The sequence below is a fragment of the Corvus cornix genome, chromosome 2, assembly GCF_000738735.6.
Source record: "Corvus cornix cornix isolate S_Up_H32 chromosome 2, ASM73873v5, whole genome shotgun sequence".
Classification (NCBI taxonomy): domain Eukaryota; kingdom Metazoa; phylum Chordata; class Aves; order Passeriformes; family Corvidae; genus Corvus; species Corvus cornix.
The window spans coordinates 38,450,637-39,597,906 of NC_046333.1; the positions used below are offsets into that span (position 1 = coordinate 38,450,637).

Consider the following 1,147,270-nt stretch of genomic DNA (forward strand, 5'->3'; position numbering starts at 1 on the left):
TCTCTCTTGTCTCACAGCACACAGACAGAACAGAACAGAAGATTAAAGCCACATTACACGTTACTGAATTACACCAGAAAAAAACCCCAGGTATCAGCAGAGGATAGAGATAATGCTCCCAAGCAATAAAGCAGACAAAAAATTCTGAGAGTCCCTGTTCTCTAATTGAAATGAAGCCTCCATTTCATTCTCCCTTGGATCTTCTTGGGTATTCTCCTAAAGGTTTTAACAATTTTAAGCTCTTTAAGGCCAAATGGATTAGTTCTCCATAAAAAAATGTAACAGCAGAACTGACATGATTATCTGTTCATAAACATTATAAACAGCTATCAGAAACACATTTTTTTCCCTGAAGAGCTCCTTAAGATAGATCTGAACTGAAGAAAACTGTAAGCTAATGACATTTCTTCTAGATTTAAACTGACTTACTCAATACCAGATGCAAGTTAACTATACCAGCATAAAGCTCAATAGAGCCTGGCTTACCCTACAGTGGAGCATCTGTACAGTCCTATTGCAACTGCTGAATGTTCAAACACAGTTTTCCTGGAAAAAATTTGAGAAGATGCTGTAGCCCTTTGGCTGCTTTAGAGAAGGGAATAGATAATTGCACATACCTCACCAGGAAACTTATATCAACTTAATATTCAAGACAGTTTAAAGCCTATGTCTGGGGCTCCAGCATTGTTCTGTATGTCATATTTCAGCTTCCATTTCTGAAGACTACAGAATTTAAGACTGCCCTGGACTTAAAACAACCAGACTGTATAATTGAACGTACAAAGGAGGAGATGAAGAGGAATCTGTACCTTAAGGGTGAATCTGAAAGACTTCCTGAAGAAACAGAAGAATTAACAAGACTAATTCTTTTATTGAGACATTTGAATGCAGTGTACATGCACTTGATTGCACAGTGCAGTTTTACCTGCACAGGCAGCTAGAAGACACACAGCACAGCCACACATGCCTCGATAGTTGCAATGTTCAAGTGTTCCACAGACTGGCTTAGTGCAACAGATGGGTGGATATCCTTGAGGCTCACATAAAGCAGGCAGACTGGTGGTTCCAAAACCCCTCTGTCTATTTTCTGTCATGCTCTCAGAAGCAGATTGCTAGTTTATTCCATACCTTTTATACCTAATGAAAATAAGCCCCTATTTGGCAGGCCAGTGCCTAAAATACATATTTCCTTTTATATTTACAACAAAACCTTCAGCATGTTGTACTTGCCTCTTTTCAAAAACAAAACAAAAATCCACAAATTGTGTATGTCACCTTTTGAAAATGCCTAAAGAAATGGCCCTCGATTTTAATTTCATTTTGTAGACGGAGATGGCATGGCTGTGATCATAAACTGGCAGTATAACATGCATAGTGGCAAGAACAGTATGAAAAAAACAACATTCCTGGTGAAAATCTGGAAAAATAATTGATTTATAAATACTTTATCTCATTTAACCCAAGGAAAATGAGGGAGAAAGGGATATCTTTACATAAGAGAATTTGAATTCATCTTTTTGTTTAAAATCTATCTACTGCAACACATTAGAAAATACCTCATAACAGTTGATTATCATTTGATAACATAAAGCTCAGATTCATCAGGCAAGGAACAGACACATAGAAAAAGGACAAAACAACTTGGACCCGCCTGCAGAAGTCTGATTACAGCCCTGCACACTGCAGCGAGGGTGGATACAACCGCAGAATGGGCTCCTTTCCTATTCACAGACTTGACTAAGCATTGTGCAGGCCAGAACCAGCCAGCATATATTATACTGGTTAATATGTCATAGCACTGTATTTACCAGCTTGAAAGAAACTTCTTCATTAGAGCTTTCTGCTTTTGATAACCTAAGATTTTAATTAAGCAGTGTCACAACAGGGTGTGCATTAACAGAGCATTGGCACATGCCTTTGGAGCATTGTGAAGCATTGGACCAGAGACCAATTACCTTCTACCACCCAAGCAGTACAACAGCAGCCCATTAATGCACACCCTGGTGTGGCCTGTTTCAATTAAAGTATATTTGTGAAAGGACAGGCAGTGTGGAACCACTGAGAAAATCAGATGTTTTTAGGCTAGGATCCCACTGATTATTCTAAGTTTTACAAATGTACACACCGAAATTCAGTAAACAAATTGCCCAGCTTACACTGCATAGTAGGAAATGGGGCTATTAAGAGAACAGAATGTAATTTCCATCTGAACGTAGAGAAGGCAAGGGGGAAGCTGTGGTGTCAGCACTTCTGCTTTCTCCATTCCCCCAAAGGAGGCTCAGTTTCAAGAATCTGGCAGAGACAACATTGAGGAGAAATAGGCTCTACTCATGCCATGACAGGGTTTATCCATGGATAGAGTTCATCCAATTACGTAGCACAGTGAAATTCACTAGGAACTTAATATTCTCTTTGTGTCTTGGTTTGTGGTTTGTTGGGGTTTTGTGCTTTTACTACAAAACTAATTTTCTCCCTGTATAAAAATTTCACGCATGGCTTCAGTAAAAGATGTACACACTTGGGAAAATATATTTTAACTAAACATCCCATGCATATCAGTCTAGTCTTGCTTCCTCACAGGTTTTTGTTTCCCTCTTCTCTCCCCACTCCTTTTTCACCTATGTATTTATGTCAGAGACTGTTTAGGGTAAGCTCAAGCCCTTCTGAGATACTCATACAGCCCCAGATAGAATGCCTCACCATTTTAATGGCTTTTAGCTACTCTAAAACAAGTCACAAATAAATATAAAGCACTAACCTGTGGCCGAGTGGAAGACTATAATTGTATGTTACAGGAGGGGAGTATAAAGCTGTGGTTTTGATCACTTCACTCTAATTCAAGTGCACACCACCACCACCAAAGCCCATAACAATACAAGTTGCAGAAAAAACAAAATTGGTGGCAAAAATTCCTTGGCATGAGTCTCACTCAGTGTCCATAGAAATCAACTTGTCCTGATGGGTTGGCATAAAATTTTTTATGACTACACTGTAACTAACCATTACCAAAATACAGGGCTGAAAAAACCTGGCAGGAGCATCTAATGAGTAAGAAGCCATATCCTACCTTACTACCTACCTACCAGGGTAGGCTGAGAGATTATGAGCTAGATGATGGAATATCTGGTAACTGGAAGCACCAGAAAGAGAACCAGTTATGCAGCAAAACAGTGTTATTACTAGTAAGCAACTAGGAATGAAGTTAAACAAAGAGATGTTCACGATGAGATGTTAAAGGAGAACAAGCATGAAGATCCCTGTAGGAAATTAAGGTGGGTTTACTAGCCAGGGTATTGAATCTGTTCTAAACTCCAAGTAATCTTCGACAGGGGGAAGCTGGCGTTCGTAGGAAGATGAAGTGGATGGCACAGAGATGTTTTTCCACCTTCATTTTCCTATGTTTTTAAACGAGTCATCAGCACGGCCATGTAATGAAGGGAAGTCATGTACTTCAGCTACCTTCTCCCGAGCCTCAGAGGTGAAGCTCGATACCTCTGCAGTACAGCTAGTTAGTCACACAGGCAGCATCAGAGCCCCCAGATTTTAACTGCAGCATTGCATTTAGCAGCTGGATTTGCTTCCGTGTTTCAGGATCTACCTGAGCCAAGTTTGAAATGAAAAATGAACCATGGGATGAAGACACATGGCAAAATAATGAGATCTTGTCCCTCCTATTTTGTTTCCTTTCCTCAGGGTATAGTCTAATAACTGAAAAACATGAAACATGTCATCTCATGTCAACTACTCTTCTTTTTCTCTTGCTGTAATAACAAAATTTGCCAGTTCTTATTTCAAAAATGCTATGTCTTCTAATCTTGAGTCACTATTTAAGTATTAAGAGAACACAAGCTTTTCTTCTGCAGTTACCCAGTGAGCTGAATGCTGCGTCTATTCTCTATTTTGTGTTAACAAACTCCCAGTGCAGACAATATACTGCCAGAGTGATGGATATGGTTGAAATATTGACAATTAGATACTGACTTCAAAGCAAAATTGTAAACATCAAATGAATTTCAAACACATTTGAGCTGATGTTGCTGTTTCTCCAGCTACCAATTCTTCTGGCCTCTTATCTGTTTTCATGGAAATTTTTTCTGGGATTGATAGAAAATCTCCCTCCCATCTTTTCACTGTCTTTCAAAGGAAAGATCAATCTTTCAATCCCAATCACAAGGTAGTCAGAGAAGATTGGTAATGAAGCATCTAAAACTTTAAAAGCAGTAAGACATATTTCTTTTATTTTCTCCTCTACCCCATTAAACAGGATGTCTTGCAGGACTTTCAGGATAACTTAAGAATCAAGTTTATTCTTTCTTCTCTTTTCCAGATTAAATGATTTTATAATCTGCAACTGCTCTTTAGGTTAGTATTTTATCAAATTATCAATGAAATAAAGTGTGTATATATATAAAAAGTATAAAGGCAATATATAAATATACTGAATACACATAAATACATAAAGAGATATAAAGCATGTATCAACATAGATATGTACATCAAATATGCCTCATATTAGAAGTATTAAATGTGATTCCTGATTCAATTTCTTTTTAAGGAAGAAGCATAGAGCAGCACATCCCAGATATGGAAAATGTCTTTTCTGAGGAAACGCTATAATTTAATTCATTCTAGCTTTCCTAGAAGCTCTGTACACTGGTATCTACTGACAAAACATTAGTGCAAGTTTGACTGAGACTAATATCTAGATAAAACAAGGTGTAGAGCATTAAAACTGAACCCAGAATAATACATAGTTTATTTTAATATTTATGTTGTATATTTTTCTATTTTATTTATAATACATGGATGTTATGGATAAGATGTAGAAGCGCAAACTTCTTATTAAAGGTTAAAAATATCTTACCTGTTATCTAACTTTAAAGAAACTTTGAGACAATTTTTTGTTTTCACAATAGGTTTCTATTCAGAATGAATCAAATTGTTAGGATTTGGATTGCAGTAAACATATTTGTTGAGTCCTGTATGTACATCTTGCCATGAAGATTGAGTTGAACATTTACAGATAACAACTTCATTCATAGTGTTCTGCTGTCTGCTTTCTGCAAAGTTTTGTATGATTGAGAGTTGTTACTACAGGGATAGCAAGATATTCCCCCAAAAGAGAGCTGAGAGTGCTTTCCATAAGCACTTGTGTGCACTATATATATAAAAATATTACATATCTAAATTATATAAAAGGTACTAAAATTTGCGTTGTTTTATCATGTTTAAAATACTACAGTTCTTTTAGGGACGGCAAGAGTGTTGAAGTGATTCCATTTGTAACATTTCCTAAAACTTCCTAAATGAGAGAAGAGAAACAAAGCATAAATTAATTTCCTAAATGACCTAGGTTAACCCCTTATATTTCTCCTAACAAAAGTCAATTGCTAACAGACAAAATGAATAGCTGTTCATCTTTGTTGCTAGTAATCTTTTCTCAAGACTATGCAAGATAAAAGTTGAATTAGTTCTTCATGGTTCAAAGACTACCTGATAGAAGTTAATATCACATAAAGTGATATAATGGCCTTCCCTGACAGAAAGGGGGCCTAAGGACATTTTTGGTATAAGGGTATTACTTTACCAGTCCTACAGAAGAAAATTATTCTTCCATAAGGAATAGCTTTTCTCAGCTGCTAATAATTGATTTCTTGCTTTAAGTCAGCAATTCATTGCTGCTCTGCAATAGTACAAAGTTAAAGACATTATTCCAACAAATATGAAAAGTTCTTTAAGTTCAAATATTGCCTATTGTAATAGTTTAAATAAAATATAAGGAAAAACAGAGTTCTCCTATTACTTTTCATGTATTGTGTTGACAGCACTGTTACAGCTCATGAAAGTTTTGTAGGTTTCATGATTTTATTTTGTCCTGACACTTCATGGAATTTTTGCACATCCTGCTAAAAAGGCAGGGAGCGCTAGATTTCCATGTGTGTTTTTAAACAGCAGCTCATGAGGCTGATCACTAGTTGGATTGATTTATGTTTTAATTTTATGGATGATATCACACAATTATCTCCAGATGGAATAATCAGGATGAAGCACTGCCAAAGAACATTAGACACTAAAGAAGTCAGCCAATGCAATCCATTCAGTACTGTAATTATTTTTGTTTTGGCTTCAGATATTTCTACAGAGGCACAAACTCATTCTGGTAGGGCCTTGTTCAGTATCTGTGTAAGTCAATGGAAAGACTGCTGTAGATGAAAGGAGGCTCTGGCTCAACACCCCATATTCCTCCATTCCCTCCACACATTTCCCTGTGGTATATCTCAGAGATTCTCTCACTGTATTTCCTTTCTCTTGCCTTTCTCTCTTCTGGAGTCAGCCCTTGCCTTCCCACGCTTGTGCCCACCAGTTCTTTTTTTCCCTTCCCAGGATTTGCAACTGATATTCAGACCCATTGTTTTTGGTTTATTAAACACAGACAGAGTAAATGAAAACTTGTTCAGCCTGGGTAAACCAAGAAAGCTTTAATTCCTATAGCAATCTCTATAGTTCTTATTTGTATGCATTTATCAGATGAGCCAGATTGATGACTTCAGGTTTCTCAGTGCTGAACTCAATCAAATATTTCTTCCTAGATTAAATCTAAGAGATAGACAAGTTTCTCTCTGTTTTTTTTTTTCCTGGGAAAACAAATAGACACTCTCTTGTTTAACAGGTCCCACTTTACTCAGCATCCAACATTTCAATGCATACAATTAATTTTCTATGAGTGAATTTTCAAAAGGACCTGACTCAACTAGGAGCACAGATCCCGTTCAAAACACCCAAACTGTATTAAGAAACTTAAATAAAACCGAAACATTGATTCTGAATTATAAGAAGTGTAGACTTCAGGTTGTGACTATTTTGGCTGTATATCCTACTGCAGAACCCAAAAAAGCACCACAGGGGAACACAGCAGATGGCCCTCTTAGGACACGTCTCCATTGGTGAATGCCCTACCAGAGAGCTAATCAGCTAACTCAGGAACTGGAAGCAGTGCCATGGCACCAGGGCAGCCTGCTGAAAGACAGAGATAATTACACTGGATTCAGGGCTGTACCAGTGCGTTTAAAATGCTTTCAAGACACACGTAGTCCATCGTGGAGTTATAATGATGTAAATGAATTTTCTACAGGTAAGTCTGACGTGCCCATAGGTCTGAATGAGTTACTTTGTCTTCATGATACACTCATGCTATCTTAAGTATGTTTGTGTCTGGCTGAATGAGGCATGACAATCTATATAGTGTCATAATGCATAGGGTTCTACTTGCTTGTGTTCCTGAGTGAATGAATGAAGTTTTCAGGCTTCAGGAGTCTGAGCCAAACTTCCTGAGTTTCACAGCTTTCTGCTAGGTTTTGAATCAGCTGCATTAGTTGTGACTGACACTTCATATTAGGTGAACAGCATGTTCTCTTTCTTCCTATATATATAAGCATAAAAAGGTTGTAGGTTTGGGTATCATATCTGATTATTACAACTAATTCCTGAAAATGCAAAGGGGAATATTATTTGATGGGTCTGTATAACATCTGGGAATCTTTTAGTATCATTTTATTAACCTCCATTACAGACTTTTCCCTTAGCTTTTTCTGAGACATTCTTTGCAGAATATCACTTATTTAAATGTAATTAGGAAGAATTGGAAGAAACAAACAGACAAAAAATTGCCCTTTCTCTTTGTACTAAGTGTTCAAAAAATTCAGATAGTTGTAATGACCATTTCCTTACAAAATTCCTAAGACTTCGATCAACAGCCATACAAAAGAAGTGCTGCTTGCCTCTCATTTCACAGAAAGAAATGCATATTTAAGTTTTTAGCCTTAACCTGAGAATCCAGGGTACGAGTTTACAGTTTATGAGCTACTCCATGAAAAGCACCCCTTCTGTATGATCTGTGGCAGCTTATCCTCTAACAGAGCAGCAGAAAGCTATCTCAGAGGGTAGAACCTCTAAAGCAGTTGTCACAGATCAGCTAATGCTGTGTGAATTCCCTGAGCTTTCACCAAACAAGCAAGAGGTGACGCAGCCACTTGGTTATTCCTTCTATTCCACCCTACCACCTGGGTGATTTCTCACTTCCTATAAGTAACTTGGCAGGATAAATCCCATTTAAAATCTACTGTGTCCCATTGCACTGCATGCCCATAGCATAAGAAAAGTAAACAAAGCTGGGATCTGAAGCACAGAGACCATAGGCTTAAATGCAATACCTTTTCCACCAGAGTTCAGTTTCACCAGGGTTCAATGCTGAGTTCAAAAGGATCTTGCTGAATAAGGTGCTTGCTCTATCCACAATGCAAGCAGACATGCTGACAAGATGACAAGTGAATTTATTAGACTGGCATTGAACCTGAGCAAATAAATCTTCTTGGAACCTCCTGAGTTGTGTAGAGATGTTCAGGTGGCGCTCAATAAGCCTGGCTGGCTTTGAACTGCCTCTGTGCAGTCCCAGTCCATGTGGGAAATAGGAACACAGCACTGAAGACTTCCTGATGACTCCACAAAATGAGACGGGGTCTTTAGGGCTATTAGTTTCTGTTCTGAGACACAATGTGGCTAAACTGCTCACAGATCCAAGCTGGCTGGGAAGGCAGCACAGCTGCCTCTTTCTGGCACTGGGCCTAAACTATTAAGTATGGGCAGCCCAACGCTGGCTGGGTAAGGACAGAGCTCAAGTATTTCTGCTTCTATCGTATGATTAACCTCAAACTGTTTAAAGCATCCACAGATAACTGAGTGTTGATTGCAAATAAGCTCAGAATCACACAGAAAGCATGTGGCAGAGCCCAGGGCTGTATCTACGCCTCCTGCATCCCAATCCTCTGCTTAGGAATTAGCATACAAGATTGTTTCCCCTTACCAGAAAGGGGTATGTTTTCAGTCATGTGCCAGCAAGTAAAAGGTGGCTTCTGTTAGTGCCTGACAAAATCATAATTAGCAGAAGACACCTACATCAGTGCAGAGGTTGTTAAACAAAAAGAGCACCGGAACAATAAAAAAAAAAAAAAAAAAAAAAAAAGGAAATAAAAAGAGCCAAGTGACCATTCCTTACACCTGATAAGTGAGGCACAGCCACTCTGACCATAGGTAGTCCACCCCTCTGGTAAACTGCTTATGTAAAAACTACAAATCATTTCTTACCAAGTGCCCTCTAGTCCCTACATGACACCAAGACAAAATTACCATTTAGTGGTTTTATTTCAGTCTCTGGATTCAGACTGACCAATGTGATTACTGACTGTACTGTAATCTATCAGAGTCTGCAGCTTTTAGCTGAAGTTGGGTGTTGCATGAACACATTATGAGGATGCTTGAGGGGTAAAGGCTGCTGGGATTTTATGTTGCCAAATCGTAAGAGAAAACACCACCAGACACATGGCAGCCTTACACAGCTTTCTGGGGGAAGCCTGTTGAGTGTGCTCTTTCACAGAGTTGTACCCACGTGGTGGCTTAGAGAGCCAAGCTGTGTGGCCCAAAACAGAGCCAGGATGGGGAGGAGTGCAGGAAGGGCACTAATACTGACAATCCAGGATCCAGTGCCTAAGTGTTGTCTGGTCTCCTTTTGTTGAAGGGCGTACACTTACATTGACGTTCATAAACTCAACTGGTTTCAAAAAAGATGTATTTACATTTAGAAGGTAATTATGTACCCCAGGAGTGAGGCTGGACAGAACATGTGAATATTGGAACTACTCACTACATATTTCTTAGACATGAAAATAAAATAGCAATCTTTTCAACTGAAGGCTAAAATTCACTTCATTTCCATCCTAGCAGTGTGCTTAGTGCTATGAGAACTGTGCTAGAAAGAGGCTATGAATATCTCTTTCTCTCTGTCCCCTCCCCAGTTATTAAAAGAAAACACAACATTTGATGGTGAGGAAAATAACTTGAGAGAAAAAAAAAAAATCAGAACTTTGTAGAAAAAAGGAAGTGCATCCACCATTGTATTGTGACAGATCTCTTTGTATTTCTTTGACAAATGCAATGAGTTTGTACAATACAACATCTGAAAATGAGAGAAGTCACCTTTGCCTCCCCCTAATTATTATCAAAGAATGTGCAATGAGTTTGAAAAATTCCATTACAGGCTTGTGACTTTATTATTTGCAATAAAAAGAAACTGTGCTAATAAAGATAACAAAGGTAAAGGAAATGGAAAAGCATTCTGCATGCCTGGATAGCAGGGTAGAAATCAAAATTCAGCAGCAACATACAACATCCCTCCTAACCTCTCAGTGAAGATCAATGCCATTCTCCTCTGCATTCACAGACTCCCATTTCAGAGGAACACAGCAGAAGGAATGCAGAGGTAGTAGGAATAAGATTACAATAAACTCAGCTAATCCCCTTTGATTCCCAGATGAAGGCAAGAAAAGCTACATTGATGCAGTCTAAAAATTTTGAGCTCCATCTTGTGCTGCATTTGACAGAGTATCTTCTTGGGCACTAATGAAGTACTAAGACCAGCAGTAGAAACAGCTGTGGCAAGAAGGTATGGTAGACATTTCTAGTATTTGGGAGGTGGCAGAGGGTACTGGTAATGGCTGAAACTATTTCATGACCAATATTTTGCTCCATTACCCAAAGCAACATGTGACTTTCTCTACTCCATAGTGACACAGTAAACAACAGCTTGTAGATTATGCCAGTTCATAAATAACAGCATGAATCTTTTGTCTCCTAACACCTCCTCTGAAGACAATCTGAATCATGACAAGTAGTCACAAAAATAACAATTACGTGTTCTTGAGATTGTTGAATTAACTTTATTATATGAACATGCTCTTAAATTATACATATATATCTATTTAGAGGCCCTAAAATTGTCCAGTTAAAATATGTCCTGTCACCTAAATTTCCTCCTACAGTAACTGCCTTGGGGCTGGAATGGGGAGTGAGGGTTAAAAACACAGTAGACACAGTATATCTTGATTTTGACATAGAATTTCCATCAGCAATCTATGAAATGAAATAATGACTCCATTACAATACAGTGGATGAAAAAAAAATTGCTTTGGCTTCCAAATCAGTTTTAAAGGGATGTACTCTAGGCCTGATTCCACTCAATGCTTTCTTAATGACCAGGATGAGGTATGAGAGAATATGTTTATACATTCAGTAATGATGATAACTGGGACTGCAAAGGGTAGGGTTCATCACAGTGTTGAAAACTGAATATGGTTGAAATAACGAAAGTAAAAAAAACTCAAAACAAACGTAAAGTAGCACAGGCTGAAAGGACAGATCAAGTATAAGACATGGGATAAAATACATAAGCTGTTTTACAGCAAAAGAGAAGCTAGGGAATTGAAGTAAGTAAGAAATAAATTTTGAGGCCACAACATGGCATCCCTTTTCCTCGGTGCACTGTATTTAGTGGTGCTGAAATTCGTCTCGTGCACCTCTTTCAATTTGGGACATAAAAAATTGAAGGGAAGAAAATATCAACAAGAATGGTGTGAGGGCTAATACACTAATCTATGAAGAAAAGCAGATTGATTTGATGAAATAGTCTTCTCTGAAAAGAAGAGAATAAGTAGAAGTTGAGTTGACAATACACATTGCAACAGTTTTCTAGCATATACAAGGGAGAAAATTCAAAAGTTACTGGGGGAAGCCTAAGGAAAGTTCTGAGCTTCTGAATGTACTCAAGAATTTTAACACATTGCCTAGAAAAAAGGAATGATTTAGAAACCTCTTCCATTAGAATTTATTTTTTTAGATAGCTCCAAGAGGGGCTGCTAGCATAGTAGTCCTCCATCACAGTAGGGGAATTTCTCACACACAGTCTCTGAAGTCCCTCTTGCCCCTATACACCTAAAATTACAACAAAAATTATTTGTACATTGATGAAGAAGTTTTAGTACAGTCCTCTTACATGAATATGCTGGGAGCTGAACAGCCCCACAGTGATTCTCTTCAGTGCCTTTTAGATGTTTGTGCTAGGACTCCACAGGAGTTTAGGCAGACAAACACTTCTGTACTTCAAATTATATGTTTACCAGAAACCGGGAATCTTGATCTAACTACAGTGTTTACAAAAATTGTGTTTCTGGTCTGCATTTCTGTCTTGCTTCTCTTGGTAACAGGACATAAGGTACAGGATTACACTTTTGGCAGGTGGTGGGAGTTCAGTGCACTAATGAGTGCTTTGACCCTCCAGAGTAAACATCAGCAAAGGTCAAAACCTGGTTTAATAAAACATACTGTTTTTAAGGAAGGAATGCCTCATGTTTAAAATAAAATGTTAAAAAAAGGTAGTGGAAGTAATTAAAAAAAAAATTCCTGTACATTAGAGTTACTCCTAAAAAATCTGCTACTGACATATCCGTGTGTCATGAGGCACGTGCACAAACCTGTCTGGACCACAGAGGTGTGATTTTTCAATTCATTACTTGCTCTAATTCTAGGAAATCTCCCACTGAATACTGAAATGAAAAGTAGCCAAAAGGAGAGGTGAAAATGGTATTTGCAATGTCTTGAACTTCATGGCCACTAAGCAATTCTTTGGTGTCAGTATGAACTGCTTACCATAAATACAATCTCCTAACAAACAACCTCCAACATGTAACTTTTGTGAAGCTCAGTTACAGATTCCCTTTTCACCTAAGACCAAACTAAATTTGCATAATCTGCACGGACTTTCTCTCTGTCACTCTGTCATAAATGGCAGTCTTTTGACTAGTCAGTTGAAGAAATGAAGGATATCCTCTTCCCATGGCCCTCAAAGTTCGTCTGATTATAGAGGGCAAAGGCAGAGCAAGCTTTCTGGCATAGGGTTTTAAATTAATTTACTTTTCCTCCCTAAATTAAACAATTTCATCATGAATGCCAGTTTCAATATTACAATAAAATTCTTTATGGGGCCCAAAGCAGATAAATACTTTTTTTTTTTAAAAAAAGCCCTCAGAATTAAAGATCTTGAAAGATCTTGCAGAACAATAAACTATTGTCAACTGCTGCATGGCAAGCCCTGTGGCAGCTGTTTGTTGTAAGATATTTCATCTAAGACATTAATCTCCCCTTAAAGGTAAGCCTTACTCTCAGTGTAAATAGAGGCAAAAACTGAAATAAAATCACCACAGCTATAATTTTACACCCACCTGTTGGGAACATAAAGTCTGTCCAGCTCTGCCCTGGCACTGCCCCAATTCCTGTAGTAGCACAAAATGTACAGCCCTCTACCCCAGTTCACCCCGACAACGCATGCAGAATAGGAAACGCTTACAAGGGTAATTTAGTTTATCTGGCCTGTGTAAGGCTCTCCTGACAATTTTGGATGCAGTGTCATGTCTTTGAATAAATGAGAACTATGCCTCTCTCTTTTTTTTTTAATTGAAACTGATTTAAATGCATGGACTTCCATTACCAGGCCATTCCCCTGAGATTCTGCTGAATCCAGTTGATGACAGCATTGCCAGTATCGAAGTTTATTTCACTGCAATCTTGCCTAACATTGCCCTGTTGGGAAAGAGCTCCCAAAAGGGCTTGAAAAAGTAACCGGTCTGGATAAAGAAACCAAGCAGGCTTCAAAATCTGAATTCTGACTGCCTACTGCCAGCCAGTCTGAAACACTGTCCAATTGTCCAGGCTAGCCTGCAATCATGTGAGAATACAAAGCTACACTTGCAATCCAGACAAGCAAATTGGCTGCTATTTCCTGCACAATGATATGGATTTCACTGGAATGCTCTCCACTGCAAACACAACCAAGGTAGAAACCCTTAACAGTATTAACCACCAGCCTGGATTTTGTCTTTTCTTCTTTAAATGGACAAGTACCTAAAGACTAAACTGAAAATATAGACATTTAAAATTGGGCACACACCTATTAACCTTCAAGGTACATCGGATTGAACCTCATTTTAAAAGGGTGACCAATCATTAGGTCTTCTCTCTGCAGAACCTAGGATGTGGTAGTCCCTGTTTTGGTCACCTACTTAAAATGCTAGCCAAGTTTCCCCTCATCATATGCTCTGCAACAGGTCTTTGTCCAACCTAGACAAATAAAACCTTGCCCTACACTTAGCCATTCAAAGATCATTTTCTTATCTCACCTTCCTGTTCATCTCATGGTCCATTCTTTTTTAATTCCTTCCCTGATTTTCTTACACCACTGAATCTAATCTAAGCTGCTTCTCTTAACTTTTTACATGGCCTAACTTCAATGCACCTGTTATTCACAGTGGAAAAGCTGACTTTTAGATCACCATCCATACCTACCATCCTTGCCTTAATTTGCATTTGCAACTGGTTATCTAAGATGCAACACTAAATAATTTGGTGCAGAAGTCAGCTTTTAGCATCTGTAAGTATGAAGTTTTATTCCATAACCAAAATTCGAAGATACTACACAGACATCAATTACAGACAAGAGCACTAGTCTAGCACTCTAGAAATCTCCAATAGTCTTCTACTGACCACTGGATTTAAATTTTTAGTTACTAAATAAATAGGGCTGATCTTACTAAACTCAATAATATACTTAATTTCCAACCACTCCAGTTCCTCAGTTAACCTTACTGTTGGTGTATATGTAGTAATTATCAATGGAGCCACAAGCCTGGCAACAACATTTTCCTGGCAAAGCCAGTTTGCCATTTATCACAGGTGTGGTCAAAAACCACACATCTGAAAGCAATATTCATCAGTTGTTGATAATACTTCAGATTGAATTTTCATCTTCACCTTAAAGGACTGCCGTCATATTCTCTAATTATTTAAACTTTTGAAGGGTGAGACCTTTTAGCTAAGATTCTTACTTTGTCACTGAGAGGATTGGTGGTATAAAAGTGAATTTTAATTGTTCTTTGTTTCTTTTAGAAGGAGTACTCAGAAGATGTGGGCCCTTTGAATCTCTCCCTCTATCCTTGATCCATATATATGTTTATAAACATTTCTATCCCTACATTTATATATACATACATATAGTTGTCTCCAGAATCTGAATTGTTGTGAGTGGAATAGGTCTGAATTGGTTTTTTGCATAAGTTTTCTGAGAGATACAAGACTTAGAATGCTGTTATCAACCAAATTAGACTTAATAGATCTAAAAATATTTCTTTAGATATTTATCTAAAATTTCTACCATTGCAGAGATCACAGATTACTAAACTGACAGAACACTTAATACTCAGTCTAAATCATTCCCACAAAATTCTTTAACCTATACTCAGAAACATACTTTCCTTAGCCTGACTGGGTAACCACCAGCTGTTAAAGTCAGACTTCTCCTGAGTTGGAAAAGAAATCTCACAGAAATCTAAGCTCACTGCTCCTTATCTCATCTATCACTGACAAGGGAAGCAAAGAGGACTCCTTCCTTCCTTCCTTTCCACAGCACCGTTTTATATTTTTGAAGGCTGCTACGTTGTGTCCTTCCACTCTTCTGATGGAAAGGCGTTAATCTTCCTAGATCATATTTCCCAGGTGTCCAATCACTTTCTCGAGACTGATGACTTCTCCACATCCCTCTGCAACATGTGTTTGCCTCTGTAACACAGTAGCTGCTGTGGGGAACTTGACGTCCATCCACCTAAGTCTGACAGGCATTTAGACCCCTATATGTCTTGTTTTGAAGTTTTTGGGACTCCTCACATTGCCTTCAATGGGGGCAATGTCAGATCCCATTCACAGCAGCTCGTGCATTCAGTTTGATTACTATAGGTATTCTGAAAGATATGAGGAAGCCAAGGTTCTTTTCTAGAAAAGGATCACACACGTTCTGTAATTCCTTTTAGAGCTGAGATAACCCATGAGAACAAAGCAGTAATCTTGGCTCAGACACATACTGGCTTTGCTCTTGATGTTACACTTCAATGTTCTTTTTCTTTCTGAGCAGTAGTTCATGAGTGCTGTTGCCTCTCTATCAGGGAGACTCAGACAAGTCATCAGCCCACAAATCAAACTTGCTTGGAGATCCGATTCGCAGTTAGTCCAGCAGTATATATAAGAGCTCTTTAGCTGATCAAACCCCCAGATTACAGAATCCATGAAGTCAAGAAAATTACTTATTATAATTGTAGCCTATTGATAAGGCTTAGCATCCATCAGTACAGCATATTTAGGGTTGAAACTGAAAAATAATTTTAAAAAAAGCTAAGTCAGCCCACTTTAAAGAGTTTGAACTAAGCAAAATATCAGTGGTCTGTGATTTTTTTCCCCCCCTTTCTTCATTAAAAAAGATGTGAAAGCCAGAAAGAAAACCAAGGATCAGATAAGGGCAGGATATCAGAAAATAAAAAGTGGAACAGATCTTTAACCTTTAACTTTGATAATACACAAAAATTGAACTCATCCCTTTACCTGTAAAAAGGGTAATTAAGAAAGAAAAAAACAAACCAGTAGCATGAAATCCTCAAATACAAAAGTGAATGAAATAACCATGTGGTAGTGACCATGAATGAAGCTAAACAATTTTCAGACATCATTTGATGATCTACATGAATGAACAACCTTCATTCTGTAGCAGAGGAATTAATTGGAAACAGAAACCAGCAAATAACTGCAATAATCAATGAAGTCAACAGAGTCTGAAGAGGCCCTTTTCTTAGCTTGAAAGGTGTTTATAAACACATCACCTGTTCACTTACTATGTACTTTCTCTACACATTTTTATACCTTAATGTTGTTTTTCACCTGCAGAATTCATCACATGCTTCATGCCGCAAAATGAGTCACCCATGCTGCATCTCAGACAGGGAAATTATTTCAGCCGGAGTGCAAGACCAAAATAGGTGAAAAGACTCTAAATTACTTGGAAAAACAGTTCTGACTTCACTGGTCAAGACCCATCATCCATGCATTCTCTTTTGAACTACTTCTATGCAGCCTTTTGCTACATGGGACAGGACTATTTCTTAGAAACTGATTCTAGTCAATGGTGAGTGCAGTCCAGGATCAAACTTAAATGTACCTTCATGATTCATGGTAGAAGGTGCTGCAGTCCTGAATATGGTTAAGAAGACAATTGGCCACAGTTATTTCCTGCAAAAGCCAACACAAACTGCAATATTTGGTTGCTATAACTAAATAAGCATCAAAAGGATGGGTTACAAGCGTGTAAAACATCTAAACAACTCCTTCCTCTGAAGCAGAAGGTGCTGTAGGCAAGTAACTCATTCCCAAATTGAACAGCATGGCCAGGATGGGATTAGGAAGGACAGGGAAGGAAGGTTTATCAGGTTTTCACACTGGCTTTGGTTGAAGAAGAATTCTGTCAATCCTCAAGCACAGAAACTGCTGCCCAGAGATGGTTTTCAGGAAGTTTAGTGTTAGATACTGTCTTTAGTGGGAATATATGCTGCCTAAAAAGGGGCACAGGCTGTCCCCCAGACACTTGAAATTCTTTCATAATTAGACCAAGGGACATCTCCATAGTACAGAAAAATTAGTTTTAGTAGATCAGGACAACAGGGCAGGTTGGGGGAATTATTAGCATATTTGGATAAAATTCAGCACTTAAAGGAAAGAATGCAGAAGTGACCCTTTTGACAAAACCCAAATCCTTTGTTATTTCTTCAGACCCTATTTGCAATAGGATGTAATGCTACTACCTCCGTTCTAATGCATGTATTCATATTAAGACACTGCTTTAAAAGACAAGAGAACAAGGGTCAACTTCCACCCATACCAGCTTGGGGTTGGGCCTCACTCAGAGGCCTCTTCTGACTGAACTGTGCCAAAATGAATGTCTTTCAATCTTCCAAAATGGATGTCTTTCACTATTCCTACCTAAAACTGTTAAACTTCACCTGTGTGTTAAGACACATGTTGAAACAATGGCTCCCACCTCCCTCCCAAATGGGAGGGTGCCATCACAAGCTGTCTGTACACAACCACTGGTTTTTTTTCTGTCCTCACAAAGATGTGACAGGAGATTTATCTCTAAGAGAAGATGCCCGCCCTCTCTGTACAATACTTTTGCAGTGGCAGCACAACTCCTTACTCCTAGTAACACAAGCATCAGAAGGAATGACGATCAAAACTCCACTTCAGAAGACTACACGAGGCTCCCCGTGCTATCCTTGCTTTTATATTTAAGACTGATTTTCCACCATATTTTCTTAAAATCTATTCCAGCAAGGTTTCATCCAGCCACTCTCCACTCTTCATTGCTATTCCACCTTCTGAAGTACTGCAGGAAAGAAGGGACATTTCTGCTTCAAAATATCCATGGAATTTAGGTCAGAATAGCATAATACAACAAATGCTATTAAATTACAGAAGGCTTGCTTTCTCCACCTAGTGGCTAAAATACAAAGCTAATATCCTGTACAATAGTAGCACCCTAAGGAAAAAAGGCAAAATAAAAAATAAAATAACAATAAAAAGGATCAAAGATAAATCACCTGATTCCCTAATACTGAGTGGCTTAATTTTATCTCAAAAACTGATAAATTTTTCCTCTCCCTTGTCCTGGGGTGACGTTATGAAGCCGCTTTATTCCTTAACCATCCGCTCAATGCCCAAGGACGCTGTGCCTCTAAGATGGACCCGGGGCCGGGGCTGGAGCCAGGGACTGGAGGGGGCAGTTGAACGGTTCAGCCCAACAGCTCCAGGGGCTCGGGAGGGAGCGCGCCGGGAGCGCTGTGCTGCTTTTTGGTTTCCTTTGTGTTCTGGCTAGCTGGAAAAAGTTCAGTTTGTTTCTTTTCTTGTTCTTTTTTCCCCTTCCTTCCCCTTGCCTCACTGCCTCCCTTCCCTTCTCACCAGTCCAGGAAGCCTGTGGGAGCAGCCCCAGCGGGCCCACGGGGTGGCCCCGGCTGGTCCGAGCCTGTGTGTCTGTTCCCTCTCTGGGAATTTGTTGTATTTTGAGGGTTTTTTTTTCATCCTGTTCTACCCTGTTTTGTTCGTGTGTTAATAAACTGTTTGGTTTCCTTTCCCCACTTTCACTCCTTGTGACCCATTTGTCTCATTGGTGGAGGAAAAGGGGAGGAACACTCATTCTGGAGTGTTCCCTCCTGAAGTTTTGTCTCAAAAACCAAGACATCCCCTCACTCTCAATAAAAGAAATTTTGCCGTTTCAGGCAAATCAAGGGAAACGGATTTTGCCCTCAATGAAAACTGCTAGACAAAGGTACTTTGAGGTTCAAGTCCCCTGTTTATTTATGGAAGAGGCATAGTGCAAACAGAATATCACTATTATGACACTGAGAGCTGCCCAGATGCTGAGCAACATGACAAGAAGAAATGCAAAGGTACTATTTTTCTTACATTTGTGCTTCTAAGCTCACTGTGGGCAAGTTCTCATGACTGCCATAAAGTAGAGCAGCCCAAAAAGGGAGGAAAACAGTTCCTTCTCTAATTACATTAAAGTAGGATCTCACCTAACCCTAGGTACCTCAAGCTAGACTTCTACTCACTGCATAGTTTCCCAGGCCTTTCTCCATAATCAAGGGAGATAAGCAGGTGCCTCCAGAGAGCGTCTTCTGGCCTTTCTCAGAGCTTGGCTCACTAGGAGCTGCACTGGCTCCTGCAATATTCATCTCTTTAGAAGAGACCTAGGAAAACTAGCTCAGTATCAAATAATTTCTAACATGAGGTGCTAAAGTAGAGTAGAAGATTGATACATAGCATAGCGGGATAGGAATTTTTAAATGTCACATGCTTTACTTTTCAACCTGAAGAGGTACTGGCCTGAGTGATTAAGGCTCAGAGTGAGCAATTTGCTTCCAAGATCAAAAGCCCCATCAGCATATTTTTACTATTTCAAAATAGGATGGGGACAGAAAAGAGTTTTCTGTTCATATTTACCTCCCCCATCAGCCAATCAGGTAAGCTAACCAGCTCTGAGTTTCACAAAATTAATAACCAAGAACCTGAGGAAATGCTGAGGTAACTTTTTCTACTTTCTAAAGGCCCAGTCCAATGAATTCTAAGGTATTGCAGAAATAATTTGGCTCAGCAGCTACCACTACTTATTTACACATGCAGATTTGTTCTGAGATGACAAACCCCATGTCCACTGTGTCATAAGGGGCATGGTTCAGAAAAAAGCAGCTCAATCATCTTTCAGGTAATGAGAAATAACAGAAAAAACTTCCTTCATTCTTGATGTCCAATATACCCAGGCCCATCCAAAAGTATATGTTTGCACTTGTTCTAAAAACCTAAGGAATTCAATGTGCTTGTGTCTACAAAGAAGAGAACCAGAGCAGAGTTAAATTCTCCAAGCAGATGAACTTCATAAAATAATTCCAATTACTAAACCCCTGGTTTTTGTCCTGGAGGATACACAGGATTGGTTTGAGCTAAATATTTTTGTTTGCCCTTTCATTTAAGCATATGCTTAAGAGCTTTCCTGATTAGAGATTGATTTAAACCTGTATTTAAGTGTTTTTGCAGATCTTCATACATTAATGACAATCATAAACAGAACTGAACAGAACCATTTTGATTTCAGGATTTTCAACATTACAGGAAAATTACAGAAGACAATGTGCAAAAAAATCCCAAAACCTACAAAAACCCCAATAAAAACTCTACCCCCCCCCTCCAACAATGGGGAAAGATAGGCATTATTTTTATGGTTTCTGGTGCTATTGGAGGTGGTGGGGAAAAGGGTTTTTGTATTTGTTTGAGGATTGTTGTAACATTTACACTGAGAATATTCAGCTTATATATCACTATCTTCATCAATGGGTCATCAGCATCAAAAACCAGACAATACCCTACTTAGGAAAAAACTATAATTTATGTTATCTAAGATTAATCTGAAATGGTTGTTTAATAACCCTAAATGTCCTTTCAGAGTTACAATACCAGGTTTCTCAATATCAGAGGAAGGCACTTCCTGAACCATATGTTGTAAGAAGAAATATTACTGACCTACTTTCCCTCTTCTCTTCAAGCAGTGAAAAGTAATGAACAGATACTTGCACGGTTATGAAACATTGCAAGTTTAAAGCAACTTAGGGAGAGCCATCACCCAGCAGCTCAGCACCTAACTTTTAATTAATAGACTTTTCTCCTTTTTTTTAATTAGTAATGGCAGTTCATAATGTATATCACTTTATTAATGTATGATATAGTAGTACACATTAGTAATATGATTTTTGCACTCACAGACAACATGTTTCAAAAACAAGTTCTTCAACCTACCTCTGATATATCAAAAAAAGCCCATGACTTCTGCTTCTACATCTTTCTATCTCTGAACAAGCTTATTACTTAGAGATAACTACTGCATGATTCATTCAGCATCTTTTTTATTTATGGTAGTATATTTTTCCATGCCAGATTGAAGGGAGAACAGCATGTTCTGCGTGTTTTCACAAACCTGAACAGGGTCACAACACCCTCTTCAGCCAAAATAGGTTATGTTATTACTTCAGTACTGCCTTACTGACAGTATTTTTCTACAGTGTGGCAATATTACTGTAACATGCTAACATGATAAAATTGCTAGTCACACTGCTTTCCTCTCCACAATCTGTCTTAGCATCTCCCTTTTCAGTGAAGGATAACAGCAACCCAATGATGTATAATAGCTGACATTGCTAAATCTCCTTTTCTATGCTATGAAGCCCCATGGTGCAAATCTTGAAGCAGCTCCTTTGTTAAATCTCTTACTAGCAGTCTCCAATTTAAGTTCCCTTAATCTGACCAAAGGGATAGAGACACAGATCGATAGTACAGAGAGATAGAACAGGATGACTCTTTCAAGAAATTCATAGCCTTTCAGGAAGAATTTGCAATTGCATTTCAAACAGAGTCTAGAAATACCTGTGCACTGTGTGCTTTGTGAATTGTTCTAATGGCATCATCTGAGCACAAAAGGGATTCTTTGACCTATCACTCAGAAAACTTGTGCTTTGGATGAAATCTACTTTATTAAATGTTAAGCTACTTCTGGCCCCAGAAAAGACACCCCAAATATAAGCAAGGACATTCACATTTTTCAGCTAAGAAATTACCCAAATATTTGGAATCTGATACATGTTGACAGAAGTCCCACAGACAGACTGCAGGGGCAGAGCTGTTTGCACTTCCCACTCAGACACAGGCTATTTATAGATGATATTGGTTCACCAGCCAAGCAAGATTTACTGCTATCCTAAAGGTGATATGGAAGGGCAGTACAACTCTTCACTGACTCTGTAGAAATGATTGTTACTGTTGCAAGCATGGGAGGATTTTGCCTTTATTTTTGAAGATGTTACTAATATTCTCTGAGTTAATCAAAGGAGAAGAGGGATTTTGTTTCCTTTTGCTTTTCTGCAAGGACTGCTTCATATTGCTTAGATACACAAGTTATAGGTTACAGCCAGCAGTCAAAGGCAATCATGCATTCATATGCCACATTTCCACTAGGAAAGACAATATGTTGGTGGTATAAATGACAGCTACTTGCCCTGCTTGGTCTTCAGACCTGGCAAAGGTCATTAATAGTCAGTATGTATCAGAAGACTTTTTTTCCTGTGCTCTTCTACAGTGCTCAGGGGACTGAAATAATGAAGCTGTAGGTGACATCTTTTTAAAAGGTAATTGCAGGTAAAAATACAAGCAGAAATGAGAAATAAGAAAAAAAAACAAATCCCTGGCTACAATTAGTGAGTTACTTGGGTGGTGGGGGAGAAGAAAGGGGAGAAAATGCTCACCAGCACAAAGACTGATTCTCACTGGTTCTGCTACCTGCTCACTCTGTCCCAAGCTATTTCATTCTGCTGAAGCAATTTCACATTGTAGTGATTGAGACTTTCAGAGGCTGATTCCTCATCACCACACACCTTGTATTTCTGCTGTGGTGTAATTTCATTGTACAATGTTTTACTTCAACCCTCTGCTTGAGCAGACAATTAAATACAGTACCACATTAAGATTATACTCCACCACTTACTAGAAGGAAATCCAGCAGATAAAACATACATTTCAAAGCAGAGCTGCTGCAAATAAGGAAGCGTTTGTAAAAGTAGGAACTTAAGATAAAAAAATAATTGTTTATACAAACCTGTTTTTCAAACCCAAAAGTATGTTTTTCATCTTTCTGAATCTCCAAGAGATTCTGATTTAGATAATTAGGGGTAAGGCCATATTTCAGTTTGGATATAATCTAAGTAAGCCATACTTTAATTTAGATACTGTCTTACAAGTCCGTTTCAGATTGCCTAACTATACATACGACTTTAAATTAGACACATTTTAAGTGTCTTAATGCAGTCCAGATAGATGACCTCCACCACACTTTTTGTTGCAACTGGGGTAGTTTGAACGAGTAATTTTTTACCTGTAGAAACTATTTATCCTTCAACTCCTGCCAAGCACAATGTCAGTTGTAATTTCCAGATAAATCTCAGGAGACAGACTGACAGTTGAAAGAAAGAGAAAAGCCTGCAGCTATGCAGTGCACAGTACATGACTAGGTCTCATCTACAAACTGCTCCTAAGAGTGGCTCAGAGTCATAACAGACACTGATCTGATGGAAGGCCTTGTTGTTTGTTTGTGGGTAAGGATTTTTTTTTGGTTTTGTTTTTTTTTTTTTTTTAATCATAAGCCTCACAGAGTTAGTAGGGTGTTGTAATCAACACTGCAACATGACTTTTTTAATGAGTATCACTCATTTCTCAGCCTTCAGTCTGACTGATGCTGATGCTTTTCAGCTTGTTTCAGTATTCACACTTCATACTTGTACAGAACTGAAGCATCTCTCAAGATTTGCTTTCATGACCTCTGAAACACTTCAAGGTTGCTTCAAATCCCATGAGTTCCCTCCTTGTCTCCTTCGTCCCCAAGCAAACACCTAATACCTAAAGTTCAAGTATGCACAGGTCAGGCCTAAGTGGCAGCCAAAGTATATTGTGGGTTCACAGTCGTCCTGCTCAAAGCAACAGTATATTTTTTAATACATGATTTTTCCACAAAGGGGGCAGAAGGGATGTTCAAACAGGAAACAGATGAAGCACTGAAAGTCTAGTTAGCCTAGATAGGCTTGCCTTTTGGCACCCATCTACCAGGCAGACCGCATATAGCTGTGACCCAGTTACGCCATGATGGACTTCCAAATCTGAAAGGCTTGATGGGGGTGGATTAGAGGTTTTACAATGAGATAACAAGAGCACATCTGGGGAAACAGAAAAGAAGACATGTAAGTATTGCAACAGGAGACTGTTGGGGAGGTAGGGAAATGAAGAGGATGCAATACCCAAATTTGTAGCATCTCAGGATTCATTAACTCAACTGCAACAAATTTACTGTTCTCAGTGTTCCTGTTTAGAATTACAAAAGACAGCTTCATTTATTCTTCCTGCTTTGCTCATTATTTCTGCAGGAAAGACTCCAATAAAAGTAAGTACAACAGCAACAAATCAAGCTTTTACAACTGCACTCACACAAACCTAACATCCTTCTTCCATCTTCTACCACACCCTCAGAAACACACACTACTGAATAAGGGCTGAGCAGAAAGCTAAAACTTACTGCTTCATATTGGGCTGTGAAAGTGAGATGTCTGTATATATGCTTCAAATTCTGATGCAACCGTCTGGTATGGTTGCACTCATAAGAAAAATAAAAGATGGCTGAAAATTAATCTTAGTAGGACAGACACTAGATTTTAGTTAAGAGGGCATATTTCTTAATATGTTCATCTTCCTTAATAGCTCTAAAGTAGACAGGCAATTGTGCTGCATCTATTTAGTATAAAATTGAATTTATGTTAAAATTACAGCCCTATAAAAATATTGCAGCATCCTCAGGATTCAAAGGCAGTCATATATCATAATTTCATCTTAGAATGCATACTGACCATGTTTTACCATGTGTTTTGTGTCTAGGAAACACATCCTAGAAATAACACCACAATGCAATACTCGTATATTAAGTAAACACAGGGAATTATTTCTCCTCAGACATGGGTATACAGCTTCCACTCACTTCAGGGACTACACAAGGCAGGCCTGCACCTCTGTTTTCAGTGTAAGTTTAAATGAAATGTTAAAAGTCTACAAGCAGGAAAGCAGATAGAAAATAATGCTGCTCTGTCTGAAATAAAAAGATAAACTATAATTTCACTGTGTGTTCTTAACTTTCAGATCGTTCATTAAGTGATACTAAAATATAACCATGCAACCACTAGTTTAGTTAATTATAGGCCAAGAATCTCAGCGGATGATCTGGCACACTTCTGCTATTGTTAACAAAGCAATACCAGCTGAACACATGGTTTCCCTTATCACGGACAAATTACTGGCCTTGCCCTTGTACACTTATGGAAGAAGAAGGAATGTGGAATAAAAAGGCTGAGATACTGAATGCCTTCTTTGCATCAGGCTTCACTGACAGGACCAGCCCTCAGGAATCTCTGGCCCAGGTCCAGGGAAAAGCAGTGGTGGAAGGAAGACTTTCCCTGTGGTCAAGGAGGATAGGATTAGAGATCATCTCATCAAACTTGGCATCTGCAGGTCCATGAAAGGGCCCTGAAAGGATGCTGAGAGCTGGCAAACAAGAATGTGGTCAGGAGCAGTGAGCATGGATGCATTAAAGGTGAACTCTGCTTGCCAACCTGATTGCCTTCTACAGTGGCAAAACTACCTGGATGAATGAGAGGAGAGCAGTGCATATTGTCTACCTGGACTTCAGGAAGGCTTTAGGCTATGCCTCCCACAATATCCTCATAGGGAAACTCAGGAAGAGCAGAGGGTGAAGTGGGTTGAGAACTGGCAGAATGACACATCCCAGAGGGTCATAATCAGTGGCACAGGGCTTAGCTGGAACCTGTCACTAGTGGTGCCTCCAACAAGAAGCAATGAGCAGGAACTGATGCACAGGAAGTTCCACCTGCATAGGAGGAAAAACTTCTTTACTGTGCAGGTCATCATGCACTGGGGCAAGTTGTCCAGAGAGGTTTGGGAGTCTCCCTCACTGGAGATATTCAAGACTTGTGTGGACGCAATCCTGTGCCATGTGCTCTAGGATGACCCTGCTTGAGCCAGGAGGTTGGATCAGATGCCCCCATTGGTGGTCCCTTCTGACACTAACTATTCTGTGACCCTGTAATTAAATAAAGAGTCTATTTATTATTATTTATTTATTATTAATTTGTTAATTAATTTGTAATTTCTGAGGAAGTGACATTTCAGGTTGTATCTTCTAGCTACTAAGAGAAAATTCTTTAGAATCTATTAAAAAAAAAAGTTTCATTTGATTTTATGGCTTTGGTTAAAAATGGTGTTGGCCTTTCGGCCAAGCTTCTTAATGCATCAGGGAGTCATACATAGAGGTGAAATACACTGCTTTAATACGATATCATTCCATGATTGGAGAAAATACCATGAAAGAAAAGGACAAAATCACACCTTACTTTAGCTCCAGAAATGCTTCTCTCAGGTACTGAAAAATATAAATACAAATCCAGTAATACTATATTTCACAGTTAGTTAACCCACTACCTTCATTTTGACTTTACCTGAAATCAAATCCTGTGCTGCATACTCATGTGTTAACACGTTCACCTGCCAAAACAAGATTTCTGGTCATTAAGCCCTCCCCTCAAAAAACCCAAACCCATCAATAATTAGAAAAACCTCCAAGAAAACAAATCAAAGCAAACAAAAAGCAACCAATCAAAAAAATCCAAAAGGCAAAATCTTGTAACATTTGCTGTCAGTGTTGAATTAGTTGTCAAAGAAAAAAGTTTTATTTCCATACGTTTGTTTGCTTTGGTAATGGATGTCTCTTCCTCTTGTGTTTTTAAAGCTGTGTTTAACAAAATGACAGCTTAAAAGCCCTCCTTATTCACAGCTTGAGGTTGAAATGGAATCAAGCCAGAGCTGATTCCAAATTAGCAAGGGAACCCACTGTTGAAGTAGACTATTACCCTGCATGTGTTTGTGCATACAGCCTTGTTTCTCGTACCCACAACTGGGCTAGCTATCATTTACTCACCTCACAAAGCTGCCTCCTTCCTGTTCTCAAAGAATTTAGGTAAAACAAAAGAAAAATCAACATAAGATCTTTTGTGCTTGAAAACACTTTTCACTTCAAATGGCCGAGCAGCATCAAATCATTTAGGAAATAACACTGAAAGAGTCTTGAAGTGCTCAAGGCAAACACAGTGGGCTGCAGTTTCAAAGGGGCTGTGCTAGAGGCTCTGAAAGTCTTACGTGTGGTGAGTACTTACACAGTGTGAGTAGTGGCACACAAAAAGCCAGGGCTACAGTCGCATCAAAGAAACATACAGTGCAAATTGCATAGATCATGTGCCTTGCAGGTCTGCTGAGGAGCCTCTTAACACACATGCAAAGACAAGGCTTTTTTTGTTGAATTCACTCAGTGCCATACGTTTTGGAGAGACCAACAGATGCAAGCCACTTTAGAAATGGGAAATCTAAGCCACAGAAATATAAAAAGAAGACCCTCAAAGAGTTAACAACAAAGACAGAACATGTCCTTCCTGATCTAAGTTTCCTACCCTTGCACAGAAGAATCCTGAATTTTAATGGAGATTAACAGAAATTACCTAGCTATTTGGGCTGACTTGCTTATAGGTATTAGCACTTACAAAGCAGCCTAGCATGCAAAGATGATGGGCAATGATTTCCCAGATGTCTCTTGATCATTTTCCCCTTGATTTCAGTTTGCACAGAAATCCATACAAATCGTCACTAAATGTGCTCCTTACAGAGACACTCCAGAGCTCGAGAGCAATGAAGAAGGGCAAGAAGAACAGCAAAACTTCTCCACAGCTTTTGGGAGATAAAGGGAAAATGTCACACACAATCAGCTGTGTATGTCTGTGGGCTGCAGTCAGAGCACTATTGCACATTGCAACCCAAGAGCCCTGTGCTAACAAAGTCTAATTTAAAGGAGCTAAAAGTAGGAATTTCATAACTAAGTAAAGGGCACATGCAGAGCCTAAAACCACCAGTAAAATTGCAGCAACAGCAGAACGAGACCACATGTCAAGAAAACTAAAGAAACTGCTGACTATGATAATGAACTACCTTGAAAAAAATCACAACCTTATTCTACCTTGCCAAGTGAGTTGGATCACACATTAATCCTCAAAGCAACTTAATTATTACTTACAGTTTCCTTTCTCAGCTGCCTTGCTGCACTCCTTGGACTCAAACAATACTCGTAGGATAAAGCACCATACAGTCAGGCTCTGCTGGGTCAGCATCCAGGGCTAGGTAAAGAGAATCACATACGATTTCATGTGCCTGGTTGCTTTCCTCATCAGCTGCAAGGACTTCTATTTAGCTCTCTGAAAGAGCTAATTAGGAAAATACGTGAAAGGGGGTTGTAGCCAGGTGTGGGTCAGTTCCTTCTCCCAAGTAACAATCTGATAGGATGAGGAAATGACCTCAAGTTGCATCAGGGGAGTTTTAGATCAGATATCAGGAAAAATTTCTTTTTAGATCAGATATCAGGAAAAAGCATTGGGCTGCCCAGGGAAGTGGTTGAGTCACCATCCCTGGGGGCACTTAAAAGACCTGTGGATGCGGCACTTAGGGACACAGTCTGTAGCAGACTTGGCAGTGCTGTGCTAATGGTTGTAGTCAATCTTCTCGGTCTTTTCAATGATTCTGTGATTCCCTGGAAAAAGTGGATGAAACTAGGATTGACTTAGTTTTCCTGGTTTAGGCACTAATCCCCAAAACCCAGGTGAAACTCACTCAAGCTCTGGTGATTATCTGCTTCCAGTGAGAGGTCATCAGAACGGACAGCATGGGATAGCTGCCCTTTTCTGCATGGCCCTGAAGGGAGGAGGTGTGTGCCCTTTCTCACCTCCCTGCCCACAGCACAGTATAGCTTGCAGGGCATTCAGGTGCTAGTTTTGGTAGTAAATCCCAAAGCCGGGCAAATGTTATTGTGCTTCTGGTGTTACAGTGGGCATTTTTTCATAATTTATAGGTGGCTTTTTCAGAGACTAATCTTGCTTCCTAATCACAGATCTTTCCTTTACTTAGGTTATTGCAAATGTCACAATTTCAAAAGATGCAGAGGAGATAGGGCCTTGAGGTTTTTTTCACCACTAAGTTTAAAAAAAAAAGTCCCAAATTGCTTCATGAAATCTCCATTTTTAAAGCAGTTTCCTACTTGAGACTGATTCTCTTGGAAAAGTGTCTGGCCTGGGATCAGAGATTAGTGGTCTAAGACAGAGGAGCTGCAAATGAATGTAGAAACAGCAAGGACCAAAGCTGGTCCTGCCCAAGCTCACTAACCTTGGTGAGAAGACAATGGTATTTATGTTGTGAAAGGCCAAGGCTTCTAAAGTGATGATGGAAAAGAGATGGCCAACCATGGTGACTCAGGGCGCTACTCCCACCTGCAGCGGCTGACCGGATGTGCACGCAGATCACGGGTGACATGGGCTGCCTGTGCTGGCCCTTGCACTCAGCCATGTGTTCTTCAGTCACTCTGATGTGAAAAGAATGACTTGTAATAGCATCAGACTTTTCCTCCAGTCTCTCCAAACTTTCTGTCCCATGTTCTATGCAACACTCCCATGGCCTGCCTAACCACAGTCCCCTCGAACATGCCCAACTGCAGGATTGACACAATCTGACTCTCAAAAATACTTTCCTGATGGGACTTAGTGGAGTCAGAAAGATGAGTTGGCAAAGGGGTATTAGACATTAATGGCCAGGAAAACTTGGAATTTATATTTTAAAATAGGAGAATGTCTTAATGTTTTAATATTATATAAAATGAAAATAAATCCAAACAATTTATTGGGGAAAAGCTTCAGACATGCAAGACATTGGTAGGGGCAGGGAGGAGGGAAGGCAGACTTCCTTTTTTTTGGCTTTTTAGTTCACGTATTCTATCATGCAATAGAATCAATCTTCACTTAAAATATACATGTGTGACATGTATTACTGTCTTCTGGGGACCTATTTTCACAGCAGAGTGCTACCTGGCATGAATGAGCCAAAGTGGCATGTTCTATCTGTCTGAAAAAATGTGCTTTGTTTTGGGTGTTTCATCATTATACCAACAATTTTAATATTCATGGCTCTCTAGCCTTTGTTCCCTAATCTAGGGCTCTCCTACCTTTCTTCTGTTTACCTCCTCATCCTTTTTTCCAGCACGTCCTGTCCTTCCTTTTGTTGTTTTCCATGTGTTGCAGCCCTTGAATCACAGCCCTGTTGCCAGACAGTTTGTCCTCTGCGGTGCTGAATGGGCACTTCAGAAGGCAGCGTGTCTCCTTCTCAGGAAGTGACTGCTTATTGCACACACAGAGAGGAGCAGCAATTCAGCACAGCGGGAGAAATTACAGAACTCAGCCTGGAGGGGAGGTCGATGAGACAGAACATTTTTCTGGAGCTTTCTGGCTCCATTTAACCTCTCAAAGAAAGTGGGTTAGAGCATCCTGATATTAAGGACCATGTGAAAGGGGAAAGTGAAAAAAAAAAAAAAAAGCAGAGAGAGGGGAAAGAGGAGGAGAAGGGAGTCTTTATACTGGAAAAACGTCCTTGCAGGTAATGCACATAGAATTCCTTCCTGATGTATAAACGATGGTGCTGTAACCGCTGGGCTCTGCCTAGCAGGCTGCTGCTCCCGGAGAGCTCAGCGGGGGTTTCCCAGGGCCATGCGATCAGTCGCAGCCCGGAGTCCATTGAAGGGTAAAGGAGGTAGAGAAGGGTCTCTCATGAGGGTTTGAGATGACTTTAATCACATCTCGTCCCCGCAGTGTTCAGAGGTAGAGAGACAGTGCGGTCTGGGAGCGGGATGGTTCTGTCAGGGGCCCAGGGGCGGTCCCTGGGCAGGGTTGGGGTACAGAACAAATAGGGAGAAACGGAGGGAGTGGCCAAGGCTAGGGAGGGAACAGGGGAACATACAGAATCATGGGGGTTAACAGGCCACTGCAGGATGGGATTATCATGCTTGGCTCAAGAGTTTGCAAGTGTGACTTTTTTTTGCCAGTGTCAGGTTTGAGCTGTCACAAGTCTAACGATGCTTACTTCTGCATCTAGACTTGTTGAGGGAGAGACCAAAGAGGAGAGGGTAGAAAAAATATTGTCACTTACAGGTCATACAGACAAATCTAGAAAATAAACTGTGCTGTATTCTTGAAAAAATAGAAGTGTCTGAAGGTCTCAAATTCTTTGCAAACACAATCAATTATGCTTTTAAACAGGTGCTGAGCAAAGACTCTTATTGCCATTTCTCTACATGGGGAAACTGAGGAACCTTCCCCAAAAAGTTGTGTGAGACAGCTCTGGACTGGCCAGGCACAGGGGAAGGGATGGGGACATGACCACTAAAATGAAATGTAAAATTGCTTGTTAAGAGAAAACACCCAGAGAACCATGAAGAGGCTACTGCTTTAACTTCATTGCAATTACTAATGTAGATTGATACAGACGGGGGGGGGAAATACACCAGCAAGCCAAGGCAGTTTTTTACCCCTGAGTTATGATGGATAAAGATGTTTGAGTGGGATTTTATAATACATTATTTCTGTTTTAATCAGGCACTATAGAGCAGCAACAGGACTTATATATTTCACAGCCACTTTGGATTATTGAATGCTCACAGTAGGCTAAAAGAGCACTTACAGTTCATCAAATTAAGCAAAAATGTGTAAATTAAGTACCATCAAGCCCACAAGCCAATGCATTTATGAGGAGTGAAGAAGGGGAAATAGAAGAGATTTAAGAGATGAGGCATTAAAATGTACTTTACAGTATGCTTTTAAGAAATGACATTCATGACTAAAGAAAACAATTAACAAGCATCTCAGTCTATTTCTATCCATTGTGTGAATCTAAGACCTATTTCTACATGTCTCCCTAGTCAACTATCTGTCTTCCCTGGTCATTGATTATTGCAGTATTTCCAAAGAGCATGATTTATTGTCTCCCACACATGCTCCAGCTTATATAGCACACCTGTCATGTGAGGGAGGCTCAGCCTGGAGCTTTACATCTGCAATGTGGATACAAAGCTCAGAGCCTCACACACAGAACCTGTTTTGCAGGATACCATGTGGACCAAAGGCACTGGTACGCTATGAGACAAAATTGCAGCCTTCTGGATGCAGAGCAGCTTTCCTGTCACATAAAAGCCTCATCCAGGTTTAACGATCCTGGGAATTTCGATACTTCTCCCTGTCTCTGGGCTACCAGAGAGGGTACCTAAGCAGAGACTCTCAGCTTGCTTTTTGGCACTGCGAGTTTGTCAGTCAGTAACTCTTCTTTGCTGCTGGTTCCTGGGCACCCATCATAAATCAGTGATGTATTTTTTTCCCTGGTGGGAAAATGCAAATCTTCAATATGTTTGGGATTGCTTAGGCTCCTAGATAAGACTGGAGGCTAAGACAGGCTGAAGATGTCTTCTCCAGGAATGGGAGGCAGCAGGTACCAGCCCATTTCAGAAAGGGCTGGAAATGAATGCCTTAAAGGCATAGGGTGAGAAGAGGGCAGTTTCACCGTTGTGACACCTAATCCAGAGGGAGGGAAGGAAGGGACAGCTGGACATGGACAGATGGAGAAAAAACGCAACAAATATTTTTTCTTCCATATACACTAAGAGGGTATAATTTCTGTTGTCTCTTTTACTGTTGTGATAGATTATGAGAACTGCCACGAAGTAAAAATAATAGCACAAGTTAAGATAGCCCTTGAAAATCATGGAGGGGAAAGCTATCAGGATTATGAAAATGTCAGAAATTAAAACGACTTGGAAATAAATCACAAACCAAAAAACCTTATGCATCTGATAAACTATTTGCAAACAATGGTCATATATCTTTAATCTACATTGCAGCATGAAACACCACCTTTTCAGCAAGGACTTTACAGTAACAATGAAATATCACTGTCCTCAAAACCATTACTGTTATTTCTCATCTCTATGAAGGCAAGACCTCAGACATTAAGTAGTCAGCTGAAAATCCCCATTGAAGACTTTTGAGATGGAGGAGAGATTTTGTTTCTAAAGCAAACTGAAACAACTGAGAATTAATTAAGAAAAAATGGGAATATTAATTAACAGTCAAATTTGCCAACTGTGTTTTAAATACTAACCTGCTAGATAAGGAACATTTTATGAGTATTATTTTCCAGTTTCTTCTAAAACAGTTTTTCTGTGTCCATTATCAACTTCTGCTCATCTTTCAGATCTCTACAATATTCTCACAGAGAAGGTGTTAGGTTAAACTACTGAAGAGTCAAACTATGATAGGTAACCAGTTAAAATAGAAAAGTGTTCCCTTCCTATTTCCTACAGAAACATTTGGTAGGCAGCCCATATTGGGATGTGGAACTGCTGGATTGAAAAGATTTCAGATTTGGATTCTATAGAATAATCCTTCATCAGCTGAACTGTATATGAGAATGACCACGCAGTAGGCATTGCAGTTCAGAAGAAAGTGGCTACTTTAAGTTGTGCTAGAAAGTAAAATTCATAAAATGCACTGCATCTTTAATATTTTTTCTTTTAAATAGTATGGAGTGCCTGCACCATGAAAGTGTCAACTGCAGAAGCATTATTTCTAGTGTGGTCTCAATGCAAGGTGTTGGTTGGTCTTGCTCCTCCTTCTACTTTGTGTGATAGGATAAGAGGCAAGAAAAGTGAGGTTTGCAGGTGTCTAGCACTCCTATGTTTTCACCAACAAATGGATGTCTCTGGCTACGGTCATATGCACATACATTTGTACAAATATGTATACACACACGTATACATTGTGGCTATGGATCACAGTCTGTGGTGCCATCTGGTGGAAAGAAGTCAGCAGCGGCCCTACTGCTAAAAAAAACCCGTGCCAAGTAGCCTTAAAATAAGGAAGGAAGGAATGAAACCCCAAAAGAAGGAAGGTCTGATCATATGATTAATGGAAGCCACAGAATTGATCAAAACACAATCAGTTCCAGTCTGTCTCAACACCTAAAGCTTCTTACCTTGACTGTCTCAGACTGTCACATGCATTGATATGGATCAGCAGTCACTGATGAGCATTTAAAACCACAAAAAGACTGAATGGGTAATAGAAAAATACTCCCTGTCATTTCTAACTGTCTCCTTTCCCGCTTCTGTCTGAGTTAGAAGGGTTGGAGTCTTGCAGACTTAATGGAACAGCAAACATCTTCAATGTCTTCAACATCTGCATCTCACAGAGAACCTTTAACAGTGAGCATGAATACAAGCTTTTATTTTTTTTTCCTTGATGCCCTGTCAACTTCACCTGGCATGAGTTGTCTCCATTTCGCTCAGTAGATGCAGTTCTTGGCATAAAACATATTACAACTTCTAGACAATAAAAGCAATTATTTGTTTTAAAGATTTCTTGGAGTAATGTTTGCCATATAAGCAGAGGAAGGCAGTCATGTTTTATATGAAGGATCTGGGTTGGCTTTCTCAAAATTCTTTTTTAGTTTTGAAGAAAAAAAATTATAAATGGACTGGGTACTTTTTTAGAGAAATCTTTTATCTTCAAGGACAGCACTCGCATCAGAACAGACCAAGGCCTGAGGGAGTCTGCCCAGTATCAGTAAGGTCTAATGCTTCACTAGGTTATGCAAAATTTGGTCATTTGGGAATGTTCTTTTATACAGAGTTATGATATACTTCTAACTGTATTCACAGTTACACTGAGGACTAGGGATAGGCATTGTTAAGGCTTCCATGGCAAAATACATGCAGCAAAAACAGTTTTGCAGAGAAACAAAAAATAGTTGAATTGTTCATCATTAAGGGTGGTGACATTATATCATATTCATATTCTTTTAAATGTAGCTTTAGCTGAAAAATTTCAGCTTTCCTATTTTCAGGTTAGGATCCTGAAATGAGTCAGTTAATTAAATTATGATCAGGGTGGTTTCTTAAAAGGCTGGATAGTTTGTCAAATGTTCTGTGTCTCATAAAGAAAATACTCTGGAAAGCAGTGACTTTAAGTACATAGCTGAGCAACCACAAATACATATCCATCTACCAGCTGTAATTAGTTTCTGCAGCTGAGGCAAATGTGCCACCTACACTTCCTCCTTCATTTTCTTTCCCCAGGCTTTCCCTTTATCCTTTGCCCATTCAGTGGTTTTACATCACTTCTCCACTTAGTTCTTAGGCTCTCTTAAGGCTCTATCCACCTCTCTGACAGCCATAAAACCCTCTCAAAAAAGCAGATGGAAATTCAGTGGGGCAAAGAGGAGATACGACTGAATAAAAATCCCATCCCTTCTGAGATAATATCCTAATCCATTGGCAGTCTTTCTTGATAGAGATGGAGAAGAATCTTGGATAAGATTTCAGAACTTGAGTTGTGGTTGAACCATCTTTATAGCTGCCAAATTAAATATATTCCTTGACCTCCAAAACTCAGCATTGTCAAAATGTGTTCTTAAATCTCACTCAAAAAAGAACAGTTTAAATTTATGACTTCTGTTTCAGCTGTTGCCTTATTTCTGCAATTCTTGCTTTTTGCTCTTGTGTTGTTTTGTTTCTCACTGCTTATATTATGATGTCTGAATCACAAGCTGCTTCTTGTATCCAGTGAACTCAGCAGAATAATTTGTATTGACTTTACTTGGTACAGAATTGGATTTACTGTCCATTGCTCTAATCTGTTAGATTACTTTTCTCCTGCTATTTCTTTCATATATGTAAATAAACAATGAATATAGAGAAGTTGTACTTACTGGCTAATGTAGTTGTTGGAAGAATGGAAACGAAACAAAAGAAATGGCTGTTTTGGGGAACAATTTTCACACAATTTTATAACAAAATATTTGTCCGTAAGTTTCAAATATGAGATGCTAAAGAACAAACTTCCATTTACTACAGAAATGAAAACATTTCCCAGTAACTATAAACCCCCTTACTGCCTTCCTGTGATGTCTTTTCCTGGTCTTAAGAATCAAACATGGTTAGAAGGGAAAAAGGGATTTTACCTCGGTATTTATTGTAAGGAGCCTTAGGTGCACCAGGTCCAGGTGGAATGCACTGAAATGCACCCCGCAATGCACAAACACGATAGATTGGGTATAACCTTATAGCTCTTACTAATTAGCATATCTACCAGAGGTTCCCGGGTGAGAGGCTCGAGTGAGCCCCCCTCCCCAAGGAACCTTCCCCTGGATGGTTCTATCTTAGTTCACAAAATTTCCTTCTGGAAAGGACCTTGGTGTCTGGGGCTTTCTGATCCACAACTACGAGCCTTCTAAGATGTTTCGTCTCCTAGCTTGACAAACAAGTCCAAGAATGTTGGCTAAAAATCACTAAGAATACAAAAGTTATAAAAAGGTATATAAAAGGGATATAAAAGAAAAGGCAAAAAATCATCATGGCATCACCTGTAGCTGAGATTCTTTCCCACCCCCATCGTTCAACATATCCATTGTAAGAAAATGATCTTTTCTCCCAGTTTTTCTAGCAAAATTCCTTGGTTTCTGTGTAAGCTCAGAACTAATTACTGAGAGGGGGAGCGTTTCATTTGTAGGACAGTAGAGCAAGTTCAGTGGTGAATGCCTGGAAGACCCTGTGATGTGCATTGTTACTATGATTAATGACTCTTATTATTGATGCAGAACCATAAATTTATACAGGATCTGTCAAGAATAAATAAGAGAGCAGTGTGTTCTGCAATAACAAGTTACAGCAGAAAAATCGCTAAGATTTATAAAAAGCAAATATTAACAGATAAACAAACACATAACCAAACTGTGAACATGATATGCTCCCTTGTAGTTCTCTTTTCTCGGAGATGGGAGGGGGACTGGGCTCTTAGTGGATATAAGTAAACCAGAACACAAAAGAGAATTTGAATTTAATGAAGGAGCTGATTCATTTCCTCATAAAACCTTGAAAAAGTAATTTGAAGACAATTTGTTTACAAACACACACCCAAACTGATGTCTGACTAAAGAAACTGACCATAAATGGGATGGTGTCACAATTTTGGGGAGCAGGAAAGAGACCCCCTTTTCAGCCCCGGTGATTCCTTTGCAGGTTCAAAAAGGAGCATTATCCCCTGTGGTTTCAAGGTTCTCTTTTCTCTGGGGTGCTGCTGCAGATCCTCACTCAACAATAAACTCTGTGCGTAGGTAGTGACACAAACTTGGAGTGTGGAAAGTAGAGCTGATAGAGTCTGGTAATCTGTGAATTATTTAGGTAATCAACAGCCAAAAATATACACCCTGGGATTTGGTAGTATCTGCCTTGTTCAGATATCCACTTGAGCCTAGGACCAACAAAGGGAAGCCAGTGTAATTTCACCTGGGGCCTCAAGAACGATCAGAGAGATACAGCAGAAAAATCCATCAGGGAATTGTGGGTTCCATATTAAAAAAAGTGTACACTGGGTCAAGCTCACTTTCACTGGTTTTTGGTTGTAAAATGGTAGGAATGTCACCTATTTTTGTGCATAATGGAATGTGTCTCTGAGGTGGCTGTGATCTTAAAAAATACATTATGGAAACAATAAGACCTAAACTCTTGAAAAAACCTCCGAAGTTTGTAATTGGATGAAGAAGTGAAATCTAGTATCATGAAAGAGTACAAAAATGAGAAATCAAGTCACATATGGATATGTATTGGCAACATGTAGGGAAGGAATGAATTCAGATGTGTTTCAAAGCTGAGGCAAGAGACCGTAGACAGGATCAGTTTTTCCTCCTTACCTCAATGACACAAGAATACCTTACATGACCATGAGCATCACACTTCTGAAGTCACCTCTGCCTTTCCTGTGTCCTCATACTGTACTTGAAGGCACAATTTAGGCTCCTTCCGTGCTTGATTCTTCTGGGCAGCTCTTGTTCTCCCCATGGTTGTATTCCATAAGGTTTCCCATTTCATGTCATGTTCAGCACAGGGACTCCTTCACTGGCACCTCTCACACGTTGCTTCTGGCTTCATTCTTAGCACACCTCATAGGCATTTCCACTGCTTTTTCTGAGCCTTAATTACTGAAAATGTGTCTGGGCAGTATCAACTACACTAAAATGATTTCCTCTTTAATGTCAATTGAAAAATGAGTTCCGTTTCTTGCTCCAAACGCTACTTTCATGTCAGTTATTTCATGAGGCCCCCGAGAGTTTTACTAGAGCAGCCAGCTGCCATGGTGGAATCGTGCCATGTTGAACCAAGCTCTGCAAGCACACACTCAGCTGTTACTGGCATTCTTCAATTTGAGTGCTCAATACTTACAGGAACACCAAATATTTTGAATAGATCTGCATTGGGTGGGAAGTGGAGACAGTGCTGCAGGGAGCTACTGTACAGACAGAAGCACTAATGAATTCTGTTGCAAGAAAAGGAGGATTGGAGGCTTCTTGAGTAAAGCTATGGGAGAGGACAGAGAAGGGTATTTTTTGTAGCTCATTACAGTGAAAAATTCCCCTGCTTAGGTCTTTCTCTGACCTCTGCACACAGATTATTTTTCCTGTCTAGAGACATGGACTTCCATGCTTTTTATTCTCTACAGGCTACATCTCTGCTGTGTCTGTTACACCAAATGGCATCTGCTGCCATTAAATTGAGAGTGGCAAAGGCCCATGTTGGCACTGGCATGCAGTGCCATGGATCAAATGGACAGGCATGTTTTGCACGTGTGCCTTGCTACCAAGCAGTTTTTATTACTGAAACTGTTGCAGGAAGAAAGAAACAGGTTGTCAACTGTGCAGCTTGCTCTTTCATTTGAGTTCTGAGGGTAGGTTATGGGTTAAAGAAGACTGAGTATAATGCCCCATAGAGTCCTTATCGCATAAAATTATCCCGGCTCTGTTTATACACATGTACATACATTCATATCCACAGCACAATGCTTTTCCTAAATAGCATTTTATAAAGGGGCAGAGGAACGTGGAACTTCGTGAAGGATGGAAAGCAGACATCTTTCTTGACTCTGGTCAGCACCTTAGTCTGCAAAGAAACATCCCACAAGTGTGAATCTTCTGTAACTCTTTTTGAAACAAGTCTGAAATACTCAGTGTCTCTCACTGCACTTCTGCTGAGGTCTATTGGCAGGTGTAGCTGTGCTGATTAAATGTCTGGCTGGGTGTGATGGGGTTGGGGGCAGGCAACAGGTAGCTGAAAGAGGAAAGTGACTGGGGCTATTTTTTTTGTAAATAATTCATTTTGGATGATTGTAGATATCACTACTGGAAAAAGTAATCCTGCTATAAATTTTTTCATCCCATGTTTCTGAGCCCTTGTTATTGATAAAGTGAAAACTTGCTTGTGCCACAGGGAGGAGAAGACAATTTTCTGGGCCAGATGCTGATGTCTTGCTGACATTCAAGTTTCCTTGTTCCCTCACAGCCTGCATGAACCTCAGCCATTTATGCTACTTCAGTTCTTTCCCTTTAATCTGTGCACAGAATTAATCAGAATTATTTGTTAATTCACTCACCAGGGCAGCTGATGGTCACTTATCTAAACCTTTGTAGCAGCCTCCATAGGAGAGGCAAAATGAGGTAGAGCCTCACTAGACTGCAAAGCCTCTTCTGAGTTAGGGAAGAGTCTTTCCTGCCTCTTCTCTTTGGGAAGTTTGTTTAGTTTTGCCCATTTTTGTCCAGTTAGCTACAACATTTAATACTCCTACTCAACAGACTGTTTCTCTCAGGTAAACAGCCCGCATTACCGTAGTGAGCTTTGATGCTCAGGTCCCTACTTTTTAATGAGAATTCTTTCCAAGCCTAATAAAAAATCATATGCTTTGGGAAAAAATAACCTAAGAATTCCCAGCAGAGAATCCAATGTGGTTATAGCTTGTTGAAGTTATAGTTTTGAAGGTTTCTCTTCGGTGCTGTATAGGCAAGTAATAGAAATCACCTCGGAAAGCTACACTCTGCATGTCAGACAGGATGTGTCATAGGGAAGGGAGAGATAAATGAGCTTGAAGTGGATTGGGAGGAGAAGAAAGTTCTAATAAAAACAACTATAATTTAGCCAAAGAGCAGTGGTTTTTGCTTTTGTAATTCCCTGATCCTGGGTCTCCACAGCTGGAGGAAGTTTCTGGCACCTTTTTTTTTTTTTGGTGGAGAGGAGACATGAAGAACTTGTTCTCAGGACTTCCTGTCAAGAGGAACTGGCTGCAAAAGCTGAAACATATTACAGTAATAAACATATTTCACTCAGGCAGGACTGGCAAATGGAAGGACCATTGCTGCAGTCCAGGGAAGCCCTTGATATGGAAGAAAATCTTCTTTGTCCAGGGGCCTCTGCGTAGGGGCAGAGTTCTCACTAGAAGTACAGACACTGTTGCCAGCATGCAGTGAGCATGGAAACAATCAATTTCAAAGGGAAAGCAAGGAGAAAGTGTCATTTGCAGAAAACACTTCTAACGCAAGCCCTGTCCCCAGTGCAAAAGACAAAAGAAGGGACAATTTTATGGCCAGCTCACTGCACAAGACATCAAAGTTATGTTCAGGTGAGGCGCTCGCCTACAAAGACAATTCAGTTCCCTTGTGTAGTAGAAACAACCCTGCTGTGAGCATCCTGTCTCAGTCATTGCTACAGACAACACTCATCACTACTCAGAGCACGCTCAAAGCTTTAGTACCTTGTAAAGGTCAGTCTGGCCCCCAATGTAAGTCTTTCTGCATTGAGGAGATATTTCATCCTCGCCATACAGGTCTGCACAGGGGTGAGTCATACACCTCAAGATGATTTTGGTGGCAGCGCTTCCACTGACTGAAACTACTGGGTAACTTTATTTTTCTAAGCAGCAGTAGGTGTTTCTTTTGAACATTTTTTCTTCTGAAAAAAAAAAAAAAAAGAATTGCATGTTCTCCAAAAATTGGCATCTGCAAACAGCTGTTTACATCCCAAAGCCCTCACATCACAATCACTATGTGAAAAGGGAAACAGATTTTGGAAAGCAGTCCTTGAACTCTGTGTTATAGCCAGCTATTGCTGTGAAAAGTAACCAGAAACACCAAATCCCACTGAACATAGGTGTGTCAGAAGGTCTAGCAAAAATCTCAATCGCTGAATGGATTAAGCAGATCATTTTTCCTTCCCTCATAAGCCTAGCTGGACATCTCTTTTTTTCTGTTTGCATGGCACCTGGTGGAGACTGAGGCCACTGTATGTTACTGTAATAAATATTTACTTGCTCCTTTGGAAGCATGCATGGGACATAATACTGAAGGGTCACAACTGAGAAACTGGGAAGAAACACTACGAAACTGATTTTTTTTTTAACTGGTAACTTTCTGGGCCTCTCAAAGTTTCACCTCTAGAGCAAGAAAGGGGGCTGTCAGAGTGCTTGCTAAGAAGAGAACCTGGAACTCACAGCACAAATGGAGAAAGGAAGCACTGGGTCAGCTCTCCACTTCTCCTGGTGCTTTACTCAGTTCTGTTTGCTTTGTGGTGGACGTTCTTTTCCTCAGCTAAGGATAGCTGTGTCTTGGCATCAGCTGAGGAGATCTGTCTACTTCCCTGCCTCCTCCTCTGTACTAAAAAGAGATTCAATGGTGGCAGAGCACCTGCATGTCACCAAGATTAACTAGAAAAAAACAAGATGATGTGTGGAAAGCTCAGAGGAGCCTGGGCTCCACTACAGAGTATTAAATACAATATTAACACCAGGCAGAAGTTGCTCTACCTGAGGAAGAGAGCATCCTAGTCAGCTGCTGTGTGATGTAGCACAACTGTTAATAAGGAGGAAATTATTTCTGAGTGAGAAACATAGGACTCGATCCCAGAGGAATTATGTGCAAGGAACTTACACAATTTACACTTGGCTGTGTGTCAATGGCTGAATTCCACACAAGACAGAGAATGTACTGACTGGTAAAAAAAGGTGAAATAAATCAAATAATAGGTGTAAATCATAGTTTCTTCTTCTTACACAGTCCTACTTTTCAGCAGCATTTTCATGCAGCAGAACTTCAGGCCTCAGCTATAAACACTAGGTCACACTATAAATATAAGCCCTTTCAACTTTTAAAAACAGCTGCATCATTTTAACTGGATTGACTTTCAAGTCCTTCATTTAAAGCAGTGCACATATCTAGCAGATTATTTAGTTATCATTTTTGCTCCTTCAAGTAAGCTCAGTGAGGTACCAATGCAAAGCATCTGTTCAAAGTGAGCACACCTTTAAATATAAATTTTGAAAAGGAAGGAGGTGGTTTGGTCACAGCATCTTGCCAAAAAGTGGATTTTTTCAGGAACAGTGTAACATTGGTAAACAAACCTTGACGACCGTGCATGTGTTTTTCCGAGCTGACAGGCTCTGGGTGGGCTTAAGTGGAGGAATGTGCTGTCTCCTGCCTGCCTGCCTTGCGTGCAGCAGTGGGCAGCTGCAGCCTCCTGTCTGCATGTGCTGAGCAGCACGTTCCCCTCCAGGCAGGCTTGTTATCTGCCTGGCAGAAATCCTGCCCTGTTGCGTGCAGCCTCAGGACCACTCCTGTTAGCCATTAATTACTACCATGGCTCGTGCTCGCCGAAGCCAAACGGAGGCTCTTGCCTAGTGCACAGTATTCTGCTAAGATCAGATTGACACGAGTGGGCAAGGAGCTGTGGCACAGACAAAGGCTTCAGCAAGTTTACCAACAGTCAGGTGGACACTTAGGTTTGAATCTTGGCTTGCTTGCTACTTTCAGTAGCTTCTGCTGCAGTCCTGTCTGCTCCTGACCCTTTGCTTCTGTGTTTGCTGATCATTTTTGGCATATTGAGACCTTGCTCTTAATGTGCAATCCCTGGTCATCCAAAATAATAAAACTAAAATTTATTTAAATCTGCTAAGTATGGAATTGTCCTAAATTTATGCTACACCAGCTATTGATTTGTTCTCTTTCCCTCTACTTGAAATCTCAGGGAGTGACAATCAAAGGACACGGCTTTCTCCACATGGAAGACATGGACATCCATTCCAGATGCAGACTACTGATAAACATGGCTTTCGCCCTCTGGAAGCAACACACATCACACACTAAAAAGCCCTATTTGTCTTCGTTCTTTTAATTCTAAGGCTGACAGATACAATGATATAATTTACCAATTAACTTTTTTTTTTTTTCCGGACACTAACAGTGGGACCAAGAGGATGAGAAGATAAAGCCTTCTTACCCACACTTCTGTGGAAGCTGATGCAAACCCCCCTTATACTGGTTCCATATGCACACAGAGAGCCAACTGACAGACAATAAAACCAAAACCACTAATGCCACATTTGTTAGCAATTTTCTTGTTAGTAGAGCTTGAAGTGGAATGATCTTGGAAATGGAGCAATCCTGGCAGTGACAAAGATGAACCTGACAGCAGAACATCAGATATAAACCACCTTTGCACCATTTGTGTTAGTGGAACACTGTGTCCAACTTTCTGCTGATCTCCCCAGCCTCCTCAGCCAACATTCAGAGTTCCAACCAGGTTGGAGCTTCAACCTCCTGCCTTCCTCCTTTTCTCACCATCATCATGGCCAGCAGCAATGGACATTTCAGCACAGGTACACTTGAAAAAAATCCCTCTCACCTGCTTCTTCACCTCATTCCTCCGTCTTCTAAGGATTTCTTTGGTCTATCCTGATTAAGCTGAAAGGAGTTAGAAGCTCATTGATGTGTATTTTATTGGGCAAAAAGAAGTGAAAAGAAAGCGTGCAGGCAATCCCAAAAATAGGTATAGGGCTGAAGGAGACAGGCACATTGCTGGCAGGTAAAAAGGAGCACTCAGTAATTCCCAACCTGTGAACAAAGCCACTTGGCTGCGGAGGAGACTGGAGCTGGACCCTTCCACCCCACCCTCGCCTTTGCCACAGAAACTGCCCTGATGGAAAGCAATGCACATGGCAACAAGAGAGCTGCTGAGTGAAGCAGCCATGAGGAATGCACCAAATACCTTTCTTGTTCCATGTGAGATATGGCTGAGGAGGCAATTTACTTTCCAGTTTCCTTTCAAGATGAAGTATGGCTTGCTCTACCATTGCTTAGGCTGTACTTATTCCACAAATAAAGATTTTCTGTCTTCCATGTGGCAACTTTTGCCCTGAAGTCACTCTTTAAAATAAACCTCAGAAACAGAGGGAATGTTCTTCTAGCAGGTGCACAGCTGAGAGCCTGGACAGCAGATACCCACCAGCATTATATATTCAGTCTTGGTGTGAGAAACACTTTCTCCTGTATTTCACCTCCTAGCACGTGGGTGGGCTGTGCTGCTGACAGGGCAGCAGAGCTGTCCTGTCTCTCTCGTTCCTTCCTTCCATTTGGTGAAGATGTGGAAGAGGCAGACTTTGCTGTAAAGCCTTTCTGCTCCCTCTGTGCTCAGCACAAGAGTCACAGCCTTGGGAAGCCTCTGCAGAAAGGTGCCACAAGAACACAGAGTCACCCAGCTCTTTTCTTTCTTTATTTTTTTATTGAAAGCTTCATCAAAGAAAACAGAAGTTTAAACCTAACATCCACTGATCTACAGAAAGCCCCAGGAGTGGGAAAATGGCAGCTATTAAGGATTGTGTTACAAATGGAAAACATAAAAAAAACCCCAAAACATAGCAGTACAGATCTTTCAGAGACATTCTGAGACATCAGCACACAGATGCCCATATAAATAAGATTCATAATTTAATGTATCACAGAGGTTCTGTATTCTACATTTTGGCTGCAGTGAAGTCTGTAAGGACTGTAAAGAACCTCTGACCCATTTTTGTGATGCATGTTTTCTTGATAGGAAGTTCATCTGCTTTCAAAGCTGCTTTGATTTTTCTTACAGATAGAATCTGTTCATTCTCCTTTAAAAAGGAAAACAATTAAAAATTCCTAAATGAATTCTGTACACTTCCTGGTTTTACATAAAATTGTTTTGCCTCAAAAAGATAGTAGAATTTTCTTCCACTCTGGAATACATCATATTTAATAATACTTCAGTTACATAAACATCATGTTCTCTTCTTTAGGTTGTATTTTTGGGCTTTTAAAAATATAACTGACGGTAAATTTCACCAAATTCATAAAATTATTATCCAAGAGAAAGACACTTAAAGGCAGAAAATTAATGTTGGGCAGATACTCTCTTAAGGACAACAGATCCAGATCTTGGAAGGTGCTTGCACCTTGCAGGCTTTGGACCTACAAGGAAAAATGAATTTGTGAACCTGTCAAAGGCTGACATTTTACACTTGATTACACATTTTTATTAAGGTGAAAGAACTCAGCTGTCACTGTTCGGGGAATTAACAGTTGAACTGAACAACTTCAATAAACACAAGAATTTTTTCTTATCATAGAAATCTGAACCAGTGCTGGGTTTCATTTCTTTTACAGCTTTACTCTCATAATTTTCTGTTCAATTTTAACAAAGAGTATGTTAATAAAGGGGAGAAGAAAGGGTCTCTTCTGCCTGCTTTGAGGCACAAAGGTGAATAAATCTCTGGGGTGCATACAGCGCTCTAGCCTATCTGGGTGACAGGAGCAATATAGAAAAAGTTGGTGCTCTTTTTGAGAGGAAAATAACTCTCCTTACACTGCATTTTTGCTGCTTGCTGAGATTCTAGAAATCTGTTCCACTGAAGGGGAGGAGAAGTCTGCTGCTCACTCAGCCCTCCTTCTGAGAAAGTGTGCGTGCATGACTGTGTGTATGCGTATTAGAAAAGAAAGGATTCCTCGTTACTAGAGTCAGTTGTCATTAAACAGAAAAGACTAATGCACCAAATGTCAGCAGTTTTGTTGTTTTATGTTTTGCATTTCCATCACACCGTGACTGTTTTCTTGGTTCATGTGGGCTATTGAGAAAGACCAGGAAAATCCCTTACCCTAGGGCACTTCTTTTATATCCGGACCAATTTCATGTTAAATAAAGTTTTGAAAGGAAATGTTGACCATGCGTGTATCAAACATTACTATCTTCAACTACCACATTTGGTCTCATCACTAAAAATGGATTGATTCATTACTTTAAGCACATTATCACTCTTTAGCATGACTCTTGCTATAGGTGGAGTTAAGTGAGTCTGCCTAAACCTGTTTTGCTCATGTCAGCCTCAGCATTAAAATGAAGTGGCATGAGGAGCACCATCAAGCTTAAAATCATGAAGCATGGCAATTTGTTAAACACTTAGGATCAATCTCAATCTTCAGTACCATAAACAACATAATATAGATCCAAATACTATGACATATTAAAAATAAACTTTATTACAATGCAGGCTTCCTCAAATTTGCTGAGTTTTGGTACACATACATACATAAATAATACCCTTCATTTGATTTTTACTCGAGTAAAAATCCATTCGAATGCTACAGCCCAATTGCCCATTGAAAGGTTAAGCCCTCACTTCTCTAATGACCAGCCTTTATCTTCCACGTTTGGGCATGCATCCATAGCAGAAGATGATACAATGTGATGCAACTGCTCTTTAATATGCCTCATTCTGCATTACGGTGTATTTCTTGACCAACACAACCAAGGCAGTCTCTTGGTATACAGAACTATACAAGTAAGCACAGGCTAAGGACATTTCAAGAGTCTCTTTCACTGGAAGGCAATAAGAGGACATTCACAATTTGAGGCCTGACTGTCACAGGTGAAAAGTGCTTACAAAACCAGCAGTAGAGCCAGATAGGAAGAAGAGTCCCTCTGCAATCTCAGCAGGAACAGTGAGATTTTTCAGCGCCCTGATCTACACTTGGGTCAGCACCTGCAAATATAATACTCTCTTCAGTTCCACTGTATCTTTTTCTTTTTTTTTTTTCCCCTTCAATGTTAAGTGACAAGCCCAGGTATTCAGAATTTTCTAGCCATAATTCATAGTTTTCTGACACCCCTTTTGTATTTATCTTTTAAGGTAAAAGCAAAATACCAAACCTGAACATCCAGATTTGATTATTTACAAGAATTCAGGTGTGATGGAAAGTACATACGCAGTTCAGTTTATGGATTTGATGTTACTTCTAGACCTCTGGGCCAGGCACCATTGCCTTAGACATCTAGAGTTGTTTCTGCAATCTTTCAGGAACTCTCGTGATATTTAAAGCTAAATTGGCAACACAGACAAAGATACTGACTTTACAAATTCAGGTGTTCAAAAAAAAAAAAAAAGGAAAACAGAAACTAAACAGAGCATAATAATAAACTTTCAAAAAATCGTATTAGCCAGAACAAACATAAAGAAAACCAGTTTAAGATTTCAGAGGCCACCAAGTGACAACACCCATGCAGTGTGTTGCTATTTCACTGTTCACTTTTATCTCTTTTTTAACTTTTAGAAATGAGTTACCACTTTCTGAGTATCTTGTAATTTCCAAATAAGCTTTTTTCTTACCTTATGATCTATGACTGTTTATACTCAAGGCTCACAGTGTTTACAATTCATAGATTTCAAGTACCAGTTCACTGGTTTTTTTTGGGATCAGTAAGATGATGAATTGTATTTAAGGGGTCCATTTTCTTTCCTCTTCTCCTTCCTCTACTTCTTTGCTTTGTTTCTTTCGATTTCAAACACTATTGAACATTATAGCATGAAAAAAAAGGGAACAATTCTAATACAGAATGCACTTGAAACACTTTAAAGTGACAGGCACTGTGATACTGTGTTGCCTGCCTGGCTTAATAAAAAACACTGAGATTGTTTAACTTTGCTGAAAAAAATAAGAAAAATGTTTCTGAATGTATAAATAAAGCAGCAGAGTTCTGAATAGAAACAAGAAGGTACCTCAGCATATTCATCAGCCACATGGTAGCTACCTTGTAGCCTCATTGTTGATAGTAAATGAGACTTTGTGTATGTCACATTAGAACTAACACAGAAACAAATGTCTTTATTTCATATTTAACTGACTTGTGCCTGGGGTTATCTCCATTTGTACAAATAATTCAGAGAGAGACAGAAAGAGAGTATGTGTAGAAAGGAAGAAAATAAGGCTAGATCGATTTTTTTCCCTCATAAGCCCTCTAAAGAAAGAGGGAACCTTAATCTAAGGACAAAATTCAAGTGCCCCTCTCAAAAAGCAACAAGGAATGAGACAGCACATGAAACAGAAAGAGAGGTTTGGGGTTTTTTTCTGAATTGAAAACATGCTGTGGATGATGTTGTTCTTTTACTTTGGCATCATCTGGTTTTCAGAAGTGTTGAATATCAACAACTACTCTGGAGAAAGCAGAAGCTTTATCACTTCTGAAAATCAGGCCCTCTTCCTACAGTGAAGCACTGTGTGAACTCCCATTTCTCTCTTTTCTATGTTGCATATCTAGCAGCATTTACTTGGGAAACCCCCTCCCCCCTCCCACTATGTTAAAAAATACGATCTTGTTTTATCGATTTAAAAAAATAATTGTGTTCTTTTCCCCAAAAAAGTCAGGTTAGGGAAACACAGACCTCTTTTTAGGATTGGGCAGCTGAATCAGATTGATCCAATACATATGTTTTAATTTCATTATTTTTAATGGATACCCTGTCTGTAATCCACCACAATAAATGTGATGAGCCTTCCCCTCTCTTCTGAATGGAGGAAAGTTTAAAAATGTTTGGTTTAATTTTCACACATAGATATGTGTGTATGTATGTATATACGGAAATGCTGCTTCACTTCTGCCTCCTTAAGGAAAAAAATCATCTTTTGACTTCCTTCTCACCTTTTTCATTTGTCTCTTTGGAAGAAGTAAGGGCCATAATCAAGATTTCTGTATGGAAAATAACTGTCATTCCTAAAACAGATTTTGGTAGATTAAATTTACGGTCTTTTTTTTTTTTTTTTTTTGCCTAATCATACTAATTAGTGATTGTCAGCCAACATATTAAGACAACAGAAATCATAGCAGAGAAGAATAATTTTTAACTTCCTGCCTGCATGACAATACTACATAATTTTCAAAATTTTTGCTTGTAAGGGAAAGCTAAAATGAGAACAAAGATCAAGTTTGCTTTCTCTTATATCTACCTGGCAACTCAAATGCAACACTGAGAAATAAATGCAGAATTAAGGTGGCTATGCATGCTGGACGATGACAAAGACTGAGGTGAAGAAATGAATTGGTATGTTGGAATTCAGAAGGAAGACTGTTGTTTCAGTAGAAATACCAAAGATCAGGTAATTAAAGAGAAAAACTCATCAAAATTAAAGCCCACCTGGACAGATTAGTTGGTAACCCAATCCCCTTGCTTTGGGATGTTCTCCAAAGCACACCATCGAAAACCAGGACAGCTTCTAATACCAACTATTCTGAAATTTCCACTATAAACATATGCCGTATGTAAAACACCAGTGGAAGATAGTTTAAACAAACAAGAAAGTAAGAACTGGTCCGGCCATGTAGGTCAAATAAAGATAAAAAAAGAAAAAAAACCTCTATCTTCTGGACTGCGTTAGGGTGTCACTTCATCTTTGGTATAAAATAGGCCATCCATAGGCTGCATTTGTTCACAACTAGGAAAGACTACAGAAATTGTCAACAATTTCTTCTATCTATTGCTTTTTTTGCACTTTTTTTGACCATAAGCTCCTATCTACTTAAGTTTTTTTTAATGCTCTTAAGCTAGGTTTTTGCAATGTGACAAGCAAAGCAGACTAAAAACTTCTTAAAGCTCATAAAAAAGACTGCAGATAAAAAGCACTAATGCTTCTGCTAGCGATCACGCTTCGTAAATAAAAAAATCTGCATTCTGCAAGAAAAAACCCCTGCATTCTCTATAATGCAGCAAGTTTTTTTCTCAATTCAATAACTTTACTGTAAAATGCTTTAGCCTTCTAGAATTTTTTTCTGTCAACACTTAAGACAAAGTTCATAAAAGTCCCAGCATTTTTCCAATCCTTTCAGTTGCCACAGTTCCTTTATCATCAACTTTTCTTCAAAAGAAGAAAATCATTTTCTTTTAAACTGTACAGTTTATTTTTTGTTCACCCCAAAAACTCAGTCTATTAAACTTCTGCACCAGCACCGGTGTGAGCAGTTTCAATTCATTCTCGGGTTTTCTAACAAGACGTTGACAGCTTGCCTTGAGAGCCTTTGACGTCCTTAAAATTAAGGCAATTAAGATTCAAGATAAACCTTACCTAAACATTTCTTTTAAAAAAAACCCAAAAAACAAAAACCAAAAAAACACTCTAGATTTAAAACAAGAAGAAAAAGAAAATGAGAGAAAAAAGAGTAGCTTAATTTTTGAGGAAGACAATTGGTTTTCATCACAACTTGCTCCCTCTTGACATCATCAGTTTTTCTGTTAAAAAAAAAAAAAAAAAAAAAAAAATCTAGCTACACCTCCAGGTAAATTCTGAATTCAAATGTTCATCCAGATGAAATGTCAACCCAGAATTTTTCCTCTGGGTTTTTCCTTTAGTTGAAAAAAAAAAATAGCAAAAATAAAATTGTCAGACTACATGACGGAACCATTTGCACAGCACATAAAAACACTGTTTTGTTTTCATTGGGAAAGGTAGAAAAAAAAAAGCATTCATTTGACGCCTGTGCAAACTGGAAGCCAACTTCTTGTTCAGTGAAGTTTCTCCATTCAAGGCAAAGATTTCAGACCGACATTCTTCAGTCCTGTTTATTGTCTGTAAAAACAATTGAATTAAAGTGGTCATTAAGTCAAAACAACTTTGGTATAGGCTCCTCTCCTTTTTTCCCACCCAATTCCCTTTAAAAGTTATCCAAGCTAAACTAACTCTGCAGCTGTTTAAATATGATACCACCACTAAGCTGAAAATAGTCAGGCAAAAATAGGGAACTCCTACTTTGGGGATGTTAACACATCCTAAGCAGATATGAATTTACTCTTTTAATGCTAAGCATTAATAGGCAGTCTAACTACACTGAAATGAGATGAATACATGGCTTAACGCTGTGTAAATCTTTCACAAGTAATTCAATAAGAGGGTGAACATTTTCATAATAATAAGTGCCACTATTTATTTTGGGTATTAATAACAAAATGAAGGATAAAATTACAATACAAGATATAACCAATTTGCTAAAGAGAACACATTTTCTGATGGCAAGAACAATTAGACTGTGGAGCAGTCTGCTTAATGAGCCAGTTAAGGCTAACTTAGCAGAAACCTTCAAGGCAATATTAATTAGAAAAATATATTTTTTATATCATATAGTGTCATATCTTTCTAAATTTAGCACAAAGAATAAGCAAAATTACCAACTTTTTTCTTACAGATGATACCTCTCATTTTGTCTTTTTGATATTTCATGTCAGTTAAAGATATGTCAAATCTAGCTTATCTTAACAAGACAGTATGAGATTATTATGAGAGACCCAGAACCTACATATAGATGCTATTCTGTGTCTAGGGCTATCCATAAGGGTCAACTGTTGCTTTTCCCACAGTCCTTAAAGCTTACATGGAAAAAATCATTTTCTGACCAAAGTTCAGCACAAGAAAATCCAGCACCTTTCCTTTTGCAAGCATTAAGCCATTTGCCTTGCCTAGTTTAAAACAAATTTTAAAATTAGGAGTTAAATTGTGAAGAATGTTGACGACCTAACATTTGCCACAGAACTTTTTGTCTGGGAGTATAAACATAGAGCTGCAGTTTTAAATATTAAATTTGCCAATGGACTTTTTCATTGCATGACGCCTGAAAATTAATGTTTTGAATGTTAAGAACAGATTTGTGTGGAATTCAACAATTAACTATTTTCTTCAGACTTTCTACTTTCAGAATTTCTTGTAGGAGTACTCAAGTTGGAAGCTCACGTCCTGAGATTTTACTGCCCCTCTGGGTCGAGTGGCTGCCACATGTATGAAAGTCCAATATCACCAAAGGGTCACAGCATTGAGTTTGCCTACAAAAGGCTCCAGAAGAACATAATTCTTTCCACATTTAAAATCAGATTTTATGTTGTCCAGCAGAATTTTGCTTGGAGGTAAGAGAGTATACTTTCTGGGGGCAAGGATATCCATTGAGCTCTGCTTCATAGTGTTCATGCTTTTATGTGCATAATTAAATATTTACAAGGAAAAAAGGGAGTAGCGTCTAAAATAATTAAGGTGATTTCCTCATAAAGTAGATTCCTCTGCTCAGAATCAAGGACTGTTTTTATCTACACAATAGGTAGCCAGGTTTTTGCCATGAAGTTACCATTTCTGAACTCTGTGGGTGGGATCCTCAAGTATAGCATTCAGCATATTAAATAAAAGAACACAAATGCTGATTAAAAAGTGGAACTAAGAATTGAAGTTTCATGGTTTATTTTTACTTACAAAGAGAGTACAGAGTCCTTATACCACCCAGTTCATTCTTAGCACATTGCCTCTCCTTTGTTGCCTGCAATTTCATGATAGTTGCAAAGAAAATAAATGTAAGGGAATATACCGTTATAACTTTTCTCCTGACTGATCAGCTCCCATGAAATAACTTTATATAGTCTGCCTGTTCCTTTGCCTATATCTGACAAAATCACTGTCCAGTCGTGGTAATTACTTTCTTGTATTTCTCATTGACAATCACTATTGTATATCAGGCATGATGTTTGTTATTAATAAATGTGCCCTTTGAAAAGCAGAGTAATAAAATTATATTTTAATTATAAAACAACTTCACTTGTTTTTATATTAAAGGTTACTGGAATATTTTGTCAGAAGTTAATTTTTAAAGACAGAGGTTGTGCATAGTTTGGTTTGTTTCTACAGCTTCCCACACTGCATTTCTGCCTGCAACTGGCAGATATAAATAGAGGGCCCATTTCAGATAAAAAATATACTGAAATAAGCATAATAAAAAAATCTGTAGTGGATCTGCCTGTCTGATTAAAAAAGAAAGAAACTCCTCCAAATATAAATGCTGGTGCCATTACAAGTATATCCATCACTGCAAAAAAGGCTGTAGCTGACAAGGAAAGATGAGGCATCCCATTCTCAGGGAATTCACCAGATAGGCAAGAAACACAGCACCCATTTCAATAAAGAATTGCAATGTAGTTTCCTCCTAGGCTGGAAAAATGCCAGAATCTGCAGCTCACAGCTATCTTATGAGGGCTTCTAGACCTAAGCCTTTATGAGGAATTCTAAATCTAAGTCCTTTTGCTTTGAGATGTAAGAGAAAGGCAACTGAGACACAGGAATGGTCATATCCAAACACTACGGAACACACCAAGCCAACAGGATGGTACAGACGTATTTCTCTCTTTGCCTTTTATATTCTGTAAGTATTTTGGAATAAGTATTTTATAGGTGCTAGAGAGACTGGCAGCTAGAAAGGATGAGCACACATAGTCTGTGTCTCCAATTGCGTAGCTCGTGGTTGACTGTTTTTGTAATATGTTCATACCGACAGATATAGGCATGACAAAAGAAATAGTGAGGTCTTCTGTCTCATGGTGGTCAAAACCACATAAATCTGAAACAATTTGATACTCACATGGTAGACAAACAAATACATTTTCCAGAGGTCAAAAATGAAGTAAAGCAATTGACAAATTGGCATAATTCTAATCTTTCCTATACCAGCTCATATCTGATGCCTCTGTAAGTAGAGAGTCATGATGCATTGACTGACATATCTATTGTATTTCTTGTCTGACTATTTCTCAACCTTCTTCCCCAAGATAAAATGTGTAATTCTCTTTTTACAGTGATGATGGTGTTCAATATACATGTATTAATGAAGGACTGGATTTGTGCTCCTTCCTAGAATCTGTCCAACATTTATCAGTTCCAGTGAGTACCCTGTCACTAAGTAACTTTCCCTTTGTGAAGAGTTTTATTGTAGCAGAGAGAAGAGCTGTGTTTGAAGAGATTATTCTGAAGATGAAGGGACTCTTTAGGAGTTCTAAATACAGCTGTCAGTTTATAAATTTTGAACTTTCCAAGGTATTCCATGGGAAGTAAACAAAGGGAGCAGAAGAATGGAGACAGATCAAGCAGCGCTTCTACCCACCTCTTTCTTATCCCTTCTTCTTCCATTTCCAGGTCCTGCCTATTCTGTGTCTGCATGGCACAGTTTTGCACAATCACAAATACAAACCTGGGGTGATTTTTACTGCTTCATTAACTACAGTTTCAGGAAGAAATCTTTACATGTGCCAATGTGTCCTGTGCCAGTATTTTCACCACTGCAAAATTTAAGCCCTTTTTAACCTCTGATGCCAGATGCAGCTTTAGCCCAGCATGACGATTGTTAATGCAGTTGTTGAGATCCTTCTGAGTCCAGAAAAGCAGCAGACAGTTAGAGAGCATATCATTGTGGGCAGGAGCCCAAGGACATTTTGCCAAGTTGAGGCCATCAGCCAAAACCTTTTTACACTGCGATATATCTAGAATTCATCTGAACTTAACAAAGCTATTCTGAATTTAAATTGCGGAAAGAAGGAGTCAAATTTGGCCTGCTATTATCAAGAAGCAAACTTCTGACTCCAAAGCCTATGCCGACTTACTTAGACTGTTGGTAAGAATATGCAGGCGCATGTTCACTGGATGTTTCCACTGTCATCTGTTGCTGTTGACCACTGGCTTCCTGTGATGAAGATGCTACTGTCTGTGGAGAAGTATCAGCAACAACACCCTAGGGAATCAAATGAGAACATGAAAAACTTACTGATTTTGCTCACGGCAGTGAATCACGTAAAGGAGCTCAGCACCAGCTCACCATTCACGCATTTCTCTAGAGATCAAGAGAGTTTGAGGTAGCAGAACCACATGCTAACAACAACAAACTCCATCAGTTTTAGAAAGCTAATTTGGCAACAAGAAGCTGTCTCAGCCTACCAGTAGTAGTTTGCTCTCACAGGCTGCAGTGAAAAACACCTTCCCCTTTGAGGGCAGTTCCTGCCCATTCAAAGCTAGAGGTAAATCTTCTGATTTTGGTGGATTCTGGGTTTTACTTCTTGGCTTTTTCACGACATACGTATGGCTCTTCTAATTTTTTGCTGACCTACTCCAACTTCACAGTGAGTTCACATTTATTTTGTTTGATTTAAAATGCAATAAAGGCAGAATCTAGGCTCACTGCTCTCCACTTTACTACATATCCGACAGAATTTTAGTCACCTTAGAAAAATGCTGCCTGCTTCTACGCACTGTTTCTATGCGCGTTCCTTTCAAAAATAAATTTGCTTTACACTAAAGACTTTAATCTGTTAAGTCAAAGCTCCAATGAAGTTTTATTTATATGTTTGCAAAAAGTAGATAAGTAAACACACAAAAGATTATATTCATTAATTTAACATTATGCACAATTTCTTATCCTATTTAGACAGTCTGAATATTACTTGGTTTAAGTTTTCAGTATGCTTTCAAAGCAAGCCACATTTTCTTTCCTCTACTCTCATGCTTGGTATGTTGGTCACATGAATAGCAAGCCTCTTCAGGGAACATGCTTTATTACTCTATTGCACACAACAGAGCCAGAAGAGGGAGCACAAAGCACTTGATTTGTTTTTATTTGAGTCCCATGTAAACAACAGGTAGCTTATTTTAAAGCATCTGTTAAAATATCAGTTTCATTTTTCAGAAATTCTTCGTATCTATTGCTTAGCAGACTGCCAGCATTATCTTTTTCTGTCTACTTCCTTGTCTTTATCCTTCTGCTTTTGTTCATCTCATCTTGAGATTGTAAGCTCTCTGGGGCAGAGACTGTATGTTTTTGGTCTCTGCTTGTGGAGCATCCAGCATGGTAGGGTCCTGGTTCATGATGCTACATGAATACAGATAAACATTAACAATAATCATCATCACAGGATAAGAGAAAAACAGGCTATAGATTCAGATAATGTTTTGATTATTATAGTAGATAATTATGACATCAAGTTACTTTAGAAGGCATGAATATACTAGCGAGTGATGGGGAGAAGGGCTCGACAAGTAATTTAAATTAACCTTAATTCTCATTTGGACAGGTCAGCATGGTGTGCAGCCAATGCCGTTGTATGAACCAGTATCTATCCCAACCAGTCTCTGTCCCACCATCTCCTTTTAATTCAGATTTTTATCTACCTGATTTTGACTTAAGAATGGCAATTGAAAAGAGGCACCCACAGTACATTTGCAAACAAATGAAGTTTAGGGCAAAAATTATACCGAGGCAAAAAGGACTGAAACACAACCAGCTCAGTATGACATAACAGTAGTAGCCTTTCCTGTGGGACCTTATCTGGCAATAATTGCAAAGAACTAGGAGAAAACAGGATAAGCCCACTTGACTGCTGGTGAAGCCATGCCAGCAGTAGCACTAACTCACATCCTCAAAGCACAGAGTAGTAATAGCACAAAATCCAAAGTCCACACAGATGAAGACAGAAGTACAGAGACCCTGGCACTCCTTGCCTTACCCCAGAGCAGGGCAGAAGTTGTTAATACAAGAGGGTAGTGCCAAAGAGAAACACACAGGGAAGAGGATGCCAAGGCTCCCTCCTCTCGCTGTGCTCAGTTGCCCTTATGAAGCTTCACAGAAGTGGAGGCCAAGCTGACGCTCTCCCAGCAGCTTGTGGTCTACAGGGTTGAGTAAATACTTACTCATTAGACTGTCATCAGCATGACTCAGCCCCAAGGAGGGAGGGAGCGAATCCTTCCTCAAGGATGAAAAGCACTCAGTCAGTGCAGCATCCTCCACGTCTGTATATACAAGAGGAAGGTTTCCATTGCTCAATCACTTTTTCTGGTGGCTAAATGTTTCAGCAATTACCTATGCTTGCTAAGGACCGCATCAAACCCTCTTGCAATCTTCTCTTCTTGAAATCTCTTTTGGTTTCGTGGTCTGCCTGCTGGGTTTGTTTTCCTGTCTCTTCCCATCTCCCTCCCAAGTACATGGGGAAAAAATAGTCATAATCACTGATGTTTTATTCCATGACCTGCTGTACAACAAAACAAATGCAAAACAAGAGCCCTTGCAAATAATTAAAAAAAAAATAAAAGAGGGGTTAGAAAAAAGAAGGAAAAGGAAAGAAAGAAAACAAAAAGAGAAAGAAATGTGCAGTCCTAATTAAAAAAGCTGGAAGCTTCCAGCCACCTCTCCATAAAGAACCTTTAGGCCCCTTTCAAACAACAGGTGCAAGAAGGCATAATAGATAAGAGTTCTGCTCCCCCTTCACTCTACTTTCATGAATAGAGATAAACTTACTTCAATAGGGACAGCTGTTGGAGGCACAGGAGTGTACTGGGGAATGTAGGTCCCTTGCATAGGTGCAGCAGCAGTCATGTACTAGAACAAATCAAAAGCAAATGAACAGAAGAAAACCACAATTAAGATGCATAAAACCATGTTAGAAGCATGACACTATTTCAATTTCCCATTCAGAGTTTTTTAGTTAGTGTATAGCATATTATTTCTTTTAATTAGGAACTTTAGGTAATGGTACAATTTACCCAGCTATAAAGGTAATATCTGAATATAGGCAATAGTAAACATTTCTCTGATAGAAGCAGATTGTTCTAAAATTGAGAGACTCCTATTTGTACTTACAAAAATCTCAGTGGAGTCACGAGAGCAGCATATATATATACACACACATATATATGTAGTGGTTACAGATACAAAGCAGTCTAAACAATCTTTTGGAGTCTCATTGACCTTATCTAATGACACCTACAAAATAGGAAGCATAAAATTTGAGAGGTTTATTCCAATCTATATTTAACCCCATCAACAACAGCAGCTGAGTTTACAGGGACACAAAGCTGCAGAGAGGTGCAATCTAAGACAGGAGAAATAAAGGAAGAGGAAGATCCATCTGGAGTTTCTCCTTTTGTACACAGATACCTTAGCTAAATTCTGATGTCTTATTCTTACTATCCAGGGATCTTTCCTATGCATTTTGAAGCTTGGGCAAATTACTATTATAGCATCAATTTGTATTAGCTTCTCTGAAATACTGTCTCTCCCAAGTACTACAAGACAATCTTTTTTAAAATTCACGTGTGCATGTGAGTTTTGTCATTGTTATGGCACTGACCTCTTTATACACAGCACTTCTCAAAAAGCTCTTGAACTGAATGCAACAGTCATTGTTCAAATTTTCAAATAAAATATCAATATTAAGTTCTTAGATCTATATGTACTTTTCTTTCTACAATCCAGTCCTAACTACATGTCTTCACTGACAAGAATCTCAGAATGTGCCTGATCCCCCATCTGACTGTATGACACTTCCACTACATGTTATCTTCAAAGACACACCAAAGATCTGAATCAGCCCACAATGTATTTGATGAATTTTAAAATGAGTTAAATATATCTCTGCTTCCTGGCAGAGCTAGGAAGTGCTTGCAAGATTTTATTCCGCTGTTTACAGTAAAATTTACATTTAAAGCACTCTCCCACCTCAATTCTAAACTAACTGGATGGTTTGATATGCCTGTCACAAACATGCATTATGAAATTGCAAAGTGGGGTGCAGACTGCAGTAATGCTGGAGAAACGCCTAAGGGAATGACAACAGCATATGTAAGAATCTCACAGCTAAATTCTGAAGTATTCTTTCACGTAGAAGAAAATAAAAAGTATTTAAGTAAATTGTTTTCTATTAAAAAAAATAAGTGAGGATCATATGTGATATAGAATGCATACTTGCAATATGAGCAGCATATGGTGTTGGGAACCATCACAATATTTTTACCCAAATTCACAGTATTTTGCTTAACTTGAGCAAAGAGACAGGAGTGCCCCCAGTGTCTGTGTGCCTGTATCAGGCCATGTTTTTCTGCAGCTCTTTTTCCTTGTTCTTCAGGAAGAGAATTGAATTCAATAGTGTTTTTTATGAAGGCTAACCCACCAAAAGCATTAGGCCAACTCTCCCTATTGTCCTCAGTACAGCTGGGCTGTTCTCCTGCCTCACAGATTAAGAGCTAATGAGAATGTTACAGCAGGGTGTTCCAGAGCCACTTCTGCTCCATTCATTCTGCCTTGTAATGCTGCCTTCACATGTTGGGAAGACATCTGTTGTGTAGCATTGTTCTAAATGTGTCAATATTTAACATTTACCTGAAGCACGCTTTCTTAGACTTCTGCAACGACCTGCAAAGGTGCTAAACATCTAAGCAGTCTAGCATCACTTGTACAAATATATATAGAGTTTATTTGAAAGTGTTAATTTAAATAATAAAGTGGTCTCATTCAACTTGAACATCTTCTGATTTCTTCCTTAAACCTGGCAGAAGATCAACACTCAGACTCTTATGCAGTTGTCTGCCATTCCCTTACCTTACACACAAACCCAGGCGACTTAATACATAAATATCAAATTATTCAATTGCCTTTTAATTCATACCACTCCATTTTTGCAAAATCCTTTGGCATTGTGTTCTGTAGCACAACAATGGAAACTGTCTGGGAATTAATTGATGTCTTCGCTGACTCTAAAAGCGCTGCTCTCAGTATTTGTGCAGTTTCTTACTCTATTATTTTTTATCTCTTGAGGCAGATCCTGATCTTACTTTCCAGACTACTTCATGTTGCTTCTTTCACAGCCAGAGAATCTCTAGGGAAAACTGTACTGTTGACTTGAATGTCACTGGTGGCCCTGGCCAAAGCCTGCTTGCCCTTGTCTTTTCAGACACTCACACCTCCCCACACTCTCCTGGTTTAGTTTTTTTTGCAGGAGTTTTAACTGAGTTCAGCCAAACAGCAATGATTTAAAGCACTGGAGACCAAAGCTACCCAGTTACTTGCCAGACTCCCTGAAGAACTGTAGGAGAGTGACTTCTCTCCTGAATATAACATTCTGCTTGTCTAAATGTCTTCTCTAGTGGTGGTTCAATTTTTTTGATAAATCCTTTTGGGTTCTACAATTAAAAAGACGAATGTTGTGAGCCAAATTAGTCCCACCAATGGCACAAATGAAGTCATAGTACTTGTGGCAAAGAATTTGATCCTAGGAGAATTTAGCCAAGGCTCAGTGGTACAGACTACTGGTGCTTAACTGGTCCAGTTGGTCCTGGACCACACAGCAGCAGTGGTCTGTATCACAGGTACACATATTTTGCCCTCCAGTGAAATGTCCAAACATATTTAATGTCTTCCTCTTTATGAATGTAAAGAGACCCTCGCCATTTCAGGCAGGAGTTATTCGGTCGACAATTAAACATGTTACTGGGGCTTGGAACTGATTCTCCATCTCCAGGGTCTCACTAAAGGTTTCATTGAAGCTTCTGTAAAAATCTTTACCAACCTATAAAGGACAACTCCAGCTTAGTTCTCAGAGATACATAATTGGTGTCTAGTATCTGAAGTCCCCTCACATGCAGCACAGGGAGTCCCAGCTGAGACCACATGAATTCGGGAGTGTCTGCCCTGCTGGATCAGTTTCTACCATGGGAAGCCAAGTGCTGAGAAGCTGTTTTAGCTTAGTTTGTTTACTAATAGTGTAATGAAAATGGAGACAGATTAATTTTTATTATAATTGACACTAGCTCAAGCAAGTTCACATGTATTTCTTTCCTTTGCGAACTACATAACTCTAATTCGCTGATCTCACAGGGTAATAAAGATTACATAGTCCTAAGGCACAATGTCAGTGTTGATACTTGCATCAATGGGTTTGGATAATGCAAGAGTTGAATTCCTTGTCATGAATATTCACAGTTGGTTGTTTAGCAAAAAGCTTCCTGAACACTGCTGCTCAGTAGCTTCCACATCCAGCACACAATGAGCCCTCTGGAATCTGTGTCTCTCCCTGGGTATCCCAGACACTTCACCTAGCTAGTCTACTAAAAAATGTGCTCTGGATGTGTTAAAGTGAGTAGAGCCCATGCTAGGAGGTGGAAAAGAACTCCAGAAATTATTCTGAGATTTAAAGAAAAGTTAAATATTTTAAATCCACTCAGTTTAAGACCACCCTGGATGAAAATTCTAGTCTAAGGACATACCTGAGCTGAGGGACTCTGTTGTAATGCAGCTCGATTTGGATCACAGCTGCTGTAAATGTACATACTTTACATATGGCTTCCCATCTACCTCAAGATACTCATGTAACCTGGAAGCAGGCAGACGGCAAACAAGACATCTATGTCTGAAGATGATCACTGGGATTTATTTTCTCCATGAACCACACTCATTACTTTTTTTTATCCACACATATGTGAGAAACAGAGACAGCATGACTCACATGCTCAGCTCAGCAGCACCCAGCTAAATCCGCTAAATATTAGTATTATGAACACTGAAATGAGAGAACCTGAAAAATCCAAATGCATCCTTTCCTTGCCATGTGTTTCCATCAGGATGAAAGATTCTTGAGCTGTGATGTGATCGGTCATTCAACAAGGTATGTGCAAGGTAGAAGAAAACACCGTTCATTCTTCCACAACTGTACAGGCTTTGTGGGTCTAAAAGTAGGAGCTGCTTATTTCTGACAGTAAAATGAATAGTGACTCTACAGGCACAGATGATGGATCTGGAGGTTATAAAGGAGCTTTTTTTGGCACTCTGATCCTTGAAGAGCTGGTAATTCCTGCTGCAGAAAACTACTACATTGCTGGTGGCAACATGCTCTTAATTTGCTTGTAAGCTATTGTTTTCTTCATACAGTAAGAGAATGCATGTTCTCAGCACTGAAGATGTGCAGTACTATAATATAATTCATGCTTTATGATGCCCGACTGCTTAATTCAGACAGCACTTATCAGGTACCAATTTAGTCTATATGCTACATTAAGAATTCTACTCACACCTTTTCCAATGGGGTTTTTGTTTCTTACCATTTTGAAACTACTTAAATGTGTGAAAAAATATATAGCTAGAAAATGAGAGTGTTAATGTACACGTCTGCTCTCCTTTCAGATACTACTCTCTGTGACTACAAACAGTTAAATGCAAGGAGGTAACAAATGAGGAAGTGGGTTGAGGGGACAAAATGAGATCCCTCAAGAATAATTAGAGAGCAACATCGCTTCTTAGAGATCTGCAAACAGCGGGGTGTCCCAGCCTGGCTCCAGCAAGAACGGTGTTAAGCCTGCAGCAAACACTAAACCCATAAAGGTGACAGGCATTGGGAAATAAAAAACAGGAGGAAGGCAGCTGCCTGTACCTGGCAGAGTGAGGGAGAATGTTGCAGTAGGGTAATATGATTTACCCGTCAAAGGTGGAGCTGAGTCACCTACAGGGAAATTATAGGAGCTTTTACATTGAGACTATGGCACAGGTCATGTCCATTTATTCATCTGCCCTAATCAGCCCCTAGCCTGCCTTTCTCAGGCCCAGGTTAAGGCAGAGTCAGGCAACTGAGGTTGACAGCTGAGGTACATAGCAAACACCAGTCATTAGTTACTGAATTTCAGCTGAGACAGTGCCTGAAAGAGTGCCTCTTGCAAGACCAAACGATTCCATTTACATCACCAGAAGAGTTTGGCTGCACACTCTGTTTAAGTTCTGAGGGCCATCATTAACAGAACATATAAGAAACCGCCCTAAAGTTCAGTTCTGTTTATAGGCCTAGCTGCCTATAAAATAACACAGCTGTGATTAGATGGAGGCTGCTGCAGTTACATTAACTCCCTTGGTCACTATGAGTACTGTGGGATTTTAGAGAGTGACAACAGTTGATAATCTGATCAATGCTGAATAAGTTTCCTGGTATAAAGAAAACAAAAAAGAATTTACAAAATGAGATAGTAACAGATAGGTTGCAGTAAATCTGGAAGCCTCAAACAACACTCAAAATCAGTAGACTTACTAAGGACAAATGGCAATGAGCAAGGAAAAAATGTTAAAGAAGCCTTTTATAAATTCTATGTGCAAATGTTCTTTTCTGATGTTTTGCTTTGGTTTTATATCAATGTATATCTGTTGCAAGAATCAGAAATCTCTTTCCTTATATCATCAGTTTCCATGTTCCTGGGAAGGCACAGAGCCTTTTCAGTAAAGGTGAGAGCCAAAATGCAGAAGCCTTTAAGCATTTACACCACCACAGCCTGCTGAAGGGAGATTAAATGGGAAGTCTTACATGAGCAAATGCTAAGCCATGTATCTTAAATAAGCAAGGATTCCAGAATCTGGTCTTCAATGACTATTTGTGGTTTCATATCACCGCATGAACTATAGTACAGTGATAATGACTTAGCTTTTCAGGATTCCCAGAATTAATGCCAGGGTTTGTTTCTGCTTTTTTTTTAATCTTTTAAACTATCTGAGAAGTCTAGACACTGCATCACTCACAGAATTATGTGAAAACGTTTGCATTGCTGGAAAACTGAAGGAAATGAGTCTGTTGGCTGAATTTATTTTTATCTTTCTTTTTTTTTTTCTTTTTTTTTTCTTTTACCCCGTGAAGGAAACCTGCCCTTCCACTTTCAAATCTCTTTCCCTGCAAAGAATAAAAATTGCATCTCTCTTTGACCATTGCTCGTGGTTATAACTGTAATGAAATACAGAATAAAACTGCTGGTTTTTTCTCTCTGGTTCCACCTTCTCATTTGAAAATACCCTGCTCTCCAACAGAAAAGAACATTGTCTTGCTGTGTCCTCTTATCCCATAGTCTGGCATGGAGACATGGGAACTCAGGAATCCGAGAAAAGGACCATCTAGTTCATCAGCGCCAGCGGCAGTTCAGTGAAATACAATATCCAGCTGCCACAGTTTTCACTTTAAACTTAAAATATCTTTTGCTACCCAGAAGCATTCTCATTTTCCAGCTCAATCCTGTACTTATTCAATGCCTGTTATTAATTTCACTTTCTCCCAATTAAAGAATGGGAGAATAAATGATACAAAGTTTTTGCATATATTACAATAATTTTGCTAATAATTATCAGTCAGGCCTAAAATATAATAATATAATTCCATTTTACCACACAATTACCATAGCCCTATCAAGAACAGCTCTGTCATTCAACAGAATCCCATCGCTGGGCCACTGCACTCATTGTTCAGGCAGAGAATAGAAATCTTTACCGGATTTAACATTCCTTCCCTGCTGCTCAGTAATACAAATGTATTTAGGAATGCTGGCTATCAATTCCCTTTCAACCTTCCTAATGAGATGTTACCTAATTCTCTGAGCAAGTTAAATGAAGGTAGAGAGAATAATAACTTCAAGAACTATATTTGCAAACTAATCTCCTTTTCTCTTCAGAAGTTCTAAACATCCTGCACAAATCCCTATCTTTGGAAATCAGATAATACAAAGGTATAGAAGGAAAAGTGCAGATGAGCTAGCCACACAACCCTCCCCCTAACAGGTCTTTTCTTCTTTCTGAAATTCAGTCCTGCTACTAAAGCAGAGTGATCAGGACTAATCAGATAAAGACTATTTAGAGTAAACAAATATGAGAACTATCAGACCCCCACATACAGCTGTGCACCACGCTCTCAACAGCATACACTTTGTAAAAACTGTAGTAAATGCAAGCACTATAAACAGACAAATAAAAAACTGGCTCATTCACTTTAACCACTTTTTAGTCTAAAGGCTGGCACTACAAATTAACTCAGTAAAAGTCTCAAACCACTTCCAGATATCTCATCAATGTGTGAAAAGGGAAAAAATGGAGGAAAACACATCAGGATGTGAAAATAAGTTCCCATTCTGATTGCATCTTTCATTAATTGGTAACTTCCTTTAGGAACTTGACCTGAGGGTGCCAGTGATCCTTGCAGTCCATGTGAGTGTACCAAGGCCCATGACATTTTCACTCTTCCTTGTGACAAAGCTTCCATTGTAGGTGGGGACCCATGGAGGCTGTACAGAAATGTAAACTGATTCTTCATGTATGAGTCCACATATGAATAGCCCCAAGATGTGAAAACTGCTTTTTTGCATAATTCGAATAATGCCATGTGTCTGATGGATACATTTGCAAGAGAGGAAGACTTCTGTGCTTAAAACAAAGAACAAGACTCTAGCAATTTGTTGTACTTTCTTAATTCTTCAGTTCTTACCCATTTCTCTACAAAAGAGGCTTTTTTTTTTTTCTAATACCCTCTGTGTACCTGTTCTATGAATGCACATTATGAGCTCTCTGGGGCAAGTTTTTGAGCATGGGTTAGTGCATGATTTATCACAGTCCTGTCTGCAGCACCCTAAAAAAATCCAGCATATAGTGACTGTATCATAACGTAAGAGTATACTGCATCAGTCTTGGTCAACCAGGGTGGGTAATCACTGAGATTCTGTCACATTTATATTCTTTCAGATCCTGTATACTGAAGAGTAAATGGGTGATGCAGTAGAATTATAACTGGCTCCCGATATTAAAAAAAATCCCTATGCACCACCTTAGTTGGAAATTCTTAGAAATTTCCATCTACCTGCAATCCTTTCAATTAGTCCCTGATGAATGGCGGCTAGTAAGATGAAGGAAGGCTGATCTGTACATTTTAATATTTTCAATGTAAGTAAAAAAAATAAAATGTGTCAGTGAATCTCTCAACATATGAGCACATTGAGCTATTATTAATAACATATCCATTTATATGAACAAATAATGGAGGGAAACGTCTTCTAGATGCTATTAAATCTCCATGAATTTGAAGAGTCTAAAGAGAAGCAGACTGCTGTGTGCAAATGTCCATACTGCATGGATGAAGTTTTTAAAACAAAAGGAGAACTGCTTAGACTTTTAAATAACAGTTGCTTATCAATCATCACATGCACTTTCCATTTCTCTTTCAGACCAGGGATAAAAATGGACAACTCATGGGCCAGCTGTCCAAGAATGAAGCAGATGAAAGCCAGGACAATTAGCTGGAAGCTAAACCAAACCAAAAGGAACAGTAAAAACAGACAGAAGGCCCCCTGAATATTGGTATTTCCAATTTTCCTAGAAACAGGAAGAATTTCAACACCTCCTGCATGAAAAGGCAGTCATGCTGCACAGATGAAAGGTAGTAAGAGAATAGAATTATACCACCAGTGTACACCTTGGATGTTGTTAAGAGCAGCTGAAGCATGATACTGCTCAGTCCTTTACCTCTAAAAGATCCCTAGAATCCAAAATATTTGGCTAAGTATAATGAAAGATATCACTGTGGAAAGGGAGGAGAGAGCAAGGCAGGGCAGGGCAGGGACCATTTCAGTACTTCATAAAAAAGACTGCTGTTCACCAGTACCCTGCATCCAGAGATGGAGGAGAACTTGACAGTTCAGTGAGCCTGAAACACCTTGGAGACATCCCCTTTTGGAGCTTACCCTGGAAGTGAACAGTGGCATTAGGGATGCCTTGAAAGCTGGCCTTCCTGAATTGATGGTGAATACGCAACTCCAGGCTTAGGCAGAGGGAAACATATTCCCGCTGGGAAATGCTGGGCCCTTATCCCTAAGGATACTAGGAAAATCATCCTGCTGTTGGGCATGTGTGGACAAATGTCCTGCAAATCATTCACTCAGGCCTTCCAGGCAGCTCAACACAGAGTCGGTGTGGTTGAGGAGGGAGTTTGCAAGCCTCAAGAGCCCTGCTTCATATGAGTCCTCACATGAAGCTCTGGGATGTCCTTGCCTCTTCCTACACACCTGGAAACCGGCAGTCCAGTCTTCAAGCCAGTGCCCTGCTTTTTTTCCAGGACAATCCCATCAAGTTGCGTCCCCAAAGCAACATTCCTGGGGTTTTCTGACTTGGCTGCCAGACTAATCTGGCCATCAGTAAGCAGACCTGTAAGCCGACCCATTAGAAGGTCTGGAAGCCTGCCCAAAGCATCGGACATGGTGAGGCTGCTCTGGAACATGAAATCCTGGGAGTGTTTTGCAGCTGCTGCCTGAAAGCTGACAGAAACCAAGATGGACATTTAAGCCAGTTGGCAGCTGCCAAGATCTTGCAGACTGTATTTTGTATTGGGAACACCATGAGGCATTGTTTCTGAAAATTAAATTTTGTTTGGAATTTCTGGCTCAAGAGAGAATCTTTCTGGTTTGTTCTGAGTTTTTAGAAGATGAATCAGAATGAACCCAAATTTCATAAGATTAATTTCCCACAAACCATGAATGTTGTTCAGCCAACTCTTCTTCTATCTTCAACTTCAGCAAAAGGATCAGCCATATTTGTGTTTGGATAGGGTGGGGATAACAGAGAATACTAACCCTTAAAGGCTGGTGTCAACTTCAGTACATTTAAAGTAAAGTGTTTTAAAGTGATGCAGTACAAAATATTGCTTCTCATTAGCATAAAATTGTTGCGTCAAAATCTTTAAGTATATTTACATGACCATTAGCTTTGCTTACATGGCAGGGCTGTGGAAGGTGGTAATAGCAAGCATTTCTGGGGAAGACTTCCTTTTCCCACTTTCCATAAACTCTTGAAATTCTTATGGGAGAAGGATCACCTTAAAATTAAAGTCAATGCCCTACTGATAGAGTGTGACTGAGTAAGAATATTACAGTTTGGCTCTAAGTATGTTAATTATCAACTGTGGGAGGATCTCTGAGACACATCAGATCATATTGGCAACAGGGCTGCAAAAGCAAAGGAGAAATCTTGACTTTTAGCAGAGTAGTCTGAACTATACTGCTATGTCATCAGCTTATCTACCATGTAATGATCTGCTAACAATGTTGAACTCCTAAACTTACTGCATGATAAAAATTACACAAGATCTCTCCTAATTTGTCACTGTTTCATCCAAATGATGAGGGGAAGAGGTAAGAAAGAAGGAAAGATACCAAAAATTAAAGAAAAAAACAGCAGAAGAACAAAACAGAAAAGGCAAGAAGGACAAAAAAATCCCGATACCTCAAAAAATAGTCATCCCTCCTTGCCTTAAGCCCTCCTGTCCTGTCATCTAATCAATAATTTGCCTCCTACAGAGAGAGGTCCCTTTAGAATGCCTCCCATTTTTGACTACTGCAGGTCTTTCACACTATTTCACTGTACTATTTTCTTAACCTAGTACTGGGACACTGTTTTTTTGGGAAAGTGTGATCAACACAGCTGATGAACCGTAAGTGAAGTAGCCAAGAACACAAACCTGATGCTTCAGCTTTGACTCTCACTTTGTACAGGTGAGCAACTTAACACAGAGGAAACCTGAGGCTTGTTTGGGGAGAAAAAAAAAGTGCAAGTGCACCTTTTTCATAAGACACAGAATTTTATGGGTGTGCTTAGTACTTATTTTACCAGGAATAACACGACCATTGCTTGAAGGGGCCAGCAAAACAGATGTGTCTTAGTGCTGGCAGAATAGCAGCATTCCAAGGCTGTTCTTTGTGCTCTTTCAGTGCTAGTTTTCCAAAGGAGACAGAATCCCTTCCTATGCATTCAAATTGTGCAATTATCATTTGGTATGGATTTGTGCTTTAACACCTTCTTACAGTTCGGGAAAATATAAGCACTGAAAGTTTTCAGTGCTGGTGTATGAATTTAAATAATTTTTAGGGCTAATAAAGACCAGGCCAAGTAAAAAGCAATTCTCATCATTGGAGAAAAACACCTGTTAATCAGTCTTGTCCTCACTCTCAGTGTACTGATTGTAAATAGTTTTAGACAGGGCTAAAAAAAGCGGAGCAGCAGTCTCAGTTTGACAGACGAGTATGCTGCAATGGTTGCTCTTGATATATTTTTTCAGCTTAGCACATTCTGTGAAAAATTAGAAGCAAAGCAAAATAACAAAATCTTCCCAACTTCCTCCTCTCTCTCTAATTCTGATAGAGATTATGAGGAGAATAATCCAGGAAGGGAATCAACATTGGGGAAGACTAATACATGTTCAAACACCCATATTTCCTCCTTATGAATGCCCTTTATATGACAGAAATGTCCAAAAAGCACTTAAGGAGCAACAGCAAAATGCCTGACAGACAGGCATGATAAGTAATGGCTCAAAATGTTTGCAAGCCAGACAGAAGGGGTGACTTTTTCTCCCTTTTTTTTTTCCCCTGAAAATCCTTTAAGGTAAACTCACTCCATGTCTGCTGGCATGCAGCCACTTTCCTATAAATTCATATTACAATGCTGTATTTCTAATGGATTGGGTATGGTGCTTTTCCATTTTGCTAATGAGAAAAGCTAAAGGCCATTACTTGTTCTGATTAAGATCCCAAGGGAAGAAATGTGATGTGTATATTACCAGGCCATACGTAAAGGAAGTATTTGGCATTTCTAATCAATCAGATGAAGGGTAGACAGAAAAAGTCTTATCCTGTGACTGCAGAGGAAGAAGATATAAGGAGAAAAGAAACCATAGAAATTGTCTTTAAAAGGTGACTTACGGGAATCAGTTATAATGATATTTGTATGATCAATGACTAGGGCTACTATCTGGGAAGGATGTAATTACCAAAATGAAAACTTTCAAATGGGAAGCCTGATCAAGGGCAGAGGTACTGTCATATTTCTCAGAGGACTGTCAGCTCTCATCCAGGCAATGTATTATCGTGTCACTCAGCAGCACTACGAGGCTGTGCTTCCCTGGGGTGGGAGCAGACCTAGGAAGTGAGGGGTTGAGAAACTTTGCATCCAGCTCAGAAAAGTGGGTAAGTCTGGTCCCAAAGGCAAATTCAAGATAAAGAAAGATAAGGATGGGCAAAGGGAAAAGAGAAAAGAGAAAATTCCCAGTCATGACTGGCTTTAAGGAAGGTTTTGCAGCAGTGCACATTTAAAAACCATTTCAAGTGAGAGAAAGGAAATGCTGTAGACCAGTGAGTTACTTGTTGTAAAGGAGAGGAAACAAAAAAAATGTACTGGGAGATGCATTGTTCAATTTACAGGATAGTCTGGAATATTCTCTAAGATATTTCAATATGCAATTCCTACATCTTTAATCCTGATGGTCTAGAACTTTTTCAGATTTATACCTGAATGAAATACAAAGTCTAGAGACAATTTTTCATCTCTTTTTCAGTGGCTGCATAGTAACAGTTTGAAAATGGTACAAGATAGATACTCCAAATGGCAAATAAAATGGATAGAGCGTGGAGATGGGTGTTCTAAGAGAGAACAAGATCCTTTGATTGCGTCACACTGCATAGTCAGCTCTGTAGGCATACTTTAAGTAATACATTAATTTCACAGAATATTATAAATCACTCATGAACATTAAAACTGACAAAAAAATCTACCACACTATATCCTCTCAAATGGAATTGCTGATTAATGAAACATTACTGTCAATGACAGCAAAACAGTAACAACTGATAAGGTCGGCAGGAGAGACAGTCTCCTGCACTCTCCCAAATCTGTGTTAGGGCATCTAGCTTTCCTCTATAGGACACCAGTGATTCTTTGTAGATACTTGGGAATGCTTCAGATACATCCACTTCGGAATAGGAAGAAAGGCTGTAACACCTTCCCCCATGTGCTTTAAAAGAACATCTTCAACCCTTCCCTTCATCATGAGATCAGGAGGCAAAACTACGAGATATATTTCTCTTAAATGTTACTGGGGACCAGGCATCGATGCAACATACAGTGCTGGAAAAAAATAGGAACCACAGCTGAGAAAGCCCATCCACAGCCATCAAACTGAACGTAAATCATCTTCAGCTTTCCTTAAAGACATATATTTAAAATATTCCACACAGGCCCTAACAGGAGTTCTCAGTGAACTCTTCTGATCCCTCTGCTCCAGTCATGTGGAAAGGAACAAACGCTGCGCAAATGCACCCCAACCTGTACAGGCAAGCAATCCTGGCCTCTTCTAAATGCCACAGCCTACTCAGGCAATTTTTCTTCTCATGAGGATCTTGCAGAGTATCTATTTCTAGGCTAGGTTGTCCATTCGGGTTCTTTGATGCACTTCTGGCTCTGGCACATGGACTGACTGTAAAGCTCAGACATCTTCATTTTGCACTGGTGCTCACTGATCAGCATAATGTTCCCTTTCTCCTTTCCTTTCATACACAATATATATAAAAACCAAAAGATTAAGTGCTGTGCAAATATTTGCAGTGGACAAAGTCCTAACTGCACCACAGATTTCCTTGTCCAGAAATATGACAGAGACGACAAAGTGGCCATTCTTCTGTCAAATAAATTTAATTCAACACTTTAAAGCCATAGGACTTTGCATGATTTACCTTACAATGAAGGATCGCTGCTGACATAGAAGTGTTATTACTGAACTCACAGGCCACACTAAATAGAAATAGAAATTAGCAGAATTAACACTTAGAAAGTATAAAACTGGGTATTCCTGAAGCTGAATATGGGCATTTGCAGATGCCTGTCACTTAGTGGCTGATGTCAGGGACAACAAATTTAATCTTAGGATGGGAGTGTGTGTGTGGGGGATGGCTTGCCAGCCTGCCCAGCTGTAATATCCCCTAACAGCCTTGAAGGAATGGTAATTGTGAACTGAAACAGCATCTGCTTAACTGTCATCCTTGCCTCAGGACTGGAACTTTTTGCTTGTTGTGAAGATCATGAGAAACACTACATGGAGCATGAAGATGAAAACAGAGCAAGACTAAAAACATTAAGTACAACCACCAAGACACAGCTGTCCATACTGTTAGTGAACTCAGGGAAATATAAATGCCAAAAGATATTTGACATTCATGATATAATTTGGTACAGGAACTTAGAACACTGAGTTAACTTCAAAATTCTATTTTAAAATATTTTTCATTATTATTACTATAGAGGACAGATTATAACAGATGATTTAGCAAGAAGCAATTAAGTTTCACTGCTTGGTAGTAAAGCCAAATCTAACTAGAACTGGTAAAACCTTCTCTTTTCTTACTGAGAAGAATGGGCCAATTAGTTCAGCTGCCTTGACCAGAACAGCATATGGCAGTCAATCACACTGAGACTCTGGGCTTTGCCTTAAATGTACAGCTGAGAATCTCTGGGTTTGGAACAGGAGCTGCTGTCCATACTGTAAGAAAGACTACACTGTATAGAGGTCATTTACCTCAAAGGGAGTTGAAGACCTTGCATTAGTCTGATTATTTAAGTGATGCTATAAGGTTTAATTAACATTTTTAAAACACCTTGAGAATATAAAATGCAATATAGATGCTGCTGTTGCTAGCTGTCAGTTGTTCTCTGCCTCAGGATGTCTCTGAAAAGACTGGAGCCCTATTGTGTTTGGGAGGAACAGCAAATGCTATAGATTCCCTCCTGTATAATTTGTACCTTAGGGAAAAAAAAAAAAAAGAAAAAGAAAAAGAAGAAACGTTTGGCAGAAATCTGCAGGACATGTGCAGATGGAGTTAAAATACTTCCATAGAAACTCCACAGCTTCATAAACTGAACTAACTGAACTGCCAAAAAATAAGCGCTTCAAACTATCAGTAAGTACTGGAATTTCTTAGTTTACAATAGGATCAGCTCCACCTGCAAGGATCCCTGTAGAACAATTATAGACCAGAGACACTAATACTTTACACTTCTATGCCAGATTTGTAATTGCAATCATATATATTAACATTCCTTGGAACACATGTCCAATAGTGTATGCAATAAAGTCAGAATCCTAATATTAAAAATAAGCTCAAGATGATGCCATGGTGCTTAAGCCATATTTTTCTGTTTTGAAACATAAGAAAATATAACAGTGCTCATGACATTCGTATGAAAATTAATGGAAAAGTGGATTTATAAGCCTTGAAATGCATTATTCTTTTCTTTGCCTTCTGTTGCAGATTAATTACTTCAAATTTTTCCATCAATCATTTTCTGATTTCCAATTCTGTTACATTCAGTTTTAAACAAAGGATAAACATTTCAGGAAGGTCAGTGATCTTCTGCTCTCAATATCTATCATTCAGATACAAATAAATTAAGGAAACCTCCTTCTTCAACCAATGGCCACAAACTGACTGGAATTTTTTGCTACTATTTCCCTATGTCCCATAACACAACAAGAAAATCTGAAGTTGTTGCTACCTGCATTTTTTAGTTATGGATAAACTTTTTGTAATACAATAATCTTCTAGAATGTGTATAGGAAAATAACACCAATCAATCAAATTATGACCATTTTGTTGGAACAGCCATTTTTTCCCAGAAAACTAAAGATTCTAAGTCCATTGTCTTCACAGGAAATCAGTTCTACTAAAGCTAGTTAGGAGCATTTGCATGTTAAAAGAAAGACAGCAAAATAGCTTTTGTTAAAAAACTATCTTTGAACACTAAAATTCTGAGCACCAATTTGGATTCTGTGGATAAACTAGGCAAGGTTATCTGTGGGAATACCATCATAGCCCAATTTTCACTTCCCCTTGTTACTGTATTCGTGTCACTCTGATTTTCACTGTCAGAAGTGGCAGTTGAAAAAAGAAAAATACAACAAATTTTTTAGTCAAGTGCAGGTGTTTTAGGTGGAAAGGGCTGGCAGCAGAGCAAAATTGTAGTAAAGAGGAGGAAGGGAGTGGTCAGGTGCCTGAGTGGTTGAAAAAAAAAAATCACTTTGGAAATCACAGCACCTTTGGTCCATACTGCAAACCCTGTGTCTTGGGGTGACCTTATGATGTGTATCCCATATTGCTGCTTATGCCCAGAAATTAATTTTTGTGCTTTTCTGTGCCTCTAAACTGAGCCTGAGAGGGGGAAGGAAAAACTGAGCAAAACTTTTTCAAAGCAGTTTGCGGCTTGTTCAAGGTCAAGTAGAGATAGTGACTTTCCCCCCCCCAGCTGCGGCAGGGGAGCAAGGAAGCACCCGGCTTGCTGCTTTCGAGTCAGCTTTTGGCCAGTTGTTTTTCAGTTTCTTGTTCTCCGGAGAGAGACTGAGAGTTGGATTTTGCTTTTCCTTCTCTGGAATTCTGGATTTTCTCCCTTTTCTACTGGACTGCTTTTAACCTCAGGGCACATCGGGAGGACTTTCCATCGGGCACAGAGGGCCTGGCCCTGGGCCAAGCCCCAGCTCCGAGGAGACCAAAGGGAGGACTCGAACACTTTCCCAGATTTTTCCTCCACAGTGAAACATTTTATTATTTAGCCTTATTTTCCTTTTCCCGTGTGTTTGGTAAATAAATAGTTTTATCTCCTTCACTTTCCTTCGAGGAAATTTATTTTTTCCCGAACCTGGTGGGGGGGGGGAGGGGAAGGGGTTTGTACCTTCTCTCAGAGGTATATTTCTAAATTTGGCCAAACCGGAACACCCTGCACACTGCTGTGGTTCACAAGCCAGAAAACACAAACTGCACAAAGTTCTTGCATCAGTGAAATCAGTTTGTGTTATATAAATATTATACTGATTTAGGAGAAACCCCCAAGGGAAACACAGCAAAGGAAAACAGGGAGTTGAGGTTAGCAAACACACAATAATTTGGACATTTAGATACTAAAGTCTTAACAAAGTGTCTGTTGCTGTATTGCAATCACTAAAATGAAAAAGGCAAAATTAGAAGCATACATGTGTGTCTATCACATTCAAAAGCCATAAAATATCATGAAGGATAGAGCAGTCCTTCACAGGACCAGAAAAAGATGTGCCTCTGGGATATGAGTGCTCCCTGGACCCATCCCAATGAGGTGTGGCTTACCTCTGCCACACAGTAGAAATCTGCTGTGTTCAAGAGTTCATCACCTTGGTAGAAAAACAATTCAATTCAGCAAACTCCCAAATTCACTCAAAGCAGCTGCTCTCAAACCCCTTGCTACAGCTCAATGAAAATTGCTGACTGAGCTGTTTCATAGTAAATATTAGGTATAGCAGAACTCTCCTCCCAAATTGAGTCTTTTAGGAGCAAGAGGATCCTACAGCCTCGTAGCTCTGACACAGAATCACCCATAACTCACAGAATATAAAATACCATCAGAGGACAAGAGGTTATTGCCATCAGCAGCTCCCTATAGAATTGTAAATCATTTGAACAAAGCTTATCCTTTTCTGAGAACTTCAGGCTGAAATCACTGTATATCCAGGACCCCAGTGTCTTACACAATGTATGAAGACTGCACCTTTAGCTCCTTCCTTTAATCTTGCTTCACAAATGAGTGAACTCTGAACAGGCTGCTCTTTCCAGAAAAAACCAAGAAAGATACCTCAAAAGCACTGGTAATTTGTCTTACAGGAAGTTTAAACCTTTGGGGTACCAGTTTGCCAACCATCTGATAAACCATGTGGATTAACTGTGAAACACACTGTGAGCTGAAATTCAGTGGGATACGATATGGGAAAAGGCAGTGAAATTCAACGGAATATTATTTTTGCAAGCTGGTGTAGGTCCAGGGCTTTGTCCAACACACAGGTTATGTTATCTCTTCCACTGTGATTAAAATATGTAAAATACTGAACATCTTTTAGATTAAATTCACTTTCAACTCCATTGTATGTGTTTCCAGTAATGTGGCAACAGGTCACCTTCCAAAACACTGCAACGTCTGCAATCTAGTGTTTCTGTGAAGTCCCAGTGCCTCTGGAATTAAAAAATTTGCCTTATGAAAGAACATGGAAAATGTAATTCAAAGGTTGCTGCTCAGAGCAGGAACATTTTGCTTAACAAAATGTACCCATCCCAATGGAAAGGAAAAAAAAACCAAAGTGAGCGGTATACTTACTAATCACACAACACGTTGATATGAGTCAACCTTACCTCTTGGGCCCAAATTTTTTTTAGTAAGAGGATACTGTGAATGCTCAGTTGCAACATATGTTTACTCTTTGACTGTGTAAACCTCAGACATTACAAATAAAATGTCATTTTGATGCACAGCTCTTTTCTGAGTCTTGGTACATCACGCTCAGTAAACATTTTCAAATTTTTCATGATATATTGAAGTCTCACTACTTAAATGAATATTACTTGTTCTGAACTGAAATAACAATGCTTCTTTGTGATGAAAAACAGAGGTTGGAGATGAAAAAAGGCTATTAGCCACTGCTCTGGATTTGTGTCAACATCTGAAAGTCCTTCCTGTGGATTTTAAGGTGTTCAGCCCAGTTGAGTGCTAGATGTCCCAAACAATGAACTTTCTATGCTTCATTTCTAACACTAGTCTAGCTCTTAACATATTACCAATTTCTGCAACATATTAAAGTTATACTTTCCCTATTCTACTTTCATATCCTTATTGTTAGCACCACTAAAATTTCCATGGGTACCCTTCATGCACCTATGTTGTGTTGCAAACCACTGTTGTCTTTCACCTCTGTGGCCTTTTCTTTCAGCTAAAGTTTACATCTCTGTCTGAAGTTGATACAATTCAAGTGCTTCACATTAGACCGAAATGATATTGTGTGAAGGACTGCAACATTACTTATGATAAAACTAATTGGTTTCCCATATAATTTATCATGTTGTTCTTTTCCACTGAGGATACAGCCTCCTCAAGCATTTCAAGACTTCTTGCTGTGTTTGTGTACACTTGTACATGAAGAGAAATGACCACAGATCTGTTTCCCAGCTCTTGGGAAGAAGAGCTGTGGAAGCAGCACCTCTGGGAGCCACTTCTTGCTTTTCACATGGTCACAGTTTTGAAAAACACCCTTCACCTCTCTAAGATCCTCACACTTGCCTTGCATTACGGAGACCCCACAGAGTTTGTCTTCAGTACTTATACTTGGATTTATTACTTCTCTGGAAAGCCATATTCATAATTCCTGTCAGAATTACCTGAGCCTTCTCTAAACACAGGCAGGACAATAAAAACAAGTTTTGTTCTAATAAGGCAAAGAGTTCTTGATTGAAAAATGGAAAACACATTTACAAAAGAGAAACACATCAAAAAAATACAGATGACAGACCTGACATTTAGAGTACTTCTGTTTTCCACCTTTTATTGAGTTTGTCAGTTGTAGGTGTGGCAGGATGTTTCAAACCTGGAATTATGTTCAGGGGGTTTTTAAACTTATTATTTGTTCCTCTCTTCTACTTCCCTCTCTGCTAAATAGATTCTTTCTCTCCCCCAAACTTGCCCTGTCATTTATAGCATCAGCACAATTTCATAAGAAAATGTGTGAACATTATATTTTTCCTCTTAAAATTCAAATTTTTTAGGTAAATGACCTACTACTAGTTAGCAAAATGAGTTTGCAATCTTGATTCATCTGTAGCAGAGATATCAACAAAAATTTCAGGGAGTATGACTACAGGGGAGCCTTTTGTGGCAGGATACTCTGCAGACCACTAACTTTATGCCAGATACTACCAGTTTTATGGCTTTCAGTTTCTATCCATTGCTACAAAATAAAGAAGTTTATCTTACATGCAGTGCATGGCTTTGAACTGCACTCCCATTCACCAGGTGGCGCTTCTAGAAATCACAAAATAGAACTGCAGCAGTCATGTTTAAGAAAATATATGATAAACAAACCTCTAAATGTTCTACTTCACAGTTATGTGAAGTCTTCTGCAAATTAATTATATTATGAGGTTAGTTTGATGATGAAAATGAAGTTATATTAGTTAGGACATTTCTGGCTGATACTTTTTGCTTTGCTGATCCATCACTGTTGCTTTGTGTTGATGTGTATTTTTATCACCACAATCAGGGAGCTGACTCCTGCTCTGAAAGGGAATCTGGGCTAATGTCACTTTGAGTCAGTAGCTGATACCTCAAAAAGAGGCAGGGAGTCCTCAACAAAAGCTCTTTGTTCATTTGTGGAAGTGTCATGTGAAGGTAAAATTTAACCCAGAATAAAAGCTACTAACCTGCTGGGCTCAGCTGAAGTGCTGCTTGGACCAAAAATGGAATTCCCTCCATCTGTGTTTATCCTCCTTTTACATTTTCCTTTCCTGCCTATGACAGGCAGTGGCTTTGAAGGTTGGCACACTTGCACGTAAGGGCAAACAGTAAGCCACTACCAAAAAATGGTAGGAAAGTAAAGCTGAGCTCAGAAGAGAAGGGGGAACACTACAGAAATATGTTTTTATAAACTCTATTCATTCAAAAATACCATCTAACCACAGCTACGGTCAGACATAGACTGTGGAACCCATGTTGAAACAGATGAGTAGAAAGAGTCTCCTCTGCACAAGAGCTGATCGGCCCAATTCTTACACAAGTCTGTGGCATTTCAAGATGGTCCAGAAAGGGAAAAGATCACATCTTTCCTTGCTCACCTGAGCAGGTGTTTGGCCTATGCTGTCAATTTAAAAATTTTTCCACAAAAAATGCATCCACAAATGTTTACTCATAGAAATGCTGAATCTATTTTTTAAGATTGTTAACCTATTTGTCTCAATAATATTTAGTGGCAGTGAACTCTGCAAATTGCTTTAATCCTTCATGATAAAAGTTCTTTGTTCCCTGTTGACTGCCTTGAATCTGGTGCTTTTCAGTTCCACTGAGTGCCCCTTTTTATCTCAAATTACATGTGAGGTAAATTGGAACTGCCTTTCAAGGGACTCTTTGGGAAGGAAGGTGCAGGAGGAGTTATTTGGTTTTTATCAATCTTGTGAGAATTTATGCTGATCTCCTTTCCAACCATAATAATTTCTTCTTAAATGGATCCCCTGCCCCAGACAGATCCATGTTGTTAATCACTCACATTTGCCCTGGACTTTGGCTGAGTAAAAGGATAAGGAAGATCTTAGTTTCAGCCTGAACTAGGCTATTTTATTTGCAATGGGTTCAGTCCTATATTTTCCACACAAGCAGTAACTGAAACTGTCAGTCAGTAAATAAAATAAAAGAGCTCTAAGATTAACACCTGATAACGTGAAAGGCACAAGACTGCAAAGAAACTTTGCTCCTGTAGCTCTCCAAGGACCTTGTGACATACAATTAGAATAACAGAGACTTCTTTTTGAACAAGAATCTGAACATGAGGGGAATGTGATGATGTTTCAGCTCCATGTAGCTGCAGTATCTGCAAATAGAATGGAAGATTAAACAGGAAAAAAAAACCAACCCTATCTAACAAAGCAGTTATTCTGCTGAGGCCTTCAGGTGACATTTTAAACCACCGGTGACCATGGAGTATCCAAAGGAAATAAAAGATAAAAAACCTATAACAAGCTTGTTGTTCCATTGAAGGGTTCTGGAGATATCATCAAGCCTTGCTGGCAACAAAAAGAACCAACAAAGTGAAAGATAAGACTGATGTACCTGCATAACAAGCCTGCTATTCCACTGAGAAATTTCGGTGATACTATAAACCAGGAAAGCTGAGTTAGGGTAGTTCGCAGTTACAACAGGATCCCACATTATGTCAGCACAATTCTTTCACCTGACTGCATTTTTAATACAGAGTAACTGGAACAATTAAAACAAATTTGATTTTGTTTTGTTGTTTAAAAAGTGCAACGGAGGGTTTATTTTGTAAGTTGCCTATCATGTTTCTATATTAGAAACTGAAAGCAGAGTGAACTGCAAGTGTGAAGTACAATTAAGCAGCCCAGTTGAACTACCAGTTTTAACAAAAAAACCTGGCTTCTACTCACTCTCCCAGTGGTGTGGGCCTCAAAGGTTTAAGTTGAAACAAGGCTACAGTAAGGCAGCTCCAAAGGAGAGGGAGAAAAAGATGGAATTACCCCTCTGCCTATGAGGACTAATAAAGGGTGCCTCAAACTATTGAATGTAACTGGAACCCAAGCAGTACCTGAAATGGATGCTAACAGCAGGGAGGGGAGGGAAACCCTGACCAAGAAAGTGCAGAACAGCACACTTCCTTCAGGAATGAGAAGCAGAAGAGAAAGAATAAAGCAAATCTTCTTCCCACTGAAGAGGCAGATTATTGCTGCTGATGGCCAAACATGGAAGTGCCAAGCAACAATGACTGAAAGCAGTGATCAAACTGCTCAGTTTTTGCATTTCTAAAAGTTTTTGTATTATATCCACTCAGGCATCAATCACAACGTTATTAAACCACAAAAGAGATGTCAGATCAATGGCTGTATCAGAAACATTTTGAATGACAGGCTGATGATGGAACAATTCCAGCCTCCCTACATTATTAAACACATACTAATGCTCCTCTTTCAGTGCTACCCTTACAGACTCACACACTCTATTCTCCCTCTACAATACCTTTTTAATAGCAGACCTAATTGTAGATGAATATTACATAGGAAAAACAAGACTTACTATAATAAATAATAATAAACTAGTAAAAAAAAATCAAGCTTTAAACCCCTTGTCTATCTTCGCATTATGCCTTCTGGCATTAAAATTTCATTTTAATACAGTTGTAGGAGCTGAGACTGAGTTGTCAGCCTTAATCAGAATATTCAAAGCTATTGCTTTCTTGCTGTAATCTTGACATAATTTAAACTTAGGTTTTCTTTATGTATTTGCCCACAGCTAATACAGCCATGTAAATGCTTTTTGCTCTTTTTGAGTGAAGAGGTGTGTATGAAAAATACATATAAATATGGCAGAAATCACCCCTCTGGCAGATTGTCTGCTTAACTCCAGATTTCAAGCAGACTGGATCAGAGCAGCACATGTGCCTCTCAATTCATCAGCAACAAAAACTGTATTTTCACCAGCGGAAATCAATTTGATTTTCATAAAGGCAAAAAAGAATTATGTTCTTGGTGGATGAAGCACAAAGCACAGTAACTGGGACATTCAAATGCTGTGCCAATTTCTCTCACAACACAGGAATATGGGGTCAAGTTGCCATAAATGGCAGGCAACCTTCTCTCTCCCTCCAGTGCCCTATACCATCCTTTGGCATTGGAATCAAGCAAAGATGGATTTGCAGCTTTTCCCTTGGCCTGGCATATTGATAGCCTTAGTGCATCCTCCTGGTTAGGGAGTGCTTGGTATAGCAGAGATGTCTAATTTTATGCAGACAATTCAATAATAGATAAAATATAAGAATGTTAAAAATATAATAAAATTAAATTAAACATGCATTCTTTGGAAGTTTGGATAGAGAGAAATCTTCTTGTCCCTATTAATGGCAAATGGTTTCCTAAACAAAATTATTTGTGTTTTGAGGGGAAGGCTTTACCTAGGGCAGTGGGTATGCAGCTGACTATGAGTGAGTCTGTAGGAAAACTACTTTGTTTTGACTGCTGAATTGGATGCTCCCAGCTGGAAGTGAACAGCCCTGCCAGCATTAAGCCCGCCCTGGGCTGGTGACCAAATAATCAAGTGGATGGAGGGAGCTGCCCCTGGATTCCCAAAGGTTTTAATATGTGCTTCAGGGCTGAGAGATCAAAACTCAAATCCAGTTTTTGGAGTCAAGGCAGGAAATGGCAGAGGTTGCTGTTACTCAGGTCACTCGCCTCACCAAAGAGCTAAAGAGTGCTCCTCTGTAAAGGGTTATGGAATGGCGCCAGCCTGGACAGAGTATTTTAATCTTTTAAGGAGCATCAAAAGGCAGAGTAATTCCCACAAGATACGAAGCTGCATAGGCCCTTATGCTATTTCTCTAGCTCACTCACTAGAGAATAGATTTTCTGTGGAAGCAATGTTTTAGAAACCCAGTGTTCATCCTGAATCAGGCAAGTGGTGAAGTGGTTTTGAAGTCAACTCTCACTTAAGTGACCACAGGGATCTGTTTCGGCTGAAAAATATGTTATGTTAATTAGCAAAATGCTTTGTCTAAGGAAGTGAACATATGAAAGCCTTCCAATAAAAACTGCTTCGCATACTGCAAGCTTTTAAATTAAATTGGGACAGAGTTACTGCCAACAGTGAGTAGAATTGTGACTTTTTGTCTCGTTTGCCTAAAAAAATCTGGCTGGTTTCTTGAAAGGTAGCTGGTGGCTCTTTATGGCACTCTGTTGCACAGTTTTAAGGATAAAACTGAAAAACATATTCGTAACAGAAATGTATCATTTATATCTTTTACCTCCCATAAAACCTAGTCCTGCTGAGGTACTCACAGTAGCATGGCTTAGACTTGGCACAATTCCTCATGCTTTATGCTCTCAATGCTCCTTTCTCTGGACCAAAACTCAGAACTCCAAATAAATGAAGTAAAAATATCTCTAAATAAATCATGTCTCTAAATAGCTTGTGCTCCCCACGTTTTTATTTTCTGTAACAGAATACATGCTGAAGAATGAATTTCACATTAGGATAGATACATCCAAGAAAACTGCTACTGGCAGCCCAAATCCTGAATTCTGATAGGAGGAATTCCCAATAGGAGGAATTCTCTATGACATCCATTATTATCCTGCTTGCATGAGTAGTTTAACTGGATATGGTGCTGATGCTGTTTTTATCAAAGAGAAATCCTGTATGTGATAAAATAGGGTGTCATTTGAGATGTTTGAAAAGCCTATGGATATTGTAGCACTCATCAATCATTTACTCTTTCTTGCTCTTTAAGTTTTCTGTGAATGAGTTAGGAGTTTTACAGAAAGTAAACATAATACTGTATGGTATACCTCTGAATGTATTTCAAGAAATTATCATGGGGAATGCTGTGACCTTGAAAGATAAAACTGTAAAGAGCTAGGAAGAGAAAGGGAAGATTTGGTTGCAGTAACATGAGTTCAGGATCTTGTTGTCACACACTAGATGACCCATTGCCTCTCAGAGTCCTTTGCCTGACTTCCCAGATGGATTTGTTACTGTAAGCACTGTAAGAGTTGTCTCAAGTAAGAAGAGAACATTAACTGGGAATTTTCTAGTTTGCATTAAGATTGCGAGACAATGAGGGCAGAAGACAATGTCTGTTAAGAGTTATGGAATTGAAAATGACAGGCAGAAGAAAAAATTCATAGGAGCTGGCCAACAGCACAACCAGAATTCATTTTCCATTTCTTTGCCTTAACTTTTAAACACGCTATGGAATCACAGTAACTACACCTGCAGAAATTCTCACTAGTCCAAGTAATTCCTTCAATTTCATGATGGGAAAAATGCTGAGATTAAGTTTGCGATGTGATTCCTACTTCTTTGGATTGTTGAATGCAACATTTAAAATATCAGGAATAAACAATAAACAATCATGTTTAAGTTTTATGGGAAAAAAATACAGAAGCCTTAGGTCTTTACAGTTTTTTTAAAGAAGTGGGAAGAGACACTGGAGTTAGAATTAAATTCAACAGATAAGGAAGAAGGAGGTGAAGAGAAGAGGACCAGGAGGAGACCCAACACAGTGGGTTAAATAACTTTGTACAGATGTAACTTTATTAAGTACCTTATTCAATTAAAAAAAAGTTGGAAAATGTGGATACAAAAATGCTGTTAGCAAGGAATTTTCCTGCTACTTCTAAACCGTGGGATACTTTTCTCTCTCATGAAGAGATTAGCAGAAGTTCCATAAACCACGAACACCTGCGACCTTGGAGAATTTTGTTTATAGAACAGTAGAAAAATATTTTGACAATGGATGTTTTAGGATTTTAGCCAATCACCCCCAAGAAGTGGCTGATCCTTTGTCCAATTAGACTATGAAGAAAAAAGTCTGTAAAAGAGTTTGTAAAATAATTAAATAAATCAATCTTGCTGCACAATTCCTGCCTGCTGGATCTTTTCCCCTCCTCCCTACAGCTGTGGGATACGATGATATTTACTACAGTAATAGGAAAACTGTGTTCCTATAGATTAGTATCAAGTAGAACAGTGGTGAAAGAAAGGGTAAGTGCATAACAGAGCATGTTATGTAAAGACATGTTTCATGTAATTATTACATAAAGAGCATGTGTGCTAAAGATATAGAAGTGTAATACGTATGCCTGTATTTTTGCAAAAATTTACATTACATGCAGTGTGCACACATTCACATATCAAAACACCATATTTGGTTGTATATGTCTGTAGATGCTGTATTTCAGGAACTCTTCAGAGAGCTTCAATGATATTAATTAAGAGGGGTGTTTGCCTTTCTCTGACACTGGGGGAGTTAACTGAGTATGACCTACACAGCTTAAAAAGAAAATAATTGTTGAAATACGCATGTTTAAATATGATATATTGGAAACAGAGCTGACCTCGACCAAAAATCACATTTCTAAGCCTGGAACAAAATACATATGGCTGGCTGCTATGGTTTGAAGTGAGTGGTGGATCCTACCACAAAGCCAGAACTCCCGTTCCCAGTGGTATGAAACTTTCTAGACTGACAGGGAAATAACTTCCTATTAAAAAACAAGTTGATAGAGCAGTACTTCCACAATTACATGAGAACTAGTACAGATAACTCCTCTTAAATATAGAACAGGTTTTGTTGACCTACCATTTTACTACTCATACTACTTTGTAATTTCTGTTCTGTAATAACTAATGCTGACTGCATGATGGTGAAGCACTGAAAGGTACTCAAAAGACTAATAAATTACCTTAAGAAACTCAGTAAGCAAGAGATGCTTTGCAATAGAGAAACAAATAGTGATCTTACCGTTCCTGTTGTGCCCAAGGAAAGGTGGTTCATCTGCTGGGTCAGAGGGCCCATCATGCTTGCTGGCTGCATTGACATAGTGTGGTCCATTGTTGGTGTTATCACAGCACCCTAGAAACACACATTATTTACAGTCCAACCTCTCTCTTATTAAAAAAAAAAAAAAGCATTCTCTAAATGAGTGAACCTGACTGAAAACTTGACATGAATCTTAAAAGAGACTAATATATCTGTCAGAGGAAATATGTTTTGTTCCTATTGACAACCAAGCTACACACACATAATATTTGTACTGCTAATGAGGCCATTTTATGTCAGCTCCAATTAAGTGTCATTTTTTACTTCATTGCTTCTGACACACAAATGCATATGTTCTTTCTATGATGAATGCTACTGTACATTGCAAAATACCTGTCATTTCGATTTTTCCATATCCGATATAGAACAATCTTACAGACAGAACGCATATGTCCCCAATTTCCTCTGACTTCTAAAACCTTCAGTCTCAGAGATCTTCAGCCTATTATGGTAATTATCTTGGATTTTTCCAGTTTACATTAAGAACCCTTACCCATGATATTTTATAGCTGATTAAGTAAAACTAGCTATTGACAGTGAGTTTGGTAGTGACATCCATTTAAAACACATACAGAGTGTTTAAAAGCATTGTTCTTCTCTGCATGAAAAACAAAGACATTAATAACAAAGAGCATATGTACTAAAGCAAGAACAAGACTTTGACCATAAAATGAAACAAAAGACATTCCAGAGGAGCTCTGGAGAGAGAGCTTCTTTGCCATTCATATTCCTTGGTTTTTGCTCTCCCACTTCCCAAGGTTCCATGTTGGCAACAGCCTGCCTTAGTGAAGTGTTGATTCTCTTCAGTTCTACGTTGTAAAATGCTATTTCCTGTGTCGGTTAAAGAAAGTCAGCCAGAAAGAGTGGTCTGCTCCTTTTCTTGCAGATAGTGAAATAAGAAGGTACTTCCAGCTATTTCTTCATATGAAATAATAACTTTACTTTGTATGCATGTTTGCATGCACACATCACAGTTACATCTGGCACAAAGCGCGAAAAATGCCGAAGAATGTATTTGTACAAAAAAATTGGCTTTTTTTCCCCTTTGAGAATACTGGAAAAACCCACCTATAAACAAACTTGTTTAACCAACCTGTAAAACAAACTTGTTTCAAAACCCACAGCACACCTGTTCTTATGTGTCTGTCTCACATTTACATAGAGCTATTATTGCCAAGGATCTGATTAGAAGCTAAAGATTTCAAACTTTCAGCTGCAATTAAAAATAAATAAAAATTAAAGATTCTGGGGAAATACCAATTCAATTCTGCCTCGCCTTCCAGCAATATTTTTTCTATGCACATCCTATCTGAGAAGTATTGAGTCTGCAGTCCCTGCAAACTCATTCCTTGCATGCAGTGGGGTAAGAAGGAGGTAGGCTCATTTTGGTCAGTCCTTTTTGTAATACTCTCAGCATATGAAATACATACACACTTGTTTTATGTCACAGAGTGGATTACATTTCTTGCATTGACAAGAGTCTCTAGAGAAACCTGAAAAATTACAGAAGCTAGCCTTGTGGAGTATCTGTCACAATTCCAAATAAATGCTTAGAAAACAAGCCGATCAGTGTGCATGTATCAAACCTACAACACTTGCCACTTTTGCCACTTTCTTGGCTATATTAATTTGCACTGGTTTACATAGATTAACCTACTGATTAACTCATTTAATGGACTACCACAGTGAAGTCTTCTCTTTGGGTGAAAGAGTCTAAAAGCAAATCTGTGAGGCACACATCCATTCAGCCCATCCAGGAGTTCCAGCATAGCAGATTCAGTGCAAGAGTCTAGAGAACAACCATGTACAAGGAAAATAATGTCCATATTTTGTTTTTGAAATAAGTGGCCTGGGATACCATGCAGCCAGATGAGGTCCTAGGGTTTGTACTTCACCTGCACTTTTTGGTTATGATAGGAAATTGTAAGCTCTATGCTCAGAGTGATCAGCATTTTTACTGTATCAAACCATAAGCGCTCAAACTAAATTTGTCAACTGATAAACAGTTCTCAGTTTGCTCTACACGCAGTTTTCTCCTTTGGCTAAAAGATAGACAATTGCCTCAGGGCTTTCCATGACAGACAAGTTGAGGTCCCACTTGTGATGTCAAGGAAGGCAATTCTCCCCATCTTATCCGTACTCATGAGATCCCACTTCAAGATGTGCCCAGCTATGGGGGCCCCCGTATACAGAGAATGTGGACCTGTTTGAAGGGTTCCAGAGGAGGGCCATGAAGATGATCAGAGGGCATCAATGTATATAAGCAACTGAAGGGAAGGTATCAAGAGCATGGAACCAGGCTCTTCTCAGTGGTGCCAAGCAATCAGGCAAGAGGGAACAGGCAGAGACTGATGCACAGGAATTTCCTGAACATGAGGAAGAACTTCTTTGCTATGCTGGTGACCCTGTACTGGAACAGGTTCCCAGAGAGGGTGTGGAGTTTCCCTCACTGGAGCTATTCAAGAACCCTCTGGATGCAATCCTGTGCAAAGATCCTTATTGCAAAAGTATGGTTGGAGGAACTTGCTGTGACAGACTGATAACTACTACTGTGTATAAATTCTGGAACCTGGAAGGAAGGAAGAGGCAGTGATGAAGGAAGTCTTATGATTTAGTGTAATAAACGCAAGTACTAGACATATAGTAGAAAAATCTGAGAGCAAATGTCTTTCAGCAAATAAGTAAGCAAGACAAGGTATTGCAAACAAACTATTAAAAAAATATGGACTGGAGAGAAAATATATCAAGGACAAAAAAATTGCTGAGAGACAGCAAACATATTATTTTCAAATTGAATATATATATATGTATTCCTGACCCTAAATATACAGCATTTAATACGTTAGAAAAAGAAGCTGGGAAAACAAATCAAGTATTTGCAGCTTTCCTAAGACAGCTTAAAGAGTTTTAAGCTGACAGTTACCTAGAGCAGAGAATTACATGCATTTCCCAGATCATTAATTCACCAGTTCAGAATCTTCTTGTGATCATGTAGGAAAGAAATTATACTTAATTAAGGAAATATTGTCTGGTTGTTAGGGCAACACCCAGTCTCCAGACCATAACGGGTATCATAATACATGCTGTCAAGTCCATTCATATTCAATTTATTTAGCTGTAGAAGACAAAAATGTCTTGCATCAGATGTTGCCATCATATTAAAAGTAATTTTATTCTTTTCAGCCCATAATATGTAATTGCTGATAAACATCCAGTTGGCTACTGGCAAAGGTTATATCAAACATATTGTTTTGTCTTCATCTGTTTGGATGTCTGATTTTGCTGAGTTTGTAAATGTATAGAAAGACATCTTAGCATTGCAAACCATTACTTAACGCCCAGCCTTATTACAAAAAACCTGTAGAAGAAATTATGATGAAAGTTTTGCCACTGTCTTTGCCAAAAAAAGTAGTTGGCCTGTCAATAGTTTACATCTTTCCTGTTGCCTCAGTATGATTACTTTTTTTTTTTTTGTAATTCCCACAAGAAACTGGTTACTATAATGACTTTTAAATTTGGCAAGATATTCTTGGCACATGATTTGTCATACAGTTGTGTCGATGCTATAGTGGATTTAAAAGAAATTAACAGGCCAAATGGTAAGGAATAATGACATAGACATGCATATTTTTTGCAACATTTTTATAAACCTAAGATAAACTGACACACAGATTTGATTTCCCCTTTACTTTATTTGATAGACCTTGCTGTTTTAGAATGCTTTAAGTTTTATGAACATACCTTTCCTATAAAAAAATGAATGTATACATATCAGAATATAGTCTATCACTTACAGAGAAAAAAGCCTGACTTTATTAACTATAAACACTGTACACCCCCTCTATGGCAACAAACCCAAATTACAGGAAGGACACCAAAACCAGTTTATTATATTAGGTAAAAATCTTTATGTATTTGCCAACACCAAAAAGCATCAGCAGGACAAGTCTATGTTGATGCAAAGACAGAAGCCACCTTTTGTGTATTGAAAGGTGGGAAAGTGACATCAGAAATAAAGTTTATTAGGAGGCTTTAGGAATGGAGAGTTCACTAGTTGAGGGATGCATTTAGGGGCCAGTGGGAGGATGGATTAATTAGCCACAGCTTTCTACAGTAATGAACTGCATTAAAGGCTTATATTTTATTTCAGTGTTCTAATACTGATATTGGACTTAAGGGGAAAAGACCAGCTGAATAAATAATTTTTAAAGCCTACAGTAAGCACCTTTTTATTTTACAGTTTACTTTTCCTTTATTTAAGAAGTTTTAACAAGTTAACCATAGTTACAAATTCTGCTTCATAAACACTGGCCAATGTAAAGCCAATAAACATTACAGCAGAAAACTTACTTTTCAAATTTGTTTACAGATATCTTGTGCAGACATATAAGCACCAGGCCATTCAATTTGAAAATTTATTACCCTACTACAGGGTGAATGCCTTTATGTTATCGAGAACATGTTGTTTCTTGAGGTTTTATTAAACTAAGTGAAACTATGACTTTCCTTGTGCTTATCAGACAGACACATCTATCAAGAATTAATATGAAAAAAATCAACATGCGTGCTTTTTTGCAGATAAATATACTCTCTCTGCATACTGAACAAATGATGGCCATATTTCGAATTACTGTTCTGTCTAGTCTGACTTGTCCCATCTCCTTGGGCTGCCTCTTACAGGCAGCAGAGAAAAGCAGGTGCCCTTGATGGAACTGCGAGCCCACTGAACTACTCCAAACTTATTGGTAGGTGGCCAAACTCCTATGACTGTTGCAGGAAAATTAAAGGCAGCTTTGAAATCCTCTGTGTCCTCTGTCATCGACTCTGCTGGGAATACTCGTTGGTATTCCAAAACAAAGGGAAACTTATTTTCCCTTTCTCAATGAAAAGGCAGCAATTGCCGTGGCATTTGCCAGTTTATCAGAGATTAAATCATGATTTGAGTATGGTGAAAAAGATCAGCAAACATCAGCTAAAAATGTATATTCTGCAAATCTTAGGATTTGTTTTCATTTCATTACACTGTTGATTTTCAAAGCATACTAAAAATGCGGTAAAGTGAGCAAGAAGCCCAAACCCTCCACTTAATTAAAGCAACTTTAACTTTGGAATAGGCAAACCTCATACAGACCTTCATCAAGGCTGAGCCCTGCTTCTGTACTGAGTACTAAACCACAAGTTCAAATGGTAATATTTTGGATCTTGAGCATAAATTCAAATTCTTATCTGAGAGCACCTTCATAACTTAGCTGAATCTCCTTGGAGCAATGGACATATTTGCTTTCCCTTTCTTATGTTTTTGCTGTGTGTTTGTGAACTTCTTTCCTTGGCTGAAAGTATATGTCATAGGTCCAAGAGAGTTACTGCCCAGAAGTAACTGGTTTTAAAGGATTAAGAATCCAAATACAGTGTGGTAAATAAAGAACAAAGGTGACCCTTGTGTACGCTTCACCTTTCTTACAATAATAGCCAAGGTTTTTTTGATGGTTTCTTTCCCACTGTCCTTCTTGCCTTGTATTTCCTGTCTCCTAGTTTGAAATACAGCTTTTGATAACGTACAGATACTAGCCTACATGTACAAATGCAGATTAAAAGGATATAGAAATGGGAACATCAAGATATAAGGAAAACACAGGTGATGCAACAGGAAGAGTTTTATATTAGTAACTGTGTCCACAAATAAAGCAATACCTGAAACTATATTGTACCAGTTAAAAAATGTATTATATCAAGCAGTACCATACTGTTAGTAGTTTATGCTTCTACCAGAGTTGAAAAAACCAGAAAATTTCTTAGCATACCTCTGTCTGTTAATCTAAAAGGACTTAACAAAAAAAAGAAAATAGCATTTCTGTTGCAAACAAAAAGTTGCCAGTGTCACTCAGTGCCTAAGGTGACTTTTGCATGGTGACTTGAAACTTTTCACCCAAAATAGATCTCAAAAGAAAGGCCATTGAAGAAAATAACAATATTTATGAATATTTATGAAAGAAAAATACACTTGAATTTCTACAGGGACTCTGAAGCAGATTTTGTGAGCTCTGTTCTATACCTTTGCCCTTACTGTCTGCCCATGCAGGATGGACCACAAGCCCATGTGCTTCTCTATAGACTGAAAATATGAAGTTTTCATACCCTTCTTCAGCTTACCCCAGGAATAAAATAAAATTACTGGTATTATATGCATTAATAAATGGGAGTAGTTTAGCTTGGGCCTTCCACAGCAATTAGGGAATGACCTGGTGCAGTGGGGTAGTCATTCCAGCAAGTACTGGAGAAGGCAGAGAGGCCATAGGCAGCTCTTGCTCCCTCATCTGACATATTCTAGAGGGGAACGAGAAATCACATTTGCTTTTTTCCCTACTCTTCAGCTTATAAGTGCACTTGGCTGTATGACGGCTTTATGTAGCCACTCCACGTACCAGTGCTTTTGTTCTGTCAAGAACAGTCACCACTAAAAGAAGCATCCTCACAACTCTCAAATAAGGTTTAGCATCCCCGGAAGACAAAGAAGAAACACAAAGGTGGTGATTTGCCTGGGATATAACCACTGTAATACACAGATCAAATCTTCTCCTGCCCTTCCCAGTATCAGATTTCACGAAAGAAATATCCAAAGATTTCAGTCCATGTCAAAATAAGCAATTCCATTCTGTTTATATTCTTATATATATATATATATTCTGATGTGGATGAAATCCTTCCTCCACTGTCTCCCAGCAGCTGGTGTGCCATCCTAGTAAATGGGAATCATGCTCTCAGAAGTCTCATTTCTGTGGACTAGTTTTTCTTAGCATCAGAATGGATTTTCATCTACTAAAGGTAAATCCAATTAATATTTCCCCTCAAACAGTTCTGTTCTATTCCCTCCCTTCTTGCCTATAACCAGGTGTGAAAATGGACTTAATGGCACATCCTAGTTCTAACAAGCTGATAAATGGATATTATCAAACAGTACAATTAAAATACAAGCCAGGACCAATCTTTAGCCTAAATTTTCACTTCCTTGCCTTAGTGGGTTCAAATGAAACTTTCAAAAAGGATGCCATACTTGTATCCTCAATAGTTTGATTTTACATATACATATATACACGCACAAAATTGCACATGGGAAGATAAATTATATTGCCAATTCTATTACACCCACCAGGCCGCAACATTTTTTCAGTATGTGGATAGGTTTTCTTTAATGTTTAAAACTGTCAGTGCAGGATTTATTATGGCAAAGGTAATTAAAAGCAACAGTGACTGGTTTGTAAACTTCTTGTTCATGAGCCACATTTAATGAGCAATGAGTAAAAATTTCTGTTATTGGCTCAAAATGCTTACTAATTTATTTCACTCAGGCAAACATGTCCTAAGACAAAAAAAGGGAAGGTTTTAACAGGAAGATTTGCCTCCAGAGGCTTGTGCTTTTATGTAGAGGTACAGAGAAGGTTGGTGGCATGAGAACATGTAAGATGTGTTTAATGTGGTGGGACCTTGGTTCTCCCCGGGTTTTCCATGCAATGTGAGGCAGTCCCACCTACTGTGTGCTCTGTATAGGCAGGACAACAGATGTGACCAAGTGTCTGACACACTGGGCTGTTGATCTCTCTGTTGATTCAGTACATAGGTCATTTGCCAGGCACAGAGAGTGCTTAACTGAGTTTGGGGAGGAAATGCCTGTGACATTTCTTCTACGTGCACTTCTAGCCTCGAAACTGCAATGGCCAGTGACAGGCCAGCAGCTGTGATGTGTAACAGATGTGCTGTATTTCATTTCCTGCCCAAAACCTGGAGGGACTTGCACTGTGAGCTGTAATCTAGCAGCTGAGCTGGAGGAAAAGATTCACTCACTAGAAGGACAAACAATGACACTGGGAGACATCAGAAATTATGAGGAACTGGCTATCAACAAGAGAAAAAAACAAACCAAACAGAAAATCAGGCTGGTAATACAACCCTATGTATTAAGGTTATATTTGAGGTAAGATGGCAAAAACAACACCCTACACAATGAAGAAAATGGTATGGCTGTGCATGGTGTTAACTCCACAGCACTACAAAGACATTACACAACCAGACTTAGATGGAAATATCTGAAATACCTTCAGCTTTCAAAAACGTGAGGTGGTATCACTGAGAAGTTCCAAGCAGACATACTGAAGTGCCAGGGTGGCAGAGACCAGAGTGCTCCTTTGTGAGATCCCAAATACTTGAGAGGACAATGGCAACAATGGTCAAGGAATGGGTAAGTATCAGGATGTTTCCCTGCAACTCTGAGATCAGAAAGGCTCTTGTAAACCAGAAGTTATTAGTGATGGACAATACCAATAAGGCAGCTTCACACACTTACTCCTGGACTTCATGTCAGCCCTTCCAATGTCAAGCCAAAGGCAACTCTTCAACATCAGAGTTAACTCATAGGCTAGGCCCAAATCTAGGCTGCACTCTCAGAGACATGCTGATGTAAGGGCCACCATGTAATCCAAGTATGCAGCTGCATGGGGTGGGTAGAAAGCCACCTTAAAATGCTGAGGTTAATGTCATTGTATCACTCTTGAACTCAGCTACGAACGCAGCGTCCATCCTCCATGAGGATGCACGATGGAGCACTGCCATCTGCTGCCTATGTCTCAACTCCTTGTTGTGCAGGTCCTGCACAAAGGAAGATTAAAGGTATGGAGGGTCTCAAAATTATGTCCTTTCCCTCCTCATCCCATTTTTCAAATTTAAAATTTCTGGAAAGGTGACGAGGACAAGTAATATGCACATAATCTTCACAGGAATCCTTCTTAATCTACCTATTAGGACAGACAGATAGTAGAAGATGCTATAAATGAAACCCTGGGTGAGTAAGGAGGTTTTTCTAAAGATATACTTCTGTCCAATAATAGATTGTAGACTTGAAGATGATAGACTAGAAATCCTGTACTAAGCCACTGTTCATGTTATGTATCAATTCAGTTCTAGATCACAGTGATTCATACCAATCTTTAAAACTAAAAGTGTGCCCTCATTAGAGAGGGCAAATACAGAAATCTGTCTCTCTGTCATGTTCTGTTAGATTTGTAACCTGTAATGTTAAACAAAGCCCTTTCCCACACAGTAATGGAAAGAAAACTATTCCAGCCTGCCCTTCCTCTCGTTAAAACCCCAAAATTTTCACAGCCTACATGTCCTGGCCCAGGTCCTAAATTGCATTTCATTTTCTGGACTTGTAACTCCTTAGGGGAAGATATGGATGAAATCCACTCCATTCTGCATTGGGATTTGTCCTTTGACTGGTTAAAACTGGCTACCTGGCAGTGCCAGCTTTGTCTTTTTTCGCTTTTTGTCCGACCTCAAATCCAAGACTGAGGCACATATTTTCAATAGTGCCTTCTTACCTTGTATTCCATCATTAAAAGTAACATGGGACTTTCCATCACTGCGATTGGTGATGTCCAACAGCCTTCCCAAGGGTTGGGAAAGGTAGGGGGCTGCATCCCCACAGGTTAGCTCGAAGGTGAAGAGCACTGATGACACAGAGGGGAGAGCCTTTACAAATTTTAAGCACGATTTTTCCGACTCTAAAAACTCCAGACTAGTCACTTCTTGGACTTGACTCTGCACAAGCAAACTGCCACCAACACCTGGCTTTTGCTGCACCTGGACAGTCCACTCCACCTTAAATGATGCTCCAATGACAGCATTGCAGTTTTTACATTGTTTTGAACGACTGATAACATAGGCACAATCTGGACAAACTGTGGCTGCAAAAGTACCCCTACCTAAAACTTCTCTCCCAGATGCAGGAGACCTCAAGAGGCCAGAAAAGCTGATGGCAGCAAGAACACAGAGCATGTCCTTCAAAGGTAACTGCATGGAAATCAGTGAAGGTACAACTCCATATAGATGAAGTCAAATTCAAGCCCTCAGCTATGTGTCACCAGTCAGAAAAAAAGGAGTCTAGAGAGGGTAAACAGATTTTTTAACTAAAAATTGGATATTTTAAATTCTCATTTACTTTAAGGTACTTCCAGTGAAACCAGTCTGTGTATTAGAGTAAACACTTAACATTTGTAAGTCTCCCTTCTACCAAAGACCTCAAAGTGTCTGAAATCCTGCGTGACATAGAGGGGACTCAGGAGCTGGTCTATTATCAGGGTTCTGGGATGAGTTTGGATCTACATCTAAACTTTCCCAAGTCCATGAGCGTTCAGACTGCAGAGTACATCTTGGGTCATCACCATTGCAAGTCCAAAGAGAATAGGTGGTTTCAATTACACATACCAGTCCAAATTGATCAAGAAAAGGATACATTTAAACTCTTGATTCATGCTGAGCAGTTTGAAATAAATAAGAGAAAATGGCTGACTTGAGTCTACTTTGCTCCACACTTCATTGTCTTTAAAAGCAAATGAAAATATTGTGGAAAAGCAATTTAAAAGCAACACATGTGAGTAAATACTCAGTGTGAAAATAGTTCAACTAGTCCAAGAAGTAGACATGAAAAGTTAAAAAAGATGCAGATCCTGGCTATTATTAAGCTAAAAATAAGAGAAAGTAAGTGATCCAGCTAGGATTACTTACTTTCTTTTTAATATATCTTTACTGATTAAGAATGACTAAATTGATATATTTTCCCTTTTGTTTTTTGTCCAGATAAAGTCACTCTTGGGCAGAAATCTTCCTTATAAAGTTTCAGCCTCGAGCACATTTTTACAGCTGAGTTATTATCCTTAAAATACGAGTTCATACTGGAAATGCTGGCAGGCCTCTTAACTATTGTATAGCAGTGAGCACAGCTGTAACACGTTAAATATGCTGAAAGTACATTAGGGAAATAGGGTGGCTGAGGGGCCTGGTAATAGAATAGGGAGTCTCAAAGCTGGGTCACCAGGTTTGGTCATTGCTGGGACTGAAAGTCATTATCAAGCAACAGCTTCTCAGTTATGTCCAGGTATCAGCTACCCACAGAGAAATCCTTCATCACAGAAATACATCACTGCGACTGGTGATGTCCAACAACCTTCCCAAGTGTTGGGAAAGGTAGGGGGCTGCATCCTCACAGGTTAACTTGAAGGTGAGGAACACTGATGACACAGAGAGGAGAGACTTGCGTGGTCCTTGTCCCACATGCTGCCCAGTCTACAGAGGGTGTTTGTCACCAAGTCTATGGCTACTGGGTCTTTTCAGGGCACTCAATTTTATCAGAAGGATGGTAACCATCGAAGACTGTTCCTTTCTCCACATTAGTGAATGGACCACATCCATCCCATCACACTACCAGTTTCAGAGGAATTCTGGTGATACTGGTTAAAATAAGGCAGAAAGCAGACAACAAAGTACTTTCTCAGCTCCAATTATTACCAAATTCTTTATTATTACCTCTTTCTTCATTCATAGACACCCATCTCTTTCTTTTGGCATCAAATTATAATCCATTTCAAGCCCAAAGCAGTAGTCAACATTTGCATTAGGAGATGAATGCAAAGAGTTCTGCATTTCTTAGAAGCAGGCTGCCTGCTTGACAGCAGCCTTTTGCACAAACCAAAGTAGCCAAAGCAACACAGGCAAATGAAGTCCAAGTCTGCTGTTTCAGTTTTCTCTAAATGAATTTACAGGAGTAAATCAGATGAGTCTCTCTGGTTTACACTTATATACGTACTGCAGTAATCTCCATAAAAAGTTTTGACTTCTTACAGCTTTATTTTGTACACCATCATTTCCTACCAGCTACTGTGTACTATACATGTCAACGCACAGCAAGCAATCAGATCCTGACATACAACAAAGAGGTTCTTTACTTCTTTGTGGTTTTGTGGTTTCCACACACTGCCTGATTTGCAGAAGTTTAGGTTGAAATCAAAGTTTTTTTGGGCAGCTTTTCTGAATTTCCTTCAGCTATTTGAGTATTGTGGAGGTGTTAAAAAAAAAATTCTTTATGTTTATTTTCTCTGGCATCTAAAAATCAAACTACCATTGCGGTCAACAGTAATTTCAGAGGTTCTACGAATGAGCCAAGAACGAGCAGTTCAAGTTATTTCAAAGTAATTTTCTAAACCCTACCTGAATTCAATTCTTCAGGCTACAAGGCAGCTGATGGGAACTGCCTGCTACCAAATACTGCTCCAAAAATGTCTCAGACAACAGAGAGCACCTTGCACTGTAGCCAGAGAGGAATAAGCTGGTGGGTCACTACTGTGGTCAATGTACCAGAGTGAGTCTTTGACCCAAACTGGATGATCACCCTTCTGTGAAGCACTGATCAGGCAGCTGAGTCTGCCACGAGTTCAGTAAGAATTCCTTTAAACAATGGTAAGAAGATCTCTATGCTTAGGAGAAATAAATCATAGAGCAAGCTAGAGAAAAAAAGGCCAGCTGGATGGTATACACATATTGCTGAGATGAACAGTAAACTATCTGGAAAAAAAAGTCTGCGGGAGAATAAAACATCCTGTGAATCCAGGTCACACTTGGCACATAATTGTGACCAAAAGAATGAAAAAACTGGAGCTGTCAAAAAGCAATGTTTCCACCATATTTCAAAATGACATGTCATTTCAGAATTTATCTAAATTTGAAGGGGAAAAAGAAAAAGCTTAAAATTAGTTCAATAACCCAGAAATGAAAACAGGGAGATTATAGACACTTTGTCTTTGTTCTTCTTCTCACCCCCTCCCCACTCCCTAAGTTCTCTCTGGAAGTGGAGTCAAAACAACACTTTTACAACTTTTTCCATGTCACTACCCTCTCCCTCTGCACATTTTCACTTGAAGACAAGTTTTAGAGCTATTATTTGATTCTGCCCACAAAGCCAAATTTTATTATCCACAGAGTATTATATGTGTAATAGTCTTGTCAGTCCTAGCCAGAGGCAAAGGGTAGCCTCAGAGGTAAAGGAAACAAGAAACATCCAAAGGGAGATAAATAAGAATGAGATGATAGGCAAATGGCTAATACTCCCATCTTTTGTTGAGAGCTGTGTGGATAGAAAAATAGTACTCTAATGAATTCCAGAATGACAGGGACTCAAGGGCTGGGTTCTGTGCACTGCATGCTTGTGAATCTTCATTATATGTGAAACCCCATCCTCCAGAAACCAAACAAACCCTTGTTTTGTCTTTGACATCAAAAGATGCATCATAACTAACAGCAGATGTTCTGATAAACTCCAGTAGGGACCAACCTCCTGGCAGCCACATTTCTGTTCTGCAGTGACTTTTCTAGGCACACAGAAAACCCACTTGTGGTACTGAAAAGTACATGAAATGGTTTTCTGGTAGTATTTCTTGTGGTATTTTCTGTTACTATTGAGGAGCTGCAGCATCATGAGGGACTGTCTTCTGGTGTTTCAGTTCAGTGTCACTGCAAATGGTTACGGATACAGGTAAGTAATGCAGAAGTGCACAGCTTGAAGCATAAAATGGGAACTAGATGAGGCAAAGTTTTTAGCAGAAGCTGTTTCCAATTTGAAAGGTTTAAATTTACGTAATCCAACAATCACGGTAACATACAGATCTTAATGAATTTGAAAAATTTGTCTTGAAATCCTGGCCCTGCTGAAATTAATTACAGTTTTGTCATCAACTGGAATGCTACCAGTATTTCACATTGTTTTAATCCTCTGAGACAGATGCCAAACTGTACATTACTATGCCGGTATCCAAAAGATTTTTATACCACAGACAGATCTTCATTAATTAATTATCTCTAGCAGAGATGATTCTGCTCTTGTTTTCAGATTCAGATTGTAATTCAGTGATCTTGGGTTTTTTTCAGTTATCCAATTGTAAATTTTGTGGCCCTATGCTGCCTGCAGACTTGTTTAATCAAGAAACAAAATTTTATTTTCTGGCAAGACAGCCATCTTGTCTAGAAGCTGAAGTAAATAATAAAGATAAGGACAACGAACCTTGGAACAGGAAAGAATCAAGTCTAATAACAACTTCCAGTAAGAAACCATCTAATAAATACTTGTTATGCACACTGAGAAGAATCCTTAGGCTGAAATGTTGCCATAAATTATTCATATGGAAGTTTTGGACTGTAAACAAATTTATGAAGATAATGATCTCTTTGCAATTCATGAACAAAAGTGGAGGGAGGGGTCAATCCCCAGAATAAACTGCCATGTATAAATCCACCAGCTGGAGGCATAAAGTACTGATGCAGAGATTCACTGCAGAAATTGTAAAATAATCCCTGTATGTTTTCTCCTTCCAGAAAGACAGCTTTGAAGAGCAACTGCAGAGCCAAATAATTTAGCATATCCTCATTTGCTGTTCTTGACCAGAGCACTAATCACAAGTTAGAAATCAAAGCCTTTGGACTATAATGGGTGAATCAAATGAGAACTGTGCACAGCATTAGCCTGTGCCTGCTTAAAACTAACAGCAAGCAAGCGTGAAACCTTCATCAATACAGACTGCAAGGGGTTGTTGCAACTTTGGGGAACACTGATGTTCATTTTCGTTTGATGTACCAAACTGCTTTTTCCTCAATTGAGGATTCATACTGACTGACTAGGTGGTTTAATAAGCTGAATGAATTTCACAATGGCAAAGTTTACTTCCAGTACATTTATTTAATGGCTGAGGGAACTGATGAAAGGGAAATTAAAATCTGGTGAGGAGAAAAAAAATTAGTCTAGAATCTAGACTCCCCCAGGACAATTTCTTGTGCTTTGTATCCTCTGTACTGACAGACAACATATTTGCTTTCTAGCTAATTACCAACAAGACTAAAATTTTACATCTTTGATGTGTATGAGATCAAAGAATCTTAGGAAATAAAAGTAAGATTAACATAATTGTCTTGTACAGCTATAATAAATTATGACTACACATACAGACACCCCACTCATCAGGAAGGCATAAACTAGAATCAATTGAACAATACAAGGATCTTGTTTAACTTTGTTTCCTCTGCAGCTTCTCAGCTCTCCTGACACCCACCACTGGATCCCAGATGGAAAGCCAGGAAAGAGGCCCTCTCCCAGTGGCCTATCTGACACCCATGAGATCCACGAAGCTCCTGTTTCAGTTGTTGAGCCTTAAAAAGCCGTAGTAGCCTTGTGCAGACACAGCAGGCCACCAGCAGGGGATGAACTAAAGGATTTCCAGGTCCAAAATCACATATCCCTACCACATGCTTGATCTAAAGGATTAACTTCTATTTACTTTTTTTTTTTTTACTACTATTGTCTACCTAATGTGCCTACACAGACTGGGCACCAAACCTCTTTGGGAGCATTATGTGGTGGTGCAGCCTTTTCCTATTATGTATGTAGGACATGATTCTCATCCATCAAATCTGTGTGACAGTTAGCTTGCTCAGTTTAGGAAAAAAAGAAAAAAAAATAGGGGAACCAATGCTTTGATGTATACCTGCATCTCATTCATCATTACCATGGCTGGAATAATGTGTTAGGAATGTTGCATTTTCTTTAAACTGTCCATGAGAACAGTGCTGCCCTATAATAACTGATAAACACCTGGCTTTGATTGATTTATCTTCAGTCTTAATACACACAGCATGTTTGTTTACTCCATAAATATCTTAGTATTCCTATTTCCTCACCAGCTCAACTGTGAGAAAAAAAAAATCAAAGGCAGCCAAAAGTAACTGCCTTGTAAGAGTAAAATGGGGTGGGAATGTTTGGATCACTCTGGCTCATTAAGGTGACGTGAAAGGTCTACTTCTGGCTAGGAGCTGTGAGCTACTTCTTCAAGCAAAAGCATTTTGAAGGTTTTATTTGTCATCAGGTGGCAGTGACAATGAAAAACATCTACTGCACTTCAAGACAGCTGGTAATAAAGCAGCACAGGGAACAACTGACAGAATAATAGTTACTATACCACTGTAGCTTCTAAGTTTTTACAGCCACTCAGCTGGAATTATACCATTGTATTAAAAGAGGTTTAGGGTATAAAAAATATTTGGTACAGAGGGGTTCTCTCCGTCCCCATTGCTGTATGAGGAATCAGTGCAACAAAATTTGGGAAAAGAGGGTTTCTTGCTTAATTGAATTTAGGTATTCTTAATGTGTAGTTTTGCTTTAGTTCACACAAGGGCAAGCCTGAAAATTTTTCTGACAACTACCTCATTCAGCACCCTTGCAAGCAGCTCCCAACAAATCCCAGTCTTCAAAGTCACATTGTTTTTGTTTGTTCTCATTGTAACAGATGTTTTGTATCATGTACTTCAACGAACTAATTCATCTGCAGAGGACCGCCTACTCTGGCTGGTGTGCACCCAGCTGTGGAAATAGCTCAAGTGTCATCTGTGACCACTTTCATTCCATTCTTCTGACCTCACAGGATCTCAGTGACCGCATCCAAGCCCATTAAAAATAAACAGACCTGAGAACATCCTTTTAAAAAATTTCCAGCGGAGGAGTAATGCTACTCTAGGCAGGAACTGATGCTCTAGGAATGTAACCGATGCTGAAGGAAGATTCACTCAGCTCTGTAAGTCTCCTCCAAAACATGTTGCTTTTATCATATGAACTACCCAGTCAATATTAAGAGGCAATGTCATGTGTGATTTTGATGGAGCTGAGAGCTACTGACTAACTCAGTGCCATATCAATTAGCCTGAGCACCAGACAATCAATCACCACTTCTGCTCTAAATGTACCGAGCTCCCATTAGAAGCTGCAAATACCATGAGGCTACTTCATCTCAACACACTGAGCCCTTTTATATACTGTGGCTCTGCTGTAATATATTTCTGAAGTAGAAACAAAATCAATCTGAATTGCTCTGGAGTGGAAGCATATCCCATTAACAGCTGTGCACCAAGATTAAAATGTATTAGTGGATAAAAAATCCACTTCCAGTCTGTGGCTGTAAGAAGACAATTACTGCTTTCTTAAAAGTGACCAAATGAAACATCCAATAGCAGTAAAGAATAGACTTTCTGAAAACACCTTTAGAATCACTTGGGATCACTTCATCACAAGTCAAAACATGCCTGGGATGGTGCAACTATTCCTTGATTAGCTTCCTTACAAGCAAGAGCAACAAGTTGCTTTCTGAATTTGTTGAGAAGTCGACTGCAGTTTCCCACAGGAAATAAGTAGTTCCTGATAAGATGCTGATCATACACTTCAATATTGGGTCCACTGTTTGCTAATTACTTTCAAACCAGTTAGTCAAGTCACCCATTAAGAGGAAATTATTCAATTGCAGATCCACTGAACTGAGAAACTAGGTGACCAAAACTCCTTGTGGAGCTAGAATTATCCACCTGTGTAAGAGGGCTCGCAATATGTCAAACCAAGTAGTTAATTTTGGTTCTGAGAAGCAACTATGGCTGTAGTTAATTAGACAGCTTGGAAGGAATTTTAATACTGTACAACACCAATTACTAGAATATTTCAGAAACATTTCGGAAGCCTTTGAAAACCTTCAGGAAAATTAGAGCCTTATATCAATCATCAGAACTGATTCATCGCTTTCAGGAAGTTGCAGTCCAAGTCCCTTAAATCTGCAGAGAAAATTTTAAAACTTTCTGGCAACTGCCCTATATTTTAGAGATGGTAATTCATCTTTTACTTCAGATCAGGTGTATTTGCTACAAACTTGCTATTTGGGTATACCTAGGCCTCATCTGCTTCAAGGTTTAAGCAGATCATGCAGGAGGCATGAACAGCTGGCTGCAGCTTGTGATATTTTCTGCAGTTCCTAACTCAGAGGTCAGCAAAATGGACTTGCTCACAGCAATGCTAAAGAATTTCACATTAGTGTTCACTGACTTCACACTAACTCATTAACTGGTGATACCTAGGGTAAAAATGGGTGCCTGACAGAAGGCTCTTTTGGGATTTTAAGTCTTTGTCTGTCACACATTCTAGCCTTCTGCTGATTTGGCTGTTGCTTGGTTTGTTTGGCTTGGGCTTTCACTTTGGATCATGTCAGAATGATAGATAGTACTCTTTGAAATAGAGAAAATATTTCTCAGAGGCAAACAACCACATTTGAGTAAAACAATTGTCCTTTAGCACATACAGCATAAAAAAGTAATGCCTGTGAGTCTCCTATGACTTTTACTGGATATTGGAATTGTTAATGTTGAAGAGTTCCATCCCTTGTATTTATCCACAAGAATTTTACCAGCACAAAAGAGTTAACATAGCTGTTTATGCTGTGAGAAGCAGAACAAATATTGCATAATGCCTGGTTACATATTGTCCCATCTTGGCCAAGTAGATGAAAGGAAACGGCAATGCAGAGTCTCATACTTCACTCGACACAACAGCACTCATGGCATGTTTCTACTTACTTCTTCTCTTGTGTGTTGAACAAAATAATGAAAAGAAGCTCAAAGAGGATTCAAATACATTGCATATTGTGGAGGCAAGCAAATATCACCACAAACAGATCATTCCTAATCACCACAGCCCACACTCTCAGAGCCATGACCTGTATCACTGATTTTTATCTGGAAGACAGATTTGAATGGCATGTAAAACTCTAGGAAGAATAAAATTGTATTTATATATTCACATTTTGAATATTGTGAGAAAGTTCTCTTCAATTATGGTATTTGAAACTTCCCCAGCTCTATTACAAGATGTTTATAATGAGTGCACCTGGCTTACGCACACGTCCAGTATTTTTTTTTCCCGAATGGATGAAGTTACACACATTGGTACATTTCTATTATATCAGTGAAAACATCCATGGTTACTATCCATGAAGTATGAAGTCCAGAATCTCAAAGACATGCACATCACCTGTGAGAGCCAAGCAAAATGGTTTAGCCAAACAGGTTTGGCTTTGTCACCCAAGGATAAATAGTCTTGCATTTCTACCCTGGAAAGTGTAGGCAAAGCAAAGGAAAGGGTCAGACTAGTATGGAATTCCCAGGACCTACTCCAGATCCATGCTTTTAACAAGAACACTGTCATGGATTGAAGGTATGTTTGCTGTGTGAGTTCAAATCTGAGCTCTGAGCCATAACTCTTTTCTTGGCAGCAGCACCCAGACTCCCTTTCAAAGACCAGTTTCCCCCATCACCATGCTCTAACCAACTAAAATTGGCTTCATAGTCATCCCCTGGTAGAACCAACATGCCCAAAGTGTTGAATACCTGTGAAGATTTAGGTTGAAATGTTATAAAATTGGATATCAAGTGAAGGGTGAAGATGTGAATAGGGTATTACTGTCTGCAGAAAGCAGCATGAAACCAGGGGAATTTCACAGGTCTTTCTCTTCAAATTTTTCTTATTCCTGTGCTGTTCCTGGGGGAAGATGTGGCCTGTCACAGCTTTAGCTGTCATGATGAGTGTCTTTGCTTGCTGCACTTGGAGCGGAGTTAGCAAGGGAGCTAATTCAGCTTTGCTACTTCCACAGACACAAATCAGGGAGATGGGGTTCTGCATCTGCCTGTCTATCAGAAACACTCAAACTGCTCATGACAAATGTCCACCCCTTTCTCTCCCTGAAGCAAGACCTGTGACAAGCACCAGGAAATGATCATTGCATCAAACACTTCATCCTCATTTAAAATAAGTACATCTAGAGCAATCCTCTCCTTTCCACAAAAATGACATGGCCTGCCAGCAGGAAGAAATGTCAGTGGTGGAAGGCATACAACCATGCTTTTCCTGAAGCACTGCTTGTTCTCCTGGACCACTGAACTCTGGGTTAGCCAGCAGCAGTAGTGGCAGTGCGGATGAACCAGCTTTACAATGGTAGGTCTCTTCCCCTACATGCCTACAGAAAATATACTTTTAGCCGCAACCCTGTCAGATGTGGGACATCTGTGAATGTGACACCCGCCCTCTTGGCTAGCGGAAGGCAGTAGACTAGTAATTTCCGAAGCCGAAAGCAGGAGTTTTTTATTGATAGTGCTAAAGAGGAAGGCTATCAAGCTGGGAGCTGACACAGACTCACATCCTGTGTGGATTGGGCAAAGAGGGGGTGCATAATGATTTGCAGATTGCCGTACCGCAAAAGTACAAAGGCTGTTTGAAAGCAGGCTGTGTGCTGTGTGAATCACATGCAGCCCTCCTGTCCCACCACGGAGATCAGTAACAGGGTGTCAATCCTGTGATCCTCAGCTTGAAGTTGAAATAATCATCCAAGTTATCCCAGACTGAACCCTGCATGAGGACTCCACACTCTGGGAGTTTACAGCATTTTAGGAGGCAGAAGTAGACAGCTGATAACGAGGAACCCAACTGTCTTCCTGCTTTGGGATGTGCATGTATGGTTTGCCACGCATAGGGAAAAGATAACTTCCACTCGATTGCTCACTCGGAAAAGCACAGTGGTGAAAGGCTACACCTGGGATTTGGGGTGGGTGTTAGAGACAGGGGCTCTCCTGGGCAACAAGACCTGAAGTGACATTACAAAACAGGTAGCTTATTTAAAAGGCACAGAATGGGAAAGGATGTCCAGTAGACATCCTTTAACGAGAGGCTGTAGTCAGTAACAAAAAATAACAAATTGCATTTAAATTGTGGTAGGAAGAAGTGATATTTCAGCCCCTGATTTCCAATTGCTTGTTAACAATAGGCTATTTGATAAGAGAACCTACCCTGATGGAAGTGAGTCTCTTTGGCACGTAGTCCAAACAAAGGTAGTGGTTTCACTAAATAACAACTTGTCACTCCTTCAAAATTCTTCAGATTCTGTTGATCTGTCACTGTGTTGCACAACTCATTCTTCATCAATCCACTATGAAACAGCCAAAGAATGTTCAGTGTTTATGCTATTACATTTCACTATTTGTTTTTGCAGTCATGTAAGAAATGGGTTGAAACCGTGCTCTCAACAGCACTGCAGATACCACTGACTCAAAACAAGAGGCTTTGTGGCAAACACTGCTGAATGCGTGGACTTAATCCTAATTCACACTGCTTTGAGAGGAAAACAAGGCCACAAGATTACAATCTGAAAATTGTTATTAAGCAATTACTCCACTTCAGTGGGACTGAAATCAGTTTAGGAAAGATACACATGATTTGCCTCTGTACTGTAAAGTTTAGGTCAATATCACATTCTTTCTAAAGACATTTGTAATGAAAAGAAAGCATTTGACCCATGAGAGTAAAAAAAATGAATGTCAAATACTGTTAGACATTCAATACATTCAATAATAAGCTACTAGTTATGATATCTTGGATGTTTCCAGCTTCCAGGGTGTCAGATCACAGTGTACGTTTATACATTGATATAAAAAAATAAATTATTAGCACTTCCTCTGCAAAAATAATTTTAAAATAATTATGTTATTGAGATGCTTCAGCAGTTACAGTTGAGAAGGTGTTAATTAATCAGCCACTTACTCAGACACCTCAGTAAGTATACCAGGAATGAGCACAGAAAGGAGGAAAACAACAAGGCAAGAAAATGCTGTATTTGGAGACCAGAAATAAGATTCGCTATAAGTCTATCTGAGACTTTGCAAATGATATTCAAACAACTAACAAAAGGTTTCTTACATAGATAAGTGAAAAACAAGGAGAGAACCCAGAGCTCGGCTCCTGATGCAGGGAGGATGGGGGACACATTAAAGATACTTCAGAAGTAGCCCCAGCAGAATAAGGACACTGTCTCAATTTCCTACATGAACCATCAGACAGCAGAGGCAGCACTCAGAGAATGAGTGTTTGGGCAGAAAAATGAATACAGACAAAGGAGATAAAAAACCCAGAGAAGTCACTGAACTCAAGGTGAAATGGGAACCAGGACTGGATCATCTCTGTTGCAGAGCTGGAACATATGAGCACAGGTCCAGTGGCCAGGACTAAAGGATATTAATGAAGATAGAACATAGATAAATCATAGATCTAGCTAGCCTCATTTTTTAAAATAAAATGACCTATTTTCTCAACAAAGGACATGCAGCAGATCTAAACTCTCTGAAGGTCAATAAAGTATTTCAGGCAGTGCTACAGCCAGAAGTTACTAAACTTTGGGGATGACAAAGGATTAACTAAAGCGGAAATGAGAACAGGTTGTGCTAAAAGAGAAGCTATGCTTCTTCAGTGGGAGGGTCACTAAAATCTCCATCAGGATTGTTCTCACCCACTGTTTTTAATAATTCCCTTGAATAAAAAGATTTGGGGAAATTGCAAAGTAGTAAGGCCCATTAAGTAAAGTGGCAGATTAGACTACCATACAGGAAGGACTGGTTTAAACAGAGCAAGGCACAAATTCATGAAGACAATTAGGCTAACATGTGGTTTCCTTTATCACGTAGGAGCATCTGCCAGAAACGTGGAAGAAAGAGAAAACCTAGGTATATCAGTGAATTTCAGGACGACTGCATTACCAGTCATGAGCACAAGGGAAAAAAGATATTTTACAATGCAGCAAAGTCATCCTAGAGAAGAGAAGGAAGTATTTATGCTGTTTGCACAAAAAGCTGGAATCCTGTGAGCACTGGCTGCCCCAGAAAAATGAATTCGAAGTGGAAGAGATCCAAAGAAGGGTCGTTGTTGCAGCAAGAGGTACAAAATCCTTACATTACTGCAAATGCAGTGATGTTAACATAGTTAGCCTAAAAATGAAAATGCAAGTAAAATTTTTGTCTATAAATTAATGTGGGGAACATTGAGAAGGGACAACAGTTACTGAATGTAGGAAGAATGTTTGACCAAGAACAGATGGAGGCAAAATGAATAGGAGCACCTTTAGTTTGGAAATTAAAAATGGAGTGCTAAGCCCCAGAGCAAAGGTGTTTTGAAACAAACCTCCTGATAGGATTATCAAGAGGTATAAAATCAAACTATTTAATCAGGTTTTGCAAGGGATTGTGTAGCATGCCACTGAGATAAGCTCAGCTGGTTAGAGCATGGTGTTAATAACGGCAAGGTTGTGGTTTCAATCCCTGTATGGGCCATTCACTGAAGAACTGGACTTGATGATCCTTGTGCGTCTCTTCCCACTCAGAGTATTCTATGATTCTTTATGGTTCCTGGACACAGGAATTTTTGAATCTTATAAACTGGTCACTAAGTCCTTAGAGTACATTATTATAATTTTTTACACAACTCCTGCACTAGAAAAATCATGATGCAATCATAAGTAACATATAGATTAGCTAGTTTCCCCTCCTTATGTAAATTGGTCCTTGAATACACTTGGTGTAACATAATGGTAATTTATGGAAGTGCTTTTGTTCTAAGGATTAAGAAGGTGCCAGAGTCTCCTTCATCAGTTTATTGCTGCAGGCATGATTCTCTTCTAATTCTCACTGTTTCACACCTATGCAATTCAATTTTCTTAAGTAAAGTTAACTCTTGATGTATACTGGTAAAAGTCAGATTCAATATTTCCTTTTGTAGCTGGGACAAATTTATTTTAATAATTAACATGAAAAGCCTAAACCCTAGAAGTATCACTGTGAAGATGTGTTTAGAGGCATCAGTCAAGACAGGCCCTTGTTCCACCAGACTTTTCACAAACTTCTACTAAAAACTATTTAGCGGTATGACAGTTTTATAATCTAAATAGATTGGGATTAAAAAAAGACAAATCTGAAACTGAGCCTGAGAGAAAGATGTTTTCTCCAAGGTCAAAATGCTGATCAGTGGCAGATGAAAAAGTATCTGTCACTAAGTGCTCTAAGCCTACATGTATTCTTTGAAGCCAATGTGAGGAAAGGCAGGCTCAGGTCAAAAAGGAGCTGCAGCAAGGATAAATACAGCTATAGAATACATTTGTAGCTGAACAAGTATGCGTGATTTCCATTTGGAATTTTCTTTCAAAACCAGCTGAAGCCTCTGGGACAAAACCCCAAATGAATACCGTATTTTAAAAAATAGTAAATTAATTAACTGTGATGATTACACCTTGATTCATACATCATTTTCTTCCTACTCAATTGTTTATAAAAGAACATCTTGTCAATAGCCTAAAACTTGACTTGATCCTCCACTAACAAGAATTCACCTTACAACTTTGACAGGTTGTGCCAGTCTTTTTAAGTCCTATTTTTGGAGTTATCACAATTACAGTGCTTCCCTGGCATTACTCTAGTTGTAAATCACAGGCTTTCCTCAAGAATCCTCTTCTGGGTTTGCAGAACCCCAGAGCCTGTCTCCTTCTCCAAAGCTGCCCAATGCTTCTTCTGTAATGGAAATGCTGATTTCCTGCAGTGCAGGGATGGGGTTTGGGAGGCAGAAAGGAGAGCCAGGTCCCCTTCTGCTGGTGAACTGTCCTCTGGTAACATCTTGTATTCTTAACTGCGCTATGGAAATGAGAACCACATCTCCAACATGGGAAAAGCACCCAGAGATCATTCCCAGCCTTGTCGCCAACTAGTGTGAAATCTCTGTGTTCTCAGACCACAGAGCACATTCAAAGCTCTTAGCTGTCTGTGGCAGATGAAAATTGTTGCCTTTCCCTTCCACTATCACAGACCTTGCATGTTTGGCAATTGCACCACATGACCATCTTTGTTACAAGCAGGCTGGGGTCCTGCTTACGACACGCACATCGCCTGATTTGCTGTAAGCCAGCAGAGCAGAGCACTCTCTGCGGAAGGCGAGTAACATCAGCATCAACTGCAAGACAGCAGACAATGCTAGGCACAGAATAAGAGAATGGTTCACGATGGAGGGTAAATTTGAGAGGACTGTAATACACAAGTCACATACCTCAGCCTGTTCACAGCACACGTGTGCATGCATAACCAGAATGCAATACATGGGGCAAAATACCTGATGGTGAGATAAATTTAGCACTCTGATGAGGCCTTTACCATCTGCACACTGATTAACCTAACTCTTGGCCTATCATTAATAGCATGTGTTTACACAGTCCGCCACTCTCTTCTAATCCTCCACATTCTGCCTACTTATTAATCTACCACCTGGAAAGTAACTAACTTGACCAGTGCTCACCAAATGAAGAATTTTTGCTCAAAATGGCAAACACAACATATGAATCTTACAGGTTTGTGTTCAGGATTTTGACTCTGTGTAATTCTAAAACTTGATGTAAACACATATCTCCACGAAAACAGAGACGTTATATATATTGCTATGAAATAAATAAAGTATTGCTGATATTCTTAGGTGATGTACATGGAGTGGGGAAAGTGAAAGCAGAATGCAGTCTTTGTACAAAATTAGAGATTGATTTTTTTTAAAAATGCACTACATTCTTCCACAGAAGGTCCTCTAATGTCTATTGATTAATAACTATCTTTTAAAAAAATAGTCCCCTTTGATAGAGCTGCTTTTAAACAGCTGTTGTGTTAAGGTTTTTCTTGACAATTAACATTGATGGGTAAGGTTGCATCTTTTCTGTTAAAAAGAAATCAATATTCCATAACCTCAACCGGAATTTCCTGGCTTCACAAAACTCTGGGGAATCTTTCAAATTTAGTGTCAGATGCCTTCTTTTCCAAATATCTTTTTTGTTTATGTTTATAGATTTATATGAAACACAGACATATGGTTTTTTCCACTAATGGAAATGTCTTTAAACAAAACCATGGTTTATCCATTTAGTGTTCATGCTATCTGTAGAATACTTGAAAGAAAAGAAAATTTTACTAGAGCTCTGAAGTCTTTTTAGGATAAAACATCACAGCACAAGTTCCTCAAATGCAAGGGCTTGTCTACTGGAAACATTTGTGGTTCTCCTGTCCATGTTTTCTAAGTGAATCCATATGTGGTGTGTCTTGCTGCCATCACAAAAAATGCTCAGTTTCACTAGGGGGCTCTAACAGAGTGTCAAAAAATGTTGGCAAACTAACTTAAATATATCTTTTTCTGGCATTCATATTAATTTCTACAACAGCAGAACAAAGGACTGGAGCAATACTTTGATATGATTCCAGAAGCATTGTATAATCAGACTCAAAAACCGCTACACTTGCGTAGGAGATGTAACTTGGCTGAATCACTTAAACCTGTTTTCTTTTAGAGGTCTAAGTTCGTTGAGCTCGAGCACTGCTTTTCTGTCCTGAGTGCACTCCCCAGAACAACACCTGGCACTAAAGAAAGTCAGAAAGCACATGGTCACCTGCATCTGAAAAACCCATTTAGGTAGCACTGAGACAACATCTGTATACAGCGAGTGCTGGGTGAGAGGGAGGCAGAAATGACCTCGTGAGCCTGCCTGCTCCAAAGGAACATTGCCAATTACTGTCTTGATTATCAGTTATAGAATTGGCAGTCCTCAGTTTTCTGCCTTGGGAAACACTGGAATTAAAATTGTTCAGCAGAACTTTGTCATTGGTATTTGGCTAGTTATTTCAACCTTTAAACACTTTAGCCTTAAGAGTTCAAGTAAGTTCATGTTCAAAGGATCTCTTAAAAATACACAGCTAAAAGTTGAAAGACTTACTGGAGATTCCAATTTCTAAGGATTATTTCCTGTTTACTTTTCATACCAGCTAGCTGAATTCTTACATTTCATCTTAGGGGCAGGACTCAACTGTCTGCAGAGGACACACTTTGTTTTCTTACACTCAAACAGGCAAACTCAAGATAGACTCCTGGCTCTGTTTACTAAAAAGGTAGAGCAATAAACATGAGGTAGAAAAAGCCGTCTTGGGAGAGGGACATGGATTGGAGCACAAGGAACTTCTTTGTTCCAGAGCGTAGGAATCAAAACACTGAAACTGCTGTGGTATTTTGGGTATTCTCCAGAACAGCAGAGTTGCTAGTGAGAAAATGAAAACTGATCCATTTCAGTTGAACAATTTGTACCTTTTATGCTACATTCATGCACAACAATCAAAAGGCAAGAATCTGGATTCCTTACTCAGCCTCACTTCTCACCAAAGTAGGGGTTTTACACTGCTTATGAAATAAGACATGTTTTTGTTGATGTTTTTAAAGACAGACAGATTACATTCAGCCATGGGCCACAGGAAGGATGACAGAAAAAAATAATAAGGGTGTTTTTCAAGACATTGACCTTTCTAGAAGGACTGTGAGGGCTTGAGAAACTTCCAGAACAGAAGTTCTCCCCAACATACTTTATCATTATCAATGGCAGATTTTTCCATATGCTGCTCTGCTTGCACCTTTCATGCTGCCGCTGGCATACTCCTTCTCCAGCTATTATGTAGAAACTATTCCACACTGACAAGAACATCTATCTGTGCATATCCAGTGATTACTTATGGTCGCACAGTTTTACTTGTAAATGAAAGAGGATAAGTGTAAAGCCAGTGTGTACACTGAGTACCAGGGTAGCACATTTTAGTTGGTTCACTAAAAAAAAAATTGCCTTTAAAGAGGAAGAGTACATGTATTTTTCGTAATAAAGATTTGAATCAAAATATTTTGAACAAATGTTCTCATTAGTGAAAATGAGATTGTCTACATGTGACTTGACATGTAAACTTGTTTTTCAAAGCATCCCCTGACCTGTCAAACAGCCTTCAGGGACTACAGGAAAAACACAATAATACGGCAAATGTTACAAATCCCCAGAATAACTCTTATTCCATTTATGTTTTCATTCTGTCATCACTATCCATCTATCCTCATCCTGAGGCAGTAATGAAATATAAGCCTTATTTCAAACACAGAAGAGTAAGCGCTGTACTTTGAAAGATATAGTTAACTAAACTGAGCCCATACTACCATCAGTGCTTTATATGTTTTGCCAATTTTAATCCAAAATCACACTGCTATAACTCTTTTGGAACTTGTCTTCCCTTACAACTATGGAGAGAGAGCACCAGGGCACATGGCAAAGCAATGAAACTGCCAAATTTTAGGTATTCTTACTGGGACACAGCACAGTCAATACGGGAAAAAGTGGTGAAGGTTCAGTTTACAAAGGGTGCATTTTTCAGAAGTGTCTGAGTCACACATGAACCTCCAGGTAAATTTTTCATCATGTCCACATGATTCAGGAATCTTGTTTTCCAAAACCCTGAAGGTTGTGCAAGCTTAAAGATGTGAGAAGTTTTCATGTGTGACCCTACTATGCAAGCAGAAGTTTATTTTTAATACTATTTATTCAGAAATAGCAATGCTACCTCAACCTATTTGATATTATTTTTCCATGGCTCTTAGAGTAAGACCAGCAAAAATCACTGGTAACCAAAAATAAAACCCCCTTAAAAATTGTATCTGCAGCTGTTTATTAGTATCACCCCACAATATCAGTTCTATACCTGCAGAGTCCTTGTCTGTTCATCTCACTTTCTGCTTTTAGGACAAAAATGTTTGGACTATTATTTTCTTAGAAAATGTATTTTTGCTTGTTTTCTGTTTTTAGGGTATCACAGAAGAAGACAAACAAGGTGAGAATGGAAAGCAATATACACAAATATTTTCCAGTTAATATATATGCCATTTTTGCTTGTTAGGGTCAGAGGTTTATCTGGTTGTAGTTAAAAAGCTACAGAAGGAATTGGAAATGTAATCTTTTACTATAGTGGGCTTTTTAATCCACCAAGCAAATGGATACAGAATGCACACACTCACACATCAGGAAAATGTGGCTGAAATCGATATACAAAGGGAAATAAAGGAGCAAAATGTCTGGCAGGCCAACCTACTGCAAGGGATATCACTGAAGAAAGAGCTTTGTACTTGCTGCACAGGGAGGCAGGTGGGAAGGGAGATGAGATGGGCAGGCAGAAGAGGGACAGACAGACACAGGATGGTAGTGCCGTGCAGTACAGCTCTTCCCTCCTGTGAGCAAGCTTGCCAGTCTGGGAGAACACTGCCCGGTCTGCGCACAGCACGCTGAGCGAAAAACCCCCTTTGTCTCCTCTACAGCATGGTTCTGCCTGTCTTTTTGTCATGAGGGACACTACGTGATGTTAAATTATACATAAATATCAAGTAGGTCTTTCTGTCGGAAATGAAAAGCTAATCATCCAGTAACATGATTTAGTGGATACTTATAATCAAAACAAAGAATTAACCACCACTGTTTGAGCAATTCAAACTGTGCTTTCTGTATGAGTTCATCTCTACTCACAAAGAATAATAGAGGCTTAACAAAATGTTCTCCTTCCTGGGGCAAGGGGAATGTAATATTTATCTGCAGTGGTTTCCAGGGGGACATCACATGCCACAATCAATCATCTCATAAAATATTATGAAGTAAAGTGGCAGCAATTTAGATAATAACATGCAAAACTAACTTACAAGAAGAAACAAAAAGCTAACCAAATTAGAAAGTTCCTGGTTTCATCAGCTCACAGGGTTACAAAAACTCACATCCTTAATTCTGCCAACTTTACTGTAATCTTTTCTTTATTTTTTTTAAAGCTATGGAGATGCCGAGAATAGAGTCTACAGTTAGGCATGAAACTACAGAAACTTAAAACGGACACAGACTCTTTATTTTCTTTCAAAACAGGCCATTAATTCTGAAGTCTCCTGAATTCTGTGTGGTAGTACTCTGACAAGTTTTCAGACATTTCTGAATAAGAATTCATCTCTGAATAAAACCCAGGGAATGGTAGTTCTGCCTTTTTGCTTTTATACTTCTTCTGTACTAAATGCCTCATGTCCTCTTAAGAACATAATCTTTGGAAACATATGGGAAGAGATTAGGATTGCTACAGAAAACACATGGAAGTAACCCATGACAGCAATGACACTGGAACAGAAATGGTACACCACTTATCCACTGTCCCTCTGCTTTTCCACCTAGAATCACACTTCCTTTTTTTGACATGACTCTCTGGTTGACAATGAACATAAATTTAACTCGGCATATTGAGGGTGCCATTCACTATAAAAGACAGTTTTCTCTTCATGTCCTTACCAAGGGGTAAATACATTCAATTACCACACTAAAATACCTCTTCTAGTACTGCAAAAAAATGCTCTGCTGAATATTGTCAAATAAACCTCAAATACACACATAAACACAAAATCTGGGATTGGCAAAGTTCTTAGGTTTTCCTTTTAAAGGGAGTCTTTCTGCAAGAATTGGATATTCTTTGGCTTCCACAAGTCTGGTAACTCATCATATACATGCATCTAAGATTTCTTGTGCTCTGCTATTAAATCCGAATATTAGAATACAGGACTGATGTTAACTGTGAATTTGTTCAATACATTTCATCTCCCTACAAGGAATACAGCAACAGCTTTACTCCACCGAGATGGAAAGTTCCCCCACAGTGTGCAGAGAGGAGCAGCACTGCAGCAGTAGGAACTGGGTGCTCAGTCAGTCCCACACGGTGGTCCCTGCCTTGTGAGAGAATTGAAGAACTTGCCTCCAAAGAGCTCAGGGGTGTGGAAGCGGGATTGCAAATTGGGATGAGAGACTTGTGCTACTAAACAGATATGTAGTGTAATTATATCCATGTTGCTGTAACTCTCACCAGAAGTTACATTACTGTGAAGTCAAAATATATGAATAACAAACAATCCTAAGCCATAGACCTTCATTTTAATTTTACTCTTCTTGTATAAATCAGTGTATTGATGATTATCTGGAATATACATTTAAATTCTGATTAATGCCACTGTTAAGTGGATCCATACCTGAGAAACTCATCAAAGGTAGAAATGTAACTAAAGTGACCTGCATATAGTGGAATTCAGTGTGGTGTTTTCTTCTCATGTATCACTAATATTTAGGCAAAGTCCTTTGAAACTGTTCTGTGAGGTAAACAAAAAATCAGCTGCACTACTTCTAATAAATGTTGGTTAGAAACATAAAGCAGCCTTAAGTAGTTATAAATTGATAAAGATGACAATGTCCTCAGGGGGACAAAAAAAGAGAGTTGACCGGTCAAATCATAAAGGAGATACAGATTTCGTAGAAATTCTCTAAGACAGTTGTGCTTCACCTTCTCCACTATGTTGAAATGCATTACTGAGGCACTGAGGATCCTTTATATAAAACTGCACAGGACATTTTTGATGGATAAACATATAAGGAATGGTCACGTGTTGATTTTGGCAATTCAAAGTATGTAGGAATGCAGTTATCTTGCAGTCCCTGAAGCAGAGCTTCAGAAACAACACTTCAGAACTTGTTACTCTCTTACAATCAATGCAATTAAATAACACAGTGCCCATGCTCCCCTTTCCACTAAATCAAGTGGTGCTCCTTAAAGAAACAGAATCTTTAAAGCAGAGGGCTCTTGTCACACACAGGGAGCAGCTGGCTGCTCTTACATGACCCAGGACCTTCATGTAGCTGGACAAGCAGAGCAAGGCTACAATGGAAGCACTTTTAGCCAGATATAACCAAGTATCCACTTACTGTTGGTTGCATAACATATGGCGGATGAGGCATCCATGAAGTACTCTGGACCTGCACATCAAATACTTTTAATTAGCATTGAAAAGTTTAAAACTCGAAGATTTACTTGAAAATATTCTCTCTATTACAACTAAGGTGCTAATTTTGACAAAAGACTTAAGTCTTATAACTGAACACAAAATTAATTTACGCTTCATAAAGTTATTGACACAGGAAAAAACTTTCGTATTTCATTTGATAATGTCTTCCACCAAAGTCAGAAGTCTCAGTGAATGCACCACTTCCATGAAGCACATTTTATCTCATAAAGCAGTCTTCAATATTCCGTTTTCCTATTTTTTCATTTGCATTGTTTGCTTTCATCCATCAGTGTAATCATGAACATGTCATCCAACCGACAGTGCAGGAGACATAAAATGTTCAAAGTTTATTTTCAAAGGTATCTGTATGAACTTTTAAAGGTATAACATTTTCAGAGATCCCAGAATGGCTTATTCTGTTTTCAGTAAGCACTGCAAATCTAATTCAGAGTTTTTGAAACTTATTCTAATTGAAAGCTTTCATGGCAAAGCTGGCTTAAGAAGTCTGCCCCTCCAGGATCATTCTTAGCTTGAGCATCCTGGGGTCTACTCCCACCAGAACTCCATATGCATCGCCAAAGTCTGTCTTTGTTGTTCTGCCTTATGACTGACATACATTTCAAGGATATAACAATTTTACTAAGAATTAAACACATTACAGAGTGTTTGCATATTTGTGGTGGCATCTCTGAGCCATAACTCCCTCTTATGCTATGTGTGAGCAGCCCACATGCTATCATAGCTCAGACTCAGCCCCAAGAATTGTGTATTTTAGTTTCCTTTTGCATCAATCTGGGCACCACAACACACAAGTACACAAAAGATGTAGCTGTGCTAGAGCAACCAGAGGGCACCTCCCTTGCTGTCACAGAGATGGGTGTGTAGCACCTCAGGCTGACCATGCATGACAAGGAGAAAGTTACAAGGTCCCACTTCTCCAGATGCCCTGTGATTTTGTTGATGAAGGAAGTGTTGAGAATTAATTGTATAACAGTGTGCTTCAACCTTTGTATGTGTTTATCAAAGTCTATTTTTTGTTGAAAAGCAAGTTTAGCAAAATATCTTTAGAACTAAAACCAGCACACCCACATGCGAACACCTCTACTGAAACATTTTCTGCTGTGAATCCCCATGAGTTAAAACACACTAGAGCTGGCACATCTTGCTGCTTCTCATTGCTCCCACTCTTGCACCACTGCAGTTCCTTCACTGTGCCAGGGCAAATGTCTTTGGGCTTACACTGCAAACTATCTAAGGAAAATGATACGGGTTAAAAAAAAATAAAAATGAATGGTTTTGGTGCAAACACATGAAATCACAAACCGATGCAATGGTTCAAATCAGAATGGGAAAAGGGAGCAACTGTGAACTGTGGAGCACTGGTGAAAGTAAGTAGCTGGGTGGCCTGAACTCATTGGCCTGAAGAAGGGGGAAGTAGTATGGCTCTTAAGCCAGCTTTGCTACTGAGAAAACGGCGTGTGAGCTGCGCTTGTGTATCTCTGGCTTTGACTCTTCTTTGGTGCTGTCATTACTGAAATTTACTGAATTGACCTCATCAAAACAACTTTTGTTTGGCAAGTGCTACATAGCCATCCAAAATAAAATAACACAAAAGTCAAAGAGAATGACAAGAATAATCTCTCTTTGAAAATCAAGTTTAAAGCACAGTTACCCCCCCAGAATTACCTGTAAGCAGTACCATACCATCAGCAACCCCCCACCCACAACAAACCAACCCTGACGTTAAGAACAACCCACCATGCAGCTTTGCAAGTTTGGGTAGCTTATTTCAGGTAAGACCCAGGGCTGGAAAAGCACCGATGGCACAGGAGAGAAATAACTAAAATTGGAAAATGTATAGAAAATGACCAGCTTCTGTGAAGCGATATGTTCCCAGAGAATGGCTAATAATAAAAGTGTACAATCTGGGTTTGACTTCCATCTCAGAAAGCCAAAACAAGACAATAATTTCCCAGTGGAGATCTGAGAGAGATATGCTGAAAAGAGAAATTCTGAATGATATGGCATGTAGCAGACTAAAGAACGATTTGAGGACACTTATCCTCAAGTAATTTGCTTTGTCAGGGATTATTGTATAAAAATGAGTGCTTTTAAAGGATGCACTTACTGGAAAAAATACAGCTGAGGTCAAAAGGTCAAAGTATAACGCAGTCAACATAAATTATTAGAAAAAACACTTAAAAAAAAATTTGGCTAATGAAGGAGAGCCAAAATGAGGAAACAGTTCAATAAGAATGACAAGCTTCTGGTGTTGTAAACTGGTAATTAAACAAAATTTTGTTTATCAGAGAAGCTGATTGAAATTAAGAATTATAGTGGCTTTCATTACTGCTGTAAAGAATGCGGGAAACACTTAAAACTCTACCCAATGATACCTGAATACTGCTAGAGAGCCCTTTGTTATAAGCGTGACTCAAGAGTGCAAGCACTTACACAATTTTCTGTGGTATAGACTCTGCCTACATCCACATCCAAAACATAATTAACTGGGAAACACAGTAGACAAGTGCAAATCTGACGTACCTGATATGTAGAGACAGGGGAAGCAGCAATGAATGGCGTGATTGATGTCTGTGGAATCATGCGGTTTGTTGGAATACTGTACGGTGAGGAATAAAATCTGCAAACAAAGAACAGAAGCGAGATTTTTTGAACCTTTTGACTACTTAGGCTCTGACTAAATAATTCACTGCCTCCTGGGCAAAGACAAAAAGAGTCTACACAGGTAATTATGTCCATCTATTTCCAAAACCACAATAAAAAAGATGTGATGGCTCCATTGAGCAGATCTTGAAAATGGAAAGGAGGAGGAATATTTACACAAAGCATATTTTTTTCACTTCAACTAGCACAAATATAGAACTTCACAATACAAGAAGCAATTATCTGAAATGCAAAGACAGCTGATTTTCCAGAGTGCTAGCTAGTGAAAGGAAATTTCTTACACAATATCGAAGACAACATTACCGATTTCATTTTTACACAGGCTACTGTTTTCTTTTCATATCCTAGTGCTTCAGTGCTGAGAATAACACATTCTATATACATGCCTGAATTATTTTATTAAGGGGTGGCTACAAAAACTCTGGCTGAAATTTTCATATTCATCTAGGCAGAGAGCAAAACACTCCTTTCCTGGTGAAATGTATCAGGAATTATGAGGCTAAATGCCCCAGGCAGCACTGAAAATCTCAGATTTACTTGGTTTTATTTCCACTGTTGCATGCTATGAACAGAAGCTGCACAATCTCTTGCTTTATGGTAATAAATGTTATATTCTTTCTCCTTCCCTGTGGGTTAATGATTATTGATAAAATTATCACTTGGAAAATATCACTACTGCTGGATTGAGTTAGTACTTAATATGTGTGTGCTTGTAAAGATTTCTGCATTTACCCTCTTTTCAGTTTTAACTGTAAGCCAGAACAATAAAATTGCTTAAAAAAAGAATGTTTGTGGTCTTACAGTTGTCCAAATGCCGGTATTTTGGACTCAGAGAGAAACACTTATGTGCAGTGTTCTTTTGTCCGATTTAAACCTCATGTAGATCCTTCTCATATAGGATGCACCAGTAAGCAACAGAAGATTCTGCAGAGTGAAGTGGACTGCATTCTCTCTCTTTTTATATTTTTTCCCCTCCCTACTCTGAGGCAATCAACAGTAGCTTTCCATGAGAGCTATGCAACAACAACAAAAAAATCATTACTGGTGTTTGTACAAGTGCTCTATTTCCTGATCACCCTGGCATCACAGATTTAGTACTAATCAGTCTAGTTCAGACTGGATGCATTCATTCTTGATGCAGGCTCAAATAACCACCGACTTCAACCAATAGCCTTGGAAAAACAGGCTGATGTCTTTGAATGTTGGGCGGAAACATTCGAAGTTAGGAGGGGAGAGGGAGACAGAGAAGCAATAATTTGTTCTTTCTATTCCAAATCAGATTTTAAAATGCCAAAATCAGCAGGTGGCATCTGAGTGATTTTTTGTTTAATAGAAATATAATGCTATTTTAGGACCATTTATCTGCCCTCACAATGCTCGCACAGAGACTATTTTAAAATTGTGCCTTTGCCCAATTTTATATATATCCTATTATGAGAACTCAGAGGTATTTGTATCTCCATGCTTACACCAAATATTAAGAGCACACAACATCATGGGAGAAAGGATTTTTACCACTAGACTGGTTCATCTAAGGCACTAGCACAATGCATATTATCTAACTCCTTTTATAGGAGTCTTCCCCCAGATCAATGTTAACCAGAAATCTCTTGGGCCATGCTCTTGCTAAGTGGATCAACTAAAAAATGTGTGCAGCAGATGAGAACAGTCAATGGCAGACTGACAGAATTTAGTCTATGGGTAAAATGTGGAATGTATAGAAATACATATAAAACTCTTAAGCTAAAAGATAATATAAAACCAGAACTCTTTTGAGAAAACCACACAGTTTTGTTCATTCTGTTCTCATTCTGTTCATAAACCTGGTACTGATGTTGGGCTCACACTCATAACCACATATGAACTGCTTGGACAAAGACAAGTACAGGGAAGAAACAACTTTCCATTTGGAAGTAGTGCTGACTCTTTGGAATAAACTCTCCAATAAATCCTAGCAAATACTAACAAATTTACAGAAAATGTGTGCTAAGCCAAGAACTTGACAGACAGCTTGCCATTTCAGTTTCAGCATAGAGATGCAGTTATCTGAATAGTACATAAGCCTGTAGAATATATACTACGGTAATGTGGAAAATACAGCCCTTCCAACACCCCTGCCAATGCCGTTTATCTGACGCCATTTGGAATGCTTTCAAATAAGCATCAAATAAAACATACTACCAGGACACTCAGCTGTATTGGGAAAATTCATGCACAAGGGCATCAAGGAAGAGACAGGAAGAAACTCTGATGATGCAAATGCAAGAAAATCCAGTCCATATATTTCAGTTTTAATAATAATACTAATAATACTAATAATAATAAAATCAAATGTAACAATCTCAGTCACTGCAACAGGCTGTAGGGAAAACATTTTGCAGTCAGGAATCTCTTACATCAAGAGACAAAGGCTTGTCTTCCTTCCTCAGTGCCACTTGTGGCCAAAAGGATCTAATACTAAAGGATGGGGATGTCTCTGCCACACGTGAAGTACATCCGTATGGTGAGGATAGAGGTGTCCTTGCTGGGGACAGGCTCAAGCAGAGCCACACTCAGGTATGGGATGCTCAACCTACCACACTGCTGGAGTCATTTGCTGCCAGGGCAGGGCTCATTGACAAAGAGAGCTCAACATGCCCTCACCCATGGGACACTGAGGCATCTCGCTAAATTCCCTTTACATGCAAATGGGCTAATATCCTCATATGTCTGGCATTAAGAGACATGCTGGAGATCTAATAAAAAACAGGGGGAACAAAGAACAAGGGTGGCCTGTTCTGGCACAAACCCTAGAGCATGCCAACAGGATCTGCAGCTGAGGACCTTGCTATATTCAGTCTTAGGCTTTACCTTCTTTTTTTTCTTTAGGCTTAGGGAGAGGTGAAATGAGGTGGAAGATGCATTTGTAAGTTCATTCAAGGGAATAAAGGACTCTCAGTCATCAGAATATCTGCATCAGAAAGAGGAGTGGAAAGAGATATGAATTATACTGGCTTTGACTCATTTTAGATGTATTAAATTATGCCTCCAAGTTTCCTGGCATTGAAGTGCACTAGGTATTTTGAGAGCTGTAGGCTTCGTGGTAGTTGACCTGTGAGCTCTAAGGAGAGCTCTCCAAAAGGCTCAGATGCATTTTCTGAGAATGCAGTTTGCATCCTTACATTGGTCCATGCAGTTTTTTGCAGGTGCAAGACAGCGTCCCCGCTCCTCAGCTGCAATTGCAACGCCAGAAGCATAAGCATGCAGGTGGCAAGGGCAAGGCAAAATGGACATCGCCCTTGTATTAAAAATAGACCTTTTCAGCATGTCTAGATTCCATAAGCACAGGGGAAACTCATCACTAGTAGGCAAAAAGATGCCCCCAGAAGTTCCTGAGGGGGGGTTTATAAGGAGCTCAAAAGAACACATTTTTAAGTGCTGTTAGAAAGAAGTGTGTTTCCAGTGCATCATAAGGCACACAGAGGCAGCGCTTTAACAACAGTTTTTGTTGCTTAACAGACAAAGCACATACTCCCCTGCTACACCAACCCTCCCTTCACATTTGGGGACTGCACTATCTGCAGTGTCTGGCCGCTATTTCCCTGCCAAAAAGTAGAAAAAAAATCCATATGGTTCCCATTCTATTGGGGAACATGCAAGCTTCCAGACAGAATCTGCGCAAGAGCAAGATCCTATTTGCACTGCAATAAACACCATTTGCTCATGCCTCGTGCCTGCGGGCAGTACTGAAAAAGTTAGATTCATAAATAGTATCCTGGGGCTCACATAATGTAAGAGTATTACCAAGCATTATCAAGGCAGCAATTTTCTGTTGCAACAAGGCACACAGTCAGATGTTTGAGTTGGAAAAGACCTATCTGAATATTGAGCCCATTGGCCAGCAAATGCACAAAATAGTCCCCCAGATATGAGATACTAAACTGATACAGTACATTGCAACCTTAGTCAAATGGCCAGGAGGACTCTAGCCTCAGGAACATTTTAAATGAGCTTCCTTACAGTGCAAGTACAAGTGCTCTATCCTGTTCTTTGTATGAGTGCATAAAACCATTGAAACAATGTTAATGCCACAAACTGAAAAATCAATAGCATATTACAACAGGCACACTACTCCCCAAAATAAAACCTGAGTACCTTGGTAAACACAATTCAGAAAAGGCTGATTATAAAACAAAAAAAAAGGTGCAGAGAGGTTGCCAAGTGAAAAGAGCTTATCTACTGAAGTGTGTGCTTACCATATCTTCAGTACCTCATACTGCAATGCTATGGTACACTACGGGCTGGATTCTCTACTACATTATACTAGTTTTATGCTGATGTAACTCCACTAGATGCTTAAACAGAGCTATATGGGCATAAAAACAATATAATGAAATGGAGAATCAAGCTTTACAATGTAATAGACTCAGAAGAAAATAATCTATTCCTTAGTGGAGAAAAAATCGTAGTCATTTTTAGTGAAAGCTTCTCTCTCACTCTCTTTTGTTTTATTACTGCTATAGATTTTCAAGGCAAATATGCAGTTATATGGTAATAAAAGTGATAGTACGACACCATGAACAGTAAGAACCTACCTTTTCATTTGGAAACAAGAGTCCAGATTCTTCCCTGAGGTTTGGTTATGGCCCAACTCCAAACCTAATATAATCCATGCCTCTTAAAGAACTACGAATTTTAAGTACTACCCCATGACACCTGCAGAGACATGTTTCTCTAGTAGGCTTCCATCCTCCACATAATCCTGTGTGGACTTAGCAACTTAGATGCATCCAAATGCATCTATCAACCCTATAAAGAACTCTAGTAAATGTCAGCACGTGCAGTTAATATTTTTTTAAAAATTTTGTTTGTAATTCATACCTCTTCTGAATTACTACATTGACTTGGTATCTTTACATTTCCCATCCCCAGCGTCAGTTCACTAAGTGTCACACTGGTGACCCCAGCTGAATGCTACAAGGAAAAGGCCTTTGTTTTACAGATCTTTGGGTGACACTGAGCCATGCAAACCTTACTGGCTCAGCCCACATGACTGTCAAAGTATTCTGCACCTTTTTAGGTACAGGGTGAGTGTGGGCACAGCAACAGCTTTTTGCTCACTTCCACACTGCCCTCCTCGTGAGATAAGATTCATAACTTCAAGAAAAATTATTCTTGAATTAAAATTGTATTAGTCTCAAAGGATCCTTCAAGCTACAGTTTCCATAACATTCACACAACCGACATGCAGGAATTTATATGAAAAAAAGAGCTAGTTGTCCACATGAAACACTGGTGGATTATGAACCAGTGATGTTTTTATTTATGGACTATAATGTTTTACCAGCTGAGAAGTATGACAATAGAGAAGAATGACTCATTTGGAGGTCAGAACAGGGAGATAGAAGCAGAGGATTCTGAAATCACAACTACAAACAAACTCTCTATTCTTCTGTGTTTGGCCTCTTCCTCCACAACACAGGAATATCACAAGCCCTACAAAATTACTGCATTTAAAGGGAAATTAGACAAAACAGACTGACTGTTACTATTGATTTTTTTTTTTTTTAAACTACTAGGAATGTTAGGGTGTTTTCCTAAATGCTTCAGCTAGCAGTGACCTAACAAATATTTAACAAATAAACCCATCCTTATCTATATCAATAAATTCTCCCCTTCAGCTGGAGAACACAGGTGGGAGTGTGCATGGAATTTGATAATCATATCATACATCTCTCTGATCAAAGAGTGACTGTTGAAGAGTTCAGGGCTGAACTCTCTGCCTCTCTTCAAATTGTTGTTAACCTAGCTGAAAAGAGAGCTAAATTTCAAGGATACCTTTTTCTAGCTTATGAAATAATTGGAAATGTAATCATGCAGGTAAATAATATGTTGATGTAATTTCACTGCACAACTTGAGATAAAATTGCAATTCCTTGTGTCAGCAAATGGTAGCTGAGAAATAAAGAAGAGTGTTGCATTTTACCCTTAAATCCCATCTGCTTACACACTAATTTAAGGCTTTCTCCCTATCTGGCATTTTTATTCAGACAATGCCATGGAAGCCAGCCAGCCTACAGAAAGAACCCCAGATGAAGTAACAGCTCTGTTATCCAAAATACGTTGGAATCTTCAATGGCTATTTTAACAAAAGCCAAGTCAGTAAAGGGAAACTTTACTGGTTCCCACTTCATGACAAAGAGAGATTAAAAAGACATCTACTGACATTTGCCAAATAGTGATGGAAATTATTAGGAAAAACAACTTCCCGTTCAAATGGATACTGCAAACAAGAAGGCATAAAAAGAAAAGGAAAAGTAAAAGAAGAACTTGACAATATGGCATTATACACTTCAGACAAAATATGACTGAGTGGATTTGCTTTTCAAAAAGTTTCACCACAGAAAGAGAAAACAGAAGATAACATTCAAAATAATTTTTAAAAAGATGTAAGAAAACATGCATTCCTTACCCATTCTGTATAGCAGCTGTTGGATCGTAAGTCAAAGCCATGCCAGCCTGCATATAGTTAGGGAAGAAAAACAGATTTTTACTATTACTGCAGGAAAAGAGAGAAAAAAAAAAAAAAAAAAAGAAAGACATGAAACATATTCTAAGCCAATATGAATAAAAACTGAATGCAACTTAAATAGAAATCTAAATTCTCTGACGGCCCAAAGCAGCATGGACAGATTGGGTACCTCCCCTGCGTGAGAGATCACTGAGAAACAGATCTGTTCAGTCTGTTGGCTGTCATCTTTCCATAACATTTAGGGCAAATGGTGTTTTTGTTGCTCCAGTATCAATTAATAACTCCAATCAATGCCTTTACAGCTGATTACTCACTATAACAAGACAGGCCCAAATCCTGCTGTTACCTGTGAGATAGGTGGTTGGTAAATATTCCAAAGCCAACTTCATGAGAGCTTCACAGGAAGGAGTCTCATCTTTCCTACAAAGGTCACACCCGCATGACCCCGCCAACCATTTCCCTGGGGTGTAACTCATACTTAGAGTTAATTCATTACCATGAGACAAGAAACAAAAAAAGGGCTGTGGAGCAGAAAAGCTTGAGCTTTCAAACGAGGCTTTTAAAATACTTCAGAGGTCTGGACAGCAGAAAAATTTGTTAATGTGTTACACAGAGCTTTTCAACTGCCATTTACCACCAGGCAGACTGTGACCTGTGCAAAAGGATTTGGCAGTGTTAAAACATTGTCCAGTTAACAACTGTCATCACTGCCACCATTAGCAGACATATCCACAGGTACCACAGAAAAGGCAGTGAGAGAGCAGGGCTGGAGACAGAATTTAGCACTCCACCTTATGCTCCAAGATAGCAGTCAGGGTCATGCAGGAAAGACCTTTTTTTCCCCCAGCATTTACTTAAAGACATGCATTTGCTTTGACTTTTTCCCTTCCTTATTGATTTTCATCCCTCCCTTTGTGAAATGCTTTCCAATGTAAGACACTACCAATGTAAGAGATGGGAAGAAGTTGTCCTTTGTGCAGGGTTACAAGCATAGGGGAGAGGAACCCTATTGCTCAAGGTGGTGCTCTCCCTATGGGAGCAGCTGAAAAACTGCCATGGCACCATCCCACCCCCAAGGCACTGTATTTCTCTTCATTTTTCATACACATCCTATGCTTGCTGCCTGAGACAGGCAGCATTTTCTTCAAGGACAGATGCTTTACCAACCACGTGGCATGGTCTGTGCTCCTGCTGGGAGCTTTTCATGCCCCTAAAGCCATCTACCAAAGTACTTTTGAATAATGGCATCTGCCCCATTCCAGATGGCTGCGCAGACAGGTCAGGAAAGTGTTTGGGCTTGGCTGGTTCCCAGGCAGGCAGGTGAGCAGCCAGGGTAAATGCACTGGTGACGAGCAGGCAGAGTAGCAGGAAGCAGTCCTGGAAGAGCCGGGTTAGCCCAGCAGCTGCAAACTGCTCTAGGAGGAGATGGTCCAGGTTTCCAGAGGCCAAAAATAGTTTCTGATCTGAAAGGCCAGGCTTCCTGCTACCTTATGTCGCCAAAAAAAAGGTTCGTGTCCTTATTAAATTTGTGTATTTTTCTTGTTATTCTTTTAAGCAGATGCTAGGGCAAATGTTTTGCTTTATGAAAATGCCACTGTTTTAATAAAATATGTAGTCTCTCCCAAGCAAAGAATCATTCAGGAGACTAAGTCCAAGTGCATGTGGCTATTTTTAAAAGAAGTATTGATTTCATACAAAGAAAGATAAAATGGCTATTTCTGCAAGTTTAAAATGTCAGAGAGCTGAATTTATGGTGACCTAAACCACTACTTTTGATGTAGAAAATCATCATCCGTTACTTTACTTGGTTTAATATTCTTATGTCTTATACACGTTCAGCATATTATATTGTTTAGTAAGGTTGCATTAATTACTAATGGAAATGTATAAATTTCAAAACAAAAGAAAAAAGAAAACTTCAATATCATAAACTTTTTGTCTGCAATACATTTTTGAGGAAACTTGTTGTCTTGTTTTCGTTTCTCTTTTCAACATCTGTAAAATTTGTTACTGCTCTCTTTTTGTATTCCTGCACTGGTGAAGACAAATAGTATGTACAAGCCCTAGAGGGACAAAAAAATTAATTCTAACAATTTAAAAAAAAATACTGGCTAAAATAACTTAAGATATTCCCTATAAATCTAGGTGTTTACATTTTAACACCTCATCACACATCTACTCAAGTCTGAGGGGGAAAAAAAAAATTCTTTGGAAAGGACAGAGCCAAGCTTTCTAAATTAAGGAGTTTCTAGATCTAGTCACCCTTAGAGTTTCTGGATCAGAGTTCACTATATCCCACAGCTTGCATTAGTGACCTGGAGACAAAATGGCAATAAGGGAGGTAGGTCTGGGAGGAAAAGTGGAAATAAAAAACTGGTACTATTTTGGTTTCTTTGACATAAGTAAGAATGAAGGTGCAGAAATGACAACCTGCAGCAGCTCTTTCACTGCAGCCCTAATGATGCTTGCTGTTCACGTGAGACCTGCAAACAGACGTTTGTGTTCCTTTCAGTTCCTTTTCTCATGGATATTTGAGCACATGGCCATGGCATGGACACTCATCTCACCCTCCAACCCCATCACACCCCAGACCTGTGTGTGGGTCCATGCAGACAAACTGCACAAACTCAGTTCTCTGCACTGGTATTAAGAACGGGGGACCCAGCTGTGTTCCTGAAGAGTACAAAATTTGAAAGGCTAGACACTCATCTCCTCCTTATCCACGTTCCATATCCATACTGCATGGAGACAGATTACCAGAATCTGTTCAAGTACTTCAGCAGTGACCACTATAAATATCACCACCACATTTACCAGTAAATGAAAAGTTTCACATTAGACAAATAGGACACAGCATGTGGCAATATGTGCATATGGTAACCACCTACAGTTGGCCCCAGTAATATTGCTAATATCCCCCATTGCTGCAGAGCCTTAAACAGCTGCTATTTCAAATAGCTGCTAACACAGGACTATTTACTTCTTTCTCATCAAGTTGTACAATTCCTCTGTACAAAATTATGCTGGCTGGAAGCCCAGGAGTGGCAACACTTAGCCTGGACCAGTCAAAGATTTATGGTCTGAAGCATCCTCATTCATCAGGAATAAAAACTGATGAGCAATAATAACTTACTGGAAAATTGTCTGAACTTTCCTCCACAGCAGACAAACAGGAATTCCAAAAATACCAAATGCAGAATATTAGGGTTGGCCTCAAGACTCCCATGTGAGAGAGGTCTAGCTATTCTGTCAAAATCAGAACTGAATATAGCCATCATAGGGCTTAAAACAGGCTGAACTATACCAAGATTGATGCCTCTATAGCAGCCCTCTGCCGTGCTGAGAGACTGTTTTCTTCCAGGCCTTTTCATTCACTGGTTTGCTCCTGTTTCAGTAGAAGGAGAGGGGCTTATTCTTTCTTCTCACAGTGACATCTCCTGATAAAATGGCACCTGAGGGAGTGGCACTGATGATGGAATGCTTCTTTAGCAAAGTATTTGTCAGAAAAATCTTCTATTAAGTAACAACTGAACCACACAATTTTCATGCCACTCAGACAGATAATGGACATAGACTCAGCTATGGAATGAAAACACACGATGCAAAACTAGGAAGAGCTGTTGACTCCATTGAAGGCAGAGAGGCCCTGAAGAGAGACTGTGACAATTTAGAAAACTTGGTAATCACCAACCATATCAAGTTAAACAAGGGAAAGTGCTGGATTCTGCACATGGGATGGGGTGGCCCTGGATGTATGGACAGACTGGGGAATGAGATGCTGGAAAGCAGTTCTGTGGAAAGGGACCTGGGGGTTCTGATGGCAAGCTGAATCTGAGCCAGCAGTGCCCTGGCAGCCAGGAGGGCCAACCCTGTCCTGGAGGGCATCAGGCACAGCATCACCAGCCAGGCAAGGAAGGGGATTGTCCCACTCTGCTCTGCACTGGGGTGGCCTCACCTCGAGTGCTGGGGGCAGTTTTGGGCTCCAAAATATAAGAAAGATATTGAGGTGTTAGTGAAGGTGAAGGGCCTTGAGGGCAAGCTGGATGGAGAGTGGCTGAGGTCACTTGGTCTGTTCAGTCTGGAGAAGGGGAGACTGAGAGGAGACCTCATTGCAGTCTGCAACTTCCTTATGAGGGGAAGAGGAGGGACAGGCACTGATCTCTTCTCTCTAGGATAGGACCCAAGGGAATGGCCTGAAGCTGAGTCAGGGAGGTTTAGGTTAAACATTAGAAAAAGGTTTTTCACCCAGAGAGTGGTCAGGCACTGAACAGACTCCCCAGGGAAGTGGTCACAGCACAAAGCCTGACAGAGTTCAAGAAACATTTGGACAATGCTCTCAGGCACATGGTGTGACTCCGGGGTCAGGGGTTGGACTCGGTGATCCTTATGGGTCCCTTCCAAATCAACACAGTCTGTGATTCTGTGAAAATTCTGCACCTCAGCATTTCAATATGCAATTGCTTAAAGTAATCAAAAAAAGTGATAGCTGCTTTCAGTCACATAATGGAAATAAAGATCATTCTTAATAACTACTGGTCTGTTCAGAAAGTCAGGTGACATAGAAATTAACCCAGTTTGTTAAAATATTGATTTTTTTAAAAGATTACTTATCTCTTATTTTTACCAAAGTGTCTGAACTTAAGGACATGAGGAAGGAATTAAGGTTTTTGCTATTTTTTGCTACAGTTTTCTAACTCTTGACATCAGTGAAAGAGATACTAAAACCAAGAGATTCAGTCTGCACCTGTCTTTAAATTTAAGCTCTTTCATTCAATGAAGTGCAGAAAATATCAAAAAGCCTCTGGAAAGCAAGGGTTTCCCTAGAAGTTTGAAGGCCTTTTGTTCAACACTTTACTGTGACAATTTTTCCATGGACAAAGACAAGGTGTTCTGCTTCTGGTTTGGTTATTTTTTTCCCCCCTCTCTTTGTTATGATTTGAACATAAATGAGCAGATCTTCAACATCATGTGAAATAAAGTGGGTTTATTATTTCTCTACCCAACCCCCATGATGTCTCACAAGAACACTTATCAGTGCAGTATCTGTCTTCCAGCAAACATGAATACCTATAAATGACCAATTTCTTCTGCAGTATCTGTCTTCCAGCAAACATGAACACCTATAAATGACCAATTTCTTCTGTGCATCTTCTGTGCAGCCCAGCATCTTCTGTGTTGCTGGGAAGCTGCTTTCATGAACAACTTCACCATCATATCACCATCTACTCTCCGTGTACACGCCTTTACGACACTGCATGCAAAAGTTCACCATAATACCGACCTGCTACAGAGATGTGCTACACCTCCTCCTCAGAGGTGAAACTTCCACATTATCTCCTCAAACCTGCCCTGGCCAGCCTCTGCCCAGTGCTGGAGCACCTCTGCAAGGCAAGGCTGCTGCCATTGCAGGATCTCATACTGCGCAGGAGACCACAGTCCCATTGGAAAAAATTGGAGAGGCCTACAAATTAAACAGGGGTGAAATCCATGGATGTGGGGAGTTTTCCCCCTGGATTTCTCCTGCTTAAGCTGAGATTTGGAAAGGTAAGGTTGTACGCTTGGACTTAAGGGACTTCTGTGGTGAACTGATGTGGGAGTTAGACTAAAAGATATGTTTGTCTTCTCCATCTCCACTGACTCATACCTTCACCCTTTCCCACTGGAGGACTGCCATCCCAGGACATGCTCTTGGCTACTACAGTGGAATCAATTGAAATTTCGACACTCAGATTCCTGTACTTGTTTTGTTTCCATTGCTAATACCTGCCAGGCGTCACAACACAAGGATCTCTTGTGCCCTGACAGCAGATACCCTTATTGAAATGCTTTGATGGAAGAAGAGAGAGTAGGGGAAAGAAATCATCAACCCAAATGAGATTAATGGGAAATACTGATTTAATAAAACAAGCTCAGTCACCAGTAAAGTTAACTTGGCAGAATTCCTTTCTTTGATTATTTAGCAGTTCTGTCAGAAATATTCAACATTATTAGAAAGGCTTCTGAATTTAATTGTGAATAAACCCCCATCTTTGCTTTTTAGAGAAGGAGAAATCTAGAATGCAAATGTGACACCTCTTAGATATAGAGACGCATATGAAAGAAATGGAGCATTTCCCAGTGATGTGTGCTCCTTAAGCAGCTGCAGATTCTGAGGAAAACAGTGGTTGTGGAGAGAAAAATATATAATATTGATGTTAAACTTGGGAAGTGATTCATGAATCTCAGAACGTCAGAGGCTGCACTGATAAACACAATAACAAGTTCAGATATCCAAATGAATGACAAGAAACCCTTTTGTCCCACAGAACTGGAATGAAAGTCTGACATACACAGCTTCTGTTCTTGGGATTGAGTCACTTTCTTCCCACTTCAGTTTATCTGGTTAGTTAAAATGTAAGTGCTGAAGTCTACAAAAATTGAAAAGAAAAATAAAAACCAACAAAAGAGAAATAATATAATATAATATAATACAATATTTCTCTTTCCACAGCCAGCCCATACATTTAACCTTGTCATCTTCAGGTCTATGAACCATCTGCTCTTGGGGATCTGGCACACCCATTTTGCCATCAGTGTGATCCAGTGTTATGTCAGCTGTTTATTACATCTGCACACTAGATGTGTGTGCTACAGTGAGTTGGCTTGCAGCACTCCTGGTATCTGTTGGGGATACAGCAGAAAAAGGTATGTCCTTTGCCTGTCTCCAACATTTGTTTATTCTGTCTAAGAAAACACTGCTATAGCAGCAGAATTTGGAGGAAAACCCAGCTACAGGAAAATCTCCAGGGCAAATGGCATGACATTTTTCACCAGAGAAGGAAATTTGAAGCCAAAATGAAAACAAAGAAAACTAATCTCTAAGAACAGGTACACTGCTGATTCTGTTTTAACTATACCATGGGCCTTTTAAAATCCTGATTGCAGTGACAGTGATTGGTTTAAAATATTTCTAAGTACTTTATAAGCTCAAAATCCAAATTAGTCTTTGGTATTTGTGCCACTGAGGCATCTTTTCAAAATATTGCCCACAGTGACAGCACCTTGTGTCATTATTCCAGATATTTTCAATTACTGGTCAATTATCTTTTGCCCTTCTCTTTCTCCCTCTGCTTGGGCTTTCTTCAGGTTCAACACCTCTCTTTGCTAAACTAAGCTTTTGTTGAAAACAAGCATGCAAAGTGCCAGTGTTTAACTTACAGGCATACTAAATATATATAGTAAATGTCTTTGTGGATGGTTTACATATGAGGGTACTACTGCTTGTCTGGACAGAACTGGGAATTGCCTTTCACAGCGAACAAATGTTACTTGTCCAGGTATAAAATACATCTGTCCTAGACACTCGGGATTATGGAACACAACTAAGTAGTACCTATCTCCTTGGAAGCATAAAAACAATCCATGTCTGAGCTAAAAATAGGCCTGGCACAGAACTACTAATCATTTCCAAATGCATCTGCTGGTAAAGAAGGGACCATTGGCACCAAGATCAACTGCTTCAGCCCTTCACTGGTACTGACTTTACAAAAAAATTGGTGTGTGTCTCAAATTACCTACTGCATGTTTTTCTCTCTAAATTACTGTTTGCATTAGGCAAAGTTGTAATGATTAGTGGATAAAAAGACAGTTACAAAAGCAACATTCCCCAACTACCAGGTCATTTTATTTTTTTAAGAAAGAATTAAAAACATGTTTAATTCTTTAGGTATTCCATGAACTGAGCTTGAAAGAAAACAAAGGAGAAAGGGGTAAGGAGGAAGAGAAGAAAGGGAAGGAAAGGAGGGTAACCTCTTGGCTCTTTAGAAATAAAAAATGTAACTCAGATTACAGAAGCACAAAAAGCAATCAATATAAGTATTATTAGTGACAATTATTGAATATCATTATAGACATCAGACCAAATTCAATGACAAGGGGATTGCATTCAATGGTGCATCTCACTGTTGTGATGCATGCACCAATACTGTAAGGGTGATATTCCCTTATAAGACAATGCAACTATTTCAATAGCCCAAATTTTACAGAAACTTGCAAAACAAATATCAAAGAGTTGAAAATACTGTGACTATAAAAAAAATGTTAATCACTTTGGGCTGACCAGATGTAGAAAAGTTACATTTTCTAAAATTGTAAACAGTAATAAACTTCAGGACGATTTCTCCCTGTCTACCAGGTAATTTTCAAATAAACCTGGTCTTAAATACATGTACCAAAAGACATTATTTCTGAATAAGCAAAACAAAGTTTCATTAAATCTGCAATAGAAGATTATGTTGCAAAATTCATGTTGCAGTTTTTAATCCAATCTGATCTCATTTTGTGACTACACTTGATTCCCTGGGTACATTTTTGACTAAAACATTTTGGGGGAGTTATATCACCCACCTCTAGACTTGTCAGTTGCAATTTAGAGGTAAACTGAATCAAATATTTTATAGACAGAATTTGAATATGATTATGCTCTATCACTATTTCAATTCAATCTTGTCAGGTTAAGTTTCACAACAGAATGACTAATTAAAACAGTGTGAGGAGAAACTAGCCCAAAAAAGTAATTACTGAACTTAGTGCAGAAATTGTCAGAATTTTACTGCAAATATTTCCAACACTTGCAGGTTTCACTGTACATTTATTGCACCTGTCTATTAGATGCCTAATTTGACAGCCTTATACAAAGCCATCACTAATATAAGCACTCGGCTCTGTAGTCCAGAACTGGTCAACCATCACAAACACTCAGTTAAATGTCTCAGTAAATCTGCTGAACATTTCCAAACAAGAGTGTAAGTATAAGGACAAGAAAGCACTATTCAAGATCTGGCATTCTTCACTGGTTACAGATGGCCAAGCAACCAAGCACCAAACCCACCCTCCTAGACCTCCCAAAAAGCCCTAGAGAAATTCAATATATTCCTAAAGACTTGACTTTAAAAGGGATGTCAATTTAACAGCCAATGAAAGTATTTCTATATGGTCAAGAAGGAAACTACAAAGACGTATGACAGGAATAAGATTTTCTATTGCATTCTGCAGCATGATCTGACAACTTTATAAAAAAAAAAAGAAATCCTGTCTTATAAAATTCCATAGAAGCTCTTCATAAAAGAGAGAAAAACCTCTGAGAACAGCATGACCAGAGAGGTAACACTGCAGCAAACCTGCTCGTCCCCACTAAATCTCCTGCCATTCCCTCCCTGCAGCAGAGTACTGGGCACAGCTGTTTGTCTCTACTTTGTACACTCAAGTTTGAGGCCAGTGACAGAACTGTTGGCGTCATTTCTCTGGGATCTGCCTTTCTGAGAAATAATTCTCATGCACGCTCAGTGCTAATGCTGGTTAAACCTCAGATGTTTTAGAAATGCCCTTCATGAAAGTATTCAACAATGCAAAGGCTTATCTGAACAATAGCCAAAATACATCTTGGTCTAGATACCACAGGATTTGGCCAGGGTGGAAATACTAAGGGAGGAATCTCTTGGATGCTGTTTCAATACTTTTCTTTGGGGAAGAAACTAAGAAAAAGCAGAGGTGTAGGGAATATTTCCAGATCCCATTTGTCATCAGAACTACAACACTTGTCATATATCAGTTATTTTTCACTACTCACTGCCTGCTCTTTTAAAAAGGAATTAGAAGACATTAAAACTGACAGGAATAACTGTAGGAAGGTTACTCAAGTGCTGCTACCTAAAGAACAACTGAATGGTAGATCGTTTTTAGAACAAGACTGTTAAAGGACAAAGAGTCAGAAAACCCCTTTTGCATATACAATATAAAAGTAATTATAAAGAAAGATTTTACATTGGAAATAAGAAAATTAACAGTAGGGAAGAAATTCAGTAAATGAAGGACCCTAAAAGAGAACAAGCATTCTTGTCTTTTATGCTCCGAGTAGTAAATATCCAAAGTGCAGCAAGCTATTAAGCAGATGCTAGTAAACAGAGAAAATCTGAGAAAATCTAACCTGAAATATCTCTGAGCTTGTATCTCTACAATCTTTTCACGTTTGCACTTTATACAATGACAACAGCTCTGTAGTTGACTGTGATCAACAACAAGGAATGACATCTTCCAGCACTGAAAATCAGTTCTTAAGTGTTGATACTACAAACACACCAGCCACACCCTGCCTCTAGGTCACCAGGATATCACTGGGTTTAACAGGCACTACTCCACTAGCAGCAAATGAACTACACAAGATGCAATAAGCTGATGCCCTGAGGCCACAGGCATAATGGTGGCTTGCTGGCTTTAACTTTATATTCTCTTTTTTTATTGATTTGAACTGAAGGAAGTAAAAAACAGTAGAGATAATAGCTATGATGGTGTTTACTTTTTAAACAGGGATTTAGACATCTTTAAAATATGGATTGTTGACCTTATTGAGGGTTTATTATTGTCTCCTATATATAGACCTTTGTTTTGCAAGCTCTGTGTATGCTGACCTGAGTCTATTGCTTGAAGTACTTCTTGGGCACTTGCTCTTCAGTAGATCCCTAATATGACAAACCATAATGGCTCCTGAGAAGACAGCTCCATTTTTTCAGACATACAGCATAAGAGACTGCAGTGAGCCTTTGGAGACTTCTGCAATGTCCTTTGGCAAATGTGTCTGCCACACTGGGGTTTTCAGCCCACCAAGATAAAAATGGACCATTGCTGTTGGAACAGTGTAGAAAAACCATGGGATGGTGGGAGAAATTTCTACAGGTTCAAAAGGACTCTCTGTTTGTTTTAGGAGCTCACCAATAGTGCTGGAGTATATATGTCATAAACTAATGGCCTGAAAAGTATCAGCTAAAAATATCAAGTAGTTACAAAAAAGCAGAAATACTCTCAGAACATGTAACTCAGAAACACCAAATAATTTTCTTTTTTTTTTTTTTTTAGTTTGCCTTGTAAAATTGAAGTAAACATACCAACATCCCCCCCAAAAAAGAGATCCCCCACCTCCCAGCTTGTATTCTAGAGGAGCACAATTGCACAACATACTTTTTTTCCTTGAAATCTCAATCACAAACACAAAGGATAACTGTTTAGGATAGAAATACTTGCAAGTCCTTCAGCCTTCATAGCTATCAGGATGCATAAGAAGGCACTATGATCAAATCTCCCTTATTTATTCAAGTCTTTTCTCGATAACAAAATTCATAAACAGTAAACAAACTCTTGAAGAGTCAAAAAAATGCCTTTCTTATTTCACCCAAATTTGGAGTCACTTCACATAAAAGAACACAGAGAAGAAACTCCAGTAACAGACTACTTGCAGCAGAGCAGAGGGCAACCATTAGATTACTTTATTTTAAAACTCTGTATACATGATGCAGCTGAGCCTACTGTAAACTGCTTTGTCTTGAACAGAACAAGGAGCTCAGCTCAGATAAGCTTGCAGAAAACTTCTACATGGACCCTACATTTGGATGCGTAAGTACATCTCTCTCTTTCAGAACAGGTCTCACATTCCCTAAGGATCTTCTACCACCAGGAACTAGATGGAGAAAATAACATTGTTGAGTTGCTTCAGTGTAAATTGATTTGGTTTTTAAAAGGTACACCTCGGTTGCTGATGGCTCACCAGGAAGAGAATCCTCGGCTCAGGTCCGCCTGCAGAGCACTCACAGTGGGACCAGGCTGTGCACAGCTCCCCAGCAAGCTCGGAAATTCTCCTTTCCTGCAACTTTACACTCTGCACATTATCATAAACCTCCGTCTCCCCACTGCTTACATAGCTTTTTCTGTACAAACCTATTGCATTTTTTCTGCAATCTGATTTCTTCACAGCCTGAAAGGTAGACCTCCAGGTCTGTCGCTGACTTCTGCCAAACCCCAGGAAAATAATTGCTACGTGGCACTTACCTCTCCTTCTCTGGGCCACGGCCTTCCATTCTGTGTGTATTTGCTTTGATTCTGGCGCTTCTTTTGCCCTCCATCAGCAAATTTGCACAGCAAAGGCTCAGTGGGGGCTGTGAAGACAAGAAATCCAGTCTATATTAGCATCCCCCCCAAAGAAAGTGATTATACCAGCAACAGTAGTGCTTTGTAATACTGATCTTTTGAAGTAAAATCTTGCCTTCTGCAGATATTTTTTGCCTCTTTTAGCCTTGACTCCACTGGCAGCTGTTCTTATTAACTAAGCTTCAAAAAATATATACTGGCAACCCTTAAAAGAATTTAGCAAATATTGTTGAAAAAATAATCAGCCTACGCAGGATGTTAAGTTGCTGTAGTGGAACAGTATAGTCAGGCATTAGTTCCAGCTAAGTTAGACACGTATTCATGACCAGCATTAGTTCAAGGATAAACACTGCTTTACTAAAGCAGCTTTCTGTTTTTATTGTAAAAACTTTGCAAGAACCTGTTTAAGGAATAAGTGTTCTCACTACTTTGGTGTTTCTCAGCATCCAGTCCTTTAAAAATCGGACTAAACAGAAGAAAATAGAGACTTTTGCCAAGTCCAGTCAGCTTTCTTTTCCTCTTAACTCCTCTTTTAAGCAAGCTGGCAGCTGAGAAAACCCTTTTGCTCTCCAAGTGAGATCTGGAGTGTGTGAATACAATAGTCTGGGGGGGCCAGAGTCCCAGGAAGAAAGGATAATCACAGCACTGCACACCCCAAAAGGCAGCCCACAATAGGGCTCCCTAGAGAAGAAATTAACACACATCAAACGGCCACAACAGGAAGGGAACTTGGTGTCTTGGGATCTCTTCCCATCTACCCAGCTTTTAACAGCCTCCTAGAATATTTTTTTTAACCAAAACTTTATTTGTTCTGCTGGTGGGAGCTTGTTTCTGCTGCTTCATCCTTAAAAGGGGGGCCGAATTCTACCCACTTAGGTGTATGTTAGAGTTGTGCTTTATTGCCTGCATCAGCAGAGAAGTAAAACAATATTTGCCTGGTTGAAAGAAATCTAAAAATCGTGTGTCACATTTGAGTCTTATCAGGAATTTTTGAGTTCCCAGGCATGATAAGTCTGTAATTAATTAACCAAGAGTTTTGATGGAAAAACCAAGAAGTCTGGTTTTTTTCCTTCCCATTTCCTGCTTCTGGGAGGCTAGAAATGTTGAAAGAACACAACTGCAGAGATATGAAGAAAATGTTTGGGTAGGGGGGCTAATCAAGTTGTCAACTTATTTATTTGTAATAAAAATTATGATTTGGTTAAGGGACAAGTTCATGTGGTATTAAAACTAGCTAACCTCCACCGACCTCCTAGTTATAGACAATTCAAAATGTGTCAGAAAGTGTAGATTAGAACTTTGATCACTTAAAAACTGCAACCAAGAAACAAGGCACGTAGAGAATCTCACATCAAAAGCACAATTGCTCATTGGGACAGCGTCACTTTGGCCACTTTTGAAGTTATAACAGCTTTGTTTTTTCATTACCATTTTACCAGCCTAGTAATTTCCAAGGTCACTAGAAACTGAACTGCAGGGAACAATCCATTATTGGCAGAAAGCTTGACTGTGTGACCCCAGAGGTCCTTCCCCACCTCCAACTTCGATTATTGTATCAGATTTTTGTAGAAGCAATGCTCAGCCAACCATTTTAAATTTAAAATAATGAAGGTTTAAAAGCATCCAGGTGGCTATGGAGATTCTTTCTGCAGATGGAGAGATTTTACAGGGCTGATTGCCCTGCACTTTCCCTGGTTTTACTCTGTGGCCCGATGCTGCATGATTTCAGAGTGGTTACTTAGCGTTCACTTTGATGTGATTGTGAGGGAGGAGCAGGTGCTAAGCCAGCATTAGAGAAAGACCTATTAAACATCACATACAAAGCTTCAAAAGCTTTTTGTTTTAAGCACTGAACAACTACCAAGCAACATATGATACCATTAGGAGGACCATGCAAAAACCATCTGCACACTGGATATTGACACATGCCATGATCATCAGCTAATGAACACATGTGGTATTAGCCCATGCACTGTGATGTGGTTTAACAAGCTAGGAAATCTACACATCCTCTCTATATTAGCCAACAACAAATAGGAAGCTGTTACCATTTCTGGAATTCCCCTAGCCAGCATTACCATCTGACAACCTCATATTTGTTAATTAGTGGCTTCCTAAAGTTGGTTGAGATTGAACAGAGCTACCAAACAACTTTACTAACCCCATCTAGAAAAAAACGTGAAAAAATATTGCATAGACTTTTCAGGAGGTTGGAAAGAAGGTGGAAAAGGACAATGCTCTACACAGGCAAGTTTCTGCATGGGAGGTTATATTCCTCCATGACAAACTGAGGGTAATTCTGTGGAAAAGTCAGTCTGTGCTGACCAACATTAAAAGAAGTAAAAAGTTCAAAACAAAATGTTCTGACAGGAAGACAGAGCCCATATAAATTTTGGGTTGAGGGTTTTCAGGGTTTTGTTTTGGATTTTTTCCCTCCACAGGCATGTAACATCAAACAAGACAGAAAATTATCTTAACTGATGAAGCGGCGTAGGTCCTAATGGTTTACACCTGGAAAAAATTATGGTAACCAACCTCAAAATATATCTATATATAAAACCCTGAATTAATAATCTCTCTTCTTTCAGGACATAAGACAGCCTTGGGAGTTCAAAGATGTTGCTCTAAGTACACAGAAGAATTCAAGTGTTGGTTTGCTTCAGCCCTCTTGAAATGCCTTGTAAGAAAGGTCCTCTAGGCTTTCCAAGATCAGATGCACCCAAATATTTGGCATTAGTACCATCCTTACAAGTCAAATACAGAGCAACAGAAGATACTAGGAAGAGCACATCCCACTCCACCATGCGAGCATAATTATTTCTTAGTAGAATTCTTTTTTAATGGTTTCATTAAATTTCCAAAATGCTTTAAAAATAATAAATTCAATTCAGACAACAAAAAGATCACAATTAGGTACTATTGTTATCAATTCAAGAAAGAAAATATTTAGGAACTATCAAACAATATCAACATTAGATGAATAATATTTATGGGTTGCAGTAGAAATGGTATATTTCACCCTAAGTACTTCAGAAGGGGGGGAAAGGAAAAAAGAATATTTAAAATTTTTTTGTTTCTTTTCTTTTCCATTCCATGCAGACAGTCTTCAATTTATGGACTACATTTTTACTTTTCTCCTTTTCCTCTGTATGAACACACTGACTGAAAATAAATGCCTGTGTCTCTGCCTCTTCTCTCCCCTTTTGTACTGCTGACTTAATAGAAAATGTAATTTGGATATCTGTAGATGTTCACATTTTGAAGTGATAAGCAGATCTTTTTGTATGGTTCTTGACATCCTCTAAGTTTTAAGCATATGTGGTATTTTGAAGCATATCTGGAAAATCTACTGTTGCTATTTTCCTGTCAAAAAAGTGAGAATTGATTTACTTGAAACAAATTTCAGGCTATTCCATCCTGATAAACTCTTCGAGATAGAAGGCACTGCTCTTTCATTGACTTCTACCTGACAGCAACAAACACAAATATCGAGAATAAATAACTGCTTTAACCTGAACAAGGTTCATTAAGCCATAACCCATTTTTCAAGGCAAAGATTTAAATGCTTGATGCAGTTCCCAGCCAAAACCTTCTCTAGTTAATAAGACATAAATAGCCCTGAACTTGGCTTTGAGTCCTGAGAAGGAAGTGGGATCAAATTGATAGGGCTTCTAAACAGCATTTGCCAAGATATTCAGGGCTGCCTTAGGAGAGGGCAGTAGCTGCTAGTGTTCAAATTCTGTTCCCATGGAAGTCAATGGCTAAAACCCTATCTCACTTCAGTCAGGCTCTGAATTTACTCTAAGAGTTCAGTGGAGGTGAAAGAGAGAGACTGGTTTTATGTCAATCAAGCCTGTCGATATTGTTGGAGTTCCCTCAGGAGATCAGCTTCTCATGCTCTGCTACTTTAGATGGACAGATTGTGCAGACAAACAGCACAGAACTGCCAAAAGGCTGTTAGTATCACCAAAAGCAACACTGGTACTTAAATAGCACAAAAAGTTCAGAACGAAGGAGAAGGGGTAACAGTGCCCCCTTCTCGAATCTGGCAGCCTCTAAGAAATGTTCCAACTCAGGAAGGGAATTTCAATTAAATTGGAGAATTCAACAAAATAAAGCAAACTTCTAACTAATTCTGAATACATAATTTCCATATTCTTTCATTCATCGGAAGGCAGATACACTTGAGCTTCTGCATGTGCAAAAATGTATATATTCATGAGCATGTGCTTCATAAAGGAAGATGAAAGCTGTCATTTGCATTTGGTGAATCTTTTTCATTATTTCAGGTGCCCTGAAACTTTTACTGTCTTAAGAGTTACTGAGAAAAGCTTGTTCCCCACTGTCATATAGCATCATCTGTCCAGCAATGGCAAGAATTACATATAGAAAAAGCAATAACAGGACATTTTCATGCATTTTAGCTGCTTTTACTACAAATATTTTTGAAGACAGAGTATTTTTCAGCATGTCAGGAAGAGTTTAATCTCTTCTTATTTTTTGCAACAATGAAAGTAACATTTTCAGTAGACAGCCTAGAAACACGTACATTGCAAACACTCATGTGGGTCTTTAGCCACCTCTATTTTGTTAATGTGAAGAAAAATAATTAGAAAGTCATTGGTATGACAATGAATGGTCAGTGCACAATCAATGATCTTTTTCAAAGTATGTTTTAATGAGAAAGTTGGATTAATTTCTTTTTCAGCCTTGGCAAATCCTCCTCCACAATAAAAAACTGTGCACAGTAATAACTGAGTTCACAATTAGACCAAACATTCATACTGATCAAGCTCTGATAACTATTTTCATTCCTAACTGCCTTCCAAATTTTAAGTATTTTGGTAACATTTTCATGTGCAAATCACACAGAACATCTGATTGAAACACCCATGTAAGAACCAACCTCTTTGTCTGCTACACATCAAACATTTGTAGCCATTAAGAAAAAACTTCACTTTATGGTAACATCAAAGCCATTTTGTAAGGAGACATTATTTCACAGTAGACATGAGAGATACAAAAGCTGTAGAGCAAGGCAGGACACAGCAAGTTTAAGTTTTGATACTATATCTGGGCTCAGATGGATGTACCCAGCAGGACTATGGTATTTACCGAGCCTGCAGTTTATTTACAAAATGAATTTTGTTGTTGTAAGCTTTGAAAATGTAGAAGTTCCAGGACCCCATCAATAGAGTCACACTCTGCTCTAGTGAGTCCACTGGCTTCTAGGAAAGCTCTGCCACGCAATACTTTTTCATCCCAAAGTCATAAATAAACAAAACTTGAACTTCAATGAAGATTATAAAACAAAACCATAGCTATTCTGCTCTTGGGAAATGAAGAACTACAAAAGATGGTACATGACAGAAAAGGACATGTAAGGACAAAGTGTTAGCTGAGTAAGGGAACTATAAATAATGTGGCAAATAAGCACTTCATCCTACCCTGCATGGAGTTGTTAAAGGCCAGAGTAATAGATTTTGTCCCTGAATTCCATGATACAGGATGAGATGTCACTTGGCAGACCCTAATGTATAGAAGAGTTAGCTTTCAAAAAAGGTGAAGCCATATACAGCATGTCATAGAATTATAGAATATCCTGATTTGGAAGGGACCCACTAGGATCATCAAAGTCTGGCTCCTGGTCCTGCACAGAACAGCCCCAAGAGTCCCACCATGAATCTGAGAGTGTTGTCCGAATGCTTCTTGAACTCTGTCAGGCTTGGTGCTGTGACCACTTCCCTGGGGAGCCTGTTCCAGTGCTCAACCACCCTTGGGGTGAAAAATATTTTCCTAATACCCAGCCTAGACCTCCCCTGACTCAGCTTCAGGCCACTCCCTTGCATCCTGTCACTGGTTACTACAGAGGAGAGCTCAGTGCCTGTCCCTCCTCTTCCCCTCATGAGGAAGTTTTAACTGCAATATCACCCCTCAGTCTCCTCCAGACTGAACAGACCAAGTGACCTCAGCCACTCCTCATTTGGCTTCCCCTACAGGCCTTTCACCATCTTTGCAGATTTAGCCAGTATTTTACAGTTAAACTGAACTACATGATATTAATTGGATTTGCACAGATGATTATGAAAGCAAAACAATGAGTTACCATTGCATTTTAGTTTCTATAACACATTGCTTTCACAATGTAATTATACAAATTGGGGGAACAGCTAATAGAAAAGGACACCAAGGAGAAAAAATATGCAGCAAATATCTATTTGGGTAATCAAGAAAGTGATTTACTTCTGATAAACTCTATCACAGCTTAAGTAATTATCTCTTGTTCATCTCTTTGTCTTAAAAGATGGGAGGCAAGCCTTTCATCTTTTTGTATAATAATTATTTTTAAAGAGCAAGAACATATTAGAAAAGAAAAATAAATCTCAGAAGAGAAATGTGTCAAGCACAAAGTTAGGACTTCTATCCTGTGAAACAGAAATTACTTAGAGCAGGTGGAACAGGTAACCATATGTGTATGTTGGAGAAACACCATGGCAACTTGGAAGTGTGGTCCAGATCTTGTTGCAATCAATCTAAACACTCAAGCTACTACATGGAAAACTTCTGCTTAATCATATTGTTGCCGAAATGCCCATAAATATTTGTTAGAGCAGACCAGAAAGTAGAGTTGCCTATGAGAAACTGCAACATTCATTTTACAGTCTGTTTTTTTAAAAAAACCCCTACTTTCCTTTTAAATTTTCAACAGAAGAGCAGACTGGGACTGCCAGATTCAGGCCTATTTAAGTGCTCCATTCCAATCTGCTGATAAGGAGGAACTGTTGTAAAGGTTATAGAAACAGATGCTTCAACATGGTATGAAAAGTTAAATCAATCAAAATAGCAAAACTGAGATGCAGTATTAAAATCATGCTGAAAAGTTGTAATATGATGGTCTGTTTTTATTTTACCAAACTCCATTTCTCAAACAACTTTAGTGCTGGTCTCTGTTGGAGAGAATGAATGCATGGTGAGCAAATCCAGAACAGAATTAAGAATTTTATTAATTAACTTTATTAATTTTTAAATAATTATAAAATAAGCTGCACTTTAACATTGAATTCTGCCTTTATTTTAGACAAACGGCCTGAATCAGAGCTCACAGAAATTAAACATTCTCACTGAATCCAAAGCCACTCTACTGAACCCAAATTTAAATTTGAGGTAAGCATAAGCAAGAACAGACTCAGGCCCATGAGTTTTCCCAGAGAAATCAGCTTCCTCAAACTTGATGATACAGCAAAGTCCTGCCCTATCAGAGGTCCTCAGCATAATGCTGAAAAATACCAGCTGTAGTTCATCCTTTGTGCACAGTGCTGTGACAGCTGTTCATGACCTTTGAACACTGGGTGAAAAGGAAGGAGCGATTTATTTTGCAGTTTTAAAATTTCTCCAAGAGCCTTTCCAGCAAAGGAGTAGATCCTCTTACTGAATGACTGTGCAACCAAGCCAACTAAACATGTGCATCAGTTTGCAGAAATCATTTCACACACCTATGCTTAGACCCAGTGGGTTTTTTTCTATGACTTTTGGACAGGATCTGTTACAAACTGAAATGTAACGTGCCAATTCTAATTACAAAACATGGAATTCAGCTGGGTTAATATCTCCTCCAAAAAACACTTTGATAGACTCCCTTGGGTTTGTCCCTCATTGGAAAAACCATGTACAAAAGAAGTGACACAATATCATGTTTTGAAGAGGAGCATTTTTGACAAGTCATTGAAATCACTTCATGTATTATCTGTGAGATAGATAATAAGTAAGTACTGAACTGTTAATTTATGTTAAATAAGGAAAGCCTCTCACTTGCTCAATCATCACTGTTAAAAGGTGAATGCTTAAGAAACCCACCACCTTCCCCTGTTTGAAGAATTTTTGTGTAGAACTTATGTGCACCAACTTCCCTGTATTTCTATCTCACCAGAGTAACTAAGCAAGACACTGCAGAAAGAAGAGTCTATGTAGCTCTTCTGGAAACTATGCAAATAATCAGTAGAATAAAGATTTATGATAATCTAATGGTCCCCTATCAAGAGTTTCTTCCCATTGACAAGAGCTGACAACTGTGAACAGTTTTTCAAAACAAACCAAATGAAACAACAAAAATTATATTTTTTTATGTTTTTGTATAGATTTTGCAATTGCTAATTATTGTCTGAGATTCTGACTTATATGGTTAAAAGGAAAAAAAAGAAAAAAGACAGAAGGGTCACTTGTATCATTTTTATGCTATTGACTTACTGCATCAGATGCTCATTGGACTATGTTGGGCAGGAGTTAATTCCCCCAAATAAAATGAAAAGAATGCCAAAATTAAAATATATTCCTATATTAAAAAATCATTTTAAAACCTTTTGGTGTTTTTCATTGTAAATTTCTAGACCATACATGATTTGCCACACAGACACACATATCTGCTGGGTGTAACAAGGAACTAAGAGAAATCAGGCAAACAATATCCAACCCAAGAACACAATATCCAGTGAAGTTGATGAAAACACTTTCAATACCTGCAATAGGTTGGCTCCTAGCCTATGACTTGAACTGGAAGTAAATATGACAGCAGTTACACTGGAATATATCTTACAAACTTTGGTTTTGGTGTTTTATTTGGTCTTTAAACTTCAAGCTGCAATCTCTTCACACTAGCAACATGCAAAGAGAATGGGAACAGTGGCTAGACTGTCATCAGAACCAGTTTTCAGGAAAAAAAAAAATTACACAGTGAGGTTTTGCTGTCTTACGGTGTTGCTCCTTATCCCAGAGAAGCATTAAAGCTGAAAATTCATACACTGAGGCAGTGAACTAGAGGAAAAGTCTGAGTTGTATAATGTTTTTGAACCGGTAGCACCCTGACTTTAGTGTATGTAGTCCATACTGGTGCTCCTGAACCGACTGTGGTGCTCCTGAACCAGCTCTGTGGGGTCCCAGGACTCCAACCTGCAGGTAGAAGCTTACTGAGGAAACCTGACCCTTTAAATGTGAATCCAAAACCAGTCTTTAAATCCCCCTCTGAGACTGCCCTGTGAGCTTTTAGGAAGATTGTACTTCATATACTTTTTTCTCCTCTCCCATCTCATAAGTTACTTTGGTTGGATGAAAATGGAGATCTTGTATTTCTTACTGTTCAATTATTAAGGAACAGCAATGGAGTTGGCTTCACCTGAAAGGCTGAGCGATTTTTAAATGATCTCATGTACCGTAATTTACAATGGAAAATCAGGTACAAATAGTGTGAGATGCTTTCTAGTTCCTCTCTAATGGAAATAAAATGAATCCCTGGTAATGGGTGACCCTACTTGTTTCTGTGGTCACCCATTTTACTTTTTAGTGTTCTCTTTAGTAGTCTCAGGAGAAAAGAACAAATGCAAAGCTTTTATCCAAAGCTGCTTCTCAAAAGAATAGCTCTATGCTTCTGCTATAAAATCTATTTTTACTATTCTCATAAACAAATATTATTGATCACAGAGACTTTGCTATTCCCACAGAGAAAAACTTATTGCGCTGACAGTCCAGAGATAAAATTATTAGAATTTATACAGTACAAAGAATTAATTCTGGTTCTGTTCATAAAAGATTATTTCATGTTGCTGTTTAAGCATTACTCTATTATCTAGTATGGAATCTACTTATTTTAAATTTAATTTTATTATATCCTTTATTAGTGTTCATTTAATATTTATTTCGATTAACCAGAACATTACCATCGTATATTCCTCTGTATGACACTGCTAGAACTAATGGTAGAGAAAAAAAAACCTCTTCAAACATGTTTTCAATATAAACAAGGAAACCAGGACAAATGTCTCAGGTCAATATGACCATTTATTTCCACCAGCATAATGATAATTGCTGTAGATACACATTTATTTTTTTATAATTGAGGTTGAGTTTTGCCATTCCCTGCTTACATTCCAACACATGTATACTATTAATGTCCAGAAGAGCTTATGCAACCCAGGGTTATACTGCATGAGGAAAAAAATGCTTCAGTTCTGACCATTAGCTTATTTAATTCACGTGTGTGTGTTCTAATAATATTTTTTTCCCCAGTTAGGGAAAGACACATTTGTTGTGTCTTTGTGAATGGCCACTGCAATAAAAAAGTGGCTATATATGTAACGCTAACATTATTTGCAGCTCTACTCACAGCCTGTTAAAGAGTAGCAGTAGAAAATACACGCAATCAAAAAATACTTGGTTTGGGCAAAGATGCCCTGTGTGTGGTCAAAGTAGTAACATTACCTTCTTGATAGCAGAGTTGAAACAATCTATTCCTAAAAGCACTGATCACTGTGAATGCATGAAATATTCGTCTGTAAATGTAAAATAAAGCTAAATTTTAACCAGCTATCAATCTGTTAAAAAGTTCAAAAATATTCAGAAATATTCATACCTTTTTTCTCAGACTGCCTAGTGAAAATCCTTTTATTTAAATCAGTTCTAATTAACACACATTCTAATAACAACTGCTGGGTGCAGCAGCAAAAACTCCAGCCACTGATAATCTAAAACACAGCTCAGTCATATAATTTTGCCATTAGTCTGAGAAAGAAGGAAAATTTGAAGGGAATCTTTCATTTTTTTCTTCTGCATTCACTGAAAATTATAATGTGTATGTCCTAAAAGTAGTGAGTTTGCTAGGACCTAACAGATAGCATTACCAACTTTCTCACTTCAATGCAGGAATAACTTTAAAAAGTGGATTTAACCCTGTGACAAAACCAGGGCTGGGTATAGGTTCCAAAGCAGAAGGCATTTACAAAACAGTGACTGACTGATTATTAAAAGCAGGAGTTCATTTTGCTGCTGTAGAGAATAACCAAGTCACGCTAAACACCTTGGACAGAATAAACTGTGTACCACAAAACCTCACTGTGTGCTCTCACTGTCTTCTCCTGTAAATAGGCCCAAAGGGAGGAAGGCAATACTTTGGAAACAATACATAAGTAAGGATGTTGATACCCCTTACCTTTCTCTCCCCAGAAGAAGGGGCAGGCATAAGCTAAGAGAAGGACTGCAGACTATACAGCACCCATGGACACACCAATACCCCTTGCAGCTCCAGTCTGATGCACTGGCTGCTCCTCATGGCAACTTCCAAGCCCAGAGTCTGAAAGACACTTTTTTTGGGTAGTAACTGTACTGGATGGCTACTGCCCCCCTAAGCAAGTATCTGAAGGTAGGGAGCCAATGTGGCACATGCACTTATTGCTAAAAAAGGAAGATAAGACCTTGGGGAAAAAAAAAAAAAAAGCTCAGTAACTCCCATTTCCTTGAAGGGCAAGAAGGCAGAAAGGCCCTAGCATACAACCACCTGGAGCTCCTGTCAGGACATGGAGGCTTTGCACCAGCTTGAAGTAAGCCTCCGCCTTCAAGGCACAATTGTACCTGTGGTTTCCATGACAGAAAACTGCACAGTGGATTCGCTGGGAATTTTCCACTAAGTCACCTATTTATGATGACACTTTATCCAAGGGAAAGACAAAAAAGTGAAATCATAATCTTTTCCCAAGACAATGGAAGATCTTACTCATACTTCTTAGCTCTTTTCAAAATGTGTTGATGATACCAACACTAAATCTAATGTGCTATGACATAAGGGAAATTCTATCCCTTGCAGCTTAAAAATCTTTTATTATCCTCTGAGACAATATCCTAGAATATTAAACAGATAACACTAAACCCTTCTGAAATCTTCAATTGCAGAGCTCTCAGCTGAGGGTAGAAAAGGAAGCAAACTTACATATTAGAGACTGAGTGACAGACTAATCTTTACCTCTGTAATACATGTCTCAGAGATTGTATGAAGGTCATACTAGATCCTACTTTGCCATGGCCCCAAACAGTACAAAAAGAGTAGGATTTCAATGCTAAGATTGGCAAAGTAAAAAAATCAGCCCTCTGCTCTTTCAGTTAAAAATACTGGAATAATCAGAACAGGAGAGAGCCAAGCACAACAAGGAAGAATAGGTGAAAAGGAAAAAAAGGTATAGAAATATGCAAAGAAAAACACTTTAAGAAAATGGATGGAAGAACAGGAAAAGAAGGGAGAGGAATGTTTCTGAATTGCCCTTGAAAATGTTGTAGCTTCACAGAAAAGCAAATGCAACTCATGTCCTCCATTTCTGGATGACAACAGGGGCCTTCACAAACACTTCACAAAGACTGCAGAAAAGAAAATTCTAACTGAAATGGCTGCTTAAATGTCACTGCCTATAGCAAACAGAATGACACATAAAAAATATGTAGTTTTATCTGAAAACAGAAAAGGAAGACCTGTTCTGTTGCATTGTGAGGAACCCACTAAGGCTGTGGATGGTCTCAGGGCAATTGTTTGGCATCAAATCACTGAAGAAGCCGGGAGAGACTACTGAGTCCCCTCTACAAAAAATACTAAGGCTCTATTATCAAAGTAAATTCAAAAGCTTATGTCAAAACTCTGTAGATGAGCCAACACTTAACATGCTACAGAAGACAAAATTAGAGATGACTATGTGAAAGATGAAAAAGCAAGGACCTCTCTTCCAGATAAATTACATTAGGAGAAATAGTAATAGTTGCTTACACCAAAACCCATCATTATTTAAAATTTTGTCCCCATTTGAGTGGGATCCTTCTTTGGTTTACAGGCACATGGATGCAGCCACGCTGGCATGATGAATCTGTGTGCAACTCCATTCAAAGCATGACTGCAAGTCAACAGCAGTATCAAAGTCTAGCCTGACAAAAGTCGTTTCTAGCTAATGTGAAACAGCAATTTTCTTCACAGCAAATTATTTCATGAATCAGCCAGCAGGGAGTGACAACATTCTGCTGCCAGTGACTAAGTGTATGACCTCTGGGTTGTAATTTCCACCGGCTTAAGAAGAGTTCATTGCAAACACAAGCGTATTTTTCACTCCACTGTTAAGAGAGATGCTAATCTGGCTCTCAGTTTCCTTTTTTCTTCTTTTTTTTTCTTTTTCCTTTTTGCCAGCTTTATTGCTTACAATGTAGTATTTCCCTAGAGACAGAGAACAAAGTCTAGAAGAGGTTGCTAATAAAACTTGAAGACAACACAGTAGAGTAAGAATTAAAGGGCAACAACTTTTCTACTTCGAGGAATGTGGCAGGCCTAGCACAGACCTCATGGCTTTCTCCTGTCATGAAAAGGCAGGTTAGTACTGAACCTTGCAACTTGGTGAGAGATAAGCAAACTGAAGTAAGAGGGAAAAAGCCTTTTTGAGAATGCTTTCTGATACAGAACCAGGGACAGGGGAAAAATCCCACTCCTGAGTATGGCCAGAAGAGGAACAATGAGTTTTAAATGAAGGGTGAGGTAGAGACTGAGCAATAAAAATATGAATACTGCCCAAATTATTACATTTTCTCCAAATACTTCATCTAGGATCTGCACACAAATAAAACTTCCAGCTAATGAACCACAACAGACTGATGTCAGCACTAATGCTACTGAATTAACACAACAGTAGAATACCGTACTGCCTTATGTGACTTGATTGTAACAATAAACCATGTAGAAAGTGCTTTTATACCCTTAATAGAAGTACTGAGGAGAGGAAAAATGGAACCCTAGATTTCATTCAGCATTGGGATTCTGTTTGATTGTTGATCCTAAAAGGAGTGACAACCAACAGTTGAAAGAGCTACCATTAAGCCACATTTGTTATTCCTCTGCAGTGTAGTTCTGCTTCTTGGGTTGCTACCAGTGGGGAGAACAAAGTCACAGGCTCTAAAGCTCAGCTCTGAATTGAGAAGGACAAGCTTCTAATACTGATAACCAATGACTCTTAGACTCTATGGCAAGGGTGGAGGAAGTTGGATTGAATAGGCCAGCATGGACTTGTTGGTGGAGCAGGAGATGGAAATTGTAAGATTTCTTTGTCACCACCTCTGTCTGAGGTGCCCTGACAACTGGACTACTTGGACATGTGCCATATGATTAATGTGGATCTATCAAACTGTGCATTCAGAGGGACAGAGTCGTATGAGATTTCCTGGAAAGTTACTGGTTGGCTACATGGTATGTGCATGGGGATTTTAAGTAGTCTGGACAGAATACATTACCTGGATTGAAATACAAGCACATGTGACATCAGATGCAATCACAGTGACCCAGGCCTCAGCCCAGCCTGGTTGCAACAGACTGCTTTTGCTAGTGGATAAGCAAAGATGAAAGCACATTTTGGAAAAAGCCTTTGCTTTAAGGGTGCCTACGTGCCAAACCAGAATAACATTGCATGTTTGCTCCAGGAAGACTTGCTTTACAACACCAGAAGAAAAATGTATTTATTTGAAATTGTCAACTTAGACCAAACTAGCTTGCTTTTCTCATCAGTTTTTAACTGTGTTTACATAGCATATAAAAGGAACACAGAATTATTCCAGGTTTAATCCTGTATCTCTTACTCCTGCTTTGTAATACCGTTGTAGGAGAGTCTTCTCATACAAACTGAAATATTCACATTTTTGTTATGCAACATGTACGAGTGCTGGAGGATTAGGGTATGAGCATGCCTATGTAGTTCTCAAGCTGTGTCATGCCATGCTCCTTCAAGGTAACTTCTGCTGCCACTTTTTGCATACTAAATAAGGTGGGCGTTTTTATGGGGCTTATCACTGACTTTGTTTGCAAATACCTTACAAACACTAATGGTTTCATTCTCCCAGTAGGTAGTGAAGTATTTTCTTTGTCTCACAAAGAAATGAGATGCAACATGGGGATAATGCAAGTTGTCCAGTTCACACAGTCGCTGAGTGCAGATCTCCTGAGTTACTGTGCAGTATTTACTCACAAGTTAACCTTTCTCAAACAGTTCTGCCTAGCTGCTCTGTTTTCTCAGCCTCATTTCCCACTTCACTCTATGTCAGGAAAAATCTCTTTCCCCAATCCAAGTTTGCAATGCCACCATCAGCTCACAAAAGTGCTTTATCAGAAGGCAGCCTGATTTACAGCTCTAATTGAGCTTTTATTGATAATAAGGACTGGACGCAATTATGGGCACAGACATTTCTCTACACATGTTTGTACATAACATATCTATACTATCAGGTATCTGTGGAAAGTTATCAAACACAGAATATCAGAACAGTCAAACTGCAGTTATCTAAAGCTTCAAACAAACCTGTTTATTCACTGTAATATTTAGCTATTCCAGGCTCACACTCCTATCTATATCCCTAGAGGGCAATGTCACCTAAGAGGTTGCGCTCATGTCCCTGTCACCTTCGTATGAAGTCAAAGATGATATTGCGAAGACAGACAGAAGTTAAGTCTGTACTTAATAGAATTTTCTGTAATTAAATATAAACTTGTCCCTGTTTATATTCAAGAAGTTTTGAAGCCTGATTTCAAGAATGTCAAAGTACAGTTGATTATCCCAAATTTACCTACCTTCACAAACCTCTGGGATTTTCCTACTATGTCCCAATGTCAAACAGTGTAAGGCATAAATAAAGACACAATTCAAGACATTAGAGTCTTAGAGAACAGCATGCAGAAAACTAAATCACAAGAGAAACTTGAAGGGAAAACAGAACATTCGTTTTCTTCCTGGCATTTACTATCTTGCTGCTTCACAGCTAATATTCTTTCTGCAAAGCCAAGTTTCCTGTTGGCAAGGCCTACATCTATCCCCAGGTCTCACTCCACATTTACTCTCAACATTGTTCAACTTTCATACTATGGCTCTGCCATCTCTGGTGGACACCATTTCAATGGTCTCTTCGTGTGTGAAATGAAACCCCTCACTTCATCAACAACCTCGGAACAGGAAACGATATTTGGGTGGGGAAACTTCCCAGCAAAGCTTCTGACAGTGCAACTGTCTTTTAAAATCAGAATAATGCCATGCAATTGCTTCATTTATGGATTTAGCAGCCTGGATTTAGTCTCTGAAATATAAAAATGAAGGCTTCTGTTGTTTGTTTCCTTTTTGTTCTAAATTTTTGATAATTATTTCACAAATGTCTTCCCCTGACATTTGATTTGCTAGATAATACACAAACATACAGTTTCTAATGGGTTTTCTGGCCTTTTAACCTAATTTCTTTTCTCATTATTTTTCATTTTATTTCCAATTCTGATACAAAATCTGTTTTCTAGAAGATTTTTGCATGATCTGAAGCTTCCTCACTTTAATAACATACAGAATGATATTTTAAAACAATGACAAAGCCAAGATCAATGATAGCAGAGAAGCAAAATCAACCCATATTTTAAACTTTTCTTTTTCATGTTGAGCTCCTTCACACACATTCTCCCCAAGAAGGTTCCAAAATTATGATGGAAATTAATAATCATTTTGTATATGTTAACTTTAAAAAAATCTGCTACATGAAAACAGTTAAGTGAGGACAAAACAAGAGAGTTCAGCATAAGAACACATGTTTTTCTGTTAAGCTACTAGCTGGCATTGTTACTGTATTGCAAGGATCTATTAGCTAATTATTGATTAGGGAGATCACAGAGATAATCATTAAGAAATGAAAATGATAGATTTTACATTTTTATAGCACAGAAGAGGAAATAACAGCTAAAACTTCAGGGACACCTTTGAGTCTGCACAAAACAATGAAAAAATCTCAGTGTTAAGAGAAGTAGTAAGAATTCCAGTACACTCACTAATTGCAGTGGCAGTGAGTAACAAAGTCCAGTAATTTATTTGCTATAACAGCATTTACACTCTTTGGAACAAAGCAGAATGTAGTTGCAATTGTTCTATCTTTGGGATTGTACTAATTTACTCAAAATTTATCTGTATGAAGAATTACACTGCTTTTTTTTAGTTTTCCTCAGCCAATATAAATCTGTTGAAGTCAGCGGGACCTTGTGATTATTGGTCTTACAGCACTCCAGGTCCACCCACCACTCCATTCATAAATGCATGAGAATGCAGGTCATCTTTCTAAAGAAAACTACTTAAAAGTTTAAAGGACAATAGCCTTTTGTATCCTTTGTTGGAATCCTACATGACTAGGAGGGAGACATAACTTTTCTTCCAGTGAAGATTCTCAATATGCCATCTGTATATCATCATTCTTTACAAAGACCTACCGAGATTCTCTAGAACTACATTAAACAAATTAAATGCATTTTTGTATTGCTATACTATTCAAAAGACTGCTCCCATGCTCTAAGACTCAGAACAGCAGAAGTCTTCTGAAAGAGAAGTCTAAAGAGAACACATCCAATCTGCTATTTAAACTATTCTTCTCATTCTAAAGACTCTTTTTTTTTTTTTTCCCCAAGGTGTGGCTCTGGTTAGAAAGGATAACACAATAATGATCTCCAAGCAACAATATCTGTACTGTAAAATCACAATTTATTCAGATGTCCTTTCCAGTGTAGCCAAAAGAAATAACCTGACATGCTAACAGACAGGTTTCTATTTAAACAAAAAAGAAAAAACAGAAGTCCTTAAGAAATAGCCTCTAAAAAACATGTTTTTGACTCTTCTCCTTGAATTCCACTGACAAAAGTAATGAATGAGGTGACAGGAAACCTGATATTAATTCTGCAAGTTCTAACTAGATGTGCAGGAGATCTAAGCTCAAGGAATAGAGCTTGAATGCAGAGCAAATAGGCAATTATTCTGAGCAGAAGGATTCTGTGCCTGATGATGACTTGCCTGTCTCCATTCTCTGGGGTCGGTTCTACAGAGACTGTAATCTTCTATGTTGATGCCTATATTCAATCTTAATGCCTGATACTGAACGATGGGAAGCTGTAGGGATTCTTGCAAGATTCACTGTTAATAGGTTTAACTCAATTGCCATGTCTGCTGGGATATTTCATAAATACATAACCTGTGCTATGTGATTGGAATAATTAACTAGAATCATGCAGAGCACACATCTCAACACGGCTCTAAAACTTTTGCCATATTCTGCTTTAGCCACTCAACTTCCTAAAATAATAAATGCTGGTAAGAGGACACAGAGTGATTTCTCCTCCTCCGCATGCATTCACGGCACATTCACACAGCTCCTGCCTTTGCGGTCTGAGGTTCTGAAGGAATCCAGACCTCAAGAAACAATTTTTTGCCACGTGCTGGGATGGCTACAGTTGTTCTCTACTGACCATTCTACAGAATATATGCAAGTTATACTCAGAAACTGAAAATTCCTGTCTGAAAGAAAACTACAGATTTTATATGAAGAATTTTTGAGAAAGAAAACCCTGCTGCAAATGTGCTTTTCAGCAGCTTAAAGTTTATCCCGCTGCTTTTTTTGTTATTAAACTTCTGCTTCTTGGTCCTCTCTTTCCTAAATGCAACATCTACTATTTTTGTTAGCATATGACATGCAGGAGGCTTATTTGTCCATAAGGCCTCTCCATAAATAATGCAATTGCTGTGGCTTCTGACCTACCTGAACTCTATCATTTGAAGTGGACTGCATTCATTTATATGAATGGACTTCCACAACACGGATCTCAACGATCCACCAGTAGCAACATTCTCAGTATTTGCCTTTCTTGCATTATTGTATTAAACAAAAGGAGGAAAATGACATAGGGTCCACCCCAAGGGAGGCTGTTTCAATTTACTGTGCCAGGTGTCTGACAGATGATTCAGGCATGGTGACACCATGCATGGCTCCTTCCTCTAAACCAACCTTCTTTCTTTCTACAGTCTTCCCAGTTCCTTCAAAATTAAGGAGGCATCCTAAAGAAAATACATGTTCAGAGGTACAGAACTACCACGTGATGTAAAGTGTTCCCACTCAGTCCATATGAGAGAATCCCAGGGGTTTATTCAGTCTGCTAATAATAATAATCTTGCTGCAACGTCACTACAATGCAATCTTCATTTCCAATCCCATCAAAACACATGGCTAAAAATTATTTTCTGAATGCTGGATCTCATCAGATCTTCTCCTAAGAGTTAATGTGGCTTTTCTGATGATCAACATGAACATGAGAACATTGGCCCTGGGAACTCCATAAGTTAAGGGTGACAAGCAGGAAGCTAGAAAAATTTAAAAAGGAAAATTACACGATTGAAGTTTTAAGATCAAATTGACAATGGATTGTGTTTAATAGTCATGACTAGTTAATTCCCTTCAATTAGTAGTTGTTGAAACTTCAGTTTGAATTAGAGAAAATTATATTACTAAGTAATTAAACAATGGTTATTACCACTTAAGTCTTTCAGATGTACAATTATGCAAATCCACCAAGCACCATTCTGACTAGATTTTCATTACTTGGCAAAAATTGCTCACAGAGGAATGAGTTTACATAATGTCATCTGCTATTTCATTTACAATTTGTATTTCAAATAAGGTGTATGTAAGGTAACTTGTACAACAGTTCCACTATTCCTCACCTCCAACAGCTGCCATTTAAATTTTTTCCTCCTTGTTTAGTAAGGATGCAAACACAGGACTGAGAAAAAGCAAGGAATCAAGAATACAGCTTAGGATATTTGCCAGTACTGGTCTCATTTCCAAGCTACATGCTCTCTGAAATATGCATGCTTCCTTTTAAACATAGCCAGAACATAACTGCAGATCTAGATACAACAAAACTTCTCATTTTTGGTGTACCATGAAAATGCATATATTTTACAAAACTCAAAGCATAAAACCCAAAATTGAGATATTCATATCAATGCTCTCTTCTGACTCCCTCCTCCATTTCTCCTGAGTGAGATATTTGAAGATTCTGGGCTCTTCAATACTCTTTCACATGGCAAAGTAACAAAATGGTCCTTTATCCTTACAACCTGTCTCTACTGCACTTCATATCAGCTCTCACTGCATATTCTTCTGATCAAATTCCTTACCAGTCCAGTAAAAAACTAGAAACAGAAGACACATAGGACAGTATTGGCAAGATAGTATTTCTTTATGCACAAGTAATGTAACTCGTCAGTTTTCCGGTAGTAGATAGAGATTTTGCAAACAGAGTTTTAAAGATGGACCACCAGGAGAAGAACCATGAAAGGGATTTTCAGATGCTTCTACATTCTAGACACTTACAACACAAACTAAAAGAAAGAGAAAGACTATGCACATTCGACAGGAAAGATGGACGAAGAAAAAGGTGTTAAATTCCAAATGAAAGTTTTTTCAAACTCACATTCAGGACCATTGAAATATATGAGGTTTCATTATTTGATCACAAGGAAGGAAATTTTTTTGATTTTCATTCAGGAGAGAAATGCTACAAAATCACATCCCTTTGGATAGAAAAACAAATACTTTGGAATAAAATAAAATACTGTACTTTTGTCTGGTTCCAAGTTTTCTGTTTGTTTTTGAATTTTCTGCCCTTGTTCTGAGTTTTCTTTGTTATTTCAACTTAAAAGTTTCCTTCTCATTTTTAAAGGGAAAAAAAAATCAGCTCTTCTTTTAGTGGCTGGCAACTCTTCCTGAGTTCTGCAACTTGTGCCCTTGTCTAGAGATATTTAACTTTGACTTCAACTTCTCCTGCTTTGAGTGACAAAATGAAAATTAGATCAAAGTAGCTGAAGTTCAGCATTGTTGCTGTTGACACTTTCTTTGTGAATTCCTTCTCTCACGATTTTCACCCAAGATAGTTCTTTTACTTGTTCCCATTTCTTTTCATCAAAACATTTCACTTTTAAGTATCTGCAATACATTGTGCTGTACATCTTTTGGATATGAAAACACTGAATCTGCGTTTTAACTGACCATATGAAATAAAAAAAAAATAAGTCATGAAACATTGTACAAAATATCTTTTCCATTCTTTTGGCACTTTGGGACTAACTTTAAAGTTGAACAAAGAGCTATTTTCTATTCCCTCTGGAAACAACAAAAGCAAAGTTGGTACACACATTCATTGCACACACTTAAATCCCACATTTATATATCTGAATACCACCAAAATTCAGAATGATCCAGTAGTCAACTACTAGTGTCACATCTGTATGGAAAGAAGCACAGAAATAAGAAAACACTCAGTATGTGATTATTCAATTATCACTAAAAGTGGAGGTAGTAGTGTGTGCACACTGCCTTGAAAAATAACAATATAATATCCATGCCACATAGAGTACACTCTAAATTAGGGAGACAATACAATGAGAAGCACATAGAGCCTTTGAATAGCACATTTGCACATAAATGAATTGAATATAACACATATTCCACACAAACACTTCTTGGTCTTTTTTTTGTTAACTCCTCTCAATTGACACATTTTACCACACTACAGCATGACTGCTACGTTTGCAAGGATATTAACGCCAAAAAAGTCTACACAGGTGTTTATTTCTGCTTGTAGCATGTGTTTGAGAACTGCAAAAGAACAATGAGGCCAGATCCAAAATTCTTTGAAGCCCATAGAATCAATGTTAGTATTAAAAAATCAGTTTGTTTAAGAATGAGGCTGAGATCTGCTTTTGTCCTTTTCATTTTAAGCCAAGCTGATAAATACTATTTTGGTTTTCTCCTTAAATGACGAAAACTTGCATATGTTATAGTAACCTGACTATTCCTTTGCTTCACCTTCTGTAAGAGGGGTAACCCAGTATTTATTGATTTGACACTGGTAACTGGCACTATCTACAGTACAGCATCTGGTGAATCAATCACTATCACCACAGTGGCACATTACAACTCAGTCCAAGGTTTTTGTGTTCACAGCACAAAGTAAAGAAAGTTTATTACAGATAAATAACCAACTTCAAGCCAAGCATGCTGTGTTATCACATGTTTTATTGTAACTTGTGATACCAGACTACGCTCAGCGTGCTGATCTGCAAACTGGCTTTCTGAGGGAGGAGATGAGGGAGTCTCATCTCTCTGCCAAAATGAACTGTAAGAGAGAGTCATTACATCCAAGTCCATAATAAAAGATTGTGCAGTTCCATCCACAGTTCATGTAATTTTTTTATATTTTACTGCATTCAGTATTTAGCTTTAACGTTGAACAAGTTACTTTTCTCTCTCAGTGACAGGTTAAGACCTTTACAAATCTCTTTTTAAGAGTCCTGGCAAAACCTACACTGCTCTTCCTCTTGCTCTGTTGAAGAGAAACACACTTAAACCTCCAGCCCAATACTTACTGTAGGTACAATCAGAGCTCATTTTCTATGAAGTAGAATTAATGGGGGTGGCTTCTCAGGATGATTTCTCTAAGTAACACCTAACATGACAGAGATGGGGGCTATGTGCCTCTGCTGGAGTCTGCCTAAATAAAACAAACTCAGCAGGTTTTGCTAGGGACAACTGTTATATTTTTCTCCTAGTAATGTCATGTTTCCTGTGATGTTTATATATACACTCGCTGGGTGAAAACCCTGCTTAGGGTATGTGTCCCCTTGCCAGAGGTGGGGTAAATGCAGCACAAGGAACTGAGCATACAGAGCAAATGGTGGAACCACACCACAAATGAAGAAACCCTTTGACATCAGATCTATAGTTTCTAAGCAAGATCCCCCCATGGAACTTCTGCTTTCCTGGAGGAATTGTTTCACCACAAGACAGATATGGTCATTACAGACCTCTTCATGTGAGCTGCTCCTCCTAAGATTCCTCTACAACCAGTTAAGAGATAAAAGAGCAGACTTGTGACTTCAGACATATAACCAATTTCAGGACAAGATGAAACACGAATTGAAAATGTCTATTTCCTTCTGTTAATTGTGAGAGGAGACCAGGTGATGTAGTGAGATGCAATCTTCTACATCCAGCTTCTAGTGGCTAATTTCAGGCTCTTGAGCCTGAAGATTAGAATTCCTACACATAGAAGTGCTTACCAAAATGGAGTGAGATTTGATCTTTTCTAATCTGACTAGCAATACTATAAAAACAACGATATACTTAATATACTGATCATGGTAAAAATATGCAAAAAAGATTTAAAAAAAGACAGTTGTATCATAAAATCAGCTAAGAAAGGAGGCAATAGTACTTTACATATGGAAGTTAGTGATTCCAATTAAAAAGCCAAAATTTCTTGGCTGCTTGTTGATGACATGGAAGGAGTTGATGGCATTGATTTATATCAATGTGAAGGGCAACTTATGCTGCAGTATTATGTCACTGCCTTACTGTAAACAGAATTCCTACTCCAAAGCCAAAAGGAAAATGAAGCTTGATCTTATATATTAAATGTATGTGTGCTTATGTGTTGGTGAGAGTGTGTATTTGTATCAGCTCTCTTTAATATCAACTGAAGCTGCTTATGCACAAGCATATTCTCTGCTTTGCTTGCGTTATGTTACAGTTAGATTAATTTGTCCTTTAGCTTAACAGGTCTTATTTCTGACACAGTGATGGACAAATGTGAATGAGAGGTCAGGGAGAAGGATTCCTCTCAGCCATCTTTGTTGTGTAAAACGAAAAATGGGACCTAATTATGAAGAAATATGATTAAGACTCCAGTCTCTCTTTTTGCCTTGTCTGTGAAAACTGTCCTCACCATATGGATGGGTGAAAGACAAAAATAATGACAGAAATAACCATCACCCCATTTTCTCTGCCTACAGAAGACACTCATATTTGATCCAAATCCTGGGCTAAGTTATTGTTGTCAGTCCTTTACTTCTCTTAGCCATTAACTTACTTGCATATCACACCAGTCCAGCATAGCAGCGGCTTTCATTAAGTATGCTGAGAAATGCCGGTCTGGCCTGGAATTCAGAAAGAAACTCAATTTAAAATCAAAATGAATTTAAATGTCTCTGGATATGACACTGCTGAAACTCTCAATTTATTCCACCAAGAACTTTCAGGTTAATATATATTAATGTATTTTTGGTAGCTCTGCAATGCAAGTTTGATTTGTTTCTCCTAAAAGTAATTTAAATTTAAATTCCAAAGCTGTAGACATCTGAAGAATGCTTAGGTTCTCTTAATCATGGTAAAACACCATATACAGCGATTAAAAGGAGGCAACAGCCTACAGAGAGTCTGTTTAGAGAAGAAGCCGCTTGATAGCATTAAGGTGGGGTTAAAAAAAACAACAAAAAAATCCCATTTAAAAATTTTCAAATAGATTTTTAGACCCAGCAGGCTTGATTCTGGTGTTTAACCAACACAACTAATTACCTTAAGCATAAGAATTGAGAGAGGAGAAAATGTGAGGAGACCTCTTTCAGGCAGCATCTGAAGTCATGCATCCAGTTGTGGGCTCAGAGAGACATGGAGCTCCTGGAGCAAGTCCAGTGGTGGTTAAGAAAGATGATTAAGGGACTGGAGCATCTCTCTTACGAGAAAAATCTGAGAGCTGGGCCTGTTCATTCTCAAGGAGAGATGACTGAGAGGGGACCTTATCAATGTCTGCCAGTATCTACAAGGGGGGTGCCAAAAGGATGGAGGCAGGCTCTTCTTGGTGGTGCCAATCAACAGGACAAGAGGCAACAGCCAGAAACTAATGCACAGGAAGTTCCAGCTGAACATGAAAAGCTTCTTTACTGTGCAGACAACCACGCACTGGAACAGGTTGTCCAGAGAGGCTGTGGAAGTCTCCTTCACTGGAGACACTCGAGAACCGTCTGGACACAATCCTGTGCCATGTGCTCTGGGATGACTCTGCTTTAGGAGGGAGCTTGGACCAGGTGACCCCACTGTGGTCCCTTCCAACCCAACCCATTCTGTGATTCTGCAAAAGCAGTCTTCACATTCGCAAGCCTACTCTGACTCTTTGAATTAAAGAAGATGCTGGAGAGGAACCCGCAGCAAGCATTCCAGCTGTGGTGGGCAAAGGTTGTGAGTCAACAGCTCTGCCTCATGGAGGACAGGGTTTTTTTTCCTATTTTCACAAAATTTGAACTAGGAGAGACAGCTGTGCCCATTGGGACTCTTCTGTCATGTAGGGGGTCTCTGGCCTCCAGCTGTCAGAGAAGGCAATGGGAAAGTGTAACTGTGGGAGTGGAAGGAGATGCTTAACCCTTACAACTCCCAGTAACAATCACCATATGCAGAACACCCAACCTAGGAGCACTCCTTGGGGAAAGGGCTAAGCTGGGGTTTTTCGGTTTGACTTGGGACACTTTTTTACAATGACATTAGAGGAGTAGTCCATGTTCTCTGTCAACAAGGGAATGTCAGGTCTGCTTGTCTTATCCTGGGTTCCCTTATCTTCATGCAGCTGCCTTTCACAACACTGGCCAATCATGTCATGGCAGTTCACAAATTTATTCACACACAGCACAGCACAGCTCACACACAGCACAACAGGCTGGTGTCAATAGGAAAAAGTGGCAGGTTTCTAAGTGGTCTGTTTCTGTTTCGGAAATGTTATTTTTTTCTGGAAAAGCTAAAAATCCTATTAAAATAACTTGGCTGTCTTTCACTTTATTAATCAGACTGTCTAGCAAGTGACTTCTTGGTAGCTGAGAAATTCCTATCTTGCAGGCTTTACTAGTAACACCAATTAACACAGCAGGAAATATAAACATTTCTACCATGCAAGTGATTATTCCAAGGCAGTAGCACGCTGTTTTTCAGGGTGAATAACTCCCAATACCTGAGCAAGTTTCTACTCTCTAGCACTGGAAAAAAAAAAAGAATTGGAGAAATGCTTTTTTACCTTTCTCAAGAAAGGAAAGCTAAATTCTCAATGAAAAAAAAATCCCCAAACTGTATTTTTCAGAATGTGAAAATGTATGTCAGATGTAATGTCTATTAGCTTCTATTTAGCGTCTTCCTCACACCAGGGAACTTTATAATAAGAAGCAGCTGAGGAGGAATCAATGTTGGCCTCCATGGATATTCTGTATTCATAGGGACAGCTCCTCTGATTGATTTGTTGGCAACATGACATAAAAACAATTTAAATAAAAAAAAAAAGGACTTAATGAGAGCTAAAGCCTATATGAGAGAACAGTGAGAGACTAACACTAAAAAAAGGAAAAAATTTTTAACAGCTCCTCTAACCTTGCTTTATTAAAATTTTTGGTGCATGGACAAGGACAATGGAAGGAGAATGGCTTCTCCCCTAAATTTGACCACTGAGATAAAATAATCAGGTCAAAACACTTGAGGCCTTTCACAGTATGAGAGAACTTATTTGGCTGAAATAATAACAGAGAGACATTCATTCCTTTCCAGTTTGAAAACTAGACAGCCCCATTTTTATTTTCTATGCTTTCTTGTTTCCTATGGGAGACATAATCTACTTGCTCTGTGTCAAAGCCACATCCCTACTTGCTCTGTGGCAAAGCTAATCCTCCAGGATTCCACAAAGCACTAGTAGGACAATGCAAGAGTACACAGCAGCTTTCAGGCCAATCCAGCACCTGATACTACCTTCAGAATATAGTCCTCCCCCAAAGAAATACTTCTCATAACTGCTAAAACACATACAGAGTGCCCCTTTCTTCTTCTACACAAAATTTCAGACTGTACTATATACATATATGCTTCACAGCCACAGGATACCCATTTTAGCAAATGTTTAAACAGGGAGCCTCTACCTGAAGGCATCAGAGGGGGACGAGCATTCACAGAGGTATTAGATGAATGAAGCTTGAAAACGGTGTGAAACATAAATGACACTGCACATAAATTCAGCTCAGTGCCACTATCCATGTAAAAAGCTAACTACATGTTCTGGGTGGGCAATGTTCTGATGCATATTTTCTTTCCAATCAGTATTGTGCATCTCTTATCTGCACCACAGGTCTCTGCTGTATATCCTGACAGTGCCTAGCACACAGAAATCCTGTTGAGATAAATGAAACTTCTATGCATAGAAGGGGCAGGGAATGAGCAACAGAGATCCCCGAGGTAGATAAGTCTTTAAAATCAAGTTCATGGAAGGTGAGTTTGCCCTGTGTGACTGGTAGCAGATTTATTTCAGGTTTTATACAATTCACTGAAAGCCAAAGATAGGTCTGGGGTTTTACCTGTCATTGCCTTTAAAGGAACACTGAATTTATTTTATTTAGAGGCACATCATGCAGCTCTGTACACTGACCAACAAAGAGAAGTGACTATGACATCCAGCACAGACACGAAGTCAGCGTATAGATGCACTGAGGTGTAAAAATTCCAATTGAGTGGGATTCTCAAGCCTAATGTATAGCTGTGCACTTAGTCTGAAGTGCTTTGGGCAGAAAAGAATCAAGATACAACACTTAGGCTTAACAGCAGAGCACTTACTCTTGTCTTTTGTCTCCTGTTGGTGGTTAAGTGGCAGAACAGAGCTGGTTATAATGCAAAGTGCTTTCATCCATGCAGGATTATGCCCCTCTCTCTTCCTCACAATTTCCATTGCGTGCTTTCCAGGATCACATATATTTTCCCAACACAAGACAGAATTATGGGGAAAACTGAGCTCTCATAAGGATTCATACCTTACTATCACTGTGCCCATCCTAGTATTTCATAGAGACTTCCCAGGATCACAGCTGCTGTAAAACACAGCAAACTCTGAAGGACACCGAGATTTTAGGACAACAGCTGACAACACCACCAGAACACAGAGCAGATAGTTTGCTTTAAAGATCATCTATTTATGTGATTCACTTTGTCTCAAAGCTTTGCAGTTAGATAAATGTCTTTTTTCTTCATCTGAGTTAGAACATTCCAATGCAACATCACAGTCTCTGCCGCCTATCCCTTGTAACTCATCACTATAATCAAAATGTTAACATGAATGACCCAGAAAGCATGCAATCACTCAGCATTGACACAAAACTACCTCTGTCAGGCCACATGGGCTTATGAGGCACAAAAGAACATTTTGCTGTGAAGGACAGATACTTCAGCAAACACACTCTGCTAAACATCCACCTACAAAAGTTAAAGCTCTTCATCACACAGTTCTGATGATACAAGTATTCCCTAAGTAAAAAATAATATGCCCTTGTATTTTCATCTCTGCAGCATGTTTCCATAAATTGTTAGTCCATTCCACTGCAGTGTACATCCACTCAGCTCTATTTTTTTCCTTAATTTTATGATTTAGCATATTCCTTACATTTTTAAGAACTTTTTTTTTGTTTTTCAAATAATGGAATCTTCTCCCTCCAGAATGAGGAATCGTTGCCGGTTGTGATGAAGTACACAAGCTGCCATCCACTACAGGGCCTCCTCTGCTACCAGTTCAGTTTCACCATAGTGAAACCAGTTTGCAACTGCTCCAGCAGTCCACTAAATCCCACAAATAATCACGTGTTACTGACAAACTGCTGAAACTTAGAATACATACCAACACATTGCAAATAAATGCATTGGCTGGTGCTATATTTCTATCCCATCCATCCATCCCATCCAAAGCACTTCATCATTTGAGCATATTGTCCATGAGAAGTGGAAACCTGGAACCTCCAGCACAGTATGGCATGGGGCCCCTCCTTATGTCACACTCTGGAGTATTAGGAGATATTTAAAGCCTCAAACCCTTGTAAGGAAAAATGCATTGTTGTACTCATAGACAGCTTTCCCCACTTAGGGACGCCCACCTCAGCTGATGCACGCCCATGAACAGTTATGGAAGATACAAAAGGTGGTTATAGCTTCCATAACTTCCCACCCTGCACAGAGATTGAGGAGTCATTAGTCTTAAGAACAGAATCATAGAATCATGGAATGGCCTGGCTTGGAAGGGGCCTTAAAGATCATCCAAATCCAACTCCCCTGCCGTGGCCAGGGACACCTTTCAATAGATCAGGCTTCTCAAAGCCCCATTCAACCTGGCCCTGAACACTTCATGATTCATCTGAGGATACATCTGGTTATGACTGCTACGCAAACTTTGTGAGTTCAATTCCTGACTTTGGCAGCACAATTTATTTACATACAGATGATGAAAAATCAGCTCAAAAATGTAATACAAAACAATAAATCATATATTCAGATATAGCTGTCTGCCACAAATGAAAACACACCAACAGAAATCAGAGAAATATATTTTCAGCAGAAATGCTCCAAAAACATAGGGCCCAACCATTTACAGTAAAATCAGTTCTCACTAATCCCAAGATCTATACTCTGTTTTGAGGGCTAGTCAGTAGAGATTGGGAGGATTACGAACATATGTTCTGGTCTCAAAACTAAGACCCAGGAATAGAAAGCTGGAGATCTGGGCTCTGTTTCTTCTAGGCCTCAGAGACTCATACACTGTGCAGGAAGAGCAGGAGTCTTTGGAAGGTGAAGTCAACTCATCAGGATGCTTTTCAATAAAAAAGGTATCAAGCACTCCAAAACATCATCTCACTGTATCTTTACTGGGGAAACTGGCATGTTTTCCTCACATATAGGAACTGAATTAAACTAAAATAACAGGTATTTGGAAAACATTACTTTGAACATGGATGACAGAAACCAGATTTTGTAATCTGTTGAGAAGATCTGACAGAAGAAAGAAGATAGCTCCCCTGTGCTGGCCCTAAGTATGAACAACTTTGTATCCTGAGGCATGATGAAAGAAAGGGGCAGCTATAGTCATTCTTTGCCACTCTGTGGTGGCACCATCAGCCACTGAATCTATCACTAGTAATGGACAGATTCTCACAGTCTCACCCTGCAAAACCACTTAAATGAAGATTAGCTTTTTAAAAGGGCCCTGTCCCTTCTAACACCCATGTTGGTATTTAAGACTGAACACTTTAGGGATCTGAAACGCCGGATGTTTTATCTTTAATGAGCATCACAGAAGCTCAAACCATTAAAATCCACTCACCATTGATCACCTAGAAGAAAAGAATATCCTTCAAAGTCATGTAAAATTTTCAACATAAAGCATTGACTTCTTTTGCACCAGCTTTGAGTATATCTAAAATGCAATTTCTTTACATCGTATGAACAAGATTTTCAGCAATTTAGTGAGAGAAGCATGTGTGCATTTTTTTTTACTCTCTTTGCCAACCTTCCCCTCCAAACACATAATCAGATCCAAAGAATGATTAAATACGTAATGGGATGAGGCATAATGCAACATCTTACTGAAAGACAAGAGGGCAAGCACAAGTATTTAAACTTTTCTTCTAGCTTGTGACAGACGAAGCAGGCACCATTATGTAGAATAGGCTTCATGTTACTTTAAATATCCTGTACAACTCCTATAAAGCTTTTGTGTAAAATCCTTCCCTGCATATATAGAAATGAATCATATCACACTATAGCTTGCTATGCATTCTTCCCTGAGCACACTATGTTTTAAATTGCAAAATCCATTTTTATTTTCTTTTTCATTTGTCACCTCACCACTGGAAGGAAGGTTTCCTGGAGCGTATTCCATTGCATGCCTGACAATATCAAGCCTGTCTTCAATATATTAGTATAAAAAATTGAGGATAAATGATTACATTTACATGAGGTCAATGAGCAAGCACAGGAGATAGGAAGCCTACATGATTCATTATCTCTTCTGCTACAAAATTCTGAGACTTTTTGATGGCAATACAGATACAATAAGTAAGCACTTAGCAGAGAAAAAACTCACTTTTTAGTACTCTGATAATTTTCAGATAATTTGGATAAATAAATCTGATATGAATATGTCTTCTTTGTTATCTGTCATCTCACAATACAACATTATGCTGCACAGTGTTAGCCTCTCCTAGTCCTTAATGTAACTCAGCCACTTGGAAATGAGGCACTGATAGAATTTCTCTCTGAGGCATTCTCCTTGTAATTCTGAATTAGTACACCATTCTAATCGATGTATACATTCACAACATGCTTATGCAAGAAAGCTTTAAAACTGGTGCAAGCATCTTACAATGCTTTGTCATGCATGTGTTCTTGAAAAAAAAAAGTAAAAGAGTAACATACTTGTAAAACATGTATAAAACAGAAAGGCTGAGCATGCTCTGCAGGGCTGAAACACTTTTCAGAGGACTAAGGGAGAATCCGTAAATATTTAACATTGCTACCAGCAGAGGCATTAACAGAGTACAGCTCTTTGATCAATACTTGCAGCATCATGTATTATTTCCAGCAGGGATGAACAGCAAAATGCTATTTATTGACTAAAGTATGCTACACATCACTGAAGTTTAATAAAAGGGGACGTGAAATTCTCTCTTGATCAGGAGTAAGCCACTGACCTGACCGTAGCCTAATCAACCATTTCTTGAACTGCAGTAGCACTTGATGGTTCCCAGACTTATTTTTCTGGGAGCTTTCCAAGACATAGACAAATCCAGTCTCTGACATCAAGAGATTAAAGTATTAGATAGTTTAAGATGAAATTAAATAAAGCTGGTGCAACAGAACGAATGAAAGTATGAGTAGTAAGAGGGCAAAAAGAATAAAATCACTTGGGTTCATAGACTAATTAGGACTTCAATTAGGAGTTCAGAATAAGAAACACTTTTGGTGTAGTTTTCTAGCTTATAAAAATAATAAAAAAGAGTTTTGGCAGCTTTCCTCCCAATTTCATTGTATGCAGTGCTATGCAAGCCAAAAAGGAACAGCAAAATGAACACAGCTGCCAGACAGAAGAGAGTTCTTGTTGGGGCAAACCAGAAATGACCCGATCAGACTGATGCCCCATCTGCCACAGACAGTGCTCCATATCAAATACATATAAGGAAGCAAACTGTAGACATCTGTGAAACAAATGGACGGTAAGAAAACATCATCTGCCCTGTCATCCTGAGTCTCTTAAAATACATTGCAGGATTCTCACTCATTAATCTCACTGGGATACATATGAAATTACCTAGCACTACTTGGGAAAAATCAACCTGTGAACCTAATTCTGCTCTTTTAAATTTCACATGCTTCCAGTAGCTGAAATACCTTGAAACAAATTGTATGGTCCCCACCCTTAATGCAAAACCCTGCTGCACATACAACAGCCAAGGAAAAGCACAAACAAGGAATTTTGCATCAGCCATTCCTAACACTAAGACCTTTTGAAGATAAATTGTTGTAGTCCACTGTCCTCCAAGTCTGTTCCCAATCTCCACCTTTTCTGTTGCTGTAGCATGCAATGTTTGTTGTATTTATGATAAAGCTTAGAGTAGATACTACATGAGATAAAATCCCATAACAATACAAGTGCATTAGTCTAAAATCCAGGAACATATACTCCTACAGGGGCAACCCAGACAATAGAGTTCACATGAAACTCTTTTCCTCTTGATGTTGAACATGGATGAATTAATGTCACAACAGTCAGCACCTGAAAATTGTGCTTGCCTGCTACTGAAGAGACCAAACTCTCACTCAGGTGCAAGGAGAGGCTTTCCAGTGCACAGGAGTTCAGCTGCCTCCAGACCCATTACCTCTCAGGGCTGAGCTCATTTCCCATAGATCATAACCTATATTCGACACTGCTGAATCTAAACCTGTGCTGCTTATTTGGAACTAGGTAATCGGAATAAAATGAAATAACTTTTCCTCAGAAGGGAACTCTCTCAATTTTCCCTTCACAGCTGCACTTTCTGTTACTCAATTTCAAGGAAACCAAAGTGACTGAATGCACCTGACTTAATCTTTTTAAAGGGCTCATATATGGCTTTCAATTTCTTCCTCATTGACTGACGTTGTACCACATCCAGGAAGCAAAGAGAAGCTTCCCTTGTAAACTCTGAATAAACTTTTCCAGTAAGTGTATTTCAACCCTTATTTCTAAGAAGGAAAAAGGCTATTCAAGTAGACAATTGCTACTTCTGAATTTCATTTAGCATATATCTCTCATGAGGTTTCTAAGTGATACATGTCAAAAGCTAAATGTGAAATTCCAAAGAAGCCATAAACCACTTACCTAAAATGTCATTTATTGCCAAGGAATGATTCTGGAAGATAAATCCTTAAATGACCATTTTATATTTTCTTCTTTTCAAATATGGTCCTACTTTCCCTGACAAAGCATTTTGAGTCCTCTTATGCAGTTATAAGCTTTTCTTAAGGTTCTTCAAGTGTTATGATAACACTTTATGATTGCTTTTAACAATCACGCATAATCCTAAACACTATGAGGGATTTCAGAGAACAAATTTCAGCAGCCACTGAAATAAGAAGTCACCAACTTCAAAAGGTTGCCACCTCAACCTACCAGACTGACTTGTTTTCTACATCTGGTTTAAAAGATACGATAACTCCTCAATGCTAAAATAAACGAAACCAAATCAAATAGTGCAATGGTTGAAAATACTGACAGAGGAAAAGAAATGATGAACGGAAAAGAAATGATGAACGGAATAAAAATAAAAATCCTTTTCAGCACTCCAGCCAGCCCACAAGAACTCCTTAGGGCATCTGATGGGTATTTTCTCAGCTGATAGCAGGACTGATGCACAGAATACATTGTGGATGTAAATCACATGAAGTGATGAAAAGAGAATGAAGAGAAGAGGATATATGCACTTAAAGAGGAACAATGACATCATGAGTAAGTGAAAATGTCCTGTAGGAAATTTCTAAAGGCACTGAAGAGGTGAGTCAGAGAGACACAGAGAGGCAAATAACAGTGTCTGCAGAGGTAGGAGGTTAAAGGCAGTCCATAGGTATACATTCAATAGACAAAAAACTAAGGAACAGTCATGTTGATGAACCTCCTTGTCAGGAAAGTCTTTCCCACCTTTTTTTCCTTTTTAAATATGAATTGTGTACATAAATGTGTGTAAGGAATTTTAATGAGATGTACACTTTAAATGTATTAAAATGAATTATGCAGAAAAGCAGTAGGAGAGCAACAGATGTACAGATCTGAGGGTGACATGCTTAGTTTCACTTGATGAATGTTTGTTTTGTTGCTTTGAAAAATTAATGTAATGAAATATTTAAAGTGAACAAGAAACTTTAAAATTAACTTGGGGGATGGATTACTTCCTTACAAGGACAGGGTTTTATTAAGGTAAAATATGCTGCTAGCATTTGAATCAGGACTCTATGAACAACCATTAAAATAAGCTAGATATTTTAGGAATGTCTTACAGACAATGTGTTTTCAAACCATGGTATAACACCTCTTATGGACCATAGAGACCAGAGAATAAAGTCTTCACAGCAAACGTACAGGGTGGCGTTTCCAATTTAAAAGGCAGTGATACGATAATCTTTAAAAACTTTCACAGGCTGATAGAAGACCAAGGCTGTCCACAGGTCCAAAAGAATTCTGGACCACTGCTTTTATCTATACCAATAGTGACAGTATTAATTCTAGAAACATCATTAACATTTAATTGTCTTCCTTCCATATACTTAACCAAATGAGCAAATTAGAAAGTTATGACAATTCCCTCCATCCCGTAATTCTGCTATTAACTGTGTCTATATTCTTGTCTAGAGCATGATTTTCTGAAGTTTATGCTAAGCAGTGAAACTTTCAGTGGTCTTTATATTTGAAAAACATGTTCAGGTATTTAAATTTAGGTATCTACACCAAAAGGACATCTGAAAACCAGACAAAAGATTCTCTGCCTAGGCTCTTCAGCTTTCATTGGCAACAGCTATGAGGGGATCATGTATGTCTGCCTGATACCTCAGTGCAGTCTGTACAGCATATAGAGAAAAGCAAGTACCAAGCTTTTGATTTCTGAGACCAAAGTCAAATTCCAGAATTGTAAATAAGAGTTAGGCTGCAATGGAAAGTGATTGTGAATGAAGCGACAAACTGGAATTATTGATTTTGCCAACAGCACCTCAGGGAATCAGAAAATTTGTAGTTTTTTCAAAGAGAAAGCATATTCTTGAGAATATCCAGCCTCTCCTCCATGAGAAAATTGTTCATGAGGCAAGTAAAGAAGAACAGAGGAGGTTATGATGACATAACTTGCATGCCAAGCCTTTGAAATTATAGCCTCATGAGAAATAACATGAATCAAAAGGACTCTTTGATTTTTCCTTTTCAAAATAAGACCCCAAAACCTCACATTGTCCAGTACTATGCTCTTCACCATTTAGAATGGCCGTTAGCCAAGAAATGCAAACTAACCATGTATGAATGACACGTGTCAAGGTTGTTCTGCAAAAAACAAAAGAACTTTTTATAGCCTAATAATATTCTCTGACTCTAATCCATCTATGAAGAGATTGCTGCCGATAACAGCACGAGCATCAATGGAAAACCTGGGTAAAAACATCTCAATTGCATAAGATGTGGAAATTGTATTATTTTTGTAACAATTTAACCTCAAGCCTTATCTGTGTATCTGATAAAAACCCTCCCTCTCCCCTATATCTTGATTCCCTATATACAGGATCAACAAGTAGAACACATTTTCATGGTGGACTTTACCAAAATCTATTTGACTTTTATGAAAATTCAATTAAGCAAGATAGTGCAATTATCTGTTTACTGGCAAACAAGCAGTCCCCATTAGTTCAGCTCTGCTTTGCTGAACTGTGTTCAACTGCTCAAAGCATTCACATGTTTCATTACGAGATCTCATCAGACACCCTGGCTCCAACACCATGGCACACAAAATGGAATGCACAATGCCCATTGCTCTCCACATTTTGGCTGCAGCTTAAAAGCTGATCATGCTCTCTAAAGAAACTGTTCACAGGTATAGCAAGGGTTAGGATAGCTTCATGCATTTATGGCTTGTATTATCCACATCTTATCCAGGTTACTTCCCCTCTCCCTTTTTTTAGCATGGAAAATCGAAAATTAACTTTCATGGCTTTGCTTTTGCCTCACTTCAATCATGATGCCTAAAAAATCAACAGTATGTATAGTATTTTGTAATCTATTAACCGCATGCCGCCTGACATGCTGGTGTAACTTCCCACCAGTGCACACAAAGCCACCCTGTCCCTGCACGGCTGAGTTGGCACCCACATGCTGATGGCACAAGATACATCTGACTGAATCGCCATTTAAACCTGAAACTCCTGATGGAGCCAGAAGAAGCCTTGACCCTGGGAAATGTTTCAAGTGAGCTGTCCTCCTTCCCAAAGCAGACAGATCTCAGATCTGAAATGTCATGCGCAATTACCCTAGAGTCTTTGACTGAGTCTCCAGATAACTCGGGGCATTATGCAGGCTCTCCTCTTCCCCCAACAACTTCAGGACTTGATTTTAATGAAATATAAAGATTTTTCTTTCAGAAGTAGTGGCTAAAATGAGACCTATGACTTAGTATAGGAAATTAAAAAATATTACGACATTGATTCTTACAAATAAGCAGAAGAATGCAAATTGTTAGGAAACAAGTAGTAAGACTGCCTCAATATGAAGGTCATCTAAAGATTTTTCAGGCTGCTTTTTATTCAATCTGTGTTTGGGACTTCTCTAATGAAGACAAAATGTCCCTCTTTGTGATGGTGGAGCAAAAAACTACGGGCATTTGGAATCAGGTTTGTATTGTGATTCAATATTGTATATTACAATTGCTGTATCATGCTTGTGTTGTGATTTTCACATATTGCTATATGAATCTTACAAATCAAAATCCCATGTAATATCAAATATCTTCAAAAGCCTATGTTTGGCACTAAAACATTGAACAGTCCTGCTGCCTCAGACCTGCTGAAGAGACCACAGTTTGTAGGCCAGGACCGGAAGCCACCAAGTTTCCTTAGCGCGACAAGGATGAGGAGCTCGGTGAGTTCTGTGCCAGCAAGAGTGGTCTGTGTTTCTGTGGGGCTCAGGAAGTAAGGTAGTGAGGCAGCTCATGATATCAAGAGGTTGCTTTGCTGGTCATGTGCAGGGGCAACCATCTCAGTGACCATCAGAGTAGTCTTCTGATGCTCCACGTCTGCAAGGATACCTGGAGCAAGCAGGATCGAGGAAAGCAGAGGCTGCTGTCCTTTGGCTGGCATGCCAAAGAGTCACGGCACTGAGCCATGCACTGGATCACTTTCTTGGCCAGGAAAAGCAACACATTAAGAAAAGGGACACCAAAGACAGCATCTTTGTGCAGAAGTCATCACCAGTGCTTCTGTAAATGATGATGGGTGAACCCTACAAAGCACAGCGACAGAAATGAGCCCAGGGAGGTTTCTGAGCTCATCAGCATTTCCCATAGGCATATGCTCCCACCCTCACTGTGACCAGGCAAGAGGGCGGGTCATACATGTGATGACAGATTAAATTCACTGTGCGACATCAGTGACCACTAGTGCTGGTCTGAGGTGGGGGTAGAAAATCACTGACCAACAGCTCATCATCCTTGGAAGAGGAGATGGGCACAGGTGAGGTATGTGCTCACGAAGTTCAGGGAAGAATAGACAGGTGACCACAGCCTTAAGAACACTGAACTGAACTCAACACAGAGGACACCCACAAGGTAAAGAGCCCTCTGCTTTAGACAACAGCACTGTCAGTTGAGTGGATCATCTCTTTGTGTAAATGGAGTTCCCTGACTTAACCCAGATACTGTGAATGTCATTCTGAACTGTGGAAGAAATGTCTACAAATTTCAGGCCCATTTAAAGTATAACATATAGGCAACTAATAAGGGAAACTTAAAAAAAAAAGCAATAGGTTTGATCTGGCTTTGAGCCACATGTTCCCCTGCAGTGACTGGGAATGTTCAACATCATGATGGTGAAGCATAAGACTGGCCTTGGGAATCATGTTTTTATTGGGATTCTGCTATGTAAAGTGATTGCCATATCATGCTTGTGTTGTAGTTTCAGCTTACTGCTCTACTGCTCTTCTAAATCACAACCCCACATAATGTCAAGTATCTTTAAACAAATCTGGAACTCTTCTCGTGTGAAATGTCTAAAGGAACCAGATCTGAGAGTACTGGACTCTGACAAGCAGAGTCTCAGGAGGAAAAAATTTTTTGTGGGCTGTTAAAATGATACTACTTGGAATCTAGGGCTAAGAGATTCCAAACTGTCCCCTTTTTATTTTTGTACAATGAAAATAATAATAATAATGAAGACTATAAATAGAGTAGATAAGAATCTTTTTTCTCAACCAAGCAGTAAGAGCCATGGGAAAGCAGTGATGATGCCACTAAGTGCTTATTCCCCAGCATCCTCTTCCTGTGAGCTCACAAGCCCAAATACATTCTCAGAACTCTCATCTCACTGCGCAGGGAAATGAGTGAATTTAAAGGCAAATAAAGGTGAAAAAAAATTAGGAAAAAAAGGAGGTGAAGTCCTTTAACTAGGAAATTAAATCCAGGATCTGCCAAAAGTCTTAAGCATGTTTCTAATTTTGGCAAAGGAGGAGATTGAGCATCTTAAAGACTGTCTTTTTGTCTGGAATAGAGCTTTGAGATTTCCAAACAGGCAACAAGCAGTGAAAAAATTTCAGTACACAGCAAAAAGAATGAAACTGAAGACCAAATATTAAACGAAAAATCTATCAGGATGTCAAAGTCAAGGGGACTTGCTGAAAACTGGACGTTTCTAAGACTGCCGCAACTTTTAAAAGATAGCACGGAAAAGGAGGAACTGTTTTAAGTTGATAGATGCTTTTGAGCTCTTAACACGAGAAAACAGGAAATACCTAAGGAATTGTTATTTTTGTTTTGGCAGATACTATGGACAGACGTTTAAAGTGCCACAAGAGCAAAAGGATATCCCCTTGAAAGGAACACAAGTCCTTTTCTAAGAGCTAAGCTCAATTGCAGAAGCCCGTAAAAATGAACTAAGGCAAGCAAATGTTAACATTCATGGCTCAATCCCCGATTCAGCTCAGCTGAGATCTAATTCCAAAAGACAGGTATTTCAGCACAAAAGGATATGCCAACAAATTAAAAGCAGTATGCAGAAGGAAGATGCAGGCAGCAGTGGTCTCAAAAATCAGCACACACTGGTTAAATATCAGGAAACTTAATTCCTTAAAATGGATTACCTAGGAAAACAGATTTATAATCACTAAAACCAAAATAAAATCAATCAAATCCATCAAAATTAACACAATCTGACTTTAAGAAGAGTTAATGAGCTTGAACTAAGATGTAGGATTAAAAACCAGATTTCTTTGAGCTCCATTAGGGAAAAAGTATATGAAAAAGCTATGCATTAATTATTCTTATTATTCTTAGCACTCCAACCTTCCTACATGATATAGTCTCTTTTTCAGTCTCACCTTAGCTGCCAAAGAATGGCCAAAGATTTTTCTGTATATTATTCTGTGAGCTAATTCATTTGTAAGATGGTAAAATGTTACAGTGCCGGTACTGTAACACGGATATCAAACAACGAGGCCCGTGGAAAAGAAATATATATGGATGGATTCTTGATAGATGTTTCAGGGATGTTTATTTCCCCAGCCGCATGGCCGGGATCTGCCGAGGAACTGAGGCAATCACGGGACCAAGGGTCCTTCTGCCCGCGCAGGGAACACAAACCAACCAATGCGAACGAGGCTGAGCAGGGGCAGGGAAACCCCGTGTCTGTGCCCTCAGGGCCCCTCTCCCAGGACCACATGGCAGGGGGGAAGGGACCCAACAGTAAAATATTAGGGACATTGAATGGAATGGAAATAGATATACATATTGAACAAACAAAAATGTCGAAAGCATTCCGAGTTTAAAAAGAACAGAACTGTTTTTACTGTAAGTGGATGTCAATATCCCTCTAAAGATTTGGCAATTCAGAGGAGTTCTTGGCTTGCTCAACCAATTCAGGCAAATTGATTTTGATCTATCCAAATTTTTTAATTTTCATTTGCCTTTAAGAAAAAGATAAAAAACATCATTCAAAACCTTGGCAGACATTAGAAAATGAACTTTGCTCTCTCACCCCGATGCTCTTTTAATCTTTATATAGAAGGTTCAGACTCAGGAGACCACTGCTATTCAGGTAAAAAAATCAAGCATTTATTTAAAATTTGAGAAGGGGTTATTTAAGTATGTGCTAAGAAACCTTTCTCAGTCAAGGTCACCGATAAGATTTCAGGAGGAAAATAAAACCAAAAAATATATATATTTATATACATACAATCATATGAGAAACAGCTTTAATGCAAAACTAGCTTGCCAACAATTTGGCACAACAGGTGGGAGCACAACTCAAACTTTCCTAGGCTGTTGGACTGTATCTTCACCTACAAAAAGCAACAATGCAAGGCATACTCAAGTCAGCATATTTCACATGTATCAGAGCTTGAAAAGCCCAAGCAAAAGGGATATACCAACACAAGTAACTGTCATAGGGATTTAGCTCCAATGACACAGACTTGTTATCAAAAGAGGTTATCAGAAAACAGAAGGTTTCTGCTGTCTAATCTGTCACAGGCAAAAACATTAAGCAATTTTGAGTCTGCATTGAGGAAAGGACACAACAGACAGGCTCTAGGTCAAAGTCATTGGTGCCCAGTCTGCCTACCGAGTGCAGGAATCTGTGCTGTGTCATCATCCAGTAAAACCCTTCCTTCAGGAGTGGATAAGTGACAAGATGCAGATGGTGTCTGATCTAGTGCTGCAGGCACAGGACATGGAGATGCAGGATTGTATTCACAAGAAGTTCAGTGCAGCTGAGGCTGCTCAAAACCCATGGAGGAAATTTTTGAAATGCTTGCATGAAAGAGATGGTGACAGGAAGGCGATGCTAGCTGCAGGGAAGACACACTGTACTAAGCCTGCTGGGAACAGGAAAAAGTGATGGACAACCATTTTATTAATCGAGATATTCTCTCCAAGGTGTAAGGAAAGTGAGATGAAGTCAGCTGTTTTCCGAGTAGTTGCTTGTGCGGGTTAAGCTGGTTCTTACTAAGAAAGTAGCAGTTTAAGAAACACTAAAAAAACCCTAAATGTGGATTAAACCAAAGACCAAACATACCATATTCCTAACAGCTGAACTCCCTCACAGAAAGCATAATGTGTAGAGTTTGCCCTGTGGTACCTAATACAGGTCTCTGCTCATAGGTGTAGTAGGACTGACATCCCAATGAACTTGGCATTGTGTCTTCCCCTGCCTCATCTTTACCTGCCACGTCCCTCTTAGATGCTGTACAGAATGCGTCGATAGACCCCAATGTGGAATCCATCAGCTGTGCTAGATAACTGAGTTACTTTGATTGCTTAACTAGTGTTTGTAAGTTCTGACAGCCACATTTAGTTTTATTAAATGTACTTGTGCTGGCTAAAGCCTTTCCTGATACCTCCTTAGGGCACTATTACAGATTTCAGATTGAGACTGGACTACTTGGGAATCATTGTGTTCCTGGAAAATGGGCTAATTACAATGGCAATCTTGCACAGCAGTTACCACTAGTCTCTGCCTATATTGTTTGTTCCCTGCAAAAGGTTAGAAGCATGAAAATAAATAGAATTAGGTCTGCGTTTGTTATTAGAAGATATGCAGCAATCAGGCAGAAAGGTTTTCATGTTTACTGCTAGGTACAGGATCTGATGCATGAGAAATGTTAATGAGGTAACAACTTAGCCATTGATTCAGACACATCAGTGATGACTGAAAGCCATTATGTAGTGACTGCTCTTTTCTGGGGGTCTGTTTGAAGTATGTTGGTGGTCCTCATGTATTTCCTAGGAGAAGAACATCTGTTGAACAAAAACCACTATCAAAATCAATACAATTAGCATCTTTTTGAAACTCTCGCCTTAACAGCAGAGTGGATCTTTTTCCTGATCCTGAGTTGATCTTTTTCTTGTGTGACAAATAGAAGCTTTCAGCTTCCAAGTTGTTTTTGTTGGTTGAAGAAACAGTTTTATTTCCCAGGTATGACAATCTGGCTCTATCAATTGATTTTCATACATTTGGTTATATTAATGTTGATTAATGGTCAATAGTTTCAATTAAGCCTAAAAGATTTCAACACCTAAGTATCTATGTAAATTAATGGGACTGACATACTTCCCACTCAAACTAGTTCAAAAAATGCCAAAAATGTTAAATTACTAACAGATACCAGAGGAGTAATATGGAAACCACTTACAGAATAAGCCTCCTTTATGTCACTACTCTGGCATTCAGAAAAACCTTCTGGAATCAATGGTCACGCAAAATGACCAGAACAGCAGAATCCCAATTCAGACCACTCCTTATGTATATTTTTAGGGGTGCTGAATATTTTTTCATCTTCCAATGCCAACAAACAAGCAATGCCTTGGGACAAAAAAAGCTCTAAAATTAAATTTAAGGCACACCCCAATCCCAATATCTGCAGTATTTTCCACCTTCATCTATTATTTCCCATGTACGTCTCTTATTTTCTTAGCACTGAAATTAAATCCCACATTGGTTGCAGCTCCTAGTATATGATGCTATACCAGCAGCCTGGGTCATGAGATACACAAAAGGACTATATTTGGTTGAAATTACAGGCAGGCAAAACATATATAAATGAAAAACTGCCTACCAATGCCTTAATCACAAAAAAAAATTGCATTTAAGCCCTTCAGTGACTATTTCTTCTTACATTGTATGCAGTATGCTGAAGTAAGGGTAACTCATATGGAAAAGGAGCTGCTCAACCTGAACTTGTATCCACCACACAGCTGTTGGAATTACAGCCTCCTAAGGCACAGGCAAGTTTCTTGGTGCTACTGCTCACATGCAAGACAAATGCTCTCCGCTTTCAAAGAATCCAGCTCACTTTTCCCTGGTTTCTATTAGAGACACCCTTGGGGCTAGTCTGAAATAAGATAAATTAGAGATAAAAATAACCAATGACATCAACGCCTACATCAGTGAAATGCAGGCTCTCACAATATACTTACTCCTATACTACCAGGCTTCTTTTGAAAATTCCAAATGCTGAGGTTTTTATTACACTGTAATGTAAAATTCAGCTGATGAAGAATTTATTGAAGGGGAGCACTTTGAAAGGTGCTCATTCATGTTGCTGTTACCAGGGGTGAGGTTGGAGGGGGAAATCCAGATGAGAATACAGTTAGGAGGCTGCTGGGTCATATTTTCTTTATTTTAATACATATTTTTTATTCAAATACATTCTTTGAATACAAATTCTTACAGTATAAGCTCTGAACTAAAAATCTTTATATATGGTCAGAAAGTTACAGTACTTACTCAAAGGGGGACAGATGGAGAAGGAGGGGAAGAAGTGAGGAAGGGAAGAGGGGGGGAAAAAAGGAAGAAAGAAAATGAAGAGGAAAAGGGAAAGGGAAGGAAAAAGAGGGAAAAAAAAGGCTCAGAATCAGTGAATTCATAGTGTAATCAGTAACCTAATAGAGAAAGATGCTGATTGTATTCAGTAATACAATACTGTAACTGAAGAGCCACCCATGACAACTGGGATATATACATTTTTAGTTGCTTTTTGGGGATTTCTTTTGTGACTATAATTTACATTTTTTGAAATGTAGAAGTCTTATGTGAAGTAAGGATTGTTAAACTTGGTGTTTGAAAGGTATTTTTTTATACCATATCTGTGCAATCTAAAAGTTAAATTACTCCTTTGCCCTTTTTCTCTCATTTTTTGGTTTCTTTTTCTTTGCTGAACAGCAGCAATTCTAAAAATACTATATACTGAAGGATTATATACTGGGTGGTAGGGTAAAGGCTACATAGAAAATGCTGCTTTAATAAGCTTTAACAAAAAGGACAAATGTAAAATCAGATATCCATCACCTTTCCCCTCCCTCTTGATGTCTCTTACATTGTGGAAGATAAATTGCAGACACATCACAGACATGGAGGCAGCCCAAGTAAAATGTAGGCTGCTTTGCCCTTCTTTCAAGTTTCTGTGATTGAACTTGGGAAAGACCTTTCTATGATCTCGTGATCAAATGCTGCCATTCAAACAAGAAAGGCTCAGAGAAATGGCTGAGAAGTGGCTAAGAAATGGGGCTTTTACAGCTGCTCAGGACTGCTGACCAGCATAATGACATTGTTTCTGTGACAAACAAACAAAAAAGTCTAATAGAATCTTAGCCTCCTGCTTTCCCAGTGCTTTCAAGGCTGAATGGCTTTTCTCTGTTTTGCAGTACCATTCGAGGAGAAGGGGGAGAGAGACACTTCAAGTATGCAAGAGGCTCCTGGTATTCAAAACATATGGAAAAGGGAGAGAGAGGCTCCTGGTATTCAAAACATATGGAAACTGCTATTGTGATACCACTCATCTTACTTTGTCTGGATGAATCTCAAAGGGAAACATCTTCACACGCTACTCCAGACACTTCATGTCACTTCGAGCTCAGAGGGGAAGGCCTGCAGAAGAGTCCTCAGTGCTCCTCTGGTGCCAGGGACAGGTTTACTTTTGGAGGGAGGGAGGGAGGGAGGGAGGCAGTGTGGCAGAAAGGCAAGACTACAAGGGGAGGACAGACCCTGTGTACTTTTTCCCATTATATGTGTCTTCCCTTTCCCATGACACTCCCTTTCTCACTACAAAGTCCTTCCTAAGGGCAACAGTGCCAATTTTTTCCCAAAATGCTTAGGGACACACCAAGCACCTGCAGGATTACTCCCGTTCACAGAATTACTCAGAAGTTTGGATACATATCCTCTCTTTCCAGCTACCAAATTTTCCACATTCTCTGCCAGTGACAACGTCTTTGTAGAAAACCCTCTGTACCAGCCCTGATGGGACAAACCCAGCTGAGAGCCTCAATGAGGCTGTCTGCCATCCAAGGGCACTTCAAGGCACCTCACCTGGATGTTTATTGATTTACAGCAGTGTTCCAAAACATGTGAAAATTCAATACTCCAATTTTATTGGGACATCTGAAAAGTCCACTCCCAGAGGCTTCCACTTCTGGCTGAAATACAGATGCCCAAAGGAGTGTGTCAAAAAATATCTATCTGCACATTGTTAAGCTTCAATAAAACTTGTTTGTTCAGGTTAGTTGGAATTTACAGGTTAAAGGTTCAGACTGAAACTTCTGACATAAATTTCTCTATATTTTGAATTTAAAAGTGTTCAATGTGAAAGCAAGTGGAAAAGCGTGAGGGAGGAAGGAGTAAAGGAAGAATTTTTCTATGAAAGGCCTGAAAGGGAAATAATTTTCCTCGGTTAAAAAACAAATAAGACCATGCAAATTCCCACTTGCTGCGGATTATTATTATTGAGCATAACACACTATGACCTAAAGTGGTTAGTCTGTGCTCAGCCTTGCTCAAGTTGGCTTTTTAAATGACTTTTAAACTAGTTGGCTCAGGTGTGACAACACTATACTGCAGCAGTAGGGTCTGCAAAGCAGATGTACTCCATCACTGAAAGAGTCCTGAAGGGACTAATAAAGTAATGCAGGAGAGGAATAAACAGGAGGAGTTGTGCCACCGTTGGCCCCAGCTTATGCAAAAGCAGAATTCCTCCCTGAAATCTGAATCATGCACAAATAACTTCACAATGTTTGACATTGTTTCATGTTCTGATTTGCATGTTTTTATTTATTTGCATTGCTTTGTTTTAAATTGCCAGCCCTTTAGACCTAAACAATCTGAAATTCAAGCTGTGACTCTTTCTGGCTCATAAATTTTGCCTGCCATAACACCTGCGCAACTCGTCTGTCTTGTCTTGGCTTTTACAAGTGCATCCAAGGAACAGCACTGTCCCTGGACCAGAAACTTGTTGACACTTCTCCTGCTGATCTATGAGGCAAGACAGAATTCAGTGCACACACTCTCTAGCTGTGCTGCTTATGCAGCAGTAGCATACAGAAGGGACTTTTTTGTTCATAAACAAATATATCCACCATTTCCCATAAAGGGAATGGATTTTCTGAATTAGAAGATTTATACAGTCACTCTTAACAGCAAAAAATGCCCATGAATTAAAAGAAAAAAAAAAAAGCATATATTGAAATTAGTTTAGATAAACTGTGGCACAGTTCATTGCCACTAGATATTATGAATGAGAAAGAAATGCAGTTCTCTGTTTATGCTGCAGACTTTTGGAAATCTTAGGAAAGATATGACAGGTGGTACTGTGACAGGAAGAAAAGAAGAATAATCTTTTCTCATTTATATGCCATATTGTTCTCTAACTTTCATTCTTATAAACCAAGTGAAAGATTTTAATCTAAACTGCAGTAATGCTATTTTATACGTCATAGCCTGAATTACTGTGATATCACAAACAAACTGATCTTAGGCATTTTTTGTTACCTCCAGTTACAAAGTAATAAAAAACCCCCAACCCTGCCAGAGACTTTCTTCTTAATTATACAGCCAGATTACAAAATTCAGTATTTGATCATACAGCTTCTTGAAATACAAAAAGATACGGTTCTTTTCCTAGTAACTTACAGACCAGTACAAGATCAAATGAAACACAACATAAATATGTAGCACTTCAGATCTCTGAGACTGTCCCCATCATCAACAACTTTATATATTTTTGGAAAAGCAGGCTTTAGATGATGTCAGCATTCTGTCTTCTCTCCCGCAGCTTTCCTCATGAGCTCAAATTACATGACTTAGCACTGATACACACCTCCTAATATCTTAAAAACAAATTGGCTCAGCCCTCATTCCTCCAAGCGCATACCAACTATTGGGGTTTACTGGGTAAACAAATAATTCTGTATCCTCCTAACCAAAGGGAGTCTTTTTTGAACTAAATGAAAGTGGATAAAATCTTGAGAAGATAGGAATTTTTCTTTTTCGCTTTTCAGAAAAATATCCCTTTCCTTTAAAGAATCTAAAGAATACACAATCTTTAAGATCCAAGAGACCTAGGAAATTGGAATGGATCTTTGCTTCATGACATGGAAATGTGTGCTATGAAACCAGAAGCACTTACAGCAATGTCAGCACAGCAAGGACAACTGAAGGTTACATAAACGTAAATGTGAAGAAATAAAACCTTACACTTCACATTTGAAATTCTTAAGAATGCCATGAAGCAACACAAATATCAGATTTTAAAGGCTGTCTTTGAAAGGAAGGAAACTTTAAAGACCAAGAAATACTTGATTTCAGTTGAAGTCACAACCTATTGGAAATTTCTGGCTGAAGAGTTGGTACCTGTTTGATTAACTACAAATGCTGTTTGGTCGAGTGCCAGAAAGGAGGGCAAAGCCAGGAGCCTGTGCTGGTGGTGTGTGACAGCTGTGGGTCTGAAAGGGAGGGCAGAACATGGAGCAATGATGAGGTTTTGGCCACATCATAGAAGCCTGCACAAACCACAAACCAAAGTCAGAGAGATTTAACCAGGGAACTGCTTTCTAAGCAAAAGGTTTTATATTTTCCAATAAATCTGTACCCATTCCGTAGCTTCTTGGTTGGAAAGTCCATCTTTATGACCATCTTCTGCAAAGTCCGTGTGATCTTAACCATTACGTGATGTCTGGAAAATGAAACTCTATTTCCCTAGGGACGATCCCTTCTGAGAGCTTTACACACCACCCAGGCACCTCTTAACATCCAACATGACCCAGGCAATAGGTCCACAAAGCCCATTCTGCATGGAACAGTTTGTCAGAGACACCAGAGTTGGGATGGCGCCTGCACATTGCTGAGGGCGTGGAAGCACATGAGGTCCAAAGCAGGATGGGGTTACAGCAGCCTTGTGGTCATCACCAAGACTCAACAGGAGTTAAAGATTTTAACTGATTGCCAAAGATGAAGACTTTGAAAGAAGATGAAACCAAGAGAAGTTAAAAGAGTGTTCAGAGGGCTTGCAGTGTAAAAGAAATTTCTGCTAACAGTGAGCTGAGCATTTGTGTATTTATGGAGCACAGAAAGTGAAAGATAACAGTGATTCCATTAAAAATGACAGGCAAAAATTGAAAACAGGAAAAATAAATAGAAAATTTGTTAAACTGTTATTTTTTATGAAGGTTTTTACATGGATCATATTTTCTGACACAATAAGGATGAACTTATATAGTGCAATCAGCAGATAACAATGAAAGTATTTAAAAACCTGAATTCTTAGACAATCTAAAAGACTTAGATAACGTTAATATCACATACATGAAAGGAACTGAGAATACAAGTAAGAAAATCTGGGGGTTTTTAGTCCAGACAATTTTTGAGGATAACAATATGGAAAAGATAACCCCCTTTTTAAACTAGCTTCACTGAGTATTACCAGTATCAAACCTGGAAGAATCCCCTTTATTCTAAGTTCTCTGTAGCATTCAACAAATGTTTTAAGACACCTACAAACCAATACCTAGTTTAGAGTTTGGGCTGCTATTTTATCTAGTTTAAAATATCAAAAAATGCATATACATGTAGACAGACAACTAAGCAAATGCCCCAAGAAGAAATATTTGGAAGAGTTTTTCAGTGTTTTATGTATATAAATGAACAGACAATTAAATAAAAAGATAAAGTACCAAGAGACAGGGGCTAAAAAGTTATCAAGCAAAACATTTTAAGTTCATTCACTCAGAAAAACAATTTACAGCATCACTAATGACAAACAAGGTAGCATTTTTTCATCCACTAAGATAAAACCAGTGGAAAATGTTAATATCCATTACACAGTTAACCTTCAACTGGAATATTCTTCCCTCATCACCATTTTAGGCACAATATCCTAGAAAACATATTGCTCTAAATAGAGTATTCCAAGTTCTAAGTCTACTTCTCTGAAGCGAAGATTAATTATTTGAATTTACTCTCCATGGTGGAAGAACCTGAGAGATGTCCTAAGAGAAATATTTACACTAAGGAGAGAGGCAGAAAATACCAATTGATTTTGGTGAAATGAGTCCATATAAATGCAGTGCTTTGAACACTTTCAAGATGAAGAAAAAAAAAAAAAGCATGCCCAGTAACGATTAAAGGAAGATATGAGGTATTTGCAAATACATCTGTATTGTTGCAGATAATTTCTTTCTATTTAAGAGTTTTTACTTCAGTAAAAGTCAGTATCAAAATGACATAGTCACTTGTTACTTGTGGGATTCTTAATCTACACAAGGACAATAATTCCCTTTTCTTTCTTTTTGTCAGATATCTGTAATTAAATTAGCAATAAGATAAAGATTCTTGACAATGTAATGTAGCATTCATGTGTCTCACTTCCTTTAAATTTTCTCTGAGATAGGAACTGACTCAATGTCCTCTGACAACTCAAAGTATTTACAAAGCAAATGAAAATTAGGAAGTACTATAATGACTAGAAAATGCTGTGAGGGAGCATAATGGACATATCAGCAGAGGATAATTATTGCAACTGAGGCATGTTCCTGTGAAATTCCAGAGAGAAAAGTAAGAACTTGTTAAATTTTTGCATTTATTCAGAAAGAGAAAATGAAGTTATCTAAACACATCCAAGGATGCTGGGAGATGAACAAAAACTCTGTGTAAATATCATACCCTAAACTTGCCCATCCAAACAGAAGCCAATTTGTTACTGAGAGACGAGCTAGAAAGTTTTAATTTAATTCAGTGATTGCAAAATCATAGATTAGCAAGATTTCATGTGAAGTCTGCTATTCACCAACAAAAATAGATGCAGCACTGGAAGACTGAGAGCAAGCTACCGTCATTATCAGTAGCGGTCTTCACATCTTGATGGAGATGTGGAGCGCTATAGAATTCACTTGCTGACTTTCAGTGTGGCTGTACCAGGCCCATACAATTAGTTTCACATGGGGCTGAATTCTCTATAGGATGAGAATATACCCAGTAGGCCCTGTAGGTCTATTAATCTCAGAAATGCAGTGCTAATAAAGAGAAAACAAAAAACCCTCACAAATAAAACCCATTAAAATAATAATCACTCAAAGCTACTCAGAATATTTATGAAGTTGACACGGAATCTGCCAAGCACTGAGATTTTGCAGATTTTTGGAGATGACTGTGCTGTCTCAGTCTGAAAGAAAAGCAAAGATATTAACTAATTATTTATGGGATGACCAATTATTTTGTACTGTAAATCTCAGACTGAACATCATGAAATGCTTATTAGTTGAGCAAGCACAACAGTGGAGCAACTCCTTTTGGAATGGAATGAAGCCAAGGAGTTGGATGGAGAAGGCCCCTTAATGAGAATAATTCACTAACACAGACACAGTGATGCTCAATTTACCTAGGCACTATACAACTGAGCAGCAAAATGTTGCAAGAGACAGAAAATAACCCGTACATGGTGACTGGGTTGAAGCAGAGGGGTCTGGAGCTGCAAGTGCTCAGTTCTACAATTTTTAAGAAACAACAGACAGTAATTGAAGTTATAAAGTCCAAGAAGGATGTATGTGTTCTTGCTTTCAGAAGGTACAGAGTACAGAGCCTCCAAAGTGCCCTGTGCACCCTCCTTTCCTTGCAGTTGTAACACTGCTTTCCTGCTGCATTGTTGTCCTGGGCCAGCCTAGATGTATGACTCTGGGCTAGAATCAAAATTTACATCTCATTTGCCAAGAAAAAACTAGCTGAAGAAGAGTTCAGAGTTCAAAATTAATGTTTGAGACAACCTTTTGGGAAGATACAACTAAGTCATGGCCCATGCTTTATTCTGGCATGAAAGCCAGAGCCATGGTGCCCAGTGTTTCTGTTCAGCATCATGTGAAAGCTACCTACTCCAGATCTTCCATCATGACTTAGTAACCAGGCAAAACTGCCCCTGCAATACATGAACATTTTATCCTCTAAAAATGCTAATCTCACAAGCATACATCCCACAGGATGTATGGTGACACATCACCAGGCTCACATCTTAGGGAACCCAGCTGAGGAAGACAGCATGGATGGAGGAGAGCTGCCAAAATGATTTGTCTGGTCCATAATCCCACTGCCTCAGGCCAGTAGTACATGGCCAGCAGCCAGGCTGATTTCTTTCTTAATGGGCCTCATGCAACCTTCTATTAGTTGGCAAACCTGAACCAGAACATTAGAGCTTGGATGAGAGATGTGGACAAAAATGCAAAACCCTTTCAGTTCACTGCTACACCTGAAAGAAATCCATCTGAAAATCCAAAATCAATGTAATTTAACCCTAAAAGGATTGATCCATTTTCTTTCTCAGTAAAATCAGCCCTCTGAGCAGCAGAGGTTAATAACAGATAGTGTTGAGTATTTCTGCTAATGCTCTCCGGTTCTTCATTTTTTAACTGATATCCATAAAGAGGTCACAGCAATAAACTAGAGATGATTCTCCTCCTATGCCAATTCCTGAGATGCTGGGAGGATCCTTTTCAGACTATAACTGTGATTTTCCAAGTACATTAAGAGACTTGATTTTCCCTCCTACTTCATGCAAGACACTTCTATCTTTGCTGAGAGGCTTAAATACAGGTTCATAGCACGGATGTAGAAACTGAGTACAAGGCTTAACAGGAATCTACAACAAGAAGAAACTAGGAGTGAATTATTTTTTGCACTGGATAAAATGTAAATCATCCCTTGAATCAACCCCACTGCTAAGGTGATCATGTTTGTGCCCTGGCCTCTCAAGGAGAGCAATGAATACAACAAATCTTCTAATTATGGATTTAAAGAGTGCCCTACTCTAATAACGAGGCACAAACAATCTCTTTTATGCGGACCAAATAACCTATGACAAGTTCTAATTATCTGTATTTGGAGATACAAAATCTGTCTCCCAAAACTTGCGGGCAAAATGGGATCTTACAGATATCTCGTGCATAGCTGAGTGAGTTCAGTTAATGGTTCAGTGACTTTGTCCCAAGCTGCATTATGCTCTATCTGCATCTGAACAGTACTCAGGTAAATTAAAACCCTTAATATAGTCACTTCCCTTGTGACTAAATGCCATCTGACAACAACAGTCACGACAGAAACATGGTAGACAATCTTTTCACATGGACATCTTTTCTTCTTCAAGAAACTAAGAGCTAATTCATGGCCTTTAAGAAAGCATCAAAAGTTATAGCCATTAAAATCCAATTTCAGTGTATCTCTTGGAACAGAAGTAAATAAACATGCTGTCTTATAAAGACTCCTATTTTGGTGGCCGACATTACCAGTACTTTCCTGATTAATTAAAAAATTTAAAAAAGAAAAAAAAAGAAAATTATTTTCATTTTATAGCTTTCATTCTTTACCATGAAGCTCTGTCTCAAGAAGGTTCTGTAAGAATATTCTATTTTATTGCTGGATCTAATGATGTGTCCTCTCTGAGACAACTGGGAGTGTGACCATGGAGCACACAGGCTTAGAAGGACAAAGCCAGACTTACTGATTCCTTGCTATTCACACTCTTTCCATTGGGTGTTGCTATGATATTAAACAGATTACTACTGGGACTCAAAGTGTGCATACAGAAAGGCAAGCCAGAGGTTTAAGTTCTCTGCCTATGTTGCTCAGCCCATTGTTCTACACAGCCTAAGTTTGTTGTACTTCACAAAGTTGGTGCTGTAATTCATTAGCTGGTGCTGAGAAAAATTGTCAGTGACCACTTTTGAAAAAGAAATCTTTAAATGGAGTCTTGCAGCTTGTACTAAAAGCTTTATATTGTTTCAAGAAGGTGATCTGACTAAAATTTATATGTACATTGCAGCATTCATTTACTGTACACCATAGCTGTACAGATGGCTTTCTTTTAATTAGAGTATTTAGTACATCTTCTGCATAAAGAACCAGGCAATGAATAAGAAGAAATTTAATGAAAGTAACCAAAAAAGGAAATAGTTTAAAGGAAGCTAGGGGAAAAAAAAGGAAGATAACAACTTAGGACACAATTCTTGCAAATATTTCCTGCTCATTTAATGCAGCCCTTCAGAAAACCCAGAGGAGAAATCTTTGCAGATTTGTGGCCTTGGAGAGGTCTTGTCAAGCAGTAAGTATCAAACATCTGATCACAAAACTTTGCAAAGCTGATGGATGCACAGATGATAGCTAGACATTTGAAAAGGAAAATAATAGCTGGAACTTGGCTTTCAATGTGGCACGGACACACCAATGAATGTGTTCTATCGGTATTTTAGGAAAGTGTCAGGATTTCATTACGTTATGGCAAGCAAAAATGATATAAAATGATTTACTATTTGAAATATCTTCAGTATTAACAGTTACTGCTGTTAATACTGGTAACAGTAACTAGCAACGCTAAGTAGAAACTGTAAGGAATATAAAGCTTCTACAACTTGACATCCTGGATATTTTATAATCTATAATGAAGCTGCTAAGCTAGTTACATTCCTAGTTAGTCTGAAAATCATTGGTGTTTAGTTATGTGGCCTCTAGTCTAACTGAAAAAAACCAAAAAACAAACCAACATTCAAAAGGAAAAAAACACAGTAAGGCAACATGACTTTTATATGTTCTTAAATTTGCTGCTGTCAGGCATAAATGCTTAAAACATACAAATCTGGGTAAGAAAAAGTTGCTATGGGTCACAAAGGATAGGCTTCGACCAGGGAAGTTATATGCCGTCTTAGCAGGAGCAGTAATTTAAGCCACTCTCAAGACAAATTCCAGTATTTCTGTATTGTAAACTCTTCAGTGAATTTTAAATTTCATAATGATGGCTGCTTGACTTACCTGGTAGACCGGGTGGTGTTTTCAGATATTTGCCATTAAAATGTTGAATTACTACTTCACATTTTTCTGTAGACTCCATTCTGAAAAAGAGAAGAGAGTGGGATATGGGTAGAGGCAATATGTGTTACTAGACCGTTATGGAAGCACTCAGTCAGCAAAAAACAAAAAGCAGAAGGAGAAAAAAAAGGACAAGCACAGATGATGAGAGAAATCTTCAAAGCTGTTCTTGCTGATTTCTGCAGAGAAACTGGTTGAGCCCATTAGGACACACTGTGGCTCACGAGGAGGACCTGCCACCCTCCCCGCCTGCAGCTGCGCTCCCAGCTGTGTTTGAGCTGCAGCCCTGTCAATGACAGTCCCCTTTTGGATCCTGGGCATCACCCTGAACAAGGACACTCTTTATGCTTTCACGTGCTGCTTGGAAAAGCAAAGGACGTGTTTCTAGGTTCCTTGTGCACCCAAAATAACTTCAAATGGCTTAAAGAAATGAATTACAGGATTTGGAGAAGAACATGGAGGATTAAACAACAATTATTAAGGATTACAATGTTAAAAAAACAACCTGCAAAGACGGACTTTATAGTAAAACCACAAACAGTGCATATATGCCTATTACAACATAAAGCCAAATTCTGGGTGAAGACAGTAATTTATGTGTAACACCAGCAAGGGAAATGCCTTACTGTTCATCTTCTGTGAGTTTAGGATAACTTTCATTATCCTAACACTGAGACATTAAAGCATTAACATTGAATTGGTTCATGCATTTTTGAAGAAATATTAGGAGTACAAAGTTACTAGTCAAATCCCAAACCATGGTTATACCACACCTGGGAGCTCATCATTGTTTCAGATCTTCTAAGTTAACTGCATATAAGTCCACAAAAAGAGTTAACTTTGCTACAGAGGGGGTTTAGAAACTTTGAAAAGAGGAAAGAGAGAAATGGAAAGCTAGTAATTTCCTAGAAAAGTTGTGTTTAAAAAACATGTTCAGTGCTCCTTCAGTACACCAGTACCTACCTCCAGGTATTCTCCACAAAATAACTCTGCTGACATATATATTGCTTACTTCTCACCAGTGTATGTCATTTTAAAATGAATTTATCCACTATCCTTCGTGTCACACGGTTTGGGGGAAGAGTGGTTCACATACAGCAGCAGTTTGTCACCCAGGATACAATTTTGCCAGAGCCCAAAGGACTGGACCACACCACACCACCCCACCCAAAAAAAAATTTTAAAAATCCTGCTTGCCATTTAATTCTTTGAGGAAGTCAGTCTATTGTCCAATTTTTTCAGGTGGAGTCATTAAAATTTCCCCTTCCAGGTTGTATCACTGTGTATCATGTGGGCTGGGCTATTTCTACAAGCACAAAGACAGCGACTTAGATTGTTCACTTTGGCTTCATTCAGATTTAACTAAGCGAATGTCTGTGCTCAGCCTTTAGAGACTCTTGTCTCTGAAAGAATAAATGCAATAAAAGTCTGTTTTCTGTAGCTGCAGGCATTTGGTGTCAAACCATGTTATGTTGCACCACACAGCAGTGACAATTTCATTTTAATACATGGGGTACATTTTAACAAGCCAAAGCAGTCCCTGCAAAGAATGCAATATATAAGCTGCCAAATGAAAGAGACTCAGTGCACTTCATGCGTTTTATGTGGGAAGAGAATAAAAGTGAAACCCACAGTGTTCTGGGATAAAAAGGCCATCATTCGAATAGCACTCTGAAAAAGAATGTGCACATTTTCCTCTCAAGTTTCACAATTAACAGCTCTCAAATGCCATTGCTGGCTATCTGTAATCTGGCACACGCTTCGCTTGAAACTGACACTGGCATTATCGACTAAGCCTGAAAAGGCAGCACAATAGACAAAGCCCTCTATACATGTTTCCCTCAGATGTGTTGCTGAGTAACAACTGCATCCATCCTTTGCCCACCCCACCTGAGCCCTCATGTGCTTTCTGCAACTTGTGCCTGTGGGGGTGGCCTTTCCTCCTGGCTGGGCTGAGACTGGCCAGGCAGCCACTCACTAAGCAGGAAGGCATCTATCCCAGGGCCACCAAAACATGAATTATAATTTACACTTGTCCACAATACCCCTTTCCTTAGAAATAACCCTTTCAAATTGAGTTCTTCAGGATGATTAGCTCATTGACCAACTGGGGAAATATAGGGGCCTAAAGAAACCAGATATGCTAGCAAAATTGCCTGATTCTTGCCATAACAAGACCCTGGTTTTAGTTTAGTCAAAATTCTGATCAATATCAACCACTTAGGTGGCAATACCTATGGCAGGCACCTACGCATGAGCTGAACCTATCTGCAGACATTGATTCGCCCATTAGTCCTTCTCTTGTTTCATCCATGAAGACGAGCTGTATCCAGGCAGAAGCCCCAAAGCCACATTTTTTTAGGTCGACATTTATAAATTCCTCCTACTTTTCCTTCAGAAAGCTGTGGCACTTCTCTGTTTTAGAATGTGCTTTGAATTATTCTTCTCATATGAGCTAGCAATGTTTCAAAATGCTGCTTGAGACTAATATTTAATAAAAATATCACTAATGACATTGTTACATGTTAAAAGATTTTCTATAAAAGAATGTCAGCTGAGCACAGGTAAACTTGGGAGAAATTATTAAAATACATTTAAATATGGTTTTTTTAATAGTGGTGTTCCTTTCATAATTGACAGAACAAAAATATGAAAAATTTTAATATTCTGGATAAAAGATAAAGACCCCAGATGCTTCAAAACCTCTCACCAAAAGACATAGATATTCAACACTCTTGCTGGAAAGGTAAGGAAAACAGCTTCATATGATAACAGAAATTTGGTTTTGATTTGATCATTTGTGAAGTATAATTTTCAAATTCCTTCAACTGTAAATTTTGGTGTTGATCTGAGATAGTAAGTCATGTTTAAATGCAATTTGGAGATAACTATAATGCATCTGAGTATTATCTTGAACCAGCAAATGCACTGCAGAAAAAGAAAGAAAATTACCAAAGCCATAGGCTTTTATAATTTTTTAAAAGGTCCAGATAATGATATAAACCCAAATGAACTAATAAAACCATGATAATTTATTTTTACTTGTGTCTATATATCTCCCAGTTCTGGAAAATAAGCTGTAAGGTTCCCAAATACAAAATGGGTAATGAGACTGTCTATATTCTATCCAATTTGAAAAGAAGTAAATTTTTAAAAATCTGAAGACTGTTTTATGTTCTCTGTTTCTAGCTGTAGTTTGTAAACTAAAGATACTTCAGTATGAAAGGGAAAAAAAAAAAAAACAAACCAAAACCAGGGGATACTTAAACAAGCATCAGAACCAAATCATTTGATGTCCACATCTTGCTATTAAATATTCACTTTAGATAATTTAAAACCTTTATATTATTTCTATTATAAAATAATAATAGAAATAATTTATTTGATAAAATGAAATTTATATTGCTCTACAGACCACAGTAGCATCAAAGTAGTCATTACGTGTTGTTAGAAGTAATAGGGAGCATTTACCATGAGAGAAGAGAAGAGAAAAAAAGAGAAAAAGAGAGAGAAAAAGAGAGAAAAAAAGAGAGAGAAAAAAAAGAGAGAAAAAAAGAGAGAAAAGGAAAATTATTTTAAACCCCCCTAAAGCTCTTATACATGCTTATTATAAAGATTGATGCAGTGTCAAGAAACAACTTAATAAAATTTTCATATAAGGAATAACATGATGATTACATAATTATTACCTGAGAAATATTCAGTACCACGTAATTACCAGTTAGTGGAAAAGTGTGGGTTTGGTTTACATATACCTTATAGTCACTTAGCTTAATAATAATAATGTAAATGAGAATCAGAACTGTAGGTTTTTTACATCCAGAGTAAATACTTAAAGATGAAATTGTTACTACCACATCTATGTTATGATCAACATATGAATATTGTTTACATTTACAAGAGTGGGAATAATAAATCTTGGAGAAAAATGTTTCCTTACTATTTAAGGCATTTTGCAAAGATGGAAGCAGGTAGCTAGTAACAGTATTATACAGTGAGAGAGTCCATAGAATGGAGACCATAGCTAGAATACACACCAGAGAACTCAACTTCTTTTGGCATATCAAAAGGATGACTAGAGGAGCAGTCTGATAGCACTGCATAAGCAGCTTTGTGGGGAGAATGAACTAGGGAGTAAGGACTTCTTTACTCTTCCTGAGAAAGTTGTGACAAGAACCAGATAAATTCAAAAGAGAAATTAAGCAGAAACATTTAATTGCAAGGAAGATGATCCACTGGCGAACATTAGATAGAAAAAAGGTGATCCTTTTTTCTGGTTGATGTCTTTGAATCACTTCTGAAAGTCTTATTTTAGTAAAACACAAACATTATCTCAATATTAGGTAACTGGGAGTATTTCAACTGCCTATGATATAAAAGATGTGAAGCAAAACAATCTTCAGGTCTCAAATACTCTAAAGCTACAAGATAGTATTGATTAGCATGAGGTTTCCTAGCACCTCCCTATGTTCTTCATCCTTCCATGGAAACACACTCACTAGCTCTTTTAATTTATTTTGCTAATTTAATTCCAGGCATTCTAAGACACTGATATGGCTGCAACCTGTGATTTCCTCCTCCCCTGTAACAGATTTAGGTATCTCTCCAGCTTTTCAGTCCATAAGAGATTGCTTCAAGATGTTTGTGCTTTTTGGTTTATGTTGGAAAAAAGCTATTCCCTTTGCCACTCACAGCCTAAGAAGACATTTATTTTGACAAGTTCTCTTCATCGCTCACAAATTATATCTTTTCCCAACATGTTTTGCCTGTATATTCTTCAACTGTCTGCTTGAACAACAGGAGGTTGTTTACTTTCTCAGATAAATATACAAAATCTACAGAAACCACTCTTCTCTCAAGATACGGTTCATTCCATACCTTGCAGCATCACCTATTATGCCAAGGTGAGCTGCCTGAGTATCTCTGCAACACAGTATCTGCATTTACAGTGCTCTCCATAGAGAAACTTCTTTGGGTCAGAAGAAATAACTTCATTACACCTACATTATCCTGAAAAACTCTGAAAGATGCAAGGATTCCTTTAAGGAAAAAAACCATAAATATTAAAGGCTCATCTCTCTCGTTTTACTTCAGTGGAAACTGGAGCATAACCATTTCTACTGAAACCCATGCAAATCTTCTACAAATAGAATAATGATCCTGTGACAGCTCAAAGTCTTGTTTCCTAGTTTTTGTTGCTCCCTTTCAGTTGCCGAGTGGAATATTGTTTCCAAAGACTAAATTTAAGACATGTAAAATGCGGACAAGCAGGAGATAAGTTTAGTAAAAAAGACAGGCAGGCAAAGAAAAGCAACCCACTGGAAGCTTTTCCAGAAGAATAACGTAGGGAAAAGATGAGGATGAAGCCCAAACTCCCAACAGCAGAGTGTTTAAATGCCTCACTACAGACCCTGCAGCTAGGTCACAAAGGGATGGAAGCATCTCCTTGATATGTACCTTTGCTCTGAGGTGACAGCTAATTGAGAATCTCTTGACTTTGATTATTTGCTGGGAACAGAATCAAACCAGTCTTTTATGACAGTTTGTGTTGGACAAATTTTCTCGTGCTACTGGAAAAGAATAGTATGAACACACAGTCATTTCCACCTAGACCTAGGCTGATTTATGCTACTGTCTTCACAGTCTCAGGTTAAGTATTATACTGGTGCCCGCCAGCAGTGCAATAGTTGACTGTCTGACTGTCAGCATTTCCATCATAAATTTCTGTTTTCAGAAGCTTATGACTTCGTTGTAAAATGTTGCTTGGGGGAGGAATCTTGCAAGGTCGTTTTAAGTTACAAGACAGCAAACAAAATAAAAAAGTTAGTGGCTTCTAACTCTTTCTTTGCACTTTATCATTTAAAAGGACCTATAAAATGCTTGTTCTGCAGTTCAGCTGAGTGTGACAAACCTGTGTATGGTTTTATTAATATTACTATCTCTTTAGGGAAGATACTTAAATAATACTTGAATGGTATTTTATTGTGGGGTTATAAAAAGCAGTTTTTATTTCATTGATTCAGTTAAGTCCCTCCCCAAGGTATATACAAACGTCTCCTTGCTCCCTTTTCCAGCGCCCAAGGAGTTCTTCAATTAAACTTGCGGTACCTCAGGCTTGGATTGTGCAAATTGCTCAGCCAAATTATCTGATGGCTCCCAACTTTCCAACTTCCTCCCTCATCACCTTTCAGAGCTTCACGTTTATTTTCATCTTATGGAGTCCCATTGATACTTGTCTAGAGATCCTGACTCACCTATCCTACTCTGGAGCTTGCTTCTCCCTGAAAGTACAGCTTCATGCCTGTCAATTGTCTTAGGGATGTACAAAGTCCACCAAAATTTGTCCAGGTTGAAACACCAGATGGAAGTGTGAGGGTCTCCGAGATACATCCTCACACAGAGGTCCCCACAACCCTGCAGTGTTGCTCTGGGGCTTTCCCAGGGAGGCCTTTCAATGGAAATGTACCACCGCAGGCATTGGAATATTTTACAGATATCACACAAAGTCTTTGGAGAATGTTTGGGATTTCCAGTTTCACCTGAGATATTCAATTATAAAGCAATTTCCTGGGTAAGATGTAGGATGTGACAGATCATTCTTCTGACTGAAAGTAGGAATGATCCTCATAATGTCTAAGTCTGTATATCTATACTGTCCCAGATGATGGATCTATTCAAGCTAAATTTATAGCATCTTTTCAACCGCCTTCAATTAAACCCTTAAATAAGGAAGAACAAAGCACTTTTCCCCTTCACAAATGCATCCCTAAATTGCCTGGATGTTCTTTATCCCCTGGTGCTGCTGACACTTCTATGTCTCCCAAGTAGCAACATCACTGATCCTCAGAAATCCCCCTCTAAATATTACCCCTTTCATTTAGCAAAACAGCACCACTGCTTTGCCACCACTGTGATTTTGTTATTTTTTTATCTTCTCCCACCTTAACATCTGGAACTCATCCTTTGTGGGCCTGTGGAAAGCCAGGTCTTCCAGCACATACAGTTACCTCTTTAAAAGTGGCAACACTTCTTCAGGATGAAGATAAATATTTCCCTCCGAGCTCTCAATACCTTCCTCTCAAAGACCTTCTTACTATCTCTGATCTGCTTTTTACTCATACCATCAACAACACTACTAATATTCTGTTTGCCGAACTCATATCAGCTTTAAAATTATATCTTGAAATAAGTCTTCAAATCCAGTTTCTGTGGATTTTTTCCTTTTTTTTTTTTTTTTTTTTTGCGTTGTTTTGTTCTGTTTCATCTTGCTGACTTTTTTTTAAGGATGAAGGACTATGATTTCATTCTAAGCTCTAAAGAATACACTTACACTTTTAAAACAAATGCTCAGATGCTGAAGTTATTAGATGACTCCTAGCAACAGGGATTTAAGAGAAACACCTAGAAAATTAAGTGCTGTGATGAAATTCTGTGCAAGGGTACCACAGTGTCTCTCCCTCTTTTGACAGGCAATCTTACAACAGACTGAACTCAAAGCTTCACATCCAAAGAAGTGCCTCCTTTTTTCCAATATCCGACTTCTAGTAAGTGTTTCTGCCCCCTCCTATTTCTTCTCATTTCTCTCTCTGCTCTAGGATAGGCTGTGTTTAGTCTCAGCTTCTGCTTGCCGGTGTCAACAGAAACACCCCTGCCAAAAGAACACAGCAGTATGAGCCCGGTGGAATGCCAGCTCCCACGGAGAGCCTGAAGGCAAGGTAATATGGCCTTGAAGTACAAAGCATGGGCCAGGGGTGAGGCAGAGGCAGATGTGCAGAGGTTACAGCATGGATAGGCTTTTATGAAGCCACAGTCAAAGTCTAAAGTTTCCTTTCTCTGGCCCCTTGCTCATAACTCTCCTCAAAATCTCCCCTGGGGTGCACCCAGGCACAGCTGGCTCAGGCCACAGTGAAATGCTCTGGAAAGATTCAGGAAAATCTGTTCAGTTGCTTCTGAGGGATGCAAAACAGAGGAAATAGTTTCACGACTTAACTTACACTCAGAGCTAGTTTTGTACACACATACTTTAAGGGAGGCTGTTAGTGTCACCAGACACTACTAAAATAATTTTGATCCAAGAACATTTGAAGTTCTCCAGGTTATAAGTGATTAATTAGCCACTTGCAGTAGTATAAAATTGTTTATCATACCATTTAAAAGAAAAATCTGACATTAGCTGCCCACCTTCAGTCTTTACTTCTGATTGCTTTTTGAATTAATACAATTATTTTGAGATTGACTATTTCCATAATTGGGCAGACTCAAAAAGTGACTTCTAATCATCATGAAATTTAATTAATAACTTTGAAACATCAAATTTCAAAATTGTTGGATGCTGCATCATTTCAGCATATGCAAATTTAACTTTTTCTCCAGTGCTTCTGTGGCTCTGTTTAGAGCTATGCTAAGCACCGTGGCACATTCCACAGGCAGGCAAGATATACTGTGATAAAAGGTCCCTGGTCAGAATAGCCAGGATCCTCACCTGGGGGGCTGATTTGAACTTCTAAAGTCTTATCTGAACTGGAAGTCCAGCTTCTACCCCCTACCTATACCGCATTGGTACCCACTCAGCATGTTCTCACACTATAGGTACATTAGAATGAAACCTTCATGACTACAAGCAAAGCTAAAGAAATTAAAAATCTATTTGGTTTGACACACTGCAAAAAGATACCAAACAGCACTTCATTATGAACAGAAATTCAGCTGGTCATGTAATTAAATATTGTATTGATAATTCTGCAAAGACAAGAGTCAGCATTCAACCATGGTTCTAAATTTCTGGATTAACTTTAGCCTCACTAAAATCAGTGGGAGATCTGCTCTATACTTTGATGAAGTGAAGGTTTTACCCCACTGTTGTTTGCATGGTGAATTACACATCCAACAAGTTAGATCATTAAAGGATTCCTGAAAGATGTTCCATAATTAAACACATTTTCACAAAGTAAGTCAATTTTTAAAAATGCAAGTTTATCCATTATATAGACTAATTAATATTTAGAGAGCTAGAAAAATTCATGTTATTATCCGCAAGAGTGCATAAGGAACAGTGTGCCATCTTTCAGCATAATATTTTTCCATTTTCCATTTGAATTCAGACAATATTATCTTAACATTTTTGTGCATTATGGTCTTTCACATCAAGGGCAGAGGTAACACTAACAATGGCACTATTCTTGAAAGCTAACTTTTTATCTTACAGTATCTCATTTTATTCAGTAGTGTTATGACACTAACAGAAGTGCCATGATATACCAAGATATCATGGATTTCAGGGAAATCTGCAAGATGAAGTCATTTTCCCTCCTTTACAAAGCACAATTTTATGAATATTCTGTAGAAACAATGATCTGGGATTTTTTTTCCCCTTTTCTTTTGAAGCAGAAGGCTGCAGTAGAATTGCAAATTTCTCTTCTTATTTGTTTTTTCAACACCTTTCTATATACAGCACTCTACTGCTTGGCTTTTCAAAGGAAAACTATTTGATTTGAGAATGTTTCAAGCTGGAGAGAATCTATGTATATATTCCCTGAGAGTAAACATGGAACCTTGTCTATCTGTACTAACAATGAAGTACATGGTAATAATACGTTGCCCACTCTGTCTAAAATATCTGACTACTCCGTCAGGGCTTGTTCTATGCAAATATTTCTTCTTAAGCTCTTTCCATAGCTGCAGTTCAAGGAAGCTGCAGCTTTCAAGGAAGACACGTTTCTTCAGTTACAGTTCCTACCCTTTGCTCTCCCAGCTGCTAAATTTACTTTCTCCTGTTGCAAGACCTTTGCCAAATATTTAAACAGTTTCATAGAATGGTTTGGGTTGAAAGGGACCTTAAAGACCATCTAGCCTCTCTCCAGATTTCTTACAGGACCCCTTCAGGTACTGAAAGATTGCAATAAGTTCACCCCAGGACCTCCTAAGTACAGGCCTCGGCTTCCTTACCAAGTGTGTGCTTTTTGCTGTAGGACATTTAGTATTACCTGAGCTTGATCCTGCACAGGCAGCTCACTATTCCTAGCAATTTTTATTTATATATACCAACATAGAATGAACCAGATTTTAGAGCAATGAAATGAACATCCTTCTGCACTGGCATTTCTTGGTGGAAAGAACAGATACAATCTGATAAAGGTGCCGTTCTGCATCTTCCATAGCTGTGAGACCTCAGAGCTACAGAACAGACAGCATTTGCGAAGGACCAAAGGCGAAAAAATGTGCATGAATCAAAGTAAGAGCAAAGGTTTCACCTGGCAAAGCCGACTCCTCTGCTGACTCCATTCGCATCTCTTAATATTCTGGTGGAAATGACATGTCCAAAGGGTTTCAGCATATTCTCCAGTTCCTGCTCGTCCATGGACACAGGTAAATTTGAGATGTATAGATTTGTGGGATCTTGCTCTTGTTGCTATGACAAAATGAGAGAAATATCCTCAGTTAGGCTTAGCACAATAGAATAGCTTATGGCTCATACAATAAGGGCTACTCAAAATAGGACCAAGCCAAAAATTCATAGCTGCATTAGAAGAAAGGCTGCCTTTTCATGACAGCAACATATTTGCCAAATTTCTGCAAACACTCATGCATGTGCTTAATTCTGTGCGTGATTGCTCTTATTGAACTCAGTGACACTACTCATTTATAGAAAATTACTCTCATGCACAAGTGTTCTTGGATTTGTGTCCTAATTTAGCAAAGAGATTGTGAAGAAAACGTGATTTCCACAAATGTGCTAATGTTAACATAAATAAAGAACAAAAATTCAACACATATTTTAAGCAGATGTGCTTTCCAGCCTGAAGACTTCCCATTCAGCCTGTTCACGATGAACAAGGTTGTTTGAAACACAGAACACTTTTCATAATATCTTTTCCCTTTTTTTTCCCCATCAAAAATGTCTTAATAATAAGCAACAAGATCTAACTGGGCGAGGGGCAGGAGGGGGAGCTCTGCAGTTCAACCTATGGTCCTGGTGAGATAGGTCACATGTTTATTCTGAGACTGAATTTAAAAAATCTTATAAAACAAAGCCTGTAGCATGAATAATTGAAAAAGAAAAAAAAAACCAACAAACCAAATTTGAAAGCAGCTTTCTTGTTCTATTTCAGATCTTTAGGCAAAACTTTCCCTTTTGGTAACCACTACAACTCCTATTCTTGCTTGCTGAACTACTGAAAAAAAACATGAAAGAGACATAGGTGCCATATTAAAATAAGTGTATTAAAACAGTAAAAAACCCCTTGTCTACAGACAACCAGGTCTTGATTGCACTAAATCAATTTAGTTATGTCCTTGCAAATTTTCATGGCTCTACCCATTTTCATTGATACAAGCTTTACATAAAATCTGATCATCTGCCAATACAAGCCTGACTGGGCTCAGGCACTACTATATAATTTCAGCTAATGTTAAATAACAAAAATATAAAATGCAATCATTATACTGTGCAGTAATCCAGACAACACCTTATCTGAGAAAGTTCCCTGAGACAGAGTTTTTAATTCTTTTTATTATACATGTTAATGGGCAGAATTATTTGTATATTTTCAACATTGAGTTAACAGTAATACCCCTTTCTTGCTGAATTGCCCTAAAATCAGATTAATAATCTTGCAGCAGCACCGCAACCTTGCCCTGTTATGAAATTACACACAGTCCTGCAGCCATCTGCCCTGGTTTAACTAAACTAGTTTCAAATTACACACCATTAAAATCAGTGAGGATGTGCCTTGTCAAACACAATCAAGCATTCTGTTTCTAGAAGATGCATGAAGACAGGACAGAACCAAGATGTCTGCTCCATCTCTGCCTTGTACTTTCAAGGCCTCAATATTGGAAAGAGAAATTGCTTCAAGCTGTGATTCACGCTGCCCATCTTTGCAGGGACAAGAATGACTAAGCCAAATCTAAAGTAGCTAGACACCAGAATCAGAAACTGAAGAAAGTTTTTAGCTTCTCTTGCCCCAGGCTCAGGGGAAATTTTCGCCCTTTTGGATGATACAAAAAACTGCAAATGGATACCCCAAAAGGTCCAAAATCAGGAGGAATGTAATATTGTTGTACTGCTTAATTTGAATTCTGATCTAAGGGCTGTGGATGCTTGTCTTTGGACATACTGCCTAATGCCCATTGCATCCTAGCTTTGCATCTCCAGACTCACTACCCTACGAAAAAACACATTATCATGCATGATGAATTCTCCACTATTTTACCAAACATAAATAAAAGAACAAAGTAGGCATGTTTTCAAGCTGCTGTCCATAAAAATAGACCCAGTTATTACCATGTCTTACAATAAGGAGCAGAGGAGAGAAACACCACACACATGAATACTGAACTTACTGCAAATTCAACTGAAGTTACAAACCTCAAATCTGGAAAAACCTTCTTTCCCTTTCCGGTTATCTTTCCCTGCAGTCATCTTCCTTCCTCTCACATCAATTTACATTTATACAGATCCAAAAGCTAGCTCCTCTCCAGTAACCAAAAGATGCTAGTGAGGGATCAGAACTGCTACCATACTGACAATGGAAGGAAAATCATGCGAACAGTCCTGGAGAGAAGGCAGGCAGGAGAAGAAAAGGAATATGAGCTTCAGATCACACTTTTAGCTTTGAAAAAAGCAAGGAGACAAGAATGCAAACCATTTTCTCTCTCTCTTTTTTATTTTTTACATTTTTCACCTTTTCTATATGCAAACTATTTAAGTTTTATTGATTGCTACTTCCCCCCCTCATCCACCTCCCACACCCTGAAGCCACACAAAAAAATGAAAGATGTAGGAATTTGGAAGCATCTTCATTGTTACTAAGTACTTTGAAAGTGTGAGCAAGAGAGGCAGGTAAAGCAGAGGCATTCAAGAAGCAAATCGAAGCAGTAAGGTTTGCAATTCCAATTGGCACAGTTCTTCAGACATAATGCCATTATTATGCAAACCTCTACCCATTGATTGGTTAAGGACTTTGATTAATCCACCAATCAATGCTCAAGGACTAACATCCCTTGCTAATATTTAGGAAAAATATGCTGATGAAATCCCTGTAGCCAAAGACCAGAGTAATGTGGAAGAGTGGAGTTATGCATCAGTAACTTCACGACAGCCTCTGCTTTCACTGAAGCAACTCAGTCCCGCAGCACATTAAAATGAGAACTCTTCCTTTGACTATTCAGTTTTCAAGCTGGGGCAAACAAATAAAATAAATAAGAACCGTTGCCAATGTGTCTCACTTCTGAACTAAGAACACGCAAGCCTTTTAACTGTGCCAGAGATTAAGTGTCGTTGTTTTAAATATCCTTGGAAAGTTAGCTACAGTCTGAGTGTGAATGAAAGACTAGCAGACCATAGTCACTCTTTCACAGGGATTTGCCAAGTCTATCTTTTATCAACGTGATAAATAAATGCTGCAAACAGAGAGAGACAGATGAGGCCACTCATGCTACCTCCACAACACAACAGTGTTTTCTAAGAAAGGAAAAAATTCACATTATTTTTCCTTACTATACAAATATAACATTTAGAGAAATACCCCTTTCCCTTACAGAGAAATATCACCCCACAGAAGCCATATATCACACAACCAACTGAAACAAGACGAAATGTCTTCACTTCACAGTAATGCAGCCTGGAGCTGAGCACACTTTACAGGAGTGGTGTGGAACCCAAGTGCCCTATCACTGTGCAGCCGGACCCCACTGCCACCTACCCTCATGAGTCCCTGTTTGTCAGGCTTGGTCCCACTCCCAGCATCTGTCACTGAGGCTCCCTGTGATCTTTTTCAGCTGTGCAGAGATCTCTGATGTTCAGCGTGGAAGTGCTGACACACGCCTCGTATTTTGCCCAAGCCATCACAGATTCCCCATGCTCCTGCATGAGATATTCTCTTCCCCATCCCAGTGCCACTGCTGAGCTTTTCACTGTCAATAGTAAGTGTCCTGCTGTTCAAAATGTGCCTATTTGTTGACAAGATTAGCCTAACCAGAACCATAAGTCCGAGCACTCCAGGAACTACTTGTCTTTCATAATCCTAACAGTTGAGACCTCAGTTTATGCCTTCAGTGAAGGAACAGCTCCCAGGGTTGCAGAACTGATGGCAGTGTTAGTGCCTGGATGAGGCTGCCTCTGGTTCATTTAATTCTTTCTAAGACTTTTCACCAGACATTAAAAAATGCTACTTCCCATCTTGGGATGCTAAAATCCCACTTATTGTTATCTCTGGTCTCGAACTGCACTGACTGACCAGTCATCATTGACAGACCTGAAAGTCTTTCGTTTGATACTGAAGGTCACTTCAGAACTGCATCTTCTTCCTATGCCCCCAGCAGTCTGGGCAGGAACCGAAGGGGTGGGCTGGCAGAAAGCCACATGCTCACCACAAACAACTCCAACAGCACTGTGCCTTGGATGCCCCGCAGCTGGACACTTGGAGCCAGCGCAGTGGGGCCACCAGCCAAGTAGAGACTGGGCTTTGCTAGCAATTTCATAGAATCCTAGAATCACTAAGGTTGGAAGAGACCTCCAAGATCAAGTTCAACCACTAACCTAACACTGCCAAGTCCACCACTAAACCATGTCTCTAAGCACCACATCTACATGTTTCCTAGAAACTTCCAGGGATGGTGATTCTACCACCTCCCTGGGTAGCCTCCCTAGGCCACCTGTTCCAATCCTTGACCACCCTTTCAGTGAAGAAATTTACCCCTCCAGAGCACACAAGAGACACCATGCTGGCCCGGCACTGTGGGGGAACAACACACCTGTTGATACAGTCTTCCCAAAGCACACCTGTCCCTTGGATCTAATCCTGCATGAGTGAGAAGGGCCTCCCCAGGGGGACCAGGGCCAGCCACTGCAGCTGACCACTGTCCTGGAGGTTCACAGGAGCAGGGGGCTGCTGGGAGCAGTGGAGGGCTCTCTGCAGTGTGGCAGCACAGTTCCTCTGCCTTTCCCAGGCCCTGTGCCAAACATTCATAAGTAATGGGTACAACACCAGGCCAAGTTGCTGCTTCGTGAAGAGAGTGGTGAAGCAGCTGCGGAGCCTGCTGTGTGTGCCAGCTGCAGAAGCACCATGCTCAAGACATGCAAACTTGCAATTGCAGTCTCAAGGCACGATCAAAAGCCTGCTCCTGGCTATCCTCACTGATGTTCATTTTAGCCAAGATCTCCCATTTGATAGCCCAAGGATTTTCCATGTACAGTTTGCACTTGCACTGCAGCCCCAAAGAAGCGGGCATGAACTTATCCAGTCAGTCCCAAACCTGTGAAATCCTGGCACAGCCTCACACCTCAGACTAAGCGCATTCTGGGATCCTGGTGTGTGCCAGTCTGTGTGAGTACACTGAGTGCCAGAGAAAAACAAAAAAGAAAGGAATTAAATCAACTTAAGCTCCTCTCCAGACAAGTGCATGGCTTTTTGAAACTCCCTTTGCTCCCACTGCAGCCTGTTTCACCATCATTGCACCAACCCAAATACGTCAGCTCCTCTGGCCCTTGCGCTCCAGGGGCTTTAGTTGCAAGCATATGTTGCACTTGGGCCATTCTGGCCGGGGATGTTTATGATAGACACTCACAAAGTGACCAAAACCACACCTAGGAAGGCTTAAAATTGTGAAGGTTTAAGATTTCTTTAATTCCAATTTAAAAAAAAAAATCCAATTTTAAAATTGGAAGGTTGAAAATTGTGAATACTGCAAACTAACAGTAGGTCAAACCCACGTTTTTGATTATCTCAGACCTTCTCCAGTGGTCAGGAGCAGGCGTCCTGCTGCAAGGCCCGGGAGTTCAGCAGTCAGGAGTAGTTGTACCGGGGAAACAGCCAGAAATCTTGTCACTGCCTTTTAGCAAGAACTGGGCCAGGCACTCAGCTCCCAAGGCTTGTGCCAAGGAAGCAAAAGAAGTTTATAATGCAGAGGACTTAAAATGCACTACACCAACAGCATTTCAAACAGAAAAAAAAACCCCAAACAAACCCTAGCGGAGGGCATGCTGCAACTTCAAGTTTGCTGTTTGCTTTGCTGGACCCTCCCAGACACTTTTGAAAGGAAGGACAATGTTCAGATGGGATTTTCCCTCCCATTTTGAGATAATCTTTGGAAGCAATGCATGAAAAGCTGGAAGAACAATTCCTGCTTGTGCGAGCTGAGGCTGAGCCTCTTTACACAGTACATTTAGTAATGCATTCTTTAAAGACACGTGTAGGGAGGGGCAGGCAGCTTTTGGTGACGTTATTTTTTTCCCAAAAGGAACTCAAACCTCTTCTAATCTGTGATCTCAGTAGGACTGGAAACTGAGTGTGTTTGGTTTATCTGGAAGCCTTATGTACCAATTCCTTTTATTGAACCTAATTTATTTCTCCTTAGAGCAGCTTGCTCTAGGAAACTAAGCACTGATTATGAGTTCAAATGATTTCTTTTTCCATCTTCCAAACTTATTCTGGGAATATATCTTTGTATGTGGATCGATACAAGATTCTGAACTCCTCTTTTAAAAGATATAATCGATATTTATACTAATAGATCATATGCTTTTCTCGTCTTTAATAAATTGAGACTTCATAATATTAACTTTGACACAGGTCAATATTACAGCTCACCTTTAGAAACACAGTTCTGTCTTTTTGAACATTTTAGACCCAGGTTCAAAACACCCTCAATCAGTATTTTCCCCAAATTAGTTCATCTCTGCCTTATGGCTACTGCCCAGATCTTCAGCCTATGCATTGAACTCCTTGTCTCCTTTAAAGATCTAGGTTAAACTTCTGTTCCCCTCAAGGTAAAAATAGCCACATTTTTTATAGAAAAAGCCATTTATGTGGAACCATATCTATGAAACCAGATCATTTAGATGGAAACATTTATGTGCCATTTCATACATTTTTCAGTGTTTGCTCACTGTTTTGAAAACTGCAGTTGTATGGTAACATCAGTCTCATTTTCAGTTTATTATTTCTAAACTGGATTCTTTATAGCCACTAAGCTTAAGTGAAATTTAAAGGAAGCATGTAATACTTTCTCGCAGTAGATTCACATTCAATAACTCTTCTTGTTGTTTTATTTTTTAATATTCATGTTTTTAATACTGCAGATCATGAGAACTTTTCAGGACATCTGAAACAGATATTTATTTAAAAGCTGATTTCATGTGCATTTGGTTGGATTCACACACCAAAATTCTGAATTAAAAGGCTTTCCCCCAGTTTTCTGTTGTTACTCCATTTATTCCTGCTGCTTTTCCACATTAATGTGGCATATTTTTTCACACGTGCAAAAAAGATGCCTGGTTTTCAGAGTAAGGTACTGAATTTATAATCCTGCTGTTTAACTTCAGCTCTAATACACTATGTCTTCATGTAACATTTAGAGAGGTTCTCTCTTTACTGACCTATTCAGGCATGGCAGGGTGCTCCTAACTTACTTAATCACTCTTAGATGGGATGAATATGGGCTAGTAATGTGAAAGTTAAAGTCACCGCAAACTCCACCACCTCCTGGTATCAGAGAAACAAGAACAGGAGGCCCTTATCCTCTTTCTCAGTGAGGATGGGAGGGAAGGGTATGGTGTAGTGGCTGGGGATGAAGATCTTGCCTGAAGGCTCATGTGAAGGTTCATGTGGTACCTTTCCAATCAATGAAGATACACTGATATGAATTAAGTGATAGTAGTCCTGCTCTCAAAGATTTTTTACATTACGTATTTGTTTTATAGAAAGAAGGAACAAACTAACAAACTCTCATGAAACCTTTGCTATAGCAATGGTCCAGCCTTCCAGATTTGTCAGTGACGTATTTTGAGCCATCATTGCAGTAACACAAGGTGAACAAAATGAATGAAGTGCAGCTGCCAGGGTTTCCTTTGACTTTTTCCTTTCTTATTTGCTTTCTTTTGTGTGGGCACATTTTTAACAATGTAGACAGCTAAATCAATGGCCAGTTAACTATTGATCCCTGGCTGGTTTCACTCTCTTGTTGAGCACCAAAAGGCTTATAGTACTGTATAGAAAGCCTGTACTTCACATGGATTTTATTAGTGCACTATATATTAATAATACAACAGATACAGTTGAAGGCAACTGCTAAAAGTAATGCTGGCCTCCTTGTCAAAGTATTTCCAAAGCTCTTTCATAGAATCACAGAATTTTTTAGGTTGGAAAAGACCTTTATGATCATTGAGTCCATCCCTTAACCCAGCACTGCCAAGTCCATCATTAAACCATGTCCCTACCTGCCACATGTACTTGTCTTTTAAATCCCTCCAGGGTTGGAGACTCCATCACTTCCCCGGGCAGCCTGTTCCAATGCCTGACAATCCTTATAGTGAATTTTTTTCTCCTAATAGCCAATCTAAACCTCCTCTGTTGCAACTTGAGGAAATTCTCTCTTGTCTTATCACTTTTTATCTGGGAGATATGACTCTCACCTGGCTACAACCTCCTTTCAGGCAGTTGTAGAGTGATAAGGTCTCTACTGAGCTTCTTTTTCTCCAGGCTAAACAACCCCAGTGCCTTCAGTTACTCCCCACAGGACTTGTGCTCCAGGCTCTTCACCAGCTTTACTGTCCTTCTCTGGACTCACTCCAGCACCTCAGTGTTCTTTTTGCCCCAAAACTGAACACAGGATTTGAGGTGTGGCCTCACCAGTGGTGAGCACAGGGGGACAATCACTGCCCTAGTCCTGCTGGCCCCACCATTGCTGATACAGGCCAGGATGCCATTGGCCTTCTTGGCCACCTGGGCACACACTGGCTCACGTTCATCTGGCTGCCAGCCAACACCCCCAGGTCCTTTTCCACATTTAGCTTTCCAGCCACTCTTCTCCAAGCCCACAGTGTTCAGTGGGTTTGTTGTGACCCAGGTGCAGGACCTGGCCCTTCACCTTGTTGAACCTCATATAATTGGTCTTGGCCCACCATTCCAGCCTGTCCATATCCATTTGTAGAGTCTCCCTATCCTCCAGCAGATCAACACTCCTGCCCAACTTAGTGTCATCTGCAAATGGACTGAGGGTGCACTCAATCCCCTCATCCAGATCATTGATAAAGGAATTAAACTGGCCTCAGCACTAATCCCTGGGGAACACCACTTGTGACCAGTGGCCAACTGGATGCAGCTCTATTCACCACCACTCTTTGGGCTTGGCCATCCAGACAGTTTTTGCCCAGTGAAAACACATGCATCCAAACCATGAGCAGACAGTTTGTCCTGGAGAATGCTGTGGGAAATGGTGTGAAAGACTTCAGTAAAGTCTACTGAATGTCAGTAAAGACATTCACAATCTTTCCCTCATCTACTAAGTGTGTCACCTTGTCATAGGAGGAGATCAGGTTGGTCAAGAGGTACCTGCCTTTCATAAACCCATTCTGACTGGGCCTGCTGCCCTGGTTGTCCTGTACGTGCTGTGTGATTGTTCTCAACATGATCTGCTCCATAACCTTCCCTGGCACCAAGTTCAGACTGACAGGCCTGTAGTTCCCCAGATACTCATTCTATCCCTATGGATGGGACATTTGCTAACTTCCAGTCAGCCAGAACCTCCCTGGTTGGCCAGGACTGCTGGGAAATGATTGAAAGTGGCTTGATGAGCATTATGTCAGCTTCCTCCGTATCCTTGGGTGGATGCTGTCTGGGCCCATGAACTAGTATAGCACATCACTAACCATTTCCCCATGGAGTATGTGGGCTTCATTCTGATCCCATCCCCATCTTTCACCTCACCTGAACAACTGCTGGTCTTATCATTAAGGACTGAGAAAAAGAAGGCATTAAGTACATCAGCCTTTTCCTCATTCTTTGTCACTGTTTCCCTCCACATCCAATAAGGTATGGAAATTTTCCATAGCTCTCCTTTTATTGCTGATGTATTTATAGAAGCAATTTTTATTTTCTTTCATGGCAGTAGCCAGATTAACTTCTAGTTGGGTTATCGATCCCAAAATGTTTTTTGGGGAAGAAGCCCTAATTATTACATGACCATTCTCAGGTGTTTGTGAGGTTTCTAACACATCAATAACCCGTGCTCTTGCTACTGCATGGATCTCCACCCCTATTTCCGCTGAGACAGCAGATCTCGCTAGCACACTGCCCCTCAAACACTGGCATGATGCCCCCAGGCTTATCTCTACTGAGCCTGGTTTTATCCCTTTTCCACTTTAAATTTTTTTGCATTAGGCATTGTCGGAAGCATGAGCTATCTCCTCAACCAAGACTGTCAAAACACGGATGGTTTCACAGGGAAAATACTGAAGAAGAGAGGACATTTGGTTATTCAAAGCAGCTTATTTTGTCTTAGGTACCTTCAAAAGAATCTCTGTGTTGTTTGATGGTCTTCCAAAGGCTCCAATATGCAAAGATTTAACATACTGAGATGTTAAATCTCACACCCTGACAGATCACCTTCACAGCAGTCACTGTGCCTTTTTAGACTTAGTGCTGACTACGTTTCATAAATTATCTTTCCTCTGTACCCAGACCTACCTGATGTTTACACCACAATGGTGCAAAATTTCTTAACAATGTGTTGTTTCCAAAGAGTCGCAGGAGATTTGGCCCCAGAATAATTATGCAACCCCTATACAGCCATAATTCAGCCAAATCCATCAAACATTATAAATACATCTAAAACTAAACCTCTATAAGCTCGACCGTCACTAAGTCAAGTCAAAAGTCTGTTAACAATGAGGACACTTTCTGAAAAGACACAATGGTTCTGCACATGAACAGAGAAAATGCTCAAAAGTGCTATTTTGAAGAAAAGCATTTTCCCAATGATTTTCAAAAGTATTTTTTTGTTATTTGCAAAAGTAAATTCAAGCACTTCTGAACTTTATAATGGCCCAAGAAAAGAACTCCTGCCATTTGAAACCCTTTTCCTGGAACCATCTAATCAGAAAAGAAAGATATGATTTGGGCACCCAGCATTACTGCACCATCACTGAAACACTCTTTACAGTTACTTCTTAAACAAGGCATAGGTTAAAATTTGCTCTACCAAATTTTGTCCAAAAATTGCAAACAAGCCAATTCCTAAACCCCATGACCTATGAAGAGAAACAACAAAAGGTATTGTAGGAAATTATTTGTCACAAATACCTGTATCAGCTCCACAGTGGCGTATTATTTATAAGCACTGTTTCAATTAAAAACATGAACTTTAAAAGAGTTCACAGTTTATATATGCCCAGGATTTCTTCTCTCTGTGCAAACTATGAGAGTGCTGTGTCTGCTGTGTAAGCTGGACTCAGCTTTCTCTTAATTAAGTTTGTTCATGGACAGCACAGCATTTGCTAAAGCTAAATATTGCTGGAACTGAATTGTTATTGGTCTGTCCAGCACAGAGCTGCTGCAGAGCCTTCCATCATGAAATTCACCTGCCAATGGTGATTTGATTTGCCCTTTGTCTTCTGTGGGAAATATGGGCTTGAGTCACAATGGTTGCTGCCTTTAGAGCGTTCTATAAGATACATGGTACCTCCTTTGACTTCCACAAAATACAGTCATAACCAGAAATATCAGACTGCTTTAAGAACCTCTTATTCATACTTTTGCTATTATGAGGTGAGATTTTTAAAACTTCTTACTTCTTAGTCTTCCTAGAAACAAATTTTCAGTTTCCAACTTGCACAGTACAGTGCAGCCAAAAAGGCAGATCAACTCAAAAAAATCATTGTGTCATTCTAGCTTTGAATATGTTCAGCTGTCTCCATATTCTCTTTCACACTGTTTTAATGACTGGTTTTCTATTTTTATTACTGTTAAGTAAGAATTAGTTAACTACCTCAGATGATCTGATGACTGTCTATAGCAATTTCTGAAACTGCTACACAAACCCCTACACATGAACCCGAAATCAGAAACTCACTTATAACCTCTGGAAGCAAAACACTAATTTGCCAGATGGGCTGCAATCTAAGTTGAACACCTTATCTATTTATTTTGATTTGTCATCAACGGTGTGCCAGTGAACTTATGACAGTTTCCTATTGCCCATTAGACAATATTGCCTCAAGTATGTTTGCTTTTTGCTATACTGGGCTAATGACATGCTGATTGGTATATATTTTGCAGGATTCTCTTACTGATATTTAGACAAGAGTCAAGTCCTTCTCCCCCACAGACAGTTAATGAATCTTGCAATTTAACTCTACTATTCGCTTTCCCCCTGAATTGTGTTTTACATGATACTGTCCAACAGAAAGGGTGCATTTGTGCTGTGCAACAGAGAACAAAGAGGTCACGGAAGAGCTTACTTACTTTGCAGAGGACATAGCATGAATATGAACCATTATTAATAAGGGAGGAAAGAAAACTAATTCGACCTAAATTTCCATATGCACTAAAACAATAACATTAAATTAACAGCTTAATTTAAAGTGCTCTTAAAAGAAAGAACTTAGAAGTATGCACTAAAACATCCCATTTTTATGGATTCTTGTCATTATTTGTAATTTTGAAAAACATGATACAACAAATAATAAGTATTTAGTAGAACTGCTTACTTCAGTTCTTTAGAAAATATCTGCAGTGCCAGTGACACTAATTAGTTGAAATGCTTTTTTCCATACATATAAAATTCTCTCTGAAAAGAAATTCTGATTGCAATAATACCTGAAAGAGAAATTTACAATTATTTTTTCTCTACTTAAAATCATAATACTTCCAAACACCTGGCATAAAAACCAAGCATTTCAAGATGGAACTCAGATGATACAACTCTTTCAAGAATTCTACAGTTTTACTCTGCATAAACTGAAATATCAAGAGTTATGGTAAGAGATACTCAAAAGGTGTATTTGTGTTCAAAGCACTGCAGATTCTAGAGTAAATGGCTAAAATTATTACAGAATTTCTAGATCTTGCTTTGTCAGTCTCCATTTGTCAAGATGACAACTCTCAAGAGTGGTCCCCAGAGCTGACTAGGCTGTGGTACTTCCTTACCTCAAAGTTTAAAGCAGAATGTCTATGTTCTCATGAGAGTAACACTAGACCAAAAGCATTGCAAATGGCAGTGGAAACAAATGGCTTTCTCCCTAATCTGAATCAGGATACAATACCACCTGCTCAGTGCAGAGGTGAGAGTGCAGTGTCATTGTAGAGGACAAAATTGGGCTCCTCAAACTGTAGATATAAAGCATTTAGGTCAACCTGTGGATTAGTCCCTCCTGTGTAACTTGTGGAACTGTAGCAGGTGTTAGAGCAGAGGGTAGAGGCTCCTTCCACAGCAAAGGAAGCAATGGGACTTCTTAAATAACAGGAGCATGGCAAAGGTGAGGGCTTTGCTCTCTGATCTTCCACTGGCTATAGGATGGCTTAATGGAGCAGCAGAGCCACAAGTTACAGATGTGTTCATGCACACATAACCTGTGCTTGGCCAGAGTGGCTTTAGGGCTTTCTGTCCAGTATTTCTGGCAGCGGTACTTCCTAAGGACAGAGTATTTGTTCTGTCACAGCCTGATCCTTCTCTAACTGAATGCTACAGGAAAATTCTCTTTGGTTTAGTTGGTAGCATCAGGATCTGTACTCGGAAAATATTTTCAGAACCACATTCAGATTAACAAAGATGCAAATAGCCCAGTGGATGCATTTCTTCTGATGATTATCATGCAGTTATTGTTTGCCTTTAATATTTCATTTCAAAGCTGCCAGAAAAAGAAAGACAACATAGACTTGCACATGGGGTTAAATTATTATCGATGTTGCATCCACCTGTAGAACAGTAGGAACTGATGTGTTTCTCTTGAGAAGCTTCTCTAGATTTGGGGCTAAGTCTGAGGAATCTAAGGAAACTCAGATTTCTTTGTGTAAAATTCAAAGGCTTAACATTTAACGGTCTACACTTGGACTGGAAAAAGACCATAGCTATTAACAGTAGTAAATTATCAGCACTGGGACAGCATTAAAAGCTTCAAGAGGACTTTTTGGGACAGTATAAGGTTTTTTAATATTTGACCTACTGACCCAAAGGTGAATTCAAGCAGTGCACGAGTCCCATGTGAAGAAAACAGAAGGCTTTCTTCTGTCATATTTTGTGTTACTTCCTATAAACCATAAATAAATTCAGAATTTTCTAGTCTGGGAATTCCTGTTGGGATAAAGGTTGAGGCCTACTTAGCCTGAGTCCATACAAACTGCTAGAGAACAGTTATTCATCTTGATGCACATGCCAGAAATAGAAACCTACTAGTCCTTGAGGATGCATCAATTTTCAGGGAGTCTGGATTCTTTTAACTACTACAGAAACCTAAGGAAAAAAAAATCTACATAGACACTGCTTAAGGAAACCAAAATCCATCACAAAACACTGCCTTGACAGTTTTATTTTGAGACATCTGTATTTAACACAGACAAAAATACCATTTCCATTTAAGATCAGGCTCAGCTCACAAAATATACACTGCAGAAATATTTGTACTATATCTAAATGCATCAGATATAAAAAGGCAAACAAGTCATGTTTCAAATGTGACAAGGGACGGTTATCACTCAGAATAACGACAGACGCAACATTACCACATTTTCCCTATTTGTGGAATTTCCAAAGCTGAGTCAGCATGTCCCAGCAGAGGGTTGGCAAGAGGGCCTTGAAATAATCAGTTTCCCCTCCCACAGATGAAAATGAGGAAATATTATGAGTAAGGGAAGAAAATGAAACTTTTATTTATTTAAAATATAACATACTAAAATACAACAAAAAGGCAGGGTTGAATTGCTGTGATTAACACTGCTGAATCCCATTGCATGGGATTCACACAGCAACTGAGCTGTCTGTGCTTTCCTCAGCACCCGTCAGACCAGGTCTTGCTCCATGTGATGAGATTGCCCTGGTAAATGAAGTTGAGATTAGGGGCCAACATCAGGAAAGAAACATGCTAAGGGTTAATGATGGGGTTAAAATCCTGACTCTTTGCCAAATCAAGCAGGCATGGTCCCATGGTGTCCAGGCTGGAGTCTTAGCAGTGCTGCACTGTCCCTCTAGGTTTTTTTCTGCCGGAGAAGTGCACTGCTCCACAGCTGCAGTCAATGTCAAAAAGCAGAGCCTAGACAGCAGGTAGCTGAAGGGGACACTGGGTTGTGTGGGACCACTTCCCTCCCTGCTCTGCCCTCAGCTAACCTGGGGCTGTGACCAGCTCCAGGGGAGCTGCAGAGGCTACAACTAATGAACAAGGAAAACACAGCAATGGCAGGAAACAAATCAATAACCCATGATGGCCAGGGAAGAGGGGCCAGGTGTCTGTGGTTCCTCATAACCTGCTTCAGAGAAGAAGATGAGCTAGGTGTCAAAGCTTACCTTCCCTGACACAGAAACCAAGTACCACTGGGGAAGGAAGCATTATTTAAGGGTATATTATGCTTTGTGCAGGCAGAAAATAGGGATCTGATTGGTTCAATGCATTACCTAGAGGTTTGGGGAAAGTCAGGTGACTATACCTCTACAATACTGGGGGAGAAAGGAAGAATAGCACGATCAGTATGAGAAACATGGTTCTTCTTTTGCCATTTGATGAAAGCAGACAGGAAAGGGGATTTTATTGTACTTTTCCATCTGCAAAGAACATAGTGCAAGATGGCAGTGGGGGGAAGCAGCAAACCAAAAAGGAGTCTATGAACTCTCCTACTTCCCAAAAACAAGGCAAGCACAAGTTCTTAATGAGTTTTCCTACAAACCTTTCATTACTTTCCTCCACCTTTCATATTGGCTAGAAGAATGCTGTTTTCTGAGCAATGAATGCTGACACAAGTTTTCCAAGCCAATGAATGTTTCCAGTTGTATATTCACACAGAAAAAGACAAAGTCAACAATTATCTGCAGAAGGAAGCAGAAAAACACTCTGAAATCAGAATAGGTATAGCAAAGTGGACAACATGGCCAGTTCTATCCACTTATGAAAGGTCAAGACAGAGTTATAAAGCAAATTTTGTTGAGCCATGAGGAGCCATAAACTGGTCCTGCTGTGGAGAGGAAAAAGAATTTCCCTCTGCTCAAGAAACTGGTGTGAAAGGGCACATCTGCTGTTCTTGCAGCAGAAAGAGAGTTTTGAGCAAGCCATTAAGCAAAGATACCTGGCAACCAACATGAAATAACAGATACAGTTGTCAGCTGGTGACATGAATCCGGATGGGGGTGGCTGGACAGGGCTGTGCAGCACAGGGCTGTTCACTGGGTGGCAAGGACACGCTCAGAGGTGCTGCTGCATGAAGCTCATGCAGTTCATTGCCTTTGTAACCCAGAGACCAGGAGGCAAACTGTACAGGGATGGCACAAGATGATACAAGAGAACAGTACAGAAGAGATTGGAAGATGCTACAAGTTGAAATTCAGACCGAGCACAATACTTGAGCCTGAGTACACATGACCAGCCCCTGTGAGAAGGAGAAATGGAAGAAGGAAATGGTCCAAGCCCTGTAACTCCATCTTTCCTTCTGTTCCCAGAAACCTGGACTTGGCTGTCTGTAACTGCTTGCACATCAATGACTTGCTATGTTGTACTAAACTGGCCTGTGAAAAAATGCACCAGCATTCCAATACTAACCTCTCTGAGGTTCATGCATATCTGTTCTTGTGTCTATACAATATTTCAGCTGTGGATAAGGTGTATATGTGTGAGCCTGTGTGTGCGTATGTGCATGGGAATCATAGAATGGCCTGGGTTGGAAGGGACCTTAGAGGTCATCTAGTTACAATCCCCCTGCCTGTGGGCAGGGATGCCTTCCACTAGATCAGGTTCCTCAGAGCTCCATCCACCTGGCCTTGAACACTTCCAGGAATAAGGTATCCACAACTTCTCTGGCAAACCTGTTCCAGTGCCTTGCCGTTCACCCTCATTGTGAAAAATTTCTTCCTAATATCTAATCTAGATCTACTCTCTCTCAGCTTTAAGCCATTTCCCTTTGTCCTGTCACTACATGCTCTTGTAAATAGTCTCTCTGCATCAATGATGGAATAAAGTGTATAAGTATGTAAGTATTGTGCTATATTACATATGTAACAACAAAACATACACATAAAAGTGCATTCCAGTTTACACATGCTTTCAGTTTTGAAGATCTGGATAAACAGATGCCTATGTGTAAAAACATGTAAGACTACATCCAGGCTTCCAAAAAAAGGATGCACATTTGCAATTGAGCATCATATGTGTGAGTGACTGTATGAAAAGTAGGTATCCCCATACATAGTTACTTAATGTACTTAGCTGGTGGTCTGCTTGTGTGTGTCATTAAATATATCTGCATGTAATCATATTTTACATTTACTTGTATATGTGTATAAACTGTTCATGTAAAAAGAGATGGCTGCATCAATCCAACAAATGAAGGATGTTATTATTCTCTTTCTCACTTATAAATCATAAGCAACTCTAAGAATTTCGGCAGTAATAAAACTGTGAGACAAGATGTGCAGGCATTCTGTGAGTCCCAGACTGGAAAGGAATCACAGTTGGGCATTTTTGGATGTAGTAGATGGCTGGGAATTAAAGCCAAAGGGGAACCTGCAGCAGGGTGTAGAGAGAGTGGTGTGGTCTCCTCCTAGGATGCTGAAAGCTGGTTCTTGTGTTGGTCCTTAAATGATATGATGGTCCTAAATGATCATCAGGAAAAGGGGGAACGGGTTCTAACTGAAAGAGGGTAGGTTTAGATTAGATACCAGGAAGAAATTCTTTACTGTGAGGGTGGTGAGCCACTGGAACAGGTTGCCCAGAGAAGTTCTGGATGCCCCATCCCTGGCAGTATTCAAGGCCAGGCTGGGGTCCTGAGGGGGAGTTCTGAGCAACCGGGTCTAGTGGATGGTGTCCCTGACCACAGGCAGGAAGGTTGGAACTAGATGATTTTTAAGGTCCTTTCCAACCCAAATCATTCTATGATTCTATGGCTTTATTCCAGCTTTAGAATCTTTTTTATAATGAAAAAGACAGCATTAAAGAAGATAACTTGAACTACTGAACACTTAAGGCTTCTGGATTACCTCTCTCAGGTGCTGTATTCATAACTTGTTTTCAGAACAGTTTTAGTGAAAAGAAAAGCTGAAGGCTTAAAGGTGGAATATCTTAAACTCTCAGCTCTCTAATATTACACCACTAGTGCAAAGTAGAGTGAGAGAGAGCCATTTTACCATGTAAATCAGGAGTGCTTTATCTGACGTGTGCTTGTTATGCCAGTGCTTATCCTTGCTAATACTGATATCAGCAGTTGATGACATAAGTAAAAACAAAAAACAACTTTGACCATTTTTTGATGAGGTAAAATGCAGTTGTCTCTAAAGGAGGTAAGACTGAAAAGATACCTGTGAAATTCCAGAGTCTGACTGTGAAGTTCCTGTCATGAGTGTAGCAATTCCTGGTGGCACATGGTAAAACATACAGCTGTGGATGTGTGAGCTTTCTTTACTAGCTGTGTAAACACTTTAAACCTAAGGGAGCGAACCTGATATTATGCAGTCCTGAGAAGTTTGTGCTCAGCTCAACTTTGTCAACAGATCAAGCTAACATTACATGTATTCTGTGGGCCTCTTAAAAAGAAAAAAAATCCCAAATCACAAAACCCCCCATGTCTATGTTCTAAATATGGAGTTGGTCACAAAACCCCAAATCTACCAAAAAAATTGCCTTAAACACTCTCAGGTTCTCCAAGAGAAAAATAAATATCCACTGGATCCCACTGAGTAATGTCTCAGTCTGATGTTGACTCAGTTGTGGACCTGCAGATTGGTGACTGCCACAGATGGATTGCACATCCAGCAGCCTCAGGATGGGATCTGACACTCAGAGGTTTCCCAGCCTTACCACGCCAGGGAGCGGATGAGGCTGGCTCTGCTGAGAAAAGCATCAACAACCTCTGCAGCTTGTTTGTTTTTTATGGGAAACAGTTTCAAGTTACATGACCCTATTTTTAAAGATCAATCAACTTAACCTGCTACGCTGCTTTTCACAGGTTCTTGAACTACTACATTGTTTCAAAAGATCAAGCAATTCCCAGAGAAAGTGAATAGCTAAGTAGAGCTATTTGCATTTACTGTGCTATTAATTTTAAGACCTTAAATAACAATATTTAAAGAGTTCAAAATAGTCAAGTATGGGAAAAAATATTTTGAGGGAGTCAACCAAATCAAAGGTCATGCAGTGAAATAAGAAGAAAAAACAAAATACAGAACCAGACTCTGCCACTTGAGATACACCTAGAAAATTGTGTTGCACTGTCCCAGTGTTGCTGATCCCCATGTAAGTAACAAATTTCCCCACTTTTCAATTCTGCTAAACTTGCTATCGATTCTATAAGCTCCAAAATTAACATGAAGAAAAAGAAATACTATTCAGAGACAAAGCCCACTTGAAACCAAGTACTCTGGGACAATTAAAGTGCAGCCTGGGTATATTAATCACAGTCTTCTGGCCCATTTCCAAATTGGGCAATTACAATCTGCCTACCTCAAATTCTCCCCAGAGTTTCAAATGCAAGAGTTATTTGTGATTTCCTTCCTATAAAAAGTGTTGTTTAGCACAGTCAGTAAAGACTGGTTTCATTCAAGTGATGGGTGAATAACCCACATTGACTATAGAAAATGTGTAAAAGCACTTTAGGATCCTTCAGGAAGAAGGACACTTATTACATGGTCATTTTGCAGTGCTTTTATTATTCTAAGAGGAAGTACTCCTATCTAGATGTTTCTTCACATGCCTCTTAGTAACCAAGTAGTTCAGAGTTTGGACTTGTTTTTCTAAAATTATGTTAGATTATTTTTTTAGCAAATTTAAGATGACAGATTTGAAATGCAAGCACCGCATCACAAAGACAGTTTAGGAAAACATACACAACTTCTACTTTGAAAACTATTCAGACAATTTCAAAGCCAAAAAAGATTAATGATTTATTATGGGGCTCATTAATCAAAAATTGTCTGTGCATGTTTTTTAAAGGACCAATTCCACTGTTCAAGTCAATTAGGTCCTCTAAAGCTTTTACATTGGGAAGGAGCCACAATATTACCAAGACTTCCTGCAATATTGTTGAGTCTTCCCCAAGTGTATTTAGAGTATAAAATAAATGCTATTATTCAGGAGATACTGAATTGCTAAGCTCCTTAAATTTGTACAATTGGGAACTTGAAGTACATTAAAATGATGAAACTCATTAAGAGCCCTTTTCACAGCTGCAAAATTGTTGGCATTCACAGCACCGTGCAGAACAATAAAACACTCCCCACACCTTTGAACAGGGCGACTTCCGTTCCTCCAGCTCTGCTTTAATGAATCACTGAGGCAGAACTGGTATCTAACCTCTCCGCCAACCTCTTTCATTGAAAGTAAGAAACAAAAAGCCACAATAGCACTAATATTCTGAACGGAAAAGCAAAATGTACAAGCATACTGTACTAACCCTCCCCTAGCACAAAAACCTCAGCTATTGCTGCGTCTCTGTTAGAATGCAATTCAACTTTCTCCATCAACAAGAAACAAACCATCTTCAGAGGCAGAAAACAATCTATGTTTTTCTCTCAAGCCACCCACCAAACTATACCAAGTAGACTGTTTGCTTGGGTGTCACTTTTCTGAACCCAAAGCACAGGACTCAGCATTTTGGTGGGTGCTTTCACAAACACTCGCTGGATATGGTCACCCTGCATGCCAAAAATGTCCTCCTGCCCTGATCACTGAGGGGCTGGATTTTGTGCCTCCAAAGTGGTACCAGAACAAAGAGCCCAAGCCCTCAGAAAACTTGTGGATGCCCCATAAATGTTTCCGACACATTCTCCAGCAGATGCATGGTGCTGGTCCTGATGATCAGAAGACAGCGCCTTTCTGAGGTTCAACAAAATTCCATCTTTCTCCAACCGCATCGAGGTAACCAGTGCCCAACCCTTCCCAGCCAGCAGCCAGCCACTTTGCACATCAGGTGATTGCAAAAGTGATTAAAAACAATCCCTCCCCTTGATCTAGGAACTGTATGTTCTGCCTCCTCCTCAGTCAGGAGGGTCACAACTGCACCTCCCATATCTACAGGTCTCACCAACCCCAGGGCAAAGAAACCCCAGTCTTATCAACACTAGTGTGCATCAGTCTGATTTCTTCAGCTGAAGGATTTTTTTCTAAGTAAATTTCCATTGGGCCACCTACTGCGCTTCCTTTGGTATTTGAAAAACAGAAGAAAAAAAGTCAGCAACTGACCAAAAATTAAGTGTGAATAAAAACTATTGGAATAGTGATTACTCTAGATATTTCACAAGATTCATCATAATCTTGGTGCTGGACAAAACTGAAAGAAACAGTCTTGGGACTATTATTTAGCTTATTAAATTCTATGTGCAAACTCTATCTGTTTATTTCAAACTATTCCCCAAAGCAACAAATGGATTGTCTCCCTGAGAGGTGGAAATTGTTCCCTTTTCTCCTCTAAACATTTTTGAAAGGAATGGAGGAAAGCACAATGCCAAACTGGTGAAAAGATTATCTATTTCAGAAGTGGGTTTGAAAGATCCAACAAGAGATACTCACAATAAGGATCACAGAATTAATTACAGAAAAAGAGGGGGTGGGGTTCTGCGTGGGAGTTCCTGTCTACATCAAACAAACTCAAAGAAAGCAATGTTATGAGGGAAGATTACAGTATGACAAAAACAAGGCATGTGGTTAAAGCAAAAGATGCTTTGATAGTGTACAAGCTGAGATGGTTTTGTTGCCGGCAACAAAAAAATGTAGCTTTCAAAGCTTAGCTGAAGAGTACTACCCCAGCCCTACAGCTCTTGACAAAACACACAACCACTGGCACATGGTTCTGGCTCCATATGTTCAGCTGGGGATACCTAACACATGCCAAGTGAGGAGAGCAAGAAAACTTGCCTGCTGACTGCCACAGGAGTACACACAGGTGTAGCGCCTGCATACCCCCTCCAGGATCACATTCCTCAACTGCTTCCCAGACACGGAGACATGGGACCAGCCACTGCTGGTGCATGGCCATCAGCACTATGGGCAAAGGAGGTGTCTGCCTCCATGTCAAATACTGCAAGAGACACAGCAGTGGCAAATCCCAACTTCTTCCTGACAACAAACCCAGTAAGAAAAGGGCTTTGGAGTTGGGAGTAGGTGCCTCATCACACATAGCTTCCCTCCAGCATATGTGAGAAATATTTAAGAGATGTCTTAGCTTAAGCTATTGTCATAAGGGTTCTCCATTGTAGTAAGCCGAAACTGCTCTGTTTTAGCACCTGACCCTGGTGCCAAGATCCACATCCAGGTAAAGACTGTTTGGATTGCAGACCCAGCCCAAGGACCGTGTCTGATTTTGAAAGCTTTTTCTTTCCACTGCCTATGATTATCCTTTTAGAGAAGGAAATGAGAGGAAGAAGCCATTCTAAATGACTTGACTAAATTTAACTTTGCTATCTAAAGTCAGACCAAGAATTTTTGGTTAAGAGTTTGGGTTGTGCTTGCTTTTACTCCTAAGTGAGTTCCAGCTTGATCCTAGAAGCTGCCTGTGGCAGCTGAAAATGGTACCATCCCTTCAGATCTTATCCTCATACAGATCTCAGTACTATCCCCTTCAATCCCCTGTGGTTTTGAGCATCTGGCCTTTCCTTGCCAGATGACATTAAGAGGATGAGTGTAAGGCTCAGAGTGAGGCAAATGAACAGCTCATTTTCATGAGCAACACCTAATGTGCAAATATGGCCTGAAAAGACATGGAACACCAGAACCTGCATTTCTAAAACACAGTAAGCAGAAAAAAACCCCCAAACTAACAAACCACAAAAAAAAAAGCAACCAAAATCAAACCAACATCAAAGAAGCAAAACAAGACAAACAAAAAAGGATTTATGTTTTAGCTGTTTCAAGTATATAAGTCAATGATGTCATAATCAGCCAAGCATTTTGCTGATCTGACTTACACTAGTTATTAGAAAACCTCTAGCAGCAACAGAACACAACCAAAATTAAGTTATCAGGGAATATCTTTCCTTATATTTTGCTCTAAATAACCTATGCATAAGTAAATCTGGAAGTGAAAGACTTCTACATTTTTGATACAAAGTAGCTAAGCTTTGGTCCAACTTCACTGAAGCAGTTTGTCAATACCCAAGTAACCAACAATAAAAACAAAACAACAAACCAAAGAGTAAATTGTAATTTGGCCAAGCATGTTCAACACCAAATTATGCTGAATGGGATGGGTTATGGACAAGCTAAAGTACAACACTTGTTTGCAAATCCCAAGATGAAAAGCTATAGAAACAAGAAAAGAGTCTTGAGAGACTCATGAGAGAAAAACAAGAGATATCACTGAATTTGTAAGGTAAAATACCCAAACATCAGATTCTTAACAAATATCAGCATGTACCAAATGCTCTCTTGAACTACTTTTGAAAATGCAATCCTCTGGGCTTAGGTTTGTGTTTTGACTCTTCTACACTTGCGCCCACTCTATTAAAAAGAAATGCTAATTTAATTTTTTTTCATTTTTTAACATATCAAACTTGTAGCTAGGACTACTAAACTTCCATGTTCACATGGTTTTAAACAAATTCTTTAGTTTGCCAACACAAAGATGACCAAAATGAGTTGAAATCTTCTCACGGAAATGTGTTCAAAGCTAGGAACAGATTTCTGTACCTAGCAAGCTGAACACAATTTGCAAGCTAAAATTTAAGCACAGTTCAAATCCTCTGAGAACTACTACAAGAGCACTTTCTTTTGGATGATACCTAAATAGTTAATAGAGGAGTTAACAGTAAATGATGTTTAAAATGTGGACCTTAATTCATGAACTTTATGAGAATGATAAAATACAGTGATGGGCTTTTCTAATGGCTTCCACAGTTCAGCCATCATCTCTTAAGGGGTAGGACCTCAGGCTTTATGGTAAGCATAAAAAGGCAGCATTTGCCATCCTGGGTGAGGTTGCTGGCCCACCTAACTTGGAGATTACATCCCTTTACATCAGTTTTGTCATCGCAATGCACGACCAACAGCAGCTTTTACTTATATAACAGTAGAGTTTATTTGTTTATACAGGAAAATGAAAATATAAATCATCACTGCTTTATGCAGTACATAGAATATAGCCTAAATTAAGATAGATTTCAGATGTGCAGTTTCTTCACGACTTGTCTTTCTTTGCCATTAAAGTGAAAGGCTGTGTTAGAAAATTGCAAGACTACATTATGACACTGGGTCCTGCCTGGCCCTTCTATTGCCTGTCATGGCAGTGGCAATGGTTTAGAAAATCCACCATCCCTGTCTTTGGAGACCCCAGGACAACACCACAATTTCTGCCACATGGAGAAATGACAAAATGTTTTCAGCAAAGCACATCTTTTAAGTTGACATCATCCTTCCAGAACATGTCAAATACAGCCACTAAAACTGCAGCCTACATATGGTTTAGATTAAAACTAACAAACAAACAAACCAGCCCTTAAATTATGAGGCCTTCCAGAAGCAAGAAGCCAAAAGTACAATAATTGCTTTATAGTGCACTGCAGGGCCTGCCAGCAGAGCCGGCCGCGAGCGGAGCGCTGCAGCACATCTGGCGCCACTCGGAGGAGAGATCGCTCCCTGTTCCCGTGAGCACAACGGCATAACACCCCCTCCCAGGGCAAAAGGGCTGCTGGGATGCTCATCCCTGCTGTGCCCTGGCTGGCAGATACCCCCAAGGGCACCTGCACTGACAAAGGAGTGAAAAACACAGCACAAAGCACAGAAAATCCCTCTATGTAGCTCTGTGTAACCAGCATTGGACCTCTACCTCAAGGAGAAATGAGCTCCAGGATGGTTTGGTATTAATGACAAAAATGAAGAAATTAAATTTGTGCAGCTTCCTACATTTAGTAAAGGAAATTATGCATTTCCCACAAAGGCTAATGCCAGCTCCACAGGGATTATATCACTATTTATTGTTTTGTTTGCTCAAATAAAACACCTGTTGAGGTCAGCTATTCAAAGAATTTTTAATATACAAGCCTTACACTATGGAGAGTAAGAAATGTTTATAGAGGAACTCCTGGTAAAATTGTTGGCTTTTTTCCCCCCAGGTAGGTGCATAATGATTTAATAACAGAAACAGCATGCCCGCAAACCTCTGAACCTCAGATTTAAATAAAAACTAATCTATCTGAAATCTGGATATCAGTCTCCACAGACCCTTCAGCTTTCCCTGTTATGGAAGGAGGCGTAACCCTAGGATACGGCATCCTTCTTTTATAAAGTCCCATCTTAAAGTGTCAGGAGTCAAGGAATTAAAAACAAAAGCAGCATAAATCGCTGTCAATCATTAAAGTCTTTGATCTGCTCGTTGCTTCAGAAGGCATTATGCCTCCTAAATGGAAGGATCAATCACCCTTCACCAGACCTGCTGCTAGGCACTCCTGTGCCATGCCGCCAGCACGGAGGGCAGCCCATCACGGCGCATTCCAACTCCTCTTCCAGGCAAACCAAGGGGGAAAACGGCACCAGCAGGAAAACAAAACAACACAACACAAACCCATTTGTGCAGCTACACAACATGACTGCCTCCCCTTTTGGCATATTTTTAGGTTTTTCTGTTAAACAGCAACTCACTTTGGGTCTGTCTTCCCCGATATGTCCTCAGTGCGTGTTCCACCATCACCATGCCACACTAGCAAACAGGATTATTGGGGATTTTTTTTTAATCAAGGAGAAAATGTTTATATTTTCACTCATCTGTGGCCATACAAAATTATATCTTGGCCTGCCTTTGCTTGTCTCCCCCTTTTTTAGAGTAAAAAAACAGGCTGCATAAGTAAAGGGAGAGAAATTTATTCATCTCTTTCTCAAATGCCAAACCTCCCCAAAAGCACCACATTTATCTCACAAGGAAGACTGAGCAGTTAAAAGAAAAGGGAAAAAAAAATCAAAACAGAATGAACTTCCTCACTATGACAGCTATACACAGAGATACATATACTGACTTAGAAAGCCATGGTTCAACCCAGACAGACCCTGCTGTCCTGTGGGGATGGATCCTGCAAGAAGGCTCAAAAGGAATGCGACCTCAATGTTCTGTACCGGTGCGGGAGATGCAATGAGCTCCAAACAAATTCAGCAGGATTAGGCCCTTGATTACCATCCTGGCTACTGATAGAGTTGCACAGATTTGGTGGAAAAAGAAGTATTTTAATGATAGCAAATGGTATCAATCAGCTGCTGGCCAAGAGACAGTATGAACAGAATACTTGTTTAAGATGGGTGCTCTTGGCCTGTGGCAAGAGCTAAATAGGTTTTCATCCTAATTCAAACATGTTTGTCACTTGAAGGTTTCAATCCCTCACATGTCTCCCAGGGTTTAATTCTGTTGCCCTTCCTCAGTTGGAGAACTCTTTTCCATAAACACTCCTTTTAGTTTCAGATTATGGCAATCACGAGCACAATCTGGTCTTTATAAACAGGGAGTTGAAGAAAAAGCAAACATCAAAGAGATAAAAGTAGCATTGTACTTTTAATTATCAAAGTATTTTATTTCTTTTAAAGGAACAGATTCACTGGTCTTTTCCCACTGCCTTGCATCATCACAGCAATGCAAAGCATTGTAAATCCAGTTCAGGTGAATGGTTACAGTGAGTTAGCAGCTGCTTTACATCACTGGAGCAGCATAAAGCAGCAAGCATTTCAGTCTAACCCCTAATCTTTCAAGGCACTTTACAAAACAAGAGAAAAGGTTTTTCTCTCCATCAGTGACTGCTGCTTAACTGAGAGCACAGAGCCATCTAGTAAAGAGGAATAAAAGGTACCAGAGAAAATATCTGCAAACAATTTTGAGGCAGAACTCATACACTCTACTCTCCTTTGGCTAGCAAGTACAATTCAGTCTCCTCAGTGTAACTGGTGGGAGAAAACTGTTTGAAACAGTATGCCTCATTTGCAAACCTGATTTTAGACAGGTTGCAATGTAATGCTTCAACACAAGTTAGAAGGGAAGTTTCACTGTTACTTAGGGCTTGGAGCACAGAGAAATCAATGCTCAGAGATAAAGACAAATAAGCACTTTGGGCGGATATGAAATAGGAAGAAAAATACCACTCTCAAACTCCTCCTGCTTACCTAATGCAAGGTCAGTGGAAGCGTGGTATCTTCCACAAGGTGACTGCAATGCTTCTTTCATTTGCTTTCAGTTTTCTGTCTGTTCATGAGCTGAACTGCAGCCTGATTAGATGAGCAATTAACTATGCCCTACATTGTTCTTTTTTCACCTATTTTCTCAAGTGGATGGAGCAATTGCTCCTGTTTGGCTAAGCTCTTAACAACCACAACTACTAATTTTCCATATTTTTTCAGGCAACCTGCAGTTCAGAGCAAGCATTTTTTTTCTACCTGAATGCCATAGAGAATGGGGGAATAGTGCCATGGGAATGGCATCCCCCATCAACATGTGCTCCACTCCACATGTGTGCACACACACACACACACACACACACACACACTTACTCACTTTCAATTGTCTTCTTTTACCTTGCCATGTTTGGAAGATGACTAGAAAAACAAAAGTAGACTTCATTCCCATCTCCTATCTGTAAACAGTGGCTATTTTATCCAAGTTCCTACGGAAATGAGGCAAACACAGGATCATAGAATATCCTAAGTTGGAAGAGACTCACAAGAACCATGAAGTCCAGCTTCTGGCCCTGCACTGGACAACCCCAAAAAACCACACCACATGTCTGAGAGAATTGTCCAAACACTTGAACTCTGGCAGGCTTGGTGCCACGGCCAAATACGCTGTTTGTCTGTGTTCATAATTTTTTAACATAATGGCTGCCAAACCCAATAGAAAGATAAGGTTTTCAAAGACAAACTATAGTTCTACATGTCTTTTGTCATAAAGGAAAATGAGAGACCAAGTAAGCTCCTCCAGCTGTAAGGAAAAAAAAATGTATGTGTTCACATTTTGTTGGACAGCAGATTACCCACACAGAAGAGAGGCCTTACAAATGCCTTTGCTGCAAAAAAGTTTCACTCAGATCTTGTGAACTTCTGAACCACTGTCATCAATCAACTTTGCAACAGAAATCTACAGGAAAACCAAGCTTTTTTAGCCTTGGTCTTGAGGGAATGATGTGCTAACAATGCTGTAGCAGATAACTGTGCAGCATCCTTTCTTGGCTCTACTCTTTGATACACCTGCACTGTGGGTGGCTGCCTTGCAGGAACCTTCAGGTTGCCTGAGTTACCTTTCTATTTGCATCCCCATTGATCTGCACCCATGTGGCCAAATGCTCAACTTCATTTGCACACAGGGCTTCAGCATGCGAAATCTTTGTCCATCCTTACATCCCTCTCTCCCATTGACTGTGGCATGTCTTAAGTGAGGTTGGGCCCAGCACTGCAGCCTGGCTGTTGCATGACTCCTGATGGACATCCTGGAAGCACTGGGCTGGCTTCCCCACTCAGAAAGTGAACATGGAAACTTGAGCACAGACAACACTTTATCCAAATGACAATTACTGGAGTGCTCTCTTGCAAGCCATTTCAACTCAATTACTTCAGTGAGCAGTAACATTTAATTTTACAGCCTGGGAGCACAGTGATTCTGTAATTTAAATGCTCCTGACAATTTCAATCATACTACGGTCTTCATGCAATTTTATTCTTGACACTGAGTGGCAGAAACTGCAGAATTGATGCCACGTGCCACAGTGGCATGTGCTCATAATCATGCTGTCACAACAACCCGACAGCCTGGCACCCATGCTACCAGGCTGGGCACATCCATAGCTCACTATTACTGACCAACCAGATCAAAAGGACAGCAGACGATGGGGAAGAAGGCAGAGTCCACACTAGCACACCTGCTGCTACTTCAAGAAGCCAGCAGCAGTAACAACAGCAATTCACCCTCCAAATATCCCATTTTCTGGATTCCTTATAACACAGGAACATCACATAAAATCCCAGAGACTTCAAGAACTGTCCATCACACCAGTCTGCCAGTCTCATTTTCTACTACGAGCCTTACACACTCGGAATTAGCTTCAGGAACAAGCACTCTTTCTTCCCCTCCCTGAAGTGCAAGGAGGGACTCAGTGTGGTGGGGGAAATTGGCAACTCAATAGGTGACAACATGGCTGTGCAGCTCCCACCTGCTCTGCATTTCTAAAAGATGACTGAAGCCTATATCCCGAAAAATTAGGACCTCGCTTTCGGAGACAAGCAGAGCTGCTGTCACGCATTCATCAGAAATCACAGTGAATGCGCACACCTTCTTCCCAAGAAAAGCTAATAATTAAATAAAAATAAAAGACATCCCCATTTAAGTTTGAACTCATAGAAAAAACAAAGCTTTTAGACCTTTCTACAATTGAAAAAAAAAAAAAAAAAAAAAAAAAACCCCGAGAAAAAGTCTATTTAGTTTAAAAGTTAATTATGAATACCAGTCACAAACATTTCTGATGACTACCTGGTATCCAATTTGGATTGTTTGGCCTCCTGGTTTACTAGTACTGACACCCTCACTTCCTATTTTCATGCTTGAGAAAGGTAGGGATGAGTAGCAGACATGGCCAGTGACCAGTCAGGCTTCACTTTCCTCCTTTACCAGTCAAAATGAAGAGGAAAGAGAAACCTACACCATGGTGAAAGAGGGGGCAGCTGAATGCAATGCCAATGGCACCACTACCATTTTGCAAAGGCACTCTTTCACTCCTGTACATGCAGCTCTCCTTACCACCTCACCAGCATGAAGCAAGGCAAGCTGGAAGAGAAGCAAAGGACAGCTGTCTGACCACTGAGCAAGGAAAAGTACAGGGATAGGTCAGCACCAGGCACAATCCTCCTCCTTACTTCTAAGCTAGATATGGAGTAACATTTCCCAGTCTTCCTTGCTTTCCTCCTTCCTCTACACAGTTCTTTTCTCAGGAGGACAAGAATTATCATTTGGAAAGTCACTCTATAGCTGCAGTTTCTCTCTGGCTGTATCTCAGCTGAAGCTGAAGTTAGCACACTGCTGGGTGTGAGGCAGAGCCCTGCAGACCAGCTTCTGTCCAAATCCCCAGCACTATAATTAAAGTAATTGCTATGTCCAGTGAAAGAGGTTTAATTTCATAGGGATTCAGGCAAAGCCAGAGTGTGTCTTTCCTTCCCGAGGGCTACATAACAAACTCCAGTGGCATGGAATTTTATTTTGTCATTTTTAATAGTTATTAATTTTGAGGAAAACACCTCAAATGTTTCCACAAGTATGATCAAATATGTTGAGCTGTGGAAAATGTGCTGCCTGCAACTGAAAGCTATTATAGACAATGTATAAGAATGCATGACAGCAAGTGACTTCTTTCTCAGAAAAAAAAAGTCTATTCCAAATGAATATGCTTCCCATGAACCACAGTTTTACCTTCAGAAAATTTTTGGTGCTGGAGCAAATATTTAGTCTTGAAAGACAAGCACTTTTTGAGTTGTTGAAAAGATTAATAACACAAATTAAACTTTTTTTTCAAAAAAACAGACCCAATATACAATATCAATGACATCCACACTAGTTTTTCTACTCACGCCTTATGAAACTGTTCTCCTGTGTGAACTCCAACAATTTTTATCCAGAAATTTTTTGGAGAGAAGTCTATGCCTATGCCTATTGCACATATATTTAGTAAACTCAATTTAGAAACATCATACTCTATATGTTCTTTACACTCAACATGTCCACATGTAAATCCCAATGCAACAAATGCTGGAATTATTGTTTTCCACAAATCATCTGGGTGACACATTCATGGCTCAGTGCCCTGGATTTACTGTGCATTGCGACACAGCAAAACATGCATGAGCAGTGACTTCAACCACACTGCACAACATCTGCACACTGTGGACATGGCTACAGTGCACCGAGACGCCCCAGGGATCCCTGAGATAGTTTGCAGTGAAAGTGGAGTTGAGTTTAACAAAGTCTCATATACTGCCCAAATAAAAAGCCTTGAAAATTCCCCCAGGCAATTCTGTTTGTAAAAGAAAGACATTAATGGAAAAAAGTGGGTGATGATCCTTTTATGAAACTCCCCTCTGTACCTTGGTTATCAAGAGATGACCATTGCATGAGCAGGAGGACTGCTTGGGTGGTTACTTGTTTCCCAGGGAGGCACAGGAGCTGTCTGCAATGCACCCATTTCAGAAGAGAAAACTCAAAACATCTGGAGCTTTTCTTTTCTTTCTTCCCAAAGAAAAAAATGAGTTAAATGCTTAAGAGCCCTGGCAGAGTTGACATGCAACAACATATAAAGCATTCACTCCCCTCATGGGAATTGGCTGCTTGATAGAGCTATGTGGAAACTGGGGGGCTGGGGGAGCTGTTGGGTAAAAAGGATGAGAGTACATTTTTCCCTGAGGCTGCAGTTTCAGTCCAGCTCGAGTACCAGAGCTGTTGCTGCCAGACACCATTTCAGTTATTCCTGCGAAATGATGGATGGCCTCAACCCATTCCCTAATGAAGATTTCATCAGGAAGGCTGCCATTGCCATCAGCTTCTTTTTAAGGGCAGCCTTAAAGAATAAGCCAAAGAAGGGAAAAAAAACCCCAAAACCAAGAAAACCCAAATGAAAACACTCACCTCCCTGTGCACTTCTCTATTCACTTCTGAAAAGCAAGGTGCTAAATGGCAGCAGAGTGTTTTTGAAAGTTCCTCTACTGTATTTATTAGCACCTCCTTTGTGTAAAGCAGAGACGAAAGAGGGAGAGAAGGCCTATCCTACAGGCTGAGACCTCAATGAACAGGAGTAAAAGATGGTGCTGAAGGAACCAAAACATGCATGCCAATTCATGCTGTGAATTCAGGACACCAGCTAGTTATAATGACAAGGAATTTCTGTTAAATTCTATAGCATCACAGTGGTCAAGTTCATTGGATATTTCTGCTGCTGAATGTTCCACCAAAACCTCTTTCAGGTCCCTCTTCTTTTCTTGAGAGTGTTTACAACAAACTCGGCCATGTTTTATATTTTATTTGAGAGAAAGAGAGGAACAGAGGAAGGCTATACTCTTGTATACAAATGTATAACATTACACCAACCTGTAAGTTCCTTATAAAACAGAAAAATAAAATAAAGGCCTCTTTTTTTGATCATTCTTTATGACAATGGCTACATTAATTAGAAGTGCAAAACAGAGATAGAATAGTAAAATTAGAATTGAGAGTGTTCTTCTAAACAAGAAAATAGAAGTTGTTCATGTCTAGTAGCCTGAATGATATATATGCAACAAATAACATCACTGAGAACAACACTGTATTTGATGCAGTGTGCAATGGTTTTGTTCTCTAAGTTGACCTGGTGCTCCATTTTTATTTAGGAAAAAGGTCCATCTTGTTTAGTGCTTTTGGCCATAAAGTATATTTTACATGCAGAACACAAGAAATGTTTACACAAACCTCTGAATATTTTAGAATATATCTGTCTCTTTTGGTTCACAGTTCTGCAGCTGTTGCTCACTAAACTTATACTTTGTTTTTTGACACAGTCAAATGCCCTGGCTCTCAGGTGGAAGATGACATTCAAGTCACCATCATCAGCATCACAACTGTGTTCCTCACTCCCCTGTCTTATTGATTCTGGCGCTTAGAGTGGCTTTCTCTGAATCTTCTGATGGGGCAGCGGACAGAAACCCCATGCTCAGAAAGAAAGCAAACGCCCTGCTGTTGCCCAAGAATATAAAGCAAAGTATGAAATTCAAGTTCAAATTTGAATGATTACCAAATTTCTGGTGTGTCTGTGGCTGGTTGGGTTCCAAAATGAGGGTTCAGAACATTTCTAATATCTGAAATGGGCAATGCAGCTCTACTTCCTATAAAGAGGATACAGCATAATGAAACACAGTATTATTTTAGCTAATGAAAACAAAAAAAGAACAATTCTTGCTTTAAACAGTGTCTTGCACTAACTAGATATAACTAGGACACACCAAAACCCCAGCAAAATAAATACAATTAACCATCTAAAAATTAATGTTTATTCTTTTAACCATATTCTTTTTATCTCAAGTACTGTGGACATCTTTATCCATCTTTTTAGGAAGAATAGGAGACTATTTTTTCACCAGTATTACACCACTTTTGCGGGGTTTGGCTACAAAGTTAAAAAAAAAAGTGTTATTTATTCTTCTCCTGTTAACAATGGTTTATAGGAGGATTTTCCCCTCAAAGATTAAAGACAGAATAATGCAAGTAGCTGAAACCAGGACAACATGTTACATTTTTCTAAAAAAGCAGCACTGTCTCTTTTAAAGTAGAACAAAGCCCTAAACTTTCCACAAAGCCAGCAACTGAGTGAGAGTAGGACCAGGCAGCTCCCACTGTCTTCTGAGAAGCCACAGAAACCTCCTGATTTCAGAGCTTTAACATTGTTGCTTTTGATGTACTACAGAAAAAGAAAATGCACCTGCCTTAAATTTGCCCATTCTTAAGAGGGCACAAACAGGTTGTCCCACCAGCAGAAGACTAGAGGAAGAATTTATTTTTAACGCTCCCCCAAAGACAAAGTTGAAAGATGAGCAACATCACAGCTGAGCAAGGTGTGATTTTAAGAGTGCTGAGGCCTGTGGAGGCCAATGCACCCTTTACCCAGCTCCCACTGTTGATAGCAGGGGGGAAACACTCCAAAGAATATTGACAGTCACTATTTCCATAGCTCAAAACCTAAGGAAACATTATCACTTCACTTAAGTTCCCACAGCTATTGCTTACAAAGAAGCAAGCATTGTTTCAATGGCAATATTGACAAAGCTTGACTTCATAATGGTGGTGCCCAGGTGACTTCAGGGCACTGCATCTGAAAGTGCCTGATGCACTGTGAACGCAACATCAATGATCATAGCTTTGAGTTCAATATGAAAACTTGGGGGAAAACAAATTTGTTCTCACTGTAAGTACACTCAAAATGCAAACCATGACTTTATGCACATTTTGGAACAGACTACTGGGCTTCAGACCGTACTTGCTGGTATTAGCAGCCCTTCTTTGCACATTGGTGATACACTCTCTCCCTGCTTCCATCACTTGCCACGGGTAAATCAAACCCTACACCCAGATGTTTCAGGGTTAATGCAGAATAATTAGGTGAGGTTATAAAGTCAGTTTTGTGCAAAAAAATCATCTGTTGCACCAGTATCTATGAATGAGATGAATGCTCAGTACTTTCAGAAAGATCAACTGTGAAGAGAGGTAGCTGCCCAGAGACATAGACACCTTTCCACATAGCCTTTGTACTTATTAATAGGTTCCTTCTGCTTTAGTGCTTCCCTCGCATCTGGAGCAAATACAGAGATGTAGACTTTAGCATCATAAATAGGGGTGACTCTTTTAGGAATGTGTTAGTGTTTCCAACAATCATATCATCTGTCTTTGTTATTGCTCACTGTTTTCCTGTGTGGATAAGCTTTCCTTGTTAAAAAGCATCCAGTAAAAGAAGTACAGAGAATAGGAACAATTGACAATGTTTTCAAGTCTTACAGAAAATTGTTTTTTCCCTGGCAATAATATTAGGATTTAAAAGTTTAAAGCCATTCAGGGATAAAAACAAATATTAGATCACTGAGATACTGGGTGTTTCTAGTTTGCTTTTACGGAAATGAATTCCTCTCACAACTATCAAGGAAGTGTATTATTGTACTGTTTGGAGAAATATCCCACTATACTTTCACAGTGCTTGAGCCTGGTGCTTCCGCTTGTCCTAAGAGCCACCCTGATGAGTTACTGCATTTGGCCAGGTTCAGCACAACTGCTTTTACCTCGTCCAGTCCAAAGCTGCAACTTTCATGCTTTTTAAAGTGGAAATAACATCACAGCAGAAAGATTACCCTCTCCTTTTCAGATAATCAAATGGATGTGTGCTTTATGCTGTTCAAAACTTTCAAATTTGAAAAATAAATTTCAAGGAAGATGAACTAGAGGGGTATGCAGGTCAAAATGTCCAAATTTCATCTTGAACACAGGCTGGTATACTCAATACTACTTTTTTTTTTTTTTTTTTTGGTACATTTATTTACCTTATAAATTCAACTTTAGAAGTAGCTGTCATATTCTGCCATCATATGTATAGAGAGACATGTAGAGACAATATTCCCTTTGCTGGTAACTGGTATTATACTCTAAGGTATACTTGTAAAAATGATACTTGTTTAAATAATTCTGGTTGCTGTTCTCCTGTTTATTTGAATCAAAATTTTTACCTAAATGCTATTTGATTCTTACTTGTTAAATCCCTTTATCAAACAATAAATGGGAAATGTCTCTCTTTACTAGCTCCATAATACTATAAATGCAATGCAACTAAGCTCTAAAAAAAAGAAAAAGAAAAAACTGCAATAGATGACAAACTGGGATTGCTTTGTAGCTCACTTGGGCATTGTGAGGAGCGGGTCCAACCTCAGCAAGCACTGCTTAGTTTCAGCGCATTGTAAAGTTATCTCATGTTGGGACTAAGAGAGAAATTGAAGCTTCCATTCAATACAACAGGCCATGTTAGAAACACATCCTGCCTGGTCCTCATTAAACTTGTAAAACATGACTGCTAGAGTGCAGTGCATAACACCCTCTAATAACACCATTTAAATACTAGTCAACACTATAGAAGAGGTAGAGAAATGTGACAGAAGTATTAAAGCTAAGTCAGCCCTGAAATGTCTGGAGTTTAAACGTCTATCCAAATCTCTTTGGACCTGGAATCAAGAAGAGAAGTCTTGTGTGAACACAGAAATGTTTTTCTCCAATACCTGTTTGCAGTCAGGCTTCAAATACCAAGAAAAAAAGACTAGGAATATCAAGGAAAAAAATGTATTGTTGGAATAAAAAGAACCATATAGTTTCCTTTTGACCTCTCACTGTCTGAAATCATTCTTTCACCCCACAGAATGCTCAATTCCAATGAAATGTTTCACTTCAAAGAGTTCCGCCCTTATCTTAAAAAGGAAATATGAAGCAAGTATTCTCCAGGGGAGAGTAAACAGTAATCTAACTTGCTCCCGAATTTTAAGAGTGAGGGTTGGGTGAAAGAGCATTCAGTAAACACTAAAGCCAGCTCCAAATAAAATGAAAACAAAATTTAAAAAAAAGGAAAGCATAAATTACAAATCCAGGGACAATGCAAATTGATTTTGAAAAGAAAGGCACTTTCCTCCTTACTGTTTTCAGCACCATGACAATTTTCTTCTAAAAACACTTTATCTGCTATTTGTCTTTAAGCATGTTGAACGTGTATGTGTGAGCTCTTCCTCTAGCTAAGTACTATTACAGCATTCTGAACAGAAAGTTAGGTGATAGATACTAAAGGGGTTTAGTTTCGGAGAGGCATGTTTAGTCAAACTTTCAAGCTTAGCAGGAAAGACGTTGCCTCCGATGTTTTTAATCTTGGAAGAATTTTCCCCTTTGAGGCTGAGATCTAGTAAAATTTCAGTGCTGTTGACTTTATGGAATTTATTTGATTTCAAACTTCAGTATCAATAAAAACTTAGTGCAGTTATCTGAAAACAGGCTTATTGAACTTATCTCAAGCTATATTGATGGATAGGAAAACAATGTTCAACACAAATAAATGTACAGAACATTTCTAAGGATCTGAAGGACTCCTATCCAAAAGCAGATTATTTCCGCAAGTCTTTTTCTACCTTTCTTGCTTAAGTGCTGCATGAAATAAAATTATTTCCAAAACATCTCTTCATAAAGTAAGTGTTCAAGTGAATCAGTACGTGTAAACAAGCTCTACTGAGGATTCATGTTGCCAATTTAGGATAAACTATTTTGTATATTCAACTCCATTTCTCTGGTAAAATTTCCCTAATGAAATGTAGTAAAACTCACAAACCATCAGATCAACACACACCAGCAAAATTAAACCCCTGAGAATATTCACTGCTTTATTTTTATTAGTACTGCTTTAAATATTCAAAATGTATGGGTCATAAAATTATGCTTAGGGCAACATTTTCTCATAAGTTCATTTGTGCATGTTTTAAAATAGAGTTAAAAACTAAATAATTTTAATCTCAACCTTAATGCACACACAACCAGCAGAAATATGATGGGAGCAGATCTTAATAGCCTCCTCCTCAACTTTTTAATTTTAGGGTGTTTTAGGGCAGGAAAAGGAATGTATTTAAAAGCCTGAAGCAGTTTATATAATATTTCAAATTTCTAGAGCAGCCCTCACATTCCCTTCCTTACAAATACAAGATAAAATTACTTGGAATTTCCTTATATTATTACTGAATATAGGACAAACAATAACACAGTCAAGAGTCAGACAAGGTGACCCGTGATTATTTTTCATGGAAAGATCACAAGACAATATAAAATCTGAGCAGTCGACTAGAAAAATGGGCTTCCATGTAGTTTAGACACATATGCCTCAGCCTACAATTTATCATGTTATTACCCTGATCACAAAATGCAAGAGGAAAAGTTCATGTCTGCTTTCTCGCAGATGTGGTGCATCACTGTAGCCCTATGCACAGGAAAGTCACAATGTGATTTGAATGGGAAAGGGTTTGGGGGGGTTTTATGTTTGTTTGTTTGTTTTAGGGTTTTTTGAGGTTTTCCTTGTTTGGTTTGGTTTTCAATTTTTTTTTTTTTTTTTATCTCGAGGAAGCCAAGACAGCCTGTGATACGACATGGATAACTTGAGAAGACAAAGGATGTTTTATCTGCAGACATTGGGAGAAGGGTGCCCTTCATGTTCACCCCAAGAATTGAAAGATGCTAGACCCCTCCTGAATCACAGAAGATGGCCTTGCAACTCCTCCTGAGTTTTTTGCCAGGTCTGAATGCAAAAGCAAGGCTGAAGAAGAGGTGGAGGAAGGTGGCAGGTTGTGCAGGGAGCCTGGCAGCACTGGGAAAATGGAAGCTGCTGCTAGCAAAATCAGCAGGAAATGTGACACCTCATATTTATCCCCAGGAGCTTGGAAGCATCAGGACAATATTCAGCACAAGCCAAGAACTCCACAAAATGCACTCTGATTTGAAGTGCACTCTGCCCAACTTTTAGGTTATCATGAGCTAGAAGGTAGACAGGCCAGTGTCAAAGCCTTCTGATGAGGTAGGGAGGATAGCAAGAGAAGGCAGCAACATATTGCTGCAGGACTGTGTGTGCCACCAGGAGAGGATGCAGAAGCTGCAAGAAAAGTCACTATGAACAGCCATCTCAAGCACATAAAAAAAGCTTTCTTTTCTTTCCTTCTCTTTCTTTCCTTCTTTCTCCTCTTTCTCCTCCCCCTTTCCCTGTCTCCCCACACTCCTCTCTCCCTGCCCCTCTCATCAATGTGTCCTAGGAACAGACATTAGTTTTCACTTTCTTTTACTTTTGCTTGCAGGCAGGAGCAGAAGCTTCCACAAACAGAAAGTCCTAATGCCAGTGACTTCTGGGTACAGGCAGTGCAACTGCCCAGCACTATCCGGGATTCCCTGTGGGAAGAAGTCAGTTGTGAATATCTGTCTCCTGACTTCATAGAAACCATTGACAGTGCAAACTGGCTGGAGACTGCCTAGAGCAGAAGACTGCCTGGCTGAAGCCTTGGTGTTGAGACAGCCACAGACAACACAACTGGCTGCATGGCCTAAGAATACTGGGAAGGAACAATCAAGCTGGGGGCTTGATTCCAGCAGTTATCACCAGGAGAAGTTTTGGAGCAAACCCCACACCACTCCTTTGGTCTTGAGTTAGAGCTACGTGTGGAGTTTATCCTTCTGTCGTACAAAATTTTGCATCCAAGAAAAGCCTGCCTTGGCTCTTACTCAGAACAGTCCTAAATGTAATTTCACAGAAAATGATTATTGAGAAGAATCTGAAAGTGGTCATCCCTACAGAGAAGATCACTTTTGTAAGGAAAAGGAATGAAATATGATGCCCATTACATAGTACAGGACCTTAAGAGAGACAAATTGACCCAAAATGCACATCTAATGTTGCTTTCCTTCAGGATTTTTTTTTTTGTTCAGACATTTCATGCCAGAAAATAAGGTATCTGGATAAGAATCCAAACTGATTTGCCATAGAAAACCCACTTTATTTGACTATGCAGTGAGGCAAGAAGAAATTTTTTGCTAAGCGTTTAAAAAACAACTTTCTTGGGGAATACAGTGAAGTCACAGACCAGACAGCAAGAAGGAATGAGACTGGTGAAATGCACACCATTATAACATTTCTCTAGAAAGCTGTCAATGTTCAAAAGTGACAGGACACAAACCCACAAATGAACATGTATAAAGACCACCCCAAAAACACTGTCTGATGTTATAGCTGGTTGAAAACAATTTTTAACAAAATAAACCTTTCAAATGCACAGGGAAATATAACAGCCAAGAAATCACCTAAATGCTTTTCATAACAGATTCTCAGCAGAATATTATTTAAATATTGAGAATTATAATTGATGAAATTACTGTTATAAAATATTATGTTAGCAATAATATGTCCCAAAACCTCTTCCTTACATTATACTGCTCTTTACTGTATTTTCAGGCAGCCTCTCTAACATGAAATACCAGCATGGTACACATCAATGGCCTCGAGGGTATAATTACCACTTGTTATTTACATTTATTTTTTAAAATAATTAACTGGGAGCATGTCTAATGAATGGTAATGGGGCTTAAATTGAGACACAATATGTCAACTACCTTGCCATTCGGAAGCGAACTCCCATGCAGTTCTGTGTGATCAGGAGGACGGGGCTGGTACTGGAGCCCTGCGGATGGCACTGCTGGTATAAAGTCAATGGCACACACTGGCTGTCCATTGATAACTTTGAAGAACCTGATTTTCATAGACATCTTCATTTTACATAGAGCATTGATGAGTTAAGGCATTGGCTTGGTTTTGGTAGGCGTCAGAGGTTAAACAGAGGCTTATCCATACCCTAAGGTAAACCTGCTGCGGTCCTTTGCTACTACACTCTCTCTCTTTTCCACTACTCATAGGTATGTCCTCAGTTGACACAGTTTATAGGACATGGCATAAGCAGCTACTCATGCCAGAATAAGCTTCTGACTCAGAAAGAAGCTATGCATAAAGAAAATCCTCACACAGTGATGTACTTTCAAAATGCATGACCTCATTCTTCCCCAGTCAGGCTCTCAAAGGGAAACAGACCCAAACAAAACATTCTGTGGAGTGAAACATGAAACCAGTGTCTGCTAGCTCACTTCCAAGACTGAAAGGCAAATTGCAAATGTGTAATCAATGTAACAGTGCTTTTGTCAACTTACTACAGGTATAAATCCATTTTCCCAGCATCCTGAAAGATTTTGCCACCATGGTACACTTGGGTCAAAAGCAAAGAATTGACCTATAAATGTGCACTCATTCAAACCTGATCACTGGTTGGGGGTGCTCATATTAATTATGTTCATGAGTTAAAAAAATATATAAAAATCTATATGCAGTGTTTTCTCTAACAGACTCATGTAATCACTTCAATTCACATAAGTTTAGAAAGACTCCCTAGTTTTCATAATATGGCTTCAAACATATTTTTGTAAAAGATTAGCAGCTGTTCACGTGATGAACAAAAAAATCTCACTAGGAGAAAAGCCTGAAAGTCCCTGTGTCAACAGTACCACATATCAACCATATGAATGAAGCTCCAGGTTGTAAATACAGTAAGAGAAGGAAGTAGAAAGAACATGACATTTTTCAAACACAGCACTCATAAGCTGAAGAATAGTTGGATGTGTTATCACTGTCTTTCCCCCCCGCCTTTAACTTCTTCCCCTACGTCTGCCCATTTTCAGGCTACATTCTCCTTTCAAAATCCTATTTGTCCCTCCTCCTTCCAAGTAATTTTTTGGCCTGTTATTGTGGGCTGTACTGCTAATATTTGATGCAACCTAATTTATGCAAGTCTTGCACGTATCAATACTCATGAGTTGGTAGTAAAGGCTGCAATACCTAACAAAACTAATTTGACATCAGCAAAACTACTTTATGTAGCTCTATGAGGATGAATTTAAGAAATGCAAGATGAGGATAAAGAAATACAGAGATTTATTTATCTAAATCTATTTTATAATGTGTGCTATATACAGGGATACAGTGGAAACCACCTCAAGTAATGAGGCAAAAATCCATGAGTTCCGTACCACGGCTAAAGCAAAACTATGGCCGATTATGGCTTCAGACTGTATCAAATCTACTCTTTTGGTCCAAGGATCTGTTCACCTTTCTTGAGACATAAATGTGCATCTATGTGCATCAGTTCAAGGTAAAAACAGAAGAAAAACAATGCTTCTATTTCAACACTAAATATTTAAATTTTCAAAACAGCTAAAAATTTTTGAATAATTGTACAAGCAAGGGCAGTTGCTCTAACTAGATAATGATTTCTTTGTATGATATACAAGAAGAAAGTGCATCACAATCACATGTATACAGCTGGGTGCACTTCTACAGAGCAGGTAGGAAAACAGCGACCATAATGCATATGCTAAGAGAAATAGAAGGTGGTATTCTAGACAGAAAATGTACTGTACCTGTAATATCTGTCAGTGTGAATAATTTCTTGGCTGCTGGCTAGAATATATTCTGCAGTTCATTTTGTTTTATCACATTATTCACACTTTTTTCTGGAACAAGCAGTTCTCTTCTTATAAGACTACGCTCTAGTGGAACAAATAAGCTCAAGCCTATGATTGATTCTCCAACATAGCTGAGATGCTACAGCTTTATTCACTTTTTTTTTAAAATGGCTTTATTCATTTACATCCTCCAGCATGACTCCAGAGTATGCTGAGAAACAGCATTTTGAAAGGTTCTCTCCATGCTCAAGGAGGTGGTGGTAGCTGTTTTTAAATAGTAAATTCCATGATAAGGAGGAGGAGAAGTGCCCGACACAGACAGACTGTCTCTGCTCACCAGTTCAAAAAGTGCACTCCCAGAAATATTTTCTAAAAGCTTATCAGTCTAAACATTCCTCTTCAGCTCTGTTTCCCTGTTGAAATGCTGTGTGAGTCTGTTTGGATCAAGGCAGCAACTCCCTGTTTTATTTCCTGCTGAGGAACTGGCAAGGATGGGAAATCAACAACAATCTGAGCAGGGCCCCTGGTGAAGCTAAAGCCATGCTATAGTTGCGAAGGTTTTGTACAATGCTGTTCTGTCACAGTGTCACCAGAAAAAAAAAAACCAAAATGAAACAAACCCAAATCACAGCAACAAAAAAACCCCAAAGCAGACAACCACAACTCTTTTTTTCAAAGCTATATATATTTTTTAATCTCTATAATAACCAACTAAAATAAACATATTTTGGGGGATACAAAATTCACACAGAAGTAACCGCACACTTTTCTTGAAAGACTCTCATATTAAGGGCAGAATGACAAGGACTACCAACTACCATGGATTCCTCTTTCTCAGGACTTGCCTGTTTTGCTCAGTGAAATTTTTTTCTAGGAAAAAAAGAAAAAAGACCCTTTTTCCAAGATTTTCCTTGATGTCTCAGACCTGCAACACATCAGCTGAATAGTTCACGCACAGATATTTCTGCTCAAGAAATCCCGTGAAGAAGTATGGGACACATTTATTCATTCTCATTTTCAAATACACACATTCAGAATAATCCTAGACAAATAACTGTATTCCTGAAACATCCCAGTAAAGGAGAAATTTCCAAAAAGCCACCAGGAATTAAAAAAAAGAAAAGAAAAAAAAAAAAAAAAAAAAGGTGTCAACTGCTACAACTCAAAAAAGGATGTAAAAAGATTAGAGGAAAATGTGGGTTTAGATACAATTTAAAAGGTACAGGTTTAGGTACAATCTAAAAGAGACCTAGGCTGCTTTTCTTTATGACCAAGGAAAGCACTTAAGCACTTATGGAGTTGGGCCCCATAAACGGGAAACAGTAAGAAAATTCAGCCAATTCTGCAATATAAATGTTAAGATCTGTGATAGGTGAAATTCAATGGCAAATAAAACTGGTTTTAGAATAAATTGTGAAAAAAAAGTTGCACGTGTGGAATGATAATAGTCACTGATATCTCGTATTATAATGCTTTTGCTCTTTTTTTTCAGAAGTATTTCGTTGTTCTTTTAAAGGCAAGAACTTTACATGGCGTAGCAACCACAGTTTATAAAAATGTAAGTCTCTAAAAGGGAGACAAGAAGTAAAAACATGCATGAATTTAACTCAGATCTCATGTAACAAAATGACCTTTTAAAGTTCTGCTTAGAAGCAGCTGCATAATTTACTCTGCCACAATCTTTAGAAAGCTCAGAAGGCTGGATAAAGAACAAAATTCAAATATTTGGAACTGAACCACGGAATTTTGGACTCCTTCCTTTTCCAATGTCTTAACTTTGTTTATCAGCAACTCTTCTGCTGTGCAAATAAAATTACAACCACTTAACCAAGCAAGCAAGAGAGCCTTAAATTAAGAATGCTCTGTGAAGAGAGCAACTGTGTAAAAGCATCATGCAAACCAAAAATGACTAGGAGCAGAAGCAAGCTAAACAAGTTCATGAGCTCAAGGATCTCAAGAGGAGAAAGTTTTCATTTTCCAAAAGTTCTACCTCCCTCCTTTTCCAACATACAGGACAGAAGAAATGTGAAGGGAGCAGGACTTCCCAGGGATTGCAGGGGCAGAGAAACAGGGAAAGCCACAGCTGGTTCTTGTGTCTGCTCACAGAAAGGCTCCTTACCTTTAGAAATACCTTATTGTGTCTGATACTACCTCTTGCTGGGAGAGATTACACCTGCCTCTCGGCTATAAAACTAATACTCACCAGGTGCTACAGCAGTAAAATAAAGAAGAAATAGTAAACATCATCTTTGTCTCTCTGACAGACATAGGGGTGGGAGTCACTGATTTTACACCATTTCCTTTAAACTTGCAAACAATCACCAAATCCTTCCTCCTGCAGTAAGGGAACAGCCTTACTGCACTGCACCCTGCCCCCAGTGCTACACACTGATCTGCCATTCTGTGCTATTACACTTGGTATGATTCACCTCGGGTATGTACTAAACATGAAGCTTTTTTATTTCTCCTCATTTTAAAAATAATTAATTTAATTTTAGGCTTAGGAGGGAATCTGCAAACTCTTCTGGGCTACCTAGAAGCCATTCATCACTTGTGGTTTGCATGTTTTCCTCGTTTGGCTTCTTTTGACATCCTTGTCAGCAGTTTTGGAAGAAAGGGACTTCAGAGCTCCTGAATGACCCAGAACCCTTTCACCCCATCCCGCCAGCCGCCTCAGGCTCTGCAAGGCAGTGCAGCACTGCAGCACCAACTTCCCCCTCTGCCTGTGAAAGAGACTGAGCATTTAGCACTCTGCTGAATGTTTATTTCAACCACAACTAATCAGAAAGAAACATGCACTTGATCTCGGCCTCCTCCTCACAAGGAGAGACTTCTCATCTCTCCTCCTACCTCTTCAGCACGGTAATTTAGAGCACAGTTCTGGGTCTGTTATATGCTACTTGGAAGTTATCATTGCTCCAGCTATTCATGGCTCATAAAGTATTGTTCTCTCAGTTGCACTGTATGGCTCTTTGTGTGGAAATGATGGATGAAATGGGATACATATTACTTAATGATTAGACTTCTGCAAAACATGTTCAAACAGATATGCCAGGCTTGATGATACCTTATTATCATCAATGAAACAGAGACAGCATAATGGTGCCATGTATGTATTTCTCAGCAGTAAAGGCAAGGGAAATGTTTCTGTTTCAAACCCCGACAGCTCTTTAGTCTCAGCTATTTCAGTTCAGCTAAAGATGACATGCTAAAATGAGGGCATTTATTACTAAGTGGCATTAAGAAGGGGGATATTTAACCTACCATTGCTTACAGCAATGCATGGAGAAATCATCTAATGTGTGCTGGCAGTAATTTATGACATTGGAAAAAATGCTATCATCTTTTTTCCCTCGTCTGTGGTCTGGCTTTGCAAACTACAAGCCCTCAGGAGCAAGTTTGATATAATGCAGCTAATGAGAATAAGTGAGCATACTGCAATATTCTTAAAGGGTTACACTGCTGAGTCTTTGACTCTTTATACTTTTTAATTTCCTTGTACAAACAGTGCAGTGAAAAACGGCAAAATCCATTTGGCTGGTCTGTGCTACAAATTAAATCCTTGATTAAATTTTGGCAATTACTTCTCCGGGTCTTTTTCATTTAAACATTTTTAATTCATTTGAATAAGCTTCTTAATCATGATTCTGGCAATCCATTGTATAGCAAGACAAACTCTAATAAATACTATAATGCAGCAACAGACAAACAGAAAGATGGATGGATGCTGAAAAGGAAGGGTTCTGTCTTTTGGGCTTTTTTTTTTATCTTGGTAAATGTTGCCTGTATCCATCTTTCATGAAAGTTGTATTCCAGTCTTCTGTGATGTTGAAATTTTTCTCATTATGTGTTGACATTTCCCTTTGTGATGTCAAAAGCTAATAAAGACTCCAGGTAGGGTTTCAAACCCTCTTAATAAGAGGGTGGAAGAAAGATTAAATCATCCTTAATGCACAAATCAATATTATAGTCAACCAAAGGGTACAAATTAAGAGGAAAATGTGAAGGGCTGTCACTCTTGTAGCAGGAAAGATGCTAGATGGACATTTTCAGCAAAGGTGCTTGAATTTATCTGCTTAGCCTTTACTGCACAGGATTGTATTACCTATTGAAAAAGTATCACAGAACTTGAGCTATTCCCTGGAGGTTTTGGGTGGATTTTTTCATCTGCGAAGACAGACATGAGACAGCAGGAGGTAAAGTACCTCCTTAGTCAGAGAGGAACTGTCTGAGCATGGAGAGCAGCACCGTGCCGTTTTCTGTGCAAAAACGATGTGAGGAAAAGCAGTGGCAACTGGATGAGCAGAAAGAGCCAGGAGAGAACAGAGATTAAAATAAACCCCACAGGACAAGCAAAACTGGGTGGAAATAATAAAATGTTAACCATTTAGTTTTAATTATTGTACCACTAGTTTACTGCTGCTAAAATGCATAGAAAATATTGATAAATACAGAGATTCAAAATTCATACAGTGTTTACGAGTGGCCCTAGAAAAGAAAGAGTTAAAGTCTTACTGCAAGGCCAACTCTCTGTTGGACAGGAAATATGCTAATATCTAACCTGCAGTATCCCTATTCCTGAAACCTCTGCAAACGCTTAATCTCACCAAAACAGAAAAGACGACCTCTGTGATCCTGAGAGGATAAACAAAGGGAATGCACATGCCCTGTCTTTTTCCTCTTTCCTTTAAGCCACAAGTCACCTGGAGATAGATTTGCTTCTTTTTCCCACTGCATTCCAGAGGCCTGGCTTCACACAGTTCATAAAGGAGAAGAATTTAAAAGCCGTGCATTGATTTAGGTGCACTTAATTGCAGTTTCACCATCACATTACATTGTGCGCTCAGCATGAGGTAAAGGCACAAAGAAAACAGACAAATAGAACGCCGAAAAAGAATACCTAGATTATATTAAGAATTGAAAGAGGGGAGATGCTAACTCTTGGCAAGCTGTATTAATGTTGTATCTGCCTCTTCTTGTCCCCAAAGGTAAGAGACTGACTCTTGGGGATGTAAGTTGAAATGTGAAGGTTCTGCATACAGGTTCATTGGCATGCAGGGGATGCAAAGAGTGGGTGAGCTCACCTGTTCGGTATAAAGCAGTAGTGGATAAAGAGATACAGTACCCGAAAAATAAGTCTGTCAGTGCTATATCATTATGCTTATGCTCAATTTCACCAATAGTACATAAAGTCTTTTTAAACTTTAAATGTTGGGCCACACGATTTAGTCTACCAGTTAATAAAATCGTGGTTTTCTTTTTAAAGCCTCTTGTCATGACAGAATTTCATTCTCTAGAGTGTTCTTATCAAACTTCTGTTATGATACTAAATAAAAACCTAGTGCCTCAAAAATACTACAGTAAAGAGGGGGAAAAAAACCCAAATGAAGCACAGAAGAGAAAAATCCTTACCAAGATAAAAACCTTCAATATATCACAACAAATCATATTAGAGCACAGGTGACAAACACCCCAAATCCATCACCAGGAAAGAAAAATAAACTATGATCTATTTATACAAGTATAGGGATATGAAAGGAACAAGGAAAGAATAATTCACAAGGAAATTACAAGCTCTGAGCTTCTAATTTTGTAGATTATTGTCATTTTCTCTACAGATGTTGGCACAGAGAGCCAACTTTTACCCTGAATTCTCTTCTTGCATAAATGAGGGACTACAAGCCTCCTGATACTGGGTTCAATATAATATGAAAATTAAATTTGGCAGAAGTAAAAGTAAAATGTCGCATATAAATCTATTGAAAGGGTAAAACATAGAAGTCACATATAATACCTTCAGAATCAGCATTCTATTGCAAATAGATGTTTTTCTGTAGCAGTCCTTAATTTAGTAAAGACCGGTAGAAGAAGCAAAGACGTTCTCACTGTAATTAGAAATTAAGGTCTGAATTATACTTCTGGATGCTCAAGGATGTCTCTAAATGAAGCACGGTAGTGTAAGGGAGACATGCAGCTCATTACCTTTGATAAGGAACCATATGATGTCAACAATGACAAGAACTCAAATTCTGCTCTAAGCTGGGCTCTTCACAGGTGTCTATCACCTACCTAGTAAGACTTTTCCATTTTCTGCACCTTCGGAACATTACCTCAATTTTGGTGTGAAGGATAAGACCCTCTGCTTAGAAAGCAATGAAAATATAACTACTGGCTGATTAATTGGTGCATCAATGCATTTTTTATATCAATTTTTATGTATTAGAAAGCTTGGCCAAGGACTTCCATAACCAAAGGCCTGGCAAGGATGAAACTACGTTCGGACAATTCCCTCTCTCAACTAGCCATTCATCAAGAGGCAAGCTTTTATGACAGCTCTGGTTTTCTTTTTTTTAATGATTTTTTTTTTTTTAATTTTAAAATAAATTTTTTTTATGAGCTTCAACTCCAGCACATCCCAGCCTGCCAAATTCATGTGCTTATAGCCCTGGGCTGAAACATCTTTTAACGCTCAGTTTCTACAAAGCCTGAGAAGGACAATTCCAAGGCCTGTGTTGTATCCACTCATTCCCTTCCCTACTCTGCCCAGCTGGCACCTCCTGCCCAGCCCGAGGGGCACCTTCAGGATCTGGTGCTGGCAGAGAGACACCCTTTGTTAATCAATGTTGGGGGCAGGCTGCAGCCCAGCGCTCATCAGGACATTACCATGCAAGCCAGCATGTTACTCTTCTCTATTCAGTTCCTAAAGGAATCGTGTTTGACAGAAGTGAACAGCTGCTGTGTATTTAGAGATGTGAATGTATTGCATTATTTAATGAATTGTGTCATTTTAATATAATTATTACTAAAAGTCCAAACGTAAGCCTATTTTTATTTATGCTCAAAAATTTTACCCACTAAGCATTTTCAACTCTGTTTGCAGCCAGAAGTGCTTTCACAAGGTTAGACCACCATAGTACTCCCAGTTTTGTTTGTGGATCCTTATTCAGCCACTTTCTTTTCAACAAAAATGCTCTCCTCCTTTCCAGATAGTACCAGGACTGTAGCTGCACTGCTTGCACTTGAGCCAGCTCCCCTGCATGCCACTAATATTGCTATCTCACATACAGTATTTCTGGGCTTTTAACAAATTACATCCATGCAAGGACTCCTGTTTCCCATCCTTTTTTTGTAAAAGTCTTTTATTATCCCAGTGCCTCCACCTAGATGTTCACTCTTACTTAATATCATGACAGTAATACCTATGCCAAAAAGTCCTGAGCATGAATTATTCCTTCATGTGCTAGGAGAGTACCTCATGTGGAGCAAAGGATGAATTTCAACAAGCCACTTGATGCTACCAATTTCTTAACACACAAGCAGCCTAACAGGCACCAGGGCAGCTTGGCAGGTCTCGCTGTCAAGCCCATGGCAGAGCTCAGCTCCCACCATGTACAAGGACATGACAAGGCAGTTTTGATCCCAGTGTTCACTTTCCCTTCAAAACAGCACTGCTAATAAACTCGCAGGGTTTTCAGAACAAGAGGGAATAAAAAGGGAACACGGGCTGTGACACTTTGCTTCCTTACTATTGGAATCCAGAGCGTGACTTGACTCTGCCTACCTACCACTTAAAATTACAGCGAGGTAAAAGGATTTTAGAAGCGGTGCTCTGCCTCTAGCAGGAGAGGGATTCAAAACGACTGGTCACACAGTTCTGGTGATCACATGCATTCACAGGCATCTCATTTTATGCACTTATGCAATAACCTCATTTTTGAAAGTCATCTGGAATCATTCTCTGGGGCTGGGACCCTGGGCCTGACACATGTTCTTTTTGGAAGGTGTTTCTGGTTTCCCAACTGTTGTTCTGCATTGCTCTAGGGCTTACAGACACTCTATCGATGGACACAACCTCATGCCTTATTCACATACCTCTATATTCCTACATTACTGGGTGGATACTGAATTACTCATTACCAAGGGTCACTGAAATATTCACCTATTACTTCATTTGCAGTAGATACTCGTGTGGATACGAGCCAAGTTAATGCTGAATATGTTTTTCTCTTGCAGTGTTAAACAGATGATGTCCTTCTTTTTTCTAAAATACCTATTGCTATCAGAAGGAAAATAATATCTATGTATCTTTTCATATATGTCACACGCATCTGTCTGAAATCAATTAAAGACAGGAATGTTGCTAGCCCACCTTAAAAAATGCTTAGGTAAAATGTGTGTACACCAAACTACCCCATGCCAGGAGTTTTTAAAGATATTAAGTGTTTATTTAAAGTAGTCAGACAGAATGGCCTCTAGGATAAAATTCAATTCAATCTGAAACAGCATGGAGAGAGTGATTACAGAAGGGTAGTGCTCTGTTTCTTTCTAAAGAAGTAGAGAAACTGTCAGAGGTCTAAAACAATTACGCAGAATTAATAAAACCGTGGAACTCACTGGCACAGGACGTTTTAGATGTTTTAGATTCACAAAGTGATAAGTATAGAAAAAAGATCCCATATGATGAAGCAATCCAACCGAGGGAAGACATGGTACACCCAAATACATCTGTATTTGCATACCATACCCCTACATGCCTCAGAAGCAGGACACGAGCACATTGAAAGCCTTTCACAGCAGTGCACCCAGGCATGATGCTGTTTAATCTGTCCCTTATTATTAGTTTTCATTTGCAAATTGAAAGGGGGAGCTGTGGGCAGGAGGGATGTAGCTTGTTCCTCCCAAAGGGGTGCTTAAAATCCAACCCCTTTTCTGAGCAGCCATGAGTGCAAAAGGCAGCAAAAAAATCCTGACAGGCACTCTAATGACAACGCAGTCTGTTGTAGTCCCTGTGATAGAGAAAAATTCAAAGAAAAGGAAGGAGCAGCCAGTGGGGCTTCACAAGGGACTACTCTGAGGGTTTAAAGAAAAAAAGCGGGCATACTGGAAACAGAGAGGATCCACACAAGACTACAGAGGATCAGTAAAGACTTGCAGGGAAAGTAAGAGTAACAGAAAGGGGAGTTCATGCTAGCCAAAGGGATTAAGGGGAGTAAGAAAGGCTTTTACAAACACTTCATATCAGGCAGGAAAAAGATGGAAGAGGCTCACTAATAAATGAATGCCAGGACAAAGAAAAGACAGGAACTCTAAAATGAATAAATTGACTTTTAACAAGGGACATAAATAAGAGAAAGCTGGATAATAAAAGGAAAACTGGGTAATAAAGAGGCAGGTAGGGGGAAGCATGAGTTCGGTGTTGCAGCACTGAGGCACAGGGAACACAGGGCAGCAGGGGAGCCTCTGCAGAAGGCACTGTTCCCTCTGCATGGGGCAGAGGGGACAATATGGCCCAGCAAGGGCTCCTGCTAGCATAATAAGGCACAGCATGTGCCTGCAGCTCTGCTGTGTCCCTCTGCCATTTCTGGAGGGAGTGAAAAAGCTCTCCTCCTCCTCCTTACCCACCTCAGAGACCAACAGAAGGATGGGGAGTTTCTCCCAGGATCTTGTGGGGTAATTGACTGCACAAAACTCAAAGGCATGTGAACTCAGTAGCTCACAATTTTGACCAAGAACCATGTTGTGAGGCCATTCGGCAAAGAATTTAGTGAGGATCTTCTGCCTGTCATGTCAGTTCTGTGTCCCTTTGAAGATACACTGGTCCCAATGCCCTGGTTTACAGATCAGACCTGCTGTGACATCTCTTATGGCACCTCCGTCAAGAGTTTAAAATTTAACCCGATGATCAAGCTCAGGCTTTTCCCCAAAGAAGCACAAAACCTCAACGGAGAGCAAGGATGGGGTAGCAAACTTCCCCCAGTAGACTTGGCCTGTCCACAACTGGTGGACACCCATGGAAGTGGGTGACATACAAAGCCTACCACTCAGGCAGTGGCTTCCAGACCAAACCTAATCTCACTGCAGAACATCTATAATATAGGTAGCAATCAATCAAAATAACCCATCGGTTCTAAACTACCCTTCAAGCTTGGCTTTGAAAAATGCCTCCCTGGAAAGGATCAGACTTACCTCAATCTTTTATTTTTGAATTCCACTTATCAACAAGAATACTACCAATGTGATGGAAATGTATGGGCCACTTGATTGCTATGTGCCCTTTACCATCTCTAAAACTAGGCCAAAATTATAGCAATACAGTCAGATGTCAGTGCCTGGAGAGCCACACAGCAGTTTCTGAGAAACTTTGAGAAACTCTTTCAGAGGTTAAGATATTAAATAATTTCAATATGCTTATGGAAGTTTTCCTGATAATCATCTCACCCAACAAAATAAATGTGTCAAATGTAAACTCTGTATTATTGGACTCTCCATCTTCTCCATCTTGGCTATTTTAATATTTCTCTGGGGAAACTGCAGCAAGTTATTGAGTGCAGCCCAGACCCAAGCAGGGAGTGAGCCTGCAGTTCTGAGCCCACTTAGCCGCCTACAGACTGCATCTGTGATACAGTTTACATGGCTCTGAGGACCCAGTGCTCCACAGAGAGCAGCTCCCATCTGTTGCTAACTCAAAGGCACCCAAAGGCTGCAAACCCGACCCATGCGCTCCAGCTTTGCTTGCAGGGGTGGCGGGATGATGCCTGCCACCTTCGGCCCCCCTCATGCAGCCTCCTCTCTCTGTGTTACCATTTCCTGCTTCTTCCTTGTCCCAGAAGAGGGTCTTTTCACAGTTCAAGTCCTGTTCTGCAGGGAGACCCTGGTGCAGGAAGGAGGGCTGCTGAGCCCTGTGGCGAGGCATGGCTCACCCCTGCTCTCAGCAGGTATTGTCCCCCCACCCTGTATGCCGAGCCCACCTACTCCACTGCTGCACTAACAGCTTCCTCCTAATGGTCTTCTTCAGCTCCACACCAGCACACTGAATGAAACAATTTATGCTGGCAAATGGAGATGCACATAACCAATGTACCAAGCAGCAGAGATATTCAGCTTGTTCTCTGCCTATTCTACTCTCAAATGCACCCAGTCTCATCAAATTGCTGATCAGAGATTATTAACTCTGAGTACTTCCTTCCATTTTGTCCAGCTTTCTCTTGGTTTTCCCTATCACCTGCCAGATGAACCCACTAAATTTCTACAAGACTTCTATTCAGTTTAATAAATTAAAAAAGAAGCTAGAATGAATGGAGCCCTAATACGATTTGTACCAAGCTGAAAGTAGCCAGAGCTGCTATGTTGTTGGAAAATAAGCAAACACAGTCATTTACACTGAATCTTTCTCCATATATCAGTCTCTAGACAAAAGCACCTGAAACCACTTCTCCCATTTCAGACAGGACATACATTAAATTTACTTTAGACAAGGATGGATAATTAAGCTCAGGATCTATTAAAACCTTGACATCTGATTTAAAGTACAAGCATACATGAAACAATATGTGTCAAAGTCTCCAGAAGTTTCCAGGCATTAGAACACAGGAGAAGCAAAATGCTGCAAAGAAATGACCCAAATTAATTATTTCACTGGAAACCCAGAAGCCGTCAACATTAAGTATGGACGCACCAAACTACATTAGAGAAATAAAAAGTTACTTCAAAGGGTATCCATTATTCTTTCCTAATACCCCTGACCTCTCCCCAGTTTTTTTGATAAGCTAATGACATAGGCTGCTGGGGAAAAAAAACCTGCCGTGAAGAAAGAACTGGGTAAAGCCAGAAATCACATATCATACGGGAGTCAGGAAATCAAAACGTTTTTAAGATACAGGCTAATTTATGCACTAACTTTGTTTTTCAGAATAAATTTGCTGCTGAGGCCCCAAGGATGCCTCTCACTGAGGCAGAATATTATCAAACAGGAATGAGTGCTTTGCTTTCTCAAAATCCCAAACAACTCAAAGAAGAAAACCCGAAGCTTATTTACAAGCATCACTTGTGCACTCTCAGCCATGAGTAACAGATTTCCATTAACACTCTGAAAAAGAGTATTTGATTTTTACAGACAAGCTACAGGCTATGCTTAACTTTGGATGCAGCCAGTGACCAAGCTTCAGTGATTAATTTTTATGTGAACCACAATTATTACAAGAATGTCTGTGCTGTTTTCTTCATTTTCTGATTTTTCACTTTCATGTGTTTATGTCAGAGACTTCAACAAAACAGATTTATAAGCAGGGACTTGCATTATTACCCCTGACTCTTTCATCTTCTGAAATAATGTAACATCTAGTGTAAACTTGGACAAAACCAATGAGATATACACAGTTTATCTGTTCACAATAAAATTACACAGAATAAAAATGACTTAAAGATTATTTCATCTTTTCTCATCTTTCATGTAAATTGAATTTTGCTACCGTGAGCTTTTTCTGTACACACAGGGGTAGGAAAACAACTACTTTTTATGGAATAATGAACACTTAGATAGCTGCAGAGAGAAGCACTCAATTGCATTTACATTTCACAATTATTTAATGTCACCTATTAATATCCAGCTACTGTCTCCGGCAGTCCTACCTTGCAAGGTGGCTGAGCATGCAAAATGTGCTAAAAAGGAATTTCCTCCTCATTTCCATCTTTGTTCTACTAGACCATGGCTCCCATTGTCCCTGCACACCATTCCCACCAGGAAGGCAGCTTGCATTAAGCGCAGCCCCAGCATGCCAAGCCTGCTGCCAGCACGCTCTCAGCGCTGTTCTTCTTTTCTGCTCACACATCATAGTGCCTCACTCTTTTTGGGTTTTGTTTTCTGTAATCACTACCCTACCGTTTCTTGGGAGGTTGAGTCCCTTGTCAGCCTTGGAAAAAAACCCAACAACATAGCTTTGAATGCCCCAGTTTGTGATCTTGTCTTATCTTTCCATCTATTGGGAAGATTCAAGTGCAACATTGAGACTAGTAGAGCCAAGTTTATACCATGCCACTGATATTTCAAAAATAATTTTCTGAGAAGCAGACATCTATCTAAGCTGATCTCATGGCTAAATTTCAGTTTTCATAGTTTGGATCCCTTCACACCTTACATTTGAGTACTGTTTTCCAACCTGCTGAAAGCACCGAGTGGTACTGCTGTGCCATGAAAACCGTGTGGCACGCCTGTACAAAGACAGGTGCATGTCACCCATGCAGAGATCCATGTCAAACTGGGCACAGAGTGATCTGAGGTATGAAGCATTAAAGGAAGCTTGTAATAAGGAAACTTTCAGGGCTTTACCATATTATTAACCCTTTTCTTTCACTTAAGCAGCCTGCCCAATTTTAGTTTCTTAACACATCTTCCTTCACCAATTCTCACGTTGATCAACATCTCCCTGAGGAGCCCCCATCTCCCCTTAAAATGAATACACATGAAGTCAGATCAGCTGGTGGTTAATCCCACTATGGTTCTAAAGGGTCAAAATGTTGGCAACAGAAATCAATGGTCAATCATGTAATGACCTCAGCAGGACTCTGATTACATGAGTACAAGACAGCTTACACAGAAAGCTGGCTACCATGGGGATGTACTTTGGAGCCCCAGGGTATTAGAGAAGCTGGCAGCCAGAACACAGACAGGCAGCAATTCTCTCAGCCACACATGCAGATGGATTTGTAGTATGCTGCAAATAAGTCCCAAAGGCAAGAAAAAAGCCCCAGCTTTCTTCATAGTGTCATTTCATTGCTGATGACTGGTAACACCTTTCAACTCTTCTCTCTCCTTTGCTCTATAAAGACTGTGCTAGCAGAATAGATCCCACTACATGAATCCACAAAGACCAGTGGCCCAAGCATATTTGACACTAGTGGTGAAACTTCCCTTGGCTTCAGTGTGGGAGAAATTAATCTTCTAAGTTTCATTCAAAGAGCCACAGGTTAACCTCTGAAAACTCATAAATTAATTTTGGCCAAAACTTGCAGAATTCCTACAAATCTGCTAAGACCAGCCAAGAAAATACATTTATTTTAACCTGGAATATGAAAATATAACTACAGAGAAAGGCCTGCTGAACACTAACTGCTATTCTCTCCAAATTTTAAGAGAGACCCTCAAATGTTTACGCAGCATTCTTTTAGCTACGAATAACTATTCCAATGCTATCTACTGCAGTCACAGCTGGTTTAGCCAAATATTTTAAAACCATTCTGCCTGGGTGAGAATTTATTTAGATGCACAAGTCTGCAAAGAGGAATTTAAAATTCAACAACAACAATTGCACACTTTTTGGAAGCGGATTGCAGAAATGCTGAGAAGAGACTACTTCACAAAAGTTTTCTGACACTTTACTTTGGATTGGGTGGGTCAGCAGCCAGCCTAGGTGTAATTCTGAAGTGTTGCAGATGGGAAGATCATACAAAGCATGTGAAACTATCTCAACAAAAAATTGAAGTGCTGAAGAAGTCACTGTGCCAGTGCAAGGGCTCTGTAGCATCAGCATGGAGCCAATTCTTTCTGAATGACATGAATTCATATCTGTGTAAAAACAGAAAGGTTTCCAAGGCTGTAAGGAAAATCCGAGGTGCAGTTTGAAGTAGAAAGCTTTTGAGAGAGGTATGGCCACCAAGTTCCTGTATTTGTTTCTTTTTTTTTTGGGGGGGGGGGGGGGGGGGTGGGGGGAGGTGTGTGTAATTTTGCTCCTTTTGTTTCCAGTCCCAGACAAAACAAGGCAGGAAGAAAAGTTCTCAGAGATTCAAATCTGGCTTTTAAATAAATGTCCCACTGTCTTTCGAGAACCAGTCTTTTGTGGAACAAGTGTCCCTCCCTCATATGGGGAGAGAAAAGGGAAGGTTTTAGATCTTGACTAATAAAATGAATCTATGAAATACTGACCAGAGCTGCTACTCCTCACAAAACTGCTACACAAAGACATCATTTTGTGTTGCTGATATCTGACCAAAGGCAAAGAGGCTGAGCAATGTGCCTTCATGTCAGGAAAAATAATGCAATGCTTAGATTGTGCCAAGTGTGGAAGCCCACTGGGGCTGAAAGGGAGGAAATGCAAACAATAAGCCTTTAGTTTCTCACTCCACAGCGCTACTCTGAGGCTGAACATCCCAGATCCTTTCCAAGTGCTGCCTTCAGAGCCTTTCCAAGTGCTGCCTTCAGAGCCTAACAGTATTCTTTCTGCATGATTGAAGCATAAAATAAAATAGAATAAAATAAAATTAAATTAATAATAAAATAAAATTGTAAATCATAGGTTACCCTTCTTTCCTGAATCATTAGGCAATTCTCTTGAAACCATAAGACGGGAGTTTTGCCCAAGCATCTTACAGCCCAAAGCTCATCTGTGCCAGAAGTTATATTTGAAATGCCCCCACAGATGTTAAGAAGACTTTGCAAACTGTTTGTCTGATATTCCTCTTCCATAACTTAGTGCCACTGAGGAACTACTGATGAAAGAAGCAATACCCAGAGGCTCCAAAAAACCCAAAACCCATAAACATCGCTCGGTCACCATGTTTCTGAGCCTTCTTGCAAACCTTGGTTGAAAAAATTCACCTCCTATTTTAACTTTTTTAATTAAAAAATGAATTAAAGTGAATTAAAGCTATTTTTGGATTTAACCTGCTTACCTCTTACATAAACAACTACCTTGAGACAAAGTGTCTGAAACACACGTAAAAATGAATATTAAACTCTTAGTATAAAAATACCTCCTGTGGATTTCAATTTTGCATTTAGACTCCTCTTGGGAAAATTATTTTAAACACAGACAACAGATAACAGCAGGCTTAGATAAAAAACTGGTTTTCAATAGTTTGGGGCTGGATTACAGGCTAGTAATTCCTCTGTAAAGCCACAACAGTAAAGATAGCCTGGACAGGCCCTGAAAGTGTACATACGTACCTTATAAATCTTACACAAGATTAGATGCTGCTCTTAAGGGTGTTAAGAACCTAACAAAACACCCACGGCTCTCATGAACAGAGCCAAGAAAGACAACTAAAACTTGTAATTTTGGACACCTTTTCCTCCCATGAGAGGCTGAATTGTCTGAGAAAGATATTCAGAGCATACCATTAGCCTAAGACTTTCCAAAAAAGCACTCTGAGTTAGTTTTTTTTATGGAATTTCCATGTTTAGGAGTTAAGTATCTATCTGCTTTCAAAAATCTGCCTGCAAGCATAATTGCATCTTTGGATATCTAAAATAAATTTAAAATTCTGGCCAATAGTGCCCCATATTCTTCCATCTAGCCTCCACAACTTAATCAGCCAACTCATCACTTTGAAAGCAAGAGCAATTAAATCCTTGTATTAGAACTGGGTCCCATTAGATCTCCTCCAGCAGAACATCTTCTTAAACGAGATCTGCAGGAAAAAGACATCTGATGGAAGAACTGGGCTGTAAATTACTATTTGAATGCTGATGGCACTGAAAAAAGAGAAAGAACTAACGGCATTTAAATTCCTATACCTAGAGAGGTATGCTTTTTAATTAGATGGAAGAGTTGACAAGGCTTGGAATAAGAATATTTTCATGTGCTCTGCCTGAAAATACAGATCTCTCTCTTCAGTCCTAAGAAAACTATCAGTTCGATGTGATTGTGTGCTATAGCTCTATTCATGGTGTAGTCTGCACTAATGTGTTCCAAGAGAAGCCTCCCTAGGAAAAGCGTTTGAATGAAAAAATTTGCCTGTGGAAGGCATGGCTTGCCTTGCAGTGCACGGGGGGCACAGGATGTGTTTGTAGGTACTGATCCATCGTGCCTATTTTTGGGTAGCCCTCTGCTCTCTGAAGGCAGCCAAACAACTCCAAAATGAGAACAAGCCCACTGCTCCACATATTAAATCAATTTGTCCTGAAGGAGGCTGTGCTAATGATGGCAGAAAAAAATAGAAGTCTCTCTCTTTTCCTAGTCTTACTTTGGATATAAATCTGTGGCAAAAGAAACATTTGTACCTGATCCAAAGAAGTTGTTACTGAGTGAGTTTGACAGATTGATAACACTTTCTTTGATGCAGTAATAAACATTTTCAAACAGAAATCAAGATGCCTCTTTTCTGTTTAAACAAGGATCCGGAGAGGCCCAGTATATTCAGTTCAATATTCCAGACATATATTGAATTAAAACCAGCTTGGTAATGAATATTTGTATTTTTTTGTCACGTACTATAACTGAAGAATGCTGTGGAAAGACAGCTTCTCCCCCCGTACCCTGTAGCTAGCACAGAGATGCCCAGCAATGAGCCAGCATGCAAAAACAGTGGCAGGAAAGCTAAAAGAGGTACAGCAAAGTCTTCAAGAGGTCTCCCAGCTACCAACACGACACGAGGCTAAGTACATTTACTCACTGTCCTTGGTAGGGCACAAGATTGATTTCAAGTGCTGGATAAGCAACATGGATGAGCTGAAGGAGAAACCAAGGTTAAGGAGATGGTTTGAAGGAACACTACTATGCAAACTGGATTTCTCCCCATTTGGCAGGCCTCTGAACGGAGATGAAGGGAACCGCTTGCCATAAATATGTGTAGGGCTGCAGTGCACCAGCTCTCTTGTGATGAGCAATAAGGGATCAAAGCTGATCCCTGAGGCTGCCACGTGCAAGATGTCAAATAAGTCTCTTACGAACTTCCAAACCCATGACATTTCTTTCTTCCTTCCTTGTTTTTTTCGCCCCGTAATTCACAGATGCCCAAAGATCTCTGATATTTCAGCAATCTACTGGGGATTATCAGATGAATAAATGTCTGAAAAGCCACAATAACAGTCCACACACTCCCCTCTTGCCTGGATTCACTGAGTAATGCCAGGAGTTTCGTACACCCCAGGAGCTCAAAGAGCAGCACGGGCGACTGACTGTCTAGTAAAATAAGGATGATTAAGTCATATCAGAGTCACTGTTTGCCTTTATGACCCACATCTAGTCTTTCATCACATTTACAACACTTAGTCCTTAATAGGAAATGCTCCATTTATTTTGACCACTGATGTATTCAGGACAGTCTCAAGGGTCAACAGAGTTTCCATCTTTCTTCTTCCCAAGATACATTATTATTACTGTCCCATGGGAAAATCAGGCTTCAGCTTATCACATCAGTTTCTTTCCATCAGCTGAAGAAGCTCACTGAGAGGAGAGTGAGAAAGAGGGATAGCCAGGGCAGAACTCTTCCCCCCCAGAAGCATATCTACCAAACACGTTACATGAGCTTTGGTTAAGTGATCACAGGGAGCTTCCAGCAAAGCTTGGCTGATATCAACAGCATTTCCCCCAAAATATGGACTGTGTGATATGGTTCCTTCATCTCAATTTGTATTAAAAATGGTATTTATAAAATATAGCTAACCCAGGTATTAATAATTGTGTTCATATTAATTTTTTAGCATATTTGAGTGATTCACATTAGGATAATAATGAATACAATACATTTAAGGAAAGAAACAACTTATTTCTCCTTTCTAAATAAGTTATTCTGTTTATTATTCACAAAAGACCACAGATTTCTACATCACTGCATTCTTACTGAGATCTGTTTATTTGCAAAATTTTGAAGTCATGGATTTCACATCACTGAGAGATCCAATTTCTTTAAACGGACTTTCCAACTTCTTTTACAGAGTTTTTGACCAGGATAAAATATTTTGCCTCACAAACAGAACGTGACAGCTCTACACTCCACATATTTGTCACATTTAAAATAATGTAAAGGTAGATGACCAATGGAAACCTGACAAACTAAAATATGTTGGCTTATAAAGGAGGACTGCACAGATGGGTACATTTAGCAAAGTCATTTTCCATCAGCATGTGAGTATCAAATTTCTAAATTCTTAAGTCTTTATTCATTCACTTATGGAGGGTTTAGATGCCAATTCATTTTCTCAATCTCTCAACTTCATAAATTTTCATTATTTGCATTTTAATTCAACATGACCTTCATTCTAGATTCAGAATGAGTAAAGATAGGACAAGAACAAAAGAAAAAAGCATTCTTATAGATGGTAGAAGTAGAGTGAAATGAAGGGAAGGATAAAAGTTGATTACAGATTTGGAAACTTAGAAACACCAGGGAGAAAACTATTTATTAAAAATTAGAAAAGAAAAAGGGAGAAAACCCCAAAATAAATGGAGCACTGATTAAAACCTTCATATTATTAAACAGCATGGAAAGAAATTTAACATCCTTTTAAAAGAATGAAAAATAATACAAATATCAGAGGAAACCACAGGCAGGGGACAGCCTCAAGATGAGAAGATGTCAAAATGAAGAACATGGAGCAGAGAGGAAAGGTACCCTTAAAAAGTCATTCTTTCTATTCATTGCATAAGTTTGACTTTGCCACACAATTCCAATACTCACAGCATTTTCTGTGGTATGTGCCGACCTTTTAGGTTTGTCTGCTGAAGTATCTTCTTTTACTTCAAAATTTTTCTTTAAACATTTTGAATCAATGATTTAATGTCTAGTTAGGTAGAGCACTAGTAAAAATAAACCCCTACACACAGAACAAAAAGAAATCCCATTAAAAATAACCCTCCAGAACACTTCCAGCTTTGGCTCTGGACATGGGTGTAAGACCTCCCCCTCAGAGCTAACCTGTGAGCTTTACTGGGGTAGCTTCAGTGTGGTGTGGAAAAGCTGACTGGCACAAACACTTTTATATGCAGCATCTCTTAGGACACGGAAAGCTTAAGGATTGATATAGCAAAGTGTAAGCCTGTGACTGATGTGGCACCTGAGTATTACGCTCGGAGCAAAACAATGGGTTATAATGCCAAGCTCGGACATAATGGCCTCAACCAAGTGATTTAAGTTCTTTGGGCCTCTTCCTCCTCCTATGGTCTTATAAATACTACACAGATCACAAAGACTTTTGTCTCTCAATGTTGCCTGCTCACGCTGTTCCACTTTAGGGACACACAGGCTGCCAAATAAGGGTCCAATGCTGGTGTGGAAGAAGAAGGGAAAGTGAACGTTTTCACATACGGGAATGGTATCAGGAGCATTGGTATTTATGGTCTGGCAGTAGGATTAAGCAAGACTGACATGATGAGGCTAGAATTCATGGTCTGGTTAAATACAAATGCTGTACTTCCAGCCCAGAGTATTTCCACTTGATGGGGGTAAAGAGATTGAAAGACTACATTGATAAAATCAGTCAGGAACCTGACCACAGTTTATTAATACGAAAAAAAAGCAAAGTGAAACAAACAAGGGAAAAATTGGATAAAAATTGAAGACCCTATATATTACATCAAGATTTGAAATGATAACTCTGTCATCATTATCCAGAGTTATCAAAGTCCACAATTATTTCCTTGTACAGAAAGGCAGACTGATAATTCCCTTACGTCAGTTAAGGTCTTTTTTCCCCCTCACTTTTTACACAAAGCCCTTCTTGTCACTGGGAAATTCCTTAGACAGCAGCAGGCTCTCTTGTTAAGAATGAAAAACACAAAGCTCAACTTCTGCAAAGCACTGCTCATTCAGCAGATATTAATTTGAACACTGAAATCAAAGTGTCTGCTGACAAACAGCTCAGCATCACTGGAGAAATGCAAGACCCACAGCATAAATCTGTGAAAGGACCTTCAGATTTGTACATACCTATGCATTGCTGCTGCCCCGCTCAGCAGGAGTTTTAAAACTGATGCTCTGAGACTCAACATCTCACTCATTAATCGCAATTTAAATAATGAATTTAAATGGACCTCAAAAGACAAGGAAGCCTTTCAGCTATCCTATCTCTTTTGGAGCAGAAGTTTGATGATGGCTTTTTCTGCTCAATGAGGTTGCTTCCACAGGCCCCTATCTGCAGATTGAGGTAATTTTAGTCAAAAAAGCTCTTTTAAGAAAAAAGCCAAGCAATGCATGTGTATCTTATTTAGCCACATAAGGAATACTCAAAGCACAAATCTCTAAATGCAATAACAAGTCCTGCTTGTTTCAATACACTGGTTTCATGGTCTCAAAAAGTCAATCACATAAGTAAATTGTGCACATAAGTAGCACATCCAAGAGTAGAAATTTAATTTGTTTGTACTTTGTTAAAGAATAACAATGAAAGAGGATTCCTGAAGAACTTCAGGAGAATCTCACCAATATTTCTGAAAGTTATGGATGACTACTGGCCAGGAAAAAAATGAACTAGAAATGGAGGATCTGACACTCCTGAACATAAAACAGTGTTTAGAAGAACTATATTTACATAGTAAATGCATTGCTGTTCATTGCTACTTGATATAAAAATGTAACGACATTGGGAATACTAACAATTGCTTACATGACTCTACTAGATCCTGGTATGGAATGGCAGCACCTTCAGTTCTTAGAAGTGCTCTGTAACTGCTGTTTCCACTAAGTCAAAATTTTAAAATGAACCATGCTTTTGCAAAGCCAGCTCTTGCATACTTTTTCTGTCAAACTTTGCAAATGCATTTTTGAAGATCAGCTGAGATCTGGTACTCATTTGCAAGTGAAATACTGAACTTGGCATGAAGTTTAGCTCAATTCATCTCACAGGGTCACATCTTCCCATTCTCCCTTTTGGTGCATAATGCCTGCTTGGTGAGTTCTAGTCACTAGGGTTTCACAGGAGACATTGCTATATCTTCTTAAGGAATTATTGTTATTTTTAATTGGAGCCATTTGCCCTTCTGAGAAATCCACATCTGATGACAGCTCTTCTGTTTCTGACCTCCACCACCTCCCTGTCAAACTGGAACGGAAAACAACCAACTCTTCCATTTAAATCAGCTCCTGCCGTCAGTGACAACACCCAGATTTACACAAGTAAACTGAAAGCTGAAAAAATGAACAGCCAATCTCTACTGCTGCTGCACAAGCTGTCTTCACTCAGTTCAACCCCCTTAATCTGAGCAAGGTGAGAAAGATGAAAGGAATTTAGATATAGCAGAAATCAAATTGAATTGCAACATCTGGATCCAAAGCGTTCTTCCTATGTGACTGTCGGAGGAAGAGACAAGGAGTTGAAAGACGGAGCAAAGACCCAATTTAAAGCACACTGAATAGGAAGACCACCACACTTCAAGTATTTTATTAATCAGTTGTTTTCTAGAGATAGGAGAAAACTCCTTACCTGTCTTTCCAAGTAGAAGTGATGTTCTGTCCCGATGTGAGAACAAGCAGTCTTTCAGGCAGGCCAGCTGCTTCAGTGCTCTTTCAGTTAAGCAAAGCTTAGAAAGGGGAACTGAATGGGCATTTTTCTTCTCTTTTTTAATTATTCTATTTGAAATTTATTTCTGCTTTATGTAGGAGTAACTTTTTATGTACAATGATGCTGTCCAGAGACAAACAATTGCAGTCCCGTTGCAGGGAGTTAACCAAGGCAAAAGGTACTTGATGATATCTAAACCTTCAGTGAGTTCAAACCCTCTGCTTTCACGGGGAAAACTGAGAAGCAAACATTTAAATATCTCCTGGCAGCCCATAAGAATCCTCTTTTAAATGCAAGTGTAGGAAAGGCCCACATCTAGAATGTATCTTTCTTCTTCTCCTGAAGTAAGAGCAAGATATCTTGCCCACTTACAAGAACAGTGGGTTGGACTGCAGAAATAAATATAAGACAGCACGAGGTCTGCTGCCCTTGCAAAAAATGATGAAACATTCAGGGATCAGCATTTTTCGCCCCAACTACTTACAATCCAAAGTAGATATTTCAGGCTGGCAAGTTATACCTCTGAGGACAGAGTTATGAAATAATTTCTCCCCTGGCTTGACAATAAAACGGGGGGGAAGAAATGACAAGCAGGATAAATGTGCCTGTCACACAACTAGCAAATAGGAGAATCAAGCCTTAAGCACTCTTAAATAAAAAAAGAACAACAAAAGCAGAAAGCCCAAACATCTGAACTTTTGCCACAAACTGAATTAATTTTTCACGATGAAAAATCCCCCCCCCAACCCACCTTCTATACCATAGGTATGTCATGTTGTTTGACACTTGGCCGGAAGATAACTTTATAATTGTTGGCTAAGCACTAAGGTTTTGTTTGGTTTTGGTTGTTGTTATGCTCCTCTGTTTACCATAAGACATTACAAAAAAGGAAAAAAAAGGACGAAGGAATGATGATTTTGGACAGTATTATCAATGCCACAGGATGATACCCCTTTTCCTACATTTTAGGACATCCAAAATTAATAAGTATTTTTCATCGTTAATGATTGATGGTGAACTGAGAAAGTATCAAAAGAGCTTATCTCAAAGAGTGAAAGCAAATCCGAACACAAATGCTTTATCATAATTTAGAAAAAGCAACCTGACAACAAAGACAATGACATGATGCCTCTCTTGTGTCTTCCATGGGCTACACTGGCCTAGGAGCTCATCCCTAAAAGCTCTGCATGTGCAGCTGCTAATGCATGGGAAATGTGATTAACTGACTTGAGAAAGGCCTAGAATGACTCCCATTCTGACTAGATTACTGGATAATTAGATTGGTGGCACTCTTCCCTTACTGGGCTGTCAGATTAAATCCTGCTGGTTTTCTTCAGATAACTGTCATGTTTCACAATAATAAACAGGGACTGACACCAAGTCTCTTCATGTTCAAAGGAAGCAAATGCCTCTTCTACCCCCACACATCCAAAAAGAAAAATGCTCAGTGCACTTACTATTTCATTGAAAATGTCATTAAATTTGATTAAAACATACCTAGTTGATGAACCTGGTCAGAAACATTTAATTTGACTTGATAAATGGGAATCACAGGGCTTTGAATCCTCATCTGGCAGATTACTTAATGGAAGGGCAAAATCAAATTATGCTTTAATGGGGATAAAGAAGGAACATTTCAAAGTTCTGCTTACAGAGAAACAAGTCTCTCGTTCACGTGCTCCTAATGGGGATTTGTTCAGCCCAAGAAAGGAGCCGGCAGGTACGTTTGGATCTTCCACATCTGCTTAATGTGGGAAGGGAAAGTTTTTCATATTCCTATATTCCTGTAACTGGCACTACACCACAGGCTGCTAAAACAATAATCAGTATATTTTGGAATTTGGTTCCTCTCTTCCTTCCATGAAGACCATAACAGAGCTTGATATGAACTCTGTGATTTGACCAGAATGGAAAGTTCAATTACCAGTTCCCAAAATACACAAATAATGCTACCATTCTCAAACTCACACATTTAAATCTCATGAGGATCAATAAGTTTGATGTTTCTTCCTGAACTAATCAGCAGGTGGGGAAAATCTTCTGAAAGATAAGAACAGACAGACACATGCCAAACCTGAGCCAGTGTCTTAATTCAGCTGAAAACAGTGCTGAGCTTCCCATCGTCCTGAAGAGCCCAGAGTAACAGCCCTGGGAAAAAGGGGTCCTAATACATGGAACTTTGTTGCCCCACTGTAACCCTGCCCCCAAACCAAATCAACTCTCCCCACCAAGGCAGCCATGAGCTATCACAACACCACTGCTGTTTTGCTCCTGCAGACTTCGAGAAGACTGCTATTTGGAACAAGGCACAAAGGTTGACATTCCAGTATTTTTTCTTCTTGCTTTAAATTACATAATAGTGCCTTATTTGAAGTATTTCCACAGCTAATTAATAAAGGCAAACTTTTCTGCTCGCCTTGTCGCACTCGCAAATTTATGCAATGTGATGAAAAATGTATCGTTTGAAGTTTGCACAGGAAAGAGGAGATTGAAGCCAAAGAAAAGGTGAAACATCTCTGATAATGTATGCCAGAATATCAAAAACATTAGAAAGTGTAAATCTATACCTGCCTTTTTTTTTTTTCCCCTGCCTTCTAAAGGCTTTTGGGTTTTTTGTTTATTTTAAACTTCTAAAGTTGTTTACACTTTTGGATGAGATTATTTGCAATGAAATGGGGAAGGGGTAGAGTTATAAACAACAATGCGAATGAAGTAGAGAGTAGATAAGCATCTAAAACAGTAAACTATAACTGTAAAGAGCATGAGCTAGCATTAAAAAGTAAGTCCCTGTTATATGGCTTGTATTTACAACACTAATATATGTTTACCATATTTGATATGAATAATAGTTCCAAGGACTCGCAACAAGAGTTAGAAAAACAAAACTAATCAAGTTAACTATATGGAGATACTTATCTAGAGAACCCTTTTTTTTCCACCCACAGGTTCTGTTTTTTATAAAACTAGATTAGAATCATTTGTCTTTTCCACTTATGGCTGAAACAGAACCACCTTGGAGGGAAAATGAGCTGGCTGATTTACAGCGCCCAGCAACATCAAATAGCAAGTTTGGATAAGAAGTGACTGACACTTTACCTAAGGAAAACAGAAAAGAGATTACAATGAATTTCTTGAACTGGAATGTGACGAAAATGTTCAAATTAACTCTTTCCACTTCCACAGATTGACATGAACAGTAAATATTTTGAGATCCTCTCCATCAAAGTACAATAAAAGGGAATGTATGCTCAGATATTTGTATTAACTATTTGTGAATACATGCTAAATTGTTATCTTGAGAAATGAGATTAGCAACACAATGCCTTGAAGAAATCTTGACATTTGCATATGTCTTCTGAATGCTACAAAAAACTAGGTTACCACACAAAACTGAAGTTCCCAACAATTAGGGCCTTTGTGTGCCTAACAGAGGACTGGTGTAAAACTTCAAACTCCAGTTGCTTCAATGGAGCCAGGCTGATTTGTACCCATGATTTATCACACACCCTCACCCATTTTGATCCCAGATCTATGACATTTCTTAAAAAACCACGCATAAGAAAATTGCTGATGAGTCAGAGCCTTGGGCTGATAATTTTGGGCTACTGAGTATAAACGTGTTCTGATCACTACTCAGGGGGCTGGGATTAAAATCAATACAGAGAGGGGTTTGGAGTCATTTTTTAATAAAGAATTATTTGTCTGAGTAAGGGAAAGAAAAATGTCTTTGACTACTTGACAGAAGTAAAATGGCGCTTGTTTAAGGTTGCTCAGGGACTTGGAATGGCAGAAAATGACCTGTGAGAGATGGATTAATATAAAGTTAATCCTGCCATAAGTACAAACACATTATTCACCTGTGCTCTTTACGAGATGGATAGATACATGTCCATGCAGTCATGCACCCATGAAACCTCGCCTAATACTTGAAATACTTTGCTTTTGCTTAATTGCATTATAGCTCTTCATGCTTTGAGGCTGCTTTGATAATACCAGTTGAAGGAAACCTTCCTGTGCAGTTAAAACAGGGGAACTCCATTTTCCTGGGTTTTCATCCTCAGGCTTGCTCAGGAGCAGGTGTGTTTATGCACACTATGATGGAGGTCTTCCCTGGACACCTGTCCAACATGAGCTGAACGGAAACCCCTGACACCCTTCACGGCGTCTAACAACTATCAGATGTTAATACATTTTGGCTATTAACAAGTGGGATTATGATTAAAGCCAGTATCGTAGGAGTAGGAGGGTTTTAATCACATTCTTACATGCACTGGGGAGGGAGTGTTCTCCATTTTGAAAGGCTATCATCCAGTCCCTTTGTGAGAACTAAATGCAGCAAACCAATAATGTGAATAGTATCCACCACTTCACATACTTTGGGTGGCCTTTTTTAACAAAAGGTTATTCATGCTGTTACATTATGAGGACCCCAAAAATCTCATTAGCAGCAATGAAGCAGATCCAGTGGCAGTAATAAACTCTAGTTTAAATTAGAAACAGCTACATTTTGCACATTCACATGTGTATACATGATCTGTTTGTTGATAACCCAAAATGACCAATTTATTAAAGTTTAAATAACTTAGAGATGAAAAATAATGATCAGAAACCTCTGCATTTAGAGTAATAAATCCTTTATTCATCCTACAGCTGAGCTGCTCCTCTGATCATTAAGGAAAAACTAATTAAAACAGGGGTTCATACACCTTTGCAGAAATTGCATCCCAGGGTGAAACGCAGTAAAGCAAAAGTAGGTTTGCATTTATTTGCAGTGTGTGGTCTCTGCGGTGAAAAACCACACAACTTACAAGAGTCACTCACATTTTAAATATTTCCAGCTTGAACATTCACTGCAAAACATCATTGCTAAATTTTTATTCAAAAGACACAGCATAGTAAGAGTTCTCTTTAAACGCAAAAGGAATGCTTTTTGTTTTACAGCTGAACACTCCTCTCCCTCACCCTTTATTCCACTGAGGAAAACACTACATACTGCAATTCAAGTTTGCTTTCCTGTATGAAAATTCCTATTTCAACATCACAACTGCTATTAACTTCAAAGGAAGCTGACAGTTCTGCAGTTATTAAGTTAAAAGATGGCCAACTTTCAGCTGGAGTCATTGCAAATTAATTCTGCCTTACAAGGCCACATTAGGTCATTTCCTGAGCTGGTGGTAATAAATAGCCCTTTCTGTAATGTAAGAACAAATGAGTAGAGTGAGGTTGTCCTGATGTGAAAAGAGGAGGACCAGGCTAGGCTGGGCTCAGGGAAGTGCTGTAGGGCAGCCTGAGCCACCCACACTCAGACCCACCTCCAGCTGGAGCCTGAATCTTGCCATACTTAATAATGCCATCTTAGGCGCAAGTCCAAGCTAGAGTGTGGCAGTAGGTATGATCTCACAGTGCCTCTCTTACAGCCCCCTTTACATTCTTGGGTTTTTTGGGTTGTAACTGCCCTTGCCAGCTACAGGAAAGAGATGGCACAGTGGAATCAAAATGGGCTGACATCAGCAGGTTTTGTCTTACAGGTTTGATCTCTATAATGTCCTCAGCTTTGAGGGGCACTTATTTATTAATGGATGTATAGGAAGGAATAGAGTTGGCAGAGACATGCTGTGTAAACAAGCATCAAACTACTGACATTTTCCTTTTGTGCCTTCGTGCTGAGTAATTTGCCACAGCCATGTGAAAGCACTAGTTAACAAAGCCTAAAATCCAGGATTTTCTCTTCCTACTAAATTATTCCAGTAGCTTCATTTCTTAGAATGCAATGACCTCCAGGCAGAACATTTCCTCAAGTGGTAGCGGAAAAAAAAAATCCTGCCTAAACCTTGCATGGCCTCAGACTTGTGCAACCCTATCTCTCTTTATATACAGAGATGCCACAACATCCAGGTACATGGCCACCCTCTAATGCACTATGAGTATTATCCTGCATCTTTCATCACCTGCTGTCTTCCACCTGAATCTCTTCCACTCATAGGGCAAGGACTGCTCTCTCTTTTGATTTGTTCAGGATCTAGTAGAGTCATGGGCCTGATCCATTACGACTCTAACACAAACAAAGTCTCCATGGTGTCCATGTTACGGTCAGGATCAATGACACAAGCTAGTGCAGAAGATAGTGTTTCTGAAAATAGCAACAAAACCCAGGGGAGTTTTGCCATTACCTTTAGCGAAGCTACCAGTTAACCCAGAAGGTCCACAACCCATGTTGCGAGGTGAGTAGTAAGAAGTTTGCACTGGGCCTCTGACACCTGCCTTTCATTATGGGAACATGGATTTCCCTTTCTAGCATTTCTGCTTTTTAGTGTTGAAACCTCCATATCTGCATTCTACACTGGGTAAGTGAATTTCAGTGCAGACAGCACAGATCAGTAATAATAATTCTCATTATTACTATTACTGTCATTATCACTAAGTTAGTACAAAAAAAGGAAAAAACCCAAAACCTCAGAGTCCCTGACCAACACATGAACTTAGGTTTAGTTGTAAACAAAATGGGCTTGATGGCAGGCTTTTGCACAAGTCTTAGACAATCAAAGCTACTGATAAACTACAAGCATTGTTTGCCAGGGGAAAACAGTATTTTTTGCTTTGTACAAAAGAAGGAAACCTGAGAGCTGGGAGAGCAACAGGGTGTCTCCATGGATGAAGTAGTATGTCTTACAGCATACACACAGAATATTAGTAGGAAAACCTATACGGAGATGGCCACACAGCATTGTCTCTTTGAGGGAGTGAGGAGAATGCAGGTCAGGAAGAATAGCTGGTGGATTATCCTTCCTTTGCCCAAATCAGAAAAGAACATTAAAGTGCTGCACACAACCTGACAGCATGGTGCCCCACAGGGATTCCAGGCTTCTCCAGCAGGATGTGAGAGCTTTGGATTCAAGGCCCTACATCCCTGATACCTAGCAGGCTATAGCTTTATTCTCTTGCCCTGCCCCAATGATTATTCAATTATTCATACAAGGTGAGAAAGGTCTGGGTGAGAAAGAATGAGAATGTCTTCTTTCAAGACAGACAATAATTTGATGGAGGGACAATCTCCTGGCATGTAAGAGACCCTCCTCAGAGCCACAAGAGACCCTCCCTAGAGCCCCTGCTGCAAATCAGACTGACTCAGGACTGAGGCCAAGCCACCAAAACCTAAGTTCCCTGAGCTCTGAATTATTAACTGTTCTGAAGAAAAGAGATTCTTTCACCATTAAACTTCTGCAGCTCTTTTATTTTCTTCTTTTGGGGGTAAGGTCAAAAAAGACCTTGCCTTTTTCACCATCATATTTATCTACTATTGTAGGTGCCAAAGCAAAGTGAGGTTAAGTGGTCCAGTGAGACCCATGATGAAAGGTTCTACACAAAAATAAGAGAGATGTACAAGTTTTTAAATCCAGAAGGAAGAAGGTAAAAATATTGAAAACTGATAAACAACTGACATAAATTGAAGTTTCATTGACCCTGCATTCAGAAAATTGCACTTGGAAGGACTTTAGGAGTGCACCAAAGAATTAGAATGTTTGGGGTTATGATAAATAGAATTTCTTCATGAAAAATAAATTTACTTGACATAGGTCAACAAAGAATACAGCAACTAGTCAGGTGACACCATAGATATTTAATATATACAATCAGGATAAAGATAATTTGTTCACACAACACACTGCAAAATAAATCAAGCAGGCTGATTATCTTCAGTTATACGGAAGCCAGAGATAATTGCTAATACATCAACATACGCTATTCATCATAACACTCATATCTTTCACCTCAGAAAATAGCCACTCATTGTTCTTTGCAACCGTTTAGTCTTTCCCATTGCTTTGAGACCTTAGTATTCTCGTTGTCATATAAAATGCATTATGGCTACTACACAAATCCTTTGCAATCACAGTCAAATTTTCTGAAAATGGAAAGAAACCCAGCAATATAACCAAGTGAACCTCACAGAGCTCAAAGTCCCAGGAGAGCTGTACAGTGCAGACAATTAGTTTCTGCTTACCGGTAATGTTTTCCAGGCAAACACAAGAGAATCAAACAACAACAACAAAAAAATCCCCTCATAAACAAGGAGAATGGATAAGAACTCTGAAAGGGGAAAATTGCAAAGCATAAGAAGAAAAAAAATCAGAAACAAAATTTGAGATTATCAAAGCTTGTCTGTGTTTCACCTCTGTAAGGTCTCTGCATTTACTTCTACCTATTAATGCATATCCACTGACATTTTGAAAACAACATTAAATAAAGCAGGTCTGTTTGGAATAGCATCTTTCATTATTTATTTACTATAAACCACAAACTTCTATTCAATGCATTTGCTGTGATTGGGGGAAAAAAAATACTTTTATTACAGCCTGAGTCATTTCCTATTTTCTTCCATTACCGAATAATAATTTAACACAGTAAACAAATATCCACTCATTAAAGTTTCTTAGCAGACTAAAGCTTTGAGTCATTGTTCTGGCAAAATTTATTTCTCTGAAAGCTCTGTGAAATGCTTTGTGATCAATATTACACAGGTAATGAACACAGCAGATGAAGATAAACAACAAATGTTTTGTTTTTTAGCACACTGAAAATCTGACCATGGGCTGCAGAAGAGCTGTACATTCATTAGGTCATGCTCATTTTACAAACCTCCTTTAGAGCTCTCAGGATGGCAATCACCAACCTTCCCACCAGCTGAGCCTGAAACAACACTACATGGGTCTCACCAGAAAAAAAAAATCTGCTAATTAGTACACAGCTCTGGGAGGCAAAGTCTTGGGTCCACAATGGGCACAAAGACATGGGGGAATAAGGCTGAGAACAGCACACATAACATGGGCAGAGATGACCGTAAAAACAGAGTAAATGATTGAAAATTACCTCCTGACTGCCTTGATTAAGTTTAACACAAGGCAGGGCTCAAACCAGCCATCTTGAGATACACGGTCGAGCGTGACCAGCTCTGTGGGACTGTATCTCATCTCCACGGCACAAGTTCACAAAAGTGAGTACTGAAAGTTTAGAGATCAAGAGGAAGAACAGAGGTTAAGAAGTTCTGGTAGAATGGAGACAGGAAACAGAAAGCCATTTTCAGGTGTTGTTCAAGACTACACATGGCAGAGACAACAGAAAGTCTGCAGGTTCTGGCCTTTTCCTAAAACATAAAGGAGAAGACATGTGCATGCACTTTTTGTTTAGATCTGTACCTTTTCCAGTGTTTTGGTACTCAGAGAATACTACTTGGGTGTAAGCAAGGGGTTTGCCATTTAGGATGGTCACTATTTATGGGACTCACAGAGGTCAGGGCACTGCACGTGCTGAGTTAAAACTAGACCTGCTGAGATAATCACCAACACATGTTCCTGCTCAGGGTATTCAAATAAAATATAGAAAAATTGCACAACCCTGTCCCAAGACTTGCAGTAACCAGGATGCTGAAGGTTGGAAAAGATACTGGGAAAAATCAGGAAGTGACAAAAGTCAACCTGTAGCACAGACTATTAAAATCCTGCTTTTAAAATTAGAGAAAAAATTCTCTTGTCCTAAATACGTCTATCAACTTTCACATAATGATAGGAAGATAGTGCCTATATATCCATGCAAACAAAGTTTCAGCATGCTTTTGGTGAGAGGGACAAACATGGCCCAACCTGGGCAAGCTCAAGTCAGCATCCCATCCCAGGATGATAGGCTGTGTGGCTACACAGTTAAAAATGGCTGGAGTTGCACCTAAAAATCCCTCAGGAGAAGAGTGGGGAAGCCAGGCTGTCTCTGCAGCATCTTCCATATCCATGCACCTGTGCCCTTTTCTGGTAAGCTCTCATAGGAGAGCTGCTAAAGACTTCTCCAATTTGCAGCAAGAAAAAAAAGAAAAAAAAAAAAATCAAAAAACAAATCAGGCCAGAACGTCAGGCACAATCCTGTTTTTCCACATGGTACCAGTGAAGTATTTTGAAGCTGTCATGAAGCAGAGCTGCTGGCCTATGGGCAGGTCCACTGGAGACACGACTCCTGCACAGCAATGTAGGAAAAGGAGGTACAGCTGCCCCAGCCCCAGGGGAAGCAAGAGACAAGAAGCCACAGCAACACCATAGGCTTCATCAGTAGCACCAGAGGGGAGGATCTGCACCCACCAGCCCTCCCATGACACCCTTTGTCCCTTTCCCCCCAACATGTTCTGTATAAAGAGGATGCCAGAGCCTCCCTCTGAGGGATTTACTACAAATAAATAAGGTATTACTGCTAAGGCAGATAAGGATCTTACAACTCTGATTTCTTTCAGGTTTCTTGCTGCTGGCTTAAGACATCTAGAGGACTGAAAATTCACACACACACCAGCACTGCCATGTACAGTGAAACCAGTGGCTCTGAGGATATTTGGAAGCTCTCAGCTTTTTTTCATTAAGCATCTGGGACTGGTTATTTCTCAAAACATATAGAAATTTAACAAAGGGCACCCCTTTGCCCCTCCCTCAACTCTTCGCAAAACATTTCTTTTTCCAAACCATAATCAAAATTTGTTCAGCAGGTATTTTAGCATCTGGCATTCAAAGAGGCTGCAGAGGAAGGAACAAGCTGAGAGAGATAAGGAGGTAGAGCAGAAACAACCAGAGTTGAGAGGAAGGAGGTTCAGATTGGTTTTGCGCATTTCAAAATATTTTACATTCAAAGATAGGACTGTGAAGCTCCAGATGACATGGAGGTCTACAGAAATATTCTCCACTACAGTAATCTACAGCACTGATATAAAATACCAGGGGAAGAAGAGATGTAACAGCCAAACATTATTAAAAAAAAAAAAAATCCAGTCTTTTTTTTTTCTTTCCTCGTTTTTAAATCCTGAAAATTCAGGAATTGCCAATATTCTGTCAGGAGTGGCTCCAGAGACTTCTGAGCACAGTTTTGAAGGCTTCCTTTTTATTTTATCATCTCTTTTCCACTTCTTCAGCCTCCTGTCTCTCCATTTAATTATAGAGGTGTCAATGAGGTTGATTAGAGCACAGTTTTTAGGAGCCAGGGGACTGCCATGATAAAAATCTAAGGAGAGACAGTTCTGATGAAAATCTTTTATAAATAGCTACAATTTGCAAAAGAACTTAGTCTACTTAAGAAAAGAGGCCAGAGGAAAACGGCATCTTAACTCTACCTACTTCTCTACCACTGCATGGGTTACATCATGACACTCCATGATCTAGCCTTTGAGTACCTGGACATACCCATCTTTACAAAACTCCCCAAATCCTTAAAATCTAAGGTACAAAACGCTTACAGCAATCCTCTGGTAAAAGTATATTAAAGCCCCTGCATGCCTGAGTACCTGAACTTCCAGTCCTCTTCAATGTGAGCACTCAGTGCCTTAGCTCAGGCTGTACCACGATATGCTTCTGAACTCTGTGGCTCCTCAGCACAGACTCTATTTGAAGAAACATGATAGCAGGCATTGCATTTTTTTCTTCTCCATGTTTTAGATAACTTTTATTCTTGACAGTACATGTTGCAATATTCTATACTGAGGAGGAATTTTGTTACAAAGGCTTAAGGGACTAAACTTGTAACTAAAAATCAGAGTCTGCACTGTTACGAACAGATACGGCAAAAGACAATCCAGTATATCCTTCTAACTTATAAAGCAATCTACTTGCTCTGTTAGGCTCTTTTTCCAATAATGGCTGCATGAAGTTATTTACAACATAAATTAAGGCAATTACTAGCCTTGATTCCCACTTAGCCAGTCTACAATTTTTCCCATAGCCTAATCTGCTCTCACTTGTTTCCTTCACATTTTCCAAGAGGTGCAAAGCAGCTTGAATATAAACAGGCACGAAGCTCACTGAGGTTGCATCTACCTTTGCATTTCAGTGTGAATCAGGAATGTGTTTTTATGCAAATTTCCTAATTATTCCCACTTGACTTGTGCCGGTTCATATCACAGAGAGGTTGTGGAGCACAGGGAACTCAGGTACTTTTAGATTAAATTTACCCAGAAGTTCAGTTCAGGACTCCTCTCGATGTATTTCCACCACAACCAAGCCGGCTGCCTCCAGGGCCTGACGAGAACTTGTGTGAGATGAAACCTCAATGAAATGCACAGTGTGGATATCAGCTCTGCAGCACTATTTTGTCTCCCCAGATGTGCTCCCATTAGTCCATACTGCTCCTTACTGTAGGAGCAACCTACAGTAGACAACCTGAATGCTGGACTTGGGTAAAAACCTACAATTCTCTGCTTAGCTCAGCAAACTGCCCCGCTGGAAACCACAAACCCACTTTGCTCTCTGTTAAATAATATACCCAGATTATGCTGATCTAAAGATAAAGCAAGTGAATGAGGAGTCAGACATCATTTTGGTCCCCTTGTGTCACTCCAGCATCGTCCTTAGCAGCAATGCCCAAGAAGGTAACCTACAGTAACACCTCTCAGTCTTCACTGAGTCTAGTTAAGGATAGGAAGGTTGACTGCCCACTGCTGTCCCTGGGTCCGGACAGAAATGATAAATGCTTGGGAGCATCAATTTAGGAAAACACCTAAAAACTCCTTCATGATTTCTGTGGGAGTACTAGTGCTACTTTTGTATAAAAATTACCCAAGTATTTATATTCTTCTGGTAGTGTGAAACTGAAATGGTTATTCATTTGTTTTCATTAAAAAAATTGAATGATCAAATTTGGTTGTATTAATGAGGACATAATTTTTACAATGAACATATCCTGAAAAGTGCCAAAACCTTGAGAAAAACAAAAAGGTCTCACTTTGAACAGAACTTAAAGCAATGTAGTCCTAGTGACCATTAAACAAGATCTCCTTCTTCCACAGTCATGGCAAATGTGTATGCTGCCTAGAACAAGGAAAAACATATTCTCTGGATGTAAAGTAGATTCAGTATGTCCTGAAGAGGTTTGTAGGCCATTTACTAGTACTTGAATTTTATAAGTAAGCTTAAATTGGTAAGTTAAATAAACATACCTGTATCTAACCTTTTACAAAGATAGTAAACAAATACCCATAAATTTACCCACATATTTGCTGTCTACAAGACAAAAAGCATCATCATACTCTCCTGGGAAAAAATGTTTTTTTTTTGACAGGACTTTTTCTTGTCAAGGGCAGTACAAAGACAACATAATACACAGACCAATACTTAGAAGAAATCACAACCTCTCAAATAATCATTCTGTCTGTATAAGAAGTGTCTTGTTTAAAGATGGCAGGAGTATATGTTCTCTAATTTGCCAGCTCAACACCATAATTATATTAATGTTGCGTGTTTCCTGGCAGTTTTACTATAAAGATTTGCACCTATTCAAACATTCTCTTTCGCTTTTGACGAATGTGGATTTTCTCCCCCAACTCCTCCACATCTTTATTTGCCTTCACAGAATGGAATGAAGGATTTTCAATAGTATATCCAAGAAAACATTTTTATTGTGGCAAATTACAGGAAAAAAATACTAGTAAAGTGCTATTCCAGAAAAAAAAGTCAGCCCTTTTTTTTTTCCCCTCTGGAAAGGCTGAGCAACAAAGCAGGTGCACTGGGGAAAAACAAATCTGCTGGCTTTGCACAATGGAATGGAAAGTCCACTTTGTTTTATTACCATTTCAAGCTGCTTACAGACTTCAGTGTGGAATGAAAAAAAAAAAAAAAAGAAAAGAATTAACAAAATCCAGATTTTTCCTGTATATACTTCAGGAAATTCCCTTGCTAAAGCAGAGCAGTAGAGGTTTTCTCTTGTTTCCCTTTTCTCTCTTCCCTTTTAGAGGACTGTTGTGATCTTGAAAACATAATCTAGGAAGAAACATCTGGTCTTCACTTTTTAATTACATTTAAATCATCTCAAAGGCTTTCCTGGAGGTAGACATACCTACAAGGGTTTACTGTCAAAACTATAGGAGTTACGGGGCTGCTGCATAAATGGATCAACTGTAACGGTGGATTTGGGACCAGCCTAAATAAATAAGATAATGCCATGTAAACTTCAGAAGTAGAGACTTTATACAGGCAGATTGGGAGTTTTTAATGCCGACAGATGCATAACTTGGGGAAGGGCAGGGAAACCTTCAGGGAGAAGATAGGGCCAGAGACAGAAGAAGCATCCCATCTGGATGGTGGGAATAACTCAGCAGCCTGCCTCTGGCCCCTGCCCAAACCTTTTTACATAGGGAGCAAGAGTAGTCTCTTGTAAAGGGCAGAAGCAGTGCCCTCCCTAAGCATTATCTCCAAATGAAGATGGAAGGGAGAACAGTGCCGCGGTGATGGCAGCGGGGCCGGGAGCCAGGCAGCCACGCAGGTGGGCTGCAGCCGCTTGCCTTGCGGCTGGGACTCGCTTCCTGAGCCTCCCCCAGCCCAGGTGCTGACACTCGGGAGACCACGTGGGGAGAGCAGGAGAGCTGCCAAGTACAAGGTGTTACCCTGGACACTAAAATGCCTCGCTACAGCTCTGAAGCATGCAGTAATGTAGATACGAGAGGATAAGGAATTCACAATTTGTTCAGGCTGCGATCCAGCAAAAACCACTTACGCAGGTGTATTACCAGCAGAGCCACCAGCTCCATCACACACAGGAAGCAAACATCCAGTTTCCCAACAACAGGATCCACACCATCCTGAGGGAGCAGGGGGATCACTTTGAGAAAAGCCCTTTTTCCTACTATCCATTTCGAAATTTCATGTCAGCCTAGCCACAGTATTCCCTAGAGTGCAATGGAAACACTGAACAACAACCTGAGAAAAATGCTTCCCTCCTTCTTTTCTCTAATATTGATGCTACAGTGACGAGAACAGGGCTGCTCTGTGCTATGTTCTGCACAGACAGGAAGTAAGAAGGTGTCCAAGAACCACAGGTATCAAAAGGGAAAAAGCTAGAGGGAGTACAAAGATGGTGAGAGGAAATGACTTGATCAGTGTCACACCGTAAAGCACCAACAGAGCGTGGAAGAGCATCCACACTCTCCTGAATTTTTTGCCTCTTAATCTTGGAGATTAGTACTATCTACTGTATCATCCATGCCCTGGCAGCCCAGAATGAAGGACCAAAATCTGAAGTAGCAGGTGCAGACATCGTTTTTATAATCAGTACTATGTGCCATGCTTTAGAGTACTTTGGAGACAACAATCCCGTGCCAGAGCCCTGAATTCTAGCAAGTATTTTGCCGCTTTAAATTATCTAGTAAAATAATGGTTAAATAGTTCTCTCTCTTTTAGAGCTCTGTGTGTACATATATACACACAAAAGTACATATTTAGATATTAAATCTAATACGTACTGACAAGACAAAGTATTTTTCTCCTATTTTTTTCTTTACATGAACCTAATGAGGCTCTTCAAGGCTGTTATGTCTCAAAGTACCATCAGTGACAGATAGGTAAATAAATAAACATGTCATCCACGCCCTTCCTTAAGATCTTTGCTCACTGTGTCTCTTGCTGGTAAGGTCAACCTGACATAAACCAGTTCTCAGCAGGCATCTCGCAGCTTTCAAAGAACCACCAAACTTAAGCCCTGCAGATGATAAAGCACCTTGTGTCAAAACCAGTGCCTTGTGACTTTGGCCTTGCAGTTAAACCTCAGAGGTCTGTTCTGAAATGATGTAATCCACAAATTATTTTTCTTCATTACTGTTTTTAAACTTCATAGTGGTGAATAGATTAACAGAAAATCATGACAGGCTAGAAAAATACTTACGGGTAACAAAGTGAGAGCAGAAATTATTCTTAAATTTTCACTGGCCTTCTTTACTACAGATAATTAGCAAGATGGAAACAGTTGACACTGTTTGAAGTAGCCTAAGTCTTGGCAAACAAAAAGGTCCCACCTTGATTAGCAAACAAAATTGCAATAACCTCATTTGTTTGGTGTTCTCCGGTGGCAAGGAATGGGTGTGACTTTTCTTGTTCAGAATAGAAGTGTGCTGACCCTGAACTTGATTCAGCCACATTCAGGGCATGGAGTTTCCCCAGCCTTTACACCTTGTGTTGGCTGCCGTTAGTTTATAAAGCCTTTCAGTTAGACAGAAGACCTTTCAGTCCTGAACTAGTTCCACCATCCATTTAAAAAAACATTTTCTAAGAAGGAACAGCTCTATTAAATAACACTCTTTCAATGTGATCCTGCCAATATTCATATTCAATTTCTTGACCTGTAGTGGCAAAATACTTCATGAACCTACTGCTGCACATCCAGTAAACTCGCATTTGGCAGTGATGGATACAGCTGGCAGGCAGTGCTGTCAGCCTAGTCCAGCCACACAAGAAGGCCAGTTGGGGTGTGTATGTGGTTTCTTCACTACACTTATTAATTTCAGCAGTTTAGATGATATGTGATATTAATGGATTAGAGGCAAAGATGGGAAACATTTACTTACATTTTAAAACCACCAAGCCTTAAATTTGGGATGAGAAAACACAGAAGGAATCCCAGCTCAGAGGGCAACTTGCTTTTAAAACCACTGCAGTTAGAGGAAGGCATGTGTTTGGACAAGATTTATTTTTATGTACTTGGGGACTGATCAAGAGTAAAGCCCTGTCATACCCCTTCCAAACAGCTCATGAAGAAGTAGTCAAAAAGCCAAGTTGCTTCATTCCCTCTCCCATTCCCCCTTCTGAAACCCTGCCACATACAGGTGATGCACCTGATGGAAGGATGCCAGGGAAGTTAGTTAGGCCCCCAAGTTAGGTTCATACACATATTATCTCTCTGACTAACCACCTACAAGAGAGAGAGAGACACCCAAAAAAAAAAAAAAAAAATCACAAAAGAGGCCTGCAGCTGAGGTACCCTGAGCATTTTGGGGAATAAACTATCCAGGAATACAGGGTCTTGTACACTTCAGAGGGAAGAACTCGTAAGAAAGATAAGGAAATACCCTGAATACCCTGGGTATTTCAGAAGTGCAGAGTACTTGAAGCAAGATTTTACAGCACAGGAAGTTTGGTGTATCGGTTCTGTAATGCCCTTTGGATTTCCATGAAGGAATATCCTGTGAATAGAAATACAAGCATTCACAAAGGCACACAAAGCTGAGAGCAAGATAAAAAGAAGCTAGCAATGCTGTAGTTAGAGCAGCACCACCAACAGTGGCATATGTCTTTTTGTTGCCATAACATGAAAACACATGTACAATACTTATATCCTGCACGAGGGAGCCTAAACCCTGCAATGTTATCTTGGGGTGAGAAAAACAGCACAAAATTTCTGATCTGAATGTAGCCTGGACAGGCAGAGTCCTCAGGATGAACAGCAATGAGGGCTGGTTGTCTGCCTGCTGCACAATGTTTTGGAGGGGATGTTAAGCTCCAGCAAGAATGAGGGCAGCACCTCAGAGCTACTAAACCTCCTTGCCATGACATGATCCAGACACACAGCTTGTTTCCACGCTGCAGTTCTGGATCACCAATCCCTCTTCCAGCAATCAACAGTGCTCCAAATGGAAACAGAATTATGGGAATTTGTTTCATTAGCCTTCTGCACAAGCATTACATGTTTCCTTCGTACCCCTTTAATCTTTAAAAAAGAGCTACTCATTCTAAAGATCCTGGCATCTCTTCCTTCTTGTGCACTAACCCGTCCAGAACAAGACAAGTTACAAGTACCTTTATATTTCTTTCCAAAAGAGTCTCTGGTTTCTAAAAGGAAAGGAAAATGAAAGAGATTCTTCCCTAAAGTCTCCATGGATATTTGTTTTCTCTAGAAGACTGTTCTCCTACATTTCAGCAAATGGCCTGGCTGTGTGACCCTCCCCCTCAGCACCTGGGAAGCAGATTGTCAACTCTGGAAGTGTTTATTCTCTGTAGATTAAACAGCATTTGCTGGACAGTGATCACAGAAAGTTGTAAAAACAGATGGACGAAGATCTGTCCAGACTTCCAGAGCTCACCACGAGAAGGCTACTTACATAAAAACATTTCACTGAAGGATCAAAGGATTTTCTTTCCCCCTCTCTATACTCAGTTACATGAGGTCTTTTATATAAACATGGGAATGTAAAACAACCATCATAAATAATGCCTAAATTCTGAATTTTGAAACTAACATGTCAAATTAGACCAATAGAATTACTGGATTGGTTTAAAAAACCCCACACAAAACCAAACCAATCCTATGCATGATCCTTCTCCCATTTCACCTGCATCTTGAAGTCTTTTTCTTTTTTTCCAGGTATACAATCATTCATTTTACAATCATGCTATTTTCAATGAAAATAGCAAAACTATTTATTCTCACTAGAGCTCCAGATCACACTGATTTAAAAGTTGACGTCAGTGTGCCCTCTCATGCATCAACATATCCAAATAATGAGCTGTTTAAAAGCATACAGGCTTTCATCTAGGAATAAGAAATAGCATTTTTCTAGGTGGTGAGCTCAACCCTGAGCTGTGCCTCTGACAATGTCTTGAGGTCAGGCTAAATGAGAAGATGAACACGAGTTCTTAGAGTAGCACTGCTTCAAGAGGCTATGATGTGATGAAAGGGGGATACGGGATGAGTAAGTACAACACCTTGGCTCTAGTGCTTGCAGTACAGGAACTGTGAGGTCCAAGTTCTCGCTTTCACAGTAAGGACCTGGAAAAACTAGAGCAGTTGCAGGGGAAAAAGCAAGAGTGATGAAAGGATCAAAGCATTTGTTCCACAGTGTGAGATGCAAGATGATCAATTTATTTAACTCATCAAAGAGATGGTTTAGAGGTGACTTGATCTCAGCCTATGAGTGCCCATATGGGAGACAGAAATTTAATAGATGGCTCTCCAATCTAGGAAAAAATTGCTGAGATCAAACAGCTAGAACCTGGTTTGTTCATATTATAAAATCATTTTCTACCTCTCTGCCACCAATTCTGACTGTATAACCATCTGCTCCTTCTTCACATACTTCAAACTGAAATTCAAACAGAAAAGTAACCAAAGAACTAAATGGTATAAAACAGGAAAGAGAATTTATGAACTACATGAACAGGAAAAATACCAGTGATCTGAGCTGTATGCAAATACTGTTTTCCAAGCTCCGACTTCTCCTCCATTCCATGTTCATGTTTTTCTGCATTTTATGTTTCTAATTATCTCATTTAGAACTCCTCTGCCAACAAACACTGTCTTTACACTTACCTTCATGCAGTCAGGTTTCTGTACTGCCTAAGAAGTCAATATGAATAGTACCTTTACTTTGTGTACCAGGAAGCTTGAGTTAATCCCTCGCCTGGAGAGCAGCAGTTTTCAAACTGGAGATAGAGGATTGCCATTTTAGTGGCCCTTGAGAGGTTATCAAGGGGACAAGATGATTAGCATTTCTGCTCCTATACAAAGTGTGGCCTCCCATGCTTTTAGGCATTTTGTGATACTGTTTTGCAGTCCCCATAGGGAATGCATCTTTGCACAGGCATTTAAACAGAGTTGGGAGGTTGGGAAAATCTACTGTACAGGAATGTCATAGTGCTACTGCCCAGAAGGCAGCAGTACTTTTTGCCTTTCTTTGCTAAAGAGCAATTTTGTATAATGCATTAAAAAGTCTGAGTAATACTATAAATTTGCACGTGCAACTTTCAGTATAATGTCCATTACTATTTGAGAGCAATTGATGGTTTTTATATTCTTCTATTATGGTAGTTAAGCATTGGGATTTGAGAGACAGTTTAAAAATGAAACATAAGGAAACTCCCAGAATAGGTTTCAATCTAAACAAGGCAGGTAAATGTTGGGAAAGGAAAAGACCTCATGTCAAGAAGACCATATTGCCTGGCATGGAAAGCACCAGCGTGATTGTTTGGAGCTGCATGCTTTCTTGGTCACATCCTCAATATCATTATGCTGTATCCAGAAACTTATAAGGAAGTGGGTAATATGCCAGCCTTTATCAGAGAAGGATGAATGGCTCAGTTCTAAAAGCGGCTAGTGCAGTATAGCTGCTTGCTGTACATATTTAATCCACAAGCACCAATACTGTGCAAGCTCTCCCAGACAAGCATTTTGCCTTGTGTGTGGGGTTTTTTTTTAATACATTTAAAGCACTTTGTAAGAGTAATAGTCCTGAGATACACACAAAGAAAAGTGTTTGCCATACCAGTGTGTGAAATCCCTGAGCTGACAAGCTGTGTTATAACACAGAATAGAAGAACACCCCACACTTGACATACCTAAAGAGCTCTTCAAGAGCAGCTGAGTTGGACTCAGAGTCTGACTTCGAAAAGGCTAATTAAGAGCCTTCTGTTGTGAGAATTTAGGAGCAAATTACAGAAGTACAAAAAGGGAGGACAGAGGGACATGAAAAGCCCAGCCCTCCACCTGCAGGATCTTTGTAGGGCACCAGGGTGCGGGGAGCCCAACAGTGTCTCTGTACCTGCTCTGATCCCATGAGCAAGCAGCCTGCCCCTCAGAACCCAGAGCAGGGAGGGTGACAGCCTACTCCTTCCCTGTCTAGACTGTCACACTGGGAAAACTCAGACACCCCCTCTGAACAAATAAAATAGCAGACACAGGGAGGCATGAGAAGAATCCCTTCTCAGAAGGTCCCTCAGTTTCATCCCATACCATAAGCTGCACCTTGGTGACACAACCATGCCCCTGAGAAAATAATAATTAGATGAACATCCTCAAGGAGGAAGAGGTGATGTTTATAGAAGATGTCCTCTGGATCTGGCTAAACTATTGCTTCTCATGGTCCTTGTCCTGCCAGCCCCTGGTGTGAATGTCCACTCTGGGGTGTGAGACCAGGGCCACTCACTTTTCAACTGACACACGTGTGTAAACACACTCACAAGAAACAAACATGAGGGAAACATGGGCAACTACATCATTTAGTCATGAGCAAAAGGAAAGCCATTTAAACAATGGAAGCCAAAGATGAGTTAAGCCTGTGTTTCATCTTTCTAATGAAGTAAACAAACTAAGTTAATTCTTTTTTTCCCTATGTTTGTCTTCCTCCTTTCTCCCCTACTGAATGGTATTACACATTAATACAAGTTTCAAATGGGGTCCTTGCCCCTGACAATCAGCTCTTCTTGCTCCATGCCTCAGGAAACACAAGATGTTTGGCTGACCCTCCTCTTTTAATTTATGGAAAAGAGCTACAGTGCTGACTAGCAATTATAAGCAAGATTAATGATTTGCCAAGAGACCTCTTTGTACTTTCAACTACCTACACAAAAGCTGGTCTTTGTCTATAGAAAACAAATAGTGTTTTGAGAGAAAATATGACACAGTTACCAGACATTTTCCCCAGAATACTACAGGTTGAATATTTCAAGCCAGTGCTACAGTAAGGCATGCTTTGCACAGTGTCTGTTTGTATCAAGTATACCCTACCAGGCAAAAACTCCTCTAGCTTACTCAAACCCTAACACAGCAATGTTTTAGAGAGGGAAACCTCCATCAGAAAGTACCAACCACAATGCAGACACACCATGTAGCCAGTTAAGCTGCCTTAATACTTATCTGATTTTTTTTCAAAATACTGCTACTTCAGAAATAGTTATTTGATCAATCCATCATAAAATCAAGCAAAGATAACTTTTTACATACCTTCTCTCTGTCACTGATAATATTTTTTGAAAAATTGGGCAATTTTTTCTAGGAAATGAGAAGGGGATCATGGCTTGCTATTACAATGAGTTAAATATATTTTCTTTTCTCCAAGTCCCTAGAAAGCACTAGTATTGTTTCTAGGCATCACTGTGTTTGCCACAAGGGTTCCAAAATGTCCTTTCTCTGTGTTGAATTCTTCATCTTTGTGTAGCTTAAAATTTTAACAATTCCTTAATATACCACTGCATGAAAACAAGACAGAGGCCTGCAAAAATGCGCCTAGTTATATTTTCTTAATGTGCCTTTCCTGCTGCTTGCCTTTTTTTCACTTAATTGCAGGAAAAAAATATAAGCAATACTGAGAAAAAGATAGAAGGGTTATTCAAAATGGGAACTGTAGTGCAGAAAAGAGATTTATATTCAATAGAATATGCTCAATAATGATTACTATCTAATATAGCTCTAGCCTCCCATATACACATGCATATACAGAGCATAGATATTTTCACTCTACACATCTGGAAAAGAACTGATAGCTTTCAAATCCCACTAAAATGTGTGAGAATTGCTGGAAATAATTTGTATCCTGGAATTATCCTATGACTTGGAAGAATAAACACTAGGACAAAGGAAGTAATTTCAGTGACTAACAAAAATATGAGCGATTTGTTAATAAACCCAAATGGTTTAACAGGGGATCATGCTTACTGCCTACATCTATCTTTTTGGGGGGGAAATTATGACAAACAAGGAGTCACTGTAGGTATTCTCCTTGTGACTACTCATCATTTCAACAATAAATTTATGCATAATTTCATTTTGCTCCTGATAGATTCAGATTACCAGCAAAATGGCATATATACCAAACAGCTGCATCTGTTTTCCAGTACAGCTTTTAAGAAGACAAACAGGTCTGAATCTTATGCCTTGAGACATTGCTACCATATTCCTGGGAAAAATGTTCCAATAATTACAACTAGTGCTACTTTATGTTGGGTACAAAAGCCCTAGGTAAATGTGATTTTCTCACCATCTTTCTAAAAATGTATCTTTTCCTTTTACTCCAGGTAGTTAAACTAAGTACAGTCCAACACATTTTCCCTCACACAACTTGTGGAGGAACCACAGTCTAAACACATATGCAAGGCTGTGACCACCTCTTCCTTACACATAGTGACATCAAAGTCACCAATCAAAACTACAAATCAAGCTAAGACAGTTTATTGGAAACCTCTGACTAAGCTCACTGCATATGAACCTGTGCTCCAAGGGCAGTGTCAGTTCTTTTCCTTAGCAAGGAGGCTGTGTTTATAGGGTAACTCTGTAGGGATTTCCCCAGGAACTCATTCTGTCCATGTTAAGAGCAAAATGAAAATCAGAGAGCTGAGGTTAGAAGAGAGTTGAGCTACAGACAGAAAACTGGCTGAGCAGTTCATAGATTTAATTTTAAACATAGTTAAGCTCATCTTCTGAACAAAAAATAATATGATCAATTACAATACTAGAATTGCACCATATTTTAAAATATTTTTCTGAACTAAGGCTGGGTTTCAGTATCTCATAGAATCTGGTAAAAAGAGGGAAGGCTTTTCCTGCTAAGGCTGTGCAATGTGTTAATGTAAATGACTTGTAATTCAGTTGCTACCAACAATAAAGCACTTAAGAAGATGATGACACTAAAGGGAGAACATATAAAATAATGCAAATGGAGAAAAAATGGCTAAAAATTGAAATGTAACCATAGCATTGCCAAAGTTAAGAAAATAGTGACAAGATACATAAATAGAGAATGAGGTTTATTAATCAATCACAATGCTGTCTGCAAAATACAATATTTTCTTCTTTCTTTTTTCCCCTTTTTTCATCAACATTTCACCTGCATTTCAAGTAGAGGAGCATGAAGGGAGGGAGTGATTGCTGCATTCTCTGTTATATTCAAAAATGAATAATTCGCCTTACAATCTGAAATTTCAGAAGTAAAGGGAAAGTACTTATGGTTAAAAATGTTTGACTAAGGCAAGGCAATTCATTATTATTTCTATGAGCCCCAGAGTGGAGTCTGCAGAAACCACAGGTAGTTTGTAGCTGGTTCTAGAGAAAGAATTTTGGAAAACTCTGCTTTATGTGAAATAAACAAGTCTAATAAATGAAGTCAAGCTGAGTATTTAAACAATTACTTTCTTTCACCATCAATGTAAATGCCTTCAATGAATGTCAATCTTCCTTCCAGAAATGTAAACCTTCAAAACTGCTTCTTACCTCAACAATAGCTATAGATCACCTAGCTATGCAGAGTAAACACACTGTGCTGTATTTAATGCATGTTTCTTTAAAACTCTGGGCATAACACCTAGGCATTAAAAAAAGGTACTATGGCAGTGTCATTACAGCACACAGTTTGCAGGTTGATTAGTAGAACAGAGCATGTTCCCAACTATCTCTGTTTTCTGCAAAGGAGAGTATTTATGAAAGAAAACCATGAAGCATGCCACATATATCTACATTCAAAGGCTCATCTGCATTCCTGTTTCTCAGGATGGTGGATCATTCACATTCTAACACCTCTTAAAAGGTTAACGTTTTTTCTATAATTGCTCCCCTTTTGGTGCTTCAAACCTAAGGCACTGCCACACACTGGAAAAGGGAATTTAAACAGGGTAAAAGAAATGCTACCAATGTACAAGAATAATGGAATAAATTTCACCTGTTGGAAAGCAAGGGGTATTTCTTTTCTGCATGGGAAAAGGCCAAATTTTTAAAGAGGAATCATCCTAGGCTTTACATCTGGCTTAGCACCAACTTCCCCTTGATGCAAAACAATTTATACACAAAGATCAGTACTTCCCCGTGGTAAAAAACCAGCTACTGCAGAGTTCCATTACCTTTATGTATAATCATCTCCCATCATCTCTTTATGCTGGCAAACTTTTTCTGGATTGCATATACAAGGAAGACTCTTACCAGGAGTGCTATGAATTTACATAGCTTTTTATCTGTCACCTATGGACCGGACTATTCTCACTGCATGTAGGACTCAGTACCTACCATTCATGCATTTGCAAATCCTTCTGCCCATACAAAATCAAAAAGAAACATATTTGTCTTTTTTTTTAATATCAGTTCTTCTTGCAAAAACTTCCCTTTTTTAAAGTTTCTATTCCTCACTCTCAATCCTTTCTTAACCATCTTTTATTTTCACTTATGTCTTCTATCAACTACCTTTAAAGATGTTCAGGAAACCTCTAGATAAGATGGTGACAGGTCCAGGAGGAAAAAAAATGCATTGCACCAATGGCAAAAAAATACGTGAAACAACATGAAAATTGCAAAGGATAGCACTTTCTCTTTTCAAAGTTTTCCACAATCAGCTCTAACATACTTCCCATAACTTCACAAACTACACAGATCAAGCTAAGGCCTCATTATGTAATTAGAAAAAATCTTTTAATGGCACAATGTGCACTAGATGTCTATCTGACACCCAATAAATTTATGTGGGAGGATTTCCATTTACTTCAAATGTTACTGGACTAAACCCTGAGTGTGTGGGCTCACTTAATGAGCAACCTGACTTGTGCTCATGAGCCTGGCAGAGGATAGCTCCAAGAATATGCATTTCCCTACAGCTCATAATTGTTTCGATGCTGGAAAATGAAAATAATGAACTGGTAGAGACACAGCCCATGACACATTTACTTTTCATGCATGTCACTAATCGAAATTTGTGGCATATGATTGGAAGAATAAAGTATTTTTTAAATTAAAAAATAGAAAAAAAAATAAAGCCTAAATTTGTTATCTAGAGTGGATTGAAAGCTCATTCATAACTTAGGCAGGAAAAGCCTGTCATCTGTTTGGAGACACGCATGGAGACAGTGCAGAGAGAGGCATACTTAGGGGTATGGTTACAGTGCAGTGCAGGAGAATCCCAGCTATGGTCTTGGAGAGTTCTCAACAAGCTAATTTAACTTGCTACACAAATTAGATATAGACCTAACAGGAATTATTTCCTCCAAAGCATCTTTAACCCTCACACACCCACTACCTAGTATCAATCTAAAGCTTCTTTAAAGAATCAGGTCTTGAAAAGATTAGGTTGAATTACAAACATGAGATTGGTACTTTGATTTACCTTGTGCTAAAATACAGCCAGCACACAACATTGGTTTTATACTGCTTTATGGAGTATACAATTACATGAAATACACATCAAACTCATCTAAATAGCTGGCCATTTAACTGTCTGTTTGGAGCAGTTGCACACTTTGTCATCCTGTGTGATCTAAAGCACAGAGTCAAGTCTGGCTGCTGTTTGTAATTTAAGATAGGTAGCTCTGAACAACAGGGCCTTTCCCCCTCCTCCCTCCCAAGCAAGGGAAAGCTCTTAAAAGGTCAGGCACCAATGCAGTTTACTGAATAAAGCTCAAGTTTGAAGAATGTGCCTTCTAAAGTGATTTTACTACCTGGGATGTAATGAGTTTTACAGGCTCGCTTTGTTAAATTGCCCTGACAATTTCCATTTCCACTTGCTTCAATCATATTAACAGAAGCTAAAGTTCACAAGTAGTAAAATATTTCAGTGTACTGAGTTGGGTCTCTAAAAAATAGATCACACACTTGACAAACATACAGGACATAGCGTTTGGCATTCCATTTCATGTTTGGCTTGGCATGTCTCGTTTAGGGCAGGACAAGATGCCCTATCATAGTACCTCATTACTCATGGAAATAAAACATGTTTACACCAAGGACTTGACAAATCCCATTAAGTATGTCAGAAGGACAGGATTGCCCCAGTGACTTGGAGTGGGAATGAAAAGGGAAATATTGGAGATGCTCCACTGAAGGGAAATGTACTTATCATCATAAGACACAAACACACAAAACCTGGGTAAATAGGTAAGAAACCAGAAATCCCTTACTGAAATGAGAAAAGGGACAGAAAAAGTGAAGACAGTGAGGATAAGTCTTGTTAATGAGGGGATAATTCTCTCATTAGAAGAGTACACACACTACTCTGTTACTACCTTGTGTAATTGCCTTTGCCTTTTTAAATCACACAGTCCTTGGGCCATGGGATGGACCTTCCTCTGTCTTTGCTAAGTGCTCCTTGGAAGGTACTGCAATCCAAATAGAATGACCAGCAAAAGAGTGTTTCCCCTTTTCCAATGCCGAAATAGTTCCAAAAGCTTTTTAGAGTTTGCAGAATACAGGAAAGAAAACTTCAGTGAATGATTATATTGTACAAAGGAGGATTTGAAATCTTGCATTAATTCAAAGGAAAAGTTTATAATGTTCAACACAAGAGGCTCACCCATGTATGTTGATTTACAAATTTTACTTCCCAAGTGGTTTTCTACATTATTATACTTAAGTGCCATAGCTCTGGTTACCCTGTAAGACACATAGGCACTATGGTGAGATTTAAATTGATTACTATCACTTCGATTTAAAATGCAACTTGGTGCAACCAAGAGAAGAGCTGGGCCAAGAAATGTTTTTGCTAAGCTAGCCCATACTAAGTGACACATAGAACAAATAGAGCATCTTGACATATCTGAAACACCCAACAGCAATCTACAAACTCACTGAGTGAGGGAGTCTGACACAGATCTTTAGGATGCTGGTTAATGGACTACTGAGGCAAAAAGAAAAAAAAGGAAAATCAATTATTTAAAAATAATTTTAAAGCAAAGAATTTGGAACTATGTCTTATCATCCAATTATTCTCAGAAACATTAATATTGCTGAAGCAGGTTCAGATACAGTCAATACTTAACAAAAAAAACAAGAACAACAACAACAACAACAAAAAAGCAGTACTTAAATAAATGCTGTACTCTTCACTCATTGCTCCTCCTGAATCCCAGACTCCAGTAACTGGCTTGACAGCATGGTAACCAGATCTGATGTAAAAGATCTTTATTATATATACTTATCTGGTGGCACTGACTGAAGGTGGCAGACAGTATGTGAAGGGAAGATGAGTGCATAATGGGAATACAGTTCCCCAGATCCCAGAGGGAATAAAAACCTGTAGCGATCAAGGTAAATCAAAGCCGTATGAAAAGAAACGCTCATCTCATTTAGATGCAAATATATCCGGATGCCACTGTACACCACCTCTAAACAGTATTGCACAGACAGTATTGCTTCCATTGTACCAACAAATGCCTGTCTTCGCTCTAATAATGTTCTCTTTGATGCACATGCTGTGGAAGAGTTAAGGCATATTTACATTCAATCAACGAAACTTCATCAGCACAGCAAGATGAACAGAGATCATATCCATAGCAGGCAGCTGACCTTTTCATCGCTCTCTCCCTGAATGCGCACGTGAGGCAGGCAGGTGTGCACATGCACAGCAGCAAACGAGCGACAGTGCCTGAAATCAGCTTCTGCCCAAGGCATCCTGATAGTTTCTCCTCTGGTAAGTATTTTATTCACTTCAAGCACTGGATTTAATTTGTAACGTCTACGGAGCTATGCACAGTGTCGGTGCTCAGGTAATGAGCATTGAATGGAACTAGAAGAAGGCAATAAATTAAAAAAACACATTTGTTAAATAAGTGCATTACCTTTATTGAAACCACCTATTTAGTCAATTACTTATTTACTAATTCACAGTATTCAGCCAGGTTCATGACCTACTCAACACAGACCTGTGCATATTGCAGGACTTTGGTCCAAGAAGAGGTTATTACACATCAACCACTTTTCAGAATCCATCTACATGAGTATTTTTCTCTGAAAATATATGTAGCAACTTCAGGTCAGTTTATCCTTCAGTAAAGGAAGGACAAATCACCAATGTATTACTATGATATAATTTGTTTATGTGTCAGAACCTTTAGAGTTTTACACAGTTGGACCTTGATCCAATCTGTCATTCAGCATCTACAAATAAAATCTTTACACATACAGCAAGCAGCAGAAGTTAATAACACTTTTGATGCTACAGTTTTATCTTGACAAACACAGGACATAGCAAACTGTAATGGTATAACAGGGCACTGGATGGAAAGCTTCGGTTACAAAGGCTTCTTTCTTACATTCTGCAGAATGTGAGAAGCTATTGACTTCTAATTTTTAGCAAGCAGATTAATTGGGGATTTTTACTTTGTTGGGACTGGTTTTGAAAATTCTAAGATGTCTTAAAACACCTAAAATATTTGCCTTAATGTACACTGCTTATAGAAATCAGTTGCAATCCTCTTTTGAAAGGGGTTTTCGAAGAAACTGCTGGAACCTTACCTATGATTTAGGTCCCAATATGCCTCAGTTGCACCTCCTTTCAGCTCTTCAGATTTGTGAGGGAGGAGATGGTTCATGGATTCAGCAGGTCAAAGTGCACATCACTGACTGTGGCTGATAAAATGAGACTTGCCCAGAAGGCCAGATGCTTAGATTTTGGTTTCAGCTTGATGGGCCAAGCTGACTTCCGGGAAAAATTCTGTTATCTCAGCTTTACCTTTAGGCTTCAAACTATCCACAGTAGGCACAGAGGGCCCACACTAAGAGACATAAGAGTTTTGTGGAATGATTTAATATGGATATTTTCCTCCATTTGGGACTTGAGTTTTAAAGGCAAACCTGACCCCCATTTCCAAATTCTTCCAGATGAAATCTTGCACCACACCACTAAGGGTGAAAACCAAAGTTTGTTGCTTGTTCTAAAGAAAAAAGGTTTTGGTTGTTTTTGTTTTTACTAGTGTGTTAAGGAAAGGCAGTTACATTACTGATGACCAAGAAGAACAATATCAAATATTTGAGGGTTTTTTGCTAAATACATACTACCTTGGGTTATTTTTTCTGAAACAAAAACTAAGAAAAAGTGTGAATGGAATTAAAATTAAAAGATCAATAGAGATAATTTGTTGAACAAAAACCTTCAATATATTCCATTTCTGCTGCAAGATAATAAGCAGAAATGACACAGTGAAGTATTTTACATAGATGGAATACTAGCAAAGGACCCAGACTGTGAAAATCTTGAAACAATCCAGCACATCTTTCTAACAAAAGGCTTTATACTTATTATTGCCAGCTGAATATATGTGTGAACTTTGGGTCCAAAATACAGGCCTCTGTTTTAAACCAACTAACTTCAGAACCACAAATGACTGCTATGTGACTCTAAGCAATCTTATTTTTAAACATGATTAGAAGTGGCAGTACAACAAGGTTGAGGATCATTTAAGCCATGCAAACTTCCAAATTTGTGCTCCTACTCAAAAAAAATCAAGTTCTGCCTTAAAACAACCGAAGCTGATTCCCTGAAAAATATTTGTACATGTATCTGTCATCTGGATATTTATATTGGGACAGCAAAATTTCAAATGTTTGTCTAAAACAAATATTAGAGACAGATACATCTAAAGAGTGCATCTCTCAAGACTACCAATTTGAAGAGTAGGTAATTTTCATAGCAAACATTTTGTACATCTCAAGGTTTTGCTCCACATAATATTTATGAGAACAGTAATTCTGAGAAAAAAAAAAAAAAAAAAGACCACAACACAAACAACCAAAAACGTGAAAGGAAAACTAGTAAAATACTCATTTGCTTCTTACAGCTCTATAACTTAGGCCTATATTTCTCACCATTCTGTCTTCATGTTAAACCTTTTAGCAGTGAAGTATCTGCATAGATAATAGAGAGTTTGTGGTGGCTGCTTTTTTTTTAAAAAAAAAAAGTAATCTTAAAGGTAATAAAAACCTGCCAACTTCATGGAACCTAATCCTCATTTCTTAAAATGTGAGTTTTTATCATAATTGAAGCAAATGTTCCCTTAGGGCAAAAAATTCCAAGACTTAATATGTTAGAAACCCATGTACCCTCTTACTGCTATTTCCTCACATCCACTTTTCTTTGTGAAATGCAGCATTTCAGAAAGCATTTAAAGTTTAGAAACACATAAATATAACTTACTTTCGGTATCTCCTGTTTAGCTTACCATATTTTTGGAATTATACACAGCTAGAAATGAAGCTCTAGGACACTAAGTCTCTCCTAGCACAACTCAAGATACTTGAGCTGTCACATTTATGGTGTTAAACAGCCAACCAGTTGATGTACTCACTAAAGACAAGCTGAAGAACAGATCTTTTGCTGTGAATGTTTACAAACACTTGTGGCATAATTTTAAAACTTGTGCTTATAAAATATAACATCCGCATTTGAATGTACACCTGGTAAGGCATTCAGAGATTTAATTGAGCAAATGAAATTTAACAATAGAACATGCAAAATAATGTAGTTTATGCACTTGCTAAAAATAAAAATTTCTAATGCAAACACTGCAGTGCTCATCAATTTATTAAAAGGTAGTAAAATATACATATTACAGCACTGCAGACTCTCTGAAAAATAGCATATAGCTCCACTCAACCAGACTTAAGAAAGATGGATTGTAAACAGAAAAAGTATAGAAAAAACACTATCAGTCAGTGGAATATCCCAAAAAGAACTGTGAATATCCTAGAAGAGAGACTTTGTCTGCCTAACGCAACATCCACCCAGCTCAGATCCTAAACTGCAACAGGATGGTGATAGGTGTGGAGGAACACCCTAAAAAAAAATGTTATATTCACAGCAGCAAAATGAAGGATGCAAATGTGGTATCATTCTGCTTTCCCAATGCTTTGTGTGGATTGACTAGAGCGGAAAAGACTAAAGTGAAAGGACTCCACTCACATGGGAACAAAGGCGGACATTACAGAAGGAAAAACATTTGCGAAGGCAAAGACCACTACTAAAAACTTTGAAAATATTAAGTGAAAGACCAACACAATGGGTTGTCAAAGAAATACCAGCAAACAGGCAATAAATAGTATTTACAGGTATCATTCAATGCCTGATCTGACCCATGGACCGTTAAGACCAGGTGACTTGAGAGTGCTGTGTTTTGTGGGAGGTTTCCATCACAGTATAACGTGTTTCAGGTCTCAGCTACTACACATTTAAAGGACCTCTCAACAAAGAAATTGAGAAACCTTTAGTAAAACCCAGTATAAAGGATAAAGTACTAGACGACGCTCCCAGGAGGAAAGTGCCTAAGTTGCTGCTTTTTCAGACTATGTCCTTCAGATAAGTCTGCACCAGGCTTCCCAGATGTCTTGGGATCAAAGAGGGCCAGCACAATAGTCACTTAGAGGAGTGCACAGAGGTGCCCCTGTAACTAATCTAATTGCTCACTGACATAAAATGTTGAGCCTCTTCGAGGTACCCCTGTAAGCCAATCTGGAAATTACTTATATTCTCGAGAGAAGTAAATAGCGTGCAACAATGTAATCATGCAAGATGAAACTATTTATTTAAACTTCAAGCAAAGCAAAGCAGAATCTGCATCCAACACTCCTTTTCAACACAGAAAGCTTGAGTTCAAGAAGACTCTGAAGATTGATCATACAAAAGAGAGCAATTACGTATTTCAGCTAATGAAATTTTATTCTGAAAGGGAAGCATTTCCATCACTTTAGGCTCAGCAGCCCCAGGAGAAAGGGCAAGGCAGTGAGACTGCTGCAACCCCATTACAGCCAGACTTCAACCTGGATTGGATCAGTTCTGGCTCCTTTACCAAACCCACGATTTTACCATGTGAAATGTGCTGTGCAACAGGAAGGCAGGCTGAAGTGAATTAGGTCATGCTATTAGGAGTGGTGACCTTTCACTGATGAACGGTTTTTAAGCAGGGGAAAAGATTTTTTGGGAGCTAAGACACCACAAAAGCCCTCACTTCACTGACTCCACATGCTGCTTTATGCTGCATCCCTGTAATAAAGCAACACAGACATATAAATGATAGCCCCTGCTTTCCATAACAAGCTATAATTGGAGTAGGTGACTAGGAAATGTTTAGATAAATGGTGGGATCATAACCTTTTATGCAAAATGGACAAATAAGTTATGGAAATATCTGGGAAACCCTGAGGCTGTGTAGCTCTACTGCAAGCCATAGGCATGGTTAAAGCAGACAGTAAATCACTAAATCTTGTCTCAGAGTTTACAATTTTGTTGTTGTTTTGGAGTTTTTTGCCAGTTTTTGCTGACAGATGGAAAAATACTGGCTGATTATGACCAGGATTTAATTTACCTCCAATTTCCTTCCTATTTCTACAGCACATTCCTAAAAAAACCACATAGTATTTTATTCTCAGTCCTTAGAGGTATTACTAGCAAATAGCCATACTCCAACAGCACATATTACAAAAATACCACTGTAATACTTTTTGCTACTCATGAGAATCTCATTATATTATAAAATTTTCTCAAGATCATTTCTATTATCATCTATGAATGTGGGCATACCTTGATATAAATACAGTTTCTTGGACACTTATCAACTAGACATGCACAGAGTAAAACCCCGTATTTCTATATATAGACAGACAGAACTGTGATACTGCACTGGAACAGCATTATCTATCAACTAAGTGAGGTAGTAAAGTGCCAAAGATACCTTTGAAGATGGGGAAGCCTTTCTTCAGGGTGTCTTCTCTTTCTTTACCTGTCTAGCCGGTAAAGACCAAAAATTATCCAACTGCATGAAGAAATGATGTCTGAGACACAGACCTCGGTCTCAACTCATGAGAAAGGTATGTCCACTTGTTCTGAGGAATTCAAAGCCAAGCTTTTTAGCACCAAGCATTAATTATCCTAACTCCAAAGTTTTCAAGTAGAAACAAACATCTTTCTTCCTTATCTCTTTTCCTTTTTGAATCTTGATAAGAATATCAAGATAGCAGATGACTGACAAGTGGTAATCATTGAACACACCCCACTTTGTTACTTACTGGCACCCAGATAAACAAAGTTGTAACCATTTTAACAAGGGAAAAATATACCTCCTACCAAATACCATATCTATATTCTAACTGTGTGTTCACATGGGGGAGGTCCAACTTTTCCAACTACAAAAATGCCTTTACAGCTGCTTTCATCAAAGTTGTCATTGATCTCCGTGGTTTTTGAGACTGCAAAGTTATGAGGCGCAGTAGAGGAAATGACCATTGCACCTCCATTAATGCAGTGTAAAGGGTATCTTTGGTAGGTGTAAACCTCCCAGACATACTCAGTACATACCTTTGGGAGTCACAGAAGACTCCATCTGCCTACACAGTAGAGGAACTGGCAATTTAGGGCCCCTAGGTTCTTCTACGTGTCCTCCATTTTGAACTATGACTAATAAAAGGGTAATTTTCTTCCATGAGCTCTAGAGAAAGCAGAATATGAATATACATCTCTCCTAAATAAGGATTCATTGCACAGCATGACATCTGCTGCAGTAGCTTCCTTCGTTTAGATATGAAGGCACGTGCTGCAGCACTGCTGGTTACATCATGCCCAAGCAGTGGGTGCAAGACAAAATGCACAGGGGTGCTTCAGTAGCCCCTGGCAAAGATAAAGTCCTCAAGCCTGCTGACAGAATTGGCCAGATATTGATCCATTGGAGGCATCAGTTTCAGGTATTGTACAACAATATGACAGATACTAATTTGAATATTTAATATTTAAGGAAAGCTGTGACCAAACCATCCAAGACTTTAAGGCAGGCATTTATAATGCCTTATTTATACACAGATGGAAGGAGTTGGGTATATTTCCTTTTGACACATTGAACATATGTCCTCGTACTTGGGGTTGTGCTTCTCTTGCTGCTTTAAAGGAATAGTTCTGTTACTTTTTTTTTAACACTTCAATTATTTCTGGGGTACATTTTTCTAAAGCTGACAGTTCTTATTTAAAAAATTGATCTTCCTAGGTTTAATCAAATATGTGCATTTATCCTTGTGCAAAATGAGGACTGCCTTACAAAGTACCTGATACCAAGCAAATGTACCCTTCCCCATGCGTCCATTTTCCCATTTCCCAGGCTGCAGCACGACACAGCATTAGCAATACCCGCTTCATGTCCAGCATACTGATATAAAATGACCCTCTAAGCTTCCTGTCAGCTCTGCTCTTGTATTACAAAGCCACTTTAACAGGCTTCACGTTCATTACTTAGCAACTGCTCCTTGCTTCTAAGAACCACATCCTTACTGATGCATGCACATCCTGGCACATCTTTCTTAAAACTGGAAACAGAACAGGGATTAAGGGAAGTTATGATTGCATTTTATAAAATCATAAGTGCCATGAAAAAGATTCATAGGGAACAAGAGCCTTCTGTCTCTTCTGATGCAAGAATTAGCAAGCAATCAATGAAATCAACATTGCAGGTCTAGAGCAAGCAGAGGAGATGGATCTCTGAAGAACATGAAGTTAAACTGAAGAATTTCTAATGGCTGGATGCTGTGCTGCCAAAATTTTAAATGCAAAACAGGCAGCATAAATTGTTTATTTGGGGGTGGGGAGGCAGTTCTACAAATGACTATTCAATACAAGCTGAAGAAATCCCAAATTGCAAATTGCTAGAGGCTAAGAGACTACTCTGGGGAAGTATCCTCAGATGCTTGTCTGGTTCTTGTACTCCTCTGTTGGCACGCACTCTGGTGCATTATCAGAAGCAGAATCTGATATCAGAAGGAACTTTATTCTGGTCTGACATGGCCAGTTTTACATTCTTGTATCACTTACATTTATTTTGATCACATCAAAGCTAATTTATCATGACTACAAATAGAATTCAACTGTTCATGTCATCAAAATCTCCCTTTCTGAACACAAATATATACAGGGAAAGGACTGAAAATTCGATGAGCTGCCATCATGACTCAGTATGTTGCACGTAGCATGAGGACAGCCTAATTTCATATTTTTGTACAAAGGAAAAACAGAGTTTCCTTTTATAGCGACAAAAAATATCATTCATTAGTGAACAAAACTGCATCTAAACCTAAATTTATTTAGATTGCAGAAAACCACTCAGACATGTCGGTTGAATGGGAGACAGTCATTAATAAAGAAATAACAAGCAGAGTATTCACTGATATAGTAACATTTAGATACTCAGAGGGGGATGCAGAGGTGCACAGGGAATATCTATGCATACTGCTGGTAGATTTGTGTTTACCAGTAGAGTGTGCACCTGTGTGTTTCCAGGCTGATGAGCTGTTATACAGGCACTCACATCAGCTCAGAAGAAATGCTACTGAAGTTTGCACACCTGCTTTCCAAATCAAACCAAATAATCTGAAAGTGGCTCAGTTTTCACACAAATTGCATTGCTTTTATGAAGCTCTGTCTCAGTCCAGACTAAGTGGGACCCCAAAAAGCATGCACATATCCTCCTGCTGGTGGTCATATGAATCATCATGCTAGATACAATGAATTTTTGTTTCTCACCTTACAAAAGCATTGTCCTCAGGCTGATCTACAGAAGAACATAATTAAATGATATGTCACTGAAAGAAAGGCTACGTCCATTTTCTACCACAGTAATATTTTCTAAAACCACAGTTTTCTGATCATTTCAGAGTGTGCTGGGTTTTTCCTGGTGAGTAAAGCTGTGCTTACTGAATTTAGAACATAGTTTTGCTCAGTCTGAGCTGCAGATTCCCAAGCTGCATAGTTGTGGTTGGATAACTTCTCCGTGGGGCGTTTGGAGTTTCCTGAGTATGGAGGCAAAAAAGAATTAATCTGACTCCAGTGTTTAACTCATTTGCAGGACTCAGATTTCCTGTTCTGCAAACATAAAGGGTTTGCAAAGAGTGTGTCAGAGCTTCCAAGATGTATAGCTATGTGAGTGCCATAGATAGAGAGCCCCATTCTTCTCCCCAGCTTAGATTGCCAAAGCTCTGTGGATTTCAGCTGTATTATTACCAATTCAAATGTGTTCCAAGTCAGAGGAAAGTCAAGAACAATGTGTATTTATGAAAAAAGGCCAACTCTTGTTTGGCTGAAGTTCATAACCCGAAAAGAACCCAGTAATTCCACTATTCTTCAGCCTAAAAGCTGGCTACATTTTTCAGTTTCAGCATCTGTTCTGTGGTGCAAGGCATTAATAGCATGGAGGTGGATATATTTACTGATTGTTTGTATTTTAATTTTCAAAGGCAGAAGAATGTTTTAATGTTAGATGAAGTTACAGTATGAAAAAAAATCAAGTAAATCTAGAAACTAAAGCAGCACTTGAAAAGGGAAGGAAAATACCATGGCCAGGTCTATCTGAGGTGATAGCTAGAGAATAAACATGATTGTGTGTGCTTTAAGATTTTCTAAGCTAACTTAGCGGTTAAGAAAGATGCTGAGCTACAATTTTTGGGAACAAAAGAACATAGTACTGACCTAATTCCTCTCAATTAGCCAACAGTAAAGTTCCATTCACTTTCAGAGAGTAGAATTATGTCAAGTTAAGCACTTTTGAAAACCCCCAAAGAAATTTTTGTTTATAAATTTGGCAGGTGTGGTTCAAATGCTGTCGATGTGCATACCCTCCTTCATGCTGATCTACATGTTTTTAGGAGCAACACATGCTAGTGTGAAAGGATTGCTGGATTTTAATACCCCCAGGATTACTTGATGTTCTTTCAAGAATTGCTCAAGCTAATGCATTCTATATGGGCTTGTGAATGCACATCTAAAAGCAGGAAAAGGATCATAAGATCATTTCAGATTGGCTACCATACAGTTCTCAGGTAGAAGCATAAAATTTTCAAGGCTAGATAAGACTAGGAAGTGCTTCCACTGATGTCATATATCTTTGATATCACCCTAATCCATCACTGTTAGTGCAAAGCTGCTCACTGCTTTAGTCTTGATTGTCTAGGACGCTCATAGGACACTGTCGTCTGCTACTGCAGATCTTCTGAAATTTAAAGTTAGCACTTTGCTAGCACATCTGTGATTTGAATCCTGAATTTAGACAGTGTTTCATCTGGGAAAAACAAAACAAAACAAAACAAAAAAACAAACCCACAAAAAAATTTCCAGGTTTTGAAAGGCACATCTTCCTAAGAAATTTTGAGATACAACCTAATACAAACAAATAATTTAATCTGTCAATGCTCTTGCTTTGTCAATTATTATCCTTTAAGGAATGGAAAAATATCCTATATTTACAAAACCTGCACTTAAGAGCCAGCTCCCTCTGGGAAACTATGATTCCCCATTCCAAGAGCAAAAGATAGTTTATGCAAAACACAGGTAAGCAGGCAAGAGAGGATGAGGACAGCATGACTTTGATAAGTAGCAGTACATGAAATCCGGAACTTCTGGTTAGTGCTTCTGCAGGATGCCTTTGATACAGTAGACTTGGTCAAAGAAATCAAAGGAGAGAGACACTTGCATGTGTAATTTCCATATCTAAACTGAACTACCTCTCATTTCCTTCCAGCTATGACTTTTCATTGTCAACAGGATTGTTACCAACTCAGCTCAGTATTGGTCAGCCAGCATGTGCTGTGAAAAAGCACAGGGAGAGATAGGGCACATTTTAGGAAGATAAGAGGAGAGCTCACTGGAGAGTGCTCCACACACATACACGAGCTGTGTGCGCCAAACGTCTCTGACAACTGTTGCAGCAGCAGCAGCCCACGCCTGGCTGTGCAATTCATTCAGAAATGACGTGGAAGGTGGCCAGCACAGCCATGGTCTCAGCTTCTCCTACACTACTGAGCATGGCGAGGTTTCCAGAGGCACCAGCCCCTGTTCTAGCAGCAAACGAAAACAGTGTTTTATAAATCGCCGACACAAATATTTGACTTCATGGAACAGTTCGCTGGGGATGGGAGATCTGATAATTAAAGCACAGGAGTAAAACAAAGCCTGACAATTTCAATATTGAGCTCTAAAACTCCTAGAATATAATTTTGATTTCAAAAGGAAGTTTAGCTCAGTCCGTTAACCACAAATATTATCAAAAAACTCAACCAACCAGTATTCTGAAGTTTCGTTAGCTAAAATTTGCATACATTTCAATCATGAGTTATGAAACCAGTGTATCGTGTATAGGCCATATTTCGTATTTTGTAAGGATAGCATTCTTATTATTTTCATGAATTTTTAAACTGCAAAAACAAACAGAACTTTTCATTAAAAATCTAGATTAAAAAAATATTGGAAAGAAGGGTTTTCACCAGAGTTTTTCTATTTTAAGGATCAGCCCTTTAGAGTATTGGTGTCTGACAGAGAAAAAAAGGGAAATTATTTAAAAAGAAAAGAAAATGAAGCTGAAAACTAAGCAGACAGAATGAACTTATTTGGTCAGCTGACTCATACCAGAGCAATGCTTAAAACCTACGCAAAAGTCTGGAAAATAAATAAGATTCTTCTGTGGGATTTCCTTTTCCTTGGTCCTTGGAGAAAATCTATTTAACTATACAGGAACCAGCTCTCTGTTCCTCTTTAGAAGCTCTTGTGCTTGGCTCTGTTCTGTGGGAAACAGCTCCCTTTTATCTTTCACCTAGATGGTGATTACTCCCTTCATTTAAGCTTCTGCATGATGGAGAGATGAGGAAAATATCACACAAGAAGCAAAATTACTTTCTGCAATTCCCTTGTGGAGGAAAACACATCAGAGCCTACTGGCACAGCCCTTTTTCAGAACCAGTTCCTGCAGTGTACTCTCTAGACAGCAATTATTGCAGCAGAGTAGCAGTAGCAGAAGAAATGGCTCCTTGGACTTAGCCAGCGCTAATTAAATATTCCTTCAACGTCCGCATTTTTCACGCGGGTCTTGAGGATGTCTAAATGCATTATAGGTACAAAACGAAAACCCAGAGAAGACACACATCATCAAATACATTTTTAATCCTTATAAAAGCAGGATTGAAAACACTTCCTTTGTGAATGTATTTGTTTCAACACTCTTGATGGGCTGCTAGGTATTAAAGAAGCTCTTAGATACTCTGCTAGAACCCACCTTTGCCTGAACTTCCACATTATGCAATCTTACAGCAGATTAGAACTGGAAATAAAAAATGGTAGAGAGGACCCCAAAAGTCTGTGAAGGTATAAACTGATTGCACAGTTCAACTGCAGGCTGACACAAGCTCAGATGCTCAAATTTATTTAAACAGCAGACTTCTATTGACTTTTCAGGTGATTTAGACTCCTTGGCATCATTAAAACTTACATATAAAGTAGATTAAGAAGTGTCCTCATGAATGTGTAATTCTGGATGAAGGACTATTGCAAATCCCAAGAATAGATGCGGCTACAGATTTTATTAGAACACTGATACATTTTTCATGTGTACTAGGCTTCCTTGCCTACTTGTCTGAGCCAACTCCCATATTACTAAGATTCTCCTTATTAATTTTCCATATTCTCTCTATAATATTTTTCTAGGAAATGCAGGAAAGGAGCATCTGGAAAAACCTAAACTGATATATAAATCATGTACATAAGCAATATTTTTTCTGTCATGTTTCTGTAGTCCCTAGCATAAAGAGACAACCAAATCAATAATTCCTGTGAGATCATCCAGAGGCATATCAGTTGTGCCATTTTTAGTAGGAAGACAAGCCCAAAAAACACCTGGCCTCTATGAGCCTGAACAAGCAGGCACCACATACATACAAATGAATCTGCATGTCCAAAGGCAAGCAAAAAGCACACAGCAAAATAAGCCAGGCCAGCTAGGAAAACATCCCTCAGCAGCTCCATAGCATTAATTCTTCTCAATAAATTAAATTCTTAATAAGCACTTTTGAAAAAATGGACAACTTAGATGAACTTTATTGGACACAGGACAGTGGCAATAGTAAAAACTCCTGCTTCGTGTACCTATGAGAGAGAAATGCTAAAGAAGCCAGGTGAGGACACACGAGTGTACAAGAGCCTCACACAATTTTCCTATGGGTGGGAGGTTGTGTGGGTCCCTGTCCTACCAAGTGGGCAGCTGCCCATGGGCCCATGAGACCTCATCTCCTCAGCTGCCACCACTACCTCTGCAGCCACACCTCTGCAGGCACTGCCTCTGCTCTTCCTCTCCCTCCACCAAATCCTCTTCTGCCTGCTTCAAACCAGAACACAAAGAGAGATTCAGACATGTTTAACGGTTGGGTTTTTTTCCCTTTGTGGGTTTATGGGGTGTATTAGTCTCGACAGAACAAGTTTTCCAACACTGATGGGACTTGGAGCATCAATCCACCAGAGTTTAACCTTCTTCCAGAGGCAGCACTCTGAAACAAAATCAGCCAAAATGGTATCCAAATGCTATTAAAAAAGAGGGAGGCGGCTGTATTTTAGCATTGATAAAATGAGTATATTTTACTCAAGTCTCCACAAGATACTTCTGCTAGCCAACATGGGTGGGGGTTCAGTTCTGCTTTTTGTTTTTCAAAGAAGATTCCTGGATTTCTATGAGAAAAATTATATTGTGTTAAAACTGAGAAAGAACCACTCTTTCCGAGCAAGATTTCTCTCCAGAAAAACATCACAGACAATACCGACACTTCAGCATACTTTCTCTCACTACCGAAGAAGGCCAGCACATAGCAAAAGTTGGCCAATGCCTCTTTCACCTTTATTCAAAAGCATCCACAGCTGGACTGAGATTATTGACATTTGCTGAACACAGGTTACAGTCTGTCTTCTCTCTGGCCTATACACGGGGCAGTCTCACTGCTTTGCAATGCAGAGTAAAAGACAGAGGACATTGGCACTATGAAAGGATGGCACACAAAAGGTTTAGAGAATTTCTTCAGACTTAACTCCTTCTATTCTGATTTCATTTGAGAGCCACCATTCACCTCTAATTAAAGCAGCTCTTGAAATAAAACTGCTCCGAATAAACTTCCAGAAATGCAGGCTAAATTACTGTTCTGCCCCTTTCCTCAAACCTCTTCTGAGCCCTCACTGGTAAATCAGACACTGGCAGGTAACACTGTCTTTCAGTCCTGTTACGCAACTTGGCTTCCAACATGTGCAAGAACTAACTTGTTTCTCCAGATAGATTTGCTTTCCCAGGCTCCTGCCTTCTCAGCAATGTGAGGTACTTTGTGTGGAGTCATCTCAATTTCCTTTGAAACCCCATTTTTCTAAATACTTAGATTTTTTCAGAGATAAGAAAAGGCAGTTGTATATTTATCTTGAGCTATCAAACACACTAAAAAGAATCTATCTGAGATTCCAGGCACCATGGCTAAATAATAAAAATACAGTCAGTCTTATGCAAACAAATGTGTACACACCAGCCGCCTCAAAATCTCGCAGGGCAAAAAACTACTCCTGCCACAGATTCCCCAGAAAACAAACCAACCAAGGGTTGGTATAGCCCTTCCCACTATGAAAACATCAGGCTTTGCTTTTAGTCCCTAAATATTGGACAATCCAAACCACAGTGTTTTAAGTCACCTTCCTTTTTTTGTATTTCCATGAACACAGGCACTGCCATTGTTCATTGTTCTGAATCATGACAACCCCAAGCATAGATTTATCTTTCAATTCTATCTTTAAATCTATAATTTTAAATCTATAACTGCACAGTTTTATATGGATTTAGATTTTTTTATAGATTTATATAGATTTACTCCTCTCTACAAATGACTATTTGATATCAATCATTAGGACAAAACATATCTCCTGTCTTTGGTTTCTTTTCCACAGCTTGACTAATGCATCAAATTGCCTATATTTTAACAAGGAGATGCCGTATATCTGAGAAATAAAATATCACAGTCCATAGCAGAAGCTCACATTCTTCAGCTTGCCATCTTTTACCCATTTGAAGCAAATATTTTTTATCACCATGTGTCAATAAAAACTAAGAGCCAATAAAACAGCCTAGCTTGCATTGTGGGGCACTCTTAAACAGAAATACATGGATGTCATCCAGTTTCTTTCAGGCACAGTGAGTGTAATTCAGTACAAGGCAAAAGAACCTCACTTACCAGCAATGATTTTTCTCTGTAAAATAAAAAAAAAAAACAAACCAACACAAACCAAAACAAAACTATGTTTTCACTAAGACATCATTGAAAAACAAAGGTTTAAACCACCAGCATTCCTTTAAGTGGAAATCTTCAAATCTGATGGTTGTTTATTAGTTGATTTCCCTCTATTTTTGTAATTACCTGTTTGCTTTCACTGTTTTAGATTCTAGGACAGCATCATTTCTACAGAGACTAAATCAGGCAATATCAAATGCTTTTTGTGATCCTCAGGTAAGGCATTTTTAAAGCACAAAACAACAGCTATTTTTGCTGGCTGACACAGTCTAGAGCCCAAAGACACATTATTCCACCTTCAGAAAGGGAACAGCTGGACCACACGATGGTCATTACTATAACCCCTGTCTCCCCATCAGCCTGTTTGCCTGGGGACAAAAGACAATTCCAAGAGTGACTAAGCTCACTGTGCTTGCTATGGCTCCTACAGCCTCTCTGAACAGATGCCAGTCACCTCCAGACAACCTTTAGCAACTATTCTTTCAGCAACCTGCTACACTTCCATTTAAGTCCTCAAAACAAAAAAAAAACCTCAACAAACAGGAGAAGCCAAACCTAGGCAGATCAACAAGATTTTCCTTATGCTCAGTCAATCACTCCTTCAGAGAAGCCTACCAGCCATGTCAGATAAGAGTTAACTTTTCCAAAGCAAAGGAACCAAATGAAGGCAACTGTAAAGTGAAGCAAAGGCAACTATCACCCAGCAGTTAGCAAAAAGCATTTCCAATGCTCTTCCACTCCAGTGCTCTGCCTTACAACCCTCTCCACAGGGAGGGGCAGAGAGAGAATCGGATCAGGGCCCATTATGTGAGACAGCTCTCAAGAACACAGACAAACCATGGGATGAACAAGGCGCTGGAGCCAAAGGATGAAAAAATCTTTGGAATAAGCAATCCAAAACCTTAAGAAAAACAGGAGCAAAACAAATCCTTGGAAATTTAACCCAACAGCTGAAATAATCCTGCAATAACACGGTTCTTCTTACCTTTGCCATCTGCGCCTGCACACCATTTGCTTTGAGAGATGCTACTGCTTTCTGTGCTGCTGCAGGACTGTCAAAATCTACAAAACCATAACCTGAAAAATAAACAGATAAATACAGATTTTCACTATTATCCACGTGTATGAGCACAGATAAAGATTTTATTTTAAAAAGAAGGGAAATCTTTCCATTCTCTCATATTGTCTCACAGTCTTCCAGTAGCACTGCCACCACACCTCTATTTGTCACTTCTTTTCTCCTCAGCCTAGTGGGGTTTAAGGGAATGCATTGGCCTGATGCTTCAAAGTGCCTGAAGATATGAAGCAGAGGGGGCGTGCAGGCAGGTCTTTGTCTGTCCCAACAGATAAAAGGTCCCTGAGAGCTCATGGAACTCTGGTGCTCTGGAGTCCTGCCCCATCTCTTCCATAAGAGGAGGTAACAGTACGGACCTTCCTGGCATACAAAGCTACAGCTTGCAATGGCTGGTTTCATGAGAAAACAACACTCCTTCCCTTGTCCCCTGAACCCATACAAGGATTAAGCCTCCGAAGAGGAGGGCAGCAAGTCTCTGTGGCAGGCTGGGGCCATCTGTGCAGGGGCAAGGAGAGCAGCCTTCCAGCAGGTGGGACCAATTCAGGGAGAAATCCCAATGTGTGCTCTACGGGCAACTGCCAGATAGCTCTAGAAGATGGTGGGATAGCAAAGTCTCAGCTTTGGTTAACCACATCCCTTTCATCCCACTGCTCTCTGTACTGGAACAAGGGACAGATCCCTGCCAGGAATTGCTTTGGGGTATCATCTGAACAGCAGCCTAGTGAGGTTAGATCTTAGGGATTGGCAAGGGATAATCACCTGCTTTTAAGTGGCTTTCTTACTCCTGGTATTTGCATTAGTTTAGTATATTAATCAGCCAGTCACTTCCTATCTTCTCTTCTTTCCTCTCCATTTTTTTCTTCCCTTAACCAGCAACACTGGTATGTTCAAGCAAGCCCAGTGCTGTTAAGCCCCTACTGGACAGCAACAATGGTGAAAGCATTTTTATTTTCCTTTAAGACATAAAGTAAGGGTAAGAGGGCAAGGAATGGCCTTTTCACAACTTTTAAAGCACTGAGCTCTCTCTGATCTTCAATAACATTCAAATGTCTTGCTCATAAGGATTTCAACTGAATTAGGAAGATCTAAAAATCTCACTGAGCACCTATTTAGGCAGCTGCATATATTTCACAATCCATCCAGGGAAAACCCCTACATCTTATTAAGCAATTACAGTGCAGGTAGGCATGTGCTGCTCAGACAAGCTGTGGCCAGGGGCCACATCTTTAGCATCTCCCTGGAAAGCCATATGGATGAAACTGAACCGCCTGAAAGCTTTAATAATATTAGCACAAGCATATTTATAGCTTCTTTGCAGACATCTCCATTTACTAGGTCAATACACATCCTACAGGAGGCAACCACAGATATGATTTCCTGCTGTATCCATTTGTATTTCTTTTCCCAGCCTTTCCTCCTACTCTTGGGAGACTTCACTGCTGTCCTCTCTGCACCGAATCTAGGTATAAGAGTGTGTGCTTACCTTGCCCCTCAAATTACAAATATCCCTATTATTATTGTTGTATGCATGCATCACTCAACGCAGGGGTTAGTCCAATCATGAAAGAATTTTGTGTACATGGATGTTTTTGTTTCTTGGCTTAAATCTCATTCACAAAGTTTTAAGAAAATTAAAATAAATAAGAAAAAATAAAACAGACAAAATTATTAAAGAAACTGCTGACTTAAGGAGCATGAAAAGCACTACTTTGTAGCAAAGTCAGTATCTGAACCTTTCTCTTCTTTTCTTAGCTCAGTTTTCTGTTTTGGTTTGTTTGGTTGAGGCTTTTTTGTTGTGGGGAGGATTGGGGAGATCTTTTTGATAGGGTATTACTACAGATTGAGGGACACTGTGATAGAGACACTGACAGATTGAGGGACACTGTGATAAATCTAATAAACACTAGAGCTTGATCAGCTTGGGGATGTGAAGAATGTTTGACCTTCTCTGATTCCCTCCTTTGATTTTCCCTTTCAACTGCAAGCCACTTTTAAATCAGCTTGTTCTGCATCGCGTTTTCCTTTGCAGCGCTACCCAAGCACTCTTCTCACTGCAGAGCAGCAGTAAGGCTGATGCTGCTTTGAACTAAAACACATGCTACAAGGGAGCAAGAGTCCTCCCTGGATTTCTCCAGTGCCTTTGCCCTTCGGGAGAGCAACTTCTGGAAGGAAGGAGGAGATACAATTAGATGTAACTTCCATTTTCCTGTGTGAGAAATCCTGACAAGAAGCCAGAGCTGCCAAATGGGAAATCTGAAATGTCTTGGGAAGTCATGGGATGGCTTGGATCAAACACTGAGAGAATTACTTTTTAGAACAGTGAGGTGGTCTTCTCAGGAGAATAATTTTTTTTTTTTTTATTTCTCACCGTTTCCATGCCCAACAACCAGGAGCAGAAGTGCAAAAGTAAGTTTTAACATTGTCATGAAAAACAGATAATGGAGTTAGATTTTTATATTAAGCATCAGTGTACAGTGCAGGCTTCATGTATGAAGCAATAGAAAGGAAATTATTTTTAATATGACTTTCCAGACAGCGCAATAAGTATTCACATCTAAGTTTTGCTTGTAGATATAAACCAGAACATGTAAGAACATTCCAGCATTGTATTACAGATACCAGGTATATCTAGCATAATAAATTATTGAGGAGTAACATCAGTCCATAATATCTAAAACCATGAATATCTTCTAAGCATTTTTGAGTGGGCACAAGGGGCTATATGACCATATCAGAGATCCAGTGAGAGTCTTGAGACAAAAAATAACATCTTTAGCTGTCCATTATGCATTCTAGTATTACTACTCCCTGCCTCACTGCAAAGTTGTTCTTTTTCCTTCCCTCAAGCTCATTTTCATTCCAAGTATCTTTTTGTAGCCCTCCCCCCTCCGACACATCTCTCCACCACACACAGAACATCAGGACAAAATCACTCCATGGCTGAAAACCCGTCCAAAGAACATCAATCTGCCGCAAGGGAAGCCAAGTTCCCAGGCTGTTTCAGCATTCAAGTATCCTTACAAGAACCCTGCAATGCTATATAACAGAAAACCAGGCATGTTGCCTTTTTGTACAGTTTCCGTTCTTCCATGCAGACATTTATAGTCTATGTTAGTGACCTACACCAACATATTTCATTTGTTTATAATCTCACTTCATTTTTGTGTCTCGGGCAGTAACTAAATAGCGTCGGTTTTTCTGTTTGGGTTTTGGGGGTTTGTGTGTTGGGGTTTTTTTGTTGTTTTGTTTCATGTACTTGTCTGGGTGAATGAAGTTTAGCCCCCACAAAAGCTAAAACTGGGTCTTGGAACATCCCCTCCAGTGCTCTCCACAGTGTAAATGAACCTCCAAACTCCCTGTGCTGAGAGTTCTTTTCTCTTGCCCAGGCTATGGCTGAAGTGGCTTGTGCTCCTCGCCAGCAGAACTGGGCTGCTGTGGCTGCCCCTGGCAGGTGCACTGTGGCTGCATTTGGCTGCTCCGGCATCTATCCCTGCTCAGATAACTGTTCCCTGGCTCCTCCTGGGAAAAGGTAGGAAAATGGCTGGAGTCATCCCCGGGAGGAATTCAGATCAGGGTCTGCCAATCAGACGCTGCTCTAAGAAAACATCTACATTTCTTTTTCCTCCTTTAAAAACAAGTGCAAGCCCCACCAGACTGTCCCTCTTCTAGACTCAAATTCCACAGCTTTTTTTTCTTTTCTTTTCTTTCCCCTGCATTTTTATTGTGTGTTCACTGCCTTGTAAACATTCTGGTCAATGGATTATACGTTTTTTCCCCCCAGCTTTTATGCAGAACATAATGAAAAACAAACTCAGATTCTAAACCAGGACCTTCAGACTGTGCTCACAAAAATCCATGACCACCACAGGAAACCAAAACCAAAACTATTTCCCCTTTTTTCCTGAAGCACCCTGACATTTTCCTTTAAGAACTCCAAATACAAATAAGGAAAGCTGTGTTACTGCTTTGAGAGATGGGAATTGAACTAAATCACTAACGTGAGCCCCTCATTTCAAATGTCCTTACACTGAAGGTGCCTTTGGTACTCCAATGCTACAAGTACTCCAGGATCCTGAGGTCTATTTTGTAGAATGCCATATTACTGGTTCATGCATGCAAGCACACACACAAAGAAACCCAAAGACAAGACTATCTAGAATAATTGTTAAACTTTTCCTTTAAGAAATACAATGCCCGTAATTTTGTACAGGCCTGATGCCATTAGGGCTAAATAATTAAATTTAAGAAATAAAACCAGTATGGGTTGGTTTTTTTTTTACCTGTGGGGGAAAGAAAACAGCTAAGCATCAGCAAACTCAAGTTTATAGCTAGCTGCAGTAAGTGCTACCCAAATACACTGGCAGACACTAAACATCTCTGTCTCCTATAACCTAAATGGCTGGGGGCCTCCCAGTCTCAGTTTCTCAGTTCCATAATTAAGCTTGGCAGCAGGTTCAAATGAATTAAAACTGAATGTCACTATTTCCTCAACAAATCCCTCATCCTTGTTTTTTCTTACTTGTCAGGAGAAGACCAGCAGAACAGCAATTAGTGGTAAGCAGTGCAGTGAAAAAGAACCAAGTATACACTAATTAGGTCACTCACCAAACACGTTCATTTCATTGGCAGATTTAATCAATGTTTTCCTGAAATGTCTTAAATCTCCTATGCTAATTTAAAGTTTTGTTATTGTTGTTACTTTAAACAGAGATGGGATGCCTGGAGATTTTCAATTGCTTTCCACAAATCCATTTCAAAATAACAACCCCTCATATAGTATATCATCAAAATTTCGGCACAGGTTTTAGGAAATGGCCTCTAATTTTATGCCAACATTTTTGTGCCTGCAAATACCTGTGGGTGCAATTTTGTGGATTTAAGTAATTGCAGGTGTGTAGAGCTCTTAGACATCAAACTCTGAATTGCCCTGACTGATTGGGTACTTAGGGGTAATGCCAAATAATTTAAGGGACTGCCTGGCACTTGTGGTTCCCAGAAATCTCACGAAGTGCTGGATGGTGGCACAGAGAAAAGGTGAGCTCCCATTGGCACACATGGGCTTTACACTTCCCCTCCAGGAAGCTTTGCTGGTGTAGTGACAGGAATGAGAGCCTTGCTGCCTTTTTGGAGCATTAAGGCAGCTCCCCAGTCGCTGCTGAAAGCAGCATTAGTTACTCAAAGCGCATGGGAACAGAGGTTTCAGGGTGTCCTGGGAACTTGGTCCCCCAATTAATGCTTAACAGCTAGCACACCAAGGTGCTTTTTTGCATGGAAGACGCTCCGTCGGCAGTCGCCACTGCTGACGCCATCGGAAAGGGAGCTGTCACGGCTGCTGAACTAATCTGCACCAGCCCAGCCTGCTCTGCCCTCCTTACTGTCCTGACTACACACCCTCGGATCCCCACAGTGGCTCCATCCTTCCTGCTGGCACTGCCCCTGGAACCAGCTCGCCCACGGCCCCTCAGCCACCAACGGGTTTGAAAGGACAACATGCAGCCAAGCCACAGCTCGGCAGCCACCTGATCGCCCAGGGTCAAAATAAAAGAGAAAAACAACGCCGAAGAGCAGGAGAAGTGAGGAGTGGAGAGCCTTGGCATGCTGCTGAGCTGGAGCTCTGCAAAGACAGGAACCTCTGGCGGGGGGCTGAGAAAGGAGAAGCCATGACAAATGAGGGAAGATAAGCTGGGGATGAGCTCTCAGCCTGACCCTGACACAAGGCCAAACACCCCATCTGACCTCTGACCAGGTGCTGCTTTAAATCACTTGAATTCAAGTCAAACAGTACTCTCTTGTTTTTTGGCTCCCACACATCCACACAGACACAGACAGGAGACCTGATGCATCCAGCCAGGAGTCTGGCATGGAGTCTGGGCACTAATTCAGCTGGTGTTCCTGGGTCACTAATCGTGAAAGCACCTAAATACTGATGGGGAATTCACACATACTGAGGAGCTCTTCTGGTTCCACTGATATCAACAAACTCACTTCACCAAAAGAGTTAATGCTTGGTTTCTCTAAGTCCATTTTCTGTCCTTCCTGACAGATGGAAAAGGCCAATCTTCCCAGGCAATCTCCACTCCTGCCAGGCCCTCTGTACCAGGGGCTGACATGGGCATTTAAGGGAAGCTGTGGCAAAACAGGAACTCCAGCTCTTATAATTTCCCACCTTGGAGATCTTGACTTGGTCCCAATGACTCCTTTTGGCAGCATAAGATTTGTGTAAATTTTGCATAATAATACATAATAGTGGAGAAACTTTTTGAAGATGAACACAAATTTGCTTGTGTGTAATTACAATTCCATTCTACCTAAACTTTTTTTCTAGGTCTGAAGACCAGACCATTTGGAACTGTCCTTCTCACCAGCACACAATGCCTTTTTAATGTAAGAAAGTTCCCAGTCCTTGTTTCTGACCATCTAGAATTCAATACATCAGATCTGAAATCCGGAACAGAGAGGACTGAGCATATCGTACAGGTTTGGTCTTCAAGGAGTGTAGAGGTTGCTTGGACAAAAAAGGGGACAAAGTAATTTTAAGAGAGTGTTTGCTTTTTTTTCAATGTTTGTGTTAACATTACTTAGAGATTGGAAATTAAAAACCACCCCCAAAAGGAGATGTGATGAGGGAGAGGAATACCCTAGGGTATTCCTGCAGCCTAGGGAAGAGGCAGCAGTCAAAATTACTTGATGAATTAAGAAACCATGAATAGAATATATCACAGATACCGTATTTTAGCTTTTTTATATCACCTCCACACATATCTGTACATATATATGCATACATTTGAAGACACAAGCACAAAGTTTTGACACAAACACTAGTATAAATACACAACAAAGCAAATATATAATAATCAGAGAGATGTTTCTCCTTCACACTTAGAAGAAATGACTAGGATTTCACAGAAACCTAAGTTAATTTGAGTTGTAAAGTTCACTTTTGCCCAGCATTTATTTAGAGTGTCTCTTAAAAGGCAGTATTTCTTCTGACAATCAGGTAGTCTGCAAAAAAAAAGTGATTATCTATTAATTTACTATGCAATTTTCAGACATTGTTTTATGCTCAGATAAAGAATCAAATTAAAGTTTTATAAACCTTGGAAAATTAGAGTTAGCAAGCAAAGAGGTTGAATCACCCTTGAACACAAAATTACCGAAAACAGCTTTTTCTTTCATTGTTCAAATTGTGCTAAAATATTCCTACAGCTCCAAATGCTCAGAGTAATAGTAAAATAGTCTACATTATTACTATTTTTAAATCTCTACTTTATAAAAATGTTCTCAGTGGCTAGAAAGTGGTGAATCATCACCTTTTAATTAAAACAGCTAATATATAGTTAGAAAAATAATTGGAAGTGAAGAGTCTTAAATGCAAGAAAGAAAAGATAGTCCCTTCATTTCTGATCACTCCCCAGAGATGCACCTACATTGTTAAGTATGCATATATAGCTGGGGGTTTTTTTGTTTGCTTTAGCTTGATATGGAAATACAGCACAAAACTGTCACTTTGATTATGTTCCTGCAGTGATTTCTTTTGCCTCTTGTATTATCTGAATCCCCTTCATAACAAGAGGACTGGGGAAAAAACAGCACCAACTAACACAGAATTTTTAGAGATCTGTTTGCCAAAACATTCTTAATTTGAACATTCAATTACTTTGATTTAAGCAGCTCGTGTATGAATACAGGTTATTATTAATTGCATTGAGTAATTAATGATAATATTTTCATGCAAAACTGAAGTATGGAACTCCTGATTATCTTTTAATGTATTTTAAACTGCTTCGAAATTATTTTCGTCAATCTCCGATAAGTAAAGGAAACAGTACAAAGAGACCTACAAAATTTTGGTATGTGGGAAAGAAATACTGATACAATAAGTAAGTAACTATATGTGTATGCATATTCATGCCTATTTTTCTGGAAGTTCATGCTTCCAAAAACTTAGTCTCTGAAGGAACAGAAGCAGATCTCAAAACTGACAAAAGCTCTTTCTGAAAGATGGTTGCAATAACAACAGTGAGGGGGAGAGGCATAAGAAGTTATGAATTTAGCAAATATACCTATCAAGAAAACAGTATTGCAATTGACTACCCTCTCTCAATTTACACTGCATTCCTGGCAATTCGGAACTCCAAAGACTGGCAACTGAAGAAAATTCTAGAAAAAGCAAAAACATAGCCATAAAAATCCAGATTTTGCAAATGGCAGAACTGTATTTGTTCATCTCTAACAATATGACAAATGTTTGGGGTCTTAAAAGCAAACCTACATGTGAGTGAGTACTTATGGCTAACCCTAATTGCAACACATGACCAGCATAAACAGAGAGGCCTAAGACTTTGTGAGGACCTGTCAAAGAATGAAAATCTTGATGAAAATGAACTGAGAGGAAAGTTGAGAAATATTTCCAGGTATTTGCTAACAACGCAAACTTGGATTAATCACACAAAACCAATGATGGAAAATTCATTGCTCAAGTTACTAAATAGGGACTGAATAAAGAAGAAAACATACTGTAAATTTTGCAGTGGCAGAAGGACAAGAGATAAACACACTTTTCCATCTTTAACTTTTGAAGTAAATCTCTGCAAGTCCCATTGATCCACTGTCAAAATACAAAATGAAGATTAACTCTATTTTTAAATACAGGGACAGCTCGCATCTGCGAATATAAACGAATGTATGATCCAACATTATAGTTATTTACTACCATAACATTTTTATCAATATATTAGTTGTATTATAGAATCATTAAGGTTATTTTCACTAGATTTGTTTAGCATGAGACATTCATTGTGGCTCTGCAGCTGAGCTAAATTTCACACTTGAAGCAGCGATTGAAGAAAGCAGAATGTTCTCCCAAGAACAAGTACTCCAAGAGCAGTGCTTAGTTACATATTTACATAAAAGGAAGGGAAGGATACAATAGCTGTTTCTTTCCTTGACTGAAGACATACTCAGTGACTCACAAGTGATAATATTTTGCAATACCCAGAACAAAATAGCCAGAATTTGCAGGTTCATATTTAGATCACCTGCTTTGAGATAGAGTTACAGTATCAATTAATAGCTTCCCTGAAAAACTTAAAAGGAACCCTTACACCCAAGACTGAAAAAGGGTTCACTTTTTAAGCCACTATTTTTCATATTCACTTTCCTCTGATTACAGCGACGTCCAGATGCCGAAGTTTCAAAATACCACAAGAAAGACTGTTTTCTCGGTATTTCCAGACAGCAGGAAACACTGACACTCTCACGAGAAAGTCTGTTCTTCTGAGGTTTCATGCTCAGTTATGCAGACTCCAGAGCTTTACTTAGCTTGGATAATGTTTGGGTAAGATATGAAACCAAATCTCTTGAGATTTGTCCATCACTTATTTTAGACCTGAGTGACTTGAGTAAAAAACCTGGTGTAGAGAAACAGTTTAGAAAAAAAAATCATTCAGCCATTACTTCAGAAAGCTCCCAGTGCCTGCGTAAGACAACCAATTTTCTCTTCTAAATACTGGACCTCAATTTACCCAAAGCTAAGCAAGTTACCATCAGCTGTTCACCAAAAGGGCACATAACCTAAAAAACTATGAGACTAATTCCAGCTCCCGTGGACTAGTTAGAAACAAATGTTAACACAGTCCTGCATCTCTCAGGGCTGGTATCTGGCATGGTGTTCTAGCAGGCATTTATGGACAGGCAAAACAGAATCAATGGGTGCTTTACTTCCAGTGCACCAATGGAACCTATCGAAGACAGCAGTGAAATACTGGGGAGGGGGATGAAATCTCTCAGCAGCCAATTCTTCCAGCACTCATTTTAAACAGTGATACTATTCTAGGAGGCAAAGGAGGATGTTGTATATCACCCAGGGCTCTTTGTCAGAAATGAAATATTCCATTCTCTGCCTCCCAACACTGGATTGCTCAGCAGTCTTAACATTAAGTAACTGAAAAACCTTGCAAGTAGGAAGAAACAATATGACAAGAGAAGATGCACTTGGTGATCACACTGTGATTACTGTACTTTATTAAAAATAATTTTCTTTTCAGTATGTTTTGACAAGAAAATAGAAAGCATCTTGTGCAGGCTTCAGGAAATATTAAAATAACCCAAGGTGATGAACATGTTATTATCCAGTCTGTTCCAGAGGGAGGATGCTCAAGTACTGAAATGGTTTTCATTTCAAATACACATTCATTTTCAAGACACCGCACTTGAAAAATTGGACTGTATATTTGTCATACAGTAAGAAGTGATAAAGAGCACAGCAATTTATGTTCTTTATGCAAACCACTTGTAATTCAGAAAACAACTATAGTTTCTAAAAGGCAGCAAAGTGATAACACTTTCCCAAGAAAGTGAATTTTTTTTTCATGCCAGTTGGCCAATTCTGGCATGTCAACCTTTGCTGTGATAAACGTTTTGGATAACATGCAAAGAGCTCCTATTCCAACCCATCAACACTCATGATGTCTTGGAGCTTTAGGCAGAGATGAGCAATACCTTCTGAATATTTCATAATTCTAAGAAAAGGATCCTGATACCACCATCACCATAATGCTAAAATACTGATGGCCTTTGAGCAAGAGGTCAATGTGCTTTCAGTAAATGACTGGTGCTAACTACCAGCATTACACCCGTGCTATGGAGGAGAAGCACAGCAGAGACGAGCAGCACAGAGCAGGATAAGCCACAACACACAGGTGAGAACAAAATCCGTGTTAAAGACACAGTGTACATTTATTGCCCAGTGATTTTGGACTTACTATTTCAGACAATCAGAATTTAAGCATCCTTAGAGTTTTACAGCTATACTGCCCAGGGTGTTCTTTTTCTTTTGTGGTTAAATACTTGTTGCACCTTCTGAGCTTTTTTTCATGTATCTACCACATTTCTCTGTAGCCTAAAGTTCAAAACTGCTATTATTATGGTAGTCAAAAATGGCTATTAGTTTTCCAGGCTGAGACAAAACAAAACAAAACAAAACAAAAGCCAAAAAAACCCAAAAAAGAATGGAGAAGAAATCACATCAGAAAATCTCTTTTCAAGATCTCTAATCCATTTTTTTCAGATTTGAGACAGTTCTGCAATCTAGGGAAGACATGGATAAAGTGGGTGAAATGTGGGCTTTTAATCAAATCTGAATTTCGGAACTAGTAGAAGTTTCCTATCACTATAAATCACAAATCTCTAATACATGAAAAAGAATCTAGTGAATAATACAACATTTGAATCTGAAGCAAACACCTTCCTTCCTACCTTGAATTTAAGGTAGCTCTTTAGTGCCAGCTTGCGTGTAACATTCCCTGCTGGTGCAGAACAGAGGGGTCACACACCACAAAGGTCTGATGAAGATGCTCACTGAAACCCACCTGGAAGCCACCTGGATGATGACTGTGAGGCTTCAGGAGTTCAAACCAGCAGGAGGACAATCCCCTGTGTACAAATGCCAATACGTAGGAAGCTTCTTGCACACTGAAATTCATGGCCACAACAAGCCTCCAAAGAGCTTGTAGAGAAAAAAGGCACAAATATGGGACTGGAAGAGACATCCTGGGTCTTTCTGGAATGTGGGTGATGAAAACCCAACATTACATGATCACGTGGAGTTACATCAGTATAATTACATACTAAAAGAATTACATCATTCTTTTAATATTACCCTTTACTTACTGAAAAGATCTCATCTGATGCATCCTTGTACCATATATGTTGCCTTCACAACTGTGCCCATTTTTGGCTTGGGCACTTACAAGATGATCCGATACTTTCCCTACAGATAATCTTCCAACAGAGTTTCTTCTATTACTTGCTAAGTGAATGATTTTACTGTTGGATTTGTTCTCTGTTTCTCAAAATCCAGTCCTCAGGATCATCTAATTACCTTTCCATGTAATTGCCTAGTTCTTCCCAACTTAGTATAACAAGCAGATATTGAGGGAGCTTTGGCAGCAATATCATCAAAGAAGAAATGAGAAATCTGGTATATGCCTTAAAAGGAGGGGGTGGGTGGGCATTGCGGATGGTGGCAATTGCTGTGTCCTATCCTGAATCCAGATCATAAGAATATCAGCAAGGACTATGTTCAGTAGCTCCTCCTAAATGCTCAGGCGTCCTCTGAACGTAAAGCTGTTTACTTTAGGGTCTCCAGAGACCCTTAAGGATTTAACTAGAAAGCAAACTCGTTGATATATATTGCCGGTGAGAGGCCAAATATACAATGGAAAACAACTTTCACCATATCAAACCAGTTTAAGGTATGAATTTCAAGACTTAAACATAGAAGGTAAATATGAGGAAGGGGGATTTTATATGGTAATATATTATTTTTAAAAATGAAAGTGAGGAAAATTCAGATATAATCATACTCTGTTATTAATGAGGGATATTTTATTATTAAAATTATCACAGTTTTTATAAATTATACACAAAATTACGGAGATGCCCAGGTCTGTAATAGGATCTGAGTTTGGAGAGAGTGGTTGTGCATCAGCATAGTACATCAAATAAACAAAAATGAAAGAGGAAGCAGCAAGGAGTTTTGCTGGGACACATAAACCCAGCAAACATACTTTGCCTAGGAAGCCAAAATGCACAAAAAGAGAAAATGACATTTGAAATGCCCAGCAGGATCCTCATACACCACATTAAAGAAATAAAGAACCAGCAACCAAAAATTATTTTTCAGTCTTTCAAGAAGCAGTGGGGAATCTCCCACAGTTGTGTGTGTGTGTTCTTGGTCAGTCACTTGGCCTAGGTTTGCTGTAGCAGGCGAGACAGAGCATAGACACAGGCACTGCAGCGCATCTCTCACGCAGATGCCAAATACATGTTGGTGTTGTCAATGCAGAGATATGTAAATGTTTTGAGACTGAATGTCTGCTTCCTGTCAACAGCAAGAATTAGCCAGACAAATATCCGGCAGGCACGGTTGTGCTTTCTTAAGAGTATAAATGTTGTACTACAAAATTTGCTGCTTGCTTTATCGCTGGCCTGTAGCTCTCAAAGCCATTTTTGTGACCAAACACAAAGGAAAGCACCTTCCCACACCACCACCAGACCCTGAAAGCAGTGAGGGGTGTGTGTGGAGGAAGATGATGAGGTACTAGCTGGCTGAAAAAATGAACACATGAACTCAGGGTCCATGACCAAAAGGGTGCCCACAAAAGGAAACCCATCTCATTTCCATTACACAGAGACAGCAACTTTGGCAACAACTTGCTAGTCTACCCTTACATCTTCTGAGGCACCATTTTGTATTTCTGGGGCAATCCTGGGACTCTTTCTTCCAGAGGTGACACAGGCAGGTGGTACATCAATCAGAAGATGGCATGTCCATGTATTTCTGTACATAATGCAATCAGAAGATCCTGTACTGGGTATTTCTATTACATTGAGTGATATTGTGTTATATGACCCTGAGAGCAGGTATATTTTCCACTGCTCAAGGGCAAGGGTGGCGGGTAACCTGGACCTGAGGCGCAAATTCCCTCACATGCCAGGCTTGGAACCTTTGAAATAAACGGGGATTGCCACTCTCTTCTATTCACGGGGCACAACAGCTTCACCCTCCCTAGTGCTTTCTCCTGAACTGGAGGACAAGATGAGGTTCTAGCAGCAGACAAGGAAGACATTTCGAAAGAGAAAAGCTCCCTAGTCTTCTAGAAATCATACCATTCTGTCATTTCATTACTTTTTTTTCCTTTTTTCTTCCCAGATGGTTGGGACAAACATTGCACATGAAAAAGAAGTAGCCTTTCCTTGCCTTTATCTAGAAACAAGAAGATGGAGCAGATGAAGGATCTCATGCAGAACGCAATGGTGTAACATGATGGGAGACAGACTACAGTATTAGGAAGCTTTTCCCACCCTTAGTCTACACTACATCTAATTAGCATGCCCATTTCACCTTCCTATCAGGGATTTTATTGCTTAGGAAGTCTGCATTTATTGCATCGAGGCATTGTTGTCCCAAAAACAAAATCTAAAATCTTTTTTAAAAAGAAAACAAAAAAAAAGAAGTCCAGAAAATCATGTGATTCCAATCCTAATGCACATATGTGGCACAAGTGCACTGCACTTGTTTAATGGGCAACCAAGAGAATCAAGCTTCCCTCAGGAAAGCCAACATTTTAGTGTATGCTAGGAAAATTAAGAAAAAGTCAGCTTCCAACCAAAAAATAAACTCCACATTTAATAGCTTAAAATGAAGCCACTGAAGACTAAACATCTGGACTTTTTGGATATTATCCCAGATACTGTGTGTAGCACCAAAGCTCTTCATCACGGTATCCTCTTAAGAATTTGAGTAAGATCATTCCCCCAGTACGTGTTACTTCTCTGCAGAACATCACAAAAACATGCCTTGCAATAAGATCTCTTTGCTATGTGTGTGGAGATCCTACAGAACCACAGCGCTTTGGATTTCTTTGGGTTCTCCAGTACTTCATGTAATACTAATCACCCATCTGCAGCAGTGGCAACAGCAGCAACCCATGTGCACCACAAAAGAAGCCAGTTACAGGGGGATTATCAGAAACACTCTAATAAATCAGCAATGTTTCTAGAACTGCCCCTGGAAGTCAGTGGAATTTTCTGTTCCTGAAATGCAACAGGCACATCCACAGCACATCTCGCCAGCATCCATCAGAGACCTTCCCACCAGCATTGAACAAAGCAGTACTGCCCACATGGCAAAGAGCAGTGCCCGAACAGTGTGGTCCTCCCAGAATATTTAGGACTGTTTCTCATCAAGTATAAAAAGAACTAGCAGAGCACCACTGTGTCACTGGTTTCAGTACTAGTTTAGACAGGTCTACTCAGTACAGCACTGTGCTTTTGGAAACCCCAGTTCCTGAACAACTTGTTATGAGATCTCCACTGGTCCCATCTTCCAGGCAGTACCGGCAGAGATGCAGCCTGGATTTCCTGGGACTGCTGCACAAAGTTCTGTAGCTGGTTCTGTGCAGAAGGTCACACTGATCAGTGCATACATTTAAGCTCTGCAAACTTGTGAGAAAGAGTGTGTGGAACGTGGCCACTGGAAAGCAACTGAACCAGCACAACATTTCATAAGCCAGAGGCACACAGATTATAGCCAAACTACACAGTGTGAGAGAGCCACACAAAAGACAAAAGTATTGGATAAGGCTGAAACAGAATTAGCCTTAATAGACAGTGCCTCCCTAGAACTTTTATGCTCACAGCCAAGCAAAACGGTTCTGCACAGGAAGACAAGAACTGCAGACTTCTGGCATGGGTCTTGAGACATAAACAGCATGAGAGATTTGTTCCCATAGTGGAACAAAGAGGTGAAGCACACCCCCTTGAAACAAACAATTCCTGGCCATCATACCATCCAAACAAGCACAAATAAAATTGTTTCATTTAAGCTCTCCCTTTATTTTTAAATATATACTGTGGAAAATAATATTTTAAAAAGTTGCTTTTTTTTTTTTAATTGACCTTCCTCTACCTCCTTCAGCAAATCACACACAACAATATTCTCCCTTTTTTTAGAGATACATTGGTATCAGGAAGCTCTGTTTTAGACTCTCTTTTTGTTTCTTTTTTTTCCAGACAGCCTTGTCCATTTTCTTCCCAGCCCTGAGATGATCACTCCTATTCTTCATTTTCCTGCTCTCCCTCCCTGCTCCTCTAAGGTGACTTAAAAAGAGAAAGACTCACACACAGGCTAGGAAGATGGCTTGATTAATGACTTTTCTACTCTTGTAAGTAATTTCAAAGGAATCATTCTGTCCAGGGATGACAACAGGGAAGATGTTTCCATAAACCCCTGTACGCTTCCTGCAAACACATAAGGAGCCCAACACAGGCAAGGAGAGAGTGAAGACCTCATTCTCTCACAGTGCAATTCCTTTCCTTTTCTGTTTGCTTTTTCTCCCCATATTTTCTGTTTTCCCCATACTGCCTATGTTTTCATCTTTCCTTTACTGTATTTTATGTATTTCTGTCATTTTCTTCCATCATCTCCTCTTTCCTAGCCTAGCTTCTCCAGCCCCCAATGTCCTTTGTTTGCTAATTTCAGCAATTAAGATGGAAAGAGTAGTTCTCAAAAAAAAAAAAACCAAAAACCCAAAAAACCAAAAACAAAAAAAAAAAAAAAAAAAAAAAAACAAACAAAAAAAGCCACCCAAACCAAACACAAAACAAACAAAAAAACTCCAAACAAAATAAAAGGGGGGGGAAAAAAAGGAAAAAAGAAAAAAAAAGAAGAAGAAAAAGAAAGAAAAACAGAAAATAATAATAATAAAAATCAGCTTTTAAAGTTGAAACGGGAAAACCAGACTTTGAAAAAAGGTGAAAAGTAAGCACAAAGGTCTGTTTTGAAATGATAGTGCAACAAAGGAACCAATCAGGGAAAAATAAAGTGAAAAATTGACCCAAGTTTTCACTTTGAATTCAAGCTTTCTTTCAGTTAAAAAAAAAAGTTCTTGTCCAATATGTTTCTGTACTCACTGATTTTATCCATAACGGGGAGTAGTCTTGCCAAAATATCATGAGAGTCTTACTAGTAATGAGACTTTTAGACAGAGAAAATGCCAGAGTTTCTAGATAAATCAGAAACAGAAAGTACCAAGTATTTGAATGGAAAATTTCTCTCATGAAGGAGTGCAGCCCTGTATCTCAAACAAAACCAGGCCCACAAAGTGCTGTACTTACATTTTTAATACCCTGCCATGGAAATCAATTTTCTAAGATTCAGTCTAGCTGCCTCAGGAGGGGCTTTGTTATCCACACCCTACAATACACAGGGCAGTTTGGTCCTAGCTGGAAGGAAAAGGACGCAGAACAGAGAAACCAAACCCTACTCCTGATGGATGCTGCAGTTTGAGATTGCAGCACATTTCTAGGGCAGTTTGTGGAAGCCAGTACTCTGCTGCTGTCACAGCCTTTGGTTGCCTGCTGCAGGGATTCCCTGCTGCAACTTGCTTCACAGACACTTGCTTCTGTCCTCCAAACACAGCCAGAAAACATTCAAGATGAACTTGGGGCCTTGGAAAGGTTTTGAACACACTAAAAATAACTATTTTTTTACTGAAGGAACATGTATTAAAAGATTATTATTTTGCTTGTCAAAGTAGGCTTGCTACAGGAGTAAACGTGTTCACTGAAGGACAACTGAAGATAGCTCAACTTCTGAACCTCAGTTTTGCCCAGCTTCAGGTAATGTTGACTAATTTAGGAGACAGGAGCCCCATATTTCTCATGTGTCAGAGGAAATGGAGAGCAGCTCCTTTGTAGGGCATTTCAGAGACCCAAAGGTAAATTCATTTTCTGAACCACCTCTGAAGGAGCTTCTCTCTGCAGGGTTCATACAGATTCTAGGAAAACCAGTTTTTACACTGAGAGTTTTGCGTTTGTTTCCAAAACTGGGGAGGGCAGACATTTCTCTCTGCAAGTGTCACTAGCCAGCCTTTATCAAGCTTACAGTGCGGGACAAGATCTTGCCAGCTCATGGCACGTGCCAAAGGGAGAAGAAAGGAAGGGAAAGGATGGTAAGACTCTCACGCTGGGATTGCACATAGAGGAAGGGACAGTGTAGCGAGGCACTCATGCAAGGCATAGCATAAGCGGATAAGGAAACAAAAAAAAAAATCAGGGATACTTGCACATTGGATTTCAGTTCTAATAAATAAAAACTAGGGCAATGCACCCATTTTTATCACAAGACTTCACTAATGAGAACACTTCTAATGAGAACACAACATGGACAAAAGCTTCTCTCAAAGCTTTTTCATTCAACACCGAACACTTCCCAGTCAAAATCCAGAAAGACTTCCTAATAGGGATTAGCTCATTTTCATTGTGAGCCAGAGGCCTTTGGAACAAAAATACCAAGTGTTTGGTCAGGAAAAGTAATTTGGGCCAAATATTGTTCTCATTTGCTCTTGGTCTCTCTTTCCCTCCCCTCTCTGTTCTCTCCCAGTGATGATGAAGGGTACGACTGTCACCACTACCTCTTCCTGTTAGCACATAGGAAAGACTCAGGCAAAAGGCTCTTGCTCGATTCCATTCATTGCAGCTGGGTCATGCAGGCAAACCACAGCGAGCTGACACAATGAAAAGCAAGTTTCAGCTGGAAAGCATGATTTTTTAAATTTTTTTTTTTTTTGCCCCGAATTGTTCTGCTCTCATATATAATTTTAAAGCCATGTGCTACTATGTATATTTTTTAAGGAGCTGAATAAATTAAAATCAACTAATCCTTTCTTCTTGAATTCTTTTTCCTTACAAAGTAAGCAGAGCATACAAGCATGCATATTGTTATATGTATGCATACCTTTTAAACAAAAATAAGAGGTCAAGTTTGGTATGATTTACAACACTGATAACATACCCTCCAAGTATGCACCACCCCAATAAATCCTGATGTGCCCCCTTAAATTTGCATAACAAATATGCACTATCACTCAAATTAAAATGTGGATTGATACAGACATCTCAAGGAACAAATAACTCACTGCATAGGCACAGACTACAATAATAATCATTCTCTGATTATGGCTGATGCCCAAAAGATTAGCTAGCTAGTGGAAACAACTATCTACCAAGCTGGCTCAATTTAATGAGCATTTCATTCATCCTCAATGAGATTCTCTTTGAAATAATAATGGATAATAAAACAAGATTGTGGTGGGTTTTGGCTTAACTGAAAGTGGAAAAAAGCATTACAGGCTTCAGGTACATCTGCTGAAGTTCGTCATTACCATGGGAGATCAAAGCATTTTTCTTAATCTCTCCTTAACGAAAACAATTTAAGCCCATTTTCATTGTTACTTCCCCAGGCTGTACCTTTCAAGGACAGTTCCACTGTTTTTAATCTAAAATACAATAACCTGCTTCATACACAACACACATAAATTTCCAAATCTCTCCGTGCCAGGCAAGGGCAGTAAATTGAGAAAAGGACGAGGAGAGTAACTTCAGGTGTGCAAAGCCTGTCTCCTAGCAGGGGATCAATAACAGCTGACTGCAATACGGTCAGGGGAACCAGCAGCAGCTTTGCTGTGTTGCTGCTGGAGGTCACTACTACCCTCAGTGCAACTGAGCCTGATGAGCTACATGCCCAGGGTAGAAATGTGCAGAGATCCTTGAAAGAGCTCTGAACAAGCCAGCCTGGTTGCTGGAAGCAATAGAGCTGCAGGAGCCAGGGAAAATGGTCAGTGCCGACCCAGGTTAGCACAGCAAGTGCCTCACAGATATCTTCACTTCTTCCACAGCTTAAGTAGGACTATTTTTAATCCTTTTGGCCCCACTCACATCACAGCTTTACTGGCTACATCCATCTCCCTAACAAAAATAATAATGCTAAGCAATTTTTAAAGCGCAAGTCTTATGAGGAGCAGTTGAGGAAGTTGGGGTTGTTTAACCTGGAGAAAAGGCGGAGGCTCAGGGAAGATCTTATCACTCTCTACAACTAGCTGAAAGGAAGTTATAGGGAGGTTAATGTTGGTGCCATTGCCCAAATAACAAGTGACAGAACAAGAGGAAATGGCCTCAAGTTGCACCAGGGGAAGTTTAGATTGGATATTAGGAAAATTTTCTTCACTGAAAGGGTTGTCAGGCATTGGAACAGGCTGCCCAGGGAAGTGGTATTTAAAAGATGTATAGATGTGGCACTTGGGGATATGGTTTAGTGATGGACTTAAAGTGCTGGGTTAATGGTAGGATTCAATGATCTTAAAGGTCTTTTCCAAACTAAATGATTCTATGGTTCTATCTCAGTTTTGTCTTTGCAGGGGTTACTCTTTCCTCTCAGAAAGGAAGGACAAGTTGGTCCAGCTCGCAGAGTACAACTAAAAGAGTGAAATGAAAGACAGAGCTCTCACTGATTGTCCTAGATCACCAAAGAGGGAATGTTACTTTATTTTATCTCCCTTTCTGTTTATCAGTTGAGCTTATCCTTTTTATTCCCTTTATTATGCCAGTGCTAAACAGTCTGCAGACCTTCCTGTAACTTAACCTCTTGCTGCCTCAATGTCTTCTTCTGTAAAACAGGAGTAATACATTTATATTCACCTTTTGGCAGCTAGATTAACTAATCCAATTAACCAGTTATCACGCATGTGTAAAGCACTGTAAGCTCCTCAGAAGCAAAGCAATACAGTAACACAAAGTTTTATTGTTATTGTTGTAAAAATAATCAAAATTCAGAGGGAAAGGGAAGATGCCAGCTGGCAGATTGAATATCCAGTCTCACTTATTGGCAGCAGGACCATTGCTGATTATGCAAACTTGTACTTCCAGTCTTCAACTGGTTAAGGAGCTGTTGTCAGCTTATTTCACAGAAAGCTCCTTGTGGCTCAAAATACTGTCTGATCAGCTTCTTTTCATGGATCCAGGATTCCCAAAAGCAGAAGTCCTTAAGCACATTTTCTAGTGTAAAACCAGCATTTAGGTGCTCTGGTTAATCTGACGCACAACAAAAAACCTGCTCAATGCAAGAAAATAAAAAGGTTTTTTCCTCACAAAAAATGCACACATATTAGAGTATCCATGGCCAAAATTTCTCTTAATAAAACTCCTCTCTAAACCTTGCATTTGCATAGAGTTTGTTTCAGCTAAGTATATGCATATATATACATACAAACATATATAACACATATCATACACATTTCATTTAAATAAATCTTTTCCTTGGGGCTTGGGTCTTGGTGTTGCAGAAAGATTCTAAGACTCCACTAGGCTTTCACTCCTATTCAAGATATCTGAATTACACCGGTCTAAGGGATATATTCCAATTTAAAAGGGCCTTTCTGGCTGTCTAAGAAAAGTTACGTGGTCAGGGACACAGAAAGATGGATGCGTGGCACAGAATACACCAAGGTAACAGATTGTACACTGGCAAGCATGGACTCCTGTTGAAAGCTGAAAAGTAACAAAATCTGTGAGGATGTACAACTTCTGAAATAGAAGTTTGGAACATTTGGAGCACGGCTGCATCAGCAAAAAGGTAAAAAAAAGGTTATGAGAAAAGTCAACAAAGAGAATCTCATCCTGCAGTAATTACTCTTCCTGGAATAAGCAATAGTTAATAATGAGAAGCAGACAGCTGCTGAGAAATGAAAATAAAAACACAATTTAGTCGAAGAGAGAAGATGGTTACCACACACAGGAAGCATCATTAATTAGGACTTCTAAAAGAAGATTTCTCATCTTGAAGGAACGTATTAGCAACTGATTGCTCCAAGGTAGGTTTCAAAACATGTGAAAATAACAATTATAGGAAGTTACTAGCTAGAAGATGACTATGATGATGAGATCAAAGATTAAATCTACAGTTTTTTTACTGGCAAATTCCCACAAAAGAGAATGGGAAAATGGGAAACTTCACAATAATGGGGATATTGATAATTGAGTAGAGAAAACTACAGGCAAGTCGGACACTGATAACCATAGCCTACTCAGTAGAAAACCAGGTTGATCACCAGAAAACTGTTTCCCCAAATCAGTGCCACCATATGACTTGAAATGTATCCATGTATTACACCACCTCCCCAGGACATTAAAGGAACTAACATAATGAGCAATGTAATTCCTGATAGGTAAAACTACAAACCTAGCTTGGAAAAGCCTGATGCTCTCACTCTTTTAGGAAAAGCAATAGCTAGCAGATGGCTGGAGGGTCCAACAGAAGATTTGATACCACTAGAGAAATCTACACTGACCAGAAGAACAGGCTTCAGTGCTCTTAGATCAGATCTCAGGAACTGCCACACTGCAGTTTTGTCTATATGACAACTGAAAGGCAATGCAGCAGCTACAGCTGCAAATAGCTCCAGGGAGGCTCATCTGAAAGCCTGCATAAGTGGGGATACCAGCATGAGAAAGAAAACAAGTCAAACCAAATGTTAATTTCTCCAAAATATGTCCTCAAAGAAAAAGGCAGAAAAACATAAAATGTAAATCAAAGGTGATCTAAATGAGTCTGATTATTGGTGACAGGGAAAATGGATGGCCCATATTAGCATATCTAAGAGAAGAGCAGACTGGATTTCAGAGTCCAGAAGATCATGTGCCTACCACATTTTCACCTTCAGAACAGTTACTGAGAAGCACATCAAGTGGCAAAACAAGCTCATTAACTTAATCAGTTTTTGATGGCATCTGACAGCCTCCATCACTGCTCACTTAAACACTAACAGAGGCATCTGAAGGTTGATCAGAAGCAAAACACACCTTCATTGTCGCAGACACAGGGGACCATGGCTGGGTTGTTCTTTTCACCGGAGAAGAACAGCACAAACTATTTATTTTTAAGGTCTTGAAAGACAATATGAAAAGAGTCCCCCTACACTTTGCCCTACCCCAGTAGCAGCCACCTTCCAGCCCATCCCAACATCTTGCTGGCCCACAGCACCAGAAAATGTAGATGGCGCAGGACTCTGCCATGAATGACATACACATTAGGGCCACCACTATTATCATCCAGGGTGTTGTTTATTTTGCTCACTTGTAGCACCTCTGCATCTTTATATGCCATGCATTCCATTAAAAATAATGACCAGTCACAACATGAACTATCAAAGTGAAGCAATAAAGGCACAGGACCAAAATATGTTGTTTGTCGTCTGCAGGACACTGCCACAGATTTTGACATGAAGAATGGATAAATGGATACTGTCTGAAATCAGTGCACCCTTTTAGCATGAGACAAAGATTCGGCATTCAATGCCAAAACAGCCAAGTCGCAGTTCAACTATCACATACATGCCTCAAAATTTCATACCCAGTAATGAACACAAACAAGGTGCTGCAAATGATAAGTTAACAAAAAACACAAATCACAAATGAATTTGTAAAGCAGAAAACTAATATATGTTGGCACTGGCATGCGTGTTAAGAGGGATATTCACAAAGACCTATCAGCAAGCTGTTAAGCACTTACTCATTCAAATAAACTCAAAATCTGGCTGTCAAATCCAACATTTAAGACTGCAATATATGTACTCTTCACCTTAAATTGGTATAGAACAATACCCTTGAAAGATAGATTTGTTGTAATTCTCCCTGTAATTTATCTTAAAAACAGGATGAAAATACCGAGTTCATTTGCTAAGAATGAAGCCTTACCATCAACCACCAGGCAGCTGGGGAACATATAAGGGTATCTCTCCTTTGGCATTTCTTTTCTTCAGGAAGAGATAATCTATAGATCCTGATAGAGAAAATGCACCAAGACCAGGGCAGGAGTGTCCAACAATGAGTTACTATTTGAGATCACATAACATATTCCAGTTAAAAAACACCATCTTTTACATACATTTATCACCCTTACTCTATCATTTTCTATTCTCCACGGGATATATCACTGGACCTACAAGCATTTTTGAGTTTTTCTTGCTATAAAAACAAACCCTGAGTTTCTACTGTTGGTAGCTCTTTCATTTGAGATTTCTTGGTATTGGTGACTCATCTAAAAGTCAAATTCAATAATTTATTTTCCTAATAATTTTTGATTTGTTGGTGGTTTTCATTTTTAGTGTTTGGGTTTGGCAAAAGATGAGGCTTGAGGAACAGGAATAAACAAACGTGACTAAGCACACAATGCTACCTCTTCGAGTGCTATTTTAAAAGACGACAAAAAAATAGGACTCTGTGACAATCATTGATTATTTGCATTATATTGTAGAAGAAAGGCTTGCACCACGCTTGGGCCCCACGTTTCAAAGCCTCGTAGAAAGCAAAACAGAAGACATATTTCATGTCTCAATCAACTATGTATAAAATATGCATGACAATTTCAGCTTGGGAGGCCCAGAAAGATTATTTATTTTTCCTGTCTGGGAAAGAGTTATTTGTTTGTTTAATTGTACTGTGCCTTTTAATAAGGAATGCTAAAGAATCTTCTGTTGACAGGAAAAACAATACAGTCCAAACCATTTCAGCAAGCATGCCTATTATTCACTGGATAGTATTATGCATATGACATGCATTGTATTTGCTGCAAACAGGAGAAACATTTGCTGTTTTGCTCAGCTGAACAGAGAACAGCTCCTCACCCATGCTTTATCTATTTCTTTTTTCAAACATAAAATATTACATCACTGTGAAATAAATTAATTGACCTGTGCTGCGAACAAATAAATTACAAAATTCAATATGCTGCTCTGAATTTGCAGCTCATTTCTGCAAGACGGTTTTGCAGTAGCTCTAACATATGAGTTAAGTAAGCCTTTCTGACAGGTGTAAAAGCCTTTCATACCACTTGCAAGGTTATGCTAGCGAAATATGACAGAAAACGTGGACTAGTCACAATATCATCTGTTCCATATCAGCAAGTATCATAACAGAAAGGCTCACTACACCAAATAAAATGTACTATGTGGTAAAACAATGGGTGTGCAGAAGTAATGACGTAACAGAACAGGCAGGAGCTGGGGCTCTAATTTGGCAGGTTGCTTTGCCATAAGATTAACCCAAATGAGACTCATTATCTGGGAAAAATAAAATCATGAACTTATCCATCAGGAGCCTTACCCTATGCTTGGCTAAGGAGAGAGGAAGCAACATTTATTTATTTGTTTGCTTTTTTAGAGCTAAAAAGAACTCATACAAGATTTTGGCAGCTTTTATATGTACTGCTTTTCTCTGCCACCCTGTTGTATGCGCTTTCTTGAAGGGACTTTATCGATCTCTCTCCCCAGATGTTTCATATTTGAGGAAGTGTCATAAATCACTGTTGGAGCAGGAGACATTGCTGGCTTTCACCCATACAATGCTCCAAATCTGCATTTGATTTTTTTTGCCTAGTTAGTAGCTCACACCCAGCCCTTGGCTCATGTGCCTGTACCCGACTCATCCCAGTGATACCCTGCATACTACACAAAGAACATTTTAAGGGCCTTGGCCAAGGGATGCTTTTGGTTGCTTCCAAAGCTGGGTGACTCTGTTGAGCCACTCCATTCAGAAGAACAGTGAATGCTGGAAAGGAACTGTTTTTCTATCATAAGGCGAAGCAGCTGATGAGCCAAACATCATCTAACTACTCACTTGTGATTTTGGAAAGAGCTCTACCCTGGAAAAAAAGGAGACTGTGTGGAAGTGCAAGCTGGACTTCAATCAGGGTCTCTGTGCTACAAGGCCAGCACTCCATTTGGTATGTCATCCAGAAACTTCTGCAGAAGGTTTATGTGAATTACACATTGCCTCATGTTGAGAGTCTGGCAGTTAAGACATAATGTTCTAAATATCTTGTTCACATGAACTTCAACCACTATTTACTAGCATTCAAGAGAAAAAAATAAATAAAAATGACATCAACACTGATCTAATACTTCGATTTTTCACTAGGAGGACAGCTGTTTATACCAGTCTGCCTCACATCTGCGAAAGAACACAACTTATCAGGACAGCTGAGGGATGTAGGGAGCAGAACTGAAAACCCAGTTTTAAACTCCTCAAACCTGAATTGACACCAAAAAAGTAGATTTTTTACTGCCTCCCTTAAAAAAAAAGCCAAACAAACAAAACAACAAAACAAACCCACAACACCATAACCAGTCTTCAGAGAAAGAAATACGAACAAGTGAGGTATCAACAAACAAAAAACCAACCCACCAGGATGTATAAACTAGGGATTAATTGTTTTGCTCTATGACTATCAACAAAGTCTATCAGCTAGCATCTATTTCTAGAACTTCCAAATTCAAATTACATCTAATGAGTTTACAGTACAATTTTTAAAGGGTCTCGCCTGAGTCATAAAGACTGAAGCAACCATTAAGGCCCATTTGTTAACAGCTATGATAACTACACTGTCATTACGCTCGCTGTAGGACATTGTGCTACACAAAGGACTAATGTTATTGCACCAGACTAGAAGCACTTTAAAGTCATCTTGTGCAACTAGTAAGACAGGCAAAACACATTTTCTGATCGTAGAAAGCATTCTGGAAATTGCCAAAATTCCTGCATTACCATCAACTACACATGTAAAATATGACATTATATTACCATTTAAGTAGACTGCATTAGCCTGCCATGTTTAGCTTTGCAATTTCATAACTATGGTTATCTAAACACTACTGTTACGGTTATCTATGCATTTAGTTTTGATGACAGTTTTTGTCCTCTTATGCCCTTTAAATTATTTTCATCTGAGGCAGCAAATTTGTCTTATTTTTTTAACAATATTAATTAACATGTTATTTGTATTATAACTGTTCACAGAGTCTAGACAATGACACAGAGTGTCAGCAGATATCTTAGCCAAACTGATGAAAACTGTGGATTTCTGCTTGAACCTTGAAGGGTAATTGGAGCTTATCTACTTGCAATTAAATTACCACCAGGTAAAGATATCAAATCAAAACCTACTGACCAGATTCTGGTCTTAATATATACCTGGAGAACAGTGAGGATATGAGAGATTATTCTAATTTAGAGTGATGCAGCTAAAATTGGATTCTGAGGGTTCGTGTCTTCAGTTCTAGAAACCCAGGGTTTTAAGAATGCGCATCTAAGATATTTTCAGAAAAATTAGCTTTATCTCAATCTTAAGGACATCTTTATGTTCCCATTTATTTATAGAAAATTAAATGGAGCAATGGCACATCATAGAATCTTGTGGCCATGATATGTCATGCTAGAAGTCAGACAGGAGACCTTTGATAGTTCTTTTGTATCAGAAGGGAGATGTCTCTGACAGCATTGACATGAGGTACTGCAAAAATACTGAATCAGTTTTGAGAGGACTGCTGGAATGGATAACAACTGCTACCCTACCATACTTTCACCCCAGGAAAACATGTAGCACACATATAGGCTGTGTGAATGTTTCACTTCGACATTTCATCCAAGGTATTCTCAGAAAGCCTAATGATTTAGGTCCAACGAAAGCAGAGGTATTACAAAATATGCAGTGGTTTATAGAGACAGATCAACAACAACATCACATACTGCTTTGGATAGAAGGATGTGAAAGACAACTTAGAATAAAATTTTAAAAATCCAGACCCTGGAAACCCTAGTTAGTGATCCATTTATATACAGCTTTAACTATGATACAATGATGGCTTCTCTAGATAAGCAGGAAGAATTAGCAGGCTTTTTATACTGACTTAGCAAAAATAGAAAGAAAGAAAGTCTTGGTCAAATCTGTATGTTGAAGGTAGAATCTGTATGTTTTATGTTGGTATGCCAGAACACCATTTGTTTATATACTCCAGAATAAATAAGGCATCACAGCTGGGAATGAGTACTTGTCCTCTTCCTTACAAGTCACTTTATCATTATAATTTTCTGAAAGAATTATTTATAAAAGATTCTCTATAGATATTTATTTGGGGGCATATGCCTAAAGAGATAATCACTTAATATACAAACATCTTAATTTAGAGTTAACATTTGGCAGCATGTTCCTCTTAATGTTCATCTGGTAAGCACCAAAATGTAAGCTTAAAGAAGGACTTTTATCTGAGGGAGGAGGATGGGAGGTGCATAACGTCTCATGTCAGAGCAATGTTTTAATCCTCTTATCAGTCATAAACCTTATGTCTTACAGTGTTTATACTACTTACTGTAGCTATTTAATTTCTAAATCAAAGGCTTTCCCCCATCTTACTATGACCTCTTCCTATATGCTCCTGCCTGCAAGGTTTTGACTCCTACTTCCCACATAGAAATCAATATCTTGTAATGCCCCACTGTTGGTCAATTCATGTCTGAAAATCAGATGCTTACTTCTTCTGATTAAATTTAACTTCTAGGCTTCTAGGCCAGACTAGCGAACTTCTCACTGCTCCACTTATTTCTAGTCTTACACTCTTAGTGCTGGTACAAAGTATGACAAATTGCTCCAGGCTTTCCTCTGACCAAGTGCAGCCTGCGAGCAGTCCTGGACATAGGGGTGTTCATTCTCCTGGGCTGCAAAACACAACACTTTGACTCTCCAAGGCATTAATACTTTTTTCTGCAACTTGTTCCTAAGGAACATACAAATACTGCAGGCTCAACAGCAGAACGGGCTGGGAAGTTGTCAAACAAATATTTCTCCTCTGAAAAATACCCCAATTCATTTAAATTAACACAAAACAATATCGTGGTTTCCACAGACCTTTCACCTCCACATCGTATTTCTACTAAAAGTTGTGACAGAGCTAAGGAAGGCAGAGCAGCCTGAGGGTCAGGACACCCTCAGTGGGGGTGGGAGGGGTCAGGCTGGGTGCTGATTCAGAGCCAGAGCTCCAGCCTGAGCTTGTCACCTCTCAGCCAACTCTCTGGATGGGGTGTTTCTTTCAGGGGTTACTATTAACAGTGCCAAGCTAAGGACAGGAGAAATGCAGGTACAGACAAAATGCCTTTTACTAGACTGACAGCTGGAAAACATTCATTTGCACATATAAGCTCTCCTTCAGATTTGAAAAAGCTTCTGTTTCTTCCCCCCCTCTTTTCTCCCCTGCCTCCATTTCTTAAAATCTTGGGTTCACCCCAATGCAGAGTAGGTGAAGAAATCCTCAAAAAGACTTAACAGATGGGAAACCCCTGTTTCATCCAATTCACTGCTGACTGCAGCTGACAGAAAAGTTGGATCTCAAAGGGAAAAAACCTACTGAAACAGAACTCCAAAAGGACATAGGAAAGTACCAGGCAAAAGCTTATTTCTAACTTAAAAAAAATCATGGAAATTGTTCCAGCTGACACTGCCTGCTTATATGCAATCTTCAAAGACAAAATAACTGTCCAAAAAAGTGACTATTTGGATTAAAAAAAATGTTGCAGAGATTTGGAGGTTTGAGTCTGAGGGTCTTCTCTTTGTGATGGCGAACTGTAACTACACCTACTTGTAACTGAAATATTTACAGACAAGAACATTTGTGCTTGGGAATGGTCCACATTCTTGGCTTTTTCATGATAGCCAAGAAAATAGTCCTTTCATTAGTTCAAACTCTGTATTGACACATGGGCTTTGCTATCCAACCAGTAAAAAACACAACTCAGCTGAGCTGCACAGATGTTTTGAACTGGCCCAAAAGGCCAAGCAATGTGATCAACATCCTATCACCTAAAGTTGTCTCCCTGAGCACTCAAGTACACATCTGTACTGCATATTTCTTCTTTCACCAATGACATCCAATAAAAACCAACTAATTTAACACACTTGCCAGTGGATTCTGCAATATTTCACTTAAGTCAAAAAGAAAACAGATGGTTTTTTAAAAAACACAGCTATTTAATGTATCATTGCTGCTTGGACTTGAAAGCCAGGCAGCAGACATGTAGCTTACAGAAGTCACTGAAAGCAGGGAATAAAAATGTATTTTGAAACAGTATATTGATTTTTATTTCTTTTCTAAGGGCATATGGAATTACCCTGGGTGTAATTCAGCTTGCCTTGTCAAGGAAACGTTCTCTTTGTGTGTGCAAATTGAGTGTTTATCCTTTCAGCCACTTGGGAGCCGCTGGCTTTGTGCTCCTGGTGCCCCTCATGCCAGCAGCATGAGTACGCTTTGCTCATCCATTTCATACCAGCCTTTCAATACTGTGACACTGGGGCCGAGCTAAAGGCTGCCTCATAGCTGCATTCACTTATGATATCATTGTGCTTCCTTTGTAGTCCTTCAAAAAAGGACAAATGTCAAAGAAGCCCTCTAATACTCAAACTCTGAACAGTCCCTCCATGTTCTACTTGCAGCCACCAATGCTGCCCATAGTCTTGCCCAAAGACACAAAATGTTTCCAGCGAACACATATATTGCCTTCTTTTGTCTTCTATTTCACAATCTAATCCCCTCTTTTTTTTTAACCTCTGTGTATTTCCAGGGCAATTTCGTCTTTTTTACTATATGTGATCCATAAGCTCCATAACTTTACAGACCAAGATGTAGGTTTCAAAGTGATTCTCAGGTGCCTAAAACCTTGGAAGCTGAGGGAAAAACTGGATTAAAGGAGGCTAATTTGTCTGGCTGTCCATGTCAAAACCATAAAGGTTACATGAAAATCAGAGACATAAGTGCATGGATAGCTGGTCTGGCTCCAAAAAAATATGATTCTTGCCTCCTAACATCTGAGAGAGGGATCATTTTCCACATATAGTAAGCTCAGCCATTTATTAACATAAAAGCATTTTACAAAGGGGAAAAGTTTTTTTGAAAAAACACACAGGTTAAAAAAAAAAAAGAAAAAAAATTTAAACATTTTATTTGTCCATATTTAACAATGTTTGTTCCCAGAAGTATAAAGCATTACTTCTCTTCCTTTACAATAATTTGAAAGCTATGCTATTAAAAATACAACAATACCAGGAATGTATAGAGAGGAAAAAGGCTAGCAATAAATTAAATTATATTGATAAATGATAGGAAAAATTAATGGTACTCTCCAATTAGAAACACGACCGAATTTTTTCCCTTGATTTTCTAACATGTTTAGTGATAGTAACTATTTATGATTTTTTTTTGCCATTTTTCGGAAATGTTTAATTAACCTCACAATTTCCCCTTATCCTCCAGCCATTGGAAGCAGTGTGTTGACACTCAAAAATTATCTGCAAGTACCGAAATGTTTCAGATTGGAAAAAAATGTGGAAGCTAGGTTGGCTGTGGGACACTGCCCTAGCCTTTCACCTCTGTTGAGCTGGGAAAAGAAATCTGTCTTAGGTCATAAGTCAAATGGGCTTCGTGATATGAAGGAGTCCCTCAGGAACGCAGGCACAGAAATGAGGAATGAAAGAGAGACACACACTAGGACTCATAACCTACTTCTGTATTGCTCTGAACCAGCTTCCTATTAAACCCTCATACAAGCATGCTCCTTCCTACCAAATTTAACCTGGATGTATCCTCAAAAACAACTGAAAAAGCTAAGCTTTCAATCTTCAAAATCACACAAAAAGCTCTTCAACATTTTTTGGACCTAGATTGATATTTATTCAGCACACTGAGCTCTTGGCATGGAAAATGCAGGCTTAATTCTTCCCACCCCTGCCTGTATAAACAGGCATTTGTGTCCCATGCCCTGTCGTGTTCAGTGAGGTGACTCACAGCAATGCCCGGCCACTGCCCGCAGCAGCCCGTGACACAAGCCTGCCCTCCAAAAGTGGGGTTCGGATGCCCAGCGTCATTTTCCTTTTCTTTATTTAATTCTGAAAGCCTTCATCTTACTCTCCTGAATCATCCTCCAGGCCAAGTAGTTAAGGACTCTCCTATTTGTATCAATCCCCAGTAGCTCAGGACAGCAGTAAAATAGTGCTGGTATGCTAGGAGGATGGGATGTACATGGGATTACCTGAGCAGAGACGTTTTCACTACAATACTTTTCCTCCCTGACATAAGCACTAAAAGAGCAAGGCAAATCCTATAATGCTCACAGGGAGTAGCAGTGACTTTCTCTAGTCCAGCTCACATTGCTGGAAGCAAAGAGAAAAGCTTTGGGGCACCAATGACTCTTTCAGGGCTCCCTGTTTGATCACTGCATGGCTCCAGCTACAGCTATATATTCATTCCTGCGATAAACACTGAAGTTATTATACATATTCATATGTGCATATAAGCATATATTGATACATGCATGTAGCAGAGGAAACAAGCTAGACAATGAGATGTTACAGATAACATGACAAACATCCTACTACAGGCTTTGCATTAAAGGACATGTCCAAATACAGTTCTTTTCTCCAGCTACTGGAGGCCATGTTTAGGTTGGACATATTGCAACAAAGCTGTAGCAACTGTATTAAAATTGTATTCTGACAAGTAATAGCACATTTTCACGAGGCTTTACACATGGTCAGAGATTCAACACTGCCATTAAGGAGAACAGTCAGCCAGTAAATATCTTGTGCTGTTCTTCTCTGGCAGGAGTGTAATTACACCCCAGCATACCAAACTGCTCTATCTCGTCCTTGTGACCTTTGTCCTTTAGCAAACCCACAAAGGGAAAAGCTGGTATTCCTGCTCCAAGAGCATCACATACTAGTTTTAATCTGCTTCAAGATTTTGCTGCCCTTAGAAACACTGAACTCTCTTCTGTGTGAACAACCTGACAAGAAGCCAGGCAAAGGGCCACTCGCCGGTCAACAGGAAGTAAGCTGGGACAAAAGGTCCAAGTTGAGGAACGCTTCTCTGGGCTCTCTGTCGATGCGCAGCCTCGGCAGCCTGCACTTGGGGCAGAGGCAGCATAAAAATGTACTCCGGGTAACTGTGGGCTTTGATTAAAAAGCCACAGTGCTTAATAACAAAACCTGACTGGAGAGAAAAGAGGACTGAAAAAGAAAGAGCTGAGCTTATGAAAAAGAGCCCATGCCTTCAGACTCATTTTAAAAATGTGTTTTATTGATTTTTTACTCAATTAAAGGATATTCTTATTCTCTCCTTAGATACTGTCCACTGCTTCATACTGCACATCAATAGATGATGAACCAATACAAAAAGCTCAGGTAAAGCAATCCAGAGCCACTGTTGAATGAGTTCATGTTTCTCTCAGCATCTCGGAAAAAATGAGCTCTTGAACTATTTGGAAATCCCATTAAACCCACACATGGATAGAAAATAATGGCATTTCCAGAATGTTTGTATGTGCACTGACACCATGAAATATTAAGTATGAATAGAACCGATGAGTTTCATGAGCACTTCTGAGTTAACTGTTGTGACAAGCAAAAGCTTGCAGGCAGCTGAACCTGGTGGCATTGCAAGTACCAGAAGATGTTTTTCACTGAAAAATCTCCAAAGTAGGACTTTGAAGAGAGATATGAAGGCTCTTTAGAGATCACATCAAGTGCTCAAAACCAAATCCCTTTCCTCACTTGAAATAGCCTTTGTGCATACAGAGAACATGTAAAAGTGTCCTGTGTAGGAAGATCTGTCTGTAGCCATCCCTGCAATTTTACTGTATGCAGCTTTGGGGGATGTCTCTTCTTCTTCTCCCCTCTCACTCTCTTTAAAAAAGGTTATGAATTTCTTTTGCACATAAGGAAAAAAATCCTTAGAATGAGATTTAGCTCAAATATGACTTTCTAGAACACAACTGTGTATTCCTCTCCAAGTAATTTTAACTGGATGACTAAAAATTTCAACTGAATTATTAAAAATAGAAAGATTCTATTTCCTTACTGCCAGAAAATTTCTGAGTGCTCTGAAGTCAGTTGGCTCAAGAAGTATCATTAATAAATAGAAAGAATAAAAATAATTCACAATTTTGAATTCGGTAATACAATTTCTAGTTTCAATTAGGAGACTTTTCCACTACATTATAAGGTAGGCTTATAAAGGCCTTCATATTTAAAATGTGGTTAATTATTTTTTCTCATCGCTCAGGATGAAACCAAAGTAGCAATACAGGAGCAAATTACTATCCATCATCTGTTTTGCTACCCCCTTTGCAAGTTCTCATTCCTTCGCTGAAAGCAATCTCTCTGGTAAATAATGTGCTTTTACCCCAATGTCCTGAGATGTGTGTGGACCTGAACAGTCCCCAAGGAGCATGCAAGAACTTGCTGCTTCACAGTAACTTGCTCATACGAGTCTTCACTCACTCCCTCTCTCCTTCCTTTGTTGACTTTGCCATATAAACAGCAAGAATTAAAAAAAAGTGCTAAGAAGAGATTTTGCAACAACAAGTATTCTAATATGATGCTTTGGTCATACTAGGGACATAATTTTCACCAAGCAGGGGAATGACTGCCTGGCAGCAGCTTTAAAAAACACATGCTGGAGTTAATAGCGGTAGCTAACTGACCAATGCCATCAGAGCAGCGAAGAACAGATCTTACTGCAATGAGTGAACAGAAAGGTGGTGCAGACACCAACTACAATCATCTCTCCACTCTTCAGTTTGGAGGTTCGTGCCCTTTTCTGAAAGCCACATTTCATGACCAACTGGTTAAGTCCAGAGTAGAATAGAAAAATAATTACAAGCTTAGATAGTATAAGCTAAGAGGAAAGACTGAAAAACTCAGGGTCCAGGGTCTGGACAAGGCAGAGCAGAGACAGGAAGACAGTCATCTGGCAAATTAACAGTTGCTGCAATGTATAAAGATAAAACTATGTTTCCTTGTTCACTGGGAACAGTAGCCTAAAATACAGCAATGGAAATAGATTGAGTGTCAAAAAAACCCCCCAAACCATGTGGGTAAGCATAGTATGCATTGCCTAGTAATGTTTAGGAATCCCAATCATGCAATGTTCTGGGGACAGGATGTAGGAATAACTGCAGAAAACAAATCAGCCTGCCTTAAGATCAGGTGGAATGAATTCTTCCCAGCTCTATCTTCCATAAGTATAATTTTTATCTAGCCTCACTTTACTCTCACTTGGAACTGCAGAATTTATGCTAATATTACAATGAATATGTCTCACAACAGGTTTATACTACCAAGCTGTCATTGATAACTTGAAGCCTGTAATAAATATGTTTGGTAACTAATGAAACGTTATACATATTAAACTATCAGCTGAAGAAAGACTGCATATTTCATTGCAGTATTTATTCACTTCTAAGGACACCAACATTTTTCTCATGTTAACCTCTGATTTAAAAGACAGACTAGTGCTCAAAAGCTTATGTATGATGTGGATATACAAATCTCAATTTTACAAAGAAAAAAGAATTGCATAGATACAAATTTTAGGCTATCCAGACACTCAATCATTACACAGCTGGCACTTCTGTTGCTGTCTGTTACAGTCTGTTTGAAATTATGACCGTCTCTCATTGTAAAAAGCTTGCAGAAAACTTGACAGTGGTTTCTGATCCCTTGTATTTTCACTGCTCAGTAACAAGACCTGTGGAGGACACCTGCTTCTACCTTCTGGACATAACTTTCTGCAATCTTGACTGGTAGAAAATAATAAACATCAAAACTTCATTACAGTGGTAGCCAGCTCTGTCATAGTGACTTTCTGTAGACATCCCCTCTAGAATTCAGAACTTCTGATTAATTTATTAGGACAATCTGAAGGATATTCTGGAGTACAGTATCTGAAACACAAGGAACACTGATTTGCTATTTCCTTCTTTTGTGCATTCTGTGTTGTTTTCCTCATTTGTTCATGTGTTACACTGTCAGGCACATTGGAATTAACCAGAAAATATGACCCAGATGTCAGTGCATTTGTAGTGGGAAAAGGCAATTTCAGAGTCTAGTGCTTAATAAAATTTTTGCATGATTTCCTACAGCTGTTATCCATGTGTTATTTCAGGATAGCTGAATCACTGCACTGAACTGAAACAAACACTCAAAACACGCTGAAAATGCAAATCCACAAGTTACTTTAATGTGGGATGTAAGTTTAACAGAGTATTTGGGGCTAGCACCAATAAATAACCACTATGTTATCCTTGCCACCAGATTCTGGATTCCAAACCCAAAAACCTACTAAACATATGTATTTGCCACATGTAATTATGACATCCTGATTTAGGCACTGGAGTCTCTTCTTTCCCTGAACTTTAATCCTGTTTATTTTTGACACAATGTGGGTTCTTGTTGCACTCTAGTTTCTAGAGACAAAATAAAAACTCTGTGGATTAAAACAAAATTATATAGAAATCCTTCCATACGAACTCCATGTCTGATGATTCTAAGGGCCACAACTGTGTGTAAGCTTCAAATAGTAGTCCTGAAGCTTTAAAAAAAAACCAACTCCCTTTCTCTTTAAATGTTAAAGAAAGCAGGAATTGGTTTGCCCTATGTTATGAACCAGGATGTGATCCTTCTTCATTTCCTACGCCACTTTTGAATACAGAGCTTTTGCTCCGTCTGTCACACAATGGATATGTGAGTTCAACAAGTGCTAAGCTTACCCTAAAAAATAGATGAAAACAAACATCCATGCTTATGAATACGCTGCTACTGCACTTGGGTGGCCATCTGCAAGAGAAGAGATGCTGGGACCAAAGTCTTCTCTGGTATATTTCCAGTGACCTCAAGGTTACATCAAGACCTACTTGCCCATTGCACTTACTGATACACATGAGGATTTTTAAATGAAAACATAACTTGGGTGAGAGAGTTCCAGAAACAGATGCACAAAGCCTTAGAAGGGTTTTATACTCAGCATGGTGTAACTGAGTGATCCTGTCCAGCAAAACACCGGAAAAGCACATTAATCAAGAGCCAAAAGCCCACTTTCTGGATTTTTTTGTTTATCTTAACATAATTTGTTTACATAAACTTTGCACAATATTTTTCAACCCACTGTTCGTTTGGTATTTACTTATCTTCCTAGAAAAACTTCCTGCCAAATAAGTAATTAGAAAATAGATTTTTCCCCTTCCTAATTATTAATTATTGCCACTTGTAAGAGAAGATATTCAAAGAGATTTGATAGTCAAGAACAGCCTCCTCTGATATGTACATCAGTAGTCCCACAATTTCAGCCTTTTCCACTGTTTCAGATAAAAATAGAACATAAAATCATTAGAAAATATAAGGCTTATACAAAGGCACAGAGCTGAAAAGATCATTCCAGGTACGAAAAAACCAACCAAACCTGGGCTGTGATTTAAGAAGGCCATTTATGAAGGAAAGAAGATTTTGCAGAATTTCAGCTGAAGTGGGGTACCTTCTCCATAAAAGCAGGCAGAGGAAAGGACACGAGTGAGAGCAGGAGTTAGAAAGAGGGGAACCAGTTGCAGACACCTAGAAGGTGGCCAAGTATTCATTTCTGCAGGGTCCAGATCAACAGAGAAACTCTACAGTATCTAAGAATGATCCTTCCATGCCCAGAGCTCTGGCTATAATCCCAGGTAAACACTGACAAGTGTCCTGTCATGTTTCAGAGCAGAACACTGGATACCTGACCTTCAAATGCTCTACTGCTGCCGAAAAAAAGTTTTTATAAAACTACTGGAAGTGCATGTATCAAATCTCCTTCTAGTACCTCCATTAGAAGTAATTAATGATGGAAATCTATGGGTTTGCACAGAATGAGTCACTTGCACAAGTCACTATGGGTGTTCATGACAGAACTTGTTTTTCTTTTTAAAAATACCTTAAATAACCACTGAACGGACACCTTTGAAACAGGTTTTGTTGTTAAAAAAGTGGTGGTCTATCAATAACAAAATAACACACCCTCAAAACCAGCTGCTTCACATTCCATTCATCAATCTTTTGGTTGCTTATGTCAAACATTGACAGGTTTAATGTATTGAGAGATAGGAGTTTGTCCTTGGCTCTAGCAGGAGGGAGGAAATGACGGCTGAGCACCAGCTCACAGCACACATACTGAAAAGCCTCCAGAGTAAATTGGGGCCTTGAAAAAGCTCATCCTTCCATGCCCTGGGATCACCCCACACAGACACCACAGGAGGCGCAGATATGTGTGTGTGTGTCACCCCGAGCAAGGACAAAAATAGCAATCCCTGAACTTTTTTTTGGATGCACTTTCGGCAATGCAACAGGAACAGACAAAAGCCTCAGGTACTAGATGCTGGGCAATTCCAAATCTCCCCTAGGCTTTAAAAAAAACAACGAAATAAGTATGTTTATACAAACACATATACCACAATGTTCTGCACTAACACAAAGCAAATAGCTCCTGCAAGTGTAAACATACCCTAAGCAGCCAAATAGTTCGTCCAGTTTCAATTTTGGGGGCAAATCTGAAGCATGGAAAGAAAGTACAGGTATCTTCAAAAAACACGTGTCCCAAAAAAAGCAAGTTCTAGTACCTGTTGAGACAGCTGGCAGAGAGCTGAAGAAAAGAGGAACAAATGTGGAGGGCTGTTGTTCTGAAATATTCCCACGCTATAAGGAAATAAAAGACATCGGTGATACTAAATTAAGATCTCTGTTTCCCAATGGCAGTTTTGTACATAGAGTTTGGGAAGCCATTTGATCACAGCTCACACTGGAATTTTGTCCTGTCTTGCAGTGTCCCTGAAACAAATGTGTTTACCCTGGTAATCTGCTGATAAAGGAAAAAAATAGGGCTGCAAGGCTGAGCTTGAGGTTGGATCCTGTTTCCCCACAAAACCGGGAACATCGCCAACATTTCTCAGGACAGTCCTTGCTTTCCTTGGGGCTTCTTCCCTCCAGCTGCTTCACAGCTTGCTACAAGAATCAGGGTAAGCTCATTCCCATGTACACATCCCCAAGATAATTAGTTTGGAAAAGAAAGGCATCAGCTTCAACCACAAGGCAGCAATCTTTCCTGTAAGTTTGGAGCACTGACACATGACACTCTCTGGTGCTGCAGAACATGTTAGTATTGCATAACAAATTCAAGACACTTTATTCTACTTGTGTTATATGTTATTATTAAATTCATGTTGAACAAAAGACTGAGTATGTTTTAAATATTACCAAAAACCTGGTCATATTCCCATCCTTACACTGGGCACCATTTCCCAGATAGAAAGAATGGTTGTGTTCGTTCCCTAGCCTTGGTCTACTTTAGCCCAGGAAATGTAGTGGCTACATTTCTGGGGCTACTTGGGACTGCAGCGTCTGTCTTATGAAAATAGTCTGAGGGAGCTGGGCCTGTTCAGTTTTGAGAACAGATGACTGAGAGAGGACCCCACCAACGTATATAAACATCTAAAGGAAGGGTGCCAAGAGGATGGAGCCAGGCTCTCCTCGGTGGTGGCAAGCAATAGGACAAGAGGCAATGGGCAGAAACTGATGCACAGGAAGTTCCATCTGAATATAAGGAAGAACTTCTTTACGCTGCAGGGGACCAAGCACTGGAAAAGGTTGTCCTGAGAGGGAGTGGAGTGTCCCTCACTGGAGATATTCCAGAACCGTCTGGACACAATCCTGTGCCATGTGCTCTGGGATGGCCCTGCTCAAGCAGAGACATTGGACCAGATGACCCCACTGTGGTCCCTTCCAACCTGACCCATCCTGTGATTCTGTGTGAACAGCAGTTCATACAGTTTTGCCCACCCAGCTCTAATCCCATTAGGAATACCTACAGTTTACTGAGAAATACCAGTGGTGTAGTCAGTGTCACAGCATATTTCCTGAAAGATTGTCCTGGTTATAATGTAAGCAGGGCCTATCTTGGCTAAGAGAGGCAATAGTTATTTATTTAGCCAACTCAACTACCCAAATGACACCTTCACCCAGGAGGATAATAAAAAAAGTAAATGTTACTCTCCGGACCCTCCACTTTCTCTGGGTATTATATATGGTTAGAGGGAATAAGTCTCATAACAAACACTGTCCTGGAAAATCTGCTCTACCACACACTTTCTTTAAAATTCTGTAAAATCGGATTAACAGTACATCTCCCACATCCTGGGGTGCTGGGAGATCAAACGCATCCAAGACTGGGAGGCACTCAGATACTTCAGAGATGCAAGCCATGGAAGAATCCAAGATAGACAGATAATCCTCATTTATACCATATGGGGAAACACTGAAGCAGAGAGAAGTTAAGCAACCTGTCACTCAAAAAAAATACATGGCGAGTGCTGCAAGGAGAATTTCATCCCCTCTCCCCACTACTTCAGACATTTGGAACAAGCTTCAACATGAAGGATATTACTGGAAATAACACGGGAGACAAGTGACTAGCAGATTCCCAACTACATAGCCCAGTGCATATAAAACACCCTCTCCTCTATCCCGTCACTGGTGTTAGCATATAGAGCACAAAATGAGTGAGTGCAGCATGACTGTAATCATTTTGATAGCAATTGTTTAAGTCAGTCAAGAGAAGAGCTGGCTGTCATTTCTAATCCTTTTGTTTGAAAGATGGCAGTGCCAGCTCTGCCTCGATCCTTCTGCAGGATCCTACACCTCTGAGCATTGAGGGGCTTGCTACTACCAAACAAGTTTCATGGAAATGTATTAACTAATGACATTGGAAGAATGACTCTTGATTTCCACTGGCATTACCTCTGCCTGGGTGGTTTAAAGAAAAGAGTTATCAGTTAAGGAACAGCAATTTAGAAGCCATAAATGTGGGGATAGAGACACCCATGGGATTTGTGTGTTAGCTTTGCTTGCAACAATAGATTAGGAAATCAGGTCGAGAGTTTCCAAAAAAAAAAAAAAAAAAAGCAAGAAACTAAAGATGGACTGATAAGAATTACTGCAAACCCTGCAGTTTTGAAATACAGGTCTGATACAAAGAGATTCATAGGTCAAGAGAGTTTATACCTCCCATGTGTTCATTCACAAGTTACACTATTTTCCATGTGCAAAACAGTCATATGTAGCGATTTAAACTACCCACGAAATCAACACTTTAAAGAATTATTGTTTTACTAACAAATGTTCAAATGAAAACTTAATGTTTTTCAAAAGTGTTTACAAATCAGAAAAACGTACTGCCATGTCTGTAAAAGAATAAGCACCAATATTTCACCAGATATTTTAGTACAAATTTCTTCAAGCTCAGCCCTCCAGAAATGTCCAGTTTAAAACAACGCATCTTTTTAGAATGACTGGAGCTATAAAAAACCATATATTTACAATATTAGCAAAGAATGTATAGCAATTTGCTATGGCAACACTACTTCAGAACTCAATGATACAATTGCACAAGAAAGCAGCTTACTTAAATACAAAACATTATGTCTGTTCTTACAGTGCATGCGCTTACATATTTAAGCTTTTCCAGGAACAACATTGACTGACATGATTTTCAGTCAATCATTTAAAATGAAATACAGGTGTCTGATTTTTATTTAGCTGTCAATAACCTTTCATTGTGTAACATTACATTCAGCAGTTCACTTGATTCTCTCTAGAAAAAAACAAAGTGCTGAGCTTGTCAAGTTAAAACTTTAAAACAGCAAAGTACCATGATACACTCCTGCTTTCTGATGGCAAATGCTGATGGAATACTGTCGTCCCTCCAAGACTACAGTGTGCCTCACTCTAATCTAAATAGTACTTTCCATAAACAATGACAACTGGGAAACCCACTGGAGTCAAACACTAATGGAGAAGGACCACAAGGACGTATGGCCACAATAAACTCATTATCAATTCAAAAGCATATGCGTGAGAACACATCTGCAACTGTTTATCCATCACGACTTCTATATTTTTATTTTCCTGAGTCATGGTAGCTGTAACTTGCATGAGGTGTACTGCTACATGTTTTCAGTGGATAAATTTGGAATTTTCATAGCCCTTCTTGTAGTTCGCATGGCCAGAAATCATCATGTTTCCCTACAACTGTGCAACATGGAAAAGGGGGCATCTCCTTTTTGAAACTCAGGTTTACTACACAGGATTTTAAAATGCAGACTTCATCATTCAGTAAATTTATTTCACTTGCCATGACTCCCTGTTTAATTTTCTTACACCAATTAATGCAATCTTTTTCTGGTCTAAATCAATTTTATTAATTCTTTACCTCCTGGAGACAGTTGTAAAGAGTTTTGTGAGATGCACATGAGACAGCATAGAAAACTCAGAAGGTTTAATCCTAGCTTTGCCAACACTTCCCTCTGAGACTGTGCTTAAAAGACAACCTCACCCTCCCCTCCTCCTGTAGCTTCAATTTCCTTGAAAGGATCTCAAAATAGACTAGTAGACCAACCTGTGAGGAGATCTTAATTTCATTAAACTCTTAAAAGGAATAAAATTTCTCACTATTAATAATTTAGTCCTATTGCTGATCCATTTAAATAGAAACACTGCAAAACCACTTCACAAGTCTATTAACTCTGAAGTGACCAGTAGCTCATTATTTGTGACAGCTCTCCAGTTTGAGCTTACTCAAACTTCCTGTAGTATCCATCAGGACTCTTCTATAATCTCTAAGGTAAAGACTTAAAATGCATGAATTTAAAGCATTCTTTCAGAGTACTCCTTATTCTTAACTTTCCTGCTCAGCATTTATTAGTGGCCTACAGCAATTTTCCTCAGGCCAAGTAGTATCATCAGCGCTTGTGCACAGCTTGGCCTTTCTTCCTAATCAACCATGGAAACACGGTCCAGAGAGACATGGTCTCCTCTTTGTCAGGTGACAGAAAACCAGACTATTTTTCTGTTATTCATTCTATCAAAATATTAAGTCCTGGAGAACTTTCAGACAGTAATTTACAGGACTTTTTGCGGAAGGACTTGGCCAACATATCCTAACAGACATCATCTCTAATAAAGGACTTAGTCTTTTCAGGAAAAGCTCATATCGGTCCCACTTTTTGTAGTGGAATATACCATATTTGCCAAATGACAAGGACATGTTCTTTCCAGCCTTTATTTGCTCATCAGCTGGGACATGGGCTTGGTTTTATTTTTTTTACTACTTGGGTTTGGTTGGGTCTTTTTTTCTTATTTTTAAGGTGATTGGTAATATGTGATGGTACTGTGCTCCCTTTGAAACTGGAGTGCAGACTTTTAAATGTAAAAATTATCCTAAGTGTCCTTTTTCATAGAACCATTAAGGTTGAAAAAGTCCTCTGAGATCATCATTAACCCAGAACCGTCATATTCACTGCTAGATCATGTCTGCAAGTGCCACATCCACATGTATTTTTGAACAACTCCAGAGACGGTGACTCAACCACTACCCTGGGCAGCCTGTTCCAATACCTGAACACCCTTCCAGTGAAGGATATTTTCCAAACATCCAATCTAAACCTCCCCTGGCACCACTTCAGGCAGTTTCCTCTCATCTGGTTGCTTGTTATTTGGGAAGAAACACTGACCCCACCTTGCTACAACCTCCTTTCAGGTAGTTTTTGAGAGTTATAAGGCCCCCTCTGAGCCTCAAAGGCTCTCTATTACAGCCTAGATCCTTATTTTTAGAGCCCACAGCTTTGCTCCTTGTCTTGAAAGCCTCCATCATATGGACAAAGCCTCACTTCAGGGTAAAACTCCTCACTTACAGCTCAAACCCTCATGTGGAGCACCCAAAGACCTATTTTTAGGGTATAAAGTCCCACTTTTAAGGCCAAAAGATTCATTTGAAGGGTCCAAGCCTGTCTATTAATACCCATGGAAGGAAGAGAGGAAATGATGGTTTTGTCAAGGTTCAGGTGCCTAATGACAGACTAAGCATTTGTTTCCTTAGTGAGTTGTTAAAGTTTACCTGCAACTGGCACGTAATATCTAGGACACAGATGATAATAGCAGGAAAAAAACAATGAGGGAGGGCAGATGTGATAGCTGTGTACAAATGTAAGATAGAATGTCATTAAGGAACAGAGAGTCTAAGTACTTATTTAACCAACAAAGGGTAGAATAGTAAAGAAGGGGCCTCAAAATGTTAAGAAACCATTCCAGAAATAGCAGTGATGGAAAAGGAGAGGCACACAAGCCAAGACTTTAGAAAGGTTCATGCCAGGACACCCCCATATATATCACATGGAAAAAATCATCAAATTATTAAAATCACCTATGCCCTAAATACTTATTAAATAGGACTTCCTAAATACATTAAAGAAGTGTCAGACTCTAGTTTGATTACATATCAGATCATAAAAACTACAATCAATCTGCCTTTAAATAAATAAAAAAAAACCCAACAACAACAACAAAAAAGCCCAAGAAAAAGCAAACAAAAATGGTTTAAAGGCACTGATACATAAAATCCCAGTTTACAATGTCACTCACACACTTACCTGGGGTAATGCATCTTGTTCTGATCAGTTTCATACCAGCAATTTTTAAACAAACCAGAGAGTTTGTTCACTGATGAACAACATTGAATAGAGGTCAGCAGAAAGTTTTACAAGGAAAGATTGCTGGAGCTCAAATATACCTGTTGAGCTGAGTAAATACACGAAAAGAGGAGTGCATTTTAACATTGAACTATAATATTGAAGGGTAAGAAGCAAAAACCAAAGAGGGAGATGAATTAATTAGTGTGGTGCCCAGAGGTAGGGGAGGAAGGATAATGAAGAGTAGTGGGATTAAATTAAGAAAAGCAAAATTTAGGCTGAGTATAAAGAAAAAAAAAACTTACTAATAATGAGTTTTATTATTTCGGGAATTAGTCTCTCAGGTGAAATGATGGCAACACCTGTCTAAGATTTAGGACTTTTATATTTAGGTTGCACAAAGGCATACACGCTTTGGGGAGCAAAACAGTGCTGGTAGGGACAGAGAGAGCGGATGCAGCCACATCCTGTCGCAGCTCCATGACTATAGTGCAATTACCAACATCCTCTCCAAGAACTGCCCGAAATACAGCCTACACACATGGGGTACAAGCTCTGCTTGGAAGCACTGTCCACGTGAAAAAGCGATGGGCATGTGCACAAGGGGATTGGGGCACAGGTAGCTGGCTCAATGTAGCTCCAAGCACAGTGGGTAAGGACACATCAGCACACCTGGTCTTTGCTCCCAGTTCCAGCATTAGCTCTCTTTGCCACCCTTCCAGGCCTTCCAGTTTGAAGGTAACAGCAAAAGAAATCCATAACTAAAATGGTAGCATTTTGTTGTTCTAAATCAGGTAATTTTGTTCGGAGATCAGTGAGCCCATGCCACATCATTCAGAGGCCAGACTTGGTGCTCCAGTCAGAGCACTCTGCTGCTGAGCACTTTCTGGAGTCAACAGTGCAGTTCAGAGGAACAGCTGCTATTGCTGCTGCCTCTTCATTTGGTTCATGAAGGCCAAGAAAGCCAGCTACCATCATAAAACAAAATAAAGCATCCCTTCAGAAAGGGCTGCAAGACGAAAATGCCATACACTGCAGTTGGCAATCTGATGTCTTGTTTATAGCACTTTTCCTGCTATCTTAAGTGGGAAGCATCACCCAAAACTGTTCTAACTTCTTTTTTTCTGGGGTTTGCTTTGCCTACCTCACATAAAAGTAAAAAACAGCAAAACCCTTGCAGGCAATTCTGAAAGCACTGCAGGGACCACAACAAGATAAACAGTTTGTGCCTAACAACAGGCTGGCTGTTCACCCAAGTGAAAAAGAAGGGTTAAACACTCTAGCTTTATCAGGAAATTTGAGGCTTTATAGTGGAAGCAATTTGTTCAATGGCTATTTTGACCATAGAACTTCCTAATCTCAGTTCCCATAAAGTTTGGCTTGGAGCCAGCCAGAATGGTTCATTTCAGCTGCACAGATATCTTCCACAGAGGAAATAAAAGGATTTCAAGCCCCGGAGTCATTTCCTTTGGTTCTCGGCTCATTCAGAAAAAATGTCCTTTCGGTCAGTGATATCTCCAACTTAATTCCTGCAGCATGACTTTAAAAAAAAAAAAAAAAAGTCTTTGTGGGAAACTTTTTCTGAAGGTTTGGAAGTGTGCCCTATAAGCTCTTTGCCAGTTGGTGTAAAATACCTTCTTTGCTCCCAGAAGTTTGCAAAGAAAAATGTCCTCTTCACTTCTACATTAACTCTGAGCTTTCCAGAAGTTTTTACTCATCTAGCAATCCCCATTTAATAATTAAAGGAGATATTCACATTCATACAAACAGATGTATGAGTTTACAGAACTGTGCAAAATAATCCACGAAATGTATTTTAATCACAGGGACTGATGCACATGCAGCTTCAGAGGCAGTAGTGCAAACAGAACAAGCAAGCACTTGTTAGCTGCAGCAATGTGTTTCTCTAAAGTATCATAGACTTTGAGACATCATAAGCCTCAGTACCTTGGTTTTGAGAGTAGTTGACAAACATTTCATTTTTTCACCAAGATTCAGCCCCAAATCTGAAAAGTGATCCAAAAAATCCAAACAGGATATGTTTAAAACAAGCATGCAGGCCAGCCAACATAAATACCAGGAGTATAATGTCCTCTCCAAGTGAGTGGGATACGTACTCCTAGAGGCTGCCACCATCTTAAGCACATAGTCAGGGTTTTACTGAAATAATGGAGATAACATTTTTGACACACAGTCTAGCTGTAATGATCAAATTCATTCCAAGTGCGTCAGACCCGTGAACACTACCTTTACATCATCATGAAAGGGAAAGGAAGCTTTTCAAATATATCCTCAGGCCTGTGATATTTCTAAGAGTCCTATAAAACAAAATACCGAGGTGCAGGGCTCAGTGTAAGCGGCAGCATTTGTGGGTTCTGTAATAGTGAGCTTATGCATCCTTTGTCCTAAAATGAACTTTGAAGCACCAGGATGCCTCAGAGCTGACACGTTTTTCATCAAGAAGATTGATTTTAGTGAAACTCAAAGCCTTATTCAGCGCTGTGCTTCAGCATGCATCTAATACTAAGCATACACATCCTGAGGTGGCCCCATCTTATGTTCAGAAAATTCAAAAAGCAGAGTAAATGACACATGCAAAATGGAAACATTAATGAGTTCAACCCTACTGTCAACTTCAAATGTCAGCGCCGATCTTGATAATTAAACTACTCTTTCTAGGAAAGTTTATCACCAGATCAAAATTATAGTTTTAGTTATTATTTATGAATTGAGCCTTGTATAACTTATACTTAAATGTGCAGAATTGTTTCTTCCTGCATCATAATGATTCAAGGTCTTGTATAAGATGGACTGAGACATCAACTTCTCATAAAGTACTTCAACACACATACACTCATATTTACATATATCTCCATATATATCACAAGCTCCTTGATAGCACTGCTCTGCAAAGGGCAACTGAAGCCTTAGAACTGAAGGCCTTCTTTAGCCTAACTCAGGTATTTCCCAACAATGTCTCTAATAGAACAGACTAGACCTTCAATCTTTGGATCTCTACCAGAGAGGAGATAACCTATAATATTAGATCTTATTTCTGTTTTCTGAAGGAATGTGGGGGGCTATTCAATTTATAAAATAAATTAAACAAGTAAAATAAATAACAAAGCACAATTTTCTATATGCCAATCCAAACATTTCTGTATTGCTAAGTTCCGTCCATTTAAATCATTATTTACCAGGATAAAATAACAGATACTGATGAAGCATGTAGAAAGAAAGGCATAGGGGAGATTTACAGAACAGCTAATTTTTCTGAGGTTAAAGGGGACCTACACTGTAATTATAATGGTACCTTTTTCCCATTCTTTTCTAAAGTTGTATGTAAATTCAAACCAAATGTTGACTGGAAATTTTTTCCCCTTTTACATTCCACTTTTCTTCTCCCTTTCAGGAATGCCAAACCCAGAAGCCGAGTGTCAGTAAAGACTGTCCAAATTAAAACAAAAATTCTGGTTTCACTTAGTCCTAAGGGTAACATGTGCTTCCACTCTTCCCTAAAACACAGTGAGAACATGGGGCTTTAAAAGTGTAATCTGAAAATCCTATTTTCTTACAAGCCTTATTAATATGAAATGACTCGGTGACACTCGAACTTACACTTAAAATAATAGAAGAACATTTCATAGCCATTCCTCTGCCTTACCCTCACTTCCAAAACACAGCAAGCTCACCTTGCTGGGCTTTTGAAGGTTAATTTTACAAAACCCATTTAGGAGTTGGTTTTTTTCTTTAATGTGCAAACCTGCAGACATTTCCTAGGCCTCACACTGGCAAACACACAGGTAATTTGCAAGGAGATGAACTGTAACAGAGCCACACTTCACTCCTCCAGCTCCTGCTCCCAAGCATTTCAGCCAGCCATCACAGCTTCCCCCACATACTCCCATGCACCCCAATGCAGGCCTGCCTAAGGATGAGTGAGACAGTTGCCCTCTATTTGAGTTCAAAAGCCAGTCCTTTTCTTTGAAGAGCTGCCCCAGAAGCTGTCCTCCAGGTAAAGATTTGCTCAGAGAGGCTGTAGATAATGTTGTGGACTGCCACAGTCCCAAGAGCCCTGAATTGGCATCCAGCAGAGCCCACTTGCCACATCAGCCACAATGGCCCCAAGGAGAGCAGTCCTAAAGGGAATGTGTCTCCCAGCTCCCTCCCCAGCTCCTTGTGGGGGTGCAGCTATTGAGACTATTAAAGCAGTTGTATGAAAATACATCTTACAATATTTGCCTGACTCCAGATGCAGAATACTGGGGGAACTCCTAGAAATAAGTGCATGCATTCAGACAAGAATCCTGACCCTACTCTCAAGCAGACTCGTGACACAACTCCCCTTGTCATAAAAACTGAGTTTGCTCCACCCTCCGTACCAAAACTTGGCTGCTCTGGTGGTCAGAAACTCTCACCCATATTGAATCATGGCCTGTTTACTCTCACTTATCCTTGCTGCCAGCATTGTGCCCACTTTTTTTTCCCTTGCCTAATACCAGATACTGATTTCTTCACAGACATTCCTGTTTTGTTCTGGTTCTGTGAATATTCTTTTAAATGCTACATCTTCCATTCCTCACCAATCCTTCTCTATACTCTTGTGAGTAAGAAGAACCTCAGCATTTCCAAGAACTAAATTGAGGCCACAGTAGCATGAGTTTGGCTGCATGAAAGAAGGAACAAACTAGCTTTTGTCTTTAGGGCAGCAACAGGAGGGGAGGTCAAATAGGTTACCTGGATAGAAAAAAGTGGTAGGAACAACCCTATCAAATACTTCGGGAGAAGAAATTAAAGTGGGAATTAACTAATTTACTATGCCAACTATCATTTTTTCCCCATGGGAAAGCTGCACACAAGTGCAACAGGCCCAGGTCTATTAGGGCAGCTGCCAGTTCAAGGCAGGACTCAGGTGGGAAGGCAGGATGTAATCCAGTGCTGGGTCTTTTCCACTGAGAGCTGCTGACATTGCATCTTCTTGCATTGAAAGTGTCCCTCTAGAACTTGGAGCTAACCAGACGGAAGGAGCAGGTTGGAATGATGACAATCTCTCTCTCCAGGCAAGCAGATGGAGGAATAGGTAACCTTTGAGAAAATCAGAAGGTGATCACTAGATCTATTCGTCTTGCAAACAAAACAACAGGCTGGAGAACCTAAGTGGACAAAATAAGTGGCAAAGTAACCATGGAGTCACTCAAATGCAGTGCTGACAATACAACTGAAACATTAATGGCTCCCTAAGTGTTTTAACCCTTAAGAAATAAGATGGGTGAATTAAATACATACTATGGTCAGAAAACAGTCACAGAAAAGCAGTGAAAGTGAGGCAATGAGCGGATCGTAACACCAAGATCTAACACGCATGGCAAAGACAGAGCAAGCTGTGCTGGTGGGGTAGAAATGACCAGACAAAACATGGCAGTGAGCAACACACAACCTGCAAGAACTGAAATGCAGGACAATACAGAAAAGCAGTAAGGGGAGTGCTCATAGAGGACTTTTATCATCCCTACACAGATTGAGCAAAATGGGATGTATTGCAAAGATCGCATTTTTAGGTGCTGTTTCAGAGTGCTTAGGAAGCCCAGAACAGATGCAACTCTTAATTTTAAATGACCACAGAGAAGGTTATAGGAAAAATTGACAAAAGTGTACGCTAACAAATTGCAACAACAGATGGTATTCACCCTCCCAGTTTGAAAAGAGCTCCAGGATGTAATAACTGACTACACACACTAAGAAGTGGTGTGCAGTTTTTTTTTTTCTAAAAGTGACTTTGTACCTGAGGGCTGGGAGGTGGCACACATGGTCCCAGTGTTCTGAAAACACCCCAGGTAAGATCCAGGTACGTAAAGATCTGTAAACTTGATGTCCGATCACCAGAAATTATAGAAACAGAGTAAAATCAATGCAAATACATTATGTGGAAAGAGTTAACCGGGCTTTTGTAGGTTTGTCTCACAGACCTATTGGAGTACTTTGAAAAGGTCAATAAGCCTGTGGGTAAGGGTGATCCAGCTAATACAGTCTGCTCAGATCTCCAAAGACATTTGACAAGCCCCTCACAAAAGGCTTCTCAGGAAACTAAGCAGCCATAGCTTAAGAGGGAAAGTTCTTGGATAAACAATTGGTTAAAAGATAAAAACAGAGGGTAGAGGGCGTGATCTTTCTTACAAGGGGGAAACAGCACCAATGGACTTCCAAATGGAACTTTGCCAGGACCCATACTGCACAACTTGCTTCTAAGTGACAGGAAGAGGCTAAGCAGTGAGGTGACAAGATTATTTAGGAGACAAAACAGGAGAGGCATCTGTGAAGAACTGCAGAAGGACCTTATTAAAGTAAGCAACTGGGTAATAAACCAGAAAAAGAAATTAAATGTAGATAAGTGCAGTCATGCACATGGGAGAAAATTCTGGTTTTACATTATGATGCCCTTGCCCTTTGAAATGTCCATAAAAGTGTCAACTTCCTATTTGCTCAAAAAGGCCAACTGGATTCCAGGAATTATTACAAAAGAAGCAGAAAGCAAGGCAAAGAATATACAGCAGACATATCTACATATATTTCCCTGTCAGCCCCTCCTCTCCCATAACTTCTGAACTGACTGACCCCATTCAAGCAAATTTGACAGAGGTAGCAATCTCGAACACTTTTAAATTCCAAAACCTCAATCTCATTATTAGACATTGGTGAAAACACAGCAGAGGTTTGTTAATCCCAGCAACCTCAGAAGGATTTTTTGCACAGCATACACCCCTCTCCTTTAAGTGTAACAATTTTACCACTTCTGCAATAAATTCCCAAGAAAGTAGAGCATGGCAGGCAGAGCTATGCAATTCTTTCTGATGTAAGAACTCAAATTCACCCCACTTGATAAATATGTATGTCTCCAAAACTCCAAGCATATTTAATGTCTGTTCCATTACTTTCTTCTCTAATAACTGTCTATAGTAGCAATAAAACCCCCTGTTTCTATTTATAAAGAAAATTACTGAAGTAATATGCAACAAATAAACAAAAATAAACACTAAAATTCTGAGCACAGGGGTTTTTTTTCCCCCTCAGTTTTGGGGCTTTTTCTAAAGATATCTTCCATCAATTATGTGGAATTTACCCTGCAATTTACTGTGAGCTGAAGTGACTGACAAGAGCAACCAAGATACCTCAGGCAAACCAGGTCACTCAGACTTCTTCTTGCTGCTTTGTGATTAAAGGTTGACCACAAAAACCTTTACTTTATGCAGAATGCCATGCTTGGTTGGTTAAATATGCAGGCAATTAACATAGAGATAACATGCATTTAAATGGAGGTCCCATTGACCCCCATCTCCTGACTGCAACCTTTGCTCTGAAAGCAAACAGCTTAGCAAAAATATTCAATTAATAAAAAGCCATGAAGGGCAACAAGTCCATTTCAATTAATTTAAAAATAAATAGTGTTTACTGCTCCATATTTAATAAGTTAATAAAAAACAACAGCACAACTAATATCCCAAGCAGCAACAGAATGCACCTGAAAGATCTTTATGATATGAAGATCATATAAAAAACCCAACTCTTTTTGTCCTTTGTTTAGAATGAAACAGAGTACTATGTAAGCAATGACACAAAGAAAGCCAGATGTTTTATACATTTGAGCCCCTTCTTTCTTGCCTCTGCCCATGTCCTATCCCAACTGTGATGCTACAACTTGCTGCAGTGACTCCCATTCCTCTCTTCAAGCATTCCCTACCATTTCCACCCTCTACTCTCATACCTGTACCGCCCTCACAAACTCCTTGTTGGCCAAAACCAGCACAAGCTCTGGTTCCACCACAGAGGAGCAACCAGTGAGTTACTTTAGTTACTTCAGGTAGACCAAAACTAAAACCATCCTGCATTTCTTGTAGAGAAGCACTGAGTGTCAATTCTACATAGCTGCCCATTTTCTGAAAATATTTAACTTGGTTCTATTCGAAAGTCCCAGTCTTCTTTTGCTTTCAACTGGACAATAAATTGTAGACTTCTATGTAGATAAAAAATTGATGGCTTGGAGACTCTGAAATTGGAAACAAAACTAAGAAAATTTAACAATTTTTAATTTTTTATTAAAACTTATAGTTTGGGGGTCCAGAGAAACCACATATCACACCACTGCCATCTAATGGAAGAAAACATCAGCCAATTATTGGTCCTGGAGAAGACCCAGTCAGACAAAAACTATTTCATCAAGTAGAAGAGTCATTTCTAGCACCCCTAACATGGCCTCCTCCTTTTCTCATCTATAAACTTAGCTCTCCTCAAAACATTCTGGGTTGAAAAAACTCACTAAATGTTATCCAAATGTATGATTATTCCCAAGAGAGCTGAAAGACTGATTTGGGTTTTTTGTTGGGTTTTTTTGTTTGTTTGTTTTTCGTGGAGAATTCAGTAATTTAAAGAAACGCCATTTAACTCCATTCAAAATCCTAATATTACTTATGATTGTGGACCCTGCTCTTTTTCAAAGACCTGGGCTGCAAAGTCCACAGGACAAGGTTGCCTTTTAATTAGTTTTTTATAGAGTACAATTGTTTTCTGTACTGTTGATTAGCACCTAGAGCTTTAGTGCTCACATAACTGTATATGGCTACCACAGCCTGAATAGATGGAGCAATATTAATAATGCCTGCCAGTTCCTTCCCCAGAACTTGTGTGGGTGGGTTTTTTGATCAGCATTGAGCGAGCTACATCTTTATTGCCAGCAGTTATGACTTTTCTCCTGTGCTGCACATCTATTCGTGTTTGAGCAATCCTGCACCATCTCTGGACAGGCAGCCCTCAGACACCCAGAAAGACAGATGTAATAAAAATGATGGCATGGTCTCTTAGTGTTCCATTTTCACAGTATACTCTCGACCAAGAAAGAGAACATTTACTTAATTCACTTGGGTAAGAGAACGCTACTCTTTGAAACAAAAGCGGGGGATGTGCAGTAATAGGGGAAAAGCGAGCAGTGACCTCTCTGCTGGCAAACCACAGAAGTGAAGTCACGCTGTAATTCACAGATCTAATTCAGAATGCTTCCTCTTGAGTACCCACGTTCAATAAGAGCCTGTCAATTGGATTCATTATCAAATTGTCACTATATCAAGACAGCATGTGTTTTGCATATGCTGTATGCTCTGGGAGAGCCTAACAGAGTCACCTCTAGCAAAACTAAGGAGCTGGATGGACACTGTCCTCCTCTTGCCTCTGCCCCAGGTTTCTACTGGTCAGCTGCTGCTGAGGACTTGAGACTTCTGAGAAAGTAACTTCTGAACAGAGTACTGTTGCTTTCAGAAGAGATGACCTGCCTTCAAGCAACTAGAGGCCAAACAGATTTACTGGTATATAGGATGCTGTATCAGGGCGTCAGAAAAAAAAGTTTAAGAAAAGTGATTCTTCAAGACAGTTGAAAAAGCTGAGGCATTGTAAGGAAGCTTTCAACAAAGCTGATTATGAGCCACTGTTCAGATTAAAAAAAAAATTCTCTTCTGTTCATTTCTGTGATATGAAATAGATATTTTCAAGTCTGCTGAGACCACTAAGAGCCTACTAGCATTACCCAGTCCCAAAATGCATTTCAAGTGCATGCTAAGTTATTGGCAAAGTTTTAAACAGACCAATGAATCAAAACATTAATCACTGTGTATAAATGGAAATTCTACTTTTTTATTTCTCGGGAAGGAAACAAAGTAAACCAATTTTTGTCAGTGATATGGACCTGCAGATTTTGGAAGCAGTAAATTAAGAATAATCACAGATTAGATATGTCACAAAATACTTGAGCATCTTGGGTCTCCTTACAGAAAATATTTGCTAGGCCATGAGTTCATTTACGAAAAGATAATGACGCAGGAAATGTTTTCCTTAATTGCAAAGAAGCCATTTAAGAAAGTGTCTGGGGAACTAATTAGGAAGGAGTTTCCTCTGTAGAGGACCTGGCTTTAAACCCAATAAACAATGTTTAGAGGTCTTGCTTGAGACAGAGCACAGTTTAGATGCAGTCAAGAATGTTTGTTGAGGTGCAGCAGCATTTTGCAGACATTGGGGCAGGTCCTCACCACGGTGACGCAGTGGCCAGTGCTGGCATGCTCCAGCTACAATGACTTGCTGGGCACAACTCATTGAATCCTTTCCTATTTCACTTCAGCAAATGTGAAAAGCACTCAAATATATACAGACAGGAGAATCTCTACCTCCAAGCTGAAGTGATATTTCGCAGAACACTTGCACATTTGCCAAGACATAATAATGCCTGCTGGCCAAACCAACAGGTGACAGGAAAATTGCTTTGTTATAATACCTAAACATCCATGAATACATCATCTGTAAATTCAAGGAGACAACTATGTAGTTATTTTTTATATATATATGCAGCTTTCCCACCTCCCATATAGTTTCTGGTAACTTCCTAAAGTGGTCAGATTTACAGAGCATCATAGCTCATGAGCCCAGAGATCAAACAAGCTTCTATTTGCTAAGCTAGGGTGTGAATTTACACTTCATTTGTGAGTGAACAACCTCATGTTTTTTTATCGGCAATTCTTTTCACTTCATTTTGATGTATGCCTGCCATCATGGTATTTAGATGTCTCCTTTAGGTATTTTTTCCTAAAACTTGACTCTTGGTCTCATGTGGTTCCACAGTAATATCACTTTTTAATTTAAACAGAAAAAAATATTATTTCAACCTTTACTTATAAAAACCACAGGAGTGAAAGTAAAAAACCACTGAAGTTTAAAAAAAACCCCAGAAAACAGACTAAAAAACCTCCAAATATTTACAAATTTTAAACAACTAGCCTCATACTGTTTAATGTAGTTTATCAAAACACATAGCATTGCTTTTTTCCTTTCAACTGTTTCAAAGTGGGGATTCATTGACACTGTTGAAGACTTTGTCCTTCTAGCCCTGGAGATCTGGTTTTATCAGCTGGCTTGCTAACCAAAAGTAGTACTACTCAGCATAGTTTGTGGACTCTGTTCAGGAGACCCAGGAACAGAAGGACCAGATCAGTTGTGGCTGCTACTGGTCAATAGAGAGATGGATCAGCAGAGCCACAGACAAAACTTGCCGAGCTCCTGCCCCACACTCAGCACGTGCCCGGCTTTCACAAATGCCTCACTCTCAGAAAACCTGCTGAACTAAAATATTCCATATCGCTACACTTTTAATAACTTGAGAACTATTATGCCACTGATTACATAATGCTTTGGAGTGGGTCAAAAAGGAAAAAAAAATGCAAACAAAACTAATGCACAAAAAATCAGCACATCTATTGCTACTCTGGCATCGAAAACAGGACTGATTTATTAGCTACACAAGTCTAGAGTTTCAAACTTAAATAAGTCTGTTTTACAAATTACTTACTTTCTACAAGATCCATTTCCCCTTGAAGCACACTGTGCATGCCCTCCTAGTGTGAACAGTTTACAGTCTGTGAGCAGGCACAGACCTACTTGTCTGGATTTTTTTCCCTTTCAAAATGGCAATTCTGAGAATCATAAATTACACAGCACAGTTATTGTAATTTGAGCTTATTCCCAATAAATAAAATTTATTAACTAAATAGCTTTCTATGTAGCTTAGCTCTTTCCCATCAGCTTATTATTTTACATAGACTTGCTTCACATTGCTAGTCACAACCAAATTGGGCCATCTCAACGATAAGAATATTAATTTAAAAATATAAAGTAAAAATGCATAATTTTATTTAATCACAAATAACCTTCACTCTTCATAGAATATGTGCAGAAAATACTCTGTTAAATTCAAAGTTTTGAAAGTATTTTATCTAACATACATACCAAGGTATATCTACTGTATGATTGTAAGCTTTCTTTATCAGAACACCAGAGCAGAAGCCTCCAGCTCATTAAGCTCCAATGCATTAGAGTATTTAGGGATGCTGGTGAACTTAAGCAGATGAGTAGCAACACTACACAAGGCAGGACAGACTCCTTTTGGGAGATATGAAACACCACTTTATCATGCCATTCCAATTATCTCCAGCATTTATAGTAAGCCTCCAGTTATTCCATTTTTGTTACACAAATAAACTCTCAATTTATAAAATAGGTCATGGTAAATTTTAAGTCCTGGTCTAAAAAACAGCAAGGAAACTGGAGAAATAAAATTTTATGTGATATATGGTGGGTTAACAAAGATGACTTCATGGCATTTTTTTTATCATAAACCTACCACAATCCTAATGAGTGCATATCTGCATCCCCAGTTTTCTTATTTTAAAAAGAAATAGATCATTGCTAATGTTTCTCAATAAGAAAAATGGCGTAATGAAATATTAAAATTATAAACAGAGTCACTTTAGTTCCCCTTGTCATGTTAAGCACATTTCTCTCCTAAGACTAACACTGCTATTCAACAAATCAAGTCACCCATGGTTTGAAAAAATGTACATAAAATGAAGAATGTACCACCAAAGTGTTTGTCTCCTACAAATTAATGTGATTTATAGGTTTTATTTATTAAAAAAAATAATTCCTACAGGTGGGATTTCAGACTTTTAGTCATTCTCGTGTGCTCATCTTCTAAGGTACTAGCAAAATACTGAAAATCATGCAAGCCCCTGATTAAACCAGGAAGCAAATCTGCATGCATGCAATTACAGTGTCTGCAAGGGCAGACGCAGATGACAGTAATTCATACTCTAAGAAATGGGCTTGTGTATTTGGCAGATTAACTGTTCTGTATTCCATTGCAATGAGGTATGGAAACTGTACTGTGAAACAACCATTACTCATTCCCTCAGCTCTGAGCACGTAGGTCTATCAAAGGCAAGCCAGGCTGGAGAGGGTGGGCGGCAAGGGCTGGAAAGAGAAGAGTCTACACGTTTCAGATTAACACTTCTCTTGAATGGTTTCTTTTATTTCATTTCCCCTACTTTTTAAATTAGCAAATACAGTAGGCCCAGAAGGGAAATGTGCAAGGGGAAGAGGGAGAGAGGGGAGGGAAAGGGAAAAAGCAAAAGCAGCCAAACGTCTCCAACTTGTTCATTAGGGGTTTTGTGTTTGAACATCTGAATGAATCATGTGTCTGTTTTCCATTATTCTCCACATGTATTTGTTCTTTGCTTTGTTCGGAGATTTCTGGCCATGTTGTCATGACTGTGCTTATTTTGTTTTATATATTGTTCTATTACAGGGTGATTGTTACTTCTCCTCTGCCTCACTTAGCAGTTATGCCACCAACAAAGAGCAATCTGAAAATGAGAGGTTGTCAAAAGGTGTCCCTAGTGAACTCTCTTGCAACCTATACGATTACTTTAGATCCAACTGCTTAATTCATACCAGGGAGAAATCCTTAGATAACACTGCTCCTTATCATGACAGGAATGTTGTGGGTATCTCTTTAAAAATCTGAGGAATACTGGAGAATGATTTAAAGTACATTGCCAGGTGTTTTCCTCATCTTTCCAAGAGGAAACCTAACATTTCTTGCTAAGCACTAACCTATTTTAACAGATCTGCTGTTACATGGAGGTTTTTGAAATAAGTTCCTCACTAAATTAAGTATTTCTACTTTAAGCTTTACCCTATACCTTGGTCAACAAACAAATGACACTGAAATAAATTCTGAAATCACTAATCATGTGATAATTTCTATCATCTCCTTGAATTTAATCCACCCTACTTCATTGGATACACATATCAGGATGATGTGTTCATTTAACAAGATAATCTCGTACTTGGCAGAAAGTGAGTGAGACCCAAAACACAGGAAAGAAGCAAACAAATAGCGTGGCTTTTTCCTGCTTGTTGTTTGAATATTGGGTTAGGTTTGGGGGTTTTTTTGGGTTTGGGGGGAAGGGGGTTGTGTTGTGAGGGGCTTTTTGGTGGTGGTTGTTGTTGTTTGTTGTTTTTTGTCGGGTTTTTCTAGGGAATAGATGTAGACTCCACTGTGTTAGAGACAGTTTCAACTTCTGGAAAAATCTTGGAGCAAACAGTTGTACAAATCCATTCACAGACCTTCAAAGGTGGTGATTAGTCCTATGCAGCATGGATTCAGAAAGAGTAAAAAATGCCTTACAATAATTTTGTCTAAACCAGCACATAAACTGGTATGTAACCAGTCTTATAAATAGCTCAGTATCATGTATTTTAGTTAAACCTTGCTTCTCTTTCATAACTTAAGCAGATAATAGAAAAAAAGGTCTAGCTGAAAATGCTGTGAAGTAGGTGTCAAACTGATCAGCAGATCCAATTTGAAGACGTTCTCAATGGCTCAATATTGCACTACCTGGTGTACTGAGACGGTTTCCTCAAAAGTCTTCCCCACGTCTGTTATTATTCACTATTTTCCACATTATCTTGTCCAGTGTATTAGAGAAACCATTTATTAACTGTGAAGAGGAGACTAAAGAGGTAAATGCTGCAAGCACTCTGCAGGCTTAAGATTATACTCAAATCTTAGTAAATTAAGGAGTATCTAGGAAAAAATAGGATAAAATTAAATATAGACAAATGAAAAGTTCTAGTTCTAGGAGGGAATAATCAACAACACAGAACAGCACCTGTGTTGGAATGCCTGGCTGGCAGCAGCACTGCAAAAGAGTAACAGAACCAGGGGCTGCACAGAATCTCTCAGCATAAACCAGCACCATTTTTCTCATGCAACACCCTGTGCCTCAGAGGTGCATCTATATTTTAAATACACTGTTATTTATATGTATACATCAACAAAGAGGAGACTCGTGATCACAGAGAAGACAAATGAAACCCCTCTGTACTATTTAAAATGATAGAAATTAGGCCATCTAAAAATCCTATGCCCAGTTCCAAGTTCTTCAAGTAAGGAGTGAGCTGATTAGAGAGAGACCAGCAAAGTGTAATATATTCAGAAATGTAAAACAAATTGCCTTTAAGGAAAAAGTTAAAGGACTAGTGTTTCATCTAAGGAAAAGATAAGGCAGATGCACATCAGTCTCCAAATATATATGTTTGCTGCAAAAAGGAAAGGAATACACTGCTCTACATGTCCACTGGGGATAAGAAAAGAAGCAATAGCCTTAAATTGCATCAAGAGAGATTTGGGTTAGACATTAGGAAATGCTTCATAATAGTGAGAAGAGGAAGTGTTATCACAGACTGCCTGACGAGCTCAAGGAATCTCCACCACTGGAGGTCTTTGAGCGAAGGTTACAGAAATACCCCTCAGCAGTGGATTAGAGCTGATCCTGCCCCAAGGCAGGTCCTGACCTCTTCAGGTCCCTTCCACTTCTGATTCCTGAGAAGCTTTTTCTTTTTTTCTGGCAGCCTTACTGAAGAAAAAGGAAATTGTACCCAGCATTTAAAGCAGTAAACATCTTTTTATGCCATAAAACATACTGTTAATAAATCCAATTATGTTTATGATCTTTTAATGGCACCACTTATGTCATAAAGATCCATCTTTGAAAATACAAATAGATATTTCTGCCCTACAGTATAATACAACAGCATGAAAGCAAACTTTCAGAAAATTCCAACTGATTGTTATATGTCTCCTATTAAAATAATCTTAAAGCTAACTATAATATAAAGAACACCAAACCCAGATGTTTTTATTTCTCAAAATTCTACCATTCATATTCTTTACATATTTTCACTTCACATTTTGTGTTTCACAAACAGATCCACTCCTTTCCTTGTTTACTACTGGCAGTGGGAGCAAAGGAAATTCTGCTCACAAGGGTATTCTTTCATAATGCAATCCGAAAAAAAGCCAAAAAACCCACCAAATCCCAAACACAATGAGGTGTTGTTCCTGGTGTGATATTCAAAGAAATACAGAGTGATGTTATCAGAATTCTGCCAGAAGAGTGCCCCAAGGAAATAAAACGCACGTTCAGGCAAAAGCAAATGCACAGCAGAGCACCTTATGACAATGGCCCATGACCAACTGGGTTGGCAGAGTTTTCTAAGACTAGAACTGCAGTCTTCCAACTTGCTTTTCTCCTGAGTACCTAATTAGTGCTGTTTCTGGCATGCAATAGATAAAGTCACACACTTCTACAAACTTCAAAAACATCTTTGGTACAGGTGGCAGGATTTTGTCCCCATCTCATAATTTCCCCAGAAGGCTTCTCTGCTGCTTCTCTTCACCCCATATCTGGCTACTCACAAGATAGTCCAGAACTGCAATGCCTTCTCTTTTTACTAACACATATAGAAACATATAGAAATGTTCTTCTTTTCAGAAGAACCCACTCGAATAGGTCTTATTACTCCAAAAGGATTCTGTATGCCACTAGCAGAAAGCTACAGAATCATTTTAAAGCACAGCTTCTCCCCCACAGACTCAGTGGCATTGCAGACTCATAAATGAGTAACAATTCTAGTCCCGAAATGCTACTACACACGTTAGTCAATATTTTTCTCAGCAAATATAGCTACACACACACACACAAAACATGCTATATTTCATTTAAAAATATTTTCATACGTTAGCAGAAAAATTAGGAACATAAAACTGGAAGAGGAATTATTTTTATATCTTGGTATTGCAACTTGTAGATCTATTTGTGTCATAAAAAATATTTTCTTCTTCCATTAGCATAGGCCAAGACTTCACAAAAATATAAAAATTAGACCAGGTTTTCCTTGGGAAACTTTTCCCAAAGGTTTCTCAGTTTTATATAGGAAATAAATTTGCATCACTGATGATATCATTCAAATAAGACAGAACTATGTGGTTAGAAGGTAATTTACTCTTCTGCTGAAGCAATTTGATACTTGTTCTGATTTGTGATTTTCATTTTGTTTGTTAATGAAAAAAATTAATGAGCAATGTTCCTGGAAGCACAACTCAAAGCTTTGGCATTATTAAATATGTTTGTAATATACTGTGCATTATGTTGATTGCACAGTTGGAGCCAAAGCTTTGGCAGTCAAGCCACCAGTCAATCATTCAAACTGATAATGAACTCACAGGGTGGACACTTTGCACGTACCTTTGCACTGATTCGTGTTTTTGTCAAGAATTGCCTTTGTGGATACAATTTTCCCATACCTATGGAGAAAACAAAAATCAGAGGTACACGTTACTATATTTTAGTAAAGTACATAGTGATTCTTGCATGCATGTAATACATATCCTAGGAGGAGGTTTACAGGTCTCGAAAAATGTTCATCTGATAATCCTGGAGATGTTCCTTATGCCACTAGTTCAAACACCTTTAAAGATCCCCTGAAGAGCAGTTGCCACATCCTGTCCATCTCTGGTCCATGCACTGCCAGCACAAATGCCAATCATAGTAAGGATTTCACTGATACTAGTTAGGAGGTTTCTTTGACTAAAATAATTTTTTAATAGTTTGTTTAGTTTAACTACAGAGGGACCACATTCCTTCAGGATTAACAAAAATGCAGGAAATATGGTGATTTTTTATATGCATGCATGCACAGCTGTGCTCATGTATGCATCCATGTCTAAGTATATGCACTCTATCTAGTTTCAATAAACAGAGCCTTTGAGGTTTGTGTGCATCTCCCAGCTCTTTTCAAGATGAATGTTAACACTCATTTGAATTTATATCACCTCCCATAGATAGCATGGCACTGCACTGCAATTTGATAAACTTAGCATGGTGAAGAGGGAACTCGAGCAGCTACAACTTGTTAGATTCAACAACTAGACCATAAAATAGGTATCTGTGTTTACCTCACAGAGGTTAAGACTAAAAATGCAGACTTAATAGTAAGTATCACAAAATCCTGGTAAAAGATCACAGAAGATGGCATTTATGGATGAACATAAGACATCAGAAGAGTAAGTAAAATAATCACTGATACATTTCTGTTGGTCTTCGTTGAAGAGAACCTCCCTTAAAATGCCCTTTCCCACATTTTTTTAAAAAGCATTATTGATACTCTGATATATTGGGCTTTCATTTGAAGGACTTTTCCATGAAACACAAGTTTCTACATCCACAAAGGACATATTACTGTGAAAGATTTAATAAAACTATATCTCCTTGTTGCAAAGCAACACCCATGGAAAATAACCAGCATCAATTATAAACCATTGAAATGTATGGTAGACAAACGCTTATTTGCTTAATCTTTATTAACAGCAATATAGACTTGGTGTTAGTGACTTCTACTTGAAATCCAGAAACCAGGATGTGGAAAACCTTCCTGCTCTTCCCTTCTTTGCCTCAGGAGGAAGGCCACACTCTTCTCTGTCCTATGGGCCCGTAGACACACTCAGGAAATCAGTCAAAAATAAAAAGGAAAAAAAATACACACGCCCAAAAAAAAAAAACCAAAACAAAATCAAAAAAACAGGGAGACAAAAAGGGAATGGTACCACAACAAAGAGTAAAAGGGACTCTTGGGTTTCAGTCTGGGACCCAGAAAACATTTAAATACTTCATGAAGGGGACTAGCACCAATGGGAAAGACTGGGAATAGCCCGCCTAAACATACTCTTTGATACCTGCAAAAAATTTGAGGCAATTTTGTGCCTGACAGAAAGTTCTCAGATGAAGTTTCCATACTGCAAGTGACATGTAGCCACTCAGCTTAAGATAAAGGGCACTGTCTCTCCCTCTCTCTTTACTCTGCTTTCGTGAAATGAGACTTTCCATTTCACTGTTTTTCCTTTCCCTAAGAACCCACAAAAGCATTTGCTTCCATTTGACTTTCATTTGGGGAGGAAAAAGCATGTTTTAGTTCATTTGTTTCAGTCTAAAACCAGCCAGGAAGAGGAAAAATGGACCTAAGGGCATTAACAATTTGTGTAAACTAAATCAAGTCCCAACTCAGCTTTCTTTTAGGAACCAAAAAAAGTCATACAAGCCTTCCTCCCCTTCATGTCTTTCCACCCCCTTTTTTTTTGCTGACTCTGCAGTCCAGAAGGATTTTGGGCTCTGCAGGCAGGCACAAGCCATTGTTCACTGCATTGTGATGGGTACATGGGCAGGTAGTTGAGAATTTATTCTGCCATAGCTGGCTTCACTCCAACCAAATACTTAACAGATTTAATGCTAACCATGAGATCACAGGCTTTTCCAACCTCAGGTGTTTCCAGAATAGTGGCCTTTATACTCACTTATGTTCCACTTAATTTTGTAATTCTTCATGGTAGTACCTGAAGTTGACTTTGGCCTCTAAGATACTGGAGCACGTGTCTTGAGAAGGCAAAGCCAAATTCAATTCAGTGATCTATGGCTGTTCAGTGGGTCAACCTACCCACCAGGAAATTTGGCCCATGTGGTGCACCTTCATTTATTTGATTTATTTAGATTTAATATCAAATACATGGAAAAACATGCAAAAACCTGCCTATCTTGTACAGTAACAGGCTTCAGACAGATATATGGAAAAAGAATCCAACAAAAATCAGCGGCTAACCCACAACAACCTCAAATAAAACACAACCCTTACCTAAACTTCCGCCAAAAACAACTAACACCCAGCCTCCATTTCAGTCCAGCCGCTCCTAATGAATTGATATGTTGTTTCATCCAAGTCATGTGAGAGCTAAAAGTTTACATTTCTTGCCAGCAGAGAAAGGCATTTGTGGTTCCACTGCTTTTATTACAGATTTCACAGAGTTATTTGCTATGTACTGCAATCCTGCAAACACTTAGTTACACTAGAGATTTCACTCACAGAATTCCGTTCAGCTCCGGAAACGCTTCCCCCCACATTCAAAGTTATGTGCACACCTTCACGTTTGCAAAAACAGACATCAGAGTGGTAAGAGGCCCCACAATAACAAACACTGTTATAGGCAATTAGCCATATGTCGGCCATTTAATCTACTGCTATAAACCCTGAGTGCTACCATAAGAAAGTAATTGGAATTAATTTGGACACTGTTTTACTAAATATTTCAAGTAATTATTCTACAGTAATCAGAACATCAGTTCTGATGAAGAATGTTAGTTTGTGTGCTGCACGAAATCAGGAAGGTATTTTGTTCCTGCAAATGCAGTCATATTTCTTTCTCTCATGTGTGAAGAGTAGTATTAAGCTATGTCTCATCTCCAAAGTTGTGTGGCTTTCTGTTTGTTTTACCTTTAATCACAATTAGATTCACCCAGAAGTACAAAAAATGTATTCTTCAGTGGGGATACTCAAAAAAATAAGGATAAAATACATCACAAGAGCTGACCTCTTGTTTTCTTATATTTAAATGGAAATTATTATAAAATTCAACAGCCTGCACACCTGTGTTCTACAAACTACTAATATAATTAATGTAAAAAAATAAAAGGTATGGCTGCCTGTCATGAGAAAATGTGAGCACTATTTAATTTTCTCCTGACTACAGTTCATGGAAGTACTCTTTCAAAGATATCGAATCAAAAATTCTGGTCATAAAAGGATGACTGTAGAATTGAGCTCACCTCAATGCCATATTACCAACGCTTCAAAATAATGGCTGTATCATTAAGGATAACCTACTGCATCACTCTGTCTAAGGAAATAGACATAATGAATCTGAGAAATGGCTACCTCAAGAATGTGTCTATTGAGCATCTGAACTGAAATTGCTGTTCAAAAGGTTTCCAGATACTCTTCCTGAAGTGTTATCTAAATGCATAGTAACCACAAACAAAATTCTTCAAGTGCTTTTAAAAAACCTTCTAATTGTTTATATTCAATTATGCTTTTAATTCTTTTTTATGTAATAATAATTTTCATTTAAAACCAGGTGGTCAGATTTTGAAAGAGCTTCCACATCAGGAGCAACTGCACAGACTAGGACTTCACCACATTAATGAAGAACCCATGCAGTGAAATAGTGACTAGTTGTCTTTGTTGTTCCTCACAATATATCCGGACTACCCAGAAAATTACAAAGTTTAAAAACCACAGGTTCCAGAATGAAGAGTTACTTGGGGAACGCATTGCTACAGCCCACACTGATGTCCCACAGATGCATAATTACAAAAAGCTATTGAACAGCATCTAGGAGGGAAAATCTTTCATGAAATTAAAAGCAAAGACATATTTGTGCCCTGGAAGTCACATACCACCAGAAACTGTGAGAGGATACCAGAGTAGCACCATCGCATGTTGTCCCTGTTTTAACATAAGGCACCTCCACAGCTGCTGAAACAAATTCCTATCTGGCCCAGCCCAGCCACTCGTGCATTCCAAGAAAACATTCACTTGGGGGTGGAAATACCTTCTAACAACCATAACCAATTTTAATTTCTCTTGTATATATCAGTATGGGGTGAAACTGTTCAAGTCATCTGACATACACTATTAAAGTTACGAAAGGTCATTTAGAAACTCTTCACTCACCAACAGCAGTAACTGACCCCATGTCACACAAAAGGCAGAACTAAGGGAAGAGCCCACAGAGCTGTGCACAGAGAAACAATCTCCCTGTTCAGTCCTGGCTATAGAGCTATGTCAAAAATCACTTTCAAGAGCCCCATCCCATTGCACCCACATTTTCACCCCACTCAGCAGAGACTCAGGAAAGATGCAAACAATGCAAAATAAGCCCTTAATGTATGTACATCAAAGCAGATCACTTTAAGAGCTTTCAGGCAGGCGGTCGATCAGCACTTACACTGCAGACAAAGCTCAACGCGATCATTTCCAGGAAGTTATTTGATAACTGCTGTTAAAATGGAGATAGCTCCTGAAGGAAACCATCCAGTTGTGAGTGATACCCCTTGTAAGATGTATGAACCTTAACCACAGCCAAACCCAAACAGAGGAGAATGTGCTGTCCCAAAGCACACAAGGAATTTGAGCCATTTCTCCTCCTGCCTGTGGGAAGCTAGGGTGCAGGAAAGGTAAGTGGACAGCTAGGATTAGGAGACAAGTGAGACTCAGCTAAGGACTGGCTCAAGGCACAGGACCAGGTGCCACCCCCCCCCCCCCCACTGCTGGCAGGCAACATGCCAAAGAGGAAGCTGGAGTGACAGCTGTGACCTGGAGTTGCTGCATCAAAGAATGGATTTCCTAGGAGGCCAGGCTGGTGGGGGCCACTCAAACTTTTTAGCTTTTCCATGTTTTTATGGGGAAAAAAAACCTCTGGGATAGGCACATCATATTCTGTCTTTCAAGGCAACCTCCAGGTTGGCTACAGCTAGTCCTATAACACAAGATATCTGTGGGATCAGACAGGATGAGTCTCTTACCACTCACCCAACTCAGTCCTGCACATGTGTTGCCATCCTCATCTACAAGGCAATGGGTACACAGGAACGTACAAAATACAGCTTTTACCTGATTCCAACTACTGCTTGTATACTTCAAAAAAAGTGAAGCTTGGAATTGAAACTTGAGTAACTGGTGTACAGAACTCTTCCTTGCTCAGTAAAAACCAATGGAGTTATCATGTAATTTCCGAGTTCAGAGCTTAACAATTATGTCCCCAGCATTTGAGTTCACTCAAGGCCCCAAGCACTGCTCAGAGCACAATCCACCCAACTGAAAACAGTCTGCATTTCTGGGCATTTAGGTAATGTATGCTTTTATCTTGGGAACTTTTGTACTGGGATGAATTTGACCAGCAGTAATTGGATTTAGATAAGCAACTCTGAGGCGCTTTCATTCTTGTGAATTAATATCTAAATAGCACAACCAGGTTTATTTTGTTTAAAGCAGACTCTATTAGGCAAATCATGGATTTTCGGAGAAAATAAAGCCCACATTATGAAGACCTAAAGTGCAGAAAGAACTGCTGTTGAATTTCTTGGAGAGACATTTTTCCTACAATACACTGCGACATGAACTTACAACATCCAAATACACACAAAAGGGAAATTCACTCCAATTTTCTTTTTTTTTTTTTTTTTTATTTGCATGATAAGTTCTGGGCATTTCATCTACTGTGTGGCATTTTAAATGCCTGCATTTTTCCTAGAATATAAGACATTACTATTCCGTCCCTTAACAAAGAGTGAGTTGCTTTGTTGCCCTTTCTCTGTATATTATTTTTAAGTAAAAAAAAAAAAAAAAAACCAGAACAAAACAAAAAACAACTTGAAAAGTTAAGACAAAATTCTCATATTCACACAAAAAAACAACAACAAAATACATGCCATTCAGAGCACCTCATGCAGATCAGTGCATGGCTTGGGGAACAAACAGAAGGAGCTACTTGCAGGGAACCCATGATGTACTGGACTGACAAGACCATACTTCTGTAAGAGTTTAATGTTTGGATGCTGTCTTCTCTACTTACTTTGGTCTGGCTGTCATGTTTACAAAAATCACTCCTTCACTCAGTAAAATGCAAGGTTTTGACACTGTCTCTCACAGTATCCTGCTGGAGAAAATGTCCAGCACACAGCTGGCTAAACATATGCAGTGGGTGAGCAACTGGCTCATGGGTTGGGCACAAAGGGTTGCAGTGAATGGGGGCACATTAGGCTGGGCATGGTCACTAGTGGGGTTCCACAGGGCTCCATCCCCAGTGGTCAAAATCTTCATAAATTACTCGGACACAGGACTGGAAGGGATACTACATTTGCAGACAGTACAAAATTGGGAGGAGCTGTTGGCTCCCTCAAGGGCAGAGAGACTTCAACAAATCAGAGGACTGTGCAATCAGCAACAGTATGAAGTCTAAAAAGGGAAAGTGACAGATTTGGTACTTGGGACAGGGCAGCCCTAGATGTATGGACAGACTGGGGAATGAGAGGCTGGAGAGCAGCACTGTGGAAAAGGACCTGAGGGTCCTGGTTGACAGAAAGTTGTATATGAGTCAGCAGTGCCCTGGCAGCCAGGAGGGCCAAGCATGTCCTGGGGTGCATCAGGCACAGCATCGCCAACCGGGCAAGGGAGGGGATTGTCCTGCTCTGCTCTGCACGGGGGCAGCCTCACCTCGAGTGCTGGGGGCAGTTTTGGGTGACACAAGGCAAGAAAGGTATAAAGCTATCAGAGAGTATCCAAAGGAGGGCTGTGAAGATGGTGAGGGGTCTAGAGTGAAAGCTGTATGAGGAATGGCTGAGGTCCCTTGGTCTGTTCAGCCTGGAGAAGAGGAGACTGAGGGGACACCTCCTTGCAGTATGCAACTTCCTCATGAGGAAGGGCAGGCGCTGATCTCCCCTCTCTTGTGACCAGTGACAGGAACCAGAGGGAATGGCCTGAAGTTGTGGCAGGGGAGGCTTAGGTAAAGGTTCTTCACCCACAGAGTGACTTTGATGATCCTATTGAGTCCCTTCCAATTCACAATATTCTGTGAAGTTGGCAAAGCAGTTCAGAATATCAACTCGTCCAAGAGTTTCAAAAACACCACAGAAAAAGGGAGAGGGACCTCTTAAATCTTTTGTTTGTACATCTAAATGAGCCCTGGACTTTCAGAAGGGATCCTGAGCCATTAGCACCAAATTCTGAAAGGACAGCTCAGCAATTTTTGAAACGTCTATTTCTGTTCCTAACAGCACAGTTAGAAGACTAGTTTTAAGCAGACAGTAATCAACACTGTAGCATGTGTGAAGAGTCAATTTTCAAGAGAATGCAGGTTGATGAATCACTAAAGCAACACATTCAATAGTATCTTCTGGTACAGATATTTACTACTAAAGGTGTAGTGATTTCACTCATACATGGGCCTATTAGTCACCATCATCCCACATCCACTGAAAATACATTTTTCAGAACTAGGAGAGGGGAAAAGCTATGAAATTCATAAAATAACTGTAGTATATAACATGTCTGTAAACACTATTATTGCTTTAGACAAATAAAATCCAAGATCTTACCATTCTATTGAAGAACAGGTCCATGTTAGGAAGAAAGAACCTAAAAGGGTATTTCAGATTATGGATCATGCCATTTACTTTAACACTGCTTTTACAGATCATATTCAGAAATCCCACTTTTCAGAAGATGCAAGCACCATTTATCTCAAATCACAGGGCTCTAATACAGCCCTGGAGACTGTGTTAAATGAAGAATAGGGAAAACTTAGTAGTTTTAGTAAAGTTTGCTTCTTGTAAAATGTCAACAACCTCAGAAAGATAATCCTGTAAATAAACAAGCATGTGAAGAAAAATCTACAAAAAAGTCCTCTGCTGTTAAAATTCTAGCTTTCCTTTCCAAAGGAAAATCTACTGCTATTAAAGCCCAGGAATGTGTCTTGCCTTCACCTTCACAAAAATGAAATATGTGTCTCACATTCAAGTTAGAAATGTATTTACAAGACAACACATATATTTATGAAGAAAGAGTCAGTCATACTTTGTATTCAAACTAATCTGCATTTATATACTTCTACAATATATGAACCTTGACCTCTGGAAAAACAGTAACATATGAAAGTATGCAGGCTTATTGCAATTCTTTAAGTACTTGGGAAATTAGACCAGGTAGAACAGAAGTTAAAGTAAATGAAATTTAAACAGACACAACATTCATTGGAATAGTAAGACCTTGAACTTTCAGACCTGCAAGACGTATATAATTTTAGTAGTTCACAGTTAACCTTTCCTGTAGGTTTGTTCCTTTCCTTGCAAAAACCGAAAGAAGAATTTTTTGTCAGCATGTAAATGAAACCAAGTGGTTTAATCCAACACTTGCAGAAATCAAAGGTAGGTTTTACGTTGCCTTCAGTAGGTACCAACCTCAAATCCTATTCACAGAGTTTATAATAAGGCTACAGATTTGTCACACCCTTGTTACCCAAGACAGAATAAAACGCCACTTACTAATGTGGCAGTCCCCCCCAAAGCCTGACATTTTACAGAGTTTTTTCTCAGTTTGTTGCAAGTAAGACACTTGGCTATTAGCTGCAGTTTCTATTCTAAATGCTGTTTATTCTTAATTAGTGCTATGTATTATATTCATATTAAATCCGTATATTTAAATATTGAAGCTATTTAAGACTATTTAAAAATTGATTACATTATTGTATATCATATTAAAATTATGACATTTATGTTTTTACTTTGATAGAAAGCTATGTTTTTCCCTCACAGTTCTGCCATGACAAATAACCAGTGTTAATAATTAATTAGCAAAATATTCTACAGTTGCTAAATTAAGTATGGAAAACGAAATTCATGCACAAATTAATAACTATGATTTCATGCAGTACAGTTCAGTTCTTTTTCTGGGCCATCATTAAATCTTCAATTACTAATTATTCCATATTTTCAAGAATTCAGATGTCTTAAAAAATAAAATGCAACTTTTGTTTGCAGACACTTAGCAGTGCCTCTAAATTTTCTGTATGATAGGAGGCACTGTTGGGAAGACTGTTTAGGAATCTGAAACCCTTCACAGAATAAGACGTGACTTACTGTAGCCTGTCACAAATGATAATGACAGGCCTACAGTAATTTTCAAAGTGCAGTGGATTTGTAAAAAGTCCAAACCTTTTCTACTATAAAATCATTGCTCATAGGCATTGGAAATAAAAAATGAAGCAGTTCTTCAAACTTGAAGAATTTCCTCTATCCAACAATTCAATTATTTTAGATATTGTGAAAATGCCCCTCCCCCCAACATATCATTCCAATGAGTAGAATTTATTTACTTTGTATGTTCTAGCATGCTGTGCTGTCTTGTATCCGATTTCTCATTCACAGTCTTGCTTACTTACGGAAGATTCATTGTTGAATTACAGTTGGTATGAACCAGCATGCCAGCATACCGTGATATTAATCTCTGAAGTGTTCAATCATTCAACAATAGCCTCATTATTCAGGGGAACTCTGAGCATTCAGTTTGTGAAGATTTTCTGACATTTCACTAAAACAATTTGCTCTTAAAGGAATTCAGTAACTGCAACATATTGTAAAATACATGTATATCTATATACATGCCTCAATCAGGTGGTTCCTCTCTAAGAATAGACAAGAAAAAGAAGAGGAATTAAAAAGAAAAGGAATTACAGATAAAAGCAAGAACTCCAGCTACCACCAGGGACTGTGAACTCAAACTGATAATTTAAAGCTAAAGTATTTTATAGGGTTCACACAGAGGCCACTTGAGTCAAATGTGTGAGTGAGACTTCTCGAGTTCACAGAGCTCCCATTTCATTATTTACAAGTTAGAAAAACCCAGGTACTCAGGTTGTCTTTAGAAACAACACAGTTTTGAGAGGAACTGTTTCTTCAGATTTTTACATTGCAAAATACATTATTCAGGAACTACATCATAGAAATTATTCTCTTTCTTCAATATATTTATTTTAATCCTTTTATTTCCAGGGCTGGAATGTCACAGTTGTATTCATTTTCCAAAGGCCAAACTTTGACAAAAATGGCACAGAGAAGCATATTTTTTTCTGCCTGAAATTTTCAGGAAAAAACAACAAGCACTTGGGTTTGGATTTTTACAATTATGCAGGCAAAAGCTCACACTGCTTACCCAGAACTGGGACAGAATACTTCTGGGTTTGAGTTCCTTTGAATTTTAATTCCTTCAAGTGTATTTATAAAAGCAAAGATTTTTAGTCCATTTATTTATACAACTCTAATATAAAGACAGCTCAGGAGGGTATGTGACAACACATTGGATAAGCTATTTCTTCATGATATGTTTAAATGCTCATGCACATGTACAATTTCAGGCATGTTGAACTTAAACAGGATGAACCACGTTTCTCAAGGTTAAATTGTGTTTGTAGGCTCATAAATTAATGTGCTTGTTTGGTGTGGAAAGTCCTCCCTACCGCCTTGAAACACAGCAAACAGATGTACACAGGACATACAAGTGCATGTACCCAGTCAGCCAGGGCTTTGCTTTCCTCAGTGCAAGGCCTATAACTACCATAGTAATTAGTTTTAAGAAGACAAATCTGCTCTGGCTGGTAACTCACCACAGCTCCCAGGTATTCACCAAAAACTTCCTTTGAGTGATAGTTATGTCAACAATTAAATTCAAACTAGGTGAAGCTGCCCCACATGCATTATAGATATACAATTTATGAACCATGTAATTTTTTTTTTGGGTTTTCAAATCCACTAAAAACTTGCAAGTGAATGCAGCATTAAATGAAGAGTCACCTGATACAAAAACATATTTACAGGTTTAAAAATATATTTAGTTCAGAGTCTTTGTCTATTGTATAAATAATTCTTCACTCTTTATTATCCAAAGACAGATGGACGTATTTGAACATATTAGCCTCACTATGTCAGGTGGATTAATATCTTTGGAGCAGCAAACCTTATTAAAAACTGCACTTTGGATCAGACTTCTGCTTTCCAGAAATGTGGTACACTTCTGCTGGGTCCAAGGGCTGCCCTAATTTACACTGATGGAGCAATTGCCTCATGTCTTTTAAGTGTTGAAGCTCTACTTTAAGAAAACATCAAGGGGCAGGTTGTGCAGCATAACTAGCACATCCTGTAGCTCTCTGCTCATCAGTCAGCACTTCTGAGCCTAAGAAAAACAAAATTTTAGTTAAACAAAATCTGTCTTTGTGCCAGCTGCTCTCACCGGACACCTTGGCCATGAGTCTTCCACAGAAGAAAAGCCAACACTGGCAGTTGCTGTGCTCTGCTGTGGCTCACTTTGTACCCAAAAACAGCCAACAAGGACCAGGAAGGGATGAGACAAGCCATGGGATTCACTAAAGAAATAAACTCTTTACATCCATACAGTCTTCTGTCCTTAAAAGGACACTTGGTTGATCCTGCCAGGCAGAACCCTAGATGGAAAGCAATGAAGAGATGCATTGTAGCCCATCCTTTCTGAAATATCCATGGGCAGATCTACAGAAAGGCACAAGAATTTAAATATTTTATGTTTCTGCTGAAAAATTTTACCCCAGGAACAAAAGACTCACTGAAAAAAACACAGGGAGCCCATTTTGAAATCTGACCAGTAATGCTGAATTTGGAAGCAAATTAGCTTCAGTTGCTTGGGAGCCCTCAAGAAAAGACTTTTGTATATTACTGGCTTCAGGCATTTTCAAATAAACTAATTAAATAAGATTCAATCCTCAAACCATATAAAGATACACATGGAAAATCTGAGACCTCATTCTGAGTATTGGGCATACTTTGAGCGAGAGAGAACTGTGATTCACTGGAATCAATCCACATCTCCCTGAAACTGGTCAAGGAGCATAGCACTGTCAATTGCTCTTTAATGCACAAGAAAAGGTTATGAAATCAATTTTGGCATTAAAAAATTACAAATAAATATGAGATGTTCTTTTCTTTTGCTTATCTATTTCAAGCTTTTGTGATAGACTCAGGCTGTATTTTCATGCTTCTCTTTAGAGCCATGGGGGAAAGAAACCTACATTTTTATAAGAATTGAAAGCTGAGTTCTCTACCTTATCACATACCTAAGGAACTAAGGGTTTAAGAAACAAATACTGTGAACCTTGCAATAAAAATCTGAGGCATGGCAACACCAAGGGCTACATCTTCATCAAATATTAGTGAACAACCTCAGCTAGGGTAAAAACACTGCTTGACAGTTGCATGGTTTGGGTCCCAGAAAACAATCCCAAGGAAAAAAAAATTATAACAAGGAACAAATCCAGCCTGTGCTCTACTCCCCACTTTATAAAAAGAGCTGGATTTAAAGGTAGATCAAAACCCCACTGCTGACACGCCTCACTTACTGCTATCACATATACAAATAAGAAGTATATCCTATACAGATAAATTATATTCCATCCTATATAATCTGCCAAATATAATCTGTCAAAGGTGCTGGGTTTAAAAATTAGTAACACAAAATTTAAAATGATCACCTACACCAGCAAGCTGCCTGCTTTTTGAACATCCCATCAGAAGCAGTGAAAGCACAAAACCTACGTAAAAAGGTCACACTCATACTTCATGGAGTCAAAGATACATTTTACAAGAAACTGGCAAATATTCTGCAAATAGTTACAACTACGAACAACTGAATTCATATCCTGGACAGTCCTGAATGCACCCAATGGCCAGCTTTCATCAACCTAGCACTTGCAGTATCAGACCATATATTTACACATTTCCTGAAACGTCTTATTCATCAACAGCATTTGCACCCTTTCCTCCCACTTACTCAGACCCTGGGAGTTTCTGACCCTTTTCCTTTCTGCTGTTCAAGAAAGGAAGTTCTCAAAAGACCAACATCTTGAATAAGAAGCCAAGGCAAAAGAAAAGGTCTGCTCTAGCTATTCATTTCCCATATGCCTTTGCCCTTCACTTTACTTGGGCTTGCTCCAGAGAACACAGGGATCAAGAGACAAACCTGTGGATTTGCACTGTTTTGCAGTTTCAAGAGCCAATAAATGCTACTCTACATGCAACATTCCATTTTGTAACACAATTTCCTATGTTCATACTTCAGTTTCTTTTTGATTCCCACATTCCCAGGACAACAGTTTCTTTGTTCAAGCTTCCATGTTTATGGTATGTTATCTTATCTCTGGTTTAGCCTTTAATATTGAGCAGAGTCAGAAAAGAATCATCCTCTTGTTTGAGATGCAAAAATTTACATCTGCTTACATTTTTAAGACACACAAACATACAAACATAGTTTAAAAAGTCTAAGCAAATATACTCTTACTAATGCTGTTATCTGAATGATGATATTTAACACCAGTTACGGCTTAGTGCCCTTATCTCCCCTGTGAAATAATTTTTTTTTCCCTAGGACACTGTCATTTTACTCTCATAACAGAGCTTGATAAAACTTTCCCCAGCTCTGCAAAGAGAAGATCAAGGTTGGATTAGAAGGAAATTTACAGAAGTGAGAGTGAAGCAAACTATTACAGTGTTGGGGAGAATTTTCATAGCCACAGGGCCACCCAAAGTTAAGAGAGACACTCAGTGTTGCAGCAAAACTGATTCAGAGAAGAGACACAAAAGCTTAAGAGTGGAGAATGGCAGAAAAATTCAGGCCCTAGTCTGAATTCCAAACTGCACCTGCACATGGTGAGGAACACAAGGACCCATCCACACCACTGTCATGCCAGTTTTGCAGGAGAGCATGGAGCTACTTTAGCTGGCTTTTACCTGGTCCCAGGTTTCACCGCATGGCTCTAAAACCTAGCAGCATCTGCAACAGAGGCTCCTTCAGGAAGTGAAATGGACAGTACTGACTCAGTTCTGCATGTTTGTTCTCCATCTAAAAGAAAAACGCACTTCAAAAAAGAAGAAAGAATCACCATTTGTTTAAACCCCTGGAAGTGTTCTCCCCAACCTCCTCATGGTCCCACAATCCCGACCTTCTCCCAAAGGCTGTTTTCTCTCCCACCTCTAAGATTAGTATGTTCAACACCTGCTCAGTTTTGACAGAGGAAAAAAAAGCCACCTTGAACAGAAAGCCTTTTGAGTCTTCCCTTACTTTTGAAGCCTTTGTACTTTTTAATCCCTGCTCTGCCAATTTTGTCTCCCTTTCCCCTCCTCCCCCTTTCAGTGGAAATTTTCTACTCTTTACAAGCCTGGCTCTCTGCAGAAAATTGATTTCCCCTAGGATACAGCCATCCTACTGTTCTATGCATGGTCATTAATGACCATCCTGTTCACCACAGAGACAGACAGACACGGTGGCACTCCTCCCCAGCTCCTTAGCACAGAAAGCACACAGGGAAAAATCGTAACAGCCTCGGAGCTGAACCGTACCAAGGGTTCATCATCCCCAGAAAACACCATACAAAATCCCCAAATGAGCTATTACAAGAATAAAATGTTTCTTGCTGGTTTCTGTCACTCTTTACTTCAACTGCACTAGATTGACTTTTTTTAATCTCTCCGAGGTAACAACCATTATGTAGTTTCCTCTCTCCCAGAGGAGGTAGTTCCCTTCCTCCCCCACACGGGAGAAAACCCTAATCAGATGTTACTTGGGCTCATATAGGTTTTCCTTGGGTACTGGCATAAGGCTGTCCAAGGGCAGAATGAATTTCAGCACAGATTGCACAACCTGCTTGAAGATGTGAGAAAATACCTGGGTGCTGCACTTCTTGCCATTTTAGCTGCTTTGCAAGTATTGTACCTGCTGGCTTCACCATCCCTGGGAGATCTGCAGCCTCACATCTGACTGCAGTGAATTCCCATCCTTGGAGTGACAGACAATTCTCCCCTTAACTCTTAGTGTCTCTGATGCCAATGGGTAAAACAAAATGACTGTACTCACAAAACAGCTTAAGCTTTCTTTAGAAACATCTTTTGGATAGACTCGCTGTCTCCTCATTGACCCATGCGGTTCTTGCAAGAACTTCCCCTTGTCCCTGCTGCTAAAGGGAGTTACAATGGAGGGCTAGAAGCCACAAGCTACATTACTAGTTTCAGCAGAACCAAAACTAAGGAAAAATATTAATAAATCCTGAAGATGGATATAGAGTTGGCTTTAGTGGGTTTTGTTTAGTATTCAGCTTTGTTCCAGTGAGTTTACATTAAATAAACAGGAGCAGTGTCGTTAAATCAAAAGGTAAATTTTAAACAAAAGAAAACCTTTTTAGCGACTGTTGATCAGAAAAAAACCCCAACTCTAAAAATTAGTTCTGAAACTGGAAGAGGGTCTTAATGAAAAGTGTCAACACAGTGAATGCCTGATGCAGCACTTCAGAAAAGCTGGGTTGGGGAAACTGCCCAAACCAAGAAATTCATATTTAAATCTCACATTGTCCAGCTACGCTTTGTACATTGTGCTGTGATTTCTTTATATAACTCTCACAAATGCTGGCTGATATTAACCAAGGAAATCCTCTGCATACAAATAGGACAATCCACCCCACTGTAGGTCTCATAAAATCACATGATCTGTGGAAATTTCCAAATGCCTCAACACCGTATGGGTGAGTTAAGGATAAAGTTTCAAGCCTGAACTCCTTTATTTCCTGTCTTTTGCTGGTCTACACAGCTCTTTAATGTTAGGTTAATATCATTTTTGTGGGTGTGATTGCATTACCCGCCGCTCCTGATGCCAGCATTAGTGGATTTCTGTGTAACAGGAGAGCATGCTTTACTGCTCGTACTGTTACTAAATACCATTAAGCAGAGCAGCTGCAGCCCTCCTGATAGCAGGACTAGAGGGCTACCTTGTTAGGAGAGGACAAGCACTTTACTGCTGGCACACAGCCTAAATCCCACAAGCCCTCAGCATGTCCAATTTGCCTCGACGCCCCCACCAGACAGCCTGCTGCAGCATATCCCCCAGCCAAAAAAAGGTCCCCAGGTCTGTAACTCTGCTGAGATGCAGAGATCTCTCTCACAGGCTCAACATCCCGAGTCCTACGTGATGCTGCCGTGACTTGGCAGCTTGAAAAGATAGACATGTATTTACTTGGTGACCTTTCGGCTCCAGGTGCAACAGAGGGCTGCTAAACTCTCCACTGAGAGCACGCCTCACACACTGGTGACAGCTACTAACTAGTGGCACAGTCCTTTAAAAATCCCTCTCAGAAGTCTTTGTGGAGAGATTAAAATGCCACATGTACGTGAGTTGTAAAAACTCCACAGCAGCCTCCAAAGGGAGATTTAACTTGAGTTTCTCATCAATATCCTTGCACTGCTAACCAGCACCCACTAAGGACATTATGAGCCTGACTACTCTGCAGACACATCCTGCTTTAGAGGAGGAGTGCATTAGAGAAGGGGGGGATGAGGAGCAATGGAAAAAAGAATGAGGGAGAATGAGGAGTTTACATCTGTTCCACATAGCTGGCTCACTACGCACTGAACTGTACTGACAGACAACATCATCCAAGCAGTTGCAATGAGCTGTAGTTACACTTCCTGCCACTCTAATCCACCACAAAATGCCTGTATGCTGCCTATAGAGCTATACATGACCAGAAGCAGTGGGAGATTCAGCTGCTAGCACTGAACTAACAGCAGCCCCATGTCCTCAATGGACCATGGGAACAGCATGGCAGGGACACATGAGGGACAAGAAATGTGGTCTTATGATTGAGAGGAATTCTTGTTTCTCTATATCTAAGTTCAGTAAGAACCAACAAACAAACACAGGAATCTAGTAAGAACCAACAATTGCAAATCAGAGACAGTTTTTTCTTACCACTCAGTGAAAACAGAGATGGAACAACTGCAGTTCCTGAAATTGCTGATAGCATTTAACAGCTGTGTCATTACAACCTGTCTCCCACATCTATATGACCTGCTAACATTTATGTCTGTAGTCCAGTTCTGTTAAGCAGGGACCAAAATCATGGCATGAGTATAGTGCCCTGCTTTCCTTTAAACCCCACCAACGACTTGGAATTTTCCATTCTGTTCGACCACAGGCATCAGTTTTCCTTTCCATCTAGAAGCACTTGCCTTGAGTTCATTTTATTCTGAGTCAAGAGGTTGTCCTATATGAATCCTTCAGGTCCTTGAACTGGCTGTATGTTCATATATGTGATAGGAATTCATTTGTTATAAGGCACTTCATTTGTTCGTAAGGCACTTAATAAATTTTATATTGAAATATTTGTGTTTAATTCTTGTAATCAAAAAAACTTCCTAGTCATAATCCATTTAATTGGCAATTCTAAATTTGGTATTGATTTAAGTAAAGCAGAGGAGACAAGATACATTAAAGATGAGTAGAGAAATTGTTAAGTATGGCTTAGATCCAAATTCCTTACTTTTAAAAATAAAGGTTTGAGGGTGCTGCAGTTTTCTCATTCTATGGGGTTTTGTTGCTCACAGCTGAGGATGGACAAACACATGATTTACAATTAAAGGTAATCAAAACCTTAGAGGTTTAGAGATGGTCAGGAACAAACTCTTAGCAACAATGGTAGGTTTGCTGGTGTTTTCACATCTTCAGTTACAGAGTGGGTGCTTTTCTGGAACACAGTCTTTACATCAAAATAAATTGCTATGTTTAGTCCAAAAGCAAAAGGGAAATTTAAAGATCTGAATCAACCAGAAAATTATGGTAGACTGTCCCTTGGTCTCTTCTGGATCTTAAATTCTATGACTTTGTGAATAATTTTATCCCTTTTAATTATTAGTTTCCTACTATAAAGAAGTTTAAAAGTTAATGTTCTTCTTGAATCAATGAATTACAGAAAATAATTGAAGGTTCATAATTGGATTATAACCCCAGAAGAATAGGGAAATGCTGAACTGGGAAGCTGAAGTAAGGAAAGCGTGTCTGTTTTCTTTTTTTTTTATGAGATCACCAGGCAGTAATAGCCATAAATGCTTCACTTATTACCTGTGTTACACTGAAACAATAACATGCCTGTGATCCTGCAATAACTGCTATTTGAAGAGACTGCTGTGCTTCCATAGGACACAGAAAATACATGCCCAAGATAGAGAAAACGTTTTTAGATCTCTGTCAGATCAACATCTTTTAAAAATTAGGCTGAAAACATTCCATCTTTCCTGTCTCTGTTTAAAACAAGGCAAATATAAAAACCTCTGACGTAGTTGCAACAATTCTAAGAAATTCCTTCTCTGGTGAACATCTTTAAAAAAATTAAAGCCTTTGCAGTTTTTAACAGAAACCTAGTAGCAACACTTGTCACACAAATAATTCTGGGAAGTTACCAAATACTTGGAATGAAGGACATTGCATGCTGCATAGCACAGAGCTCTTGTCGATGCTTGTTTGGAATGGTATGAGAAAGTCTAGCAGCTGAATACAATGACATTTTTGTTTTCGTGCTGATAATATTCAATAGCTTTGCCACCAAAGTTGGCCTGCCACTTCCTCTTGCATAGAAATTGCAGGCATGCACTAAGGTTTTTGCCATTAGCTGGAAGCAGTGCCCAGGTTATTCTTGGTTTGGGGAGGGGGTTGTTAAGCATAGCTGGTATTGTTTCCTTTCAGCAAAGCTTTAGGACAATGTATTTCTCAAACAGAGCAGAACATAATCTGCGTCATACCTTCAAGAGAAAGGTTACAGAAACATTTCTGCTACACAAATGTCAGAACATGAACAGTGTGTCTCCATCTCCCCTCAAAAGCTGGTGACTCCTAAGGAGTATAAACCACATGCCAGTCACAGAACTTCCGTCTCCACTCTCTGCACATGTAAGACAGCAACTGGCTCTGCTCTCCCACTGCTGCCATCAATTCTCAAAGGATATGAGATCAGAAAGACACACTGAACCTGACACCATGGAATTTAGAAGAACAAACACCAAAAATGCCGACAAATCTAAAACACATGGATAAGCTTCAAAACAGAAGAAATAAAGATAACCAGAACTTTCATTGCCACTAAAAAAACCCAACAAAACACCACTATGACTTAAAGGATGGCAGTGAAGCAACCTTTATCAAACCAACAGCATATAAACCAGACCCCTTACTGGAAAGCAGAAACCAAGCGTGAGAGTTTTACAAGACACCTTGAGGGCCTGGAAAATTCAGACTGTCGAGAGATCCATAGTTATGAAAGCCCTTTCACAGAGCAACATCTACATTTGCAAAAACAGACATGTCCCACAGACTTATATGGTGGAGAACCTGTCCGCCCTTTGGACAGTTTCTGGCCATGAGCACTTTCAAATGGCTACATCAGTAGCCTCATGAATGGATGGTGATGCTGTGGTTGACTGGCTGCACAAAAAATATGCGGGAAAAGTGGAGAAAGAAAGAGGACAAGGAAAGAGTGGAAACACATACATCTCAGAACAGGTCAGAAGAAGCTCGTAAGTTGCTGCCCTCCTATCTCGACACCCCTCCTGCGCTGTAAGCAAAACAAGTGGCTGTTGAGGTCATGTCCTTCACACTGCTACACAGAAGACTCAATATTTCTGAGTTCTCTTTTTAGTTGCGGGGTTTCTTTTTTCTTTTTCTTTCTTTCTTATTCCACAAGGACTTTAATTAAAATTCATCAGAAGAAATGTTTTCAGCAGCAGTGTCTGAAAATGCTGCCTCCTCCCATATCTTCCATTAAATCAGGTTCATCCAACTTGAAAGGAGATGAGAAACTCTCACTGACACCCTGTCACACTCCAGTGAAAAGACAGGCACATTCAAAACAGAGGAGAGTGCAGGTGCTCATTTATTACTCTACGCAGATTATTCTCCTGCCTTTCTTCCTGACAATGGGAACGTTCACATCCCAGATGGAGCTCTCTGTAGTGCTGTGGGCATTTGCTGACCTAAAGTTTTGTTTTCCCTGATGAAAGAAGCAAGCTAAGAAGAGGACTGGTTCCTTGCCTACTGAGGCAGCTTTCATGTTTGTTTCTAACAATGGAAGATGTTTGGGGATTATTTTAGTGGGCATGAACGTATAAATAATTTTTCAACAATATCAGGTAAAGGAGAAAAACCCTGTACACATCCATGCCCATACTTACACATGCAAAGATATAATATTCATATAACTGACAGCAAAACTGCAAAGCAACTGATCTCAGAAACCAAGATGTTGTTCAAGGAAATAATGTTCATCCCTGCTGTTCAAGGTCACTGCCTTGTATGATTTCAGATCTAGAGAGTAACCCCACAATGTTTCTCATAGCATTAATAAGCACCATACAGTGAAGACAATTCTTCAATGCAAGAATTAACAAATCATGTCCACAGCATCAGGTTTCTCTGCTTTAATGCCTACTTTATGCATCCTTTTAATTCACCATTTGGCTCCTGAGCAAATGCTTTTGTAGTCTGTATGTATCTAATCTTAATTCTTTTGACTTAAAAGAATTAACCTTCTTTCCCCTTTCCCACCCCTCTTAATAAACTTTTAGGAAAAGTCCATGACATAAGGAATTTGAGAAGAATACAGATTTCTCCAGTCTAACCCATCAGTGCGTTTTTCTCTGGTCTGGAGACACAAACATTAACAAATGAGAGGAATATACTCATGTAGCTCCCCCCTTGCTTTCTATCAGCACAGTAGTCCAGCAGGGTAACTCTGCTGTGCTTGGTCCAGCAGTACACCCTTCTTGGGACTTTGCTTTCCTGATTTTACTTGGAGTAACAAGAGGGAAGGGGAGGGAAGAGGGGGAATTTTGGTTTTTTTCTTTTTCTCCCGTCAAGCGTGGGCATTTCTTTAGTTCCCATGAAGACTGATCTCTCCAGCAGATTCATAACCATTCCCAGTTCTCATATTACCAGGATACACTGAACCAAAATATCCACCAAGATTTTAAGCAGGAACTATTCCCTGTGATGCCACATGGTTTCTATATGAGCTAATCCCATTGAATGAGTGCTCCCACCTTCATGCCCTCTCAGTCTCTGCTACATCACAGAGCAATGGTGTCAGCTGATACTAATTACAGGAGAGATGTAGGCTGTGGTTCTGCCTGAATTAATATGGAAGACAGAGTGCACGTTGCTTTAACATACAGAATGTTACAGAATGCAGTAAATGCCTTCACCACTCCAAAGACTATTTCTTAAAAATTGAGGAGCAGACACAGCCTAATACTCTGTAAGTCTAAGTCTCTCTCTCTGTTTTCACCAGGGTCAGGATGAGAACATCAGTTTACACTGGGTGCAAACTTTGTCTGACTTCATTGTGGAACAACAGATTTACTGCAGAGATTCTTTTGGTCTTTTTGGTTCTGAGTTCACTATGGCAATTGTATTTTGGTTAGCCTTTATTTTATCTATAGTTCACACTAATTGTTTTTAATTAACTTTTTAATGCAGTAAGAAGCAGGAAAGGAAGAGAACTTACTTTCCCCACACCTTCATTTCATCAGTTTTCATATAATAAGGTCTTGTTATTTAAACAAAATAAAAGGAAAATGAAAATAGTCAGGAATGTATAACTCTTGCTGCCTTAACAGATGGCAGGAATGACCATCCTGACTTGCTATAAGGCTTGGTCTAATGGAAATGTTGTACTTGTTGCAGCTATTAACAAGACAACCTATCCTGAAAGGCACCTTGAACCCTTCTGAAACCTCAATGAACTCGGCCTTTGTCAGTGAGGGCAAAAGGAACGCACACAGTTCATTTCAAAAACAGTCTAGAATTTAAGTAAATTAATGTGTGACTTTTCAATTGATAACCTCAGTTACATTAGCCTTGGGACTAACCCTTTAGTAGAATCTAAACAGTAACAGCCTGAATATTTATTCAGACATTCCACAAGACAAAACCAAGGACGTTCAAAATTAAATGAGAGGCTAAAATCTCACACTTGATGAATTGTCAAGGAGTCAATCAGGATACCTTCAGACAAAAGAGAAATTAAAAAAAAAACAAATCCAAAATCAATAAAACAACCAACCCCACTAACCCAAAACAATCCCAAAACATTGAGTAATCTGCTCAAAAGTATCAATCTAGAAGTTATTTAAAGAAAGCAACCCTCATGGAAATCATTACGCAGCAAGGATTTCCCATACCTGGAAAACCTCAGAGAATTCTGTCTCATCTTCCTCAAGAGTTAGCCTGAGCAGCATACAGACTTACTCTCTTTAGGTTTAGATATTTTTACTGTTGTTGTTGTTTTAATTAAATAAATAAGCCCTTTAATTTTACCCTGGAACACAAAGAAGTCAAATTGACTGAATCAAGATGGACAGAGATTATCTTTTGAATACATGTGAATGTCTTAACTGTGCAATGCAGAAGGCTTGGGTTTTAGTCAAATGCTGGAGTTTTTAAGCCAACTTTTCAAAATTACTGGGGGGAAGAAAGAGATATAAAGTATCTCTTTTCCCAAATTTCCTTTCCCTTCTGCAAAGCTTAATTTTATCTTTTAAAAAATTTTGGGCCTAAATCTTCCTCAGTGCAAAAATGTAAGGACAGACAGAAACAACAAAATCTTGAGAAACAGACTGAGTTCTTTAAATTAAATATGTTTTAAAACCATAAAGCTCAAGTGTTTAGTCTGTGCGTGAGATTTCCTTCAACTTTTCTTCACCAGGATGCAGTTAGGAAGAACGGGATGTGTTTAGTATAATAAGAAGGCACTAATTCATCTGTGTATGTTTTTAAGAGGATCTTGAAATTCTTCTGGGTGAAATATAAGACAATGCATGAAAATTAAAGTGACAGATTATGAATATTTCAAAGATAATAATTTATATTTTGTTTGTACAATGACACACCATGCAAATTTTCCTGTCTATAATGTTATATTTTAAGGCTGATTATCTTCCCTTTTGATGAAAGGCATATTTTGACTGGAAAGATACACATATCATGGTGTATACCACTGCACCAGCAGAGACTGTGTACCTCCAAGAAATAAATTGTAACTATTTGATACTTACTATTATCTTTATGAAATATGTAAATATTTAAATTTTAGACTAATAAATTCTGATGATCAATATAATCACAGATAGGTAGAAAGCCTGTTTTTTTAAGAACCTCAGAAAAGGTTAAGAGAGGCCAAGGTCCATTTTTGAAAGTTCCTTTACTCAGTGTCTATGAAAATCCAGAAGATGATACATACACAAAAGAACAAGAGATTCTTGCTTGCTTTAACACTCTTACTCCTTCGATGTAGCTTTTGACAGAGTTATTGTATAGAGTCCCAAAAGATACAGTGCAACCTAACAGCTCCCTACTGCAAAAGCAAATTTGATGAAACTCTGCTGGACACATGTTAAACCAACTACTGAGGATCAGAACCACACAAAAAGAAAAATCTTCCAGTAGCAATTTTTTTTTTTTTCATTTACTCAGCTACTGTACAGCCTATGATGACTTGTTTTCCTTTAGTTATATGAACAGTTTGACAGATTACTGTGACAAGGTTACTCTCAAATTGATAAAAGGTTTGATAGTGCCGGAACATTTGTCAGAAATGTCTCACATCACATGTAATGGACTCTGCACTTCAAGCATCAATGGTACTCCAGTCTGCTGTTTTCTGTTTAGTGTGCAATGCACACCAACAAAAAACACACAGCAGAAAGACAGAAAAGCAGGCAGGATTTACCAAAACAGCCCCATACTTTATCAAACAATTCTGATTAAAGGGTTTCTCTTCCTTAACCCACCTGGAAAAATGCAATTAAATGAAAAACTTTACACATGACTTGAAGGGTGGCCCATAGGTCTAAACCTGAAAATGGGATGGGATATGATAATGTACATAACCCTAAGTGTTTCCAGCATTTCCTGTACTTCTGAGAGAGAAATATTGTGGGTTTAAGTACATTATTCCTCCGCCTGCCAAATGTGAGACATTAGAAGTGATAGTTGTACTGCTAGCAGCCTTGTCCCACGCTGGAGTAGAGGAAATGGGTTCAGAAGGGCTCATTTTAGGCACTGGGAGTTAGCCTATGGGAACCAGTGTGCTGAACATAAGCCAGCTTTGGTGAATACCTCCCTTAAACACAGCTCTCCAAAAATATTGTACTACAAAATAATAAAATGGTTTATGGATTGGAATTAAGATTTTCCCCTCACATCTTGTAGCATATGATGCTAATATGAGGCTATGCAGGAAGCCTAAGAACCAGCACCACCTGCTCGTTTGCAAATACCTGTTCACATGAAGACTTTAATGCCTGGTGAAGCCCCAGCCATGTAAGCTACGAGAGAGCTCTACATAGGACGACTTTTCTGAGCAGAAAAATCCTTCTTGTTCATATAGCAGCAGACTGTTGGGCTTAGTTTTAGTGGGGTTTTTGGGGAGGAGGGTTGGGTTTGAGGGTTTTTTCAGGGGTGGGGGCAGGTGAAGAGGTAAGGGCTTTGGACCTTTATCTACCTCTACTGTGCAATCACCTGCAAAGATAAAGAAAATATCTTGCAACATATTACTTAAAATCTACACACTGCTGTCATGAGCAAGAGTGTCTGAGATTGCTTAAATAATCCCTGATGAGGGTATGAGCAAAAGTCAGATTTAAGCATTTCTCAGATCACACTGCAGCCTGGAAAGGAGGCGGGGGGGGGGAATGCACCACCACAGCTGCCAGTACAAATTCTAGTATTTTCAAATGTTTAGGTTTCCCTTCATTGTCTTTTTCTTCTGCTTTGATAAATTCTTTTAATTTTCTGGAAAAAAAAAGTCATAAGAACTATCTGGTTTCTCCTCACTGACATTCAGCCAAAGGATAGAAAAACCAGCAAAACGAATGTCAGCATTTTTCTTAAAGAGCATCTGTTCACACAGGAACCCCATGACAGCAAGACAAAGCCCTCTAATCTTGTATCAGATTAAGTTTAGTAGAGCACATTAAAAATTTTGCCACAGTGCTAAAAGGAAGCTCTCAGATACTTGATGCGCACTTCCCATACGCAGACGTGGGGTAGGGACGCACTCTCTGAACTTCATGATTCAAGTATCACTGCTCACACCACAGCCTCACACCACGACGGCAGCACTAAGCACCAAAGCTGCGAGGCTCCTTTAGGAATAGTTAGTTCAGTCCTGATCAGCTGAAAGCGTTTCTGTGAACTGCAGAAGGGTGAGGCTGCAAGAAGATGTATCACAAAATAGCTTTTTGAACATCAGCAGACTACAATCAATTCATACCTACTGAGGATCTGGCCCTTGAACTGGGATTATCTGTGACTGTCACATGTGGAAAGTGTCAGTGAATGTAGTTTGTACAAGTGTCAAACAGGTACACTCATATTTCAACTTGCATGAAATATGAAACCTCACCAGCACACTATTCTCCTGTGAACAGTGAGTCAGTTCTACCCAGAGAAGCTTTAATAGCAGAAAGTCACAGGGAAGAGTTTCAAGCTCACATAATTTTACTCAAATCCGGATATCACTTCAGTAAGACTGCTAACTCCAATCCTGGCCAGTCCTGTCCACATAAAGGGTACTCAGGAAAGCATTTCAGGATTTTTGATCAAAATCAGGAAAGGCAGAATGTCAAAAAATGGTAAAACCCCATTAAATTCTTACTCCTACTGAAAACTTCCAAACAATATTCATTTGGATTCAGGTCTGTAGGTCAGCCCCAGGCTGTTCCTTACTTTACCAAATTTCATTTATTGATACCTATTTGAAAGGCTGATTTTTGATGACAAAATACAGAGATGATGTTGTCTTTTGGAACAGATGATTCTATGGCAAAAGTACTGCAGGTCTGCATCAAAACGAGTGGATTTTTGTTTTTCAAATTTCTCGTTCTTATTTCAACACCAAAAAAATGTGTTATGCTAAATTCCACCCTGGTGATCTCTGGCTGGAATCTCAAACTCTATTTCCCTCCCACATGTCATCAATAATAATCAAGACTTTGGAAATCCAATCATGTTGTCATTTCACATTGCTCACTACATTCAGTCAAGAGAAGAAGGGTAGAAGAGTGCAACGTTTTAGGAAGCAGCTCTTTTGATGATGCACGAGGAGCAAAGAGCTCCTTTATGCCACCTCTTTGGTTTCAACACGAATAAAACACAATAAAACCAATCTTTATCAGTACAGTATGCAAATATGACTCTCAAGATAAACAGGGAGGTAGAAGGTGCCACTTTCTACAGCATCATTTTTCAGTGGAACGGTAGTTAATTAGATGTTAATTATATGGCTACAAGGCCACCTTCAGTGGGTTTCATACTTCTCAATCTTTGAGCACAGCAACGTGTGACACAGCAATCATAAAATGTGATAAATGATTGAGGGAGGAACACCCATGTTGTGTTGTGCACTGCGTTGTGATTCACAGATCATTATAACTATAAAATCTGTCATTAGGGAGGTTTTCCTGCCATACAAATTCTCTTTTTAAGGTAAGAAATTAACCAGATTGGAGTAAACAGAAGTCAACGTGAAGGCCCTCACCTCTCTCTTCCCCTAAACTCATTACCTGAAAGTTTTTAGCAGGCATTAATTAGCCCTTCAAACTAAAGGACGAACACTCAACCTTCAAGTGCTGGAGGCTTCTGATGCCTTTTTGTGGCCACACAAGTGTAAGCAGGAGGGCCAGCTTTGACATCTTCCTACAGAAAGACGCTGAGTATTTTAAGGGCACTTACGGCTGGCACAGCTTGATAAGGTCCTGGTCAGTGGTGCCGGGTGGAAGGCCTCGAATGTACAGGTTGGTTTTACTCAACTGCTCTCCGCTGCTGTTGTTGCTGCTGTTGTTGCTGCTGTTTGTGCTGGGGCTGGGAGGAGCCATGGGGTGGGGAGCTGGTGCATAGGACTGCTGGAAACAGAGCAAAACAACAAGGCTTGTTACTGGAAAAGGCAAAAGCATGGCAGAAGCATGTGTTTTACCCAGGTAACTCCAGAACTATGCTATGCTTGTCCTGCCCTCCCTGACCCACTTCTGTGGTGCCTGTATCCACTCCCGGTCAGCAATACCTTTCAAAATGCAAAACAGGACCAACCAACATTTTGGGTTTAGCCATGGCTATGAAATGCATTATTCTACTATATTTTTTAATTTGGAATTAAAACAAACCTCTGAAATCACAAAAAAACCCTCTGAAATGACAGATACTCCAGGAGTAACTAGCATTAAAGAAAGAAGTTAAACACAATCTGCTCCAAGAGTACGCTAAAACACAAATAATACTATCTAGCCAAAGGTACAGAAGCTGATGCCAGAAGCCTAGTTAGTATTTTCTAAACATGAGGAGCACCCAGTACATGCACAGTCAGGTGGCAGAGGGTTGGCTAGTCTGAAAGAGGAAAAAATTCCAAAGCAGCCTGAAAACACTCTGCTATTACGGATGTCTTTCGCAATAGAGAAACAGGGTTTGGAAAAGATGATCAGGCCAAGACCTTCTGCTCTCAAAATCGTACCCACTTCTGAACAACCACAAACCACACACAGCCACTGAGAAATATTGCTTAAGAAAGGAGTCATTCTCACAGGGAAAAACAGTATTCTCCCCTAACTCAATGGTAAATACATGCTGTGAAAAAAGACACCCACATGCTAGAAAAATTACCTAAACATCTCTGATATGAGGCAACAATGGGGAATTTCACTTGCTGCAACCATCCCTGGCTCTCTTACCACCAGAATATTTACTCATGGCACAGAGTGCTTGCCAGGAGAACAGAAGAGTGGTTGGAAGGAGGAGGCCATCCTGTCACCACTGTACCCTACGCAGAAAAGCTGAGACCTAGAGGAAAACTTGCAGGAACTGGAGGATCCTGGGACTGAGCTCCAGATGGGCAGCCAAGGGAACTGGAGTCAGAGCTTCAGGAATGTAATTGCCTGCTGAGAGGGAGAAAATCCCATTTCCACAGCCTGATCAGCTCATTCTGCTAACTTTATGTGTAGCGACAACAGCAGGTAAATGTTGGACCAATGCTAAGTTAACCATGCTATGCTAATGGACTAATAAAAGCAAAACATCTGCAATTTTCATTATAGCAGCAATGACACTTTAGGAACTTCTAATATGCTTGTTCTGTGTTTAGGCCTTGAACAGAGAAAATGTTTAAGTCTGTGAGTAATTCTGATCATGCTAATCAACTGCCCCTTTAATGTCAGTGGCTCTACTTTAGTGCTTATAATTATGCACACACTAAATCACAGTCTTGGTAGATGGATGTTTCTAAATTAGTAGCTCTAAACTCTTTCTAACAAGTCCCTTTATTTAGTCCCTTATTTAGAAGAACAAAAAAAAAATTGAAGAATATAAGGGGAGCATCAGTGACAGGTGATGCTCAGAGGTTTCAATCAAATAAAACACCACACTTGCACCAATGCCTTTCCTCCTGGGCTTCTCCTTCCTTCTTCCCAGTTTCTCCCATTTAAACCAGGAGAGAGTGAACGTAGCATCAAGCGTCAAGACATCAGAATTCCTCTACAATCTCATCTGGTTGTAATGTGACTCAAGTAGGAGCCATTAAAAGGAAAAAAACCCACTGGTTTTCAGTGTGATCACCGTGCTACCAAGTAATGACATTCATTCTCATCTCCAGTAAAAGAGAAAGGGCAATGAGCTCCCTTCCCCAAGTCTCTGCACAGATACTTTTGCTGACAATCAAAAGCACTTAATGCATACGGATCATATTTCTCTGCGCACACATTTTATCACTGGGTAATCCCCACCCACTCAAGCTTCAGTGTCATTCCCAGAAACAGAGAGCTGAGGCAGCAGCCTTGAGTACCAGCACAGGCAATCACCTCAACTGAGACCCAGCACTGGGGACACGTCTTGGAAATCAGCTCCACGCCATGGCTACAGCCCAGCTGGATAACACTGCAGGCAACACTAACCTGTGTTAAATACATAGGTATCTACATATTATAATATCCTGCCTGAAAGCATATTTAAATCTCTGTGCACTGCAGGGCCATGGAAGAGGCAGGTATGACTCTGTATAACACTTTTGGCTTTAATATATCAAGAGCTGAGGAAATAACCCATGGTAATCTTGCACATTTTGAGCATTAATAAGGTTAAATAAATAGACAAATAGAGGTCGAGGTTACATTCTTACTGCTTTACCCTACACCTCCAAGATTACCATGCACACTGAATGCACGTAAATGACGTAAAGCAATGAAAGAACTTTCCATAAGCCAGTGAAGTGCTATGTACTTTAATTAATACTTGTTATTATTATATATGTCTTAGCAGGGGATAATGAGTAAATGTCCTATTCTCACACCAACCTAATAAGCAAGAAAAAGAAAAAAAATAAGTGGAAATTTACCTTTGAAATACAAAGAGCAATTTTCATTCTATTATAAGATCTTTATCTTCACACTGAGGAAAACACTGGGGGCCTAATTCTAATTTAAGCTTAAGACATTTTATCCCTCTCAGCCAGCTGAAAGGGGATGTAGAAGTGAACACGAATTACATTTACGCCAATTTTGAGGCCACAGCTATTAAAAAAAAAAGTTCCCAGTATACAGAGAGAATGAGGCCATACAACAGGTTCTCCCTCAAGTAAGAGCTGCTCAGACAACAGGCACACATGGATGCCTGGGTTCACAGCAATGTCCTCGGACATGCTCTAAGGGTGGGCAGAGAGGCAGCCACACTCCACTTTGGGAGATGCTGATCTTCTCAGCCCAGCAAACACTGCTACACTCCAAACCCTCTTCACTAATAAATCTCAGCCACAGCAGCCCACAGTAATTTCCATGCATATCCAATACCCCAGAATACCATCTGCAGAAACATTACAAAATTGCCTGTACTGAGGCTGATGACATCTTCTGGCTGGTTGCCAGACTAAAAGCTTCAGGTCAGAAGAAAGCTTTGAATTCTTGTTTCCTGAGCTGCTGAGTGTATGACTGATGGCAAAAGTATGCACTTTGCCTCTAAATGAGCAAAGGATCTGGTTTGGTAATCTCCAAGTAATAGCTGAAGTGAAAGAAATGACTGGCAACCTAATGATGACCCCAGATATGGACCACTTGGTCCTGGACAATGCCAAAGTGGGGGACTGTCTGGGGAGCCGCCTGCACACCTGGCAGCAGGAAATTTGTGCCTTGTTCTGATGTTGGACCCCTCCACGGCTGGGAGCAAAGCACTTAACTTCTCTGCCTCGAGATCCAGAAGGAGCAGCACTGTCAAGACTGGTTCAAAACACCCTGACACCAGCTGTAGAAATCTGGAAAAGAGGTTTTGCCACCGCAACCAAGCACAGGACCTACAGCTCTAGAAAAAAAAAATAGGCAAAATCTAAATGTTCCACTTCAATAGAGAGCTGGAATTCTGAGCTGGTTTTGCCATTAATTTTTCACATAACCAATGCAACCAACTCATTTTTCAATTCTCATGCTTCATTATTCAGTGGAGAGTGTGTGGGGAATGAAGTGGTTTGTAGATCATTCCAAGCAGCTTATTAATTTAGCATGGATGGCTAATAGGACTTGTTTTCATCTTTGAAAAATGAATGAAATTTCTCCTTTTTCATTATTTAAAAGTGAGAAATTAATGTGCTAATTCTTATCCATTCTCAGGAATGCACCCTTGTGCTTAAACCCTACAGTTCAACTCTCTGAGACAAAGTGTCCTGTGAAACTGCACACAGCTAAGCATGAATAATGAGATACACCTTGGTCTTTCTAAGCAAATAACCCAGAAATGCTGAACCAGAAGCCTCTTGGATACTAAATGAACAACACTCCTCCTTCCAACATCCAACCGCCTTACAAAAGAACAGTATTTATCTTTCCATGGCAACCAAGTACTCTTAGGTAGGTTTTCACTAGTTGCAAGTTTAGACTAAAGTATTTTCCTTCCAAAGCAAAACACTACTTAAAAAGACAAATTTCAAATATTTTTCACATACAATTTCTTTTGGATGGGAATCACAGGCCCCAGATGCCAAGTTGTAGAGTCTGCTTTATTAGCAGCAGCTGGCTCCTTGGCAGGCTTCTGAGGCGGTCGGGCTTGTGGTTTTGGAGTGGCCTCAGAGCCTAGGATGCAGCTGGACAGCTATGCTAAAGGACTAGCCAATTTGTTTGTAGTCACCTTTGGCTATCCCAGATTTGTACTCTTTTATCCATTTGAAAGGGAGGCCTTGGAAAGATTCACTATTAACACAGATATGTTGACTTTTCCTATCATAGTTCATATTTTATATGAAAAAATGAGTGCGACACATAGTCCTATTAAAAGATGCGTTATTTAAGCAATTGTGAGCACACACTATCCATTTCACTCTGAGTGGAGTGTTTTCCAGCTGCTAGATTGGTCTAAGTGCCCAGTTGCAACACAATTCCCTTCACTCCCAAATGAGAAAAATAAAATAAGACAAAGTAAATACAAGTAAACTGTGCAAATACCACTTTAATGCTCACATTAGGAAAACACTGTTCTCTCTACACGCTACTGTACAAAGGAGTAATTTTTGTGAGCTGGAGAGTTCTTACTGGCCAATTAGAAAAAGGATAAGAGCATGCCACCAACTTTCAGTCTGTTGATGGGATTTTGGAGCTGAGTGAACAGAAAATCTCCTGTTAAGCAAAAGACAGGTTGAAGATAAAACAGAGCAGTAAGGAAAATACAGGAAAAAGACTTAGATCAGTGTAACATCAACTCTCCTGCCTTTGGTTTGCTTCCTCAGTGAGGAACAGCACCAGAAGGTAAGCTGTATTTCTCATCCACAGACAGGTGGAACAGAGAAGTGAATAAAAGATGAACATTGAAGTGGGCAACACAGACACCTCATCTATTTTAGAAGGCTGCAGTCAGGGGACCTCGAGTTACAATTTTCTTCCCAAGTTTGCAGGGCAGTCACCGCTCTTGCAGAATCCAGACATGGCTATTGCCTATCTCCCATCTGGCCAATGAAGGCCTGGAAGACAAAGCTTCTTTTGGATGCTTCCCCACATAGTCAGGTCTTTCCCATGACATTTAAGAGAAAATAAACAGATGTAAAAGAGCCTGAGTTTTCTAACCCCTCTGCACAGTAACAAAGCTTCCTAGACTGTTTCTGTAGAAGCACCAACTCACCACTTGGCAACATTTTCAATTTGTAAAGGAATGGCATGTGAAAACGTGAGTAAACTCAGAAGATGAACACAGATAATAAGGTTCAAAGTCTGTTCCCTCACAGTTCTTTCAATCAAGAAAACCAGAACACACCTCAAGAGGATTTTGATTTCTCTGAATTCCTTCCAAGGCCTATAAAAGTGATTTGCTGGATACAAGAAGCCCAGTGAGTCAGAGCTGCTGGGTTACACTCTCTGTACTGCAAAATCACTGTGCTACCCCAAGCGAGTCATTTAAGTTCCTTACATCTCAGTTTACTAATCTGTAATGATTCTTCCTTACCTTCTTAAGGCATATATAATGCTCTGTGATTACTAGATGAAAGACACTACTAAGGATTGCAATATTACTTAAAGATGGGAAAAATATTATTAAACTCTAACTTAATAACTAGAGCTAAACCTAATTCTTTTGCACATAAAAGTGATTTCTGCATACAATGATTTTGCTATTCTGTATCTAAACTGAATGAATGAAATAATTTAAAATACAAAAATACCAAATTAGTTTTCTCATTAATAATAATTTTTAATTTAAAAACAAACTTAGAATCATGTGTTCACAGTGTTATTGTGATCTGTTTCTTGTATGCACTGAACTTGCTTTATTTCAAATGACATCTTTAGTACATGGGAAAAAGGTGTAATTTTGTTTTGTTTATCCTTTTGTTTCACACAGGAAAAAAAAAGATTACTTGGTGAAAATGGAAATTATGAAAAAAGCCCCAACCTAGTCCTCCAAGAGACACAGTAGTCATTCCACCATCAGATTAAAATTGGGATTTGATGGATCAGTAAAATACTTTGAGATCTTTGCTTCACAGACAAAGCTGTTGAAATCAGTAGGCTAAATACTCCTGAGGCTTAAAATTCCCTTGAACCTGTCACAAAGCATTAGAGATCTATAGAATACAAGCACAGGCACAATTTGGCTCAATTTTCTGCATTCCAAAATACTTCTCTTCCAAATCATGACTGCGCAGATTTTAGCATTTTATAAATGTTTAAAGGTAGACAATACAGAGAAATCAAGGCATCCACAGGAAGAGGGAGAAGTTCTTTATTGGACATTACCTGCAAAGTAGGTCTCATTTTATGCAGTTTTCTGAATTAAAACCAACCAATCAAGCAAAGAAAAAGCTTCAGCAATTCACTATTCTGATTATCTTCAAGAGCACTGAGAGTTTAGGAGTCGTTAGCAGGGTGACATACACTAGAAGCCTTAAAATCTTCTCACTGATCATAGTACCTTCTATTTCCAGTAAGACAGACTGAAATAGTCTGCACTACCACCATTATCAACAGGAAATTTCAAAAACAAAGTGGTCGGGTGTAAAGCAGCTTATTTTGAAGTATGATGAAGTAGAAATAATAAAGTGGATTAGAGCACATATCATTAGGAGAGTCTGAAGATCATCTCGCCTGAGGATGAATGGGCCACAGCAAAAACCAGTCCAAGACAGGGGAATGGCACAGAGATTAGAGGCATTGTTTGCAGATGGAGAATACCCTGGCCATCACTGCCTGCCGTGGTTTTGGTCGCTAAATAGATGTAATAGATGCTGCTGGGCTGCCGACTTCAGCTCTTCACCCTCTCCTGCCTAAATATATACCACAAATACCACAGATAGAGCTACTTATCCCTCATAAGCAATTTTCTGTTTATCCACAGGCTACCTGTAGCTCTGGTCTAAAATGTGGTAACTTCTCTGAACTTACTTCTTACATCCAGCCAGGAGGATAAAATTTAGTCCCTAGCATTAAAAAGCGAAAAACTAGCAATAAGAGCCATGTCACCAAATAAATATTTTCCAGAGTGGAAAATAACCTTCACAGCCTTGTCTCCTCCCATTTATTTCATGGCAGGAGGCTCCCAAGACAGAATATTCCTGAGGCATTATTTATTTCTCCACAAGGGAGAAGAATTCTTTCTATAGATAAAGTATTTTGGCACTTTGGCAAACTCGTAAACAATAGCCTATATCCTTTGACATAAATTAGTGTTATTGCTTCATTATCCAATCCATTCATATTTTATTGATGTACTGGGACTAAATGTGAACAGACTTTAGATCTAAAAATTACTAAATCTGGGCAATCTGGACAATAAAACATTGCAATTCCTCTAATAAGAATACTTTAGAGCACAGATCAAAATACGACGGCAATTACTGCTTGTGATACAACAACTCTGTGGTAAAAAAAAAAACAGAGGGGAAATAACAAATTCAAGAAGAAATGATTGTTTGTGTTTACATTTCCACATAGCCAGTTTTAGGGTTACAATGAGCTGTCGGTCCATTTGAAGGTTAAGAATAAAAATGCAGACCAAGAGGCTGATACTTAACTTTCCAAATGTTTGCAAGAACAAACACATATTTGGTTCTGAGAAACTAAATTTACTCTCTGGGTATTTGTTTACATGTGGCAGACTAAAAGCATCTTGGAAATAAGATGCAGGAGGCATGTGCTGCATTGCATTGCTTTTCTGCACACAGTCCACACACACCCCAGAATCAACACTGGTGCAAGAACCTGGCTGCAATAAAAGCCCCCCACATAAACCTGAAGTTACAGCACAGAACAAAACTAAACATCGATATCTTCTCTTTCCTCCCCACTTGAGAATTTGGCAAGCAGAGATCAGAAGCAGATGTGTTTTCGTTTTGCAGAAAGAAAGCCCAACCAAAAAGGTTTTTCAAGATCCAACCCAAGTTTCCTCAGTTTATCTTTCTTATAGAAGAATTAAGCAGGAAATCTGCCACTGTTGACATAAGCCCTGTTGGGATGGAGGATTCAGGGATGGCAGAGCTCCCCAGGAATGTCGCTCATCATCTCGCCATGGTACCACAACAATCTTTTGTAGATGTGTATAGGGAAGCTCTGCCTCCTCCACCCAGTATATAGAAAAATGAGCTGTGCCTCCTGTCCTGTGGCCAAAAGAATCCACGGAACACAGAGTCTGGAAATGTTTTTTCCTTTCCACAGCAGCATGGCATCATCAGGACAGAATTTGAGGCATTTCACAATAGCCAGAGTTCATGTTTTCTTTGAGACCCCTTGAGCTACAGTAACACACTGGTCCAGGCAGGGTGCCAGAGGATGCCCACAGAAGATAGGAGTCATCACAAACCTCACCACATTTTTGCTTCCAGCGCCAACTCATCCAGCACGTTCATCACAGAAAACAGCTTTTAAAAAAATTGCCCACACAAGTCATTACAGTTCATACCTAATTCCTCACTGAGGAAGAGGAGGACACAACCAACCTTGTGAGACCAATGGATGCAATGTCATTTACAGGAGAGCTAGAAAGCCTTCCAAGAGTAAGCTGATATGGTGGGGATAAGAATCCAACCACAGAGATTAGAATTAAGGTGTCAGCCCGTGGACATAGTCGGCCAAGGTCACCTTCATGTTTCTGGCAGCCCTGAATACTGTACCAGAAAAAGGCTAAAGGAGGCAGGGAAGCTGGGGTGGCCACATGTAGGGCTCACTGCAGGCAGCTGGGTCTGAAACTCCACGTTAAGAGCCTCTCTGTCCCATTCTAGATACTCCTCTACATTCTCAAAACCAGCTGTCTGTGTAAGAGAGAGAACTTTATAATGAAGTCACCATTATACATGACCTCAGAAACTGTTGGGTCCCATGGAAAGACTGGAGGAATGGGACTCTGCAAGCCTTAACTTGCTAAAGAGGTGAATTCCAGACCTTCCTCAGATCTAAATGAGCTTTGAGCATCACATTACTGGCATCCCAGGAGCACACAAAGCATGAACATTGGAAGGTGAGCAAGATATACCAGGAACATTCTGCAATTTAAGCACTTACATTTTCAGCTAGGGTCAACTATGGGCTTTAAATCATATGCTAAGGAATATGAACAAGCACTCTCTCTCCACTTTGTTACTGCAGATTCTGGTGCCTTATCAAATCTCCATTTTCTTTAGATTTCATGTGGCAGACTTAGGAGGTAGTATGGGAAAAACTGTTTAATTTTCTTTGACTTAACAAGCATCTAACATAACTTACAATTAAAATATCATCCAGACATCAATCAAATCCACTTGAGGCAAAATTTACTAAATAAACTGAATAATTAATATAAAAATAGAGAACTTATTTATCCTATCTTTAGAAATTTTAGAATTACACCCAATTTATTTACAGACATTTCTATTTTTTTCCTTAAAATTCCATTTTCTGTAAATTATATTGGTTTTGAGAATGAACTTACTTAAGCATGCTGTGAGTGAGTACAAAACCCCAACACTGCTGTCTTTTTGGATCTATGAAACAAAGTATTGCCACATTTTTGTTTCCATTCAAACTCTTATAAGGAAGTAAGGCTGAACTGAAGCCTGAGCACTAAACTCTCAAGATGCACTCTATATTCACACCAAATGCAGACAGAGGCAAAAGTCTTAATTGATCAGCCCACTCACAGGGGTATTTGGCCACCTGTCTAAGTAGATGCCACAGCAGTTATTGCCCAGCACTCACTTTTTGTTGTCACAACTCAAGGTCCTGGAACCACAGGACTACTGAATGATGGAAATTTTGTAATACTCAGAGCCACTGGAAGATGACAACTGTTTCTTTGCAACTAGTGAGATTCTGGCATGTTTTTCCTAGAAGGCAAATAAAAGCTATGCAGTTTTTTTGAAAGGTAAAAGTAAATTCAGAATGTCCATTTTGCTTCAAAATCAGTGAATCTGAATACAGATAAACCTGACCTGCTGCTTAGATATGCAAAAGACCCATCACTTTTAACACTGCAATCCAGTATCATTCAGCAAATCATTTCCCATCTAATTCCTACTTCTTTCTCTAATGTTTCCCCTACCTCTGATTTTAAGCACTTTTCAGAGCAGGGGGGAAAAAAATTTAAAAGATCTAAATTTACTGTGGTATAAGTTCTCAGTCTCTTCCCATTTCTTCAACAATAGATTGTGCTACTCTGCTTGTCCAAAGTTTCAAATCTCATTTCACTCATGCACTCAGAAACATTGACTCAATTAAAATATCCACACAAAACTAACTTTCAGTTTGGTAAAGGTAACCTACTCTCTTTTTTCTGATACACTTAGAATGTCTCATAGTGGAGAAATTTTATTTCAATATGACAACTTGCTTTTTTTCAGTTCCCCAAAATCATCAGTATTTTCTGCTAAATGTTGTGGCACAATGAGCCAAGTGTATTGCTAACAGCCACAGAGTCAGCTGAAGATGCTTTTCCTAAACCATTTTTGGCTCTGTGCCACGTGTTTTTTCCGTACGGTGCAAAGTAACAATAAGAAGAACCTAAACTCCTGCGCTCAGAGGTGAAGAGCTTTGCAATGTGGGGACACAGCTGCTTCGTTACGCATCTGTGTAAAATCCAACGCACCACTAATTGGGATAATGAGGTACTCTTGTGGCAAGCAATAGGAATTCAGAGTAACAGGGTACATATGTTAAATTCCTGAAACAAATCTCTATTTACTGTTTTTCATCCAAATGATGTATTTCCTGATAAACAAAAGCCTAAATTTCCTTCTGCACTGCAACATTGCCTCCAATCTCTTCTGTTAGCTTTCTGGCTTTTTGACCTTTTAATAGTCTTCATTCATGCATGATTTATTTTTTAAGTCGGCATTTTTTTCCTCTGGAAAGAATATGTATTTGAAGTAATTTCAAATGTTAAATCAGGATAAGCAAAGGAAGAAAGTAAATCTCCCTTAATACATTTTCTTAATGAATGTTGTACCATGCTTTAGAATAGAAGCTTGAAGAATTATGGCATGTAACAATAAGGTTTATATTTCAAATCAGATACATTTAAATATTCTGAAAGTCTTAATACCACCTAATACCACTGTCAGAGGCTCATACGCACCAAATGTTGCGCAAAACCAAAAAAAAGAGTTCAAGTCTAAAACGAAAAATAATTTACATTTACCAAATCAGAATGGAGAAGAGCAGCAACTACAATACTTCTAGCAAGTAATAATAACACACAGTGTTACCAGCTGGAGCAGAAAGAGAAATTAGTTAGGAATACCAGCTTGTCTACAGGCATGTCGACAGCAAAAGGAAAACTAAAGAAAAGATTTGCCCACTGCTCAATAGGGCAGGGGACAAGTGACAAAGGCAGATGAAAGCACTTGGTGCTTTCTTTGCCTCAGTCTCCACTGGCAAGGTCAGCTGCCAGTTCTCTCGGCTGTCTTCCCCTAGTAGTAGGGCCTGGCCTGAGAAGTGCTGCCCAGGAAGAGGAGCATTAAGTTAGAAACTACTCCAGGAAGCCGGTGAGAGGTTACGGAACACAAACTGTAAGGGAGCTGGCCAGTGTCACCCAGAGGCACCTCTCTCTTACCTCTCTCTGAAAGGCCATAGCAACTGGAGGCCATCAGGATGTTCCTGATGTCTGTAAAAAAAGAGCAAACATTACATCTGCCTTCAGAAGAGGGAGGATCTGGGGGTCATCAGGCTGGCCACAGCCTAGCATAACTACGGAGAAAAGCCTCATAGGTGCTGTGTCTTAAGCATGTGAAGGACAAGAGCATCCAGCATGGATGAGCAAGGGCAAACAAGATTTGGCCACCTTGCTCACCTTCTGTGCTGGGACAAGCATCTCCACAGATCAGGGGAGAGTAGTGGATGCTGCTTTCCTTGACTTTAGCAAGGCTTACAACATGGCACTGCTACAACAAGCTGGATGACAGGAGGGAGCGCACCCTCACCAACACTGCAAGTAACACCAAGGTGGGGGGAGTGGTTGGCCAACTAGAGATAAGGGCTTTCTGAAAATACTATTATCAGTCTATCCAATGCTATAAGAAAAAACTATTCAGCACAAAACTCCTTCACCTCACACATTACATATGCTAAAAGCCCTCCAAGTTTACTTACAGAACAAATGACTACTAAGTGATTTGTGTAGGTACATCCTATAATCAAATTCAACTGCACAAAAAGGATTTACTAAAACTGAGACATCTGAACTTTATTCCTTTGCTATGCTTTGAACTAAGTTTAGTTCATTTGCTAAAGTCATTATTAAACAACAATGTTCCACATAGATTTCAGCAGCAGTAGTATTTACATTAATGCAATATCCCTGGATTAAAGGAATTAGAAATACTGAAAATCCTATTCCTCGGCTTCTTTGAAGATCTACAGCATAGACTAAGGAAACTCTCTCTAAGAAAAAGCAGCACTAATTTAAGGGCAGTCTGGTTCTCAATCATATGAAATTAAATAAACTGACAAGCCTCTAAAAATCTCTGAGACTAAAAGTTACACAATTAATGCCACTACCAGTTGCCTTCAGATAATCAAAGTTCAGTTTGGGAAAGATTTTAAATTAAATGTACCCATAGTTACAACAAATTGATTTTTTTTTTTAATAATTTTCTTAAATCAGTTTTTTAAATCATTTTCTTAAAATGGTGAAGGGAACCTGACTCCCCCAGTAATATCAAGGTATAGGTCCCAATGGGCAGTATACTCAGCTCAGGCACTCAGAGTATCTAGGCTAAATTTCAGACACAAACTGTCACACTCAATAGCTCTAACCTGCTAACTACAACTTCAGTCTCAGTTTTGGGGAATTTGGTCCAAGAAAATTTGGAAAAACAACTGCAATGGGACACAGAAAGACAGCAGCACAAACACTGCAAGTCTCCCCAGTGGGCCTGAGGACAACTGCAGGATTGAATCCTAGTTACAATGAACCAAACTACCACTAAATACAGCACGGGCTGGGGTCTTGTGGAAAGCACAACATATCCAATCAAGTATTTAAATGGCCACGTGGCAATGGCTGTTCACGCAAGATCCAAATTGAGGCTCATGAAGAATTCCAACATTTCCTAACTTCTGACTCTTTGACTATATAATCTTAACTTCCCCTAGAAGAATTAGCAGAGTGTGATAACAGGAGCTGAGACTGAGTTTCCGTAAGAAACACTCCATTTGGGAAAACAAAAGGCCTGTCTAATAGAGAGATGGTGAGGGTGTTGCTAATAACAGGTGGGAACATCTTAGGAAATGGCATGAGAAATGCAAGCAGAGAGTAAATATCCCCAGAACACTTTTCACTTTGCAACTTCCTAACCAGATGTTGTACAGAGATCATCATCCTACATCATCTGTGATTTGACCCATTAGACTTTATCTAAACACCTCCTTGTGGGAATCAGTTTTAGAATTAAATTTTATATTAAAGACAAAAAGAATCTGTGTATTTTAAACCTGCCACCAAAAAAGTGTAATTTATGCTGCTTGCCCCCACTCTTGTTTTACAAGAAAAATTTTGTAGTGGTTCTTTTTCCACCTTCTTCCTACCATTCAGAACATTTTATGTGAAACATTTTCTCCCATGTCTTACGTGGACAACCTTCAAAAACACGAGGAGGTGGCAGCCACACAGGGGGATTGCTATCACATCTTTTGCAAGTAAACAGAAACACTGTTAACACGGTGATGCATTTGACAAAGCAGAGAGTCAGACTATTAAAAGCACTGGATGTTTTTAACACACTTTAAAAAAAAAAGTCTACATTAAAAAATGTTTTTTTCATAGGGATTTCTCCTAAGGAAAAAAAAAAAGGAATCCTAGACAAAAAAATATATTGATACTCTTAATTCTGCTTAAGTTAAATATCTGCGCTATCCCTCATATACCTAATTTGTTTGCAGTGGCTTGCCACTAAATTTCTTTTCGTGAACCCTGGGCTAATGCAGTTCTTGCTGGGCAAGAAGTCTTTCAATGATAGAAACAACCTGTTATCAGGTTATTATATATTTCACTGAGGTCCACTTACCATTACAATTCCCTCATCCTACCACACCCAACAGAGGAAATCCTGCAGAGGAAGAAATAGATACAGCAACACAGCGCCTCCAGGAAGGACCATTCCACAGCTTTTGGCTGCCAAACAGAGCCCAGATTTCCCTGCTCCCATCTCAGACCTTGAGACCTAACCCTGCTCCCAACACATCTGGAACAGCCTCTGTAGCCAGCAGACCTTCAACAATCCACTAGTCTGGCAAGGAGGATACAATTTAAAAGTTCCTTTGCAGGCTGTATTCTGAGCCGCAAGTGGTCTCCTGACATCCTCTTCCCTTTCTTTCCCTTCCCTTCCCCCTTCTAAACATCATCAGCTGCATAAAGATGACTCAGAACCTCTGGAAAAACAGGGTTTGTTCAGGCTCTGATGGCAAAACAGGTGAGTACAGGTGAGAGTCAATCTGCAGAGTGATTCCTGCAATTCAGTACCATAGCTCTGAAAAAATACAGCGATGGCTACGAAGTTACATATGCATATGTAATATTCACTGCATTTCTCAGTCCCCATATCTTATATTTATTCACCAAAGTAACAGCTTTGCTTTTCTCATTAATGTTTTTTTACAGTCTTCAGCAATTCTTCTGCAGGAAGCTATTAGTACATTAACACAAGCCAGGAAAACAAGACTTTGAAACATTCCCCCCGCTGCTCCCCACTATGAGTGGCATTGAGAATGATGACACAGACAGTCCTGTTTCCCTTAAAGCACTGCCACCCTCCCAAAGTGTTAACTGCCAGGTTTCTGCAGTGACAGTCTGCAAGGCTAAAATTAGCAAGCAGCACCTTCCCTTGCACCTCATCACATGATAGGAAACAAACATAAATAGGGAAATACAATATGTTCCTAAAGGTGGAGTCAGAATACTTTCATCTCCATAACAGTTAAGTAAAGGACACTTATACGAGCAGCTTCTCATAATGTGTCATCTGTTACTTGCATTGTCATTTGCTTTCTGCACAGTGTTAAACATGACCACCTCTAATTAATATGCTCCTTCAGAACCATTTCTGGCCTGAATCAAACTACTTAATGTCTGTGCTACAGACAAACTGTTTTGTTAGGCACCACTATGTTATCAGATGCCTATTTATTCCTGTACCCTTCTGCATGGATAAATACCAACCTTCCAGTGGATTCATCTCATTGGCAACTATTGTACGTGGAGTATCCCATACTCCTCTGCAGGCACATCTCTCCCTCCTGGCACTACTGAGGTGCAGCTAATTGTAGGCTGGATGACAGACTTGAAAGATAAAGGACCAGGTGATATTTCTCTTTTTTTTTGCTTCCTTTTCCTAAACAGTGCCATGCAGGCCTTTACAGCCATGCAAAGCAGCCACAGCTCATTTTCAAAACCTTATCCAGAGGACCCACAAAAAATTAGGTGTACTGAAGTCAATTTGTAAATTCAAACGTAACAAAGGGTAGAATTAAATCTGCTGAAGTTGCACCACAGTCTGCACATAAAAAGAAACGGTATCCAAATTATTAATTAATTTAGGACCTTTATTTCTCCTGCACAAGGGAAGCATGAATAGTCCTTTGCAATATACGAAAGCCCAGACATATATCACAGTGTTACCTAACATGACACGGCATACAACAGGAGGGCATAGAGCTAGTGTAATTCAACTGACACAGAGCTCTGACAACCTGCTTCTAAAGCTTATCACCACCTTGCTGCCTCAGTTCTAGCACAGCTCCATCAACTACCCCATGTACTCTTCTCCCTGTGCAGTGTGCCTGTGGCTGAGGAAAAGGGATAGCTTCTCCCTGAAGCAAGGGTTTGGCTTGGCCACAAATTCCCAAGGCAGCATCCAGGATATGCTGGAGCCACAGCCATGTCAGCAGACCTGAGTTAGGGAGAGACTGAGATTTTTATTTTTTTTAAAATCCTCGGGGATCCGACTGCTTCTATTTTAGTATCCCTAATTACAAACATTGTTATTTTGGTCCTAAAATGTTCTGAGCTTTCATAAAATTAGCCGCAGCATTTTACTTGAAGATGCCCTCGCAGAGGGCAGTTCCACAGGCTAGCAGCCTACTTGCTAAAATAGCATTTATCAGCTACTCACTTGATCACAGTAACATTTCTGCCAGTTTACACTTGAGTCCAAATTTAAAGACATCTTTTAAACAACAGACCTCTTGATTAGCAGTTCTCACCCAACATCCCGAGTTTGTGAACTGATCTTGATGTTTAATAAAATCATTTATGCCAATAAAAGGGAATTAAAAACAAACAAACACAAAATCCACACCCCCCCTCCCCCCCCGACACAATTGCTAAGGAGCAAACAAGGCCATCACCATCGATTCCTCTCAAGCCATTTATCAAACTACTGGCAACAAAAATAAGACCCAGCTTCATTATAAACAGAATAATAAAGAAAAAGAAGGTTGGATATTAAGGAAGAAATGCTCACAGACAATAGACGGGTTCAAGAATTTTTTTTACAATATATTTTTTTGTCAATAGTCCAGGCACCAGGTTTTTTTCACTGCACTCAAAAATTACCAACAAAAATACTAACAAAATGATGCAGCTGTTTCTGGTTATGTTTCATGACTTTGAATTTCAAGTGGTTCTTGAAATATTTCATTATTGATCAGAGGTTTTTTAAATATACATACAACATTCATTAATGAAATCAGGACAGGACAAATCACTTTCATCTACATAAGCAGTAGCTGATCTTATTCAAACAAACACCCAAATTAGCTTACTTTTGCTGCCTGTGTTTCCAGCCTATCATTTCTATTTACAGATTTTTTAAATGAACTTAGCTTTTTTGAAAAACAAAAGAAAAACAAAATCCTACCAAAAAGAAAAACTACTACCTAGAAAGAATTGTCAACACTTTGTCCAGTGTAAGCCTGCAATTTTTGTATTCTGCAACCATGGGCTTAAAAGTGCCTTAGCTGCATTTATTAGCTATGGGGTGGCATGAGAAGATGAGCTCCCTTTGCCATCCCACATAGGATAAGAAACAGCCACCTCTCCCACAAGGTTATGGTCCAAGGGTTTGGTCCTACTCTTGTCATTGCCAAGGCGAGACAGCACTAACACACACACAAGGACCACCACAGTCCCCCAGGGCAGACAAGGTTGTTAAGCAGGGGGGGATGTTGGGCAGAAGAGCACGGAAGTCCCACCAAGAAGGGCATGCAAACACTCAGGATCTCAGGGCAGCATCGCTCAGCAGAAGGTCACTGCCTTGCAGCAGCAGTTGATTCATCACTTTGCAACAGAGTGGAAACTCCCAGAAATGAATGTGGACAGCGGTGTTGGCACTTTGTATCAATTAATAAATTTTAAAATAAATAATACCAGTTGTGTGACAAGGCTGGGAAGTGAATACCAAGATGCCTCATAAATCAGTATCAACTTACCATATTTTGAATTTAAAGCAATCAAGGATATGAAAGGAGAGCCTTTCTTCAGAGAAGGTAAAACTGGCAGGATAGGAGGCCTCTTGACATCTAGTACCAATATAAACACTTGCACGCTAAGTGAGGTAGTAGGATAATTACCCTTTCTGAAGATCTGGGCTATTGGTTATGTTGGCAGGTTAATTTTCTCAATTTTCTAGGCTCTGTTGCAGTGATCCACTGATGGCCAGCCTCCCTCTGACAGTTTATCCCAATAACTGACACCATTGCTGTTATTCTTAGAATAGCTTTTGTTCAAGCTGCCATTGTTTAACAGCCATGGTCTGTGTATATGAAAAGAAAACGCATTAAAACTAATTTCAAAGATCTCTGTGAGCCCAAGAAATATTTAACACCAGCAGTAGCTATACAACAAGAAGGTTAAGCCAGTTAAGTGTTTGTGACAACTGCACTTAGCTATTCTATCCAATGGCAAGAACATCTTTGCATTTATCAAGGGAACAGATTTAGTAAGAAACAACACACAGCAAGAAATAAACGAGAGATACGGGGAAAACTCATATTATTGTGGCATCTGCTAGAGCTATTTTAGAACGGTGTCCCCCTGTGCTGCTCCACTGATGGGCTTGTGAGTATTGACTAAAATTAAAATCTGTTTCTCAGGCACTTGTAAATAGGCCACAAAAACTTAGCAAGTCTCAGGTTTTGTTTTGGTTCGGTTTTTTACATAGTCGCATATTTTTCTACATTCATTTAGAAAGTGTTTCAGCTTACACTTTGCAATGGCCGTTGTACCCTGGACCTGCTGTGAGAAAGGCTCTGCATTTCCCTCCTCCTCTGCCAAAGAAGTAATTCCTTATGTCACACCCTCGTCCCTCTTGCACATAGGGCCAGTTGCAGCAAGAGTTTGCCCTAAGGAGTATTCATTTCTCAAACAGGGCTTCAGTATTAAATCCAAAATTTTTTGAGGACAAAGCAGGTTCTTTGTTCCCAACAGCTTTGGGAATACAATTTCTTAAAACGCGTGTAGAAATTCTGCTTCATCTTCTACTTTGCCTATGCACAGGAATCCCTTGCACATGGAAGGCCAAATATTTATGCCTTTTTATATTTATGTTTTTTTAATGAAACGTCCCATGAAGCAGAGTTCACCTCTTTTCAAAGCAAGCTGTTCAACTCACCGTTTAATTACGTTTTGGCTCCCATTAGGATGTGGCAGTCTGACCAGACATCCAGAAAAACATAAACGCAGAAATGGCTTTGAGCAAGATTGCAAGCCCTCTGCTCCCCTTGGCAAATCTGAGCTACTCACACAGGCACTGAAAGAACTGGGGCAGTATGAAAATATACTCAACTGTGAGAACAAAGGTTGTGTAAAGCCAGCCACAACTTCTAGAAAAATGCATATACAATATCTCTTATCATGGTATTTAATTTTTTTTTTTTTAGTGGGAATTACATGCTACAGCAAGGTCTATGTTACCTCCAGAGACAGAGAAAAAAAGAAGCACTGGGAGCCTTAGAGAGAGAACTAAAATGGTATGTCTGAAATTTAAACTAATATGCTAATCTAAAAGCCTCCTTTATTACGTGACTGGGTTTGGAACACAGAAAGCAGAATATGCCATGATTTGAATAAGTTGCACTTGGCAAAATGAAGGAGAACTGCTGAATCACTGACTTCTATTTCTGGAAATACTGATCCTGGCTATACCAACACATTAACTCTTCATGTCATCAGTCTCCACACAGTATTATCAAAAGTGTTTTTCTTCTTCCTCAATGGGATGATAAAGATAAATCCCACTCTTGTAGCTATATAAGTGTTTCCATGAAAATGCACTGCTTATCTTTTGGTGGAAAAACTGTATCTGTATCATCAAAATGGCCAGTAGATTAAGTAGAGAAAATTATTTGCATGCTGAAGAAAAAGTGCCAAACTGGAGAACAGAGCATCTGTTATGGAGAAGGCTATAATTATCTCATACATCTGAACACCACTGGGCATTGAAGTTACTCTAGCTATTTTGCCAGATACTCTGTGTTCAGGGCTCTTACTTGACACCAGCTGGAAATAATCAAGAGCTTGAAAGGTCTGTCAATATAGACCCTACACACTTCGAAGGGCACTATCTTGATGTCGTATGCCAAGTCTTCTTGCTCTAATGGGGTGAAAATCTGAACTATTTTGCAGCCACTGTCTCATATTACAAAACACTGTAACATTGCTGATTGTAGGACTCACAGGGTATCAACTACTTCTGTACCATCCATCGTGGAGTGCTTCACTGGTTAGGAATTTTTATGGAGTCCTTGGCAGAAAGAAAGAAGAAAACAGCAAAATTGCCACTCTGCCACCTTACCTTCACCCAGCAGAAAAAGCAAGTGGCTTCCCTCAACAGATGTACAGTAAGCGCTGTTGCAGGAGCTTTTCCCTGGGAATGCCAAGCAGAGAAGACTCAAGCTTGCTCCCAAACCTATGTGCAGGAGCTGGGCTTGTCTGTCTCTGCAGAGGCAACTCCCAGTCCCAGGCCCCACATTCAAATCTTCTCAACGAAAGCCTTTCACGGGAGCATTCTTTGGTATTCTGTTAGCTTATCATGCTCTTCTGATCCACTCACAGAGAAAATATCAACTGCAGCTGATCCCCAGCAAGAGTTTTTAAAATATCCACCTCATTAGTGTCATTAGCAGATCACACAGGAAAATATGGAAAAGGGTTATAAAGTTGTTCTTTCAGGACAACAAATAGCTATTGTTCTATTTTTTCACAAGTAATACACATAATTGTTCACTTATGGCAAAGCAACTGAAAAAAACCCATAAAACACATCTTTCCCTGTTAATTCTCAGTCTTTGCCTGTGCTTTTCTGAAAAAGGGATCAAGGTATAAAAGGAATGATAAAAACACCAATAGCAGCAAGATGAAGAGCATACAACAATTTCCTTTGATTCTGGGAACACTAGAGGCTAAAAGAAACTCAGCTGCCTGGGTATCTCAAGGACAGATTCCCACGTGAGACTCCAGCCCGGCTGTGTCACAGACACTGACAGATGGGTTTCCCCAGCCTTGAACAACCTAATGGAGCTTTTAGCCAATTTGCATAGTGGCTGTCCCTGGGTGAAATGGGTATGTGTCAAGGACATTAAGCAGGCCAAGACAAAAGTGTAATAGCCTTGTATACAATATCACTTCTTACTGCTTGCTATTTTTAACCCCCAGGAGGAGGAAAAAAGAAAAGAAGAGAAAAAGAAGCCTTGCTGAAAGACGGTTCTGAGGCAGCAAGTTCCTGCTTTTGGGAATGGCCATAAGCAACAAGACACTTTTCTTGCAAAATGGAAGAACAAAAAGCACTGTACAAACAATTACTAGCTAGTTTCTTTTCTTTTTTTAAAGTAAAACATGGTTGGAGTCTCTGTCTATACTAGTGATCTATTTTTATTCCAAACCCTCACAAAGAAGCATGTGAAGCCGATTCCTGCACCTGAAACAGAGTCCAAGATAACACCATTAGAGCCCTATGCAGGTACAAGAGCCCAGATGCTGCAGCTCTGTACAAGAGCTAAACCTAAGTTTTCTCAAGCCTAAGTCCAGATTTTCTTCCATATCTCCTAGCACCTCACACAAGGCTGCTTCTTAACAAATTAACAAGAAGAATGAAAAAATTCAAATTGGACTCACAACAAAAATTTATAGCTTGATGTGAAATGTAAGGTCAAGCCCTGAGGGTGGCTGAGTTACCTGCTGAGTTGCTGCAACCCACATGCACTCCAGGGAAAAGCACATGTACTTCACATTTGCTCGGGCAATCATCACAACCTCCTGGCTAGATTCTGCTCTCAGTCACATTAGAATAACTCAGCTACCAAACAATAAGCTGTGATTGAAAAGTGGGGCTAAACTGCAACTTGTGCAAAAAGAGCCCCCTCATAGAATCACTGAAGTTTTGTTGCCTTGCCTTCTTCTACAGACTTGTTCCTTTCAGCTTGCACAATGAAGAGTCTGCCAGTGCTTAACTTAATTCTTTAACATTTAGTAGAGATCAGATTAAAAATTAAGCATGCAAACAGAGGCTTCCCTGAGGAAAGATTCAGCTCTGGCAACTAAACTCTTCACACAGCAGTATAAAACAGACCCCCGACAAACAGTATCTCTGACAGCAACAAAAACCACACCAAAAAGGTTTAGGATTTAACCCAGTCGAGCCATACTACTTCAGCTCTGAGAGAATACACCCAACGTGTGATGCTACAAAAAACCGGAGATCTTTGGCGAAGAAGTGTGTGCCGATTTGAGATCTGTTTATGATCCTCCTGCTCATGCTGAGTGGTTATCACAAGAACACAAGAAGGTAGGTCCTGGTTTTAAGGGTAGCTACTGCAGCGCTATTTCTGATTTTGTCATTAGCTGGCTGCGTGATTTTGACTAAGCTGTCACTAGGGACTTCCATTTCTTCTAAGCGAAATGAGAACACTAACTTTATTTTAGGCACTTCTGAGGTCTTCGGATAGAAAAGCTCTATAAATGAACATTATTTCTGTCAGCAATACTGTTCTACAACTTCCATGGTTATTCAAAATCAGAACCAACAGCAGCGCACAAAAGAGCTATCTAACAGCTATCTGCAAATCTAGGTTATGACAGAGGTCACCACTTTATGTGTTAAAAAGCTTCAGGATTTCCAGATGAGCATTTCAGTCATCATAGTATCTCAAGCCCAGTTCTGAAGTCCATTTATTTAGAGGGGATAGCGAGGAGTAAAGCCCAGAGGGTGTCTCTGCTTGGGTAATGCATATACGTCTGTTTGTTTAGCATTACAAGAACTGCTACGAGCTTAAGTGTAAATTATTTCAGCCTTTGGCACTATTCAATTATATATGCTAATTTTAGATGGAGTAGATTGTACTTGAAATAATGGGATTGCATAGGAGCAAAGCCTTTTGTGGTGAAATTCTGTTGATACCCTCTCAAATTTTCTCTCTTGCTGAGAGTAACCCTTTCTCACAGCTGATTTTAATCTTCAGGACTTTTATTGTGAAGAGAGGATTCGCTCTTGGTGTGACAAATAAGCATCTCAATTTAAACTCCTCATTCAGTTCAATTACATAGGAGCATGCATGTATCTACCCAGTAGCTAATGATAGGGAGTTGTAAATACCCTCACATCACTTGATTTTAAGACTTTCAATGTTATTAGAAATATGTTTTATCTACTGAAGCTGTAAATAATTTGATTTCTACAAAGTGGTTGAAAATGTTGTGATCATTTACAATAAAGAAGTTCAATATTTTTTTAACATGTTAACCACTACAATGCAGCATTTCATCCCTTTCATTTCACCTATTATAGACATAGACTGGATGACCAGCAGCAAGAAGGCCAGTGTAACAGAACCAGAACAAGTAAGGCTAAGGCTTAGACAAAGTAAGGCTAAGCCTAACAGTAGAGATAAACTGCCTTTTGCACCTGAGTTGGTTGCTCTGCAGTAGCAAGCACAGACCCAGCAGCTCATTCACAGTGAGCTGAATTAATTTAAGGTTGCACTATGCCAGGTAGGCAGTTCCTTCGAAAATTTGAAAAAGCATAGAGTATAAAAAACCCAAGAACTTTACATGCAGCAACAATATGCAGCCCAAGAATACTCAATGTCTAAAAATCTAGAGCCTATATAGAAACCTATCTTCCTAATAGAAACACCAGAATAACACTCAAAAATATCAGTATCATAAGGGACTTTCAAACAAGGGAGATATTTTGTTTCTTCTATACCAGTCCTGGAACTAGAAAAAATTAAAGTCATATCAGAAAAAAATTATTCAGGGCTTGACTTTGGTGGCCTTTTCTTGGTTTGGGGTTGGGGGGGTGGGAGGGGGAGAAGAGGTGGTTGGGTAGTTTGGTTTTAACCAAAAAGAACATTTTTAACTCAATTGCATTTACTTGATAAGACAGATATCCATCAAATAATTTTGGAATAGCAGAGACTGTAAAAGTGAAAAAAAAATATCATTATTATTAACAGTACTTCCTTCACTAAAGAAGGTTTAAGAGTTTTATATACACAGCAGCAGTCTGAAATGCTGACCTCCTCTAGATCTTGGGTTCACACCTCAACCCAGCAAGGCAGATTCAAGATTTACAGCTTAGTGACAAGTCTGCCAATTCATCACCACTAAACCATCTTGAGCCCTCTTTGGAAGTGGCACAGGTCAAAAGAGGAAACCACCAGCTGCTAAAGAAATCCCTTCTCAAATAAATTCATTCCAGAAGTAGCCAGCCTGGCACTAGCTCTCTCACACACCCTCCCCCAAACTCTTCACCAAAATCTGTGCTGCAGTGGGGCCATACACATCCTGACTTTTCCACTTACCTTCTGAAACCACAAGCATAAATTTTAAAAAGTGTTACCAAACTTTAGGAAGAGTTAATAGAAAGAGTCAAGAAGATAATAAAATACAACCACACAAAGTTCCAGAGGTTCTGATGGTTGAGTTTTCTCTAAAGCCAAGAGTGGCTGTCCTGCCTACTATCTTACAGTCTGTAGAGGCACAGTAGTTAGATGTCTTTAAGTCCAAGAGTAGATGAAAGAGAAAATTTACTTCTATCAATCTTTAAAAGGAAACTACAAAATAATTTAACAGTTTGTGGAAACATCCAAAGAGAGGATTTTTGTGGAACTAATGTTCTGGCAAAGAAAATTGAGGCAATTTGGTCTAGTTTTACCAGGAAATGCACATCCATATCTATATACCTTCAGTATGCCTACCTGCATAGTTATTTTATCAAATAAACTCACAGTTCAGTTTACGAGTGACTTACTTTACCTTGATTTAAATCTTTGTCCTAATTAATTTAAATCAAACTGTTATAAAGCCAACGGAATGCGGACTTAGGCTTATGCATACAGTCTTTTGCATCAGTTTAACTACATCAGTCTGAAATTACACCATAAGTTGGACTAGTGTCATTCTGCATAAGCTTAGCCCTTGCAGCATCAGACAGCTAAACCCCATTGAAATGCTGTGACATTCTTGTGCTTAATTCCCTCAAATTCCTTAGGAAATCCTAGCCTAAACTGTGAGCAGGAAGCAATCACACTGAAACCCCTCACAGATGAAGTGAGCAGCTCACATCTCTACCAGAGCTACTGCTCTTCTCTTACCACCCCTTGCATAATAGAATACTTTAACCACATGCTTAATATTTTGCAGAGGAGTGGTAAGGGTTACTCAGGTGTTTATGGACAAGTTGTGCTAAATTCTTTGCTAGGAACCTCAGAGATTACTGTTTTGATTGCTTCTGCATCAGGTACAGTATCTCTGCTCCTCAAAATTCGCCACCTAAGAGCACTAAGGCTTTAGCGAGGATTGGTGGGTTGGGGACCAGCCTTCTAGGTCATCTTCCTATCCACTGCCCTCTGAAAAATACAGTGGGGAAGGCTGGAGTGCTGCCTGGCTCATCTCCCCCCAGAAAACTGCTCCCAAGAGCTACTGAACAGCCACTGAACAGCCTGAGCGAAGAGACACTCCAAGGTTGCCTCTCCATCACTGCAGTTACCCTAAGGCAGCTGCAAAAAAAAAAAAAAAAAAAAGCATCTGATGGCTGTTTGCATGTAATTTTGCATACCTCATACCTCATGGCCCCTATTTCAGAAACAGTTTTCAGATGAGTAATTTGGTGAGATTCGCTGTTTGCAAACTGCATACTTGGTCTAAAGAGTACTTACAGTGATGTCTACAGCACCAATGTTCAGGCCACAGATCTCTGTTTACCCTGCTTTTCAGACCACCCAATCTGCCTGCTTCCTCACAGTGTTGATTATTACTTACTCTTCTGATACAAGAACTTTTTTGGGTTTAGTTTGGGTTTGGTTTTTGGGGTTTTTTTGGGGGGGTTGGGTTTGGTTTTTTTGTTTTGTTTTTTTCTTTTTTAGCAATAGAGGGGGGAAAAAGAATAATGTTAAAAGAAGGAAAGCCTAAACTAGAAAAGTTCAGGTCCTGTCATTCACCATCTAGGAGAGCTGAAAGGAGCAGTGGGATACAAAAAGACAAGTTCTCTAACTGGCAGGTCTCCACCAGCCTTTACAATTAACAAGCTAGCTCATTGTCTGGGTTGTTATCTAAATTACAGTCTAGGCATTTTCTGCTAACATATTTTCTGACTTTTTAGACACTATACCGTACAGTACCTAGTACAAAGGAATCTTTCTCTAATTCTATTTAAACCTCTAATTTCCTGTTTTAAAAATTAACTACTGGAATCATAGCCCTAAGCAAAGAAAAGGAGAAGGGGAAAAAGGAAGAGAATGTACTTTTAGCAAGGAGGGAAGGGAATTCAGGTGTTGGAGTTTTCTTTGAGTCAGAGGCAATAAAAACTCACTACTTTTTAAAAGACGTAAAATCCATTTTTGGTCCCATCACATTTGTTTTATCAGCATGCATCAACAGCTTGGCAACTGACAGGAGGAACAAGATCAGTCCTTTCTTATGATGTTTCTGAACCACTGAGTATATCTTCATTTTCTTGTCTTTTTTTTGTTTTCATATCTAATTCCAGTAGAAAAAAATTATTATTTAAAATAAATTTTTAAAAAGGGATAATATAGCAGGCCATACAATATAATAAATGTTAAGTATGATCACAAAAATATGTTCCATTATATTTATTTTATTTATAGCACATAAAAGAAAAAATACACAAAGCTTGGGAAACATATATTAGGCATTTCACTAAAACTCATAAACAGGGATCTTCAGACCAGTCCTCCCAAAAACAAGCACTTTTTCTGCTTTTTCTTAACTTTTGTTTCTTGAGATTCCCCTCCCAAGTCGTCCTTTGTATGTGTAAATCTTGCATATACAGGCAGGTATGCTTTTATGCTTTTTCAACCATTATTTTTTATTTCAGATACTGGAACTGCTTTTAAAACATGTTAACCACAATTACACATATCCCATACTCTTCTTTTGGCCAACAGGAAAAAAGAATAGGGAAAAATGGAACCCGCTTCATTTGTTGATTGTTCATTTTGCATTTGTGGAGTCTGTGAATCTAATGTTTCACTCCAAGTCAAAAAAACACTGTTTTCTTCCATTCCAGGAAACAGAAAAGCAGCAAGGCTTTTTTCACCATGTATGTGATCATCAGCAATATTACTTACGTGACTGAAGGCAATGCAAAAACAAAAAAGAGTTTGCCATAACTTTTAATGGTAAAGTTCTAAGACAGGCCATCAATAAATCTATTAAAAAAATCAGCAATAATTACAAACCATTGAACAGCTATAAACAAGATTTCCATAATAGCTTTTATGTTTGGTTTTCAGCACAGAGTTTTACTGGTGCCGCTTGCCAAATCTGGCTGACATTATTTAAACTGGAGAGCAACAAAAATAAAGCTTCTTTTTTTGACCTAGAAAGATTACAGATATGAGAAATTTCTCAAAATTTACTTTACCCTTTTACTGAATGGTGGTCCTGACACACTAAATCATTACACTATGGGAAAACACACTGAATGCTGAGAACCTCCTTTGGAAGATACCTACCAGAATTTGCTTTCAATTGAAATATGTACTACTTGAAATTCTAGAGATCAATTCAGATGATTCGATACACCAGTAAAGAACATGGATTTGGTTTCAATGGATTCTTTACATTTCACATGGGATGTGGTTGCTGTAACGATGGTCTTCCCTCTATAGGTGCAGACTTAATTTAACGTGATCATGCGTTGGGCCGTTTTCCTCATGCAGACTTCACTGAGACATCGGTCATGTAAGACAGGAAGTTAAGACAAACCCTCTCACTGCTGAATGTATTCTGGTGCCTATTATTTTTGAAAATTGTTTCATCCTCACTTTTCCCAAGCAGCATTTATTGCTAAGACACATTACCATCCCCTTGGTTATGATTCCCCGCAGCCAGACAGTACAAGTGCCTCACAGCAAACCCTAAGCATCAGCAGCAAGCTGACACCAGTGAGGTATAAATTGCAGCAACTTTTAGTCCCTTCATCTGGCACCTGGAACAAAACCAGTTCTCTCATGGAAAGCTGTCATTGGTGTCAAGCTAAATCTGGCCCATCCTTTCAGCTCAATACCATCAAAAGCATAGAGCCACTTTGGGATCAATAACTTAAAAAGCTGTTTGCTCTGATTTGTAATCCAAACAAGTATGTGGGAGACAAAGAACTGGAGGATTGAGCCCAAAGTCATTACTTCTGACTTATACTTCCAGAAATATGCCTTAGCCATGCATTTTACCAATTAGCTTTAAAAACATCCACATTTTGAAGGTTAAACATATATAAATTGTAAAAAGAGCACAGCATAGACATAACACAGTTTTGAACATGAAGCATTAATATTTATTCAAAGTGTAAAAGCTTTCATGTGAAAAAGAAATACCTTTTCTTAGCTGAAACATGTTTAAAGGTTCATCTTCTCTGAGGAAAGTATCAAAATGCAGTGTGACAGATAAAAATCCAGCATATACCATGTCCATATACACATATAAAAAGATATTTTCAACCTTTCAATTCAAAGACCAGTAATAAAAAAATCCCTCTCATATCCTTAGGATGCTAAATGATCATTTCATCCATGTCTCAGTATTGACTTACAAAGACATGACTTGCCTTTGCTCTGTAGTTTTTATATACAAATGAACTGAGGACAACTCATTGCTACGGAAGTCAGTGGGATTGTCAGCTTCTTTACCAAAATAAAAATCAGCTAGCTGCAGCTGGCTCACAACTCTGGAAAAATATTAAAGATGACAGAAAGAGCATGATGTTTTGGCTCTTCTGCAGCCATTAAGATATTGAGCAATATGCTGCAAAGAACTATTGCAGTAAAGTGCTGCAAGACCACCTCCTTGCTGAATAAAGGTCATGCAAGGACTCCCTTGAATACTCTGAGCTGTACTGCTACATCTGCATCTTCCAAGTTACAATTTTTATGCATCTTTCCACCACGAATTCTGGGCTCTTCACATACCGACAGAAATTTTGTATTGGTGATTAAGATCTTCCAATTCCAAACATCACCAAAACCCTAAATTATTTGTTTCATTTTTACCATCAAAACCATATTAGCTGTTTGGCTCAAAATAGCTTGAAGAGCTTTTCATGATCCCTACCACAGCATGGAGAGACAAAGGTGTCATTCTTGCCTTGAGATAAGAGGATACTGCTCTTCTCCAGGGAGTGTGCTGGTTATCAGAAACATCTTTACCCACCTGTCCCCACCGCAGCAGTCGGTGGCGGTGGCCAGACATACAGAACAAGCCTTCCAAGGACACCCACCCTGCCCATCTGACTGGTGCTGACAGCCTCCCAGCACCTGGCTGGCCCATGTGCTGCTGCCCAGTACTCAACACCCAGCACTGGCCTGGGATTCAAGGAGGTTTCCCTCCACTCTGTTTTATGTCCATTATGCTATGTTATGGTGCTTTCTATATGAATATATTGTATACATTATATAGATAATGTATATTTGTGCCTAAATAATGTATACTATATATATATATATATACACACACACACATAGTAGCGAACATCCATCAGCAAAAGACCTCTTTTATATTACAAGCAAGGATTGCACCAGTCACACTAATAGCTGACATGGTAAAACAATTTTACAGTTTGTATTCTCTCCCATATTTTATATTTTCAGAAGGGGAAAGCAAAGAAGAGACCTTAATTTCTCCCTCTAGTTACTCAGACCATAGAATCAATGTAATTCTCCTGTCTTCATTACATTATTTTTCCCCAGAAATCGTAATACTCCAAAAAGATTAAATTAAATAATACTCTAAAAAAAAAAAAATCAAGCAGTTTTTAAATTTCATTTCAATACCATCTTGCTCTTCCAACAGCCTCTCAGATGTGCAGGAAATGGCTTAATGATGTGCCTTTATTAAAGGGAAGTGCTGAGGTATCTCTGTAGGTTGCTCCCATCCCCCAAAAGTTTGCACAGCAACCACTCTGAGAATACATATCTGCCAGCAAAAAATGTCTTCACCAGAGCCTCCTTTTATCACAGAAGCTGCAACAAAAACAGCACTTAAAGGACATAATCATCTCTACTCACAGTACCTCCTGAACTGTAAACACAGTTTAAAAACTGCACGCCATGGAGCTCAGGAGTGTTATCTAATCCTTTAGAAACTCTACCCTACTACAAACACAGGGAGCTGCAATGCCAGCCACGCCATGTGCTTCCACTTACTGACCCACTCCCTTTCCACAAGCACACACACACCATCCCTCAGCCCTCACCGCCCAGCACAGAAATGCTAACACAGCTCTCATGGCCAAAACACTTGGGGCCTCACCTGGGAAGCATATCCTGCCCTGTCTGTCACCTTCCTAATGCCCCCAGACATAGAAACGTGCTACTATGCATTATATATGCTGTTGTCCAGAGTTATATTCCCTCACCCTTGCCTGCACCCCTCCAGTACTACAGCCGAAAAACAGAATGAAGGGAGTGGGGTTTTTTAGTGTAGTGTCTGGGGCTGCTGAGCTTGTGGCCTGTTTGAAACATTACTTACCTGAGCAAGTGTTGCAACACTCCCGTCACACTTATTTTGTTAGTAAAGCAGCCAAACAGCTCGGGGGACTTTGCAACTGCCTTGCAGGGCAGCACTGCAACAGTATGGGCTTTGACAGCCAGACCTGTCATAACAAGGAGGAAACAGCTTTTTTCCTTTTCTTTTCCTTTCCTTTTTTTTTCCTTAATCTTCATTTACTCTGAACAAGGTAATTTGATCTAACTAGAAAGCCATTCTTTTATTTTCTTGCTAATAGTCCTGAAGACTCCTGACAACACACGTGAGCACAAGCCTCACTCAAAGTGGCATTGGGAGCAGCAAGGAATGCTTGGTACCTGTTTCAGAGCTTAGTGTGGCTGGGTCAGGAGCAGCCCTTCACAGACCATCTTTCCAGTGACCATTATGAAGCCAGAGTCTCATTCATAGCACCAACACTATCGTAACTTGCAATGGAATAACGCTTCTCCACAATAAAAACAAACAGTAACTGGTAGGTTAATAATTCTGGGCAAGACAAGTTAACAACTGAAGGGTGTGGGCTTTGCCCTGTGCCCCAAATTGTGCCAGATCAAACTGCCTGAACCAACACTCTCTTTTGTAAATCCTAATGCTGTGAAAAGCTGATGGTTTTCCGAAGGGTAAGCAGAGCTGGGGTTTTTTTGCCCCCATACTTGCAATACAACTTAGATGCAGTAGGTTCACTAAGGACCATATGACATTTTGTAAAAGCTGTTACTCATTTCTGCCTCTGTTAGTCTCTGTCCCAATACTCTACATCGCATTTGAAGTGCTGAACCAGAGAGCCTTTAAGTCCTAACTTGCATTGATTTTTAAAATCTGCCCACAGAGAAAGAGGAATCCTCCTCTACAGATCAATTTACATGACCATCATGGCACTAAGGTCACAGACACAGGAACAACCTTCTGCCATGAAGTTACCCTGTAGGACCTGAATGAGCTCTCCCAGTGAAATCAGCTTTGCCATTGGGAACATATGGGATCCTGCTTTGGATGATCCGAGACTCAAAAACTGTATTTCAAAATCACACATAGAAGAGATAAACATTCAAAAGTTTATCATTTATCTCTGCTATTTCTGAGACAACAGTGGCTTAAAAAAAATTAAATGTATCTTTGTTAAGGGTCAGCCACACTGTAGATGACCACTCAGACTGAGGTCAAACAGCATCGATCAGCTTGATCCAGCTGCTGTCTTGCATCACAGATCGTGTACTCGCCAAGCACAACTTTAATACCAAATCATTCTTCATACAACTACTTCAATGATCCCTATAAAGTTTACAAGATCTCAGAGACAAAAACCAACATCTATGCAGGTATCAAAACTAGAGCAGAAGATAATGTATTCTTGTGCCCAAAACTGTACATTCTAAGATAATTCTTATATTGTGCCCACATTAATTACTTGCTCCAGTACAGGACAATTTTTACAAGATTAGCATACATTGGTCTAGCAAAGGGCTATAAAAATTTTTGCTTGCTTCAGGCTGAACATGTCTTCCAAACACCACTGAAAGCCACACACTAAGCTAGACCTTAGCAGCACCCACACAGAGATGTAAGTCGTGTTGCATTAGACCCTATGAAGTGAAATTACAGCCCACATTCAACACACAGATTGTGTCCTAGCAGGCCAGATGTTGCTTGCATGATTAACTACCAGCCTTCCAGGGGAATGCGACGAGCATACTTGTACATGTCCTCTACTCAGACTGTCCCTGAAAAATCTTTTTTTTCTTTTTTTTCATCTTGTGAAACAGAGTTATGCTGCATTTCAAAGAGATTTTAGGTGCTGTTTGATTCCCATTGACATGACTGATGAATAAGACTGATCCACAGCAAGGAAAGTTAGTACCAGGTCACAGGGAGCAGCAGCTGCCCTGAAAGTCCCCCCTCTGGAGCTCTGTTGGGAACTATGCACTGCTGTGCACCCAACATCCACTCACAGGATCAGTCAAAACTACATCATGACCTTAAGCAAGGATTAATCACAACAACAGGGAAAAGATACCTGTCCAAAGGCAATGCTGCATTCTCTACCTAGAGAGAGATCGCAATTGATTCTCATGTAAGAGATGGGGATGAAGAGCCAAGGGAACAAAAAGGGGAGGATTTTCCACCAAAAAAAACTGTGTTGGTGGTCTGGAGTATGAAACACACTGGGCAAGGAAGAATGAGTTAAACTTCACCAGCTTTCACACTTGAGGCACTAAAAATTAAGAATGCAAAGATGCTAATCTGACTTTCAAGGTTTTTTGAAATTTATTTTTGTTTTATTCTTTTTGTGTAAAAAAAAAAGAAGTTTAGACAGCACATGTTTAAAAATGAAGCACGGAGTTCTTAAAAGGTTTCAATGACACAGGGTATGAGCAAAGACCTCACAAATCACACCTGCCTGAAAACTAACAAAGACCTTAGAGAAAGCTAATTCACATTTTGTAAGATGGTCTGAAATATTCTCTCTGTGTTTATTTTATTAGCATCAAGCAGCTGACACTACCATGAACACTGCAATGCAAAGGTATCATGAATCTGTACCTTTCGTAAGTGTTTCTACTGAACAGCTGAGGACTTAATAGAGCATCAGGGGGAGGAGGAGATTTTTCTGCTTCCTAATTAGCTGTCAAGTGACACAGTTCTCCTTATTGTCTGCAACAGCATTTTGGGAAATGGTTCCTCAGTACATTAGGTCATACAATCCATGCAAAGCTAAATGCACAGTTACTACCATGGGATGTGAAGGTGTTTTAGTTTTCACCCAGACTACTTATTCTGCTCTTGTTTGCCAGCTACCCTTAATTTCCTCCACATCTCACTCCTTGTTGGTCCATCCCCCCCTTTGCCCCCAGTACAAATAATGTTGATTTTTTTTTAAACTCCTAATCTACATTGAACAAAGCATTTGTTCAACTGTTTGTCCAATAGTTCTCCACTGTCATTTTGCAGATGTTCCACTGAATTCATTAAAACTTTATAACTTGCCACCAACACACGGAAAATTTTTTATCAGCACATACTTCAAATGTTAGGCAGGACATCTAAGAAACTACTAGATTCACATTAGATTTTGCTTCCTTGAGGGGGAAAAAAAAAAAAGCAAAACCTGTGTTTCTACCTGTCCCTCCAGACATCAGGGTAATACCCATATCTTTTTTGGTTACTTTACTTAGTTCTAAGCTACTGTTGGAAACTGATGCTTAAACATCTTTAAAAAGCATTAAACCTGTTCTGCTCCCATTTGTGGAATTTCTTAGACTAAATTTATCAAAACTAGCTGCACCAGTAGGTCACTGAAAAATAAGCCTCTAACTAGGAGCTTTCTGCACTACACAGTAAAGGAATACCTCAAACTGGTTTCTCATGAGCTCCCAAGAATGCAACTCAGATGCTCACCACTAGCTGAGCAGCGTCGTGAACCCTTTTAGCTCCTCCCTTGCATTTTGTGATCATTTATACTTCTGGATGAGTTTTGATTATAGCTCAGCCCATGTTAGACAAAGTAATTAACCATAAGTGTATTCATTACAGGCATGCACCCATAAACTGCAATATGAACATCAACTATGCTTCCCTAAGTGACAGGGAGTCCCTCAAGGCTCAGTTACTTGCCACTTTTTGCTCCATTTCAGATGTTAGCAGCCCTACTCTTCTAAATGGGTAATAACTACCGATAACTGTTTACAAGCAGCAATTAAGAGTTTTAAACCAATACCAGTGACTTCTCTCAAAACTGGGACCAAGCTTTACTTATTTTTCCCAATTTCCTAGATAATTATCTCAGTGTAATCCATTTCCCACATACTTTACTGAATCGCTATTTTTCACAACATACATCTAGATGTTTATTGAAAATCCCCGGCCTGTAACAGGGAAGCTGAAGGTATTGATACATCAGATGAATTTTTCTCTGTAGCGTAGATCCAAGAATGGTGATTAACTTTGGATGAGACCATGGTGGTTCAGAATAGCTGCTTATATCCAAGTACAACAGACAAACCAGGCTAAATAAGCTCTCAGAGCCCCACCTTTTCTGAAACCAACTTCTACCCCTTTTCTATAATTGAGCTTAGCGTGCCAACATAATTCTAGGAGAAATCAGTATCACATAATGATTGATCATGTGTTAATTAACTATCACACATTCCCATGACCACGCTTGTGCGGCTTCCCTGCTCCTGCACTCAGCCATTAGCTGCACACACACCCATCTGAGACAGGAAACAACACAAAACACCCCAAATGAAACAGGACCTGTCCCAGCACACTCAGAAACTGATTAGCCAAACCAGAGCCTGATAACACACTCTGGATGTTGGCAAACCATCCAGATGTCTGACAGCCTGCAAGAAGGAAAACTCAGAAAACTTCCAGCAGAGGCATCTGAGCTGATCACAGCAACAAGACTGTCATTTCACACCACAGCAAGAGCAAGCAAAAGACACAGAGCTCTCAGCACCAGAGACCAGCAGAATTATCTGAGTGGTAAAATACAATGTCAGGTGTTTCAAAGTCTTCATCAACACCCTTTAAAAATATTTCCTTTGTTATCTAGAATTTTTTTTCCTCTATCCTTTTACCCTGGAGAGCATGACACTTTGCATTCTACTTTACTCATTAATTAATGATGGCTTGACTCTCATAATTTCTGTTAACCAGTTCTACAAACCAAGCAGCTATTTCCATGGATTTAAAGAAAGTAGTGGGTAGGTGCTCTAGGGAGTCATTTAAAGACACTGCAAATGTTCCATGTGTTAAAAGTGAATAATGTACTCTGTTTACATTCATTTTATTTAGGATTCATTCTAGAAGGAAAACCCTACTCTTCAAACTTTTTAAACTGATGCTTGTTTAAACCCTTTTGTACCACCTGCATCTCTCCTTCCCAAGGTTACGCAGCTTGTGGCAAAGCATACATATGGAAGCAGAGTAAGAAATGTCCTTTCACAGTTATTACCCTGAAAACTAGTCAAATGCCAGACCCAAGAAAAAATAAAATTAAATACTCTATACTTTTAAATGCATGTTCAACTCAATTTTTTGGTGTTTTTTATTGTTTTTGGTTTTTTTCCTTTTAAAATCAAGTTCTCTATTTGAAAAGAACAAAAAAAAAGAAAGCCCAAACAAAACAACCCACAATATAAAACAATACAGAGGTTAGACATAGTGCCCAGTGGGTTTTTTTTCCTGTAGTACTTATATACTCTAGTCAGAGCAGGAGACAGAGAAATAAGAGAGTATAATATATTCATCTTTCTTCAGAGTCACATAAAGATGTACTTGGATGAGGCTAAGGGGAAAAAAAGGAATAGAAGTGATGTCTTTTTTACAGGGCAAACTTTCAAATACATACTACATTAAAATCAAATATCTAAACATAGCATCTGTAGTAGTCAACAAAAAACCACAACTCCAGCTACAAGATTGTTGTTACAGCCATGATCTCTGATGCTGAGCTTGTGCCACCTTGAAAACAATGAAAATTAAGACTCATAAGCAGCAGCAGTCAAACTGCTCAAGAATGCTCTGAGAGAGAAACCTCTGTCTCAGAGTGCCATCGGCTCCTGACAGCCAGACTCAGACAGGCAAGGTAAAACGTTTCAATCTGTGCATCCCTCTGGTCTGTCTGCAGTGCAGTGTACAACTTCAAACAGCCCTCAGTAAACAGTCTTCTCATCACTCCAGCCTGGGCTGAATTTTAATCAGGGTCCTTTAAATGCCATTGAGCAAATCCATATACTATGGATTGCTTCTTGCATGCCTCCAGCCAACCACTATTTGGAGGGTCATTTATTATTTTTAGAAAACCAAAACAATCCAAAGTTATGGTACAAATCACAGCACATCTCGAAGCAGAGTGCAGTTATTTCTGGACATTTCATGTTGCATGCAAATGAAGCTTTTAATTATTCCTTTAACATGACATAGTGGATGCATCCATCTGTTAGTCACATGAGAAGAGGAGCTAGGTTTATCTCACGATAAAACAGCAGTTTTCAGGCCGCTCAAATGTAAAACTTGGATTCTAAAACTCACATAAAGGCAAGCAAAAGACAGAAATATGGGAAGAGCTCCCAACCATAATAGTAGCAATAAAGAGTCTGCAATTCAGAAGGGATGCCACATATGATGAAAACACTAAGCCTGCTCATAAACTACTTTTTTTTTTTTTTTTTTTTTTTTTTTTTTTTTTTTTTGCAAATCTGTCCCAGAGAAGGTTAGGCTCGGTGCATCAATTATCAAACAGTAGTATGTCCCCACTAGAACTACAAGCTCAGCAAAAAGTAATTAGAAAGTGTGCATGTGTGCAGGGGGGAAGTGTGGCCATTATTTGACTGCTCTGTTCTGCAAAGAACTGTATTAGGGACGTGTAAGCCAGCAGAGTGCTGACTGCTACAGTTCTTTCTATCTCCCATAGATAAGTCAATTAATCAAACTTTGCTTACTACCTGTCAAAAAGCCTGTCTCTGTCCTCTTGTTGAAATACAGAAAGAATGCAGGGGCACTTCCTCTGCCTGCAGGTTCTCTCTTGCTTAAGGAGTGGTTCCAGTCATTTTGAGAAAACATTATTTCATGCTGTTAAACAGCTTTAGGAAAATCTTCTCTTTGTCTTTCTTGCAAACAGAGCAGCTGACAAGCAGGGAGTGAAGACTTTCACCTGAAGAGAGGAGTGGCATTTAGCACAGCATCTGAGTGCAGCCCTTAAAGCCACTGTAGTGCTTCTGACACCTTCCTCCTGTCCAGGGCTTGCTTTGGGCCAAGCACCAAAGTGGACATTATTCCTTGGCTTCACAACTGTCCATTCAAGTTTGAATTTCCAACTGGATGGGCAGTCTCAGGACTATCAATCCACATAGTTCTGCTGGCTCAGAGGAGGATAACGAAAGCAGGTCTTTCGAGAAATGCATGTCTGAGAAAAGAACTTCCTTGGCCTCTATGTCAGGCCACCATGATACAATCAGGGCTGCAATGTGCGATGAGATGATGTTTCTCTTCTCTTACAATTACAGGCATTACTTCCATTATGGGAAGTGTTTGAGTACATTCGTAACTGAAGACTCAATAAACGTTCTTTAAGAAATTATGTCATGTCCTCTTCACAGGAACAGGGGAAAAAAAGTAGGAGGAATTTTCCCTTACACCTTGAAAACCTGAGAAGCTGGATTTGTACACATCTGGAATTCAGGCAATGTACAAGTGGTCTCTATAGTTCTTGGAAGGTATCTTACGACAGTGATGTTTCCCTACGACTTTGTGGAAGAAAAATAGAGTGCCATGAAGGCTGGTTTTCATCCAGGTTTGAGGAAGATATGAAAAAAGGCTACATATATAAATCCTGAAAGATCTATGCCAGGGAGAACAAATGCAGGATAAGGACATTATTGCTATTTCTCACCCAGGCCAAAACGAGCCCAGGAATCTGGGCAGTCACCATATGATGAATTGAGAGTCCACCAAAGTAGATGGAAACACTACCACTTGTTACCATTTGTTCTGTCCACTTCTGGCCTGTGATTGACTAGGTTCTTCAGTACCTATATAGTAGATACTTCTTTCACACTATTGCTTGATGAAATGCTAAAAATGACCAGTTGTTGAATACAGCCAATTCCCAGAATACACTTATTTTGGATTAGTTTCTGAACTAGGTTCAGACTAAGCATTTTTAGGTCTATTTTTATTTGTATTGAAATAGATGCTTCAGTGTTTTTAGCTGTTTGAGCAGCAGCTGTTGCCACAGACTACTTTGTGGCAGCATGAGCAAGAGTTGGATTCAATGTTATTATTTGGAAAGTATTTGAATTTTTTTTCCTCTTAAAACTGCCCTGCATATTGATTTGTTTCTAGTGGTTTCTGCAGTTTCTATAAGAGAAAAGAAAATGCTCTTGATTAAGTTCCCCACCACAAGCATAGTGAGTGGCCACACGTACAGTGTGAAAATATAATTCTGGCTATGGTTGAAGCCAATAAGACAAATTTAATTCCTGTTAAAAATGTATCCCTTCCTAATTTTGTTTGTCAGACTTTCTGACTAAACTGCTTTATTAGGCAATCACAGCCTAAGGTATCAACTAAGAACTAAAATTCTAATTAGAGGATCCTGCATCCTCTATAATCATAACCTCCAGACATTTAAAAAAGCCCCACACGATCAAGCAAGAAACTCTAGTGTTTCCACTCCCTAGCTTTTAAGAAGCATCTTTCAACTCCCAACAATCTATTTCATAAATTGAATTCTCCCACTCTGAAAAAATTCAGAATTTTGGAAATGGAAGAAATTGCAACTTTTGCCTAAATACAAATAGGTTTTTCTCTCTAGTGAAGGCAAAGTAATTTTAGTGAAATTTATGAGGGAGCATTCCACATCAGTTAGTCAAGGTATATACCAAATTCTTAACTGGAAGATAAAGATTACAGCCCCCTTGCAAATCTCTCTCCAACTCCTCTACTATTTTCCTCATGTATTTGTTTCCCTTCACACATATTATGCTCCTCCCCTTTGCTCACATGCACGGCATTGGTGAGTACTCTGACAAGCAAAAGTAGTGCAAAACAACTAAAGGTAAAATGCTTCAGGGCAAGTAGGTAATTCTAGTGGTTCAAGAGACAGTTTTTGACAAAACATGAAGTATATTCTTTGGTTCTGGCCCACTTCACTAACTGGCTGATAAATACCTTGAAACATCCAAGCAAACACTCATCAAATGAAGCCATTTAACGCAAGCAAGATGGTTTTGGGAAACAAAAAATTCATACTAAAAGGCAATGTTAGCCTTTCTTATAGAGTTGACTCTGCAGATTTGTGCAGGCACTACTCTTACAGACTTTTCAATGAAAGAGTTGTTTTCATTGGCCCCTTGATTTTTGGATTCTTGGAGTTATTCTTCTAAGCCATGTTGTTCCAGTTGCAAAACCTGATGAAGCTCATTTGTCATCCTGATTACACAATATATTCAATGGTCCATTTTACAATATAATATTGACTAAAATATTAATAGAAAGTGTTTACAGGAACCAATCCAAAATAGCAACATGCACGCTGTTATTAGCAGTGTAGTTTCCCCCATTAAATAGTCTAAACCAGCTTAATTAGATTTCAGCAGCCTAGAAGTCAAGAAAGGAAAAGAACCTTTCAAAGCATTAACATCTGAAGTTCTACAGCATGTTTCAGGAGCCAGCACAGCCCAGTGACTTGTTATGCATGTAGAACATTGCAGAAGATCACCAGTCATTTCCAAAGTCCCGTTTCTTTAGCCCTTGAGTTGAAAATTAGAACATGGCATATAAGGAATTTTCACCTGAAGTTTAAAATGCCTGTATACATAGAAGTTTAATTTATTATTCTAATGACTTTCACAGCTTGAGATTCTCACTGGGAGACATGCCTGTATGCATTTAATAAGGCTGCAGAGATTGGGACTATTCCTGAAGGACTTTCCGAATCATTTCCAAAGCATCTTTTTATAGCTAGCAAAGTATAAATTATGTAAAAAGGCAATTAGATAGATACCATCAAATCTATTTGACTGTTAACCCCTCTTTGTTAGATTAATCTATAAACCTGAAAAGAATCCACTTTTAGCATTCCAAGACCATGCTCACATATTTAGATGTGAAGATGTAATCATTCAAATAACTGCAGCAGGGGGGCAGGGGAGGGAGGGAGAAGCAGGAAGTCTTCATGTTCTTCTCCTTTTCTCTCGAGACCTAAACAGCACATTCATGAAAAATATGCTGTCCTATTACTGTGATGTTGGTAGCTGACAAACATAATTAATGATCCCAGAATTAGATTTTTAGAAATCTAGTAGAGATCTGATACACACATGTATAAAAAAGATTGTTATATCTTCTTTTCTTACTGATGAAACCCTAGTTCTTTGGGGAGGTGAGAATTGAGAAGAAACATTCCCATGCTTCCCATAAATTTTCCAGTAGCAGAGAATGAAGACAGCCAGTGGCACAAAACAGAGTTCCAATTAAGCCACATAATTTTTTTTCCATGAGATCTTCCCACAGGTAACAAAAGATCAGGGTTGATGCCACAGCTCTCTGCTCCTTTTCATAAAGAGCACTTCATTGCCTTCTTGGAACACACGTATCATGGCACTGAATATTAAATATGAGTTTCACAGGCAGAGCAGGATGAAATTCTCTAGAGTTTCTACCAGGGCCTAACTCTACGTCAAAAATTTCTCTTCTCCTCATAAGGAAGTTATGAGCAACATGCAGTGTGTTTCTGCCATTCAAGGCCAAGATACTCCTGAAAATTGCCTATCTCCAGTGTCAGTGCCCTTGAAGCCAGACAAGATCATTCAGCCTCAAACACGAACTGCAGCTTGCCTGTAATCCAGACTCAGATCTGAACACCCTCTTCTTCAACCATCTCTAATTATGGGTAACCTTGGTTTGCTCTTTAGCTGGATAAACAGACAAGCTGGCTCAAGCGTTTCTCACCCCATGGCAGAAGAGTAGATAATACATACATCAAAAGTGCTCTCTTCCCCTTCACCGCATGACTTCTGTTTTACGAGGCATGCCCAGAAGTAGAGATCATGTTAAACCATTTGACAAGAACATTCACTATTTCCTCCCCCCTCCCAGAAACTGACTGTGAGATTCTAGTTACAAAGACATTTTGTCAGTTCACTGCTGTAAGTGGCCACTTTTCATACGCGCCAGCTAAGCAGAAACAACCTGAGAGTTATGAATACTTATCAGATTGTGTGAAAGTCACGGGCATCACACTGCTGTCTGACTCTCAATAGCAGGGGACTTCTGGGTGTCATTTGGGAATGAAAGGATGCTGTCATTACTCCAAGAGGAGAAAGAGAGCCAAATGAGACTACTTGTGAAAGCAACCCAATGATAGAACATTTTGATTAGAATAAATGACACCAAGAAATTGTCTGCTGGCAACCACACTTTTTCCCATTACAAGAAGATGATACAATAAAAGGGAATTTCTTTGCCAACTCTCATTCTACTGGGAGGTTTCTGAAACCTCAAATTTCATGAGACAACAGCCTCTAGAGATAAAGAAACAGAGGAAAGTATTTTCAGCTAATGCTTTTCTGGGGAACAAAAAGAAAAGTTTCCTTACTTATATATACATGCACTTCCCTTCCTACAATCGATTTTGTTTCTTTACAGGGTAAAAATCTTGCATTTCAAAAGAACCCAGACTATTAAGAACAGTCTTCAGCAAAACCATGTTGCCTGGCCTGAAATTCATCAATAGTTCCAATGGGTGCTGCTCATTTATGGACAGAAAAACTGGTCTTCTCAAGGAGCAGATGATCACTGTATGGAGAGCATTTGAGAGCTGCTTGTACCCAACAGCACTGAAAACTGAAGCCCAGCCCAGATCAGAGCTCTCTGCATGCACTGCCAGCTCTGCACCTCAGTCACTGACCCATCACAGGGCAGTGGCTCAGAGGCATCTGTGCTCAGCTGTTGGCTTCTCTGTCTCCAGCTCTTCTCTCTTCCCCCACCATTTTACAGATATTTCTTCTAGTCACAATTTAAGAAAAGAGGCATTGCTAGTACACAGCTGTACTTTGGGGGGTGTTAGTATGAAAATATAATTCATGCCTTTCCTCCACCAGATCCTTTCCCTCTCAGTCACCAAATAGACATTCCACCCTGGAATAAAGCTCTTTTCCAGACACCTCAAACAGATGGAAGGATTCAAAAGAAGTCATTCTGATGTGTGTGCCATAGTAAGTGCCTGATCCATGCAGCTAGAAAGCCAGCCCTTCTTGAATTAATTTATATTTAATTCTATGAAACTGAACCAATCTAAGAGAAGGAAAACATGTTGTTTTGGGTGTGGGAAACCCAGAAACCAGGGCCCACACCCAACTTAGAAAACACCTGGAAACTGCAGTGTGATCATGTTATTTGCATGGGACTATCCCAAAAAAATGCGTTAGTGACTACACTGGACACTCTTCCTCCCTCTCAGCTGAAAACTCACCATGCACCTCAGAAATATTTACGTAAAGAGTCTTGTTGAAGTTGATATGTACTCGAGTGGTAAATAAGCCTGGAAGAAGAGGTATGCCCAGCTTTGCCTGCAACTCTCTCCAAGTGGTCAGTCACAGTGAAAATTGATGTAAATGTTCACTGAGAGCCCCAGCAAGCCTGAAAACTGCACTGACCTTGGATTGAGTCACCGTTTGTAGAAAGCTAATCATGTACCTGCAAGTCCAAATAAAAATAAGCACATAACACTTTCAGCTAGATCAGGGAAAAGGGAAGAAATCAATACTAAATACACTGCAAATTTTATTTTGTGTTTTGAAATACGAACAGAATCTATCCATGGTTCAAACTAAGATAATAGTTTCAGTGAAAGGAAGGTTTCAGCTGCTATATTAACTGAGAAATTTGACCTGTAAAAATAGTAACGTTTTTCTCCACATTTTTCACTAAATCACTTGAAGCTGACATTGTTTAAATATTAAAACCCCAAATAAACCCAGAAGTGAGCAACACACGGGATGTTCCACGCAGGAAAAGATGAGGTTTTTTTATCTAAACACTCTTACCTTAAAGGACAAAGTATCATTAACTAACATGGAAAGTTTTAGATTTATTTGGTTCAATGCAAATCAAGTTTTCAGGCAACTTTCCAATTCATTGACAGACTAGAAAGTCCTGTATACATCCAGCTCCACAAGTAATGTTATCTCACACCTTGCTCTGGTCCTCTAGCTCTCTTTTGGGTCACTTCCTACACGATTTGGGATGGACGTCCCCAAGTGGTGGTAGCACTCAAGTACAAATGAGCTGCTGAAAAGCCAGTGGGTAATTATGGCAATCCTGCATCTCTCTTACTTCTTGGAATTCAACTGCTCAAGTTTCTGGCAGGTAACTTGCAATGGGTGAGTGCCCAGGACAGAGAAGTTTCAGTGTGCATCAGAAGGAACCTAAGTACCACATCTAAAAAGAAAAGAACTGTTTTGTCAGGTCACCACTTCAGTGCTCTTGGGAAGTCATCCAGATGGGAATAGCAGTCTTCCCCCAAAAGCCACATCCAAACGGTCTGAAATTGAGGTCCTGTGATCAAGTTACAGCTGTAATGTTTTTCACAGTTTAGACCAAGACACCGATCTCCACATCAGCTCCTTTCTGCCACATCCCAGAATTGTGGCAGCATGAAAGCCTTTCAGATGACCTGCAGAAGATGCACCAAGGATACCTGAACTGAGAACGATTTTAAGGCTACTGTAAGCACCACACTTGTCCCCAGCATTCACCCTGTGGAAAGCTGCAATGTTCCCACAACACCACACATGCAGTGACTAAAGCCCACTTATCCAGGCTCCAGCCACCTGGTCAATGCTAAAAGCCTTTACTGGAGCTCTTCACATGGGTAAACCTGATGGCAAACGCACAACAGCTTTGCATGAGCACAGCCACCCGACGCTCCATGGAATAGGGACTCCATCTCGCTGCTTTGCAAAGCATCACACACATCCTTGTGACTAAGGAATACACACGAATAGCAAGAAGGACTTAAAATGAAGAAATAGTATTCATCCTACAGCTTTCTGATCACAGTGAGGCACTGTCCTAGGCACAGGGGCCTTTCTGAACAGAGTTTACCTCTGGCAAGCACAGTCATTTGCAAGCTGATACTCTTATTAGAAAATACCAATTTATACGTTTGAGGATACACAAACAATGAAGTTCAGTGACCAAATCAGACCTCACAAAAGTTCATCTAAAAAAATTACCTGCTTGTAATTTAAAGGTTTGAGTTTTGGTTGTTTTATTTTTACCTAATTCTCCCAAAGTTGTGCTAAATTCCAGATAGGCATACCACTTTTCAGTATCATTCTTGTACACACTTTCCAACACATTTTATTAAGGCACACTACAAATAAATTCTATTGCAGAGTGAATGAAAGAGAGAATTTTAGAGAGAATGAAAATCTTTAGCGGCACAATGCAGATATTAGGCATTCAAGTGAAATAAAGGTCTCGGACCTCCTGATGTAAATGTGAAGACAGCAAACTGAAAAAAAGATGGGAAAGAAATGGGAAGGAAATTCTTCCTTTTGCTTTGTAAAGTTACTTTTGTTATGAAAAAGACTAAATCAAATAGTAAAAATTCCTGTGACTCAAACTATATTATATTAATGTGGCTCCACAACAAAGTATGTTGCTACACTGTATAAATTAACTTTCATTTTCTGGAGACAGTAAGTACGGAGTGTTTTGTCTAGCTATATGGATCATGAACAATGTAACAATTTCAAAGCATTCCCTTCACGCATAAAAACCCCTGCATACTGTTAATATATCCTGACTAGATTAAAAGTCTTGCAAATGATTTTGCCTGAAAAGCCCTAGTATGAGATCTCCTTTAGGGAAATATCTTCAGCACCAATTAGTTTAATTGACAAGGAAGCCAAGAGAATAGCAGCAAAGAGACAGAGATAGAGTAGACCAGGAAAGCCTCTGTTTCCCCACTTGCTCTCACATCCTGGAGTCTATTTGCTATTAGTACTTGCACCCTTCCCCACCCTAACTTATTTATATTACTACCACTTCATGGATATGTTGAAACTTTAAATCATGGGAGACCAGCAGAGTAAAACTTAATAGGTTATAAGCACCACAGCCATGCCTCACAAACCTTTTTTTTTTTTTCAAAAGCCCCACTTTCATCACTTGCTGTCCCCGAATAGCTGGTATGCTTTTGAACAGTTTTAGCACACCACGATTGTTTTCCTCCACCCTCCAGGGAGGAAACAAAGGAGAGCAAATTTAACCTACTCGGTGTGATAACAACTGTGAAATCTTCTGCTTCCCGTTCCTCACTCCCCCCACCGTGCCCTCCAAAAGTAACCCGAGCCTACCATCCCATCAAATCAGTGACATTTTAAGGCCCCTGTGCAAGGGGGGAAGGAAAAAAAAAGTCATTTCAACCTTGGGAATCATGTGGAATCCACATAATTTACTATTTCCTGTGATTCATCAAACTTCCTTCTTCCCAAGAGTAACTGGTCACCACTTATTTATATACCACAGAGAGGCTTAACTCCAAAGGTCAGTCCAAGATTAAAAAAAAAGCAGACCATTTATTCAAGAAATCTGGGTGGCTTGGGGTTGTTGATTGGTCTTTTTTTTAATTTTTGTTGGGGTTTTGGGGGGGGGTTATTAAATGTGTAAAGAAAAAAAACTTACATGCTTTAAGTAGGCTTTTAGCCTTCCAGAAAACACACGTGTTACCATCTCTAAGGCAGTATCACACCGTAGATTTAGGATGCAGAATCTTCAGCAAAGAAAACTGCTTGCATGTGTGGTAAATCAGGCCTCAGTTTCAGGCAGAAGAACTGGGAAAACTGGGAGCACGCACCGCAGCATCGCACACTCACTTTGGCAACTCTTTTGCGTGTTTTAAAAGAAAAGGATGTTGCACACATGATCCAGTCCTGCCTTGACACCCAGGCAGATGGGGCGAGTGACGGTGACAAAAATACTTTTGCAGGAAGAGTGCGTGTGTGGCTTTGTGTTTACAAAGCAAACCATTTGGTCCCCCTACAGTAAAAATGTTTAATCTTTACTATAATAAAAAGTAAGGAAAAGCAATTATGACGCTAGAAGCCCAGAGGAGAGAAATAAAACAGTCCTTAAGTGCCACAATTCAGACAAAACTGTCATACTAACATTAAACATCTACTCTTAACATACATGCACTTTTGATACACAAACACCAGGAGACTATGAAATTGAGCACTTTCTCTAGCTAAAAATGCTGCCCAGTTTTCATTTTCTCTCTACATCTCACAGCCCTGTAGCCCCACCTACACAAATGTGAAAAGTAGTCTGAAAAAAGAAGCTTGAACAGGTTAATACTGCATAATCTGCAAACCCCAGCTGGGGGGAGCAATTCATATTACCCATGTTAGAGATTTGAGTAACTAAATGCTGAGATATAAGATGTCTAATCAAAAGGAAAGCTTACACGTATGAGCTTAATTGTTGTAAATGTTACATCCATGAAAATATAGCACATGACATAGCTGACATTAAGAGGGGGACATTCTAATCTTGTTTAAAAACTAGAAAACACAGCCCAGCTCTTCTTTTAGGGCATAACTGAAGCATATCAAACATATTTATTTATTGTATCAAGAAAACAAAAGAAACTTACAGAAGTTAAGCCAATTGTTACAGAACAACCATGTATTTTCTAACCCTCTTAGAGATTCCAAAGATCTCCTTTATGGGGAGCAAAGGAATTCCAAACATCTTTGCAGGGCACTTTGCCCCAGGCATTAACTGAAATTCCCACCATGATCCAGACAGAGAAAGAGGAAAAGAAGCAATTAAAAAAAAAATATATACATACACTAATATATATACATATAAGTAAAAGTACATACATGTGCAACAATATGTAGTCAATTGTATTTCAGATGAGGAAATAGAATTAGTCTTTAAGAATATTTATACTCTTAATTATGATTTTAAATAGGATTCTCCATGACAAAATGGCAGATGCAGAAATCCCGATATTTAGGAAAGATATTATATGTAACTGCTTTTGTTCATGTGTTTAGGTCAGGTTTGGTTTCTCTTTTTTACCTTCATTTCTTTGTTAGGAAATATCTGATGTCTGAAAAAACAGGAATCTGAGACAAAGCCTTCTCTCCTTCAGCTAAAACACTTCAAGCTTTTTTTTCCTTTAAGCATTTCTATGTACCTGCCGAACACTGGTCAGATGTATGGTCAAGATCATAACCATTTTTTCAAATTAGTTCAAAGTACTTCTTCTACTCCAAATTAATCATTTTAATTATGCTGTCAACAGCTGCATCAGGGCTTCAAATCAAATCTGTTTCGTTAATGAGATCCTGTTGCCATACGTTTTTTACCCAATACTCTTTTAAACTGCTAAACTACGTGTTAGGATATTCCATTATAGGCAGGTCTTCATATAGACAATCACTTTAAATAATTTAAAGAACACACTCTGAATTTTCATATGCACATTGAAAAAACCCAGCCTCCTGGAAGTCCTGTCTCAGGAACACAGGAATTTTTGTCCTTCATTTGAATTCTCATAAAAGTGGCAGGGGGAAAATTGGTTTAAATGGAAGTGTAGCAGAGAAGGAAGATAATAATCCTTTCCCCTTTTTCTTTTGTGATGAGCTGTGATCCTTCCTGTTTCTGCATTTGCTTCAGTGAAACCTTCCTAAATTGGCAGAATTTTAATGCAACAAAAATATGTACTGCCAAGGTCGGGATTTTGCTCAGCGTTTTTCCTCCCATCTCTGGTGCTCCTTTAAACCTTACAAAAGAGCCTGTAGACAGGACTGTCAGGTAAAATTCACAGAACAAAAGAATGCAAATTGCCACCTATTACCTCTCAGGCACATTTCAAATAACCAAAAGAAGTCTAGATAAATGATAAGATTCCAGCCAATAGCTCATTTCTGCTATAACCACACAGTTCTGAAAGGAAATACACTGCAGTTAAACCAGTAGTGATTACTGGACAAGAAAAATAGTTACCTTTTAACCATGGCACAGTAACATTTACAGATCAAAAACATGTTATTAAACTCACAGACTGGCCACTCTCCATGTCTTCTCAGAATATTTCTCAAAAGCTAACATTTCTAACAGCGCAGCACCTGAAAGTATGCATACCTCGCATTTTCTTTCCTGGCTTCAGCTTCCATAAATTCCATCTGCCCCTCTACGAGGCTGAATAACTATCCTTTTAAGAAAAGTATTAGCTTTTGTAAAGTCACACGCTTAAAGCTGCCACTGAAGCAAGGTGCTTATAAGCACTTTGTGTTGGCCTAACCCACACTCTTTCGAAAATACCACCCTCGGGCAACTAAATCCTTGGCCTAATTTTCAAAATTGCTGAAGATTCAGCAGTTTCTAATCATTGCACAGGAACTATTGGGGTGTTAGCAGTTTGAAAAACAGGCTACTTATTTGAGTCCCTTAGGACCAGAGCTTGGGATGCCTAATTTTATGCAGCCATTTTGTTTAAACAAAACAGCCTTAAGCCAGGCTTTTTGCCTAAAGTTTGGCTAAGCAGCTTGCCCCTTACCATGAGAGGCTAAAAAGGCTGAGACATCTGAATATGGAGAGGGGGATGGGCACTAATAAGAGCAAAGTTTACAAAAACTGCATGGGGCAGTGGAAGAGGTGAATGCAGAACTGCTGCTCCACAGAACTACTGCAGCGTGGCAGGTGCCAGGAAGAAGGAAAAAGAAAGCAAGTAGAACCATCATGAATTAGCTACATGGAAATGAAAAATAGGTATCCATCCTACAGGAAGACAGAATAGGGCTATAGCACTATTGCTTAGGCTCTATGCTGGATCATAAGAAAGTTGTGTTATAAAAATGCAGCTTCCCAAATGTCTTAACTAGTATCCTAGCCTCAGTATACAATACCTGCCCTGGCACAGCATTCCTCACTGAAATTCCTGCTGTTTGGCTATCAGTAACAACTGGAACCACACAATAGCACTCCTGATGGAGCAAGGTGCTGGTGTGCCCTGGCCTGCCTGTGCTGCCAGGGAACAGATGAGCTTGGAGGGTCTCAAGCCACTGGAAAAGTCTTCCATACCGAACATGGCATTTGCAGTCACACAAGAAGCCCCACCTCGAGCTTAAGAAACAGCTTCCAGTTGCTGTTGTACATTGTGTTGCTCTGTATGCATTACAGCTGCTTCAGAACTGAAAGTGACACACACAGGAAAGGGCAGCCTGACACTAAGAAAGCAGTGCTCTTGTGAAAATATCAAGCATTTGGGGTTTGTAAAGCAAGAGGCAGCTCATATTTGTCACCAAATTCCTGAAGATTTATACAAACAGCAATATCTGGTGCTTGATAATGCTGGTATGTAACATAAGACAGAGCCTGAATGGCACTGGGTAACTAAAAGGGGGAAAAGAATTATACATAAGGTCAAATTCTAGGGATTTCTACAACTCTTACACAGATTTGCAATAACTATTTTCATTCACAGAGCAAACAATGGAAACAATTATCAAGGCTGGATCTAAGTTTTTTAAATATCCCACAGGAAGGCATTTTGTAATGCACTGAATCTATTTAGCAGTTTGAGAACACCAGTATCATCAGCCAGCTAATAATGAAGTCAAAGCACTACCCAGGCAAAGAAACGTGCAGAAAAATTCTATCTTCTAAAAGTCTGAGCTGTATTGGAACATATTTTCTACATAAACATTACTGGTGTAATCCAGCAGATTTATAAGATGTATTCTTAAAAGCTTATTATCAAACAAACGTTTTATGAAGGATGGTATGTTGTGCTTTATGGCAAGGTTCTGAGGTAAACTTTCATTTAAATGCATACTGTAAAATGGTCTAAGCATTATTTTGGCAACTTGATGTGTACAGAATTCATCCCTACTCCAATTTCATAATATCTTTAATAAATTCTTGTAGACTGAAATTGTGCCTAGCAATTATTTAAGAAATATGACTCAAGAATCTATACATAGTTTACAAACACTGCAAAAATATTTGCCAGCAAAATATTAAAGTCTTTTCACTTTCCCCATAATGTAGTTAGATTTCTGGTTTGGGTTTTTTCGGCGATGGAAAATAATTTTTCCCTTAATATCAGAGACACAAGCTCAAAGGACAGGTCCTGTCCTTGTTTAAATCAGGTAGCTCTGTGTAAATCCATTTTGCTCAACTGATGATCCCCCTCAAAGAAAACAACTCTTGCTTTTTATATCATCAAATCACTTTTCCCACCACAAATTTCCATTACATTACTCTTTTATGGAAGATGAGTTACAGCAACAGCTTACATATCTCTTCTACTTTAATTTTGACATATCAAGGTTTCACTAGCCTCTATTACCTCCTTCTTTTCCCCTACAGTAATTGCCAGGATTGCTTTCTTCTTTGAAATGTCCTTCACATGCAAATGCTGGAGTTAGCCAGGCTGGGCACCTCTCCCCTCTCAACAACAGGGGAAAAAAGCTACCTGCTATGATGAATCGGAAGACTTTCATGCTGTTACTAATTTTAACATTTCATGTTCAAGTAATGCTGATCACAGACTTTTTTTCCCTAATTACTGTTTTGGATGAACTATATGATTTTTAGAGCTAGTGGAAGAACATCAAAAAAGTATAATAAGCAAGCAGGGCTGCTGAGAACATAACACAGGCTAGCAAAGGAAAGCCAACAAATAAGAGATTGAAAAAGGGAACTAAATGTATGTATCATTAAACAGTTTATTCAGTGCAAGATAGTTTAAATAAAGCAGGATTTGAACAAAAAAAAAAAAAGGGTTGTCTTTGATGATGATGTAAGTCATGTTGATACCATTTCATTCCCCCATATATTACCTCTCCATGCTCTCAGGAAGAATTAAATATTTGCCTACTGAAAGAAAACTGAAATATTTGGCTATTTTAAAAGCCATAGTAATAGTAAAAATACTATTTCTAGTTAAAATCTGGGTGTCAGCAAGGCAATGTATGCTAACAAAGATCTATATAGTTATATAAAGGTGTTTCCCTTCCCACTCAAGCAGCACCAGTTACAGAAGAAAAGCTCCAAAAGTTTGTATTTCCACGTAAAGAAATTAAAATAGAGAAAATTTTATTAGAAATGCATTTTCACCTCAAAAACCTTTCTCCAAGTCTCTCTGCATGCCACAATCTTCATGTAAATTAAAAACAAAAACAAAAAAAACCAAAAAACCAACACAACCAAAAAACCAAACAAAACCAGAACCAACATGTGCAAAACCCAAGCGGCCTCATACTAGCACCTGGAAGTAGCTCTTGGCTTAAAATTTCACCTGAGAAATCAGATCCTAAAAAACAGTTCAATTCACCCAAAAAAAAAGTTTCTGAAATTGGTTTCTGCCCAGCCGTGCCTGTCTTGTCCAGAACCTGCACATGTGCAGGTTCACACTGTAGTCTCCTGCACTTCATGCTCCCCATCATAGCCACACATCTCTATACAGGTAAGAGCTTAACTGAATGAGTTACAATTATTGGCTTTTAACAAGGCAACTCTATTTTCACTGTGCAAACTTTTACTGAGATGGATGACTTCGCAATTATCAGGCAAACTTTGCTTGCTCCTTAAACTCCACTGTTTGGGATTCCCCCAGCCTCCCTATTTCCAGCATCACTGGCCAGGTTCTTTGTCATTTTTTTTTTTTTTTTTTTTTTCCTTAGATAATTTAGCATTATGAAACCTGTGGATTTATGCCATACAAGTCACAAATTAAAAATTATATACATGTATATATGTATACATACATAAATGCAGCAATTTCTTCAGTACATATCCAGGTTTTTCAATTTATTTTTGGTGCATGCTGTTAGGAGCAAGTCTCGTTACCACTATTAAATTACCAACAGGGAGGGTAAGTATGAATCCTGTGATCATATCTGTCTTAATTTTCAGCAATCTTAAGCAAAATATTCCTTATGTATTTCATATAGAAATTCATACGCAGACACTCAGACTTTCATTGTTATCTCTATTCTATATGCACAGTTATCTTGAGACTATTTTGATGTGTGTATAGTGTTGGTTGACAAGCTTTGTTTTAAGGAAAACAACTATTATTACCTAGAGTAGCTTCCACCAAAAACTGAAGAGCAGTAAAACACTTCTTACAGTTCAGCAGGTCTGATTAAAACAAGTATATGGCATTCAATTCCTCTTTATGGTCATGCATCAAGAACTGAAGACTTGCCTGCGAATTTTGCAAAATACCTTATTCTTTATATTTGCCTGGCTCATTCACTAACATTTTAGGCTGACTCAAAAGCCAGACTGCATAATCAGGCACTGTATGATCATCCACAGAGTTGAGGTAGCCTTTTTGCCCTATTTCAACAAGTCAAGTTTAAGGTAGAGAGGTGAATGGTGATTTAGATCAGCAAAGCTTTTTTTATTTCCACAACACTGAACTTAAGTTATTTCTAAGAGGCACTTAGCAATCGTGAACCCCCATATATTGTAGTCCTAGTGTTTTACCTTGACCCTGACTAAAGGGGTTTTTTTCCCTATCTACCATCACTAAAAAAAGGATTTTCAAGAATTGCATCTCATCACGTCAGCTTCTCCTTGCAGAGCTGACCTCTTTGCAAGTCAGAGCCTGGAAAGATCAGGAGAAAAAATGCAGAGCAGCTTCAGCAGAAGTTGTACATTACTTATGAAGACCAGACAAACTCAAAATCACATTCGCATCAGTGATGCTGCAGTTACAATACAAAATCAAGTCCAGGAGTTCTCTCCCTCCTTCCTGGCATTCTTTCCCTCTGGTCATTCCTACTCAATTGTAAAAGTTGCACATTCCTGAAAGTGAAGCTCACAGGTTTTTTCTTTTGGGGGCTTTCCCAACATTTCGGTGTATTTCACAGAGGAATTCTTTTAGAGACCCTTTTCTCATCAGAATAGATCAAGAGACAGACAAATCACAAGGAAGCATTAAGCTATTGCAAAAACATGCAGAGAAGGGAAGACAGAACCGCTGGATGAGCCCCCAGGCTCCTGTGCCTCAGCCATGACCTGAAGATCACTGCTGCCCCTTTTCCTGACAGCGCTGTGGCTGGAGATGTAAATCTAGGTAACAGTCCAGCTGTGCCAGGCAGAAAGGGATCTTTAAGCTCTAAACTCTTTAAACTCTACCCACGTCTGTAGCAACATCACAACTCAGGTGCATTCTGAAATGGATTGCATCTGCTAAAAGCACGTTTCTCAAAGCCTGTAATCCTGGATTATTCTCTTGTCTTTTCCACTTTATGAAAACCCTAGATTTTGGGTGTCTGTGTTTTCATCATTGGACATAATGTAGCAGTACTCCAGGATCTAGGGAGCATTCAGGACTCAGTCCACAGTTTACACATCAGGAATTGGTATTCCCTGATAGCACCTGACTCGTAGTTAGATCAAATGGTCTGAGATGTGCTATATAAGAGATAGGCATTATTACTATCATTTGTCTCTTTTGTGCCAGACAAAACATTCTGAATTGCAGCCTTCCTTGTTTACATGAGAACAAGGAAATTAGCTTTCTGTCAGTGCTACCTAGGGAATGCAAAAAGGATGCCCTAGAAGAAAGGCTTTCAGAGTTTTGCCATAGTAAAGATACTTCAGGGCAGGAACCTATGAAAACACCTTTGAAGTGGGAACTGCCACTCAAGGGCATCCTGAATATAAAATATATTACTGTACCAATCCAATTATTAGTCTATCTACTAAGTTTTATCATTATATTAGTACTCGAGCACGCATGATCACATATTATTATAGCTGTTATAAATACTAAGTATATTTAATTTTAAAATATTTATATTTGTATAAGTTACATATATAATTGTATGTAGCAACACATTTCCAATTCAATACCCACATATGCATAATGTGATGAAAATTATTTCCTTAAGAATTTAGATGCTGGTTTATCAATATAATTCTTGCACTTGTGTACTCTTCTCTGACTGCCTACCTTTCTTTTCAAAGGACACTATGCCAGATACATTATATAAAGAAACAGAGAAGATCTAGAGTGGCTCTTTTTGGTTGGGTTTTTTTTGGTGGATTTTATGGGGGTTTGTTGGTATTTTTAAACATATAGCAAATACACACTAAGAAAAAGGACACAATGTATTTTAATTGTGCTCAGGAATACTTTGTAGTTAATTGCACTTGTGTTTTCTCAAGCAGCTCAAACACTGCAAAGTCACAATCCTAATGAAGTAGGAAAATATTATCTTTACAGATGTGAAGACAGAAATAAGATGAAGTGACTTTTCCAAGGCCACTGACAGACAGGAGAATAGAAAGAAGCAGAATCAGCCTTTCAAACATTTGATCTTTTACTAGAGAGAGGCCTCCTTCTCAGCTGAAACAGGTCTATTTTGGGGACAGTTAAAAAAAATAGCTTCAGTTGAAAATCAGGGGCTTTTTCTATTTGGCTGAGTTAGTTGGAATGGGTAAGTAATGGAGAGACTCATTAACTCCTGTGCTTTTCACCACTGCTTTCAAAGCAATCACAGAATTAGCAGAAAATTGTTCTCTGGCCTGTCCATGTTTTCTATTGAACAATTCTCATGATAGAAGAGCCAAGATCTGTGACCTAAACTTGGCTCCAATAATGCAGAGAGCAGCCTCTCTTCTGTGGTGAACTGAGCCTTGAACAATTTCATTAAAAGGAATCATTGGAAAAGATTAAATCGATGCTCTCATAACACAATAGCCTAAATCGTTAATACAGATCCTAACTTAAAGCAGGCAAAAATGTAAATTTTCCCTATCTTCTTTCACAGAATGACATGTGCCAGGCTTTCATAAGAGGCATAAACTCACCTGCACTACTGATGGCAAAACTCAAATTTATTAATTCCAAGAACATAAAAAATAACCAAGGCGACAGCTCCATTTTGTAACACGGAGCTGCTCAGGCCTAAGCACACAGCAGCAGTAGGTGATCTACCATGTAAATGAGATGGATGGGTGTAATGAAATCAGCATGTTTGTCACCAAATGATCCTACTGCTGTCAAGCAGTTTCAGTCCATGCACAAAGATCCCCAGCACAGGTCACGGTAAAGCATTCAATTCAATACCAAGAACCTTATCATATTATTTCACTTGAAGAAAGATTGTATAGTCAAGAAGTCTGACAACTTTGCCTATGAAGGACGATTTCTCCAAAACAAATGCCAACAGCTTATTAAGTTACCAACACATTGCTAAGCTATAGTGACTTAATGCCACCAGGCCAAAATATTTTCTGATGATTTTTAAAGGGCAGTGCTGGGAAGCTTGCAAATCACACATTCACATTTTAATGAAAGGTGCAATTACTGAACATTTACCTTGTATTTAATTAGAATGAAACATCAATAAGGCTCATTTAGTGTCTCTCTAATATGTCAGCAACTTTTTTTAAAGGCGGTAGCAAACATTAGTTTTTGATTTATAGTTATGCAGCTTGGCATTTGCTGGGTTGCTGCTAAATGACTGAATGACTAACAGTGCAGTTTTGTCAATTCCAAAGCAAAGATAATTCTGCTGTGGTTCTTGCACAGGACTCAAACCAAAGACTAATTTAAAATCAGTATAATTTCCTTTAAAATAAGAACAATGGATAGGATTATCATATGTAATTAGGATGAAGGAATTCATCTGTTTTTCTGACCTAGCTGTCACTGTTTTGACTGCTTCCTAATGGATTCAAAACTACAAAGCTGATGTATTTTTTCTGAAATAAAAAAAAAAAAAAAAGATAACAAGGCAATAACATGAGAATACCTTTGCTGAAGACATCACATGCAACACAACTGATTCCACTTTGCCAGTCTGGTTTCAGCATAAGCTGTTCCTTATGCTACATACCTCAAACACCCTTTCAGCTGGTGGCACAGTGACAAACCAGACACAAGGTGTAGTAATACATTTCCTTCTGGCTCCACAGTATTTTGCTGTTCCAGGCATGCTTGTAGTCACAAGACTCCAGATCTAGATCTAAGTTTCTATGAAGATCTGCTGATCAAGGCGCAATGCAATGACTCCAGCTTCCCTGGACCAACTTCTTCATGGCTAAACTGTAGGAACCACTTGCAGCTTCTTTCCTAGAGACTAGGAAATGATGAGAGGAATAATTGAACACAAACAGAGGAAAAAAACAACACATTGGAACCTTAGAAGGTTTACCCAAGCAAAATTTGCTTCCAGACTGGAGCACCTGACACCCTAGTACTCAGGTACTTATGTATTACATAAGCTTGCCATGTAATGATGCACCAGCTGGGATGCACAAATACTCATGGAAAAGACCATGGCAGGTTTGGCCAAAGAGAGATCACAGCATGCTTGATTAACATCCTGCTTCCAAAAAAAAAAAAAACAAATCCCTTATTACAAATGCCAGTATGGGAGATGTCCCATGAAAGCCAACAGAACAATTTCCATGCCTTTACCCTACAGTACCAGCTGCAGGTGCTGGTTGCCACTGACCAGACTCTTCTGAACCAGGCTGCAATATAATTCTTTTGAAATAAAAGCCTTAATGCCTGGAGTAGGCACTTAACCACAAAATCACTATAGAAAAATCTTACTTTCACCCAGTTCAATGCTTGTGCATTACAAGCTGACACCCAAACAAGAAAACAACTTAAGAGAAACTTGTCCTTCTAATTTAATATTGAGCAGCAACCTACCAGGTAGGAATATATATCTGTTACAGGAAGATTTAAATATTTAACATCTTATGTGATAAATATCTAATATTTACTCAAGCTCATAATGAATGCTTGTCTAGGAGGAGGACATGAAACTGCACTACAACTATGTCATTACTTAATTAAATTTTCCTTTTTTAAAAATTCTAATTTGCCAGCCAGCTTGCTAATGATTTCATGACCATGCTATGTAAACATTATTTCCCTGATTTGCTTTAGATGTTTTCACCAGATATTGAAAGGGCATTAGGTTTGCCAATGGCCTCTCTGCCCTCACTCATGGGAACCCGTGACAAGTATCTGCCACCGAGGGCTCAGAAATCAGAGGAAATGGTCAGACACAATCAGAACATATCCTGCACAGGTCAGGGCTTTGAAATAAAGCATAAGTGAGCATCTCCAGGCTTTCTGATTATTGCCTGCTCCTTACAGGCCATCTGTACACTGTCAAGACATTTAAACTGGAACATCTTTGAAAACAAATGACTGCAAGAGACAAAGAGAACTATTCTCTGATAGAAGCTCTGGACTGCATCTCACAAGTTTTGAGTTCAAATTCAGGATCCTGCTAGGCTGACTGTGGGATTCGAGACGTTTCACCCACTTTGCCTGCCATTTCCAAAGGGGATTATTTGTATGACTTACACTTCTATGAGGCCTTTACCTACAAAAGGAGTGGGGTTTAGGAGCACATACATCCCTGTGCACATTATACAATTAAAACCAGAAATCAGTACATTTTGCACAGATTGCAAATATTCTTGTGCTACAAGGAAAGGAACAATCTGTGAGAGCACGTGTGTGGTAACACTGACCCCAGCCGCCCTCAGAAGTGGGTGCCAGGTCTCCATATACTTACACAGGAATTAAAAGCTCTTCTGTCAAGTCACTCTCAGGCAAGTGCTAGACATCCTTCTGCCCAAGCAAACATCAAAACTTCTTTTCACTCACACTGGCAGGTCAAATTTGTGTTTTACAATCAAGGCACACACACACAAAATAAAAAAATAAAGAAAAAGCTGGAGTTACATTCTCTGATGGAACTGATGTTAACAGACTGAGAGGGGAATGAAGTCTCCAAAGGAAACTCTAGCAAAACCACACTTAAATGTGTTTTTAATTTATAACAATGCTAGAATCCAGGACAATTATGAATTTGGTTTGTTCTCAGTTCGTGCAGACTCTTTTCTCTCCAGAGTAATCACAGAGTATTTCTTGCCCTCCCAATTAGCATGGTCTCCCAGCCCTCACCACAGACAAAGTTAATGTGAGGAATGGAAGAGCAGCTCTGCCTATCTTTCTGCAGGTAGCAATTTCATTACATCAACCTAATACACACCTGTCTCTGAGAAAACTGCTCTGTGTCACAGGCCATCTTGTAACCATCAGATGGCAAGTTTTCAGCACTGCTGATCTGAACTGCATTCAGGTAATGACAACACTGACAGTTCTTCTGATTTTCTCATATTTGATGTTTTATTTAAAACTCTAGCTGCTGCAAACAAATGATCCTCTAGGAATGTCAGCTTTCACTTCCCAAAGCATACTTTCAGCCCTCATGTTGTACATAAAATTCTGGGAACAGGAACCAAATGTACCTTTGATGCCATGAAGATTTTTTGCCTTTTCTTTTATACCCCTGTTATACCTTTTTACAACTTCTGTGTTCTTAGTGCTTTTTGCCTACATTCTTGGACTTGTTTGTCAAGCTGAGAGACTAAACATTTTAGAAGCTTTGTAGCTAGGGATCAGTGTGCCCCAGACCCCAAGGTCCTCTCCAGAACACATTCTGTAAACCAAGATAGAACCATCCAGGGGAAGGTTCCTTGGGGAGGGGGGCTCACTCGAGCCTCTCATTGGGGAATCTTTGATAGATATGCTAATTAGTAACACCTATAATGTTATACCAGATCTTTTGGGAGTGAGCATTGCAGTATGCATTTCGGTACATATGACCTGGATGTAGTGCACCTAAGGATCCTTAAAATAAATACCAAGGTAAAATCCCTTTTCCCCTTCTAACTGTGTATGACTCTTGATTTTAAGACCAAGAAAAGGCATCACCTTGATGTCTCAAAAATTCAAAGTAAAATGAACAGACACAATGTGTACTTACATATCATCATTTTAGGGTATCAGACTCCTTTCCACTAAAATTAGGGGGTTTTTTTCCCAAAACCAATGTGACTAGCTAGAAAATTTGCCTTGAATTTCAATGAAAAATTTGCTTACAATAAGAACTGTTTAAAAGGAACAGGTGTACTAAATAAGTTTGAACAAAGAGTAGTTTGGGCTTTTTTCTTCTCTTCCTCTTCCCACCCCTTCCCCTGGTCTTGATGGCTGCTCATTAATGCCAAGAGATGGAGGACTTCATATTGGCTCTGGCTTAGTATTTATGAGATGCCTGCAAACTTCAGCATAAAGCGGATTTGTTTGGAGTTTTTACTTGAACCTGTACAGGGACTTGGGGATGGACTGATTAGTTGGAAGGGACATCCTGAGGATTTTAGCAAAAATCTTTAAAGCAAGAAAATACTTTAAGTTATCACAGAAAGAAAGGAGGGCACACGATTGCTTAGCCAAAACAAGGAGCACAGGGAGTTAATTTCTGACAGAATTGCACTCTTTCCTCATATTTAACTCAAATGCAAAAGAATGAATTTATAATGCCAAGTTTCAACTTTGCGAAACACCACTCTCCAAGCATTATGCATTTTAAAAACTGGTTTAATAATATACATTCATGCACAAACCAATGCTATAATTGCAGATTCCTTAGAACAATGAAAGACTAAACAAATCCTAAATTTACAAGGCACTGTAGTACTATTTAAGGACATCCCTGTGTTACTGTAGAATTCCAAGCTGAACTCTCACACTCACATGCAGGGAGGACCTAGCTAATCCTACACAGCAGCACGGTTTAGTAACTCTTTTGCAATTAGCCTGAGGCCTGAGATGAAGCAATGCAAAGCTACCCCTACCTACCTCCATCCCATTTACTTTGGGTTGTAACATGCTTAGACTCCATAAGGGTTAGAAAGCCCTCATCCTCCCAGAAGAGACCCAAGAAAGATGAGGAGAATTTCTAGCTAGGCTGGATGTGGGGAAAAAGTCACCAGTTGTGTGGCACTGGCTGAACAGCATCGTTGCTCTCGTGCTGACAGCTCCCATCCAGATGCCATTTGATGCTGCAAGACAGGCAACCTGCACACAGACTTTGCTTAAGTCTTTGGTAAAACACCGTCCAGGAAGGAAAACATCGCCAAGCAAAACTGGAGCTTCAGTTCAGCATTCAGTATACTCATCATCACAGGATTTTAAAAAGAATAGCAGCTCAAAGAATAGAACAGTTTGCCAGGAAAGAGAGAAACCACCACTAGCAAAGTGACTCCAACTCAGAAATACCAGTCAGGGACACTTTTGGGTTTGTTCTTCTCCCCTTCACCCTGGTGCAGTCCCAGTAACACACCTAAATTCAAAGGAATTTTACAAGAGAGGATACAGTACGTAAAAGAAAAATCGAATCTGATGGAACATACCTGTTAAATGTGTAAAAGGAGCAATTATAGGAAAGTAACAGATACTGTGGCACTTCACATTTCCAATCAAAAAGTGTCAAAAAAAAAAAAAGAAAAAAGGCTTTCAGTCTCTCCACGTTTTGTATTACCCACAGTTGCAAAACAAATTTAAATTTGAAGGACTAGAGCTCCTACCCCTTCCAGTAAGTCACTACATGTATATTTTCCGTGCCTATTTCACTGCAAATCTGAAGAATTTCAGAATTAGTTTAAGAATGCTGATTTTGGTGCTGTCTGACTTTTCAAGACTCACAAATGAAAAAGCAACATGCCATTCTGACTTAGTTTCTCATTCAATTTCTATAATCCTGCAAACAGGGTTTGCACACTCACCATCCATACCATATCTTGAAACTTTTCCCCAAACTGACTACAGTGGTGATTTTAATGTTCCTATCCAATAAAACTGCTTTTACAGTAAGACTGAGAACAGAGTTCCCTGCACTTTAGTATAGTCTCATGGTTTAAAAAAAAACCCACACAAAGCAAATTTTTAAAGATACCCTAATCAGGAGACATACAAATTGATTGATATTTGGAACAAGAGATGAAGAATTTTTTTTCTAGAGCTACTAATATTTCACTAAACTGTGCTGTAGACTCATCACAAGTAAGATGCTTGCAACACCGATTAGACAAATTCACACATCACAAGAGACCACAGAAGCCTTCATTAAGCCATGGTCAATCCTCATTATAAGTTCAGTTATGTGATGTATAACCCAAACCACATGTGTTCACAGCATTTCTGAACAGCACCAACCTGTGTTTTTAGATGGCCATCACAAAATGCTCTCAAAGAACTGCACAACATTGTCACTGATGGTTAGAAATAAAAGTATCAGTGACGAAGTATCAGTGGAAGTGAAGAGTTAAAGAAAGAGCCCTACTTTAATGTAACGAAAATCTTTTCCCACTGTTGTAGAGATACAAAAAGAATAATTGAAGGTAATTAGAGGAGAAGCATTACAGGAGACAAAAGTACCCCTCCATCCCATCAGTTCTCATGGAGTAACCCCCATTCACTCCAAACAGAATCTCTCCAAATTATTGTTTGGCAGGGCTAGAGAGGAGGAAGATGAGCAGTCATCTTTAAAATCTTTGATAATACTGCCTTTAAATTTTCTTTAAAACACATGGATATTTCTTTCACTCAGCAGCCAATTTTTCAGTTAGTTTTTAAATACCAGCTCTATTATCTCTTTACTTCCCCTTTACAAGGGCAGCAGAACAGTTCCTACAGGAGAATTAAAGCCAGATGTTGACAACTGGACCATGAACCAATATATTCTTTAAATCCTTCATTTATACACCTCCAACCTCCTTGGTATCTCTGGCCAACTGTACCAATACACCTGTTGCTCAGGATATCACTTGTGATCAGGTATTGTCCAGTGTGAGGAACAGCACAGTCAGGCATCCCCAATTTTTAAAATCTAGCTCTTCATTAAAGACAGTATATTACATGGAGTCAGCAATATATTTTTAGAATTGACAAAGATTTTTATTGAACCATTTCAAAACCATGCGTATGATGGCAGAGTCATCCTTCTTTCTCACTTGCCTTGAAAAAGGATATATCAGCAAAAGACAGAACAAAGTACCTGGCATGAATAGTCAGACTCCATTTTCAGACCATGACTCCCCTATTACCAAGGAAACACATGAAGGAAAAACAAGGAAAGAACCTCCAAAATACGGAAAATGAACCTCTACTAACATGTTTGGCAATCCTGCCCTTTGACCAGATGAGCTTAGTCATTCTTAATATGGAGCTGGGAGCTTTTGCAGAAACAAAGATTCAAGGATGCGGCAGTGATGAAGAGAAACATTCCTGCCTTTTACAGCCCTGAAGGATCTTGTTTTGTGACAGGGTGTCTGGAATCAACACCACCTCCCACAGTCACAGAAAAGGTGTAAACTGATTCGCTCTGGGTACCACCACTGACACTCACAACTTTTCCTCCCCTGTTCTCTCTAATTATGAGAAGTAGAACCCAACCCCCTGATGAGTGATTTTGCCAGAAGGTATCGCTGAACATTTTCCTCAGTCAAATACCGTGAATCATGTGAATAGAATAGGAATGGAAGAAACCTGACTCTATAGAAATGCCTTCAAACAGCCTACGGACTTGAGCTGAGATTTATGGGTCTGATCTAAATCCCTTTGAGGGCAGTGTAAAGACTGCAACAGGGTAAGGCAGGAATTCTGTTCCTGCTGTGGGAAAGCACAGCAGAGATGCCATCTTCTCTTAATTATTTTATTTCTACAGGGAAGTCTCAGGAAAGGAAAACCTGGCCCTAAAACATAAGAAACAATATATATTACTGAACATCAAAGTTTACTTTAGCAAATCAATAGGATTTCACCTTTTGTTGCCAATAAAAATAACAACTCCCTGCCTAAATTACAAGCACTTCGATATTATATACAACTTCAATTAATCAAATGAGCACATTCACTACGAAACTCTTGATCAAACCACACTGATAGGCAGTTAAGAATGATACTAACAGTTGTTTAATAACAGCCATGGAGTAATCCCATTTGATTACTTCTTACAAATATACATTAAACCATGTTCTCTTATTTTACTATATTCAAAGTATTTGTGCCTTTATAATGCACTTAGGAAAAGTACATAAAAGTTCTTCTTAGCTGTTATTCACTAGAGTTTCCACCAACCATTTGAGATGTATGCCCAAACAGAACTGAAACGTGGTATGTGTATGTTTACACTTCTACTTTGCACTACTTTTAGATAACATGTAGTAGTGTGACCACTTGCATCACACTTTTAGATATTCCCCCTGCGTCCAGAAACATTTTTTATAAGGTTTTTTTCCTAGCACTACTGACAAGTCCAAGCCAAAACCCTGCTCCCTGCACAACCTAAAGTAATATGTTTCTGCTCCAAAAGGTTTACAAACTAAAACACAAGGAATGCAAAACAAATGGATAGAACAGCATCTACTTGGATAAATTAACAGACTGACAGTGGAATGATTTTTCTTGCACATATACCTCATTTGGAAAGCTGCATCATCCATATGCCCTGAATTTCAGAACCACTAACTTAGCAAGTCCTTGGGACCAAGAGGATAGAGATACAGAGAAGTCTTAATTAAAAAAATAATCTATTGCAATACTAAAAATTGTTTTCTTAATGAAGACTGGATTCTACTGGCAACTGTCTACATTGCATTATTGAGGTTTTAAGGCCACTAACACTTTATTTCTTTTACTTTTATAAATGCAGAATATGTAACACTGCATTAAGACTGATGCAACTAAACTGAGTTCTTATAGTGAACTGTAATTCTTTTTTATTATCTTTATTCAAATACTGCTTGTAAACTGTACTCTGGCTGCACAACTATTTATTTCAGGCTTGCTTTCAGAAAGCTAAATAGGAAAAACATTGTTTGCATCATAAAACCACTTTTTTTTGCTAGCTTTGCTCTACATTATGAGGAAATGGTTATGAAAGCAGAGATTTCACATGGAAGACATACAGATTTCCATGACTACATTTGTGTTTACTAATAGAAGAAGATGCATGTAGAAAACCAAAAATTGAACATTTGTTCCTGGTTCCATTCTTAGCAACAAAGACCAGAACTTGTTGAGGCTACTTGTGTGGCATCCCCCTCCACAGGCAGCTCTACAGAAACTGCTGGGTTTCTATGTTTGGCTCAAATGCAATTTACCACCCAAACAGAGCACACAGGCCCTTAGCAAATGCCTGGGTATTTGTAACCACCGTGCCTTTGCTCAAAAAGGAATCAAGACTTTTCCAAACTCTTGCACCCGTTCTGCAGAGCAGTATGAAACTGCTGCCCAAACATCTCCTCTTGTGCAAGTCTGAATGCTGCTCCCAGTGCCAGCATCACAACCGACTACCAGCATCACGATCAGCAGTATGAAGCTGGTGAACCCCTGTCCCCACCTGTTCATGATACCTGTACTGTGAAACACTTCCTAAGGAAGAAAGGATTTTGTTTAGAGCTCAGCGAATTTCTGCTTTCCTTTTGCAAGAGTTGAGTACTTGCAGAAATGCACACACAGCTGCATATTTTAGTTTTAATATTCATGATATATTATGTTGGAATGAAAATCAGACAGCCAACCTCCACTGAGGCTCAAATATGAGTTGGATACCATATTCTTTTAGGATCCCATAGGAAAAAGAAGAAAACAAGAACCCCAGAGTTCAGCCCTGTATCATTTCATAAGGATCACAGCCAATGGGCGAGGGGAAGGAAGAGAACATTGTTCAGGAGATGGCAAACGATAGGAAGGCTTTCCTCACCAGCACAATGAGATGTTTGTAAACAAGATGCCAGGTCAGTGATGACTCATTTTTTAGCAAGCCTACAAATACTGCCTTCTGAGCCTCAAGCTTTTACTCTCACAACAATTCTTACCCATCATAATGGGATTCAACCATGCTGGGGACTGCAACACAAGATCTTCACGCTGCCCAGCTGTGCCTATTGATCTTTGCACTGAAGACAGGATAAAGATTTCAGATCAGTTAAGGCTAAGCTAAAATTGGAATATTACTCTAGCATAGCAAGAGGCAGTTGTGCTTGTGTGCTACGCTGCTTACGCAACAGCATCACACACTCGAGAGGAAAACTGAGATTTACACCAGGCACTTCTTCAGTATCACACAATCTCTCAAATGCAACTAAACCTTTAAAGAGTGCATTGAGCCCACTCTTCTCATGCAAACACAGTGCATCAAATACCTACCACTTTCTGAGCAGCAAAAGCAGACCCGAAAAATAAACACTTCTGAATAATGTAGAACGGTCTATTACTATATTATTAGATTCCTTCAGAGAAACACTCATGCCAAAAATCACTTCTACACATAAGAAAACCTACAAATCAGAACTAGTGCGCAGACTTGCTCGCATATTGAGAAATAACATGGCAAAGAGGAAATCTGATACCTTATTTATAACTACATACTACATCTTGGTAATAAAGAGGTTAAAGGCACATCATAGACTGCAAACACAGCTTTCATCTCTACATACGGATAACCTGGCAAGCAATGCATGTGTGTGCGCCTGTCTGTGCACATGCAAATGAGTGAAATATTCAGCAACTTGTATGAAACTAGAATTAAAGGATGTTAACTATTTGCTTACTAAAAATTTAGACATGGTACTTTATTTCTTGGTCATTTCCTATACACAGAAATATACACTGGTTCCCAAGTACAAGCTAGGGAAAAAGCAAACAAGCAACTTCTAAAATTATTATAATATATATTCTAAAGATATGAACTGCAGAGCATGCTCCCAGTAACAGCAAACAAGTCACTTTCTGACTCTCTCCTCCCTCTTCTGTTTATTTCTAGCAAAGTTGTGCTTGTGGATCATCTTGTTCAAAGAAAGAGGATTTTAAAGTAAATACAGACACATTTCTTCCTAGCAGTCAAGATCCTAGGGATCAAAGATCCTTTGTAAAAAGAATTTCCACCTCTTCCTCCCAGATGCATTCCTTAGAATATAAATACAGAAAATGAGACAAGTTGTATATGGTTTTCTCTCAATACACACCAATGAGCAGAGAAGACCTGGGGACCCACACTTAAAGAACTGCTAACAGACTGATGACAAAGAAGCACAATGGGAGAATTTCTATATCACTAACCCTGCAGCCATTTGGCCTATGTGACTCCAGGCAAATTGATTTCCCTGCCTTGAAATCCTAAAAGTTCCACAGGACTACATTTTGAAGTTTAACAGAAGAAAGAAAATCTCTTGCATTTTCTTTGGAAAAAACATGTGAACCAGTTGAGAAGACTACTGCTCTGATTTCAGAGTATAATATTAGGCTTCAAAATTGTCTGATTAGAAACAGGGCCTCTAAACATGTCTATCTTGATGGAAAAAGTAGTATAATGTTTATTTTTGCAGGTATTTGGCCTGGGGAGGAATATATGAAGCAGACTGAAGTTTCCAAATTATTTTCAATTACTCTGTTGGACTAAGGAAGAACAGATCTTTCTTGCTTGGACAGCATTCTCCATAAAAACACAAGCCCTCCTGAAGGAATCCATTTAACATGGTCTTTAAACAATACATTTTGTATAAGCCATTACTGTATGTCTACTTTTCTGCATCTGTGAGAGTAATAATGATTTCATTCAAGTATCCATTTCCTCATCTGGTCCCAGACTGCATTGCAGACCAGCTCTGCAAGCTCAGTATGCCACATCCAGGGATACATTATCCAGAGAGGAACTTCAGCTCAAAACCAGTACCAACAGCACAATTTTGTTCTCAAAAGTCTGAAAAAAAATAGATTAAGAGACACAGCCCAGTTTCATGAATCATGCTTCACCAAATGGACACAGCTCAAGGTACAGTACTTATCTTTCAAGATGCAAAGTGGTCAACTACCAAACTCTTAGAGTGAAAATAAGGGAAAAGAGAAAGAAAAAAAATAAATAAAGGTGGTATAGGGGTCAAGTCTTCATTCTGCTGAATTTTCCCCTCTATTAGGTATTAGGTATCTGAATGCTGAGAGATACAATAAGCTCTGCATCATCCAAGAGATGTTTACTCAATAAATCAGCATCAGTTTGGGTTAAGTTAACCGCTCAGAGAAAAAGCGCAGCTCCGAGATCTTGGTGAATCACCAAGTTCAGCTGGATGGATGTTCTTTCTTTTTCATTTTGGACATAAATAAGCACCTCTCCTCTCAGTGTCTGAAATGAGGATTGAACTGACCACAGTGTCTTATTCTGTATTCAGTCAAGACAGCAGAGAAAGAATAAAAGATGATGATCATCATAGCCAAGGTATCTTCTAATGTGAAACGGGGAAGAGATAACAGGTATTAATGGATATCTTTTTTATTCACAGAAGATCTTTTGTGCAAGAAGGGCTTTCCCAGAGGGTTCAAAAAGGATGTATTGTTTTGATTTAGCAGCAACAGTTCTATTTCTTCATACTGATTTTCATCTTCAGTTAACATTCATCTGAGCTGAATCTTGTTCTTGACAGCATTTATCCCCTTGTGTTTGTGGATATAGCAAAGCCAGGGTAATCCAGGAACTAAATTACCATGTATGTTTCCCTCTGCTCTTTCTCTGGACAGAACTCAGATCAGGTAGAAGAAAAATTCCGAGAAGTAAAAATGAATATGCTTCTACTTCACAACTACACTGGCTTTATCTGGGAAAGCATTCAAACAGTAGCAACCAAAGGCTGCCATTCATATTCAAACTAAAGAGAGAATATGAAGATGTACCTATTTTTGGAATCTACCTAGATGCATACCAGACAGAGCTTTGCTCAATTTGTTCCCCGGTCACTTGAAGTTAGAGGAGGTTGTCAAATGGGTTGCAGTGTTCCAGCCTCAAATGGGTTGCACTGTTCCAACCTCAGGAAGCTGAAAATACCAGCTTCAGTCATGTCTGTGCGAGTCCATTGGTAACAAAAAGAAAGCACATTTGCACTTCTAATTTCTTGCTTATTTTCAGAGCACAGCCTTGCTGGACAAAAATGTAATTATGATAATGTAGTTAGTACCCCCAAAATTACCAGCCAGGCAACAAAGGTAGGGGAAAAAAAAGCTCTACTCCATAGAAGACTTCTCACACACCTTCATTTACTTCCATGGAAAAGAGAATTTGTAGTCTCTTTCTCCCTAAGAATGATGTATGGTTTGCCCCAAAGCTCTCAATTTTTGGAACTGAAAACCTCACACTAAATGCAGAACCTGCCAAGCTCCACAGCAAAGAGATCAGGAAGAGGAGGGCAAGGACACTTGCTTTCATCCTTGACATAACTCAGGTCTCTTTCCTAGAGATCTGTAAAGCAAATAGGGCCACAAACTCCAAGAAGCAGCAGAATTAAGATAACAGTCTCTTTGTGAGACAAAAGCTGTCCTGTGATATAACTAAAAATGAGACACAGACAGGGTACTGTTAGTCCAAAACTTAAGTGTCTCTAATAATAATTCAGAAGCACGAAGGCTGCTTTGAGCCAGACAGAAGCTAAGTACAGAGCATTCATGATTACTGCTGTCTAAAGTTCCCCCTTACCTAAACTGATCAGGCTGAAGCATCATTTTAGGCAAAGGACCTTGACAGGATGTAAAAAGGAACACATGGCTCACAGAATGTTAATTATTCGTTACAAATGAGCTCATGAATAGGATATTAGATAATACATGTCAACCAATATTCTGTGGGTTTTTTTCCCAAATATGTGGTAGTACTATAGCACTAGCCATGTCAAGACAAATGCACACTAACACTGTGTAGAAACAGCAGCACTAATGAAGTAGATATCTTGGGAAAAAAGTCACTGATGGTAGAAAAGTTACTGAGCATTAAAAGAATACCAATATAAAACTAAATTGGTTCCCTATCTTATTTCTGTTGGGAAAAAAAAAGTCAAAAGCTGGATTCATTTTTCACTGGATCATTATTATGCTCTTCTGGAAATTGTCTGCAGTGACTTTCATTCCAGGAAATAATATAAATCTAGTATTAGAGCTGAACTCAGGAGTCACATGCACTTTAAAACCACAAATTTAATTGGGTTCTGGGATCAAAAAGTTATATCCAGGTTGCATTTGCCATTCTTTCAGCCTCCAATTGTCCTTTCCAAATCAGAATTGCTAATAGAAACTTTTACACATCTGTAATAGTGAAAGCTCTCACATACAGATAATGGGCTGGATTGTGCCTGGCTCTGTGAAGGTGTGTAAAGGGGAAAAGATCACAAAGAGCCTACAATACACAATACATTTTCTGCAGGGCAAGCCAGGATTCACAGCCTTCCAATTTATGGAGTGGAGGCCAGTGCTAGACTCTCAAAAGCACTTGAGGAGGGTTATGCCTGCAGCAATTGACTTGTCTTGCACAAGAGAAAAGGACAGACATGGTGCACCTTCTCAAAAGGGGCAATAACAGCCAGGCTTTTAGAGAACAACTGCAAGTTTTCCTTCTGCTCAAGCCATAATGGTCTTCAGGTCTTTTAAATTGTACTAATCTCACCCCTACTTTTAAAGAACCCCAAAAATTCTTATCTTTGAGTTCTGCCCAAGCCAGAGATGCTCATGTAGGTTTTGAAGAGAAAGCAGATTAAAACTCAGTACTTATTATGTGCTGCTCCTGGAGAACAGCACTTCTCAGCTCTGATTGCACCCTACAGAGCTCAAAACCACATCCCTTTCTGTGCCAGGAGGATGATAAGCTAAGCCTAGCTGCTCTCAGAGAGGATGCTAGGATGTGGTATTGGACTTGCAGTAGCTGGCTGACAAGAATAGTTTTAGAAGAATCACATGTTACAGTGACAGTAGCAAGTTTAAGCTCTCGGTCATATAAGTGACACTGTACAGTGCTGATAAAATTCTAATGCCAAACTATAGCTAGAAGACCAATAGTTTACATCATAAATGTTCTTTCTCTACTCTAGAATAGGCACTTAACTTTTATTCCCTCAGAAAAAAAAAAAGGGGGAAAAAGATCTGTCTTTGCTATCAGAATCAGTCACCACTATTTCAAAAAGAGCAGGAAGTCAAATCAAGGGAGTTTGCTGGTGTTTGTTTTGGGAGTTTTATATTTGCAATTCAAATTATCTAATACAGTAAAATTTAATTTCATATAAGTTGCATATTACTTGCAAACATCATTCTGAAATAATTGCTGACGTTAGATCCAGTCACTCGAAAAATATGAAGGAAAGGAATGAATATGAAGTAACAAAAATTTAAAAGAAAACAACAAAAAAATCCCACCCCAAACAAACAAACAACAAAAATCCTGCCACTAAGGTGTCCTAACATCAGGAAGTTACTCAGATGGATCTTACGGTCTTGCATCAATCTCAGCAAAAGTATGGGAAAGAATATAATTTACCTTGTTTGTGGAACAATAATTCAACATTTTTCTTTTCTGTTAATGTGTGCTGAGATAATCACGAGCCCAGAACAAATCCATCAGCTGCAGGGAGTGCCTGTACTTTCAACATCCTTTACTACCAAAGAATGTTTTCCATTCTGCTCAGGAAGTGCACCCCTTTATAAACATGTGAATCAAAGCCCTCTATTCTTTAACAAAACATGCCTCAAATTAAAGCATTAAATCTTTCCTTAATCAAAGGAGCAGCAGAGGTTGAAAAGCAAAGTTATTCTGCTCAGATTTTCAGATTTATCATTATTATTATTATTACTGGAGTAGTAAGTAGCAACAAAAAAACAGACTGAGAGCTCCCTTGGGCAAAACACTGAGCAGAACATGGGGGACCCCACTGGCACAATGGGAAGCTGGCGAGGTAGACACCTTGGGACACCACCCCATCTTACCTGACACATGTGCACCTCAACTATTACAATTTCAGAGTTAGTGTAATCTATTTTAATGGCAATACTTCAGGATAGTTTAATTTAACCTGCTTTAATATGCAGCCACAATGAAATTCTGCTGAGAGGCAGAACTTCCAGCAGTGCAGAGCCAAGTCCTTGAAATGTATCGCCTCACTTGTGACTGTGCAAATATGGCCTAAGTCCTCAGCTGACAGAGATGACAACCGAAATGGCAACACAGAAAAAGGGTGTGTGTCAGGAGGAGAGTCGAGTCAAACACATGAAATAACTTGTCCTGAGCTGAACAGAACACTAATGGCACAGCCAAGAAGATAATGGGTTCTCTTCCAGACTACCGACCCTATCAAGGTAAGTATCAAACCAGCTCACCATGACCTTGTGAGATTCTGTGACTGGTACACAAACACCCCTATTAGGGCAGGGTCCCCAGACTGGTTTATCAGAACAGCTGTCTGCACTAAGCTCTTGTGCCTATGGTTACAATACTCTACTTACTGGACTCTGCTACTTCTAAAAATATTCTCCCTTCAAGTTGCAAAAACAGCTATGTCAGTTCATAGCATTATTCCATCTAGCCCCAAATCTTGTCTTCGACAATAACCAGAAGTAGATGGCAAAAGGAGAGCACAGGATCAGAGGAAACATACAGATAACTACCCTTGACCATACTCCTAGCCTTTAACAATTTGAATGTTTGGCACTTCATGCACAGTCTTTTGGAGGCAATTCCTCAGTGATTTCTATGCAATAAAATTATCAATTCTTATTTGGAAACGAGGTGAAGTTTTAGCATCCCAATACTCTATGGCAAAACATGTATTTTTTTCCTTAAACTGTGGTCAAATCCCCAACTCTGAGATGCAAAGTCTGGTGCTCAAGCCATGCAACCACCCAAGGTGACCCATCATTATGGCTCCAAATAATTTTAGAAGTTTTACCACCATTCACCCAGTCAAAAGTTGTCCTTGTCTACAATCACGTATTGCTACCCTTCTGTTCCACAAAATATTCAGCCAGTACCATCAACAATGACGCCAACACAGCCCACAAGAGCAAAACCAGCAGGGAAGAAAATCCTCTCTGAAAAAAGAATATTGCTCAGGGTGGGAAGCAGGCTGTCCATCTCTACACCTGTTGTCTCTGTATCAAGTCTCTATTGGATAAGCAAATAGGCATCGCCCTCACGACACAGGAGACGAGTACCTGTTGTACTCTATAATTCAATTCAATTTATAATTCAAGTAGGGAGATAAAATCATTCTACTCCTAAAGTAAAACCATTCATGTAATTTTTGGTACCCATGTAGTATTGCCATCGCAACACTGACAAAAACATGCAACTGTTATCCAGGCTACCAGTTTGTCTTACCACAACTTTGAAACTTCTGTGAGCAGTACAGATCAAACATTCCTGTGAGGGCAGGATTCCCAGATCGGTTTATCAGAACAGCTGTCTACACTAAACTGTTGTGCCTATGGTTACAAGAATGTGCCATGGCTAATCTGGATCTGGGTGGGATTAAGTCCCTACAGCTGCTGGTGCTGAGATTTCTGGCTCTATTTAATTTGGCAAAGAACCGCACAGGAAGCTAAAAGACTCAATCACTATAGTGAAGCTTCTCACATTTTTGTGCCTGGACCCTGGAGAACCCAAACACAACTCCTGCCAGAAGTCAATAAACTATTCAATTTACACAAACAGGCATGTAAACTCAGGTTTCAGTTTTGTTACCAATTTAAGTTGCCCAAAGTACAAGTTGTCTCTGCCCTTGCTACCTCCCTTGGCTGGGTATTTGTACTCCCTCTTGGATGCCAGTGCTAGAGCTTGTTTGGCCATGTGCTGAGCTGGCTCAGAGAGCCCAAGTACAAAGAAAAAAAAAAAAAAAAGAAAGAAAAAAAGAAAAGTGACAGAAACCAGAACGCCTTAGCTGTCAGCCATATCTGTTCCCTAGCCTGATTCACCTGGTAGCCACACAAAAGCAAATGCCTCCACTGGGGAAGGAGCAGCTTCCAGCAAAGACAGAATTACCTCCTACCACTAGGACGGAATTAAATAACCATGAAACAGCAGCATGGTAGGGCTGTGCTTGTCCTCTACAGAGCTCAGTGGTGTTGCAGCAAAGGGAGGGAACAGGTCTGCTTGTCTGCAGCACTGCATAGATCATGATCCTGCCATGACTCTGGACAGCCACTTCTTAAGATGATTTAAATATCTATAAACATTGCCTGTTCAAAATTAAACAAATTAGTTGGTCTGACAGTGCACATTTACTAATTACTTCACCAACCCTTGGATAGTTTATCTAACCCAGTAAGCCTGGCTCAGCTTTCTTAATAGAGAACACAATTTAGCAACAATGTGCTGTACAGAGCCCAGCCTCATTTCACAAGAACTTTACAACCTGCCATCTTCATCTCTGCTGAGTCAAAAAAGGACTACCCTCTGTTCTCAGCCCTTGGAGAAACACTAAGGTCTACGCAAACCTAGGACAAAGTACTCTATTCTCCACAAGACGTGATCTTTCCCTATTAACACTAAATAGGATTATCAGGGAGGGATGGGAGACTTGCACCGACCCTGCCTGTCCCCTGTGTTTGGGAAGCTTAGATTGCTGGGAATGCCTACATGGTATGTATCTGCAGCTAACTAGTGGTAAAGACCCCTCCTGTGGAGTCCATCAAAGCCGCCCCACCCCTAACAGGGTTGCTGCACAGAGATCTGAAGCTCTGCCTTCCTTCTAGAGGGAGGCAGGGATTCCCTTCACCATACAACAGTGAAAAATCAAATCCAGGAATCAAACTCAGGTATCTCACTCATGAGATCACTAAGGCTGGCTGAAACATCGATTTTAATCAAAATCAAATAAAAAGTGAGCCACTGAACCTTCAGAGAGCTGCCACAAGCAAAGTATGTACAGCTTCACTTTAAAAGACAATAACAACAAAAATATCACAGCCTCATCTGTGCTAAAATATCTTTGACAGCGGCCACATGAGCCATCCCACTTGACTTATTCCCACTGGCATGTGGCTTCAAATTGCATCCTTTATACAGAAATGCCTAAGAGGATCTGCCTCAAGAGAGAGCTGACATGACTGCACCAACCTTCCCCCAAGGGTTCTTCCCTATGGAAAAAAAGCTTAAATTGGCAGCTAATGCTTTCCAGTACTTTGTCCATTTGAGGCTGCAGGGAAAGAAGGCTGAATCTCTGCATCTCTGTGCAACCAGGACCAACTACACCTGCTCAGTCCTTCAGAGAGAAGGAATCTTGTCCTTTTTCTACTGATAGAGTCATTCCAATCACTAAGATCTTGGATCCAATGTCCTCACCAGCAAGAGGTCAAGTCTATAGACTTGTGCATTCTCAAACATTTAGTGCCTTTAGTACGCCTCCAGTTACACTTTTGATTTCCCAGTGATTTCCTCACCAGGAAGCTTAACAAAGGACTGTATGAGATACAGCCAGAAATGTTTCCCCACACATCCCTTTCCAAATTTCCATGACAAAAGCCATATATAAATGCCTCCTATTTGTTGCAGTGGGGATCCTGCAACACGCATATATCAAACCAGGAGTCCCGTGGAAAGGAAATATATATGGACAGACAGATTCTTGCTAGATGTTTCAGAGATGTTTATTTCTCCAGCCGCATGGCCGGGGCTCTGCTGAGGAACTGTTCCAGTCACAGGACCAAGGGTCCTTCTCCCCGCGCAGGGAACACAAACCAACCAATGGGAACGAGGCTGAGCAGGGGCAGGGAAACCCCGTGTCTGTGCCCTCAGGGCCCCTCTCCCAGGGCTACACGGCAGGGGAGGGACCCCAACACCTATTAACAAAGGACTTTCTGGAACTAAAAATCAGAGACTATCTGTAAGATACTGCAAATGAAGCTGCTGAAGTACATTTTAGGAATAAACAGAGGTTTAAGAGTTTTTAGATAACAAAGAAAGAACCATGATGTCCACAGTTAAATATTGCAACGTACCTTTTCAGGCCTGTCAAGCAACATTTGTTTTTCTCCCTTACCCACCCCTTTTCATCTAAAGCATCCTTCTGTACATTAAAAAAAACCCCCAATATTCTATCTCCCATGCAGCCAATGGATTCCACTAAGCAAAAATAACAGAAAAAGTAGAAGAAAGTATAAAAGAGCCCCAAGAAAATGTAGCAGGCAAGACAAACTCACCCTCCAAACTGGCCTTTTTATTTTAGTTAGGGAGTTTCATCCTTGTTTTAAAAACAGGGACAATTGTGTTCTCCAATCTTTAAGGACAGTGGCTGAAAATCATTAGCAACACCTGCAACTGCAAATCATTTTGTAATGCTCTAAATGAAAGATGATAATAAATTGCACTGACATTCATGGAACATTTGCAATTTCATCATTCAAGAGAACACAGGGATTCTGGAGGAGAAGCACGACTGAAAATCTTATATGATAGGAAATAATATGGGTAGTTTGCATTTATATAGGTCCCATCACCTGAGAATATTAAAAGAAAAAAATATATATATATATATATCAACTCTATCTCTGAACATCTTTCATAAAATTCTACAGGCCTTCTTGCCAAGCTCAAATCATAAAAGGAAGACAAAACAGTGAGTTTTTCTTCAGTTAATACAGCAGGGTAAAAGGGAAAAGAAGAAACCAGTCAGGAATTCCTTTACCTAACCCACAGCTTCTCAAACGCTTAAGTGCTGACATCAGAAAAAGAAAAAATTCTCTAAAACATAATGAAGGGGCACAGAAACATTTATCAATGCTACAGTCTGGAATAGAGTTCAGCCTTTTAGCAATATACTCTGAACTGAGAGATGAAATAAGTTGCATAGCATGTAACTTATTCCTAAAGCAAATTCTATTGTAACTTAATTAACATACAAATGTAATTTTTCTTCTATTCAATAATAGAAGGAAAAATCCATTCTATTCTCTAATGAACTACAGTTAAAGTTTCCTTTGTTTTAGCTCTCCAAGAGTGGAAATGTTACTAGTTCATTTCTTGACTTTTTCTTTTAACCTTGTTTGTTGCAGGAATTTCAGGGAGTACAAACAACCATAAATCAAGAAAACTTCCTAAAACCATTTGGACTTAATTGTTTTCAACACAGCAGTTTATATTTCAGCATTATTGTGCTGTCTAGTCCTCTTCTAATTTTCCCCTAGCCTCAGAACATGGTTAGCTGGGGAGCAAAGAGGAAAGCAGGTGGCTTATGAATAATTAGAACTTTTTACAGTACTTCTCCACATGCATTTCTACTAGCACACTGTTCTAAATTTAAAGGGATTCTGAATAATCTGAACATAAAGAGAAGTATTTACACGGAGCAGCATTGTCTGTCTTGGTTGATTTACTGTTGGTAGAAAGAACTCATTAGCTCTCAGGCCAGTTGCTGAAAAGACTATAATGCCAATGCACAAAGTTGACATAATGAAAATAAAGGAAAGAACCTGGGCCAAATTCAGAGGCAATCTGTAAGGTAATGTAATTTATACCCACTTATGCTCACTCAGATTCCCTTAGAACTTGTTCTGCCCACTCTATTGGTGCATGAGGGAATCTAAATTGATGTAATTTATATATCAAAGAGTCAGAAATGCTATAAGGCCCCAAAGTCGGGGGCACTTAAAGTCATGCTTTCCTACATATTGTTCTCTTCGTTAATCTGTCCTGAATCCTCCCTCCTTTTACTGTTTCAGCCTGTGATTTATGCCACCAAGAATCCCTGAAATGCCATGGGCAAAGCGAGAGGCAGAGTGTAGGTAAATGAGCATGACTCAAAGGAAATCTAAATAGATGTAACACAGAAGTTAGGGAAGGCAGGTGCCTCTTGCATGCACATCCACTCTTCCCAGTGCTTGGATTCAATTTGAGATTTGGCTCTGCATATCCTCCATTACCACTGGCAATTGAATTTGTTAGTTAAACGATACAAGCAGCCACAGCTCATAGACCCTTTTAGGGCCAGGAGGAACATTATGATGGTCTAGTTTGATCTTCTGCACAACAGAAGCCATTAAATATCACCCAGAAACCCCTGGACTGAACACAGCAAGGATGAATGAGAAAGACCCAATGTCAGTTTAAAGACTTCAAGTGATGGGGGAATCTGCTGCATCCCTCAGCACTATGTTCCAGTGGTAAATTACCATTGCCCTTCAAAACATGCACCGTGTCATCTCCTGAATTTTACTGGCTTTGACTTTCAGCCATTGGCTCTTTCCTTGTTCCATTGAATTCTCTATCTATTTCTTATAGAGTATATATTCAATTGCCTCTCACCCTTCAGTTCACAGTCTCATATTTTCTACCTTCGGATTCAAGAGAACATAAACTTTATACTCAAAATAGTTTTAGAATGAGTTGAGCTTGCACTGGAAAGTATTTATATATGCTATCCTGATAAAAGCTTTTTCATTTGGGAGAGGAAACAGGACAGCTGGAATTTGGGGACCACAGTCTCTTCCTTCAGTATTTGAGCACTCCAGGATACTATCAATTGAAGTATTTACTCTCTCTACTCTATCTGAACATTCTGGGAAGAAGGGAAAAGAGAGCCAGCATTGCAAGAGGCTTGGTTGTTAAACCACTGCTCTTCAGTTCCTTCCAAAGCTCTCTGACTGACAGGTATTCTGCCATTCCACTCTAAGCGAACACTCCATCACACAAAAAAATTCAGATTTTATCACCATCTGCTAATATACAGAGATATGTGGTCAGCAGTAGCTCTAGTGGCAATGATATATGGTCATATTTTCTGGTTTCCTGTAGAACTACAAAATACTGTGTAACAAAAAAATCCTCACACCTTAAGGGAAATCTCATTACGAATTCCACTACGACTTAAGGAGTTGCAGGAACATATGAGAAACACATAAATGGATGCTCTGGAGTGGCATTCTGGTCTTCTATCAACCAGTAAATGGGATTGTCCAGAACAGGAGGTTTCCATGTTGTTTTCATTTTTGTTTCTAAGCCCTCCAAGAAGATTCATCAGACAGTACAATACATGCCACTGTTGTTTCTGATTTCAGAAGCTGGCACACTAATCTGCTCTGCACAGGCATGGTTGATGCTACCTGTCCCAGTCAGAGAGATGTTAAAGGTTTATGCTCTGTATAACTGAAAGGGATGAAGCACAGACTAGCTCAATTTCTCTTCTGGTCAGAAATCTAACTCTTGGATAGAAACTAGCTGGCTCTCAGCAAAGTTAATGTTGCTTTATTATCTGTCAGGATTACGCACTGTTCATTTGGAACATCTGCTCCCCAAGAGGGGGACAGACTTTGCACAGGAGCATCAAACAGAGACAGGAGGAAGCACATGGCTGCAGCGAACCACAAAGAGCAGCCAGCATCAATGTTTCCTATCGGCTAATGCCCTTCATCCTGTGGCCTCCTTCACCTCCAGACTTGGCCTCTGTCTGCATTTACACCTTCCCAGAATAAAACCCTTGCTTCCCCCACCCACTTGGTAACCATCATTCAGCTAGTTTGTCTATGACTCATCCACTTCAAAACCCTGCTGACTCACAGTCCTCAAAAAGGAAACTTGCTCAAAGAACGTACTGAGATGTGGGTATGCCATCCACGCCAGCGAGGAACTCAGCCAAGCTGACCTGGGCTTTTTACTAGTGAAAGAGATGGAAGATGTGTTTCGTTTGTGAATCTTTATCATTTTAAAGCCTAATTAGCTTATGGATATTTATAACCAAAGTATATCTCAGTGGCCTGATTTCCAAAAATATTATGCATCCAGTAGCTCCCACCAAACCTAATGGGCACTCAACAGTGAAAAATAAGATAAGGCCACACAGCTTTTGAAACAAAAATATACATGCTGACTTCTTGAACCCATGGGTAAAAACTGTGACTTAACTCATGTCCATCTTTGAGAGCACAGGAAGTTAAAACAGCAGCTCTAAGAAAAAAAAAAGGTAATATAAAAAATAATTAAGACATTTCAGATGGACCTGTCATACCTGAGTTGACCGTGGCTCCTTCACCTTCATATATTCAAAACTAAGTGTTTTACAGGGGGAGGGACAACAGGCCCTCCTTGAAGGAAAAAATCAAAGAACCAGACAAATTTGCCTTTATTTTTTCCACTTCACTATATAATGACTAACACACCTACAAGGGTAGGTAGCAGAACCCTCTCTAACCAGGGGTGAGGGATTCAATACCTCTCTCACCATGAGATAGGAATTCCTTGTGTCTCCTTATAATACAAGCCACTGAGAAATGTCTGGTAGAGATACCGTAAATCCATTTGATTTCAATTCTGAGGAAGGGAGCATGGTCTTGATGAGGTCTCTTCTAATACGGCACATCTTCTAACAAAATACTATCAGTATATTGAGGAAATGAAACTTTGCGCTGCAAGATTATCCTCCCTGCTCTCCCCATTTCTCCTGAACTCTACCAGAACTACTCCTTCTCCAAAAACTGCTTACTAAATGCACAGCCTAGTTCAAATCCATGCCTTAATGATGAGTGGTTTACCTTCAATTCTCTCTAGCTATGAAATGACCACCAGTAATTTTTCAGTCAAAAGTTACCACACACTTCTATCTTCACTAGGAAGAAGTTCCACCCTTGCAAGCACTCATATGTTGGCAGTAGGGCAGGTCTAGCTTGCTCTAGAAAAACAACAACTAAGAAATGACGACAGGATCAGTCATCTTCTGAATTAACCACAGGACTCATTATTACAACTTGAGTTTCTTCAAAAATTTCTTACCGTTCACATCCAAGGAAGACACCCACGCATATAAACTAAATATAAACTAATCAAGGTGTTTCTCTGACAGACTGGAAAGAAAGAGAGAAAACAAAGATGTTATTTTTATTTCTCTTTGAAATTATTTGGGAAGAGTCAAGTACCTCGTTTAAACAGACTACATAGCTGGATAGATAGATAGATTAGCCGCATAAGACTAATGTTGAAATGGTTCAGAACTGAATATCTAAGCCAGTTAGTAAATCATCTCACTGTAATCTCACTAGCCTTAAGAATTTATTCGTATGTACTAATTTAATGATTTAAATTATTAATATTTATTTAACTATTTCCTCTTACTAGAATAATTTAAAAAGGTAAAAGACTGCATCTAACAATTCATATTAGCTGATATAGATCTGGTATGCATTAGCTGTAAAAGTGCAAATATTATTTGAATGTTTTTTAAACAACTTCAATAACATTGAACAGAAAAGAAAACCTCTGTACCACTGGCTATTTGATGACTTATGCCTTATCTGCTTGATGTGACATTAGGAAAACACATTTTTAAAAGTCAGTAATGTATTCTGGATTTGACACTGGCACTTCTTGTACCCCATAACCTCAGTCAAAACATAAAAAGGAGAAGAAAAATAATTTTACAACCCATTTAACATCTTCCAAAAAAACAATCTAAAAAAATACTATTAGAATGTAAAATTACATAATACAATTTTTTTTAAATCCCACCTGGTATTTTCTCACCCCCTAAAGAAAGATGTGTCAAAGATTGCACAGTTCACTGGGGACTTCAAAGTTGCTATCAATCTCTATATAGAAAGCATTCAGATACTGGCGTGATGGGCAGCAGTATAAAACCCAAAGAGAGAGAGAAAAATAGATAAAATGCCCTCAGGAACAAGTTTCTTTCCAAGAAAGCTTTCTAAAACCAAGGCTTACATTGAAACAATATTATTTTTCTATGTAGAAGCAGTTTCTCATCTTTTAACTCTCTCTTGTTTGTAATACACTCACAAAATGAAATTTCTATCCTAAAGGCCAAATTCTGACAGTTCTCTTCCCACTGAATAATTTCTCATCCCTTATGCAGTGCTGCAGTTTCAGCAGAGTTGCTTACACGGCAGTGTTCAGCTATGAGCACACCTGGACCACAGGACAGGGCCCAAAGGGAAAACACCTCACAGGCTGCCAGTCTCCCAACACCAGCACTCCATCTGTCCCAATAAATCACTTCCACCAACCTCAATGGGAAGAAAATTAATACAATTTTAAAAATCAGGTACAGGGTTTTTTTTCCTCTCGTTGTCTGCTTTGGATATTCCCACTGTAAATGCTGAGTAACAGATACAGCAGTACTTGGCATCAATATGAAACACAAACCCAGAATTTCAAAATGCATGTGTAATTAAAAAAGTCAACAACCATCAGGTGAGTGTTAACCCCAAAACTACTGTCTATAAACTTGGGAAATACACAGCACTGCAACCTACACCTAAACATAAGGAGCCCTAGTGAGGCTGGATGTTACACCCCAAGCTTTTTAGAAGACTGCATTCTGGTTTTTATTGTGTGATTTTGGACCCTTTTAGGTAGATCTGGGTTAGACATTTAAGCTTTTTCCTGCAGTCTAGAGGGAGATTAGAATTGGTACCTATACAAATACACATTTTGAAAATTTAGATCCTTTTGAACTAAAGTACCTTTAGGAAAAATAAATTCCTGCTGCCTAATATAACTGGAAGAGCTGGTAACAGACCAAAGCAGTAAGTATTTTTCAGAATGCACGTTTAATAAAAATAAACTTCACATAACTGTTAGAGAAGCTTCTGTTGCATTTTTTCTATCTATGCAAATAATAATTTCCTGACAGTCCATGCATCCCAAACGCTACAAGATTTTTTAAAAATTAAAATTAAATAAGGGAAGAAATCACATCCCTCTTCATTATCCAATCTAAGTTGCAGGAGCTAAATAAACAATAAAATTATTTAAATCATTAACAGCCCACCACTAACAAAATGAAGAGTTACCTGTTTAGAGGGGTACCTGCTTTTGGAAATACATTCTATTCACAGCTGTAAAAAAAGAACACAAACAAACAAAACCACCCCAAAAGACACAAACTTCTTCCATTTGTCTCCAAACCCTCTTTTCTTCCCCTACAAAAAAAACCTCTTTTCTTCCCCTACAAAAAAGTAAAAGTGAGAGATTTCCCTGCCAGCTTGCAAATGCTATTTGAAAAAAAAAAAAAAAGGTAACATTTAAGCCCTGAGGAGCTCTTGGTCTTCGAAAGTGCAAAGTACATACGGTTCTAGTTGAAATTAATAGGAGCTGCAGGTGACCAGCACTTCTGACTCTGAGGCCCCAAGCTACTGTACAGACACTGTCCCTTTGAAATTTCAGCATTTACCAGCAGCCAGCTTGCTGAAGTGTAAGACACAAGCATCCCTTTCCCCACAGTATTTACTTTTCAAACGCACCAAACAGTTGTGGGCAGCATGGCTCTCCTCCACATTACAGCCCTGGTGCAACAGGGAGCAAGCATGAAAAAATATCAGCTCTAATCCTCACCAAGCACGAGCCCCCAGCCATTGCAGACCAGGATATTTCCAGAGCTCTCATCTGCTGGGAATAGACCTCTTGTCTCACACTGACCTCAACTGCTTTGCTCTTTTGTCCAGTTCCATTACGTTCTCCGTGAAGTCAGACAGCAACATCAACTAAGACCGTACTTGTTCAGTGCCAGTTTACCAACACAAGAAACTCCAGAAAGCCACTCCATTGCTTCCTTCACTTCGCAACATCCAAAATCTGCCAGACAATGCACAGGAGACTGGCCACCAAACAGCAAAGACGGAGAAATTAAAGCCCAGGGAAGCACAAAGGCAGTTGTAGAAAAGTAGAAATGATTGTGTGCAACTGAAACCCTACATATTAGGGAAGAAAGTGAAAAAAAACCAGCAATGCATGAACTGGGAAGGCAGAGTGACTCATTCCCAAGGTGATGGAGTAGCATACGGTATATGGGTAAACAGTAAACACTAGTTGCCATCTACCATCCAGGTCCTGGCACTGCTTTGCAATGCAGCCTCCCACCAGGCACTTCACTTCTCTCTGTTGCTGTTCCTACCCACCTTTGTGAGGCTGCGTTATTTACATTGCTCATAAACTCTTGCAGGCAGGGACTATCTCTTACCCTGGTTTTGTATGCAGCTCAGCACAACCAAACTGCACAGTCAGAGGCAGTCTGCAAACAGTAAAATACCATTAAAAAAAAAAAAAAAAAAGAAAAGAGAGGAAGAGTATGACTGGCTTAGAAAATGCAATGGCAGTATCTAAAAATAACAAAATAGTTGTGATGGTCAAATGGTAGAACAAACACCATGGCATACACATAAGAATTAGGTGAAAGAAAAATGAGAACCAGCAGAGCTCTTAAAAGGCTAAGAAAAAAAAAAAAAAAACAAAACAAGGGGGGAAAAAATCAAAGACATTGGTAAAGAGGTAGATTTGTTAAATCACAAATGATGGACAAATTGTTGAATAAAAATAAAGCTTCTGGCTTTCCTTATATTCATTTCATTGTAATGATGCCCTTATGTCTCAGCTTTTTCAAGGTCTGTTCTTGTCACCTAAGCATCAGATCACCTCTTTGACCCTCAGGTTGGTAAAAAAGAAGGCTTTAACTTACCTGACAATCCATCTGGAGAGCAAATGAGAATGAGGGAAAGAGGAGGAAGGAAATAAAATCTACCTATCTCTACCTCAAAATAGCTGACTAGCGCAGAAAGGAAGTCACCCACTGAAGGTTAAGAAATAATAAACAACTAATAATTTACTCCCTTGCTAAAAGACCAGGAGAGATGAAGCATAAACGCCTACTTCATCGGCTGTTGCTGGAGCATGGCAGTCCTACTTCATTCCTCAACATACACTGTAAAATCACAATCTACATCTTTGTGGCCATTGGCACAGTTCCCTGTTCAGTTTTAAAACACCAATAATCAACCCTTGTTTGTAATGTTTTCACACATTTAAAACAAACCCCTTGGGACACAAGAAGTTATCAGCATCAAGAATATCATCATTTCTCTCCCATCCACGAAGTACCTTTGAGCCAAACAAGCTGTGATTTTTAAAAATGCAACTATTTCCAACACAACAGAGAGGGAAGCACATATGATACTGTTACAAGCCAAGGTGAGAAAAATAAAAAGAGTAATGACAACAGAAAATCTAAAGTAAGTCCTGGCAAGGCACACGATGTTGGACATGAGAAAACCAAAGCCAGTTGGCTGTGACAATTTTGCATCTATCAACTACTACTTAGCTAACACCCATCCATAAATAAATTATTTGCTATTGCCTTGGAGATTAACAGGGTGCTGTAGATTTGAAAAATGAACCTGAAGGACTCAAACACAGACCAGTTTCTTTGCACAATGTTGGTGGAATTGTGGCAGTTGTTTTTCTAGAACTTTCCCATCAGTGCCTAACAAAGCCAGCAAGCGCCAGTGGGACTGGGGGCTGTGCACAGGCACTGTTGGAAAGTGATTTTCCCTCTTCTACTTGAAAGAATGAAGAAGTCCTTTGCATCCTTGTCCAGGTGCCTACTAAGTTTTTGTCTTCTGGAAACATTTGGGCCAAGCACTGTTCAAATCTCTAAAACACTCCAAGTTGGGGCCTGATCTGCACCTCATAGCACTGGTCAAACACCACAAACATCTTTTTCAGACACCTTAGCAGGACTGCAGTCAACCTCCCTCCCCAACACTGGGGACACTACAGGGAATTCCTCTCCTCCCACCCTGCTCCATTTGTCCCCTTCCCCAGCAGAAAGGCTCAAGAGGAAGGTGTAATGTTAAACCAGTAGGAAGGTTCAGGTACTTGCTTCAGGTAACTGGTCTTGCAAAGTGCTCTGTAATTCTGGATGCACATCTGGGAGTCATATTGGGTTTAGTGTCAAATGTCTTTGAGAACTTCATCTGCTAAAGATGTGGGCACTCAACACTTCTGGATAACCAGAGATAAACATGCCACCTTCTGAAAATGCTTTCCCTTTATTTTTTCCAGCTTTGTCTCCACTCTTACAGCTCTCATGCACCGCATTTGCTCATGAAGCAGCAACAACATTCCCCACCTCCAGATTCTGCCCAAAGAATGTGGATGCTACACAAGCCTATCCCCCAACTCTTGATAATCCAGTATAGCCTTCTGAAAGCTGAGGTCATTATTTGCATGCAGCCATTGCATGAGCAAATAAGGTGTTTAAGGCACCTCTCAGAATGGGCTCTGAAGATTAGTTAATGTTTATACAGCCCACCGAAAATTGAAATGACTGCTACATGCTAAGTATTACCATCACCAGGGATCCATTTAAGTCAAAGCAGGGCAGACAGTGAAGGAAACAAAACTTATTTTTTCTGTCCAACACAATTACTACCTGACTTATGCATGCGAAAAACACCCAATAACCCATCTAACACAGTAAATTAATGTTTATGCTATTAAGTTCAGACAATCTTAAGCTGAAAGCTTTTCAAACTACAGGAAATTGCATGTTGCACTGGGACAACTGTATACAATTACAGTGATTTCATAAAATGGCAGAGATATAAAGCAGAAACTGAGTGGTCGGCAAGGCTTCTAAAAATCACACAGATAACAAATATGTCCTGGTGGGCCAGGAGTCTACAACTTTCTCACAGCTGTTCCTAGAGACGGGAATTATATCCATAATCTCAAAATTCAAGACAACTCAGTGCATTGCACACCTGTATCTGTGAGGCAATGACAGACACGTCATTGTTCAGCGTGTACTATTACTGCCATCTTGGAGTCACCATACATCAGCCAGATTTATTATTATCCCATCTTGCACCACCAGCTGACACCCACAGTAAAAACAACACCAAAAAGGACATGGAAATATTTGGACCAAACAGTGCGTTTCTTTAGGATGCAAAAGCTCCAAAGAGACACAAAGAGCACAAACATAAAATCCAAGGAGTGCAATGCTCCCCCAGGCAGGAAGTTCCCAGCTGCTTTGCTAAAGGCCACAGCAATATGTCTGCTTTATGCTTGTTTTCACAAAGGATTGTTTAACAGTACACTTAGTGCAGCTCTACCTTGACACAGTAAACGTCGTCTTAATACAGCCTAGGTAAAGCTTTCAGCTTACCAAATCCTGCTGCACGCTTTGTCAAACATCTGAAGGACTGCAGTGCCTCTGACTTTTTTCTGATGTCTTGCAGGTATAGAGTGGTATTAAAGGTAGTTTTCATGAATGCAAAACCAGGCAGAGGCTTGTCTAAGAGCTATCAGTCCTATTTTTCACCTTATTCATTGTACCATTCACAGCATATTTTTATTGCCAGTCTCCCTTCCACTAAACAATTCCAGAAATGTCATTTGCACACCAAACAAGTGTATATTATACTGTTCAGTTACATGTGGTAGATTATCGGGTTGTGTATAGCAGCTAAGCAGAACAGCGACAGCTGTGTAGACACATCTCAGCTGATACTAAAAGAAGTCTTGTCGGCAGTTCTGATCTTAAAGTAAATACACTGAAAAACTTAGCTCCAATTAGGCTGAGGCTGATACGATTTTCTGGAATGAACATTAAACGAATGTGGCCGATAACACCATCTTTGCAAAACATCTTGTTTGGTTTGTCTTTAAAAGATAACATTTTCAAGATAAAAATGTCCTGACTTAAAAGCGATACGTCCCTGCTGTCTGTGTTCACAAAAATCTGAATTTGGTATTTTAAGCTGTGTGTTATGCTTCATTAATATGAAATCACCACCCTGCATCACTGACATATTAGCCGAGCTCCAAGTGACCTAATTCATTTTTAATATTTCATAGTTTGTTAAAGGCTGTAACGAGAGATCACTAACTCAGCTCTGACACTCCCTGTCATGAATCAAAAGATGTAGGGGAAAGGTCATGTACTTACTAACTGGCACCAAACCAAATTCATCACTACAAAATGAGAGAACAGAAATGAAGACTGCATTTCCCATTATGCTTCTCTCTTTGTAAGAGTATCCATCAACTTGCACGACACCAAAAAGCAGAATTTATTTATATGCATGTACCCCAACAAAAGGTCAGAAAGAAGTGAGAAAGAGAAGAAATAAGGATTGCAGCTTTTGTCTAAGCAAGTAGTTCCTTCCCTTTAAAGCAGCAACAGCCTTTGAAGACCAAAAGGAGAAACAATTCCCAACCACATAAAGAAACTAACAAGTCCCTTATATGGCTAAGAATTGCAATGCCATTTTTTTCCACAGCTGGAAAAATTAGAACAAGAGGGAAAACTAGAGCAAACTTTAAACAGACAGCTCTCTGAACACCAGGGAATTCACACAGGCATATCATTCCAGCTTTAAGAACTGCTAAACACTTTCTTCTTTAAAGGGAAGGAGGACATTACACCAGGTGAGTCCCTGAAATCTAGATTTTAACTCTCCTGTTGTAACTATGGATACCTAGCTTTAAAAACCTTTTGTGATGTAACGGTACACCAGGCTCCCTTATCTCCTCCTCTGGTGAAACGCCTCCTTCTGAAGTTCCCTAGTGTCCCTTTATCACCAATGCACCACCTCAAGGTTTTGCCAACTCTGGGACTGCACATCCAGAACAGCCCTCTGCCCTATCCACTGCATCTTCAGTCTGCCTTTCACCCTCCGTAACCCTGGCATGAAGGTTGCCAGCTTCTCCACCGGGAAGGCAACTAGATTGCATCACACGTTGTTCCAAATAACCAGAGTTTCTCGCAGGCAAGACACACGAGACTTGATGGCGGATCCAGTCCTGCCATCTCCCACCGGCATGAGGCAGAAAGGTCAGGCTCCTGTGCAGCGTCGATACTGAGCTCTGAATGGCTTGGCCTGGCTGGGCTCTAAATATAGCTAGGCAGAGGAAGGGCTGTGAAAGTGGGTGGGGAAGGGAGTGGAACAGAAGCCAAATGAGCAATCAATTAAATACAACAACATCATGTTGGTCCCCCAGTAAGACTTTCCCTCTCTACTCCACCACATTCTGCAGCAGAGTATTCAAGCACAGCTTCAGGATTTAGTCCATGAATGCAAACTCACAGAATAAAAACAAACTGCTGGTTGATTTATACTTAGGGAGGGGGGAATACAAATCTGTTCAACAACTTATCTTCTTGAATAAATTTGAGTCACACAGGAGTGACATCACTTCCACAACATGACAGCCCATAAATCATCATCAACCACATGGTACTAACCATAAAACATGTGTCAGGAAGACACCAACAAGGAACAAAATATCAGAGTGCTTTACATTGTAAACATGCAATCTTACGCATCTTCTGGCTTCTACTGTGATCTATATATGTCAGGTGGTTTATTTCATTCATTTGCATCTGAATGAAGTTAACACAATTAACAGAGGAATCCTCATAGAAAATCTGTCCAAACAATTTCACCTGCATAAATATACCACAAATGAAGCACTTAAAAATGTAAATATTTGCTTTTTAATAAACTACCACATTTGATACTAAAGTTGACTTTACAACAAATAAGCAGAGAGGGAATTTATTTCAACCATGGTTGCAAGCTAGCCCAAAACCAAGTAAGATAAATAAGAAAGAAAGAAAGAAAAAAAAAAAAAAAAAAGAAGTTTTTCCATCCAAAAAGCAGAAAAAATAATCTTTTTCTCTTGTTTGACAATGTTAGACCTGAAGTCTTTCAGCTAATAAAAAGCTTCTAGGAGAAGAGATTAGACTTTGCTGTAAACCAACAAAATATAAAAGACAGTATGATTGAGGATTTCAACGGGAGCTTCCAATCTGCAGCTACAGATAGGACAAGCAACCTTTGCTTCACTTCTCCATTTAGAAACACTGTATCCTCAGAAAAGACCTGCACAGAAAACTAAATTGTTTCAAATTTCAAAGAGGCTACACAGTATTTTTATTTTAAGAATTGTATAACTAAAAGCAAAACCAGCTTTCTCTCCACTTTTTGTGGATTAACCGCACTTAGTCTCTAACAGAAATTGTTAATCTTCATTATAGGCACTGGGCTCCATGTGAGACATCTCCTATGGCAATTAGACTTCTGCTCTGTATAAATCATATCTCAACTGGCAGAGAGAGAAACAGACAGAAAGACAAAACATCTGGTTTAAGCTGCTCATTCTCTAAAAATATAAATCAGGATAAATAATGTTAAATAGAGATTATAGCCACAGCAAACACAAAATGCTGTTAAGTATTGGAGGAGGTATGTCCTCAGCCCCTTGCACGATGTAGAATCATTCTGATTGACTGGTTTTATTTCTTTTGTGACTGTATTTTTTTTAAAAAAACTGTATATTGTTCAGCTGTCCTGGTTTTGCCATGGTGATCAGTATGTGCTTTGTGGGCTTGATTCTGTCTTGCTGAAGACAACCAAATCTTTTTCATTGATTTTTCAAAGGAAGCAGAACAGATCCCTCTCACTATAACTTCTATTCAATAATATTATTGTTAATCCTCTACTTAAAATACATGGTACATCATTCTGCATCAGTAGACACCATTCTTAGGCTGATACCTGACTGTTTAGAATAGCTCTCTTTGTAAAACTGTTTACTTCTAAACTTCCCTTTGTTACCCAATCTTGCCGCCCATATGAGTGGGAAAGCAATTGCAAAACACCGCTACAGGAATACTCAGTGTACAGGCACTGACAGTATCTGAGTAAATCACTGTTCTCTGACTCCCTTCTCTGCCCATCTGCAGTCTTTGGTATGGAACAACTATATCATAAAAGCTCTTATTCACACATGCTTTTGATATTACACTATTTAATCACATACAGCTGTAGCTGATGAGACTGTTACAAAACACAATTTTAATGCAGCACTGGAAGCAAGTTCTTGAGACACATTAACTATTTTCCTCTCTACATAAAATTTCTAGCACTAAAATTCTTTTCTTCAAGAAAAAAAAAAAATACAACCAGACTATTTGGGTTTTTTTAGAAAAGTCTGCTTCTCTTCCTGGACAGTCCGGAATGGTGTTGTTTGCAAGCAAACTCAAAGTCCCCGCCTGGAGTATAATAGCAGAAAATTCACTTCCCACCCCTTAAAAAAAAAAAAAAAAAATTAAAAAAAATTAAATTGAATTAGAAAATGCTGCTTGCAATTATATGCAAAGGGAATACTATACAGACTTCTCACAGCAAGACCTGAAATGAACTCAGACATCCTACTTGAAATGCATCCTTTCTTATCTGTTTTTTAATTCATGGAAATTTAAGAACCAACAGTCTGATGATTTTTACCAAGATACTTGAATTAAAGTGCAAGCATACCATCATGCTTTCTTTGAAAGGACTTCATGCATTAAAAACCAAACCAGTTCATTTCTGAACCACTGCACTTTATTTTGAAAGGGCACCTTGTATAAGGCATTCTAAATTATAACTATTAACACACAGCACTCGCCACAGCAAGATCTTTGTAGCCTAATCTGGCAAATGCTTGCAACTTCCATCATTTTTTACAGAAATAAAATATCTGCTTGCAAAATAAATAGCCATAGAATATCATAATACATAAGTGTTTGAAGTAGTAAGAATTTGAATTTTCCTTTTCCACAGGTTTGGTCTGGGGGTTTTTATTTGTTTGTTGTTGGTTTTTCGGTTTTTTTATTGCTTTTTTTTTTTTTCATGTGGTGCTTTCTTTTGTGGGTATTTTTGTGGGTTGGTTGGTTTTTAATTTAAACAGACTTGTATGGAGGCAACATATGAAAAGAAGATCAATCAAGAAATTTAACACCATTTTAATACATATCATAATGTCCCTTAAAACAACAAAACTATTTTTATCCAGGCAAGCAAGGATACATGAAAAGCAAATGAGTTCATATATTTCTGCATTTTTCAGAGGAACAAAACTTTTATCTTCCTTATTGTTTAAGCCAGGTGGCAAATACTAGAGCTAGATATTAATATTACTATCAAAATCATAGCCAGGCTGAAATATTTTTAAATGGCATTTAAATGAATTTGTATTCCTTTCGGGCAGCTCTCTGAGGCATTTAAAACATGCTGTGACATACTGACTCAAACAGGGGCTAAGTGCGAACAAACTTCATTCCTAGAAATGCATTTCTCTATTTGCAAGTGTTTGCCTTTACTTTGGCACGATCACATGGGCTCCAGCTAGACTTTTGAGCTCTGGCAAAGATCCAAGCTGCAGATGGTTGGAAATGCAGCCTGAAATCAGTGTGTGGTTGATGAATTACTCCTTACACCTGACCCCTGCTTCACACCAGGCACCAAACACAATCTGAACACTACCAGCCAGAGAAGCCCTGTCAGGCATCTCTGTATCTGGAACGCTTTCTTCAAGGCCTTCTGTATGGCCAGATGGTCAAAAGTGGGGAATGCCATAAGCCCACTAAACAGAAACGTGAGTGACAAAAGAGCACGGGATTGGTAGGTACAAGGTGAAGAGAGGCAAGAGCTTTGCACTGAGCAAGGAGGGAGGTATGGTCATGCCACACAGCTGAAAGAAGTCCCCAATTCCCTCATGCCAAAAGATGCCCTAAAAAATGTCAAAAAAGAGACATAACACACACCCAAATGTGTGCCCATAAAATCACTATATCAAACTTAAACTCTTCTGAGTACACCTGTTTGAACTTCCTAATTGTTTTTTTCCTCAGCTGGGGCACGTATCTGTCATTTCAGGAACATATTCATTGAGCCCTCTTGCTTGCAGGCCAGTCTGAATACCTTTCACAGCCACAGAGAAGGGGTTTTATTCAGGTAGGTGTTGGGAAATCACACTTCGTCCTTTCGCCCGTGTTCACACGTGCATCAGGGCATATAGAGATGAAGAGGTACTGTGGGTACCGTAAACATTGTCTCTCGTTTTGGGGTGTTTCAGCCATCTGACTGGGTTACAGAGTCAACACCATGAGAGTTAAACTACCAGACCCAAACCATGACTAATAAGTAGGAAATATCTGGAGAATGCATGAAAGCAAACCGCACGGAAATAGCTGCTTAACTGGCATATTTTTACCCCAAGTGCAGGTATAGAGATCATAAACCAAACAATTTCTGTTTACAGGTAACTGTGGCACCTCCTCCTTTCTACCCAAGTGATTCAGGCTTTTTCAGTAGGCTGTTTGCAAAGAAAGCTGACCCCAGCAAGAGGTCTAATCGTAAGCTGCAGAGGACAAAGATAAAACACATCATCTACTAAATCAAGAAGACTCTTTCAAATATATTCAGAGTTAATATTTTTCTCCCCTTTTTCACATCATTACATGATATTTCATAGTGCTTATTTTTGTTTTCTTCTGTGCTAAATGGCAAAGAGAAAAGAATTTGCTTTGGCAAGCAAGAAACAAAAGAAAGAAATTCAGACCATAACGCAAGATTTGGCACCATTAACATTTTACATGACAATTTACAACATACTCCTGTAAACCAGCTGTTTGAGTAGTTACACCATCAGCAAGGATGCAACTAAGGAAATTCTCTTAATATCTTGAAAAAAAATTTAAAAGTACTACAGATTCTCATCAGATATACACGAGCTGAACCACCTCCCTGCAATATATTTTGCAACAAGAACACAAGACCATGCTTCACATACAACAGTAACCAGAAACACTTACTCTGAAATAAACTCCTATGCCAGTTGGACCCCACTCTCAGCATCTGTCTAAAGAAGTTCCAAAACTGTACTTTCAAACTGAAGTTGTCAGACAGCATCACACCAAAACGGAAATAAGGTTATGTCTTTCCTCAAACTCAGTGCTTGTCCTTAAGAGATGTATTAAATTCCTTGCAATTGTCTCTTAAGGATTCACGTCCTCCCGTCCTTTTCTTTTTTGGATGACAGTGGCTTTTCCTAAACCTGAAATTAAAGTTTTAGCTACAGTGGTGGCATTTGATAATGAAGGAGCACAAATAAATTGAATGAGTGCATCCTTTGTGTTCCACAAAAGGCCACAAAACACTAAAAAGTTAAAGCAATCAGACAAACATATGGAATCCATTTTTTCTATTTATAATCCCATTACCCATATAGCTATTCATTTACACCCTTTCTGCACAACAACGTGCTAGCCACGTTAGAAGACACACACACAGACTGTAGGCTGAAATCCCGCGCAGCTCCGTGGTCCCCCGTGAGAAGGACGTGATGTACTGTAATGAGGTACTTCTCAAAGGAGAACCAAGGCAACTTCACCAAACAAGCAAAGCAAAAGCAGCACTTCACCCAAACACACTGGGGAACATGGATTTCCAACTTTGCCTGTTGAACACGCTGCCACTCTGAATTTCAGAAGCTGTACAGAAATGCTGTAAGAAAGCCTAGAATTTCTTTCTTGATGACAAATGAATGCACACACCACCACACCCCCCCCAGCATGCATGACTATGAGCATAAAAACACATTCTTTCTGTAGAGCTGACTCCTACCATGCTTGGTACAAAGAACAGTTTTTGGAAAATAAGAAGCTGAAGTTCTCAGACCGGCTGGAATCATACAAAGGTTTATTTATACGTGTTGCTCCAATAGGGATGATAAAAGATACAGCTCTCCACCACAAGATTATTTGATTACCCAACTATTAGCTTTAGACATACAATGGATCTAACTGCTTTAAAACGTCCCAGAAGCTGATGGCTAGCTTTAAGGTAACAAAATCCAGATGCTGCCTGTCTGCACTGCTTTAAACTCTTATGGTCTATGGAAGAGAAATACTTGCATCTGTATATATATATATATATATATGCACGTGTATGTGTGTTTATTATTTAGAGTTTATGTACATGCTTAACTGTGGACCAAGCAAAATAAGAAAAAAAACTAAAATGTATCAGCGATTTAAAATTTTATCTATCCTTACTCTAATAGTGCAAGTGTGCCAAGACAGATGCACATGACTTTTCACAGGGTTGATAATTTTATATACTGGCTATAAAAATGCATTTAAGTTATATTTTAAAGCAAGGGGTTAAAAAAAGTCATGGTACAGAAAAGCTATTGTTTCTACTGTAAGCTCAAATATAAGGTTAATTTTCACAAAAAGCTTATTTTACAAAGTTAAAAAAATGAAGAAAAAAAGAAAAAATAGGACAACTGGCAAAATGTAAGCTACGTGAGTAAAAGGCATGGAATGTCCAATATATCTCCTCCAATACTTGAGGCTATTGTTCTTTCAAAAAAACACCATCAATTGTTTCATGTCCTTGGCTTGCCAGGTTTTGAGGAATAGCATCAGCCTACGTCCCCCAATCCCCCAAACAGTTAAAGCTACAGGCAATATTGCAGTCAAGCTAGTGACAGGCTGCTGCTGCAACAGCAACATTACACACTAAATGGTCACAAAGGTAAAATGCTATTTGGATTGACCTTGAAAGGAAAGGGGGGAGAAATGATAAAATTCACTCCAAAATACAAAATTATAAAAAGGATGAATTTTATACCAAAAAAAAATATCTGCATGATGCAGTGAAAGAAACATGCAAAGAAGTGAGAGGTAACCCCGCCATGAATTACAAGGCTGTAATCATACTGAGTGCTTCTGGTGTCATCACAACTCCAACCAGCCTGAATCACAGTTTTTACAATTAGTTAATTTATATAATGGAGTAGTCGGGCTATAAACGTTAATGGGAAAGTAATTTTTACTAACAAGGAATATAACTTATCCTTTCACAACTGCAGCCAGATCAACGTGATTCAAACCAAAAGTCTGGAGAAGTCAGCCTCCCTTGTGGCACTTCACCACACACAGATGCACACGTCAAATGTCCCATGTGTTAAATTTGCCACAGAAGCGCAATGTGTCTATGTGCACACAGTGCCACACGCACGTGTGTGCACCCTGCCTTGGCTTTTCCCTCCTAAAGGATGTTCGTTTATTTACTGAAACTGTTAATCTGTGGCTGTGAGGTTACACTTCACCTTGTATTTTTTCCTTTTTCTGTTCTCCAAATAAAGTGTCCTGACAGGGTTTGCAAACTTTCGGTTTAGGGCTTTCTTTTGTTACTGTCCTTTGGTCACACAGGAAATCTTTTCACGGAACAGACTATTATACAATGGCATTATAAAAGTAAGGCTTTAATTAACTAACTCATGGCCAGGTAGCATAGACTTCACTCAGCCTCTCTAGGAGAGGCAGGCCTGCTTTTCAGTCTGCTGGCATTTTAAAAATTATTAAGGAAAGAAGAAAGAAAACGGAAATGTCCGCGCTCGGATACACTCTCCAAAAGTAGTTATCCTCTATTTCTAGACCTTCTAAATGCAACAGAGTACAGCCATATCATCCTCGATATTTAATGAAATATTAAAAGCAGTGCAATGCACTGAAACAAACTCCATCAGATTTACAGTCAGTCAGCTCCAAGCTCCGATTTCCACAGCATCTCCTCCTGAGCTGATTAAAAGTTTGAGTTGCCACAGACAGCTTTTCTAACAGCAAAATGGTTTTAAGCTGTGATAAACTGTAGAGATCACTGGAAGAGCCACCAAAAGTGTTTCATGCCCGATGCTGTCCAGAGCAATCTTTATCCCATGCCATAACAAACACACTACCTGCCCGCTGTTACGATAGCGTTAACCGCACTGTTCTCCCCAAACAATAAAAGGAATTAGCCGACGCCAGCAGCCCTTGGGAAAAAAAAAAAATAAATTAAAAGAAATAAAGAAATAAAGGGGAGGGCAGACAGTAACCTTCCTGCCTCTCTCACGCCTGCTTTCTGCCTACCAGCTCGGCTCTGTGTAACACCAAACCCGAGGAAGAGACAGAAAAAATCGCCAAAGAGAAGAGGCGAGCCCGCAGTTCGCGCCGCTCCGCTCTCCATCCCCCGCCAGGCGCCCGGCCCCGCCAGCCCTTACCTTGGTTTGGAGATAGTGGGGGTAGTAGTAGGTGTACTGGGGGTACATTGGCTGCTGGTCCAGGCGTTTGCCCATGTAGCTGGAGTCCTTCTGGCTGGTGCGGGGAACTCGTTGGCAGGGTGTAGTGCCCCAGGGCCTTTCTTCCTCTCACGCCGCTATTCCTGACAGCGCGGGCGACAGAGAAGGCTGCCGAGACTTCCTCGCCGTCTACCGCGCGCTACTTCCAGCGCAGCCAAAAACGCGCCCGCACGAACATATACGTGTGTGTGTGTCTGTGTGTGTGTGAGCGCGAAGGGGTGTGTGCGGGTGTGTGTGTGCGTGGGTGGGTGGAAGCCCCGTGCCCGGGTGCCCGCGGCGGAGCAGCCCGCCTCCCCCGCTGGCAGCAGCGTGCCTCCGGCGGTGCCCGCTGCCCGGCTCGGGAGGGAACCGTCCTGCGAGAGGAGCCGGGAAGACAGTGCAACTCCAAATCTCCGCAGAGCCGCTCGCTCGCTCGCTCGCTCGCTCTCCTCGTCCTCTCCTCGGCTCGCCCCGCTCTCGAGCCCTCCCCTCTCGCTTCCCCACCCACCCCCCTTCTAACCAAATTAAAAAAAAAAAAAAAAAAAAAAAAAAAAAAAAAAAAAAAAAGAAAAAAAAAAAAAAAAAAAAAAAAAAAAAAAAAAAAAAAAGGGGGGGGAGGGAAGAGCCTTCCCCAGTCTAGTTGCCGCTGCCTCCCTCACGGAGTGACATGGTGCTCCGGGCTCGTCCTGTCTTTCATTCAAACCCCCTCCGCGCCGCGCCGCCGGTGGGAGGGACCTCGGCGCGCCGCTCCCCCGGGAGGTCGGCGCAGGCCGCGCGGCCGCCTCCGCGCCCCCGCCCGCTCCGCGCCCGCGCCGGACCGGGCAGCTCCGGAAAGCGGCCGTGGGACTCGGGAAATCCTAACGCCGCCGGCCGGGGGAGGAGAGAGACCAGCCCAAAAACGCTGTCTTGTATTTATGATTTTAATTAAAATATATATATGTATATATTTTTTTAACAAACGGGCGGGGGAAGGTCACGGAGCCTGGTCGCCGAGCAGGGAAGTCCTTGTCGTCCTGCCCCTTCAGAAAACTACTCCGCACCATCATCCGGCACTTCGCGGAGAGGCGACCCCGGGCCAGACATATTAAATACATACTTTGTTAGACCGCTTATATAAGACTTGGTTTATTTAAAGTTGGAACAAAATGGAGGAAGAGGGTAAAGAGGAAATTCGGCCGGCCTGACGTGCGGGTGCCTTCCCCCAGACGTGTGAAAATACCACGGTGCCACAAAAGTTCCCCGCGGCTGCGTTTCCCCCGGCCGGACTCCCCCGCACGCAGCAGCTGCCGCCGCCGCCCGGGCCCAGGTGAGGGCCAGGTGTGGCCCCCGCGTCCGGCCGAGAGCCCCACACCTGCCACAGATCCCAGGCGTGCAGGACCTGTGTCAGCACCGCGATCCCAAATATTTACCCTCCGAAAGAGTCGAAGGAAGAGTCTGTCTTACAACAGGGCTATAAATCATCAGGAAAAAACAGTGCGTGAATAACAAAATGTTTCCTCTTGTACACAAATCCTAGCGTTTCTCCTTTTTTAAAATAACTTATTTCTTTAACATGTCATCAGATTCCTGGGCCTTTCTACAGTGGTTTTGCCTATTTATAAATTTCTGGGGAAAAAGAATGTGGGACAGCAGTTTCTTTTTGTTTTTATTTAAATCATCCATAGTATTGCAGCGCGATTGTCAGCTGCTGTATTATCAACCAAATTGCTTCCAAAAAAAAAAAAAAAAAAAAGAATTATAAAAAGAATTTCTTTAAAGGGACACTTCTCAAGGCTGGTAGAGCTAAAATTAGACTTGCCAGCTGTGTTTTGGTTTGTGGGCACGTGCTTGCACATGACAGGAACATGGAAATATCACGCTTTACTCTGGCAGTTTGCTGTTCTCATAAGCAGAGGGTTTTGGTATGGATCTCCATAACTGCCCCATAGCCAGTTAGTCCATGAGCGAAGGAAAAAGGCAGTGCGAGAAGCCATATACACGCTCAAAATATACACTACACACTGCCTATACACTGCGCTTTCATCACCAGGCATTAATAATCAGTGGTACTTAGTTATCAGCCCTCTGCCATACAGTGGGAGCACCATGCCATGCTTGCACAGCTATTTGCCTCCTGTTGCAGGAGAAAAACTTCTGCTAAACGAGTGCTCTGTTCCCAGAGCGCAGTACAGGCATTCAGTGGGTTCTTGCACACCCGGATGAGCCCTGTGGGGCACTACCATCTCCCAAGCTTCCAACAGATTCTGAAGAAAAGCCTGGTTGGGTAAACTATTGAGTATTTTCATTCCCTAAAGAATTCCAAGCTGACCAGGACCATGTGGTCCCTCTTCTGAGGGTCCCTCTTTTTCATTCATCTTCTCTTCTGAGAAGTGAATTTAGAAAAAAGATAGGAATGGGAGAAGAAGCCTGAAATCCCCGCCTCCCAGCCCCACGGTTTGTATCACTGCTCAGCTTTAAATATGCTGCCTCTCGTTGTAGTGCAGGATACTCCAGTGATACTCTTGCTTACGCTTTCTTCTCCCCCCTCCCCCTGCCCGGCTTTCCCTGAGGGTGAAATAGACTGTTTGAGGGTTGGGATCTCCAGAAGTGAATAGTGATTACTTGACGGTACGTGATACTTTGAGCCGAGACAACTTTCAGATTGTTCTTTCAACTGCCAGAATTAAGTTGTTGTGCTTCTCTCCTCAACCTTCTCAATTTTCCCTCAGGATATTAACGCAGTTTTTCTTGCTAAGCGGTTTGCTTGTAGAAGTGGATGTTACCAGATTTGGGAGAAGAAAGAACCTATGTGTGCAGGGTGAAATAAAAGATAAATACTAAAGGAAGTAGAAAACTGTGCATTCTGACAAAGAAATCTACATGAACATACAAGGTTTTCCATGGTCATTATCTTAAATCCAGGAAGGGCTGTTTTGGCTATATCATCTGACTACTGTGAGTATTTCAAACCATGCCATAACATTTCAACCCAAGATTTCCACACACTTCCTCATCAGATGCACTGGTTAGTAGCTCCAGCAGTTCTAGCAACTAAGAAAAGGTGGAAAGCTTCAGAAGTCGGACTATTATCTGAGTGGGTAACAGCTCCACCTTTCTCCAGCTGTCTCTCAGCAAAAGTCTTCAATATGCAGATGCTTTGGGTTTCCCTTTTCACCTGTAATCCCGACCAGGTGCTGAGCAGCCTCTGCTGTTTGCTCTGAGTGCTCAGCATCTCGCATGATTGAGCCTTCAGAGATGCAAGACAGAGTGGAGGCAGCAAAAATAGGAATTCAATATAAAAGAGTGGGGGGCCAAGGGGAGAAGACAGGAGGCAATATAGGATAGCAAAAATGCAAATTAACAGCCACAAAAGCAGATTTAGATAGCATACAGCCTCTGAACAAATGCTAGTGCTGGAAAATGGAAAATTTCCATTTGCAAAATACAGACATCAAAAAGATCATCTGTGACTTGGGAGCACACTGTTTAAATAGAATCCCCTTCATTTTCTGGCCTGTGCATTTGAATAACTGAATCCACTTGCAAACTGAAATAGCAGTTTGCCTACCGAGTGTTAAGTATAAATGTTCCTCAAAAGAAAAGACAAGCTGTTCGATCCCAGTGAGCAACAGTGAGCAAACTTCACAACTGTTTTTTCTTCCTGTGGGAGGGCTCATTATCAAGCCCCAGCCAGTCCCAGCCTCAGGAACCCAGGGAGTGAGTCAGGTCCCAGTGCATCTGCAAAGACACTGCTGCCACTGGTGTCACTGACCTGAGGGCAGATTCACAAGCCAGGTGAGTAGTAAAGATCTTTTCAATGAGAAGTTTAGAAATGAAATTAAATAAATGTGAACACATCATCTGTAAACTTGACAGCCAAGTACATTCAAAGGCACGAAAGGATATTTAACCCAGTGACAACCAAAGCTGTGGATAAGAAACCTGGAGTTAACCGACAGAAGGCAAAAAAAAAGAGAGACTCATTCTCCTGGCAGCCTAAAGTATAGAAAAATCACATATGTTTGGATGTATTTTTACCTTTCATAGAATGCAGATTTCTTCATTCACAAAAACTGAGTTAAAATAAAGAAGCAGATACCTAGTAGAAAATCCAGGAGCTTTTATTTGATAAAATACAATTCTACTCACACTTTTTTTTTTTTTAAAGCCTTTTACCTATCCTATTAAAACATTCTAAAGTCATAGGTATCAGAATCAGGGAGCAATTCAAACATTTTCTAGCTCCTTGCTCTTGAAAAGCAGCAACATGTATTCTAGAACATTCAACTTCTGACAAAATTATGTCAAAATTTTCTAAGTCAGGACTAGAGAAATAGAGATACCACCACCTAAAGCAATATAATAGGTTAAACAAAAAAAAAAAAAGAACAATTATATTTGGCTTACATTTTTTACCCTGTCTCTCTACTTTTATTCTCTCTTTTTACTCATTAAAGCTATTACAAAGGAGACCATAGTGATGCTTGACAGCTTGTTTACAATGGATTACAAGAAGGGCACTGATTTTATTTTTAGATCTGTCAGCTCCTTCAGTCCAGCTACCTTAAAATTATATTGATGAACACAGAATTTTACTATTTAATGGATCATTTATCAACCTGATTTACCTAAGGAGAGCTAACTGAGTTTCTAAGAAGTGACATATCCTGGTGCAGCCATCAGTAAAGCATGTGATAGCCACAGAGAAAGTGGGGGTGGAAAGACACAGGGGATCAGAACACTTAACAAGGACAGCATTAAGTGTCTGGGATTGACAGAACCTCTCTGAGTTGGAGGATGCTACCGTTTTCAGGTGCCCTCCTTTCATAAGAGACCAAACACCATTGGAGGTGGCTTTACCCTCACCCCCCCCCCCCCCCCCCACCCTTCCCTGCCTGCATGAAAAAACCCAGCAGGTTTGCTCTCCAAACTTCAGTACTAACCATCACAACACCACAAAGCCTAGAATTAGGCAGAGATACAGATGGCCTAAAGTGGATCTGAAAGAGTTAATGGATAAGATTTTGGACAACAGCAAAGGATTGCCATCTATCATCATACCTCATTATTTTTCACTTTATCATCTTGTGTCTTTACATTATGGCTCAGGGGTTTCCATTAGTCTACTTCTACCTAAACACCCAATCCTAAAGGAAATCTTTGGACAGCAGAGTGAAAAATTTTAGATGAAAAGTGAACAACAATGAACATTCACTAAATTCTTTCTCTTTTCCACCTGACATGATCTCTTACAAACACAAGCCTATGAAACTAGCAGTCAGTTGTACAGACAGACTGAAATTACGCACTGATGTACTCCTTCTGCAGATGTTAATGGATACAACCAAAGTAAATAATGCTTTTGTCTTTTGTCTACAGTCTGTTTCCTACACATCTCTGAACACTTTGTGAGAGTGAATTCATCCTGAAGTGTGGAAGAGGATTAAGTAACATGACCAGTCAATGGTAATGCCCCAACTGTGACAAAAAATGCAGGGTTCCTCTCACCTCACAAACCCTTATTGCATGGTAAAAGCCACAGCAGATAAGAAAAATGGGGAAAAGATTGGTACTTTCTTTCAGTTCTGGAAGGAGTTCATGTGAAGAGAAAGCAGTGCAATGGCAGTGAGATGCAATGTCAGGAAATGGGAGAGAAACATTGGCTGTAGCATATCAGAGGATCACACATCAATAGTTTAGGGCTTTCAGAAAATGCCAGGATTGCACACAGGTTAGAAGACGCACGTTTCAAAGGTAGCATTTTCTACAGCAACTCCACATCACAAGTTAGTAAATATTGCACCTGGTCTTGAGCCTAAACTCTCAGGATAAAAAAGGCAAACAAACCCCCAAACACTAAGAGGACTAGCCAAGGCCATTTCTCTCTTGCAGCACATTAACTTAATACTACCAGCATTAAATGTGATATGATTCCAGAGGGAGAAAATTCTTCACCTCCCACCTTCCTCCCTCCAAAGTCCTGCTTACTAGTCACTTTCCCCCGCCTTGTTTACTTAAAATTAGATTGTAATCAGGGAACACGAGATTTTTTCCCTGCAGGAAGTTTATTTCTGAAGGTAATGGGGAGACGTAAATATGCTGCCTGTTTACTGAGGCTCATAAACATATACGAACACATAAACATATACAAATTGTCACTGAAAGAGTTCCAGCAAACATGGAAAATCCCAGCTTTTTGGGGCATGTTTGACTAAATGTTCACCCATCATGTACTGAATTACTTAGTGAGATATTAATTTTGTGCTCCAGCTGAGGGTAATCACGGAACAAACTGGCATTATTCAAGTTACTCTGTGAAATTACAGCAAGGGTAATCTTAAGAACAAAGGCCAGCAGGAGTCGAGCCTCTCAACTTGAAAGGAATTATCTTTTCCTCTAATTGAAGTGAGGGCTGTTTTGTTTTATTTTGTTTTTTTCTTTCCTTCCTCTTGTTAGATTTCCAGCAACACTCTTTGGCAGAAGGTCTCCTTGCAACAGGGTTTTGTGCTTAAAGTCCATGAGCAGGGGCTCATCTGCCTGGGAAAGTTTACTAATGTAATTACACCAGTATCCTCAGCAGCTAGTTATACCCACATAATGCCTCGTATGGGCATTCTTCCCCAGGAGAGATTATGCTGGTAAATGCCCCTATTTACACAAACCCATACTTCTCGGTCCTGTTTTCCTGCTAGTGCTGCCGCTGACCTATGCCATGACCTTGGACAAACTACTTCGTCTGCTCCCTCCCATCTGTCTATGTCTCATGAGTGTCAACTGGAACTCTTTATGATGAGAACAGTCTCTATGTTTTTACAGTACCACAGGGGAACCTCAATTTTGGTGGGGCACCAAAACAACACAGCAGAAATCTGTAATAATGTATGTAAACGGTTTGTTGTTCCACCATCCAGACGGCTGCGATTAGAGAATTCACAGGCTGTGGCCTTTTTTTTTTTTTCCGTGGGAAAAAGTTAACAGTAGGCAAGAATGGAGGGTCATTTCAGGTGACATTCCATCACTATCAAATATAATAGATTCTGCTTTCTCCATACTTATATCCTCCCCAGCATGCCAAGACACATTTCTTCTTGACTCTTTCATATTTGGCAGGCTTATTTGCCCACTAAATAACACTTTATCTAATGCTGGCTGTAAATAAGACCTGAAGGAGCCTTTACTAATAATTTCTATTTCATCTCCTGATAGACCCCCTTCTAAAACATGGTACAATTATGGCACTACCCTTGCAATTTCATCCAAAACTACATGCAAAAGTGTTTGCAAAAATAATTTTTCATTACAACTGCTGGAAATGTTATGGTTTTGATGAAATCTCAAACATTACCTTATTTTTTCAGTTTAGTTCAAATTTGATTTTTTGTTTTAATTTTCCCATAAAAATTCTGCCTTGACCCAACTGCAATAAATATTTTTCTACTTGGTCCCCCTGAAAAAGGAAAAATCATAGTCTAAAAAAAGTCTCTAGGATGTTTTCAAAAATATCTTAAGCAAAAACTCTCTTTTATCTCTACACATGCAGGAAAATATTATTTAGGAAATATACAAATGAAATACCCCTATTTAAATCAGTCTCAAGGGAAATGTGTTCATCAGTTGTTTGGTTTTAACTGAAATTCATGACTGGGAAAAGCAATCTGCACTTTAGCTTGTGCCAGTAAGCCCTACAGTAATTCAGAGTCTATTTAGTCCAGAGTATTTTATAAATAAAGAAAAATCACAGGTTGGGAGGAACGGTAATCTTCACCCATAACAAAATGGTATTCTTCTCCTTCTCACCTAAACACAACCGGGAACTGAAGTGGAAAGCACAGAAAATCACGTACTAGGACTGCTAGTGCCTTCTTATCAACATGTAAAGCTTCCCTGAAAGCATTACAAGAAAAATTGTAAGTGTCCACTAAATATGGAATCAAAAGATTGTGTGTAACGATTCCCAACAGAGGGGGAATTTCCGGCTCTCAAATTCTGTCTCACCAAGATAGGGAGAGAATGCATAGCAAATGGAGAAGTACAGTACTGGGAGTTGGGTAAAAAGTTTCAGGTGCAGGTAAGCTGCAGACTTGAACCAATTCTCCATTTTTCAAATCAGTTCACTCTTTTACAGGAATAATGGCATTTTTTTGTAATGGGCAGCTTCCATTTACCACAGAACCAATGCAGCCTGCCGTGCAAAATCAAACCTTATGTCACACTAGATTACTGTCCATCATAACCAAAGAAAACGTATTGAACTGAATATATTTGGTTCAGGAAACCTGTATTTTGTCAGCTGCAGTATAACTCATTGTCCACTAAACAGTACCAAGCCCATTCTGAACAGAGCACACTGTAGAAATGCTTAACCTCCTAATCCTGCATTTGTACACTTGCCAGAGCAAAAGGGAGGGTAATACCTGACATGTAACAAAAACAGGGTTAGGACTGATGTTTTCCTGTACCAGAAAAAGTCTTTGGGTAAGAGATCATTCATTTCCTGCAAACAGACAAATGCTAATTATAGTGCAAATCTTCCCTCTGTTTTTCCCTCTACCATTTCTTTTTTCTTTTCCTTCCTCCCCTCCTTGGTGCATCTTTTCTTCAGTCTTGTTCATCAAATATTTTTTGCCTTCAAAAAATCTCATCAAATCTCTACATTCTCCTTCATATGAAAGTTATCTGGGTTGAGAATAATTTGCCTGCCTTCTTTTATGTATTCCAGCTGGAGTTTTTAATAAAGCACAAGGACTCAAGGCTACTGTATTTTTATTAGGAGATGGTGGAAACTTTATAGTGATTTCTATTCACATTCAGCAAATACTCTTCCCTATTGTTCTATCCTATTTACCGCTCCCAACATCCTATTCCCAAATAGTTTTTACTCTGTAATCCTTCATCTGTTTTGTTTCCTCTTTATTTCTGTCCCTGCCTAACTGCCTGTCTTGCCAGCACAAGCACTTTCTTTTTCTCAATTTTTCTCTCCATTATTTTTTTCTGTTGCCCCCATTCCTCAGCCACAGATGCTTTAGGCTCCACTTTCTTACTTATGTTGCAGTTCTTTGAATGTAGAACAAAAATATTCACGGGGGGAAAAAGATACCACTGTGCTATTCTTTTTAACTTGGAAATCCATCCTACTAGATGGGAAGAGAGAGCACAGTGTGCCATAAACATCTAAATTCATGTCAGCTAAGGTGTCTCGGCAGGGTTGTGGACTGAGTTAAAATAAAGTAGAAGGTGAGAATATTAAGTTCATTAACAGAGGAAGAATTGGGTCTCATAAACTGAGGATCCAATCAATCTCACCTCTTACTGACTTCTTTTCAATAAAGGGCTTTAAAGACATTTCTGCTAAGTACAGATGTACACAGGTTCCCTTCTCCTTACAATTGCAGGTTGTACACCCCTGATATCAACATGCTTGTCTTCTCAGGATCCTATGTCAGCAAAATATGTATCAGCTTAAAACCTTAAGAGCAGTCTTTCCTAAAGAATTCTCACCTCACATACAGCAGGGTAAGAATTAGAAGAAGAAATAACTGAAGAGTAGAAATAACTAATTAGAAATAACTGAAAGTGAGTAGGAGTTAAATATTAATCTTTTGATACCATTAAATACTGACATAAATTCAGCTTGAAGATAATTTGCACTTTGGCTATTTGGTACATTCCCACCAAGTAAAGGTAGATGCTTTTGTACTGTGAAGACCTTGTAGGAGAAAAAAAAAACAAACAAAAACTTTATTTCATTTAATTAGGAAATTGTATTTTAGCAATAGCTATTTCTTTGTGCTAGTCAATTATTTGACTGTTTTATGAGAAGGGCCGGTAGTGTTCTTCACTATGGGGGCTTGACATTTCCCATGGTCTCAGACATTCATTGGAGTGAATCACTGGTTTGTCAGATCTCTAGAACTGCAGCTGAATATTTCCATCCTGCAGATCACATCCTCCCTTCAAATTCATGGTGAGAAATTTCAGTCAAGCCATTTTTTCTTTTCCTGTTTCTCAAGAAAGATACAATTTTTTTACCTGTGTTGGAATAAAGTGGTGCTAAATGCAGGCCAAAATGGCCAAGCTCATCCAGCTTCTTCTCCTTGGATAGTGGTTGGAAGGAGCCTGAAGGACAGCAAGATTCCTTACAACATGTGGAAGAGGAACCAGAAATTTGGCCAAATGGGTGACTCAATGGGATGTACCTTCTACCTTTCTTGTGAAAACTTTCCAGGTCTGGCCACATGAGGAACACTTGAAAACTCACAGTCCCTGCATCCTCAGCACATATCTCCCTGAAGTCCCTATACCTGCTTCCCTCCCAGCTTCCATAGACCTCTGCAGACAGAATGGCACTTTCCTCCCAGGAGCTGTACAGAGCAAGAGGCAGGGATAACAGGCATAGCAGGAGATGCTGGCACAAAACTCCAGCAGTACTGTAGGTATTGCATTATCTCTGCGATTATGATACTGCTGGGCTGTTGGGGTGTTGCCCATCACTCACTGAGATGAGGAGGTGTGGAGGAGGGAGTACAAAAGGAGACTGAGGAGTAAAAGAGGGATGTGCCTTGGTTACAGGGGGAGTGAAGACAATACATCAAGGCGCCGGTGTTGTAAAAGAACCCTGGGGTGAGTAAGTGTTACAGTCTGAAGTGGAGAAGAATGAAACAGGGATCTAGAAATACCTGTGGAAAATGGGACCTGAGATTAAGAATTGACTAAAATTAAGAATGAAAAAGCAGCAGTGATGGCAACCAGGTAGTTAAGATGAGCCAAATTGATTTGGAGGGCTAGGCAGGACATGAGAGGAGCCAAAATGGGTGAGAACAGAAGGGCACAGAGACATACAAGGGAAAAAAGAGGGCAGCCCTTTTCCCTCTTCATCCTGGCTGCAACCCCCAAATTCCTGACATTGACCACTCCTCTGTTGTCAACAAAAATCATCTACACCCAGCAGCAAAGTGATCCACCCTCTTCCAGCACTGGTCCACACAGACTATTAAAATGTAATGCTGCCAGACTCTCCAAGTCTCTGTGATAAATAGAAAGATTTCAGCCTTGCTGACAATCCATTTGTCAATATGCCATGGGATAGTTTATGCCATTTTCAGGTTCCTTTATTTTTTAAAGCTGAAACCTTTTTCACACGTAAATTAAATTAAAAGAACAAGTGGGAAAATTCCATATGATCTCACATTTGAGGTTAATGAGTAATGGGATAATTATAATGAATATTAAAAAGATAACGAGTGTTCACAGAGAAGCCTGTTACAACTGCAGAGACAACCATTACACTGTAATTTTATACCTCTTGAACACTTGACTTTGCAACCTTAATGCTTTCTTAGCATTGTTTTTGCCTGTGTAATGATATATAACAATCTCTAAACACCATCTGCAGTCTTCATATTTCCTTGATACCTTTCAAATAAATTTTTATACTGAGTATGAGAAGAGGCAAGTGATTATCTCACTGAGCAACAGCCAGGAGATAGTGAGGGATGCATTTTGTTGTTGCCTCTCTGCACATTCATAATTCCTATCTCAACAGCTGGGACCATGCTACAAACTCTTGGGCTTGGTTCTTCTTTTTTAAAGCCTCTGTTTTTATGACAGTATTGTAAAAATTTTCTGATTCTGCAGTTTGCTTCGCCCATTGGTCTAACAGTGGAAGCCAAGTTAACAAGGTTTCAGGACACAATTAAGTATTTTGCTTTATTCAGTTAGGGTTGTGGCCAAGAGCATGGCATCAACCATTTTCTTCATTCCCTTCTATCTGACACTGTACCGATTTACCTTAGTTTTATGTGCTGTCCTTCACTGCTGGACTCCTGCTCAGACATGGTACTAGGCACATTTTTTAATTGGAAAGAGGCATTGCATGCTTACAGACTATCATCATATTTCAAGTTTACTGCTAGAAAAAGCCAATATTAATAAGGGCTGCTTTTGCATTTCTTCAGGCATTACATATTTTAGCTGCAAATGTCAGCTTTTAGCAAGCTCTTAGCTCTTGTTTCCAAAGTACTGTAAAAATAATAATAAATGCCCCATAGGACTGTCCCAACTCCTTGTCACTCAAGCAACTCTGGGTCACCTTAAAGCCACTGCAAGTCCCTGAACATCTGCATCATTCAGACTGGAATCCTAATGTGTACCATATAGCAACCACTGCTACACTACGTGCATGCTTATATACAGGTGGTTCTCTTGGCAGCTGAGATTTCTGTTTGCAATAAAAGGAAAAAACACTGATTGTAGTGAAGAGCAGACACTTTGGGGGGCCAGCTCAGTGAGCTGACTACCTGTGGAGCACACATTCTCATTTACGGCCACATGACCCTGAAGCAGTCATTGCAGTCTGAGTGGAAAAGGGGAGTTAACACTAAATAATATTAGATAAGAGTCAATCTCTAGTCAGCACTCTTCAAACAGCAAGAGAAACATATCTTAGGTGTAAAGTGAGAGATCAAGTAGGAGGAAACAGTAGTGAAGAATGATAGAGCAAATGAAAGACCCTCTCAGCATGCTTCTCTGAATTGGTCTTTTCTATTATTAAGTTCTTGGCTATAAGAGGAAGGTGACGGATCCCATGCTCTCAGCATATCACAGCAAGTCATTCATTTGTTCTTCAGCTTCACAAAGAGCAGCATATGAACATCACCATATTTATATATCTATTTTATGCAATAATTCAGTTGCTGCCTCCTTGCATGTAGGAAACACAGTAACGCCTAATTCAAGAACTAGTCTTGTAACAGCACTAACCAGCAAGACAAAAAAAAGAACAAAAAATCAGGTGATGTATGGATACTTAGTTGTGTAACTCCTACAAGGATGAATGAAAACAGATACTCTAAATTCCAACATGCTGCATTGAAAAAGACCATCTCTGAACTGAAATGATGGATGGCTCCCTATATACAAACACTTACACACATGTAACCCATGATCCAAGCAGGCTGGTAGATGACAGGGTGCCATGGCACACTTTGCTCCCACAGGACTGTCTGGAAGCAGTTGGACGCAGTTCAGCAGAACTCCCTCTTAAACATCACAGTCCTTTCCTGAACCAGCTATTAAAACCCACTTCCAGCAGCGAACTTTGCAAGCTGCATACCCTGCCGCTCACTCCAGCTCCCCTAGGAGCCCTACAGCGCCTGTGGCTCTGCTTGTATGCAGCTCTGGAATACCTTCAGTGCTCAGTCCCCAACTCTGGCCTCCTCCTTAGAGCTGGTGGTTGTTGCACGTCTGCCAGCATGAATACCAGCGCCTTTTGGCTGGGGAAGAAGTGTCATGCCAAGCCTGGGATTTCTGGAATATGATACTAGGATTTCTACATTAGACTGATGGAGCCTCTAAATTTCCACCTTAGTCACTTTATATAACACAACAGAAAGTATGTTAAAAGACAAGTTGCAAAGTGAACAGCTAAAATTCCTGGAGCACTGGAATTAAGACTCCTTACTCCAGCTTAACTACATCTTTGAGTCTCTTCATTAGAATAAAATCTGCAGAATCGCATCTAATTCTAATGGGAGGCGCCTTGCCTTGTTCTCAGTGTTGAATGGACGCTGTTAATCCATATGACAAAATATTTCATATTTTATTTTCTCATCGCTTTTCAATGCCATACCATATTTCCTGTACAGCATTCAAACTCTACTCTGAAGACAGAATTATTAATGTTTGCATAGACTCTCAAGCAGGTTTCTTTTCACTATAGTGACAGTGTGCTTTGTAACACATGTAAATTTACCTTCCTAACACCTGAGGAGACAGAGAACCATGTTCATCTCCACTTAACAGGTAGGCAACCAAGGCACATACAAAATTAACCAAAAAGTCAGCGCTGGGTTTTAGTGCACATTTTAAGGAAGGACATACATTTTCAGAATACTGTGTATCATATGGCATAGTTCTGCTCAAGCTTCTGCCAGTCATCAGCCACAGAGTGACCAGTAGCAACACGACCTTCCCGTCCTCCCATATGGGATCAGCTCACCAAACTGCAGCAGCAAGCCTCATGGATATCCTGGCAGCAGAGAGATCTTGGCAGGCAAGTACTGCTCCAAGCCCCAGACCTGCATGCTAATCTCAATCTTCTTGCTCGGTAAACTTAATCCTACTCTTACAGCAACTGAAAAGAAAGATTCCTAATGGGAAAGGATGGGAAATCTTAACAATAAGTAGTTCCATCAACCCTTTTCTATATATAAAATTAATGATACTGAATTGTAAAATTATCAGAGAATGAAGCAATAATTTTATGAAATAGAGAGCTAAAATAGACTCCAAAGGATTAACATCCACAGTAGATTATCCCCTCCATACTAAATTGGGTAATGGATTTCTCTGAATAGGATATTTCTTTACAGCAGAAGCATGAGATATTCTTTTTAAAAAGATCTGTAGTATCTTACTTTATGTATGCCTTGTGTTTTCTTTTTCTACTTCCTTCAGTCATTTAGAAGTAGTGATCTTGACTGAAGACACAAGTGCATATTCTTGTTGAGATATCTTGATATGATGGAGAGGAACACACAAGCCACACATGATCTTCTTTGGAAAGACAGAGCAGAGGTCTCCGCGTGAAGATTTCGGAGTATGGCAGGACACAAGCAGGCAAAAATAGCACTGTGGTTAAGATACTGGACTAAACTTGGAAGATATCTTCTGGTTCCTGGCTCTGCTGCAGACATCCTGTGTGTCCTTGGATAAATGCCTCTTGTGAGGCTAATTTCATTTATGTGCTCATGTACATAGTAATGAGTCTCATAAACAGCCTATAAATATAATCACTTGAAATAATTTTTAAGGTACAATCTCATACTCAGTGAGGGATTTCATATTCTCTTGGGAAATGAAAAAGTGTTTTCTAGGCTAAAGGCATGAGACTGGTTTGGAGCCATCTCTATTTCAGTGGCATCTGTGTGCACATTTAAATTTGGCACATGCATACCATTATGATTATAAAAGAGTCCATATTATTTGTGCTACTTCTCATTTTCTTTCTCAGACTGGGATTGTTCCTATTTATAGGAACTCAAACTGTAGGAAGCAAGGAGAGACACATATATAGATGATGATATCTTTGAAATATGTACTGGCTCTGTGTCCTTTTTGTTCAAAATTCTTGGAAACATCCTGTAAAAATCTGTTTGTGTGCACAACAGTTGTGATTATTCACATAGATCCCACTGTAAATCACAGACTCATATGTACATCTGGAAGTTACACATCTCCACACACACAATATGCATAGATATACAATTCACAAGTAAATTTCTACAAGAAGGGTGGTCCTAGAGCAAAGGCAGTTCTGCCAAATCTGCTAACCAGCATGATATTTTGCCATTTGTCATGCAAGGTACTCCTTTACTGCTTCAGGGGGTTTTTTGGTGCTCTGGCAGCCTCTGTTACAGACATCCAGAAAGGCCAGGTAAAAAACTGCTGCTCACAGCAGGTCTGCATCAGGTGGGCAGCAGGTGCAATAGACCACGGACCCTGGGACTAGCCAGCAAACGCAAACTGTGTCAAGGTTACAACACCATAGTGCTCCCAGTTTTGCTTGTGGATCCTTATTCAGCCACTTCCTTTTCAACAAGAATGATCGCCTCCAACACAAATCTTTGCAGCTGTTGACCCTCTGTGGCTTAGATGAAGCATAAGGTATGAGGAAAAAGTAAATTATAACAGTAAAGTTTTTAAGGCTATATCTATCATCTGTACCTACTGCCTATGATTTTGCAAAAAAGTAAAACTACCTGCTTTCCAAGGTAAACATGCTTTACTTGGGATAGGTCATTACAGAAACCTCTTTTTATTATTATTTTTTTTAATTTAACCTAATATATCCAGTTAAAAAGCTATGCACATGCAGTCATTTATCTATGGATTATTTACAGGCAAAACAGAATCCATGTTTGAAAATTCACCCCATCAGGAATACATTTACCATAAATCAAGGAGTTTAATAATATGAAAGTATAACTGAAGATACTCTTGATGATAAGCCAGGAACTAGTGTTCATTATTAATTTGTAAAGTAACTACTGTTTCTCTTAAATCTCTGTACCATTCCTTGCATCATGTTACTGTTTTCAAATAACTAGAAATGCCAATACCTTAATGAATCAGACTACTACAAAATAGTCTAAGATTGTTAGAATACCAAAAAAACCACAGTTTCTAAAATAAAAAGGAGCAGGCAATAAGACAAAATCAAGGACACAAGCAAAAGAGACCTACTGTCTCCACATAAAAAGCATCAAGGTGCAATGCAGCTAGAACACCTGTGACTGCAGCTTCTACAAGAGCTGATAATTCAAACGTGATCACTTACATATAATCCATAAAAGCAAGTGCATAACTACTGTGATAGCTTGATAGTTACAGGGGGTTTTTATAGTTTTTTTCCTGGATGGGAGTCATCGTGTATTGCAGTTACCCAAGTGAATTCAAGTTCATTTAAGGGCAAAGGTACATTTCTGGAACTACTCCCGCTGTCTGATCTGTCAAAGAATTAACAGCCCAGGCAGTTAGGAACAGAAGCCTTACCAAGCAGGATCCTTTTGGAAGGGAAAGGAAAGAAGACATGAAATTAAGAACCAGTGACTCTCAGGAACGGCCTGAGCTATTTGTTAAATGCCTCAGCACTGAGATGTCAACAATAAGTTGAGTAACAATAAGACCTGCGGCAAATCAAGAATCCTGACACTCCCAAGAACTTGTTAATTCTGGCAAGTAAGTTATGTCTGGGGAAAAGAAATTAAGAAAGTGAGGATGTACTAATTGTCACATTGTAATATTATAACATTATGAACAACATTTGTAATGCCATCAGATACCTTCCAAAAGAAGACTACTGATACAGCACAAAACCACCCCTAATATTGGCTCATATTATATTAAAGCTGAGGGTACAGTGACAGCTCAACAGTAAACTGTATGTAACAATTACTCAATAACAGGTTGTATAGACAGCTTTGATAGTTTCTTGCTTGTATCCTTTTGGCATTTTTTTTCTCTCTTTTTTTTTTTTTTGTCATGTAATGACAAGGACATTGCTCATGTTCACTGAAATACCTCCAACTATACAAGCTGTGATCAGTAACACATTTACCAGCATCTCACACTGCCCTTATATTGCTATTTTCTGTTTTTTCAGGGAAATACATTCAACATACATGCACAGAGTAAATCCAAAATGAGCCTTAAATAATCTTGTTCAGGGCAACAGAGAATAATGAGTGTGTCTTCAATGAGGGGCATAATTACAACAAGCTGTCAAAGGAAACTTAAAGAAGGTTTGGGGGCAGGGGGAATTAAAAGCTATTTACCTCTATCAAAGCAGAATGAATAAGGGTAATGAGTAATAACCCTGAGAAAATGACAACAAAGGGGAACAGTCTCAGCACCATGAGTGGGAAATTAATCAAGTTCCTCTTTTGTTAACAGGTGTTACACAATAAATTCCCTGTGTTCCACCCTGAAAAAGCATCCTTAATATCAGAAAAGAAAAAATTCTAAGAAGTAAACAAAAAAAAAAGGGTACCTTATCCTTAAAATACAACACTGGCAAATGTCTCAAAGCACCTTTTAGTTCAATACAGTAAAAGAAATACCAAAGTGCAGTGTTTCACGGTATTTGGATTTAAAATTATGGGGAAAATCCAGTGTCCTACATTAACAAGTAGGTAGAAGATCCATTTGGACAACACCAAATGATTTTCAGGAAGCACAAGGTAACAGCTAACAAAGGCCCAGTGTGCCTACTGGAGATAGGCAAGCTTGGATATCTTGATTACATCTACCACACCTCGGTCCCTTAAGCCAGGGAATACTTAGTGCAAGTCAGAGCAGCACAATGCAGTTGTGTAAACAGAAGACTGAAAATCAGGAAATCCTTAGTTCTAAAATGGGATCCAACTGTGCCCCTTTTTCCTGTCCACAAAAAAGTTAATGAAGCAGCCTAAGCAACCCGCCCTATCCTCCCTCCTGGACAGAAATAGGAGTGTATAACTGCCGCTCTCAGTGAAATGCTGGATGGATGAATAAGGATAACAGGGATGGATTGAATAAGTCCACATCTTTAACATATTCTGAGGAAGCAAAAGGCTCCATAAGAATTAAATATTATTGAAATACTGAGTAGAAGATCTTTTCAAGGAGAAATTACTACATTTCCTTTCCTTATGTATTGATTACTCATTAATGCAGCAAAACAGAGAAAGATCAGATCTGGCAGTTCTCAAGGAATGGTTTTCACTCTTACATATGCTCTTGATTTGACCCTACAAATAAAAATGTTATTCAGTGGACCCCAATCACCTTCCCAAACCACTCCCAAGGGCCACAATTTTAAGACTTTCTGTGCAAATTATGTTCTCTAATCTCCATTCCAGCTTATTCTTATATACTTAGATGTACTTGAGAAATAGCATGTGCAAAGATTGTTACTGCTGCTTCTTGTAAAAGTATCTGTGGACAGTTAGTTTAGATGCTTACTAATTTCAGAGATTTTGAAATATGCTTTGCACCTTCAGATTTATCTAAACTTCTAAAAAATCAATTTATATTTATTGAAATAAATACAAAAAACCTGAAAAACAAAGGCCATTTCTAAGCAAAAAAACACCCAATTCCAAGAGTATTAAATGTTCTGTATGTAAAAGCTAATGTGAATGCCCAGGAGATCTGTGTATTTTAATGAAAAGCTATGGAAAAAGCAGATGAAGGCATTATACCAGATCATGGAACTGTGAGCTTAAAAAAAGTTCAGGGAGCAGAAAAACAAGAGGGACAATCACAAGGTCATTTTGCCCTTTATATCACATGACAAATTTATACAAATTACAGTCCATTAAAGTTTAAAAAAAACCTCAACCAACTCCCCCAAAAAAAGGAAAAAATATTAAAAGGAAAAGACCCACACATAAACAAAAAACACCAACCAACTAACCAACCAAAAATTAAACCAAAACCAAACAACACACCAACACCTTTTCTTCACTTTTTGGACTTAGGCAACTGACGTAGTTGTGTTGAGGGATGTAGGTAGATGAACGGCAGTAGGTAATATAAATGAGACTGAATAGGAGGGCAGCATTTGGAAAAGACCCTCTAGAAAGAAATGAGCCGTGTAGAGAAAACATGAGAACCCTTCTGCAGAATACAAGGTGCTAAATTGCTTTTGAGTTTTTCTTTTCTTTTAGAAGGTATATGAAAATAAAAAATGTTCTTCTAGTAAACATAAATAATTTCTTTAAAAGGACAATGATCCTGTACAAGCAATCTCAGTGTTCAAGTCCAAAGAGAAAGAAAGGGTTCTAGAAGGCACGAAGTCCGATTCACTCACCAGCCAGGCACTTTCTTCCTCCATCTGTTTTGGAGAATGTCCCCCTAAAAACTTTCACAGCTTTTTATTACACAGTTTTGCTTCATGTTGAACAAATAAAATTAAAAGGAATGGTATATAAATGTGAGAGTCATGGGCCTTGGATAAATCAGTGAACCTTGCAGCATATTTGGTCCTTAAGTGAGATTTCATATGAACACATACAAGCTTTATATCACGTATTAAATTGTTTTGTTCAGAATAAGACAGGAAGGTTGATCCAATCACACTAAATCCTGAAGAACCAATTTATGTCTGGAAGCACACAAAAAGAAATCTCCTTTACCCAAACTACATGCTTAGAATGCCTCCCAAACTTCCTGTGTGTCATCGGCCATGCTGAGCAGACAGGCCTATGATTTCTAATCTAATCAACCTCAGAGTGACTGTGAAACTAACAGCTGTGTCTGAGCAATTGGAAAAATAGATACAGAACAAAGGGGAAGACCATTTCATCAGGGCTTCTCCCTCAAGTGCATAAACTCAGCTTCAGTGGAAAGTATAAATATTTCATTCACTATTTTGTACTGTATTTCTCCCGGGATTTGTGCTCCAACTACTTCCTTTTAAAGGTGCATTAATGTCTTCTTTTAACAGCGTCCCTTCTAAACTTTTCCCCTTGCTTAATGGGCCTGAAGGGATTAAACCCTTAGCAGAAAAATGCATCTGTTGTACATAACACCACAGTATTAGACTATCATAATACCAACTCATTTATTTTCATTTTGTGGAAGTATACCTTCCCTTGAGAATGATGCTACAGGGCATATTTCCTTCCTGATGCTTCCTTTCATGTATTGTATGATGTTAAGGAGAAACACTTGTATTCAGACATCAGAAACCCAAGGCCCACATTTTGCCTCGCATTTTGAGGCCACATTATGCCAGAAAGGTATCCAGGCTGGCCAGCAAAAAGCTCCAGAAATTCTGCCTGTCTCAGTGAACATGCATGTTCCTTGTGCTTGTCACAGTTCTGGACACTGACCAGACAGAACTGACTTAAATTTGTTTTTGATTCAGGTGACCTCCTTCCTGTGCATCAATTTGAGAAAACTGAGCTTAACATTTCAGTGAGGTCAGCTGTGGTCTAACTGCTCAAACACACACCATAGTAGTCAACACCAGCCCAAAAAATGGTGCCATTTGCATTGTATTGGGCAAGGTGTTGTCTGTGCACAGTTACAGTTTCCATAGTCCTTTGGCTTCGCATTAAATAGGGTTCCCCGCAAGTGCATCATAGTCTCTATCAAGACCAGGTCTCCAAAACAGCCTTGAAATCAAGAAATTAGAGGCACTACAGGTAAAAACTGGTAACTACTCTCAGTTACTTTGGTTGCTTAACTTTGGTAAACTTAGCAAAATTTATAGTTCACCTGAATGGAAAGATGCTATTTCGTCTGTAAACTAACTTCACTTTAATCCAGATAAAAGAAGTTGTGTATATTTTGTGGCAGAATCAAACAAAAGATGGACATTTTCCTACTAGGGCAAGAGAGGAAAGACAGTCTTAGGCAAAATTTTCCAGGGGCAGTTTTGAAGAAATCATTTTTCAAACTGAATAGAGAAGGATGTTTAATTCTGCTAGCTAACGTGATAGTGATCAGAAAGAAATACAGAGCCAATGCTTAATGGTTCAATGGAGATGCTGGCAAGGAGCTGGTTTGGAAAGAGACAGATCTGCAGAGGTTTTGACTCAGTATTAATCTATGCTGAACTGAAAACCCTAAGTGCTGGAGATGAAAAATGTACCAAATTTTCCTGTTTCTTCATGCTACCTTTTTTGCGGGATCCTACACTCTTCCAGGTTTAAAGGCAGTCATCAGCCTTGCCTCAACAGAAAATTATGACGTCTGGTAAATACCAAAGGCAGAGGATGGAGGGATCACTCAGTCAGCAAGTAGATTATGCGGCCTGCAGTATGCTTGCAATGCGACAGACTTCCTCAAGTACACAAGTGTGTTAATCAATAGTTAGGATCTGTCTAAATGTGTAACAAGCTTCACCTTTTGAGAACTCATATTATCCAAGAGGGGGGTTAATGAACATTAGCACAAAACAGAACCACAGTTGCAAAATCCTAAAATGACAGGGAGAGGAAAATAACACCAACTTGGAATCACTGCAGGCTTAGCCACTGAACGATGCTGAGAAGGGCACAGTCCCTGTTGAGTGAAACTAGAGATGAATTCAAGCCACACAAATTCCAGCTCAGTTTCAGACTTGCCATTATTTTTGCAACCCTGCACAAATCAAAAATCTTCTGTGACTGGACTCCCCTCGCTGTCCTTTTTTCAGTGCAAACAGTGGAACAGTCTGCTCTGCTTAGTGCACAGAATTACCAAGGAAGCAAAGGGTGCTTCTTATCCCTTTCCATGACTTTCCTGTTTACTGTAAGGCTTTCCTTATTAGCCAGAAAATGTAAATGCATTTGACTTCCATATTGCAGCAATGTATGGTTGCATAATCTTTCAGTCTGGTCAGCCTTCCCAGTTGTCTTTCATCTTCCCTGCATAGCATCTGTTTTTCAAAGACAACAGATTCTCTGCTGTTGTCCTGGGACAATGCTGGGACATCTTCCCTGAGGAAGACATTTTGTTGCTGTTTTGCTTTGTGTAAATTAGCAGCGACATCTTCTGAGATTTTTGCTAAACCTTTGGGGCTGTTTTTCTTTTGTAAGGTGTCTGACTAAAGTGTCAGCTGTGTTTTCACACTGGACAGCCAACACATACTGTTTTGTTGGAGCTTTCATTATGCTGAACTATGTAAAAACCAATGTACAGTGTGAAAGGCAGAGCATAACAGAACTGTATTATTAGCATCAGCCTCTGAAGCATTTTCATGTCCATTTATCTCAGAATATGAATAGAATACCTTAGTCAGGGTGGCAACTGTTACTAGATTACTCTTTTCCATATCACCATTACATGTGCAGCAAAAATACGCAGCCCTATTGTGAGATCTTGTGGTCTGTTTTGCTTTACCCTCAGCTGACAGTTCTCATTTATTTCTTGACATCATAGTATATATAATGTGGAAGCTCCTGAGACTAAGAACTTTACGAGGACATAAAAATTGACTATTTTTGGTTCTTCCTCCATTATGAAGAAATGTTCAGTTAGAAATCCCCCAAAGACAGCAAATCTTTAACATTTGGCATCTTGGCACTTTCAGAAAATCAACTCATTTGGAATTGTCTCTTGTTAAGCATTGAGGATCAAATTTGCTTATCAGTTTTAAAACTATGGACACATCCCTCTCTCTCTCTCTTTCTCTCAAATTCCTTTTACATCCATAGAGCTATCCACACTTCTAATAAATCTGAGATGGATCCAAGACTATATTGATCTTCAGACATTGGCTGTGTATATTAATCTCCACTATTTTTTCTCAGAGTGTATTTCACTCATTGACAAGGTAATTGGACCACGAGGTAGGTATAATGCTACAACCACAACTGTTTCCACAGAAAGCCCCTTTCTCATTGCATTTAAGTTACTTTCCCCAAGTCTTTTCTCAATATGTGGAGGGCTGTGAGCCCTTGGTGCAAGAGCCCTCTGCACTCCCTTGGAGGAGAGAGCCCTGAGCCCAAAAAGACTCTCCCCAGAGGTAAGCAACCTCGGGTCATGGCGAGAAAGTGAACCACCCCCAGCATGCCTTGTTTCTATATGGTAATAGCCTGTACCCCGTTGGCTAGTTGGTTTCTACCCCACCCCCTGCCTTTCCCATAAAAGGCCCCTGTTCCTGCTCCTCGGGAAGGGAGTCTTTGCTCCCTGGCCTTCCCTTCGCAGGGGCTGCTGGACAATAAAAGCTGCCTCTGTGGAATTGCCAAACGAGGCTCCTGTCTCTATTCCCGAGTTCACCTTGGGTGATTTCACAAAGAGCTGAATCACAAGAGCTGCAGTCACTTGTAGCAGAGAAGTTGCCACACTTGCTGAACCCCCCTGCTGCCCAGGGAGGCCTGCGGCCACTGCCCCTGGAAGAGTTGGTCTTTGCAGGACGCTCTCTCGAGGAAGGTCGCGGCACACCGGTGCTGACCAGCATCGGATTCCCTGCAATATCAATAAATGTTAACATTTTTGAAGCAGTGGAGGATTATCTGAATCACATAGAAAAGGAACATATGAAATTACCAGGCACTTGTAAGGGCTGGCCAGAAAGGCTGTAAAAGCAATAAGCACCTGAGTCAAGTTAAAGGTTTAAATATGTGTATAATATGGGAATATTCACAGAAGTACTCTGTTCTAGTCAAATCTGAAATAAACACCACCATTCAGGTTGCGTTTCAACTAGTCAGACTGATTAAAACAGAAGATGTGCACGTGAACTGAAAATTTAGAAGGGAAAAAAAAGTTCCATCAGGCAGTAATACATAGTTCATCTTTCAAGTGAGGAAATAATGACTCTGCCTGTGTGCCTTTCTGTGGGATGAAGGCCACAGCTTTTGTGAAACACAGGCAAAGGTAAGACTGGAAGTTAGATTTGGTTTCTTATCCCTTAAGGTGGCACATAACAACAGCTATCCTAAGGATTTCTAACAGGAAACAAAGGCTGAAAACTCTCCAAAGATTTCAAGGTAACACAGCAGCTAAAGTTGAAAAGACTGCATCAGTATTGGGTCAGTCAGACTAGCATCCCTCTCACTGCAGGCACAGTGTTAGCCCAATTTCCTTCTCACCAAAAAGTCAGAAATCACCAGGTGGTGATTTATGCCATGCTTCAACAGGAAGATCATTTCATTATATTGCTAGGGTCAAATTCTGAACTCAGATGTATTAATACAGAGCTACTCCATCAAAAGCAGAAGAGCTGTTTCAAATTATTAAGTGAAAGAGAAATTCCAAACTTCACCTAACGAGACCATTATTTTATTTTTTTGCATGTATACACAACTATTTTAAGTGGCCAAGTATGACCTTAAATTCAAGGAGACCGCAACATGCTTATATCTTATAAAAAAAATAAAAACTTGGCCTTCCTACGTCCTCCTCTGTTCTCCTATCAGATCCTTACCTGATTTCCCAACTCATGACCATTGCTCTCCAAACCCTCTCCCTCCCAACACTCTTATAAGCACTGAGATAGCAGGAGCTGGAGTCGGAAATGAAATCCCACAATCCTGCCTCATGCAAGGCGAAGTCAGATGCTGAGCAGCCAGCTCTTGCTAAATTCCTGCTGGCTGCCTTGCACAGCAGCAACAAAGTGCAACCAGCTGACTGACAGTGTCTGGCTCCTGCCTCATGCATAGATTGCTCAAATTTAAGGGCATTATATCTATATTGTAGAAAAGTTTCCTTGGAAAAAGGATTCTCTTAACACTTAGTAATATGGCAGAATTGAGAACCTGTGTGTCCTTTGATTCAGATTTAAAAACTTTAGCTTCCATTTTGGAGAAGCTGCATGACGTAAATCCCCATCTCCCCCTTCCACAGTTTAAACCAATAAATTCACAGAAACCTGATCACCTATGAACACACAGTTTCCATCTTTCCTCCTAGTTAGCTGGTAAAGTAACCAGTTCTTCTCAGAGGGAGCACTTCATGTTCCTCAACTACTCCCATTGCTCTTGTCCCTAAGAAATTTCATAAAGAAGACTTTGCTTAGAAATGGTCATTTAAATTGACCACCAAGAGTAATGCAGTTTTCATCTTTCCTGAAGAGAAAGACAGTAACTGATTTTATTTAGTCACAAATTTCATGCAACCTATATTTCTGTATAGTCAACCTTCTAACCACACTCCAATCTCTTTTCAAAAAAATTCTGTATTTGCCATGCCGAAGGATCATACCAAATTTGAAGTGATTTAATAGCAGAGGGCCACTAGCCAAAAAAAATCATTTGAAACTTCAGAAGCTATAGAAATTCATTGTTTCTTTTAGCTGATTATAAGCTTATAGCTAAGATTATAAAAAACAAACTTTAATTATTGCTAAAGAGCAATGAGTATAAATTTAAGCTGTGTCTCACAGAAAAAAAATACTAAACAGTCTATAAATAGTATCTCAAAATAAAATGCACTAGCTACACTGTGCTAAAAATAAATGATCCTGCTATTACTCTAGTGAAATATTTTATTACATCTCCTAAAGTGCAATCTCCAAGGCTCTGGGATTCACCCCCACCCAGCACAGCTGGTTAGAGAGAGAGCAGAGACAGCTCACAACTTACCAGAAGAAATCATACATTTTATTTGTGAAAAAGGACAAATTAGTTCTCTGTGCTGTGTGAAAACACATCCTCTGCCCATTTTAACAGCAGTCAGACCACTGCAAGATATCCAAAATACTTAACTTCCAATTCAGGCAACAGGTTTAAACCCACCAAAATATTAATTGTTTCCTCTCAGCAGGCATAAATAAGCATTGCTAGAAGACAGCAAATAGACCAAAAGCATGCGAAAATAGAAAAAATTTCAGGCTGTTAACAGTTACCAAACACTCTGATTTACATGTAATTGGGATAAGGAAGTCAGACATTGCCAAAGGCTGAAAATTATTTTACTGGAAATGTCATTCCATAGGTCCTATTAACAGCCTGTACTTCGCCTCTGGCCTGGCCTGAGCCTGTCTGGGTGCTCCTGCACATCCACAGGCATGGCCAAGAACTCCTCTCCATGGCACCTGGATCAGGTCATTATGGTTGAATTGACCTTGCTGGCTCCTGAAGCCCCAGGATGTCCAGGTGTGCACATCTCAGATTGTGAAGAGAAAGCTAACCGATGGAGCAGTGAACAGTCAACATTTTGACATTGATGGAAATACAGAACTTGCCGGTGTCCAGGAAGAGAAGATTATCATCTGCCAAGCATGAAAATTATGATCAGAATATAAGGCCTGTTTTGGAAAGTGATTTAACCAAAATTTGGCCCATATAAAGTAACTATAATTATAATTAATGGAAATGGTGAGTATAATTTATTTTATATACAATTCTAATTGTGACATTTATTAATTATTTTCCCTATAATTTTAATTTTTAAAATTGTTTTCCTTTACATACCTAACAGCACTGTCCATCTCACAAAATATAACATTGCTCCAAAAAGAAAGAGGAGGAAGATAACAGATATACTGGGAAATGTTTACTTAATGTGACAGTGCTCTTCATACTTTGACAACTCAGTCAGGGGTTCTGATGACATAATCAAAATTAGATGTAATGTCTGTTCAAAAACCAGGGACTTTGCTATATTTCAATTTTATTCAGAACATAACAAGGGAAAAGGCAGGCTTTTATAAAAATATATCAAATTATACTTTCTCTTTTTTTAAAATAATGTCTTCTCAGATTTCAAGCTATTTATCAACACCTGTGAAGGTAGTTGTATGTAACCCCAAGAGTTATTGATGACTAATGAAATACTTCTCTGGGAAAATACAGAAATATTTTCAGTTCAAGTGTTTGTTCAGATGAGAGGTTTCAAGTCAGTTGGCAGCACTTCAGTAAAACCTCAGAAAGCACTTGAGCCTTTCTACCATCTTAGCTACTCAATTCTTAACCCTTCAGCCCATGTGTATCTTGACTTCAGTTTTGGTACAACTCGTGGGTATTACAGCTTTTAGTCCTTGGGGCAGTCTCTCTTCCACTTCAAACGCTACAGGAAAAAGAGGCATCTGAACACAGGCAATGGAATAATGTCATTTCTGCCAGAAGCAACAGCAATCCCTCTTTCTAAGGAGATCCTCACTCTCACATGCAACAATTAAGTACTCGTTCTCATTTTGTACCAGTAAGTCAACTCCTGCTTGGAATTCTAATCTCGGTCCCCACTAATTGTGTATTAAATTGTCGAAAATACATTTTCCTCAGACTGTCCCTCCCAGGAACTGCCTAAGGGAGGATTTCTCCATAAAAACCATTGAAAACAATTGTTTTTTCCTATTTTTTCTCAGAACTGCTGAGATTCCTCCAGAAATGTTGATAGTTAAAAAAGAAACAACACTTCTGGCTCAGGAAGCACATCAGCTGCAAGCTCTTGGAGGCTGGGAGAGCAGCAGTGTCTGGCCCTGCAAGTCTGCCCTGCTCCATACCGTGTCTTAAGACAACTGTATTGCCACTGGTGAGAAAGAGGTAACTGGGTATGGCAGATCTTTGTTTTGCTCATCTTACAGTCCCATGCCACCAGTTGCCTGTAACCTCAACCAACACCATTGCGTGGCTTCTTTGCACTACTCCTCTCGTCCTGCCTGCGTGCGGCCTTTACTGCCAGCCCTTCATTTCCTTGTGGCCAGCATGGCCTCTTTTGCTCTTTTCTAGTTCAGCCTGGCAAGGGCACCAGGGCCCCCAGCTCTGAATTTATGAAAACAAAACACAACAGCAGCCTCAGGGTAATTTCTCACCAGATAAGCATGCTATCTTTGAGGTAATATTTTGAGATACAGCCACAATCTTCTTTGCAAACCTCAACCTTTTGGAAAGAACTGGGGAGTCCAAGCACAGGGAATGACAGACAAAGCCAGCACAGCAGCAGACAAGTTGTTCCTCTCCCTTCACTGGCAGAAACTTCCCACCCTGTCCAGATTACCCAAGCCAAATCCACATGCCCTCAGCTCTGTACTTTGAAGAATGTCAGTGGAAAAAGCCTCAAAATGGAAAGAAAAAGCCTGAAGCATAAACTGGCAGATCCATACTACTTGCATGAAAGTGAAGCGTAGAAAAAATGTTAATGTACATATTTGGGGAGCTATATTAGAGACCATTATTTTAAAAGCTGGTTAAAATTGTTACTCCGTCACGGCATTACTATTGAACAGCAGGCAAAACTAAGGTTACTTTTTTGAACTCTCCTTCACAAAATAAAAATTCTTCACTTTTTTTTTCAAGTGTCCTACGTCTAATAGAAATTCACGGAGATAATTTGCTGGTTTTAGGACAGCAAACCACTGTCAGAAACATTTAGAAATACCTTAAATTTCCCACAGCATCAAATTCTCAGGGCTATTCACTTTACCTGTTCACTTAGATTTGAAACTACAGTTGTGCTGGTGGCTTATGTAGCTCTCTCAGTTTGCTGCTTATTTACAGCAAATAGAGCTCAAATAGAAAGGGCTTCTCCTTCTGTACCCTGAAATTAATCCTGATAGATGACTATGGCTCATTATAAGTAGTTTAAAAAAACACAATCAAACAAAAAACCCCACTGTCCTCCCAAGTACAGCATCTCCTTCTTGTATGGCAGGATGTCCACATATGCAGGGAAAGGTGGCTCTTCAGCTGGAATGAATTGTCATATTAATGGAAAATGGAAATTTGCTGTTTAAATCTGCAGTTGATTTCTGCATCATCTGAAACATTACAAATTACATTATGCATTATGATGACAAACAAAATCACCTGGGAAATTAGTTTTACTTCTCACCTTCTTTGTGTTAAAAGCAGAATGTAAAAATCTGAATTGAAAAACAGGAATAATTGACAGACTGTTTCTCCAGAGAAAGGTTATTATGGGAACACATAAAACTGGACAAGTATTCTAAATTCATCCTATAAAAACAAAGGAAGAAACCTTTGTTTGTTTGTTTTATGCAAGTATAAAATAAAAATCTTTCTGTCCGACAGACTAAGACTTGAAAAGACACTCTAAAATGTTTTGTTAAGATCTCACTTATCACAGTGCTGAATTCAAATGAGTTTCAAACATACTGAACTAGCACTTTGCAACATATTACTTACCCAGGATTACTTTAATTTTCATCCAGTGCTACTAAAAATTCAGCTCTCCTCCTCTGCCACATCGTTGTGTACATAATGAACTTTATGATTTCTTACAGGCACAATCTATTGCTTTTGGTTTGACTTTCAGGTAGTTTTCCCCAAGTCATTTTTCAGCAATTGAAGGAAGTCTAAATAAAAGAACTTTCCTGATGAGATTTGTCATCTTATTTTATTACAAGACAGGATACTTGGGTTTTTAAAAGATTAATGTTTTGAATACATCTTTGCAGAGCATATGTTTCAGAAGCACTCACCCTCATGTCACCTCTAGTATGTCCAACATCACTCCTCTGGAATTAAGAAACAAACAAAGAAAAACAAACAAACAACCAACAACAACAACAACAACAACAAAAAAACCCTGTGTAATTTCTCTTGGTCATAGATCAAATCAAATTTGTGGAGGCTTCTACAGTTCTATGGAAAAAATACTTCACTGACCAGGTCAGATTTCATTCGATTTTGAACTTTGACTTTCAAAGTGAGAGATCAAAGATGTTGGGGGAAAAAATACCCCAAATTGCTGCAGGGTGATCCGTGTGGGGAGCCACCCTCATCTCTGCCTCAGGCAATTGTCTCTATGCACTTGGTTTAACGCTGTCTTCGAACTGACTGTAGTTTCAAAACACCAGGATGGCTGATGGCAGGTGTTGCTGCATCATTCTGCTGAGGGGGTAAAATGCTACAGAAAAAAAAATAAATGGGTGACTTAATACCTTCTGGTCTATTTAGCACAGTGGTAGGTAAGAAGAACCACGAGTGCCGATCCCAGTAACGTGCCTCACCTAATTGCACTCCACCTTAGTTCTCCTAAACTGTAAAGGAAATGTTCCCCCATTGAAATACTGAGGTTAGCTGCTAATAGTTGTAGGATACTACGGAATCCTTTTACTAATTCATCAGAAAAATACCATCAACCAAAGTGCAGGGGAACATCACATTTCCTGGGTCTAGATCCTGGGCTTCTTTCAACAGCCTGTGTTGCCTCAAAAGGGACAAAAGCAATTTTCAAACAAAAATGGTGAAAATGTACCTTCAGCAACTATGAAAATAATTTCTAAAAATTAACCAAAAAAAAAAGCAAACCCAAAAACTGTTAAAGTAAGCGAAAGAAAACAGCAAAGGTATTTCCATGAAACAGAGCTAGGTGCTGAGAGAAGAGCTGAGGAATGAATTCCAGCTTTGCACAGCTCTGTAAATGGGTGGTTGTATTAAATATACTTTATTCCAGCATTTTTTAGCATTCTGAACACTTCTAACAAAATAGTTGGAAATAAGAACTATCCACAATTGACAGAACAAATGTAAGCAACAGCAACCATACAAGCAATTATGTAAAATGTGTCTAGGGAATTTCCCTCCATCAACTGAGAAAACAACACTGAAGAAAACCATATGGAGATGGAGCATAGCATGAAAATATTTTAACTGTTGCATCAATAGAAAAGCGTGAGGATTTTTCTTAGATGCCATTTCTTAAAGACTATGCATTTGTCTTCTTTACCAATTGCAGGAATACTGTTATTTTTACATTCAAGAGCAGATACAGATGTGAAAGGTGAATTTTCTAATGACATTGAGAAATATTCCAAACATTACTACTTGTGCATTCTGTAAGTGATGCAGCAGAGTAGTATCAAGGCAGTTTCTTAAAATGAATAGTGTGACTTCCTCACTCCCCACCCATCCTGGAAAGTTAGTTTACTATCATGCAGTACTGCAGGAAAATTATTGTTATGTCACGATTTTATTTATAGACTTTATTTAATAAAATACTACCAAGCGAAAGAATTCTTTCTCCAAACTTTTAGATTTAGATAATAAAAGTGAATTATCTGTAGGATTTCATTTAGTGAGATTTGGAGTCCTTTAAGGATTTACCAAAATACTCAGTAATGTTAATGTCTACAGTAATTAATCTCAGGAAGGCTCTTTTTTGTTCTTGGGGTTTGGGGGTTTTTTTGTCTCCTTGGGTTCATTTGCTTTTACTACTGCACATCACTCTCCCCTTCAATGCACAAAATCCAATGCAAGCAAAGTGACTAGCCAAAAATAAGTTCATTTTCAGGGGTACACTCCCATTTGCAGGTTCTGGTCTTTGGATTTTTCATGCTTTGCTGAGCACTTCATTTGGGTTGGCAGATCTGGTGAGTCATATGGTGACAATTCTCATTTTCTGCAGCATCTGAAATGTCCACTCATGGCATCACTGGCAGCTAAAATTAGATATTTGGCAAAGCACTCCTAGGAACTAAGGGCCTGATAAAGTTGCTTAATTATAGCTGCCTAGTGCCATTTGAGATGCCCTGGAGTACCTCCAGCAACCACAGAGACCTGGCAGGTATCACACAAACCTACAGGAGACCTGTGGTCCTCCAGCGTCAGAGCTGTAGGCAAGGAAGGATAACCCCACGACATTTCAAAGGGCACAGGACCTTTTGTTTAGGCACATTTAGGAACTGAACACTATGTGCTTGCCACTGGGATATTGAAGAGATCAATTCTCCTGTCTTAGCTTGTTCTTGCATCACATTCCATCTCTTTGCAGGCGGGTGCATGAACTCTCAGTGCTGCTCTGTGCCTGCTCTCTGGCACAGAGCGCAAGGAATAAAAAATACGAAAATAGGTCAGAGCAAGCGTCAGTTTTGGTGGGGTGAAAGGGTTGGTAGAGAACCTCTTCCAGGGAATGGAAGGGAGGGCTTGCATGCTTTCTCCATATTCATCTCATCACTCAGAGGAAAAAAAGAGATCTGCTTAAGGAATTGTTCATGCTAGTTCCTGTTGTGTCAGGGGTTTTCCTTGGAGATGTCCAAAGCAGAATCCAGTCTTGCTTAATTTGTGAAATTTGACATGATTTCAGACTGGGGTTGATAAGGTTTGTGTTTAGGGAGTCTTGATGGCATCTCTAAAGATTGTAATTCTTCATCCACCTCTCTTTTCTGACAAGATTGTATAAAAGTAGAATAAAAAATTGCTTTATTCTTCTTTTCCACATTAAACAGAAAATGGCTTTCTTGAGAGTATGCATTTGCACTGGACTCAAGAAAACAGACCCCTGCAGAGCACAAAATGACACTGGGGAATATGTTTTCCTTGACATACTGGGCATTTTTCATCTAAGGCAGCTCTCCACCATTCCCTCCCCTTTTTATTTTTAACATAGTTATGCAGTACCTCATATCAGCACTCATCCTTACATTCTCCTTAAAAAGAAAATGAGCACCAACAGTACAGAGGGACAAATAATGCTTATCATAATAAAAACATTATGGTCTCGAGGAACCAAGCACTATTTGGAAAATGGTATGAAAAATACAATGCTCATGTAGTTTCCCAATGCCCAAAATTTCAAATTTACCCATTAAGGTATAAAATATTTCCTAGAAACCTGCTGAAGTTACATGAAATCTAATAGTTTGATGGCCAAGGCAGGGCTAATAAACTTTTCCTTTTTCAGCCCAACAATTCAAACTGCCTGAATAAACAATACTCAACAACTGCCACAGCTCAAGTGCCTCCTGAATATTAGATCCTTTTCTCCAACAAAATAAATCTCATTGAGGCCAATATTGATTCTGACTGGCATATATTTCTGTTCAGATCAGCAACTTGCCTTTTTTTTTTTTTTTTTTAATCTGAATCAATGTACATTGGTCTTACACTTTTCTGATAGGGACATTGCTTCTAAACCCCTCCACTTTCTGCATTAACTTGATCTGTTCAGCTGCACAACAGATTGGTTAAGACGATTATTAGTGATATGACTGAAGTTATTCACTCACCATCAGTCTCAAATAGTGCATTCAGAGCACGAGCTAGAAATAGCATGCTTAAAGAGTGGCTAAAATAGAACAAATGCTTAGAACTAGTATGTAGTTAATGAACAAGGATATTCATTGAAGTACTTCTCAGTCAGAAGCGGAGATAAAAAGCTTGCTGTTGAGTGAACATCCTCTAAGATATTTCAGGAGTCAGTGTGGATTGGTGGTGGCATGAGAGCCATGCCAAGAGTCCCTGGTAGTTGGTGACTTCTGTGGGGTGAATTGTCACCACATAGCACAGCCTTACAGGCCTAAATGCCACCTTGCTCTTGTTTCCATAGAGAAGCCCAGAGGTTGTGGAGTCTCCCTCATGGAGATACTCAAGGACCATTTGCTCATAGTTCTGTGCCATGTGCTCCGAGATGGTCTTGCTTGAGCAGGGGGGTTGGACCAGATAGCCCCACAGTGATCCCCTCCAGCCTGACCCATTCTGTGACTGTGAAGTCTGAGAAGCACAGTTATTAAGGCATAGACTGAATGAATACAGAGGTGTTTTGTTAGAGTTGGTTTGGTTTCATTTTAGTGTATAAAAGTTTATACACTCATTTTAGTGGCTAAAATTTTTAGTGGCTAAAATTTTTAGTGGCTAAAATTTTGAACCATTCTATTTTCTTTGTAACTGTTAGCCATGTTCTTATGAAAACAGGGTCCAAGAAAATATCTTCAGCTTGACTGAAAAGCACGTCACAGATTTATGTCATCTTAATATTAAACCAAGGAAACTTTGTTTGTTTCAATATTAGAAAATTGTAAAGTATAGAAATTTAAATATATTGATACTCTATTTAACAATTACCCAACATTCAGCAGTCTCAAATATTTTGAAGTAATTCTAGATAGAAGGGATAAGATCTGGAGAATTTAAAAATATAGGTTATCCTATTAGACAAGATTTTGAACAGATTTTAACAAATTACATTTGGATTAAGAAGATCAGGTATTAATTTATTTATGCCTTATGCTTCAGCTGGGATCTTAAATTTGTCATAATGCTACAGAGAAGAAAAATATTTTAAGATGGACAGAGATGGGATAGTTAGGAGAGAAAATGAAAAGTTTGTGAACTGATCTCACATTCCTACACTGAAAGAAAAAAAAAATACACACTTCTTATTAAAACACTGTGGCACCTTGATGCAACTATCACTTGAGTAGCATCTGGCAGTGTCACGTAGATTTTCTTGAAGTCTCAGATCTTTTGGCTTCTAAGATAGCAACAAATAACTCAAACCAGTCTTTTTTTTTTCTGAATCACCATAGCAGGTTTAAGCAATCTGTACAGGGAAGCAGATTTCTCAAGAAATTTTTTATGTATGACACTAGAGAAATGATGTGGCATCTGAATCACTAATATAAATCTGGTGAAAAGGTTGCTTTATTTGCTGTGTGTATTGCTTAAAAGTAAACACACAAAGAATTTGACAATTTGAATCTTCTGTTTATCTGAGAAACTGTACACCTATTCCTTATACTCAGGGAGAGATTTCCTGTCAGCATTCATGAATTTCTCTCTTGACCCTGAGCAGCAAGAGAAGCAGCCTGAGATATATTGCAAAGGCAAATGTTTAAAGTTTATATCAATATACACATGGGACAAAGGTAATTTACTCAGTGAAGGAAGAACCCCCTGCTACATTTAATCATGCTCAAGTACATGGGAAAGTGCCCTTACAGCTGTTGTTTCTCTCTGCCTTTTTAACCCAACTACTGAGGAGCCCTTTTCTTCTCATGAAACACCTTAAACCCAAAGCCTAATTAAACTAGTAAAACAGCATTAAACCTGGTGGGCAGACTTATCTCCAGTCACTACAGTTTGCAATTAGATTTTGGGTGAGGGTACAGGAAATCGATGTTATGTTCACCCCTTAATGAGAACATAAACACTTCCATATTAAAAGATTATTTTCTTAAAATCCCCACAGGTAGGCAGGGAATTCTTTCACCTGTGAAAGAACAAAACATAACAAAGAATATAGTGGGAAGCAAAACAAAAAAAATCTCTTTGCCTCATGTGAAAAAGGTATTTTCCTTTCTCCCATGATCTCAAGAAAAGCCAGAGGAGGACAGAACAAAACAGGACATATATACATGTGGTCAAAGCAATAAGGTCAGGGCAAAACTCAGAGCCATCTTACCTCTTTTTAGTACCACCAGAACCAGGCTTGTTTCAGTGTATTGATACAATAGATAATAAAGACACAAAGACAAAGAAGTACATGTTGACATCAAACACCTTCCATCTACTTTTGATCATCAATGAATACAAACAGGAATGTCTTCGTTGAGGCCAGTAGGACTTCACCTCTGATCATGTGAGAGCTTGGTTGATGGTATTCTTTACACAGAAAGAGCAAGTGTATACTTTGGGGCTTTTATAGAGGGAAAAGCAAAACTGAAATACCTGTGGGAGACATTCTGCACAGCAATAGAGACTGGAATCTGCATTATAAATGTTCAGTATATCAGCACGCTCAAGTGCAGATCTGCCGATACCAACGGCTTCACTGCACATCACAGTAGTTAAGCACTTCATTGAAGAAACCTTCCCTTCCTCATGAAATTTGAGAATTGTATAAAGCAAGAAAAAAAGCTTCTCTTTACAATATGTAATTTGGACAGAGTGACTCTCAGGTTTTCCTCCAGTTTCCTGTTTGGACCAGCAACTCATCCCTTTGTGATCACTAGCCTTGTTTACATCTGCTTTTCAATTCCATTTTATTCACTGTTGCTTAGAACAGAATGAAGTATTTTCATTTTGGATGTAGAAAAATTAGAGGGTTTTATTCTTCCACACATATGACTCCTAAAAATGTATAGGGTTGGTTTAAAAAGCTTTCTATGAGTGGGAATGACATCTCTGTTGGGTCCTGAGTTTTCTTGGGGGGTTTTGGCAAGTGAGGGGCAGGATTGGGTTTTTTAGGACAAATTTAAACATGGAGAAGTCCTTAAGAATGTTATAGCTAACAATGTATGTTCACTTTTGCTGAAAGAGATTATATCTGGTTTTGTTCCCTCCTTCTTTATATTTGACATGTTGTTTACAGACAGTTTAGCTGTTTCCCCCAAAACGTAATTTGATTGCCATTTTTCTTTCCATGTGGGTTTTTTTCAGAGGAAAAAAATCTTTACACTTCCCCCCCCCTCTTTTTGGTGTTAAGTAAGGAAAAATATTTTCAATCATGACAGTTACTCTATCCAGAGGGATCACCACCAACGCAGATACCCTTAATGAGGTTAACAAGACTAGAAAAAGGTGTTTATTCACATGGAACATCTTACAATAAAATATCAAAATTGGATGCAGTTATTCAGATAATTTAAGTCAGTTAACAAGATTTCAATGCTGGTTGCCCTTTAAAAAGCAACATGAAGCCATGCAACTTAGCCATCACAAAAGCACTAACATGCTTAGCTTTCTTTTACTAATGTTATGTGAGGTTTTTTGTTTGTTTGTTTTCTGCTTCACTAACATTTCAAGAGAAACAAAGTGATTGTCATGTGGTACACTCAGTCCTGGAACAGCAGTACAGCTGTTTATTCCCAGATCCTGAGCATTTTTTTAGATCTACACAGCAGCCTGTATTTTCTCTGAAGGGAATTATACATCTTACCATAAGCAGATACAGTTTCCATAGTCAGTTGGCCTATTGTACAATACTTGGCTGCAAGAACAACGAATTAAATGCTTGTCCTCTTTCTATTGCCTCTTTTACCTTGAATTAACTCCTCTGATTAAAAAAAGGGTGGGGAGGGGTATGGAGCGGGGTGTGGAGGAGGACCAAAAACAGTCATGGCAGAGAATCACAAAATTACTCCATTTTGCATTTCAGAAAAGTCAAAATGACCAAACTTCTGCTTCAGACACCCTCTACGGAAAGCATCAAGTTTATCTCTCTGCTCGTGATGTAACTGAGCATGCAGGAGGAAGTGAGGAAGCATGAACATTTAACTGCAAGAAGAGACTGATATCTATTCCATAGATCATTCTTGCATTTTGTGGGAGGAAAAGGTGAGTAAGTGCATCTGACTTTTTTGACCATGAAGGAGCAAAAAGGACTCTATTCAAAATTACACAATAACATCCCTTTAGCATCACACCAGACCTCACGGTTTTCTCTGGAAAGGTGCAAGTGTCATAAACTTATCAGCAAGTAAAAATAGGGACTGAAATGAAAAGACTCTACTATGATACACACAAGCAGTAACCAGACTTAATTTCCCCACAGGTGGGAAAAAAATTTTTGAAACTTCAATTAAATATCTTTAAGATAAATCTGTTCATTTTGTGTAATTCTCAAGCAACAAGTATAATGGGACAAAGCTTCTCTGCAGTTCTATGTGACCACAGCTAGAAATTGTTTGTTTACCCAATGCAGATTTGTTCTGTAAGCAGATCTCTTCTATCATTAAGTTATTAATTATCTATTGAATATATTCAGTCTGGGCTGAAACCTCTATGCAGCCTGAGTATCTTAACTCTGTAGCAGGCAGGTTCGCTCTTTAAGGAAAGGGTGAGAACTTTCATTCTTCAGAAACAGATTCTGAGCTACACTTTTGAAATCTTGGTCCCCATTTTCATCACAATGAAAGAAAAGAAATATTTAATTATCTAAGTAATGATGGATCTACTATCACTACTTTAAAACCTACATCTCAATGAACTAGTTGGAGAATGCTAATACATCCTTTTTCTCAGATAGCAGTGCCAAGAGATTTTGTCCTTAAAAGACTGAAAAGGCAATTCTATCAAGCTTCAATATATAATTAATTTTTTTTACTTTCCAACTCCCAAACAAAATATTAAGATAAACAGCTTGACTTGGTACCAAACATTGTTCATCATATGCTCTCCTCTACAATGCTACAGCTTTCACAGTTCTGTTTGTCTTGCATAATGTACCGTATGTGGGGCAGTGAATTACATTCCTTTCTAAGAGACCATGCTGAACTACTATTTCTTTCCCAGGACTCAGAGGTGAATAATTGCACCTGTCCTCCTTAAGCAGACAAAGGACATTAAGTAGCAGCCAAATGGAAAGAAAGATTTTAAAAGAAATTCACTTTATAGTTTGGCAGGAAAACAACTCAATCCAACCTTTCACCCAGCTGTATACAATATGAGGATTTCTACTAGCACAGCTTCTGAAGAAAATTAAGTCTTCAAAGAGAGACTACCCTGATAACAAAGCAAAAATTGAGGTGCTTTCTAGAAGTTTAAGAGATCCTACTTTTAAAATAAATCATTGACAATACAAAAAGAAGAAAAAACGACAAGCTACTCATCTAAGTGTTTGTGGGCAAATGTTCTCATTTACATGATACAAAGAAATAAAGTAAAATGGGGAATCAAATAAAAAAAAATAAAACATGGCTTTTCCAAGACCACACAGAGATGCAGCACTAGAACCTAGCACAGACAGAAGTGAATATGCTGGAACTTCCTGACAACCTTGACACTTTGTCATAGACTCGTGGTATCATTTAGGTTGGGAAAGACAGAGTCCAACTGTGAAGACTTTGTAACCATGCTGAATATAAAAGGGGGGTTTTGCTCTCCCTGACTGCAAGCACCTGGCAGAGAGATCTGCAGCAGCTCTGGTTTCAGCAGAGCAAGCCATGCTGGCAGGCATCCAGGGACGGGTCACCGGGGCAGAAGGACAGAGCCTCAACAGAGCACTTGCCTTTGGTGCCAGGAAATTCCTAGCACCTGACCATTCCAGAGGGCTAATGCTCAAACAGATGAGAAAAAAGCGTGAAAGGTGAAAATACTGTAGAGAATCTCTGCAAAGACCTTTTAAATATTTCCAGAACCTTTCAATTTTTTCCCTCTTGCATGAAAGCTGACTGTATACCCAAGGAAGACAGGTATTTGTACATAAATGGAAAAATATTCTGCTCCTTGTGAAACCAAAAGGTAGTCAGTCTATTTGGCAAAATCCAGGCAGTCCATCTCACAGCTAAAAAGGTAAATGCCATGGAAAACTGCATTAAAATACTGACAGCCCCCAAATAAAATAAAAGCAGAAAAAAAGGAAACAAAGGAGTGATGCCTTGAGGGGAGATGCCCTTGCAGAAAGCAAGTCTCTTTTCCCAGAAGCACAAATGTCTGTATTTGACATTCTCAATGAGAACCTGATACAGTATAGAAGAGAGACATGGGTGGAAAACAAAGAACAAAACTAACCATACCTGCTTTCAGCTAGAAGTCCTGGGCTTCACTAAAACACCTCCATCACCTTACAGTTGCAGCTTTTAAAACAAAAGCAAACACTGCCTAGTCATATACTTGGAAAAAATACAGAAAACAGCCTTGTTTGACAGATAAGGCACCAACTTGGAATGAATGAAAACCAAAGCTTACTGCCATTCTTTTCCTCCAAGAGCTGCATGACCTTAGATAGGATCCCTTTCAGTGCCACTGTTTCCCTTTCTATTTTCTGTCCCATCTAGTTACATGCCTTGGGATAGGGACTTTCTTTTACAGTATTTTGGTACAAATCTGAGGTCAATAGAGTCCTTATCAGGGGAAAAAGTCAACACAGCACTGTGATGAGTTGTTCCCTGAATATCAGAAATAAATAAAGCCTGTTACTTTGTGGATCTCTGGTTTTCCTCTCAAAAACTCCAGCTCCCTCCTTCAAGAGTCATGCAGAAGTACCTTCCACACGGTGCTTTCAGTTTCCCCAACATAAAGTTCTCCCTCAGTAACCTTCATCTTAAAACTGGCCAAAAGTAGAAAAATTAATGAAAAACTTGCCCAAGACAGACACACGGATTACAGTGTCTCTCAGGTGTTTCTTTTAAAGGAAACCCAGCTCATAAAAGCAAGAGAAAACATTTCAACAAAGGTGACAAAGATGAAAATTTAGATTGCTTAGCAAATTAAGCATGGTCATGCAAGGAACTCTACAATTTTGGTCTGTTTTAGATCATGTGCTCTCAAAAGAATGTTTAAATCACTGGTGGAATATATGTCAGAAATCAGCAAGGGACAAATGATCTTTGGTCAGCATTTGGGTTTACAGTAAAGCAACATCTGAAATTTGTCAAGGGTAAAAAAACTGAAATGTCATCAAAAGAACATTTCAATTTTGACAAATCAATATTTCCCACAGACATGCATTTCTTCCATCTCCCTTTGTAAACAAAAGTCACTGTTGACAGTGCTGTTGAATAGCATCCCTGGTGTAAATAAATCCTCAAGGCAAAGAGGTAGGTCTAAGTGCAAGAGGAAAATTTCATCCCCTATGCCTTCACTGAATTGGGTGGGCTTATATTAAATCAATAACCCCAATTAAAATTAAGAGAGAAGAGAAAGAGTCCATCAGCAAAATTATTTGAAGTAGTATTTGCTCAGACTAGTCCAAAACTCTTCACCCTTGGAGGCCACAATACAAGGAAGTTGCCTGAGCGTGTTAATTATTTAAAATGAAAGCAACACAGTTGCTGGCCTTTTGAAATAATCAATCTTTCAAAAAGTGTCAGGTGTCTCCAACACATGTGACAGGTTGGCAGTTTGTAGCATCTACTGTCAAGCCCTAATACCAGGATTTTCTCTGGAGCCTGAAGGAACTCATCACCTTAACTAACAAATCCTAAAGACAACCTGTCTGGCTTACTGAAAATGAGATGGAGAAGCTAAATTAGAACCATACACCTCCTATTTGCTAAATTAAAGCAGAAAACCAAAACAAACACTGGAAGCGTGTATATACATATATACAGACACACATATTCATGAATACAGACATAAATACATATAGAGATAAGTATAGGTAGATATATATCTGTAGCTGTAAATTATAGACACTTACTAAGATCTGTATTTACTGCCTCCTACAAGCTTATTTTACAGTCTAAATTTAGGGAATTTTCTTCTCTTTCAAAAAAAAAAAAAAAAAAAAGAAAGAAAAAAGGCAGCATCTGGTTTGGGTTTTTAAAGTCTATTAAAAATACCATCTTTCTGTGTCTTCCACTTCAGCATGCAAGAATAAAAAATGTAGAATCAGCAAGAAAATTCCTGTATATAGAGTTTGTTTATAAACAAAAAGTTCCCATCTCCAAAATGGTTGACTTTATTAGCACTTGGATGTGGTGAGAAACTTGGATGTGGTGAGCAGTAGTCATTTTACCAATAAATAAGTGCTGTGAATTTATAAGTACTTTCGGTAATTTCAAAGATTTCAATTATACTTCCCACAAAGAAATCTTTCTTCTTGAAAATAAGGGCAATAGTTATAAAGAGAGGACTTTTTTTCCAATCTTGCTAGCATTAATTGTTCAGAAAAAATATTTTGTCCTGTGTTTTATGCAGAAAATTTGACTTTTTTCTGTTAAATTACACACAAGAAACAAATCAATAAAAGACATCAGCAAATATCAATCTACAAAATTCTTAACTTCATCTGTCAAGATTAAGAGAAACAATGACAAAACATAATATGTGTGATGTGTAAATGAGTAGAGGATACAGGAAAAAATAACATAAAAACAATGTTCACACATAAAAACCAGAATTCTGAAACCAAATGCCTCTAAACTCACTAACGTGGAACTTCTCCATTTCCCCAGACTTCTTGAAAAATATTTGTTGCAAGTCAGTTGAAGGGCTTTGTGTTATCAGTGCTCTCCGTCCCCTCTGAGAGGCACTGCCCTTTTGGAGCAGGGCATTCAACTTCAAACTGTAATTGCCATCCATCAAAAGTACTCCAGAAAGGAAAAATTCACTTGGTCAACCTGAACCACCCATGGGCAGTGGCCTTTCACACACTCCACATTAGCTCTCCCAGATCTGGCTGGCAGCATCCACAGCACTGTCCCTTTGCAGGAGCCAAGCGGAGCCACAAGCAGCATTTAACACAATTATTACAGCATCATGTACACATTTTTGAATAAAACTACTCTTAGAAGTAAAATACAGTAAACTACTTTGGCTAGAGTCAATTGCTGGTGACTTTTCCCTACAACCCTTCACTAAAGTTCCATTTCAAAGCTTAACACACAAAACAAATATGCTGGATACCTCAAAGGCTGAATGTAAAACACATTGGTGGATTTTGTGATTTTTTTTTTAAAGGCCTGGCCAAGTTTTAATGGGCTGTCACACACGAATGATTATGAAAGCACTACAATGAACTGAGCTGATAAGCTGATCTGATCGGAATTAACTGCATGTGATTGCTGCTTTGAAAAGCTGGCCTAAAGAGGCAGCATTGAAAGCAATCTCACAAGTCACTGGTACCGCTTGCCTCAGCTATAAGTAAGCACAGATGGTGAGAAAAGTTAATTAAGAGACATATTTGTTTGGAGGTTTGAAATTTCCACCCTCTCTTCTCCAAAGAATCCAAGCCACAGTGAAAATGTGTTTTACATTTGTGGCCTAATAAGTTCATGTTTTTGAGGCTCTGTTCCCGTAGATGGAGGTAATAGATAAACACAATAAATAATTTATGTCAGCAGTTAGCATATGGATTTGCAGCTGAACACTAAGCTACTCATTGCACCTGATAGCTACAACATCTTGTCAATTAAAAATATTCCTTTTTCCACAATCCTTCATTACTTTTCTCCTAACTGGCACAGCCTCTCTCTCTTATACCACAACTGATACCTAGCAATGGAGATGTCATCCTTTTCATTCTCACTCTAATGACTGCCTCTTCATTTTACACTCTCACTTGTTCTTGCAGTATTTCATAAGGAACACGTCAGCAATTACATAAAATAGCTTCTGGTGATACACCTTTTACTTCCAGTTGGGAACTTTCTTTCCAGCCCGCACTTGATCTTTCCCAGATTAACTAATGGGCATCCAAAGCTGGGGCTGTCATCAACTTTAGAAGATCAAAACACATCCTTTACACGTTATATACTGTAAGACTCTGACCAAAGTGACATATGGCAGATATTTTGCTCAATGGTCTTTCAACAGTGTATGATTTCTTGGACCCATTTCCACTTTTTTTCATCTGTGGCTATTATAATGACAAGGGTCAGCAGCACCAAAGAAATACTGTCTCGAGAATGATAGGGAGCAATCTCACATGAAAGGCCTATGAAGGTAACAAAGGGTTAACACTAAGGACAGAGAAAACCAAGACTTCAGAACTTCAAGTGTAATTGAGAGGTTTTTAGAGAGACACTTCCAATTCATTCTTACTGTACTATTTATTTCCTTTCCCATCATTGCTGATTATAAGAATGTGCATGTGTAAAAAGAAGTTTCTTCCTCTCTAATCAGACCAGCTCTACTCCACGAATCCACAATCCACTGTTCGTGACATTACGAAATGAATCAGGCAGGAGGCTCAAGTCAGATCAAAAAGTGACAGCTTTTGTTTAAACAGATATCTCAGAAATTAGTGATGACAGTATTATACTGCATAAGCATTTCACTCTTAGCACTGTCTCATTCTCTAAGAGAGGTGCGACAGAATTACTCACTGGAAAGATCTTAGTATTATAAAAAAACAAACCGAACTTGACTGCTGATCTGTTCTACTTATATTTCTAGAGAAATAAAGGTCTGTTTTGAATAGGACACCCATGCTATGTATTGAATACTTCCCGATTTTAAGGAAAGATGCTTCTTAAAACATTATGTCTGCATTAAAATGTATGGTCACATCATTTATGGTCTGTCTTATGAATTTGGTATACATCAGTAAATTGCTTCTATCAGTCTTATTTTGCTGTTATAGAACCAACTCTGAGTGGAGCATTACACTTACAAAAACGTGTTCCCTCATTAGGTTTACATTTCAGAGAAAAGGATGACATCAGAAAACTAGAGAGTGACAACCAACTCCATCCCTGCACTGAGAACCTTCCTACATTATTCTGCAAAGATTTTAGCCAAAAGCTTGATCTGTGTTATATATACGTAAATGTACATATACTTAAAACTAGTAATTTAGCCATTATATATATGTATACATACAAATTGATAATTGTATCTCACATCCCCAGGTGGTCCCTAAACATTGTACTACCTAATCACATAAAAATGGGAGGTTTTCTAATTTTATAAACATATACAAAATAAGTTGTTAGAACAGTCAATCACTGAGAGCTCACTACAGATGTTAATCCAATTTGTGTGGTAATGATCAGAACAGTCAGTTTACATAAAGCATTACAGCTGTGCAATGCTGCAGTCCAGCAGTTCTGTCATCAGCAATGAGGTTTACCTATCTGGAACTGGAAATTTTTCCGATAGACTCTGCATAGTCATGCTGACAGTGAGTAAGCCCTTCCATTAGAGTTGTCCACTGTGACAGCCTTGCTCCCTTTCTGCTTTTCTGTCCAAGGATCGTCAGTGGAAATGTGAAAAAGGAGCCACAGCTCCTTCTACTGGGTTTTAAGATTTCTAAGATTAAAGATTTGAGATCCTACTAGGGCTCGGAGAAGTGAGTGGAAGAATGCCAGTAGTGTCTCATAGCACTCTGCATCACATTTTTTTTTAATTCTGCTTTTCACATTCCAACTAACAGCATAATTTCAGAAGCAATCACACATTTAAAGAAGCCGTAGAAAGAAGTCTGGGGACAGGCTGTTGGAATGGGGACTGCTAAGCAAACTGATTGTCTGATCCATATATGACATCACAGCTGTAACATCTTGTAAACATTATGGGTAGAACTCCAAATAATAACTCTACAGATTTAACCAATCATGCTTTGAAGGCTGTCACTGATCTAGTGGAGCATGACCAAATCCTGTTAAGAGTGCAGAATAGATTCTAGCTGAACGTCTTACAGACACTGGGTATCTAGATAAGGATTTCAAAGACATCGCACATGCTACAGAGATGTCTGCACATGGAGAAATTATTACATGCAACTAAATTCATCATCCTGTGGGCATACAAGAAAGGTTTCAAACCCTGCAGGGTAACACACTCTGTAACAGTTCTTTCTGCTTCATCAGAGAGTATCACATGGCCAAATTCCTTCATAAGGACTGACTTTTACAGAGGTGAGCATGGCAGGTATCTGAGGCTGCTACATGAATATCCAAGAAAGGCGTAAGAGACTCCCTTACAATTTCAGCTGCAATAGTCCAAAGCTGACGAGATCTGTGTTTGTTTGCCCACTTTACATCTGTATTTCTTTAAAATGACAGCAGAGTCTAAGCAGTCATTTGTTAGAGTTAATTCAATGGACAAGATTTCTGAAGATCTGTGAAATTTTATCATCCTTCCAGCAAAATGTGGAGAAAGGGAAATGAAGTGAGTCTTTCAGACTTTTTCAAAAGCACAAGTATGAAGCTTGTGTAGATGTGAAAGTGCCCACAGGGCACTATCACTCAAAGGTTCCTATCTTGCCCAGCAGGGATAATCATAATTACTTTGTCTATTTTTTATCTTCCTGTCTGAAGAAAGTTCAAGAGAAAAGCATGTTACATGACTAGGTGCCTTCTCCTATTCTGAGCACTACCTGCTGTACTTTTCTGGCTGCAAGCCTCTGAATGTGAATGCCAGGGGAATTTCAAGCTTCTAATATCAAAAAATCATTTACTATGTGAGGACCATCTACCACATTATCATTTATATTAGTATACACAGATCCTGCAGGGTATCCTGCTTCCCAGTATAGCTAGAAATTAGCACCTTCTTGTTTGTTCAAAAACTGCACTGTACTGTTGACTGGGATGATATACAGTCTGTTTTTCCCTTAGATAACTCAAGAGCTGAAAAATTACCCTGTTTAAACAAACTTCCTGTTTTTTTCTTTCTTGGGGTGGAAAGACTGCTTTTAATCAATGATTGCAGCACTATGGAAGAGAGATGCCAAGTGTGCTCTCTGATAAAACAAAATAAAAACCCCACCTTTGGCTCCAACATATTTCTCAGGACCAGCCAGAGTCATAAGGGTCTCTCAACATTGCACTTTGTACAATATTTTTGCTTTCATTTAGATAAAAAAAAAAAAAGAATTAGAGGATTGATTTTTTTTTTTTTTTAGTTACATTTGGCCCAATTAAAATGAATCTTTTTTTGTCTCCTTCAGCTTTTCTCCAAACAGTAGAGAAATCCAAAGCTTTTCTCTTGGCACTGTCTCTGGGGACTAATATCTTTAAGTACTTCAAGGGCAGATCCAACTCCCTGACATTCGTCTGCCTTGAACTTGCAAAGCGCTTGTAAGTTTGTTAGCCTCCACAGTGTCAAGGAACTGCAATGATCTTTAGACATATTCCATGTGGGAGGTTTTTCAGAAACAGCTTCATACAGCTCTACAACCTACAACTTGTTCTGGTGAACCTGTGTCAGATGAGGGCAAATAAAATCCTCTGAAATAAAGAAGATACCCAGTTGAGCATGTAATACTGGAAGATTCACGAATAAAGGAGCTCCCCTGTATCCAGCTTTTATTGTTGTCATTTGTCATAAAAAAGTTGGTTTGAGCCCAGATTAGACAAAAGCAGATTAGAAACAGCAACCAGACCAATTCTAACTTTATCATGTACAATGAAACAGATATTAAAGCAAATATGAAGGCATCATTTTTGTCTTGGAAACTTGAACTTCATTTGATGCTGCAGGAGCAAGGAGCTGAGATTGCTGGAGTGCCTTGCCCAGGCCCTGCTTATGGACTTACCCTCAGAGAATGCAGAAGTAGGGAAGGTATGGAAAAAGTGTGTGATCACAGTGGTAGGCAGCTAACCTGTTACAGCTTCTTACCACCAGCATAAGAAATTTGTCCAATCTCTGCTGATTAGCACTGTAACAGAGCTCCTCAGGTGAACAGGAGCTAAGAAATGTGCAAAGTTTTGTAAACATTTGAACCCAGGGACATTGAGGGCAGGATTAATCAACCAATCTGCACGAAAGTTTGTACAATTCTGCAAATTCTAAAATCTCTACCTTCCAGTAATCAGATAAATCAACTTCCAGACTGATGTATCATTTCCAGAGACTACATATTAAGATGTTCAGTGAAAACAAATATTGTACAGATTGTATATGTACAATATACAGATATTGAATTACAATTGTAATGGAGCTACCCTCAACTTCAGTCTAAACAAAGGAAAGAGGAACTGTGGAAGCAGCTCAAAAAAGACTGAAATTTCAATTCAAATTTTAAGCTCTCCTCCAGGAAGTACAGCATTCTTCTCGTATGCTCTTTTGCTTAGCAGAGTCAAAGCTTGACTCACAGAGGGGGTAGTGTTTATTCTAAATGATCAAAGTTAAGGAGCAGTTGATGATTTGGATACCCACAGTTTAAGATAAATTAAGCTGTACAGGGACTCTTTTTGACCCATCATTCTAAAGGAAAATATCTGTGCCCTTCTAATGTCAAATACCTTTTATTTCTTCACAACAGTTTTTATCATTTTCAATGACACCATAATGGAAGTGAGCAAACAGAAGAATCCATAGAGATGTTTGATTTATTCTGAGAACTCACCACCTCAGAAAAGAGATAAGATTTTACAAATTTATTCCTCTCCTTTATTTCAATTACTATGTTAATGTTTGAGACAATTCCTAACCCAAACTTCTGGCCAGAAGTCTGTTGGCAGGTAAGATAGAAATATAAATCAAATCACAAAAAGCTTGCATGGCACAATTTCTATTCTGTACCAAAAGCTGCACTTTCCCATTTCGCTCCTGGAATTCACTATAGGATGGCAAAACTTCATTATGTACACACGGCAGGAGGTTAAGATGCTATGTCCTTTAAGGAGTTCTATAACCAAATGTCCAAAGCTAAGTTCAAGTCTAAACATTAAAACAACAAAGTGTGTAGTGGTGAAAAAAGGAAGATTGCTTATGCTAATGAGATCCTCCCCCATTAACTCTCTCAGGGTCTTTCAAAACCACAAACTACAAGAATGAAAGGGCTCTGCTATAAGCAGTCAACAATACCAATATGACAAAACTCACCATCAGCCTGTAGTTGTGACCCTTTCACGACTGTCAAATTAAAACACACAACGACACTGAGTCACCCCTCCCCATTCTTTCTGGCCACCAGTTCATGCAATTACAGAAGACCAATAGTCTTTGCTTAGCAACAAGATTGCGTGTTCACCACTGATCACATTAATGATAAAGTAGTGAGTCTAAACAAATCTAATGATGAGAAGAGATGCTCTCCTTCTCTGACTAATCCACACAAATTAAAATGTCTGACATAGAAAGAATAATTCATTCATCTTGCAGGCTCTCTAGAAACAGAAATGAGGCCATCTGTAATATTGCTTTTCCGACCTTTTCTCTGACACCAAAACCCAGACATATAACAATAATTTCATGCAAGGAGAAGGAATGCTAAATTTACAAAAATGTATGTATTTGTACTGAGCCATAAAACTTTCACATTTGCTCATTCTAATTTTTTTTTTAGAGTTAGGGTTAGCACATGTGAGCTGTTCTGACTGCCATGGGACATAAAGAGCACTGGAGAAGGGTGCTGAACCGTCAGCCCCTGAGTGCCTCCACCTCCCAGGGAATCACAGAGCTCATTTAGGTAACTGCAGAAAAGGTTTTCATTACTTACAGCAGGATGTCCAGCACAGTAGGTGTAGCTAGCATGAGACTGGTAGTGCAAGCTTGCTCTTGGAAAGGTGTATGTATTCCAAGCAGGTTGGCTGCTATTCCACTGGGAGCTAAAGCCAGGGCTCATGGTCACTCTCGATTTACTGTTTTGGTACGTTCTCACTGTGGAGCTGGACTATCAAAAAAGAAAGAAATGCAACGTAAAAATAGCTTTTAGGGTAGAATACAAATAATGCAGCTATAAATCATCATTGTGCAAACATATAATGCCATATGGTTTGGAACTAACTTGAATGTTTCCTGTAAGGAGCTGGGAAAAGCAAAAATGGATTCCACCAAAGTCATCAGTGAAAGAGCTATGTCACTGTAATGCCCAAAAGGAAGACTGATGGCTGTTAGATTTCAGGCTGGGATATAAATCAAATGGACAATTGATAAGTGATAGAAGTAAGGGGATGTTCTAAAACTGTGTAGAAGGTATAATCCCAAGATTAATCATAGAAACTTCCATATTTTTTTATTATATTGACGTTTATTGAACAACTGATCAGCTATGGCCATTTTACAGTAAACAGCAGTTTGGGGCCAATGTTTAGATGTATTTCTTCAAGATTTGAAATCCCATCTAGTGGCTAGCTAAGGCCAAGCCATCACAAAGCTGCATTTCACATATGCAAACTTCTAAGCACACTATGAAATCTCATGACAGGTTTTAATTACTCAGAAAAAAATTCCAAAATCTTGAATTTTTTTTTTTTAAATTCAATAATTTCATCTGAAAGTAACCTGGACTACAGATATGTAATTCACATGCATTCTTTCTGTCCTTCTCTCATTTTACTTTAATTCTAGCTTTCTGCTTCTAGTCCTTGTTTTATAAAAAATATGCCTAATAAACATCTGCACTGTTAGGGGTGGTTTATTAGGGCAGCAAAAAAAATCAATTTTCAAAGGAGTAAAAGATGCATAGGAGTGGATGCATTTTTAGCAGGTATTTAGGTTGGTCTTCAAAGACATGCAAATGTACTTTTTACTCCATATTCTGCTCTTCATTTGGGTTTTGCTTGCTTTCTTTTTATTGGCAAAGGTGTTCTAAATTTCCCATGCAAATTTACCCCAACTAATTGTAATTATTATAAAACTAAACCTGTTCTTTTCAGAGCATTAAATTTACAGTGACCTTGTTAATACAGTAAAAGCTCAAGAAATACAAACACAAATAATATTTCTTAGAAATGCTTAAAATGTCCCTGTTAGCAAATTGATGCTATCAATTTCAAAAGCTATACTCAAGAATGACACTTCATTTATTTTTACCCTCCTTTCAAAGACAACTTTTATACATCATACGTGTAGCATTAACCAAATATCAATATGGGCCACCATCAAACAAGGTGTTTCACATGATCCAAGACCATCCTTACCCTGAAGTGCTTACAAGATAAATGAGAAGGTCAGGGAAAGGATAAAAGAGCAGAGTCTGGTGTAGAAGCATGGAAAACAGCTTCATAAACATGACTTTCAGTTTAATTTCAGTGCTTCAGCTCAGTTTCATCAGGAGAGAATTAGAGAAATGGAAGGAAAACAGGACAGAGAGAAAACATACAAAAAGGTTTCAAGGACATATTCTAGCTGTAAAAATATAGATGCTGTAGTCTTTCCTGTTTTTAATACTGTATTTACATGAGCTGGTTGCAGAAACCACAGGCCATGCTGGCATGGGCTGAACATGCCCGCTTTATTTCATTTAATTTTCAAAAGTTTAAGTACACAAAGTTTGCCTCACTTATCAATTGCTGTATAAACTTTAAGTTCAAGAAAAGGCCAACTGACTTCCTGCATGTGTTTATTTCCTGTGCCGCCGATTAGGAAGCCTGAAAAGAGCAGTTTCCGCTCTCCAGCTCTCAATATCTCGACAGATTCGCCTCCTGCCCCCACCCCTGGGATTCCTGCGGTGTGATTTCTAAAGATTTAACTTACGACTAGCTGAACACAAAGCGTATGAATGAACACTAAAACCCACACTAAACTCTCATTAGTCACTGTGTGTGACAAGTGGTTACTTTGTTCTTACAAAAGGCTTTAGGAGAAAAAATATATCTGCCCCTACAGTTAAAGGGGCTTATTTGAAATAAAACTTTTAGTATGAATTTAAATCATGACAAATCAAAGGAAAGTGGATATAGCTACAGCTAGGAAAAAGAAAACCAACAAAAAAAACCAGAGGAGTTTCAATGTGGGTTTTTTTCTTTTTTTTTTTTTTCCCCTTTTACCCTCTTTCCCCAAGGAGCAGAAACTGCATTCTCTTTCCTTTGACGTATTACTTATCTTTCAGATCACTCCTCAAAGACAAATCTTTCTTTCTGGGCCCTGGAAGACTTGCTTCTACATAAGAGATGAAGGCTAAGTTTTGTTTCAGCCAGATCAAGTAGGTTTTTAGCCATAATGTACTTCTCTGTGTACATCTCTCCCCTTTATAAACATCAGATATTTAAGTGTGGCTGCATATTAATTTCTCTTAAGAAGTTGATCCCGCATCAAATATTCTGTGAACATTGAGCTATTCTATCCTAATAATAACTTTGCTTCTTCCTATTATTTCCGATGGGTTTTCATTGTACGGACCAGTGGAAGGTATCTGTGGCTGATGGGATGTAAAGGTGCATTGTCAGCTGTGGTAATTGTTAACTGATTATTTTCACAAGGGCAGCGAACTCCACTACAGTAAGGAGAGATGTGCCACTGGCATTACACGGACATGCACAATACCTGTTCCCTTATTAGAGAACAGGAGCAAAAATGAGCCTGTTTTTTAAACAGCCTGCCTCAGTGGCTGGACAGCCTTCTGTTGCCTGGGTTTTGTCTGTGCCCCACAAAAAACGCCCTTCCGGATCTGTCACCATGCTGGAGGCACGGTTCAGCCCCAGTGCTAAATCCAGGCACAGCGTTGAGCCTCTCTGCCCTGTTTCTACTCCTCCATCCAGCTCATAGTTCACCCGGGGTGCATTAGGAACAGTGAGGCATTCAGAGCACCAAGGATGCTCAGGGGGCACTACCCATGCAAGTCACTCAGGATACAGAGGCAACAAGTGAGACCCCACAGACCCCTCTCCCCCTTGGGGTGGCCGGGAGCCATGGGAGAGGTAGGTCCCTGAGAGGAGAGCCCTCTGCTCTGAATGGCTTTGGTCAGGGACTACCATGTTTGATAGCATCAAAAAAGCTGCTCTCTTTCTGCTGGATTACTTCCAGAAAAAAACCACCCAAAACACATAGCAAAACAAAACCAAAGTCAGCAGAGACACTCACAGGATAATCGGTTTTGAAATCTTGAAGAAATCCAGGTTCTCCACCAGAAAATAGAGATCTCTGCACCACCAGCCACAAAGTCCCAGGACAGCCTGGTCCCCTCAGGTGGTTGGAAGGCAAGGATGTGAGATCAGGGACTCCAAAAGTTGATGGTTTGAATTCAAGGCATTTTCTGATTAGCAAAACGCTGCCTATCTCTGCAGCCTTCTCAGCATAGCCCAGAGGCAGCTGTGGGAAAGAGACCCTGGACCAACTGGGAAAGCTGGGAGGGGACAATGTTGTCCTGGGGCAGGTGCCCAGGTGCTGGCAGTGCAGGGCAGGCCCTGCAAGGTGAGGCTGGAGCTGTACCCCATCATACACAGCAGGCCCCGGCCAGCTCCCAGCCACCTGCCCACCTCACAGCTGAGCCCTGCAGCCACGGCGGCACTGCCTCTGGGAACATGGATTTCAAAAAGAGCAAAACGCTGCCTGGGAGTGAGGGAAGAAGTAAGAAACATGCCTGCAAGCACCCGTGGGAGCAGGAGGAGGGTGAGGAGGCTCTCAGCCCCTGGAGAGCCCACCTGGAGCAAGTGTGGGACAGGATCTATGAGGAAACCCACGCTGGAGGAGGCGGAGATGTCTCGAAGGAACGGTGGCCCACACCTACACTAGAGCAGAGGATGAGTGTGAGGAGCAGAAGAGAGGAGCTGCCCATCTCCCACACCAGGAAAGAGAGAGCATCCAATCTCCCTGTGCCAGCAGGGGTGGGAAGCAGGCTCAGGCTCAGGCTGAGGAACAGAAGGGTGAAACTGAGCTTTAGAAAAAGGCAGGGGGAAGAAGGGGTGGGTATTGTAATAATTTCCCCTTTCTTCTCACTATCCAAACTTATTTTAACTGGTAATAAATCATTTTTCCCACGCTGAGTCTGATTTTGCCTGTGAAGGTAATTGCTAAATGATCACCCTGTCTTTTATCTTGACGCACAAGCTTTTCAACCTTATTTCCCACCCCTGTTTTGTTGAGGAAGGGGAGTAAAAGAGCCTCTGGGTGGGTGTCTGGCAGCCAGCAAAGATAAACTCACCAAAAACTGGCAGGTCTAGTGGCACACGAGCTTTTACTCAGGATTTAGAAGTGTGTCTCTTTCTCCTTAACTATTGATTCCATCAAGAAAAGGAATCATCTCTCCCCATAATTTCAATGTCTTATTTATAGCTCTTAGGTTGTTAATGGCAGGCCACCACTGCCACTTCTGGGACAAACCAGTCACCTTTTCTCAGAAAACTTCTGCAGGAAATTATGAGATTAAAACAAACAGACAAAAACCATCACCAAAACCAAACCAAAAAACCCCACAAAAACTTTTGCCCTCCTTGCCATATATGTCTTGCCAGAAACAAGAAATATTCTAAAACAAGGGGAGAATTTTCTTTTCCTTGAATAAGTCTGTCTAGTACCTTTATACCCAAAAGGCCTAATGCAATATAAAATTAAGATCAGTAAAATTTAAATGTCTAAGCATATTTTAAAGTATAACCTTTTTTTTCCTGTGCCTTAACTTCTCTGGTTTACAAGTATGGACAATCTTACTTTAAAACTTTTAGAGTAACCTTTTCCTTATGTTTGTAAAAGTTTTGAACATTTTTGGACATAAGCATGAGTGAAGTGCAAAGTGCTATTAGTATTATTAGTATTTCTTGAGCTTAACTGCTTTTGGTTCTTAGTTCTTGTAATAGCTGATGTGTGAAGTCTAACAGTGGAAAAAATAGAACACAGTATTTATGGAACACTTTTTATCATCAGAGCACTGTGTACATTTTAAATGGTGGCAATATTTTTGCCTGGTGCAACATTTCTAACTTTTAAAGAAGTTTATAGTGGATGTAAGAACTAGCAGCCACTCCTTTCTATTCATATGTGAATAAAGTGCACCGTTTGACTAGGACATTAAGCAAAATTGATAGTTCTGACATAGCCTTAGTCTTCATGTCGTTCACACCCATGCCCTCCACTCTTTTGCATTAGTGTCACCATACAGTAAACTAACAGGAAAACCATGTGCTAACTTCTGAAATGCTACATCACATCAAATGCAAGATTTACTACATCTATCAGACACCTTTCTGCCGAGCATTCCAACATGCTATGATTATTATTGGCTTTGGCACTCCAAAAGAAGGCAGAGGCTCAGACATTCTCCACATTACCTCTTGACTAACATTGAAAAAAACCAAAACCAACAGGTAAGTGGGATTAAAGAGGTGCAAACATCGGAATTCAGGCTCCCACTACCTTTTGAAAGCAACTTCACAGAGCTATGATGCCATTTTCTTAGCCCCCACAATCTGAGCTGGTTTCAGTCCCCTTGACTTAGATTATAGAATGGTTCTGTCTTCAGCTGCATCTTCTGGGCTTTTTTTTCTGAAAGGAATTGTGATTGAAAGGGTATCCACCCTCTTTCCCTAACCCTTCAAGGGATTTGACATCCCTTATTTTGGATGCTAAAAAGATTACAGGAGATGGGAAAAGCCAAGGAGAGAAACTGCCATTCTGGAGATACTGCTTTCAGAAACTCTGTATGCCTGTATTTGGATCAGACCATGATGCAAAGCACAGTCCGATGCTCTTAAAAGTTTGGATGCTTTACAAAATACTACTGTTCCCATAGAAATCAAAGGTTTCCTATAACCTGTAAAAGTAAGAAATGAAAATAGCTTCCTTGGAACATTATTGCATGAGCTAAAATGTTGGGGTTTTTTTTAATGCTCAGAGAAAATACGAAACTGGCAAACCAAATCTGAAGCTAGTTCATCACAAAATCCACCTGAGAGACCTTAAAGATTTGGGAAATCGAAGAGTGAAGGTGTTTTTTTTCTTTTGGGGTTGTTACAAAAACTAAACACGAAAGATATTGCAGATTGTTTTGGGGTTTTTTTAATAGCAGAAAAGAGGAACTTTGTGCTGCTACTTTTCCCAATATAATCATTCACTATAGCTTGCAAATCTTGTACAGTCTAGGACGAGATTTCATCTGTTTTAGTAAGAAATGAGTTTTTAATATTTGGGCCATTGCAGATTTCAAGTTTATCAAGTTTGTCTCATAACCTTTAAGAAAAAACTTCAGAGACATGACCAAATTTGAGAGAAACATTGTTTTTCCAGACATGGAATTGAAACTCAATATGCTCTACCTGGAAAAACAGGATCAACTGAGGGAAACTGCATTCCACTGAAACCACACAGAAATGATGAGGCTGTATTTCATACCTCAGCATACATGTAAGGTTACAGCTCACCCAGTGGATCCAAGAGCACTGAGAGCTTGCCCACATCATGCCAAAACTCAGGGTGTGCAGCCCACGTGCCCCCTCCCAGTAAGTGAGAGAGGAATGCTCTCCATGGGATAGCCTTGCTTGGCAGGCAGGCTCCCTGCCAGCCAGGTGAAGGGGACCCAGGTCTGCACAGCTTGAATACTTACAGCTGGGGCCCAGTACAAACACTAAGTTGAGAGTCTTTTTAGGACAGGTCTCAAATAACTCAAGGAATGTATTCCAGAAAAAGAATTTGCCGTTCATTATTTTCCCCCAGAGTTATTATGCCTTGAAAACAAAATATATATGGCTTTCACACTTTCTGGTTAGAATTGCTGCCATTTCCAGTGACAACACTGTAATTCATGTTGTACTTTTAACTGTTACTTGAATCCCAAGAGCATTTTTTTCCTGGGCAAAATATGAAACATTGCTCTTGTAGTTACAAGAGGGTGAGCAGAGGAGCTGAATAAATGCCTTCACAGCTTGAGGAAGAGGCCATGAATAGGCTGGTTTTCTGGCTCTTATCATCTACACCATGGGCAAAGAATGAGTAATAAGAGATAGACCAGGGGTAACCCATATTAAAGCCTTAAAACCTCTTGGCAACCTGTGTGGGACACACAAAAAAATTTATTGTTACCTGGTGGTTCTCTAAGCAAGAGACCACTGGGTTTCAGTCAACTTCTGCACACACACCCCTCTCCAAAAGCACTACCACCAGCAGTTCTCAGCAGGCAACGTCAGTGTAAAGGCCAAGTAAAAGTCTCAAGAAATGCTTCCGTACTTCAAACTAATTTCTCCAGAATAAGGAAAGGAATTTTGCCTGCATAAGAGACAACTGTAATGGTTTTTTTACCTGCGTAGTACCCAGCCATAGGGAATGGAGACATTCATGCTTCTGGACCACTCATTTGTATGTCTTCCTTCCACAGAAAGGAAGATGAAAGGAGACTCTTCAAAGCATATTTTTTTGTATTTGTTTATCTTTGTTACATTCTTTGTAAAAAGTAAACTGGGATTAAAATGTATTTTTGCTAGATGGGATTCTTTTTGGTCTAGTTTAAACCTTGGATTTACTTTTAAACACAGTGAATATCTTGACTCCAAGTAAGGCCATGTCAAAGTTTCTTCGGTTCAGAACATTATTTAGTCAATCTATTGTGATAAATTTAAATCATAACCACCTCAGAAGGACACTGAATATGACCTTGTAATGGTAGGTCATTAAGTAATTATTTTCTGAAAATAAATCACACTGGCATCTGTTAAATTTACTCCAGCCTTTTTTAAAACAACAAGGTTACAATTTGAAGTAGTGAAACATTATGTTAACCCAAGAGGAGCATGAACTGAGTGTTTCTAGTAAACTCCAGTAAGATAGCACTGGCTAAGACCCTTTCACAGATAACCTGCACACTTACGGTTTCTAAAGGAGTCACCCACATAAAATAAACCACTCAATGCAATACTCCTACGAATGCATATACAGCCCATCTGTACAGAGTGACTGGAGAAAAGGATGTTCTTCCACTAGCAGCTGTTAAGCACGTAAGTCACAGAGGCAAAGGATTTGTTCTAGATCAGAAAGTCTAATGGTGAACACTATTATTAAGGAAATTTGTTGATTACGTACAAAACATATCACTGCCAGATCTCCAGAGCAGTGGTTTTACAAGGTCTGAGAATCCTTCTCTCATATGTGCCTCTTGCCAATCTTGAAGGAATTTTCTGCAAAATACGCAGCAGTATTTGGGATTTATAGCATTCCCTCGGTAAACCAGAGAACAAAGCGGGGTACTGCAAAAATTGAAAAAAAATATTTATTGTTATAAATGTATTTCCTTAGGATCACATTCCCAAGCACACAGGGCTCTTCTATCAATTTTGCTGTAAGCCAACAAACCACTTATACCTACATTTTATTTTTCTGTGTAACACTAACTGCAACACAAGTTCAGGAGCTTTACAGATTAAGGACTGATTTTAGCATTTACCTATGTGCCAAGTTGGGACTTTTTACAGACAGCTAACATCTTTTGTGAAACTCATTATTTTTTGATAGCTTGGGGAGAAAAATAATTATTTCATTAACACTTGAATTCCTTCCCCTTTTACAGTACCCAAAGGTATTTTTCACTAAGTTCTGCAGGATCTTAAAGTTCTTTCTGATGTATCTGTTTACTACATGTATATCGAATTACTCCCTGAACAATAAATCAACCACTGTCTTGGATACAAAATTATTTTCTTCACACTAGATCTGCAATATAGAACTTTTTTTAGACAATACCAAGAGTAACAGCTGGCTGACAACTCAAGCAGATCTTAAACATTAACCAGTGAATGCCATCCAGACTCAGATACCAGGGAAGAGGGATGCTTATGAACAACTGAAAAACGTCCGTGGCACAACATCACTTCTACAATTCTACCAAATGATAAAAAGTCAAATTTCTTTCCTTGGCTGCAGTAAGGCAAGTGTTGATTCCAGCATCACATGCATATTACAAACCTTCATGTACACACAATGCTTACTTTACTGAACGCAGAGCAGTTATGAAACACATTTGGCCACTGGGAAGAATTCTATAAATTCCACAAAACTAACCAATGTACCACTCTTCAGCTAACTCCTGTAGACGGGCTTGCATGCTTTTGTAAACCTCACCGTGGGATTAGGACATTTATCAAAGCTATGATTTCTTTCCTGCAATGTTATATCTATTGTATACCAAGAGTTCTGCAGGTGCATGATTTATCCATCCTGTCATTAGCTACAATACCCTACAAACAGTTTTTATTTTCTGCTGGAGAAACAAATACTCCTCCCATAAATTGTTTTACTGCTGATTGGTGAACAGGCTCCTGCTCCCTTGACAATAAAACAGCTTGCTTTCTCTGACCATGGAGTTATAATTTCCAGCACAACAATCTGAAGCTCAAAACCATTTCTTATTGAATTAAGTAATATAGGGAAAATTATAGCTCACTTTTTAATATCACGGCTGAACTCTCATTATCTGTTAAGCACCAACACGTTTGATCACTTGACAGACATTACAGACAACATAGCCCCAAAGATCCAACAAAGGGAACGCAGGAGGATGAAGCAAAAGGCAGATAAATAGAACAGACAAAATCATCTTTTTAAATTGAGATGAATACCTAATATGAATTTTGCTACTGGAATCATGATTTGCCAAAGGTTTCAGTTGGGCTAAAAATGCTCAATGAACATTTTAAAAAACAAGGAGCAAACTGGACAGCCAGGAAATCAAGGAATAAAAAGCTATTTCTTACTCTGTGAAATCATACTCAGACAGGCCTTTCACTCAAATTAATTATTCATAGAACCACATATATTGCATATGACACATTTGAATGTGAAAAGGCTAATATCCTCTGTCTTTTCCAGTACTCAGCCAATCCATTAGAAATACAATAGTCAGTCTAACAATTCCATGACTTCAGTAGGATGGATGAAAAATAAAGAGAAAGCAGAATGAACTACAAAGAGAAAAAGAAAATAAGAAGACATTTTCAAGACCAGCTCTCAGGGTACTCCAAATCAATTTCAACTGCCTCAGATATCTGTTGAGTGTCAAATACAGAACAGAGAAACACGCACGTAGGGCTACAGAGTTGTCTAGAAAAGCTGCTTTTTCTTCCCTTAAGCTTTGGGCATTCATGCTGGAGAAGAGAGAGATGATTAACTTATTAAAAGGGATGAGCAAATTATAACAAGGAAGTTGACTATAAGCTATATGAATTCAGTGTAGCGAAGACTGGTTTTCCAGGATGCATCAATACAAGGTTACAGATTTCATTAAAAAGTAAGTAAAATGACATTAAAATTCCCAAAATAAAAGACAATAGGAATACCTAAGCGATAATATGCTAAGGCACCAGAGCTTGAGAGATTTCCTTAGTTTTGCTTTTATTCCCCTAGGAAAAAAAAAAAAAAAGAAAGCAATGGAAGGCTATTAAAAGCCAAATGATTCTGCAGATTATTAACAATCCTGTAGTCTAAGCTAGTATGAAGGAGACACAGGCATCAACAAACAAACAAAAATACTATTAAGTTAATGAAACACTTAGTGAATCTCAACTGAAGGAATCGAGCAGCATGAGGCACATATGAGGCACACATGCTGAATGTCTGACCATGCAAAGCTTCTCTGGCTTTGGTCAGCACAGCATTCGAAACAATGGGACTACTCATGACCTCATAGTAAACCGTGGGTATAAGCAAACAGAACCCTGACAAAGCTTTGTCAAAACTACTTTTTGAGTTAAACACAGTTCTCTTGTGCGTCACCGTCTACTGTATGTAAAGATAATATCAGCAAAATGTTTCTAAATATATTAATACACTCTTACTATCAAGTATCAATGTGAGTGCAAACAGGCAACCTCCCCATAATAGTACTTTTCCTTCAAACTATAAACCACTCCTTTTATTCTTAGCAGCTAAAGATCATGAATTTTATGGGCTGACTTGCATTTTGGCCAAGCCACAAATGTTTCAGACTGGCATTTTATACTCTATGAATTGATAAACCAAAATAACAACAACGAAACACCAATTACTTACATTTTAGAAAGGTTACTACAGTAAGAAAAGCTCAGGCAGGTCTGCAAATAGCTTCAGTTTTCTTCAAATTACACTGCTGAGAAAAAATAAGCCCAACACACTGCACTATCACACATTGAGGGGCTCTAAGTGGAAAGCAGAGATCTTTTGAATCCTGTTGGAGGGTGCTCAAATAAGAGAAGTCATTGAGCCTCAAGAGAGGAAATCCAGCTGAAGCTCCTCAGAGCCTGGCATGTGGAGCTGTACTTCTTCACTTAAGAAACACTGACAGCTAGGGGAATAACTCAGTGCAACTCAGCCTAAGGGATTTTTTTTTTTCCCTAGTGCCCAATGGGATGAAGAAGATTCAGATCCTTCCTATTGAACTTAAACATCATGAACTTGATAGGCAAAGAGGGGGACAGAAACCTCTGCTTTTGTGTTTCTTCCTGCTGTAGCCAGAGCCCCCTTTCATATCCCCAAATGTTTGTTAAAATGTTAAAATCCAGATTTTAAAATATAAGTACATCAGTCATGTCCAGGCTGCAAGAACCAGATGAGAAATGAAGAACAGAGACTGAGGACAAGAGAGAAGATGACCAGAAACCACAGCAGAAGGCTCTGAGGATAAACAGATACTACCCTGTCACATTGTTCCCAGTTGGTTTAAAACCTCTGCTTCTCAAGTCCAAGCCTTTCTAGAGCTGATAACTGTATTTCCAAAGCCTGAGGATGGGTAGAATTTCTTACCACTCTGCAAGGACACTTCTCTAAAAATGCTAGAGAACGAACAGAAAGTTAATACCCTAGAAATTCCTTTAAAAGGAATATTTTGAATGTCATGTTGCTATGTCAGTAGATGGTCTCTCCAGCTCTGTACTTAGAATATACATTTCAGGAAAATTTCCCATATAGTATATTCAGTCATACCTTGTGTTTCCTGACATGTATGGGTGTCATAACCTTATAGCAGAAACAGGAAAAAACAGTAATAATAACAAGATTTGTACAGAAGCTTAAAACATTAGTTACCCTATTCTACCTGCACAGTTCAGAGTGACTCATGGGAATATTTTTAAAGATTACCAAGAGATATATTTGGAGATACATTATTTGTTCAGTTTAAAATATATTTTAAAAATTCCAATCACCTATAAGTAGCTTCATGATTATTTAAGTGCAACTTTCAGTATCTAGTGAACTAAGAGGGTGAGTTAATGGGCATAGATGTAAAAGAAAGGAATCTCATCTACTATATCTGGAATAAAAAGATGGTTTTTCACCTAAAGAGGAAAACTATTATTTGGAAGATCAAAAATCACTATTACCTCTAAATCAGGCTTTTGGTCAATTTCCAGGTATATAAGGAGTATGAAAGCTTGTATGATTGGGAACAAACACAACAGAAGACACAGAAAGGCCTCTAATAATTCATATACATATATGTAAGTATAATTAAGTGGAATAAAGAACAACACAGGCAGAACAACACTGAGGATGTTTCCAATTTTGTTTAAATCTAAAAGCAGACTAATTTTTTAAGGACACTAAATGCAGGACCGTGAATTAGACGGATTTAAGAAAGCTAAAGTCATACAAAAGTAAAGATGAGGAAAGTAAATTTGAGGAGCTGAATCAAAATAATAGAGCTTTGCTTAATCTCATTCATCTATGTATATTTACATTTATACATCTGTGTCGATGTTACATAAGGGGAAAATGTTGAGATTAAAAACACCTTGATACAACTTTTTGGACATTATTTTTAAATTATATATTTTAAAACACCTAGAAACATTTATTTAGGAGGAAAGGGTAATTTTCTTCTTTCTATAACTGCTTCTAAGATTTTATGTAATGTGAATGGAGAAAGAGACAGAAAAAAAGAAAACATTATGGTCTACAGTTTAAATATTGAAGAAAAACTGTATTGCTTATTCTAAAATCCAAATACATTTATGTCCCTATCTCCTGAGATTTTTAGAAATATCTGCTCTAGACCGTCATTATACCCAAACTGTTTGCAGATATTGCTGCACAATAGAACATTGAGATGTCAGCTGTTGAAGTATTTGATGGTGTTGTGAACCTGTTAACAAAATAAAAATTACTATATGGACATGGAATAGATGCTAGTGACACCATGATTTGAGGTTACCCACCTTTTTTACAGCTCTCTTTTACTTAGGCAGTGATACAGAAAAATGCATATTTTCTACATTGACTTTCCTAATAAGAATTGTTAACTTAGATCAAATAGATAGAACATACATAGGGGGGATTTTTTGCTGCTGCTTAAAATTCTGATTTGAGTCAGAAACATTGTAATTCATTACAAACTCTCTAGAGAAAAAATTAATTAATGCAAAACAATTTTATTAGTTTATGAAAAACCATTTTTAGTTGAAAAAATTATTTTTAAGAAGCAGAACATTTTACTCTAAAAAAATAAATATTTTCTTGTATCCTCAAATTAAAAAAAAAATACACAGGCAGATAGGTGCTATAAAAACAATTGAATTCAGATATGGTAAGATAAATTTTAAGAAATTATTTGATTTCATGGATCACATCTAGCTGATCAAAGAATAACAAACTTGCTAGATGAAGCAGAAGATATAGTGTTTATCTGTCTCTTTAGCATCAGTCATACGGTTTGACAAGATTTTGATAACCATTCATCTGCAAAAATTTGATAACTTTAGGAAGTGTCAGTCAGGCCTTGGATGTCAGTTTTGTTCTGGATGCCAAGGTCCCAGTGCACCAAGAACCGTAAGCATATGCACAGCTGTAAGCACAGGAAGCAGTCTACAGGAGCTCAGAGGATTTGTTACGGTACTAGAATCATAGAAAAGATTTTCATTTGAAAGACTTAAATATCTAATGGAATTGATCCTGTGCTGAAGATAAAAACTTTATTTCTTTGCAAGAACAAAAAGATGGAGGCTTAGATAGGAAATGGGGGACTTTGTTGTTTATTTTAAAAGTATATAAATCTTCATGATGCAGGCTATACAAGAAGGCTAGAAAGATTAATACTCTCTGGACAGGATATTCTACTCTTATTATGCACAGTATATCTTGCACCTTGTTCTGAAGCATTTAGCAATGGCTCATGGAACAAGAGATGTTTAATGGTCTGATAGGGCCTTGCTGCATCGATCACTGTGATACAGCAATCAAAAGCAGAGGGTGCATACGGCCCCGTTTGATCTCTACAACAGAATTCCACTATGCTAATCTCTAAAACATAGCATCAGATTATGCATTTCCCTCCTTGTGCTTTTCCTTACTTAAAAATAAATAAATCAATCAATACCACTATGATGCAAAATTTCTGAACTTAAGGAAAGTCAATAGTGTTTGTTGGTGCTTGGGAGAATGCTACCTCTGTGGTAACAGGGTTGCAAATTGCAAGGAGCCCTATTGACCTCCTTCTTTTTATAAACTAATTTTTGGAAAAAAACACACACATTCATTATGTCTCTTACTTCCTGGAGGAAATATTGGTACAGCTGAGGTCTGGAAACAGAAGACTCAACAACAGGAACAAATGACTGAAATATTTCACTGTCTTGCTTCTTCCTCCAGTATTCTTTCTACCTCTATTTACTTTCTATTAGGGCTAATTTTTTCAAAAGGTGAGTCATCCACTGTACCTTTTTAAAAAAACCCCACATTTTTGCATGAAAAAAGATGATAGAACAGAAATAATTGGTTGTATAATCTATACTTAAACACTTATATTTGACTTCAGATGTTCAAGAATTTGCAGACAAAGCAAGTAAGCAACTAGCATCTAGATTTTCAATTATCACTGGCTTCAGACTATTCCTTAAAATGCCGAGTATCCATTTCACTGTCCTCATGACTCTCCCATTCCTCTCTTATTTCCACACACTTCTTGTGAAACTTTTTTCACATCTCTCTATTTAGATATTGCTAGCAGTTTATAGTTAGGTCAATATATGTGGTATCCTCACCTGATAATTTGTATCTTCATAATCTGACTCTCAGGAAACAAACAACAATTTAAAGTACAAGACCAAATGGGCAATAAAAGAATTTGAGGTTTATAATGGCCAACAAAGCCTCAGTTACCAAATGCCTGACGTGAAAAGATCTACTATTATTAATTGCTTCTGATAAGAAGCACAGGCATCTCCACTGATTTTAAGAGTTGATATAAACTTTAATAGTTTTTACTCATCTTTTTTTTATGCTTCAGCATTCTCTGCGTTATGCTGAGATTGATACCCATGAATTTATAACATTTTAAAGAGAGATAGTGAACTTGGTTTTTTAACTACTAAAACTGGAATGTATAGGTTGCAGAGTAGTTTCTATAAGGTAGACTTTGCATTTTAATAATAATAAATTATTGTTATTGGTATTAAATATTATTAAAAACAAAGCAAAGCCATCATAAGCATGTCCCAGTTGGACTGATCACGGATGTTAGCTGGGAAAGGAGAATTTATGCTGAAGTCCCAAACTGAGCAGCATAAAAAAGGATTTCAAAGAGAAATTTTCAAAGAGAAAGATACTTACACTCAAACATGTTCTTGTAAGCACACTCCATTAGCATCTTATATGAGTTTAGTATTTTCTAAGCAAAAGATCTCTTATGGCAATTTGGCAAATGGAAATCCCCAGGGGTATCCCTCTTTCCACTTAGTAATTGACAACTTTCCCAATGAACGCACAATCCAGGCTTTTCCCTCTTAGCAGTACGATTTAAAGTCTACAAAGGGCAACATGTGTTTGTTTTCAAGTATCCACAAAGAAAAAGGTGATAATCTGAAAAAAATCTACAGACGACTAAACATGGATGAAATTTTGAAAATGGCAGAGTACCAGCTGGGAACACTTCCACACAGACTCTCTTCTGCAAAGAGAGAAACACTATTCTTGCTTAATGATATCTACAAATAACATTAGGTAATACTGAGAGCTGCACAATCACGGGACACTCCATCTAATATTAACTATTCAATAGATAAAAACCACTATAAGTCACTGTAAAAACAGTAAGTTTCTTCTATTGAATATTCCCTAAAGGTCAGAAAAGGGCCAATCATTTTGAGTATATTATCAACAAAACACAAGTTTCTTCCTTTTAATGTTACCCCAAACTAGGGAGAAACAGTAGGAGGTAATTAGGTGTCCTGGGTTGCAGTGTATTCTATTACCATCCTCAGGAGCTGTTGAAATCAGGTGGGGCAGTGTTTCCTTGCCTCCTCCCCCCAGACTATCTTTCTGTTAATTGCCCATCATTGTCCTGCCGCATGACTCAGAGATAACTCCCTCCGGACTATCTTCTGTTAATGAGCCTAATCAACACTTTGCCTCATGACTCATTACCCCATTGTGAGATGCTCCACCCAGAGGGAGGAACCAAGCATCCCATCGTGGATATAATCTGAGGCTGAACACCAGAGACAACCCTTCCCCCTGGATTTCCAGAGGACAGGAGCTACACAGCCACCATTGGACTTCCTGAGGAAGAGCAGACTGTTTTACTACAGGATCACTGCTTCAGAGGACTGCAGCCACCATTCTACCAGACTGCTACCACCACCCTGCCTAACAGGGTGTCAGGTTGTACCTTGACTCTGTCAGTTTGACAGTGTTTTCTTTTACCTTTTTTTTCCCCTTTTCTTTAATTTCCATTAAATTGTTATTCTGACTTGGTGCCTCCCACTGGTTTGTTTTCAAACTAGTACATTAGGAGACCTACCTTTTTTTTTTTTTTTCTTCTGAAGGGGCACAATGAAGCATCAGTCTGACACCAGCAGATGGTAAATCAATTTTTTTCCCTACTGTATCTAAGAGCGAAGGTTGTTGCTGGAGAACACAGTTCAGTTGCTAAATTAATATTCACACTGTATTTCCACATTTCTACCCCAAAATGAGAAAGGTCAGATCACGTGGAGACAGATCTGGGAGGTGGGGAGAGCCTACCCCTGAAAGAAGTGCTAGGAGAGCTATAGCCATGTTGTGTAGTGAGGAAAGTGGAAAGATCACACAATGAAGTACTTTGACTTCTTGCCAGGTATACCCTGTAAAATGAATTTCAAAATAAAATTTTAGATTACAGACGGCTTTTCCAAGCCATTGCTGGCATGAGCACAACTGTGGAAAAGCTGTGACACCAGCAATTAGGGATAGAAGAGCCTGAGATATTAAGGGAAACTTGTCAAGCAGAGCTTAAAATATCTAAATATTTCTCCTAAATATTCGCCAGAAGAAGAAATAGAAATTGCTTTGGCTCTGCTTCCCTATAAGTTTGCACCTTCTGGATTTATTTTTTTTTAAATATTCACAGATACGAGTTCAGAATTTCTATAAACATAATACTAATTCACGTCTAAAAGCATCAGGAACAGGGAGGCTAAAAATAGAATTCTTTTAAAATATAGCATGTGGTGTGCCAGCCACACAGTCCTATGAATTTTATGTTTGTCCTATCTGTCCAAGTAAAACACACTGTGAGCATCTAAGCAAAGCTCCTTGAATTCCTCACTTAATGTTTGCAAGGAATACAGTTGAAGGAGTATTTGCCAAAAAAATTAAGTTGAAGAAAAGAAAGCATACACATTTAACGAGTGACAAAAGAGGCAAAGCACTTAAGCCGTGTCTTAAAGGACCCTTAGTACTAACCATTCTGGGGAAAAAAATCCAAACTATTCTTTTCATGTAATGTCTGCACAAGTGCCAGTGCCATCAGAAATGACCACTGCAATGAAAAGAGCCATATAATTTTTCCAGAAAACCCTGGAAATTGCAAAGAAGAGACGCACTGAATAAATTATTTCCTGGTATTTAATAGAAAATTATTGGTTTTTCCTAAATGCAGATCATTCACCAGCTAATGAACCTTTTTTAAAAGTAGAGCAGAAACAGTTCTATAGTCTCCAACACTCAACGCCAGGGACAAAAATTATTTAGTACCCTTTAACTCCAAACAGAAGATGCGGAATGTATTAAATGTAAATGCAAACAATTGGGCTGGCTCCTGCTTCCACAGGGTGAATGAAAAATTGCCATTGGCACAGTTTCAGGAAGGATTTATTTCTAAAAATGTCATCCTAATGTAGAGTACCCCTCTAATGGCTACACCAAACTGCTTGTCACTGTCTCCAACTCCTTAGTCAGGTCTTCTAGGATAAAGAAGTGGAAGAAAAGATGTCCAAACAATGCTCCAGACAATATGAGGTTAAAATCACATAGTTCCAGTTTGCTGCAGGAACTGTTTCAGCTCTCAGCAAAGCTCACAGCACACAGACTTTGCCTTTTACTTCTCCTGCTGGGTCTAGCTAAGGATTGAGCCCCATAGCTGAATTTTGAGTATCCTTAAAGTTTGTGGATCACAAATTGTAACAGATGTCCCTGCTGTGCAGGGAGTTTTGTTTAAAGGTCCATCTGCCTGCAAACTGAAATCTGGGATTCTTTGTTCACATCCTGCAAAACCAGATCTTTCAGGCCACTTACCATAAAAACACAGAGATTTTTCTGAAGGGTATGAAAGATCAATATGTTGCATATGTTTGTTCCTCTAAAAAGAGGGGTAGCTTGACACCATCTCAGGGTTTGGCAGGACAGTCTTATTCGTGTTGCTGTTCCCTCCGCAGAATTGGCTGCTTGCTGCAAGGAGGAAATAGATATCTGCACCTGTAGCTTTTTTCTTTAAACCCCACATAAGCCTCAAGTGCTCTGCATGTCTGGGAATATGGTAAGGGAAGGCCAGATGGAGAATGTGGGCCAGGCAGTGGAACACAGGGTCCAGAATGTGGTCATTTGGAGGAAAAAGGCAAAGAGACTACAGCACCGGTATATTTAGCAAAAGGATATAAATGTTTCCAGAATCTGAGCAAAAGAAGATAGCAATGATGAAATGACATGAAATAAGAATGGAAGAGAAGTGAGAGACTAGGAAGGAATGAAAATCAGGATACGGGAAGAGAAAATAGCAGAAAGGGGACCAGTGAAAAGAGAAAGAAAAAGTATTTACTATGCAATTGGATTTCATGAGGAGAAGCACTCAATTCCTTCCTCTGTCCAGTTTACAATACCACTTTTCAGAAGAAATTCTCCACACTTCCCTAGGCACATGAAAGGGGAGGGCTCATGGGTGGAAGGGCTTCTTCATGCTCATCAGGCTCCACTGCTCTCTTCCAGGTTCTACCATTAGATCAGTACATTTTGGGTTTTGGATGAGAAACTTGCAGGAGTGAATGAGATACTTGCATTTGAGTGGAGTCAACCCCAACCTAGGGGTTTTCTGAGCAGACACTCACCATACTCTTGGGAGAAGAGGCTCGAGTTTCCTTCCTTGTCTTCCTCAGCTCACTTTCAGCCCAGCAGCTCTATGTTTCCTTACAGAAGTAGCACCTCACTTGTCTGCACATTCTCCTATCACCACCAGTGGGCCTACTTCCCTCCTGCTCATCCTCTAATAGCATGAGGTTATCTCCTTCTCATAGTTCTAATTATCCTTTTTGCAGCTCATCTCCTTGGCGGCCAACAGGCAGACCCATAAGCTTGAGAAAGGACTGCACAGACAGTCAAGAAATTGTTCTAGTGTTACGAACTGTCTCCAGTGTTGTTTTTGCTTAGGTCAGACCTTCCTAAAAAAGTCTTTATTGACCTTCCTTTGACTTCTCCACCAAGTCATGCATAACTTCTTTGTAGCCAGCTTCCTTCCTCCTGGACCAAGTCCTGCATATGCAGTCGTGTCCAACACGGGCATGACACTCTGTTTCTCTCCCTTGTCCAAGATCAGAAATTACATACCTCCAGATATGAAGCCATGAACTGAATACAGCAATTACACAAAACTGACCAGAATTCATAGGTTATGACAATGTTTGCTTACTTGAAACTGGTTGCAATTCTTCTTGTGCCTTCAACTCTTTGCTATTTTAGAACAGTGTGTTTTACCTCTACTTAACAGCCAAAGGAAGTCAAAGAGTGTATCTTCCAGCTATTTCAGAAAACATTCAGCAACAGGAAATATATTTTTTCAAACACTCACAGTAATTCTTTGCCATTGTTTTAGAATCTGACATCCTGTTCGCCAGTTTAGAGGTAATATATTAGAGAACTAAGAAAACAGTATTACACACCTGGAAAATTGAGTAATGCTATTCATCAGCAGAGGAATTTTTTTTCAGATACATTTATATACTGAAACCTAAGAATGAATTATTTTTGTATTTGTATCTTTGTAAAGGCAGTAGGTACTGGTCATAATAACCATAATGTGTTTTCTCCTGTAGAAGTAACACAGGTTCAATATTTTCTGCATAAAGTATTACTTTCTTTTTATGGAATGCCTTTACATTTTGTCAGAAATCAGATGCTCATGTTCTTTTATTATTGGCAGAATGAGAGGGATAGGTCAAGTCTTCAGCATGGCATTCCTAGTTTTTAATGTATCAGTGAAATGTTCTATACCTCCTTTCCAGGTTTATTCTGTAATTTTGTCCTTTTTATGCACTGTTCTCTTGTTCACGTTTGAAAGACGTGGAAGTTTTCTAAATTCTTTTGACTTTCGCCCTTTTTTTAATATAGGACAATTCAATTTTTACACTTCACATTAGATTCCTATGTATAGTGGTCAAAATTTGTTACAAGACTTCTTACATGGCCCCATCAGTGGCAGACATATCCTTTCTTTTTCTGCTTCAAGCATCTGTTTAAACTATTTGCTTTTAACAACTGTTGTTTGAGCAACAAGATCTTCCACTGCTTATCTGTGACTGCACCTCCTAAAATGATAGTCAGATTGGGTGTGGAGATATTTTAATGGGTATTCTCTCCTACTGATAGCTGGAGAGCAGTTAATCCCTCCTTCCAAAGAAAGATTCCTCAGGCACAGTGCAATCTTTCATTGTTTCCATAGTCATTCAGTGTGTTCGAGATCCAAAAGTTGTCATACAGCTCCATTTCCCATTTACACTGTTGAGTGACAGGCATGCTGAAATACGGTGAGATTTTCAAGTACAGAATTTTTTTTTCCCCCAAAAAATAGAATATTTGCACAAAAGCAAAGAGAATGCATGCTGAAGATGAAAATTAATTCACTCCACTCCACTCAAAGAAACCAATAAATGCTTGTACAACAACAGTGAAAAGCTGACTGGGGTCTGAACTTGCTCTCACTAATGTCACTAACAGTTTGATTCAATGGGAACAAAGTAAATCCCATTAGAGCCTTTTACAAAAAAATCCTAATAAAAGCAGACACTACAAAGTAAAGGCCCCGTTTAGGCCTCGCTTACACCACAGCCATTGTAAAGCCACACCATTGTAGCTGGGGTTGGCATTCAGAGCTGGAGCTTTTCAGTTCTACACTTACCACGTCACAGAAAGCCGAAAGGAGATGCAGGTCTGAAGTGAAAATTGCAAGGCTCCCCTGGCCGTGGATTTAATACACTATTGTTAGGTTTACATAAGATCTGGCTGCGTCCCAATTGAGCCTTCCCTGACACCCACACTGCCTGATTTATGCTGTCTTATTTGGCTGGTAACAGAATCAAATTGGTGACTGGTTTTGAATGAAGGCAATTAGGGTGCTTGATTGGTTTTGCAATTTGGAGAACACTACACCAGAGTATAAGTCAATTGTGTAGAACTATCCAGGTCTTTAATCACTGGTTTCCCTGTGCAAAGAGCTGATACTTTACATCATCTGAAATTTATACCACCTATAATCAATTCCATTCTCCCCATTACCCCCCTTATTGCTTCCTAGCCTGCCCTGCACCTGGCAAAAACATTATATTTTACCAGAGAAAAATTTAACTATAGCATGGCCAATTACTTTAAAGGTATATCTGAATTTTATTTACAGGGTCAACCAAGTATATGGGGGTAACTATCTTTACAGAGCATCTGACAGCTGTTGTGACATAGTGGTCCAACACTTCCTGTTAGAAACATGTTGGGAAGAACTTGTTTAAATGAGAGTTACGTTAAATAACACACTTCTCTCTGCAAACTCTAGAAAGCAATGTTATCAACAAAGACAACAATTTTACATATGTCTCTTGGATTCCCCTGAAAGACTGGAAATTCTCAATTCAGAGTTTTCTTTCTGAATGGATACTAAATAAACAGGCTTCACAAATTCCAAAGATGAGAAATAAAATTTCATTCAAGAGTTTCCTCACATAATTTTTTATTCTCAACAGTGGACAGGAATTGAAGTGTACATTTACACAATAAATAAGTAAAGAAAAACTCTGAAGAGTTACATGATATTCTAGGCAATATCTTCTGTTCCCTCATCACAATCTGCACTCCTGACATTTATTCAGAACAAGGCTGTGTTCTGCAAAGTGGTTTTCAGATCACCAAGTCCCAAACCTTTGGGCCAATTGTCTGCTGAGAGTCTTTGCCATTGATCACTGACCATCACAGAATGATACCAAACATTTACCTGAAATGTCACTTCATCTTACGCAATGCTGTAAGCAGATGTGATGCATTGAATTCCACTTCTCAGCAAGACTGTATAAGAAATAATCTGTGCTTCACTGAAGGAAAAACAAAACCCCTGATCAGCTCAGAAGATGTGAGGCAACTTCAAGGCTTTCCATAATGTGCCATAATTTTATACTCCTCATTGAAAGTCCTCGCTACAGCTGAACCCTGAAGTCCCATGCAAACTGACCACCACTGACAAATCACAGTTTGGAGAGCCAAAAGTTTCATTAGTAGGTAATTAAGGAACTAATTAAGTTTTATTAGTAGTTAATAACATGTAGGTTATGTATCTTTGTACAAATTCCCTGCATACAGCCTTAATTTACTGTGGTCCTGAAAGTCCTCAGATTTTAATAAAATCTGCCAAACAGAAGGAAACTCTGCTTCCCACACTCAAGTAAATAGCAAATCTTACTGATTATGAGGCAGTAATGAAACCATGTCAAAAGGTTTGCACAGCATGGAATAGGTGAGGTTAGTTAGCTGCATTTAATGTTAGAGTAAGCAAATTCTATTTCAATTGAAATGATCCTATTCCTTGAAATAAAATATAGAGGAAAGAAGAAAAGCCTCAGATTTCTGTTTTGTATCATTACTTAAAAGCAACAAAGAATAACTGAAAATTCATTATCATCCTTTGGTACTGCAAGCAGCTATGCTGTTGCTGTGCAATTTAAATACCCAATTTTCCCATTCCACCTCACCAGAACACTACACATGGTATGTTTAAGAAGAGTGATAAATTTGAATTTGACTGACTTTAACGTAGCTGCTCACCTAATAACATTCACATGCAACAGTACCCACAAAAGCACTTATTTAGACAAAAATTAGTTTTACTCCTGCAACCATCGTGAAATTACTAACACATATTTGTAATAATCCCTAGGAACATCCTGGGTAAACCCCCACAAACTGGACAGATGCTTTGATGGAGTTTCTCCTCCTAAGTGACTAGGTTCATTGGAGGAAGAGAGAAGAACCACATCCCTGCCAGCTCCTCAGATCTCCATTCATGCCTGCGTGATATTACTGGCAGCACCTGGAGCTGGCAGACCAGTACTTCAGATTAATTTATATCTTAAAAAAACTCCCCAAACTGATTTGAACACTTTGTTGTGCTCATCATATTGACCTGAAAAACAGTGCTTACAGTCCCAGCCTAGGCTTCCTAGGCCAGCAGTCATGGGCAGAAGGTGACACTTCTTCCAAGGAGAAAGGCACAAATGGGTAAAAGTCAGGGACCTGGTTGCAGTGTATCAGCCCTCTATGAGAAACCCTGAGTTATTTCTCCTCTTGAGTTCATGATGCAAACCTGAAGGGACACACAGCATATTTGCATGTCTACAACAACTTTGCTGCCTTCCTATAGATACAGAGTAAACTTGTGAACTCACACTCTCAGCTAGAAAAAGGAAGTGAAAACAAATAAAACAAATACTGTCCCAGGGTCAGGAATTCACATCTTCAGCAACCTACATCAGGGTCCAGCAGCAAAGCAAAGGAAGGTACAGAACTTTCCAGTGACCCCCATTTTGCAGAATGGGCTTCAAGTGGTTTTAGAAACAAGGGAAGAACCAGGAGCTCTGGATGCAGGCAAATTGGTGACACACTACAAGCCATGCCAGCGGCCTTAACAAGATAACGGAGGATAACAGAACAGGATTATTTCCAAAATTGTCTCCAGACACAAGGAAATGAAGGAACAGCTCCAATTTGAAGGCCTCAATGATACCAGCCAGAAGCACAACCCAGGGCAAACCAAAGTGCATTGAGCAACAGCCAGCAGGAAGGGGAAATTCTTCCTTGTGATTAGTGGCACATTCCAGCAGTGTATCTCAAAGGGATGATGGCAGAAAAGCTTCACATCCCTCCCTCGGCAGCAGGGAGCTGGCTCCAAATCAATCAGGAGATTAGGGATCCCATCCTTTGGGGAGAACAAAGGAGGAAATAATATGCCAGAAGCCTCTTGTGCCAAAATCCTTTCTTACAAGCCTCTGTTTGGGGGTAATAGGGATTCAAATATTAGGAGTACAAAAGAATGCTGGAGAAGAAAGCAGGAGGGTAAGAGAGGGTGCAACTCCTCCTCCTAAAGCACTGGCCTCCCCTGAGACCACAGGCTGAGCTGCAGAACTCCAGGCTACTAAGCTGAAGTGTCTGAATAACATCTGGATATAGGTATAATTATAGGAATCGCTCTTTTAAAGCACAGGACATTGTAACTCACAAAAAGGTAGATGTTTCATCCTAGCACTGCCCACTTCTCATTGAAAAGTCAGACCCCCAAGAGCTGGGAGATTTAGAAAAGAGCAATGCAGCACACTTGAAGCTGCCTTTCGACCTCCCCTCTAGAACAAGGCGTAGAAGCAAGTAAGACATAGGTTTTTCAGCCTGCAGTTATGCTCACACACACTCTCCATGCCCCCTACTGCTCAAACTGAGTTTTACCTTCGGGCAAAAGAGCCATCATCCCACTTCTTAAAAATACAAAGAATTTTCTTGACTGTGCTGTTCCCTGCAATCCCTAAGAGCCACATTTTTCTTCACAGAGCAGTGGGAAGCAGGGGGAGGAGGAGAAATACTGCTGCCGATTGATTCTAATAAGAGAACTTCAGATGTAGAAAAAAAAAATAGAAAAAGCAGCAATTAAAAGTGCTATAGCTGGGTGAGGTACCAGGTGTTTTAGCTATTTTCCCTAAATCCTAACTCTCAGGTACCAAGATTCTGTCTGCATATCTAACGGCAATGGTGGATTCATGCCTTCAACTCTGACACCTTCACCAGAGATATTTCCCACTTCAAACGCCTCCTAACAAATGAGCTTTGTACAGTGCTGCAAGGTGCCAAAATGACACAATACTTCACAGGAGATGGCTAAACATTTCTTCTTGAAATGGGAGCATAAGGACTCCCCTAAGACATGCTGGAGAAGGCTGACTTGCAAATGTTTAAGAACCTCATCAATGAACAACTGACTGATTCTGATTGATTTAATGAAAGTGACCTGTACAGCTGAGGGGGTATTTACAAAAGCAGAGTTTAATCTAGTGAGACTGTGTTCCCACCAGAGCCAATGAATAGACATAGGCTTGCCCTGGGCAATGTAGAGAAGGAAGTCATGCTAAAGACTGTCTTTGTGAAACGTTCTGCTGTTTCCCGTGGATGGAGCGTCCATTTGCTGACAAGGACCATTTCATGTACCATGTACCCTTTCTGGAAGCATTTATATGGTAACCTCAAGAACAATTAACAGAGAATTGTTTCAACTAATTAGAATAATGAATACACTAAAGAGGTTAACTGTAAAAGATTCTCATTTCTCCACCAGCTAATGTGGAGAAAAGAGCAGACAGACATGGAGGAAGTACCAGAAAACATTGTTAAAGGTGAGTTTTCTGAGCAAAAATATCTGTAAGCCTCATGAACCAAACAGATTAATGGAAGCTCCTGGAGGTTAGTAACATGCAAAGAGCACAGTTTTAGCAAAGTCTTCAGAAGGCTGCTAGAATACTGAAAAACTCACACACTCCATGAGTGCTTAGTGCTTGAAATAGAGAAAATTGCCTAATTCCTTTTGAAAAACAACACAAATATACTTCAGAGAAAGAAAAAAATTTCAGGAGTCAGTCAATCATACAGACTAATATTATTCTGGATAATCAAATATTGGCAGAAGTCTTGCAAACTGACTCCACTCTTACCACTATCACCAGATCACTTGCGCTAACCTGGCTACATTCCACAGGCACACACAATTACAAATATTTGGTGAGCACTACACGTTATTCACCACTTTAAAAATTACTAATATAATCTTTATTTGATATACTATATAGATAAAATGGCCCATAAGTATTCCGCTATAATTTTTTTTAATTTTTAACACTGGAAAAATTCAATTTCATTTAGTCTTACTATTTCTATCAAGGAAGTCTACAATTTTCCTTCCTCAATTTAAAGAGCTCTTAATTAGCGAGCCTACCCCACAAAAAAGCAAGCCTATCTCTGGTCACTTCAACTGTTCATTCCACACATTTGACCCTCTTCAGTAAGTATCTTTTGAGTCTCATGGGTTTCAGACCACCACTCTCCACACTTTATATAAAGTCCTTTCACATTAACATCTTTCTTTCTTATAATCAAATGCAGCCTTCATTCAGCACGTTAAAAAACTCCAGAGTCCATTGTAACTGGTTTTCAGGTAAATGTGGCCAGTAGGAGTTCTTGTCCATAAACAGCCAGATTTTCCATGCTGCATTTCCTATCCAATAGCCTAAACAACATAACTAGTCTATCCCTGCTGCTTAAGCTCCTATAGTAAGACAGCCTGAATAAAGTGTAAGGGCTTTCTCTGTAGGACTGCTCTCCAGCATATAATCACAGGTCTTCTTACCTGCATGATCCAAAGCAGAATTCTTGCACAGCCGTAACAGGAACAGATCTTTTTTGCTTGCTCAAGTCCCAAGACCAAAAACTAACCATAACAAGAAACTAGTACCCAAGGCAGCAAGAAAACACATGAACTTTGATTCTTTATGACAGCTGCCTGATATCCCAGCTATCACTGCTGAAAGGAAAGGTTTCCCTGGATCATGGTTTACCAGGGTCACTAAAACCTCTGGCCTCACTATCCTTCTGCCAACTCTGCTCTGGCTGCATTACTTGGATGTTACTGCTTCCAGTCTTCACACAGCTGCCATGAGGTTTGTCAGAAGCAACCTGCTGTGGAGAACAAAGCTCCATGATTCAGGAAGAAATGGATGAAGGAAACATTTAATGGACTAAAGCAAATTTCATGGAATAAAGCAATTTAATAGACTAAGCTCATATCTCAGTGTCCATCTCTTTTGCATACAGATGCTTGCAAGCGCTTGTTACAAGTTAAACATTGCTTGAAATTCAAAACTGAAAATTCTCTGAAGGAAACTTCATGGGAACAAGGCAGATGCCTCTTTTGACTCTGAAGGGAAATACTTCAGAGAGCTTATCCACTTCATTCAATTCCCCTCAACAATGGAGATGCTCAAAAAGTGCTAATTAGTCAACTCATTAATTGTGCTTGGCTTATGGAGCCAACATTCTATAGCTCAGTTCTGACTATCAGTTCTAGATTTCATTAGGTTCCAACCAGTCATCTAAAGGAAACATTTGAGGGAAGCTTGTGGGAGGCTCCCCGCTGTGGGGTCACATCTGGGTATGGAAGACATCTGTGTGCACAGAGCTCACCTCAAGCCCACAGACACTACCGAAGGCAACAGAGAGCTCTGCAGCCAGCGAGACAGCTGGAAACCAGACTCATCGATTGATCAGCACTGAAATAAAATCTCTGTCAACAACGAGATTCATACAGAAATATCACAATAAATAAACTAGCAGATAACTTCACTGATTTCCAAAGCTACCAGATCAACACCTACACTAACCATCTGGGCAAAATGTATTTGGATCGGAGGGACAATGAGGAAAAGGTCATTGTTTTAACAAGTATTATCAATACGCAAGAAGACAGACAAAACTAAGCATTCATTAACAGCAAGAGATGCCTCAGAGCACACTATTTTCTGGCAAACATCAAATGCAGAATTCTTTGTTTCTTCCCTTTCCTTCATTCTGAATGCAATACAAATAAAAATGAATATTTATTAACCTAATTGCTTGAAGGCCTTTCCTCCTTCAGCCCTCTTACACACACTTAATTTTTTATTCCTTGTCCTGTTGAGGTGATGCCATTAGCAATCAAATAAAAAAACACAATGAGTATAAAGAAGGGAGAGCATTCTAGAAATAAAGAAGTCAAAGAAGAAATTTAGTTGGAAGAAACAGCAAGAGGCACAGAATGAAAATAAGTTTGGACAGCAGGAATGGGAAACATGAAAAAATGTTTTCACTTCTGAATTAGCCAGTTCCTCCCCTTTCTTGTTATTTCCTTGAGTCAAGCATTTTCACTGGATAATACAGTTCACCTTGAAGTGTTTTTCAGGGCAGCAGACCTCAAAGGCTTCTTTCACTGCAGAAAATTGAGCTAAAATGGACTTGTATTACTAGTGTTACTAGTCCAGTTTCATTTATTACTTTTCGTTTATTATTTCTTTTATTTACGCCCAGACAAATTCCAAGGTCGTATTTTAGAGATCACCACATAAGACTAGAGAGAAGAACAAGACTTGGTGACTTTTCCTTATGCTTGCACTGACTCATCCTGTGATTTCTAGACAGCGAGCAGCTGAAGCACTGTGTGATAACATGTAAGGATCTCATCGTGCAGAGAGAAAACAAGTTGGTTTTAAAGCCCATTGATATCATTAAGGATTTTACTAGGGATTATGTTACTGAAGCAAAAATTGCTCAGTTGTCTTTCCCATCTTTATCAGTTCCTCTATCCTATGAACTCTAGCTGTGCAAGGAGCATCTGTAATCCTAAAGGGAAGGAATAAACACAGACTGCACCAGCTCTGATCCTTCCTAAATTCAGATTTAGTGACCTTGCTAATCTTCTTGGGTTAGTCCTGCTTCCTTCAAGGCCTGAGAAGCAAGAAAAGGAGAGATGGCCAAGGATTGTTTTAGGCAAATGCAATCTGACTTTGAAAAAGTGTAGCTATTTTAATGCTAATATACACGACTAATTACATCAGTAATAGCTCATGGGAAAAATTCTCATGAAAAAAATATTTACCATCAGCTGAACCAAACTTCTGAAAATGGATTTTTTCAGAAACATGTTAACAAAGACGAAAGAATACCTTCCTTATTGAAGTAATTATAATAAAATTAATTTTTTCAATACTTCTAATAATAGTAACAATAATGTCATCATGAGAGTCCTTGAAGTTAAAAAATGAAAAATTCCACAGATGAGGGGAGAAAAATAAGCATGTTGCAACCATAAATCACAAATGATTGCAACATTTTGCAATATGGTATTTTTACATTAATTTGCATTGAATAATGTGAATGAAGATGTAGACAGTGATAATGTGGATTTATAATTTCTGTCACAAAAAGTATATAGTAATTAGCAGTCTTGGTAAAAACTCTTGGCCACAGACACCGAATTCAAAAGGCTACTCCTCAACACCTCTTCTTGCCAGATGTAGCAATTGTCCCTTAAGACCAGTGGCTTGCAGTTCACTTTGTATGATGAACACAATGAGACTAAACACCAGATATATCAATACCTAACAACATGACCTACATTCCCTACCAATTATTATTAAAGTAATTCATAATAAATACACTAATTATCTGACAAAGGTCCTTGCAACTCATGAGTGCAATATATTCTTACAAGTTTGACTTACAAAGATTTAAAAGTACTTGGACACTACTTGTGTGAAGATAGCCCCATTCAGTAGTAGAGGGGTTTGGAGTTTGTTGTTCAGGTTTTTTTAAACTAGTTACTAGACGTAAGTGATGGGACCTTGTTATTGCTAGTTCATTTATGTGCACAACATACACCATCCTTTCAGGGAATTTAATGAACCATGCAGAAGGAGGAAAAGAAAATATCAAAGGAGTTAGTGACCCTTGCCCCAAAAGTAAATTGTAAAGCCTTCCTAGTATTTTTGCTGAAGCATCTTTCTATATTTGCAATATATCTATGCTAGAAGTTGAGCTGTTACGACCAAAAAAAATTGATGTACAACTTGGGAAAGCTGATTGAGGTGTCAAATGTCCACAGGTTTAGAGAATGATTTAATCAATACAAGAGGTATAGGGCATGCAGTTTGTATCGCTGTAACTTGTCTCCTTTGAAGCTTTGTTGTTTATTTACAGCAGATTGGAAAGCTCCTCTTCATTTGAGCCAACAACCAACCCACTGAAGTTCCCACGTTAAGGTCAGATGCCACTTGCAGAAGAACTTCAGAGAGTTCCATCATGCTTCTCCTCCTTTTGCAGGAAATAACTTCAACATGCTTTAAACCAGAAGAAAATTACTCATCATTCCAACCCAGAGCTCTGGATCCAAAATACCAGAATTTAGAAGTCTGGATCCAGATTTTGCCAGTCCTTCTCAGATACACCATTCTTCATTGCAAGCAGGAATAAATTGGGCAACGATAACATCAACTATTTGCCTAATTTTAGTTTTCAAGTATTTAGGCCCCATTGTTGAATCAAAAAGGCAGCTGTTTTTCTTAGGACAATCTTTGTAATACCCCAGTAGCCAGCTTGTGCAAATAGCATATTTCCACTGACTTAGATAAATGTTTTAAGTGAAAATAGATCATATCACTTCATACAGCAGTTTTGATTTACTCAAGCTGAGATCTGAATGTAAAGAGTAATTTGGAGGTTAGGTTATTTCAATTTTTTTTAACCTCTACTTATTTCCCTGCCATTATTTGTGGAACAACCGACTAATATTAAAGGGTTGTATTTTCAACTTAATTTCTAAAGTTTCCATCAATAAAATTGCCTATACTTACTGAAAATTTTTGGGGGAAGTAAACGCTTCACTTTTAGTAATCATTTTATAAAATGAAAACACTTCTTCAGCATTGTACTTTGCCAAGAGACCAAATGTAACAATAGAAGCAGATTGAAGAAAAAACTTTAATGAAAGGCAGAAAAATACTCTGACATTATAATTAGTCAAATCTAAACCTCATAGCGCAGTGACAGAACTCTTCAGGTAACAAAAACATTGCTTTAATTTATGTTAACATGCTGTAAAATGCAGAGACATGCTGAAGAACCCAACAAATTTGACTCTAATTTTCACTCTGACTGATACAACAATTTGGATAAGTGGAGCTGTTATCTCCCGACAGGAAAATCAGGCACTTTGCAAGTAGAGGAAGAGCATAGAAGTGGAGGCAGGACACAGCTGTGCTCCTCATACCTCAGTAGTCAGGATCATCCATGTTTAAAAAAAACAAAATGAAAAAAAGAACCACAAACTCCAACCCAGAACCTATTTTTCTTTTCAAAATATGACATTTTATGTGAAATTGTTTCCCTTCTTATATTTCATTTAAAACCCGGTAATGTTGAGTAGTATTTGGTTTTAGGGAAGATATAAAGAAATTGGTATCAGCAGTGCTTCACTCTTCAGAAGGGCTCAGATTATCAAAGTTGACAGAGTAAGAGATACATAAAAAGTGAAGGAACATGAGATTGCAAATCTACAGTTTTTAATGAGCTCCACTGCAGGAAAGTGGGTGGCTCTTTCATGCCAAATCACTAGCAAATAGCAGAGCCTTGGGACCATCCTTTCCAAGCCCAGTGGCACATGGGCCCAAGGGTGGAGGGGCTGAGCCCTGGACTAGAAAGAGAAATGGCCTCCAGAGTGACAGGACTTCACAAACTTCACTTATTTAAGAATAAACATTCAACAAACAGAAGGGGCCCTGTTATGTGCTGCTGCAACAGCATCTGAAATAGTGCTTGGCTGTCTGGGCACCTCATCTCACAATAACCACATACAGGAAATTGAGAAGCTACAGGAGAAGGTAACAAAAGTGATCACATAGCTTCCACTTTGGGAAAGAGAGAAAACCTGGAGAACAGGGCAATAAAGGTGTGTTAAAGAAATCACAAGTAATGTGGACAAGTGGCAAGGAATACAAGGATGGGTTGCCCAGAGAAGCTACTTGTCAGACTTAAAGCCAACAGCAGAAAGAGCTTTCTCAGAAGAAGCCTGGCTAAGCTGTGCAGCTCACACCACCTGACACTTTGGTAGCCAGAAGTATGAACAGCTGCAAAACAGATCACAGAGGAAGGATCCAGTGATCACTGTGAAGGTTAATAGCCTGGATGCAACCTTGATCTCAGAGCCACTAAGCCATTTATTGCCAGGAACTGGGCAAATAAGCAGCACAGCAGGACTGCTCTAGACTAGTGCTTTTCACATTCAACATGTATTCAAGTCTATACATGCAACAGCACCGTATTTTAAACGGAATTTTCACAAGAAATTGTACCTAGTTCTTTCCCAGGGAAATTTCATCAAAAAAGGATATGTTCCTATAAACACTTTAGTTTTGACAAAACTGGCTCTTTTTACCTAGGGGGAAAAAAAAAAAAAAGAACATCCAACCAGTTCTTACGCTCCATGTAACTGAATCCAGTGGCAATTTTCTCCTGAACTGCTTTCAAACCTGGAAACATTCCAGTCAAACCAATGAAGACACTGCAGAGTTCATAAAAGAAGCCGCCCACTGAGTCACTGTGTGCATGGGAGCTACATATAAGGTGAGCACTCAGTTATGTCTCCTGCTGACCAAAATACATTGCACCTTGGGTTGGTAATTTTAAATAATGAGAAGGGACGTGCAGCTTTGTATTGAAGTATATTTTTAGAAGAAATTTAATCTAAATGACTTTAAAAATGAAGGCCATCCTCTTCCCCTGCCTTAGTTTTCCCCTCTGACACTGTGGCAAAACAAGTACAACAAGAGAAAGAAAAGATACTGTATAAGACTTCTCTTTCATTGTTTTATACAAAGTAGCTTAAGTACTATTTTTCAGTGATATTGTCAACCACAACAGGGATGACCTGCTTTATTAGAAACAGAGGGAACTTGCCAATTGAAGGCAGAGGTTCCAAGAAATACTAATTATTTCTATATCTATATATGAAAAATGTCCTTAAACATCTGGTGTTTACACATGGTGATATTCCAGTAATCAGCTCTAAGTATGTTTAAATCTCTAGGCATAAAATTGAATATATATTTGCTTGATCCACTAAGGAATAATAGCAATAAATAAATTAATAATAGTAATAACAGCAGCAATAAAAAGAAAGTAAGGTTTTAGAAAAAACTCTTTGCGAACAGAAAAGAAAACAGCAAAAAGTCTCCTTTAAAAATTACAGATGCCACAGGGTTAAAAAGCCTTCCTGTCTCCACTTGGAACAATTCTAAAATCAGAAAAGAAGGAATGAAGGGAGTAGAATGAGGAAAGTTCACCTGCAAGCACAAATCAAGTAATCATTTCTTTGGAGCACAGTTATTTTTGAGGTTACCATAAAGTTTTTCTTAATATTAAAGGATTCTTACGATCAAAATCTAAGATTTTAAAAGTTCTTAGATCTTATTTTTAAAAGTGACTCATCACATCAATGAGCTGAAATACAGATCTGTGTTAAAGATCAAAGACAACACATCACAACCCAAATACAATTGAAACTTACAGTTTGTCAGTGTACCACCTCCAAGATATCAGTGTATTTTTTTTCAAAATTATTAGGAGTTCCTTCCTCAGTGTGTGCCATCATGCGATCAGCAAGAATGTGTCAAAGTTATGAGAATATGCTCAACGGCATACCAAGTCCTCTTCATATTTTTCTTTCTTTGCATAATTCTCCTATTTTAATGCACTAAAAACAAGACCAGAAATTAATACTGATGGCAAAATAGCTTACCTTGCTCTTGAAAATATCCCTGCTTTTATACAAGAAAAATGCCATAAAAATTAGACCAACTGCAGGAAGAGAAATATCTCATATTTTTCAGAGAAAAATGCTAATTTCCATTCCCAGTTGTGCTGAGGCAGTGCCAGCAATTGGCTCCATATGTTTCAGCAATTGGAGTCATATTAACATTCTTACAGCTCTTCTGCTTTCACATGCTTTGTCTTGCTTTTGCAAACCCGGGAAATCCAGCATTTCTTAACATGCTCCCCTCCAAAGAAAGACCGATTCGGTTTCTGGCTACAGTGGTTTCTCTACCCCAATCCCAACAATGGTGATTTCTCCAGACAATGCAAGGAGGTAGAATAAAACCCATACCCAGCTTCCAAAATACATTCATTTTTTTGGGAATTAATGATTGAGTGCATAGCAACGTGCAAAGATCACTTGTAAAGGAAGAGCATCCTGGCTTCTTGTTACAGCAAAATGTCAATAGATTCTACTTGTATTTTGTCTTGGAAAAAAAGGCAAGCAGAAGTTTTCATCCTGAGCCAGTGACAAATGAGCAGTAAAATGCTGGTTGGGCTGAGACAAAGCAGACTAACTTAATAGCTGCAATTTTCATCAGCACTGGAATATGAATAGTAGGATGGAAAACCCACATTCCAACACATAACACTGGCAAATATATTTTTTCCAAGACAACCTGTTTTTCTAATGCTATTGACCACAGAGTCATTCAAGTGCACGGTTTTCTTCAGAGGAAAGTAGATCTGCTTAAGATGAGTAAAACTACCACAGCAGCAATTTTACATAAAGGGTTCACCAAAATTTATGCCTCATCATAAAAAATACAGGATGATACTAACTAGGAATGAATGCAATAGTTCTCTTTCAAACAATATTACTAAAAGTCAGTGAGTCAAATCACAAATCTTTTGTCACAATAAAACTCCTACTGAAGCGAGTGCTGGGAGCAGGGAGGTAAGTAAGAGCAGAGCGTCGAAGAGAGGAAATACTGCTTTCTTGGATTTTACTGCGTAGCTGCTTATGGGGTGGTAGATCATATCCCCACTCCTAAGTAAAAGATGAAACACCATCATAAAACAGGCTGGCATGAAACAAGTGCTTGTGGTCTTGCTGGTATGGGGTTTTTCAATTTTAAAATCTGACAAAACCCAAATCTGATTCAGATTCCTATTAATTTAAAACAAAAATTCTTGTGTGACTTCCAACCAGCAATTTTACAAACCAAGGCTTTGAAGTGCCACCTAACCAGCAATAAAGGGGGCGTCTGTGCTATGGAAACACAGGGGAATTCAGAAAATTCCTTTCAAGGACAGTGGAATTTTTAGGACTGTACTCCATTTAGAAATACCAAGCGTTTTCAAAGCAGTAAAGAGAAGAAAAGAAAAGAAAAAAATCCTCTCAAACTGAAAGCAGAAACCTTCCCCTATCCAAACCACAGATTACGGAAAGGCTTTCTGACATGCATTTTATGGTATTTGCAGAACTTAACTAATGAATCTCGCAAGATGTTGGTGACTGAGATCTTGCTGCAGCAAAGCCTTTAAAACATCGACTTCAATATAAGTCAAGTGGAGGGAATAAGTTTTGAGCATGCATCAAAGATTACTCAGGTTATAAAGTCATGAGGATATGTCAAAGGAACAAAGCAAAACAAAAGACACTAAAATTAATCAGATGATATTTATGAAACACACACTTTCAAGACTTAAGTAATTTCTTTATAAAACAAACCAGGGAATAGTCAGAAGATAGGAAGAAAATCACACTAAAATTGTGAAGGAAAATAACTGACAACTAAATGCAGCTGTATCACTGAGGAAGAAAACATAACAATTACTCTTACATTCAACAGATCTTCTTCCCCCGCCTCCAAAATGGGCTGACAGAATCTCTGCAGACAAAATATTTTAATTCTAGTGCCACATTTGTCAAATGCCATTGTGAAATCCTAAAAAACTATTCAAGTTCTGTTGTTTGTGAGCAGTGCCATTGCAGACTCTTCCCACCAAAAGACATCTGAGTTAAAGTCATAATCAAGATTATGCAGAAGCATTAAACAATGCTGGCGAACTGACTGACTACAGTCCAGGAAAAACATACCGTCCTCCGCAAGCTGGACAATAAATATTCCTTATTGTCAGGTTCTTGTATTGAATCAGGAATGAAATCTCCACTACCTTTAATTTCTAAAATCTAAATCTAAATTTGCAACAGAGATTTGAGAGTTGTGTGTAAATCCTTTTTCATGTAGAGCTTCTATCTATTTGAAACTATTTTAAAACATTAAGTACTAAATATGCAAAAAAGAAAATACATAATGTGAATATGAATGGAAATACTTACCTTCAGCCAAGACACTTTGTAGTTTTAGAACATCTGAGGAACATGAGCCCTATTTTGCCTAACCATCCTCATCCTCAGTGGGGAAACAAGGGTGGAGAACATTTGAACAATTTTTTATGGAGCTGTGTGACCTTGAGTTAGAACAGAATATAATCTTCAACCCCCCAAAGCCCTAAATCTAAATTCAGACTACAGTGCTTCCCAGTGCCTTACTCTTCAGGTTATACATTTGGCATGAAGACAAACCCAGAAACCAGACAATCCTTGGCCACTGACATGTAGGATGCAGTGCTATTACCATTTGCCTCTGAGGTCTTTGAAGACCTTTGTTGAACCTCCTCACCTCTCACTTTCAGTGAGAAGTTAATGGAGGTCCTGCTCTACACCAGTATCTTCTCACTGGTCCCTTGATCACTTCGGAGATTATGGAGAAGAATGGTGTCACACGGTGCTATTTTAACCAAATATTTCTATATCACTGAAGAAGGGAATCTGTTTTCTTCCTTTCATTTACTTGTTTGGCTACAGGGTGGCTGCTGAGGATCCTTGAATGGCCCCAAGACAGTAAGGAAGGCCCTGAAATACAAAGTTGCTACTTTCTTCTTCATCTCCCACAGTGGCAGAAGCATCAACAGCAGGAAAGCAGGAATGGAAGCTGGATTAGCAGGGTTTAGCAGAAAGTTTCAGCAGGAGTCACCGACTGGCTCCTGAAAAGAGTTTGAAGCAAGGTGGGGGTCAACCTCTTCTACCAGGTTACTAGTGACAAGGACAAGAAGACACAGTCTCAAGCTGTTTCAGGGGAGGTTCATGTTGGACATCATGAAGAATCTCTTCATGAAAAGGTTGTCAAGCATTGTAACAAGCTGCCCAGGGAGGTGGTAGAGTCACCATCCCTAGAGCTGTTCAAGAAATGACTGGACACACTGTACCATGGTCTAGTTGACAAGATTGGTCAGATGTTGGACTTCATGATTTTGGAGGTCTTTTGCAACCTAAATGATTCCGTGGTTCTCCCACGGATGACATCCCAACAGGGTGTATCCACATTCCTCCTGTGTCTAGTAACACATCTACAAGCTGCAGAACAAGGACAAGGTACCATTATGCACAGGGATTCCCACATGGACCATTAAAAGGTGACAAGTAGGTTTTTCCACTTGATCACACCCACAGACATTACTTGGCAAAACAGATAATGAAATAAAGCAACTGGGTGACAGTAAATAACTGCTAAGGTGAACTCAGAGTCCTTCTGTTTTGCAAACAGTGTGTACCATTAATTACAGGCAAGGAGAAACAAGAGTGAACCTCCAAGGCAGATGAACTTGAAGAAGCAGAACATGACAGCACCAGAACACTTCTCACTGGCAAAAGGGTGATGCACAGAGGGGGATACAAAATGCTCAGACATAATATTGCCTCAAACACTCAGCTCATCAATAAATTTGCCTGCCTAACATGAACACTTGATCAAATGCACATATCCTGAGAAACAGAAGGCTTTACTACTTTCAGAACAGATGTAAAAAATATTGATATATTTCTGTATGAAACAAGCAAAGGAACAATAAGCCCCCCTGCTCTTTGTTTGTAAGAGGCTAACTGTCCTGAATATGAAGGACAATAACATGAGGCTTAACTTTTGCAGGCTTTTTAATTTAATTTCTTATCACCCTTGTTGATAGCAGTATCCCTTTTGTTTATATTTTAAAATTAACAAATAAACACACTGTTTCAGAAATCTGCAAGAAAAGGACTCCCACCCGGGGGTGGGAGACAGCTGTGTTTACAACAATGTCATTAGGACTTTTCTGTCAGTAACTAACAGATCACTTCAAGACTCAGTGGTCTGCTGGTCTGGACATGCTACAGTGAAAACTAAGCCATGAAAGGCCAAGCCCAGAGACTTCATTAATGCTTGGGCACCATAGAGACCTGCCAGAATAGAACAACACCACATTTCCACGGTACAACTCCAAGGAAATGGCTCTTTTAGAAGAAAAATTGTCACAGCAGGGGACCAGAGTGACAGCAGGAGACTCCCTTCTGTGTGAGCAACAGCTTTGAGAGTGGGTCCAGCTTTTTGCTGTTGAATGAACCTGACTTCTCTGATGTGAAACATGGAGAATGGAGAGATTCCCCCTGCCACAACTCCCTTCTGTATAGTTTTCCCCAAGCAGGTAATGTGGCCAGAGTTACCATGAAGAAGTCAATTCAAAAAGCGAATGCTATACTTTGGTCTGCACACGTAAATATTAATGATCTCTGACCGACAAACACCTCTTAATGCCAATGTAAGAGGAGCATGCACTGTTGTTGTCAAGCTGATATAACACACAGCTTCAATTTCCAAACTGGGGATGCTGAGTAAATGATCAATTTCATACATTCCCACAGGAAGCCAAATTATTCATTCAGAATACCTTATTTTTATACATATTTGCATTTAAAATCTGTTTTCACCTGTTTGCATGAGTGGCAAAATGAAAGCTTACACTTTCACTGTTTTCTATTTATACATTAATTTTTTCCACACAGCAGAATGTATCTCTTCACTGCTTCCACAAAAATCTTGTCAACAACCCACAATTAATGATACCATCTATTATTTTACTGAGATGACATAATACCATATGCCTCAACAACATTTTAAATAAATGCCCACCACTCAGCACAAGAGGGAAGAGTGCATAAGGCCAGCACCTGCTAAACCACTGGATTTTTTCCACCATCCCTATTGGAAATACTTACCCATTCTAATGAGATTTAGCAGAAGGCATCCCATACAAAAAGAGGACAGTGGCTGGCAGAAAGGCTGCTTAAGTTCCCTACAGGAGTCTGTGCACGCTCCCATTTGTCAGGATCACTTTAAAGGCTTTACTTCCTACCTTGTGAGAAAGAAGGCATACAAAAGGGACTGTGAAGGACCACTTCACTGCCTCTTTTCCTCATTTCACTAATAACTATTATGAAGGGCACTAGGGATGAGGAGTGGAACTATGATAACTTGTTACACGCCCTCTCATCCAATGCCAGATGCAGCACTTGCCAAGGCTCCACACCCAGGCCGTGCAAAGGGCTACAGTGCCTGGCCAGGGACACACACACTTCAAGCTCTGCCTTCTTTCCCACTTGACACTTCAAGAACGTAGGACAAAAGGTGCCTTGAACAAAAAGTTCTCAAGATTAACATTTTCAAACCAGCTACCTAACTCATTGACTTTCTTGGAGGATCTGTGTGACTTCACTTCATGTTGGGGGCGAAGTAGGGGTAGTTATCTGAGAATTTCAGCCCTAAATGGAAAGAAGAAAACTGGTATTTTAAAGACAAATTTCATGTGAAACTGAATGAGATGACAAACTTTGCTGTCCCCAGAGTTCCCCCAGCTCCCACAAGCCCAAAAGAGGGGGTTATTTTTCATTTGAAAAATCTCAGGACCCTAAACTCACCTTCTGGGTCTATCACATTTCATACAGGCCATTCCAGAATGGGTTGACATTTCCAACATGCTTCTGTCTTGTCTGATTGAACTGAGTGGTTCATAGAAGTCTCTCTTGAGGTTTGGGTAGGGAGCTTGGAACAATAGAGTTGTGATTCCTGCTGACACTTCTTGTGAAGAAAGGGTAATGCAAAGCAATACACTTGCAAGAAGTCTACAAGGCTTCATTAAAAAAAAAAAAAGTATTTTAAACATCTACAGCATCTACTTCTAGAGTATGTGGGGACTCTGTCACAGGTCACTTCCTAAATTTGCACCAAAAGAATGAACATCTGGTTTTGAGCACCCCAAGTGGTACCACTGTGGCTCTCGCTTAGGTAGCAGTTCACGTGCAATCTTCAAAATCATTTAAAAATGTGTATAACCATTTGCTTTTTTCATATTTAGGGAAGGAGAAGCACAGGATTTGACAGCAACTTTGCACAAGGACACACAACAATTCCAACAGCCAAAGGAAGGACAGAACTCAGGTGCTTTATTCCTAATAAACTGCCTGGCTCTCTAAATCATTTTTTATATTGCCATTTCCTAAGTACACTGTGGCACAGCAAACTCATTAATTTACTAACAACAGTTAGTAAACATTTTCCTGTAACATTTCCCCAGTTACCATCTAATGTTTCATTTGAAAACTGAAGCTTTTATTGACAAAGCCATTTAAAATGTAAAATGAATCATGCAAACCTGCAAACAGGAGGGGAAAAGTAATCCACAGAAGAATTACACAGGGACGTTTCCCAACATGAGAGGGAAGGGCTGGGAAAGGCGAGTGGGAAAGGAGAGCTTTCACCTTTAACTAGAAGCAGCTGTTGCAACCTGCCTAACGCCACCGGAATGCACGTGCTGGGGCCGTGGCTCTGGCACTGGGACCATGGCAGCTTTCCTGTGGGCAGGGAGCTAACTCACATTTCTGTTATTTTATCCTGAAAGAAGTTACCATGGAGACTGGCATGAAAATGGCAACAGACCAGCGAGACAGAGATGGAAAGCACCAGGGCACAGAGTCCAAGGTCTCAAACTCCTCAGGCCAGGGGCTGGGCTTTCTGTGCCCACAAAGTTCAGTTCCATTCTCCCATAGCAGCAGCCTATCAAAGAAGGTTTGATGGAGTAGGTAAATGCCAGCCATTAAAAGTAATCTATCACAGCTCATGAACACCTAGTTAATATACATCAAATTGCTTAAGATGTATTTGTGTGTGCAAAGGTTGTCAAAAGCAGTGTTAAAACGGCACAGTAAAGGTAGGTGTTTATTTCCCAGGACAAAGCACAGAATGCCAACAAGCTTTCCAGGAGAGTGTCTTGTCTTGGGGTTTTACTGAAGCAAAATAACACTGATCAAATACTGTTCTCTGATTCCCCTACATGCAAGAATGACCTAACTTTTAAGGGAATTAAGAAAAAAATCTCATTTTTTATGGGATAATAATAACTCAATTGTTTCACATTTCTGGTTATTATACTGCACTTTGAGAAGTGCCAGTGGGAGCATGAAGAGCCACCCTTTCTCAGAGAAGGACCTGAAGGACTCAGGAATACTTTAACCAAACTATAACATGCACAGGGTGGGGACAAGGAGGGAGGCAGGAGATTCCATTCCTGCCTGGAGGTACTGGGAGCCTGCGGAGGGATGGGTGAGGGCCCTGGCAGCCAGAACACATTGAACATGAAGGCTGAAATGTGTTCCCCATACTGTTCTGTCTGGGCACTGCTCTTTAGAAAACATTTACATAAAATTCAAAGCTTAAAAACTCTGCCCAGGACAACAATAAAACCTGTGCGAAAATAGAATAAAAGAAGGCTCAGGATGAGAGGAACTTCCCCGTGCATGGTTTCTTGGGGTTTTTTTCTGTGTGCTTTTTCCTTTCTTTTTTTTTCTAGATGAAGGCAGAGCTGATGAAGCACAGGCTCCCCACCACTGAGTTTAGCCAATGAGTGCAATAGGATTCCAACACACATTTCTGCTTTTCAGACCCATTGCGAACTTTATGGACCATGTTCTTCCTCCATCCACAGGGCAAATGCTCCAGGAGTGATTCACAACCCCTGCCACTTGGTACCAAAACATGCTCCCCTGAGCTGCTTAATTTAAGACTGGAATTAGTCTCTTTGTGCTGACAACCTTTTTATGAAGGCAGCATAATCCCACAGAGCACTTACTGCAAGCATTTCAAATCCTGATGTTTTATAGTGTTACTTTTTACAACATATGTGAATATTTGAAAGGTTTCTTTGATACATTTCTTTACTGCAGTACAAAGCATAAAATACAACCCACAGAGCTTCCAACTTATTGACATTGCTCCTTGCATTTGCATATATAATGGCAATGTCATCTAAACTGTTTTGAAGTACAATTTACAGCCTTAAATAAAATGTTGATTTTTAAAATACCTTTCCAATTTTACTTTTCGTACCTCAGTGCAGAAAAGGTAGTTTGTCTAGACAAAAAAAAGGTTGTTTAATCCAGTAATCTTTCTATAAACCACTGAAATAATGCCATCTATTTCTGCATATGTGTCTCTGGAAAAACTAACAGAATTTCTGACATTTCTGGAGATACTAAAAAAGCCGTAAGTGACATGCAAGTATTCTCCATAGAAAGTTCTGAGGTCAGACAAGGAAACTGAACTATTTTAACAGACTGAATAGCTTAAGTTTGCATTTTATGACACTCAGTAATGATACATACCCAGCAGTTTTACATGTCTACCTTAATTCCTCTTAAAAGTCTCCTTAGCAGCATAATAAATGCTATGGCATAATGTCTGCTATGGCAGGGCTGGTCCTGAGAGCCCTGACAGAAACCCATCAGTCACGGTTCCTGGGAATGCACCTCTTCCATTTTAGAAAGTAACTTCACATACGACATTACTTATACAGCAAAGCAGGCAGCAAGTCATGGGGTGGGAGATGCTGAAGGACACAGAAACTACTTCTACTCCTTTTGCCCCAAAATAAATTATGCTGAGACTGTAACATATGTTAAAAAAAAAAAAAGTCTCACTTCTTGTTCTCTTCCTGTACCTAAAATCTTCAACTCAGTGTACCACAAAAGCTGCAATTTCAACTGCTTGCCCAGTAAAGAAGACGAGATGGACAAGTCTTTCCTACATAGCAAAGGGCATCATACAATCTGCAAGCAATTTGAAGACCTGATAATTCACTACATCCAGCTTCCAAGGAAAAAAAAAAATCCCAAGAAAAGTGGGGAGGGGGAAAGCAAATATCTCATATTTCAAGATAACAAGGAGTCCTTTCTATTCTGAGCAATCCAAATCAGGACAAACTTTTCCAAACCAAAGAAAACCAAAAAGTACAATTAAAAGTGTGTTTATGAACCTATGAAAAAAAATTATATATATATATAACTAGCCCGCTTATTTACTGTAATATAATTTTATGCTTGATTTTCTGGAAAGGCCAAAATAAAAAAAGGGGGAGAAAGGCACGCCCAGCCATGCAGTGAGTTCACCATGTGCTCCTTGAACACCCACACAACAGTGTTGCCTCCTTTAAAGCCACACTTATTTGCAACTTTCTCCTGCGAAAATATCAATGTTGATATTTTGGATATTGCTCCTTCCTGCTTTTCCAACAGACTTTTTCTGAATAATAACTTCTTGTTAAAAAAAGGGGGGGGGGGGAGAAGAAGAAAAAAGAATCCTTTGAAATCACAGGTCCTTAACATCTTAGAATTAACAAGCAGCAAGTGTGATTCTGTGATCACAAATTACCCTGAGAAATGACTGTTGACCTTTGGCTAGGCTCTCCACTACTGCCACTCACCTTAAGATCTTTTATAACCCCACTAAGGACCTGTAAAACATATTAGCAGGGCCTTAGTTCACTACTTCCAAGAGAGTCGCAAATTTTGAAAGCTTGGGGTTATAATTACTTGCTTTTTCTGCATATACACACACCAGTGCACATTTTAAGGCTGTCCTGTCTGGCATTCCTGCAGATGTTATTTGGGACCCTTCAAGACTTCTCTAGTGCACCTTGCACATTGTGTCTCTGATCTCTGTGAAGGTGTTTGGATGAGGAAGATGTTGCAACTGCAACAGAATAATTATTATGCCCAAAGAATTCCTTCTACCTTCTTTTATTCCTCTCCCCAAATCTATTTTAGGAACTATTCCTATCCCTCTGACTCTCAAGCATCAACGCATGTGCTGCTGTAGGCAGAATACAATGGCAATCAAAAAAAGTATCACCATGGCAGAAATGCCTCTCCATAAGAAAAAAACAGGCAGACATAGTTTTGTTCACAAGAATTTACATATTAAAAGCTGTATTTATCAATATTTGATTTAAACGTCTGTGCCTGCACATTTATTGAACAAAGCCAGATGGGTGCAGGCAGCTGCACATCTGTATTCATTAATAGAAAGGAAGAGAGACATTCACAGACAGCCACGACAACAAATAACAGAATGAAAAGTGTTTGGCTGAATTGTAAGCGTTTTACCTCTGTTCATCAACAAAAAACTGAGCCTTCCTCAGGCCGACGTTCATCCTTGACTGTAAGGACCAAAGTACTTAAGTTAGGAGACTAGTTGATGCAATCAGTGGAGAGAGATGCTTGCAAAGGTGCTACACCCCACTTAAGACATGATTAGGTTGACCTCTCCTCCTTGGCTACACAGGGAAGCTGCAGTTCCTCAGTCAGACAATAAATTTCAGCCTCAATATCTAACTGCCAAGAACAAATTTGTGTTTATAGTGAACTAAAATGATGAAATGCCTTTTATGGAGTGGGCTTACATTATCACAAATACAATTAAGTTTTCAAGGATGTTCTTAGCATAAAGGATTGAAGTAAAAATTTCTATTTGCCCTTAAAATTGAAAACTAAAGTTCACTTTCTGACTGAAGCTGTGACTGCACTACCTATTTGAGCATCACATGTGATGGAAAAAGATGTACAACCCAACTTTTCTTGCAATCTGTACTGATGGAACCAAGATAAAGTATCTTCTGCAGGAATTCATCAGTTCATAGGATGAGGCCAACTATTTGGGACAACCTATTTCTAGTTACAGACAAATAACCTTCAGGCATGCAAAACAGCCATCAGTCTGACAGCTGCTGTAAAAAGGAACAGGCAACTGCTCACATCTGTAGCATCTAAAGACTCAGATCTAAAGCCCCACAGTTTCCAAGAAATTCAGTTTTGAAATTAAAACTATCCATGAAGCTCCTTGTAATTGCTAAGCATGCTGGGTATGCAAATTTTCAAATTAAAGATGTTTTCTTTCTTACATAGGAGCTGAGTCCTTCACAAAAATTAATGGTTTCATAGGTGCTGATCACCCATAAAGCTTAAGGCATTCTCTTAAGACTGTGGGCTGAGGAAGTCAAGTGCACTAAATGCAAAAATGAACAAATTAATTATTAGGAGAGAGGTCTGACACAGGCAGTGCATGTTAGCTTGGATGGACCTTTCTCATGGGGAAGACAAGGGAATGGAGGGGGAGCAGCTAATCTGTTCCGCCAGCATAATGCAATTCAAAAATGAGCTTTGCAGAAAACTGAAAGGCATTTTGAGGAAAGGTCTTTTACATTTGGATCCTCCTTACAGTACTTGCATATGCTTCCAAATGAAATGGGATAATGGGACCTCAGTGTGGGACTTAGAGATAACACAGGACCAGTGAGAGATCTGTCACCTGCCTTTGCACTCAAAAATACATCTTTTGGACAAATTACTGAGATTATAGAGCCCAAACAATGCATGGTTTACTCTGAGTGAGAAGAAAACTCTATGCTTTTCAGTCTAGGTCACTACCACTGATAGCTCTGCTTCCTAGAAGGAGATTCATACACAAAAACATAACTGGATACATTGCTGTGCACAACAGAAAATTAAACAATGACATAATCATGGAGTTTAGATCATAACAGCCTCCTGCCAGTCTACAATATTATGCTTAAATCTGCCAGTAGAACATGGAACAACATAAATATTGCATCAGTGCTTTGGAGCTTACAGTGTGTTACAACTTTGCTTCTCAAAGAATATGGCTCATGTACTCTCCATTGGGAGCTAATATTAATTCAGCAACCCACTGAAGTGCTTTATGCAGAATAAAGGCAAATACCTTAATGCTAGAAGGAAGAAGTTACTTCTTATACACAGGTTATGGAATAAAGCCATCAAGCTTCCTACTTCTGTTGTTCCAGGAAGGATGCAGTGAAAATGGTGCCGCAGCTCCAGCACTGGGCAGCAGGGACTGAGCAGGCAGTGCAGACGTGAGAATTGCTGTGCTTTGCATCCAAGAACACCATCTCTGCAGAAAAGCCTTAGCTACTTATCATAGTGGCTAATCACCACTTCTGGGAAAACAATAACGTGACAAGAAAGGCTTCAGTTTTGTTCCAAAATCCTCAATGCAAAATAAAATAGTTTTAAAACACCCTCTTTCTAATTATTTTTCTATGTCTCAGAAATGAAACAAAGAAGCCCTGCTGATACCCCACACTGCATGAGAGCACACATTTAATTTTGCAGGGAAGGTCATTTCCATGCACGGCATAAGTTATGCACAGTCATGACCTGCATCAGCTTCCCAGAGCCATCTAGGCAGGCTTCACAGTGCAGCACTGGAGCTGGGCAGGCTCCTCTTGCCTCCAGAAGCTCTGCTGGTCCCTCAAGTCTTGGAGGCTGCTCTGTCCACCGAGGGTACGTGTGTCCCTGTGTGTGCTTCATGCTCCTTCCCTACACCCACTCTGCAGCAACCCGGTGAAAGCTTCACCCAGCTCTCGATTACACCAAAGCTTTAAACAGGCTCTCCTAACACCTTCCCTCACACACACGCACACCTTGTCTCCCAAGGAGGAAATTAAGAGCCAGATGAGAGGTGCCTGGGGCAGCATTTCTCAAACAAGCGCACAGGAGCTGCGTGTGAGGCTCTCCAGTAAACTGTCAAAGCTCCAGCTACAGTAAAAGTATTAGACTTTCAGTTCTTTGAAAGGATATGTTTGCACGTGGTGACCACACATGAAGTCCCTCATGGTCACACATGGCCACCAAGGCAGTACTCAGGCATGCCTTGTTTACCAGCATGATTTTATGGACTTTTATTGCCAGAAAACTGGGATAAGGAGTACTGGAAGGGGACAGAGTGTTTACATAAAGGAAAAAAGATCTCTGAGCCTGCCAGGAGCACAAGCCCTTCAAGCTCCTCATGCCTTGGCCCTTCTACGATTTTTATTCATTTCCTCATTACTCCATTGGAACCCAACACCCACACACTCAGCAAGAGAGCATTTGCTTAGTAAGAAGAACCTGATGAAAACCCCAAGAAATACAGCTTCATGAATGAACAGCTTCCTCAAGTCTTTTCCTAAGGGAGTAGATCTGGTCTTGATTTAGCTGAACTCTCAACTGTGTTTTTACACAATGGTGAAGCCTGACAGGTACCATAAACGTACCTTCTACTCTCTGCTACCAATCACAGCATCTTCACGGATCATCTTCTGCATTATTTGCCCTTCACTAGCAGCCAGCACAGTTTGGGAAAGAGCAGACATTTCAGTCTGTTTTCCTGTGCCTAAGAACTGCAATGAAAATCACCCAAGCTCACTTTGCAACCACTTTTCCAGGACAAGTGGCCACTGGGCATCGCTCCTGCTGATCCATGCAGAGTCGTCTCAGGCTGCAGCCCGCATGACCACAGCACTTAGAGGCAGCCACAAAGAGGAGGCACCTGGCAAACCTTCATCTCAGAAAACCTAGGGAAAGTAAGGCACAGCGACATCTTGTACATACTGTACACTGAAAGCAAAAATCTGACCGACTGCCAGGCCTCAGATCAGAGAAGAGTCGCAGCTCCTGATTTGGCTCAAAAGAGAAACTCTCATGCATTTTAATAATTCAACCCTCTACAGCATGTCAGAGTAGAAGAAATCACATATATTTCCTTTCCAGAGTGCTTTCAGTTGCTTATAAATTTGCCAGTGTTGCTTAGCCCAAAGCCAAGGGCTTGGTTCCTGCATGGGAAAGGCAGACCTCAGCCTGGCTGCAGCATAAGGGTGTCCCTGTTTTGACACCTTCCCTCCTGCTCAGCCCAGGGCAGCCGCATCTCAGCACGAAGGACCCACAGAGGCTGCAAGCGACCACTGCTCAGCCAAGGCACGCCCCTTCCCAACAAGTGACCTGAGGGGCAACGCCTTATCTCCCATAGCTCTCAGACAAGATGGGATTCCTCAAAAGGTGCTTCAATGGTTCTTTACAGATCTGAGACCAGAAGACTGGCTGCTTTGACTGAACAATCAAGACCTAAATACTGGTCTTGGCCGATTTTTAATGTCCTCATCAGACCTTCTCCAGCTTTTCCTGCTGTAGCTAAAGAGAAGCCTGTCTCTACTTCTTCAGTGGCTCCAGCTGCTGCAAAAGCTCTTTCTCTCACCATTCAAAACTGCCTTGTGTTACACAGTCTATGAGTATATAGACAGACCAAAAATGCACAAATTAAAATTGGGAAATTCTGAAGGAGTCTTTACTGCATTTGATAGCTGAAAAATTAGTCAAGTTTTCTTCTTGAGAGTAAATCACTTCAGAGCAATCAAAAGGTTTATTTGGTTTTCAGCCAACCATACAGATCTGCTTTGTGCAACACCCTGTGAACACCTGAGAGTTCACCTGTGAATACATTGATTTCAACTCTTTTCACCCCCCTCTCCTGCACTGGAGGTAGTCAAATACCCTAGCTTGGAGTTTGTATCTCACACAGAACCACAGTCTCACAAATGATTTTGCATGTAAGGAACGAAGAAACAACCATCCCATGAAAGACTCATTCCCCCAAATATCTACAAACTTGAGTGACACAATAAATCAGCCATCCTCAGATAAATAAAAGAGTTACTTTACATAATGTTAGCTAAGGAAGCTGCCCTCATGGAACACTTTGCTGCTTTCCTGCTCACCAACAGCTGCACACACACCAGCTCAGTGCCTCGCCACAGCACGATTCACTGCTGAGCTACTGAGGGCCTCTGCTTCCAGGTTTTAAAAGCTCACAAAACCCAAACTGCTCATCTCCACAGGAAAAAAAAAAAATCCTAGGCTAAAATTCTCCCCCTTAGGTGGAGAGGAAGGGCATGAAAGGCAGACCATGGAAAAGCCCTTTGTAGTAAAGGACTGAACCTACCACTCTCCTGCAAGCACAACTCCCACACTGAGATCAGAATTCAGAGTCCAGGGTAAAGTTTTGATCCAATTTTTGTTACAGAAATTGCTTGTGGGGAGGCTCCCTTATCTGTGCTTTTGACAAATGTGATTTGCCATTAACCTAAACCAAGACCCATGTGCTTCTCTGTGCTTCAACAACTTTTTAAGTCATTGTACCCCGATCAGGAAATAAGAAATGTGCACAGTGTGTGTTGTAATCAACATCACAGGAGAATTCTGCTCCACTTTACACAAAACTTAGCCCGTGTCATTCTAAAAAGAGACATTTGGCATACACAGGTAAATAGATAGATAACTGTAGATACAGATCTATAATCTCTATTTATGAACACAGGGAGCCCTAGATCCAGCTCCCTCCTTTATCTCAGGAAGAAACAGCTTGGCAAATGGTTGGCAGTAGGGCATTTTACAGTTTAAACAACACACACAATCCGCAAATGCAATTCCTACCTGAGAAAATCCCATACTGTGTGCTGACTGACATGTCTCCTGAGGTCATTTTAAAAGCTACTTGTGTCCTATGGGTTTATTTTGCTGTAGAGTTGTTCTTTAATCTCCCAGTACCTATACATCAGGACCATGTCCCATCTGTCAGTTAGCTGATGGGCTGAGGCAGGGTGATGGAGAGCAGAAAGCGATGAGATTTCACTGCCTCTTGTCAGTCACTGGGAGGGGATGTGTGATTTTTCCCTGGTGAAACATATAATGAAAGGTTGCCCACCACCACACACTTAAGGCAGACAGCAGGATGATGAGCTTCTCTGAATCTCAAACAATTTCAGCTCACATTCAGGACTGTGGACCTCAGTGCACAAATATATTCTGACTGCTAGAAATGTCACAGTCATCAACAAGACACACTTAGGAATGAGGCGAAAAGCCATAGGTGAAGAAACAAGAATTTTGGAGTAATGGCCTGGTCTCTTCTAAAGCTATTTAAGACCACATTTTCCTTTTTATTGTACTTGCTCAGTGTTAACAAATAAGAGAGGCGTTTATTTAAAAATAGTTCCTTGCCAGTTAAACACACGGGATAGTCTTTCATTCCAAACTCCCAAAGCTTCAGACTGCAGATGTTCTCCCCTGTTAAAATGAATCCTAAAGAGCCTGACAGTGCCAGGACCCTTAGAGCTTGCTTGGCTTATCATTACTTCTATAGATTACATTTATGGAAACAAAGCAGGGCAGTTTAAATGAACTTCTTTTCAGAGAGCAAACACAAGCACTGATGCTGCTTGCCACAAAAAGAAGCATTTTCAGTATCTTTTTTTGCGCATGATGTGGCTCTGCCTCTCAGACCTAAGCAAACCTAGTGTTTCCTGGTGTTCCCAAAGTCCACCAGCCAACATGCAGGATTTTGTGGTTATAAAGAAAGCTTGCATAAAGCACATTTGGAAATGCAGTACCCTAGCAGGAGCCCTGGGAAACATTTGAGCCCAATGCCTCAGCGCTACAGAGGCAGAAAGAAGAGAACAGATGTAGAATTAAGTTGAACACTAAGTTCTCGGTGCTGCAGTTACCAAAGTGAAAGGAAGGAATGTAAAAAGGTAAGGGATTTATTACAACCACAGTCTCATTCCCTCTATGCTCCTGCTAATGCGCATAAGAATTTTGCAGTTTTCTTTCTAATGGATGCTGTTTCCATGGGCACAGAGGTAGTACTGGTCTGCACAAAGGCAACTCCTCTGGCTGCCCACAAAAAGCAATGGATATATCTATCAATTAGTATTTTTACACTAGTATTCACTAGTGTCTCCACACACTGCCACAGATCTTCCCCCAAAAACCCAACCGAAATGGCAGCATACTTGTTCTGTCAGTAGTGCTAAATTCATAGAGACACACGGTCAGAAAATACCAATTTGTGTCTTATTTTTGCATGGCTGTGAGTGCTTGATTTCTAAATGCACCCACATAGACCACAACATATGGCATACAGCTTTTGCAAATATCACACTGGGGGGACACTGAGGGAGTTTACTGGTGATGTGGTTGTTGTAATATCTCCAGAAACCAAGATCAGCAGCCTTGTCCTTCTTCTCACTGTGTGAGTTGGTACAATGATATGCACTCCTTTTTCAGAAGAAACATCTGTGTCACTTTTATTTGCTAAGTGTATACAAGCAGCTTCATGTCATCATATGGGCGCACAGCAATTAATCCTGGCATTTCCATTAGCTCGTGCAACACGAGTGAGACCAGGCTGCTTCTGAGCTGTTACACTTACCGGTCAAGACAAACGTAACCTATCAGATCATAAGTATACTTGCACTTTATTTTGACTCATCCATTACCAGTGATGAAAGCGTCCCAGTTTCACAGCTAATTCGATTTTACATCTATTCTCATTCACTTTCACATTCCTGTGTAGACCAAGTCAGTTCAATATGTTTCCTTTCACAGGACTTCTTTCATAACTAAGGATCTCCAAACATTTGAATGCCCCATGAGAGAAAACATGCTTTCTTTCAATTGATGCCCACTTTAGATAGTAATCACTTCTACCTACTTATTTGAAGATTCACTGTCTTTTCTTAAAAGTCATCATGCTCCAGCAGCATGCAATTCTAAGGAAAAACAAAACAGCTCTTTTTTTTTTTTTTTTTTTTTAAGTAAAAGCTAAAATGTTACCTGTTTTAAGTAGAAAACCAAATGACTCAAAGTCACAAGAAAATATATCTATCTTAAAATTATAAAGCACTGTAGTATTGTGAGGGGAAGGGGACAACCTTGTGGTGCCTGATTGCTGTGGCTGGCTTTTCCTGTGTTTTCACTGCTTGAGACGAGTTGCACATAGCTGCAGCATCACTGCTACTGTGCCTGGGATAACATAAGGTGAGGTAAATGGGAATTCCTGCTGCCACTGCAGGACAGACCTGATCTAGACTATATTCAGAAAAAAAAAATCAGAGTATTCAAAACCAGATAGAGTTTTCTGTCAACATCAGTGGGAAGTGAGTTAATGCTGTGGTCTGTAATGTACATAAAGACAGCAAACTCTCCTGTTTGGGATTCTGTAAGCTCTGTACTGTCTAAAATAACCTTTAAAGACACCAAGAGATATTTACTCTAATGCAGGCTTATTGTCAGAGACATTCTTCAAATTTCTTATTGACTTCATTGTTTATAAATGATATTGAATTTACTCTTTAAAGTAAGAAAACAAAATACCCACTTCCATTTCTCTACATGCACGAACAACAGACTTGCTGTAGTGCTTGTATAATAGATGGTGGGAGCTCTCTGCCTTTGATGTCATCTTAATGAACTCAGGCATAATTGCCTTTGTGAAACAATGGCAAAGAGCACAGTGGTACTTAAATACAGCTCCACTAAACCAAGGACTGCTCTTGGTAGTGTGCCAACTTCCCATCTCCAGGTTCTTCATTACTTCATCTCTCCCTCTTTTCAAAACACTCTTTTCTCCAAAGTACAAGGCCAGGATCTCAGTTGATATAGAATGATGCAGCCTTATATGATATTTACTAATCCATCAGTCCATAAAAGGAGAGACATAAGTGTATCACAGCCATCCCCATGCTCCACACTCAGCTGAGGCAGCTCCAGTTCCCTGTGACACCCACCAGCCCCCTTGTACCATTGGCTGCTGGGTTGGCTGGGTTTGGTATCAATCTCCTGGGACGGGAATGGAAAGTCTGCACCTCTCACAGCAACTTTCCAAAGGAAAACACTTTAATTAAATATGAAAAATTTATTAGCACAGCACTTGATTAATCTCTGTGTTTATCTGATCCTGCCATTCAAGTTTTCACTATTTTGCAGTATTACAGGTTACCAACAGCTGTACTGCACAGGCTAATAAACTGAGTGCAAAAAATATTTTGGGGTAACAACTTATTTTTGAATGCTCAGTAATCACTGTATTACAAAGTGAAAGTGACAGGAAAGTTACAAAGAAATCATGCCTTTCCTGAAAGCCAAATTCATATCTGAAAACATCTCTCTGGAACTATGCACAGCAGGGTAAACTTGACACCCCTAATTTGGCAGTGACGGGCTTGGCTGATTGTGATTTAGAATTTGAATTTTCACTTTGTTAAGGGAAAAAAAAAAAAAAAAAGGCAGCCAAATCTTTTAAACCTAGAAACTGAAGTTAGATACTTAAATTGAGAATCATCAAAATAAAAGTGCCCTGGAATATGCTGCTCCTTTTATCTTTTTTAAAAGAGATTTTAATAGAGTCTCTGAGTGATAAAACAATGTACAACAGATCTCATATGACACCCAGTGAAATCAGTGACTGGTTTTGTACGGATCTGAGCTGTACTAAAGAACATGGCTGGCAATGGTATCATCACACTGTGACTTTTAATCCAGCTCCAACACTGCTCACACCAACTAAAAGTCTTCTGATGAAGCTAAAATAATCTGAGAATGTGCCATTACATGATCAGAATGATTGTTTATCTTTAGACTTCTCTCTAAATCACCTAAGACCTTTGCATGCTATATAAATAAATTACAACCAGTATTTTAGCTTCTTGCAGACACAGCCATTATAAGAATGTCACTGACATTTTAGTCAGGATATTCTATTTAGTTTGAAATATGATAGGAGCCTAATGAGGTCTTAACCATAGAAAGGCAAATGCTAAGAAGCCTGAATCCAAATATATCTAGGAAAATTAAAGGAAAAATCCCACAAAAACTATATAGAGAGCAAGCTGATGGCATCTAATGCTGAGCATGCCCTTCTTATCTGGAGTTCTAACCAAAAAAAGCCACAGCAGGAGGACTATAGCAGTGGAGCTTTTGCTCTGGCTGCAGTACGTTTACAGAAGACTGAGTGCTACAGTAAGGACAGACTGACCGCAGCTGGCCAGTCCTTGGCTGCAGAGACAGGATCTCACGTGGTGGGCTAAGACAACGCATCCTGCAGAACATTTGCCTGCAGGCACCAGGTGATACAAACCAGAGGATGAGCTGGACATCCGGCATGACAGAGCCCCAGCTGGGGCTTCCCCAGCACACAGCCCTTGCCCCACCAGGCAGCTGTGGAAGAAAACACTCTCCTGCCTTCTCACTTGTCTTTACCTAGCACAAGGCAGGGTCCACAACCTCCATGTCTTTCCACCATTGTGCTCTTTCATTTTTTTATAAGTTGCATAATTCACCTAAGAGACAGCCACTTCTTTTATTTCTGCTTGCGAAAGCTGAATGCAGAGGTCCTTCAAACCATTAAATATCCATCAGTAAAATAAGTGTAGTTAGTGAAGGATCAACATATGCAAAATATGTATATGTTCTAAAGTTAATTAATTTCTAAGTACAAGCACTCATATGACCACTGGTTAGAACAACCTAAAAGCAATGCTTAAGCACTATAAATCAAATTAAACTGCAAACCAGTTCTGAAGCTGTGTGTTTAAGTGCCCCATCAACCTGTACAAAATTATAAAAACTAGGAATTAGGAACAAAATTCTGACGTGACATTCTTTTTCTTAATTTGAATTTAACTGGATTACACATGAATTACTAATTGCTGTTTCTAGTGACCCATGGTGATAATATGAGCTCTGTATTACAATGACCTGACATTTAATTAGTTTGTATGAGCAGATTATGCAAAGTTTTATCATGAAGTGATTTAAACTCATATTGCCCTTGGTAATGCAACACAGCAATAGTGAAGTCTGCACATTGGTACAAACATAAAATTTCAAAGAGAATCCATTAAAGGAAAAATCAATTGATTAAATGTAAAATGAAAACAAGCTCTTCAGAGTATTAGGTACTAAATTCTATTCAACCAAGCTTCAAAGTTTGTAATCGTCAACTTGAACTATGTAAAACAAGTATTAGTCACACTTCAACTACCAAGTAACTCAGTTTGTATATTACTTGCAATTCAAAAACATCCTGGGAGCTCCACTAGACATTTATATGTGAGCTACAAAACCAGCTAATCTAGAAATCGTTTTGTGTGGGAAAGAAGCATTTGCCTGCCTGGTTCTCATATGGAGGGAGTAGCACTCCAAAATGGATAGCGGAGTAAGACAGCATGGACACCACACTGCAGAAGATAAAAACAGAAATTACTCTCTGACAAAGTATCTTCCCAACAAGCTGAGAATGTTCTGAAGAGCTACTAGCATGTTCAAACAGCATAATCCAACTTAAAAAAAAAAGGCACACATGCCACTGAAGACCAGACTCCACTTAATTTATTTCTGTCCATCACTGGAACATCTGATATAAATCAATAACAAAAATGTTGGCCCTTTCTAGCTTCATTTACTCCTTCAGGGCATATTCTGATAGGAGATGACTTTTTCTTTTTTTTTTCCTAAGCTCCTAAAGATTTATTAGGGGAAAAGGGAGTATTGATTTGCAGAAATCCTACTCCCATATTGAAAGAATTTTCCTCCTACTGAAGAAGAATTTACATACATTACAGAGTTCCTACAGGCTTCATCTTTATCTCATAACCTCTAAAATGTGTTTCTTTGCTGAACCATTACATTGACACCATACAAGTGCTGCTTGGTGAAATTTTGGACATCTACAAGGAAAAGAGTCCAGGCTCTGGAGGAAATGCTTGCTTGTCTAGAATAGTATGGAGTAAGAAAGGGAGACCAAGTGTCAGGGTTGCAGCCAACTATTAGGGACACACTATGATGTTGCCAAATAATCAAGAGAGTCATTGAGCAATAACCCAAGGCCTGCTATTGGAAAACAGATTCTGATCTTTGGTATGGAAAAGTGTGTGATCAGATGGTCAGACTGTACATTTCATTTGCTGTTCATTTTTCTTGCTTCTGTGCCAGGAAGAACCATTTCATCCTGCGAGGCTTACACAGGAAACACGAAGCTGTGTCAGGGAAGGTCTAGGCTGGATATGGAAAAGGTTTTTCACACAAAGTGTGGCTGAGCACTGGAACAGGCTCCCCAAGGAAGTGGTCACAGCACCAAGCCTGACAGAGTTCAAGAAGCATTTGGACAACACTCTCAGGCACATGGTGTGATTCTTGGAGCGTCCTGCCCAGGACCAGGACTCACTGATCCTGAAGGGTCCATTCCAACTCAGCCTATTCTGTGATTCTATAATAGGCCTCTTGCATGGGCCAATCTGATGTAGCCTGAAACACTTGTAGAGTAAGTCTCTGAGGCAGTATTTTCACTTTGCATTTCCGTTTCTTGGATATGTGTGTATACCTAGTTTCAGATTTCCACCAGCATTCATAAGTGAACATACACTTCCAAAAATTATGATTCCTGATGACCTTATTGCCTTGGAACTGTTAGGGTCCATTGAGATACTCAAAAGACAGGAGAAGCTAGCCTGATTTGAAAACGACCTGAATACCAGGCAGCTCCTCGAAACCACAGGAACCAATTGTCTGTAAATCCAGCACACTGCCTGCAGCTACAGAGTGCTTTCCAGAACAAAGGGTGGCACACCCTGTACTTGTCTCCTGTAAATTACATACCAGCTGCTCCCAGAAGCCTGTGCTGCAGGTCACCTTTGCCTTCGGTGCTGGCTCAGTGCAGAGCTGCTTGGTGGGAGCACACATGTGCAGCCTGGGCTGCAGGAGCACAGCTGCTGCCCAGTGGGATGGTACATCTCCTCCAAGCTCCAACACACTTCAGCAGCACCCCAGAGGCCACCTTGCATCCAAGCAGGGCTTACTGTGTCTGTCTTGAAGTACATGCCAGTCCCCTTTAAATACTTTCTCACTTTTCAGCACTACAGCCACTGAGCCCCTTACTGTCACTGGTAAAGGAAAGCCAATCTTACAGGAATTCATACTGTTTTTCAGTTAGTCTGCCCAACAGCCCCCTGGGGAAGAGGAAAGAAATAACTGAGAACCTGTGGGTCACAGATCACTACACCCACACAGTTTGCCATGCCCATCTGCCTGGTGCCAGAGGACTTGAATTGCTCCCAAGAAAAATGCAAAAAACAAAAAACATACAAGAAGTTGCACACTCACTTGCCAGTACCCTTACAAGTACAAGGGTACTTCACTCACTTGTCATCACTCTTCTAAAGATGTCTCCACTGAGTCAAGGCTGACAATTTCCAAAATCATCTACTGGCAATACCATTATCCGTATCATCCATTTCTCATTAGATATTAAGTCCTTAAAATATATTGCTGGCTTTGAAAACTACACACAAAGTGCATATCTCTAAATTGTTTGCAATATTTGAAATATACCCTACAGCCTGAGCTTGAAAATTGCACACAGCTGAAGTCTACCTCTATTATTCATTGGCTTCAATGAGAGTATTCATGCAAAAGGTCCAAGGCAGTTTTAGGGCTTTTGGTAATATATGTGTACATATATCTTTTTACTTTTAAAAATGAAGGGGGATTTTGGAACAAGCATGAAGATCATAAAGTGGGTAAAGATTTTTTTAAACCACCACCAAAATGCAATCATGCTGGAAGAAGCTGACAAATTTCAGCAGCTCTTTTTCATTAAAGTGCATTACTTTAAACAAAAGCCCCCAAGGCAAGCTCTGTGAGAAGTTTGCCATGATGGGAATATACTCATGTGAAAGAAATATAGCACAATCTAGCACATTCATAGAAACATCACTTTTAAATATAAAGTCCATTACTCATTATTAAAAGAAATGGATACATATGTGAGAAAAACACCCATCTTGTGGCTACATGCCTGACAGCAGCTTATATTCTTCGCAGAGTATTTTACATCCACAATAAATGTGAAAGAGATGTATCTATCTAGCTTTTAGGATGTTTCTTCAGGTTTATAGCCACCGGGAAATAGCTGTGTCTGATTCGAGAAGAAAAGAAAGCTGCATTTATCGAGTGAGTTAAAGTGCCAGGAAATTCAAAGATGTGGGGATGCTGGACAAGTTGAGACACAAATGGCAATGGCTGTTTTGCACTGCAGGACACATGGTAGCCCCCGATAACCGGGGGAATTGTTAGGAGCTTGACAAAATACATTTCATAAAATAAAGTGGTGTAAGTCTGATTTCATTACAGTCACAGCAGTTTATGATGCAAGGTATTGCCTCAGCATTTTGTGGGGTATTATTTTGGTCTCCTCTTTGAAACTAGCCAGAAAGATAGATGTATATTAATAGCACTGATGCACAAGCAAGTTATCAGAGTGCATCTACTTTAATCGCTGTTGTATTTCTTAATCCTAGCAGGGCACACGAATACTGAAAAACAGTCACTTGTGCCAGAGAATCCATATTTAACCAATACATCAGGTTAAGATTCACATTTTTCTTCTGCAGGATATTCCCACTGTTAAAATTCACAAATAGCAGATGCTCTGAAGTTTTCCACAGTAAAGATGTATTAAGGAACGTCATTAACATTTCCTAAGACCTTTCTGGCCCTGAAATTGCACAGATGGCATCTCCTTAAGCCCTGATGGTCCTCTCCAGCTGTGCAGTGAGACAGTGCTTGGAGACTGGTGGTAGCTTTTTGTTTTGGAAGTTTCTCAAAACATGCTGCCTTGAAGTGTGGCAATTTCAATATGCTGGGGCTTTTTTCCTTCCCTCCAACAATAACAGGAAACACATACCTGGGGAGTGGAGAGGGAGTGGAGGGAGACAGAATTCACTGTGGATTGTATGTTCCCATCTCAGCTGGAATGAAAATTAAACAGGAACACTTTTTTGCTGCACCTGTCACAGTCGATTCTACAGTCTCCAGAGTTGAACTGTTTGGTTGGATTCAGGGTTGAAATTTGGCTGAAGTGCTCAGAGACTCACTTGCACAAGGTTTACATACGTGAACACGCGCTGGAAGTGAAGTACATATTGCCTTGCACATGGGACAGAATCAAAGGGCAAGAGTAACACCAGAAACCCCTGCCTCTGCAATTGCCATGCAGCATTAGGTTTTAGTCAGGGTCTCTCTTAAAATTAGCAGCAGCTTTTGCTCAGGTAGGAGCACCAGACTAGATTTGGCAGGTAATGCACAGCAGGAGCAAGCTGGTTTCTGGGGGCATGAGAGGCACCAGGTGACTCAAAAGGTGATTTTGAGCCATTACAGAGAGCCAGAACCTGTTGGAGAAGGCAGCAAGGACACATTTGCTTTGGTAACATGGATCAGGTTCAAGACATCCAGTCACCCTGCCACCTTCCTCTACTGCATTCAGGAAATGGTGACTCAGCTTGTAAAGGTGGCCTGTCCAGCATCTGCATTGCTTGGCTTTACAGTGGCCAGGTGCAATCAACACCTCTGTCACCATACAGACAATTGCCTTCTACACCACAGGACCTTCTCTTTCAGAGCGCATGGGCTGAATGTGGGATGAGTTCTGGACATTCTTGTTTGGTATGTTTTTTCCCCAAGATAAGGGCCAGTTGGAGGAGCAAGGAAGGTCCTGTGACCAACATCTATAGAAGTTCTAGCCCTGAAGCAGTCAATGGAGGAGGATGAGCAACAGGCTGCTTGAAACCTGCATTGGGAGAGGGAGTTTCTCTCTTCTCCCTGGAAAGCAAGAAGTCATTTTTAACCACTTAGCTATAACCCCTTCATTGTCTTTCTGGGATTCATAGTCCTTTCTCCACCTTTGCAGTTGTAGCACAAGTGAGAGCCTGGCTTTAAATTTTATTGTGATTTTGGTGGGCTGCCAGCACTTCTTGGAGCACACAAGGCAACAAAGTGAGGTGTCATTTTTAATATCTGATATTGCAGGACAAGTGGACAAGTTGGATGTCATTCTATGGAAAAGGATAAAAAATAATAATAAAAAGGGGCATTTCCTTAGCCAAAGGGCATATTTCATGCTGCATATAATCACCCACTGCAAATGGGAAAAAGACAGGCATTTCTCAAAGGAAAGGCTGCAACCACCTTTTGTAATAGAAAGTTTTAAGCAATTTACAAGTAGGAACGGCTAGTGACTCCCCCATTAAACATGAAAGATAAATCAGTTAATCTGGAAAAAGTATACTGTCTTGGGGTGACTTTATGATGTGTATCCCCTACCGCTGCTCTATGCCCAGAAACCAATTTTGTGCCTTTCTGTGTCTTTAAACTGAGCCTGAGAGGGGGGAGAGGAAAAAACCGAGCGAACTTTTCAAAACAGTTGTTCAAGGACACACACACTTCTCCTCTTCTGCAGCAGCAAGAGTGGAGGAAGCACCCTGCTTGCTTTTCAGCCAGCTTTTGGCTCCTCTTCTCCGGAGGGAGACAGAGAGCTGAACTTTGTTTTTCTGGGACTTCCGGTTTTCCCTTCTTCTCTTCTGGACTGTTTCAACATCAGAGCACATTGGGAGAATTTCCTACCAAGGCCCTGGAGGTGGGTCCACATCGACCCAGCTCCAAGGAGGAGGAGAGAGACCACACCTACAGAAGGACTCTGAAATCTTCCCAGGTTTCTCTCCACAGCGAGAGGTTTTATTATTTAGCATTATTATCCTCTTCCTGTGTGTTTGTTAAATTAATAGTTTTTTATCTCTTTCACTTTCCTCCAAGGAAAATTTCTTTTTTCCTGAACCTGGTGGGGGTGGGTGGTTGTAACCTGCCTTCTATCAGAGGATATTTTCCTCCAAATTTGTCCAAACCTGCACATATACAAACCCAACAGGAAAAGGAAAAAGTTTCCAAACTGATCTATTTAAACTGAGAGCCACTGATTTCACACAGGCACTGTTCCTGATTAGAACCGGCAAGCCAAGTTTGCTACAGTGATGTTGTTTTGCTCTTGTGATTTTGAAGCAGTGTGAAGGGCAGAGAGACAGAGGCTGGGTTTTAATAGGAATTACATCTAAACTCTGCTCATCACTGAAGATAGAATGTAATCATTTAGTACAACTAAGGACACTGGCAAAAAAATTTTAGAAGTCAAAATGTTGCTGAAGTGACAGCTATACTGCCATGAGAACAAAATTGCAGGAACAAAATTCTGCCATAGCTAGATCCTGACACATTAGTAACCTTGAAAAAAACTGTGACAAATGTGCTCAACCCCCTTAACCAAATCAGCTGTAGTTTGATACAGGGTCCAAAAGAAAGGTAGATTTTGAAGTTTCAGTCACCCAGTCGCTCCTGTACATTTACAAAGCACAAAATCAAGGCAGAATATGCGTCACAGATTCACAAACCTAAGCATAAACCTGCGTGCTGTAACTACATTCCGTTTCTTATCCCAGTTAGGCTGAACAGAAGCTCTCTTGCCTAACTGAGGAAGAGAAGCCTATTAACCCCAAAGTGCTGAGAAGCAAAAACATTCCCTGCGGCCTGAATAAACTAGGTTCAAGAGATTGCCAAATAGGGCAAGCCAGCCAGTCTGCACAAATTTTTTAGCTAGCTGACAAGTACGTTGAAATACGGGACTAGATCTCAAGTACATGTTCAGTAAAGGTACTGCTGCCCACAAGCACCTCCACAACAAAATGCAAGTTGAGGGGTAGACAAATACATACTTGTATCCAGATAACCATATGCAGAAAATCTTGATGTGTTTCACTTTTTCAAATACCTTGAGTAGGCTTTCAGATTAATCAGAGTGACTTCAAATCCCAGAAAGATATTGAACAATATTAAAATACTTGCAAGTAGCAGAGCAGACAATGAAGGCTATAAACAAACATAAATAACTCACATACAAAACATATCCAACAAACAAGTTACTCCATGGCATCATGGGTCTTATGGAGAGTGAAAAAGCAGTGGCTGTATTAGGTCTTGACTTTAGTAACTAATCTGACACTTGTTCACAAATTTATCGTAAACAAGACAATCAACAAATTGCTTGGTATAGGTGAAACTCTACAGTTTAGTACATGACTACTGGAAAAATCATACAAGCATTGCTTCACTGCTGAATAGAAAATTTGAATTAAGTGCAGAAATCTGTTTTCATTCTGTGAGTTTTCAATACTTTAATTAAAAATTTGGTATGGTGAAGGAGAAAACACCAGCCTGAAGAGAGTATTGAGGTGAGAAAGTACACCAGATCCTTTAGAGGAAGAGATTTAGTATCAAAGTAAACTTGATACAGAGGGAAAAGTGTCTGAGCAAATGAGGATGCACTTCAGCAAGTATGGAGCTGCAGAGTATGAAATGTGACAACTGCATATACATATACACACATCTATATACCTGTGCAGCTTACAAAAAACATAAAAGAGAAAACTGGAGAGGCAGTAGATCTTCAGAACAGGATTTGGGAATTATAATGGATCATAAGCTGCATGCAAGTCAAGAATATTTTGCTTTTGAGAGGAAGCAAATATCAAAGTGGGGTATATAAATGGGAGTGCTGCTCCTAAGACAGCTGAAGTAAACCTCCTGCTTTGCTCAGAAGCAGTAAGGCTCCCACAGCTGGAGCACTGCAGCCGGATTTGGGCGCAGTATCTACTACAAGAACAACGCAGGCTGACTTGCAGGAATTCAGATGAAAAGAATTATCACCAGAGGTCTCTAAACCTATCCTTGGAGGGAAGTCTGGGAAAAGCAGAGTTGTTTAGTCTAAAAATAAAGATGTCTGAAGGGAGATGCGATAATGATCTTCAAATATAGAAAAGAGCTGCTAGAAAGAGAAAGGAAATAAGCCCTTTTCCATGTGGGCCGAGGTTTGTATGTATAGAAATAGGCTGAAATGGCAGCAAGGGAGATTTAGGTTAGACTTCAGGAAGCACTTTCTTCAAGTGGCAAGAATAGCTAAGTCCTGGAAGAGTTGGCCTGCAGAGATATTGTGATCACCATTATTTAAACCTTTTAAGAACAGCTATATAGACACTTGTCAGAAACATATTGGTTGTTTCTGCACTGTCTTGGGGCAGGTGGATGGACTGACTGACCTCTACAGCATTCTTTGCTTTCAACTTCCACTGTAACTATGAAAAGTAAGTGTGATTGGAATACTAGCATGTTTGTTTCTAGCAGAGCATCTCTCTCTTTGAAAATGTATGAGCACTCACTAGACCAGTGCTCAGTGTCCTCACAGCGTCTCCTCTGAGTTTTGGTACACAGATCAAGGCAGCAGAGGGGAGTGCGTCAGAACTCACAGGCAGACCTGAGTATGGTTTGCAACAAGGTTTGGCTTCAGTCCTGGAACAGAGAGGACACAAGCTCAATCTCTCCTCCTCCGCAGGGAGCAGGTATTCAGTGTTTGCTCTCCACCATCCAGACCAGAAACAGAGGCACAGCAACCACAGGAGTGGGAGCTGGCCTCTATGCCGCACTGCCCAAGAAACATTTTTATCCTTCAATTTTACTGCAGGAGATTTGAAAACAAGACTTTCTCTGTCGGTAAATGTGCAGGCAGGAAGACTTGGTCCATTTTCCACTAGATATTTACCCAGATGACTTTAAAAGCTCTGCACAGATTTTGGACCAGCATTTTTTTTCTCTTGTAGGAGTGCAGTAAAACACCAGCTGCTGTTAATGTACCTTGGTGAATAATCGCACTCAGCTAATTTTCAGCTATGAATGATTAAGCACTTCATATAGTACATGAACATAGAGAGCCATTCCCTCACACTTAAAATATATTTGATTTGAGAACCCAGCGAAGCAAACCCCCCCATGCCAGCATAAGGGCAAGCTGCAGAATTAGGCAATTGCTCTTATGCACCCATGATCTTGCATGACATACAAATTCTACAGGAAAGCCATGACACCCCTGCACAAACTGATATTCCTGCAACACTGTTCAAGAGCAGACTGTACTGCATGCTTTTACCCCTGGGTTGACATGTACATACTACACTTTGCATCTGCCAGAACATCTCTAGAAAGTCTGAGTATTTTAAAAGAGGAAACAGTCAAAATTTGGCAGGACACAATTTTGTAAGCCTTACTCATTACTAGTAATTACTCGTGCAAACTGTTCTCTGGAAGTCAGTTTGACAAAAAAAACCCCAAAACATTTACTGATCTGACACAAAAATTGCCAAGTCACACTATCATTCTACATGAAGACCTCTGCTCTTCCTTTAGTACAGACTTGGGTTTGGGTTTTCAGCCTCAAGTTAACCCAAAGCACACTCTTACAAAGCTTTATTATAGAAAAGATATTTAAAATTCTCCTGAAGCCAAAGAAGTCAAATGCCCTTACTGTCTAGAGAGAGCTCAGCTCTCTACTCCTTCATTTGCTTTTGTTTCCTACATGAATATGTGTTGCTGAACAGGAGTGAGGATTGTGGGCTTGGCCACTAAAAATGTGCTATCACCAAGAGTGGTTATGTATTATTCTCCATTACAAAAAGGTAAGAAAAGTGCTGTATTGTTTTAGTGCCAATAGGAATTTTGGAGGTAACACCCCCTAGAAGAGCCCTTGTAGTTATGCACAGTAGGTGGTCATCCTTTCACGAGTGGTTTTTGCTATCCTCCACCCCCAAGAAACTCCTTTGTATGACATATGCAACAGCTCTAAGAAGCACAGGCTGTCAGGAAAAAGCTGTTCTGATACTGCTCCAGCAAATGGAGGTCTGTACGTATGGTAATAACAATTTACTTTTTATAGAATAATAATAGGCTTGGGTAATTCCTGTGCCAACAGAGCAGCGGCTACTGTTTCCACTCAGAGGTTATGAAAGATTCTGCCCTCACCCCTTTCCAATGGCCTCTTGTTCCAGAACAGCTGAGTGTTATTTTTAAGCCATAAAATTGTAGGAGAATGGCTGGGCAGCTATTATTAACAATCATACAGAAGTCCACATAATGTGTGTCTCCGTCCACTTTATATTCTACCACTTAGCACAAAAAGCACAGACTGAAATAATTTACAGTCAAGTGACATTTTGCATGTATAAAAGATACATCTATTTGAACAAGGTGAGTTCAAATCTGTGGTCTCTGTTCAAAGAAAACTTAAATGTAAGTCAATGAGAACAAAGTCTGTGAAAACAGGGCCTGCCTGGCTTCTTTTAGAGCATAAGATCAAGTTTATTCTTTCAAAAATTCCTTAGTGTGCAGGACTCAGGAACAGCTCTTTCATCTTCAGTTTCTCCATTCCCCTGATGATCCACCTGCAGTTACTACTCCAGCTGTCCTTTTCCTGAATATAATGAGTTTTTTCTACCTTTTTCTAGCTGATTCTCACCTACTTTCTGTTCGCTTCTTCCTTTTCCTGACAATGATATCCTCCTCCCCTTGTCCATCCTTTTTTATGACACAGGACTTAAGAGCAAGTAAGGAGAGGAAATTGCCATGGTGGCTAAAGGGATAAACTGGCAGAAAGAAGAATTTAAGTCCTTTTGGGAAGAGCTACAGCAACTCCTATTCAGATTTCATGTAGATTTCTTCTTCCTTTTCAGATTTGTGAGAAGGAAGCCAGAATTGGATCTTTCCCTTCCTCCTTTCAGGTTTGACAGGAAATTAGCCGAACAGCTAAACTGCCCACTCTCCAACCCTTCCCCAGCAGGCTGTATGAATGTCTCCAATTGCTACAGTTTGTTAATTGCCACACAGAAGTTATCACATTAATGCAACTTTGATGCCAAGAATAGTTTAAATGAAGTTAAATGAGTAAAGCATGCCTAGTAGTTCCCATTGTTCAGCCCGATAGACAGGCAGTGAGTTGGATAATTGGGCATTCTGACACTTCCAACTCATTTGTTTCATTACACTGTGTTGCTTGCACTCAAATAAACATCTGCAAAAATTGTGAACAAACAGATCTAGGAATTCTTCGTGAGGAAAAAGCTGCTGTATTCAGATTGATTATGCACTAAGAACTTGTAGGATTAGGGGGTTATTTTGTTTTAGGGATGAGGGCATTTTCCTCCCAAATGCATGTCACACAAGAGCAACACAAGTTATTGAAGTCAAAGCCCTGAATATCACACAATGGGCATCATATTAGAAGCAGATTCCTCTAAGATCCTGAATTTATCCTAACATCACATCCCATTACTATTATGTAGGTGCCTTTCACCCTAAAAGGGACACACAGCACTTTGCAGAGTCAGATTCCCACAGCCAGATTATAGCAGTTCCTGGACTTTCACCACTCCCATGGGTGCCAGGAGATATCCTGTACTTAGAGACAGGCATTCATCCCCTGCGAAATAAAATACTCTTCAATTGATATAACTCACCGTTAGCTTTTTCTAGCTTTTTTCTGGTATAGCTCCCCTGACTTCCACAAATTTTTCCCAGCAGAGAACTGCTCTGACAGCAAGAGTTACAGAATTGTCAGGTTGGGCACCACTCATTTTTGTGGCCTAACATGACGCTGGAACGCAGCGTGGACGCTCTCAGTGCCTTCGTGCTGGCGCTATAGGACGTGCCACAACACATCAAGTGCACTTGTACATCTAGTTCAGTAACCTGCCTCCAGCAGTACCTTCGTGCTTCAGGGGGAGACAAACCTTTTGTACTGTGTATAATGAGAGGAAAATTTCCCCTCTCTGGCAAGTCATAGAGCAATTTGTGGATACCCTGATGGATGAGAATTGATTAGCAAGACTTGAAAGGTCAGAGGTACGCACAGACCTCGTCTGTGATACAAAGGACAGTTTATCCTCCAGATCACAGGAAGCATATAGTGAAATTTTCATTGTTGCTGATATAATATGGGACATATTGCAACAGCAGGTTGAATTCTAATGCAGCCTTTATCATTAAAAATCCCAGTACAACTATGTTATTCTTCTGAGCCAACATTTTCTGCCTCCCCCAGTTAGATGGCTGGCTTTTTGAAGGCTATTGAATCTCGACTTATTTGCTAAAATAAATTCACAAAGTTTCATCTTCCCCAGATGTGTCAATTAACTGGTTGACCAGGCCCCCTCAAAGTCCTAGCACTAGAGCAAGTTAATTTTATTTCTACATAATCTTACTGAACTTTTCTCCTTTTGAGAAATGCTATTTTCTAGAAATAAAAAGATGAAGATTCTCTGCATAAATGCTCTCACTCTCTGAAATTCCATTAAGAAGAAGATCAAGCAGGCACCATATTAAATACTGAAATAAAACTGCAGTGCAGCAGTTGACACACAAAAGCCCAAGATATTTCCAGTTTGGAAAGAAATAGTTCAGATGTTAACATTTCTACAGAAAGGATTTTCTGTGTTTGAACAAGTTCTTTTCTAACATATGAACTCGTGAATCTACAGTGGGTTGTGTATTTTCTTTGGTTAGTTGGTTTGGGGTTTTAACTCCAGCATGTTTCACAGCATTTGACATAAACACCATAGAAGCAGATTTAAGTTTCTAACCCTCAAGGTTGTAAAGAATCATGTAAAATCGTGAACCTAAAGGTTGAAATCCATATGGTAAAAAAGATCAGAAAAGTTTATGCTTTACAGTTTCTAGGAGTTTTGAATCCATCTCATCTCTTGGGAGATGGAAGTGTTTTCCTGAATGTGAACATGAGTAAAATACTGAGCAAGGAAAGGAGGCAGCAGGCAGACTAACAAGTTTTATACAATATAAGTATTTTTATACAAATGCAGATGCATGGCACAAGATTTTGGGATGACTGCAAAGAGCAATGGAGGGAGCTAGTAGATCAAATACTTGCTCACCTAGGACTGAAAATAATTCTTGCTTCCTTCCTGTGTCTCTTATTTTTTATATATATATATATATATATATAAGCATATGCACATGAACACATTCTAAAGAGAATTTACAGTCATTTTTCAGTATTACTCTAACATTTCAGAATTGGGATATGAAGCACCAGGTGTTGGAAAGATTTCCACAAGTTATGCCAGTGCAGTCAGCGGGATTATGCCAGCAGTATTACATTTACAGAACCAGGCCCTAAGGTCCTAACAGTTGCTCTCTTATAGCAAATGATGTGCAGAATCCCTGGGAATACTGTAAAAGTGGCAGATAATTACATATTTTTACACTTTTATTTAATAATGTTGTTAGCTGTTTCATTCTTGGACCAACCCTCCCATATTTCACAACTCTTACAAATATTTCATTACCATACTTAAAATGATTTAGTTTCTCATCCTGCAGTGCCTGCATGAATCATCATTCCCACAAGAAGGGAAGGAACAGCTACACTTACCCAGGACAGTGCAGAACTCTTAGAAACCTCAATACATAATTCACACATGTTCCCATCTTTTTTTTTTTTTTTTTTTTCCCCTATAGCTGCATCCTTTATATTTCCCCCCTGGCCAGGAAAAGTCCATAACTGCAGACAATGAAGCCTCACAGCCTGGTAACAGGACCCATTATTTATTTATACGTAGAAAGAAGATGCATATCATATGACTTTTACTGCTTAATTCAAGTCTGTATTACAGAATTTTCTGATATCCCCTGTGCTTTAGGTTTAGTTAAATACACCAAATACTACCCCTTAGTGTATCATTTGGGTAACTGAATTAGAAAATGGAGTTTCCTTAGGATCCAGGATCAATAGAATAGAGGCACTCCTAAAGAGAAATCCATGGCTAATAACATGACCTTGAAGAAGTCTAGAACACAATATGATATGATTATAATTTGAACCCAGGGCAGGGAACCAGACCCACTATGCTGTAACCATTTTTTCAACTCAGGACTGATTTTGTATTTTTTGAAGAGGCACGCTTCAAAGAGAGGAAACCAATTTAAGTTTTGTGTATGTACATAACACAGGCCAAGGTTAAAAAAAAAAAAAAGCCTCGCTCCACTCAATAGTTATTTTAAAGCATTTCAGAAATATCTGAGTAAATTTGCATTCTCCTCTGCTGCCCCCATCAGATTTTCATACAATCTTGAACCTTAGCATTCTCATCGGTGGGAAGCTTTTCCCCATCTGAATCTCACTGAGTAGTTGTAAATACAGAAAGTATTAGTGCTAGTTTCATCAATATTTTGAACTCGACAAGAGCTAAAGGCACTTGAAATTATTTTGGTCCTGATATCTGAATGAATTTAATTCAAAACTGACTATATTGAAAAAGAGTTGTTAAAGTGACTTAAAGCTTGGGCTACCCTTTTCACAATGTCTTTTCAAACCTCCTTTCCAAAGATCAAGATAACCTTCTTAAAATTGAAACGTCTTAAAGCATCTTGCTTCTGACACTCAAATAAAGCTCCTCAGTTAGATTTCTGAACTTCTAAATCAGCCAATAAAGTGTGTAAGCATGCTGGAAAGAAAATAAACAAACTGAGGAGAAAAAATAAAGACCTGAAGAGATGAAACATATGTGGGAAGGGTAGAAGAGCAGAGGGAATAAGTGGGTGGGGTGGGAAAAAAGCATAATAAATCACAGCCTTGCTCAACCAGCAAAGATCAGTAGATTTTAGCTGAAGAAAGAGTCAAGCTAAAAGCTGCCTATGATTGCAATGAGATTCTGAGCACCAGAAAGTTTAACGAAATTACAAAACTTAGCCAAAATTGGAATTTATTTCTTTTTTAAACACATGATACAGTTCCCATCACTGATGATAAAAGCTTTGCCAGTAAACCCAAATATGGACTCAGACACTGCTTTTGTTAATTCTCAGTTCTTAGTACAGGAGCATGATGTGCCTGTAGTGAGTAATCGAGCTTGGAGCCTGGCACAGCCACCCAATTAGGCACTGAGCCTTTGGTCTGGGTTGTGGACTGCATTTCAACCCCAGCACATGGGTTGGAAGGCAAAAACACGGAGAGGAAGAGACACTCGCTGTCACGAAGCAATGTTATATTGTCACAAGAATTTCACAACACACACACATACACAGAGTGGCATGTACATACCATTACAGACATGCACATATATATGTATGTTATTTAACTAGAAACAGATTAGCATCAGCTAAATAAAAGTAAACACACAGATTTCAAAGAAAAATCACACAAGGTAAAAAGTGCTTGCCTGTCTGTGGCATCAGTTGAAGAATAAATACGATACTAAAAATCATCACGAAATGGCATATGGCACATTTTTGTACACATATTATTCACTCATTTTTTATTGTATTTGACTTGACACTGACAATATATCTTACTCATTAGGGGAGCTTATATTTCAGTCTCAGCTGTATGTTAAAAATCTCCCACTGTTATGTGGCAAGAATACATAAAAAACAAATAGGCAAAAGCACGCTCGCCTGGAAAGACTTAATATTTCTCAAAATGTTCAGAAATTATTCTTCCCATTAAAAATCCAAAGTCAAAGGGGGAAAATACAATTGTTACCCTTGATTTTTCCCTGGTGTTTCATTTATTACATCAAGAGTTCCTTGATTGGATTCAAATGCAAAGTTGCTCCCATGGCTTCAAAGTCAGAGTAAATTGAAAAATGCGCTTCAACAACATTGATACTCAAATAATATCCCAGAATACTGTCTAAATGGCTTTACCCTTATTAAACAAAACCATAACAAAACTTTGGGAGTCCTTTTAAATGAAATTACAGAATGATAATAAAAAGCAAAAAAACCAAACCATGTACTAAAGAAAATCTTGTCCCCTCTTTAAACCCCCTCTGGAAATATTTGAGTTAAATTTTCCTGTGACTCTGAAGAAGTCTCTCTCATCCACAGGCACAGACATCCACACACAGACTCCAAACTGTCATGCCAGATACTAAAGGGAAGGCTTCTCATTGTGGGCAGTGCTTTGAGCAAACAGTTGAGTGTAAAACCAGAGCTGGGAAATCCCAGGAAGAACCATTTTTCAGAGGGAGCATTTCAACACAATTCTCACCAGATTTCTCTCCAGATATATCCATCTGCCTGCAGAAAAACAGCCTGGAAAAGAGGTTCACAAATTGCTGTCTGAAAAAAAGCTCTCAAAAAAGTTCTCAAAAATCATTTAAATAGTCTAAAAATACTGCTGGGCTGTTAGAGTGTCTATTAGTACCTACTCTTTATTTTAAGTTTGGATCCAGAATTTTAGACAACTGCCATTTCATGTCATTTCAATAAACCAAAAGAAGTTAAATAATTTAGAGAAAATGAAGAAATAGCCCAAGAGCTGCTGCCCTTTGTAAAAAACATCAGATGATACCACCACTCTGATTCCAGTCTTTTGAGACTCCATTTAAGTTGAAACCACAATAATTTCAACCCTTCCTTCCTCTTGGGAGAAAAACAGTGCAAGGATGGAGCAATGACACCTCCACTTCTGGCAAAACCAGTGTTACTTTCCCATGAGGTTACCTCTTGCCCTGTTCCCAGGTGAACTTCCATTTGGAATGGTTTTCTTCAGAGAGAAGCCAAGGTTTGGCATTTTCTCTCTGACTGGTGCAACTCGGGCAAAAGCAGTGTGTTTGTGAAAAATAAAGGGGGGAAAGTGCTATATTGTCCTCAACCAGTTCCCCCTCTGGACAAATAATCAGAAAGCCCAGGAGGAGATTCACCTGGAGTAGTGACATCACCCCAGTCAGCTGCAGTATGTCATCCCCTTAATGACAGGGGATAAAGCAGCCACAGACATACCAAACTAGGATGGTGTCACTGAAGGGAATCAGCTGGACAAATCCCTCTGCAGCCACGTGAACACATCAGGACAGTGAAGAAGCTCGTGGCTCATCCCATGTTGCTAACTCAGGAGCTGTCTGGATGTCAGTCTCACTGTGCCACATAGGGACAGATGCACAGGGTGGTGTAACAGGGTTTCCTGAACTATACCAGGAGTCCAGAAAGGAGATGTTCTACAAAAAACACATGTGCTGTTCAGAAGAGAATCAGCCAGAATGGCCTACTTCACCAATATTTCTTGCTCAATAGGAAATTAATACTCTCTGACCCTTTACCTTTGTTATAGAAAATATTTCTAAGTGTTTTCTAGGGGTAAAGACATGAAGTGGTAGAGTTAATCTATGCCTAAGCTGTGAACTTAAACTGTAATAATTCTACATCATAACCCCTGGAATGATGGCATTTTACAGAAGGTTTATCACAGTCTCACCTAAATCTCAGTGCAATTAAATGGGTTTTTCAGTTTTCATTCTTGCCCCTTCAGAATAACAGGCCCAGACTATCACAATTGAGATATTTCAACTTAACAATACTGTGAGACAGCATTGCTCTTTAGTTTCCATCTAGAAAAATAATACCTTTGAAACCAACAGAGAATATTCTCCAGAGTGTGAATGATGTTAACAGACATCAGGTTTAGGAGCGCATCCATTGTCACCCAGGTGGCCCAGCATAAAAGGATGCTGCAATCTCTGGCCACTGAGATGCATGAAGGGACTGCATCTCCAAGCCAGATATGACTTTCATTACATTTATGAATTATGCCTGACATTTATATTCGAATGTAATATTTTTCGTTTTAATAAAGAATCACTGGATCATCAGAATAATGGATAGCACTGGTGCAAATATAATGAAAATGCCAAGCTTTAAATAGCTGTTTAATTATTAAAAATGTTACCGGAAAAAACTAACTTTGCACTGCTGTCAAGATCAAATGAACATGAATTTCAATCAAAAGAGAGGCTATTGTACAATATATTAAAACATGAGGTTCTGCCTACAGTAATTATTGTGCACAGCGCACAAAGGGGAAAAAAGGCAACACTATCAATCACAGTCTGTCCACATTCAGCCAATACGAGCCCCTCCCCTGCTTTGTTGCACAGTTTTCCCTTTGTTAGCCATATTATACAATACATGGGGCTTTCAAGAGCTTGGCATTGGATGTGCATTAAGGAAAGCTCTCGAGATCATTCTTGAAAGGAATTCAATATCTTTTCTTGTTTGAGAAAATTGCAATAAACTATACAGCATCTTCTTTTTATTTATTTATTGGTTTTTATTGTTAAATCATCAGTCATCTGCTACTTACCCCATTATCCTTTCTATGTGATCATGCTACACAGCACACAACCTCCTCATATGTTCATCCACATTACAGTGACAGTACAAGCACCACTCATTCAGGCTGCTGAAGGACTTGCTTCTGCATCCAAGAGAAACATCAGGACCAAGATTTTCATTTTGCACCACCGTGCAAGGTTTGCTGAATAAGTAGATGCTGTAATTTTCGTGCTAAGCAACTGCTGGGGATAACACGGAACGGAACACACTATCTTGCAAGAATCACACCACAGCATCTGTGCATGCTGAAAAACTTGAACTGCATAAGCACATCAAGGACAGCGGCCCCAGTATTTTTCTTGGGTTTTTTAGAGAAGTGGGGGTAACACTACACACGTAGTTGCATGTCCTTCTTGTCCATCCTTCTGCTTCTACTTCGCAAAATTTTGCTGGTAGGCAACTTCTGTGTCAACCAGAATGTGTAGTATGTATCCTTGGCAGGATTCCACTGACACTTTAAAAGTATTTCCACCACTGCTTTTGAAATTCAAGTTCCTTCCCTCCCCCATCCCCATTTTATTTCTTTTAATCTGCATTGTTTTAAAGTTGTTCTTGACTTCTGATTTTTACTATTTTTGGTAGAAATTTTATTGCAATATGGCAAAAGCTCTTGTGCTTATTGATATCCAGATGAGCAATACAAGTACCACATTTTAAAAGGTGAGATTCAACCTTCACAAAGTTATAGCTTTATGGTTACCCAAGTATAAACTCTGAGCTATATATAATGCATACACTGAAAACATTAAAATGCAGATATATATCATTTCCTCCAACTGGCTATAACACATCCTGTTTCTGTACACCTCACCACATCTGTGGATCTAGTAGTAAAAGATCCCCTTCCAGGGTGAGCCTTATCTTCGGGAAAGCACCTATGGAACCAGTTTATGCTGAAGATGATGGGAATTCTGTCCTCAGGCTTCCTACCAAAGTTAGGGCAGATGTGAAAGCTCTAACAGATCTATGTTAAAACAACAGGGCTTGCTGCCTATTTTACTGAACACAGAGGTGTTTGTTTATTTACCTGTGTCTGTGAAAATCTTTACATTCTCTAAACTGAAGATTCACAGGGATGCTTGAAATTAAACAGCAGAAACAAAATGTCCTCCTGCACACGCTTGAGGGTACGGTCACAAATTCTGTAACCAGGGCTTTATCTCAAGAGAGCTATAAAGCTGTAATAAAAACCATTTTACTGCTACGCTGTCCCATGATGGGGCTGCTGTTCTCTCATGAATATTGGAGATGTCCTGCACTTAGCCATAAATGCCCCCAGCATTACAAACCACTAAGCACTTGACTCATTCCAGCAAAACACTTTAAACCCACACAACCTGAAGTGTGTATCCAGCCCTATGCAGACTATTTCCAAGTTCATTTTCAGAGCAGAAGAAGCCTGTATGGTTGTGCCCTATACCAATGTTACAGACAAAGGGAACCAAAGCAGAGTAAGGACATGGTCTTTATACCAGTCCAGTGGATAAAGCCTGTTAGCTGAAACCACAGCTGCTGACTGGCTGTATTTTTTTCCCCAATTTATAGGACTGAGTCCATCTCCTCTGACTTCTAAAGATTTTCCTGGGAAAAGAGGAACTATTCCTTCCTAATATACTGTCACCATGACCCCTTATCCAGGTAGCCATGAACGTTACAGCCAAAATATTTAAGACTGATTAAAGAACACATGAAATGGATTTCATTAAAAGCTTGGCATTGAAAGACTTGCATAAAAGCTTTTGTTTCTTTCCTGTTACTCATACCCCATGACCACTACCCAAAGCTGGAGGGAGCAAGTCACTTGGCAGAACCTTCACAGAAGCAAGAGGTAGATTTTATAGCACAGCATCACATTTGTGCAGTAAAACTACTTCCACCCTACAAACGGCTTATCTGTGGCTAGAGAGTGACTTAACGAGATCAGCCTGGTTAACTTATAACCACGCAGACTAGCACTTTTTAAATACCAGCACTGACGCTATACCTGCTCAGTCCTGAGCATGGTTTTCCACCAGTAATTAGTCATGTTAGGACTAACAGCAGAGAAAATACAGAAAAGTAACTGCAGCAATGCTTTATCTTTGTGCAAGTCAAGGGGAAAAAGCATGTTCAAAACCAGTTGGAAAAGTGCCAGGCAATAACTTAACACAGACTGAATAAATCCACCCCATCCCTCCACCCCACAGCTTTTGTGGACACAACATAAAAGGATCAAACAAGTGTAAGTTAAACACACAAACTCAGCCAAGGCATCTACTGAAGCATCGGGCTCTCTCTGCTCTAGTTACAACCTTTGGTAAATCTGTTCTGTTAATTTTTTTAACCATTAGTTCCAAGTTTCACAGATCTTAATGCAAACATTTTAACTGATAATAGCATGGAGAAATTGTCTGAGGAAAGTCACATCTTGTAGCTACGTTAAGACTGCCTGTGTTGTCCCAAGGGAATTAGTTGAGAGGACAGGGACAAAACACTGAATCTATTAAGCATGTTGGGCTAAAAGCAGTAATTGGCTTCACTTGATATTCTGCAGACCTAGTTGCATTATGCTGTATTAACTTTTCATGGCTTCATGCAGTGTACATTTTTTGACATTGCTTTCCCCTTGTCCCCATGAGAGCAGTCTGTCTATTCGTTCATCTCTGTTTACATTCTTTCAATAAATTACACGGATAACTCTCTATTTTGCCAATTCTTCACTACTGGCATTTTTAGGTTTGCATTTACATAAGACATTCTAAGTTTATGAATTGAATTGGAGGCCATAAAGTTAAAACTAACAAGGCTATAAAAATGAATTTGCTTTAATACTACAAACATGCTCACAGCAAAACATTAGTTGCAGCAAGCTTTTCCTCATTTTCTCCTGCTTCCCTTTCTCATACAGTGCTTGCCTCAAGCCATGGAGAAGGCACCTCACCCCAGCCCTTCATTAGCAGAATCTATCATAGCATATAGAGGGCATCTCCATTTATAAATTTAGTTCTGGGGCAATATAATAAGCCTACCCACAGCACCATCACTGCAGCATCACAGTTTGGGAGTAAAGGAGCTCTCATTATGTGGAATACAACTGGATATGCACTCAGCTGATGCTCAGAAATTTCCCAGTAAAATCTCTACAGCAGGTCAGAAGAGAAAGAGACATATATTCCAAGGAACAAAAAAAAAAAATCAACGTTCTGCAGTCTGAGAAAGAAAGAGCAATATTTCCACAAGAAGAGCTGCTAATACTCATACCAAAACAAAGGAAATGAGAAATAGACGGGGCTGCCAGTCTGCTCCATAATTTAATCTTTATGGCATCTCTCTGGAAGGTTGGGTGCCAGTCAGTAGCTGTATTTTCACATAAATGACACGGACATCAGTTCAGCCTTTCAGACACGAACAGACTTCTGCTCAAGAGCAAGTCTTGTGCCAAACCACCCCAAAAAAAGCAGAATGGTGAAATGTTGCTGAGCTCCATTTGACTCGCATTACCCACTGACAGCCTGTGCCACAGCTGCATGATCCAGCCCCACAGAGGAGCAGGAGGCAAGGCAAAGGCTTTGCTTGCTCTAAAATCAGAGAACATGGAGGCAAAGATGTAATTCTGTGCTAGCTGAGAAAGTTCAGGTGCTTGCAAACCCAGGGCTTTCAGGATTCCGGGCCAGTCACGTATACTTGAAACTGCAATGTGTGCAGTTAAGGCTATACAATAGGAAGTATTTTGAAATAATGGATTAAAACACTACTTCAAAACATTTTAGCTAGACATCAAAACCTTGCTAAAATTCTAATGTCACCTAAGAAACCAAATTCAAGATGACAAGAAAGTTGGTGGGATTTAATCATGCACACAGGGAGAAATTTTGTGAAAATAATCTGACCAAAGAAATGGGAGCCTAATCGCAGAGCTGATGATCTGATCCTCGGAAAGACTGCCTAACAATTTCAGGTCATTGATATGAAACCAGTTTCTATCTTAAACAACCAAAGCTAATTTGAGTACTTAATATATGAGTTATTAATTACAATTAGAAACACCTGTCATATTCCAGACAGAAGATTAAGATTATTTCCTTGATTTACATGGTACATTATCCTGATATTATCTAAACCCGCAGCATAAAACAAACAACAGCAAGGAAAGATCATTCCCAAGAGCACAACAACAACAACAACCTGTTAGACTGAGTCAAAAGGATTTTTTTTAGCCAAATTAAAGATAATGGATTAGCTTTCTCCCGTGATTTACATTTAATTTTTGGCTTGCTAATGAGTAAAACTTCTAGATTATACAAGACTTTTGTAACAACTTGGGAGAAAAGTCCAACTATTTAAGGCAGGGAGCAAGAGCTATTAGAGCTGTTGATAAGTTCAGCATTTTACAAAATAACATTTCCATGGCAAACAGCACTACAGCACTTCAGAAAACAAGATTTCATTCATGAAAAATAAAACCAAAACATTCCTGTAAAGCTGAACAAGTTTGACCTTTTTAGAATGCAATTTGTAGCTTTTGTGTTGTCTTATATGAAGTAAAAAATAGACAATAGAAATTTTCCTGAAGGGAAATAAAAATAAGTAGATCTTTCATACAATCTTCTGAAGTTTTGTTCTTAGTCTGCTTAAAAAAGAATTTTTCATTTGTCCCAAACTTTGTATCAACTGGAAGAACCCATCTCCTACAAGATTCCATGTTTTCATAACCTCTCCTGGTGCTAGAAGTTATAGGTGTGTGCACGTGTGATCATGGGAGTCATCATCAGAAACCACAGCTGGGCATTTGCCATCCATTTTTGAAAAGAAACAAAGATTTTTCCAAGCTAAACTGGAGAATGCATTTGCCTGCTCCTGGATACACATGTGCATTTTGTTAATTTGTGAATATGGGCTCTGAAGCAGATTGAGAAAGACAATAAAATACTGTTGCCACTTGCAACCTTTGATATATGTCCCCGAAAGTGGATTTGAAACTGAAAAATTCCTGGCATTTCAGGAAAATAAGAGTCTCATCATTATTTGACTCATGGGGAACATAGGGAATGGAATAAGGTCATGCCATGTTATCCCTAAATTTAGGCATGACAAGCTGTGTCCTAGGCCTGAGGGGTCCATCCAGGAGAGCAGCTCTTCATTGCAGGTCCCAGGCCGCTCCAGGAAACAGAGATGTGCAAACCTACAATGTAGTTTAGGCAGGGTCTGAAGGCCCCAGGCTGAGCTGAGACATTTGCCCTGAGCTACGCTGTGGAATCACAGCTAAACTGGATGAACACAGAAGACTTGCAAAATCCGCAACCTCGTACAGCTATTTTTTCAAATTTCTTCAAGTGGTCAAATTACCTAAAGAGAATCCACAACTCTCACCCCCATCAGAAGGCACATGCCTTTTCCCCACAGAGTGACAGAACCTATTTGTAGAATGGGACATGATTGCCCATTCAGTGCCTTCTGTTGTTGCAGGGCAGTGAAGAAATGTCATCAGAGATTTCCTCTGATGGAAAAAGGGAAGAAGAAAAGAACAGAACAATTTCTCTGGAAGGGAGCGACAATGATCATCGAGTCCAACTGCCTGACAGCTTTGGGGCCTACCACAACTTAAAGCATGGGCATTGTCCAAAAGCCTCCTAAACGCTGACTGGCATGGGGCATCAACCACATCTCCAAGAAGCCTGTTCCAGGATTTGACCACCCTCTTGGTGAAAAAATGTTTCCTTGTGTTAAGTCCAAACCTCCCCTGACAGATGCAGCATCGAGCCATTCCCACACATCCTGGTACAGGACCCCAGGAAAAAGAGATCAGCCAGCATTCCCTTCTCCGTTTCTTCTCAGGAAGCTGTAGAGAGGAGTGAGATGGCTTCTTAATCCTTTTGCCTCCAAACTAGACAAACCCAGTGTCCTAAACCGCTCCTCAGAGGACATTCCTTGCAGCAGCTCCTTTACCAGCATTGCTGCCCTTCTCTAGATTTGTTTGAATACCTTAACATCCTTTTTAAATTGTGGGGCACAATTTATGAGATTATATTCCTTTACTGTGCTCCCTCACAGTACAAGAACACAATTAGTATAGTTACAGCTAATTGTTTCAGGATGTGCTATGTCAGCATTGCACAGCCCTTTGCAGAGAAGAAAGCATAGTCTTAAAGTGCAGTGGCTATCAGCATGTTTTCAAGTCAACAACACATAGGCTTTAGCTCATAAATCCCATGCAGTTTGAAATCCTTGCTACTTAAAGACTCTTTTTCCTAAAAGCTCTCTGGACAAGGGGCACTTATGGTAAGCAAATTAATCTCTAGACTTATTCTGGCTGCTGGTCTATCAGATCTCTGTTTGGACACATTGAGCTTGCATCAAAATATTAAGGTTCTTTAACAGAACAGACATAGTCTGGCAGCTTTCTGCACTCACTGCAACAGTTTTGCAAACTAATTATTATGTGTGTGCCAATAGATGGCTTTTCATGTTGCTTTTATTAATTAAAAAGTTCTACCCAAGTAACATCCCACTGACATTCTCAGGTGGTTTCACATGGGCATATAGAAAACAATCTTCAGTCCTATTTTGCAGTTATTGTACAGGTGTGTAGAAAGTCTTCGAGAGAGGCAGTCATCTTTTATTGTCAGATGGACACCTGGCCAGTCAAATCCTTATTCCCATATTATCAACAACAAGCTTTTTGAACGCTTGCAGATTTCCTTTAAAAACTCAGCAACGTTTATTCACACTGCTGGAGAGTAAAGCACATCCCCACAGACAGGAGTGCCACTAACTGCATCACACTGATCCACCAGCATTTCATCTCTTGTGGCTTTTTCAGTACCTGGGCTGATTTGGCACTTTCTCCACAGAAAGTTCCAAAATGGAACCTTAGTTAATGCCAGCTGTGGTTATTTTCTTTGCTAGGAGGCAGGTATCCATTTTGAAAGGGCTTAGACTGCCATCAGCGGCTTCTTGCTCTGAGCCCACCACCACAGCGCACCACCCATTGCGCAGCTGGCAGGGGGAAGGCTGGATGTGCTGGCCCTGGCTACATGGCGCTGCGGTCCAGCAGGCTACTGACAGCTGAAAGCCTCACTAGGGTAACTTCCAGGCTCTACCTTTCATGCCTAGATGTCATCAAATGTATGAAACAGTGAACTGCATGGCCAGGTCTTTTGAGTGTAGATTGCAGAAAAGCATCATTCAAGAAATTTAGATTTCCTTACCCATATAAAAGGCTTGATTTCATGGCATGTCAACAAGGTAACGTGTATCTGTTGCTGCTCCTGATTAAATTGAGAAAAGCAGTAGGCAGAGAAGATCAAAACCTCAAATGGAAGAGCTCCATCATGAACAAGGAAGGCCAAAACCAAAAGCTTAAAATACGTTTTATGTTAATAATAAAAATAAAATGTTACTGTAAGTATTTTATTTGCCAGTGCATAAGTTAGGACTGAGGTCACATCCACACACTCCTACAAGACCACCCACTGCATTCAAGCTCTTGAACAAGTTGCCTCTCAGTTTAAAGGTAGAAGCTGTGCAAATGTAACTCAAAACCAACATCTTTATAGATTCATTTTCCCATTACAGAAAAATTTAGTAATTTCTTCACTGTCATTACTTTTAGATCTCATGTATAATATTCCTGCAGAATGTTGGTCTCCGTAGAAATTTGTCAGGCATTAATACTTGGGAGTAAAAGCAATATAATCTTGTTTATAGCTCTAACTACAACACACTTCTTACTTATCTCTGCAAGTTTCTCTCACACAGATTGGTATTTCAAATTTGGTTTTTTTTAAGGTTTTCCTTACCCAACCACATTACACCGGTGAGAATAACTAAGCTAAATCAGTACCAGAAAGACACAAACAAGGAGCCACACCAAAACACAACTCTGATGACTCCTGCTCTCCATAACAGATTAGCCATGCTGTAGATTAGCCACACCTCAGGTTTAAGCACTTCCCTATACCTACATGTGGAACTAGTTTGTACCTCCAGTTCTTGATGGCTGAACTGTGGCTCCACATGAACCCAAACACTCTCCCAGAAGTAACTAACTTTCCTGAGACAGTGAAAATCACAAGTTATTAAACCCCATCAGCCACTAAGCACAATCACTGCCCAAGTGGGATTTTCTGAACAACCACCGAAGTAGACGGCCAAAAACCTGCTAGGACCAGGGGGAGGAGGGTCATACTGAGTCTTTCTGCCATTTCCATCCACAGCCCATTGCACATCTCTGCAAGGCTCTTCTGAGCTTCTCACAGCAGCTGAGAGCTCTCCCTCATCCTTCTGATCCTTCTAACACCCTTAGGGACTCTTGCTAAAGGACTTGATCATCTGTAAAATAATCTAAATACACAGATACTAAACAGGAAAACATGAACAGTGTCATTCATCCATCTGTTCCATGATGAACATTTTGCATACAATATTTATGCAGCAAATACCACTTTCACCACTGAAGTGTTTTAAAGCTACAGTGGAATGCTATTCCCTGCGTGGCAGGCAGCTATTGAGTTATACTTCAGCATTCACACAAGACAATTGGTGCTGGGATCCTGCTTTGCCCATCCTCTGTGTGGCAATATCAGTTTCATAACATCATTTGCTTGGCCTCCAAGTCTGCTGTCCATCAGAGATGTAATCCATGTGCTCCAGAGTCACACTGTGAATCAAGCCAGTGCCTTGTAAGCAGGCAGGCTTAGCAGACTTGCTTCAGAGCAGCACTGCTGCTCTGAACAAACCCCTAACATAGGTGCAGCCTACTCTCTGCATTCAACTGAGGTTGGAACAAATCTTTTTTGCCAAGCAGTTCAGACCTAAGACTAATGTCAGAAAGAAATGCAACTTCCACCAGAAATGCTTCTAGGTCCAGTCTTACAAGCTTCCCCATTTACAAAGGGTAAAACTAGCCCTGGAACAATTAACCTGTGTATCAAGCACCAAATTAGCATGCACTAGATGTCTGCTTCGCTCAGCAGAAAACAACTACTTTTGGCTGCAGGAGTGCAACTGAGCAGCATCCTACCCTCTTTCAGCAGTGTAGCCTACCAAGGGGTACCCATGTGCTAGGGTCTCTGCTCCCTTCCTCCAGCTAGCATGAGGACCAGCATAACCTGTTATTAGTTTTCCTTGTTTTGTTCTGTTCTCTTTGGAGCACTTCTAGTTAGACTCTAAAGAAATCACCATAAAAAGATATTTGCACATAATGCAATGCTTAGAATGAAAAGCCAATTCTTAAGTTTTGTTTAGTTACTATATGGTTGTTGACTAAATATTACTGTAAAAAAATTGTAAGAATTATATAAGCATAAAATCTCTCAGGTCTCTTTTCCTATTTTCACCGCTCAGAATTAAAAAAAGCAGACATATTCCAGTTTCTTACACAAAAAAAACCAGTAAGTGATACTGGTTCAGAAAATAAATATTAATTGGACAATTTTCATTCCTCTCAGAATATACTTCTCAATAAAACAAATAAAAATTCAATGACCTAATAGTGCAAACTGAGCTCTCTTACGGTACCTCTCATTGAACAATTCTATTTCTTCACTTTCGCTTTATTCTAGCACAGAAAACCCAACTGAATGAAGAAAGCATTGGTCCCATTTCTTCCAGAGACTGCCAAAGAAGACACTCTGCAAGCCAACGTACTAATATCCATACCACACATTCACTCATTTCCACTCTCATTTCACTCATTTACAAGGCAGCCTAAATCCAACAGTATTGCCATTTTTTTTACAAGAGGCTGCGAGGCACAAGGTAGGTGAAATAACAATTTGAGTATTTTCTTTCATGCCCAACTGTACCGAGAGTATGGATTTGATCAGCTGCCTGCTGACAGATGTATCACTGTTTACTCCATGTCCTTGCTTGTGGGTTTCTCCTCTGATCTCTAACAGGATCCACTGGGGCTTGCCAAGCTTCAGCTGCTCAAGTCTCTTCTCAGAGAAGCCTGTAATGCTCATCACAGGAAGCCATGTAAAATTCAGCTACCAGAGCATCATATACTTACTAAAACCCAAGAGGGACAAAATCAGCCCTCAGATGACAGTGGGCAGATCTCAGTTTCAAGAAAAACAGCAGTCACACATTTAAAGGTTAAATACAACATAGGAATAAATCCCCAGTGCTGGGAATAACTGGGAACAATTTCCAGAGTCAAATACCTGCTTTTATCATTTTGTGTTTCCATAGGTTTCATATTGAGTTTCTCTCCTTTTATTCAGCAGCAGAAAATTTGTAACAATGGGAGCATCATTATTTGTTATACTTCCTTAAAGGCTCTGTTTGATTTATGCAGTGAGAAAACCAAAACAAAAAGATAGCTGCTTCTAAATTTATGAGTTGGTGCTGCAGACTGTCAATATTTTGCAGAAATGGTATTGCAGGGGCTAAGAGAGAATCAACCCTCTTTCAAAACTAAGATATTTTAATGCTATTTCCCCGAACAACTCAGGGTCTTGCTCTAGTAAGACATTGCCATTCCTATACTGTACAGCACCTTCTGGGGTGCATGGGCAGCCAAAAAGATGGAGCCAAAATAACACTGCTATTGGGTAAGAAGCAAGCATCTTCCCATGAGAGGGGTAGAATTTCTAACCCAGAATAGACATGCAAAACTGCTGGGGACAGAACACTCTTGTAAATATATTCAAAACAGGATTAAGCCTTATAGGAAATTTCCTAGATAATGTTGCCATGTAATATTGGTGTTATCACCCATAGAGACAGAAAGCAGCTATGAGAGCAGCTGAATTACACCTTTCTGGTGAATATCATCTTTACTGCTCTCATGCTCTTAAGATCAAATTAGCTCATACTGGATAATTACCAATGTCCCAAAAATGTGCTCAATTATCAAGAGCAAACTCAGATTTAACCATCAGAACCTAAGCTAGGCTAATAGACCAGGCCACTGCAGGCAGAGACAGTTAGCAGCAAGTCTACTTCTAGGACAGCAAGTGTTGATGCTTCTGAGGGAAGCTGCAAGAGGATACTGGGGTTAAAGCTTTTGTCATTGTATTGTCACTAAACTTCCACTTTTAAAAAGTAGGTTGGACATCTGGAAAAGGGAAGACTTGGGGTACCACGTTGTGGTATTCATACACCTGAAGGGAGCCTACAAAAAGATGAAAAGAGACTTTTTTCAAGGGCATGTACTGATAGGGCAAGGTGGAACAGCTTCAAACTGAAAGAGGGGAGGTTTAGATTAGATACCAGGAAGAAATTCTTTACTCTGAGGGTGGTGAGGCACTGAAACAGGTGCCCGGGGAAGTTCCAGATGCCCCATCCCTGGCAGTGTTCAAGGCTAGGTTGGATGGGGCCCTGAGCAACCAGGTTAGTGAAAAATATCCTTCCCCATGGCAGGAGGGGGGTTGGAATGAGATGTTCTGTAAGGTTCCTTCCAACTCAGGCCATTCTAAGATTCTTCAACACAAATTTTTCAAGAATGAGGTTCCTGCATTTCATCACCTAACAAGGCATATTAGGAGCTTTCTACTAAAAATGCCAACTTTCTGACTTATTTACATCCAGTTCATTGATATGTCTCTAATTTTCACTAGTGTCATATGTAAGAGGGTTGACCTAAAACATGACAGCCTATATCTGTGGCAGGGTAAGTGCATTAACCAAGACAGTGCATGCTCTTGGTTAACAGTTGAGACACTCCATTAGCAATCTAACCCTAACAGTAAGGAATATTTTGCAAAATGGGATAGATGTAGAAAAAGTCACAAAAGCAGTTGTCAACTTCTAAACTCATAAGAAATTGGGTAACCTTCGAAATTCTTTCTCAGCTCATGTCTTTAAGTTTGCAGTGTGATGACAACTACTGTGGAAGCACCTGACTGAATTATAATACACATCTTACCATGTTACTGGCCAGGTTACTATCATGTTATTAAATTCACTTTTCTATTGTTTGTACTTATAGATATACTAAACTTCAGTCTTCCTGAATTTGCAATGTATATCTATTAACTTCTTTGGAGAGATTAAATAACTCTTCCTGAATCTTTAAACAAAATCTGTCAAGCTCCTGAATAAACAGAAGCATTTTTCTAAAATATTCTACAGGAAAGCTGTATTTCATATAGACCTTGATTTCATTGCAAAAAGTCATAGGAATCACAGGAAAATTCAGGAGTACCACTCTACTCAGTCAGCTTAGGCAGCATACAACCCTACCTGGATATTGCTCCTAGGCCTGATCATCCAATCAGATTTTATTTATGCATCTATTTAAGCACCTGCCCCTAACTTGAGCACACGAATATTGCAGAAGACCACATCAGAAGTGTTGCTAAAGACAAGGTAAATGATACCCTCCACTCCTCCCTTGTCCACAGGCCTAGTCGTTTCACCACAAAAGATTGGTCAGATGCTTTACTCTTGATAAATCCATGCTTTTTCCCACACACCCTTTTTTTTTCTTTAATCTGTTCAGAAATATGTCACGCAGCTGTAAAATAGATCTAAAAACATATAGCTTTGTTTTTCCTTTTATTGTATCGATTCATCACTCGCAACAGTAGACCAATGGAGGAGGCCAGCAGATGCTAAGAACAGAAGTGTGGCACTACTTAAGATTTTCATACTGCTCTGTTCTTTGCATAATAGTCCAAACTCAAAACACTTGTGCCAATTCGTATTACAACCTATCTTCAATAAAGAAAAAAAGGTAGAGCATTATATCTTTTTGATGTGTGCACACAAGGTATGGGTGGAGCTTTGCGAGTAGTTCACACTCAAGACCCCTAGAAATGCATAACTACAGAAAAATTCCACCTCTGACTGAGCTACCAGGGGAAGCATCAGTTAGAGCATATGTTTAAGTGTGGTGTTCCAAATTACTACCAGTGATTTCAAGAATAAATCAAAGTCTTTCTGCTTGCAGTAATAAACATTCATAGCCTTTAAATCAACATATAATCATCATTTTGTTAATGCTCCTTGAAGCCAATAATACCCAAAAAGTAAATACTTAAGAGCAACTGAGAGGCTTGGAAATAAATGCTATTTTCTAAGTATTAGCATTTATGTCTAATGCAGTTTATCATCATATCAAAAGAACACTGTAGGGTACTGTGATTGCTTGCTTCTTGATGCTACAGCTACCAACACAACCCCACCAACTTCAAGGTTACCATATGACAAATAACAAATTATGTGGCAAATATTGTCTTCCAAGTCAGCAAACTCTTAATTAGATCATATGGAAGAGTCATAATTTCAGTCCTCAAGCAAAACTGGTCTACTTTAAAAAGCTAGACTGTTTAACTAGTGAGTTGTCTGCATATTCTTAGAAATAGCAATAAAGTCAGTATGGGGAGAAAAAAAAAACCCAACAACAAGGTTTTGTTCAACAGGAACATATGTTGGGAAGAGCACTGATTTTAATGTTTGCTGGTAATATCCATCAAGCCTGTATGTTTGCTCAGGACCCTAAGGTTAAGTATATAAATAATTTCAAGATCAGATTTTTCATAGCTCAGCCACAGAGAGGTCAATAGAACACATATGCACATATTGTTGGGATGTTATGCTGACATCTTACTTTAAAAAAACAAAAACAAACCAACCAAGTTGTGTATCAGACATCAGAAAAAAACCAGAACAGACACATCCACTCTTTAATGCATGCAACATGGAACCTGGGAAAAAAAGGAATAAAACCAAGACCTATGTTTACAATCACCAGCAGCACATGAATGAAAATAATACAGCTCTGAACAGGGAAAAACTGCAGTTTTCCAGGAACTGTACTTTCAGAGAGTATTTTAAAAGGGACCACAAAATATTCATAAAAGTGAACATTTATCTCTCTTGCCTCTAATACATGTTAAACATAAAATGGAAGGAAAAGCCAAGGCAGGTCCTACAGGCGTCCTCAAAATCAGAAATTCGGATTTCTGAAAAAGCTGCAAACATTCAATTAGAGACAAAAATTGATGCCACACAAAATCTGGTCCAGAGCAGACTGACGTATATGCAGATATTTTCATCAGACTATTTTTGATCAGAAAAGGAAAAAAATCCCTTCAAATCCTTTAAATTGTTAAAGGGATGGGTAGAAAGAACAGTAACAGTAGCCTTACTCTTAGTCATAACAGGAGCTTGTCAGAACTCACCCAAACCATCTGCACATTTCAACAGTACAGAAAAGGACCAGTAATTCCTAGAAACCCTATGCAAGTACATCACTCAACACATATTACTACTCCTCCAACGGTGAATCAAGTTTCCAAAGTGCACATGATAACAGAATCATATGCAAGTATTAGCTAATTAAAAAAAAAAAAAATAATGTCTGCAAATCCAGCTGAATCTTTACCTGGAGAGAAATAAGACCAAGAGCTGCTTTTCCTCTCCAGGCACATCTTCACTTGCAACTGGAACAAGTTCTGCCCAGGTATTCCCTACAAGTACTTTGTCAGTACCTATGCTGAAGGTATTTCTTCTCAAAAGAATCTCTTTAATTTTGTACTAGAACTTCTTGGGAAAGGTAAAGGACTACAACAGTATTTTTTTACAAATATCATACATTATCACACAAGGAAGTCTGAAACTCAAGTGTCAGCTGTTATCTGCTAACAATGTTTATTGCAGTGGAACTTCTCTCCTCCTTCCTCAAATGAGAGGTGTATTTGTGGGACTAATCCTAATTGAGATCACACAATTTCTCAATTTGTATGAGCAGAAAAGAGTTGAATTTCTCATCAGAAGGTATCTGATGCTCACAGTTTCCTGGCAAAGGCACTTTTTGGCTGATTCCTCCACTGCAGTTCAAACTACCATTAGATCATACAGGCCCAAGAGATCAAAGGAAAAAGAGTATCACCTCTAAGAATCTCATGTTTCTTGATTGCTCCCCACAGTATGAGCTGCTGTAGCCAGGTCACACCAAACGGCAGGAACACAGCATAGCAACAGTGCCTTAATGAAGTTGAGGCACTACAAAGTATATCTGAGCTCAAGTATCAGCCCTTGTTTTCTCCACTGAAGTCTCAGCCTCTGTTCAGGTCACAAAGGACTTCGCACAGTTTGTTCCTGGCACGTTTCAAGCTCAGCTCATACCATGAGCACAGCTTGCCAGTAGTGAGAAACGATGAAAGAGGAAGAGGGGAAGAATCCTCAGGCCCTTTTGCAATGTCACCAGTAAGGTGCCTAACAGGGAAGTGAGATATGAGGAAGAAACACAAGCTTTATAGGAATAAAACCTTTTGCATGCTGAAAAATTATTAATGGGTGATTCCCAAAGAGAACAGCAAGGCAGGCAGGAGCTTTCATGCCTACTGCTAGGGGAGTGTGGGAAAAGAAGAAAAATAATAGAAGAAGAGAGAATAAATTAGACTGTTAAGACAAATTCTTTACGTAATTCCACTTGGATATAGTGGACCTAACAAAAACCAAAAAAATGTCTCCAGAAAGAAACAACTGCCACCCCTTTTGCTCATCCTATCTCATGGTTTAGACTAAGTGGGTTGCTGATTGTTGGAATCTGAGGTTTCATTTCAGCATGTCTAAAGGACGAAATAAGGGACTGGCAGGAGAAGAGACAATAAATGGTATCAAAACAATTTATAATTTCTTGGCCTCCATTTTAAACTTAGTTTTCCTCTAGTGAGTAAAAGGAGGAGGTCTGAAAACGTTATACAGTGCCTCATTAGAGAATTCACCTCCTTCCATGAAGAGTGCAAGAAACAGGAATTTCCACAAAGCTTTAAAATATTATTTCACTTGCCTGCTGACAGTCTTGGTCAAGTAGCAGAGCTACAGCTAGCACCAAAACTGGCACCGCACCGGTCTCATCTCTTGCTTGAAGTCATGATGGGACAGGTTAATGCTGGTGAGTAGGAAACAGAAGGCAGCTGCCATCCTTGGGATAATGACCCTTTAGCAGATGTTTTTAGAGGTTTTCTTGAAATAATCCTGGAAGTAATGCTGCCAACTTTATTCAGTGCAAGATTTAAATGCCTAGTAAGGAATTGCACTCTCCCCACAAGCAATGGAGGCAGTGAGAGCATACGTGTGAATTTGAGAAGGAACTGCAACACATAACACCAGGTTAGAGACCCACCTGGAATTCCAAAGCCTTACAATGATGGCCTGGTTAAAAAGCAAGGACTTTGAGCTTTGCTCCAGGAGCAATAGGAGGGGGCTCTGAAGAGGGAACCTCTCAGACAAGCAAACAGAGGAAGTTACTAGAAGACACAGAGCTGTACCCAGAGTCAAACAAAGGAAGCACAGCTGAATGACTGACACCACAGGCTGAGAGGAACTGATAAGAGAAAGGCACTGCCTATAATACATGTAGGAGGGGGGTTCTCTACATAGTGGCTAATACGAGCATCTTCTGGCTTTCAGGGCTCCTGCAAAGCCACAGCACAACAAAAACATATAATGACAAACACTTCAGGAAAGGGACAAGAGATACACAGTTGCAGAGACAGAAGTTGGAAGAGAATACAGTAACTCCACCAAGACATGGGAAATGTCAGCTAACAAGTTCAGACTGAACTCCAAGAAGCTGGGGAAGCAGACAAATATAACTCACTGAGTAGAACCGTAAAAGTGTAAAAAAGTGAAAAATATGATTTTGCATGAGACACAAAGTAAAAAGGTTAAACAAAGGCAACATATAGGTGCAGTAGAGAAAAAACACAACAAAGTTTGTAAAAAAGACTTTGCATATGGAATCAGAGCTAATAACTATGACAAGAAAATTATACCTATCCTTGCAAACAAAGGGAAAGCACACAGCAGTAAGACTGCAGGCAGTCTCAAAAGATGAAATATTGCATGCATATGACGAAACTAAAAAGAATGAGAGCAGTTTTAAATCACAGACTAGTATCAACGCCAAGGACATACTGGTGTGTAGTGGGCACAAAATAGATAACACAACTAAATGGCTCCAGAGACAGCAACCAAGATCAGAATTATACCTTCACATCTTTGCTAGAAACAGACAGGGAGGTAAAACACAAGATAAAAGAAAATCAATATGAATGTCTAAAGAGTAGAACTATGTTCAGACCATGTGCTCATCGTCCACCCAAAGATCACACTGTTACCTGAAGAGGTATGAGCATTACAACACAAATCTTTCCTAAAGAGATTAAGCAAACTCAAAGGTTATTCAGCTTTACAAGCTGTAAAAGTGTCTTCTGAAGTTTTCAACTCATATGTTGTGCTGCAGTTATCGAGTAGTCAGAAAGAATTGGGTCTCACTGAAATTGTGAAAAAAAAAAAAATAAAAAATAAAAAAAAAAAAAATCAGAGTCCTGAAATTTTTCAGTGAGGCAAAAGGGACCTCTCAACACACAATTTTGAGGTTCCCAGTGTCCAGAGGTTTTTTGCTTCTGCTGAGGGAACAAACTATCACCTAAATGCAGGGGAAAACAAAAAATTTAAAGTCTGACAAATAGTTAAACTCACACCATACCATTGTAATAATATCCAAGAGCAGGATACCAACAGACAGAGAAGACTTTATAGTAAGGTCACTGCTAATACAACTACAAGTTTAAAAAAAAGATCAAGGGATATATCAGTGACTTCTGTAAGGCAGTCTTGTAGCAGAAAAACATAGCATCTGAATAAGAACATGAACTGTTAAACCAAATTCATTTCAGACCACTTCAAGGTAACAGCTGGGGGTGGGGGAGAGGGAATTAAAAAGGAAAAATTTATATCAACTGCACCTGCATAATCAGACACTGCAGGAAAAAAACTCAAGCACATTTTAACTGTCAAGGTGTTTTGAAAAATACTTCAGTGTTACACACAGAGAAAAAACACTTTGGCTGTGTACTATAAAATTCTTTTTAAAAGTTCCTTAGAAGTATGTGGGAGTCACTCTGAAATAGAACTGTTTCTCTGGGGGCTCTAAAGATACAGAGCATTCCCCACCAGGGCCATGACTGTTCCCAGCACAGAGCTGTGATGTGCATTAGGATATCCAGCTTAAGCAATAGGCTGCAGTTGTGCTGAGATGCACAGCAGATTTTCAAGCATAGTAGAAATCACCAATTTCACCAGGAAGAAAAAAAAGCACACACAATAACATCATTATCAGACTATTATCTAGACACCTGGGAACTAAAAAAACCTGTCAGACTTTACCTCAGTGACCACTGTAATCAAAGCAATGGACCATTTGCTCAGCCATGATATCTGAAAATGTGAAGTATCATTACAGTAAACCAGGCTCCCTTGTCTTTGTGTGATTTGCCTGGAAATGGGAAGTCAGGCATGTCACACACCATTTCCATAACAGAGAAGTCAGTCAAATGACAAAACTAAGTAGCAGTTAAAATTGTTATGGCTAGTCAAGATGGGGGGGAAGAAAAAAAAAAAAAAAGTGTGGCAGGCCATTCTTAACTGAAGAAACTGATAAAATATTCAAGCAGCAGAAAAAGGGAATTTAAGGCAGCTCCTATGTGACAGTAAGACATGCACTCCGCCATGTGACAATCACACACAGCGGTTTGTGCAGCCCTGAGATGTACAAAAACAACCCTCCCAAACACAGCACAAGAAAGGTCAGTTACCAGAAAGGTTAAGTGATTACTTGCATTAGTAGGACAACATAGATCTTACTGGTTGTTACAGGACATTAAACAGCTTACTTATAAAAAGCATTTATTTTATGCTCTTCACAGTGGTTTTGACACACCTTTTGCAGAGAGTTTACCAGAATGTAAGGCCTGTGTCAGAGCAGCACAGAGCACTGATTATTTTTTCCTGGAAGCACATTATGAAGAAATGCACAAGAAAGTGCAAAACAAAGGAGAGAACCTGGATGTTAAACTGCTTTCACTATCTCCCTTTTAACTTTTAATAATGAATAAAATGAAAATAACAATTATAAAAGCTACATTTAACCTGAAAAGGTAAGAAGAGGAAAATAATACTAGGTCAGAAAACAGATATTACTAAAGTTATTTTACTAGAACAGTGTCATTAATTACAATCCAAAGCTTCCATAAGTTTAGAAACAAAATCAAAATTCCCCCCTTTTAAAAGTAGGTGTAACCACTCCTTGATATACACAGTACCCAAGAAAGAATGTAGATATATTGGTGCTTTATTTACTCATCATTTTGTATACAGCCTCACTGGATATTAATTAACAGATGAAAATGTCCAGTGTATTTAATAACTAATTAGAGTGGAAGCTAGATGATGTGACCTCAAATTCAAGCCCTCGGCTGTGGAAAGACATGTGCTCAATAGGCTATTGAAATATAAAGACAGTGCTTGGAGCAGAGGAAGGTTACAAGCCCCACATTAGCTGAGCTCACGGCAGCAGAAGTAGGGGAGCACACGCCTGCCCTCGGCAATGTGCATTTGTGGTTCCATGCAGGATGAGAGCAAAGCAATAGGATGCTCTTCAGAAATGCATCTCTGGTATCAAATGCCTTTTTCCTTCCCTTTCAGCTGTGAGCCACTAAGCCACAGGAGCACAGTGACTGTATGTCTGATTGCTGCAAGAGTATCAGAAAGCACCTTTGAAGTGTCATAATCTGTAATTTAAACCTGTAATACATCTTAACACAATCAACTGCAATATCCCTTCACAGGCAGAAGAGGTGTTCCTTACACAACCATTTTTTAGTCAGGAAGAAATTTCACTTTTAAGTGGATTTCAGCACACAAACTAACTTACATTAACTGAGACAGCAGTCTAAGGCACACAGCAGAGGATCTGTATTTACAGTCAGTTGGATGAAGTCTGACACAGACGGTAACAGGTAGGACATCTGACATTATAGATGATACCACGTCCTTAAACAAATCCCATTATGCCCAGGTACGTATTGAGCTGCAGTAGTTTCAGATAACAGAGTGACCTTTCTTCCATATGTGCTTTGATACTTAAGTAAAGGAGGACAAATTAAGGACAAAATACAAGCTTTCAGTTTGAATTTTGCCTCCCCTTCTCCATTTCTTTCACGTGCATTACCAGGTATAAAAAGCATACACAGCAAACCACCACCAAGCTTTCAATACTCTGTTCACCAGGATGCAGGCAGGATTTCATTCACATTCAGTAGCGCTGTGAAGTGATCAGAATCAATTAAACCACTCACGCTTTTTGGAATTCTCTATAGCTAACCTCTAAGAGAATTATCACAGTGCAATCAGACCACATCCTCTCCCCAAAAAGGTAGTCCAGAAACTCGAATGTGCCATGCTGCATTTCTGAATTACTGCAAGCAGCTGAGCAAGCAACTTATTAGCTGAACAGGAAGACAGGAAGACATGCTTGAAAATACAATTACTGCAACGTTAATGTGCCACTGTCACTGATCTGGACTTTGGAGCTGCCTTCACAAAGGGATAATGACCAAGAGTGATAACTGTGAAATGCAACGGGTGGGAAACTGTCATGTAAGTGTTGCCAGAGATGGGGGGGGGGGGGGGGGGGGGGGGAGGCGGGGGAGGGAGTCTTTGCTTTAATTGTTGCTTATATGTTTTTATAACAGTTTTTTCCACCTTATCAAAACACCAGGTAAAACCCTACTATACAGAAATTCTTTGATGTTTTGGATTCTCCCCTGCAAAATTTCCCTTCCCCCAAGCATCTGTATACATCAGAGCCAGCTATAGATACTCCGAAGCATGGTTTTAATAAACTGAGATACATATCAAGGACCTGGTTTAAAAGTATTTCAAGATTTAATGCTTCTGCCTCCTTGTGGCAGATGCTGGCATGAGCCTCCCTCCAGAGCTGGTTCAGCTGCAAATGCATCTGTTGGCTCTGAAATGCACAGAAACATTGGCTCTCCTATAAAATCATCAAAAAGCAGATTACAGTTAAAATATTAACTGAGTGAAAAACCACAAGAAGTTGCAGGAAAAAAAGAAACAGGAAACAATTCACTGGAAAATTTGTGGTGTTCCTGCCTCTTCCTGAGTTAATGGCTATTTAGCAAATCTCTTCAGGCACCAGCTCAGGGGAAAGCAAAGCTGAGCTGGGTCCTGGTACTCATCTAGAGACCTTAGAAAGCTGAGCCAACAGGATTCAGCAGCTTTGATGTGGAAAGCATTAAGTTGCTTGAGACTTGGTCTGTGCAATGCTTACTTGTCTTTTTGGTACACTGACACAAATACAATATGCCACGGTGATGGATTATTGTCTCACTGCAGCAGAAGCTGGAAAAGCTGACCTGCCCTACATGTGAAAAGTATTCTCTATAACCAAGAATAGCCTTCACCTTTAGATCACAATAACACACGTTACGCTTAAGTAACAATAGAACAGCTGTAACATTTCAGAGTAAATGTCCAGGTGGGTCCTGTACTCCTCCAGTCCTGAGATTAGCAACTGCTCCAGGAAAAGGTGCAAAACAAGATCCAGGCATGGAGTTGTACTGCTCCAGAGTGAGAAATCCTGTTTTCTGAGCCCTACTAAAGTGACAGCAAGAGCAAGGGTTAGATCTGCATCATTATGCTGAACACACCTCAGTAGACTTTTTTTCCTGAGTGAGCTTCTCAGTTTGTTTTAGGCACCTTCAGTGAAGAACTTCAGTCAGACTTTTAACGTTGGAACCCAAGTATGTTGCAAGATCCATGCCACTTTCATCTAAGAGCTTGCCAATTCCTTGATGGAGTTCAGGCAGATTTCGTTCCTCATGGCACTTCCAAATTACAGAAGAGTTTTTAATCAGGACCCTTGCTGGTTGCAAGTTCAATATATATAATATATATCAGTAAATTTATATAGTTATATAATATATATAAAAAATATATAAGACCCAAGCATCTCTTCGGGAAACTGGCATCTTATTCCACAACTCCGAGTGACAAGGTATGAGCCAGAGTTGAAAGTTTGGTGCTTTCAGTTTAGTTTACTTGTGGATCTTCATCAGGCCCAACCAAAAGTGATAGTTTTGTTGTATTCAGGGACCAAAACGGAGTAGTTCTTGAGAAAGATCATATTATGTGCAATATGGGAGAAAGACTGAAATACTCAAAATTGATTCTGCAGATGCTTCTATACTATAATGGGGCAAAGTACACAAGGAGTTAAAAAATACTACAGACTATGTCCCTAAATGAAAGCTTTCTCTGAAGACAGAAAATAATCACTGCAACCTTAAATGTGAGGAATTCTGAAACCGTTCTGGCACAAGAGTAGCCACTTAATTGTGACATGAGAATACTCTAGTTCATGGGCATTTCCCATATCAGTCAAAACACATGGCCTTTTATGATTTTCTTTCTCATACTCCTTAAAGCAGATATATCAACAGTTTTACAACCATTGTTATAGGGAGGATTTCATATTAATGTTTGTACCTCAGAGACTGGTACAGCCACTATTGCTTAGTAACTACAAAACTTCTCATATACTACATTTGGGAAATAACATCCTAGAAGAAACAAGATTAAGGAGAAGTTAGAAGACTGGACTTAGGAAAAAAAAAGAAAAAAAAAGGCAAAGCTTAAGATAAAATAAGTTTCTACTTCGCAATGCAACTTAGTTAAATAACAGTCTGAAATGAAAAGATACCAGACTACCGCCCTGAGATTAAAGACTTAGCCCTGATGACTAGAACTGAAAACAAGTAGCCAAAGGGCACAGAAATCAGAACTCAAGCCTATTTTCATTTATTTTGAAAAGTAACTAAGGAAAACTAAATGTTAGCACAACATTCCTAGATAAAAATCAACACATAGAAAGTTATGTGGACACATAGATGGCAGTAGTTCAGATAATGCTTAAAAACCTGAAGTTTGTCAGTACGTAGTCATTTGATATATGCATTGTCCTATTGCCCAAGAGAACAGGGAACAAAGTGATTGAAGCTCAGGAGTAATATATTTATCTTACCAAGCTGTATATTGACTGTAGGATTCACGCTTCCTCTATTAGAAGTAGAATCTCATGAACAACTCCTGCAATGTCCTCCTCTGGACAATTCATGCTTTTAACTATCTGCTATCAGATACCTGTAGTATACTTCACTCAGTAAGACAGATAAACTCCTTCAGAAGTTCACAGTGTAGTATGGAGAGATGCACTACATTCTTTGAGGGACACAGTTTCATTGTAGTTTTATTTTCCAAAGGAATCCAAACAGAGCTTGTTGGCCTACTGCATATGGTGTCCTACTACAAGGACTAAGTATTCTACAATTTTCTCCTTGTATGGTCTATTTTCAGTTCAATACGGCTAGATTTCCACTGAGACCATAACATCATCTGTTTATATATTCTGTCAAGTGTTCCCAAGACCTACTTCAATTGTTTTTCTAAGTGTAGGGCCTCTGCTGTAGGTCCTCAAATAAAATGCGTGCAATATTGATCAAAGTCCTGCTTGCACTCCATGCAAGATTCAATATATTCCTATCAGATGGGTACAAGCAAAGCTTGATCTTTGGCAGGATAAGCAAGCACTGTACTGCAGGGCACAATAGAGCTCGGTTGTTCTAAGTTGTTTAGGATTTTGTCTAGTCTTTGGAGCTCCATCTAAAAGTCACTGGGAGAATTAACAATTTTCCCCCCCTGCTCCTTACAGTCAGCTACAGTTATGAAGGCACACAGCACTATTTTGCTTACCACTTCCACTGCCCAGAAATGTAAACCATGGAAAGAAAGTTAATGTGCCTTAAATCTAAGGTTCATTAGCATACCCTGCCAGATTATCATCTCCCTCCACAAGTTTGTGATGGGTACATTTGCAACCTGAACAGTACCCCAGTTTTCCCCTCCTAATTTTGCAACTATGCAATTGACGTTCGCGTTTTAACCTGTGCATGAAGAGGGGTTCAAATCCATCTCATCCATCGAGGCACTGTCACTCATTCTTGGGAGTTCAGATGTTTTCCCCATTTGAGCACCAATCACACTTACTAGAAAAAGAAATCAACAAAATATCTAATTTTGCCAGAGTCGCATTTTCCTTACATTGTTGATCACAACTTTATGTTTCCATTGAAGCTTGTAGGATTTCTGCTTGCACTACTTCAGCCTTTTCGAGAACTTCTCAGTGTCTTTTATTTTTGAAGCTTTAATTCAAGTTTGTACATCTATGCAAATTTTGCCCTGACACATTAATTGTCTTGCACATCCACTACAGCTGAAGCAAGAAATACAGTGGATTTACAGCAATATGTAAGTCAAGTTTATACAGAATTGTTTTTTCCAGTTCTTTGCCTACGTTATCCCTATTTCAATTTCCTTCTTAGAAAACCTGAACATTTCATTTAGACTGGAATTAAGGTCCTGGCCTACCACATCAGTGGACTTTGAGGTATTACTGTAAGTTACTCATATGCCCTTGGCGTTTTTAACAATCCCATCCCCCAAATGTGTGAAACATCGGTGCTGTTAAAAATAATCCCAGTCAAAGCTGATAGCCCACTTCACAGCTAGGGTGATGGTCACTCTACAAAATGTTCTCAGACACTGACAAAACTACAGAGTAGTAAAGATGTTCATCAAAGACGTTGAAAACAAAAGTCTTAGATAGATATCCATACCAAACTATGGATACAGTCAAGTAATGCAAGCTTTGGTGACTTTGGGGAAGTTAACTAGCTTCTGCTAGGAAGACATAATGAAATTCTCAAATAATTTCCCCCTAAATCTAAAACCCGATCATCAGAATGAAACAGGATCTCTAAGCACACTGGGAGAACCAGCACCCTGAACCTTACATTGATTTAAATCACCAGTACAAAAGTATCATTTTCTTTCTAGCACCATATTCTTGCCTTTCAGATAACTTTCACCAATGCTTAGCATTAACAAGTAACTGAGTCACTGTTAATACAGAACAGGGGGGAGAAAAGGCTTTCATTTCCTGATTACAGTTTGATTTCAAATATCAACACAGCTTGATGGAACAAAAATGGAGCACTCACACAATTAAGATCTTAACTCAGTAGGCAACTGAACTGTGCCTTGAAACATAAGGACTAACAAGCATCTTGATATAACCGAATTTTACCAGTGTTCAGTGACTATTCAAACTTACGTAGAGCCATGTAGTAGACAGTAGAGCTCACAAGCTATTGAAGCAAAACTTACATACCGAGATCTCTAGTTAAGAAAAGCTTCTTAGCCAAGACAGCTCAAAGATTAGACAAAGGGACTCCAGAAAGAGTCCACATTCAGAAAACCTGGGACAAACAGACTGACTTTGAAGACAGAGAATATCTGTTGCTCTGACTTTGAGTTAAACTGAATTGTATCCTTTGAGGAACTGGTCCATATGTTCAAGAGGTGTTTTCCATCTCCAGCTTTTATGATTCATACATAGATTTCAGTTTCATTGCTACGGGGTAAATACATTTTAAATTAGACTATATAAAGAAGCTCTAAAGTTGCCATGACAGTTGCAGCAAAATGCCTTGTCGTTTCTCATTACAAAGCACAACCTATCTTTATAACCAAATTAGCTTTTTCAGCTATTCCCCCAAATGCAGCCTGCAGATTTATTTTTGTTGATCCACCAATTGTTTCTTTCAGATTTGCATGGTTAATTATCAAACAGAATGATCATCACTTAGATTATTAAAACAATCCATCAGCCAGCTTTGTTCTCTTTCATGTGAAAGATAGGAAAGGGGAAAGGCTCTTAAAGAAGTTTTTGTCTGGACCTTGTTTAGAAAGGTAGAGAAACAGTTCTATGCCACCAGCCCTGATTTGACCATCTTCCCTAGACATGCCCCCAGCCCCAGATCTGCTCCTGGACACAGCTCACTGTCAGCTGTTTCTCCTCCAAAGGTTAGTCCTTCCCCTCAGCTAATGTTTGCTCTGGAAAACCATCAATCCCTTTGTTAGTGCAGCTGATGGTGGATCTAGCCATGTCTCTTGGTTGCATTTCCTTTCCAGGTGTAAGGCTTCAGGAGCATGAAAGATGAGAGGCCCAAAGAGCAAAGTCCATCTGTTACTTTTAAATACTAGAACAAGGGGGTAAAAGGCCCCTAAAAATAACTTAAACTCTTCTGCTCCTACTTATCTTGCAATCTTTAAAAACATTGGAACACTGAAGAAAGCGGGGGGGATACAGTTAGTACACATGTAGGCTGCAATTACCATACTAATTATCTTTTGCATCAAATTGATTGCATTAACCAGAAAGCAGAATTTAAAAAAAAAAAAAAAATCCCTATGAACTGTTCATTCCCAGAACAACTAAATCTAAAGTAAGAAGAATCATGACGAATTGCTGACAAGTGTTAAAACATCATCTGTTGGCAGCTTCTTTTTCTTTTAAGATGTCATAGCAAAGTCAAAATGAAGACATCTACAATAGAAGATATCAAATGACACATTTAATAGAACATGAGGCAAGATATTTGTGTGTAACACACTTTGTCAATCTTTGCTATTAGTCAACACATCAGGGATACTACAGAAAACATAATGAAAAGACCCTATTGTAAGATTATGTGTGGCTTCAAACAATATTATCTGAAGTTTATCTGACAAGATCTGAACCTTGGGAAGAGTCAAGAATAATGTTGCTAGACACAGCAAGGAGATAGTTTCCTTAAAAGACTCACAGATTTAGAGTTCTGAATTCAATCAATCCACTATAGAATTTTGTTAGAATTCAACTGTGTAGCTGTGTGAACAACAAAACTAATTAAGCCTGATAGTGAATGTACACACATCTTGCAGCTGATTGACTTTAACTGAATTATTCCTTGAGCTCTGGTGTAAGCTCATCCCTTAACCAGAAAATCTGCACAGGAGAGAAAGTTTAACCTCATTCTTGAAAAAACACAGACACCAACAACTAAGTCTTTTGCCCCATTGATAGCAAATCTGTAACATGGCCAACATAACAGAGCTAACTGTGGACATCAAGATTGGAGGCAGACTGGGCTGCAGTGATCCTGCATTGCTGGAGTTTGCAGTCCCTAGAGATATGGGTCAGGTAAAGAGTAAAGTTAGGCCCCTAAACTTCAGCAAAGCAAACTTCCAGCTCTTAAAGATAATCAATAGGAACCCCTGGGAGACTGCCCTCAGGGGACAGGGGAGTAGAACAGAGCTGGTAGATCTTTAAGGAAGTCTTCCATAGAGCACAAGGGCTAGCAATCCCTGGGAGCAAGAAATTGGCCAAGGAAGGCAGGAGACCAACATGGCTGTGTAGGGAACTGCTGGTCAAACTAAAGGGAAAGAAGCAAATGCACAGTGGAATCAAGGACAGGTAATCTGGGAAGAGTACAGAGATGACATTCGATTGTAGAGGGATGGGTGAGGAAGGCCAAGGTGAAGCTGGAACCAAACCTGGCAACGGATGCAAAGAATAACAAGGGTTTCTACAGGTATGTTAACCAGAAAAGGAAGGTCAAAGAAGATGTATTGACCCCAATGAACAATGCTGGAAAACTGGTAATAACAGATGAAGAGAAGACTAAAGTACTCAACAACTTTTTTGCCTCTGTCTTCAACGGCAATTTCTCTTCCTACACCTCTCAAGTGAATGGAGAGCATGTTGGGGACCACATTTCCTAGTGCAAGTAAAGAACAGGTTCATGACCACCTGAGGAACCTGAACGTAAATAAGTCTATGGGGCCCAGTGAAATACATCCCAGAGTCCTGAGGGAATTGGATGATTGCAAAGCCACTCCCCATGATATTTGAAAAGTCACAGCAGTCTGGTGAAAACCCAGGTGCCTGGGAAAAGGGAAACATTGACCCATCTATAAAAAGGGTAGAAAGGAGGACCCTGGAACCCATGCCAGCCTCACCTCCGTGCCTGGGAAGATCACAGAACAGATCCTCCTAGAAGCTATGCTAAGGTTCAGGGAGGACAAAGAGGTGATTCAGGTGAGCCAGCATGGCTTCACCAAGGGCAAACCCTGCCTGACCAACCTAGCGGCCTTCTGTGATAGAGTGACTACATCAGTGGACAAAGGAAGGGCTAGAGATGTCATCTATGGTCCCCATAACATTGGTCTCTCTAAATTGGAGAGGGATTGATTCAATGGCTGCACTCTTGAGTGGATAAGGAATTGGTTGGACTCTTGCATCCAGAAGGTGGTGGTCAATGGCTCAGAGTCATAATGGACATCAGTGACAAGTGGTGCCCATTGGAGGTCCACACTGGGACCAGTGTTATTCAGTATCTCCATCAATGACATAGACAAAGGGTGCACCCTGACCAAACTTGCAGATGACACACCTGAAGGAGGGGATGCCATCCAGAGGGACCTGGACAAGCTGGAGAAATGGGCCCATAGGAATCTCATGCAGTTTAACAGGACCAACAGTAAGGTGCTGCATCTGGGTCAGTATCAACACAGAGTGAGAGCGGACAGATCGAGAGCAGACCAGCCCAGAAGGACTTGGGGGTGCTGGTGGATGAGAGGCTGAACGTTATCTGGCAGTGAGCACTTGCAGCCAATGTGCACTTGATCCAGTCTGATCCTGAGCTGCACTCAAAGCAGTGCAGCCAGCAGGGTGAGGGAGGGGATTCTGCCCCTCTACTCCCAGTCTGGTGACACCAGACCTGGAACACTGCATCCAGCTGTGGGTTCCCCAGCATAGACAAGACAGCAACCTGTTGGAGTAGGTCAAGAGGAGGACCACTGCCATGATTAGAGGGATGAGTCTTTCCTTGTCCTATGAGGAAAGACTGAGAAAATTGGGATTTGTCAGTCTGGAGAAGAGGTTTTTGGATGACTGAATTGTGACTTTCTAGTACCTGAACAAAGCCTACAAAAAGATGAGACTTTTTGCAAGGGCATGTAGTGATAGGACAAAGGGAAATGGGTTTAAAGTGAAAGAGAATAAGTTTAGGTTAGATATCTGGAAGAAATTCTTTAGGGGGTGAGGGGGTGGGGCACTGGAAGAGCCTGTCTAAGGAAGTTGTGGATGCCCCAACCCGACAAGTTTTCAAGGCCAGGTTGGATGGGGCTCTGAGCAACCTGGTCCAGTGAAAGGTGTTCCTGACCACAGCAGAGGCTTGGAACTAGATGATCTTTAATGTTCCTTCCAACCCAGGCCATTCTATGATTCTCCCCCATGAACTGCCCAGTGGCTACTGAAGGATGGTCTCATGCTTTCCCTTGGTATGGCATTACCAACATCTCGCCTCTGTTGTACTCTTACAATTCCCATAAAATTATCACATCTCTGAAAGGTTCAGCAAAGTTTCATCCTTCCTTTTCTTCACCAAATTCAGTCAAATAGGGAGCAGTCAGCATTCACAGATAAAATACCAGTAAGTTTAACTTGCTAAGCCAAACAGGCAAAAAAGACTTACAGAAGGACCATTCCTGGGAGTTCTCAAATTCAGTCTGCAGTTTGGAAGTGAGGTTTCCAAAAGAAGTTGGGCATTTTTCAGTGATGATAGAATGTGACACAGGGAGAATGTTGTCTTTATGGTTAAAAATTTTGTAGAACTATATAGATTTCAGTCTTGTTAAATCTTAGTAAATTCTCCTTCTAGAAAAAAAATAGTTCTGAAAGACAACATAAGTGCAGCTGACAGATAGTTTTTGGAAATGTTTTACATCTACAGAAGTCATTACAAATGCTGCTAGTTTCCCTCATGCCCAGCACACACATTTCTCTAGACAAATCTGAGCACGCTGAGCAGACACTTAGCACAATACATACATTTGGTGTTTGTCATCAAAAGTAATTACACAACAATTGAAGGGAGTAAAAAGTTTGCTGGTCTGAAAAAAAACCCCAGCTGTTTAGAAACATCATTTTGAACAGGATATTTTTTTCCCCTGCATGCTGATTTTTAAGATTAGCCAGGATATAGATAGAATCTTCTGAACATCAGCTTGAAAGTGCAACATGATACCAACGGTATCTGACTGAGTAAGGATAACTTTCCCTTCCTGAGAAAGGAAACCTGCTGTATTCTTCCTCACACGTGTAGAAGAGAAAAACACAATGCTGTGTCTTGAAAGAGTCTTCCTATGTTTTCATAGCCATTAGTCCTAAAGTTTAACATTTATATGCCATAATCAGGGGAAATTTAACATAATTGGTTTACCAAGACTTGGGTATTGGGAACTAATGCCCAAATCCCATGCTTGGTGAGAAATATATATATATATATCCAACCCACAGAGGAGCCTAGAGGTACCAGATACAAAGATTGCAGAAGACAGTTAGCCTGCATTTTGTCATTTACATTGACCCATAAAATATAAGCCTTTCTTTTAAATGTAAGTTTTGGGTTCTTTCTGAAGATACCCTCAGTCTTCTTCCTGCAGTGTTAGTAGTTGTGTCAGACACAAAGTGTTTCTCCACAAGTAGTTAAGAGAAAGCATGGGGTTGGACCTTATCAACACCATTGCTTCCCTCCAGGCTCAGGGTCTCACCCTACTGGAGCTTACAGAACAGCTTTATATTCAGTTCAGTCAGCTGCCTGGTGATTATGCCCAGACAACAGGTAGCATACTTGGATGAGCAATCTTTGAATAACAGTGCATACATTTACTCATAATCTTCCACTGACCATAAAAGAAGTCTGTTTCGTTTTTTAGTTCCCTTCTTATTTCATTTAAAAGAGCCTTAACTTGTCAAAGCTAAGTTTATGTTCTACTTTGGTTGGCAACAGACACAACTGCTCCTGAGTCTCATTTGGCTGAGTTATCTTCACACAATAAAAATAGCTTACGCATCCTGGTGTACTGATGCATTTAGCTGAGCAGCCAACTCAGTGTGCCCTGCTCTCCTGTTACTTGCAAAACAGCCACCAAGATTAACAAGTCTGCTCTGCCCTTGCCCATGACCTTGGTGAAGCTGGGGTTGCCAGTGCAGATTCCTGTGGCTTTACAAAACATATGCCAGGTTCCATCTTCCCTTATGCTAACCTACCAAAAGCATGATGCCAGAAGGAGCAGCTCACAGATTTTACTGAGGAAGCATCAACCTTTGGAGTCAAGCAGAACCTTTAACACCAGGTTTCCAGTTGAGCCCACCAAGCTGCAGCAGAAGAGATGGACAAGTGTATGAGAGGTGAGACACACTAGAAAAAAAAGAGTGGCTAATATTTTGTCTACTACTAATAGACACTGACCTACTACACGGGTCAATCTTTATCAATAGCAGACAAAATCCCACAAGGCTCTCATATGCATAACATGGCATATACAGTGGATATAGTAAGAGCAGCAGACCTGGAGTGCTGATCACAGATATTTGAATTTTCCAAACTTCAGTGAACTTAGTGCAAGGCATAACATATAAAAGAATAATTACACTTCTAAGTGTTTAACTAGTTAAATTTGCTCTCACAAGGAACTGTCTCCACCGCAAATTCAAATTTAATTAGTGAGCTAAGGTAAGCCTAAGAGGCTTGTTGAAATTCAGTGAGTCCATTTGACAACATGTCAAAAAAATTCAGTTTCTATCATTGCATACTTGATTTTTCCATGTGCTCATCCAAATGTAACTAGGATTGAAATGCAATGTTGCAAAAGTATGATGATGTATGGTCTAGAGGTATGCCTAGTTCTGAAAGGATATATTATGGAAAGGGGGTATTTAGGGATTTTTCACTCCATTTATTGCAAAACTGGTGAATTTCCCTTAAGTCTAATTAAGCCCACTGAATTTTTCTAGGTTTTTTGGGTAAACACCAAGTGCCAGGAAGAAGGAACATATTTCTGTGGCTCGGGTTGTCTAGTTTGCCTTTGGAAAGTTGCAAGATCTCATCTGACCCTTAAAAATAAGGTTTAACCCTAGTAGCTGGACTAAGTCACTGTCATTAAGATGAGCACACTTGTGCAGCTTAAGCCTCGGTCACCAGTGAAGGAATGTTGTTGCCACTTGACAGCTGTTCAGTGGCTTCTGGGAAAATTGTTGGTGTTCTCAGTAAGTTTTCTAGATGACAGGGACATAACCTAAAGTTTACTGCCACAGTGTGCAGTGCTCAGCAGAAAAGCAAAGAGCTGAGTCATCAGGGAGATGGTGACTTTCTCAATACTGACTTTTTCCAAGTCAGACTTGAGGCACTGAAGGAAAACAAACAAACAAGATTCAAAGCAGCTGAATACACGACTATTACTCTTTATTTAGTATTTAGAACTATCTTCCACCAGTTTAAAAGAAAACGCACTTCACAGGAATGGATCTTCTGAGCCATTTGTCAAATTATCTTTGTGTTCAGGTAGCCTACCAGAACCCACCAAGGAAACTCACTATTACCCATCTCCCTACTCTAAGTAGTCATGAATTCCACTTGGAGGTGTCTTATTTTGATACAAGCAGGCTACAACAATCCCAGCTGCTACCAGCAGCCATACCTGGTACGGCTTCCTAAAACTTAATAAATGCTCTACTCTCATGCTGTCCAACTAATCACAAGGCTCATTTTGACCTTGTGCACTGTAAAAGAGACTACTGAACTGACACCTGTCCAATTATCTTCTTATCAACACATAACTGCTCCAACACATACACAGGAAAAATGCAAGGGCAAAAACAAGGCAAGCAGAAAGCAGGGACACAGACATAACAGGGACAAAGCAAGAGAGAGAGATTACATATACTGAAATCTCTGACCTGGAATTCAATGAAACAGCTGCCACAGTAAAGCTGGAATATCACCTTTCCTAGCTTCTGTCTTCCTGACTGGTATTTCCATCATCTCAATCACAAAGACGCTGTAATATAAACTATCTTATGGAGAGCTATAAGATTTCACCTGTTTAAAATATAGATAATATACTGAATGTTTATCAACATCCACTGTCTGTCCAGATTCCTCTAAGAAACTGTTAACCGCTGTGTATTAAAATATATTACTTATCCCTGTGTTTAAAGAACAGGATATTGAAGAAAAAGCACATTCTGGCCTTAAGCCACTGATGCCAGGTCAATGGACAAAGTTCTGACTACCAGCAAGAAAGCAATGAGCTTGTTTTGCCACTACCAGAAAGTCAGAGCAATAACTCTGTAACAAAGCAGCAGTGGAGCCAGACAGAGGAGCATTATGGAATCACAGCTGAGAGCCCTCCTGTCCTGTGGCTCATTGGACATAGTTTCGCTTTCTGCATTTTTAACTTCATTAGCTCATAAACTAATGCCTTGCTAATAGATATGAGGAGGAGAAAGATGCTGAAATGTTCTATATTATTTTTAATGGCATTTAATACACGCCAATTATTCTGCAGGCTCATTTAGCACCTAATACTGAAGAGGCATTCGTATATTTCTAGAAAGTAATATAATCTAAGCATTTCTAAAGATAGTCTTGCTAACAACCTTTGTGCAAGAGACCTGGAATATTGCCACTAAGATGCCAGCCAACAGCAGAGACCAAATGAATTGTCAGATTTCACCAGCTCCCTAGTGGGCTCATGAGCAAGAAAAGTCAGACTTATCACTATCTTCTACCTGCATACAAGGTGGATTTATTTGTGAGGTCTGACTAGGTGCTACTGACTTTTTGCCCCTCATTAACAGTTAGGACATAGCAAATTAGGAGGATCGTTGTCCTATTACTCTTCCTTTTAGGACACTTTATCTTTCAATGGTTTCTTTCAATGCCTCTACCTTAAGCTGGCATCTGAAATATCTGGTTTCTACTCTTTTTCTAAGGAAAAAAGAGGGGGTTTTGTCCTAATTTTCTTCATTTTCACTAGCACAGTTCCCAAGTCATTACCAGAAATTAGTGAATTGTTAATGCTAAAACTGCTTCCAGGGACAGCTGAGCTGCAAAGCTGAGCGCCTTGTGTCCCAGCCTGCCCCTGTACCTATGATTCCCAATGTCAGACAGACTGTCCCACACAAGGATTTGCCATCACTATAAGAAGCTCTGCCTTGGCTGTCATCCCACCCAGCAAAAGCAGCATCATGTTAGAAATAGCTATATCATCATGTTTGATAAAGTGCCACTTCCTCATTCATTTTCATCAGTGGTAAGAGCCAGTTGCACTTCAGGAAGCACACGCAGCCTTCAGAGTACCACAGAAGGACTAAGCTCAGAGCTTCTCACAAAATTGCTGCAGACTTCTTCACACATCAAGCAATGCCACTAGCTAAGAACATAGTTTAGGCAATTCTGGCTCATTAGCATCTGTATTTCCTCCTCGATTCCATCCCTCAAGCCAGTTTAGTGCATCTGAAGGCACTTAAGATCCCATACAGCTTCATGGATGCCAGTTCAGAAGCTGAGATTTGATATGGCTTTCCTGCCTATCCCCCAACCCCTTAATTCAATAGATTAATTCCTTGACTCAAAAAAAAAAATCAGCCTTTTAGACTACTGGCTTCTTATTCTGACATCGAGAAAGAGGAATGCTTGAAGAAACCTAGAGGTACTAATACCTCTTTCCCAGGGCAGTCACAAGGAACCTCTAAATCAAGTTTCAAAGATGCCTCCCCTGCAACAAGACACTTTCCCAAGCTCAAGGAGCAGTGGGGGGGGGGGGGGGAACCAACCAACCAAATAACACTATTCTCTGAATCTCTGAATAGCTTCATATAAAAAAACCAATCTAAGCATACAAATTCCATGTGTCCATGAGAGCGATGAGTTGATAGAAACTTATTAAAAACCTTCCTCAGACAGCATATTTGAGATAGATAAACATGCTTCAGTTTATCCAATACAAAAATATAAGCATGTCTGGGTAGCACAAAGCAAAACAAGTCAGGGAAAAATGTGCTATTTTCTGTGACTCATTGACACCCCTCCCCCCCCCTTCAAATCTCTCATCCAATGGACCCTCCAACTTCACTTGGATAGAGGAAATGAAAAAAGAAAAACTTGGGGGAAAGAAGGAAGAAATCAATTTAACTTTTAGCATTTTTTAGATGCATCAAAGGTCTCAGCTCTCTAGTTCTATTAGGTTTCTGTGTGTATTCTTGTAAGATGCATGTGGAAAAGCCTTCACTGGGTTCACTGCATGAGACTGAAGAAAATGCAGACTATGAATTTTGAACTTTAATCTTTTTCTTTCCTGGAAAGTAATCTTAAAAAAAAAAAAAAAGTTTAAATAAACTATATATAGATGCTGGCAAGTTGCAAGGCTGAATACAAATCTCTGATCCAACACAAATATTTTGCCACTTAGCTCATGAGAGCACACAGCAGTATTCCAGTCTCCCAAACGGAACCGCAGCAAGCCTATACATCCTCACAGTTGGTACTGGCATTTATAATATCCATGAGGCAAGTTTATAAGCTTATTAAACCCAAAACACAGAAGACAAAAGCTTACAATAAACAAGGATGAGAAAGAAAAGATTAGAGTGGAAATGACAAAGACGAGAGTCAAACATAAGGGGTACAACATACATGGAGGGAAATGACCACGGGCATGCTTTAATACATTAGAACAATTTTTTTTCCTGCAGATGTCAGATAGTCTAGACATACTTTCAAGCAACATTACTGGTAGTTAATCCCTCAACTCTGCTAGTGGTTTGACAGGGTTGTAACACTACAAACAATCTTTATTATGCATTTATGTTTCCCTCCCTTCTCAAAAAGGAGTTCAAGTGTGCAGAGCATAAGGTGCATTCCATATGATTTGTTAGGATGATCTCCTCCTGACTTAGGAATTTGTCCCCCATTAAGAGACAAGTGCAGACACACAGAGGAAGAGGGGAACAGTGCTCAGACATATTAGTGATACTCCACAAACTTTTTCTTGCTCACTGTCTAATGCCCTAGGATGGAGCAAGCAACAACCACTGAAAAGAGTTAACCTTTTGTCGACGCATTCTTCATTTTTACCCTCAACAGTAAAAATTCAATGTTGAAAAAGTGAAAGACAGAAAACATGGAAAACTTTACAAGCAAAAAACCCATATTTTTATTTGAAGAGAAAGCACAAAACTCTCTCAATTCTTAGTGAAAACAGAACTATTTAGAGCGGAAGGATAGTGAAAAAGGTAACTAACAGCCCAGGAAGCACTTGGCCACTCTTTTTCCCCCATTCTAATCTGAATACAAAATAAATTCATGGTTTCTTTCGCTTTAGTTTTTGAGGCCAAATCACAATTTAGTGGAAGTTTTTTCTCTTAGGGTACACATGCCTTTCAAAAGGAAAATACAGCATGTCAGATCAAGGGTTTGCTCACCCGGGTAATTTAGATTTTTTCATAGTGTCAAGGAGAGTGGTAGTTTTGGTTTTTGTGGGTTTCTTGGGTTCTGGTGGGGTTTTTTTTAAAGTGAAGGTAGAAAGAGGTAGGAAAAAACTACTTTTAGTAGCGGCCGGAAGAAAGCAATGTCAATACAATCATTACTGAAAAGACATCTGAAGAGTTTTTAAAGACAAAGTTGCTTTAGTAGAAATACATTATTCTTTAATAACAAAAGCAAGCTGCATCCTTGTCTATAGTCAAAAAAGTCTTTTGATTTTGATAAAGTTAACAGAAACCCTGAATACCATTCAAATTCTTATAAAGAATCATTAACATTAATATTGCTTCCTGGCTATCACTGAGGAGCTTTCTGGCTTCAGTTACAATTTACAACAAGTTTTCTTGGAAGTTTTGATGAGGGTAACCACTTCACAAAAAAACCCTGGGGTGGGGGTGGGGGGGGGGGAAGGCTAGCACAGGAGAACACAACTTCATGCATTGCCAAAGGGCATCAAACACAAACCCCTCTAGCTTAAGTGACAAGATGCAAAGGATAGGGGGATCCAACTATAATAACAATCCCTGAAAAACCAGAAAGGCACCACTGCATTAGAGGAGGCACAGCTGTACAAGCTCTTCCATGAGCAGCAACTGCAGCCAAGAGTTTGCCACAGGATATCCTGCAACAACCTCAGAGACCAGCACGACCTAGTTGGGCTAGTGCAGGTAGATAACACTCTCAGATCCCCTCACAGATTCACTTTAATAGGAAGAATGTGTCAACCTGAGCTTCATATCCTTTTTGACAAGGGCATATTACCTGATGGGGCTGTGAACTGGACCATCTGCTGTAGGAAGGAGCACCAGAAGTCTTGTTGGCTGTAGGTCTCTGCAAAATAAAAGAAGGACGTGTCAAATATTCACCAACGTGTCTGTCATACACACAGGCAACTTCACCAATCTCAACCATGTAAATGTTTAGAGTTTAAAAAATAAAAAAGCTAAACAAAAGCCTCCAGAAACCACGAATACGAGACAGTAGCACTAAAAACACACAGAGGAAAGCTTGCTGAATTTGCAACCAATGCTCTCTTCAACCTTGAACCTCAATATTCACTTCTATTTGTACATGTTCCCTAGACTGCATATTTAAATGGTAAACCCCAACCTAAACTGAGGCTACAAAGCACTACCTATCAGAGAGATAATTTACTCAGATTAAGCAAACATGCTCCAAAGGAAGAGCAACTGACATCATCTCTCTGGATTTGTGCAAAGCCTCTGACACTGTCCCACACAATACCCTTGTCCCTAAATTGGAGAGACATAGATTTGACAGACAGACCACCCAGCAAATAAAGAATCAGCAACAAGGTCACGCTCAGAGTTGTGGTCAATGGCTCAGTGTTCGAGTGGAGATCAGTGACACGCGGTGTTTCTCATGGGTTGGAAGGATTGAAGGAAGGATGTCAGGACAAAAGAAAGCAAAATTGTTCTTTCAGACTCATTTCACCTTACCTAAGTTTCATTTTTGGAATACGGAATGGATTATTTATATACCAACTTTTCTTTTTAAGATAAAACAGCCTTTATGATTTATCCCTATATTTCTTTCACCCATTTCTCTATTTTTTTCCTCAAAGAACTAAGAAAAAAAGACCATACCATGTACTTTCACATCCATAGCACATTTTCATGTAATGTATGTCACATACAGACTTTACAATCAAACTGCCTTTGATTCTGCAGAAGAATCAATGCAATATGGCATCTAATAGAACTCCATCAATTATTTTATTATACATTATCTCTGGTTTCAAAATTATTTTGTACCATCAACTTCAACACCATCTACTCCCAGTTTAGGCCAGAGCCTGGCATAGCACAAAATCTTCAAATCTACCCCTTACTTATGTGAATTTGGTGCTTCAAAAAAAAAAAACAAAACCAAAACCAAAACAAAAAAAAAAAAAAAACAAACCACTCCCCAAAAAACCCAAACAAAAAAAAAAACAACCAAACAAAAAAACCCCAACAAACCCACTGGACACCACAGCCAATAACCAAGTTTCTTGCAAGCGTATCACTACTATACTGTGTAAGCTCATGTATTACAAAATCTTCATGACAACAAGGCTAATTGTATCAGGAAGACCAAGCAGGTTTAATTTCTTTTGCATGAGATCTGAATTCGAACAGGCTTTCCAGACATGAGATACTAATTTATCAGTACATTATGTCACCAGCAGGATGCTAATAAGGGGGACAGATTCATATTTGAACCATATGGACATAAATTACTAAAAAAAATGCAATTATGACAATCCATGTGAGATTTATACCACAATGTAGTACATTCTTTGTAAGTATGAAAATAAATAGCTTATGGCTTTTAACACCCAAGGATATAGTACATTTCTATGCCAATTATAACCACCAGGGCATATACATCATTACATATTCTAAAGCTGGCATGTCATTCCCTCTAATGAGAAACAGCCACTGCTGGAACTGTATTTGTGTGTCAAAAAGCAGTTATTTTACAAATTTAATTATTAGCATTACTGTATAGTGTATTTATCTTCTCCTAGACACCCTTAAAAGGACAGGCATTTTTAATACACATATACACCACATAACAGAATAACACTCTCTTTTGATAGAAACTTCAGAAAAGACAAAGTGCACACAGTGCTGGTTTCAGCTTTATGAAAAACTATCTCCAGCTGCTTCAGAAGAATGACCAGCCAATCCATGAACAACAAGTTGAATAATGAGGTAGCTGGAGTTTTTTCTAGAAGCATCTGGAAGTTGTTTTCCAGCAAGATGCCTTTCTACAAGCACCACACACCTTTCTGAATTAGTATATATGTAATGTATGTCTGCCTTTAGCATTGTCCAATAAAACTGCATCTTCTTCCTATCTAAACTCATAAATACCAGTCTTGGGTTTCATTACTTATTCCAATACCTGTTACCTTTAGCAGGTACATTTCCTTCAAAGCAATCACTCTTTTGAACTTTTCTGTCTCAGTTTCAAGGATATCCAAAAGCTAAACCTCCCACAGAGAAACAGTACTGCAATATTACAGAGAAACAGGCAAATTCTTTCAGGACAAACACCCAGCAAACAAATACCACCAAAGACAAAGGCAGAAGATGATTTTTTTTTTTTTTAACTCTACAAACAAGAAAATACTAGAACTTCAGAAATATCTATAAGCTGACCTTCATCTTCCAATATGGTTAAGAAGGCACTTCAAAAAAAAAAAAAAAATCAAATAATAGTATAAGAGATCTAAGATCAACTTTTATTTCCCCTATCCCTCCAGTTTGTTTTTTTTTCTTCTCCATTCACAGACCAAGAAGTGGGCTCACATGCATGTTCAAAGGCAACCAGCTTACTGGGTTATAGAGCAAAGGCTTGCACTGCTCACACACAGAAGCTTCTATATCAGACCATTCAGAGTAGATTCTGAAATATCTGGAAAATATTTTCATCCAAGCTTCTGTCCAGCTTCTAAAGGGCAATAGGAAAAAAACCTGAAGGCCAGCCCACAATCCCTGCTCATCTCAATGGTTAAAATACTTGAAGCAAATGACTTAGAAAGTTATACACAAGCAAACTCTAAACACACACACACACACTCACCCCTATTTTGCTACAATCAGTAGAAATTAGACAACCACCTACCTTTAGGAAAATTACTCTTCGCACCTAGCAGCGAAGGTCATAAGCCAGACCACATTCTCTGCTGGATGAGTAGCTTTTGCATACAGCTTGCACCTCAAAGACCTCAAGGCGTTGCATTTTCTCAAGCTATTTTACCAAGTAGATTACAGGCTGCATTTAGCCCTTTAAGCCACATCCCTTTCTTCCATCATAATCACCTCCCATATCACTCCTTCTTTTGAGAAAAGAAAGAGCGCAAACACAGAACACTTAAGAATGCTCCCTCTGGCACAATTAGCACAAGCCCTGGACATAAAATTACTCCCTAGTCTTGCAGAGCTCCCTGACAGCATTACTGAAACTGCCTAACCCAAAACAACCACCAACACCTCCACCTCTAGCAAGTCCCCCCTCTTACCTAACTTTATATCCATTCTGCTTTCCCAGCTCATTTTTGCTCCCTAAGCTGCCTCTGAGCCACATGCAGATACAAAAACCCCTCCCCAACTATTAAAAACTAATTAAGACTGACTGCCCTAATTACCTGCTTGTCCAAGCTGCTCCTTATGTCCTTGCCCCTTCCCTCATTCCCCCCACCTGTGAAGAGAGGTCAAACTCACTGAGCTGCAGGTGAATACCAGTTGTTCTAAAAGATCACGAAGTTCTGCTGAAAATTCTAGAAAGGTTTAAGAATCACAGCAGACTGTACTTTTAAAGGCAATAAAACTCGAAACTGGATGAGTGAGCTTTGTATCTGAGATGGAAGTTATGGAAAAAATGGAGAGGAAAGCTGGTGGTCTGCACACTGCTGCCCAGAAAACAGTCAGTACGAGAAGAGAAAATCTGATGGAGATTAAGGTGCAATGCCAGACCCAAGCCTGAATGCGAGGAATGCTGATGAAACATCAGACTGTCTCCAAATCCCAGTGAGACCAGGAAAAAAAAATACTTCTCATAGCAGTAAAGTGGCACAGATAAAAGAAGAGCACATGATGCAGTATATGTGCAAAGATACTTTTTTATATGCAGCTCACAGGAAAACTGTTTTCTCAGAAGATTCCTACTACTGAACACAGCAGATAACATAGCAAGAAGCCAGGGGAAAAAAAACTTTTAGAAGAATACATGGAAACCAATACAATGGAGTATGGATCAACAGGAGAGTTCATGAAAATATGTATTACTATTTCATTCTTGGGATAAGGCTGCCAATGACTGTATGCAATACAAGCCAAGAACATATACAGTCCCTAAAAAATTCCTCAAACACTCAAGGAGAGCTTCAAGATAAGGCCACACTTCAAAATTATGAAAGAAAAGCAGAGCTCAGACTTACAAGTGTCACTGCTCTGACAATATTTCAAAAAGCAAAAAAAAAAAAGAGTATATATTCTGATAACAAAGCCAAAGTTCATAACTTGTTCTACACCCGAATAAACTTATAAAGTCTTCTGATTGGCATGGCAATTCATCCCATTAGTCTGCAAAAGCATCTTGAGATGGGATGATTTACTGCCTGGAAGTACTTGTCTCTTTGCATCCACTCACTGAAGAGAAAGGCTAAGCAGGCAGTTTAATTGAGACATCTAACTGGGGATGGCTAATGTTAGGTGAAATTAAATCTACCCACAGTCCCTGTTCTCCTTGCTACCAAGGGACCTAAGCAATTTGTCCTCTTCTACGTTTCAAAGGGTTATTATGGTAGCAATTTTGTTATGCAATCAGGGTACTCGTGAACTGCCTTGTGAACTCCTATAACCTGTGACAATCTTTAAAATGCAGCTCATTGGTAAAGACATGAAGTACTGCCATGACTTGCAGGACTTAGAATTTTTTGGCTGGGCAAGAAAAGGAGAAAAGAATTTTCTTTATAAATAGGGAAAAAAACCCTTTGAAAATAAATGGAACATATACCAAACATTTAGTCATATCAAAACCATTTTTCTTCAAAGAAAACTACTTAGACATACCTGTAGTAGTCTGAGAATACAGTTATAGTTACATGATACACCTCATATACCACCAATTCCCGAGCTCTTTGGTTTTCTGGCCTAAAACCTTGCTGGCATTCAGCTGTTCTCTAGTTCATCAGGTTTATGAGAGATGCTGCTTGTTTAAAGAATATAGAGTCCAGTTTTTTATGTAGAGGCAGGTATGAAATTGAGGATATATTTTTGCACTGTCCAATAGCTAGATTTCTTTTTTTCTAGTATTTGCTATGGAATTTCCCCGATTTTCTCTTAAATTAAAAAAAATCATTTCCTGAACAAAGTAATAGAGACAGCTGACAACTCTGTAAGATGTTAAGGCAATGAAGTTCTTTCTCTGAAGTTTGTTGGTTTGTTTTTTTTTTAATTGAGTTTTGTATATCTGTGACTTTTGCAAAGAGGAACCAGCAATGTTATGTTAAAAAGAAACAATATTCAGCGGACTTTACAGTTCGGAAACTGCAACATGCGTATCAAACAACAAGGCCTGTGGAAAAGAAATATATATGGATGGATTCTTGGTAGATGTTTCAGAGATGTTTATTTCCCCAGCGGCATGGCCGGGGCTCTGCCCAGGAACTGTTCCAGTCACGGGACCAAGGGTCCTTCTGCCCGCGCAGGGAACACAAACCAACCAATGGGAACGAGGCTGAGCAGGGGCAGGGAAACCCCGTGTCTGTGCCCTCAGGGCCCCTCTCCCAGGGCTACACGGCAGGGGAGGGACCCCGACATGCGGATGTTTCTTGTGGGACACAGGCCTTTGGGTTTACTTGTTTATTTTTTTTTTCACAGCAGGAATTTATGAAGGGAAACACAAATGAAAAATAAAGTTTTAACTTCTCATACTATAAAGGGCTATAATGTCCTTTATGACTCTCCAGGAACTAATAATGGGCGAAGTCCTTTTGACATTAACCACAGCAGACTGGAGCAGTGGGAGCTGGTTTTTGAAGTATTGAGTTTTATTTCTTTTTACCTATTGAGCTTATCCCACAACAATGCAGTACAGAAAATGACAAGTTATTAATTTCTATGTACAAGGTAAATAGAAAGGATGACAACTTATCTGATACTATCTGATCAAAAATAGTACTTAGAGGAATTACAGAGTCTGAAATTTGAACCAGTGATATCTCATGAAACAACACAGACTTCACACCTACATATCAAGGCATACCTGCCTCTGGTCTGGCTCCAGACACCCGTAAGCCATGCTGATTCTCTGTGTGAGGTAAGACCTCACACACTTGATAATACTAAATCCTTTACAGCCTCTTCCTCACAAACATCATCTCAAAGGATCAGAGAAGTCAGCTCAGTGGAAAGGGTATCTCTGTGCTTCCAATCTGGCATCACACCTGGCTCCATGGGGAGACAAACCCCAGTAAAGCCTGTTCATTACAAATGTACTGCTCACCCATGAAGCCATTTTCACTTCTGTGCCATAAATACACACAATTCCTCGCTCCCTTCAAAACCTGATCCCATTTTTCAACAATACCAATACTTAGCTGGAAATTCATAGCTAGCACTCTGGCCATGAGACAAAACAAATTCCAAGTACTTTAAATATCCATGGTTTCTTCAAAAATATATAAGTTAAAAATCCTCCAAAACTTCCTGGAAAACAGCCTGCTTTCTAGTGATGCTAGCTCTACAAAGTTGCAGTGAGATGGATTTTGAATTTTTTTTTTTTTTCTTGTTTTGGGGTTTTCTTGGGGTTTTTTTGCTTGGTTGGTTGGTTTGGTTTGGTTTGGGTTTTTTTGTTAGAAAAAAGGAAGACAGAAAAGGTTAGATAATCAGATTAATAACAGGGATGTCATTTCATTACAGCTATGCAGCAGTTTTTACCACTCATGGTGAACATTGCTGATCATGGAGTTAGGACACAAAGTGAAGTGTAGTGATGTTGACAGCAGTGGAAGGATGGTATGTGACATGACAATATGGTCTTTTCCTCCATGCAAAGGGTGCATGACGCATCCTTCAGCTTTCTTGGCAGCTGAGAGAATAGCATATGTCAGAGTGACATCATTGTTTTGCAGCGATGAGATGATGCAGGGGAATCACCAAGTATGTTGTTCCATAAAAGTGTAAAATAAGGATGAAAACATTAAGAAAGCAGCTGATCTGCATAGAATGTCAGTACATAAAATGTAACAGAGTTACAAGAGGTAAAGTTCATAAGTAATGAAATACATTTATAAGTTGTGTATGAAAAAGTGCATAGTGGGAAAACAGTCTTTCCTTAACACTGTTACACAATGTCATTAGGGATTACTTCCTCTACAGAAATCAATGTTATGACAGGAAGAGACAGAGCAGGAGAGATATTGACTGAGCTGTCAACCATAGGAGTACATCTCTCTGAACCTGTGGGTTTGGGCTTTGATGAAGCAAATGCATTCAGCAGACGCTTTTATAGGAACTCAGGCACTCACTCAAAGTACCCACATTTCATATCTACTGTCTAGTCTTGATATCAACATAGTGACTCATAATTTTTGAGGTGAAAATTGCCAAAAGTAGTATAAGTCATCTATCACTCGCCCCCATCTGTAGATTCTTGACACCTAACGATTTGACACGGGCTCTGAACCAGGGTGTAGGGGTTGTCATGACACTGTGATTCCCTCTCTTTCTTCTCTTTGTCCATTCCTGTTTACCTATTTAATAGAGACATTAAAGAAGGGAAAAAATAAACCTTCTAGACAAAGCCAGGGATAAAAAATATCCTCTCTTCAGAAACCCTCCAACCTGGAGTTTTGTGCTAAAAAATACCCAGCCCTTCCCTATATACCATCCCATATTCTACTTGATTGTTAAAACTAATAATTAAAGTATTTTAAGTTTCAAAGTATGTATTTAAATGGTGATGAAGTCCACAGGCCTTTTTTATCTCACAAATCAAATAAGAACTGATATCAGAAATTGTGCTATCCATGTCAAACCACATCTACCTTAGCAGAACTGACTGGTCAAGCTTGAGCCAGCAATACTGTAACCATTAATTCCTTCTCCATTCTGATTTGTATTGATCAACCAAAGTGCAGCATCCTTGAAATCACAAACAAGCTGAACAACTGTTACTGTTGGTGAGAAACAATAATATATTTCTTAGGAATTTTATATGGTGAAAGAACTTCTCTGTGGAGATGCTATAGACACCAAGATTTGCTGTGCAGTCAACACTTTCTTCCAAAGCCAGAGAGTTTGAAGATTAGCTGCAAAGAGATTGAGGAAAACCTTCAAGTCTTCCAGATGGAGTTGACATAAAGTTGGCATTCTTATCCCATAAAATGTACAATTAAGAAATTGTAAGAAAGTCACAAGACTTGGAAATATGCAATTAGATAAGGAGGAGAAATCAGCTGGAGAAAAAAAAGAAAAATATGGAGCCATTCGATGCTTTGAGGTCAAGAACTCTCCCAAGCACTACAGAGAAGGTAGGGAAGCACAACACAGCCATATGAGAGAAAATTTAGTCATAAAGTGGGTTTCTAAAGCAGCTGCTTCTGTGGAAAAAAACTGTGAGCTAGGAAGTAAGTGTAGTATTATGTTGAGCAATGATCTATTATCAGCAATCAGTAACTTAAGCAGTGAGCCAGGGAACACCACAGTACTGGTATCACCAGGACTCCTACTCCTATTGAAAGAATGCCCAAGGAAATATAAGATGCATTATCAGAAGAACTTGGAACATACGACATCTTTTACGTCCTTTGGACTCTCACCATTTTCCTGAGTAAATGAGATGCTGGGACATGAGGAGGTGTAGGGGAAGTGTTCACAGGACCAAGCCTGACAGAGTTCAGGAAGTGTTTGGACACTGCTCTCAGGTGCACAGTGTGATTCTTGGGGATGGTGCTGTGCAGGGCCAGCAGTTGGACTCAATGATCCTTGTGGGTCTCTTCCAACTCAGGATATTCTATGTTTCTATGACTGTATGACACAGACAGTCTTGGCTATGGTAGAGAGCAAAATGGGATTAGTTTTGTGGGACCAAAAGACCTGGCTTTCTTCAGAAGTTTGCATAGGTTTGCAAAAATGGAATTAAATAGTCTATGTTGATTTGAGATAAAAGAATAACACCAAGAACATAAAATAAATTAATTTTAATGAGAGCTGTTCTCTTTGAGCAGCTATTCTGAGAAAGAGTATCTGTTCCATTATAATAGCAGACAAGAAATATGAAAAGTCACCCAGAATCTTTGAGTAATATTGGGTCTGAGGTATTAAAAGATAACAAAGTGACCACACTGAAAACTGATACTGAATAGGAAACCTTCAGAGATACACTATATAGAGTATCAAAAAACATTAGAAGAACAAATGCAAATATAAAGACAATGAATGCTCTCATAAAGGTGTGGGGGGAATCTTTCCTTTTTTTATTAATGTTCACCAAAGAAAATAAGTATTCAGATTTATGCTTACATTGAAGATTATAATAAAGCCAGAACAGAGATGAGCCTTGATAAGACAATGCAAAAGATAACAGTGCAGAAATTAAAGTAAAATATGGCATACAGTAGATGTAATAATCAGACTATTTTACATGTGCTTCAGTACTGCGAGACAAGGGCATGAATCATGAAGGTTCAGTAAAGTACAAAAATAAAAATCTTTATTTGCAAACACTGCAATCATAGAAAGATGGAGGAGGTACTATAATGATCTCTTTAATGGTGAGAGATAAAAGTGAACAACAAATGGTTATTTTCTAGATAAAGGAGTCATTCTCAGAAGAATCAAATTTTTAAAGTACTCAAACGGCAATTAGACATTCAGGAAAAATGCTGGCAATTCCTGCTAAATTAATAAGGCTTGGATGCAGTAAGCATAGACAAATTTTTTACAACCTAATTTTGAAAACATTCCCTAAGAGCAGAAAGAGAAAGTCACATCTACAATTTCAAAATAAGGATATATTGGAAATGTAGGAGTTATTTTTATGTTTCTTCCCATTCCAACCTCAAAAATCCAGCTTCCATACCTTTTACAGACACGTACTCTTTAAACACAGGAAACAGTGAGTGACGGCAAATATTGGTGTCTGGCAAAGAGTTCCCTCCAAAGATTAGTCACAAAAAATGAAAACAAGCAATGAGTTTTAGTTAGGTGTTGTCTCAAGGGAAAATGTTGATATAAGGACAATTAAGATGCAATTTCTTAGAGGATTTAGAAATAATCTAGTGGGTCTTTGGCCTGTAAGGAGAGGATCTGACATCTTAGAACAGCACAGCACAAGTATGCAACTGTTTGTTATGTAGGAAATTGGATGCTTTCCAAGTAGGGAGACAATGAAATTTCTGCTCTGTTTCATAGCAATCCAATGCTGAAGTGGGAAGATGAAGAAGCCCTGCACTGCCATGACTTCTGAGAAAGTGGCTGCTGTAGGAAAGACAAAGTCAGAAAAAATTGTGGGTTTGGATCAGTGAACATGAATGATATTCAAGGATTGTAAAACCAGGTAAGTAGTCTTTTAATTGAGCAAGCTTTCTGTCAGGCAATGAGGTTGCAATGAGTTTGGTAGCCTAAATAGCTGGCAGCTTTAAATAACAGTAGGAGTTTGTGGGAGGAATAAATTCAATTATTTGCTAATTTGAACTTAATGACAGTAGGAAAATTTCTTTGTACAAAAGACCCTAAAAAGCCACCAAATTAAAAAAAGAGTTTGCTTGACTAGATTAGCACTGGTATTGCCTAATCATCAGCTGAGAGAAGAAGCTGACAAATGCAAGGGGGGATGTACTGCAGTTTGACTGTAGTTGGTGCAAGCACAATATAACTGGCATTGGTGACAGCTGCTATGACTGGGATGTGCTACAAGGTTTGCCAGACATCAACCACTACAGCAAACTTACTGAGCTCCTGGGTACATAGAGTGATCTCATTTTGTTGCAGAAATTTCTAGAGAGAACTACTGAGGGTATAGTTAGCTGACTGTTCTGCATAGGATCTACACCACCACTCTTACTGCCCAAGCAATGTGTTGGACGTGGTTTTTATAGGGATTCTAGTCATCCAGGTGATACTCCTTTGCAAACAGGATGCTTGTTGATGTAAATGTTGTGAAATCCTACACCTATTGTCTCCACCTACCTTCCTCTTCAGCCAGCAGCAGCTTTCAGGTTCTCCCTGTTCCCAACCCCTGTGCTCCCTGTGCTCAGCAAGCACTGCTTCTTCCCCAGGCCTATCATGCAATCTAAGTCCCAACACCATGGAAGGTGAGACCGGCATTCAAATCTGGCTGTCACTGCAAGGGGAGAGATGCGGCATAGTGGCTAGAGCAGCAATAACTGCGAAAATTTATCATCCCAGCTTCTTCAAATGCCCCTCCCTGCTCCATGATCGAGGCACACCAGAGCAATAAATTCTTCTAAGAGCCCTTAAATCTATCACACTAATTGCTAAATACAGAGTAGCCATTCATCTTTCCTGGTAACATGGCAATGCATGAATTTGCTGTAAGATTTTTTTTTTTTTTAATGTTTCCTTATGATTAAACTATAAAATAAAAGAAAATGTAACATCATTGTCTACTTTCAGGCTAATGCTTCTTTTTGAAGCCTGGAGAGGAGTTCAGCATGAAAATCATAAAGGATTAGGAGGACTGTCAGCACAAAGGGACAGATATTTTCCTTCTCTATTCACATGCAGTCTTAGCTTTTAAAAATGCATGTGAATAACACTTATTTCTAGACTGCAGAAAGAATAAACAACACCCATACTTCCAGAAATTTCCTAATAACATTCTCTTCTAATTTCTTTCTAGAAATATCACAACAAGTCTTCATTCATTTAGCACTGAGAGTAAGTAAAACTGGACTGTATTTTACCAGAGAGGTCAAATATTTAAAATAATGGTATTCTTTGCAGTTGGTTGATAAATATACATGGAGAGAAACTTCAGTGAAAACACAGGCAATAATGAGAGGCAAACTTTGGATCCTGAGCTTGTCCTTTGTCAATTTGTTCAGCGTACAGTAACCTTGTCAAATTAAGAAAATTCCAAGTGTATTAGGAAAGGCTGCCCTCTTCAGACAAACTTAATAAAAGGTACACAGAAGAAGTTCTGAGTGTCTTGGAGTTAAAATAAGAATGTGGTGAAATTAACTGTGCAGTGCAATATTAGCATATTAACTTTCTTCTGCTTAATAATGATTTGCTATCACATAAAGAGAAGCATTTTTTTTGTAATTAGTTACATATTAATATGTGTTTGTTTAGATTCACTACAGACCCATTTATACAGCTTCTATAAGGCAACTATAACTTTCAGTCATATGCTGAAATATAGAGACATAATTAATTAAGAAATCTATTGAGTCTGAGCTTTCCCTGTGTCATGTTTTGCACTGTCATATGGAAAAAATACCACATTATTGCTGAATTTCTACCATAGGGGAATTTTCATTAAACGTTATAAAATTGCCTTTTTTCCTCTAACAAAACTTGGGGTTTATATATAATTTGATCTCCCTAATGATCCAAACTAGTGAGCAGAAAAATGTCTTTGTCATCATGATTGGTGTTTTATACTTGATGGCTATTTTTAATTTCATTCATGAACAACTAGAAAACAGCTTACTTAGACAGAAAGTAATTTTTTCTTTTCCTCGCTATTTGTCATCTGAGTGTCTTCACAGGTAAAATTGTGCATTTTTATCTTGCATCACACTAGGTGGCCAAACACAAGGCTATCAGGTATTTTCCTGGTGAATATCATAGAATTTTCATAAGGAAGACCACCTGTATGATGTAAGTAACTGTATCTGGGTTAATGACTCTAAATAACAGCTTTTAATTTACTGGGGAGGAGAGGTGGACATAAATATTTTTATTGGTGTTTTACTTTGAAAACTGAAAGCTGTATCATAGAATCTTCTGAGGAGACCTAGAAATACATATTATGCTCCACAATACCAAACCGGATACTTACCTATCCACATTTTTCAAGTCCTTTACCAGGACCTGGAACTGTATGAGACAAAACAGCCATCAAACTGTCAACACAGCCCCCCTAAAGTTCTCCAGAACAGGGAGCAGAGCTACTGAAAGATGCTCCTAGTGACAGAAAGATTTAGCCACCAGTTTGATGGAAGTTTCTCCATTCATCCTTAGACAAAGTCTTTTTTCTAGCTTTTCAGCAAAGCCTCCAATGTCATGATGTCTCAGGAGAACACGCCCCAATAAGTATGTGACTGCGAGATTACTCTTTTCCTTGCAAAACAACTTTTTTTCTTTTTCATGTCTCATAGCATGGTGAATCCAAGTCATTCTATATTCTGATCCAAAATTTGAATCATGTTTCCTGCCTCCTTCATCACATCATACAGGCTTTCTGGACAACAGGTAATTTTATCTATCGTGCCCCTTTCCACAGACAGTCTTTTCAGTCTCTGAAAGAGGCAGCATTTCTAAGTTCACTTTAACAAACACCCCATGCTCTTAACTTTAACCATGTGAGGAAGTCTCTCTGAAGACTTGTGGGTTTTTTTTTCCCCTTTGTTAAATAGGATTCAGTTTAAGATGTACTTTAAGTTACGAATTACTTAAACGCTTTGTTGAACTGGGGCCTGAAATGGGACTTTAATTTCCTTAACAACTCTCAGTATACCATTACTAGAATAAATGCAGAAAAATCAGACTTTCTGAAAAAATGTGTCTCGAGGGTGCTAGTACAAGCAAATTATGGAGCATTTAAATAATGCCGAACTATAAATCTCGTATCTACCAACACTTATCCATCTGTCCTACCAGTATGCTAAGGAGCAGGTCTTGTTTAAATACTGAGATGTTAGAGCTGGAAATGAATACTTGCCTTTTAGTCCCCTCCTATGGTATTCATTTCATGTATAATTGATGGGCTGAAATTTTAAGACAGACTGAGTAAATAAATTATGAGTATTCAAAATATCACCCTTTTGCCAGTAAACCCCTGTTATTCTTCACACTGACTCAGCCACCTCTCATGCTGCTATCTTTATTTATAGGAATAGTAATTTCTGTGATTTTGTGGTATACACTTACTAAAATGATTTCAGTGGAAATTATTTCAATGTCAAACATAACCATGATTTTGTAATAATCAGAATACAGTTCAGCTTTGTTTGGGTATTTTTCCTTCATTCAATTGAGACATAGTGTAAAAGAAACGCGTATTAGTTGAATACTAGCATTTTTTGTGCCATTGCTAGCTCTTGCACAATAGAATTCCTAAGAACTGTGCTGTAATTCTTTCCTGCAGTGAAACACAGGGGTGTCCACATTGGCATTCTTGAATTTTCTTAGGCCGTTGAATTATAAGGCTGCCTGTACTATGCAGAGAGATTGGGTTATGAATTTTCTGAAGTGACAGATTCCGTTATATAAGCCACTGGTGAGTCTGGGAATGCCATTCAACATTTTCAGCTCCGGAATTAATTTTATTTTACTTTTTCCCATGAGAAAATCGAAAATATTCACAATTTTACTGGTAAGGAGGACAGTTTCCATGACAAAATCACATCCCTGGGAAAACCCCAAGTATTCCTTCCAGCTGTGGGTATACAGAGGTACAATTCTGACCTGACAGCTCTGCACCTCATGTGACCTATTGAGAAACTCAAACAAGGATCCTAAAATTAAAAGGCTGCTGGACAAGATATCTGCAGCATATTTCTTGTAAAAGGCAAGGCTAATGGACTTGAAAAAATCTAAGAAATAGTTTTTGTGGAATGCATTATAAGCCTCTTTTATATAGAAATACTGGTATTTTCTCACATGCAAGTCTTTCCATTTCTTTCAGGTCCAGGCTAGTGAGAGGGGCTACTCTGGTAAGCCCACTGTGCTTCAAGTATTACAGAGGCAGCATCAAACTGAACTGTGACATAACCACCTGGTACCACTTACAAAACTTGATATCATATTCTTACACAATTTACTTCATTTAGTGACAATCTGTAATCACAGCTGACTGAGTCCTTCCAGGACTCATAAAGTGAGTAACTTGAGCATTAAGAACTCTTCTACGGACATCAACTTTCAGTAAAAAGAATTTGAACAGGTAAATGAATACATGCAAGTTTATTAACATAGAGAGAACACAAGAAGTGAAAATTCGCAGTGAGATAAACATTCACTTTGAAAAATTAGAGGAAACCAGTGTAAATTCAGAGACAAGGCAAGGATTACTGATTTTCCTTAAATAGAAACAAGAAAGCAACCTAACTCTGTCCCAAATAATGGCTGATAAATTCACTCAAAGAAATACAGTTTGACTTTTCCTGTCTACTTTTTCTAGTTAAAAGCCCATCACCTTATCAACTCTATTATTCCAATACCTGCAAGCTTCACAGTCCTCTCAGATACTCACCTTCAAACTTCTAACCAGCAAATGGGGGGAAACAACAACACCCCTCTCTAAATACCCAAAATTCTCAAAAATCACATTGATGTAACTGCATTACCACTATTCAGAATTACTTTAGATTTTACCCCTCCAAAACCAGAAATACCTAAAACTAGGTGCTTCAGAGCATATCTCCAGGTCTCAGTGATTATTCTGGGCAGAAACTCCCTAGGTGTGCACTAGGTGATTCCTAACACCTTCTTTGCACAGCAAAGACAAGTGACAAAATGAGGATAACCACCAGGGTCTACAGCTGAAGCAGGATGTGTTTCCTTATGACATAGTTGTACCCAGTATGATGTGTTATGACACAGTGTACCCAGTACACTGACTGCATTAATAGGTTTAACATCAGGACTTCTAAATTCCTGTTTTAATCAGTGGGTGTTTTGGCACACTGTGTTGGGGAATAATTCTGTCCTCGGCCAACACAGCTTATTGCAGCTACCTCAGAGAAACAACCTCTTGTCTTCCAGCTGTGTGGCACTGGTCTGGTGTCAGATTTTGTAGCCCCCCTTAGGTCCAACTTCAGTACTCCAACATAAGATCACCATCTAAGCTAGGAGTACTCACAGACACGGAGGCTGAAAGAGGCATTGGCAAAACAAACACTGAAGTCACATTTGGCCTGTGCCCCTTGTACCTTGGAGCTGGGATTTTCAAATGTCACTGGTAGATGAATGTGAAATACTCCTTCATTCCTTTGAAGAAGCCAGTCCGAAGCTGCAATGAGCCTGCAAATAGTGATTAGCATTTAAAGTGGCACCCTGAATAATAAAATCTCTTTGAGCCAGATTCTAATTTTCTGGAAGTGAAAGATACTCTTTACATTTACCTCACAGAAGCCTAATTTTGGTCTCGTCCCGCGAAATGAGAGGTCACAAGGTATCAGCTCCAATGAATCTCTCCTAGGCTCCTCGGGTAAAATTTAATTCTTGACATTTCATTTGCAAGCCTTCTGGAAGCTGTAGTTTGTGGCTCCCTGCCCTGTTCCCTTCCAGCCTGAAGAGCAGTACATGTTGTGAGCCAGGCTACAGGAGACTGAAGTGGTACCTTCCTGCTCCAAAGAACTGCACTTCCTCCAAGGCAGGTCTGAATAACCATCTCTAAAGTCTGACTTTCCCATAACACTCAAAAATCCTGCTCCCCACATCTGGACCCTGAGAGCAGTATGGGGCTGTGAGGGTGTTTGTGGTATGCTCTGCACCTCTCCTACCTGCTGAGACAAAGCTCATGACAATCACTTACAGTGCTCAGCTCAGTCTTCAGCCAAGTATTTAATCAGTAAATGTTGTACCGGGCTAGTTAAAAGCACACAGGAAGGATTTATTGTGACATCAAATTGAAGGCTAGTAAAACCAAAATAACAAATGAAGAAACCTGCAGCCAGGTAAAAATATCTGAATCCACAAGTGGGGAAGCGTTCAAATATCAGTAAACGCTCATTCCTATCTGCTTCTGTGGAAGTAGTGTTAAGCAGAAATGCCTAATGGAAACAAACCTAACCTGGGCAGGCTCTTTCAGGAGAGCAAATAGACAGAGAAGCCTCTTGATGCCTGTGTAAACGTCATTACCTCTCTTTCTACCCTCTGCCGCAGCCTACACAAGGACGTTGGTCAAACAGTTCACAGAAAAGTGCAAGCGCAGGTTTAGGAGTTGTACATTCCCCAGAGAAGACCTCTTCTGCTCTGATTTTTAAAAACCATAAACTCTCTTACTTTTCTCTGGTAATCTTGAAATCTGTTCCATTTTCCATGCTTGACTATAGAAATCCTCTCTGGATTCTCTGAAAGAAAAATATTAAGCAGAACACCCAAAGTTTTTTGAAATACTGTAGCACTTGAGTCTCTGCCTGCCACTCAGTGAAACATAGCAATTTAAAATTACTGAAGCTCTTAAATTAAGTGCTTAAATTTGAAGGTGATCACCACTCTGAACATGCGAATTGTACAGCTATCTGAGCTATCAAAGCCCTTCAATTTACTCTAAGCAAGTCATTTTTTGAAGCGATAAGGGAGTCTGTGATTGCCCAGACTGTACTGATTTAAAGCTTCTGTTCAGTTTTCTATTCCTTTTTACAAGTATTTGAGTGATTCTGCTAGCTTATAGAAAGACTGTGCTGAACACATTTGAGCAACTTAGGGGAATGCGTGTGACTTTTGTTTTGCTTGTAAGTAACTATTTTGGATCAGCATTTCCCTTCAGGAGTGATGTCAAAGCAAGTGGTTTTACCTAGTTCGTCAACAGTTGTGTGGAGATAAAAATTGAACATCCATATCCATTTTCAAAATCTTCAATTCACTTAATAGACAATGTACAATTTTCTGAGTGCACTGAAAATGTCATTGCTTTGTAGCTACAAATTGAAACCTATAATGCTCATCTCCAGGAAGCAATCATTAATGTCTTTTTTTACAATACAATATATTTAGTCTTGCAATTTTGGCGCACAGTGCCTTTTGAAAGTATTTTCTTAAATGATCTAGTAACAGCTAGTTACCCTCTGTAATATATTACTCAGTGATGAAATAGTTCCATTCCATACACAAACCTCTTATAGCTGCGAGGACTATAGAGACACAAGAGATTCTAAAACTCCTGCATGATTCTTTCCTGTGCCATCCAAAGTAGCTTCAGGCCAGAACGGGGCCTTGACAGGTTTGTTTGTTTTTTTTTTTTTAATTTGGACAGCTTTCTACATATTCCCAGAATTGTTAAATATTGCACTATTTCCCACACTGCATAAAGTTCAATTAGAAACATTCTTTCTGTGGGCCTTTTTCTTGTGCTCCTCCAACTGCCCCATGGCAGAGCTGTCACGGCTGATGCTCTGCTTTGATTCACAACTCCCAGCAAATATTTCCCATTTTCCTTGCTGAACAGCATTAATGATATAGCATAATTATCTGAAAACTCTGATGAATTCTAGCATTTGTTATAAATTAATTCCACTTAATGCCTAGTCTTTTCAAGGCACTCTATCAGAAGTAACTTCTGAGCTGAAGATGTGTCAGTTAGCCTTCCAGTTGTAGACCCTTGAAAATCAAGTCTCTTTCAAGTGGAAGCACATTTTGGCCCTTTGACAGCAGATACTTTTATACATCACTACTGACCCATAATCTATTGCAAAGGATGTGCATTAGCATTTGTATGCTCTGCAAGCCAGGACCTGGGGGGTTCTTGCTGCACTATCTGTTGTTTACTCACATCTGGTTGATACCCAGCTCATATTTATGATGCTAAGCTGTCTTGAACGCATGGAGGCGGATTGTTTTTTGCCATTTCAAGGACTTCTGCAACCAGCAAAATCTAATTCCAGTGTATGGCTTCTGAGACATATGGTGCTTGTGTTGTATCCACCCACTTTTTCTTTTGATGGCCAGTCAAATGCCAGAGGTGAGATAATACAACGATGCTTGACATTTACCTATTATCAAATAATTCGCTCAAGATTACATTGATCTAGCTGTGCACGCTGCACCACAATAAAACTGTTTTTACAGGTACATTGTGACACATCAAGATGTTTCAGAATAATTTGTAAGGAAATCTGTCATGTGATTTCTGAAAAAGTATGAAGGTTTTTTTGAAGCCATTTGTTGTTCTCTTGAATGATTGAACCTTGTGTGAAAAATGAGTTGACAGGTTAATTTTCCATGTAAAAGTCCAGGCTGCAGCACTGCCACTTCTTTAATTTTGTTTTATATATCAATGTGGAAGAGTTTGCTGGTCTACAGAAGAAGTGTAACAGTGATGTTGCTTACTTTGTTAATTGCTATCATTTCTAACATCTTTGTTCTTTGATATTTTGTCTATAATGCTGCATTCCCCATTATTCTGTGGGATTTTCCTGTTTCCCTGCTTTGCAGAAGAGTTCAGTAATTTATCAGCCGTCTCGTTCTCACAAGCATTTCCCTAGTGGTATGAGCTTCATCTGAAGTTTTCTCAAGTTTCTGAAAGTTTATCATGTCTTTCTACTGCAACTGTAAAGCAAGTGCAGTAATAGAAATTTCAGAATGGTCAAAGTCTTAAACCATTTCAATAGTTGAGCTGGTAGAATCCTTTACTGCAGCTTAACCAACTGGTTGACCTTCTTGATTAAATTTTCCATGTTGTTCCCTTCATTTCTACCCATGTTGTCTTGTACTACACTGTCCTTAAAACTTTTTGCTGTCCCTTTTTTTTAAAGGTATTTCTGAGCAGTTAATACTTTTCTCGTCTTGTTTCTTTTCTGTCCCTCAGTTATGCAGACTTCAGAGACACTTTTCTGAAAATCAGTAACAGCTGTTGCAGCATCTATGATACAGTCATTCAAAAAATACAATGGCACATCAGGGCTGACTTGTGCAGGGCCTGGGCCTCGACACACATAGACTCCTTTCATTGGTACAACCTGAAATGTGGGGTTTGTGTCTTGAATGGCCTTTTCCTTATGCTTTTTAAGATTGTAAAAAAGAAGACTTGGAAAAGAATTGCAAGGCTATTTTGGCCCCACTCTTTGCATTATAAGCTGGGATCAAGCAGTTGTAGACTATCGCTGGCAGAGTTTCCTTTAACCACTTTTTAAAAAACCTCTAATGAGGAGCCCTGAATGAGTGTCCCAGTGCCTCAACAACTGCTCACTGCTCCTTCTCATCGTTCACATATGTTTTGGAAGAGAAGTTTCCCCTCAGGCCTCTTTTTGCTAAATTAGACAAATCAGTTCCTTCACCTGATTTCCACAAGCATGTTTTCTAATCCTCTTTTCCTGTTCTCTCCTCTGGGGTCTATCCAGTCTGTCTACTCTTAAACCCACCTCCCAAAACCATATTTCAGTTGCAGTTACACCAGTTTCAGGAGGAGCAGAGCATGTTTCCTGCCCCTGAGAAAAGAAGTTAAAACATCCCACAGCCTCATTCTCCTGTTTTTGCATCATCATAATAAAAGGGTATGCTTTTTTAATGAATTTGTTCTTACCAAACAAATAATCTGGTAACTTCTAGCATCAGCTCATCTACACCAGCTCATGTCTTCAAGAGCTAACCCAAATTTCCTTTTAGCAAAAGTTAAAGCAATCGAAGCAATCCCCAGTGACTCTATTGGGATGACTCCTATGACTTGTAGACAGACAGATTTAACAATGATTTCCACCCACTCTGAACTCTGACACTGGACATTTATTATTATTTTTTCCTCATGCTGATCAGGGATGGTGCTTGCTCATTGCATTCCCCAGTATATTTTGACTGCCTCAACTTTTGTTATTGCCATTATTGCAGAAATCCTGGCCTACCAATGTTGTCAGTCAGAGCACACTGATGAGTAACTCCACAGTCATAACTGGCTCTTAGCCCATGAGTGATGGTGCTGTTTCTGCATTAACATTATGCTCACTGAATAGTAACAAATCTTGCACCCTTGGATATATTACAGATTTCCTCATTTTTAAAATGCTTTTTGTCAGTAGTGATGTTTGTGCACTATAAGAATTTAGGGCTTGCATTTGTCCATTTCTTTCATTGCCGCTATCAACTTTCATTATTGCAACTATCGTCCTAAATGCTCTAGAAATTCACATACATACTTACCTTCAGAAAAGTCTGAAGACCGAGAGACCTGGCTTTCCCAATGACTCATGGAAAGACTTGCAAAAATTGCTGAGTGCATTACCTTGCTTGTGTGACTACCTTAGCATGCTTTTGATGCTTGACTTTATTTTGCTAATGAGTATAAGTTATAGAACTATCAATCACCTGCCAGCCTAGCAAAACAGTGAAATTCATTTCATCTGGCCTCTATGACCTGTTAGACTTAAGTGGCCCTACCAGGAGTTAGAACTCCAGCCAGCAGAGATGATAGGATCATTGAAACACAGGCTCTTTCATTACTGCAAGGGGTAGCCCTCAAAGACTGAAATCTCGGTGGTGGCACTCGCAAAGATTAACATTCCTGCCAGAAACCACTGCCCAGCATATCAAAACACTTCTACCTAAAGTGAATGCCTGAATGCATACTTAGGCAATGAAACTGAAGTAGCCTGGTTTGGGAAGGTGCTGAGTACTCACAGCTTTCAGCAATTTTATGGAATTAAATGAAAACAGTAGGTGAAATAATAGACCTAAGAGAGACAAACACAGTGGCATAGTATGGCCATAGTCTTTTCAAAACAGAAACAGATCTTTGTGTCAACTTAAATAAAAATTCTTAAAAGGTAAAGTGACTAATTACTTCTTTTTATACATTTTAATTGATGGCCAAAAGCCAAGAACAGATTTAAAATTAATCAAAGTTTCCTAAATAATTGTGACTTCATGGTGATACAACCCTGAATAATGGACTGAATAATAAGTTAATCAATTGACTGGTTCTTTCACTGAACAGAATATCAAATGAAAATATTCACCTATTATTTGTATTCATTTGTATTTAGATGTAAGCACACACAAATTTGACTTCCTGCCATACTGAAACAGGATAGAGTATTACAGCATGCAGTGTTCAGAGAGAATTTGTCATCCAAACAACTGAACTGCAGGCAAGGGTGACCGTAACACAGCCTCTAAGCACTCACAGCCCAGCACACACTGTGTTTGATGTGCCAAGGAAAAGGTACTGACACTTGTCCAGCCCATCCACCAACATCAGTTCTTTGGGCAACTCCCTCTCTGTTCTCTGCAGAACATTCAGGGTCATGCAAGCAGGACACTGAATCAGGACAATACAGGCCATCTACGCAGCCTGAGCACAGCACATTATGTCTGACACCAGCTTGCCGATTTGGGGTGCAGAGGGGATGACCAATGCACTAAAGAACCTCTGCCAAAGAGAGGAGTCTTTATCCCTAGAAGATTGATACCACTGCCTCTCTGAAGGCATCAGTGCTCCCAGATAACTTCATACAATTAGGTTTTGAGTGCACTTTTTATGAAAGATTCAAGCCAGCTTATAGTATGCAAGAGCACAGTTAGCAGTTGTTCACAAAAGGAACAAAATGTGGAGGAAGACATGGAGATAATCGTATTATAAATAAATCCATGAGTCTGCATTTAAAAAAATAAATGTTTTAAATGTAGGGCATCTTTGAGTCAGGCGTTAAGCCATGAGGTTGGCAGGCCAACGCAATTTCTTTTACTTCTTTTACTAGTTCTAGGTTATATTTTCAAGTGTCAAGTTACTTTTCAGATCAGTACTGTGTATTTTCTTACCAAAGCAGAGCAATACAGATCTTCTGAAATAAAAGTGCATATTTATTTGACAGCACCCTGCATTACAGCAACTAAATTAAAACGCATTTAATATTTCCTGTGCTTTCTATTATTTATCAAATGCCTCAATTTAGTTATATATACATATATGTATAAATACATACATAAATATATATGTGTGTGTGTGTGTATATATATATATAAAACTAAATATGAGCATCTTTGAAAATTCATTATCATTTCTCAGAACACTCCAGCAAGGGCTTTATTGTTCAAAGCTGCTGTAAAGAGAGCTGCACCAAAGGGAGCCATTTGGACTGCACAACAATGAACTTTATTGATCCTACATAAGTCATAAGCACAGTTACATTTTTCTGAGTGCCTGCTATGGGCACATTTTCCTAATGGCAGTGTACCTGTGTCTGTGTATTATTGTTAAAGACAGCACCACTATGCATCACAGAATTCAGCCAGCACATGGTCCAAAATTTCCAGTTTTGGAGTGGGATCTTTGCAATTTTACTGTACTGTCATTATAGAAGTTTATTTGGAGGCAGCCCTGTGCCCACACTGCAATACAAGACTGCAAAGATTTTTCTGGCTTTTTATTTACACTTGATTAAATTGTTCCAGTTGTGGCCTTGACAACTATACCTGTGTGCTGGTCCATTCACTCACATTAAGGAAAAAAAAGCGGCACATGCATGGAAGTGAAATAACTGTGCCTCCAAGTAAGTGTTCTCACAAATAATCTGGCAAGTTACTCAGTAAGCACCATATTTGGATAAATTCTTTGTGTGCCCAGACTGTGAAGCACAGAAAGTAGAGCTCTTGCAGACTGGTACCATAAACATAGCCAATGTCAACAGGTTTTATTTTACAGCATACATTAAAGAGGAGATTTTCAAAGAAACATAAGAAAGTTATGAGCAACCAGGGATCAAACACCTTTAGGCTCCTCTAAACAGCACAAGGTCAAACAAAACGACCAGTACACTAGCCCATACCAATTGTCACACTGTAGTGCTCCCTAAGGCTTCAGTCCAAAAAATCAGGACCTTGTTTATGGAAACATAATTAAAGCACTTTCTTTGCTTTCCTGTAATAGACACTTTAGCACCTGGTAATCAAAGGGAAATAAATGAAAAATCTGTTGTTGGGTTTCACTAAGGCCATGCATTAGAAGCCTATTTGCTTTCCTGCGGCAAATTTGGTCGCAAATTCACGTGCCAGGGCTTCTTTGACTCACTGGTACAAACCAGAGTACACATCCCTAAATCCTCTGCTGCTTGGTGAGCCTACCTGCAGAAGCTTCCCCTTCTCACTTAGAGGAATTTACTTATCCAGCATGCATTTTTAATAGGCTCAAGTCACTTTCACTGTTTAAATGTTTGGACCCTAATACCTGCTACAATGGTGAGAACATTGAATGGGAATCCTGCCCTTAACACCCACAAGTGATTCACATATATTCTTCCCCTGGCTCAGACTGCTCAGGCCCATCTGTTTGAAATCACCAATCCTGCTTTGCTGGTCCAATACTCAGGCAGCAATGCCAAGGGACAGGAACACTGAGCGGGATATGCTTGCTCATGTAAGGTCTCACAAAAGCCCTTTCCATTGCTCCCACCCCTGCAGTCACACTATGTCACTTCTGCTGCCAGTCTCACTGAAAAAGGCCTCACATCTGCTCACTCCAAGTACGGGGCCATGGAAGTGGGATACGGTCCAAGGGAGCTTTGGCTACACATGGTGGCTGCTGCGGGGGAAGCCTGTCTTCATGGGCTTGCCCAGGAGCCCATGCCCATAGCACTCATCTGTAGCTCAGGAAACAAAAAGTGATTCTGCCATGGACAAATCTCCTTCTTAGTTGAACGATCAATGCAGCAAAGGTGCAACAGGGTCCCAGAGCTCCCCACACACATACTCGAGTCCGAAAATCATAATGAAAGACGCAGGTCAGAAACAAAGGACTCTGAGTAATGAAATGATTAAAGAGAAAATACAGTTGAAAACTCCTGGAACACATTATAATTTAGTATCTCATCATTTACTAGGCATATTGAACATAACATGAATTTCCCTCTGCTCCACCAAGCCCACTTCATATTCCACAGAGCCTACACTTCTGTGTCTCATCCAAGCCCAGATGAGATTGTCTTGTATATCAGACAAATGTACTAGAGAGTAGCCTACACTTTGGTAATGTACAAGCTGAATGTTCCCAACAGTCCAACTTCCACATCGTTTAGAGAATTTGCACTCACACATTTTCAATGCGTAATGAGGGGTTTTAGCAGTTCATAATTATTAAGTAGTTATTTTACATGCCCTTGTGTGTGGTAAATAATACCATAGAGAAAAAAAGGAACCAAGGGTTTGTATAAATGATTCTGCATAAACCTACAAGCTCAGATTTTAAATCTGCATTATCATGTTGGTTCAGATCTTCGGGCTTAGGTCTGAACAAACATGAACTTCAGGGACATTTGAAATTCAACTCTGTATCCTGACCTGGATTTTCTAAATGACCTTTGAAATTTGGAACTAAATTCAAGTGTTGCAGAGTCTCTATCTGGAAGCTTTTTGCTGATGGATTTTCATTCAGTCTAATGTAGGTGGCAAATTATGCTGGGAATAAGTCATTTTCAAGAGATCCAAGGTCTGGCATACAGACTACTGCTTCCAGTCGTTTTAAATGGAAAACAAAGGTTCTTCATTTACCTCTGAGGCTTCTGTCTGATTTATTTTGCTTCTCTGGTTTGCATTTATTTGATTGTTTGTGCCAGGCATAATGGATAAAATGCAGGCATTGCTAGAAAAGCTGCAATCTGCAGTCCCTCAGCCACATTGACCTCTTGCAGACACCTCTGAATCACAGCAGAAAGGAGAGATGGCAACTCCCAGCTGGACAGGCCTTTGCAGCTTGCCCAGATGTCAGAAAACTAGTCTTTACTGGCCAAGATTGAGACAGCCATAACTTTTTATAAAGCAGTGAAGCACATACTTAACTTTAGTCACATATTTTAACTTAAGAATGCACTTAACTGCTTGCTGAACATGGGCAGGCACATGCTGCACTGGCAGCATAGGGTCAGTCACTCTTAGAGCACTAAAACAGTCTCAAAAAATCCTGAAAATGGGAAATACAAGGAATCCTATTTATCAGGTAATTACTCCAGTGTCATAAAATCATAGCCTCATAGAATGGTTTGAGTTGGAAGGGATCTTAAATATTACCTGGCTCTAACCCTCCTGCCACAGGTAGGAACACCTTCCACTAGACCACGTTGCTCAAAGCCCCATCCAACCTGACCTTGAACATTTCCGTGGATGGGGCATCCACAGCTTGTCTGGTCAACCTATTTCAAGCCTCACCACCTTCACTGTAAAGAATTTCTTCCTAATATCTAATCTAAACCTACCTTCTTTCAGTTTAAAGCTGTTTCTCCTCATCATCTCACCCCATGCTCTTGTAAAAAGTCTCTCCCCAGGCCCCTTTAGGTACTGGAACATGCTCTAAGGTCTCTCCAAAGCCTCCTCTCCTCCAGGCTGAACAACCCCAATGCCCTCAGTCCATCTTCCTAGGAGAGATGCTCCAGCCCTCTGATCACCTTAACGGGCCTCCTCTGGAACTCGCCCCAGCAGGTCCACATTCTTCTTATGCTGGGAGCCCCAGAGCTGGATGCAGTGCTCCAGGTGGGGTCTCATGGGAGTGGAGTAGAGGAACAGAATCCTCTCCCTTGCCCTGCTGGCCACACTGCTTTGGCCACTCCCTTGTGTCAATATGGAAATTGGGAAAATGTCCCTTCATCTGACAGCATCTGATACTGCACTCCAACAATCCCAACAGTCCTCTGCCCTTTTCTGTGAAGGCAGACATTCAGCTTATACTGGTAAACCAGCAGATCTTACCCAAATAGAAACTGAGGAGAAACAGCATCCTAGCAGTCCTCTTCTGAACTGTACTACAACTAAAATGAATATATAAACATAACTCTGAAAAACTGACTTGTATTTCTTATCACTATCATATGTCTTGGTTATATAGAACTATGCACAATTAAAATTAATAACAAAGAAATTATTTTTGAAATGCACACAAATTCAGAAGCAGAAGTCAGTCATATTTTCAGGCATCTATTAGTTGCTTTGGTGATGTGTTGAAAAAAATAAAGGAAGATGGAAAGAATCAGTCTAGTTATTACCTGCAGGAGCTTACTGTCCTTTAAAATAACTTCAGTTTCACGAAAATGTAAAACCCAAAAGCTTCCATATAGTTTGAGAAAAAAACACACAAGTTCCAGGGACAGTAAGAAAGCTACTGAAGCAAGTCTTTTGTTTGCCTTTTGACCATTTCTGCATGCAGAACTCCCTGCAGTGCTGTCCAGTTCTGCTTCCCAAGTGCTTAGAAAGAAGCAATCTACCTTTGACCATGTCTTAATCTACATTTTTCAGGACAAAAAATTCTTGGCTTCTATGCTGCTCACCCAACTAGAATTTTTAAGCACCCTCTAAACATATCACATCAAAATAGTGCTATGTGCTCTGCACATTTTGCTGTCTCACTTTTCATTCTCTTTTCTTAATGGGAACTATGGACACATTTTACTTCTTCTGTATTGGCAGAATCTCTACAGATTCTTCTGCACAACTGTCTCTGCATTTTGTGTGAACAGTCATAATTTTTTTAAATTGCACTGTTTGAATTCATATTTTAAATAGAAATTACACGTAGATAAAGAGAATTAAGTTCCTGCTGAGATGAAGACCACTGGAATCAGGATTATCATTTTGTTTTTTGACTAGTATTATGTGTGGTTGAACGATGACCTGAACTTTCTTCCCTCATCATAAAAAGAAGAAACATGAATCAAAAGTCAGCCTCCCATTTTAATCAAATTGCCCTGATTATCTGGTATGGATCTAAAGAAGGGAGGTTTAAATACCTCCTACAATGGAAATATTTCAGAATTAATCTGACAGTACAAGCAAAAAGAAGTAATTAATAAAAGCAAATGAAATTACTTTGAAGTAATCAGAGAACAGCTCAGGAAAGGGCACAAAAATGGCAAGAACCAGATGATCACTGTGGATTGTTTCTACATTAAAAAAAAAAATTAATTAATCCATGCTCTTAAGGCTACTTAAAAGTAAGAAAGAAAAAGGAGAATATAAATTTGTCTACAGAAGTACATTACTGGATTGCAGTTTGCTGAAACTTACAAAAAGAGAGTAGTTTCATATTAATGAAAAAACTGATCTGATGATACAGTTTTCTTTCTGGAGAATCAGGGATAGTTTTCTGCAATGGAGTTAACATGGGTGTTAACTAAGTGGCAAATCCACAGTCAGACTTCCTACTGAATGCTTAGGACAGAAAATCAAAATCCTTCACCGGGAACAGCACTCCTGTTTCTTGCCTTTCCTATCAGAGCTCCTGGGAATAATAAAGTTTTATATTGCCCAAAGAGCCTCTTACCTGGAGGCACTGCTGATAACTCTGTCATCTTCTCACCTGGACATAAGAGAGGAAAGATACTGAGGGAATGGCACTGGGCTGTGCAGACAAACCCCAACTGCTGTGAAACAGCTGAGGTTCACTTTACATCAAAACAGAGGTTTGCCATTGATCTCTGGCCAGCACAAAACTTTACAAACCTTTACATTACCCTTAAAGACCCTATGATAACTCTTGAGTCCTGCTTTATCCAGTGAGAAGTAAAGTATCTCAGGCGTGCTACCTAGAAAATTTTAAGAAGTCATGATCCTTACCATAGAGTTCCAATTAAAAGAAATTTACATATCCAAAATTGTAATTTGTCAAAGGTCAGACAAAATCTACCACATGCTAACAGATTAGTACCCTAACATACTGAAGAAATATTTTTCAACCTGAGAACCAGCAAACTACAAAATAAACCAGCATTTAGGAAGATGTGTTCCATGGACATGATTGCAATTGCCTTTAACAAGTGGTTCTTCCTGTACCATTCATCATTCATGCCTTAGTTTGTCAAATGTTTGTTAAAGGCAGAAACTAAAGTGGAGCTGGATGTAGCTGTAACACTCTGGAAAACCCTCTTCTGTCAGAGGATCAAGTTAGGAGACTGTGGAAATTAAAGAGCTGTAATGTGAAACCTAATGTACAGTAACTGTCAAGTGAGGTAATGTAGAAACTGGAAAGCCTTGTCTTAGAGTTAATGCCTTAATCCCAACATACCATTTACACTGTGAGGAAAAAATGTCAGAAACTGAAAATCCATGAAACAAGGTTATGGAACAAAGACGATAAAATAAACATTGTCAGTGACAATGTGTTGAAATTGATTTGGTTTTATTCCTGCAACAGGTACTTACTTTCTGATTTGCCAAAATCTCACAGCATCCTTTATGTTCAAGTTATTCTGAGGTCTGTTCTAGACTATAAATACTAATTATGAGTATCTATGACAACCATTGACACTAAAAATGGAGTATTTATCCCATCCAATGCCTGAACTCTGAGGTATTAACCTCTCAAAGTTTTGGATTGCCAGAAAATAAAACTGTGATGCTAAAGGATGTGGTTATGTGGTGAATAGTGAAAAAATTTCCTTTTAACTAAACACAAAGAGTAAAACAGTTTCCTGATTATTAATGATAAGCTTGTGCTTGGGGCCTAGCTAAATCAAAGCCAAGTGTTCTCAACCACAGAAACAACAAAAAATATGATTGCATGATAATCACATGTGTTTTGTTTATACGCATACTACAGGCTCCCACAGAACCTCCCAGCCCTCAGCCCAGGCCGAGTTCATCTGCTGTCCCATGGCAAACCATGCCAGCCCCAAACCCACCAACTTTCACAGTTTTGACATTAAAAAAGAGATGAGTGGGTGGGGAAATGTAGCCTAAGGACCACCATTCTGCCAGGGCCCTGCCTGTCTGTCCCCCTGGAGCAGACAAAGCAGCAGACAGTACCTACAAGCTCAATCACGTGTGTACCTACATGGAACAAGGACTCGGCACCTCTGACCCCAAGACCAGGACTCTCTGGCATGTCCCATCAGATCCTTTCACTGTTTCTTAAGAGGATACAGAGGGATTTGGATGCCTTCCCCTTGCAGACAGTTTTGGTGGGGAAAAGGGAGAGAGGAATGGAAAAACTCACTCTTGGATTTTCTATTTTTGTACGTGGGTTTTAGAGGACTCTTTGGACCTTCCGAAAAGCACTGAACCAGGAGATACAGTACCATGGACAAGAAATAGGGACATGTGTCAGACAGACATCATCAAGACTCAGTGAAGTAACACAATAAAGACCACTGCCAACAGCCATGCTGGCCCTTAAGTTTTCTGTTTAATGTTCAGAGCAAGGGCAGTGTTGATATATACCAGACACAGGTCCATGTACTAGAGACAAGAACATTATTTGGCCTCAAGGACCACATCCGTGCTGCTAAAATAGTAAAAGGCCCACAATAGTTAGTCCCTAGCCCCATGTTTCCCACAGGATTCTTGAACTGGGTCCCCAGGGGCAAGAGAGTTTAGCAGTGTGCACACACATTGTGCCACACCCCTTTGCTTCAGGGATATCAAAGGATCTTTGGCACAACTACGTGTAGAGTCTTGGGTGCATAAAGGAAGTCCTAAAAATCAAAGGGAGAGGCAGTCACAGGGTCACCAGTGGTGAAATACTGAAATAAAGACAAGAACAGTACTCATCTTCAGTACAAGTATTAGCAGCAGAAAGGCTCTGCACTGCCCTGGTTATTCCTTCCTCCATAGCAAGGAAGCATCCTGGCATGAGTGCTGTAATGCAGGTGTCCCCATATCCTGAAAAACATGCCAGTACTGATGCTTTCCCCATTTCAAAATTGCAAGGAGTCAGGAAATGTTGCTGCTAGTGAGAGTGGTGCCTGCTGCCCACCATAACTACACTACCCTACAGAACAACCCCTCCCCTAAGAGACGATAGGAATGACAAATTAAAGTGTTAATTTGTTAAACTGCAATAGCACTGTCAAATTAGCCTGGATGAAAGTTAAAAATAAATCCATTCGTTACTACAGAACCCAAACAAGTATCAACTACAGAGCCAAAACAAGCATCATAACCTTTGATAGTAAAATTCTGTGTGCAAAGCAGTCTTACAAGTCCAAGAAAAAAAACAGGGAAACAGGTAGGCAGCTCAGAATATTCAGTTCATACAAATGCAGCAAGTCCGACAAGGACATTGCCTCTGAAGAGACTTCAGAGAGCGAGCATATGCATCTGCTGAACACCCCTGAGGTTCACCAAAGAAGTGACTTGAACCCTTGCTTCTCTGACTGCTGCTCTGGTAGTATCAAAGACTGATCACTTGTGACAAAACCAACAAGTACCAAGTAGAGAATTGCCTCATAACAGATAAAGAAAAAAATATACTGTCACAAATTTTTTTCGTGGATGGAGGCCAAGCTGCATCTGTTCCAAGCATCAGGGCCAAAATATCATCTACAATTAGAGCATTGCTGACAATGTTGTTGAGGCTACATGAGACGGAGCAGATTACAGGTCATCCTGCAGCTTGGAGGTATATTGGCACTGTGATGGTAGTGGTAATAAAAATGTGTTTGTGTCAGTAAAGTAAGCAAATATGACTCAAAGCACACAGGCAGCAGACAGGCTGAATAAGAATTCACTTTTCTAAACATAACCACAATTTGAAGTGCCAAGGCATGGTGGCCTACAGAGCCTCACTGCTGGACAGCTGTTGTGGAAATCTAACAGAACATAACTGAAATTAATGAGAGAAGAATGCAACACTCACAATCCTACCACAATAACTGCTTTGCAAAAGCGGAAGTTCTTTTCTATCATTGATATATTCAGGGAGACTTTAGATAGAGTGAACTATACTATTTGATAAAATACCACAGTATAGGGCCCATTAAAAAGGGGAATAGGTAAATGCAGGCACTGTGGAAGCCCTGCCATATTCCCACAACAGGAAATACAGAGTTGGGGAGATGAAAAAAAAAAAACAAAAAAAAACAACTGGAGCAGAGAGCATAGCCTTCACCATCTGGGAACTTACACCCCTTGTCTGGGAATGATCACTAAGCCCATGCTAAAAGATCAATGAACTGCAAAAGATGTCTCAGTCTGCCTGGGAATCTGAAGAATGAGTGGAATCTGGTTTTGCTTTGATTTCAACTTACCCAGCCCACATTACAGTTCTGTAACATACTGTCAAACCAAAAATATTTATTCTATTGCCAGTGTCCTATCACTACTGAAAGGGAAACAGTGATATTTTGAACATGATGGGTAAATGGCAAAAGCACATGAAATAAAGTGAGGGTGCAATGGCAGTGGGAGAGAGGAATAGCTGGGGGAAGACTCATTCCCTAAATAACTCAGTAAGCCAATACTTTAATACTCATTGTGAAGCGTGATCATGCTGCTAATGAAGCAATAAATCCTCCCTTGCATTGGTGCTGGAGGGAGGGGGGTCAGAAGGTGGAGAGAGCTTCCTTTCCTTTCTCATTATAAGCAGCAATGCAAAACACTTTAATAAAGCTCAGCAATGTCCTAAAGGAAGGAATAATCAGCTAATGCTTCTCCTCACGAAGCCATGCTGCAAAATGGCACGTCTCCTTGGCTCTTCTGGCTTCCCTCTTGGGACTCCTGTACAACAGTCAGCACCAAGCCTGGCCCTGCCCTCCCCATCCTCCCCACCAGCCTTCATCCACTTTGGGACTTTGACAGTTGACTTCCAGACCTGCACCAGCCAATTTAAGCATAAGCATCACTGATGAATGCCTAATCCCCCCTCCCCCTGTACGTATATTCTAAAATGCCTTTATTTTAAATTGCAAAGGAGAGAAACATTTTCTTTCCCAAAAACTGAAACTGGCAACGAAAAATGAGCAAAGCCTATCTCTAATTAACGCTAATCTGTCTGCCTTGTGTACGCACCAGTGAGGGAGCCACAGTACGCTGCAGATCAGAAGATAAAAACACACTCAGGAGTTCAACTGCTTTAGAAGCACAACATCTGTTAGCCATGTTATTCTGCAGCTATCCAACAAGCAGAGCACTCTTCACAACACTTAATAGCTTATGCATTATGGATGCTGCCGTGGGTACAGAGGTACTTGGGCTCAGGGTTTCATTCTGCACAAGTCTCAAATTAAAAAACTATGGGCAAATCTGGGGAGTGTCTCTCCCCTTTCCTTCCTCACATGGGAAGTAAGAGCTCAGGGCCAAATTCTGCTATCAATTACACTAATATGGCTCCACTCAAAATCAGTTTGGTGTAACACAGAATAATATCTGACTTACTCCATCCTTAATTCACTCAGTATGTGGAATTAGAATAAAATTGCAAGAAATCTCTTTAGAAGAGAACATTTTAAGTCAGCTATTATTGTAATATCCTTGACTGATTTAGCCACTATGTTATTATTACAAATTAATAAAGGAAGGGCACACATTAATGGAGTTTATAGGTTTTTGAATTACTGTTTTCCTATTATTCTTTCTATTATTCAATCACCAGCTTCTTCATATAGTTTATCTATAACTCTAATGCATTATAGTGCTTCAGAATTTATGAAGTATATACAAGGCATATAAATCCTATTAACTAGCCCATCATACTTATAATTGATTCAATTAAAATGTTGTGTGTGTCTACAGTACATAAAGGGGAGGGAAAATAAAACTGAGACCAAGGAGTTAATAAATTCTTGATTATTTATATTTTCTTAAACTTCTCTGCCACAGTGGAGACAAGACACAGCACAAATATGCTGCATTGTACTCCTTAGACCCTACAGCCCAGCATGTAACATAACGAGCATAAGAGACCTGAGAGGAACTTAAAATGATGTTCCTATTCATTTTAAGGCCAAAGAGACCATTTTGTCCTTCTAATATGACTAATATTCGCATTACATGAGCCATAGCATTTCACTCAGGGATTCTTTCATAAAGCTAATGGTTTCTGGAAAAGTTGGATTTTTTCAAGCATCCAACCTTCATTTAGGGATTTGCATCTATTTGTTCCAATTTTGTAACACAGCCTTGTTGATAAAAATATATATTCTGTCAGGTTTTTACCTCATATATGCATGCCCATGTTATGTATCTAGCTTAGGAATGATTCAACAGATCAAAGTGAAGGATTGGAGTTCCCTGCCTAGTCAATGAAAGGAGGCAGTCAGTCAGCTTCAGCACACTGAGTCAGAGATGGCTGAAAGAGCTAAAAGCAGACCAGGAGAATAAATACCTACACTCACTTCAGTTCTGAATTGCTCAAGATCTTTCTCCTACTGACAGCTGTTCCTTCCAACTATTGTCTTTGGCAATACACTTCATTTGCCAGACTGAATAGGCATCTACTTTCTCTACAGCCATACATGCAACTCTGTAATAACGAAACCACATGGAATTTGCAATGTGACAGTGAGAGAGATTTTCCAGAATTCAGATGATTCAGAGAGGTCTTTCTCTCTTCCTTTTCTTGCTGCTATCTTTATTTCAGTGCCAACTCAACACAGGGTTTAGGCAACAGAATCCTAAGGGTCACTGAATTGAATTTGTGCTACAAAGTCATTTAAGTGCTTTTGTAAATCACACCCTTTAACTCCTGATAGGACTACAGCATTACCCTTGCCACAGAATCCCAGTGTAACATCAATGTTTTAATTCCTATTTCTAAAGCACTTTGAAGATGCACATACTACTGTATTGCACCCTGCAGACTTTCACTGGTGCTAAGATGGTACAATTCTGTTTTCTCCCTCCCTCCAGCTTGAGAACAACAAGAAAGACCAGAAAATGTGCTTTTCCCATACATTTGAGAAGACAAATTTTGATGTCCCAGCATGAATTATTCTGCACCACACAAAAATGCCAATTAAGCCTTTATTCTATAACCTGACAGATGTTTCTGATGCACTGTTCATCCATTTCATACTGTACAAAAGCTAAAGTTTTAAACTTTTTGTATTATGATGCAATTAGCATTATTCATGAGGACAGCCATCAAAAGTCTGCTTGAAGCACTGTCCCATTCCTCAGAGAGAATTTTGAAAGACATGGCTGGAGGTTGCCCTCCCTATGCACTAGGTAGACACGACGCATACACACACACACATGCAGGGAGTCCACAGGCCCCCATTCCTCCTCCCCTCACACCCTCACTTGTCTTTCCTACTATGACCATCTTCTGTTGCACATAAATTCCAGGCCTGGTGGCTTACACTCACTACTCATACCCAGCCCACGCAGCCTATTGCTGTGCATACAGAGAAGCAGTTCAAGCAAAAGAAATGGCTGCTTTTGTGACTGCAACATCACAGAGAACAAAAGTTGAATCAAAAAACTTTGTAGCTGACCACCCCATTCCTCTATGGCATAGAAGTTTGTCTCAGTGCCCTTCTGCCCCAGCAATGGCCAACATCCCCCTCAGGAGCAGCCCGCTCTGCAGTTCCCATGCATGCCCTGATGGAGCATAGCTTCTGGCCAATGCTCATGCTGCACCTTTCCTGCTGTCATGCTCACCAGGATGGACAGGCAAAGACAGACTCATTTTCACACAGATTCCTCTGCTGTCCTATGGATGTGGCATGTACACCCCAGGGAATGGCCCATTCTGTCTCAGCCTTGTGCCTCCCCTGTCCCCAAGGAGCAGCCCAATGACCAGGGCGGGGACTGCTCCCACTGAGCCCCGACTGCCCTGCTCCTGACCAGGGCAGGTGGGATGGGCCCTGGCTGCCATGCCGTGCCCTAACACCCCAAGAAGCCATGACTGCTCCTGGATCCCAGCACTCATTGTGCTCCAGTGCTTCTCCCAAGCAAACCACCATTGGCTCCCACTGTCAACTTCCCTGCAGTGTCACAGCAAACTCATCATCACCCCTGTTCCTTCTGTCCTATCTTCTACACATCTACACAACATCCTTCTGGGGTTTTTTTTATTCCTCTTACCTATCACTACTCCCTTTTCTCCTCTGTTCCCCTAAAAGAGCACATTAATACTCCAGCCTACTCAGTCTCCTGCCCTTGTCACCAAATCAACATCTGAGAAAACACTTCTCCTTTTCTCTTTGCTCTCTGGAATAACTGTCAGGAAAAGAAAGATTTCTTTAAAAATACAGATTCAGCAACTACACACTCTTAGTTGGAAGGAAGCTTGTCCCTGGGGTAGTGATTATACATATAAAGACAATAATAAGACTGAGGGCTGCAAAGCTGTGTAGCAAAGGTAGAAATCTTAAAGTCTGTCTTTACAATTCTCCAGAGGTTTAATCCGTAGCATAAAAAATCTTATTTTACATGTATGTAAGTGCTATGAAAACAATGCATTTGCCTGTTCATCACAAACTGCACTATAACACATCTCAAGAAATGCATCAGTAAGAGGATAAACAGAAACAAATAGGCATATGAAATGTCTATGAAAGGGATGCACAGAAATGAACAACCCTAATAAAGAATCAACCCATTTTTTTTCTTTTTGCAAATTTAAAAAATTGTATTTATTAACAATATATACCAGAGCTATTATCTGTTACTGTAAAGCTGAAGATGCAAGGTATGTGATCTGTGACTTACCAAAACAAAGCGAAATAGTCTCTTGATCATTGCTTTATGTACTTAACATAGAACATCAGTAAATAGGCAGGATAGATATCTAAAAGCAGGATTTAATTGAATCAAATTAGGTTATGTCAAATTCATTGCTGTACAGAAAAGACAGAGTTAGGTAAATGAAACCTGGAACTGTGGCACAGATAATTTAGCTATAAAGTTTATCAAGAATCATGATGGAGTATTAGACGGAGGATGAGACAAAAAAAACCCAAAGACATGAAGACTTCCTATGAGGATCTTCCAATCCTAAACCTCATATCCCTTCCTTCTGCCAGGCTGAATCCAAACACCAGATTTATGTATGGAATCTCTGTTCATGTTAAGAAAAACATACATGTCATGATTTAGGTGTGGTACTCTCTGGTTTAGTTCTCCCACTGAGTGTCCAAACCCTTTGCTGCTTACTCACTCCCCTCTCACTCAGCAAGATAGACAGGAGAATTGAAGGCACAAAAGTTGAAGATCACAGCTTGAGGTAAGAACAATTTACTGGAAACAGCAACGAGATAAGAAAACAAACAGTTGCAGCAAGAATACTAATGACAGAGGGTACAAGAAAGAGGCGAAATACCCAACCGCTCCCTCTGCCACACTATGGTGACCAGGAAGAGGGCCCTTCCCCTGTCCCCAGCAATGACATGCGGTGATATAGGATAACCTTTGGGTCATAGCCATGCCACCTCCTGGCTACTGCAAAAATTAACCCTGTCCTGGCTGGAACTAGGACAACACTTCAAAGAGGCAGTCCAAAACAATCCATACCCTCATCATACTTCTAGAGCAAGTTACTGGGCAACACTACAAAGAAGGATGTAACACTGACACTGTCCTTCCTGTGAACTCATAAGAACAGAGAGAACTAGAGAGAGTTCTGAGCTGAGCTGGAGGGATGGCAGGGGAAACAGAAAAGGCACCTTTCCTCTCTCACATAAACACAACTACGGTGTGGTTCAGGGTTTGTAATGCTAGAGAATAAGAAAAGCAAGGATGAATTTTCAATTACAGCAGCCTTGGGGTTAAGGAAGTCTTTTTGGATGCAGGGCACTGAGGTTTGAATGAACCCAGACTGGGACAGCAACTGACTTCATTTTTCCTACTGAAAAAATTAAGTGTTCCTGATCATTGTGTATTTGTATGGAAAATAGCTCCCTTTCTTCCTCCAGTGAGTTAAAAAGATAATGGCCATATCTGCCTCTTGGTGAACTAGATATAGGGAAGAATTTTCCCAGAGGTATAGTGGGTGCTTCATCCCTGGAAATGTCCAAGGTCAGGTTGGGCAGGATTCTGAGCAACCTGATGTAGTTGAAGATGCCCCTGCTCATTGCAGGGGATTTGGATGAGTTACCTTGAAAGGTCCCTTCCAACCCAAACTATTCTATGATTCTGTGAAGGACCTGGTTTTACTAGCCTGCGTCAGCGAGAAGTCAGCAAACCTACAGAGTGGTGGCCAACAAGAATCTTAGGAGCACATGGCTTAGGAATAAAGTAAAATGCAAGGAGCTGCCTCTTACCTGAATAAATGCAAGCCATATAATCCCAGTTCCTGTTTACCCAAGCAGAGGAGCTACCAGCATGTACTCTCATATCACCAAGTCACTCAGCTTCCCTTCAAAGGATCCACAACAGCAGGCATGAGACCTGCACACTCAGGGAGCTTTCCTTCATTGAAGGCTTTCCACTGTCTCAGTATGAAAATGTTTGGTCAGACAAAAGCAGCCTGGCCACTTGCACTAGAGAGAACAGCAGCATGGGGAGCCTCAGGGACAAAATACTCTGTAATTAACTTCAGATACCTTCAAGCTATGGCACTGGCTGTTGAAGCACTCCTTATTTCACTATTCATGAGCTATATGGCATACAGTGGGATTAATCTAATCTATAGTTTGATATCCACCATACTGACCTAGTGATTCTCAATCCCTTTTTTAGTTTGTGGCACTTTTTAGTCCAGGTCTCTTTAGGATGCAGCCAATTTCAACTGGTTTAGATATCTTACTTAAGAGATGAAAATCACATCCTCCCTCTTGACAGAAGAATGGGTGTAGATGACCAGGAAGCAGTGGATATCTGGTGCATGCACACTGATGCACCATCAGAGACTGGATCTGGTTTCTTTTATGTCACTGTGTCCTGTGGAGCTAGCTGTAAAGATCACAATGACTCCTTCAGTCCTTAAAATCTATTAATCTTCTAATTAGAGCTAATTAAAATGAAATGCATTTTTACTTTTTTTTTTAGATAACTTTCTCTTTCATCATTAAAACACTGACATTTTTTAAATGAGCTCCCCTAATAACAAGAGAACATTAATATACCTGATTAGTATTCTTTTCTAATAGTTAAGACCTCGGCTTGTCCAATTACACTTTTTTATACCATTAGAAAACAAAGTGAGAAGCTACATGTAACAGCACACCCCGGTTAGCACAAAGAACCCAGTGTAAACAGAAAACAACCAATTAAGTGGTTCTTCTGGGTATCAGGGATGAGGGAAAATACTTCACTGTGGTTTATGAATTGTGTTTAAAGTATGTGCAATAATTTTGTATTAAATATTCGGGATAAAGTTGAGTGATGTAGAAGTGGGAGAACAACAGCAAGAAAGCAGGGGAGTGCATAAGTAGGACATATCTCCTCTCAAGCTTCCATCTCTCTCTCTATAGCTCTTATGAAAAGCTTACAGCAGCAGAAGACAACAGGAGATGTGTCATTTAAACAGAGGTAGGCCATTAATATATTGTTTAAAGTAATTGAAATGCATTGCACAAGATTAGTTGCCTGCCAGTCATCCCAATTAAGCAGGCCTGTCATTGATCAGCATAGCAATTAAGAGGATTCTAGGGTATCAGCAATTTATTCTTAACAGCCTCAATACTAATTGCTTTCAAGCACAGAAGCAGGTTCAACATTCTTTAAAAGAGAAATGAGAGAATTATTGGAAAATTTCTTGTTCTTTTCCCATGAACGACCTATGGGCTAAACTAGATTAGGAGAATTCACAATACTGCAGAGTTCAGACATAGTAACAAATTATTCCATCATTATCTACTGCTAGCAACAGGAAATGACAAGATCAAATGGAGCAACACTTGGTGTTTGTTTTAACCTGGATTTTGCAATGTCCCTGTAAGTCAACAAACAATTCAAACTCCAAAGGCAGCACACAGTAAGGCAAAGGCTCTGTGGCAGCAGAGCAGACAGACAGTGCTTCCCTGCAGGTTCTTTGAGAATGAGGAAAAGCAGCCCTGCAAACCACCAACTTTTGGCATCCATTTAAGTCCAGTTTCAAACTGGTGTGACTCCCCACAGTAACACTCTTCGGCTGGCGTCCTTGTGCTCAACCAACTAACACCTAGGTCTATCCTCTGAGCAAATTGATAGTTTGACACCAGTCTGTGTTTTACAAGTGTGTTGGGATGTCTGGTGGTGTCTGCTGTGTCAGCAGCACTCAGGAAATCCTCTGTGCAAGCAGGTGAGACTGAAAGAACAAGGCATTGCACTCCAGGTAGATCAGAGGCTCTCAGGAGCCAAGTTGCCACAAGCATGAATAGGATAGAAAAAAATGGATAATTACATGGGCAGAGTGAGGCACTGCTGGGCCACAGGAACAGCGAGGAGTCAGGCTTGGTCATAACCTGAGCCTTGGCACAAATCAGAAACCAATACACCTCATTAAAGTTCCAGTGAGAAACCTTGTGTGTGCTGCAGAACACTGCACTATGTTTTCAGGCTTTATTTTTTCTTTTTCTGTTCATATAGTTTTTATTCATGTGCATCAGTGAGGAAATAAATTATGGATATCTACATTGGAATATTTACATTTTTGCTTTTCTTATTGTTTTCTTTCAACACCAAAACTACTGTGAACTGAGTGAAGAAATTAACATACATAGCACCTCTAAAAGCACACTGATTGCACTTGAATGCTTATGAACAGCAGCATGCATGAATATTATTTTGATGTATTAAAATCTTACCACAGGACTTTATCTTTCTGAAAACTCAAATATTTGGCACTATAGAAATACATACCCAATACTAAAATATTTATTATGCAGAGAGCATAATGTTTGCTCTTAATCATAGGATACAATAATTACCTCTATAAAAATATGGTGTTTTACAAGCTACTTTATCTAAGGTGCATTTTACTTTAAGTCTATCATTTCCCTCATCGGGATCTGCAGTTCCTAAAGGGGGATATCAACAGCAATGGAGACCAACACATTGAAGACAGTGAGAGGAGGAGGAAATCTTCCTCTCAGTCCTTAGAAAATCACAGAATCATTAAGGTTGGAGCAGACCTCTGAGATCATCTAGTCCAACCTTTGACTGATCACCACCAGTCAACCAGACCATGGCACACAACTAGACCAAGTGCCACATCCAGTTGTTTCTTAAACACATCCAGGGGTGGTGACTCTCTACCACCTCCCTGAGCACTTCATGCCAATGTTTAACAACTCTTTCCATGAAGAAATTCCTTCTGATGTCTACCTGAATCTCCCCAATATAACTGGAGGGTATGTCCTCTCATCCTGAAAATTCCAAATCTCTGTCCAGTTCATTCTAAAACTTCCAAAGCCTTATGCAGAAAGTAAAAACTACATTTCGGCCTGGAGAAGAGAATGCTCCAAGGGAGACCTTAGAGCACCTTACAGTACCTACAGGGGCCCTACAAGAGATCTGGAGAGGGACTTTTTACAAGGGCATGTAGCAGTAAGACAAGCGATGATGGCTTTAAACTGAGCGTATGTTTGGATTGGAAAGCAGTTGTTCATTATGAGGGTGGTGAGACACTGAAACAGAATGTCTAGAAATGCACTGAAACCATGCCTAGTGAAGTTGTGAATGCTCCATCCCTGGAAGTGTTCAAGGCCAAGTTTGATGGGGCTTTGAGATACCTGATCTAGCTGAAGATGCCCCTGTCCATGGCAAGGGGGTTGGTTTAAGGTACCTTCCAACCCAAATAATTCTATGATTCTATGTTTTTTCTGGTAAAAACAGCCCACCAAGCCCGTATTCTAGCTTCACATCCATAACAAGACCTAGACATTTACCTGAATTTAACCTCCTCAGACCTCTAGACTAGGGAATAGCTAATACCCTCATTTTAGAGGTATGAGACCCAGAATGACTCACTCAGCTGAGATCACACAAATAGCCCAGACAGATCCCCAAGTGCGAGTTGTAATTTCAGAAACCCAAGAGTCTATTGCCCTAAATCCTGACCATACAAACCAGGAGTGTCTTTTAAGGAGCATCTCTTCTCTTTTAATGAGCCTGGGACTTGCCACTCACAGTTCTTCTTCAGGCCTTGTTTTGAAGTGTCAAACAAACTGCAATGTCTCTCCCTCAGTATTTCTCCCTGTAAAACTAATGTTGGCATCATTTTAAAAGGCTTTGATATCCTGGCCTGACAGATGCAGTTCCTATTTATCCATGAAATGCTGTTTGGCATATTGGACCCTTGCACCAAGAGACAAGAAGTACACCCTATTCACATGCTCCTAGCCTAAAGAGTAATAACTGCAATTAAATTGTACATTGGCTTTTGCAGAGGTCAGTGAGGCTGCTATGGGTAATGGGACAGAGAGAGCAAAACTAGCAATTAAAACAGCCTCAGTCTCTCCTAAGAAAAGATGCAGAAGCATACAGTAGATAGACACACTATGCATGCAAACATCTGTTGTAAATGCATATTTGGCAACTCAGCAGATAAACAAATGGGTCAGTGAGTTAAGAAAAATTGTTTCTTTGCTCTGTCATTTCAGGAAGGTAAAGCCTGCAACAGCCTGCATTTTAAGTAAATCTGACTCTTTCTACTTGCAACAGTAGAACTCTTGATTTGGACAGCTTCACGACTACACATTTACTAAGAAAAAGGGAACGCAGCCCTTGCCCCCAAACCAGCTTTTTCCTATTAATTTCACTATGCTTGCTCTATGTGTAATGGAGCCACTTGAAATCCTTCCATCTTGTTTGCAACTTGAATCATGTCTCTATTTTTAGCGGACTTGGAGCTACACTATGACTTTACCAAATGGAAAATGTAATCATGTCTGTGTTATGTATAACAAAATGTGTGTTTGCCCTGAGCCAAATGAACTGCATCATCAGGATTTTGGACAGAGTCAGATTTTGGGGACAGTAACAACCCTAGGAACTAGCCCTGCCAGCAGCTTTGCTTTCCTAACTTGCATTAGCTGGAGTTGTGTGACAGCTCCCCAGAGAAGAGCACTGAGGCAGCACAGCAAGAAGACAGTGTCTCAAGAATGCAGGAAACCAAATTACTGAGTTTGTCCGTATAGTGGAATGGGATTTGGTCTATTCAATGGGAAGGGACACAGGAATCTTGGGGGAAAAAATCCCAAAACATTTCTTTAAGAAGAGCATGTAGGTAACATGCTTATAACTGACTCTCAGCATTGGCAGAGATTCAAGAGTGTGAAACACTCCTCCCAAACTCCACGGGGGCTGATTTATGCCACTGGGCAGCCTTTTCACATAATGAGTTTCCCTCCCAGAGGGTCACATTTACTACTTCTGCCCTGCTCCAGAGGCAAATCTCATCTAGCTTCCAGGCTCTGCAGTTAACAGGAACAAGAACAGCGAAGCTGACAGAGAAACTGAAGAAACATATGGCAGCTTTGTGCATACGGAAAGGAGAGGTGTGACTGGGAGCATACTGCACGTTGTTGCTATTGGAGCCCCTCAAAAGACCTATACATGTGCAGTAGGGAGCAGGAATCCTGAGCTGTTTGTTCGCACACTTGTTTTCAGAGATTCTTGAATTAACACCTACTAGATGTGTTATTCAAAGCATTCTGGATCAAAAAACCAGACATTCTTTTTTAAATACTTAAAACATTTAAAGATATAGTGTGCCTTTGCTGATGACAATAGAGAGGCATAATGTAAAAATAACTGCATGCATCTAATCTGGTTTTCCTCTTACAGCAGTTATATACCAGTGTAATTTCACTGATCCTGGAGAAATTGTTACAGATTCAATGGAAGAAAATACTTGAGAGAGAAGAACCATCCAGTGAATGTCACTGCCTTAAGACTGGTACATGATACTTTAAAATGCCATAATAAATGTCCACAGAAGCCACAAGATCTCTTGCAAAAGGAATTCTGAATCATCCACATGTGGGACAATTGTTCCACAGTAGAGTGGTCTTCCCTCAGTGAAGGAACTGTCAGCATACAATTATAGATCTCTGAAAATCATTAAATCTCCATGTTTACTGGAAATACATTAGTGAGAAAACACCATTCTATTTCTCAAAATGTCTTTTGAACATAATAGCACTTTTTTTCTGAAAATGAAATTCCCAGATCTGTTGAGAAATTACCACAAAATGTCACCATTCTGTAATTAATAATTCAAGTCTTTTCCCTACCTCAACCCATAAAGAAATAAAAAATACAATTGAAATGTTGTTTGCCTGGCAGTATGTATTCTACTTCACAGCAGCAGCTGTCAGAAAAGTACTTTTGGTGTTAAGAAGGACACTTTGGGCTTGGGTTATAAACAAATTTCTGCTGGTACAAATGACATAAATCAAGCTAACTACATGATTTACAACAATTGCATTATATCAAATTAACTGCTAAAATCTAGGAGTTCTCCTAAAAATTGCTAAATGAAGAAAACAATTCACATCAGGCAATCTGTAAGCACTTCCTAGTTGTTTGCAAAGTTATGCTCCCACTTTTAGAAAGGCTGCAAAAATATTTGGCATAACATCACTCCACCATACGGTAACTTTGTTCTGTATCAATTATAATCTTGCCTTAGCACTTTGCTCTTCAGCAATTCTGATGCTCTGCAATTTAATTTTGTCTCTGCTTCCACGTGGGGGAATAAAGGAACAGAAGGAGCGGGTTGAGCCATGGACCCTTCCATTTTCCTACTTTCTAAATAAAAACTGGTGCCAACAAGCACAGCTGTGACAATGAAAAGATAGGATAAATTGTACAGGTAAAGGATGATAACAAATGCTAGGGACCAGGGATCCATCAAAAGCATGAGTGTCAAAACAACCTTCTATAGAAAAGTAGATCCACTTAAAAACAAAGTTATTCGCTTCTTCTGGTGCTGTCTGGATTTGGATGAGTATTTGATGGTATGAAGTTGGCCCTCCATCTCCAAACATCAGTCCAGTCACAGTCAGACACCTTGTAAAAAACTGCCTGCAACTGAAAACCTCCTCTCTTTGGAGACTGCATCAATTCACTTCTAAAGTTCCAGCATAATTTTGTTGGATGTCACAAAGCACCATCACTAGGCAACCACTTTTTGGTAGGCTCCAACTTATTGCTTAAGACAAGTTTCTTTGCACTATATCCATCGTCTACCACCCTTCCCTAGGGGTGTTGAAATCTGTCAACATTTCTTAAGACAGAGACAAACAGTTTTATTTCTACTTGACCCCGTGGCAAAATGGTATTGCTTTCCTTCACTGCCTCTAAATGTCTTAGCATCCATTTTGCTTCGTATTGAAACCGAATTGGTAATTACCCAGAGTCTTGTCTATGGAAATGGATTTAAGTTCTAATTCATGACTGTACCAGACCTTCTTTTAGAGTATTTGAATTGCATTTTAAAGGCATCTAAAGCCTTTGATACTTGGGCTATGTACAACAGCAGCAACAAAAATGGTGTGGGAAAAGAGCAAGTCTTTAGAAAAGTTGCATACAGTGGAGAGGCCTGGAGCCCTGAGTTGCCCAGTGCCCTCCAGCTCCCTACCAGCACAAGACCTGGGCTGGGAGCACGGGCCAGCTCTTCGGGGGAAGGTGTGCAGGCCAGAGGGGTGCAGAGGTCACTCGGCCCCTTAGATCCTATAGGCTGCAGCCTGTGTGTAAGGGTGAAGGCATTGCTTTCTTTTTTAGGAAGTCTCCTCTTCTTCAGACACTGCAAAGAGGATGAGGAAAAGGGATGTGTGCACACTATGCAAAGTGAAATGAGGGATGTTTCAAAGAGGATGCCTCCTCAATCTCCTTCTTTCCTCCTCTCTTTTTCTTTTCATCATTTTACTCTTAGCCACCTCTCCCCACTGTCTGAAAATCTCTCGCCATCAGTAAAATATATTTTAGAAACATATTTCATCTCTCTAGTCCTACTGTCAGATTTGCTGAATCTGTCTTGACTTCTAAAGAGTCTCGTGTGCTGTTGCTTCTTTTTAAGACTGCTTACATATTACAGATGGAATAAGACAATAGGAAATCTTCTTTTATCATATATGATTAACCTGTGGCAACTCAGGTCCTTGAATTGGGAAGTTTCCTAAAAGAGCTATGCCCCTATTTCACCTGCTCAATAAAGCAAATTTATATTCTGTAGGAGATTCTTACAAAAAAAGCTTTTCCTGCATGGAGAAATTTTCTCCCTATAGAAGGATTACACCAGGCAGGAATCTTGCTGAATCTTGCCTTATGCTGGACAAGCTGTACTCCTGTTTTGAAAAGTGTATGCTTTTGGCCACTCAGCATTTACCTTACGACAAGGATGATATAAACCCCGCAGAGGAAATCACTACCACTGGAATGCACCCAGAAAAAACAGAAATCTGGTACCAGTTGAGTGAGAAGTTAAAGCCCTGATCAGTAAATGCTAAAGTATTAATCTTGCAGATTTTTGAGTTGTCTATTAAAATTATTTAATACAGCTATCAGAAGGTGTCTTTGTGAAAAACAATGTATAATATTACATCAGTGCCAGCAAAGAGGTACTGCTGCCAGTTTTACACTATTCCAAATACATCTTGCCCACGCCTTGTGTGAGGTATTTATCATTTGCACAGCAATACCACACAGAAGCTCTAATCAATGACGTGGAGTCCACGGTACCAGCCATTAAATGGATACAGGCAAAAAATTACTTATTTCCCATGATGAAGGATCCAAAGCAGAAGACTGACCTAAGGGAGACAGAAGTGTTTTAGAAATCTGTCTAAACTCAATTGCCATTCTTTCATTCACTTTACTATGTTTGAAATGCTTAAGTTCCTATAGTTCAGAAATCATCCGATACACCTTTTTTTTTCACACGACTCATTTGGAGTTTGATACACCTAATTATGCTCATATGATACTCTTAATTATGGCACAATAAGTTAAACTCTGGGTCTAGGAAAGTCTGAAAGCTATTCAGAGCAACATCACTTAAATCAAGAGCTATTCAGTATGAAACAGAGGTCATGTGGACACCCATAATTCTGAACAACATTTTTCAACTTTATCAAAACATTAGGAAACCAGGAACCATATCAAATTAAGAGGACAGATTGTTTTACAATGCAAACTCCTGGGTAGAAGGAATGAATAAAAAAATTAGCTGTGGTTGTAAAGCAATCATGGTACTATATTATTAGCCTATGGGGTTAACAGTTACAGTTAACCATTGCACCAGAGGAAATAGTTCCAGTGCCAGAATACTTAAAATCAGCATTCAGATGTGCTCTTGTCAACTTATCAGTAAGTCTCAAACAATCTCATTTGAATTAGGTAAGACTGAGCCCATACATAATTTACAAAAGACTGATAAATACTGAACTAGCAAAATAAAGGTCCGTTTTAGGGAAGTTTTCAAACTAGTTAACAGAGTGATCTTCCCTTCCTTTTTGCCTTCTTTGAACAGTAGCTCAATGAAGATTCCATTTGTTTAAGAAAACAGTGTTAGCAATCACAGATCAGGGTCAGGTCCTAAATGGATCGAAACAAGTAGCGTAAACTAGTAGTTGGGAAGCACAACTGACTGAAGCAATTAAGAAATAAACCCCTATCACTCCTTGGAGCTCTAGGTCAATATGGAAGACTGTGTGTCTAAGCCACCAAAACTGCAAGTTTGGTTTTTTTTAGAGAAGTGAGAAACCTCTTGTGCACAGTGACAACTCTAAATGTCCCTTCTTGCTTAACAAAAGACATGACCTCAGGCAAGTTAAGAGTCTTGCAATGAAAAATCCCAGTATCCATCAGAATTCATGTGTAGGACCCAGAGGTGCTAGGCAGTCTGCAAGCACACAGGGTGGCCTAATGTTAGCCCCAGAAGGGCTAATATGAAGTGCATCACCAGCTTTTGATTAGGAGCAATTGGAGCTGGTTTATTATTTTAGTCAGAAAAACACTTGAAAAATCCTATCTTGCCGTGTGTTTTATCTTCCATTGCGGAAAACTAAAACAGCAGCAGCAAATAAACCTTGTACCAATTCAATTTGGAAATCACAAGTTCAGCAAAAACGCAGAGACACAACAAATTATTGAAGTTACCAGGTTTGAAAAGACCTTTATAGGAAGACAAGGTGAACTAGAGGTGTAAATAAGTTTTTTAAATTGAATGAGTTTTCTAAGAAAGCTTTAAAACAGACAACTTACAAGGTGAAGATATAACAGATTTAGGACACCATTTAACCATGGGAATTCAAACCAGGGAACAAGGCTGCTCACCTCTGGGACAAATCCTTCAGCTCCCCAGGAAGTCTGCTAGAGTGCTGGGAACTGATAACTGTTCCAGCAGCAGGTGGACCAGGGCCCCACAGAAACCTTTCCGACAGCTGTGCTTATGACGATGCCAGAAGTCACTGAAGGCCACAGATCAACAGGGATGCAAAGGCACATGAGGACCAGGACACACACACACACAAGGTTCCTAAAACAGGCCAAGTGCCCCAGGCAGGAAGGAGAAATGTGTAACAGAGGCTGTGCATTATCTCTACAGCACGGAGGCTGGGATGATGAGGATGGCAAAGGCCATGGCCATGTACTCCTGATCCACAAACACGGCACATATAAAACAGACCAACACTGCAGACCCATCACTTCTTCCTTTCCTTCCCATCTAGAAATTGTCCCAAAACACATGATATTTTGGTGATTACACCAGTGAAGGTGAGAGAGGTTATGAGCCTTTTGGCTTGAAGTCAAATTATTGAAAAATTTCTCAGACTTTCAGAGCTCCTTCCAAGACTACCCTAATTGTGTCTCCACTGCAAACAGTGAGTCACCAAAGAACCACTTAAAGAACTCAGATTTTGCAGTTTGTGAGCCTTCCCTTTTCTCCCCACTCATCTGTGCTGGCAGGTCGATTTTTTCCTCAATCTGGACTGAAAAAAAAAAAAGACATCAATTTCTTTTTTCGAATACTAACAACACCCAATGGGAGAATCAGGCGAGAAGAAAATTGCAGGCTTTTCAATCTCCTATTGTAGAGAAGTATGCTGGAAAGACATTCATAAAATGAAATGAATGTAAAGAGTACATCCAAGAGTGCAGATTAGTGAGGAACGCATGTGCTAGGATTTGTATAATTCCAGCTGGTTGGTGGAACATTTAATATTAACAATAATGCTAAAAATAACGTATTTTGAATATACTTGAATAGACTACGCTTAAGCACTGCTGTTTTCTTCACAGTCGATGGGTGCTTTACAACAATCAAAGGCAATGGCAGCGCAGGAAAATTCATCCTCGAGTGAGGTGGTTACAGACAGCGTTGCAAACAGCTACAGCTATTGCAGTGAAAAATGCCAACATATATAACCAAGCAACACAAAATTCCTCCACCTACTCATCAATAACCCCTAAGTGCCTGCAAGAATCCAGACATTAAGTTCTTGGCCAAGTGAAGTTCAGACTTGTTCGATAGTGGGCCTAAATTAAGCATTGCAAGGCAGAGAGAGACTCCTAGAACTCCATTGTCTCAAAAACTCACATGCTTTCAAGGGTCTTTACTTCAGTGCCTCTAAGCTTTGAACTGACAAAAAGATATTCTTTTATGTTTATAGGTCGCACTCTCTAAGGCTCCTCTACCTCTGGTTCATAATTATATTTTGTGTCTTTTGATTTGGTGGGTTTTTTAAAGCCCAGCTCTTTCAATGATATGTTTATGTAAGGATTTCATTTTTCCTTTAAAATAAAAACCCAGATGCTCTTAGCCTTCATTGTTGAAAACAGGAATTTTGAAAACATCTCCAAGCTGAAGATAAAAGATCAAAAACCAGAAGGCAAGTAAAAAGAATGCACATTTTTTTTAAAGCCCCATTTTTTTTCAGCCAACATCATGATGTTTTTGAAGTATAACATGATTTATAAAGGTTGCAACTGGAGAAAAAAAAACCAAAGAAAATGCCTTTCCCTGCAAGCATGAAAATACCTGTTTAACCATACATGCCCGTATGGTAAATAAGTTAATGGAGTTATTCATATGCATAAGTGTGAACATGTATGAATATTCACAATATATGATACAAAGTTTTATTCTTTTTTGTTTCTATGTATTAAAAGTGAATATCAGCCTTGAGGATGCGATTGATCATGGCTCAGTCAACAGAATATCCAAAAAAAACCTCTAAATCAAAAGTGTTGCATGCAGATATACAGTATGAAGATAAAAAACCAGCACATCAACCAAGCTCTGTAGTTACCAGATACCCAAACCAATAAATAAAATGGGGCAGTGGCCTGTGAATAGAAAATACCACTTATGTAAGGCTAAAGTTTGGGTGGTGAGGTGACAAAAAGAGGGAATTCTTGAACTGAAAGTTTTCTGAAAGACAAAGGCAGCAGCCTCCATTAAATTCAGAAAGACTCAGTTCGTAAGTCTGACTTACGAATGAACAGTAGATATTTGATTGACTCATTCATACCTCAGCTTTAATTTTTCAGTATGTCAGTAGCTTGATTTTCAGTCCCGGAGCACCTACAGCTCCACTGAAGTAGTAGGAGATGTGAGAATTCAGCCTCTTTGAAAATTCAGCTAAAGGCACTTGGAGTTATGAACAAAACGCAGGCTCAGTTGCATGCCTATTACTGTACCATCATTATGACTACTCACAAATTAGGCACACAGTCTCACACATGGTCTTAATCATATGGGGGACAGTTTCAAAGACGCATCATGAGATGATATGAATCCAACTCCCTATAAAAGCACATACCTTTGAAAAGCTCACCCTGGGCTTTGAAGTTTTTCACAATGGTTCTCTTCGAGGATTTGGTGGTAATAGAAATCATTCCTTATATATCAGTGGGTAAAACCTCAAGATTATTGAAAAAAGGCTTAGGTTTTGTGCAAGAGGAGCGAAACTTCGCACATTGCTCCTGGGAAATCTGTGTTTCAACAAGAGGAACAATGTAGGGCAAAGATCATGCAAGAGTGAAAAAAAATATAGCTGCTACACTGCTACGAGAGGGACATCTCATTTTAGTCCCCTAGTAAATACCTTCTTTTTTTACAGCAAATCATGCCAGAAGGGTAAAAAAATAAGCTACCTTCCAGTTAAACTCATTCACAAAATCAACACAATTTTGAACCATCCCTTGTTTGCTTTCATTCCATTACAGTTTAGAATTAATATAACCTAGTTTATTGGTTTTTCATGCTCTTCAACATTTGCCTTTTTATACCAGACCAAACACTAAACTACAGGGGCCAAAACTGGGCAGAGGGGAGGGAGGAAGGCAAGCCCCTTTCATTAATCTCAGGCAAGGGTTTCAGGCTCAGACTCACTTAGGATTTACAGTATAACCATGCAGTTAGCTTTTAAAATTACCCAAATGTATTCAAAATGTTTGCTTAGTTGAATCTGTAACGCTTTGATAGCATCGCTCCATGCCATAAGGGTATGGCAAGGAAATATAATATGAATGATAGCACTATTAAATTGTCATTGTAAACTACAACCACACCTTTACATGATCTTCTGATCTTTACTGTGAAAAATGCATTTAGGCAACAGGTAAAAAAAAGTTCCTTGGAGTATATAATCTTCTGAAATGTTAGGAAGGAATGGAGAAACAGTGATCCATTGGATAAAATTGCAATTTCACGTGCAACCTTAGTTCTGATGAAGCCAACAGGAATTTTTTTGATGTTTGGGGCATTTTATCCTATCCAGATACTGTTATAAACATTGTTATGACCTATCTAGATATTTTCTCTGAAGACAATAAATTGCATGCAGCTAAGCACCTAGTTTGGAAAGAGGAGGATGAGCGCAGGACAATAAGCCTTATAGCCCACGTGGGATAACAAAGTGATGGCACCCAGAGTCTGGGAAATACACTGGCCCAAATAATGTCTATCACCTGTACTATAAATCTGCATATCAGCCCACATTTGCAGTTTCATGAGTCTCTCTTCCACTATTCCCTGGCTAAGGACAACTTTGGCCTCTTCCTAGGCAAATTATTGTTAAGGACAGGTGGATTATTCAAATCAGTTTCAAAACAATTTATAATAAGCACGATCTCTAAGAGACAATTATGAAACAAGGAGTTGGACATCTGAGTATTTTGTCTCCAAATTCATTTCTCCCCACGGGTGAATGCTTAATGCCATGGTAGGTTTTAGTAACAAAAAGAATGAAAGATTCCTCCCCTTATGGAAATGAAAGAATGAAAAGAACAAAAGACTCCTCCCCTTAGCTTGATTTACCACCTAATCACATACTTAAGAGAAACCAAGAAGGTGAGCAAACCATAATAGTGATGACCAACCTTTACTCAGAGAACTTAAAAAGGTAGTTTGACATTCTGGAGACCAGATTTTCAATTCGAAAACAGAATATAACCTGAGCTAAGATATGTTGGAGCACTATCAAAATATATTGGTCCACGGACCATCTGCTAAGAGGAGGGAGGAAACATTTTGGAAGTCACCACTACTTGATCATCCATAATCTAAGGGAAAAAAGTGAAGACCCTATTTGAAGAGTACCTGGCATTTGGAATAGTTTCATGGGCAACTGATGATGTTATACATTATCTAGTCTTCAAGTCTTAGCTTTTCCTCTCTCCTTTTATTTTGCCAGAGTCTGGTTTTAGTCCGAAGCTTTTCAGTGAAGTTTGTTTGTTTGTTTTCAGCTTAGTTACAGGAATAGTCAGAAGTTTCATATTTTCTGAGTTGAATGCAAAGGACAGATGCTTATATGTACTAAGGGACAGTTAATTTTCTCTTAGTGTTCATACCAAGACAGGAGTGAGGATAGCATTTTGCAGGCTTTGTACAAAGAAGAATACCAGAAGAGTTGTAGTTATGCATTACAGTTCAGTCACTGCAGCTGGATACAATCCATATGATTTGCTTACATCTTCACAAGATCTTCAAGCCATATCAGCTGCAATGCGTTATTCACAATGTCAAATATTCTAGACAGGCCAGAAATAAATCTGTCTGTGAGCTATTACTAAGAAATCATCCATCAGCAACACAAAAGTAATCTCTGCTGTATTCTAGTCCCAAGTCCAACTGAGAGGGTCTAACACACTTGCCGAGATCGGTTGCTTCTGAGCTTGGCTTTGTGCCATTTCCTCAGTCATCCCAGAAAGAAACAAGGAATTAGGCAGTGTTTTAGCTTGCCAAACCAGTGACATAAAAAAACCCTATTAGTCCTGATTGGATTATTGTTTTTTTAAGGAAGGTGATAAATGAAAAGGAAAAATATTTTACATTATGTACGTAATGGAAATACTTTTTAGACACTCTTCATAATCTGAGGCACGTCAACTATTTTTTTCCTCAGGTTCTTCCTCTCTCATAAATCCTCTTCAAAGTGCTGATATGCATCAGATTCTGAAGACTTGAAAGAGAGGGGCACAGAAAAATAATCTAATTTGATACATTGCCATTGTGCCTGTATGGATGCAGAGCATAGGAATTGTCTTAAATGAGAATTTGTTTTCTGTAAGCCTGATGATAAGAGAAGGTTTTAAAACCCACAAGCATTCATCCCTCTATCTGAAGAACTCCTACGTGCAGGTCACTACGAGAAACAGCTGGTTTTGAAGGGGGAAAAGGGCAAGATATGCTAAATATTGATAATATTTTGGGTTTCCTTCTCCTCCCCAAATCATGTCTTCCTGAACACTCTGGAAAACAGAACATCCATTACTGTTGTCTTAATTTCTGTCTACTTCAATACAGGCCTAAATCTTCTGCCACTGTAGTTGGTGAGAACACTTCTTTAACAGGACTAATGTCAGCCACTGCTGCCAATGCAACCTTATAGCACAGATCAGCCTGCCCTTAAACCACTTTGAGTGGAATCCCAGCTCTTCCAAACCCTTAGAAACGATCACAAAGGAGAAAGGAAAGCTCAAACTCTGGGTATTTTCTTCATCTTGGGACTTTTTTTCAACAAAAGCAAAACAGCCAGCCCATGAACTCCCTCTAGAACAGGGAGTACTCAACTCATATGCTCCAGTCTTGACAACAAACAGCCCGTGCTGCTGGGCTTAATTGCTGTCTGGCAGTTCCAACACACAAACTTCTCCAGCGTGGCTCCCTGCAAAACCATCAGAATCTATTCCCTCTCTTGTATTTTTCCCACTTTTCCTGAAGATTTTTCTTCGCAGTTCACACTGGGTCACAATTGTCAATCATCACAAATGCTGCCTTGACTACAATTCCACCCAGACCATACTGCAGGAAAGTAATATCTTTGGGAGAGGATTCATCTCGCCTAACTCACTTTATTTCAGAGTTCGAGAATATATCCTAGGCTAGCCAGCTAATTCCCATCATAATCAGAATCTTCAGGCAGCTGAAGATTCATTTAATTCCAACCCAGGCTTCTAAATTAAGTGCAATGAATTTACCTCCTTAACTCCTTGACTGTGGAAGGAACCCAGAGAATTAGCTCTGGCTAGTTGCTTCCTTTTTTAGATCTGGTTTAGCAGTGGTTACATGATCTAACTCCATGCAACAGTGTCAGATCCCAGTGGGAATTTGATTGGCGTATATATTCTAAAAGATTTCAAATATCTTTTTAGTGGCTCTCTGTTTACCCAAAACACCACATGTTCAGTAACTTCAAGCCGACCTCTATCTGAGGTGTTCTAAAGTCTTAGTCTGTTCCTCCCGGAAACTGGAAAAATATATTTTATGAGATAATACAGCAGGGTCCATCTTTCCATATGATAATCAGCAATACTTTCTTTTATGTTCAGTTTCAGACATGCACAGAAAACAAGGTGCCTGTCTTTTTCAATTTATGATATTTTTCACTTTGATTTTTCATTGGGCTTTCAAATCTGCATGCAATTTTTGCCTTTAAACCATCTGAACATACAAACAAAACTATAATTGATTTTGGCATTCAACAGAAGAAATAGTGTCTCATGTATTTGGGAATTCTATTATCAGAACCCATTGGAGATACATTTTTTTTTTTAACAAAATAAAATGAGTATGCAAGAAACTACAGTGGCATGCTAAATCTTCCAGACATGAGAAAAAATTAATGACTTAGTGGGTGAAACTCTGGAATGCTGACAACTGCAAGCTAGGCTTCTCTAATGTAGTGGTAGCATGGCTAACAGCCTGCAACCAAAATGTCTTATAATCTTTATGTGAACCATCAATTTATGCCTTTAAACTTACACTGCTATTACACCATTAAATTCCTATTTTTTCTTTGCCAAAGCTTACTTTATTTTCTTGGGCAAATTCTACACTAACACAAAATGCTGGCCTGGGGTTGTTTGGAGAAACAGGTGTATATAGAAAAGAAATGTACATCAAACTTAGTGGGCATGCACACAAGGTAAAATAGATTTAGCTAGCATGTTGAGATGCTGAAAGGGAGAAGTATCTGAAAAAGTAATTAAGAATAAAATATAGTAAAAAGCCATGTATCCCTTTTATCTTACACCCTCTTTAACTTCCTGCTTTTCCTTCAGCTTCCTCCCAGTCAGATCTTCTTGCATACAACTTACATATTAACTACTTTCATGCTCTGTGTAAAAATAGTGTCAGGTTGTTCTAGTTTTCTAGCAGGGCAATCACAGGTGTTGTGAAAAAATAGATAAAGGAAGCCTTCTTTCAGAGCCTTGTCACAGAGAAAGAGAAACCAGATGTTGCTTCCCCTCCTCAGCCCCCCTCTATTATTGGACTTGGAAGGTCCCAAATCTAAGAAAGTATAACAAAATTTTATCTCCATAAGCTCACTGAGACATCTGCTACTTCCTTGTGCTGGAGATACTACCTGGACTTTCACACTGAGCCTGTTTCTGACGCTTCTTACATTTACTAATTCCCACCTGATGAAACAGACCCATCAGCCTACAAAGCCAGGCAGTTCTGGGGCCATCCCTGACATAAGACATACTCTAAAGCAGTCCAAAGTCATCTTTCCTCCCTACAGAAACCTATGCCAAGACCCTGTCATTTTGAAATCTCTACTATAACATTTCATGCCCATTCCAAAAGACACCACTGCTTACAGAATGCAGTTACAAAATACTACCCCATAAACTCCGAAAACTATTCAGGGACTATAAAATTGTCACATAAACGCTCACCAAAAACAAGGGCAGGGGGGACAAGTTACAGAAATCCAAACTTCTTGAAGGAAGGATAGTGAATATGTTTTTCTTTCATGGTAATTAACACCACCTCCTTGTTACCTTCAGATCTTTTAAGGTGTCACTCTAAATTACGCTCTTCATGAAAAGTAACTTTTAGCCATTTCTAAAAGGCAGAAAAATTACATCTGAGTAAGTAAGCTAAATTGCTTTTCTTAAAACAACATTCAAAAAGTCTTACAAGTGTGTCCTGACAGAAATAACTGCATCAAAAACCTAGAGATTTTACTTTGGTTTTATGCTTATAGGGTGATATCCTATTCCCACAAAAGCCAGTGGAAATTTTGACTTCCATTACAATGGTGACAGAATTTCACTCGCTGAGTTAAATGACATTTATTAGATTTTCATGTTAAATGCAGAGGAAAATCCTGTTCAGGATTCCTGCTAATCCAGACTCAGAGTTTCTACACAACTAAAGCAAGAAAGTTGGTAACCTCAGATCTCTTCTAAACTGTACAGAAATGACCCAATTTCCCACATTCTTTTGAATACTAAATCTTTGAAGCCTGTGATGAGGGAGGAACCGCTATGTAGCACTTTGAGTTTCACTCAGTATTCCGACTGCAGTCTTTGTGAGTCTGCAAGGATTTACATTCATTGTCTCTCCAGAGTCACTTGCAAAATGATTTCTAAAAATTCTCTCTTTTAACTACTATTAGACACTGTCTAATACAGGAACAAGGAATTCCTGGACCAAGGGCCAGATACAACCTGCAACTTAGTATCAGGCAGATTGCAGCCAAATGAGTTTGCATGTGTGTGTATTTATCCTTGGCTGAAAAACAAAAGTGCTTATTGACATACGACTTGCCAAATGCCTCTGAGAGACCTAGCTGGTCCTTCTCAAGGAAAGGACCTCTAATCCATGATTAATAAACTGCAACTTAACATTACAGCTACCAACCAAGCAACACAGAAACATAATATTGCAGATTATTCCACAGTACATAAATGCAGTATTCCAATGTGATTATCACGTAGGTTTGCCATGCTGGTGCAAAGGGCACCATTAGCAAGGCATTAGTGAGGCTGCTCAGTGCTGGTACATTCAAATCAGTAAATGGCAAAGATGGAGAGGGAGGAGGAGACAAGAAAGAAATTACTATACCTTGAGCTTCAGAGTTCAGAGCAGATTTGGGGACTGCCAGGAAAACAAACAAACAAGCATCTTTTTGCTTTCAAACTTTTTTTAGCATTTGAAACAGAAAGTGAGGAAGAGACAGCGTAATTTCTGCAAGGTTCCTTTTTAAGCAGAACTGTACTTTTATATCAAGCAACATTAAAAGAGAATGCAGTAGATTCAGAGGGAAAAAAGAGTTCAGAACTGAGGAAGTTGCTCACATCCTCCTGTTACTTGATCTGAACCATCTTATATCCATCTAGGTTATTGCTGTTTCCTCTATCTGTCACAGATAAATGACTGTTCATGCAGTAAGAGCCACTGCTATGCAACAGCTGTGCTCTAATGGACATTTTAAAGCTCCTTGGGTTGGCAGATGCAGGGAAGGAAGGAAGGAAGGGAGGAGGAGAAAAAGAGAGGAAGGGAGGGAGGGAGGAAGGAAGGGAGGAGGGGAAGAAGAGAGGAAGGAAGGAAGGAAGGAAAGGAAGGAAGGAAGGAAGGAAGGAAGGAAGGAAGGAAGGAAGGAAGGAAGGAAGGAAGGAAGGAAGGAAGGAAGGAAGGAAGGAAGGAAGGAAGGAAGGAAGGAAGGAAGGAAGGAAGGAAAAGGAAGGAAGGAAGGAAAAGGAAGGAAGGAAGGAAAAGGAAGGAAGGAAGGAAGGAAAAGGAAGGAATGAGGTGGAGAAGCAAATGAGAGAGAGGCAAATGTAATGGGTTTATATCGCCACCCTTCATAAATCTTGATCATGTCTTCAACAAGATCTAGAAAAATCACAATTTCACTCCAGGACAGGGATGTTCATTACCCAGGTTCAAACTGTATGAAAAATTACTGTGGGAGAATCATTCACAATTGATTTATGGCTAAATTGAGGGAAGGGGAAGTGCCATGGCCAATCCACTGCCTTCAAAATATCTTCCAATCTTCACCAACACTAAAAGCTTTTCAGGAAGCTGCTTCTATCATTTGTGTACCCAAACACAAGGCATTAGCCCAGCACATCCCATTAATCATTCCAGCCACCTAGAAATGAAAGCTGTAATAAAATGGAGAAAGGGGAAGAATTAGTAATTTATTACTTGATCTCTATCTGGAAAAATATACCATTCTAAAATAAAATAACTTCTGTCTTTATAAGCCTGATAGAGTCCTTAACAATATTTACATTAAAAATTCTAACCAATTTATTAATGTTTCTTTAAGAAAAAAACAACAAAAAAAAAAAAGAAAAATCTTGCTGTCAGAGGGAAGACTCAGGCTCCAGAATATTTGTTCATCTTATTTTCAAAAAATACCTAATTCCTTGAGAGTTGTTCAGGGCAAGCTAAACAAAGGGATGGCTTTGTATAACAGATCGTTTTGGAGATCAGCTGTTCAATGTCTCCATATGCTTCGAATCAATACAACAGGCAGATGGATGTTTAGATTAATTTCTGTGCTCCAAGAAGTGCAAAAAATATCTTAGGCCATGAATTCTATGCTCACCAGTAATTTTATCATCAAGAGACACGTTACTTTAAAGCTGCATCATGCCTTCAGGAAAATTTAACTCATACACAGCTATGGCACAAGGAGTGTGTGGATCCCGAGCAGCATTTGGGAAATGCATCTGGGAAAGAGTATTTGGGAAAGTGAAAGGAAGTTAAAAATTATGCCTCTGCTTCAAGGAACAATCTCTCAAAGCAAAATTCAACTTTCTGACACTGTGAAATGAACTAGGACCTACTGTGAAAGACCCATCTGTGTACAACCCTGAAAAAAGGAAGTCATGAAAGCCACTAGAAAAAAAATCACACCATGTTATTCTTGTTTGCATCCTATTGAGCAATCCCCATCACACTTCACTATAAATTCATTTCTGCCTGCACACACCCATACACACACATTTGTTTAATGTACACCTGAGTAAGTGGCTTTAGGCCACTGTTTTTTTCCAAAGCATGCAAACTAGAATAATGAGATACTATATGTTATAAAAGAGATTTTAAAGTTGCACAGTAGCTGAATTACACTGTATCAGCACAAGCACTAGACATCTCTATCAAAGGCTTTTTTTTTTTTTAAATGAGCACAGTACACTGTATTATTAACTTCCCTTATAGAATGTAAACAGGATTTCAGAAGAGGAATTAATCACAAAAAATTCAAATAACAGTTTGAAAACTGGAGCATGAAGAAACTAAGTAACAAACCCTCTGAAAAGGCACATTTGTTGGGAGTTAGGCTTCTGTAGGACTACAGCTGTCACCTATCCTTTACCCCTCTTAAAATCTTAAAGTTGAGTTCATGACATTAAGACTGAACTGTTATTATCACCTCCCAAATTAGTCATAATTACTATCTTTTTGAACCACTGCAGGGTTTCATCCCAAATCCCTGTGGGCCTATGCTATGGGATGAGAAGAGACTAAGTTCCTGACCTCTCACCTCCAACATAAGCAGTATCCTCCATACTTGTATCATTTCTCCTCTATCTCCTAGGGCTAAATTTTTGGTCCTTCTTCTGGCAGGAGCTTTCTCAGGCTCTTGAATGTTCTTGTTCAATCTTTTTCCAATTCCCCTATCTCAGTCACATCCTTTTTGAGCTCAGGAGGCCAAAATTGTGCACTGTGTTCTAGCTGAGACCACAGGCACAGCTTTATGCAAAAGGCTGTACAATATCCTCTCAGTTACTCAACTTCTTAGGAGCCTTGAATGATCTGCAACCCAGTATCACAGTTGGGTTTTGACTGTTGTAATTTGAGCAAGGATCCCCACTGATCTCTCATGCCCATCTCTTCTGGATCTGTCAGGACTGACTGTTCACACTTAGTCTTTCTTGATTCACCACTGATCTTTATCCAGCACTGTTCTGCCCACGTGGTGGAAAGCTTTAGAATTAATAGTTCTTGTTTCTCCTGAACAGACTATGTAAGTATTTCCACACAGATTTTCCGACATGGTGGCTCCAGATCTCTCTCAATAAATAGGTTAACAACAGAAATCTTTGTTAATTTGCAGACGTCCAAATCCCAACTTTGGTCTCTTTCTACCCCTACAGATTAGCCTAACCCTCTGCTTTTCCTCTCCTCCCCAGCTTTTATTCGTAACAGTATTTTGTCTGTTACTCCATGACATTGGAGTTTTTGCAGTGTTTTTGTCCAGAGTTCTGTCACTCACAGCATTTTGTTTCCAATTACTCATTACTTTTCTGATACATCCTTCATGCTAGAAGATCACTGAAATGTTGGCGGTCACTGAAAAAAAAACCAAAACAAAAAAAAAAAACCCCACTGAATTACATCATGCCTCTCTGCTACTTACTATTGTTTTTAAATGAGTATTTCAAGTTGGTTGCCAAGTCCAGATGTAAAGTGTTACTTAAATATATCACTGAATTAACTAACTATGCCTGTAACTGATTCACAGCCGAAGCTCTGTTTCCAGTAGAATTTATAGGAGACACAAGCCTCAAATCACTGGGAAACCCAGCCACAAATCAAAGTCCTCTGGCATATGGGACCAATTGGTCTAGAAGAGGTTTGCTGATGGAGCACTCAGCAGTTCGTGCTTGAATCCCAGCCCTCAGCCACACCGTTTCTGCTCACAGTGCTTTGCTATCTTCAAGATTGCACCACTCTCCTTTGCAGATTTGCCAGGCACCCATGCAGATTCATGGGTGTTTCTGTATGACTTCTGGAAACCAGAACATGCCCTGCTATTCCAGAAGCCTGTCAAGGGTTCTTCTTGCCTCAAAGCCCTCCAGATTTTGAGTTCTCAGCTTCAAAGACTCATCTGCCATGCAGGAATTCAAGATTTTGATATGGGACACAAATAAGCAAACCAGGAAGGACAGGAAAAATTAGTAGGACACAATGTCTTCCATGATCTCTGCTGCATCAAGGAAGCAGCTCTATCAAGGATGTTTTTTTAATCCTTCTGCTCCAAGAAAAGGTCAACTGGATGCTGTGTACCTTTGAGGATGAACACTAGGAAAGAATAAGCCAGAAGACTTCCACTGACTCAACCAGCATTTTGGGAAAAGAAACCAAAGGAAGAAAGAAAACATAGCGTGTATGATGTGGTCCAACTTCACTTTCATCATCTTAGATGGAGAGACAGAGACTGCTGAAACCATAGCAGAGGCCAATATGACAGCAGGATTATTGTAAATAATATCCATAATAAAAAATGCAATAAAATTACAAGGATGCACTGGTGTTATTACACTTTAGAAATTAAATTCCAGCACTGAAAAACTCACAGGCATAGACATATTCTGAAATTTCAGACAGCCCTCAGAATGACAGCATTGCTTCCTCAGGGTTCAGTCCTGCCTTGCCTGAAATTAAGTCTGCCTCCTTTCCAGTTTCAGCACTGCAAGACTAAACCTTGGCATCTTTGTTCCGTGTAAGCATCCACACAGGTCAGTGAAGAAACTGCACCCACTCTCCCTTGGATCCCTGTCCCACACCTCGTTTGTTCAGGAGTCTGCAATGTTATCAATGTCTCATTATTGAACCAAATGCCACCACCGTGACTGAAACGCAGCCCCAAAGTGGGCATTTCTTGTCTATTTGCCCCCAAGTCTACAGCACACAGAGCAAAAAGACAACAAAAAACCCTCCGTGTGTGCTTCCCCTGCTCCACGACAGCTGCATTTCATCATGACATCCAGCCTAGGATCACTGTGGCTGGGTTGGGACTGCAGCTCTGTTCCCAGCATGCTCCCCATTTGCCTGTCAGTTTAGTGTGGTGGGTGCTGAGTAACCCTCCTTCTTCCTTACATCAGCATCTTTGAGGCTTTAATATTCTGTTTGATCTGTTTGAGGCTGTGGGAGGAGTAAGCAATTTTCTGTCTGGCTTATTAGCTAGGTAGGGAATATTCCCCAATAAATACATTCTGTAGCATTGCCTTTAGACCTCTTACCCATGACATTGTTCTGCCCTTTTTTTGGTCTTTTTTAAGACTTTTTTGTTTAACTTTATGCATTCAGGCAAGTAGATATAATGCAAATAACCTGAGAGCCAACGTTATTTATAACTTTACTGCACATAACACCCTCATTCTCCCCACCACCCTTTCACTCTATAAAAATATACAAGAGTAAACAGGCACTCCAGAAAAAGAAACCCAGGCATCCAGTGTTAAAACTGAACAGCTAAGAGCTTAGCAGCAGCAAATATAACCTCACCTCCTTGTGAATAATGCCTGCTATTTAGTCTGGTTACAGATGCACCATACTGCAAATACTATGCTGTGGTATCAGCTTTTCTATACAATCTTTAACACAAGTCTGGAGGATTATGTAAGTAGAGGCCAAAGAACCCATTTGGAGAACGGAAAGAAAAGCAAGTATGTTTAAAAATTAAGACTTAAAAAAAATTGTACAAATCAGACTAAAAATGCTGAAGTACAGACTGTGTAATGTGAAAAAAATTACATACCTCAAAAGAGAGGAGAGGAGAGGAGAGGAGAGGAGAGGAGAGGAGAGGAGAGGAGAGGAGAGGAGAGGAGAGGAGAGGAGAGGAGAGGAGAGGAGAGGAGAGGAGAGGAGAGGAGAGGAGAGGAGAGGAGAGGAGAGGAGACAAGTCTTTAGCTGAACAACTTTAGCTGAACAGCTTTGCCCAACTTTCTGCCCAGATACTGTGAGCAAAGTTTCACATCAGTTGCCTGCAGTTTCTTTCAAGGTACTGATAAAGGGGTAAGTGTCACTTAAAACAGAAACATCTAATACTCAAGTCTCCTGCTCATCACAGATGAGGCATATCCCTGGGTAACAACGTGGGCTTCATCTCTGTGGAGGCTTACAATAGCTTCAGAGCACTGGGCCAAAAGTCCCAACAAGCCTGCCATCAGGCTGAGAAGTGAAAGGGCACCCAAATGCTTCTTTTGTGTTGTCTCATGAAGAAAATCTTTAGAAGAATTTTACAGGGAAGCTTTTAGAGAAAATAAAAATATTTATTTCTTTCCTCTACTGAGGATTTCTGAATTCACACTGACATTTGACTGAGCAGTTACTTAGCATGCTGTACACCACATTTCACTTACAACAACAATGGACACAGTAAAGTTCCCCTTTTCCCCAGAAGATGACAACAGTGTATATTTTTCATAGAAGTTACAATTTTTTAAGGTTTAGGGTTTTTTCTTCTTCTTTTTTTAAAGGCTCAAACAAGGGAAAATATGTTTGAAAGGAAGGATCTATGGTTAGAGGGACACTGAAACTGGAGATACAAAACTTGTTTCTATGATCCATTAAATATCCTACCATGGTCAAATAGACACACACAATAACAATTATATGTGCAAAGGATCCACAACCGTAGGTCTTCCACCACCTCTAGAAGTTGCTTCAGCAGCAGATTTTGTAGTCAGTAACAGGCACCTGTAAGACAAAAGAATAAGGAACAAGTGTTAGCAGAGAGACACTTCTCCCATCCACAGCTTGTTGCTCATTAGAATTTGGGAGAATCTTTAACATCAAGGGTAACTAATTCATCTTCCAGTCCTGCACCATTCTGTGATCAGCAGGTTAACTGATATCTGATTTATCTGTGATCTAGGTGTTCAGCAGTGGCAGCAGGGCTGTCCATGGAGACACCCAGAAATACCCAAGCCTATAAAAGATGGAGGAAGTGAAGCAGAATCACACCTGTCAGCCTCCAATCAGCAAGACCACCCTCCATTTGGTGCACGAAGTGGGTGTTTCTACCCACCAGGCAGCATTATGGTTTATGTCACTTGTGTTGTTAACAGCACGCTGGGGAAAGGTAAGACAGCAAACGCGCATTTGTAATACACCAGCCAGCTCATCAACAGGAGCAGTAAAACCTTTAAAACAGACATAACAGCAAAAGCAATTAAGGAAACTCCTTCAGTTCAGAGCTACCTGGGGCGAGCACATGAACTGGCATACAAGCTGCCTGGAGGCCCTGGAGAGCAGTTGCTGAATTAGTGAGGATTGGAACAACTAATTGGTGATTGTTTATCAAATAATACACTAACAATTCCACTGTGCTCTAAGAGGGAGGCAAGAATAAAGCCATTTCAGGTGCCACCACTGTGAACTTAGCATTTTTCTAAGATACGTAAGACATATTCTTCAACTCTTTTAAGTGTCCATATGCAGACTAGACGGAGGCTGGCAGGAGGCACATTTACAAGTGCATTTATTTCAAGTGTCTCTGCTAGTTCAAAGGGCTCAAACAAAAACTGTTGTCTAAAAAAAATGTGGTTTAGAGAGGAGAAGGAGTACAATTTATCACTTTCGAGGTGGGAGGAAGAGATGGCAAATATGGTACTAATTAATATAAAACCTTCTCCTTCCTTGCTGCCCCGCTGTCCCCAAACACACAAAATGAAGAGTCTACTCTGCTCTGCTCTCTCAATACTCTTGGCACGTACCTCCTTCTCTCTCCCCCTCACACTCCCTCTCTCGCCATAAAGGGGCATGAAATGAGAAATTTTAGCAAGGTTTCTTTACAGAAGAGAGGCTTGGCTTCAAGCCCAGTATACATATGTGGGAGGGAGTCTTCAAAGAGAGGCTCCCTCAGCGCTGCCCAAGAAAGCCGCGCTTCTCACGGTCCACAAGCGAGGCTTTCTGGGACTCACTGGCTCGAGCCCCACCAATACTGCCTAGTTCCTCAGAGGTAATAAATGCCCAAGGAGGTAAAAACATCTGCATGATGCTGTCTTGAATTTTCCTTAGCTTGAAGTTTAGGAGAAAAATGACCGCATGTCGAGAGGAATGGCTAAAAAACCCCAAACCCAACCAAAAACAATCCCAAAAAACCTGCGGTATCACTGGATTTCCCTTTTATATAGCATGTCCAGTAGTATGAATTAGTCAATTTATACTAAGGATTATTTGTTGTCTTTAGCTTCGTACAGATGATTTCTTTTCAACAAGTCCTTGTAGACCCTTGTAACAGGGTATTGGTATAGTTATAAAAGCATAGACAATTTACACTTACAAAAAGGCCGTTTGCAGGTATAGTTTAACAACATTTCCATCAGCAAATTGAATTGTCCAAGAAAAAAATCCTTTTCTTTTCTCCCCCAGGTCTAACTTCATACATTCTAGGGCTTTTGCTAGCATAGCAATGATGACAAAACTATAATAAATCCCACCCTGACACATCTATGCCAGCAAGACTAAAGCCTTCACCTCAATTAGGTTGAAGTACTTCCTATTTCAGCCAGATTTATAGTACAAGTTTTTCCCCTCACAGCACAGTGCATCCTCCCCAATCACCTGGCTTTGCTTTGCTTCCTGCCCATACTCTGGTAACCATGGATCTCCCCAGACAACATTTACAGCATCACAAATGCAACTGCATGCTCACCTAGGGCCATTTAAAAGGAGTTTATTTTTGATTGTTTAAAAAAATTTCCCTCCATCACGCAGACATTCTGCAATTTTTGATGAACCCTCATCCCCACCTTACAGCCAGTTCTGACCCACTTCTTGGTATCGTGGTAGTAAACGCTGTACCACACAGTCGAAATGTATGTTTGCTTTAGTTGTGTCTCCATCCTATTTTAAATTGCACAACATCAATCAAATGCATCTAGTTTCCTCAGCCGTATTTTCACTTTGAACATATCAGGAGGTAAACAAAGCAGCCAGCTCTTAACTGATTCTTTTTTCTGTAATTAAATGGGAGTTTCTTACCGTGGCCAATGAAATCCAGAATGCTTCAGTGCAGATACCTGAAAAAGAGAGAAGGGTGCTTAAAAGACAGTCTTTTGCTCAATGAAAGTTTAACTCCAAATAAAAAAAAAAAAAACTATTGCCAGCATAATACTATAGGTTGAGTTAAATAAATAAATACTTATCTGATTAATTGTTGCCTGGAATCCATTTGTGCTTGTATCTCTTGAGTTAGAGGCCATATTAAAAAAAGTGCACAGGAGATTTGAAATCTGAGGACAACCTAAAGCTTGATTCTAAGAAGGCTCAATGCACCAGTACTTTCCCATGGCGTGGGTGAGACAGGTTTAGTCATCAGGTGTGACAGAGAGCAGTCTGTTGCAATCCAACATTACATGGAGAGCCAACTAGAAAGCAACGTATTTAGCACATACACTGCACACATTACAATACCCTCAAAGAAAAGAAAATCAGGTATTTCAGTACACAGGTTTTATTCAGGTCAGCTGCATTTCAGTCTCTCTGAAAAGCTACAGCAAGTGCCTGGATAGAAAGACGTTCACGATTTGGAGATTATTGCCAGACATCAACATCACTGTTATTCACATGTGGGTGAGACACTAACGCACTATGTATAGAGCTATTAAGACAAAAAGACCCTTCAAAATTATTAAAATACCTTTGAAAATTAGGACTTCACTCAGAACCTAGTTTTGTCCATCTCAGACTTCTCTTTTATAAAATCCTTCTGCCTTTCTCTTCTGCAAGAACACTCACTGGAATCCTTTCACAAAAACTCAAATTGATTTTTAAGGGCAGGAGTTTGTTTGTCATGCATTTAAACAATACCCTGGCACGGGGTGGGTGTAATTACATGGGAAGAGACAGATGGCATCGGCTCAGAGACTGAGGAAGTCGAGCATCCTATCACACTCACGACTTTCACTTTTTCCTCCTCAGGCAAGTGCCAATAGCCTCAAGCACCTTCCCCAGCCCCACTCTCCCAACCTCTGGGCCTCCCCGGCTCTCAGCAATCTCTGGTGAGGTGATTCCCTGAACCAGAACTGCATTTTTGTGTACAATAGCTTTTGGGAGAGTTTTCTTTAAGGGGTATGTCCAAACACCCCTGTTGGCATGGGAACTCTTGGCATCTACAATATCCCAGGGTGATTTCACAGCTACAGGAAGTCCTTTTTGCCAGCTTTAAAACTGTCACCTAACCATTCTCTTGAGGCTGCTTGGCTCCCATGGCATGGGAGAGTGAATGGGTATTTTCTATTTGCTTTCTCCATGCCACTTGAGAGTTCACAGACCTTTGTTTGTTCCTGCTCAGATAGATGCCCAAGTGTTGTTTTCTGCATGGGAGTCACTCCACATTTTTATCAATATTTCCTGTATCATCTCCCCTTCTTCTGCATCCTTTCTAAAATGAGGGAGCAAGGACGCAATATCCAAGTGTGCCATGCATTTATGTGGTAGCATAAAGACCTTTCTTTTTGTTCACAATTTCTTTACCAATCAGTCCCAGTATTCAGTTCTATTTTTTTTTTCTTTTTCTCATTCCTACTGCATATTCAGCAGACATTTTTATACAATTATTATAAACCAAGGTTTCTTTCCAAATGGTAATTTAGATTCCATCACTGTGTATTTCAAATTAGAATTGTTTATCCTCGTCTGCACTATTCTATGTTCATCAGCATTGAATTTCAACTGCCGGGTCGTCCTCTGGTCACTCTCTGTGGTGAGGCTGTTCTGCAGTCCCATAGCCTCAACTACATCCATGCCTCAACTATCCTGTCTGATCTGGTATCATCAGGAGGCTTTTTTGCCTCATTCTCCACCTCTTTCAGGACTGTGCTGAACAGCACCAGACTCAATAGTATGACCTCACTGGTCTTTCCATCCCTTCTCTAAAAGTTGGCCAGTTTTCCCCTCACTTTTATTTCCTAAACCGAAGTTATTATTAATAATTAAGGACTTTGCTCCTTACCCCATGGCAGCTTGATTTCATTGAGAGTTTTTGAACAGGTATAAATAACAAAAGCAAACAAACAAACCTTAGAAAATTTGTTTATGTGATTATAACAGAAGCACAAATATCCCAAAGCTCAAAAATCTTCTGTCCAAAATCTACTGTCCAACCCTTCTTTAAAGTAACCCTTATCCTTCACACACCAAGCTTTTAGCTTCTTCTTGAAACCACAGTGTGCATTACCTACACCCTGGAATAACTCCTCCCCAGCCACAGGAGTTACCCCATCTGTGGGGAATGTGTCACTCACCTCGAAGAGAGCTTTTCTCACTGTACTTTCTTGAATCACAGAGAGCTGCTAACAGGAGGGCCAGCTCCAGACCCAGTTATGGGCTGTAAGTGTCCCATTCCTTCCAGGAGCTGTAAGCAAGGCATGTCATAGGAGACACCAGCTCTGGAGATTTTTCCCTATATAGTCCATCTGGAAAGACTTTTCTCCTGTTCTTTTGTATTTTAGAAAAGCTGTAGCTCTTCTCTCCCATTCCCAGCTTTCTTGTACACATGCATAGGTTGAACAATGGTGTACATTCCATGCTCACACAAACCCTCTGGTTTTGAATGTTGTTCGAACAACGCAATGCCACATATGGTTTCCCAGTGTTCAAGAGCAGTTCAGAAGTCCCAATTTAGACTCTGAGGCCCACCAAATAAAAAGGAATAAAAAGGAATGTGATGCATATGTTCCCAGTTCTAGCTCAGCAAATGTAGGCTAGAGGAAGAGAAAACACCAAACCTGGTAATTTAATATTACACGAGATGAATAAGTATAATTTTCTAAATAAAAATAATTGGCTCAAATGTAATGCCAATAACCCTTCAGGGACTTGAGCTGGTGAGTACCATTGAGAATAATAGAAGAGGCAATTCTTACTGCGTGCGTACACTTTAAGAACAAAAACACAGTAGGAGAATTTTAATTCCAATGATTTGGATAAAGCTCACTGCCCTGAATCAGCAAGCAAAGCACAACAGGAATGGTGAAGTACAAAACCAAAAGAACTGCAACTTTCAGACAGCAATCCAACCTCAGCTAAGCACAACTCCAGGATTGCTAGGACAACACACCAGGTGAATGCTATGCTAAGGTATGTAGCTTCTTTAGGAACAGAACTTTCACCATAGTAAGTACAGGCCCCGGGCACACACCACCTCTGAAGTGGCTGGTGGTCCGCACAGAGCAGTGCTGTGGATGGAAAGGTGTCTGCTCAGGCCTTGCATTGACCTTTACTGCACCAGAAGCAGTAAATAATTTCTCCTAAGCAATGAAAAGTTGAAAAAGTAAAACTTGAAGAAAATAGATACTGGTGTTATTCTGATTCTGCCTCTCCAGCAGAGTTCTGCTCATTGCAACCTTAAAGCACAGAAGCAGCTGGTACTACTCCAGAGACTGGTCAACACTGCAATTAAAGGATGCACTTATTCTTTACACAGAGCCTCTAGATTTCCCCAAGGCAACCAGTGGAAACCCCAGCCTACCCTTTTCAAGGACATAAACACTGTGGGAACAGAACAGTCAGTCCCTGCCATCCTGGCCAGGATGCACCTCCTGCAGCACACATTGCTTCCATAAGACCCAGTGCAGCAGGGAGCAAGGAGTGGATTCAGCCCAGCTCATTCACCATTTAAAAATTAATGGCAAATGCAGCCTCTCTAGCTGCGGGTAAGGCACCCCAGAGACCTCTGAAAACTAATGTCAGCCCTCCAACTCCTGTTCCTATTACAGCACTAATCTTCAGGTTCATCCACACACCGGTACATGCTTAAAGCAGCCTGTTAACTCTACCAAAGGACTGATTTTCACCCGGCTCACATACACAGAAAGGTAAATGCAACATGCCGATACACACATTCTGCCATCAAAGAATGACTCAGAAGTATCACATTTTTAATATCACATACTTATTTACTGACGCCTGCCCTAGTAGGCATATGTAACCTCATACTGTATTTTACTGATACTGCAGACGGTATAACCAATCTCCTAAACTCTCAACCCTCTCAATGGATTAGTATGATGTGTGGAGCAGTTTTAGCTTACAAAGCACTACTTTAGTGTGCGGAGTTATTGATTTAACTTAGAATTTCTGCTATGTCGTGTATTTTTACTGATTTACCTTTACAGTCGTGTAAGAATATCTTTTCTCTCCAAAAAAACCTTGACACACTTCCTTATCCAATACAAAATATTGCTCCTAGTAGGATTTCAGGACAGGCAATCAGTAATCAAAAGTATGGACTTTTGGAAAAAAATTTTGTGTTGCAGGGTTCTTTCCATATTACTCATGTCTTTTTTCCTAAATAAACCTGGCATACCCCCTAAATTTTCCAGAAATTTCTCAGAGAAACACCCACAGTTACATACCAGTGTACCCTCTCCCCTCTTTCAGCCTCAAGCCAGGCAGATATTGATACATAAGGAAAACTTCCCCCCCCATCTGGAATACTTCCCAAAGGTACTGATACATTTTCCTTCTTCTTAGCCATAGTAGTCACTCAATCCTCTAGTCTCCTCTCCTTTTGAATGCTGCAGGAATCTCCCATGTGCCAGCCCCAGTCCCACCTCACAGTTCTAGCACATATGGAAAGCTGCAGCTGAATAGTGCATACAAATAACAGCAATAAGATAATCCTGTGGCATTGCTAAAAGCTTATTTTGAAAGCGTATTTTAAAAACAAGACCAGACCTGGTCCACCAGAACCACTTGGAATGCCAATGGCATTCTCCTCCAGCTTTTCTTCATGACCAGCTGTCTCTGCAGCCATACAACTCCAACTCCTACCTTCTGCCCTGCACCACACCTCTTTCATCACTGTTTATACAAGTACATTTTCTTCTGTTAACTATTCTGTATGTTTAAATCCTCCTTTATTCTGCTATGTTAATCAATAACAGTCCCCATCACCTCTTTCATTCCTCTGCTAATCAATGTGGTATAGAAAGTGCTTCAATTTTACCTTATGATGACTTCACATGGCATAAGCCATCATCAAAAAAGAAGCCTAGAGTCTAGCTCTATACTTTCTCCCTTCTTCTTTGCAGAGGTAGAACTATATCAATAGTTAAATATGCCAAAAGGCCCACCTAGTCTGTATCTTGAAGTACCCCAACTCACCACATTTTTGTACATTCAATGAGTTACTGTATTCATCTTTGACTGTATTCATCAAAACCCTCCATATCAGCCCATGGCCAGTAGCCGGTGACATGGCATGTGACTTTAGTAAGCGCTTAGACGTACAAATAGTTGCTGCACATCTTTGATTCACATCAACCAGTCACATGTATGTTTTTCTCTGACTTACGGCAAATGCAGGGTAACTCTTATTAGCTTAAAAAAAGTCTTGCCTCGTGGAAAGAACACCATACGGTTCTATGTCACTTCAAGGCCACAAGGAAATTGCCACAGAAAAGATTTACATGTTAAAGCATCGCTTTAGTCTCAGATACTTTACCTTGGTTTACAGTGTTTCCACACCTTCACACTTTAAGATAATGTTATCATAGTATCTGGATGCTACCAAATTCTCACTAAGTTAAAAAATATATTTAAGTTTGTATTGAAACTTCTGTTATGGTAAATAAAGCTGTGTGATTTCAAAAGGCACATAGATCATAAATAAATGGGTCTAGCAACCAAAATCTTCTCTCTCACACAATGATAAATAGTGCCATTCCAGCAGCTATTTAGACCTCACTGCCTGAACTCATGCTGACCTGAAACATACCCATTCCTTCATTACCTCAAGCTTTGTGTCATGTGCAGCATCAAACAACTTATCTTCTTCCTGCTTACAACACCTCCAGCAATAGCTCTCTTTTCAAAGTTAAAAAAAAAAAAAAAAAAGAAAAAAAAAGCAGACTATTTAAAATGGACTGATGTTTATGAAGTTAAAACAAAACAGAACAGCACACCCGACTCTGTTCTGTGCTTTTCAGCAGCACAGTATCCTGCGGTGGCCTCAGCCAGCTGGGCTCTGTGACCCCTAGACTGATCCCTTGAGTGTGTTCCCATTTTATCACGCAATGAACACTCCAGCCCCAAAGCCAGCAAGAAGTTTGTCACTGACTTCAGCTGAGAACAGGAACCGGCTCGGTCATAAGAAACCTTGAGCTAAATAAAGCAGCAAGAAAAGGCACAGGAGGGAGGTGGGGGGTGTCAGCTCGGAGTGCTGTGGGGCACAGCTCTTGCTTGTTACCAAGGTTACTTGTTACTTCCCCACATAAGATTTCATTTTCAATCACCAATAAATCTACAAAAGTTTGACCCCCTTGAGTGGGAAACTGGGCTTGAAATGCATTAAGTATGTGCTGCAGCCTGATTTGGGGGGGAGGAAAAGGTTTCCAGACATAACATTGTAGGCAGTTTTGAGAAAGAGTTTACAGGGAAAGGTGTGGATGGGGAAAGCTCTTTTCCAATGAAGACTTGCTACTATGTCCCTGCTTTGGGTCTGACAATAAGTATGACACATCAAAAATTTACTGTTTGTGTCAAGAATGTGTCTAAACAAAAACTGACCTGAATTTGGACAAGTATAAGTCCTCAAACAGAATGGAAAAGAAAAACACCAGTTAAAAAACAGTCAATAAATATATATTCAATTTTTAGCTGCTTTAGCCAATAAGCTGCTTAGGCAATTTCAGCCATTCCCTCAAGGCTCCCAAGCCAGCGGGTTTGCTCCAGGCTGGGGCTGAGCAGGACTTTCCCTGAAACTGCAATTCCAGTGTGCTGAATGCTGTTCTGTATAAAAGCATGGATACCCTCTTCCCCTACCAGTGTTTCCCCAGCCAACACCCCATTTGTTCCAGTGAACATGGAAGAGGAAGTTTTCAGAACCAAACACAGTAGGGACAAGAGTCAGGCTTGCAACATTTAGGGAGAAATAGAGGGGGACAAAGTATGTAGGTAGAGAAATCTCTCTCCCTAAACCCCTAATGACTGGCCTGAAGAGGCTGAAATTAGAACAGATGAGAAATGGGATCTGAAAGTCATGGAAACTGAGATCATTCACAAGTCTGGTACTGAAATCTGGCTAAAAAAGCATGGCAAGGAGGTGTGGCAACATGGGTGTGAGTCTCAGCTCTGATGATCTTGGATGCAGAAGAAATGTTGAGACTATGTCCAAGAGGTACCAATTGTCTGAAGTACCTTTGGAAAGGAGTCCAGGCCTTCAGTCCAGGAGGTTCAGTGGGAACAAACCAACATGGCAGAAAATACCAAAGTCCAAACAGAGACAGACCAGAGGAAGATCCTTGATCAGGGTAATTGTTGTGGCTGAGCCAAAAACTGAGATTTCTGTCAAATATCTGTGAAGTCAATCATGAAGGGGATTAGTGCTGCTTCATGTGCATCTGTGGGAAACATGATTGGTGGCCACCAGTTATTCCGCTAGTGGCCCTGCTTGATGTGGTAGACAGGAAGAGCTCTGGTCTGTCCAATAACTCACAGAGGTGCACATTTCACACCCTATCATTAATTTGGGGTTTGCAAAGAGTTGGCAGGGAGCAACTTCTTCCCCTGTGCCTCTCATATCCCCTGGTCTGTTCATGTAGGTTTATTTTTAAATACTTGATTCTGTTATCTATAGCTGAACCCATTCCTGTGGTGCCTCAGCCTGTACTTATGTACACACCTTTATCTCTTGAAGCTCAATGAGAGTTAGGAAATCGTGTTTTGAAATGTGCACCTTGTCATTGTATAAAGACCTTATATTGTGGAGGAGGCGAGAAAACAGGTATTTTCCATACTTGAGAAACAGTTATGGCCATATTGAAGAGTACAGCCTCCTTCCCCTCAAAGAGTGTTTTAATCCTAATATCATACAAGAGGATAACTTTCGCACTACGGTAAAATCCGATCTGAGCAGCCTCATTGACTTAGGACAGCATTCCTTCTCGTGAACAAGCACAGACAGTATCATTCTGGGATTTTTTCATTAATTTATTTAAAACATGGTGATTTCAAGTTTTGCATGCCCCTTTCTGTCAGGTACTCAGAGAAACTTTGCTAAATAAAATCTGTAAGCATCACTACAGAGGGGAAAAATAGAGCTCCATGAGAGAAGAGCATTTGCCACAACTCCCTATGCAACCCAGGAGGTGATTTGGAAGAGAAGATGTAACCTTCTACAGCACAAGCCTCCTCTATGGCAACCCGAAAAAAAAACCAGATCCAAGATTATTTAGCTCGTGGTGACACTTGCCTATCAGTAAAAAGGCTGAAAAAAAAAATCTTGATCACTGCCATAGTTCATGAACTTACACAAAACTTTCCAGTTCAAAGCACACAATAAATCTGGCATATGGCCTGTCTCACCCGCCACTCTGAGAACTACCAGGTCATTTGTTTCCTGGAAGGATCACTTCCATCAGATCCTGGTGCCATTTCCTTCCCAGTGCAACACTGGTTGCATGGCTGACAAAGGAAAGGACAGTTCTTGCTGAACTTGCAGCATCTCAGAAGTTTCATCATCTCCAAGGGATCTTCTTGGATTACTACTCCTTCCCCCTTCAAATACTGCTCCTTGATATCTGCTGTTCAGCAGAGATGCACTGTTTTTGCTCAGGGGTTGGGCCAGCACAAGCCATTTAGCCTGGCACTTTGAAGAAAAATGTTAGAATGCCTTTTACAGAAGAACAAACATTGACTTATATTAGGAAATGTCACTTGTGAGATGCGCTATTTTGCAAGACCACCATGGTTGCACTGCCTCACTCTGATCAGCCACATGCATACTGGATGACAACAGCTGAAGATTAATTCCAGTAAGTTATTCATGCCTGGAGGTTCAGATTTCCAAGCAGAAGCATGTGGGCTAGACTATGGCATTTTACCACATCTCCAAGGAAAGTGCAGTGGGAAGTCACAAAGGGCCAAGAGGGTCAGAATAGCTTGTACCTTTGTAAAATAATCCCTCTTCCTGCTTCTCCAGGACACTTCACCATCAAAGATGATATGCCAAGGGCCTTTTATTGCTGCCAGCCAGCACTGCCAGACAGTATGCTTACAAAAGGTGTGGACATATTCAACCTTGTACCCCTGCTGGAGGAAGATGCATCATTTATTCAGCCAGGGAAGCAGAAAAGGCCATTCTCAGACAAGCAAGACAATGTGTTTCTGTGACTGATCAAGCTGGGACCTGTTTGGCCCTCAGCATTTATTTCAGTTCCATACTTCTTACATAAGAGTCTTCAAGCGAGAAAGACTTGAGAACATGACAGTGTGAGAAGAGATACTGTCAAAACATAAGTGTGAGGGCCTATGCAGTGAAGACCCTCTCGAGAATGATTTCTGCCACAAGGACAAACTGTTTTCCTTGGATTGTTTCTGACGCACATGGAGCATGAAACTGATGTCAAGGAGCATTACTGCAAAGCCAGGGTAGAGAGGTTCAGCCAGCCAGCACTTAACCCTCTGCAGAAGGAGATCCAAGGAGTGCCTGCCTCCCACTGCTAGTCCGTGCCTAGGGTTTGAGGAATATAAACAGCAGTGAGATTATTTGAGATATTACATATTTTTTCCTAAAGTCATCATATTACACACTTTTTCTTCTACCATGTATTTTTTTAAATAAGGAAGGAGGAGCAGCCTGCTTCTCAGGAGGGCCCAGCAATCCCAGCTCAACCCCAGCAACAACTAAGGGAGTGCCTTCAGCATGCAAAATTCCACTGAAGACAGGACTAGAAGATATTACTTGCTGATTCCCACCTTTGAAATGGACGTTCAGAACCAAGAAAAATGTCTCTAGTATAATATTCAATACTACCAAATCACTACACAGAAACCACCAAGACATCAGGTCTTCAACACACAAATCCAGTTACTGTTGCATCCTTGAAATTCACTGTCTGACAGCTCCACATACTGAGTAACAAAATATGAAAATTTTGGGTAAGTATTAATTAAGGGATGTGCAAAGGAGTACAAACTGAATTCTTCAATATACTGAACACTAGTTTAACCACTGGACCCATGTTTATGCTAGGCAGAAGTTCAGACAGAAATCACCTTGAAACATGGCATTCAGTTCCCACATAGGAACAAACTACAATAAAACAATTATTAAAAATAGCTGTAAGTTCTCTACTGATTGTACTGAAAATCAGAAAGGTTTTTAAAATAACCAACAAGAGTGTGAGAAGTTTTGTTGGGCTAAATATAAACAGTAAAACACATTGATCTTTTAGGCGTTCTGATGGACAAAAAAGTCCAAATTTAAAGTCCTCTCCTTCTCCCCACTTCTATAACCTGGGCAGAGACAGAAGACATTTATAATGATGTGTAGTAAAGTCAATTTTTCCACTGCTTTGCAGTCATGTACCTCTGTAAAACAGACAGAAAAATGCTGCCAGTGGAAAGACAGAGAATTTCTGGTGTGTGTCATTTATCCTGCCATTTTACAGCAGTGTGGGTATAAAACAGGCTCACTTGGCTCTCACGGATCGTTACAAAAGTCCAGGTCAACAAAGATCAGGCTCCTTGTCTAAACTGTCAGCTGTGATCCTCATGCTGGGGTTACCTCTTCCAGTCCCAGGCCTTTCCATTTCCTCCTCCTTCCTGCTAAGGACACAACGAGCAGCCACCACCAAGATTCACACCCACCTTCTGGCTCGCTCGGGGCTGAGGGGATGGGGGCATTGCTTACATGATGGTGCCAGGTTACTCAGCAGTGCTCACACTGTGAGGATTTGTAGGGCTGCAGATATCCTGCCTCTAAAACACACAGCACTGCTCTGGCAAAGGACTGCTGGAAGTGATTCTGTGCTGCTGTCTCTTGAGATTACACAGACCACTCCAAAGATTTCCACCCCTTTCGCATCTATTAGGCAGCTGCTGAACTTTACTGCCACAAATTATCCGTATCATAATACAGCATGTTTTATGCAGCTACAAGTTACTCAAGATACCAACACCTCAAGGAACTGAGCAAACAAACAAACAAACAAAAAAACCTAGCCAAAAAAGAAAAACGGGGAAAAATGTAAACACCAAGCTGGAAAATCATCTTCACCTTAAGCAAGCCATGTTAGAGGCTCTGTTTTAAAAGCAGCAAGCTCTGGATTTCAGCCTGAGATACAGACAGTGTTGAAGCAAGCGGTTTACTCCAAATTCAATATAACTAGTATTTACCAGAGGAGGGAAAAGGTTCAGAATATAGAGCAGGTCAAGTAAAAGGATTGTGCAAAATTGAAAACACCTGCAAGGTGGGGCACATATGGAAGATGTGCTGACTATATAGGAGTACACAGGAAGAAAAAGGGGCTTGGATTCTGGCTGGAAAAGAGCTGTCTAGTGCCATGAGCCAGCATCTGAAACAGTTGAAAACCATTACAGCCACGTTCCCAAGCAAACAGCATTAGACTGCCTTGGGCTTAGTCCTCGCAACTTCACAGGGAACAGCATGGGAACTTACCAAACAGAGGCCAGTGCTTTCCCATTTTATCTTAGTCTTTCCCAAAGAGCATGTTCAGGTGTGAGCAAGCATTTGCAGAAGTGTTGCTGCCATCCTGCTCAGGCTTCCTTCAGCCCAAATTCTAGAAGGACATGGACACAATCCTCTGAGCAGATTGCGAGTGAAAAACCAGCGGGGGGGCAGGGAGGAGGAGTCAAAAAAACACTCCCCATATATCTAAACTTCAAGGGATAAGGCAGTGAATTAACTTAGTTGGGGTTATTTACCCTTCAAGTTTTGCATAAGAATCGTTAGGAGCTAATGAGATAGGAAAAGATCTGGAAGAACTGTTGAAAAGATATGGTTTTATAGCCTGTCATAGCATTTTTTCTTAAATAAAATTGGTTTTAATAAAATATTAAATATTAGCTATAATAAGCTACTGAAAAAACAGTGTGTTAAATATTAGCAAAAAGCTCTCTAACAGTGTTGTTCCAGAGTCACACCCGAGAGCCAGCTGGGAACTGGCTGTGATAATTCTGATGCTTCCAAGGGGGCAGGAGCAGGGGAGACAGCAGTAACTCACTAGAGGTAGCTTTCAACATTACTCATTTTTTCTAAGCAACGATCTCAAGAGGAAAACTTAGCTCCATTCCTCCATACTGTTCCTCTCCCCTGTACCCCCAAATGTAGTCCCCCAGCAAGTTTAGGTTCTGATCCTAGCTGCCCGTATGTGTAATCAAGTCTTGTAACAGTCAACAAAAGCATGAATTAATAAATAGATTATTAGATCTAAGTATTTTCATGATCCAGTTCTGCCCTGGCTCTTACTTCATTAATCCACGCACAAATGGCCTTCAAGCACAGGTGATTAACACTGCCAAAAGCCAGACATCCCACTTCTGTACTTCACAGCTGTCTAGTATCTGAGGATGCAGCACACCCTTTCATATTAACTGAAGCTCCTACTCATCAGAAGCCCAAAGGAGCAGTACTATTGGAAATGCCACTTGATTAGTCTGTGACTGAAGGAGAAGAGCCTTATTTTTTATTAAAGCAAAAATTCTCATTAAACTGTATTTTTCAGTAAACTGGGACTAGCTGATCTCCACAGCTTTTTAGAATGTTCTGGTACAGTCTTCAGCAGCACACCAAATACAGCATTTCACAAAGCTAGCTGGAAAGAGTTTGCAGAGCCTTTTAAACTTGTTCTCCTTTCAGTTAGCGTAATGAAGATAAAAACATTTAGCAGAAAAGAAAACTAGGATTTTCCCCCCTCCTCAAATTCTTACAGAGCTTCACTTTAGGGGCAATTCAGCCTCCTTTCAGAGCTGCTTTTAGAGACTGTCTTAAAACAGGTAACAACATTCAAGGTTTGGAAAGTGAGAGGTCACATAACGCAATTACTTCAGATAATCAGACCTGCAGAGTTACTGAGACATCAGCAGTGTTTGTCACTGCCTCACAGGAGCTTAAAGCACATAAACAAAATCAATTCCAAGTCCAGAATCCCAAACAAATAAATCGGTTACCCAAACAGATGAGAAAGAGGGAAGCAGTTTTCCCTGAAGCTGCTCAGATTTACATCAACAGAACACAGTAACCCACTGTTTCTAACCACTTTAGAATGTTAAAGGCAAAACATAAATTGACACCATAATGTCATCTTAATAAACACAACCAGCATCAGTATCACAGTCCTGGCCCACCTACCACTGCTCTGGCCTCCCCCTTTGAATTTATTATTGAACAGGGAAACGAAATATGAAGGTGCTTGGTTGTTTGTCTTTGAAATTAATTGGTGAGTCAGTATTCATCAACAGATAAGTAAGGATAAGGACACTTCCACGCATGGTCCTCCTCCATGAGGTTCCAGCAAGCTTTCTGCACAAATCAGTTAAAAGTTGTGTCTGTATAAGAAAGAGTTCAGCCAGGTACTGTGAGAATTACGGTGCACAACACCTATTCTATTAGAAATAAATGATCTCATTTACATTTTAATTCTGCGGAACAAGCCACTCTCAACAGGGCAGTTTGCTAGAGTTAGTGCAGATGTACAGAAGTTATAATTTTCATCATAAATGCACATTATGTTCTCATCAGAGAAATGAAAGGACCAATAGGCATATTAGAGAAACTGCCTGTCTGGGGAGTCCCTCCACATCTTCATGAACACAGTCTCTTCCTATCTTGTAGTGTAGATATTTAGCACAGCTAAATATCACAAGAAGTCTCGTTAGTCAAATGGAAATAAGTACAGAAAGCATTGTACTTTTCATTGACCCTTTGAAATGAATAACACCATATAGATGGAAACCATGCCCAAATATCTAAAGCTGTAAATAATTTAATTGAACAAGCTCTAAATACATTCCAGTAACTACAGAATGTACTGATACCTCTCTTTTACTTAGGGTTTCATTTCATTGAATTGTGTACTCCTTAAAATAAGAACCTGCCATCCCTGGTGGATCAGAGGATAAAAAGACAAACTCTTGTGTAGGTGCTGCAGTGCACCAAAATATCATTTCTAATTTTTTTCTCTTTTAGCAAAGACTGCAATCAGGGCTGGGTCAAAGTCTGCTTAGAGGATGGGGACATTGGTTTTACTGCATGCCTTTTGTATTCACTGTGATCTTAATATTGCTCATGAGAAATTCAAGTAGTATTTGGCAAATAACTATGGCTCAGTGAAACAACCAACACCCACTCAAATATTAAAAGACCTTGTAATACACTCTTCACAAGTTATTTCTACAGTGACAAATCACATGTTTATGGGATGTTAGTACTTACAACAAACTTACAACAAACAGAGTCCTCATTTTAAGATATTAAGTAGGGAAGTAACATTAACCCAGCACTTTCATTTCTGAGGAGACAGACGCAATCATTAAGTTGAAAGCTATTCTGAAGCAGATTTTTCTTCAGCATTTCTAACTGGGTTTGTATCACTTTATACAGAACAATCACAGGAGCCAAAATAAGAACCCTTCCAAGTCACTCTCACTATCTTTCTGGCTTTATGACTATTAGCATTATGGTTTTCATGACAGAAAAGCTTCAGGATAACAGAGAATCCCAGGAGAACCTATAGCTCTTTTGTGAGCATTCCCAAAGCAGGGCGAGAGATGGTTTTGCCTGACGTGAAGATCTGAGTCAATGCCAAACACAACCCAGATAAAGTCTCGGGGATATCCAGTGGTGGGGTTTCAACAAGCACTGTTTCCTTCTTTCTTCTCTCCCCTTCCCATCTGGAACTTCAAACCTTTGAGTTGCTTTAGAAAACCTCAAGATGAAGTGGGGTTACTTCGGGATGAGATCATCTGTTACCTACATATGGTATCTGTAAAATGCTTTCTTCCAAGTTTCCCATAAAATAAAAAAAAACCCACGGAAGAAACTCCTCTCCCAAACCCCCTTTCCTGCTATCCCAAAAGAAGCAGAGGGCTAAAACAGCATTCTCCACTGATTCAGCATTCATTATACATTGAAACACATTCAGATCATTTTCAAGAAGCTGTCAATGGTAAAAAAAGGAGTAGCTTGGTGAAAAACTTCCCTTAGATTCAAAATTTTATGTGTAAACAGAGAGTATGAATTTAGCAGTTCTACCCACCTTATAAGTACGCTATTGTCAAAGGCAATCCTCATCTCAAGTATTTTAAAAATTATTTTATAGATGCTGCCTGAGAACTGGGGCAGCTCAAGAAGGACACCTCACAAATAGCACACAGATGCTCAAGCACCACTGTTTTTGTCTCTAACCACTCACTGAAACATGTCTTGCAGCAGAGAGGGAAAAAGAAGTCTGTAGCTTACAGAGCAAGGAAAGAGTCAAAATGATTTTGCTCATTCGCTGCCCCCCCTCCGCTTATCATCATGCCGGAGGAGGAGGGCGATCTATTGATACTGGGTGTAAAGACAGCTGCTCTTCTGATCCTGCGTGGCTTTTGTTAGCAGCAGCAGAGCTGCTGAAAGAGAACAAACGCTCTCTCATACGTGCATTGTTAGGGCAGGAGACAAAAGAATACCTGTTTTGAATCACTGAGGACTATTACTGTAACAAAGTACAAGATAACATTTTGCCAGAGGATACAAGAGATTCTAAGAGGAGCAACAATGAAACCAGACAACCTTTCTGTCATCTTATCAAAAACTGCTTGGGGTACTTACTGAACAGTGGGGGGGGCAATAATAGCAAATAGAGAGCAAACACAGTTAATCTTTGCACAAAGGCTTTTTGATAAGTAGTAAAATAGAGTGGCGTGCTGGCCTTTGCCAACGCACATTGCTTAGAAATAAGAATATAAGACAGGCCTAAACAATTTTAAAATAAACAAATCCATACACAACAGGGGAATGTTGCATGAATGAATTTCCTCATTCTCCTTTTTCAAGCAATTCAAGAAGCAATCAAAGAACTCTGAGGTTTGCTATGCTTTTACATACTTTTTTTGACACATTGCTTTACAGAACCTTCACAACAGCCCACTATCAGTAGCTTTGGTGTCACTGTATGGTATGTAATTGGAATAGGCAGATCTTTGACATAAAAATAATAATCTCTGGTAAAATTACAGTACTACAGTGTATCACAGCATCAGAACTATGGAAATATTAATACATGGATCTTTGACAATACAATGTAAGATGTCACTTTGAGCAGTTATTATGCTAATAACTGATACTTATTATAAAACAACATGAAAGAGGTAAGCTATGTGGGTGTAGAAAGGCATATTTAGTATTCAGCAAATGTATTTAAAACGGAAAAAAAGCAAGTGCTTCATACAGCATCTAATCCCACATTAGGCAGATGAGGAGTTCCCTGGCAGATGGGTGTCAGGGTACCCTGGGACTTGGATGAAGCAGCACATTATCTCTCAAGGGAGCACACATGCCAATATAATTTACAACATCCTTCGAGCTTGTTTTTGTTACACAGTGGGCCAAACTGGGACTGAAAAAATGAAGGCGGGGGAAAAAGTGGCGCTAGAGCTTTGAGGATTAACTCTAAAAACTGCTCATCGAGTCCAGCAGAGTTTCAAGAGAACATATTCTGCTCCATGCTCACTGACTTTAAAATAAAATAAAATAAATTCCAATACTAAAGAAAGAAAGAAACCACAATGAGGAAAAAGTCTCATACCAAATTTCCTATACAAAGCAAGAAACAAGCCAGCATCATGATTGGTTCACTTTAAGCAACAAGAAAGTGTCCATTTACATTTAAAAAAAAAAAAAATACTAAGATGATTAAATGTTGTATTTAAAGCCAAAGGAAATATTTACAAAAAGTTTGTAATATAAGGAGGAATCCAAGGAAAGAGAGTCTCTGTTTGCCTGATGGCTAAAGAGTAGATTTTTCTAGGGTTTGCCTAGTTGGGAAAGGAGCAAGTTATAGATATTCTACATTAATTCTCACCTGGGCTTTTTTACTCTGAGCTAAGACCCTGTTTTCCACCTAATCTGAACTACAGAGTCACTCTGGGGGCAGAATCACCCATTTGGCACAGGGCTACTACACTCTAAATTCAACCCTTAGCTGTGCTTTACAAAAACATCCATACAACCAAAGCCAACCAAAGCCATTCTCATCCTTACAAATATATCTCTCAGCCCTGAAACAAACACAAATGCCACGTTTGTGAAGACAGAGCAGAAGACGCAACACTTCAGACAACAGCCATAAATAAAATTCTTACATGCACAAACATAATCCATTTCAAACAGGAATGTTGGTGCTTATGCTGCAGCTGTTGGAAATACCTGTCTTTCAACATTAAGCCTTGCGAGGATAATGCTTAGCTGCAATCTAAACCTTGGTGATTGCAGCAGAACAACCAGAAACTGTGTGATTACTTATTGCAGCTCCCAGTCAGGGAGAGGAAAATCTGCCACACAGCTCACATACAGGTACAAGGAACTCCTTGTCTCAAACAAAAGAACACAGGGAATCATTTGGATTTTGCTTACAGTTGCAAGGATTTCATCATGGACACTTCTGTGTACAGATGCATTTCCAGGGCAATTGCACTGACCGTGGCCTTGATCACAGATCCTTCTTTTAATTACTTGACAATTTCCTGGGTCAAGTTTATTCAACCACCCAGCCATGCACCACCTATTCTTCCCTCTCTTTCAGATTCCTACAACTTTTCCAGGTTAGATGCAGGCTCCCTGATAACTTTATGGCCTTTTATATGGTTGGGAGTCTGCAAACTAAAAGTTACTGCTTTACTAGCATCACAGCAATAGACAGCTGTGACCAGCCACTGGTGTGTTCAAATCCCTGACACCTCACAATCTACAACTCCTGGGGCATGTCCACTGCAAAATAAAAACTTGTCTTTCCTCTACTTTTCATTCTGAATTTAATTACTGCCCAACATACTATGAACAAGATTTGAAGAGTGGTATTTATCCAGAAGAAAGTACTACTGCTATCATCAGTTAGACCTGGAGCAGGCTAGGAAGACGACAAGAACACAAGGCATATAGGAGAGAGCAGCAAGTTTTCCATTGTACACACCCTTTAGAGATATGCAGATGTAAGAGGGGGAAAAAGAAAAGCCTTAGGCACATTCCTCCTAACTCCCATGATTAAACTCCTACTTTTACAGTATTTAGGGTTTGGGGTTTTTTTCCCTAAACCTTTAGTTCTAATAACCAAGGTATTTTGTCATACTTGCAAATTTCCCTTTACAGAAAGGTGGTGAGAAGAGCATCAGAAAAGTCTTGAAAAGAAGATTCTTCCAGAAGCTAAAAAGCAAAAGTCATTCATAAATCATTCATCAGTCCTAAGCCACACTCATCACTGGGATCCTGTTTCATGACTTGAACTGCAAAGTCTACCCTAACTGCTGAATTTCCCTTCCCAACAGGTGAACATAACTCATTTTGCTTTGTGTGCTAGGAAGCCCTGGAATTTTTCTCGGCATTTTAAGATAAACTGTCCCTTCAGGCTCTTACAGTCTCCTCTTCCCTTCTAATACCAAAGCCTCAATTAGACCATGATTAAAGAGGATGTACTTACAGATAGCAGCAGAAGGTAAAGGTTGTCAGTTTTATCACAGGTCAGGAATGTGTTTCTCTCTGTACTCTAGACTCCAGAGTTTAATGGGAAAATAGAGTTTACTAACAGGGATGTCAGATTTTCTCAACAGGATTCAGTCTTGATTATCAATTAAACAGGCATAAAAATATCTAACCAGATGGTTTCTGCAAGTCAACAGAAGTCTTAAGGGGAAGAGAACTTACACTCATTCACAGAAATATCTGACAGAAAACTAAAACAAATCCAACAGGAGATGTGCTTCACGTGATGCTTTAAACTCCTCTTTGCTAAATGCAGTCTGTATACTGCAGAATATTGCTTAACAGAATTCTTCAGCTCCATTTTCTTCGTGAACTTGTTTATCACACTTCAGAGTGCTAATCGGTTTTTAGGAAAACATGATGCAAAATTATTAACTACTGTGGCATAGAAGCCAGGCATGGAAGTCTTCACCCTATTTGCATTGAGCTCCAGCTCCATCTATTCTCCTTTGCTTTTGACCAGTTTCCCCCTGCTTTCCTCGCATTTCAGCTTCTGCACATGGTTCAAACAGATACCTATTTTTTAATTGCCAAAGACAACATTGCTTTCTCCTGCACAGTTCATCACGTGGTTTCCTCACAAAGATGACACTGTCCCATAGTGTTTAATGGGCAACATTCAGTTTTTGGATCAGTAACAAGTTGAAAGTCTGGTAACGCGCACTCTCCTAATTTAGAAATGGAGCTTTATAACACTGAAATATTGCAAGAAGCTCCACTGCTTGCCCTTCCATTAATTTGTTACTTACTGTGTTGGATTCTCATCAGCAATTCTTAATTGATGTACTCTAAGCCATGCCATCAAATGTTCTCTATGGATCTAGTTGGCAATAATGGGTAATTTCTAAATTTTGGTAAGTTAGTGATTATTTAGGTTGTGATTACTTCAGAGTAAATACATTCTTACATTTTGGAAAGTCCCAATAAAGAGTGGGCACTGCTACAGATAAATAATATACTGCAATAAGTATTCTTATAATGGTAATGGATGATGCACGGCCATTTTCCAGATGCTACAGAACTAATTGTGCTGCCAGCTGAAGCAGCCAAATCCAAAACAGATCCATATGAGGAATTACTGTTGAATCAACCTCATCAGTGAGAAAAGCTTCTGCCATACAAACCTTTTTTCACCTCAGCATAATCTTCATAAAGTCAATGAAATGCAGCCTACCCCTATTACAGCTGCAAACCCAAAGTAACTCCCATATAGGTGATTTGGAACTGATGTAAAGGAGAGCCAGGACTAAGAATATTTTCCATCAGAGCAAAAAGTGATCTCTTAACACAGCGACATGACACCACCACAAAGCAGCCTCTGTGTGGAACAAGCACTGCCTGGCAGAGATTCCACTCTGACCTGGAAAAACAATGTACTGGCACAGCTGTCATACTGGAGCTGCATCACCACCCCAAAGTTCTTTACACCCTCAAGTCTACAGCACAACTGGCCCCATTGGTTTGTCTGTAGGGTAAAATATTTCTCCACAAAAAGAAAAACCATGTTTCTCATCAGGTTTTAAAGAAATAGGCAAGTAGGATGTATGGACTTTAAAATGAGAAAGGGTGACTAGAACAACTAGTTTGACTTTCTTGAAACAAAAGCCAAAAGCCTTCAGCCAAATATACAATACAAACAAAACCACCAAGAGGAAGACTTGTATCACAACCTTTCCTAGTCATCACTTAGCTAATCTTTACATTTTTAGTACTTCTAATCCTCCCTCATCAATCAGTATCTCTAGCTCCCAATTATTTTAGTAGCACGATCCCTGAGCTGTATCATGTAAAGAAAATTAATGACCTTTAAAATAGAAGGTTTACTTACACAGACATTAATTGCTATTGTAGCATAGATGAATAGTTAAGCAAGCCCATGAAATGTTTCACTCATGCACCTAATTCCAGAGAAGGTGCATGAAGCTGAAGCAGCCAAATCCAAAACAGATCCATATGAGGACATGATTTGACACTTTAGTCAAATCCTTGGATGACAAAAGGTCAAACGCAATGAAGTTCCTATCAGAAAAAAAAACCTGCTTAGCTCTGTTTGCCAAGTACTTCAAACAGGTTAACCATACACACCATTAAGTTCTGAATCCCATTATGATCATATGACATCAACCTGAATGCAATTACAGTGCCCTAGGCAGAAGATGTCATTTTAAGTAGAGAACCACTACTCTGGACATGTTTTATAAATTATTCTCATTAATTATCATTTCCAATTAGAGGAAATAAAAGTATTACATGGCCGCTTTGATGCTGGAAGTGACCTTTCACCTGGACTGTCTCCCTAATGGATGAGGGTTAAATTTACTGTGACAGCACCTAACCACATTTGGTACGGCCTCAGATTTGATGGTACCAGTATCACATCAGCAGCAGGCTGAGTTGGTGAGACCATGACATGCAGTGTTTGTAACAGAAGTATGATTATTATTATGAATGTTGTCCAATTACCTACTTTACATTTCAGTAGCTTAAGAATGACACATAGCTATACTATGACCTACAACAGGATTTTCATAGGAATGCACATTTTTTATATTTTTTTCTGCCTAATGTATCTCAACTTTATTAATTTCAGCTCCAAAATGTTGGCATTCCCAGTAATAACCAATAACTACAAGTAAGCAAATCATAGGTAACATCCCTCTCTCCAAACAAAGAAAATATTGTATTTCTAACATAGCAGTGCCTCTTTCAGTTAGCACAGACATGTGAAATTAAATAGAAAAGCCCCAGTGAGTGATTTTTTTACTAATCCTGTGTAACACATTTTGCAAAAGTGTCAAAAAGAAATATAGTTCAGTTGCTGAATACAGAATGCAAATTGTTTACTTTATAATCCAAACTTCTCTATTTACATAAAAATAACCTCACTACGGCAGAAATTTTAGGCTACAACACAATATTAATGGAGTTCGATTGCATATTATTCTAAATGGGTTATTTTACAGTCATTGTAGCATTAGATCTAAATACAAGACACAGGCTCATACTTGCAGTATATTTTAGTGTGCAAACAATATTTCAAAAAGAGCCATAGGTAAGCACCAGAAAAGAGCTTTTCTAAAGCTACCACCCTCCTAAACCCAGTATTTGTATACAGGCACAAAACTCTATTTTAGTATTAATGTTACTTATCTCAGAATTACAACCTGATATTCCCATGAGAAAGACGGACAAACACCTCCTGGTTGTAGCGTAAGTCATGTATCACCTTTGCATTACTTCTTCACTGACATTTTTTTAGTGTTCCTTTTACTGGTACGGTTTTGTTTTATATTGGTTTTACTATCGTCCTAGATGTATGTTACACATGTCTCTCTACAGTCCATCCACGAAGGAAACCAATCATTACAGCTTTTACTTACAGGGCCTGACTTTTCAGTACAAGCTGTAAGGCTCATGCTTCTGTCCTCAGCATCACTCAGTGCAGGGGCCCTTCTATTAGACTGTGTCATTAGCCAGGACTCCTCTGGAGAGCTCTGCTTCCACCGGGAAGTGCCATAAACATGAGCTGCAGTGAATGCCAGCTGGGAAGAGAAATGCATTGCTGCATCCCTTTAATGGGAGAAGTTGCTCCCCAGTGCAGCTGGCAAGCTGTTCTCAGGCTCCCCTTTGGTGCCAGCCAGAAGACAGCAGTTCATGTTCACCAGGAATTACTTTCTATTTGCTTTCATCTTCCTTTAGATTGAAGCAGTATTTTCGCGAATGGATTAAAATATTTAAAGCTGCCACTGCCATATGACTGGGACAGTACGCAGGCTTCTGCTTTGGGAGGGAGGTGATCCCCACCACTTCTCTGAGCCTGAGGAAAACTGGTATTGATGTCAGCAGTAGCCATGAGCCTGAGGAGCGTGTCATTTACTCCAAGCAGCTGTCACGCCTCCCGGGGCCAGTGCTCCAGGAGGGCTGAGTACCCTCCTGGCAGCCACGCTGCCATGGACTGTGAAACCAGAGCTTTCACACCTTTGGTTCTGTTACCTCTCCAGAGCTATCTGACCTTTTGAAATCTCTAGGCTTTTTCCTGAGGACCTAAGAGGTAAGCACCATTTACTGCTGGGACTTACACAGTTCTGAAAGTCTTGGCTCCACACCAAGTGCCAAAGAGCAAGGGTATCAAACATTCCTGCAAGGAATATCTTCATGTAAAAGCCTCCTGTTCAGCTTGCCATGAATCCATATCTGACTGTGAGAACCCGTCTCCAAGTTACTGAAATAAGATCAAATCTGAAATTCTTCCAATTAAATATTTTTGAAAAATTCTTTTAACCAGCTCACCTCCCCCACTGACCCATCAACTCTCCCTCCAGTCTGCTGGATCTGATGAAGCTGCATCCTCAGAGATCCACAAAGAGGGACTAGAAGAAATGGAGAGGAGGAGAAGAAAGTAGTAGGCAAAAAGTTAATATTGGGTCTCTCTTGCCCAGTGTCTAGCCCTCACTTACATTAATGAAGAAAAGTACAATAATAACAAAATTCCCAAACGAAACCGAGAAAAAGAAAAAGGGCAGGATTTTAGAAAAGCAGAGGGAACTTCTCAGACTTTGAGTATAACTGGGTCATTGTCATCTGCCTGTGACTCTGTAGAGTACATAGTTTGAGAGACAGTCAGAAGACTTGGTGCACAAAGCAGGCCACAATAATGAGCAATGGCAGATTTGCATGTCAGGTCTTTCCACCATAGTAGAATTAGTCTACTGATACTGTAGACATGACTAAGGATGGCGGGATATGAGGGTAAGTGATAGAGACAAAGTGAATGATTAAATGGCCTCAGACCTAACTTGTGACCTCATTCTATCATAAACAGCAAAAAGTGAGAGAACTCGTGTGCAGATCAAAAAACCTGGCAGGGTTAGCTGAGCACGTGAGACAAAAGAAGTAGCACAGCGCACTCATTCTTGGGCTGCCATGATGTTCAGTCTGCACCAGCGACACAGAAGACTCAGGTAGCATCTGGGTCCCAGAACAACCTTGCTAACTATGAGGGGAGATGATTAAGCTGCTTCCAAAGATAAAAAGCAGCAGCTGCTGATTAAGGAGAGCCAAGAGGCAGCAAAACACTCTCAGTGTCTGCTGCAGAGCAGTAAGCAACAAAAAGACTGGAAACCCATGTGAAAAAGATGTCACTTTCAAGACCTCTCATGCATGTAGCACACAGCTCACCAGGCTGAACGGGGACCAGTCCAGAAATGCTGGTTAACTCTGCACTGCAGTCTTTCCCATGATCTCCACAAATCCAACCCAAAAGCCTGATTCTAGGCTCTTCTGTTTGCTCAGCAAAATACAGTTCCCTTTAGGAAGTGTGTTCAAGAGGTGTCATGATCTGTCTAAGAGACCAGAGTCACCAGGGTGTGGCAGCAGGTGAGAACAGGTCATCTTCATTTTCCTGCTCCTTCTGTGTTGCTTATCTGTGGCAATTTACAGGGGCCCTTCCATTAGACTGTGATACTAGCCAGGAGTCCTCTGGAGAGCTCTGTCATCCCAGTTCATTTGATTAGCAGCTACAACCATGAGCAAAACCACCTTGTCTTATGATGTATTTCCATTCCCAAGAACCAAGCATTACGCAACACTGTAAGTTTTCCAGGTCTGTCCTATGTCATACTCTGGTAACCAGATAAAGGTACTTGCTATTATCCATATGTGGGGGAGAGACAGTCACCTTTAGAGACAAATTTGTGGCATTTGCTCCTTAGAAACACTGAAATGTAGTGATTCAAATTCCTAATGAGACCACAGAAGCATCTGCTGTGGCTTTTAAGGAATAAGCAGACATGATGAGATTATGGAAGGAAATGGGCACAATTGTGGTAATCTGTATAGTAACAAGAAATTGCTACTGGAGATCTACCCAGACACAATACTGCAACCAAGACATTCCACAAGCAGCTACATATGGGGAAAAATTGTCTTTGTCAATAACAGAGCTGCTTCAAACGAACAGGCATTTACCTTTTCCACCATTCTTTTTATTTTTTTAATCCCTACCATTCGAATTGGATAGAATCATAGAATCATTTAGGTTGGAAAAGACATCTAAGATCATGGACTCCAACAGTTAACACTGCCAAATCGACCCTTAAACCATGTCCCTAAGCCTACCCTGTAAAATTCTTGCCCTCAGAGTTATCCAGTGACTTCAACTTCCATCAGCAACAAGTTCCTGGCACGGCAGAGAATTTCTTCTGACTTCCTTTTGACTTTGACACTTTTAACCTTCACTGAATGCTCCTTGTTCTTCCCTGATGGTAAAACAGCATTTCTTGCTTTGTAAAGCCTACACCCTCGTTGTCTGTAACCTTTTATCATCTCACTTCTGATTCATTTCCTCTCCAAGGTAAACAGTCCCAATCTTCTCAATCTTGTACTACATGAAAGTTTTTCCTTGTCTATTTAAAAACTGATTTATGTAAACAGTTAAAAACTTACTCTGTTAGCTTAGCTTATATCTATAAATTAGCCATGCATATTAAAATTATATTAGCTAGCTTTAACTGAATTAAGTGTATCCACACAGGATTTTTTACCAAATTCCTAAAGTCAGTTTAAAATTATACCTTTTGTTAAAGCAGAGCAAATGAAAGTGTAGTTAGGCCATAGCCAGTTTCTGATCCACAAATACATCCAAGAAGAATTCAGACAGTGCTTCAGGAAAGAGTCTATTTCAGCAGACCCCTTAGAGAGCATTATGTCCATTATCCTGAAATTCATGAAGCCTCCACGCATAGCAGAGAGTAGTTCTTCTGAAATATTTTCCATCAGAAACACAGGGATTTGTTATAGAATTAACTTAACATGTTTTACCTTGATAGCACCTCCATTTGTGGGAGACAGTTTACTTCCTAGGCAAGTCAAACTGCTATTAAACCACAGATTTTAATTCAGCTGCAAGTAAGCTGTCCATTGTACCCAGAACACAACAGAGATACAATGAAAACTGCTATAAAAATTAATTCTGAAAATATCAAATACAATCATTGTTAAGTTTAAACAAAGGATATTTGCTAGTTCGTTCCAAGACTTAGCTGCATTCAAAATCCAATGAAAACTGGCTTTTACATATACAGACACACAGAGACATTTGCCTATGGAATAAAAGTTTTAAATTATGGCTATTAAATGCATGGTATTTCTTAATGACAGCATTCATTGTTATCCTTGTAATAATACATTTGACAGAGGAAGAAAAGAGGAATTTATCGAAAAGCTGCCAATGGATTTTAATAAAAAATACTTCCCAATAGAAGGCAACAACATCCTTATCTACTAGGCCACAAGTGCTTGAGTATTTCTCAAGGAATTTAGATGCACTATTTTGCAATAGAAACTTACTGAAAATTACAAAGAAGCCAATAATTCTAAAAATCAAACATACAGGCCACTGAGTTGAAAGAAAGTAATTTCCCACATTAACATTCAGATCTATTATACATGCATACAGATTTCCATGCAAATCAGACTTCACTTATTGTGTATTTTGCCTTATTTAATGAAAAATGAAAAAGACGGAAGAACACCTAACCCCCTCCATTTTGCCTATTAAGTTGCTGTCGCCAGGAGGACCCTGGTGAGGGCATTTCCATTGAGGCTAATCACAGAGAAGAAGTGTGCACATAAACATGAGAAAACTCATGCTCAGGTTAGAGGGAGCAGCCACCCAGCCTGTCTGTCATGTTCACCTCTATTCACACAGTAATTGCTGTACTCTGGAAAGCTGACTAGACCCATCACAATCTCAGAACACGAGTTATCCCCTACTGAATCATTTTCAAAATGGGTAAATAATACAGCTAAGTATAAAAGGAGAGATTGTCAGACAATTCAGCTTTAGAGAACTCACTTTCACTGTATGCAGAAAATTGGTAAAAGCAGCTGAAATACACACATTCTGTCCTGGTCGCTGCTACAGCTGCAGTTCTGGCAGAGATGTCCCCTGCTCAGACTTCTTTGCGTCCATGACATGTGTGTGTGCCCTTGACACTTCCCTATAACCTTTATTCCTCTTCTCCCACAGGGAAATGTGCTGGCAGTCTCCTGCCCCCATCGGCTCCACCCTAGTGTGATGTGCAGGCTGGAAGGGCAGAGCTGCTATGGGAAAGGCTTTCACAGAGCCCCATTTCGTTCCAAAACGCCTTCCTTCCAGCTCACTTCTCCTGCCTAACTCCACTATCTATAGCTTTCAAATGCTTCCCCTTCATAATCACACCTCCTACTATTCTGAAGACTATTTTCTGGGAACGCTGAACATATTTGTTGGCTCACTGGCCCCTAGCACACTGACTGCTCATTCAATAGCATTCATTCAAGACTGGAAAAGACTTGTCATCCTATTACTATCTGGCACTCCATTACTAGCTTACTACTGTTTCCCTCTGCAGTACAGGTCCAAATTGAACGTCAGACACAGGAAAATGCCAGCAAAAGCTCCGGTTCACAGTCAGGAACCAACCACAGGATACAGTCCAAAACCAGATACACATTGGCACATTACCATTATTAACACAAGGTTTGTCATGAGTAAAGCCCTTTGTCATTCTTCTTTTTGAAGTGAGAACAGGGAAAATTAGGGTTATTGCAGTATTTCAAATATCTGCTGGGTGATAACATCCTAGAGCGGTAGCATTAGTCAAAAACTCAGGCAGACATTAGGATAAACAGATTCTCCTGCTTCCGTAGCCAGGACTTCTCAGAAGCAAATTCCCACGGAGATCAAACAACCTACAGTGTAACTGTCTCCTGGTTGCCTAAATATTCAGACAAGGAAGGAAGGGATTAGGCCTGTAAGTCTTCCTGCTCACTGGCCAGCCTGCCAAGCACATCCACCACCCAGCCTCATTCCTCCTGCTGCCTGGCTCTGTGACTGACTGACCTTCCCAGACTCTGCACAGCCACAGCAAATACACCTGGGGCACTCCTGACAGTGGCTGAATTGTCAGCTAAAATAATCACCTGGCTGTCACCAGGAGCAACACAGGTAGGGCAAAGGGGAGCAGCTCAATGCGCATGCTTTCAGTTGACATGGTAAACAGCTAACATATGGTAATTCTAAGGGGGTTGACATGCTGCAGCAAATTATAAAAAGGCTGACACTCAGCTGAAAGAGCTGACACTTGAAAGTTACTCCCTAGCACAAAAGAGAAAAAATGAAAGTGAAATGTGACTGAACTGTTGTCTTGCATGCTCATATTTTGTTGACAAATGTATTTGTAGGTATGAGTTCGGCCCTTTCTTAAGAGTGTCACCATCAGCTGCTGATAAAAAAGCAACCTGACTCTATTACAGACGTGTTACTTTTCAAACTGACGCTCCAGCAAGAGCAAGAGGACAAAGAATTCTGCTCTTCTAAATCTGTTGTGCAGGCTAAGGCTACACTATCAACTGCAACATTTGACATTGTTACACATCCCTTCTAAAAAAGACTACTTAGAATTCGAAATACTGCATTATAATGAAATACCTCTTTAAATATATCAACCTTGGAAAATGCAGGTTAGCCAAAAGTTTCAACTTCAAAATATATTTCCTTTTTAAGGTGCTTCAAACCACTGTTCAGTTGTTACACTAACACTTTATATCAACTATCTACTACCAAAAATAGATTCAGATTAGGCATCACATCCCCAGCACACTGGTGTTCCGGAGCTCAAAGACTGTTTTTGATGCAGCAGGGTATTCAATCTCATACTGTTGAAATATTATCCTTAGTGCTACATGAACATGTAAGTGTACAGGTTTCATTGTAGCAGCAATGTTTAATTACAAAAATGAAGATGGTACTTCTCACTCAAAACCTCAGAATTCCAAGATCTGATCTGCAAACATGCGAGACTGTAGTGAGTAATTTTATTTATAGTTACATTCATTTTATACAATTGTCAGCTAATGCATATCAACTTTTGGAGTTTGAGTGCATCTGAAAACTCTCTGTGGATGCCATTTCATTTTAAAAAGCATCAAAGCATTTTCCAGCACAGAATCATACAAGAACGAAGTGGAAGATTTACAGCATTCTCCTGCTCCAAGGAAGGATAATTCCTAATCCCAAACAAAATCTCATCAAGGGACTTTCTAGACGGTTTTGTGTGAAATAGAGTAAGATTTGGACTATGCATGTTCAGTAAAATTGTTATTTTAGTAAACTTTAAACCTTTAGATTTATTTCAAAACAAGACCTGTCCATGTTCCTTCCTTTTTCCCCAAATGTGAAAATTACTCCCAAAATTATACTGCTCAAAACTGTTCTCTTACAGCTCTGAAGAACACAAGTGAGTTTCAATTTCCCATTGATACTACAGAATGTCATTCTCCTAGGTGTGTAAATGTAAGAATTCTGTAAGCTGTTAGAGCACTGACAATGCACATGTGACCTCATCTGAACCTATTAATACACCTTCCTCTGGATTATTTTTTAACAATCTGTGCCTCTCCACTCCCTCCTGCATAGTTTCTACTCGTAACAAGTTTTACTTGGTCATAAATCATTTTAAGTCAGTAAAATATGACATGCCTGTGAAAAACGTGATGAAATTCCTTTTTTTCTAGTAGGACACAAAATTTGTCTTTAGCCTACTATGAAGTCAAATACTTAACTAAGTCAGCTTTAATGATGGTGTTAGCGTGTTAGATGCACTTTTCCAAACTCTGTGCTTTTAAAATTTATTAATTTACTAATCTTTTGATCCTTACAGATCTGGGCTGATGCTAAAGTGTTAAAGCTGCTGTCAGAGAAGTACAGTAATACTCATGGCAAGGGTGTGGTCTCTGTTCTCTATTGCCGAGTCCACAGGAGCACTACCAGCACACCCTGGCACTGGTTTGGAAGGTCAGAAAAGAGGCTAGTAACAGACTACAGATGTGAGGTAAGACTTTGTCACTCTCTGTGGCCAGTATTGCACTGGCATCCAGTACCAGCTGGACAGATGGAGTATTGAAATAGTATTTTACCTGTGGTGAATGTGCCTCCACATACAAGATCAAGCAGTGGCCTGCCATACAAGCAGGTCCCGTTCCCTTATTATTGCTAACTGAGGGAAAAGGATGAACTGCCTTATTCTTCTTTTCTGTAACTCAGCATTTAAAATTTATCACTAGATCCCATCATTGTATTTATGCATTTTACATTGGTTTAGCTTTTAAATATGGATTTTATTATTTTTGCCTCACTGCTGTACATATGCTTTTCCCTCATTATTTTATGCACCACTATAACACAACAGGTGTTGGCTGGAAGAACACAACATTTTCTGCCTTCACTCTGCACAACACATACACTTCTGTTTGTGCACGGAGTAGCTTCGTGCACAGAACATTACTGTACTTATCATTTGGTAGCTCACCTTTTAAATTCTCTGCAGTGATGTCCACACCACCTTTCAGAGGTCCTAACCCCCGCTGCTGAACTTCTGTACTGCTCACAGTGTTCTGGGTAGCTGTGACAGTCTCTGCCACAGATGTATAACAAAACAAGGACCACAGTGCATGCTGAGACTATTGATACCACAGAACTGTGTGTCAACAGGTGCAACTGCTCTGACCTGCATCTTAAAAATGGCAAAAGTTCTACCTATGACAGATTCATCTATAATTTTCCTTTGTGTAGGTGAGAAACAAGTCACCTCTATCAGCAAATAAGAGAGTTATGCTTTAGGCCTCTGTTAACTGTTGTGTCACTGTGTCTTCCTGCTCCTAGTTCTTAACAGCAACAACACACAGTACATAATACATAAGCACTTGTTATCTATGGTTTTCTGATTTTACTGTCTCTAGTCTCTTCCAGTTACTACCATCAGATGTGGATGTATGACTAAGGGGTGTTGTGATATGATCATAGGTAACGTGCGCAGTCACTTGCGACATACAGACTGACATTGCAGAATGACACCTTTCCATAGGCTTTGCTTGAACCTGCAGACAAACATGGGCAGTATGGATAGTTCTGGCTATCGGGCACAATGCCACAGTCAATAGGATAGTGTGACCAAACAGATAACCTGCTGTGAGGAGCTAAGTCTAAGTCTAAAACAACAGCAGTTAAGTACAATTGTGACTGCATCACCTGATCAGTTAGGAAGACCTCAGTGACTGTTCTGTGTGCAGCAGCATGCAAAAGCATGACTGTGAAACACTGCCTAAAGCGAGAAAGTGTTCAAGTCTTACCAACAGGCAGAGCATGCACAGCAGAGAGCAGACCAGAGAGCCCAGAGCCTTCTTCCTGCCCTGAGCAGTGCTTCCCAGCACAGGATGATCCCAGTTTTGATGTTGATCTGGCTGATTATCTCATGACTCTGGTTTAACACTTCTTGTAAAGATTCCCTGAACCACATTGACCTTGATCACTTCTGATGCTCTAACCTCCACATGGCCTCTCTCTGAATTGATTCATCAATTATTTATCTTCTGCACAGGGTGTGTCCTCTTGACAAGTTCAAGAAGTGGCACCCTTGGATCCCATTTTAAGGTCTAATAAGGCTATGCTTTGCGTAAGATTACAATAGTGGGTGACACTGTATTAGCCACCTCCCTACTGCGGGACGTAGATGAAGTCTGACTCTTTGTTGCTGCCTTGCTCCTCTTGGTCTCTTGAAAACCTGCATGGCTTTCCTTCCCTCTGAGCTTGCTGCTCCTTCCTTCTCCCTCTGGAAACATATTCATGACCTCCTCCAAACTTAAGTGTTCTCTGTTAAAGCAAAAATTTCCCCAAGCGCACAACAGGCATACTTCAACTACATGCACTGAAGTGACTACAGAACATCTGTGGATGTCTGTCTTTGAGGCCACGCCAGCAACCTCGCCATTTCCCTGCATCCATCTTAACAGCCATCTGATAATGGTGCATCATTTCCTATGCCACACCATGTGTGCAGGGATGTAGATGATAATGTGGATGATGCCTGCTCTGCTTCAGGAAAAAGTCATTTTATCACTTGGGAATTTCAGCATGTCCCTGACACAGTAAAGTTGAAACATGCTTCCAGTTATAAATTAGTTCATATAGGAGCACTCTAAAAATGGACTGATCTTCCCAAAACCACTTACTAGATCAGGGAAAATTTAGTTTAAGAGCACATCCTATGATAGTCATGGGAGAAATAAGACAGGACAAAAAATGGGGATTTTTAAAGTTTCAAGATCTTTGGGGATATCCTTTTTCCCTGTCATATCTCAAACCCAACTAACCTAAATACTATTGTATCTGTTTTCTTTGGCAAGGACTTGTTGCCTTTTATTAGATATGAAACAATAGGTGGGAGAGAGTAAGCCAATCAATTATTAAAAGGGTTTTCACATACTTTGAAAGTCTGCATGTCCTCGAAGCACACTCAATAAAGTTAACAAGGCTAACCGGGGCACTGTATAATGTCTGTGAAGCCTCAGTGGGCGTTTTGCGAACACTGCGGAATTCTGCTGTGTGCTTCCTTAACTCCACATGGACCCAGTGCACACTTCATAAAGTTCCTTTGCCTCAAAACGTGAACCTTACAAACTCCTCTCTTCTAGCCCTACTCAAAAGTTGCTGCTTTCAATTAGCTTTCCAGCTACTTCCTGTCTGCCCCTCCATGTCACTCCCTCTCACTCTTAATTCCCCTGAAGAGCAGAAGTTACCTACAACCTACCCCCACACATCATGCTTACCTGCCCATCTGTGAGGACTTGTAGTCACCCTTCCTGTGTCATGTCTGATTCACACAGTAACTACCCCAAGGCAATAATGTACTCTTCTTGAATCCTCAGAAAAGCACAAAGCCATTTATTTATACTATACTATATTGAACACAAAATTCCTACTAAATATAACAGCCATAAAAATTATCTTTGGTAGATACTAGCCCTTAACTCCCTTCCCACAAACACTTACCTTGAGTATGTTAGTTTGGATCCAAAACCGTAGTTTCTGCTATGGCCACCTAAAAATCAGTACAGACTAGATAATAACCTCAGTGAGACAACCATCACTAGGTAATAGAGAAAAAGAGGTGTCAGTGGTGCTTGAGGCACTCGTTGAAATCAATTAACACAGACTCTGTGCTGACAGAACAGGCATGAGCTCCACAGCATTTTATTTTCATTCTCCAATCAATTATAAGAATCCTTTGCAGATGGTCTAGAATGGAAGGGGGAAATATTACCTTTATTTTCCCCACACTTGCTGATCACATTAGCACTTTGAACAACTTGTGTAGAATAGCTTTTTGGAGAGAATGAACTCTGTAACCATAGGACAAGGTGTTCAATGGAATGAACTCCGAAGCCCAGGAACAGTAAGTGTATTAACCAAGCTTTGTGGCTTGAGTATGTAATTTTTATTCAACCAACACTTGCTTTTCAGTCTAGGAAACTGTTTCTATTCTGCTTCTGTAACAAGATTGGTCTTCACTTCATATAATGTATAATGAAAATAACAGCTGCATTTAAACACATGGCAGAAGACATTAGGCATGGAAGAATCACTCCTTTTCTAGTAAATTATGGCTGTCTCATGAATTTTATACATGACTGTCCTTGTCCATACTATGAGCCAAATTGTGTCTTGTTTTATCCCAGCTAAGATGCACTGGTTACTAGAGTTCCTGGAACAGTTAATATTGCCCCTATATCTCAGAATGCAATGTGGAGAATTGAAATAAAACACAAATTTTTGTTATAGGCAGAGGAGAATTTCAGAGCCATGCAGGAAGAATGACAGTGAGGAAGGAAAGAAACTACTGTAGAATAATAACATCTATATTGCCTTTCAGATCTGGTTTTTTTCTTCTACACATTTAAACATCACACTAAAACCTGATCTGATCCCTACTTTCATGGAAATTATTATCAGTGGTCCTGTTGTCACTTTTCCCATTTACAGCTGTAGTCCCATTTTCTTTACTAGTTGGGTATTTTCAGAGACAAGATGTTAGAAAACAATAACTCTACTGAGACTCTGCAACTTTTTATACCCTTACCAGACAATTACTACTGGCAGCTAGTCAGTACAAAAATCCACCGAGCACAGGGTGCTGGGAAATAATCCCAGTCGCTATATGAGCAGCATGGCTACAGCCAGGCAGAGAACAACCAAATATGGAATCAAACAAAAACTGAACCACTTCACACATCAGTAACTATACATCTTTCTTAGCTTAGGCAATTAAGTAAACTGAAACCTCAGTCTAGTAAAACTTACTGTGCCATAAGGTTCAGCACAACACAGTAAGTTTTTACCACAGATAGAGATGGTCTAAAAACACTGTGAGCATCTAGGAAAACACTGGGAATAGCATGCAACAACATGGGTATTGTTCATCTCTAGCTTCATTGATTATCCATTGTCTGAAGCCTCAGATTTGTTACAAGCTGGCACTCAACCCTTGGCCAGGAATTCCTGTGAATACTGGGCTTTTGAGAACAAGCTCTGCTTAAGTGGGAAGGATATGCCATGCACTGGCCAAGCTCTGAGCTGTCATATGCAGTTCTGAATAGGACTGCTTTCCAGTCTCGGCACATAGGCATGAACGCATACCACTACATCCGAATCAAGGCAATGCCCCAACTGCTCAAGAGGAGATAACAAAGCCCTTTTCAGTGCTGCAACTTCCTCCAAGTAGGAATCCTCACAACCCTTCTGCAGCCAAGACAAAATTGCCTTTAGCCAGAGAGTCAGTTCTGTGTCTTCTGCATACAAAACTTGTGGTTGTATTGCCAATGACTCAAGAGCGTTGTTCAGCTCCCACCCATGATGTTCATTGTTTATGTCCCTGAATTTGCTACCTAATCAACTACATATGCACTTAATTTCACTTTGTATTAACTCTAAGCAGTACTTACTTTTCACGAAATCTCCCTATTACAATGAATATCTCTATGTTTACCCCAGGAACCAGTCAGGGTGTGATCACCTTTACAAGCTTCATCCACTTATTGATCAGTTGGATGAAAAATTTAAACAGCTGTACAACTGTTAATCTCTGCCAAAACATTTCTCATACAATTTATCTGAGGGGACAACAATTTTAAATAGGATATTCTTCTTGCAGAAATCTCAGTATTGGGTAAAATTTTAAAGAATAGTTCACATGCACTATCAAGCGTGTTGTTCTAACACAGACACAGGCAAAGCACAGAAGTCAACTCCTCACTCTCCAAATTTATGCTTTACCATAAACCTCATATTCTCCTCATTCCAGATTCTGAGATACAGTTAATTTTCTTCTCAGTAGCTGGTACAGTGCTGTGCTTTGGATTTAGTGTAACAATAATGTTGTCCTACTCTTGACATCTACTTAAGGTAAGATTTTTTCCCGTATCATCGAATCATAGAATCTTAAAATGGTTTGTGCTGGAAGGGACCTTAAAAAAACCCATTTCATTTCAAACCACTTGCCATGGGTAGGGACTCTTTCTACTATACTGGGTTACTTAAAACCCCGTCCAACCAGGCATGGGGCATCCACATCTTCTCTGGGCAACCTGTTCCAGGTGCCTCACCACTCACACAGTAAACAATTTATTCCTAATATCTAATTAAGAATTATCTCTTCCAGTTTAAAGCCTTTCTCCTTGTCCTATCATTCCATGCCCTTGTAAAAAGTCCCTCTCCAGTCTTCTTGTAAGCCCCCTTTACACACTGGAAGGCTGCTGTAAAGTCTCCAGAGCTTTCTCGTCTCCAGGCTGAACAACCCCAGCTCTCTCAGCCTGTCTCCATCAGAGAGGTGCTCCAGCCCTCTGATCATCTTCATGGCCTCCTCTGGACTCACTCCAGCAGCTCCATGTCCTCCTTATGTTGGAGCCCCAGAGCTGGATGCAGTGCTCCAGGTGGGGTCCACAAGAGTGGAGCAGAGGGGGAGAATCACCTCCCTTGACCTCCTGGTCATGCAGTAAAGGGAATTCCCACAATATGAGACAAAAATAAATTTTGGAGATATGAAAATAATGAGGTCTGGTTCCCAATGTCTTTTCTCCTTTTGGAGTCTCTGATGTCTAATAAAACATGAGTTTGTTATTCTTGCCTTCAGATACTAACAGTTTCTTTTTTTCTATTCTTCGCATCTGCTTAATTTTGTAATAGAGGCACAGTCTTAGGTTCATCTAAGGATTCATTCTCTCAGCAGAAAGCAAGAGAAAAGTGAGGCAGAGTACATGAAATGCATCAAAATGCAGAAGCAGACATGTCTGCAAAGCAAGGCTTTCAGTTCATAGTGAATTTCCTCTTTTTGATTTTTTTTTAATCTGAATTTTTTACTCAAAGCAGATGGCTCTTGGGTCTTGCTCATTGAAACAGGTTAATGGCACAGTTAAAAGCTTTGCTGCCCACATCAGCAATACAAAGGACTAAAACCTCCCTTCCAGAGGCACCTGCCAGATGCTGTGGCTTTGGGCAGCCATTCCAGGAACACATGTCCAGGAGTGTCCCCACATTCCCATGAGTTAGCCTGCACCCAGAGCTTGAATCTGGGAATGCACAGGACAAACACCTCAAGATGAGGGACTCAGAATGTCCTGGGTCTGTGGCTTTGGGTCAGGCTCACCACCCAGGCTGCCACCAGGCTCTGGGAACTCTGGAAGAAAAGGGTGCCGACTATTTTTCAGGCCACTTCATCAGGAAGAAACTGAACTATGCAGCTCAATACCAATGTCACGATGGCCCACAGCACAGTTAGGAACAACTTAAGAATGAAGAACAGGTTCTTAAGAGTGGACCTGAAAAAGATAGAGTTGATGTTGCTGGGCTGGGGAATGATTTCTCAAATCTTCTTAGCAATGATTTAGACAAAGACACATTATTCTCCAGCTCTGTCCTCACTTTAAGCATACACTGGAATTTCTGCCTGACATCAAACTCTCAGAACAGAAACAGCCACATGTATAATTTTCTGCCATGTCTGTGTGGTGAAGAATTTGTCCACCTATGCAGATAATGGCCCGACCTTGACTATTCATGCCTGCATTACATTTGGCAGAACCATAGCCCATGATACACTTGACAAAAAGCCTTCAGTGCTTGGAAACTCCAGCTAATACAAGGTGGTGCATTTTACACTATTATCAGGAGAAGCTGCTACCATCAGCAACCAATAGGGTCATCTATTTCTGCTTTCTTCATCCCACACATCCCATACTGGTTCCTCATATCCATTACTGATTTCAGTTTTAGCTTTTGGTTCTTAATTTCTAATTGCTCAACACAGGATCTGGCAAAAGAAAACTCAATCAAATCTCCAGGAAACAAGACAATGGTTGACAAGTCCTCTTCTGTTCACAATGGAATTGCCTAAGACAAGATAAGCACATCTGATCTGAGACTGGAATGATCTACCCCCTGAAAGAACCCCCACCATCTGCTTTAAGCAAAAACTGCATCTCTTGAGCCTTCTCTCTCCAAATGTAAATGCATAGCAACATTTGGCTTTCCAAATCAAACTAAACTAAATACGTAAGAGAAACTACTAAAAAATAATTCCCCTGCAGTGTCTTCCACTATTCTTGACCTACTGCTTGTGAAGGATGAGTGAACAAGCACTTGATTGTATTGTTGATAGCAGTATTCTTGTAAATACGCTAGCAGAAGGCTTTCAGAGACTGATGATCAGATCACATGTACAGCAGAACAGAATTCCCAAGTTAATACCAAGTGCCTTTCCCCAAAGCACTCAGCTTTTCCCCTCTAGAAGCTCACGCTTGGGTGCCATTCTCACACAGCACTATCAGAGGTGAGCATCCTAGGAAATAACAAATAAGGCCACAAAACATCTCAGAACTCTTGCATCAAGCACTGGCAAATTGGTTGTGAACCAGAATACAATGTACCCAGCTTGCTTTTGCTTGCTTTTGCTATAACCTCAGTGTACTCATTTCCATGTAAATACACAGAAAGTTCTTCACTTTAGAGCTATTTCACAGATGGTTTTATATCTGGAATGTAGGTATAAAGTGAAAGCTCTGGGTGTGCTTGTAGATCATTTGTGCTAAATGATTTGTGCATACCACAGAGATACAGAAGTCCTCCTCAGTATGAAACATGACATTACCAAATCCATACCTCAGACCAACTTTGGGAAAACCTGGGGGCTTTGGAAAATGGAAACACTGTAATAGACTGGCTGTAGCTGAGGCCTTGAAAGTCCTAACTCAGGGTTCAGGGTACCACCTCTGGGAAAACTCTGCCCATCCTGAGCTGTGAACTGTGATAAACCTCACCCATAGTCACCGGTCTGCAAAAGAATTGCAAAGCTGCCTTCTACTCCCAAAGTGCTCCAGTGCTCCTTACGCTGATCCTTGGAAAGATGCAATCATTCCAAGATAAGCTGGAAAGAATCCTTGGTACAATTTAGGGGCCTGCATCCTTTGGCACTGAGTCATGGAGTGGCAAGATGGTGCAACAATCCACCCACACAACCTGTCACAGGCATCAGCTGCACCTCCAGCCAGGAATGAACAGCCAGAATTGCAGGTTGTTCTCTCCCCCAGTCACTCACTTTGCCATACTGGAGAATGTCAACATGCTTCTGTATATAGGGTTAGACCTATATGCTTTTAACTAAAATAACAGAAAACATTGTAGGAGTGTTGAAAAATATTTTCTGATGTGTTTTGCTTTAAGAGAAAAACATAGCATCCATATAGAGTCAGCCTATATAGAGTCAGTAGAGAAGTACTCTACTATTTGTGCTTCATTTTCTCCCACCCAAATGGCAACTATGCTTTAAAGCACGAAGCACTGTATATTTAATAAATTATAAAGTCAATCTTCATAATTTCTATTCTCATACATCAGTCAGAGATAGTTTCAACAGAAAGATATATGAGAAGTAACCTAGGTCTTCCTCCAACAAAGCACTTAAGCACACATTTCATCATGTCAGCATCCCAGCTGAAGACAGTGGGATATATTTCAAGCTACACATGTTTCAAAATTTTATTGAAGTTCAACAACAAATAATAAAAAAGCTAATATACAGCAGGAAAAAACCCTTCAATATCCATATAGGTGAGGCTATGGTAGCATCTTCTACTGAAATTCCATAGGCTTAGGAAAATACTTGCTTTGGTTAATTCAGCAATGTTCCTTTTGGAGGCAGTGACAAAAAATACCTTTATTAGAACATAAATTTGACCCAGCTCCATTTAGATGGAAGTAAAACTCTTTTTATCTCCACTGGAAATGGAGCTCAATGATTAAATACAAGATTTTTTTATAATTGAAGCATGATCCCAAAAAACAAATCTGACAGTGAAATCATGCGACATTGTAAGATCTTAATATTTAGTTAGTCATAATTATACACATGTCAGGAATCCAGGTTCTAATGTCCTTTACAATTTCCACATAGAGCTCTTACACTTCTAAGATGCATCAGGGTGCCTCTGATGTTTGTATAAGGGCCAAATAAACAATGGCACAGTTATTTCAATCAATTTAGAAAGTTCTTAGGTGATGTTTCCAGAAATGCTTGAATTTAGTTTTGTAGTTGACCTGGGTTTTTTCCACAATAGTGTTGGATTTTACTATCACTTTAATGGGTTTTTCCCTTCTCACCATATTTCTAGTGCCAGTACTTTACCAGATATCTGAAATAGTTCTGCACTAATAAGAAGTACTGGTTGTCCTGGGACAGCATCCAGAAAAGATACATACATTTAGGGGAGGTTTGAAATATCACAGCACATCCCAAAAATACAAGCTAGTCATTGCAACAACCTTGGCAATGGCAAGCTTGGAAAAGCTAATAGTGGATTTTAAAAAGAGGAATATAACACAGTACTTTAGCATGGCTATAGATAGGACCAAAAAAAAAAAAAAAAGTAGTACTTTTGTTTCTATGTCCAGAAAATGCTGGCAAGATACAGAATAAAATAGTGCAATCCTGAGTCATCTAAATACATTAATTAGCCACACCACAGAGAATCGGGCCTTCTTTGGTGCTCATTCACCTTGAGTCACACCTTCTTTGCCTTCCTCATGTCCATGATTGGTAAAACATTAGACAGACTGTGTGGCACATCAGAAAGTAATTATTGAGCATGGATTTCTGCTGATGGCAGGGTTTTAAAATGCTCGAGGCAGTGGCACAACGAAGTCATGTGTAAATGGCAACCTTGGCTCTACACCTTAATTTTTTTAAATAAAATAATTTTAAGTTTAGTAAGTAGCACAATGCAAGGGAAGGGATCCTAGAAACAAACACACACACACAAATCATTCAGCTATGTACAGTAACATACAGTCACGACAGAATTAAATATTCATAAACTCAGAGGAGATGAAATTCTGTGTTCATCTATCACAAGATGTAAACCACCAGTTACCATTTTAAAAATAAAGCCCTTGTATCCACCCTCTTAAACTGTACAGGCCCTGTTTAAATGATCCAGCATCGATACTCTCTTTTAATTAAAACAGTAGCACAGATTTTACTGAACAGTAACAAACGTAAAAGTGTAGGAGGCAAATGCTGAAAACTCGGGGTCTACAGTTAAAAACACAATTTTTAAAAAATACCTAGTCTTTCTCATGATAATTGGAGCTCTAACCATGTAAATATGTGGTGTGACATTGTTGCATTGATTTATTGCATTGCTCGTTTACATTCCTTCATTGTGTTACTGTTCTCTTACACATTTGTAACAAAACCAAACTATAGTAAAACTAGTTGAAGAAACACGGCTCAAATCCAGTACATGCCAACATTTCTTTTTTACATTACTCTAGGATTATAATCTGTTTGGGGGTATCTGTGCATTCAGAGAATTACTCGGATTTCAATAAAATATAAACGGATGTGTTTTACAGTCTAGCACACATGGATCACACCTTGCAACCATCACCGAATTACGATGAAACTTACACATTTACCGGTCTCTGCCTGTCACAGACCTACAGACACGGCAGAATTCATCGGCTTCAGTTTAGCAAACCCATGCCGAGAAAAATGAATGGAAGTGAAGACAGTGCCCACAGACAAAAGCACTGATCAATGCACTCCGCTGACATTATCTTAATGGCAACCTTTTCCCATCCCATCCTCCCTACTTTCCGATTCTCCCAGCAGCAGACACATCCGCACCAAAGGGTGCGATCTGACCCATTTCTCGCTCAACTCCGTCACCCGCAGGTTCTCACTCGGCAGCGAGCAGCGTCCCCCGGTCCGCAATGACACAGCAGGGCTGGAGGGACACAGCACCCGAGCTCCTTCCCCAAGTGACTCGCCCCTCGCCGCCGGGTGGAAGTCGAGGCGAGGCGCGGGCAGGGAAGAGGAGCGGCGGCCCCGCCGGCCGCGGCCCCTCGAAGTGAGGTTAAACTTTGGCGGCGGCACCTGGGCCGCTCCCGCCGGGCGGGCGGGCGGAACAATGCCCGGCGCCCCGGGCCCGGCGGCGGCGGTCCCGTGCTCCCCGCCCCGCCACCCCCGTGTCCTCAGACAACCTCCGCCGCCGGCCCCCCGCCTCCCGCCGCCGCGCTGACAAAGGGCGGCGCGGGGCTGCCCGCGGCCGGGGCCGGCGGGAGCGGGACCGGGAGCGGCCCCGGGAGCGGCCCCGCCCGCCCCGCCGAGCGCGGCCCCGGGCAGCCGGCCCCTCCGGCGGGCGCGGCGCCGGCCGGCCGGCGGCCGAGCGGACCTACCTTTTTGTCCTCTTTCTCGCTGCCGTGCCTCCGCTCCGGGTGGCCGCTGTCGGCGGCGGGGGCCGGCTCCGCGGGCTGCCCATCGCGGTGGTGCGGGCGCTGGTGCGGGCAGCCGCCAGACCCCGCCGCCGGGGGGATGGGCTCCGGGCACGGAGAAACTCCCTTAACATCCATCTCCATCTTCCAGTTCACTGTATTGCGAGACAAAAGCAGGCAAACACTTTCCACCACCCCGCGTCTTTCTTCGGCTTTCCTTTCTCCCTCTTTTCTTTTTTCCTTCTTTCTTTCTCTCTTTTTGTTTTCCTCCTTCCTCCCTTCCTTCCTTTTCCCCCCTCAGGAGGCCGTGACACGCATGGCTCTGGCCGCGGCTGCTGCACCGATCCGGCGGCTGCAATTCTCCCCTAGATCCTCCAGACTTTTGTATCCAGCGTGCGTGTGTAAGAGTGGCTGTGTGTGTGTGTGTGTGTGTGTCCTTGGCACGGCGGCCTTCAATCGCCCCGAAACAGCAAACGGTAACTAAGCAGATCTCTCGCCACGAAGATCAACTCCCGGCCCCAGCCTAATTGTGGTGGTTATTTACTTTACGCTATCTGTGTCCCAGGCCCGGACAAGCCCTCCTGGCTGCAGCCGTTTGAACAAAGTTAACTGGAGAGAGCCGAGCCCGGGGAGGGGGTGGGGGCGAGGGGAAACCACCGAGGTTTAACACGGGGGAAGTGACAATAACCCGGTAATGTCAAGTAAAAGTTAAACCTCCCCCTTCTTCCCCTCCCCCTCCCCTCTCCACAGCCCAGGCAAGCGCAATACAGCAAAGCAAAACAAGCGATTTCAGACCTGTGCAAGGTGCTGGTGGCGAGAAGAGACGAGCATTTACCCGATTGTTGCTTTTATTTTATTTTCCCCTCGTCTCTCCCCCCAGCACCACCCGCTATTGCAAATGTGGGCTCCTTGATGTTAATCTCCTCTCCGCGGTCTGAGTCTATGCGTGTGACTGGAGCTCCCTCTCTCTCAGGCTGCCAGCGCCACGCAGCACTGCACAAGGAGAACTGGAGTAAGGAGAAAAACAGGAACAAATCCAGGCTGGAAATCTAAATCAGTACTAGCCACAGGCTCTCCGATTTTATCAACATAGATAGAAGAAAAAAAAAAATCGCGTGTAAGCTTCTAAATCAGTTGTGACCGCAGTGCACTCTCAACTGTTCTATTCTTTGTGTTATCTTCCTTCTCAGACTGAAGTTAGACATGGTAGAGGAAAATGCAATCTCATTAAGAGTGGTTTATACCAAACCAAGAATTTTTTTGGTGGTGTCAGAGCCAAGCCAACTCTTCAGCTCTTCCCCTTTTCATTTCAAAGAGATGAATGGTGAGCACAGACCTGATCGTTCTTAAATCAGGACATTATCAGGTGACCAGTCTGCACTTCTAAATATAACACCACATTGTCCTGAGGAGCAGCTGCTCTGAAAGTTAACTGGAAACATCTCCTAAGAGCCTGCAGTGCAAAGATCTGATCTATACATCACCTGGCTGATGCATGTACTGACCTCTCCAATAGGGACTACCCACTCTGCAGAGATACCTGGCCACATCCTCAGGAGCTGGTCTATTTTACACCAAGAGAGAACCTGTCCCAGGATATTTTGGGAAGCAGGTGACTATCAGGTATTTTATGACACCCTTTTGTTCCTGGCCTTGGGTTCTGTTATCCCCAACAGTATTGTTACTGTGGGAACCTGAACAGTTCTTATTGCTACCATATATTTAGACAAAGGGCAAGAGCTAATCTTACAATAGAGAAAAAAAAAGTCTTTGTCATACACCAAAGATGTAATTTTAAAATACACATCTCTAAAGATCCTTTCATATTATTCTCAAAGCATGTCAAGTATTTGCAGGCCCTTCTGTCTTCTCAGATTGGTGCAAATGAGGACCCTTTCTATTGAAATTACCAGCATAAATGTTTAAAACTAAGGTAAACAATTAGACAATCAAGCCATATATATTAACATTTATAATCAAATACTTTAGACTACTTACAATCATCCATTTGTAATCATTGCAATAGACTTTATTGAAAGACTGCATTTTGGGGTAGAAAGCCTTAAACCTTCTAGATACTCTGGCAGTTTTGGTCTCATAAGCAAAAAGCAGTACTTACTGCAGAGAGGCACTTTGGGGGGATGTTTGAACATGTACCAAGGTGTACGCGGCTGCAGAATTGCCCAGAACAAAGCCATGAGCCCACACAGCTGATAAGCCATCCCACTGTCTGTCCACCTGCACAGTCACCCCTTCCACAAAGGAGAAGACATGCAAGGAACAAACTTCCGTCTTCAAGAGTTTTTCCTGTTTCAGTCAAAGTACTTCCAGTATCCCAGGTTAGAAAATGGCAAAATAAAAGTGAAAATAAAAACATTGTTCATTCAGGCACTACAGTGCACATTTATAAAAACAACTGATAAATTACATAGAAAACTTCCCATGGTGGGTAATACTAAATAATCCTGTTAGAAAATAACGATTCCCAATCTACCATCTTGAGGACTGTAAAGTAAAATTCAGAGCAAAACCAGACAATCTAAAAATTCAGAAAAACTTACCCAAGTAAAAATATTTTGCCATGTGCTCTGAAGATTACTGGAGCTGGACATTGGCAGTGAACCAAGGAAAACTAATTCCAAACGTGGGGGCCCTGGATTCAGAAAGCTCTGTACCTAATCCTAGAGAGTTTAACCCCCAAAACCAAAAGAAACTTCTGAGATAGTTTAAGTCAACATGATCATACGTAAGAAGAAAAGGGCAGGCCCTAGACTACATGAAAGTCAGTAAAAAGTCTTGTATTTGGCTGCTGATTTTCAAACTTCCCTTTCCTTCTCTTTTTTTCCCCCATCTTTCCTTTTTGTGCTGCAAGAGATTTACAACTCTATTGCAAAAATAAAATTATTAAAAACAATTCATCATAACAGTGTGCTCTCAGTTTTTCTCTGCACAAACCAGATTGCTATTATTCAAAGTATTTCAAGAGAAGCCTAAGTAGAATATGTTATTTTAGGTTAAGGTAAAGTTCTGAATAATCATTGCAAATTTCAGTGAGAGAAATAATGATCTCCAGGCCAAGCAAACTTTCAGATACAAACAGTAACCACATATCTAGAAACACTAACAATTTGGACAGAAAAATATAATCTGAACCAGCAACCTGGAGAGATATGAAGCATGACCTCCTTTCAGGCTCTTCAAGTGGTCCTTCTGAAGAGTGGGACCACAGACTATGATAATGCAATAAGACACAAAGCTGAACTGTTCATCGGTATTGCCTGATAAAAAGGTTTTGGAACCTTCAACTTATTTGGTACATTCATTGAACTAAAAACACAGAATTGTATTTGGAGCTGAGGTAGAAGAATGGTGAACCAGAATGCTTTACCACATGGTGACTGTATTGGAAGAGGATGCATTGAGAAGCAGAAAGAGGGGAGTCTCACTAGAGGGCAAGCCAATCCACACCAAAAAGGTTGAATTCCTAAGAAAGCAACATCATGTTGAATGCTTTTCAGATGTGCTGACAGGCTGAAAAAAATTAGCATGGATCTTTCACTTATGTGGTAAAACAGCATATAATTTAGTTTCTATATAGAATAATAAACTGAATATGGACTATCTATTACCATACACAACATACATTAAGAATTTCTGAGCCCAGATCTATTATTCGTTTTTCAAGAGAAACAGCATTAAAATATTGCTGGTGAAATCAATACTATGACTCATTAACACACATTCCATGCTCTTGCATATTTTGCAGTTGTGTGTTGTACTGTAAAATGGGTGTAGGTGACTAAATAGATTCCAGAGATACTGATGTTCTAAACTGCAAAAGGAAAACCTTTCATGATGAAGTACATTCTTTGTAGTTCAAAAAATTAAACTCAGGGAGTGATGACAATATGAATTTAATTACCAATTAGGTAAGGCCAAGAATTGGACAATTTGATGGCAAGGGTCAAAGACTTCTTCTAGAATCCAGTGTAATTTTTATCTTGTTATTCTTGGTTATGATCAGATGATAGTAAAACATACTGTGCGACCAACATGGCAGGGAGATTCTATGTAGTCCTAATTAATAAGGCTAGAAATGGTGGGAAGACATGCACAAATTAAATGAGTTGCCTAAGATCATAAAGTAGTTCAGCATCAGATTAAAAAGAACATTTACGCCCTTTCCACAATCTCTTCTTTTGGTCATTTATTTCACTTAACAATTTGTCACTTCTTATGAGTAGTTAGGATAACTGCTCAGAAACTAACTAAAACATTTATTGATATTTACTTACATAAGAATTAATATTCAAAGATATTTTCAGATCTTTCTCAAGCACATTTACATTTACATTAATGTGGATAAACTGAAGATGTTGCATGTAAAATGTACGAAAGTGGCTATTACAAATTAGCTAGATTTATGCAATCTTTATAAAAATGTACCTATCGGAACATTTGGCTTTCTGCTGCCTCACAAATCTGTTGGTTCAGGATTCGTCTGTCCACTGCATTCAGCATTTGAATAATTTTGACCTTTTACCACCCTTACACAATTTAAATAAAAGGTTTCCTGTTGTCAACACAAGCTCCTTGGGGCCTCACTCAACACTCTTATCTGTCAACTTTCATTCTAGGCTATTTCATTTCTGGCTAAAGAGTTGCAAACAGAGTTGCTTTCTCATGAAGACTCTGACTTTATTGATAATTCTCTCCATTCTATACCTTTCAAAGTGGCTAATACAAATATCCAATGAGTCATTTTCACACTCATCAATCTCTGCTTCTGCACTCTTAGGCACTTTATTGCAGGCATGCAAACATTCAGTAACCTGGGGACTTCTGTAATTTTTGAGATCTATCTATGCAGGTATTTTCTGTCTCAGAAAGTCTATAATTTAATATGCTTAATAAATGCTATCCTAAAACAATTACATTGCACTGGGATATAAAGACATGCTGTGAATGCTCATAGAGAATAAAAGCTGAATATACTATTTGAATTTCAACATTGTCTACAAAGTCCAGCATGAAAATTGATACATTACAAGCTACATTTTCAAAAGCGTCTTGTCTTCTAGCTTTCTACCCACAATTTAGTTTCACTTCTCCCCTGTGTTCTAACATTTTTGCTCACAGGTACCAAAACCACATAGAATGGCTGCACAACTCAAGCCTTGAGTGATATTTTTTGATACCCTTAAAGACTTATCTCTGTTCCTTTTTTGGAATAAAGAATCCTGTAACCTTTGGGAGATCCACTGAACTCCTACATCTCCTTTTCTAGAAAGCCATCAAAATAGAATTGATAGGCTTGATGATTTTTAAACATGAACATAGCTCCTTGTAGTTTAAATTCTACATGACTGACAAACAAAACTATTCTCTGGCCATAGCCTGAGCTTCATCCTTCCTTGCCCAAGACACTGCAGTGAGAGCAACGGCCATGCACTCACTTTCAATAGTGGCATCAGGATTTGAGCACACAAGTATCTGCTTTTCTGAGAGTTGGCCTGGACTCATAGCTAGTCAAGATATCACTGGGTGGGAGACACAAAGGGAAGAAATGCATCTCTGAGGGAAATGGGTGGGCAGCACAGCCAATTTTGTTCCACACAATCTGAAAACCTCTGTATTTCACTGGGTGATGCTGCGGTCTTCTCAGTTCCTGTGGTAAGCCTGGATCTGTGTCAAATTGAAAAGTTTGACGTAGTTTTCAGTACTTGGGAAAGGAAGATCTCCACTGAGTTAACTTAGGTTAGAAAATGGGAAAAAAGTAATTTGTCGCTGTAATGATTTTTAGAAACAAAAAAAAATGGGAGATGCTTTAAAACAACAGAAAAAGAATTTGTCTATATAATTTCTTAATGGGTGCTAAGTCTTCATTACTAGAGATGAAACTTTCAGAAGCAGATAAAGGCATGAGAATGTTCTACAAGGGATACAACATCTCCAGTGGCAGCCAAGCGTTGGTGTGCAAGGACTGAAATTTGGAGTCACACTAGCAGGGAGAGATGGGGACAAGATGATGTGTGGGCTAAGCCCTTCAGTATTTCTGTTTCACCAGCTGAGCTGAAAGCCACACACAGCCTTGCTGAGTAAAGTGCAGAGGAGATTTGTGGAGGAACTAGTGCAGGTCTTGGGAGCACCAACTCCTGTCTGATTTTCCATGCTATGGAGTGTTCCTTGTGCCTTTATTTCTAATACGCCCAGTAGAATCGTAGGGAAACATCATCAGAGCAGGAACATGCCATGGGGTAAGGAGAAAGCCCAAAACAATTGTGTTTAGCTCCAGCAACCCCTTTTTATTCCTGGGTTTTTTTCTCCTTTCCCAATCTCTTTTCATTGCTTCTGTCTCTTGTAGTAGGGAGAAGCATAAGGACTCAATGTGCTAATAGCATCTTATTCTTTTCATAGCAGACTGCATATATACATATGCAAATACAGTTTTGAGCTGGGATGATGGGTTTTGTTTAAAACTGTCAAAACTGAAGTCTGGAGAATTTTCTTGATGATGAAAATAGATGAGTAATCCATTTGGTAGTATCTGTGTAAACAGTATGCACAAACCTACTTTCTTAAAACATTTCTGCTTTTACTTCTTAAATTAATGCATACTGCTCAATTTTACTACTTCTTTCAACTTCTGCTGACTCTCTGGTCCTGCTGAGATATGCCCCATTCTCTCCTTGTTCCTTCTGCAGATTGGAAATACATTTAAACTCATCAAAATTCTGAGAGTTAAAAAAACCCAAAGTGTTAAGCATAAATAAGACTGAACACAATTCATCGCATCTTCTTAAGGCTAAAAAATTGATAACAAGCATATACATTATCAATTACTCTTCTATTCAACTGCTGGAACTTGAGTACAGTGTTTTACAGTTTTGTCCACTATATTCAGGTCTTAACCTGCAACTGGTTGAATCCAGTGAGACAGAGAGTATGTATTTAAACAGTATAGTCTTCAGCACTTTAATTAATATTTAGAAAAGTTTGACTTCACTGTTTCTGCCTATGATAAACCTGTTTTGATGCCAGTATTACAACTACAAGGTGAAATAAAGGACATGGTTCTGAAGGGGAAACACAAAATCTAGAACTTTCCCTTTCCAAAATAATTTTGAATTCCATAAATAGTTTCAATATATCTGTACTTTGGAGCTAGCAATGTCTCCTCAATTGTAAAAGCCATGTTTTCATTATTTCTGCTTTTGTTGGGTGCTATAGAGAAAAGAACCCCACCAAGTAAAAATCTAAAAGAAACTTTTGCTGAGTGGGATATCATATATCTTCAAAAAGCAACATGAAAAAATTATTTTTAATTTTTCTACTCAGAATTGTAGAGTTTAAAACAGACATTTGAACGAGTGAGTATGAAGCAAATTAATGAGGAAATGAGAATACTAGAAGATGCAAAAACCTAGGAAACTGATGAAAATTAAAAACCCTGCAAACAATTTTCTGACTCTGAATAGCAAACTCAAGAGAGATGAAAGATGAATGCATCAAAAAGAATATCTTTTTGTTCCTTGAAAGAATAGGTTATTGTCTACTTGTATTTCTTGGGCACCATCACTGGTAGTGCATGCACAAAAAAAAACAATGGAAGACACATCCCTGCCCCAAGGAATGTACAATCAAAAGAGCCAATGGAAAAATGTCCAGTCATTGCAAAATGAATAGAATTAGATCCAAAATTAAGCAAATGTACTTAAACAGCAATGCCTCCCAAAATCCCAGCATATTAGCAATAGTTCAGCAAAAGACATAAGTCAGCCTAACCATTCAAAGATAGATGTTTTGATGACAGATTAAAAATAAATAGACATGGTAATGGATATAAAGAAAATAAACCGAAGTTGCAAGGAAATGTTTTTCTTTAAAAGCTGAAGTTCTCAGGTCAAATATGCTGTCAACAGGGTATGACACTTAAGGTCTCAAAAAGCACTCAGAGCTAAACTTCAGCTCCGTGCATGCAAATCACTGGTGTGTGTGGCTGTTTATCACTGTCACTTGTACAAGCAAATGATAGAATTTACATCTGTAAAAGCCCGTTTGTGCTTAGTTTGTATTCAGTTAACACATACAGCTGAGGTTTGTATGCATATCTGTATATTTTATCATTTGCTTGCAGAAAAAGTAGTGCTCAAATTGTACCTGAAAAATAGATGTCATATTTTGAAAATGTGGTTCTCAGTAGTGCTCAGTAAAAGTAAAAAACCCCAATACAATGGTTCAGATAGAATCTAATCTATTTCCAGCAATGACACCAAAATAAGATAACAGAGTTTATGATCAAACAAACAAGATGCCAGACATCTTGCGGATGTTAGAGTGTGTTTGTCTGTTTCCTTTCTTGTGCCCTTTAATTGACAGTGAAGTAGTTCATAATTTTGACCATCATTAGGGGTCACTTTACCTCAGAGAAGGTTCTAATGCTTTGTTACAAGTAGACACAACTCATAACTCTCAGTACACTTGTTTGATCCTGCCATGAAGACTCATGGCATGTCTGTTCTTTACAATGGTGTCAGTCTTGTAAACAGAACCAAAATTCCTGGATGAGGAGAGGTGTGAGGCTGAGTCAGCTAACCTCTCTCTATGCCATCTTCAGCATTGAGCTGGGCCCTTCACCAAGTTCTGTATCGGCACGGTCCAAGCTATCCCCACATGATGGATCCCAGTGCACAGGGATCCATTGGGCTTTGCCTATTTGCCATTAAATTATATTATTTTTATATTTATTTGTGTTTGACAGGATATCATAGTAAGATCTAGATAAAATTTATTTAAAGTGCTTCGATTCTGAAACACAAGACTCAACTGCCAAGGAGAAGAGCAGGACTGTAAAGCTGTTCACTGTCCAGTTTAGCTCTTGCATTTGCCTCTAAGAGACAATGTTAGCCCTCAAACAATAAATCACATTCACTCCTAGTCTGGAAGTTTATCTATACAGCTATTCATCTCATTTCATGGGAGCACCAGAAGAACTCACAGCTGCAGAAAATAGTTGAAGTCAGAATCCAACAGCAATCAAAGAGATTATATTTTTTTCTTCTTCATCAGATGCTTAATTTATTCTCAACTTCCAAAAGGTACTTTCCTTGGATCTACCTGTATCTACCTCAATTGAAACTCTTCTTCCAGAGTTTAAGCTCTAGCACTCTGGGATCACTGTACCAGCATGTAAAACCTGGATCTTCACATCATTCTATGTACATGCAAAAGTGGTCAGGATTCAAGCCCTGGGCATCAATAGCTCTTAAATTTTCTCTTGAAATTCAGGTCACAGCTGGCCATAAGATAAATGGTATCCCACCATAGCAGAATGCAGTATACTTAAAAATGGAATTCAAGTTTGAGAGCCAGAGGGTGTGTCCATGAAGACCAGGCCTATGTGAAACAGATCTATAGAATGTTTTCTGGTTTAATGCTGGAAATTTGTCTGGAAGATAGTCAAATTACTAAACAGCTTTTCCTAGAAACAACAGAGCTGTGCTGGTCTGGTCCTGGGAAAATCCCTATTTTCTTAGAACTAAACCAATGGCAAGATGCCTGTTGTTTCTTGGGGCATTATCACACTGATGTCTCACAATAAGAAAACAATTTTGCAGAAAAAAACCCCTCTTTTGAGTGCCTTCTATGAAATCAATTTGCATTTCTATTACTTTCTAATGAAAAACATTGCAGTTTACATACTTTGCTATATTTATACAGCTTTTATAATCTTGTCAAGTTATCTATTTTGCTAGCCCTCCATTAAGTGCTCTGGAATAATTGTGTTTACTGTATTAGGCACTTCTATCTTTTCTAAAGAAAATTAGATGAAAACTAGGAGTTGATATCTTAGATCTAAGACCAACAGGCCTCCTACTCCAGTACCCTGACAGTGCCCAGTGTCAAATGCACTTCAAAGGAAAATAAGTAGGCAAAAGTATCAAATAAATATGCAATAACTAGCTGCTACTAGACTTTCCTCTTAATTACCACCACACTGTCACTAATTTATGCCAAAAATAACAAATTTTATCTACAGTGTAAAAATGTTTTTTGCTGTAACTCCTGTCACTGTTTTTCTCTTTACCCATATAAAGGTCTAATACTCTTAAGAATTTAAAATCCATTTTAAAATTCCAAAATAAGGTACAGCAAAGCAAATGCAAATCAGTAGACATTACATTCTCAAACATGAGTAATGACTCAGCGTTGTTCAGATGTGCATTTTGATTTCTGCAGCTGCATCTTGCAATGCAGTGCTATCAGTCAGATTGAAGCTCTAAACAATCTGGTGATTCTACAGTTCTGTGACATCTAATAGTTCATTTACTTTTTTCTACCTGTCACAAAAACATAACAATCTATTTAAGTAGTCCTTATTTAAGATTGGCTTCCTACTAAAAAAATCTGTATTCTGGGACATGATTCAGAGGGATGGGAGGGTTGAATAGGTACAAGTAGATAATATTACCTTTGGGCCATTTTTTCTGAAGAAACTAACTCTACAAATGCCATGTTGAGTGAGAACTTTCTTATTCTCTGTTTAGGAAACACTTAATATGGTTCAAATATAACTGCAGTGTACACAAAAACAAAGAGGATGAGAAAAAATTAAAAATAATCTCTACGTTTAATTAAAACATCCACTCAAACCATCTTGTGTATTTGTCCATTTAAATATATGGCTGTGTAAAGCACAAACATATATAAAGCATGTATTTCCATATCATATGGATGCACCTACCCCCACTATTTGAAATGGAATAGTGGGTAGATGACAAACAAAAACATCCCTGCTTCTCATTTGCCATGTTTCAGGATGAACTAGAAAAGCATTTACAAGCAGGAAATGCTAAGGTATTGGGGAACAAAAATCATATTCTAAAAAAAAAAAGTATATTTAAAAGGGTGTTTACCAATGGAAATTGAAAAGTTCCCTTCAAACACAAAGGCCAATTGAAAGCAGTCTCTAGGGGAGGAAAACAAAACCCAAAACAACGCAGGATAAAATCTTCGTTGCTGAAACAATTCTAAAATGCTGGAAAAAGAAATTAATCTGAACGGAAATCAGCTAATTGGTGTAGCTGATTATGGACAAGTGTTAAAAGAATAGCAGCCTGATTCAGAGAGCTAAGACTAAGTTTAAACGAAATAGATGCAGCAGACTGGCTGAAGAACAAGTTTATGATTCAAGAACAGCAGAAAGAAGATTGAAAGGATGTAGGATCATATTGGCTGTACATCCTCTCAAGTGGAAATTCAGAAAATCTGGAAAGTTAAAATTACAGGTATTGATTTCACTAAAAAGATAACAAGTTACTATGATATTGGAAGATCTCGTTTGGCCCGTTCTGGGTAACAAGTTTAGTCATTACTTGTCATAGTACAAAGAATTCTTAATTGCTTGAGATGCAATTTCACAGCTCAAGTCTTCAAGTGAATCCATGATTGCTTATTTAGTGCTGGTGTATATTTTAAGAGTTGTGGGAAAAAAAATTCTCTGGAGTAATTTCTTTTTCGAAAATGAAAAGTTGACTTTTTGGCATAGCAACCAAGTTATCTGTACTGGTAAAAATACAGCTCCTTGTTATCTCACTAATACTTGGCTAAATATGTTTTGTTTTCAGGAGGCAACTGAAAGGAATCTGATGTATGAAGAGCCTTTATGACTGATGGCGACGGTTTGATGAGTGAAATTCCTGTTCTTCTTCAGAAGGAATTTTACATCAATAAACTTTTTCTCTGCACTGAAAAGGAGGGATTTCAAAACAAGACAGTTCAAATGTGAGAGAAGCTTTTAAAAATTCTCATTAAATACTTAATTTGGATAAAACAGCTTTGTCATAATGTTCAGGTGCTCAGTGGTAATCAAATTTTGGTTTTCCTTCTCGTTTAACATTTGTAATAACTAGGATGCACTCAACATTGTTTATTATCTTGAAAATTTTTCAGGTGCCTGATAGGCCTAAGTTTTAGGAAAAAATATTCATTGTAACTGCAAAAGATAATTAACCTGCCAAGTACAATTCAAGGCTAAAGGAAATGTGCTACATTATATTACTTAAAAGTACTCAAAATTAAACTATGTTTAAAAATTCTCACAGCGATATTTCAAGATTTTTGCACAGGCTGAGAAACGCTGTACTTAATACAATATCCAAAGAGATTAAGGTGGATTCAGTTTTTATGGACATAAGATCATCAAAGGGAAACCTTTTAGAAACTTTAATGGAAGGCTTCAGAAAAAGGTAAATATGATCCAGCTTCATGGGCCTCAGTCACCAGAGGATGATACAGCCTATTTGTAAACAAATGGTTATTTATTAGCTGTGGTATTTGAAAGACGATGATTGCTAGGGATTTATGAGTAAGTAATCTCATTTCTCTTAATCGTGGCAATGACTCAATTTTCCTAGCTAGAATGGAGTTTCAGTATGCTCCACCAATCTTGCAATACACTTTATCATTTGGGTATTTTGGGCTTTTTCCTTAACTCTAAGCAACAGTGATCGTAAGACATGATATCAGTGGGGAGCATTTACCATGACAAAGCACTGCAAACTTAGCAGAACTACAGTCAGAATACTCTTTTCTGTTTCATTACAGAACTTCATTTGTAATTTGATGCAGAAGTAAATATCAGTGCTATTTAAAATGACAGCAGAGAAGAAATGGTAAATAGTAAGAAAAAAGTATTAAAATTATGTAATAGCCCAGTTAGTTCTACTGTACAAAGGCAAAGGAAACTCCTAAATGCTTATTAACACAATCAGCTTTTAAATACAGAGCACCACACAGTGTGTGGGAATGGGTCAGTTCCTGTCTCCAGAGCTCTACTAAATTGGGCAACATAGCTGAAGTGACCAGAAAGTAATTTACTGGATTTCTGTCCTTCAACCTTGTACATTTCTCATCACTGAACTTTTCCGGACAGCTGCATGTGGTGGCCAGCGAGCCTACATTAGAAGGGACAAAGAGAGTCCCCTGGTGGGACAAGTCCCTAGTACCAAAAGAACCTGCTCAAGTTAGGGCGACCAGAAAAGCTTCTCCCAGGATGCATTGTTCTGTTATGTTAATCTACCCCAGTTCTGCTTCCCTCGTTGGCCCGTGGCCCCTCAACCCCCTTGCTACCTTATATGTTCCATGCCATAGAAAGTTCTCCACTCCAGGTTCCCCCCGTTGGCCTTGGCCCCTCGCCACTCCTCCAGAGCTTCCCCACTGGCTCCCATTCCCTAGTCCCGCCTTTGTGCCGCCCCTGTGCCCTCAGATCATCCGCTGCTCCTTCCACTCCCGTGCTTAAACCTGGACCCTCCATTGTTCTCTGTCTTCGCGTCTGGAACTTTTCAGGGTGTGGGTGCATTAAAGAGCTCCCGTGGAACTCCACATGGAGATCCTTCCTGCCTCTTTGCCATCGACCCGTATTACTGAAGCCATCCATGCGTTTGTGCGTGCGCGCGTCTGAGTGTGTGGCTGATCCTGCCGAGCGGCTTGGCTAAGAAGACGCTCTTGGAAGATCGCAGCACCTCACGCTCCAGCCCAGAAGCTGAGGAGCTCGGGTTAGCGATAGCTGTGTCCTAAGCTTATACATTTACCCGTCTTTTAAACTTTATGAGCTTAAATATGTTTCAGATACTTTCATTACTTGGGTATTCTGATTTAGACTTTTCCTCCTCAGAGGCACGTGATGACAGAAACACGAAGTACAGGGTTGACTCTTAAGGGTATTCTAAGAATGACTGATTCATATCAGGTTTCAGTAAAAAATTTGCCTTTATGAATTTTTGAGGAAATAAGTATATATTATGCATAAAAGCCCAAAGAACAACAGGACTGTGTTCAGAAAGTCAGTGCCACTGCCTGGCTTTTAAAAGCAAAAATTATAAACACACAATACATCGTATGTACACACTCTCAACTGGTTTGTGTTGGTGGGTGCAGCACAGACCTCTGACATGCAATCTAGAAAAGTACTTGAGTTGTGAAAAGCTGTCCCTCTTCTGTGAATCAGCCACAAGAGGCGGATGAGACATGCATGTCATCTGGCCTACAGAATTTTTACCTGGCAGGAGCAAAACACTGCTTCTAGGGGCAGACAAAGGTAATACTTATCTGTCATTTACCAAACATAAATCCTCCACGGGTGCTATTCTGTGTACATTCATATTACAGTCACAGATTCCTCAGTGGCCTTCCCAGTTAAATAATTTCTTTCTGAGATCCAGACTGTTCCCACTCCTTTCTATTAACTTTGCATTTTAACTCCACTTTTCTCTGCCTTCATTTCTTTTCCCTAATAATTTCAGTCACTCTCTCTTGCCCTGTGCTCCTTCGTTGTCCCCATCCTTGTAACACTCAGGCCCAGCTCCTAATGCTCCACTTAGGCAGTTTTATTGCTGTGGCATCAGCAGGGGTTCTTTGACACTAAAAGAGAGATAATCTCCTGCTACAAGCTTTGTTCTCCAAACCACAATACTTGTCAAAGAGAGGAGGAATTGCACAAAGCCCCACTTGGCCCCTTCAGTCCAGGCAAGGAGCAGATCCAGTGAAGATGAAGCTTTGGAGAAGGTAACTGCCAAAATCTAGTGGCTAAAAATATGTAGGCTTTTTTTTTTTTTTTTCCTTTCCCTAGGAGGTTACAAATGCAAACCAAATGTAGGCAGATTTTCACAGGCTAGCTCATGCCAAGCTTTAGGCCACTGCTCCAGAACATAAAGATAATAGAGTTTCCTTGGTAATTGTAAACATCACTTTCTCATAGGAGCAAAAATATTTTCCTATGAAATCTATTGTGAGGCATGGATCTGCTTGCTTAAGCTTTCCAAAGCAAGTACTACATTCATTTCAGCCTGAGGCAGACACCTGCCATGGAAATCTTCGAGGTGAGTATTTAAAATTTAGCAAAATTGTATTATATCTGAAGACACTTAATAATGGGAAAAGACAGTATCTTAAATAAGGGGATTTCTTATGTGTTTATTTAACTGTACCCGGCATTGTGGGGATTGAGTTATTTCCTCTCAAGGGGACGAGAGTCATTTTGCAGACAATCTTAAAAACAGAATTTAACTACAGCTGTCTGCTTTGTTCTTCAAGGGCATGGGAGATGCTTCAAAAAGGCTAAATTGTGAACTGAACAAAGCTTGTTTTAATAATTTCTGTGTATGCATTTACGAGGCATCTGAAAAATACCCATGTGATTTCACCAGATGCAGTGATGCTGGGTGTGTTTCCCAGGATGAGATTAGGCAGATTGCCTTGGGTTTGCTCCACAGGGGACACGTCAACTACCTTTATTGCATGCCATCAGCAATGTGCCACTGAGACATTTCCAAAAGATTAAATACTTCTCAGGATTAAGAGGCCTGTTTAAAACAGAAAATTTCCTTTTTTGTTTTTTCTACATGTAATGCCTATTAGGGGGCTATAAAGGGGATTATGGAATCATAAATCATCAACAGTATTGTTTGCTGAGGTCTTTTTGTTATTTTTGCTTATATTTATGAAAGTATGTGCATTTTCAACTTGTATATGCATGTAAATATCTATTAAAATAAATGCAGAATAATATGTTGTTTAGCCTCCCTAGAAAACTGCACATTTCTCAAGTCACTGTGCCAGTTAACCTTTGCTTTGTGGTTGGAAGTGGCGGTTGGTATAGTTATTAAAGAGAAGAGATTTTTTAGGATTCAAAGGATTTCTTATCAGCAAGTACTCTTTATGTGACTCCATAATACTTCCCTGTTCTGTAGTAGAGGTTTCTTTAAAATTCTCTCTACAATCAAGAAGAATGAAATTTAAGAACTATGCTAATAATGGTAAATTCTATTTCTTGTTAATTATTTCTCAGTCTCACATAGTGACTCTTTCAGTTTATATTATAAGACCGAATAATAGAAGATTGACGTATTTTGGAATTTACTCTTTTTGATTGAAATGTTATTGAGTACAAGATACAGAATCTCAGTCAATCAAATAATTATGGAAACAACTATCAAAGCTTCACATGATGCTTCCATATTTTTAAAACTAATTTTTTTTTTTTTTTGAAGCAGTTGTAACTTTCTGTCTTTGTGTTTGCTCCATACAGAAATGAAGGCTGGCACAAGGTACATAAATTCACAACATTACAGGTCAGTCTCAGAGGCTGCAGGACTATGGATGGAGGATCTTATTTTTGGCAAAAGTCTCACAGAGCCCCTCACTGTATCTTTCCAACTATTTTACTCCTGAATCTGACCCTGTCTTTAAACTGGGCGTCATGCAGTGAAGCACAGAAGTTCAGATGGCATAGATCTATTTTGAAACTTTTACTTCCAGTACATCTCTTCTAGAACTTTAAGAAAATCAGTCTCAGATCATGGTCCCATTGTGCTAGGAGCTGTACCAAAAAAAAAAGAGAACAAAGATGACTCCTACTCCAGAGAACAAAAACTAAAAAAAAGACTGGGGGGGATGTAATAATGCACTTAGGTATTAGTATAAGTATTAGTAGGCATTAATACTGTAAAGGAAGATGAATTCTGACATTAGAGACCATGCTATATAATTTAAGACTTTTAAACTAGGTAAGACGTGTCAACGGAAGTGCCAATGGAAATAGTCTGAGACCAGTAGGACTGTACTTTCCACTTCTGCCAGATTTAATCTAAGAGTAACTGAATTAGTCTTAGGTTTAACTTAGCCTATCTGAAGAAAGACTGACAAAAATAGATACATCCACTTTCCGTATTTGTGCTGACACTGCTTCAGGTTAGGGCTCAGAGATAAAACATGGCCCTGCCCTGAGAAAACATTTCACTGCCACTGATTTCATGTTCATACTCACTGTCCCAGCTGCAGATACATTAGGGTCCTCGCGTCTTTGCAGCTTATTGTTTAGAACTAGGATAAGGTTTTTCCCTAACAGCTGCCCAACTGTTGACATTCTTCTGCTCTTTCAGAACTCTTTTTTTTTATCAAAGGACTGCGGTCTTTCTGCCAAGCTTATCACTAATGCACTGCATATTTGTATCTTTTACAAAATATTAATATTGCACTGTTTTTAAAATTATTCTTTTGTTGCATGTCTCCTGTTTATAGCAATTTTTTTAAGCCTCAATCCTTTGAAATGTTTTCTCTCTTTGGGGCAAGAACATTGAACTCTTCCTGATGCCTAACTCAAGTGTGGAAATCAACATGACGTATCACATATACTAAGTTTGGGATATTGAAATGTCAAGTGCAGTTCTGAAGAAGGTATGAAGGACACCCAGTGCCTAAGGAGACAGACTGAACCACCATTTCCTGAGATACCTGCAGCCGGAAGGGATGAATGCGATCATGGCATAAAATGAAGCTATGCAAACCTGGCAGCACCCTTGGAAGATGATAGCTGTGCCAACTATCCATGTTTGGCTCAAAAAAGTGACAAGCAACTGCAGAACATTCTAGTGACAATAGCAATGGATATTTCCAGTACTTTCAGCATGCTTTGGAACGCAGGGTACATATCCGAGGTCTCTTAAGAGTTAGCACTTAGTAAAATCCTAACATTGTCTTCTCATTTACTATTGCTCATGTTAAACTGCATAGTACTGTACACATGCCAGTTTCCATTTTGTTGTACAAGATCTGTTTTGTTAGGGAATGCTCATTCAGTTCTCTTCAGTTAGCTGCTGGGGATGTTATATAGACTTCATCTCTGGTTTTGTGAAGTGTGTGTTTAAAGCCCATTTCTTAAGGTCCATAGTTGTCCCAGGTCCACACTCTTTGGGTATGAATGTTTATTGTGTACTGGAAAACTAAAAGTGAAATAGATTTGTGATGTGCTGCAGACTGAAAACTTAGATCATGTCCTAGCAAGTTGGAGCATGCTTCTGCCTGAATCACACATGGCCAAGCATCAGCTGCCTTGCAGTGCCATAACATGGCCCATGACAGGTCAGCCATGTGACTCTTCATAGGAGGGTCCAAATATTGTGAAATACGAAGGCAGATGGATTTGTAGGCTGTGTGAGCTCCAGAAGCCTTTCTAAGCCTATAGGGAATTCTACAAGTGTCCTGTATTTGACCATGAAAAGCACTGAGACACATCAAGAGGCACAGCAACCTTAGTGAGCTCCATGGTCCAGCCCCTAAGGTGCCATGCAGACATAATCATATTCATAAACATATGTCTAGTTCTTTAACCCTCTTCCACAAGCCAACCCTTCTGGTACCAAAAAATGTTTTGATTTCAACTCTTCCTTACAGAGAAAAGTCTAAGATAAGAGCAAATAATTATATTACTGACAGTGTTAATATTACAGTGTACCACCTGCTCTCTCATTCTCCATCATTGCACCAGCAACTCACTTGTTCAGTCTTGACTTGAGTGAAGCACTGCAGTTTCTTTCCAGCTCCTCCAGTGATGGAGAGAAACTGCTGTGCTCTTCATGACATGAAAATGTGAGTGCAAAAATATGCTTTGCAGCTCTTCGGTTGGCAGAATGCTCCACCGTATGACCCAGCCTGAGGAGAATGACCTGAAATGATGGAAATGGGACACAGCCCTTCCCTCTGCCATGAACAGCTGCACTGCACCTACCTCTGGCCTCAAAGATAGCGAGGGATTATAGTTCTGCTTATAGCAATGTAGCTCACATCCTGCGTTAACTTTGTGCATGATAAAAATGCTTCATTGTGGTGATATATCCTCTCTTGCAACCAGCTCACAAAATTGGCGAGATAAACTTGAGTGAACAAGATGCACTATTCTGAAAGATGATACAGTTTATTTACATGCTCTGCAGATCAGAGAGTTCAAGAAGGGAGTTTGCCTCCCAAATAAAATTGCTTGGTTTTTATTCCATGTTCCAGTTCAGATTCATATGCTATTTGCTGTTCAATTATTGTCCTTGTAGCTTCTTTATTTTTACTACTTTCCATATTTCTAATGCTGAACTTTTTTTATATTATTTTTCTCCATATAATTAACTTCGAATTTTCTAAGCAAACTTTCCTTGGTTTACTTATTTTCTTCCTGTATTTGCAACCTCCTTTTGCTCTTCTGTTTTATCTCTGTTTTCACTAATATTTGCAAAACCTTCTAATTTAGCATCATCTATGAAACTTGCTATCTTCTTTTCAACACCCCTCTCAGATTACTAATAATACTGTTAAATAAGACATGTTTAAGAGACTGTGCTGCTTCCTTTCTTGCATTCTCAATGGCTCTTTGCAGCATGCAATCTGAAGAAATCTGTTTCCCTAAAGATCAATTTGAATAAATGGTAGGACAGACTGGTTAGGGAGCATATTTTGTTCTGAGGAACTGGCACCTCTCTGATTTTTCAACAAAAACCACTCCTACCTTACCCTCAGAAAGTTCACAAACTCAAGTTTTACTAAATTTAAGTAGAATATTCACCGACTGTAGATGTAGCTAGAGATTTTTTATAAATCCAGTGCTCTGAAGAAACTGTCCTATCCAGCCACATCAATCTATTAACTCTAACTTCGGCTCCTTCCGTGAATGCTAAAATCCTGCTCTGCATGCCATTCTTGTCCATGTACAGCCAGAGGAAACAAGATGATGTGCTGTTTATCTTCCTGCAAGGTAGCCAAAAATGGTACTGTGCCCATACTGCTCATAATATTTTGGCTGTCAATCACCTGCTACAAGTACCTGAACAGTGGAAAAACCCAGAGATAACTCCTTTCCAGTATCCATTACCAACAGTCTTTGGTCAAAATGTTCAGGTGTAATCAAGATATCAAGGAACCAAGGAATTTTCTGTTCTATCTTTCTCACTTCTACATTACTTTTGGTAAAACATAAAGCTATTTATTCAGTTATTTGTTTAATGGTGAAATTTTACTGCTTTTTTAAGATTTCTGTATGGCAGGAAACTCTTAGACTAGCATTTAACCTAATTAATTAGCTTTTTCTGGCTCTATTCCTACTAAACATCTGAAAACAATAGAAAAGATCATTTTTTTTTTAATTTATGTGAAAAGCTATTTTAGTAAGCATACTTAATACAGTACATCATGCATGCTTATATTTTGTTTTGTAAACCTTCAAGCATCCTGTGAAGTTCAGTTACATTTTTAAGTATTTCTCATAACAATGCAGAGAAGACTCTTCTAGCTCAAAAAATTTTTAATAGTTTTTCTTAGTGATTACCAGTTCGACTGTTTGTTAAATTTCAGTAAAGTGAAATGGATCCCAGCATAGCTGTCCAGTGAAAATCAATATATAGCTCAGAGACGTATCATATTTTATTACAGGCCTTTTAGAGTACCTCTCATCATTGCATTTATCAGAAATGTCATGCCATTTGCATTTCTGTCTGAACTAGGAACTACTAGAGTTCAAGTTTGAACTGAATATAATTAACTCCACCTCCTGTTCTACTACCTGAAGCTACCTGTTTCACTACCTGAAGCTGTTAGACACAGTTTCAAATAGAATGTGAAGCAAGAATAAACAGATATTGTCATCAAAAGAGGAATCTTCTGCAGCCACTATTCCTGTCCTTGCTCTATTCCGTCTCGTACATCACCGGATGTACTTATGTGACTACACGATGAACTGGATAAACAAAGTAACTGGGTCAATCTCTAACTCCTTGCTGAAGGGGATATGGGGTAATTTTGATCCAGGTTGCTTTTCTGATCTAATTTACTAAATACTCAGACAAATACTTCACTGCATCAAGGAACTCTGAGAAAAACAAAGCACCAAAGTCAGAAGGACTGGACTGCAGCAATGTCAATTTGATGCTTTGAAGCTATGATACTAGAAAAGTGTGATTAAAATCAAATGATACCTAAAATACATCAGTGGTCTTAGTGAACTGTGATGAAACAGCAGTCATGAGAGATTTCCTGGAAATCACCAACCTAGGCAGCATAATTACTAAAACAAGGTAAATTATTAGCTAATTGATAAAAGCATAAACCTTCTTTTTCCTTAAGTGTTTCATATTGTCTGATAAAAAATCCTCCCTAGTCTGTGAAGAAACTATTTATTAAAACTTTACTTTTTGGCTTGCTTACTTACTTTTAAACCTTCTCAGAATTTTGGCCTTACCTCTTGGCTGCTTTATTTTTCTTCCTAGTTTATTCTGGGAGATTTAGTCAGAAATCCTTTTGAAAAATCAAAGTAAATTACTTCCTCAAGATGCCCTTTATACACTGTACTGTTGACTCAAAGAATTTAGCTGGTCAAGAATGTGTGATTTACCCTCGTGGCAGCTAGACTGGTTTGATCATATCAGCATATATTTATCCAAGTGTTTCATTACTTTCTCCTTAATTATACTGCATCAATTTTTATAATACTGAAGTTTGCCACCCTGTGATACCTGGAGTCATTCTTTAATCCTTTAAAAAGATGGGAACAATGTTAGACACTTTTCAAATATTGCCTTTTTTTTCCTTTAAGTGATGTATAGATTTTAGAGCTTCACTTTCACATTTTATGTTTCTCTTTTGCTCTGAGTTCTTTTATCTTTTAGTCACAAGCAACACGTAGCAAAGAAGAAGTATTTTCAGAGATAATTTATGTTTGCTTGAGGCCATAAAAAATAGTAAAAGATGACTGGCCTAAATGAGGTGATTTATTTCTTAAAATATTTCTTAACATTAATATGTAATTATGTAAAACTTCAAGAAACCTCAGCAACAAGAGTTGTCAGAAGTAGAATTGTTTTTGAGAATAATTTCAGTAATATTTTCTTTATAAAAAGTCTCAGAAAGAATTAAATAATTGCAAAAATTGCACAAAATAGTTTTAAAGGGCTTTTCATGGAAAAATTAATGTGAGGCTGATGACCATTTAACCCATAGACTAGCGAAGTGAAGGCCTTCATATTTTAAATTAATATTTTATCTGTCTCTTTCTGCCTCTTTCCTAATTCCATTTTTATCCACTTTGTTCTGTTTCTCCTTTTCTTCCCTACTCCTTAGGGTGGGAGGAAAAGGATTTGCTTTGATCTTTATTATATTTTGAAGACTTTTCTTTTTTAACTATAATTTTAGTTGTAGGACAGTGAAATAAGCATGCCTTGGATGTTCTCTAACATATCTAAAAGCTGTGTAGCAGATAATAATCCTCTGGATAAATATACTATTTCTAAAGTGAAAAGACTCTTAGAGACAACTTAGAGTTAAATTTTCCAGTTCTGAACTTAATATTAACCAAAAGGGATTATATATGAGGATCAAAGGACAATTAAACCCCATTATTGTTTAATATTGAAAGAAAAGGAGTGTGTCAAGACTATATAGTTGAAATGCAGTTTCTAACTGCTGAAAGATACCTGCAAATCAGTTCAAAATATATAAAGATCCAGCATTTTCCTAGAATTCATTGGAAATTGATTTAGAATCAGAGAAACTTGATTAGGTTTGTTTTATCAGTTGTCTAAACAGTCATATTTCAGTTACCTGCAATTTTTAAAAATCTAAATAAAAATATTTCTTTGTGGGAAAATATACTACTTCAGTTTTCAACCTTAAACTAGAAAATACAGCAAGCTTTTTAGAAATTGTGTCATGTAATGATCAATTAAAATAATTATTCCTCTTAATAGTTCAAACTATTCTACTTCATGAAGAACCAGTGAGTTTGTGAGAAAGTGGACAATATGTGAGTACAATTCAGCAGGGCAGTAGTGAGAGTGTGGTGACACAAGTCACTCAGTGATTCTCCATGGCTGAATCCCAAGCTATGTTACAAAGGATGCAAAGGATCTGGCTTTGAGCACCCTGATCCATGGAAATATGTCTCTTCCCATGACTGGGGACTTGGACTAGGTGATATTTAAGGTTTCCTTCCAACCCAAAGCACTCTGTGGTTCTCTGAAAAAAAATAAACTTAATAAACGGACATTTCTTAGATGCTGTCATTATTTCCGTACCATCTAAACTTACAAAAAATTATATGCAAAAAAACCCCCCAGCATTTACCAAGAATGCTGTGAAAAGTATCTCATGAAGAGCTACAATATTATTCTGGACTGTGAATATTATTTTTGTATTTTCAAGCCCTGGTTCTATCTCATATGACTGGGTGGCTCTACAGTATCTTTCCTGGTACGAGATTCCCAGTCAGTCTTCAAAGGTGACGTACCATGGTTCTGAAGACAGTACCAAGAAAACAGTGTAAAAAAAAGTGGCTATTTAGATAGCGTGTGCTTCTGAAGAGATCTGTGGTAGAAAACAGTATTTGTGCATGTCTGCCTTCAGAATGCTCTCTCGTAGTGATAATGAGCAAGCAAGGTAGGCTAGTGGTATCCTGGGCTGCACTAGGCAGAGCACTGCCAGGCTGAGGGAACTGGTGAGGCCATCTGGAGTACTGTGTCCAGTTTTGGGCTCCTCAGTACGGGAGGAACATACTGGGAGGAGTACAAAGAAGAGCCACAAAGATGATGAAGGGACTGGAGCATCTCTCCTATGAGGAATGGTGTGGAGAGTTGGGACTCTTCAGCCTGGAGAAGAGAAAGCTCAGGGGGATCTTACCAATGTATACAAATAACTGAAGGGAGAGAGCAAATAGGATAAAAGCTCTTCCCAGTGGTGACCAGCGACAGGACCAGAGCCAATGGGCTCTGAAATACAAACTGAAATACTGGAGACTCCCCCTGAAAATCAGGAAACACTTTTTCACCATGGTGGTGACTGAGAACTGGAACAGGCTGCCCAGGAATGCTGTGGAGTCTCTGTCCTTGGAGATACTTAAAAACCACCTGAGTATGGTCCTGGGCAGACAACTCTGGATGTCCCAGCTAGAACCGGGAGGCTGGACAATAACCTCAGGAGGTTATTACAACCTCCACCATTCTGTGATTCTGTGATAATCCTTTCATGAGGGAGTAATTTTGCACCAGGAAAGACAAAACAATGCAATAGTACAAAAGCACAGAGTTTTTGTCCAGATTTTCGAGCGCTTCAAAGCGTTTGTAGATCTGATGCTGCAGAAGGGCAGCAAGAATATGTTGCAATAAAATATTAATGAGTGGGAGATTGAAAAATACTATTTCTACTGCATAGAAATATGAAAGGTAAGACCCTGTGAATGCAGTCACTTAACTACACTGAGTCATTACATTTTTCATTTTCCAGTGAGTACCAGGAGTACAGTCCCTTCTGGTACTGCTGCTCCTCCTATTTTCTTTAAAAGAATTTGTGGGAAGAGGCCAATTTTCTAAACAAATTCTAGATAATTTATCCCTAATTTCTTGCACATACATGATCACTTTTAAGAAATATGATCAAAGTCTGATATATGAATTTTTCAATAAGAAATTACAGTACAAATAATCTTGCCAGAATAATTTTTCAAAACAGAGAGTAAATAATCAGGAGATACTGTTCTAAAGAATGTAACACCACAGTTAAGTAATTCAAAAGACAAAGGTAATTTGATGAAAACTTTCTAATTGCTATAAGGCTTTGTAAATGCTGGACAATACCAATTTTTTTAAAGGAGATAATGCAAGTAGTACATAACAGAGTTTGTTTTTTATCCAATTTTGCTTTTAACATTTGGAAATGGTTTACTTATACTGAGAAATAACAAAGGAACAAGAAAATTTCTTCCTTACCAACATACGATATGCTGCTACCATCAATTTAATTTATTAGAAGTCAATCACTGTTACAATTTTCCTCTGTCAAACCCTCAGAATTTTAAGATGAACTCTGTCCCAACATCTGAGGAGGCAGAGCCTAAAAGACGTTCACTTCTAGACTTTAATTTCTGAGTTCCATCCCTTTGGATGATGTCTTCAATCAAATGCCTTCAGAACCATTGACTTCAACTACAAGAAAATACGCTTCATGCATTCAACTAAGTCAAACAAGCTATTTGATATCTCAAAGGAGAATTTTGGCTTTGCACATTTTGGAAAAGATTTATAATGCATTTCAGCTGAAGAAATGCCTTAGGTCAATATGCCTGTCCTCAAAGCACACTGCACTAGCAGACAATGCACAAGTCTAAGGTTTCTCTTAAAGCAAAAGTTATGAACCATTGCCTTATAAATAATACTAATTTCATTCTGACCTCCCTCTGCATGTAAATATAAAACCACCCTGTAAAAAGAACCAAGAAAACTTTCAGATCATGCAGAATACTTAAATGCTGTATAGCCCTTCCCAGTCACTTTTTTAAGTAGATGTAGATTCTGTCTTACTGTAGAAAAGAAAAGCACATGAATTCATGACCCCATTCTGGGAGATGGGGCAACAGGGAGGTAAGTTCCTATCCTTTTCACAACAACTGTGACTCAAAATGAGGCCCTACAACACAGGTGAAACAAATAACTTCCAAACCATGCCCAAGAGGCTCTACAAGCAGTGTGCATGAGGGTACATTTCAATGTTAATAACATATAGATTATATAAACATAGCCTTACTGTGTCTGACCTGAAGGGTCATGATGAGAAAATAAAGACAAGAAACAGACGAGTGCTGAGAGAGCTCAAGTATGTCAAAAGCATTACTCTTAAAGGGCTTTCCTGTAATAAATAGTATAATGGGAACCAAACAGCCTGGCATAAGATAGAACAAACCCTAGGCTTTCCTGGGATAATGCTCCCAGGAGGGAACAGCAAAAGAAGCGTATTCTCATGTCCAAAGACAATGCAGACCACTAATGTTGCAAGGGCTGTGAAAGGAACAGAGTGTAACAGAGTCTAAAAAGTTGTCCCAAGTGACAGGCCTCATTTTTCTGAAAAGAAAAAATTTGTCGTTTGAAAATTATCCAAAATATTTCTTTTTCAAATAAAAGAAAGTGCATGGAATAACAAAAAATAACAAATGCTGAATTATAATGCTGTCTTTTAAAATAGGCTGCAATACACTGAGACATCTTTATGAGGTATGGAAATGTCTTCGAAATCAATTAGAAATAAATAACATCAAAAAAGGCAGCCGATTATACATCCTTACAAATTCCCAACATTGAATAACAAATTTTGATGGCAGCGAAAGGGTTGAAGTGGGGATCTATTCTGGAACTATCTTTTCCAGCTCAAATGTTGTATTTAAATTCTAGTGTATGCTACTCATTGTTATGTTTGTAACTGTCATTGAAACACCATCTCTGTGTAATCAAAAAAGTTTGCTGTGAGACTGTCATTTTCACTTGATTCTTACACTTCATCATTTCCACAACCACCAGATATAGTGAGACTATACCAGTTATCATTATTCTCTGCAGTTCTATAAATTAACTTCCTATTCACAAGACAGAACTTGTATTGAATCCACTTGAGACTTAGAAAGGCAGATCCCAGGTGTAATATTTGAGCACACAGTGAGGCAGATGGGAATAGCTCTGATTTTTTCCCTAAAGGTCTGACATTAGAAGTACACTCAAGACCTTTATGAAGACTATGATGGCCTACTTGAAAGCTTACAGAAAACAAACACACCAGCATTCCAAGCTATGCATCCTACCTTGTCTGAGAAAGGCAGCAGAAATGTCAGTAAAATGTGAAAATGAGTTTCCATATCTGACTCTTTGTGATAAACTGGATGCAAAATGAAAAAATAAAGTCTTCCTTAGAAAAAAATACAGACAGGATGATAGGACGCAGCCCTTTGAATTGCAACACTCTGGACTTGATCCATGTCAGAGTGATCAAATCAATCAATTCTCACTGATCAAATTAATTACAATTAAATATAACTCCTTAACTAGGTATGTGGACAGAGTAGCAGTTCTGACTAATATAGTACGTATTAAAGGACTCAACTGGGCTAAGAGTGGTCTTCCTTTTTACAGATGGGTCAAGCAAGTTACTTCAGAATGAGTAGTACTGCACCCCTTAACAGATCTAGAATTTCTGTATGCCAACATGGAGGGATTCAAATTTTAGTGTTCAAATTATGGAGTTCCTCATAGGAGAAATTACTCACCATATATAAAATGCTTGGAGTTCTCAACAACATTGTTTGCTTTTAGAAATAATTTTTAGCAATTATAAATTTTAGAATTTTTAGAAATTATAAATTTTAGAATTTAGAAATAATTTCATTTTCTATTTATAAATATACTTGAAAAAGGCAAGAATTACTCTAGTCATGAGTTATCAGCAAAAAGAAATAAAATTTATACCTTTTTCCTTGTATCTCTCCTTTTTCTTTCTACATGACTCACAAGCTGTTTTTAAAGCAATTTGCCTGAGAATTAGTTCCAGATCTTTTGTGCAATATTATTTCTATTATTTGATCATTTAAAATAGTAGTTCAGAAGGGCACCATTTGTAAGAAAAAATATTATTTTAACCATTAAAAAAAGGTTTTCACATTAGCAAACCATATAGAACTAGAACAAGCAGAAAAAAAAATCAGCTCATATTGCTACTAATGTGAGCACAGGTTAACTCTGTATTAGGTTAGGACATAATTTATCTCAGACTTTTTGCTTCTTTAAAATAAGTGAATAATATTCAAATAATTGCATCTGAATATTAAATTATTGGGTCACTACTATAACTGTCAATAGTGGAAGCATTTTTAAAAGTGGATACTTAAGAAAAAGATATTATTTATACATAGAAATCAAAATGGACATCTTCACCTTTTTGGGCAGAACACTTTGGAAAAATTGTTACAAAACCACGAGAGAAAATAAAGTTCCTGAGGCTGAACTCTCTGGAAAGGGCTGTGGATTTTTTTGTTTGGTTGGTTTTTGCTTATCTTTCTCTCAGATACAGTATTAGAACAGCTTGGGAGTTCTACTTGGAGAAAAGAGGATTGTGGGACAAAAGACCATACACAGCCATCTTCCATATTTCCATACATGGGTATAAGGCAAATATAAGAGGGAAATAAATTATTTATGTATCAGTATATATGTTAAAAAATTTGGTTTATTTCATGTTTACCACAAATACTTTTCCATTGTTCCTGTTGAAAATAAGATAATTTTAAACTGGTCATACTATACATGGTTAATATCTTTCTTCACAACTAAAATTTACTTCTCTAGCCAAGGCTCAGAGTGCCATACAGAAAATCATTAAGAAGTATTTTACTGCTTTCCAGCATGTTTACATGAACTAATTTTATAACATACCTGCAAAGATGGAAGAAGCCAAAAATTATTGCTGTTAGCTATTTTTAATACAATGTAGTCAGCAGATAATTGTGTTTGCCTTAATATTAACTAATGCCCCTCCTACTGTGTTTTAAAAGGAAGTGGATCAGCAGGAAACATTTAATTTACAGCAGCTTCTTGCTGTTTATGTGAAAATCAGCCACCAGAATACCAAATGGTTATTTTAAGTATAATTTATTTCTTCATTATTGATAAAAATTCCTCTTTTAGAAGAAAACTCACATACCAAGAAACAAGGAGAAATATTTTTTAAATACATGAAATGTCAAAAGTTCAGTGTTTTCTTTATATATTGTAATCTATACTCAGACTATTTCAGAGTATTAAGAATATTTGTGGAAATGTGTCCCTCAAAGCTGTAGCTAAGAAACACAATTGTACTCAACATTTCCATATCCTAGTTAATACTATTAATCACTTTCAATGTCACTGTGTCAATGAATGCTCAGCAAGAAATCTGAAAAGCAAAAGTAGAAGATTTTTTGAATTCTGTTTTAATTATTTTAGGATGTTTGGTTTTGGTTTCTTTTGGGGGACCTGACTTCATATTCTTTTTGTCTGATTGACAGTACATACCTTCATAAAAAACACCTATAGATGTGTTTATACAAAATTCCATACAGCATTTTAATGACTTTTCAAATGAACTCACAGCTAGCCTATTGGGAATGCCAAACAAGAAAACAGGGAAATAAAAAAAATAGTTGCCATTTAGCCTCTAGTACAATTTTAATATTACACTGAAGAGTTATTTCATTTAGCCTTATTTTCTTACACTTGCAGGTACTGCAACTCTCAGTCACTTCATAGGTTTGTCTGTCAAAACCACATACTCTAAAACTGGTTGTGAAGTCTAGTGTTTTAAAAGAATTTTTAGTGCAGTTGAGAATGGAATTTGGTCAAATACCTGCTTTAATTTCCTGGGTTTGCCTGTCAACTATTTCCATGGAAAGCACAGGGATATCTAGCAAAACCAGAACTGGCCAAAGAAAATGATACAAGTGGTTGAGAAGGCTTACACAGAAACAGCTGAAACTCCACTTGGAATCAGTATGACAAAACAACTTGTGAATACTTACTGTTGTAAAACTGGGGAAAAGAAAGCCTTGTACTGATACTGAAATTACTTCTGTGATGCTTGTTTATTTCAAAAATGCATTTGTAACTAACAGTATAGATAAGGTTCAGGTTTCCTGAGTTTCCTGAGTTATTTGGTCTCCTAGATACAGAACACAGAGAATGATATATCTTGACAAGTTAAGTGTAAAGCAAGTCCAGCTTCTCTTCTCTCAGCCTTGCTCCTCCTTTTCCATCCTATCCTTTCCAAATGCTCTGCAGTTTACATGGAGATGAATTTGTCTGGGAACGATAGCATGGCTTTTTTAGCCTCATTTTTTCCAACAGATCTAGATTTAAAACTTAAATTTCATAACTCTTACTGAGTGGAGTTTTTCCACACCACACAGTTTATAAAATAATTAAGTAAATTAACTGATCCTCTAAGATGCTGCACAGAACAATGTGTGGCATGAGAATACCACAGAATCTAGCAGAACCTTTCTACTCTGAAAGACTCAAATGATGCCATTTATTTATATATTGGTTCACCTGGTTTTAAACTGAAGGTAGTCCAACAGAACTGTCTCAACTAAACAATGTGAGGCAAAGTAAATGTTGTAATCTTTCATTACACAATACTTAATAAAACAATAAGGTAGGCCAGCAGGATAGTAAACCATCCTGTGTTCCAGTTCCAAAATGAAAACTATTACTTATACTGAAACACTAAGGATGTGGCTGCTGAAAATTAGGGTTTTACTTGCTTTTGTAATTTATACTATCTTGAAATTATTAGAAGTAAAATGTGGTATGGCAATAACAAACTTCTTGGAAATTGTTTTTTCTTATACCATTTATATATACTTATTGTAACTATAGTAGTATCATTACAATTGTGATTATTTGAGTATATTAAAAAAATAATAAAACCAAACAAATCAAATGCTGTAAGAAGAAAAACTTTCTTTAGGCAAAATATTACAGCTGGGAGAAAAAAAGCACTGCCAGAAAAGCTAGGCCTGAAGTATACAACTGACTTGACTGCTAAAACATTGCTATATCAGAAACAAACTCTTTTCTCCTCACAGAGAAAGTATGAAACATTTCACGTGTATTATATGTGTCTTGTATATAAGTAATTTCTGATGAGAAAGCCCTCATAAATGAGGACTTCCACGTGTCTTACCTCCCCACAAGAACTGTTTCAACAGAGCATCTTAACACACCTTTCCTTTAAAAAGATTGTATAGTTTTGTGAAATATCATTAAATACACGTAAGACTCACCATTTCAAAAAATTAAATATTATTTCCAGTCATATCATTTCATGACAGATTTGGTGGCTGGAAATTGACTGGGGGAAAAGAATCATTTCACTCTTTAGCAATAATCATAGTACTTAGCCTGATCTGCTTATGTTCTTTAGCGAGGATGTAATTCCATAGTTCCACACTCAGAAAAACAGCTTTTCTGTTTTAGGGAACTCTGTTGGCTAAATACCTCACAAATTACTCTAAGTTATGTAGACCCTTAAGTAATTACTGATAAATGAGACACTGAAGGTATAAATGGTCTGTCCTGTTACCCAATAAGAATTGCATCTGCTGTTGTTCTCATTAACAGAGTTTGGATCAGAAATTAAAACCTGGTAAAAATCACAATGAAAATCTACCTAGTTAGAAATAGCAGTAAGTCATTTAACAAGGAGCAGATGTGATTTTGGAAAAAAAAAAAAAGAATTCTTACTTAAGAGTGTTTCTAAATCCTGAATAAAATAATTTTATATGTACTCTTTGAAGATCCTTGCAATTTTTAACTATTACCTTATCTGTGTCTTCGTTTCCAAAATTCTTTGTTATAGGGATCTTGCAACCACAATGACCTTCTTCCTCTCAATAGTGCTGTGAAATATTTGGGTTATATATAAGAGGTTAACTTTCAGTGCATTTCCACAGTGTCCCATGGAGCAGGCTTTTTGATACACTTAATATATTAATAAAAGTTTACTAGTATCTATTAAGCTTCTCTAAATTAGTACACACTAAGGAAAACTAGGTAAGTTTATTGTGATATTTCCATTGAATTGTAGATAAGTAATCATTAAAAAATACTAATGGGTCACAATCAGTCCAGAAGCACAAAACAACCAAACAATAAATGTGCTTACACTTAAAATCTAAAGCAACTTCTTGATTTGTCAGCCTGTGCATTGAAGTCAGCTTGAGGAGTTACTGCCCACATCAAATCTTGAACCTCTCTGCCCAGCTAAGATTTCTCTTTGTAACTGTTCCTAAGAACCTTAACATAAGCCCTGCAAACAAAGAAAAACCTATGTTTTCTCACTTTTACCTGTACCTACATCAATATATGCAGTTCTCAGAAAGGCTCTGTTTTAATAAAACTTAATTGTGTCTTATACCTTGTCTTATACATAAACCAGCCAGGTTTCTTTTCTTTTCTCAAGCTTTTCTCTCTCCTTCCCCAAATCTCATGATTTTCAGATATTATCCACCCTGTCAGAAACATCTTTTGGCATTTGCAGACACTCATGAAAGAAATTCATTAATCACCCATACTTGTTTTTCAAATGCCTAGAAGGACAAGAAGTCCTGAAGTTTAAACTTAGAAATTCTATCAAATGAAAATGCATTACTGTTCTCCAGGTCTGTTTATTGCAAGTCTTCAGTCACTCCAATGTTACTGGTTATAACAATAATTATTACTTTCCCTTCTTGCAGTACTAACAATTATATAGTTAGAAGAGTCTGCTTTATATGTCATTATAACTTATCTGATTCTTTCAGTATTACAATATTGTTCTATTAAGTTCTATTGTGAGTGCAGCCAATCTGCAAACCTTTTACTTATCAGTAACACTGTATTCAACAACCACAGTTCTTGTGTTCACATGTAATTTAAGAAATAGCAATTTAAATATTTTCAACATGTAAGTTTAACTTATTTTAAGGTGATACTAGTTTTATGCCTTTTTAACATTCTTTTTTCACAATATATTTGAACTCTTCACAAGTTCAAGTGAACAAGTTATCCCATGCAGTAGTATGTAAAGTCCCGCACTCATTTAATAAGCAATTTTTATCAAATGATTCTGTGTGAAGAACAAGCATGTTTAATTAAGACCAGCAGAAAGTGCCACAGTAAATTGAAGGTTTGGACTGAGGTTTGTTCTATTACATTGTGCAGTTTTAAACAGGAAGTTATGTAAGAAATATGATACCAATATGTCGATTATTTTTAAAACATCTATACTGGGAATATACTTCAGATAAACCAATATGCTTTAGTCCTGGCTGCTGTAGATTTCCCCTAAACATTTTTTCTATAGGGCAAGATGGTGCACTGAAAATCTGCTGAAGCAATATGCTACTATTTAGCAAGTTCAACATTAAAAAGTGGAGTAGGTAGTATTCCTGTAGCCTCTACTAGATCACTGTAAAACCCACCAATCTGGCATGATTTAACATGACACATAGAAGCTGCTGTGAATGGAACAGCAACAGTACTACAATTTTAAAGTTATATAATGTACATTATAAAGAAAACTCACATATCTTCAGCATTGAAATTATTTTCTTTCTTTATAGCCATTTCCACTTCAACTCAAAACGTGAAGCTTTCTAAATCTTCCTAAATCTTCTGTTTAAATGATAAAGTAATTCAGTATTCATCCTGGACATCTGCTCTAACAGACAAACCCAGATGAACTTTGCTCTTTCGCTTCAAATTTGCCCTTACAAAAAGAAATTATGTAATGGTATACTATTACATTTCACCTCATCATTTTTCAAACATTAAGTAAATGTTTCCTAAATCCCTTGTATGTTCAAATAAATGATCATAAGTATTCTGGACTAAAATGCTCCAGATAAAAAAAAAATACAGAATTCCAGGCATGGGTTAAGTACCATTGTGCCCATTTGTGCTTCCGTTACTTAGAAGGCAAAGGCAGGCTCTTGCAGTAAGATTCTATACCGTATTTTATTGTTCTTGAATAAGGTGCCAAGCAAAAATTAGTATAAGAATACTGTATTCTCTTTATACAATTCTGTAAAACCCACTTGATTTCCTGTCCTTAGATCCTCAAGATTCATGACAGTTCATCAGTTTCAACTTTATTCTGGAAACTACCAATGTATTTTTCTCAAAAGAGTGTACTAATCAAACAAATTTTATATTGTAAGTGTACTAGATGACAATCTATTAATCCATCTGTCAAAGACTGCTTATCCATTTTTACTTTGATCATCTAGGTTAAGATTTCTCTTAGAGGTCACAGTTAATTCAGTCTTCTGAATTTCACTTTGTGCACAATGTCAAGGAATGTTACCACAATAATTAGTAGTTCTGTGCTTGTAAAGTGAAAATGTTCCTAAACTAAAACAAACAAAAAACCCATCCATGTTTATCTCTCCGTTCATGCTTCTTTTTCCTCAAGTCATGTTAACTTTTAAATTGTTCAAATAACACACAAACAAGTGAAATGACATGGGAAAAAGTAAAAAGTGATATAATGAAATATTTTAAGATGCAATATTTTTAAGCTGACTCATTCTTATTTCCCATTTCCTCTATCAGTTTAATAGAAACCTCTTCCTTAATTATTTACTAATTAATGAATTCTGGAGAGATAGGGAAGGTTAAATAATTTTCCTTTCTTTTTTACATTGAATGGTAAATGGTAAAAGCATAGAACTTAGACAATTTTTGTTGGAAAAACCCAGAGATCTACATGCCAGAGTCACTTCAAGCATTGGCCCATCTACTCCTACACTTTGTATAACTAATAAAATCAGCACCCTTGCTGTTCTCTATGTCCTGCCCATCTTTCTTAATGATTTTTTATCTGTTTCCATAAAACTTGGCTCAAAAAACCCCCAATACTTCCCAGTCTACAACTGGTTTCCCGCATACAACCAAAGTGCAGCATTTTGCCTTTTCAAGTGGCTACCAATATTCAGCATATGGGGTTTTTTTATTCTTAGTTAACACAGCACAAAGAAAGCAAAGCACATTTGAAAACAGACTGACTAGGAATTAATTCAAGCTCAAATGATCTTGACTAAGTAACAAACTCTGTTGTATTATAAAAATAAGATAGCATTTCCAACACTTTATGGCCATAAAATGCCATCATTTACAGATTATCAAGGCAGGAGGGCAAGCAGATTTCATTTTGTAAGGTCGTTCCCTCCTAAGTGTAGAAAATGAAGATAAGTGCATCGTACGTGGCAAGCTGAGAAGAGAGGTTAATGTTATTTCTGTTCTTTGCATGTTTGAGGGACTTGTTTTATGTATCAGAATTTTAAAAAAGAAGGGGAAAAACATCAAGGCCAAAAGGGACTATAACTAAATTAGCATGACCACACTTCCTCTGGAGGCCAAAGAATCTCCTTCTATTACATCAAACTAAATGTCTTTGTAAAGATCCCAAGTAATGGCAATCTAAATCATATGTTCCAAAGGTTAGCTACCCTCATTGTTAAAAGAGATGCACCTTATTTATTAGTCTGGTATTGTCTACATTCAGCTTCAAGCTTCTGAACATTATTACATTCTTTACTGTTTAAGGCCATTAAATACTAGAAATCTCATTTTCATACATCTATTTGTGGACTCTGATCAAATTACATCTGAATCCTCACTCAAACATATTGAACAGATTGAGCTTTCTCAGCCTCTCATTATAACTCACATTACAAGAAGCCCACAAACATTCTTATAGCTATTTCTGAATATTTTTTCAATAATTTTTCTTTTTTGAAATATAACAACCATAACTGAAAATAATATTACAGGAATAGTCTAACTTACGCCATTTGCTGATGTTGTCCTACTTCTCTGTTCCTATACCTATTTTATTTCAGCAAACAGTACAGAAAAAAAAAAGTGATCTACACACCTGAACACATTACTCTGATCTCAGAGTACAAAAAATCTAAAATAACTTCTGAAGAAAACAAACCATTAAATATATGAGGGTAAATGGAAAATGTGATAAAATGACATGACTAGCAAAGCAATCCTGCTAGAGTGACTGGATATCTTTAATAAAAGAGCAAATTTTATGGACAAATAAAAAGCAGAGTAGTATTTGTCTAGATCTCTACAATATTCGGCATAAAGTTTTACATAAAATTGGGGTTATTGCTGCAATTGTAAGAAGTAAGGAACTGGCTGTGGAGGAGATGTCAACTCCTATGTGCTAGACCTCTGCCCTAGAGTGAAGTTAGCAGTGGAGTTCCTCAAAGATCATCTTTGAGAACAATCTTATGAAATATTTTTAAAACTGCCTGGCATAAAAAGTAGGAGTGATGTCAATGCCTCCTAACCATGTGTCAATACAGAGAGCTGAACTAGGATAAAGGGAAAACTGGGTAACTCGGGGACTGGAGTAATAGAAGTGTCATGACATTTAATAATACGAAGTATGAGGTTGGGGCACAGGCTCAGTGCTCAAGGCTTCTTAGCAGTGTATACCAAATTGGATTTTGATGCCCTCAAGGAGAGGATAAAATTACTTATTTTCTCAACATGAACAGGCTTCAAAACTGTATTTTGTGGTGATGACAGAGGAACCAGGACAGGAACATCTTCCCTGAGAAGTTTGTGTTGCTAAGCCAAGCAACATCCCTACCACCAATAACAACCAGGGTTCCACTGCCTTCTGCACAACCCCCTCTCTGTCTCGGGGCTGGGGCCATGCACACTGTCTGAGGAGAACAATGGAAAGCTACTGGCAGAGGCAGAGAAGTGAAACATACTCATCGCAGGTGAAAAGAACTTCCAGCTCCAGCATCAGGTAGCCAAGATCCCAGTTTCCTCTGTGCTCACCTCTGTCGATGGCCACATCCTCCTAGAACACTATGTTGTCTCCAGTCTGGAGAAATTAAGAGGAGGCGACAAAGGTCACTACTGAGTAAAGCTTCCCAGTCCCATTACTATAATATGTGGCTATGAGACCTAAACCACCCAGCCCTGTTAGAAGCAGGGACTAGCTTTAAGGTCTTGAATCCATCTTCCACTCATCCATGTTGAAATGAACTCCTTTCTCTTTTGTTATCCTCTCCAGCAGCCAAGTTGACAGTGTTGGGGAAGAGGTGTGAGCGGGAGGGGATGAGTACACAACCAGCATAGCAGCAGTCACATGAAATTAATGCTCGTGTGATCTTGGCACCCTGAGCTGCTAGGAGAGGATGAAATATGGGAGCAATTCTGTACCATGATGATTCTGCAGACACATCAGTCTGTCATCATACACTACTATTTATGCCTAAATCTAGTTCTGTGACAGTTCCTCAGAAACTAATACACTGAAAACCTATTAGGGAAATGAAGATCATAACATATTAGTCAATCTCAGGACAACTGGGCCACCAATGTGATGCAACCCTACAAGGCAAACATGACCTTAAATCAGAAATGATAATTTCAGTAGAGTAAAAGAAGCCTTTATGCTATTTTACATTGCACTAATGAGTCCCTGTGTATACAGCTATGCAGAATAATGACAACTTATATTAAAGAAAAATGGATTCAAACTGGGACACGTGGAGAACTGTTACTAGGATGATCAGAGAATGGAAATTTCCCTGTTTTGTAAGAACAAAGTTAAAGAAAGTGATAGCACACTACCTTCTTTCCTTACCTCCAATTCCACCATAACTTTTTCTTCCTTCTGCAGCACCTGCACCTTTCTACCAGCACAAATGCTCCTGTATGTATGCAGTGAACTGGGTCAAGGAACTAATATTCAATAAAAACCTTTCAATCGTCAGTTTCCTGATGGGATTTCTTTTCTATGTAAGTCTATGCTGGCACACAGAAAATAAGGCCTGAAGCTGAGCTAAGAGTAACAATGCCAACTTACGATGCAAGAACAGATTATTGTTTGCTAATAAAGACATGTTGAAAGGGAACACCAAGAAGGAACATAGATGTTTAAACCTAACAGAAACACAAGCTTGGAGAAAATGGTTGTACATCTATTAGAAACCACTTCAGGCTGGAAACCAGAAATTTTAGCTGTCACAAAAGTACATTTGTAGTTCCAGTTACAGGGACAAAGGCATAACCAGTTCTTACAGTACAGCTACTATCTGCTAGCACTTTAGAAGCTCTTTTTGAATCCCATATTTAGCAACTGTTCCATATTTTTGATGATAAGTATACATTTTATTTTGTTGAAGTGTAGTATTTTTTTAAATTAATTTCCAGGAAGTCAGAGATTAGTAAATTAATAAATAAAAAAATGGTACCACTTGTACATCTGGGCAAACTGTGACATCTGGAAATGCTACCAATAGTAGTATTTACTAGTAAAGGAAAAAGAAGCTTCAGGCAGGGTGTAATTTCTCTAAAATTCCAAAATTATTCCAAGAGGTTTTTTCAAAGAATTACCTCCCATATGTGGTGTGGGACTTTCACATGTGCTTTGTACACCCTGAAACCCATTACAATACTTGTGACCTGATTTTTTACATAGTTTCGTACTTAGTATTTTGGGGCTTTTGAAACTTGTCCACCTGTTTATGTGTTTAAAGCCATTATTTGACTGCAAAAAGGCAAAGTATGCAAAAAAAAAAAAAAAAAAGTCATTAAAACAGAATTCTTTTTAAAATCACCAAAAAGGCTCCAAAATGTAGGTAATCTGTTTCATGGATGTTAACTGGGTGTTTAATGTTGGAAGGGGGAAAAAAAAGAAGCACCTTCCAAAATCTTTGATGCCAGTTTTGTACATGGTTAGAGCTCATGATTTGCATGAGAAACTTGACATACAATGGAGTCTTAAAACACATCAACCTGCAGTGATTGGAATGTATTTAAACATACATGGTAACTCTTACTTTTCATACCAATGAGTTGTACTGTGGCAGCTCCTTTGGGAGTCTGTGCTGGGAGCAATGAATGTGCTTTACTTTGCTGGTTTGTTTTCATATTCTTTGCATTGAAAGACTGACTTTGGGAATTAGTTTTCCAACTACTTGATAGAGACTGACTATTAGATATTAGATATTAGAAACATGCCTTGATATCATTTTAAAGAAATTCTAACATATTTAATTAAATTGAGACATATTTCAAGGGTTAGCTGAATTATACTGTTTGGCATAATCACACAAAATATTTTACATGCCACTTGTTAAGTAACATACATATGTGGCCACGTAAGTCTAAAACAGTGTGTCTAAACACATCAAAAAGTCCTAACAAGTTTTCAGATTTTACACCTGATCCTGCTTTCTTCCCCCTCAAAACATGCTCCCTTTGTGTCTCACACTTCTACACTGGTACACTTGAAATACCTACTTTTAAAATACAGAATAATACACACAAAAGAACATGTGAAAAAAATTAAAAATATGCAATAAACATTAATATAAAAGAAATTCAAAACTCAAATAGTATTTACAAATAAAACTGCTTTTATGATACCTTAAAACACACTATTAAAATCTTCAAGGTAGACTTTAAAAAAATTAAATTTTATTCAGTCCTAAAGAACATCGGAATTGTGATGGAGGGGTTCCAGTTGTTTTTTCAAAGTACTTTAGGAGCTACAAGTGTAAAATTGATTGACAGCAAAAAAACACACGGAAGAGAAGCAAAAACTATGATCCTAATACCTTGCTTATCATTGCTTTTAATCAGAGCATTAGAGATTTATATTTTACAGCAAATTTTATAAGAGATCTCACTCTTCACTTGAGCATCATTACCACCTGTTTGATCCTCTAGTACTGCCAAAAAACATTTCAAGACCAATACAGGCAGAAGTCAAATACATCTGACAAACAAAATAAATTATATTATACTAGTTATTCATAAGGTATATGTACTCCTTACCTTTGAAATATTAATATAGCTGTTGTAGTTTATTTATTACGTCACACTAAAAACCAGTATAATAAAATTTCAGCACACTTTCCAAATTACTTACATTTTAGATGTGTAGATCTGTGGTCTCTGATATTATTATTTTTAATGAATAGCAAACAACATACCATTAATAAATAACATATAATAAAAATATTTTTGTATGTCTCATTCATTGTTAAAACATCACCTTCCCCTCAAAGGGATACATTAAGTCTGTTTATTTTTTGGAAACTCCTGCTAGGCTAGAGCAGCTTTTCATCACCGAAAATGTCAGCAAATTTGGAACACTTGTCTTTGTATAGAAGAAAAATGTATCAAGTTTGACAACTCTTTTAAGCACTTTGCCACGAGTTTTCCAGAAAACCTCTGTGTGGTGCCAGCGATTTTCATGGTCCCTCCCCATCTCATTACAAACTCTGATAAAGGTGCCACTGTTTGAAGGGCTTGTTTTTGTCAAGTTCTAACATTGATGTCATCCTGTAGCATTTCGTGCACTCCTGACTCCAACCACTTTGCTGCAATAGCTCGCCCCTGAGGGATGCAGTGAGGAAGTTTCGTGTGCAGTGCTCTCTGTAGCCTGGGTCTGGAATCCCTTTTTTATTCCAGTCAAAGCAGCTGCTCCATCAGTGGCTACATTTGCACAGTTTTTCCATTAAACATCGGTTTCACTAAAGAAACCATTTCCTGTCGAGAATAGATCTTCTCCAGTACATTTAGAGCAGTAACTGTCCTAATACTTGTTTCTTCAAATCTTCAGCAGTGTCTTCTATGCATCTTTCAACAGTGTTTACTAACAGAAGAGTGCATTTTAGATTGCTGCTATATTGTTTCACCTGTGTTATTTCAGTGATTTTTATCATTGTGGGAACAACAATTGTTTCCCCAATGGCATGTGGTCTCTTGCTATTACCTAGTAAACATCTAGATTTTTATCATTAAGTTTTGCAAAGTACTGGATTGAGAAATATAACTCAAAACATCACTGAAAAGAATTTGTGAAGGTCTGTCTTCATGTTCTAAATGCGTAGTTTTCTAAAAATCTTGCTAACCATAGTGGCTTCATACCACCTTTAGCTGATATCTCAAGACACAATACACACTTTTGGTGAACTTCATTAAAAACAGAGGATGTCAATTCATAGAGTCATAGTCATAGAATAATAGAATGATAGCTCCAACCCCCCTGCCATAGGAAAGGACAACTTTACTAGATCAGGTTGCTCAGAGCTCCATCCAACCTGGCCTTGAATGCTTCCCAGGAATGAGGTATCCACAACTTCTCTGGGCAGCCTGTTCCAATGCCTTGCCACTCTCACAGTGAAAAAATGCTTCCAAATATCTAATCTAAACCTACCCTCTTTCAGTTTTAAGCCATTCTCCTTTGTCCTGTCACTACATGCTCTGGTTAAAAGTCCCTCTCCATTCTTCTTGTAGTTTCCTTTCAGGTACTGGAAGGCCACAATTATGTCATCCCGAGTCCTTTTCTTTCCCAGGCTGAACAAACCAAATTCTTTCAGTCTTTCCTCACAGGATATTTCAGTCTTGATAATTTTTAATGTGTTTGATCAACTTACTGCCAGATCCAATCAGATTACCATTTGTCTTGATGGCTGACAAAGAATTCACACTTGGAACAGAAGTGTCAGCTCTACCATTTTCTTGTTCCCTGCTTGTGCTCAGTATTATCTTCAATGACAGTTTTTTTACAGGAATCTTTTTAAGCCACTTGTCCATTTTGTGAGGGTTAATGTAACCAAAACTAGGTAATACGATCTGTAAATCAAGATAAGCAGGCATGTGGAAATGGGAATGTAGACAATACATTGAAAACAAGTAAGTGAGGGCACCACTGTCAACCCCTCTGCATTGTGGAGCACCCAGTCTTCCCCCAGGACACCTTGTGTGCCATACCTGAGGTGACCATCTGATCAAATTAGGGCAGCAGTTTTGTGTTGGGTTTTTTCCCTTCTTTAAAGACAGACTCTTTGGAGGAGCTACCACTGAAGCAAGTATGAGCAATGTGATCAGATGGAGCATAAAGAACAGCAACGAAGAGATCATGTTGCTGGTGGTGCCTGTTACTCTGGATTTCTACTGAAGGGGGAGGAATTCTCCCAGTAAGACCTAATAAATCTGAACAATTTGAACAGTTAAGGACTGGGTTGTGTGTCTGACTGTTGGCTCCATCAAAATCTGAGATGCCATCCATGTGAACTCTCAGTTATTTGTGATCAGTTGCAACTAGATTCCTGTGGCTTCCTTCTTTGACCTGCTTCATACCTGCTTCATTCTGCTTCCCACTCCCAACCAGTCTGCCTGCCTGCTTCTTGAAATAAACTCTTACCTTGCCCTTCTAGTTAGTATATATTTCGATTCTGTGGCTTTTTGATTCCAAGTCTGATTCCTGAGTATGCTTTTGCTTTTTTGCCTTTTTTCTTTTTTTTTTTAGGATGCTCTGTGCTACTCCTAATTTCTGCATCTTTGGCTCACCTTAACTGTTTTCCTGCCGTGATTCTAGTCTAGCAGCAATCACTGAGCCCGGTTGCCTATTTACAGTACCTACCTACAGATGACAGTTGTTTGATACTGTGTGGAAGTTGACAGTATGAATCAAGAAATGGAACTTTCACAACTATTGATCATGTTTAGAGCTGTTCCTTGAAAGCAGCATCAAAACAAATGGAAGACTGCAGTAATTTTCTATATATTTACTGAAACATGAAAACTCTCAGGGCATCTGTAGGGAATCCAGTGTAGATCTCTCTCTTCCACTATGAACACTGTTCAACTCTCATAATGTATCATTCAGGGAGCATCAGGCCTCTGACTAATGATAAAGTTTCATCAGGTAGAGTGACTTGTGTGCTATGACATTACCTAAGCGAAAATGTGGATTATTTTCCTACAGTTTCTAACATAATAAGATATTACTTATGAAAACTAGTGATTCTGAATCTGAAAAGCATAAAAGAGAATATAATTTAAAATTAACCTTTTTAGTAACTATTTCTAAATTCAATACAAGTCCCAATACTAACATATATTAGGACTAAAGTCTTCAATTTTAGACATTACTTCAATAAAACGATAAAAAAATCTATACTTGCAACTGATATACAAAAATAAAAGACTTCTAGGTTCAAAATCTACTTTATGGCTTCTGTTCAAATCTCATGTCCTTTTGAGATTTCTGGTTTCACAGCTTTAAAGAAGCCTATCTGAAATTCTCTGTATTGGTAAAAGAGCACTGAACTGAAACTTAGTAACTTGATTGAAAAATCTTCCATGAAGGATCAGATATTTTTGGGGATCATGCTTTCCACTTCTTGACAAGTAAAGAAAGTGAATGCCTGTAAGTTTTTGGCTTTTAAACTTAAGCAAATATTCATATCTGAAAACAGAGACAATCTTCAACATATTCATAGCTCTCTTGGATTTTGTCATACCCATGTACCAGGACTTGTATCTGAAGATACCCAGAACTGCTCAAATGAAGTGGAAAGACCACTACAAAAATATGGAGCCTTGTATTTTGTATTTTTTGGACTGCATTATAAATTGACATTTCCTATTCAACATGACGTTCACCTTGACTGGGACATAGTTCAATCACACTGGACCAGACACACAGCTGTTGGACAGTAATGCAAGTTCCAATAAAGCCTTCTGAGAGTAGCATTATCAGAATAAACTTTGATGGTTTATTGTTGTCCAAGACTGGAAAAATCTGTCTTCTTCTCCACACCACTTTTTAGGGTGGAGCTCCTCATGAACTGCAGCTTGCCAGCAAATTATGAGAAATAAATCAGCATCTTAAGAGAGTTTTGAAACTGGAGAGACTTGGTCAATGGGAGAATAAAATTCTTGAGCATCTCTTATTGAAGAAAAATTACCATTAAGAGTTACTTCTGCATATTCTTGTTTGTGGAATTAGCATCCTCTGATTATAATCTTACAAAATCCTCAACAAATCTCAGGGTCGCTGAAATGAACATTTGAAACTTAAATGTTTGTCTTAAATACTATTTCCAAATATGAATATATTGTAAACTGGCATAATCAACTGGAAATTCACTTTTTGCCAGCCTAATTTCAATCTTCCTTTTATTTTAGAGCAAGGAGTCTAAGGGAAGGATGGGAATTCCTCCTCCAGTGGCATTGTTCTTGAAAGCATTCATTAACAAGGACTTGGAAATGTCTGAGCGTGAAGTGACCACACACTGAGTTAAATCTCTTTGACTCTGATGTCACCTTGAGCAAAGTAAACTTTGATGCAGAAGATGTAGTGGCAGAAAATTTGTGGCGATAATTCCCAGAGAAACACCATTATTAACAAGGAAACTACATTCCTTCAAAAACCTCAGTAGATACAGTGGCAACAGTCAGAAACCTTGCACAGAATATAAGGAGGTATAAGTTGTTCTCCAGTTAAACACAGGAAAAATGTATTAAACAAAAGACAAAGCTTAATATTTAAGCAGAAGCTGTGATTAAGGTGCTGGCTACTGAAGAAGAGACATTAACTCTCCCATGGCTACTCTACACATTTTGATTTGTGCTTCTGCAGTTAAGGCAATAGTATGTAGAATAATTCAAATCCAGGACAGGAACTTCAATCGGACTTACCAGTGAAGATACACCAGCTAGGTATGTAGCTAATAGTTGGGTAACTCACCAAGTTTTTCAGGAAAATAGGCTGGAATGATGCTCTATGAGAGCCCAACATGTTCCCTTAAGGAAAGTCAAACTGATACTTCAATTCTATAAGCACCCCATTCCGATAGAATAATGGTGGTAGTAATGAATTTTGATTTTTGAAGTTTGATATTTTTAAAGCATTGGGAAATGAAATTATACACACAGACTGATGCTAAATGAGCCTTCAGGATTTCAGAAGTTGAACTATTCACCCAAAACCTAGAAAAAAAACACTTTCAGAGAACAGAGGTCAAACAAGATTCCAAAGAAAAACCAAACCAACAAACGAACCAGACAAAAAAACACACAGAAAAATACTGCCATTTTTCCTTCCAAAATAACTTGCACCAAAAAATAATCTTCCTATTCCTTTGCTTTTTCCGAATATTGAAGTTGTGTAACTGGGATAGATAATGCCATGGCTGAGGAAACATACATAGTGAGAGTGTAAAAGCTGTACCAGATGAGTTTTAGGATACAGTACTGGAATGCTGGTACTAGAATGGAGAAAATGGATCTGTGCAATGCTGCTGAATCACTGCTTTGAACAAACACTGCTTTTCAAAGATCCTTCAAATGATGGGAATACTGAATCACATCTTATCATAGAAAATGAATGTAGATGTAAAGATTATTACTTCCACTTAAACTGCCTGAAGAAGTCTGCAAATATCTTGACTAAGAAATCAGGTTAATACAACCTTGAATTTCTGAAAGGCACTTGGTTCCTAACTACAGACTCTTAAGACAGGCAGGAATGTCATAGTTTATGGATCCTCAGATGACTAAGCCAATGACAAAAAAAAAAAAAAGAAAAAGGGGTAAAAGCATATTTGGTTTGTTTTTTCAGGAATGGCATTTCACTAATAGAATCCAAGAATTGTTTCTGCTTGGCCTTTTTTTGTGCAACATGTGCATGAATTATCTGGAAAAGTGAGTAAACACCAAGGGGGATCTCTAAGTATGCGCCAATGTTGATACTAACTTGTTCCAGAAAGAGGAAAGGCACGGGGGTAAGGAACTGAAAAACCCCACCAACAAACCAACCAAAAAATAGCGAAAAACCTCACATAACTTTCTAGTCCTGACTGGCCAATAAAATGGCAGATGAAATACAGGGTAAATTAAAACTTAAAAGTGATGAATATATGAAAAAAAATTACCTTTATAAATATGACAAGCTCTAAACTGAAAATGTGCACCTAAACATGACCTTGAAGTTATGAGAACTCTATGAAAACATTGGTTCATTGTTCAGGAGCAATCAAAAAAAGGAAATCAAATATTTGGAATTACTAAGATGGAACAGGCAAACACGTCACCATGACACTACATGATTTCACAAAGCTCCCAAATATTACAAGCTGCATGCTTTTACGTTCCACAAGAAGAAGACAGAACAAAAAAGAGAGAGGTAACAAGGAATCAAGGTAGAGAATACCTTTCAAGTACCGTGACGTAAGGTAGAATTCTTTACCTTAGAAAAGGGATGGCTGACAAGGTCATAAAATGGAGATATACTCAATCTTGACTGGCATAAAGAAAGTGAAGAAGCTTTTTATTATTTCCTATTTTGCTATGTTCTCACAAAAATACAGATTTACAACAATAGGGGAAGCTGCTGCTTAAAGGAGAAAAGCAAAATAGTAAAGCTATGGAGGAAGTCCAAATGAATGTTTGTCAGAGAACAGACAAAGCATTTTGACTATCGAGTTAGCAAATGGAGAGCAAATGATAAAGGCAGCTGAAGACAGAAATATTTTCCATTAGGAAAGAAATGCTTTTCCGAAGACAATATTGGCAGGGCACGGTGGTGTGTGATGATCCTCGCGAGCAGGGTCAGGGAAGGCAGTCGGTGGTGTGAAGCCGAGCTCCGCACCCACAGCTGGGCTGTGACATCTCGTGGTCACACGCTGTAACTGCAGCCCAGACCACCGCTCTGCCGAGCACCCTTTGTTTTGCTTTCGATGTTAAAAGCAGAGACCCTGAAGACGTGATCAATGATGGGGGACAGGCGGAATAAAATCAGAAGTGTACACTACTTATGGACTCTCTACATAGATATGGGTATTTTTCTAAAATTTAAGAAGTGAGTTTATTAGTGTTATATGAAAGAAAAAGTTGACTCAAATGCTGTACTACCATTAAAACAGACATGCTTTCATTAATACTGTTGAATTTGACTTCAATTATGTAGGAAAACAGATTAAATTTTAAGCCTAATCTGAATCCAAAAAATCACGGACCACCCGAATAATGCTCCCTCAGCTGTGAATGGAATTGGATTTGGGTTTCGTGACATGCAAACCATATGGGTCTAGCAGACAGAAGAACATGGAATCTTAAAGACCCATGCCTCAGAAACAAAATATATCTGTTTCAATATCTGAAAACCCTACTGGAATGTCATTTCCTCCTAACCACTTTTTTGGCTCCGTGCAGCTTTTAAGAGCAATTCAGCTCAGCACGGCTAAAGCAATACTGAAATTTTATTTTGAGATCCTTTCAAGAAAGAGATATGTTGAATTTCTCACACCTATAGTACAAGATTTTAAGTCTTACAGATACTTTCACTCACCTACTTTCAGCTTTGTGAAGAGATTGAATATTTAATTTTAAAGGCAAATCATAATCACAGGATCACAGAATGTGCTGAGTTGCAAGGGACCCACAAGGACCATGGAGTCCAGCTCCTAGTCCTGCACAGAACCATCCCCAAGAGTCACACCATGTGCCTGAGAGCAATGTCCTAGCTCTTCTTGAACTCTGTCAGGCTGGTGATGTGACCACTTCCCTGGGGAGCCTGTTCCCGTGTCCAACCCTATTAAAGTTAGTGTTGAATTTCAATGTGTAAGTATATTGGATAACATGATCACTGAGATATCTATTGAAGTGAAGATTTCTAATTAATATAAAAATTAAATTAAAAAAAAATTAAAATTACTCTTCTCATCAGAAATTTTAAATCAGAAAAGCAGTACTTCTTGAATAAAATATGAACAAAGTAACAGAAGGTGTTTTTTTAAATCCACATGATTTTTTCTACTTACAATCATTTAGATTTGTTGAATTTCTCCTATTTTATCCACTTATGATAACCACAAAAGAGTTCACTTCTTTAGAAAGTCCTACACAACCTTCTTTAAGGGTTTTTCTTCTCCTGAAATCTCAATTAGCATTTCGTTTAACAGCATAAAAGAAGTTTATGTATGACAAGAGCTCAGTAGTGTTGCAAATCATATTCATCAACTTTTTAGGCAAATTACAATCTTGGCAAGAATATAATATTAACAAAATAAAATGAGCATAAGAAATGTTCCCTTGTTATTAAGTTGCAAGTATGCTTTTCCTAGACAAGAATGAAATACATTCATGTGGAACATGAATACAACAAAGTGAGGATTAAAGTCTCTCATTTCTATCTATTTGTTTTAAGTAATAAAAATGCAGTCTTCAGCAACATAAACAAAGAGCATTCTGAACATTTCAGAAGGAAAAACCTAATTCTCAGCAACAGGATGAGGTCATGTAACAGTTTTCTATGAAAAAGATTGAAGTACTATGACCCTTCATAAAACTCTTAGTCAAGGCATAAGTAAGTTCAGAGGGAAGCCAGAAGTATCCAAACAACAGGCCAGAGAAGCTAAAGATATCTACACAACAATAATGTGACTGGATACATACAGAAGGAGGGGGACTACGTTGCTCTGCTATGAATAAGTGTTTACTCCCACACAGAAAGTTGTACAACACATACATTTTCAGAGAGCATCTTGACTTACAAATTCAGTTATACTTGGTCTTGTATGAGCTAAGCCGTGATGTAAAGACAAGGATCAGGCAGCCTTTTCTCCATGTGGAAAGGAGATATTGCTAAGAGAGGTGGGAAAATGTCAATACCAGTACTGTCTGACCTGTATAGAAGAAGCCATTATGATACATTCTGGTTCATCATGTATCTGTCTGATTAACACTGCAGTTGACAGAAACTCACAAAAATAAATTCAACACAAAACCATTCATGACCAAGTTTCCATCCACTTATATTTGACAGCAGAAACTGCAAATACTTCCTATCCATTAGGTCGTATTTTGTCTACAGGTAGATCAAGGCACCTCCTGAATAGCAATCTTAGTGTAATACCACAGTCTAAGCAGCACTTGCAAAATCTTGAAACTTGCAGTTGAGACCTGCTGGTAGAGTTTTACATGCCTTTGACAAAGCTGGCATCAGATGTACTTGAGAAGGTAAACATCAGTCCCAAAGTGCTACCAGAATATATAAAATTATATATACTCCTTTATGTTCATTAAAATACAGCTCTCTTATTTGTGCCTGCTGCTGAAAGATGTACCTCTTGCTCAGTTTTGAGGGGAGGACAGAAGGAGAGGGGTCAGAGTTCTGGAACGCTTACATAAAGCTGCATCTCGTACCCCGCCCCTCTTTGTCAGGGACAGCCTCTCCAACAGGGAGATCAGATGTGTCTAATGATCAGAACAGATGGATGTGAAAATTGAAATAAAGTCCTGAAGCATGTTATCTTGGAATTCTCACAAGCAGATGGTTCTGAGGACTTTTGGAGGAATGCTCCACAGACCTGGTGTATAGTACCCATTTGGAGTTAATTTTGCTGCCAATCAGTGCTGTAGGTAATCACCTTCCCAGACAGATATTAGCAAAAATTCTATGAAAGAAGTCAAGAGGACTTCTGATCTCAGGTGTAATCTTGCTTGTCTAGCAGAGTGGCATGGCAAGCTTCCTCATAATCTTAACCGTGAGATATGCTTCAGCCAAAGGCAAGAGCACAGTAATCCCTCTAAGAATTTTTTTCTTCTCTACAAGAATGGACATGTCTTTATTGAGAAAAAGAATTTAAGTATCTGAAAAAACCAGAAATAAGTATATTAAGAAATACATTAAAGAGGTTGGTGAATAAGTCGTATCAGGCACCTGACAAATACTTCTGGTCCATCATAAAGGCCAAAGGTTCAGTTTGTCTCCAAGTACATAAAAAAATTAATTTCAGCCAATCTAAGACAAACTGGAAACTGTTTAAATTGTCAACTCTGCTTGGAGGCCTATCTGTCTACACTCTACACCTGTACATTTAATAATCTGTTGGAGGCTCTAAAGATCAGTGACAACATGCTATCTTTCCTAAAGAAACCACTCCAATGCTTATCAGAGACATAAAAAACCAGATGGCCTTTTGTGGTGGGTTGACCCTGGCTGCCTTCCAGGTGTCCATCAAGCTGCTCTGTCACTCCCCTCCTCAGCTGGACAGAGGGAGAAAAACATGACAAAAGCCTTGTGGGTCAAGATAAGGACAGGGAGGTCACTCAGCCATTACCGTCATAGGCAAAATAGAGTTGACTCAGGGAAATTAGTTTCATACATTACCAATCAGATCAAAGTAATGAGAAATAAAATCAAACCTTAAAACACCTTCCCCCAACTCCTCTTTTATTTTCAGACTTAACTTTACTACTGTTTTTCCTTATCTCCTCGCAGCAGAATAGGGGGACAGAGTAGAGGTTACGGTCAATTCATCACACATAATTTCTGCCACTCCTTCCTCCTCAGGGAGAGGACTCCTCACACTCTTTCCCTGCTCCAGCATGGGGTCCATCCCATAAGAGACAGCCCTCCACAAACCTTTCCAACATGAGTCCTTCCCACAGGCTGCAGTTCTTCACAAACTGCTCCATCATGAGTCCCTTCCATGGGGTGAAATCCTTCAGGCACAGGCTGCTCCAGCATGGGTCCCCCTTTGGGTAACAAGTCCTGCCAACAAACCCACACCAGTGTGGACTCCTCTCTACATGGGTCCATAGGTCCCACCAGGAGCCTGCTCCAATACAGGCTTCCACAGGGTCACAGCCTTCTTTGGGTATCCACCTGCTCTGGCATGGGGTCCTCCACAGGCTGCAGGTAGATCTCTACTCCAGCATTAGCCTCCCTGGGCTGCAGGGGTGCAGCTGCCTCACAGTGGGCTGCACCACAGGCTGCAGGGGAATCTGTGACGGTGCCTGGAACACCTCCTCCCTCTCCTTCAGTGACCTTGGTGTCTGTGGTTTCTTCTCTCGCATATTCTCACTACTCTCTCCTGCCTTTTCACAGCAGTTTTTTCCTCTTCTTAAATCTGTTATCCCTTTTTTTTTTTTCCTTTTTATATCTGTCATCCTAGAGGCACTAGCACCATCACTGATGGGCTCAGCCTTGGGCAGTGGCAGGTCTATCCTGGAGCCAGGCTGCCATTGGCTCTGTTGGAAATGAGGGAAGCTTCCAGCAGCTTCTCACAGAAGCCAGCCCTGTAGCCTCCCCACTACAAAGACCTTGATATACAAACTCAATGTATCTTTTCAGATTTTTCCTCTTGTAATAGTAGCCTGAAAACTAAATAAAAACAATAAAAAAGGACATTCATACTTGGGCTAGTAAAGTTATACATAAATAAGAAAAGTTCATGGAAATATTACAGAATGTTTTTTAAAAATTAACCAGGACTGCCTTTTGCACAAAATATTACATCTCTCAGGACTATTTTTATTTATTTAAAGCCAATTTCTTTTTAGTTTCAACATTCAAAATTCCAGTTTATTAGTATGCATGTATGCACAGGTATATACCCACAGATAGAAAGCTGTGCTGTGCCTGAACATTCAAAAATGACAGCCCTTCGACAGTTTCTGGCCCAAATAAATGAATATTGAGATTTACAGACTCCTGTATGAATATATTGGCATTCTGCCATTTCTGTCAGTATAAACCAAGCATTGGCTCTGGGTAACATAGCAACTATCTTGCAAGGCATTATTGATTTATTGAAAATTAAGGTCATCTGGAAAATGGTTCAAATAATATTAAACAAAAAAAGATTACACTTTTGAGCTCTCTGTTTTGTATTTCTCTAAGTGGGATGTAAGGAGTAACATCTTCCAGAAAAACCATGCTTGTCACCGAAGAACAAGTGCTGATATACTGAACAGAAGGAAGAATAGATTACAATTGATGACAGCACACAGAACATACTCATTTAAAATATCCATAAGCTATTTCACATTAAGAATTCCAAAATAAATAAGATAGAGATTTCATATTTGATTTGTTCTTGCACAAATCTGGGTAAACTAGAGTGCAGGGCTACCCAACATGAAGTTATTAAAACAAAATTATATCCACAGTCCAATCTCTGGCAAGCGCTCAAAAGCAGTCAAATCAATACTCATGAGATAGTTTTATTTTATGGTAAATATCTGACATTTTCATTAGTATACACTGGCAAAAAATGCATATTGATGTTCCAAATGCCTATAAAAAGCAAAAATTAATACACACCCCCAAAAAATTACAAGCAATTTAGAAATTGCTTTCTGTTTCATATCAGTTTTAAGCTCCTATGAGATTGCCAACAAGCATGAGTAAAAAATATTTTGGTGAGAAAAATTGAAGGTTTTATATGTAAGTACTGCTAAGTCAGACAAAAGATCCACTTAGCACAGTTCTTCGAGTAGCAAAAGGAAATGCCGTGTAGGGAGAACGCACATCCAGCCAGTTTCTTCCAGCACACTCCCACAGCACTTACAAGTGTTGGGTTAGGAATGCTAGAAAGCACATACTTGCCTACTTCTGTTCTTACTAAGTAATTGTTTTATTTATGACAACAATTCCTTTTTGAACCTACTTGTACTACCTGACTACACAATCTCCAGTAAATTCCAAGAGTTCAATGCCTACTGCATAAAGCAGCAGTTTACTTGTCTGTTTTAAATTAATCTCCTACTACCTTAATTGAATGTCATCTAGTTTTAGTATTGAGGGATTTGGTGAGCAACAGTTCCACATTTCTTTTATCCACTGCCTTCGTGATTGTAGGAACTTCAGTCCTATTTCTGTACCTTCTTTTTTGCCAAATTGAACCTACAGCTTTGGTTACACTACTGTATGCACATGTACTTTCAGATAGACTGTGAGTGTAACTTTCATTTTTAAATCTGCTTTGTACTTAAATTTTACTTTTGAATGGAATCTTTTAAGCCACTTCTAAAACATGGTTTTACTTTTCAACTTTCAACAGTCAAAAAATCTCAAAATTCCCAGAATAATTAGTATATTATTCTTATGTCTGTTAATACCTATGCAATATGAAAAATAAGTTTCCAACTACCTTTAAGCACAACTGTATACAGTAACTCTTATCTGAAAGTATTCTATCAATCATGTGTGCATAATGTGATATTTTCCCAACCTTAAAGGAGTTTGGAATAACTGTTAATGTGTGTTGGTGCAACCCAAGCTCTGGAACAAAGAGTAACCAGGAATTCAGCATGATAGCTTTAACAAAGACATCTAAATTGCACACCATACACTGTCTGTTAATTGGATTGGAACAAAGTTTGTCAGAGCACCCTAAAAGGTAACTGAAAGAAAAAAACACCTTCACAGGAAGTCTATTTAAGAGATGTATCCGTATCTCTGCTGCCATCAACTACTGCATGGTATGCATTAGGAGGAAGAAATAAAGTCCTTATCTTACTTTGAAAGCTCTCACAGGTGAACAATTATAATCCACATTGACTTCATCTGAATTTTGTGATAAACCTCTGTACCAACAGAGAGCAAATCCAATCTGATACATTTAACAAATTTAGTTTTTCCATTTCATTGCTATTGCTGCAGTAGCAGGACACACTAGGTGTTCATTTTTTACTTTATGGATTTGCTTATTATAATTTAAAAGCACAGAAAGTATAGATATATAGCTTCAAAGATCCTTCATTGATCAATTTTCCAATTGTGATTGTCTTTATAGACACTCAGAAATCATTTTAATGAATTTGAAGGACCTGTTGATGCTAAAATCCAAAAGTACTATGATACAAACATCACAGTTGTGCAATTTTTCTCAATTGGTGATCATCCTGCCCCAAAATAAAAAATTATTGTAAGACTTCAATTGAAAAAACTTCTACTGGAGTAGCATGCAAGATGCATGTTTTGTATTTTCTATGTTCTTAACTTTGTTATAAAAGTAAAATTCATGGAATGAATTAGAAAGGTCTCCTGTTCCACAGCAAAGGGCCAGGCATTCTGTCAATGCTGCAGCTGGCAAGCAAGAGGTAACCTTTGCTCCAGAAGTGCCACAGCTGTTTGGAATCAATGCCAACAGGCTTGGGAACCACAGGCCAGGGCATAGGAGTGTCTGCAAGCTCTATAAAAAGCTGTGCTGTGGGCACTGTGTGAGAGAGGGGAGTGTTGGGGGTGAGGTTCTCCAGAGAAATGGACAGAGAACAGCTGTCTGCTAGAGAGCATCAGACAGAGCTTTGTAAGAGTTCAGCATATTCATTTCTGGGCAAGATTATGGTACGGTTTCCAAGAGAGTAAAATGAATAGCAAGCCCGGAGGAATAAAGAGCTTTGGAAAATGTTGGGGTGGGGTGGGGAGGTCAGGTCAGATTTTGCTCTGTTGAAAAGACGAGATTGGGTCGCATGTTCCTCTTGTCTCTGTACACCTTAACCCAAGCCTTAGATCATCAGAAAAGTCATCTTTGCTCAAAGGCAACTGGTATTAGGAGCTGGAAATCACAACAAAGACTTCTTTAAAACATTAGTCAGTAAAGTTAAATAGTATCAATGGAAACAACATCAAGAACAATCTAATTAAAAAATACACTGGTGCTGAAAATTTGATATAAATCATCCTGCCCCCAGTAATGGAGCACAGATTCAACAGGGATTGAAATAATATTAAGTGGCTTTCTACAACTAATTTTTATTTTTCATACTCTTGAGAAAAAGAGCACATCTAAAATATTTCTGCATATAATACAAAGTAAGCCTACGGATGTCTTGACAAAAAAGAAGATGACTAAAAAATTAGGATTATAGCCCCTGTAATCTTACCTTGGCTATCTGCATATTTTTCCCAGAACTGCTTCCTGGAGGAAGCTCTGGACAGATATAATTACTTCCATTTTTATGGAGCTCAGTCTCTTCAGGAAGATACTTGACAGAAATCCAACACTTAAAATATGGATGAGTATCCCTATTGCAATACCATGGCTGAGTTGTATAAACTTGCATCATCAGTCCCTGCTTTAAACACCTTCCATTTTCATTATGAGCCCACACTTTATATAGATCAATTTTTCATTTTTTTCAGCCATAGGAAAGTAAAGTCTTTGTGAATCCTTCATTACAAAGTGTCAAACTGTATTCATTCTAAATCTTTTTTTAATCCCTGTTATTAGTTGTTGTTAGTTATAACAACTAATGCAACAGATTTTTTTTCAAGGAAGATTTACTTACCAGTAAAGTTATTTTTAGTTCTTTTTATAATCTAAAAGTAACATCTTGTAACAAAAGCATTTTATCTTTACACACCACAAAGATACCAGGAAACTGTCAGTCAGTGCATATGCAACAGGTTACTCCAGCTACTGACTTCTCTATCACCTTATGAAGAAGGCAGAAGAAAAAAAAAGCAAGAAAATGTGGGAAAAAAGTAGGATTATGTAAAAAATATATGTCAGTACAGTCCCTTGAGATCTCCATTTCTCCCTAGTTCTTACATCCAAACAAATATCAGATATTTAAAATGCGTAATTAATTAGATGAATACCGATGACATTTCAACAACAGAATCATTACACAGCCTGCTCTTTTCACACATTTTTTAGTTTACAAAACCAGGTCTCTTTTCTTTTATCACAGAAGCATGATTATACCTTAAAACATTTTTAATTTTAACTTAGTCAAATCAGAATATTGCACAAAGGGAGGAAGAGAGTCTTCTTAAAAAATTAATTGCTTTGATAATGAGATCAAGTATGACAGCAACAACCCTTGCCTAAATTACAAGGTCAGTGCAGTGATCAGGGAGCACAGTAGTCACAACTTGAACCTGGGACTGGTTTAAGTGTTTTAACTGCAGAATATGACATCGTTGGTATGTGCATGAAAGAAAAAGAAATAAAAAAATAATTTAAAAATCACAGTATATTTTGATGTCTGGATGACATGCGTGGTCCAGAGTCTTTTCTTTTTCTGTCAGATACATTTCAGATGATCAGGAAAGACATCCCTAAATGCATTCCCAAACAAAAGCCCAGCAGAAAAAAATAGAGGAAGAAGATAGACCAAGACTCCAAGACCATGGAGTCTGCCTTCAGTACAATATACCTATTTACAACTCCCTTTCTTCTCATGGTTCAAAAAAGATGGAAAAGCCCCCAGGAAAATGCTTTTCTGGGAAGTACATTAGTCTATCCTGAATTGTGATTATTCCTCCAAAATTAACAAAATGAATTCTCTTTCTTGGCCTTCTAGAACATTCTGCAGACCCATCAAGGAGCAGACTGGACTGGACATCTCTCCACATTTCTTTTCGCATCACACTTACCAACGTATGGCTTTGAAAGTGCAGCCTTGGAACTCGACTGGTTCATCAGTATTTACTTGGTAGAAAACAGAGGTGGAAAATTATGCCAAAGGACCTTCGTGTTCATGAAAGATATCTATACCTTTGCAGTAGGACAAGGTTTTTGTTATCATCGGAAGGCCCCAAAAGAGTCACTCAGTTTTCCCAAGATGAAAAGTGACAATTTTCTTGAACTCAACTAAGATACTTAAAATATTGAAGCTGTTGAAAGAGTTTCATTGGTTAGGGAAGACCAGAGAATACAAAGCATTTACAGTGTGTATCACTGAACTGGAGGCTTATTAAGCCAGTCTCTAATTAATGTAACTATCTCAGCAGAAAATTACTCACTCCTTCTTTTTATAGTACCAAATCATCTATTTATCACAGTACCCTGTAATAACTTCCATGAATAAGGGATACAAACATTTCCTGCCTACAGCCTACTTCCCCACAAAACAACTCTTCCTCCCCTCCCCCCAAAAAAAGAAAAAAAAAGAAAATCAAATAAACAAAACCACAAAATAAACCCTACAAATTCTTCTTTCCCTTTGCTTACTTACTGTGTTTCACTAAGATTTCACAAGAAATCAATAAAGAAACAGCCAAACAGCAGGGAAGCCTGCATTTGAGCAAGTTCTGAAGACATTTAGCTAAAAAAAGTAGCTAAATTTCCAATTCTAAGTACTCATAACCAAGCAATGAGCAGTTTGGGATTAACACTGAAATAAAATCCAAAAGCTTAGTCAGGAAAGAGTAATGGAATTTTAACTGGTTTTATCATACTGGCATATGGAAGTTCAAACTTGTTGCAACTAGCAAGAACAAGTTCAGTGTGCTCTAGACCAGTTCCCTTTGCTCAGCTGAAATGCTACCAGAACACACTGCCCTGACAGACAGCAGATGTCTCTGGCTCAGGTACCCTGAATACAACTGCTAGACAGTAACAAAACATTAGGTACCAGCTACTTCCACAAGTGAAGGCAGTGCCTATGGAGCGGGACACAGTAGTTTTTGAATCCAGATAATTTAATGTCTTCAGAGAGCTACAAGTCCTGAACATTTCTCTGCCTTATATTTTGACATTTTAACAGTCTGTTACTGGAAATGACAACAACATTCATACACTGTAAAGGCTTACTAAAAGAAGGGTTATGAATAAGATGACAGAAGATGCTACTCAACTTAACCCTAAGTCATCAACCTAAACGGTAATTAAAACCAAGAGTTATACAAAACAGTAAAAGCATTTCACAAGGAAAGAAAACATCCATTAGAATTCTGACTGTGGAATCAGACAAATAACAATTTGCTACAGAAAGCTGTCACAGCATACTAGAATGTTCTGAGGGTATTGTTAGCTCTTACCACCTTCTTCTGCTGTAATCCTTGAAAGAAAGAGCAGACAGACACAGCTTTAATTTAGGAGACATTTGACAGACAAATTAACCCAGAGCCAACAACTAGATTGATAATAAAAGTATTATTTATTCAGCTTATGAATTGTATATTAGTAATAGTTTTATGTTTTCTTTATCATACTAACATTATCTGAGTGTGTTTCATCTGGCCCATTTATGCCACATCCTAGTTGTGCTGCAGAATAAAACTAAATGCACACAAGAAACAGGTAAGAAAAAGTAAAAAGAACTAATTGCCAACTAAAAAAAGAAATGCTTAATCAGCTTGATGCCATACTAAGCCAGTAACAAAAGACTGGTCATACTCTAAGCTTCATTCCCCCATCCCTGATTCCTTTCCAATCCAAAACCTATTTCTGTAAAAGCTGTGATAAAAGTTTATGGAAACAAAATGCCATATTTGGAATGCCAATGCAGTAGTGCCTCAGAGTTTATGCATTTTGTTGACAACATTTTCTTTCAGAACAGAGTTTCCTTTATAAAAAAAGAGTGACCACACCAAAGCATGGTGTTTACCACCAAATTAGTTCTGGACAGACCTTTCTGTTTCTTTTCTCATTCAAACACATATATACCTTCTGACAACATCACACAAAAGTCGAAATAGAACTTCCAAGAGTTTTCCAGACATTTGTAAAATTGCACAAACCTTCAAACAGACAGCTCTTTCATTTGATACACAGAACAAACCCGATAGATGTGTCTTAGCTCGAAAGAAAGAAAAGTTAGTCAAGTTTACCAAATGCAATAATGACCTAATATTTTGTTTTAAACTTCAAAGTAGAGAAGGGACAAAGTAGGAATAACTAAAAATAATATTTGGTTAAGCACAAGCAAGAGATGTTCGATTTTAATGCACAAAACAATTTAGTATTTCAAAATCTAGGGGATTTTGGGGACAGCATTAAAGGGACAGCGAGAGAAATTTAGCTCAGCTGAATTCAGTAAAAGCTTTGACACTGATTTTGTCAATCAAAAAACACCCCTACTCCTTAAGCTATAGATGATGATGAAAGCTGAATCTTCAGTATTTTATATTTTTAGCCTCTTTAAAGTACTTTCTTCCTTATTAGGAACTTAATTTTTTTCATCTGCCAAAGCATCTGTTCTTTCCAAGGATTCATCATTTCAGTTAAGCTGGGTTCCAAGGCAGCAGCATTAGGCTCAAGGAACATACATACATCTATTGTGATTTAAAAATATTCTTCAGATCTACTGAGGAGCCTGCTAACCGTTAGTTTAAAAAAAAAAAAAAAAAGAAAAAGAAAAAAAATCCAAAAAACTCCCAACCCCAGCCACTAAGCTCCTATGTTCAACCACTTCTTCCTTCAACCTGTTACGGTTCTGGATGAGGGGAATGAAGGGAGGTTTTCGCGACGAGCCCTCAGGGCGGGGAGGGCGCCCGGGGCGGCCCCGGGACCGGCTGACGGTCAGACCCGGCCCCTTTCTGCCTGCCCGGCCGGGGCTGCTCTGCTTTCAGAGCTGCTGCTCTTAGAGCGAGCCGGAGCGGGCGCGGTATCTGCGGTATTCCTGCAGCGCCCATCACCTCACGGAAAGCCGCACCCGAGCATTCGCGGGCACCTGAAGCGAGGGGAGGAGGGGGAACCGCGGCGTCGCCGCCCGCCCTGTCCGCGGCCGGAGCCGTCGGGCCGCCCTGCTGAGGGGCGAAGCGGGCATCACTGACCTGCACCACCGGCCCTGCTCCCCGCGCTGCCGGACAGGGAGCCCGGGGACGAGCCGGGCCCGCCGCCGCTGGGCGCAGCCCGCGCTGAGGGGAAGGGGCGCAGCAGCAGCGCCCCCCGCCCGCCCGACGGCGCTTCCCGCCAGGAGCCGCGGCCGGGACAACGGGGCTGGGCAGCGCCGCTGTGATCCCCGCTCCTCCGCTCCCGACGCGGGGCCTCAGCCGCTGCTCCGCACCCTGCGGGCATTTCCTCAGCTGTTCGCTGAGCCCGTCAGGCAGCGCCCGTCCGGTGGCGGGGGCACGCAGGGATGCGAGGAAAAACGCTGCGGGAGCGCCGGGTGTGAGGGGACAGGACCCGGCTGTCTATCCGAGCAGCAGTCTCGGAGCTTGTCAGATCTTTAATTTGGAGCTTCATCTTCTTTGCTGGCAGCTGGGTAAGACAATTCTTAGTCAGAAACATGTCTTCATAACCTTTTCCAGCACAGGATCCACTGGCACCCGAGTCAGCCAGCCCTGCCTGGTGAAAACCAGCTTTACAGCTCTTCCTCAAATCCTTTTTAACTAAACCTTTAGAAAATTTTCTGCAAGGTCATTTGCTACTGGAATAGGGATAATTTATATGCTGTAAGGTTCAAAAGAAATATGTTCATCCCCAGTAGTGGTCATAAAGCATTTGGTTCACTGGAAGTGTCACCCACACCTGTCCCTCAAACAGGACTGACCCTGTGTGGGGATTTTTAGTCACAGTTTTCTTAGGGGACTGAAAACACCCCAGAATTAATTAAGGAAAATGTACTACTTTTGCTAAGAAAATAAAGGTGGGCTTTGCTTTTCTTTTCTTAGTCTTCACTTGCTCTTTGCCAGTCATAAAATTACCCAGTTATGATTCTGCATTTTAATTGTTAACAAGAATCCTAATAAAGTAATGAAGTATAAACAGATCCTATATAATTTCCCCAAGAGAGGCCTGTCTTTTTTTTTTTTCCTTTTGTGTTACCAAATTGAGAGGAAAGCGAATGTCTTTACAATTTGATGGGTGAAGGTATGGTCGTTTAAGTCTTTGAAATGGGTCTTAATGTCTCTACAAACTCAGCAGGTTTGTTGCAGAGCCCTGACAACTTGGCTCCTGAAACAAACAAGTGGGTCTGCACAAGCCCGAACTTTTGAATTTTGGAATAAAATAGTAGGTTCAATGGGGAGATATGGGGTAGGCAGTCCGGGAAGGCTGTACCTTCCTAGTACCTCAGCCACTGGGGAAAGGAAGACGGCAACATGCGGCCCGGAGTTCAGGATAAAAGGAGGCTGCGCCCTCCAAAACCGAGAGAGAGAACACCCTGCAGGCGTGTGGCCCAGTGGACTCTCTCCCTTTATTCGAATAAAGTTGCAGGATTCCTCTGTCTCCTCTTTGGACATAAACCTCTGGCGTTTGTGGATTTTCCTGACAAAATCCTTCCTTTCATAGCCTTCCTAAAGAGGCCCTGTAACAATAGCCGGGACAGAACAAGTTCCAGCTGCCTGCCAGAGTCACCAAAAACATGGAGATTTACCTTCCAGTATGGTCTGTATCTGTCAAGATAGACAGATTAAAAAATACCAGTCTAGTCATCTCTACAAAGTGTAGTAGTTTTGGCAAGGCATGCATTGTTCCCATGATCTTGCATAGCACATGTTACTGCATGGCTTTTTTTTTTCTTTTCATGTCTAATAAAGGGCTGATTTGTTATAAATCCATAGACAATGCCCTTCAGAAATCACACTGTAAAGTGTTTTGGGCCTGGTTTGTTTGTGGGGTTTTTTTCACTTTTTTTCTACCTCTACTGCTAGCTACTGACCTTTAACAGACTGTGCTGGTTTGTGCTGGAGCAGAGTTATTTTAAATGTTACTTATGCTTTATCAGCAGTCTAGAGAAATACACAACAAGGATTTTAATTGCATGTATTATTTGGTACTCCAAATTTTTACTGAAATGCAGCTTTATGTCCTACCTTGACTGGTGCAGGATTGCAAAGACAGTATAAAGACTGCTAAGGCATTATCTTTGAGCAGGACAGGTTTTGTGATCTTTGTATTGCTTCTGTACAATGTCAAGCACAGAAAGGAATCTGAAGAAAGCCACTATGACTTATTTTTGTATTTGCAAGGACTTGCGCTGCATAAATAGATGTGTTTAACACAGCCTTTACATCTGCCAAAGTGAAATCTAATGTAGTGTGGTTCATAGAATGCTGATTTTTATATCAAGTTCATTCTGTTCTAATTATATGCAATAAGAATTTTGTATCATTCTAATTATACTTATTTAAATCACACATAATAGAAATAGTCAAGAGAATTCAACAGAGTACAGGGAGTAAGCTGTTCTAGGCATATACTTCTAATTCATCAGAGTTATTTAACTGTCATAGAATCATCATAGAATGTTAAGGGGTTGGAATGGACCTTAAAGATCTTCTAGTCCCAACCCCCCCATGCCATGTGCAGGAACACCTCCCACTAGACTGGGTTGCTCAAGGCTTTATCCACCCTGTCTTTGAACACTGCCAGAGTTCACACTCTCATCTGGAGCCTTAACATTTCTGAATATTTTATCTTCTATTTACAATTTTCTAGATGAAAGTCTGATCAGGTGACATTTAATATTACTTATACTAAACAATGATCTTTAATTGCTGATCAGTGGACTTTTTTCATGATAGAATTTTAAAGTTTTCTCTTTTGTACTAAAACATAGTCTTCTCATAAATCTGAAAAGCAAACAATGGAATTAGGTAACACACCTTTCTGATGGGCCATGAAACCGGAATGTATTTAGTACTGAAATGTTACTAGTCTCAGTTAAAGACACACCTTTTGACACCGGATATTTTGGCACACATCCTTGTGGCCATCTGTTGTGGTGAATTATTTGCAAAAGTCTGAAAAGAGCTGGGATTTGATTTTGGTGGGGTTTTCTTGTTCTGCTTTAGAAGTCTGGTATTCTGGTTCTGCAGGCCTTATGCTTGTGCCTGGCAATATATTTCCTTTGTACGCTTAACATGTACTGGGATTAGGATGTCAAACTGAAGTACAGGGAAATGTCTTGCTAATTAGATGATAATTCTTGGTTGCTTCCAAGCTCTGGGCTGGACAGCTTATAAACAGCTGTGTAGCAACATGATGGTTGCAGGAGAAATCTGTCAATCTAATGGTATGTTTCAATATATTTTTTTTTTTATTCCATAGTTGTTCAACAGAACAATGCATGCCCATATGCAGCTGTACTGTGTATGTTTTTACACTTTCTAATTAGCTTTTTAATCCATACCCTCTTCTAGTACTTTCTGTACAAATGGGATGATAATAAATTCATTTTTATCTCTTCAGAAATCAAAGTATCTGTTTCCTTCTGGAAAGATAACTGACATGATGAACTGTTGTCCACCTAAATATTCAACACTTCAAAGAAAAAGACAAACAAAACCAGACCCTCTACTATGGGAAAATTCTGACATTAATTTTAATATGACTGTCTTTAAGCTGGTTTTAAATGTGTAGCACCAGGTTTTACAATACTGGCCATTGTTTGGGACTATTTTTTGTTTAACTGTTCTGTAGATAGAATGCCAACTGTGTATTTTAATGGGAAAAAGATTACATGATTAAAAATAAATGTGATAATTAGTCTGTGGATGCTATCCACAAAAATAGTGGGCATATTTGATAGCCCAAATCCTTATGTTCTTTCCTTCTGGATTTCATAATGGCCCTATTTCAAATCAGTGTTAATTTATGTAGTAAGACCTCTGTTCTGTAACTTAATAACATGCAAACACGTTTGCATCCATGTCATATAAACTGTTACATTGAGGTGTTAACTTGGAAATAGTATTTTTTTGCCCTTCAGCTGAAGGGCACTGCTCTTGGGAAGAAATACAGTGGAAAACAGCATTGTACGACTTTGGCTCATAAAATAAAAAGCAGTTTACATGTAACATAAACTTCTGGTGAAAATCTTAGTAATGGTAGTATGCTACAAACTTTGTAGAAAGTTGTTTTGAGGTCTGTGTGCATGATTAATGGAGAACTTGTGGTTTTGGTTTTTAAATTAGATTCTTGTCCAAATAACAATTCCCTACCCACAGCAGGGGTCCTGTTTCCATTTGGTCTTTTAGTATTTAAGGAGTACACAATATTGCAGCATTTTTCCATATATAGATCAGTTTGGCACATTAGTACACTTCCCTTGCTCCAGCTGACTTTGTGGCACAGTTGCCAAAAGCCTTTTGGGACTTGGCTGAAGAACTCTCAGAACATAAAAGCAAACTGCTTGTTTTTTTAGCCGGAAAGGAAACTCCTGTTAGTTTTAAATTAGTCTTGAACAGCACAGCTGCTCTCCGCTGTAGATCTACATTAGACTTGTTGAATCAGCTTGCTTTTATTCCCTGTAACAGAGGTCCTGATCTGCAATTTAGATTTATTCTTGCTTCGTTTCGACCTTGGCTGAGGAACAAAAGCTGTGATTTTGGCAGATGAGGTTACATGCGATGATCTTTCACCCCGCTGTAGCAGTAGAGTATCCACTGCCTTTCACCTCTACCTCTGGCTTGTGGGGGAGAAAAATTTTTTAAAAGAGTATGAATGTAAAATGATGTAAAATGTTACACCATGTCTCACTAGCTCTTCAGCTGTGTGCAGGTTAACTTCTCAAGAAGCTGGAAATAGTTTGGAGTATGTGAATTGGATGGGCTCCTTTGCTGAGGAGTACTTGGAGCAAGCTGGGGGCAGCTCCCACTAAAAGTCCCTGATCTTTATTGCTTTGCTAAAGTCTTACTTTGAATGATGGCAGGGAGTGCAATGAGCCTCAGGAAAGGGAGAAAAGTGGGGTTTTAGTTGCTGCCTCGTTGTGGCGACGCCCAGTGGTGCTGGAAGAGTGGGCGGGGCGCTGACAGGGAGCATAGCTGTACCCTTGTCAGAGGAGAGTGGAGTGCCGTGCCCAGTTCTGGGTTCCTCACTACAAGAAAGACAAGGAGCTACTGGAGAGATGATCAGGGGTCTGGAACACTTCTCTTAAAAGCAGAGACTGTGGGAGCTGGGCCTGTTTAGTCTAGAGAAGAGACAACTGAGAGGGATCTCATTAGTGCATATAAATATCTTAAATGTGGGTGCCAAGAGGATGGTGCCAGAGTCTTTCTGGTGGTGCCCAGAGACAGGACAGGGAGCCGTGGCCATAAACTAAAACACAGTAAGTTTCATCTCAACGTGGGGAAGGACTTTTTTACACTGACGGGGCGGAGCACTGGAACAGACTGACCAGGGAGGTCGTGGAGCCTCCCTCTCTGAAGGCATTCCAAATCCACCTGGACGCGTGAATGTAGCACCTGTTCGAGGTGACCCTGTCTTGGCAGGGGGCTTGGCCTGGACGATCTCTAGAGGTCCCTTCCATCGCTAACAATCCTGTGACGCTGTGAGATGGTTACAAGTGGGAACGCCGACCTTGAGCAGCTTCCAGGCCGCTGGGGGCGGCAGCAGCCCCATCTACGGCCGGGCGGAGCCAGCCCTCGGCCGCGCTTCCCGTGGTGCTCGGCTCGGCCAGCGTCGGCCCGCTTGCACGCCGGGATTTGCAGTCCGCCCTCCCTCCTCCCTTCCCGGTCAGGCGGCGGCGCCGCCTCTCTCCTTCCGGGAGCGGGGCGCGCCCGTTGGCGGGGACCGAGACCGGCGTTTGTTGACTTCCTCGGAGGCGGCGGGGGCGGTGCCGAGCCCCGGGAATTCCCTGCGGTGGCGAAGGCCGAAGCCGCGGCGGGGCCGGCGGGGCGGGGGCGATGGGCGCCCGAGGGGGCCCGAGCGGAGACCGCGAGGGGCGGCGCTGCCTCCCCGCCGAGCTGAGCGCCCGCCGCTGACCCGCCCGGCCGAGCGGGGCCCGGACAGGTTGGTCCTGGCGCGGAGGGGAACGGGGGGGCTCTCCCGGGGTGCTAGGGAGCTTCGTGCCCCGTGGAAGAGGAGCGGCTCTCCGTGGGTAAAGAGTCTTTAGCTTCTCTTCTTAACATAGAGTGATCCTCGTAGAATCCCAGAATTGTTAGGATTGGAAGGGAGATCATCCAGTCCCGCTACCAAGACAGGGTCACCTCGAGCAGGTTACAGGTGATGCAGGAACGCGTGCAGGTGGGCTTTGAATGACTCCAGAGAGGGAGACTCCACGCCTTCCCTGGTCAGCCTGTTCCAGCGCTCTGCCTCTCTCGTATAAAGTTCTTCCTCATGTTGAAGTGGAACTTCCTGAGTTTCAGAAGGAGCAGGCTGTCGGTCTTGTGCCGTGTCCCTGCCTGTCTTACCCAGTCACACTTGGCCGGAATAAGGGGGTCATCCCGTGGGAGGGCGGTGAGCAAGGCTTACAGGTACCGCTACCAAACTGGGGTTGGGCCTCAGGCAGGTTGTCAGACTAGTTACAAAGCTGCCCCTAATCAAGCTGAAAAACTGGGTGGCCTCTTGGAGCTGCAGTTTGTGCCTTGGTACAGGGGGAATCTGGCAAATGAAATGAATAAAGTAGGACTATGGGGGTGAAAACAGAAACATGATGGCATATTGGAGCAGACAGGAATACAGGTCCTGCAGGCCATGTTAGTTTGGAAGAAGGGAGTGCAGATGAACATGGAGATGAGCATCACTAGTGGTGCTTTCAGCTTTTAAGAAATTACATATTTAAAACCTGCTGTTTCACCTGGTAGGGAGAATACCTATATCTCCTTAAATAAATTGGTCCCCTAGCAACTTAGAAGTGAGAGTGTGCATCAGCTGTTCCAGTGAGTGCTTTTAGGAGCTTTTTGTTTCTTAAGGAATCTTTTAATTTTCCCACTGTCTTACACTGTGTGTATGCAGTAAAGTCAGTGTGCTGGAAGCAGACTCTGGAAAAAGAGGAGGTAGGGGAGAATTATTGTCAGGACAGTTAAGTCTGCTCTGGGCTCCAAACATCAGTTTCTCTTCTGAGACATTTTTCTGGGAAATGTTGTTATGGACTATGGGAAACATGTAATTTCCTGGATAGTGGTGTATGATCAGATTCTGCTGCTGCTAATAATCCAAGTTATCTGTGCTCACATCTATTTAAGAACCTTAGCAATTCTACTAGAATTACTGTAGAAACCAAAAGAAATCTAAGATTATGACTACTTTTTGTTCTTTGAATAATTCCTGTTTATTAATAGGACTATTGTTAGAAGTGTTTCAGGTAATTGCCCAATAACTTAAGTAGATGATATTGCCTCAAATTTTAAGCACAGTTTTTTCATCTAAACTGTCAGTGAAGTCAGAAGGCAGAAAACACTGGTTGATTGAACTCTAGATCAGATTATAAGAAGGGTTTAGCCACCTCCTCACCCCCAAAAAACATTTTTTATGCTAAAGTTGGTAATTTTTCAGAACCTTGTTTGCTGCGTTTGCAGTTTAGAAAAGTGTGAGGTGACCATTGCCTGAGTACTAGCTATGTTATGCTTTACAATGAAAATTAAATAGTAAAAAGTTTTTCAAAAGAGCAAAGAGGGTGAAGTGACATCTTTGTGCAGCAAAAATGGGTAATAAATTAGAGACAGTTTTAAGATTGCCTAAATTTCAGCAAGTATGCTACTTTGGTTTTCAGTGTATCTCTATGTGACACTCAAAAGGTGAAGAAAGTGTGAAAATTATCAGCCAAATATATGAACGAACTGTACTTAGTGTACTCAGGGCAGAGAAATAGAATAATTTCATCTCACAGCATTGGAAAATCATAGAGTTTGCATAGAGTTGCAAATCCAGTAACATTTGTTTGTATTATTTCAATAGATGCATTGAAATGGAGATTGTGCACTATGACTATAAAATGTTCAGTGTGGGTTGCCCACTTAGGAATATGGAAACTCCCATGTCACTCACGTGTTATCCATATCTGGCTTCTTTAGAACAGAACTTGAAGAAAAAAAGAACATGTAGAAGGAAACATGATAAAATGCAGTGTGGGTTTACCTTTTGATATATGTTTTCATTCTTTCACAGGGATTTTCTAGACAGAAGTCATCTGACAGTCCAATTGAATAAAACAGTGATAATGAGATCCAGTTTGCTAAGATGGTGATGATAGGATTAACACAAGGGTCAGGATAGGAACCAGCTTGGTAGGAGTCAGGGGGGAGTTCTGCTGAAGGAGACTCCATACCTGTGTGTATTATCCATTGTTCACTTTGGAATCAGTCTTATGTTTTTGCTAAATGTTTATACTATAATTGCATTAATTAACTAATTTACATGATTCTACAATGTTTTTATGTGGAATTCTTAGTGTATGAAATCGTAGATGTAACTAAAATTTGACAGGACATTTGGGGAGAAGAAATTAAATTTGAGAGGGTAAGTGAAGCATAAGTGGCTTGAAGATTCAAAGTCATCCACTTAGAAGCTGCTAAGTGGAACTTATGTTCAAATGACCAGGTTTGTCTGAAATATTGCAATATAAATCTGAGTACAGAATTTTAGAAGACAGCCTAAGTTGAGAAGGACCTGGGAAGATCATCTGGTCCAACCTTTTTTGTAAAAGGGGAGCCTGGATGAGATTTGCTGACACCCTGTCCAGTTGTGTCTTGGAAGCCTGCAGATCTTGTGTTGGTGAGTTGCAGGATGACCAAGGACCATTGGTAAGACTCATTTTCCTTCCAGTAGCTGTAACAGGTGAGGCACATTTCCAGTTGAATTAAAAGTTAATGCAATTACATAAGGCTTTTCACTGAACTTGTGAACTTATTGAATGTTAATTAATCTGGCAGTTTAATTGAATAGAAGGAAACTTATGACTGGGAGGTAGGACCTGCTGTTTGGCTCGCAAAATGAGATATGAAAAAAAAATCCAAAACAAATCCTCTAAACTTTTGGAAATAGTTATTCTTTATAAACCTTTTGAACTGGGAAGGAATAAACACCAAAATAAGGGGTTTTCAGTAACCTTTTAAGATACTTACATTTGGTGCTAGAAATGTTTAACAGCCAAAAGCCATCTTGCTCCTACTTACGTTTCTTTGACAGTACTGCTCCTAATTAGTTTCAACATTAAATGTAATAATTTAATAAACAGGATTATATGATGCTGAAAAGATAATATTTTACTGACTCCTACTTCTGGGTTATTTTCCCCCTTTTCAGGTAGTTGTCAGGGAAAGTGATTATTGTGGTAGCATCCACAGAAAGGCAGATTCAATGCGGTACATTGAGGATGCGTAAGGTTTGCAAATTAGCAGTGGAGATACTGTAGTCTGGCACTGTTCAGAGAAAGTAAAATTTATCAAGCACTGTTGTCATAAAATGGGCTTTTTATTGCTTTCCTAGTTCTTGTGAGAGTAGATTATTTATTGTAAAAACCTTGGGATAGAAAAAAATTGCGTGTTGTACCTAAGGAGATTTAGCTTGCCTTCTGTAGCTTTCCCAGATGTTCAGGATAGATGAGCTACAGTGATCTGGTGTGTGAGCTGGGAGACAGTGACTTTCCATTTCCTGAAGGCAACAAAACGAAAGTGCTCTGGAGGTCAGATGCAGCTCCTGCACTGATGTGTTTGTGAAAGAGCACCAAGTACGTGGCCGGGGTGTGCCCCTGTGTGCAGGGACTCTCTGGAAGTGCACTGGGCCTGTGGACTTTGTCCATACGGAAGGATGAGCAGCAGCCAAAGTAGCAGCTACTGAGATGTGTATGTGTGTGTGTGTGAAATTTTTTTCCTTTAAAAATGGAGCAAGTATGTGTAAAAAGTGATGCCTGTCTCTGTAGAACAATCTGTTCACAACTGGAATCAAAGACAGCCTAAGATTTCTGAAGGAGAGATGCAAAGTGATGGATGCTTAAAGAGACTGGAAGTCTTGCTTGTTTTAACATATGTCATATGCTCCAAGTACTGTGTGGAGTTTTTGATGCTGGCTGCAGGAATTCTGTATTATTCCTTGCTGTGCTGAAGTGTCTTTTAAAAAAAGAAAAAAAATTCAGTACAGCTTTTCTGAAATTAAGGTGAGGGCTGCAACATGCTCACTCAGGATTCCTGTAGTTCAAAGGCACTTCTTGAATTTAAAGGGATTTTTTAATGTCAGTGTGCATATATGTATACCCTTCTATGTCAGGCAAGATAAATCAGTACAAAAATTATGCTGTTGTTATTAACAGCTGGAAACTATTCATACTACCATTATGAAGTCAAACCCCTCGAGTCTGGAAGGTAGACAGGAAAACAACCATCTTGAAATTATTTGCATTTGACATTTGGAAATATTTTGAAAACTGTTTTGTTCTCTTTCAAATCAACAGTTAGGCCAAAATGGGATTCTGCTTCATACTGGGAAAAATTTAATGTAATCCTGCTTTTACTATCTCTCCTTCTGATGCAAGAACAAGATTAGCATTTCAAACTACAGAGGTCTGTTTGTGCAGTGGTCTGTTTGCTATTAGAGCCTCTGCATCCCATGTTCCTCGTATGTAGAATGTGTTTTATATTTAACTGCCTCCCATGGTGTTAATGATTAGTATTCATAAAGCTCTATGAAGAGAAAAACTATGTTTCTGCCAAGTATTAGTAAGATATGGGAAAACGTTCTTTTTCTCAAGATATTTATTGTATTAAATCAAAGCTGTTCTGTAACCTGTGTTGAGCAATAGAAGTGGTTCTTGTAAACTCTTATTTTCTTTACATTCTGTGAAAGAAAACTTAAGTGGTGCCACCTCTTCAAACTCGTATATTTATAAACAGGGAACATAATTAGTCCTGCTAGAACTTAATACTGTGTCCTGTCAGCAGTGTATTCAGGTTGGGTTGTTTGTTTGCTTTTAAACATTAGTTATTTAATACAAACTGTACTACTGGTACTCATTTAATGCATTTATTTTTGGACATGAACATTAAAGTCCTTTTAAGCAGGCTGTTTTGTGTGCAGATCATTCTAAAGCATAAATGCAATACATTTATCACGGGCAAAGTATTTAACTACTGTGCTGAAGTAAAAGGAGTAAAAAGTATTAGGAAGACCTTTCTTGGGATGGGATGTGTGCTAAATGGGATTGTAAAGCTTGCCTTAAGGAGGCCAAGATGGACATAAATTGTATTCATAGACATTAACTTGTCAGTATATTACTGCAGATATTTTAGTGAGAAATCTTTCACTTCAACTGCTTACTGTAGGACAAATTATTTCATGAATTGCAGCTCCAGAGAGGTCAAAATTCACTCAGGTTCTTCAGAGTGACAGCTCCGGGGGATTTGCAGCAGTGCATACTGCAAAGTGTGGCTTTGAATTAGGAGAAGTCAAACAGATTAAAACAGGGCAGAACTCTGTGGCTGCACTTGGTGAACCATCCTGCAAGCCCTTCTGGCATTCTGCCAGATTCGAGGAGTTGTAACTTGTGTAATAACCAAAACACTTCTTTGATTGTTGCTCTCAGTTCATATTTTTTAAATGAGCAATATAATACTGGAGAATCTAAATTTTGATTCCTGTCCTTGAGTGAAATTAAAGACTACAGCTGTAGTCAGGGATTTCTTACATATCACCTTTTTCTATACTAAGGGTTTCTGTCTATCCTGACAGCAAAAAAAAGCTTTGTGAGCTGTGCATTTCACCATGGCCTTTATAGTACTGCTGATGTTGAACTGTTCAATAGCAGCTTGTCATTACTTAGTATGCAATACAGTTAGTCAAAACCATGTATATTGAATTTTCTGAACTGTTACCTTGGGTGTAGAAATTTAGAAAAGCATGCAAAGTCCCTTTGAATTATGTGGACTTACATGTTTCTCTTCTAAATAATCTCCAGATTATTAGATTACTTAGAGAGCAGCATCAGAAAACCCGAGTTGAATAATCCTATAAACTAAATCACATCTTTCTAGTAAAAAATGTTAGAGTAACTAACATTAGCAGGTGCAGGTTAGGTGTGTATTTGAATTTATAAAATAGTATTTGTGTATGCTGAGTCTTATTTGGAAGGTAAGTTTCTCTCTTGGAAGCTCATAAAGGCACTTTTAGTTAACAAAATGCAGAATAAATATGGTCTTCTGATGTTGTCTCCTGTTTTCCCATATTGCCATCTGCTGGTAGAAGTGATGTGTGCAAGAAATAGGGAACATATGATGCTCACTTTAGGAGCTATAGGAAAGCATGGGGACAAAGATCTATTTTATGTACAAGGTCAGAAATCTGCTGCTTTCTTCGAGAGATAATGATAAGCTGTGACACTTCTTTAACAACATTTGAGTCAAGTGTTCAGAGAAGAGGTGTTGCCTTGAGAGGGCAAGCTCTTGGGAATTTGATGAGATGGGTGACAAGACTTGCAGGGCCTTTGGTGAAATGGGGGAGGATAAGCTGGTATGTTATGCTCATCTTGGAAGACAAAATGAGCAATTCCTTCAGTCAGTTAATGCAGTTTGAATGATGTGGTGCTTTTGGTCAAGGTCACCTTGTGCATGGAGCGATACTGTTCTTACAATGAAAAGGAAGTGAACCTTTTTTGCAGGGCTCTTTCTACTTAAATATCACAGAAATCACAGAATATTCAAGGCAGAACAACAATCAAGGGAAGCTTAGGCTACTTTTTTTGTCAGAATGCATCAAACAATGTACAAGGCAACTATTCACCTTCTGAACATAACCATTAAAACAAGTTCAGCTTTGGTTTGTAGTGTTCTCTTTTTTTTTTCCCTGTTGAAACTCCACTGGTGTCTTATTTAGTACAAATGAGCTGTCACAGTTTTTTATCATGTTGTCTAACAGGCTTGGAGCAAATTGAGACAAATGCGATAACAGCACCATTGTTCAGCAGTAGCTGTACTCTGTAAGCTTTCCAGCATGGTGAGAGAAATTTAACCATATGTACAAGCTCTAGGCCTTTTCTTCTTATAATCTATAAACAAATGGAAGTCTAGTTTGAATTCTAATAGCAAATACACAGTAGAAGAAGCAATTGTGGCCATGGATTTTTTCTGCACTAATGCCGGCCTTTCCTGTAAAGTTCTGCCGATCAAGTTGGTTTTCTGTTGAAGTTTTTCCTGCAGTACAAAAAACTGTCTTCATTATGGTCAGGTCTTTGATTCCAGCATTTCTGTTGGTTCATTAGGTAATCATCAGGAACCTAAGGATTTGTTGAACGGGAAAAAAAAAAGTCTGCTTTTCGTAGAAGCCACATCAGTAGTTTGTTTAAAGGGGGCCAGTATTATCCGGCACTGTGTAGCATTCCTTAGTATTGCATAGAAATGCAAGGAATCTTGATGTTCATAACGAAATGAGATGTTTCTTTTTCTGGTTGGTTGGTTTTGAGTTTTGGGGGTTAAGTCTTGTTTCTAAATAAAACCCCAAAACTTGTTTCTGGTAACTAGTAACTCTAAGGAAAATGCTTCTGGGGGTTTTCCCTTGAGACCTGGTGCTCAAGAAAATACATAAATACTTCTTTAAGATGGTATTTTTTTATTTAATATTTTGCTGTGCCTAAATGATGTAGGTTATAACAAAAAATCAGTGTAACATTTACTTTGGATTTGTCACTCAGGTGGAACTGCCTGGTATAGAGTGACACTTTACTAATGGTTGGATTATTGTCAGTTTTCTCCACGCATATTGAGGCAAGTCATGTTACTGAGCATGTTTTCATTCTCATCATATTTTCAGTCAAAAAATTACTGTAATTGTTGTTCAGAAGGAGATTTTCTACAGTGACCAAGGAAAGAATAGCTACTCATGTAGCTCTTTAAGGATAAATGCAAGTGTACTTTAAGATTTCATTTTAAAGCTTGGGAAAAATGTAAGTGTTTGCATTCAGAAATGAAGGAACGTTGGCACTTGTGCTCAGGAACCACAGTAGTTAGTTGATTTGCTGGAACTATACTCTCTTTTACTGCTCAGTGCTGGCTTGCAAAAATTCTGATACAATATTAATATTCCTTTGGAGTTCAGATGGTTGGTACCAGCCAAATTCTACGCTGGTGTTAAAACTTAATAAAAATGAATTTGAGGGTTCATAAATCTGATAGGCACTCAAAATATTTTTATACAGTGAAACATGTCTTTTCTAAATGGTGTATTTTCAATGTAAAATGGATTTTGAGATTTTTCTCCAGTATTAAGATACTTCCTGATTTTTCAGTCTTGTCTTGTAATACTTAGGCAGAAACACCCTGCAGTATTATTTTGGAAGGTTTTCAGACTCTTGATGAATTTGTCTTTGTGAAAACTTAGCACTTATATCTGTCTTTTCAACAGCTGTCATGGAGGAGTTGGTAGAGGATGACATCTGTATTTTGAACCATGAAAAAGCAGACAATGCTCACAAGAGAGACAGCGATGTTCCTGTTCCATCGTATAGTGGAGATGAGTCTGTTGCCTCACACTTTGCACTTGTCACTGCCTATGAAGATATCAAGAAACGACTAAAGGAGACAGAGAAGGAGAACTCCTTCCTTAAAAAAAAAGTGAGAATTTTAGAAGAGAAGGTAAGAAAATAGTTGATGTACCAGTTTCTGGTAGCAGCTTCTTTTTTGCTCCTGGCTGGATGGCAGAGAAGGTTAAGGATTCAAAATACACATTTAAAATAATTTCCATATTAAAAAGTTTTTGTAAATCATTTTATTTGTTTAAGTGAAATGCATTTTGTTCCTCTGGTAGTGTAGTTGTGTCATACTGGGATTTTTGATTCTCACTGGGCATGTATATGATGCAATGCAAAGACAGTGGCTTTGATTCAGACAGATGTGTAGCTGCATAGAATTTGTCACTGTAGTTTGGGTGCCTCTTTATGGTGTTTATTAGCTTGGGCACATGTGACACAGTATTGTTGAACAGTGAGGTGCAAAGCCTGTACATTGTCAGAATCCAGGAACTGTTTATCAAAAGACTCTCTTGGGCTCAGCATACCAAAATGCTAAGGAAAAACTGGTTGCTGAGACCTCTCCAGCTAGCTAACCGCAGCCTCAAGAGTGAAACACGAAGTTGCAATGCTTGACAGAGATGATGGCTGGCTGACTTTTGATGCAAATGAATCTTGGAATTTGTTTTATAGGCAGTTTCTCATGGCCATGAACTAGTAAAGTTCATTAAAGCTAAAAATCGACCAGGGCACGGGTTTTTCTCTCCAAGTAAGGAATGCTGTCATTAAACATGTATTCATTTTCCAGTACCGAGTGTCTTTGTACTGCAGAAGTTCTTGACTTTGATAGATTGCCTTCTTGTATAAGGTACAAAGAAAGATCCTGGTGTTAGAGCTGAGACACTTTTTAGGAATTACTCCTAACAGTGTGCTACTGACTCTTAAAACCTTTCCAAATGTGTACTATTTTGTGGCATTGGAGTGAAGAACTTGAGTCACACTTGGCACAGCTTTGAAACACTCAGGAATTCTTGGTGAAGATAAGATTGACTTTTTCTCAAAAAGCAAAACTATCTCAGGACTTTCTTTATAAAAGGTCTGGGGGGATGTTGGGATTAGGAATAGAGCTTTAGACCTAATATTCTCTGAACCATGCTGAGTGTAACATCTTCTATGTGGTTACTCAAAATCACAATAAACAGGATTTGACCTTGACAATTCCTTTTGCTTTGTGTCTTTTGGTTTGGCCTGGTTCAGCTTAATTCTCTTGAAGACCATATTCTGTTTTCTGTAGAGAAAACATTTTAGTATGTGAATACCGTAAAAATATTTCTATGAGGGAGGGGTATTGAGAAGGCCCAGACTCTTACTGACTTTCAGTCTTTGTTAATAGCTAATGTACCTGTATGCTTAAAAAATATATGGGGAGTTAGCCCTTTGGAGTTTTCAATTTCAACATGCATGGAAAGTTCCCAGAAAAATATAAAGGACAAAACTTAAAAGGTCATCCATGTACTTTGAGAGTCAATACAAAAAAGCAAAGGGCAGGAGCTTCCTATCTTTGTGGCTTGTTTTCCCATACTTTCAAGCAAACACTTAAGAGGAGATTTTTAAGGTAGATATATGAGTGTCAATGCTTTGTTTTAGTAATTTTTTTGTGTGACTCCTTATTTTTAAGAAAATATGTGCAAATCTATTGTGAATATCTACAAGCGGTACACTGAATGTGTTGAAAGGAAGTGTGCAGGATAAAAAGAATAAAAAGGAAAATGCAATAATTAAAGCAATAACTTTTTATATGAATGGGTGTAATTTGATGTAAGACTTATTTTCTTTCTGTCTTACTAAAAACACTGAATATATTTTAACTCTGTTCCCCTTTTTTCTAGCAATCCAGTTGGTAGTGCTTACTCTGCCTTGCTTGTCTTTTGCCATAGCAGGCAGTGAGATGGTGGTGATCTGAAAGTTAATAGTTATTTGTAAAATAATTCTGCTTTGGCTTTTCTTACATAAATACACTGAAAAAATCTTTATTTACATTATGAGGCATTTAAGAAATTATGTTTGTTTTCCTTTGAACTTTCTATATGTTGTGTATTTACTTGCTTAAAACTCCTTTTTCAAAAAGCAGTTTACATTTTTTCAGAGCCTGGAAAAAATATGATTAAGGGATTATCAGTGTGAGTAATCATGACTTATGAGTGGTTTTAAGTACTCATAGGAATGAACGCATAGCAGTCCACTGGAAAGCGTCCCTGTCCATGGCAGGGGGGTTGGACTAGATGAGCTTTTAAATATCTTCTTCCAACTCAAACCACTCTATGATTCTATAAATTAATGAGCATTAAATATTGTTAGAGATTTCAAAATTTGTAGACAGCCTTTGTTGCACTTCGGTAAAAAACTTAGGCCCATATCAGTGTATTTGATTAGTTTATTATCTAAACTGGGAAAAAAAGGAAAAGCTGTTAGATTAATATTGCAGGCTGTACCATTGCCTTTTTAAGATGTTGCAGTTCTCAGCATAACATACAAAAATTATAATTTCTCCTGTGTGTTAAACGTTCAGGTGCTTGGCTCCCGGCTGGAAGAGGAGTGCAGCTCAGTTGGGCGGGAACAAGTCAACAAGGCCTACCAAGCCTATCGAGAGGCCTGCATCGACCGAGATCATCTGAAAAGCAAACTGGAAAAAATGGTGTGCCCTCTTAAGTAATGACTTCAATGCACGCTTTATCAGTACTGCATAGTTAGTACATGTTTACTGTGGAATGAATTTTATATACTAAAGATCTGTGATGTTGGTTTTATCACTCTTTTAAAGTACATGACAATACTTCCTGTAAGTACTTCAATTTTAGTACTGGGCTAGAATAATGCTAAAAAAAGTCAAAGTAATTTTTTTTGCTGTTGTTTTTGTTCTAAAATATTGAATTGTCACACATGATAGAAAAATGCTTCACCCCTTATTTTGGGTTGGGTTTTTTCCCTTTTGAAAATAGGTGAAAGAAAGTGCAGAATCCTTGAAAAACTTGAACGAACAGTTGCAGTCTAAAGAAATAGAGCTGTTACAACTGAGAACTGAAGTGGAAACTCAGCAAGGTATGCATTTGGTTACTTCATCTTATGGTACATTTAGGAGCCCTAGTGGTTACATTGTGATCTTTGGACATGAAGAGGCTTAACCCTATATAGGGGGCAAGGTAAGAGAGGCATGAACAGCAGTGACTACTTTGAACTTGTCTTCATTCTTGTGAATGGTGATGTGCATGTTAGGTAATCATAATTGAGGAGCTTCGTGGTAAAGATCTGAGGCTGTTGTGTTCTTCCACTGTAGGTGATATACTAATTTGAGAAATGGGCACCACCTGACAGTTTATAGGCTGTGTCATGTACATCTCTGGATCCCACCACCACCTTTTCCTCAAAGCAGGGCAGGGGCTTGTTCAAGTATAAAGATCATTCAGTCAATCCCACTTCCTCTGGCACCTGCAGAGGTCCAGTATATTGCTTTGTCTATTTTGCTGTTGGGATTTGACAAATACAAGAGGATGTTGTATAGCAATAGCTGCAGTCGCCAACAGTCAGACAGCTGGGAAATGAGAAAAGATAGAAAGATGCTGGTTGTAGAGAGCCTGGTGAAAAGAGGAAGGAGAAAGAAACAGTATATCCTGGTAATTCCAAAAGCCCAAATCCAGCTTCTGTTACTGCAGTTGTAAAGAATGCTCCGTATGTAATAGATGTGTAAAACAAAACACCATGGAAGAAAAAAACCCCTTGATTAATTTAGTTACAAGAGTAGAGAACAAAAAAATGCCATCTGTATGAAGTTAGAGAAATGGACTGACTCAGAGTCTGTACAAGTGCAGTCATTTGAAAGGCACTTTTAAGTATGGCTGTGCTTGAATTGGATTACTTTCCAAGAGGACCTTAAGCATGTAATGCACTACTTCAATTGCACAAATGTTTAAACCTAGAACAAACTGCAGGTAGTGCTTGTGTATCACTGTTGAGCACCTCATGGTTTAAGGAGGTAAAAATTACAGAGTCTATAAGGAGAGCTCTGAAAATGTGGTGATTTCAATCCTTATTTGTAACGCAGTTTTACTCATAAGTGGACTCTGAGTACCTTGTTTAAAAAAAAAGAATCAGTGTAACTTAAGCTTGTCTAAACTATTAAATCCGGAAATAAGTGTACCCACAAGTTGAAGACTTGTGAGTTTTCTTCCTTTCATGTTCTTTCTTGTCTTGCTGTCTCACTAGTGTGCTACTGATCTGATGGTAGCATCAGGTTACCGTGTGAATTGCTTCGGTCTAGTAAGATTTGTGTAACTTTCATGCTTTCCCCTCTTGTTTTGATTGTATCTTTTGTTGTTCTGTTTGGGACTTCTTGATATTAAACTTGGGGAAAACTTAATGGTAAATTATGTAACAATACAAATCTGAGGGCAAAAAGGCTCATGTTTTCAAAGCATGTAAGAAGTATGCAAGTTGGCGTATATGATGTGTCTTTGCCATGAACTGACTTTTCTATTTCCAATGCCTTTTTATGCTGGTACTTCCTCTTTCCCTGTGTCAAGTCTCCAGTGCATTCCTAGAAAGTAGGGCTTCATGATTTAAACCCAGAAAATAGACCACCTCTGCCAACAGCTCTACCAGTGTTACAGTTCCCTGTTGCCATAGACTCCAGTTTCTTCAGAATATGATGTTTCTGTAGGGCATGGGCTGGTTGAGGAGAGTCTTGCATTTTGAGTTACATTCCTTGGACTGAGATTGGAATCTGATTGTCTTGCTTGTCTTCTTTACAGTGATGAAAAGTCTGAGTTGTACTCAGGCTAACTGGGAATTAGAGAAGCTGAACAGTGACCTAAAAGTGCATAGTCTGGAACAGGATCTAGAAAAACTCAAGGAAGAGTGCAACAGTCTCAGGAAGGAGTTGCAAAATTCCAAGCAGAAGGTACCTTAATTTTTAAGGAATTTTTGTATTAATGGTTTATTTTAAATCCCATGATCAATCAAAATCAAGCGTTAACAAAAACACGAAGTATACAATTGAGTGAAAGAGTAGTATCTTGGTAAAATTGACCTTAAATATTTTTATAGACTGTCATTTTCCTTGGAAATAGGAACAGGCTCCTCAGGGAAGTGTTCCTGGCATCAAGCCTGTTTACTAAGTGTCTGGGTGATGCTCTTAATTACAAAGTTTAGTTTGAGGCAGTCCTGCAATGAGCAGGGAGTTGAACTTAATCCTCAGGAGTCCCTTCCAACTTGAGATATTCTATGATTAGGTGAGATTTCCCAGTCATTACCCATATAACAACAGAAAATAAAGCTTTATGATTTCTTATAAGTAGCCACTGAAGTGTTCTATATAAGCTGGGCTACTAAGAAAGTTTGGGCAAAAGCTAGTCTCTATTTTTTTTTTTTTTTTAAAGCAACAATGTGATGTTAACGTTAAAAGATGTCATGAACTTTGTTTATGGAGGTCCAACGCTTTTCTTTAGGGTAGTTGCATGAAGCTTGTCGGGAAAGTACCTCTTTTGGCAGCCTTCCCTGCCATTTCTGTGGCAGATTGCTGTTTTGAGGGACACATTTTGTAGCCTGGATGTTGTTAGGATCTCAGAAAGAAAATTAAGGTAACAGTAACAAAAAGTAGGTTATTGTCTATTGCATTCTTACTGCTTCCCATCTTACCTTTGATGAAATGTACAGTGCCAGTCTCTAGGACTCTGCAGTCACATTGAAGTTACACAGTGAATGTAAAACATTTTAATGTGATTGTTTGAGGAGGCAGATTCCTTATGGTCATTAATAATGATGATTATGTAATCTTGAGTCACACCACATTTGAGTGAGTCTGCATTTTTTCCACTAGGTGGGGATAAAGCACTTGAGGTGTTTAGTTAACTTCCCCTACTGTTGGTTGGTTCACTTGTGTCTGGAACTCTTTCAGGTGCTTTCAATAACTTGTAAAATCTGAAGGCTTGCTGTAACTTGTGCAGTTCTGGTGTCTTTGGGTAACTCTAGAACAGAGTAACGGCTGCATAAATAAATGAGGATTGCAGATTATATTGTGAGAGTGAATGATGTCAGAGAGAACAGACTAAAATAGCAGTTGTAAGATACACTACACATGACACTGTTTAAATAGTGTTTATGCCAGCAGCTTTTGTTGCACAGAACAAATACAGGGAACAGCTTTTTGTTCTGTTTTGGGGGTTTTTGTTAGGCTTTTTTTTGTTGTTTTTTTGTTGGTCTTTAATATAATTTCTTCTTGGTCCTGGTAACTGCTTAATATAGGAAATAAAAAGTGCACATTTTCAAATGTGGGGCAATACAGTGCAACTTTTTTTTTAACTATGAATTTGAATCTTTGATGGAGGATGGTGAGAGAGTTCAGGAGGAAAAAAAATCCGTCAGGTGAAATACAGTCAAGTGTGATCAAAGGGCAATGACAAATCAGCATTATTTCAACTCAGCTGGTATTTTCATTATTACTTATTTTCATTACATTAGTTAGTTTAGCTAACATGTAATGGAAATAAGTAATAATGAAAATAATGAAAACATTTTTGCAAAAGAAAATAAGGGATATGAGGGAGGGAGCTCATCACAAATGACAGTCTAATAGGAATATGACTAACAAAGTGAGCCCAATGTTTGATTTGTTAAATAGCCCTGGTAAATTCAGTGAGGCTGCCTGTATGTGCAGTTTTAAAGTAGTCTTTCAGACTGAAGGGATAAATTATGTTCTGTCATAAAAGTAACCTGTGGAAGTAAATCTATACTGGAACAGTTTGCTTTAATTTAAAGATCTTTATATACTGTGATAGGGAAAGAACCAAAAAAAAAGACTGTTTAAAAAGCAAAAATTGAGACTCAAAACTTTTGATGTCCATTTAAAAAAGTAATCAATCTCAAATTCTGAGAGTTCAGCTGTTTTAAAAAAAGAGTATGGAGGTGGCTGAGCAATGCCTTCATATAAGTAGGTAGTTTAAGCATTTTTAAGTGGAAATTCTTAGTAGAAGTCTTTATTTCCCCTTTGAAACCCACTGCATCTAACACAAATGAAGACTACTTTACTTGTGAATTTCAGTATTAGGGAACTTGGAGTTTCACTGCCATTTTTCGAGGTAGGAGATCTGAAATCATGTTCATTCAGTCTCTGTCTTCCCTTCATTCTGTTACGCAGGACCAGGCTCAAGAGGAAAATGTATTACATGGAGACCACCTTCAAAGGCAAGACATCCCGAGGTATGAAGTATTTTCTGTTTACTGAGGGACAGTTATTTGAACAAGTAAATTATTCTTGCAGACTCTTTAGGTGTGTTATTTCAAGTTACATAATTTATTTCAAAGTCTAGGTATACTTATTTAGCAAGGTCATTGTAAAGTTTTTTGTCATGTTTGTAGTTTGGGATGATGATAATGAACATTTGTATCTCCAGATTGTTGTACAGAAAATGAAAATTTAATTAACTTGGATTTAAAAATAAGATTTTTTAATAATTAGTTGACTGGAGGAGGTGGTAGATAAAGTTTCAAGTCTCAAGCTGGCTCTGGAATATCTTCATTCTGTGTATGGAGAGATTTCTATGTTTGCAAATCCCTTGCTTAGTGCTGGAACATACATTCTTTGTTAGTGTGGTGCAGTAATGTTCCTACTAGAGGACTTTTTTTTAATATTGGAGAGACATTATGTGGCCTATTCAAAAAGAAATAGCAATTGTCCAGAAAAATGCTAAAATACCAGAAAGCATTTTTTCTCATTTTTGCACCCATTCAAATAATAATTATGCTTACGATATAAACTCCGATATTACCCCGCCTTGACTGTGCGTGCTGTATTAGAAGGTATCTATATCTGTCAATTCTTGATGGAAAAGAGCTGTTCATGGATGCATGGGAGTTCCCCAGATCTTGTGGAAATGAAGCGCTGTGTCTCGTACAGCCAGTAATGCCTGGTGGAGCACTTACACCATCTTCCACCAGGGGGAAGAGCGGCCCTTCACAATGCCAGGCTTTAGTGCAGCGCGCCTTGGCGCTTCCTTGGGCGTTGAAGAGACGGGAAGGGAGATCAGCCACTGAAAGAGAACACACAGATCCTTCCCTTCGTATATTCCCTGGTGCAGTGATTATAATAATGCACACCCTACACACAAATCACACTTGGTCCTTTCACCTCGACTGGATACTTATTCCTGTGCTTTCTCCTGGAACTTTGCAGTCAGTCTTACACGCCTGATAAAAGGTGTTCTCTCAAGACTCAGCAGTGATGTCTTTGATTGTTTGATCACTGCTCTGATCAAACTGATCACTTGATCAAATGATCATTGATCAGAGCAGATTTATTCCACAAAGCAGTGCTCAGGTTGCAGCCATCTAAAATAGCATATGTACAGTATGGTGTTTATTGTAATATAAACAGTGAATGTGTAATAAATAGTAAGCCTATCCAAAAATCTTTGGAAAAAACACTTGAAAAACGTACTATGAGAAACATTTGTTGTAGCAAGCAATCCTGCTTTTTATGGGAAATGGAGGCACTTGCACATAGCTAACTTTTTGGAAAGTAGTTATTTCATATTTGTGAGCAGCCTGCAAATCTGACTTTCTCAGTGTGCAAATCTAATTTGCTGTAGATTTAGATGGGCTGTCATGGTGAAAGTTCATATTGCATGTTAGAAGGCAGTATAGGATAAACCTCCAAGCACAGGGAATCCTTAGCTTTCAATTACAAATTCCTTGAAAATTAGGCTTTGCAATGGGATTCTAGGTCAGTATTCACAAAAACAATTAAAATCTGTTGCATGTAATTTAAGTGGAATTCTGGTACCTGCAGCCCTTTGCAAGATGCTTGTAAAAGTGCTGAATGCACTTTAAAAAATTCATCCAAGCACTTCCCTTCTGGCTGGTGGCAGACACTAAGCTGTCCTTATATTTACCACTTCTGTGTTAAATATTGGACAGTTCTGATTTGACATAACTGAAGTTTTTGATCTTATTTTTTAGACCAAAACACGAGAATTAATGAGGTAGGGTTGCCACATTAACTTTAAAATTAAGTTGTCATCTCTTAAGAGTTCAAAGAGCCCAAAGGAGACTGCAGTACAAAGGCCACAGGTTTAGCTGAACTTGAAATATCAATTCTGAAAATTTTAACTTTCTATCTGTGAGAATTGCTGACACTTAATCCGTTATCTATTAAAATATCAGCTTCCTCTGCTCTTCAACAGAGGTTTATGAATCTGGATGTTTGTATTCTGGGGAAGTATTTCTGTCCATAGAATTTTTATTTCTTTGTTTTAAGGGAACTGTCTTAGCATTGACTTGCATAATAGCTGCTTCTCAGAGTGATTTGGAACACATCTGTGCTTGATATATTTCATGCAGGAGTGATCCTATATGGCTATTTTAGGAGGATAGCATTACATACAGTTAAAAAGCTTATTAATTCTTACACATCTCAATAGCTTGAGATATTGAGCTGTTATCAAATAAATGCCTTTTAGGTGAACGTAGTAAGGAAGAATATATTCTGGAAACTCTCATCCACTATATTTGTCCTCAATAAATGTTTTGGTAGAATGTTAAGCATTAAAAAAGCATTAAATCATTGATTTCATGTTTAAGTTGAAGTAACTACATCCTTATGTCTTTTAACACTAAGTTAATTATTAATCAACATAAATGTGATAGCTGGTGAGCCTGCTAGAAATGTTACCAAGAAACATATGGTAATGCTGACTTCTCTCTTTTTTTTTTTTGTTCTTAATTTTCTTACCAGTTATAAACCTGAAACATCAGTATTGGAGCAGTGCTGCTGTTGCTAAATATGTTTCTCATTATGCTGTCTTAGAGAATGATTTGGATCACTGTTTTTTACACTGTCTGATAAGGCAGTGTATTAACATTAAATTGGATGACTTGAATATGAAACAGTATGTTTTATATTTTAGTTTGGACTCTGTGTTTATACTCAGTTTGGGTCTTGGGTATTTAGTCTGAATTCAGTGGATGGTGTAAATACTGTTTTTTGATTATTTAAAATTACAATCAGCCAATATTATTAGGCTTATAATATCTGTTGGGGTGTGTGGTCATTTATTGAAAGGTATTCAGGGTTACAACTCTTCCTCTTTTATAACCTTGGTGTCACTTTATTTAAGGTATTCCTTTGAGATAACTAATTCTATTGGAAGATTAGTTTCAGATACTGAAATGGAAAAGTATGCTTCATATTTCTTTCCTTTGGAGAGTTGAAATTATTATTCTTACCTAGTATGTCAATATATAATGCATTGTATATTGTAATAGGTAAGAATTAAATAAAATATTCAGAGGTCCATCGTTTAAGGTAATTCTCAGTACTGTTTAGCCCATTAGAGTTATGGTACTCTAACGAAATTTGCAATGTGTGTCAGGCAAGAACAATTTATTAACAGTTAACACTTGACAAGCATGTTAATAGGCTGCTTTAGAGGCAGCAATATTTAACTTGTAATAAATTTTTGTTTTGAAGTGTGCAACAAACATATTGGGACCTGAAGAGAGAAATGTCTAATTTGCGTGTAGTGGCTGACAAGCAAGCTGAGGTCCTACGAAAACTGAAAAGAAACCCAACAGGAGCCAAGAAAGGCAAGTCAGTGTTTGCAGTAACAGACCTTACAAACACAAACCCTTGATTCAAGCTGTAGCATTTTAAAAATAAACTAGCTATCATATCTCATCAGAATCTCATCAATTGAAGTTGATCAGCTAGACTGTACTATGGTTCCAGCTTACCCATTTTCTGCTTTTGCTTCTGTCTCATACTGGTCAACTTCACACATAAAGGTGTTGCTGATGTGTTTTTTCTTCAGTACTGTATTCTGTTCCCCTTGTGGCTTTTTTCTCAGTCAAGTGTTGCTTATGTGCACAAGGCTGAGGTGTTAAGTTTACTCGTATTTGACCTTTTACCACAACTACTTCATATGAGGGGGGAAAAAATCTTTTTGCAAATGCAGTCTTATTTTCCCAGTACAGAATATATGAAGTATTAAATTGGCAACATTTTAAAATCAGACTTTAAAAGACTGAAATTCCCTTATGGTTCTGTATTTCTTTATGTTGTGTTCAGAAAAGTTGCCTTTTCTAGCAAAATGCTACACAGTGTGACATTTTCTGAATGTTAGAATACTGGGGAAGCAAAACTGCCTTAAATAATTTTAAGGGTTAAATATTTTTCACATGAAATATTTAAAATTTCTGTGAGCAGTTCATCAGACAGTTCTTCTGTTCCACACATATGTTTCTCTCAAGCCAAATGCTAGACTATCAGTCAAACAGTGGTAAAGAGTTGATTTCCTTTGCTTTCTGCTCCCTTCAATTGTGGTCTTTACTGTGCTCAAAATACCAGTGGAAGACAGGGAACTTGGTTACAGTGTACTGGTCACAGTCTCTGATGTCCCTGTCCATTACCAGATCAAGACATTTTGTTTCTAAACAGCTCAGTGAGGTAATGACAGGATTCACCCCCCCAGCAGTCCCTGCTTTTGTGGTCAGCAGTGACTAATGATCACTTTGTCTGTGGTACTTGGCTGATACAAACTATCAACACATTTTGTAGACTTGGCCATATTGTTACCAGGTGAGTCTGTGTTTCTAAAGTCCTAAAATCTGTTTTTCAAATAACTTCAGCAGAGACACTGGGAACTGAATGAGTCTAAATAATCTTAAATCTGCCACAGTTTGATGTGATCATATAGTGTCTTATGTCCTTATTTTTAATTTGGAGTTACCTGTCTTGCCACTACACAACTATTGATTTTTCTCTTCTCCTTGGTGAGGAGTCTCACTTTCTGCAGTTCTTATGCAGTTGTTTGTCCACAGCCATAGAAGGTATTCTTGATTGGTCAGGAAACAAGGCCTTTTCATCTGTAGACTTTTTTCAGTAATTTTTCAGAAGTATGTGAGAGTGGTCAGGTCTGATGGTGGTCATCAGCCACACTTATGAATGCAGTACAGATACATCTGTGCTTATATTTATAGACTAATCTTGATTTATGTAAAATATGAGTAGAATTGACTGAAACCTTCCACTTCCTATACCGGTAGTACTGGCTGTTTTAGCATCTACAAACCAGCTGCCGTTGGTAGAGGTGCATTAAGTCTGCAGAACACGTGTTCATTATTCTGTGTGGGACATGAACAGTATCAGTTAACATGTGAATTCTACTTATCTGTTATGTATGGAGGCATTTTCCACAAATGTGTGTGTCTGTGGGGTGGTTGTTTTTTTGGTTTGGTTTTGGGGATTTTTTGGGGGAGGCGGCAGGGGGTGTCTTTTTGGTTTGGTTTTCTTTTGTACATATTCAATCTATTTTCAGTGGATTCAATTTTTCTTGAACTTCCAAAGGTCTGTAGGCCTCAAATTGCTTTTTACACCTGCCAGCACAAAGAGGCCAAATCCAGTGCCTTAGCATGTCTTTCAGACATGATGCCCATGCTATTGGAAAATGGTTTTGGCTGCCATCCACGAATTTTAATTTATTGTGACAAACAGAAGTTGTATTCTTTGACCAAGAGACCAGCTTGTTTTTCTGTCCTGTAAGAACTAAAGTTAAAAATTGCAATTCACGCTCAAGATAACAGCTACTCTAGAAAACTCTATGTAAGATGTGAGTTTAACTGCAGGAAGCATTAATCTACTCTCATTACATGTTTATGTACATTATCACTACAAAACAAAATTACCTGCTTGTATTTGGCAATCTGTTCAGATGTGTGTGGAAGGTACAGCTCTTCCATTTCAGGTAGATGCTGTTCTGTTTCAAAATCTCCTCCTTCCTAACAGTTTAAAACTCCCTTGCAATTTCAGATGGCTGAACAGTGCAGTCTCTTGCTTTACTTTTGGAAGTCAGACAATAGTGGAGCACAGAGAACCTGTGAACACCATGTGTTTCCCTTTTACTGCTTCATGGACAGCGAGAATTCAGGTTCTGGGTGGCACGAAAACACAACTTGTTAAATTAATTGGTAGAGTAGGAAGCAGCATTCACTGTTCTGCACCTGGCTGGTTTCTCCAAGCATGTGAAAATGGTCTCTGTTTCAGCATTCCTTCCAGTCTGGTCAGAAAGATCCATCAGTTTATCTATGTTGAAATGGGAGTTGGGAGATATCCTTGGAGTTGGGTATATTTTAGACACTGTGATTTCAGGATTTCGGGTTCATCCTGAGTCTGGTGAGGGTAGTATTTGTTTGTAGCTTTCAAGTAGTTACTGAATATGGTCTGGAAACTTGTGGCTTGAAGAAACTGTGTTTAACATCCCTGCTAGACTGTAGTACATTTGGAGTACATGAAAAATGCATTAGATAATGTAATTTTAAAATCTTTTTCTATCTTCTTCCTTCAGCTGCCTCTACTGCACCAGTGCAATGTGTTGACTTGAACATTTCAAAGCTGAATTTGACATCTGGGGTAGTTTATAAAAACCTCTCACAAAATGATAAAGCCCTTGGCAACGCTGTGTCTCCCCCTCTGCTGAGAGATGCCCATGTCCCATCAGAAAGGGTGATCCTACAAGCATGGACAGATGAGAGACCAATTCCAGCTGATGGCAAAATGTTTCAGGAACACCATTCTTATGGAAAGAGCTCTCTGGAAGATAATTCCTGGGTATTCCCAAGTCCTCCAAAGCCCAATGAGAATATGTTTTGGGAAATGAAAAATAATCCAACTTTGTTAAACTGTCCAGCAGATTACCTGGATCAGTGTAATCAAAACTGTCTGCACAAGAGTTAACAATTTTTTGAATGAATTGAGGCATTTTTGGAGTGATTCTGAATAGGCACCTTAATGCTTGAACTTTTAAGGAGAGAAAACAAATTGCTTGAAATGTTCTTTATTTTTGATTCTAGTTCCAAATCAGAAAGCCTAGTCTTCCTCTGCTGTAAATCAGGAGCAAGTTCCTTGACGTTAAAGATGTGCTGGTATTATGTAAATACAAAGAAATCTCACATGGGGAGTAGATAGTCTTGTACTGCAAATGACATACATTTGCAAAAGGTTACACTGAAAAGTGAGTTTGTGGAATAAAACAAAATAATCCAATTCTGTATTTGTTTGCTATTTGTATGTTACCAAGAAAATACTTGGTATCCAGTGTTAGAACTTGTACCAGCTCTGAGCTTTTATTTTGACAGTGTTCTTTTTCAGAATAAGACATAATACGAAGAATTGGATTCTCTCTTCTTCTTCCTTTCAATTAGCTTTGATTCCTCTGGTTTGGAAATGCATTTTTCTGTAATTTTTAACCAAGAAAGGTGAGAATTTTTTTATAATTTTTTTTTCAACCTTGATTTATATGAGAGAGTGACAAGACAAAATTCTCCCCTAGGCAATCCTGTTTAGATTGCCCCGTTTGGAGCTTGATTGTGAATTGTGAAGGACCATAAGTAATGGCTGCTGAACACTGTGAATCCTGGAGGTTCAGCTGGTTTCCCTCAGTTCCTGCTGAAGGAAGCTGATGAAACTGCACGGTGGTGCTGTCACATACCCAGCCTGCTCACAGTGCAGTTTTCCATACTGTGCCTCCTTTGCACAGCACCACAACTCTGACTCTCTATTTGTGTGGTGGTGAAGGCTACTAACTTTTCTTTTGTTAAAGAAACAAAGCCTTAATTTAATTAGACTTGGTGTTGTTGCATTGTTGATATACAAAAAGAAGTATTTTTGTAGTGTCTTTAGTATGCCATTGAGAACCAGAGCTACTAGAATTCCAACTATCTGCTTTATAGATTATGGGTGTCTAGGCACTACTTTTTCTTTTTTTTTTTTCCCCTTAAGGCTGTGAACTGTTTCTAGACACATATAATTTATGCCTTTTTTTTTTTTTTTTGGTAAAATTCTCTGCTTTGTATCTGGCTTAATACAGCAGAGTGAAGTGAAATGTCTTGACTGCTCAAAAAGTTGAAGAAAAATGCTTTGTATTTTAGATCCACGATACCTAACTTGTAATGGGTGGGAAGATACTTAATACTGAATATTCCATTTACAGATGTGTGGGTGGGTGAAGTATCCAGCTTCACAGATCCAGCTTAACATCAAAGTAATAAAAATTAATTTCACAGCTGTTTAGTAGCAAATTATCTTAAGATTGCTTGCAAATACATGGGGAAGCTTTGACTGTAGCACAGCCATAGTAACGGTGGGCTGTAGAAGTGTTACAAGGGTGCTACGTGACCTGTGTGGTTCCAGACACTCTTCCCTGCACAGTAAGTACTTCAGACAGAGCCCATCTTTCGCTTTGTCTATCAAAGGCAAAAAAATGCCTTCCAGGTATCTTCTCCTATAGTACAAACAGCATACATAAATAATGTTTCCCATTCACCAGATATTGTTTTTATCTTTCTATTATCTTGCTCACGTATACTGGCTTGTCTGTGATTAATGGAAATGGTGTCAGATCCTGGAATTTTTTCTGACCAATGAACACAGCTGACTCAGGGGAGTACAATCTCTTGGAAAGTAATAGAACAAAATCCAATATGCATAAAACAAATCCAAGTCACTAGGTGTTAGCTGATAGAACCAACTACCTATGTAATAACAAAGAAAACATTTCATGTGGCTGCATAAGCTATATGGTACCTAGTTCTAATGTAGCTTACTTTTGGGGTTCCCCACCTCAACATTACAGAGGTTTTTTATTAAGGAATGTAATATCCAACAGGCATTAACATGATTTGTGCAATGAAGGAATTCTACTGTGTAAGATATTAAATAAATTTATTTTTGTTTGAAATTGGCTTCACTAACAAATCTCCTTTCCGTATTTGGCACAAAATTTTTTACTGAAGTTTTAATTCCTTTATTGTGTATAAATGTTATTCCAAATACAAGCAATTAGATTTGAGGTTCATCCACTTTGATTCAAGGAAAAAAATCAGCCATGTGCTGTAGCCTGCTTCAGCATATTCTGGGAAAAGTATCCTCCTGGATGTTGAAACCTGAAGGCTTTAGTTACCTTAAGCTGTGGTGCTTTGACTACTTGTGTCAAAAGGTTCCCAGTCAGCCTGTCCTGTGCAAAATTAAAATTAAGCTTTTCTGTATAGAGCCTGAGAATTTCCAGGTTTTGCATTTGACCCTTGGTTTATATTCTGTGCTTCTTCCCGTGCTGGAGAAGGGAGCAGCAGTGTCTGCTGAGGGACTTCAGGAGCACTGCAGCTAACTGGGGAGAAGAGGGACTGATGTTGGAGAGCTTGCTGCAGGCAGCATTTCCAATCCAATCACTCACTGCCATGTCCAAGCTGTAACATTTGAAAAGGAAGTCTCCAGATTTGGAGTCACTTGGGAGCTCGCTGGCTGGTGAAGCATCTGTTGGTCCGAAGCTTACAATCAGATTTTGACTGAAGATGGGAAAGTCATTTAAATCCATGCCACTAGTGGCTTACAGTGCTTTTTCCATTTTCAGAAGTGAAATCTTTTCATCAAAGTGACAGCAAATTACATGCAGAAGTAGCTGTAGTAACAGGGTTCTGGTGTTTGTGTGCATGTGTTACATAAAACTGTAAAATTGCATATAGTAAGGACCAAAGTTCTCAAATAATTATGTTAAATGACCCCAAGAAGATTTTAACTTGAATGCAAACACTGAACATTTTAAAACCTCCCCCAGCCCACTATTTCCTGAATTTTTTAATTTAGGAAAGCACTAACTCCATTTAACAGAAATGAAAGCCAGCTTTTGGAGCAGGAGGAGGTTGTTGCTCTGCACATTTAAATGAGCATATGGCATCTGACCTGATGAATATGTATTTAGGTATTTGGTGAGTTGGATGAACCTTCTAATAACTTATATGTAAACTTGCTCTGTTTGGTTAATTTTAAGTATTTTTATAATCTGATCGTTTAAAGTTTCCCTGCCAGTTTTGTGGTGTACAATTGATCAGTTTTCCTCACATGAGGACTAGCCATATTGAAGAAAGCAAAGCCCCAAATTAGCTGTGATGCACTGTCCAGTTTTTACAGCTGGAAAAAGACAAGAGCACCATAAGACATATGGTGGAGTTACAGTAAAACAATACCTGCTCCAAGTAACAAAACACAGGGCTATGTAAGTAGCACATGAACACTGTACTAGTGGGATAAAACAGACTGAATTTTCTTCCAAAACCAACTTGCAGCAGACTTTGACAGGTGCTGAGACACCTGTAGCTTTAATGATGCTGTGGCCTGGTAAGGGAAGAGTGAAGAGCTCTGGTACCTGACTGACACCTGTGTTGTCTTCTGATCTGCAGACAGGCCCTGTGAAGAACAGTGGTTGCAGAGGTGTAAGGTATTTCCCTGATTTTTTTATGTAGTTTGAGTATAAAAAAGGGCATGTGGGGGTTTGAAATGTTTTTTGGATTATTTTTTGAGGTCTTGAGAAGTCAGACTTTTGCCCCTTTCTTCAGGGAGAGCAATGTTACTATGTGCAATTGTATGAACACAAGACAGTGTAGGAAAGCATTTTATTTTTTTATGATCAGCAGTAAACGCTGACTTTAACTGAGTTGCAGTTGAACCATTAAAAGAAAAACCATCCTGCGAGATCAGTGTCCAGCAAAATGAATTTAATTGTATTTTAAGATGGAAGAGGGCAAGTCAAACATTAAGATACAGTAATTAAAGTGGTAAGATCATCATGTTTTAGTATGGTTGTTTGATCTACGGAGAAGCATGCAAGAAACTCCCAGATGTTTACTGTTACTGAACTGAATTTTATCTAGGTGGAACACTTACATTCCAAGTGTATTTGACCATTTTTTGATCAGCAGACTAAACAGGCCACAGGAATTACCTGCAGGAATTACCTGAGGAGGAGTATGGCTGTACTAAATGTGGAGCAGAATGGGTTTCTGGCTTGCAGGTTAATCTCTGGGTGATATCTCAGACTGCAGTGGTCGGCTGTTCCACTCCCCTTTGAAAACCCTGTGCCTTACAAACTGCCCCTCATCTTCCTTCTGAGTTTGCGTTTCACTCTGTGAAGGCAAACTTTTAAGGAAGTATACGGCACCTTCTCCCTCCTTCCTCTCAGGTCTTCTATGTGTAGCGTGCTTCCCTCAGCAGTTTGGAGAGACCTTTAATACACCAAGAGAGTGCAGCCTCCAGTAAAAAATGGGGAGTGTCTTGGGTGCTTGCCAAGTATTCTGAAGAGGACAGATAGGCCCCTGTGCTGCAGGAACAGCGACAGATGCTGTGCAAGGGTGTTCAGCCTTTGACCTTTAAGGCCTTACTCCATCAATGGCAATGATCAGCGCCTTGCCAGGGGAGGGTTTGAAGCTGGCTGAGCACACAGTTGCCATTACAAGGGGCAAGCAAGGGGTGCAGGATCATCATACAGCCAGTGAAAGCCCTGCAACTTTACAGAAGCTGCACAAGCTGTAACAGGCAGGCTTAAAACTGGGCTGGTAAACACTTGGTAATGCCACCTTCATTTTTTAGAAGGTCACGTTAGAAAACATCAGATGCTTTTACTCAAATATTAACTATGATGGGTGAGGGATATTGCCATGCTTCAGACTTTGGCTGTTCCTGCCTGTACACTTCTGCCACCTTTCTCTATAGATAAATTACCTTGAAAACACTGGAGACACACGTAGAATAATTCATAATTATTCCTAATTGTTTACTCCTATGCAGAATAATAATAATGTGTAAGAATCATTTATTTCAAAATTACCAAAAAAGAAAAGTATCTAGGGACCATTAATTAGAGTTGCAATCCCTTAGCAGGAGATGGCCAGATGAAGTACTGCACATCTGTACAGCTCCCTGCCTCATCACCAAGAGCTGGCTGCTCTCTGTAAGTACAGGCAGTTACCACGTTTTGTATAGTTGGGAGGTGGAGGGGATGAGGGGATTAAGACAAGCCAGGCTTCCACAGTTGTACCCTCTCATCAGTCACAAGTAACTTCTGACAAAACAAAAGCGGTTTTTAAGAAATACTCAACTTCCAGTTCCCTGCTGCAGCACAGCTGAAGACTTTGCCAATAGTACTGGTGTTTCCTTACATTGCTTAGACTCTAGGGCTGCCTCCAGTTAACCTGAGTAGGAAGGAGAGTTTGCAGCTGAGACAAAACCAAAACCGAAAGTAATTTAGTGGTATGAGTTTGTCATGTCATGGTATTCACTCTTTCATTTAAACTTTAAATAAAAGATGTAAATGCAAGTACAGGATATGCACAACATACTAACAAAATGAAAGGTGTGAAACCAAGAATTCAAAACTAGGGAACATCACATTAAGGCTAGGGGTATATTACAGAGGAAGCTGATGCCTGATCCAAGGGCCAATAATCCCTGCTCTGAGTGCATCCTAGGGCAAACAGAGGAGCTGCAATAATCCAGATGTAGGAAAAGAGAAATAAATGGCTGACAGCACCATCCAGTTCATGGAATTTCAGGTGTGCAGATCAGTGCAGATGTGAGTTGTGGCTGTTGTTCACATACAGCCTGTATCAAAGGGTGGGGAAAAATACCTGCAGGTTCACCTGGGCTTTTTTCCATTCGACGCATTCATTCCTCCCCTGCAATCCTGGTCACTGCACATAGCACTGGGGGTCCCCCTCACCTGCTGCACACAATTTCTGCTGGTGCTGTTGTCTGACTCAGACCTCAGTCATAGCTGAGTATGACCCAGGTGAGCTCTCAGTGCAGGCACACACCACTGGCAGCACCCAGCAGTGCCCCTAAGAGAATGCTCACTCCCACGCCAATCCTCTGCGGCAGGGCTTTTCCCAACACTTAAGAAACACCCAGGCTGCCTTTCCAGAGGTTGAAAATACAGCAGATTTTCATAGTCGGATAACAGAACAGTCACACATTTCACCCTTTACCTCAAATTTCCTCCTTTTAAAAATACATACAGCAAAACGACTCATTGGTAATATTTTTCTTTTCCAAAATGCTTGAGCTAAGAAGCCAAGAACATGTTTAGGACTCTGTTCCACATAAGCTATTTCAAGGTTAGAGCTGAGTGCCACTTAAGTTTGCCTAACAAGGCAGAATGCTACACATCTTTCCCATTTGCAAGTGTTCCCCAGTCCTCCACCCAATCTGCAGAAGCAACCTTATTAATGATTACTCAGTAAAAGGCACAGAATAAAGGGCAATGACTAACCTGCAGCATGAAATCCTCTATATATATGCGTCAGTCTGAGTTTCCTTCTTGAATAGCTTCAGAAGAATACTGTGTGTGTGGTGAAACAGTATTAAAATAAACAAGTACAATGTTGCCTCTTCTAATGGAACAGTATCAAATCCCATTCCTTCCTCAAATTTTTTTTTTCTTTAATCAGGGCATTAAAGTTACCAAGTTTTAAGTGCAGCCTTTCCTTGTAAAGAATTTATTTTTATTTCAGAATGCTTGGAGGATATTCCAAGATAGTTTGTAAAACTTTTTATTAGTAGCTCTAGTGAAGACATTTAAGCATTTGAGAGTTCTATAATTAAGCAGCTTCAAGTATCAGTACACAAAAAGATCCTTTACGTGCTCTTTTTAAATTAGGGACTTGCTTTACACTTAGTTCCTGCAAGAGAACTAAGTGCATTTTAGTTCTGGTTTACAGAGTTCTGCATCTTAGGTGCCTGGTTTAGTTGTTTACTCACCTCTGCCTGGAATAATTTTGCAAGTGTGGTCACTGCTCACTCCTGAAGCATGGCATCTTATTCCCTGTTCTCAAGGAAGGCCTGGATGAGATTACTACCTCATCTAGAGCTGAAATGGTCAGTCGGGCCGTGCACAAGCATACGGCATCCATCCCTTCTGACAGCGTAGACTTAAAAGTGAGTCACAGTGTAGACTTAAAAATGTGTCACAGTGCAGGCACAAGTACTACCAGGCTCTCATCCGACACCATCTTGATGAAAAGATTAATTCACACCAGTCTGAGCAGCTCTTCTGCATTTGCCACCCTCCTCTTCTAGCAAGTGCATCTTCATACACAGTCAGCTTCAGGTGATGACTAAGAGACCAACTTTAATGTATACCCAATCTGTGATCAGTTAATACAATCTAAATTATTCACCCTTAAGTTTTTTATGTAGCCTGGCTCACGTAACTAGATAGAAGCTTTAAACTCCAAATGGACATTCTGGAATCGTAAACTCCAAATTGTACACTGGTAATAAAATCGCAAGTCCAGATAGAGGAACACACCTTTGCAACTTCTCTTGCAAACTGTGACAGCATGCTCTAGATCTTCAACTACAAAAAAATTTAAAATTAATTCTTAATTTCAGATGTTATTTTATTCTCCATTCATCTTGTGTATTTCAGTTAAACTCCACACAGAAGGGTACAGATGATTTAAGTCTGTTTAAATCAAGTGAAATCCAAGTTGCATATGAAATTTGAAAAGTTCATTTTAAGTTTTAATTATACATTTGGATTAAGCTTCTGTCTTTTCTTCTTAATTCCAGTTGCTCTGTATTCTTCTCTTTGCTTCAAATATTCTGCTTTGCATTCTTCATAGAATGACGGATCAGAATAGCTACAAGACAAAAGAATATATATTGTTTTTCTCTTGGAATATGGAGCAGATATTGCATGAGTACCACTCATAACTGACCTTCTTTTCACACCCAAAGAAAACTTGCCTGACTTTAACAGAAAAATCCTTTTTTTTATGAAGTACCTAAGTGTTAAAGTTATCTTTGTAAACTCTAAGTACTCTGTCATGATACTGTTCTCTCTTGAAGCATAATCCTTTTCAAGCCTCTGGAGTGAAGCCATCAAGGGGAAAGGCAGAAAAAGGGAAAGACATCAGGTATTTAAGTTCAGCTGAAGAATTCATTTGCAGTTACCCTCCTCATCATGGGAAGCTGCTGAAGTTGACTTTTTTTTTATGCACCCAAGTAACTACTGGGAATAGGTTCAAGTGTTATGTCTTGAACAGTTGATATAGAGGTCCTTGATCATTACATTAAATTCATTTCTCCCATATTTTTTTTAAATAACTATTCAAACACTATAAACCTTTTCTGTCAGAAGCATTTTGTTTTGTTTGTTTTTTGGTTTTTTTTTTTAAGGTGAAGGTACAGACAAATAGAACTGAGTAACTTCAGCAAGTTCTGACTGCAGTTAGGCCTGAATTCTTGCCTGGCTGCACATGTTTTTTCATCAGTTCCTAAATACTTGAGAATAACTGTCAGTAGTTAAAAGGCATTTATTTTTAATCTTAATTGCTGGTTTAAGGGAGCAGGACACACCAAAAATCAAACCAACCTCCTTTTTCCCCAGTCAAACTCAAAAAATCCCCACCCTTCACCCTGGCAAATTCAGGAATCTAACACTTCAGCCTAATGGCACTGGGGTAAATTACAACTTCCAAAAGAGATGTTTCAATCCACCATGGCATTGAGTTGATCTCTCTTACATCTAACAATTTCCCACTGCTACAACTACTGCTGTTCACAACAACAGGACACTTTCAAGACAGACTTAAGTCTTAAAAATCAGAAGCAAAATGAAAACAAACTTGTCCTGTCTCACTAACAGATTATGAAGGAACTTCACTGCGTACCCCTATCCCCACATCTGTGATGTACCAGAGCAAATAAAGGGCTACAGGTCCTCTGGGCTGAAATCTGTCACCAGGTGAATCAAGAAGAGAGTCTCTGTAGCTATATGGTAAATAAAATCTTGTCAGTTAGGGTCCTGACCAGCACGGTTTTAATAAAGCAAAGATACCATTTTCAGAAAATACATCCAAGTCCATAACCCTACACAACCTTTTCCAGAATAGTTAACATTTCTAGATTAGCATAGGCCATGCACAAAAACCCAGCAAAAACTCATGAGTGACTTACTGGCCAACCAGACAGTCCTTCAGTGCTGTGTTCTCCTGCCGACACTTCACCACCATCAGAAGACCAGTTTCTTGACAGCATTTAGTAAATGCTGGGGAAAAAAAAAGCCCACACAAACTAAATTGAAGTTAGAAAAATGACAATAGGTGAAAAAACCCAATGTGTAGGAGGTATCAGACCAGATCTGATTTATTATTAATATAACCATAGTTGGCCTAGATTCTCATGCTGTTTGCAAGGTCTTTGTCACTTGTATAGCAACAGCACTTTAATTGGGATTCTCCCCTCATCATGTAACACATTCACACACATACTGCTGTTGCTAATACCATTTCTGAAGTTATTCTTGCAGCAAATCCATGACTCTTGTGCCTGCTTTTCACATGCTCTACTTGGGGCTATCATGTACATTTCTGGGATCATGATCTCCGGCATTTAAGAACAATGAAGTTGCTTGATGAAGTGAAAGTACCTGGACTGTTTTAAGGATTTCAAGACTTCAAAACAAGTCAGTAAGATACTAAAACAGAACAGCAAAATCATGGCTAAGGACATGGCATTTATCTGGGCGTAACTAAAATTATGCCTCATTGTTACCAGTACCCTGTACAGATGTTTCACTGAATAATAACCCCAGATAAGAATTGGCTGTTATTTCTATCAGGAGATTTCAAACTGTTCTAAGAGGTCTGCTAAGAGGTAATCAGCTACATTTAGCAGATGGAAAAGAGAGAGAGAAAGAAGAGAGAGAGAGAGAAAGAGAAAGAGAGAGAAAGAGAGAGAAAGAGAGAGAAAGAGAGAGAAAGAGAGAGAAAGAGAGAGAAAGAAAGAAAGAAAGAGCCATGTGTCCAAGATCAACCAGGAGCCAGAATAAGAACAAAGTACCCCCCTACTGCATCCCCTTCCAGAATTCCATTTCTCCTCCTCTAAGGTCTTCCTCGTAGTGATTTAATATCCAGCAAATTTAGGGCATACAGGAATTGTTATTTTTTTGCACATACTTAGCAAAATTTACAGCTAATCTAGTAACATCAAAACTTAATGGTACTACATCATACAACAGGTAAATCACATTACCTGTGCATTACCCTAGGTGAGGTTAATCTGCTTGTCCACAGCTGTTATTAACTGGGCTTTCACTAAAATAATTTACAACAAAAGGCAGTGTTTGCTGAAAGTGTTGATGACAGATTTAAGTCACACTTATATTGACATAAACTTTGCAAAGAACTTACTTCTTATCTACTTCAAATGTATTATTTATTGATGAATACTTAAAAAAACATGCTCAAATACAGCACCCAGCATTACACACTGGCAACTCCACCACACCCTACATGAAAACCAGATGAAAGTGTGCAGAAAATGGGTTTAAATTAATTACCAGTTAATTACCAGCTGGGAAGACACTGTAACCTGTGTTTAAAGGTATCTATTAACAATCACACCCAATTTCTAAGATTTACGTGTTTTAAAGTCATCCAAACGCACAAGCACAACTATGAGGAAACACCTGGACAGCTGAAGTTTACTAAGCAGTGTAAGCTCAGAACAAGGCAAATGGGTTATTAGGTTATCAAAATGATTCTCTGGTTTTCAAAGGTGAATCTGACATTTCTTCTGTTCTTTCCTGGACTGTTTATCCTGACTGTTCCTACATTAGCATCTCAGAAAAATCATACCTATTAGTACATTTCTAAAAATGACCTTTGTTTTTTTCTGGGAAAAACATCCAAAGCTTTTGAAAGCTTATGGTCTGTCTAGTGACCAGTTTGATTTATACTCTCTACAGGCACTTCTTTAAGTGCTGTGCTGAGGTTTTGGGTTGGGTTTTTTTTTGTAGTAGTAATCATTTCTTCTGGAAGCTGTGAAGTAAAAAACCACTGAAGACAACAGGAGGTCCCTCTCACTTGTTAGCTTACCAGTCTTGATTGGTTAAAGGCGTGATGTCCCAGTGAACAAAAAAAGCCTGAACTGCAATTGCCAGCATTCCCTGGCTCCAGAAGGCCCTGCCTGTGGTACATGGCCAGGCACTGTTGCAAAGTGATAAAACTGCTTCCAGCTGTTTAGCTTTAACATTACTGATGCTTAACAACAGAGAGGAAGAAGGAAGGTTAAAGCATATTAGACATCCTTATATGAGCACACAAAACTTCATTATCCATCTCTTCTGTCTGGCAGTCACTTAAGGAGGGCAAGACAGGTTTAGTTATAGACACTCACCAGAAACCTTCCAGGAGTCTGGAGAATATTGTTTTATTTTTAACTGTGCTTTGTCTCGCTCACAGAGGGGCAAGTACCAATCTCTTCACTCATAACCAGTGACAGAACTCAAGGAAACAGCACAAAGCTGGGCCAGGGGAGGTTTAGGTTGGCTATCAGGAAAAGATATCCACCCAGAGAGGCTGGTTGGGCACTGGAACAGGTTCCCCTGGGAAGTGGCCACAGCACCAAGCCTGTCTGAGTTCAGGAAGCATTTGGACAATAGTCTCAGGCACATGGTGTGATTGGGTGTTCCGTGTAGGGCCAGGAGTTGGAATTGATGAGCCTGATGGGCCCCTTCCAACTCAGCATATTCTATGATGCTATGATTCATGATTCTACGATTTGTGAAGTCATGAAATTACATGTGTCAATGTTGAGCAGCACAGAGTGTTTTACACTATTGGTTTGGAGAATGATGTCAGAAATAGTCTCAGTAGTTCAAGACATCTCAAACCAAGAATTAATCTCCATCTCTGTAATCCTGACAATCCTTACTCATTCTTCACTCAGGCAATATCTGCATTGTAGACCAACGTTTCAGGATGCATAGCAAGACACCACAAAAGGAGCAGATACACAGGGTCTGATTACAAACCTATTGTGATTTAACACTTCAGCAGCTGAGGGGTAATCAGAACACTAAAGAATCCAAACAAACCTTCTTCTTGATACACTGCACATTATAGAAAGAACAGAATTTATATTTTCATAATCTTGTGTATGATCCAATCTTTATGACTTTAGCAAATGACTTTCCATGATTTTACAAGTTAATGGCCTGATATGTTTTCTTTCTTCCTGCAAGCAGCAAGCTACCAAAACAGAACCTCAAGCAGCAGTAAAACTGGAGGTAAATTTGGGCCAGTCTGCAAATTCCTTGTGAACTGTAACACAAAAGAAAGACATGTTTCAAACAAACAATAAAAGTTATCCCCAATATTTCCAAATACAAGCTAAATAAATTGAGGAACAGAGCTCAACACAACAGAATTGAAAATGCCTTGTTGGAAAGGGAAAAAAGGCATGCCCTCCATAAAATCAACCCTCTGCCAAGACTTTTCTAGGACAGCTACATATGTCCATCACTGATTGCTCTGTGCACAGACAAGGACAGATCCACTACTGCGTCAGCGAGCTGCAGGTGCCTACCAGTTACCACGGAAACTGACTACAGACCCCCCCTTTCACCTGCAGAAGTCATGGTTCATGACATCATATCTGACATAGGTTACCCCACAGGCTCCTCTCTGTGCCATAGGCTCTGTCTAAGGGGATGCACACGGAGCAGAGATCTCTTCTCGAGGCTACAGCTCAGAGAAACTTTACTGAACAGCTCATCACCGAATGGAGGCTGGATTTCTTCTTCCTCTCTCATGAAGAAAGCTTTGCATTTCTTTTGCAAGGCAAATCCAAAATGAGTTTGGTCACAGTTCAGCGAATTTTAAATCTCATTACATTTTGGCCATTACAGCCACAACCAAGTAAGTAAGGACAAAAGGTAGCTTTGCCAAGACAGAGGTCTGCTGACAACTGAACAGCCATGTCTGGATACAGAGCAACTCAGTTTTGCCAGTTCTCACCTGCTCACTACAGCATGCTGGCATGTGTAGGTGATCTGCCTGTGATGGGGAGACCACATTTTCAGGGACAGACAGGAGGGCTTTTTGGCTGAGGCCAGAGATGAATGAGTCCTTCCAACGACTGACTCTTCAGCAGGGAGCATCTCTGGCCCTGAGCAGCTCAGGGAAGCTGCTGAGTTTGGTCCTCCGAACAGCACCTCCAGATCTGCCCTGGGTCCAAGAGCCAGATTTCACTGGGTCTCCCTATCCCCCTATCCCAGCTTACCTACTTGGGAAAGCATGACACAGAGAACTAGGAGGAATTAGATCCTGACATATGTAAAGTCACTGAACAGAAAAAAAGAGCTTTTTAAAGCCTTCTTAATTTGTCTATAAAGCTGTACAGACATGAATTTTTTTTAATAAAAATCCTATTCCAAGTCTTTCTATAATTCCCTTCAGATACAGAATTATACAAATTATGTTGTAGGTATCAAGAATTAGTTTTGAGTGCCTGACTCAGTATATTTGATGGTTGATTAAAAACTTCTTTAAGTTACAGAGCACTCTTTAATTAAGGTTTCTTTGATAAATAGCTAGAAGGTAGACATGGTAAAGAACACTTTGTTTACAAAGATCTTTACAGTCCATACTAATCTTTGCTGAAAAAAACAGTATCTAAGAAGAATGCTTTTCTTTAGTATTTTTAATTGCTTTTTCCCCAACTCTGTTTTATGACTTTACGACAAGACAATATGGGAAGCAGATGGAAACTGAAGTGAAACTGGCTAACTATTCATTTATCACAGAATAAAGAGTGGACAAATTATTTCCCTGTCTGTCCAAGCAGTCAGACAGGCATATGCAATACACACTAAAGTATTACTTTTAAAAGATCAGATACATTACCAGAAAGCTACAACAAAGTTGGTGGGTGTCCACCAACAGATGTCCTGGTACATATAAGTCCTAATTAAAAAAAAGGAGATAAAAAGCCAGGGTGCTGCCCATTTTAACTTTAGAACATATTCATAGGTTCAAGAAATATTTGCTCTGTATGACAAAAAATAACAAACTTGTAGGATTTTGAGTCAAAGGGACAAACCGACATTTGGCATAAGACAGAGGCACAGCTCTGCTGAATAAAGATGATGATTTTCTTCCACACCATTAAACCAGACAAGGTTAAATTTAACACTGTTAATCTCAGTGTCTGCAGGACTACAAACAGTGGACAACAAAAACAAGGCATCATATTTATGATGAAAGTGTAGCTTACAACATCATCCCACCCCCAAGCAGAATTAGGCTGGTCTTTTCACTGTGCTGCATTCAAAATGAAATGGTGGAATAGGTGTGCTGGACTGCTGAAGTTTCAGTTATGTGTCTGCAAAGGAAAGACTTCATGAAAAAAACCTCTTATGTCCTGCCCCAAGCTTAAAAACAAACTGAAAGTTGTGGGAGCAACAGATAATATTTGTAGCAGATTTTTAAAGGATTTTTTCTCTTTAAATATTTTAAAATTTTAGATACTTAATTATTTCTTTCTGCAAACATCCAAGTCTTCCCATGTGCAAAACAAGACAAGAATAAAAAGTGGGACTTATCTCCAGACAAACAGCTGCATGGAAACTGTGTTGATATAACAACACCAAGGAATCACCCTCATTATTTTCAATGTATGAACTGTTTGCAGTGTGAAGGCTATTTCTGAAAGTTCATTTTTTGCAGATTCAGATTATAAAAATACTTGGCACTTTCATATTGGCTCATATTATGAAGTGTTGTACGTTTCGTATAATATTGGAACTGTAGTTTTATCAATTATAACTGTGCATCTATTTTGCAGATGTGCTTGTACACAAAATAAATGAAATATTCCCCATTATCAAGATAAATTGATCCTCTCAGGTCTGGCTCTCGTTTATTTAAAGACTTTACAATCTTACTACTTAAGAGAAAGTCCTACAGAGGTGTTATCTCACCATTTATATTTTCTCAACACTTATGATACTGCTATCACACTCTTAAAATAAGGAAAAAAAAAAAAACCAACACAACTTGCATCATGATCCAGACCAGGCTTATTCTGAGGTAGGTTTTTTCCCTCTGCACAGAATAAAAAAGAAATAGTTTTGTCCGGTGTTTGGGTCATTCCTGGGGCTGTACCACTGAGTGGAGAAAAGATGCCCAAGTAACAATGGGGATTTGGAGGTGATGATAGAAGGAAGAAGAAACAGTTCCCTTTAAAATGTAAACAAGGGCAAAATTTTAAAAACTTTGTTTGTAAAATGTGTACAAAAACATTAAATGATCCAAAACATTACCAGCAACATTTTTAGGGGTAGTTATTATGTTTTTAATTTTGTATTAAATTATGATTTATTAGCTTTTACTTTGAAGATTACTCCGTATGCACAGAACAGATTACTGGTGCATTTAATGAACCAGAGGAAGTAGTAGCATGAACATGAAGAGATTGTTTTACATTGTGGAGTATGAGCTATTTGATATTTCCGACACAGTACAAAAGAAAGCTTCTCTGTAGATTGATCATGGTTCAGTTAACATCACTGAATATCTAATACCTCCAACTCAATTAATTCTCACCTGATTAACATCAGTCTGATATTCAAACTAAATCATCTCTCCAGTCAAGTAGAAATCAATATTTCTGATTTTACTTTTAAATTACAATAACAAATAAAATACATGCATCGTCAGTATGCTAGGAGTAGCTTTCCTATTCTAGCCTACTATGGCATGCATAACACAAGCTGATTAAAGAATTATTCTAATTTGAGCAACAATATATATGACAGATTAATTGGAATAGAAGGAGATAGCATGAAATAATTAAATGCATCTTATATAGGGCAAAGAGAAAATTGACATAACATAACCTTGATTCTTTCAAGTGAACCTCTGTTATAAGATCAAATACTTTGTCTCCACAAATATTCATTTGCTATAACATAAAAATCATACACTTTCCATTTTTCTGCTCATCACCAGCCCCCCAAAATCCGCTCCATTTCAGCTTTTGTAGCTGGAGGCATCTATCTGTCCTAGGAGAGATGATCAATACACTCTAGCACACAATACAGGACTAAGGAGGAGAGAATCCCAGGAATTCAGGAATTTTAAGGAAGGGGTATTCATCCTCCTGCCTAATCTTTCCCAGAGTACTCTCAGCAGAGAAAAGCAGCTTTATCCTGAAGTATAGAGTGCAAACAGAGGATCCCCCAGCAGACCACACCATCTCTGGCACTCCAGTACGAAATGCTGAAACATCCCTTGTCTCGTGACTGAGGTGAAGGAGAGAATCATCAGGAAGGCAAATAGCACAACTGTGATCTGCAGAGGAGGAATGTTTCCAAAAAAAAAAACCCCTAGAAACTGTTTGTCTAAACACAATGCCTTGGGATAAAGATGACATCTTTTCAATACCCTAGAAACAAATCTGAAGACTTTGCTTTAGGGAACATTTAGAGATGAGAAAATAACATACTGAATCAGACAAAGGGCCCACTTCTCCTGTACACCATCTTTCTCAGAAGCCAGTAACAGCTGCTTTAGAAAAACGTGTCAGAAAGTCTACATTATGGAAAAACATCTTCTCAAGTGAAGTTTCTTCCTAATCCCTATCAACTGTAAGCTTGGCTTATACCCTGAAGCATAAAGTTCTCATGTGCCCTTCAAAACCCTTAGGACGCCTTACATGGAGGGTCTAAACAGACAAGCATCCAAAAGAAGAGGAAGAAAGAGTGAAAATACCTCCTGAAACCAGAAAGGTAAATGTTAGCCTGGATTCCTTCAACATCTATCTACCCTGGCCCACTCATGTCCTGCTAAACTCCCAACTACTGCAATTGTAGTTATTTGTTTCATACCATGCATGCATGCTTTTTTCATTAGCAGGTTTTCAAAATCCTGCTGCAAAAATTAATTGGCCTCAAAGTATCTCTCAGCTGGATGCAGAACAGACCAAAGCAGAAGGGAGCAAAGGCACTCTACACAGATCAAAAATGTTTGAGGGTTGGTTGGGGTTTTTTTCAGAACATCCTCACTCTGTCAAGGCCACCTACCTACTTAGGAACTAACAGTCTCCAAGATTTCCACGTCCTACATACATTGATATTACAAAGATCTAGGTTTGGTCAACTGCTTACAATGGGCTTTTAAAATCAATATAGGAAATCAATGGCTTATTTAAATGTTCTGTTTCAAAAATTATAAAAAAATATATAGGGGTTTTTTTAAACCACAATATCACAGCAGTTCTTAAAACTCATCTAAGGCACATAGGGATCCCCCAACATCAGTTAATTCAAAACAGAAGTCATTGCTCAGCTGCTGATCTTTTTATTATAGGAATATTAGCAGAGTTTCTCTTGTTTTCAAACCCAACAATCATTAAAGACAGAATTTGTGGGGGGAAAAAAGAATCTTAAGAAGCTAGCATCAAGGCATGACAAGCAAATTCAGGAAAGCCATGAACAACAAAGATCCAGTCCCATTCCCATGCGATGCAGAGGCTTGTGCTGGGGGAACCTCTCTCACCAGACTCACTACACATGTTCTGCAGTTCAAAATTTGCTACCATTCAGATGGAGAATTGTGGATGTTTGTAAGAGCCATAACCAGAAACCTCAAGCAACAGCAGAGAAGCACTTCTGTCTGTCCCTAGTAACCCACACTTATCCACAGCATATCACTGGACCTTTTCTTTCCAACTTCATAATAAGCACCAAGAAACAGGGCATGAAACTGAAAAGCAAAGTTTAAGAAAGAGAAGAATTGTTTTAAGAAAAACACATAAAACAAGCTGAGGAACACAGCCAAACACAGTAATTCAAGCCAACCCAATCAGTTCAACTAACAAAACCCAGACAAATACTTAAATGTGTTAACAAAAATATGCTAGATTAAAGTAATTAAGAGTTAACAAAAAGAGTTCTGAAAATAATATACACATGCAATCTCAGGATACTTTCAGAAGCATTTAGTTCTGCCATTTGGACAAGGTCAGGTCAGCTCTCTTCATTCTATGTCCTGCACACGTGAGATCTAACCAAAATGTCTTTTTGCGGACAAGGGGTGGAAAGACTAAAGTTAGTTTTCAGTTTGATATGAATACTGAATGCACACAGGAAACTTGACTAGGTAAAGTGTTTTCCTAAGTAGTCTCAGAGTCAGAAAAGGTAATTTTTAAAGAACATACACCTTAAAATGTCAGGCAGTCCTTTCCTGACTATTGCTAAATAATTAGATACTGGGGTAGACATAATTTATTAGCAATATACATTTAGTCACTAGAATTTCAACAGAACTTGGACTTCAACAGCAAAAGGAGCTTTGGCAGAGATGATACAGAGAAATGTATACTTGTTAGTTTTAGTGCCATAGACCTGATCTGATCTGGACCTGATCTGATCTACCATCCCAGATGTACAGAGTTGTCAGCATTTTCTGTATGCATCAGTATGCACACCTATCTACATATTTGTGTGTGCATTTTGCCCCAAACACACTGAAATATTAGTACTGTCATCTTTTTAAAGTAAATTCCAGGAACCCAGCTCTTTAAGAGCTACGAGAAGTCAGAAGTTGTCTTGCTTCTGACTAAGCAAGACAGGCAGAGCACAGCAGTACACAGAAGAGGGTTATGTCCTCAGAAGACACAGGAGAAGTATCAAGGGCATAACTATTATGTGTAAGGCTTTACAGTGACTACTTTGTCAGTCAAGGCAGATTTAAGTGCTGAAGGATGACAATCTGCTGGGCTATGCAGGCAGATTTTTCAAGAGAAGCAGACCTCCTTTCCTTCCTAGTGAAATTACAAAAATCTGCCCTTTTAAGCAAAGTAAGCACATTGCTCTGAAACTGTTTATTCGGGTAAATCATCATTTGTCCACTAAAGAAACCTGCTTGAGGAATGTTCTTATCAAGTACAAGCATTACCTTCTCTGTAAGGTTTCAGGTAAAGCATGCCCAGCAAGCACAGCCCCTTGGTTAAACTGCACTGGTTTTAAACAACTGCACCCTTTAAGACTGACTCGATCTAATTTTCCTCCCACCCTGCAGTAAGTATCCCTGACATCGAGCGTTACCATACCAGGCGCCGGAAGAGGCAGAACTGGAACAAATGCAAGTTCCCCCATGGCTACTGTCTGTCACTGCCTGCTTTTATACAAACAAGTGCATCCAACTTGAGCTGCGCAGAGCAGCCTCGCCACTGCTTATCCTCCTGCCTCCTTCGGGAGCTGCCGAGCCACTCAGGGACAGCTGAGAAGTTAGGATAACAGATGATTTAAAGAAACAACATCCCCCTCCCTCTGTCCCATAGCGACTGACTCTGTAGCTGAACTCCAAAGTCAAAATATATCTATTTCTCAAAAACAGAGCTTCACGGAGTGGAAGAAGTAACAGTAATGTCCTTCTACCACACGGTGGGGATAGAGCAGGGTATTTATATAACTCCTGAGGAGGCATTTGCCCAGCTATTCCACCGTGACACCAGCTCTCAGTTACACCGTGCTGTGTCAGGGATTCTTCCTTTCCTCCCTGCCCCCGGCTCAATTTAATGGACTTCCAAAACCATGTATTTATCTCAGAGTTCCAGTACCAAAGGTTGGTGGTGGTAGCAGTAATAATAGTTCTCACTCCTCTGAATGAAACGAAGTATCCTCTAAGCAAAAGGGAAACTGGTTCCAGGGTTCCAGCTGGAGGGTGGGGGTGAGATGGGCCACACAGAATAGGGTCAAAATCTCAGATCTTTTGGGATAGAATATAAAAGATTTATACAGTTATTAAAAGAGGAAGTTACTTTCCCTCACAGGTCACAATTCATCCCCAACCACCGTTCCAACATCTCCAAAACAGTTATCATGTACTTACCCTACTCCGCAGTATATGTTTAGTCTCTTTTTTTCAAAAATGACTAGCCATATGCTGGTGTAGAGGCAGGAATTCTTCACCATGGAATAATTCCTGCTGAATGAGGTACTACTCAGTGCTAGTAAGGATGACAAAACCAAAGTGCAAATTTTCCAGGAAAAAAATTCTGCTGTGCCCATATTCTGAAGTGAATAGTGAAGAGTAACTTGACGCTTTGCAATTGTGGCCACAGTGCGATAAAGCATGTAGAATTACTTTTTCAAATGAAACTGCATCATTGACTATGGAGGCATTTAGAATTTCAGACTACCCTATTCATTTCACAATTTTGAAGAGATGACTTTAAACCATGTGACAGGAAAGCACACTACCAAAATGTAGCAATATCTGGAAATTTGGTAGTAACTGTGTAACATTTATCTTCCATTTTCTCTAAAGTGTTTTAAATGAAAGACTGCAATAACCAGGTACATTTCTTCAGAGCAGAAGTTATAATTTTGAAGATAGTAAAATGAAATACTGGTAGATGGGATTTACAAACAAGTCTTTGGCAAATCTATAAAGCAAAACAAAATGCACCAGAAGCTAGGTATGAAAGCCCCTCTAAAAAGAGAAACTGTTTTTCAGTGTAAAGCTTAATAGGCAAATGGCATAAAAATCTGTGTAAGATCATTGACTTTACTAGCACAAATCCAGATGTAGTTTGGTGTCATGGAGCCTCGGGGACACTGCTCTACCTTCTGACAGTTGACTACATTGTGCTCCTCAAGCTGTATGCACAGGGACTCAAGTTTGACAGGAGGGGGTTGTTTAAGTGCATCTATTCTGCCTGCTCCAATTATCTTGTTTCTGATGCAAAAACATTTTAGAGTAATACAGTGTCAACACTGTTACAAAAGAACAGCAAAAATAATCCCATAAATGTGGTCTCCATATTTGGAAAAACAACTGAACTCTTGTGAATTTATTTAGCAATTGTTCAAGTAAGTATATTAACAGTGCGTCTGCTACAAAATCATTGGCAAAGGAGATACTAAAAGTTAGACAAGGGGTTATATATATACATATGTAGCTCCAGTATAGAAGCCATTTGTCACACTTCTTCCCACGGCACGAGGATACTTCCAATGAAATATCACACGCCTATCCAAACAATCAAGAACTACTGTTTTTGTCAATTGCTTTCTAAAGGAGAGGACAGAGTTTGTTTCTAACACATTCAATCACAGGACCCATATCCAGGGCTCAACCTGCTGTAAGACCAGAAGTGACAGAAGACCCCTCTGCATTAGTCAGTGGCAGCTGAGGACACAAGAATTTGAAGCAGCATTCAGTGGCCAGGACATGAACAGAAACTGACTGAGGGTCCTGGTGCTGCCATTACAACCCCCTGTGACTTTTTGTCTTCTCTTTACTTAGGACTGAAAGTAAGGACCTTTCCTGGCTGAGACTTCAGTGCTGTGACTGGTTGACTGTGAGTGCATTCTCCACTGGTACAATGAAATTAAAAAGAACATAATCGGGCTAAAAATCTTCCTCCATTTTCTGGGTTTTGAACTAAATGAGTTTTACTCACTGAATGCAGATGTACACATGCCTCTACCACCACAAATTTGTCAGTATGTAAGTTTTTTCCAAAGACTTGTCTCACCTTTTTTCTGAAAGAAGAAAAAACCACCCAAAAGCTAGCATATGCTGTATTAATGTAAAACCCCTAGAGGGCAACTAAGCTTCAATTTCAACCTGCATAAATATTCAGCTCCTTAACTAGTTTACAGATTATGTAAACTATTTCCTTCAACCTTGGGGGTTTTTTTTGCCTCGTTTAAAAGAAATGAATCCTTTTCATTCTCAGATCACATTACTGCTGCCTATTTAGTTTAAGTTAATCACCACTGCCCAACCAGAGACTGAGTCCTCAACCCAAGAAAGCTCAAATGTGCGCAAAAGAGAATAAAGGAAACACATGCAAAGGCTTCATTTAAAACAAAGACAGAAAACAAGCATATGAAAGTCTGAAATCACTTTCTTTGCATTAAAGACCTTTAACAATACATCTTGTTTATTATTCAGCTTAGTATTAATTTATTGCATGGCATCTGTTTTCTTGTACAGCAGTCTGGTTGCAAGTCTCACATTTATGAATCGAAGTTTACACTGTTGAGATGATTTGCCTGTTTTCCCCTACGTACCAAAATTTCAGCCTTATATATCTGGTGAACAAAAAAAAACAAAAGTGATGAAACAGGAAACAAGATATCAAATTAGTTATGAAAAATAGTTTCTTTTAGATTTTGGTCTTGAGCTAGAGTGCAGGACTGCTGCCAGTGGTGAAAGTAAAAAGAAAACAAAAAACTAAAGTAATTGGAGACATAAAAGTAAAAAGCCTACATTCAACTCCAAGTGTTCTTCCCAAATTTTAAAACTGGTAACCAGTGTCCAGCTGAGCCTTGCTTGCCATGAACCAGCAGGCATCAACTGCCTTTCCCCTACTCCCATCAGATCTTGTTGGGAGCTGAAAGACACTTACTATCCTGCCAGTCCACACCTGCACAGAACCTGCAGGGACACTGATGCTTAGTGTCAGAGCAGGCACTAACAAACCAATGGGATTCCCAAGATATGGAAGCAACCAGAGACAGACAGGAAAGAAACAGCTCAAAGGAATCCTTAGGAAATGCTTGCAAATTCCAAGGGTTTCTAAACAGATTTTGCAGGAGATCAAATACCCAAACAAAAACTGATAGCACTGTCATCCTTGCTTTATGCATATCAACACCATGGCCCATATGCTTTGATCATGACAGTTCTCCTTCATTTATGGTTTTACCACCATTTACATGTCTGAACAGAGACTAAGACTACCAGTGGAATTCACTTTACCTCATTTTAGCCACCTAAAATTTCCATGTCCCACCCAAAGCTAATTCTGCAAGTACCTTGCCATCCTTGTTGCCTTGAGCTTTGACAGGGAAGGGGTAGGAGGACAGGGAAGAGGGAGAGAGAGAGAGAGAGAGAGAGAGAGAGAGAGAGAGAGAGAGAGAGAGAGAGAGGACTACTGCTGGAATAAGATGTCTCCCATCCTACATGACTTAACCAAAAACCAAAGGAGGAGTTTGAGGAGCTGACTTAAGTCTCCAAGGGTGTTCCACTTACAAGGGTTTCCTTTCTGAACGCTGCAGAACACGATGAAGTAACTTCCATCCCCCCTGAGCTTTGAGAGAATGCAGAAGGGAGAAGAGGAAGGCTAGGCTCTATTTCTTACTCAAATTCATCACTTCCGATTGCCTGAAATACAACAAGCTTTAGGTGTTTGCTCTGACTTTTTTGCTACAAGTTCAGCCAAGGCTTAGAGACCCAAGGACTTGAAAACTGTTAGTACAAAAATGCCCAATCAAAATGTTTTTGTACAATCAGGGTCTGGACATACAAAAGACTTGCTACTACCAGATCTCTTTAGACAGATGCCCACGGCACAGTAGAACCCAAACATCAGTGTGTCAACCTTATAATCAAATGTAAAATAAGACATTGACTATATTACATTAGAAACAAGGGAATTCTACCTGCTTCACACAGAACAATTATAGTCACTGTTACAATTTACTGTTTATGTGAAACGTATCTGGCTGAACCTGATACCACAACCTGAACGTTATTACCTCTAAGTACTTTTAACACACTTCACAGAGGTGATTATTTCTCCTCTTTATTAGAGTGGCTGAATTAGCTTTCAGGCAAGTCAAATATTAGGGCCACAGAGATCTGTAACATCAGGTCTGGAACAAACAGCACTGCAGTGAAACCACTGCAGAAAAGGAAATTATGAGACCAGAACTGTTCATCTGAATTACTGTTGGGAGAAGGTAGCCAAAGCAAAAGTTTGCAACTCTGTTAAATATCTTCCTTCTATAGAATTGCAAAATTATTTTTTGGGGTTGTAATTTACTAGGTATTCTCTGCCCAACAATGAATGTTTCCCAATGGTTTATGCACAGTCGGTAACTAGTATTTGCATGAATTTGACAACAGAGTGAAGAGGACAAATTCCCCCAACAGTATTTTGGTTTAAAAATGTGGAAGTTTTATAGCTACTCAACAGATGGAGCATATCAAAATGAACTTACACGACAGTCTAGCTGAAGCAAAAGCATCTTTTGAACACCATTCTCACTCTCCACAAAGGACTCACAACTTCCTCATGCTGTTTGGAATGTATAAAATAAAAAAAATCATCACACATACATCCATGAATATGCTTTTTAATTCCCTTAAATTTGGAATAGTTTTCAAAGTATGGGGACACCTCTATTACAAAGAGAAAGCTGAAAAACCATTAATACTATTACTCAACTGTCATGAAGCATTGTTACATGTAGCTAATATAAAATATTTTAAACATAGGACTTTTAATACAAGTCATTGAAGACACCAGACAAGCTGTGAGCTCTTCTAGCACCCCATTAAACATTAGTTGATTACTATTTAAATCTTAAGTTATATAACCCCAAACAGTATACATTCTTTTATATTCCTGTTTTCCATATTCTATGGAAAGCAATGCTAAGTTTCTGTTCATTAACTAGATTATGCTGAAGCCTATATTAAGCATAAAAAACCCAAACCACTCAGAAAACACATGCAAAGAAACATGAGGAGGCAATCAGGACAGATAAGAAATGACAAAGATTATCTACACCAGAGAAAAATAAAGAGTACTTTTCACTATTGGTCTTATGAATCATTTTGACTGGGCTGTCAGATTCACTGTAGAAAATTATCACCCCAAAGGCAGGAAAAAAGGTAATGAGCAACATAGTTTGAAGTTGCAGACTGTGGTCATTCTTGTTTATTAGATATAATTTTCTTCAACCTGAAAGCATGAGTTCTCCCTGTGAATTTAAATGTCTTTTTTAACATCACAGCATTAAAGATTTTGGGGGTTTGTGTTTAAAATTCTTCATGCTCCTGAAAACAACTCTGGAATCTCATGGTTCAACACCTTCCCTAAGCCATTTTGGGGACTCTGATAGAAATAGTTTTCCGGAATGGTTACTGAACAAGTCTTTTATTTTTCTTTTTCCCTTTTGCCTGTTTAACATAAATCAGATCATTCTATTTCTTCCCATTTAAAGTCCTGCTTTTGTTCAGATCACTACCAGGAATCTGCCCAATGTATGAGAACATAAATTGCTTGATACACAAAGAAAAGTTAGTTTAGGCATTGAACCCCCAAAAAACTTAGAAAGCAAAAAGCATTATTTGAATGGTAAAATAAAACTAAGCACTGAAACAGGCTGTCTATAGTAGCTGAAACATTAACCTGATTACAGGACAAACACAGGCATATTAGGTATGGCCCCAAGAGAAGATGATGGCCCAAAGTATCTTCTCAAAGTCCTTTCCAGACCTGCATCCCTTTTAATGCTTGATAAGTGTGCCCTCCAAGGGCATGTAGGTTTGAAAAGTATTTCACAGAACTGAAGTTCATGCTTTTGAAGCATAGTTGGACCAGTCCAGATCGCATAAAGAAGTCCTACTTTCAACTCTCTCCTATGTCTTTCCACATTATCCACTTTCTGTACATTTTCCACATATTAAACCATAGCATTCAGAAGTTCTTTCTGCCAACATTAGCTATGTCTCCCTAAAATAACTTTTTAAAAGTCTGACAGTCTACAGCCATAGGTGAGATTACATCTCAAGCCACAACTCTGCAGTGCTTTGTTTTCATGAACTTCATGTGCATCCTGTAACACTATGGGACATTTCGGTCACCAAGAAACAAAGCAGGACCTGTATTGAGCATGGCATGCAAATGTAACAGTAACTTTCTGAGTCTGTGCTTCAAAAAGGACTACTTAAATATCCCTGCAATATGTTGTTGATCTGAAAGCTTGAAGGGCATATTTAGTGTATATTGAAGAGGGGGAAAAAGAAGAATGACTAGCACCTCCTTGAGAGATTCCGGATCACAGCCAGAAAGAAAGAAAACTGTAAAGTGTATGACACTATAGGTGAAGAAAGTAATACAAGGAAATTCTGAACTTGAATATCAGAAGCCCAAAAAAAAAAGGCATCACAGACTTAAAGAAATGTTTATTTAAACTCATTTTAGGAAAAAGGTAAGAAGGCAGATCTCTTAGTACCATAATTAAAGCCCCAAATTCCCTACAACCATTTCAAGTCCTTCCCAATACAGTGGATAAATACCAAGAAAAGAATCTGTTCACTCCATCCAAGGTAAATTTTCGTGCACAGGTCCTCTACATTACCTTCTTCAAAATTCCTACTATAAGTTCCTTTCCTACTCATTATCCCATCAGAATGATTACCTTCCCTCCATTCCATGATTCCTTTCAAGCCCTTAACTAGTATCCCTCTCAAATCTAGAATACAGCAGCTAAACTGCTTTTCTTGTTCCCTTATCATAAATTTAACACCTCATCCATACCTCCAAAGCTCTGTACAGCTCTAGCATTCCTTGACCATCCCATTTCCTATCCTCTGACCAGCTCTGCACCTCTTGATTCCTCATCCAAAACACCTCTTGCCTTCTGTTATACAATTACACTTCCTGTAGAGGCATCTATCCAGATCTGAGGCAGCAAACGTTACAGGCACTCCTTTCTGCAAGACTATTAAAAATAAAATTCAGAGGGATGACAATACAGCACAAATGTTTTATGACCTTTCATTATGTAGCCTTTACTCCTTTCTCAGGCATCAGACCTTTAAGTAGAACACTCTTCAGAGCATAAATCTCCCTACTCTTTTTCTAGGCAGCACCACACAGATAACTACTGGAAAGCAATTACAACAGCAACAAAACTGGGGGTGGGAAAGAGGTGGATTATTTTTTGTTGCTGTTGTTATTAAAAGGACCTTAAAAATAATTTACAAGAGCATAGTTTTACTCATCAACAGGCAACATTGTTTCTACTATAAGAACAACCTTGTGTATTGTCAATGTTACCACATGGCCAATTAATTACTACATCAAAGAGTAAGTGCTAGAGGGACAACTCAGTTTGAGCTACGCAATCTTTAGAACTACTGTTCTACTTGGAAAAAGAAGCTTAAAAAGTTTTCATTCCAAAACAGCATGAAAACTTGAGATTTCATTGTTTTCAGAAAGCAATGAAGAACACTTAGAACACCACATCTTGTTGAAAGTGTATTTGCCAAACTACAGTTCAACTTTTACTTGGGTTCCCTCATTGCCTGATAAGACCTGTGATTTCTGCCCCTTTTTTTGGACTGGCTCTGCTGACTCATAACATTCTACACAAAGATATGCACAACAGGTATAGGTCTCCAATCTACAGGAAAAAATGGAGATCAGAACTACAGCTCTCATAATCCACCGCCTCATTAAATCAAAGCATATTATGTAAAATCACAACTCCTATTCTGATTTCCATTTATTATTAATTCCTGTTGAGCTTCACTTCAATTTCTGAGATTCGGATAAGCAATTTTCTTTGGCAAATACACTTGTCAACTTCATGTGTTTTCTAAAGAATGGACAGAAGCTTTCCCCTATCACCCTATGCTGAATACAAGGTCAATACATTGCTTTTAGGCTGCCTGAATGCTCACTATTTATTGTATTTCTGAATACAAAAAGTAGCTACTTTTTGACCAAACTAAGTTTTATTTTTCACTGCTGAACCTAATGGTACCTATACAACACATTCTGACTTCAATAGTTGAAAAATAACCTATTTTCTGTGTGAAAGCAACCCCAGGGTAATATTAATAATTCATATACAACATAAATATTTATACACAGACAATGGGAATACAGCATGACCTCTTAAAACTATTAAGATTTATTTACACTAAGTGCTAAGTGTGTAACTGTTGAATGTAGTATCTAAGAGGGGTTTATAATCCAAAACTGCAGAGCAGCTACTTAATACACTGTAAAGGACAGGCAGCGAAAATAACAGCTACTGTGAGTCACATGTACTGCCACGAATAGTGCATTGCTCTGTCCACCTACGCCACAGTAACACCTTCCTGCAACACTCTAACGCTGCACCCCTAGGTTATTACCACCATCAACAGAATGGATGCAAAAAACCCCTTACAGAATCCCAAGTTTGCGCTCACTTGCTGGTAATAAGAATGACTGACACAGAAGAATCAAAATGTGTCCACTGGGAAAGAAAACTATGAGATCAGCAAATACTGTATATAATATCTGGGAAAAAGGCATTAGTAAGTGGCTAGAACCGTAATCAGGCTACCCTCGCTCTTTTGTTGGGAGCAGCACTTGACCATGTCTCCTCCACTATGGACACTCACCTCACGGGGTTCCCTAAAGACTGATCTAAACACCATGAAATACCCCAAGATCAGTAGATACAGGCAAGGTTCAATTTCTCTATTTTTATAGTTTGTGCCAATCTTACCTCAGCAGGACCCTAAGACATGAAACCAGCTATTCAATCTACCACTGTAGAGTGCACTAATGGAGAACAGGAAATAATTAGAGCACATAAAAGCCATATACATCAAAGCTAGCGCCATTCCTGAAAAAACAAGTTTGGAGAAATTATGACAGAGAAGAGACTTTTACACTTTTCTCATCACTAGGCAAAGAATTTCCAGGTACAGAAGTCAAATGAAGACAGCAACAATGATTCAGATTTAATGGGGAGTTTGTCAGGGAGTAGTAATATGACCAAAGGGTAGAAACAACTGATGATCCTGATGCTTCATTGCAAGTTCAACTCTTCCAGCATTCTAAGAAATTATACAAAAGGACAAAGGCAATTGGTTTTTTCCTTTCCTTACATACAGTTAAAGTACTCCCATTCTGCAGATGCTAAAACACTATGAATCTATAGTCTGGAAGAATATTTTCCTCCTAAAACTGGCTTACCAACTAAACACCACAGTACAATAATTGTATCTCACCATAAGAGCTGCAAAAGAAGCAATCCTATTGTTCAACTTTCAGCAGTTAGTTTGGTGAGTGCTCTTGTAATGGATATTACTACCGTGTATTAAAATAATCCAAAAACCACACAGGCATCCTCTATTTAAACCAGCATTAGTTAAGAACATGTAATTAACCTGGGCTATGTTAATATATTTATGCTGGACAGGGAAATCAATTTGAAATCCAGGATCTTAGCTGGAAACCAATAAAATCTGCAACTTGAGAAAAGCAAACTGAAAGACTGGACAAAACATAGATAACCTCTCGAGGTTCTCATCTATGAGCTCTAAACTACCAATATCACTTTAATATCTATACATAAAAATCTCTACCAGGTAAGAGAATCAAAATCAAGACAAGGCTTGTAAGATATGGCAACCTGGCTGAAATTGATATTCATTAGAGTACTCTTTGCATGAATAGGAGCATTTGGACTCTGTGGTCTTTATCAGAGCCCCAGCTGGTAATGGTTGAAGGTTAATGCCTTACCCCATTCTGTTCAATTTTCTGTCCTAATTAGTCCTCTAAATCTATAGCTGTGAGCACCAAGTGTCTGTGCTCAAAAGAAACTAATTAATGCTAGCAAATTAGATCAAGTCCAAAGATCCAACAGCCAAACTCTTAAATGCTCCTTGTTAATAGGAAGTGTAGCTGTCAATAACTGCTGTTGGTGACTATAATGAGGCCTCTTTCTTTCACTGAAAGTGATTTCATTTCTCTTTGTCCCTGTAAAAGCTGTTCCATTCCCTAATAAATTAAAAAAAAAAAAATCCCCACAAACTAAGTTGCAGTGGTAAAGCTAGCAGTCTGACCCATTTCTTGTCATCAGCTGGGTTGAAATGACATGGAGGGGGAAAGAACAAAAATAATCAAACAGGACAAGCTCCCACCCTGAACATTTTCTCCGAAGTCCTACAAACTAGTAAGAACACTGAAAGCAATACAGTATGCCCTAATATATCTTTTCTATAAATTACCTTAGGGTAGTTAATGCTGTTATCATTCACACAAACAAACAAACAAACAAACCCACACAGATCTAGAATCTCATTTCTTCAAATTCTAATTTACATATAGCTGTTCTCTCTGCCCAGTTTGTTGGAGCAAAGCTCAGTATACCATAATCCCTCTAGAGATTGTATTAATTCACATAGTTAAATGTGATGAGAGTAAATGCTCATTGGAAATATATAGCACTGAATAATTTTTTCCAAAATAAAAGCAATTGTGTGCAAACAAGAACATAATATAAAAATTCAGCATCTTACTCTCGAGGAACGCTAGCCAGAAAAAAAGCACATAGTTATTTACTACCAGCACTAAATGTAACTATTAAAACATCTAAAATAATTTAAATAACTGACAACTGCACAACACATACAACATAATGTAATATCAACAGCTTCCTACAGGGTCATGTGGTCGCACACAATATGATGATAATATACTTCAATATTCAGATAATAAACACAGCAACAGAGGACAACAGTTTTCTTCCACTCTCCACCTGCTGAATTGAAACTATGTCCCCAAATTATACTAACCTTCCTCTCACAAAAATGAAGTTGCAGATAATAATGCAGCATTCTTTTTTCATTCTCATAAGAGAAGGATACTGTGGTCATAACAAATCTATGATTCCTCCCATGTAACCACTCAGGTTTTCCACCAAACTCTGAATAATATGGACATAAGCACATATAAGCAATTTCTGATCACAGCAGCTCAATCTAAAAAAGGTACCAGCAGCTGTCATGTTAACTCATTGATTTTTATCAGTCACTTGATCTTTTTGCTTTGGTCAATTAGAAGATCACTGTGTTCTCAGATACTGCTAAGACATGTGAACTTAAAAAAAAAATTGTAAGGACTATATTTTCACAATGAGGCAAAGTGGATAGCGAAGTTCAGCTGTAAATGGTGACTTTAGTTTCAATTTGCTTTAATACAAGAAGACCCATCAAAATTTTTAAGTAGAGCTGTCACGTAATTTCCCTCTACTATCAGTCTTAGCATCTTCTGGTGTCAGAACTGTAGGTACCAACAGGTTAATCCTCCCTCAGCATCCAACAAGGGTTGGCAACAATTAACAGAACTTGGCCTGCAATACCAAGGTAAGTGAGCAACATCAAGGAAAATTTGCTAAGGATTTCACACATTTCATTATCTGCATTTCTGACAGAAAAGTATAAAATAATTTTTTTTTAAGAAGGAATATCTAGAGGTGTGTTTGGGCATTTAAATGTACAGCACCACATGTAGTTCAATCAGAAATTTCTTTGGATTTATGGACCTTGATATGTCAGGTGTAAGGGTCATGGTCTAGAGCAGGTGGCCCCTACGGGGACAGAGATAATGTCAGTGACAGGACTGTTGAGTAACTGCACATTATCAAAACTCTGGATGACACTGGTCATGCTCAACTGTAGAGAAGCCTGCAGTAGTGTTGCATCCCATCATCTTCACTAAGTATCAACATGAGCCCTGAGGAGGAGAGGGCTAATGGGAAATCTGGAGAATGGGAGGAGGGTGGTTGCTTGGAAATGTCCTTTTCCAGCCACACTTTCCCAACCATTTCTTAAAGCCCTGCCAAGTATCATGAGATTTTTTCAGCAATGTGACTCCAGTTGCTTTAATTTCACAGCTCCTACAGGCAACAGAATGATCATAACTGTTCTCCAGTGAAGGTCCTCAACTTGGCACAAGTTAGAAATACCTTCCTGGTGTGTCTCTCATAAAAAATTTTAAAATAAATTAATTTTTTTTTTTTTAAAGGGACAGAACAACTTGTCATCTTGATCAATGGATGTTTCTCACAATATGCTTCAAATAAGAAATGGCTACATTTACTTCACCATCTTTCTACTGGCAGAACCAGGCAGAGTTGAACTATCTATCCCCGTATTCACCCCGAAAAGCATGTAGTTCCATTTCCTACTTGAATCCTTGAACCCTACAAAGGAGCATCAGTTACAGAAGATGTCTGCAGGTCCTTCTTGGTGACCTTAAAGACCCAAATGCAGATGATGTACCAGTAACAAACAAAAAAATTCAGAGGAAAATAGAACTTAAACCCCTTATCTCTGGAGGAAGTTGTTCTTCTCCCGGAAAAAAAGGCTGTGAGGTTTTGGAAGGTGGGCAGAAATGCTTAACAATACAACAAATACACAAAACATCTACAATAAATATAATACAGAACTAATTTATTTCAAGACTGACTCTGTGACCCAGTAATTTCTTTTTGGGATCTCAATTCAAGACAACTTCTTCACAGTCTAAACCCACAACATCTCAAAGTCACTCAGCTGTTTCTATTTTCCAAGCCAAGTAACCCAAAATTAAACCAAATTAAGCTGACAGTCCAAGTTTGTGTATTTCTGTTACCAAAAAAATGCCATCAGCTCAGTTTCAGAATCCGTAACTTCGAACAGCGGAGTAAGTGCTCTCAAGAAATTAGACAAATTTTTCTGTAGAAATGGTCAAGAATCAACCACAGCTCTTGCAGTTTTTCCCATAACTGTCCCTAGTTCTAGAGCATGGAGTCATGGAAAGCAAAGCACAGCTGGATGAAATTACAGAACTTTTGATGTGCTAAAGATCACCATTCTGATGAAGAAGCTTATTCATATTTAAATTTTATAACTGGAAATTAAAGCAAACCAGGAAAACAGCTTGCTTCAGAAATTATTTCATAAAAGCAATACGTGAGGGAGGCAATGGCTAGTAAACAATCCTTTTAGCTACTTAGGTTTAAAATGCCAAGGACGTGCTGATACAGAAATATATAATTTAATATTATTTCAGGCAAACTCATGCTACAGTTTGTAAAATTACAGTGAAACATTCCTGTATGACACTGTTGTTGGGGTTTTTTGTTTGCTTGCTTTTTAACACTTTTGCCCACAATTTCAGATACACGCATACAGTGCATGGATATGAACACAATAAAGCAAATTTACATAATGGTCACAGAAAATTGACTAGTGTTTCCCAGAAAGCATGTTAACAGAATTACTACCCAAGTTAACAAAATTACTAACATATCCATTTTCACTGAACAAAGTGCTTGAAACTCTTAAATCACACAAAAATTATTCGGAAACTGAGAGATACAAAATTCTTAAGTAACATGCAGCACACACAAGAACTTATACTGGAACAATCTGAAAATAAAGTTGTAAGCAAATTTAAATGATCTAAGTAAAATGAAATATGACCAGACACAATACTTAATTGTTCTTAAAAATTATCAGGTGGACATATTTTCCATGGTTATTTCATCCCTAAGCCATTTTGGTAGGCTAACAACCAAGCACAGCAATGAGCCACCCATTTAACTGTGCACTAGGGTAGCAGGATCACTTCTTAAGTTAACAAAACCTTTACTTTTTATTTATTTTTGTAACCCTTGGGGTTTCTTTTCCCTGGACGGCTCTGGAACACGTGCTGGACAGGCTGTCATTACTTGCATTATTAGCTCTGATAAGCACACAGCTCTAGGTGGTATAGCTGCAGGCTAAGGTACCGGGCTGGGTACAGATGGACCCCTGTGCTCATGCAGAGCACTATTGAATGTATAGGGGCTCCCCATAGGGACACATGTGAACCCAGCCTGATCAAGCCAATTGTAAAGGCCCATACTTGTGGAATAGCTTTATTTCCTATACTACCGATGCATTTATCACAATTTCCTAAAGACAGAAAGAAACAAAGGTCTACTAATAGGAGTTTCTAAAACATAAACTTAGCATAAAGCAGAAAAATCCTATATTGAGAGAAAGTTAAATGAGTATCTCTGCCCTCAGTGTAAACAACTCCATTTCATGCATGTGTGTGCACTCCACAGCACACAAACCAAGTCGCAGGAGCTTTGATTACTTAATTACACAGCTTATGTTCATAGCTTATAATTGTTTACAGCATAAAAAGCATAGCCTATTTACTCTGATTAACACCTATCCCTGTGTACTAACAAGACAAATTTATTCCAGGAATAATCTCACAATAGATTTATGAGATGATAAATCTACTGATAACAAAACTGCTTAAGCTTCATTTCCCATGGTTTGGTCTCTCCCCTCCATCCAGATAAAAAGGTGTACAACAAAACAACTGAAGCTATGCTACCACCTTTTTATTTTAATACAGGTATCAATGTGGGGTTTTGCTTGCCTATTTGATAAAGAAAAATTGTTTCAGAAATACTCAGTTTCCACTTCTAATTTTCACACAATTTGATCAAAGCTGGCTTACAGGTGACAGAGGAATGACAGGAGATAGATGTATCCATGAACCTTATTTTCCTAAAGATATACAACTAAACTCTATACAGGAGAAAGAAGGAAGAAATTATAGTTTTGCCTAACATCACAGAAAGAGAAAAACTGGAACATTTGGCTTTAAAATTTATAGAAAGAAAAAGATGGAGAAGCTTCAAGGTAATGGTCCACAACTCACAGCTCAAGAACCTACATTGCAAGCAACATTGGTTGCTGCCACAGAAAATGAAGATGCTGAAACCAAAGTCATGTTACAAGTCATGTTACACAGAGAAAGTTCAGAGGATAATAACACATACACATTGTTTGGTTAACCTCAAACAATATTATACAAATAGCAAGCTCTCAAAATACTTTTAATCGACATCTTCTTTCAAATGACCCACATTGCTGCAACTGCTTTTCATCTTCAGTTTTCTTCCCCAAAAGGTATAGAGTTCAAAGTAAAAATGATTCAACTTTTCTTCAAATGAAAAAAAAAGGTCTGTTAAGTCCTTCTGGCAGCACTGGAAGGCACCTGTTACATGATGACCTTTCCTTTTGCAGATATTACTCTAACACTACTTTTTCATATTTTTTGGAGAACCTCTAAAAGCAGCTGCTTAAAAATACACTTGTTCACTTTACCCGGACTTTACTCTAAACCTAGTGATAAAAACTTCAGAAACTTCCTTTGAAGTTTCTTAAATAATAGCAAAATACAAATACATGCCATTGGGGAAACAATTGTTCTTCCTGCCATGGTAAAAGTCACTGAAATAATTCAGGGAAAACAATATGGCAACAAACTAAAATGCATTCCTTTGTCAGTAAATAGTGTTGGAAGAGCACAGAAGACACTGCTGAATACTTGAAGAAACAAGTGTGAAAACAAGTTAAACGGTGTGGAAGGTTTGCTATACAGCTGAGTGAAAGTACAGAAGTTTCTAACTTCTCTCACCTTGTGGTATTTGCATTTCAACAGCATTTCAACAATGAAATGCACAAAGACCTTTTTTTTTTTTGTGAGCCACTGAAGGAAAGATGTACTGGAGAAGATCTATTCTCAACAAGAAGTTTCCTGAATAAAAAACAATGTATTATAGAAAAACTGTGCAAATGTAGCCACTGATGGAGCAGCTGCTTTGACTGGAGTAAAAAAGGGATTCCAGACCCAGGCTACAGAGAGCACTGCACACGAAACTTCCTCACTGCATCCCTCAGGGGTGAGCTATTGCAGCAAAGTGGTTGGAGTCAGGAGTGCACAAAATGCTACAGGATGACATCAATGTTAGAACTTGACAAAAACAAGCCCTTCAAACAGTGGTACCTTTATCAGAGTTTGTAATGAGGTGGGGAAGGTCCATGAAAATCGCTGGCACCACACAGAGGTTTTCTGGATAACTCGTGGCAAAGTGCTTAAAAGAGTTGTCTTTTCTAAAAAAATGTGTCAGGTTTGACAAGTACTCCAAATTCACTGACGTTTTTGGTGATGACAAGTGGCTGTGAGCAGTTTGCTACCTAGCAGGAATTTCCAAAAACTAAACATTCAACATGCCCCTTCAAGGTGAAGGTGTCATTTTAACAACGAGTAAGAAAGTAACTCCTTTGCAAAAGAAACTTGTGCTTTGGAGAAAGCATCTTGAAAACAGGTATTTGGATACGTTCACCTAATGATCTAATTTTTGGTTTGGTTTTGTTGGTGAACAAAACATGTGTCACCTATGAAAACCTCCTATATATGTACACTTTAAAAGGATATAAACAGAACTCTCTGACCTGTTAAAAATCGTCCCAAGGAGAGTTTTAGGTTGAAAACACTGACATGCAACACCTTCTCATTAGCTTGGAAGAACAACTGATTGACATCAGGTGAAAGGATCATTTATTAGCCCAATTTCAAGCAAAACCTTTGCAAAACTTCTGGATAGGACTGAAAAATGAGTATTTTTCAAAATACTTTTACATTTTCAAAAAGTAAAATTTGGTAAGTGCAAGCAACTATGTACTTCTTCCATGGGGATCTATGCATCTCTGCAAGACATATTTTTCAGGCATGACACCCATTAAGATCAAGTACTGAAATAAACTGAACTTACAACCAGACATTCAAATTCCAATATAAGAGTGTTAAAGATTTTAAAAATTATGATGCATGTTCAGTCATATAGATCTCAACAAGAAGTACTGTTATTAACAGTAATCCTTTTAGATTGATAAATAGCTTAAAAATATTTTAAAGTACTGTTTATTTCATTTTTATCTCATCCTTTTTTAACTTCTATTTTTATGTTTTATAATGTCCATAACATACAAGTACAGTGATACATTTACATAATTTATAAATGAATATATTGGGATTGCGCAGTCAGAAATTTCTTTACCGAAGGGGTGCATGAACAAAAGGAGTTTAGAGAGCACAGATCTGGATGACTGGATGCAAATGCCCTCTACTGAAAGCCAACATTTGTACAGAGTAAATCTGTGGCTTTTCATCCATTCTTACATCCCTCTTATAGCAGCATTCTTGGCTAACCTGTATGTAAGTAGCTCTCAGCAGAGGTAGTGATACCACTTTAAAGAGTTATTGTCCAGTACTCCTCAACAGAAAATAAAAACAGAAGTGCACTGCATCACCCTGTTTCAACATTTGTCTAGTAACATGTGTGTGTTCATGTGCATGGACCATCTCAGTGCTGGGGCAGGGAAAGGATGCAGTCAGTTGGGGATATTTAAACAAATTTATTATAATGAGAGATGCCTTAACTGAAGGTTTACATGAGGCAATTTAATTTATGTAAGTATTAAATAATACACACAGAAACACAATAACTCTTGCACTGCTCTGCACCACATAGTCCAGACTGAGATGTGAAAACTTTTGTATTAATCATACCAAATTCTACAGCCCTTGAGAACAAGTCATTTTGGAAAATAGTCCATATCACCAAGCAGCCAAAGCCAACACAGCAGATTTATATGCTTCAATACTGGTTTCACAGTGAACTGATAAGATGCAGATCACACATACTAATTCTCTGACTACATGATTTCAAAAACAAGGATTATATTCAGGGCACAAAAGTGAGTACATCTGATCTCCTAATGAATATTTGACTCTTACCTTGCACCTTATCTGAACACAGCTCCTTGGCTCGATCCCTCATTATTTGTGGTATCAAAACATCTTTTTCTACATGTCTCAGCTTTGAATTTTCTGCAACAGTGAAAAAAAGATATTTTTGAAAAAAAAATTTATCTATCCCTCAGAAAAAGTCAATCTAAAGAAATAACACGGCATTGTTTATATAACATGCACAAGTACACTAAAATTGTCACAAACAGCCGCAGAAAGTACCACGGAAGGAACACACAGATCAAAAGGATGGAAAGTTAAAAATTTGCTCCAATACAAATATGAGCATTATCCTGAGTATTTCTACTCTGTTTAATGTGTATAATGAACCAAAAGTATAGGAGCAAATTCTGGCAGCACATTTGAATTTCTGCTTTACTAAATAAAACATCTGCATACAGACAGCACAGCAGTTAAATACTTTTATTTCAGGATAGTAGTATTTTTATACAAACATGATCTGTATGTAGTCTTTTATTCACTGACACAAAGCTGAAAAACATAGCACATACTAGAGCACAACCTAGAATTTGTATGGCTACGTGGAAGACTTCAGTTCTTCAGACAAAAACTAAGTCTCTTCAATGGAGGATCTAGGAGCTATTTTACTGAGCAATCCAATTTAAAAAGAAGAAATGCTGCTGCCTGATTCCTGTACTTAAAAGTACAGTTGCAGTTTGCTTTCGGTTGTCTCCAGAATTCTCTTGAGTACAGCTAGTGATTTAGAATAAACAACACAGACCATCAGGAAAAAAAGCTACTATTTTTCCAAATCTACTTTCCTCAAAACGAAGGGATGAGAATTTATCAAGAACAGTTTTTTACTTCTTAGCTTCTGAGTTTAAAACCCTTTAAAGGACATTTGCTCAGAACACTGTATAGTCCTATGCATTTACACCAAATACCTGGTTTTCATCTTCAAGCACACTATTTCTTGATCCTTTGATGTTGATATCACATTTCAGAATAGCATCAGTTGGGATGCTCACACTATGAAAACTCTACTGTCAGATACCGTCAGTTATTTTGGGTTACAATAATTTCATTTTAAAATCAGGTATTAAAAAAAAGATGAAGAAAAGGTAAATGTGCAATGTATTGAAATGAAGGAAAGAAGCAGGTTTTAAGTTACCTACAGCTTTCAAACATTGTATTTTTCAGAGCATTTTTGGTTACTTCTCCATAAAAAAAACAACTGGAACTAACATTAGTCATTCTTAAATCATCTTTTAAAGTTTGCTAATGCTAAGAGATTACATTATGAGATTACACAGTACTGCATATGTGTATTACTAGTGGAATCTGTCAACAAAACAGAGGATTACAATGAGCAATATACAGAATCTGAATTAAAGACATTTCTCCTCAAAATATCTTTCTTAGCATTTCTAGCACAGAAAAGGTCTATTCTGTACATACAACAAAAACACTAAAAACAAATAGCTCATGACTTAGATTTGCTTCCATGCTCTGATTTTCATGAGATACAATAATTACAAATATCCTTCATTTTAACTTTCTGCAGCGTATCAGTGCAATTATTGTACCAAACACTTGGTACAGTACATAGGCTACAGACAACACAAAGCTGTCAGATAACTTCCAAGCATGTTTTGTAAACAGGAGAAATCAGTTCAGCTGAATGACATGGCAGGAACTGGCACCACCGGTCTACGTGGCTCAGCTCTACTCACTCCAGTCAAAGCAAGCTGGCACTGCAGCCTTCCTGCCTTCTCCCCATCCCTATGATGCTGTTTTCCCTCTGCCCACACAAACAGGCTCAGCAGCCTGTAGTGAATGAAAGAGGAAGTTAATTTCATTTAAAGGTAAATAAATTTCCTGGTAGGCAATTTTTCAGCTAGATAAATTCTCTGATCTAGTTCACTATATAACTGAACTGTCATGAGTACCAGTGGCCCAAATTACAGCCTGAATTTCTGCTCCCCATGCTTTCTTTTCTAAATGTAACTTGTCTATATTGCTGCTTGGAGTACACAGAATCATGTACAAATGCAAACACAGCTAAAAGCAAGTGGGTTGCTACCTGTCACCAAACAGGCAGTTTTACCAGTTCCCCATTGCCCTCACTCATCCCCATCACATCATCATTATTATGCACCTAACAGGCAGAGACTAAGCAGGTCAAAACGGAAAACTAACTCAAATACTTGTAAAAAAGTGCTTCTCAGCACTTTGGAGTAATTAGATCTACTTATCTACTTCCCCTAATTAGCATCATAGAATATCCTGAGTTGGAAGGGACCCACAAGGATCATCAAGTCTGACCTGCACAGGTCCGCACAGGTTCCACTTTTATACCATAGCATACATGGAAATGTAGCAGAGAGGAAAGAAGTCTTTAGGGCCTGGGAAGAGCAGCTGGGCTTCCCCCACTAGCAAAGCTGGCTGGAAGCATCCACGATTTTCACAATGACAAAGCACAGGGCTCCTGTGCAAGGATCAGCTATCCCTCTACTGACACAGAGAGGTGGGTAGGAGTGCAACTAAAGGCTGGAGGGGAAACAGGACACAAGGCCATCTGGAAAAAAAAACAAGCAAGCAAGCAAGCAAAGAAAAGGAAACTCCAAAAGAGTAGACCTCCCTGATAGCCCAAAACAGTCAGAAAGGATTTTCAGGTTTTCTCTTAGCTTACACACCCAATTTTCTGTTTGATTATTCAAAAGAAAAGGGGCGTAAGACTGATAGCAAGGAGTGTGTTACTGGTGTTAACACCAGCTCAACCAGAACCATGACAGAATTGTGCTCCAGGCAAACTCCTTCTTTTTAGTCCCCTGTTGTCAAGTCTATAGAGGCTGAAAATGCAGGAAGGAGAGGGCACATCAGGACACTGGGCAGCATCCAGTAGGAAGAATGAAAAGAGAGCTACAACAGTAATTCAAAGGTAATTATTCAACAGTATAAAGAAAATGACAGTAAAGGCTATTTATAAACTCATCTACAGTTTTTAGAAGAATCGCTGTTGGGAAGTATCAGTTTTAATTTTTTTTTAAATTTTACAAATGTTTGTATTCACAGGATTTTGCTTTTGTATCTTTAATTAGAAAATATTAAGTGCTTAATAATGGTTGGACTTGATGGTGTTAAACCTAACCTGACTCTATGAAAAGCCCAAGCAATTTTAATTACCTTATACTGTCTAAGTTTCAGGCTCTGGGTGCAACTACCTCTCCAAATAGCTCAAATGCAGATGTTCAATTTGGGCAGTACTGTATTTTCTTGTGAGTTTCAACTGGAACATCTTAAGTATTTGAATATTCTTCCTTGATTCTAAACTCTACATTGCATTACAATTACAGTGTTTTTCCTTCAAAAACCATCAATTCCTTTTGCCCTTTTTCAACTATATTACAGTTTCCAGAAAAAGTACTTTTTTCCCCTTTTGAACGTTCACTACTCTGCACTAAGAAAGGTGATTCGTACCCTAATACCGGATTTGCTGCAGACTAGTCCCTACAGAAAAATCTGCATTTCAACAGTCTTACTCCTGTTTTATTTCATCTTGAAAACATTATTCCCAGACAGGTAAGAAATATATTTTCCTACAGTTTGCCTTCTGCATTTGAAAGCTGATACCTTTGGTTCCCACCCACATCCTTCACTCACTTTTCCTGGTCTTCTTGGTAGGCTGTTTGAAGAGACCATGGCCTTTCACCACAAAGTGAACCAACAAGAGCATGTTACCCCTCAGCTTCCAGAGGGCCAGAAAAATGTTAGCAGCAGCTTTTTCTTCTCCCTCTGTCAGCACAAACTTGGGCATGTTTGTCAGATCAATTTAATACTCTGAGATTTTACCCTTATCTTACTTACTGACAAAATTTCCAAGTACCATCAAACATTACGAGAGACAGATGAACACAGCTAATCAAGTAAAGGTTACAAAACACAGACTAAATGCTATTAATACTAAAAACTATGTATTTTGTAAAAACATACATAGACGTTAGCCAGAATAAAAACCAAATGCAGGCTTCCAGGGGTTACAGCTAAGTCACTAGCTCCTTGAAAATGTGACTAAGTCTACAGGCAAGGAATCTGTGTGACAGAACTACTGAATGTTTCCTAAAGACTGATCAGCAGATTCCAGAATGCTCCTCCTGGGGACAAGGAACAGAGAAGATGATAAAGAACAGTTAAAGAAGTTACAAGCTTGCAGGGGGAAAAAAAAAAAAAAGACAAAAGGGGAGAAAACAACAGAAAAGGGAATAGCTTTGTAAAAGAGAAATGGTTTTCCATAAAACCTCAGCCCAGTGCAAAGAATTAAAGAGAGAGTTTACTAAACTGGGAAATATCCCTCTTCACCAAATCACTAAGAAACATTTAAGACTTTTTTATTTTTTAACAAATAAAATCTGTGGGTTTTGGCAAATCTCAGTGCTTGTGGTTCTCTTGTTGCATACAATATGTAGGGCACAACACTACAGTTGTAATAATAGCCTTCTGTGGTTGATCAAAATCCTCAGCTGCAAAAGCTCTGCCATGGAAGGCCAAGGACCACAGCTGGTCTGTTTAACACTTTTCGTTATTTTTGTAAAAATGACCAAACACCAAAAAACTAATACACATCAATAGGAACAAGAACATCTCAACCACAAGAACACATCAATTTCATTCTGTATGGAAGCTGGGAAAACAGATGACAAATACTTTCCTGACTTTCTAGCCTCTGACCAAAAGACCCAGCATGGCCTGGAGAACAACACGAGCACAGTGTAGACCTGTGCTGCAGGCAGCAGATCTTTAAGGGGAAGAGCAGAATGAAATACAAAGCTGCTTTACAGTCCTAATAACAAAAGGGACTGTAGCAGCTTCTCATATTAATTAGAAGACTATTATTACAAGAGGAGGATACCAAGACAAAAGCTTTTCTAGAAGACTGTCCTGAGAGAAAGTCATATCATCTCCTCACTTCATTCAACACAGCTAACTGACTTACTCATCTTTTACTACATCCTGCTGGTATTTACAGTTCTGCTTTCACCTCTTTCCTGACTTCAGGTAGCAGGGACACAGATTACTCAGAAAAGTTGAAATCTACTCTACTCAGATACTTAAAGAAGCTTCATACTTTCTGCACCCAAGAGGAACTGAGACAAACAATTCCAGTAACAGTCTTTGAAACGTGCATTTCTAGTTATATGACCTGTAATTTGGATTTTCTTGGGATTTTTATTTATTCATGTTCAAAAAATGCTCAAAATAGTACTTTAAATACTATTGCTTTTTCATTAAGAATCGCAGTATATATGAAGAATAGAGAAAGTTTTGACAACTTTACATCATTTTAATTAGCAACTGGCTACCACCTAATTTTTTTCTTGAAATCCCACTTCTGTCAACTTTTAAACATCACTTACGTTATTTGCAAAAATGCTGTAGAAAGTTCAATCAAGGTTCAAGAATCCAAGTTAAAATACAATACTCCTCAAAACACATAAATTTTAAAAACAATCACTTTCATTATTTTGAGAGCTTGGTTGAGAAATGTGGAGCCATAAAGGGGACCTTCTTTTTTAATACATCTTACTATTTTTTTCCTACCAGCTGCCATCAAAGGCAAGCAGTTGTGAGTAGACAGATTTCTAAGATGCTTTTCTTTTTTAAGCTAAGAAATAAAACTTGGAAAAGTATCAATGAGAACTTCAGCACTAGAAAGAGTAGAGTTACTAAAGTGAAAAGGGAAGAAAACCAAGGAGATACAGGCAGAATTACCATTCTTTAACCTACATCACATTTAAAGAAAATCTCCACTGTAAAGAAGCTGTTTTCCTGGAAAGGAAGGCCTTATTTTCATCTATGATGAGTCTACTAAAACTTGAATTTAACAGCCATTCTGTCACTTCTTCCATATGCAGACCTATAGTATACACAACACTTGAGATGGTTTGGAGAATGAATAACAAGTTTATAACTAAGTTGCAAAATTGCATTAATTTAGAAGATTCAGTTATTCTTCATATCACTTGGTAAAAATTGTTTTTGTGAGGTAAATACTCCATTTCATTACAAAGTTTTGCTTTAAAACACTTGCCTATGAGCTAGTTATAAAAATACACTGGAAAAGTAAACTTTCCTTAAGAACAGAGGGAGCAGCACAGCATCCACTACCTGCTTATTGTCAAATGTTCCTTTCATCAATCAGCCTATTGATTCTAGACATTATATTCTTTTTACAAAAAAATCAAATCTATTTTATTGCACCTATAACAGTGTTTTGAATAAGCAAATATAATTAGAGCTTAGTACTCCTCCAGGAGAAGAACACATTCAACTCAAATTTTTCATCTCCATTATTCTGCCTAGCTTATTCCCTTGTATTAAATAAAAATTACCATTCTTAGGTTAATTCATGTGAATCATTTATGCATATGTGCATCATAAAAACTTATCTAAAAAGTCTGTATCATTGAATATATTATCTACTACTCAAAACCTCTATTTGAAAACACTAAGTCACACATCAGAACAAGTTCATTTAGAAATAGACCCATTAAAGTCATGGGAGTAAAAAACCACTTATCTTTCTAAAATCTTAGTGTCTTTTCTTACAATTGTAATTTGATGTATCAAGGTAATTAATACTTTAAGTATCCAATCTTGTAGCCTTTGGGAGGGCTTCTGTGCCTTTACCGACAAGGAATTCATGGGGTCAAAGCGACAGAATAATTTCAGCATCCTGCTTTGTAAACCTCGGTCCTTAAAACCCCTGCAGGATCCTGTTAAAGGTAGAGGATTTTATCAGTCAAAAACATCCAGTGTGAACTGACAGATGATGGACCGGGACCAAACAAACACCTTTATACATATGTGAAATGCTACGGAGTTTGGTGATCTCATTTGCACATTGGTGTTTGCATATAAACTAGAGTCTTAAGTAGTGACTTTCTACTGAGGTTTTAAAGTAGAGAAGGACAATATGAAATGACAGAAGTGTTATAATCCAAGTGAAACTAGATCTGTGATACCCTGAAACCCTGATTTAAAAGCAAAATAAACTTATCAATGCAGTTTTTCTATGCAGTATCCTTTTTTTTCTTCTTTAAATGTATATTAATAAATTTATTTGTATTTAAGAAGTTCCAGATTTTGAGATCTTTCTAATACTGACATCATTTTAAATTAAGATGGAGAACAGGGATGACAACATCACGGAAGATTTCCAAAGCTTTAACTTCTCACCATTCTATCATCACCTCAAAGTCAATTTTCACCTTTTTCACTGGCTGAATTTGTTATCTTACATTTTGCTTTGGGGCTCATGCTCCTGCAATATGGCAGTACTGGATTACAAGAATGCTGTTTGCTAAAAGTGAACAATGGCTGTACTACAGCAAGTCTGTAATACCTAGAAAGAAAAGGAAAAGCAGACCCGAAAAAGCACACTTTCTTGTTAATTACATGCAGATTGCAAATGCTCATACATCTAGTGAGTTATAAGTAAAGCCAAGCCAACACAAGGAGATATTTTTACACTGCTGATCACACAGCAAATCCAGTTACAGGGCCTGAAAATTAATTACAGATTAGGACTTAATATTTACTACTGGAAATAATGCAGCTGTGTTAACACGAAGACTGTACCATTGTTCAACTATGACAGACCTGCCAGTTAGGAAAAATTAGGTTGTGAGCTACATATAAAGGGAACATCTCAGCCCACCTCAAATCCCATCTGACAACAGATGAGAATTCCAGCAAAATGCAAAAAACACAGAATGAGTTTTAATGCTATAGACTGACCAAGGATTAAACTAGCAGAGCCAGCCCTAATTCCACCACTATAAAGCTTCTGAGTGCCTCACTTGGTAACTGACACAAAATCCTCAACACAGCTTTCTGTCACTTAAACAAAAAACCATGCAGCAGGATTTCAGCAGCCAAATACACATTCCGGGTTTTTTTCTGAGATGCCAAAATGTACTAACAGCACAGGCACAATTCAATTCCTACATATAGGATAGGGTTGCACTGTTTTTAAAAAGTCAAGCCCACACGTTTGAGCACCTCTTGTCTGAAACCACTCCCAAGTGTACAACCCCTGTTTCTTCCTCTACACCCTTTCTAACTAACAGTGAATGGTGTCCAATTTATTGCTTACTCCCACTTGGAGTGAGAAACAGAGAAAGGTCCTGAAAAGAAACACAAACTGTATAAATTGTATAAAGCAAACAGCTCACATAAAATAGAGCTACACAGTGACATAAAAAACCGTGCAATAATTTGCATCAGAAACAAGACAAGAGCTTAAGAGGTAAATCCGACATAGAAAAAGCAAAGTACCCAATATCTGGACGAAGAAGGGATGCAGGAAAATCTAACAACCAACAAATTCCCCAGTTATAACAAGAGGAGATGTTAACCACCTAAGATTTGCCACCCATGCCCAATACAATTAATCAGCTCCTCCAGCACTACACAGTCCTCCTTACTAATTTTCAGAACTGTGTGACAAGGTGCAATGAAAACCAATGTAAATCACAAAAGTTTCATTAGAGAAAAAAATCTGCCCAAACTCCTTGAGAGTTTGAATATTTAGCTCTTTAGCCACTCCTTTCAAGATAAAGCTTACACCTTTCATTCCAAATAAAGAATACTACACACAAATAAAGAGCAAGGCTTATGAATAACAGGACCAAATACCATTCCTCCTGCATTATATAAAACACTTCTTCAACTGGAAGTAAGGATTAAGAGACAAAAAAACCACAACACCTACCTTTGACTTCTGCACCTACGTAGTTAATGAACAATCAGTATACATAATACAAATGAATGAAGATCTTGAAACCAACATCAGGAACATGATCAAAACACATCAGTGTTTTCTTAAGTTACAGAGCATGAGGTGACAAGACTAAAAGCCTTTCTGTTACACTAACACAAGGCTTGCAGATGTTATTCTGGCAACTTACGCTATTAATCACAAAACTTATCTAAAAGAAGTTTAATTAAAAGTCGAAAAAGAACAGCTGAAAAGCAACTTTTCCTTTTATTTCTGTATTTTTGCTCTTTAAATTCAACACTGTGTTATCTCTCATTATTTTATCCTTTCTATCTTTTGAAGCTATAATTTCATTCTTTTCAGTGTATTCTTCTAGCTCTAGTTTTACTGCCCTTGCCACTTTGAAACAAGTCACATCCATTCTGCAAGCCAAATTTTCTCCTTCCACTGGTAAAACTGCTGTTGTATTTAATAACCTAGTCTTCCACATGACATGAAGAAATAGACATACGAAGTTGTTGGAACTAAGTAGCTTAGGAAAAATATTAAATCAGTCTTCAGCCCCTCTGCTTTTAGGCCTTATGTCAAGGATAGGTACCAAAACCTGTACTGTCTATCTCAGCTATTGTCAATGACTCCACTTTCACTTCACACATCTGTGAATCTTCAGCTAGGGATCCAGACATCACCACCTGAAAATGACAGCTATAACCAAGTGCACATTAAAAAGAAAATGAGCTTTCTCATAACACATGGCCTCTACTACTAAAAACAGCACCCTACGTAGAGTTGGAAGTGGTGCATACAAAAATCAAATTCGATGCTGGGCTGAAGCACATTCATTTTGGAGAAGGATAAAACAAAATAATGTAATGTTTTCCTAATCTGGGAGGAGCTGTTGACTCCCTCAAAGGCAGAGAGACCCTCCAGGAAGACCTAGACAAATTAAGGGCTGGACAGTCACCAACTATGTGAAGTTTAACACAATTTAGCACCTGGGACGGAGCAATTCTGGATGGACAGACAGACTGGGGAACAAGCATCTGGAGAGCAACGCTGAGGAAAGAGACCTGAGGGTCCTGGTCGATAGCAAGTTGAATATGAGTCAGCAGTGCCCTGGGAGCCAGGAGGGCCAAGCGTGTCCTGGGGTGCATCAGGCACCCAGGCAAGGGAGGGGATTGTCCCAGTCTTCTCTGCACTGGGGGGGACCTCACCATGAGTCCTGTCTGTTTGGGGCAGCACAAGACAAGAAGCATATAAAACTTTTGGAGAGCATGAAAAGGAGGGCTACAAAGTTGGTGAGGGGCCTAGAGGAGAGGAAGGGCCTAGAGCCACTCAAGGAGCAGCTGAGGTCACTTGGTCTGCTCAGCCTGGAGACTGAAGGGAGACCTCATTGCAGTCTACAGCTTTCTCGCAAAGTGAAGAAAACACTGATCTCTTCTCCCTGGTGACCAGTGACATGCTGAGGGAATGGCATTAAGCTGAGTTAGGGGAGGTTTTAAGTTGGATATTAGGAAAAGGTTTTTCACCCAGATGGTGGCTGGGCACTGGAACAGGCTCTCCAGGGAAGTTCTCATGACACCAAGCCTGACAGAGTTCAAGAAACATTTGGACAACACTCTCAGGCACGTGGTGTGATTCTTGGAGAAGTCCTGTGCAGGGCCAGGAATTGGACTTGATGATCCTTGTGGGTCTATTCCAACTCAAGATAATCTATGATTTTATGAACATAACATTTTGTGAACATATTTATCTACCAATTTATTTACTGGATATAAACACCTAACGACACAACCACAGTTTCTTCCCAAACTGTGGCTATCAAAAAACTCCTCACATACAAATCACAACACAATTCACAGGTTCTACAGTCTGAGTTTCAGAGGACTCCTTGATATTCACTCCCTACTGCCTGTCAAAGCCATGAGAATACTTGTGTTTCTTGTGACCGTAAAATGAAGTATCAGTCATGGCAACAATTTACAGAACTGTGATCCTCCTCCTTTTTTTCTCATATATGAGCCAAGAAACAGTTAAAAATGATGACATTAAAATCTACCACACCGGGGTATCTGGGTTAACACCTTACTAATACAAACAGGGCAGCTCACACCTCTTGCAGCTGTTGTTCCAGTTCCTCTGCTACCTCACTTAGACATCTCCACTTTTAGTTCATTCTGAGGTTTTCAACAGAGCTGTAACAGACAGAGACTGATGGGGAGTGGGGGGAGGGAAGCAAAAGATAGTGGATAACAAGGTAGCAGATTTAGACAGGTGTCAGTAAGCAATGCCACTGCTCAGCAGATGAATCTCAGTATTGGTGTCACATAGCAGGTAACCAAAATACACCTTCAGCAGTCCTACCACAGCTAACATACAACCACCATATGGTTTGGGAGGGACAGAAAATGTCACTATATACATAAATAGGGAAGCAGAACGCTGATGACTTCAGTGTTTGGTGCCATCCTTTTTGTTCTGCACTGAAATCACAACAGCTTGAATCACTGAGATTAGCTCAGTTGATTAGAACGTGCTGCTAATGACACCAAGGTTGGGGGTTTGATCCCATTATGGACCATTTACTTAAGAGTCAAACTCATTGATCCTTGTGGGTACCTTACAACTTAGAATATCCTCCAAATCTGTGAATTGGCTGATGTAATAATAACTGGGAAGCAGAATTACACTGTAGATGGACATCCACCACCTGAAATGCAGCAGTAAGTTTTATAACATTTTCTTAATTGAGTAACAGATCAATGCTTAGAGGATACAATCACTAAACCCGGAACTTGACTACTCTATGATCGCTTTGTTTGCAAGGCCGGGAGAGCCAGGTCCAGGCCAGGTTTCCATCAGAAACCGAGAGCCTGGCCTTGGCCAGCATTCTTCGGCTTTTGGAGAAGCAGCCACAGGCTGCAAGGACCGAGGTGCACGACCACTGCAGTTCACCACCACCTACGGGAGTCTCAACATCTTGCGTTAGCTGAAGCAGGCCCACACCTCGCTGGGCTCGCTGTGACAGGGAAATGGCCTTTTAACACACCAGGCCGAGGGCAACTGCCTCGGGAACTCTGGGCACATGAGCGAACATTACATGGGCATAAAGGCCAGCGGCTGACATTCACTCCTGCGGACACATGTCTATATCTACTCGGACCAGATCTCGGTAGCACGAAGCCGAGGACCGCATAACCTAGGTGCTTTGCCTTTACGTTTGTTATACAGCCAGAGAAGCTACAGCAGGCACTCGCAGTCACCTGGACGCCCCAGAGCTGCCCGCGCCCCGCGTCCTGCCGCTGGAGGTCACGGCGGCGGCAGCAGGGCGACAAGGAGGGAAGGAGGGAGGTGGCAGCGAGAGCCCGCTGAGGGCGGCGGGGACGTCCCAGTCCGCCGGGAACCTCGCGGAGGACGGGCCGGAGCCCTCAGGGCGACCTTTCCCAGCACCCGCCGGCGGTGTGCCGCAGCCCAGGCCACCGCCCGCTCCGGCGGGTGTGAGGGGCCAGCGGAAAGCGACGGGGGTTTCCCACAGGAAGCCCTAGCGAGGCGAGCGGCAGTGGGGAAGAGGAGGTCGGGGGGTGGAGGGGAGTATGTCTGGACGGCGCTCCGCTGCCCGCCGACCTCCCTTCTTCCCTCCCTCTTCCCCTCCCTCCCCCTCGCTCGCCCGCCCGCCCGTCGACCGCCCCTACCTGCGGCGCCGGGGGGAGGCTCCATCTGCGGCCCCACGCACCGGCGGCAGCTGCGCACACCCTGCGCGGCCGCTTCCCCGCCCTGCAGCGCAGGCGCGGCCCAACCCGCCCGCTCCTCCCGCTCCTCCCCGCATCGGGCGGAGACCGGAGGCGGGAGCGCTGAGGGTGAAGGGCGCTGTGGGTGCGGGGATGTGTGCGCGAGGGCGGCCCCGAGGCTTTGGCGCTGAGGCTTTGGCGCTGAGCCACCACCGCGGTGAGCAGGGCTGAGGGGTTGTGGGTGGCCTCATACTCTGGGAGTCACCGAGGAGTCACAAAATCACAGAATGGGTCAGGTTGAAAAGGGACCACAGTGGGCCATCTGGTTCAACCTACCTGGGCAAACAGGGTCATCCCTACAGGATTGTGTCCAGATCGTTCTTGAGTATCTCAAGTGAGGGACACTCAACACCCTCTCTGAGCGGTGATCACCCGCACAGTAAAGGAGTTCTTCCTCATGTTCAGGTGGAACTTCGTGTGCATCAGATTCTGCTCGTTTCCTCTTGTCCTATTCTTTGGCACCACCGAGCAGAGCCTGGCTCTATCCTCTTGGCACTCCCGCGTTAGATATTTATATGCATTGATAAGGTCCCCTGTTAGTTGTCTCTTCTCGAGACCGAAAAGGCCCAGCTCCCTCAGCCTTTCCTCGTAAGAGAGATGCTCCGGTCCCCCAGTCATCCTCATTGCCCTCTGCTGGATCCACTCCAGGAGCTCCATGTCTCTCTTGTACTGAGGAGCCCAGAACTGGGGTCCTGACAGGGCTGGGCACAGAGAGCACCAGGTTCCTAGGGAACCTCAGGGAAGTTTTTGTGTGTGTGTGTGTAGCCTCTGACAGGGACTGGTGTTGCAGCCTGGAGGCACCAGCCCTTGGGATGCCCAAGGCTTCCACAGCAAGGACTTGAAGTGGCAACTGAGAATTTAATTGGTGGCTGTTTTTATTGATGAGTTGGTTTCTGATCATAAAAAGGGCTTCCCAGTCAGTGGGCAAGAGATCCTCTCTCATGCCTCAGTGTCACTGGGATCACATACCTGTGAAAGCTGTGACAGAGGAATCAGGAAATCCAGTGTCCCACCTGCAACTCCTATTTAGGAGTCTGCAGAATATTTAACTGACCAACCTTTAGTTATTCATTGCATGAGGCAAGAATGACCACTTCGGGACATAAAAAAAAAACATTTAAGAAATGATAAATTGCCAGAAATTGTCATACATTTGAAAACCCAAGAACATGATTCCCTAGAAATCAAGAGAAATGAAAAGCAAGGAGATATATCTGAAACTCAGGACTTGTTTTAATGAATACAACCCAGAATTTTCAGAAAGCCCACCCTCTTTTCCTATCTTTAACATTTTAGACTGACAGATGATAGAAAAATCAATCATTTTACTCAGTAGGCTCTCACAGGAGGCTGCAAAAATTCTTTTAAATGTAGCATTTCCTCTGTGTATCTGGCATTGTTACTTTCTGTTCAGTGGAAAGGTAAGTTTTACACATTTACATTCTCAGGGAAGTGAGAAGTCCTGGAGCCTTCCCTAAACACCAGGTAAACCTTGTATGCCTCTGGAATATAACAAGCAGTCTAGAAAATTCAGTAGGAGGACTTTTGACAACACCATACTATTTGTTATTAAAATGAATTTCCATCAAAGTTTCAAGTGCAGTTTTCCCCCAGATTGACATTATTTTCCTCTTATGAAAATTTAGTCTCTTTATTTGGAAATACATTGTTTCAACTTGAGGCCACACTAAGAGCCAAGTTCTTCGTGTTGATACATTCACAGAAATTAGTAGAGCGTGATGTAGGCAAAATCTTCCACACGAATGCTTTTGGCCTTACTGATCTAAAGCATCTCTGCTTTATACCATTAAGTGCCTTATGCTTTTCTTTTTTTAACCATGAGTTTGATCTCATTGCTTAGAATAAAATGTGACTATTACAATTGTTTTCTGTAACTTTATACCATTTCAGTTAATGTTTATAAATAATTTTGAGAATTTTAATTGAACAGAGCTGTGCAAATGCAACATGTCAATTTACTTGTATTTATTTTATTAAGGGATTTTGGCTATGCCACTTCTGCAATGAATATAAGAGAGTGTTAAAAAAAAAAGATACCGGCCAAACTGCGAAGAGTTCTTATATAATCTGCAAAGAGAAAATACAAGAAAACACACGATACAAAGAGGAGCTTTCAGCATAAGAGCCAAAAACGGGGAATGTACACTTTCAACAGTAAGTTGAGTTTAGAAAAAGGGACGTTATTTAAGTTAGTAATTTTTGCTGCTCTTAAACTTTTGGCTACTGGTGTTTATATATGCCCTGCAAAATTAGAACCCTAAATATTTTTTTTACTGATGAATTTCTTCGAACTTAAGTGTTAGCTCTGTGTGTTAATTTGATCAGTTTCAGGCCAGAACTTTGCTGCTTCTTTCATGGTAATAGTACATGCAAAAATGAATGTCCAATAGCTTCGTAGCTTGGAGAAGTTGCCTGCTGCTGCTTCTTCCAGTAGCAGGCCTGGAAAACAGAAACAGGACTTTTCTGGGAGTTTTATTTCCAAGTCTGACAGACTGACTGAATGCTGAGAATGAGGAATGCTGAGAACTGCAAGGGAGTAAGATACATCTTGAAGAAATAAGAACAAATACAAAGGAAGAAAGTTCATAGAACAACTTTGTTCTGGAGATGTGAGGGTCAGAAATAATTTTTGAGGGAGGGCATATGCAGCTGTGAGTCATAACAGTCATGCTATTTGAGACTAGTAGAAATTATCAGAAATGAGAAAGTATCAGAGAAAGTGTTATCTTGACAGATAAGCAAATGAGCTGACATTATGCAGAGTAGGAATGGCATAAGACAGTAAGGTAGAAACTGTTCACAAAGGGCTTTAAATTAAGATAAATAGCTTATGTCTGACTTGGGAGTCAGTGCAGTGATCCCAGGAACTGGCACTATGGCTACTCAATGACACAGGAAAATTATTTTCTCACAGCAGCTTGAATGAATAGAAGCAGAACAGTTTTCATCACCAGAAAAGACGGAAGTTACTGTGTGAGAGACGTGAAGTGTTAAGTGTCGTATCAAGAATTTTAGTAGCACAGATAAAAAAGCAAAACACTTTGTAAATATGTGTTCTTCATGCTTTTATATGCAGTCTTGATGTTAATAAGATCATCGACCTATCTAGAGGAAAGATATATTTACTTCATTAATGTGGAAGTGCCTGTGAAAATGAACTCCATCATGTAGGAGCATCCAAGGGTATAAAGGGATGGTTTCATTAAAAAGAAAAAGAAAAAGAAAAAGAAAAAGAAAAATGAGTGCAAAGTGGGTCTTCCTTAAACATGAGGTCTAACTTGTATCTTATCCCAGGAGAGAGTTTTGAAATGGTATCTGGAGTATGCAATTTGTGTTCAGTCAAATCTTTTTTAATATGAACCTTGCACAACTTGGGCAGCCCTGCGAAGTTGTGCTGAAATGTGTGGGGCTTTTGCCGTTGTAGCACTTTGGTGCAAGTTCGTACCATATGCTTCGTTCGACTGACACACTTATCCAGTAAACTTGCTTAATTGGGACATCTCCTGGGGCATTGATGCGGGACCAGTACTACTTAATACACACAACTGCTGCTTAACAGGGCCCTAACAAAACAGTGGCTACTGCTTAGTGCCTCTGGTTATTCAGTATTGTTTGTGTCATCTCTCTGTCACAGTCTCTTGGAACTTGTCTATACAAAGAAAATATTCCCTGCAATTAATTCTCTGAGGGTAAAATACTGGGTGCATTAGGGGAAATAGACTGATGATGGTGGTCATGATATCTGCACTGATTGTTGCAGTGGGGAAGATATGGGAATTTCCCTTATAGTCTTGAAGGATGTTTGAGATAATGTTTTTCTCATAAAATTTAAAAAACCTACATAGTCAAAAGTAGTGTTGGGTTACAGTAATTTCTGTGTTTCTAAGATTCATATTGTCATTTGATTAGCTAATCTCCCATTTTCCAAAGTGTGAACATATTTTCACACTTCAACCAAGACAGTGTTAACAAAGAAACTATAGATAGCAATAGAGATTAATTACCTATCCCATGAGTCTCCACACCTTGTTCTTACTAGATAAAAAGAGCCTATCTGCCTGCACACAAGTGTGATTTTTTTTTTAAACAATAGTCTTGGTCAAATGAGTTCAAAGGCTTATTTTCAAATGGCACCTCTTTGACATGCTTGTTCGCTGTTGACATTTTTGATCTTGTTTCATGAAATATAATTTCCAGTAAAGGGTTGTGATTCTTTGCTAAGCTTACCCAAGTGAAATACATCCATTCATAGGTGTGAGATGTGGAGGAACTTTAAATGAGAATATTCAGAATCAAAGAAATGTTTGCTTCTCTTCTGGAGGGAATGTACTCTTACTGAAGTTACTGGAAAGTTGTTGAGGGCCTTATTTGCAATTGCCATCTGAGATTTTCACTGACTTGAGACATGACTTCCAGATGACGGAAAAATGTGAAAGAGGAGTTTGTAGTGTCTTTCTGTTATACAAGTTGCAGCATTTTATATTTATTCCTCTGCAGAATTAAACCCATCCATATGTCTTTTTAAGGATAGGAGGTCTTTACAGCAGAATCTGTTATTGCAGGAAGAAGCATTAGGCATGTTGAACTATTTCTGTCCTGTCTTGTGAGCCTCTAATTCTGCCTGTTCTGGATATTAGTGGATGCTAGTATGTTGCAGACCTCTGAGCCTGCAGCCTGTCAAGGTTCACATAAAGTGACATGAGACTTCTGCAGTATTTTCACAGTGCAGGCACTGGCACTGCATTGCCTTGGCCTCTCTCTTGCTCTGCAAGAACCACAACTGGCATGTTGCTGGGTGGAAAGCTCTCTAGTAGCAGTGCCTATCTCGAGTTCTGTGGACTGTTTCTTACCACTTCACCAAGAATGAAACCTTTCCCTTCATGGGCTTGGCCTTTCCACTCATGTTTCAGGGGAGTTGGGACCATCAGATCAGGGTGACTACCAAAACTTGCTGTCTTTCTATCAAGATGTCACTGAGGTAGTATGTAGGGAGCTGACCATCTGCTTAAGTAGAAAAATTGTGTCAAATAATAATTCTGTTTGCCAGTCACTAATAGATCTGATTGGCAAAGTGAAAAACTGTTCCGTTCCTTTTCTGAAGTCTGCACACAAGAGCACACTCTTTCACTGGCTTTAGTCTCCTTAAAAATTCCTCTTTTATATCAGCAGAGTCAGATGTATCCCAAAGTTATAAACTCTATAGCAGATGTAGATCACTTGACTGTCATTAAGATTTTCGGATATTAGTAGTTCAGTAGTGTAAAAGGAAGGGAATGTTCACCACCAAAACAAAGCAGACTGTAAACTTTCATTGTTTGATTTACCTTGCTTACCAGAACAATTACTTTTCAGGCTGTGGTCAGAATGGTTTTCTGTCTGGATACACTCCCTGCAACTACAACTAGAGAGTGACTCTCACTTGTATTGAAGGTTTTATTTAGAAACTTATTTCAGTCATTACAGAAGCTTTGGATTTTCATTTTCCCTCCTTGCAGCTCTGCATCCAGTCACAAGTTTTATTTCTGTTCATAATGTTCTTTGAAAAGTTACTAGCCACTTTTGTTTTACCCTTTCCCATTTTTTTTTACGTGCCACACAGAGAAGGGCTAGTCCTTGATGATAAATGTTAAAAAAGAAATGATTCAGTGTTCAATGTGGCTTCTAGGCCACAGTAACCACTGTGTGGTGCAGTCCTCTAGGTATGTGAGCTGGCATGAGAGCCCTCTTGCTGTCTTTCCATCAGTACTAGCCTGGGTATTTCCTAATCACTCCTTGGTCTGGTTTTAATTTGTTTGGGATTTTTTGTGCCACAGCAGAGAACATCTCTATGGAGGCAAGCTCTGAAATTCTAACCTACTTTCCAATTCATTCTTTAATGCAGACAGAGGTTACAGCTCCACCCTTGGTGTCAGGAGTTGTATTGCAAGTACAGAAGAAGAAAGAGTAAGCCTCTAGTAACTGAAATGCGCTACATAGTCAGTTCTGTTTGAGTGCTAGTCTTGTTTGTACCTACTCATTTTGTTTAGTAAATCCCTGCTTAGAGACACAAATCCTCTTAACTGCTGGTTGAGCCTCTTAAGAATCACTGTCTGTTTCTTTAGTTCTGGAAATGTTTGCTTCTCATAGGACACATCACCCTGTAGTGTAGGATCACCATTCTGCCTTGAAGTTCAACTGCAGTAGTTGCTTCTTTCATCTCTAAACCACAAAGAACCTTAGGAAAAAAACCATCACAAAGAGCTTAGGCAGTTTGCCTGGCACTGTGGAGGAATGCTACTTGTAGAGTAGAGATCTGAAGATGAAGCTCCTCAATTTATAGTCCATTCAGATTACTTGAGATCATAACACTGCTCATAATTCAGGAAATTAAGCCTAAATACAAGCCATACTTGGATTTTTATCATTGGAAATTTTAAGATCTGAGTCATCAGGGCAGAAAAAAAAACGTGATAAAACAAAAGCTACTTATTAATGTATGTAGAGAAGGATGCAGAAATGAAAAAGACTGTCATTGCTGAATGTGAACCTGAAGCTACCTAAAAAATTTTTTCTGTCAGCAGATGCCTTCTTTTTACATGCACCAAGCTCTCAGTATTTAACTTACAGTAAATCCTCACACCTATCCAACCAGATTTGCAGTAGGATAGTGTTACATAATTATCTATGATGTTATATTTGCATACCTACTTAGTTTACATTGTTGAGAAGTCTTTGGTTGGTTGTCTTTTTCTCCATGAAATAAAAAATACAATCTGAGATATGGGAATTTTTCCTTAAAATTTACTATTAAATATCTGTACTGCACTTGTTTCTAGTTCAAATTTGTCACCTGAAGTCTGATAAACAGAACGTGAGTAGAGGAAAATGCTTTTCTACCATGACAGATATGGTCAAAACATGGGGTTTTTTGTAAAATCTTTTCCCTTCCCTTTAGTTTTTAGGTGCATAAGAGTGATGCAACAATAATAACACTGAACACTTAGCTTCTCTATATTCACCAGTCTGGAAAATTAAATGTGACTTTAAGTTTAACACTACTCTGCTAAGGAACCTCAACTGACCAGCACTGATTCCGTGGTTTTAGTTACTGAGATATGGATGTTGTCAAGAGGAAGGAATTGGCAGTCATAAAACTCTATAACCTGAAATTCAGTAAGGGGAAAAACGTCTTACATCCTGGGAACATCAACTTCTTTGTGTTCATCCATTGCTTTGAAAATCAACTTCTTAGTTCCTAGTATCTTATCTATGTTGTGCAGTTAAGCATTTGCCTGTTTGTGAGTACAGGAGACTTATTGGTGAAGGCAGTGAAATTATCATGTCCCATATTTTTGAGCTGAGAAATAAATTCTCATTGTAGCTGCAAACAAATGTTACTTCTACCCTCATCTCACTTTCTCATCTCTTTTTTATGTTGCTGGGTGTGGTTTTATAGCTGCTGTACTTATATCTACTGACATTCATTTCAGCATTAAGTGAGTGCTGAATGCAGGGGAGATCTGTTGTGAAAACTCAGCTCTCAACATGTATTTCCCTGCAATCTGATTCTGGTGCGTTCCTAATTACCCACCTCACTGGGATATTTGCGTGCCTAAGTAATACAGGCTTTATGCGACTCCAGTTCTGATGGCTGGTTGGTGGGATTGCAGCAAGGGTTGGTCACAGCTGATGTGTCAAACCATAGTGTTGTCTAAGAATCATGAGATATGTTTTGGACTGATTAATGTGACCCGTTGTAATACATAGAACCCAGGTGAAAACTCGACGGATTTATCCCATTGATTCCAGTTGCGTTTAGGAGGCCATAAGAGCCTGACAACTTCTACATTCAAATTCTTTGCTGCAAAGCATTTGATTGACCATTGCCTTTGCTTTACAACCAATGTTCAACCTTTGCTCACAACTGAAAATTATATGAGGATATGTAATGTAATTGAAGCTTGATACAGAAGTGGATACCCAATGGAAACCCTTGGCAAAATGAGTTAAACAAATATTTTAAGATCTAGGAAGAGCTAAACAGTTCTCAAACTTCAGTGACAATGGTAACTAATTTAGGGCAAACTGAAACTGGGAGTTGAATTCAGATACTACAATTCAGGATTTCATAGTTCTGTCTTTGCTCTCCAATTAAATAAGTAGCTAAGGTGTATCCTATATTTCTAATCTTTTAAGATGCAATTTTGGATTATGGATTTTACTATTTTCATTATTTACTATTTATTCAGCATAGTCTGATCATTGTGTGTTACTAACATCAGTATCAGGGATTTGAGTTTGTTTGTTCAGGAATTGTTTGCATATCTGTTCCAAAAATCTTGCCATATAAACAATTGAAATGACCTAACAAACAGAATTAAATAAGGGCAAAGAGAGCAAGAAGACATTACAAATGTCATATTTATTTTGAAGACATCTACTGCATATCTGTTATCATTATACATTGGTAATATATGTGAAATGTAGTAGAGGTTTCATATATACAGATATTTAATTCTCTTTCTGACTTATCCTACAGAATTAGAAAGGAGCATAGCATCAGACGTGATTGAATGGGGATGTGCCAAAAGAAAGTGTCACTTTAATGTTTAGCTTTCTGTCATGTTTTTACATAACTGGGACTAAGTGTTAATCAACTCAGAAAAGCAGGGATTTTTGGTCAGGTAATTTCAAGTTCATTCTTTCTTGGAATTTTTCTTTTTTGCCCCGCTTTTTGTAACACCTTTTATTTAATTTCAGTGACTAATTCACATTTTAGAGAAAAGAATATTCAGTGCTCTAAACTTTCAGTAAGGTTCATAACATCTCTGAGGTTTCCCAGAACTTCTACAACAAAATTATGGGAGAGCAAATTTGGTATTTCTGGTAAGTCAAAGGATTGAAACAAATGGCAAATGATCCTTTTAAAAATTAGCAGTTACATAAATTAACATAGAGAAATAGAAAGGTAGAGAAAACAATTAAAACACCCAGCCTCTTGATCTTTCTGTGCTATATTTTGAATAGGTATTTGGAAATGCAACTGAATCCCTGCAGTGGATAAACCAACTTTTTTTCATGAGCACTGCATTCTATGACACAAACATATAAGTCTCCTTCAGTATTGCAATTTGTATTCAGTTAAGTACCAAAAAGTTGATTGCAGTGTGTGATGAATCAATTCCCATGCTGAGATAAGCGGTAGAAAGGGAAGTTGAAGTTTGAATTTCATGATTTTCTGATGTGGAGCAACAGATTAGGAGTAACAGCAAGATTTTAACCCCTGAGCTCTAAAGAAACATTGCATTTGGAGTGTCAGAATAACTCTTTTTCACTTGGCTATCTGTATGCTGTACTGGCATCTACAGAAATAAAAGTTCTGTTTGTTCTGAGGGTCCTTTCTTGCTACTTAAAGAAGAAAGTTTTAAGATGTGGAAATTTGCATAGCTTGGTATTGATTTCCTCAGGGATTTCCTCTCCTACCAAAATGGAGGCAGCCAAGTTAGATGGAGAAATCATAGCACCTTTAGAGACTTACAATTTTTTTTTAGTATGTTTTTATTGGGTTCTTAACAAGTGCTTCTTCCACCTTCTTGTTATGCTTCTTGATTTTTCATTCGAGAAATATATACTGTGAATACAGTATCTTGATGTTGCATCTTTTCTTCCATTGATATATCATGCATACAAAACCATTTGTTATTCTTTTGTTCTCTATTACAATATGACAGCTTGGCCTTTCACAATGCATAAGGATAACTTCTGGTCAATTTTAGAAGGAGAAGAAGCAGTATGTAGAAAACTTTATCTACCATCTCTGGAAAATGCTATTCTTGCTAGGGTTCCAATTTCAAACCCAGTGGTATGCCATGGTTATACTGTCATCCAGTATAATATATCCATAATATAATTTAGTTTTCATCACAATTCGTCTCCAGATTTGTCATATTAATTGCCTTTCTTGCCATCCTTTGTTGTTCTTGAAAGTTTCAGTTTACTTTTTTTGTATAAGAAGGTTTGGTTGGTGAGTGACATCTGATCCTGTACCACCATTGACAGATGTACAATATTAATCAGGTGTGTGGCTGAACTGCAGTTTCTGCAGATGCAGCTTTTACAGTCACTTCATATTCACTGCTTAGCCAGTCGCACAGTAATTTGGTGTAAAAAGGAATCCAGAACCTGGAATGTCATTAAAAATACTGTGTATGCATCGATGCTACCTTTTACAAGTATTTAAATAGATTTGCACTTTAACAAAAATGATGGTGGATATTGATACTGTAACTGAAAGTACGTAAGTACCATTTAAATTCACTTCTCATCTTGTTTTGACTCAAAATTTTGTTAGCCAGAAAATTAGGGAAAATTTTGAATTTAATTTTTTTAAGCTCTGTATGGTTTACACAAGCAGGAATATATGTTAATTAAAGAAAGATCAAAGCAGTTTACTATACCTTAAGGCTTCTAGAACAATATGATGTTTAAGAATGTCTCACATTGATTTCAGTTCTGGATTTCATTGTGGAGGACAGAGCTACTCATACACGAGGATGAAGAATATAATCCTAACTAGGACATCCAGCATTAATACAAACAAAGTCCCTCTAGGAAGGTGTAACAAGTTGTGGTGGCAGTTTAAACTCTCTTCATGTTCTAATCACAACTTCAACAAAGATCAAAATATAAAGGATTGTTCCAAAGAAGATATTACAGTACCTCATTTTGTGTAATTAAAATATAATTTTGAACTCTTTAGCATTAAACTAAAATGAGTCTGCAGATGATGGTTACAACATCCATCTATTGACTGCAATTTGCATTGAATTCTGTCTTACCTAGCCCATGTTCCATCTGAGCTGACACTCAGCTAGAGCATGGCAACTGCACTGACATAATTCTTTTGATATTGGGGCAACATACAGAGTCCATTTGATTGACTTTCTATTTATCAAGCCATGTTCTGCCGAGAACGTAAATAATTCAAAATTTCCGTTTCAGCATCATTTTCCCTCATAATTTCCTTCCATTGGTGCAGCAAAGACCCCGCAGTATGCCACTATCTGCAAATTGTGGGTACCAACCAGGTTAGGGCGCTGCAGGCTTCCAGGCAAGGAGCTCTGGTTCCCTGATGGGGTGACACTCATTCTCCAGGACCGAGGCTATAGAAGGCCCCTTCAGGAGAGCTCCTGCTGTGGTGAACCAGCACTAGGAGGGTGGGAAGCAGCTGCAGGCAGAGCTGCTGGCCAGCCTGCCTGCTGGAGGGATGGGGCCAGGGCAGCACAGAGCCAGGGTGGGGAAAAGCGGCAGAATCTCCGCAGCGCGGTTCTTGCCAGGTTAGGGAATGTGTAACGGAGCAGCTGTTGGATATGCAGTGACAGCTACCATGACCACCATGGCTTTGCTGGCTGACAGCATGTCTCCCAAAGGGGGGTAAAGCATGGGCTACTCTAATCAGATGTTCATTCGGAGAAAAATGAACTTTCTGTCATTCAAGTCCTTGCGGGTACTGCAAAGAGAACAAAAGAATACAGTCATTAAAAAAAAGTCACTGGCTACTGACCTGCCTGTCAATAAGCATTAAAGAAATGTGATGCTACTGCTGAGAAACTACCAAATTTGTTTTAAAGAGCAATGCTAATGTCAAATACGAAGTCAGAATTGGTGTTGATCTGTAACAATCATGTTGGAAACCAAGAGATACTTTTGGTTTTGTTGTAAAGGAAAAATCCTCCACAATAGATACTTGCATTCACAAGGGAGAAAATCTGCAGTTGAAATAGGAAGAGAATAGAGGAGGGGAAAAGGTAATTTTTCGTTCTGCTCAGTTTGGATATCCTCGCAGTTCACAACAGCAATTAGGCTTTTCGAAATTGGCAATAAACCCTGGGAAAGGATGAGCATATTGTCAGAATAGTTTTTTTAAAGAGGTGCATTCATTCTGACTCGGGGAGGAGCTGGAGTCTGCAGTGAAGAGTGGGCAGCAAGCACTAGCATTCTTAAAACTCTTTGGAGTTAGAGGCTTTGCTACCATAAAGGAGCCATTTTTCTAGGAAGGATCTGCAAGACCCTCAAAAGAAGAAGACATGCAGACACCAATTCTTTTTCTGCATACTTAAATTCATATCCTGTTTCAGAAAAGAAAAAGAGCTTTGAGGTCTCACTTCAGCTTTTACTGTGTTAGATGTACATCAGAAATACCCTCCTAGCTTTTCACACTCTTCTAGTCAGAAGACTACTGTAATTCTGTAAGTACTGTACTGTTTTGGCTAGGTGGTTTTGCCATAACCTCTTCTTAACACCTTTTCATTCAGTTTCTCTCTCCTCTGTCATTTATTCCAGACCGCTTCTGACTTCCGCAGTATGAAAAATCCCAACTAGTAATGTATATAAGTATGAATCATACTTGTTTAAAACAAGTGGTTTTTTCACTTCCGTCCATTTCGTTGTCATGTTTGAGGCTTCTACATTTTTCTTTTATATTGGTGGCTAGCTGGAAGGACATATAGACATTAGGGCCTTTGGGAGAGATTGTTCCTGCTTTTCATTTGAAAGCAGGTCACTGCTCTTATTGATTTCTGGACTACCAGATATTGTATGTGTCAATGTCAAGTTTTAGATCTCTTCTTGTGTTGGCATTGGTGATGAAGAATTCAGTATTTTGGTTTTACAGGGGCACACCTAGGTCATTTTACCATTAAAATTACCAGAGGACCAGAAATACTCTCTTGTTTTCAACTAACAAATCTCCAGATTGTTCAAATACTTTTAGAAAGGTGATTTGTATAATTGCTTTGTGTGCTGGTGACTTTTTTTCTTTTGTATTTCTGGGAAAAACTTAACAAAGGACTTCTTTTTATTCTCTTACTATTTCATAAGAACTAGTCTCATTCCTGGAATGTTAATATTGGTGTTATCCATCTTGCAGAAAAAAAAAATTGAGATTCAGAGACAGTGAGTGTCATGGTTTAGCATAGTTTGGGTTTTTAGTTAGGGAGGGGCCCCCTCAGCCATGGAAGTGATTCTTTGCGAAGAGGTGCTTAAAGCTTTCTCTATGACCTGACAGAACCAATCAATTGGCTCGTTTGAATATTGGCAACTTTTTAATGTAACTCAGCCGCTTCTGCTCGCTGGACACCCAGCACAGCCCCCTCAGTGCGGGCCGGGAGACAGCCGGGAGACAGCCGGGAGACAGCCGGGAGACAGCCACCCCGGAGCCGTGCGGCCCTGTTCCACCCGCGGCCCTGCTCCGTGCGGGCAGCCCCGCGGCTCCGCCGGGCCGGCCCTCGCCTAGTGCGGCTGAAATTCGTCTGGTGCCGCTGCCTGGCAAAGATCATGTGACCAAAAGTGATAAGCGAATTCCAGCTGCAATGCCCGGGTGAGATTAACCCTTTTAGTGCTGTAAGATTCCTCCAGAACAGATGAAGCCTGCAGACATTAGTACTCTCCCAAGTCAAAAGAAAAGGAAAGGTGAAGGCATGTGAAGAAAACATCATAAAGACACCAAAGTCAGTGAAGAAGGAAGAGGTGAAACCCTGAGGAAGGAGAAAGAGGAGATGCTTCAAACCTAGAAGCTGAAATTCCTTTGTAAGGCTAGGGTGATGGACTATGATACATCAGAGTACTCGCTGTAATTTCATGAAGCATGGGGGCTGGAGCATTCAAACCACAATCATGAGCAAAAGTACCTGGGCTGAAATAAGCAAATGTTGAAGTAGCTGTGATCAGATGAGAGGCTTGAACAGGGAGAGATGAAAGTGATGAAGACCCTTGCTCCCAGGGAAGAAGACCTCTGTTCCTAGAGATGAAGATGCTCCCAGAGATAGGTGAAGAGAACCTTTGCTTCTGAACAGCTCATCCTTAAAATGGTACCCCAGTAGCTCAAGATTGGAGCCTCAAAAGCAGTTGTGGGGAAAGCTGTAAGTCGAGGGAAGGGACTTTCACATGTGAGCAGAGAACCAACCCGGGTGGCTGTCTCACTGTGATATTGAAGCCATGAGAGAACTGTTTCTTGTGGAGATGTCTCCATAGCATGAGCAAGAGAGACTCCTCTCCCTAAGTGAATTTAAAAAGAGATTATTATAGAGGTGGTAAACTCATTGAAAATCTCAAGGGTTGTCTTTTTACGTTGTCAGTGGGAGAAGGGAGAAAGGTGGGAAGAGAAGTGTTCTGAAGGTTAATTCTGACTCTTACTTTTTTCTTTCTTTTAGTTCTGTTAATAAACTTCTTTATATTCTTTTAAGTTTTGTGCCTGCTTTGCTTTCTCCTAATTCTTATCTCACAGAAGAAAATAAGTAATGGATATTTTGAACCAAACCACTACAGTGAGTTATGATGTAATTGAGTAATTGATGATGAATGATGACAAAAGTGTCCATGAAAAATACGTAAAACTATTAAGGTGTGTAGGAATTAAACGGTGTTTAAGATTTGTATAATCTGTCTGAAATACAGAAAACTTTAAAGAATATTGCTACATGTTTAGCTAGAAATTTATAATTTTCTCTCCAGCTCTTATTGTAAATGTTAAAAGTAATTTTGACCCATGTTTGAAAGGAAAGTTCTTGTATTTTTCATATTAAAATGTTAAAATGTTTATTTTATTATTACCTTGAAGCATAGAAAACTGAATGCTCTTTTGGCTGGGAAAACTATCTTTTCCCTTTCAAGCAGCACTGAATATTTTGCAACATCCAGAAGTGCAGACCAAGAGCCGTCTCTTTGAGGAGAGATTCTGAGGAGATTCAGATCCCTTGAACATGCTCAAACCTAGAACGTAGAAATACAAACCACAAAATAAATTGAGTGTGTTTAATAATGACAACTGTTGTTTTTTATTTCCCCTCCTCACTTTCCCTGTCTGGAGACTGCAGCAGAAACCACGTGATCAGACAGATGTCTTTCAAATAAGTTCTTAAATTAACCTTCTGTTCTTGAAAACAGATGCAAAACTAAGAACACCTTAAGCAACCCCAAGTGTTTCCAAATGTACATATGGATTTGGTGGGATAGGCATGTACTATTTCTTCTAAGCATAAATTTGTGTAAATTGTGTAAAAGCAAAAAGTAAACCTAATACTTGTATTTATTAACAATTTATATTAACAATGAATCCTTGTAAGCAGTCTAGGAAATGATCATTCAGCTGTCAAGGTTGAATGAAGTTTGCACATGAGGTGAAGTGTGTTGAACTTCTAGTATGAAGTTCATGCAGAAGAGAAACTACTTCAACAATTCCATTCAGGTATGGAGATAGAAATGGACACATTCTTTTTGACTTTCTGAGCTTGGCTTTGAATTGGCTGGTTTTGTACTATAGGAACATACTTGTTCCTTACCAGTTTACCTTGGCCCAGAGTTCACTTTCTCCAGTAGAAATGAGATCAAGTTTCCATCCAGGTACTCTGTAAGCCGTCTTTATGTGGTTGATTCTTTCCTTGTGTTAAGGCACCTTTCTGGACTGCTTGGGAAGGAACTCTGACAGCACCATTGCTTTACAAAGTCCAACAGCAGGGTAAACTGCCTACCTTTAGCAGCTGTCTTTGCGTTCTTTCATTCCCTCTTAAGCAGACTTAAGCCCTCCTGCCTGTGACCAGCAGTACCCAGTGGTCTGCTCTTCACAGTCACAGGCTTTGAAAAGTGTCCCCACACACTTTCTGTGCTTGATGTGTGCAGCTGTACTCAGGCAAGTGCTTAAGGGCAGATATCTTTATTTCAGAGTTTTCTGAAAATCTGAACATTCTGAGCACTTATTAAGATTGTTGGATTTTGTACTCTGTTACCTTTTAACAATAGCTGGCTTTTTTTAATGTCATCTTTCTGATGTAACTGTTCCATATTTGCTGAGGGATTGTCCTTCTTCAGCAGGAAATAAAAATGGCTTTATGAATATGGGTTCTCTAATCTTAATATTGTGTATGTAGAAGACAAGAGAGAAACAGAGAAGGCAGATTCAGCAAGGAACAAAGAAGAGCATTAAATGACTTACAAGTTCACCAGGATACCACACAGCTCTTAAGATAACTACTACCAGTCTTGTTGAAGAAATCATGTGAAACCTGTATCCCAGCAGTAATTACAGTGGCCAATGGCTCTGGTTTTTGGTGTGGGAGCACAAATTCTTCCACCAATTCTACTCCAGCAAGGCAATATATTAGGCCTTCTGCTCAGCTGGATGGGAGAGCAAAGACAGTTACTGTCCTGATCCATGAACTAGCATTCAGATGTTTTCGTACGCTGTTAAATGTATTTTGAAAGTGTTCCTGTTTATTGCTGACATGTCTTAATTTATGAAAGCAATGATATGTTTAGTGTGTTTTGTAAAAAATACCCCATGAAATCCAAATTTTAGTCTCCCTAAATCTGTAAAATTTACCGGCAGTTAACCAAAACTCTTGAGCATGCCTAGGCCATGGTATAGATGACGGTGCATTGCTTGACTATGGCATGTTGTCAGTGCTTTTAAGACCTTTACTTCACAGGTCAGCACCTCAGTGTGCTCTGCCAGAGTGACCAGGCAACCACTTCCTTTTTCCTGACAGCGTGTCCCCCTCTCCTTCTGTAGCTTCATAGATATTCTAAAGCCAGCAGGAGTATTTGTTCTAACTGCCATGTCAGTCCACCAAACAAATATGCAATATGAAGTTACAGAATAGAGAGAAGGGATTTTAGGACTTTGTACTTCCCTGAGAGGGGACCTAGTAAGATGCGATGGTTTGGGAAAACATTCCAGGAGACAGTGGAGTGGCCTGAGGAATAAGGGACTCTCGAGTTAAGTACTCTGGTAAAGGTTCTGGTTTTTGTTTTTAAGCCTCTTAATGTAAATAGGAACACGCTTGGTGGTGGTGGTAAACAGAGTGAACATTTCATGCACTATAGCAAGTTTGTAGCTGTCACCATAAATGCATGGATAATGTTTTCTCATTTAACATTTTTTGGTGATAGTTTCAGTTTGATTCATTATTGCTCACAAAAAGACTTACAGTAATGGAAACCTTTACAGTTATGAGAGATGTTATGTAATCTCATCAGTCATTTTGTGTTTGCAAAGTATATTTTTTTTAATTCAAATTATTCATATTATTCATATTCATTTTTATTCAAATAATTCCTATTATTTTTTAATAATTTGTATTCTTTCTAGATACATTGCCAAAAGTTTCGTATCAAGTTTTAATTATAAACTGTTACAAAAACCCAGTAAGTTGCATGAAGCTGGCTGGAAAAGCTTATGGAAAAATCTTTTGGCAAGAGGATGCTTTAAGACATATTTTATGGTCTTGTCCAGAGGTACCATATTTTTGGAAAAAAAATAATTAAAGTCATTAGGAAAATTGAAAGACAGGCAATTTGTTTTGAGAAACAGCAGAGAAAAAAAATCCATATCTAGTGAAAGGTAGTTCAATTTTTCTTTTTATTACGTTTTCATTTTAATTGTATGAACCACTTTGAGACTGTGTTGCCTTGAGATAAAAATGTAGGAGCCTGAGAGATTTTTCTTTGATGCAGGAGGAGAGAGGCAGAGACAGAGGAAGAAAAGAATAGTGAAGACTTTGGCAGAAAAAATTTGGCATTCTAAAATCGGTAATATATGAACCTCCTCAACTGAATAACTGCACAGTATTTTCATATATTTACCATTTCAAATGTCTGCATTTGAATGAGAGTGACTTTTATATTTATCTTTTTATGTCTGGTCTTATTTTTTGACATTAAATATTTGCGTAGTGTGTGCTAACTGAACTTTGGAAAGTACACCTCAAATACAGTGACAATGGTGGTTCTGTGAGGCTTGCTGAGATTACCAAAGTTCTGTGTCCTTTAGATAAGATCGTTTCATGTCTCATTTTTTGGAATATTTGCCTGTTTTCCTAAAATACTAAATAGCCTGTGTCAAATTCTGGTCTTCAGGGCAGCAAAAGTGCCCTGCTTTGGGAGCACCAATTAGTTGTGCAATGGGGAGCAGTAGTAGTTCATTGCTCTGTGTCTGTGTGCCATTGTCTGTTGCTGTTCCTTCGTATTCTCCGTGATTTGTTTGGCAGCACATTAAGAAGTCTTATTTAGTGGCTCATTTAAAAGAACAATGTACTTGAGTTTGCTGAGGAAATAACTACTACTTCTAATTTGAAGATCCTGATTGCCCCAACGTGAGTCCCCCAACAGTTGATTGCCTTATGCACTAACACCCAGTGGAAGAAGAATCTGTGCTACAAATAGTTGCCACATCAGAAATAATTCAAAACTGCAAGAAAGAGAAAAATAAAAAATAACTGAAGCTCCAGACAAATTGGCAGGCTGGGTTGTGTAAATAAAATGGCCAGCTAATTGTATTCCCTGGTGAATCCAGTCCAAATGGACCAGACAGGTTGAGTGCATAATAGAACACATGCACCACAGTTTGAAAATCTCTGGGAATACTGAGCTGTCTTGTGCTACCCCTGATGGAGCTGAAATTGTAGTGAACAGAATGCTGGAACCATGTTGTATTATCAGAGGACGTGGAACCACTTATTTGAACTAAACACTTAGTGCTGTCATGCTGGTGTGACAGAAAATGGCACTAAAGCACAGCTGAGTGGCTATTTTTGTCTGGGTAAATACTCCAGTTTGTCAAGCTCTGTCTTTAGATCTGCTAAAGCACAAAGGTAGAGTTCACAATTAGACATTAACAACTTTATGTTATGTTAGCTCAGGAAGAAGAATCACCTCATTCCTTTTCTTTTCTATGTGCAATTGTAAATGTCTATTAAATTAAAGAGGTGGGTCTCAGATGATTCAAAGAGGATGATTAAGCCTATGTTTCATTTTGTATTTCCACAAAATAAATTTTGTGTAAATGTACACTTTCTTTTCTTTCTTTATTTCAGTTCATCAGGTTTTGGCATTGCTGGTGGTGGATGTAGTCTCCAGTTTAAAAAGCACTCCTTGTAAGAGATGCGCTTCACTAAATAAGTATGTCTGTAACTCCTACTTTTACAATTGTCCATACTGTGCTGGAGCACCTCAGATATTTGCTTTTGTGTCCCAAAACTAACAGCAAAATATATAAAAAATTAGAGATTACAGATACGAAGATTAGAATCTTACTGACTGAGCGACCAGGATTGGGGTGTAAGTGGGAGTTCAGGGTTTCCATTATTGAACTAAAAGTCTAAATTTAATACTCATTTCATAATTCGGGGTGTGGGGGGGAAATTTTTGTTATTAAACTTGGCTAAAGTTGGGCTTCAGGTAGTCAGGGGCAAATCATAAATTTAGGGCTCATGATTGCTCTGAAGCATTTTCTGCAAATGTGAACTATTATCCCAAGACATGTTCATGGCACCTTGCAGGTGGGGAATGCTCTGTGGGAAGCCAAAGAGGATCAGTGTGAGGCTGGTGTCTCCTGTTGGAGTGGAGAGCCAATAAAGATCAGAGAGAGGGTAGAGAAGTACTTCAGGCATATCCCAAGGCATTCCAGGGGCATAGCTGTCAGGAAAACCTCAGTATATGGACTATGTGTATGGAAGGACTGTGCTGCTGTGCAGCAAATCTCCTGGCTTTCTGTCAGGACTGCTCAAGTGGAAATTTTTTATTTGATCAATAATCAGAACTGTGATTTTATATGGAGTTAGTACATAGAACTTAGAGAAAGAGCTCAATAATACTGTCTTGAGTATAACTAATGAGTGTTTTTGCCAGACTTGTGGATGAATACTGCTGATGTTGCCTTGAAGTCAGGAGTGCTATGCCCTGAGAGAGCAATGGGGAAAGGTGAAAACAATGTTTTTCCCCTGTGGTACCCTAAAGTCAGCACTCTCAAACTTTCATTACCCTCTTCCTCCAAATTAAGAGAAAATTGTTTGGTCAGTGTGTATTTAGAGGACAAGAGAGGAACAGAGGAAGCAGGTTCATCAAGGAATGAATAAGAGCAATAAATGACTTATAAGTTTGCCAGGGTATCACACAGCTTTTCAGATAACTAAGAGGGCTACTGCCAGTCAGTTTGGTCAGTGAAGAGTAGTTCTCTCTTCCTCTTTGTTTTCTTTCTTTTCATCTGAATTTTTCTTTCCTGAAATCGATCTGTATCATGTAAATAGCAGTATCCAAGATACCAAAGTTAAAAGTTGAATATTTTAAAAATGCAGCTTATTCAAAACCTTTCACCCTTACAATTTTAAGAATTTTTTATAATACATTTTAAACTTTTCATGATACTCATACTGATTCACAAGTGCTGTTTCTGCATTTTCAAGTTAAAGCGTATTAAGAGGCAGACAATAATCTAAAGACTTTTGGTTTGGCATGAGGCATATGTTTATACAGCCAGCTTGTGCATGAATGTCTGTGGGGAAATTCTGAGGCTAGAAATGAAAGCAAGACAAATGAAAATGAACGGCATGGTCTCATTTTTAAAAGGACAGATAACATTCAGTATCAGCTACTTTTTCAACCAAAATGCTTAAATTTTTTTTGCTGTGTAATCCTGTAACTCATTTGGGAACTTTAGTCTTATTTTTAGAACTGTAGTCTTCTTTACTCAGGAAGTCAGCCTCAGTAGTCAGAATGATTCCTTCAAAGTATGTATGTAAATACATGAAAGTTGTGGAATAGGTGTATAATCTGTAATAGATTCATTACCCAGGTAGACCAAGAGACCTTTGCAACACTGATGGAAGCAAAAATAGATCTGCAAGAATGCTTAACTCTTGAGAATATCTAATTTTAATACTATCTCAAATCTGTAATTTTTCACTTTTCTGCCTTGTATTTAAGAACAATATTCTTTCTTTAGTCTTTAACATCCATCCGATTTAATATGAAAGTTATTTATATTACAGTCATAGCAGAAGTTTCATTGTGCTGTGTGCACTGATCTGGTCACAGTGTGAATATGCCTTTAACTTTGAGATATAGGAAACCATACAGTTTGAAATTCTTCATGGTTTGAATCTGCTTTGAGTCTAACTTTTTTTTTTTTTTAAGCAGCAAAACAAATAAAATCAGTTATCTGGGGAAAGAAAACAAAAACAAACAAGCAAACAGAAACATCAAAACACAAACAAACAAAATCAAACTAAAAGCAACAACACCCAAACAAACAAACCCCAATCCTATGGAAAAAATTAGTTCTTTTCACTGTGTATTTGTTTGCTTGACTACTGCTTTCCTGAGAAATTCTGTTGCTTTAACATTTTCAAGCAACTCTTCACAATTTTCCGAGGTTTTTCTATGTACAAATCTGTTCAAGTTTGATGGCCTATTAGTTGGTATATGTGTACTGTAATCAAATATGTCTTACCATGTCACTTTTTCTGTTTTCAAGATTCAGAAAAATACTGAAATAAACCATAGTCTTTCTGCTGGTGGGATATATGCCCCCTGATTGTGCACACAGCTCCCTTTGGTGCATGTCAGAAAACAAAATGCAGTTATTTGAACAAATCAGAGTACAAGACCCTGATCAATTTAATTTTGATTCATTGTTATGGTCAGGTCAAAAGGGAGTGGTCCAAGACTATAGCCTATGAAAACCTAACGAAGCAGACAGAAGAACACTGGTTTCATTATGAATTTTTTGCCTGCCCTGTAGTTTTAACATCTACAAAATAACATTCTTTTTCATTAATTCTGGTGAAGCAGGAACTTAATTATTTTTAAGGAGAACTAACTGATAGTATTTTGAGACAGCTAACCTGTAAATATTTAAGTCCTTGTTTTCCCCTTTGAGCAGGAAATAGACTCCTGTGCTACTGAACTGTATGTTGTAGCTAGTAACACTGACAGAAACTCTGTTAGAATTGCTGTACATTCCTCAGGACAAACCCAAAGCAAGTGTAAACTTCATTATGTATTGTGCTCGGTACACAGATTTGCGTAGCTTTTCCACAGGCTAGACAGACATTTCCAAGTGAATTTGTTGAGATGGTTCACTCTTGAATTACATGATGCCAACCTAGAAAATTGACAGGAAGTAATTATTCAGATTCTTTTAAATTTTTAATTTTTAAAGCACATTGTTATGTATTTCTCTACTAGGTAGAGGAAAGCATCTTCCTGGCAATACTGGAATGCCCTGAGGATCCCCAAAAGCCTTTTAAAGAATATTTTATTTACTCTGAGGAGGACTTGAGATAACCCTTTTAGGTGCCTGCAAGATTTGTAAAGTCTGGTGAGAACAGATTGGCAGTGGATGCCTTCAGCTCAGACTGTACTGGAACAGTTTGCTGTGTGTGGTTTCAAGCTACCGGCAATACTTGGGGCACTACGAGTGCCATTGAGGCATTAAGAGTGCCACTGCAGCATTAGTGCTGGTGATACGGCGGCTCTGTGCATGGCTGAGGCCAAGTCCTGTAGAGGCTGATCCACCCACAACTCAGAAGTGGGTTTCTTTTCTTTTCTTTTCTTTTCTTTTCTTTTCTTTTCTTTTCTTTTCTTTTCTTTTCTTTTCTTTTCTTTTCTTTTCTTTTCTTTTTCTTTTCTTTTTCTTTTCTTTTCCTTTTCTTTTCTTTTCTTTTCTTTTCTTTCCTTTTTCCTTTTTCCTTTTTCCTTTTTCCTTTTTCCTTTTTCCTTTCCTTTTTCCTTTTTTCCTTTTCCTTTTCCTTTTCCTTTTTTCCTTTCCTTTTTCCTTTTCCTTTTTTTCCTTTTTCCTTTTCCCTTTTTCCTTTTCCTTTTTTCCTTTCCTTTTTTTCCCTTTCCTTTTTTTTCCTTTTCCTTTTTTTTTTTTCCTTTCCTTTTTCCTTTTCCTTTTTTTCCTTTCCCCTTTCCCCTTTCCCCTTTCCCCTTTCCCCCTTTCCCCTTTCCCCTTTCCCCTTTCCCTTTCCCCTTTCCCCCTTTCCCCTTTCCCTTCCCCCTTTCCCCCTTTTCCCCTTTCCCCTTTCCCCTTTCCCCTTTCCCCACTTCCCCCTTCCCCCTTTCCCCTTTCCCCTTTCCCCTTTCCCCCTTCCCTTTCCTTTCCCCCTTTCCTTTCCTTTCCTTTCCTTTCCTTCCTTTCCTTTCCTTTCCTTTCCTTTCCTTTCCTTTCCTTCCTTTCCTTTCTCTCCTCTCCTCTCCTCTCTCTCCTCTCCTCTCCTCTCCTCTCCTCTCCTCTCCTCTCCTCTCCCTCTCCTCCCCTCCTCCCCCCTCCCCTCCCTCCCCTCCCCTCCCCTTTCTTTTTCTCTTTTTCCTTCCTTCTTCTATTTTACTTTTCCCCCTCCTTTCCTTCCAAATTCCTTCCTTCCTTCCTTCCAAATTCCTTCCTTCCGAATTCCTTCCTTCCTTCCTTCCTTCCGAATTCCTTCCTTCCAAATTCCTTCCTTCCTTCCAAATTCCTTCCTTCCGAATTCCTTCCTCTCTCTTTCTTTTCTCTTTTACTTTATTTTTCCCTGCTGTTCTGTGGTTCCCCAGAGTCTTGTTTTCCATACTAAATCTAAAGAAAAAGAAGTCCTGAACAAAGCACAAAGAATTTGGTTTTGGCTTTTTGAACTCATGGCAAAACACTTCTTGTTTATTTGCAAACAAAAGTAAATTTGCTTTCATTTTCTATCAAGAAAAAAAATTTCTTACCAGTACTCAACCCCTGGTAGCAGGTAGCAGGTAGGTCTGAGTTGGCACAAGAAACAAGATTTAATCTGGGCATGCATATAATTGAAAATTAAAACATTTTTAAGTTTAAGAGGAATGAGCCTTGGAATAACCTCTTTAAAATCACCATGGAGAGAGCAAACAGGATTGGTTTAAAGAGGACATTTCATCAGTTCATGAACAGGATTAGAGAGAAGGCCCAGGCTCCACTAGCATTAGCAGCAGGAGTCTGACATCAGTCCTGAGTAACATAGAAAGAGACTTTTAAGATCTGTGTGTTACCAGTCATTGTATTTCTGATTCTGCCACATCTGTTTTCTTCCAAATCTTCTGATTTGGGGATACCATTTTAACTGAGCTGACAACATGCTAGACTCACAACACTTGTGATCTGTATATAAATGCATTTTCACAAAAGAACAAGTTCTGCACAGCAGGATTGGAGCAATTCTACAGTCCTCAGGTTTGTCAACACAGAGCAGATTTCTTTCTCTGCTGAGCATGAAGACCCATAATGAAGGGTGTAGGCTGGTCTGTACGAGTATTTGGCCATGAAACAAAAGATAGTCATTCTGTATGAATGGCATTCAGATTAGATGCTTCTGCTTTCAGTATTTTAAGGAAGATTTTATGAAAAATAGGGGGTTTAAGTAACATCTCTCTTTTGTGAATGAGTAACAAAGTCAAAAGTTGAATGTCCCTAATTAAAGTATTGATTCATTCAGTTTAGTCACGGGGTGGTAGAAAAGTTGTTTGGAAGGAACCTATGGAGGTTGCCTACTCCAGCCTCCTGCTCAAAGTGGGATGCATTTGACAAGTGTTTGACACTTTCCTGCATGACATCCTTGTCACTAAACTGGAGAGATGGATTTGATGGATGGACCATGCAGTGGATAAGAAATCAGTGGGATGGTCACATTTGAATTGTTGTGGTCAATGGCTTGAAGTGGAGCCCAGTGATGAGTGGTGATCCTCAGGCATCTGTACTGGCAGCTCTGTCTAACATCTTTTTCGGCAACATTGTCAGTGGCATTGAGTGCACTCTCAGCAAGTTTGCTGACAGCATGAAGCTGTTTGGTGAAGGCAACACACTGGAGGGAAGGAATGCCATCCAGAGGGATTTTGACAGGCTTGAGAGGTGGGCCCATGCAACGTCATGAAGTTCCACAATGCCAGGTGCACTTGAGTCACGGCAGTCCCGAGCACAAATACAGGCTGGCCAAGGAATAGATTGAGAGTGTAGGTACAAGTTTAAATTGAGAAAACTGCCTCTCAGAGTTTAATTTCTGTTTGATTTCTTTAAAACATAGGGAGGAGTAATTTTCTGTATGAAATATTCACTTAAAATACCTACTGCCAGACAGAGTAAATTACCACTAATAGGTAGGTAAGTTTCCTACGAATGAAAAGGAAAAAAAAATACTTCATAACCGAGATATTTAATCTATGCAACATCCTACTAAATCAAACTTAATTGTTTTGAAAATTTGATTTTGAAAAGATTTTGGAAAGATTTGTTGCATCAAATGATGCGTATTCTATCAGGATGCAGTTAAAATAACCTCATTCATTCTATATTCTTCTCAGTATGTCAGGTTGGCATTATTAGGGAAGTACAAGTCTCTTCCATAAGTCTCTTCACTTTCCCTAGGTCTGAGCAAGAGTCAGTTTCTAATTTTCCCACAGATGTTTTCTGTGCCAAACTTCATGCAGGTGAAGCACCACAAGTGTTTGCACATATATAGATTTTGCAAAGTCTGTGATGCTCATCTGCCTTTCCTGTGCATATTGAGGCCATAGCTGGGTTCAGCTAGAGGATTGTCTTGGGGTGACCTTATGATGTGTATCCCATATCGCTGCCTATGCCCAGAAATTAATTTTTGTGCCTTTCTATGCCTCTAAACTGAGCCTGAAAGGGGGAAGGAAGAAACTGAGCAAAACTTTCTCAAAGCAGTTTGCAGCTCGTTCAAGGTTACAAAAAGATAGCAGGGTTTTTTTTTTTCCCTAGCTGGGGCAGGGGAGGGAGGAAGCACCCGGCTTGTTTTTTTTCCAGTCAGTTTTTTGGCCAGTTTTTTTTTTTCTTCTTGTTCTCCGGAGAGAGACTGAGAGTTGGACTTTGGATTTCCTTCTCTGGAATTCTGGATTTTCTCCCTTTTCTACTGGACTGCCTGATTGCTGTAACATCAGAGCACATCGGGAGGACTTTCCACCGGGCACAGAGGGCCTGGCCCCAGCCCAAGCCCCAGCTCCAAGGAGACCAAAGGGAGGACTCGAACACTTTCCCAGGTTTTTTCCTCTACCGCGAAAGATTTTACCATCTAACATTATTTTCCTTCCCATGTGTTTGTTAAATAAATAGTTTTATCTTCTTCACTTTCCTTCGAGGAAAATTTATTTTTTCCCGAACCTGGTGGGGGAGGGGTGGTTGTGCCTTCTCTCAGAGGATATATATATTTCTAAATTTGCCCAAACTGGAACAAGGATCAATTAAAAATGTTAGCTTGTAACTCAAAATATAAAAGGAAGCATACAAAATATGAAATCAAAAGCAGAAGTAAACTTCCCTTTCCAAGAAAGAGTCCTTTACCTGATAAAATATAGTACATCTGACTATCTTAAGCATACTAACAGAAACAGATGTAATTCTTTAAACGATGCAGGCCACAAAGTAACTTTGATGGTTCTGTTGTGAGCATGGATTGCATAATGTATTTGCATTATCTGAGACAATTTTGTAAATGATCAGACACCACAGGAAAATATCTGAGTAGGTACAGAGATAAAATAATGAGAGATTTAACCACTTCAGACTTGCAGGTTTTAGTATCAGCAAACTGATGAATTGTCTCCGATTTTGCAAGTGTGAACCTACACATCTTGTTGTACAGAATGTCAGTAGATTGACTGGGTTCATGATATGCAAAATGAGGAAGAGTGATCCTATTTAGATAACAAATGCCTGAACTTTCTGTCCAAAATTCAGACCGTATTTATTAAGGTTCCATAGCATACAGTGATCATCCTGAAATAATATATGATGCTATTTTCTGTACTACTATATTACTATGCTTCTGTGTAGAACTAAAAAAGAATGAGTGGCAAAAATGGTGGTTGTTCTGACACAAGCAGCATAGCAAATGGCAACCATCTTACTGGAATGACTCTTTCCATTCACTTTTGCAGATTCAAAAAGATCTTTTAGTGTGAGTAAAATTCACAGAAGTAGAAATATTTAACTGAACTGGGTACCCATCAAAATTAGCTTAACTTGAATAATTCTAAAATTATTAGAAGTTAGACATATAAACAAAAATTAAAAGATCAAGGCTTTGCATGTATGTTGCTTCTTTTATAGTAAATATTAGATAATCTTATAACATTTGTGGAAATTACTGTTAGCTTGGGTGAACTTATTTTAGGCTCAACATAAAATCAAGATTGTCAACACAAGACACAAATTTAGTCATCTTAAAATAGACAAAAGCTAACTGAATTATTGGTAGCCGTCATGATAAATTTTATGTACTTTTCAAAGTGATATAAATAATAAAAATACGTAATTCACAGATTTTTTTTTTTATTTTTTTTTTATTTTTTTTTTAGAAAAGGCTAATGATTTCACAGCTGTGGACTTCCAATAGTGGAAGTCTTAATTTCTGAATCTTTCCTTCTTAGTGGGAATGCTTGGAAGTACTTTTAGGGGAGAGTTCTGCTTTTTAAAAATTCAAATGGGCTTTTGTTCCACATGGTAAATGTTCATTCATTTAGATATCTAGCCATGCAAGAACTGCATACCAAGAAGGAAAAAAAGACTAAAAAATGCAAATAAAATCTAGGAAGTCAGTATCTGATATTCAAGGTACAAATATTTTTGGGTTTTTTTAAAGAAAAGTTTGAAAAAAGTTAGAATAAAATTCATTCCGTTTATTAGTAAATGGACCCTTTTTTTCTTTTTCTTGGCTTCTGAACCACTCACAAGTGAGTTTCAAAATCACTAAAAATTCAGATTTCTGTATTTCCACCAGTGTTGTCTATGCTGAAATACCTTCTAGAGTCTAAAGATTTGTCAGGACTGCCAATATGTATTGGGTATCTTTTTCAGATTGAAAGAGAATTAGCAAAGAAATATACCTCCCTGATTATTTGAATAAAGTCTGACACCAGACTTAGCTACAATATTAGTAGTTCTAGACTTTATTCTACACTAATTCATATTCAGGTTCCATTTTAGTTCCAATATATTATTTCACTGCTTATTTTTCAGATTCATACACTTGCCAATTAATATAATAAATATATTCTTTCTTATTCACACACTTGTGTATTAACGTTATCAATATATTCTTTCTCAGCAGATGATGGCAAACATATCTTTCCTTTTCAAATTACTATCTGCAAAAGGTTTCTTTAATTATAACTTTTAAATAAGCTCTTGGCAATAACAATAACCAGCTGAATAAAACATTCCTGTTCTTTAGCTTCAAAATTGTCTCTCAGCTGGCTTGCATGTACTGTATGAGTCAGATTTAAAAAAAAAAAAAGATGTGCAAGTTCTTTGACTCAGGCTATACAGCATATGATTGAAGTAAAGAACATCATCTGCTTTGTTCACCAGGGGGTTTTATTATTATTATTTCTCTCTGGTCTTCTACTTTTCTGCTCCTCAAATAAGGCTAATTACAAAGGAAAAAAAGTTGAAACTGGTAGAGAGAGATCCTTTAAAGCCATTCCTTTTGCAGAGTGGAACAAAAGAAAGTACCAAGGGCATGGATAGGCCTTGAAAAAAAAGAAAAGAGAAAAACCGTCTAATGAGGATGCTGAGATAAGTGCTTGTGAAGAAAACTGGCAAAAAAGGGCTTTTAGTCTAAAATCCATAAATAAGTGGGCATTAGATGGGTACTAGAACATTTTTAACAAGAGAGGCCACCTAACTGTATCATCCTATGGAAGAGCTACTACCCTAAAACTCTTCTTCTTAACAAGATAAGGGTTTCTCTCTTTGAAATATTAATTTGAAAAAGATATACTTGAAAATTAAGGAGTATTATTCACGTCTGTGAATCCATTATAGAGGAAGACACCATCAAAGCTGCTTTAGATATAATTATGAATGCTGTAGACTTTCTAAAGGTCAAAGATCCTAAACAGTATGAAGAAATTGTTCACAGCATATGATGGTTCAGACAGGGTTTGACCTCCAGTCTCTCTTTGGGTCTTCTAGTCTGTGCTAAAGAAGAAGCATGCACAGCATCAACTACAGAAGAGTTTAAGAATCAAATCATTTGCCCATCCTCCAAACCTATTTCTTAATACTCCTGGGTAATTGGGCACTCAGACGTGCTTGATATCCATAGATGTGCAGGTCAGGTGTTTGAGGCTCGGTCTAATTACCAGAGAATGACTGCCAGCTAAGCATTGTCCATTTCAGCTCTCAGTGCTGCTCTTGTAACACATAAAGGAGAAAAACAAATCTGAAAGGGAGAGAAGATAAAAGGACAGAGAAAAATAAACTATAGGACCTGATCCAAAGACTGTAGAAGTTAATGGAAAGTCCCATTAGCTTCAGTGAGGTTTAGATTAATCTTGGTTTTTAACAAGACTTACAGTTCTTTATCCCATCATGCATTATACCTCCTTTCACCCATGTGTACCAGGAAGTTTGCATTTAGTACCAGTGATCTGATTTTTAACATGTTCTGACAAACTAATGAAATCAGTTGGGAAATTATTTGATTTACCTTAGTGGTTTTTTCAGAAGTTTCTCTTAATATGAAATTTTAAGGGTTTTGAGAAAAGTTTACATTACAACATCAGTAGTCTCCGAAATATAATAACAACAACAACAACAGCTTGTAAATCCCATGGCTAAAAATCTGATGTTTATACTTCCTTTGGAGCATTCTGACTGTGAATTTAAAAAGTAGTAAATATTTAGTGCACATTTATTAGCTGTTTCTTAAACATGTGGTACACTACACTGCTTCTTTCTTAGTTTCTAGTCACACTTCTGGCACATGGCCTGTGCTGCAGATGGACAAAGAAAATACACATGTATCTAGTGATCAGGTGTTTGAACTTGATTGCCAGCTAGCAGCTTTTAGTGTGATAGAGGATTCACCCACAGGTGTCCTACACACAGGAGAGTAATTTTTTGGCTCTAACTTTTCACAGCAGGTTACATGTGTGGCTGGTAGCCATTGGCCATTTTATGTCACTTGCTGCAGCATTTCCTAGATATCATGTGTGAATGATGAAAAAATATAGCAGGATACTTCCAAATGGTTTGGTAGATGTCCTGCAATAATTCCGTTTTATTATTAGGATTTACAATTTGACTTACTGAGTAGTGAAGCTGAGCTAATATGTTGGGTGGCTTTCTTTATACCAATGATTTTCTTTTTTGGTCAGGGATTTTCCTCAACGATCACTGTTTTAGGAGTTTTTGATAGTCTAGATATTATGATAACATGTTCTGCATAAAGATTAATAAACCAGCTACTGCTGCAGAAGAGATGGTAAGAGGGTTTTTTGTGCTAGATTCAAGCTAGAGAGATAATAGTGTTGTTTACTTGTGAGACAGTCTTTTATTTTGCTTCACAAGGCGCACTCAGTATCAGTGAAGCATCAGATGTAATTCCATTATTAAATTCTGTTGATGCTTGCTTTAAAAGCAAAATTATAATCCTTCTGTTTCACACATTAAAGATTGAGTTTGGTCTCTGAATAACACTGTAACTCTTCAGAGGACACTTGAATTTTCTTTATCACATTTTAAGAAAAATAATTACTGATTGTAGCAGAGAAAATTTATATAAATGCTCTCTTATTGACATTTTGCACAGTTTTCTCACATGTCTTTGAGTTCAATTAGCTAAATAACCACCGTTCCCACAAACCACCGACTTCATAGACTCAAATGGTGTATTTGATACATCGAGTATCTTGAAATAAATATCTGGCTAGATGTAATAATGAATACACAGATGGAACATGGTGTCAGCGATCAGTGTATTTGTACGCTTGTCACACAAATTTCAAACTTGTGATACAGCCCTCCCTTCTCCCCTGTATCTAAATGTCAGCTGGAGTTGGTGTAGAATGGCAGAACCCAGCATAAGCAGCCTTTTGGTCTGGTTTCTACCAAGTGGGAAAGAAAGGTCTGTAAAAGCTGCTGTGCTGCAAAGGAGCCCAGTTACTGCTTTGCCATCACATCTGCCCATGTCAGGAGTGCTGGAATCTCTCTGACGTCTTTCTCTGCTTAATGTAAATGCGGGGCAGATGGTTGAGGAGTTACCGGCCAATGTTCCCTACTACAGAAGGAATTTCCTACAATATACAGATTATGTGGCCACAAAGTGGCCTTCTGTTATTAGACAGTCCAGACAGAAGATAAATTATTAGAGAGTAAACATTTTATTATAGGAAGGGAAAAATTTTCTTTTTATTAATCTTTCATATAAGCAAGCTGGACTATAAATTGTCATATTTACCCAGGTCAAAACCAGGGCAAGTTTAGCTAGCTCAATGCAGAAAAATAGCTTTTTTTCTTTAATGAAAACAGCAAGGCAAGGGTTCTGTAACTGGAAATGGGCTTCTAAAAACATAATAGAACATATCAGATGTATGTCTGCAGAGAAAAAATTGATCACAGAAAATGAATAATTTCCCAAAATATTTCACTCTGTAAAAATATGTGAAAATGTGCAGGATATATGATATTAAAATGTATACTGAAGCTGTCTTTTAAATCAGAATGCCTATTTCTTCAATTTGTTCACAAGGAAAAATGATGGTATAGGCCATTCACTTAAGAGTTGGACTCAATGGTCATTCTGGGTCCCTTCCAACTCAGACTATTTTGTGATTCTATGATTCTGATATGGGGTTGAGTGAATGAGTGACAAAAGTGGCCTTGCTGGAAGCTTGGTTTGATTCTTAGCTGTAGCCTGCCTAGTTAGTAGAACACAATTGTGGAAACAAAAAGAAGTTCTCTGAGACTAAGAACTAGACTGTGGTTAGTACTGCGCTTTGTGCTCTCATGGTAACGCAGATAGCAAGCTCACATATTTGATTTCAGATCCCGTAAATACCCACTGTTGGCTCACATTCAGTCTCTTCCTTGATGCAAAACTGGCTCCCAACAGGAAAGCTTCAGCTGGAAATGCAGAACATATAGATGAGTTGCCCAGACCTTTGCAGTTCTCTTAAGACTTCAAAGGGCAGATCAGTAAATCTGTCATAGGCCCTCTGAGGGCTATCATGCAACTCTCAGGAGTCTGCCTAGATCTAGACAAATCTAGTAGTGTCCTTGCTGGGACTATGCTTAGGCATCATCTCAAGACAAGAGTAATGAGCAAAGAAATTTTGTGTCTTGTAACTTCAGGGGTGTTGACTGCAAGGTAGGGGAGCCACTTAATCTCAGACTTCATCAGCTCATAAATGTTCATGCAGTTTGCTTGAGCAGGGAGTTCAGTCCTGACTGAGCCAGTGAGGTTCTCATGGAGTGTGCTGGGAGGTGGTAAGATGTGTGAAATGCAAAAGAATCACTTCATGTTTAGTGCTGAAAAGGCCTCTCATTGCTGAGTGCAAAAGCAAATGAGCCCAACAAGCCTCTTAAAGTGAGTTGAATGCAATGGGCATCAGTTGTGAGTGAATGTGGGACGACAGTGAGGACACAACTGGCTTTAGCCATTTGTCTTTGGGAGCTTAAACCTGGCAACCAAGAGCACATAGACATGCTCATAAAATGCATCAAAAAGATGTAAGATTATTAGCTGCCTTTTTCTGGGGGGTGCAACAGATTTACAATGATGCACTGAAACAGATTGTGTCCAGGCATAAAGAAAATCTAAGTGTATTGTGTGTTATGATTATAAAATTACATTTAGAGATGAGTCTGCTTCATTCTAGTCTTTCTTACTAAAAGGATCTAAATTGTATGGCCTATATAATATTATTAGCATCTATCTGGTAAGACACTTGCAGGTTTATTGCACAATCTAATGTAAGCCGAATCTTTAGATCTACGTTTCACATTTTAGTTGCTGTTAAAGGACTGCAATAAATACTGCTTTACCTGCATTCAGATTAATGGCTAAAATGGCAACAGGAAATAAAAAATGAGGGAACAAGGCTAAGACTGAGTGGCAAAATGAAACAAAGAGGAAGGCTGTGCAGGTGTCTTTCCACCTGTACTGCAAGGCTTCAGTCATCATTGCAGTTGAGTCTCCGCATCTCAGAGAAGTTGATTGAGATAAGGTATTCAGACCTGGGACTGCTCTACTTCTTTTAACTGACTGTGCAGCTAAATCTGCAAATAGTTATGTGAGCAAACATCATTTGTGGAAGCAAACTGTATCTGTGTACACATGGTGTTGTACCAGAGGTACCATATGGATAGCTACACAGCTCTCGTGGTAAGTGAACACAGGAACCAGGGGGACCAAAACTGTTTCCTGAATGGCATTTGGCTTGAAGACTCCAGGAGTCACAGTTCTTAGGTATAGCACTTCATAATGAAAATATATCTTTGAAGTATGTAGTACTGTATTTGTCTACAAATACTAAAAATACATACAAAAATATATAGATTAGATTTTTTAATTGTTTATGCACAGGCTTACAAACATTATAGGGCCAAAAGCATATGTACATTTATACACTATGTAAGCTGCACTTGCAGTCAGTGAATCACTACTTAGGCTAACATATTTAGCTGAGCTTTTATGTTTATGTATATTCAACCAAAGGTTTGAGAATATCATTGTAGTGTAGGAGATTTTCACTGACCATCCAAATATGGCTACTTTGAAAATAGGATTTGCATCAACGTTAGCCAGCACTATAGGACAGAAAGTGAAAGAAGTGCCCTATTCAAGGGGTCTGAGGAACTTCCTCTTTTAAAATTTACCATGTATTAATTATGTATGAAATTTCAGGGAGTGAGAGTTGTTTGTAGCCTATGGCAATGAGTTACTGAAATGAGACAGGAAAAAATGTGTCAGCATATCAAATTACACAGATATTGGTACCTTAGATATATTTGCTAGTTTGGAAAGCTATGTCTGCTCTCGTGAAATTAAGGTACTGCACACTGGGTTTAGATGGTGGTACCATATTACTGCAACCCTAGGGTATATCACCGTGTCCCGCAGCCGTAGGGAGGAGGAGAGAAGATCCAGCAGGCAGGAATTGTGCAGCAAGATTGATTTATTTAATTATTTTAAAAACTCTTTTATAGACTTTTTTCTTTATAGTCTAATTGGACAAAGGATCAGCCACCCCTTGGGGTGATTGGCTAAAATCCTAAAACATCCATTGTCAAAATATTTTTCTACTGTACTATAAACAAGACTTTTCAAGGCTGCAGGCACTTGGTTGTTTACATAACTCTGCTACCTCTTCTGTGAGAGAGAAAAGTCTCTCACGGGCTTAGAAAATAGCAAGAAAATCCTTGCTAGCAGAATTTTTGTATCCAGAATACCACATTTCTTTTAAAATGACAATACTGAAGTAGTTGGGTGAAAAGAAATGTAATTCCTATCTCGTGGCAGCACTGCAAAGAGAAACAATAAATAAAATATCTTCTTATAACTTATTCTGGAGCTAATAAAAATGATGATAGAAATATTGAAATGCATTTCACCCACTCACAAAAAAAAAAAAAGCTTAGCAACCTCCTTCTCATTCAACAAAATAAGGGAAAATCTTATTGAGGATTTATATGCTCTGTGTAAATATTTTATTTGTTTTTCCCCTTCTTTGGGAGAATATCTTACTCTAGTATTGATCTTAGCTACAAAAATTCAAAAGGAACTCCTCCTTCACACAGGGGAAGGATCCCCAGCATTCTGGGGATCAGGTTTGGGGGTTTTTTTTATTTAATAATGCTCTATTTTACAGTATGTTTGATGTTACATAGTGTGTTAGCTGTATTTTTACAGTATGTTTGGTTGTTATTTTTATATCTTTTGATCCCATGGAAAGAGAAATTGTCTTTCTCACAGCCAAAGACAAGCTGTTGAAATGGCTGCCAGCAGAACTCTGGTGCTAAAAAAAACCCAATGAAACCAACCAAAACCCAACCAAACACCATGTTACAAGCTGGAAATGGTTGAAGCAGTGGGAAATCTTTTGACATTGCTCCTGCCCTACCCGTTTGGGTGCCTGTCTTCTGAAGTGTGAGGTTTGTGAGTATTAACCAGCCAATTTATCAATTGTATCTGAGGAAGATTTTCTCCTAGCACCTCTGATTTTTTAAGAACATAATGTTTCCCCTCCTTTTTTATATTGCTGCAATCTCCATTGTCCATTGTAGGGGAATCTGGGTGGGTATTTCTTAAAGTCTCAGAATCCACTGCTGCACCATGCAAGGTGATCCATCCTAAGCCTGGGTGAACATTCTCCTCTGTGCTGGTGCATGTTGTAGTTAAGGATTTTCAGTCCTGCAGCCCACCTCAAGGTTAAATCAGTTAGGTATATACAATGATCTAATGGACTCAACATTCCAGTTTATCAAAATGTAAAAGTAATGGCATTTATCTTAGCAAGAAAAATTTAAGGTGGAAGTAGGAGCCCTCCCTATTTCTCCCGTATTCCTGCCATATGTGCAAACACTGCTGCCCGTTTGGAGTTTTCTGGTTTGTGCTGTCCATATTCAGTACTGCAATGGCTTCATATCCACTATTCTTACAGGAGACTTTGGAATTCCTCAGAAAACACTAATAAATGTCATTCTTACTGACCTATTTTTTAGATTTTGTAGCATCTTCTAGCTCATATTTCTCACTTGTTTTTTAATATAAATTAATTTTAATTTATTTTCATTTAATTATTTTAATAGTTGCCAAGGTACTTCACATTTGTTTTGCAGAAGTAGTGTATAGGGGTATTAGCCATGGTTCAGTATGCAAACTATGAGTGCTTTTAATTTCAATGACAGGTAGTACTTCACACTTATATTTTGCAATGCTGATGCTCTTCCAGTCAATTATATCTGTACTGAAGTATTCTCTTCTCCTTAGGTTTTACCATTTTATCCCTGTGCCTTCCATCAGTGTGTTAAGCTGAGTAATGTCTGTTGTGTTTGTTCTTGGACTCCGGAGAGACAGTGGTGTGTTCAGTAAAGTGCCTTTATTTTGAGAAGGTTATATTAGGAAGCTCAGGAGTATCTACTCTAGCTTGAATAGGCAGACATGAAGTTTGTGATGGTCTGTAGTTCCTCAAGAAGTGCTGAAATGAAGAAGCACTTCATAATCTGCATCTTCTGTACAGATAAGATAGTCCTGATTGTTGAAAGCTCCACTGAGCCAAGCAGAAAATTGTCATCAATTGTCATCTTCATGTGTGGGCATTAGGTCATCTTTCATATTGATAATCCTTGTGTGAGCAAGTGAATGCCCTAACTTTTGATATTCAGCGGCAAACCAGAAAAAGGGGTGGAGAATAGGTTTTATGCACCTGGTATACGTTAACTGGGAAGAAATGTTGCAGTATTTTGTACTGTCGATGTCATGCATGGTTTATAATATTGCTATAGCAGTCTAACAACCACATGGTTAGTGCAATTTTGGGGAGCAGGTCATGGTTTAGCAGGATGGAGAAGTCACCTACCCAGCTGAAGATAATGTTCAAAGGTCTGGTAGGCAAAAAGTTTGCATTAGCTTGCCAAACTACATACCAAGCCTGTAGAATGCAAGTCATGAATTACGCAGTTGTACAGACAGTGATTTCTTTACAATAGAAATATTTATAAAATGCTTCTCATTCTTTAATGGATTAACTACAGAGGTGTTCCACTTAGTCTTAACCTAATACCCCAGCTGAATAAGAGGAACTCGAGTAATGGAAGAAGTAGCAGTAAGAGCTGCAGACTGTGTAATAGATGTAAAATCTTAACAAAAAGATATTTTGGAGAGATTTTGGGCATGTGCTGAAATCAAATTACAGCAAATGGAATTTAGTAAAGTTATTGCTGTTAAAAGTGAAAATCGTGGTAAAAAATGCTGTTGGTTCTTGAAAACAACAGCAAAAATCTCTCTTCCATCTTTAGCTGTTCTAAAAGAAAATTTGAACACTATGAGAGGAAAAGTGACTACACTTTAGGCATTTATACTGCATTCATCTCTATCACATGGAACTATTACTGTGTTCTCTATTACATGTAATAAATAAAAAAAAATAGAGCCTGGTTTTGGCAAAAGTTAGCAAAATATCTGTGGAGATTGTTTCTTAACAGTGAAAAAGGAAAAATGGTTCTTGCTTACTTAACCTCCCTCATCTTTTTTGTCTACAAGGACATGTATTTCTTCATTCTTGTTACCATGTCATCTTCCTCCTCAGTCCCTGTTAATGTCTTCTTCTGGTCTTATCCTGCTGTGACTGAGCATTACAAAGTTTTTCACGCCTCCATGCGTAAGTCCATCAACCAATTAGTTTTCAGAGCACATGATACATATAGATGGCATGGCAGTGGGTTCAGACCTAGGTCAGCATGCTCCAAGCTTTCAGTAAAGATGAAAAAAGTATAGGTCTACATTATCAGTGGTATCGATTTAGAGAGTGGATTGTTCATTTTTGCTTCTTTTTCAAACTTACTCCCAGCTGTGATCACCGCTGTTATTCTGATTTTTGTCTCAACATTCACCACAGAATTTCTCACCATGACAAACACGAATTTTAAACAGGCACCTGAAATGTATCAAAGTATGGGTCTCATATTGACTCTTTATGGAGGTTTGTTGCACATGTTGCATACCCACCTTTTAGACCATTCCAGTAAGATATCCAATTTTTGCATTTAATCACCTTCTGTTTTCCTTTGAAAAAGTTTGGAAGACTTGTTGGTGAGGAATTTTGAGGAAAGTCTGCCTCAAAAATATGTCTTGCTTGTAAACTAATGTAGAACATAATGGGTAATGTATTTTAATTGAAGTAAAGAGTCAGGTTTTCAAAGTCTAAATTGAAATTATCAGGGATCAATTATCATCAATTGTGTCTAATGGAGATTGAAACAAATATGAGTAAAACAGTGGGGCATCCTGAATTAGAATTGACCAATCTTGACATTTTGGTGGAGGCACTGTATCATTTTATAAATATACTGAGGATTTGTAATCAAGTGTATCTCAGCAGAAAAAAAGGGAAATGCTTTTCAGAAAAATCTGTTGTCTGCAACTTGAGGAGACAGGAAAAAGCTTTTCTGCTGGTTGCTTTGTCTCTTATTTTCTAGTAAAGAGGAACATTATACCTGCACAGTCTCTTTAATTTTATTGAGCATACTAAGGCATAAATCTGCATGGCTGTGATCTACCTCTGTCTTGTAATAACTTGATTTTTTTTTCTTGTAGAATTTCTGTTTTGGCATTATAACTAAAATGAGAGGTATGCCTAGTAGTTTAAAACAAATACACCTTTATATTATAGCAAAGTTTGGATATTAGAAAATTAGATGGTACTTACTGTAGTTAAAGCAACATAAAACTAGAAGCATGGATGGAGATGAAGAGGGGTGTTTGCAATTAGAAGGTACTGCCACTTTATTCTGTTTGCTTTCATTTCTGTTTTCTCCATTCTTTTTCTGCCGTGAGATAAATGAGATTACAAGATCCCCTGTAACCAATAGAATTGAAATTATTTATATTAATTTTGAAAAAAAACCCCAGTAACTGGGATATACTGATATCAGAGCTACCTAGGGTAGGTAAAAATACTGTATTTATTATATTTTTGCTCTATTTTTATCCAAATAATAATTAAGCTCTAATGATGATAGTGTCCCACTATCATTTATTTCAGGGGCAACAGAAGCATAACTTAGATTGGCGCCCTTCAGTACATACCATGAGTCAAAAGAGGAAGTTTGCAAATTTTGACATTCCAAAATCTGTTCGAATCAACAGATTTCCATCTTTTCTAGTCAAATAGTCTCTGCTGCTTTTACTCTCTTTGACAGAGGTGGAGCTATTATAATTCCATATAATACACTGAGTAACTGTATTGTAATACAGCACACATTTTAAAATAGTTCTGATACTACCAAAAAATATAATGTTTACATATCTTTTTCTACAGGAATGTTGATTATCAGTGACTGTGATAGAACGAGGTTGGTAAAATTTATTTTTTCTGCAAGTTTAAAGAAATGGCTACGCAAGACAAAAATCTCAATCTATACTTAGCCATCCAAAAATTTATTTGATATTTTAGACGTAATGATTACTCTGAGCAAGGTGAATGGATAGCCAGCAGTGCTGATTATGAGTCTGCCTGACTGAGTCATTCAGTATAAAATACAGACGTTTGGCTTCAGACAGCAATGAAAACTAAAAAAATCTTCGCTTGTTTCCTTGTTTAGCCCGAACTGTGTCCTGCTTTGCCTAATTCCCAAATCCACTGAACTGGATAGTTGTTACCAGTCATGTCCAGTCTGTGTGAACATAGACAATTTGTTCTTTTTGACTAAAACAGGCGAATTTTCCCCAAAGATCTACAAAAAAAGTATGGAATTGTGAGCTACATGAGGTATCATTGTGGGAAAGATGGTCTAGAGTCAGGTCACTAAAGCCTTTTTTCTTTTTCTTTTTGCTTCATTTGAACTATTGACCTTGTGAAAATATTCAGCTTTCTGTGAGATGTTTTTTCTGTTGAGATGGGTTTTGGTGCCTGAGCTTTGAAACATGTATGATCAGACCCAGCTTATCTGTGAGGCTGCTGGGTTTTCTAACTTGCCACGCTGGAAAACACACCGATCTTGGGAAATCAAGCTAATGTCTCTCAGCTGTGCAGAAAAAGTGTGAACAGCTCTGTCAAATGAGCTACCCCATCTCCTTTTTTTCAGGCAGCATCTTATACTGGAGCAGTCACTTCACATTTGCCATTTGAGCAGTTGTGATATAACTGCTGTTTTATTGCCTATAGGAGAGTTTCTGTGAGGAATCAGAAGCTGGTCTTTCAGCTACCCTGGCCAGGAAAGGTTTTAGTCACAGGACTCCATTACTGGTGAATGCATAAGGAGTCCTGACAGGATTACGAGAGAATATGAACACATAGCTCTGGCCTAAAGGTTGCTAATTGACCAAATGGTAATACGAGGGGAAGTATTTTCCAGCCTTGAACCTCTGCCCCCAGACAAGTATATTAAATGCCATCAGTTAACCCCTTGAGTGCAATGACCCAGTGCTGCCAGGGACACTCCTGGTGTGATAGACCCTTATGTGTCCTAATCAGTGGTGATGTATCAAGTAGAGTCATAGGTCCAGATAAGTCCTACGTGTGTTCCTTTATTGGATGGAAAGACGTCTCTAGACTTGCAAGAGGTTAAACACAAAATTTAAAGTGCATCGCTACAGTGGTGTAAAAACACATGAAAACTGTAAAGCAAAAGAGCAGTCAGGAATGAAAATAGAACAATGTAAAGTGAAAAATATAATCTAAGTAATTTTGCTTTGGAATTGAGTTGGGTTTTTTAAATTTGTTTCATTGGATTTTTACTGTTTTCTGTAGATAGTTTCTGAAGAGTGAATGTGCTGAGTTATCTTCAGCTTAGTTCCTCCCTGCACTTACTCTCAGGCCATGAACATTACTAAATTTCACTGAAAAATATCAAAGCTATTATGTCAAGTGAATTTATGAGCAGTAAGTTACACTTCATAAAAGGAGGCAGTTCTGTAAGATATGTTCTATATCCAGTTCTGTAAGATATGTTTTCTTTACTTTTTTTTTCTGTGGCATCTTTTATTTAATTTCCAGGCAGAATATTTCTGTTGTTAAGGTGACGTCTTCTAAATCAGTGTTTTTCTGTAGTAAAAAGATGTTAAGTTCTGTATCAATTTATGTGTGCAGAAAAAGACAGTCCGGACTCCACTTCTATTGTCTTCAAAGATGTTTCAAGTGAAATTGTCCATTATGGGAGGTTATTACTGCCCTTCTAGTTTAGTAAATGCTGGAATCTTCTTTGTGCTTACATTATGCAGTACTTCACCTCTTGCCTGATTTCACTGAAATTAGTGGGGTTACTCGTGTAATATGGTTCCAGTCAGAAGATATATCAATGGCAGACTCAGCCATGTGGAAGTTGTAGTTATTTAACAAAGGTTTTGTCTTTTCTGGCACAGAGGTACTTACCTATATTTTACAATGTGATGACTAATTCTTTCATTTATTATGGGTATCTTACAAATTATGTATATTTGGCCAGTGGAAACCATCTTTGTTGCCTTGAGGCACCTCACACTGTTGCATTAATGGATGAAAAATTACATTTGCCATTCCATAATTTGTGTCCATTTTTTTTCATGGTTTAGCATCAAGTCTGATAAACTTAGAGATCAGTAACTCAGAAGCTATGTTGTTGACTCTTGGATGTTGAATGTGTTACACAGTCTTAATCAAAAGTAACACTTCCCACTGGAACTATTAAAAGAGCCAAGTGCTGATTTTTCAGGCCAGAGAACAGAGCTAGAAGGCAAAAGTCCTCCTGAGGTAAGACTATGAGACATTGTATGTTTTGAGTGTTGCTTTTGATCATGAGCTGGTACATTAATGGATATGGCATTGCCTTTTAAAGAGGGACACTTAAAACTCTAGGGAGGAGAGAGATATACTCATGCATTACACAGCAGTGCACATCAGCAGTTCTAGACCATGGGAGGCTTTTAAATCTTTCTTTTAAAAAATTCTTCTTTCAAAGCACCAGTCATCCCTTTATTGATCATGTGACACTACATTAACTGAGGCTAGAAGAGGCTGTTCATCAAGCTGACTCTGTGCACCCACATTGTTTCCAGCATCTGGAACATCTCATTCTGTGACTGCAATGTGAGCTGAGGCTTCCTACAAACACTAGTTGCCAATCTGGCAGGTGATGTACTAGGAGAGGTTCCTCTGTCATGTGCCGCCTGCATATATGTCAGGCTTGTTCAGTTTCATGCTGCCTTTTATGCTTGAGTTCTTGGACTCAAACTAAGAGGCAGCATGAAACTGAATTTTTCTTCTGTGTGGACAGTTGACAAGTTTGGACTTTGAGTGTTTGGGGGAGCTATACTGCCCAATTTTCTGCCTGTGATCTTTTCTGGTGTGTTACAACTTTCTATACACGCTCATAAGAAGTTTTATCCTGCCTGTAACAGCTGAGGAGTGTGGCAGCTGGGAATCCATACTTAAGTTCTCACCAGCTGCAGGTCAGTTGCCACATTATATAGATATGTGCCCATCCCCTACAAAATGCTGTGCTGGTACCAAATAAAAAATGGGCACTTCCCCTCAGGAGAATAATTGTGCTTGTGTATCACTGTCTGTTTTGCTTACAAGAGCCTGCTTAACAAGTGCAGGTCCATGAGACACATGATTCCCTGCCATACAGCTGTTTGGAGTGGTTGTCTTGAAGACATGTTAACAATGCAAATGAACAATATCATAATATTATTATATCCATGTGTGATGTCCCTTTAAAGTGTAACCTCTTAAAAAGGTGTGTCTTGTCTTTGGAGTGCTAATAATATGTGTGTTAGTCTCGTCTTTAAAGTGTACTTTTTCTGGTTAGGGAGGAATCATCACTTCAAATATAGCTAGTGCAACTGGTAGGTGGGTATTTTCTAGGAGGAATAAAATTATTCTCCTGTCAAGCTTTAGATAGAACCAATTCTAGGTTTGTCTTCCATACCTGAGCTCCAGACCGGCACAAGAGCTGCCTTCCCCAGTGTACAGGTACCACCAAGATCCTCTTCATGAGGCATCAGAGCAGGCCAGTCGGAAGTCATACTTTTTATATTTGTATTAATTGGTTTTGGTTTTTGAATTATAGTAAGTTTAATTAGATTGTAGTCACTTGACCCCTAGGGGCTCAATTCTAATTTGCTCCTACTGCCTGATAACTGGTTAACTCGGTCTAGACATGAACCATTCCTGGCAGGGTTCTCTACACATTAGTTTAAGAAGCCATCATTTTTTGTGTCCATCACCCTTGCCTTCATTCAATCACACCTCTAAGGTTTCCCCAATTATACAAGAGGTAGAAATTCCCCATATCAAATTGCCCTTTGCTTTGTATGCCATCTTTATCCCATCACGTAGTACACATCATTCTGGACTCCCCCATTTCTCCTGGGGGTAGTGTGGCTTGTGCCATTCCATGGGCCTGCAGAATTTATGTGTATGTACTATGCCTTGCATTAACTGTAGAGCTCTTTGTCCATCACTACTTTGCAATTCATTAACAGAAACTCACATCAAGAAGTGGGGTAGGTAGACAACCTATAAATTCAGCAAGTTGCCTGAAACAAGGCATCTGTGCAGTGTGGTAGACCATGATCTACAAGACAAAGACGGCAGTGTAAATTCAACAAAGATTAGATCCCAGAGAATCCACAAAGATGATGTTAGTTAGTAAGACCTGCCACAAAAGAAGCGTTAATTATTGATAAAACACAAAGAAAAACCAGGAGACATCAGTTCTGCTTTTCCTGGAATTACCCTTTTTTTTAAAAATAAGTAATATATCTTACTATTCCAAATAAATGTGTGGGTGATCAGTAAAGAGTATTGCCACCTGCTTTACTGCGGATTTCATTACATAGAAAGTAGCTTAAAAGATGACCTGAAATGTGAAAGTGTATTTTTTCTGCTTTTTAATCCTTGCTTGTTAAGAGCATTGTATTAGAAGGAAATGTTTGACTACTGGGTCCAGTCCCTGCTAACAGTGGGGATCCCACTGTGTAATCCTTTTAAGTAACTGGCCAAGCTCCACATGCAGAATAGCAGTGTTTCTTGCCATGCATCTTGCTCTAAACTGGGCACACTTGATGCATTACCAAGTCTAGTTGATACAATGAAATAAACACCGTTTAGTAGGGTGTAAAACTGGTTTATGTTTGCTGCTAATGCCTATTTAACCCAAACAATCAAGAGGGTAGTTTGCTGTTGTAGTTCTTTCCACATTTCATCTCTTCATTTCAGGGCTAAAGCATAGTAATGGGAAACGATCAGAAAAGCTGGAGTTACAGGAATAATTCCAAGGCACAAAACAAACACTCAAAAAAATAAAAACTGTATACATAATGTGGCAAAAAAAGGAGAGGGAATTACAGTGGATATTGCAAGAATAAGGGGGAAGAAAATGTTTCCCAGTCACCTGAGACATAATATGATGGAACTATCATAGTTTATTTTTTATCTTGTTCACAAATCCCTATACCCACAAAAAAAAGGGATGTAATTGTTTCTTACTTCCATCATTTCTGTTTTATGCTTTTGTGTCACAAGATGAGTGTAATTTTTCTGATATATTTTATTGCTTCCTCTACCAGATGTAATTAGCAAGCAAGTGCTTTGTTCTTTTGTCTCCTTTTCTCATTGAATGAACAGTTGAAAAAAAACCATTCCTGTTTCTTCTAGAACATTCTGATTTCATTGCCTTAATTAGTGTTTTCCTAATTTATGAAAGTGTAAAAGTATTTATTTTCTGATAGTTTATAATAGATCTTAACACAATAACTGCCATTCACTGTAGTTAATATGTCTGATTATATAATAAGAAAATAACTTTGCTATCCTACCACTTCAATTACTGGGAAACCTTTCTTCCTGATCTCTCTTTCTCTTTTTAGATGTTTCCCCTTGCTAATTTTAAATCTACTAGACTCATTTCATTACATCTCTTATCTGGCTGTTCCCTGTTTCTCTCATTAATTTGCCCAATTTGTTCCTGATTTTCCAGGTTTCTGTAAACACATTTCCAGGCATACACTGTTGAAAACTGTGTGAAACATCACATTCTGGTTAGTTTGTATAATCATGAGATTGCAGTAATGTGTTCCCTTGAACACATAAAATGAATCAAATTCTCTCAGCAAAAATCAAGGGATTCCTGAATGACTACTTGTAGGTAGAAGGATGAAATAGTCTATGTAAGGAAATATAAAATAGAGTTAAACACTAAAATCTTGTCCAGGAGCTTTCAGAAGCCTTGTTAGTGGGTCTAAGAACATATAATAGACACCAAAAGGCTCCTGGACATTTTTTAACTCTTCCTGTACAAAATTTCAAGAGCAATACAATCTCTGAAGATTGGACAGTTTCAAACATGAGACATGGTTGTTGTAACCACCATGACCCTCTAGATTATGAGTATAAAATCTAGAACTAAAGAAGAGGGGAATATGTTTCAGAGACTCCTTAATCCTGTCACTGGGTACTTTCCTGTTCATTGTGCATTTGTTGAGATCTAAGCAATGGACATAGTGGAGGGGAGAAGCAGAGGCGAGGAGAGGGTAACAGAGACAGCTGGTTTAAGTTTTGTACATATTAAAATAATATAAATAATAATATTCTTATATGTAACTCTCATTAAATGATCAACACAAGAAACTATTGTTGCTCTGGGCTGCTGTTGAACAATATCTAAAAATGTTATGAATGGTATTTCAAATTAATTAATTTATTTTCTGATAAAAACTGTGAATTTGTGCAGTGAAATTGGTCTTAGTTCTACAAAGAAACAGATTGTCATCTAGCACTCTTAGGCCTGCTCATTCATTTATTACTCCCTTCAAAGCCAAACAAGAACAACAACAAAAAAAAAGACACTCCAGGAAAAATCTTGAGGGAATGGGAGACTATTTATATCACAAGGCCACATCTCCTAACCCCTTGCATATATTGTGATACTTAAAAGTGCAAGTAGACATACAGGGCTATCATTTGCAGGATTCACCAAATAACAACATTTTTCAAATATTTCCTTCTGTGACCCTCAATTCTTTGAGAAAAGAATAGAGTACATTGTCTGTATTAGCAATGTATTTCTTTCTCTTCCTTGAGCTTTATCAAGAGTTGTCACGCATTATAGTTTGGTGACAGTGCTAGAAAAAAGTGAAGACAGAACTGACCTCTCATAGCATTTTTGTGACCATGGGGCTCACACGAGCAGCTTGGCATCTGCCGGCACATCTTTAGCGAGTTGGCAGCCCCAGCGCCCTTTGCAGGTTGCAATCAAACCTGCCTTCTACAGCAGCCTCTTTCTGGCTGATTAAGTTTAATGTAATTTTAATTAAAAACCACAGTGTCAAAGGGTTTAGCTGCTCGAGAAATGAGCACAGATTGTGGCACAGTGGCAGCAGTCACTTGGAAAATGGAAATGCATCCTGACAATATTGTGTAGGGGCCAGATAAACAAAGCTGCAGCTACTGTACCTTGCAAAAAGCTGGGAGAGACCATAATTGCAAGGAACCTTATTCAAAAATGAAGTATAGAGCAGTTCTGGTTCTTGTCTTTTAACCATTTTTAAATGCACCTCAGCAACTGAGTAGAGTAATAATTGCCAAGAATTAATTTTAGTCTTCCCTCCACATTTTTACTTTTGTTCATTGGCATGTTTAAATTTTCAGATTTCAGTCCTTATTTATTTTGAACAGCAAAATATTTGCTTCACACAAGAGACCTATACAACTTCTCTCCTTAGGCTATAAAGAAAAAAATCATCACAGATTTTATCAGTGCTGAAAGCAGGTTCCATTTTAGGGAGTTTTTTGCTTTTGTCTGTTTCCGGCTCTTCTTGTCCCTTGAAGCAGATCAGAAGGAGATTTTAATACTTTACATACTGCAGATATTGAGCAACATTTGGAGAATGACCAAAAGAATCACTTCACCAACAAAAGGTTGCATCATATCCATAAGATTTAATTTTACTATGTCTCAGTATACATAGAAATATTGTTAAGGATAGTTTCCAAAAGAAGTATCTCTGTAATATTTTATTTTCTTAGTTGTCACAGTTTTTTGAGTAAAGAGAATTGCTTCGGAGTTGTTAAACACCCTTGTCTTGGCAGAAGTTGCTATTTTTTAAACCCTTCCTTTGAACGCATGTATTTCTGGAATGAATGCTTGATCCAAAATCCACTAGGATCAGTGGAAAATCCCCAGTGACTTAGACTTTGGATCAGGTCCTGAGAAATATATGTGCAATAGGTAAGTAAAGTAACATTGTTCCCAGGAATTCCTTTCAGCAAGAAGCCTTTTTATTGTTCGTAGATGCTACCGATGCTCAGGGGCCAGAACCCCAGGAGAATTCCACCTAGTGACGTCAATTCTGTAGAGGAGAACTTCCTCTGTCCCCTTTTAGGTTTGTGGGACATTTTCGAACAGATGGAGCCTATATAGGTGGGACGGGTTCCATCTGAACAGAAGGGTCACAAATGCACCAACTGAGAGGATAGACAGAGCTATGGGGGAGAGTTTAAAGGAGTGGACAGGGGGATGGGAAGTCTGTACAGAATCCAGCAGAGAGGAAGAAACAGCTAAAATAAGCAGATGGGTAGACAAGGGGAAATAATGTTCAGGATTGAAATATGTAGCACACCTAGAGAAAAGGTTAAGAGAGAAAATCCGAAGGCAGAATTTGTGCTGCAACAGAATTAGGAGGCATAGAAAAGTCATTATTCAACAACACACATAAAAGGTCTGACAAAGAAAGTAAATTCTTAAAAGTAGTAATGTTCCAAGGGAGGGGTTGTCCTGAGCATCCTGTGGTGGATGCAGGTACTAAAACATATTTACAGGCATTGAAATTGCTTTGCTACGTAGGGCACAGCATGATAGAAAGCTCAATGAAGACTTGAATTAGGCCTCTAAACTAGAATTAATTTACTGACAAGTAAAATGCCTTACCTGAAGTACATGAATATATATATGGATTCTCTGTCTCTGAAGAGAATAGCGGGGAGGGAGAAAAAGGAAACAAGGAAAACAAAGCAACATCCCATCACAAATCTGAAATGCAGACCACCCTGGAAGTAACAAGCCAGGGGATGCACAGAAAAAGACGACTGTGTATAACCAAATTATGTAGGAGAGACACTGCAAAATTGAAAAAAAAGTTTGAATTTCAGCCATACAAATAAAGAAATGTGTCACTTCCATTTATACTGACCTTGGATCTAGAATGGAAAAAGATATTTGAATGCAGCTCCATTTACCAATGGTTTTGGATGCTGGTTTAAAAAGGACTTTCTCCCACCCTTAGCCTACCATCACTATCACTTACATGAAAATTTAGATGAACACAGCCAGCTTTGATTTAGTAGTGGTTATGATGTGATGATAAGATTAACTTCCTAATATAATTTTGTGAAGGGCAACAATTTTCTAGCAAAGCAGCTACAAAACCACCAACAACCACCAAGTTTCAAATTAATAAGTGCTACCATCCATTACCTTACTACTACTAATTATTTTACTTACTTAATACTACTATTATTTTGTGAATATATATGCATTATTTTGTTTCTAAATAAATGCTTTGTCCAAAGTATTTATAACTTGTAATTACAGATGATTGTCAATTATGGAAATATCTATCAAGTCCAAAATTAATATCTAACTTTATAACAGACCAGAGTAAAGCCCCAGAGCAGAGGACTGCCAAACATTTAAGAATAGTAAAATATCTTCTATTATTTGTAGCACATTGCTATGTACACAAGAACCTTCTCCTCATAGTTATTATCTCCAAAACCCTTAGGGTGCCAGAACCACTCGGGTTTGCTTCTCAGTTCTCCCTATGTTTGTGAACAAGATTCTAAGGATCTTCCATATGGAAAAATGCAAGTGGTGCTTTTATGATCACCAAAGGAAGATGTTTCCCTGAAGCCTTTATGTGTTTTCAGAAAAAATCTGAGCATCTGCCTGGAGCCCATTTGAATCATATATGCAGTTCATTTCTACATCAAAATGTGACTGTGAATGCAAAGGAAAATGCCCCAAGGGTTACATGACACAATAGCAGGTTACATACAGCACTTCACTAACATATATATAATCCTTTTATTTATGAATACGGAATTAGATGTTTATCTAGGCTTGTACAAATAGATAGTTATATTTGATGAAGCAATGAACTAATTAATACCTTCATAATAACAGGTAATTAAAAAATTCTGAAGTGTCAAAATATTTGACTTTTGAAGCACGCTGAAGAGAAACGGTGCTATTACCTTGTTAAAAATGCTAGGATAAAAAGAGAGGGTAATCAATATTCTTCTCTATCTAATTTCATAGTGAAACAAATATAATATGTAAATATTTACACAGATTCCAAAGGATTGACTGAATACTCTGGTAAATCTTTGTATTCTATGAAGTCCCTCAAATTTTGTTATGAGCACATACAAAGTTTTGTGTATTTCCAAACTATTATATATCTTCTATTGCACAATATCATGTTGGGTATGTCCCATCCTTCCAGTTCTGTTCCACAAGCAAAGCAAATGCACATTAACTGGGTGACCAGCCAATATTTATTGAATGTATTTAGCAGCATATGAATTACATAGAGTAAGTCTCAGTGAAACCAGGCATTGGTGGTAATTCAGTTCAGCTACTAAGATTGGCTGTAGATATGCATGGCAGAATGCAAACAGTACAACTCTGAGACGAGTTACACTGCTTCAATATTCCAGACAAATGACCTGATCTACCTCCTGTGTTTGCATAAGCATAACATTTTATATTTATAGAAGATACTATTGTTTAAGCAATAATCTACAGAGTATAAATAAGGTACTTTTTTTTTTAATGCTGATTCTTAAAGTATTCACTAAATTGTTTCCAGCTTTCTATAGCCTATGACTTTTTTTAAATACTCCACTCACAAGGAGATAACATTACAACATTGGTGCAAGTTTAAGTACTAGACCACTAAAAATTACAAACTTTAACCAAAACATGACTTCACCAAAGCTTCTTCATTGAGGGTTCTTGGGTTTTTGTTTTGGTTGGTTTGCTTGTATGTTTGGTTTGGGGGTTGGTTTTTTCCATTTCCAATATAGCAAAGTATTTAAAATTTGTTTATAATGTTAAATGAAAAGTTAATATTTGTTTTACAGTTACCTCAGTAAGACCAGGTTTGATGATAATGATTTTCTCTCTTGTGTAAGTAAAAATATTTGTGTGAATGAAATGCCTTCTGCTGTCAGTGTAGCAGTTCTCTCTGCTATACTGCTTGCAAGGTGGAGATTATATTACTGTGCTCCGATTTAAATTATTTTAGAGGTTTTTCTCATTAGTTGTGCAACCTCCTTTCTGCTTTTCTACAACAATAACAAAAACTTGGTAGATTGGAAAAGTGTGTACCATATACTATTTTTTCAGCCCTTCTAAAATTAAATTAAATCCACTCAACATAGCAAAAGAGCCCTCAGGCATAATTCTACATACTACGTATTTGCAGTATTAAATATTAAGTGTTTTTTCTTTTAAAAGCATATTTTTTACAATTGTCATAAACTTCCATGCTAAACCATATTTGGAGTTGCATTTAACCTTGTTTTTTTCCAGGTTGTCAAAACTAAGCTTTTCATATTCATCAGTCTTTCTGATATATAAAATCTCAGTTGATATGGAAGGGAATTTTTAGGTAGTGTCTTCTATCTGAGCTTACATCCAAGTGTTCTTTTTACATAATGTAGAAGAGTGAATAAATGGGTAAATTAGTCCAAGCAATTGCATAGGTCCAAGATACTCGCGAACATTCATGATTCTAAGCCATTGACTGTTTGTTTGGGTCAGTCTGATCTATACATTTCATATATTCTCGTGATTGACAGTCACTCCAGTATTCATTTTGGAATCAAACATATACATTTAGAACTGTAAAAAACCTCAATTATAAAATTAACTCAATACAGTGGCAACATAATATCTATTGCTAAGTTTGAGTCATACTTGACCTTTATTTATGTGGCTAATTTCAGTACGCATTTATGCATTGCTTTGAAAATTTGTCTTCTGATTTCCTCTAATTACCTCTCAGATACCATATTAGTGGGATTTAAGGAGCAATAAGTAGTGTTCTAATTATCATCTTTGAAACAAAAGACTGCTAAACAAGGATATGGCTTGGGCACAATTCTAGCAGTGACAGCGGAACTTGTGTACACTCTCCAGTTAGAATGAGCAACTCTACTATCTTTTGCAAGGATGTAAGTAATTAATATTGAACACTTAATGTATAGAAGAGTAGTTTAATATTACAGCATAAAATACCTCTTTGTGGTAGTTCATAAATTGCTTTATTGACAAATTTTGTTTTCCAAATTAAAAATGTGTGAACAGAAGCCGTCTTCAATAATGCTTTTTTCGTGTGTATACTTTTTTCACAGAATCACAGGATGGGTCAGGTTGGAAGGGACCACAGTGGGGTCACCTGGTCCAACCTCCGTGCTCGAGCAGGGCCATCCCAGAGCACATGGCACAGGATTGTGTCCAGACGGTTCTGGAACATCTCCAGTGAGGGAGACTCCACACCCTCTGAGGGCAATCTGTTCCAGTGCTTGGTCACCTGCACAGTAAACAAGTCCTTCCTCATGTTCAGCTGGAACTTCCTGTGCATCAGTTCCTGGCCGTTACCTCTTGTCCTACTGCTTGGCACAACCAAGAAGAGCCTTCCTCCATCCTCTTGGCACCCCCCCCCCCCTTAGATACTTACACACATTGATGGGGTCCCATCTCAGCCATCTCTTCTTGAGATTGAACAGGCCCAGCTCCCTCAGCCTGTCCTCCTAAGACAGGTGCTCCCAGTCCCATAATCAACTTAGTCACCCTCCCCCAGATCCACTCCTGGAGCTCTGCATGTCCCTCTTGTACTGAAGAGCCCAAAACTGGCTCTTTTCCCCCTTAGAATTTATCAAGAAATACTGCCACTGCTCCACTGAATCAGAAATTAAATTTTCTCACCAAATATTCATTAATTTGATTGAGGATTTAGAGCTTCAATGACACCAAATTCCAGCAGCCAGAGTGCAGCAGTGACCAGGGTACTGCGGCCAGGAGAGCACGGACCTTGTCAGGCAGGGCCTGTCCCACTGCCCATGGCAGCAGAACAGGGCAGGCACAGAGGGGATGGCTGAGTCCCACCATAAGTCAAGATCAAAGAAGCAAAGTCTCTAGTGTATCATCTTCAAATATTCTTGACCTGTGGCCTTCTATCCATCTGTAGCAAGGAGTGGAAAATAGTAACTGTGATCTCACTGAAAAATTGGTATGGAGATTTGAATCTTTCTTAGTATTGGCTTACTTTGAGATGATGATAATTTGTTTTCGTAATGTAAAGTCATAGAGACATTGTCAGAGACATTTACACATTTGTAAATACATAAAGCCAAGTTCTCGTTCACAAGTTCCTACCCATTTTAATTTGCTGACTACAGAGGAAGTTGTAGAAAGGATAAGTTTTTATTTGATTTCTCTTTGTTAAATTCTCCTTTTAGAGTAAAATATAAACATCTGAAATGAATATCCTCTTTATAGGTATAATTTTATTATAATAACAAACATTGAACTATATTGATGCTGCATAATATAAAGATGAACCTGTCTCCAAGGATCTTATATCAGAATTTCAGTCTGTAATGTTGGCTCTTACGCTATCCAGTTCAATTCATCCATCTCCTGCCATGATCTTGATGTGCTCTGAAATTGCACCAAAGTATAGCTGGTCACAAATTTCACACTTACCACTTTAGACAAGTGAAAGGTCAAGGGCTTACAACAGTTGAGCAGCTCCTTATCAGTACCACAAAGCACAGACAGGCATGAAAGTGACTGCGGGTCAGATCAGCTGTAATTTACGCTAACTGTGTAAGTCCACACAGATCCACCCCACTACCCTCAGACAGCAGAGTATGTATGTTTGAACATTGCTCACTTGTCTCACTTCTCATCTGCTCTGTGCAATGTTGGAATCAAATATACAAGCACACTTTCATTTAGTGCCATCCTTTTGTTTTCAGAATAAACAGGCATTAAGTAGCTCTTCCAAATAAAAGCCTTTCCATATTTGGAGGGAGCAATTTAACTTCTAAGACAGAACTGAGATTTAAACCAGCCAGCTAACAGGAGGAAAATCAGGAGATGGAAATAGAAGTAATCTAATATCTTCTTGAAAACGTTGCTTGAGGGATAATATAAAATTACATATTCAGTACATTCTAAAATCTGAAAAATAGGCATTGTGTCTAGTCTACAATGAGAAATTATACTCAGTGTATAATGTGCTGATTGAACTCCCTTGAATCATCTTACCAGATCCCATTTCAGCAGGTGACACTGGATTTATGGATTTTGGTTTACAGGAATCTAACAGTGTAGGACTTCTATTGATCATTTTAATCTTCACAACTGAAAGGACTGAGTTTTTTACGTCTCCCCAATAGAGAGAAAAAGCAAACGTAATATTGGTGACTTAGTTTCATTCCTGAATAAACTAAAAACAGTGACTGAACCTAAAAAAACCAAACCAAAACCAAAACCGTAACAAGCCACCAACTTCTGATGTGCAGCTACTTTACAAGTTGGTTTGTCCTACAAAGGCCTCAGCTACAGATTCACAATAATTCTTGGGCAAGAGGAAATTAAGATCTCTTTGTCCTGAAATAAATCCCATTAATCTCTTATTATTTTTATTTAGAACTGGGGCTGTTAATATTCCAATTATTAATTAATTTCTTTCCTGAATTAATTGTCATGTATTAAAAGGAATTTAAGTATATGATGTACACAGAAAAATAATTTTTAAAAATAATTCTTTTTTGGGTACACCGACTCTTTTTTTTGTTTTCTAAATTTGACACTCAAGTCAAACAACTGGTTTTCTTTCTCACATGGTTTACCCAGCAGTGCAGTCCAGCAAATCAGTTTATTCCTGATTAACAGAATCCATTTTGTGGATATCCTGTTTTCATGATCAGTGGCCTACTAGAATCATATTATAAACAGCATTTGTGCAAGCTGTTCTGTAGTTACTGTTATCAGACACTATCAAATATAAAGAAAAATTAAATAACTTTAAGTGGTATGGTATACCAACAAGTCAATTTTTACATAAGCCATGCAAAAGGCACTTCAATTATTTTTAAATGAGAATGAATTATTCCCCCATATCTAAACTAGCTCTGAGTACAAATATCAATAATACCTTAAACTTTCAGTGCCAAGGTCTGGTAAAAAATGGGTTTAGAGTCAGTTGGAATTATTGGCTTAGTATGTGCCACATCCAGTCTGTCCATTGCATAATACTTTAAAATTCTGTTCAAGTAGAATATATATATTTTGTCTTGAACACAAAAATTATATTGAGACTTCTTCAGATATGATGTTGGCATAGACCATGCCATAGTATCTTTGGACTATGGCATTATGTAGCAATAATGGTGAATCTCGGCCTTTTATGTCATTAGACGCAGTTGAGGAATGTGTAAGAATAGTTACAATGTACTGCATGCACAGCTGGAATAGTTGCTGGAAATAGATAGCAACAGAAAAAAACCTGAAACCATCATCAAAAGCAAATCACAATCAGCTATTCCTCCAGCACTGATTTTTGGAACTCAAGGAGTACTGGATTGTTTTAAGCATGACTTTCCATCTTTCACATCAAAATGGTGGCATAAGTACATGTAGGAAAATATTTCCTAAGAGAAAAGTACAAGGATTTGCCTCAGGTTGTTGCTCCACTCAATGTGAACTTGACTGAAATTCAAATTGTGAAATATATAATAAATTTGTCATAAATTAAAAGTTTATTCTTTGCCTCCCAGTGCATGCAGTAACTTAAAACCAAACACCAACAAACAAATTGGCAGCTGGTGTTTTAGTCTGTGAGGTGTTAGCCATCTGGTCCCACAAAATAAAACATTTATTTGATTTGTCCTAAGTATCTAAGTTAAGAGATATCCAATATGCAAAGGCATTAAGATTTTGCTTTCAGAATGTTGGAAGTCCTTTTTTCTTAAAATTTCATAAAGAGTATACATACTCATTACTATGTATTCATCTCTGCTAAGTCAGATGAGGAACTTCAGAATAAAAGTTGTCTTCAGAAATTCCCATATGGTTTTGAGTAACAGCTGCTACAGCACAAGCCAAGTGGCACACTCATATGTAACACTACCTACATGGTGCGTTCTGTTCCAGGGCTGCTTTCATTTGTTCCCTTCCCTGCCACAAGTACACTGGTCCCATCAGTTAGAATATCCAAAGGAATTTCTTCTTTTGTGAAACTTCATTGCTAATGGTTTCTGCAGTACTCCTGATGTCTAGTGATATTAAAAGCTTATTTGAAAAGTTTAGTCACTAATTTTGGCTTCAACAACAGAATAATTTGAAAATATTATCAATCTTTCATATGACACCGAAATGTTTGAATACCAACCTAATATTAACAAGATAATCCAAAATCTACCAAGAGCATTTAATGCTATCCAGAACACAGCATTTGCCTGGGAATGTTTCACTGTTAGATGATAGGCTACAAAACTAAAACCAGTTGCCCAAAATGAGACTTAAAAGAGAAAAAAATATTCTTTGGTAAGATTTGGAAGTGCTCTGTTTCTGTTCTTCTTGCTCACAATGTTGGATATGCACAGGAGGACATTAGTGGTATCCTTGTTTTCTAACAGCAGAGGCTTTCCCCCAAAGCAAAGCAAGGGCTTCTTACAGTGCCTTTTCACTAAGGCTCTGTTGAAATTAAAGGCTTAGCTGCTTCAGTCCATGCAAGTCATATCCACAGGCCCTGAAAAGTGTTCTGGGACACTGCTGTTCTCTAAGGCTCTTTGGCTTATTTTCATGAAGTTGTCTAATCCTAGCCAGGAGGTTTTTTGCTGATGTGGATTATCAGTTAATAAAAACTCACTTACTAGTGAGGAACAAAAGTTAGTATACTTCAAAATGACAAAGGAAAAAAGTAATCCAAATTCCCAGTGCCAGTGTGTGTTTACAAATAAACTCCATGTAATTTACAACTACAGATATTAAAAGAACTTCATTTAATGGTTGTCCCAAAACATACTGCAGGGCAGAGTTAAGATTGTTGGTTTTATAAGCTGGTTCTATTTTTTTTTAACCTTATGCTAAACTTGGAATCCTTTCAGATGAACTGCAGGTATGACTGGTCTTTATAGTGTGCAGGGGTTATAAGACGCTCTGCATGTCCTTAGCTCCCCAGTATGTTGGCTGTGGTGACAGCATACAGAAAAAATCAAACTACTCTCAGTTCTGATGCCTGCACAGAAGTGTCATGAATCTAAAGAATGATGATGGGTTGTAATTTACTATACAAAATGTCTTCTCTGGGTTAAGTGAACTATTAACATTTTCCACAAAATCCACAAAACATCCTTTTCAGAGTGGAAAACAGTCAAGTCTGCCAATATTAAGTTAAAGTCTTTCAATTAGGAGACTCTCACTTTTCACAGCACCACAGCAGAATATAACAAGGCACTGCAGAGAGGGTCTGAGGTAAGAAAACTAGTACTTAAGTAGAGGCTTTCAAAGGTAATAGAGAGATGAATATATATTAAATTTAGCCAGCAGCCTAGAACTGTAGGGGGAAAGGAAACAAGTGATGTGTTTGAAAGCTTCTCTTTTGCAGTATAATTCCAAGTGCTGCCTCTGTTGTTTTCACAGTAATGCTTTGACTACATGCTTAGCTCCCAGTACCATGCATTAACCATTTTTACAGTTTTCATCAGGGCCCAGCAAGGGCCAGAGGGCCCCTAAGAGGAATAGAGCCAGGGGTCAGCAGGGCAGGGGTCTCATCAGCCAGGGGCCACCCTCAGCAGGACAGGCCCAGAGATAGTAGCCAGGCCCAACCAAGAGTTGAAATTACCAGGCAAGTTCATGATGATGAAGCAGGTCTGAGGTCAAGCCAGAGGTCAATCTGCAGGTCAGAGTCAGGTCTGGCAATTGCCAGGCAGACCCCAGGTTCAAGCTGGGAAGCCAGTCCATAGGGTCAACTGGATGCATTGACAGGCAGGAGCACAGTGCCAACTGAGCTGAAAACCAACACTCCTCCAGAGAAGCTTAGGAAAGAAACAAAGGCTCAGGGCTGAGCTTAAGTAGGTCTTCTGGACTTGTGCGTGTGTGGAGATTCCATCTGAGGCAGGCCAGGGCCATTTTGGCTATTCGTGCACGCAGGCACCTTGACTAAGGGCTGTTTGTTACCTACAATTTTGCTACCTGCTGTGTTTATTACATCTGTCAAATATTGTTGATCCTTGTGCTAAGGTAGGAATATTTTAGCTGGTTTTGCTATGTTTGCACTGAAGCTTGAGCACTTCTTAGCTAGGTTCTCATGGATGATTAAAAGAAGTCAATTTCTTTCACACAGGAGGGTCTTTTCTCAAAAACAGTCATAAAATCTGCTTCTAAAATATTCTTTCTCTGCATTTATAAAGGACACCACGTCTGTTCCTCTGTTTAAATGGTCAATAAAGTGGTACAGACTGGAAGGACGAGATAAGAAATAGACATGACCAGACAGAAGCAGTTGTATGTCTTGGACTCAGATACTAAAGGCAGGATTTAACTGTCTAAACGCAAGTACTTTCCATTTGAGGTGCCCTAGAGTATCCAAAATATCCACACATATGATCTTTGCCAACAGGCTTTAAACCAGGTATGTCAGGGGATGGTGATGACAGCTTGCAGATAAGTGAGGGAAGAGCAGTCAGGGCAGTAAATACATGGGACAGGGTGACAGGAGCAAGAGAGCCCTCAGGAAGGATAAGACAGGTTAAAAGAAGGTTTGCCTCAAGTGTTTGTGCACAAATGCACACAGTCTGGGAAGCAAACAGGAGGACGTGGATCTCTGTGTGCAGGTGCAGAACTAAGGCAACATAAGAATATCTGAGATGTGGCAGGATCTCTGCATTGTAAGGAACACACAAGTTCTTTAGGAACAACAGGCAGCAAGGACAAGGAAGGGGGTGCTATCTATGTGAGGAAGCAGCCTGGATGTATTGATCTCTTTTGAGGAACAGTAAGTAGGGTGACTGAGGACTTGTGAGTCATCATCAGAGGAGAGGCTGGTGAAAGCAACATGGTAGTGGGAATCTGTTACAAATCATGTAGTCAATATTGGGAAATAGATTAAGTTTTCTTTAAGCAATTCAAGGAAGTCACCAGATCACCAACCCTTGTTCATATAGATTGCCACACTAGCACTGAAAGATTCTGGAAAGGCCCTGCGGGTCCTGGTGGGCAGTAGTCTGTGTACACTGGGAGATTTCAACAGGAGTGTAGCCAATAGATCAAAGTGTGATTATTCCCCTCTGCCACTTTTTGAGGCTGCCTTCAGTTTTGGGCTCTCCAGCACAAGGAAGATGCTGGTAAGCTTCAGCAAGTCTAGCAGAGAGCTACCAAAATGGTCAGGAGGCTGCACCACATGTCTTGTCAGCAGAACCTGAAGGGACTCCGCTTCTTTAGAGAGCAAGATTGTTTAGGGAAGGTGTGGGGCATTTAGTAGCAGCTTTCTGATACCTGAAAGTTGTTTTTTAAGAAGGCAAACACAATTTCTTTACTAAGGAGCACAGTGGGTGAATGAGAGCTATGAATTGAAATAGGAAAGGTTACAGCTTATAGGAAATAAGGAAAGATTCTTTCACTGTGAGGATAATTGAACATTGAAAGAGAGGCCCAAAGAAATTATGGCTCTCCATACTTGGAGTTTTTGAAGACCCTATCTGGACAAAGACCAGAGCAACATCCTCTGAATGCTGTGTTGATCCTCTTTTGAGCAGGGTGTTGGACCAAAGATCTCTTGAGGTTCCTTCCAGCAGGAAGGACATGCAGTTCTATTGTATATGGGATATATGTATATGGTGCAGAAAGCACAGGAGACACTATCTCTTCTGGAATGGTGAATATACAGTATAGGGAAAACCCAGGGGCATGTCATATGGCTTTAAGGGTTGTGTTTAGGAAAAAGAAAGCCTGACTGACTTCAAAAAATGGCCAGATGACATACTTATCTTCCCACAAGAAGTGAAGTTTATGCAGAAAAGTATATGCCTACCTCTTCTTTTTCCATCTCTTTTTATCTGTTTTATCATATTAGAATTTATTTCAGTGGAATTTATGGTCAATATTATCATTATGGTCTTTTGACCAGATGGAAAGACTTTTGTGGCATTCCTAACAAGTAAAATTCTCTTTTCAAAATGCCATTCAAATTAAAGACCTTGTTTCAAGGTTGTATCAGCACATTCCTGATTAATTTCAAATCTATACAATAATAGACACCACTGAGGCTAAAAATAGGGAGAGGACTAAAATGGACTTTAAAATGTTCAATCATATAAGTAATAATACAGTGGAAAATATAGTTTGACTTATGATACTACTGTGAGCAGCTCACACCCAAAGGTTTATTATTATTTATTATTATTATTTATTATTATTATTTAATTTAAATGCTGTTGGGCATGTGGTCATATGTTGCTACATGAATGATGTGTCTGATACAGCTTCCTTGACAAAGGTCTTATAAGGGTTGAGATTTTATGTTCACATCCCAGTATATACAAGTGAGATGGGTAATTACTTCCAAATGATTTTTGTTATTTATGAAAATATAAAGGAGATAAAATGCAGAGCAGGCATTTTCTAACCTCAACAACTTAATGCAGTTCAGAGCAGATTCAAGTTTCATTTTTGCTATCTAGATATTATGCTCTAATTTTGCCTATTAAATTCAAGCCAAGCAGAAGGAAAGGACGAATTTGCATATCCATTTCCATTCAGGTTATGGACTTTTAAATCCATGTTGCTTGTGTCTATAGACTAATGAGTGCACCATTATAGAGGAGGCTTACTATGTCCCTGCATTTGGAATGTCCAGATTTTTGCTCGGCATATAATATTTTGAGAGCCATTTTTTTCAAGCATAGTGTAATAGGCTTTAACTTTGCTAAGCTTTTCTGCCAGGCCTCCAGTGCCCTGCTGTTCTATTATATTGAACTTGTAAGCAGGATGCTCTGCCAGGCTCACCCAGATTACTGCTGCAATAAGGGCCCTGCTGAGTGACTAGTGTCATGATAAGTGCTAGGGAGGGAGTTCACCATCTTGGCATACTGTTCTCATCTTATTAAATTCAGCTTTGTGGAAGCAGGGAGTCTGCCTCTCGGCCTCACTGGCTCTGGCTCAGTCCAACTGCTACTGTCAGACAATATGAAAATAGGAACCACCACAGCTAATGGCAGGTGCTGCACCACCGCAGCTGAGGAGAAAAGGAGAGCTTTTTCTTTTTTTCTTTTTTCCTTTTTTCCTTTTTTCCTTTTTTTTTTTCTTCTAATAGGTACTTGACTGGATTGATTTGGAAACATTTAGCTATTTATTGTTATAGCCTTCATACCCACAGATACTTGCTGAGATACTGGGTTTTTTTTTAACTTACTCTCTGCTTTATACAGACTCCTTTGTTCTTGCTTACTTATATTAAAGAAATATAATGTAGCAAAGCCCTTGCAATAGGCCTGATACCATTCAGCTTTAGTAAAGGATGGTATTGTAAAGATCCAATCCTGACGTCTCTGTTCAGACAAAACTCCTACTGGGTGTTGCCTGAGAATAATTTCCCAAATTCCAAACTTGGATTACTACTGGAGGTGAAGTGAGTTAGCTATTCAATCCCCCCTAAACTCAGTAACCCCTACTTGCCTAATCCTCATATTTCTTTTAAAAATGTAACCTTTAGTTTTGGGTGGAGGATTCAGAATCTTCCCAGTGGCCTGAAATGACCAGCTGCGATCTGAGTGTAAGCTATGCTGCTGAATGCAGCAGGAAAAGTGCAACATTCAGAGAGGAGAGAGAGAACAAGGGAATATGTATTTGCAAGCCATACCCATGGAGAGGAAGAAAATGAAAATCACTCGTTTTGTAGTATGAATTGCAGCAAACCACACCTTAGTTCTGAGTGGTCAGAGAGTATTTAACCATCTATTTTTAAGCCTAAGGCTCTTTTGAGCTACAAATGAAAAAGGCTTTTCCAAGGGCCTGTGGAAGGATAGATAAATTACTTCTGTACTTGCTGGTGTCTGAGCACATATAGAGTCTTCCTTGACATCAGCAAATACATTGTTTCTCACTGTTCAACAGTAAATCTTCAAATAACCCCATCATTGTCACTTCAGTGTTTTGTAAATTGAACGTGAACAGCACATGCAATAACATTTCTGACAGAAATATTGATGATGTCCAGCTGCAGAAGTCAGCTTATAGCAAAACCAAGTTGGGATCAATAGAAAACCCAGGTTTTCAATTGCACTTATGGCAGTAGTTGCTAAGTCTGGCAGGTCGCATTTCAGCAGCACACTTGTTGGCCATGTCAGTCTTCATAAGAGTGACAGGTTTGATTAGACTGAGAGAGGCTGATTCAAAAATTCAGACAAAATAACATCTTTCTGCCAATTTGCAATATCACATTCACAATCCATTCCAGACTCATCAAAGCTAAGGAATAAAGGACTCAACATTTTAATCCCCCCTGAGAAAATGAATAAGAAAATTATGTCTCTGAAAAGTGTGATTATTTTCTTGTAAAATGAAAGTGGAGAACTATTAGTGAAACCGACTACCATGAAAGTTGTGTCAGACCTTTCAAATCCCAGGCAATTAGCATGCAAGAGAATTCTTATCAAAATTTGAGGGCAAATGAAAGGATAAAACAAATCTATCTGGTTACGTTCATATGTAAGAAAAGTCTAATTTGTTTATACCTGTTCTTCATTTCTATATCACATTCAAAGCTGTCATTTTTAAAGGTTTTCAAATGTTCCTTGTAAATCACAATTTTTTTCTTTTTTTTAAATTCCTTGGTTTTCTTGTTGTCCCGATTCACTGTGATGTAACTGGGGAGAGCATGGGTGGAGTGGTGTTCTTCTTGCTCTGGTCACTGTGTGATCCACATGAAGTAAATTGCCAAGAAAAAAAAAAGATTCATTTAGAAGAGGTTTGAACCTTAACTTTTCTCTGTTTTCCATCTCTGTACTAGAGCCTTAAAAAGTTCAGTTGAAATTCAGAACACTGCAGCTAATGAATGAATTACAGTGGAATGGCTGCTGGAAATAGTCCAGGAGAAGCTTAACTGAGAGGTAAGTAGAGAATGATAACAATCTGAAGTTTTGTGTTGTATGAAATTGGTTTTATTTTGTTTTACTTGGAGAAAAAACAAAGACCTCAGGCTTAGATCTTTGCCACTGAATCCAGGCTTGGAATCAATAAATGTGGGATGATCGTGGCATGATTCGGGAAGTATTTTATGAGGAATGCACGGAATCTACTCCAACTTAGAGATGACATTGATCTCTAGCCATTGTGCCTGAGAACATGGAACAAAGTGTTTGTTGTTGCTAATCAAACAGATTTATTTTTGGTTTTCATGCTATAATTTAAGTGATTCAGTGGGGAGTTGCTCCTCCATCAGATTCTGAGGGATTAAATGGCCTTGGGATATGGCCTCTCTTTGTGAGGCAGAACATCAATTCAGGATTCAGTTTTTCAGATTTTTCTTCATTTTAATATGGAAGAAGAATGCCTCTGAGATATTCCAGCTGAACAGCAAAATTGTAACAGGATATCAGAGCTGGAACCACTCTGCAGTAAATCTGGATTCTTGAAACTTGTTTCCATCTTCACTGACTTTGCAGCTGAAGAGTTTAGTGTTTGAAACTACAACAGTCAAGTGGGCAGGACATTCTGCATTAAGGTGGCCCTATGGAAAAGTCTTCACACTGGCCTTCCATTCATCACAGAAAAGTAACACAGAGTGCTTTACCAAAGACAAGCGCACCTTATCATGACACTTCAAGCATCCTTTGTCATGGTTAGCTGACAAACTTTTTGCAAAAGGCTTTTGTAAAGTACATTAGATAGATATACAGCAGCTGTGTAAGCCCAGGCTTGCCTGCAGTATATTGAGAAAAGTTAAGAACATAAAAATCTGAAACAATAAGCCAACCATGTAATTATTTTAATGAAGTCGAGTTGTGTTTGGGATTTTATTTATTTATTTATTTATTTATTTATTTCTAATTGTATGAGAACAGCATTTTTTTGATTTGGCAGTCTGGAGATAAATATACCCTTGCAATGTTTGTAGCAGAGACACTGAATTGTTATGCTACCACACAAGAGTGAAAGAGAAAAACAAATTAATCTATTTTCACTGTCCAAGTTGAATGAAATGTGAAGAATAAACAAACAGCACAGATGGTGAAACAGTTTAAATTTTTAATACTCTCCCAGTGTTAATCATTTCCAATATTTATAACAGCATGATAGCAACATATATTAAAATATGTTATTTTATTTAAATAAAAATGTATTAATCAGATGAGCAATTCACTATTTTCAGCAAAGTCGAATCTAAAAAAATATTTTTGGAACATAATCAGTTTAAATTTTGCTGCATGAATATTAAACAATATATTCAAATGCTGAATCTTTGGCAGGATCTTACTGCTGTGCACTGTGGATAACATATCTGAAAACTTATAGTTCCATATGGTCATTTCTTTTTCTTTATTAATTTGCTAAGTAAGTGTAGACAAGCAGAACTACAATACTCAGTAAGTCTCTTCATTGTTTTTCAGTATTCTCACAAATGGAACACAAATTTTGGAGAGAATCCCAAATGGCAGGTGCTGACACTAAGTAGAAACAGGAACAGCCTTCTTGTTAACATATTATCTACTCCTCACCTACCACTGGTCTGTTACAAAACTCATTGACAGTGAAAGCTAAATGAAATAACTGAAAACTAATTCAGTACTGTTACAAATATTTCAGATAGCTTTCTGCAGCTTAGAAGCAAACAAGCAAAGAAATCTTCTCCCTGCTTAGCCCTGTTGGATAATATCCAAGCTACTATATTTTCTTTCCAGAGCAAATTTAAAGCATTCTTTGCAAAAGGTGGTGTCCTGGAGTGCTGAACTGAGGAAACAGAAAGACAGATGGAGGAAATCAAATGAATCAGGTACTGCTTCTTGCACAAGGAATTGAATGAGGTGGACAAGTAGTTGATATGACCTTAGTAGAACTGTTTTGCTGTGTAACAGATCCATTAATAAATTTTGTAATGTTAGGGTATTCTATACATTAAAATTGATCTAAATAGTCTCATCCCATCATAATCTCTAACTTATTTCTTTCAGAAGGTTAGAAGGAATATATTAGTTTATGCAGTGTTGCAAATAGTTTAGGTAATGATATTTATTTATACATAAACCTTTTCACTGTTCTTCCCTTCCTCCTGTCAAATCCCAGAGTGTGCCCATTGTTCTCACAGTCTGAAGAGCTGAAGAGGTTTTTGCATAATATCAGGAACAGCTATATGGCAGTGACTCTGAAGGATGTCTTTTTATTTAGATGTCTCTATGAAGGTTCATTCTGTTAAAGTTACTGATTGTGCTGTCAGTTCACAGAACTTCCTTTTTTATTTTCTCCTTTAACTTCAGGATTAAATTTCAATATTAGTGTGAGGGAGCTAGCATCTTAGTTTTCCATACTCTTTTTGGAACTGTGGTAGATACCTTGTGAGTTTTTCTGGGTAAATATGAAACTGCAGTATTAGCTTGCTTCTAGGCAACTGAAATAAGGAGGAGAGGGTGCCTGTAACCCCTTAGTGTGTAGGCACATATTGGACTGCCAAGATTTTCCAAAATGGTTAGTGGCTGAAGGTGTTTTGGCTGGTGGGTGCCACAGCTGAGATACTGATATAATGAGCCTGATTTTTGGAAAACAGCCTTTGAAACTAGGCCTTTACCAGCAAGGCTCTAACACTCTCAGATTTCTGGCAGTATGCTGCCTTGTTTTCCTCCTTGATTTTTGTAGCCCTCACTGTGGACTATCTCTGGTGGCTATCACAAAGGCCATCTATATTAAATGTTAGTTTAAGTGGTACTCCTGATAGACTCACATCCTTTACATAGCAGCCACAAGAGGGGGATGTGGAACACTCACAGAATATTAGGGTTTAGTCCTCTCACAGCTGTTGGTGTTATCGATACTTTCTCTGATTTTTACTATCCGTCCACTTTTAGCACCAGGCTTATTTTCCTGGAGATCACGGCTTGCAGCAGTTTATTTTTAGTTAGGAAAAACCTTTAGAGGGGGTTCAGATGGAAATATTCTGTCACCTAGATTTGACCCCCTTTTTCTCTTTAATGGAACAGTTACAGCTGTTTAACAGTTTCAGAGAACTATGCAGCTATCTCAGCACAGAAAAAGGGGTTAATGGAACAACATGGGTTTTTTTCCAATAAACAAATTCTAATTGATACATAGATTGTAATCACAGGAAACCCTTTTTTACAGTAACTGTGTTGTAATGGGCCATTTTAGGGGCAAGGTGGTACATACTGTAGAAAATTTGTATATGAGGGCAAAAGGATTAGACAATTGCTTTTGGGGACTGTGTAGATTAGTACATCATTGCATACTAACAAAGTGCTAATTGCTCCTTTTGACCACGGGCCCAGTTTACAGAGATTTAGCACAAATGTGTCCTGTGCACTAAATCACAAAACTAACACTGCATTATTTCTCTCTACAGCTTGCAAATTCTTGTAGGGCAGTATGCATTAGCCTTAATTAGATGCAAAGAAAAAGGATGGCATAGAGATACTCACTTGTAATTTAGAAAGAGCAGCCCTGATGCTAATTAACCAGGTTGCAAATCATGCATTTGTTTTGTGGCAGTAATAGTAAAAGCAAACAGTATACATATATTTATATAATTTTAGGATTGTTTTAATATTGTATATAACTACACAAGCAATTTGTCTCTACTCAGTATGTTAGCTAAAAACAAATAGGTGTGAACTACTTTGAACAGGTTGTTGGTACTGATTTTATAGAAATTTTAAAATAGCATCTGTTAAGAATATTTGCCAATTATTTAATAATCATTTAACAATAACGGGGAAGGAAGAACAAAACCATGTCGAATAATCACTCTTCTTTATCTTCATTGGAATCACACTCAGAATGGTAGATGTTCAGAAAAACAGTATCTCGTCTCTCTGCACCTTTTCTGGAAGTACAGAATTATTTGCTCACAGAGTCTTTCCACCCTTCAAACAGGATAGAAAGCAACTTTTCAACGAGACACATGCAGAGTCAATAGGAGACCTCACTTGCTTGGAAAGGCATAAATCTACAGGTGTCACTCCCATTCTGCTGTGCATCATTTAAGCCTTTTATGTACCAGCTCTTGGTTTTGGTTTTTGGCTAGCAAGGAAATTTGAAGATTGGACTTCTTTCACATATCTCTTTTGGTCCCTCTTTTCTTTTCATGCAAGAGTTCTTATAGGTCTGACCCTCTCTTTACATAATCAGTCTGACACTAAGTGAATTTAATAGCTACTGTAATTTAATTCTAGCTCTGCAGATTCTTCATTTTGGATCTTAAGAATCTAGTACTAGAGACTGAACCTGAGATTTCAGGCATGATCTGTAGTATTTGAGGGTAGGGCATAGATCAAAGTATTTTACTAAGGGAAAGGTATATGGTAAGGGAAAAGAAAAGATGCTGTAGGGAATAGACTAAAGTATTTCATAGGTTTTCCTTTCGCACATTGTTGAAACAATATGAATACTGAATAACATGAATTCCACTCTCTAGTCTATCTTTTATAATAAACAAGATGATTAAGAAAAAAAAAGACAAGGTATAGAAAGTAACTGAAAAGGACAGGTATGTGTCACCATAAGGGCACTCTGTGTCACAAAGCAAGTATGCCTTAGTTCCAGCCAAAACAACCACCCACTCAGGGTACTGAAGTGTAGGCATGCTGTTATGACCCAGATTCAAATGATGAGAGTAGGAGTGAGAAAATGAAAGTGTTAATAATATTTCAAGCACAGGGCTAATGGGAAGGGAATTTCTGGGATTCCCCTTTCATTCCTATTCTCTCTCAAAAGAAAACTACGGAGTTCCCTCTGGAAAGGAAAAAAAAAGTAGTCTCTTTGGCTTATCACCAAATGTTGAATATTTAGACTAAATGATATGTGGCAGAACAGTGCACCTGTCCTGGCTGGAAATATATGTGTGAGTACTGAAGAGGAATAGATGAATTGAGAGGTATAAAATATCTGAAGACTTGAAACTTTGACTAGTGCTGAAACATTTTTTGAAAATGGAAAAAGATTTGTAATTTAACATACTGACATACTTCTTTGTTTTGCTGCAGCTGACATGAGTTTGAAAGACAATAAATCTGTTGCAGCCATCAACACCAAACCAGCAGCCTATCCCACCAAATAGCTTGCACAATGGCATTTTGTAAAGGATGGAACATATGCTTACCATATTGATGCAAAATCTCCTTTTTCTTACTCCTTGTTGCGCCTAATTCAGTTCATTCTTATTAGAGCAAGCATTTTTATGTTGCTGAAGTGTATTTTATGTTTTACAGAAATATTAGGAAGCCCTCCAACTCAGATAGGCTTGGTATCATATTAACACTGAATGTTATGGAAGAGTTAACATTAGCAAATTCAATTGTTTTACAGTTGTTGCTTTTTTAGCTTTAAGTTTAATAATTGAGAAATTCAAGCTTTATCAGACTCTAACAGCTCTCCTATGGTGAGCAACACTCATAGATGCAAATTACTCAGTCCATTGCAAGTAAGTGTCTTGTAGGTAGATTCTCTGTAGCAAACATAAGGATTGCAGCATCAAGCTCTCTGAAAACTTTTATTCTTCAGGAAGTCCTCTATTCAACCCATTTCACATAATAAGACAGTAAAGATAATCTTGTGATAGTTCTCCCTGTAATTTGTTCAAACTTAACAGGGTTACAGGGCTACCACTACTTTTTTTCTGTTAATGTTTTCTTCCTTTGATGTAGGCAGCTTTTTGGTTGGAAAGAATGAGAATCATGAAGTCATAGAATTATTTAGGTTGGAAAAGATCGTGAAGATCAACTGCCAGCCCAGCACTGCCAAGTCCATCACTAAACCACGTCCCCAAGTGCCACATCTACACATCTTTTAAATACCCCAGGGATGGCAACTCCACCATTTGCTGAGCAGCCTGTTCCAATGCGTGGCAACCCTTTCAGTGAAGAAATTTTTCCTAATATCCAATCTAAACTTCCCCTGCCACAACTTGAGGACATTTCGTCTTTTCCTATCGCTTGTTAGAAGCTTGTGAGAAGAGACTGACCCCACCTGTCTACAGCCTCCTTTTTGGCAGCTGTAGAGAGCAATAAGGTCCTGAGCCTCCTTTTCTCCAGGCTAAACACCCCCAGCTGCCTCAGCCCCTCCTCATAAGACTTGTGCTCCAGAGCCTTCACCAGCTTTGTTGCTCTCTCTAGACTCACTCCAGCACCTCAGTGTCTTTCCTGCAGTGAGGGGCCCAAAACTGAACACAGGATTTGAGGTGTGCCCTCACCAGTGCCGAGTACAGGGGGACAATCACTGCCCTGGTCCTGCAGGCCACACCATTGCTGATACAGGCTGGGATGCCATTGGCCTTCTTGGCCACCTGGGCATATTCTGCCTCATGTTCAGCTGCTGTTGACCAGCACCCCCAGGTCCTTTTCCACCAGGCAGATTTCCAGCCGCTCTTCCCCAAGTCTGCAGTGTTCAGTGGGGTCGTTGTGACCCAAGTGCAGGACCAGACACTTCATCTTTTTGAACATCATATAATTGGCCTTGGCTCATCATTCCAGCCTGTCCAGATCCCTCTGCGGTGCCTCCCTACCTTCCAGCAGATCAACACCCCTGCCCAACTTAGTGTCATCTGCAAACTGACTGAGGGTGTACTCGATCCCCTTATCCAGATCATTGATAAAGGAATTGAACAGGTCTGAGCCCAACACTGATCCCTGGGGAACACCACTTGTGACTAGCTGCCAATTGGATGCAACTCCATCCACCACCTTTCTCTGGACCTGGCCATCCAGACAGTTTGTTTTACCCAGCAAAGAGTACACCCATCCAAGCCATGAGCAGCCAGTTTCTCCAGGAGAATGCTATGGAAAACAGTGTCAGACACATTACTAAAGTCCGGGTAGACAACATCCTGCACAACAGCTTTTCCCTCAGCCATTAGATGGGTCACCATGTCACAGAAAGAGATCAGGCTGGTCAAGCAGGACCTGCCTTTCATAAATGCATCCTGGCTGGGCCTGATCTCCTGATTGTCCTGTACGTGCTGTATGATGGCTGTGTGATGACTCAATGACATTCCCCATCACTGAGGTCAGGCTGGCAGGCCTGTAGTTCCCCATATCCCTCATCCAGACTGTCTTGCAGATGGGCGTTGCATTTGCTAACTTCCAGTCAACCAGGACCTCCCTGGTTAGCCAGGACTGCTGGGAAAGGAAAGTGGCTTGATGAGCATTTCCACGAGCTCCCTCAATATCCTTGGGTGGATCCAATCTGGCCCCATAACCTGTGTATGTCTAAGTAGTGTAGCAGGTCACTAACCATTTCCATTTGGATTATGAGGGATTCATTCTGCTCCCCATCTTCCAGCTCAGGGGGCTGGGTACCAAGAGACTAGCTGGTCTTGCTACTGAAAACTGGGACCAAGAAGACACTAAATACCTCAACCTTTTCCTCATCCTTTGTCACTGTGTTTCCCCCCACATCCAGTAAAGAATGGAGAATCTCCTTAGCTCTCCTTTTCTTGCTGACATATTTTTGGAAACATTTTTTTATGTCCTTTATGGCAGTAGCCAGATCAAATTCTAGTTAGATTTTGGCCCTTCTGATTTTCTCCCTGCATAACCTCACAACATACTTGTAGTCCTCCTGAGTTGTCTGCCCCTTCTTCCAAAGGTCATAAGCTCTCCGTTTTTCTCCTAATTACCAGGAGTCTTCTCCCCTGCTGGCTCATCTTTTGGCACAGGGGAACAACCTCCTCCCGCACCTTTAGGATTTCCTTCACGAAGAATGTCCAGCCTTCCTGGACTCCTCTGTCCTTCAAGACTACCTCCTAAGGGGGTCTGTAAACCAGGCTCCTAAATAGACCAAAGTATGTTCCCTGAAAGTCCAAGTCAGCAGTTCTGCTGACCCCCTTCCTAACTTCTCAGAGAACTGAAAATCACCATTTTGTGATCTCTATGTTCAAGCCAGCCTCCAACCATCATGTCAAGTCCACCAAGTCCTTCTCTGTTCAGAAAACAAGAAATGTCAGTATGTGGTTGCTTGCTTACAATATTTAGAATGACTTCAATAAATACGACTTTTGTGCAAAATACAGATGATTTATTTACATTATCAGTTGTGCTTGCAGAGACACTCCCCTAAGAGAGAGCATAAATTAATTAGAAGTGGGGCTCAGGGGTGACTCATTAGCCTGCCTTCCTCTGAAGATTTTTGGTGTTTGCAGGAGAGGGTGATAGAAGGTTGAGGAGGAGGAGCAGATTATTTCGTTTTGTGAGGCCTCTTGTGAAGGCTTTTTCTCCCACTGACTGAGCGCAGATATTGAAAGTCTGTTCTATCTCCCAAAAGTCTGATGTCAACATCAGATGTCATCCACAGCAACAGCAGCAGCAGCCGCTGTGACAGTAAAAGGCAAACAGTGGAAGACATAGCCAAAATGTTGAAGTCCCTGCTTCCCTCCTCAGGGCTAACAAAGCACGCAGAGACCTATATTCTGAACTTGGGACACAGCTGTTAAAAGCACTTTAGTTTTCCAACCTGTGTGTCTGGAAAACTTTGTGATTGCAAGTGGTTTGGACAAGTCTGGCTTTTGAAGCAAAGCAAAAACTGAATTCTATAAGTTTGAAAGTGTAACAACTGAGTAAGAATGGCAGAATTTCACACCTCTTTTTTCAGATTTTCCAAAGAAGCAAAATAATGTTCCTGGTATTTTAACTCAGCTTTGAATAAAATAAAATAAAATAAAATAAAATATAAAAACCACAAATGGCAATATAAAACTATATTAATGGGATTAAATTAGCCCTATAGTGCACCCAGAAACCATAAAAAATTGCAGCTGCATAGAAATTTTCATTTGAAGGGGCAGTTTGAAAGCGGTCAAGTTCATGTAAAGCCTATTTGTTAGTCTCATCACACTTCCTGGTACAATGGAACTGTTACTAATATACAGCAGTATTGGAAAACACTTTGAAATGACCCTTATCCAAGGACTGGAGTGAGTTGCCTTACAGTAGGTTGTCATGCTGTTTCTTTTTCTTTTTTTTTTTTTTTTTAACTGCCATCTGTGCTCCAGAATTCAGGTTTTCATTAAAGCAAAAATCAGCTGTAAGGATTTCAGTCTCATTCACATTAAAACCCCTTGGAATAACTGAGAACTCGATCATAGTTACAAAGAAAAACTCTGAAATTCCATCACCTTCTTTTCCAGTTTATATGTGACCCTCACCAGTTTAAAATCTGTCAGTGCCTAGAACTGTATGGAGTCTTCAGGAGGCAAAACCAGAAACCAAATACCAACCATTGTAATGAAGCTCTTTTATTCTTTTGCAAGCTTGCAGTTGTATCTCTGAGAAATCAGAAGTGCCCCATTAATCTTATTGCAGTATCAGCCCTGAGATCTAATGCCATGAACTTAACTGTCAACTTCATTAAACATTTCAGTGTTTATTGAAGTGCATGGCATTAGGTGTATAGAGAATGACACAGGTTGCTTTATGCAGTAAACATGAGTAACTGGAGAGATAAATTAGCGTCAGTCTGAATTGCTAATTAAGGAAAAATCTAATATTTCCTGTGATAACTCTAAAAATGTGTTTATTTTAAGTCGGTTGGGTTTGTGGGTGGGTTTTTAGGAACAGTACTGCATTTTTCCTATCCTTGTGTTTGTATCATTTTGAATCGTAAAGAGCTCAGGTGCAAAAAAAAAACCCCAAACCCTTATTAGTAATTAATATTACTCTTTACACTGATACCATTATCCAAAATGTTGGGGAAACTTGTTAGTGGGTCAGATATTGGTTTTGTATTTCCCATCAAAGAGGCCACCTGATTGTGCTGGTATCAGCATATCTCCAACTTGTCATTGGTGCTCAGAAAGTGATGCCATCATGAATTCTTACAAGAACAATTGTAGATGGAAAAACAATCAGTGAAGAAAATTGCCTTCTCTCCTTGCTGTTGGTATTTTTTGTGGGGATGAGGGTGGGGTTTAACCCATTTTAATCTGTTTGCATTTTGTTTGTTGATGTTGGTTTCCCAAAGAAAAACACAGTCTTCTTACTGTTCCAAAAAGCTTTTAAAAGTGGCATTGGCAAAACCAGGCTCAGTATATATATATATATATATATATATATATATATATATATATATCTCCATGAAAATGAGAGCCTTTTTAATATTCTGAAAGTTTGCATTCTGAAATAGTTTCATCTCTTTCTGGATAGCACTCAATTGGATCTCTCAAATATTTCCTTTCTGAATTTCTGGGATTTGGGGAGGCAGGAGGGAAGGGCTCTATTCAGAGTACTAACAAAGCATGACCTGATTTAAGTTGTAAAAACTGACATTTATGAAGCCCAACTAATGTTTGCACAGCCCTTGGAAGGTACATAATGCAGTATAATTGCTGAGTGCAATGCAATTGTTAATTATTTGGCTTCAGGCAACATAAAAATAGCAGTGTGCTCACACTCTTCATCTGCAGGAGACACCAGAAATCACAAGATTAAAAAAATACTGTATTGTATAGGCCAGTCAACAGGAAAAGAAAAAGGTATAGGGGAGAAATCCTGGAATTCTGAAATGTGACTCTGTTTTATGGGAGATTTGTGTGATACTTTAAGGTCAAATGATCATGAGTAAACTTCATACTGCCTTGCAAATGGGCAATAGTAGTTCCGCTGGCATTAGTTAAACTGAAAGAATGCAAGGCAGGTTGATGGGTAGAAAACCGTTCAGAAGATTGTTTTTCCTTTACTAATGCAACACAGAGTGATGCAACACTGGTAAAAGCAAAAAGGGAGCTTTGGGAGTGAAGAATCAGTGCCTTGACTAAGAGCTGGTGCAGTTCATGCATTTTCCAAGTAGACTCCTTAGAAACTGGTGTAATTGTTGAATAATATTTTTCTGAATTGGTCTCTTTAGAGTTGTCAGTGTAACAGGGTGAGAAATTGTGGTGCCAGCTGCATGCTGCAGGTGCAGTTCTTCGTGAGGCTGAGTAACTTTTTGCCAAATGAAGACTAGAGAGATGACAGAGTCTTAAAGTTCCTGAATCTCCTTGCTAACCTGCGACAGAGATGTTCTGGGGTGAAATGCTGATTCAGTTAAGTCGGTGCCAAAGCTCCAGCTGACTTCAGTGGAAGCTGGATTTCATCTGTTTTTCTTGCCTTTATAAAGGAGACATCATGGGTGCACTTAGGTGTCTTTGTGAGAATCACGCTTCGTTGCAGCTGGGCAACATTTGATCAACATGGAACTGTGCTTTTTACCTGGCATCAACACCCATCTTGTTCCAGCTCCATGTGTTGTCTCTCAGTTTCCCTGCTATGCAGCTGTAACAGAGCTCACCTGCTCTGAGAAACTCAGAGTTTGCTCTCCTGTGGGTCTCCTGTGTGGATTCTGATCCACAGAACTGGAAGGGGCTTGCAGACCATGCCACTGTGCCACAGGAAAGTGTTGGAGGTGCTGTTCACTGTGGACATGGCCAGATCCAGAATTTTGTTACCATCATTGCTCTGGTCTCCAAAGGGGATTTTAGTTTCAGCCCATGAATATCTGCAGGGCAGAAAAACAGGATATGAAATGATACTCAGAAAAGATTTGGTTCCTCATCTACACACACCAGTGCAAAATGAAATGGCAAAGAGCGATTTTCATATAGCTGTTATAATTGAGAGAGGGTATCGTTTCACACTATAAAATCCCTATGGAATTGTCAGGCCTTATATTAATTTGGTTTATATCACACAGAACACTCTGCACCAGTACAAAATTAACAACTTGCTATTTTGAAAAGAATGGTACATATTACTTATTTGTGGGTTTCATGTTGGAGACATTGTATTTTTTATATTGGAGGTAGTTTCATATGCAAAACTTCACCCACAACAAATGATTCAGACCTAATACAGCAACCCCAGTGAGAAAGCTGCTTGGTAAATGATGACCTGACAGGGACATATTGATTCAAAGCAGTTTGAATACATCTCATGTGACTCATGATATCATTCACTGTCTCTCTACTGAGTCTAGTATGTGTGCAACATAAAAACGTTATTTTGCAAAGCCTCTATATATCTGAGAGATATTTAGCAGCACACTTACAAATCTGCTGGAAAAATCTTCATCTAAGTTACTTTTGTTATCTTGTATCTTGTCCCACTTCAAAGATGAACACAAATCCAACACGATGCACGTGTTCAGTTGCTAATCTGTAATTTTATGTTAGATCTAGTCATTCTTATACCTTTTGTGGAAGCTCCATGGGGATCTTTTTCTTAGCAACAGTAATTCTAGCTGCTCTCAACTGGTTTGTGTCATAGCCTTGCAGATTACTGCATTTGTCAAAGGAACCAAAGGGGAAAGTAGCTAGAACACTGAATTGCTGAGGCGTTTAGTGAATTGTGATATTCAGGGGAGTTTTTGATTTTCTTCTCTTTTTTTCTAATGTACAGTGGGACTTAGAATATTTAACTGTTACTGTAGGGATATTTATGGTTCAAAAAACTCCCTCAAATTTAGCTGTCTTTTATATGCAAAATGCTCAAATGTTGGTGGATTCACAGATCAGTCAAATGGCTGTAGAGTTTTAATAGTGCTGAAGTCAAATATGGCATATATGCCACCTACTAGCCAAGACAGATCAGCAGACATGAAACAAAAATGACTGATTGACCCATCCCATGTTAAAGGAATTAGAATTTAAGTGATGACTTAACAAGGAAACAAACAAAAATAAATTGAGCTTTAATTGTTCTGATACAGAAAGGCTATGGAGAATTATTTGAGAGAAAGAAAATTAAGAGCTGCAAGAACAGACATTATTTGGAATTCCTTTGAGAAATATAAAAACCAGAGATAATCAAAGTCGTATCACCAATTTGGAACATACATATAAATTCCAGAAGATATTCTGCATTTTCAGAGACAAGGGTTTCTAATGTAGTGATTAGAAAATTCTATGAGTTCACTCTAGGTTGAAGTGGAAGAACTAATTCTCCAAGTGGATAAATATATCAGCCTGATCAATACAGCAGTGACAACAGCTATTTTAAATGCTAGTAGAAAAAACTGCCTATATGTATGAAAGGCAAAAAGTGTTAAAATAATTTAAGATAGTAGAACAGCTAAAAAGTCTTATTTAAACAATAAAGTATAAGTACTTTTCTATACAATCAAGTATATAGCTATAGAAGTAGACTCCAGCAGGTGTGTCAGTTCAGTTATTGCTTAAAACATGAAGTTTAAGTAAGTTATTGTGGAAGAAACAGAAGTCCTACTTCTATGTTGACTCTTTTTGGTTCATTTCTACTGAATTCCCTTGGGATGTGATTGATATAATCTCAGTCACAGGAAAGCAATACCAGCAAAGGCACAGATCTAAGACAACTGAATTATAAGCTAAGAAAAAAAGAAATGCCAGCTGGCCAAATACAGAAAGTATAATTCTGTCAGCTTTTTAGTCTTTTATGTCTCTATTACAAATGGAAGTAGTATAAAGAAAGTCTGTTGTTTCTAGCTCCTGACTGTACTAAAGTATTGCTCCCATATGAAAATGTTGAAATGCCTCTCTGCTATACTGGTGGTATTTTCATTTAATTTTGTTAATATTCGTGGGGATTCATAATTCTGTGTTCCAGCTTTGATCACAAATTATGCCCATCTAACAGTTAGTTGTCCAGGCCATGTTGCCTTGCCTGATTTACAAGAATGTTGCAGAAAATAGTGGCAGAATATAAGTGACATTTAATTATAGCACAGGTACTGCTTCTATCCTTGTCTGTTACTAGTCATAGAAGGAAATTAGGTTTGCCTGACTTGATTTAATCTTAAAAAATGTATCCTAGCTGTTGCTTTTCTCTTTATTAGATCCTGGACTTGTATGTGATTATTAATTGTGCTGAGTTAGGCTGGCCAGCTGTTAAATATGATCATGTGGTAGTGTTATGAAAATAAACTTGGGCTGCCCTGTTTCCCTTCTTGCACATCATTTGCTTGTTCTTTTTTTCTTGCATGGCATTAGTGTCTACACAGCCACACTCTAAGTAAAATTAAGGATTTGTTCCAGCAGAATTAACACAGCTTTTAGGTGTGGAGTAAAGGGGGAGTGGGAAGAGTTTGCAGACAAATTGGTTCCTTAAACTGGCTTACCACACAGCTAAAAATAATAAAAATAACAGTGCTAACACTAGGGAAGTGGACAGATGTGTGGGGCAAGATATGCCTGCCTTGTGCAATGACTGCATACACATATGTTGGGTTAAAATTATTATCAGCTCTTCTTTCTGCCTGTGCAAGCCAGCATACTGGTTACTTATTTCCAGTCTTTTAGCACCCCTTGTATCCTCAAAGCTGTAAAAAATAATTGCTAATGTGTTTAAATTACTTTAGCCAGTTCCCTATGAAGTCTAGGCCACAGTAAATTTCACTGGGTATATGTAATTTAGTAACCTCTAACTTACCAAAGTAACCTCTGACTTGTTCTTCCTTTCCTAGCCTGAGTTCTTGCTTTACATCACTGCGTTAGCCCTCTGGTTGTTGCTAACCTCTTGAGGCTGCAGCTTCATGTTTGTTGGCTAAATAGTATTCCTGTCCCAGTTGCTCTGGTGTTTGTCATAGGACTTCACCCTCCAAGTTGTCCTGGTGCAAGTGGTTGTGAGTCAGTTTTGTGGATTAAATCAGGGAGTTGATCCAAGTTGAAAAAGTCATGTTTTATTAATTGTTTTATTTTAACCCAAATCCCTGAGGGGAGAGCATGCCAGTGAAAATGAGCCAGGGGTTGGGAATACCTTAAGCCACTGACCACTTTCTATTGTGAAAACAAGCCCCTGCAAAGATTTCAGCAAAACAGCTTTAGGCTTACATGATTACAGCTGAGATTAAAATCTGGCCTTGATGTATCCAACCATCTGTTTCCACCACAAGAAAAGAGACTCAGCAGGAATATTTGCAGTTTTGAGGACAGGATTCTGGTTTCATTCCTGTAGTTATATATCACAAATAACTATTGTTGGTGTTGGAGTTATTTTCATGTTTATTCCAGTGTATATTATTTGGGAACCTACTCTCCAGAAAATTACAGAATGAAAGTGCTTTGGGATGGTCCTGGATTTTCACTTCTCCAGGTTTACACCAACATAACTTCAGTGGACAGCTCTGGATTCATATCAATCTACCTCAGAATACAGCCTTTTTAAAAGCAGTGTGAAATGTATATAATTTTGTCTCAACAGCCTTGGAGGAGTGTGCTTCACTGCTATCTTCATAGTCCTAATTAAATGTGTCATTTTTTCACTCCTTGAATTTTGCCCATCTCTGAAGTGACCTGCACAGATAGTATATTAAATCTGTGAAGGAAAAAACCACACAGATGCCTGTACTTTTATTTTCTGCAAATCCACTTAAGAACATACAAAATAGAATTTAAAATACATACAGTGAGATTAATTTCAACCAAATTTATCAACTCTTGGGGATATCATCTTGCTGACCACTGTTTGTTAGCAGTTACAGAAAAAGTTTTAGTCTCAAATACATGGATAAGGATTTTGTGTAAGTTGCTAAATTTTCTGCTGCTCTTTTTTATCTGTTCCTACTACTTATGTCTGGTGCACAGTGTCACCCACTGATTAATGTCACCACCAGTATGATGAAGTACACACTTCAGTTTCTTGGTAAGAATTAAAAGAACTGGAAACAGTGTTTATAACACATGATGGAGGAAAATGTTACTTCTCTGTTGACTTAATAGCTAAAAGAATATAGCAAAAGATCAGGGAGGAAATTCCCTATTCATTTTTATACATCTGTGGGCTCATGTTTACATTAAATTTGGAATGGCTTGGAAAAATTTTGTCTTCTTGTCTGATTTGCATACCTCTTCAAACTTGCATGTAGCATAGGATATATTCATTCAGTATACATTTGTTTTAATAGGGTCTTCTTCTTTGTCACATCATTCCTCCTCACCTCATACCACAGTCCTGATTTTGCCTCCATTTTCATTTTGTATCTTCCTCCTGCTGTGGAGTAGATTTGCATATAAAAAAATGCATAAATACATCAGAGAAAGAACATCAGTTTTTTGCCAGTCTTTGCTCTGGAACCCAAATATTGGGGATATTTACAGACGTTCCTCTCTTTACATCTTCTCCTCCTGCATCACTAACAATTCTTACCACCTTCTGGATATGACCACACAGGAGCCATCTGAATTCCTTGCAGGCTTAGCTTCAGTGTCTCTGCTTCTGCAACTTCAGCATTCTTCTCAGGGTTGAGAATTTAGAGGCCTGATTCTCCTACTCAGTTTCCTAAAACGCACCATCAGCAGAGGTGGCTTCTTCCTTCTTTATAGACCAAGGCAGGTTCTGCACTGAATCCCTGCATATCATTCAAGAACTCATACTGCCCGAATCTCATTCTGAAGGAGGAAACTTCACGTGGATGCCCATATAACATGACAGTGCTGAAAGAAGATACCACTGGTTAGTCTGTTAATCCACACACAGTTTGTTTTCTTATTTTTTTTTCTCAAATACATCCTAGTACATTTTAAAGCACTGTTTTCCGGGTCTTTTTTTTTCAGCATTTGTTGTGAGTCATGACTGTAATTTTTTCAGGTCATCACTGCAATCCAAAGAATGTAAAAACTACAAGTATTATATTTGGTATTCATCAGAATGTGTGATGTGCTATATGATATGCCCATGTGCTATAGTTCTTTTTTTAGTAGCTCCAGGGAATTTCCCAGTAGATATGTGTGGGCTAATGGGAAGATTTTGGTTTTAGGTTATGAGTGTGTTAGTGGTTGTATACATAAGTGTTTCCTCAGCAGGCTGAGGAAAATGACTGTCCCCCACTACTTGGTACCTTTGAAATCACTTGAGGAAGTCAGTTTCCATTTTGAGGCACTGGGTACAAGAAAAATATGGACTTATGGGGGGTCTATACTTTGTTATAGTATGCATCTTACCAGTGTATTTGGGGGATCTTGCCAATGTATACAAAAACCTGAAGGGAAGGTGCAGAGACAACAGGGCCAGGATCTTTCCAGTGGTACCCAGTGACTGCACAAGAGGCAATGGACACCCACAGAAACACAGGAACGTCCCTTGGAACATAAAGAATCACCCTGAGAGGGTGACTGAACACTGGCATATGCTTCTCAGAGAGGTTGTGTTGTCTCCATTCTTAAAGATATTCAAAAGTCATCTGGACACAGCCCTGGGCAACTAACTCTTGGTTGCCCTGCTTGAGTACTGGGCAAGGTGACCTTCAGAGGTCACTGCCTAACTCAGCCATGCTGTGATTCTGTGACATGCAGGAGCAAATACATTGAAGAGTCAGAAGGATAATTAGAGAAGCTTCTGTTGTAGAAGGCTGTTGAAAAGAACATAGTGAGGATGGAAGAACACTGGAAATGGGGAGCAGACCAATCACGGAATCTCCATCCTTGGTGATATTCAGAACATGACTCATCAAAGCCCTGAGCAGCCTGTTCTAGCCTACAAGTCAGGTCTCAGCATTGATCTTTCAGGCAACCTTTAGGTTGGCCCTTCGGAAACTTAAATTATTCTGATTGATTCTGATTGATTTTGTGTAAAATTTAAGCAACATTTCCTGCTCTTTGCAGGAGGGTCTTAATGAATGTAGAGATATTTGTAGCAGGACACAACATAAAACCCAAGTTGCTGGTGAGTATTAGTAGTATGAATATATTTTGACATCTCTGTTATTATTATTACTTTGCATGGCATTTGTGGAGCAAGAACCACAACTGTTGAGTGTACTACATTGGCATATGTGATATGACCAATATCCATTTATAAGTTGTTTCACAGAGGAGTCCCCTGGAGATGTGACTTCAGGAAGCTGGGGTATAGGATATGCTGTACAACACACTGTTTTGGCTAAGTGTTAATACCACAGACTTTAAGGACATGACATGAACACAACTTTCCAGAGAAAACTTGGGCACTTCTGCAAAAAAAGATTATGATAGATCCACCTCCTCCTGCCATTTCAGCTGCTCATTTTCTACTCTGGCTTATATGCACACTTTAATAATACATGTGGAGGCAGCAAGTTCCCCTGTAAAGAAATTAGATTTGGTGGACAGAAATGTCTTTGCACTGCTTCTACTCATAAGCCTTGGCACAAAATTCAAGGCAGGATTGATTGAATCAATACTTTCTCATAAGTCTGTGTTAACTCTGCTAGCTAACTATCTACAAGCCAAGGAGGGGAAAAGTAGGTGTTGAGAAGGCAGTTGGTGAAAGTTTCCTCAGGATAAGATCTGGAGACAAAGAGTCTTATTGAATTTGTGACAACCAGTAAACTCAGGGCACCCTGAGTCTGCTGAATTGATACAAGGCTACTTGAACATGCTGGCATCAACAGTATGTTGTATAGTTTGGACCACTTCCTGGGAGACAGTGGCTGCTGGATGAAAAGAATACAGGATTATATGCCCACCTCATGAAACAGAAGAACTCTCTGAAAGACTTTCTGAATAACTACCTGGAAGCCATTGATGCTTCAACATGATCCTTAACTTCCAAGTATACAATGGAGATGTTGTCCCTACTGTTGCTCTGACTGGTAACTATGAGTGAATGCATGAGTGAGTAAGTGAATGTGTAACATAAATAGATATCTGCTATCAATAGTAACAACTCAATGGCCAAAGAAATATCTGTTGTGGCCTGCATCTCCCCCATTCAAACCCCTACCAGGGAAAAGGGAATTTACACTTTTTCTACAACAAATTAGAAATATAATGAGACAGAGAAAGGATCTATGCTGCTGGTTTCCTTGCTTTTTATTTCCAGTTAAAAATAGATGGTGCCCTTGTTTCAACTGGGATAGAGTTAATTTTCTTCCTGGTACATTGTTGCGTTTTGGATTTAATAAGAGAGTAATGCTGATATCATGCCAATGTTTCAGTTGTTGCTAAGTAGTGTTTACCCTAATTCAAGGGTTTTTCAGTTTTCCATGCTCTGCCAGTGAGGATCTGCACAATAAACTGGGAAGGAACATAGCCAGGACAGCTGACCTGCACTGGACAAAGGGACATTCCATTATACAGAATACCATACCCAGTATATAAACTGAAGGGAGATGGCCCGGAGGTGCCAGTCTCTGCTCGGGGACAAGTTGGGCATTGATCAGTGGATGGTGAGCAATTGTAGTGTGCAGAACTTGTTTTTCTTGTGTTTTATTCCTCTTATTTTCCCTTTTCTTCATTTTTATTATTATTGTTGTAGTTGCTATTATATTTCACTTTATGTCATTATTAAACTGTTCTTAACCCGTTGGTTTTTCCACTGAGGTGGGGCATGTGAGTGAGCAGCTGCATAGTACTTAGTTGCCAGCTGGGGTTAAAACCACAACAGTGGAAACAGATCAAGCGGCAAAGTTTTGAAATAAAATCATTCAACAGATAGCTTAAATGTCAATATGGACTATATACAGTACTAATAATTTTTATTCCAGTAATTATCCATAGAAGTGTCCAGAGAAGCACACTCTGTAGAAGAGTATGCTTCCAAAAGCTGTAGTTGCTCGTCATTGAAATTATCTGTTGTGTAATATTTAACATTATAATTATAATTATATATAATTTTGCTTTGTGTGAAAGATTTTCCTATTGCTGCTCTGAAATTGCCACTAAATTTCCATTTCACTGGATGCTCCCTTGTTCTTGTACTGAGAACATGTTATTTGTTATTGTGATTCTTTTTGTGTGCTCCCACTTAATTGCCTTCTGTCTAAGGCAAACATAGGAGAGTCTGTCAGTGTGTTTCTACTATTTTTTTATCTCAGTTAATTCTTCTGTCACCTTTTTGATAGGGGTAATTAAAATTGTGCAGTGTTCCGGATGACAAGAGATTTTTTAGTTAACTAAATTGCAATACATAGACATACATAATTTTATTTCTGTTCTATTACCACTGTATTTTATGCATAGCCCACTAACTTCTTGATTTTTCCACTACTGTTTCCTCATAAGTAATGGTCTTTTTTTATCTATTACAGTGTTTGTTGAGTCTTTTTTTGAGGTACAGTCAGTTTAGAACCCAGTAAAGTGAGCAGTTCCAGTGATTTCCTTTAAAGTGTTCCAAAGACTTGCCAGCATTTGGTTTCATCTGCCATCATGTTTTCTATTCACTCAACTTGCTTAAGACATTCAAACTTTTTCACAGTTTCTCTGGTCTTGACCTACTTGAATAGTTTTGGAATGTCAGCAAAACACTTTCCAGATAGTTGATAAACAGCAGATGCCCTGGGATGGAACCTTGTGGCATGCCACAGATAACCTCATGCCATAGCAACCATTTTTCTTTCTTTTTGTTTCTTATTGCTTCACCATTTTTGATCTGTGCAACTACTTTGTCTCCTCTGCCTTCTCTTCTTTGCCCACTTAGCTTCTGTAGTTGCTTTTTACTAAGTTTGGACAAAGAACCAGAGAACTTCATAATTGATGTCAGCCCTCTCTTTACCTGCTATACTACTGCCTCATTTAAAGAAATCTTATGAATTAGCTCCTTTGCAGAGCTCACAATGTATAGATCTCATTTTATTCTAAGTCTTTTAAAGGCACCAATGCAAATAATTTACCAGTTATTGAAAGCAAACTATCAGTCTGGAAGTCACTGGATGACTGCCCACTCTTTCATCTAACTGCTTGTGCAACACTGACTGTCCCTCAGCCCTCAAGTATGGCAGTCAATCCTGCTCTCCCACTCAGGACAGCAAAAAACTGTGTGTATAAATGTCCCGTCTTTCAGTGCAGAGTGTTTGCATAAGCACATGGTACTATCACGTTTAATGCAATGAGCACAACTGACCACTGAGACATTGGGTTATGCTGGTGTGACTGCATGTGTTAGCACTCACCTTTTGCTCTCTTGATTTGAATCTCACAGTTTTTACTCCCTTTCTTCCCATGTTATCTTCACAACAACTTTATGCTCTTCTGAACTACCTGTACAAATGATAACATGTCTTAAGTTATGACAGGCAGGAATTTTCACACACCTATTTGCAGCTGTGTCCGGTACATTCAGCCACTTTCTTTCCCCAAATTCTTAATCCCAAACAAATCTATCTGTGATCTGCTTCCTATCCTCTGCTCTTTCTGAGGGCCCTATTGCCAACTTGTCTCTTACAGCTTGTTGGTGTTTGCTTCTCTAGTGCAGATAATGTAATGTCCAGTCTCTCCTGACTACAGAGACTAATCTGTCTGTAAGGGAGCCTTATGTACTGTATACCAACCAGGCGGTATTGACTTCATTGCTTTTAGATTAGTCTATAGCACCAGATGGCCTTCTGTCTTTTTGGCACTCTCACAAAATGGCCAGTCTTACTCTGCTGCTCCTGGGATGGTGAGTATTTGCACATGGGGGATGACGGCTGCTTTCAGAAGTCTTCCCTTCTCTGCTAGATCATTTTGGATTTAGAGCACAGACTCCTGGATGCTCAGGTAGCATATCCTGACCCAGTCTGCCCCTTTTAGATAAAACAAATATGCTTCTTATTACAGGGGAAGAATCTAACTTGACTTTTCCACTACATCTGGAAACAAGTGCGTAGAGCTTTCTTTTCTCTCTGGATACATACCTAGATATACTGGAGGTCAGAATGAACAAAGATGTTGGGAATGTGCAGTTAGCAAAACAAGGAGTAAAACTAGGAAGAATTTGTTGCAGACAGCTGGGGATCATTCAGCTTTGTGTGATTTGATCTGATGGTTAATTATGAACTGAGACAAATCTGCTGTCAAAAAGTGACTGTAGAATAAGTAGACTCGTCCTCCTGGAGATCCTGTCAGAGAGGCCACTCCTATGACAGCTCCCACAGAACTCTAATTGCAACCTCTGTCTAGGAACATAGAAGCACAGCTCATGACATTGTCCCCTACGGCTGTCCAGCTGCAGCAGCAGCTCTTTGCTTTGCGGCTATTAGCAGTTACAGCAGCAGGTTACAGCAACTTTGGGCATCTCTATTCCACAGAAGAAAGTGAAATTAGCTCTGAAGAGGATACTGCAATTTTATGTGACAATTATGGGCCTTAATGGTGACGTGTTCTACCTACAATTCTCTAATCACAGCTGCATGTTCTTTTGCAAATTTTGAACATTCCTCCCTACCCACCAAACTAGGGAGACATGAACTCTAGCAAAGAAGATAAATGGGCTAAAAAGGTGGAGATACAATTTATGACAAGGAATTCATAAAAATGTAGAAATCAGAGTGCAAACTTCAGTTTTCCCAGGAGGCAAGATCCTGAACTCTTGCACCTTGCCTCTTCAATGACCCTTACCTCAGCAGTCCTCCTTTTTCCAAAATGACCTCACACTCGTTGTCTGGTCACCTTCTGTAGAACCAAAGTGAGAAAATAAGATGGCATTAGCTCTATTAACACATTTGGTCAAGTGAAACAGAGAGATGAGGAGTCAAGGCCTTGTCATCTTCTATGCTGAGCTGATGCAACAGGCTCTGCTGGGGCGCTGAAGTCTGGAGCAGTACCTGGCTAGTAACAGTCAAAACTTTGTTGTCCCTGTTTTCATGCACTGTAGCTAATATGTATCATTTTGTGTCTCCCACAGTATATGACAAGACAAATTATTTGCAGTGAGCTCCTTCTGCACAAGTGGTCAACACACATTTCATTACAGAGCCAACAACTAGCATATCAAAAGTGAAGACCTGGTACTTCATTAATTCACTTTTCTTCACATTATTTTCCTGGCTGTTCTTTTTTCAGTGTTTAGTCAAATAGATCTCTGCTGATTTTATGGAGAGATAACTAACAAGGAATTCTTGGTCTGAGTGCTCAGTATATTAGCAGACAGATCATCTTTGGTCTGAGGTTAAGGTGTTAGTGTATGACTGTCCTTGTGAGCTTCCCCTCTCCATTTCTGAATGATCTTGAGAAGTTTATACCAGAAAATCAAAATTGTGGATTACTAAACCTAACCTGTGGATTTCCATCTTTAAGCTTTTGAGGGAAAAGACATTAAAAGAAAAATGTGAAACATTTTCATATCACACAGGAGGCAATAGTTGATTTCTCACTTGAGTTGTCTGAGATAATTCAAATACTTTTAGAAGGAAAACAATCCAGAGGACTGTCTAGCCGAATTCATCCATCATCATGCATGGGAATTTCAAAGTGCCCCTGGGGTATACAACACCCAAGCAGGGGGAAGTAAATGTTTGAATCACTCTTAAGGCTTTCTTAAAAACTGCACTCTGCACGCAGTCAGTGTCATCAGAACATTTTTTCCTTGAGGGAAAGAGCTTAGCAGAGAGACTAGTGTTCTAATGTTCTGAAAAGTTCACTGAGTTATTTTCCCTCTGTAGGGGCAAAGGTGCTGAAATAACTTTAATTTTACATCTGTGTTTTCAAGTTCATTTGAACATAAATATTGCTGTTTGCCTGTTCTCTCTCCTTCCTTCCTTCCTTCCTTCCTTTCTTTCTTTCTTTCTTTCTTTCTTTCTTTCTTTCTTTCTTTCTTTCTTTCTTTCTTTCTTTCTTTCTTTCTTTCTTTCTTTCTTTCTTTCTTTCTTTCTTTCTTTCTTTCTTTTTCTCTCCTTCTTTCTCTCTTTGTCTCTTTCTTTCTGTCTCTCTCGCTTTCTCGCTTTCTCAATGCATGGTATATGTAACTTTTGTACAACCTGGAAATTCTTCTCTTTCTAATGTGCAAAAGCAGCTGTTTGCAACTCATTATAACATGGCCTCAGTTTAGGTAGTGTTCCTGAGGACCACACAAAAATAATTTGGAGCCCTCTTCTGACCACGTGATCTTCAAAAATGGCCAAAAACCTCTCAAGCTATGAAGGGAGAATGGCTCATCCACCAATGAAACTCCAGGCTACATAGAAAGGTAGTCCTAATTCTCTTGATTATGTGTTTGAATGTGCTCTAAACTCGTCTCTTTCTTCAACTGCATGTAGAAATAAAAGCTACAGCAATCTCAAAACAAACAAACAAACTTATCAAAAATACCCATTTTTGCAAAGATTATTAGCAAGATTCAGCCTATGCTTAACCCAAGTGTGGAAGGCAACTTCCCCGCTTGTAAGCAAGAGAGGGTGTTAGTGTTTATGAGATGTTTTGGTAGGGAGAAATAAGGGTTGGTACTGAGAGACAGGGATATTATGTGAAACTGATGTCCTGCACTATTACTGTGGAAGTTTACTCCCAGCAAGCTACATGAGAAATTCAGCAAAGACTCCTGAAGTTCTACACTAAAAATCTGTGGCATAAATAAATAATTTATTCTTCTGCCAATCAGGTTTTCTCCCAGTAAAGGTTCCTCTTGACTGACTGAGACAAAAAGGGAACACGTTACCATGGCCTCAAAATCCCTGCTGCTTAGCTTAAGTACAGCACTGAGTTGAGAGGACAATGTTTGTGTGTTGTAAGATTATGGAAACTGTGTGCAGTGGAAGGCTGGATGTTAGCTGGGTGAGTGAGTAGACTCTGAGCAATAAAGCATTGGTGTATGACAGTAGAACACAACACTGAAGGGGTATCATATCACATGGGCTTCTCTAGACTGGAAAGGCAATGTAGGTTAGGTAAAGTTAAACAATGTTCTTTGCTTGTAGCCTCAGAGGGAAGTTGCTGGTTGAAGAGATTTTTCTGAATTACTCACAAGCTGATTTATTGATTAATGCTAGGTATTCACCTCTTCAGATAAAGCCCAGGTTTTTTTTGCCTAGTAGTAAGGAGAAATTAAATAAACAGCCATTTTTCTCAAATCTATCTAAATAGATATTTTTTAAAAATACATTAGTACTGTTCCTATGCCAAGATTTTCCTTGTCTTTTTGAGCATTATGGCCAGCCAAGGATCACCATCAATAAGACGACTATCCCTATTTAGATCAACTGGCAAACATAAAACCCATCTGTGTGTTGTTTAACAGGTGCCATTTTAGATCCATGGGGAGCAAAGCAAGCTTTGTACAGATGGACAGTTATTCATTGGACGCGTGCTAGCAGTATAATATTTATTCAGCCACTGCCTGCCTACAAGCTCAATATTTGAAAGAGTCAGTGAAAAATGTTTCTGGTGGAATATTTTCCTGAGAGGGAAATAGAAGGAGGAAGCAAAGGAAATTCCATTAAAAATTGGCTTACACTCGCCAACAGTCTCATTTTGATCAAGAAATGCAAGTTCTGGCAAGTGTTCTGGGAATCACTTGCAGCAACCCGAAGGCTTTAATTATTAATAGAAATACTATTAAACAGTATACTTTTCATGGAAAGGAAGGCAGTTCCTTCTGCTGACAGCAGTTGTATAAATTGGAACGGAAACTGGCAACTCCCATGCACTACACCAGGTAATGAAGGACCCTTTCTCCACTTATGTAATCACTTCCTTTTGGTTTCTTTTAATTTTATGGATGACCTCGAGAATGGAGAGAAGGGTATATGAATAATGAAAAAATATATGAAAGAAAATTTCAAAATGTATTTTGCTAAGTCTAGTGAAAAACAATTGGTTGGGCTGACTTGTACTGAAGAGAAATACCTTTTGCTGTGGGAACCACTGCAGAGATTCTGTGAGTTACTATGTGTATGCTGTGCATGTACTGAAGTGATCCTCCTGACTGCAGCCTCACAGAAATGACTAAGGGACTAATGTAGTTTTCAATAACAGCCTGCTACTTTTTCTGTAGTCCATACAAGAGCATGGGCATACAGACATTTTATGCTGCTTAAGCTTAGTAAAGGCATCTTCATGTAATGACAGTAAGTCTCCAGCATGGGAAAGCAAGCAGTAAGTTCTTGGAGTAAGCCAGCTGAAACTGTTATTAGCACTACCTGCAGTAGGTGAATAGTGATTCAAGCAGTGAGAAACTGCCATTGTGGTTTGGATGTTAAATATAGCATTCTTTGTGTTAAAGAGTGGATAGACTCACAAAACCTAACATCATTTGTTGCAAGACTTGCAGACTTGCCAACTCTCAAGCACTGTGTTCAGCTTCCTGACTGTGACCACTACCTTTTGTCCCACCATGACTTCTAAATCAGGTGAAAAAAAGGAGTGCAATATATAAGCATTACATATTTGTTGTTAAAAACTGGCTTGTGAGACCTTGGTAACAGGGGACATAACAAGGTATTTATGTTATCTATTATTGCTTTCAAGAGAATCATAATTGCTTCAGGTAGATTAAATTCTAAGATGTGATAAAAAACCCCCTGATGACAGCAATTAAATTTTAACAAAAAGCCAATTGCACTGGACAAAATTACCATTTCTATTACTACTATTAAAGTATACCAAAGGGAAAAAAAAATGTTTTAAGGGCTGAGATAAAACAAAAGGACCAACTTTTGCCGATTTTATATTTTTTCTCTAGAATCGAAGCATGGTTGAGTTGGAAGAAACCTTTAAAGATCATCTAATCCAACTCCCTGTCATGGGCAAGGGACATTTTTCATTAGATCAAATTCTTTGAAGCCCAGTTCAGCCTGACCTTGAATACTTGCAAGCATGGAGCATCCATAGCTTCTATCATCAACCTGCTCCAGTGTCTTACCACCTTCATCGTAAAATATTTCTTGCTTATGGCCAACCCAAATCTACCTTCTTTAAACTACTGCCCCTTGACCTATCACTACATGCCTTGGTAAAAATTCCCTGTTCATTTTTCTTACAAGCCCCCTTTATATATTGAAAGACAACAATAAAGCTCTCTCCAGAGCCAATTCTTCTCCAGGAGGAACAAACTCAACACTCTCAGCCTTTCCTTACAGCCCTCTGGCCATTTCCATGGCCATGCTCTGGGACTCTTAACAACAGGTTGATGCCATTCCTGTGCTGGGGACCCCAGAGCTGGATACAGGTGAGGTCTCACAAGAGCAGAGCAGGGAGGGAGAATCACCTCCCTAGACTTGCTGGCCACCTTCAGATGCAACTCAGGATGCGATTGGATTTCTGGGCTGTAGGTGCACATTATCATCTCATGTCCAGTTTTTCTCTGAATTTTTTATTGTGCAAATATAGCATCCTGGTGATTTGGAAAAAAAATTATTCAATTATTCTGCATTTACATCAGGTTGTATACAGTTTATACAGTTTACTAATATGCAGGTAAAGAAAGAGAAAAAAAAACCCTGAAAACAACCCCAAAACTCCACTTTCTGGTGGTTTCCAAAAAAAAAAAAAAAAAAAAAAAGGAAGAACATCAAACCACAGTAGGGAAAAAAATGGCATAATATTCATGCCCAGAAGAAAGCATTCAGGATTAAGTTGTGAAAGTGTCCAAGGAAACACAGTTCTCATTATACCATGAAGAGTTGCCTATAATAAATCGTCCAGTCCAGTCCCTGGTGTGCATGGAGAGGGTAGACTCTTAGCATGGATGAGCAAATATTGCCTATGCTTTATTCTAGAGTTTTAAAGAATATCCTGATCAGAATTACTGTTAAGAAAATAATACAAATCAGGTTTTCTTATAGGCCAGTGAGCAAGAAGTGGAAAATCAGGGGCAACCAAAGGCATTCATGTTATGTTTTAGAAAAATAATTTCTGAAAGTATCTGTAAAGGCCTTGCCTGTTGCTATAATGTTTCTGAAATAACCCTACTGGTCTTTTCTAAATATATACATTCATTCATCAGAGACAGAAAGAGAAACTTGAACAGCACTAAAAACATTTCAAGCACAATAGTTCAGTTTCAATGATGTTAGACATTGCTTTTACTTACAGGCTTCTCCATGGAATTCTGATCTGCCAAGGAGCATGCCTAAAATGCAGATAAAAGATGGATAGACATGAAAATATATTTTCAGGTAGTTCTGTGTTCCTTAGTACAAGGAAGATTGTTGCTTCAGAAAAACATCGGCACCATAGCTTGGCTTGGCTCTCACCCTGCTTTTACCAGCTGCCTCTCCTGCTCAGAGTTCTTCTTCTGTGTCCTAGTGAACATCATCCACCAGTCCTATTTCTTTGTTGTTCGACAGTCAGACATATCCTTCCTTGTATGTGTTGGGGGAGTCGTTTCTCCTGCTCCCCCTCCTGGAAGGTGTGAGAGAGCCTTGAAATGCTAAACGCTACTCTTCTTTTTTCCAGGGCCTACTCGGCTTCCTTTTCCTTTGGAGACGATATGAGTTTTTCTCACTATGCTCCATTGTATTTTTTATCTACATCCACTTCTTATTTTGTGTTATGAATTCATTTGTTTTCTTTGAGTTTGCTAAGTGCAGCTAGTCTGTGCATGGCTCATTACGTTACTTCTGAACAGCCAGAGCCAAACCACAGCCACAAGCCCCTGTTAAAGAAGTGGTGTTTTTCTTGCTTGTTCTCTTGCTCAAGGAAAGTAATTGAGTTTGTATAATTTGTGTTTTAAATTCATCCAATAAGAAAAGGAGATTCTTCAACCCGTTTTTTTTTTTATCCCCCAAGTGTGAAAATTAGATTTATCAGTTATTAACGTGTTTATTTTTTTAAGGTATCTAGCTTTGTGTCACTGTTGATTTCACTATTTGCAAACTGGCTTTGTCATTTTATTGATAGCACTTGAGTGAAGAACTCTCTGATAATATATGCAAACTCACAGCTCTCAACAAGCTTTACAGCTCCGTTAATGAGGGGATTAACAAGAGCACTGCAATGTATTTAACCTGCGGCACTAGCTCTGTTTCAATAAGACTTCAACAGCCTATTAAATGGAGTGGGGGCTCAATTAACCCAGACAAAGGCCACTCTACAGAACATGGCAGGGAGGACCACAGTTAGCATCTGCCTAAGCAGCTTGTTCCGAGCTGGAAATAAAGAGGGTGACATGTTCTCGCCCCGAGCTATGATATAACTGAAATGGTGATTCTAGTTCATCTGCGTTGACTGAATAGGTGCCGGCATTGAAACCCACCACTATCTCGCCATATGACAGTTTGTAAAATCCGAGTGCACTCAACGGTCACCCAGAGCCTCCTGCCTGCAAGCACCGAGGTATTGTTCCCAGGGAGCTTTCTCCAGCACAAGGATGCAGTGCCGGCATGGTGTTACGTTCGGACAGTCAGGGAACATCATGTCAGTAGATCTTTCAGGGAATGTTTTAACAATCTCCTGCCAGAGAGGGATTCGGCATGGAGGTGTTACTGGTCTTTGTGTAGTCTGATTACTTCATTGGAGGTTAAAATAAGAACTGGAAAATGACACATAAGCAGGGTGGGAGAGAAACAAAATTTTTTAGAAATGCAAATTGTACATCAGCAGCACAGCTACATTTCTCAGTTCTTGGTTAAATTTCAAGCATTTGTTTTAAAAGATGTTACTCGTAGTTAAACTTGTGCTGACAATGCTTTACTGGATAAAGTTCTTATCCTTCCCTTGGTTTTGGGATAAGAAGAATGGATTTTTGCTATTCCTAGGGAAGAACTATCTGCAAAAGTCAGCTATTCTTTTATTTGGTAATCTAGGTTCAGGTTTCTCAACACATATTGTTACAGACCACAGGTTTTATCAAGAGATGGTCACTGATGGAAGAACAGCATTAAGGTGGCCTTAAGTGCACTGGTGTAAGAATCTAGAGACCATGTTGCAATTATTCGCAAGATAATTGGAAATAATAGAAACCAGCTTTTTTTCTTCTATTGGAAAAAGTAGAAAACAACAAAATTTTTAGCTAACAACCAATCAAAAAATGCAAAAGTAATAATGTCTACTGCAAAATTTGTTAGATAGACAAAAAAGATAGGGGACATGAATTAATACCTGGATTAATTGTAAATCCTTTTGATGCCTTTTCCTGGTCTTAAAATCAAGAGTCATACACAGTTAGAAGGGGAAAAGGGATTTTATCTTGGTATTTATTTTAAGGATCCTTAAGTGCACACATCCAGGTCATTTGCACCGAAATCCACCCCACAAAAATGCACACCCCCAAAAGATCTGGTATAACATTATAGGTGTTACTAATTAGCATATCTATCAAAGATTCCCCAATGAGAGGCTCAAGTGAGCCCCCCTCCCCAAGGAACCTTCCCCTGGATGGTTCTATCTTAGTCTACAGAATGTGTTCTGGAGAGCACCTTGGGGTCTGGGGCACACTGATCCCTAGCTATGAAGCTTCTAAAATGTTTAGTCTCTCAGCTTGACAAACAAGTCCAAGAATGTAGGCAAAAAGCATTAAGAATACAGAAGTTGCAAAAAAGGTATAACAGGGGTATAAAAGAAAAGGCAAAAAGTCTTCATGGCATCACTTTCAGAAAACACAGCTCTGCTCAAAAGGGTGTGATAGTTTTCTTTCATTTCCTCTTTTACTTGAAGAATGCTATGTGTTCATTTGAAAAAAACGTGCTCATGAATGTGTAAATGAATTTGATATATTGCACATGCCATAATCTGGTGACAAGGGCCAATAAATAAACTTGCATTGTTAGCAGAATAGATGGAGGAACTAGGTCTACCAAATGTGGAAGAACTGGATGGGCTCTGTCAAGTGCATGAGTGAGTGGTAAGTCCACGGCTTACCTGAAAATAAATGTATATAAGCCATTTCCAGGTTAAAGAATCCAAACTGCATCTGTTTTTTACAGATATCAAGCATATGGATCCATCTGCCTTGTTTTCAGTGATAAGTATGCATAATGCTTTTTTCAGGACCACTTATTCTAGTGCTCTGTACATTTGGTTTTACATGACATTCAAGGCCAGAAAAACATAAGAATCCTCCCCTTTTATGCAAGTCACTTCCAGGTTTATGTGAAGTCAGATCTCAAGTCTTCCAAGGCAGAAAACATCTGCATTTCTAATGCAGAAAACAAACAAAAGACAATTTTTTTGTATCCCCTCCAGAGTTAATTAAGAGACATAAAAGAGAAGAGACTCAATTACTTTTGTTTTGAGGTCAACTTTAAGTATTTCTGATTATTATAGTAAGGACACGTGCTGCTAATTTTATACTTTTATGTAGAGGCTAATTTTCTTCCCTTGGATCTGTATGTTATTATGGTTTGAGGATAAAATACATGAATTACTATAGCAATGTATTGATTTCCAGCAGGGAAAAATAAAGGGAAGTTATTAAATGAACACTGGTTTTCTGTTGGAATGTATTTGCTTTACCTTTTTAAGTCTAACTTGAGGTTAATAGGGCATTATTGCCTCTAATCACATCTATCTGGACATGCCTCATTGGTAGAATACATGCATTATTGGAAGTTCTAGAGGCAATGTTGTTGTTTTTAAAAGAGGAGGGAAAATTGGAACAAATTATGTCATCAAATAATTAGTAACTGCATCAGGCCTTCAGCAAGCATGTTAGGTAGTTTCTGTAGGCTTGTGTGTACCTTCTTAAAGTTTATTTCGATTCCTTGAGCCTTTGGCACAGAGAGGTCCCTGTTGTGCTGGAAATGGTACAAGCATGTAGAAAGCAGGATACAGGATGAGCATAGAGGATGTGATTATGGTGTTAGTGGTGGTCTAATCCAACAGGGTGATTTTTGATCCCTCCTATCCAGTGTATTCTTCCCAACAGTGACAACAGCAGATGCTATTGGGGAGCAGCATGCAATCCTGGCTACTCTCTGCAGTCCTTTCCTTTTGCATTTCCCCACCCTCCACAACTGCTGGATAAGGGATGTTAGAGAATGCATCACTGCCTATTAATGTTAATGTCTGCTTATGGATCTACTGCCCATGTATTTATTCAGACCTCTTTTAACCTGATGATAGCTTCTGCATCTATGACTGCCTGTGGCAATATATTCCAGAGGTTCATTCCTGTTGTTTAAAACCAAACTAACTACTTAAAAAATAATTTCTAGGTGGCTCTCCCATTTGTTGTGTAACCCCTTGTTCAAATAGCTTGGAACTTGCTGCACAACCACTCACCTTGTCTGTTGCCATCATAAGATTCTAAACCGGTCCCCCAGTCCTCAGCCATCTGCTGTCCACAGTGGAGTTCCATCCACTTCAGTCTCTCACAAAGGAGGAGCTCTCTCTACTTAATTATTTTATTTGCTGTTCTCCATACTTTCTTAACTTTGCTCTGTCATTTTTTTAGGTATGAAACTGAAAATAGTACTTAAAGAAGTTCTTACTTATCATGTGCATCATTTTCTACTCATTCTTTCCTTTTAAATCATGGTCATTGAATGATAATAACGACTTAACCATAAGACAATAACACGTTAGGCAAGGTGATAGGAGGAAAAATTGCTTAGCACATATTGCTACTGCTCCTCTTCCAAATATTTTTTTTGTCATTTGGAAAAACATACACAGTATATAAACAGCAGATAGATCTTTGCTCCTTGTCAGTGCCTTACCAGATATGCTGGCTTTCAGCCAGTCCAAGTTAACTGGAATTCAATTAGCATCTTTGACACTTTTACGCAGTTATTTTTCTACTTTTATTGGCAACTGATTCCCTCTGAGTTTAGCTGCACAGGAATGAAGATGTCTATCAATTTTTCAACTTAATGAATGGCTTTCAGGAGAGGACAAAAATCAGTATAGTATTGGAGGCTGAAGTGTGAACAGAAAATGGACGAGTTTGTGTATAACAAATAGCAATATTTCAGAATGTCAATAATATACAAATTTTACAAAGTATAAATCATAGGAATAGCCATTAGGAAATCCATCATGTCCTCTGCTAAGGAAAAATATCGACAGTGTTTTTCCTGAATTCTTACCAAGTGTCAGGGAACAGGAATGCATGTGGGCATTTAAATGAGGCAAAAAAAGAGAAAGAGAATGAAAGCAAAATTATAAAGGGCAGGAGGGGTTGAAAGAAAGTACACAAAAAAACCCCCAGTCTGCGCAAAGATATTTCTCACAGACAATTTATCCATACAATTAAGAATTCTGGTTTGTGGAATCAAACCCACGTTCCCCTGTTTCTAGATCTTCAGATGAAAATTGTTTCTTTCAAAGGATCACCAAACCTAGTGAGAGGTTAGATTGTGCAGCTTTTGACTGTTACAATAAACCAGGAGTTCAGGAAGAGACTGAGAAGAATCTGAGCAAAGAAAATGAACGTCTTTCTGGGATTCTTGGATAGCTGCCAGCTCGCACATTAAGCTCTGTTTTCCAAACCAATTGTTCTGTTGTTTCAAGTGAAAATAGTCTTCATCCTCTGCCTGGACTTCTTGTTTTTCACAAAATGAATTTTCCAGCATAAACATGGGGGTTTTTTTTCTATAACTTCCTGATATATCAGCATTTACTGTGGTATATGCATTGATATAATTTATATAAACAGGAGAAGATGATGATAGGTAAGCATTACAGAGCTACTGGAAGATACTCAGACAATGCTGTTTGAGAATGGTTTTTGCACTTTTTTTGTTGTTTTTGTTTATTAAACACTACTTTGCAATAAACAAAACAGCTATTAATTATTAGCTAATATTTATAACACTGGACTCTGTTTCAAGGCTAAATACTGCTAAAGGCTGCTAAATCTACAATATAAATGCCCAGAATTAAAGCTATTAGCCAATATGAAAGCTGTAATTATACTATTAATTGTTCATGTCCTGGAAAATGTTTGCAACAGATGCCAAAGGTGGGATTAGGTACATGCCAGTAAAGCCTCACTTACGGATGGTTTTCAAATGCTGTAAATTACTTTATGATTATCAAAAGGATACACACATGAGAAAATGTGTGAATGAGATTGAAATATGGAAATTGCTTTACTAGATCAGACCTACAGTTAGAACACAACATCCAGTACCTGACAATGAATGACACTAAGGTGTATATTATCCTCTAATAATTAAGTTCTAGTGAACCAGGTTTAGTATCCCTTCAGGAATTTTATGTTTGGTTATGGTATATATGGATTCTCTTGATGTCTGTATAATGAAGTCCAATCCACTGTTTCAACTTCTTGTGTTCTTGGTTTCTTGGCTTCCTGTGACAGTTTTACAGTCCAGCTAGAACCTGTGTAGAAAACAATTCCTCAATTTTTTTAAAATATCTTCCAATGTAAATGAATGTTCCATTTATCCTCGTAGAGTGGAACTCTCCTGTGTGTTTTTCAAATAGACTTCCACTTTAATTCTCTCTTTTCATGGTTTTTCCAGTAACAAGGACCTGAATGTCAAATAGGTTGTTTCCTGTACTTCTGAATATTGCCTCTCTGCAGTTAAGCAGGATAAATGGATTAGGTGAGTGTGTCATGGTTGTTTCTGTGATTCTAATCACTGACTTTACTTAGGATTTTGTCAATTGCTCTCATAGTTATAGAGAGTTTATGTCAACAGGAGCTAGAATGATGATCACTGACCTTTGCTTTTGTGCTTTTACTGGAGCCAAAAGAACTGAGATGGAAGAGGAGCAAGAAATATATTCTTCCTCTCAGCTTCATCAAACTACTTTTTGATCTTTTGTCCTCATTGAACCTCTATCCATTTTTTGTTCAGAAACTTTTTAGAGTATTTGAAAACATGCCAGTTCTGAATGTTTATGAGAAGAGATGTGAGATCTGTTGTACTTATGATCACAGAAAAGATTTTAATTCTTTTAGCCACTTATCTATTCAATGTGAGAATAGATGCTAGCCTGTGTACATTGAAGTTAATACCTTAGTGAACTTGGGAGCACTGAACATAGTAACAATAAAAATGAATAGCTCATAGCCAGCAATTGTCTCAGGTAATCTGATGGAGCGGTGGTAATTTGATCCACTGCTTTTTAATGTTTTCTACACATGTATAGACAGATACATTGGAAATATCTGTGTTTCTTAAAGCTGTAGGTGGTAATGTTCATTCTGTAAGTTCTGCGCAAAACAATAGCCCCAAGTCTTTGAGTTCCCCTTCTCTTGTGGGTGCCATGTCATGGTGGCCAAGTTACAGATAAGCATTACTTGCTGGAACCAGCTCTGACTCCACTAGGCTAAGTCAAAGTCCTCCACTGTTTTTGGATTCACACACTCAACCGCAACTTGACATTAGGGAAAAGGGGAGGTAAGCAACTACAGGAGGGAAAGTGAGAGAAGGAAACACGTGTGATGGAACTGCTTGTCTCAGACTGTTTGTGGAGGGCAATTTGCTCCGATTTGGTACTTTTTTGTTTTGGCTTAACTGGTTTACACTGTTGCTATGTATACTGCTGCATTCTCTGGCTTTCTGTGTGGCCTGCACCACCAGTGAGAAGTGGAATCTTGTTTTTTCAAAAGGCTGTCCTGTGGGTCAGATCTGTGCATGGGCTTTTAGAAGCAAAAGCTTAGCACTTGGACTTGAACTGAAAAAATACAGATGCTACTTCTTTAACTTGAGAGAAATTTTCTTCAGCCCTGTAGCAAGATGTTGTGGTAACTGTTATAAAGGTTGTTGCATACGTAATGCTAACTCCAGTTATTTATTTCTGAGGAAGATGTATTTCTCCATCCATGCTAGCCCCAGAGATCTTACTATGTCCACCTAGAGCTGCTCACTGCCAGTGTAATTTCAAGTGAAATGTCAGAAAGTTAGTTTGCAATTTCTTGAATTAGAGTAGTTGAAGGGGAGGGTTGGGGGGGGGGTGGTGTCGGCTGTTTTTTTTCAGAGACAGTTGTTTGTGGTTTTGTTTGTTTGTTTGGGGTTTTTTGTAGGGGCAGTTATTTTGGTTTTGTTTCTTGGGTGTTTTATTTTGGTTTTCACTTATATAGATATATATTCACTCTTTTTTACCAGAGAGCATCTGTCCCTATAAACATCTCAGTAAAGCAGGGTTATCAGTGATGCTGGTGAAAAGATCAGTAGTGGCATTAATAGAGTGTGGTTAAAGATCTGTGTGTGGAACATTGTGATAGGCTTCAGCTCATGTTAATATAGGGGTTTTATTCATTTTTTTTTAAGACATTAAATTCATCCCTGTAGACAGCACTTTAGAACCTGATACAATAAAGGAGTCTTGTACTGGGTATGTCCTCTACATCATAGCCAAGCTTTTAGCTGAGCACAGATCCCTGAAGACAAAAAGCTGCTTTTCTCTGTCTGCCTTTTGCTATGCTCAGTCCTTTCAAACAAAGGAAGAAAGGACTTTTCTAGATATTAATTTAATCAAAAGCATTAACTATAGCACTCTTTCTGCTAAGGGGAAATTGTAGTATTCATTTGGCTCAACAGGGAATGATAAAGGTGAAAATATAAAGTAAACAGAATTACCTTTTATTTTTCTTTTGTATTTGTGACACCAGATGTGACTAGACCATCATGATCTTGAGAACACTGAAATACTGACCATAACACTAGTTTTCATACCCTTTTAGCCTTTCTGGGTGGGGAAATGCAGATGTTATTTCTCTGTCATCAAGGGAAAAGAGACTGACACTTCCTAATGTTAAGACAAGGCTGTCGGACTCCACTGTAAATAACGAAGTTTGACAGTTCCTGGGTTAATACTGCAAGTACCAATCCTGTAAATTTCAATTAGCCCTGACAGCAGTAGGGCTTAACGTGATATTTATGTGAAGTGGTATGTTGGTAGCTTTCCTTCACACTTATGAGGAAAAGGATGTCTCTCTCCTCCCTTCTCTTGCTCTCTCTCTCCTTCCCTGCCCCCTCTCTCTCTGGCGCGCACACACACACACACACACACACACACACACACAGAGAGAGAGAGTAGGATTCAGCCTTCATCCTGTTCATCTTATTTCTTGAGATGTCATGAAGATACTTTAAGTGTCTCAGACTGTCTCTGTGTGGACAGACTCAGGAATCCAGCTATTCAGAACATATCTATTAAGCATGGATGTCTAAAACTTGCCACAAAATATCCTAATTTTAGCATTTAAAATTTTCACAAGTGCTCTACTACCTGAGCTCTGTGGAGTTCTGGTAAAGGCAAGATACCAAACCTGATACACACCTTCCTCATAAACCTGATTCTGGCATAGTCCTACTGTTGTCTTTCCCTCTGGAAAATGTAGCTTTGACTAGGAGCAGCTTTGCCAGCTAACAATGCTTTGTCCCTCCTCTCCTTTTCCCTGCGGTATGAGCCAGTGAAGAGGTACCTCTGTGATACAATGTGATCACAGCTGTGCACCCACTTGGTTTAGATCATTCTTGATGTCCACCCCAACTTCTATCAGCGAAACACTTTTTTTGCTCTATCTTGTGTCAGTTTCCTGAAGGAAATAAGCTTTTAAAGGCAAGAAGTAGTTTTTTAGCTGCGTCCGTGCTAGCACTCTTGCTGACATTAGCGATGCTGCATAAAAATCACACCTCTAACCAACTCCGTGCTACACACTGCTTTACCAGCAAAAGTTTCTAGTGCCATCCTGCTGTCATGTAGTCCTCCATGTCAATTTGGTGCTAAATATAGGTGTTATGTGTGAAAATTTTGGCCTACCTGCTGTTCTTAAGAGAAGTCAACAATACGCCTCAGTTGGGTAGAGGTTCCTCTAGCAAAGTACAAACATGTTACCAACAAAAAGCCATCATATCTATGCTTGAAGTGACCACAGGTATTCTTTTTTTAAACGAGTAAATGTGACACATATAAAACTGTGGGACAGATAACATGTAGATGGGCTGAGAAGGTACTGAGCAGTGAACTTCTGTCAGTGGCTTCTTATTAGCTGTCAGGACAGACATTTTGTGCATGGGATCTCAGAGATCCCATCAGGACTGACTTCCCTCTGCTCCCACTGAAATAACTGGGAGATGAAGGTGTTGAGTACATTGGACAAAAGAAAAGTATCTCTAGGGCTGAGTTCTCTCTTAGCAGTTAAAGATAGCAAAACTATATGTTAAAAACACGTGTTAAAAATAGCAAGAGCCTGAAAAGGACACCTAATTTTTAAGTTCTGTAATAAGACTGAAGCTGACCTATTGGCACCCTTTCCACCCTGCACCACCTCTGGTTCTCTCCTGATCCCATACTGCAGTGGTTGAACTTGCTGAACCAATAGATCATTATGCAGCAAAATTATGAACAATTTAGTGCTGAATTTGCTCCAGAGCTGCTGCCATAGAGTGGAAGTGAAAGGCTGGAAGAAGTGATATGACTTTGGAATTTGCTGGTAGGGGTAGAGCAAGAGGGAAGCCGATCTCTCCTTTCAGGTGATGGCAAGTTGTTAGACATGAGATTTATCTGTATTTTCAACAATCTTGTATTTAATTCTGCTCAAATCTTATTTCAGCATGCAGTCTTATCAGTCACAAAATCAGGGAGGTATGCTTAAATTTTTATGATAATACAATAAATCTAGGCTGTATTACGTTTTTCATAGGTCTTGGGCACCAAATGCAGCTGTCAGAAGAAAGATATTTGAGTTGTTCAGCAAGTTGAATTTTTATTTAGCTGAAAATCTTGCCATTCTAGAATGATTCCTGTATGGACGTAAGATAATCAGAATGACATATTGTTAAGGAACATATTCTGAAAATTCACAAATTTGAAGAAGTGGGAAATGTAAAAGTTTTGGATTTGAAATGAAGTTATCTGATGTTAAAATAAAAATTAATTGTAAGGCTTACATGGAGGATTTTCTCATTTTAATCTACAGAGTTGGAAAGGTGGAAAAATTAATGAAAATCACTGCTTGCCTGTGGAGACGGTGAAAGAAATGCATTCTTCTATTGGGAAAACAAATAGTCTAAGTATTGCTGTACATATTCATTGTTGTATTCTGTGTATGCTTTAATTTATCCTATAGTCTGTCTGTCTTGTATCCTTCCGTTCTTCCTCTTCCCACCTCCCTTGTTACTTGTTAGGTGATTTACTTAACACTTTGCAAGCGCCTCTTCTGTGCTATGCATATTCAATTTATCAGAGCTTCTTAGAACAGGTGTCCTCAGGAGAGGAAGTCTTTTTCCCTCCTGGCCACACTTTCTCTATACAAAGAGCGAGCTGCAGTAATTGTCTCAAGAATTTAGAGTCAAACAGCAAAGGCAAAGGTCCTCTTTTTTGCCTTGTCTAGCAAATGCGCTGATTCACTGGCATTACCTACTTCAGAGAGCTAGTTCTTCTTCAGAAGTAAGAAAATTAAAGTTCCTCACTTGAAATAAGGAAAGCCACTGTTTTTCCTTGCTCTTTAACTGGGGATTCCTACTGTCCTGGAAGACTTTAAGTTGCATTTCTTTTAAGAATCAAATTTTTGGAAGGACACGGTCCTGTTACAGCTTTGCTCTGCTGAATTATTGAAGGTTTTATAATAGCTTCAGTGGGATAAAACCAAACCAAACTGGATACAGTGCAAAATCCAATCCTGTATCTTTTGTATTTTTAGTCTTGTTTTCATGTGTTTCACATCCCATCCCCATTTTTGCAGACTGTCTTCAGGAAGAGACAACCATCAGACAGTGAAGTCATAGTAAAGTGTGAGAGGAGTGCTCAAGTCAGAAAGAAATTTCCCTCTCTGTGCTTTCAGAATTCAAAGGTTTTCAAGCCTCTTCCATCAGCACTATGCTGCCTTGCGGTGCCAATGTTTTGTCATTACTCTTCCATGTTTGTGCTTTTCCTTCTGTCTATGGCATGACATAATGTAACATATGACAAAATAACTCCTGTAGGTTCCTGACTCAGAAAAGCTTCATCTTCCACCATTTGATTCCAAAGAATCCAGTGAGTAATCTTGTGTGAAAGCAAGAGTACTCTCTGTTGCTTACTCAGGAGTTTTTGACATGGTTTAACTTTAGATGCCACTGTGATGTCATCCAATTCAAAGCTTTTCTACTTGTAGGTATTTGCATAGTACAGGAATTCATTGTTCCTCTCCTTTACCGTTTATTTTCCTTCCATAATTCCTTTTCATATTTTTTTTGCAGCTTGAAAACAAAGGAATAAAGATATATGAATAGCTAGCATGATGGAAATCAGTTGCAAGTTTTGCACTGTACCATTGGCTTGCTTTTCATGCAAGAATATTTTTGTACAAAATAAATCTTACAGGAGGAGAACAAGCCTGGAATTTCTTGCATTGGGTCATTTTATAAGAAATCTCTGGTAGCTCACAAACCCCATATATACCCTCTTTCCAAATAATTTCAGGTACTTGTTACAGCCCCGTAGTTAGCCTCATGAGTTGTTCTTTTGTTTGTTCAACTCAGAGTGTCTCCTCATCTTAGGCACCAAAGACACTTAACAATGCTGCTTTGAGAACACACTACAGTGCAAAATGTGTGTGCAATGAATGCTGCTCCTGACCCAAGTAGCCTTGTCCTCAAGCATGTGTATTAATAACATACTTGCTATATACGTGTAGGCTGAGGGCTTCATTCTGGAGGGATGTCTGCGCTGAAAGTGGGACATGGCAGACTACAGGATTTGTGTAGCTCATGGTTCTTCTCAGAGCTGCAGTGCATGAATAGTTTTGAGAAACCAATCTCCATTTCCATGCAAAAATTTAGTCATCAAAAATTAGAGACCACTTGTGAAATCATGAACCTTGGCAATGCTGTGGTTCTCAGTGTGCTATCAGAGCCGTCTAGAAAAACGCATTTTACATACTTCAAAAGAAATCAGATGTTTCCAAACTCACAGAAACTACTAAAGGGAATTCCTTATCATAACCAGACAAGAATTTAAAGTAAAAATTGGTTGCATTTTCTGTTAGCGATGACCTTTACTAAGAAACAAAAATTGAAAGTAGCATAACTCATGAACCTTCACTGAAGGCAGTGAAGTTGTTAAGAAAAGAGAGGATATGGCAAAATTTTGAGACCTTTTGAGAGGTGGGCTCTAATGGATTTATTTACAGTGATTCAAGACACTATTGAGCCAAACAACTATTCTACTCTTTGGCTGGAGTTTATATCTTCATTTGTAAGTGACAGACAGAAGTCCTTCCTTGTACATCACCTCCCCTGGATCTCATTTCAGTTTATGAATGCCAGCCCACCTCTTCTCGTAAGAGAATAAATGGGAAAGAATAGGGGAAGATTGAGAGAGAGGTGAGAGGTATGAAGGAAAGTGCTTGAAGTCAGTACTGTCCTACATCTGTCAAAAAGAAATAGAACAATTATGTGCTGTGAAGATCAAGAAGAATGTGTACTTAGTAATTTTCTTTCAGCATTCAGGGTCAATATTCTTCAAAGTGTAAATGAGCAGTTTAATGGAGAGAATTAAATGAAAGGCCAAGTCCTGTAACACAGCATTATTCTTTCACTTCACCACAACCTGGTTTTAAAGGTAGCTGAGTCAGTCCCACCCAGATCTATTGTACTGTTACCAGCCTTTACTGGTAAGGAACCAGCTTGGTGCTTTCTGTTGCATTCAGTCACTGCCAGCCTTACAGCAAGGAGACACTGGTGTGATTGGGAATCAGGGCAGTTGCTGCAGTGACTGTCAGCCCCAGTTCTAGCCTGTATGGCTGTAGAAGCAGGGCAAGAAGCTTACCAGGACTGTAAATTTTCATGGAAACAGTTCTGCATGAGAAGCACCCAAAACCAAATCAAGTGGCGTGGTTGTAATGATCAAATGTTCTCTAAAAATATTTTTGAAAGAAGTGCATGGAAGTTCCCAGGGCAGGAGCACATCTAGCTATTTGTTCATTGAGGAAAAATAAGATGCAGTAGAGTGCCTATTTTGTTATGCAACTGTTGATCATGACAAAAATTTAGGAATTATTCCTCTGACAATATTATGTAGAGACAGACTGAAGGAGGAAGAGCTTAGAATGGATGAGAAAGTGAGTGACCTGAAATTTCACATTAATGTGAAAGCCAACCTTTACTTTATTCTGTACAAAAGAAGACCAGAGGAATAGAAGGTTAATTTAGGTAATCATCCAGAGAGGACAAGGAGTGTTAAAAAGCTCATAGCCCCTTTTCTGAATCACTGTCTCAAAACCTGGTACTTGAGACCTTGCAAGCATTGAAAACAGGCAAACACTGGTCCTTTCTCATTTTGAGATTTTTTTAAACATAGAATCATAGAATTTTAAGGTTGGAAAAGATCTCTAAGATCAAGTCCAACCTCCTCCCTTTAACTTGTTCAAACTTAAGTCAGTTACAGGGCTACCACTACTTTTTTTCTGTTAATGTTTTCTTCCTTTGACGTAGGCAGCTTTTTGGTTGGAAAGAATGAGAATCATGAAGTCATAGAATTATTTAGGTTGGAAAAGATAATGAAATTCAACTGCCAGCCCAGCATTGCTAAGTCCCCCACTAAACCACGTCCCCAAGTGCCACATCTACACATCTTTTAAATACCCCCAGGGATGGCAACTCCACCATTTGCTGAGCAGCCTGTTCCAATGCTTGGCAACCCTTTCAGTGAAGAAATTCTTCTTAATTTCCAATCTAAGCTTCCCCTATCACAATTTAAGGACATTTCCTCTTGTCCTGTCACTTGTTACTTGGTAGAGGAGATTGACCCCCACCTGGCTACAACCTCCTTCCAGGCAGTTGCAATAAGGTCACTCCTGACCCTCCTTTTCTCCAGGCTGAACAACCCCAGCTCCCTCAGCTGCTCCTCATCAAATTTGTGCTTCAGACCCTTCACCAGCTCTGTTGCCTTCCTCTAGACACACTCCAGCCCCTCAATATCTTTTTTGTAGTGAGGGACCCAAAACTGAACGCAGGATTTGAGGTGCAGCAATTTTTTTTTCTTAAAATAGTAGGATTTTTCTTAAAATAGTAGGATTTTTATACAGTGAAATAAAAACCTTTGAGCTTTAGTTCAAAACCCTTCAAATCAGCTCATACGGTGGGAATGGAAACATTCATGTCACCCTTTGGCACCTTTGATGCCACTTAGGTTCAGATCAACATGTGGCATGGAGACCTTTGGAGCTGTGATATGTAACTCAGACATCTTTGCCTTGGGCTCCTTCACTTTTCCTTCTGGTCCTTTGATAAGGATGTCATAGAGATGACACCTTTATATAAAAATTGTACAAGTCTCTCCGAGCAGGTAACTCAAGGCAAATTATTTGCTTGTGCAAATTAAATAAAATACCCTCTTCTTTGGCAGTAAGTTCATCCCATCCACAAATGCCTGTCACTTTATGTCCTGATCTGTGAGTTTTGTTTCTACACTGCAAACATGTTGATGCAAAAGTTCCTCCTGACACTGTTCAGTCCCACTTGTTTCAGTCTGTGCTGCACGAAAGAGACATTTTCCAGCACCTGTGTTCTCACTGGTGCCTTCAGCGAAGCCCTGCAGATGAACCATTAGAAATACATGCTGACCTTAACAAAGAAGGAGCCGACATACTTCACTCATAAGACCCAGAGAGCAATCAGACAGCATCCCAGTGACATTCATCACAGCTGCTGGCAACAGCCTTTAATTCATCTGGTATTTAACCAGGGTGAAATATCCTGTAGCTATATCATGTTTGTTGGTGTTAGATGAGCCCAGCTCATCACCCACTCACTAAAGTTCAGGATTTAACACCAATCTGTGGTCTGCAGGCAGTTCATCTCCTGCACAAAATACTTGTATCCTCTTTGTCCTTTATAATATTTTTTATTCACTGTAACTTGTTTTCTAAACTCTCCTCTGCTCACCTCCAACGTGTAATTGAATTCCATTTGCCTGGATTTGGGAGCTACACTACATTCTGGCACAAGTCAGAAGTGTAGCCCATCAATGACATCATGGAGCCCAGTGATTATAGGCAAATTTTCCAGTTTTCATTGTTAAAAGTTAAGAATATTCAAGTGGTGAAAACTGCAAGTGTTTTAGTGTTTGAACACTAAAATGATGTGGCTGCAGCATCCTTTTAAAAAGATGGATGGGAATGGGAGAAAATTAGGAACAATAGCTCAGATAATGAACAGCTATGTGTCTCATACGCATTCACTACTGAGTCTTTAAAGGAATTAATTGGACTTCTTTCAGTGTGATTCTGATTAAGAGAAGTCAATGAAAACTAATCAGTCACTGGGGTCTAGAGCAAATCTAGTGGGTATTAAACATGGCCTGGTGCAGTTCTATAGGATGGCTTCCCTTGATTTTATGATCCTTACACCCTTCTTCATACAGGATGTGTTCTAATTGAATGCTCTAATGCTGTAAAGTTGGAAAAGTAAAACTTTCTGGATTGAATCCTTGTTCTGTTGAAGTGTAGAGGCTTCTAATGATTTTAATGAGACTGGTTTCATGCCCTGTGTAAGTCTAGGTACAAACCACATTTTTGTTCAGATAAATTTTTAGGGGGGAAAAAAGCATGTAGCCTAACTTTGAACACTTCACTTATACAGTTCCATCTGTTTTGAATCTAATTTAGCATTCAATATATCTAAACGGCTTTAACAAATATTTTTTTCTTAAAATTAACCATCTGTATAAAAAAAATATTGACTTCTACTTCCTCCAAAGGCCAGCTTCACCAACTTCATTAGGCTAACTGGAAGCCCTAGACAAGTAATCTTCTTGACCTTGGAAACAAGAACAGGGACACAATTACTGTATAGAAAACACAAGGAGGGAGTTGTGAATCTTACATGAATGATGCTAGAGGCAGAAGAAAATCCACATCGCTCAGAGGAGGATCAATTATTCCAGGCTATCTAAAAAGTTAAAAACAGTAAAGTACATTTTTATGGTTCCCAGCCCCCAAATAACTAGATTTATACAGTAAATCTTGACTTCTTCTTAAGGCAATGGCAAGATTTGTTTCCGAGTTTTTCATCACAGTGTCCAAGGGTGGAAATATTCTCTTCCTTTTTTTCTTTCCCCCAGATTAAAGAATATTGAGGTTCCTGGATGATCATCTGACACTGGGAATTCAGTACATAGACAGAATATTTCTTTTCCACGGAACATCAGGTACAGTGAGATTTTTGTTAAAACTGTAACAAAAATTGTTAGCATTGTTAAAATGTTAACATTGTTAAAACAGTGCATTAAATTTGGCAAAGGGCCAAAGTACAAGGGGTCTTATTCTGTGTTCATCAACACTGAGCAATCACCTGACAGTGCTGAACCAGGCATTCTTACTCTTGGGCTGAATTAACTGGAATGCAAGGTGTGGACTTCAAACTATTCGTGGACATGCAGGACTTAATACTGGGTGCCCTAAAATCCCATGTATTGTTTTGTGACCACTCACTTGGACTGCGTTGAGGCAAGAGGATCTCCAGAACTTGGTTGGTCTTTGTATACAGCAATATAACCAAGGCCAGAACAAGCAGTTTATAAACTGTCCAGGTGAGATACTTACCTGAATATATTGTCATTATCAGTAAAATTCTTGTGATATAAATGTCTCTTTATATAGTGCTAAAGGCCCTGAGTCAGTTGTGAGGGGTGAAAGTGTTGTTACCTTTCCCTTCCTATCTGCTGGAGACATGGAAGACAGAGCAGGAATAGCACAACAGGGCTTGCTCCTCAGCCAAATTCACAGCCTGGTAGTTAACCTGAAGCAAAACCAAGGGTGCATTACATAAATACTGCAGCACCTGTTCCTTAGGTGCTGTAATCGCTGACAAGCAATTACAAATTACTGTTCCTAAGGCGCAAATCACTGACATCCATGGGAAGGGCGCTGTGACCTCTGACAGGAGGGGCATGTGGCCAATGGGGTGCAAAAACTGCTGTAGCTGATCCACCAGAGATGGAGACAAAACCCTCTGGGCCTCTGCCCTTTAGCTGGAGCACTCTCTCTCCCCTATACTCAGCAAACACAGATCATTCAACGCATCTATAACAAGGAAAGATGGTGGTGTTGCAGGCAAACCCTTTGCATCTATGGATTGACATATTCAAATAGTCCTCTGTGTGACACCTACACAGACAAGTTCAAGCTGATTTGAGTCATCAGATGTAACTATTTAACATAGTGAACGTAGAACAGATAAAGCAGTTCTTTGCTAAAATCAGCCCTCCACTGTCTGTGTGTTGACACTTCCCACACTCTGGGATCGATGTTTTATTACTGTGATTTCTTCTCAGTCTTGGTGTTCTGAAATGATCCTTTTAAATCTGATTGGTGCTGCAAAAAAGAGTATTGGAAGTATCGTGGTTTTCAAACACACACACATTTATTCTCGTGTGTGCCTTATAGGTAAATTCAGGATGAGAGAGAAGGACCTCCTTAAAATATCTTTAAGTGCACATGTGGAAAGTATGTCCAGAACATGTATTTAGGTCCTGTGGTGTTTCCTAGGCATTTAACAACATGTAGGAATATTCTGAAGGCATCACTCACATAAATGACTGGCATGTGATTGCAATGAAAGATGCAGATTTCATGGAGATTTAGTGTAGTAAAGTGTTGAGTGAAACAATGAAAAAAACCTAAAATGTCACAGCACCTGTTTGGAGTTTCTGAAGCTGTATTTGACATTTAAACCAGAACTGGAGTTTCATTTTTAAGAACCAGGACACAGAAGGAGTTTGTGTAGGTGGTTTATTGGAAGTTCAGGTTAAGATCAGCTTCACAACTGTCCTGCTTTCTCTTTGTATTGAAAGGCAAATTGTGTGGTTTTGCAATACCAAGAATTATGGATGATGTATTAGTCTGAAGAACATTACAAGGGATATCAACAGAAGACATAATCATTACATTGGTCATTCTTATTGCGATTATAGTCATAACACTTATTCCATGTTATGATGTATTGACACATAACATTTGCCATTAATTGCTTCTATTTCATTTTCCAGCTTAACTGCTGTAATTGCTTCGAGTTTCCTCCCACACAGATCAGTCTGTAGGTCCAGTCATTGCAATGGTGCAGAAAAGCCTACAGTCCCCGCTCCCATCAAACACACACACAGATCCAGTTAAATTCAGCACTGGTCAGGAATGTTTCCCCTCTGTCTGTCTGCTCTGGTGCAAAACACTGAACGATGCCAGCCCCCATTTCAGTGTGCAGCCACACAGTCCAGCTTGGCAGCATGCATCCCGCTGTGGCTGGCCCTGAGCAGGCAGTGCTGTCACTGCTGCCACATCAGCTCTGATCTAGTCTGTTTCAGCCTGCTGCTACAGAGTCACTTGAGGGGATCCTTGTGGGGATCCCAAAGCAAAAACACTTTCTGCTTCTAGGATGAATATTTCTATTTTGGACACAAGAATCTCTCCTTTCCTTTTGTGGGAATTGGAGCAAAGACCACTGGCAGTTGTACCACCTTCTGGATGGAGCTGCTGGAGGGTGTCATCTCCCCAAATCTCCTTTTGTGCAGTTCTACTTACAGTCTGGTATAATATATATATGCACCAGATGTGTTCTCACAAAACAACAAAATACTAGGCATAATTACAAAAGAGCAACACTCTACTTCCTGCAAAGAAGGTTGGCCAGGTCGTTCCATTATTGAGGAAGCACTCTTTTTAACCCAGGTGCAGCACATGAAAAATTTTGCCCAAATGCCAGACACATGATGCCTCCTACATTCTTGCAAGATATCCTACATTTCTTCCCACTGTACTGGAATGCTGAGCAACAGCAGCAGCATGAAACTACCAAGGTGAAAATGACCCAACAAAGTTGAAGCTTACACACCACAGCTGCTTCCCAATATCAAAACATAGATATATATAGATTAAATTGACAGTTGCCTAAGTTTCCTAACTTTCGATGCATACTTCATCCCTGGGACTACATTAGTTGTTGTGCATTTTACAACAGCAGAAAAAACTGTGGGAACATGCCACTTCAAAAATTAGTAATTTGTAAGGTTTAACTTTAGGCATTCTCCTTTAAATTGTGATCCTGTTAAAATATCAGGGCAAGGGAATTGGATTTGATCATTCTGTTACCTTTTTGTTTGGTGGTAAACAAGTTGGTATGCGTGACTTAACTGTTCAAAGTTTGTTTTTCCCAGATGGATGTGCCTCCAAGGATGGACATTGCCTTTGAGTTAGATTTCGCAATTGTCATTGGATGCATCCTTGATTACTGAAATGAAGAATGGCTCAGACTCTTATCTAAGAAGTGCAGGGCGGAGAGCTAGGTGAATGTTTCTTCCCTTGTCCTATCTCCATGTTGGGACAGGGAGGGGTTTGTTTGCCTAATCAGCCTGTGATCTGAGGGTTTGTTTTGCAAAGGAGCATGTGGGGCTGGTGTCCTTGGGTTCCCAAGCCTGAGGCAGTATTGCTGGGAAAAATGTAATTGGGGCCCATCCTTAGTATGTATAAAGAGGACATAGAACTCTTTCTTTTTATAACCAAAGCTAGTCATGCAACAAAGCAAAAGTAAATCAGAAATAAGTATTTCATCTATAACTCAGTGCACTAAAAACCAACCAAACAACCCCAAATATAGTCCAGTTCAAACTTTGTTTTATGTCTCCATGTTGTACTTGCTCTTCCTTTTCTCAAAATGACAGTTCTGGGATCTTGATGTCGACCTGTGGAAGAGTGATTCCCAGACAGAGCATCTGGCTCCTTGTATGAGACCTGAGGCGGTTGGTTGTGTTGGGGGCCATGGAGTTGCCTCTGGCTCTGACATGTGGTTGTGTGAGTTGCTTGATGGGGCTCAGTGGTGGCTCTGCCCTGCTGAATGCTGCCTTGTTTTGACTTTCCCATCTCAGTCAGTTTACACTTCTTAATTATTTTTGTAGTGACCATTCCCTTTAGGAGGTATTGCCCTTCCCTCCCAGCCTTTTCTATTCCTACAGCTGGGTGCAGTAAGAGCAATGCTGTAAACAGCAGACTCAGCCTGCTGAGGGGCACAGCCTTTCCCAGTGCTATGTCTGATAGAATTACTTTGTTTTGCCTTCACTTTGAAAGTTAAAGCACAATACTTATGGCTCCTTCTTGTCTGAGGAATTTTGAGAAACTACACACAGGAATAAGGATATGGATGTTGAAGGCATGGGGGGGGGGGGGGGGTTTGTACAAATAATGCAAGGAGGATTCAAGGATTTGACTCCTGAAGAAGCTTTAATTGCCAGCAAGAAGAAAGCACTCGCTGTGCACTGAGTGCCCTGACTTGTGCTGATCTGGTGTGGGAGTGGTACACAGCACTGTGCAGAACTGAGCCCCTCTGGCTTCAGGGCTGGATACTGCAGATACATCCACACTGGCACAGAATTAAACACAGGTCTTCCCTCTAGTAAGCGACGTACAACAGGTTTACATGCTAACTAGATTCATGTCAATGATTTATCTTTCACTTATAGACAGGTCCTAGACGCAAGAACAGGTCCAAGAACAGAAATTTTAATCCCCTTCCCCATCCAGCCATTTTCCTAGATCAGAGCCATTAAAGCTGCAAGTGTGCAAGGAGGGTATGTAACTCAATTACAGGCGAGAAGACTATACCCAGCTGCAACTGATGTGGAAATTGGGTATGGCTACTGCAAATCACTGTGGAATTATACAAGCTGGCGTTGAACAAGCAGCAGGTCAAATTAGCCCTGCACTGAGCTGCATGCTGCTGTGCTTACACAGCTACTGAGTTAACATGTCTAAATGCAGCACAGCTATCTCTACATATTGCTGCATTTTGCTTGTGGCTAAATCCAGTGGGGACCAAAGAATAGGAATTGCCTAAAATATCTGGTCTGCCTTTCTGCAAGTTTAGCATCCTCTCTCATCTCAAAGCCCAAGAGACTATTCTGAAGCAGGAGAAAGTCCTGGTTGTAATTAACCAGCCCTGGCTTGTGTCCCCAGGGCCACTTTTCTGCAGACTAGTTCCCTGGAGCTAGAGCGAAAGAGTGCTGCATCTGTGCTTTGAGATGGGGCATGATGTGGTTGCAAATCCTGTATTTTTAATTGCTGGGGGCCATGCAGCACTGCCCCATGAATAGTAGCATGGGACCCAGGAAGAGGCAAGAATTTCTTGGCCTGGGTTCAATTCCATGCAGTGAGGCTGGTACATGCAGAGAGTACAAAAGATGTACAGGAGGCAGGTGGGAGAAAGGTTAGGGATGCAGAAGAGAAAAAGGGTTTACAGGCAAAAGCACCTTTATAAAAACAAGCAAAGTACCAAAATAAAACAGTGTCATAGGTATTTTTAACAAGAAGGACATAAACTAAGATGGCAACCATTTTCCCTGAGAGAATACCTATCTTTTCATAATGCATAGCCTTGATGTCTGTCTTTGGCAGTGCAGCAGAGATGTACTGAACATTTTTTAGAAATTATACCCAGAACACTAAATGTTGGGTCTTCCAATTAGGTGTAGACCAGCAGAGCCTGTTTGGTAGAAGTCACAACTAACATTAAAAGTCTGTTAATAGCAAAGCTTCTCTCCCTGCTGTAATTAGCACTGTGTTATTTTCCCTTTTGTTCCTTTCTCAAAAATCAGTTATTTCAGAAGCAGTTATAAAGGTCAAAATATAAAAGAAGAGCTAATGGTCTTTCTGTGTGATTATAATTGCTGGCAAGTGGCTTAAAGCTTAGATACACAAAGACTTTTTCAGGCAGCTACTCTGGGGTGGGCTTTAAAAATGTATTTTGCAAAAGCTCACAGTTTCTTTGTCAAATGATTCATTTTCATACCATTTTTGACTGAGCAGAGAGAGACCATCTTTAAGGGGCTGGATTGCCCACCTGGGGTCAGTGCTAAAGAATGGAACAGATTTTTTAATAATTATTTATAAGATGTCTGCTTTCATAATGCTGTTCCTTGAGTGTCAGACGACCTCAGGGGCCCTTGGCCACCCCCCTCCATGTGTTGGACATCAGTAATGATTCATTCCTTGAAAAGCATGGAGCAACTCTTAAATCTGCGTATGTTCCTCTCCCTCCCCATGTTGTCCATCTTCTTTTGGTATGCTCCAAGCAAACTGCTAAGGACATGGAATTTAAGACTTGAGGTTATTAGGAGCACAGCATTTCTTCAGGTCTCCCTAGATATCATGTATATACTATCAGACTCAGATGCTGTTTTCAATGGAAACATCATTGGCAATATATTTGTAATGTTCCTTTTGATCCTACAGCCTCACCCTGCCAAAAGGCTCCTCAGAGGTGCACTCTGGGCATTGATATTACCTCACTCACAGTCTAGTGACCGCTCCCTTCTGCCATAATTCTTATTCATAGTTTGGTAACTCTAGTGGCCCCAATCATTGTGCAAGGTGCTGCACAAATCCTTAGGGTTTATCTAGAAAACATTCTACATTCCTAGTTTAAATGGCTTGGCTGATTGACTGATAGTGTAACAATATACTAGGCTGGACAGACCATTGATCCTCATTCCAGGACTCAAATGTTATTGTCTCTCTTTACATTTACTGTAAATGCTCCAGAAATGTTTGTGCTCTGGGGAAAGGAAAAAAAAAAGAAGAAGAAGTGCAGTGTCTACCTTTCAAATATTTTGGGAACAACAATCTCAGCTAAAAATGTAATCTGAACTGCCAACCTAGCTGTATCTTCCAAGGACTGATAAGGTTTATAGTCTAAGACCACAGTGAAAGGTCCTCTTGCAAGACTACCTAAAGTAGTTTAAGCATCACCCCATCTTTTCATTAAAACACTGAATTTGAACAAGCAACTGCACCAGCACTCCTGTTTCACAGTGCCAGCAGAACCAGGTTCATTTGAAGAGCCTCTCTCCCCAGTAACTTCTTGACTTCCTGCAGCTGTACTTGAGAGAGAACATCTCACTGTGGCTGGGATAGACAAGACAGGATCAGAAACAGCCATGAAATGACTGGTGGTTTTATCTTGGGTTTTGACCATGGCTCCTAAAACTGGTAAATAAGATGTTGGTTCCTAAAACTAGTAATTAAGCTATTCAAGAATCTAAAGCAGTTTCCCTGTAAGGGAGGGAAGAGCTGCTTGCTGAACATGTCCTGGTGAATGGCACCTGCCTACACTAGTTGAATGAGGGTGGAATTTTTGGCATTTTGCCCACTGTCATGAAGTGATAGCAAGTTAAGCGCTGGACGAATGTGTCGGACTGGTCTATATATGCCTTTGCAGCTAGAACTGTAAATACTTTAAATGGCAGTCTGCTCTCTACTGCTTGGAGTGGATAAATGCATTGCTTTGGTTATACCATTTTCCAGCTGATCTACAGAAAAACAGGGACAGACAATCCCACCCAGGGGCTGACCTGTAACAGGGACTTGTAGAAACTTTTCCATCAAGTTCCCAACTTTTTCATGAAAGGTGTTTTGGCTGGTTGGTATTGTTTGAAGATCTCTCAAAACCTGTCTTTTTCACAGAGCAGAAAGGCTTGTTCACAATTCTTGGCAAAGTCAGCACATTTTGTTAGCTCGTTGGAGAGTGCTTCTTATGGAGCTCCCCTCTCTGGGGATAGAGGTCAGTGTTGGAAGGGAATGGATAGGCAAAGAGGATGAATGCTTGTCAAGGAAGACTGAGATTGACAGGAAAATGCATTCTTATCTGAAACCTGGAGATGATGTCACATTTGGTCAAGTTGGAAGTGCTTTTTCTATCAGAAGGCCTACTGATTGGAAAGGTCAGCAAGGCTGGAACAGGGCTGTCTGATTCAATGTCATGCCACAACCTGGCTTTACACAGAAGTGAGGCTGTACATGCTATCTTCTCTCTTTTCTCTGGCTGCTCTGTGCTTTGACTCCTTTCTGCAGAGCACTGTGGAGGAAGGCACATGGAGTTCCAGGCGGAAGCACCTTCAGGGCACAGCAGCAGAAATTTGAAATAAATGCACCACTAGAGGGCATCTGCTCGTTCTCACAGCTGGAATGGAATCTTGTTCACAACGGCAAAACGTCAGCGCAGCATTTACAGCTAAAGGTATAAGGTCCTGGAGCTCAGATTTTTTTTTTTTCTTTAATGAACAGATCCTTGTGCTTTGTGTCCTCAAAAGAAGAATACACTGAAATGCATTAATCAGCAAAGCTTAAGATGGTATATCAAGCTCTGCAGGTAACCAAGGTATAAGGTTTGACAAAGATCATCCTAAATGAACAGAAATGGATGTTTGCTTAGTTTTCTGTGGGTTCAGAGAGAGCAAATGGGCTTTGAGAGAAAGAGGGAGGAGCTAAGTTTGCCTACTGCCCATATGAGTACACTTGGAATTAATCTGTATAGAGATGCTGAAGGAAGTCAAGATAATGTTCTCACTATCTAATACAGTGGCCTTTTTTTGCTATGCTCTAATTCTTCCTGAGAACTAAAGAATTACCTCATTTATAAATTTTCTTTTAGGTGTGCTCACTTTATGGGTTTTGTTCATTGCCTTTGCTTTTCTAAGTACTGCATGTGCCTGTGGCTTCACCATGGTACCCAAGGTTTTATGAGCCCTGGGGAGCTAATGTGGTAGCTGCAGGGCAGTCTTTGAGCCACACTGCAGCAGGAAGACCTGCACACAACTGGCTGGAGGTTAGTGGGACACAGCCCACAACACATCAGTGTGGCTATTGATTCACCCATGTTCAGTTGTTTTCCCTTGTGTGTAGACTTTCTCTCCTCCTCTGAAAGAGGTCCCAGCACAAGGTATCTCAGTCCTTCTCTTCAACACTGCCATCTCCAGAGAGGAGGAAAAGGATTTTATTTCAACTCTAAAATAAAACTCCAAAGGTCTCCACTTGACAGATATGATTCCAGGTTAAAGATAATCCAAACTGTCCTGTCCAGTCCTCTCCAGGCTTGCTTTCTGCAAGTAAGGGATGATAGTCCTGCACTAGTGCAGGCTAAACCTCGTCCCTTCCTCCACCCTTTCTGAGCAGAAATCCTCAGGCATGCCATACTGTGCCAAATCCTTTACAGTGGTTTTGTGATGTGAGTTAGTATCTGCTGGAGATGCTGAGCTGAGATGTGAACTCGTTTCACAGCGGGCTCGACCTGAATTCCCTGAAGTGAGAGTCTCGTCCTTTTACTCACTGAGCTCCCTCTTTTTGTACTTAATCAAATCCTAAATCCTCTGAAGTGAAAAAATGCACATTTTGTTTTCAATGACTTGCTGAAGCTGAATGCTTCTCACAACCAGCAAGGCCTATGAAACTAGTATTTATTAAGGATGAGTGATTTCTCACACTTATTCTGTTTCTATCCAAGACTGCCGACTTGGTCCACCTGGGTTTCAGAACTGAGATATCACATTTCCCACATCTCATGCCTTCTCTATACTTGTCCTGCATTATTTATTAAGGCACTGAGTGCTCCTGGGGTTCGCTGTCAGGCAGGGTCGGACTCCTTTGGGCTCACCTCTGCTGTGGCAGTGTTGGAAGACTGCTGCACCAGCCACTTTATTGAGCAGACTGGTCCTGCAGCTGGTGCTGTAGTAAAAGCTACTCAGTGGAGAAACTCAGAGGAAACTGGGAATGAAAACAGAAGTGAGGACCTGGGGTCTGACTCCACAGGAAGAAAAGTGATAGATTAATTGGTGTCTCCCTCAGAGCTGTTTTGGCTATCAATTCTTTCAGGACAGGCAAGGCTGCAATATCCCTGCTGGCAGTAACACTCTTAATGACTGAGTTGATCAAATCAGTGTCATCCATTTGGACCTTTCTTACCAGGTTGGGCTTGTAAAAGAGTTTCAGCAACTTTTCCATCGAGAGGCTTACCAAACTGGCTCAGAGGGGAGGAAAATGCTATTTAGTATTAAAGATTTGTTGCTATTTCTAAACTGCTAATTGGATGCCCCCTCTGAATCATACCAGATCAAACATGTATGTGGTTAACTAAGGCTGTAATTTGGAAATTTCTTGTGCTACTTTTTGCCCCAATGAAAAAGAGTTGTAGTGGTATGGCCTGCATGGACACTTTGTTTTCCCTACAACTGTGATATTTCTGTAGCTTAGGAGGAACAGTGGCTGATTACAAGGGGAGAAAAGGGTAAACAGGCATTAGTGACTTGGGGAAAAAAGCTCTAGAAAAGATTACAGAGCTGTTAATTTTCATGGTTTCTTTATTTTCCAAGAGATAGGCAGTGTAGCCCAAATCTCCCTGAGCTGGTGAGGAGTGTGAGTGCTCCATTAAAGCTGGTGTTTGGACAAGACCATTCTACTCACCCAAACATGTAGTGGCCTTTTTTGCTATGCTCTAATTCTTCCTGAGAACTAAAGGCCGTACTATACCAAAATACTGCTAGTGGCAAAAGAAGATGCATACATGTGGTTCATCTTTGGACTGCAGAAGAGGGGCAGACACTTATTAGATCTTGCAAGTCAGGTTTCATATTTTAAAATTCTGGGTCACTTCATTAATTAAAAAGTTATGTTTTTAAAATTATTTCTAATCAAATGCACTGTGGCACTGGGAGCTGGAGTGTTTTTTGTCTGAAGCCTATATCGTCTATCAAAACGTGCTTCATGAAAACAGCTGGATCTCATGTTGGAGTCTTCATAACTGAACTGAATGTTTAGACTGTCTTTTTCCATCAAATGTGTGATTTAACAGTGCAGCAGTGGATGAATCTAGGACAGTTTCTGAATTGCAGATTTCTGTACTAACTGTCTGCGAAGCAGGAAGAAAAAGAAATGACAGACTGCTGGCAGAAAAGTACAATACTACTACAGTAAGCATACACTGCATTCCATTTGATGGACAGCAGTGTCTATTCTCATAGAAAAGGGCTGGGATTCATGTGGATTACTTTCTCATGAAATGTGCATAGAAATCCAAATATTCTCTTCTCAAACATGTTTGTTGCCATTCTGTTTTCTTCTAGTCACTTACTAATATTAGAAGCCGCAAACTGTGAAACCAAAGTTGCAGGAAAGGCTTTGTGTGTTTGCAAAAAAAAAGCAATTAAGCCTATGTGGGTCCATCCTGCAGTCTTTCCTCCTGCAAAGCTTCCCGTGGCCCTGTGTGCGTCCGTGTGCATGGCCACGCACGTGGGTTCCTGTTTGCTACAAACGGCTCTGTCCCTTTTCTTCAGGATCTGTCAGAATGAGTGTCTGTACAATGTTCAGCTCTGCGCTTGACTGAAAGCTTGAGAAGTTAAAAGCTTTTAGAACAGTCTCAAAAAAAAGAAAATCAACAACATGCACATATAACTAAAAACACATGAGAGATGAGAAAAAGAGAAATAATGCAGCATGAAGTAACACTTGGAACCTTTCTCTCTTTTTAGCAGTATCAGAGAGGCTCAGCAAGAAGGGGACCCCTGGAATCCACAGGGTCCCTCTCAGAAACACAGCAACAGCTGAACAGTGCATGAGAGTGAGGCTTCAGGGAAAAACTCCATGAAAAATAAAAGGAAGGGAAGGAAAAAAGGAAAAAAAAAACCTGGGTTTTTTTGAAGCTTTGTACAGATGCAGTGACAATTTGATGAGTCTCTCTGCTTTTTTTGCTTTCATGCAAATTGATAGCCTGCTCTTGGGAAAGGTCTACAGTGGTTGTGAGCATCCTATTGTCTACTTGAAGTTACAAGCTGGCTGAATAAGCTAAGAAAAGCAGCATTGTGGAAAAGTGAAAAGGTGTTTGACAGTGTCAGGAATTCTGTGTTGCTGGTGGCACATGCACTCAGAACTAAGACTCATAGGCAAATTCACAGCATTAAGCAAGATTTCAGTGGAACCAATGTAATGCCAGTGCCAAACACACAAAAAGACACTAGGTTTTGCCTCACAGGGTCATGAGAGTATTATAATACTGCATGGCTTTTTCAGGCAACGATGTGCTGTTTTGATTTGCATTCTGGTTTTTTAACTGCTGTGGGTTGTGTTCTCACGGTTTGCCCTGCAACCACAGGGATACTTTTTGTATTCTTTAGATGAAAGCGGTTCCTTCAGCTTTTTCAAGAAGAAAATTGAGAGTGTGGCCTTTAAGAAAATGATCAAATGTGACAAGTGTTGCAGTAAAGTCACAAACAGTGAACCAATTTTTATTATGATGATTTGGCTTCTTATGGATAAGAGCACTGTTGCACTTCTCTTTTGCTTGCTCTCTAAGGCCTTGTGTGTATAAACCCTGCCTTCTTCTGTCATACCAGCTCTTCTCTGACCTCAAAGAGGACAGCTAGACTTCTCAGGCATGGTTAGCTAGTGTTGCCTCTCTTGCCTTACCGCCTGTCAATATGGGAATAGATTCACTGCAGCATTAATGTGGATGAACATCTGAGCTTAAGCTGTTGTAGAGGGTGAGCAGTCACAGTGCAAAACCAGTTACAGGCACTGCAAGGGCATATGAGGATTTGTCCCCTGAAATTTATGAGTGTGGTAAGCTGAAGTGCTCTGTGATCCTTTCCTAGTCCGTTGTGAAAAAGTTTCTCTTTCCTTCCCATCTCAGAGAATGCTATGGAAGATGTTGGAGAACTGCTGGTTATCTGGAATGGTTTTGTGTTCATTGCAAAGCAAGAGGGTTAAGAGACCCCTTACTGAAGGTTTTACTTGGGAATTCACACCCTAAGGTAGGCCAGGGAGGCTGGAGTGAATCACCCCAGGTGTAACCTCGTAGTAGCTTTCTTGGCAAGGGAACATGCAAAATTAGAGAGTGTGAGTTAATTCTGCAGCTAATATGTGCGCCTGTGAAAAAGTGGTGGTGACCATATTTTACACTTTTTTAATGTGGCTTCTCTGTTGGGGAATTACTGTATTAGTAGCAGGATGGTGAGAAATTTATAGGGAAATACGTTGGTTGGTTGGACTTGAGTACTTTGAACCTGGCTGTACATGAAAGTACTTTCACCTGCGTGTTTTGGTCCAGAGCATGTTGGTTTTGAACTTCCATTGTCCTGAAACAAAAACAGTTTTTTACTGCTATGACAAGTAAATAAAAGAGGGTGTAAGACAGGACTGCTCTCATGTGGTAGCATTTCACACCCACAGGTGTGACAGGTATAAGCGACTGTACAAGATGCAGGACCAGGGAAAACCAGGCTGGTTGTTATTAGGTCAAAGCTACAACCCATATCAAGGCTCTAAGCTTGTCTCCCCTTGAAAACATTAACTGTTAGAAGTGTACAATAAAGCCTCAGTAGAAACTCAGCTTATATAAGCAAAAGAGTTCCATTACAAAACAGCCTCTTTGCAAGAGTTCAGTTTTACATATAGAAACATAAGAATGAGTTTGGTCTGGGCACCTGATGGCCCATCCTGATCAAGTAAAATCTTTCAAGGCCATGAATTAATCTGCTACTAGGTTTCTCCTATAAGCTCTCTAGGGGTTGACAATACAGGGTATGACTGGCAGTTTTCTAGTACAGAAGACAGAGGAAGTGTAGATAATGTTTGCAAGGGAGTTCCCTTGGGACTGTAGATGGCCACATTAAATTAAATAAGCTATGATGGCAAAAGGTTGGAAGTTCTGCCCTTTTATTTTCTAGCTTTTTGCCAGCATGGGTTTTTCAACTCTGAGCCAGCACAGCTACACCAGGAAAGCCTTTCAGAGGAACCCAGATGCATTTTCTTAGCCTGTGTAGATAAGACATCAGAGTAAGGCTTGCAATATTTTGATTGCAGTACAGCAATCTGAAAGTTCACAAGGTGAGAAGCACTTCTCACCAAGAATATACATTGCAAACTGTATTTAGAAATAACATTTTTAATTAAAAACAACAGTTCTGATCCTGTTGGCAGTAGCTATGGGGCATAAATGAGGATATATAATCTGACAGGAGATGTTTGGAATCTTGATGCAAGAGACTGCAAACCAGTCTCAAGCCTGCTTGAATAATCAAATTAAGAACTTTCCTTCTTAGGCATACATTTCTGAAGTGGCACGTGCAGGTCTGGCACAGAGCACTCATTATTGCCGATAACAGCTGACATCAAAGGCTGTTATGAAAATTTGTAAAGATGCAAATATAGACCCTTTGTGTAGATCCTGGCTGTAGTTTCACAATATACTATTTTTGGTGGCACAACCATCTTTAAAAGTTCTAGTTCCTTCTGGTTCCCAGAGCTTGTTCCTGTCTTTGTGCTGCAGTTATCTCTCTGCTGTGTTGCTACATTGCTTTAGGAACCAGGAGAAAAACAAACCAAACACTTTTATTTTTAGTTGGGATTATTTTACAGATCTGCTTTGCGCACAGTGATGTGTGGCAAATTGCTGCATGTAGGTGGCAATACATCATTAAGATGTGTATTGGGAGTGGGATTGAATGTGGATGGGATCACCTTCCACCAGCTTTGTGATGGAGGCAGGGTCTTGTGGGACTGCACAGTATTGGGGAAAGTCTGCCACTGCAAGTCCCACCATAATCTCCTTGGCTCTAGGGCTTGCAACCCCAGCCCTGGAAACCTGCATAGGGGTGCCTTGCTTGGCCATCCCCAGCTGCAACCCCATTCTATCCAATCTGAGAAAATGGACCTCGGATCCATTGCTTTTTTATGCTCTTTCTGTGAATTCAAGGACCCATGGGCTGCCAGGCCCTTCCCAGTATAGCTCCTCCTTCTTTTGGGCTCACAGCATCACCTCCAATGGAAGCAGTGGCACTCCTGCTATGGGCACTGTACAGTCATCACTGCCTTGTGAGGTTGCAGCCCAGCTTTGGGCATTGCCTGCCCTGAACGTACTGCACAGAGCCTCACACTGTAAAAAACAGAGGACCTGTTTGGGATTTGAGGCAGAGACTCATGCAATGTAGGACTGGACCAGCCCATGGCCGGGGCTTGCATCTCTTGTAGTGACCAGTGGAAAGTAAGGGACCAGGACAAGAATTTCTTCCCTATTCACTGAGGCATGTGGCTCATCATGTTCCTGTGCTCCAGGGAATTTTGAATAGGAGGCAGTGGGGTATCTCTCTGGTGCAATGCAACACCAGAAGAAGGGACAATTCTTGGGGAAAGTCCCAGTCACTTATCCCACACACCCCAGCCAGTGCAGGGGGGCAAGGAGACTTCAGGATCAGGCTGTTCCACCAATGCCACTGAGCAAAACACAAGTGATACAACCTCAGCCCTTGCTCCCCCACACAGCCCCTTTGATGAAGGGACCTTTGTTTGCTCACCCTCCCAACACTTGGATGCTCACTTGGTGACTTCACTGCCCTGGTACTCAAGTACCTGGCAGCAGGCATGCCTCCTCTGGCCTGTATCCCAAGAAAGGGCTATCCAGACCTCCCTGTGCATCAGGCAGGCAGCTCCAGAAGGAAAAGACATTATACATCCTTGACAGTGTGACTGCAACTTATTTTAATGCTGTTGGTTTGTCTCGTTACTTGTCATAGCATGGTGAAAACTAGAAAGCAAGATGAGTGCAGTAAGTAAAGGCAGTAAAGCAGCATCTTGCACATTGAACTTGCTTCCTCATTGATCTTAGTGCATCTTGCCTTGCCAAAACTAAAGCAAAACACAGTGCTGAGTGGCTCTGAATGAGCTACCAGCGTTTTTGCCTCTACAGAGATTTTAATCTCTAATGGGACATGCAGCATTAGGAAGGGGTAATGTAAGTGGCCCCCAGTTTAAAGGCATTTTTGGTTCTTTTTTCATCGCTCACTCCAGCAGTGTTCACCAGTGGAACAACTGGGTCTGCTGCTCTCATTCAATGTCACCATCTTTATTGAGTATTCGTCTCACTTCTGTCACTGTAAATTAGAGGCCAGTTTATTCCATTCAGCTTCCTATGCCTGATTCAGAAAAGCTACAAGAGTCACAGAGAAATCTGAAGCTCTTGTAGCTCCTTTGGAGTGTGTCACCATAAATCACCCCAGCTAAAAGGCCATATGGCACTTTGTGCTACACTCTCTCAGTTAATAAAACGCGTTAGATCTTAATGCCTTGGGGCAAAAGGATGAGTCTAATGGATCATGTTTTATCTATTTCAAGACACCAGGTAAACTGATAGTTCTGCATTAATGATGATTCCTCTAACTTAGTTCACACTAAAGAGCCACTGAAGAAATAGTTACGATATTTTTCATGGTTGTTCAGTGCCTTCAGCCTCTGCCTCAAAAATGCACAAGAAAGGAGGACAGTAAGTTAAAAATCACAACATTTTGCAAATGCATAAGCAGACATGTCCCACGCATATTTACAAACCTCAGAGGAGTATTTCCCTTGGGGTTTTTTGGGCTTTCACATTCACCTTTTCTAGCTATCCTTGCAAGAGGTAGAAAAGTTATTTCATTGAGAAGATCAAAAGAGGACCAAAATCTCCATTTAATCACAGGACTTGAAATATCAGTACTAACTGATAACTTCTAAACTCATCAATTAATACTAGAGGTAAAAATTGCAAGGTTTGGCAAAACTGATAACACAAATAATTTCTACATTTTCATTCTGAAAGGCTATCAGGGCAGACCTCATTTCTGTTGGATGTCATGGTTTAGTATACCACTACAGATGCTATAAAAATATAAAAGAAAGCTGTTGACAATTTAAAAGATTCTCCTAAAAGAGATAGAAAATGTTATTTTTGGCATCATTTAAGGAGCTCTCTAGAAAGGCAGTCCAGTGTACAGAAGTGTTCACAGATAAGATTTCTCTTTTTATACTTTATACACTTTTTATACTTTGCACAAAAGACAAAGTGAATATTAATGTATGTTCTCCTGACAGGTTTAAACAATTTCTTATAGCAATAAGCTCATTTTATCCCTGAACTGTTAACCAAAATAAGTGACAGAGAACAATTAAACCATTCATCTCAATTTAGGATCCTAATGCACACCCATGGTTAGAAGAACCCAAGTCCTTAATTTTCATCAGCACTCATTTTTAAATGGTTTAATGCTCCCTCAAGTGCTAAAATATGAATCTTCACACTTGTGAGTCACTGATGTAACTAAACTGTGACTTTGGCATCAGAGAGTTTCCTGGGAGTAATGCAAGCTGGGGCCATGAAAACATCTGAGTCACGATTTCCGGGGTAATTCTAGCCCACCTTTGTCAAAACTGAACAAACTCCCACGTTCTCCCTCTTTGCCTCACCAGCAACCCCCAGCAGCTCCCTTTGGTGGTGACTGGGTGGTTCACAACTCGATTTTGGGCTTTTTGTCAGAGTGAAAATTACTCACTGCTCCTGCCTCTTCTGACAGCATCAACACTGGCTTCCATAAAGGCGTTAAAATACATGTCTTCTTCAGATAGGCAAATTCCTCTTGACAGAACATCCTCAACCAGTGGATGTACAGGTGAGTGGGAATAGGAACAGGTACAGTTTTGCTTCAGGTCTTAGGCCTGATAGCTGTGAACACCTTGTGTCTCACACTCCCCCAGATAGATGTGTGATGTAAAGGGCTGTAGCTACAGCCTCAGCTGGACATTTTTAGAAGCAAATGTCTGTAAATAAGAAAAGGTGGAAGCCCTAAATCAGCACATAAAAAATATTGTCTCTGGTGTCAGTGTAATAAGCTAACGACTCATTTTCTCCCAGTAATAGGGAAGAAAATGAAGGGGTGTTTTGTCACATGGAAACAAACAATAAAAACATCTTTCTTCCATGCTCTTCAAATTTAGAAAAAAACCCCATCATCAGTAAAGTTGAAGGAAATGGCTTTCCTTTCTTTTGATTTTTCTCAAGTCTCAGTTTCTGGAGTCTTCTTGGATTACCTGGGTTAGCGAGACAGCTATCTAGGCTTTGTGGTGGGGTTTTTTTTTTCATTAGAGTTGTGGGAAACAAACCACAAGGAAGAAGGAGATAGGAAGTCTAGGTGCAAGAAGGTGGATATTGTCCTCCCAATGGCCCGTCAAACCTCATAACTGGGATGCAGCACATCCTTAGCTGTTCACACTTTCTCTAGAAAATTGTTTTTCTGGAACAACTGCTGTTAGCAGCAACTGGGACTGAAGCCCTAAGGTCCTGCCTGGCAGCAGACGAAACTGTGGTCCACAGCTTCCTTGGGAACCATGGCACTTCTGGCCCAGGAGGTATTACCAAGAGCAGACAACAGCACCCTATTTTCCCACTCCTTCCAGCAAATCACAAGTTCCTCAAGGGGTTACTCACCCAGATGGCTTCACTAGCTCTCGCTGGAAGTTTTCCTTTGGAAAGGTAGATTTGAAATGTTCACTCTCTGACTGGCACTCTTGTGTTCAGACTCTGTTTCTTGACAGAGCTGTGGCTGCAGCCTGGCAAAATAACATTCCTATCAAGTATGAAAATTAGGGAGGAAAATGCTTTTGAAATACCTTCTCCTCTCAACTGAAGATATGTAATTGTCATTAGCAATTGTAGAACTCGTCACTGTCTATGTTACATCAGTTATTTCTTCCATTTTTTCACACTTATATTAAATATATCTACTTACAAAAAGATAATGAGCCTAATCTCTCACACTTTCTGTCCAGAAAGTCGGGCATAGCACAATTACATTAGTATCAAATCTGTACAAATAATTGTGCTGTTCTGGTTATTAGCAATAGTTTTTTTCACCAGAGCCTGAAAATTATTTTTGCTGCTTTCAGGAATGAACCAGTACTTCAGCTTTCCTGAGGCTCTTCTGAAGGATTTAGCCCCAGTACTGTTGTTTTGGTTCAGGTTTTGCAGAATGGGTGACTAAAGAGACCAATCTAAAATTAGGGTCAGATAAGAGAGTTCACTATGAAAATAGTTCACAGAGTAATCTGCATCTGACAAAGAGTTACGTACAGTCTTGATGACTTCAGTTGCACCACGTATGGATACAGAGATCTGGTTTTTCCATATTAACCATAAGGACCAAAGAGTTCAACCAAACTTTCTCCAAGAGCAATTCCTGAAGGACACAGGTAAGCCTGTTAATTGACTGGTTTCTTGCTTGCACTGAGGTCTTCAATGGCCTAAATAAATCCCCTTCTTCCTTTCTAGGGATAGCACATAATTTTTTGGTTTTGGGGTTTTTTTGGTTGGGTTTTTTGATTTTTTTTAGTACTCAACTGCTTGCTTTAGGTCAGTCAATTAATTAAAAACACACAATAAACAAACCCACACAAACAACAGAATATCTAAAGGGAACAATTATTCTGGGAGACACCCTTAACATTTTCCATGGTCTGACATCTACACACTGGCTGGGCAAAGTACACAAGTAAATATTTTTTATTAATGCTGAACAAAATTGATGTCTAACATCAAAGCATTTATATCTCTGCAAGGGCTAGCCATACAGAATTGTACTTTATGTTTTGATTGATGGCAAATTCTACAACAAATAACTTAATAGCACAATAAAATTGATTGCACAACTAAAATAAGGCCAAACGTTGCTTCTCTATAGGCTGCAAATGAAGTTAATCAGAATCTTCTGTGGACTTCAGGTGGGGCCCCGAATTTGCCAGAGAGTTAAAAATCTTTGGATGGAGATGTTGGCATTTGGCTACAATCAAAAGTGGTGCAGAAGACCTGGAGACCAGTGTCAGCAGCTTTATCTTACACCGGGTTGGCCATTTGCCTTTCAGACTAGGATGAGGTGGTCTCACAGAAAAATAAGAGGAAGCATTTATTCCACTGAACCTTTTCCCGTGTTTAGCACTGCGAACTGCATGAAAAATAAGCCTGCTTCCCGTGCTGCTGGTGGAAAAGTAAGTTATGCATGGTGTCTTGGCTGATGCTTGTATATAGCAGTGCCTCGTGTGGGACTGTACCACTGGTGCCTGCTCAGCCTCCCTTGAGAGTTACGTGCATTTAAATGGTCCTAACGTGGTTCTGAAAATAATATTTGAGGAGAATGATGTACTTGTGTCTTCAGTTGCTTGCTTGCTGGCAGTTGTTTGCAATACTAGCTTAGTAAGGAAGTGGAATTTGAGTAGTTTTATTTGGGCAGTAATAACCCGCAGGACTTCTACCAGCCTCCTCTGTCTTCAGAGTCCTGTGCAAATACAGGCTGATTAATCACACTGATGAGCGCCCGATAGGCCATCGTGTTGGAAAAAGAGCGTTTTGTTCTGTAGGGGAAAAAGAAGAAAAAAGACAAAAACAAGGTAATGAGCCATTAAAAACGCAATATCCATTTACTCCCCCAGTGTCTAAATAGACTGAACCTTCAAATAACTTACAGGCACACCCAAATCTGCATACATTGGTGATTCAATGAGTTTTGTTCTCTCTCCCGATACCTTCAATCTCAGTTAATTTTTCTCATTGTCCTTACATTTCCTAGCATCTGAAAACGTCAAGGGTGTGGAGAAAAAAACCAGCCCAGGAATTCAACTTCTTTTCTACGTGGCTGTTAAGGTAATCACCGTGCTGTTGTTTCGAGAGGCGAGCCAGACGGGCTGGAACAATAGCAGCGTGTATAAACTTTCCCCATTCACCTCAAAGGCCTTCTGTTCTAACACCTCATTAAGATGGTTTAAATGCTAAAGCTGCCGTTTTGTTGTTGATTATCATATCAGAAACCTTCACCTAATGTATTTAATTAGTACAGCTACAAGCCCTGGCATGTCTTCGTGGAGGAGTAGGCTTCGAGTTTAAACTATCTAAAGACTGGAATCACAAGTCAAGTGCTCTTTAAGGCTGGTGGTCCACAGCTGGCTTTGTCAATGCTTGTAGTCTTTATTTTCTACTTTTTTTTTCATTCTTGTTCCATAGACATAATTTTGTTTTAGTCCATGTTGAATTTGTACCCACATAACGCTTATCATTAAAATCACAGCTGTATCCCTGCAAGAGGTAGTAGTTAACGCTTTCATACAATTCGGTGTGATGTATAATTTTGAAGAGTGAATTTCTTCCTCTCTCTTTCCTTCCAAAGACTCATTGTAATAGGCACTGCTAACTTCCTCCTCCGCATCTTGTTAGTGCTATTCGAGTTCAGTTAAAATGAGGCTTTATTGGCATGACAAGCTAAGCAAGTGTCACCAAAGTGTTAGGGAGAAAAGAATCATGCTGCTCTGAACATGAACCAATGGCAAGTGCTTCGTAATACAACCATCAAAAATAATACAAACACATCAAAATACAACCATCACTCAGAAAAAGGAGAGGTGACAAAGGAAAGATTCAGGAGCTGAGCCCTAGTCAGTCCCAGCTCTGTGGATTTGCTGGGAACCAGCCAGAGGCAGCTCTTTGTGAGTGCTGAGCTGTGCCTACCACTACTGGGATCTAAGGTGGCCAGGGGAAGGGATGTGTCTGAGCAAGGAAAATGCCAGACCTGAAACACCTGCACTGTGGTTTATGAATTCCCAAATTGCAGTCAAATGCCATCAATGCCAGTGTGCTACAAATACCTAGCTAAGGCAGTTTAGGAGACTGAAATTCATTAGCTGTCTTTAAATAAGCAGATGGACAGATAAGATCCTTACCACACTCAATTTGCCTGTCCTATAAGCACTTTCTTTCTGGATACCCTGACCATGTGCATTTCTAAAAACCAGCACGTCTAAGGTAGCATCTGGATGCTGTCTGAGAGAAACTACTTGTGATAATTCCAGGTTTTTACCACAATACCTTGCCCTTTTGGCCCCTTGCATCCCCAAATTGTTTAGTTTGCATTTAAATATGCACAGCACATTACCTCTACCTGCAAATGGCACTGTACTGAAATTCAAACAGAGCTCCTCTGGCTCAGAGAGTCCCTGCACTTCTCACTGCTGGAGAAAAGATGGATGTTTTGAGATGCGCCACTGCCACTGTTGGAGAGGGACAGTGGGCTTGGTGGACTTAGGTTTGAGCTGGCAAGATCATTCTTATATTTTGTGTCACAGTGACAAGCACAGGTGAACAGTCACTTCCTGCTGCAACTGAGTTCATTCACGTTTGCCTAATCCCAGTTTGACCGTGCCAGCTGCTGCCTAGGCTGAAGTTTGAAACAATGGTTTAGCACAGCTTCTTAGGGTTGTGCTCCAGCATAAGGTTTCCCTCATCCACAGGTACTGTGGCCACCTGTTGTTAGCACTGGCCAGTTTATCTAGCGTAAACAGAAAGTAATTCTATTCAATCTAATTGTCAGCTTGTCTGTTGACCTTTGCTAACAGACAAACAAAATAGTGTCAGTTACCAAGAATATTTTTAGGAGAGAGAAGTGGAAGGGGGAGGAATGAAGTAGATTTATTAGGTTCTATACAGGGAACAGTAATCCCTCTGACGCTGTACATAACCAAATCTTCAAATACAAATGATCTTGTATGTAGCTGTTTTCTTACAGCAAAAGACTTCTTTGTGACTAGGTTATCTCATCTTTCTCTTCCCACAGGGACCATGTCAACCAACCCCAAAAGAAATAAACTAGATGTTGTCATGGTCTTATAGTGATCTTTTCCATTTTTCCAGCTCACAATGACAGACTCTGGCCTGGAGTTTAAGCAATGAAGCACACATGATTGATTTCACATGGCTGTGAAAGCTTGTAGCATGTGCCACTGACATGACTCTCCTTTGAACTGAGTAATGTGGTAGCTGCAGTGCTGAAATGATCTCTGCTGAACTCTTTTATTGTCCTCCTTGAAAATGTTCCTTCAAGCTCACCCTTATCTACCACCCAATTTTCTCTGCACTGTAAGATATATTTTTACCTACTGGACTTGAGAAGTAAAACATTTCAGTGGGAGCAGCTTACTGCACACACAAAGCAAATTCAGAAAAAGCCCAGACAAACCAAGAAACTTGGTTTGTTTAGTCAGCTGCTGTCATATAGGTTGTAGTTCACCTATGACAGCAGTTGTTGAGGAATAACCCAGGAGGATTTTTCTTAAGAAATGTATATGTTTTCAGTTAACTCTCACAGACCTTGAGAGTTAAAAAGGAGTGAGCCCTTTGAAGTAAGAGTTTAAACATGAGGTTTTTTTAGGATGGACCCAAAGTATGGTAAAACCATGCTTAGGCTAGTTCCTAGTCATTAACACATTAGGTACAAATTTCTAGTCCTCAGTTGTGTTGGGGACCATCTGTGTGAGTAATACCTTGTTTGACTAGAAGTGGTCCTTGGGTGACTCAGTATTCATCAGTATGACTAAGAGTTAGAGTCAGGTCCCCAAACACTGAGGAAAGAATTTCTTTATATGTCAGTTGTGTGCACAACCTTCATTGAATTAAAGATCACCAATTGCTAGTCCTGCAACAAGAAGAGTTTCCGCTGTGTAGGTGATTTTTAAGGAATTGCTTCTCTCGTGGGGAATTGCCATTTCCCCATGCACTAACATATGGTTTTCTTAGACTAATCTGAGAAGAAAAGCTGGTCCAGGAAGATTCAGACTACCCCATTTGTTTATAACCTAAAAACAAAGCAGGAAGTATAGACCAGTATAAAGCATAGAAAAGGGATTTAAGGTACATCTTTTATGGTATAGAATGTAATTAAGAAGTAGTTAATTTTAGAGATATGGTTTGTTAAGGGAAGGAGTAAATCAGGGGAGGAGAAAGATCTTTACATCTCACATTTTTTAAATAATGACTTCTTGTAAAAGAGAGGAAAGGACTAAATTTACAAAGAAACAAAAGAGAAACTAGAGTGAGCAACAAGATGGGGAGGAAGGAGAGCTTTGTGGTTATGACACTCAACAAGGACCAGCTCAGTAGATCTTGCTTCACTTTCTTGATCTCCCAAAGGTTTCTCATCTTTGAGCAAGTCACATCTTTGTACTTCAATCCTGTTTTTATGTGAAACAGTGGAAAACTTCATTTGGGCTGAAATCTCTTCTGGGCTGGGCTTCTTCTTCACCCATGTGTACCTATTACACACAGCACAGTTATTTTACAAATAATACATTCTAACATCCTAAAATAGTTTTGTTGAACTTGTATGTGCTTTTGTAGAATTCTTGTTATAGACTGGCTTTTGATCACCCAGTAACAACCTGATGGTGTCATTTTTCCCAAGCCCTCAGTAAAAAGTCTCTCATGAAAGTGGAGAACTTCCACAGAAACAGATGAGGAAATACAGGAGGAAGTGCAATTACAAACACATCAGCAAACATATCCAGTTTTTGCAAGGTAGGTATCATTTCTTTTTTTCCTGCACCTCCTGGAGTAGTTTTTCTAGGTACCAATTAAGCATTATCATTATAAGAGCTGTAGCTCAGCCTTACAACACCTGTCAAGGTGTAGAAAGGGAAAGCAGCACCCTCCATTAGTGAACAGGTGGAACTGAAGCACAGGCTGAATTCAAACTCAAATTACCTGGGAACTTAGCAAAAAAACCCCAGGAATAAGTCTAACTCTCTTCAGTCTGTGCATTGCTTTACTCCCTAGAAGTCTACTTCAGCTCACCTAACTTTAGATGAAAAAACATAGATGCAGTAGAAACTCCCTGTGAATGATGGAAGGAGTAATTTACCCTAATATCTAAATCACCATCACTGGAGGAACATCCGTTTTTCCACTGAATATACAAAGAACCTCAATGAGATGTTTGAAATTATGTAAGTAATTTGCTATACCATTTAAATTTTTTGTTGCATGATTCTTTCTTCCTCAGAAACATTCTTTTCTACAGAGCAGTGTTGTTAAATGCCACAATTTTGACTTAGACATTGATGGTATTATTTTTATTTTGATAGTTTAAATAGCTGTTACAATTAGATAATTTGTCAAATCCCAGACAAGAGATATTCTGAACTCAGGATGCTAGACAAGTGAAGGAAAAGACCTTGAAATACTTGATTTCCCCCCCCCCCCCATGAATCCTAAAATATTCTGTTATGTAAGTTGGAAATTTTAAACATGTTGTTGATTGTGTGAAGCTACTTTAAAATTCATTAATCATTAACAAAAATAAGGTGGCAGGAAAAACATAAGAGCGAGAGAGAGAAGATTTGACCTGATGTTACCAATATCAGGGGAAAAAACACCATAAATTTAGCTGTGTGCCATGCACTGCCTCACACATCCACTGTATTCCATAGAGCTCTCTTGGTTTTAAGGTAGTTTAGTGTTGATAATTCCCATTTTTCTGTTTATTTATTTGTTTTTCTTACAATTATTTTATCTAAGCTACAGCCCCCCTGCTATCAGAAGCATTTACTTTCATTTTCACTTCATGGCATTTTGAAACTTCAGGCATTAAAAATGTCTGAATCTCTGCAGGTACATGTGGCTTGCTTTCAGTAGTGTGTAGCTGCTCCATTAAAAGGAGAAAAAATAAGGTGCTACAGTTTTGTATCTTAGTGTATCCCTTGATGTAGTTTTTCATCTTCCACCAGACTGGTTTTACTGTTGTTGATATCCCTATGCAAAATGTAAGATGAAATAAGCTCACTGTGGAAAAAATGGCATTAAATAGAAAAGCTTATTGTAAGTGGAGAAAATTCCTGATAAGGGAGAACTGAAGTATTTTAGGATTATTTCTTGGAACAGCAAATTGATTATATAATATAAAAAAAAAAAATTAAGGAAAAGCAGAAAACAAATAACTGGGGGAAGGAAGAACAGTGAAAATTGGGCAGCACTCTATATACATATAGATATATATTGATGTATAATATATTTCCAATGACAGAAACTTTAGGTGTTAGTTAAGATAAGAGTTAATAAAATAACACAACTCCATTCTATGTTTAATACAGAGAATTTTATGCGTTATTAAACAAAGATTTTTCTAATAAATGCTGATGATCAAAGCAGTAGCCAGTAAGACAGTGCATTCATCTCTATATTGATACTACAAAACAAGGGGCAGCCTAAAACATTTTAGCTTCAATGACTTTTTCACTACTCTTAATCCCTTTAGGCAGGAGCACTTTCTGCAGCCTGTATTTGTGTTTCAGCACAGGCTGTAAGGAAATAGCCCTTTGAATTCATTTCTGATAGTTCATCTCTAACAGGATGCATTTACTGCTAATTCTAACTGAAAACCCTTCTCCAGATTCTATATAACGCTTATAAACAACATGCCTTTCATTTTTTAATGAACAATCTCCTCGTTGTCCCAAGTGTAGCTTCATAATGGAGCTAACCACGTGCACCTGTGATCTTAGTCTGGGCACTGGGCTCAATGCTGCTCATGTAGGAATAGTCACACTAAAAAATCCAGACAAAGAAGTTGCTCCTCCTTGGTATTGTTTGGTCCTGTGGGGCTTATCCCATATTTCCTGGCCCTTCAGGAACCTGGTCTGCTCTGGGAGACTTTGCTAACAAACTGGTATTAAACATGCCTGGGGTTGACCTGCAGGGAAAGTCATGGACAGATGCTGGAGGACTGTTAGCATTCCAGTGGGTTGACAGGCAGCTTTACTGCCAAGTGAGCAAGTTGTTAACTTGAGTGAGAAAAATGAAAGCAAACTTTAAGTTCTTCAATGGTATTGTTAGCTGAAAACACCAAAAACATAGCTAAGCTCAAGTCACAGGTTTCTGTGCGTTGATGGGGCTGCATGGGGGACAACTATAGAGCACTAGACTTGTTTAGTTCTGCAACCAAAACACATAAATAATAGTCAGCAAAATCCCTGAACTGTGTTCTTAAAGCATTTTCTACCCCCCCCCCCCCCCCCCCCCACCAGTACCACAACAAAAGACCAGATGAAAACTTTTGGACTCTGAATTGTGTCATCCAGCGCTTCTGGTCCTCTGTTGCTAGAGCTGACTTATCTTGGTTTATGTCTAAACATGTTTCTGATATGGTTTCTCTAACGAGCATGAACCTGATTTCAGGGTTTTTCTTTGAGAACTGTGTTAATCAAAGGCTATTAATGAATCTGTCTTTGTTAGACTGATTCCAAAGGACAGTAAATCCAGTCACAGTACTGGTACAAGTACAGTTCTAGTAGAAGTGTTGTGCTTACTCTGCAAGGTTTAATTTTTTTCAAAGAAGTGGTGAAGGTAACTTCATCCTGGCAGGCTCTACACTGGATCAGATATTGTCTATCATGTTGTGAGCAATCACAGCCAGCAGTTACAGCAATGTACCACATATCCCGGCGTCCTTTGAATTTGAATGGGGTAAGGATATGGATATGTACAATTGGTGGGGACTACCTGGTGATTTTTAAGTTCACACTATATTATGGGCTCACTATTTCATTTGTCCATGTCCTGTATATTACAGTGTGTTATTTATGTGTCTATATGTCAAAGGTTTGTGTTCAGTGGAAACTACTCTGGTTTAAGTCAAGATATGAATTTTAACAGATTTAGTTAAAAAGATGTGAATTATATAGATCCTGCCTTAAGGAAGGGATATTTTAGGTTGGTAGAAATTGATGAGAAGCAAATTTGCCTCCAAATACAGCATAAGCATACCCCCCACTAGAATACTGTACAACATTCTGCTGCCTGCATGCAGACAATGCAAAGGAGGCTGGAGAAAGCACCTTCCAGTGAAGCACTTTTTAATCAATTCTTTAACAAAAGAAAAGTCAAGAGCTACTTTGTTGTCATGTGTATAAGTCTTTAATCTAACAGTCAAACAAATAAAAAGATTTAGTGACTGAAAAGGAAAGCTAAGTAAATTCATGATAGAAATAAGATGTGTTTCTTAGTTGGTTAAATTGTGAGGAGAATAAATGATTGGTGGAAATCCCTAGCAACTTCTTGGTGTCTTTATACCAAGGCAAGGTGTCTCTTTAGAAGATTTGCTTAATCAGGTGAGCATTCCTGGGGTCCATTTAGGTGTAACTCTGTGAGACTGTGAGTAATATATATAACTAATATATAGCAACTTGTCAGCTGGATGAATAGCCTCATACTAACTTTTGCATAGTGTGGAACTGTATGCAGGCAGGTTTTTGGACAATTTGGTTGCATCTGTTTGAAAAGACCTCCTGACGTTTACTTCAGTGAGGGATTTGACCCATGCCCCTCTGCAGTTCTGGTGCAACTGGATCCAAATTCTTACCTACAGCATGAAAACTTAAACTGCTGGATCAGCTCTGGCTTGGAACAGAGATTTAGTATGGTCCTGTTTGTGTAGCTGTGACTGTTTGAAGACCCTCTGAATATTAGGGTAAAAGTGGGAATCAACATCTGATCTATTTGATTGACAGATGTATCACGATTTGCTGTGACAGTGCGTAGGGCCATTCCTGGTCATTTTGCTCACAGTGATGCCTTGGAATTGCCTTCTGCTTTGACAGGAACGTGCCATTATAACCTGGGGCATCCCAGTGTACACAGCCTATGTGGAGCTGCATCCCCATAGGCACTGTATTGGCCAGGATGCTGACTGTGCGTCACCTCTGGCCTGTGCCATATTGGCAGATTAGGGCCTACAGTTTGTCTCTGGGACAGAAATATTTTGACTTCATCTGCACCAGGGTCTTATCCACTGCTGTTGGTGTATTGAGCAACACAAAATGTTGTGTAACGAGGAACAAGGGCCAGGTGTTTGAACTGGGCATTGAAGAGGGTGAAAATTTTGTTTCCAGGGAGTAGCTCAAAACAGAAGTGAGGCTACACTGCTTGGCCATGTCACTGCCCACTGCTGTGCCTGGAGCAGCTGAAGGTACAGGTCCTTAATGCAAGCTGAGGACTTGTATTCATCACTTCTTAATCATTTCATTCTTTCTGTTCTGTACTAGACAAAGTGAGCATTATTCTTATTTTATGATACTTCTTGTGCCTTGAGAAAGCAAACTCCTGGAAAAGGCCATGGAGATGGAAAATTACAATTATCATGCCTGGAGAAGACAAAAGTGTAAATAAGACTTTCAGCAGAAGTGTGACTGAGACAGTGTTGAATGTAGGGCAATACAGTGAAAGTGTTAATAAGCAGATTTACAAAGACAGGAAATGTGAGAAACAAAGGTAAGCTCAGGATCAAAAAGAGCAGATGCATTTTCTTCTTCAGACACAAAATGGCATCAAAGACTTAAAATTGCCAACACACAAGTTAATGACTTTTCCACAGTGGCCACCACTAGGATGAAATGGAAAACATAAGTCAGAATTACAATAAGATTGATCCTTGCAACAAGGCAAGCAGAATCTTCTTAACTTGAATTAATATACTGCTAATGGATATACACCTGTATGTAATAGATATTAACAAAGACTTCTGAGCAATGATAGAGTAGAAAGTTTCACTAACCCAGCAGAGGATCTCCATGGAGAATTTGGTGTCCTGCAATAAGAAGCATTTTCCTAAAAAATTCCTGATTGGCTCTGTTTTCTGGATTTTAAAATATCATTGTATTTTCTGATCACTTTGCACTGCTTCAGGTCACAGTGAAGCTGCTGCAGTGTCTAGTGCTGTTGATAAGGGCAGCCTGCACCTTCAGCAGCAGAGACATCAAATCCCTGTGCTTGGAATTATGCCGGTATGGCTTTGTGTGCAGGAACACAGTTGCCTGCATAAGGTCCCAATACAACCAGTACAGCATTTTTTTTCCTGTAGGATCAGTTTCCCAGTCTGTTTCATGACCTTGCCTTACAAAGAGTGTGTCAGCTCAGGTGGCTGAGGGAAGTTATGGAATAGTATTTCTGAGTTTCTAGCCTTTGCTGAAGCAATTGCTTCTTCCAGTCTCCCTACATTTCCAGTGGGTATTTGTTATAAGGCCTTTGATGGGGTCCCCTAAAACATCCTTCTCTCTAAATTGGAGAGAGGTGGATTTGATGGGTGGATGGTTTCATGCACGAGGAATTGGTTGGATGGTCTCATTCACAGGGCAATAGTCAACACTTCAGTGCCCAGATGGAGATAGGTGGGTCCAAATGGTGTCCCTCAGGCGTCTGTATTGGAACCAGTGTGGCTTAATATCTTCATCAATGACACAGTGGGATCAAGTGCTCCCTCAGCAAGTTTGCCCACAGCACCAAGGGACGTAGTGCTTTTGACATGCTTGAGGGACAGAGTGCCATCCAGATGGACCTGAAAAAGCAAGAGAAGTAGGTCTACATGAATCTTACAAGGTTCAAGGCTGAGTGCAGGATCCTGCACCTGGGTCAAGGCAGGCTCTGGTATCAACACAGGCCGGAGAATGAACACATTGAAAGCAGCCCTGCTGAGAAGGACATGGGGGACTGGTGGATGAAGAGCTGGACATGATCTGGCAGTGTGTGCTCGCAGCTGAGAAGGCCAACCATGTCTTGTGCTGCATCCAAAGCAGCAGGGCAAGGGAGGGGATTCTGCCTCTCCACTTGAGTGAGATCCAACCTGGAACACTGCATCCAGCTCTGGGACCTCCAACATAAGGACATGGACCTCCTGAAGTGAGTCCACAAAGATGATCAGAGGGCTGGAACACCTTTGCTGTGAAGCCAGGCTGACAGAGTCAGGGCTGCTCAGCCTGGAGAAGAGCAGGCTTCAGGGAGACCTCATTCCAGGCTTCCAGTACTGAAATGGGACCTTTAAGAAAGATGGGGAGAGAAACTTTTTACCTGGGCCTGTTGTAATAGGACAACAGTTTTAAACTAAAACAGTGTCAATTCAGACTAGATATTAGGAAGAAGTTTTTTATGGTGAGGGCAGTGAAACACTGGAACAAGTTGCCTGGAGAGGTGGTGGATGCCACATCCCTGGAGGTGTTCAAAGCCAGGTAGCATGGGCCTCTGAGTAACCTTTTCTAGTTGAAGATATTCCAGCTCATTGCTGGCTGGTTGGAATAGATGACCTGTAAAGGTCCCTTCCAACCTAACCTATTCTATTTTTCTGCATCTAACCAGGAATATCTGACTTTTTTTCATCTAGCAGCAGTGCTACCCAGTATATACAGGCCAACCAAAACTGATATGTAGCTACTTTTATAGGCCAAAGTGGTGCTTTAAGATCTGACTTACAAGTGGATCAGATGGCTCAGCAAACAGTGGTATGTAGTGCACTGCTGCAAACAAAACCAGCCCTACCTAAGTCGCCCAATATCTGTCATTATTCTCAGAGAGGGATCTGTTCCCCAAGGGTCCTTTTAACTGTGGTCATGATTTGGCTATTAAATTGCACTAGTTGGTTAGGACATGAAAGACTTCTGGGATACCCCAGATTTCCTTTAATAGGGCGACTGAATGTGGAAAAAGATTCAGAAGATGGTCATTACAAAACCAAATTATATGTGATATTGGAGATCGCTTTTACTCTCTGAGTCTCACCTGTCAAGGGTGGGAGTTTGACAGTCACATTTTCCTATTTTTAATACATTTTTCTCTCCCCTATGTGAAGCCACACGAATGGTGGACAAAGCCGATGGAGCAGCCAGGGTGGGGGAACTTGAATTTGTTGGTACACAAAACACTGCCAGATGCACGTACAAATGGAAACCCTGCTCCTAACAGACCCCCTGTTGAGGCTCATATTCAATATTGCCATTTATTGCCATGAATACAGACTTGCCTGATAGAAAGTGAGCTTCAGGTTTTCACAGCACTTTTTTTTTCACGTGGCTTGGGTGGAGATCACAGAGGAAGTATGTGACCCCCTTCAACCTTACTACCACAAGGTATCAACCGAGATAAAACCTAAAAAGGGTTGTGCCAAGCTTCCCCAAGATTCTCATACAGAACAAGACTTTCAAATTTAGAAAAGGGACTTTCAGCTCGGAAAGTGATGAATGAGGAGCATTACTCCACCACAGCCCTTTCCACCCCCATACCTACCCGAGCGAGGAGGCACAAGCAGTTCTTGAGGTCCCAGAGCTGTAGTATATCAGAGGAAGAGTGAGTGAATTGTGGCTGGACAAAGCAAGAATGAGATAAACCTACAAGGGTGTTGTACAAATTATGTTTGTCTTTGAGTTTGATTATGATGCTAGAAACCTGTAGGACTAACTTGAAGACACATTTTCTTTTAAAAGAGGCAAGGAGAAGCCAGTACCCTGCTGGGGTCAGTCTGAGGTGAGCAGCACCATTTCCCACAGATTCCTCTCAAAATGTTGTAGTTTGAGACCCAACTCCATACCCGCACAAATCACAGATATTTCTCAGTACCCTTGCTGCAGGCTCCTGATCTCAGGGGCAGAATGCAACTGTGGTGCTATTCTGTCCCTTCCAACTTCCAAGCTGCAGCATTCCCACAGGTGCTGTGTACCAAACTTGCTGTATGTGGACATATTGAGAACAAATATATAAATATGTATTTTCTGACTCCCTAGATTTGATTCTTCCCCCCATGGATTTCTGGCAACTCTGTCTTAGAATGACTATGACAAAAAAAAAAAGTAATTGCTGTGACAGTTACTTGCAAAGAAAATACTTAAAGTGAGGACAAGCTCTAGGCTTGCTCCTGGAGGTCTCCCTTTGGACGCCTTCTTCCCTACTTGAGTGTAAAAACAAGGGCAGTGTAGTAACCAAGGCTTTGTAGCTGGTCCTGATTTTCATACAAACCCCTGAAAGCAAAGCAGAAGTGTAAATTCTTGGTATGGTTTATACCTGGACCACTGGCATATCACCTCCCAATTCCTTCTGTCTAAATTGTCCTTCATCAGTTTCCCATCAGTTTATCGGTTATTTCTGCACTATAGATGTGGGATATGCAGCCTGAGCCAACAGGCAAATAGAAATGCTGTTTCCTGTTGAGTTTAGCTCATATGACCACAAAAATGTCTGCATTCTACACCAAAATAGTAACATTGAGTTTCCTATCTAACCCACAGAAGCCAGGAAATTCATAACTTATTCGAGGTTAAGCGTAAAAAGGGGATTGTAAAAAAATATTAAAAAATAAAGAAGAAGAAGAAAAAGAAGGAAAATAAACAGGCACTACAAATACCAGTATCTGAATGTCAAAACAGAATTTTAGACAAATTGTATTAACAATAATTAAGGAGGGTGGAGGGGAGGAGGAAGCCTTTCCAATAGCTGTCCCTGAAAGCTGCAAGTCCCAGGGCTGGACTGGGACACCCCAGGGGAAGGCTGGGACAGCTTTGCTCACTAAACTCTTAACAAGGCACAGTCAACACTTAGCTCCCACTTCTGTCTGTTATTTGTTTGGTTTTGACATTTTGTTGTTACAAGAGCTTAAAGAATTTTTTTCAGTCTTTCCAATTCTTTCTGTGGGACTGTTGACAGCCTTTGGTGCATACACATTTCCATTGTTTTCTCTGCTTAAGCACTTAGTCAGATTTGCCCATTTGTTTGTGGGTTCTTCAACTGGCAACAAAAAGATAATTTTAATATATTTTTTTTTAATGTAGGAAAATGTGATGCAAAACCACAAACATTGTTGGGGGGATTCAGGGACAGGTGTAGTGACTAGGACTACTGTTAAGTTTTTGAAATGGCCTAGATTTCAGCTGTTTCTCTATTCTGTAAGTGTTGCTTTAGAGTATGAACAACAGGGAAGACAGTAATTGCTTTCCACTTTCTAATTATAAATAATGAACAAAATTCACTAGAGCTGAGCAGGAAAAGTATGAGGCAGGAGGGAAGAGGAAAAGACAGCCATTTCCCTCTCTTTCCAGCAGAGGTGGAGATTTCCATGAGGGTGGTTCTTCCAGCTCAGCGCCTCCCACAGGTTTCACTGGGAGTGCTGAGCTGTCCCTGGACTGATCCTGTGTAGACACTGCTGGGTTTGTGTTTTGGGGTGGAGCAGTGCCTGGAGACACCTGCCAGTGCTGGTTAGAGATAGTGTTGGGTGAATGTGAGATGGTCTTGGAATAAAACCTCCACAAGCTGGCTGACACTGCTGTGAGAGAGAGCCTTGACCTGCATCTCCCTTGGCTTGTGCAGCTGCAGCCCCCACTTGATCTGCCTGTTAGAGAGGAGTAGTTCACCATCACATGGATCTCTGCTTGCAGAGGCTCTGAAGAAAGTACTGCATTCAGATCGTAGTTTCCTCAGTGACAGCTGGAATATCCTCAGCGGGTGACACTGAGGTCGTAGGAGGTCAAAGAGTATCTTACCCAGAGATTTTTGACAAAAGTGAGACCAGGGCTTTGGGACAGTGGCAGAGGCACGCAGCAGATTGAGAACAGTGACCACTTTATTGTATGAAGATGACTGCACTGGCAGGATGACTGAGCGTGCCCTGAATTGTCTTGCTTTTGTTTGCTGGTTCTCAGACTGTGCAGAGCTCAGACAGGCCAGGGCATTAAGCTTCTGAGTCTGTGATTTCTTGGCTGTGCAGAGCTTTCCATACTGATAATATTCAGAAGATAACACGGGGAAATCCATCCCTTTAATACAGGTATATGCATATGTTTGGGTGGTTTTGCCTTTGTGAACGTATATTAGGCATAAACAAACTCAACACAAATTTAAGGGAACCTCTAGTAACACATATTCCATTTTATAGCTAATCATGCTTGATAAATATTGTGGGAATATACAGACATATGCCAAAATTAATGCTGTATTTGGACTTGTGCATGCCGAGATAAAACCACATAGGCAACCACATCCATTAGCTAAAATGTGCAGAAGAAATTGCTACAGAAGCAAGTGATCTCTGTGCAAGAATGCTGGCTCTGTGTCTACCAGCATACAACACAAAGCAAAGAAGGAATAAGCAGCAGAAGTACCAGGGGCGTACACAGTCATACGTTCCTCTTTTTAACCTCAGTAACCTCTTTTCACCCACTCGTACCTCCACCCTCACCCTGAACACCCAATGAGTATATGAAATAAAAACCGTATTTGTTGCTTATATGGTTCATGATGACTAATGGAGACTTGGTTGAATAAACTAGTGGGTTTGGTTTTTTTTTTAATTTGTGGTAAAAGTATATTAAAAATTACTCGCAAGCTGCAAATGGGCACTGTTTGAACCTAATATTGGAGAAGTTAAATTTATGTGAATGGGTGAGCCAAAATGAAAATGATCACTTGAAATCAGTTTTAATAAGCAGAATTTAAGTCTGAATGGCTGTAAGGTAGGTTATGTTAAATGAGAGCTCAGATGTAATGTGTGACACTGGTTCTCGGAATGAGAGTGGGCAGGGAGAAATAGACAAATTGGGGGAAAAAAATTAAAAAAAAAAATTAATTTTTAAAAAGCAATAAAATCATGCACAGAAATATACAGTGCTTTTAGGAAAATTACTTGATTGTTTGTGTAAAAGCACCATGCCTTTTCTTTGTACATGTTGCCATCTTCTTTTCATGTAAATAATAATCAATATTCCTTGGAAAACAAGTATAAATATATACACAATGTAGAGAAATTGTTGAAACAGCTTCAGATTTTTTGTTTGACTTCTCCCTCTTCTCCACTGAATCTCAATTTTTTTCCCAGTTGGTTTTGACTTTTTGCTATTGATAAATTTGGCAACATAAATCACGGAAACCAAGGTTCAAGCCCTACCCTGACCATGTTATAAACATCTGTGTGGCCTGTTTGATTAGCATGAGTGAACATGGATCTGCTTGATTTGCTTTTCGTCCTCAAAAAGAAAAAAACCCAAAACCAGCAAATAAAAGAAAGCAGCCAAGAACCTGAGCTTGTCATTAAATGACATGATTATAGGATACAGACCTTTAGGGAAGGAGACACATTCATGAGACTTACGATAATTTGTACAGGCTAACAATGCTTTAAGTCAGCAGATACTGATTGTGATATGTAGACCCTTATGGTCTAAGCTGCTTATTTCCAAATTTAGGTTCATTATCGAAGTACATGGCATTTGTCTCTAAAACAGTGCTTAGATTAATGGGAAATCATAGTAATGTGAACATTTGCTTCTAGTACTTCATAATGAGGTGAAAAGGTGTCCCTTGTCTGAAGCCCATACCACAGGGGCCATTAGCTGTGTTCCTTGAAGTCCTAAAAACGTTGATTATCTTGTGTACTGACTGAACATTTTGATTTAAAGTCTTTCTGTGGAGGACTTCCTCCTGGTCTGGAAGTGGAAACATTGATGTATGTTGAGAAAAAGTATTCTCACAGTGTTTCCTGCCTCCCTTGCAGCTACAGCTCACAGAGATCACATTCTCTTCTTTGGGCTTCATGTGTTGTTTAGAAGCTGTGAGAGACTGGGGTAGCCCATTGAGCCCCAGTACTCAGCCAGACCAGCCTTAACTCCTAATCCCATCAGCCTTGACCATCATATCTTCGTAGTCAAGTGAGAGAAGAACAAATGTTTTTCTACTTAGTCAAAAACATTGTCCTTGTGCATTTTTTTTTTGAAAGGAAATGCTTGCAGGGAAGAGATGTAGGATGGGGACTGAAAGCCTCAGAAACAAGTGCAACCAGTGGAGTTTGCATTTCACTTTTCAGTATTGCAGTGGTGAATGAATTACATTAGTTGCACAGACCTAATGGCACCCAGCTGAAGAGCTTTTGTTGTCAAATTGTCATTGAATAAAAAGTGATCTTAGGTTCTTACATACCACTTCGAGGTGTTGGCCAGGGGAGCACAGTGCTCAGCTATGTGTTCATCAACTTTGAGGCTTGGAGTCACATTTTCATTTATTCCTCAGATGCTGGGCTTATCTGGAAACAGTCAGCATTTCTGGAAACCAAGCGGTGGCTGTGGGGGCAAGGAACTTGCTGACTCATTTCTGGGTAGCTCATGTTAACCCTTGTGTTACATCCAGCTCCCCGGGAAGGAGGAGGAGGAGATGGTGGCGGTAGTGTTGCACGGGCAAGAGCTGACAGTGGAGGGTTGAGATTGCAGCAGGGAGAAGTACTGAGCTCTTGGCAAGGAGGCCGGTGGTAGATGCAGCTTTGGCATAGCCAGGGCGGTCTGCAAGCAAGGATGGGCTCCATACGTGCTAGACAAAAGGGATGGCGGGTGGCCAGGGGCTCTGCGAGGCAGCAGCATGTGCTTGTTGTTGGGGGTGAGTGTCCTTGGCACAGGGCCGGAGGGGCCCTGCCATTGTCAGCCTCCTCTTGATTGCTCTGCGGGCCTGGAGGGGGATCTGTTGTGTGTTTTGTTTGTCATCTTTTGTTTGCAACTTGAAGCAATCCGGCAGAGGGTAATTTCGCTGTTTGGTTCTGACAGCCCTAGCAGAGCATCCTCTGTTGTTTGTCAGGCCTTACTAGCTGTGCGGGTGGGAACCTGCGGAAAGAGGACAAGACAGCCAGGATCTCTTTGTCCAGCGCATCCGCAGCCCGGCGTCGGGCCTGGGCCACGGGGAGGTGGGGCAATGGCTGACCCTGGCTGTGCCATCTGCCAAAGCACCACTCTGCAGCTGGAGCTGGCTCCTTCCCCTGAAACCACCTTGCTGGGTGATCACTGGAAATGGCAGGGTGGGATCCTGTCAGCCAGGAGGTGCCAGAGCACCAGAGGATCAGCAGCCCGGGGAGGATGCAGGTCAGCACCCCAGGGTCACCACCGAATATATCATACCATGAAATGGTCGCTGCAGGAGGTGAAGCTGAGGCCCAGCTCTGGGTTACCTTTCAAGGCTGAACCTTTTCAGTGGCTCTGCCCATCCCTCACTTCCTAAGCAGACAAGGGACATATTCCTGCCGCAAGTAACTTTTAGGGAAGAAAGCACCATGGAAAAAGCCAACACTTCCATTAGCCCAGACGGCATGCACTGGCACCCTGGGGCTGCTGTGGGACCACACCATCCTGCTGCACGCCCCTGGCGTGCTACAGCCCTCCCTGAAATGTGAGTGGTTCATCCACAGCCAAAAAAGTGCATCTCCTGATCATCTCCTCATTGCTGACAAGCAGGAGAGCCACCAGCCTGTCGGGCACTGCGTGGTGGAAAGCTCGTGCCGGATTGCTGCATGTCACTGCAGAGCCCACTGCAGTTGGGTGGCCATGGGGCTGGTGCTGGCTGTGTCAATTGGCAGGCATCCATATCTCAGGCTCATGTGGGAAGTGTGCTGACCTGCAACAGGGCCAAAATCAGTCATGCCCTGAGAAGTACAAGCCACTTTCCAGTTAGCAAGCAGCAGGGTCCCCTCGGTGGTTTGCACCTCTCCGATTATTTTTAAAAACATTTTGATACACTGCCAGTTTTAGAGAGAAGTGGTTTCAGTCAACTGCTTGCTCTTTTTAACAACAGGATTTTCAACATATTGACGTATAAATTATTTGCATTTTGATTTAATGATTTTTTTTCCTTTCTCCCACCTTGATTTTCCCTTGCCTGTTTGGCACAGGACAGTGCAGGTTTCTGCCACACAGGTGGCCCTTGTGGCTTTTGCTCTGCATGGAAGGCATGAGGAGCATTGCTGACTTGCCAGTTGAAGGGGTTCTTGGGCAGCGCTTAGTTAATGCAAGGACTGTGCGGGTCTAGTCCTGTTCACATCACCTGGTCACAAAGACCAAAGCTAATTCAGAGACATCAGGGAGTAACATACCCATCATCTGCAGCACTTGGAAATCCCTTTTGAACCTAATTTTTCTGCCATAGGACTCACTACTCTTTTATCTCTTTTTTTTCTTTTTTTGTTTTTTTTTTTCTTTTTTTCTGGTGTGCTTATCTCCATCCCATAAAAATCAGCTGTGAAGATCTGAGCTTTGTGATCTTTCTGTGTCGCTGCTGTGTGACTTGAAGTTTTCCCTATTTTCGCATTGCATTTTTCTCTACAGAAAGGCTGAGGATGCTCTGGTTTTACTTGAAAGCAGGTTTTACTGTGTCTCTCTCACCTTAAAGTGTTTAAATTTGTGCATTTCCAAGAATGATGGCCCTTCTCTGAAGTGCTAATCTAGAATTAAAGCTGCATAAGTATAAAAATAAAGACATGCTAGACTGCAGACTTTATATTTAAGGTTCCATCCACAGAAGTCAGGTCTCTCCTTTCTCCTGTGTCTTCTGTACGGATTTTAGCAATTTTCTAGCCTCAAGGACTAGAAAAAGTGTATTTTGTATGCAGACAACAATCAGAAGCCTTACTGTCTTCCTTTATGTGTATATTTTTTAACTTTAAAAACCCCTCAGGCACTCTCTATGGATAAAGAGAAGCTACATCTTTCATAGAGTATATTAAGAAAATACCTGACCACAACTAACACTAGGTTTGTAATTTTACTGTTTATTTTTAGTGGACTAGGTAAAAAAATTTAAAGGTAAAGGAAGACTAATAGGAACTGCTGTGATACATTAAATGATATGGTTTTAAAACAATTAGAGTATATGTGAGATCTTAACTATTATATCAAACCATCTTCCAAGATCCATAGGTGGTGATAAAGCAGAATGTATTTTGAAAAAAATATGATATTATTACTTATAATCTTATATTCTAGATGATACAACATAATCTAATTACTTTAAACTTACTTTAAATATCTGTGGAGATTGTTATGTTCCTAATTTTGTTGTGGAAAAAGTCACACTTCTGGCATGATCTGTATTTAAACTGGACAGAAACAAACCAAGAACCAGTGTTTTGAACTTCTTCAGCTTTTGAAGCATTGCATCTATGAGAAAGGGGCAAACTGGTTTTGAAACTTTCAAACCGTTGAGGAATATTAAGAATCTACTTTGGTTTAGAATCCTGTAGACTGACAGTACTGACAGTGCATATTTTTTACTGGTTTAATTCTATTTCCACATCTGTTTGGATCATGTTTTGAAGTTTCTGGGAGCTGAAAACACTGTAAAACAACTGTTGTATTTTTTTTTTTTTTTGCTGTGGTTTTGATTCTGTTTAAACATAGATTAAAAAAAAAAAAAAGAAGAAAATCAAACAAACCCCAAACCGAAAATTTTGCAGATTTTCTTTGAGATACAGACTTCATCTTGGCTTAAATTGGCTTTGTCTTGACTGAAATTGTTTTGATGTTGCATTTCTGTTTTCCAAGCCAGCTACTTTTCTGGTTTCACTGCTTTCTGAGTCTGAAAGCTTGTAGGAACAGCTGATTCCTAGCCCCAAGGATGCAGGTTCAATCCCCATATGGAATTCATTTAAGAGCTGACCTCAATTATCCTTATGGGTTCCTTTCAGATGAGAATATTCTGTGACAACTAATTTTTTGAATACAGATTCTAATTTAACACCAGTCCTGGTATCCTTGCAGTCTGTCATCATGTTTCATTTTGCCTGGGTGTGCTTTCTGAGCATCCTTGTATCTTTGAGGAGGGGCTGATGATTGAAGATATACATAGCTCTGAAGAGCTTTTGTAATGCCATTAAAGCTTTGTTTTCTTTTGATAAAAACTTCACTTTGGTGCAAAAGCAACCTGTTCAGACATAATTGAGGAAACCTCTACTAAGCAGCTAAAGGAGAAGTCATGGGACTGGAAATACGGCTTTTGAAATAATTAAATGCTTTCTATTGTATAAACCCATCACCGTGCTTGATGCCATCAGAAAGTGCTTTATTTTGTAATGGAGCTCAGAGTTTGCAAGGGGAAGGTGGGGATGAGCAAAGGAGAATGGCTGGGACTTACCCAGAGAAGTGTGCAGAAGCCAATGCAAATTATCTTAAAGAGAAAGGAGGGTTCAAATCTGTCCTTTTGCTTCACCTCCACTTAGTTGCTGGTCTTTTTCCATTACTACTCTTTTACAGATCTAAAATTATTACAAGTTTCAGAATCTTCTATAAAGCAATATATTCCTACTGGTTATTGCTAGGCTGAATAACAAATGAGAATGAAAAAGACAAACTTTACTTAAATCTAAGTTCTTAAGTTTACTTAAATCTAAGTTCTACACCCACTCATAACCTTTTGACTAATAACATAACCTCTGAAAAATCCTGCTGTGTGCAAGTGCCTCCATGCCACCCCCCACACATTGCTGGGGTAATCCAACTTCTGAACTCTCTGCAGGTAATTTTGTCCAGTCTTCAAACACACGTCAGCTTTGTGCTGAGCTCCTGGTTAGAAGTCAAGCTCAGAAATTAGTCTGGAAAGGGCTGAGAGTGACCTAAAATGGGAAAAATCATATGTCAACTGTCCAGTTTCTTCTGAAGGGGCAAGTTAGAGCAGCATTATGCTCATTGCACTTCACACTGACTGCCAAGGAAGCAGGATGGACCTCCTCAGTCATCACCTGCAAGTTCTCAGTTGGTTTTTTTTAAGACTTCTTCAACAAATACATTTTCATTGTTGCAGTAACTGGTCTAGCTCAAGAACAATAAGATTTCCCCATACCTGCCAGTTACCTTTGGATTAATAGATGGATGTTAGATAGATAGACAGCAGACGGACATTAATTTGAGGAGATTTCTAATATCTGTTTGAGCTAGATCATATTTTTCAGGTGTGTTTGATTTAAAGCTTTAAGAAGAAAAATTTTAGGGAGAAAAACGGAGCACATTTTCAGTTCATCACTTCTCCTATTGTGAGGTGCAATTATTAAATTGAGGTCTATCCTGAATCATTTTGTCTATTGCCTGGGGAGAAAAAAGAAGGGGCAAACCCAAAATCTGACTTAAGTGCTGCCTCTTTACCCTGTCTTTCACTAGTGGCTTCTACCCCCTCAGATAGCATGTGACCATGCAGTCAGTTGAAGTAGGATTTGGCACATCTGAGGGGGCAGAAACATCTGCTGCAGCAGTGGGATCTGCCTCCACCAGACCAGCTGGGGCTGGAGTACAAATCTGCTCAATGGGCAGCAGATCTGATGTGGACCCCACACTCTACCCTCAGCTCTAAATGGGGGACAGAGGGGAGCACATGGCCAGAGGAATCTTAAAACTATGATAAATTAGCAAATGAAGCATACTGTGAAAGTGAACATTGGTAATCCAGTCCTGTTTACTGAGTATTATCCAAAAGCACCTTCCCTCAGCTGCTAGCCATAGCATGGTGTCGTGCCTTTGCAAGCTAAATTAAAGAGCCCTCTACTGCTAAAAATCTACTTGACAAGGTGCTTAAGCTGCTGAAGTGTATCGAGGATAATAAGGTCAGTTTGTCTAGCTAAAGTCATACTCCTCCCTGCAGAGGCTCAGGTTAGATTAAAGGCTGTAGTGATTTTGTAGCAACTCTGGTTGAGGAATGGAAATAACATGTCTGTCATAAGGTGCATTTATATTGATATACCTGCACTTGCATGTGATATCTTCCTGATACGTCTGTCCGTGAAAAGCAAGGCTCCTCTCCAGCATGGTTACCACTTCCAGGTTTAGAACAGGCTTTACAGGAACAGAGATGAGACCTGGCTGCATGGGCTGTTGTACATGTCACACTGAAGGACATCCGCCTGTTGGAGCGAGTCCAGAGGAGGGCCACCAAGTTGATTGGAGGGATGAAGAAGCTCACCTATGAGGAAAGGCTGAGAGAATTGGGTTTGTTCAGCCTGGAGAAGAGAAGGCTTCAGGATGACCAAATTGCAACCCTTCAGTACCTGAAGGGAGCCTACAAGAAAGATGGAGAGGGACTTTTTACAAGGACATGTAGTGACAGGACAATGGGTGCTGGCTTTAGAGTGAAAGAGGGTAGATTTAGACTAGATGTTAGAAAAAATACTTTACTGTGAGGATGATGAGGCACTGAAACAGGGTGCCCAGAGAAGCTGTGGACGCCCCATCCCTGGGAGTGTTCAAGGCGAGGTTGGATGGGGCATTGGGCAACCTGGTCTAGTGAAAGGTGTCCCTGTCCATGGCAGGGGGTTGGAACTAGATGATCTTTAAGGTCCCTTCCAACCCAGACCATTTGATGATCCTATGTCACCATCTCTCTCTAGGTCATTTTGTTTTCATTTTCCCTACATTGAGCATCCTTGTAACAAAATGGCCTCAAACGACAGTGAAATAACTTCTATTAAAACTATGTGAGAGCACAGAACAGTGTTAGTTTCAGGATGCTTATTTTTTTTGTAGAAGCAAACCACCCAAACTAGCACCATCAGTCTAGAGTTAGGGTGTGCTGTGGCCTTATTTCAGCTTTCCAGTGCTGCTAGACAATGCATTTGCCATTTGTAGTCGCTTAATCTACTCAGGGCCAGGCTGTTGCTCCTCTTGTGCTTTAAGTTATGCCACCAGAGTTCAAAAGCCACGCTTATGATAAAATAGCTTAAACCAGTGCTGTTGTGGTGACTCACATTACAAATCTGATGCCTCTGAAACCTAGTGGTTGGTATCCTCACCTGAGGCAAAATAAAGGGAAACCTGTCACCTGCCACCATGGGTGCTTAAGGCAAAGAGTTTAACTTAAAGCAGGAATAAAAGCATAACACATTCCCAGTAATGTCTCCCAGGAGTTGTGTCTGTACCTGCTGAGGCTCAGAGGCTGCTGCTGTCATGTGGAGACCAAGGAAAGCAGCTGAGACAGAGCTCCCGGGCTGCCTCATGTCTGCTAGGGGCTGTCAGACTGCTTTAGCTCTGTTAGTAACACATTATAGTTTAAAGCTTCTTGCTTGTGCCTTTTAAATGTCATATCTGAAATCCTCTGCCCACTCACTGGAAGCATTCTCAGTGGCTTCAACAGACAATAGTGATGCCAAATTTTGAGGTGACCATATGTTATCTCTGTATCTGCACGTCTGTCTTTGCTGCTGTTTGTCAGTGCCTGTACACAGAAGAGATGAAGGGCAGCACCTGACTGCAGTATTTCACCAGGACACATGACAACAGTTAAATACATCTCAAAAAGTATTTCTCCTTTTGTCCAAGAAGATGAGAGAGTTGCAGACAAAGGTAAATCCATAGAAATGCAGGTTAATACCCAGTTCCTAAACATATGACTGGCTTCAGTCAAAATGTGGTATGGACAACAGAGCTGTGTACAGGTTTTATTTGATGAATGCCAATCATGCTGTACAGGGCAGGAGGAGGACATGGGAGGGGATCCAAAGGAAGTCTCTCGATGTTGCTCGCAAACCCGGTACGTGTCCTGAATGGTATCTGCCTTCACATTCCTCTTCTGTCTCTTTTGCATGAGAGGATAATCTGTTTAGAACGACACAAAAGCCACTGATGTCCTGCGGTGGGTTTGAAGACACAGCCCAAGGAGGGATGTTTTCAACTGTGCCATCCCAGTGGCGACTTCCCTGAAATGTGACTGACTGATGGTGCAGTCTGCCTCATCCACTCCAATATTAATGAATGGTGAAGGAGCACTGCAACCAGTGAAACAAATAAAGTGCAGAAGGAAACCCAAGAACACCTTAAATTGGGTTCCATTTTTTTCCTCTTATTAGGTTGAACCATTCTTAGCACACAAATGTGGATGTGCCCTTGCATTTAGAACTCACTTAAATTTATCTGTTGTTGTGACCATGGGTTTCCAAGAACACAGAAAAACAACTTGTACCGTGCAGCTAACTTTTCAAACAATGTATGAGAAGCACCCCCCAAAAGAGAAGTCTCAGCACCAACATGACCTAATTCCTTTGGTTCCTGTAAGAAATCTGTAAAAGCCAGTGATAGTTAGGAAGCTGATTGGATCTGATATGCCTTCAGGATAAACCTGAGACCACTGATGACTTGATTGAATAGCTCCATCACTATACATCAGTGGTGGTTAGAGAATCTATTTTGCTTTTGCCTTTTAAGTCACTTAAGTGACTTCAGCTAAATTGTTTCTCTGATGCCCTCTGTAGACAGTGAGGAGCCTGAGAATCTCTGGAAAATCTTCCAGCCCTCTCCTTCATTCTGTTTTTCTGCACATGCATCTAATGGCCTTGTTCCCCAATAGAACAGAGAGTTTGTGGATAAACCTAGAAGTTATTTCCTATTTGACTCTGGAAAACCTTTTGAGGGATAAGGAGATATGGAGAACATGAGAGTGAAGCTATTACATGTGTATATGTGACAATTAAAAAATTCCAGCTGAATAAGTTTATAAAGCAAACTTCCTTGAGAAAGTTCAGTGTTCCTGCCTTCCCCTAAGGAGAAGTGTCCGTTTTGCCTTTTCTCTCAACTCTTCATTGGAAGCTCCCAGGCAAAAACCAGAAGCATGGCACTTTCCCTCATATGCACGGAGAGCAGTGAGAGCCTCCAGGCCTGCTGAGAGAACCTAAGGTGTCTGGACTTGAGCCCTTATTTCAGTAGAAAAAATAGGAGAGCAAGGGGAGGCTGAGGAATCCTGTCGTTAGGTAAGTAAGAACTCAACACTTAGTCTGCACAATGCTAAACATAAGATAAGTTTCCTGTAGTTCACTGATGCATTCAGACTTTTAGGATATGCAAAAATTTGGTCTAACAACCTTCAGAACAGAAGTATAGCAGCTATTTCAGGTTGAGAATATTATGCTGCTGTTGGTTTTGTATGGTGCAAACAACCAACCATGTCCTGAGAGAGGAATCATTGTATTCAGAAGGTATTTATTTTTTACTGTGAGAATCTTTAAACATGCCGTGTTTATTTATCCCTTAAACTGCATCTCTCCTTCCCAGCTAAAAATTGTCCACGTGACATTGTCATTTAGCACTTCCAACAGTGCTGGTAATACAGCATATCTGTCTTGAACAGGATTACAATTTGGTTTTACGCCTCAGTCCCCTCTTAAATCTTTAACAATAAGAAAATCACAAATTCTGGACAGAATACAAATGTATCTGTATTTTCTAAACATTCAAGATGTTTCATGGCTCCCTAAAATCCCAGCACAAGAGCAAGAACCTTGTCAAGAGATAATAAAGCACCCATCTTGAATTAATTCTGATCTAATCAAATGTAATTTGATCTGATCTAATCTAATCTCAGTCTGTCCAACCAGTAGGACTTTGTGATCTGCAGACATGATGCTCACACAATGGATTGGGAAGTTACTCCCTGCTTTAGCCATGGGTATTTTAATAGCTGGACTGGTTACTCCTCAAGTTCTGATTTCATGGGATTATGCCATGGAAAGGGAGGCAGATTGCTCTGGTGCTGGTATGAAGTGTTTGCATCATGTCTAGAAGCAGCAGGTGTGGTTCTTTTAGGTGATCCACTCCTCTGCAGAGAGTGAGAGTAATTTTAACAGTAACAGCTAGGCTGGTCTAAGGAAAATAGCAAGGAGAAGGCAATTTGTGTTCCTAGCTCAAGTGACAGTTGGAAAAAAGGGATAACCTTTCAGAAACACTAATTTTAAAAAAATATTTTCTTTAAAGTCTCTTATTTCCAGCTGTCTTAACTGCTCTAGTAAAAGTCACTATTTACCTCTGGAGAGCTTTCCTTGCTTTTGTATTCTTCTGTGGTTTTTCCATTTCCTCATCGCTAAAGAGCTGACAAGTCACTGAGAGATATGTCAAGTCACTGGGGGGCTATGACAGACCTACAGGGACACCATGCTCAAAGTGGGCAGGTTCTGGTTAAATACTGTGTGGACATCATGATGACTACCACACATACACTGCAAAGCTGCAGGAGGCATCCAGAGGACCTGCATTTCCTACTGGTCTTCCACTTTGCTATGGAAAAGCACAGAAACAGGACTTCTTTATCCCAGATTTTAGCTGACTCCTAGCCAAGCATATGTATAAATGCTTTGCTGAACTGTTCTTTGTGAAGACTGCTGGCCTGAACCTATGGAGTCCTAAACCTTCTGTGCAATAGCGTAAGCGGAGATCTTCAGCACGTGTTGCAGTCTGTGCAGACGCCTTGTCTGCGTCCATCTGAGTCAAAAAACAGCGGCAGGGAAAATCCCTGGGACGGGAACTCGGTCATCTGTGCTGCTACCGGCTCCAAGCAGGCAGCAGCCCTCTCAGCAGGTCGCAGGCAGTGCTTGGGAGCCAGCATGGGCCATTCCCAGTGACCAGACCGGAGGCAGGTTTTGGAAAAGGAGAGCAGCCGGTAGCATAGACACAGGCCATACTGTGCTGGCTGGCCTTGGTGGCCAAAAGCAGTCCATGGCAGGCTGAATTTAAAGCTGTATAGGTGCAGGTTTAATTTAAATCTGTACAGGTACAGCTTTAAAGCTGAAATGTCTTTGGGTGACAGTGGGATGCCAAATAGTTTCCTTGTGCCAAATATTGATGGGTGTTTAATATACACTTTGCGCACATGCTGTGACCAGGGAAGATTGCCTACTGATGTTGTGTGAGTGCTCCTGACTCCTGCAGTGCTGTGGAGTGGGATGAGCACAACAGAGGAGAATCACAAGTGTAAAGTGCTTTAAAGATCACACTCCAGCAACTCTTACCAAAAAAATACTCTTGATTTGAAGTGTGATTTTTTTTTTAACAGCAGTTCTATACTACCAAAAGCCTTTTGTGGATGCAGTTACACAAAGGGAAAAGTAAAAGCTTTGACCAGTACAGCTTATTTAGTTTGGGTATCCAGGTGAGCTGCACTGTCAGAAGCCCGATGCTGTAGGCAGAAGCAGTTTTTCAGGTGGAGGGCCCAGCCAATGTTACCTGGTCTTCTTCTTCTAGTGCAGATTTATCCACCCTTTGCAGCACTACTGAATTTTTGGTTATAAGCCATTTTTACCTCAATTTCCATGAGTAGTTATAAAGAGTTGTCTGTTCCCAAACTGGTGTCAATTCCAGTGATCCTTCCTGCCAACAGCAGCAATGGGTATGGCCTGAGCACAGGGAGGTGTTGAGGACTGCCTCCTGCCTCTCCATACCTTATCTCATGACCCTTGCTACTTGGCCACATGGTGGTATCCCTCTTCCCTGGGTGGACAGGATCAAATTCCTCACTTAGCCTGCCCCAGGGGGTAAGTTACTCTGAGGTTGCATTGAAACAAAATTACATTTCTTGATTTTCCACTCTAAACTCAGGAATAGTAATTATTCTGAAATCAGCCTGGAGTGAAGACAGAGGTAAACCAAGTTTAGAGTATTTCATAAAGAGAACTTAAGGCGGGCAGCTTAGAAGTCTCAATAAGATGCCTAACATCAAGTGGATGAATCCCTCTCCTTCTCCAAGGAAATCTTGCATGCTGTGGAAGAACTTCTGGAAATGCACTATATGTAGTAAAAGAAAAGACAAAGGCAAATCTGAAGTGACAAAATGACTGACTGGAACCATATTCTATTATGGATTACATAGGGTTTACTGTGCAAGCATCATCCATCTGTACACATGTACTCTCCCTTGTGCCTCTGGTATTAGCAGTAGAAACTCACATGCTCATACATATTTCTAGTACAAAGCACATGGGGCTTAAGAGGAAAACTTGTCTGTAGGCAAATTGGGCGGTGTTTGGATTGCACATTAATGGTGCTATAGGGCCATCAGTAGGTAGGTGGTCCCAGGAAGAAAAATAACACATCCATTATATTTCCTGTTTCTGAAAGGAGGAACTGATACCCCAGTGCCAACACACCACTGCCCCAAACTGGCAAATGTCTCTGCGTGTGCAGGAGATAGGGCACAGCAGGGAACTGCAATGCTGGCACTTAGTGGATTGCATGTCAGCCTCCTCTCAGTGGGCTCTGTAAGCCTATCAAGGGCACAGATAGGAGAGAGGGGATTTGCCACTTACTGAGAGGCTGTCAGAGCAAAATGCAGCTACACGAATGCTTTTTTCCTCTGCAATAGACATGGTGTTTGAAAAGAATCTCAAGAGCAAAGGGTAATGGGAACCATTACCTGTCCCATGTAAAGTGTCTGCCCTGCAGTGTAACAAAACATTTCAGAGAAGACTAGTTGAAGTGATTTGGGCGGAATTCTTTTTTTTCTACACTCTCTCTGTATGAGACATGAAAGATTGTTCTGTGTTTGCTCTCAGGTCAGGACTCCAGTATACCAGGAGACTGGCAGATTCCCAATACAAAGATACTCCCCACCTTGGAGAACTTGTGATCTGAAAGTCAGACAAGAAGCTCTGAACAGAGACACAGGTACACCAAACAGTCAGACACAGTGGGGTGTTTCTGCTCAGTACTCCAGCGGCAGACCTAATGAAGAAGTGTGTGTTGGGAATAACGTTGTTACTTTTTGATGTAGTTTTGTGGAAACGCATCTCAGCAAAGCGCAGAGTTAAGAATGATAAGGGCGAGTGAAGGGAATTAATTAACCTGGTCACACTTTGTGTGGGATGCAAGGTACAAATCTCAGAGATTAAAGGGTTACAAGCCCCAGGGCAGGTGATGACATGTCTGTTGTGTGGTGGTCTCAAAGCTGGGCTGGATTTGTTTCTAGCATTTATTGTGGCTTAAATGTATCCTTGAGCTGGGCATGGTGAGGGAAGATGGCTCTTGAGTAAGAGCCATTGCCTTTGACATCAAGTCCTGGCCACAAAACCTGTCAATGAAACAGCAAATTAGAGAAGATGTAGCTACCACCCTAGTCCAAAGAAGGCTGCTTATCTGCATGGCTACAAGCAGGTGATGCAGAGAACTGAACGAGCTGCACAAGCCTCTGCGTGGCAGGGCTGCAGCGCTGCAAGTACAGTGAGCTGCGCTTGCTCTCACTTTTCCTGGCTATAGACACCTAAGGTCTGATTCTTCTGGCTCTGCACTCTGCACAGTCATTAACACCGCTTTGAAGAGCTGGGTTAGTGGGTGTAAAATACTACCATTTAGTAAGGCATCATTTTGCCACCACTTCACAGCACTGTAAAATGAGAATCTAAGCTATGGAGCAGCAAAAACCTGAGCCCCAAGTATTCACCTCATTAGAGAATCCTTCGCTGTGTGAATGGGAAATAATAAGGGCAAATGCATCTGTCCTGAAATTACACAGGCTGCCTGAGTTTGGTCTGAGATTTTAATGGAAGACCAGAGCAATAGAATAGAAAAATTATTAAATTAATATGTAGTACTAGTGGATTTGAAGCAGGGACTGAATTTTACTTCCTCTTTTCCTGCTTTTACATGAAATTTCAAGCAATACCCTTCTCTACTGCATTTAAAATAATTTGAATAAATATATAATAGATGCACAGACAAACGTGTGTAGGTAGGTAGTGTAAATACATATTTGGAGATGACACTGTTCTCAATATGTTTTCCAGCTAAATTCTTCTTGGGGAAAAAAAAAAAATTGCTCTTTCATGTGGATTCTCATACTCTTTCCATGTGTCTTGCCTGTGGAAGGTAAGTACTTAATTTTTTTCTTCTTTCTTAGTTTAGTTTGGGTGCACTTTTTTTTTTTTTAGGTCTTCTTTGCCATAGGCCCTGAAAACAATAATAAAAAAAGACTGTGGCAGTTGCTTCCATGTGGCTTGCCGAAGGGGTGTTAAGAAATTTTTCTTGGTGTTCTGTATGTGTGAGCTGCAAAGAGGTGATAAATTGCTGAAGGAAATTAAAGCAGAGGGTTGAAGCTCAAGTTTTGTACTCTTCTGATTCAGGCAGTCTTGGATTACAAGCTGCTGGTTTTGTTAGAAATCAAAAGTTTATTTGCTCTAAACCCAGGGGTGCTTCAAAGACAGATTAATAGGTAGAAACATCATGCAGCCTCTGGTGCTCTCTGGGCTTGCTTTACTCAGGTGCTGGACAAAGACACCACAGTATATCAGAGAGGAGCAGCTGAAGCGGTAGTCGTAATACTTTGGACAAGCACTCATTTCTAATCGTGGCGATTCCCAGAGCAGGGCTCCACACTGCCGTCCCCTTGCTGCCATGTGGAGGCACCCAGCCCACGTGCCCATCCCATCGGATGCCTCCTGTGCCACTGCCTGACTGGCAGCAAAGGAACTTGGCTATCAGATCAAAATTTGTTTCTTGGATTCTTTCAGGGCCATTAAGCCACCGCTGCCCCCAGTGAATGACACTTTGCTGTGAGTGGGAAAGTTGTGGCTGCCAGTTACAGCTGCTAGCTGGTCACAGCTTGGCTGTTTTGCTTTGCCTTACAATGGCCTCAGCATGCCCACCCTTTCCAAAATTAAGATCTTTTTCATTTGTGCATTCAGCTGTGGTGCTGGCATGAGTCCACATTAAGAGGTTTTCTTTCCTTTTCTCCTTCCCCCAAGTTCCAAGTTGTTGCAGCTTTACCTTCAGCATTATCAGCTGAACACCAGTAATGCTGGCTCTTAGCTAGGGTTTTGGGTCCAAACATTTTGCAATGTTCCATGAAGGAAGGGAAGTTTTATGGACTCTGGGTTGCAGCTGAGAACACCAAGGCATGGGGCTGTGGCAAGCTGCTGCATTATTCAGTAACAAGCAAGGAAGCCTGGCCAGGCTGGATGATGGCTCAGAGCAGCGTGTGGTTACACTGCTGGCTGGGACCTTTAGTCATCGCTACACCATCTTGCTTTAAACCTGCCTGGAACTTGCTTCAGCCCCAGCTCTGACATGGCTTGAGAGCTGCCCACAGCAGTGTGTGGGGTTGCACAGGCTGCTGCTGTCCTGCTCTGCTACTCTAGCTGGCTCCTTGGCCACAGCAGTGCTAGGTTGAGACCAGTATCTGCAGCCACAGTTCACACTCCATCCCCCTTCTGCAAGCTGATTTTTTCCTTCCTCAGTGGCTGTAACTTGGGAGCTGGTGAGGAGTGAGTCAGCATCTGCTGCCTGCTTTTGGGGTGAGAGCAGAAAGGCAGGGGCAGTAACACCTATAACACCCAGCGTGCCTCAGATGTCTGAAATTCCCAGAGGTCCAGCTTACACGCGTTTTCCTGGACTTGCTGCAACTGTGAGGACCCAAGAGGAGAGTGGGGTGTGCCTGCTGAGATCAGCTGCAAGTAGAGATGCACAGGGCAGGGACTCCCCAGGCTGATAGACTGGAGCTGCAGTGTTGATGTCCCAAGTCTGCCACTTCCTTGTGACACTATCGCTGCTTGAAAGAACCATACTTTTTTTGTTCATTTGTAAGGCTGTGAAAACACATGCACAAACATATCCAGGATGAGGCTGAAGTGAGATATCAGTGCTCAGGTTCCTACAGATGCGTGTGAGGCTCAGGCACTGCCTTACCCATGTGCAGCCTGCATGGTATATGGCAGCACTGCCCACCAAACGCTGCTGGGCAAGGGGTCCAAGCCACTTTGGGCCAGCTTCAGCACATGCAAAAGCATTTACTACCTGGCTGCAGAGAGGCTGCATGAAAGAGGAAAGGACTGAGTCTGTCCTTTGTCCCTCGTATGCCTTGGCCCCATGAAACACCCCACAGTGCTGCTGCCTGCTGAGGAGTGGACTGAAGGCCCTGTGTAGCAGACTGTGATGTCCAGCAGGTCAGGAGTTGCCCATAGAGAGTTCAGGCTCCAACACAGAAGCAGGCATCTCCTCCTTTCCTCCAGGAAACAGGAGTTAAAAGTGCAGGATTCTCCTTTTAACCTATTTGCCCCAAATCCTTTTGTTAAAATAAAAATTGCCATTTGTCAAAGAAAAGCAATCCATTAAGGCAAGCTTGCAAAGCCCTTCAAAGCAGCAATGGCAAAACATTAAAACTGAAAGTAACAGCATATTGCCCTCAAATTGCATCTTTTAGCATTCACTTCTGAGCAATGGGACCCCAAAAAATACCAGCTGCCTGGGGGGAACCTGGTGGGACAGGGTGGGAATTTCTGTGAGCACAGATGGTGGTACACTGCTGCATCTACTACACTAGTACTGTGCAGAACTGATGCCTTGAGAGGCCACGTAAAAAGAGAGACTAGACAAGAATAAGGGAATAAAGGTAGGTATTTATTTGAAAGGCCTTCAAAGGTACACCCAGGGTTAGCCAGAGGCTACTCTCAAAAATGGACTCCAAGATGGACGACAGGTCACGAATTCTTCACACTTTTAAAAGTTTGGTTCATTTGCATATCAGGGTTAATTCTCCAATTAAAATGTCATTTGATGATGTAATTTCCCCAAGCTCACCCCCTTCTTAAGATGTTGGTTTACACATTTTGGGCCTAGAACAGTCTGAGTGTCCTTGGAGAGCAGGCCTGGAGATGCTTTGTTATGTCTACCTAGCATGAGAGAGCAGAAGTTAACAGGCTACAAGAAACTTCAGAGTTACACACTAGGCAGTACAGGATTTGAAAAATATGAAAGTTAAAACCTAAGGCATCACAATCATGGACTATCTTCAAGGGTCTGGGAAGACATGTCCAGCTGTGGAATGTGATAAAAAGAGAAGTGAACAAAATGGGACAATGTCCAATTGGATGGTGTTGGGTCATTCAGTGAGAGTTGTAAGTACATGTGTAACCAGTCTACTGACAAGCCAGAGCTTACATCTTGCCCACAACGTGATTTATCTTACAGTTTCAAGCAGTATACCAATATAACCAAAATGAAGTTGTTCCTTCACAGAAAGAAGGAAAGGAAGCTTTGTTTTCTCAATAGTGTCTCAGGAATATTGCCCTCTGCCCTCGCACAATGCAGTGTAAACTTGCTTGTAATTTGTGCTGGAGCGGGGAAGTCAGCTCTCTCTCTGTGTTTCATTGTAAACCTACACTTAAAATCCTTTCCTGGCATTGATCCCAGCTTTGATATGCATTAGTAAACATTCGTGACACCGACATTAATCCAGTGTGAGCTTATAGCCATTTGTTATATTAGACACTAAAAAACAGTCATGAGGCCATGATTTGATAGTGTTATCTCAACACCTTGTGTACAGATGCGAGGCTGATTTGGTGACATATCATCCTTGACACATGACACATAGAGACCATGCTTCAATCAACACGCCGTGCCTCTGGGCAGTGTGGTGTTACAGCCTCTGCAGGGGAATGCCACTGCCTGTGAAACCACCTCTCCTGCAACTAGTGGTGATGGCAGGGCTGCAGAGACTGGGAAGCAAGAAACTGAGCCGGGTATTCAAAAATCAAATACACCAAAATGTAACAGTCGCCTGCATGTTAATGATGTTTCATTATTTGCAGACGTGTCTAAGCAAGAACCTGCTTTTCTTATAATTACTTATTCTGCAAATAAATTCAGTAGTAATGATCTTGGTAGCCCGATTGGCCCTAGATCTAGCCATAAAGCCATCATAATTTGTATAATTTCATTTAAGTTCTGCCCTAAATCACTCTGTTCATTTAAATTGTAGTCATCCTGATTTACTTGAGCATGGTGTGCCTGTGTGATGCACCTGAAAATATATGATGGTCACGAGCAGTGGGTTGCAAATGGAGTTGCATCACCAACAGGGAGATGTGGTGACCAATACAATTTTCCAGATATGAAAAAAAAATAGAGCATTGTCATTTGTTTAGAAGTGTAGTCAGGATGTGTTTTCTTAAAGAGTAGCAATCTGGTTTTGCTGTGAGCAGGATCTGGCCTTAACTGTCCATGGGCAAAGAAACAGCCGGTTTCATCGCTGCCCCACACTCATGTCTGTCTTCCAAGAGGGAGAAGAAACCTTTCCTGGTGGTAAGTGCAACTGGTTGTGATGTGACAGTGGCAGAAAATACAGGTGAAAGTGCTTCTTTACACAAACCAGACTTCACGCCCAAGCTCCTTCTCAATCCTGTGTTTTAGTGATCTGGATGTGCCTGCTGTATGAGGTGAGTGCTGACTTTTGGCTGTACTAGTGGTAACGAAGGGTTACAGAAATGCTGAAACTCAAAAATACAAACATAAATGCCAAGCCTCCGGCCCATCCACTGGGCATTTCTAATTGTCAGGTGAATGGATGAGAACTGTTGTGATAAATGTCATGTATCTTTTGGGTTGTTACACAACAGTGATAAGGAAAAAGGCAAGACACAGAAAGGAGAATGCTGGAGCTGCCTGTCTCTACTTGGGAAATAACAAGGCCTGCATTAGAAATATCTTTAAAAATGTTATCTGGAATTTGTAAGATGGCATGGTTAGTCCTGAAAAGACTGAGTTTTGAAGCATCACTGATGAATATTATGTTGCTGCCAGGGCTTTGTACACACCGACACTCAGGCTCAGTGGGAGACAGGCAAAAGCACAGGTAAAAGCTGGACAGATGAGAAAGTGCTTCCATGCTCAGCCCCCGCCAGTTGCTGCTGTCAAAATGGCTTTCTGTCCCTGCAGGCACCAGTGGGCTTCAGTTCAGGGTTCCTGATGTTTAATTGCCAAAATGAAAACCATACATGTGTATAGATACTGGATTGCTCAGAATACCATTGCCAAGGGGCAGGAATACTAACATAAGGTGGAATTGATAGCAGTTTAATTTTCCAGGCTGCAAATTGTGTTTGCAAAGGCTTGCATATAATTCCCACTTCTTCTAATGCCTCTATATACAGACATACAACAATAAAACTGAATCACCACAGAGGGACTTGCAGGAGCTAACAAGTCCTCAAGGATTTATAGTGCAATATTCAGACAATAGAGTTTACAGAAACATCATTGATCCTGCTAGGAGAGTTAAATTAGTACTTTGGTCCTATCTCGTTATTTACTTTCATAAGAAAACTTGCACACATTATGTAATTTTTCTACCTTTGTGGCTATTCTCACATGGCCATTTCAAGGGAGGCTCTTGTTAATGTCTGCTTTAATGTCTCTTGCCAACTCAGGGTGGCAAAAATTACTCCATGGCATGTCATTAGCTCTGGTCGTAGCTTGGTGTGTGAGTGCAGGCTTTGATTGGTACAGGGACTGCTAAATGACAGCAATTTTGCTAGCACTGTGCTACTGTGTACATGATGTGGGAGTTACTGTGGGTTATTGCTGAAATTTGCGGTGTCATGGGTAGTACGTAGGCATTCTTCAAAGCCTCGTGTACTCAGGAAAGTTTCAATGGTTTAACTTAAAACAAGTTTCACACCGGGGAAGACTGTACAAGTGCTTGGTTTCAGTTTAAACACAATTTATTTTAATGTCGTCTCTTGGGGGAGGGTTAATTTTTCTTTTTGTACCAAAATAAGTGGAATGAAATGGAAGATTTGTGCCTAGAAGCAAGGCACTGAATGCCCTGGCGCAGGTGTTGGGGCCCTTGATTTGCATAGAGACATTGTTCTTCTTGAAAGCCTGTCAGTCAGTGTGGTCAGAGAGGAGTGCCAGACACATCCAGACACATCCTAACATCACAGTGTGAAGGACTTGTCTTGGGGAGCCAGAGCTGCGGCCACTGAGAGAGGAAGAGCTCTTAGCTGCACCTGACTTCTGAGGACGTGCAAAAGCTCTTGGCCAAAGACTCTAACTATCTATCTTCAGCTTGGGCATCTTAAATTAAACCTTCTCCTTTTTGTGTCCAAACTGTTCGCTTTCCTTTTGCGTAGCTCTCAGCCGTGAAGCTTTGACTCAGCAATACGATATTGCCAGGCTGCTGCTGCTGTGGCAAGAATGAACCACACTAAAAGGGTGGACACATTTGTGAGGAAAGCCTCAAGTACTTCCCACATAGGTGATGATTTATTCCCATGTCCACTATTGTCTTAGCTGTATTTTCAGCACTTCCCACTTAAGAAGATAAACTATTGGACGTGCAAAACATCACACAGTGGATTAAGGACTTCCATCCAGTCAGAGGTTTGTTCCTCTAAACTTTGACCCTGTGTTCAAGCCAGTGACTTTGTAATATATATTTTAAAAACATATGGGCTACCATCTTGCATCCTTATTAATGTATTGAGACTCATTCTACAACATACACAGTAATTACTTTCCAGTGATGTCCTAGACACATGAAAGATTTTTGAAAAAGTAACACTGTTCACTGATGGGAAATTTTTAAAAAATTAAAGCTGACTTATTACTTGAAGGAGAGAAAAGGCCATGAAACAGGTATTTTTACTCAGCAAAAGAGAAAATTTTTAGCTTCTAAATGTGCAGAGACACTAAATCAACTATCACAAATGTGTGCTGGTGATGCAGCCAACAACACTTAATTATCAGTTCTACAGGAAAATTAGGTGAGAAAATTACTTGTCTTTTTATATTTATTTTATTTATAAAAGAACCCAAAGACAATGACAATTCCCTCACTACAGCACATTAGACAAAGATGGCTTGTCTGTCCTTTTCTTCTCCCTTGGTGATACAGATTGATAAATTCCTGCAATGTACACAATTTAATTTGTGTTACTCTTTTTCAAAGTTAGGGTTTCTTCTGCAGTGTTGAAGGAAGCTGTTTTGGTAGAGATGAAGCAGGCTCACCTTTTATAGGGTCTTAGATTAGAAATATTTGAGATATGGAGACAAGAACCCTATTTGGTCTGATATATTGACCTTCTCTGCAATGTGTGTGCCATTGTTTTTGTGTGTAGATACTATTTGCATATGCATCTTACTTCTTTCTTCCTCATAAATCATTTGGTTCAGTAAGTAACATCTAGGCATGAAGATACTGATCATATCAGCATGGCTTGATGTGTCCTCTGACATTCCAGCCTGATTATTTCTTCCCAGTGTACGGGCAGAAATCAGCAGCCACAGCTGGAGGGAAGAAGAAGGTAGAGCCATGGATGGGACTCCAGAAATACCACAAGCCTGTTTTGTGGCCAAATATTTTGTATCATAAAATCACAGGCCCATGGATCATGGAAACAACAGGAGATGCTCAGTGTTTTCAGGACTAGACATAAATTTAATCAATTACTTGATTTGGACTATGCTAGCCCTGGAGCATGCAAGAAAAATTTCACACTCTGAAGATGCCTTAATATCTGATTAGCTTTGTGTTCCAGATCAGGCTTTAATTCCTTCATGCCTGGGTGTGTTGTAAAACAGGAGTCTTCATAGACACACACTCTGTGTTTGGTCTATGCTTGGTCTCATGTGGATGTCCTCTCTTCCCAGATGGATGGAGGTGACCTAAAACTCACTGAAAGCTTTTGTGCTAGCAAGACTGGCTTTCTCTATAAGGAACTCTAGAGGACAGGATTTATTCCATCTTATGTTTAAAAAGGTAACTTAACTGGTAATGAAAGAATTGTCTCAGCCTGAAAAGGTACTGAAGCAGCTGGGGATGAATGATTCCATGGGTGTTTTCTTTCTCCCAACAGCAAAGTGGACTGAAGCAGCACTTGTTTCCCCTCTGGCTGCTTGTTCCTGCCCTGCAGCAGCTCCTAGTTGACTGAGCAGGGCTTTGATCACCCGGGAGTCCATCGCCCCAAAGAGTAATCTTTACCTTGGTTTTGCTTTGTTATATTTGAGCTGAATTGGTTTCTCCATCTGCAAATGGATCCTTCATTCATGTATCCTTTTCTAGAGGCACTGAGTTGTTGTTGGTTTATTGCTGCATTCCATTGGTCTTCAGGTGGCAGATTTCTTCCAGTTTATATCTACCAACCATAAGAAAGCTAATAATGTATAGATCATGTATAGGTGATAAGCAAAGTAAGCTGTTGTGTAAATTACTTTTTACTGGAAAATCAGTAAGAATCTTGAAAATTCTGGCCACCTGTATTTCTTTCTGAGAGGCAGATAAGGCGTAGGATGGTAATCTGTAGATTAAAAAGCCAGGGAGTTGACTGACTAAAATTACAGTTACAATTACGGTGCATCAAAGTGAATCTATGTTAAAAGTGGTCTACCATGGAGATCCCTTCCCTTGGCCTGTTGAATGCAAGTACATCTCAGGATATGAGTTCTTCTCAAGATGAATTAAGGGTGATGCCGTTTCCTGGTCAAAATCAAGAGTCATACATGGTTCGAAGGGAAAAAGGGATTTTATCTTGGTATTTATTTTAAGGATCCTTAGGTGCACTATGTCCAGGTTGAATGCACCGAAATGCACCCCGCAATGCTCACCCCCAAAAGATCTGGTATAACATTATAGGTGTTACTAATTAGCATATCTATCAAAGATTCCCCAATGAGAGGCTTGAATGAGCCCCCCTCCCCAAGAAACCTTCCCCTGGATGGTTCTATCTTAGTTTACAGAATGTGTTCTGGAGAGCACCTTGGGGTCTGGGGCACACTAAACTCTACCTACAATGCTTCTAAAATGTTTAGTCTCCTAGCTGAACAAACAAGTCCAGGAATGTAGGCAAAAAGCACTAAGAATACAGAAGCTGTAAAAAGGTATAAGAGGGGTTATAAAAGAAAAGGCAAAAAGTCTTCATGGCATCAAGGGGAGGTGGAAAAGCAGGAAGACAAATCATTCTCTCAACATTAGGGTAAGAAATAAATCATCAGGAACTAAACTGGTTTGGATTTTGTCTCAGGTGCTCATCTGCCACCATGACCCAATGTAGCTGCTACACATGAATATGCCAAGAAAAATCCTGGCTCAAAAAATCTTGCTCCACATGTATGATGGAAGATGAAAGAAAAAAGAAAGGTGATCTTGAGGGGGACAGTCACCTAGGTCTCAGCAGTCAACAAGTTTCCATCAAGTATATCATCCTTCACCAGCAGCAGCTGCCTGTTCACTAGTGGTAAGGGGAGAGTACCCCTGGGAGTGCATGGCATTTCAAGGATGGAAGACCATAGGCAGTGTCTTTTCAGGAGTGGATTTGGTTGTTCCTTGAGTTGAATAGGAATATGTGGTGACCACATATTTTCCTGATCATTTGTTAATAAACATGCAAGCCAGGGTCTAGTTGGCTGTTGGCACTGGTACCAGTTCTGGTGCTGGTATGCCCAGCCAGTTCCTGCATTTTCTTGGAGGGTACATGCCATTGGAGCCAAGGAAATCATGTTCTCCTGGGACTCAGATCTAGCAATGTCTAATAAAAGGCCCGATGAAGAAAAATTTCTGCAAGGTTTATTTTCCCCTGGGAAATTAAGCATTGTATACCACAATGTGCCTGGCATATGGCTGCCTATCCATGGGAGCACTGAATCCAGTCCCTGACTCAGCAAAGTACTGTAAGCAGTGTTTAGTTGTTATAAACAGGACTTAAGCACAGGTCTAAAGCTGGGCACATGCTTAGCTGAATCAAATTCATTTCAATTGTGCACAAAAAAGGTAAAACACTGAGATTTGTATTGTGACAAAAAGCTAGGTTTTTTTCTTAGGTAAGCGCTGGATCAAGAAATGGTAATGAGCCTGTTTTCCAGATTAATTAAATTTATTTTAGATGTGTGTTAGTTTGTCTCTTCACCTTGCAGATATCTCTTGCAAAAGAGACAAGGTACACAAAAATTGATTTACAAGACCAGGTGCACAATCCACATAGTGAAATAGGTCTTCTGGTTGTTATCTTTATTATTTGTACTCTATCACCCCGTTCTGACTGCAGGTGACAATAGCCATATACTTTGCAGAGAATGGTTAATGAACTGACAAACAATCAGCCAGATTTCTTTTCTTGGCTGATAATTTACAGATTTGTTAATGCTCTAATGTCAAAGTCTTTCTATCCTGGTATGTCTCACTGTCTAGGAAAGAAAGCACTCGTGCTGCCTGCCACCATGTAAGTGTCTAATTCTTCTTTCTAATGCTAATGGTAGGCTGTACCAGAGAACCCTACAACAACATTTTAACTCTTAAAAATCTAGTCTCCTTGATGGTTTTAGGCTATTTGCTTCTTAATTACTTTGCAAGTTTCTTTGCTCTTGCATTTAAAAAAGGAAGTATCTGAGAGTCATTTTTTCTAAACAGTATACTTTGAAACCAGAGACATGCTTGTGGGTGTCATTCTATGCTTTCAGACATCACCACCTTTCTTTGGAGGTTTAGAAATTGGTATGCAAATACCCAACACCCTTTTGCATCAACCTCATTAGAGCCAATAAACATTTCACTTTAAACATCAATGTTCCCAAATGGGAGGGTTGAAGATCCAGCCTGTTTATCTCTTTTCAAACAGGTGACTCCTTATTACCCTCTGAAAAACTGGAATGCAAAGCAGTCTCTCATCTGTAGCTATTACAGCCTGTGATGCAGTGTAGTCATGGTTTATTTTCCCTCTTCCTTTGGTGGCCACTTGGCCATCAAATTCACACTCACTCTCTTAAATACTCATTCAATCACTCCAGTGTCTTAATATTTGCACTAATTTCATTGCTCTCTAGTTTGCATTCAGCATAGAAAACTCTTCAGACCCTTCACAGTGAGTGTGGGGGACAAAGCAGCAGTGGCAGCTGGACAGACACCTCATCCACACACAGTTCCACTGCAGCTGGGTCACCAGCAGGAGCTTTTACAGGGTGTTTGTGTGCAGGGAAGTGCGGGTGCAGCAGGGCTGAATGAAGGACACACTGCAAGGAAGAGCAAAGGCATGTAGTGCTAGAACTAAAACAGAAAATGGAGAGTTTGTGCTAAGCTTAAAAAGCAAAAATTTCTCTCTGCATCCAAGAAAGAAGGATGGCTTGGTGGGTAGAGCAGGCAGCAGAGTTGGGACAGAGGTGCCATTTCTGACTTTGTTACTGGCTGTGGTGATACTTTATCGATGGCCCCATTTCCTATCTTTAACATGAGGGCTGTACTTGCTAAAATGGCAAGAACTAGTGGCTCTGCAGGAGATTAGGCTGGCAGGCACAGAAACTACTAGAAATCTCTTCTGTAGTTCATGGCAAATTGTAACTACACTTCTTTAAATTTACTCAGATAAAGAATTAAATACCTGAATTAAAAAAAGAAAAATATTATCAAATTTTAAGTTCATTTTTAATATGGCAGCCTTTAAAAACATTGGGCCCTACCCCAGCATTTGTTGTTCTTCCAGAATTCTTTTTCTTGCCAAAATAACATATGCAAGAAGTGTAAGTAGGAAGAAGAGGGGAGACTGTGCCCCTTCTCGTCCCTCACACTTGGAGCCAACAGCTGAGATTCAAATGCAAATGCCAGTATTCTCTAACTCTCCAGGAACTTTTGAGTCTTGGTGTCTTACACCTATGTGACAACTTAGGCTAAATTAAAAATCAAAGAGATTTCCCCTGGAGTAAGGTATTGCTTGTTATGAGTGAGGATATCATAATTGGAGCTGCCAGGAGGTTTATGAACTCCACTTGCTGAAGGAGGCTTTGGGGCTCTGAAGCACCGAAGTCTGTATTTTCTGTCTGGAGTCATCCCAGCTGCTGCCCTCCCTGAGCCAGATGTGTAAAACCAACAAACATGCTGCAGATCCCATTTAAATGCTAATATGCGTCTCTCTTCTGTGTGAACTTGGTAGATCTAGGGGGCTGAGATTGTGCCCCTGTTCTCATCCTGCTGCCGTGGTGGCTCCTCGGGAAAAAGAGAGGCAGGTCCTGGGTGCAGGTGCCCTTTGCAAGGGTGCTGTGCAATCTCCTTTGTCACATCTTGTCTGACTGGAGCTGCCTGATGTTGACAGGTCAAGGTCTCAGCTGTAGCTGCCAGTCTGTGCACTTCAAAGCTTTGATTGCCCCCAGCTTTTTCCTCACTGTCCCCTAAGCACGTGCCCACCCATTGTAGCTAAGGTGGTAAAGGGGGGAAAAACAGACCTTTGGAAGCTTTATTTTAGCAAATATTGGATGGGACTTTCAAAGTCAGTCGCTAAGAAACACAGAGGGGTTTTAAAGGGAGAGGAAAATTTTTCTTTGATCCCTTTATATCTGCTCTTCATCTTTATCTTTCCTCAGTAACTTAAATGACAGACTCTTCTGGAAGAATACATCATAGCTGAGGGTCACATTCAAGTTTTTTGCTATATGTGAAACTTCAGAATAAATTTTAAACCTTAATTAGGGCATAGAAAATGTACTGTACCTCTGCTGACTTGATTTAGTCATAGAAATCATGTTTGCATGCAACAGACAGAGAGGGAGAGAGGAAAAAAGACTGATACTGTTTGAAAGGAGAGTAGCCATGAAAACTTGATGGGAGGAACTCCAGCATGTTTGCTAACTACTGTGAAGTAGTAAAAGTTCAGCTTCAGTTGGCCTGTGAGGCATTGGTGTTTCTTCATTACAAAGTAAGGTGGTTCTCTGTTCTCTGTGCAGTCAGAATATTTTTTCCAGGTCTCACAACATTTTAAAATGTACCATTTGACAGGAAAGTGGTAATTTTAAATATAGAGAATTACTGGGGTTTGGGTTGGTTTTGGTTTGGGTTTGTTTTTGTTTTTGTTTTTGTTTTTGTTTTTTTTTAATCTACAGAAGGAATAAACCTCCGAAGAACAGAGAGGTCTAGGACCACTAGATTAATTTGCAAAAAGAGAAATATGATTCTGTATATGGTATTTCGCAGGTAGAATTTGATAAGTTGTATGGGGCTTTCTCCAACTTGTAGTCACTGGGAAAACTTCCTGTGGAATCAGTTCACTATTGACTAACACTGCAACAGACATTTTTGATAGCAAATAACAAGTGTCAAGTGGTGGCATTTTGCAGCTGGCATCACTTTCCCTTGGTGCAAAGGACACTAAAGAAGACAGTGCACAGAGAATCCAGCCTGTGGACGCCAAGTATCAATAACTGTAACCATAACACCTCACTGGAAGTGTTTGGCTCTGGCCCATGTTAAAGGCTGACACAGACACATGATTTGGGAGACTCAAACCTCAGGTAGAAAACTTTTTTATAGGGGTGTGTGTGTATACATCACTGGATCCATGGCATGCTTCCAGGACTCCCTGTGTCACGTGAATGTGCTTGGCAGCACCATCTTGGTTGTGTTTTACCTGGGCTGTTCCAAGCCCTTTCCCATCTCCCCAGCAATTTTTCTCAGTGTATTATCACCATGTTTGCAATTATCACAGGTATCCTTGTCTTTCTGCAAGTAAACAGTGAGGCAGATGGGTATTTAATGTGAAGTATTTTACCATAAATATTTTTTTCTTCCACTGTCGAATCTTGTGCCCACTTCTTTTCCATTTTCTATCAAGCTCTTGACACTACAACTGCAGCATGTCCTCGTTGTTACTCATACAGGAATGCCAGTGAGGGAAAGTTCCACGTGCAAACACACACATGCATTTCTATTTCCACATGGTCTCTTCTGTATTAGCAACTGGTTCCAGATTTTTATCTGTTACTGCTAAAATAATTATTGGAATTGGAGGAGTTGTATGTCTGTTTTAAAATGAGAAAGCAAGTTCTAGAAATGTGTGCTTTTTGCAGGAGAATTTAATCTCAGTCCATGCTGCAGGGTTTATTTCCAGATCTCACAGGAAAAGGATATTGATGCTGGGATTGTCTGATTCCATGAGAACCTCTTCATTTAAAGGGACATCATGGATTGCTTGCTAATTCACTGGCTAAAACTTAAGTAAGCAGAGGCTAATGTCTTTTTACTGGTTTAATTAGCAAAGATTACTTGTCTAAAGATACAGTATTTCCAGTTAAAAGCCAACACCTTCAACTCCAGATCAGCTGAGAATAGTTCAAATTAGTTTTAGGGTAGGGACAAAGACCAGAATTTTAGGGGTTTGAAGTTTTTTAACTGAGCAGATCAACGCATATCTGCCTATCTGCTGGGGGAGAATCCACATCTAAGTGAAAAAGGGGAGGTTGGGATTTCCATCTGCATGGAAGTGGATTGTTTGGGGGCTTTAAACAAATGAGTTAATGAGGTGGCACTGAAGCACACATCTGTCCTCTCTGGGAGATCTGAAGTCCAGCACAAGGCCCACTTGGCAGTGCTACTCTGAGGGGCCTGTCTGGGCCAATCAAATGTCCAGTGGGCAGCACCACTGGGGGGGAGGACTCATTTAAAAAAAAAAAAAAAAGTGTAAATCCTCGCTCGGATTGGAATTTTTTTTGTTGTTGCAAACAGAAGCAAGCTCCCAAGGCACTCCTCCTTGCCCAGGACACACTGAGTGAGAAATGCCCAATGGCACTGCACTGCAGCCTGCACTGGCTGAAGGCTTCCCATCAGGAAAGCCAGCCTCGCTTGTAGTCAGGGCAGCTGAGCTACACGTGGCCAGGGATGGTTTGGATGGATGAAGACTGTGTAGCTCCATGCTTCAGCTGTATCAGGAAGCTCACATGGTGCCTGAACTTCTGCAGAAACTAAATCCAGTGGCTGTGTCTCTGACTCTCCTTGCCTCACAGGGTCTTGCCTTCATATGGCAAGGAGACGGGAACCTTGGATTCCCCAGGAAGCCTTCACACAGCCTTCACACCCTGCTCTGGTGTTGATCTCAATGCTCAGGGTCCACAAATATTTGTACCTCCTGCAACAGATGTTTCTGGAAATGTTCCTTCAAGAGGTGATCTTGAACCCAAGGCAAAGCTCCTACTGAACTGTATAGCTATGGGCAAGCAGGGCAGACACAAGGATCATGGTTCTTCCACCCTATGCTTGTGCTGATTCTGGTTTATTGGCTTGAAAAGAGTCCAAAGGGATGGCTGAGAGCTTGCCCCACTTTTTTTGTAAGGATTTAGGTCCAGAGCTTTGAAAGTCACAAGGCACCTAGCTTCTATCAACTTAGGACTTGGATAAGAGAGTTTTTGAAGTTTGGTGCTGGATGACTTTGTAGATTTACATGCTTTGTTGTCCTGCTGTCCCCTATTCTCCTTAGCAGCACTGCTCATGGTGTGTTTGCTGCCTCATGGGTCAGGAAAGAGGCTGTGCCATGACACAGCTCCCTTGTGATGCCAAGGACAGGGTTTGTAGGACCACAGGTCCCTTTTTGTGACTTGCAGAGGTGGCAGGGGTGCACAGGAGGGTATTGGAAAACTGGAGTCTTTAATAGCACATCCACAATTTCAGCTGGCCAGCAACTGGTCTCTAAAGAGCTCCTTGTTGAAGGGAGGGAAAAAAAATCTGCTTCTGTTTCATTCACTCTGGCGAAGGGATGGGTAGTTCACTCTCAGCTCTTTGAGTCCAGCAAAACAACCACATGAGAACAGCTGAATTTTTCAGTGCAGCATCTTTGTCTTGACCACTGTGAATTGTCTCCACTTATTATCCTGGAGAAACCCATCCCTCAGTGTGGCTGTGCTTTGTCTGGGTATGTGTGGCCCCAAGGAGCCAGTCTGGGAGTCAAGCATCTAAGGACCTTATCATAATTTCTAGACATATCTTTTTTTTTTGCAGCATGGCAAAAAATGGCACCCCAGAAGTCTCCTGGCCTTTTGTCCACCTCTGCTTAGAAAAACACCTACAAGTTTTTGCCTCCTTTCCCCCCAGTTGTATTAGACAAAGCCACAGACAAATAATCACGAGCAAAAGGGGCAGGATACAATTATGCGGCCACTTCTTCCCCTCACCACAGGCTCAGCCTCTGGAGCAACCTCAGATTGAATTTACTCCCTGAATGCAAATGCTCAGGGTTATGCCGAGGATGCTGGAGACTCAATGACTCGTTTTCATGTACAGATCCGAGTTTGCGGACAGAGGGGTGTTCAACACATTCCTACGGCAAAAGGAGAGGAGCCCTTTTTCCATCTCTTGTTTCAAGTCTGGTTTGACCATTGTCTGATGCTGCTTAGTGAAAGCCGGGCCCTGGGCAGGGAAGGGAATACTCTAACAAGTGGCTTGTTAGTGAGGAATGTCCTGCAGTAAGTACGGAGCAGCCTTGTCACTTCTCAGCCAATCCTCCGAGGACAATAAGGAAGGAGGACAAAGTGAGTGCAGCCCTCCTGGGCCTCCCCTTAAGAGTTTAAAAGCAAAATATTGATTTTGAGTTACCCTGCTTCAACTCAGCTTCACTCTCCTGATATTTTTATTCCCTTGTAGGTTTCTGACTGCATTTGTTTTTTAAACAAATCACTGGTGAAATTGTGGTGTGTCCATGTAAGATTCCTGGGCCTAAAAATATGGTCAATTGACACCTTGAAGGTTTCCAGGCAACTCTAACCATTTGTGACATCTCTAGCTGCATCTCCAGTATGTTCAAAACAGATGAAGTGAATGAATTGATTTTAGCTGCATAAAACCCTTGACAAAAATATCTTTGTGGCCATCCAGTTAGTCTCTTGATGATTAGTCGAGTATTTGCTTATGCCATGAACTTGATCCTTCCCACCTCTCTGTTTTTCAGCTATCTCTGCTGTGGGTTCCAGGCTCCTCAATGCACTGCAGTTGCCTTTCCCAGAGCTGGAGTAAGAGCCAGTGAAACAGTGCTGGACCTACAGCCCACAATATCATCAGTTCAGACCTGGGCACTATATATGCCAAATGTACCATATGAACAACACTCAATGGTGGCAACCTTTTTAGGTGCTTTAAATTACTGTCAGACCCAAACTGCCTAATAAAATCAGCAGATTTGTGTAACTTGATTCAAAGTCCCAGCAAAGTCAAAATGATTTTTCAACTTTCTTAAGGAGATAGTGGATAGAACAACCCAGCAAAAACATTTTCCTTTGTCCCCAGAAAAAAAAAAAAAAACATTTTCCTGTGATGCAGTAGGCCTACATGCAGTAGGCCAGGAATAAATTAAGTGCAGAATCTCAGCTCCTTTAATCAAATAATTTGATGTTTGTGTGTGGTCGAAACGAAATTCTTTTGAAGACATATGGCCTTTTCACTCTATGCTATTTTGGATCAAGTTCCATTGTATTAACAAACTTATCTGTAAGTTGTTGATGGGCTTGATTGTTTTGTGTTTTTAAAGGTGCCTCCAACCCTGGGGATTCAGGCTAGTCCAAGCACAATGCAGAGTAACCACCCATGATAAGAAACAACACACAATAATTGCAGTGCTTAACATTTGGTGTCTCAGCTCCCTCTGACAAAAATGGAAGAATGAATCAGAGACAGGAACTGGATACACTGCTGGAAGGGCTGGAGTGCTGATAACAACCCATCTTTCAAGGAGTGCAAGATATTACTGATTAACTACAGAAATATTTATCTGAATTCAAGAAAACCAGCAAACACTTATTTTGGCAGTAAGAGTGTGCAGCGAGGTGTGAGCAGGACACCGAGGTCTGGCTTTGGCAAAGTATTGAGTACATCCTGTAGAATTATGCCCTTACCTGGTGTCTTTGGCTGGCTAAACTTGTAACCACCTCCTAATGCCTCTAACCTGGCTTCTCTGCAGCACAAGCCATGGGATTTCTTAGTCATAAAGAATAGGCATAAAGCACAGGCTTTTTGTTTTAGCAAGAGCATTTTATAGAGGAAAACATCAGATCTGAAGGAAGAGTGCCTGGTAAATTGATCTTCTAACATTAAAGTAAATAAATAAAATCCACAAAGCTGCTTCACTAAAGTATGTTTAATCAGAGGAGGTGAGGTGATGCAACTGAGCTGGTCTCTGCCATCAGCAGGAAGATATCCTGTTCCCTTCCCCTCATCCCTTCTCCACCTGCCCAGTCTTCTCAGACCCTGCTGTGATTCAACTCGGCAGAATGTTAACACAGAGTAAATCATAATTCTCTTGTGAATGGCAACAGGAAAATCACGTGGAGGATTCTCCATGAGCTGAGTGAATTAAAGTAAAGGGCCACATGAACATGAACAACCAGGAGTTCAGTGTGGGAAGGAGTCTTCGAGACAAAAGCAGAGAAAGGGAGAAGCAGGGCATAAGAAGAATGGGGTCACCACTTGAGACAGAAATTCATCAACTTCAGCTCTTTTGGGGCTTCATTTTTGGGGAAAAAAAGGGTACTTGCGTAATGTACAGAAACACAGTGGAACTTATATGTTCTACAGGTAGTGATACCACTATGAAAAGGCTACATCCTCTCCCACTGTCCATGATGTCCATATTCCTGTTTCCTGATTTCATGAAAGTAGGCAAGAGCTTGGTCTCTGCATATTGCAGGTGTGAAGCTGTTGGCTGAGATCCAGCATGGGATGAGAGCTGCTGGAGGCTTTGCTGTGCTCACAATGATACAACACTGTTCTCCTGTGCTGTGGCTGTCCCATGGCATATGGGGATATGTGGGCTGTGTGACACTGGTGCATGACCACCTGGCCACCTGAAGGAGCCTTTCTAGATGTGTTGGGAGCGAGAGGAACAGTAGCCATCCAAAGATGCAGCATCTGATTCATTCTGCATTGAAGAGCTGAGACCAGATTCCCACTGGCCTGTTAGCACTGGCTCAGGCTAGGGAGGACCTGGCACCAGTTCCAGTCAGGTAAAAACTTTACCTGAGAGCAAGAAATGACACTGCAGCATACAGGTAAAATGTGTGTGGCTGCTGCAGGTGGGGATGGAGGAAGGGAGAGTCCTTAAAACCCATAGGTTTATCCTGCCACCTGGCACATCACCCACACCTTCACCTCTGGCCTGAGGGTTGCAGCATCCTGCCCCAGGTTTCTGGCTGCTCTCTGGTGCGTACCTGGCTTCACATGGAGCCGTTCTGAATTGCAGTTGTTGGGAGCTGCCACACCAGCCAGCAGCATGCTGAAAAGCATCATCTGAGATGTCTTGGCTTTTGCAGCATAAGCTTGTTTTAAAAAGCTGTGATCATGTCAGCAAACAGCCCATCACTTCCCCCCACCCTCCCGCTGAAACTGTGGTGCACCCCATGCTGACTACCCGGCACTAGCAGCAGCATTTCCTCCAGCTGCTCATGTCCATGTTTCAGGACAGTCCCAGGAAGTCCAGCTCTCCCCTTAGCCTTGTGTGGATGGAGTGGGGGTCCAGAGCAGCTGAAGTCAAGGAGAAGCATCTCAGCTTAATACAGCAGAGCTCTTTGGGTTTGGGAACAGGCATTGGAGTCTGGGCCAGGCAGGATGGGAGGGGGGCGGGTGTTGGGATTTCCTTTCAAGCTGTGCCAATTGACTTCTGAGGCTTTTCCTCTCCTGAGCCAGCCAAAGTGAGTTGAGGCAAATCTTCTGAGCCATTGCTGCTTCCTGCCCCTTGTGCTGGCACCAGGGAGCAGAGGAATGGGAACGGGGCAGCCAGAGCTCAGGGGACATTTCCTCCCTGTTTGTCTGCATGGAGAAGACCCTTCACACACCCACAAGAGCAAGAAGGAAGCTGAAGAGCAGCTGTTTCTGTTCATTTGTGGGTTTCTGGCAGAGCATCTGTTTGGGAATTGCAAAGCAGAGTTTCCTCTCTGATTCCTGCCCTGTTGTGAGGGAGGGATGAGTTGGAGGAAGCTGCAAGCAAAAGTGTGGCAGAGAGAAAGAGGCTGGTGCTGCCTGCTGATGCTTTTTTGAGGACTTCACTCTAACACCTTTCTGCAGCTGAGTGGAGCATGTGCAGGCAAATCACAAGCTCTCACTCAGGATCAGCCAATCTGCCAGGGTGGAGGTGCTGGCTCTCTCAAGAAGGGCATCAGTAGAGCAGTGAAATCCCGCCCTGGTGATGCTTTCCTCTGCCCCAGTTACTGATGCAGTGGGTGTCATGGGAGATTTCTTCTTGGGGTTTTGGTTTTCCCATCAGGGGGACCCATCCCTGAGTTTTGAGTGAGGAATGAGTAATGCAGCCATCGTGCTTCCCCACAGGACAGGGTGCCTAGGAGGTAATGCTGCTGGCAGATGGCAGTGCTCAGCTGCACAGGGGATTGGTGGAAAACAGTGCAAGGCAGAGATAGGAGGTCATGACTATAGTAAAAATTAGGGCTTAACAAAGTTGCAGGAAAACATTTAGCAGCTAATGTGCCCTGGCTACAAAGACACGGATCTCTCCTCGGGCTATGAGGGCTAAACATGAAAAAAAACTTGACAAAGTAATTTCAGAGTTGGCTCTGGTTTTCCTTGTTGGGCACTAGACTGGTCAACAACCCAACCCATTGGTCTTCAAACATGGTAGTATCTCACAAGCATTTATTCCAAAGAAGAAAATGTTATTCCAAGTCTCCAATTTAAATATACAGAAATCCAGATGGGAGAAGTGTTAATTTGAATTTACACATATAATATCATAGCCTGTAGGAGTTAAGGAGAAGGTAGGAAAATAAACATGTGCTTTTTTCCTCCTAAATAAACTACATGACCTAGAGTTTGGGGTTTTTTAATGCTGTATTCCAACCACCATCACTTTAACTACTTCTGAAAAACATATTTAGCTATAAGAGGAGTGTTTAGTAAGATTTGTCCCTATTTCAGTGTTAAGAAGGACAAATTATTTACCTTACCAAGACAGGTAAGATAGCCAAACTCAACCTATGACTATTTCTGCACCTGTTCACTGGAATGTAGCATAACTGATTTCTAATATTACACATTTTCAATTCCAGAGCGTCAGCACTGGTGGCCAAACCCCGCTCATGTGGCTGGTGCAACAAGAGCCAGAATAATAGCAGGAAAAGACTGAGATGTAGGTGCTCAGTTATTTAGAACTGCTAGTGGCCTTTGTGCTTTCAGAAGATGTTAAAGGTGAGTTGCTCCCAGTCCAGGTGCCATCTGCTCTGCTTTTTCCTGCAGCGGAAGTTTAAAGTGTTGAGACCATAAAAAGCTGGTTGTATACCCTGGGGTGCTTCAGTGCTGGCTGCAGGAAACCCAGCAGGATATGGACCACCACCAGATAGGCCAGCTCCCTGGATGTGATGTGCTGAGAGGCTGATGGGACAATGCATGGGTACCGGCAGTTGTGGGATATCAGGGCCTGTCTCAGCATGCAGCCACCCTAGCCATCCCTACACAGCAGGGACATACAGACAGTGCAGCTCACAGGACATCAGGACACAGATCCAGAGCACTTCTGGGAAGGTGGGAAGTAGGTTTGAGCCTGGGTGCTGGGACAGACCGGTGCTGGCGCAACACCACTCAGGTCAATAGTAAGGATTCTAAGTAATAGTAAGTAACACCACAGACTTGCCCACACTGAAAACTCAAAAGTAGGAAAGGTGAAGCTGGAGTGCTGGGGGTGGGTGCTGCTGAGGCAGCAAGGGCCAGAGGGGTTGGGATGGGGTTCTGTGGAGAAACACAGTGGCTAAACTTAGCAGAGGTGTTTCAACCCTGGTGAATCTCTGAGGCGTTCACATGAGTCACAACTAGGGAGAGTTGTTCTCATTGCTGTTGGGAAATACGATGGGGGGAAAACTTGTAATTTTTTTTTCGTTTAGCCACTGGTTTATTTTCTTATGAATGATAGTAACAGTTCAACCTGAAAAGTTGATGTAATTGTGAAATTTTTTTCCAGCTGTCACAGTTCAAATACCCCTGTGGGTATGCTCTAAAGCAGACTGCCTTAAAAGCAGTTTGGCTATACCTAATGCTTTTATATAATCTTTTTGTTTAACTCAATTTTCGTAGTGGTATTATGGTAGGCATTTTTTGGTGCTTCTTGTTACAAACATCATTTCCACCTCTTTTTTTTATAACAGTTTGCAACTTCTATTAAGTCAGAATTTCCTAAAGCAACAAGTCAAATATTCAATCGGGATTTAATAGACATCACCATGGCCCTCTTTCCTTTGAAGGTTGTTCACCTGTGCCTTTCAGGGATTCACTACAGCAGAGTTGAGCACATCTTCTAATTCACAAAGCTTTAAATATATTCTGTGGAAACCGCAACATATTCTTGAAAAAATAATGTATGTTGTTGAAGCTCTTGCAGTTTTACAGAAGATAATATATGGCTGAACATACTTTCCTCAGTCAGCTTTTGGGGGTGCTTTATATGTACCAGTTGAAAACTGTTGATGCTTAGTAAGATAGGCTCTGCATTAGGATAAAGAGTTTCACACAGATCTGTCACTAGCTAAATAAAGAGACTGAGCCAAATTTCATCTGAGTGGCACTACAGAATCTGCATCTTCACAGAGAAATAAGAAGTCTTTGGCAGACTCACACTTATTTGGAAGGAGAGGTTGGGTAATGGGGAACAAATTCAAAGACAAGTTTGGCAAAGCCTTTGCTCAGGTAATGGACACAAAGTCCAGTTATAGAAGTTTGCAAGACTCTGGTTTCAACATGCTTTAGGGGTCATAGGCGTTCATGGGGTCACCTTGCCCCTCTGCCATGCGTTCTGGCCCCTGCAGCGCAGCATGCAATCCCTAGCACAACCACATGGGGATCTAGGCTATGAGCATGAATTTAAAGCACTGATTTAGGTCTGTGGCTGACAAGGAGATCCCACCAATGGTTGGACCAGCCTACCTGACCAGGCCACAGCTGGGAGTAGGAGTGATGAAAAGGGCATGCCCCAAAGCAAAATGCTGTGAACCTGCAGCAGCCTGAGCTGCTTTATGCTAACCAAGCATAGTAAATCATCATTCTAGCTCTTAGCCATATCAGATACCACTAGATTACACTTTGGTGAGGAAGACAGATAGTGCAACTAGGCGTGATCTGCCACTGCGTATTACTATTCTGAACTGGCAGATATTTTACTCTGGGTTTTATGCAAGTGAATATAGAGGAAGGCAGGCAGTGGAGAGCTGTTTCAGAGAGGTGTAATTGCCTCTGTCCTGGGTGTTTGAGATCAAATCTGGGAAGAGAAACCAATGCTGGCTGCTTTAACTCTCTAGTTGCTGCTCTGCTTGGAGATGGGTGGTCTGACAGTGTTACTGCTGCAGCCCCTGCCATAAATACAGATGCACTGTGGCCAGACCAACTGCCAGACTGCAGGATCAAGGGTGCAACACTTTCAAGAAAATCGTCATTTATCTGCATATGCCTTAAAATGCTACAGTGGCCCAGGAGCTGCAAGCCCATCAGACCATGGTTCAACAGGTCTGGGTTTAAGGCTCTTAGTACTAAATCAGAAGTGCTGTGGTTGTGGGCCTCAGGTTGTTGGTCAGTAAACTCATGCCTGGGCTTGGATTTCTTCAAAACATGGCAACAGGTTGACTCTGCACCAGCAGCCTTTGCCCTGAGCTGCCTCCTCGCCTGCAGAAGGCTAAAACTCCGATGGATGTGTGGACCAATTTGACAGAAATGTGACCACATGCCTGAACCTAAACTGGGTCAGAGGAGCACCACAGGTGCTTGAGCAGTGCACAAATCTATCTCTGCTGAGCACAGAGCCCCGGCCCTGGGTGCTGAAGGCAGGCACCAGGCAACAACCAGACCAACGTGCCCCTGCTCATCTGCCAGGGATAGTTCAACAGGATATCTGCGAGACCAGTGGAGTAAGTTTCTACCCCACAGTTTTGGTTTTGTTCCTGGAATGATGCTTGTTGCCTTCATTGTGCTGATGAAGCTGTTGGTAAGATTGCACTAATCACCAAATGAAAAAAATCAAGGTTAAAAGCACACTCTTTTGGGAGGAGGTAATTATTAAGTAGAACTACCCTCAAAGCTTGATTTACAGCCCAGACTTCCAAACATTCATACAGACTGAGGGACAGAGACCTGAGCCATAGGAGTAGGCAGGCAGCCACCAGAGAACTGGAGACTTCATGGTCAATAAGGGCAACACCTGGTAGAACTGCAACCAGAGCCACTGCTGCTTGCAATAGTTGATCTCTGCCTGGCACACTGCTCTTGGACTGTGGGCCTTTCATGTGATTCAGGATCAGGTTCTTGTACATACTTCATACTCTTCATCTGAGCTACATGTACCACTTTGACTCCTTCTCCAATGGGACAGGGTTTTATTGGCTTGCAGATTGCATTTGCTCTAACAGATTTCTTCCATGCAAATCAAAAAGTTGAGAGGAAGATAGGGTGATGAATATGCTAAGCATGGAAAAAGCAGTGTCATATTATGGTTATGTTTGCATGCATTTAAAACAGAAAACAATCAAATATGAATATCGCAGAATCAGACCCCAGCAGTTCTGCATTGCAACAGGAGAACAAAGATGCACTGCTGCAGGATTTAAAGTTCTACTGAAAATAAGTGATTGTGGCTTAAAATCTTAATTGGAAATAAATGCCTATGTTCTGTAAATTGTTTATGAAAAGAAGAAGTTGTTTCCTGTATTTCAAGCATTTCTGCCTTGCTGGCAATTCCTTCTTTAGGATGCTAAGGAAGGCATTGTGTTATATGGTCAGGTGAGAGGACACAGGGAGGTAGAAATTTCAAAATAAAACTGCAGGAAAGGTTAGAAAAATGTTGTGTTTAGTAATTCTGACAAGTCAGTAAATAACAGCATATTCAAAGTCACAAGGGTTTAACCCTTTTGTCAGAACAGGGTTTCCACATTTCTCAGTACCCAGCTCTGAACTACAAATATGGGAATCTAGTCCCTTCTTTATTCATCACTGTGCCCCTGGATTATAGTTCAGCTGGAATATCCTCCCAGTTTTGATGGAACTGAAGGTGGTTTACCTCAGTATGTCCCCCTATAAAAAATGGATAGCCATAATCAGAGGGTCCCCTGCTGCCCAAATCCTGCTTCACTAAAATGTGAGCAAGAGGGAGCGGGGCTCATCTGCAAAGCAACCTTGGTGTGATGCTCTGAGCATCCCACTTGGGCCACCCTCCTGGGGCAGGCTAAGGGAGAGCCAGGCTTGAAACTGGGGAGAGAGGCAGCAGCCTGCTGAGCCCAGGCAGCTGAGTGCATGATTGCAGGCAGCCGGGGGCCTGGGCTAAGGGAAGCTGCTGGGCCATGAGGAGTTAGGTTAAGGCTGAGGGCTGCTTCTGTTCATCTTGGTGCCTGAACTCCTCCACAGAGCCATAGCGGAAACGGTGATTTCCACCTTGCTGACTTGCTGTAGCCATGGTTGTCACGACTTTTTCTCCCACCTTTTCCTTACTATGCCTTCTTCTCAGCCTTTCAGAATTTCTGAAGGAAAAGTAAAAGAAGGCTTTTAAAAATCACATCTCAAAATGCAGCTTCCATTTTGATCTTTCTTTGGTATCAGTGGTTCTCTTCTACACCATGTGCCTCACCAGGAAACCCAGTTCTGCATTGTCACATGATTCATATGTGTTTTGTATCTTTTTTCAGAAATACATTTTCATTCATTAAAATTAATTCCTGCAATCATTAAATCACCAAAATGAAATTAAATAATATGGTACCTACAAAATATAGCAGCCTGGCCTTCTCTTCCTGTGGCCTCTCAAAGAGAGGTGTGCAAAAAAAAGGTGTGCTTTCTCTTTTCTGTTTAATATTTTCCTCAACAAATGCCTAATCATTTATTTTCATGAAGCTAACTCTCTTCTTGCATTTGTTAACCAATTTAATTGTTTTTTTCTAGGTGATTCCTAGCACATCAAAACTGATAGTAAAACTAGACTTTAGCAGGAGTTTTGTCTTAATAGGAACTTAAAGGATTTTGGCTATCCTATTGAAAGAGAGCCTGTAGATATTTGTGTGTGTGTCTGTCTGCATGTACATTGTGGATACATATGTGTGTGTGTGTGTGTGTGTATACAAAAATATCTGTGAAAATGCATAATTTCTTGGCTGTCATCCTAACCTTTGGGTGCTGGGATCTGGATATTCAGTGTGCTTAGCAGCACTTTTTAATGAAGAGGTGTTTTCTCCCTTGGAGCTGTCATTCTCTGCCACATCACAGACTCTTTCAGACAGAAAAATAATTGGCCACTTTCTCTGGAATCGGGGAGCCCCAGGGACCGGCGGAGTGCTCAGCGAACCGGGACAGCGACTCACAGTGGTGCCCACTGGTGTTCCCCCAGCGGGTGCTGATGCTGCCCTCGGGGGCACCACCCACCCACAGCACCTCAGTGAGGGCTGGTCGACGGTGAAATGTGACAGGCAAGACCCAAAACCTCAGGAGGAGAAAGGTGAAACAAAATGGACAATTACTTCCAGAGCTGTTCTGCTACCAGATGGAAATGCAGGCTTGTTTTGCTCTTTTTTTTTTCTGAAACCTGTGTAATGGCTGCCTGGTGGGACAGTTTTCCATGCTTGCAGCAGGATTTTTTATTATTTTGTTAAAATGTGGATTTTTAACAGCATTTATTCTACTCGGGGTCTGCCAACATTCACCTTTCATCAAATATTCCCCAGAGTTGTCAGTATTCAGAGACAGGCAATGCACCAAAAATCCGTCCCTTAGAACCTCTCATCTACTACACCCCACGTAGAGAAGTGATTAAATAAATGGCCAAGGCTGGATACTAGGAGCACTTCCCTTGCTGGAGCATGTCAGTATCCCAATCCAATCAATGTCTCAAGCGCAAACAAAACACAGCTTAACCTGCTCTGCGAAGTTCCCTGAGTCCGGCTCTGCCACTTCCTAATCACTGCTCACTGTCCTGACTGCTCCTGTTACCTCAGCACAGTCTGTGACCCTGGGGCGTCCCACTCTTTTTTCCAAGGGTCGGTGACTGCAGGAGGAGTGGCCCGTGCTCTGCTCAGCTGGTGGCCATCTGCCCCGCGGGTGAAAAGCCCCTGCTCTCGTAGCTTCTTGGGCCAAAGGAAAAGCGTGTCCTTTGCCTTTCTGTGATACCTCACAGGCCGACTGCTTATCTCTGACTCACTCTCACGTGTCATTTAGGAGAAAAGACTGGGAAGAGATCTGGAGGAGAAGCAGAGGCAGGGATTCCTCTCAGGAGCAAAGCACATCCGTAGCCTTAGGAAGACATCCACAGGATGGAAGTCTACGGCCCCTATCATCATCCCTAGGCTCTGTATTTTACCTGCCCCGTTGTTCCACAGCTGTCAAACCCTACGCCTTAGGCTATATATAAGGGAAATTGGAAGGTGGGATGTTAGCCTGAGTAGGGCTGAATAATGTGTAAACTAGGCAGAAATGTTGCCATGATAGCATTGTGTTTACCAAGGCCTCACCACCCTGTGGACATCAGGGTCTGACTGCTCTCACCAAGTTCCTTGCTACTTTTTAATGCGTCATAATTAAGGGCGCTGTATTTTAATTTAGATCCTTTTCATATCAGTTACATCCTTTTCAATCCATAGCCGTGGGCAACAGGAGAACCAGTTACTGCCTGAGATGTGAATAGTGGAAAAAGGAAAAATAGTAAAAATAAAACAAACAGCAAACCCCGGAAAAACAAAAAAAACAACATAGAAAAACCAAAAAACAACATAGAAAGAGCACGCATTTGTGATGTGATTTAACGTTCTTCTGTGACGTTGCTCATTTGTTTATTCTCATCTGTAACACTCAAATTGTTCAAGCTCAAATTTTCCCCCACTAATGCGCTAGGAATCAATAGAGTCATCAGTGCTAGAAAACACAGTGGTCATGCTTCACACTGAACTTATTTGGAGAGAAATGGTGCAGGGGTCACTCACTTCACATTGTCCTTGTGTCACCGGAAAGCAAATTGTGGTGGTTCTGTTGTGAGCGGCGTGGGGGTTTTTTTGTTGGTTGTTTTTTTTGGGTTTGTTGTTTTTTTTTTTGGGGGGGGGCGGGCTCGGGGGTGAAGATGTAGGTCACATCTTTTTTATTTCTTCAAAATGGAAGATAATTCCTTCTGCGGTGTATATTCTAAATCTCAGCTGCTAAACAAACAAAACGGAGGAGGCCAATTCTGCACTACTGGTAGCAATGGCAGAAACTCTTCTGCCCCGAGTGAGGAGGTATCTCACCGGGGTGTCCACAGCCGTTTCCTCCTTAGCTAATGTTTTTCTGATGGAGGTTGTTTTGATGGCTTTTTTTTTGCTTTCTTTCGGGCCATTTAAGCAGAGCGAGGCGGCCAACCCCATCCCCCCCCGCCCCAGGACCCCCCGGGCTCCGCGCTCGCTCCGGCGGGCGCAGGCTCCGCAGGTGTGGACACCTTTGAAACTGCCGCTCCTGCCACCGGGATTCCCAGCTGAAATTCACGTGGCAAAGAAAGTGCCCATTTGCTTCAATTATTTTCTAACGACTCCGCTCGCTTTTGCCTTTGGTCTTGCCGGTACCCAGATGGGTAATTTTGGAGCTATTTGCGTGCATGCACTTGTTTTGAAGGCGCAGAGGTCTGTGAGCTCAGGTACTTACAAACGCTTAGTGGGAATTAACAACTGAAAGGGGAGCCCTAAGCACTCTGACCCAGGATCACTGCGGCACCCGGATTTCAAAGCTCCCGCCGTTAATCCGGCAGGATCGCCCTCCGGATCTCGCGCTGGCAGTGGGGATGGGGATGGGGATGGGGATGGGGATGCGGATGCTGATGCGGATGCCATGCCTGCCTGCCCGCCGGGGCTCGTCGCGGAGCCGCAGCAAGTTCTGCCGGGACTCCCCGCGGCAGCTGTGGGGGGCGAGGTGTGCACAGTCGTTCCGCAGGTCGGAAGATTTGGCAGAGATGTTTCGAAAATGGTTAAAAGAGCGGGGACAGGGGCGGAGGCCAGCATGTCCCCTCCTCCCCCTCCACCATTACCCCCAGCCTGAAACTGCCTGCGGGGCAGCCTGTGAGGAGCTGGCCTTGGGCAGCGCTCCCGGCCGGGATCGCTCCCCGCCGCCCACGGCCCGACCCGCCCCGTCCCGGCCGCTGCTGCCGGCCCTCGCAACCGGGGAGCTCCCGGGGACAGCGGTGCGGGGCTGGAGCTGCCCCGTAGGCTCCGCCACGGACCCCGGCCCGCTTGCGGGGGCACCTTTGGGGTACGGTCCCCCGGCGGTCCCTCCTCCGCTGGGCTCCCCTCCCGCCCCGGTGACCCCGAGAAAAGGTGCGGACCGGCTGGAAGGGAAGATGCCGGCTCCATCCCGCCCCCGGTAGCAGTGGGATGCTGGTGGGAACTGGGGCGGGCAGCTAGCAAGCATGAGCCCTCCCTGGGAGGGGAACCCTACAGCTATCTTCTCACCTTCCCAGAGAGTACATATGTCGTCCCCGTTCTGCTTTCTGCTTATTTTTATGGTGGACTCGCCCGTCACCGCAGCTATTTAATATGTGGTTCCCTGCTAGGCCTTGCTATTTGATTGCTGTCACAAATAATACCAGGTGAAATTCCTCATTGTTTCTGCAATTACACTGTAGCCCATTGCTACTCGCTTTTTCAGCCCCTCGAGTTAATTGTTTTCCCTCTGTATGCCTCATACCAAACACACAGAGAGCAAACAAAATCCCAAACCTTCCAAAACTCATATTTCTCAGCTATTATGTTATCAGCAGGAAATATTTCATAGCTCTGACATCATAAGCCCTGAGCAGCATGAAGTTTATCAGGGCCTTCACATGATGAAATTGTACTTTTTAAAGTGAGAAAATAAAAAAGCAGAACATCTTTCTACTGGATTTGAGCTGCTAATTTTGATTATTGTGATTGCTGAATCCAGGCTTTTTTAATACTCATTTCTTATACAAGGCAGGAGAAGTAAGCCAAAATTAGCTCTTTAAAACTGTCTGTAACAGATCTGTAAATACAAATAGGATCAAACTGCCCAGATCTGTGGCTGTTACACCCATGACATGGATCTTGTTATGTTCTCACATCTCTATTATGTGACTGTCAGGATGGTTATGGGCACAAATCTATATGTGATTAAGCAATGTTGCTTTAAAGCCAGAGAAAAAGTGTTAGGCATCCCTTACTAAGCTTAGTGAAGGGTGGAAAAGCAAGCATTTAAGAAGAGCTGTTTGAAGATCCCTATGCATAAATAATCATAGAATTGTTTAGAGGAAAAGACCTCTAAGATCATGTAGTCCAGCCGCCAACCCAGCACTGCCAAGTCCGTCGCTAAACTGTGTTCCCAACTGACACATCTATACATTATTTAAATCCCTCCAGGAGTGGTGACTCAACCACTTCCTGGGCAGCCTGTTCCAATGCTTGACAACACTTCCAGTGAAGAAATTATTCATAATATCCTAATTAAGCATCCTCTGGCACAACTTGAGACCATTTCCTCTTGTCCTGTTGCTTGTTACCTGAGAGAAGAGCCTGACCCCCACCTTGACACAACTTCCTTTCAGGCAGTTTTAGACAACAGTATGGTCCCCTCTAATAACCCCAACTACCTCATCTGCTCTGCATGAATTTTGCTCCAGACCCTTCACCAGCTTTTTTGCCATTCTCTGGACTGGCTCCAGCACCTCAGTGTCTTTTTTGCAGTGAGGGGACCAAAACTGAACACAGGGCTCAAGATGTGCCGTCGCCAGTGCTGAGCACAGGGGGATCATCACTGCCCTGGTCCTGCTGGCCACACTATTGCTGATACAGGCCGGGATGCCATTGGCCACCTGGGGACACTGCTGGCTTCTGTTCAGCTGCTGATGACCAGCACTCCCAGGTCCTTTTTTGCTCATCTGCTTTCCATCTTCCCAGCCATTCTTCCTCAAGCCTGCAATGTTCAATGGGGTTGTAGTGACGCAAGTGCAGCACCCAGCACTTCACCTTGTTGAACCTCATTGTTTGCCTTGGACTACCATCCAGCCTGGCCAGGTCCCTCTGCAGAGCCTTTGCGCCCTCCAGCAGGTCAACACTGCTGCCCAACTTGGTGTTGTCCATGAACTGGCTGAGGGTGCACTCGATCCCCTCATCCAGATCATTAATAAAGGTATTAAATAGGCCTGGCCCCAACACTGATCCCTGGGGAACACCACTTGTGACCAGCTGCCAACTGGATGTAACTCAGATCACCACCATTCTCTAGGCCTGGCCAACCAGATGGTTTTTCACCCAGCAAAGTGTGCACCTGCCCAAGCCATGAGCCATATTAAAAATGTGACATGCTAGTCATGGGTATGCTTGTGATCCTAATTTCAGTCTCTTTCTTTCACTAAGTTTCTACAATTCCATTTGGAGCAAGGAAAGTCACCTGGAAGCTTATGACAATTTAATACTTTTCCCATCTCCCTTGCTATAGATCTCCCAAATATTTGTCAAAATGACAAAGGCATTCACTTTACAAAAAAATACATTTTCTCAAACACACTTTCTTTTTCCTTCTTTAGCCAATAGGGTACCATAGGCCCAACGATAGAAAGTTGTGTGGCCTTACCTAGCAAAATTAGCCATTGCCATAAATTCACTTCAAGCATTGTATATGTTTTACTTAGTCTGTCCATACACTGCCATATTTTACCAATTAGGATCAGACCTTGAGTATTTTTTACTAACCATTGCATTTCCATTTAATTTAAAATTAGAGCTAAGGATTTTTATGTGGTGGTTCTTTGTTTTTTTTTTTGAAGGAGGAGAAAGGAAGTGACCAGTGAAGTTGCTTTGAATACCACTTTATTTTCAAATACTGAGTTGTTTCTTCCAGGTCCTGATTCATTGACTCCTGTCTGTTCTTTCTGTTTTGTATACCTTGGCTGGAAAGGGCTATTCTTTACTTTCTCATTTTTATAAATTAGCCTTGCCCTTATTATGGGGTTTGTGCCCATATGGCCATTTAAAATAAATGTGTATGTCTGTATGCTGCCTTTCTAAAGAAAGTGGCAGCTAAATTGAATCATTACCAAAGGGTAAAATTGCTGTTAATGTGACACCTTTCCTGGTCAATATTAAAGATAATAGTCCTTTGGTTTTGTAGGGCTATTGATTTCCACTATTTAAAGTCTATATATATATGTTGCAACAAGAGTTGACTCTACTTTTTAACCCTTTTGGATTCAAGTTTTCCCAGCCTCAGAGTAGATTTTAAGCTACACTTGTTTCTTCAGGACTGTATGTCTGCACACTGAAAATCCCACTTGGCATAAACTGAAATGGATTGATGGGGTTTTTTGCAGCTACCGCAGGACTTGTTTTCATCAGAAAATAAAGAGCATTTTCAGTTAATTCAGTCTCCTAACATTCCCATGAAAGAGATGGCCATTGACTGTATGTGACAGATGAAAGTCCCTGGGCACTGAAAGGGTGTAGCTGGCTTCTTCATCAAAAGAGCCCCTGAAGTTCAGTGACAAGCTGAAATGCCAAGCCCTGCACAGGCATATTAATATCTCCTTGATTTTTCCAAGTGCTGTAAGGACTCAACAGCCATGAAAAGAAAGGTATCAAGAATTTAAAAGGGAAGCACTAATACTTGACTGGCCACATCTGAAAAATCCCAGCTTTACTGGTTCTAAAAATGACACTGAAACATGGTGAAAGAGTGGAAGTCCCATTTAAAAGTGTCTTCCTTCATTTGTCCAGCCTGATACTCTGTGTGTAAGTTGAAGGGGAAAAAAACATAACCCAACAGAAAAAATTACTGGAAAAATAGAAAGAAAATCTACAGAATCCCTGCATAAGCTGGACATTAAGGTGAAACTGTTAAAGCCCTTTGGGAACCAGATGCTAGCAAATTGAAGAGGATACCCAGAAACTTACAGATAGTTTTTAACCAAAATCAAACAAAGAAAAAATTACCTTACTGAAACTATTCAGATGTAGCATTCACAAAATACCTGTCATTCCTGCCATGGTGGCAGCAGAACTTCAGGAAAAGAATACAGCAATGGAATAGTGTGAGAGGTCATTCTAATAACCAACATTTTTAAGGTGTCCATGTAGATCCAGAGGAGTATATGTATCCGGATCCATATTTATAAGGATAAAGGTCATATATGGCTATAAATGGTGATATGTGGATTTCCATATGTACATACACACATATGTAAGTGTGTAACAGCCTGATAGAATTTATTGTTCCAAATTTCTCCTCTTAGGCCTCCTGAGCAGGGTGCTTCAGCTGAAAGTTTCAGTCCCATGAATCCAAGCAATTTGTTGAAGCAGGGGCTGTTTTCCAATACTCTGACAAGAGAGGAGAGGCTTCAATCCCAGCCCAAAAGCAAAGTATTAAATATTTCAGTCCAGTGTGCCTCTGCTGTAACTTGGGCTGCAGAAAGAAGCTCTTCTGGAACAGCTTTTTTAGAGCCAGAGATGCTCTTTATTTGAATAAACCCCATGAATATATTTGAAAAAAACCCAACGAAACAAGATAATCTGTAACCCTTCAAAGACCTATGTTTTCTTTCAAAAACCTTTCCCTTTTTTTTTTTTTTTTTTTATTTTTGTGGTTTAGAGGTTATTTTGATAGATTGACAAACCTAGCATGCTCCTTTCTGCTTCAGCAGACTGGTGTTTCTGCAGTGTTATCTTTAAGATAACATCTAAAGGGCTGCGGGACCCATTCAGAAGTCTCCAGTCCCACGGGACTGAAACATCCCGCAACTTCTTTGCGGCGATGTTCCCGGCCAGAGCCCGTAGGGCTCCGGGGCAGGGAGTAAGGACGGAGATGGCTTGAAGGGGGCCGGGGGGGCAATCCCCCGGTTGCCCCCTTGATTCCCAGGGAGGGTAGATTTGCAGGCGATAGGAATGACAAATACTGGGTACCAAGAATTTGGTAGGTGACTGTGATACCTTTAATTTGCGGTAGGAGGGAGGGGGCGAATTAATTTGCGGGATGCGGGAGGGGGTGAATGAAGAAGCTCCCAAGTCACCGAGGTTCCCTCCCGCACGGCCACAGCGCCGCTGAAGGTCTCCGGGCAGTCTGGATCGACGGGGGGACAACCCCGACCCTGGCCTCCCCCGCCTCCCCCGCCAGGGCCCCGGCTCGGCGGGAGCTGCGGAGTACGAGGCAGGGAACGAAGCCAGGCTGCTGTTCTCCCGAGCTGAGCTGAAAATAACCCCAAGTCTGGGAAGGATTCATCAATCCTTCCATTCGTTAGGGAAAGCTTCATCCCGGGCGTGTTTCGAACCAAAACGGAAGGGTCTCCCTTTCCCGGGACAGCCACAGTTTTTCTGCCCCCCTCTCCGGTGCAATCCGCAGGAAACCTAAGCAACACCGAAAGCTTGTCCACCTTGCTCTGATGAACGCGGGATTAACGGAGTTTTGAGGGGAAAAACCCACAGTAGCCTTGAACTACGCGGCACCCGAAGGAATGTTTTAAATAATGTGACCCTTTCAGTCTATAACAGGTTTTTTTCTAGGTGTGGCTATGGCCAGTCTTTAAATTTTTCTATAGAGTGTTTTTCACTCTATATCTCAGTGATCTTTAAACACTACGGGCAGCCGTTAGCACCTCTCAGCAGAACAATATTAAATATCAGCGTGGAGAACGATGCAGATCAAGCGTGATGGATGTGAATAGGGTGGACGAACAAAATTTGCCTCGTTTCCTGCTGCTTTTGCTCTCCCTGTAACTCCTGGTCTGGAGACCATCCCACCAAGAAGAAAACGGATTTGTGTTTTTAGGTGATTTTTAATCTCCAGTCCCAGAGTAGGCTTTTTTTCTTTAATCTCCAGTCCCAGGTTAGGTTGAGAAAACATTAAAAGGACATTGTGTCTCATTTTGTATCCTTCATGCTTCCCTACAGAGACTAAGTACAAGTCATAGCAGAGGGAGACACCTTAACCACTTACCAAAAACACCCACAATCCAGTCTAGCAGAAGTCAGTCATTGCCCCATAGTTCAGAACAATTCCATCAATGGTTGTGGGATTTATTTTTTTAAGTCTGTGGTGAAATACTGCTCTACTTTTTGCTTGTTCATTTCTTGTATAGTGTACTAGAGCCAAACACATCCCTTGTTCCAAGCCAAATGTGAAATAAAAAGCAGCCTGCCACAGAACATCCCTCCTGCAGCTCCAGGAGACACTGCCCTGAAACTCCTAATATTTCAGGCCATTTCCAGGGGAATGGCACCTCCTCTAAGCCTCATCAGTCAATGGAAATGTCAGAAACAAGAACTGAACCCACATGATAATCACAGTTTTTGGGAGCAGAAGCCACATTCTGGCTATTATATACGTTTCATTATACTACGCAATGATTAAGCCTTTTGTGGTACAGCAAAAAAAAGGCAGTTCATGTTTTCTGATACCTATGGGAATGGCTTTCTCTTCCCATGGTTGGAATAAGAAATTGCTAGAAAGACCTAGCCACAGGCAAGGGATGACAAAGTAAATGGTGGAACAAGTTCATGCTCATGGACAGCTGTTTCGGGGTATGAGAGGTGCTGTAAACCTACATTTCACCATATGCCCACAGATACCTAAATGCTGTGATTGTACCACTGTGGCATCTCCACCCTATCCAAAAGTCCTCTCACCATTTTGCAGGCAAGAGTGTTTATACTGGCCTGCTTAAATGCTTTTGAAGATCAGTACCTGAACAGGCCAGGTCACCATCCAGACATTCGCTGTCGTGTGCTGTAATTGTGTGGTGAGGGGTGGTATGGAAGGGAAAAAGAAAAAGAATCACAAGTAGTGCTGCTTAAACTGCTGAAAGCTGTCACCAGCACCCCTGCCAAGAATGCGGAAGTTTTCCCTTCTTACATTCTGCTCCATTTCTTCTTTCTGCTCAGTGCAAGCATGAGCATTTCTGCTGCTGCACAGTGAACTGAAGTAGAGAACTGATGTGACTGAAAAATAACCCCGTTGTTCTCTACCCTATCCTGACAGCAGGCATTTCCAGAGTTTTGTTGTGCACATATAATTTAAGCAGATGAAGTAGAGAAATATGTTGCATATTTGAAACAAAGCTTTACAATGCAGAATTATCTGCTATTCAAGATCATTACTGGCACAAACTTTAGGAACTTAATTTTTCCACTGAGTAAAAGCAAGATCACTCAAATGTCACAGATTTTGCCAAAATTTTTCTTCTGGATCAAAGATATTTCCCCTCAGAACAAGAAATTTACCTGACAGTTCCTCTCAAATGATGCTGCAAAAGAGCTTCAATGCAAAGGCAGCCGAGCTGAATCCTATGTTTGCTGAAAGGAGTAACAGGAAGGCTGGGTTAACCATAATCTTGCAATAGACAACACAAAGTTAATGGAAAATAAGCTAATTGAGTTAACAGAGGACACCAGGCTACACAGGTGAGGCTTTGTCTGTCCTATCTGGAGTAAGAGATGGGATAAAATTTACATGCTATTGTGAATAGCTCCTGAGAAGTCATCTTTGCGTTGACATGTTTAACAGATCTCCTTGCTCAAATTATACCTTCATTAGGGCAGGAATATCATGTTATAATATTCTTTAGCATGGGAAGTGATGAGAGGAAAGCAATAAAATTTCTGTTATTGAGAACTTATCGCTAAAAACAAGCTCACTCTAATATATTACTGAACCATTGTGTTCCCTAATAAAGGTTGTTTTCTTCCTCAAAGGAAGTTTGCAACTATGCCAAGCAATTTACAAAAACTGCATTGCTTTATTGACAAATGGAATTATAACTACTCCATGAAGTTTAACCATCAGTGCCCAACCCACACCACAGAAACCTAACACTGCTCTAAGAAAACCAGGGATCATAACAGAACAGACCCCTTTGCCCTCCTTCTGTGTACTGCCATATAAAATCACAGTACAGCGGAAGCCTAATGTGAAGTTTCATTCTCAAACCTGCTAAAATGACACTACTTTATGTTGCACACACTTTAGCAGTGCCTACTTCATCCACAAGAGTCCTTCTATAAACCGGTAGAATTGGAGAGGTCATACTTCAGCAGAAGAGAATAGGGACTTACATGGAGCTCCTAATGCAGATTTATTAGCGGATGTCCCACTCCACACATCCTTTCCTCATCTACAGACATCATGCCCCATGGAAAGAGAGCTGAACTTTTTTGGGGAGGCCTTTCTTTCTGTGGAGAACACTCCAGGAAGAAGGAAATCACTTTGCTTTTTGCCTCAGCTTGATGATAAAAGACAAGTGACTTTGGTAAATCTCTAAAAATACCTGATCAGATTTGTGTCTTCGACACTCAAGGAAGTCTGACTTTAAAGAGTGAGAGGATGAAGAATACAGACTGCTTTTCAAGTTTTAAACATCATTATCTGAATTCAGGTATTCATGGCTTGAATTCATTTTAGTAGTATAAGCCAAAAAGTGGCATACACTAGGAAAACACACCTACTCATTGCCTTCTCCAGAAATAAGATGGACGTACAGCAGTCAGCCGGGGTTTAGTTCTGTTACAGGAACCACATCACCTGAACCCCTGTCCCATCCATCTTCTCAGATCATCTTTTGAGGGACACTGGTCAAAACAGGTTGGAAATTAACCCCTTTTCTAATGAACATCGGCAAGGAACCAGCTCCCTGCTGCAGATGGAAACTAAATAGCACACAACAGACAGAAAAATCAATTTTGCTCTGCAGTCTGGAACTGAGCTAACAGTCAAAGCTTGGGTGGGAGACGGACTCTTCCTCCAGAAACAGAGACTTCCTGCACCTGATTAACACCATTCACAGATGGAAATCCTGTGCAGGCAGGTAGTTTCCCCTGTGACTAAACTTAGGCCTTATATTTTAATAAGGATCAGAACTGCCGATTTACCCCCTTTCCACCCAGCACCTGTGTTTATGTAGTCCTTCAGGCAAGCAAACCACACAGCACTCCATCTCTCCTGTGTTTCCTCTTCCTCTCCTGCATTTTATCTGAGTCTGAAATGAAAACAGGGAAGAGGGTGGCAGGTTAGAGGAAAGCCTGCAGAGGATTCCTCCTTCCCAGATTAGGATTTAATTGTATTCCTAGTGAGTCCCTTCTGGTTGCGCTCGGTCTTTCAGATGAATGTTTCATCAATATGATTAGGATCACATCCCTCAGTCTCCTCTATTTACACAATCGGTTGTGACAGCTCAGAGTATAGTACTCCCTAAAGGAAATATTAGATACCACCCTATCTTTTTATTCAAATCATATTTTGCACTCCACACTTTCAGGCTAATGTCATTCTCCCCTGGATTACATATCTGTGATATCCAGAAAGCACTAAAATCCTTTCAGTAAGGATTAGATTAATATTTATATTAGCCATACTCATACTATTATGAACACAGCTATGGAGATCTGGGGAAAGGGATGAGTGGGCTACTGAGCTCAGGGGGCTGGGGAATTGGGCTTGTATGTACAAAAAAAGTAGGGCGGTAACAATAATAATAATAATAATAATAATAATAATAATAATAAATGCAACTCACAATTTTATGGGGTGGGCAGGCATGAGAGAAGTGCCGGCAGGCCTCATCTCCCTCACCTCAGTCCCCCTGCCTCCACTTTCTACCCAGAGCAGAGACCCCACAGCTGTCGACCGCCGACTCCCCCGGCACGCCTAGCCCGTGTTCCCGTTGGGAAGGGGAATTTCTGAAGCGTAACGGTACCGCAGGAGCCATCGGGGGCCTATTCCCACGTCGGCGGCCGCCGCCTCAGAGGCGACCCTGAGGGGAGGGCGGCGGCGGCTGAGGGGGGGGCTGTAAAAATAACCTTTCCCGGGAAAGCCCCCCTCCATTAACGCCGCGCTCGCCTCAGAGAGGAGGAGGTGGGAACAAGCGAGCAGGTGTTAAAAAGGCGGCGTTGAGGAAGGTGGGAGCGGAAATTCAGACCGAAAGTAAAACCCCATCGCATTACTCGAAGAGAAAACAGACCCAAAAATATCTGCTCCTTCCTCCTCGGAGCGCTGAGGTGGCAGCCCCGAGGAAGAAGGAGCTTTTTCTTCAGAGACGGTCGGGACGATGCCGTCGAAAGAAAGAGTTTCGGGGTCGTTTCGTTTTCCCTCGCGGGTGTGAAGCGGCGGCGATACGGTTTGGGGCGAGCAGCGAGGGATGAAGTTTCGTTGGAAAAAAAAATACCAGAGGGTTGTTCCCGATGTGCCAGGTCTGCTTTAACGAAAACAACCCCAAACCCCAGAGTTTTCGGCGAAGAATGGCCTCAATCCTTTGGACGAACCCGTCTCCGCTGCCTCTATTGCCCCGCCGGGCGCTCACGCTATTTAAAAATAAGGGCTACGCACCCAGAGCACTGAGCCGCTCCCTCGGTTCAAGTGAGGGAATATTCCAGGGAACTGTTAACTCGCGGGGAACGGCCCCAGCATGCGTATCCCGGCTTCACGGAGCCGGCGGGGGGAAGGAGCCAAGTCCCCGGGTCGGGCAGAGCCTTTGCCCGGCCGGCAGCCGCGGAGGTTCGGATTTTCCCTGACCTAGAACGAAGTTTTCCCTCTTCCTCGGGCAGGGCTCGCACTCCACCTCCCGCCGCACACCACAGCAATGGTGTAAACAACTATTATTTATATATTTATTTCGCTCTAGACCCGCCATGCCCGACCAGGTCACGTTCCAAACTCACAAGCAGTTTTCATGCGAGAGCGTCGGAAGTGGCGGGGACGGGGCGCGTTCCCTTCCAGCGCTCGCTACCAGGCCAAGGTGGTGCCGCGTTTCCCGGCACACGCCTGCCTCAGCCGGGGGCGTGGGGGCTGCGGAGGAAGGGGCCCTCACCCGCGGCGTATCCCCCTCCCTCCAAAGTCGCGATAAAGAGCCCGCCGAGGCGAGGCGGGGCTCTCCACCGGCAGCCCGTTGTTTGTGTCAGTAAATCACATTACGAAGCAAAGTGCAAGGGTAGTTAACTTTATCTTCTGTTAATGTAAACAAATAAAAAGCATTCAGTTTCTTGATCTTTATTTAAATCTGGCGTTGTTTATCAGTGTCATCCTATGAAGATTAATTAGATACCTTTATTCACAATTTGGCGTCTGACACCCCATTTTAGGAATGCATTATAATCACAAGGTGTTAATTGGGGCCAGCCAGGCACTTACGTTTCTATTAAACAGTGTGAGGACTTTTCACAAGTATTAAGTTATTTTTTTCACCGTGCGGTGCAAAAATATAGAGTTTTTAATAACACAGAGCGGCAGAATCGTGCTGTGTAATCGCTGTTTGCAGGGCGGGTGGGACGGCCGGAATGCCACCGCACTCCACGGCTGGGGAACAGCCCTTCCCGGGGGCTTTTCCGTGAGCGGGGAAAAAAAAAGTTAGAAAAAAAGGAATAATATGCTCCGTCCCTAGTCTCTTAAAAATTGCCGCAAGTCCCCCTTCTGTTCCAGGTAGGGTCCTTGTGCAGAGGGAGAGCTGACAGGACACCGACTTTTTTCGCTTGCCAGCGCGCAGAGCCGGAGCCCGAGCCTCGCCCCGAGAGGCGAAGCGCTGATCGAAATCTCCTCGGACACCCGCCGTGTCCCGCTCCGGAGGTGGGGGAGCCCCTACCGCTGCCCCCGATAGCGTTACCTCCACCGGGGACAGCCCCAGCCTGAGCCCTGGGTATATTTTGTTTGCAGCCGGCAATCGTTAACAGCTTAATCCCATTACTCCCTGCATATCCTCAGGAAAGGTCCCGCTGCTGCGGGAGCCAGGATTCAATCGCTCTGCCAGAAGGAGCTTTCCCTCCAGATAAGCGGGCAGGGGAATTTCGTGCCTTGTTCCGGGAAACGGAGGGGGTGAGAAGGGGGCGGCGGGAGGAGGCAGCCCCGGGGCTGCCGCGGAGGCGGGGTGGGTTCGCAATTCTCTGCCCGGGCCGAGCTCGCACCTCACCTGGTGCAGAGGCAGGGGTAGGGGGTGGTAGAGGACAGGAGAATGTCGTATTTTGGAGCAAGCCGGGGCTCCCGGCTTGTTCAGAAGATGCACAGGAAAGAAAAAGAAAAAAAAAAAACCCACACAGAGAGTGCAACAGGTAAAGCGTCAGCGTTGCAAGGGATGGTAAGATTTAGAGACAATTCAAGGCCCTAGCAGTGTGCTCCCTCCGCCCCTTTTGGGATACCCAGCAGCTGCAAAGATGAGGCAGAGCCATCCCCTCTTATCCCTGGCACCACCACATTTATTAAAAATTATTACTATATACATAGAAAAAACAAAACAGGAACAAGTTTCCGGGGAGGGGAAAAGTGGGCCAGTGCTCTGGGGCTGATCAGTTTAAAATGGCTGAAAGTATAGGCAAGAAGAAGGGAGAAAGTTACATCACCTCAATTTCATACAGGGCAGCTGAAAAAGTCACTTTACATACACATAAATAGAAATCTCCTTTTGCAATGCCTCATATGCTAAGTTTGATTGACCAAAAAAAAAAAAAAGCCTTTTGAACTTCAAAACACCACCGGATGTCCTTCCAACTGAACAGCTATAGGTCAACTATTTATACATTATTCCACAATATTCTACAGTGTACCTAGACAAAACACAACTGTACACTTTGTTTTTGGCCACCTCAGTAAAGATTAGGCTTATGGGATGGAGGCAGGGGTTTTTTTAATGCAAGTTCTAAGCTAAGAAAAGACAGATTTGGTCATTGTAATCCCATCATTGGCAACAAGACCTTCAAGTCAAAATCCTGCCTGGCAAGCAGGCCTCATTTTGGCATTTTCTGCCAAAAAAAAAAAAAACCAAACCCTTAAAAAAGCTGTAGCTGAGCAATATCCAACTCAGCCAACTGTGTTGTGGATGTGTTGAAAAAAACAGCTCAGTCTAAAGCAGAACATAGCATTTGTGCAGCTCCCTGCAACCCAGATCCCTTTTATCAAGCAGGGAAGAAAATTATATTTGGGATCCTAACCCCTCTTTCCTTGCTCAGGAGTGCATGGACTTGATCGGGCCTCTGAGCCTACCCAAGCTGTGTACACTTTAGTATCTCCAATAAATATGCCACATACTTAGACACTAGAGTCCTCCTTACAGCTTCTGCCTATGGTTCCTTCTAAACAAGAGGAAGAATTCTCCCATGGTTTGCTCTTTCCCTACTTTGTTACCTGCAACAGTCAAAAAGCTTTGGCACCTTCTTTAGAATTGCACACAACAATTCAAGGTGGAAGGCAAGAGTCTTTTTGGCAATTGTAATGCAAAAAAAACCCAAGGCCACCCTGAAAAAAAAAAAAATTAGCCAATTGGAATAAAAAAGATGCTTTAAGAACTAGTATAGAATGCATAGTAGCCCATGCCTTTTGAAGTGTCTTTGCTATAGTCCTCAGCATTAATGTCCTCACACTTCATTGTTGGAGAATTTTCATTGCTGGAAGTGCTAGGGGAAAGCCGTCTTCTCTTACAAGCACCTGTGTAGACCCCGGAATCATTTGAATCTAGAGACTTTATAGAGGGTGGAGTCTCTATCCAGGACGAGCCAATTTCTTCTTTCACCTTGTCCTTGGAAAGCTGGTCTTCAGTGAATCCCGGAGGACTTGTTCTTGAGGTCCAAGTTAGTCCTGTCGTCATTTTTCGCTGGTAGGAGCCCCTGCTCCCCCAGCCTGCCATGGATGGAAATGTCGGGTCGGGGTAGTATCCCAGAGCGTGGGATGTCTGAAGGGGAAGGGATTTAATGCCATAAGGGAGCAAGGTGCTATGAGAATACTCCGTGTCATAGGAGTTCATGTCCAGTTTGTTGGCGCTGGGCTGCTGTACAGGCGTCACAAACCACCGCTGAGGAGAGCTGGCCACCTCCTCGTTCTGCTGCGGGGACAGCAGGCCATTTGTCTGAGGGACGGTTCTCTCACCGTTGTAAAACCTGGCTGGGGGCAGGTTGTTGACAAACTGTTCCTGGAAGAACGGCTGCACGCTGTATCGGGCGCCAGGGACGATCTGGTGGGATCTAGGAGAATCCGTGGGAGATGGAGTTAATCTGTCATTTTCGGAAGCTGTGTACATGCTACAATATAAAAGAGAGATACTGAGTGTTTTTCTTAACAATTCCAATATGACAGTAACAACACAAAAACACAAAGAAACCAGTTATTTCTTAATTAGAATCATAACTACATTTAATTGCATGGCTATTTGTTTTAATCTGATTTAGTAGGCCTTTTTCCTAGACCAGTGTAAATTTCTTATTACTGCTACAAGTAATAGCACAAGTGAAACTACAAAGTGACTATTAGGCAAGTCTTCTGCTGACAATTTAAAGAAGCTGCCTGTTCTGTGGAGATACCCAATACACTGCTGCCAAATCCGCAGGCCAGCTGGATTCTGCCAGCACAAGTTTCCTACCAAAATTCAGAAGCCTGCAGAAAGCCAGGTCATCTAGACAATACACTATTCAGACATTTTAACATAAGCAAAACTGCCAGTAGTTAACTGAATTAATGTCTAAAGAAAAACCCTTCCACAGACATTTCAGGCCAGAATCATGCCTCCTAGACAGAGACATCTGCGAAAGAAGACAGAGGTGTACTTACGAGTCATAGTTGTCTCTGAAGCCTTTTGCAAAAGGATTATGGTCAATTTTGAGCTGTGTAATCTAAAAGTGAAAGCAGAATATATTTTAAGATGAGATGCTGAGTACACAAGGGAATTTTATTCTTAATTGCAATTTTATACATCCATGCTTACATCAGTGTTTTGATATGCTGTAACTGCTATAAACTGTGTTTCAGGGAAAATAAATGTTTGAGTCTTTGAGGAATCATTCATATCTTCAACACCATCTTCTGTCACTTCCACGATGTGAAGTCGGGGCTGGTACTTGTGTAGGGACTGAAGTACTATCATCTAAAAGAAACCACGAAAAAGGCAACATCTTTAGACAAACTGCATCTAGCATTAAAAGACCTATTTTATAGCACGACATTTTCTTCCTGTAAATTGTAATCTCTTCGTTTACAAATGGAGCAGTTTTAACTGTTATCAGGGGATGATTCACAGCTTACATCTGTGTTTCACCAAGAGCCATCAGGTACTCTCCCACTTTTTGAACAACTAATGTGATCAATATGTTAGCTAAAACAAAAGAAATTCACACATCAGAGTCCAACATTTGCAACTATTCATACGGAAAAAACAAAGAAAACAAGCTCTATGACCCAGTTCCAGAAGGGAACAGTGATCTAGCGGCTCGATGAAATGCCGTTAAAGATGCAAAACCCCAGGTCTCCCCGCTGAGCCACCAAGAGCCCCTCAAGCCGCCCTCCCCTCCGTACCTGCGCGTTGTTGTTGTTAGCACCTTTGTTGTTCGTTAGCTTCAGCTTCCCGAAAGAAATCTCCTGCCTCATCCAGTGAGCCCCGGTGTTGGGCGACTCGGGGTGCACGTAGACCTTGTTGCCTGGGGAAGACAAGCCAGTAAAACGCCGGCCGGCCACGGGGCTTTGTTCCGCCGCCCGCGCAGCCCCTCGGTTGGATGGCCACTCTCCCACACAGCCTCACACACCGCGGCGCAAAAAGAGTCGCAAGACGACCTTAAAACCGTAGCTCGTGCCTCAGTAGGATGCCCGGTGTGGGGAAGACACTAAAGGGGGAGGGGAGGGGAGGGGTGGGCAAAGTGGGAACCCTTTCCGAGAAACCGACCCGCGGGGAAAGGGGGCGAGGAGGCTCCCGGAACCTGCACCTACCTTGCATGTTGTTGTCGGCTTTGCCGCAGGTCACCCACTTGCCCCCCTGGAAACGCCAGTGGTTGGGGTCCGCCAACACCACCTCCACGAAGACGTTGTAGTGGGCCGTGGGGTTGAGGCCGGTGATATTGAAGCTCAGGAAGGGAAACATCCTCCTGAAAACCACAAGGCATGCTGAGGCGGGCCGGGGAAGGGGGCGCGGGCTCCGGCGCAAGCTGTAGGCGGCCGTGGGATGCCCCGTCCATCCCGGCACTAAAGACACTAAGGAAGCAAGGGGCGAGCCCCGACCGACCCCCGTTCTAACTCCTGGCCGCCGAATGTGGGGAAATTGGGGAGTCGCTTCTCGGGGAAAGCATCCCGGGGCACCACCGACGAAGAGAGCGCGCACCTCCTTTCCGGGGGAGGCAGAAAGCGCCGCCCGACACGGAGCGTCCTCGGGGGTGTCCCCCTTCCTCCCCCATCCCCGACCACCACTTCCCTCCGTTTCCACCATCCCACGCGCCCGCTTACCGGCCCTGCTTGGTGATGATCATCTCCGTCTGGTGCCGGTGGAACTTGAGCCAGAGGGGCCGGTTGCAGAGGAAGACCTGCGCCCGCAGCCCCGGGCCAGCGGCCGGCATCCCCAGCGCCCCGAGCCCGCCGCAGGAGCCCGACGCCGGCGGGTAAGGGCCGTAAAGAGGTCCGCCGGCCGTCGCCTGCCCGTACTGGTACCCGCCGCCGCCTCCGAACTGCGTCCGGCCGCCGGGCGGGCATACGGCGCCCGCGAAGCCTCCCGGGGACAGCACGGAGCCGTAGGGGTAGCGCGGCCCGCCGGGCGGCTGGTAGACGGCGCCGTGCTGCGCCGTCGGCGGGTACGGGAACAGGGCGCAGGGCCCCCCCAGCTCGGCCGCGGGCGGCCCGGGGGACTGCAGGTAGTAGCGCTCGGGGCTCAGGCTGTCCATGGAGTAGCGGGCGGAGGCGGCCGGGGGCAGCTCCTCTTCGCCGCATGGGGTGGCCTTGCGGCCGTCCGGCTTGGGAGCAGCGAAGGGCGGCTCGACCGCCTCCGCCTCGCCCAGGATGGCGGGAGCCGTCCCAAACTTCTTGGGCATCTTGTCCAGATCGAGGCGCGGCGGCGATCCCGGACCGGGCGGCCCGCGGGAGCCGCCAGCAGCGCCCGTCCCGGCTCCCGCTCCGGCGGCGCCACCGCGCCCGCCGCCCTCCAGCGGGTAGAAGGGGGCGCCCGGCAGTGCCCCCGCCGCCGTCAGCAGCGGCTCGCCCAGCTGCATCCTCGGTGGGCGGTGCGTTCGAGTTCCCACTCAATCCTGCGTCGACCTCGACCCGTGGCCGCGCAGGGTTGCGCTCTGGCAGGGCTCCGCCGAGGCGATTTATACCGGCGCGCCGGGCTCCTCGGGCCGCCGGGGAGGGGCTTGCGCCGAGCTGCCTCATCGCCGCCCTCCACCCCCGCCGGCCCATTGGCTGGGCCGCGTGACACTAATTTAATTAGACAGCTACTAATTGGAACAAGTCACCTGTGACTTTGGTGTGCGCCCCGTCCCCTTCCATGGCCCCCCTTCCCGCAGCCGGTTTCCCGAGGAGCTCTGGCCCGCTCCTTGCCCCCACGTCCCTCGGACTGAGGGGAGCTCCCGCATCACCCCACGGTGGCCGCGGTGGAAGGCCCGGCTTCCTCGCTTCCAAAAAAAGAGCTTTTGCTGAGGTGGCACCGTCCTCCCGGCTCGGGCTCGTAAGGAAGAATCCCCGGCTCTGAACGAGAGATGGGGACGAAATGGAAAGGTTTGAGTGGGAAAGCCGGCACCCACCAGGTAGGGAGGGCGGCGATCAATCCGGCCGCTGAGACGGGGCGGGTGACACTGGTTCCCCGCAACCTCCCCGACGGCCGCCTCGCCGCTCAAACAATTCGGCTTGTGTCTCTGCCGACCCCAACAGCCTCCTTTCTCCCTGTCCGCTCCCTGAGCAGCATCCTTATGTTGGGGTTAACACGTTTCACTTTATCAGGGACGTCTCTGTGGGAAGCGGCGGGTTCGGTTCACAATTCCAGTTTCAGGAACTCGGCAGTCGGTTTCTCACAACCCGCGTTCCCCTTCAGCATCTCCCACCGGGAAGGCAGATTTTTAATTGAGGCGGGTGCCAAATCTCTTTGGCGCTTTCTCTCCGTGCAAAATCCGAGCCTCTAGCCCCAAAAGGGAAGGGAACAGTACTTGTGAAGTGGTAGATGCCCGTGTGATTGTGGGGAGCGGGCAGAGCCGGCGTGAAAGATTTGCAGCTACAAATCCGCAGCCCCTCGCCCTCTGTCCGTCACCGGCCATCTCACAGGGAGGGCTGCAAACACCTGCCTCCACCTCACGGCTGAATTTTAAACCAGACCCGCTGAGCGGCCAGGATTTCGTTGCCTGGCAGAAGGATCCGGCCGTGCTGGAGCAGCCGAGCGCTGCCGCCCTCCTGGCCGCGTCGGCCCGCTGGCCCCCCACTCCCGCCGGGCTGCGCCGCATCGGGGCAACTGAGATAAATGGCGAACAGCTGACCGCGGCCGCCGGGGCCGAGGCGCTGCCGGAGTCTCGGCGGGATGCGCATCCCTGCGCAAACCGGGTGCCGGCAGGTGCGGGCGGCGGGGCACGCCCGGTGACGACCGCCGAGGCCGGGGACGGGCACCGGCGTCTCAGAGGTCGGGCAGGACTCAACCCTTACCCCGATGGGAGCCGAGAGACGGGGGAACCCGCCCCTGCTGTGCCCACTCTGGCTGCGGCCACACCGGCAGGAGCCTGGGCCAGGCTGCTCACAGTCGGCACTGAAATACTAGCTCCAGCCCTAACCACACGTTCTCTCCGGGATAATGTTTGCCTCAATTTTTGCGTGGAACTATTTCGACCGGAGACGACAACAAAAATGTGTCAGAGAAGACCGACGCTCCGGCACGAAGCGAGCCGGTGGCTGGAACCGCGAGGTGCGGAGTGGAGCAGAGCTCGGCCGAGCTGCCCGGCTTTGAAAGCAAAACAAGCCGAGGGGCGTCCTGCCGGGCGCTGCCGAGGCTGAGCCGCTGCGCCCCTTCCCGCGGCCGGAGAGCCCCGGGGCGGCTCTCGGCGGGGCCGGCCCCAGCCCGGGGCTGCGCTGCGGCAGCCCGCTCCCTTGGGCTCTGCCTCTCCCGGGCTAGGGCAGGGACGCAAGGAGATTTTACAAAACTACTATGTAGGTTTTAATGGAGTTATTTTTACTTAGAAAGAGAAAAGAGATGAACCTATCTCGCTCTAGTCTTTCCTTTTTAGGCTTGGCTTGCAGGTCCATTTCTTATTTTGCACCAGCTGTGAGGCTCATCCAACTTCTCTGGGAGACAGTTCATTTTGCAGACGTGGCAGAAAACACATCCAGCAAAAAAGGACAATTGCATTCTGTCGCGTTCTCGAGTTGGATCAGCTCAACTAAGGCCCAACAAGAGCAGAGGCGGTGCAGAGGAAAGGGCAGCATTTGGTTTTGGTGTAACCTTATGTTGACTTATTTTGTGACACTGTGAATCGTGAAATTGCAGCTTTATAATTAAAAAAAAAATTCTCTCCTTCAGATTAAACTGTGTTTTCCCAGGCTGTTGGGATAAATGTTTCATGCCTTTCCATTCCTTTTGAGTGTCCAGAAAGGCCAAAGTCTCTGGGAAAGAATTGCAAAGTCACTCACTGTGCCATGGCTGTAGGAAATGCGGGGATGAGATGGGACGAGGTGACAGGGAACACAGTAATGCAGATATTGCTTGAGTCTGTGACTTTTCTTTTGCAGGCTGGTGACCCTGCAATATCACCCAAATTTAACTGCAATTAATGACATCTCTCTAGGGATAGGTTTCCTGGGGCTAATTTGGGAACAAGGAGATATCCACTGAGTTTGCATCAGGCTCTGGAAGTGGAAAATATTTCCTTTATCTTTGTGAGGAAGCTAGAGTTGGAGAAAGCTAAAATACAGTGAGTAGCAGGTTGTGCTAATTTGAAAAACTAGAAGTTCATTATTATGGACCGGCTGATTAAGACATGGTCTGTATTGTGCTGCATAGGCAACATCATGTTTGCTGTCATCTCACAGGATACTTGGAAATTCCACCCAACAGTAGTTGAGGAGAGAAAGAGATGAGTGCAGAATTGTGTGGTGACCATTGTCCAGGCACAGCTAGTTTAAGTGGCTTACACAAATCTTTGTCTCATTTCAAAAAGATGATGTGTGCATTCAGGAACATGGGGCTGTAATTCTTCAGGCTTAAAAAAATAAAGCAGTAAAGATCCTTGCTTCCTGACTTGGTCTCACAGAACTGTTGCTTCAAGAAATGGTGCACATACTTCATTCTTGTATTTGAACTCAGGAATAAGGTGCTCTCTGTTCATCCATGATGGCCTTCCACCACGCTTGATTTCCTGCATGCAGGAATGGGCTGTCTCGTGCTTTGAGGGGATTGTCCTTGAAGACCAGCCAGCTCTCACAGGCTTTCCTTTCCCCTTCCTCAGCAGTCTTCCATGCAATCCTTACCAAGAACATCCCTGAACTAAGCTGAATTCTGCTCTCCTGAAGTGCCAGTTTGTAATTGTATTATTGGTCTTTCTCACTTCTCAGAGTTTTAATCACAATTTTTGCATCCCATTGTAAGAAATCCAGAAGACTCATCAGTCACCTGCACAAAGAAATTACCATCAACACAGACTGGAGATGTGGATTGTCCCTGCCCAGACCCATTACCCTATCTGCAAATATCAGGTGATTCTCATCCTGAGTACCAGTGGGGACTAGAGCTCTGGAGTACCAGCTCATGGAGCTTCCTTCAGCTTTCAAACAAAGGCTTCTCTTGCTTCCCCTCTCGATCTGGAGGTCTGTAGCAGGCCCCTAGTACAAACTCGTCAGTGTTGCACTGTTCTCTGATCCTTACCCATGTCTGGACTGACTTGTCACTTGTTCAAAACAAAGCGGTGTGTCTTACAGCCAGCCCTTAGCATAGACTCTAAGCCATCCATATTCCTCACCTTCCCAGTGTGTTTTATCTCAAGAGCCTGTATTCATCCTTAGCAACAATCCAGCCATGCAAGCTATCCCACTGTGATTCTGTAATCCCTGTGAGATGCCATCAAGCAATCTCCTTTTTACATCTGCTTTCAGACTGCAGGTACTTTCTTTAGGTTCCTCAGGAATTTTTTGCCACAGTCCCTGGGATTTCAGATCCTCAGGGGTGAGTGCTACTTTTTGGAGCTGCCTTTTTCTCACTCCTGTCTCTCCCCAGGTGCCCACCCCTCTTTCAGCAGCGCCTTGTTCTTGTCTGTTTCATCAAGTTAATGGGAGTACTAAACGCATTTTAGTTTCTCGTTGCACTGGTTTAGTTGCAGTGTAGGAGCTGGATGCTCCAGCAGCCTTTGAGTTTGTTACTGCTCTGAGCCTCCTGTCTGAGGTCTCAAGCCTTAGCACTGCATCACCTTTAGTTCCCATCCTGGGAAGCTTGCTTTCTGGAGGCAGTGGTAGATGGAGTAAGTTCTCACAGGGCTTGGCAGTAGGGTCTGCATGGATACTCTCTAGCTCGGGGTGCTTTTGCTGACTGGTGTTGGGACCCAGTTCTGTCTGCTCAGCAGCAGCCTGCACAAGGATAGAGCCTGGATCAGCAGGCTGGAAGTTGATGGGGTGGTTCAGTAGCAGAAAAAGGGAGGCCTGACTCTGGTGGGTGTACAAGGGAAAGAGAAAACTTGGAGGCCTGGATCAGCGTTGAAGGGCACACCAGACAAGCACTGTTGAGCACTGGGAGCAGAGAAGAGGAAGGTACAGGATGAAGATCTGAGCTGACTGAAGAAGGTCAGTTGCAGGGCCAGTGTGAGGATGTGGTAACTATCAAGCAAAGCCTGCTGAAAGAATGGAGCTGGAGTGTGTCCAAAGAAGGGCAATAAATTTGATGAAAGGCCTGGAGCACAAGCCTTACAGCAGCAGCTGAGGGAGGTGGGGCTGTTTAGCCTCGAGAAAAGGAGGTTCAGGGACACCTCATTGTTCTCTACAACTGCCTGAAAGGAGATTGTAGCCAGGTGAGGGGTCAATCTCTTGTCCCACATAATGGGCAATAGGACAAGAGGGAACTGTTTCAGATTGCACCAGAGGAAGTTTAGATTAGATATTAGGAAAAAATATCTTTGCTGAGTGGTCAGGAACTGGAACAGGCTGCCCAGGGAAAGTGGTGGAATCACTGTCCCTGGAGCTGTTCAACAAATGTGTAGACATGGCACTTGGGTATGTTATTTAGTGGTGGACGTGACAGTACTGGGTTGTTGCTCGGACTTCATGATCTTGGAGGCTTTTTCCAACCACCCTCAAGGATTCTCATGTACCCGATGGGAAAGATGTCTGCTAATGTCTTTACAAACAATTTGATGGGCAAAGGCATGGGTGTTAATGTCTTTGAAATGGTTCTTAATGTTTCTACTGACTTTGGGCAGCAGGTTCTTTATCAGGCCGGACAGCTTGGCTCCTGAAACAAACAAGGGTCTGCACAGTCCCGAGCTTCTGAACTTTGGGGTAGAACGACAGGTTCAAGGGGGGATATGGGGTAGGCAGTCCGGAAAGGCTGTACCTTCCTAGTACCTCAGCCACTGGGGAAAGGAAGACGGCAACATGCGGCCCGGAGTTCAGGATAAAAGGAGGCTACGCCCTCCGAAACCTCGAGAGAGAACACCCTGCAGGCGTGTGGCCCAGTGGACTCTCTCCCTTTATTCAAATAAAGTTGCAGGATTCCTCTGTCTGCTTTTTGGACATAAACCTCTGGCGTTTGTGGATTTTCCTGACATACCTTTCAAGACTTAGATGAAGAGCTTTCATCAAGCAAAACTATCTCATGGAAACTTAGTGATTTATGTCACATGCTTCTGTCACCTTTTTAAATCTGATGTTAAGTGCCCTAAAACCAGACTTACCATTTTGTGGAACTATGTGTATAAACACGGTATTTCCATTTTAGAGGAGAAGTGTTGGTAATTGCCAGGAAGTCATGCTTAACCCTCAGTCACAGAATTATCGTTATCACCAGGTGTGTTTGATGCAGTATGAATTTTGAATGCCACTATTATTATTAATAATCAAAATGCACCTTCAGTTTCTATTTTGCAACTGCATGGAAAACTCATAGAGTGCATAAATCATTACAGCCTCACCATCAGTTGTATTATGATACAGTATCAGAAAATTAGCATCAATAAAATCTCTTCTTGAACCAATGCTTTAAAGTCCTGAAAAAAGTCTAAATTCTAATATGAGGTACCAGTCTGTCAGGCAAATAAACATATTTATTGTATTACCTGTACTAAAAATACCATTGAAGTTTCTATGCAGTAGCCTGCTGCAGCAGTTGCTCCAAAATCCCAAGTTATATGATGAATAAGGCAGGAGAATCATGTTGGTATAATAACCTTTATTATGGGTTTAGACAGGCTGAATTTAAATAGAAGGTTTTCACTCAGAATTTTTTCCAAAAGTATCCAAAATGCTTCAGATCAAATAACTTTGGGTGTTTTGTACCACTGTAGTTTTTTGAGGCAGAGTCTCATTTTATGACTGCAGCCTACAAATGTAAAAGCGTATTTAGCTTGCTGCCTTCTGACAGCCCTCATGGGCAAATAGTATCTTGGGTTCACTGCTGTTTATCAAGAGCACCATTATATGAGAGCAAAACTTTCACTGAAATGGATCAGTAGAAGCTGGCTCATTGGTTCCTGTGTCTGCTTTCCATGTAATATTCTGACACTTTTGACAACTTCTATTTCAAATGAGCAACTCCGTGTTTGTTTCTTGTACAGTCCTGACAGTCTGTTGCTTTCTTTCTGTGGATCACACAAAATCATTGAGCTGCTGAACTCTGAAGGTGGTTCATGCTTTTCTCGGAATTGTTTCTGAGTAAGTCAGGTATCTTCCCTGCCTGAGCTCCTGATGAAAAGTTGGACTTAAATCCCTAGGGAAGAGTGTGGTTCTGCAGAGGGTGTAGGGTGCTGGGCGTTGAAAAAAAAGAACTGGCTGCAGCAAAAAACAAGTGCTCAGCACTTCCCAGGGACAGGGTCTTGAGCTGTAGCTTTTAAATGCCAAATCAGAGCTTCTTGCTTATTTCCACAAAATGAAGTCCAGCTCTGCGGCATGAAGCTCAGCACAGAGTTACAGCAGGAAGAAGTGGGAAGGAGTTGCATATGGATTCTCTTTTCTAATGCAGGGTCTTAGTCCCTATTGCATCCCATTTGTGTATGTCTGCTCTGAAGCTGACTTCCTTTCAGCACTTGAGCTGGACGCTTCCAGACCCATCAGGAGCTGCTTCATCTGTGCATGGTGCTTCTCACTGCCGAAGATGTTCTAACTTGCTTTGGTTTTAGTTCTACCCCGTAATGTGTTTTTAACAATCTCCAAACTGTATAGTTGTTCTTAACTTGTAAGAATTACCATGCCAATTAAAACAGGACAGCTCTACAAGGAAGGTCACACCAGCGTGGAGGAAGGTTCCAGGTTTAAGCCTTGAGGGATATGCCTGACTTCCATAAACATAATAGTCTCCGTTTCCAGCTTCAATGCATCAACTCATACAAGGTTTACAGACCTGTTTTCTGGGCTTGTTACTCTCCAGAACTTCTGATTGCAAATGTAACTCTTGTCACAGCAAATCGGGTGTGTTTTTATGGTTATGGACACCTAGCATGCTCCTAAACATGCAAGGGGTATGCACATACATAATGATCTACGACACAGTCTTTCACATGCAACTTGGAAAAGGCAAAGGAGAGTGGAGCGTTAGGAGAAAGATAAAGTAGGATACAAGTAGGAAAACTTTTCCTGTAGAAGTAAGAATGCTTCTGGAATTGCTGGCTAGAATCAGAGACTTTTCAAAGGTAGGTTGCCTTCAGACCAGCTAAGAGAGACAGTGTCACAAAGGCCTAGGTCAATATGTCAGTCTGCACATTGAAAAGTAGTACTTATCCATATAAGTCTCACTGAATACTACTTATTCATGCATCACTATTGAAGTTAATATGAGTAGAACATGCTGAATTTGGCCCTAGGTTAGTAACACAAAATTGTAGCTCTTTAAAATGGATCTAAACAGAGAGGTATGGTCCAGTGCTGCACTGGCTCTAAGAATTGTTGGTTTGAGGGGATTTGGGATTTTTGCTCTGGCAGGTTTTCTTTAGGTATGGGGGATGGTTGGTGGAAGAACAACATGATTATTTTTCCTACAAATCTAATAAGAATTAGCCTAGAAAAGGGGAAAAATAATCTGTTCCTTTAGATGTTATATAAGGTGCTGCCTTATTCCTCTTAGAAATAGAGCTTTCATGTGTTATATTGCATAGAAGCCCCCCAAAAAGATGCATATCTTTTGCCTGGGGTGAGCAACTCCTGAGATTTCTGAAGTCAGGCTAGTACATTAACACCTTAGATTTAGGTAGTGCACGGCTACAAGCAAATGTCTTTGGATGATAGAAGCAAATCAGACACTGCTTTTGTATGTCACAAGGGATTATTCTGTTTTAGTGCTATGCCCTTTGGCTTTACAAATGCACCTGTAGTGCTCCTGTGGTTAGTGCAAAGGATCTTGGTAGAATTAATTTACTATAGATGTTTTGTCTTTGTAAATAGCAAATGTTAGAACTGGCTATACACAAACAGCTTTTCAAACCTTACACATATTGTTTGCAGCAGTTCATAGATAGGCAAGGCTTCTGTTCTTTAATGCTAGCGCTGAGTTCAGCAAAGTAATTTTCCATTCACAAAAGTTGATCTTTGTGGAAGCAGGAGAAATTTATGGCTGTGTCTGGGCACAAGAAAGATGGGTGATAAATTCTAGGAAATCTAGGGGTGGATCACCAGATACAGGTTTCAGCTGTGCCTTTGCTGAGAATTAAAAAAATTCTCTTCTGATTTCATGTGATCGGCTGTGTTATTTTTTCATTGGAACAAAGGGCTCTGAGAGCTCATGATGTTTATGTGGCACTGTCACCACTGGCACAGTAGTAACCATTATCTGACATTTTGGGAACAGAGATACGGTCTATGAAATACCGTGGCAAATAACAGGCACTTTGAATCTTCCGAAGATACGGAGGGAACTAAAGGTTTGTAGTATCAAGAAGATTTGTACCAATATGCCCAGCTTCCCTTTTGTTAGCTACAGAGAGGATTTAAACAAAAAAAATTTGCAATTCTTTTTTAAAGACAGTTTTGTGGTTGAGGTTTTTGGTTGGTTTTTATATGGCATAAAGATGGTATCACATATGCTGTTATTAGGTGAAGTGTGCCGAGCACTCGCTGTGCTTTTTGTTGTCCAGCTCTGCCTCACAACAACAGCAGAAGACAAAAGTGAAAAAGCAAAGAAGAAAGAACAGGAAAGAGAGCGGCTATGACCTGTAAGACCAGGTGCCTTTCTAATTATCTCGCTAATAAATTCAGCACATTAATTTATTGGATCTTCTGAGACCTGGCAAATTTTAATTGATATCAGCTGCTGAAGTCATAGGTTTTTAGCTGCCTTTTTAATCTGAGTCTGCTAGGAGAAGACAGCATAAAGAAGCCTTATCTAAGGAAAGCTGGTGAGTTGTGGTTTTTAAAAGTAATGTAGGGTTGGAAAAAGTGGGGCAGAGAAAGAAAAGGAGACATAGGGGAGGTGTTAAGAGCAGGAAAATACTCAGAAGTTTTGTGCTTTGAACGTGTTAGCGTTTATACGAAGGCATTGCAACCTAGGCTGAAGGCCTAACGTGGTTTGCTGGGTCATCTCTTAGGACCAGTGTGGTTAGGGGTTCCTGTGTGCCAAGGTGGGGCATAGGAACATAGGGGTTATGTGGCATTAGGCCAAGAGTGTGCGCCTTGACCAGCCTTTGTCCCTAGAGCAGCTAATGCAGTGTAACAGTAAGACACCTTACGGATTGATAGCTCTCCTGAGAGCTTCCAGCCATTTGCTTTAAGGATTTCCTGAGCTCTTTCTGGGCTATCATGCTTAACACTTCCTTGATGCGGTTTAATCCTGATTCCCCATAGGAACCCCTTAAATTCTACAGCCTGACATGGCAATAATTTGGTTGCAGATTTCCCCACTGGAAATCTCTACCCATGTTGCTGAGATTTATTCTTTTCAAATCACTTCTGTTAATCATCAGTGCCAAATGAAAAGCACTCTAAAAGCACAAGGGGGATTTGCTCATGCTCTTACTCTTTGATTTGCCAGGAACAGCCCTCTCTGTGGTTGATTTTCGATATTATTTTAATCTTCTAATTCTTCCCATCCCAAATTTATTTTTTTCTTCCTTTAAATAGCCTTCATGTCCACCCAGTGCTTGAGTCAAATCAGAACATAAATACTGTTCCACATGACAGATTTCTCTTACTTTGTTTCTAGATCTGCAAACCGTGGGAACTTTGAGGTCCTAAGATAGGTGAAATTCTAATGTTCTTTTTGCTATTTGTTATTCATTATAATAAATGTAACTGAAAATATTAAGTGGGAGCCTAAAGTTAGGTAACTCTGACAGGTATCTCGTGTTAGTGGTAGGCTGGTATTTCGTGGTATATTGTGCTTATTACTTTTATCTGAATTAGTGGAAACTCTGAACGCTCTAATCCTGAAGACAAAACATTTATTTGGAAGCATAAACAGGCTTGAGGTTTTACAAATGTGCAGACATGCTAATGTTTTTTGTACCCTTCACCTCAATCGGCCATTACTTCTTTTTAGGTTGTCCTGTGAATGAATATCTAGGTTTCCGTTTCCCAGTATAATCTGAATATTCACATTATAACAAGCACAGAAGATAATTTTCTTCAATAGCATGAACTGGAGTTTAAACTTCTATTTTAAAGAAGCCTCTGATAGTTTCCCTGACTTCAGCTCCCTGGAGATGCAGGTAAACCATAACTGTCAAATTTTATTCAGATTTGGAACTGGGATAAACTCTGCAGGATATGTTTTACCCCAGAGAGATACATTCTACCTGTCTGTGCAAGGTGTACCAGAGCAGCGCGTCAGCACATAGTGCTGTGGCTGCTGCCAGCCTGAGAGAAGACGGGGCCTCTTAACTCAGGGAAGAGTTGTTCAAAGGCTGGTTCTGCTCAGACGAGCAGGTTGCTGGGCTGAGGCCCCGTGCCCTGATGTGTGTGGCTACAGTGCCCTCTTGTGAGAGTGAGCGCTGGTGAGCAGCGGCTGATTCCAAAGGTCTCTCCACAACACGGGGCTGCCAGAGAAGGAAGGAAACTGAACACCTATCCTCTTCTGGCTCTGACCTTTTGCAGCTTTTTTTCCCCAGCAATTTATTTGGTTATGTGGTACATGCAAATATAAGGACAGCCCTTGGGCTTTTACAGCTGAAAATGTTCTTTGTATTCTGCTGGTATTTTGGTATTGATTGGAAAATGAACATTTTTACTATTTCTGTTGTGGTGATGCCCACAAGACCTGTTATGGAGAGGAGCTCCCAGATATGCTAGATACTGTCTCTACATTCATAGGCTGGGCCTTTGAAGTGCTGTGGAACTTCAACTTTATAGCAAAAAATAAGTGACCAAACCTGGTTTCCTCCTTTCTCTGCCTCAAACTTGTCAGCTGCACTTCATCTGCCTCTGAAATTAGGGAGATTGAATTAATACGTCTTGATTGGAAAAAAAGAAGAAAACTTCAGGGGAAGAAAGGGCACAGTGATCAGAACTAAGTGAGCAGGACAGACCCAGGAGGGTTTTGACACATTATCATTTGAAAATGGCAAAGCAAAAATCTGCTGTGACCACAGTGTTTCAAGATTACAAGGCAAGAAAAATACCTGCCTACGCAAATAAGTTCAACTGTGACATAGAAAATTTAGGGATATGTCCCATTCATTTGATCAAATGCCTTTTGATCATTCTAAAAATACAGCTACCCTTTTGGGGCTATAATTCACAACAAAACTGTAGGGAGTGTAAGTGACAACTAGGGAAGAAAATCATCGTTGTACTACCAAGTCCTGAACAGTGTAAGCAAGAATGTTGACATAAAAAATGAGAACTTCAACCTGGTTCTTCAACAGAGGCCACTGGACTGCACAAATCTAGGAAGAAAAAAAAAAAAGGACTTGGCACAGGTTGAAATGCAAACAGAACTGAGTTGCACAGAAAGCAGCAGAGAAATGGGAAAGAGGGAAAGGATGTTATCCTGACTAGAAAATAGATGCAGAGTGCCTGAGCATCTGTATGAAAATAACTGTGAGCAGAATTCAGCTACTAAAATGCTGTCAGCCTGTCTTCCACTCCTACTGGCATGTCCCATCCTGCTCTCCAGTCTGCCCTCCCTGGGCACTACGGCTGCTCCCTCAGGTGCCACCACCAGCCCTTAAGGTGGATAATGTGAGATTTGGCTGGAAATGCCATGTCTTCTCACTTACTGAAGCAGACAATTCTCATAGGTGAGGGCCCTGTCACAGAAAGGAAGTGAGTGCTCCATAAAACCAGTTAATTCACTGCTTTACTTTGGTTTGCTAAAGATAGGCTTTGTTTACTAGTCAAATGCAAGACATGAAGTCAGTTAATAATTATCTTAAATATCACAAATTTACCTTCACTCTGGGATCCTGTTAATTAAATACCAGTGCTGCTCAGCAACATGAAAATATAAGAATGCATTTGTTATGTTCCATACTTACTGGATTGTGTTTTTCCACCTTAAGTACCCTGACTATATAGACACAAGATTCTGGCAAAGCCTCTGCCTGCTGAGGGTTGTCCTGAAGACCAGACTCACTTGTGCAGTGCAAAGGTACAAGGGGTGTCTTGAGGTCTGATTGTCCTGGGATATTGCTTAGACTGAAACACTTTCCTACAGAGTGCATAACCAGGAGATTTAGTTCTGCAATACATATGTACTTTTTTTTTGGCAGGTGAACAAGGTGTTTTCATACATTTTCAGCTGCAGTCTTTTCTTCCAAGAATGTGGTTGTAAACTTACTTATAAGGATTTTCCAGAAGTTTCAGCATGTCTGAGGTATTTTCAACTTGGCAGGTCAACTTTAATATTGATGAGAAATTTTCAGATTTCAAATGCAGGATCATCAGTGCCTGCACATGCATATGGATTTCTGGTTGAAATCAGAGCACAGTTAAGTGCAGCAGCCTTTGCCTTTCACAAAAACCGAGTGATCAGCCAGGTTGTCCATTTTGTTCTTCAGGATGGGTGCTGGCTACAGCTGGAACAGGAAGGAGCACAGCAGAATCTGAGAGGTCCTGTCTTACACAGGAACAAAAAACCACAGAGAATCTGTTGGTCCCAGCAAGGCAATTGTTCTATACTTTTACTTCTCTGCCAGGGATGCCATGGACTAAGCTGTGTCTCTGAGCACTTTGCAGGTCTGTGTGAGCACAGCTTGTAGTCAGCTCTGGAGGAGGCCAGCCTAGCAGCGAGTGAGTGGACACCAGTGAAGAAGACTCCTGCCAGGTGATGTAAAAGCATGGCTGAATAATGGCACAGCAGTAAGTGCTGCTCAGGGAGGTGGGCTATCCATCCCCAGAAAGTTGCAGAATCTGAATACAGGCACACTGTGAAACTGTGAAGGTGGCTAAAAGCATGTTTGATCACCTTAGATCCACTGATGTTTCTAGTCCCACTTACCCCGTTGGAGTACCAAGATGAGAGATCACATCTGCAGGAAAGTCATCTTCAAACATGGATGAACAGACTTGCAGGTCTTGGGACATGTGCAGTGATGGCAGCTACAATCTTTCAAGTAACCCTGTGTTTGTACAGGAGCACCTGTGCACAGTTATTTATTGGCATAAAGTCCAGGAAAAAACAGAGGCTATAATGTAAATGGTCCTGAAGTTCATCTCCTGGCACAAGGGTTTTTTTGAGTTAATGCCATTAATAGTTTCTTTTGGCAGTGTGCCTAGGTTGGACAAGCTGCAGTATCCAGGGCTAATGACCTGGAGGATTTAAGAGCGACGCACAGGTTGGCACTCAGCTGAGAGCGAGGGGCTGCTGCAAGAGATAGGGCTTTTCTTTTGCAGTAAGTGATGGTACCTACAAACCATATATTTACAAACATTCTACACCTGCAGCTTTGTAGGGAGGAAAGACTGGTCACTCTCATTTGTTTGGGCTGGCTGGTCCTTTATTTGCACAGAGACTGAGTTTTAACAAGGTTATTCTATTTAAACGAAAAGTGATGTGTTTGTATAAGGCTGAAGGGACTTAAGGGTCTATTTAATATGCATTCATCTTCGTGTATGGGAATACAGAATATTTGCTGGAGCTGTTGAAACAGGTTTTTGGCATTTTTTAAGGCAAAAAATAATCGGTAATATACAGGAGTGGGAAAGACAGCAAGGATAGATGTGGTTTTCACAGTTTATAGAGAGTGAAAATATTAGAGGAAGATTGAATATTCCCAGAGGTGAGATGCACATGTGCTGTTTAGTGGTGAGTTTCACGAGGAAAGGAAGACACAGAAATTGTTATCATGTCAGTGCTTCCTCTTCACTGTACCAGCATTTGCCTTCCTTCATAGACTTAGGTTTATGCAGGATTAGTAATGTTCTCTTGGTAGATGAGGTGTTGTTCTGTAGCACTGAATAAAGTGGATTATTTGGAGTTTGAAAGAGCAGCTCATTTTCATTCCAAGAAAGATAACATACAATGTGAAGTGCTGTTTGTGTACAAAAAACATAAAATGCATCCTTTTCTTGTACTTCCAGCAGAGGGCAGGTTTGTGCCACAAAACCTGTTTGCTCACTTTGAGAGAATCCAATGAAACATTCACCAGGCATGTTCAATCCTTGTCAAAAAACCAAAAAACCAAAAAACCAAAAAACCAAAACTTATTCTGTGGTAATTTTCCTTGGAAAATACGTCCTTTTTTTTTTTTTTGTTTTTTTTGTTTGTTTGTTTGTTTTGGGTTTTTTTTGTTATTTTTTTTTTTAAGAACAAAAAGAAAAAACTAGATGGAACTCTAGTCCCCAAACACATTCCTCTTGTTTTCTAAAATTGTTGTGAAATTGCCATTGGTTCATTTCTCCCAGTGCTTCTCCCCTGTTTCTATCACAGTAGGAATATTTAAGATGTTTTCAGTGTCAGCTTCATGTGAGGAGAGCCATGCAATGCACTCACTGTGGCACAGACATGACAAGGTGGTGTTCTGTTACAGTTATACAGCATAAAATACTGTCGTACCAGCAAAACACAAATATAATTAAAGCCTGGAGGCTAAAAATTGTAAAAAAAATTGTATAATCCTGGCATGCAAAACACTGAGGAAAAAAATCAGGTGGTTACATCACGGCAACAAGCCCCAGCAGGGTTAACCACATGCCCATGTTTGTGTAATTCTCCTCAATGCCATTTTGGTTTCAAGTGACATGTTGTGGCAGTGCCAGAAAAGGGTGTTCTGAAACAATGGTGAATGGTTTTCTAATTCGTGTGTCATCCCTAGGAATCTTGTTCTTTCAGCTGCAACTACTTCACCTTGTGTTGTTTGTGTGCGAATCAACAAGGCAGTTTGAACTCACCAGTGGATGCACCAGCTTCTGCTTCCTTAGTGTCTCCTTGCTGCTTTTTTTGTCTTCCATATGATTTTGAGCCTTGGATTTTACTTCCCCCCCCACCTTGTCTCTTTGCATCCTGTGTCCTTAAATACATTTTGATGAAAATACACATATTTTGCAGGCACTCGTACCCATTAGCCAGTGTTGCTGTTCACTTTCCTATCTGCTATACAAATTCACACGAAATGCTCTTAAAACTTTTTTCTTTTTGCTATGCTTTGCATCCACTGTCCTGGTTTTGTGTAATTTTGAAAAGTATGGACTAACACAATAAGTACTGTTGTCATCATAATCTAATGTTTTGACAATCACAGTACAAGCGTAGCCTGCTGGCAACAAGCTGAGCACTGCTGAGTTAGAAGCTTCTTTTTGTCATTGTTATCCAGGATAATGCCTTCTCCTTACCTTAAAGCTGGTTTTGTAGCTTCATGTTGTCTGTTCCTGAGGAGATGGCAGCATTTTCCTCTGCATTTGGAAATTGGCTCTCAATCCCTCCAATATTAACTTTATTATCTGGAGGATTCAGTAGTATCCAAAGAGAGAGGGAACTTCACCAAGTCAGAAAGCATAGCCTTCAGTTAACTGGTGAAGTGTTAGCGAGGACTCAGCCTCCAGTGTGTGACTGCTGTGGCCAATATTGAACCCAGGTCTCCAGAGGTGGAAAACTGGCCCTAGGGACAGATACCTCTTCTAACTCCCATCACATCCCTAATAGTTACTAGGGCAGAATAATGTTTCATGACCTTTGGGTTGTACCATTACCATAACATAATCTAGCTGTGCGAGCTTTGCAAAGGTCATAGTAGAAATAAAAATATTGCCTGCTGTGATCCATACCCTCAGACACAAAGAAAAAGAAATATCTTAATAAATGTAGTGATATTTGCACTATAGGGCACAGTGCAAAGGTCATGAACCATTATTCTGCACTAGTAATAATGTCACTATTTTATTCTTGCCCAGTGGTTACTGTATGACATTTGTGCTTGCAGGGAAATTCCTGTGAATATCAGTAACTTAAAATACATTGCCTCGAGGGCCTATTGCTTTCCCATTGAAGTCAATGAAGTCAATTTGCCATTTGCTTATCAGTATCTGGGCACAGGACTGACCCAGCATTCCTTATGACCAAAACTGAAATAGTTTTTAAGTGGGTTTGGTGTTTTGTTTTCTTTTTCCATTAAAAAATATTTGTTCATTGCACCCTATATGAAACATGTTTCTTAAAAGATTATAACAGGTCATTTTATCATATCCATGAGAATTGCCATGACTGTATATGTAGAAGACAGATAATATGATGATGTTCTTTATTAAAAAAAAGTTCAAGTCCTAATACTCCTAGGTACTTTTGTGATGATTTATGACCTGGGAGAGAGACATTATCCAATACTTCTTCACTACATTCTTATGTGTTAGGTAAATTACTGTTTCCTCTATTTCTCAAACAAAGAAATATATTAATTCAGACTTTTCTGACTGATAGGGCTGGAATGGCATAATGGAACCTACAGAATTCTTAATAATATGGCCTGAATTTTGCAGGTATGGAAGTTCCTGGTTTTGTCTGACAGATTCAGGTTTTATGCTGGTAGGACTGGCAGCCCTGGAGCCGATTTTTTTTAAGCTAAAGTATGTCAGCCTTGGTCCATCCCTATGAGGTTATGAATTATGACTGAGCTCTTAGAAGGAAGCAGTGGAGTTGTATGCAGCTGTGGTCCATGTTGGCATTGGCCCTTGTCTAGAAACACATCTCAGCAATCAATATGTTTAATGTACCTCTGATAATATTTACAAGTCTGAGAAGAACTCCACTCCTCCTCATGTGTGAAGAAGAAGCCTATCTGAGAGAAAAGAATTATCTGAGAGCTCAGTCAGTGGTAGGATCACTTAATTAATTGCTTTGGATAACATGGTGCCTGCCTGTAGTCTGGCTCCACCATGGACGAGGAGATAAATGTTTCCTTCCCCAGCCTCAGTATGTGTCTGTATCTGAGAAAAACACAACACAACAGTTCTGAGGGAAGTGCATAGGCTGTTATTTTTCAAGAGCTTGTGGTGACTAAAATTGTCCCCAGCTGCAAGGGAGGGTTCATGTTTACTACCTGAGGAAGCAGGCAGCATCGTATCATCCAGGGTGCTACGTCCTGATTGTTTCTCAAATGTGCTGCAGCCAGGCTTGTGAGGGAGGAAGGTTTTTGGTGCAGAGGGTTGTGAGGGTGGAAGAGGGGCCCTTGCAGATGAGGTGCATCCTTACAGTAGGACTTTGTTGAACATGGAAACACAGTAAGCGGGATCTAGTGGCAAAAGAGCTGTCAGCTCTTTGTGATCTACTAAGTTCACTTCCAGCTGTCACACCAGCTTGTGGCTCTGCCTTGAAGATGAAGTTTAACCCTGGCTCCAGACAAAGCTGAAGTGGGAACCACTCATGTGAACCATGTCTAGTGCATGAGACAAAGCAAAGTCAATACTCAGGGCTGGCATTCAAGGTGTGCTCCACACAGCTGGGGGAAAAACTGGGTCTGCTTCTCCAAGGCCTAGTCACCGAACAGCACAGACTGATCCTGTCCTTGTTTTTGTGCTCTTTTTCCAGGCCAGGAGAGCAAACAGATTTGCACAGTCTGTAGGCAGCTGAGTACAATTTTTCCTGTGGGTGGTAGTATTTAGAAAGTGTCCCGCCTTGCTGCTTTCAGATTGCTATCACCCTCTCCTGATGGGATTAGGAGCCTGGCTTCACAGGCATTGCCTGATCCAGCTGGCTTTCATAGGGATGAGGTGGGTTGTGGTGAGAAAACAGGATGGGTGATGACTGTGTAGCTGTGCTGGTAAACTTTGCTTGGGGGAGGGTGAGGGAAAGACATGGGACAGAGTAAAAAGTTGTAATTCTCACCCATAGAAGGAATTCCTCTAACATTTGAAGGAAATTATCAGGGAACAGACACCAGTCATGCTTTTCTGACTCATTGTCCTGTTTTCAGACAGCATCCCCTTCCAGTCTCCTCCTTCCCATAGCACTGCTGTCCTGATTTATTTCTGTAAAAAGTTATCGCAAGAATTTCCCTCTTTAAAAATATAATTAAAGAATTAATGTTGTAATATATGAAGTTTTGCAATGTGCTGGAATCACTGAGAAAACGAACTTTACTTCTTAAAAAAATAAAAAGCAACAACACTCACGTAGTTTACAACCTGGATGATTTGAGATGCTCTCATGAGCTCTTCACTTCTTTAAGTAGAGTCTGGGAGCCCTTTGCTCCCAGATGTTCTTAACACAGGGTGCCTTCAGAGGGACATAAAGCACAGTTTGATCTTACAATGAATGGTTAATTGACTTGCTCTTCTCCCTAGCTTTGGAAGCAGGAAGATCTGCAGAAGACAAATATTTTCAATGTCAGTGGCATCCACAAAAAAACAGGAAGAGTGGTCTGTGAGGTACAAACCTCTGTGTGTTTTGTTCTAAATCTGCTTCCCAACCTTGTTACTAATATGCTGTTTGGGAGTACTGAGGGACAGGCAACTGCCCCTTTCCAAGCCTCTTTTATACAGTAGAGCCCAGAGCTGAAAGGCTGGTATAACTTTGCAGTATCCTCATGAAAATTGCTGTAAAGACTGATTTTGCCACAGGTAATTTTGAAAGCTTGACTTAGCACGTCTTTAGCAGCAGCCACAAACACTTTCACTTCTGTATCCAGAGTTTAGCTGATCCAGTAAGATCAGCTTAGCCAGCAATAGAAACTCAGTCGTCTCATTTGATAGCTTTTAATTAGACACACATGCATATATAAATGCATAGATTGTCTAATACCTCCTACTGCAAATTTCTCACTGAAATTAATGAGGTTATTTAAGGAGTAAACTATGAGTAATAATGAATAATATTAGTACTCAGTGTGACTAATAGCGGTAAGAGGGAGAGTCTTAATGACTTAGACAAGGAGGGTCTGCTGGGAGCCAGCATAACGATTTGCACAAACAATTCCTTTTCAGAGTGGTGAAGCTTGGAGCTTACTTGGAGCCAATCATTAAACTACAGACCCCATTTTATCACAGGCATCTTGATCTCTGTCTCAGTGCCTTTCTCGAGGCATAGCTTACATGTGTGGCAGAAAATGAGTCATGCCCAGGCAGTTGGTCTTCTGATCCCTCTTCTGTTTAGTGTAGTCTGCATCTTTGCAGCAACTTTTATGGAGAGATCATGTTTCAAAAAGCCTTTGACAAAACTGCTCACAGGGTCTTATTTTTCATTTAACTGGGAGAGAGAGCATGAGATGAGGCACTGGCTAAGCAGTAAGAAAAAAGCAGAATGAGATCATGTTTTGTTACAGTTAACGGTTCCTGGTGCAGTGCCTGGGAGTCTATCTGAGGCTGAGCCATATTGTAACGTGTTAGTGTCTACTAAGGATCTAGAAGAGCAGAAAAAAAGGTGTAAAATTAACAGAGAAAAGCAACATTCATGAAAGTTTTTAGAAGAATGAGACGTGAGATTGTTTTCCGTGATATTGGGTGCTAGATGGTCAGCTCTGAATAGATGTCAGTGAATATTTGAAGTAATTAGCACAAACTGGTATGTATATATTACTGCAGAGTCATATACAGTAAAATAAAATCTGATCTCACTCTATTCCCCCTTGCTGTAGTTGCAAGTTTTTGGGGAAAGACATGTGGTGTAAATTAGTTTGGGGTGGGAAATGAGGAAATTAATATTCCTCATCACATACAAAGCAATCTGAACTTCTTCAGAATGAATACTGAAGGGGTGAATCTTCTTTCCCAGTCTTAAAACTCAAACAAGTTCCTTTCTAGTTCTTGTTTCCAGTTCCTGCCACTACTTCCCCATCTGTGATAGCCTTTGCTTTTCTCATGATATATTTTTCAGTAGTTTCATGCCACTAATACAAAAATCTGTGATATGTTAACAATTTGATAATTTAAAGAGATTCTTGGTCAGGCTGGATTTAGGAAAATAAGGTCAAGAGGTTTGGGAAAAAGGCAAAGCTATAAAATTCCAGGGTTTGTCATAATCTATCATTTAGTTGCTGCTATGGCACCTAATTTTAACAAGTTCCATGACTAGAACAAGAAGTTAAACCAAATAGATGTATCAGATAATGAGCATTGAAAAACAGGTCATTTAAGGCTGTCTTAATTAAAAATGTTGTCTTGGGGATTAATGATCCAGGTCTGGACTAGAGTAATATTTAATAGTTTAATCTATTAAGTGTCTCCTGTTGGTTGAGGAAAAATGTGAGTCAAGGTGTGAAAGGATTACTTCTAACAGAGAATCTCTTTCAGATACTGTTTAAGTATGATTAAAGCTCAGATCAGAGAAGTCTCTGTATTAGGGCCACATAGAATCAGCCTTCTCTCAGCAGTAGTTTTGCAGTATGATTAAATCACCAAAGACATACTTGAAATCACTCAATCCATTTTAATTCTTCTTTTATATTATATCCAACTCCAAGTTTTCTGATGGTGTAGGCTAATGAAAAATAAAACCTATGCTGCCCATCCTAAAGGAGAATATTTATGTAAGTGTTCTTGAAAAGCTGTATCATAAGGGATGATCATCTAAGGGATGTAATTTAAAAATAATTCTTTCTTTCTCATTACAACATTGGCCTAAAGATGATCAGGCCCACTCTGTTTAAATGCAGCTGTCAGCTGCCTGCTTGTCTGATTACTACAATATTGCCCCTGTTGCATACTGGAAGGTAAGAGTTTTAAGGTGATGTAGATCCTGGGGTTCAGTCAGCTACCACAGCATGAATTTGACCAAAACAACTTCTCCTTTTCTATTTGATGGATTAAATGAATAGGCTTCATCTTTACAGAAGAAGACACAGCAGGTTGCTTGCTGCATGAGGCAGTAAAGGTCAGGCAGAGGGGTATTACAAAACTGATGAATGATTTTGATTGATGGAACTTTTATTCCTAGGCATGCAAGAATGGAAATCTCTTTTATAAGAGCTAACAGAAGGCATGCCAGAATAACTAGAATGTCCTTGTTGATTTATCTGCAGCTGGTATTGGGTCTGCAGTAGAGATTAAGTAAATAACAGCAGTTCTACCAAATGTTTGCAAAAGTGAGCAAAATCAACAGCATATCAAAACTGAATTCGGATCTCTGGGATATAAGCTTTACATAGACTGTACATTTTCATGTAGCACAGAGATTCACCATGAACACTTTCTGATCTCACCATTGCTATGGCAAATGCAGTGTGCTTTCAAGAGTGCAGTTTACTTGTGGCAAGTTGCAGTTTGCTGTTTCTTCTGGAATCTTCTCTGAGTTTTAAATCAAAGCCTTAAAGTTAGCAAAGCCTGTGTGTATGGTTATTATATACCATCTGCTTGTCACTCAGCAGCAAACTAAGTTATCTTTTAAAGAGTGTTTAAACATTTGAATAAATTACAGGAGGAGTTGTTTGGGTTTTATCTTGTTTTGTTTACCTTGTTTTATCTTGATAAACTATTGAAATGGATTCAGAAATCTCCATTGCAAAAGAATAACGTGCAATAGACTTTTATAAGTGACAGCTGGTAATTGCATCCTTTCCCTTTGCAAAGGAGATCATGCTGTGTGGTATAGCACTGTTGATACCTCTTAAGTTAGCTCTTTGTCATAGCCTCTAAATAAAGCAGAAGGCAGCAATACTGCAAATGGAAGAAATTCTTGGTACCTTTGGAATTACTCATCCGCTGTGTTGGAAATTGTGAAGAAATCTTTCTTATTGTGTATCCTTCTTTGTCTGTTATTTTGAAAGAAAAAAGCTGCCACCAGCCAGCCAGAATCACCACTTAGGTCTTCAATAAACAGCTGCTAGGAGTTTGACTTAGAAATAAGAGACAGAGACAAGAAGCGGAAAAAATCCGCTTCCGAGTGGGTGGGAAGGAAAGAGAGCTTTTACGAGGTAGACTTTCTGGTTTACCTTCCTTGCAAGTATATTAGTAAAAGTTGCCTTCATTTTTCAGGAGGCAAATACTGCTAGTGAAGTAGTTATGGGTGAACCATAGTGTCAAGGTAGCTTACTAGAGTCTGGACATGCGTTTCAGATCAGCTCTCATGTTGGTGCTGATTCTTATGCCAGTGAGGTTTTGCTGTTGACTTAACTGTGAACAGACAGTGCTCTGTCCCCTTAATGGTTTACGAAGCTGTATGTGATAGCTAAGATCTTCCATTTGCTCTCTAGGGAATGTGCTCTTCATACAAGACTGCCCATCTGATCCTGAGGTATTCAGCTTCATTTTTTCTATTTTGTCAATAAAGTTAAATGAACATTTTGAAGATTTAGCATTCTGTAATTCCAGTAGTCCACACAAGCAAGGACTAAGTGAGTCTAATAACTGGATAAATACATTTTAGGGAAATGACCATGTTTACTGACAACAGCGTTCTCACCATTCTAGAGCTTGCACAATATTAACTATTGTACAGCTTTCTTGCACTGACTGTCATCACATTCTTCAATCTAGGAAGAAAACCAAATCATTGCAAATAGGCAGTGAAAAAGCTGGGACATATGAAATAGCTTAAGAGAAGAATATTGAAGTGTTTGTTTACTGCCATTTGTTTGCTGACAGTGGACAGATTGGTTCAGGCAAACACATCACCCAGGATTAAAGCCAGACAAGACCTGGAAACTAACCCATTTTCATTTCAGACTCAAACATGTTTATTGTTTGTCCATTTTCTTTTTCCTTTTTGTTTGCTTCTTTGCTTGCTGTCTATCTCTCTGTGTGTTTTCAAAAGTTTGAGTTCTTGCTTGAGACAGAAGAGGAAGTACCAAAAGAATCTCACAAGATCAATTATTTCAAACATGAATTAGTCACCCCAACCAGTTAACCCATCTGGCATGGTATTGGGGATGGCTTTGTGTGACTGAGAGAGAGTTGATGTGAGGGTGATTACTTAACCCTCACTGCAAGTGAGAGAAGAGTTTTCAAAATATGGTTAGTAAGCTTAGACTTCTAGATTTCTTGGAAACAGGGATTAATGGAGGAGAAGGAGTAAGGGTCAGATTTCAGGGATTCAGATGTGTTAAATCCTCGAGAAGGGGCTTTAAACTAATTACTTACAATGTTACTTATTTTGACAATGGGGATGGCCTAAGTACCTCCTGTTTTCAGGCATTTTCCTGCGTTCCTTCTTTTTTCCACACTCCCTAGATGCCCCTAGAAGTTGTGCTGCTACAGCAGTGTGTGGGGCAGAGTCGTGGGTAGGATCAGAAGACTGATTTGTCAGGAAAATAGGCTGGCTGCAGATGGTTATGTGTAACTCGGGCCAGGCCCCAGTGTGGTTCCCAGTGCTGCCCTGGTGCAATTGGCCAGCACTGGTGAGGGGTGCTGCAGGATCAGGTGGGGGCAGATGGGGGCCATGTGGAAGCAATGCAAACTGCTGCTCCCCACTTCCTGTGTCCTAGTGCCCCCAAGGCCATGGCTCCAAGGCAGGTGGTTGGCAGAGGTGTGGTGCTGGGGGGCTTTGCAACAGGCCACCTGTGTGCGGTGTCAGGAAATGGGCTCATGTCTGTTTGCTAGACAGTGATGGACATGATGGGTCTCCTGTCTCCTGAGCTCTGGTTTCACCTCACAGGAGGAGAGAGCTCTGGAAGCGCCTCAAACTTCCAGCTGCTCGTCAAGGGCAAAGGTATTACACGAGAGTTTGCTTTTCTGATGTTCTTACCTTTGACCACTTGGAGCAGAAAAGGCAACATTTGCCTTCTGAATTGGTGTGTGCTGAGGTACATACATGCAATGCTGTCGGCAACTGTTCATCAGGTCTCTGCAGCAGAGACAAGCTGTTCTTCAGATGGTTGCTGTGGTCTTTTTCAGGTAAAATCTGTCTGGACATTGTGACTAAGAGAAATGCAAACTGACATTAACTGGCTTGATAGAAATACCCGTCCTGACCCCTCAGAATCCCTTCATCCTCTACATTTTAATTATAAGTAGAAATTTAAACTTCCAGAACACTTTCTTCATTAAGACTAGTCTGTTTTCCATATTTTGTAGGGTTTTTTTCCTCCCATAACTTAAAAAAGAAAAAGCAATATTTTTTGTTTTAATTTGGTCTTTCCTTCTTCCTCAGCTTTACCTCTTGCATTTCATGAACAGGGATAGTTTAAATAGGGAATTTTAAGAACATGGATCTATTTTCCATGTATGGAACTTTCTTTGTCATTTTAGGAAACTAAGGAGACTGCCTGCAGTAGCACAGAATGGCATTGATAAATCCACTTGTATATGTAAATTAATTACAAACATATAAATCCACATCTCATTTTGTGGAGGTGTCTATCTATCAATCTAGATATGCTATGCATTAAATATGCACAAGTATTGAACAACCGTTTCCATAGTGGTGAACAGCTGACTGCAATTTGACTTTCCAGAGTGAAAGATGTTTATTTAGCGATCCTTTATCTAATGCTCTTTGCTTACAGCAAAATTGACAAGATAGGAAAAAAACCCCAACTCTCTGGAAAGACACAACTTCAACTGATAATATGAGGAAAGATCAAATATTAAGTGGTGCCTGAGACACATACTTTTAGGCACATTAGCTTTTAGGCAGTGGTGTTGATCTTCTTGGAAGGAGCATTGTTTTAGAAAACTGGCAGTCAGGTGACAGTCCTCAGTTTGCTTTCTCCTTTTAGCTTTTGCCCGTGGAAACATGCTATTCAGAATCATTATCTGCATTGCAAATATATTTGTACTAATTATGCCTCTGCAGGCTAGATGAGCCATTACATTTTTATTGCGGCATAAAAATGGTTTTGAAATCTCTGTACCAAAGTAATTAGCAAAAATAAAGGAGGAGATCATGGGGCTGAAATTTTTTATTTCGCTCAAGGAACATGAATTTGCTATAGCAAGTTGGAGAAGGCTGATGTTTCATTCTGACTTCATCGATACTGTAGGTGCAGGAACAGCCATGAATGCTGTGCAACTGACTAATGGATTTACTTGGGTGATTAATGCCTATTATCTACTTTACCTCAGTGTTTGATACTTGCTAAACCGATTTTAATACCTTGAAATATGCTGAAACCACCTCAATTTCTTGCAAAATTACTTCTTGTGAATAGGGTGCTGCTTAATGCAAGCTGGAACATGCAGTTGGTGATACCATTAGGGAATAGGCCTGCAGAAAAGACAAAACCAACTTTGAAAGCTATCGTATGTTTGAGACACAGCAGGAGTTTGGAGCTAGCAGCTCCCAGATGCACTGATGCTCTTTTTTCCCCATACCTAGCATCCTCTGGACAGACACTGTCCCAATTAATCTGTACTTCAGTGCAGGCTCATGGGGTATGCATGGAGGTAAAAAGTTACCTAGTCAGATGCATAATTCCTATGAAAGCTAATGGGAATGAGATTCCGAAGTGTTAGTGTGTGTACATGGCCTGATGCCATGCTGTGATGCTATTTGTGATGGTGTAGGGGTTTTGCAATATACATGTTGTATTAAGTGTTACTATATACCAATGCTAACATTTTTGTCTGTTATTGTGATCTTTTTGAAATGTTGTACTCCTCCTTTCCCTATCTCACCTGCCATGTTTCTCTTCTCAACCACGACTTGTGTTATTTGCACAACCTCTGTTCTCCAAGGACCCTATGCTTCTCTTTTTATTCACCCTCTCCTCAACTCCATATGGCAATGTTTTTTTCTTTCTCTAGAGAAGTCCCAGAACAGAGTTGCTGTTTACAGAGTTTTCAGTGAACAGAGTTTTCAGTGAAAACAGAATTTTCAGTGAGAGAAAGGGAGTTACATTTGCCAGAGGGATCATTCACCAAGAGATTTGAGGAGCATCAGCATTATCTTTGCCTTGTGACCCTGTGCCGGGGACATTTGCCTGCTTCTTTCTCCTCTCAAGGGTGTTGAGATTACTGGTAGAGAGAGAAAGGTACCTAGCTGGCATCTTATAGGACAGACCCTGCTTTTTATCAGGGCTAACTGATCCAAAATACTGTTAATGTGACTGTCTTCCACTCCTAAAGTTAATCTCAAGAGCTAGTTCAGATGCTTCAAAGTCCTTCTATATTATACTGTGTATCAGTAACCTTAGAGTTAAGCTCTGCAGACCAGTAAAAGGTGTCTTTGGGAGAAAGGCTGCACTGTTTCCCTGTTATACACTGGTTGTTGAGGCACAGAGTGCCTTTCTCTGTCTTGCTGTGGAAATTGATTGCTGAGCTGTGAATTGAATTGAATCAGAGTCCCAGTCTCTGCAAGAGTATCCTTCCCAATTTTTTGCAGGAGGGCAATTTTCATGGAAGTGGGACTTTGCTGCAGGTGTCTGCTGGCTCTTCTTCCAAGGCTTGGCATGGGTGGTTTAAGCAGGTTAGTTTATAAGGAAGGTGAGTGTAATCACTGCTGCAAAGAGCCAAGTGTTGCGGGCAGGCTGTCCAGACACTGCTGTGCAATCCCTTCTTGCCCTTGGGGCTACAGGCTTGGGTTTCACTCTTTTTCCCATGCCTCTTCAGCCCCAGTACTTTTCCAATATGTGCTTGGTTAACCTGGAGAACTACAATGAATATTTTTCCTCACAGCAGAGAAAGGCAAAACTGCAGGCTAGGCTGCTCTGCTCTGCTCTGCTCTGGAGGTTTATAGCCAGTGAAATGAATTATCTGAATGTAATGGCTGCTCCTTGTCAGGGGAAGGGGAAGCCCTGTATAATAAGGAATGCATATGGCAAAATGCCCTTGATGGCAGGGCCTCAGATGTGCACTGAATCAATGGCATGTGCACTCACATGCTCAAAAATTCTCTGTATGAACACGGTGACCTTCAGTCTTGTGGTCTCTGCTAGGAGTCTGAGAGCCAAGTACAGTTCAAGCAACTTAAGGAATATGTCTCTGCAAATTCTGGCATGCCTTGGTCTTTTTTCTTGTGCCAAGCTGAGCCTCCAATCATCTACATGATGCTCCCAGCACAAATTCACCCTTTTAACCTCTTAACACACCTTGTATATGTGCGTGCACATCCTCACGCTCTAAGGTGAAAGGGAGCCAGAGATGGCAAGCACTTCTGGGGAGGATAAGTAGGTACAAGTTAGATGGATCTCCAGGGCTGGTAGGTCTGTAGCTCAAGCAGGCGAATTGAGTAATCAGAGAAGGAGGAATACTTTAATACTCTATGAGCAAGCCACGCAGGAAACTTCCCATAACCTGTGAGATAAAAGGTAAAATCAGGTCACAAAAATTTGTCTTTAGCAGGTCTCAAAATTTGTAATCAAATAACTATTGATATATTTAAGGCTGTATAGCATAGGCAGTATTTTTGAGAGAGGGGAAATGGGGAGAAAAACCTTGGGATGGCCCCCCCAAATCTCAGCTTTTACTCTGATGCTAACCTGCTATTGTTGTCAGCAAGTTTTTATCTCTTGATGTTCCCCCCCCCCCCCCACCTTGCACAGATTATGTTTAGAATAACCCAGACTGCCTCGTGTATTTTTTGACCAGGGTTCTTTTTGTCTGATCCATGTGAAAGCAATGATAATGTGAAATCTGCTACTGGCTGTTTAAGCTTCTGGAATATGATGCTAGGTATGTGAGAGCTCCATACCTTTAACCATGAGGCATCTCCTCATGTGATATAAAAGACATTTATTTATTGATTTGTTACATATCCACTGCAGTCCTGGGTCAGGCTAAAGCCTCGGATTTCTTGTCCCTCTGCCCTGGCCCACAGTTAATGTACTTGCTCTCACTGGTCACTTGTTCATAACAAGGTCAACTTGAAAGATTGGTTGGCATAGGCACGTTGCTTTTTCTCTTTTTATCTTCATTACTCTCCTCACAAAAGTACTACTTCAAGGGCAGTTATAGCACAAACCCCGCTACTCTAACTCTCGTTTTCTGCTCTCCCAGCCGTAGTTGTAGTTGCGTGTGTTTGTAGTGGCACAGAAAGGCAAGACATCATTTCGGTTTGAGTGCGTCCGTGTAGGGAGGGCTGCTGGAGCCAGTCTCTCACCCTGGCAGAAGGTTCCCAGCGTGCCCCAAGTTCAGGTCGTGTTACAGTCTGCAGCCTTCCCTGACAGAGAGCTCAGGGGAGTGTTGCACTGATCATCACACCTTCGAGCTGCACGTTAGCTCTGTGACTTAGCTGCAGCTTACAGAAGCTGCCTGGGCGCTTGGAATCGGCAGAGTGCTGCCCTTTCATGTTCTCATGCAGGACTAAAAGCGATGAAGTTCTATCACAAAAGTCTGTCTCCTGCTCGCTGTGATAATTGTTGCCCCTTGAGCAGCAAAGGAAATGTAACAGGGCTGGGCACAAACAATTTTTTAAAAGCCCACTTAGAATTGGACAATTTCCTCAGAAAACTCTTATCTTTTGGCTTTAGGAGTTCTATAGAATGGGCTGTACAATGAAAAGCTTCCTAAAGACTTCCACAAAGGGGGAATTAGCCAAGTGCTATTCATAGAACTCTATGTCTGTGCTGAAAAGCTAGCAAGCGTCCATTCTGCAGGGCACTCCCCCACAATAGCCAGGAGTTACTAAGCCTTTCAAAGGCAATAATGCTTTCAGGCTTTGTGCGCCTCCAAACCCCACAGATGACCCTATAGTTTGCTTGGGTACTTAGTAGAAAGTGTTTCAAATAGCCCATTTTCCTGAGCTACCAGTGTGCTAACAGTTTCCCTGACAACTTGGCTATTGTAATTTCTCCTGCTTTTTGTCTATGCCGATTTCCCAAGAACTGGTAATTTCAGTTAATTCCCTCTTGGGAATATGGGAGTGAGATATTATGTTTGTTTTCCTCTGATGAATTCTGCATGAATGGTTTCGCCCTGCATGCAGGATGCAGGGAAGGGAAATTTAGAAAAAGCTTATCAAACAAAAGAAGAAGGGAAATAAAAGGGAAGAAATGGTGAATTAAAAAGCCTTTTAAAAGATGGAGAAAGGAAAGCATATAATTCTTTCTTGCTATGAATAACTTAATTTTTCTTTTATTTACCTTATTTAAAATTGTGTGAATTATAATAGAAATAGGTTTTGAGTTATTTGTTGAACTTTACAATCTCATAGCAGGAAAAATACTAGTGTCTGTAGCCCATACATCAAGAATATATAGTGTAGGCCACATTTTAGAAGGGTTGGTGTGAAGTGAATTCTCCATTTTTAATGGGATGTATAATCTTTTCAGTTTTTCTTGAGTACAGGAGATCTATATGGGCAGCTCTGACAGCAGCTTCAAATAGAGAAGGTTAACTTTAGAATGTTTTTATCTCACCTTAATGTCATTTGGTGTTGGGGTATATGGGAACCGTACCCTACTAATTCTAGCTGTGTACTACTAGTTGTAGCCCAAAGGGCCTGTTAAAACTATTAGTTCTAGGGGGTGTGGGGAAGCATGGAATGCACTGCTGGAAACAGAATGTGTGCATAGGTGCTGTGTGCTGAAATTCTCCTGATAGAGTATCCCTGCCATGCCTTTCCATCTGGAGTGTGTTCATAGCTGAGCCTTTCTTGTTCTCAGAATGTATTAAGATAATTTTTCATCAGTTCTGACGGCTATTGAGCATTTAAAGACAACACAGATACAAAAATGCTGTTAGTGTGGGGCACAAAATAACACTGAATTATGGCTTCAGTGGTCATCAAAGAGTGAAGAACTGAGGTTTGGTAAAGCATCCATATTTAATGGGCTCTGTTTTTTACTTAAGAGACTTAAGATTCACCATTAGGATCACAGTTTTCAAAACCATTTAATAATAAATATTGCTAAATCAGACGTTGTCCAGAGTCCAAGATGAAAGCTTCTGCAAAGCAACTGTAGTTGCAAAATCCTCTTTAGTCCTGGGTTCCCAGGAAAGGCCCTACTGCACTTGCTTAAGTCTCCTTGTCCTCAAAGCATTTGAAGCCTTCAGCATCTCACTAAGGCATTTAGCATCAAGGGTTTTGGGTTTCAGCTGAACTGTGCCCCGCTCATCACCACCCGATCCACCACGAAAACCTTGTCTGCTTTAGGGTTACAGAGAGAGATTACAAGTGTGTAAAAACTAGAGGATGAGAGGTGACCTGATACGGGGATTCTCACTCCAGGTAAAACCTTTCTGCTTGGAAATTGAAGTATTCCTACGGTTTTAGCCAGTAGAGGGAGATGTTACACGAGCATAAATCACACACTCTGCATGAGGCAGCCCAAGACGGGGGCACCAAGCCCAGCCCAGCACTCTTAGCTGGAGGGGTGCCTATTTCCTTGCATGGTGTGATTGTTTTAATATGATTTTCAAAGCTTCTTTCTTCTAGGAGAAGCTGAAAACAGAAAATTCAGTAAAAACCAAGTTTTTCTAAGAACACATTGTAAGAAGCAAGAGTTCATTCATTTATTCAAGCGAGTGCTCAGGCAAAATAGGTATCAATGTACAACACTTGCAGTGAGCTCACAGGTATTTTCAGGTGCCTGCTACATCGCTTTTAAGAGCTGTTCTGATAACACTGTAATTAATACTAAGAAGCATCAATCAGTAATAGTAGCAGTGAGATACAGTAAGTGTATGGAACAGCTACTAAGCGTTATATTAGTGCTGTATAATAACATCGGAGCTAGGTTTGGGACAGTCTGCTTCCCTGCACAGGTATACCACCTGGGTACATAGGAAAACAAATGCTTTAGTGTAATTTATTATGGGGCTTGGTTTGTTTGTTTGTTTGTTTGTTTTTTGTTTGGTTTTGGGGGGGGGTTGTATTTTTGGTTTTTTAAAATTATATGTCAAGTAATTGTAGGTCATTAGACATGGGAAAAGGAAAGTGAGAGAACACTGGAAAATCACTGCAGACCTAATAGTTCTTGTCTTTCTAGTGGGATTGATCTGAAGCAATGTAGGAGGGGAGTTGACATGGCTGCTTACCTCTCAGATGTCTGTGTATGCAGAGACACAAAAGTATTTAGCCTAAACTGCTTGTTGAAGAATGCTTTCCATCATGACAATTCTTGGGAAGTCTTGTTTCTCTCCATGTCTTGAGCAACAGGATTCAAGGTCACAAGGATGAGCTGGATTTTGGAGCTGATACAGTCGCAGCCTACACCTCCATTCTCTATACTAAACAAGATTTCTTGGGAGGTAGGTGGACAGGGTTGCTTCAGAGCGCTACCTGTATTAGTTCGCTTGTCACCACAAAATTAATTTAACAGTTTGGAAGGCCATCAAACCTCCATGAGAATTGCTGTGTTCACTTAAAACGTGGCTGATGTAATGGCTGATTAATTAAACTCTCTTCGCTTTGTTTATAGCAAGATTAGATTATTTTTATACTATTAGACTATGGACCCAAGAATCATTTGTCTCTTGTACTGATATTAATGTAGTTTCTTTGGGACCATACTTTGAAACACAGATAATACTCAGTTGCAAATGTGTGTTTGAGTTTGGTATGTCCTATAGTTCTGTTCTTGGGCAGCATCTCATGACCATCAATCCAAAGGAAAAAGAAAATAAAATTGAAAAAGGTCGGATATTGCCTCAGGCTTTACTTTAAAAACACACTCCTATTGATGTGCCTGTAAAAAGGCTGCACAATTACGACCTTGATATCCTCCACTTTAAATGCCTGTATTGAATATGTGATCTTTGTGTATAATTTTTTTCCTTCTCACTGTTTTAGAGGCTTTCCTTTTGTTCTTTAGATTACTTTGGATGCTGACTTAGTACTGTAACATTCTCGTGGCAGGAAATGTCTGTATATGGAAATCTTGCAGCTAGACTCCAGTAATTCCCACACAGACTGTCAGTCCTATGCAGTGACTATGTATACTCTGTCCTCATGTTGGCAAGAGAATTCAATTGTGTCCCTACAATGGGATAGGATTTAAAGCTTTTAGTTGCTTTTGTTTCTTGTGGAAACGATGGCTTCTGGCCATTCGAATGGAGAGTGACATGGCCTCTTACACAGGACTTTTACCCATGTTAGGGAACTGATCAGACTTGATTTTAAACAAAAATTTCAACCTGATACAGAAGAGACTTCAGGGACTGATCTTTTTTCCCTCCTTTCCCTCTCAGCAGCTCAAATTCTAATGTACACTTACAGAAATTAAAGACTTGGTGAACACTGAGTAAAATGTCAGCACAGCCAGACAGCTTTAATTGCTTTCTGAATACCTCCCTGGCAGACAGTGACCAAATATCCATGCAAGCCAGCCTCTTGATATCATGATAGCACAGTTTCAATAGGGATTATTGCTTCTAGTATTTATGATAAAATTCCAGGCCAATAGGTGGTGAAGGTACTTGGGACAATTGGAGTTTAGACCTTTCTAAGAGGTTAATAGTCAACAGTGTTGCATATCCCCCATAATTTGATTTAGAAGAAAGATGTAAATTAAGTTAATGATCATCTTTTTGGCTGTGAAATATAAGAGACCCTCTCTGCAATCAGTTCAATACTTTATTTGTGAAAGTCCAACCTTATCCTGACTTCATTATGATTCCAACCCAATCTGCCCTTATTCTTCATATGCTTAATCTAGTGCTTTCATTTTACAGGCCTTCTTGCTAACTGCTGTCTTTGGCCATATTAGCCCTGTGGAGTCAATGGAAAGGCTGTTATTAACATCAGTGAAACTGGACTAGACCCTTTCAATTTTTCTCATCTAAATTTTTTTCCTTATGCTGTATGTCTGTGGGGAGCACCGACAGGTTCTCATGCCCAAGTGGCACTTCTGTCTTTTTATCTGATTTCACTTGGAAAATTATTTTAAAGTTTTAGGTTATTTATTCAGAAAAGCTGCCTATAATTATCTTGTCAGCTACAGATGTAAGCAGTACTTCAAGAATTTTTTTTCTGCTTTGGTTGTTTGATGGTTAGGTGTGTTTATTAAATTCTTGGAACAGTGACAACATCTATTCTTATGACCAATGTAAAACTTACGACAGTCTGTAAATAATGTATCTGAAAAAAACAGCTCTTAAATCAGCAGAGCAGAGATTCTCTTTGATTACTGCTTGACTCCTAAGATAACAGCACTCAGTATGTGGAAGGACATAATTGTACTAAATTGTGGAGTTACGTGATTAAAACCAAACCAAAACAATGTCTTGTACTTTGAGTACTTTGACCATATTTTCACCTTTAATCTTTCTTTGCTAGGGGTACTGCTTGCACAGATCCAGTTCTAGATACACTTGTTATATTGGCCTTAGCAATGTCATCTAGATACAGATAAACTGTTCTACGTAGTCTTAAAAGATTACAAATGTATTGAGGAGATAGTTCTCTCTTTCCCAGAATTGTATTGTTTGGAGTCTTGGCAACTAACAGAGCCTGGGTATGAATTAGCTAGAAAATAGCCCCAGTATATAGCATATATTAGCAAACAAAACAACTCTTTCAACCTCAATTCTGAATGTTTCCAAAATGGCTTGATGCAAAATTATCCCATTTCTTGTGGCCATGTGTAAAGACTATTGCTTGCAGCTGTGGGCTGTTTCACTGTCCTCCACTCTAACATGGTAAAATTGAGGGCAAGCAACCTCCCTTCTGCAGGTTATTAGCAGGACCAGGAGCAGAATTTGGGTCTGTCTGCTTTTCCCACTCCAATGCTTCCACCCTTTGAACAGGTAGAGATATTATTCATAAAAGTTGATGAATATTTATTTTTGATTGTAATTTGGGAAACCACATTTGAGTTGGTCATAGAAAAACTATTTAGCAACAGGGAATAATTAAAAAAATTTTTTTCCCATAAGTTGTTTGGGCATTGAGGGCACTAATGGCCACACCCAGCTTCCCCAAGGGATTTTTCTTACCCTGGCTCAAGCCCCCATTTCAGCCTAGCCTGGGGCTGTCAGTTCCTGGTGCAGTGATGCCACTGCAGAGTTAGTCTCCAGCCCCTCACTGCCTGACCATGGACCTGTACAGTACCTTGAGACTAGTCATGGGACTTGATCCATTTCCAGATCTGTTTCAACATGACAGTTCTTCTTCTCCAGCAGTGGTCAGTATGGGATACTCTAGGGGAAGGCATATTTTGCTTTTAATTAGTATGTGTGAGATTCTGGTCCTCAAAGGAGCCTCTCGTTGCAATGCAGTCTCCAAATATTGAGCCTGGGAGCATGTAGTTAGTTGTCGTCCCCTTTGAAAAAGTGGTTACCATAACTCTCTTTTATAAATGTGTAAGCCCTGGTAGAGTCTTGTCTAACTTGTATCTTCAGTGACACTGTCTGACTGTTGGGTTTGGCTGAATTTTTTTTATTGCATATATATGTATAACAACTTTCTTATCAGTTCTGAATTTATCGTCTTGCAGTTTGCTTCAGCATTTACTTGGTTCTTTTGCTGTGAGGTAACAGAAATGTCTACTTTACCTATTTCTTTTTTTTTTTTTTTTAATCAGCCAACATTTTACCTACTTGTATCACCTTGCCCAATTAATCTTTCTTTAAATTCAACTCTAACAAGGGAGCCAAGGTCCTGTCTAACTAAGATCTGGGAAACAAGGCAGTTGTGAAAGCCTAGATCTAGAAAGGCAGGTGCTCAGTTCCTCTGCGGCAGTAGAACTACAGTCTGAAGTATCTATATGAGGCCTGGCATTGAGCAGACCATTAAAGGTCTTTAGTCCTTACAGTCAGGCACTATACTCAGTTCTCCTGATCTTGTGCCACAGTTGGAAGCCTGTGGGCTCAATCAGTCTGGGTTGCTCTGTCATCTGGGATCTCTTGATACAGAGTGGATGCTTTGCTGCGGTTAAAGTAATTGCCAGCTGTTTGTTGAGCTGCAATAACTGACTGTGTCATGCATCTGTCCAAATTTCAAGGAAATCATATTGGTTTAGACAAGTGACTAAATAGATCTTAGCTGTCTAGTGCCCAATCCTTGCTTTTTAAAATAAATGTGTAAATACCCTACAGTTGACTTTTCTGGCATTTGTTTTAGTGCATTTAAAAACAATGAGCTTGACTTTTCTTTCCACACCCATTGTGGAGTCATGAACATGCTGTCAAATGATGTGAGAGGTGCCAAAATGGCAGTCTGCTGGGTGCTAGCAAAGGGAACTCAAGGGGATGGATGAGGACAATTCTTCAGGTAAGAACTGGGCCTGGTAAAGTTAAAACTCCTAACTGGTAGTTTCAGGTGTGCTGTTACTACACACAAGCAGTAATAATGCCTCCTGTTGAATTGCTCTGGCTCTCCTCTATTAATGTAAACAAAAGTAAATAGTCACACACTACGCTTTCCTATTCTCACCGCTGAAACTATTCTTCTGATATCTTTGAAGGTAGCTCACTGTTATGTTCTTTAGATCTCTGTTTTCCAGTTTCCTTTTTCAGTCCTCTCTGCTTGTTTGCTCCATTAGTTGCAATTTTTCATTTCTGTTTCTTGGGCCAACATTCTAAGTGATCAAGATAAACATTTGAGGGGATTTCTATCTGGGCAAGGCAAAACTTTTGTGGCCAGGAAAAACATTTCAGCTGTATGAAACTACTGTGGCTGAAACCATAGAACTAGCAGGTGACATGGCAGTGAAGAAAACACAGATACTCTACACAAATATGAAATACCAGGAAATGTAAATTACATATCTTTGTTGCAAGGTTAACTCAGATTCTTGCTTATGTGGCACCTCCTCTCTGCCCTGAGAGCAGACACTTCTCAACAGCTCCAGGATTTTGGACAGCCTCGAGTGGGCATTGTGGGGTTCCTGTATGCTACCCTAAGCTTTCTTGGCATTACAGTCCCTGACATTTTGTACCTGGTGTCCCATTCAAAGTTAGCTCAGGGGTGTTTCACACCTGTCAAAGCCCTGGAAGTGCCTCTGCTTAGCAAAGCACCCAGGATAAGAAGCCACTGCCATTACGAACTCTTTTGTGTGGGTACCTCCTCCTCCTTCCTGTACTAAGGGTTGTATTGATGTTGGCAGCTGAAAACTCCCGTTTCGGAACTGGACCCATGCCTTGATACTGACTGAAAGAAAGAAAGCCCACAGTCAGAAATCAAGCATGTGCCATGCTGGAAGTAGTTCATTTCCGTAAAGTTGTGGTCTATGACCACCTCTACTTGAATTCGGCAAGTTCTCAAACAATAGTTTTGGGATAAATTCAGCTCAGTGCAGCTGTACCAAGAATTGCAGGTTGTAGTCCACTTCCCTGCTGTTGGACAGGGCATGGATGTAGCTGCTCTCACTTGCCTGAGGCTAGCAGGGTTGATCTGTGTAGTGAAAACAAAGGAACTTCTTTTATATTCTTATCTCTGTTCTTATGAAAGAACCAAATTGTGTTGGCTGTGCACCTCAGTATTATTCCATGACTTCTCTGTCCACTTGCTTAACTAGGCCCATCAGTATCTTTTCTCTGACAAACACCCACCCATGAGATAGAAGTCCAAACTGCTGAACCACATTCTCTGTTCAAAAGAAGCCTGTGATACAAATGGGCCTGTTGTCACATGACAATATGATCTTATGAAACAGTGCACTAACAGGATATCATAAGGATGTGTACATGTCTGTTCACATAAGGACTTTCTTACAAATTTTTCATTATGAAAGGAGAGTGATCAAATTTAAACCCACTTTTTAGTGCAGAATAATCCTGATAAATGAGTATTTACTGATCATCCCTTCTCAAAAATATATTTTCAGACAACTTTGAAATAAAATACAAGCAGTGAGGACTTTCTAATATTTTTGTCTGAGTGAAAATAGAAGAAATCTAAATTTGAAGTCATCAGGATTTATTACTGACAAAATCACTGGTGAGAATAATTCAACATGTCTATGCTGACTAACACCTCTGGTTTTGTTCAGGTGGAGAAAGCAGAAATGATAACCAGATAGCCTGACAATAGCCCCTGCACGCAGTTTCTGTCTCTCTGGAGGAGGTGCTACTCAGTTTACTGTGCCAATAAAGTTCAGAACAGTTCCCCATTGTGGCCACCGTTTACGACAGCAAAGCTGTGTTTCAGCTTGTACAGCTTATTCTAGCCCACCTCTGCAAAACCAGCTCTAAAAGAAAAACTGAACTTCTGCCACTGACGTCTGAACAGCATGTGGCTATGCCAGGAGGGATTAATTGCGTACACAACATCTTGGTTCCTCCTCTGCTGCACCACTGCCCTGCAGTCAGTTCTGCATCGGTGCCCTGCGCCTTTCAAAGGAGGACATGGGGCACCGCTGCCATCAGCTCAGCCCTGCTCTTGTGTCCTGCTGCCTTACAGAGGCGGGTGGATAGCTAACCTGGATAAAAGCTCTTTGGCTCCTGCTTTGTGCTCTGCCGTGCCTCCCCTTTAGAGGAACTGGTGCGAGAGAGGAGTACTGTGAGCTCTGTACATGCCACTTCCTGTTACACGAGGCAGAAGTGTCGGCCTAAAAGGGGTTGTTGGTATTATGTTCCCATGCTGAAGTCAAAGGTAGTCTGCTGTAAAGCACTTTCCTGGTGGGGCTATTTCGGTTCTAACCCTGCCATAACTACAACACCTTCAGGTTGACCTTACAGGGACTGCTAGGTGAACATGGTTTTTGGAGCAAGCAAACTCAAGAGAGAAAAATGTAAGAAATAACACATTGTGTCCAGAACACTTTACTGTTAGATGTTTTCATTAATGAATTAAGCCTTAGGATTTGAAATCCAACCCTGGTTTACAACTTGAATGCTCTGATTTCTGAACTAATTTCCCCCACCTCTCACTTCTTTTGAAAATGTCACTTACAGGGAAGGCAGCATATGAGGTATTGGAAAGGAAACCTTCTAGATTTCCAGAATGAAGAGTGCAAGGTATCTAAGTATCCAGTCTGAGGATTCTGATTGTATATGATGGATTGCTGATGGAAATTCAGCCAAAGAATTTGGATAATGTGCTTAGAATCACAGAGCATATTTCTAACAGTCAACAATAAAGCCCCTGTCTCTTAAGTGTCAGTCCTATGCTTCGACTATGGCATCATCCCTTCTCCATTCCAGTGACTAAATCATAAAGCATTACAGAATAGAGAGTACAGGCCTATTTTAAATCCTCCACAGATAATTTATTTTTGTGTTGTGGCCTAAATACCTTTTAGGATCCAGTGAATTGCTTTATTCCCTAAATAAAAAAAAAAGCATTTAAAATCTATTAAGCAAACCAAAGTCAGATCTAAAGGATAACAGAGATAGTAAAGAGGAGATGCATTGCAGGATGGAGACTGGCCCTTCAAAGGCTGTGGAGAACATGTATTCATTTGTCTGAGAGTTTGGAAAATACCAGTGTGGTGGGGTGAGGGCAGTGTGTAAAAGCTTGTGTGATTTTATTCTTGGCTTGTATTTCACCGTCAATGAAAATATAATATGTGATTCAGTTTCTCTGAACTGAGTGAAAAGGCCACAGGTGACAATTTGAGAGTGCCCTTTACTGCCACCTTAGATCCAGAAGCACTACAGACACTGTGAAGGTGCTTGGGTAGGTACAGGAGTGCCTCTGATACATGGGAGCTCTACCCCATCTGTTTGCTTAGAAGACTCCAATGTAGGTGTTTACAGAAAGTTCTAGCCTTTCTGGACTGGGCTCTGAGCAGATCTGCTGGTCTGAAACCTCTCTGTAGCACAGGAGACATCTGGTTTCTTCCTTTTTTTTTTTCCTAATGGCCTGTTCTAAATCCCAATCTGTGAGTGCTTATGCACAGACTTTACTACTATAAGTAATTCCATTCAACTGAATAGGGTTATTCATAGTCAAGCTGAGCATGTGTGTTCAATGTTTGCAAGATCAGACACTGCAGAAGCTAGCTGCTGTGTCATTTAGGGCTGACAATTCCATCCCTTAGGCTCTGGTGTCCTTGTATGGAATGATTTAATTTTACATAGACTTCACTTCGTTTTCCACGTCACCCCTCAGTACATGCGCTATTAGTACATACCAGAGTTGAATACTTCTTCCTTAGATATTGCATGAAAAGAAAGCAAATTAAAAGTGGATGCAAATTTAAATTCAATTCCTGTCCAGTATGCTGTCCTGTTCAAAACATTCAGAATACTTCAATGCTGAAAACAACAATCATCACTTTTGACAAAGAAGAGGCCTGCCTGGTTTATGTTGGTTTTTTTCTTTTCTTTTAACTGATTTGTAACATGTAAACTTCTAGAAACCACAGCAAAGTTTTGGGATGTGCAAATACAGTGAAAAGCAGCCCTGCTCGAAAGGAACTTGCAGTCGAGTATCAAGTGTGACAGCCTGAGGAGACAGACAATTGTCTGGATTTGGCCAAAAGGAATTGAATGAAAGCACAACATGGGTAAGGGGAAGCCTTAGGACGTGTCATATTAGGGGATTAAAGCTTGTGTTTTGCATAAGGTTTAGATATGAAGGAAAATACAATCATAGAAAACAGGGCCAGGGACTCAGTTATTCATTGCTGTCTCAATTGCTTTCAGTTGTCATCTTCCAGAGTGCTCACAGCTCCCTCCAGTTTGACATTGTTTGCAGATGTAGTAAGTCTCTACCGGTTTTAAGATCACAAGTACAAATATTGACTAGCTGAGGCTCTAGAGCAGTGTTCTGCATAACACAGGTTGATACTTTCCTGTTGGACAATGTCTCATTGATACCTCGTCATTCGGAATATTTTTTCCAAATTTTGTACCTGTCTTAAGATGATGTAGCTTGCCTATGAGACTGTTATGTGATAGAGCATGAAAGCCTTAACAAGGCAACAACCCAACAATCATTCATATCTCCACCGGATTTTAGGCTTGCTGTTTGCCTTAAAGAAAATTAACTTGGGCTGAAGTGATTTGCTACTGACAAATCCCTGCTGATGTGTCCTTATCTACGAGGTGCTTACATAGGAGCTGGATGGTTTGTTCTGATGTCTTTCCAAGAACTTAAGTGTTAGGCTAAGTGCTCTGTCATTTCTAGGGTCCTCCTATCTCTCTATTTTTATAGATAAGCAGTGTATTCACCCTTTATCAAAAGCCTCATCCTTCCTCCACAAGTTCTCAATGATAATTGCTAATGGTTCTGGAATAGCTTCAGGCAGTTCCTAAAAATATTCTGGGTCAAACTTCACCAGGCTCAAGTCAAACCCTGAGTCTATTCTCTTTCCTTCGTTGCTCAAATTATGAGTGCTTTGTTAGTTATATTTTGTCTAATCTCAAATTAAAAGTGTCTGCTAAACAGATTAGTGGCTATAGTGTCACTGTAAAGGGTTTATGCTGTTGCTGAGTATGGGTAGTAAGTCAACTCAGTAAACTAATAGAGAGGCCAAGAAATTTTGGGAGATCTTAGAAGCCAGAGCAGAGTACTGGGTGGAAGAATGACACTGGAAGAATTCAAAGGTTGGGGAGGTTGTGAAGGAAGGGTTTTGCCAAGGTTATTCTGAGAGTGGACCTTATCTACAGCCCCGAAGACCGCAGAATGGAAGATTACAGAGTCTGTAGTAGTGCATGGGTAAACATCAATGTCTCTGAATGCAGTGGTGTCTTGGAGAGGTTTCTTTTGTTTTTTGGAAAAAAATGAAGACTTCAGTGTATCTTGGATCCAAAGTTCCATAGAGAAGTTTGTGTCACATGCCTGTAGAGGGCTTGAGATGCTGGGGCCTGTTCACAAGCAACAGACTGGCCCCATCTGTGTTTCATACAATGTAAGAGTTAGCTCTGACCAGCTCAGATATTTTGAAAGCAGTTAAGCTCTGGCTATGCTGAAATCTTAATGTATTTTTTTTGAAATGTACTGACTGTCAGAGTGGAAATAGAAAGAGACAAACATAAAAGTGAATGCTACATGACAGTGTATAAAATTATGTTTGGAACTGTACTTGTTTCATCCTCTATCCTCTGCTTTCCATGGAGAGGAGCATAAAGATCAGTGCTATAGCACTTCTTATGAATGCTCTTACCTGAGTGGGAAACATTTAGAGACAAAGTTTTGACAGACCAGGTCTCCAACTCGAGACCACTTGCTCTTGAACGCTTTAGTTAGTTACAGAAACAGCTTAGTTGTACGAAGCCTCATTCATTCTTTTTTTCTTTGTTAAGGTAGTACTTGAATGTGGTGTTTTTCTCTTCCCTTTGCTCTTTGTGTTTCTAAAGAATTTTAGTTACAGATCGATTAAAATGTCTAACTCACTAACTCACTAACAAGGATATTTAACCTGTTTTCTGTTCTTGTGAAGAGGGCTTGGAAAGCTAACACCCTTCCACAAATAACATACTCAGACATCACACCCTGGTTTCAGTTAACTTGGATTATTTACACTATTAGCTTTCTAACAGTTAATTACAGTGCCTGATCTTGTTACCAAGGATGATGAAACTGATTAATCTGCTAAACAAAGAGCTTTGCGGTTTTTTTTTTTCCACTTGCTTTGTTCCAGTGTTGCTTTATACTGTCAGTGTGTAATTTGTTCTGATTTACTTCGTTATTAATTGTCCATGCAGGCTGCATTGTAGTGGTGATTTTTAACTATGGACACCTGAAGTATTCCACACTTAACTTTTTATGAAAGGACACCAAGGTCTAAGCATCATAGGTACTAAGTAATTTGCAGAGCAGATACACCTTCATTTTTCCTATTGAAAAGTCAGAAATTACTTTCTGATGGGAGTCATGGAGTTAATTAATGATTGAAGTAATTTTCTTGTCTGTGCACACTTCCTGAACAGATGTGCTTTTCCATTTTGACTGTGGTAGTTTATCAGTTGTTGGTATGGAGACAGCATATAGGTAAACTATTTAATAAAAAAACTGATAAACACCAGATACTGGAAAAACTGAATAAGGAGTTTGTGAGGGGAAATAATCTTCTATTTCTTAATTTTGCTACTAGACAAATTATCTTGACTATGGTTGTTCTCAGTGGGTGAAAGGGTAGCTGACTAGAGGAGTAGCATATTCTTCCCGTGTACTATAGAAAATACTTACGGTACCCAATGGTTTGCTGTAGTCAGATGAGCTGCGGAACTAGAATTTAATAAAAGTTCTGCGCATTTACAAATCATTTCTTTTCATAGCACAGTGAAAGAATACAATTCAGTGGTAAATGAAATTAATGTGTTTACCAGTGAAGAGACAAAATATCTATTGGTATATGATATCGTCATAAGGAATTTTGAAATCCATGACAATTAAATCGATTTTTAAAAGATAAAGATCTTCAGGCACACAAATAAGTTGTCACTATGGCAATCAATAAAATGCAGTACTGTCCTCCTGCTGGTAACTCCAGCTAACAGTTAAGATCTACAAGACAAGACAGAAAAAATGTCAGTCCCTAGTCTAGGTAAGAGCAGTCAGAAGGAAGATAAAAAAGACATCAAATATAGACAAGATAAATGCAAAATGGAAAGGAATGAATGATGCCCTGTGTTATCTGTGTATAATACTTGAGATGCAGCAAGTGGTGTTTGGACTGGATGCAGGCAAGGCCTCATTTAATAGCTGAGGTAGTTATCCATTCTGCAGCCTTCAGGGGAAAAACTGCACAATCACTGTGTTGAGAACCATACTGCTGATTCAGTCTCAGGGCTGGGAGAGAGACTTCTAGATGAGGTTTCTTCTGGTCCTGTATTCTGTGATTTCCTTTAAATAGGGCCCAAAGCAGAGCCCCTTCAGGAAATGAAAACAGCAAAGGCTTGCTGAAAGGCAGCAGCCTGCTGTGTCTCTGAGCAAGGCTTATATGTCTAGGGAATCTCCAGTTAGGTGGTTAAGATGTGTATGATTGTCTTGAGTCTCAGGAATACATATAATGAGGCTGGATCATGTATTTGTACATGAGGAAATAGACATTTTACAAGAATCTCCTTGAAACCTGGAGGAAAAACCCCAAAACAGCAACCAACAACCAAACAAAAAATAACCTTATTTGCCATTTGTCAGATCAGTATATTTTTAGGACTCCTGCTGAAATTTGTTGGGGCACTTTGATTCTACTTCAAGGAAGGAGCTAAGAGGATGGGCTGGAATCAGCTAATCTTATACATGTGAGTGTTGTGAAAGGTGATGCCCACATTCTTTGTCAGTAACCAGTTTAAGTCTTCCTCCTCCACTAGCAAGTCTTTTCCAGGAGAGAAAATTGCCAGTTGAACTTCGTGGTGTTTGAGTTTGTTTCCTGAGGCCTGAGCTCACAACTTCAGTGCTTTTGTTCGTGAAATCCGTAAGATGACATTGCATCCCCTCTCCCTGTATTTGGCTCCAGCAGACAGAGGTATGGAACCTGAAAACAACCACAGGAAAAGAAACATACATGCTACATAATAGATGGATGCAAAATACGTAATCTATGTATGATAGACTTCTCACCTTTTAAAATTTTAGATCCAAGAAGAACATATTGAAGAACAGTGACATTTACACCATAAAACTGTTAAAGACATTTTCTGGCGACCAATGATTGTCTGCCTGATTCAGAATATTCGCTGAAATCAGCATTCATGACTTTGTAGAGAATTATTCTCTGTCTTCTCCCTGTGGTATATCTTGTGTGTTAGACTAATCCATGAAGCTTTCAAATTGATTTTACTTAACCTAGAAGGAATAAAAGATCAAAATGACATCAATAGCAGCTGATACACAGTGCTCAGTATGCAAGATGCTGCCTTGACTAGCTATAGTAAGTCTAATAATTCTTCTCATCTCTCCTACTTTGCAAGTTCTTTGGATGCAGCCATGATATAGAATAATTTAGGTTGGAAAAGACCCTTATGATCACTGAGTCCAACCGTAAACCTAACAGCTAAGTCCACCATGTCCACATCTTGTTCTTAGCACCACGTCTACACATGTTCTAAGTATCTCCAGGAATGGTGACTCAACTACCCTGTTCCAGCGCTTGGTAACACATGCAGAAGGTGAAAGACTGTAACCGGCAATCCTCAGAGGAAAGACTTCACGCTTTTTGTAAGTACCAGACATTTTCCACTAGTTCACCAGCTGTCTAGTAAGGAGCCACTTCAGGTATGAATTACCACCAGCATTTAGAAGTGCCAGCTCTTTGGAAGTGTAAGCATTTTAGTTATTTGCTGCAGGGAATTGTGGGATGTGGATTGCAGAGAGCAAAGTGAATAATCCAAATCTGGCATTGGGATTTGGCAAGGATGTGTTCCCGACAGGGTAGGTTTTTTTCAAATACGTGGTTGATGATTCAGGTTGAATTACTTGAAGTTTAGATTTGGATCCTCAAAGATACACAGCTGCCCAAATTCCTCAGATTAGGAATTATGCACCTGAAAATAGAGAGGGATAAAATACTACTGACAAGTACTGATTTTCTGTGCTGCTCTGGTGGCTGATAGGCATGCTGGTGAAAGTTCATTGGGAGGCTGGAATAGGAGTGAATGTGTTTGCTGCGTGTATTTCAATGAGCTGTTCTTGGCACAGCTCTAAGCAGAGCATGTTTGTACCTGCTCTCATTTTAAAGGTGTAACTGGACTCAGCACTTCTTTCCTTTTTCTTTAGTTCTATTTTCCAGTGGGATCATAAATACATGACACGGTGAAAGCATGATAAATCAGCCATGTCTGCTCTGAATGCTGCTGTCTGCAGAGACATACAGCTTAAGTTATGCCAATCTGAGGTAGTTCTCTTTATGCCAAAAATTACACTCTGTACCATAATTTTAATACAGACTTGCATCTTTTCTTTCCTTCTTAAAGCCAAGAAGATGCTTTAAGTGGGACATAACATTGTGACAGTACCTGTGTGCATGTTGTAGGGAGGAAGGGTTTTTTTAAGGCTTGCCAAATATGTTTAAAAGGAAAGACCAAATAATTCTTTCTGCAAGTAGGATTGACTGTGAGAAAACTTTGCTGAGTGTGATTCCAAGTTCTAATTTTGCTTATTTGTGTTTATTTAAATCTAACATATTTGCACTGAAGTCATTGGAGCTGCACTGAATTAAGCTATTGCAGAATTTACATCAAATGGTCCCCAGAGCTGTTTGTGCTGCTGTAAGCAGTTACAATTCATAACAGTAAATGAGCTAATATGTGTATGGGAGATTCTTTTTGGATAGTGTGAGATACAGAGACTGTCAATCCAATTCTCATGAATGGAATTTTCTACAGCAACACTGAAAAAAATCACATTTCCTCTTAGTGGAATTTAGAAAACTTAGAAGTACAGAAAATTCACTGGAATCTTAAAAAAAAAGAAAAAAAAATCCTTCAATGGCATCTGGGTGATACTCTTCAATCTTTTTACAGTCCTCATTTTTAGGCATAAAACTGACAATCTTTCAAGTCATTTCTGTCAGACAAAATAGCCTAATGTTAGGAGGCCCTGTTACTGCAAAACTAGCCTTTTCTGTTTCTGGTCCAAGGAGCAGAAACAATGTTTTATTTGGATTGTCCTATCTCCAGGGAAATAATAACTTGTGCATACAGCCTTTGAAGTAGTTAGGGATTTGATGCATCGTTTTGGTAAACTAACAGTATTCCGTGCAAAGAATTAGATTAACTCTATCTGACATTAGATGTGACGTGTTCGATCAGAGAGTTTTCCTTAGGCAACAGCAAAACAAAAAGCTAAAGGAAATCAAAACAAGAATCGAAACATTTTATGGAAAGCCATCAGTCTCTTTTCTCCCTTGCAACCTCTCCCCCTTTCTCTGATAATAAATTTTATTCATTTTTTATTGTGAATCTTCAGTCACCTTCAATTGCAAAGAGCATCCTCACATTGCCAAATACATATTTCCAGGAGAAAAGATATTTTTTTAAGTCCAACTCTGCTCTCTTTCTCCTTCATTAGAATAGTGTAATGTGTGTCTAATACTGGTTCTTCAAGAGTGTTGAGCTTATAAAGAATATTGGAGTATTGTAGTCACTTGCACTTATGAGATCCAAAATACATACTTAGTATATCCAACGTATAACACTCATGTGTGAAGATGCCGCATAAATCATACATTGCATTAAAAACAATGAAACTGACATTTAACCATGAGATAGGATGTACAAACATATCTACTGGCCAACTTAGAAAATAGTTAAACTTGACTGAATACATATAGGAAAAGAAATTAAGTATAAGTGCTTTGATGGGCATAGAGACAAACAGAAAGAAGTCCACAGTCAGATTAATTTTGCACAAACAATATGCTTTGCAAGAAGAGCAGAAAGATAAAATCCAGCTTGAAGCTTTGATAAGGAGTTATTAAATGAATTCTGTTTCTGCGAAGCTGTTCCAATAAGATAACGTAAGAAGCAAACATTATAGGCACAGTTGTCAATAGGTTGGTTTCAACCTAGCAGCAGTGGTTTGTGTGACACAGGCTCAGGCTGCCAGCATGAAGCTATGTCCTTAGGTACAATATAGAACACTGAATGCAGATCAATCTCTGCTAGCAGAAGTAAAGAGAGAGGCTGTAGTGCTTAGGCTAATTCCATATAGACGAACTCAGGCCAGCTGTTCAATTTCTTTATGCTTGTCACTAGCCTTGGCCAACGTGACTACAGCCAGGTCTGACACTAAAAGCTAGAGTGGATAATGGCCTTTGTCTGCTTGGCTGTTATGTTTGTGCTCAGGGTCTTTGTGATTTGCCATCATTATAAGCGGCTACAAACACTAAATGCACAGGCACTGTGAAGGGCATCCTACCAGCATCCAAAGTCCTGTTCTGTAGGACCTTTGCTGTGCTCTGTGTCCATGGAAAACTTAATCTTTTATTTGGCAAGAGGTATGAATGCCATACAATGAGTATCTTGTCAAAATTCCTTGACTGAGAAACATATTTGGGTGTGGGCACTGGCAAAGCTGCGTTAGCACGTGCCTGACAGCTGTACTGCGGGACCCGGCTGCACCTGTGGCCTCTGCTAGCTGCAGCCATGAGGTGAAGGGTGTAAGTTTAAACTGCTCACTCTGGTGCAGTGGGGATGCACGTAGCTGCATAACACAGAGAGCCAATGGGCTGTCATATGCTACTTTCCAGAGTCAGGACCATCAGGACCACTTTCAGTGCTCTCCTAGCCTCCTGGTGTGCTCCTCAGCGGAAATTCTCAGTCCTTTCCTTCAGTCTGCTTCCTTAGGACATGCCCTTGGAATAAGTTGGTCTTAAAAAGTCAAATTTTTTATTCTCTAGATACCTGCATGCATCTCGTACATTGAAAAGGAGGGGGAATGTCGATTACAGACTTTGTGAGTGAGAAAAATGTGTGCTAGAATAATTTGAACTGTCTTCCCTTGCTCTTACTGTGTCTCTTTCAAAGTGTAGGTTTAACCTGACTTAGGACAGAGCAATTCCTGCTGTAAATGAAGTCCATATCCCCCTCCTCAATGTATATCTTCCATCAGGGATAATCCCTCAAATCCATTCTCAGTGGTCACTGCCAACAGTTCTCCTTCTGGATCTTAGGAGGGACGAGTGACAAGTGACAACAGGAGTAACAACACTGGAGCGGCATCACTGCCAGGTTTCTCAAGAACCTTTCTATTCTGGAGGAGAGCAGCCTGGATTGTATGTTTTCCTCACTTCTCAGTAAGGCTCTTGCTGTACCTTTACCTAATGTGTTTCCAGCAGAGCTCACTCTTGCTTTCCAGGCTTCAGCAACCATGTAAATGTGTCCTGCAGTGGGATCCAAGAGGCAGTACAAAGCTGCAGGCCTAAGGGATCCAAGAATCCTTTCCCAGGCAGCAGTACAGTTTTGAGATGGAGATTTTGTGTGGCAAGGTGGGCTAGGAAATTAGCTTCTCAGAAAAGAGTTATGGTATCTGGGTTCCTGGGTGGTGGAGCTCTGAAAAAGCAACTGCAGTTTATGCTACCTGAAGAACAAAGACACCATGGGATAGTTGCTGGAGGATTGTTCTTATCAGGACCAGTCATTTGGAACCTGTGCTGGCAATCTACTGTCTAAGTATGTCCAAAGAGTACTTAGTTTCTACTGTCTTATTTTAGTAACACAGTCTGGACTTTGTTACTAGGAATCATGTTTGGGCCTGTTAATAAAGGTAATTTGAGGTGCCCCAGATTTATAGTATGCAGCTTGCTTGAGGACTGTAGGAAGGATAGAAGGAATGGCCTTTGATTTGTCCCTACCTTCTTGCCTGAAAAAAACCATGCTGGTAGTGCTGAGTGACATTTTCATCCTGCAAGCTTGGTGTTTGAGAGGAATTTCTGCATTTGAAATAGCATGGGAAGCAGTGAGACATCCTGTGTCAGCAGTGTGCAGGAGACATTCAGGGCTCTTTCACCAAAGCCAAATAACTTTTTTACAACCGGGCTGAAAACAGACTCAGGGTTAAAACATGTCTGACGACAGAGTGGAAGAGCTGCTGTCTGTGGGGTTTAGTCAGTATGATAGCTTAAGCACCATCCTTCCTCTCTTTTGTAGTAAGTCCTGCTGGCTTGGGTTGCTCTGCTGCTCCTGAAGGCAGCTGCAATTGGGGGAGCTTTTCATTACGGAACCCTGTTTCTCTCTGCTGAGCCTCACAAGTGCAGGCACAGTGAGCATGCATAATGGGTAGTTTATTTAGTAATATGCAGCCCAAGTAACACAAGTGCTCCTTACCTCACAACTCTTTTTTTAAAATTTAGTTTAACTTTATTTTTTTTCTATGTATCAGTGATAGTAGTGGCAAAGGCAACAGGTACCAGCGCTGGATGTCCTGGTACTGATACATCACACAGTCTGTGAGCGACTGCTCTATTGGATCTAGGACATGGAACTTTTATTGCCCTGTGTGTCCAGCTGAAATTTTTGCTCTGTATTTGAACAGTATATAGCACAGACATAACCAGTACTTCAAGGACTGTCGCATAAACAAGTCTTGCAAATAGGCAGGGTAAGTAAACAAGGGGGATATTTTTGATCTATGCTTATAACAAGTTGTCACTGCACGTCAGCAATTTCACCCATGCTAACTGTAGGGGATTGGAAGGATAAGATACCTTGGGGGATGCTTATGAAGAGCTTCAGCTAAATGAAAAGCTGCAGGAAGAAAGCACAGGGCTCCAGTTAGAAATTCTAAAGGAGGAGATAGAAGAGTCTGATGTGATAGGCAAGCTGGAGATGCAAATAAAGGTGCAGTATTGCAGCAATTGTAGCTGAACTACTGGGGGCTGCCATGGTTCTCTCTCCTTTGAGGGCTGAACCAGACAAAAATGAATCCCTTTTTTCAGGATTGGTTCTCAGATGGCTCTCCTCACCAAACAATTGCAGAATCAGCAGTGCTAGCACAGGAGAATTACATGGTAGCATGCAGAGGAGAGCAAGACTGCAAGCAGCCCCAGGTTCTGATTAAACCACATAGCTATAGGATCACACACCAACCTTCTGACTCTGAGTCAGAAATAATAGGCGCAAGGGAAGCAGTTAAGAGCTGATTTTTCTTCACTGCCATGAGCTCTGCAAAGAGCTAATATAATCTTGCTCTCAGGGACTAGATTTGAACAGAGCATTTCAGTAGCAGAAAGAGATGGTGGGATATACTCCCTTGTATGGTACAATGTGCAAAACTCGAAACTTGGTAGTAGCAATAGGCTCTAGAATTGTAACTTGTCGCTGGCCTAGGCATCTTGAGAGAACAGTGATATACTTGAGTTATCTGGGGTGTAACCTCTCACAGGGGAAAATCCTTTCCTCTGTAGACAGAGAGAACATAAAGTAGCCAAAATTATCTGATTACTGTTGCTCCTGCCCAGAGACATCTCTGTTGCAAAGCTGTCCTATTTTAATGGAACCATTTTTACCCACTCTGGGTCTTCTCCAAAAAGACTAGTGTCAAAAGGATTTTATTTTAACTAAAAACTAAGAAGGAAAGCCAGATATGCTCTTGAAAGCTAATCATTCTCTCTGCAGAAGAAATTGTTTTCTAAATAACATAAGTCCTTTCAGTCTCCTAGTGCCAGAGTTCTTTGGGGAATTACTCTATACTCTAGTCCTCAGCAAAGTAAGCTTTCCTGCAGCCAAGTATTAAACTCTGAGCTTTATTTTTATCTGCAGTTTCCTTGGCAAATTGTGAAGCTTATGTTTGGCATTTTATTTCCCTCTACAATCTTCTATCTTTGGTTTGTATTACACTTTGCAGATCTTAGGGTTTATACAGGGTTTTGGGTGGGTGATATAAATTATAATAGATTTTATATAATGTAATTTAGAAGCTTAAGCAAAGAAAGCCATATTCTGTACTAGAAGATTTGTGTAGAGGTTTGCTGAACTTATGTTAATACTGAATTAACAACTATTTTCAGTAGTGTTTTGTTTTTCTTTCAAATGAAACTCTAATGGAGAGGAAGGTGGAGAGCAAATTTCTTACTGAAATGCAATACAACAGTAACACTTAAATATCTTAGGTGATCTGAGAAGAGAGACCAAACTTGGGGCCCTAACATTGTCATTATTATGTCTATTTTCTTTGAGAAACCAAATCCTAGAAACTTTGTTTTTATAGGCAATTTTTGTGTGCTAAAATTCTGGGATATATTTCTCTGTAGCTATCATAATAACTTTTTATTAAGTAGAAAGAAAATAAGTGTGTATAATGATTGCAAGACTGTATGTTCTTATTGTACCTTGCAATTAGGGATCAAAAAGTATGTTACAATTATTGGTTGTACTAAGTCAGAACTGAATATGTAAACATGATTTCTGTATCTGCTGGTGTAAATGAATGTTTTACTCACAGCTTAAGCAGGTCTGATTATAAATGAAACTGCCAAAATCACTCCAAACCACACCACAGAGCTGAAGATAAAAGAGTTGTCTCTGTATGTTTTTACTTGTGACAGAACAATATAAATAAAAGCTTAAGACAAACGCTGATGGGAAGATAAGGTGGAAAGCCAAACCACAGTGCCTGTTACCTTCAAACTCCAGCAGGCTGGTGGTGGCAGCTTTAAACTGGGAAGTCTCATGTGGGTTTGTTGAACAGGCTTCTAGTACTGGTTTAGATCCAGAAACTGTGAAGGAATAAAATAAGAACCATTTCTTGGCTATAAATGGCAGCTCCCATAAAAGGCAAAGGAGAGTCATAAAATGTCAGCAGCTATCTGGAGTTACATCTCTATGGACACTTTCTCACCAGAGTGAGCAGCCCAACAGAGTTCCATGCTAATGTGCCAACTTGGTTCTCAGTTCAGAAGTGGCTCATGCCTGGTCAGCTTCTCTCCCTCTGTCTTTTCCTGCACTCTTTTGAGATGATATACTGCTATTGCTTAGGCTGTACATGGACTGCTTGACACAGATGCAGCCAAGCCAGGGTAGCCAAGATGATTTACACAAGCTGCAAATCTTTAGTAAGGAAGAGTCTTGTTCCGAGTATGTCTTGTTCAGGAAAGAATGAAACAATAGAGACTGTATTTGGCTTTTTCTACCCCTTCTGCATCCAGGCCAAGATATTTTTCTGCTAGATGCAGTTAGTATAGGTCTTTATGATCAAATATTGTCGGAGTATTAGAACTACAAATATGGAAGAAAAAAATAATTTCTAAGCTGAAATAAAACAGGCTTCAGGAGAGCTATGTGATGTAAATGGGATCTTGGAAGTGAGTATGTGTTAGTTTTAACTGCAAATATGCCTTTAGATCACTTGCAGACATCATCAAAGTCAGCATCCAAAAAAATCAGCTTAGTCTAGGTCATTTTAGGTAATACTGCTCCTATGACATTTTGTACTTGTGGCAGTACTCTTCCTTTGGTGCCATAGGAACTTCCATTATCCTGGATGTGGTGATAACACTTGTTTCCAAAAATCCTCTTATATCCATTGATAAAATGCTTAAATCAGAATAGTGAACATTGCGTTGGGTTTTTTTTAAGAAGAAAGAATCTGAAAATCTGGATCAAAATTAGAGACGAATAGAAATTCTGTGCAAGTATTTACAAAGCACTAGTGAATCTGCTGATGTGACCCAGAGCCACTGCTTTCAGTTAATATTCCTACCACGGAAATAATACTCATGTCACTTTCAAGAATCATAGAGTCATAGGATTGGACGGGCCTCTGAGCTACCCCATGAGCTGATGTCGCTGCACATTGCAGGGGATTGAAGGAGGTGACCTTAAGGTTCCCTCCCACCCAAACTGTTCTATGATTCTGTGATACCACATCTGAAGAAGTAACACAGGGATAATTGTTTCGCTTTCACTTGAGACTGAGAATACTTTAGCAACAGTCACCAAGGTAAGCAAGAGTTCTGTAACTGGGAGCTATGGGACTTGAAATGAGAGTTATGAATTAGGTTCAAGATTTGTGCCTATTTTCTTAGGGTTTTTTTTCCAGGTTTGGCTATTTGAAATTTAAATTGTTACGTATGCACTAACTAAAGAATCTAGATTTTCCTAAATTTTGGAGTATCTGCTGTAACCCATTTAGCACATGGTGGCAATCATGTGGTCACTAATAAAGACATCTGGTTACTGACGTAAAGCATTTCATATTAAGTAGCCCAGTTTAAAAGATGCAAGTAACTGTGTCTTGTAAATATCTTTCCCAAAAATCTACTTCCTTATTCTTTTTCCACAAGTTTTCTCTTTCCTTGTTATTTATTTAAAAATAATTTATTTAGATACTGCTCCCTCTTTAATATATTTAATATATGATCTAATATCTGATGTTACTAAAGTCCTTTGGATGAATTTCTGAGCAAATGTTGTGTATGAAACTTTCTGCTATGTTAGGTGGCCTGCATGATCACAAAAAGAAGTTTTTCCTTTCAAGAAATTTGACTTTTCTGTTATCAGATTGGAATTTGAGATTGTCCAACCATGTTGCGCCTTTAAAAGAGACCACACTAAAGAAGTAGCATTGTGAAGAGTACAAAGGGCACTTCAGCAGCACAGAGAAAGAAGTGCCTATCCCATCTACTCATACACCTCTAAGAAAACTCTTTTTGCAATACAAAATACACAAGAAATGAACTCATAGTTCAAGGAATTTTGAAGGCACCTAAGTGGAAGCTGAATGTGTCAGTATAGCCAGATGATTTTTGAAGACAGGAAGACAGGATAAAATTTTAATGTTGCAAATTCAAAGGAAGAAAATCCAAGAACCTCTTTTCTGTCGAAATTTTGGTATCAATAGACTCCAACTTGCTTTCTCACCTCATCCACCAATAGTATCAATCAGTCAAGAAAAGCCAATTTTGAGGTAAAATAATTGCATTTTACTAAAACTGGAAATCCATGTGCCCTGGCTATAGGCATTTTAATCCTTTGCTAGACAAATACAAGTGCATTAGCAAACTTTTTCTGAACTTCTATAGCATTTTTTGCCGAGATTGGCCTGTAACTTCATAGGCAAGTTATTTTGCAATAGCTGTGGAATTAAGGTGAAGTCCATATTTCAGATCTGAAACTATAAAATGCAACTTCTCCATAATTGGAAATTCAGTGACTAGATGTCTGTCAGGGCCACAGCTATTTGTATCTTGCCAAAAACAACTTGGTGGTTCGCAATCACAAGGGAAAACTAAGCTTCCCAGCTGGCTGATGGGTTGTAATCTGACTCCTACTCAGTTACCAGAGTGCTGCAGAAACATGTGTTCCATTTGTTGACAGAACGATTGTCCCGGGTAGCATTTAGTTACAATTCGGTACTTTCATAAATATTCTAAGAACTTATGTGGTACAGCACAGAAAGTGCAGGTAGCAGTTTCCATTTGCACTGCGATGGCCTAGGGCCATCACTTCTAAGATCACTGCGAGCTCACTCAGCAAATCCTCCAGACTGGAGTACAGGCTATTTAGGAATTGAGACAGGTCATGCTGTACCTTGCTTTCCTTAGCCGCCAATTCTCATTTTTAGCTGCTTTCTTCTTGCTCTAAGCCTCACAGCTTCTTTGCCCAAAATTGTCTAATGGGTGGGATTTGTGCCATGGTGATTTCCAGACTGAAGTAGAGTAAGTCATTAGAATTGAAAGCACACATGTGGAAGAGTCCTGAACAACAAGAACCAGAGTGCATTTTGATAATGGCTCAGGAAAATTTTCAGCTCTGATCTGTTTTTTTCTAGGCTTTTTTGGTGGACATCCTACCTCTTAATACAATCGGGTGAATGCCTCTTTATTAAGAAAAAGATACAAGGATAGATCAGATTAAGGACCTGGAAAGTATTATTTTGTTTCATGTTATCTATTGGTGATGAATCGTTTTTTGCTAAGAAGAATATTCTGAGGGACAGTAATCTCTGAATTTATGCTGTAATGACTTTCTCTCGTGAACACTGCACCTACATTTGCCATTGATGATTATTCCTTTCAGTTAAGACTCTTTAATGTAATATGTTGTAATGGTAATTGTTCTTTAGAAGTCTCAGATAGGAGATCTGAACTTTCTAGAAGTCATGTTTACACGGGGACTTGGACAACAGCTCCCCCATGGGAGTTTATAATCTCTGTAATTCTTAATCTGATTTGCATTAGGGAATACATACAGCTCATTAGCAGCACTGTTGTCTTAATTACCACATAACTAAATGTGGGACATTCATTTGACTTGTAAATAAATGTTCCATATATCCATGGTCCTCTAAGAGTGCCAGCAAATGGGAGATAGTGAGGATGACAATCTATGCAGTATTTTTCTTTAAGTGAGGGGGGGAGCAAAGTAGGCCACCCACTTCCTCCCCCAAAATATCACAAAGCTGTGCCTAGTGGGATGTGTAACCTCATTTGCATCAGTCGAGTTCTTCATCCACAAACACATTTTTCACTATGCTGATCATGCTCTGTTAGGAGCAACATTCAAATCTGTTCTCTCCCAGGAGGGCAGGAGTGAAAGAATTACCTTCCTGTTTTATTGGCACCTTCTTGCTTAATTCCCCTTTTAAAGTAAAGGTTTCCTATCTCTTGTGGAGAAAATAGAAATATATGGGGTTATGCTTTAATGTAAGAGAAAAAAGGCAATGTTAAAAAATTCTGATAATATTCAGTAAAACACTTAAGTTGCAATCTGTAATTAAATATTTTGATTTATTCTGTTTATTTAAATATTAGAAGACTATGACTTTGTTATGCCGCTGTTTTTTATCTCTAAGTACCTTACTTCTCAAGAGCTGAAACTTCTTAAATATGGAAGAAAAGTATTTGAAGTTAGGCATGCTTTTTGGCTATGTTCTTGGTCAGAAAACAAAGACCACAACAGAAAATTGAAAACTTTGTATGAAGTAAAGATACTTCATTTGGACAGGCAATGATTGCATAAATGTATTGTCTATTTTTGATTTTTTTTTAAAATCCCAACTGATTATTGAAAAAAAAGGGAAATTATGTTAATGCAGATGATGTTACAATTGTTTATAAAGATATAGTCACCAGATGCTGGGTGAAGACCTTGTGGTAGGACATTTTGAAACAGAAATGCCAACTCTGAAGGCCTTTTATATGTAGATAATTGGCATGTGGTGCATTGGGCGTTTCGGAACTGAGTCCAGAGGGTGCCCAAACTCATTTAGAACTTGGCTTTTCATCACAACAGGTATGATTAAACTCCCTGGGGTGATGGAAGAGAAATTGTGTGGGAAGAATACGATCATCTGGAGAGCCTTATGGGAAAAGAGATTTGGTGTCCCATATTGCACAACTTACCTCAGCTACCTGGAACCCTGGATATATGAATATCTTTGGTGTTTATTTACTGTCTTCCTTCTGTGCATGTGAAAAATTTTTGCAGAAGTTGACTAATCTTTAATATTCTTCCTTGGCTGAGGAACAGGTTAAAGGTTAAACTCATGACTTTAGGCTAGGTAGGGCTTTAATAAAGGGTACTGATTGTTTTGGTGATGTGAAGGCCTGCATGGGTGAGGTTAAAATATTACACTGAGAGCCTGTATAGAAAACAAGGAACAAGTGCAGCTGTGAAATGTGGGAGACCACATGATTGGAAAGAACTTCTTGGAATCTTTTCTTGGAAGAGTCTTCTCCTACTGCAGGCATTTACATGCTAAAGTCCTTAATTACTACTTCAAGGACTATCTTAAGATTTTAGCTTTCTCAAGCTTGCCCAAAACATGTCCTAAAAGGGTTCCCTAGATTTCATTCTTCTGATGTCTAGAAACCTTTTCCAGCCTAAATTGTGCCAATGTTATCTTTTATGCTAAACGACTATTCTTTACTTTGTCCTGGGGAAAAAGTAAATACCATGACTACCACAGAGCTAAATCATGTGAAGTTGGAATGTCAGGAAGGCCTCTCCTTCTCCCAAGCTGGCCATGGTGATGCTAAGTTAGCACGGTGATGCACTGAGCATTAAACACACGGTCAAGTCTGAGGATGGATTTCACTGCTTTTCTATACAAGGTGTACATTTTAGATACTCTACACAAGCTGGATGGGGTAAGAAATACAAATTGGTGTTAAAGATCAGGTGCATATAATTGTGACTTGTATGGACATTTGACTGAAAATTTCTTTGAAGTCTGCTACTGCTACTGTTGATGGTCAAATTTGTTATTTCTGTTGGTGTAGTTGGACAAGGTAATTACCATGTAGGTACTAAGGAGGGATAAATAGTAACAGATGGACACACAGTCAAGACATTTGGTAGTTTGTTAGAGACCTTTCATGCTATCTGACCATGCCTTCTAAAATGGCCTGGTTCTATACACTGAAGTTAGTAAATATTTTCCTTCTGTCAAAGGTCTGTACCAGAAAACTATTAAGCAGCAGATTTTTTCTTTTCTTTTTTTTTAAAGACAAGGTGAAATAAATTTCCCTAGACTAAAACTTGGTTTTGAGCTATGTAACAGTTCAAACACACATCTGATTTAAAATGTGTATTCTTTCTTTACATGGAAGAAAAAAAGAAACTGTAAGACAATTGATCTTTTAAAAGGAGAATTGAGGAGAGAAAATTAACTGGAAGTGATTTTATTCATTAAGTAGCCCTGTCTTGACTTGCTATATACCTT

General features: G+C 39.7%; 4 protein-coding genes and 4 long non-coding RNA genes across 13 annotated transcripts; 5 read left to right on the plus strand and 3 right to left on the minus strand.

The window, feature by feature from the left end:
• Positions 1 to 44,223: 44,223 nt before the first annotated feature.
• Positions 44,224 to 754,052, minus strand: RBMS3 (RNA binding motif single stranded interacting protein 3). 6 transcript variants are annotated; one of them, XM_039548876.1, is made up of 17 exons: positions 753,882 to 754,052; positions 753,051 to 753,241; positions 646,741 to 646,809; positions 537,131 to 537,304; positions 393,591 to 393,760; positions 366,830 to 366,888; positions 306,246 to 306,337; positions 199,705 to 199,862; positions 189,398 to 189,477; positions 136,181 to 136,287; positions 124,265 to 124,311; positions 117,673 to 117,769; positions 115,049 to 115,099; positions 83,832 to 83,942; positions 56,891 to 56,971; positions 54,210 to 54,337; positions 44,224 to 50,376 (listed from the first exon to the last, which is right to left on the minus strand). In XM_039548876.1, the coding sequence occupies exons 2-17, from the start codon at positions 753,228 to 753,230 to the stop codon at positions 50,370 to 50,372; spliced, it is 1,611 nt and encodes a 536-aa protein (XP_039404810.1). In that variant the 5' UTR covers positions 753,231 to 753,241; positions 753,882 to 754,052; the 3' UTR covers positions 44,224 to 50,369. The 6 variants fall into 6 exon arrangements, with proteins under 6 accessions (XP_039404810.1, XP_039404811.1, XP_010397215.1 ...); XM_039548877.1 differs by lacking the exon at positions 753,882 to 754,052 and having other exon boundaries at positions 393,591 to 393,757; positions 753,051 to 753,785; XM_010398913.4 differs by lacking the exons at positions 753,051 to 753,241; positions 753,882 to 754,052 and adding an exon at positions 752,556 to 752,712.
• Positions 754,053 to 817,021: 62,969 nt separating this feature from the next.
• Positions 817,022 to 840,792, plus strand: AZI2 (5-azacytidine induced 2). The gene is made up of 8 exons (XM_010398916.3): positions 817,022 to 817,263; positions 825,580 to 825,809; positions 828,252 to 828,377; positions 828,682 to 828,781; positions 830,488 to 830,636; positions 832,872 to 832,933; positions 836,202 to 836,317; positions 839,074 to 840,792. The coding sequence occupies exons 2-8, from the start codon at positions 825,585 to 825,587 to the stop codon at positions 839,460 to 839,462; spliced, it is 1,167 nt and encodes a 388-aa protein (XP_010397218.2). The 5' UTR covers positions 817,022 to 817,263; positions 825,580 to 825,584; the 3' UTR covers positions 839,463 to 840,792.
• Positions 840,793 to 843,259: 2,467 nt separating this feature from the next.
• On the minus strand, positions 843,260 to 889,098 carry CMC1 (C-X9-C motif containing 1). Its single transcript, XM_039550230.1, has 4 exons — positions 889,017 to 889,098; positions 876,573 to 876,665; positions 848,514 to 848,604; positions 843,260 to 847,195 (listed from the first exon to the last, which is right to left on the minus strand). Exons 1-4 carry the CDS (start codon positions 889,039 to 889,041, stop codon positions 847,081 to 847,083), a joined length of 324 nt encoding a protein of 107 aa, XP_039406164.1. The 5' UTR covers positions 889,042 to 889,098; the 3' UTR covers positions 843,260 to 847,080.
• On the plus strand, positions 860,655 to 871,402 carry LOC109144515. The gene is made up of 2 exons (XR_002045310.3): positions 860,655 to 860,711; positions 870,966 to 871,402. It is a non-coding gene; the product is annotated as an uncharacterized LOC109144515 (long non-coding RNA).
• Positions 889,099 to 889,183: 85 nt separating the features above from the next.
• On the plus strand, positions 889,184 to 907,994 carry LOC109144464. Its single transcript, XR_002045262.3, has 3 exons — positions 889,184 to 889,269; positions 891,112 to 891,287; positions 906,621 to 907,994. It is a non-coding gene; the product is annotated as an uncharacterized LOC109144464 (long non-coding RNA).
• A 106,262-nt stretch (positions 907,995 to 1,014,256) lies between these two features.
• Positions 1,014,257 to 1,019,076, plus strand: LOC109144495. Its single transcript, XR_002045287.2, has 3 exons — positions 1,014,257 to 1,014,734; positions 1,015,313 to 1,015,386; positions 1,018,970 to 1,019,076. It is a non-coding gene; the product is annotated as an uncharacterized LOC109144495 (long non-coding RNA).
• A 24,338-nt stretch (positions 1,019,077 to 1,043,414) lies between these two features.
• On the plus strand, positions 1,043,415 to 1,053,122 carry LOC109144467. Its single transcript, XR_002045266.3, has 5 exons — positions 1,043,415 to 1,043,519; positions 1,044,635 to 1,044,716; positions 1,048,829 to 1,048,928; positions 1,052,277 to 1,052,385; positions 1,052,483 to 1,053,122. It is a non-coding gene; the product is annotated as an uncharacterized LOC109144467 (long non-coding RNA).
• A 32,365-nt stretch (positions 1,053,123 to 1,085,487) lies between these two features.
• Positions 1,085,488 to 1,090,337, minus strand: EOMES (eomesodermin). The gene is made up of 6 exons (XM_039550270.1): positions 1,089,511 to 1,090,337; positions 1,089,001 to 1,089,155; positions 1,088,593 to 1,088,714; positions 1,088,006 to 1,088,164; positions 1,087,852 to 1,087,913; positions 1,085,488 to 1,087,325 (listed from the first exon to the last, which is right to left on the minus strand). Exons 1-6 carry the CDS (start codon positions 1,090,263 to 1,090,265, stop codon positions 1,086,590 to 1,086,592), a joined length of 1,989 nt encoding a protein of 662 aa, XP_039406204.1. The 5' UTR covers positions 1,090,266 to 1,090,337; the 3' UTR covers positions 1,085,488 to 1,086,589.
• Positions 1,090,338 to 1,147,270: the final 56,933 nt, after the last annotated feature.

Excerpts from the sequence above, each read along its gene's own strand:
- RBMS3 (XM_039548876.1), bottom strand. The coding sequence starts at position 753,230 with ATGGAGATGGATGTTAAGGGAGTTTCTCCGTGCCCGGAGCCCATCCCC. Across the intron at positions 83,943-115,048 it reads CATATGTTATGCAACCAACA|GGTGCTGTGATAACACCAAC; the intron begins GTAAGTGGATAC and ends GTGTGTTTCTAG. Across the intron at positions 56,972-83,831 it reads CCTTGGGCACAACAGGAACG|TACATGACTGCTGCTGCACC; the intron begins GTAAGATCACTA and ends GATTTGTTCTAG.
- AZI2 (XM_010398916.3), top strand. The coding sequence starts at position 825,585 with ATGGAGGAGTTGGTAGAGGATGACATCTGTATTTTGAACCATGAAAAA. Across the intron at positions 828,378-828,681 it reads AAAGCAAACTGGAAAAAATG|GTGAAAGAAAGTGCAGAATC; the intron begins GTGTGCCCTCTT and ends TTTTGAAAATAG. Across the intron at positions 830,637-832,871 it reads TGCAAAATTCCAAGCAGAAG|GACCAGGCTCAAGAGGAAAA; the intron begins GTACCTTAATTT and ends TCTGTTACGCAG.
- CMC1 (XM_039550230.1), bottom strand. The coding sequence starts at position 889,041 with ATGGAGCCTCCCCCCGGCGCCGCAG. Across the intron at positions 848,605-876,572 it reads GTGTTCAGATAAGGTGCAAG|CATTTACTAAATGCTGTCAA; the intron begins GTAAGAGTCAAA and ends TTTTTTCCCCAG. Across the intron at positions 847,196-848,513 it reads AAGGACTGTCTGGTTGGCCA|CTATTCTGATCCGTCATTCT; the intron begins GTAAGTCACTCA and ends TTTGTCTTGTAG.
- EOMES (XM_039550270.1), bottom strand. The coding sequence starts at position 1,090,265 with ATGCAGCTGGGCGAGCCGCTGCTGACGGCGGCGGGGGCACTGCCGGGC. Across the intron at positions 1,087,914-1,088,005 it reads CAGCATATCAAAACACTGAT|ATTACACAGCTCAAAATTGA; the intron begins GTAAGCATGGAT and ends TTTCACTTTTAG. Across the intron at positions 1,087,326-1,087,851 it reads TTCAGAGACAACTATGACTC|CATGTACACAGCTTCCGAAA; the intron begins GTAAGTACACCT and ends TTTATATTGTAG.